The sequence below is a fragment of the Lissotriton helveticus genome, chromosome 5_1, assembly GCF_964261635.1.
Source record: "Lissotriton helveticus chromosome 5_1, aLisHel1.1, whole genome shotgun sequence".
In the NCBI taxonomy this organism is placed as follows: Eukaryota; Metazoa; Chordata; class Amphibia; order Caudata; family Salamandridae; genus Lissotriton; species Lissotriton helveticus.
Genome location: NC_136065.1, coordinates 2,000,310,899 through 2,001,433,624, shown reverse-complemented (window position 1 = coordinate 2,001,433,624; position 1,122,726 = coordinate 2,000,310,899). Strand labels below are relative to the sequence as shown.

Genomic DNA, 1,122,726 nt, shown 5'->3' with positions numbered 1-1,122,726 from the left:
AATGTTAGCAAAAGGTTATAAATGTGACATTGTGTTATACTTACCATGATAATTATATAGGTTTAAAAGAACTCAGCACATACCCAAATATTAAATTGTCATAAGTAATTGTATTTTTGGCAATCCAAAATTTGAGGGGACTAGGGAGGTCAGGTTCCCAGCTCTTGTACTACCATTACTGCCCATACTCCACAGAATTGTATATGTACCAGTGCAGGTCTAGGGTGCCTTGACTTTTCAGTTTGTGTGTTTATATAATTATGTAGGTGTTTAACTACTTATGAATGTTAGAGAATATGGCAATTGAATGGGTTTATTTCCACGTAGGAGAGTGCACTTAATGTAACTTGTGCATTCGTTAACTTAGCCTAACTTGTTGTCCTGGAATGCATTTCTGACTCACGTTCCAGTTAATACTTGAATTCATATTTTGCTTGTACAGTTAAAATGTTACATGTCTTTTATGTTCCCACTACAGTGGAGAAAGCTTTATTAGTTGACAGAAAGAGTTATTGTTCTTAGTAGATAGATAGGACAGGAAAGAAGAAACGTGAACATGGATCGGAGGAGAGTTCTCGTGGGAGAAGGAGATGGTACCAAGGACATCCGAAATAACTATTCACGTGAATGGAGAGGTGGAGAAAGAAGCCAAAGGGTGTTAGAATTATGGAAAAGTACTAGCAAAGTTTTGGGAAATGTCTTGATTCATATTTTAACGTAGAGAGGGATAGCCTACACTCCGTCTTAGGATGCCGTGAGGTACAAACCTCCTTTTGGCTATTGTGGCTTATGCTACATGACCCATGTTAGAGTTTCCTCTATGGAAGACTCTAAAGGCCGACACGTTTTATCTGTTGTTAAAATTCCACTTTAGTTAGGATTGCCACCTTAGAGTAGTGTAGGGACAGATGGGAGATTTTGAGTGGAGAATTAATGCTATCTAACATACATTTTTGTCTCATTATTCATGTATCGTTAATTGAATATTTTGTATTATTTTTGTTATATGGGGTGATTCGCTTTTTGAAGATTTGCCAGTGAAGCTAAAGGAAGAGATGTGAATCCAAAGCGTGTTTAGGGAGCCGATACAGAAGTGTAGCAATTTAATTCTGGACGGTCTGTCATGGACAGATGGAAGCCTTATCAATTCCTAAATATAGAATGTTGCCTTAATATAATCTAGATAAAATCTAAATCCGGTATTTTTAAAGCATGAACTACTCACCTTTAAGGGTCTCAAGGTGCTGGGGCTGTTGGGGGAGATTAAGTGAGCTATTGCCCAGAGTCACATGGTGCTGAGCTGAACTGCCACCGGGGACCGAACCGTGAGCCCTGAGCTCCGGTGTTAGCCACCCTGGCCGCTGCGCCACACCTCTCCCTAAAATAAGATTAGAGCTTGAATCACAGTCCTTTGGGCAGATTCGGGAATCATTCAGATGATCTTTTTCACCCATGGATGCACAGCAAAACATGTGGAGGTTACCCTATTCACCTGGTGCTATATGGAAAGTATCTCATCCAGCAAAAGCCCAGATTTTAAACCTTAGGGAAGAGTCAGGAAGTTCCCCTAGCTATTCTGGCCAATGCTGTGGCCCACATAGTTGAGGATTCTTACCCAGGATCATGACTTCCGTCTTGTCACCATTGAGCAAGTTATTATTCATCCATAAGGAGATTAGACTCAGGTCCAGGTTAACAGCGGCTGGTCCATGGCTCTGTGCAGAATACAGAGAAAATAAATTTGGGAGTCATCTGTGTAAGAAAATAGGGATAAGCAGCAACTGTCCACTACATCTGCCAGTGGTCGAACATAGATATTAAACAGCATTGGGCTCAATGCTGAGCCCTGAGGTAGTGCAGAAGTGAAAGCCCGAGCCTTCAACCGGACATCGACCAAGAAGACCTGGAACGTCCAATACTTCAAAAATGATATTATCCAGGCTAAAGCTATTCCTTCAAGGCCCAGTGTCACCAATCTTTCGATCAGGATGAAATGGAACATGTATCAAAGGCCGCGCTAAGATCTAATAAAATAAGCGTGGCTGTTCTGCCCTCATCCAGAAGTCATCCAAGGTGTTCCTTGACACCTAGGAGGGCGGATTCAGTACTGTGCCCAGCTCTGAAGCCAGTCTGCGAGGGATGTAAACGATTTTGTGTCTCCACAAAGGTTGCGAGCAGTATGTTAACATGCTTCTCCAAGATTCTGGAGAAAATAGGCAACAGAGAAATTGGTCAAAACCTCGACCAATTGGTGGGATCAAGATTGGGTTTTTAAGGAGCTGAAGCACCATGGTTCTATGGAACACAGCCCTCCCATTGAGAAGAGTTAGGAAGATTCACCACCACCTGTAGTAATGTGGCATTCAGGAGGCAGAGCTTAGTGGGGTGTAAGGGATCCAAAGGAGAGTTTGATTTAATTGACTGTAAAATGGCCAGGAGAGTAGAGCTATCCAAAGAGGTTGAGCTAGGTATATTAATGATGTCATTATGCCCATTTTGTCATTTTGTCATTCTTCAATTTGATTAAATATTTTTCTATATGAATATCCCTGAGGAGATTCGGGCATGCGCCGACCTGTCTCAATTTAAGAAAATGCTCAAGACCTGGCTGTTTTAAGTTTATGCTGCTCATTGGGGGTCACCTTCTCAAGCACCGAGAGATCCCCTGGGAACGATTCGCCGTGCCATACAAATGAGTATAATAATATCGGATTCTAGCCCTAGGCCTGCTCCAACATCCTCTATCATCCCTCTTCCGGTCACCTGTCCCTTGGTTCCTATCATCCCTCTAACAGTCACCTCCCCCTAGGTTCCTATCACCCCTCTTCCTCTCACCTCCCCCTTGGTTCCTGTCACCCCTACGCCTCTCCCCTGGTTCCTGTCACCCCTCCGCCTGTCATCTCATCCCTTTATCGACACTAGAAAACTGCCACCATCCCCAAACCACAGCCAAACAATAGCAGAAAAACTGACTCCCAGCGTGCCTCCGAGCGCAGTGGCGGCTCTTGGGCGTAGACCGTCCACTAATCCGATTTCCTCAAAATGTCCGGGCTCCTATTCCCTTTCGATGCTGTTTTCGGGAAATTAAGTCACTCCCGTCCCTTACACTTACAGAGTAAGCAGAAGCAGAGATAGTGTGCTTTCACTTTCATAGCCTTCCATTGCTCATACTGTCAGACACACATAGTGAGACGCAGAGTCCATAGCGCACAAACGCTTCAAGGATTTGCAGATCGAATGCAGAAGGGGCAGCCCTTTCCGGCTCAATACCTTATAAATGAATTTTAAATAAGCTCAAACTCATTTTTATGTGTGGCAAGTTTCATTTGACCAACATTACATTTAAACTACAACGCAACCTTCTATATAACTCTACTATAAAATCACTTTGACTGCAGGTGCCCAGATGTCCTAAGTTATGAAGACAGCAGGCTGAGCTTTCAGGATGAAAAAGCCATAAATTTAAAATTGGGACTTACTCTGCAGGAGTTTGTATCCGACCTAACCCCACATGCTAAGGTTACCGCTCGTTTATGATTTGAAGACACATTAAAGCAGGCGGCGACAAACAGGCAGCTTCATAAGCCAGTCGAGGCTAGCAAATTCGCAATACTCGCTGAAGGGGGAGGGTGGGTAGATGGATTAAACCCAAGGGGTGAGTGATTGATTTGCTCAAACGCTCCGTCCATCATCCCCTTTTGTATCGCTTTGTTCGCCCTAAGTTGGCAGGGTATGCTCAGACGTGAGTCCCTTGCTCACTTTGCCACTGGATTCAAGATAGCCTGGCTGATGAGGATTATGAACCCGAAACCGGTCCCAGGATGCTTGTTTCCGGTACAGGGAAGACATGGCTTGGCAGTTCGGGCTGGACTGTTCCCATCCCATGAGGCACAGGGTCAGACTGATTTGTATATGGCCATGTCTGAACTGGGATGGCGGAGTGCGCTAAAGAATGGTGATGGATTAAACCCAGATCAGTTGACTGAGGGCGAGTGGTTGATTTGCTCAAACGCTCCGTCCATCATCCCCTTTTGTATCGCTAAATGAAGCGAAGCAGCACAGCAGGAGAGTTTAAAGAAGTGAAATGTTTAAACAGGTGAACTTCTGTCCCCGTTTCTAGGAGGGCCGGTTGAATTGTGAGCCTGCATAACACTGTGATTAACGTGCAGGTTTACCAGACCCTCCCGTAAAACCCGGGACATTCCTTTAAATAACCCAGGCACTACACAAACAAGCATTTGCAATGCAATAGGTCTCGCATTAATTAAGTTTGAGCTATTGGCATAGCTAAATATTGCAACACCAATTGCAACAAAAGTCTAATAATGGTAGGCCAACATTTTTTTGTATTCTTTTTTGTAGCAATGGTGGCATGCTTCGCTTTAGATGAATATGTTTAAAAGTAAAGTGCGCCAGACTACGATTGCTACAATAGTTAATTGTGGATGCGTTAACAATTGATGTGTGCACTGCCAGCTGGTGGTGTGTGTGCCTGGTGGAAGCGTGCACTGACGGCTGGTGGTGTGTGTGCCTGGTGAAAGCGTGCACTGAAGGCTGGTGGTGTGTGCCTGGTGAAAGCGTGCACTGACGGCTGGTGGGGTCTGTGTGCCTGGTGAAAGCGTGCACAGACTGCTGGTGGTGTGTGTGTGCCTGGTGAAAGCATGCACTGACGGCTGGTGGTGTGTGTGTGTGCCTGGTGAAAGCATACACTGACGGCTGGGACGGCTGGTGGTGGGTGTGTGCCTGGTGAAAGCGTGCACTGACGGCTGGTGGTGTGCCTGGTGGTTGCGTGCACTAACGGCTGGTGGTGTTTGTGCCCGGTGAAAGCGTGCACTGACGACTGATGGTGTCTGTGCCTGGTGATAGTGTGTACTGAAGGTATGGTTGTGTGTGTGGTTGTGTGTGTGGTTGTGTGTGTGTGGTTGTGTGTGTGTGGTTGTGTGTGTGTGGTTGTGTGTGTGTGGTTGTGTGTGTGTGGTTGTGTGTGTGGTTGTGTGTGTGGTTATGGTTGTGTGTGTGGTTGTGGGTATACACCTTTTGCTGAATGCGTGGGTCATGTGCAACATGTAAGATTGCAGCTGCCACCACAACATACACGGATTCAAAGGCATCAAAAACTCGTGAAATGTGCCCAGTCTATGTATTGTTGAACATGCTGTTTTGCCAGTTACTCATTTGCTTGCAAATGCATGGTATGCAAAGGCACTCAAATGATCGTATGTCTTTTCAGCAACCATCCCAAGTGACAGCGGTCCATAAGCCTTCTCCTGCAGCCCGCCAGCTGTATGCACAGGGCTTGCCAGGGTGCAGAGATTGAGATTTCGAAGGTAGCCTTACGAAATGGGGGTATATATTGACAGATTAATTTGGATGTGTCTGCAATTAGGCAGTACTTGTGTCCTGTTTGGACTGTAACATATAACATATTTCCCTTTAATATGGATACAGTGTACTTTGCTATTTTATAAACATCTAAGCTGCTGTCGCTTAGTTTCAATACGCTGCACGAAAGAAGCCAACGCTCGTTCTGCTTGAGATCAGTTTGGTACGAAACAATCAAGGAATGCTTTATAAATGGGACAGGTTACAATGGGAGAGGAGCCACAGTCCCGAGCAAACTGTTTACAGAAAAAACAAGATGGAAAAAATAGCAATAATCGTGAAAAAGGAAAAAGACGGATTGCGCAAGTGAGAAAAGGACCTACGAGTAAAAAAAAGTTAGTGTAGACAAAAAACTGGCGAGAATAAGAAAACCGAGAGAGAGAGAAGTTAAAGAGGCCACAGTCCCGAGCAAACTGTTTACAAGAAAAAAACAGTAGGTCAACTGTAAGTATTCCTGTCATCTTTCAGGCAGACTGCTCAAATATATTACATTTCCAGAACAGCCTAATTTTTTAATATGCATATTTCAAGGTCTCGGTTGTATTCAATTAAAGTTTTTAAGAACCCTAGTGAAGCCTTGTTGTCAATCAAGGTGGATGGAGCCTGCAGACACTCATCAGTTGGGCTCTTAAACTAGTTCCACTGAGATTAAGGAGGATACTTCTAACGAGATTCGGGCGCTTTTATAAAGACTGCTGCACGCTGCAAAGCACTTCTCTGCACAATAGAGCTATTGCTTACATTGATGAGACTATATTCCAGGGGAGTGTTTATGCTTGCTGGCAATAAACTGAAAGCATTTCTAGCAGTGATGCTGCATTTCGTTGCGAAGAAACAAACGTGAGGCCCTATGGCCGAGTGATGAAGACATTAAACAATAAGTGAAGCACTGAAAAAAAAACACGAAACACTCTCTCCCACCGACGTTATCTGATCAAGGGCTGCTCAACATATTAATTATACAGCGACACTAGTGTCGACCAATACACAATAACCGACAGTTCGTGGCTTTTGTAGCCATGTCACTCTGGCCGCTAGAGTGTGCACGGAGGGCGCTGGCATCACAGCACCCAGAAGCGATTAGGTTTGCAGTATTTTAAGAATTAACCATTCAGTCACTCAGATGTAACCTGAACGGGTGGGTGGGTGTGAGACGCAGCTGTGGAAAGAGGCGGGTTTTATTACAGGTAAAGGCCAAGAACTGCGCTTCCGTGTGCCCCCGGCCTGGGGTCACTGGCTCTCTTTGTTCGTACATGTTCACTATGAAGGAATGCCGTCAACTCACAACTTCCACGCGCGTCGAAATGAAACTTTAGCGAGGGCAGGCCAAGGATACTCAAAAGCTACAGCTGGCTCGCCGCCCGGCTTCACCCACCGACACCTCCGTAATCGGCACCAGACACTGTTGAAGGATTACACGCGGATCAACGCTCGCCAAAGAGCCTACAACATTCTGCAAGGCCTGCGATTTGGAAGCAAGCTTACCTGATATAATCGGGGGCCAAACTCTTCAATCAGCCGTGTTTGTTCAGTCAAATTGCTTTCACTGGATCTAGGCATTTTTTTTAAGCTGTGTAACTCGAGAACATCCAGATTCTGGAGTGTCGCATATTTCGCGTGATTTGACTTCAGTACATGTGTTTTCGCGAAGTTTCTTAATGTCTCATGTGCTGCGCTAAAATTCACTTTATCAGTTTAGGATCTGTATGAAAAGCTACTGTGCAGGCATTTCCTGCATCATGGCTGTGCCGGGCCGCCGCGCTGCCCGCGACGACCCGGAAGCGGTTGGGAAGCCGGCCAATGCCAGCGCGGCCCCAACCGGAAGTCCCGCCCCATCGCGCCGAGAGACAGAGAGAGCTGCCCGAGGAGCCACGAAGGCTCCGCATTGAGTCCCGGTCCCGAGATGGGGGACCGGGTGAAGAGCGGCCGGGCGCATGGGGAAGGCGGGGCTCTCATGTGGTGAGAGAGCCCCGCAAAGCGCTACCGCCACCCGGAAGAAGGAGCCGCCGCCGTGCACCGCAAGAACAGGTAAGTTGAGTGAGAGGAGGGGTGAGTGGGGGTGAGTGGGGGTGGGGTGTACGCGTGTGTGTGTGTCTGTTTGAGTGTGTTTGTGCGTGCGTGCGTCTGTCTGTCTGTGTGCGCGTGTGTATGTTTAAGGGGGGGTGCGTGTGTGTATATGCAGTGTGTGGATGCCTTTGTTTGTGCGCATGCGTCAGTGACGACGTGCGCGCTCACGAGGTCCAATCTCCGCCAGAAGAAATTCGTAACACTCTGCTGTCCACATTCCCCTTCATTTCCCAGAAAGCGGCAACATAAGTTGTCTCCCTAGACAGCAAAAGCTTTCGCTTTTGCTTTCGTCTAGGCGAGACCTAAAAACGGGACATTTCTTCAATTTGGAGAAAAGTGTTGGGACACCTCCAAAAACCAGGACCGTCCGGGTAAACGTCTGGTCACCCTACCCAGACCCAGGGCTTTAAGTGGGATGAAAAAACTGTAGGGTCTCTCAAAGGGGTGCGGCCAGTGTAATTAAGGGCGTGGCTTAAAAACATGTAAGGTAAAAATCTGTGCTTAGCATAGTGTGCCGCCCAACTGGTATTTTGCTGTTTCTGTCATTGCATCCAAATATAGGATACAACAAGTAACATCAAACCTACAAGAAGTCAGGACTATTGGAGTTGTCAATGGTTGTTAGTTGCATAAGATAAATAAGCATAAACTATGGCTTGTATAGAATATTTAAGAAGCTTCCACTTAAAGCCCTGGTGACACCAAGACAATGTTGCTGCTCCTGAGTTTCAAAAAGAGAAGGGAAATCCAGAGAGAAAATGACTCTTTAAAGAACTTCCCTTCCCCTACAATGCTCACCTGTAATGACGTCATGTCGTAACTTCTGCACTAGTGAAAAGTGAGCAGTGTGAACCGCGCACATTCATGTGCCTTCTTTCACTGCAGTCCGGAAAAAACGGACCGCCTGGGCCAGGGCACAAATCAGAGCCCTATAGGGACCCGTTTCAAGGCTGCCTTTTTAAAAAAAACTGCCAGTGCTCAGCACCGGTGAGACCCGGTCCACTTAAAACCCTGGCCAGACCTATTGTATAAACACGGTGTGCTCCTGGTCAGCCTTTCGAATGGGAGCACGGTGTAGCCTGGTTCCATCCCTGACCCAGCTCTATAGGACACGTACCTCGTACCCTTTGGCAGCCTCTTGGAGTGCCGTGCACTCTGGTTCCACCCCGGACCCATCTCTGTAGCACACATACCTTGTACTCCTGGGCAGCCTCTCGAATGGGGAGCACCGTGTGAGGCTTGTGATCACGTGACATGCTGCAGACCACACAGATAGGCTCCTGATCATCTTCACAGAACAGTTTCAGTTTCTCTTCGTGTTCTCTGCACATATTCGCCTCCTCTGCGGTCGCGCTCAGTACCTGATGCTGTTTAAGGATTTCCACCATGTTCGCCAGGTGCCTGTTGGGCCGGAGGAATTTATTTTGAGATATTTCCCTGCACTGAGGACAGGGGAAGTCTGTCTGCAGCCCCTCCCTGCACCGAGTGATACAGGACAGACAGAATGTGTGTCCACACTCCACAAACACGGGGTCAGTGAAATATTCCAGACATATAGAGCACGTGGCCTCCTCCTTCAGGCTCCGGAGCTGGTTTGCTGCAGCCATGTTCCTTCCTGGCCGATCCGAGAGAAAGTGGTGAAGTTAAGTTTCATTTCTCTTCGCTTTTGCAGTGGGAGTGTCTGTCACTCCTTCCGTACACCCCTCCCACCTTCACTCGCTGCTGCACGCACCTGCGCAGATCTACACTGTGAGGGTCTGAGCAGAGAAGGGGCTGACTGTCTGGGGATGAGCTGGCCTGTGAACGCATGCAGCAGAAAGCGTCTGCCTCTAACCTGGGCCTGTGTGCAGCAGAGCAAGGAGTGTCTGTGGATGAGCTGCGATCGTGTTCGGCAGAGCCGAAGTGTCTTCATCTAACCTGGAAGTGGCTCTGTACACAGGTCAAGGCGTGTCCGCAGCAGAGCTGGGAGTATCAATGTATGACCACTTAGTGTTTGCATCTGAGCTGGGAGCGCCAGTAGTTTACCTAAGAACATACAAATATGTACTGGGGGTGCCTGCTGGTGTGTAAACCAGGCCCCGACAGCTCCCGCACCCGTAGGAGCCTCCCAAACGCTCAAGGGGGGCTCGGTGTTCTCCTTACATATTGCGGGGGTGGAGGCGGCATCAGTTTGCGCTACGTCACTGGGTGTCTGCAGGTGATTCTAGAATGTCTGAGCCTGTACTGGGGGTGTCCAGCTCTGAGAGTATCGGGGACTGTACTGTGAGTGTAAGGGAGTACAACTCGTTTATGACTTTCCAACGTTCACCCAAGAGGGCATCTTGGCGCTAGAAACAAAACTAATTTAACAGAAGATGGAGGCATCGGGAGGTGGGAGCGAGTGCAGCAGAGCAAGGAGAGTCTGCCTGTGCGCCGAGAGTGTCTGAATAATTGCTTTGAGCGCCACCATCATGAGGCCTGCATCGCCCGGATTCCTGACCCTATGTTATTTATGGCATGATATTTTACGGTCTTGATTTAACTGTATATTGCACTCTGGGATTAATGGTAACAGTAACACTACGAGTCCCATAATGCAATCTACCGGTAGCTAAAAAGTCAGGGCAGGCCGAGGGGGTCATGGGGTTACTTCAGTTCTAGATCAGAGTAGGGTGACGGTGCTATCAGTAATGTCTACCTGCCTATCTGCGAGTAGTGTCAGAGAGCTGTCAGTCGTGTGACAATTTGACACAGTTATCAGGGCTATGTAGGGAATTAGGGGTTCCGCTGGCATCTTTAACTCCTGTGCCTCGCAGGGTGTGCCTACTACGCTAGTCTCGGGGATGGTAACCAGCCACCACCCACCAGCATAGGATCCCATATGCAGGGCCGGTTCTACTGGGCGTGACTTCGGGTGGGGGCCTAGTGTTTGAAGTATATTTTGCTGCGATCTTTGCCTCCAGAAATTTTACAGCAGCAATAAAAATATCAAGATAACTTCGGTGATTAATGTTCTTCTTGGGAGAGTATACAATCTCAAACCCATAGCTGCGCCTGCACAGTGTGGAAGTAACTGCAGTGTTGTGGAGCTCCGAAGAGTTGGGGCAATGGATGGCCGGGGTCAATCAATCATGAGATTTGTAGAGCGCGCTACTCACCCCCTAGGGTCTCAAGGCGCTGGGGGGCGGGGGGTATCTACTGCTCGAATAGCCAGGTCTTGAGTTGTTTCCTGAAGGAGAGGTGGTCCTGGGTCAGCCGTAGGTGGGTGGGGAGGGAGTTCCATGTCTTGGCCGCCAGGTATGAGAAGGATCTTCCTCCCGCGGTGGATCTGTGAATACGTGGGACGGTGGCGAGGGCGAAGCTGGCGGATCGGAGCTGGCGAGTGGGTGTGTAGAATGCGAGGCGGCTGTTGAGGTACTTGGGGCCCATTTCGTTGAGAGCCTTGTGTGCGTGGGTATGGAGTCTGAACGTGATCCTCTTGTTGACGGGGAGCCAGTGTAGGTCTTTCAGAAGGGCAGATATGTGGCTGCGAAGGGGGATGTCCAGGATGAGTCGTGCAGAAGCGTTCTGTATGCGCTGGAGTCTATTCAGGAGTTTGGCTGTGGTTCCCGCGTAGAGGGTGTTCCCGTAGTCCAGTCGGCTGGTGACGAGGGCCTGGGTGACCGTCTTCCTGGTTTCGGTGGGGATCCACCGGAAGATCTTACCGAGCATGCGCAGTGTGTTGAAGCAGGACGACGAGACGGCGTTGATTTGCTTGGACATCGTGAGGGAGGAGTCCAGGATGAAGCCCAGGTTGCGGGCATGGTTCGTTGGCTTGGGGGCGGTGCCCAGGGCAGGGGGCCACCAGGAGTCGTCCCAGGCAGAGGGAGAAGGTCCCAGGATGAGGACTTCCGTCTTGTCTGAGTTCAGTTTCAGACGGCTGAGCTTCATCCATTCCGCGACGTCTTTCATTCCTTCCTGGAGGCTGGCTCTGGCGGTGGTGGGGGTTGGTGAGGGAGAGGATCAGCTGGGTGTCGTCGGCGTAGGAAATGATGTTAAGGTTGTGTTGGCGTGCGATGGCTGTGAGGGGGCTCATGTAGACGTTGAAGAGGGTGGGGCTGAGCGAGGATCGTTGAGGTACGCCGCATATCACTTCGGTGGCCGCGGATCGGAACAGGGGGAGGCGGACTCTCTGGGTTCTTCCGGCGAGGAACGAGAAGATCCACCCGAGTGGCTTCCCTTGGTTTCCGGTGTTGCTGAGGCGCTGTATTAGTGTGCGGTGGCATACTGTGTCGAACGCTGCTGAGAGATCCAGGAGGATGAGGGCAGCTGTTTCTCCGTTGTCAAGCAGGGATCTGATGTCATCGGTAGCTGCGATGAGGGCGGTCTCGGTGCTGTGGTTAGCTCGGAAACCGGACTGTGATGGGTCGAGTGATCCGTTTGTCTAGAGGAAGGCGGCGGAAGGTGTGTGTGTGGGGAGGATTTCTTTCCACGCTCTGTTGATCCACGTGTTTCTGGTCAAGAAGTGAGGTCCACGCATGAGGTGACAAACTCTTGATATGCAGGTAGAGTGAGTCGGCAGTATAGATATTGAAGTACTCGAGAGCAGCACATGCATGCCTTTAAATAATGATTCTAATAAGTTTGGGAATCAACTGGTGTCGTGTGATGGTAGTGAGATAGGCGGAGGGATCAAGGCTGATGGGACCTTTGCTGGCAGAAGAAGGAATAGAATACCTCCCAAGTGGCTGAACGAATACGTGTGTTGTGGTGACTGCGATGAGTTTTGAGCCCAGGTGCCTTTATGTAGGTATCTTCTTTATTCGTAGCCATTTATGAATTTGTATATTGTGACATATATATATATATATATAATTCCTCATTATGTTTGTTGCTTGTACCTTGTTATCAGGTTGTCTTAACTTATCATCATTCACTCTTACTTTGTACTCACACTGGTTATTTAGATCTAACTAACCTGTGTCCTTAAACCTTAGAGAAGTTACCTCATGATAGTATTTGCATGTTTCATTTCCACGTTTTGCTTTCTTATCCTCCTTCGCTGTTTCTCTTATTGTTTTCGTTTGTCAGAAGGAGGATGTGTAGTGTTGTCTCTTTCCTACGTTCTACCGCTTCTAATCCAGTTCCCGAATCTTTACTTAGCAGTCTGCTACATCAGAACTGGAGGTTGGCTAGCTAGGGTGTGGATGTCCAGTCCTTCTACTAGGATTACATTTATGGAACTTCATGCCAGCTCCTAGTTTCATTTACACCATACAAGCAGTGCTAAAGTGAATGGAAAAGTATTACTTCCTTGGAGGATGACATGGGTTTGAACATTGGATGATCTCATTAAAGTCTATGGAGGCCTGTTGTTCGTCATACAGTGAATAGAAGTGAAAAGAGGGTGACACCTTCCAAATGCGGGTGAACTGACAGGTATGATCTGAAAAGTAGCATGACAGTTACCCACAACATGCTTCAGCAGATGGTGAGTGCTTCTATGTGATGGCTGGCTCAGTGTAGAGGAGCCTATATCCTTTGTGTATTGAGGAAATGTGACAGCATGGTCATAAAGCAGGCGGACAAAGGAGGTGGGGTAGTGGTGCAGGACAAAGAAACCTATCGGGCTGAATGCAACAGACTTCTATCAGACGAGAGGAACCATCGCCGACTTACATCTAACCCCACTATGGATCTGAAGGAAGAAATAAAATCCCTAGTAGATCAAGCGGAATCCATGGGTCAGATTTCCAAACAAGAGGCAGATTTTTTGTGCTACAGTGAGGGCAAAATTCCTTATTTTTACACATTGCCCAAAATGCACAAGAACAAAACCCCCCACCAGGCAGACCAATTGTGTCCGGTGTAGGGTCTCTTTTAGAACCTTTGTCACGGTTTTGCGACTTCTTTCTGAAAGCACTAGTAAAAAAAACCTCTACAAGACACGAAGAGCCTATTGAAGCTTCTCAATGGTCTCAGAGTGGATGAAAATACTACACTGGTATGCTTTGAGATTGAGAGCTTGTATACCAGCATCCCCCAGGACGACACATTGAAAGTCCTTAAGAGAGCCCTGGACGAGTCTGACTGGACATTCAGGACACCGAAGGCTTTCATCCTTGAATGTGCCAGACTTGCTCTCAAAAAGAACTACTTTGAGTTCGAGGGTACCCTATACCTAAGAACGGGGGGTACATCAATGAGAGCACCTTCACCCCTAGTGTGGCAGGACTTTACGTCTTTGATTTCGAGAAGAAATTCATCCTCAATTAACAGGACCCGTTCAGCCCCTACATCACCTTCTGGAAGAGAGACATCGATGATGTCCTTGCCATTTGGCAAGGACTGGACAAGGCCCTTTCAGACTTTATCACATGGATTAACACTTGTGATCAGAATCTGAGGTTCACACAAACCAAGGATATAAACACCATGATCTTCCTGGATGTCGTCATCCGCAAAGAAAATGGGTGGTTAGAAACCAAAACCCATCATAAACCTACGGCCAAGAACAATCTTTTAAGATTCGAAAGCTTTCATCCAAGACCAGTAAGGAAGCACTTGCCTTATGGCCAATATCTCAGGCTACGTCGGAACTGCAGTAAGATCACAGACTACAAGAGTCAAGCAAATGACCTCACGAAGAAACTGTCTGACAGAGGTTATCCTGAAAGGATTCTAACCAAATGCCAGAAGAGGGCACGGAACCAATTGAGAGAGGTGCTTCTGGAAGACAATGCAGGGCCTGAAGAAGAAATTCCACTCCCCTGTGTGACGATTTACAGCACGGCGTCTAATCAAATCACAAAGTCCATTAACAAGCATTGCGCCATTCTCAACACAGGGAACCTGCATTGGCAAAACCTCTCTTTTCTTTCAAGAAAGCGAGAAGCATAAAGGACTCTGTAGTTAACGCACGCCAGAGGGAGACGAGGCCTGAAAACCCAGCTACTGTACTCAGCGCGTGAAGCCTACCAAACATTGTGGGACACTACCAATGTGGGAACTGTAACGTATGCCACTTAACCGATAATACAAAAACTCTATCATTAGAACCAGGAAAAGTGTGGACTCTGCGGACCCACATGAACTGGAACAGCACCAACGTTGTTTATATGATCAAATGCCCTTGCGACCTGCAGTACGTGGGAATGACTTGCAGGAAAGTCAAACAGAGGATCTGCGAACATCGTAGCACGATCCAGTGCAAAAAAACAACAAGGAGATTAACTGAGCACGTTCTCCAAAATAATCACAACCCTAAGGACATGCGATGGACAGTCCTCGAACAAATACAATCAGGGAAAAGACTACAGCAACGTTTATCCAAGAAGGAACAACGATGAATATACAGACTTTCCATGCACAGAATTGGGCTGAATGGTAACAATTCCTTGGAACTCAGCCCTCTCTAAATAACCTATATTTGTCCTTACTCCTAGGGTGTAACTACATGCCTGATCCTCCCTGTAGCTACCACCGACGCTGGGTACTAGTCATTGCAAGCTTTATAACCCAGCACATAGAGTTCCTACTAAAATCCCCCTCCTGGTCTACTGTCACCAGACACCTAATACACTCTGTCTCTTGACTTCTAGAAGTTTGCCTCCAGGTCCCCAGACACGCCTTGATAGACTGCGCCACGATTCAGTAGTGGACGTAACACTGCTTATTTAACAACACAGTGTTATGCGCAATTAGAATGTCTTTGCCAAACCTTATCTGAGGTTTCACTAATGGATGAAGCACTAAATTTTTAGCAACACAGAGTTGTGCACTACTTAACTATCTTTTGCAGCCAGTTTTAAATTTTAAGCTTATAGAGATTTGCACCTTAGCCAGGTCGCGCTAGTTCCCTTTCATTACAGCACTTCCTTTTAGTTTATTTACATTTAAGATCACTGGCCATGTAGCACACACTGAGGCCTGGCTTGGTGTCCCTAGTAACTGGCTAAATTGAAACACAGAACACTACAGATATGGAACTGTCACGATCGCGCTTGGGGCTGGAACTACATTTCCCAGCAAGACGCGAGTCGGAACTACAACTCCCATGATCCTTCGCGAATCTCGCGAGACTACGATCCAGGAAGTATAAAGAGGAAGCCTTTCCCGAGCATGGCGTCGGGAATTCCTCCTGTCCAGTGCTCTGGTGTCGGTTGCTGATCTTCTGTGGGTGCGGTAAGGGTGCTTGCACCAGGATTTAGGCCGCTTTTGTTCTCTCTTTTGGGGTCGTGTTGGCAGGATTGCCTACACGTGTTCTTTTTGATCTACTTTGGGTCACTGCTCTTCCAGTCAGGATCTTGACCCGGTCGGTATTGTCGGCCGACGGAGAGGTGGATGATAGGTTAATCCACTGGTATCTCCAGTACTTTTGGAATGCTCTAACTTTGAGATAATCAGGAATTAGGAGCAAGGTGCTCTTAACTAACTAAAGACTTACTGGAGGAATCAAGCCTCTGATACATTGCCTTGAGTGTGTTAACTACAGGGCTTCTTACATACCGTTACTTTATTATTTCATGATGGAGATTGTGTTCAGAATGTATAGTGTATTAACCCTTACTGTCTCTGGCTCCCTTTATTAACAGGGGTTCTTCACGAGTGGTAGTGGGCTACACTCAATCCCTTTGAAGCGTATAAGGAGCGAGTTAGGGGTATGCTCATGCATCATTGTCCTCTCCTTGATGTCTTGTTTTATATGCTTCCAATAGTGGTTGTTTTATGTATATGTTGGTTTTGTATTACTGCAGCAACGCCCTTAATACCATCATCTACACTATCAACCATCACCTACTTCTCCACTGGAGTGTATTTTGCTTTTCAGGTATTTAGAATACATAAGGTGTTAAGTGAGGAGCTACAGTATGAGCATTGCAATTAGAGTGTCAAGGTATTCATGATATATGCTCTCTTTGTGTTTTCCAGATCTCCCTCCCTGCTGTCCCCTTCCTTTCCTTCCCTTTCCTAACCCCGTTTCTCCCCCACTTCATCCTTCAAATGTACTGTGCTATTACAGCAACTCAGTCATTGGCTAGATTTAGAGGTGGAACATAATACTTCAAAACGATCCCGAGGACATCCAGCATAATAGAATTCCCAACCCAAGAATATGGTCCTCCCGGTTGGGTTGATTATTATGGCCACCTTAGATGAGGTTATAGAGGTCTTGGCCAATCTCCAGTTAGAAGTGGTTGCTTCTAGACAAGAGACGGCGGACCTTAGAGCTAGATTTGATGGTCTTCCACGTAATCCGTTTGATGCAGGGACACTGGCTTCTCCTCCATCTTTGGTGGTAGAGATGCCCGTCTCCATACCGTTAGCATCACCTGAACGCTTTCAGGGAGATGCAGACAAGGTGCAGGTGTTTTTAACCCAGGTGGCGCTCCAATTCTCGTGTAAACCCAAATCGTTCCCTACCAACCAAGCCAAAGTGGCCTTCTTGATCTCGTACTTAATTGGGAATGCGGCACAATGGGCGGTGCCTTTAGTTAATCGTAACGATCCGCTGTTGCATGATTGGGAAGCCTTTCGGACTGAACTTCTGAGAGTGTTTGACAGAAGGGCTGACTGATACACAGTGGACTGTGAATTATTGGAGCTACATCAAGGTAGTAAGGATTTGGTGGTTTATTTGAACACGTTTAGGAGGTTGGTGGCTGAGACCAATTGGCCCGAATGCAAACAAGCCTCTCTGTTTCATCAGGGATTGAGGGAGGAACTAAAAGATGTCATAGCCCAGATAGATCCACAGCCGACTACTGTGGACGATTTGATTAATTTAACGTTGCGGCTCGACCATAGATTGAGCGAAAGAAGAGGAGATACACGTAGGAAGCCCCCAGGCGACCGGGGTAAACCAGTTGAAATACCTTCTGCCGCTGCCCCTGAACCTATGGAAATAGGAGCTGTTAGGTCCGCATTAAAGCCAGCTGAGAGAGAGTCACGTCGCAAGCAAGGGCTTTGCCTATACTGTGGGAAACGTGGGGATTATGTCAGGGAGTGCCCAGTAAAGCCCAAGGTTAATCGCTTCCGTGCCACTTGAGTAGCCTCTGCTAGTGCAGATGTGGGGTCGGAAAACTAACAGACTCTAAGATTCAGGAAGGGGTTTCTTGAAGTCCTTTATATGTCCCTTCATTGGGTGATGGTAAGATTGTGTCAACAGGACATCTGTTTATTCTGATTGTGGTGATGCTTGCTGGTGAAAGGGTGTTCATGTCTGCTATGGTGGACTCTGGGGCCACTGGGATGTTTATGGACATTCAAGAAGCACAACGTAAGGGTATCGCATTGATACAGAATGAGGCCCCTGAGGAAATCTATGCAGTAGATGGGAGGAGGCTGTGTACTGGCCCCATTGAATACATGACTGAGGAATTAGAGGTACTGTATGGGGATTCACATACTGAAATGATAACGTTTAGCGTTATCAGGGCCCCACAGTATGGGGCCTCCTTTGGTTAGAGAAACACAACCCTAGCATTGATTGGGACACTAGAACCCTGCTCATGGGGTCTGATTATTGTATGGAGCACTGTCATGTGACTTCTATGAAACCTGCTAGGGCCTTGTCTTGGGGTTCCAGTATTGCTACTGCTGCAGAAAAAAGTGTTCAACTCCCTGCTGCATACAGTAAATACGCGAGGGTGTTTAGCGAAGTACATGCTGAGGAACTCCCCCCACATAGGCAGTATGATTGCCAGATTGATTTGATACCAGGGGCGGTGGTTCCTAGTGGGCGTATTTATGCGTTGACAGAACCAGAGACTAATCATCTGAGGGCCTATCTAGACAAACTGTTGGAATTGGGTTTCATTCGCCCCTCTAAATCACCTGCTGCCTCGCCCCTTTTCTTCATTCCTAAGGCCAACGGAGAATTGAGGGCTTGTGTGGATTTTCGCGCTTTAAACGCCATAACGGTAAAGAACAGGTACCCTTTGCCTCTTATCAGTGTTTTACTGGAGCAAGTAAAAGGGGCCACTGTCTTTACTAAACTGGATCTTAAAGGGGCCTACCACTTGGTCAGGATGCGAAGTGGGGATGAGTGGACGGCTGCCTTTAAGACCAGGTACGGTCTTTTTGAATACATGGTGATGCCATTCGTGCTGTGTAATGCCCCTGCGGCATTTCAATTCTTCCTTAAAGATGTCCTCCGGGAGATACTGGATCATTATGTGATAGTTTACATTGACGACATCCTGGTGTACTCTGAGTCTGAGGAGGTTCATTGTCAACATGTGAAATCAGTGCTGGGCATATTACAGTCACACAACCTATTTTGCAAGCGGAGTAAGTGCGATTTCCATGTCCGGTCAGTGGAATTCCTGGGGGTAATCTTGAGTCCTGATGGCCAGGAGATGGCGGAGAGGACGGTTTCTGCTGTTAAGAACTGGCCAGTTCCATGCAATGTTCGTGATGTACAGTGTTTTATTGGCTTCGCCAATTTCTACAGGCGATTTATTAATCAATTTTCGAAGCTAGTAGCCCCCATCACTCAGTTGTTAAGGAAATCTAGTGTTTTCTGTTGGAACGATCATGCGCAGAAGGCTTTTGCTGCTCTTAAACCTGCCTTTGTATCAGCTCCTGTACTTGCTCATCCGGATCCTGACAAGGCGTATGTGGTCGAAGCCGATGCTTCGGATGTAGCAATCGGGGCCATATTGTCTCAGAGAAACGCCGAGACTGGTCAGCTCCACCCATTTGCGTTTATGTCACGGAAACTCAATCCTGCTGAAAGAAACTATCATATATCTGAGAAAGAACTTTTGGCTATCCGGGACTCCTTTCAGGAGTGGAGGCATTGCCTCATGGGTGCCAGACACTTGGTCACTGTTTTCACGGATCACCGGAACCTGCAGTTTATGACTGCAGCACGTCATCTTACCCCAAGACAACTAAGGTGGATGATGTTTTTCTCTGGGTTTCACTTCATCATCACCTATCGGCTGAAGCAGGGTCTATTTTTTACCCCAGGCCAATTCTGCCCACCCTTGAGGCATGAGACCCTGATAAGCCCCCACCAGCTAGCATAAAAGGAATCTGTTAAATTGACTAAATTGTCCTGGCTGTTCTTTTTCTATGAATAGGCCTCAAAGTGCATCTCTCATACAAATCTTCTCAGTGAGGCTCAGCTCCCCCGGGGCCCCCACTCCCTCGATCTGCACTTCTTCTCTTACACCCACGAAGACACTGCAAGAAAAGCAATACCGCAAGAATAGGGAACTTCCCGAGCTAAAAGAGACTTCACCCAATACCTGATGGTCGGGGCCACGTGCCATCTGTCATCTTTCATATTATTGTATCTGTTGCTAGCTTTAATGTAACTAAGACATGCAACCAATATCTTCCTAAATGTTCCTCTTTCTTATAAAAGTTTCCCTGAAGTGACGCAAATCCAGGTCAATAGATGTTCAATTTCATTATGATTCATGGTCAAACATCCTGTGACCTTTTGAGAAACTTTTTGTAGCGTGGGTGGCACTTCTGTTTTCTTAAATATTTTCCAGACGTGACCAAAATGTGTCATGTCCTATAGGTTAAAGACACCCGATAATGTTGTCATTTCGTGGTCAATGGTTAATCATTGAAAGAGTATAAAGATCTGCTCCTCAGTCCATTCGGGGGACTACCTCGCTGCAGTGACCCCTTGGGTCACTGACGTCTGTGTGGTCTCCTTCAGCCCTCTATCTAAGCATCTTTGGCTGAAGCTCTAATTGTTTCTGGCACTTTAAAATTGTCTTTTACTCTCTCCTCTGCGTTGCCCTTATTTTAAAACATTATTGTGATTGCAAAGCAATAATGTTGTTCCTCCTAACTTAGCATGTGCATTACTAGCATTGCAGTCAAGTGTAGTTTGCATTTTGAAAGGATTTCCATTGATTTAAAATATTTTTGCATTGCCTGAGTTTCTCCTTCACTCCAGACATGTGTGTTTTATTCCCTAATTCATTTCAATTGTGCCTTTTTAATAATTCTGGCCCCTCGCATTCTGGGTCTCTTTAAAATGTTTAGCCTGCATGAATAATTCTCGTTAGGAAGGCTTGTTTCAAGTTCTCTATATTTTCATAGAATGTATTCTGTGTCTTTCTGAATCTATAGCTGATATAAACGTGAATTTTAATGGATCCTCACTCCAGCTTGCCTTATAGTTCTCATCAGAAAGGCTTGATTCTAGGCACTATAACTTTGTAACAAATGTACTCTATGTCCCTGGATCTCTAGCAGTTTTCCTTTATGCCTTTTTAAAGTTACTTATTTTAGCTTGCCTCGCAGCATTTTAGAAGCGATTGCTATTTAGCATGTACTCCTGGCAGAGTGAAGCCAGGTTTTCTTAAGAGTGTTCACTAGCAATGCGTTTTATTGAAATACATGTGTTTTGTGTAATGAAAGTGCCATTTCAACATGAAATGTCGTCATCTCACCTCATTGTTCCTTCTTTCTCAGTGAATTATTGAGACGGTATCCCAGATCACAGTGAACGTGACCACACCCTTAACGGGGGCTCGGAAGGGCCTCCAGTTTCCCCTCTGTCAGCTGGCGCCCAACTATGTACTGTTTGCCGCGGATCCGGTGCACATCCACGACAGGTCCCTGAGAGTCCGGCCTCCGCTCCTTTGCGGCAGAGACCACGGGTAAGACAAGATTTTTGTTCTTCCCTTGAATTTTCTGGGTCTCTGCTGCCTGGGGGTGCGACAGACTCTTTCTGGACTGTCTCTGGCTGCCACCTGTCCCCCTGCAGCACTGTCTCTGGTCACGATTTGAACCCTCTCTCTCTCTCTATGTGGTCACGAGTTTGCTCATTTTTTTCACATACAATGATCCACCTCTTGTGTACTGTCACTACTCCCATGTGTCTCTTGTGCCTTCAGGAAAAGTGGCTTTGTGGTTTTTCTGTTTTGCCCTGCCGGCTGTAGCTCGGAGGGAATGTGGCCTTGTGGTTTTTCTGTTTTGCCCTGCCGGCTGTAGCCCGGAGGGAATGGTTGACATTTGAGAAGGGTCCTGGTCCTATATACCTAGGATCCGTCAGTTTTACACCCTCAGCATCTCTGGTCAGTGCATGGGGTCGGGCCATTCCCCGACAGTCTAGATTCCTCCCCCCCCCCCAGCATGCACGGGGTCTGAGTTTCATTCTCAGACAGATTCCAAACTAAATACTCCCTCAGCACTTCAGGGTTTTGCACGGGTTCCGGGTTCAATTCCCCGACAGTTTTCAGGTTTCACTTCTTTCTTGCTTGATTTTGCATACGTCCAACATTGTGTCTCATTATTACGGGTATTGGCCGCTGCATTTCTCTGCCTTACATTATGCTTTCTGATTGACTTCCATGTCATTTACTCTTTTCTGCTCCACTGTGCCTCCCCTCAGGGGGTAGCCCCTGCAACTTAGTTTATGAGGACTGCCTTTATGCCCTTCACTCTGTCCCTTCCCTCTCTTCATGATCTATTTTTACACGGGTTGGGTGTTTTGTGATATTTGCAGATCTGACTACCCTTGCCTCGCGTTTTATCAATTACCATCCACTGTTTTGTCTATCATTTGCTCGTGCAATTGATTGCCAAAACAGGGGGGGGGGAACTTGTATTTTCTCCTACCCCATGCCTCCCTCTTTCTGCACCCCCCCACACCAGTTATGTTCTGCCTCCCCTTATATTCGTGATGTCCAACGGTCCACCACGCATTTTCAATTGAACTATCCAGTTTGTTCAACACATTCCTCACGTCATCCATAATACCACTACTAGCGAATTCACTCAGCTTGATGACGGACTCCGCAATATACTAACCGCCGCTTGGGCAATTTTGGGGGTTACTTTCACTCCCAACACCCAGGTTCACATCTCTACACTATATCACAATATACCTGATCAACAATAACGGGGAATGCTTCTAGGTAGGTAAAAATAAAGAAAGAAAAAAAGAAAAGCACCAAGGAAACAATATGAGGAATAAGGCTCCCAATGCTGCATGATTTATTAGTCAAAAATAAGATTTACATATATTGGCAAATTCAACAACTGTTCCTTCAAATATCGCCTTACGCGTTTTGAAAATACTAAATTTTTTATATCAAATACATGCTTTTCAACATTGATATATATACATTAATTCAGCTAAGCACAAATCTATACTACTATTATAAAGAGAGAACTTGCACCTTTGGGCAAGGTAATCTCGGGACCACAGCACCAATCTACACACCCAAGACATCTTAGAAAACCCCAGGGCAAGCAGAAGGACATAGGCTACATAAAAATAAAACGTTCTTTAAAATATTAATAAATGAAAAAAGTAGTCCCTTGCAACTAGCGCCGGCCACGACGTCTGCGTGAGGGGAGGAGCGGCGTTCACCAGAACCAGGAAGAGCAGTCGACATGAGCGACGTGTGCGTGAGGGGAGGAGCGGCGTTCACCAGAACCAGGAAGAGCGGAGGACAACAGCGCCGGTAGGAGCTGCGGAGCGGTGAGAACCGGAGGAGCAGTGGCAGCGCGGGGAGGAGCGACGGGAAGCGGAGGAGCAGTGAGAGGTACGTTGCTGGAGATGTTGCTGGGGCGGGAGGGAGTCGGCGGGTGCACCGCGCGGGCTGCTACTTAACTTAAATCGGATGTTGCTGGAGGCGGGGGGTCGCCGGGGGGGAGGGGGCGGGAGGGAGTCGGCGGGTGCACCGCTCGACAACATGCTGCCTCAGCCACCTTCTGCCCCGGGGTAAAAATGCAGCCCCCAGCCCCCTTCTGCCCCAGGCAACGCTGGGGCGGGCTGCTAGTAGGTTATAATTTCGTAAACTGAGCTACATACTGGAAAGCTACCAGTAGCTCAAGAGATACTGGTTGGAGAGGCTTGTTGCAATTACAAGACAGTGGTGATTGACATGAGCATGTGGTGTGTTTTTCATTGTAGGTTACATTTTTAAACTATTTCCATTGATTTAAAATATTATTCTTTGCATTTGCATGAGTTTGATTTGCACTCCAGAAATGTGCCTTTAAATGCCAGGACTTCGCCAATGCTCATTATTGAATGTTGAAAAGGGTTCTTCTACCATATAAATGAGAGAGGTATTTTTTCCTATCATTTGTACATCTATTTTGTCATGGATTTGCAAAAGCACCCCCTCTAATTAGAATGCCTTGATTCAGTGTCACAGGACTGTGAAATGTCACACTTTCAGTGCATCTGAATGTACTTTGAAGTTGTAAATTTGTGCATGGTTAAAATTTCCGCATTTGGGAATTTCTGACTGATTTCTACTGTACCTTTAAATAGTCATTCTGAAATAATAAGTTGCCATGTTAGCTGCACCTGTCAGATAACGACAGTCACCATATTTCCCCTTCATCTCGTCACTTTGTGGTTTCCTCTCTCGTGCCTGGCAGCGTCGGACGCCTTTCGATTTCTCTCTCCACATTGTAGAAAGTGCCCTCTGCTCTTCTCCTTTTTCAGCAGCTACCTCTCCTTCCCTCGGTGTAGCGTCTCTCCACCTTTCTTGCCTGGCTTATGGGCCTTTCTCAGCTCTTCCGCTCACAGTGACACCACAGGCTTTCACTCCTGTGTAGCGAGATCTTATATATGGGGTTACATCTCTCTTATTCACTGCAGTGAGAAGTGATCAACAGGAACATCTGGGTTCGTGCCAAGCACACCCACTGTAACTGAGTATATACTGTGTCTGGCTACCAAGTAGCTGCCTTCAAGGCTCTTAATTACGTCTTTTGAGCACGGTTTTAAATAGGCTCCCCTGTTTTAACTCATTACACCCTGATTGAAGTTCATTCTGTTCCTTGACTGCCACACCCCACGCTTCTCACCTAAAAATTTCTGGCGTACTTGATAAAGGATCCTCCCACTTGAATATTGAGTCAAGTGGTAGGAAGAGGGGGAGGAAGGATTTTGCAGGCATTAATTGACCACATCACACAGCAACCTTTTTTATGTATTCTGGTTGCTATTACACCCTAGACTTGGCCCAGCAGCAAATGATAGGCGAGCCACGCAAAAGAAAAAATGCCATAATAATTTGAGGTCAAGGACTACCATCCCTTACCACCCAAAGCCCAATGTTGAAAGATGTAATACAGGGTAAAATGGAGCTATTCCCTTTGATATTTTTGGGATCCTCATTCTATTCAACATGCCCCACAACATCTAGATTATTGACAACTATAGAACAATGAACAAAGATTGTAAAAAAATGAGTAAAGTCCCTTGCTGGTAACATACAAAATATCTTCTTCCGTATTGATAATAGATATTTACAAAATAATGTTCTATGGCCCACAATGTTAAAAGACAGAAAATGCCATCAATATAAGTAATATAGTTTCCTGGCAGAAAAGAAAATACTTTCACTTTCAAATGCATATGAATATCTCTCTATTTAAATGACCAATTATAAATTCATAAAAGCATTTTTCATTATAGACCTGATGAATATCTAATGGCAAATATATTTCAATGTACAAAATGCAAAGGCCTACCTGGTCAGCTAGATTAACAATAGTAAGACTACACAAAATACTGCAGCCCTAAAATACTAAGTACAGAATAATTTACTCCTACCTCTGTCTGAAATTAGCAGCAGCCAAGGCCGGCACAATAGCCTGAATGCAAGCACCAGAGCACACACAGTTGATGTTTGCTATTACAAAATGAGGTTTTGAAATTGTTGACGGCGTTTACACAACGTGCATGACATACAGAGAACCCGAGCCTGTGTTTGACTTGATAGTCGCAGCTTCATATGCAACTACATTTACTGAGCTATGCAAGGTGGATGAAAGGAGTACCATTGAGTTGAAGGAACAATATGGATCTGGTATCTAGCGCCATATTACCATTCTGAGTGAAAGTGTACTTTACAAAAAAAGGACGTGATATTAAATATTCTGGTCAGCATAGCGTACAATTAAACACAACACATGTTTTTAGAAGCTATGAGGTAAGAAAAGAGTTAATAGGCTTTCTCTGGGGCTGCCGTTGGAAGTAGCACTCTTGCTGACCACAGATTCTGGGCATTGAGCCAGGCAGGAAAGGCACTTCCTGTGGTTGGCAGCGAACATGAGATTGAAAAAAAAAAAGTTAAATTTGTACGTTTAGAAATAGGTTTGTGTCTGTGGAAGTGAACAAGATAAATAAGTTGCCTAGGATCACTCAATTTGGTAACGGGGAAGCAGAGATTGAATACAGTGTTTCAGGTTTCATGTTGTGCAGTTTAGTGGTGGAATATGTATGTGTCTGTGTTCTGTGAGTACTGAACGAAAGCAACGCTAATGACTGGCAACATCTTTGGGGACATTAATTACTGTCCAGGATTATGATTAGTACTTATACTGTAAGGTGAATATGCTAAAATGCTTTTTAAGCAGTACATAAGCCAGGGACTACAATACTGGGTGTGCATTGACAAAGCCAAGAGGGTAACAAATAATTTTGAGACCTACTGAATTTAACAATGCTTGTTTATTTTTATGTTGCAAAGAATTGGTACCTACCGTATTCCAGTAGTTTAGTGAAATGTTTTTGCATTTTGTTTTGTGAACATTTTATTTTGAAAGCAAAGAATTATCAGTCTTGCTTTGAAGCTTCTGCAAATATTTGCATCTAATTGGAGAACATCATATGAGCAATATGCATAGCGTCGCATTGCTAAATATTGAAAATAAGTGTTCACATTTTTATACTCTAACCACTATCAAAAGTGCAGTCTGGGCTTAAAAGATTTACTTAGAGCGCTCACCCTAATAATAAAGCCTTTGCATTAATGAACAAAAAAAAAAAAAGAAGAATGGGAAAAGGGGAGGATGAAGGCAAACAGAAGAGGGAATATTGATAGGCCCAAATGGAAAAGATATGTTTACAAATGATAATGCTTGTTCCCGTGGCCCATCTTTTTCATTGTTTATCACTTGTAGGATGTGATCAGACTGTTTTTCTAAATGCTGGTACTAAGGTTAAATTGGAAAAAAAGGGTACTTCCACTACCCCAGGCCACTTTTTGCCCACATGAAATGGATTTCTTCAACATAGTCCCCTATTGAAACTGCAAGTACGTGTTGGTACACCGATCCAAGAACTGAAATGTATAAATTATTGCCAAATTCCTCCTGAAGGAGTTCATTCCACACTTTTAAGTGCCTATGCTTTTGTGATCTGACAATTGACCACCGTTCATCTCACACGTGATTGAGGGGTTGTGCAAGGGGCTAGGAGCTACACAGAGACTACATTGTGCCTGTCATCAGCAAGCAGGGTGTGATGTTGAGAGAAAGAACTGAGTGTTGAAAAATAATATAAGGAAGATTTGTGCATCCACTGCACTGACCTGGATTGATGCACTTCCACTTGCTCTGTTGTCCATGAGTAGCACTGCAAAGAGTAACATTGTTAGGTTCTGTAAGGCCTTCCTGAAGAAGGGACACCGGAAGCATATGGCCTCTAGCCAGATGACTGGGTCTGGATAAAAGCTCACACCAGACAACACTGCCTCCGGCCAGGTGACATCCTGGATCCACAGCTCCCACACCAAGAAAGGAGCATGGCCAGACAAAGGAGGGCAAGCTCAACCTGCACCAATTGTGTCATCTGAGGTGCCCCACAGGTACAATATTCACTCCAGCAGACCAGCAACAACAAAGACGGATTAGAGGAGAGGCAGATCCCTGTTTGCTGCAGGCCAGGCCTCCTCCAGAAAAACACAACTCAACTGAGGCAGCTCCCTGCTACCCAGAGCAGGCCAGGCCTCTTGATACTATCATCCAAGGACCCCTATGTTCTCTTTAAGTGCTAGTGACTGACTTTCTTGATCCATGGTTCTCATACAAAGAAAGCAGTGACTCCGCTCCAACAAGAAAACCTCCACTGCCTTCCCCTGCTTCTCATCCAAGACAGCCTCATTACAACGTCCGCCCCATGAAAAGTGCAAAGTGGGAATGTTATCCCAAGCCCATCCTGATGGGTTGCACGTGCTACACAGCAGAGAAAGGAAGAGTGTAAGCGGACCTCAACGATACATTACCTAAAGACGTCTGGAACTTCAAATGCCCCAACCCCTCAGTCTACAAGTTGTGACGAGATATCTTTTCCTTCTTCATCACTTTGTTTTCTTAATTTTTGAAAGTGCCTAGGGAATTGAAGTGCTTGAAAACCTCTCAAATTACTTGAAGACAGGCACCAACGGTTACTTTTTTCTGTTTACAGAAATGATCACTGAAGATCTGCTTAATTTTTCAGGTTAATTTTGAAAAGACTTAAAGTACAGCAGAAGATAAGACATTCTGGAACTAACTGCTGGACACTAACAACACGTACAAACGCTTGGAACAATGCATCAAGACTTTAAGAATAATGAGAGAAAAAGAAAATGACAATGTGTGCTGCTAGTAGTATTGAACACTATTACTGCCATTATAATGACTATAAATGTATTATGATCACATGCTTGCTATACCTAAGATACTGCTTAAATGACACAGAGATATTGTACCAAATTGAATAAATAGCCATTGATAAAAATGGGACAAGACAAGGGGACAGTTGACAGGGCAGGATGTTATGTTTGCACACACTGGCCTACAGTCACAGAAAACAGCATGTGTCGTACTTGTCTCTAAACATGTGAGCTGTGTCCTAATGAGCATTATGCTCTTCAGCCAGCACCCCATGTCCGTAGCACTTCCTGCACCTCCTGCGAATCGCAGAATTAACACGGGGAGAGCAAGGATGGAACAGGGAATGTGAATAACGTAGCACGTATAACTTTTGTTCTTTTGAAATGAACAAAAGGGGGGAGATGAAGCAGGGTCTATTTTTTACCGCAGGCCAATTCTGCCCACCCTTGAGGCATGAGACCCTGATAAGCCTCCACCAGCTAGCATAAAAGGAATCTGTTAAATTGACTAAATTGTCCTGGCTGTTCTTTTTCTATGAATAGGCCTCAAAGTGCATCTCTCATACAAATCTTCTCAGTGAGGCTCAGCTTCCCCGGAGCCCCCACTCCCTCGATCTGCACTTCTTCTCTTACACCCACGAAGACACTGCAAGAAAAGCAATACCGCAAGAATAGGGAACTTCCCAAGCTAAAAGAGACTTCACGCAATACCTGATGGTCGGGGCCACGTGCCATCTGTCATCTTTCATATTATTGTATCTGTTGCTAGCTTTAATGTAACTAAGACATGCAACCAATATCTTCCTAAATGTTCCTCTTTCTTATAATAGTTTCCCTGAAGTGACGCAAATCCAGGTCAATAGATGTTCAATTTCATTATGATTCATGGTCAAACATCCTGTGACCTTTTGAGAAACTTTTTGTAGCGTGGGTGGCACTTCTGTTTTCTTAAATATTTTCCAGACGTGACCAAAATGTGTCATGTCCTATAGGTTAAAGACACCTGATAATGTCGTCATTTCGTGGTCAATGGTTAATCATTGAAAGAGTATAAAGATCTGCATCTCAGTCCATTCGGGGGACTACCTCGCTGCAGTGACCCCTTGGGTCACCGACGTCTGCGTGGTCTCCTTCAGCCCTCTATCTAAGCATCTTTGGCTGAAGCTCTAATTGTTTCTGGCACTTTAAAATTGTCTTTTTCTCTCTCCTCTGCGTTGCCCTTATTTTAAACCATTATTGTGATTGCAAAGCAATAATGTTGTTCCTCCTAACTTAACATGTGCATTACTAGCATTGCAGTCAAGTGTAGTTTGCATTTTGAAAGGATTTCCATTAATTTAAAATATTTTTGCATTGCCTGACTTTCTCCTTCACTCCAGACATGTGTGTTTTATTCCCTAATTAATTTCAATTGTGCCTTTTTAATAATTCTGGCCCCTCGCATTCTGGGTCTCTTTAAAATGTTTAGCCTGCATGAATAATTCTCGTCAGGAAGGCTTGTTTCAAGTTCTCTATATTTTCATAGAATGTATTCTGTGTCTTTCTGAATCTATAGCTGATATAAACGTGAATTTTAATGGATCCTCACTCCAGCTTGCCTTATAGTTCTCATCAGAAAGGCTTGATTCTAGGCACTATAACTTTGTAACAAATGTACTCTATGTCTCTGGATCTCTAGCAGTTTTCCTTTATGCCTTTTTAAAGTTACTTATTTTAGCTTGCCATGCAACATTTTTGAGCTATTGACATCCAGCATTTACTCCTGACAGATTGAAGTCGGGATTTCTTAAATGGCTTTTTACTGTGATGTGCATTTATTGTGTTGCTAAAAGATACGCATTTATTGGTCCACTTGTGAGTTAATAATAAACGTGCCACATCAACATGAGTTTTGTCATCTCATATCTGTGTTCCTTGTCTCTCAGTGAAGTGGTGTGCTGGTGGCTTGTGACTCACCTGTTGTCGTGACCACACCCAAAAGGGGCTTGAAGTTCCCTCTTTCACGGCCTGGGGCTGACAATCGTAAGGCGGACGCCCTTACTCGTCAGTCATCGGTGTCTCCTCTGGAGGGGGCTCCGGCCGCCAGCATCATCGACCCAGGAAAGGTCTTCTGTGCCATGCAGCCTGATACATTTCTAAAAAGAGGTTACGAGAGGAGTAGCAGCTTTTACATGGAGGGCATGGCTTCGGGGACATCCTGAATGGAGAATGCATGGGGGTCTCCCGATGTTCAACAATCGGTTGTTGTTACCCACTGTGCGGCTAAGGAAACAGGTTTTCGTGTGGTGCCATGAATCCCCCTGTGCGGGTCATTTGGGGGTAGCTAAGACATTGGAGCATATTCTCAGACACTTCTGGTGGCCATCCATGAGACTCGATGTTGGGCAGTGGGTTTCCGCCTGCGAGCAATGTGTGAGGATGAAGTCGGACCATAGCCGTCCACAAGGCCTCCTACAACCTCTTCCCACTCCATCGGATCCTTGGGATAGGATCTCATTGGATTTCGTGGTGGGTCTGCCTAAAGATCAGGGGTGTACGGCGATTCTGGTGGTAGTCGACTACTTGACCAAGATGGGGCATTTTATCGCTTGTGCACAAGTACCCTCCGCTGGTCAATTGGCAGTGATGCTCATGACTAATGTGGTGCGCTTACATGGCTTACCGAGTGTTATCGTATACGACAGGGGTTCCCAGTTCACTGCCCAATTCTGGAAGAAGTGGTGTTCTGTGCTCCACATCAACACAGCCCTTTCCACTAGTTTTCACCCGCAAACGGATGGGCAGACTGAACGTCTGAGTCAGACACTCAAACAATATCTGAGGTGTTATGTTGACCAGAGCAAAGACGATTGGGTGGGTCATCTATGGTTGGCTGAGGTGGCCTACAACAATGCCACGCATGGCACCACCAAGGAGACGACTTTCAACTGCAATTATGGTAGGCATCCCAGGTTCCTTCCTTTTGTTCATCCAAGGGCTGATCCTGCCCTGCCTGAGGTTGCACGGAGAGTGGTGCATATTCGTGAGACTTTGTCTAAAGCTCAAGAGCATCTTGAATCGGTCACAGTCAAGTACAAGGCTGCTGCTGATAAACACCAGAGGCAGGGTCCGTTGTATTGCAGGGGAGATGCTGTGTGGCTTTCGACCAGGAATCTACGTTTCCGGAAGCACAGTGTGTTTAACCCTCGGTACATTGGGCCTTACACCATAGTTAAAAGGGTGAATCCTGTAGCTGTAAAACTGAAGCTTCCTTCACATTTGCGTATCCACCCGGTCTTTCATGTGTCATTGTTGAAACCATCTCATGCGCGGGGACGATCGCGTCCTCCTCCGGTGTGGGTGGATGGTGAACTTGAGTATGAGGTCAAATCCCTGTTGGATTCTAAGTTCAGGGGCTGTAAACTGTGGTATCTGGTTTCCTGGAAGGGGTATGGCCCGGAAGAAAACTCGTGGAAACCTGCTGCGGGGATCCACTCACCGGCGCGGGTGACGGCCTTTCATCGGAAGCATCCTGAGAAACCTGGGCCTTGATGTTGCCTTCCCTGTGGGGGGATGCACTGTCACGATCGCGCTTGGGGCTGGAACTACATTTCCCAGCAAGACGCGAGTCGGAACTACAACTCCCATGAACCGTTCGCGAATCTCACGAGACTACGATCCAGAAAGTATAAAGAGGAAGCCTTTCCCGAGCTCGGCGTCTGGAATTCCTCCTGTCCAGGGCTCTGGTGTCGGTTGCTGATCTTCTGTGGGTGCGGTAAGGGTGCTTGCACCAGGATTTAGGCCGCTTTTGTTCTCTCTTGGTTTTGGGGTCGTGTTGGCAGGATTGCCTACATGTGTTCTTTTTGATCTACTTTGGGTCACTGCTCTTCCAGTCAGGATCTTGACCCGGTCGGTATTGTCGGCCGACGGAGAGGTGGATGATTGGTTAATCCACTGTTATCTCCAGTACTTTTGGAATGCTCTAACTTTGAGATAATCAGGAATTAGGAGCACGGTGCTCTTAACTAACTAAAGACTTACTGGAGGAATCAATCAATCAATCAATCAATCATAGACATTTATAGAGCGCTCTAATTACCCAGAGGGTCTCAAGGCGCTAGGGGGAGGGGGGTGCTGCTACTGCCCGAACAGCCAGGTCTTGAGCTTCTTCCTGAAGGCGAGGTGGTCTTGGGTCAGGCGCAGGTCGGTCGGGAGGGAGTTCCAGGTCTTGGCGGCCAGGTAGGAGAAGGACCTTCCTCCTGTTGTCGTTCTTCGGATGCGGGGGACGGCGGCGAGGGCGTGACTGGCTGATCGGAGGTGTCGTTTGGGATCGTAGAAGTTGATGCGGGTGTTGAGGTAGCTCGGGCCTTGATCGTGGAGGGCTTTGTGTGCGTGGGTGAGGAGACGGAAGGTGATTCTCTTGTTGACCGGGAGCCAGTGGAGGTCTCTTAGGTGTCCGGAGATGTGGCTGTGTCGTGGGACGTCGAGGATGAGTTTGGCTGAGGCGTTCTGGATCCGTTGGAGTCTCTTCTGGAGCTTGGCGGTGGTTCCGGCGTAGAGGGCGTTGCCGTAGTCCAGTCGGCTGGTGACGAGTGCCTGGGTGACAGTCTTCCTGGTCTCGGTGGGGATCCACCGGAAGATCTTCCGTAGCATGCGCAGGATGTTGAAGCACGACGAGGAGACGGCGTTGACTTGCCTGGTCATGGAGAGGGAGGAGTCCAGGATGAAGCCCAGGTTGCGTGCGTGGTCTGTCGGTTTGGGTGCGGTTCCCAGGGCGGGGGGGCCACCAGCAGTCGTCCCAGGCGGAGGGCGAGGATCCCAGGATGAGGACTTCCGTCTTGTCCGAGTTCAGCTTCAGGCGGCTGGTCGACATCCACTCGGCTACCTCTTTCATTCCTTCGTGAAGGTTGGCTCTGGCGGCGGCGGGGTCGTTGGTCAGGGAGAGGATCAGCTGGGTGTCGTCGGCGTAGGAGATGATGTTCAGGTTGTGTTGGCGTGCGATGGCCGCGAGGGGGCTCATGTAGACGTTGAAGAGGGTTGGGCTCAGCGAGGATCCTTGGGGTACGCCGCAGATGACGTCGGTGGCCTTTGATTTGTGCGGTGGTAGGCGGACTCTCTGGGTCCTTCCGTCGAGGATCCATTCCAGTGCCTTCTCCTGGATTCCGACGTTGTAGAGGCGCTGCACTAGGGTGCGGTGGCAGACGGTGTCGAAGGCCGCGGAGAGGTCTAGGAGGATGAGGGCCGCTGCTTCTCCGTTGTCCATCAGGGTTCGGATGTCATCGGTGGCAGCGATGAGGGCGGTCTCGGTGCTGTGATTGGCTCGGAAGCCAGACTGTGAGGGGTCGAGGGATCCGTTCGTCTCGAGGAAGGCGGCCAGTTGCTTGTTGACGGTCTTCTCGATGACTTTGGCCGGAAACGGGAGCAGCGAGATGGGGCGGTAATTCTTGAGTTCGGTGGGGTCCGCTGTAGGTTTCTTGAGTAGGGCGCTGAGTTCGGCGTGCTTCCAGCTCTCCGGGAAGGTGGCGGTGGTGAAGGAGGTGTTGATGATGTCCCGTAGGTGGGGTGCGATGACAGCGTCGGCCTTGTTGAAGACGTGGTGAGGGCAGGGGTCGGTCGGTGATCCGGAGTGGATGGAGTTCATCATGCGGACGGTGTCTTCGGTGCTGATCGGGGTCCAGGCGCGGAGGGTGGTGGTGGGGGGCGTTGGTTCGGTCGTGTCGGACGTGGCGTTCGTCGGTTGGGTGTTGAAGCTGTTGTGTATGTCCGCGATCTTGTTGTGGAAGTAGGAGGCGAGGGAGTTGCAGAGTTCTTGCGATGGGGTGATGTCGTTGTTTCCAGCGTTGGGGTTGGAGAGCTCTTTCACGATGTTGAAGAGTTCCTTGCTGTTGTGTGCGTTGTTGTCCAGCCGGTCCTTGAATGCAGTTTTCTTGGTGGCGCGGATCAGTTGGTGGTGTTTTCGGGTGGCGAGCTTGAGGGCAGTCATGTTGTCCGGTGTTGGGTCTCTGCGCCTGGTTTTCTCGATAGCTCGGCAGTTCTTCTTGGAGCTCTTGAGTTCGTCGGTGAACCATGGGGCTTTTCTGCTGCCGGGTCTGCTGGGCGGGGTCCTCAGGGGGGCGAGTTCGTCCGCGCAGTTGCTGATCCACTCCGTGAGGTTGTCGGCGGCCTGGCTGGGGTTCGCTGAGCTGGCGGGAGGGTGCTGGCTCAGGGAAGCGGCGAGCTGGTCGGCTGTGATCTTGCTCCAGCTTCTGCGGGCAACCTGTTGCTGGTGGATCGTCGTTCTTCTGAAGGTGAAGTGGACGCAGCTGTGGTCCGTCCAGTGGAGTCCAGTGGCGTGGCTGAAGGTGATGTCTTTGCTGGATGAGAAGACGGCGTCGAGTGTGTGTCCGGCGAGGTGGGTGGGGGTGGTCACCAGCTGCTTGAGTCCGAGGTTGGCGAGGTTGTCGAGCAGGGTGGTGGTGTTGCGGTCGTTGTTGTTCTCCAGGTGGAAGTTGATGTCCCCCAGGAGGATGTAGTCAGCGGAGGGGAGGGCATGTGGGCTGACGAAGTCGGCGATGTCCTCGCTGAATCGTGTGCGTGGTTCCGGGGGTCGGTAGATCAGGGTGCCTCTGAGGGTGGTCTTCGGGTCGGTGTGGATCTGGAAGTGTAGGTGTTCAGCGGTGGTCAGGATGTCGTCTGTGCTGGTCGTGATGCGGATGGTGTCCCTGTGGATGATGGTGATGCCTCCTCCTGTCTGGTTGGCGGTGCGGTCCCTCCGGGTGATCTTGTAGCCCTCTGGGATGGCGATGGCGATGTCGGGCGCTGAAGAGGCGTTCATCCAAGTTTCCGTGAGGAAGGCGACGTCAGGAGCTGTGGTGTCGAGGAGGTTCCAGAGTTCGATGGCGTGTCTGTGAACGGAGCGGGTGTTGAGCAGGATGCACTTGAGGTGGTTGCTGCTGTTGGTCGGCTTGGCGGGTGCAGGTGCGAGGCAGGTGAACTTGCAGGACTGGCAGATGAAGGGTCCGTGGGTGCGTCTCGGGGTGGCTCGGTAGCATCCTGGGACTCGTCCGTTGTTGAGGGTGGCGGCGTCGTACGTCCGACGGGTGGGCTGAGATCTGCGGGGGCCAAGGGTCCTGGCACTGGGCGCGGTCCAGGCGCAGACGGGCTTACCTTTGGCGCACCTTCGGCGCTCAGTCGGTGCTCCCGCTGCGCGCATCCACTGCGCGGTCGCTGAGGGGGCGTCATAAGAAGGGAGCCGGGAGGGCGGGTCAGCAGGGAGGCGGGGAGCGCGTGGTCCTATCGGCAGGCGTGGGGGCGGGGTCGCTGCAAATCCGGCGCGAAAAACCAGGCGGGCGGCCCTGCTGCGGCTGGGGCTCCGGACTGGATCGGCGTCAGCAGGTAGCAGGCAGGCAGGTACGAGGCAGGCAGCAGGCGGGGAGCGTGGGGGCAACCAGGCCGAGGGCACAGTGGTCGCTCTGATACATTGCCTTGAGTGTGTTAACTACAGGGCTTCTTACATACCGTTACTTTATTATTTCATGATGGAGATTGTGTTCAGGATGTATAGTGTATTAACCCTTACTGTCTCTGGCTCCCTTTATTAACAGGGGTTCTTCACGAGTGGTAGTGAGCTACACTCAATCCCTGTGAAGCGTATAAGGAGCGAGTTAGGGGTATGTTCATGCATCATTGTCCTCTCCTTGATGTCTTGTTTTATATGCTTCCAATAGTGGTTGTTATATGTATATGTTGGTTTTGTATTACTGCAGCAACGCCCTTAATACCATCATCTACACTATCAACCATCACCTACTTTTCCACCCGAGTGTATTTTGCTTTTCAGGTATTTAGAATACATAAGGTGTTAAGTGAGGAGCTACAGTATGAGCATTGCAATTAGAGTGTCAAGATATTCATGATATATGCTCTCTTTGTGTTTTCCAGATCTCCCTCCCTGCTGTCCCCTTCATTTCCTTCCCTTCCTAACCCCATTACTCCCCCACTTAATCCTTCCAATGTACTGTGCTATTACAGCAACTCAGTCATTGGCTAGATTTAGAGGTGGAACATAATACTTCAAAACGATCCCGAGGACATCCAGCATAACAGGAACACCAAGCGCAGAGTTTTTGCAGTTCGCAACAACACTGGCAATAACAGCAGCAAATAATTCCTCACTATCATGAAATATTTCACTGCACCTCCTGCCGCCTCCATCAACATCACCCCCTCACAAAACCTTTGCAAGAAGCTCTTAGAATTCTATTGTAGCAAAATGAACTTCTTATGCAGCATCTTTGACCCTCAATTGGACCATGTCACCATCTCAACTCAACCTTCAGTAACTGCCGAAGAACGAGCACTAAACTCGTGGCCTGTCATCACGACCATCGAAAGATCTGCTACCAAGAAGACCATCCACTCTGGACACATCTGACCATAGCCCACATCACACCTACATCAAAGGACCGCTATTAATCTGCGAAACACTAACACCCATTCTCAATACCTCCATTGAATCAGCCACATTTCCACACACATGGAAATATGCCACTATCTTGGCCGTGCTCAAAAAACCATTGGCTGACCAAGACACACTTTCCCCCTACATACCCATGTCCGTCCCTCCTACCATACCTGGCAAAAGAAAAGTCTTAGAGAAACTAATCAACCGATGCCTCACGACCGCCTTAGCAACCACCAGCTCCTTGACACTACACACTGGGATTAAGGCCCACCCACCACAGTACGGCAATAACACTCCCCATAACATCAGACAGTGTCCACATGATCCTTGACATAGGAGACAAGGAAGCCCTCATTTTCCTGGATCTCTCTCCAGCATTTGATACAGATTCACACCTTGTCCTCATCAGGCGCCTCCATGAGATTGGCATCCAGGGACTCGCTCTATGCTGGATCTGCCCTTCTTCACAGTTAGAACACAAGCTGTCATCCTGGCACCGAACTTCTCAGAACCCCATAAACTCATCCGTGGCATGCCCAAGGTTCCTCGTTCAGCCCCATCGTCTTCAATGCATACATGATCCTTCTGGCAAATTTTATCTGCGTACACAACTTGAACATCTACGCTGATGACACGCAACTCATACTCTCGCTGTCAGAGAAGAACCCCAACACAAGAAACATGTTCAGCAACTGCATGTCTAAAGTTTCTATCTGGATGAAAGCCAGTTGTCTCAAGCTCAAAACCAATAAAATTGAAGTAGTGATCATTGGCAAGAAAATCTCACGTTGTGACTACAACTGGTGGACAGCTGAAATAGCACCCACACGAGCAATCGCAGAATAATCACCAACAGCAAACTGGACATGACCACATAGATCAACACCATAACGGCACCCTGCTTCCCCACCCTGAAGATGCTGTGGAAAATCTACAAATGGCACACAACCAACACTAGTAAAACTGTCACTCACGCCGTAGTCACCAGCAGGATGCTTGCAAAACTCGTGCCTCTACATTGGACGACAACTACAGTGCTTCATCCTGTTGCGGTGTAAACAAGGTGCAATCTTGGAATTCGGGACAACAAAAAAGTGATGGGTGGATTGCTTGAATGAATCTCAGCCACTGATAACTGCTCTGAGCCACAATTCAACCAACCATGCCATCTCAGACAGGAACCAGCTATGAAGACTCGGATCACGTGCCAGAAGGAAGCCCCAGTGTGTCTTCCTGGGTTATGCCGCAAGACCTTCCTCCTCCGGGCTCGGAGCTTTCAGTCTGCACTGCACTCTGCTAGGATCAGTCTAATCCTGTGAAAGCCGCCTCTGAGGTAGTGTTAAATGTTTGATAACGGGGTTAAGTCAACAAGGGGTTCTTGGATTGCGAGGAGAGATGGGTAACTGCCCACTTTCTTATTCCGTAAAACAGCACTGAATTCTTTTGAAGATCACTGACTAACTTTCTCGTGTTCAGATTCTTCATATCATTATGCTTCTCTCGGCACGCTTAGATTGATTTTCTCTCTTTCGCTCCAGTCTCTCACCAAAGAAAGATAGTGGCACCAAGATTCACCGGTAACAAGAGATTTAAGAGAGGGAAAGAAAGAAATCAGAGTGTAGGAGGATCCTTTGCACAGCTAATTTATTCAGACATAGAAATCTAACACCTACCTGATTGGTACTGTGATTCCAATATGGCTCATAATGGCAATTAACAACCCAATCAGAATTACAATATCCATAGTTACTCTTCACATCCAACTATTTGCACCCAGGCATTTTGATTAAAGCTACCATGTCCAAGTGAAACTTCAGGGAGACATGAGGAATTACCAGTTGAAGCGTGCTCTGGTCCACATTTCGCCTGTAAGGAATGATTTATGAGGGGCCATTAGTGTCCTCCTTGTAACCCCATGCAGACACCTCCCTCCTCCCCTTGGTTAACATCACCATCTGTATCAAAAATAGTCAGGTCCTCCTCTGATCCCTAGTCTTTCTCTCAACTATTGGAGACAATTTTACAGGAAATTAAAGATCTCAAGACTTTGTAAGAACAAAAGCGGAAAATTAAAAAAAGTATCTAACTGGTATTGAGGTCTAACTTTCACTCATCATAGATTGGCTTGAGGAAGTAAAGCCGATGGTATCCAATCTCAAAGATCAACAGGGAAAGCTTCAGAAAAATTGAGAATAGGTCAAAAAGGAGATTCACGTCTTAAGAAAAATACGAGATGGAAAATTATTCACATTGCTCCAATCTGCATTTTTTTGGAGTGCCGGAAACTACGGCAGAAACTGTCCCACTGATTGAGAAACTTGTTAAATAATATATTTTGCCTGACTCTACAACAGACCTCACAGCAATGAGAGCACATTGTGTCCCCTGCCAGATTCGGAATACCCAGTCAAAGTACCCATTAACAATCCAGGTGAACTCGGAATTCCGTATAAAAGAACAGACTTGAATCTAAACCTGGCAACAGAAATCACTTGGTGCACCAGAAGAGTTCCCTTTTCCTGCTTTCCCGACATGACAGCAGCAGCAGCCATGAGACGCTAAGACTTTACAAATTTGTTGGATTCGTTTAAGTCATTAGGCGTACAGGCTTAACTTGTTCAGCAGTCCAAGATGAACATTTTGTACAAGAGCAGCTTTTACATTATTTCCTCAGTTCAGCACGTGCAAGAATATTTGAAATCAATTCAAAGTGTGGAGAACTCGAAGCAGCCCTAGCATGTGGTTAATTTGCCATTTACAAATTGATTATCAGATAATGTTATCGACTTGATGGTTGCTGTAAATAGAAATCGTTATATAAATAGGCTCTGCCAATAATATTAGATATTTATAGATGATGGGTTCAGACATTAAGGAACGTGTTATGTTAAGCTCACAACAATGGTGGGGTAGCCCTGCCTCCTCTTTTGGGAGGCCCTGGGTGCTGTGTCATGGCACCTGCAAAAAGAGGAAACTGCCCCTATTCCAGGGGGAACAAGCAGGCATCATTCCCCAGGTTGTGTTGAGGGCGCAGGGTTGGTGTGGTGTGGGATGTATATGTATGTATGTATGTATGTATGTATAAACCATTTTATAATGCGCTCTGTTACTTGGGAGTGTCCTGGCGCGATGGGGAAAAGCAGAAGAAGACCGAGCAGAAACCAGCTTAAGCCAAACTAGTGAATAAATTAGTTTTTAAATTTTTCTTAAACTGAGCTACACACTGAATGGAGCGCAAATGGAGGAGAAGGGCATTCCAATTCCGGGCAGCAACCACAGATATGGAATGACCCTCTAATCTAGATCGCCTAAAGCGTGGGAGAGTCATCTTAAACAGGGAGGACGATCTAAGAACTCGTGTGGGAGCATAGGGGATGAACCGTTTCTTCAGATAGGCAGGCCCTTGGTCGTGAGTTGCTCTAAACAGGAGCACAAGGGATTTGAACAGGATGCGTAGTGACACTGGCAGCCAGTGAAGACAGCACATGTGAGAGCTAACGCTCTTCCATCTCGGAACATTAAACAGGATGCGGACAGCGGCGTTCTGGATAACCTGCAGTCGATTAACCAAATAAGCAGGGATACCGCTAAACAGAGCGTTCGCATAGTCCAGCCTTGCTAGGATGAGAGCTCGGGCAACAGTCTCTTTTGCTTCTCTGGGAAGCAACAGAAAAAATCTTCGTAGCATTCTCAGGGTAGCAAAACATGTCCCAGATAGTTTCTTTATATGGTCCTCGAATCTCAAGTCCTCCCCAAACCATATGCCGAGATTTTTTGCGGGACCTCCCATCACCTTAGGACTGGGAGTATTAGATGGCCACAGCGAGTTTTTAAAGCTGGAAGGGAAAGAACCATAGAATAGGACCTCGGACTTGTCCTCATTGCATTTCAGCTGAGCCATAGTCAGCCAGCGAAAGACTGAGGACAGACAGAGCTGGACTGTTGTGGTATCCAGATGGTCATCTGGCCAGGTGAACAACAGCTGTGTGTCGTCAGCATATCCGATAATCGTAGCCCCATACTGTTCCGCCCGATACACCAGGGGAGTGATGTAAATATTGAACAGTAGGGGACTAAGAGTGGATCCCTGAGGGACCCCGGTGAGGAGAGGTCTGGGCTCTGAGGCATAAGGCGGCATCCAGACCTGTTGGGCCGGTTAGCTAGGAGGGGGGCTCATTAAGGGGATGGCAAGGGAAAAAAAGGAGAGATCACAGTTTAAGGAGATGGAAGGATCCTTCAGGGCAGATAAGAACAGAGGCAGGTATCAAGTAGTCAAATTTTCAATGTATCTAAGTATTCATGCACAGGACAGGACCTGATTTTCTAAAATAGAAAATGCAATTGTACACACCGGGTAGAACCCTGCGCTCCGGAGTAGCCAAGCTGGTGACTGTGTCACTCATTAAAAAATCCACATGGGAAGGAAATAGTTTCGTTTTATGTGCAGCCAAAGCCTGGAATGAGCTTCCCTCCGTTTCGAGAAATACCACGGACCTACTCACTTTTCGGAGAGGCCTTAAAACCTGGCTTTTCACTCACTAATCCCAGATAGCCTGACCTGATCACAGAGAATTAGTTGTTCAGAGCCAGGACACCATTGGGTAACTGTCGTGTTTTATAAATAATCATAACATAACATGATTTACCCTACGTGCTATGCACTTTATAATACCCTGATTATGCACTTTATTATTAGGGAGTATTGACCAGAGGGTAATCGGATATACCATGCAAAGAGTCCATTGGTTCCCTTATAAGTGGACAGGTCTTACTCTAGCACTTCCAAAGTGCTCTATTAGGGAGAGTGTGGTCGAGCTGCCTTAGGCTTAACCAAGAGGAGTGCAAGACATCTGAAAATACACACAATGATCAATAAAAGACACACACCACTCAAGAAGGAAATCCACACCAAAATGTACGCATCAGAGAGCAATTATTATTATTATTATTATTATTATTATAATTACATTTATTAAGCGCGCAGCTACCCGGAGGTTTACCGGCGCTAAGGCAAACAGAACGATATACAGGGTGGGAGGGAGCGTCAGGACAGCAGTTTAAGTATTGAAGAGCCAGGTCTTAATTCCTTTACGGAAAGTCAAGAAGCACATTTCAGAACGCAGAGATAGGGGTAGGGAGTTCCAAAGAGAAGGTGCTAACAGGGAGAATGAGCGACCTCCCATTTTAGCTCTCTTGACACGCGGTATCCTAAACTTATTCTGGGTAGATGACCTAAGTGTGCGAGGGGGAAGATATTGCTGCACTAGAACAGATAGGTAGTGTGGAGCTTTTCCAGTCATGATCTTGTGCATGAGACATAGTGCCTTGAATTTGACTCTGCTCTCAATTCGCAGCCAATGTAGTTTACGCATATGAGACGTGGCTGAGGTTCTGGCGGGTAGGTTACAAATAAGGCGAACAGCCATATTTTGTACCACCTGGTACTTCTTAGTTACCTCCTTGCAGGCACCCAGGAGTAGGATGTTCCCATAGTCCAGGCGTGAGGTGACAAGAGCCTGGACTACAGTCCTCAGGGTGTCAGCAGGCAGCATCCACGTGATTTTCCTCAGCCACCTGATGATGGTGGTACAGGTGGCGGAGACTTTCACGACGTGTTGCTTGAAGGACAATTGATTGTCAAGGAGGACCCCAAGATTACGAGCAGTCGTAGTTGGGTGGGAAGAGGGCCCATCTCCGGCGGCCAATGTTGTGGGCCCAAGAGCGAGGTGTCAGTGCCAAACAGGAGCAGTTCTGTTTTCTCCCCGTTCAGTTTTAATTTGTGCTCAAGCATCCATGCAGATATCTGTTTCAGTCCAGCTTGAAGAGAGGAAGAGGGAAGATTTTTGTTGGTGGAGAGTGAGTAGATGACTTGAGTGTCATCAGCATAGGAATAAATAGTGAGACCTGCCTGTTCCGCCAAAAAAGCAAGAGGTCTAACATACAAATTAAAAAAGAGAGGGCTAAGGATAGACCCTTGTGGGACACCGTGATTGGAGGGGAATATTGATGAAACAGATGTAGAAGAAAAAACTTGAAACGTGCGATCAGAAAGGAAATTAGCAATCCAGGCCAGGGCGGAACCACCGACACCCACAGATTTCAAGGTGGACAACAAGATGGAATGGGAGACGGTGTCAAATGCGGCACTCAAATCAAGCAATATGAGTGCCACTGTCTCCCCATTGTCCACCTTTTGTCTGATGGATTCCGACACACCAAGAAGAGTGGTTTCAGTAGAGAAACCAGCCCTGAACCCGGATTGAAAACCATGAAGAAGATTGAAGGTTTCCACGTGAGAATTGAGCAAAGAATTAACGTGTTTCTCTAAAATTTTTGAGAAACGTGAAAGCAAAGAAATAGGGCGAAAGTTAGATGGGTTATTGGGATCTGCGTTGGCCTTTTTCAATAATGGGACCACCATAGCGTGCTTCCATTCATTAGGAACGATAGCTTCAGTAAGTGACGCATTCAGAACCTTCAAAATAATAAGGAGTAGGGCTGGGTCCAAAGAGCTCAAAACTTGAGGAGGCATAGGGTCAAGGGGGGAACCAGATTTTATGTCCTGCAGATACTTTTTTAGAAGCGTAGGGGAGATAGGATCCCAAGCGTGAAGTTGGGGAGTAACGGAATTGGAACAAGGGATAGTGACCGGTGGGGGAGTACTTAAGGTTAGATCAGGGTAAGTGGACGCAACGGGAGTAGAATTAAAAGTATCATAGATCTTCTCAATCTTCTCAACAAAGAAATTGGCTAAAACTTCACACTGGGCAGTGTCCAGACAGGGGTCCTTAGGTACAGTAGACGCACCTGATAGCTCTTTAACTATTTTAAACAGGGCCTTGGGTCTATTCTGCGCTGTAAGAATAGTGGTATTAGCAAAATTTGCTCTGGCAATATCACAAGCCGAGTGATAAGCTTTAAGGGCAGCCTTGTATTCTAATTTCTGATCAGAGTTATAGTTGGAGCGCCATATGCGTTCCAATTTTTTACAATTAGATTTTTCTTGGCGAAGGGCGTCAGTGAACCATGGTGCTGGTGGGTGATGTATTTGAGATTTATTTCTTTGAATCGGGAGACAAGAATCCAAGGCAGTTGTCAACCACAGTCTGACAGAAGGTAGCTCTTTGGTAGTTATACTGGAAGACGTAGGTATTGAGTTGGTAAGAAATGAGTTTAGTTTGTCTACGTCTAAACGTTTCCAGTTCCTGCTGGCTTTGTGAGGGAGAGCGGGATTAGAGGGGTTAACCATAGTCATTTCAATTGAGAAGTTAACAATAAAATGGTCCGACCAGGAGACCGGTGTTGAAGATTGGTAGGAAATGCCAGTGAGGTTAGAAATGATGGGGTCTAAAAGATTACAGGCCTTATGAGTGGGGTCGGAATTATGAAGGTGAAGATCTAAAGCTGCAAGATCCTGTAAGAGGCGTGTAGAGATAGCACACGAAGCAGAGTTAAAATGGATGTTTAAATCACCAACGACGATAAAATTAGTTGATTGCGCCAAGAATGGGGCAATAAGGTCAGGGAAGGAGGAAGCCCAGCTACTAGCAGAGCCCGGCGGACGATAGATCAGCGTGCCGGTTAAAGTAAAATGAGGAGTAAGTAAGAGTTTAAACAAACCAGCTTCGCATTTAGGGAAATCGAGGTCTTCCCATTTACAAGAGAATTCTCTCTTGAAAATAATGGCGATTCCCCCGCCATCTTTAAGAGCCCGGTTCCGCCCAACATAGGTGTAATCATTGGGGAGAGCCATGGCGATGTCAGGGCCAGAGCTGTCATTTAACCAGGTTTCCGTGACAAACATGGCAGCTGGGCTAGCTGTCTCTAAAAGGTCAAAAATATCTCTCTTGTGTTTCGCGAGAGATCGACAATTAATACTGATAAACCTCAGAAGGGAACCGGGATTGGGCGGAGTGGAGGGGGAAGTGTGACTGCGGGAGGGAATGTTCCGAAAAGTAGAAGACATACAGTCTATGCTTGAGGTGGAAGATTCCAATGAGAGGCTGCAATTTGGGCAAGAAGTGGGCGCATTGTGACAGTTAAAAACAATATTCGAGGAACAAGAAGGTCCCCGCAACCGCAGTAAGGCGGTACGAGAATATGTTACATAATCGTGGGCAGGGAAACTGGGCACGTACTGGCGCAGACGGGCTTGACTTGTGCGCGACTTCGGCGCGAAGTCGGCGCTCCCGCTGCGCTCGTCCGCTGCGCTTCCGTCATGCCGCCATTATATACTGATGGTGAGGGAGCACTAGACCGCTCACCTGCACTGAGTAGGTGCAGGGCGGAAGTGTAGTCGCCACCAGGAAGTGACGCTCCTCGTTCTGGCCCTCCGCGCAAACGGCACAAGCCGGGGCGGAACGGGGCCACGAGGGACAATGGTACAGGTAAGAGTGCGCTTGCTAAAATCGCAGCGTAACCCAGCAAGTACAGTTAGAAGATACGATTTCTAAAATGCTATTACATCAGCAGTTTAAAAATACAACAACATCAAATTTTAAAATACGGTCTTCAAATGCTCTTAAGTCAGCGTATTAATTTATATATTTCCTGCGTCCTTACACACACATCCGCAGCCTAGGATGCCGCGTTTGTCCTGGTAAGTGTTCTGGTAAGTGCATTTCAAATATTAATTTTCAGTTCAAAAAGTGAACACAGCACAGTTTTTGAGTTCTCCCATGGAAGGAGGAACAAGTTCTGCAAATAGGTATAGTACAGCGATATATGGGACCAGCGACAAACGGGTGGGCAAGGTCCAAAGCAGCACCAACAGTACACCACTAGCGGCCTGAGGGCAGCTGGGTGCAGGGTGCACAAATGTGTCAGGTGCTGAATATTATTTAATGGAGATCATTCTCTGAGAAAAGACGCTGCAGGCTCTGACTAGGAGTCCAGTGAGGCTGAACCCACAAGGGGGCTCAGGCCTCACGATGCTCAGAGATGTGGGATCACCTTTTGTCCTCTTCTCCACGGCCCAGGGGCGAGGGGTGCAGAGGTGTCCTTAGGCTTCCGGATTTTCCTTACTAGAGCAGTCGAGGTAGAGGGGTCATGCTGGCAGAGGCTGAGGGCAATGTCAGAGGATCCACGAGGAGTGAACCATGATGGACTCAGGCTCTGGAAGGCTGGGGGATGTTGTTGGCACCTTTGGCCCACTTCAACTTGGGCTTGGGCCAACGGGTGCAGTGGTGGTTTCAGGTGTCGAGTTTTGGTGCTTCCAGAGGCCTCAGAGTCCTTTCTTTTGGAGTTGATGCAGGGAACAAGTACACTGTCCGAAGTGATGTCTTGGTGTCAAGAGTCTTACATGAAGTTTCCCGATAGTTCACAGGAGCTGAACGATGACCTTACCCAATGCCTCTACGAGCTTTTCTCCATGCTCCCAATAATCTTTCTCAGGGAGGATGAAGAAACTCCCAGGGGGGAAGGGGGATGGGACAGAGAAGAGACAGCCTCATCTTCTATCTTGGGTGTCTGGCCTTAGCCGCAACTTCGAGTGTTCTTCTTGCTTTTTTCAGTAAACTGACACTGCAATGTAAATACCCAATCACTTAAGTTCAAATAATAATTAAACTGGTATTTTCAAGCTTTCTGTTCCTAGTTCTTTCCTCCTTTACATACCATTTTTAGACAGGGCTATAGCCTCTCTTCTGTAGTATTTAGGATGTGCTTTTCTCAGTTTAACACCTTTAAAAAAATAAATGACAAACCCTTAAAACTAGGCAGTTCTAATTGTTACAGTGGATTTTCTCTAAATGTAACTTTACATATCCTTTAGACTGGACTGAGCCTCTTTAGTGTTGTTTTTGTTAGAACGTAGTATTCTTACTAAACTGACCTGGTACCAGCCGGCCTGTCGGCATCCCTTGTAGAAAACTGCACTAAAGTTGACTCGTCCTATAGCTGTTGACTCCAGAAACTTGAGAGGACTGTCTGCCTTCAGTAAAGGACCAAGTGTCAGAAATCAAATTAAAAGACTTCAAAAGGTTAGTCTAGTGGGGGCCATCTCTACCTTTAAAAGAAGAGGTCATTATTTGTCTTGGTCAGAGTTATGGCAATTACGCTCCTCTAAGATGTCTGAAAGCGATGTGGTCAGCGCTTCAGGCTGCCTGCAGTGAGTGCGAGGTCCTGAATTCTATTCAAGATTCGCGCTTCCCCGCAGCTGTTTGCACTTCACTTGGGCCGCTAGAGAAGAATCAGCATTTCTGCATCGTCCATGTTAGTGTCGGTATAGTCAAAGAATTTCATAGCGTTTTTCGTCGGCAGTGTTAGGAAACACAGCGCGACGGGCAGAGCAAGTCTTCCAGATCAGTTGCTTCTTCTGTCCAATTCTGCAGCTCTTTGGTGTCTTCTCTTTTCTTATTACATCAGGATCTGCTTCTCTGGTGACAGGGATTCCCCAAAATACTGAATTGAATGGTGTTAGCGGAGTGCAGGGTAGCAGCCAATGGGGAACTGACCATTGGGGTCACTAAGCCCCTATATGACCACTTCCTGTGGGAAGTGGGCATAACCCTGTCCCAGAATTTGCAAGTATGACATCACAAAGATGGCTACTTCTGAAAATCGTGTTTTCTTCAGTGTATCCCACCTTAGAGGTGGCACTAGTTCGGAGGTGACACAACTACCTGACTAGCTAATTTTCCAGCCTGTCCAGGTGGCAAGGAGGTTCCCTGTGAGGGGAGCCAGATTCACATTCCAAAGGCGGCAGCTCATTGAAGCTTGAGGGCCTGGGGAGGCTAATAAGCAAGTCATCCTGTGGGAGGGATGTTACACCCTCTTTACCGACAGGCTTTTATTCTAGGCCTCCTGAGAGCAGAGGCTCTCACCCTCGAAGGTCAGAACAGTGTCTTGGGTGGCAGGCTAGCCGCAACCTGTCAGCGTGCACACCAGAGGCTGGTATGTTTTCAGGGGTCACCTCTAAGGTGCCCTCTGGGTGCATGTAATGGTAATTCCATCACTGGAACCAGTGTAGGTTTACAAATGCGAGTTGTTTGATAACCAGCATCCCTATTTTCAGTGAAGGCATCATATAACTGGGGAACTGGTTGTCATAATTGTCCAGCACAAGTTTTAAAATGGCTTCGCTGTCCACTTGCACTGGCAGTAATAGGACTAACCAGCACTGAGGCATATCTGCTCATGCAGGTATGCCCTACATGTAATATTCAGCACCCTGCCTTAGGGCTGTCAGGGCTGCTGTAGGGGTGACTTACAAATATTGTAGCAAGGATCCTGTTCTCCCACAGAACTGTGCATAGAGACCTGGAACCTCAGCGAATTAGGGTGTCCCAAAACTCACCTTAGTACCCAGAATCCCCTTACCGAGCTAGCTACAGTGTCTCATTGGTCCTTACAAATTCCCAATGCTTAGACAAACCAGAACCAATACCTCAGGTCAATTGGAACACATGAACACTCTTTCGTTATACAATCATTACAAACCAGAACGAGGAGTAAAAGAGGACACGTGCGCATTTGAAATATTTATTTACTAATGCAGTGTTCTCAAACGCAGTATCTTAGATAATACAAGCAAACATATTATAAAAAGCAAAGTTAGCAGCATAGTTACTAGTCCATAGAATGCAAACGGTGACAACATGCTAAAATGCTGAAATGAATAGGAGTTAACAACACCTAATTCTCACCCTCCCTATCTGGGATAATATATTATATTATATTATATCTAAGAAGGTCTCTTTTGGGTTTTAGCAGGGCGACCCTATACCTCAAGATTTCAGTGGCAGAGGATCACAGCATCTTCCGCCAGCTCTCTGCATGCGAAGCACCATCAAGTGTGTATCTGTGCTCTAAGCAAAGCAATATATAAAACGCGCGTGAAGCCAGATTTTGGCAGCAGCTGCATCTATGTTATGTCTATGAAGGTGCAAAGATCAGACCTCACAACAACACTGTGTTTAGTTATCCTTGGAGGCTTCAGCACTCACTGTACAGACATAGTTCTCTAAGCAAAGTTGATATCAGAGCAATAACATATTATTCTCAGTAAATCACAACGCTCTTCTGGGCTGAAAGCTAAATCAACAATTATGTGTCATGTGCAGAAGCAGCAAAAGGAAAAATGGCGTTTAAACATTTTAATAAGCTCATGCTAACTCAACACGGTATATAGGTAAGCAATATCTATATGACAATATCACATGTAGTGTTAGAGGACATGGCATGGGATGTGTGACATGTGTTTTCACTTTTGTCTCCAAGAAGACACGCAGCCTGCAATGGCAGCCTCGGATGTGCTTGATGAGGGGTGCCTTAGGGTGGCACAATTTGTGCTGCTACCCTTAGGGACCTTCTTTATTACCTCAGGCCCTAGGTACCAGGTGATGGGCGAGGTGGAGTAACCGAGAGCACCATTGAATGTGTTTCCTATTTTGTTATGATGTAGTCAGTCAAACTCTGCTAGAGAAGTACGATCTAGCCTTGTTAAATGTTATGGCTTCAGTGAGGAGGTTTTTCCAGCTGGGCCCAGAGCTCTAGAGGAATTGGAGACGGTAGTTGAAGCAATATTGCTGGGTGTACAAAACTTCAAAGAGGGTGGTGCTGCAGAAGTTAGGGCTCTTAAACTGCATTTAAAAGGTATACTGAAACCTTGGGGTGGAATAGAATGCGCATTCAAATCCAGTAACCCATCTACTAGGCTAAGGTCTCTACGGGTCAGCTTAATGGCATCAAAGTGAATGGTACAAATAGTTAGGGGCTGCATATGGATAATGGATAATGAATTAGGCAACAGCAATGATGCAGAAAGCGGCGTATCCAATGAATTGCCTTATTTATTACTGATGCAGTGGATTCTCTCTGCCCCTTCCTTAACTTTGGGACGTAAATCATGTATATTAATGATTTCCTGGTGGTTTGGACGAGCACAGCAGAAAAGAGCGCACCAAAAAAGAGTAACCCAACTTTATCAAGCAAGCTCTAACGGGGTACTGATTGTGTTCAATCGTGGTGCTGCTATGAGATAAGGGGTTTGAAATGGTTCTGGTGGGGCAAGGATTGGCTGCATTCGTTTTGTTACCTTTTTGCTGGTTAGCATACATTATATTATTCTTAACACCGGCACCTCCTAACCCGGTTCAATTACCATCAGTGTTATCCCTGAGTAAAGGGAGTGCAGGGGGTGTATCATGTTGCTTTTCTCAATAACACTACTACCTAAAAATAAACTGATATGATTGTCTGTGCTAAGTGGTTCCATTCGGCAAACAGGGTAATCACTGGCCTGGTAAGTTAAGAATTTATTGGTTAATCTATTGTTAACTTAGAAAAAGTCAGTTAGGCATGAGCTGAATATAGACATTACTTCTCTCTCTTCATTTAGGTCATTTCTCAGGCTGCTAACAATAGTTCCTATATTATCTAAGCATGAGATCTCAGACATAGGCTCAGAAGTAGGATACAGTTTTCTTTCCCCATCCAAGCTTCCAAGTGGTATATAATGATTTGAGTCAGTTGGGACAAACTAGTCTGCTGATCATTCATAGTAACTTCCATATGCAGCTGACCATTAGTGGGAACTGTCTGTGCACTCTGTGATGTAACAGAATTTGAGGCCCTTTTCCCCAAAAGGTTTTGTGGGCCAGCTGAGGAGGAATTTTCGTTTACCTTCCAATGTAAAATGTATTATTAGACTTAGAGGCCTTCCCTGTGGGCTGTTTGCTCTCTTAATTGAGGATATCCTACACTTCCACAATTAAATTATCAATATGCTGTAAGGTGCAATTGTCGACCGCATGTCTTCTGGTGGACTTCGGCTCCTACCTGACACCCAGCAAGTGATCGGCCGCCTTATCTCAATTAATAAATTCCCACTTGGTACAATGAGTAAATGATCGCCTTTGTTACAGATTGTATACTTGGGTATTGAGATGGGGTTTAAGACATGAGCCACAGCAAAGTTAAAACATTAATATTTTAAAACAGGCAGGGGGGACCCTCTGTATCTCCATGTGAGCAGCTAAAATACTAGCCTTACTGGCAGTATTATGGTATTTTCAGGAGTGCAGAGCCAAGGGGGTGGCCTGACCCTTCTTCTTCCTGATGGCCATAGAAGACCCAAGGAGATGATGGACGGAGCACTGAAGCTTTTCAGACACTCACCACCAGTCACAGATCTGGGTTGAATCCATCATCATTCTTTAGCTCACTTTGCCACCTAAGTTCAGACCCAGCTATATGCAAATCAGTCTTGACCCTGTGCCCTCATGGGAACAGATGATGAATTCAACCCAGGTGAGTGTCTGAAACATTTCAGCACTCCATCCATCATCTCCTTGTGTTTGCTTTGATGGCCATAGAAGGGTACGCCCTTGCCCTAGCCATGTCCCGCTCAGCGGGCGTCGAGGTAGCACTTTATGGAAACCCTATGTCCCTGGGCGCCAGCTTCGTTCCTGTGGTCAAAATCTATTGCTTGTCCTGCGGGTGAAGAAAACTAGGGCAGGAGGAAGATCATTCAGAAATAAAGCTGCAAGACTGTGGAACACTCTGCCAGTTGATATCCGTAGTATGACTGGCTACTTGGCGTTTAGGAAGGAGATTAAGACCTTTCTCCTTCCTATGGTCTAGTCCTGTAGTATGTCATCAGTAGCCAACTCTTCAGTCTCCACTCAGTAGCACCGGGACGCTCCTTTGTTGGGGCAGCTGTTGCGCTTTAGAAATGCTTTTAACATAACATAACTATATAGCGCAGAGGGGGTCTGGCACCCCCTACCCTCCTTTTGTGGCCTCTCGTTGGTGCTACTAGACGCAGCGCAGTATGGGGCTGGAAGAACCCCAGCAGAAAAGGTGTCCATGACAGCGGGAGTCGAGGTAGTGCTATATAGCGCAGAGGTGATCTAGCTCCTCCTCTCGTTGACGCCACTCAGGTGCAGTGCAGGATGGATCTGAAAGTCCACCCAAAAGACAATGCGTGAGTTGATGTGGTGCTATATAGCCCAGAAGGGGGTCTGGCTCTGCTTCCCCTCCTCTCCTGGCCTCTTATTGGCACCCCTCTGGCGCAGTCTTGTATGGGTCTGGAAGTCCTCCCAATAAAACAAGGCATAATAAGAATAATTATTAATCTGTAAAGCATTAGCATTAAAAAAAGAATATAATCCAGTAATTGTATATTACAATATAAGAGAGAATATATTTGCAAGTATGACAGTAAATATTGTAACAATACAGCAAGTGTGTTTCATAAAGGAATTTTCCTAGTCTAAAATTACATTAGAATTAGGTGTCAGTTCAGAAACACAATACAGAGTTCTGAAAAGTGAATAAATGTATAAGCATAAAGCCTTTGCGCATCAATAAAAAGAAATGGTCAAGTTGGAAAGTATTCTCGGCTATAAATCAGCAGACGTCTAATAAACAGAAATTGGCTATGCAATCTTCCACAACACAAAGAAAGACATGGTTTAAAGAAGCTCAGAGAAGAATCGGCAGCGAGTGAGAGAAGACCCCCTTTACTCTAGGAACACGCACTAATATTAACATACAATATTTTAAATGATGACATATTTCACTTTCTTTTTTCAGAACATCCAATAGGATTTCAGTAAACCCATAGGAATAGATAAACTCCCCAGTCTCCCACTACTGCACAATGGGCTACAGACACAATCTTGAAAAGATACTTCTTCCATATTTTGCGGTTCAGACAGTTCTTCCCATGAATCATCCTTCCTGTTCTCCTCTCCTCCCAGTGAGAACCTCACTATCAGTTGACTAATACATAGCAAATACCTATTTACTAACAGAAGGCTTCTGGAACATTACAGCATCTGCAGCAAAAAAGTAAAAAAACTAAGCATCTCATGCAAAACAACAGCTCAACTTGAAAAACAGGCCTTTCAATGCTAGTGTATTATTTTGTATTCAATATGGCATTGACAGCTTAGCTAACTTAAATCAGCAAATTACTATTTCTTATAGATATATATTTATATTGTCTAAGTATGATGACTTCATTCAATTGGCATTCACATATATGTGTTTCACTTTTTAGTTAAATACTTTTTTGTTGACTTCCATTTTTAGTAATTTCCAATTCTTGGATCTGGTTTGTACTTACCACTTCATCTCTACTCAGCATCCCATATTTGTGGTCTGTGATCTCCTGTATCTGGAATATTGTTTTTATTGGGCGTATAGAAGTATTACAGCATGTAACAGAAGACAAAATAATTCCCTGTTTAATGAGTTCAGCAATGACAGGGCAAATTCTCACTTTCACTGTGTAACAAAAAGGGTACTGGGGCATGCGTTGCTATTTATTTGAAGGGCACATCTTGATCTTAGCAGGCTCACACAGAGTGCTATACCCTACATCATTTGCACCTGGAGACTTGCTCAAGCTGTTCTGTCAGTTGGCCAGATATGCATATGACTCAAACAGAAGTGGCAAAACCTCCTCTTCATGATGTTGTGGAACATTCAAGAAAACCCCATGTCTACGACAAAAAATGCAGATTAGTTTAGCTTTTCCCTACCGAACCAGTCTACAGGGCATGTGGGGCTTAGTGAGAAGGCATGTTTATTGGTATTTGGACCTGGAGTGACACAGATGGGTTCTGAGGTATGATGGGAACCTTTCTGTTTGGAGATGCCAACAGTTTCAATAGACAAGCGCGAGGGAGGAAAGGTAGGAAATTCAGGGCATTTGAGGGCAGAATGTCGAGCGCAAATACCAATGATACGCAAAGTGCTTTTTTTGCTAATACTTCACAGAAGGGCCATTCTAAACAGGAATTGGGGTACTCATGGTACCCGGGTCTGGTGGCTTAGTGGACTAATGCATCCACTGTAGGAGCCTATGTTTGACGCATGTTCACAGGCAGAAGCCCCAAGTTAGCGGCAGGAACAGGGACTCTGGTGATAGGGGCTACGGTGACCAGCGGCCTTTGTTAGGTGCACATGAGACACCTAAGGAAAGTTCATTTATTAAAAATAGCCCTGGCTTACCAGTTATCGATCTTCCTCCAGCCTGCTGACCCTACACTGTGGTTTTGACGGGGGTCCCAGGGCTGGGCATATATTCAGAGAGGAGTCTACAGATAAATTAATTAATAAAATGACGCACTGGTTAGCCAAACAAAGTAGATTCAATGTGGAAGATCACAACCACGTCTTGATGGCAAGCAGGGTTTCTTGGATCAGCCGATCCAGGAAAACAATCATTGTGATTGTTTCATTCAGATTCCCTGAGCTCGCACGATTCATACTGAGACATTCTTTCCAGTCTCCTTTTTAAGCTTCTGACATTATGCCACTCCCATTGGGATACTTCTATAGGCCTACTTCCAATCCTGTAATAAATAGCCTTGTTTCAGGTCTGGGAGGGAGTATCCATGTTCTGGGGGGAATAATGGCTACACCTAACCCCTTTACCCCCTGTCAGATCTTCATGGCTTATATTGACAAATGGAGGGTGATTATAATAGTATAGCGCAGGTTACGCCCGCTAAATTATCAACACAGGAAAGCAAGTCTAGTGAGCCTGGGTCCGGCATAAAGGAAGGTTATTGTTCTAGCTGTCTGAATCCCACTAGTCCCCTATTCGGAAGCCACAGCATGGTTTAGATCCTTCAAGCAGGCCTACGGGGTGATTTAAATGTCCCTTCCTGGAATGTGGCAGGCTTAGACTCTAAATTTGAAGACGCCAGGGGGATTTAATGTATAAGATCGTTTAATATTATCTGCATTCAGGAGACATGGGAAATGGTAAATACATTTTTCATTGCTGGAAGGAAGAATGTCTTGAATCCTTCAGAGAGTTCCACTTCAGGCAGAGCTAGTGGAGGTTGAGTTATTTTTATAGCCCTTGGGCTTAGTAGGTCTGTGAAGCAGGTAAATTGGGACTCTAAAGTGGCACAAGGCCTTAAACTAGTGGTAGGGAGAGCAATGAGGCTAGCATGAATTAATTTTTACAATGCCAAAAGAAAAAAGCACGGCCGTTGTAGACTGTTGGAACTAAGCGACCACATGGAAACGCTACAGGGAGATGATCTTCCTCAGTAGAATATCATGTTGCGAGTAGACTTTAACGGTTACTAATGCCCAATTAAGTGTCCGTCTTTGTGTGACCTCCCCTTATGCAGGGTAACAGAAGATCTGCATATGGAGCATTCTCCAGATGGCTGTGAACTAAATGCAATTTTAGATATCTTTGGGCTAATATTTACGCTAGACAAGATACCTCAACTCATAAAATGTAACCAGCTGCCTTCTTATAAAGGGAGAGTGTAGGAAGGTGGATATCTGACTATATGGTTACCCCAACTTTTTGCCTAGTGTTTAGCTGGTTTTCGACTTGGCCTGGGATCCTGCTAATCAGGGCCCCAGGCTATCTGCTCTCACTGTAAAATGGACTCCATGTACTTTAGGTACATCTCCAATTGGATATTGGGTCACCTTGTGAACCCCTGTATAGTGTACCATAGGTACCCAGGGCATAGGTGCATCCAAGGCCTACCAGGGGCTGCAGCATGTATTATGCCACCCCTGGCTGGCCATCCAAACTGTCAGCACAGGCTGATCACTCAGCTTGGGCAAGGTCGTGTTATCACCCCTTGCTTAGATATAGTATTCCTATATCTACCCTTATATATAGACACATATATATCTATAAGTCATTCCTATGGCAGGCCTTGACAATCCTGATTTTATGTGAGATGGTGCTCTAGCATGAGCTGAGCCTGTCTGCAGCTTTCGGAACCATGTCCTTAAAGCTGTTCTATGACATAGCCATACCATATACTCTTAAGTGCATTATAATCCTCGCGGTTAATGCTAACTTTGGTATGGCTTTATCAAAACATGTTGTGTAAGGTGTCATATGCTTTGGAATACTACTCCCCCTCCCCCCGCCAGTCCTGGCGGCGGGGGTAGCATTCCACCCTTCTAGAGGGAGAATACATGTAGTTGTAGCTTTACCCGGTTAAAGTTAAACAGAGCCTCAGCAGCACAAAATGGATGCTGCTGCCACAGACACGAGTCTGACCTCCTGCTGCTGGATGAAACTCCGGCAGGGGAGGCCTGGAAAATAGGTTTCCTGCCTTGGGAGGTGCTAGCACCTCCCCAGACAGGCTATAGTGTATTGAGGCAGGGTTGGTTGAAAGAAATGAGACACTGCCTGGGGCACACAAGGTGCTCCATGCATAGCCCGGTTCAAACCACTTGCTAGGGCACTCCAGCCCCAGCTCTGGCGCGAAACTGGTCAAAGGGAAAGGGGTGTAGCCACCCCCTTCCCAGGTTCCACCCATAGGAGGGACCTAGCAGGTAATCCAGCCCCTTAGATTAGTATAAAGCTAGGAGCTGTGTCTAGAGACATTAGATTATCCTGAACTGAAACTAAACTCTGTACCTTCGACATTCTACTGCAACTAGAAGACTGAAGAATCTCCCTTGTGGTCAAGGAGTGACCACCCTGTGCAAACAGGCACCATCAGTGACTTGCCGGTTTGCTTTGTCGACGCTCCCGCCGGAAACCGAAGACGTAGCGATGCAGCCTCTGGACTTCCAGACTTCTCTGACTCCGTTCCACATCCACAGCAAAGCTGAGACCCGTGGCGGACACGAGAGACGTGGGACCGGACAACCTGCAGGACCTACTTTTTGCTAACAGTGCAGCTTCTGAGGCGTCCTCGAAGTTGTGCATTGGAACTTGAGAAGCCCCACCCCCGAGCAGAAAGTGCACCGAAGCTCAGCCTTCCACACTCCACAGGTGCCGCGTGGGGCCTGTGCCTGCATTTCTCCTCGACGCGTCTTCGCGGTTGCTAGCCCGTTGGCTAGTGGCCCTCCTGAAGACATCCTTTTGAATCAACACCGCTTGCCTGGTTGCTCTGGGCTTGCTCCTGCTTTCCTGTTATGGGGAAGCTCCCCAGATCTTGCTGGTCTGAACAGAAGCCTATCTTCCCTTCCTGCGTGGGTTGCCTTTGCCAAGGCTGGTTGACTCCAACCTGGAAGCCGACATCGCCAACAGCGACATCCTTCGTGGGACAGTCCGTATCCAGCTTCTGGTCGTCGTCGACGCCTCCTGGTCCACGTGGCTGCAGAGACAAGCTTCACTTCTTCACCTGTTTGCATCTCGGCATCGCCTGGTTCCTTTCTGGTCACTGGCTTGTGACCCAGACTCTGTCCCCTCTGCTTTCAGGTTCTTCACTGCTCCGATCCACCCTTGACTCCATCTGGACATCTTCCTCCTGGTCGCCTGCAGCATTTTCTTGCAGCTCTCTATAGGATTTGACGACAGAACCCGACACGAAAGAACACCTATGCACCCGGCTTCCCTGGGTGAGGTAACTCGAGTGCTCCGGTGCTCCCGTGGGTAATAACTATCCAAGTGTTCGAGTTTAACTGGATTTTCCCGTAGTCCATCCGCAAGTGCCCGAAATCAACTACTTTGTAAACTTTACGTCCCTATTGAAAGTCTATGAGGACCCGTGTATGTGTTTAGACACTGCACATGCACCATGTGGGACTCCTACTTACTAACCTTTGGTTGTTCAGTATAGCCCCAGCGATTTCCTAGGCCTACTCACCTTTCCTGAAGTGGTTCATATACCACTTACTTAGTATATGGTTCGTGAGGCCCCTAGGGCAGAATTGTATTTGTGCAACTTATAGTATGCTTATTGAGTAACTTGTGCTGTATCTCGAACTCTGAACTCATAAAGAGTGCAGAGGGGTTGTGTTAGTAATAAATACATATATATTTGATATATACCTTGTGTGGTGTCCTTTCATTTGGTATTCAAGGGGTTATTATTGGTAAAACAATTGGCTACACATGCTCTCTGAAGTATTAGCCTAAGATTGCTTTGTCCATGCTACCACTAGGATAGCTGGTCTATAAGGTTGACTTTACAACCATCACCACAAGGATTGTTTGGACTGATACAGGGTGCCCACTAGAATAGTGGACATCACATATCAGGCTAACTTCTCACATTGGTGTGCAGCGGTTGGGATAAGAGCTTGCTGATTGTTTTGACATAATATCTTGAGATATCATTTGAAAGATAACATTAAGGTACCTACAGGTACATATAAATCAAGTCTTAAATACTTATGTTCTACTGAACTTAGTTGTTGTAGAGCAAAGGGCCTAGCACACCCTGACTACAACTCCTAGAGAGGTTTAGTAGGTAACACTTAGTGTAGGTAGGTGCACACACCACACCTCACTAGATCATGTCTCTGAGAGCAGAACCAAGTGGATCTCTCCCAGTGGAGGTAGATTCTTTAAGGATACCTTCCAGATATGATACCCTATCTTTCCATGATTTGAAGCACTTGTGCACATCTAGGAGGTTAAAACAGGGTTCAAACCCCTACCCTCAAGCACCTGATAGAGCTCATGGAAGAGGGATGCTAAGAAAGCCTCTAGCACAGGTCCTTCAGGCAATGCAGATGAGGGTCAGCCCTCAGCGGAGGATTCCCCTGATCACAATCTAACTGATGAGAGTGAAGTAGAGGAGGACTCTGAGGGGGGGTGACAATGGCCATGTCCAAGTGGGAGTACTTAGCCAGGCCAACCTAAGCCTACATGGGACTGGAGAGGGCCTAGTACCTTAGACACCCCAAGCAGTCTTAACTCTGAGCACAGAAGGGGGGAGATCCCTATCCAGGGAATCTCATCACTCTGGTGTCTCAATAGGGTCAGATGCTATCAGGAGAATGTCTTCCCCTGAGAGAAAAGAACATCAGGCCAGAATGACAGAAGTCAATCTGAGGATTGAGAGGCAAAAACTTGCCCTAGACAAAGAGAGACTTGCTCTTGCAAGAGAGCAAAAGTAAAGTGGGTTAGAACCCACTGGTGGCAGCAATATCCCTAAGGATTAGGATAGGTCCTATGATACTAGAAACCTAAGTAAGATCGTCCCTCCCTACAAGAGTGGGGATGACATCCACAAATGGATAACTGCTTTGGAGAGGGCCTGCAAAGTACAGCAGGTACCCCAAAGTCAGTGGGCAGCAATCTTATGGCTCTCCTTGTCTGATAAAGGCAGAGATAAGCTCCTCACAGTTAGAGATGAGGATGCTAATAACTACAAAGTCCTGAAGAGTGCTCTGATAGATGGGTTTGGCTTAACCACTTTGCAATATAGGTTGTTGTTCAGGGATACCCAGAAGACACAGACTCAGGAGTGGACTGATTTTGTAGATTGTGCTACTAAGGCTCTGGAGGGCTGGTTATTGGGCAGCCAATTACATGACTATACAGGATTGTATAATTTGATTATGAGTTAGCAGATCCTTAGTAATTGTCAAAACCAGCTTCTACACCAGCACCTGGTGGACTCTGATCTGACCTCTCCCCAAGAATTGGGTAAGAAGGTGGACAAATGGGTCAGAACCAGGATTAGACCTAAACATCAGGGTGGTGACCAGAAGAAAGATTCTACCAAGCCTCAAGAGAAAGGTGGGGATAAATTTAAGGACAAGTCCCGTACAGGGCCCCCAAACTCCACTGGGGGTGGGTCCCAAAACACTTCCTCTAACCCCAAGAAACCTTATTGCCATGTCGGTAAACAGCCTGGCCACTGGAAGACTGACAGTAGTTGCCCAAAGGCCAACAATAAGGAAAATATTCCTCAAAGTAATACTCCAAGACCTCCTGTTACTATTAGTAGTAATCCCCCAGGTGGTGGGAGTACCCCCAAAACTGTGGCTGGGTATACTTGGGGAACTCAGGTAGACTCTGGCCTAACCAGGTCCCCTAACACAGAAACTCTAGTCTGTGAGGATGGCATGGGGTTTGCCAACTTCACTGCTTGTCCCAACACTTTGGGCCAGTACAGACAGGAGCCCCACATCAATGGTCAGAAAGTTGAAGCCTATAGAGACACAGGGGCTAGCATCACTATGGTGACTGAGAGTCTAGTCCCCTCAGGACAACTTTTACCTGGGTTCACCTACCAGGTGATCAATATTGATGGAGTGAAGAAAGATCATCCCATGGCAGTAGTAAATCTCAGCTGGGGAGGTGTCACTGGCCCAAAGAGAGTGGCAGTGTCTACAAACTTGCCTGTAGATTGTCTACTGGGAAATGATCTAGAGATCTCAGCCTGGGCTGGGGTAGAACAAGAAACCCATTCCAAAATGGCAGGCCTTCTAAAAAAGGTTAGTGGGGCTGTGTTGGTCGCAGCCCCAGCTCAAGCAGATTTCCTCCCTGAAAAGGTTGGAAGGGCTGTGATGGTCACAGCCCAAGCTCAAACAGACTTCTCTGAAAAGGTTGGTATGGCTGTGATGGTCACAGCCCACACACAGAGTGCCTTCCTGAAAAGGTTGGTAGGGCTGTGATGGTCACAGCCCAAACTCAAACAGATTTTAGTGTTGTGAAGCCTGAAACTATGGATCACTCCACTCAGACAGAGAGTATTGGGGAGGAAGAAAAGTCTCCCTCCCACCAGACATTAGGTGAGAGTCAGCCTCTTCAGGGAACTGACCCTACCCCTTGTGAAGGAACTGCCCGAGAGGTAGTCAGGCCTAGCCTGGCAGAGCCCCTGATGTCAGTGGACCCTTCCAAGGTGGGACCCAGTCTCGAGCAGGTAACCTGCCCCTCTCTACCCTGCCTCAGTCAGCCCAGGGCTGTAGAGGTCAGCGAGGCCAGTGGACCCCAAAGGGCCCCCTGTCCACAGGAAACCCCCAATCAGCAGATTAGGGCACCAAAGCTAGCAGCCCTAGCAAGGTGAAAATTCCAAAAACTCCTGAGGGATCTCCCTTACACTTAGTTAGGAACTTCCCCCAGATGGACTCTGTTGGGTACAGCCAAACCTGGGACCTAAGGGCCCCAAACCTGACCTATCTCTCCAGTGAGCCAACAATAGGGACCCAGCCTCCAGCTGTAGGTAGCCAGAGGTTGACCCTGAGAGCACAGTGCAACTCAGTCATGGAAAGAAAGGCAGACATGGTGGAAAGTGATTGGAGGAAGCTGAGCCCTACATTAGAGGAGCCTCACTTCAGTACTCCATCTCAACGCCAGCCTTTTACTATGCCAAAACACACCACAGGTAGAGATTCCCTATGGTGGAGACCCTATGATACCCTTAGGGTAAGGGATTGCTTAGTGGATCATAAGACAGGCAGTAACCATGCTAGTGCAGGTACTTCCTTATATGGCCACTTAGGCAATAAGGGCTTACCTGGTCAAGGATAGCCTGATCTCCTTTCGTTTGGGGGGGGGGGGGCGAGGAGGGTTGTGTAGGAAGGTGGATATCTGACTATATGGTTACCCCAACTTTTTGCCTAGTGTTTAGCTGGTTTTCGACTTAGTTGGCGTGGGATCCTGCTAATAGGGGCCCCAGGCTATCTGCTCTCACTGTAAAATGGACTCCATGTACTTTAGGTACATCTCCAATTGGATATTGGGTCACCTTGTGAGCCCCTGTATAGTGTACTGTTAGACGGGGACCTGGAGGGTCGGCCCAGCCCAAGGGGAGAGGCCTCCAATGAGGACCGTCTCCAGCGATCGCACAGACAGGTAACTTTCCCCCCCACAGATGGACACCACACGAATATCAGATTAATACCTTTTATAGGCAATTCTTGAAATGAGGCAGTATGATACAAGGTGCTCAGGACACGGTGGTCCTCTCCGGTCTAGTCTCTCGTAGGGAAAGGGGGTAGCGGGACAGTCTTGGTACCCGTAGGTACGGCGGTGGACCGGTGATAGCTCACAATCCTCGAGCTCGGTGTTCGGACGGGTCAGACCGCGGCAGCGCCAGCAGGTCCCGAAGAGGATGAAGGTTCAACGGGCCGCGGCAGCGCCAGCAGGTCCCACGAGGATGAAGGTTACAACGGCCCGCGGCAGCGCCAGCAGGTCCCACGAGGATGAAAGTTACAACGGGCCGCGGCAGCGCCAGCAGGTCCCACGAGGATGAAGGTGACAACGGGCCGCGGCAGCGCCAGCAGGTCCCACGAGGATGAAGGTTGCAGAAGGCCGCGGCAGCGCCAGCAGGCAGGGCAATAGTTCACAAGGCAGGGCTGCGGCAGCGCCAGCAGTCCGTCAAGGATGAGTTCGTCGCGGTGTCTCTCGACTCCAGGATACAACTGACTTCCTGTTCTGGGGCTGCCTCAGTTATAGGTCTGGTGCTCTTTGATGTCCGGACCCTCGCTCTTGGAGGTCGGGGGGTCCGGGATGAGGGAGTCCAGACACCCAGCAGGGGGGTGGAGCCAGTGCCCGGGGAGGCTGGGGGTGATCGGCACCTGGCGGGGGAGAGCCATCGACACTCCTTACTCCCATTGACCTGCCAAGTGGTCCGTTCACCTCCTGGGTGGATGGTGGTGCCGGGATGTCGGGACCTGGCCAGGCCCGGGGTTGGGGGTCGAGCTGAAGCCACGCGGCCTCGTGGCGCAGCGTCTAAGATGGCGGCTGGTCCGGGCAAGAGTGCTGACGGTGGCCCAGGCCAGGGACACAGGGATTCCCGGGAGCCGACGTCCCATGGGGGACGGGTTGGGGGTTGCTTCTGCGGGTAGTACCTGGAAGGCCGGGTCCAGGGCCCTGTCAGGCGGGGAGGGAGCGAGCCCTTCATGGGGCCTGTCCAACATGTACCATAGGTACCCAGGGCATAGGTGCATCCAAGGCCTACCAGGGGCTGCAGCATGTATTATGCCACCCTTGGCTGGCCATCCAAACTGACACCACAGGCTGATCACTCAGTTTGGGCAAGGTCGTGTAATCACCCCTTGCTTAGATATAGTATTCCTATATCTACCCTTATATGTAGACACATATATACCTATAAGTCACTCCTATGGCAGGCCTTGACAATCCTGAAGGCAGAGTGCTTGGTTTTATGTGAGATGGTGCTCTAGCATGAGCTGAGCCTGTCTGCAGCTTTCGGAACCATGTACTTAAAGCGGTTCTATGATATAGCCATACCATATACTCTTAAGTGCATTATAATCCTCGTGGTTAATGCTAACTTTGGTATGGCTTTATCAAAACATGTTGTGTAAGGTGTCATATGCTTTGGAATACTACTCCCCCTCCCCCCGCCAGTCCTGGCGGCGGGGGTAGCATTCCACCCTTCTAGAGGGAGAATACATGTAGTTGTAGCTTTACCCGGTTAAAGTTAAACAGAGCCTCAGCAGCACAAAATGGATGCTGCTGCCACAGACACGAGTCTGACCTCCTGCTGCTGGATGAAACTCCGGCAGGGGAGGCCTGGAAAATAGGTTTCCTGCCTTGGGAGGTGCTAGCACCTCCCCAGACAGGCTATAGTGTATTGAGGCAGGGTGGGTTGAAAGAAATGAGACACTGCCTGGGGCACACAAGGTGCTCCATGCATAGCCCGGTTCAAACCACTTGCTAGGGCACTACAGCCCCAGCTCTGGCGCGAAACTGGTCAAAGGGAAAGGGGTGTAGCCACCCCCTTCCCAGGTTCCACCCATAGGAGGGACCTAGCAGGTAATCCAGCCCCTTAGATTAGTATAAAGCTAGGAGCTGTGTCTAGAGACATTAGATTATCCTGAACTGAAACGAAACTCTGTACCTTCGACATTCTACTGCAACTAGAAGACTGAAGAATCTCCCTTGTGGTCAAGGAGTGACCACCCTGTGCAAACAGGCACCATCAGTGACTTGCCGGTTTGCTTTGTCGACGCTCCCGCCGGAACCCGAAGACGTAGCGATGCAGCCTCTGGACTTCCAGACTTCTCTGACTCCATTCCACATCCACAGCAAAGCTGAGACCCGTGGCGGACACGAGAGACGTGGGACCGGACAACCTGCAGTACCTACTTTTTGCTAACTGTGCAGCTTCTGAGGCGTCCTCGAAGTTGTGCATTGGGACTTGAGAAGTCCCACCCCCAAACAGAAAGTGCGCCGAAGCTCAGCCCTCCACGAGTGCCGCGTGGGGCCTGTGCCTGCATTTCTCCTCGACGCGTCTTCGCGGTTGCTAGCCCGTTGGCTAGTGGCCCTCCTGAAGACATCCTTTTGAATCAACACTGCTTGCCTGGTTGCTCTGGGCTTGCTCCTGCTTTCCTGTTATGGGGAAGCTTCCCAGATCTTGCTGGTCTGAACCGCCCCCTTTTTGAATCGGTCTGAACAGAAGCCTATCTTCCCTTCCTGCGTGGGTTGATTTTGCCAAGGCTGGTTGACTCCAACCTGGAAGCCGACATCGCCAACAGCGACATCCTTCGTGGGATAGTCCGTATCCAGCTTCTGGTCGTCGTCGACGCCTCCTGGTCCACGTGGCTGCAGAGACAAGCTTCACTTCTTCACCTGTTTGCATCTCAGCATCGCCTGGTTCCTTTCTGGTCACTGGCTAGTGACCCAGACTCTGTCCCCTCTGCTTTCAGGTTCTTCACTGCTCCGATCCACCCTTGACTCCATCTGGACATCTTCCTCCTGGTCGCCTGCAGCATTTTCTTGCAGCTCTCTATAGGATTTGACGACAGAACCCGACACGAAAGAACACCTATGCACCCGGCTTCCCTGCGTGAGGTAACTCGAGTGCTCCGGTGCTCCCGTGGGTAATAACTATCCAAGTGTTCTAGTTTAACTGGATTTTCCCGTAGTCCATCCGGAAGTGCCCGAAATCAACTACTTTGTAAACTTTACGTCCCTATTGAAAGTCTATGAGAACCCGTGTATGTGTTTAGACACTGCACATGCACCATGTGGGACTCCTACTTCCTAACCTTTGGTTGTTCAGTATAGCCCCAGCGATTTCCTAGGCCCTAGGCCTACTCACCTTTCCTGAAGTGGTTCATATACCACTTACTTAGTATATGGTTCGTGAGGCCCCTAGGGCAGAATTGTATTTGTGCAACTTATAGTATGCTTATTGAGTAACTTGTGCTGTATCTCGAACTCTGAACTCATAAAGAGTGCAGAGGGGTTGTGTTAGTAATAAATACATATATATTTGATATATACCTTGTGTGGTGTCCTTTCATTTGGTATTCAAGGGGTTATTATTGGTAAAACAATTGGCTACACATGCTCTCTGAAGTATTAGCCTAAGACTGCTTTGTCCATGCTACCACTAGGATAGCTGGTCTATAAGGTTGACTTTACAACCATCACCATAAGGGTTGTTTGGACTGATACAGGGTGCCCACTAGAATAGTGGACATCACCTATCAGGCCAACTTCTCACAGAGGGGTTGTGCAACAACTATTGACTTTATTTTGTCTCACCATCCCTGGGTCATCTCACATCTCTTTTTAAAACCCTACATAGTACCTTTAGTGACCACAACCCCCTGAATCTGGTTCTTGTGGTGCAGGCGCACTATCAGCTACAGAGCAGGGGAAGCGCTTACGGTGATCACGGGTGGACATTAACGTTTTCAATTATTCTCTTTTTAATTTGCGGCAACAGGAGATATTAAACTGTTTAGATATGGCATCCTCAGATGAATAAATAGTAAGTTCTTTTAATGTTATCGCTCAGTCGGTCACAAGTTTGCTTACCGCCCCAGTAGCTACGACCTGCTCAGGGAAATCAAGATGGTTTGACAGAGTGTTCCAAGGTGCACAGGAACCTCAAATTGGCCCTGAAACAGACCCCACGTAATAGATCTTGGGTGGCTAGTTGTAAGAATAATGATAAAAGGGCCATCACGGTCCGGAAGAGACTGCTACAAAAACAAGCTTCGGAGGGGTTGCTACAAGCAAGCGGCTTAAAAAGACAGCACTCTTTTCTGGAAGGTTATTAATAGTCCCTGTTTTTCTGAACCGGACAAGCCAAATTTATGTCATCATATTACCCCTGTCCAAATGGAAGGCTCATTTCCGGACTGTTTACAACTATGGTCAGGAAGAGGGATTCATTAATGTTCTACTGCCCTTGCTGTGCGAGGTGCCCATTAACTTCCTCCTTGATGAGGTTAGGATAGGCATAGAGGGACTGTCCCGTAACAAGGCCCCAGGACCGGATGGGATCACCCCAGATTTGTTCCTGAACAATATTGAGGTGTGGGCTCCAGTTCCGACATGGGTAATAAATGCCACAGCTTCTGTAGTTATGCCACCTTCATGGTCCACCGCCACTATTGTCCCGATTGTCAAAAAGGGAAATAGGGAAAATCCTCACTGCTATCGCCCCATTTCTCTTATTGATTCCACAGTTAAGGTTCTGGGGAGGGTGTTAGTAAACAGGCAGATAACAAACACATTATATCGGAGGTGCAATATGGCTTTCGTATATGCAAATCTACAGTAGATCAATGCCTGAATCTTTATCTTTTAATTTCTAAATATGATATCCCCAAGGAGGGATCCCTTTTTCTGGGCTTTATGGACCTCACTGCAGCATTCGATCAAGTAAGTTGTAACAAATGGTGGTTCATACTTGCTGAGTTAGGAGCTGAGCCTGCAATCATAAATGTTTAATGACTCTCTACACTGATACCACCGTTGCAGTCAGGTTCACCAAAGAAGGAGGACTTACTGAGAATTTTAATTGCTCTAAAGGGGTGCGCCAAGGGTGTATGCTGGACCCTTTTCTTTTTAGAATCTGCTCTGATATCTTTACAGACCGATACACCGAGAATAGGCGGGAGTCCAGTGCCTGTTCTGCTGTACGCAGATGACGCTGTTCTTCTAGCGTGTACACCGCTGGCGCCTCAAATCCTAATGGATGGGTTTGTCTCCTTCATGAATGGTATGGACCTGTCCCCTAATTTTACTAAATCATTTGTGAGGGACTAGATCAAAAATGTATAAGGCAGGTTCGCACAGTCTAGTTAGGGTACCAGCTTTTTCATACCTGGGTATTTTGTTTGATGCTAAGTTAAATCGAAGAACTTTAAAAGAGGGGAAGCTAAGGGATATGAAGAAATCCATGGGCACAATTGCTAATTATGCACACAGAATAGGCACATGGTCCACAGGGGTGATTTAAAAATTATATCAGTCTTTTTGTACCTCCAGGGTCTTGTATGGCTGAGAGGGTTGGGGGTACATGGTTCCTGACAAATCTCAGACGGCACAAAATAAAGTTTTAAGACGGATGCTTAAAGTCCTGCAGTGCACCCCAGCTTATACTGTGCATGAAGAACTAAGCATTAAGTATATATCTGGCCTAGTCACTGCTAAGCCCCTGTTGTGCTGGGTGAATGTTTGGTCTAATGAGGAGGCAACTTTCAACCGTGCAGTAATTTTGTTTTGCCACTCACTTGACAAAGCTTTTAAAATCTGGTAGCTCAGGTATGTCAAGGAAACACTCTGCCCTGGAAAGAGTTGACATTTTTACAAAGTATGACAAAGTAAGGCAACAGGATAAAAATAAGGTCAAAGATCTGTTTTAAAAAAAAGCCATGGCAGATCGAGAAGGGATTAAAATCAGTATAGGGCAGCAAGACTTATCTCTCTATTTTAACCGGTACCAACAATAGATTTTAATCACCCATTTTAGACTAAATAAGTTTCATCATTTAGTGGCAACTCCAGTAGGTTTTGTTTTGTGTACAGAAGATAGAGGTCCCTGTGGCTGCGACAATCGGTCTCCACAAGACACCTTACAATTTGTATTTTTATGTAAATACTTTACCCATCCCATACGATTGTATCTTAAACCCTACTTAAAAGAAGTGGGTTTTAGGCAGGCTCGTGTAGCCCTTTTACACTTGCAACTCATGCCTAACGTTCGCGCGCTTTTTATTGTCACAAATTATTTAAGAGAAGTATTCAAATCAAGAAACTCGACACAGGATTGATGTTTAGATGAACCTCAGCGACCTTGCATCGTGATTTATATTGTTTTAATGGATTTGTAATAGTTTTTACTCTTTGTCTGTGTATCTTTTATGACTGTGAATACCGCCGAATAAAGTAATTATTTTTTATTATTAATATTATTATTATCATGGTCATAAGTTTAAATCACGGTGGGTCCACTCAGCCTTTCATCTTCGGAGGTCGATAAAATGAGTACCATTGAGTTGAGTAACAATAAACATCTTTATTCAGCACCAAGATGCCCATGGGTGAACGTGCACTTTAAAAATACACACACGTTATGGTGCAGTCATCCCCTCTCGAACGGTCTTGGTATTCGGGGTACGGGCTTTGGGTAATGTGGACTGACAACGCTGCCTGGACAAAGGTTCACTTTTCTAAGTTCCAGTTTGCCAGTTTGTTGCATGTGCTGCATTCTTAAATACATAAAATTAGACTCCTTAGGTTCTTTCTTATGTTCATGCACAAACATTAATGATTTGCAACAGTGACCAGTTTAGCCAAGGGCTTCATTTTCCGTCCATTGCTAATCATCCACAACTGACTATGCACCCTTGGTAATGATCTCTGTATGAAGGCAGCACTTACAGTTTCCTTTTTTAAAAAAATCTTTTTTATTGTCAGCAAAAAGAAAAGAAAACAGTACAAAAGCACCGTCCATATCAATACATAGATATACACAGAATGGATATAATTACACTAAAAAAAAGAATTTAATAAAAAAAATCCAATGCTTAGCAAAATGTTCATACCATTTTACATAAAGATCTAGTTCATAAACGATTTTATATAAACTTGCCCCAAATTTTCTCAAATTTAATCACAGACCTAGTGCCCCTAGTTCGGGCTATTCCCGCTTCCATGTTGTGCATTTCATTTACCAAAGACCACCATTGCATGATATGTGGTGGCTGTGAAGATAAATACAAATAATAGTGGTGGGTCAAAAGGAGTGAAGGGAATTTCTATGTACTCGACTATGTGTAGAAAAGAATATTTAGTGGCAGTAGTCCACTAGCCAGGATACCTCATTCATGATTGATGAAAATACCCATCAGTAGCTGTTCCTGGGCGCCCTTTTCATCATGTGGGTTCCTTCAAACCATGAAGGATGGTTGTTTTACTCCAGTGTGATTAATTTTTACTGGACAAGGCCCAATGATAGTCTAGCTGGGTCTCAGGGAGCTACTGTAAAGCAGTGCGTGGGGGTGTGGTTAAGTGCAAACAGTGCAGGATTGTGATTTATGTGAATATAAAATTAGATAAGCATGAGGAAAAATTATTTATTACAAACCTCAATGTTTCTAAGGATTAAAAGAGTATTGCGAAATTGGTAGTTTTAACTAATAGCTACCAACAGGTTTCGGTCGACATGTTTCAGCAGATTTAGGGATCACAAGGATATCCACTGCATTCCTCAGGACCTGTGTCGCTACTGCTTGTGATGCGTGAGAATAAAAAGGAAATTTTTCACCTGGGTTCTATTGAAGAATCATTCTCCCAGCTGGAAATTCAGATTCAGACAAACATACATAGTCGAAAACAAGGAAAGACATGCAATTAGTATATGTTTGATATCCAGAAAACACATTAATTGGTATATCATATCTATGTGGAGAATTTATTATTCAATTCTCTCTCTAGTACTGTTATTACTAGTTTCTACAAAAATACCTCTTCATGATATTTAAACTCTCACTTACCATTTAATGCAGGAGAGTACCGCCTCACCTCACCTGGCTCACAGCGCAGGTAATTGAAGCACCGCTCTATAGTAAAAGGAAGACCTACAAAGACATGTCAGCTACAGCTGACTTCACACTTAATCACTACCTTCTCTGGTATGTTTTAAAATTTGCGGACCATTGAGTAGTTTAGCTCTGTACCAAGGCAAATATCCAAGCCCGAGTTATCGTAAGTTTAGCACAGGATAGCAAAATAGTAAAACAGTTTCATGAGCTAGGTCAGTAGGACGAGCAATACTAGAATATCCTTCAAACACATCCTTTAACCGGTCTACATAATCAGCTGGTGAGTCACTCTTGTTCTGTTTGCAGTTTGAATTCTGCGTCCAATCTATCTTTACCCATGGCAGACTTCCATTACCGCAATCACCAAGTCTTCTATTAGTTAATCTCTCACTTCACTTGGAACCATCAATCACAACAGCTCCTTCACATCCGCCCAATTCAGCCTCTATACTCTGAATACTGGTTGCAATTCTTCACTGAACTTGGGGAATTGCTTTGCAATGCTCATTAATTCAGACTGGGACTAAGGGACAGATGTCATATTTTGGTTCTCTTGGCTGCCCTAACGCTCCCTGACTGGATTCTGTGGGTTAAGTGCTGGGAAATGCTCAGACCCAGTTAGCCTCGAGAATATCCCCCTTACGTTTGGCACCTTGATCCTTCATGTGGGGTTTGGTTCAGCTCTCTTTACACTTTAGGCAGAGAGAATGCATTTCCTGGCCAATGCATCAGAATGGTAAAAAAATATCACTCACCTACTCAAAGCCTTTAAACCTATTTATTACAAAGCATAGAAGTTAGCAATTGCGAGACAGGGTCATGTAACGTTCATCCACAAACAAATGAAGCACATAATGTTACCCCCATGCCCAAATTGCATTTCCTTAATGCGTTTTCTTCACATAGGAAATGGAAGATGTCATGTGATTGAACAGAATCCTCAGACTATAGAAGCCTAAGATGCTCTTAAGCCGCTTTTTGTTCTCCTCCGAAACCACCAACGAGACATTGAATTTAAAATATATGGCAAAAACCTTTCAGCTGAGTTAATTGAGTCTAACTTTCTCTTACAAACACCAGAGCAAACAAGCATTTGCAATGCAATAGGTCTCGCATTAGGAAAGTTTGAGCTATTGGTATTGTAAATGACACATTTTGTATTTATGTGTTGGTTTTGAAAACAGCTACATTAATAGCTTTGTCATTGAGTGGAGAGTCATTGGTAGAGTGAGGGCGGTAGAGGGAGGGCAGTAGAGGGAGGGTGGTAGAGTGAGTGTGGTAGAGTTGTAGAATGAGGGCGGTAGAGTAGTAGAGTGAGGGCGGTAGAGTGAGGGCGTGAGGGTGGTAGAGTGAGGGCAGCAAAGTGGTAGAGTAGTAGAGTGAGGGTGGTAGAGTGGTAGAATGAGAGAGGTAGAGTGAGGACGTGAGGGCGGTAGAGTGGTAGAGTGAGGGCGGTAGAGTGAGGGCCTGAGGCCAGTAGAGTGGTAGAGTGAGGGCGGTAGAGTGAGGGCGGTAGAATGAGAGTTGTAGAGTGAGGGCCTGAGGCCAGTAGAGTGGTAGAGTGAGGGCGGTAGAGTGGTAGAGTGAGGGCGGTGGAGTGAGGGCGGTAGCGTGAGGGCAGTAGAGTGGTAGGGTGAGGGCGGTAGAGTGGTAGAGTGAGGGTGGTAGAGTGAGGGCAGTAGAGTGAGGGCGGTAGCGTGAGGGCGTGAGGGCAGTAGAGTGGTAGAGTGAGGGCGGTAGAGTGAGGGCGTGAGGGCAGTAGAGTGGTAGAGTGAGGGCGGTAGAGTGGTAGAGTGAGGGCAGTAGAGTTAGGGCGTGAGGGCGGTAGAGTGAGAGTGGTAGAGTGAGGGCGGTAAAGTGATGACGTGAGGGCGGTAGAGTGGTAGAGTTCGGGTGGTTGAATGAGGACGTGAGAATGGTAGAGTGAGGGCGGTAGAGTGAGGGCGTGAGGGCAGTAGAGTGGTAGAGTGAGGGCGGTAGAGTGAGGGCGTGAGGGCAGTAGAGTGAGGGCAGTAGCGTGAGGGCGTGAGGGCAGTAGAGTGGTAGAGTGGTAGAGTGAGGGCGGTAGAGTGAGGGCAGTAGAGTGGTAGAGTGAGGGCGGTAGAGTGGTAGAGTGAGGGCAGTAGAGTTAGGGCGTGAGGGCGGTAGAGTGAGAGTGGTAGAGTGAGGGCGGTAAAGTGATGACGTGAGGGCGGTAGAGTGGTAGAGTTCGGGTGGTTGAATGAGGGCGTGAGAGTGGTAGAGTGAGGGCGGTGGCGTGAGGGTGGTAGAGTGGTAGAGTGAGGGCAGTAGAGTGAGGGCGTGAGGGCGGTAGAATGAGGGCGGTAGAGTGGTAGAGTTAAGGCGGTAGAGTAGTAGAGTGAGGGCGGTAGAGTGAGGGTGGTAGAGTGAGGGCACAACTAAGAAACAGAACTAAACCTACATGCTACATCTCAAACATACAGACACGCATGATAGCCCTGATAGACCAACACAGGGAGAGCCAAACTCACACACAGCTGCACAAAAACACTCACCAGAGGGGTTGGCCTAACGGCTAAGGCGCTCGACCTCGGACCTGGGGAACTTGGTTCGAGTCTCCGTAACGACGCCAAAAACCCCCTGTGATTCTGGGCAAATCACTTAATCTCCCCGTGCCTAAAATGAAAGTGTGTCCTCATGTAACGTAACTGGTGCTATGTAAAGCGCTCTGATAACTGATTCGGTTCGGTTCTAGTTCGCGCTATATAAAAACTCTGCAAAAAAATAAAAAATAAACACGTTTATGAGTTTACGACAATCCAAACATAGAGATGAGGTAAACTGACACGCACATCAAGTAAAACAATATAACCAACAAAATAGAGACATGGGGATACACCCAAAAAGACAGTCATGTGGACGTATACACAGACTTGCGAGTCCCAGCTTAGACCGAAAAACGGGGATGCGCATACTGACATATTTGCAGCAACACGCTACCGACTGTTACTGGAATACAACTCTAACATGCCACCAATACCTCAGACAGATAGACAGTACAATAGACACATTAAAGTATACTTGCATACTCACACAATAACGTACAAAGGCTAAGACCAGGGCCACTGGAATTATGCGGCAAGGCTAAGTAAATGATGTGGCAAGAGAAGGCAAATTCACATCAACTCACCACAACTCAAACAGACTAAGTATGAAGATAGATTGATAAGCACAAGACCTCAAACATCCATACAGTCACATATCACAGCCTAAATAATAAATAAAAACCCAAACACCACACACACATCTACTCATGTCAACCGACTAAAACACAGATACCTCAAAACAAACACTCTCGAAAGATACACAATTATACATAAACGCACACACAAAAAGTTAGGCAGGGAAACATACTTATGGGCACATAGTTGAACACAGACTCATGTATACACATGGAGATGCACCCACATGGGTGCCACAACAAAGACAGTTGGGTACACAGCTATCCTATTAAAATTGCTTTAATTCCACCGTTCAAAACATGTGCCATTACAGATTTAGACAGGCTAGTCACATTGCCAACAGCTGTACAGAGATGTAAACATACTGTTACACAACACACACACATGCACGCCGTCTAACAACGCTCTCTGTAACCTGTTGTGTAGCAGGCGACCCGCACCACTCACACACGCACGCCCCCTGCCCGTGAACCACCAGATTGATAAGACAATTTGCTTTTCCAAACTGCTGAGGGTTGGGCCCGGGAGGGGCCAGATGATGCAACATGGTGCATTACAGCACCTCTCTGAGGGCAGATTATATCAAAGGTGATTACTGACTCAGGATAGTTTAACCCTCGGATTACCAGCCAGAGACAGGTGGGGGGTAGGGAGGGGCAGCAAATTACGTAAACCATAGGGGAAAAAAGAAAAAAAGGGAAGAAAAAGAACTAACATTGTAATTACATTACTAGGCATGTGCTGATATTTTCAACAATCAGTGACTCAGAGGAATGGTCGTTCTACTGTTAAAATGAAGCATAGCCTCTCAATACAGCAACAGGTGAGCAAGGTGGTGAGAATTGTTAAACCATGCAAAATGGTACATGCACGATATAAACAACGGCAGGGTCATGCCTCTTAGAGAAGTCCTCTATTTGAGTTGGTTTAAAAAGGTACATTGATAGCGCGGTGTGAACATACATCAAATCTGGCGCAATGAGAGGCTGTCTTACACGTGGTGAGCATGTGGAAACAATTGGTACATCAAATACGGCGCAGTGAATTGCAAGAAGGATGATAGTTAATGTTGGAGAAACGAGTTAAAAACAGTTGTGCAAGAAAGACGATAGTAAATGTTTGATAAGCAAAATAAAAACAGTCCTGCTGGTTTCCAATAGTACGTGCAGACACAGTGACATGGTTTTAGCGAGTAGACAGATTAGAACCTGGCGTAGTGCTGGTAAGGATAATGAACGGTGGCGCGGTGTCAAGAACATTTGAGTTTAGACATACAAAACAGTATGAAGGGTGCACACGTTGTTACCAAAAAGTATTATGCAATGCAAGGAGGGGAAGAAAGTTTACCGAAGCAATGTCAGGAAGAATTATGCGGGTGGACCGGGGATACAGTCAACCCGGGCGGGATGTAGACCTGAAAGAATTGCGAATTTATAAGCAACTAAGCAGGTGCAGGAAATTGTGCGACAGGCTACAAGTAGCAAGAATTATATTTACCCAGTAATTAGTGAGTTTGCACGTCTCACGCTTGTTAATTTCTTTCCGTTGAGGATGGCGAATACAGCAATTTCTAGAGACAAGACCTGCGCGCGCACTGACAAAACCAAAACCTATCGTGGGGCGGGACTACCGTTTTGTGAAGCCCGCGTCCACAGAGTGCCTGGCCAGAGGAAGAGCCCCGCGGAGTCTGCAGATGTCCGGAGTGCCGGTAAGTGGGCCTTAGTTGTAGGGGGGGCGGGAGGAGGGGGGTCTTGGTGCGCTTGTGTGTGTGCGCGCGTGTGTGTATGTGTGCGACGGCGGGTGGGGGCGGCGGCGGTATGTGTGTCTGTGTGCGCGTGTGTGTATGCAGTATGCCTGCGTGTGTGTGTGTGTGTGTGTGTGTGTGTGTGTGCCTGCGTGTGTGTGTGTGTGCGGGACAGGGGATGTGCACGGCAGCCTTGGAAACAAGAAGAGCCCGGTGAGTGGGGGTGTGGGGCGCGTGTGTGGGTGTAACTGTGTGTGTGCGCGTGTGTAGCTTGCGTGTTGTGGTAAATAAATAATTAATTACCGGTACTATTTTTGAATACAGTGAATAAAACAGATAGCTCAATAAATAAGAGACAGGATTCGAGGTATCTTGAGTCTACAGGCTTTAATCAGGCATAAGGGACAGGAACAGGACAGCCTGCATGGGAATAGACGGATGGCAGCTGCCGGGGGCAGGATCTGGGTAATAAGGGGTAACTTTTAGTAACAGTGCACAGTATATATATTAAAACAATTGCATTACATTCAATACAGTAGGCGTAGCAGTAGGCGTGACTCGTAGCAGTCGCGAAAGATAAGGACAAAATGATGTAACAAGAAGGCGTGTACAGGGCGTATACATAGACATGTGATGTAAACGTAACAGAAGTGTCATAAACGGGGCGGAAACATGGAGGGGGCTACCTGAGCAGCCGGGACCTTTAACCTAGTGGTGCGCGCAAACGGGCAATGACGTGTTACCAGGGAGAACTGGGGGCTATGACTTCTGCGCTAGAAGAGGAGACTACAGTCTGCAGTGTCAGAACGACATGTACCTAAGGCATATCTGGTATCTAGTGTTTGGAGTACATGTTGATAGAATCCAAAAGTTATCAGGGCAAAGGCTACTAGACACTAAGACTGGTGCATGCATAATTCTACATGTATTGCGTGTGCTAGGAATATTCTATGAATATTAATACAGTATTTCTCTTACATGGAGACAGTAAGGCTAGACCATGACGGAAACTATTGATGCGATTCAGTAGCTTAGGAATGCAGAGAAGGAGGGCTGGACTGATAACTAGAAGCATAACATACTCTTGGCAGACTGGCAGGCAGAGCCAGGCCGGGCCGGGCACTGCGAGGCAGGAAGTAAGCGAAGGGTCAGGGATGCAGGTGGGGGCTGTATCGCTCCTCGGAGAGGGTTCAGGAGACAGGAGCTGAATCTGGTGTCCGGGCCTTTTTGAGGCCTAGAAACGGGGACAATTCAATGAATTAACGTGCACACTGTAAAATGTGGCAACATAGGCCTAATACTCGTTGCTTTCACGAGAACTGGAAGCTGGCATACTAGAGATGGACACAACTGTAATTGCGTCTTTAATCGATCAAAAGGGGGATACATGCATATCGATCATGCACATATAGCATAAGATGGGGAACACGTAGGCACATATAACATGGCAAAATTTACTTTTCCACAGTGTGTATGTATATGTGTGGCTGTGTGTCTGTTAGCTGTGCGTGTGTATATGTGTGTCCCGATGCATTGTGCCTGCGTGGGTGTATGTGTGTGTGCGCGCATGCGTGTGGCTGTGTGTGATTGAGAGAGGCTGTGAATGGGAGCCAGGGGATGTGCACGGCGCCGTGCGCGCCCTCGAGGACAAATCTGAGACAGCAGAGGTGTGTGGCCGAACGCTGTCTCAGATTCCCCCGAAAGTGAAAACAATAGGTCTTTCGCTGACGCTCGACCTAAAAATTATGCCATCATACTTTCAGACAAGGACTGCAAGTCCTGGTATGAAATGGAAGTAAAATTCAAATGCAGTTCCAAAGAACGTGATTGAAGTAAAGCAGCATTTGAAAACAAGTGATCCAGAAACTGTTTTCACACTCACATGAATGAGATCGTGCTATTGACCTATCAACAATTTCACATCTTTCACTCACCCGAACACAATTCGCATGTCAGGGACCAGTAGGGATTTTTCCACAGCAAATGAAGGAAATCAACTCTAACAAGTAGGTGCGGGACTCGTTGACTTACAAGCATTTAATAGAATTTGAATATTTGCTCCATCACCACCATTCAAGAAAGACCAACACAAGAACACACCAGTGTCTGCACTTCTTGGAAGATACAGCAGTGCTACTGAAAGACACCATCTCAGTGGCTGACAGTGTGAAAACGATGCCCCTTTTGAGGTTAATGGTAACAGGATTGTCCCTTGTTATCAATTTCAGAGTGCAGTTGGTGAGATTTATTGTTGGTGACAGAAACATCTTTGCAGTGTTGGAATGTAGGGTATATCTTTAATAGACTTACAGTCGGAGATGACCATTACAACTGAAGCTTCCCAGGCACAGTGAGGAGCACATATTGGGGTGCGGAGATATCTCCATTAATAGTTGGTAGACTTCGTCCAATGCTCACCAAAAACAACTTCCTTCCATGGTTCTGGAGTTAGCATTCCAGACTTACCTGGACATCAAGTGCCCTTGAACTGGACCGACAACATGATAATGATGTATCACCTTCAAAAGCAAGGTGACACACTCCTGCCGGTTGTTCAGTTTAGCGCAGGAGACATGGCGGTTGTCACTGTCAATGCGCATACACCTTTTACCAGAGCGTTTAGTGAGTTTGGACACTGATTTGGCAGACATGTTAAGCAGAAATCATGAGAAGACACATGTGGGAGCTGAATTTACCAGTCCTTTAGACACAAAAATACCAAACACGGATCTCTTTGCCACAATGAACCAGCCAAGTTCGAATGGAATGGTCTGTGGACATTATTCCTCCTGGTCTTGCCACATTCACCGCAGGCTTTAAATCCAGTCTTCTTCGACGACATCCCGAAGAGAATGAAGAAAGACACAAATACGAAGAAATAGTAACAAAGTTACTGTAAGCTACTACACGATCCCTGAAAACGTTAGCGTCGACGACGCGGAAAAAAGGGAACTGATGTCATCACGCCGACGTGGGCCTGTTATAGGCGCCGGTGATGTCAGCGGGGTCGCGTGTGATGCCGTGCCTCTGTGACGTCCGGATCCACGTCGGCGCGAAGCTACAAAAGAATTTCGGAATGTTGCTGACACAAGGGGATATTCACAAGGTGAGGAATCCACACGGCAGATGTATCTATCAGAAACAGATCTCTTTGCCACAATAAACCAGCCAAGTTCAAATGGAATGGTCTGTGGACACATAGTCAAGAGTATCTGAGGATGAAGGTGGATGGAAGGGTAGCCTTCCAGTACAAAATACTATGCATTAACATAGTTCAAACCTTTTCCCACATTGGATATGTGCTGCACAGTGCAGCAGACACTGAATGTGGAAAATGGTTGGCGAAATAGAAACATTTCCCCTTTATAGCACCTGCCTCAAGGAGGTGGTATTATTTTGAGCAAAGCAAGGACTACCACTTTTTAAACTATGGTTGTCAGTGTGGGAACACACATGTACCGCCCATGGGACATTCTCTTGACAAAAAGAAATGCAAAGAATTTCAAAGCAATATTTGTGTTACTTTAAAGGCAACTTTTGCAATAGAAAGCAAATACTTCATCAACACTTTGAGCGGGGTTGCATCACATTTTGTGACTGCGCTAGTACAAGTGTTGATAAAGATTCTGTAAAATTACTCTTGGAAATGTTGAGGTCTGCGCTGAATTTATAGTACAAGATCAGGAGAACGTCCAGAGTAGGGTGCTTCTCAGACCTTGCCCCTGTATGGGACTCTCCTATAACCCCGCTATGTCTTGAAGACGCCCTAAGCCTTGCATAAAGGAGGGCTGGCTTTACTTTCTGGGCATATTTGATGAAGTCCGAGTTGTTATATCCATGGGAAGTTTTAAAAGCGAAAGTTGGGGATAGCCTGTCCAGGTTTAAATTCGTACAGCTATCTTCCTGGCTTGTGGTCTCAAAGAAGAAGATCGGGGGTGTATTAAATTGAAGATATCCAAATGTAGAAGAAAATATATATTTATTTGAAGATGGTAAGACAGAGCACAGCACGTCTGGAAAGGTCCAGGAATCCAGTAAACTGTCCAACCTGGAACTTGGAACCTGATCTGTAAGATGCAGGCACGCATCAGTACATTCCAGGCTCCAGCACAGAATAACATTAATAGACATAGAAAACGATATTATGAATAAAGAATGCAACACATCTTATCCCTAAAGAAATTAAGTATTAACTTAAAAACCTACTGGGAATCTTAAAATAAGCATTAACTTAAAAACCTACTAGGAATCTTCTTGGATCTAACATTCCCTTTAACTCTGGAAGCAATGGACAAATCACTTTGTACAACATTACGGGGATAATTCTTCAGAACATGCACCAACTTTCTATGGTTGTCTTCCAAATGATCAGTACACTCTACGGACATTCCAAATCCTTCCATCTTGAGTGACCACACTATTCTTGAAGACTTTAACAACCTTGATGGGAGGAAAACATTTAGAAAAACCTTTGACAAGAAAACCAGGTTTTTTTATCCTCACCCACTCCCCCACCACAAACTCAGGAACTTTAACATTCATTTTTGAATCAAAAGAGACTTTCATTTTCTGTTTTTCTTCACCCCGTTTGGCAACATGTTCAAGGTCCACCACAGAATTGTTTTTGTTTAGCTTTTTTATCCACCAAGGAAAAATATCAGAAGAAGGTTCCCTTCCCTTAAGAAGTCTGAATGGGCTCACGCCAGTGACTGAATGAGGCGTGATGCGATAAGTCCACAACCTCTTCCTCACAACTTCCAACCAATCACCACCAGAAGTAATCACACTGTTAATACAATCCTTAAGTACTCGGTTGAAACGTTCAACCTGGCCATTTTCCCTAGGTTCATATAAAGATGTAGTATGATGTTTAATATTACAAACTTTGAGAAATTCTTCAATGTCAGAAGAAATCAGCTGTGTACCATTGTCAGTAACCAATGTTTCCGTAAATCCCTCTCTAGCAAAAATCTCTTTCAAGAATACAATGATCACTTGCGATGAGGCATTACCAACAAACTTCACTTCAGGCCATTTCGAGTGGTAATCCACCATAACCAAAGCATAACGAGCATTTAATGGCAAATGTTTGAAAGGGCCCGAGATATCAAATGCTATTTTCTGCCAAGGGAAATTAGGCCAACTCACTGGTTTCAGGGGAGCAGAGGAAATATGAAGCATCTTGTCACTACTAATACAGTTTGAACATTCTCTAACCATTCTGTCCACCATTTTATCAATGCCAGGCCACCAAAAGTTTTCTCTAATAAGACGCTTCATAGAAGACATTCCAATGTGACTTTGATGAGCCAATAACAAGATCTTCTTCTGTGATGAACAAGGAGGAATAATTTTGCCAGCTTTAAACAGCAAACCACCATATTCTTCAATTTCAGAAGAAACTTGCAAAAAAGGAGCAAGTTCAGCAGAAATACATCTATTATTCGGCCATCCTTCTCTTACAAAATCAAAAATCAGCTGACATAACACATCTTTACTCAATTCTTCAAACCATTCTTCTTCACTTAAAATCAAAAATTCCTGGGAAAGACAATCACCAATAGAAGCAACTACATCATCATCTTGCTCATCAGCTGAAATATTATCATCACTACAAGGTAACCTCGACAAAAAGTCAGCAGTGACATTGCTTTTTCCAGGTACGTAGACAATTTCAAAATCATATTCTTGAAGACGAGAAGACAAACTAGCTATTCGAGCAGTAGAATTCCATCCACCTCCAGGAGATAAAATCCCTACTAGAGGTTTATGATCCGTCCTCAGGATGAACCTATTTCCCCACACATAGTTCCCGAAATGTTCCACTGCCCAAATGCATGCTAACAGCTCTTTTTCAATCACAGATTATCTTCTTTCTGTGGAGGACAAGGTTCTGGACACAAACGCAACGCACCACTCCTCCTTACCAGAACACTGACTCAACACTCCTCCAGCTCCATACAGACTAGCATCCACAGTAATAATACATTTTTTATTAATGCAAAAAGATTTAAGAGTGGGTGCATTGATAATTTCATCCTTAATTTGTTTAAAAGCCAAATCTTGTTTGTCAGTCCAAATAAATTTAGAAGAATTTCTAGTCAACTCTCTAAGAGGTTCCATTTTGGTTGCAAAATTTTGGATAAATTTACTGTAATATTCGCATAATCCTGCAAAAGACAGTAGCTTTTCTTTATTATCAGGTGCAGGTGCTTTCATAATGGCATCCACAAGATTTTTTTTTGGTACCACACCTTCCCCAGAAAGAGTATGCCCTAAATACTCCACAGATTTACAAAAAAATTTACACTTACTAGGCTTGAGCGTTAAACCAGAATGTTCTAACCTGGAACACACCTCTTTAAGATGATTGCGATGATCATTGTCATTCTTTGGAAAAATAAGAATATCATCTTGAAAACACTTGACAAATAAACTCAAATCTTTAAAAATATGGTACATAGCTCTTTGAAAGACCGAAGCGGCCGAAGCCAAACCAAATGGCATTCTTTTGAATTGAAATAAACCATTAGGGGTAATGAAGGCTGTAAATTGTTTTGAATCTTCAGTAAGCTCGATCTGGTGATATGCAGACCTGAGATCCGAAGTTGAAAACATACACGCACCATCCAACATACATAACATTTCATTAATGTTGCGAAGCGGGTGGCAGTCTGTAACTAAATTCTTGTTAAGGGCTCTTAACTACACACATAACCTAATGCTTTTATCCGGTTTAATTGCCAAAACAATGGTCGAAACCCACTCTGAAGACTCTACCTCTTCAATAATATTATCCTTCACCATGGCATCTGACATATCCCTGAGTTCATTTCTAATACTAATGGGAACCCCTCTTAGCTTTTGTTTAATGGGAATGGTGTTAGGTATAACCTTGATCCTGTGACTGAAACCTTTCAATTTTCCCAATTTGTCAGAAAATACCTTTGGAAACAACTTTGAAAATTCAGTAGACATTTGTGAAAAACTAGATTCTTCATTAGACACAGCAAGAACTGAAACAGGATCTTTTAGCCTGGGATTTAACGTAATTCCTAATTTAGCTTGATCCCTCCATCCCAAAACATTCACACCTTTACGAGCCACATAAAGTTTGATTACGGCAGAATTACTTTTGATGGTAACAAGAACTTCCTTAAAACCAATTAAATCAATTTTAGAACCATCAAATTTGTTGGCAATTATATCTGGTTTGCACAATACATTAATGTCTACTGACTCCCCAAAAGATTCAATGCAATATTCACGAGTAATGATAGTCCATGGGGAACAAGAGTCCACCATGAGTTCTAAAACTTTCCCCAAAATACATACAATACTTTTAGGAGAGGATAAACTATCAGCTTGTGAAATACCAAATGAATCCTGGATGGCTACAACAATACCAGATTCCTTAATATCAAGGTCATTCTTCCCTTCATCAGAGACATATGAAACATTTCCACCAGAACGTTTAGTAATAGGAAATTATACTCTTTTAGTATCCTGGAAAGGTTTGGCAGGAATTTTGCACATTTTAGAAAAATGCCCCGTGCGTCCACATTTATTGCATTGCTTGCTAATAGCCGGACACTGTGGAAATGAAGCAATATGATCTGGATTGCCACATCTAAAACAATAATATTGTTTGCCCTTACCATCATTCCTATTAACATAAAAATTCTTAGTTTCTTGGTGTTTTACTGTACAGACTCATTGCTATTGGAAGTCGAAGTAGAAGAACTGGGAGTAACTACCTTATCAAGAGATTTAATCCACTTATCAGACTGCTCAAGTGCTTTTGCAGTACTGATTGCTGTTTCTAAACTAGGGTCACCCAGAATCCATAGCTGCTCTTGGACTTTCTTACTCTTTACATGCACAACAATTTGATCTCTAATCATCTCATCAGTCATGAGACCAAAATTGCAATGTAGAGATAGTGCACGTAAAGCAGTAAGAAAATCATCAAAACATTCATTATCATCTTGAGCTCTAGTATAGAACTTAAACCTATTGAGTGCCACACTGGTAACAGGTTTGAATCTACCTTCGATTCTTAAAACAGCTTCATCATATACATTGGTGTCACCCCCAGACCTAACAGGTGGTAAAGTTCTAAAAACTAAATCGCCCTTCCGAACCCAGACAATGTAGGAATATATTCTTTTTCCTTTCTGCAGACATCCTTTCTCCATCCATTGCTTTGAGGTACGTAAAAAACTCCTCTTTCCATCTTGTCCAAGGAATCTGCGGATCACCTTTTGATTGTAAAAATTTCGATGGAGGATCAAATTGCATGTTGCTATAACCCAAATAAGTTGTAGAATGTCACAATATCAATTTAAAACTGTAGGAAGTGAATCATAAAATGTGAAAACAATAAACTGAATGAATTAATAAAAATACAATAATAAATAACCTTCACAAGAACCAAAATGTAGTATCTTCCTAAAATGTAAAATACTCAAATCTCAAAATGTAAGCATCTTCACTGCAATTTTCCATATATTCCACTAGGTGGCAGAGATGTAACACAGCTAGAGAACAGTTCAGCAAAATCTTCAATGCGTGAAAAACAATCACCGAAACATTGAAGAACCAGAAATAAAAATAAAATTAATCCAGCTGAAGGTTGTACATATCACAGTTCGAACGTTGTAGTTCTCACAGTTCAAATTGTCAATTAGTAAGCTTTGTTGCTTCGTTTTGTAGAAGATAAAATATCCCAAAAATGTCACATATAACTCAATCTTTGAATAAATCCACAATGTGCAGCAGGTATACCGAAAATGAACAACACACAAAGAAAGAACTGCGTGTAAAATAGTACCTTATGAACATGCCACACGTAGCGATGTGTTTCCTTCTCCGGTAATTCTCACACAATCGGTTACCATGGAAACAAAATGGAGACCACACGTCCTATGTGATGATGTAGACACGTAGCACGACGTGTTGGGATCACAGTCACAGCATCGATGACTCAATGAGCTCGAGCTTCCTGCAGCACAAACGCCATTTTTTTTCCTTAAAATCGGTAAAAATGGATCAAAACCAGCTGGAATCAAAAATTTGCTAGCATTCGCGACAAGAATTTTCAATTCTATTAAGGACACGGAGGCGAGGATTATGCTTCTCAATCTTTACTGCATAAAACACAGCAGCCAATGAAAATGTATATTTTCAGTAAACAATAACAATAAAACTTCATTACCCATGAACACCCATGAGTATAGGCACGCCCCCACAGTCCATAAGAACCCCTTGCGTGCTCCCATCATCCTCTTTCTTTGAGGCGAAACAAGTCCAACAAAACTTGAACAGTCCCAATCCTCCAACGTGGAAGAACATCTTCAGGCGGAACATCCTGACCTCCGGAGTCGATTAATCCGACTTCTTATCAGATCCTGAAATAAAGGAAACAACACCACCGTAATCCTTGCATAAAAGGGTGGGTAAGCTTAATACATACAGTACATTAAGCCGGGTGGGATAATCCTCGCCTCCGTGTCCTTAATAGAATTGAAAATTCTTGTCGCGAATGCTAGCAAATTTTTGATTCTATTACAGGACCGGAGGCTTCAGATTATGCTAATTTAACGCTGATTAAATACCACAGAAGTAATATCTCCCACCGGCTTGTATTAAAACGTCTTAAACGTTGAATCAGAGGACCAATCTGCACAATGCATAATATCTTGGATACTGGATCCTAAACCATATGACTTGGACGCCATCGCGCCCCTAACTGAATGAGCACCAAAAATATTTGTATCAACACCAGCTTCCTTCATAATGAACCGAAGCCATCTAGCAATAGTGGCAGCCGCCACTGGTTTAAAGGGCTTTTGAATAGAAATCAATAATTGTGAACAGCCCTGCGGCCGCAAGGCCTTTGTACATTCCTCGTAGGTCTTCAAACAATGGACCACACATAGTTTTTCATTGTCAGGAAAAGCATTATAAGATATATGTCGAGACATTGTTTTAGTACGACCTGTAATATGAAAAGAAACCCCTTCCGGGGTAAACACTCTACCTGTTACGTCGAGCGCTCTGACATCTGAAGATCTTCTGCAAGAGGATAGACAAAGCAACATGGCTAATTTAGCCCACAATTGCTTCCTAGACAGGAGAGAATTAACCGGCCATCTGTCGAGCAAAGAAATCACCACCGAGACATCCCACAAACCCGTATACTTGGGTTTGGGAGGGTTGGCCACCCTGATGCCTTTCAACAACTTACAAACAACCGGGTGCATGCCTACTGGTTTACCATCCACCAGGGCATGCCCCGCCGAGATGGCTGAGCGAAAGTTGTTGACCGAACGATACGCTAGGCCTCCTGCCGCCTTCTCGGATAGAAAGTTCAACACTTGGGGTAATCCTGCCCCCACGGGATCCAGACGTCGTCCCATGCACCAATCCACCCAGTTCTTCCAGGCAGCGGAGTATCGCTTCCTGGTGGAAGGTGCCCAAGCCTGCTTGATAAAGTCAGCAGCCTTGTCCGAAATTCCTGGCATTTGCCACTGTTCCCTGAAAGCCTCCATGCCATCAGGGATAACCTGCCCTCCAACAGCAACGGGTGCTGTTCCTGACGAGGGCCCTGCAACAACCACTTCAAATCCGGCAGTAGCCGGGGGCGGTCGCAGCTCCACTGCAACAACTTGGGAAACCACGCTTGTGATGTCCACCACGGAGTCACCATGACAATTTCCGCCGCTTGCCGTATCACATGAGTCATTACTCTGGGAATCAACAGGAAGGGGGGAAATGCATACTGGGTCCCCACCGACCAATCCTGGAGAAATGCGTCCGTCACCGTTGCCATCGGATCCGGTCTCCAGCTGAAGAACCGGGGAAGTTGATACGTCAACCTGGATGCGAACAGGTCCGTCTGAAAAGGACCCCAAATCGCCTGTAACCAGAGAAAGACCTGGGGAAGCAGCTTCCAATCGCTGTAATCCCTCAAGTGTCTGGAATGCCAGTCTGCCACTTGGTTGGCCTGACCCGGGATGTACTCCGCTATGACTGATATCTGGTTCTTTAGACAGTAATGCCAAAACTCTTTGGCTATCTGGACAAGAAGAGACGACCTCGTGCCGCCCAACTTGTTGATATACCTCACTGCGGACACATTGTCCAGGCGCAGGAGGATGCAACATGATGTCTGCTTCGGGGATAACGTGCGGACCGCGAACGATCCTGCCAGTAATTCCAAACAGTTTATGTGAAGTTCCAGATCCTGAGATGACCATCTGCCGCCTGTGGAAACATCTCCACAGCGCGCGCCCCAGCCCCATCTGCTGGCGTCCGACTCGATTACCACATCTGGTCGCGACCCGAAGATCGCTCTGCCGTTCCAGGCATCCACGTGGCCTAGCCACCATTGGAGTTCGTGCCGAACCTCGTCCGTAAGCGGAACCGAGTCCGTATACGAGAGACCCTTCTGAAGGTGTCTGATCTTCAGACGTTGGAGGGCTCTGTAGTGCAAAGGACCTGGAAATATCGCCTGGATAGAAGACGCCAGGACTCCTACAATCCTGGCCAGGGTTCTGAGCGAGACCAATTGACTGTCCAGTAGTTTCCTGATCTCCTTCTTCAGGTCCCTCAACTTCGCCTGTGGAAGAAGCAGCTGCGCCGTGAGGGAGTTGACCGTGAACCCCAGAAAATCTATCACCTGAGCCGGGGTCACCACTGATTTCGTTAGATTTATCACAAACCCCAGGCTTTGCAACAAGGAAATAGTCATGGTCAAGTGTTGCTGCAACACTGACCGGTCCTGCGCCATGATCAGAATGTCGTCTAGGTAAATGATCATGCGCACTCCCCTCTCTCTGAGGAAGGCTACCACTGGTTTCATTACCTTGGTGAAACACCAGGGAGCTGAGGAGAGACCGAAAGGAAGAGCTAAATACTCGTACCACCGGCCGTTCCACTGAAACTGCAGGAATCTGCGGTGTGGAGGAAAAATTGGAATAGAAAGATATGCATCTTTCAGATCTAATCGCACTAACCAATCTCCTTCTTGTAACAAATCCGCTAACATGTGGATACCCTCCATTTTGAAATGGTTGTACACCAGATGCTGGTTGAAATCTCTGAGGTTGAGTACAAGCCTGTTGCCACCTCCCTTCTTTTGGACCAGAAAGACATTGCTGGCGAAGCCGCGAGGACTTCTCTGGCAAAAAGCGATCGCGCCCTTCCTCAGCAAGTCTGCCACCTCTTCCTCTATAAAACTGTGATCTAGTTGGGAAAAATGGAGAGGTGGCGGGGGAAACGTTTGCGCAGGAGGGGAATAGAATTCCAGCCGGAACCCCTGAATAGTCTGCAATACCCAAACATCTTGAGTCAACACTTGCCACTGTGGCAGACAATGCTGCGTGCGACCCCCCAAAGGAAGGAGAGACACATCTGTAAGACTCACCGGAACTCTGATGGGCCTTAACATTCGCCCTGTTGTTTCCCGACTGGAAACGTCCTTTGTTGAAGCCTCTCCTTGACGGGTAGAAGGTTCCACCGCGGGTAGAGTCCCACTCACCGCGGCCGCGGCCAAAATCACCTCTCTGGGAGCCTCTCTGGAACCCTCGGCCTGACGAGCGACCCCCGCCTCGCCCGGCCCTGTTGAAAACACCCTGCGTGAGGGCGCGCTTGATACCACTCTGGGCCTTATCCAAAGCGGTGAAGGTGCCGACATACTTGGTGACATCCTTCACGAACCTGTCTCCAAAGAGACACCCACCGGCCAGAGGGCCCGGTTCTGCCTCCGCCAGCTCCGTCAAATTGCTGTCCATGCGCATTAGTAAGGACTTGCGCCTCTCCGAAGATACAGCGCAGTTCGCGTTTCCAAGAAAGCAAATCGCGCGCTGAGTCCACTCAGCCAATATGTCCGGATCCACAGGAGTCGCCCCCTCCTTGGCCGCCAAGGCCATCTCCAGGATCTTCGCTAGGGGCCCAATAACATCAAGCATCTTGTCTTGACAGCCCCGCCAGGCCCTGTCAAGCCCCCTTTTAGGATCCTTTGAAAATTTCTTTAGGAATGTGAGCATACTGGCGTCTATTTCCGGTGTGTCAGCGACACAGTCCGGAATGTCTGGACGCGGGCATTCCGACCGCAGCCGGTTGCGCACCTCTCGAGTGAAGCTCTTGCGGAGGTGGTCGTGAATATAATCAGAGACGTCCGCTGGCGGAACCCAGTCCGAAGACCGAGGGTGAACGATGTCCGAAGGATCGAAGTGGAAGGCCTTAGGGGCCTTGTCCTCCACTGACTTAGAAGCCGGTCTGGCCTTCTTAGGGGGCGGAGGTTGCTCCTCCGAAGTATCAGTATCAGTATTGGTATCAGTGTTAGTCGTGGTGGAATCCGTGTCCACCACAATGTGACGCTTACTTTTCGCCTTGCCGCCAGAACGTGGCTGACTAGGGAGGTCTTGAACCGGTAGAGAAGCCAAGGACTGCGCATGCGGCCACAATTGGCGCTCCTCAGAAACTGAAGTAGAGGTAGATGGAGCATCGCGCTTCTGCTTCTTGCGCTTATCATAGCCATGACGCTTAGCAAAGCCTTCCAACTGCTTACGAATGGGGCGCAGGGCCACTGCGAGTGCTTGCTGCACAGTCTGAGGGACCTTCGTCTCCATGGCTCTGTCAACTGAAGCTTGGACCGAGGCATCCAAAGCTTCGACAATGTTATCTTCTAGAACAGCCTCCTGCTGCCCTTCATTAGTCTCCTCCCCATCTGCCTCTTCCTCCTCAGGGTACTTAACCCAATTTTCCATGGTGTTGAAATGGCACTGAAAGACAAGGGATTAACCCTGGCAGCTCTTGGGGGTCGTGGGGGGGGTCAGCCCACTGCACACAACAGCTAACAAATACACAACTGTACCCAAACCCCCTCAGCAAAGCTGTAGTCTGTAAGGCCAGAGACCTAGGTCCTGAAAATATATAGAGCGTGTGCCCACTCTGGACTCTCAAATTATTACAACCAGTATAGGCGATCGAACAAGAGGCAAGCCGGTGTGTGGAACGTGCAAAACGCGCGTTCCAGGAAGCCAAGGAGATGTGCCGAGGCGCGCCGCCCAAAACGCTACCAAAATCCTACTAAAACCAGCCCAATTGGTCAGCGTTTTTGGGCGCGCGCGTCGGCCGTGAGCCACCCGGCCTGAACGCAGGGCGCACTAGGAAGCCTCTGCGCGCCTTCAGGCAGCCGGTACCGGGCCCCAGTGACGCTCGCGGATTGCCCCTCGCCGGTCAAAGACCGTACAAATACGCGCTGAAAGTCGCGCCCTCCACAGCGGAAGCCGCGCGCTGACAGGCGCGCGCCCCACCACGGGAGCAGCCCCTGTAAGAGACGGCCCTAGCTACTGCAGCGCAAGGTGAGCGCTCGCGAACAGAGCAACAACACAAAAGCAAACAAAATACACCAGAGAGCCACCAAGTCCTCAATCCATAAGCGGAACCACCCGCATTAATCAAGGAATAAGCATAAACATCTCCCAAGGCACCCCCAAAGCAACAAGCAGAGTGAGGGGACAGGGAAGGTGCACTTAACTCTGGCTTGTGAGCAGCAAAGAAAGAGGATGATGGGAGCACGCAAGGGGTTCTTATGGACTGTGGGGGCGTGCCTATACTCATGGGTGTTCATGGGTAATGAAGTTTCATTGTTATTGTTTACTGAAAATATACATTTTCATTGGCTGCTGTGTTTTATGCAGTAAAGATTGAGAAGCATAATCTGAAGCCTCCGGTCCTGTAATAGAATCGCCAGACTCAGACGGACAAGGAGAGAAGACACATCCGTGTGAAATCCAGGTGAGCGTTATACTTCGAGGTCATTCTTTCGTGGATTCGTCCAAATTTCTGCTTCTGTGCTCAAACAAACGTGGCAGAAATGTAGGAATGTAGAAAAAAGAAGTCCTTCGTCGCCATTATTAAATTGAAGATATCCAAATGTAGAAGAAAATATATATTTATTTGAAGATGGTAAGACAGAGCACAGCACGTCTGGAAAGGTCCAGGAATCCAGTCAACTGTCCAACCTGGAACTTGGAACCTGATCTGTAAGATGCAGGCACACATCAGTACATTCCAGGCTCCAGCACAGAATAACATTAATAGACATAGAAAACGATATTATGAATAAAGAATGCAACAGGGTGACTGGGATTTGCAGTCACCTCTTCAAGACGGAAGTCCTAAGAGTAAGGAGGTTGCAGTTTGGTACTGGAAACTCTTGGCCATGAATGAGAAGAACTTAGCGCCTCCTCACTCAGTCTGGGAAGGAGAATTTCAGGAAGGAGCCTCTCAAGAGGTGGCTCTCTCGTTGGCTTAGAGGAACTCATTAGGCTCTTGTATTCAGCTGATAAACCTGCCAATCTAAAAAGGAACCACTTCTTTACTGTTAATCATCTGTATTTGACACCAACTAAGATAGCTAAGTTTGCCCCTCCATTCCCCTAAGTGTAACCGATATGGTTGTGTGGAGGCTAATGATCATGTTTTTCTCCAGTGTCCTGCGCTAAAGCATTACTGGGGAGGGATTGAACTTATCTTGCGAGACATTTTTGTTGTGTCGGTTGATATGAATCCCATCCTAGCCCTTTTGGGACTCGATGAATTATCATATAAATGTCTCGGCGTTAGCAGAGAGGGCTACTATTCTACCTGATACCAATCGCACGGAGGGAAATTTGTAAGATGTGGACTGAATAGTTACTGGCTTAGGGCTGCCGTTTGGGTGTGGCGCTCAGATCTGGGCTCAAAAATGGGCCATGCCTCAGATCTATGGGCTGACGTTTCGGAGTGGTGTAGGAATCAAGGGATAGGTCAAGCATTTCAATGATTACACCAAGGGGCCATAAGAGGTCATGGTCTGGTTTCCTCTGTGGACCTTGGGTGAATGCAGTAGACCGCAGGGCGGATTGGTCGAGCGGTTTGAGATTTGTAGTCCTTCCTGGTGGTAAGAGGAAAAAAGAAATGTACCCTTGGATTTGTGCCTTACCTGGATGTACTAAACCTTCCTTAGATAAGGTCTTTCTTTTGTCGTATTGCAATGAGAATTCTTTCCCTATATAACTTCATCATTTTGTGTACGTGACAATAAATTAAGGACATTTGAAATCAGCACCTTGACAGATTCAGAGTTGACAGTCTATTCTGACTCCAGATTTCAGGGCCGAGTACATCCGAACAGTCAATATGAAATTTTAGAATGTCATGATGTTTACTGTGTAGTGTCCTAACGCAATGTATACATTGCACCTGCAACTGATAGGTTTTCTTTCTACAACATTGTGGATAGCTTCCACGCAGATATGTTTCTTAAGCCACAGGCTATGGCAATGCTTGAACTGTGAGGAAACTGAAATCCTACTCTAGGTGACTGTTAACCAAGCTCATTGCCTCGTGTCTGAGTATCTGTGATTCCCCCAGAATGTTTTACATCTTGATTGGCTGTTCTACAGTGAAGTCTCCTTCAAACATCGTCTCTAAATCAGCTTTCCATCATTTAAATTTGCACACCTCTGTCAGAAAAAGTACTTCATCTTTGCTGCTGGCATTTCACACCTAGATTATTGTAAGAGCGTGTATACACATAAATGCCTCCCCAGGAAATCCAACCACGAACTCCATAGTGTAGATGCTTGTCGCTCACTTTCTGTATGAATGTAAACGGCTCAACCACATCACGCGTTCTGAATTGTTTTCACTGTGTCCTGGTAATGAAAAGAGTAAACTTCAAATCCCTCCACCTCACCACAAAGTGCTACATGAGTGATGTGTCTGGCCAGGTTATTTGCACTTTATCTTCCAAGAGAAGATTAAGGTCAGCCAAGCTTAACTTGGTGTTTCCAGGGCAAGACATCCAAGTGCAAGATTCATCGCTGCTGAACTCTACCACTAAATCGAAGGTTGAAAATTGAGTTTCTCAAGTTCACCCCTTAAAGCATTCGGGTGACATGCACTCCCATGTGCATCCATGAATATTTTGCTTTGACCTTCCTACCTAGATGCTTAAAAATACAAACCACCATTGACACCACATACCTGGGTTACTTCTGACTCTTCTGCAAGGAATGATCACCTTTTCATCAGCATGCATGAGTGAAAATGTATGCTAGTAGATTGCTGTTAGACTGTCAAGTCTTCATTCATTTCCCACATGTCTATATAGGGTTCCGAATCACTTTGCAAAAACTCCAAACACAATAAGTGAATAATAATTAGGTGGGGGCAGTGTTTTAAAATTAAATATTGACCTGCTATAAGATTGTATCTAGAATATTAATTACCATATTGAAGCTAAGTATGCTTGGGTAAGCATAGCTTTGCTATTCCTAACTCCACTGTTGTGTACCATGGCAATACATACATCTTTGTTCAAGGTACGTAGATGTGATGAGGAGTTAAGAATAGTAAAGCTAAGCATGCCTCTATATACTTACCTTCATGATTTTGAGATAAATGATATTCTGGACAGGATTTTAGAGCAGAACAATATTAACAACTCATTATACTTTTTGGGCATTTCTTCAGCACTAGGTCTAGTCTTTGGGTCTTGTGAGGATTTAGTGAGTTGGGGAATTTTAGACTCGGGCCAGGTATTTTAGCTTTACAAATAACCACTAATGCACTCTGTTTGGGATGTATTTTCCAGTATTTGGCTGATGTTTACCTTTCTTTTGTTTACAATTCTCAAATATTTTCCCTCAAAACTGTGACTAAGTCGCAATAAGGGAAAATGATGTGTAAATTATGCTGTTTTGATGTATGACCTGTATTGATTATATGAATGGAAATTAACAAAATAAATCACATTGAATTGAAATTGAAAAAACATAATGTTTTTGTCACAAAGGGTGATGAGCACAAGACTGGTTGAGGAGCCGGGTCAGTACTGACTTGTACAAAGTGGGTCTTTGTCTAGAGTGGCATGGTGGGCGAAAAAGGATGGACTGCGCAAGTGCCGGTGACTGAGATTAATTCAAGCTTTCCATCCATCACCCTATTGTTGTTGCAGTTGACACCCAAAGTGTGACGGGCATACTCGGACATGGGTCCCGTGCTCCCTACACTATAGGACTCAAGCTATAACTCATGGGTGAGACCTAAGCAGGTCAAACCAGTTTGCGGTTGCTTACGGTCTCTTCTAGAGAGGGCCTTGGCTCACAGTTCGTGACAGACTGTTTCCAGGGGAAGCAGGGTCAGAAGCGATTTGCTTTTGTCTATGGGGCGTGGTCTGTGAAAAACGATGGGCTGGAATGCAGCCCGAGCGTTTGTAACTGTGCATGCAGGGACACCTCTATGTCTGACTTGAAATGGGGCCCTAAGTGTGATTGTGAGCTCAGTGCCTGATTGAAGTCCCTGCCCTGGTAATTGCAGTGCACATTTAACATTAAGCTTGCCATTGGTTTCTGAACACTACAGTTTACTGGTTGCTGGGAACCTTTGGCCAAGATTTCAGGCCCCACCCGTGTAGCAGAATCCTGTGTCTGGATGTTCTAAACAACAAAAACTGCATGTCCGAGGGGCTGAGTTGAACAAAAAGAAAATCATTGCTCAGATTCAATGGAGTCTTTTGATACCTTAAATCAAGTGGCATTTTGTGTCTCATGTTTTGCTTCATCACAGGAGCTATGGGGATATTCGAATGGAAGCTCCCGTGACTTTCTACGCAGGAGCTGGTTGGGATGGGCATCACTTGACATCTGAGGCGTGTTTTGTTGCATCTGGAGAACAAAATCATTGTACATTTGATATGGATTATTCCTACATTAGCGTTTCCAGTGCCCGATTTTGCTACAGAAACATGCAGTGTAAGTCTTCAGCAAATTAATACTTGCATTCACTCCGGAATTATTCACGTTCACTTTACCACAACTCTGTGTCTGCACCATCACATTCCTCATTCCGACACTCGCATTGCTTGCATTCCATTCGGTCCAGAACTCTCAAGTGGCACAAAATCTGAATCAGAACGTATCATCTGTTTTACTTTGTTTCTCTGAATCTGCTTTGTTTGGGAATTTATCACCTTCTCTTTGATCTTTTATTTGCTTTACACCAAAGAATCACTGCAAACGTGGCATATCTGATCTTTACCCTAATCCTGCCAGCACATCACACTCTGCAGAATATGACAGCTAAGCCCCTGACGCAAACCAAAATGAAAGGCGATACAAATTTACTAACACCTTCTTTCTCTGGTTCATCAGCTCCGCTGTACTTTCTATAACTCTGCATACACGTCTCATATGCATGTATTTACTCTTTCTGTGCATGTGTAGCGTTCAGAATTTTTGCCCAGTTCACTTTTTTCTCTGGCACTTCTTTTAGCAAATGTTCTATCACTGCTCTATTTATGTCAGCAACAACCTCAGCTTGACCATTGTTGGGTACAACACTAGCTGCTTCCTCATTTAGCCAAGCAAAAGCAGCCTTACACACCAATCTCAAATAATGTATCCAAATCAATCGATAAACTGTTTGAAATTGTCACCAATCTATCAACCCCCTTTTTACCACTTGTCATGTTCCTCTCTCAATGTTGATACGTTTGTACTAAAGGGATAATTATCATCCCTAGCGCAGAGCAGATGCACATAACTCTCTCCATGCACTGTCTCTTGTTCTGAATCACTCACAGCCACCTTTGCCTTATTCTCGAACATACACTTTTCTGATTAGTACAACTTTCTTTTTCCATTTTTTCCGAACTTCTTTGGGTTTCTCCAGAGTTTAGTTTTTAGCCTTCTTAGCTAAATTCTTATTGTGAACTGAGTCCTATTCCTTTATCTGATTCACCTAAATCCATGTAACAACTTCTCTACAAATTCTTCATTCTGCTGATATTGATCTCATATTCATCATCTAATGCCTCAAGTTTATGTGGTTCATTCGCACACATTGCTGCTACTCTAATCACAGATCTCATTTCATCTGCACATATGTATAATCTATTGAAGAAAATTGTTCCCTGTAAAATGTCTCCAGATTTTATCTTTAAAAGTCCAATATTAACCGTTATCTGTTTAAGAAGTACAACAGGTTCAGGAGAGGCAGGAGCAGCAATAGGCACAGGAATGGGAACAGTAGCAGAAGCAGTAGCAATATTCCAAGGGGGGCACTTGCCCCCAAATGTCACATTTTCACTCGCTACTGCAAGTGGATCAATCCCTGTGCACCCTTACTCTGCTCTCCTGATGTACCCAGGTGCAAACATAGAGGCCACTTTTACCTCTGTGTATGGAGATGGTCTAGAATTCAAAAGATCATTTTAAAAGTTCTCCTCCTAATCTGCAGCCTGTTCTTTGCCTAATTTCTCTCCGTCACCCCCACCAGTTTTCTTTTTTCTTGTAGTCTTATTAACAATTGCAGAAAAACCTCTCACTCTCTCTACCATATCCTTTCCCCAGTATCTTTCCTAATTATCCCACTTGGATTCTAGCCATTGTCTAAATGAACCCGTAACATGTTTCTTCGTTCTCTTTCTCTTCTTCTCTGTGCCACTGGATCCTATTTATTCAATGCCTCAAACTGTGGTGGTCTAGGTGGCTTCCTCTCATGCATTGTCTGCCTCAAGAAATCTAGCTTTTGATTGTTAAGGTAACCTCTAAAGGTAAGTGCTCATCTTTATCACCAGAGGTATATTCATATGGGTCATGAATCCAGGTACACGTATAAAGCCCAACACGTGTCAATATTTCATACAGATTTGAACCTTCCTGAGGAAAGTTAGTACACTAGGAGCTTTAGGCTTTCCCAACACAGCAAACTCCTGTACAGTAGCATTTCACTTCTGATTAATGTATTCACTTCTGTGCATCGAGAAACAAATAACACCAACCTAAATTAGACATGCAAACCCTGAAAAAGAAGCTTGTTAGTTCAGGAAAACCCCTATCTGTTGGAATGGGATGCATCGCAAAACAGACTACCTTTTTGGAGGCAAGTTTAACACCAATATCTTGAGATCTAGGATTATGACAAATCTGATTATCTAATTAACCAATAATAAACCAAAACTACTTCCACGCAAATCAGAAATAAGACAAAAGGGTCCACCAAGCCGTGCATGTATGGATTGAGTCTAGATGCAACAATTCCATGTCTTTGAATCAGGGAAAACATGTAAAAGCAATTATGCAATGAAACCCCTCGCATCTGGGCCCTCTGACCCTTCCTCAATGCTTAAAGTGCCCAGGTTATTTAATTGTTGATTTTCAGCCCTCCAGCATCGGGTGGGCCCCCACCAATTGCATTATATGATTTTCCACCAGGCAGTTTAGCAGCCATGGTCACCTCTTAGTTTTCAGTAACCCGTTCCTTGAATTCCGTGATCCTTCTGATACACTAAAGCCAAATACATTTGACAACGGTAGAACAGGTAGTCGTATAGACTACATTCTTGTCAATGTGGAATTATGGCCATCAGTTTTAGATATGGAGGTTCAGATGAGGCCAGAGAGCGATCACAACCCTCTGATTTTAAAAATGAATGATATATGTTTTTGTAGTCGTTTGCAGAGGGAAGGCGCTACAATCCAAGAAACCGTAACTATTTCAAATGATCAAAGAAGGGTCCGGTGGGCAAGGGTAGCCAATAATGAGAGTAACATTAAACAGATCAGGGTCTTGGTTTCGGGTTCCTTGACGTCATTCTCTGACTTTAAGACACAGAAGGAGTTAAATCTGATTTTACTGGATGTACACAATGAACTCTTTTCGGGTCTGAAAAGGATTTTTATGAAAAATAACCCTTGTAAGAAGACTCGACCTCTTAAGTTAAGTTCATGGTACAACAATACCTGTAGATTGGCGTACAAAGCTCTTGTGGTAGCTATCGGGTCAAGGTCACTGGGCAATATTAAACAGTGCAGAGCCAATTATAAAGCCTCCCAGAGACAAGCCAAGAGAGAGTGGGATGAAGATAGATGGAAGGACCTGTTGCAGGCATCCAATGGGAGAAACATGACCCAGTTTTGGCACCTACTCAAATGGGGGAATAATTCACAGCAACAGAACCCATGTAACCACGTCAAACCCGAATAATGGGTGTCGTTTTTTGAAGCTCAGTTTAGGGCATCAATTAGCAGCGATGAGATCGTTCCTCTTATCCTGTCTGAAGAACCATTGAAGTTTTCATGCAGGGGGTGGAGTCTGTGTTGAAACTAGTTCCAAGTGGCAAGGCCCCAGGGCCAGACAGCATCCCCGCAGATCTGTTTAAACAAAATCAAGACCTATGGGTCCCCTATTTAAACCTACTAGCAAAAGCTATAGCTAGTGGTGCTCCGCTCCCAGCATCCTGGTCAGGTGTAGAGATCATACCGATCTATAAGAAGGGGGAACGCTCTGCACCTGCAAAATACAGACCTATCAGTCTAATTGACGCTGCCCAAATAATAGTGGCGAGACTAGTGCTGGGGAGGTTCCAGGGATGGATAATTGAAGGGGACATCTTAACACCCTTACAGGCAGGGTTTCGGTCTCATATAGGGACTCTTGACCAGGCTTTCAGATTTGTGTTAATCTATTGTTCACGGACGACACCTTGCTTATTTCCAAAACGAGACAGGGACTACAGCTGGCACTGTCCCATTTTGAGGTGTTCGCAAACATGAGCTGGTGGTCAATGTAAGAAAGACAAAGTTTATGGTGCTCCACAGGTCCAAGCCAGTTAAGGCGAGTGTTTATATGGACGGCGCCTTACTGGAGCAGACAGACGTCTTTACCTACTTGGGTGTTACATTTAATGAGAAATTAAGTTTGAAGCCCCAAGTTGAAATGCTAGCTTTAAAGCATACCCAGTTGGCCGGTGCCCTGGTTAAGGAGCATAGGTTGTCCTGAACACCTTCAATGCTACAGCAATTCATCCCGGATGCTGCACTTCCTTGAAACCCATTGTTCATGACTAGCTCAGCTCGTCATGAGCACACAAGCTGTGTACTGCAGAGCATGGAAGGGGTTAACTAAACCTATAGCCCCAATTGTTAAGATATATACAACCAAAATTAGTCCATCCATATGATATGGTGCTGAAATTTGGGGTTTTAGCAACTTATCTCCACTTTCTTTAGCCCAAAATAAGTTTATGAGATTGTTTTTTTTTATTTTTTATAAAAACCTTTATTCAATGAACGCACGATACACAGCTGTCAGCCTACAACCCAGAGGGCCGGCCACTATGGCATCCAACGATACAGGTATCACACCGTATCAGTACTCACAGTAGTATTGCAGGCATAAACATTAAACATTACGGCTTGTACGTGGTTGAGGACAAAGAAGACTAGCATTGAGGGTTTCGTTTTTAAATTTTGAAGAAATGAGACGAACAACATGAAACATCATCACATGGCAATAGTCGAGTACCGGAAGTCAGGGTAAGGGTGGCAGGTTCTAGGTAGTATACAATGATGAGCAAACGATTCGAGAGGGGGGGGGGGGGGTGGCGAGGAGATCAGTATTATACACAATTGCTAGCCTTGACCCAAAACGCCAACTAAGGGGACAATAAGTTATCAATAGTGTAGTCTTGTGGGGGAGTGCACAGATTGCCACGATACGAGTTCCATTGGGACCATATTCTACCCCATTTCTTAGGCCGGCCCCTAGCCACATAGACCGTCTTCTCTCTGATCATACACCAGTCCATGTTCTCCCTCCAAGCCGCTACGGTAGGTGGTGTATTAGAACCCCAGAGTTGCGCAATGTCCCTCTTGGCCATTATGTTACCAAGCGTTGCCCCGATAGTCTGGGCCGTGTTATAGTCCGTGGGTTCCCAAACATTAAGAAGACATCTTCTGACCTCGGGCAGGAGGGAGACCCCGGTGACTCTTTCCATGATCGCATGCACTCTGGACCAGAAGACAGCCACAGCCGGACACTCCCAAATAATATGTAAAAAAGTTCCACTCATTCCACAGCCGCGCTTACATAGCCCATCAAGAGAGTAACCCATTCGCACCAGACGCGGACCCATTACATATACACGGTGGAGGATCTTCAGCTGGACGAATCGGAGACGAGCGGGTATGGCCACCTCCTTAGGGGAGGAGACGGCCATTTGCCAGTCCTCGTCGTCCAGTTCAAGGCCATCTGCGGTCCAAGAGGCTCTGAGGCGCCCAAGCAAGTCAGTCCTGTTATTAATGAGCTTTTTATAGAGCAGCGAGATGGTACTGTCAGGCACATAGCCATCAAGGATACGGTCCTCTAGAGGCGAGGAGTCGGGAATTTCAGTCCCCGGGGGGAAAACTGAGCGCAATGCGTGTCGCACTTGAATATATCGGAAGTATTCCCTATCATCAAGCTCATATTCCAGTTTAAGCGCCTCAAAAGTCTTAACTTTTCCTTTGGACCAGAGATCCCCCACTCTACTGATACCGATCATATTCCATTTATCGAATCCTTTCGTTCTCCACAAATCGCCCAATCGATCAGAATCATACAGCGGGGTCACATGAGTCAACCTACCACTCCATCCCGTAGCCGCATCAGCAGCACGCCACACTCGCACAGCAATTTTCGTAGGGCCGGTCAGGGTACCTAGTGGCTCCTGGGAATACAGCACCCTGCTAAAATTCCCGCCCGGCAAGAGATGCTTATCCATTGCGAAGGCAGGAGTATGGCCAGGGGCGTAAGTCACATGGTTGACAGCGCTGAGCTGCGAGGCCCAGTAATAGCGCCTGATATCAGGGAGGGCAATGCCACCGTCATACCACGGCAAGGTGAGTTTGGGTAAGGAGATACGAGCACGCCCGTCCCAAAGCAGCCGCCTCTGAAGGCCTTCAACTTCATGGAAATACGCTGAAGGTATTGGATCAAAAAAATTCTGAAGTGCATAAAGGAATCTGGGAAGCGACATCATCTTAAACAGAGCCGCACGTCCCAACGGGGAAGTCGTCGCCACCGTAAAATGTCAAGCTTAAGCCTCTGGAGAGGGGCCTGCAGGTTACGTTCATAACGGGCATCGGAGTTTAGCGAGACATAAATCCCCAAGTATCGAAAACCAGACTCAGCCACGAGAATTGGAAATCTACGGGGCAGCGGGGGGAGTTCCCCAGCCAAAACGTAGACGCATGACTTGGACCAGTTAATGACGAGTCCCGAGTTCTTACCGAAAGAGGTGAGAACATCGAAAAGCACATTCAGAGACTTACGGGGGGAGGTGAGGTAGAGAAGAATATAGTCAGCGTACAGCGAGACACGATCTTCAAAGTCAGGGGACCACCGGATGCCCCTTATGGAGGGCTCCCAGCGAAGCCATTGAGCCAATGGTTCTAAGGCGAGGGCAAATAGTAACGGCGACAGTGGACAGCCCTGACGGGTGCCACGTCCGAGCGCGAAAGTGCCAGAGACCCTCCCATTCACTAACACCTGGGCTAGTGGTCGTTCATAAAGGAGCTGCACCCAGGCAATGAATTGAGAGCCGAACCCAAACTTAGCGAGAGCCGCCCAGAGATATGGCCATTCTATCGTATCGAAGGCCATAGTGGCATCGAGGGAAGCCAAAATGGCAGGCTCCGAAAGAGTCCCGGCTCTCGCGAGAACTCCGTGGAGTCTCCTAAGATTAAGGGCGGTGTTCCGGTGCGGGATGAAACCGGATTGATCCGGATGGATCAGGTCTCCAACCACCTTAACAAGTCGATTAGCAAGCAATTTCGCTAGAATCTTGGGTTCAGCATTTAACAGGGAAATGGGCCGGTACGAAGCACACGGATCGCGCGGCTTGCCTTCCTGGTGAAGGACAACGATGGTGGCCAAACGCTGATCAGTAGGAAGGAAACCATTATCGAGGGCCTCGAGATACATATACCTCAAATAAGGCGCCATTTTGTCAGGCCGTAGTTTGTACAGCTCAATGGGTAATCCATTGGGCCCCATGGCCTTGCCCGACCGAAGCGCGCGGATGGCACCGGCGATCTCATCCACTGTAATGGGAGCGTCCATCAAGGACCTATCCTCGTCAGAGAGGCAGGGCAACGCGATGTCACGTAACAGCAAGCGGGAATCACACTCATCCCTGTCGCTCACCGAGGCATAGACCGTTTGGAAGTGGCCATGAAACAATCAACAATTCCAATAGGGTCAGACACACAATCCCCAGACGACCTCTCAATCACCGGCACCACTCAACTCGCTCTCTCTTTCTTGTCCAGCCACGCAATGAGTTTACCCGCCTTATCACCCACATCATAAAGTCTACCCTGCTGCTCTCTGCACATAACTTTAGCAGCATCGGTAACCAGGGCCCTATAATCGGCCTGTTTCAGAGCTAGGGAGTGAAGAGTAGCAGGGGTATCGTTCCCACCCAGGGCGCCCTCGAGCACAACTATCCCATCCTCAAGGCGCGTCAGCTCTTCATTCCTGGCCTTTTTAGCAGCGGCAATCAATGACAGTGAACAACCTCGAATTACAGTCTTGAAAGCTTCCCACAAGGAGACAGAAGAGGAAACAGACCCCACATTCTCATCGAAGTAGCAATCAATAGCCTTGACCAGCTCGGAACGTGTCTTGGGATTTATCAAATGCCAGGGATTGATAGGAGCAACTCTCCCCGCACTACCCACCCCGACAGCAACACTTAGCCACAATGGTGAGTGATCAGAAATACCCCTCGGGAGGTGACGAACTTCTCGCACTGATGAAGATTGGGCCGACGGCAATAAGAAGTAGTCGATTCTGGAAAGACTACCGTGGGCCCCAGTGTGAAAAGTGTATTGTAACTGCACAGGATGGAGCATCCTCCAACTATCCACCAACCCAAAAGTGTCAAGCAGCTCAGAGAGCCACCTCTGGGAGTTCGGCAAAACCCTTGGTGGGTAGCGATCAGAATCGCCCGAGACCACGGAATTAAAATCCCCCCCAAGAAGAAGGAGACCATCAGGAAGCTCGAGAAAAAGCCGCCCAAGGTCAACATAGGTGGTGGCTTGTAAACCCGGGGGGACATATAAATTAACTATAGAGAGCCTCCTGCCCTCCCAACTCCCCGAAATTGTAACATATCGACCCCTGTCATCAAGCGCCACATCGTCTATCTCGAGGGCCAGGGAGGACCGGATCAGGATGCCCACCCCTCTAGAGCCAGAAGTGAAGCCAGCATGTGCCACTAGCTTGTAGCCACGCCTATTCATCGCCTGGCAAGCATTTCCTATCAAATGGGTCTCTTGCAACAATACAATATCAGGGGAATGGCGTCTAAGGAACTGAGAGACAACACCACGTTTTATCTTATCCCCCAACCCGTTGACGCTCCAGGACAGCAACCTCAACTCACCACCCCCCATCCCGGAAATGGACCACTGCCCTCCCCCTCGACATCCAGCAACAAAAGGATAAAAGCAACGTGCACAGTGCCATGTGAAAGTAACAAACACAAGAACAAAAACAATAACAGCCCCCCCCCACCCTCCAACCACCCCCGGTTTCAACACCCCCCACCCTGCACCCCTGCGTTCGACTCGAAAGCCACCCCAACATGCAGTGTGCCTGTCGCCCTTTCATAACTACACTACACAAAGAACCCAGGAGGAGGAAGAAGAGTCCCCTTACACCCTAACCACCCTCGGGCTCAACCCAAACAATAGTGTGACAAATGGCAAAACTCAGCGATAGGCAAGTAAAGAAACCGGACGTCAGGAACCACAATGTCACTCCTGATCCGAAGTGCCCCCCTCTGCTCCACCGGGGCGCACATTCAGATCGTCTCGTTTAGGCAGTGAGTCAAGCCAGTCGCTGGCGCAGTCTGGTCGATCAAAGAAAAAGGTCCGCTCCTCGTGCTCGATACGCAGTCGAGGCGGAAATAACATAGCATACTTAAGTCCAAGATCTCGTAGTCGCCTCTTCACTCCCTGAAACCCCATCCTTTGTCGCTGGACCTGCGGGGTAAAGTCTGGGTAGATGTTGACCATGCCGTTGTCAATATTCAAGGGGCCCCGACCTCGGGAGGCTTACAGGATAGCGTCTGTCACGAAAGTGAAAGAGCCGAGCGATGATGGGCCTCGGGGGGGGGGGGGGCCCCGGTTGAATCTTCCCACCCGGGAAGCGGTAAGCACGTTCAACCGCAAAGAATTTGCTGAGTCTAGCGGAGGCCAGATGGTTGAGGATCAGATCTTCGACAAGTAGGTCGACTGTGGTGCCATCGGTTTTTCCGGTACTCCCACCAAGCGTATGTTGTTACGCCCGGCCCTATTTTCATGCTCGTCCAGTCTCCGAGCCATCGAGTCGTGCGACGCTCTCAGATTGCCAATCTCCGACTGCGCGTCCGCCACATTCGTGATAAGACTGGCGGTCTTCAAATCCAGGGCCTTGACCCTCTCATTAGTTTTGGCAAGGTCCGCTCTAATGAGAGTAACGTCGACCGCTACAGTATCAATCTTGGAGGCCAGGGCTTCATACTGTTGTCCCATATCCGCTTTCATCCCCGTAATGGCACTCATCAGGTCTTGGAGAGAAACCTCGGGGGGCTCAGCAGAGTCCGTCCTGGGGTCAGCCAAGGTGCGGCCGGTACCACAGGGGGAGCCCTTCGGCTGCGTGTACCGATCCATGACATTAGTCTGAGTGAGTCCCCCGCGGACCGGCATCTTGGTCTTGCGCTTCTCGGACTCAGGCTTGGTGGCCATATTGGGATCACAGCCCCAAAGGGGCCTTCTGGACCTGGTGAAAATGGCCGACGCCTGCGGGATACAAAGTCCAAATTTTAGGGTCAAAACAGGAAAATGCAGCTTGAGCAACAGGCCGAGGAAGTAGGGACGTGGCCGGACACCACAGTGGGTGAAGTTGCGCCGCCGTGGGCGACGATCCGCTTGTAGCACAAGCACTCGAGGGTCCGGGGAGAAACCGAAACTGAAAGTGACAATCAGGCCGACTAGGGAGACGTCCCTCCGGCCGCTGTTGTTGAATTACTCCCCGGCCCAATGGAGCAGCCAAGTCCCCAGTCTCGCTCGGGATGGGTCCAAAAAGTTGAAGTCGACGTAGAATCGGCTCCCGACGTCAGATTTTAATTTCTGAAAGGATATCAGGATCAGCGAGTGTAGATCTTCAATAGCCCATCAATAAAACAGGATATTATAAGGATATTTGCGAGAGGGCGGCGCGGGTCTCGGGAGCCCTCTGCTCACGCGACCATCTAGGACGCCCGGGTGGCTCCTCCTCCTATGAGATTGTTAATAGGTTTGCCGCAATCGTCCCCCTTCTTACCACTGTTTCTTGACCTTGGTTGTCACGCACTTGTAGACGTAGCACGCTACAGACCACTTGCTTTTTGCAGGCATCTATGGACCACCCCGGAACTTTCATTGTATGCTAAGGCTTTATTGGAAGTGAGGGGGTTGAGTCGATCACATAAGATCCCATGGTTGTCTGCAATATGGTTCTTGTTGGCTGATATGGGGATGCAGAATCTATGGGAACACTCAGATGTTGCAGAATTTCCCTTGAAAAGGTCCTTTAGAGCAGCTTACTGGGAGGTGGTTAAAATCAAGAGACTCTCCTCTCATATCTCCCAGTCACTGTCAAGGGATTTTCTCAAATTAAAGGATGATACTCTAATGGAAGGATACCCTGATTTTATTACGAAGCCTCATGACCGTAAATTGTACCACCAGTTTAGAATAGGTACATTAACGGAGGTTCAAAAGCAAATGGAATTCTGAAAGTAGCGATAAGTGCATATTTTGCCATGATCTCAGTGAAAGCATTGACCATTTTTTATTTGTATGCCCTGTTTATCACCAGCCGAGGAGTATTTGGTTGTAATCAGTATGCTTGACTTTGAATACTAGATCGGCAATGGTTGCTAAGAGAATATTGAAATCAGACATTACAAACCTTGTCGTAATTGGTGTAGCAAAGTTTTTGAGCTGGGCATGGGCCTTACGTAATAAAATGGGGGGGGGGGCAAAGTAGCTGGTCAATGATGAAATATGGGACCCTTAGTAGCAGATGTAGTTTGAATATTAATGTATTTTGTGGTTCATAAGCTGATTAGCTTTTGTAAATTAACTGATGAAGATTAAGCCTTTTTGCCAAATAACATATTTAATCCTTTTTTAAGAACTTTTTAACATGTATTTATATATATATATATATACATATATATATATTAACTTATTAATTATTGTGTTGTGGTATAGTTTTAGACTTAGAGTATGATGGTGTATTTTATAAATGAATAAAATCTGTTTTATTTTTGGAAATTCCTGTCTTTTATGATGAAAAATCGCAATAAAGACTTAATGAACTGAACTTTATAGATTCATCTCCATGCCATTTATTTGTTGCCCTGAGAACTTCTGATAGAGAGGAATTCAGTATCCGTTTTATTCAAATGTATTTTCTCTGCAAATAAATATGGCTGCCAGAGTTGGCCCCTGGTCTGGTTTGCGCACAGTTGTCTGACTAGAAGTACATATTTAGCCTTGAGTTAATGGGTTGAGAAGACCCAATAAAGTGTAATTGATCGACGAGAATAAAAAAAGAAATATTGGACTAAGTAGAATAAGTTGAATGCTGAATCTCGACCAACAGTATTGCTTCCTCAGTTAAGTGTAGGGCAGAGTTGTTTGACAGAGAAAAGAATCGATCATCGAGTGATGAGCCGCAGCTATTGGAGGCCAAACCTGTGGCCACCAGGGCAAACCACTCAATGACCGTAATTTGCTACAGATCAATAATTGGTGGGAGTTTAGCCTAAAAGATGAGAGATGATTTGTTTACATCAAAACTATGCTGGTTGCTACTGTTAGAGGCATTTTCAGGTTTATTACAATACTTGTTCACAAGCTCACATTTGTCATATCGAATGACCTCATTTCTTCCTTAGGCCTGGATTGCCTCTTGTCCCCATCTGGCAGCTTAAGAGATTTTTCTCCCTAGCGAAATACAGGTGATTGCTGCAAGTGCTGCTGCATCTGTCCTTGACCTGTGATACTGCTCAGCTTTACCACAATGTCAGCAGTCAAGTGAGTTTCCACGTACGAAGCTCAAAGCTGGTTACTGCACTCCCAGTAAATCCATGGTCTGCAGCCTATACACCCTCCTCTGGCAACCGTGCACAAAACCGACGGTGACTTTGAAGTACAGTACAGTGAAGCATCTTCCCTTGATCATCAGCTTCGTTCACCATATGTCTGCCAGGGATGCAATACTGCTTTATGGTAGTTTATTCGTACTTAAGGAGGGGTCACATCTGAGAGGAGCACAGTGCTTGAGTCAGAGCTGGGATCTCACCAGCATTCTGTGAGATCACAACTTATTCTCAGTACCACTGGAGAAATCTGCAGAGACACTCATTCAAGTGAAGCTGTAATGTGAATCTTGAAGCCCTCTAAGTGAGCAAGAAGGTAAGCATCTTCTTGGGCTGCCCCAACCTCCCAGGAGGCAATTCACAGAATCATGCTCTGGTTGAAGGGGTGTCCAATGAGGTTCCTGCCCAAGTGCCACAAAGGTAATTTCTCTAAATGACTTAAGAACAAATTCCCAAGTAGTGCATTCCTGAGTTGTTTTCACCCCTAAACGGTTTTCTCCAGTAGCCTTAACATCTTTAAGACCATTATGTGTGTTCTATGTTGCTTTTAATGCTCTCCTGAACATAGTCTTCGACTTTGCCGGAGCAAGTTTGCACCCAGAATACCTTCACTCACAGAGATGTTACTAGGTAATTGAGAGTATGAAGTAAATAATATGGAGGGGTCAAGATCTTTTCTCCTGGGAGAGGTATCTACTGTCGCTGTTTTGGAAGAAGCTTCAATCTCCCTCATAACTGTGGTAATCCACTGAATCATGTGCTGTGTATCATAGGAGTGGATCCGTGTACTGGATGTAGGAGGTTGTCTGCAAGAGCACGGTACCTCAAGCACATCATGGTAGTTCTATATAGAAAGATGAAGGCCAGTCTGGGTCCCTCATAATTGAAGCATAATTGAAGCAGCCCCTGCAGTTTTCCCCTTGTTCATGTAACTACTGCCCTCAGATTCCATTACTTTGTATGCATTATGGATTTATTGGAAGGAGCTCAGCACATCAGGTGAGAGTCGGTGATGAAAAACAGAAGTTTGTTGCTCTTTCATGCAAGGTTGGGAATATCTTGGGAATAGAGAACAGCACCTCTTGCGCTTGACGATGATATTTTAAGAGAAGTTGTTAGTCGCAGGAAGAGGAAATTGTAGTATTTAACCCAGGAACCTACAGTAGTGCATGCTATTGGTAACTGTTCTATCAAGCGAAGCAATTGTCAGAGTTTACCAGAAGTTTAGTACAACAATTGCAATTTCTGTCTATTATATCCAGGTCTGTGTTTTTTTTTTTTTAAATCAAAAAGTACTCAGATGTGCGTAACTGATGTAACACTTCAACTGAAGACCGGAGTTCATATTCCATGATGGGAAATGTAAAATGGAGGGCTATAGGGCTCAGTTTCATGACTGATTGCACAAACACTGACTTTTGCTCTCATTGTCTGTTTGATGTCACTTCATTGTCTTAGGTGAAAAACTCTATATGTCCAACCATTCTGAAGTGGTGGGAAATGGGGCATCAGTTACACGATTGGTCTCATGAGCACAAACAAACGCTGTTCCTTCATCAAACTCAAGTCAATTTGAATCCACTCAACTCTTTAAGAGCCGGAAGCGGTCATTTATGAAACTCACACTTTTATCTGTCGTTGTTTTGTGGTAAATAAATAAATATTACCGGATCTATTTTTTACTATAATCAATAAACAGATAGCTCAATAAATAAGAGTCAAGATACGAGGTAGCTGAAGTTGACAGGCTTTAATCAAGCATAAAGGACAGGAACAGGACAGCCTGTACAGGAATAGGATGGCAGGGCCCGACAGCTGTCGGGGGCTGGATCTGGGAATTGGCTAGCAAACTTGAATATCGGTGCACAATATATATATCAAAACAATTGCATTGCATTCAATACAGTAGGCGTAGCAGTAGGCGGAGTTTGTAGCAGTCGCGAAAGATAAGGGTGAAATGAGGTAACAAGAAGGCGTGTACAGGGCGTATACATAGACATGTGATGCAAACGTAACAGAATATGTCATAAACGGGGCGGAAACATGGAGGGGGCTACCTGAGCAGCTGGGACCTCTAACCTAGTGGTGCGCGCAAACTGACAATGACGTGTTACCAGGGAGAACTGGGGGGGCTATGACTTCTGCGCTAGAAGAGGAGACTAAAGTCTGGAGTGTCAGAGCGACATGTACCCAGGCATATCTAGTATCTGGTGTTTAGAGTACATGTTGATAGAATCCAAAAGTTATCAGAGTAAAGGCTAACAGACATTAAGACTGGTGTATACATAATTCTACATGTAGTGCGTGTGCGGGGAATATTCTATGAATATTAATACAGTATTTCTCTTACATGGAGACATAAAGGCTAGACCATGACGGAAACTATTGATGCGATTCAGTAGCTTAGGAATGCAGAGAAGGAGGGCTGGACTGATAACTAGAAACATAACATACTCTTGGCAGACTGGGAGGCAGAGCCAGGCCGAGCCGGGCACTGCGAGGCATGAAAGTAAGCTAAGGGTCAGGGATACAGGCGGGGGCTGTATCGCTCCTTGGAGAGGGTTCAGGAAACAGGAGCTGAATCTGGGTCCGGGCCCTTTTGAGGCCTAGAAACGGGGATTTTTCAATGGATTAACGTGCACACTGTGAAACGTGGCAACGTAGCTTTACATAGGCCTGATATTCGTTGTATTCACGAAAACTGGAAACTGGCATACTAGAGATGGACACAACTATAATAGCGTCTTTAATCGATCAGAAAGGGGATACATGCATATCGATCATGCCCATATGAAATAACATGGGGAACACGTAGGCACATATAACATGGCAAAATTTACTTTTCCACATTCCCTCCTTGTGCCCTACGTTTCCATCAGGAAACATCTATATTCATGATACCATCTATCATTTCATACAGCATCATTTGCTCGTCTCGAATTGTCTTGGAACGGGACTTAGGACTAGGGATACAAGAGGTAGCGCACATGCCGCAAATCGCAGGGCCACATTGTATACAGAGGCAGCAACTGAATATGATCATTACTGCAATACCTAGGAATGACAATACTTTCCATCCCCAGGCAGATATGATACTCCAGAGCCAACCGGACCATGTCCAGGTACCTGGATTCTGGTGTAACTGATGGGCAATTTTATGAAGTCTGGTTATAGCTGAATAAACAGACGGTGCGTTATTAGGAATGAAAATGCAGCAACTAGATCCGATGACTCTACATGCTCCTCCTATATCGGCCAGTATGACGTCAAGAACGAGACGATTTTGGAGCACGACAAATCTCATAGCAGATTGCTCTTCGGTTAAGTTACCTAGAGCAGAAGTAGTCTCATTCACTACTGCTTCAAGGGTTCTGGTCAACCTACAGATTAACTTACTATTCTGGACAGGGCCTATAAAGAAAAAGAAACCTCTATTGAAGTCTGTATACTGTTCTAGAGCAGTTTCAGTTTGATCGACAATTGGGGACTCAATCTCCCGTCTATGTCTGACGTGTACTAGATGTGTGTTTCTGTGATAATCAGATGGGGCTAGAAAAACTGGTGGCAGTAGGAAGGCAATGTAACATGTTCCATCCCAATCGAGGGGCAGACGAACATATGCGGTCTGACCACAAACAAAATAAGAATGACGTGAAGCTTTGAAAATAGATTTCCCACTGTCACTATACTCGACAGTAGTAGTACAATCACTATGTCCTACATGTGCGGAACCATTCTTTCGGACACATAATTCGCCTTTGACTGGTAGTACTGAAATAGCAGGCAAGTCTGGAGTAGTATCAGACTGAACATTCAGGACCATAAAATTCGAAGAATAATTACCTAAATTGTATACTTCATTTTCTAGATCTAACCCTGTTCTATGGGGGAGACCTTGCTTGTCTGGAAAACATGTTCTATTCAGAAGGGACATATCATTTGAAGATGACGTTAACATGGACCATGCTCCACACGAACCATTATGTGAAAACGGATAAGGAAAGAGTGGCAGAACTCCCTTCGGTGTCTGGAAAGGGGGGAGTCGACCACACACCCAACAATTAGTAGCACTGCTGGTCTGGTGTGAATAATGTAACATTCTTACAAATGTATTATTTCTCATAGCAAGACGATAGGATAACTCGTGAGGAGGCAGATCACTAAATGTGTGCTCTACTGTAGCATTAGAAAACTTATTTGCATGAGAAATTGGGAAACATAAATGTAATGCATAACTTGTGCAGGTAACCATCAAACTTAGAAACAATATAAAACTTAGAAAAACGATACATCGGATAGAGTTTTGACTAACTCTCTCACTATGGGGGTCTATCTCATACATGTCAGATACCTGTCTAACCGTTTCACCCGAGAGGGACTTAGACAATTAAACTGGCTGACTTATTTTACTAGACCGGAGCTTTAACTTATACTCCTGTTGCGGAGTTTTCTCTAACAGAGGAACTTTCAGTTCAGGATTCAGATCAGTGTCTGGTTTCAGGCAGTCTTTCAGGCAGTCTTTAGAAATGTCCTTCGAAAATGTTTTTTTCTCGGACTCCATGGAATTTCTTTATATGGGACAGATGGACCCACCCCTTGCGGCCTTCCAACTTCACGGCCGTACGGGTGGTCAGGAGGACAAGTCGCGGCTCCTTCCAACGAGGCTCCAGCGGACTTGAACGATCAAAGTTCCTTACAAGGACGAGGTCGCCTGGAATGACCTCATGCGGTTTCACTTCAGTATTGTCTGGAAATGCAGCGGCAACCTGTGAACGACAAGAGTGTAGGGCAGACATCAAGGAAGCTAGGTAATCTGTCAACATATTACTGGAAACATCTGTAATACTGCGGGGTCTAGGTGTACCCCACATGTTTGGGGGGCGGCCGAATACGACCTCATAAGGGGACAGACCTGATCTGGAATGTGCGACCATTCGCATAAAGAATAAAGCAACTGGCAGGGCAACTAGCCAGTCTACACCTTTCTCTTTACATGTCTTGGCAATACGGATTTTCAGGGTCTGATTATGTCTCTCTACGAGACCGGCTGCTTCAGGATGGCGCACACAATGGAACTTCCACTGGTACCCTAACAAAAGGGAAACATGTTTCATTAACTCGGATGAGAATGGCTGGCCGTTATCAGAATACACTACCCTAGGGAGTCCATAACGGGGAAAGAATTCACGAACCAACTGCTTGGCAGTGGTCGCTGCTGTGTAATCTGGAACTGGATATGCTTCTGTCCACCTGGACAAAGCGCATACAACTACAAGGACATACTTGAAACCTCGACATCGCTCCATCTGAATATAATCCATCTGGAGGACTTCGAAAGGGTGGTCAGGAGGTTGGAATCCCCCTTGTTCCACCGGAACACTTTTACCTGGATTGAATTGACAACATATCATACAAGTACGGACTTTCTGCTTGGCTGCAGCGCGTAAGTGCTTGTTAAACCAAAGGTTCTGAATACTGTCTAACATGGCTTTTTCTCCTAGGTGTGCTGGACTATGTGCGGTATTGATAATGACTTGAACCATAGAGTCGGGGAGAAACCATGTGGCTTTTCCCTTCGTCAACCATCCCTGATCTGTCTGGACCCCTCCTTGTTCGGACCATTTCTTGATTTCTTCAGGAGTAGCATGTAACTGTATGTCTATGACATCTTGTGTAGGGTCCTTAACTGTCATACAAGTAATCTGTTCTGGAGTGGATGTCTGTGTCTTGTTAACTGGAATGTCTGGTGTCTGAGCTGTAAGCTTGGCTGTTCGATCTGCTAGATCGTTACCTTGGGAAATGATGTCAGTAACTTTCGTATGTGCCTTGCACTTCATGATAGCGATAGCTGTCGGTAAATGTATTGCATCTAACAGAGCTTGAATGAGGAGACCATGCTGAATCTTGGTTCCATGAGAAGTCATGAAACCTCTTTCCTGCCAGAGCACTCCGAAGTCGTTTACAACTCCGAATGCGTAACGTGAATCTGTATATATGTTTACTTTCAGGTTCTTGGCACGTATGCAGGCTTGGGTCAGAGCAACTAGCTCTGCTGCTTGAGCAGACAGGGTGTCAATACGGTGTGTTTCAATAACTTCGGTGTCAGTAGTCACTGCATACGCGGCTACTAGTTCTCCTGTACTAGTTCTCATACATGAACCATCCACATAAAGTGTCAGGTCGGGATTAGGTAATGCAATGTCTGTCAGGTCTTGTCTTGGCTTAGTCATAGTGTTAATGACTTCCACACAGTCATGTGTGGCAGGATTTGAAGTAACTGACGGTAACAGAGTAGCAGGATTTAGAACGTTGCAGCGTCTGATTTCTATGTGTGGCTGGAACAGTGTCAGTTCATAACCTGTTAAACGTGCAATGGTCAAATGCTGAGTCTGTGTTCGGTTTAAAAGAACTTCCACGGAGTGTGGAACTTGTACTGTCAGGGAGTGTCCTAACACTATGGAATCACTTTGTCTGATAGCTAGAGCTGTAGCTGCAACTGACTTGAGGCACGCAGGCAAAGCCTGGGCTACTGGATCTAATGTGCTCGAAAAATAAGCACAAGGCTTGTATTGTCCTGCTTGATCTTGTGTGAGAACAGATAATGCAGTACCATCACGTTCTGTGACAAAAAGTGTAAAAGGCTTACTGTAGTTCGGTGTAGCTAGAACAGGTGCTTGGCATAAGGCTTTCTTTAATTCATTAAAAGCAAGTGTATATTCAGATGTCCAAGGGAGGACAGTCGATACGGCTGCCTCCTGTGTTGTTAACTGTAATCAGTGGCTTTGCTAGAAATGCATACTGAGGAATCCATTGTCTGCAATAAGAAGTAAGGCCAATAAAAGCTCGTACCTCCTTCTGTGTCTTGGGCTGTGGAAGACTCGCTATTAACTGGATACGGTCTGGTGTCAACTGCCTACCCCACTTGGACAGTAAGTGGCCTAAGTAGATCACTTGCTGGACACAGAACTGGAGCTTCGAAGGGGACACCTTGTGCCCCATCTCGGCTAGGAAATACAGAACTGTAAGTGACGCTCGCTCGCAATCACGTTCAGAGCGGGCTGTGATCAGTAGATCATCTACATACTGGAGCAGGGCAGTGTCAGTTGGCATGTGAATATTGTCTAGTTGTCGTTTAAGTGCTTGACTGTAAATGCTAGGACTTTCTGTGAAACCTTGAGGAGCTCGTGTGAATTTATAGCTCCTTCCATTTAAACAAAAACCGAAAAGGTATTGGCTGTCTGGATGAATCGGAACACTGAAAAATGCATTCTTGAGGTCGATAACAGTGAAAAATGTAGCTTCAGAATCAATAGCTGTCAATAGAGATGAAATATCTGGGACTACTGGATACTGGGGTATGATACATTTGTTAAGTTCTCGAAGGTCAATCACTAATCGATATACCGGAGGTGCATTTGGATCAGTACGTTTCATGACTGGAATGATAGGAGAATTACATACATTGGAGTCAGTTTCTACAACCACTCCTTGAGCAATAAGCTCGTCAATAATTTTGGATAAGGCTGCTACAGCCTCAGGTGGCAATCTGTACTGTCTGATTCGTGGCAAGACTATACCTTGCTTGAGGGTCACACGATGGGGTGTGATTTGCATAAAACCTACATCAGTTGGACCTTGCGCCCATAAATGCTGTGGAACATTGGACAATCTTGGATCAAAATCATGTAATACATAGTGACCTTTAAAGTCACGCAAAAACAATCGTATTCCTTCTGGAGAGCAGCAAATAACTGCACCTAATTCTTTTAATGTTTTAATGCCTAACAAATTTTCTGGACACGATTTCGTAAGTAACAAATCAGTAGTTCGGGACAATGGACCAACTTCTAGAGTAACTGGCTTTGAAATCTCGTTAACAATAGGCTTTCCTGAAAATCCAAGGGAAACATTTCTAGAGCCTGAGAGCGGAGCCCCTGGAACCTCGTCATGACTGATAGTAGTCCTACTTGCCCCTGTATCAATCAAAAACTTTCTGTCTTTCCCCAATACTTGACTGTGTACATAGGGACCCTCTTGATCTACAGGTATCTCGAGGAGAGGCAAGCCTACCTCCCTCTCTAGGCTGTTTCATGAATACTGTTGATACTCTGGATACTCTGTCTGGGCATACTGGTACATCTGCTGTGTAACATGCTGTGTTGCAGCGATAGGCTGCGGTGCTGGAACTGTCTGTTGTGCATTCTGTGGTGGCTGAGAAGTCTGTGAAACTTGCTCTTGTCTAGGCGGACGTGGTCTTTCTTTAGTCTTACCAGTAGCTATGTTGTGTTTCAGAACTGCACACTCGTTTATAAAATGACCTGGCTGTTTACAATAATTGCATGTCCCTTTAACGGGAGCTGCAGGATGACTGACTTGATTCAGACCCCTCTTCTGACTGTCTTGTGGAACAGATTGTGCAACTAGTACTTTCATTTTCGTGTCTTTCATACGTCTCCTTTCGTGTTCTTGCTCTTCCCTGATTCTATTCTGGTGATACTGGAGCATTTGGAGCATTTGTGACGGGGTACTAGCTTGCCAGGTACTTTCGACTTTCAAAACTCGATTCTTAACTTGTGGGCTTGAATTCTCGACTAGTTTAGTAACAAAAAGATGAGGGTATGACTCGCTACCTGTCTTCAAACCACTGTTAATAATAAAACATTTTTCAAATCTAGAATAAAAATCACTAGTATCTTCATCCTGCTTCTGTTTGCATGCTGAGATTGCATCCCAATCTTCCTTTTTCGTGGATAATAACCTTGGCAAAACTTGTATCAATAACTCGGGCAATTCTTTACATTTGTCCCCAAGACCGGTACCTGGTACTCGTATTTTATCTTCAGCTTCTAGAGCTGTCCAATCAATCTTTTTCTCTCCCACCTCCCATTCCTTTTCCTTGAGTTTTTCATATACCCCTGCGGGCAACAGGACCTTTAACATTTTAATGATATCTGGATACGTGTATTCTCCCATACGGAGCATGTCTTTTAATTCTCGATGGAACCCTGCTGGATCTTTGTCGTGACAGGGAATTAATTTCTTCATCTCTAAGAGTTCCATCTTTGTGATAGGGGTGTAAACAAATACTCGTTGCATTTCACCACCCGTTGTCCTAACTGGGTGTACTTCTCGTAACGGATGCTGTCTATCTATGTAAAATGGTTTACTTTCTGGAGGTGAGACGTGAACAAAATGCGGGTTCAGAAACGTTCTATATTTGTGGCGCTGTTCTAGAATGACACTAATTAAATCGGTACCTAAACCTTTCCATTTATACTGGAGTAACTCGTTCAGAACATCATGTAACGGACCTGGATCAGAATGTTGTCCCTCATACAGTGTAATGAGGTGCTGGATCATGTACATACCCACCAGTCGCTGCTCGGCTGGGGGCAATTTCAGAAACAATTGTGCCACTATTTCGTCTGGAAAAGTGGTAGAATCAGTAATCCATCGGACTGCTGATCGGGCTAGTTCTTGTTCATGCATGGTACTAAGTTCACTATAACCGATTCGTGATTTCAGAATGTGATCGGTAGCTTGAAATACTTGTTCTAGAGAATCTTGTTCTGGTGCTGGAAGATGAAAAACTTTCTTGTGTTCTAGGCGCGAATGTCGGTCTGGAAATCTAGATTTACCTACATACGCTATTCTGGCGGTATTCTCGTCTTCTACTTCTTCAGTGTCAGTGTTATCTTCTTTCTCGCTTACTTGTGCTGCTTTACGTTTCTCGTGTAACCTTATTATTTCCTTACGAATTTTCTTGTACATACTTTCTATACTACTGAGTGTCTTGTGTCTTCCCTCGGCTATATGATCACTCCACTTTGTCAGAACTCTCATTTCGGTCGGATCTTTAGTCGGATAATCTTGTTCCCTAATTAAACAATTGATTAGAAACTTTAATAGCATGAGCTGAGTCTCGGCTTTCCTTAGAGACATGATTTCGCCAATACTTTCTGGATCTTCTCCTGTACGGATGAAACGATATATTCTGTCTAGATCTTCTTTCATATTCGGTAGGGTGTCCAAATACTCGGTCACCCGTCTTACGCGCAATGAATATACAACCATATTATCATCGCCTGGGACTGGATCATAACGGCATTCGGTAAGAGCTCGCTTGATATCTGCAACGGACTGATGTTTGGGCGTACGCTGTAACGCACGTTCATGTAACTCGACTAACGTTACACGTTTGTGTGGCGGCGGGGTACCAGGAGGACCTCCCCCCGCGGCCCCTAAACTGGAATCGTCGACTGATACTCTTCGTTCTGGCAGAGTGACCGATGTAGTGGGTACTTGTACTGTAGGCTGGACCGGGGGTACCGTAACCGGTACTGTAACAGGTGCCCCGGTGGCTGGAGGAACAGGAATTACATTATTTACAGGAGCTGGCGGAGCAGGATTCGCATATTCTGGGACTGTGTCGTCCAAATAGGACGAGAGAAAAATATCAGCTGCGGTCGGTTTGTGACGTAGCTTAATCGGAACTAATGGCGACGGAAAATTACATGGTGCTTCCGGGGTTGCTTTTGGCAAGCCCTCGGCAAGAAGAGGATACATACCCTTAATGAGGGCATTTCTCTGTCTATCTGACTGTTCGGCTTTAACTCGTTCACCTACTTCGATTAATTCCCTTTCTTGGGCTTTTTCTGAGGATTCTCTACTTAATTCTGACTTTCTAATTTCTTTTTCTGTTCTTTTATGAGATTCTTTGCGCCATAACTCGATGGCGTCTCTCTGGGACTGTCTGGCTTTCTTTTTCCATAATGCTTCTTCTACTCGCATGATGCACTCGGCATCCCACGTACCCGATACGGGCCATCTATATTTCTCGTCTAATTCCTTGGTGTACTCCACCCATAAGTCTAGATATAATATGGCACTTATGCCGTGCTTTTGATACATAAAATGACCTGGACTGTCCCTAGGCGGGACAGGAACTGCTTCCTCGAGCAGACCTTTTCTAGTTTTTAACTGACGTAACTTTGAGAACAGAGGCATAACCTAGGCTGGAGTCTGGACACAATACAATACACGATAAACACAATAATAACTGAAAAACGAATCATTCATACCACGACATTGAAAACACATGGAATAACATTTAAAATGACAGTTCGGACAGAATACTACCTGACATACTGAAAACAGAACACATGAATTTCTCGAGAACAGAACTTACTAGAACAGACTAGAATGACTGGATGTACTGCTAAAACAGCACGAAACTTACCGGTCCCATAAAGAGACACGTCAGGACCCGCGCCCACCTAAGTGAACACTTCGTGTTGGATTTGCGTACCCAAACCCACGGACCAGAGACAAATTAATTGACCCTGTCTAGATACTACCCCAGCAACGGTACTCACCGGGCAGCAAGAACGGAAGGCCTCGGACTGGACTGGACTGCTACGACGACGGACGGACGAACTTCGGACTTCAGTTACAGGTGGGCCTCCGGATACCTCGGACCTTGGACTCTCGGCTTGGGCTCTGGTCGGGACTCGCCGCGTTCCTCCACCGCCTCGTCTGGACGCTGGACCGCAACCTCCGTCTCCTCCGTGGGCCTGAGGGATACTTGAAGCAGAAATATCTGCACGTGCACGGTATGGTTCCGTCACGGCTGCAGAGGATCAGGGGGCCTGCGTGGCTTCTCCGGCGCGTGGGGAAAGGGCAAGTCCCTATTCGGGCGCCATTATGTGGTAAATAAATAAATATTACCGGATCTATTTTTTACTATAATCAATAAACAGATAGCTCAATAAATAAGAGTCAAGATACGAGGTAGCTGAAGTTGACAGGCTTTAATCAAGCATAAAGGACAGGAACAGGACAGCCTGTACAGGAATAGGATGGCAGGGCCCGACAGCTGTCGGGGGCTGGATCTGGGAATTGGCTAGCAAACTTTAATATCGGTGCACAATATATATATCAAAACAATTGCATTGCATTCAATACAGTAGGCGTAGCAGTAGGCGGAGTTTGTAGCAGTCGCGAAAGATAAGGGTGAAATGAGGTAACAAGAAGGCGTGTACAGGGCGTATACATAGACATGTGATGCAAACGTAACAGAATATGTCATAAACGGGGCGGAAACATGGAGGGGGCTACCTGAGCAGCTGGGACCTCTAACCTAGTGGTGCGCGCAAACTGTCAATGACGTGTTACCAGGGAGAACTGGGGGGGCTATGACTTCTGCGCTAGAAGAGGAGACTAAAGTCTGGAGTGTCAGAGCGACATGTACCCAGGCATATCTAGTATCTGGTGTTTAGAGTACATGTTGATAGAATCCAAAAGTTATCAGAGTAAAGGCTAACAGACATTAAGACTGGTGTATACATAATTCTACATGTAGTGCGTGTGCGGGGAATATTCTATGAATATTAATACAGTATTTCTCTTACATGGAGACATAAAGGCTAGACCATGACGGAAACTATTGATGCGATTCAGTAGCTTAGGAATGCAGAGGAGGGCTGGACTGATAACTAGAAACATAACATACTCTTGGCAGACTGGGAGGGAGAGCCAGGCCGAGCCGGGCACTGCGAGGCATGAAAGTAAGCTAAGGGTCAGGGATACAGGTGGGGGCTGTATCGCTCCTTGGAGAGGGTTCAGGAAACAGGAGCTGAATCTGGGTCCGGGCCCTTTTGAGGCCTAGAAACGGGGATTTTTCAATGGATTAACGTGCACACTGTGAAACGTGGCAACGTAGCTTTACATAGGCCTGATATTCGTTGTATTCACGAAAACTGGAAACTGGCATACTAGAGATGGACACAACTATAATTGCGTCTTTAATCGATCAGAAAGGGGATACATGCATATCGATCATGCACATATGACATAACATGGGGAACACGTAGGCACATATAACATGGCAAAATTTACTTTTCCACATTTTTCATCCTTTTTCTAAATGTTTGTTACTCTTTGATATTTCTCTATGGGAGTGACAGAAATAAGAGTCTTGCAGGATCTATGTAGAACATAGAAAGAAACCATAACTGTATGCAAATCAGACTTGAACCTGCTACAGTGGAAACAGTCTAGCTCAAACTGTCAGGCCAGGCCCAGTCCTCTCTGAAAACAAACAAGCCTGGACCAATTTCATCCTAGTTAGGGCTCATCGGGCGAGAGCACATACCTGCATTTCCTCTGCGGCATGGATTCAGACAATTACTATGATATAAGTGATTAACTTGAACAGCCATACCACAAAGAGAATTGGTATGATGACCTACAGGAAGCTAGTAACTCCGATACGTCCCCAAAGTTGGGGATTATCTCACCCCCTGGTCCTGCCAATGAGGAGAATGCTTTGATCTCATTGGCACCAAGGGCGAACCTGCCAGCGGTATTCCAGATGAAGGACCTATCCGCTCCATGGAACCTATAGGTGTGCCAGAGGAAGTAGGCCAGGTTCCATCGAGTTGGAGAATAGCCTTGTGGAACCCTTTGAACGTTTGATTTTTCTGATATATAGTTCTCTTGCAGATTCCTCACCTCTTGGATTAATACCCAAGCAGTAACTTCCAGGTGTTGGGTCTGGGAATATGGTAAAACCAAAACAAAGAAGTCCTGCAACAGATAGCTGGTAAAATGGTCATCTCTGCAGACTTTGGGGTCGAGACTGTAACGCAGGGACCAAAGCCCATGTTGCAGCTCAGTTAATATCCAACACAAGAACACCCTGAGACAACACTGAGGAAGCAACATTGACTGGTGGAATGTGCCTCGATGACCTTGTGGTGCTCCTTCTTGTTGAGGACAGAAGATCTTAATACATAGCATAATCTAGTGGAAAATAAAATACCTATTGTACATTTATGTTAAGTGCTCTAGGATCCAAGTCATGAGCGGGGCTATGATATGCTTTAATAATTATCAGTGGAGACCCCAGAAGGAAAACAGTGCCTGAAGTAAAGCTTTTTGGGGGAACTAGCAATGTTTTTTCCATAATAAACGGTTTGTCTAATGAACGATAAATCCCCTTTACCAGCGTGTTTTTGGTGATTGTATTTGTTTTCTTATTGATACTCTGTGTAAAATCCATGTACTACCATAGCCTGCATACAGGTTTTTGGGCATGACCATCAAGCTCTGGTCACTGGGGGAGACCAGTAGCCAACCCTATGCACCCACTGCCCTTTGCCATAAGTAGCTGCCTTGGACACAAGCCTTGGCTTTTGGCCATGACTCACACACACACATCCTCCAAACCCAGAGCCTACTATGCATAACCTATGGCCATACAGCCGGCTGTCACCCACTCCACTCGGATGCACCCTACCCTACTGGTTGCAATGGCTCCAACATTTTCTGGACACAAATATTAACTACAGGCACTTTAAATACAGTCATATTCTGGCTCTTGGTAAATCCCTCATGTTTTGCTGATCCTGATAGGGTCTCAATTTCGTTTTGTTTCTTTCAAATAAAGTATACAAAAAGTGTTAGAAGGAATGTTTGAATTGTTGCCAGCCAATGGCCACATCCCAGTTTATCATCTTTTTTGCTCACTATATCACCTTAGATTAGACCCAGCCGTATGCAAATCAGCCCTGGTCCTCTTCCAATAGGAAAATTCTAGCCTGAACTGCCAAGCCAGGTCCTCTTTGAACCAGAATGCAAGCAATCCAAGACTGATCTCTTAAATAAAGGAGATTTATACTGTTTTGTGAAGTGCCCTAGTCTTTAACGGGGATCAAACGTGCTCCCCCACCACGTCACCTCTTGGTCCCAAACAATTTTTCATTATGCACATTAGAGAACAGACTTTTCAGTGCTTCAGCTAAACATATTTGTATTTGCCATTAAGACACTATTCTTGAACAGACACTCTTAAACTTTTCCCAAACACTCACTTATTTTTCTACCACGTTTATCACTCAAACTCTTGAGTAAACTTATTTCTTTATGCAAATTTTTCATTAATTTAATTTACATGTTATTGGCGAAGCATGACTATTGGACTCGAAATAGAAAATTCTTCTTTTGACCTATCCTTTACCATTACTTCCCCTCCCCACCTGTGTCCGCTTGAAACTCGTTAAAGCAAAACCAAGCACGTCACTAATTTTCTACAGATTCATGAAAGTTATTAGCAAATCAAAATAGCCTTTTCAATAGAAAGAGGACATAACCATAACTACAGAGTATATGGATGCACATTAATTTATTAAAGCAACCAGCATCTGAAGAGCACCTCATTGCTCAGTATTGATTTTTGTAATCAATTATTGAAATCTCAGATCTTCCTTTTGTTTAAGAAATGACTGCATTCTTTAGCAGATGTACTCTCTTCGGATGGATCATTTTCCAGATTCCAAAAACATGAAAAACAGAAAATACTGAGGTTTCAATTTTCCAGCATTTCAAGGAAGAGCATTTCATCTTATTTTGTTATCTTCCTATATTTACACTATGAGGTGCATATACTCTCTCAATTTCCAAACAGAGTAAAGGGCCTTTTGGTTCTATCATCATTTTCTGACATTTATTAGACCATTAGAATGTTGGGAGTTCCATTCAGGCAGAGAGGTGGCATTTGGATAAGGATCTGTAGCTTTATTTAGCTGTATTCAAGTTAATATCCTAAAAAATTCCCTCATTACGAATTTGTTGGTTTTGTTTTGGGGGATACTGGAGGGTTGCACTGGCGTAACGAAACTCCCGGGGGCCAACCTGCAAGGCACGTGGAGAGGCCCCCTCCGGGCTCAATCAGGAGCTTTGCAGCCAGAGTGCTGTGCTGAGGGGCCCCACTGGGGTTTGGGGGGGAGGGGGCCTGGAATGCGGGGGCTGCGGGGCGTGCGTTACACCCCTGGAGGGTTGAAATTTCCAATGCTGGATGGTATTCACACACTTAATTCGAAGGTTTATAGTTTTCTCCCCGGAATAGGAAATAATCATGGTCCCAGAGATACCAGGTCCTTTACTAGAATACTGAGTTGTTGTAAACACAAAGTCAATAATCTCTAATGATACTGAGCCACTCAACACCAAATCATGGATATTACTGACAATAATAACACTGTGCCATTGATAACACTAATGGGAAATGTACTTACTTGTTATTTCATTTCTCCATTGTGGGAATCATCAAGGAAGTCAAAAACTGCTATACACCTCACAATACTCCAGTGTAAAAACAACAGAATGATACTGTCGCTAAGGTAACGTTCCTAAGGGCCTGCCAAACAACTGCTGGCTCCTATAAAGAATACAAAAAAGTGATGGATGGAATGCTTGAATTAATCTCACCCACTGGTAGTTATTCGGGCCAATACATCATTATTTTTCACACAATGAAACCTCAGTTTGGACCCAGCCATATGCAAAGGAGTCTTGACCCTGCTCCAATTGGAACAGTCCAGCCCGAACCCCCAGGCCAGGTCTTTCCTTAAAGCATATAAAATTGGCACATTTAATTTACGTCTAAGCTCCTAGTAAAGAGCTACTAGATGTAGCCAAGCCTGTAAATTAAATGCCACTTGTGGGCCTGCAACACCTATTGTGCCAACCACTTAAGTAGCCCTTACAACATGCCTCATGCCTGCCATTGCAGCCTGTGTGCAGTTGCCAATTCGACCTGGCAAAATACATTTTTAATACATATAAGTCATCCCTACGTTAGGCCTTAACAGCCCATAGGGCAGGGAGCACTGTATTTAAAAAGTGAGAAACATGCTTTTAAGTTTTACATGTCCTCATAGTTAAAAACTCTGGAATTCTTTTGTAGTTGGGAACACACAGCAAATCAGAACACAGCCCGCACACCACATGTATAAGGTACTCCCTATGCCGGACATCTGGACACATTGTCATGTTGGTTAGGCTACTCCTGTCATGTTTACCCCTTTTTACTTACATTGTCCCATTCATACGACAATAACGGTTCTGAAGGGTGACCTTTTACCTAGTAGTTAGCTCTGTCCCTTCGTGAGCAGGCTCTTGGTATATTATGGTAATAATGCTGTACCTGACGTACATAAAGATGTCCCCAGGCACGGCACACTATAAGGGACACTGCTTATATTCATCCTCTGCCAACAGGCTCGCTATGCCCGAGCACATTGTTTGGATAAACATTTATGATTGTTTGAAAAACATTTGATTGTTTTCAAAACAAATGTATTCTCAAAGAAACCCTGGAGTGACCACTCTGGTATGTAAGATCCTCATTCCTCCTGCAAATTAGAGGAGCATTCCTTCCAAGCTGAGCGAGGGTCTGACATTCCTTGCGATGTGTCATCTTCCGAGCAGATACTGGGTCCTTCGTTCTTAACCATCAGGTGAGGGGGTTGGAGCTTCTCTAGGTGATTCTTGGCTACATGCACAAATGCATATATACATGCTAAACCTACATATCTAAGCTAGGTACATTTAGGCAAAATAAGTTGGGCGCACTTTAGGAGTACGCAAATGCTTTCGTTTTATGAACTATCCATGTTCATCCTTTTAGCATTGTGGGAGAAATGTATTTACTGTTTACTATATTTGCACTTGCAATTTCTTTCATATGCTTTTGTCTACTGATTGTCGCAGCCCTTATGTTTTGCACAAGATTGTCACTGGACCAATAAATAATTATTGAGAACTTTCCAATCGTCATTCTATGTGTTTTCTGAGAATAAGCAAGTACTGTGTACTGAGTGACTGAGCGAAAAGTACTGTACGGTTTTCCACAATCCTTCAGGGATCAGGGTTGTCATGTTCAGTGGTTGCCAGAAAACTACCTACACCACTGCAGAATACAAGGGGGTGGTAGCAGCACTGTAGAGCTAGCTGGTCTAACAGCTGATGTATCCTATCGGGGTGTCTGGAGTCTCTTTGTACACCAATCCCTCAGTTTAGTTCATCCAAAAAGCACAGGTCCTGGGGATTCCTGGGAACTACACAACATGGCGCCACCAGCGTTGGTTTGGTCTTACATTAACAGTTAAAATCGGAGTAGTTCAGTCGTACTTTTCAGAATGCCCTACTCACATTTTTCAGAGACGTCTGAAGTGGGAAGGGAAACCGCCTCAGCTCAGCAGATGTACCCTGTGTATTGGATGAAGGTTTAAACAAGCGTGGAAGGATAAAAGGTTCCTACATTGCGCAAAACACTTTGTTACTACAACTTTTTTCGCCTGAGAATCTCTGAGTCCACAAGTGGTGGCTCAGGCTCGGGAGAAGACGAAGTTGTAAATGCTTTCAACATTACAAGGAACTGCAGATATGCAGTAACTATAAAATTACTAAAGCATGGCGGCTGTGTTACCTTTGTGATGAAGGCAAAGTAAGTATTTGGATCAGAGGTATCCGATCCCTGGGTTCAGTTTCAACGTGTGGGCCCAGTGACTAAATTGTATCACACATATGAAGACACTGAAGTCCCGTTACCTTACCAGCAACACAAACAGGTTTAAAGGCGCCCTCTCACACACAACACCTGTCGTGAGACTTGTTCTACTCAACAGAGGAGTGACCTGGCCGGTCTTAGCGACATATACTCCTCATCCAGAGATAGCTACACTACTAGTGGATGAAGTCAAGACAATATACAAAGACATAGTCAGGCTATACAGACACATTGTCCAGTTTGTCATGAGAACGTTTACAGTCAAATCTGCAAGACATGCTCCAGTCAGTCCACATCAGACCACACCTACAATTAACCGACAAACACTGAAATCAGTAACAGGGACAATCCCATCCAAACAGGAGCAAATTCTGTTATAGTTAGCAAGCAGTATTTCCCCATATGGGCCCACGGGAAAAACACAGAATACTAACCATTTGTTTGCCAATGGGGATAGGTCCCTCGATTGAGGATTGTACCATCTGTGGAACAATCGTTGCTGCTGTTTACTTCAGATTACACAACACCCCCCTTCCTTAGCAGTAGTTCCTGATGTATTGATACAGAACAAGTGCGAGCAGGATCTGCCCTGAACTTGGAAATGAAACTAATGGGTAATTTTGCCAATGTCTCTGCAATCATGCTGAGCAATGTAAAGGAGGATGTAGCACCAGTGGCCATATATAGCTGACTAAGGGAAACAGCTCATATCAATAGGGACCGAACTTTATGGAAGAAACCTATGCTGCATTGGGTAGAGATAATCTGGGAACCAAAGCCGGGAAGCCACACATGGCAAGTAGTCCTGACAAGGACAACTCAAATCAAGAACCTGCTTGTTCTAAGAAGATATGGGAGAACAAAAATGCAAAAAATAATAATTCAGAAAAGAATTCACGGTCAAGGGATGGGTCTCCCCAAAAGGAGTCCTCTGAAAAGAAGTATAACCTTCGGAATCGTGAAAACATTAGGAAACCTGATAGGTATCAGGACACTGATACACGTTCCATTGGTCCCTTTCAGGGTTCATAAAAAAACTCAGGGACGGGCGATCTGAATTAAAATCCGAAGATCAACCGAGAGAGAAAAAGGAAACACATCGTAATTCAGATTAAATTATCAAACAGGAAAAACAAACAAAAGCAAAACTTCAATTCAAAAAGAAGAAAGTAGCTGGCTTGAAAGTTTGACATGCAGAGGTTACTAAGGACTCAGCTTCTGAATGGCGAATGGGCTCGGACGATGCTAGACAGAGCGGCAGAAGTAACAATAGCTGGCCAGAACCCGAACGATTTTCTGGTGACAGCAGTATTGAATAAACATATTATGGTGGAAACACCTCATACAAGAGTGAGTGTCTCACACGGACTATATGAAATTACACTCCAAATAGAGGTGATATTTCAAGGAAAGTGATAGGTCTTTTTGGGAGAATTTAACATATGGCTATGATAACCTGTTAGCAGAGAAAGATTTGCCACCAGACTTCGTGATGGAGTGCCCAAGGGGAGAAAGGGTTATATTGCCTGCTTTCTCCGACCATGGTCCAGTATCTTTAAAACACTCTACGCGCAGGTGTGCGCGCTAGCGCTAGCTCTGGCATTATACCGTAACCATGTAGAGTGAGACGTGGAGTCTACTCACCACGAAATTCCATTAAAATCGACTCCAAATCCACAGAAACAGTACCCTATAAAATACAATGCAAAAAGGCAGGTCAAAGAAATCTTAAACCAACCTGACAATTCATATTGACTCGTTTTAGATTACCGTCACTTAAACACTTACACGCGAACATTTGCAGTTCAAAATGCACATAGTGCCGCATTGACAAAACATTGTGCGGAAGAAATACCAAATGACTTTAGATATCTCGAATGGGTTCTTCTGCCAAAATATAGCTCCAGAAAGCAGATATTTAACAGCAAACGTTTTGTCATTTGTCATAGGGGTTTAAGAATAGCCGGGTGCTATTCTCGGCAAGAGTGTCAGAATTGTAACAAACATTCGATGGGGAGGCAGTGTCCGATGTCGATGACCTCCATCTGACGGACATTTAATTACTTGAACACTTGTGCTGGGTGAACAACATAATTGTGGGGTTTGCCAAACTGGGCTAATAATTTAAGTTCAAGAAATCAAAAATTGCTTATCTCAATGTCCTATTTCTGGGATACGAGTTATCAAGTGAAGGCAAGAAGAGCCTGGCAGCTAATTTTTTAGAAACATGCACGCTACTTCAACCTCCAATGACTCTGAAAGGTTTGCAATCCATTTTAGGATTTCTAAATTTTGGCAGAAGATACATTCTAGATTATGCAGAAAGAGTAAAATCTTTTATGATTTAATCAGACCCGATTTCAACTCAAATCAGTAGACACAGAAACACTTGGATACTCTCTGTTTAGTTCAGGCTGACACAATAGCATCCAGACATTTACACACGTGTGAATTCTATGAACTTGGTGATCTGGGTGGTCCCAGGTTTATCAGGATATACATACCTCACTTTCAATGAAGCGGAGACAGGCAGTACAGACTGCTGTAGTGAGAGGAAGAGCACTAGCACAGAGGAAACGCATAATCGTTGTAACCCCAGTACCAACTTAAGAAGCTGTGACCAAAGCGAGCATTCCAAATGCCACGATGAACAGAATGGGCCAATTCTCTCACTGCAACAGATGTAGATTACAAATATGATCCTACTCCGAAAACACAAGCATTCCTGCTTTCCGAACAAGAATACCCGCTCCCGAATGAAATCTTGCCTCTAGAAATGTATGAATACATCATCTACACTGATGGTTCGGCTCAACCTGCCATTGGAAGTAAACAACAGTATAGCGCAGCATGCGCTATAGTGAAGGGATGTTTGCGGGACGGTAAGTTCCACCCAGCAATACAACTACATAATCTCTAGGAGATTGCACAGTTGGCAGAGTTGAAAGCCCTGATACTAGCAGTACGATATACGCATCAGGAATTTCCCACACTGATAGTGTGCGATTTGTTCTATTGTGTGCAGTCTTGCAATGAATATCTTCATTAGTGGGCCAGAACGGATATAGCGATTCCAAGAGTTGTACAATTAAACAAAGTATTAGGGGAACAAGTGGAAAAGCTGAAAGATTGTCTGGCATGGGATCAATTAATTCACACCTTGAGTCATCAGTGTGTTGGTATACACGTTGAAGTGAATTCACTGGCTGATGAAGATGCTAAGAGGACAGTGCCACTGCTGCTGTTGTTGCAATCACTCGTGCTAGCATGAGGATAGACGGAGACATACTGATAGCTGTCAATGCTATGCATAGCAGCTCTGCCTTGCCTAAAGGCTTTCCACTCAAGTACTCCTATACATTAGATGTGCAAAACACACTGTATGCCTAAATTTGAACGAGTGCGGGATAAACTAATAAACTCAGATTAGGTTTAATTCTAGCTGCACACGAGGGTCTGGGCTCAGCACACGCAGGAGTCGCTGCAACAACTTCAATATGGAAGCACCGATATTGGTGGTCAGGTGTGTCAAAACAGACCAAGGCTTATGTCCTAAAGTGCAATATCTGCCAGCAGATGAAAGGTTCTACCATTGCGTGGCCACCCCAAACAAGACAACTCCTTATTTCTGACAGACCACTCGCATGTGTCTATTTGGACCACTGCGGCCCTCTGAATTCAGATGTGGCGTACAAGTACATCTTGGTGGCAGTGGATTCATGCTTTAGATTCTTATGGGCTCAGCCTCAGCGTTCGAATGACGCCCAAACTATTATAAAGGATTTGCGAATCTTTATCAAGACATACACAATTGGCATGTTACATTCCGACAGTGGCCGTGCATTTAGCTCACAGGCTTGCAAGGAAGTCATGGAAAGTATGGGCGTGGCCTTGCGGTACTGCTCCCCCTACCACCCTAAGGGACATTTGGTGGTAGAGTGGAAAAACTGTGACCTAAAGCAATCCTGAACAGCAAGGGTATTATGTGCGGGTGGTAGTTGCGTCAATCACCTATACGGAGTCCAGGGAGCACTAAACAATATGCCAAGAAAATCCTTGGGAGGACGTGCCCCCTATGAGATCTTGTTTGGGACAAGAATGTGGGTACCTGACCTCAATTGTGCCAGCACAGTGGCAAATAGAAAACCATTTGATTTGAATGATTGTTTAGCTGTTTTACAGGAACTCGATGACTTCCGGGCATTACAGAGCAATGTCCAAGTAAAAAGCACCGCCACTGGGGAAGTGAAACCGGTTCTGGCAAGACCTGCCTGGGTCCCAGAGATTGGGGACCTGATCAGAGAAAAGATTGTGGAAAAGAAGGAGCTTGGGCCATCTTACAAAACACCTGTACCTGTCCAGGCTATAAGAGGAACAAGAACAGTACTTCTTCTGCCTCTTGTCGGTCGAACAGAAAAAAGATTTGTCTCCATTGATCTGATCAAACCACATTCTCAACAGTAGGCGGCCACGTGGGGTCCCGAGTACTAATAACTGAAATGCAAATTGAAATGCGGCCCAACAATGACATCTACATCAACGTGCCTTCACAAGATGCACCTGCCAGTTCTAGGAGCGTCACAGAGCTACCAAAGATAGATCGAACGAACGGAGTCTGGCTACTTCATCAACTTCAATAACTTCTCTTCAGATCCAAGTGAGCCTGAACAAACGCCACCAATTTTCAAAAAAGAAAGATTTCAACATTTCTATCTCTGGCTGAAAAATACTTACTTTGTGTCCCCTTGGTTGCATTAGGGATCCTGTTCCTGTCAATTTGTATTGGTATATAACTGTCTTTTACCTACTACTGAATGGACATTACCTCCCACAATGCTCTGCAGAACAAGCTCTGAACTTGGTCCTGAGACCACATAAATCATCCCGCCGTATACAGAGAGGCCTGTCCCTTGTGAACAGTACAGCAATTCCAGTACCTGATGGTATACTTTGGGATAGGGTTTCATATGATGTATTTGGTCCTACTGAACATTTGAACATTCCACTCATATTTAAAATGTAATTGAATGATTTAATTAGCCAGCGTACACACTCTGATGATTGGGACAGTGAGACTGTAAATACTATGCTCTCAGATTTAGAATAATTTGCTGCATTTTCCTACAGGGAATTGTACGAAGATACACATGATTTTGACACCATGTATTGTTACCTGCACTATGGTCAATACTTTTTGCACAGAGCTAGTATTCCGCGTACTGTAAACACTTTTTTTTTTTTTTTTTTTTTTGGAAGACCTTTATTGCACATTCTTCATATACACAGCGGTGTGCCTACATCCCACTGCTGGGGCCGGCCGCCATCAGAGTATCACATATATCATACAAGCTTGAGACCATACGTCAGATGCACGAGTGCAGAAGTCCAGAAATCTTAGCTCAGATAGGCACTACAGGAGGTTCATATGCATTAAGTCCAACACTCCCATCGATTGCGGTCGTTTTGCCCCCATGTGATCTTGGTCTAATTTTCGGTTTTTATAAACAAAGACAACTCCAACAAATCTGAACCCCCCCTCCCCAACGTATCCTGATCATAATAAGAATTCCAAGTCCAGCAGTCATAATACAATAGGGTAAGCAATATGGCAGATGTCTGACAGGGCATCCAGAGATAGGAAACCTCCACCACCTTCCCAGAGCTCCCCAGAAGCTTTAGCGAGGCCTAGTAAGTCATACCTGCATGCCAGTCTCAGCAGATCAAAGCGCTCCCACCCACACGAGCATGGTCTAGGTGTTCCACGCAACCCACAGTGCAGTCTTAACATCACTCCAGAAGTACCTCTCACTCAGCTTCATCCCCACCATCAACCAAAGCAGTAACCACACTCTCGTCGCTGTCGGAATCTGTCAAAGACAGCATGTAAAGTGTGAACGGAGTCCATACATCCCTCGGGCTGGCCACCGCAGGCAATTCGTCATAGTAGCAGTTCAGCTGGTCCCTGCAATAGGCCATATCCTTCAGCCACAGTTGTACCTCAGGCGCTCTCCTCCCTCCCCAAACCATTGCGACCCTCCTCTTGGCCAATTGAAGTGCCAGCACCACCAAGCGGCGCGACGGAGCAGCCACACCAGAAGCGATGCCCAAAAGACACAGGCGTACATCCAGCTTCACCTCAATCGAGGTGATGACAGTCAGCCTTACAGTCACCTCCCTCCAGAAATCGTAGACCCGGGGGCACCCCCAGGCCAGATGAATAAAGTCGGCCTCCTCGGCCCCACATCGGACACATTGAGCAGTGGACCTAAGGCCATATCTCACCAGTTGGGTAGGCGTATAGTACCATTGTTGCAGAAACTTATAATGTAGAAGGCGGAAGTTGCCATTGATCACATACCCCCCAGTCATGGCACAGCATTCATTCCACTCATCATCACTCAGTGGTTCTGGGAGACTCTTGTCCCACCGTGCTCTAGCCAGCGCCGCCCCCCCGCCCTCATCTTCTTGTGCTGCCTTATATAGTTTAGATAACAATTTAGACCTGTCTTTAGCCGTATAGAGCAACTGCAGGGCACTGAGGGCCAGAGGTTCTTCCGGATAAGTAGAGTATAGGTCACGCACTGCGGCCCGCAATCTAACATACATAAAGGTGGACATAGTGGCATTTGTCGAGTGAGTCGTCATCTCCTGAGAGGAGAGAAATGATGCACCTGGAAACAGGTCTCCCATGGTCTGTAGCCCAGCTTCCCGCAGGGTCTGCAGCCCTCCCGGTTCCCCCGACACAGAAATATCTGAGTGATAGAGTAGCGGCATAGCCGGGGCGTATAGCGGCAGTCTACCGGCCCGTTTGCCCAAGCTGTGCCATGCAGCCGTCGTGAGTCGCACTGTGTCGCAAGGATTGTTTTTATCACATGTACAACAGTTTGCTAGCACTTCATCACAGGATGTAGATTAAATATGTAAGTGTGCAAAATAGGCACAACAAATATGCTGTGGAATATATACTTGCTGAATCGAACTTGATGATTTGAGGAATGTTTTCCCGTTGATCTGTAGAAACTGTTAATTTGAACAATATTAGGACAGTACCATTTGGCACAATGAGCTGTATTGGATTGTATATGCCATCTGAAGATGTATTGTTTTATTTCACAGGTTACTAAGATCACTGAGTGATATTGTATACATATACTGATGGATCTGTATTGTGTGTTTGCTATTGCAGCCCTGATGACGTCCTGCCTCTAGGACGAAACGCGTCGGCTGCAGAAAAAACAAGAAAAAGAAGAATTTTGATTGTATTTTCGTAATTTAGGATCTTGTACCTTGTACAGTAATGGATTTATGATTCTTTTTGCAAATTAAAATACCTAAACTGTTTCTGACATAAATATTGCACTCCCAGCTCTCTTTTTTTGTATTAGCTGTGTCAATCTCCCCCTTCTCAAACACCGAATGTGTATTGGCGATCATAGCCCTTAAGGGGTATGGCAGAACCGCGCTTGCTTCCAGCGCTACGTGCGGAGTGTATGGCGGTGCTGCTATCCAGTAGCTCGCGAAATGCGCTTGCGCACACAAATAATAAAGCCTCATATCCGGCAGGGCAAACCCACCCAGATCGTATGGCTTGACCAGGACCTCCCAGGTCACTCGCGGCCTCTTGCCAGCCCAGGTGAGAGATATTAATAGGGTCCTGAGCCTCGCAAAGAAGTGGGATTTCAACGCAATTGGGATGTTCGTGAAGAGGTAAAGAAATTTCGGAAGTACCACCATTTTAATTAGTGACACTCTGTCCGCCAGGGTAAGCGGTAAGTGAGTCCATTTTGCCACCTGATCTTCCAGTTTGGAAATGGCAACGCCGTAGTTGGCCCGTATGACTTCCTGACAGTCCCTATGCACCCAGATGCCCAGGTATCTAACTGACTCCGTCGCCCATTCCAGCGGGAATTCCAAAGGGACCCGATGGGTAACATCCGTGAGAGGTAGCACCACCGACTTGTCCCAGTTTATTGTCAGTCCTGAGTGTCGACCGAATTTAATGAACTCTCGAAGTATGTTTTCGAGGTGGAGCACGGGGTCCCTGACATATAGAACCATGTCGTCGGCGTACATTGAGACAGCCAGCGATCTGAGAGGAAATTTCAATGCCGCATCTGCATACCTTTGCCTCAAAATACAGGCCAGTGGCTCCATCATTATTGCAAAAAGCAGGGGCGAAAGAGGGCACCCCTGCCGTGTCCCCCTCTGTATCGGAAAGGAGGAAGAGACATATCCATTAACCCTGACTCTTGCCGTGGGCGCATTATATAACAGGGCGATCAGGGATGTGAAAAAGAAAGGGACTCCCATCCGGTGTAGCACGGCCATCATGTACTTCCATGCAACTGAATCAAAGGCCTTGGCGGCATCTAGCATGACCGCCACCGCAGCCAGTTCTGGCTTAAGGAGATGCAGGACGGCGAACAGGGTCCTTAGGTTGTGAGTGGTAGACCGAAGGGGAATAAATCCCGACTGGTCAGGTAGCACCATGACCGGCAGGAGTAGACGCAGTCTCGTGGCTAATACTTTGGCAATTATTTTAACGTCAGTGTTCATAAGTGAAAGTGGGCGGTATGATTCGCATTTATTCAGAGGTTTGCCAGGCTTGGGGAGCGCCACCAAGAGCGCTTCTCTCATGGTCCCTGGAAGCCGTCCACATTCAAAGGCCTCCTCCAAAACCATTGCCAACCGCGGAATAAGCAAGTCTGAATAAGTCTTATAGAATTCGGCGGGTAAGCCATCTGTGCCAGCCGCCTTTCCATTCGGGAGTGCTGCAATAGCATCCCTGAATTCCGCCTCAGTGACATTATGCATTAGGAATTCCTGTTGACCCCTGGAGAGCCACACTAGCGCCACATCCTCCAAGTACTGCGTTATGTCCGCCTCTTCCGCCGTTTCCCTATGTTCATAGAGTTGGGCATAATGTCTCGAAAAGCAGGCGAGTATACCTTCCGTCGTGGTCACCACTTCTCCCTGATCCTCGACCTCCAATACAGAACAATGCTTTGCCCAGGGATCTCGAATTCTATCAGCAAGCCCCTTACCCGGCCTACCCCCTTCCCCATAGTACCTGGCCGTAGCGCGTTTGGACAGAAATTTCACCTCCTGGTCGGCCAATTCATTATATTCTGTGACCTTCGCCCTAACATCCGCTAACAGTGTGATTTCCGCCCCCTCCTCCAGTCGGCGCTCCAGTGTCAACAGCTCCCTTTCCAGCCGGGACATAGAGTCTCTGATGGACGTGAGGACCCCGGACCGCAGCCCAATACATGCACCCCGCACCGAGACCTTGAAAGCCTCCCACACCGTGAGCATACTATCAACAGAGCCTACATTGACCTCAAAAAATTCCTCAATCACCTGCCGCAGGCGTTCACACAACACTTGATCCGTCAACACTCCAGGTGAGAGTCGCCAAGTAAACGGAGCAGGGGCATGTGTAGGTATCCGCAGCTGCAATTTAACAGGGGCATGGTCAGAAAGCGTGCGGGGCAGATGTTCCACATTCATCACCCAACCGCTCACATCTCGGGTCAATAGCCAATAATCCAGTCTCGACCATGTATTATGCGCTGACGTGTAGCAAGTCCCCTCCCGTCTGCCAGGATTCCGCAGGCGCCAAACATCCACCAAGTGCAGTCCATGCATTCCCTCACACACTGCATCCATCGCTCTCTTATGTTCATGGGGCCGATCCTGCCTCCTGTCCAACTCAGAAGCTAGTGTAACATTCCAGTCCCCCCCACAGAGGAGAGCCGAGGGCGGCAGGTCATACAGCTTGTTCCAGAGAGCAACGAAAAAATCAGGATCATCAATATTAGGACCGTAGACATTGAGAAGAGTGACCAACGTGCCACACAATTTACCCTGCACAACAATATATCTGCCATCCTGGTCCACTTCCTCATGTAGCACCTCAAACGGAACATTCTTTTTAATCAAAATCATCACCCCACGAGCATAAGAAGAATACGACGTAGCCCACCTCGCCCCCGCCCACTGTTTGCCCACCGTTTCAGCTGCCGTGCCCTTTAGATGCGTCTCCTGCAGAAACACCACTTGCGCACCGTGTCTGTTGAGAAAGGCAAGCATTTGTCGTGTTTTTTGCGGCTTATTCAACCCCCGCACATTCCATGTAACACACTTTAGGTTGCCCCCCCTATCCATATCGCCAAAGGTGTAAGCATCCCAACAGCGATTCCTTCCTTAGCAGCCCCCTCGTGGCAGATCCTCCCTCTCCCCGTTCCCGCCCAGAGATGACACCAGTAATGCAGGTAAAGTTCCTATACCCCCGACTGTGACCCCACTCGTCCCCCATGTAGTTCACAGACTCAGTCTCTTTGATCAGGAAAAACCACAACAACCCAACAGAACCCAACTTCCCTTCCCCCAACCCGCCACCCACTTCAGCACCCCCAATTTGCCAAAGACTCCCCACATTTCCCCCCTTTGCAACCCCCAACAATGCCCACAACCACATTTTGGGGATCTCCCTTATCCGGGGACGTAGTGGCGCTTCACCCTCGCCAGAACTGACGAGAGCTCAGACCATTGCCGTTAACAACAACCCCAACTCCTCCACCCACACCCACGAGCAGAGCATCAAACACGGTAGTATTCTTGAAACAGTACATTGCACTGGGCGCCCGCGAAGCGTCCACACCTAAAGCGTAGCACCAAGAGCTCAGAAGCGCCACTGTATCCAGCGTGGGGACTCATAATGCACAACAGGATCTCAGTCAGCCAAGTCAAACCTGTAGAAAGTCCCCATTGAGGCGATCAGGCTGCATCAACAGAAACAGCTTCAGCCCGATCTCCGCCCCTCCCGCAGCTTTCAAAGCAATAGTGTTAAGTGGATTGAATGCTGAAACAAGTATGAAAGAACACACCATAGTAGAGGCAGCCCAGTGCAGTCACCCGCAGTTCCCCCTGCACCAGGGCTAGCAGTGCAACTCAATTCAGTCCTCCTCTTCCAACCTCTCATCATCTCCCTCATGACGCCCCGGTGATTCCTTAGCACGTTTTTTCAGTTTTTTGGCATAGTCCATGGCCGTCTTGGGCGTGGAGAAGATTTTATTATCTGAGGGAGGCCCAATCCGAAGGCGCGCTGGGTACAACATGGCGTAAGCTACGTTCTCGGCCCTCAGCAACTGTTTCACCGCAGCGAATTCTTTTCTTGCAGTCTGTACCGCCATGGTGAAGTCTGGAAAAAATTCCAATTTATTGCCCTGATATTCAATGGAGCCCTTCTCCCTGGCTAGCCGCAGGATAGTGTCCCGGTCCCTGTAATTCAGGATCCTAGCCACAATAGGACGCGGCGGCGCTCCCGGTGGGGGCTTCTTGGCCAGAGAGCGATGTGCACGCTCCACAATGAAGATCCGAGAGAGGTGGTCAGCGGCAAAAATGTCAACAATCATCCGTTCCATGTAGTCTTCCATGCGCCCCACGTTTGTAGACTCCGGCAGCCCCGTAACGCGAACGTTGTTCCTCCTAGATCTCCCTTCCAACTCCTCATTCTTCGCTTGTATGACCGCCAGAACTCTTTCCATACTGAACACTTTGGACGAGACTGTGGCCAGACCATCCTCCGTGGCTGAGACTCGCTGCTCCACTTCACCCATCCGTTCGTTCTGGCGGTCAAATTGCGTCGCCATTTGATCAAGACGATGATTGACTGACTCCATAGTGCCCTCAATGGATTGTAGAGTCTTCTGCATTGCCACCAGTGTGGATTCCAGATTAGGTGTACCCCCAGCAGCACCACCTTGATCAGTGTCCACGGGCGCCTGGGAGGAACTGTGCGTAGCCTTTTTTGCTTCAAAATTAATTTTAGGCTGGTTTCTTTCGGTCCTGCCCATGGCTGCTATCGGGATCAGCGCGGTATCAGGCTCAGGTACTCAGCGCAGTGTGTCCAGTGAAGCCTTTCAAAATGTTATCGGATCCCTCACCTGTCGCTACCCGCCCCAAAGCACTTCCAGGCTCAGGCCTATAGGTATCTCCAGTCCAGGCCAAACAGTCCCTCTACCTCAGCGGGCGAAGCGCACCAAAGCAATGTCCATGCGATAACACAGTGCAGGTGCACACAGCTGCGCCTAGATCCCAAAGAGGCGGAACGCCAGCACCGGTGGGTCCCCCGACAGCGCCGATGGTGAGATTCTTAGCGCTGGAAGAGCGCAATCCGCTAGTACTCAGTGTTCGATAGCAATGTAGGCGGGAAGCCCCAAGATGGCGGGCGCTCCGTCAGTCCGTGACCTCCAATGCAGTAGGCCCACCAGGGAACCCGTGCACCCACGAGCGCTCCTCCAGGCAGCCCAGTGCGTGCTCCCGCCTGTGCTCCTGACCGCACCTCAGCCGACCCTTCCTCCAGCCCCCCCTGCTCGCGCGGCGCGGGCCGACGCGGCCCAGTACCACCTCCGCAGCACCGAGCTAGCGTGACCCCTCGCCCCACTCACCGGGACCAGCAGGGCCAAGTCCAGGCCGTCCAGTGCACCAAAGCCGCTCCGGAGGGTCCGCGGTCAGCTCCGTCTCGGCGCCACAGCAGTCTCGAAGCGCCGCCTCCCAGGCCCCGCACACACCGCAAGCGACGGTGTCCAGCGCCCAGATCTCTTCGAGGCCTCAGCTCCGCAGCCGCCGGGTTCGCCGGCCAGCACGCCCCAGCCCGGGTCGCTCCTCTCCAGGCGCCCCCAGCACAGCCGCAATACTCCCACAAAGCGTCCCAGGGGGTCGCTGACGATAGCGGAGTCAGCTCAGTCGGGGTGTAGGGCAAGAGCGCCGGGGAAAGACAGGATAATTAGCGGATTTGCAATGGTCGGGACGGAGCCTCACACAAGTGCGGCCATCTTGTCCGGCGCCCTCTAGCGCCCCCCACGTACTGTAAACACTTACCATCAATGGGAACATTGCCCGACACAACCGAAAGGCAGTTCTGCCACACTCATACAGAAATGTACATACTTTTCATGGTTCTATATATCAGAAACAACGTCATACTATTATAAGCTAGTAAAGACTAATGTAACTGCGAAGAAAATTATGTTGACAAACACCAAGCAGATATATTCAGCTACTTTTATTTCCCATCTGTCTATACAAAGTTTTGACTATTGGAGGGACATGATAGACACAACATCCATCTGGGAATGAGTGGCAGGTTCAGGGAACAGAGGCTTTATTCAGATCTTGCCTCATACTAAAGCAGGCATTTTCTTGCCTAACCATCCAGTGTGCCTCTGCTAGGTTTGTGTTTTTTATGTCTGGCTTTTGGATGACAGGGGCTGGAGAGGAGCAGCTGCTCCAGAAGTCTGATGAGTCAGATGAGTCAGTGCTTGGCTGAATAGACCTGGCTGCATTTAGAGAAGGGAGAGGAGATTTCCTTCTCACCTGAATGGGCCCGGTCTGCCATCAACAATGCTGTCTCCACCTCCTGCCAGGAAGCTGCACCAGTGAGGATAGAACTGGTTTTGGCTGGGTACAGACACTCTCTGCCTTCGGAGAACAGAGGGTTTGTGTGTATTAAAAGGGGGGCCAGACCCCAGACTTTTGGATTCATTCTGGGAAATCAAGCGGAACCTTTGCCAAGGAGAAGAGCCGGATAAGCTGAGGAGGAATACTGCCCCCGTGCTGTTTGCTGTCTGGGGTTGGTCTGCAGTGGCTGCTTGCTGCCAAGGAAAGGAGAAAAGGATTTTGCTGTTTGCTTTGTCATCTTGAGGAAGATCTCCAAGGGGTTGAACCTGAGCTTGCCTCCTGTTCGCCTGAACTGCCCTGCTAGGAGTTCTGACCTGCAAGAGGTGCCTGCTGTTGTTTTTAGCCTCTAGATAACTGTTTTCTGCAGGGAGCTGTAAAATCGACGCAACGTGAAAGAAGCAAGACATATCCGCACCCGTTTTCCGATGAATCACCGAAGAAACCGTCGCACTGTGAGAAGTCGCCGCACGCTGCATCGAGTGCTCCAATCTCTGAAGTCCGAGACAGACTAACCGATTTCGGTTCAAGGTCTGCAGTGTGGTTGCAAAAGTTCATGCATCGTACCAGATCGTCGCATCGCATTGAGGCGCCAAGTTTGTTGCATCGTTGGGGGACACAGTAAGGAACAGACGCATCACCTCCCTTGCGCTGCAGTAAGGAATCGACGCATCACCACCCCCAAAGCAATGAATCTACGCATCACCTTCCCTGCGTGTATGGAACTGATGCATCACCTTCCCTGCGGACATTTTGTTTGTTTTGCATGACGCATCCAAGGTACTTTTTGAGAAAAGTGTCACATTTACAACTTGCCTTGAATTGAACTATTTCTACCATTTAAAAGCCTTATTTTTAATACTGTATTGTGGATTTTTGTCGCTTTGGTTTAGATAAAGATTACTCATTTTTCCAAACTGGTGTGGTGTCCATTTGTAGTGTTTTCACTGTATTACTGTATGTGTTCACAAATGCTTTACTCACTGCCTCTGAGATAAGCCTGTCTGCTTGTGCCAAGCTACCAAGGGGGTGAGCAGGGGTTATTTTAGGAGTGTATCCCCCTTACCCTGACTAGAAGCAAGGGTCCCTATTTGGATAAAGGTGCAAACCATTGCCACCTGGAGACCCCCATTTCTAACATGAAGGTATGTAAAATGATACAATGACATATGAGGAAGTGCTGGGCGCAATGATACAGAATGGTATATACAATTCCTCAGCCCCCAATTGGGAGGGATGGTTGGTTTGGTTTTCGACACAAATAGTTGTCCATCAAGATTCAAGGGTGCCACCGTAGGGTTTAGTATCCATAGGCCTCGCACGCGCTATGTACACACAGACGACCCAGGGGTATTGACTTCTTATGGTGTTGGGGAGTTGTGCCTGGAGTGGCTATACAACACTATCACAGGTGAAACTACACTTGTCTCTTCTGTCTGACAATAAGGATCCTAGGGATTTCTTGCTAGGTCCCAAAAAACTGCGTCAAAAATGCTTCTTATAAGCAATCTATAATGAACTATGTAAAGTCGCCCAACAAGATGCTGCTGAGAGATTACGTGAGACAGAGTTAACCTAGAAAAAGCTTTGGCTGTGGTTGATGATTGTATGACTACACTTTCTTCATGTATTTATTCATCGAGCATCATTGTGTCCTCAGCATTTGACATAATTGAACAAGACTTGTCGATTCTACAACATGCAATCTCAGTTGCGCTCTATTATGCTTTTAAGCTGGAGGACGCTACAATCATTACGTTCCGGCAACGTGCCATGGTGGTACATTATTTGCACAAATCTGTTTTCGGCTTATAATCTGACCGACAGACAATTGGCCATGGCACACAGAGATTCAAAGTACACCATGCTGCTCATTGAGAAATTAGAAAAGTTACCGTTTACAATAGTGGAGTCACAGTCTGCGGAATGGTTAATTCATGGCTGTATCCCACTACCCATAACGACATTTCAGTTCCAATACTGCCTAGAACACCATCAGGTCAGAAGGTATGAAGCATTAGGCTAAGGGTATATACAAGATATCTGGGCGTTACCATACAGATATAGGTGTAGGAATAAGGACACGGACGTTTTCTTAAGAGGTACACACTGAGAGCTTTAAGTGGTTCTTTGGTGTGCAAGGACGTCTTGCTTCACGGAGCCTGTAATGCTTCAAAAGCAGACTTATTTTTCTACTTGAAAGGCACCCCAGCTGCAGTGATTAATCCAGATTTTGAATTACTCTCGAATGGGAATTATTTAATTCTGAATGACCAAGGCTGTTGTGGAATGGTGCCAGGCATCACATATCTAAACACAGTAAACTTCAGGGTTGTTTATTGTAAGCAAGTATTGTTTCCTCCAGCTCACACAGTTATGGGGGCACCACTGTGGCCTTCATTAAATGTGTCCAGTATAAGGTTTGATTCGCTAAGCAGACTGAAAGCCATGTTGTTTCAACCAAATGTGGTCTTAACTTAAGCCTGAGAAACTTTTGATCTCCAGGTTGCAAGGTATTTGGCAGAGCTAGAGTCCTTGGTCTGTACGAACTTCCTGATCCATTTCGGAGAAAATGTTCATCGTATCTTTAATATGTCAGATACGAGTGGGATCGTACACTTATTTAAGCACCTTGGATCAGGTCTCTTAACCACCTTTCTGACCATCTTCGGAGTAATTCCAGCTTTCATACACTCTGTACTTGGAAGCGTTTTTGGAGGGCTTCATTTGGTTCTGCGATCAGTCCCGGGCACTTGATTTTAATCCGATTGCTTCACGCTGGACATCTCAGTTCCTCAAGACATGAGAGAACACTGCTGGAACGACGTTGATGTAAGTGTGTGGTGTTCTACCTGGGTATGCCTCGGCTTAGAGGGCATTGGTTCCAGTCTTTTAGACCAGTGTGGTTAGACGGTGTCCTGCCTGTGTTCCACTGCCTCTTCAGCAGATCTGTATGTGTGTTGGACCTCTATCTGACCCTTCCATCAGTTGCGCCACCGAATATGAACAAGCTCCAGGAGCCTTTGCAGACCTACGCGTACAGCTGTCCACAGCATACTCCCATGTTGATGACTGCATTCCTAGAGCCTCCAAGGGATGCTTCAGCTCCTATTAGAGGCATCAGTTCCAGGTGTGAAGGCATCTAATTCTCCCCCGGCGGCTGCTGTGGGGACCAGAGATAACCATCTTTGCTCACTCTACATCATACTGGAAGTATTGGAGGGACTGTCACCTGCGGATGCAATGTTCAGTGATGTTGAGTCTTCAGCACAGGATTCATAAACAATCTGGCCTTTCCTGTGCTGGGAACAATTACATATTTACCAAATTGTAGGTCGAAACGGACTGTTTTTTTCTCCTTCTCTGCTCTAATTGAGCATTATGGCTTTATGGTGCTCAGTGTAAAAATAACCACATGTACAAGTTAGAGGACCTTTTGAATGCTTTTAGGAAAAGGGACTTTTTTGACTTCGTTTTTATGCTTTTTTGGACATTTTTAACCAGCTTTTAAAGTACTTTTTAGTATTTTTTAAATGAGGTTATGCTTTTAGTGATGTAAAGCTTTATTAGTACTTGGCTAACACTGTTGACCATTTGTTGAGGAGTGGGTGTCATGTTCGTTATGCTAGTCCTGTCCTGTTTACCCCTTTTTACATACATTTTCCCATTCACACGACAATAAGAGTTCTGAAGGGTGACCTTTTACCTAGTAGTTAGCTTTGTCCCTACGTGAGCAGGCGCTTGGTAAAATATGATTATAATGCTGTCCCTGACGTACATAAACATGTCCCCATGCACAGCACACTTACTCTGTATAAGGGGCACCGCTTTTTTTCATCCTCGGCCAACAGGCTCGCTATGGATAAGCACAATGTTTTGATAAACATTTATGATTGTTTATAAAGCATTTATGATTGTTTTCAAAACATATGTATTCTCAAAGAAACCCTGGGGTGACCCCTCCAGTATATAAGACCCTCATTCCCCCCTGCAAATTAGAGGAGAATTCCTTCCAAGCTGAACTTGGGTCATGCATGCTGAATCTTCAACAAGCAGCGGTGTGACATCCATTGCGGGGTGTCATCCTCCAAGCAGAGATGGGGTCCTTCGTTCTCAACCATCAGGTGAGGGGGTTGGAGCTTTCCTTATGGATTCTTGGCTACATGCACATATACATGCTACACCTACATATCTAGGCTAGGTACATTTAGGCAAAGTACGTACTGCGCATTTTAGGAGTACGCAAATGCTATCGTTTTTATGAACTGTCCTTGTTCATCCTTTTAGCATTATGGACTATGGTATAAATGTATCTACTGTTTACTGTATTAGCACTTGTAATTTCTTTCATATGCTTCTGTCTCTTGATCGTGGCAGCACATATGTTTTACACAAGATTGTCGCTGGACCAATAAATATTTAGTGAGAACTTTCCAATCGTCATTCTATGTGTTTTCTGAGAATAAGCAAGTACTGTGTACAGAGTGACTGAGCGAAAAGTAATGTACTCTTTTTCCATGATCCCTGAGGAATCAGGGTTGTCATGTTAAGTGGTTGCCAGAAAACTATCTACACCACTGTAGAATACAGGGGGTGGTAGTGGTACTGTAGAGCTAGCTGGTCTAACGGCTGACGTATTCTGTGGGGCTGTCCCGAGTCTGTTTGCACACCAATTCCTCAATTTAAGTCATCCAAAACACACAGATCTTGGGAGTTCCTAGGAACTAAACGACATGGTGCTCCCAACGTTGGTTTGGTTCTTATATTAACAATTAAAATTTGAGCAGTCATACTTTCTCAGAAAGCCCTACTCACACTTATCAGAGACGTCTGAAGTGGGAAGGGAAATCCACCTCGGCTGAGCAGATATACCCTGTGTATTGACTGAAGGTTTCAACAAGCTTGTACTGATAAAAGGTTCCTACATTGTGCAAAAACCTTAGTTACTACAACTTTTTCTCGCCTGAGAATGACTGAGTCCACAAATGGGGTCTCAGCCTCGGGAGAAGACAAAGTTGTAAATGCTCTCAACAGTACGGAGAACTGTAGACATGCAGTAACTATAAAATTACTAGAACACAGCGTTTCCGCAACATGCGGCTGTGTTATCTTCGTGAATCAGGCACACGAGGCGTTCAGATCAGAGGTATTCTATTCCTGGGTTCAGTTTCCACGTACGGACCCAGGGACTAAATTGTTTCACACACACATTGTAGTTGAACCAACAGAAAAATATATTCCATACAAAGACATTGAAGTCCCATTAACTTACCAGCAACACAGAAACTGGTTTAAAGATGCCCTCCACAACACACAACATCTGTCGTGAGACTCGGTCTACACAGCAGACAAGGAGTGACCTGGCCGGTCTTACCGACATATACTCACCATCCAGAGATAGATACACTACCAGTGGATGAAGTTCAGACAATATATACTGACTTGTGTTGTAGATTGAGAGATTAAGGCTTAGGGGTTGGCCTCACTGTCTTCTGCTGCTATATTAAGAATTGCCCTCTCCATCTTCTCGTGCCTCTCAGCCATTCAGTTAATTACGGCCTCCATACTTTCAGATCCCAATTCTGACACCACCTGTGGTACTTTTATGAGACTGGTTGGAGGTAGAGGCGAGGAGGCTTATCTGGTTTCATAATGGTGTCTTTTTATTATATAGGTTTGATAGCACAATAGACAGAACTAGAAATCAACATAAGATTTCCGCAAGTAATTCTTTTCTTCTCTCTTTTAGAACGTCGGGTGTGGCTGGAGTTTCCCCTGAATGTTCTCGGTATAAATAGAAAGGGAGTGGTAAGTATGAGTTTTTAAAGGTTCCGCCTATTACTATCAGTCACCAGCAACAGTTGCGGATGAAAATACAGACTAATCCTGTTTGAATATCCAGAGATACCAGGTTGTTCTTCTACGTTTAAAACTATTAAAGGGAGAAATGATGTGCGTTTGCCCCTTTATGCTTCCGCTTTAAACTGTATAATTCCAGTGACAAGGAAAATGCAAATTATATATATCCCTTAGGGTATGTAACTGTTACCACGCAACTTTTAGCACGAAATACTTTTACAACGAAACTATTACCACGCAGGACCCTTTACCACGAATACCTTTACAACGCATTACACTACAACGCAGATACTATTACAACGCATACCGTTACAACGTAAGTATAGGTAAGTTTATCTTTTTTTTAAAAACATTTATTAGGGGTATTGGGTTTGGGTTTTGGGGTACAGGGGTATTTTTAGGTTTCAGGGTTGGGTTTATGTTTTGGGGTACGGGGTATTTTTAGGTTTCAGGGCTGGGTTTGGGTTTTGGGATACAGGGGTATTTTTAGGTTTCAGGGATGGGTTTGGGTTTTGGGGTACAGGGGTATTTTTAGGTTTCAGGGTTGGGTTTTGGGGTACAGGGGTATTTTTAGGTTTCAGGGCTGGGTTTGGGTTTTGGGGTACAGGGGTATTTTTAGGTTCCAGGGTTGGGTTTGGGTTTTGGGGTACAGGGGTATTTTTAACATATATATTTACAAATTAATAAATAAAAATTAATATAATTAATTAAAATATTTAATATTAAAATAATTTATTAATTAAAAAAAATAATAATAATTACATTATTTTAACATATTATATACTTACCTATACTTACGTTGTAATGGTATGCGTTGTAATAGTACCTGCGTTGTAGTGTATTGCGTTGTAAAGGTATTCGTGGTAAAGGGTCCTGCGTTGTAAAAATTGCGTGGTAATGGTCTGCGTGCTAAAAGTATGCGTGGTATCAACATATATCCATCCCTTAGATTAAAGGGTTTTTTAACTTTATAGTGATTTGGTTCCTAAATCTCTTGTATTTGTTTCATCAGTTCATTACGGAGTCCTGGCTTGACTCTACGTCAGACCCAGTTGTTACCCTTGCCACACCTGAGGGATATAAGATTGTTAGGGCTGACCTTCCAGCAGGAAGGGGGGATGGGGGGCCATTTTCTATAAGAAGAAATTGGATTCACGCAGGGGGGATGTGACCTTATGGGGAGGCTGCGAGGCCTGGGATTTCCGTATTCGCTTTTGAGACCATTTTACTTTGGGAGGCTCTTGGCTCTATAGGCCCCCTGGTTCGGTGGGACCTTTCATAAAGGCTTGTGGGGATACTATAGTTCCCACGGCGCTGAGATTCTCCCATTACATTGTCTTAGGGGATCTCAATATTCATCTTGACCAGGCCGAGGCTAAGGATGCGTGTGATTTCCTGGACATTTTTCATTTGGTCCAGCTGACCAGAGGGTTAGTTCCCCTACCCATCAGGCTGGCCATATACTAGATCCAATCGGTTCTAACTTCCCCATCTCGATCATTAACCCATGCCTGGTTTCCTGGTTTGACCACTTCATGACATACTTTTCATGGGACGTGATGAATGTTGAGTCCTTGACGCGTTCCGTTCATTTTGCAAACCTGCTCATGGAAGAATTGACCCCGGTGCGTTCAATCAAGTCTTGGAAACCTCTAGACCTATCCTCCTGATGGGACCTTGGGGATCATCTTATTGGCCTTACCAGTTGGATTTCTAAAGCAGTTGACATACTCGCCCCACAGTGCTCTCCTAGGCTGTCTAGGGAATCTCCTTCTAAACCCTGGTTCAGCCAGGAACTTAAAGCACTCAAACTCGAATGTGAGACTCTTGAGTGAGCGTGACGTCGCAGTGACTAATGCCCCGCAGCTAAGCTGAAGCTCAGAATCAAACAGAAGGTCTATTATGGGGCCATAACTTCAGCCAAAAGGCAATTCTATTCAAATCGTATTGACTCTGCTAAAAACAACGCTAAAGAAATCTTTGCAATTGTTCAGAGCTTTACACCTCCCTCGGCTCAAGCTAGCGTGTCATTCACCTCTGTCTCCTGGTGCGACACCCTTTCGAATTTCGTTGTGGATAAGATTCGCACTATTCAGGCGGCTTTCTCATTTGGTGGCAATGGGACCAAGGCAATTGGTCTGTTTTCACCTGCCGGCGCTGAACATCGCTTGGATGTTTTTAAGCCAGTGGACTTATCTGACTCTCTTAAAATTCTCAAGAGTTTAAAATCAGGCTCACCTTTGGATCCCTGCGCTGCTAGACTGCTAGCAGCAGAGACAATCAATGCAGAGGTGAATGCCATTTTCAACTTGTCTCCCCAGACAGGCAGTGTCCGAGGAGTGTGGAAACAAGCCAAGATCCTGTCACTTCTAAAAAAAAAACATCATTAGACCCTCTTAATCTGGGGAACTACCGGCCTATCTCTCTTCTGCTGGCTTGGCCAAGGTGTGCGAGAAGTTAGTCAACAAACAGCTAACGTCATTTGTTGAGAGGGAGGATATTCTGCATCCAGCACAGTCTGGGCCGCCCATAGTACCGAATCGGTCCTGGTGGAGGTCATTGAGGCTATTTGGGGGTGTCTGGACACTGGGTGGAGGGCAGCATTGATTCTGCTTGACCTCTCGGTGGCGTTCGACACGGTCCCGCATTCTCTTCTTCTCAAGAGTATCACCAGGATCGGTGTGTCAAATACGGCCTGGAACTGGCTTAGATCCTTCATGGAGGGGCAGGTTTGGATTCCTCCATCCTCCTCTCTACAGCCTGTGACCACGGGAGTCCACCAGGGGACTCCCGTCCTTAGTTCCTTAGTCCCCTTCTCTTTAACATCTATATGACTCTTTTAGTCTATCTAGCCGAGAGTCTGGGGCTAAGGTGATGGCTTATGCTGATGACACCCAGCTGCTATTTACTTGGGACGATAGTGATGAGTCAGTCTCCTCGGTTCACCACTGCTTATCATCCATCTTTAAATGGCTAGTGGCTGCACATTTAAAATGTAATGAGGAGAAGTCAGAGATTCTCCTATCTGGCAAATTTCTGTCCAATTTTCGTGAATCTCTTTGGCCTCCCGAGTTTCCCTTGCCCACCTCTGCTGGGAAGCCGGCCAAGAACTTGTGGGTGTGGTTTGATGAGAGCCTTTCTTTCTCAAACCATATCAAGAAGTTGGCCGGCACCTGTTACGGTCTTCTCAAGACTCTGAGGAAGTTTTTTCCTCTCCTTCCCCAGGCAGCGAGAGAAACGGTCACCTGCACACTCATTTTATCCTGATTAGACTAAGCTAATGCTCTTTATATGGGCATTTCGGGTTACATGTTGAAAAAGCTCCAGGTGGTTTCAAAATGCAGCAGCCAGACATCTTTTGGGCATTTCTGCCAGGAACAGAGTACAACACCACCTGCGTGTTCTGCATTGGCTGCCTGTGGTGGAACGGTTGAAGTTTAAAGCACTGGTTTTGGCCCACGGAGCTCTGCATGGCCTCAGCCCATCCTACCTTCAAAAACGTTTTTCTTTTTATGTACCAGCTATACAGTTGCACTCTTCATCCCTCCAGCTTGCTCAGGTTCCCAGATTCAAATATCAGAGGCTAGGTGGTAGTTTGTTGGCAAGGAAGGCCGCTGTTGCCTGGAATGTGCTGCCCCTCGCCGCTTGTAACACTCAAGACCCAGCAGTATTCAAGAAAAACCTGAAAACACTTCTTTTCGTTTGAACAGACACTCTCACTCTTCTTGTAGGCTTCGCACCGGGACACTAGTGAGTATCCGTGCGCATTACAAATTAAAATAACATAACATAACAGATACACCACATTGCATCATGGGACATGTAGTCCCTCTTGATTGTCCGGTAAGCAGGGCAGGCAATATGTACACATTCAGGTGTCCTCCACCTGCGCAACTGTGACTCTAGTTCCTTCCCACACCCTCCCTCCTCAACCCTTTTCCATCCCCTCAGCAGCAACCTCTTGCCACGGGTACTCACACGTTCAGCGGTAACTCTCCTGAGTTGCAGCTGAACTGCAACCTCCCGGACCATCCATCAATCATCTGGTCCCGATTCGGGGTCCTCTGTCTCCTGGCAGGAAGGATCCCGCTGCTTCAGGGCATCTGTTCTTGTAGTGGCTTCTTCGTCAGGCAGGCACGTCTTCTCCTCGTAGGGCGAAATCTCTCCCGAACGCTAATTCACCTGCTCCTCCTGGGATTTACCAAGCTCATCGCCTCCTCTCCCCTTCCGGGACTGGAGCTACCTTTTCTTCTTCCGCAGTGATCTCCCATTGACTGGGCTCACGCCTGTTTAAAGGGACAGTCCCGCATTTTACTTGTACAAGTCAGTGTGATTTTTTTTTTCTTCCAGCTGAATCGAGGAACATTATCAGCCTGCCGATCGAAAGGCGGGCCAACCTGAGAGTATCCCCAGGTAAGTGTGTTCTCACAGTCCTCCTTTGGGTATCCCAACCATTCATATCATTGCTTCCAGTTTATATTGTCTGTTGTGTGGTTTCCTACAAATGGGAATTTTCTGCTGTAAAAACACAGTCCCCAAATTTGGTAGTATGCAAATAGAAGGAGTAGCAGACATTACAGAAACACACATAGCCTTGAATAATGTGACTGTCATGACATATGAGAAATGTGATATAGTTGACAATTCAACTAGAGGGTGAAATGTTAATATCGGTGAATGCGATGTCAATGTACACCATGATATATGCGTGCATAACAATGTCAATAAATTCAATGTCAATATATGCCATTATCTATGCACGTGTAGCAATGTTGCTACCAGTAAAAACAATGTTGATGTACGCTATAACAAATGTACACATAACCATGAGAATGTTGGTAAATAGGATATCCATGACCGTCATGTTTTATGTACACGTAAAAATCAATGCGTATTACTGCTGTTGAATTAATTTCGAGATGACCTCCCCATCAAGCTATGGTTTGAGATACGTAGCCAGACAGGCGACCCAAGCCTACCAATTGATAGGTCACAGGTGGGGTTACACTTAGCCCCAAGACAAACGCACAAACAGGGAGAACCTTAACTGATCCTGCAGATAGGCAGATACACCACAAACAGGTCCGAGGAGATTGGAAACAATAAAACATGTTTGCCCAAAGGCACGCATTCCCAAAATACCACAGTCAGATGCCACATATAGTTAGGAACATTCAGCCAATCAGAACACTGCACGCACAGCACTCGTAGTGATTCGCGCTCTCCATGCCGGACCTCTAGACACATACAAGCTGGCCCCCACTAACTCTCCACAAGGTCAAGAGCCACCTGTTTTCCCCTTATCAGCAACACTAGTGAGAAGTCACTGATGATTGTACTGCTGCTGTGTTTATTGCTCCTTAGTCCTCAATCATGTCTCCCAACATCTCCATTATAACACATCCAACAATCTTCTTTAGGTAAGTGTTCCTGCCTTTTCCAATGCTTTTGCTCATATTAAACACAAAAGATAAAAAATACAACCTACAAGTTGCAGTAAAACTACAATTCTAAATTCAATTGTTTGCCGGTCACAGCTTATCAAAACGCGTTTTGAATATTCTGTATTTACTTTCAGGTTTATGACAGAAAGATTATACATAATGTCACGGGCAATTTCTTACCATACGACAGTTTTCCAGGAAGGTTCATATCATATGTTTCTCTGTTCCTAAAAGGAACACTTGGTAATGGATCATCCTATTGCTGCAGAACAATTCAACAGTCTATGCTGTACAGTAAATTATCCACGAAAATAAAGCCAGGGGAATGTGACTGCTTTGTGAATGGGCCATTTACATCAGGATACATAGAATGAAAAAGTCCTCAGAGTACAACACAATCATTGCACCACAATCATAGTTTATGGCACAAAAAGGCTAAAACACTTATTATTTGAAATTTCTTGTATACGGAGAACAGGTTCTGCTCCTCCGTGCCAGGTCTTTAAGTGGGAGGAAAGAGGTGGAGGGTTCTTTGCAAGGGATGTAACCACAGAAGTGTAACTCACAGACCTTTACAAGAGATATGGCTAATGTATTTGCAGGTGCAGCTAGAACCCTGTGCCTGGCACACCATGACACCTGACCAGTTTTGAACTTGTAAAGACACATTGTAAGGGTCATTTGCAAGGTATGGGAGAATGCAGCCATTTGTGTATGGTGCAGGCAATGTTTGTGGTAATATCATAGAACTCAACAGTAAAACGAGCAATTCCAATGCCAATTTGGCTTTACAAGAATTTTGTATGGCAATATACAGCATTACAAATAAATGACATGGGAACAAGTATGCATTTAAATGAAACAAAGAACTGTAGAATAATACTGGTGGAGGTTAAAAAGTAAAGTGACAGGTGCTGAAGGTGCACCAAAGGCAAGCCTGTCCGTGCCTGGGCCACGCCCACTGCCAGGGACCCTGGCCATCCAACCATTCACAGCTACTCCTCTGCTGAACTCGAAGCCCTGGACCCCGGAACAACTGCTACTTCGCTTCTCCTCGCTCAAGGTTAGGGCCATTCACCTGCCACCACTGTCTCGTCACCTGCAACTTAGGACCTCTGGCCTTCACAGATATCCATGCCACTCCCACTTCGCCGACCGCAAACCCCCCCAGAACCTCTCCAATGTCTCCTGTTCAATGCCAGATCTGTGACGCCATCACTGACTTCATCGCTTCACTAGCCATCAAGTATAAGCACTACATCTTCCTCAGAGACGTCAACTTCCACCTGGACAACCCCAGGGACACTGACTCTGCCAGCTTCCTGGAACCCATGAGAAACATCAGCCTGACCCAGCTGGTCGCCAACCCCACACACATAGTAGGACACACACTGGACCAAATTTTCACTGCCAGCGACAGAGTCAAATACAGCCAGGACCGTCCACTCCATCGTCCACATCAATATCGCAGGATCACCATGTATCGCCACCAGCCCCGCCCCCCCAACACCACCTTCTACAGTTGGAACAAAGTAACACAGACCCAGTGGATTGATGTCCACAACCCCACCCAGTCGTCCCCATCAAACAAGCTAGGACCCGCAGAGCCACCAAACAAGCCAGCTAATACACCCCAGAACTCAGGACAATGAAATGCAGATGCAAACAACTGGAGAGAAAATGACACACCATTGGAAAGCACACAGACGAAGCCACTTTCAAGTCCGCTGTAAACAAATACCACCAGCTACTCAAAGAAGGACTCACTGACAAACTGCATTGCAACAAGCGCCACACACACTAAGGAACTTTTCAGCAATATTTGATTTGATGCAGGATACTGCTTTGCTAGACGAATGGTGTTTTTTAAACTGAATAATGTATGACAGAACCACGCATGCCACTACCAAGCAAGTCTTTACCACTACTATGACTTTTCCACGGACGCCTAAACAACGAAAATAAGGGTTTTTGACAGTGTAAGTATTAACCCTTGATATAATATAGCTAAAGGCATGCATGGTAAACACATACGCGTGGTTAGAAATATATATATATATATATATATTCCAGGAATAATCCGGTAAGGCACAGAGATTTCAGTCTGCTGGCAAAAACGGACTTGAACCCAAGATTCAGTGCAGTGCAGAAGTAATTTATTTAGCAGGTAATGCTCCCAAAGTCATCACTATATATATATATACACATATCATTAAATCCAATGACGTCCTCAACCTACTTCAGTGATGAAGAGACACACGAACACCACTTCCTGTGATTCAAGGTCATTTTTTATTGTTTCTCATTTTCGTATGCAGTGCTCCTGCAACCTGCCATTACGCGTTTCGGCCAGCAAAGCTGGCCTTGATCACATGTAAGCTACACGCGAGATTTTGACAAATAAATACACACCCCATTCGTGACACATGGTTTTGCATATGGACATAGAAAAAAATACTGTAACATAAATACCTACAGCATAGGATTAGAAATTCTAAATAAAGTGCGATGTACCCAGTACAAAATACTGCAAATCTTTTCAACTTCTGTAGAACATCACGAACATGATAACCCAAATAAGTACATGAATCATTATTTAAATGCAAATTAAACTGAATTGTGCAAAATATGCTGACAAAGTGCATGGCGTATTGCTACATGATGGCTTCCAGTGCAAAATACTGTTTTATCAGTGCTAAATGCATAATGTGCAAAACATCGCCAATGTGCAAAATACGCAATCCTGAGTTTGCCACCCACTTCTGGGGCCTAAATGATGGTATATGGTTATCATTCATGACGAAAATTACAGTACACATGAAAAATATCAGTCCTTAAAAACCATGCTAAAAATGTTTTGTGATGTAAAGTGCTAATAATCACTATATAAAAAAAGAGAATATATATAATTCAATAAGATTGAAACTATGGGAGATCTGATGGTAAGATACAACTTCAGTATGACCATAAAAGGAGTGAAGACATATTTCATATAGTTCAGAGACAGCAACCATGGACTGGACATCATATCTACAAAAGAACAAAAAAGATTTGTATATGTCACTATATGTGTCTAAAAGGATTTTTTCCATGTATATATATGCATAAACATATTTACCAATCTACTATATACATAAAAGTTAAATGGAAGATGCAGATTAAAATATGTACAACCCCTATAGATGGAAAAACAAGGGGGGGGGGAACATAGATGGTCGGCCTTACAGTGCTATGCTGGGACAAAGAGGACATACATTAATTAAAAAACTAATGCAGTACACTACAAATGTCTTATAAGAAATTGTGTAGGTCCTCCCTATTATTAAGACCATTTGGAGCCATACTGTCAAATTCAAGAATGTATGTTGACTCTAGCTGCCTAAGACGTGTTTCTCCATTACCACCTCTCTGCAGAGGCGGAACGGCATCAATAACATAATAATTAAGACACTCCAAATTATTGGCATGTGTCTTTTTAAAATGTCGTGCCACCAGATAGCTAGAGTCATTATTGACAATGGCCCAAAGGTGCTGTAAAATACGGGCATGTGCCTGCAATTTTGTGCTTCCAATATATGAGAGACCACATGTGCAACTTAAAACATATATAGCAAATTCTGTGCGACATGTAAAATGTCCTGTAATTGGTCTCTCATTCGGGCTGAACGGAACTCTGTATTTTGTTTTGTTTACCCCAAATTTGCAGGCTCTACACATAGAACATTTAAAAAACCCATTCCTGGGTTTAACCCAAGACCTCTTGTCTATCTCAAAGACACTGTCTGTTTTAAGATCCATTCTCATTGATTTAGCCTTTCTATTGGCGATTATGGGGGCCAGCACACCATCTGTTTGTAAAATTGGCCAATTTTTATTCATAATCACCCCTGATCTGTTTTGCTGTTTATTAAAGGTAGTAATGAATCTGGGGGCCGATTGGACCAATGGTGTGCTGCAAGATGCAGATGACGTCACTTTTGAATTGTTGTTTGTATTTAATAGATCCTCACGAGACCTTGTTTTGGCCTTAGTTTCTGCCCCATTGAGGACTTTCTCGCTGTACCCCCTCTTTTTGAATCTATCAATCACATCAGCCGACCATTTCTCACATTCCTCAGTTTTACTGCAAATCCTCTTTACCCTTAGTAGTTCACCGTAAGGAATGTTGTTTATAGTGTGTTTGGGGTGGCTACTGGTTGCATGGAGGGTTAGGTTACCTGCTGTGTTCTTCCTGTGCAGTGTAGTCTGAATGGTATTACCCTCAATGTAAACTGTGGTATCTAGGAACTCTACACTGGATTCACTAATTTGCAAGGTGAATTTTAGATTCAAAACATTATCATTCAGTATATTGATGAATTCCTGTGCACTAGCAATACTACCATCTCAAATTAAAAACACGTCATCAATGTATCTGTAACATTTGATCATATTGGAATTAAAAATTACACCATGCATGCCTCTGAGAACCTGCTCCTAGCAACTCCACGTTTCTGTAAAAAAAGCTCTTTATCAAAACTGAAATAATTGTTAAAAAGACACCATTGATCAGTTCTAAAAGCATCAGATTGTGGGGGTAAAAATTCAACGGTCTTGTTTCCCAAAAATGTTTGACCGCTGTCATGCCAATTTGATGGTCTATGCTGGTATACAGGGCTTCAATGTCTAGTGTAATCAAAAGCTGCCCTTGTTCCCATTCAGTATCATATATATATCATATGGACCGTGATTACAGCCTCGCCATAAGGGAAGCACAAGAGAGGTTTGAGGATAGAGGGTACAACAAGGAACTCCTCAAACAAGCAAAAACTAAAGCCTCTGGGGTTAATAGGAGGGATCTCCTAACTCCGAAGGTGAAAGAGAAGGCACCCGACGAGGTGCGAATGATTACAGAATTCAGCACCAAATCGTCAGATGTAGTTAACATCTTCCAAAAACACTGGCACATACTAACTGCTGACAAAACGCTGAAAAACAGTCTGCCAAAGAGACCCCTGATAACTTACAGGAGGTGTCCTTCGTTGGCAGACCACCTGGTCCACAGCCATTTCAAATCATCGGTCCAACCCATCAAGGTGACAAACATAGTTGGTTTCTTTCAGTGTCTTAAATGTAAGGCTTGCAAATTCAGTAGCAAAGCACAGGAGTATCCCAATAGAACAGGGGAAAAAAGACCCAACATCAAAATCAAACAGTTGCTCAATTGTAACTCTGAGTATACTGTATATTGCCTGACCTGTCCCTGCAAGCTGCGATACATCGGCAGCACAATAAAACCAGCAAAACTAAGAATTCTAGAGCACATGCGGGCTATTACAAATATAGATAAGTCTTATCCCGTTGCCCGCCACTTTGCTGAGCACCATCAAAGTAAATGGGAAAAACTTAGTTTTTATTGCATGGATCAGGTACCCAAATTAGAACGAGGAGGGGACAGGGAAAAATCCCTTCGAGTACTAGAGTCAAAGTATATTATCAGTCTTAAAACCAAGACTCCTTGGGGGCTAAATAACAATGAAGAACTTTGGGTCCACTTGTAAGTCTGGTACTTCAGGTATCTGTGAAAAACATCTACTTGCTTTGCCAATCTGTATATAGAGAAAAAGTGTTTTCAAACAGAAGTGAATTTGTCCTTACTAGAACTGTCTGTATTGCTTATTGAATTGCCCATTCAGGGCGTGATAAAGACACTGTTGCACTTTAATGAATGAGGAAAAAAATCGAAAATGAAAGAAATATATCCTCTCAGTGCTACTAAATTCAATATAGCAAAAAGTTATTCTCGCTGTGTATATCAACAAAATGAATTCTTGTACATAGAATGGTTAATCCATATGTTTTTAATCATGCACTATGCACTTTTCACTGCACTCGCCACTTTCAAGCCGACAATGTGAATGCAATTTGCACGTTACAAGATGGCCACTGTAATTTTGCAGAGTTGTTGTCCTTCTTTTATGTTTATCAATGTGAATAGGACAATTGGCTTTATAAATGGCGATTTTAACCATACACTGTGTTACACTGACGAAGCCTGCGAAGGCGAAACGCGTCTGTAAGGGGTGAGGGGGGTTGGTGCTATTAAATTTTGAAACCGGATACCAGTGTGCCTGCCTTCTTATTTCTGCAACCCATAAGATTGGACACAGAAACGTGCGTTTATATATATATATATATATATATATATATATATATATATATATATATGAATGAAACGTGTAAGTGCTACCACTATTCTCTTAGAGCCCAGTGGCGTGGTCACCCCCAGATTGATCATCACACAACACCGAGGAGAAAACCATCAGATCAATGATCAATAAACATTGGGGAATTATAAAATCTGACCCCACAATGGGAAGTTTGTTAGCACAAAAACCAGACATCACATACAGGACAGCGTTCTCCATGAGAGATGCTCTGATCAGAAACAGTCCGGAGGTCATCACCACGCAAAACTGGCTAGCTGACGTAAAGGGTTTTGTCAAGTGTCTGAGTTCCAGAGTGTGAAAGTTTGGCAAGAATTTGACCAGGGGTGAGTCGACCATCAGGCACATACCGCTTACTATTAAACACAGATTGACATGCAGGACAGAATTTGCTGTCTATATGCTTGAGTGCAAATGTGGACTACGCTACATTGGGAGCAATAAGCTCCAGGTACACCTCTGCATACTCCGAAACCTCAGGACTATAGTGAATAATGACCCAGCTGACCCTGTAGCGATACAAAAGGGGGTGGTGATGGACAGAGCATCTGAACCAATCAAACACTCACACCCAGTCAACAGATCTGGGTTTAGTCCATCACCGTTCTTTAGCCCACTCTTCCACCCCAGTTCAGACATGGCCATATGCAAATCAGTCTGACCCTGTGCCTCATGGGAACAGTCCAGCCCGAACTGCCAAGCTGCCCTGGGCCGGAAACAAGCTTCGGAGGACTGGTTTCTGGCATTTCAGCCATCATCAGCCCGGCTTGCTTGAATCCAGTGGCAAAGTGAGCAAGGGACTCACGTCTGAGCATACCCTGCCAACTTATGGCGAACAAAGCGGTACAAAATGGGGTGGTGATGGACAGAGCATCTGAACCAATCAAACACTCACACCCACTCAAAAGATATGGGTTTAATCAATCACCGTTCTTTAGCCCACTCTGCCACCCAAGGTCAGACATGGCCATATGCAAATCAGTCGGACCCTGTGCCTCATGGGAACAGTCCAGCCCGAACTGCCAAGCCATGCCTTCCCTGGACCGGAAACAAGCTTCCGAGGACCGGTTTCTAGCATTTCAGCCGTCTTCAGCCCGGCTTGCTTGAATCCAGTGGCAAAGTGAGCAAGTGACTCATGTCTGAGCATACCCTGCCAACTTATGGCGAACAAAGCGGTACAAAAGGGGGTGGTGATGGACGGAGCATCTGAACCAATCAAACACTCACACCCAGTCAACAGATCTGGGTTTAATCCATCACCGTTCTTTAGCACACTCTGCCACCCCAGTTCAGACATGGCCATATGCAAATCAGTCTGACCCTGTGCCTCATGGGAACAGTCCAGCCGAACTGCCAAACCATGCCTTCCCTGGACCGGTAACAAGCTTCAGAGGACCGGTTTCTGGCATTTCAGCCGTCTTCAGCCCGGCGTGCTTGAATCCAGTGGCAAAGGGAGCAAGGGACTCACGTCTGAGCATACCCTGCCAACTTATGGCGAACAAAGCGGTACAAAAGGGGGTGGTGATGGACTGTTCCCATGAGGCTATTTTGTGCACTTTGTTTCTGGAGTGGAAGTTAAAAACAAATGCTCTGTGTCAGCTAAGGTATTTCACTATCTAGATGGCTTCTTATTCTTGGGGCCGCCAGATTCCCAGCCATGGAATCTTTCCCATAACAGCTTCCATGAGGTGCTTTCAACCTAGGCATGACTGGCCTACTGAAAGAGAAGACACTGAGTCGGATAACAAGATTGGTCTTCCAAAGTATCAAAATTGATATGCTGTGTGGGTCTGTATAGCTTGCCCATTGATAAAGTAAAAGCTCTCCAGGACTCCAATAAGGGATTTTTAAAGGAAAGCAAGCTAAATTGTCATTAGCTACAGATCTTGGCAATTCGGATTAATTTGCTCTGCGCATTATCCTCATAGGTCGCCCCTTCTTCAGGTTAATTATGCAGACAGTACGATTGTATGACCACCAACGTCAAATGTATTGTACTTACGTGCCCTTGTCCAATTGTAATTGCACTCCACCATAATCGTGATTGTTGGAACACCTTATATTGTCTGATAATCTTACACTAAAAATGTTTTTTTTTAAATACATTGTGCAAACTATAAGGGGGACTCAAGGTGAAACGCCACAAGATAAGGTTATCCGCTGATATCAAGAAAGCCCTACTCATTTGATCTAATTGTATTGAGGGTTTTAATGAGAGTGTTATCTGGTCAGCCGCAGGAAGTTTTGGCTTTGGAGCAATATTAGCCAGTAAATGGAGTACCTAAACATGGTCCAGTTAGTGGTTTAAGTATGGCCTGGTGAAGAATGAGGCATTTTGGGGTTGTTTTCCATATTGATGACCTTGTGCGACTGGATTGATTGCTTCCTCAATGACACTGTGGACTTCTGATCATATAATATGGTTGTAGTGTAGTCGATAATTCAGCAGTGCACTAATTGAAGGATGGTGTTGAGATTGCTAAAGGAAAGTTTGCTTAAGGAGTAGCATGTTGTTTAAAGCTAAACACGTTCCTGGTTTATTTAACAATGGTGCTGATGCTCTGCCTCCTTTCAAGATACAGGATTTTAGGTGCATTCCTCCAGAGGAAGAAGAGGAGACTAGCTACTCTCTCAAGCATCTATGGGATTGTGGTGCAGTGTCCTGCCTGATCTCCTTGCTGCCAGCCCAGCCTCAAAAACCAGAACAGCCTAAGAGAGGGCATTCCATCAATATTTGGGTTTCATTGATGGGCTTTCGGACTGACATTGCTTGGGACTTTCCTGACAAAACTAAAAGGGGAGGTATATCAGCCGTAAATGGCAGGCAAAATATTGCAGCCCTGGCTTTCATTGCAAAAGGAGTAGGTGCACAGAGCTTGGTTGCCTCTTTTTTACATCAGACAGGCCTTGAAGAGTTGGGAAAAGGCAGGGGTGAAGAGGAGGGATACTAGAAGCCCCATTGACATAGGCAAATTGCAAAAGCTGGGATCAGCACTGGTTGGGGTTTGCAAATCAGCTTTTGAGTCCATCCTTTTTAAGGCGGTATCCTGGCTCACCTTTTATGGGGCTTTTTTTTTTTTTAGAGTTGAGAAAATAATGGGTGGTTCAAAGCAGGACACAGAGGGTTGTTTGCATGCAGTAAACGTTAGTTGGGCTGGGGATTCATTGGTGATATCACTCAGTCACTTCATCACGGGCTGACCAGCTCATTGCCCTTCCGCATGGGCGAACAGCCATATTAAGACAAGGTACCCAGATATAACCTGACATGGTTTCAAGTCATATTTTTCGAGAGTGAAAAGCTATAGAGCTAGGTAGTATAACAATTATATTTTGACAAAAGACTTAGCAACACAGAGACTTCAACACTGCCGTATTTTCACAGAGTGCCCATAAATACCCTGAGAGAGGTCAGCATCATGAAAGAGGCAGAGCCCAGCCATATCCTGATGAAGACCCAGTCATATCCTAGAAAGGGCCCAAACATACCCTCACTGGGTGAAAGTTCATATTGAGACAGGATGCCAGTCTATGCCTTAACAGGACACCCAGCCAAGACAGGCCGCCCATCCATATCCTTATAGTGTGGTCAACCTAAATGTTGACACACTGCACTATAATATTCTGGTGAACTGGGAGTCATGTTCGGCGATAGGCCCAGGAATCTGTGAAGAAGTGCCGAGCCCTGACATGAGCCAGCCCTATTCGGGGAGAATACCCAGACAGATCATTGCTGGGGCACAACAGTATAGTTTGAAAGGAGTTGAGCTATATCTTGCTGTGGTGCCCAGATACATCACCACGTGTGCCCATGGATATCTGGACAGAGTGGCCAGGAAATCTTTGTAAGCAGGTAGTTATATCCTGACATGGGTGAAGCCTTATCTTGATAGAGGCTCAGCCTTATGCGAACAGTTTACACATGCGCATCTTGGCAAGAATCAGGACAATGAAGCCATATTGCAATGGTGATCCCAACCATAAACCTGCAGAGTGGTCAGCCATTACCTGATAGAGGCCCTGCCATATCCTGACACTGCATCTTGCCTCATCCTGAGATGTACCCGGTTAAATCCAGGCAGTGTGTCCATCCGTATTCTGACAGAGGGACAGTGGTTTCCTGACAGGAGCAATGCAATATTTCCTGTCTGAGTCTCCAGTCACACCTTAACAGGGCAATCAGCCATATGTTGAGACTGATCAAGCATTATCTGGACAAAACCACGAACATGCAGCCATACCCGGACAGAGTGCCCTGCCACATCCCGACAAAGTATCAGATCATGCCCTGCCACATCCGGACAAAGTATCAGATCAGATCCAGCAAAGTGCCATACTGTGTCCTGACATATTAGCCAACCGTATCCTGCGACAGTCCAGCCAGACAGTGACCACATTCATCCTGGGAGGGGCTTAGCAATAAAGATGCCTGGATATCCAGGCATAGCCAGACACGACTCACACCTAGACAAGGTATCCAGTATCCAGACAGGATGTCAACCCAACAGGATGACTAGCTTTATGGAGACAGGGCCAGATGAAACTTGTAAGGAGTCCATCAATCTACACAGTTTCCAGTGTTCTCGTTACAGGGTTACCCAGCCATATCCTGACAGGACCAGTTCTATCCTGAAAGGAGTCTGCCAATATAAAGACTTCATATTTTGGATGGGGTCCAGCCACATCTTCACAGCTGCCCTGTAACATCAGGACAGATTTCCCATCCATGCCAAGATAGTGGGGTCAAACAAACGCAAGGTGATAGACGTAATGTATGCAAACAGTCTGAACCACTGGTGATCGCTCCGGGCAGCATTCCAACCCATCCTTTTTCGACCACTGTACCACTGTAAACAGAGGCCTTCCTTATGCAAATCAGTGCTGTCCCCACTCCGTATGGAAACAGTCTGTCCCCAACTGCCACACAAGCACACCCTCCAAAGGATACAAAAGGAAAATAAGGCCAATCTAGGCCATACTAGGCCTAACGGTGAAGTGTAGCTCAAGTCCTGTGACACAGAGAAGCAAGGAACTCTCTTTAGGGTATACCCTTATTAGACGGGTCTAACATATCCTACCAGGGACGCAAGAAGTTTAATCTGACATCATGCAGTATCAAAGCCTAGTGGGGGAGGGTCTGGCATACAATGACAGTAGTGATGTCTTACAAAGCTCTCCTCTATGTCATGACTGGGACCCACACATACATGACAAGGGACCCAATAGTGACGCCATAAGCAACAATTCCATCTCATGGCCAGGCTCCAGAGGTACTGTGACACGGGTCAAAAAATATCCCATCCAGAGTCCCAGTCATGTAGTAACAGAGAACCAGCGATAGTATGACGAAGGTCCAGTCATATCACTATAAAAGAGTCATGTCCTGACAGGTACCCTGTCATTCTACCTGGTGCAAAAAAAACAACTGATGGACAGGATGTTGAACAATGTGAAACACTCACCCCAGTACACCTGCTCTCCATGGAAAAGTCCAGTCCGAACTGCCAGGCCAGGTCCTCCCTAGGCCAGAAACAAGCATCCTGGGACCGGTTTCGGGGTTTCACCCCTCACCAGCCAGCCAGGCTGGCTTGAATCCAGTGGCATGGAGAGCACGGGACCCACGTCTGGGCACACCCACCCCCCTCGGGGTGACAAATGCAAAAAGAGCTGATGAAGCAAGATTTCACATATTACGTGACTTGCTTGAATCATGAACCTCGGATTTTGTATAACTCTGTAATCCAATTGTGTGTCTTACTAATTTTCTATTATTTTGGATGTGCGTGTATGTTAGTGATGCTTGCCTATGTGTTTTACTAATACGAATAACCCTTGTCCATAATATGGCCGCCGCTTGTGGATTTTCTACTGCGCATGCGTTAGTCACACTCACGTGACGTAGTTGCAGTTATGGTGGGAAAATGTGCGCATGCGTACTTGCCTTTAAAATGGCTGTGTGTGTCTTAACGTGGTGAAGCTTGCGCAGATGCTCTCGTGTTATTGTTTGTTGCGCTAACCCGTAATTGCATAGTATATTTTTATAAGTAAGAAATGAAGTAGCTATTCAAGACACACAAATGAATTCATTTATATTCTATGTATTAATTTGTTTTCGCTTACTTTCCATGTACCGCGATAAATGGGGGGTCTGAATGAGACGGGAACCATCTTGGAAGTCCTTTCTGCGCATGTCGCGCAGCCCGGGAGAAGGTAGCCTTGAGCAGTGGAACTCAGCCAGCTGGCAGCTATAGTCAAGATGCTCATGTGAAAGCAACCTCTGACCCAGCAAGATGGAGTTGACTGTTCTGAAACTGTTACAATGATATTTTTCTATTGTATTCTGTGTATTCTCTCATGGGAACCCCAAACCTGCTAGGCGGTTCCATATCATGCAAATTAGAGCTTGTAGAAGTTTGTTCTGATTGGTGTGCTAACCGATCCTACTTTGGGACCAATCGAAATTGGGGATTCTGACACTTTGCAACATTGGGGGGTGGTACACTGACTCGAAAACAGTATATCTAGCCTAGGTTTAGCTAGAGAAATTGTCCGACTTGTCTGAATAGCTGACCTGTCACTGACCCAACGCACTCAATAGGTGTCTGAATACAGAGCGCTGCGGAGCACTCTGTCCGAATTTGACCATAGACTCAAAGGTTTAACTAAACCTTAAGTGCTGGCGGAGCACTTAGCTGGGGAGTTCGCTAACCCAATCGGGGTTCTGACTGATAGCTGCAGAGAGGGTGGAGCGCAGGCGTTGCTTCCAAACTGCGGGTGCTGGTCGTGCCTTGATGGTCCTGTCCTGATCCTAATCTGGTTTTCCTGTCCTGTCCTGGGGTGTCCATTCTGCACCTGCTGTCCCATTGATGACTGTCCTTCCGTGGGGTATTTCCTGTCCTTGACTGATCCGTGGCCAGGGTTGGTTTTCACACCTTTCTAGGTAAATATATTGCTGAGAACTCTATACTGCACCTTCTATTTTCTGTCTTTGCTTTAATAAAGACATACCTTTGCACGAGTTAATTTTCCATGCTTTCCGCAATCTACTATATGAAAAGCCATTGCATTTATTTCCATAGCATGTTCCTATGTTACCCTACCTTTTAGAGCACATTCTCTCCATACTGTTTTAATCATAGATGTGGTCTCTGACTTTAAGTAAATTGTTGCTATAATTTAGCATGCTCCATTCTTTCCCCTTCCTATAGGTGTATAGAATTGATCTAAGTTCTCTCCCTACCCCTGAAGTATTTCCCAGTAGTAAATTCCTAGTACGTGCATAAATTTGCCCTTTATAGTTATCCATTCTCGAATTTCATTTCTGAAATCTGCTTAGCATATTTTCATGTTCTTACCCTTTAATAAACCTTAAATGATTGCCCTTATATTTTTTCTTTATGGTTATGTGCTTTTCGTTATTCTGGTTATAGACTGCCTTCTTGTCATAAATTGTATGATCTCTGAAAATGAATTCTAGATAAACTTTTGAAACTTTCCAGTTGTCCGTGGTCATTTTATGAATATTAAAGTTATATGAAGTTGGGTTTGTATTTTGCCTGCCTTTCTTTCACAGCTAGCTCCCTGATCCATTGTGGACATAGGTACCCGTAACGGTGGATTGGTAAGTCGGGTACACTAGAACTAAATAGGAAGGAATCAGGGTTACTGGTAGTAGGTTTGTAAGGTCGCCTGATTAATGTATATGGTGAATTAAAATGTATGGGCCCGAAAACTATATGGTGAAATTGTTGGTCGGGTGACCTACGATCTCGATCAGTAATTTTCTGGTAGCAGAGGTAATGGTTAGGGACTAGTTAAAGTTAGGTAGGACTAGTTAAGCTAGATAAGTTGGATGCTGCTAGTTGAGAAATTATTGCTGCTAGAACAAACGTTGATGCTGCTACAAGAGTAAGCAGTTCATGTGATTTGATCACTCACGTGAAATGTTTTGCTTTGGAAATTATGAAATGTTTTAAATTGTTTTTCCTATTATTGTACTGATACATGTATTAACCCATTCGTTAGTTACTGTTAAATGTTTGTTGGGAATCCCCGGGGAATTGAATAGCGAGTGGTGAAGAGAATCCACTTGCTTTGAGGTCACTGACTTAAGGAAAGTTGGTGCAGGTTAGGTAGAACTGGAAGCACTAACTAGGGTTTTCTGAATGAATAGTTGAATAAATGATAGCAACGAGTTTACTGGCAAAACTTCTATTGTGAGATAACCTAGTAAGGGTCGCACCGGAAGGAGTAGCAGGATTCATCGGAGCTTGGGTGATAGCAAAGGGGTTAGCTGGTGAAACTTTAGGCTCTGTATATATCCCGGAAAAGAAGTGGATGAGTCAAAGAAGTAGCAGGTTCCCTAATGCTTGAGTGAAGGGTAGGCAGAAGAGATCTATCCGTAGTGTGTGAAAAGTAAATGGAAGTAGTTTACTTGCAGTGAAACAAATCTTTACTGTCTAGACACTTGAGTACAGTGGCGAATGTGTGTTCGTTGTTAAATAACCAAGCACTAGCACTTTAGAAAGAAAGTTTCCGTTACCTTGTGAAGGAGGGAGTCAGTTGCGAAGCTGCTCTGACGTCACTCCGTGCCGCACTGGGATTGGTAGACGCAGCGGGTGTGTAGCGGAGCTGGAATTGTAAAGGAGGGGTGAGTGCCGAAGCGTGAGAACTGTCTCGCGAAAAAGCCGCTCACCCATTGGTCGAGATTATTTGAGACCGTGCACTTCATTGGTTGCACGAAAATAAAAGACACACTTGGATTGGAAGTGATTTTGTAAACAAAAGTCACTCGTAGGAATCGTATGTTGCATTCGTATAGACCGCATACCAGACCTGATCCTCGGTGTATGGGGTTTGAGAACGATCAGTGGAAAGGTCATAAAACAGACATTATGTACGGAAATAAGAGAAAATTGTCTCTTGTAAATAAGGTAAAGAATTATTTCAAAAAGGACAAACCGATTAGAACCAGAGAAGGTGTTGTCATACCGCCACCAAATACTCCCGCATCTTTCTTGATGTTCGATAAAGGGTATCACTCGTGTGTATGGTTGGAAAACTGGGTAGAAAACACCAAGGATGACGGAATTTTGGCTTTTCCGTTAGACGGTACATTTAATAGTAGGATTCTATTTATTTAAGAACCCGAATGAATGATTTACATCCCAGACCTAGATTAACGCAGTACGAAGCATTAGAGGAATGGGAGATTGAGGCTTTTGAGAGAGACAAGCCCCGCATGGATAAAGGTTTAACAAAATGGTATCCGAAACTGAAACAAGAGACCCGAGACAAAACAATGGAGACAGAATATGATTGTAGAAAGACTGTTTCCAATGATGCCAGTGGGTGGTCCTCCTGGGGGGGAAAAGAAAACCGAACAGTGCAAACATTGGGTGCCCATTGGAGAGTCGGATGATGAATTATTAGATGACCTGTTTATGAGAAGTCCGCCTCCTTACAATGAAAGAAATAGACCTTCCAGTGAAGGGGATAATTCTCGAAGACCTCCTCTCCAGGATGAGGCCAGATCTGCAAGTGTAGGAGGGGGTTGCCAAATACCTCCCTATACCGAGAGTTTAGGACCCGTAGATACGAGAGATATTTACCCAAGAATACCCGCTAGTATTGTTATGGGGGGGGCCGTCCTCGCATCGCCCTCTCGAAGCTTACACTCCCTTGGTACGATGGCGGCATCGCTCTCCCGGACATTCGTCGCTATTACTGGGCCTCTCAATTGGGGGCCATCAACCATGGCACCTACACTCCCCCACTAAACCCGGCTTTTGCGATGGACAGATGGTTGCTACCCGGTGGGGACTACAATAGGGCTCTATATGCGAAATCAGCTGGCGAAACTCTTACGGGCCCTACTAAAACAGCAGTGCAGGTGTGGCGTAGAGCTACGGCGGCCACGGGATGGGCCGATAGGCCGACCCGGGCTACCCCACTATATGCTTCGGATAAACTGGGCTCCCTTTGGCAATCGAAGGGATTTGATCGGTGGGACATGATCGGGATTAGTAGGGTAGATGACGTATGGATCAAGGGCAGGGTCAAGACGTTTGAGGAATTGAAAGTTGAGTATGGGCTGAATGATAAGGAATTCTTCAGATATGCGCAGGTCCGGCATGCGGTCTTGTCTGTTTTTCCACTAGGCTCGGACGTGCCGGAGGCATCCCCACTCGAGGATCGGATTCTGGATGGTCACGTTCCTGATAGCACGATCTTGCTAATTTATAAAAAGTTGATCAATACCAGGACTGATCTACTAGATAGTCTTCGAGGGTTTTGGACCAGAGATGGTCTATAACTCGATGATGCGGACTGGCAGTCCGCTATTTCTTCCCCGAAGGAAGTGGCTATCCCGGCACGTCTTCGGTTCGTCCAACTGAAAATTTTGCATAGGGTGTATGTGACTGGCCCACGTCTGGTTCGAATGGGATTTTCGATGGATGGATTGTGCAGGCGCGGATGCGGTGTGGTGGCTACGTTCCTTCATATTATCTGGGAATGCCCTGCTGTGATACGTTATTGGAACCGCGTGCATGAAGTAATGAGTGAGGTCACGGGAGTGAGATTAATGCCTGAAGCGCGAAGATGCTTGTTGAATGTTTGGGAGCCGAATGACTACAATCAAGCGCAGCTCCGCTGGGCGACCTTGGGCAACATGGTAGCCAAACGTGATATTGCCCAACTGCGGGGCGCTCAGAAGCCTCCGACACTTCTGGGATGGACACAAAACATGGATTGGTGCATGTTTAGAGAAAAAACTGTGTATGTTTCCCGTGGCAAACCAGGCAAGTGGGGGAAAGTGTGGACCCAATGGAACGCATACCGTGGAGATATATGTACTCCCCCAATGTCGGAATTTGATGCCGATTTGTCTTCCTCCCAACCTGACGTTTCCTCCGCAGGAATATAGTTGTTTTGTATATATTTTGGTCTCCTTCCCCCTCCCCCCTCTGCCCCCCCCCCAATTATTGATTGCACTATTGCTTGATTCCTCTATGTACCCCCCCCTCCACGGACCACGTGATGACACATTTTAATGTACTGCCTTGTGTTGTGTTGTTCTTTTGTTTTCTTGTTTTAAAATAAAAAGTAAAAAAAAAAAAAAAAGAATACCCGCTAGTGGAGAGGCGAGATACTCACGTGAACGAGACATTTGCTCTAAAATTCCCTACGAAGGTGGGGCGAGACCCTCAAGTTCAGGAATGCCGTTCTTACAACCTCAAGGTGAGGAAGAACCAAGATCCCTAAGTATAGGACGCTTGTTCCCAAGACCTAATTATGGTGAAGGACCAAGTGAGACGCACCCCACTGACCCGAGGTATGCTCCAACTTTAACCCCGCAGGTATTACATGAAAAATCCTTAGACAGGTTGTTGGAAGAAAAGGAACTAGAAGCTATAGCCAAACAAAGAGCTGAGGTAATTCTGAAAATCTCCCAGTTAAATACAAGCCCTGACGCCTTGACAATCCCAGTAACTATTGGACCAGTGGTTCCGTTGTATGGGGACCGACAAGGGAGTCCAAAAACTCCAGTTATTACCCCAGTTATAGCACCGCCCAGACCAGAACCCTTAATCGTAGATGACCAGACAAGTGAGTGCGAGTCTGAGGTCTCGCTAATGGATCTGCCCATTAGGGACACAGGGAAAAGGATGCAGAAAAGACATAATCCTTTCAACACGAGGGAGATTCAAATGGAATCGACTTCGGGTACTAAGAGTGTCACGTTGGTGACTCCTGAAGAAATCGAAAGATGGAGTCAAGAATTAGAAAAACAAACTCCACAGACGAAACCTTTAGATCTCTACAAATTGAGAGTAGAAATAGAAGAACAAACGGCAGGAAACGTAGGATTAGACCGATTAAATACCTATTCTGAGGAAGAGCTGCTGTTTATTTGCAAACGTCTTACCCGGAATGCTAGAGTACTCCATGAAAAGCTGACAGACACTGCAGCTAGTATGGGAATAGATATTTCAAAATCAAAACCTTTGCAGAAACCGTACAGAGCAGATTTCTCAGACAAGGATCTGGAAAACCTGAATATATCAGGGAAAAAGGCACAGGTCAAGGAATTATTGACTGTTGCAAAAATGGGGAGATGTAGAAAAATGGAAAGCCAGATGGGCCAAGAAGAAAGATGAGGCTAGATCCAAACAAGCGACCCCAGGATTTGTTCTAAAAGAAGCTGACAAGCCAGAGCAGTTATACCCTATGCGTGAAGTGCCAGGTGGAAAATACGTGCACGTTCCGTGGTCCAGACAGGATATTGTGTCCTTTACAAATGATTTTCCAAAATTACGAGAGAAGCCTGTGGACTGGTACAGGCAGGTGGAAAGGTTTGTAAAGGTGCAAAAATGCCTATGGAAAGACTTGGATGGGTTCTTTGACATTGTGGTCCCTGTAGATTTATGGACCGAGTGTAAAATAGCCATAGCTTGGCCTAGTGAGGAATACCCGAGGGACTCTAAAACAGGAGAACCCTCTAAGGAAGTGATGAAAAAATATGATCAGGTAATTCAACATCTGAAGCAAAAGGTGCCTGCAAAGGAAACTGATTGGACCAAGATAGATAGGACCACGCAGGAAAGGGATGAGACTGTACACTCCTTTTATGAAAGACTGTTACAGGTGTTTAAAACGTACAGTGGAATAGATGACATCGAGATGAAGGACATGACCCATTTCATTTACAGGTTTGTAAACGGTTTAAGACCCGAAATTTGCCAGTGGATCAAAGATAATAAAATTTGTTGGCAGTCTAAGAAAATGGATGAGGTCCTACGGTACGCAAAGTACTGCGAGGACGAAATGGCAGAAAAGCGAAAGGCTTTGAAGGAGAAAGTCATGTGGGCACAAGTAAAACTAGCAGAACAACAGGAAAAGCAATTAAACAAAATGAATAAAAATACCCAAAATCAAGGTTCTGGGGGTGGAGGGAAGCCCAAAGTAAAAATGAGCAGAGAGGAAGCTAAAAAGAAATTTCCCTGCCACCAGTGCGGAGAAATCGGGCACTGGAGAGACGAGTGTCCATATTTACAGAATGATAATACCCAAACCCCTGATTTAATTCCACAGACGCAGAATGAAAAATCAAGAAAGACCCAGCATCAGGTAAAGGCAAGTCAATTGCCCCGAGCGCCAAAACCGAATTATAAGGGAAAGTCGCCACAGGGTGATGACATAGAGATCTGGGGAGGAAATGAGAATAGAAATGCAGCAACTTCGCAGTTTTTGTTGAATGACACTTTTCTCTGCGACGATCAATACTGACGGGGCCTGAGAGGGGAGGACGAGGAGTGTGTACTTGGCGCCTCCTTGCCGGTAGACCAGTCAGGGCCATACATTGAAGGAAAGGTCGATGGAAATGATGTCACCTTTCTATTGGACACTGTTGCTACCCGTTCTACTGTGAGAACAGCGGACGTTCCAAACCTACCCCTCTCGGGAGAAGCAATTCAAGTAGTAGGTGTGTCTAATCAATTGATTATTACCCCAGTTACTGAGCCCATGGAAATCACAATAGGGAACTTTAAAGAAATGCATAGATTTGTCGTTTGTGACACCAGTCCAGTAAACTTACTAGGACGTGATTTGTTGTGCAAAATGAACTGTACTATCTTTTGCACCCCAAAGGGCGTCGAAATTCAGACCCCAGACGAAGATGGCATATACAAATTAATGTTAATCAGACCTGACTCAGAAATTAAACGAATGACTATACAAGATTTACCCGAAGAAATCCAAAAGACAGTGAAACCAGAAGTATGGGACTTTACAGGAAAGGATGTAGGACTAATGGCCAATGTAGACCCAATACAAATCGCCATGAAAGAAAATGCAGTTTACCCCAATACCAAGCCATATAAAATGAGTGCTGAAGTGAGGCAGGAGTTGCCATTGAAATACAGAAATTGCTAGAAGCCAACATCATACAAGAAGTGATGAGTAGTCCGTGTAATTCCCCATAATTGGAATCAAGAAACCTAGTGGCAAGTACAGAGTAGTGCAGGACCTGAGAAAGGTAAACAAGATCGTTGTTCCTTGTTGTCCTATTGTCCCAAACCCAGCAGTGATCCTGTATCAGATTCCCTGGGATGCTGAGTGGTTCACTGTGATAGACCTATGTCACGCATTCTTTTCAATCCCATTGCATCCAGACAGCAAATTTATTTTCTCATTTGCTTTTGACAGTCACGTGTATGTTTGGAATCGTGTCCCCCAGGGGTACACAGAAAGCCCCTCTATCTTTAATCAGATTCTGAAAAAATGCCTTGAATCTTTAGTCTTACCTGGAAAGTCTGTTTTGGTGCAATATATTGACGACCTCTTGGTGGCGTCAAAAAGTCATAGAGATTGTGTGATTGACACCATTGCTTTACTGAATCACCTAGGTGAAAAAGGACATAAAGTGGCCCCTGAAAAATTGCAGTTCTGTTCAAGATCCGTGAAATATCTGGGGCACCAGATCGAAAAAGGCATCAGAAAAGTCACCTCAGAGAGAGTCATAATAATTCAAAAGATGCAGTTACCCCGTACTCAGAAAGAGGTCAGAATGTTCCTTGGAGTGGTAGGTTATTGCAGGCAATGGATTGTGGGATTCGCAGTCCTGGCAAAGCCTTTAATAAAAATGACAAAGAAAGGAGCAAAGGACCCAGTGGAATGGGATGATGAAAGCTTAACAGCATTCACTAAATTACGAGATTGTCTGTGTACAGCCCCTGCTTTAGGGATGCCCGACTATTCTAAGGAGTTTGCTCTGTTCTGTGACACACGTGACAATTGTGCATTGTCAGTCTTAACTCAGGAGCATGGGTTGACTAGACGCGCTGTGGCATATTTTTCTGCCACTTTGGATCCAGTGGCTGCTGGATTACCTGGATGTCTGAAAGCAGTAGCTGCAACTTGCACAAGTCTAGAGCAGAGTGAATCTATCGTAATGGGACATCCTGTAACTGTGTATGTTCCACATGCAGTTGTAATTTTGCTGACCCGAACCAAGACTCAGTACCTCACCCCTAGTCGGCTGACTAAATACGAGAGGATTCTTGTGGGTGCTGCAAATGTAGTCATCACTCGGTGCAATATCTTGAATCCAGCCACCCTACTCCCTGACTCTATGCTTGTAGAAGCCGAGGGAGAGGACGAACATGACTGCATTAACCTGACAGAATTCAGTACTAAACCCCGCCCAGACATTAAAGAAACACCATTGCCTGTGGAAGACTTGGAGTTATTTGTGGATGGCTCATGTATGAGACACGAACTTATGGGCCTAGGTGCTGCCTATGCTGTAGTCACTTTAAACAGCATTAAAGAAGCATCCTGTTTATTTGGAGTAAAGTCTGCACAAGTAGCCGAATTGATTGCATTGATAAGAGCCTATAAAATTGGGAAAAACCAAAGAATAACAGTGTATACTGACAGTCAGTACTGTTATGGGGTTGTGCATGACTTTGGCCAATTGTGGCTACAAAGAGAATTTTTGACTTCATCAGGTACTCCCATTCGAAATGGAAGGGTTGTACAAGACTTACTAGAGGCAATCCAATTACCAAAAGAATTGGCAGTGGTCAAATGTGCTGCTCATAAAAAGGGCCTTGACCACGTATCTTTGGGAAATAATTTTGCTGATGAAGTGGCAAAACATTGTGTCAGAAATTGCATGTCTATAAATGTTAAACTGGGAGGACTTGGAAACAGCTGCCAACTTATGGTGTTTGAAGAAGTGCCTACCTGGGATGAGGTGAGAGATTGGCAGTATGCTGTGCCATCGAAAGAGAAAGAGAAGTGGAGGAAACTTGGTTGTCGACCAAGAAGTGAGGATGGTGTCATTGTAGGCCCAAATGGTATGCCTGTGTTACCTAGACATCTGCTTGCGTCTATGGCAAGACTGATACATGGAGGTTAACACTGGTAGGGATGCCATGGTTCTGGTTTTCCAACAAACATGGTATAATCCGAAGTTCAGGAAGGTAGCAGAATCACTCTGCCAGAGGTGCTTGACATGTCAACAGTTCAACGCTGGCAAGAGGACAGTAGTTGAACTGGGAAAAATTGGGAAATCAGGGGGTCCCTTTGTGAGAATACAAATTGACTTCATCACTATGCCTCGTTGTGAGGGAAAAAGATATGTCCTTGTCATTGTCTGCCTGTTTTCAAAATGGGTAGAAGCCTACCCTACCAAACAGAGTGACGCCATAACAGTAGCCAAATTGTTACTACGAGAATTGATACCTAGATTCGGGGTTCCAGTCACTATTGAATCAGATGGAGGTAAACATTTTCAGTATGAAGTAATCGATCAGCTCTGTAAAGCATTCCAGATCTCCCAAAAACTGCACTGTGCATATCGTCCAGAGGCTTCTGGAGTGGTAGAGCAAATAAATGGCACTATAAAATCGAGGTTGGCAAAGATGTGTGACTCTACTGGCTTGAACTGGATAAATGCCTTGCCTCTTGTTCTGATGGGACTCAGAAGTATTCCAGACCGAAAAACAGGCCTGAGCCCGCATGAAATCCTGATGGGAAGAGTGATGAGACAAGCATGGGTACCAGGATACAAAATGTTAAACATTGCTGACGATTTGGTACTTGAGTACTGCAAGCAACTGGGTGACCAAGTGCGTTCTATCTCTCGCCAGATTGGGGAAGACGCCGTCGCCAATCCAACAACTCCAGTCCACAAATTGGTTCCTGGCGACTGGGTTAGAATCAAGAAACATACTCGTTCAAGTTGCCTTGCACCGAGGTGGGGAGAAAAACGCCAAATAATACTGGTGACCACGACAGCGGTGAAGTGTGCAGGCGTTCCCAAGTGGATCCACGCCAGCCATACACAGAAGGTAATTCCAGACAAGGAACCTGGAGCTGAAGGTTGTCCAGCTGAGGGGTCTTCAGACGTCGGTCCTGAAGTAGCTGATGACGAACAGCCGAGCACCAGCCAAGATGATTGGATACCCATAATCGACCTAACTGAAGACCCAATCAGAACAAGAGAGCGAACCTACGAAGATAGAGAGTGGAATAGAGAGGACGAGATAGGCACAGGCGAAGACCCTCAGATTATTGAGATTCACGTCAAATCTGAGGACGAAGAGGAAGGTCAGACAGGGACAGAGCAAGTAATCGACACACCTCCACTAACTCCTGACATTGAAAGGGGTCAGACTAGAACTAGTGTAAAAGTTCGAGCAGAAGAAAATCAAGGGATCGAAGTGCTTGAACAGGATCAGATAGAATTAGAAGAACGTGTTCAGGACACAGAAACAGAGACATTCAAACGCCAAAATCAAATTTCACCTGAACCAGGCCAGCTTAGTAACCAGGCAGAAGAAATAGATACAAGACCTGGGACTAGTCAGACAGGAAGGGAAGAAACATAAGCAGAAGTGCCACAAACAAACGAGAATAAAAGAGCATTAGAAGAAAGCCAAATCACAGTGCCAGCTAAAAGACTCAAGAAAAAGAAAAATATCGAACCAAGATATATTAAGAGACTGAGACTAAGAATAAAAACAGTAGAAGAAAAACTTGCAGAAAGAAGGAAAAGTCCTCGTATCACAGAGCAAACTGCAGAAAGCTCCAAAAGAAGGAGTGATCGAATAAAAAGACTGAACGAAAAATACCAAGATCCTGAATGGACATACTTAATTTTGGAGGATTTTGAGGATCTTGATATAACTGACGAAAGTGACGGAGAACTGATTGCTGATCAGTCTGCGGAAGAAGAAGACGAACTAACCTGAAGTTGCGCAGAGTAAGCTACCTGTGTCAAGTCACAAAGAGGGGTTGAAAACTTCTTCTGAGCAAAATGTCTGATTCAAGTGTGAATGGAAGGCCTAGACGCAGTTGTTGTAAAACATGCTGCAAGATATGTATATGTAGTGTAGCTATAGTGTTAATAGTTTGGATAGGACTAACAGTTTTCATTCCTTATATGGTAAGCAAAAATACTAATATTGACCCTACAGAGACTGTGACTACTGATACTGAAGAACTAACAACACGAAGTGTAGAAAGACGTGAAAAAGCACTCAGACAAACAAGATCAGATTTAGAAGCACCAGATGAGGAAGGAAAACATTATCACAGAGTTAAGAACCAGACTCATTTAAATGTTTTCGCAAACCTGTTAGTGCATTATGTAGAAACTATGGAAATAGAAGATTGCTATGTCTGCATGAAGCTACCTACTTCTGTAGCTGAAGGCGTGACTTATCATCACCTACCTTTAACCTATGGAATTTCCTGTAGTATTTTAGCAAGCTTATTTTACAAAAGAGGACCGTTACAGTACTATTACTCTAACTCTGACGTGATATTTTCTGAACTTCCTATACGTGGAAATCTGAATCCTGTACATACTAAAAGTGACGTTACACGTTATATGGGAGAATACTTTCTGACCATAGGTACCATAGACCTAAATGACGCACACAGGGACAACTTGACCTGTTCATTACATGAACAAGAGAAAATGTTTCTAAACATGGCAGAGAAAAGAAGGGAGAGTTTCCAAAGAAAGGCAAATGACAAAAGACAAGAAACTCCTAAATGGGCTGAGAACATGGAAAGCACCTCAGATGGTGGGAGTGGCCCTGATTTGTTGCTGGATTTCGAAAAGAAAGGGAAACTCTGTCTTCATCGCGAGAAGACTAGTTATTATAATAACATTTTCATTGGTTCCAGTCAATGTGAACACAATTACAAGGTAATTGGAGGTTGGGGTTTCAAAAATGGGTCAGAACCTGTGTTTCCCGGAATTTATTATATATGTGGGAACAAGGCTTATTTCAAATTGCCGGATCACTGGTATGGAAGCTGCTACTTTGGCATTGTCTTCCCGAAAATATACCATGTGAATGAAATTGCTGGAAGCAGTGAAAACACTAATGGCTTAGTGCGTAGTAAAAGAGAAAGCATAGGTGAAATAATGGGTAGTATTTTTAGTGCACTGATACCTGGAGTGGGAGTGGTTCTGAATACTCACAGGATTTGCAAATTATCCACAATAGTGGATGTGTTGTCTACTGACACAGCTCATGGATTTCTGCTGGTCAATACCGAAATGGTTGCGATCAGATCAATGGTTTTGCAGAACAGACTTGCGCTTGACACCTTATTAGCAAAAGAGGGCGGAGTCTTCCGGATGTTGAAAGTGCAACATTGTTGCACTTACATACCGGATAAAAGTGTACAGATCAAAAGATATGTGAAAAACATTACTAATTTGGAAAAGGAACTCAAACCACTGAAGGTTGATAGTGCATGGAAGAGACTTACTGATGGTCTCTCCAATGTAGGTCATTGGTTTGCTAATTTAGGGAAAGGTTTACTGTTTAAGGTACTGATGCCAATTGGAGTGATAGGTTTCATCGTATTCCTTATATTTGTCTGCTGCAAATGTCGCAAACACCAAAGGAAGTACACTATGAATAAGAGAGGTGTGAAACGAAGTGTGAATGAGCTCGAATTGGAAGAACTGAATAATCAGATTTACAAAAGGGTGAAAAATTCTCACCCTAGCAAAGTTGTGAAAGAGAAATTGAATCGCCTGTTGGAAGAGATTGAGATGCACAAAGTGTGAGAGAAAGTTGGCATCTGGTTCCATTTTTGTGATGATAGTAAATATCATCAAAGAGGGGATTGATGAAGCAAGATTTCACATATTACGTGACTTGCTTGAATCATGAACCTCGAATTATGTATAACTCTGTAATCCAATTGTGTGTCTTACTAATTTTCTATTATTTTGGATGTGCGTGTATGTTAGTGATGCTTGCCTATGTGTTTTACTAATACGAATAACCCTTGTCTATAATATGGCCGCCGCTTGTGGATTTTCTACTGCGCATGCGTTAGTCACACTCACGTGACGTGAGGTAGTTGCAGTTATGGTGGGAAAATGTGCGCATGCGTACTTGCCTTTAAAATGGCTGTATGTGTCTCAACGTGGTGAAGCTTGCGCAGATGCTCTCGTGTTATTGTTTGTTGCGCTAACCCGTAATTGCATAGTATATTTTTATAAGTAAGAAATGAAGTAGCTATTCAAGACACACAAATGAATTCATTTATATTCTATGTATTAATTTGTTTTCGCTTACTTTCCATGTACCGCTCTAAATGGGGGGTCTGAATGAGACGGGAACCATCTTGGAAGTCCTTTCTGCGCATGTCGCGCAGCCCGGGAGAAGGTAGCCTTGAACAGTGGAACTCAGCCAGCTGGCAGCTATAGTCAAGATGCTCATGTGAAAGCAACCTCTGACCCAGCAAGATGGAGTTGACTGTTCTGAAACTGTTACAATGATATTTTTCTATTGTATTCTGTGTATTCTCTCATGGGAACCCCAAATCTGCTAGGCGGTTCCATATCATGCAAATTAGAGCTTGTAGAAGTTTGTTCTGATTGGTGTGCTAACCTATCCTACTTTGGGACCAATCGAAATTGGGGATTCTGACACTTTGCAACATTGGGGGGTGGTACACTGACCCGAAAACAGTATATCTAGCCTAGGTTTAGCTAGAGAAATTGTCCGACTTGTCTGAATAGCTGACCTGTCACTGACCCAACGCACTCAATAGGTGTCTGAATACAGAGCGCTGCGGAGCACTCTGTCCGAATTTGACCATAGACTCAAAGGTTTTACTAAACCTTAAGTGCTGGCGGAGCACTTAGCTGGGGAGTTCGCTAACCCAATCGGGGTTCTGACTGATAGCTGCAGCGAGGGTGGAGCGCAGGCGTTGCTTCCAAACTGCGGGTGCTGGTCGTGCCTTGGTGGTCCTGTCCTGATCCTAATCTGGGTTTCCTGTCCTGTCCTACGGTGTCCATTCTGCACCTGCTGTCCCATTGATGACTGTCCTTCCGTGGGGTATTTCCTGTCCTTGACTGATCCGTGGCCAGGGTTGGTTTTCACACCTTTCTATGTAAATACATTGCTGAGAACTCTATACTGCACCTTCTATTTTCTGTCTTTGCTTTAATAAAGACATACCTTTGCACGAGTTAATTTTCCATGCTTTCCGCAATCTACTATATGAAAAGCGGTTAGCTTATAAGTCCATCCTTCGTAGTGCTAAAATAGAATGGGACGAGGGAAACTGGTCTGAAATGTCAGCCGCCCCTACACTACGAGATGCCCGACAATTTTGGCAAATCGTTAAGCATGGCTCAGCTGAACCCCTAGCGGCAGTAGAAGCAAACATAGCACCCTCTGTCTGGGAGGAACACTTTAAAACCCTGTATAAATCATACAATCAGGACCAACTGGTGACCCCATCAGAAGATATAATGCACCATCCTAACGACAGTGTAGTTCCCATGGACGGATTCACTCTGGCAGAAGTTAGTACGGCAATCATGGGCCTGGCTGATGAAAAGGCGCCAGGTCTAGACAGGTTGCCAGGGGACCTATACAAACACGAAGTCAAAATTTGGGCCCCGTACTTCTGGGTGCTGTTCAACGCGATTTTGAATGGCATGCCAATCCCCCCAACCTGGCTGGGGGCAGAGATAGTCCCAATCTTTAAGAAAGGGTCCCCTCTGCTCCCAGTCAATTATAGGCCAATAAGCCCGATAGACGTTTCACAAAAACTGTTTGCCAGGCAGTTGTTGGACCGCCTGTTGGATTGGACGACGGAATACGATATCCTGAGTCCTTTCCAAGCGGGCTTTAGGGAGAAGATCTCAACGATAGATCAGGTCTTTCGGCTTGTCCTCATCTTCTGGAAAACGGTGCAGCTGGAGGGTGGCAGCCTCTACACTGTATTCATGGACCTGAGGGCGGCCTTCGACCTGGTCCCCCGCAAAAAGCTTTGGGAGGTGTTGGCCAAACTGGGTGTCCCCGAGGGTTTGTTGGAGATGATTGTTCGTCTCCACAGTGCCAATTTTGCGCAGGTGAGGTGTGGCAAGGTGGGAGCACTGTCAAATAGGTTCCCCGTTGACAGGGGGGTAAGACAGGGTTGTGTGCTTGCACCGACCCTGTTTTGCCTCTATGTCAACGGGGTTATCTCTCACCTAAACGGGGTTGCCAACTCTGACGCCCCCAAGCTGGCTGGCACCAGGGTGCCGGCGATTATGTTCGCCGACGACACTCTGTTGCTTTCAAAGTCTGCAACGGGCATTCAGCGCGTTCTTGACGGTTTTGCGGACTTCTGCGGGGTTTACGGTCTAGAAATTAACACCTTAGAGAGCAAATTCATGGTCTTTAACCCCCCGCAGAAATTCCGCTTTAGCCCGAAAATCGGACAGAGCAGACTTGAGAGGGTGAAAACTTTCGAGTACCTTGGAGTCATGTTAAACGATAGATTGTCCTGGAGTACGCATCAGGAGAAAGCTCTCCTTAAATTGACTCAATATTCGGGGGGTATTATCAATCAATCAATCAATGACATTTATATAGCGCGCTACATACCCGTAGGGTCTCAAGGCGCTGGGGGAGGGGGGTGCCGCTACTGCTCGAACAGCCAGGTCTTCAGCTTCTTCCTGAAGGAGAGGTGGTCTCGGGTCAGGCGCAGGTCGGTCGGGAGGGAGTTCCAGGTCTTGGCGGCCAGGTAGGAGAAGGACCTTCCTCCTGTAGTCGCTCTTCGGATGCGGGGAACGGCGGCGAGGGCGTGGCTGGCTGATCGGAGGTGGCGTTTGGGAGCGTAGAAGTTGATCCGGCTGTTGAGGTAGCTCGGGCCTTGGTCGTGTAGGGCTTTGTGTGCGTGGGCGAGGAGGCGGAAGGTGATTCTTTTGTTGACGGGGAGCCAGTGAAGGTCTCTCAGATGTCCGGAGATGTGGCTGGTTCGTGGGATGTCGAGGATGAGTCTGGCTGAGGCGTTCTGGATCCGCTGGAGTCTCTTCTGGAGCTTGGCGGTGGTACCGGCGTAGAGGGCGTTGCTGTAGTCCAGTCGGCTGGTGACGAGGGCCTGGGTGACGGTCTTCCTGGTCTCGGTGGGGATCCACCAGAAGATCTTCCGTAGCATGCGTAGGATGTTGAAGCAAGCCGAGGAGACGTTGTTGACTTGTCTGGTCATGGAGAGGGAGGAGTCCAGGATGAAGCCCAGGTTGCGTGCATGGTCTGTCGGTTTGGGTGCGGTGCCCAGGGCGGGAGGCCACCAGGAGTCGTCCCAGGCGGAGGGTGAAGAGCCCAGGATGAGGACCTCCGTCTTGTCAGAGTTCAGTTTCAGGCGGCTGGTCGTCATCCACTCGGCTACTTCTTTCATCCCTTCGTGCAGGTTGTCTCTGGCGGCGGCGGGGTCGTTGGTCAGGGAGAGGATCAGCTAGGTGTCGTCGGCGTAGGAGATTATGCTGAGGTTGTGTTGGCGTGCGATGGCCGCGAGGGGGCTCATGTAGACGTTGAAGAGGGTGGGGCTCAGCGAGGATCCTTGAGGGACGCCGCAGATGACTTCGGAGGCCTCTGACTTGTACGGTGGTAGGCGGACTCTCTGTGTTCTGCCGTTGAGGAAGGAGATGATCCATTCCAGCGCCTTGTCCTGGATTCCGACGTTGCTGAGGCGCTGTACTAGGGTGCGGTGGCAGACAGTGTCGAATGCCGCGGAGAGGTCTAGGAGGATGAGGGCCGCTGTTTCTCCGTTGTCCATCAGGGCTCGGATGTCATCGGTGGCGGCGAGGAGGGCGGTCTCGGTGCTGTGATTGGCTCGGAAGCCGGACTTTGAGGGGTCGAGGGATCCATTTGTCTCGAGGAAGGCGGCCATCTGCTTGTTGACGGTCTTCTCGATGACTTCGGCGGGAAACGGGAGGAGCGAGATGGGGCGGTAATTCTTGAGTTCGGTGGGGTCCGCTGTGGGTTTCTTGAGTAGAGCGCTGAGTTCGGCGTGCTTCCAGCTCTCAGGGAAGGTGGCGGTGTCGAAGGATGTGTTGATGATGTCTCGCAGGTGGGGTGCGATGACGGCGTCGGCCTTGTTGAAGACGTGGTGAGGGCAGGGGTCGGTCGGTGATCCGGAGTGGATGGAGTTCATCGTACGGATGGTGTCTTCGGTGCTGATCGGGGTCCAGGCGTGGAGGGTGGTGGTGGGGGGTGGTTGTTCGGTCTTGGTGTGCGTTGGTTGGTTGTTGAAGCTGTTGTGTATGTCCGTGATCTTGTTGTGGAAGTATGAAGCGAGGGAGTTGCAAAGGTCTTGCGATGGGGTGATGTCGTTGTTTCCTGCGCTGGGGTTGGATAGCTCTTTCACGATGTTGAAGAGTTCCTTGCAGTTGTGTGCGTTGTTGTCCAGCCGGTCCTTGAATGCAGTTTTCTTGGCGGCGCGGATCAGCTGGTGGTGCTTCCGGGTGGCCAGCTTGAAGGTGGTCCTGTTGTCCGGTGTAGGATCCCTTCTCCAGACTTTCTCGAGGGCTCGGCAGTTCTTCTTGGAGCTCTTGAGTTCGTCGGTGAACCACGGGGCTTTCTTGCTGCCGGGTCTGCTGGGCGGGGTCCTCATCGGGGCGAGCTCGTCCGCGCAGATGCTGATCCACTTCGTGAGGTTGTCGGCGGCCTGGCTGGGGTTTGCTGAGCTGGCAGGAGGGTGCTGGCTCAGGGAGGTGGCGAGCTGGTCTGCTGTGATCTTGTTCCAGCTTCTGCGGGCGGCCTGTTGCTGGTGGTGGTGGGTCGTCGTTCTCTTGAAGGTGAAGTGGACGCAGCTGTGGTCCGTCCATTGCAGCTCTGTGGCGTGGCTGAAGTCGATGTCTGTGCTGGAGGAGAAGACTGCGTCGAGTGTGTGTCCGGCGAGGTGGGTGGGGGTGGACACCAGCTGCTTGAGTCCAAGATTGGCGAGGTTGTCGAGCAGGGTGCTGGTGTTGCGGTCGTTGTTGTTCTCCAGATGGAAGTTGAGGTCCCCCAGGAGGATGTAGTCGGCGGAGGGGAGGGCATGCGGGCTGACGAAGTCGGCGATGTCCTCGCTGAATTGTGTGCGTGGTCCCGGGGGTCGGTAGATCAGGGTGCCTCTGAGGGTGGTGTTCGGGTCGGTGTGGATCTGGAAATGCAGGTGTTCGGCGGTGGTCAGGGTGTTGTCGGTGCTGGTCGTGAGACGGATGGTGTTCCTGTGGATGATGGCGATGCCTCCTCCAATCTGGTTGGCGTTGCGGTCCCTGCGGACGATCTTGTAGATTCATTGTATTATGAATCTCCTGGGCAACAACAAATTATCCATTCGGCCCATAGGTCCCCCTATACAGATCTACAAGGTACAGGCAAGGGGGGCTGCCATGTATGGGTGTGAACTTTGGGGTCATGCAGGAACACAAGACCTGATAAAAGAGGAGAACAAATTCATTCGGAGAGTTGTAGGACTCCCACCCAGTACGCCTCTTGTCCCTTTAAGGTTGGACCTAGGGTTGAGGCCACTAGACGAAGATCTGGCTTTTCGTCCGCTGGCTTACTGGCGTAGGTTGTGGGCAACTCCCGAATTGACCAGCTACAGACAGGGACTACAGGAGGTGCTCGCTATGCCCAATGCTGGGAAAATTAAGTGGCTCAAATTCATCAAATCAGAGTTGGAGGGTCTGGGACTACCGAAGATGTGGTCTGATCCTTTAACCACTTGCCCACTTTTTCCCAAAAAGAAATTAGCTAAGGCATACCACGATAGTAAATTAACGGAACTCCTAAACCACCAAAAATCTGGCTCATTGACTGACTCTTTTCTATGCATTGAGGATACTTACAGCTTTGTACCAGCTCTAGATAAACTGTATCCTCCCTTGCTTAGGAAATTATATTTGCAGTGGAGGCATGGGTCCCTCCCCCTTCGAGCTTTCACAAGCAAGTGGAGTGAACAATCAGTCAGCTTGTGTCCAGCTTGCAGAATGTCCGATGAGTCTGAACTCCATATAATCTTTTTTTGCCCGGTCTACAGTAAGATTCGCAAGAAATGGATAGTTCCCCTATGCAGAAACCTGGGATTCGTAGAGTGCTTGGCTGCTTTCAGAGTTCTCAAATCAAATCTGTCGGACTACATTGTTTTTGCAGTGGCCAAATATTTGGGTGCCATTTGGTTTCTGAGAAGAAAATGCCTCAAGGCTGGCCACTGACCCTAACGTACCATGGACAGATATTGTACCAAGAAACTCTGTTTTATCGATAATGGATGATTTTACAAAGCATATATTCTTTTATTAATTTTATGGATGTTATAAATGTCTTTTATGGTGAAAAATTTTACCGAAATAAAGATTTATGAAATGAATGAAATGAAATATGAAAAGCCATTGCATTTATTTCCATAGCATGTTCCTATGTTACCCTACCTTTTAGAGCACATTCTCTCCATACTGCTTTAATCATAGATGTGGTCTCTGACTTTAAGTAAATTGTTGCTATAATTTAGCATGCTCCATTCTTTCCCCTTCCTATAGGTGTATAGAATTTATCTAAGTTCTCTCCCTACCCCTGAAGTATTTCCCAGTAGTAAATTCCTAGTACGTGCATAAATTTGCCCTTTATAGTTATCCATTCTCGAATTTCATTTCTGAAATCTGCTTAGCATATTTTCATGTTCTTACCCTTTAATAAACCTTAAATGATTGCCCTTATATTTTTCCTTTATGGTTATGTGCTTTTCGTTATTCTGGTTATAGACTGCCTTCTTGACATAAATTGTATGATCTCTGAAAATGAATTCTAGATAAACTTTTGAAACTTTCCAGTTGTCCGTGGTCATTTTATGAATATTAAAGTTATATGAAGTTGGGTTTGTATTTTGCCTGCCTTTCTTTCACAGCTAGCTCCCTGATCCATTGTGGACATAGGTACCCGTAACGGTGGATTGGTAAGTCGGGTACACTAGAACTAAATAGAAAGGAATCAGGGTTACTGGTAGTAGGTTTGTAAGGTCGCCTGATTAATGTATATGGTGAATTAAAATTTATGGGCCCGAAAACTATATGGTGAAATTGTTGGTCGGGTGACCTACGATCTCTATCAGAGAAATAGATGGACAGGATGTTGGACAATGTCAAACATTCACCCCTGTACAGAGATCTGGGCCTTTACTACACTCACCATTAAGAGGCGACAGTTTACCCATCACGGTTTTTTCAGTGTTCGTTTACTGCACCTCCCCCTCGAGTCCAGAACTGAAACCTCCACTCATGCAGCCTGCCAAGCAACTACCTCCCGCCTACTATTCCAGTACCTGCACTAACAGACAGCTTTCCCAATGAACCACATTCCCATCATGCCCCCTTCACAGTACATGGGTGAACATGTATGTCTGAAAGACAAGTGCACCTCAGTCCTGGTTTGCACCACCTCTACTGTTTCAGGCCCTAGCTAAAAGCACAGCTCTGCCCAGTGGCCTAATGAAACTTGAGGGGGGCCCGCTGCAAAGTCCATGGAGAGGGCCCCTCTCCCTGTCCCACCACCGAACACTTTGCTGGGGAGCCCCCTAGAGCTCCACTAGTGTATCCACTAACGACCCACACAGGGCTCCGCTAGCAGACCTTTGCCACCTCTGCCATTCAGTAATTTTAGTACTAGAGGGGCAACCTAGCTCTGCCCCTACATTTTCCAGTACTGGACCTCACGGACACCTGAGAGTGCACCTCTCTTCAGATCTACAGCTCCCCTGATGCCCCGGTTCTTGAGGCCGGGCACGGCTCTGTTACTGCCCCTCGTGCCTGCCTGACCTGCAGAACCAATGCTGCCCTAGTCCAGCGGCCCCTGGACACCTCCTCCAGCGCACCTGGAGGAGCTGGGTGAGGTGGAAAGAGCTCCTGCGACCTTCGCACTCTTTAGGGTGGTGTGTTGGAGCCAGTTCGGGACAAGCCGTGCAAGCGAGCAGCACCCCATAGCACGGCCATTAATTACCAGTTACTGAGGCGACAGTGGGGAGGGCGATCAGCCTGCACCAGGGGGCAGCCTAGCAAGCATGCCAAGGGCCCCGGTGCAAGCAAGAAAATTCCCGCCTTGGCTGCTATTTGGGTAGCAAATACAGCAATCATCAGGGTATTATGGGTCCCTCAGAGCTCTGTGCCTCGGTGCAGCCGCACCTGCTGCACCAATGGTTGCTACACCTTTGCCAGGGGGTCTGTCCACTGCTTCGCCCAATATTGGCATGGGTGAGAAAGCAAGAGCCAGCCCCTGGGGATTCAAAAGGGAGGCCTGAATGAGCTGATTGGGCGATGCCCTTGCAGAGAAGTATGGCGCTTGCACACAAACATCCATCCCACCTGCTTTGTTGTAGAAGGGTCCAGCCTGCTGGAGCGCCGCTGCGCCGGGGGTCTTTGTGGCAGTGAGGTTGAGTCCAGCCCCCGCCGTCCTTGGGTGGGAAGGGTCCTTACGGCAGTGACGACCCTCCAAGCCAACCGGCTTCCATGGGGTCCGCTGCCAGAGGGCGCGCGCCTTGATTGATTGCCTGAACCCAACTAGTCGTCGGCGAGCATAGCGCCGGGAGGTTGTTATGGCAACAGAGGACCCCCATCCAATCAGTTCTTGGTGGGTACGGCACTGTTGCAGTCGCACAACCAGTCTTTGTTGATTGTGCTGCCTGGGGGGGGGGTCTTTGTTAAGGGAACGACCACCACACGGTCAGGGAGAGGGTGTCTTTGTGGCATCGGGGTGCCCCAGCCTGCCCTCACTGAGTCCACTGACCGAGCCCCCGTGGTTGGTCCACATTGATGGAGTCAACCGAGCGTGTGGTGCCAAGCCCCGAGGTAAACCGTGCCTATAGAGGTGCCCCTCCCCCACCCCAACATGGCCCTCTCCAGTGGAGCACCCGAGGGTCCATAAAGTGACACCCTGCACCCGGTGTACCGAGTAGGTGTAAGCATGAGGTCACTGTCATCAACACTTGTGATTGGTCTGCGGCGAAAGGGGGATACACGGAATTATGTTGTACGTAGTGAAACGTCATGAAAATTAAAATGCGCATGCGCACCATTAGTGCGCATGCGCACAACGACGGGGGGTACACAGCTCGATGGGGTACAGCGGTCTATAGTACACCGGCTCAGCGCAGACAACTGAGACGCGTTCTGTACTACGTGATACAATGTGACGTGACGCCGGCCCACAATGCAACTGGCCGCGGGAAGCGAGGAAGACTCATAAGCACCACTCGGGTGGTAGCCCGTGCAGTATCCGGCTGTACAGCTCGGCGTTGGGTAGATTGCTGCCGCACGTCCTTCTTGGACAGGTGAGTGAGGGGGCTGTCTTTGCGGCCGTGTAACTGACTGTATTGGCTTATGGACTGAGGGGGTCCAGTCTGGATGGTGATCTGGATGCCCGGGCATCACCCAGACCCCTGCCGCGGATAAATCTTTGGCTGGGGTTTAGGCGACTCCAGGGGCGCACTTGCGGACGGAGGCAGGACAGGGTGGGTTACCCATTCCTCCGGGCTGCAGGTAGTCCCGCTGTCGTTGCCACAGACCATATTTGTTTCACAGGGGACAGCAGGGTCACAGGGCTTCTGTGATAGGGGAGGGGTGCTCAGTGGGACTCCTACTTCCCCCATATTGGGACACTAATTCAGGCCGTGCTTCACTATGTTGTTGGATTAGCTGACGAGGGTTATCTTACTGTCATTTATCTTACCTCCAACTCTGCAGGACACCACCACATTGGTGTCTGGAGCCGAAAAGACCGAATGGAATGAGTTTTACCCTCCAGATAGGTGAGTTGTGTTCTGGACTTTTGACTCCCTATCTAGGGAATGATTTCAATTTTACCACTAGTCTCTCTTTTAACCGTCGATTTAATTCAGTCACCCTTTTTTAATCATTCTAGGTTTGTTTCAAAAGGGGATGTCCTACACAAACCTTGCTTACTCACTAGATGGACAACTGTTATGAGGCTGTCGGGGGGATATGATCTGTCTGCTAGATCGATGTATCTAATGACTATGCACTCCTTTCATGTCATCCCCATATAGGTTAGAACTAGGATTGGCGGGACTTCGTGCTCGCATCCATGAAGAGTGGTAGGTAGGAACCTCTTCACCCACCACCACATGTAGATAGTTATGCACTAGGCCCTGATGAAATGCAATGGATCAGTATTGACCGCAATGCATGAAACATGTCGACCACATTGTGTGAGTTGAGCGCAGCTCCACTGGACCTTAGAGCCAGAGAGCGGCCACTGTTTTCTTTTAAGAAGGTGGATAACTACTCTAATAAAAAGTTTATTTGGATTGTCCAACCTTTTATAACGTCACTCACTTACATCCCATCTACACTGGTTTTTAGGGCCCTCACACCCACAGCACCATACTGCAAGGAACAAAAGATCTCCGCCAAAGAACTCCTTTATGGTTGCCAGTCGGGTATTTAAGTGCCGAACCCGACGAGGAGCAAGTCCATATGATGAAGCATGACACCTAGCTTGCTGGGTGTGTGAGGACTCTAGCTCTGAAAATGAGGATTTCCCTCCTGCTGCCTCTGTAACTCGTTGTCCGCCTTGGGGAACAGCACATTTTTCAAAGTACCTTTTTGGAACAACTCTAAACTTTATACTGTAATCTCTTTTTTTTCCTGTTCATGCAGAGCCCGTTTGCAAGTAATTTCGCCCGTAAACGAGGGGTACAATTTCTTAGCTACTCTCTCTCCCATGCTATAAAATATCGGGCACATACCCCAGTTAGGGCCCTGGGCTCACTGTGCCACTGGAATCAAGCTATCCTGTCTGAAGAGGGGTGAAACCCCAAAACCGGTCCTAGGATGCTTGTTTCCAGTCCAGGGAGGACCTAGCTTGGCAGTTCGGGCTGGACTGTACCCATGAGGCACAGAGCCAAGACTGATTTGCATATGGCCAAGTCTAAACTGGGGTGGCTGGGTGAGCAAAAGAATGATGGATTTAACCCAGATCTCTTGTCTGGGGGTCATTTCTTCTTCTCTCTCTGCGCCCCAAACACACTTAAAATGTTAATAAGCATCGCGCCGTCTTCACGGACACCGCACTATGCAATGCAATAGGTGTTGCTTTTGGTATTGTAAATAAAAATGCCTTTTAATTTTTTTAAGGCATTGCCATTTACAATATCAATAGCTCAAAATAATGTAATTGCGAGACCTATTGCATTGTAAATGCTGTTTTAATGGTTGTCTCAACAAGTTCTCCATTGTGCTTAGATTGGCATCTCAACAACAGTCACTTTGCCTACATGCAGCTCTGTACTATGCTTGCAGTACCTTCTCCTCTGAGTTAAAGTTTCGATAGTCGCCTCATGTCTGTGTCTATATTGGTCTCACAAGGTAGCTGCCTTCAGAGCCTGGCATTACTATTGCATTACTTACATTTTAAGATTGAGAAATATTTTTACTTTTAGACTGTGTTTTTATTAATGAGCAGGGAGCAGCAACAACCCCAACACAGTAACGTTTTTGCAATAAACATGACAAAACAAACATTCACAAAGCCAAAAGGCAGGCAGCCAGCATTGTACCTATTGGCTTTCTCAATGCTTGTTCTCTATTGTTTCTCTAGTCACCTCTTAACTGGCCTTCGTACATGATTTTAAGTCTTGCACAGAGATAGCTGGACCTGTCTTACCAGCCAATGTAAAAGTAAAAAATACATATAGATAGTGAAAATCTTCATCAATTGGTCTATTGTTCTCTCATTCATATTTTGCTTCTGCTACAGCATACAACATAGTGGAATCAGTCAGCCCACTTCAGCATCATACAACGGCCCAATATGAAGCATTCACACTGCTCTATTGTGATTGTTCCTTTGAAAATGAAACTTTTATTGCTATAGTTTGGGCGTCATGGTTAGGCAACGGCATGTTTTTTTTGTTCCTTATTTTTGTGGCATATGCTGGCAATAAAAAAAAGTAACAAAAGATAAAAACGCATGAGTTTATCAATGTAAGAACCATTGGCTTTGCCTATGCTCTTTTTTCCACAGCTGTTGGTGCTAAGTGACACCATGTCATATGTGACACCTTCAGCCAATGCTGATGTATTACCCAATATCACTTTGTGTGCTCTTTTCTTTGAGCATGTAAAAGGAAACTGCATGTGTCATAATGCAATTTGCTGGTAGGTTCTGAATATAACCCAAGACTTCCCAGCAATGTTAAACAAGACGTTTTACAGCCGAGTTCTTGTTTCAATCATGCACATGTTTGCTCGCTCTTCACTTCTTCCTAAATAAGTAACATTAAGTCACAGCGCCAATCATTTTGTGTCATGCGGCGGGGCAGATTTCAAGACTGACTCAATCCTTCCCTCCGTGTTTATGAGAGAAGAAGGCCCTTGGGCACCAGGGCTCAGTCTCTGTGATCCAGAAGTAGGAGCATGTGTGTTTTTTCTTCCTCAGCTGTTAGGTTATGTTATGTTAATATTATTTATTAGGCGCACAGCTGCTCCAGCAAAGGAGCGTCCTGGCGCCCGACAAGGTAAGACATAACACTACCAACACAAAAGCTGAAAAGGAACGACTACGGGGAAACTAGAATAAAAAAGTTTTGATGGCTTTCCGAAATTGCAAAAGATCCTCCAACATGCGAATCTCAACCGGGAGAGAGTTCCACATAGCCGCAGCCTTCACACGGAAGGATCGGCCACCGGCACGACAAAGCTTAAACCTAGGGACCACGGGAAGAGCCTGGCCCAAAGATCGGAGAGAGCGTGCTGGAACATAAAAGGACAGGATCTGAGGGGCGGTACCTTTCAAGATTTTAAAAGCCAAAAATAAAACCTTAAAATGGATTCTCATCCTCACCGGCAACCAGTGCAAGGAGCGAAGAACATTGGAAACGGGGCAGAATCTAGGCAAGCCCACTATTGCTCTAGCTGCAGCGTTTTGTACCCGCTGCAGGCGGGTGATTTCTGCCTGGTTGGCCCCCACCAGGAGGGAGCTGGCGTAATCAAGCCGGGAAATTACCGTCGCCTGAATCACCAGCTGTCTGGTCGGGGCATCGAAAAATTTAAGAACAGGTCTTAGGCCCTGGAGAACGCCAAAACAGCAGGCCGCGTTTTTTTTTGTATGGCCAACAAAGTTAAGGTTGCAGTCTAGCCAAACTCCCAGGTTTTTTAATTCTGAAACCGGAGTCGGAGATGGTCCCAGTTCCGAGGGCCACCACCTGTCCCCCCAAAGCTCCGCTCTCTTTCTGACAATCATAATCTCGGTCTTTGTTGCGTTAAGCTGGAGACAGTGCGCCGTCATCCAGTTGGCCACCGCCTTCAGTCCATTCTGAAACCTGGGGGCATCAAGCTCCGCATCCCCGCTGAGAGTAACCGCCAGCTGAGTGTCGTCGGCATACGAGACCATAGTCAGGCCCCACTGCCTAGCGACCTCAGCCAGCGGTCTCGCGTATAGGTTGAATAACGTGGGGCTCAGAGAGGATCCCTGCGGAACCCCCATGGCCAGAGGGTGGGAATTGGACTGAAAAGGTGGGATGGCCACGCAAAAAGAACGCTTGTCGAGAAAGGAGCGAAACCACTGCAGGGCATGCCCCCCAACACCAATCTCCTCCAACCGGTGCAGCAGAATGCTGTGAGAGACGGTGTCAAAGGCGGCGCCGTCTGACCAGCATCCAACACCGCACGCAGGTGTTCCACCATCGCGAGAAGAGCCGTCTCCGTGCTGTGCCCAGCACGGAAGCCATTCTGCGTGGGATCGAGGACATCGGCCCGAGCAAGGTGGTTTGACAGGGCCAAGTTGACATGGGCCTCTGCAACCTTCGCCGGCCAAGGGAGTAATGAAATAGGGCGGCAGCTCTCAGGTTTCAAGGGATCCATCGAAGGCTTCTTCAAAATTGGAGAAACCACCGCCTGCTTCCATTTGATAGGAACCACACCCGAGGTCAGCGAGAGGTTAATTAAGGAACACACCGCGGATCGTCCCAGAAAAGACTGGTCTCTAAAAAGAGCTGATCTTACTGGATCCGAGGGAGAGCCAGACTTAATTTGCAAAGCAAGTTTGTTAAACCCCTCCGGAAGTAGCGGGGGAAAGGAGTGCAATGTGATGTGCCCTTGAATACCTCCCCGCAGGTCACATAAACTGAGTTTGTGTTTGCAGTTCTATATAGCGCAAACATGAATGAGCACCAGTTACATTACACACGGTCAGATTGTGCAGATTAAGTTATTTTTCTAGAATTACAGGATGTTGAGCGGAAGCCAGGACTTGAACCCAGTGTTAGAAGTGGGCGGGGACGGAAGGGCACGGCGTGCCCCTACTTCTAAAAAATATGCTAGTCCCTTCTTGTTTTTGAAAGAGCGTACCGGGACTGTAGGAATAGGCATACTTTAAAATGACACCTTTTTTTTCCCACTCAACTTGAATATTGATGAAGGCCTCTGCAGGGCGCTCGACCCTTCCCTGCTGTGTCTTGGGGCCTGCAAAGTGAGACTGAAAGGGCCATCAGTGTAGCATAGCGCGAAAGCCACCACCTCTGATGGCCCTGCGGCTGCCGTGAGCCCGTGATTCACACCTAATTTGTGAGGACTCTGCCTGCCAGCCCCTACTGTGACCTGTGACAATGGTCACGTCAGGATTCTTTGATGTCAAGCAGACTGATAAACGCCACCTGGGGGACCTTGTGACATGCTACATATCTGCTCTCCAGCCAGCCACTGAAAAGCTAACCCAGCCCCACCAGCCTCTCCTGGACATTACTCTCCGTGCCTGCCCAGAGGTCCCCGACCCCTCCTTTACAGCTCTGTTCTTTTCTCTGAACCGGGGCCTGCACGAGGAGCCTGGACTGCCTCTGAAGCTGAACTCCACAAACATCAAGTAAGTGGGGGGAATAAAATATCTCTTGCATTTTGTTTAATAAACAGAAAATGTAAATTTTCTTATCTGCTGGTTTTTTGTTATTTTTTTTCAATGTGTAGTGCCCTGCACAGAAGCCAGTGCAGTTGGCGGCACCACCCATGCCAGGCTCACTGCAGGCATTTAAAATTCATACATGTCAAAAGGCCCGATTTGGGCGGGAGACGCCCAACCTTTAAAGCCAAAACCAGCTTTATTTCTGCAGCCTGCGGCCTCTGCTTTTGCAGAAGTCAATGGGGAAAATTCATTCTTCCGTTTATTTTAAACAAATCTCCCTCTTTACTCTTCTAAAATGTTGGCATTTTGCTCCACCGAAGGGCATCTATCCCGATCTGCCACTGCTCGCTGTGCTGCTCTGCCTATCTCAATCCAGATGTGCAGCTTAACCTGCAATTACAGTACCGAGGCTCTGATGATGGCCTTTAAGTCTTTTTTATGCCCTCGCCCTATGTGCCCCCTGGGCAGTTTGCAGTCTATGGATGAAATGCCAGGAAGTGAGGGTGGTGAGGAAGGGCTGGATCTGGGTTTACTAGAAGCAGGGTAATGAGAAATACCAGGAAGTGAGGGGGAGCTAGGGGAGGGCAGGATGTGGGTATGCTAGAAGCAGGGTAATGAGTGATGCCAGGAAGTGAGGGGGAGCGAGGGGAGGCCAGGATGTGGGTATGCTAGAAGCAGGGTCATGAGTGATGCCAGGAAGTGAGGGGGACGAGGGGAGGCCAGGATGTGGGTATGCTGGAATCACGGTAATGAGTGATGCCAGGAAGTGAGGGGGACGAGGGGAGGCCAGGATGTGGTTATGCTGGAAGCAGGGTAATGAGTGATGCCAGGAAGTGAGGGGGAGCGAGGGCAGGCCAGGATGTGGGTATGCTAGAAACAGGGTAATGAGCGTTGCCAGGAAGTGAGGGTGGTGAGGGAGGGCTGGGCCCGAGTATACTAGAAGCAGGGTAATGATATGCCAGGAAGTGAGGGGGAGCGAGGGGAGTGCTGGATGTAGGTATGCTAGAAGCAGGATAATTCCAGAGAGCATGGGTGGCGAGGGAGGGTTCGATGCGGGTACGCTAGAAGCAGGGTAATAAGCGATGCAAGGAAGTAAGGGTGAACAAGTGGGTATGCTAGAAGCAAGGTAATGGGTGATACCAGGAAGTTTGGGTGGCGAGGGAAGGCTTGATCCAGGTATACTAGAAGTAGGGTAGTGAGTGATGCCAGGAAGTGAGGGGGAGCGAGCGAAGGCCGGCATGTGGATAGGTTAGAACAAGTTTAATGAGTGTTGCCAGGAAGTGAGGGGGAGCGAGGGGAGGCCAGGATGTGGGTATGCTAGAAACAGGGTAATGAGCGTTACCAGGAAGTGAGGGTGGCGAGGGAGGGCTGGGTCTGGGTATGCTAGAAGCAGGGTAATGAGAAATACCAGGAAGTGAGGGGGAGCGAGGGGAGGCCAGAATGTGGGTATGCTAGAAGCAGGGTAATGAGTGATGCCAGGAAGTGAGGGGGAGCGAGGGGAGTCCAGGATGTGGGTATGCTAGAAGCAGGGTAATGAGTGTCATTGACCACTTTTAATGTTGGAGGAGTTAGTAACAACAGAATAAAACTCTTTAGTACTCCCTCATCCAATTTTAACACACTTTTCATTTCACTTATACATATTTTTTCGCACTGCGACATCAGTCACTCTGTTCCATCTATGAACTCTAACACAGAGTAGTAAGACCATACTGAGGCCGGTCTGAGCAGGTGAGGGCTTTTTACCAACTTGTCCCCATCTGTGAAGGGCAGGGGCTCCACCTTTTGGTCAAAAAAGGAATCCCAAATGATGAAGGGTGGTTCCGTGTGGTGACTGATGGGTATCCTTCACCGACCAATTTGGGGGTCTGGGGATTAACCTTCAAGTACAGAATAGATTTAGTGTCTATGTCGGGCGTCTTTATCACTGTAGCGTATATTTTCCTGTTTAGACCCTTTGATACTTGTGTGTAGGAAAAGGTAGTGAGTGATGCTAGGAAGTGAGGAGGATGCGAGGGGAGACCGGGATGTGGATATGTTAGAACAAGTTTAATGAGTGTTGCCAGGGAGCGAGGGGAGGCCAGGATGTGGGTATGCTAGAAACAGGGTAATGAGTAATGCCAGGAAGTGAGGGTGGTGAGGGAGGGCTGGGTCTGGGTATGGTAGAAGCAGGGTAATGATATGCTAGGAAGTGAGGGGTAGCGAGGGGAGTGCTGGGTGTAGGTATGCTAGAAGCAGGGTAATTCCAGAGAGCATGGGTGGTGAGGAAGGGTTTGATGTGGGGACGCTAGAAGCAGGGTAATGAGCGATGTGAGGGTGAAGAATTGGGTATGCTAGAAGCAAGGTAATGGGTGATACCAGGAAGTTTGGATGGGGAGGGTGGGCTGGAGTTGGGTACTCTAAATATAGGGTAATGAGCGATGCCAGGAGGTAAGGTTGAGGGGGATTGTAGGATCTGGGTATGCTAGAAGTTGGGTAATGAGGGATACCAGGATACACAGGGGTGAAGAAAGGGCTGAATCTGGGTATGAAGAAGCATGGAAATGAGTGGTGCTAGAAAGTAAGGGTGGAAAGAGGAGAAATGAACCATGTAAGCTAGAAGCTGGGGGAATGAATGATTCTAGGAAGTGGGGGTTCCGAAGGGAGGGCGAGATCCAACTATGGCTAGACCTAGGGTAATGAACGATTCCGGGTGGTGAGAGGAGGGTGGGACCTGGGTCTTCTAGAGTAGGGCAATAATAAGCAGTGCAAGGAGGTAGAGGACGAGGGAAGGGCTGAACCTGTCTATGCTAGAAGCAGGGTAATGAGGTCTAAAAAGTAAGGGTAGTGAGGGGATGGTTGGATCTGGGTATGCTAGAAGTAAGGTAATTTGGGATACCTTGAAGTAAGGTTAGCAAATAGGGTTTAACTCTAGTAATGCTATAAGCAAGGTATCTAGCAATGCCAGGAAGTAGCGATGGCACCAGAAGGGCTGAATCATTTCTAGAACTAAGGTAAAGAGCAATGCCAGGAAGTAAGGGTGGTCAGAGGAAAGCTGTACCTGGGTATCCTCCAAGTTTTGTAGTGAGTGATTTTAGAAACTAAGCAGGACGAGATAAAGGCTAGATCTAAGTTTGGTAGAAAGATGGCAATAAACTATAACAAAGTAAAGGCGGTAAGGGAAGAGCTGAAGCTGGGTATGCTAGAAGCAAGGTAATGAGTGCCAGGAAGTAAGGGTGGTGATGGGAGGGCTGTAGTTGGGTATGCTAGATGCATGGTAATGAGCAGTGCTAAAAAGTGAGGATGGTGAGGAGAGAGCTGGCTCCTGACATTCTAAAGGTAAAGTAATTAGCGTTGCCTTAAATAGGGGTGGCAACCGAATGGCTTGATCCTGGGGTGGTAGAAGTAGGGTAAAGGACAATGCCAGGAAGTAAGGTGACAGGAAGGATATACCCTGTATGCAAGGAGTTGGGTAGCTAGTGAAGCCAGAACCTACGGGTGACGAGATGAGGGTTGGATCTAAGTATGGTAGAAGCATACTACGACTATGCCAGGGGCTAACGGTGCAAGGGTAGGGCTGAACCTGGCTATGCCAGACGCAGGATTTTGTTCAATGCCAGGAAGTGAGAGTGGGCGAAAGCAAAGCTGGATCTGGGTATGTTAGAAGCAGAGGAATGTGCGATGGCAGGAATTAAAATTGGGGAAGGCTAGACCTGGGTTTGCTGGAATCAGGGTTAAGAGTGAGGCCAAGATGTAGGTTGGTAAGAGGAGGACTCAACCCTGCTATTCCAAAAGTACGGTAATGAGCGATGCCAGGAAGTAATGGTGGCAAAGAGAGGACAGAACATGGGTATGTATAAAGCAGGGTATTGATCGATGCCAGAATGACGGTGGGAAGGGGAGGCTCGATCTGGGAATGATACACAGGACCCTTGAGGCCAGTCCACCTCACCCATTGGTGCCTCCATTTTGCATTGCAAACTCACCAGGGATTTGCAATGCAGGAAGTGCCAATGAAAGAAACTGCATGGCTCGGAGACAAATGGCTTATGATTCCACTTATAAGCGTATTTGGAATATTCTGTGATTGGAAACATGTCCCACATTGTAAATGAATTAAATATTAACAACTTGTTTATTAAACTTCAAATGAACATGTTTATCGATTGTTTGAATTAAATAACGTTATAAGCTGTAACTGGTCAGTGAAATGCCAAATGCACAAAAAATTGGTATGTTTTGCTTAACAGTTGTAGCACCAATTGATAAGAGTGATAAATAATATAACAGGTGTGCTCCTCACACCCCCATTACCGTTTTGCTATTTTTAGCCACACCTCCGACTCCGCCCACTAATCCAATCCTCTGCTTATTCCTTGCCCCTGAGTCTCCGCCCACAGTTCCCCTACTTTTTTGGCCCCACTTTGACCACTGCTTGAACCTGATTTCCTAGTGGACAGATGTGGCTGTAGCGCCCCACCCTCTGTGATATTACTATTCACCTGTAATGACAGTACACGCAGTAACCTTCCCTGAAGTTAGAGACAGTAAGTTACATTATACACAGCTCCTTTCGATGGTTGCAGCGCTCTCTCACCTGCGCTGCAGACAGTCTCTTCACTCCCGTCCCGTCACCGTCCAGATCCGCAGCGCCCCCTGATTCTCCCCGCCATCGTTGGGTCCTGGACTGAAGAAGGGCCGCAGGGTGGGGGGGAAGGAGGCCCCCGAGAAGGTGAAGAGCAGAGACCGGTCATCCACATTGTACCACGAGAGCCTGCCCGCCTCATAGTCCAGGAAGAAACCCACAGCCCTGGGACACACACGGGGTGTCAGGAGGGTAGAGGGGGAGGTGCCAGCTATATATATACTATCAGTGAGCCCCACTACCCAGACTTCAACCTCAGAAGTTGGTGGGATCACCCCCTTCCTGTTCACCGCCTCGTCACACACCCCTAGCTCCCAGTCCGTCTTGTCCCCCACCTCCACCTCCCAGTAATGCCTCCCTGAGCTCAGCCTCTCTCTCCCCAGGACCATGAGGTAATTAGTGAATCTCTGAGGCGTGTCGGGCAGATCCTGGTATCTGTCTCCGCGGCTCACGCTCCTTCCGTCCTCGGACAGGATGAGGTTCCTATGAGCAGTGTCCGGATCCAGGGTCATCGCAACTGCAAAACAAGGAGAAGCAGAGGTCAGCGCTCAGCAACCACTCTGTCAAAAACTTTCACGTTTCAGTTAATTAAAACCATAACAATACATTTACTAAAAACCGACTGTTGCGATTAAAAGAAGTTATTTTTTTGTTATCCTAAAAATCGTAAAAGCCTTTTGTTTCTACTATACTATACTTACTTTTAAAAAAAAGGAAGACTTTTTAACGTGCATAGTTTACAGTTTAGTAAGTATGGAGCATTAATGAATCCCTGAAAAGGGTTCCTCTCAATGTTCTGATATTATTCTGTGTTGTGTTCAGGAGTACGGTCTGCTTCTGAGTTGGCCGGCTTATTTGCTTTTTGCGAGCAGGGCACAGGGTTACTTTTTAGTGCTTGTGCATGAGCTGAGAGGAACTTTATTAGTTGGCAATTCAATGGAGTGTCATTTGGGTCGAAGGTCGCCGATCTGCATGTTGTTATGCCTCTAGTGTTCATGGCTTTCTTTAGGAAAGTGACTCGTGCTTGAGATAAATTCAGACAAATACAGACATGGTGGACAAGGTCCTCTTTACTGCTCCCACATAGTCTTCAGTCTTTAGGCACATCGTGGACCCAAATTGGCTGGTCCATGGTGGATGGAAATTTGCCCAGACGCAGAGCCATTAATTGTAGTTTTCTGTGGGCAGAGAACGTGATAGTTAAGTATGGTCCTGGGGTAAGTGATTTGTAATTGGATATTACCATCCATGCATGTTTTCTCATGCTAAAGGTGGTTATGTCTGCTAGCAACGAGTGGAGCTTTGCGGATTTACTTATAGCTTGCTTAAAGACCAGGTAGGGCAGATTGGTTTCCCAGAGTTCTCTTGTGCAAGTGTCTGTTAGAGGCGTTTTTAGGTATTGGTTGTACGGGAACTTTGCGTCTTCCTCGATTTTGTTCCACAGAGCCTTATTCAGTTCCAAGACTGCTATGTTTTGTTTTAAGCTATACCATTACGTGATGGTTGCATACTTTCTTCCTAGCATTTCGTTTGTTATCCCAAATTCTAGTCTGGTCTGCGCTGGTGAAGCTCCCTGATGGAGTTGAAAGACTTTTTTGTAGATTGCCACTTGTTCTTTGTTTAGTAGGTCAGCGTCTTTCCCATGGAGAGCTGTGCTGCCGTATGATAGCGTAGGTAGCGCTTTGGCTTTTATTGTTGCCAGTAGGGGTTTGAATGATGGCCCCTTGAGCTTTCTTGATCAGGACCTGAAGGCGAATGATAAGGTGTTTGCTCTCTGAGAAATGTAGGCTTTTTGCTGCTGATGGTGGTGCCGGTTATTGAATTAGAACCCCAGGTAATTGTAGTTAGATACTACTTCTACCGTTTTGCCCTCCAGTTGGAATTGTTGTTTGCAACCACTCACAGCAGTAATTACAACTCACCCAACCACGGAGCACCCACTAGCAGGTGCTCACAACCAGTGCTTAATTTGTAAACGAAAATAAGTGCCAGGATTGTCATCAGGCGGCCACTGCAGCTTGCATCACACAGTGCCCATGGCAGCGCTGCCATTGATTGTAGCAACACAACTGCTAACCAATGCACTCCTACAAGTGTGACACATCAGATTATTCCAGGCTTACAGTGGCTTGGGCAGCAGGTGATAGTACATTGAATTAATAAGTGATTGCTGTTGTGTTCATCTCAAAATTAGCCAGACAGCATGTGCAAACTGTCACAAGCGCCGGTGTTGACAATTAAGTGCTGGTGCTGAGCACCAGAAACCACACGCTCAAATTAAGCACTGCTCACAAGCGCCTTGTAGCCATGAACATTCTATCAATAAATCAGACAAGCCTTGCACTTTCCGGCTGGCTTCTTTACCAGAAATAAATAGCTCTAATATTGCAAAATAAAATGACACAAACCAGCTCTGGAGAGCAGTCCGAATGGCAGGATCTCTGTTGCCTGGTTCTAGACTGCCGGTTCTGGGCTTTAGCATTGCTGGAAAACGTTTCATACCACAAGAATAACTGTATACAACATGTAAGTAAACAGGTTCTCAATATAATCAGCACAGGTAACTGATTTAAATATAATCCGCTATGAAAGTTATTTGTAAAGAGTTAAAAAAGAATGGGAACCCCTCAGTGCCCCCGCCCTCACGATTTCACACTACTATTCCAACATTCCACCCATTATACCCGCTTTTCCAGAGGCTGTGCAGAGATCGGACTATGCTGTGTAGGGATTGAGGCTGTGCAGAGACTTGATTATACTGTGTATGAACTGAGGCTGTGAAGAGTGGACTATGCTCTGTAGGGATTCAGGTGGTGCAGAAATTGAATTACGCTGTGTAGGGATTGAGGCGGTGCAGATACTGGACTCTTCTGTGTAGGGATTGAGGCGGTGCAGAAATTGAATTACGCGGTGTAGGGATGGAGGCGGTGCAGATACTGGACTCTGCTGTGTAGGGATTGAGGCGGTGCAGAAATTGAACTACGCTCTGTAGTGATTGAGGCAGTGCAGAAATTGAACTACGCTCTGTAGTGATTGAGGCGGTGCAGACATTGAACTACACTGTGTAGGGATTGAGGCGGTGTAGATTGAACTCTGCTGTGTAGGGATTGAGGCGGTGCAGAAATTGAACTATGCTCTGTCCACAAAACCCTCACTGCCCAAAAACATCTGGGCTCGTAACTGGGGCAAAGTTGACATTCCATCACTCTGCTCCTCTTTATTAACCTCATGTCCAGCCACAGAGGAACAAGCCATACTGTTTCAAGCAGAAACTTTAAACAAATGGCTGTCCAACGCCTGTGATTAAGTGGCCCCCCTGAGACGTATTAGGGTAAGACGTGCTCATGACGTCAACAAATGGTTTAGTCCTAAGCTTAAGGAGAAATAATTAGCTGTCCGCCGTGCAGAACGCGCTTGGAGACGCACCTACAGCACCGCCTCTAAATCATCGTACTCCTCCATCCAGGCCGAGTACAAGAAAGCCATCCTAGATGCAAAAACCTGCTATTTTTTTAATAAAATCCTCCGAGCAGAGAACCAACCCAGAGAAATCTTTGCCACTGTTTTTGAACTAGCCTCTTCGGACAGGACCACCTCTAAGCCGGTACCCTCCCAGTCCCTGTGTGACTCGCTGAACAACTTTTTTTATCAACAAAATTGCAGATATTAAGGCCAACATCCCCTCTCCCTCCCCAGTTTTCGTTAACCCCGACTCGCCACCCAATACCTATCACCTTGATCAAATAGCCCCCCTGTCTAAAGAAACCTTTATCTCCCTGCTTCCTTGCGTCAAGTCTGGCTCCCCTTCTGACATCTGCCCAGCCTACATATTGCGCAACATTTTCCTAACCTGCCCTTACCTTTCTCAATGAGACCCTTAAGTCAGGAACTGTCCCCCCTTGCCACAAATCTGCCACCATCATCCCAATCCTAAAAAAACCAGACGCAGACCCAACAGCGCTAGCAAATTATCGGCCCATCTCCCTTCTTCCCTATTTGGCCAAAGTCCTCGAACGCCACGTCACTAAGGTCCTCGCCTCTTTCATCGAGGACAGCGGCTTTCTCGCTCCTTGCCAAGCAGGGTTTCGCCCTCTCCATTCCACCGATAAAGTGGTGGTCTCGGTTTTAGACACACTTAGAGAGGGGCTAGACGCTAACCTCCCACAGGCACTGGTTCTTCTTGACTTGTCGGCCGCCTTCGACACGGTGGACCACACCATCCTCCTTTCCCGTGTCGAGGCGGCAGGCATTGGAGGTTCAGCCCTGGCCTGGCTCAGCTCATTTTTGAGCGATCGCTCACAGGCAGTCCATCTGGCGAATTTCTCCTCCCAAGCCCGCAAAGTGCAATGTGGCGTCCCTCAGGGATCTTCTCTTTCCCCTCTCCTTTTTAATTTATATATATGTTTCCGCTCATTTCTGCCTTACAGAGGATGGAGGTCACGGTGTTTAACTACGCCGATGACCTCCAGCTCCTCTTTAACCTCTCTAATTCTTCTGACTATCTATAATTTTCAGTCGGTGATGGTCTTTATCAGGGATTGGATGAGCTTTAACCACCTCAAGCTCAACCCTGATAAGACCGAACTCCTCACTGGCGGCAAACTCAACCCTTGGTCTCCCATCTTTTGGCCCCCCTCTTTTGGTTCCCCCCCTTCTCCCTCCCCCTCTGTTAAGACACTGGGAATCACCCTCAACCAACAACTCACCTTACACTCTCAGATCAGCACGGTGGTTTCCTCCTGTTTTTTTAATTTGCGTACTATCTGTAAGATCTCACGGTTCTTTTCCTTCCCTGCTCTTAAATTGATCCTGATGGCTATGGTCCTTTCCCGTTTAGACTACGGGAATGTCCTGTAAAATGGTGGCCCTGCGTACGCCATCCGACGGCTCCAATTGGTGCAAAACCAAGCTGCCCGCCTGGTCTATGGCTTACCCAAATCAAACCATACTACTCCCCTCCTAAGATCCCTTCATTGGCTCCCTATCAGAGAAAGGGCCCTCTTCAAGATAGGATGCATTACCTTCCAGGCTCTCGCAGGAACAGCTCCAGCGTTCATCAAGTCCAAAATCAAACCCTATATCCCCAGCAGACAACTGCGCTCTTCTTCTATGTCCCTCTTGGTGGTACCCAGGTTCAAGAAGAGCAGAATGGGAGGTTCCAATTTCTCCGTCCTCGCTCCACAATTTTGGAACTCTCTTCCTCTCCACATGAGATCTAAAACATCCTACCTGGGGTTCCGCAGCACCCTAAAAACTTTTCTGTTTTCACAGGCTTTTAAAATCTAAACCATCTCCCCATCCAACTCAGGAACCACCCTCCTCAACAGCGCCATGAAACCGCCTGGTGTACGAGCACTCAATAAATATTTTTAAATTCAAATTCAAATTCTGTAGGGATTGAGGCGGTGCAGATACTGGACTCTGCTGTGTAGGGATTGAAGCGGTGCAGACATTGAACTACATTGTGTAGGGATTGAGGCGGTGCAGATTGGACTCTGCTGTGTAGGGATTGATACAAAAAAGTGAGCGACCCAAATTACCCTTGAGGGCTTGGGTAATTAAATGAAAGGGTGAAGATGCCTTCAAGGGGATTCGTTTAGAAAAATATTTGTGATTTTAGATATGATTTGTGTACGAATTAATTAACAATCCTCATCGGAATACAATTCCACAAAATTCAATTTAAACCAAACAAACAACATGTATGACAAACATAACCACAAGCCAGGTGTATAGAAAAAGGAATTTATCACAAAATTATTTTAAAAACAGTTTATCTGATATACAGAAAATAATATAGGACTGCAGGTTGACACTTAGTATATGTACAAACAACTCAACAGAACCTATAAACGCCTATCCCAAAAGTATAATGAAAAAACAAGCGGGATAAAGCGGAGGTCGACGTTTCGGTCTCCTACAGAATGCTTGACGAGACCATCTTCAGGACTGGTAATACTTTCAATCTGTATATATACAATGTAATATAGAGTGTTAAATCTTGTTGTAACTATAGTTTCGGCAACATAGGGCCCGTCACATCATTTAAAGGTGGACCAAAGTACTCAAGGAAAATTGTTTTCAGGTATCCACCAATCTTTCGTATTGGTGAACTACGGGAAAGCGAAATATCACTGTCACGCAGTATGTCAGAGAGGCAGTTTCACTCTGTACGTCAGTCAGACCAATGAATCAAACAAATTAACGTTGTGTCACTTCGATTTCAAAAAGGGGGCTCACGTCGATGCGATAAATTAAAACCGGAGGTCCCAAGGCACACGTCCTGTTACGCTCAAACGGCGGAGCAGGCTGACAACTGCAGTGCACGGTGTACTTAGTGCATCAGTAGGCAGTGGTTTAGACGAATCGATCTCACAAAAAGAATTGAATCTGACGTAGCCTGGCTTTAACTTCGAGAGGCTCTCTCGTGTTCTGAAAAACTCTCTTCGATACGATAGTCTGATACCGGAGGTCCACAAGGCGCAAGTCCTATTATCATCAGATCTGATGGTGTATAGAAAAAGGAATTTATCACAAAATTATTTTAAAAACAGTTTATCTGATATACAGAAAATAATATAGGACTGCAGGTTGACACTTAGTATATGTACAAACAACTCAACAGAACCTATAAACGCCTATCCCAAAAGTATAATGAAAAAACAAGCGGGATAAAGCGGAGGTCGACGTTTCGGTCTCCTACAGAATGCTTGACGAGACCATCTTCAGGACTGGTAATACTTTCAATCTGTATATATACAATGTAATATAGAGTGTTAAATCTTGTTGTAACTATAGTTTCGGCAACATAGGGCCCGTCACATCATTTAAAGGTGGACCAAAGTACTCAAGGAAAATTGATTTCAGGTATCCACCAATCTTTCGTATTGGTGAACTACGGGAAAGCGAAATATCACTGTCACGCAGTATGTCAGAGAGGCAGTTTCACTCTGTACGTCAGTCAGACCAATGAATCAAACAAATTAACGTTGTGTCACTTCGATTTCAAAAAGGGGGCTCACGTCGATGCGATAAATTAAAACCGGAGGTCCCAAGGCACACGTCCTGTTACCCTCAAACGGCGGAGCAGGCTGACAACTGCAGTGCACCGTGTACTTAGTGCATCAGTAGGCAGTGGTTTAGACGAATCGATCTCACAAAAAGAATTGAATCTGACGTAGCCTGGCTTTAACTTCGAGAGGCTCTCTCGTGTTCTGAAAAACTCTCTTCGATACGATAGTCTGATACCGGAGGTCCACAAGGCGCAAGTCCTATTATCATCAGATCTGATGATAATAGGACAAAGTCCAATACGAAATACGAAAGATTGGTGGATACCTGAAAACAATTTTCCTTGAGTACTTTGGTCCACCTTTAAATGATGTGACGGGCCCTATGTTGCCGAAACTATAGTTACAACAAGATTTAACACTCTATATTACATTGTATATATACAGATTGAAAGTATTACCAGTCCTGAAGATGGTCTCGTCAAGCATTCTGTAGGAGACCGAAACGTCGACCTCCGCTTTATCCCGCTTGTTTTTTCATTATACTTTTGGGATAGGCGTTTATAGGTTCTGTTGAGTTGTTTGTACATATACTAAGTGTCAACCTGCAGTCCTATATTATTTTCTGTATATCAGATAAACTGTTTTTAAAATAATTTTGTGATAAATTCCTTTTTATATACACCTGGCTTGTGGTTATGTTTGTCATACATGTTGTTTGTTTGGTTTAAATTGAATTTTGTGGAATTGTATTCCGATGAGGATTATTAATTAATTCGTACACAAATCATATCTAAAATCACAAATATTTTTCTAAACGAATCCCCTTGAAGGCATCTTCACCCTTTCGTGTAGGGATTGAGGCGGTGCAGAAATTGAACTACGCTCTGTAGGAATTGAGGCGTTGCAGATACTGGACTCTGCTGTGTAGGGATTGAGGTGGTGCAGAAATTGAACTACGCTCTGTAGGGATTGAGGTGGTGCAGAAATTGAACTACGCTCTGTAGGGATTGAGGCGGTGCAGAAATTGAACTAAGCTGTGTAGGGATTGAGGCAGTGCAGATTGGACTCTGCTGTGTAGGGATTGAGGTGGTGCAGAAATTTAACTCAACTCTGTAGGGATTGAGGTGGTGCAGAAATTGAACTACGCTCTGTTGGGATTGAGGCGGTGCAGAAATTGAACTACCCTCTGTAGGGATTGAGGCGGTATAGAAATTGAACTACACTGTGTAGGGATTGAGGCGGTGCAGATTGGACTATGCTGTGCTCAGACGTGCAGACAGATGAGAAGAGAGTGCTGAACTTGTACTGGTGGAGAGGGCTCACCCGGCTCAGCCCTGAGTGTGGAGGGCTGTGCAGAGTGTGGAGGGCTGTGCAGAGTGTGGAGGGCTGTGCAGAGTGCTGTGGAGAGAGTGGAGGGCTGTGCTGAGTGTGGAGTTTCGTGCTCTGAAGGATGTGTGCAGAGGTTTGGTGACTGGGCAGAGTGTGTGTTTCACAGAGAGTTCAGGATTGTAAGGCCGGTCTAGTGATGAACGTTGCGCAGTGTGATGGCTGTGCAGAGAGTCTGGGTGAGTGTCGACAGAACGTGGGGGGTGAGTAGAGTGTGGGTGTGTAGTGATTGGGGCTTTTCTTCATACAGAGAGGCTGACAGAGCCAGGTTGGCAGGAACAATTTTCAATTTGGGGGTGCTGACCACCAGCGTAAACCCTGTAGAGGCACAGGGTCTGTGAAACATCAGCTGGTGCCTACAGAGAGTGTGTGTGTGGCTGTGTACGGAATGGGAGGTTGCGGACTGTGGAGAGTGTGGTTGTGCACTGACTTGGGGTTTTCTTCATAGAGAGGCTGACAGAGAGCCAGGGTTGCAGCGCAGTGCTCAATTTGTGCCAGTGGTTTTCAGTGCTCAGCACTGGCACTTAATTGTCAGCTCTAGCGACAGTCCACCACATGGTGGCACTGGCTGTTTGTAATTTTGAGATGAGCACAACAACCATGTGTATTAAGTCATTATACATGGAAAATGAATATTACCAGCCTCTCAAGCCATTATTATAGCCCTGTGGGGCCTGAAATAGTCTAAATTGTCACACTTGTAGGAGTGCGATGGTTAGGTGTTATGTTGGTACTGCCACTGGCAGCACTGGCAGGGTATGGGTGGTGCATACTTCAGTGGCCTTCCGAGAAGGACCCTGGCACTTCATGTTTTACAAATTAAGCACTGGTTGGAGAAGTGAGGGTACAATTTTCAATGTGGGGTGTCAGCCACCGACGTCACCCCAATAGAGGCACATGGTCTGTGAGAAATCCACCTGGTGCCGACACAGGGAGCTTAGAAAATGGCTCCACTACAGTGTATGGTGGATGCTTCCCTGGTGCAGGATCCAGTGCAGTATTCAGATAGTATTTCCTGACGCATATATATTACTAAATGTGGTGTGGCAGAGTAATGCAATACATCAATGTCATCAAAACCCTTAGAGATGACAGTTTAAGGCAACTAAATCACCCAAAGCAACCTATGGGCTGTAAACTCAGTTGTGGCTCAGGAGAGGCAAGTTCCTGATCACTTTCAGTGGCTGCTATTGGTTTAAAGCCAAGGCTGGTGATCCTGGTGTCTGACATGAACAGGCCCTGTGGTATGAGTGGTACAAAAGGGGGTGGTCCATCACCACCCCCTTTTCTACCGCTTTTCGCCGCCATAAGTGAGACAGGGTATGCTCAGACGTGGGTCCCTTGTTCACTTTGCCAATGGATTCAAGCAAGCCGGGCTGAAGACGGCTGGAATGCCAGAAACCGGTCCTCGGAAGCTTGTTTTGAGGTCCAGGGAAGACATGGCTTGGCAGTTCGGGCTGGACTGTTCCCATGAGGCACAGGGTCAGACTGATTTGCATATAGCCATGTCTGAACTGGGGTGGCAGAGTGGGCTAAAGAACGGTGATGGATTAAACCCAGATCTTTTGACTGGGTGTGAGTGTTTGATTGATTCAGATGCTCTGTCCATCACCACCCCCTTTTGTACCCTTGTGGTATGAGGCCTGCTACCAACAAGTGTACGAATGATCGGTCTATGTAAACATGTGAAATGAGTCAGGTGGTCTCAGACCCACTTGTGCTATGTGTGTGTTCCATATTTGGGTATTAGTGCACCTAATCACAAAAAAATCCTCAACACTTTGGAGAATGAACTGATTTTGTCTCCGACTTGCGGGAATCCTGCAATCCCCTGTTCTCCAAAGCACAGAAGGTGTACAAAATGAAGAGGCAGGGAATCAATTTCCATTGCCAATGTGATTTAGGGAGTTATCTGCATAATCCTGTAGCTCAAGCTGTAATAATTCCCATTCCCCACTAAAGACCCCTCTTCAGCAGGCACCAATCCCCCACAAAATGGGAGAAACATAAGAGTGACCGCAAGAAATCATCCAATAATTGACAATTTATAGCCAAGCCCCTGATGCACTACTTCTTGGTTCCTCCAAATCATCAGTATTTCATTAGAAATATCTTCTGCCCATTGTTTAGTTTCCGAGATAGTTTAATTTAGAAACACTGAAGCAGAGCATGAATACTGGGTATGGGGAAGCTGTGGTCTCAAAACTGGCCACCCCGAGTGACCCCTCATAAGACGGACAAATTGATCCTTTAAAGCAGGCACCACTTTCCAGTTCTTCTCTTTTGCAAAACTTTACTGTCAGGTGTTTTAATCACGTGGTGTCACTGAAAGCAAATGAACATACAACTCACACAATGCACCTAGTTTTCAAAGGTGAATCCAGGACTACAGACAGGGCGCCCTACTGACATGGGACATGGAGGGAGATCTGCCAACCCTAACACTGCAAACCATGGACAGAGCTGATGCCGAGCCTGGACTATGCTGAACAGCACCACTTCTTCATGACTATCAATGCACAGGAGCCAGGGCTGGGAGCAGGGGAAGGGCTGGGAGCAGGGTCACAGCTGATGCCGAGCCTGGACTATGCTGAAATGCACGGGAGCCAGGGTTGGTGGAATGAGCAGACTCCTGTGTGCTAACATCAGCCTGACACTTACCAACCTATGCATCCCTCCCTTATCACAAACGAGCTGTGATAAATGTAAGATATTAGGTACATGTACTTTCCTGTAGATTGGTTTATACGGAGGTTTTGTTTTCTATTTTTAGTATATTAAAAGTGTAAATTCGACTCACGGATTCTTACTAGAGAGTGGCATGAAATGTGTTTTCATATTTTGTAGCACCTACCATTGCGTGTTTGATAAAGACTAGGCCTAGATCCGTGGGTTAATGCACCTGCTGTGCAATGTCTCAACTGGAAGGAAACATTTTAAATAGAAAAAAACATAACATAGGATAAATAGAAACGGGAAGAAGTCAGAAGGTTCCATATTACTTCTCAGTGCTAAATCAGGAGGTAAAAGCCACTAATAGACATCAACAATTTACACAATGAGGCATGACATACAATCGCACAGCACAACACTTTACACATTTCTAACTCCACATCACCTCCAGCCTGTGCAGATGTAATGCAGATGTTTGGGTGCGGTGTATTTTCCAGAAGTTTATTGAAGAACAGCACAGCAAAGTTCCTGTCAATGGTGAAGCAGGATACAACTGCCTTCCAAGTACAGAATGCTACATTAGCACAGTTCTGTTTGGAATGAAGAACCAATGCAGAAACAGAACATGTCTCATGCCTTAAAGGCATACATCTATATATACAAATGGTGTATTAATATGAATAATAAATACAGAATGTAACACATCTCCCTTTTTTTAAAACAGAAACAAAACAGAAAATACACAGAAGGAATGTTACACAAAATCTTGTAAAGAACCAGGTCTATTTCTGATCCGTACATCAGTTTTGACTCTAGATGCCACAGAATCATGTTTAGACTCTCGCATTAGTTTGTCATCACATATTGACTTTTCTTGATCTATCTTGGTGTCCTGTTTGGGACACTTAGCTACTCTCCTTGAATTCCAAACTTTACCATCTTGTGTAATCACAGTATTCTTGAACACTCTTTTAATTTGAATGGGTCTACCATATTTACTCATGCCCTTACCAACAAAACCAGGTTTTAGAATGCTGACCCAATCACCAACCTCTAAGTCATGTTCCCTAGTGTTCCACTTGCTGTTGTACCATAACATGGCTTTGTCCTGCTTCCCACTTACTCTATTGGCAATTTCTTGAATATCAACTTCATCCTTCACAACATTCTTACACTGTTCCCTGAACCACCACGGGCAAATATCTGAAACTGGGTCTCTTCCTTTAAACAACTTAAAAGGACTGACCTCCGTTGTGGCTTGTGGGGTCATTCTATAAGCCCATAACTTTTCTCTAATCACATTCAACCAATCCCCTTTACTTTTGACAGCATCAGTTACAAAACTTTTCAACACTCGGTTAAAACGCTCAACCTGTCCATCCTCATGCGGTTCATAAAGTGACGTGCAAATATGTTTAATCTGACAACACTTCAAGAAATGCACCATCTCATCAGAAACCAATTGTACCCCATTGTCAGAAATTAAAGTAGCAGGACATCCTTCTCGGGCAAAAACTTCTCTGAAAAAATTAATGACTGCATTTGTAGTAGCCTTAGCCACAAACTTAACTTCTGGCCACTTCGAATGATAGTCAATGATGACCAGAGCAAAACGTGCGGTTTCAGGTAAAATAGCAAAAGGGCCAGAAATATCAAAGGCAATTTTTTTCCGTGGAAACTGGGGCCATGTGAAAGTCTTAAGTGGCGGAACATGAACCTTCAGCATTTTATCACTTTCACAACAAACATTACACTCCCTGACAGTGCGATCAATGAATTTGTCCATTCCTGGCCACCAAAAGTACACTCGAATCAAACGTTTCATTGATGAGATACCAGGATGCGTCTTGTGTGCCAATTTCAAAATTAACTCTCGCACGCCATAGGGTGGAATGCACTTCCCCGACTTGAACAGAAAATCTCCCTCATACACCAATTCATCAGCCACATTGAAGAAAGGTAACAATTCTGATCTAATACTGCTTTTGCTAGGCCAGCCTTCCAGCACATACTTCTTTAGACAAAGATACAAATCATCTGCCTCTTGAGACTCTTTCCACTTTAATTCCGTGATATCTTGGTATTGTACAGGAAGCACGTCAGATATTTTAAACACAAAATCAACCTCCTTGACAACATTCACCTCCTTCTTACTATCTTCACATGGAAGACGTGACAAGAAATCTGCAGGTAAAATTTTTTTTTCCAGGGATAAACTCAACCGAAATATTGTACTCCTGCAATTTAGATGCAAGCCGTGCAATCCTCGCTGTGGAATTCCAACCTCCACCAACTGACAATATGTGTATTAGGGGTTTATGGTCTGTCCTAAGAATAAAACTACTTCCCCACACATAAATCCTAAAATGTTCCACTGCCCACACACACGCAAGCAACTCTCTCTCAATAACCGCATACCTGCGTTCGGTCTCATTGAGTGTCCTAGAAGAAAAGGAAACATTCCACTCAACATTACCATCTCTTTGGGGAAAAACAGAACCAAGACCATATAAACTGGCATCAGTCGTGATAATACATTTATAACCCATTCTGAATGGTTTCAAGGTAGGAGCATTTACAATATCACTTTTAATGTCCATGAAAGCACGGTCTTGTTCACCTTTCCAATCAAATACGGCATTGTGTCTCAAAAGTAGTATTCGCACATTCCTGAAAAGGATAAAAGCTGTTCCTTGTTGACTGGAGCTGGGGCTTTAAGAATAGCATCTACATTAGACTTTTTGGGAACTAAACCTTCACCTGATAACGTGTGCCCCAGGTACTCAACAGATTTACAAAACAGATTGCATGTATGTGCCTTTAAAGTAAGACCACTATTCTCCAGTCTTTTGCACACCTGATCCAAATGTGATACATGTTCATGTTCATTTTTTGAAAAAACTAAAATATCGTCTTGGAAACATTTGACAAATGAATCCAAATCCCTAAAAATATGAAACATCACCCTCTGAAAAACAGAGGCAGCTGACGCCAGTCCAAATGGCATCCTTTTATATTAAAAAAGACCCATGGGTGTGATGAATGCAGTATACTTTTTTGACTCTTCAGTTAGTTCGATTTGATGATACGCTGATCTGAGATCAAGGGTGGAAAAAATCTGCGCACCATCAAAAAGGGAAACCAGCTCATTAATGTTTGGAAGTGGGTGACAATCGATTATGATATTAGCATTCAAAGCTCTCAAATCAATGCATACGCGTAATTTTTGATCTGGTTTTCGCACAAGAAATATAGGGGACACCCATTCTGAAGATTCAATGGGTTCAATAATGTTCTCTTTAAGAAGATCATTCAACATTTCTTTCAATTCATCTCTCACATTGAGAGGAACACCTCTCAATTTTTGTTTGACAGGTAGCGCATCATCTTTCAAAACAATTTTGTGTGTAAAAATTTTTTAACCTATCCAATTCCTCAGAAAACACTTTGTTATACTTCTGATTTCAAAACTCCCTGCTTTCCTTTTTATCTTCTTCGACAATGGTACTTACCATGTCTGAATCACTACATAATGAGACTGGGTCCTTGGAACGTGGATTGAGAATTATTCCCAACTCAAATTGATCTCTCCAACCCAACACATTAACGCCTTTAATCGCAATATATAACTTAATCATAGCTTGTCTCGTTCTAAAAGTTAGAGGTACCTTTAAAAACCCTTCTACATCAATAGTGGAACCATTAAAACTTTCAGCCATAATATCTGAAGGTAACATTTTTGTAATGTCACACGTCTCCATTAATCTCTCATTAAAGTATTCTCTGGTGATAATCGTCCATGGTGAACCTGAATCCACCATGATCTCTATTTCTTTATTGTACACATAAAATGAACATTTGGGAGAAAACAAACTTCCTATGCAACCTTTTTGAATAATGGATACAACCAAACCCTTATTGGATTCTAGAATTTGACCATCCTCTGTACCTCATTAATACATGACACTTTAATAGGATCTGCATTGTTGGAAGAAGAACGTGCTTGAAAGTTACGTCTATCCCTACAAACATTACTAAAATGTCCCATTCTCCCACAAATTTTACATTCCCTGTTAATAGCTGGACAACCTTGAAATGAAGCAATATGTGATTCACTACCACATCTAAAACAAGTAAATACTTTGTTGAAATTCTCTTGTCTTTTGTAAGTAGAATTAGTAAAGTTCCCTTTGTTTTTTTCTTGAGTAAAATTGGAACCTTTGTAGTTCAGTTTAGGCTTTAAAACACAAACTTCCTCCTCAGATGTAGACTTATTAGTGGAACTTTTTTCAACTACATTCATCCATTTTTCTGACGTTTCCGTAGATTTTGCTACTGCAATAGTTTATTCCAAATTTGGATCTCCCATACACCAGAGTTTCTCTTGGATCTTTTTATTTTTCACATGGACGATAATTTGGTCTCTAAGCATTCCGTCACACATCATTCCAAAATTACAATGCAGACTTAAAGATCTTAAAGCAGTAAGAAAGTTATCAAAAGATTCATAGTTTTTTTGCGCTCTGGTGTAAAATTTAAAACGGTTTAAAGCGATGTTGGCTGTAGGTTTAAAACGTTTTTCAAGTCTACGTACACATTTAGAGCATCACCTTCACCAGGCCGTGCAATACTTTGTGGTAATGTTCTAAACATTTCCTGTCCTTCTGAACCAAGGCAATGAAGTAATATGCTTTTCTTTCTTTCAGCCCCCATTCTCTCCCCATCAATAGCCTTCATATAATTAAAGAACTCTTCTTTCCATCTAGACCATGGCATTGGAGGGTCACCTTTGTTTTGCAAAAACTTAGCTGGGGGATCAAACTGCATTTTTTTTAAAAATAAATTAAATAAATTGAGATAAACAATTTCTAACATATGCAGTAGATATAACACACTATAATAACTACCAGAAATATAAATGAACAAACAGAATGCAATATGAGCACTAAAGTAAATAAGGTATAACCCAAAAGAAATATGAATAAAACACCTGCACAAAAATAATGTAGTGTTGAAATTACCAGTTTGTTTTAAAATTGAGTATTTCAGTGCTTCCGATGTGCTTGAAAATATAAAAACAAGTTGAACTTCATTAAAATGGACCGTGTTCGTGAAGAGCTTCCGATGGTTGCTGGGATACGTGCCCAGAATGCACAGCGCTACCCAGAATGCCTCAGTTTTCCCAGAATTCACCGCTTCAAAGGAATCCAACACGTCGGGAAAGAAGCAACAACAAATGGAACACTCTCGAGCGCCCGGACACTGAAGAATTAAAAGATGCAGGTAGGTCTGAACGGATAACTTGAACCGTTGCAACTTGTTAGAACTGGGGTTGAAATCACTGAAATTGAATGCGCCGATGATTTGCACCCGCTATAACTTGCCAGCGCCGTGAAATAGAAATCACTCGAACTGACTGCTGAGCGTAGGCACTGAGGAAATGCTTTGGCAGTTGTGAAAATAACAGCGCAGTCAACTGATTGGAAGCCACTCGGATCAAAAGATGATTGCAATGCTGAGTACGCCGTCAACTTGTGATATTCTGTTCATGCGCAAGCAAATTTCAAATAAAGCGCTGAAAGGTAGAATCACACACGGAGGGCTTGAGAAGCGCCGAACTGAATTACACTCTGTTCATCCTGTTCATAAAATTAGGATGAATGTCCAACGTTTCTCAAAAACACACTGAAATATTAGAACCGGCATATAATTGAAATCAATAAAAGTACAGTACCTTGAGATAAACGTTCCAAATAGAAAAAAAATGAAGAAGTTGAAAATAAGTAAATCCATCCAATGGGTTCACTGGGTACTCCGCTCCTGTGCTGAGAATTGGCAGGAGTAAATGGTCCTCGTCGCCAAATTTTGAAAGAAATCAACCCAAAAATGTATTTTCCAGAAGTTTATTGAAGAACAGCACAGCAAAGTTCCTGTAAATGATGAAGCAGGATACAACTGCCTTCCAAGTACAGAATGCTACATTAGCACAGTTCTGTTTGGAATAAAGAACCAATGCAGAAACAGAACATGTCTCATGCCTTAAAGGCATACATCTATATATACAAATGGTGTATTAATATGAATAATAAATACAGAATGTAACTACCTGCTGTGCAATGTCTCAATTGGAAGGAAACATTTTAAATAGAAAAAACATAACATAGGATAAATAGAAACGGGAAGAAGTCCGAAGGTTCCATATTACTTCTCAGTGCTAAATCAGGAGGTAAAAGCCACTAATAGACATCAACAATTTACACAATGAGGCATGACATACAATCGCACAGCACAACACTTTACACATTTCTAACTCCACATCACCTCCAGCCTGTGCAGATGTAATGCAGATGTTTGGGTGCGGTGTTGCAGCTTTACCTTGTAATCTGTGTGGGACAAATGTGTTTTATCTCTAAACTCACTGAGTATACAAACTGTAATGCTGAAGAAATAGAGTCTCTACACACATTTCACTGAGGTCTAATAAGAGGCAGTGTGTATGATAAAAGATGAAAGGCATCACAAGTATTTTGAATTTGACTTACGTCAATTATACCAGAATATGCATATCTATAAAGCTATGTTATAGACATAGTTTTAGTAGAATCAAAATGTCTTGGCTAGCACTACAGCTAAAAAAATGGTCAGAGGTTGGCTGCCAGACTTGACTTTGCTTGTGCTTTTTTGTAAATCTTCACTGCAATTTTATAAAGAGGGATGAAAATATAGAAAGAATAGAGAGGCTTGCAAAGGTAGATAGAGAGAGCTGTTAGACTGGCAGGCAGAGAAAGATAGAGACAAGACAGACAAATAGACCGTTGCATAGAAAAGAGAGCTCAACAGAGAGGGCTGCATACATATGGAGAGTTGCCTAAATAGATTGCTAGGTAGACAGACAGACAGACATGGTTGCAAAGATAAATGGACGGATAGCTAGATGTATACTTAGATAGACTGAAAGACAGATAGGTAGGTACACAGACAGACAGACAGGTACATAGGTAGAAAGACAGACAAGTAGATAGGTAGAAAGACAGACAGGTAGATAGGCACACAGACAGTTAGACAGACAGACCGGTAGATAGGCAGACTGGTAGATAGGCAGAAAGACAGACCAGTAGATAGGCAGAAAGAAAGACCGGTAGATGGGCAGAAAGACAGACCGGTAGATAGGCAGAAAGACAGACCGGTAGATAGGCAGAAAGACAGACCAGTAGATAGGCAGAAAGAAAGACCGGTAGATGGGCGTAAAGACAGTTATACAGACAGCCAGGTAGATAGGCACACTGGGAGATAGACGGACAGGTAGATAGGCACACTGGGAGATAGACAGACAGGTTGATAGACAAACAGACAGGTTGACAGACAGAGTTAATAGATAAGCAGACAGACAGACGTGGAAGATTAGATAGATAGATAGATAAGACAGTTACATTGACAGGCAGGGGTGGAAGATAGATAAGATAGTTACAGTGACAGACAGGGCAGATAGCTAGATAGACAGACAGACCGATCGATAGACAGATAGATAGATATAGTCAGATCGAAATCAAACTAAAATACTAAACAAGCAGGACTTGCAGCCTTTATTGGATTGCAAGTAACTGAGTGTACTGGACTGTTACCATAGGAGCAAGGTCCAGACTGATTTGCATACGGCTGGGTCCATACTGAGATGGCCTGGTAGGTAAAAAACAATGGATCAGGATGCGGGCGAGGGATTGGCTGAGATTAATCTAAGCATTTTATCCATACCCTATTTTTAATACAATAAGTGTTTCAGGTTTGCCCAGACATGGGTCCAGAGCTCACTGTACCCCTGGAACCAACCTATAGCTGGTTGCTGAGCCCAGTAAGGGCAAAGCCGGTCCTAGGTTGCTTGTGTTCTGGTTCAGGACGGGCCTGGCAGTTCGGGCTGGATTGTTCGTATTGGAGCAGGGTCAAGACTGATTTGCATTTGACTGGTACCAAATCGAGGTGACATGGTGGGCGAAAAGTGATGGATTGGGATGCGGCCGTGAGGGTTTGCCAGTGGCTGCCATTAACTCAAGCACTCCATTCATCACCTTGTTTTTGATGCTCTAACTGAACTAGCCGCAATTAGATAAACAAAGGCCACTCTAAAAGGAATTTACAACACAGTTAGTAGGTGACAGAAACTAAATGCTGAAATGTGCCCTGTTCTCATTTCAAAAGGGTCTTGCTGTTACATCGGCCTCTAAACACAGAGGCAACATTAAAGTAATAATGAAGTAAAAACAAAAAACACTGATGGGACTACCTTGTGTGTGGATGTGGTCCTTGTGAAAGAGCAAAATGCAGCCTTTCAAAGTAAAGCCAGTAACTAAAGTAGAATGACCCATTACCCAATGCTGTAGCGGGTAGAAACAAAATATGAATGACTAAATAACAGACAAATGGGCGAACAGAGCTGGCTGAAAAGCCTTTACAGTAAGTATGTTCTATATAATTTTAGTAAAACCAAAAGGTCTAAGCTAACTCAGACCTAAACAAGCATTAGCATAGCCAATAGGTCTCGCCTTTGGGACCTTATGTGTTTAGCCATGCAGCACATTATCCCCACTCACATGATCACCCACTCCAACAACACACACCACACTGGGCCCAGTAGAGCTTGCTAAAACAAAAAAAGAATAGCTGAGACAAGAAGTCTATGGTGGTGTGAACGGATACAATAGTTTCTCCATTTATTTCCCCAAAAATTGTGCTAGTATAAAAAAGAAAAGAAAAATGACAATATGGTTAAACGAAGAAAAACAACATCCACAAAAAGTAATAAAAAGCATGCTTTTGTTTCTTTTCTAACAATAGTAAATATAGTAAGAACTCTCCACTTCACTTGTCACACAGCCGAATACTTATTAGAAAGAAAGAATATAATTCGTGAAAGTTTAAATAAATAATGCCCAGAGGTTCTATTTTAGTAAACACCATGTTGAAAAAAAATGAATACAAACAACTGCTCCTGATTTGACAAGTGCTTAATAAACTGCACACCAAAAAATACCAGTACTACTGGCTTTGTGAATAGTTGTAAATTGCATAAGATAAATAAGCAACAACAAGACATTCATTGTATAGAATATGAAAAATTTGTCTGTTATGTGAAAGGGTGTGGCGTAAGGCTTGAGGTGCCTCCTTTGGAGCAGAGAAAGTAGGTTAGAACCTGACTTCGGCTCAACATTATAAGAGCAGAGTACACAACCATGCTCACTGAACACAAGCACTTATTGCCAGGGCACAAGTCCTAAAACGAGCGGCCCTCAGGAGCAAGCAGCAAGGGGAATGGCTGAGAATGGAGGAGGGGTGGGGCGATGAGATGCTCGGACAGGACAGCAAGTATTTAACAGCGGGAGTGGGGTGATTGGGGAGAAACCAGCTGCTGAGCGCGTTCGGAAAGGCAGAGGAAGACTTTTGTTTTCTTTTTGACCAGCTTGTATCTTTGAGGGAGAGATCGTTTATAAAGCTCCCACTGTAATGCAGTGTCCGAGGGCCATTGGTGGGAGGAAGGCAAGTAGTGAAGGAAGCAGCGACGGGCGTGATTTCACAAGTGACCACATTTTGTAACGAGTCTTGCGCACGTGCCTCTGTGTTAAACGTTCCCGTCTCTTTAAGGCAATCGGGATATTGGGTTTTACTGCTCCAGAACCAGGTTTAGATTCTATATCGGTCTCTGCAGCTGAAGTGTATAATTTTGGACAGGCGGGAGGTGGTGTAAATGACAATCTTTTTTTTTTTGCAGTGAATTGATAGTTTGAAATACAAAAAAGTAACATAAAAAAAAAAAATTGGTTGTCAAAGGAACAAATGGGAAAAATAAAATCGGGTATTTCTGCTTTCTTGTCTGCTGCTCCACGTTGACCATAGCATCCAGTCTCCAGGGGTTGCACTACCATACTCCCAGTTCCACTAAACCCTTGAAATATGTCATATTGTCAGTGTCTTTACGACACTACCACTGTGTGCCCGCTCCCTGTTCCATACATTCTCAACCATCCCCACACATACCCTACCTCACACACCCCTGTTGCCGCACCCCTGTTGTAGCAATCTTAAGAGTCAGAAGATGAAGAGGGCAATTATGAAGTGGCTCAAAGGGAGCGCACATCAGATAAGTAAGAACAAGATTCAAGTCCCACTGAGGCATCATGAAGGGAACAGGAGGAAACATGTGCGTGATGCCTTTCAAGAATCTATTTACAGCAGGGGACTTGAAAAGGGAAGACTGGTCAGGAAGCCTCAAGAAGGCTGAAATGGCGGAAAGATAGCCCTTGATAGTGCCCAGATCCGAGACCTGCTGGGCCAAGGAAAGAAGAAAGAGGAGAACCTCTGAAATAGGGGCAGAAAGGGGATCCACAGCCTTTGCTGTGCACCATGCCACAAATTTGTTCCACCTATAGGCGTATACCGTCTTTGTGGAGGGATGCCTGGCTGCCAGAGTGACATCACAGACTGCAGGAGGCAAGTCAAATGGCATCAACTGCCGCCGCTCAATCTCCACGCATGGAGGTGGAGGCCTGACAGGTTCGGGTGGAGGACTGTCCCCTGCTGCTGCAACAGAAAGTCCTCCTGAAGAGGCAGTTGAATCGGGGGATCGGTTGACATACTGAGTAGCTCGGGATACCAGTATCTTCGTACCCAGTCCGGAGCCACAAGGATGACCTGGGCCCTGACGAGTTTGATCTTCTTCAGCACTCTGGGCAGAAGTGGAGTAGGCGGAAAGGCGTACAACAGACCGCAACTCCACTCGCGACAAAAAGCATCGCCTAGCGAGTGCCGCCTTGGAAACTCCAACGCGCAGAACTAATGACATTGCACGTTCTCTTCGGTGGAGAATAGATCTAACCAAGGCTCTCCCCACTGCAGAAAGAGACCTTGCGCCACACGTCCGAGTTCAGGCGCCATTCGTGATCCATCATGCAGCGGCGGCTGAGTTCGTCTGCCCTGGCGTTCAGAGAAACTGCCAGGTGTAACGCCTTGATGTTCCAGCCATGTCCAGAGGCGCAGAGCCTCCTGACATAGGGTCCACGACACCACCCTGTCCTGTTTGTTGTAATACCACATGGCGGTGGTGTTGTCTGTGAACACCTGCACTACACTTCCCCGGACATTGGAAGGAATGCCTTCACTGCAAGTCGGATTGCCAACAGCTTCAGAATGTTGATGTGGAGCTGGGACTCCGTCGGAGACCAGAGGCCTCTGATCTCCGCCTCTCCCATGTGGCCACCCCATCCCAGGAGGGACGCATCCGTCTCCACTGTGTGCTCCGATTGGGGAAGGGAGAGGGATCTGCCATTGACCCAATCGCGATTCGTGAGCCACCACTGCAGCTGTCTCGCAGTGCCTTCCGAAATCAGGACGTGGTCGGACAGGTTGCCCTGATGCTGTGCCCACTGGAACTTCAGGTCCCACTGCAGAGCCCGCATCTGCCACCTTGGGTGATGTACCAGCAGGATGCAGGAGGGCATCAGCTTTGGTTTTATCCTCCCGAGCAGCGGGTTCAGGATAGTCAGGCTCTGATTCCGATCTTTCAGCCTTTATCCCGAGTTTTGGTCATCCTGACCGAAACTTTCTTAGCAGCAGGCAGTTGAACCCTCTGCGCAGCCTTAGGATGAGTCAAACTTTCCACTAGAGAAACCTCGGGTCTCTTTCCAGGAAGCCGATTAATCGCTGGACTGCTCTTGACATTTTAAATGATGTCTGGAAGTTGCTGGGGGCCAGGAACGAGGCAGCAGGTGCTAAAATGATCACATTTTCAAAAAGGACGCCCTACCCATAAGTCAACGCCCGGTGCAGTCGCTGGCCCTGGTCGGCCCCCAAGGTAGAGTGCATCACTGAATTGAAACATTTTGTTGCAGAAGGAACAAAATGAAGGGGCGCTTGTAAGGTTGTGTGCAGTCTAGTTGATTGGTGGGTGGAGTTAGGGGGAGAGAGGAAGAGGAGGAGCCGATGAAGAAAGAAGGCAGTTAGAGTAGGGACAGGGACGAGTAAGGAGGCACAGAATAAAGCTCCATGAAACATAAGTAAGTGTCTGTCATTATTGTGCAAGACACTACAGCTGGCGACGAGGGTGGGATGCTGCAACCTGCCATCCCTGAATTGATGAAGAGAAACGTCCTGTCCCGGGCAGCACGAGAGAAGTAGTCGCCGTCGCGACACGTGTGCTCTACTGAAGCCGCCGCCTAAAGCTAAAAGCCAGCAGTAAGTGCCTCAGCTCCGCGATTCATCGATCGCTTGGAGCCCTGCCTGATTAGCGTGGTCGAGCGCTGAAGGTAACCGAAGCCAAGCGCTGCTTCGCACCAAAATCGGGAGCTCACCCCGGATGCGTGTGACATGGCACACGGTCGGTGAAATGGCCCGCGATTAAAAGAAAGGAAGTCGGGAGCCCACCCCGATCCCACCTGGATGCTACAGTAGCTCAGAAGTGTGTGAGGCGTTGAGGAAGCACTGCTGTCTGCAGGACCGGCTGCCGGTGAGTCCCGGTGAATGAGTGAGCCTGAAAGAAGCGAATGAAGTTGAAATCTCGTGGGAAACGAGATTTCCTTAGCGGCGGCCATCTTAGAGTCAGGCAACCTGGAGACATCCCCTGTAAAGTCCTTGAGCGGCCATTTTGAGGTCAGGACACTGCAAAAACAAATAAGCACAAGCAGCAACAACAGAATAAATTAAACAAGCACGAGTAAATGCACCAGAAAAGACAACAAGCACGAGCAAATGCAACAGAAAAGATAACAAGCACGAGTAAATGCAACGGACAAAAGACAACAAGCACGAGCAAATGCAACAGAAAAGATAAGCACGAGCAAATGCAACGGACAAAAGACAACAAGCACGAGCAAATGCAACAGAAAAAATAAGCACGAGTAAATGCAACGGACAAAAGACAACAAGCACGAGCAAAGGCAACAGTAATAGCGAACAAGCACGATCAAAGGCAACGGCAAGAATAAACAAGCACGAGCAAAGACAACAGAAAACAAGCAAGCACATGCAAGAGAAGAAAATAGAAAAAGCACGAGCAAAAGCAAACAAGCACGAGTAAATGCAACAGGAGTAAGACAACAAGCACGAGCAAAGGCAACAGACAAACATAAGCCAAAGCAAAGGCACGGGAATCAAAGATGTCGACGTCACCACACAGGAATGCAGTGAATGCGGCAGCAGTCACGCCAGGCACGTTCAGTGTGTCATACCTGCGTACTCCTGAACCACTAGCCCTCATAGCTGGAGGAGGCATGGGTCCTCGATGGGAGGAGTGGTTGGAGGACTTTGAGGACTATATGAAGGGCTCAAAGGTCACGGATGAAGAAGAGAAGTTAATTGCGTTGCGCAATCTTGTGGGGAAAGAAATCAGTAAGATCATCAAGGAGCTGCCGCCCCCTGAAACTGGATCATACGTCAAGGTGCGAGATACCCTGAACAAGAGATTTTTACATAAGAGAAATGTGGACTATGAAAGGTACATGTTCCATCAGGCTCGTCAAGAAAAAGAGGAATTGAGGAGTACGTTGATAATGAGACTGAGACGACAGTCTCGGTATTGTGAATTCGACACATTCCCCACAGAGGACGCTATAAGACTGCGGATCATTGAAGCATGCCAGTCGGAAACTCTCTGAAGGAGACTGCTGCGGAAAGGTCACACTCGACGAGATTGAGGAGATGACCCGAATATATGATCAAGCAGAGGAACACGCCAAAAGAATGGAGGCAGGACATAGTGAGAGGCAGGAACAACTGCATCGTGTGCAAGCCAAGGACACTCGAAGACGTTCTCGAGACCGACATCGAACTTCAAGGGCATCGTCCCGTCAACATTACACAGGGCGCAGATGTCATGAGTCTCGCCGTGGAGACAAGAAACAAGACCGCCCCCGCAAATGTTATCGATGTGGATACGATTTTCCACACACTGATACATGTCCAGCACTCGGTCAGCGGTGTCGAAAATGCGGACGAGAAAACCACTTTGAAGCCATGTGTGGAGAATATCGAAAGGAAAGGATGAAGGAGACGTTGAGGCGTCTCGTCCTGACACCCGGCGGCATCATGTGAAGGCCGTCCAAGATCGACCAGAGTCATCGTCTGGCTCCTCACACTCCAGCAGAGCGTCTCGCCGGTCTCAGTGGGAGAGAAGGTCCCCGTCTAGAGGATCCAGGTCGACTTCTCGAGACTCGAGATATACCATTGAGTATGCCTGCATGGTAGCAGACCCAGATCAGTTAAAGACATAAGTGTAGGAACTCACCCAACCAAGTTTGTATTGGACAGTGGGGCCTCACTGAATTACATCCCTGTGACTGAATACAACAAGATGAAACCACCACCCACACTGAGCCCAGCTTATGTAAGAGTATTCACGTGGATGTCAAAAAGGCCTCTTTGTTGCCTGGGGAAATTCGAAACAACTCTCAAGCACAAAGACACTGCTGTGCCGGCATACATTCATGTAATTGAAGGTCCAGAAGCAGATTGTCTCCTCAGTCTGCCCACTGCGGAGCGTCTTCGGCTGGTTGAGATTTTATATAGAGTAAGTGATGATCCGGACATTATACACAAATTTCCCAAATTATTTACAGGGCTTGGGAAAATGAACAAATGTCAGATCCAGTTACACATCAATGAACGGATACCTCCTGCCGCACAACATCCAAGACGAGTGCCTTTCCACCTTCAACAGGAGGTGGAAGATGATATTCAAGAGCTGCTACAGGCGGACATTATCGAGAGAACGGAAGGGCCGACACCATGGGTGTCACCTGTAGTCATAGTACTAAAGAAGGGCATGCCCAATAAGGTGCGCTTGTGCGTAGATATGCGGCTTCCAAACACAGCCATTGAGAGGGATGGTCACCCAGGACCCCACTTGAGTGACATGATCTAATCACTGAATGGTGCCAGAGTCTTCTCCAAACTGGATTTAAATAAAGGGTACCACCAACTGGAGCTTCACGAGAAGTCACGGTACATAACAACATTTGCCACTCATTTAGGTCTATTCCGCTACAAGCGACTCCGTTTTGGCATTTCATTTGCTGCGGAAATCTTTCAAGAGGCCATCCACCAGACCATCCAGCACATACCAAATACACTAAACTATAGTGATGACATTCTGATATATGGCTCGAATGTCCAAGAACATGACAATGCACTAGACCGAGTGTGCCATGCCCTCCTAGAAGCCAACCTCACCCTCAACAAAGACAAGTGTGAGTTTCATCAATCCACTCTCAAATTCTTCGGTCATGTGTTTTCCCGAGCGGGAATGAAGCCTGATCCAGACAAAGTGACAGCCCTGAATGACACCAAGAGTCCGCAAGATGTGAGTGACATCCGTTCTTTTCTGGGAATGACCAGCTATTGCGCCAGATATATAAAGGGCTATGCCACCATCAGTCACCCGTTACGATCCCTCACCAAACAAGGACAGCCATTCAACTGGACTCCCCAATGCGAGCAGGCGTTTAGAGAAATCAAACAGGCTGTCGAATCAGCAGGTAACCTGGCATATTTCAGTCCCAAGCGGAAAACTGAGATCACTGTGGACGCTAGCCCGGTAGGATTGGGTGCAATATTGTCTCAGTTTGACAATGAGACAGACCAGAGGCATATCGTGGCTTACGCCAGCAGAAGTCGGTCAGACACAGAAAAGGCTTATTTCCCAACCAGAAAAGGAGAGTCTCGCGGTTGTATGGGCGTGCAAGCACTTTCACATTTTCATATATGGGAAGCACTTTACACTAGTGACGGACCATCAATCACTAGTCACCATCTTCGGAAATCCCAGAGCTAAAATGCCACCTCGAATTGAGCGCTGGGGTTTGCGTTTACAAGAGTACACCTATACGATAGTGCACAAACCTGGAAAATCAGCAAATCCAGCTGGTTATATGTCCAGGCACCCTCAAGCATCACAGGCGTCATGTTCATCTGTGGCCGAAGAGTACATTCATTTTGTTGTGGACCATGCCAGACCACCGGCGGTTCCCTTAGAAGCCATATGTGATGCCACTGATCGAGATGACATTCTTCAAAGGGTGATGCGCCGATTGAAAACTAACCGATGGCGCCACGACAGTGAAGACGAAGGGTGTGACACACAGGCCCGACAAGAGATGCAGGCCTTCAAACACATAAGTGAAGAACTATCTGCCACCTCAGAGGGGCTCCTACTGAGGGACCAACGGATCGTCATCCCGATGCAACTTCGCCAGGGTATCATCAACTTAGCCCATGAAGGTCATCGCGGAGTGGTAGCTACAAAAAGGGCACTTAGGGAGAAAGTGTGGTTCCCGCTACTCGACCAGATGGTGGAACTCGCTCCTAAGGATTGTCCTCAGTGCCAGCTGGTCAATTCGGGAGATCCCCCAGCACCCCTGCACATGTCGAAGCTACCCAGTGGTGTATGGCAGGAATTGGCCATGGACTTCTATGGACCCCTTCAGTCAGGCAAATATGTCCTAGTGATAATGGACGAGTACTCCAGATTCCCAATAGCTCAATTTGTACCCTCTACTGGTGCCACCAGCACCATTGCTGTGTTGGATGAAGTGTTTGCGGCCTGGGGTGTTCCTAAAGAACTCAAAACAGACAATGGGCCCCCTTTCAATGGACGTGAGTTTGAAGAGTTTGCAAAGCATTTAAATTTTAGACACCGTAAGATCACTCCCCTCTGGCCTCAGGCCAACGGCATGGTGGAGCGTTTTATGGCAACGTTGAAAAAGACATTCCAGCAAGCCACCTGTGACAAAAAGGACTTACAAGTGGCTCTCAACGAGACTCTGAGGGCGTATCGTACAACACCTCATGCCACTACGGGGAAATGTCCTGCCACCCTCATGTTGGGACGACCTATCAGAACACGTATACCCATCTGGGAAGGAGCCCTGCGACCGGTGTCGCCGACAAGAACACACGAAGAAGTAGTAGTAGCTGACTGAGGGCGCAAGGACAAGATGAAGTCTTACGCTGACACTCGGAGGAGAGTTCGGTCTTCATCTTCGCAAGAAGGAGACTGTGTTCTGGTTAAGCAAGAACAGCAAAGAAAGACTGATTGCAAGTTCAGGGCTGAATCTCTTGTGATCACTCAACAAAAGGGCACAATGCTAACTGCTGAATCAAAAAATAGGAGAATTACCAGGAACGTGTCGCACTTCCAAAGATGTACTCCTACCGTCAGAGATGCACTTCACAAAATGACTGAGAGACTGGACATAGAGGAATCTAATAATACAGCTGCGGTACAGAGAGCAGAGACACATGCCGAAACTGATCCTGGGACAGGTGTAGTCCTACGACCCAGGCGAGACATTCAACGACCTGTGCGGTTGATTGAAGAACTATGACCAAGTTAGACTTTCTTTTCCATTTTACTGACAAAGGGGGAGATGTAAGGTTGTGTGCAGTCTAGTTGATTGGTGGGTGGAGTTAGGGGGAGAGAGGAAGAGGAGGAGCCGACGAAGGAAGAAGGCAGTTAGAGTAGGGACAGGGACGAGTAAGGAGGCACAGAATAAAGCTCCATGAAACATAAGTAAGTGTCATTATTGTGCAAGACACTACAGCGCTAAACTGTAGTCACTGCGATCCTACACTCTCATAAACGGAGTCTAGCCGTTGGGTGGGACATGAATTGTTATGTGTAAAAATAACAATTTTAATGATACAGGCCGGCCTGCGCTAACAAAGATCATAGCTCTGCAACGCCTCACAGACTATGCCAAAGGCCACGCTAATACACGAGAACGACTATCTATCCCATAAACCTTAAAACCTACAGCACCGAAAACCACCCAGTCAGCAATCTTTAAATTTCTCGCACTCAGTCTTCGTAAGCTGCTTTCCAGCTAATGTCCCTATTATTGCCTTTTTCCTTTGGTAACAATACACCCTTGCCCCACCTACCCCCACCACTTGTTATCTTGTATGCTCAGTATTCCACCCAGTCCACGTCCTGTCGCACCTCAAAAAAACTGCCACCCACTCTGAACGTTGCAGGTAAATGGGCCCTGGGTTGGGTTGAAATGAAACATTTGGCCCATGCCGAGGAGAAGAGTAGCAAGGAGTGCACAAAGGGAGGGACGGCTGGGAAATAAATGGAAAAACTCGGGGCAGTGGCATGCACCAGAGTAACGGCCAGTCAGGCAACAATAATTCAAGGCAGTCGAATTTGCCATTAAGACTTGAGACCACTGCAGCTTTTTTCCAATACTCTGTTGTCTCCAGGCCGATCAATCGGCAGTCTCTCTCCCAGGCCCTTGGTCAGGCTGGGTCGAGTTTCATCTTATTTCGGATCCCCCAGTCCTGCAGCTTTAGTGGGCCCTCTGCTTCAGCGCTGTGCCCCGCGTTTTATGCTGTCTCAGTCATGCTCCAATAGCAGCAATGAGACCCCGCGCTTTCTGCAGCCACAAGCTGCATATCATTAGACACGGTCCATGACAGCAGACGCACCAGTTCTAATTTCAGAGCGATCTGCAAGCTGAGTAAAATAGAACACTTTTGAACACTCTAGCAGTGCAGTGTTATGGCAAGCACTACGGCAGTGCTTATTTTTTTACTTTACCTGAATGAATTTCCTTGCGGCGGCGAAGGAACAACAGCTTGCTGAGACTGAGTGGCGTTTCACTCCCTCAGCCAATCGCTGCCCAGAGCCCAGCTGCTAGCAAATCAGAGGCCTCCAAAGGCTCCCGTCAAGCTTTTCTGGTTGGCTGTGAGCCCCAGAGTGCCTGCAGCCTGTTTTATGTATGTGATTTAATGTCTACTAGTCAGTCAAACAAAATAGACATTAAATCTTCTTGCCCATTGATGAAAACTGCATGGTTCGGGCGTCTGGCGATATGATTCCCCCACCCCTGCCAGGCCAGGGGAGTTAACGTTTAGAGAGAAGGCGGGACATGTACCTACATTTGACCAATTTTAGGCTTTCAATTTTTGAAAGCCACACGCAAAGGCCAATAGAATTTGACAAGCAGACGCACAGGCTTTCAGAAAGGTTTATGAAAGTCTGCAGTGCTCACCAGAGGCCCTCTCCAAGAGCAATGCATGCGCGCTGCGCAAGGCGAGACCTAAAAATAAACAGTTAAATGGAGAAATAAATCAACATGATTTTATATTGTATGTATTACAGAAAGTAAGCTTAATATGTTTAGACCATCCAAAAACTATTATAACATTTTAGGGTGAAGTATCAAGGTGACAATGTGGCTTTTGCTTGCTTGTGAAACATTTGAAAACAAAGTTTTTTTACGAGAAGTAAATCCCTGAAGTACTGTATCCTTCTCTTTTCATGCACACTTGTACGCTGGTTAAAGTATATCATGTAGGCTTTAGAGTAAGATAAAGGAAAACGAACAAACTGATGCCAGTGTTTGAAAACACAATAAATGTAAATATTGCCTATAGTCCATTTGAACTTCTTCAATATATCTGGGGGTCCTGCAGCATCTCTCACATCCCTGGTCTCAGCGGCACTGCAAGGTTGTGTAGAGAGTGCAGGAAGTGTATGGCGTTATGAAGTGAGTAGAGGGCTGTGCAGAGAGAGGAACTCTAGAGGGAGAGGATAGAGTAAAGGGCTCCTTAGAGAGGTGGGCCATACACCATAGAGTGAAACCTGCAAGTACGTATTTAAGACGCAGTCTCCGCCACAGTTTTTACCTGACTGGTGTCAGAAATTGTTAAAGACATGGAGCAGCGCTATTTTACTACCTCAGCCAGTCGTGGCTGGTTGCTTAGTATGGGAAAGTTAAAAGCATATGTTGTTTTTGTCTGGAAATGTAACGGCATTTAAAAATTGTATACAGCACAATAGCATACACAAGGCAACATAAAATAAAACATGATGGCGCAACACAACAAAGCAGAATGCAACACAACAACCACATAACACAATAACATTGCAATGCAGTAGTGCAGCACAAAAACAAGGCAGCACAAAGAACAGAACACATCACCACCACAACAAAATAACACACAACAAATATGCATAAACATTAATGTGACACATTGGGACATCCAGAAACGTTCCTTCATAATATGGTGGTAGATGATGTTTGTACCAAGCACTGCCTTAACTTACCACCAAGGATATGAAATAACATCAGCCAAAAATGTTTTCTGATTCGGCCCAGGGGCTCTAAGGACTGCAATGACAGTTTTATACCAGGAGCTCCATGACCAGTCACCACAGGTCTAGCAGTGCTACAGACCCCAGCAGCAGTGCAGACCCCAGCAGCAGTGTACTGCCTAACAATGGACAGACCCAGCAGCAGAGCAGACATCAGCAGTAGTGGAGACTCCAACAGCCATGTAGAACCCTGAAGTGCAACAGATTCCTGCAGTGCTGTAAAACCCACAAGTACTGTAGACCCGGAGCAGTGCTAAAGACCCCAGCATCAGTGCAGATCCCAGCAGCGCTACAGATCCCAGCAGCGCTACAGATCCCAGCAGCGCTACAGATCCCAGCAGCGCTACAGATCCCAGCAGCGCTACAGATCCCAGCAGCTCTACAGATCCCAGCAGCTCTACAGATCCCAGCAGTGCTACAAATCCAAAAGTGCTACAGACCCCAGCATCAGTACAGATCTCAGCAGCACCTCAGATGCCAACAATGCTCCAGAACCCAGAAGTACTACGCCAAGCGCCATGAAACCGCTGGGTGTACGTGCGCTCTAGAAATACTTTTAAACTCAAACTACTACAGATCCCAGCAGCAGTAAAGAGCTCAGCAGCAATACAGAGCTCAGTACTGGTGCAGACCCCAGCCGTGGTGCAGAGTTCACCATTGCTGTAGACCCCAGCAGGCAGATCTGCTTCAGGGCAGTGCAACCGGTGCCGCAGCACCACACACCAAGCTCAATTGGGCACTCTTTGCAGGACAGGCAGAAGCGAGATAAGAGTAGCTGCGAAGATCTTTGTGTGCATGGCATTTTTTCAGAGGATAATTTAAACGTCATGTTGGTGAATGCACTTGGAGACATTTTGTCTAGTCATACTTTTGACTTGTGATAAAGTAGCATGTAGGGTTAATGTTCCTGCTGCAAAGCTGAACGTGTAACATGCAGAACCCAGATCAGTATTTCAGGTGGATAACTCTTTGGGTTATTGCTTTTGTCACAGATATTAGTTGGAGTTCATCAGTTACAATCCTTCCACTATAGCACAGTGAGCTGCATACAAACTGAAAGGCACAGGTTTAGAACCTTATTCTTGTCTCCCTAAATATGGGATGCACACCTGGTGCAAAGTATTATTTTGTATCTTAGGGCCATATGTATCAAGGCCAAATGGGTTCGCAAACGCCGAAATTCGCAAAATGGTATGTATAAAAGAATTTGGGTGCAAAATAAGTAATCGCAAAATTTGCGATTCCTTAAATGCAATGTATTAAGCAAAAAAAATCCAAAATGCCCTTAAGGAATCGCAAATTACCACCAACTTCTAGTAGGTGGTAAGTTGTGCATTTTTCAAGGAAATCGCATTTCAGCATTTTTCAAAGTGCCATGTGACGCACATACATGCCCTTAGGGCATGTATGTGCACCACATGTGCACCCATACTTATTTCAGGGGTGCAACAGGGTGTCCTTTGGACACCCCTGCACCCTTGAAATTATTCTCAATTTGCGATTAGCAAATTGCGAATCGCAAATTGGGAATAAATTCCCATTCCTTCCAAAGGCCCAGGAGGCCCATAGAAATGAATGGGAAATTATTCCTTAATTGCGAATTCGCAATTAAGGAACATCAAGAAATCGCTAAAAAATTGCGATTTTTTTTCATACATACCAATTAGCGATTCTGAAATAGCGATTTCTTAAAAAAATCGCTATTACAGAATCGCTAATTGGTATCTTGATACATATGGCCCTTAGTTTCCAGAGCAAATCCTGAATAGTGTTGGGCAGTAGTCCGAAGGTAGCACTATGTGTACTTTACGATAAGGATGTGTCCCATGGGGGGTTATGGACGCTAAAACATATCTACTAACTTTCGTAGAAAGGAATTTGCATCAGCAGCTGAGCGGACTCCAGCAAGAAGCGCACAGACTGCAGCAGCAACAGTACAGATCCCAACACTACCGCAGACTCCAGCAAGAAGCGCACAGACGGCAGCAGCAACGGTACAGATCCCAGCGCTACCGCAGATTCCATCAAGAGGGCACGCACAGGGGAGGAGCCACGCTAGCAACCAAGATGGCCGCGTAGGCTCCCGGCTCCGCTGACCTCTGACTCCTGACGGAATATCCTGTCATTTATCCTGTCCTTGCGCCCAGCCACCGTGTTTATGAACCTGCCGTGAGCTTAAGGGAGCTATCCCGAACTTTCTACCTGTTCGGCTGTGTAAGATACGTCGAGTGGAAGTTTGCGGCCTAGATCTGCCCAGAAGCCGGGGTCTCGAGTACTGGCCCACCGGGGTTTCAGTTAAACAACATCGGCTGTGGTGGTGTGCTTGGGTCCGGTCTACCGGAGTGGAAAAATTTATTTTGCTTTCTCATATTGCTGTGGATGACGTTTGGCTGCCTTGGTGAAAGTCGGAGGAGGGGTGACAGCTCAACGGTCGCGGCTGTGGACGGGGGTCCTGCCCGGTGACCCGGTAAAGGGCCCGCTGGTGTTCGCTGGGTCGGGGTCTCCGCCTGCGGTTGTGGACCTTGGATATCCTCGAAACAACTGTTAAGTCTCCCTCTGCAGTCGACCATTCCCGACTTGCCCGTTCCCTCTCGGAGAGGTCGAGTTCATTGTGGGAAGCAATCATGACTGTCGCCGATCGCAGAGTAGTGGAGCGGACCGAGAGTGACCCGTCGCTACGAACTGTGTTGGCAGCCATTGAGTCTATTCATGTATACATCGAACAGCGTATTCAGACGATGATGGTGCGATTGTCTGAGATGGTACAAATTGGACCGGACCCTACTCCACTACGAGAAACGGTGACGACCGAGGCACCCAAGATGGCCACTCTGATGGAGGAAGTAGACCCCCGTATTGTGTTATGTGTCTGAGCCTTTGCCCAGTGTTTTGGAAGATGAGAACAAACTCGATGCCACCAATGGATCACTAAGCCTACGATCGTTGCCGTTTATGGAAGACCAAATTGGTGTTCCCATTTCAGAGACTTTTGATGAGAACGGTTATCGGAATGGAACTACGTCACTCCCCTATACATCGGAGCCGCTAAGATGGCGGACGGATCAACGCTGGGAGTTCATAACAGGGAGGGGAGTCTCTGGACCTGTCGGTGTTCACAGCACTCTCGTTCTTCCACTTTGTCTCGCATTGAATTCTTAAATTTTCTTCGTTCTCGGACTGTCCGGTGGCAGAGGTGGTTTGTCCGGAGGGGACTCCTGCGTCTGATCGTCAGGGGCAAGGATGAGTTTGAAAGACTGGGTTTGACTCAAGAACGATGGACACGGGATCTGTTAAACTTATGCTTTGAAAGGCTGGGCGGTGTTTGAAGTGTCCCTTGTAGAGACACATGATTGTTGTCCGATAGATTTTTTGACTTCAATTTGGGGATTCATGGTTCTGGCAGGTGGGAGGGGCGACCGGGAGCCCGTACGAATATGCCCTCCCCCACTTCTCTTCTCTACTCTGGTAGATTTCTTTTTAGAAACAGTTAGTTGGGGCGACAGGCACGCTGCTACTGAGGGTTAGGCGATAACCGTTTGCAGGGGTGCAGGGTTGGGGGATGGGTTTATTGTTTTCTTTTTGCTATCGTCCATATCATTTTTCACCTTTTTTTCAATTTTTTCTTAGTCTTTCACATACTCGTAATATTGTCGGAAGATCCGGACTTTGATCCTTAATTTCTAGTGTCAGGTTGCCATAATTCTCCTGCTGTTTGATTTGTGGGTGGGAGGGTGTTGAGGATCCGCTTCTAAACTGTTTAGCGATTATACTGCTGCCACTATCAATTTTGTGCTTAATAGTGCGGACCTCTTGAAGAATTTTGCTGTTCTACGTCTATCCTGTTTTTGTACCAATTCACCCTGTTATCATTGGATGTATGCATGGCACCGGATATGTCTGTCTTTTTCTATTTTTGCTTTAAAATAATAAAGATTTACAAAAATAAAAAAAGGGCACGCACACAAGCGGCATTACAGATCCCAGCGCCACCGCAGACTCCAGCAAGAAGGGTACATGCTGCAGCAGCAGTACAGATCCCAGCAGTATTGCAGATCCCCGCCAGCGGTGATGCAGATCCTAGAAGCAGTGAAGCCCCCAGAGGCGGAACAGACCCAAGCAGCACTATCGATCCCAATACCAGCCGTGCTGCAGATCCCAGAGGCGCTGAAGATTCTAGCAGTGGCACAGACCACAGCAGCACTACTGATCCTAGCAGTGGGGTAGATCCCAACAGCAATGCAGATTCCAGCAGCAGTGCAGACCCCAGAAGCCGTGCAGATGCCAGGAGTGGCACAGACCACAGCAGAATACAGACCTCAGCAGCGGTAGAATCCAAGCAGAGGTGCAGATCCCAAGAGTGGTGTAAATCCTAGAAGCAATGAAAACCCAGCAATGGCACAGACCACAGCAGAGTTACAGACCCCTGCAGCAGTGCTCATTGTCTGTTCTCTCCCAAAGAGCTGCTGTGTGCTCTGATGAGCTCTATTGCCAAAGCATAAATAATACCAAAGCACGAAAGAAAAAAAAAAAAAAGAAAAAAAGAGTCCATCTGACTAACAGCAGAGACTCTCTGACATGCTGCACACTGTTAATAATTGAATTATATCAAATTAATGTACAGAGAGACTTAGATTCAACTCCATGTAACAATCAGAGAACAAGAAGAAATGAAAGAGAATTAAGTGAGTAAACCAAAAGAAGGACAATTTGTAGTTACCTGCAAAGCGGCGTGCCCATCTCCAGTCTAGGAGAAAAATATAGGAAATTAAAAGAGTAATAAACACACATGGAAAAAACACAAATTTGGATCTACAAACAGGGTTTACTATACAAAAATATATTTTATGTGGAAATGTTCTGAAATCTTAATTCACTAAAAAAGGCAATTTCCCTTACCAATGCTTTACTCCCAAACTCCAACTGCTCCCCATCCCTTAGTCAAATCTCAATCCCTGTTAGACTTTTGCCCCATGTAAATAAATATCCGCCAACTCGGAAAGTAAGATTCGGATCAGCAAGAGGCTTGTTTAACTTTATCGGGGCTCTTGAACATCCTAGGTAGTGGCGTGCCCTCAATTCTTTGCACACCGATGCATGGGTGATCCTTGCCACCCTGGCTGGCAGCCGTGCTGTATGCGCTTGAATTCACGGTTTTTGTCCTTACACATTGCTGTAGCACCAACTGGGCTTATCTTGGTCCTAATTTACGAAAAGTTTTAAAGCGAACAAATAAATTAATTGAATGCCATTCGAGATCCTGTGCATCATATACAAGTGTCTGGAAGGGGAAACACCAACATCCCTTAAGGATAAGGTACATCGTTCCCGGCCCTCCCTCACTTACCACTGAGGCAAACTAAGGAGCACATTTATTTCCAAAAATCAAGCAGCGCAGCAACTCATCTTGCTGGGCTGCGCGATAGGGAAAGGGCAGGAATGCACACAATTTAACATTATACAGCACATTCCTGTCTTCTCCCTGCACTAGTGCACAATGTGCGTCTTAGTCCCAATGCAGGTGCACGAGTGCTCTGTGGTGCAAGGGTGTCTGCATTGTAAGCAGGATTCTTTTTGTACAGGAAGAGAAGCTTCCCGCACAAAAACAATACTCTGAGGTTTTTCCTCTTTCTATGTGTGCTGCACAATGCAGCACACAGAGGAAGTAACGAGGAGAAATGAAGATATTTCTCCTCATTACGCCTCACCTGGTGAGGAATAGAATTTAGACCCATTACCAGGTCTACCAGTAATGGCAATCTGGGAATGCGATGGTATGCTCCAGCCATAGAACGCCTCCCTGGGGCAGAGTAACGCCACACAGTGATTTGCGCTGTGTTACTCTAGATTTATCAAGCCACGCAAGGCCACGCAGTGAGCAAACCAGGGGTCGCAGCTGCCCCTCTGACTTCCATGGCACTACTATCGCTCTCCTCCCAAGAGGGCAGAGACTGGCAATACAAAATGTGATGGAGACTTTTCTGAAGTCTGCCATCCCCATATCATCACAGTGTGCGGTGGGGTCAGTGAAGCTGCTGACTCCATCTTACTTTGTGCCGAGATGGAAACGTTATTATTGTGTAGGCTGAGTGATATAAAGCTACACACAGGACTTCTCTCTGCAATGGCCGTGGATACATCTAGTTGCTGCACTGATGCTTGCTCCCCTGCACCACCCACTGATGTAAAGGACTGCACAATATAAGCCTAACGTCACTGCATCACTCGTGTACCCCAAGGGTGTGTCTGGCTGCCCAGCCTTTACCACAAGCGAGGCTCAGGCTGAAAGGCATCCATCATTACATTTCGCATGCGGACTGTCAGAGTCACATTCACAAAACAAGCATTGGTAAATGCATTAGGTTTTGCTTATTATACAGTATAAGTTACAGAAAGTCTGTTAAGGTGTTATGACTTGTTTATGTACAAAAAGGCAATATATTGTGCTGTTACTAGCAGTATAGTGCAGGTAAGTAATATTAATATTTTGAAACATTAAATGAAAGAGGGAAATAATAGAACTAATTGATGTAATAGCAATACTATGTGTTTAGAGGAGGTCTGATACATTTTCGGCTCTGTGCAACTGCACCTGCTGCACCATTCAAATCATGCCCCTAGTGCCTGCAAGACTGCATTTGTGACTGCATGTTTAGTAATAAAATATAGCAATATTTGGGGTTTAGAGGAGTTATGACAACCTTTGGCCCAGGCGCCACAGCACCCGCTGAACCATTCAAATCTTGACTCTATTGCCTGTAAGCTAACTGCACTTGTAACAGCTTATTTATTTTATTTTGAAAGTTTTATATAGCCCAAGCATGACCACAGAGGGTATCATAGCGCTTTACAGATAATGCAAAAGTACGAGTACATGGAACACATATATAAACATCATAACAGGTAAAAATATTTAGAATGTCCAACAGTCTCAAGTACATAGCATCTAGAGCACAGAGCAGCGTCAAATAGTCCGAGAGTCAAGTGGGGAAGGCGGTCTGAGGCAGATATTTGTTCATCAAAAGCTCTTTAACTTCTAATTTGAACAGGGCATAGGAAGGGATAACCCTGACTTCGGGGGGACGAGTTCCAGATCCTTGGCGCCATACCTGAAAATGATCAATTATAGGTCTTTTTTTTCTTGAATTTTTGTGGTTTGAGTAATAGGGTGCTGCCACTTCTAAAGGCTCTTGAACCACATGAGAGCTCCAATTTCCGAGCGAGGTACATCGGGGTCTTGAGGTGGATTGCTTTGTGAGTCATGCTTGCAATTTTCAGCTGTATCCGAGCTTCATAGGGGAGCCACTTCAGAGCAAGCAGGTCAGGAGAGATGTAGTTGAATTTTTTTGTGCCCGTAACGAGCCTGGCCGCAGCATTGAAGGTTATCCTAAGGGGAGCCGTTATCACTCCAGGCAGGCCACACAGCGTAGCACTGCCATAGTCCAGCTTTATGATCACCAATGCTTGCACTGCAACCTTTAAGTCATGAGCAGGGAGATAAGGTTTGAGCTTCCTAAGGATGCTGAGCTGTAAGTTCGCTCCTTTGTTGAGGGAACTGATGTGCTTTTGCATAGTCAAACTCTTGTCTAGTATGATGCCAAGCGAGGAAGCAGAGTCAACGAGGTGAGGTCTGCAGTTAAGAGCCGAAAGCGGATTCAACCATTGCTTAATGTCCAGTGATTGCTTATGGGGTGAGATAAGGAGGGTGTGGTAACGCCAGGACCATGCAATCGCTACTAGATGGTAGTAGGGGGGGTAGGTGGGTTGATTGACAGGTGTTTACAGGCCGATCGTAATTCTGTTTCAATCTTACTGGTCTTATCTATGAGAAAATTTGAGAATGCTTCGTAATTGGGCAATGTCCCTAGACCCAGTGATTCAGAGTTCAGATGACTGTTGGCTTGGGACTTGATTAGTTCGAACAAATTTTTGGGACGGTTTTTTGCTTGGTCTAACTGAGTTCTGAAAAAGGTGGCCTTAGAATATATGATAAGTTTATTATAGGATCTTCTCAAGGATCTTAGGTGGTGCAGATGCTCAAGGGATGGATTGGACCACCCCAACCTTTCAGCGAATTTTAGGTTTCTCCTGTCTAAATTAAGACTATCGGTAAACCATGGTTTGGATCGTTTGGAGGGGATTCTTTTGAGCTGTAATGGTGCGACGGAGTCTAGGACATTCAGCATTGCGCGGTTATAATGGGCCGTAACTTCGTAGACATCCGACATGTTTGGTGGAGAGTGCAGACATGTTTGGTGGAGAGTGCAGGATGTTATCACAGAGAGCATTCAGCTCAAGCGGGTTGACATTCCATAGGCATCTTTTCAGCTGTTTAGGGTCCTTGGGTTGGGCTTTATTTGTTCTTACCAAATCCAAGATACGGAAGGTGATGCAATAGTGATCGGTCCAATCACATGGGAGGATAGAATCGAGGAAAAGGGAGTTGGGTTTACCAATGACAAGATCTAAGGTAGCTCCTTTGATATGTGTGGGGCTGTCACAGATTTGAATTAGGTTAAGGTCAAGAAGGAAGGATTTGTGGCTATTAACCACCCTATCACTTACATCATTCCAATGGAGGTTGAAGTCTCCCAGGACGATTTGGGAGCCGTGGGAGTCTACGTTAGCTGAGATAATGTCCATGATCTGTTCTGTGAAGGGAAGGTTGTCGCGAGGGGGGTGGTAAAATGTGTGCAGTTTAAAGGAGTGATTGTGATTGTTGCCCCCAGTCACTTTAATGCATAGGTATTCACTGGACGGCAGGAGGTCAGTCTGAAGTACCTTCACTGAAAGATTGCTCCGATGTAAGCATGCAATGCCTCCACCTTGCCCAGAGGATCTGTCCAACCTAATGATGTCATAGTTGGGAGGTATTAAGAGGTCCAAGCAGGGGGTAGCTGAGTCATTAAGCCAGATTTCAGTCAGCATTACAAGGTCAAGATCCTGCGCCACGGTGAGATCTGCAATGTCCGAAGCATGTTTCGCTGCAGATCTACAATTTAGGAGCACACATTTGAGACTAGTGATGGCGTCTGTTGGAGCAGGAAGCGTGGTGGTGACTCGCGTGAGGTTATTCTCATTTAGGGTTCTGGTGTTAGGCCTAGGATCCCTGAAGGGATCCGTAGTGATGGATTCAATTTGATGCACGTTTGCTATGGAGGGTGGGGGAGCTGGAACATAAGAATGTAGGAGACGGGGAGGAGCTACGCTAGCAACCAAGATGGCCGCATAAGCTCCCGGCTCCGCCGACCTCCGCCAGTTGCTCACAAATCCTGACGATTATCCTGATCTCTCACCGGACTCCCGTGCGGCTGAAGTGTTCCTGACTCTAAAGGTGCAATCCCGGAATTTCTAGCTGCTCGGATGACGAAGATACGCCGTGTTCCATTCTCGGCCTAACCCGGAGTTGAAGCCGGGGCCTCGATTTCTAACCCAGCCGGGTTGGAGTTAAATAACATCGGCCGCCGGACGTGGGTGGCGTCCGGTCTCCCGAAGTGGAGTGTTTCTTGTCCGTTTTGGATGGTGGTTCGGTGGCAGCTTTATCTCGCAGCTACGGCGGCTTGACGCATCGATTGCTGTGGTCGGGGATCCGCTGCCCGGAGGCCCCGCTGAGATGGGCTTGGTTCCTCGCTGGCGGCGAAGGTGTTGAAATCACGCTTTTGGAAGTGCCCACAGTAGTCATCGGCTTTGCCTGTGCCTGGTGCCCCGGAGTAGTCGACCTCCGGGGTTCAGAGACCTGCTCGGTCGCTTCGTGAGGGGCGATGGGGCGGGCGGAATGTACACCGTTGCTGCATACTGTAATGGCCGCCATTGGGGAGCTCCATTCACAAGTCACCGCCATCGTCCAGAGGATGGTCGTAACGGCTGATATCATCTGCCGGAGACCAGACTCCGACCCTTTGTTGGTTCTGGAACAAGTTGCTTTACCCGCGGAGCAAGCTCAGACTGCAACAGAAGGCCCCGCGCTGAAGTCAGACTTTGTATTCTTTTTCGACTCCCGAACGGCAGTAAACGAGCCTGACACTATCAAAGGTGCATCCTGCCCTACGCTGATACCGCCCAAGATGGATATGGACAATCTTATATTTCAGAGTGAGTTCTCCAGTGACTGTCGGATTGATACCTCGCCCTTTTTCTCCCAGATGGTTCAAATATGCTCTGGCGCCCTATTTCTTGTGGGCAGTGAACTCCATTTGACTTTTGGATTTTGTGTACCGCTATCCTGGTTTCAATCCTTCCGTACTGACTTTGAACTTTTTCTATATTTTGATTCTCCTATTTAGATGGCGGTTCGAACGGACAGGGCTCGCATGAAGAATCGTAGCGGCCAGGGTTGACTTTTACTGGATGGGTTTGAAAAATGACTTCATTTGACACGGGATTTGTACCTCATAATTGCACGGGAGTGGGGTGGTTCTTACAAGCTTCCCCCCGTTGGATTTTACTTGTTGCATTCTATTATCCTGGAGATGTGTGGGGTGGGTTGCTGCTGGCGGGGGGTAAGGGAGACCGGGGGCCTGTTTGATATTTCCTCCTCCACTCTTTCTTCCTACTTTTAGGTTAGTTCCGGGGCGACAGGCACGCTGCTAGTGGGGATGGGCCGTAGCCATTGCAGGGGTGCAGGGTGGGGGGGAATGGGGAGGGATTTGTTATTTTACCTTTGTTTAGTTCTATGGCCTTTTTTCTCTTTCCTTTCTTCTTTCACAAGAGATGGGTCGCTTATCCTGTATCGATTTTCTTACTTAGTCGGATGTCTAATCTGGTCTTCACTATCCTGAATCGTGGGTGGGCGAACCTTGCAGGCTGTTGTTTTGTCAGATTGCTGATCGTTTCTCCTCTTAATGTATATATCGTTGCCAAAGCTACATACTTCTGTGAATTGATTTCTTTGCATTGGTCTACTCGCTCACCTATCGCTATATCGTATTCTGTGTATGTAATCCGATTTATGTAAATTCTCTTGTCTTCTTCAATAAAAACCTTAATTTTTTTTTTTTTAAAGAATGTAGGAGAGAAAGAATATCTGTATCAGACAAGGGAGCTTTGCATATAGAGGGGTGGGCTGGGTCAATAGGGAGCGGAGCGGAACCTCACCTATGAGGTATATGGGGAACATGAGACAATGACCTTTGTGAGTGGTATAGGGAAACATGATACGGTGCCCTCTGAGCGTCAAGGGGGGAGGAGAGCCCCGAACATCCGTGAACAGGGAGCGAGCGGTGAAGGTGATTTATCTTGGTGGGGCCGCAAGGACAGGGGTTTGCCAACAAGGCCTTAGAGATATGTAATATACTGCGGACCTCAGTCTTGAGTTGTTGAAGGCAGAGTACTATATTATTAAGGCGGCCTTCCAGTGAGATGTGCGGAAGGGATTGGGGGGCAAGGTCCCCGGTCTCCTGGGCGTAGGAGAGCTAGTGAAGTCGGGGGAAGGTAGTGCAAGTGTGGACTGCCAGCTGGAAGAGATTCAGGACACTGGAGCTGTACACTCGGAATGTATAGTCTAGGGGAAGAGGTAGTAAAGTCAGGGGAAAGAAGGGTGGTAGGAAACTGGATGTACCCAGCGGGACCAGTATCTGGGCAGTGGAGCAACATGCTCGGAATGGATACAGAAGGGGAGGAGCTAGTGAGGTTGGGGGAAGGTAGGGCAGTCGGCGCCTGAGTGTGTCCCAAGGGGAGGGATTCAGGGAAGTGGCACTGCACGCTCTGGAGGCTGAGTGGGATAGGAGAGGAGGGGAATGATGGATAAAGACCAGTGGAGGCTGATGGGAGCCTGGTGGGAATGTGAATTGGGCTGGCGGAAGGTGATTTGGGAAGAATTGGGTTGTTGTGAGCACTGGGACTTGGCGGGTTAGGACTAGCAAACCATACAGGGGGAGCGGGAGGGTTTGCAAGATGACTGTACTGGTACAGCCCGTCCAGTGCGGGCTTTGCGAGGGAGTTGTTATTAGGAGTTAGGGTAGAAGTGGGGGGTCCAACAAGGTAGCTGTGTGATCCGCGGGAGGTGGTGTAGAGGTAGGGGATAGAGACTGCGAGTGCTGGGGGACCACTGGTGGTCCCACCCTTGCGCGGTGTGCGGGACTGCCGCTAGCCACTGTATTTAAGATGGAGGGGAAAGAATGTGTCAAATCGCATTAGATTGTGGTCGGAGGCTTGTATAAGAATGATTCCATTTTTGTAGAGGGAGATGGTGGCTTCAGCGGCTTATTTAGTAGTTAATTATTGCATTAGTTGGTGTTTAGATGTGTTCTTAGAGCTTTGGGCCCCAGTGTCACTGCATTTGGTGCACCATTGAAATCATGACGTTCGTGCCTGCAAGGGAACTGCACATGTTACTGCCTGTTTAGTAGATAAATATAGTAATATTTGGTGTTTAGAGGACTTTTGACAACTTTTGGCCCCGGTGCCTCTGCACCTGCAGTACCATTGAAATGATGACCCTAGTACCTGCTAGGTAATTGCACTTGTGACTGCCGTTTAGTAGTAAAATGTAGAAATATTCTGCGTTTAGTGGGGTCCCTAGAGCTTTTGACCTGCTGCAACTGCACCTACTGCACCATTCAAATCAAGGTCCTTTTAACTGGAAACTGCAATTGTGACTGCCTGTATTGTAGTAAAATATAGCAATATTGGCTGTTTAGAGGTGTTCTAACAACTTTTCGACCCGGTGCCACTGCACCTGCTTCTCCATTCAAATAATGACTGTTGGCTGCAAGATAACTTCATTCTTGGCTGCCTGTTAAGTCGTAAAATATAGCAATAATCAGTGTTTAGTGGCCTGCCTGGAGTATTTGGTCCTGGTGCCGCTGCATTGCTGCACTATTGAAATCATGACCCTAGTGCTTGCTTAAGTGTAAAATATAGCAATAGTAGGTATTTAGATTAGTTATGACAACTTTTGGCTCTGGTGCCACTGCACCTGCTGCACCATTCAGATAAAGTCCCTTATAACTGCAATTGTATAGTAGTAAAACCGATCTGATAATGCCTACTAAGCGCAAAGAAGGGTACTGATGCATGAATAGCAAAAGCCACAAATGTTCTAAGGCTAAAACATCTGCTTTACACAACAAAGTAATAAATGAGCAAGCATTCCCACACGCTGTTAGGCGCTATATGCCATTTCCCTAGGAAGAGATCTTATCCTATAGTTTAACAGTCTCTGAAGTCTGGACAGTAATTGGGAACTAAACAGTATAAATAGCTTTGTTAGAAGATATGTATAGTAAATGAGTGCAGACAGGAGAAGATAAGTATCTGTAAATAGTACATGCTGTGCAGCCTTAATGTAATAAAAATGCTTCACACACTGAGGCGGATTTGGAGGAGTACTTTGGCCTTGAGAACCAATACGAAAAGCCCCTTTCAAGATATATTAAATATAATATATTTCACGCGAAATCTAAAAAACGATAATAGGATTGCAAATTAGGTGAAGAGGAAGAGCCCCATAGTCCTACTCAAGAAGCTTTTACTGTGGTATAGGGTGAATTGTACATCCTTTGATTGACCAATATTAATTTTTATTATAAATTCCTGTCAATTAACTATGTTTTGCCGTAAGATTACAGCAGAGAGAGTTTAGTCAGTCACTGCGCTATCTGTGCTCAAAAGGCCACTAGTCAAATCACCGCAGGCCAGCGCTACCGCTTTTCCTTATGATGCTGGTATTAAAAAGCTCCATAACATTGGGTAAATAAATATATAGGTACTTTACAACTATTCAAAGATGCCTCTCTGTTTTATAAAGTCATCTTTAATTACTGCATTAATTTATCAGCATTCAAGCTATTTCATAGGTTGGGATTTAAGTGTCTTAGTAACAACACATTTGCTTACTGAATATATTGGTGAGATGATAAATATAAATATTCACAATTTACTGGACATTTTTATAGTTTACACTAATGACAAGTCTGTGGTTTCTCACCCAAGGATTCAATTATCTTTAACTGCAGGTCCACCTCTTCGTCGTACTCTTCGTCGTACTCTTCGCCGTACTCTTCGCCGTACTCTTCGCCGTACTCTTCGCCGTACTCTTCGTCCTTGACTGTCTCATCTTTCTTATCCATTAAGGTATCCCCATCAGCTTTCCGAGTTTTCATATTTTCATACCTTGGAAATTGGAAAATAGAGATGCTATGAAATTCCCATCTACTTAGACGGTAAGGGTAGGACAGAATTTATGCATTGAGCCTGTAAATATATGGAGAAATAATCAAACAAAAGAGGTAGGCAGCGAGTAGGGAGTATTCAATCAAAGAAAAATGAAGAATAGAACACCAAGCCACAAACAAAAAGATGTATGATGTAGAAAACCTTTTTTCGGCCAAAGACCATAAAAGCACAAATAGAGAACATAATACATGAGAAGGTTGAGCATATAAAGTGCAATGAACAGGCAGAGGGACCAGTTCGGGGACCTAAAAGAAACACATAATTATACCCCAATCATGACCTGAGTAACTAAGGTATGATGAGCTACAGTAAATGTTTCAACGGAGATAGTGAAAACAACCCTACTGTAAGATGGCCGCCACAGTCACTACATTGATCACGTGACATTTGCTTTGAGCACAGTCACGCTACCACGTGACCCCTAGCGCACACTGAAGAACCACAACCGACGGATCCGCAATCCCCACCCGGATCCGGCGGCGAGGGGTAGGTGCCGTAGGAGGCAGCACAGGAACAAACAAGTGAGTGGAAAACTCACTGACGAGTGGCAGGTTTTAGGACCAGGACTCGTTCACCTTGCGTGATAACCTCCGTAGTAACAAACTCGGGCCACTCCTTGACGTTGAAGACAGCGTGACCTGGCAGCTTTGGCTACCGCCCCCCACTCACCCTCCTGCTCGTAACAGACACCAGGGGCCCCATAGCAAATAACAACCGTACGGGGACATAGCATGACAATTTCTTTAACCATTGCTCCTGCGCTTACATGTTACCTACATGTTGGGCCTCATAGCACTTTTCATTTACAATCGTAACTACTGTATCATCGCTGATTGTAATAGCAATATCGGCACTTATGCACCAACGGGACATTGACATGCCTTCAATCATCAAGCATCGGGAAGATTTTTGCCTTCAGTGTCTAAGACTGATTAAGGTATAAATATCCTTTAGGCAAGATTGATATAACGCGAGATAGCGATGGGAGTAAGAATACTTAACACAGACGTTTTCAACACCAGGTTGATGACCTAATACAACCTATAATTTTCTGTCATACCCACGAGAACATTAAAAGTACAGCAGCCATTGAGCAGAATACTTGGTTATCAGCCGCCCTCATTCACGGTCATATGAACACAAACTTACTTAAACCACTACACGATAAGGTTTTTAATTATGGTCTCCTTCCATGACTAGCCACAGGTTGGATGACTTAACCCGATGCTTAACCCGCTGGATACTGTTGTTGTCTGTACACTAAACTGATTAGGTGAGTCAGATACCTCATCACCTACATGATTACTGCTGCATTTGTTTTAATCCAGTACTGTTATTATCCATTTGTCCACAGGAGCATGCCCACAATGTGGCTCACTGAGGAATTGCATGAACACCACTGCATTGGTTTTAATGTACATGCTTGTAGCACATATTCTAGCATGTCACAAGGAATGTACAAAGTCACCCGATGTTGTACTATTTACCTGTTGTGATTTGCTTCTTTTTCTCCCTAACCAGGTAGATGCAGCTCAACGCAGGTATAATTACAGGAAACACCATTTTTTCTGTTAACAAATCCACTAGACTGTACACCTGACATTGGACACTAGTGAGAACACTTTTACGTAGAGAGTCATAACTTTAGATATATTCTTTATAATTTTTTGGTCCTGAAGAATCGCTAGTTAATATACACAAGCGAGAAACATGTTGACTGATTAGAGCACCAACTGGAACGGAATTCGTAATTGGAAGCATAATATTCCAGCGAGTACCTTTCAGGCTTATTTTTAATTAGAGCAGGGGACCCCCAGGATAAATTCTTCCATGGCACCCCTAGCTTTATTTTAACCCACACTTGCACATCTACGCTCTCCTGGCCCCACTCCTGCACTTCACCAAAACGCCAGTTGGATAGAAGATCTCTGCTAAAGAGCCCCTCTTTGAGGTGTTTCCCGTTGGGTATTGCACCGCCGACCCAACGAGGAGCAGCCCAGAAGATGAAGCATGACACCTGAAAGGGTGTGTGAGGGCATTACATCCAACAAAATGGATGCCCAACTGTAGGACTCCATGAGACCTTACAATATCCTACACACTACAGTGACACGTACTTCCCTTAAAATTTAGGAACAGCCCAGCAATCTTTGTTTTCACTCACTTATTGAGGGCACCCGCTGAGGCTGGACCCACCACTCATTATGAGTGGTGATTGCCCTTACCTAAATACCTCTCCCTTTTGTTGTAAAATATTGAAATTTGGAGGATCATGCATTTTCAAGACGCCAACAGAAGTATGAGGGAAGACACCAACAGAAGTATGAGGGATGATCAAACTACTTTGAGGATCAGGGGGGGGACCACGAGAGGAAGTTAGTGATTCCAACCCCAAGATAGATGAACGGTTGTACCGTCTGTAGTATGGTAGTGCCTAAAGTGAATTTATACTTGAGATTCTTATGGAATCTAAAAAAACATTAATTTAGTCTTTTGCAAGTTATTTTCTTGCTCCCCCTCCGCCCTGGATAGGTAGAAGTCCTGCGACGTCCTCCCCCTGGATCTTTAACTGAGACATCTTGCAAAGCGTGCACCTACTGAGTGCCTGGACACCCACATGGGTCTCAAATTCACGTTCTACCAATCCACGTTACATTACATTACATAACAAAGAGAAGATTGGGACATAGAATGTATACGGTGAGGAAAGTCAATCTGTCACTTGCTCTGTACAACACTAACTAGGTTACTAAGTTACATAATATTATTAAGTAAATGTGACTAAACAATATACCAATGTGCGGAGAGTAAAACAGTTGAGAAAGAGTATGTTAGGAAAAACGACTAATATTACTATAAATAACTTGTCATTATACAGCACATCATTTCACAATTCAAATGTTGCTACATGCTGTAAAAATTAGCTTTATAGCCCATTTCAATGTTATTTAATCTCCCAGTGACAGGAGGAGGAAAGCCTGAGGCAACGCATCTTTAGTACCCTGCATGGTTCAGCAGCAACCGTTCAACCCAGTAAGCCATACAATGTATATTAAAATATTGCTTTATAATATAAAAACGAAATTAAGATGAAAAACGTATCCAAGAAGGGGATATTAATGTAGAAAAATTAAAGAAAGAGTTTAAGAAAAAACAAAGGCAAAAGTTTGACTAGAAACAAAGAAAAAGAAGGGAGTATAAATGAAGGGCAAAAAAGACAATTTAGAATACAAATATACACAATATGCAAAGCGAAAGATATTGGCCACATTAAGAGAATGGAAAATAGTGCATGAAATTAAAGGAAAAATAAAACTGTGAAAAAATAAAGTAACATTATAATTTATAAAACGAAAAGTAAACAAACTAATGGGAAACAAATGGAAAAAGGGAAATGATTAAGAAGATGGAGAAGACCATAAAAAACTATACCTATATTTAATTAGGCAATAGTGATCTATTGAAAATGGGCTTGTAGGAGGGGCAGAAATACGTAAAGACTGCAGTGTCATACAAGTAATTTTAATGACGCCTCTTTAATTTTTTATATGGTGAGCTGCCAAAGAAGATAATGGTACCTGCTCAAAACGGTCTTCGGATCCTGGGGAGTGAAACACAAACAGATTAACACGCGACAATAGTCTACATTCACAGTAAAATTAACATTTTAAAAACATTATTCACAAGTTTCCTAATTACAAATAACTATATACAAATATAAACAAATATGTTAATAATGAACACATTTTTATTACTGAACATGGCAGATAAAGCATCAAGCACAGATTTTCTTGATTAACCCATGAATAGATTCAATCCAATGGAGCTCTAACTAAAGTGATAAATGGTCCTTTCCTGTAGAAAAGGCTAGACCACATACATAAAGAGTAGATGATTGTGTGGGGGCAGAGTAATTTCTAAATGTTGCATAATGAGTTTCTCAGCTTCTGCAGGACCTTGGGACTACATATGGAGCAGGGCACCTCTTTCTCTGGTCACAGGAGCGGAAAAAGGATTACAGACTTAAATGCATGAGATATTTACATCCTCCAATTTCGTTACATGTGGTCCCGCTCACAATCCTGCAGTAGGAGTGGTCAGTGCCTTTGTGGTAATTATCTGTGGAAATCTTCAGATTGGCCTGCAACCAATCTACTCAATGTTTGTGCGACAATGGTCAGTAGGGTAAACTACTAGCTTGTACCATTACATTTCATTTGCTGTGGTCCCATGAACAAGATTCACAGTAAGAATAACGAATAGGGCGCTCGACCTCGGACCTGGGGACCTGGGTTAGAGTCTCAGTAACGACGCTAAACATCCTTTGATTCTGGGCAAATCACTTAATCTCCCCGTGTCTAACAAAAAAATTAATGTGTGTCCTCATGTAACGTAACTGGTGCTATGTAAAGCGCTCTCTCTTACCCGATTCGGGCCAAGTTCGCGCTATATAAAATTCTGCAAACAAAAAAAAAAAAACCTTTGACGGTAATGGAATACAGGTCAATTGAGATACTCTCTATGTACATAAAGTCAATGACATCTCAGTAATTTAGCATGTTTTGATTTGATCTTTATAAACCACAAACTAATAACCAAAGGCATCTAGATGCCGCCATGAAGAAGATTAAGAAGGAAAGATGAATAAAAAGAGACCCAAATCCTTAATCACAGTATTTATAGAGTGAAGAGCCACGTTTTAAGGGCTTTTCTTTAAGAGGGCAGATTGAGTGATTTCTTCAGATGAGAAGGAAGGGTGTTCCAAAGTTTGTAATTGGAAGAGACAACGCTCCTGCCACCCCACCCAGACAACCAAAAACATGGAACCCTAACCAGGTTAGCATTGGAAGAGCAAAGGTTTCTTTGTGGATTGTACCAGCAAAACCAGTGCTTGAAATATTCAGGGCCGGCATTATGTCAGGCCCTAAAGGCAATGAACAAGGCGTTAAAATCAATTCTCTTCTCCATGGGGAGCCAGTGAAAAGAGGATAGAGCATGTTTACCTGACTGCTGTCTGGAAAGTTTTAGCAAGAGACAGGCAGCGGCGTTCTATAAAACTTGAAGTCTAGCTAGGAGACCTTGCATAGGGCTGGGACAACTGTTTTCTGCATATCCTGAGGTAAGAAAGGAAAACATTTTCTAAGCATTTTCAATGCATAAAAAAGTACCTGAAGTGATGGCATCAACTTGGTGTTTGAAGGATAGGGATGTATCGAAGAGTATTCCTAGAGTCTTAGCTTTAATTGCTGGAGAAGGCGGAAACATTGGATCCAAAACGCAAGACCTTAGTCTTCCACAAGTTTTGTTTCCGGCAGTTCTTCAACATCCACTTACTAACCTGATGCATACACTTGTGAAATCTAGTGGCTGTGTTGTGAATGTTACTAGTAACTGAGACAATAATTTGGGTGTCATCAGCGTACACCACCATGGCAAATCTAAAGGATTTATGTAGTTGTGCCAAGGGAGTGACATACAAGTTGAAAAGTGAAGGGCTAAGAAAAGAGTTCTATGGCACACCACATGGTAGTTAAAAAAAGGTAGATAGCAGATTGCCTATTTCTACAGTTTGCTCTCTATCTGTAAAAAACTATTTAAGAAGGGATAGAGTTGAGCCAATAATGCCCAGGTTTTGAAGACGGTCTATCAGCAAGCCGTGGTCGACAGTGTTGAACGCTGCAGAGAGGTCTAAAAGAATCAGAGCGGCATTACCTCCATTGTCTACCACACATCTGATCTCTTTAGTAGCAGTAATCCGGGCCAGTTCGATGCTATTCTAGCTCCTGAAATCAAGAAGGTGATTCCGGTTAATAAAAGAGGCAAGTTCTTGATTTATTTGTTTTTCAATGATTTTTGCAGGTAAGTGTAGATATGAGACGGGTCGATAGCTGTTGTGATCTGGAGGATCCAGACTGAGATTTTATTTTGAACAAGTAGGATAAAGGCTTTTTTTTATTGCTTTGCAAAGACTCCAGTCTTAAGAATCAAGTTAAAACCTCTAAGATGTTGTGGTATGATTTCTGGTGCCAAGCGAATAATTCTTGGAGGGCAAGAATCAGCAGGCAAGCTAGATTTGGCTGCGCCAAGAAGATTGAATTCCTGCTCATAGGAGGTAGGAGAGAAGGAATTTAGGGTCAGACGTATCAAGGGTTTTCCTGTTCGCAAATAGGCCGATTCGCAGAATCGGCTTGTTTGCGAACGGGAAAAATGCCATTTGGGATGTGTCATCCCAAAAGGCCATCGCAAAATAAGGAATCGTAAAGTTTGTGAATACATTTAAGGAATCGCAAATTGCGGTTCCTTAAATGCAATTCTGAAAGCACCCAAAATTGCGATTTGGCCTTAAGGAATCGCAAATTACCACCAACGTCAAGTTGGTGGTAATTTGCGATTTCCTAGAAAGATGCACTTTTTTGCATTTTTCGAAGTGCCATGTGGCGCACATACATGTGCGCCACATGTACACACATGCATATTGAGGGGTGCAGCAGGGTGTCCTTTTGGCACCCTAGCGCCCTTGAAATTGCATGTGCAATTTGGGAGTACCTATTGGGTATTCGCAAATTGCGCATGCAATTCCATTCATTTCTATGGGCCACTTGGTCCATAGAAATAAAAGGGAAGCCATTCTTTGACAGTCCCAAATAAGGAATGTGTAGAAATCGCTATTTAAAATGCAAAACCTACATACATTGCATTTTGTGAGTCCGTAATAGCGAATCAGTCAAATTCGCTATTAGGGACTTGAAAAATACAATGATGATACATCCGCCCCTTAGAGAGGCTGAATTACAAGGCAAATCTAGAGGAGATGTCATGATTACTCCTGGTAATACTAACGGCAGAAAGAGGGCTACTGATTTTGTCAGGCATTCCTTCATTATTTAGATTTAAGGAGATGGCATAGTACATGTCGTAAACTTTGTGTTGAAAAAACGAAAGCAAAGGTGTTACAGGTTTGGCCGATAGATACATTCTTTTTCTCGGGAAGTACAGTTAGCTTTTAGACTGTGACAACCAATTCTTTTGGGCAATTTACTCATGAATTATTTTGTATATACAGTAACTGGTTTTTGCACTAGAAATCCGTTCCTTTTATTTTGTGATAATTATTCTATACATTTATCTCTCAGTAATAGCATAATTCTGGCTCCTCCGGCGTTCCTGGCGATGACACCATGGTTTTTAAATCCTGAGTTCCTCGCAGAACCAAGTCTCAGATGGCCTATCTCTAGGAATCATGCCTTATTTTAGAGACGCTAAGGTACTAACTACGGAATCAATACCAGCATGATAACCTTCAATTACAATCCCTAAATCCATCGTGATCTGGGGCCTATTTTTTGTAAGAAAGGTCCTAAATTCAGTGGCATCAAGAGTATGCCATGAATGTTGCACATACTTCTTCCCGGAAGTTTATTTGTTATTTATTTTATTTATTTTTATTTATTTTATTTGAGAAGTTTTATATAGCGCTGGCTAGACCTGGAGGTATTGGAGCGCTTTACATGAGGATCATCGGTTTACAAGTTACATAATTACACGAGTTACAGGCGCCCAGTATAAAAACATGAGATTACACAATAGTAAGGGAAATTGACGTATAGTATAGATAAGACACTGGGGAGGAGGGGGAAGGGGGAATACACTGCAGGGAGACTAGGAAAACTGTGTCAGATGTCCAGCTGGGTAGGTGCCGGCCGCGGGGGTCAACCCGAGCCAAACTCTTCTATAGCTGCATGGGACATCTCCACTGGGCATCGACCAGGGTTGCTCGGGTACCGCTATAAGTATGAAGAGATTCAGGTATCAGCCCAGGGGGCATCGTCATAGATCCATCAACACACCGGTCCCGGTGTTACTGGGAAACACCGACCGCTTCGTCTTCCAACTCGCCCCCAGATCAAGATTAGGAAGATCAGAGGGGCAATGGACAGTTCTAGAGGCTGTCGAGTTGAGGGACAAACCATCATTCTTGTCTACAGTCCTCTTGGTGGGAGTGAAACTGAAGAGGGGTTGTGAATGGAAACCGGATCATCAGAAATTAGTCCTCTATAGGCCCCCATGGTGACAATGCAGATATTGATACTAGAGAGCAGATTGTCCCAAGTCAGCATTGTCCCAGGACCATATTGTCAGTTGACCCGGGTGTCCAAATAATAACCTCTGAATGGGTATTAAACGCTGCTGTTCGCTTGTCCCCTTTGCCATGCACCGCATTACACGTCCCAGCCCGTTGCCATCTTGAAGTGTTCACCTTAGAGTAAACCTTCAGAGGGGAAAGATCAAACAAAATAGCTGAGTGATTAGAACAAGAGCTGAAGTAACCCAGTAAAATTAAGAAACAGATTGTCCGTAAAAAAAACACTGAACAAGTGCCCTACCATGTGGGAGGTATGTTATGTTATGTTCTATAGGCCTGTAAAGCGCGCGGTTACCCAAGGGTGTCCTGGCGCTGAGCACTGTAACTGGAACCCCACCCTGAACACAGACTAAGATCAAAGTGAAAACAACTAAGTCTTCAGACCTTTCCTGAACGAGAGGAGCTCTGTAGCAGTCCTTAGATGTAAAGGAAGGTCGTTCCAGGGACTGTTGGCTCCTTGGACAAAGCTCCTTCCGCCCCAATTTGCCTTTTTAGCTCTGGGAACGATCACCAGCTTTGCATCCATTGATCGAAGCATTCTCCCTGGGACATACCATTGAATGCGCTTTTTTAGGTCTTCTGGGCCGATCCCCTTCAGGGACTTCAAAACCGTACAGAGAGCTTTAAATTGGGCTATTTGTTTTATCTGCAGCCAATGACGAGAGCATAAGCCGATTCTAACCGACAAACCTAGGAGTGCCCGTAAGCAACCTGGCCGCCGCATTCTGCAACATCTGTGTTACGGTGTTTCTTATGAATCGTCAGGTACAAGCGGTTACAATAGTCCAGATGGGACAAAAGGAGAGAAGAGACAACTGTTCTGAAACTTTCTTCGGTGAGGAAGAATTTTGTTATCCTCAGGGTTCTCAGGATGAAAAAAAACTTGTTGATACCACCCCGCTGACCTGGTTACCAAATGTGAGTGAGTTGTCCATGATCACCCCCAAGTTCTTAACTTTCAACGAGGGGGGTTGCTCATTTCACTAGGTCACCATGCCGGGGACAGGAGGTTGGGGTTGTTTCCAAATATGATCACCTCTGTTTTGCCTGCATTCAACTTCAGGCAATTGGCAGACATCCAACCAGTAACTGCCAACATGCAGTCGTGACAACTAGAGGCCTTATCTGCTTCTTTGCCCCGCTGGAGGGACAGCACGATTTGTGCATCGTCTGCATAGGAAGTTAATAGTAGCCCAAATGATGTTATGAGGGCAGCCAGAGAACTCACATAAATATTAAAAAGTGTTGGACTGAGGGAGGACCCCTGCGGCAATCCACAGGGAAGGGAGAACAGTTTTGATCTGTCCTCTGCTAGGTCCATCGTTTGTAATCTGTTGGTCAGAAATGATTTCAACAGGTTCCAGGCCCCTCCCTGGACCCCGCCTTCAATAAACGGCCCATCAACACATTGTGGTGGACCGCATCGAAGGCTGCTGATAGATCTAGCATGATCAAGAAAGCTGAGCCCCCCTGGTCCACAGCCACATGGACTTCCTCTGTGGCTTTAATCAATGCTAGCTCGTGGTGTGTCCCGCCCGGAACCCATACTGAGAAGGATCCAATGTATTCTTGTTCTCGAAGAACAGACTTAGTTGTATGTTCATAGCTTTCTCCAGGACTTTTGCTGGTGATGGGTCTGTAGCTGCTGGGATCACTAGGCGCCAAATTTGTTTTTTTTTAATCAGTGGCAGTTTTCTAAGCTATAGGATAATGACCTACCTCCAATATGAGGTTCAGTAAAAGGGTAAGGGTGTTCGCAATAACCTCAGGGGAATTTTTAATTAGTGCTTCCGGACAAGGGGCGGCAGGGGCACCAGTACGGCATCCCTACAGCAGATTGATAACCTCCTTGGTCTCCAAAGGGGTGAAACGATTAAACGTGGGAGAATTATTGATCAGCTTTGTCCCGACTGCCAAATCCCTGGCCTCACCCGGTTGATTACTGAATGACGAGAAGATAACCTCTACTTTCTTCAGGAAAAACTATGCCAGGGTCTCACAGAAAGCTGGACTGCTGTGAGTGATCGGTTTAGGGGAGCTCATGAGATTGGTCACCGTTCTGAAGAATTCTTTCGCCGAGGACTTCGCTCCTGTGAGCTGGCCTTTTTAGCTTCCTGAAGTAATGTTTTGTAAATTGTGAGACTTGTTTTATATAATTCCTTATTGGCCAGGCTGTAACCGTTCCTCCAGACGTGCTCCAGCCTTTTACAGTCTGTTTTATGCTCCTGTAAGTTATGAGTATGAGTTATGAGTAAACCAGGGGGCAGAGGGAAGACCTCGTCTGGGGTGCACCATTTAACTGGGCCTAATTTATTACAGGCGGCATTGATCCAGTTCGCGTAGGCCACTGTGGCCTCCTCTATAATACTAGGGAGATATGGGGCCGAGTCTATCAAGGCCTTATCTAGGGTGACTGTCAATTTTTTTCCAAGGCCGAATGGCTACCTTTCCTTGGGCTTTGATTTGGATAGTTTAAGTGGGGTCTAAGAGTTACTGAAAATGATGGCGGCATGATCTGTCGAAGGAAGTGGCAGTACATCCGATATGGAGAGACTGGCGGAATTGGTCAAATTTCCATCCAGGGTATGACCGTCCGCGTTTGTCGGGCATTCTACCCGTTGCACAACGTCACCTCCCATCATAATTTGTGTCAGTCTTGAGGTATCTGGGTCAGTGGCATCCTCAAGGTAAAAATGAAAGTCTCCCAGAATTGTGAAGGTTTTGGTGCATAGCCCCTCCTCCAAAAGGGACCCAATGGCATCCAAGAAAGCGCCTTTGGGGCCAGAGGTACAAAAGGGGGTGGTAATGGACGGAGCATCTGAACCAATCAAACACTCACACCCAGTCAAAAGATCTGGGTTTAATCCATCACCGTTCTTTAGCCCACTCTGCCACCCCAGTTCAGACATGGCTGTATGCAAATCAGTCTGACCCTGTGCCTCATGGGAACAGTCCAGCCCCAACCGCCAAGCCATGCCTTCCCTGGACCGGAAACAAGCTTCCGAGGACCGGTTTCTGGCATTACAGCCATCTTCAGCCCGGCTTGCTTGAATCCAGTGGCAAAGTGAGCAAGGGACTCACGTCTGAGCATACCCTGCCACACTTATGGCGGCCAAAAGCGGTACAAAAGGGGGTGGTAATGGACGGAGCATCTGAACCAATCAAACACTCACACCCAGTCAAAAGATCTGGGTTTAATACATCACCGTTCTTTAGCCCACTCTGCCACCCCAGTTCAGACATGGCTGTATGCAAATCAGTCTGACCCTGTGCCTCATGGGAACAGTCCAGCCCGAACTGCCAAGTCATGCCTTTCCTGGACCGGAAACACACTTCCGAGGACCGGTTTCTGGCATTACAGCCGTCTTCAGCCCAGCTTGCTTGAATCCAGTGGCAAAGTGAGCAAGGGACTCACGACTGAGCATACCCTGCCACACTTATGGCGGCCAAAAGCGGTACAAAAGGGGGTGGTAATGGACGGAGCATCTGAACCAATCAAACACTCTCACCCAGTCAAAAGATCTTGGTTTAATCCATCACCGTTCTTTAGCCCACTCTGCCACCCCAGTTTAGACATTTTATGCAAATCAGTCTGACCCTGTGCCTCATGGGAACAGTCCAGCCCGAACTGCCAAGCCATGCCTTCCCTGGACCGGAAACAAGCTTCCGAGGACCGGTTTCTGGCATTACAGCCATCTTCAGCCCGGCTTGCTTGAATCCAGTGACAAAGTGAGCAAGGGACTCACGTCTGAGCATACCCTGCCACACTTACGGCAGCCAAAAGCGGTACAAGAGGGCCAGTAGACAAGCATGGCTTTGAACATATCACGTGGCGCGAATCGAACACTAACTGACAAGGCCTTACAGGTTGTATCGGATGCAGTCTTGAATTATTGCACTAGGCTCTTATGATAAATAACGGCCAGCTTTCCCCCTTTCCGTAATGGTCTGTCCAACATGTGGCAAAGAAAGTCTGGGGGAGAAGCTTTAACAATGTCTGCCCCAGAGGTGCTTTCTTTCCAGGATTCTGTAATGAATGCCATCTTGGTGTTCCTCTAAAAACCTTGAGCATTCCACACTATCTTTTAGCTAGTGATCTGGCATTCAAAAGAAGGCAGTTAAACCTAGGCACAGTTGTCGGTTTCCCCAAGAACTCTTTAACACTGAAGGGGAAATTACACGAAAGTGCCAGGATGTGGGGGAATGGGCAGTGGCATTTATTACAAGATTTTGCCAAGGCAGCAGGGTTTACACAAGGCAGAAATCTGGGACAGCATGCCATCCCCCTTAATGGGTCCAGTTTCCTCATGGTCACACTAGTGTAAAACCAGCGTTCTGCCACCAAAGGTCCAGGGAGAATCATTACAGGCACAACTAAGCAAGAGGCTCGGGCAATTTTAGTCAGAGTTTATTTTAGAAAGATCATGCCTCGAGTAGCTTTTAGTTGGCCTGAAATGGGAGGAGACACCAGCAGGGGGGCTGGCGCTAGGTATGGTTCGAGCGCCGATGGATTTGCCTTAGGTGTGTCACCTCTATTTATATTCTCTCCATACATGATTGGTTCAGCAGGGGTTGGTTGGACCAGGCATACATGCTCAAGGTCGTTGAATTGGCCTTCACCAGGATTCAGGCTATGCTATATGGGGATCCTATTCCCTCCCACTTGCCAGAGGTAACACATTCTGTGTTATTGGCCTGGCGGGCTGCATTGTGACATACCAAATGGACGCACACACTGACCCAATGTACACCCTTGTGGCAGGGGACCTGGCTCAAAGAATTCAACGCATTGCAGGGTTTTAGGACTGTGATAGGCATTTTACAGCTAGGCGATGTGTAGGTGGGGGAATCACATGCGGACCTTCGGTGACCTTCAAAGCAGGTACTCCTTACACCAGTCACAATTCTATAGGTTTTTCCAGTTACGCCACGCCCACACCCACCTTGCAATTGGCACACTTCTTCCTGCCCACAGCTCGCCTGAGGCTCAGATAATGTTCGGTGACCTGGGGAGGGGTGGCATCTGCCGCATCAATCATACACTGATCAACAATGCCCTCTTCCTTGAACCGACTGCAGGCTCAATGGGAGGGTTGGGTGGACACCCTGGACGAGGAGGATTGGCGCGACGCCCTTATGGCTTTTAGGATGGTCACGGCCTCTGCTAGATTGCTCTTAGTGCTGCTATATTATTTACATGCCGCATATCTCACCCCGATGCACCTTCAACGGGCGGAACTTAGCCCAACCTCTGCTTTTGCCAGGTGCGGTCACGAGCCCGCAGACTTTTTCCATATTATATGGGTATGTCGCAGCTTGGAGCAGCTCTGGGGGGAGATTGAGAAGGAACTCACTGAGGTTTTGGGTGGGAGGTCTCCCATGACCGAGGGCACATGATCCTGGGTATCACTGATGGGCTGGATGGGTCTCGGAACTAAAAGTTGTTTTACACTACAGCAATGGTGGTTGCAAAAAAAGAGACATTGGAGCCTCCTGGAAGCTCTCCGAAACGCCGAGTGTTCGACGATTGAGGACTGGGGTCGATTGGCGTGCCACGCAGGAGAAGTTTATGTATGTGGCTTGTGGGTGTCCTAGGAAGTATCATAGGGTTTGGGGGAAATGGATGGGGGAGGTGGCGTAGTCATAAAGGGAAAGTCCAATTTTACATTCATGTATTTTTACTAATGTCTGTAAATCTTGTTTTGCTGATTTCTTTTTCTAAGTTCTGGAATTTTATGGCGTCAGACTGTAAGGCGGGTGTATTTACTTAATTTTGTCAAAACAATAAAAACAGAATTTGTTTAGCACATGGAGAGACTACATTACACAAAACAATACACTTGAATGCAAAACAAGAAAACACTGTATTTAGGAAACATCTGCTGATGGGTCTCCTCCTCCAGCACCTCAACACACAGACATCATTTAGATTGGTTTATACTGGATGGGGCATCTAGTTGAGTTCATCTAAGAAGTTATGTCACCCTTGCTCATTCCTTTGTTTGTAGCACAATGCCTTTTCTCAGAGTCATTGACTACGGTGATATTATCCGGTCCTGGTTTTGCATTCAAGTGTATTGTTTTGCGTGATGTAATCCCTCTGAGTGCTCTTCCCTCTACTGATATAACATTTATTGTTGGATTTGAAATGAAAAATGTTCTTTTACAGGATTGATTAATATATTAGGCTTTACCCAAGTACTCGTGTGGATCATTTGTTGTATGTATCACTTTATACCCAGGTCCTACTGCTTTTTGGGACCCCATTATTATGAGATGGTGGAAATACAAACATGTGCAGGCAGGATCTGCAGGTCAAAACAGATATTTGTCTATAAGAGCTAGTAAACTCAAAATTACCCACAGCCCTGAAAGCAGCTAAAAGGCAAATCAATCCCAGGATTTGTGAAGGTCTAGCAGAATCTTTAGATCAGGGAATTGAGGAGTACCATTATAAAATCCTGAAGCCTGGTGCCCTGGAATCAATGAGTGCTCTGTTAATCATTAAACAACTTTTGCTACTTTTTTGTTCCGTAAAGGTTCCCTTGCCAGTGCATGATCTTGTCTAGAATGGTTCCCAATAGTCAACAGGACCGGATAATATCACCGTAGTGGCGTAGTCAATGACTCTATGGGAAAAGGCTTTGTGCTTCAAACAAAGGAATGAGCAAGGGTGACATAACTTCTTAGATTAACTAAACTAGATGCCCCATCCAGTATAAACTAATGTAAATGTTGCCTATGTGTGTGATGTGTTGCAGGAGGTGGTCCATCAGTAGTAAAGGATCTTAATAATTCGGAGGTAGATTAGAGTAGGAGGCAATCAAACCATGAATGCGATGTTAATATATCTATCTATCCATTTGTTGCTGGATTTAACCTTGGTTGATAGGCTATGGCAGAATAATTGCACTGCTTTGTAAACTGAATGGTAATTTTGTAGTGAACCTTGATTCTGATAACACAGCTTTAGCTAGATGTTGTGCTAGAAGCAGACCACAGTCTCAGTCTCCCAATGTCAGTCTACACAATATGATATTGCTGGTCCTGGGAAAGAACAGGAATCCCTCAAGAGCCTCAGACCTCGCATTTGAACGATTAAACTGTTTACCTAGATCCTTTTTAAAGGCCTCTGTTACAGGTTTTCAGAACCATTCAGGAAGGCCACAGAGACAGTGGCTACTAGGTCTCACTGTAGTCGTTGAGGTCCTCTGCCACTGGTATCCTGGGGTCCATCCTACAAGGGCTCTGCTGGGCCAAGTCAACCCTTTCTACATATGGTTCTTAGGGTAGAGAGTGCGACCAGTCATAGGCTTCTGAGGGAAACAGTGTGGAGCGCCCAAACATAGAACTTATCCATCAAGAGACACAATAACTTCAATGTGCAACCCAGTGCTTCTTTTTTAAGAAAAGAAAATACCTTTTAATCATACAGCAGTATTAAATACTACAAAATAAAACTTGATATACAACCCAGTGATCCGGATTACAATTCTCCCTTGTGTCTTTACATCTGTCGAGCCCCCTCCTTTTAATTCCACCCCGGATGACTCCTTGATGGCTGGTTCCCCTAGTAGTTCGAGCAGAAGCATAAATCAAGATCAGGTGCAGCCCTAATTATTCCCACAAGTCAAAAATAACTCAGTACACATTCTAGAGAGAAGATAGTCCCAGAAGCCACCGTGGTGGTCAGACAAGGTCCATGTTATGATACGTGCGGTTGCCTACCTTCACTCTGCAGTGCAGGAGCCCTGACGCTACAGCTGACAGATTTTGAAGCAGATGGACCACTGGCGTAAACATGGAGGCTACTCTGTCTCCGCCATAGTTATGCACCTCCGATGGTCCACAAAAGTGAGGCCCATCGGAGGTGTATATATATATATCCACCTATCTAATTTAGATGGGCCAATGTACAGGTGAGTTTTCACTACCCATCACCGCCAGGAAAACCCTGGCCGTGAAGGGGAAGTGGAAGCTGCTTTATGCTTTCCTCACCATGGGAGAGAATTCTTAAAGCATGGGGAGAATACCCCCCCCCCACAAAAGAAACTCCCATTTTCGAGGAAATAAAAAAATCAATAAGTCTGAAGGATGGATCCATCATATTGAGGGAGCTGCGTGCAAACTTAAATTTGAAAAAGCATGGACAGGAAATGCTGTGACAGTGGGTCCCTCCAATGCTTTCAAAATGACCAACATCTAGGCAGTCAAGTCTAGATTTGGTGGGCCGAGTATCCTCCGCCAGGCCGAAGGAGAATCCCCAGTCTGCCTAAACGTAAATCAGATCAAGAGATTCATTTTCTGGAGATATGGGCTGTTTAAAGGTATACCATATAACATATTAGGTGCTGTAACAATCTTGATAAAATTGCAAAAGACTTCCTCATCTTCAGAATTCAACGCTCCTCCAGTTGAAGACAGTTCCCAACAACGATACAAGTCACAGTGTTGAAATCCTGTGTCTGTTTTATCTCTTATCCTAGTCCCTTTTCACTGGGTTTACTTCTAACCCACATATTAAAGTTGTGTATTTTTTGTAGTGGGTTCAGAGAGTTGCGGAAGCATACATTGCTCCCACTAGATCCGTTTTACAATATTGGTACTTTCTTGCACTGATTATGGTAGGCTGATCCTCTTGTTCTCTGGATTTATAACCTTTTCTTACCTTCAATATCTCCATGTCCTGCTGTTGACACTTCAATTCAATCTCGGTAATCCAACTTCTTAGGACAAATTGCTGTTTTTCAAATTTTGTTACGGTCTCCTTGATGCGCTGCAGGCGTTTCTTCTCTTGCTCCTCTAGGTTGCTGAGGTGACTACATTTTTCCTGCTCCAAAAACTGCTGGAGCTTCTCAAACTCATTAGTGATTTGCTCTCTCTGGCTCTTAAACTTGGCCTGCAACATAAAAATAAATCATATGTTCACAATGCTACCACCTCAGAAATATGCAATAGGCTTATCAAGTGACTGAGGAGGACATAGGTTTGCTTGTAATTCACTGTGTGATTGAGGGACATCATATATGTCACACCGGAGACAAGGGTGTCCAGTTGAACAGCAGTATACACAAAAGTAGTTTTTTCTCTCACATTGATATTGCATGTACTACTATTTGATGTATTGGTGGAGCAGAGGCAAAGGTTTGTAGTCAGAGAGAATGGAATGACTATTACAAACTTTAATAGAAATCTTTATGGGTAAGTTGTAATTATGTCACAGCAATGACCATTTGTCTTGAGTTGCACTGTGGCAACACAGGGATCAGATGCTGATCTTATGGTGCGGTACGTTGTCCATTTGGTGAAGAGATTCAGAACATGGGAGATGCTGCAGCTTTGTAGCCAATAAAGGACCTTTAGCTTCAGCCTCTGTTGATTGTAATACGGAAGACAGATGTGGTGCCAGGGCTGGAGACAGCAGATGTCTTTGCAGAGAAATGTACTCCTATGATGGCATGTTGTTATGTTATTGCTTTTTATTGTGCGCACAGCTACTCCAGCTAAGGAGCGTCCTGGCGCATTTGACAAGGAAGTGCATATAAAAACATAACACAGCAGGAAGGGAAACCAGGAAAGACCACTCTAAATTAAAAGTACATCACACAGGCTGGGGCTAAGGAAGAGAACTAAAACAAGAATGTTTTCAAGGCTTTCCGAAAAGCCATGAGATCCTCCAACTGGCGGATTTCTACCGGGAGAGAGTTCCAAGCTGATGCCGCTTTAACACCGAAGGAACGTCCCCCCATACGGCAAAGCCTGTATCTGGGGACTACAGCCAAGGCCTGGCCCTGGGAGCGAAGAGTGCGAGTAGGGACATAGAAAGACAAAGAGCAAGCCAGAATTTCAGGGCCTATGCCTCTCAGGATCTTAAAGGCCAGGCAAAGAACCTTGAAAAGAATACGCTTCCTCACTGGAAGCCAGTGTAGGCAGCGAAGAACATTCGCCACCGAGCAAAATCTAGGCAGGCCGACAATCGCCCTAGCTGCAGCATTTTGTACCCGTTGCAATCGGGTAAGCTCAGCCTGATTCGCCCCAGCGAGAAGAGAGCTCGCGTAATCCAGGCGAGAGATGATAGTGGCCTGGATTACTAACTGTCTGGTTGGGGCGTCAAAATACTTGAGGACAGGTCTTAAGCCTCTCAACAGACCAAAGCAACAGGCAGCTGTTCTTTTAGTGTGTCCTATGAAGGTAAGGCCCGAGTCTAACCAGACTCCCAGGTTTTTCAGCTCCACCACCGGGGTCGGAGATGGTCCCAACTCTGATGGCCACCATTGGTCACCCCAGAGTTCCGCTCCCCGTCCGACAATCATCACCTCTGTCTTAGTGGCATTCAGCTGGAGACAGTTCCCTGTCAACCAGCTAGCCACCGCCTTCAGTCCTTCCTGAAACCTGGGGGCATCTACTTCCGCATCCCCGCTGAGAGTAACCGCCAGCTGTGTGTCGTCGGCATATGAGACCAAGGTGAGGCCCCACTGCCTAGCGACATCAGCCAGCGGTCTCACGTACAGATTAAACAACATGGGACTCAGCGAGGATCCCTGCGGAACCCCCATGGCCAGTGGCTGTAAGTTGGACTTGAAGGGAGGGATGGAAACACAGAAGGAACGATTGCCAAGGTAGGAGCGGAACCACTGCAAAGCCTGTCCGCCGACCCCTATCTCCTCGAGCCGGTGCAGGAGGATGCTGTGAGAGACCGTGTCGAAGGCGGCGCTGAGGTCTAACAATACCAACGCCGCCGTCTGACCAGCATCCAACACCGCACGGAGATGTTCCACCATCACAAGAAGAGCGGTCTCCGTGCTGTGCCCAGCACGGAAGCCGTTTTGCGTGGGGTCGAGGACATTGGTTCGGGCGAGATAGTCAGACAGGGCCAAGTTGACATGAGCCTCTGTTATCTTCGCCGGCCAGGGCAGCAGCGAGATGGGGCGGTAGTTTTCAGACTTCGACGGGTCCAAGGAAGGCTTCTTGATGATAGGGGACACCACCGCCTGCTTCCACTTCGTTGGAACCACCCCCGACTCCAAGGATAGGTTGACCAGGGAGCACACCACAGAGCGCCCCATAAAGGCCTGATCTCTAAACAGAGCCGGTCTAACTGGATCAGATGGAGAGCCAGATTTAACTCGCAAGGCGAGTTTGTCAAATCCTTCCAAGGAGAGGGGGGGAAAGGAGAGCAGGGTGGTAAGATGTAAAGTCCCACTAGAACTTCCCCGGTCAATCCCTGTGCTGGGAAATGCCCGATAGATTGCTTGGACCTTTCCCAGAAAGTACAAGGCAAGGGATTCACAGTGGGAGATGGAACTCACCACTACAGAGGAAGTTCGCTTCGCCACAAGATCCTTCACGGCCTTAAAGATGGTCTTTCACGGGTTTGGGCTACTGCGAATTTCTGCAGCATAATAAGCCGCTCGAGCTCGACAAATAGCCCGATGATACGCCCTGGTAGTAGTAACATATGCAGCTTTTAAATCAGCCCCATATGTCTTTCGCCAGGCTCTTTCTGCCCGTCTGCAGGTTCCCTTCAGAGCACGCAGGGCACTGTCGTACCAGGGGCTCGACTCTCTAGTACTGATTTTACTCGATATGATGGGAATCAGAGTGTCGAGAGCCCTGGTAGTCCAGGAGCAAAAGCGGTCATAGCCCTCTTCCACGTCTTCCAGTGGACCCAGTGGTTCTGCCGCTAAGAGGCGATGAAAATCCTCTAGTCTGAGTTTGTTCCACAGTCTCCTTGGAACGCGCCTCACCGAAGGGATGGAGGGGGCCGTTGGAATGGGACACAAAATGGTCACCAGAAAATGGTCGGTCCATGCTAACGGAGAAATAGATGCGATTTTGGTCTCCGGCAGGTTTGTGAAAAAGGGGTCAAGAGTATGTCCCCCCTATGTGGGTCGGCTGTGAGACCAGCTGAACAAGCTGAAAGGCCTCTAGGTCAGCGGAAATGCTACGTACCGTCAAGTTGGAAGGTGTGTCGAAATGTAGGTTCAGATCGCCCAAGATTGAGAAATTGGCATACCCTGTAACCAGAGTGCCAAGGGCGTCCGGGAACGAATTTCTAAACACCACATCACTACCTGGCGGACGGTACACTACCATCCCGGAGAATGTAAACTCTGGGTTGACAGAGATTTTAAAAGAGGCACTTTCACACCCGGCGATCTTAAGGCCATTCCACACGCACGCAAAGCAGGACCTGACTATAAGCGCTATGCCACCACCTCTGGAAGATCTGTTCAGAGTGAACATAGAGTAGCCAGGTGGACAAACCAGATTTGGAATAGCTACATCCGTGTCCTGGAGCCAGGTTTCAGTGATGGCCAGAACATCCGGGGCACCGTCCTCAATTAGATCGTAGATGTTCTGATGATGACTCAAAGCCGATCGCACATTTAAATTCGCAACCCGCAAGAAGGGCGAGGAGCCATTAAGCCGGTGGACCGGAGATGAGGCCTTACAAAGGATAGACCCTGGTGAATCCAGCGCCCAGCCTTCACAGCGGCACCGGTACGGCCCACAGAGCGGGTGGACAGGCGGCAGGTTGCACCTCCGACCAGCCTGGCCGATTGTATATAAGCTCTCTCTGGAATAGCTCAGCATGACGACACACTGAGGGGACCAGCCGGCTACTCGCAGCGTCCCGCACGGCCTCGGCGCGGACGGGCGCAGACGGGCAGGACTCTGGCACGACTCCGGCCACGCGAAGGCGCGCCCGCTCCGCGAACCCGCTCCGCTAGGGGAGGAGCTTTAAGTAGGCGTTTCCCTCAGGTACTCATGCGCAGTCAAGCGCAGGCGATACACTAGCGCCTCTACCCCACTCCAAGATGGCGCTCAGAGTCCCAGAGACAACTCACCCCAGGTACCGGACCCGCCAAAACGGCGGTGCAGCAACAATTATTATGCAGGTAAGGGGCCACAGTCCAGAAAGTGCACACAAATTAAAATAATCAAGAAAAGTGATTTTAAAAGCGGAAAACGGCAGCGCGAGCGCTCCGACCGCAAATGCGCTACCTTGTCAAAGAAAGGGAGCCGGGGCCTCGCCTTAAGTAGGCGTTTCCCTCAGGTACTCATGCGCAGTCAAGCGCAGGCGATACACTAGCACCTCTACCCCACTCCAAGATGGCGCTCAGAGTCCCAGAGACAACTCACCCCAGGTACCGGACCCGCCAAAACGGCGGTGCAGCAACAATTATTATGCAGGTAAGGGGCCACAGTCCAGCAAGTGCACACAAATTAAAATAATCAAGAAAAGTGATTTTAAAAGCGGAAAACGGCAGCGCGAGCGCTCCGACCGCAAATGTGCTACCTTGTTGCTATGTTGTGGAAGCACTGAGTGCAATTGAGGAGAGACTGTCAGTCACCATTAACGAGACACCGCTTGGAAGTGGGGGAGGTGATAATATTTGTAGTGACTGCAGTTTGTGGAGGAAAGGTCTTGGCCACTTGAAATCCCATGATTTGGCATCGAACTAGAGCTGGGTCTGAAAGTCTGGCGAGAGATTTCCTTTCCATAGCATGTCTGAAGCAAAGGCTGTCTGGGTCATCTAACAAGAGTATGAATAATGGAAAAGGAAAGAGTCCTTTTAGGGAGACCTACATTTGGCTTTCATCAGCATACATGATGCTCAGCAGTACTGCTCTTTTTTTTTTTTTTAAACACATTTTACTAGGCAATTCGTCATTGAAACTAAAGGTTCTGTACAAGTCTCATTCCAGTTGAGGCCACATTACACCAAATAATTTGCACTTCTTCACTAACAGTATCATTCTCATCTATACTTTTGTCATTAAGTGCTTGTGCGATTCTTATATCAGTATGGGTGCCCCCACCTCCCTGCTCCTACCATACCCGATCCAACCCTTCTCTCAGTACAGTTTTGTTACAGTCATCCAATCATAGGTCCTAGTACAATGCAGACAAACATCACATACAACCTACCAAACTCCCCACCATCCCCTACCTACTCCCCTAGGCGTGTCATGTATTGTAGTCTCGCGATTACAAAGGATGTCCACAATCCCCCCGACTGCTACAGCACATCTGTACTCCTATGGCCATAGAAGTGAGAGGGGTCCCTGTCTTCCTATCAGATTCTTTCTAGTTCAGAACTCAGCAGTACTGCGCTTGATACACACTTTTGAATACATGTTAAATACAATAAAAACTTACTCAAGAATGGAATCTGTTTCCTAAAAATGGCACAACCTTTGCATTTGCACAAATCCATGCCTGGCAAAATCTCAGAGATCTCATAGTAAAGAAAATATTTCTAACCATATGAGGTACAATATTAATCCCCTAAACATCAATCTACAAAGCTATGTAACAGACTAACCGGAGCACTTGCTACTTGAAGCAGGCACTAACAAATCTAATACGTCCTGCACTTTAAAAAAGGGCGGGTGCGTTTTCTTTCCATGCTCAGCTTACAACCTCAAAAACAACAGTTGATGGACAGAATTCAGTACAATGTCATACATTCACCCCTGTACATAGATCTGGGCCTAAATCCATTGTTTTTTTTGCTCACCGTGCCATTCCAGCTTAAACCTAGCCATATGCAAATCAGTCTTGATCCTGTGCCCCATGGGAACAGTCCAGCCCGAACTGCCAAGCCAGGTCCTCCCTGGACTGGAAACAAGCATCCTAGGACCGGTTTCGGGCTTACAGCCCTCATTAGCCAGGATAGCTTGATTCCAGTGGCATGGAGAGCACGGGACTCACGTCAGAGCATACCCGTTCCACTTGGCGTGACAATTGCAAAAACAACAGTTGGACAGAATGCAGAACAATGTCATACATTCACCCCAGTACAGAGATCCGGGCCTAAATCCATCATTTTGTTTGCTCACCATGCCATTCCAGTTTGAACCTAGCCATATGCAAATCAGTCTTGACCCAGTGCCCCATGGGAACAGTCCAGCCGAACTGCCAAGCCAGGTCCACCCTGGATTGGAAACAAGCATCCTAGGACCAGTTTGAAAATGTTGCCATTGTGCAACGTTCCGTCCACCATCTTGTGTGTTTTGCTGTTCGCCCTATGTGGGAAGGGTATTCCCAGACGTGGGACCAGTGCTCACTACGCCACTGGAGTCAAGCTATCCTGGCTGATAACGGCTGATAGCTGAAAACCGGTCCTAGGATGCTTGATTCCAGTCCAGGGAAGACATGGCTTGGCAAGACAAGGCTGGAATGTTCCCATGAGGCACAGGGTCAAGATTGATTTGCATATGGCCATGTCTGAACTGGGGTGGCGTGGTGAGCAAAATAACAATGGATTAAACCCAGATCTGTGACAGGGGTGAATGTTTTGCCATTGTGCAACATTCCGTCCATCATCTTGTGTGTTTTGCAGCTTGGAGGAGTCTCTTTATCATTGAGGTTAAGCCCCCCACTCCTTCCCCTGCACCAACTACGCAGGCAGTGCCATGCCTACTCTATCTTCTACCACTCCATGCTGCATTCCAAAGTCAGGTGAAGACACAAGAGAATTGCTTTGTTATATGCAACTACTGCTTGCCACAATCCTATTCCTGTACTGCTGGAATACAAAATCTTCATGCGTTAAACTCCGAGACCTCTGTCAGTCTAACTTTCACAAAGTCAGGGTGGGCTACAATACATCTGGTAGGGCTGGGCAGTGATCATAGGTCACTCAAGGTCTTGTACTTTGGTGAATTTACTGTGGGAGTGGCCCTGATAGAGCAGCTATAATAATCACCCAAAGGAAAGAAGATCAAGGTGCTGTGCTCCAGATGTGTAAACTTATCTAGACTGTGTGAAGTTTCTCAGAAGCCTTAAGAAGTAAGGCCTTAAGAGGCAAATGCCACTTGCAATTCTCTACTCTGATACCACCTCTAGAGAATGTTTTGTAATGTAAGAGCATACTTGTATAGCGCTACTATCACTCCAAGGAGCATCTTGGTGCTGATTCGGAAACCAGAAGAGGAAGAAAAACTGGTTTGCTGCTCATAACAGGTAGAACTGAGGTCTTCAAATCAGAGTTTTGCACAGTATATCTGGAGCAAAATAAATCCAGGTTTGAGGGCCTTCCAGAATCCCGACTTAGAAGCAATCTGGCAGAGCTGAGGTGGCAGTTGATTCCATGCCTTTGATCCCAAAACTGCCAGTGATTTTCCTCTCTTAGACACCAGTCTAAAAGTTGGAATGGTCAACAAATTTGCGTTGGATGATCTTAGGCTACAGGAGGGAACATAGCGCTTAAAGCCAGTTAGAAGATATTGTGGTCCACGTGCGTGAAAGGCCCTAAAAGTAATATTAAGGACCTTAAACCGATCACGTTTGTGAACTGGCAGCCAATGCAAGGTGTCTAATGCAGCAGAGGCGGAAGATTTCCTAGGCCACTTCAATACCAGACGAGCAGCCGCATGCTGGACCATCTGAAGCTTATGCATGACTGATTTATTGGTTCCTGCATAAAGGCTATTACAGTAGTCCAGTCTGGATGTAATGAGTGCAACAGCAACAGTTTGTCTAGCTGAGTAGGGGAGCAAATCAAGCACTTTCTTTAGACTTTTTATGATAAGAAAACATGTGCCTGCAAGTGCCAAGGATTGTTGTTTGAAGGACAGGGTGGTGTCAAACTTTATTCCTAAGACTGGGAAATAAAGACAACAAAATGGCCGACTGGTAGGAGCTCTCTGCAGGAGCTCCGAGCACTTGGGATCCCTCATGCGGAATATCCCTGTTAGTGGTAGGCTTTGAACTGAAATTGTCCAAGAGTAACAGGAATCAAGCACAGAATATATTAAGCTACTTGTGTAGGGAGCGGACCAGATAACGCCGCTTACCTGGGCACAGTCACCAGAGTGATCGGCGAGACGGGTGAATCCATTGCAGCCGACCTTCGTCTTCATCTACACGGACTCAGCCTCTCCTTGCCAATCGAGGTGCGATGCTCTCAGCGAGCGTCCGGAGCTAAATCAGCATCCGGAGCATAATCAGACTCAGACCGGGGTTACAGCTAACTCACGCTCCTGCAGTAGTGAGTCCTGATCGATCATCCCCCCGAATACCAGCAGACGAATATGCCCCTGGTTGGAGTTTCCCCTGATGACCCGATGCGGGGCCATGGGTGTCTGCAGCCTCCCGATGCCGATCAGGGCACGACGTTTCTAGCTGCCGATGGGTCACCCCCGACACAGACTGGGACGGTGAGGGTGTGGATGACCTCAGCGACGTAGTCTCAGCCTCCCATCCCGACCAGAGCACAATGATCCTAGCCCTACACAGACTGGATCTGCAAGGGTAGTGGATGTCTACAGCGACACAGACTCAGCCTCGCTTTACCCCCTACACAGACCGGGCCGGCGGCCGACTCACGCCACGGCTGAAATGAGACCCACTTCAACCCCCTGAACAGCGGCTGACTTGGCAGTGCGCTGCTAAAGCTTGCCCCTGGTTGCTCGATGCGAGGGAGTGGGTGTTTCAACGGCGCACACCCCTCACGGCACCACTGTTGCGTTTATGCATCACCCCTGGTATCAGAGTAAACCGTCGTGAAGCTAGTGCGGAAACCGCTATTAAGCCCCACGCCCTCGAATGCCTGTAACATCGCTCTAAGTGCGGAGTTTTGTTGATCTCTCGCTTCCCTTTCTCTGAAAAATCGGGAAAACTGAGAGAACACGGTGGGTAATCGGACTCCCTGCTAAACGCTGCATACATCAAATAAATTGGGTTCCCTGCCTACAGCTAGTTCTATCGGTCTGAATACTTTCACAGTGGCAATATCCTGGTCATTTTAATGCCTCCGAGTACTTTTTATATGTTGACTTTGGCTGGCAGCATCGCTTGAGCATAGTGTTGCAAAATGGCTGTGCGAGCATCTTCATCAATAGGGTAGGGCCCACCCCCCTTTCCACTGGGCACTATTATCCCAGCAAACCCTTTGGAGCACAACAACTGAGAAAGGACCAAAATCTCTGGGCACTCATCAGATCCTAACAGGAAAAACTTACAACAACAACTGAGAAATGACCAAAAAATCCTTGTAGGCCTTATGGAAAGGGAAATAAGACTTCCCAGGGGAGTCCCCCGGGACATGGAAATAGTCATAGGACTTCACAGTGGTCTAGGGGGCTCTTTCTAATAGTGCAGCCATATTGGAACTACCCCACCTCAAGGTATTAACTCATAAGCTACGCCCCCCCCCCCGCCCACCCTCTTGACTCTCTTACCTAGGTGCAGAATCAGTATGTATACCTCTAACAATTTACCTCGCTCATCTATTCTATCTCACTGCCCCCTCCTGCCCGAGACCCTGTGGACATGGTGACCCATTCCTACCCAGGCGTCCCCCTAGCCTTCTATTATCCTCACACTTCACGCTAACGGTCCTCATCCGGCCCTCCCTTTGCGGCCCCCGAGCTCCATGGAACCCTAGCCTGCTTAAATCCATACACTTTTCGCCAGTGGTCCTCATCCCGCCATTACCCCCGCTGCCCACAGCTCCCTGGATCCCTCACATTTCTTCAGGTTCCTAGTTAATCGCACTCTCTCTAGCGCTGCCCCCCTGCTCCCTGGTTCCCTCTCATTTCTCCGGGCTCCTAGTAATTTGCACTCCCTCGGCGCCCTTCTCTCCGATCCTACAAACATCATGGAACTCACAGGGATGCACAAACACACACCATCATCATCATCTATCCCCCTGGCCAATCAAGAAAATCGGCCAAACGGTTTAAACACAATTTTATCAAATCACACCCTGAAACCCTCTTCGCTGATCCCTACTTCTCCTCCCGCAACGGGCAATCAACCATGGACATCATCTTCCACACGAAACGGAGAGCCCAATGGAGGAAAGCACTCCTAGCCACATTTACCATCTCCTCCTCGAGAAAATCAGCACATGGCCTAGCTATTGCTATTGCCCCCTCTCAACTTTTCCAAGCAACTGCCACCATTACCATCTACAACAACGGTACCATCCTCTTAAAAAGCCTCGAACTGTAGCTTAAATCTCCTAGATAACATCTTCCCCATTATTAACCCCTTGGCCGCGGCGGTAATACCGCCTCGGCGCAAGTGGGGAGGGGGTGCCGTGCGGCGCCGCCATGTCCGTGACGGAACCACTCCGTCACGAGCCGCGGTCGCGCTGTGCTTGTGACGGAATGGTTCCGTCACGGCCCTGCCCGCCTAATAGAACCCTCAGCGCAGACGCGAAACAGGCGCCACGCAGGCGCGGCGGCTAGGCCGTGACGGAACCATTCCGTCACCAGCACAGCCCCATCTGGCTCGTGACGGAATGGTTCCACCACGAGCATGGAAGGGGTTAAGGAAAAAGTGGATAATCCCCAAACTGCCACCAAATCCACCCCACTATCATTTCCCAAGTTTCTTCCACCCCCAAACCGCTCACTGCCTCTCCCCTGATGACTCTGCGGACCACTCCCACAGACACACTGAACGACATCTCCCTGAAACATAGTAGCCATCCTCCAACTAGCATAGCCGCGACCACACCCGCACCCTCCTCAGCATCTGAAGCCTCTCGGGGCACAACCATAGCGCCTCACGCCTCCCTCAGAACCTCTGCCCCGGTCACCGTTCCCCCTACCCCTTCTCCCCCTCACATTACCACACCACAAACTGATTCCTCACCGCTCAATCCTCCCCCAGCCAACACAACTGTTTCTACACACACTCCCCCTACAACTAATTTACCCCTTCCTGTAGCAATCACAGCCCCCCTCCCCCCCAATACGGCAATAGTACCTACTTCGGAAAGTGCTATAGCCCCCTAGCCCTATAACACAACCCCCCTCCTTTCAGCATTCCCTCTACCTCTTCCCCTCCCCGCAAAAACATACCCAGCAAGGACCCCTCCCAGGCCAACCAGTCACCCCTAACGCCATCGCCTGTACTTCTCGGGACATCCCCGTCCTCTCAAATAACTTTCCACCCTCTGAAAATGCACCTCCCCCTACGTCACTACACACCCCTACCCACCCGCATCCCTCTACTCAACCACCCATAGTAAGACCTAGCCCACACACACACGCAAATAAGATGACTAATCCTGACACCCCTGCTTCTGCCCTTACACCCCTCCCGCACACTCCTCAGACGCTTTGCCCTATGTTACCGCCTCTCGCCCCAATAACTACCACATCTGACACCAGATTAGAGGAGATCATGTGCAAGCTTCACTCAATCAAAGAGAATCTCCGTGTTATTAAAGTGATGCTTTTGAGACAGCCAGGGCTACCTAGTCTCTACAGAACATGGTCACCCAGTAAGCCCCCGCCCGCCGACCTATCACCCCCATACGGTATGGTCCCTGCTTAGAAACAATACCTTACCGTCATCTATCCTCCCGCCCAAGGCACCCCACCATCCCTTTGACGGAGAACGACCTTCGCTCTCTTCTTTTCTCCTACAAACCTCCCATCGCCTCCCTTAGTCACATCTCCATCCCCTCTCTCCTGTCCGACCCCAACAGACCCTCTACCCATAACACTAGAGGAATAAACAACAACAACCTTAGTAAAGTCCCAATCATGCAGGACTGCACCACCCCCGCTACTCCCCGACTTAAATGCTCACTTCTGAACTGCAGATAGGCCTCCAAGCACGCAACCGACATAGCAGACCTCATTATCTCCACTGATCTGGATCTGCTAATCCTCACTAAAACTTGGCTTACTGAATCCTCCTCGCCTCTCATCGACATCCTTGTTCCACCTAACTAGGACATCAGGCTAGACAGATCCACCGGAGCAACATCACCGTAAATAGAGCCATATCCCCTGCACTCCCCTCTTGTGAATACATATGCCTGGACATCAACAGCAAGGGCAAGCCGGTGTGTACGTTAGACACCATTTATCACCCTTTTGGGGACAACCCCATCTTCATAGAACATCTCATGGACATGTTCACTACGTACACGGGACGACAGAACACCTACATTTTCCTGGATGATTTCAACCTCCACTGGAACGACCTCAACGATATTGTGGTCAACAGTCTTAAAAACTTCCTCGACGCCCTGCACCTCAACCAAATTTGCACCAGCCCAACACACAATAAAGGCACAACTCTGGACCTAATAATTTCCAAGAGCGATTCCACTCACCTTGAGTCAATCCTACCCTGCGATTGGTCAGACCACCACATCATCACCTTCTTTATCAATGAAACTATTAAACTCAACTCGGCTCAACCCACAAAACCCAAAGTTTGGAAAAGAGACTGGAAAAAACTCAACCCAAACATTTTACAAATCTCCAGTCACAATCTACTTTTGTCACCCGGTGATGCCTCCAACGTACATGATCTCACCAACCAATATCTCAACTCCATGACCACCATAATCAATGAATTTGCCCCTCTTCAACTTAAGAGAGTTGCCACGAAAGACACTAAACCTTGGTTCAATGGCTCGCTTAATGATGATAGACGCTCTCTTAGAACTGCCGAACGCAACTGGAGATCGGTCCCATCCGCCAAGCGCCTCATGATTCTAAAAGAAAAGAGAAATGCGTACTACCATAAGATTAGGCGCACTAAAGCAGACTTCTTCAGTCACCAACTTGACTAAGCAAGAAACCGACCAAAAAAACTCTTTGAATTAATCAAAACAAAATCTTAAAACGCGCCTCAGCGTCCACCAGACCTATCGCAACCACAACCCACATGTGAAGATTTCTCGGCCTTCTTCAATCTGAAGACTGAGATCATCAAGAAAGATCTCCTCAATGATCTTCTCTCTCACTCCTGTCCACTCACCAATACCTCCCTTCTACCCATAAATGAAACACCTCAATCACCCTCAAAGTATCTATTAAAAACAATGCAGCCTGGTCTTCCTTTTACATCTACACTGAAGACGCTATAGGCGAGTTTCTCAAGGCCCTGAAGCCTTCCAATCACCTCACCGACCCTCTTCCCGCAAATTGGGTTAAGGAACTTACCCCACTGCTTCTCCCTCTCTGGACCAAAATCATTAACAGTTCACTCCTACAAGGCTGCATCCCTGACTCCCTTAAGGTTGGGCAGGTCTCACCCATCCTTAAGAAGCCCACAGCTGACCCATCGGACCTAAATAACTACCGTCGTGTCACCAATATTCCCACACTAGCCAAACTTCTGGAAAAATGTGTTCAACACCAATTAACTAAGTCCGGTTTCCGAGCAGGTCACAGCACGGAGACAGCCATGACTCACATCATTGATGATGCTCTCCAGATACTGGATCATAATGGTTCATGCCTGCTTATCCTCCTAGACCGCTCATCAGCCTTCGATACTGTCAAACACAAGTAGTTGATAGATCTTTTGAGCTCTTGAATGGGCCTGTCTGGAGCAGTGCTCAACTAGTTTATCTCTTTTCTGCAAAACCGGTCCCAAATAGTCAAGGTCAACAACTCCTTCTCCAAACCCTTGCCAGTCTCGCTAGGCGTGCCACAAGGTTCGTCGCTATCACCAACACTTTTTAATTTATTCATGGAACCACTCTCAGATCTGCTTAAAACGTCCAATGTGCAATTCCACATGTACGCAGATGATATCCAACTCTACCTTAAGATCAACACCCTTGAAGACATCAACCTTCTCAACGCGACCCTGAAGACCACCCAAACATGGCTGGCAGAGAATCACCTCAAATTGAATGCCTCTAAAACTGAATTCCTCCCAATTGCCCCTCCTGCCAAAGTCCCCATAATGCACGAATGGATCAAACACCTCACGGCATTCAAAGTTCAGCCAACTGAGGAAAATGAAATTTTGCCTGACCAAGATGCCCCCTACGTGTACCCTATGTTACATGTATGTGCATGTCACCCATGCATATTTCTCTTAGTGGCCTGAATCACAAGGCCTCTGCAATCACGTCCTGCATTAAGGTGCCTGTCATCAAGTTTCCCAAACGTTAAGCTAACATGAAGGCCCATGTATTTGCATTGTGCACTTTTAAATAAATATCGCAATGAACCCTTTTTGTGGTTCAGTCTGAGCCACTTTCTGAATTAGGGTTTTCATGACTCCTGACACACTGAAGCTGCAGTTACGTATCTCTGACCTCGCATACTTCTAGCTCAGCCGAGCAAGGGTTGCCAAGACAGTATATTTTGCTTAACAGTTATCTGCATGCCCGGTGAAAAAGGTAAACAGAACCCGTCTGCTGAGATAGGGCCCAGCTTTTCTGTCTCTGTTTAAATGAAATTACAGTACTTGCATCTGTAAAAAGCTCACAGCCCCCATGTAATGAACGAAGAAATATATGCTTTTTCTGATTCTTAGTGATGAGCAACCTTTGCTTCAGATAATACATCCCCTGACTTAAGATATCAGTTAGTACCAGACGTGCTGGTCGCCTTGACACTAAAGATCTCTCTACTAGACTGAAAGTCAGCTCTCCTCCCAGTTACACGTCAATTGCACGTCATGATCAAATTGCGTGCACAAGTAGGGCAAAGTTCCAGCCTGCCATGTAACTCCTCCTCTGTGTACCACCCACCTATGACACCTACCTATCACCTTCCTATGACTCATCAAGTGTACACCCTCATGCACACCTACATGCTCTTATCTCTTTCTTTCTTGCTCTGCCTGGAGCGCTCCTCCCTATGTACAAGGAAAAATGTATATATGTGTTGTTCTCTGTAAATAATGTTAGAAGACCCTTCCTGAACCTCAGTGGTGATGGAACAGATTCTCCCTTAACTCGAGTTATTGGAATAAAGCCCTTTTAACTTGGACACCACGGACTCTCTGCCTCTCATTTGATACATGCTAATTGTTAATGCCTAGAAATTATGCCAGGGTAATATTTTATTTACCACATTAATCTGGCGCCCGAATAGGGACTATCCCTTTCCCCACGCGCCGGTGACGTAGGTCCAGCCTTTGCCCCCTTCTACAGCCGCGACGGACTTCGAATTGTACACGCAGCGGGACTTCCTGCTTACTCCCTCAGGCCCACGGAGGAGACGGACTGCGACCAGGCGTCCACATGAGGCGGTGAGGATTGCGGATCATCCCAACCAGAGCCCACCCGTGAGAGAGCAAGGTCCGAGGTTTCCGAGGCCCACCTGTTCCAAGGCGCATGCGTAGTAGCAGTAGTAGAAGTCCGAGGCCTTCAAGTTTCAAGTTCTGCTTCCCGGTGAGTACCACTATGGGGGATGCATCAAGTTCAAGACGGGTTCATTTTATATGAAAACGGTCAAGACGGGTTCACGTTTACGTGAGCACGGTAAAGACGTGTCTCATTTCCATGAGCACGGTAAAGACGGGTTCGTTCACACGAGCACGGTCAAGACGGGTCCACGGTAAAACGTGGGCACGGTAAAGACGGGTCCACGGTAAACGTGGGCACGGTAAAGACGGGTCCACGGTAAAACGTGGGCACGGTAAAGACGTGTCTCATTTAGGAGACCGGTATGGCTGTACTGTATTTCAGTGCATAAAGTTTTTCAAGTACATGTTTAGCTCTCTGTATCAGTTTAGGTTGTAACTGTTTTAGTGTTTAATATTTGTTTGTGTGTGAATGATTGTTGATTGTTTCAGTCTATTTTTGTGAATATTGGTTTCAAACATGCCATTATTTTCAAAGTTACGTCAGATAGGGACCAGAAAAGGTATACTAGAAGAGTCAGTTAACATCCCGCCTAGAGACACACCTGGTCATTTTATGTATAATAAGCATGGGTTAGACGCCATCTTGTATTTGGATTTATGGGTAGACTATACAAAGGACTTGGAGGAAAAGTATAGATGGCCTATCTTGGGAACATGGGATCCTGAATGCATTATGAGAGTAGAGGAAGAGCTATGGAAAAAGAAGTCAAGACCCTCTCAGAAAGACGCCATTGAATTGTGGCGCAAAGAGTCACATAGGAGAATAGAGAAAGAATTGAATAAAGCAGATAGAACTAGACAAGCAGGGGAAAAAGCCAAAGAAAAAGAACTGCGGGAGGAGGGGGAACGGGTCAAAACAGAACAGACTGACAGAGAAAGAAACGCCGTCGTTACTGGTATTTATCCCGTCCTGGCTGAAGAACTAGCTAGAGTGACCACCTCAGAGAAACACCCAGTAGGTCACGAACGCCACCACCTGTACCATTTAGAGTATGTAGAATAAAGCCGACAGCATCAGAGGCTTTTATTTCCTCCTATCTAGAAGAGCCCGCACCGGACTACGTAAACGCAGATTTCCCTCTGCCCCCATCGGCCATATAAGTTTACTGTGGAGTTCCTTGTAAATAGCTCCTTGTAAACATGGTTTATGAAGAGCATGTCATTATTATAGCTTGTTGAGTTTCTTGTGAATATGGCTTGTGAATAGCGCCATGTGGTTATGGTTTGTGCAGAGCATGTTATCATTACGTTAGGCAGGAGAGAGCTGGATCTCTTTCAAGTGCTTGGAGAAAAGGTTTTGAAGATGTGCGTACGTGTTATGTGATAACGTGGAGAAATGAGTTCATGACTTTCCCATGTACTGCAGTCATTGGGGAATGATTGTGCTTCAGCTGCCAAAGGGTTAATATCTTGTATTGAGGAGGCAGTATTTGTTTTAACATGCTGTTTAACATGCATGGTTATGTGAGCTGACACTAAAAGTCAGTGAGTGGTGAGATGAATGATGGTTTGATTTAACTTTTTCATTGGTTGCTGGGTCTGCCTATGTGCTTTGTCAGCTTGCTGACTGAAATGGTAACATCTTGCATGGAGAGTAAAGAAGTGTTAATTTAACATTCTATCCACGTATTTGTGTGGGTTTTTGCCTTGGAACACTTGATTTAATGTGTTTGACTCAGAGGTCGGTAAGTTGTAAATAAATCAGTCGGATTGAGATAAGGGTTTGCACGGAGGGTGCTTTAATGTTTTCACGGCTGAGGGTTCCTTTCAAAGGCACGGTTGAGAAGAAAATATAAAACAGACCCATCATAGAATGTGCTTTTAATTAGTGTAATGCAACCGTGTGTTTTTTTTTAAATAGAAAGGTGTTCTACAAAGTAAACATTATTATTTTTCCCAATGCAAGCTACCCTTTAGAATAGCGTGTGACAGTTAATCCACTCAATTAGAAAAGATGGCTTTTTGAAAAATGATGAATCTGGCCCTTTTAATAGGTAGAATAGAAGAGATTGCACACTTAATTATGAAAATCTTGGTTATGCAATGCAAAATTATGGTGTTTCACATGTTTTTTTCAGAAAGTAAAATGTGATGTGTTTCCATGTCATGTTGTTCTGTTTCTTTTTTTTCCTTTGCAGCTAGTGACAATATTTTATGATATAATTATTTTAGAATGCTAGCATGTGTCTAAGTTACTAAATAAAATATGTCCCTATTAATTACTGATTTTAGGATGCTTTTTATCACGTTTTAAATTTGCTTCAGTTAAGTTAGAGAATGTTGGTTAGCTCTCTGGCCTGGGTACAGATATGTTTTGAATTACACAGAATGTGTTTTTCGACCTTGAGGTGGCCTGGCTCCCAGGGAAAGATATTTTGTGAAGGGAGGGCTTTTCCCTCTTGGAGAGCCGAGCAGTGCCTGTCTTGTTATTATTGGCCATACTCCAATTCCTTTCCGCGGAGAAATGTTTATATAAGGAGGGGGTCAAGTTGCTCTTCCTTACAGTCAGCACTGAAAGCTTCATTGACTTCAGATAAGGCATGCTTGCAAATGAATAGTTTTTCCCTCGTAGTGTAAACAGAATAATTGGCAGGAGTTTCGCTCTTGCAATGAGTCCTAGCATTTACAGTCAAGCATTACAAAGACAGCTAGACAGTGTTCACATGCCTGCCAACACTGCGCTACTTCAGTACGTAGACGAAATCCTGATTACAGCACGTTCAGAAAAAGAATGCGAAAATGCATCACTGACAGTTTTACATTTTCTGGCTGACAAGGGGCACAAGGTGTCCCCTTCAAAGTTGCAATTCTGTGAAAAGCAAGTGGTGTACCTTGGACACTTGCTTTCCAAGGAGGGTAGACAGCTAACACAAGAACGTATACAGCTCATTTCTAACCTTTTACAGCCAAAGACACAAAAGGAAGTACGTGCCTTTATCGGCCTCACTTCATACTGTAGGCAATGGATTCCCCAGTATGCCTATCTAGCCAAACCACTCATACTGTCCTTCCTTGGACACAAGAACATACCTTGGCATTTGAGGAATTAAAAAGAGCATTATGTCAAGCGCCAGTTTTAGCGACTCCATGTTACAGTAAACCTTTTATGCTTTTCGTAACTGAACGAGATGGAACAGCGTTATCTGTCCTCACACAAGATCAAGCAGGAAAACACAAGCCTTGCGCTTATTTTTCTAGTACACTAGATCCAGTGGCCCAGGCTCTGCCTGCGTGCCTGAAATCAGTTGCAGCAACAGCCCTAGCCATAAGACAAAGTGACTCGATAGTGTTGGGTCACCCTCTGACAGTACAGGTTCCACATGCAGTGGAGGTTCTCTTAAACAGGACACAGACACAACATTTGACTGTAGCAAGACTGACAGGATATGAACTGACATTATTTCAACCACACATAGAGATCAGACGTTGTAATATTCTGAATCCTGCAACACTTTTGCCCTCAAGTACAGTAAATGCACCACCACATGACTGTGTGGAAGTAATGAATATAGTGACGAAACCAAGACAAGACCTGACAGATATTGCACTTCCAGACCCAGACCTAACACTCTATGTAGATGGATCATGCATGAGAACGAGTGCAGGAGAGTTAGTAGCAGCATATGCCGTGACCACTGCTACTGAAGTCATAGAGACACAAAGAATAGACACACTGTCAGCACAAGCAGCAGAGCTCATCGCTCTGACACAAGCCTGCATAAGAGCTAAGGACTTGAAAGTAAACATCTATACAGATTCACAATACGCTTTTGGCGTTGTTCATGATTTCGGAGTACTTTGGAGGGAGAGAGGTTTCTTGACCTCCCATGGGACCAAGATCCAGCACGGCCAGCTTATTCAAGCCCTGTTAGAAGCAATACATTTACCTACAGCCATTTCTATCCTGAAGTGCAAAGCTCACACTAAAGTTACAGACACCATTTCCCAGGGTAATGACGTGGCAGACCGAACTGCTAAACTTACTGCCCAGACACCAACAGACAAGACAAGGACAGAGGTACCATTACTGACAACATGTATGACAGTCAGGGATCCCACTCAAGATGTACTCGACATACAGACACATGCCAGCACAGATGAGATAAAGAAATGGACTGAACAAGGAGGGGTCCAGACTGAACAAGGTTGGATGACTAAGGGAAAAGGCTCATGGTTTCTTCCAGATTCTATGGTACAAGTAATCATAAACACAGCACATAGTCCAGCACACTTGGGAGAAAAGGCAATGATAGACAGCTTACAGAATATCTGGTTTAACAAGCACCTGCGTGCAGCAGCGAAACAGAAAGTACGAACATGTATGATCTGTTGCCAGTTCAATCCAGGTAAAGGCATTCCGGTGGAACAAGGCGGATTTCATCCTCCTGACCACCCTTTTGAGGTTCTCCAGATGGATTATATCCAAATGGACAGATGTAGAGGTTACAAGTATGTCTTGGTAGTTGTGTGTGCACTATCTAGATGGACAGAAGCGTATCCAGTTCCAGATTACACTGCTGTGACAACAGCCAGGCAATTAGTGCGCGAGTACTTCCCCAGGTATGGATTGCCTCGGGTCGTATATTCCGATAACGGTCAGCCATTCTCCTCTGAATTAATGAAACAAGTGTCTCTTCTGTTAGGATATACTTGGAAATTCCATTGTGTCCGACACCCTGAAGCAGCAGGCCCTGTAGAAAGACATAATCAGACAATTAAGACAAAGCTTGCTAAGATATGTGCAGAAAAAGGCGTGGATTGGATGGTAGCCTTGCCGGTTGCCCTCTTTTACATGCGTATGGTAGCCCATTCCAGAACAGGCCTATCTCCGTATGAAGTAGTTTTCGGTAGACCGCCAAATATGTGGGGTACGCCTATGCCTAAAAGAATAACTGATGTTGACAGTAACATGCTGACAGATTACCTGGCTCCCTTGATGTCTGCACTACTCTCTTGTCGTTCACAGGTTGCTGCCGCCTTCCCTGGCAACACCCAGGTCAAGGAGCACGCCATATCACCAGGCGATTTTGTATGTGTCCGGAATTTTGATCGTTCAAGCCCCCTCGAGCCTCGCTGGAACACCCCGAAATTAGTGCTTCTTACAACAAGGACCGCGCTGAAGGTGGAGGGACGCACAGGATGGATCCACGCTCAGCACTGTAAAAAGTACTTTGGACAATCCGGAACTTTGATAACAAATACAGACACTAAAGACATTAAAGACAATACAGACTTTGCACCGCCTTTGCTATAAAAGACTCCACAGCAGGAGTATAGGTCTAAGTTGCGATCTAGTAAGTCAGACGTAGTTTAATTGTTTAAGCCCACCCGGTGGTGAATCGGTTAGACTAGATTTCTGACATGTATAAGATCACAGACGAGAATAGTAGGAAAAACAAAATGAAAACAAAGTACTGCAAGATATTGCGCAGTAGATGTATAGTTACTTTGATCATTCTTTTTATTCTGTGCATTGTTATAATCTGTGTCAGTTTATTACTACAGGTTTTCTTTCCTATTTCCTCACATATACACTCTTCCAGTAACAGCACCATAAAGCATACATTTAGTGAACTGCCACCTCATTGAATGGTCATATCGACTTGCATTGCGTAACAATACCTTTATTCGAATGTTACAACATTCTCACCAGACCAGCAATGCGACTGATTGCTGGGTATGTGGCCAACTGCCTCCTTGTCAAAAGACGAAGGGAGTTCTGCCCTTCTATCCTCTACCGTTCTCACACAATGGTTCATGTGGAGCATGGTTTGCCTTAATGACCTCAATAGATAGAAAGTACATAGCTTCTCCAGATGGTTGGATTTATGGAAACTTGAACAAAGTAATGAATAAGGCATGTTTTCCAGACAAAGACGGATTTCCCCAAAGAAAGGGATCCGATCTAGAAAATGAAGAGTATGAGCAAGGAAATGCATCTCTTAATTTTGTAATGCTAAATGTTCAGCCCTTGAAAATGTAGGTCCACCGTTTATTTCAGTCTTACCAGCAAAAGGTGATTTATGTGTTAATAATAAAGGCTCAGTACATATGGGACACAGCGAGTGTAAAGTTGTAGTAGAGTTTAATGATAAAGGACTTTCTTCTTTCAAAACATCACGCCATACCTATTTCATTTGCGGTCAGACAGCCTATGTACATCTGCCCTTAGACTGGGGTGGGACTTGTTATATAGCATTCTTATTGCCACCTGTATTCTTGGCCTCATCCCATTATCATAGAGATTCACGACTAGAACATGTTAGAGTAAGGAGAGAGACAGATGCCTCAGGGATTGATCAGACTGAAACAGCTTGGGAGCAATATACAGATTTCAACAAAGGATTCTTTTTCTTCATAGGTCCCGTCCAAAACAGTAAACTGATACGCAAGTTAACAAGGACTCTTGAGGCAGTAGTGAATGTGACTGCATCTGCCCTGGCGAACTTGACCCAGGAACAGTCTGCTATGAGACATGTCGTTCTTCAAAATCGCCTCGTTCTAGACGTCATCTTGGCGGATAGGGGCGGAGCTTGTAGCGTGATCCGATCTAGTTGTTGCATTTTCATCCCAAATAACGCGCCATCTGTGTATGCAGCGATAACAAGGCTCCACAAGATTGCTCATGTCATACATCAAGACCCAGGCACATGGACTTGGTCCAGTTGGCTCTGGGGTGTGATATCTGCTTGGGGATGGAAAGTGTTGTCCTTCCTAGGAATGATCCTACTTATGATATTTGGTTGCTGTCTCTGTCTGCAGTGTGGCCCGGCCATTTGCGGCCTGTGTGCAACTGCATGTGTTGCACATCCAAGTATACAAAGGGTTAAGGACTAACAAATGATGCTGTATGATCAACTATACGGTCTCATGAATATAGATGTATCCTGAAGGGTTAACTAGGGGACAAGGAGGGAATGAGGAAAATGAAATTTTGCCTGACCAAGATGCCCCCTACGTGTACCCTATGTTACATGTATGTGCATGTCACCCATGCATATTTCTCTTAGTGGCCTGAATCACAAGGCCTCTGCAATCACGTCCTGCATTAAGGTGCCTGTCATCAAGTTTCCCAAACGTTAAGCTAACATGAACGCCCATGTATTTGCATTGTGCACTTTTAAATAAATATCGTAATGAACCCTTTTTGTGGTTCAGTCTGAGACACTTTCTGAATTAGGGTTTTCATGACTCCTGACACACTGAAGCTGCAGTTACGTATCTCTGACCTCGCATACTTCTAGCTCAGCCGAGCAAGGGTTGCCAAGACAGTATATTTTGCTTAACAGTTATCTGCATGCCCGGTGAAAAAGGTAAACAGAACCCGTCTGCTGAGATAGGGCCCAGCTTTTCTGTCTCTGTTTAAATGAAATTACAGTACTTGCATCTGTAAAAAGCTCACAGCCCCCATGTAATGAACAAAGAAATATATGCTTTTTCTGATTCTTAGTGATGAGCAACCTTTGCTTCAGATAATACATCCCCTGACTTAAGATATCAGTTAGTACCAGACGTGCTGGTCGCCTTGACACTAAAGATCTCTCTACTAGACTGAAAGTCAGCTCTCCTCCCAGTTACACGTCAATTGCACGTCATGATCAAATTGCGTGCACAAGTAGGGCAAAGTTCCAGCCTGCCATGTAACTCCTCCTCTGTGTACCACCCACCTATGACACCTACCTATCACCTTCCTATGACTCATCAAGTGTACACCCTCATGCACGCCCACATGCTCTTATCTCTTTCTTTCTTGCTCTGCCTGGAGCGCTCCTCCCTATGTACAAGGAAAAATGTATATATGTGTTGTTCTCTGTAAATAATGTTAGAAGACCCTTCCTGAACCTCAGTGGTGATGGAACAGATTCTCCCTTAACTCGAGTTATTGGAATAAAGCCCTTTTAAACTTGGACACCACGGACTCTCTGCCTCTCATTTGATACATGCTAATTGTTAATGCCTAGAAATTATGCCAGGGTAATATTTTATTTACCACAGTCAGTGATCAAACACCTCACGGCATTCAAAGTTCAGCCAACTATTGTGGACTCAGCGAAATCACTGGGCATAACACTGGACTGCAACCTCGACATGCAGAAACACATTGGGAATGCCACTAAGGGAGCAAACTTCCAGATTAACACACTGAGGAAAATGAAACCCTTCCTACTGGCCAATGACTTCAAAATGGTGGTGCAAGCTCTAGTTCTACCTCGTTTGGACTACGGAAGGGTTTCGCTTTGCGGTCTCCCTGCAGTTACTACTGCCCCCCTAAGAGCCTCTACCAATGCTGCAGCGAGACTCATCACTGGTTCAAAAAGAAGGACCCACATCTCCCCTGACCTTAAATCTCTAAACTAGCTGCCATTTGAAGCCAGAATTCACCTGAAAATAGCGTGCATGACTAATAAGGCCATACACCATAAGGCACCCAGCTATCTCACACAGAAACTTACAATATCAGGTGGATTAAGATCCACGAGAAGTTTGGAAAACCTCCTTCTGAAGCCACAAACATTCAACAAGAAAAAAACATAAGCGCTCCTTCTATGGACTGGCGCCCAGTATCTGGAATGACCTTCCCCCGGAAACAAGACTGAACCCGTCCACTGCAGCTTTCAAACGGGAAGTCAAAGGCATTCTTATGGCAAAATTCTCTTAAACACAGGCCTTTGCTTCCTTGAGTTCCTATGTACATGTTATCAATGTAGAGCGTTTATCACAAAGGAGAGGAGAGGGTCAACAAATGAACTCCACCACCCCGAACCCACTAATCAACCATTTAAACACAGAGGGGTGGGGAGAAAGGAACTTGAAACAGACAAAGACAAAGGGCTGTGAAAAATCTAAATTATTTGGAAAAACTGCCCTCACTCACACACAATGTGTGACATGCTTCATCATCGGGTCTGCTTACAATACGCCGCCGCGTAGCCACACAGGGGGTGGAGCATAGGGAGGGGGAACACAAAACTCAAAGCAGACAGAGATCAACACAAAAGTGACAAACAGTGATCACAACAATAAGTGTTGTCCCTAAGGACTGGGTGAGTGATAGACAGAAAAGTGCAGTTAGATAGTGCTCATTAAAACGGTCTCATGGATACCCGTTAACACTTTATTCGTAGGTTCCACGGTCAGGATTAAAAAGGTGTAAAGGATGACAAAATGTTTAGGCAGGAGGTCAAGATCCAAAAACACTCCTCCTTACATTGCGATGGTCAACATGTTTCGACCGTATTAAAGTGCCCTCTCTTACATGGGTCACGTCGGTCTTCTTCAGGACAGTCTATCTGTCCCAGTCCCTATTTACCGCTTACCTCAATATGGTAATTGTCAGAGGAAAACCACGTGGAGGGTACTTCCACAACCGTGGATTGTTATTACTAACAAAGACAAGAAAAATAATAACACTTCAACCAAATATACAATATAATGCCATGTGATATCGTGTAATGGGAGCTATATCCCACAACAAGCTTACATACACATAAATGGTTCCTCAAGACCCTGGTTACCAATAGTGCCCATGGGAATGAATGATGTTCTGGTGGCATTGTAGAAAACTTAATTGTTTAGGTTTCAATAGCCTCCCGTCAGCTACTGGCTGCATTAATTAAAAACCCAGACACATGTCAAAGAACAATATAGTTATACAGGCAAGGCGGAAGCACTACCCTGTCCGTAACTTGTGATTAAAAGCACCCCTTCTGTATATCACATCGCTAAGAGCAAACAATCATGCCCCCTCCGATGTTCCTAGGGCATAAATATCTTACCAAGTCTATTGATTCTTAAGGCTCGAATTGGCGTCAGGCGGGTGGAATTCCAAAGAACACAACCTGTGTTCGAAAAGAAACAAATCCATTGTACATGCGGTTTTAATGTTTTACTCTCTTCGTACATCACCAATCTTTAACTACAACAGGCGTAAAAATTTGTAGCTTTCTATTTGCCAAAGCGTCTCTCCATAGGCCCTTTGGATCAGGTTAACCGGTCACCAAAATCTAACCGGGTAAGGAAATATCCCAGTAAGTACATCCGCATAGTACCCCCAAGGAAGGCACCCGCTTACTGTTCTGATGGAGACCTCCAGCACCAGCTGTGCCCGGCATCCGATACGCCGTGAAGATCACGGCGTGTGGGAGATTCCGCCATTTAAAGCGGATCCCGACGGAAACCCGGAAGACAGCGCGTCACGTGTGAGCCCACGTAGAGGCGTCATTACGTGCGTAGGGCTGTCGGGAAAGGTAGTTCGGCCCTTCATAAAAGACCTGATGCTTTAATCTAGAGTGAAAACCATACATCATTCCGTGTATGTGGATATCGGGAAAGGACATTTACTTTATGAAGGAGAAGAGGGTGAGGGGCAAGAGGGAAGTTGTTCCTCGAAATATCGGTGTAATTCATAATTTAATATGCACATATTTCGGTCCCCATACCTATTATACACTAATGGGAGGCTCCTCATTAACATATTGATGATAAAGTTAGGGGACCCACAAATCCTGATGGACTCTGTAAAACAAGGTATCCCATAGTGTGTTATGGTAAACGTAACCTCATCCCATAAAATTAACGCAGATGTTATACACCGAATCTAATGTATTTATTGAAAGACTAATGAGTGTAAAGTTTGAAACCAAGTGATATGCTACATATAGAAGAAAAATGGAACCACGTATTCTCGTCATATCCAAATCTGAGATCTAAGGGGAAAACCCCCCACAGCAATCTACATTAAGGACAGTTCAGATTGGCAAACATTTAGGTTTCTACCATATAATTGCATATTGATAATATGCACCTGTTTGCAAACCTAATTCATCATAATGTGTCCTATAATTGTATAGCATCCCGAGTCCTCGAGAATCATCTACTCAATGCATGCCACGGTATGTCGTCATTAAGACCACGAAGGTCACTGTGAAGGCGGAAGACCCATTTCTGTTCTCTGACAAATAGGGCTCTGTTGTCATCCAGATCTAATACGAAGCTGACGATACATTTTGCAGAAGCGGGACATTCTGTGGAGGACCTTAGATGGACGGTTATAGAGAAACCCAGTATAGGTTCGAGGACAGGATGACAACAGAGCCCTATTTGTCAGAGAACAGAAATTGGTCTTCCGCCTTCACAGTGACCTTCCTGGTCTTAATGACTACATACCGTGGCATGCATTGAGTAGATGATTCTCGAGGACTCGGGATGCTATACAATTATAGGACACATTATGATGAATTAGGTTTAAAAACAGGTGCATATTATCAATATGCAATTATATGCTAGAAACCTAAATGTTTGCCAATCTGAACCGTCCTTAATGTAGATTTCTGTGGGGGGTTTTCCCCTTAGATCTCAGATTTGGATATGATGTGAATACATAGTTCCATTTTTCTTCTATATGTAGCATATCACTTGGTTTCAAACTTTACACTCATTCGTCTTTCAATAAATACATAAGATTCGGTGTATAACATCTGCGTTAATTTTATGGGTTGAGGTTACGATTACCATAACACACTATGAGATACCTTGTTTTACAGAGACAATCAGGATTTGTGGGTCCCCTAACTTTATCATCAATATGTTAATGAGGAACCTCCCATTGGTGTATAATAGGTATGAGGACCGAAATATGTGCATATTAAATTATGAATTACACCGATATTTCGAGGAACAACTTCCCTCTTGCCTCTCACCCCCTTCTCCTTCATAAAGTAACTGTTCTTTCCCGATATCCACATACACGGAATGATGTATGGTTTTCACTCTGGATTAAAGCATCGGGTCTTTTATGAAGGGCCGAACTACCTTTCCCGACCGCCTTACGCACGTAATGATGCCTCTACGTGGGCTCACACGTGACGCGCTGTCTTCCGGGTTTCCGTCAGGATCCGCTTTAAATGGCGGAATCTCCCACACGCCGTGATCTTCACGGCTTATCGGACGATGAGCACAACTGGTGCTGGAGGTCTCCATCAGAACAGTAAGTAGGTGCCTTCCTTGGGGGTCCTGTGCGGATGTACTTACTGGGATATTTCCTTACTCGGTTAGATTTTGGTGACACGTTAACCCCTGATCCAGAGGGCCTATGAAGAGACGCTTTGGCAAATAGAAAGCTACAAATTTTTACCCCTGTTGTAGTTAAAGATTGGTGATGTACGAAGAGAATAAAACTTTAAAACAGCATGTACAATGGATTTGTTTCTTTTCAAACACAGGTTGTGTTCTTTGGAACTCCACCCGCCTGACGCCAATTCGAGCCTTAAGAATCAATAGACTCAGTAAGATATTTATGCCCTAGGAACATCGGAGGGGCATGATTGTTTGCTCTTAGCGATGTGATATGCAGAAGGGGTGCTTTTAATCACAAGTTACGGATAGGGTAGTGCTTCCGCCTTGCCTGTATAACTATATTGTTGTTTGACACTTCTCTGGGTTTTTAATTAATACAGCCAGTAGCTGACGGGAGGCTATTGAAACCTAAACAGTTACGTTTTCTACAATGCCACCGGAACATCATTCATTCCCATGGGCACTATTGGTAACCAGGGTCTTGAGGAACCATTTATGTGTATGTAAGCTTGTTGTGGGATATAGCTCCCATTACACGATATCACATGGCATTTCGTATATTTGGTTGAAGTGTTATTATTTTTCTAGTCTTTTTTAGTAATAACAATCCACGGTTGTGGAAGTACCCTCCACGTGGTTTTATTCTGACAATTACCATATTGAGGTAAGGGGTGAAAAGGGACTGGGACAGATAGACTGCCCTGAAGACCGACGTGACCTATGTAAGAGAGGGCACTTTAATACGGTCGAAACATATTGACCATCGCAGTATATGGAGGAGTGTTTTTGGATCTTGACCTCCTGCCTAAACATTTTGTCATCCTTTACACCTTTTTAATCCTGACCGTGGACCCTATGAATAAAGTGTTAACGGGTATCCATGAGCCAGTTTTAATGAGCACTATCTAACTGCACTTTTCTGTCTATATAGCTCCCATTACACGATATCACATGGCATTACATCGTATATTTGGTTGAAGTGTTATTATTTTTCAGTAATAACAATCCACGGTTGTGGAAGTACCCTCCACTTGGTTTTCCTCTAACAATTACCATATTGAGGTAAGAGGTAAATAGGGACTGGGACAGATAGACTGCCCTGAAGAAGACCGACGTGACCCATGTAAGAGAGGGCACTTTAATACGGTCGAAACATGTTGACCATCGCAGTATAAGGAGGAGTGTTTTTGGATCTTGACCTCCTGCCTAAACAGTAAAGACAAAGCCCTCGACCCGCACCAATGCCGTCAAGTCAGTGTACAACAGGGTCAAGTAGGACAGGAAAAGCTCTCCGAGGTTCAGCCGCCACAGGAGCACAAATAGATATACCCAACTCAAGGAGTCAAATGCCCTATCCATGTCAGCCCCCCTTTTGTATCGCTTTGTTTGCCCTAAATTGGCAGGGTATGCTTAGACGAGAGTCCCTTGCTCACTTTGCCACTGGATTCAAGCTAGCCTGGCTGATGACGGCTGCAATGCCAGAAACCGGTCCCAGGATGCTAGTTTCCGGTCCAGGGAAGGCATGGCTTGGCAGTTCGGGCTGAACTGTTCCCACGAGGCAGAGTGTTTGATTTGCTCAAGTGCTCTGTCCATCACCCACCCTTTTATATCGCTATCCATGTCAGCGAGCAGAAGCGCTGCCCGTTCCCCCAGCCACTGAACTGCCACGACACCCACATGTGCTTGCCTAATATTATGGAGCGTTGCACGCTGGGGCATGGACCCAGCCTGGTCCGGATGTACCAATAAAGTTATGTGGGGGTGGAGGCAGTTCGCCAATGCCTTAGCTAATATCTTTGTCTCCACGTTCAGGAGGGAAATAGGGCGAGGCGATGCGTGCTGTTCCGGCGGTCTACCGGGCTTATGAAAGATAACTATTTCCGCATTTCTCCAGTCACTGGGCAGACACCTCTGGTCCCTGGCCTCCTTCACCACCCCATGGTAGTGGGGCCCCAACTGCAGAAAATATTTGAAAAATTCTCATGGAAAGCCATTAGGGACCGGCGCCCTGCCAGTGTTCAGATCTCCTAGGGTCACCCAGAGCGCCTCTTCAGTAAGGGGTCCCTCCAGTTCTTCCCTAACTGCATACGGCAAGGCCTTCGGTGGGAGATCCGCCAAAAAGCAATCTATGACTTCCGGCGTGAGGCACTCCTTGGGAGCATATAATTGAGGGTAATACTCTGAAAAACTATGAACAATAGCCAACACGCCAGAGAAAGGGAACCCATCCAGCCCCAGAACACCCGGGAGGACCTGGGAGCGAAGCGAACCCTGGCACATTCAATGTAACATTTTACTCAATTTGTCGACACATTGGTATATCCTACTACGGGTAGCCAACAGCGCCTGGCGAGCCTCGTCCAAGAGGATACGGGAGTATTCCTGCTGCGCTAACAATAATTGATGCCGAGCCAGCCGCCCCACCTCTTCCCCGCCGCACATCTCCAACCCGAGAAGAGTAGCTTCCGCCCAGACCAGGGGCTCTCTAAGCAGTCATCGAGCAGCAGCGCAAAAGAAGAGGTCTACCCCCGAATGGTGGGCTTAAAAGCCTCCCAGAGAGTCCCAAATTAATAACCAAATATTGATCAATGGCATCCTCCAGACGTTCCCTATAGTCCTCCTTCTGGAGGTTCCAGACGGATAAGCGCCATCGAACGGCCCACAGGCCCCCCCCCGGCTCGTATGGTCAGTGCCACCAGCGAGTGATCGGAAAGGCCCCGTGGTAGGATATCCTCCTCTACCACCGTACTGGCGAAGACCTGTGGAACAAACAGATAGTCCAGGCGGGAAAAGGACCGATGAACTGCCGAGAGATACGTGTAGCAATGTGTGCTACCATGTATCTTGCTCCAGGGGTTGACCCAATCGAGCCTCATCACTAGAGAGTATAATTTGGTAGGGTGGCAGGCCTCAGACAGACCCACCAACCTCAGTCTGTCCCAGGCCACATCATCACCTCGTTCCAGTCCCCTCCAACCACTACCAAGCCCTCCGGTATATCTACCCACAAGGTCATGATCTTTCCTACTAGCCCCCAGGAAAGGGGGGGCATAGACACTCCCCAGAACCAAGTTCTCACCACCCACCATGCCCTGTACAAACACATACCTGCCCTGAATAAACCCCCCCTCCGCCCCCCCAAGTCTTGACATATCTGTACGCAACTCTATGGTGTATTAAAATAGCCACCCGTGTGGAACCCCTCACGAATCAGGAGTGAAAGACCGGTGTAAAGCCAAAGCGCTGGAAACATAACGCCTTAGTCCCCATGAGGTGGGTCTCCTGCAACAACGGTACATCTGCATGAGCTTGCTTGGCTGACTTTAGGATGGCCCCCGTTGGATCTCGTCAAGTGCCCCTCTAACATTCCAGCTAAGGACTCTAATAAGTCCAGAGGCCTCACATGTATTAACCAACATTACTATGCCATGCAGGTCCTATACAGTACAATGGCAGCATCTGTAAACTTATGAATAACACCTCAGAGTCCAGAACCCCGGTAGACAGTGCAACAACCCCACAGCGCCCACCCCAAAAAACTCAACCCAACAACACCTCCCCACCCCCCACCCTGTACCGCCAAAACAGGGAAGTGCCCCTGTGGGTTGGTTTATGTAGGGAGGACAAGTCACAAAATAAAAACCCAGATAATCAAATATAAGAGTAGAATTCGAAACCATAACACAACTTCTCCATTAGCTGTACATTGGGAACAAACATCTCACACAATACCACAGTTGCGGTTTACTGTTCTAGAACAGATAAGGATAGGTCCAGGCATGGAATTAATACTTGTTTTGCCAGAAGGGAGACTCACTGGATTAAAATATTGGGAACAGTTACCCCAGGGGGGTTACATGATCATTATGAGATGATTTGTTTTTTGTAAACTGCTCAGGTGTTGTTATTTTTCATTACGTATGTTTCATGTAAAGAATTTGCACTCTGCTTTTTCTCATTTGTTCTCACTTTCTCTATTATTTCCATTTTGGGTATTTCTATTCTCACTAGTATCTTGCCTTTTTGCAAACATACTAATATCGTTTAGATGACTATCACCGGCATACATACGAGAATATTGTCCGTACAGTATTTTTTAATACATTACGCACCGTTGCATTTCTAACATATGCCGTTCAATGTGGATATGCCATTCAATGTGGATATAACTTCTTAACATTGACAGCAGCGTCGTATTCTTTGGACGTGAACACAACTTGCATTAACTATTTGTCCGTTTGTGAATAAAGTTTTTTACAAGCACAGCACGTTATTGTCTAGCGCTGGTTAGAGGTTCCTTTAAAAATCGCTATGGCTTTTGGGAAAACGCTAACTTTCGGGTTACGAGCGGAAGACACGGCAAGAGGATTGAGTGTCAAGCGGTGGTTTTTGCAACATTTGGTGAGTTGGGAAACTATTTTAGGTGCAACACTAAACTCTTAAAATCTTGGAGATTTATACGGACGCTGTTCCTTTTTCGTGTTCAACGTTTTACGAAAGCGCGTGCAGTTTTGCATATCTGAGACGGCAGATTGATACAATACAGTTTGAACTTACGGTGAGGAGTGGGCCTTTGGTGAGATATAGAGAATTGCACATTGAGGTTGTTGACCACTTGTGTAACACCACGTTCTTTTTTTTTAAATATAGGAGACGCTCAATCTGAGTATTTTTTTATATTACCAGGCTGTTCTTTTGGAATACGGGTAAGAGACAATATATATCGTTTAACAGTGCAGACTGACACTTCATCACGATTGCCTCTTATGTGCTGTTACTCTGTTTTTGCAGCATTACATCGACTTTTTGCCCGTTAGGGTAAGCCTTCAAATGACATTCGGGTTACTTATCACATATGGGTTACGTGTTTCTATCTTTCACCAGCACGCTTATGTGCATTTTTTCACCAGCATGTTTATGTGTATTTTCGATGATCTCCAATGGATTCATTTTGATATGACCCTTTTCACACACTTTCACTAAAACAGTTCTTGCGGCACAGTTGAGCACTTATCTTAGTAACTCTTTCTTTAATAATTTTCATATCACACTGGTTTTTGGTCTAGAGTATCGCTCTGATTAAGAGCACATCTAAGTGAACCTTTATTTTATTTTCTGTTTGTAGAGTGCGAATTCTCCATAAATATATCTTGTATTCATGAACTAATTGTGTTGTAGAGTCCAACGGAGGACCGTATTGCCATTAGTTACCTCATATAACGGACTTAACATCTATCCCCTGACGAAGGGTTCAGACACAAACCCGAAATGCATTGGGAATGTCCTTTTTAACAAAGATGCATGTATAGTACATATTATGTAACAGTTTGGAAATGTATTTAATTCTGTAGAAATATCCAGAAACATTTTGAAGCAATTAAGCTTTCAAGAACATTGTTTTGTTTATGCTTTTGAGTATTTTGCAATCATAGAATATAATGAGATAAAATCTTACATTAACAATTGTTTTATTGATCAATTCATGTGGATTAATGTGATTAAATTGAATGAGACATTATTTGTCTAGAGCTGTGCACCACTTAGGCTGTGGTGATCCCTCAACCCTCTTTTTGTTAAGTGGTAATTAAGGAGCCTGGAGATGATAGGCCTCGGTCGGGCCCCCAGAGGGGGCTTCTGCATCAGGGCCCTACGAGCACGCTCCACCACAAAGCAACCCGACAATTCCCCAGGGGGGACCCAGCTCCCAAGCCAGTCCATAAGGAATCGCTCTATATTCCCCTTTTAGCAATCTTCCGGGAAACTAACAAAGCGCAGGTTATTGCATCGTGCCCTCCCCTTCGAGTCCTCCACTCTTGATGCCAGGCCCGTTGTGTAGTTTTGAGGTACAATACTTTCTGTTGCAGCGTCGCAACCACATTCTCCATGCCCAAAATTCTCGACTCCGTCTCTGTGATGCGGGCAACCGCATTCTTCAAGTCCTGGCGCAGGAGCATCACGTCAGAGCCAGCTGCCCAGATCTTGGCCGCCAGGGTGTGTTTGGATTGAGTAATGACAGCCAGGAGGGCCACATTGTCAGGTACAGGATTTTGCGACACCCCGGGCAGCACCGCTGGGGCCCCTTGGGCCGTGAACTTATCCATTGTGCTGTTTAGTCGAGCCACCACCTGGCTTGTCTCTAGTCATAGTTGGTCAATTACTGTCCCCAACCCTGGCTGAGAAACCTCCAGGGGGCGCATATGCCGCCTCTCCCACGAAGGTCGGGGTCCCACACCCGGTGGAGTCTAGATGAAGGCAGGTCACCCCATAGGCTTCCCCCGGTCCACTTAACCCAGTGGAGTCCCCAGGGGGCACCCCTGATCCGTGGCCCCCACCCTGTGGCCCGATACGACAGCTGAATCCCTGCGGACACCTCCTCTGAATAGATTAGGGAGGGCAGGGGGTTCAGGGGTGAGAGAGAAGAGGGACACCGAGGCCCCAATGATGGACACGGAGGGCTACTCCCCACCGTGACCCAACTCGTCTGTGGAATTCCCACGTATGCCCCACCAGCCGTGCCATATATCTGCCCCCAATTAGGTCTCCTGCACCACCTGGCCGATAGCCGGTCAGGATGACTAGAAAGTCGTCGGGCCAAAAGGGGGAGCCCAGTGGGTCGCTCCAACCCCGGGTCACTGGACGGCTGCAGACTCCCCACCCCCCCACCCCCACCTCCGTATGACCCGACAACACGTCCAGCAGCTAAGCGACTCTACGGCTCAGCATGAGGCCACGTCGCATATAGGCCGCAGATGTCGCCGGTCACCGCACCTCCGCCGATAGACCATCTGCAGCGCCCAAAACCGGCTCCTAGGGCAGCCCTCAACAGTCGACAGTGGCGAGAATGACCAGGGACCACATATGAGACCGGAGAGGCAGGATAAATTAAGGATTATGGTGAGGCTGGACGGAGCGCGCTGAGCTCACGTCTGCCATACTGGCCCACCAAGCCACACCCCCTCTATGGCTTTATAGAGTTTTATATAGCGCGAACATCAGAGCGCTTTACAATAGAAGAATAATAATTGATTACGTAGTATACACACAAACAAATTTGCCAATTTGTAAAAATAGAAATATAAAGTATATACATAGCAAACATAGAGGACCAAGATTAGATTCTGCAGAACAGTGTACACTAGACAGTTACTGAACGTTAGGAACATTTGCTATCAGACATACATATTATAACTTTGCACGATTAAGAGTAGATATATAAAAAGTATAGATGATCAAGCAGATCCACAGCCAGCTAAGCATTAAGCTGCATACAGTTATAGAGCAACAAGGGCTGTGATGAAAAGTCTTGCACTCAGATACATCCCGCACTCATATACATCCCACACATACATGAATTTGTTAATTAGTAGTCCTTTTACTTTCTTTTTGAAAGCAGTAAATGAAGTGATTCCACGCACTAGTGGTGGTAAAGAGTTCCAGATCTTTGGTGCAATCCCTGAGAAAGCTCGACAGCATGTTCTCTTCTTCTGGATGGATTGGGGTTTCAGAAGGAAAGTACTCGCACTTCGTAGTTGTCTACAACCTCCAGATTTTTTCAGCTTTAGCGCCAAGTAACTAGATATATTGTTGTGAATTGCTTTGTGCGTCATGCAAGCCACTTTAAGGTGTATTCTTGCCTCATAAGGCAGCCAATTCAGTGCTTTCAAGGTTGGTGAGATGTGACTGTTTCTTTTGGTTCCTGATACCAGTCTAGCCACAGCATTCAGGTCTGCTCTCAACGGTGCAAGCCTGTATTTAGGGAGACCACAGAGGTTGGTGCTTCCGTAGTCTAATCTTTGCAGTACTAGGGCTTGTACTGCAATTTTAAGATCAGCCTGAGGGAGGAAGGGTTTGAGTTTCCTTAATATACTCATCTTGTGATTAGCTCCCTTGGTGGCAATAGAGATGTGCGACTGCATATTCAAATGTTTGTCAAAGGAGATACCTAGGGATTTTGCAGAGTCTGAGGAGGGGACACAGTCAAAGGAGGTTAGGTGTTTTAACCAGAGGTCTATCTTTGGAGTGTGGTTTGGAGGTGAGATGAGAAGGAATTCCGTTTTTTTGGTGTTCAACATCAGGTGGTTGTTAGTGAGCCAGCTTTGCGTGTTCAGATGCATAGTGTTAAGAGCAATGAATGTGAGAGAAACAAGGACCCCCTCGGTAGTAAATACGAAGAACTCCTAGGGCAGGGAAAAACAAGTGTGTGCAAAAATCCTAGGCAGTTATAAATCCTAGACAACAAGTAATGGAGTCCACCAATGACTAGGAACAGGCATGCAAAAAATACATAATCATACGTAAAGTACAGACATATTTTTAATAACCATAATAAAAAAATCATATATAAAAGAGACTGACATTGTACAGATCACATAACAATACAAAATTAAAAAGTATTATATACACTTGTTGTACATAATAACACAATTAAAAGTTACACCACAATTGATGGTTGCTAAGTCTCTGAAACCAATTGAAGAAGAATAACCCGACGCGCGTTTCGGCGAAAACGCCTTCTTCAGGAATCACATATAACCATCTGCAATTACATATTTGAAAAGTTATTATTATTACATATTAATAAAAATATTAAAACTAGCTAACATTTCCATACAACACTCAAAAATAACGAACATATCCTTCCTATGACTTTGCCGCCAACCTAACATTAGAGGAACCAGTATTTTCACTTTGTGTCTAGTTATTCATATGATATACATAATTCAGAAGGGGGATTGTATAGTACTCAAAAAAATGTAAATACATTTACTTTCTTTCTCTAGCCTATATGAACTCTTAACTGGATGAGAGAGACAACTATTGGCATATAGACATTCACATGAATCAATGGAAACTTACACGATGTAACAGAAACAACCTTCAATTTTTCTAATGTTTCCACATGGAGCGATGATCAAACAAGTATCTGAAAGAACATGTATATAGAGACAACATATGTAATAAAATACAGCATTAAGATGGTTTGATGCAAAAACTACGATACGTCAGATGAATACAATAGCACCATGCAACTGCAAAGGAAACTAAAAAAGTGGTTTTAGAACTGTGTGTTTAATTCATGATGTGACCAGTTCTATGTATACCCAAAGACTGCTAGGGTCATCTGGTGCGAAAAGCACATCTAAATGTAAAAGGGGCAGGTCCAAACTGTGAAGAATACAACAATTGGAAATAATACCTGTTGAAAGGATTCTTGGATGGGCGCAGATTTAATTTTCACAATTATCTGTAATGATTCGCATTACTGAATATCGATAACTGAAAAACATAATAGAAATCATTAAATTTTATGGATCCTAGGGATGTAAAGCTGAGTGCTATGTGTCTAATCCACAAAAAATAAAAAATAGAGAGGTATATACCTTCTGATGATAGGTAAACCATGTAAATGATGTCCATGGATATAAGGTGGATGGGGGAATGGGGTTTGATAAAATTGTTGGTTCTGTGAAAAGAAAAGAAGAGGAGATATATATTCAGGGATGACTCTCTGGCGATTCTAAGAAGGACCTAATAATTGAGATGATAAAAGCGTCAGATACCTCACGAGATAAAAGCAGAAGGTATTGTCGCTTCTATAGGTATATTCAAAGAACGTTCCACGTAGCGTTGCAGTCGTTTTTAATCTGTATTTTTGGCAGGATAATGGCTATAAGATTGAGAAGAACAATCGCGATTACCGGAGGATATAATAATAGTCAAATATATATCTATTATTGATCTATTAAGGTGTTTTTCCTGGTAAGGCGGGGAAACGCCATACCGGGAAACTCGGTATAAGGAGGGAGTGATTTCACTCTATTGAATCTATTTTCCTAGATGCACGATCTGTGAAAAGGACTAGCTCGACATTTAAAAAAAAAAATTGTAAACCAAGCGATATCCTTTTGGGTCAAGCAGATACTGGCTAGTACCAAAATAACTATATTAGTTCAAATGTATAACGGAGCCCACAAAATATAAATAAAGATGTATACGGAAGGACGATAAACCGAGTAACGCCACAACAGAGCGAAAATTACCTGATATATAAGTACGTAGAAAACCGGATGGTATTCACGGCATTCCTATGGTGTGGAGTGCCGTCGGTACAAGTGAAGATCAACTGTCGCCTGTTGACCAATCCCTTTAAATATCATACAATGAGGGTGGAGTTACCAGGGTTGCTGACATTTCGTCCTAAAGATAGATAAAGGACTACAGAGTGCAAGGAATAAGTCCTAGAGATAAATAAAGGACTACAAGATTGCCAAGATTCGGTCCTGAAGATAGATAAAGGACTACAGAGTGCAAGGAATAAGTCCTAGAGATAAATAAAGGACTACAAGATTGCCAAGATTCGGTCCTGAAGATAGATAAAGGACTACAGAGTGCAAGGAATAGGTCCTAGAGATAAAGGACTACAAGATATAAACAAGAGAAGAAAGACTCGAAGTTTTCAATGATGCAGACCTCTATCTCTAAAATGTTAACTGGGCAAATATATTGAATACTGGAAGTGGTGTCTATGAAACTAAATAATTCCTGAATATATAGAATTCATAATATGAATTCGATAATTCGAGTTAATTAATACGAAGTAAGATTATTGAAGAAGATTTAACTGATCATCTTTGTAAATGAAAAAATATCTGCTTGCTAGCTACCATGAGTGTAATAGAAAATATCAAAAATAGAAAGTAGATTTCCGGAAAAGTAATTATTCTAGATCTCATATAACATATGGCTCGACGTGATTTATTAAAGGGAGCTTGTTAATAATGGTGGGGGTAGTGTATGGAGAGGGACATCACCTATTTATAACTGCAAAGGGTGATAGAGAATAGACCAATACACTACCATTATAGAAGGGATCCACAGAGAGTCACTGTGGATAAACCTTCACCAACTTCTAAGTGCTATATATATATGAAATTAACAAAAAAGTCCTACTAAGGCTGTAATAGATCGCGTTTTCCCAAGGGAATAATAACTTTTCAAATATGTAATTGCAGATGGTTATATGTGACTCCTGAAGAAGGCGTTTTTGCCGAAACGCGCGTCGAGTTATTCTTCTTCAATTGGTTTCAGAGACTTAGCAACCATCAATTGTGGTGTAACTTTTAATTGTGTTTTATTATGTACAACAAGTGTATATAATACTTTTTAATTTTGTATTGTTATGTGATCTGTACAATGTCAGTCTCTTTTATATATGAATTTTTTATTATGGTTATTAAAAATATGTCTGTACTTTACGTATGATTATGTATTTTTTGCACGCCTGTTCCTAGTCATTGGTGGACTCCATTACTTGTTGTCTAGGATTTATAACCGCCTAGGATTTTTGCACACACTTGTTAAGAGCAATGAAGTCATCTGACGAGGTGATTTTCCGGTACAACTGGGTGTCATCCTCGTACAGGTGATATAGAATGTTCGCTGATTTCAATGCATTCGCCAAAGGCTCCATTAAGGAATGGAAAAGAATGGGTGAGAGGGCAGATCCTTGAGGCACACCAAGTGTGACCATGGATGGTTGCAAGAGTTAATTCTTCATTCTGAATCGAGATCTGTTATTCAGGAAGGAGGAGAACCATTGCGCACAGTGACCGAGAGGCCCATCCTTCTTTTCAATAGGGACAGGAGGTTGTCGTGCTTGACCTTATCGAAGGCGGAGGAAAGATCAAGAAGTATCAAAAGGCATGATTCATATCCGTCAAACATAAGTAGTATATCATCCATAATGTGTGTGAGTGCAGATTCTGTGCTGTGTCCTATTCGTAGGCCCGATTGGTGACTGTCTAAGAGGTTGAAGTTCTCAGTGTGATTGCATAATTGTATTTGAACACATTTCTCCAATAATTTAGCCAAGGTGGGGATGTTGGTTATAGGACGGTAGTTGTTAGGATCAGATTGAGAGGAGTCAGCTTTCTTTAGTATAGGAGTGGCATGTCCTATTTTAAGACAGTCCGGAATGACACCTTGCCTCAGGGAGGCGTTTACAATTTTAGACCATAATAGTAGTATAGATGTTTTGAAAATCTTGAACAGGGCAGGAGGCAAGGGGTCTGAGAAATGATTGAAGGGGTTGATTGCTTGGAGAATGTTGTCAATAGTTTGTTGAGGGATTGCCGAGAAGGTGTGCCAAGAGGAATTTTTTTTTGTGACTTCCCTTTGGTTATTAAAATGAACTTCGAATAGAGCGCCCAATTTGGGACCTTGTACCATAGGTTGAGGGAGGGCCAACTTTGATTAGTTGTATTGCATGATTGCTGCTTGATGATTTTAAAGAGTTTTTATGGTCGGTTGCTAGCTTGGTTCAACTGATTGAACCAAGGTTTGGAAATCTTAGAGGAGACATTTTTTTTTGAAGCGGCGCTGTGGACTCCAGAGTTGAGTATCGTGTCATTGTAGAAGGTTGAAAGGTATCACCAATAACAACTTGGGAACACTGCATTTGACACAGAGCATGAGCATGTTACCTTAGCAACCTTAAAATACATGCTTGAAGCTTTGTCCGAATTTCGCCTTTTCCATCTATCTACAGAATAATATATCCAGCCCGAAATGCATTGGGATTATTGAAGTGTGAATCCACTATCATTTGATTACACATGGCTACAGTTGGAATACTCTCAATTTTACTGGTACTTGAATGAATTAAAAGTCTAAACCATTGATAAACTTGATTATATCCCCTTTTGGGGTCAAAGTGGTTAAATTAGAGGACGCTTTCCCTTGATGTTAGAAGTGCAACGGACTGAGTGTTTTTATGCCTACGCAATCAAACTGAGGAGTTCTCCAGCCATCAAATTGAACAATATAAATCGTAACAGCACAACCCTCCTTGCCATGTCACCCCGTACACAGTGAAGGACTAAGTAATTTTTGTTTGTGTTGATCAATCTTGTGTTGAGTTTTTGTGTCGGTATTTTGTAGCAATAACACTCCTACTGTTCAATGTTTTTTCAATAATCTTCATTTTATTTCTGTAGTTTAAGAGGCAACCAATATATTGCAACCAAAAATCCTAACAATCTGGATTTTTCACTTAACTATCGCCTCAAAGTATTTCAGGTGCCTTTCGCCCTTTGTCAAGAATACTCTTCAGGCATTTGGTATAAACCTCCAGACACTTGGTAAAACATAATAAATGCCTAAAAAAACATTCATTTATTTGCATTTAAAAAAGTATATATATTACGTACTTGCGGTCGCCCATAGGTAGTTATACTTAGGACCAAAGTTTCCATAGGCAAAGTGTTTAAGCCAATAACTTTGGCGCCGCTTGACGAATCTGCACTACATTTTCACAAATCTTCCCATTTTTGGTTCAGCTGCTGTGTTGAATGTTTCGGGGTGATCCGTGAAGTGGGGGTGATAAAAAATGGCGGTCCAAGAATGCATTTTACCCAATGTTATGTCTTTTTACATTTTTTAATTTTTTAACATGATTACAGCCCAAACCATTGAATGGAATTACCCTAAATTTTACAGAAAGCTAGATTTTTGTCCAGAAAGCGTGCTTTTTGTGATTTGGTGTAAAACGGTTTAGTAGTTTCAGAGAAATTAAAGTTTAAAAAATATAGATATCTGGGGACGCGAGTCCCTGCAGTGGACTTGCGGATCCTACTAAAATTTGATCGGCTGCCAACACCTCAACCAGGAAGTGTTGGCAGCCATCTTGGGAATGGGATTGAAAAAGAGTCCCCCCCCCAAAAAAAGTTAGTAATAAAGGAAAGGGGGAAAGGTAGGAATACCCTAGACCCCCCAGATATGGCAAGTGATCTCACAGGGACCCTGCAGTGTTTTAAAAGCACTTGTATTTTTTCTATTTTGATGCGGACTCGTGGGTGGATCCGCAAATCAGTGTCAACATTTTTATTTTATTCTTAAAAGTGCGGGCTCCTGCACACCTTATTTTAAAGCCCCCCTTGTTGGGCCAAATCCCATAGGCACGAAGGAGGGAGGGATCATGTGGCCACCCTTCTTGGGCTTATGCAAAGCCCCGGGGCCGCCACCTCCCCAGGGCTCTAAACAATAAAAATGCGGGGGCCCGCTCGGTCCCCTATAGCCCAGGGGACCCCGGTCCCATAGACTATCACCTCCCCGGGGCTTACTTAGCAAGGGGGACCCTCATGGAGCCTTACAGGGCCCTGGGGACGCCACCTCCCAGGGGCGGGTCCAACAATGTCCCAGGGTGCCCCGACAAGTGATAGTGCTCTGCTTTCAGCAAGTGAGAGCACAAAATGCTCTTGCTTGCTGCAAGTGGAGCATGTCTCTGCTAATCAAGCTCAAGGAAGGTGCAATTCCCGTGGTCCACAAGGTCAGGTCGGTACCTTTAAGCATTTGGCTCACTCTTAAAACACTGCTTGACCAGCTATATAGTGAAGGAGTCATTCAACCAACTGATTCATTTGAATGGGTCAGTAGATTTGTTATTGTGAAGAAAAAAGACAGTCGAGATTAGTCTGTGTGTGGACTCTCAACAAAAATATGATCATTGACTGTCACCCGTTATTCAAATTACAGGATCTTTTAGCCAATTTGGAGGGGGTTCGACCTCATCATCAAATACCACTTGCTGTGGAAAGCCGGCACCTTGCTACATTTATAGCGCCTTTTGGAGCCGTCAAGGTTTTGCTTGTGCTTTTTGGTCTGGCCTCCACAACAAGTGTATGGGAGGCATTAAGGGCATGCTGTCATTTCAAGATGATGTGCTTGTTTTTGCAGAGAGTGCGAGAGAACACAATTTAATTTTAGAACGGGACTTAAAGTCTTTGAAAACATAGGCAACACCCTCAGGAAGGAAAAGTGTAAATTAATGGTTAATCAGTTGGATTCTCGTTGTCACTGGATCTCAGATCAGGGTATTAAACCCAAAATGCCCCGTGTCTGTGCAAGAAAAAGAGACACTTTGCTCATTTTTAGATTTGTGTGAATACTACTCACTTTTTAATACATGGGTGTGCTCTGGTGGTACAACCCTTATGAGATCTTTTGAGGAAAGGGCAAGTTTTTGAATGGTCCAATGCAACCAATAAGGCTCTTTGTTAGGTCTCTTATTACACATTTTATCGGCCTTCACAGCTGGGCACGCATGTTTTTGACTCTAGATGCCAGTCAGTTAGGGCTAGGTGAAGTTTTGTCCAAATGGGTGGATAAAAAGGAACACACAATTACATTTGCTTCATAGTTTGCTTCATAGTTGTGGAGTTCAACTGAACTTAATTATAGCACAATTGAAAATGAAGCTCTAGCATGTGCATGGGCAATTGAAACATTCAAGACGTTTTTGCGGGGTAACCAATTTCAAGTTTTTCCAGACCACAAAGTCCCTATTTCCCTACTTAATGGCAATGGCAAAGATTCTACCAGGTTAATTCATATATTATCAAAAGTACAAGAATAACATTACCATTTCCAAACGTTATTTCGATCATTGCAGACCATAAAAGCATAAGATAAAAAACATGTAATACATAATTTTTTTTAAACATCACAAAGTATAACCAATAGCAGTTAATTATACAACCTTGATAACAAGTTAAAAAGTTATTGGAGTTTAAAAAGCATTTAAAACAGTGAACTCATATTTAATAGGTTCAAAGCAGTGGAAATGGAAAAGGTATATTTAGGCTGCACTAGAAGAATTTAGAAACTTGTGACGCCTAAGCCACATGGAGTTAAGGAAGCGGGACACAGCAAAAACAATCGGGGGATGCGTTCCAGTTCGCATAACTCTAAGCCTCTGGTATCTGTCTGAACCCCATATTCATGGATATTGGTAGAAGCCAATACCTTCCAGTTGCAATATAACCTGGGCAGAAGAAAAAAACGTGTGTAAGGGTCTCTTGCGGGCTCTCACAGGCAGGACAGCCGTAGAGTTTCCTTGCCATGAGTGGATGGACGTCATCAAGGAAAGTCTCAAATAAATATTGATCTTTAAAGTAAAAAAAAAAATCAGAACTTAAACGTCATGTTTAGCATTCCCATGGAGTTCACCCAGTCTAAAAACCCTGTAAGATTTAACTAACTTGAGGCTTGAAATAGTCCGGGACGCTTCCTCCGGGTGGGTCCATAAATTTGGCCAGCCAAGTCTAAAGCGCAGGTCTTTTATATGTGCCAACCAGAATATTCTTCCCACCCCTGGAAACCCCAGGATCGCCTTGAGTTCCGACTGGTAAACTAGTAGTTTGGGTGCCGCCCATAGTCGGCGCCAAAAGGTCGCAACTCTATATCCTTATTTATGGGTCTGAGGCCAAGGTCCATGCATAAGGGGATGAGAGGGGTACTTGCCGGAAGGCCCAAGAGTTGTCTCAAACGTATTCTCGGTTCTGACCAGTGCACCTACAGGGCGGTGTCCCCAAAGTTCAGCCCCATACACAATTGCGCTCCTGATTTGAACTTTGTAAATCTCTGTTAACGGGCCCAGTTGTCTTGATGCTATATTCCTATATAATTTTGCTAGGCCTCCGGTCATCCGTGCTAGACTCAGGCCCACCTTTTCTTGATGCGGGCCCTACCCAAAGGTTTCCGTCAAAATGACACCCAGGTAGTCAAAGACTGCCACCCTCTCCAGCTGGGTGCCATTTAGGGTGGGGTTGGGACGAGAAGTTCTACTAAGATTAAATACCATATACTTGGGTTTTGCTGTATTAATCTCCAGCCCCTGGTCTTTGCAGAATATAGAAAAGGTGTCAAGGATCTTTTGGATGCCCATGGGCGATTTGGAAAGTAACAAGGTGTCGTCCGCAATTGCGGCACCTTGTCACGGGTAAGCTTTGGGACATCGATATTGGCTATTTGGTTCAGTTGTTCCACCATAGCATTTATATAACGACAAAACAGTGTGGGGGCCAACAATCACCTCTGCCTTACACCCCTATTCGCTGGGAATGGTGAAGTCAATTCTCTGTGTTTCCCATATCTAACCTGTGTAAAGTTTCCAGTGTTTAATCGCTTGATCAGGGTGAGCAGATCAGGTGGAATGCCCAGTTCCTCTAAAACTACCCAAAGTTTGTGGCGATGTACCAAATCGAACGCTGATCTAAGATCAACAAAGATCAGATAGAGGCTCCCACCCTCTATCGTCACCATCTTACAATATAGTAATTGGAGCCTTAAGATTTGGTCAATGGTGGAGATGTTTTTTTGGAAGCCTGCCTGGTATGCACTCAGCGTCTCACGCTCTTCCATCCAGGTCTGAAGACCATCTAGAATGATCCTGGCAAACAGCTATTGCGTTACATCAATTAGGCTTATTGGCCTATAATTTAAGGGCAGAAGAGGGGTTCCTTTTTTGTATGCTGGAAAGATTTCAGCCCCTAGCCTGGTATCCGGGATTTCCATACAGCTTAATATGGCAAAAAATATTACACATAAATATGTGCCCAGACGTTGGATTCTTCCCGATACAAGTCCCTGGGGATCTTATCCAGTCCAGGGGCATTTCCAAGGGGCAGCTTCCCAATTGCACTCAGCACTTCAGTCAGAGAGAACCGAGCCTCGTCTTCAAGGGGGATCTCTACGCCATTTAGCTGGGAGCCCTCTGTGGTGTCCATAACATCCTGAGTGGAGTACAATGATTGGAAAAGAAGTGTCCATGCTTCCGCAGATATATTTGGCTCAATGGGCGAACTCCCAGAGGAACTCACAGTTCTAACCAAGGACCAAAACTCCCTCATATCTCTGTTGGTAAGTGCCTGTTTGATCGCGTCCCATCTTTTGGACTCCCACTCATCTTTGGTAGACTTTATACTATTCCTATAGAGAACCCTCCTAGTTTTTATCAAAGATCTGTCCTGGTTTTTATGGCATCAATAAGGCCACTCTTTGCCATACGGCAAGCGTTGTTATACCAGGTGGATTTCGGGGACCTTTTGCCCTTAATATGCATCAGGGGATTAAAAATATTAGTTAGACTGGTGATCAAGTCAGAGTGTACGGCCGCGATTTGGGTTATGGTGTCAGGAGCGCTAAGAGTTTGCGCTGCTGTTTCCATCACCAACAAAGGGGGGGAAGATTAAGGAGTAGAGTGCAGCTACCGTGTCCGGTGACTTCCTCAGATCCTCCCACCTGATTCTCCTTCTATTATTGTCTCGGGACAGGCTGGAATCAGAAAATAGGCCTGTAATGGGGGGACCATGAAGTTCTGGGAGCTGGAGTTCAAGCACCAAGGCATTGTGGTCGCTGTTGTGTCTTGGCAAGGCAGCGAAATCAATCACCCAATGCCAGATGCTTGCCTCCACTAGAATGTAATCAAGTAGAGATGATTGTCCCGGTCTATTAAAGGTGCGATTAACTGGTTGGTCCGACTTGGTGCGCCTATTACAAGCCCTCAATGCATGAGTTAATGTTACTGCATTTATCTGTAAGACTAGAGGTGTCCAGGCTCTGACCGGAGGAATAATTGGAGGAGAGATAAACCAAAGAGAATCCTCTGCGGTAAGCAGAGTCAGTAGGAACGGTTAGTGGTTCAAATTGGCAATTGAAATCACCACCTATCACCATCCTGGTGTTTGGGGGAACCAGGTCAATAAGCGTGGAAAGCATGCCTATGGTCATGGATTCCTGGGCCATGGTGACCGGGTGGGAATAAATATTGATTAAGGCAATCTTAATTAAGGCACTAAAAATAAGGAGTGTACACTGGATATCATCCGATGAAGCGGCCAGCAGTTCAACAGTACAATCCTGCCGAGTTGCAACCCACGTGCCTAGCCCTCCCGATGGTCTACCTCTGCCTCCCTTAGTAGCTAATACATCTAATGTTGCAAAGCCCCTCATGGCGATATCATCTCTGGCCCAGTTTCCTGGAACATGCACACATCATACTTTTGTACAAATTGTACCCAGTCAGGGCTATTAAGGAGTTTATTTTTAATTCCGACGATCTTCCATGACAGCACCCTCAATTGGAGGCCCAGACTTGCAATGGCATCTTGTGCGGTGGGACCTGCAGTGTTTGGGCTAATGTGGGCTCCTGCTCGATCAGAGTGTTGGAAGTTTTATGGGAAGCATTGGCATAGCAAATAGGTCTCGCCTTTGGGACCTATGAGTATTTAGTTATGCAGCACAATATCCTTGGTGCAACAACAACTGTTGCATGGCTAAACACATAAGGTCCCAAAGATCTCGAAAGCTGTCTCAGAGGAGACCTAAAAAGAGTTTAGGTCAGTAGACATTACACAGTCCAAGCATGCACTCTTTAATGTCTCTTCTGTGCTGGGCAGGGACTCTTATGATAGAAACATAGTTTGGAAAGTATTATAATTGCACAATAATGTCATATAATACTATACTGGATAGGCACTTAGTAAATAAGTCTCAAACCCATGGAGTAAGAGAAAATTCCAGTGCACAAGCATGTTGCTAGACATGTTAAAAAAGGCCATGAGCTAAACAGATCTGAGAGACCATAGCTGTTATGCATAGTTCACATTTAGGTTCCAAACTCATTTTACCCACATTTGTATTTTTAAAATTATCAAAGGTTCATCACGTGTTTACCTTGCCAGGCCAATTTGTGGTTATGGACATTTTGAGTTGGAAGATAATTTCAATGTCTTTGGACACTCCTATGTTACGCGATCAATAGTCCGTCTCCGGAGAACATAAGGATTCCTATCGAGGCCCTGAGTACAAGGGTACGGGTGAGATAATCACCACACCAGTAAACAGGAGTAAATGCATCCTATTTCAAGTTTTACTATAGGAAAGGAGCAATTGCCTACATTTGCTGCATGTTTTTGAATTGACAGCACTTTTTTTCACCCAGTAAATTCCGAAGGATTGACCTTTTGGCATTGTTTAATGCAAATCTGTGAATTCCAATATAAAAAAAACAGGATGTTTTAGGGGTCAACATTGCTCCTGGTCCCGGTTAGTGTCTTGCCTAGGTGCCCTGAGATCCCCCCGGGGATGATACGATGCGCCATACAAATGTTAAATAAATAAATCAGCACAAACAGGAGTTTGTGAAGTGATCAACGTTTATCCTGAATCTTTATCCAGAATGCAGTTGTTTGGGGACTGGAACTGAAGAATTGCTAGCCCAACACCGAACGTATTCATGATACAAAAGCCAAAAACATTTGCTTTGTTGGGTCTTGTATTATGCTACTTGTAATCATGCACTTCAAATGGAAAGATCAGAACTGCAAGCAACTGAGGCAAAGAAGAAACCAGCATTGGATGAACTACTCATAGGCGCCATGGTGAAATGTTCAGTCCTGGGTAACTAGAAGCAAGAACGCTGCTGCGCCTGGCACGAGTGAGGGATGAAGGGCGAGGATGCTGCTGTGGGGACCACAGAATGCTGCCTGAGTGAGAGGAGAGTGTGAGGGGAGGATGCTGTGGGTGCCAGGTGAGAGCAAACGCTGCAGAAGTCAGGTGAGAATCCAGTTGCTCGGATACTGCAGTCTGCAGGGCAGGGCTCTGGTGAGAGCTGAGAACACGTTGCTGCCCGGAGCATATATAGGACTGCACGTACTGGATGGGAATGAGAAGTGTCATCACTAGGGATGGTCTGCAAACCAAAAAGGCATGAGTGTAGAGAGAGACGTCAGAGCAAGGAGAGGGGGAGGGGTGGGGGATAAGGAGGCGGCCGAGGGAGAGCACAGTTAAAGCAAATGGGACAGCGGCGGAGGGCGATGCGCAATACACAGCAGCAGCCAAGGTCACAACAGATGAGCCTGAACATCTCCAGGGCCCTGCTGAGCACCGGGGAGGGCAGAGATTCCCACCCGGGCAGGGCACAGACGCCCTGGGGCTTGGCATCACTGCATGACACAGGGAGGAACATGTGAACACTGCAGAGCTGGCGGGGTCCACTGCGGCTGCTACCCGCCAGCGAGCAGAGGCGCGTTTAATGGTGTAGCCTGGAGCACCCTGGCACAAGTTAGGATGACCTTCTTGGGAGTTTTAGGTTTGTGTGTTTTGTGCCTTTCTCTCGTCACAGACTTTTCTCAGCGGTATGGGTGGTCTGCACTCAAGGAGAAGATGAAGGGAAGCCGTAGGCTGTGTGTTCGCATGGAGCGAGACGCAGGCAAAGGACGGGATAGCAGGCTAGATAGAATAGTAAGAGGAGGGAAGAGGGAGCAGGTACTTGGTTGGATAAGGGTGTGGTCTTGAGAAAGGACACCAAACTGAGGAAATGTATACAAGAAAATGTGTAAACTACTGGTGACGTTATGAAGAAGGGTGATAGGTTGGATTGTATTCCCCTCAATTTACAAAACAGGCAAATCAACACACAAAAACCACACAGACAGCAAACATGAAAGCAGTGGTGTGCGCGCGCGACAGTGATTGGTGCGTGGCAAAAATTAAAGTAATCATGCTCGAGATGTCGCCTCAGGCGCTGAAAGCTGGCGGCTACGCGCGCAGGCGTGACAGCAAGCGCTATACCAGCAGAAGCCTGGGGTAGCCCTTTTAAAAGCACACTACAAAATGTCTCGCAAAGCAGCGCATGTGCTGACTCAGCGAGACCTAAAAAGCATTGGCAATGTCAGTAGGCCTGGCTTTCAAGGAATGTTGTACGGTACTGTACTGTGAAGATTTGAAAGTAAAACAGGGGAACGTGTATGGATTTGTTTTTGTATTGGTGTAGGTTAAAAAGCCAAGTGACAGTTGCATGGTAAAGCCAGACCTAAACATCCACTTAGGTTAATGACTGCCTCCACCCACCTGTGGTGCTACCAGAGAAACACAAACACCATAAAATATCTAGTTATCTAAGACACTTTCACAGTATTAAAATGTTGTGTGCGCAGTTAAAGTTCTATCTCGGGCAGCTGGATAAATAAACAAAGTGATCACAGCTGTGTGGAAGGCAAGCACGTTTTTGTGGAAGCACACAATTTCTGCCCAATCCAAACATGTACTCCGGGCTCCCAACATGCGGCAGAGCTAAAACTCCTCCCTAGGGATGCTCACATAATTGTCTGGCACCATCTGTGCTCTCAAGCAAGACCATAAAAATGATATTCTTATAAAAGCATAGTTACATTTCCCTTTTAGATCTCAGGTGACAAAAAGGTTCCTAAATAACAAACAGAAATTCTCAAGAACATCGATTTTCCATACTTGATTTTGTAGGTTGGGATTTCACTGTAGTGGGACATTAGTTCAATCGGGGGACTGACCACAAGATTGTTCAGGGTAAGACTAATACATCATCAGTGTATCATAAGTAAATAGGGAACTGAAGTCATCATCATCATCTTGCCATCTACAAGCCAGCATTGCCTAATCGTTTCCGCCAGAGACTCAATTGCCAAATCAAACAAGCATTGGCAATACCAATATGTCTGGCTTATAAATTAAAGTTCCTCCTTAGTCAATGGTAGCTCTGCACATTCAATAAGTCATTATACATGCAGTCACTCATCTTAGGACGCATGAATCTTTTCAACCTCCCATCAACTAATTCTTGACACGGGACGACAACACCAAAACAAAATTCTTGCCTACAATGGTAAACTGTGAGATTTCATGTACCAAAAATCCATTTTCTGGCTTGTCACAGTACAATAAGAATCCATTCGTTAAGGTTTATTGGCTTGAATGTTTTTGTTTCCTAATAAATAAATGTTCTTGCTTGTATAAAATGGATCAGACCTATGGCATCATAACTTTTTCCAATGGACTCATCAGGATTATAGCCTTTGTCGTTGGTTTGCCATCATGAAAAACTCAAGGCCACTGTATTGAGCATGAGCTCTATTGTAAGGCAATCGTCATGTACATAGGTATACAATTAAAAATTATGTACACAACAGTTCTAAATGTATTTCTTTTTAAACACCTAAGAGGGCATTATAAGGATTATCACATTGCAAACCTTCTATCCTATGGTTTGTTCGAGTAAGTCAGCACCACCAAAACCTTGCCTACTACTAAAATAATCTGTAAGACTGCAATTAAGAAAATACCTGCCCAAAGCTTTGACCACAATGTAATAACAAGCCTTTAGCCTGTAACATATGCTTTTCACAATAAATAAGTAGTGCGTCTCATATTTTGCAATAAATAGATCAAACCCAACAGAACTTTTCCCAATTAATCAGTAAGGCCTATACCAGTAATTTGGCACCAAAACCAACACAGGTTTAATGAAATTGAGCATACGCAGGCAACTGTCATGCAACGGTCATGCATGCAGTTACAAATATGTACAGCATTATAGTTGACAATATACAACAGCTCTCACAACGGCTAACCAGGATTGTCACAATGTTCTACCCCTACGGTATGTCACAGGGGATAACAAACACCAAAACCATGTAACAAAATTCATATCTACAGCCTGTAAAAACAGCAGAATAACAACAAGCTATTACATTCTTACTGACTTTAACAAATGCTTTTCACAATAAAATGAGAGGCATACTGCCTTGGTCATCACATTTTATAATAAAGAGACCAGACCTAGGTCTACGAACAAAACTTTCACCAGTGATCCAGTCAGGTCTGTACCCTTTATCATTGTCTTGTCACCATACCTAACTCGGGCCTACTGTTGAAAAACACAAAACACCAGGTTTTGTAAGTAGGACTAACACAGATTATCACATTGAAAGTCTGTCCCCGTGGGTTATCAGAGGTGATAACAGTGAAACCCTTGCAGGCTGTGTCAACTATGACATTCCTTGAAACAAAATACCTTTCTCCAGATTTTAATAGAGTAATAACAATCCATCCTGAAATGCCTATTGACTAACATTCTTACAATAAATACGTCAGGCCCACTGTAGCATTTCATAAAACAAAAAAAAGAAACAGATGTAATTTATAGCCTTGGTCACTGGCTTACCACAATAACAGGCCTGCTGTATTGAGCAAACACCATGTTTATCCAGAAGAAATTATTTTGCATCGCAGTGGCAACTTTGAGACCTTAAGGGGCAAGCTCTATCACAGTATCATGTGTCTAGCCGCACAATAGCTTTGCTTGATAAAGAACGTGACTCAAGAAGATGGATAAACGAATGATGACTGCCCCTTGAATTACGAGCACTCTTTCATGTGGGAGAACACTGCTTTTAACAAATCAGAAACTGTACACAGATGAACCAGAATCTGGGCTGAGCTATTGTCAGTCTCTGTAGTAATCCAGAAACCTATTTTTTTTTTATCACATATAGTCTGCACAATGTACCCAGCTACATTCTTAATCATTCCACTGTTTCTAGGTTGCCCAGGTTATTCTGAAATTGGCAACAAAGACAAAGTTGGACTTGCGATAAACTGTAACTCACAGTGGCACACATGCGGCAATGACATTTCACATATAAGCACACTTCAAACACTAAAATGTCACATATGCAAACTGGAATCTAGGCAGCTATGGAAGAAGGAGTTTAGACAGGTGGAGGAAGGAGCGGGAAAGGAAGACGATAGGGAAGAGGAGGCATGGAGAGGGTAGATAGATGGAGGACACAAGAGATAAGCAGAGACTGAAATTGAGTGAAGGGGGAGGCAAACGAGAGAAAAAGAAATGCAGACAAAGTGACAATGGGAGAGTTGAGATATGCTGATGGCCTGAAGGGAAACATCCTTTACAACGCAACTTTTACCATGCAGTGCCTTTACGACGCAACTTTTACAACGCAAGCCATTACAACGCATTGCGCTGGGGGGCGCTTTAGGATAGGGAATAGGTTTAATTTACTATCCAACACCTTCCCTACTATCCACGGGGACTGGAGTTGGAATAGTAAATTAAACTATTCACTATCCAGCGCCCCAAAGCACTATGCGTTGTAAAGGCATGCGTTGTAAAAACAGCGTTCTAAAGGCATGCGTGGTAAAAGCATGCGTAGTAATGTCATACATCCGGCCTGAAAATTAAAAACATTTGCAAGGAGATGTGGAATTTGAACGGGCGTCTGAAGCAAAAATAAAGACGATGGAGTGAAAGAGAGAAGGGCTGCAGTGCAGATAGAGAAAAGAAGAAACGAGTAAAAAAGGGAAAGAGGAGCGCAAGCAACGCAGCAAACTGAACAAGTATTGGCCAGGCTGCGAAATAAATGTTTTTTTTTTATAAAAGTGGGTTGGGCGCATGCGCGCACGCAACGATAAAAGTGCTGTGCACGTCGCGCACGTGCAGGTAAGCTGATCACCGCTTTGGAAGCACTTCCAAAAGCGGCTTACTAAATGTCTCGCTGCTCAGCGAGACCTAAAAACTATTCATGGCCCTGAGTGCAGTTTTGAGGTCGATAGCATAGGGGATTCGATTGTTTAATGAGGTTGAAAGTACACCAATGGGACCTTGTGCTCCCAGTTGAGGTTTGTGCTGGGATGCCTTTGTTGTATCATGGGTCGCACCAGGAATATCTGTGGACAGTAGCCCACTAGTATTCGGATTAACCTCTCTGTGGGGCTCCCCTAGTCCAAATTTACAAGAGTTATCAAATGAGATCGAAAGTCAATCCACTTCTTCAAGGGCCCCATACCTGTTCGCTACTGCAACATTATACGGAGTTCGAGAGGATTGGCCAGCTTTAGAGTGGGGGTGGAACCAGTGGGTTGGAACTCTTGTGCCTGGTGTCCATGATTGTGGGTATTTTCAGGCATAAAAAAGTCCAGTGTGTGTAATTGTATCCCTGTGGGTAGTCATGGAAACTGGGAAACTGGTGAGCCAAATATTGGACTGTCCGGGGATTACTAAAGTTGATGACTATATGATTGTCATTGGTTGTCTTGGGGTTCTTACCAACCCAACTCACTCTTCAGACAGTAATATCTCACCCTCCCTATCATAGGGGAATTGCCCATGTCTGGTGGCACTTGTTTCTTAGTTCCAACTGTGTCTCTTCCTGTCCTGGTTTTATATCGGGTACACCAGTCAAAACTATAACATAAGGGAGTGAGACTGGTGGTAGATTAATTATTGGCAAGGCTGGAGAGTCCAGGCCAGGGGCCTCACTAGTGCTAGTAGGGGCGCTGCCCTGTGTGCCATCTGGACAGTGTGTACAGGTACGTCTCTGGATAGGCCTCCCTGATTCAAGTCAGGGTGGGAGCTCGCAATATAATTATTGGTGTTAATGTTGGAGTTGCGAGCCCCGGTTTTATCAGCATTCATAGAAGGTGGACATAGAAGGCTAGAAAGGGATATACCCCTAGGTAATGGAGTTTGCTCTGCACTATCCGTCTGTGTACTGTTATCTTTTTTCTCTGCTGGGGCCCACAATGTATTAGCCAAAGGATTGATTAGTGCACACAGGGCAGATATCTGGCCACTGGTTCGATTCCCTAGATGGAGCGGTAGTTCTTCTTTAACGATGGCTCTCATCTGTGCCTCTAATTCCACTACCGGACTCCTCACCCACAAGGGGCAGTCAGAGTTTTTATAGGAGTTGGAAGGGCATTCGGTTATTCGTCCCTGTCTAACTGGATCGCCCACACTAGTGCTTATTTCTAAGCTGGATTTCTTAATTGGGCCTTTCCCTTTTCCAGTGTTCTGTCCCAAATAGGTCAAAAGTGCAACGTGCGTGATAAGGATAGCAGCAAGGAGGGCATGTAAACAAACTAGAGTGTACAGGCTACTAGGACTAAAGATACACTAACCCAAAGGATGAAAGTGCAACATGTGTAATACGGTTATCAGCAAGGAAGGCTTGTGTACCAAAGTGCAAATGCTACTAGAGCAAAAAGACATTAGGCCAGAAGGGAACAGTATCAATTGCTTGAGGTAGATTGGACAACAAAAAGAGCATATATGGATTTACACTCGTTAAAATACGGGTTACAACGTTCCCGTTTAGATGCAAGACAAGTCCCAGGGTGCTTGCTCAGGCCACGGTGTATTAAAGAAGGAATGGTAAAAGTATGTCCAGTCAATGGTGGCAAATGCGAGGGCATAAAAAAGGGGGACAGTAAAGAAAAACACACAGTACCTCTCAACCGTCACTGATGGAGCACGGCTAGTTGGACAATTTAAAAATGTAAGGGGGTGGCCCTGCCCTGACTCTTCCTGGCAATGACGGGCCCACCCCAGGGCAATTAAATAGGCGCCTCCAGGAGCAGCAATGACGGCGGCTTGCAACGGGTGCTGCGAGCGTTGCTGGGGGAGTGTAGTGCAGCACTCCCCTGGTCCCGGCGTTAAACCTTGGGATGATCGTGCCCCCACCGGAGGGCAGAACAACAAGCAGCAGCAGCAGTCGGGCTTCCTGAGATGCGGGATCCCCAGGGCAATTAAATAGGTGCCTCGAGGCGCAGCGATAACAACGGCTTGCACCCGATGCCGCGAGCATTGCTGGGGAGTGTAGTGCAGCACTCCCTAGGTCCCCCTGGTCCCGGCGTTGAACCTCGGGATAATCGTGCCCCCACCAAGTGGTGAGAACACCAGGGCTGACTGTCAATCTAGGATGCCTATTTCTGATAAGTAGAATTGATCTGAAGAGGACGTGGAGTGTGTTGTGGCTCTCACTGGAGATTTTGCATAAAAACAAGATATTATTTAAAGGGAAGTGTAGTTGAATGCGCTCAGTGAAGATCTCACTCTTAAACAGGTTGTGAACAACGTCAAGTACGGGTTGCCTCAGGAAAGGAGACTGGCCTGGAGTATTTGCACAAGTTTCGGATGAGTTATCTGCAGTTAACAGATCTTTACCTTGTCATAAATTACTGGTACCACCCTCCAAGTTAAGAGAATTGTTGTTTCATAATGCCCATGAAGGTCACTTGGGTATCACTGCTACCATCCGTATGTTGAAACAATATTATTGGAGGCCTGGACTTGATGCACAAGTGAATAGATTGGTGTCAGGTTGAGTACTATCTTGGTAAACAACTGAATCCAGTTTTCATATGGTTCCTTTGCCTAATGCACCTTGGGATAAAGTTACACTCGATTTTCTGGTCTCTTTGAACTGCTCCCAAACAATAAGAAGTATTTGATAGTTCTTGTGGACTATGTTTCCAAATGGATTCATTTCTGTTTTGTTTCTACACCCGACTTCACATCTGTTATTACTTTTTTTACAATGTTTTGGGGTAGAGGGACCTCCAAATGAACCTGTAACTGATAATGGCACTCAGTTCAAGTCAAAATTTATTGAGAAATTGGGAATTAAACATTTGTGGTTGTCTTTGAACTCCACAACCTCGAATGGTTTGGTTGAACTTGTTAATTTTTGAAGAAAGGGGCACAGACTGCCTTCCCTACTAGCATGCAGCTTGAGAAATGTCTTTAAGAGAGAAAGTTTGGAGTTATCGCACTACAACACACAGTACCACTGGTGTATCGCTGTTCAAACTGTTTCGCAACAGACAACCTAGGTGTAAATTGTGTCCTGAATGGAATAAAGAGTTTTCCCGTGATACTGAAGTTAATACTAATTATGACCATATGAGAAACAAACAGCCAGATTCATCATTGACCATTGCGCTCGCAAAGGGCCAGATTCTGAGAATCTGGCCCTTTGAGAGCGCAATTTTTGCATTTGGGATTCATCATCCCAAATGGAAAAATCGCTAATAGCAAAATCGCAAAATTGCGATGATTTGCATTTAAGGAATCTCTATTTGAGATTCCTTAAATGCAATTCATGAAACATTTAAAAATAGCGAATTCGCAATTTTGGGCCGCTATTTACCGCGAAGTCAAACCTCGTGGTAAATAGCAGAAACTTAGAAAAATGCACTTAAGTGCATTTTTCTAAGTTGTATGTTACACACACACATGTCCTTGGGACATGTGTGTGCGTAACACCAGCGTCCAATGTTATTTCAGGGATGCAACAGGGTGTCCTTTGGACACCCCTGCAGCCTTGAAATCGCATCCTTATTTGCGATTAGCAAATTGCTAATCGCAAATAAGGATTGACTCCCCATTCATTCCTATGGGCCTAGGCCCATAGGAATGAATGGGGAGTTATTCCTTATTTGCGATTAGCAATTTGCTAATCGCAAATTAGAGGAGGCTGTAGGAATCACAATTTATTTAGCAATTTCTACATGAATCCCGATTTGCAAGTCCTTAATAGCGATTCCTTAATAATCGCTATTAAGGACTCGCAAATCGGGACATTGATGAATCTGGGGGAAAGTATCGAAGAAACAGGAAGCGAATACTAAAAATTTAGATGATGAATGACATACCAAGGAGGTTGAGTATTTAGTGTAAGAGTGGGTTCTCATTAAAAAACCTAATAGGGTCAGGAAAGGAGAATCAAAATTTACTCTGTTAGCTTGGGCAAAGTGTCTAAAGATGCTCTTTTTTTGTAAGGGAGAGGATGGTGAAGCAGGAGGAGTCTGGTAAAAGTTACTCAAGATCAAGCTTCGAAAGTTACAGCTGCCAAAAACAATGTTGTTGTTTGTACTGAGAATAATGTGGAACGTTTCTAGTGGGAGGTTTCTCAGAAGGATGGTGCTTGTGGTTCTTCGTTGTCACTGGGCATGCTAGTTCATTCAGTGTGGATAACTCCTGTGTTTGAGGATACCTATTCTTTTATGACTTTCAATGAGGAGTCTACATACACACTGGTTCCAGTTTGGCAGGTTTGTGTACATCTAATAGAGAGTCAGGGCCTTCAATTGAAAGAGCTGTTTACACAGATTCTCTGTATGTTTAATTTCCTCCAAAACTCAAATATTTAATTTTTATGTGATACCGTATTTATTTATTTTATTGTGTATGCCTTCTTTGCATTTTCCTTCCAAGTTGTCCTCTCTCTTTGTAAAGGACAACTAGTTATTGCCCCGTGTTCCCACTTAGAAGCACAAATGTATTCTTTTTGTTTATTTTTTTTAATAATTCTTTTTATTAACGTCCGCTCAGCAAATGTTACAATCAGGAGACAATTACAATGCATTACAATATGTCTTATCACAAGAATTTGATAAAACACAGTTAACTTTTCGATGGCAACACAGTCTCTGCCTCTGTAAATCTGCCAGGCATTCCACATCTTTTTCCACTTTTTCTGACATCCCCAGCTCTTGTATATTGTTTGCTCCCCTTGTCTGCTCCAATTTATTTATTTATTTATTAGTATTTTGTAGAGCGCCTGGTTACACTAGCAAGTGTGTCCCCGCGCTGTAAATGCTAATGATGATGTTCAGTGCTGATGCTTCCTACGATTTTAGTTTTTGGGGAAGAGTAGAGTTTTCAAGTCTTTTCTGAATTTAGACTCAGATGGTTCCGTTCGCAGTTCCACTGGAAGTTGATTCCATTTCTTGGCCGTTTGGACTCTGAAGGATTTCCCCCCCCCATTTTGGCTGTCTGGACCCTCGGGACATGTACCTGTCCTGTCCCACGTGATCTCAGATGTCGGGTAGGTTCATACCATTGCAATAAACCGTGAAGGTATTTCGGACCTTTGTCATGCAGGATGCAATGGCCTGTGCATAAGGCCTTAAAAGTCACCCGTTCTCTGATCGGGAGCCAGTGGAGGGCTTTCAGGGCTTTTTTTGATGAGGCTCTCCTGGGTAGTTTTAGGATCAGACGGGCCGCTGCGTTCTGTATCCGTTGGAGTCTGGAAAGACTTTTTTCGGTGGCTCCAAGGTACAGGACGTTCCCGTAGTCCAGCCTAGACGTTATTAGGCTGTGTACTATGGTTTGGCGCACTGATACCGGCATGAGGTCGAGCGTTTTCTTGAGGACTCGTAGTGTCCCGAAACAGGTTCCTGCTACCTGTTTTGTCTGGTGGTCGAGCGTGAGGTTTTTATCTATCCAGATCCCTAAGTTCTTTACTAAGTGAGTGGGTGTGGGTAGATCTCCCAGCTCTTCCGGCCACCACGCTGAAGTCCATACTGATGGAGCTTTGCCTATGATTAGTACCTCCGTTTTATTGCCATTCAATCGTAGGCAATTGTCTGCCATCCAGAGTGCCACCTTCTGCATGCAGGCTGCAAAGTTGGAGGCACTTTGCTTCTCAGGTTGTGTAAGGGTTACAGTCAGTTGCGTGTCGTCCGCATACGACACTATTTCAACCCCAAACGTTTCTGTAATTCCTCCTACGGGGGCTACATATAGATTGAAGAGGGTGGGGCTGAGGCTGGAGCCCTGTGGTACTCCCTGATTAAGTTCTATTTCCTTAGACTTGAACTGTCCCTGGGCGACCTGGAAGGTTCGGTCTGTTAGGAAGGATTTCATCCATTCCCAAGCTTTCCCTCTCACTCCGCCCTTTTTCAGGCACTGTAGCAGGGTGTGATGGGCTACAGTGTCGAAAGCGGCACTCAGGTCCAGAAGAATTAGTGCCGCCGTCTGGCCTTTGTCAGCATATCCTCGTAGGGCTTCTGTTGAGGATAACAGGGCTGACTCGGTCGAGTGATGGGCTCGAAAACCCGACTGAGAGGGATGGAGGAGTCCACTTGCTTCTGCAAAAGCTGAAAGCTGTGTATTTACAGCTTTCTCCGCAATTTTAGCGAAGTAGGGCAGGAGAGAGATGGGTCTGAGGTTATCCAGTTTGTCAATGCTAATATTGGGTTTTTTCCTCAGGGGAAGGACAGTCGCTTTTTTCCATGTAGTAGGGACTTGTCCTGTATTGAAAGAGAGAGCCAGGATGTGTCTGATATGGGGTTCCAGGGTGATGATGCTACCGTAGAGTCTTTTAGGGGTTGCTGGATCACTAGGTGAGCCAGATTTGATACTGTTAGCTATGTTGAGAAGGATTTCTTTAGACGGGACAGTAAATGCTGAGAGGCATTTATCCTCCTGTATATGCAGATAGTTGTCTTCCTGTTCCCTGCCTGTTCTGGCTTTGTCTGGGAAGCTAGCATAGATTTTGTCCACTTTGTTAGCAAAAAACTCTGCTATTAAATCGCATGTTTTGACTGATCCCGTCATGGGTGTGGTTAGTGAGTTAAGGTCGGAAAGTTCCCTGTAAATTAAAAACATTTCCTTCATGGAATTGTCAGCGTCTTTAATTCTGTTGCAAAGGTAGGACTTCTTAGTTTTACGAATGAGTGCGTGGTATATTTTGAGCCTGTTCTTGTACTCTATTCTGTCTGCCTCATGGTAATGTGACCGCCATATCCTCTTGTAGTTTTTGCATTTTGCTTTTTGGTCCCGGAGTTCACCGTTGAACCAAGGGGCGGATTTGGTACGTCTAACCGGGGCCTTATCCGTCCATGGTGCTGTGTGGTCCAGCGCCTTCATTATCATTTTATTAAGATTTAAGCAGGCGGATTCTAAATCTTTGTCTCCAGGGGGGGCTTCAAGTGTTATAATTCTATTGAAGGCCTCAGTGGAGAACTTATTCCATTTCCTGCGTTTGTTGAAGTGGGCGGGTTCCTTGTGTAGACCATCATCTGGTACCGATACCCTGAAAGTTACTAGGTGGTGGTCGGACCATATGACTGGGGTGGGAGGGTCTATGGTTAGGGCATCCCAGCTGGCAAAGATGGGGTCTAGGAGATGTCCCTGACAGTGAGTAGGTTGTTCTGATTTGAGTAGCATCTGGATGCCAGCTAACTCCTGTTTAATTTCCTGAGCCTCGTTATTCTTGAGGTCATCAAAATGATAGTTTAAATCCCCTAGCAGGAGAAGTCTTTCATGTTCAAGAGCAGAGAGCGTAAGGGTTTCCAACAATTGAGTGGAAAAAGTAGCTGCGGGGCCAGGTGGGCGATATATAAGATATCCCCTGATGCAATATCCCTGGTGAACTGAGATGGAGAAAAAACCAGTTTCGCTTTTATCAATATCCCTTCCCTCTAACATACAGGTCAAGTCCTGTTTATGAATTATGGCAATCCCACCCCCTTTTCCCTTTGGTCTGTCTATTCTTTTGATGTCGTATCCTGGTGGGAGGGCCATCAAAATGTCAGGTGCCGAGGTGGCGTTAAGCCACGTTTCCGTAAGAAAGAGGGCGTCGGTTCGGCCATCTGTAAGGTAGTCATGCACCTCCATCTTGTGTTTTCCTAGGGAGCGGCAGTTTAGTAGAGCCAGGTTCAATATCTTCCCTTTTTGCCTTGATCCCAGATTTCTGTTTACGGAGAAGGCACAATGAGCGCATTTTTTCTCTAGATTATTTACATTAATGCTGTGTCGGCAGGGATGGTCTAGGGTGGGACAAAGTTTCCGTATTTCCGAGGCGCTGTACCTTTTACGGAGGTTGGAACCAGCAGGGGGTCCTGCCCCTGCTCCCGGGCGGTCACGGACGGGCACAGACGGGCTTGCCTTTGGCGCGCCTTCGGCGCGCTTCCGGCGCGCCCGTCCGCTGCGCCTCCCGTGACCGTCAGACATTTATTGGAGGTGTGTCTCGGGGTGGGCGTGGCCAGGCAGCAGCAGCGCTCCCCTCCCACCTCCCCAACGATGGCGGCTGTTTCCTTGTTTTTCCTGCCCCCTAGCAGCGCTCAGATCGGCTGCGGGGGGTCCAGCAGGGGTTTAGAGGAAGCGGAAATCAAGCGCTTTGCCAGTGAGTGAATTTAAAAGATAATGTGAGCCAAAGTCTGCACTCGACAGTTTCTCACAATCAGCAGTTTAAAATAGGTAATTTTAAAATAGCAACAGTTTCTCCACAATACACATAAAAGTACAAGCTTAAAAATCTTAAAATCGAAGTTTTAGCCCTCTGCACTGATTCTCTACGTGTCTCTCACCTCCCGGCTTCCGCCTCAGGAGTAGAGAGTGAGCATTTTACCCAGCGTCGCGAAGGGTGAGGTTTTATGGGTGTGTCTCGGGGGGGGGGGGGGTCCGTTTTCTCTTCGCTTATAGTTGCATTTCTGTAGCCCCCCCCCCTCTTTTCCTTGCTATGTTTCGTTCGGTTTCGCCCAATGCTCGTGTCCCCCATTGTATATTTAGGCCAGTCTTCCTCTCCAGCAATTATAAGTAGCACCCATTTCGGTGTCCGTTGAATCTCTAGTCCTGTGTCCGCCATGAGGACCTCCCCCACTTTGCTCTAAAACACTTGCAGCCTTGGGAAGTCCCAGATGAGATGGTAGAAGTTCCCTCCATTCCACACCACCTCTGACACTTTGCATCTTTACTTCTTTTCATACAATATAATACTGTTCTGAGGTAATAAACTCGCTGGAGGACTTTCAGCTGAATTAATATAATTTGTGCTCGGATAGCCACGTCCCTAGGGCCTTGTAGTGCTTCCTTCCACATTTCTTTGTCTTCAAACGGACCAATGTCTACCTCCCAGGTTGCCCTCAGTGAGTTCAGCACCTCCGGGTCGTTGTTAATTTTTTTTTATATAATCATTTTAATATAATCAGGGAAATGGCCTTTACCAACAGAGGCTTGGTCAGTATCCTGTCCTCTAAAGGTGTAGTTTCTATCAGTGTCTCCCCTGCTTTGATATGGGTGCATATAGCATGTCCTAGCTGTAGATATCGAAGCCACTCCCCTTTCCTCATTTCACTTTCTGATTGCAAGTTTGATGTAGGCTTGACCCCTCCATACATCCCCAAGTGTTTCAATGCCCAGCAACTCCCATTTTGTAAAATCCTTCAATTTATTCACAGATCTTAGCCCAGTACCTACCCAGAGTGGGGTCAAATTCAAATTCAAATATCTTTATTCGGCACTTAAAAAGATGCCATTAAAGAACATGAAAATACATACATACAATGTTTAAAAGCATTTTTTTTAAAAAGGCATATTAAGAACAATAAAAATAGGTCTAAAAAGGGGCGAAACAAACCATAAATCATTGGGAATTTTGTACAAACATTCATTCAGACTATAAATTGATGTGAGCCGATTTTTCCCTGATATTCCTTAATCTCATGGCCACCTTAATAAAACTTATTATACATAACAGAGTATATGGGTCTGAGGCTTTTTGTAAAAAAAGGAGGGCTGCTTTTTGTCTCAGTCTTTTATTTTTCAAAATCCTTACTAAAAACCTCCGTCTAGGATCCGAATAAAAGGGACATAATAAAACAAAGTGAAGGGTATCCTGCGGAGACCTAGTGTTGCGGAGACCTAGTGTCGCAGCCGCAGGTACCCTTCAGCTCTACCGAGCGTGTAAATCCTGCGGGAACAGCCAATAAAGGGTGGAGAAGATTAAGACGGAACCTAGTCATATAAAATCTTTCCTGTGCATTGTGCATCACCGCTAGATATGGTTCCATACCAGGCTGTGTTTTTAGTAAACTATGGGCCACCACGGATGTTTTCCCGGTTTCAGCGTGGGCCCTTCTGGCGGTTGCCCGGGCAGTGAAAAGTTTTTTTACCAGATTTTTATTCAGGTTGGTCATAGACTCCGGCTCAAGAAACAGTTTCTTACAACCAATTCCTTCCAAAGTGTCTTTTACATATTTGAGCCACGGAATCTCTCCCCCTTTGTCCCTGCTCAGGCAATCCTTAATAATCTGTCTACTAAGGCCGGCCTCTGGATTAGCTCAGATCTTGATCCAAGCCAAGATAGGTCGGACCATAATTCTATCCTCAATATATGGTTCACCCAATTCCATATGTGTTATATATGAAGGGGTACTATGGGGAACCTTTAATAATCTTTTAAAACATTTGTTTTCCTCAGCTTGTATCTGATGCACATAGTTTGCTTTGCAGCCCCAGACTTCTGCCCCGTATGACACCTTGGAGCAGGAAACCGCTCTATATAAGTTCAATATCTGTTCCGGTGACCATCTGCCTAGCCTCCTCCTATATGCCATTATGGCACCCGTTGAAGCCACCAGTTTAGCGACAAGCTTTTCGGCCAAGTCTCTGAATTCCAGTTTCCATCCCAGTCCGCTTACTCTACCACCAGAGGAATTTTGTTGCTGCCCATAAAGCCAATACTACTGTCCGGGAATGGTACGGTGTATTGCTCGCCAATCGTTTGGTATATAACAGAGACCTGGGCCCTCCCTTACCCATGATTAATCAATCTACTCTAAAGGGCGGTTCTGATCGTTCTCCAAACTTCCATCCATTTACTGTCACTAGTCGGGCTGCTCGGTAGTTGCTATGGACACCTGGAATTGCTATTACCCCATCCTAGACCCCTCTTTGCAATTTACGCAACACTATCCGGGGAGCCCCTCCACCCTGCAGCAGTGTATGCAGTTCCGCCTCCACTCTCTGGAAGTACAGCTGGGGTACTTCATATAGCGTGTTCTGTACACACTGAAGACATGGGAGGGTCATCATTTAAACAATGCTGCTCGCCCAATCAGGGTGAGGGGCAGGGTCAGCCAATGCTTGGCATCTGCACGCAATCTATCTAGCTGAGTACCTAGATTACGGTGATGAAATTCCTGGCCACCTCTTGTTACGTAAATTCCTAAATACTTGAACCCTTTCGTCTCCACCAGGACTCTACATCTGGATGTCAAATCTGGGGCCCCACCCGCCAAGGAAAATAGCAGAGATTTATTCCATTTAATTTGGTATCCAGAGTATTCCCCATATATTCTGAATATTTTGAGTATCCTGTCGATTGACTGGCGTGGTCTTGTCGCGTACAACCAACATCATCAATGCATAGTGAAATACGTTCCTCCCATTCCTCCCCACTCGGAATACCCCATATAGTGAGTCTTGATGTGTCCAAGCCGCCAGAAGCGCCACGGCAAACAGAGGGCACCCAGATTTGTGCTCTTCTGGAGAGGACACACCCTTGACACCGTGGCTTTACCTCGTACCCTGGTCAGTGGGTTTTGATAGTTATCTCACCCACCCTATGTATGTAAGTGCCACTCCCAATTTCCGTAGCACTGCAAAAAGATAGCTCCATTCCACGCTATCAAATGCCATCCTGGCATCGAGGGATAGGAGTGCTATTTGTTCATCTGGTGTCGCCTCCATAAGATGTAGTACCCCAAATAAACTACGCTAATTGAGTCTAGTCACTCTATTAGGCATGAACCCCGATTGGTCTGGGTGCACTAGTGAGGTGATCACCCTGCCCAGTAATATGGATAGAAGTTTCGCCAAAACCTTGACTTTGAAGTGGAGCATGGAGCTAGGTCTGTATGAACCATACTCTGTAGGCGGCTTACCCTCTTTTATTATGACCACTATTACTGGCATCCTCCGATCTGCAGGGAGTCTTCCCTCTGTTTTGGCCTTTTGTAACATAGCTAATAAATGGCCCGTCGTGCCCTTTAGTAGACATTTATGCATCTCAACAGGGAGTCTGTGAGGACTGGTGCTTTACCAGATTGCAGGGAGAGGGTGGCTGCTTTTATTTCCTCAATGGTTATATCCTCCTCTATTATTTCTCTGTCTTCCTCCAACAGTCACAGGAGCTTAATATCGTGCAAGAAATCACTGCAGTGTTGCTCAGTTTTCACAGAAGAGGAGGTGTACACCTGCTCATTATACGTTGCAAATCACTCCGCTACTTTTTTCCCAGTGACAAGATTCTGCCCCTTCTGATCTATCAGGCCAGGCACCCACCAACCCTCCGCCCTCGCCTTGTCTAACCAGGCCAGCAGCTTATTTGCCTTATCCCGGTATTATATAATCTGTGTTGTGTGGCTAACGCCTGAGCTTTGGCGGTTTATTCTAGCAGATCTGCCCATCTGCCGAGTCATGCCCACCCTGTACAACCTGGGATTACAGTACCATTTTTTCATCTTCTAGGGTTTGACACCCAAGAGCTTTCTCCTTTATTTCGACCCCCTACCCATGCCTGTATCCTCCCATGGAGCACTGTCTTGAAGGCTTCCCATAATATCACTTTAGGAATCCACATTTTCAGCAAAGAAGAGGTCTGCACCCTTCTTAGCATCTTCCCTGAATTCATCATCTTTGAATAACCATGGTGGAAGGGCATAGTCTTCGTTGAGGCCAATGCGACCCAGTTCCACTGGGGAGTGATCTGATACCCCGCAAGCCTTGTGTGTTGCACCTACAAATTCTACTAATCCCATGAGTGTTATCATATAATCTAGTCTTGAAAGGCTCAGACTCACGTCTGCTAGATGTGTGTATTGTTTCTCACTGGTGTGTTGGTGTCGCCATACATCACCCAATCCCATCGCCTGGAGAAAACCCCCAGGCTGGCCTACTCTTCTGCCCGTTCCTAGCTGCCTAGTGATGTCCATTCCTATATTTATGATGTCATTCATTTCTCCTCCTAAAATTAGATGCCCCTCTGGGAGCCAAAGCTGCCAGGGGCCCAGCTTTTCTAGCATGGTGGCTTGTAGCCACAGAGGAACGCAGGCCGAACAGAGGTTTAACCTTTTCCCTTCCCTTGTACCGCTAATCGCTACATATCTACCCAGTGTGTCATCCCATACCCTCCCCCGAATGAATGGGAGCAATTTTCTAATGTGCACCCCCACTCCCCTTGGACCCGTGGTGTACAATGTGGGTGCCACTAGTGTGTATCCAAATCTATTTAGCACTTTACATTGATTGCCCCTTAGGTGCGTTTCCTGCAACAGGACAATGTCCGGCATGTGTCGCTTGATATACTGCAGGACTACCGAGCATTTTACCTTACCATTTAGGCCATTTATATTTAATGACCACACCCTCAAAGGGTTCATTGAAGTAATACAATACGGATGTATGACGATTAAACGAGGGACATTTCAACGAGTTACATCGACTTGTGCTGGAGGGGCACTGGACTTAGGAATAGTGTGAATTACTATTCCAACTCCAGTCTACATACAGTAGGGAATGTGTTGGAAACAGTAATTTACACTATTCCTTAGTATACAGCGCCCTCCAGTGCAAGCCGATGTAAATGTAATAGAACCACGTTGAAATGGATGCGTGGTAAACGAGGTCTCCCTACAATACGCCATTGTTGGTAGAGTCCCCGTACTGATCTCTTGTACAGTGAAGCAGGCACATGTCTCCTCCCACTGTTCTGCTTTCCTGTGTACAGTCTGGTATTCTTCTGAGCTTTAAACTTATTCAAAACAATTGTGAAAGAAACTAACCCATAATCCTCAACTCCCCTTACCACTCCCATCCTGCTACCCTGCTACTATGGTTGTGCTACCCCCAACTTTCCAACCCGCAGAGTGCCTGTCGCCCTCGATTATACATTAAACAGTTATAACCCGGGGGAGGCTTGACGGCACCACTTGGAACTACCACAAGGAGGGAAACCCTCTGGACAAACCAGTTCACTGCACCCTCATGTGTTTATTCCCCCACCCCCTAGCAAACAGTACACTTTCTATTGATTTGCGGTGTCGCATAGCATTACTATGTCTCCACCTGATTTCAGGCAATTGTCCTATTTGCACTAGGCTGGTGACAGTCTCCACGATATGGCACATTGTACCTTACTTTGGACTGCTGTTCCTCACTCGTCTTCTCTCACACTTGTTCAAGGCACCAATTATTCGTTCCTTTCGCTGGAGTTTCGCTCTTGACTCGATTTAGGGTTTCTTTGTCTGTCATCCTTGACCAAATGTCTTGTCTTTACCTTTTGCTCAGGTAGCGTCCGCTACCCTTCCAGCCATTCGCAGGCTTCCTACAGAGCTGCAAAGTGCCAGGTTTTACGTTCTGCAATTACTCTTAGCTTTGCTGGAAACAGCATCATGTATTTCAGTTCACGATCTCTTAGTTCCCTCTTTACTTTACAGGTGCAACAACAGCGGAGGAGTTTTGAAGCAGTAAAGTCTGGGAAAAAGCAAATCTTGTCTTGTCAAATTTAATATCTGCCATGGTTTTGGCAGCTTGAAGTATTACGTTGCGATCTCTGTAGTTAAAAACGTTTGCTATGATTGTCCTTGGGGAAGCTCCCGATCTCAGTGGTGGTATTTGCGCCTTGTGTGCTCTTTCAATCGAGAAAAAGTTGGAGTCTCTTGGGCTTTAGAACTTTCGGGATGAGGTCTTCCAGGAAGAGATCGACCAACCTCCGTTCCACCCCCTACAGGACCCCCACCACCCTAAAGTTGTTTTTCTTTGCTCTGCCTTCTTGGTCTTCCAGCTTTGCCGCCATTTATGTGGCCTTCTGAGGGAGCGTCTATACCTGGGCCTCGTGGCGTTAGATAGTCGACTGGAGCGGAGTGATATTGGTCTCTGCTGAACTTCTTGGAGAGTTTGTGCAGATCCACTCTGATCAGGTTCATTTCAATTTGTACTGCATTAATTTTAGGCTCTAGTGTGCCCTTTAGGTATTGGATGGCCGCCATGTTTGATCTCAGTGTGGGCCGAGCCGTTTTTTCAGTTTGCGACACAGCCGGGTTTCGGGGCACAGTGTAGTTGTTCATTTTATTGGTTTGGGGGACCCACAAATCTGGGTTTTCCTATGGCGCACTCTGTTAATCTCTGGGTTGTCTCCCACCCTTCACTTCTGCTCAATCAAAGGTCCGTTATGTCCCCCTTATTTGATGATCCTGTAGGCTTCGCTAAGCACCTCATGCAATTTTGCTCTGAAACACGATCTTCACCCTCAGGGTGCATTAGACATTATTTTCCCTCCGGTGGGCTCATCCAAGTCCCCATATATTATAGGGCTCGGGGGGGGGGGGGGTAGCACCAACCTGCGACTTCTCTCTACCTTCTATAGCTTCTCCGCTTCAATATGCGGGCATATGCCTAGTCCCACTTGATATGCAGCCTGTCTATGGCGCTTGACTGGGACTACTGTCTCCACACTGGGTGGGGTCTAATTTATTGGTAGTCTCATCACAAGCCAGTTCTACAGTTGCAAGGCACCCAGAATGGGCCCCTTTGATGCAACCTCCCTCAGTTTCTTACACTCGCACAGCACTCTGTTGCTTGTAGCACCAGTGGTTTGTGCCCCAGCGCGCCTACCTCCTCTGCAGGTGCCGATTTCCGCTTAGATCTACTCTTGCCCGCTGCCTTCGCCCCTGATGCAGCGTGCATGTGTGGTCATCGCTCACTATGCCGCACAGCAGAGATCTTTGTGGTGTAGAGGGTGGGCTGATTGAAAAAAAGAGAGGCCCCGAGGGTAATGCCGCTGGCCGGTGTTCTTTACAGGGTGCCTCCTTCATGTCCTCGCTTCCTATTTCCCGCTGCTGCGTTCGGTCAGGACGCGCTGTTCTCCGTCCCAATGTAGTGACTGACTTTCGCCTTTCAATCCTTGCCTTCTCCTGTGATCCGGATTTTCACTTACCTAGCATTCTCCCCAATGCTTCATACGCCACACTGCTTGAGTGGGGGCTGATTTAGGACAGAATATGGGCTTTACGTCCCTTGGCTAACCACGCCCCAAACAAATGTATTCTAGTGCTCCCACCCAGGAGAACAAATGTTTTCTTTTGAAGTGTGGCTCAGGTTCTGTGTCCGGGGCCTGGGTGTTCTGCTCAAACAGTTTCTGTTGGAGCAGTGACACTGGGTATGTCGGAATAGTGGTTGTGGGCTCATTACACTCATGCATACTTAATGAAATAAATGAGAAACTTTCTACTCACTGGTGGTTGGAGATCTTGTTAATTCTACCGCAACACAAGCCCCTGGGGATGGAGTCCCCAAGGCCCAAAATGGTCCAGCGAAAGAAGACCGCATGCGCCCCCTTCCTAAAAAAAGCCAGCAACTCATTGTAGACCCCGCCCCCTTTGTCCACCACTCAGCACATGCGCCTCCGGACACGCTTGTTGTTTGGGGATGACGGCCCATTGGCTTCTGAGGGTCCATGGAGACCAACTTTTACCCCCTGTAATCCCAACATAGTGGGATTGCTGCGAGGTGGTTGGAGGCCACGCGTCCTTTCACCACAACTCTGCAAACGTGCCTCTTGGAATAGAAACAAACAATCTGTTTCTTAAACAAATTTGATCTTCACATGCGAGCTCTAAAGAGACCTGCCCAGAGCACTTAAGTTCATTATCCAGGCTTTTGAAAGGTGACCACCCTTCCTTTAAAAATATCAACACCTTGTGCAACATCATATCAAAGGGAGTTGCAATACTCTATTCTTCCTCAGTGATATATTGTTTATTTTCAGGAATTGCATCAATCACAGCCACCACACATTCAAACAATCCTGATCAGGCAAAGGTAAGCGAGAAAGGCAATCTGCCATGAAGTTTTCTCCACCTTCAATATACATAACTTGCATATCATACTCCTGCAGCAAACATACCAAACTTTCAGAAGCCTTTCCCAAGCCATTTCCACTCAAAAGATAAACCAACGGCTTATGATTAGCAAACACATCAAATGTCTTCCCCCAAATTGACTTAAATATCTGCTCCACCCACACACAAGCCACGTTTGATAGGACTGTATTTGAGTTCTGAGTCTTTGAGACAACTATCATTTCCCTGACTTTCACAGTTTGCCCAAAAACTGCACAGATTCCCTTCAAACTAGCATCAACTGTAATAAAGGATCTTTCTGTGGGTACATATACACTCAGTGTGGGTGCATTCACCACCAATTGCTTAATGTTTTGCAGCTGATTTGTTAGCTTGACCCAATCAAGTGTTGCACCTTTCTGTTGAGGTGACCGCAATGGTTGCACAGTTAAACCCTGGGACAAACTTAGCATAGTATTCATGTTATCCCAGAAATGAGTGTAAAGAATCTCTATCACCAGGTGGTGTGCTTTCTGTATAGCTAAACACAGAGGGTTGAGGCAAGAGACCTGCACCCATTACCTCTAGTGGCACAATAGTATTGCGATGGTGCTTAAAAAACCAGATAGTACACCCCTCTTTACTTCCTATTTGGTAAGACCCACATACAATCAAAGACACAATGGAATTAGCACCCATCATTTGGAGAATAACATCACAATTCTTTAAAGCATGACAAGTCCATGAAGAGTAATGGAAGAGGCAGGTTCAGACTTCACGTGTAGTAAAAAATGAATGTTCTTTATTAATAAATTCAGAAGCTTTAAAAACAAATGTTCAAAGACAAGTACTTTTAGCCAACGCGTTTCGTCTCAGTCGAGACGTCATCTGGGCTCCAAGATCAATTTTTAGTGGTTCAATTGTATAACACTAACAATAGAACGTGAAATGACATCAATAAATTAAATAGACGTCCCGAATTGCTGCTGGACACCCTGTCTATTTTCGTTACTTCATTCTCTACTTATTAGTTTCAGACTATTATAGACATTTCATTTACTGATGTCATTTCAAAATACCACAGCATATCAATATCCTAATCTCCAAACTCTTAGGGGTTAACAATCAGTAGATTGAAGGCATGACTTAGACCAACACTTGTAATATGTAGTTTCAGACAAAATGGTAGCAGATACACCAGCCTTTGCCATAAATAACAGTGAACTTCCATCAACAGTTGCTTGACATATTGGTCCCTTAATTTTCTTACTTCTACTAAAATCTTTCATAGTATCCAATGTCAAAAAAACATTGTCAAATTTTCCTACACACTCCTGCAAACACGCGGGTACACAGAGATAGAAGTAATACAGAGGAGGGGTCAGGGAAACATGGCGGCCGCCAGCTAATTGGCTGGTGTCCTCTAACAGGGAAGTGCTGACTCTACGTTATACGAGGTCTCCACCTTTCTCCCCACCAACCTACCTAGCCTTGCTGATTCCCCTACACGTCTTTTGTCGCTCACCCCCAGCAGATGGGGGCCAGCAAGATCGTATCGCTGCAGTGGATGTTGATAGCGGCGGACAGCAGCTTTTCCCCATTTCGGGCCCCACACTTGGAGAACGCTGTGAAGGAGCTGCGTCGCTGCTGCGAGGTCGCTGTGTCACTCCAGGGCAGCGGAAGCAGAACCAGCACATGCTGGAAAGTTGCTGAAATTACAAGTGATGCTGGGCTGAAAACGACTCTCCGTCCAAGAAATTGCAGTGGGGGCAGGCGAGTGCTTCCCCCCACGAGGTAGGATGGTGCAAGCTGTACACCATACAGAAGTATGGAGAGATGTGGGCAGTAGGAGGGTGGCAGGCTTCTCTGTCTATGGAGAGGGGTAAAAGTCTTCAGAATAGGAGTGCAAACTGTGTGGGAATTTGCAGATATACCCTGCATACCAGAGGAACTATAATCACGCCAGAATCAGGGTCAGCACCGGTACCTCCACTTGGGATGTTAGTTCCTGAGAATATGGTGTCTACCAAAAACCAGAATACGCAGCCTGGTAAGACAGAGAGTGAGAGGAGTTCAGTTGGTAAACTGGAAAGGGTTTGGCAGGCTGCTGAGGGGAAGAGTCCACGAAGTAGGGGGAGGGGAAGGAGAGTGCCACAATCTAAAGTGAAAAAACCCCATCTCTAAAAGTCATAATAAAAGGTCCTTGCATCCCTGGCTTTAGTTCTAGAGAGAAACGCAAAGGGGGGGTGCACAAAACGGCACCATATTAGCATGAAGCAGAATGCCAGTACAGTCTCGGGCCAATATGATATGCCATGCCCCTCCACCCCAACCCTCTCAGAGGTCCAAAATTGGTTACCTAGTGGTCTAAATTAAATAGCTTTTCTCAGGTGATTGATCCAACGTTAAATAGGTTTGAAATTCTAGTGACTCAGGATGAGTGCAATTAAGCAACCCCCCCCCCCCCCCCCCAGCAGGAGCTAGATACAGGGAAGTACCCTAAGGGAGGCCCCAGAGGAGTCCTTGGCCATTATTCTCTTGGGTCTAAAAAAAAGAGGAGATGAGGAGCAGATTTAAGTTATAGGAGCAGAATGAGGCGGATATCAAGGCCTCCTGTGCAGCCTTATCCCAGATGATTGAAGAAGTCTTTGTTTGAACTGAAGCCCTGGAGCAGGAGGTCTCTTGCATGAAGCAGGACATTGATAAGAATACTGCAGGTGCAAGTCATTTGACTAAACAAAATAAGGAGCTGAAAGATGATCTAGAAAGGCTTGAAAATCATTCAAGTAGGAATAATCTCAGACTTCTCAATGTTCCTGAGTCTATGGAAGGTTCAGATATCAAGGCATTTGTCATCTCACTGCTGCAGCATACTGTTCTGAAAAATAGGTCAGACATCAACCTTGCCTCTGAGATCCAACATGTACATCGGGACCCCTTCAAGATGAATCCCAGGAGGAAAATGTTAATTAATTTCTTTTTATATACAGCCAAGGAGGCAATTTTTACGATGGCATTAAGGGAAGGCTCTTACTATGCTGGTGCTTATTTAATCTCTACAAGATCAGAAGTTTGCCACTACTGCTCAGAAACAGTGCAAGCTGGGGAAGAGGATGGAGGAGCTGAATAAACACAGAGCCAAAGCAAAACTGAAATTCCCTGCTCCGCTCCAGATAATGTGAAATAATCACATGTACAATCATTGATCAGTGGAGGAAGTGGAATCTTTGATTTACATAATTTGGGAAGAAGCAGGCTCTTGATTTGATTGACAAAAGGCAGGGTTGAAGGGAAGAGGTTAGGCCCAATATAGTTCTTATTTCATTAGGTCAGTTTCCCGTTGAGAGAAGACCATAAGGCATTATGCCGAAAAATATAGGGAGGGTTCCCTGGACTGGGAGTCAGGATGAGCATGAGGTGGGGAGCAGTGGGAAAAAAATCCTTAAAAATAAGTTCTCAATATCACCATTATGCATGATATAGAGCAGTGGCAGCTCTGCATAGTATCAATTTCAAACTACTTAGATGAATGGGGTTAATGAGCTAACATTGCTATCCTGGAATGTTAATGGTATGAGGGACAAGCATAGGCAAGAGTTAATAATGAGATATTTGGAAGAAAGCCAAGTACATGTTAGCTTGTAACAGGAAACTCATCTTGCTGCTAGTGCGGGCCAGGCCCTACTCTCTAAACTAAAAGTTTTTTTTTGTTTTTTTTTAAGTGTCAGAGCAGACTGAACACTGCAAGGGTGTAGCAATTGTAGACAGGCGGGGGCTGAATGTGTCATAAAATCCGCAAAAAAACGATAATTCTGGGAGATGTAACCCTGGGCTGTAGAAGTGCAGAGTTAGAATGTGCTGTTTTCAACAGGCATAATATTGGTAAGCCGTGCCACTTATCCAATCTGGAGTGTAATTTAATGGAGGTTACATCCCCAATAGTAATCACTGGGCATTTTAATGTCCTACTCGACCCAGGACAAGATAGGACTAAAACAAAGAGTCATGGCCATTCCCCATGTGTACGGCAGGCCCTTAAAAATATGCATGCTTTGGCACTACTGGATGTGTGGAAGTACAGGGTGTAAGCCACACAAGGCTTCACATTCGACAGTAAAAATTATGGTTATTTCTACAAGTTAGATTGTTTCTTTGCAGACACCGTCATTGCAGACGCTGTAACAACAATATTTATCTTAGTTGGCCATATTTTGGACTATGCAGTGGTTACAGTGTCACTAGAGGGATATGGCAGTTTGCCTAAACAAAGATAGATGCTAAAAGGGCCATTCTCCCTGATTTAGAGATTTGCAAGAAGGTAAAGCGAGCAAGTACGGCCTATTTTATGGACAATATTGGGTCTACCTCTCTAGATGTAGTTTGGGATGCCTTTAAGGCACATATTAAAGGGGTTGTGTAAAATTTGGCATACTTCAAAACAAAAACAGAGAGACTAAGTTTTAAGAGACTTGAGGACAGATGGGATCTTTAGAGGCTGATCTGTGACTTGACTCTTGGCAAAATTCTGAAAAGGAGCAGATACAGAGACTCTTAAAAGAGGCAAGGCAAAATTTCAGGATTAAATTGGATCAAAAATGTAGGGAGCAGTGGCAAGCGGATTGTATGAAGAACTATGAATATGGGGAGAAAAAAGGGGTACCACTAGAGTGGAAAGCTAGAATAGATAGATCAAGGAATGTTATCAGACAGTAGGTAGTAAATCCTGGGGAGGGGGGTGTCTTGGATAAGATGGAAAAAAATGCAAGCCTGTCATAAACCCTTATTCCCCGAACTATATACTGAGGAGGTTCGCCCTAATCAAGATCTACTTAAAGTTTGGCTGAGCAAAGTGCAATTGCAAGATTGAAAACTGAGAGAAGGGAGGGGCTTGATGCCCCTATCCCAAGGAAGAGATTTGATTATGTCCATCCCAGAGCAGGAATGGCAAGGCCAAAGGCCCGGATGTCCTGCCGAACGAAGTTTATAAACTTTTAACAGAAGAACTGGTTTCAGTTCTGGAGAATTTGTTTAACTCAATTTAAAGTCAGGGTGGATGTATCCCCAGAACATGGAAGGAGGCCACAATAGTTCTTATTTTAAAAACTTCTAAAGATCCCAGTATTGACGACTCCTATCGATCAGTCTCCTTGCTGAATGCAGATTATAAACTTTTTATGAGCAGCTCAGTGAGGAGATTGGCAAACCTTGCCCCACTGCTGGTTCACTTAGACCAGAACGGCTTTATCCCCAAGAGACAGATACAGGAGTTGGCACAACAACTCATTGGCACGATAGATCTTGCCACAACATGCTTGGTTCCCTTGGCCGTGATTGCCATAGACATGGCTAAAGCTTTTGATCAGGTGTGTTAGCTGTACCTGTGGGAGGACCTGAGAGTTATGGGATTTGGTCTAGATTTTATATATGGCCTCCAGATGTTGTATGAGGGTGCATCGGCTAAGATCCTCCTTAATGGCAAATTGACTCCTAGTTTCAGTATATCAAGAGATACACAGCAGGGTTGTCACCGGTCACCCCTATTGTTTGATATTTATATAGAGCAGGGGTCTCCAACCTTTCCTCTGACAAGAGCTACTTCTATTCAATGAAAGTTTTCTTGAGCAACTAGTATTATTAGTGTTGTAATACTGACCCCCCACCAGCACACAAGATTACATTAGTTGCCATTCTATGCAAGATTGCCAGTAGTGATCACCGCAGTGCATCAAACAGTGTTTTTAGCAGCAATGTAAAAAAAGGCTTTGTCAATTTGGAATGCCTTGATATAGGTAATGCACACCTGGAATGCCTGGAGCACCAAGTTAATAAAATTAGCAACAATAATCACTCAAATATCACCTTAAAATATATTTAGCAAATTCAACCATTTTCTCCAAGCATCATCTTATGAGTTCTGAAATACACACATTTTCCTCTTGAATATACCCTTTTCAATTTTGCTATATGTAGGTGGGCCCTCAAAGATTCCCACTCCTCCACGAGTACCCGCATTTAAAAATCACCCCACTCCTAGTAACTAAATATGTATCAGGTTTCTCCATTTAGTGAGTCAAGGAAAATAAAGTCCAGACAAAACTCCTACTCACAAAAAGTGGGAAGGTTTAATCTTCAATAAAAAGGACCCATGAGCACAGACATCAACACGGGATCCGCTGCAACTGACATTCCAAGACAAACACTCTGGAACCTCACCACATTCTGAGAATAGTACCCCTCTTAAAACATCCAAGACATAAGCAAGCATGGGTAAAATGAACAAAGCAGAGCAACAGAGTATATCACAACCATAACTATCAAAACACAACCTTTGCCTGATCAGGATTGTTTGAATGTGTGGTGGCTGTGATTGATGCAATTCCTGAAAATAAACAATATATCACTGAGGAAGAATAGAGTATTGCAACTCCCTTTGATATGATGTTGCACAAGGTGTTGATATTTTTAAAGGAAGGGTGGTCACCATTCAAAAGCCTGGATAATGAACTTAAGTGCTCTGGGCAGGTCTCTTTAGAGCTTGCATGTGAAGATCAAATTTGTTTAAGAAACAGATTGTTTGTTTCTATTCCAAGAGGCACGTTTGCAGAGTTGTGGTGAAAGGTCGCGTGGCCTCCAACCACCTCGCAGCAATCCCACTATGTTGGGATTACAGAGGGTAAAAGTTGGTCTCCAAGGACCCTCAGAAGCCAATGGGCCGTCATCCCCAAACAACAAGCGTGTCCGGAGGCGCATGTGCTGAGTGGTGGACAAAGGGGGCGGGGTCTACAGTGAGTTGCTGGCTTTTTTTAGGAAGGGGGCGCATGCGGTCTTCTTTCGCTGGACCATTTTGGGCCTTGGGGACTCCATCCCCAGGGGCTTGTGTTGCGGTAGAATAAACAAGATCTCCAACCACAAGTGAGTAGAAAGTTTCTCATTTATTTCATTAAGTATGCATGAGTGTAATGAGCCCACAACCACTATTCCGACATACCCAGTGTCACTGCTCCAACAGAAACTGTTTGAGCAGAACACCCAGGCCCCGGACACAGAACCTGAGCCACACTTCAAAAGAAAACATTTGTTCTCCTGGGTGGGAGCACTAGAATACATTTGTTTGGGGCGTGGTTAGCCAAGGGACGTAAAGCCCATATTCTGTCCTAAATCAGCCCCCACTCAAGCAGTGTGGCGTATGAAGCATTGGGGAGAATGCTAGGTAAGTGAAAATCCGGATCACAGGAGAAGGCAAGGATTGAAAGGCGAAAGTCAGTCACTACATTGGGACGGAGAACAGCGCGTCCTGACCGTATGCAGCAGCGGGAAATAGGAAGCGAGGACATGAAGGAGGCACCCTGTGTAAAGAACACCGGCCAGCGGCATTACCCTGGGGGCCTCTCTTTTTTTCAATCAGCCCACCCTCTACACCACAAAGATCTCTGCTGTGCGGCATAGTGAGCGATGGCCACACATGCACGCTGCATCAGGGGCGAAGGCATCGGGCAAGAGTAGATCTAAGCGGAAATTGGGACCTGCAGAGGAGGTAGGCGCGCTGGGGCACAAACCACTGGTGCTACAAGCAACAGAGTGCTGTGCGAGTGTAAGAAACTGAGGAAGGTTGCATCAAAGGGGCCCATTCTGGGTGCCTTGCAACTGTGAAACTGGTTTGAGATGAGACTACCAATAAATTAGACCCCACCCAGTGTGGAGACAGTAGTCCCAGTCAAGCGCCATAGACAGGCTGCATATCAAGTGGGACCAGGCATATGCCCGCATATTGAAGCGGAGAAGCTATAGAAGGTAGAGAGAAGTCGCAGGTTGGTGCACCCCACCCCCCCCCCCCCCACCCCCAGCCCTACAATATATGGGGACTTGGATGAGCCCACCGGAGGGAAAATAATGTCTATTGCACCCTAAGGGTTAAGATCGTGTTTCAGAGCAAAATTGCATGAGGTGCTTAGCGAAGCCTACAGGATCATCAAATAAGGGGGTCATAACGGACCTTTGATTGAGCAGAAGTGAAGGGTGGGAGACAACCCAGAGATTAACAGAGTGCGCCATAGGAAAACCCAGATTTGTGGGTCCCCCAAACCAATAAAATGAACAACTACGCTGTGCCCCGAAACCCGGCGGTGTCGCAAACTGAAAAAACGGCTCAGCCCACACTGAGATCAAACATGGCGGCCATCCAATACCTAAAGGGCACACTAGAGCCTAAAATTAATGCAGTACAAATTGAAATGAACCTGATCAGAGTGGATCTGCACAAACTCTCCAAGAAGGTCAGCAGAGACCAATATCACTCCGCTCCAGTCGACTATCTAATGCCACGAGGCCCAGGTATAGACGCTCCCTCAGAAGGCCACATAAATGGCGGCAAAGCTGGAAGACCAAGAAGGCAGAGCAATGAAAAACAACTTTAGGGTGGTGGGGGTCCTGTAGGGGGTGGAACGGAGGTTGGTCGATCTCTTCCTGGAAGACCTCATCCCGAAAGTTCTAAAGCCCAAGAGACTCCAACTTTTTCTCGATTGAAAGAGCACACAAGGCGCAAATACCACCACTGAGATCGGGGGCTTCCCCAAGGACAATCATAGCAAACGTTTTTAACTACGGAGATTGCAACGTAATACTTCAAGCTGCCAAAACCATGGCAGATATTAAATTTGACAACACAAGATTTGCTTTTTCCCAGACTTTACTTTACAGGTGCAACAACAGCGGAGGAGTTTTGAAGCAGTAAAGAGGGAACTAAGAGATCGTGAACTGAAATACATGATGCTGTTTCCAGCAAAGCTAAGAGTAATTGCAGAACGTAAAACCTGGCACTTTGCAGCTCTGTAGGAAGCCTGCGAATGGCTGGAGGGCTGGCGGACGCTACCCGAGCAAAAGGTAAAGACAAGACATTTGGTCAAGGATGACAGACAAAGAAACCCTACATCGAGTCAAGAGCGAAACTCCAGCGAAAGGAACGAAGAATTGGTGCCCTGAACAAGTGTGAGAGAAGACGAGTGAGGAACAGCAGTCCAAAGTAAGGTACAATGTGCCATATCATGGAGACGGTCACCAGCCTAGTGCAAATAGGACAATTGCCTGAAATCAGGTGGAGACATAGTAATGCTATGCGACACCGCAAATCAATAGAAAGTGTACTGTTTGCAAGGGGGTGGGGGTATAAACACGTGAGGGTGCAGTGAATGGGTTTGTCTAGAGAGTTTTCCTCCTTGTGGTAGTTCCAAGTGGTGCCGCCGAGCCTCCCCTGGGTTATAACTGTTTAATGTATAATCGAGGGCGACAGGCACTCTGCGGGTTGGAAAGTTGGGGGTAGCACAACCATAGTAGCAGGGTAGCAGGATGGGAGTGGTAAGGGGAGTTGAGGATTATGGATTAGTTTCTTTCGCAATTGTGTTGAATAAGTTTAAAGCTCAGAAGAATACCAGACTGTACACAGGAAAGCAGAACAGTGGGAGGAGACATGTGCCTGCTTCACTGTACAAGAGATCAGTACGGGGACTCTACCAACAATGGCGTATTGTAGGGAGACCTCATTTACCACGCATCCATTTCAACGTGGTTCTATTACATTGTGGTTTTCACTATGCAAGTCATTACATCGGCTTGCACTGGAGGGCGCTGTATACTAAGGAATAGTGTAAATTACTGTTTCCAACACATTCCCTACTGTATGTAGACTGGAGTTGGAATAGTAATTCACACTATTCCTAAGTCCAGTGCCCCTCCAGCACAAGTCGATGTAACGCGTTGAAATGTTCCTCGTTTAATCGTCATACATCCGTATTGTATTACTTCAATGAACCCTTTGAGGGTGTGGTCATTAAATGTAAATGGCAAGGTAAAATGCTCAGTAGTCCTGCAGTATATCAAGCGACACATGCCGGACATTGTCCTGTTGCAGGAAACGCACCTAAGGGGCAATCAATGTAAAGTGCTAAATAGATTTGGATACACACTAGTGGCACCCACATTGTACACCACGGGTCCAAGGGGAGTGGGGGTGCACATTAGAAAATTGCTCCCATTCATTCGGGGGAGGGTATGGGAGGACACACTGGGTAGATATGTAGCGATTAGCGGTACAAGGGAAGGGAAAAGGTTAAACCTTTGTTCGGCCTGCGTTCCTCCGTGGCTACAAGCCACCATGCTAGAAAAGCTGGGCCCCTGGTAGCTTTGGCTCCCAGAGAGGCATCTAATTTTAGGAGGAGATATGAATGACATCATGAATATAGAAATGGACGTCACTAGGCAGCTAGGAACGGGCAGAAGAGTAGGCCAGCCTGGGGGTTTTCTCCAGGCGATGGGATTGGGTGATGTATGGCGACACCAACACACCAGTGAGAAACAATACACACATCTAGCAGACGTGAGTCTGAGCCTTTCAAGACTAGATTATATGATAACACTCATGGGATTAGTAGAATTTGTAGGTGCAACACACAAGGCTTGCGGGGTATCAGATCACTCCCCAGTGGAACTGGGTCGCATTGGCCTCAACGAAGACTATGCCCTTCCACCATGGTTATTCAAAGATGATGAATTCAGGGAAGATGCTAAGAAGGGTGCAGACCTCTTCTTTGCTGAAAATGTGGATTCCTAAAGTGATATTATGGGAAGCCTTCAAGACAGTGCTCCATGGGAGGATACAGGCATGGGTAGGGGTCGAAATAAAGGAGAAAGCTCTTGGGTGTCAAACCCTAGAAGATGAAAAAATGGTACTGTAATCCCAGGTTGTACAGGGTGGGCATGACTCGGCAGATCTGCTAGAATAAAACGCCAAAGCTCAGGCGTTAGCCACACAACACAGATTATATAATACCAGGATAAGGCAAATAAGCTGCTGGCCTGGTTAGACAAGCGGAGGGCGGAGGGTTGGTGGGTGCCTAGCCTGATAGATCAGAAGGGGCAGAATCTTGTCACTGGGAAAAAAGTAGCGGAGTGATTTGCAACGTATAATGAGCAGGTGTACACCTCCTCTTCTGTGAAAACTGAGCAACACTGCAGTGATTTCTTGCACGATATTAAGCTCCTGTGACTGTTGGAGGAAGACAGAGAAATAATAGAGGAGGATATAACCATTGAGGAAATAAAAGCAGCCACCCTCTCCCTGCAATCTGGTAAAGCACCAGTCCTCACAGACTCCCTGTTGAGATGCATAAATGTCTACTAAAAGGCACGACGGGCCATTTATTAGCTATGTTACAAAAGGCCAAAACAGAGGCAAGACTCCCTGCAGATCAGAGGATGCCAGTAATAGTGGTCATAATAAAAGAGGGTAAGCCGCCTACAGAGTATGGTTCATACAGACCTAGCTCCATGCTCCACTTCAAAGTCAAGGTTTTGGCGAAACTTCTATCCATATTACTGGGCAGGGTGATCACCTCACTAGTGCACCCAGACCATTCGGGGTTCATGCCTAATAGAGTGACTAGATTCAATTAGCGTAGTTTATTTGGGGTACTACATCTTATGGAGGCGACACCAGATGAACAAATAGCACTCCTATCCCTCGATGCCAGGATGGCATTTGATAGCGTGGAATAGAGCTATCTTTTTGCAGTGCTAGGGAAATTGGGAGTGGGACTTACATACATAGGGTGGGTGAGATAACTATCAAAACCCACTGACCAGGGTACGAGGTAAAGCCACGGTGTCAAGAGTGTGTCCTCTCCAGAAGAGCACAAATCTGGGTGCCCTCTGTTTGCCGTGGCGCTTCTGGCGGCTTGGACACATCAAGACTCCCTATATGGGCAATGTGAACATATGTGATGATTTATCCTTTTTTCATAATAATGTAAAATAAAATCCTTTAGTGGTATGTAATGATTGTTTGCTGGCATTCCGTTATCCTAGTGGCTGATATTTTAGGGTGATGCAAGTGGAAATTGTTTAATAATGTACCACGGTTTCGAATATCCAGTCCATTAGGGGCTCAAGATCCGATTTAGCAGAGAAGACGGCAAGTGCTTACACTACTGTGTGTGGGAATGATTTTAAAGTTCATAAATTATGAGACATTTGCATTAATATAGTGCTCTGATGTAAAGAAGTCCAAATCCAGGAATCAACGGAAAAATACAGGTTTTATTGTAAAAGAAAGTTGTCTCCAACAAAAATCTTCTGGTCTGTCAAACGCTTCAACTGACTCGCCAAAATTGCTGCACTCCCAGAGATCAGGAGTTCCATGGAACCCAGTATTATGTTAAAATATAGGGGGGTTCCACAGTGGAAGATACCAACTTTACGAACACTTGAAGCTGAGGAATAAAAGTATAACAATATAAATACAAGTTTAATTACAACATACTCCCTACCCACTGACAAGCCGTTGGCATAGTATTACTGATAAAACACATATAACTATTATTCTTTCAGGGTTTGGCCACTAGGCACTGGATTAGAAAAGTACTAGCCAAACCAATCCAGAACTATTTTCACATCATGCAAAAGGCTGATGACGGAGTAACTCCTGAGTATTGTGGTTCTTTCTCTTCTGCCTCATGTCAAAGGAGGCACCATACGCTTTAATGGCTTTGAATCCATCCTTGACTGTACTACAGGAGAAGCTCAATTGTGTGCGCGGCATTGGCAGGATCCAGCTCCTCAAGCCTCCCTGTCCTCGTTGAGGCTTTTCCCAGGGCCTGGTCATTACTTCTACATTGTTCTTTAGAACAATTAATCATGTTTTTGTGTTCAAAGTATTTTATTAGTTTGAGAAAAGCAGCTATACACTCAGCTGGAAGAGCAATACAGGCAACATCAATAAATATGGGATGCAATGACCTAGTAATTTATGCCATATATCAGTTGATATACAGTGAATAACAACAATACAAGCATAAAAAGAGAACAGTATGGTCTTGTCTGTGATCTAGCTAATAAGGTATACAATCACAAAATACAGGGAGGAGTTATAGCCTAGATTACCTGATTTCATCAGATAGAAATAATATTCATGGAGAAAAGTGTAGCCTTGTATCGCCTGTATAACAAAAGTTACCAAAACAAAAGGAATAGGGGGAGGGTTAAGAAGGTGGGGGGGGGGGGGTTAAATAGTGGGATGTCTGCTTCATAAGTATAGTATAGAGTCTAAGAAAAAGGACAGATAGTGGAGAGAGCCCCTGAATCCAGAGAGCAACGTTTATTATCCTTGTCCAAGAAACGCCAAACTGTTTGAAATTAGTGGTGTGTAAAGTCTATCTGTATGCAACGTATGGGCACTCCGAAGGTTATCAACAAAGAGGGGAACCGCGATAGGGCTATATTTAACGGGGTCCAGTGTACAAGCCCATACGAAATGTAACACAAGAAGGGTACAAAGTTCCCCAAGTAAGGTTAAGGTACGGAGAGGAGTACGTCTAGCGTAAAGGAAGTTGGAAGGGAAAATCCCTTTTTGGAACTAAAACCCTCACACACCTAGCAAGCTAGGTGTCATGCTTCATCATATGGGTTCTGCTCCTCGTCAGACTGGCGCTGCAATGTCTGACGGGCACCCGCGAAGGGGCTCTTTAACGGAGATCTTTTGTTCCAGCCATATTGTGCATGCGGGTGAGAGGGTAGAAGAGGTCGCAAGTGGTGGTGTAGTCGTGAGGTGAGTGTGGATTAAAAAAGGTTAGGCAATCCACTGTGGACTTTATGTGCGTGGTTGACTACCTTAAATAAAATTAGTGAGAGGGGAGATCCTTACTGGTACAAGGATACAGTAAAAAATCTACTACTTTCTATTCAGGTCAACATGTTTCATGTGTTCTATGCAATTCTTCAGGACCTAAGTGGGACTGTACTACACACAATTAGTGACAATATACAACCTTGTGTCTGGTGGTCAGTATATAGGCAGGCCAGTTGGTCCTGCTCTTAGTGTTGCGACCCTAAGGTGGTCCCTAGGGTGCCTCAACAGTCTGCTCCCGTGGAACCGGCACCATAGAATTAGGTACCTCTGTTGTGCGCGGTAACAACGTCGACACCTACCCCCACAGCGTTGGGTCAGACTAGGAGCAGCCGGAGCGTGTATAAGTCCGCCGGTAGTCTCAAGAATAGTTAGTTTAGTTAACAAGTCTTTCACCTGAGTTTGAAGAAGAAAGTGGTCTAGGTGTGCTCTCAAGTGCATTATTACATGTTTCATGACCCTGTTGAAACATCAAGGTGCCGCAGAAAGACTGGAGAGTAGGCTTTTGAACTGAAAAACGGTGTCTTACCACTCAAATTTCCTGAATGATTAGTGAATCGGAATCTGTAGCTAAGCATCCCGAACATCTAAGCATACCATCCAGTCTATCTGTAGTAAATCCCTGGGGTGGATTATCGTTTCCTTTTTTCAAATGGTATTAAACCACATAATTGTTGAAAGTTGTCAAACACAAAATACCCCATCTCTAAAAGTCATAATAAAAAGGTCCTTGCATCCCTGGCTTTAGTTCTAGAGAGAAACGCAAAGGGGGGGTGCACAAATCGGCACCATATTAGCATGAAGCAGAATGCCAGTACAGTCTCGGGCCAATATGATATGCCATGCCCCTCCACCCCAACCCTCTCAGAGGTCCAAAATTGCTTACCTAGTGGTCTAAATTAAATAGCTTTTCTCAGGCGATTGATCCAACGTCAAATAGGTTTGAAATTCTAGTGACTCAGGATGAGTGCAATTAAGCAACCCCCCCCCCCCAGCAGGAGCTAGATACAGGGAAGTACCCTAAGGGAGGCCCCAGAGGAGTCCTTGGCCATTATTCTCTTGGGTCTAAAAAAAAGAGGAGATGAGGAGCAGATTTAAGTTATATGAGCAGAATGAGGCGGATATCAAGGCCTCCTGTGCAGCCTTATCCCAGATGATTGAAGAAGTCTTTGTTTGAACTGAAGCCCTGGAGCAGGAGGGCTGATAAGAATACTGCAGGTGCAAGTCATTTGACTAAACAAAATAAGGAGCTGAAAGATGATCTAGAAAGGCTTGAAAATCATTCAAGTAGGAATAATCTCAGACTTCTCAATGTTCCTGAGTCTATAGAAGGTTCAGATATCAAGGCATTTGTCATCTCTCTGCTGCAGCATACTGTTCTGAAAAATAGGTCAGACATCAACCTTGCCTCTGAGATCCAACATGTACATCGGGACCCCTTCAAGATGAATCCCAGGAGGAAAATGTTAATTAATTTCTTTTTATATACAGCTAAGGAGGCAATTTTTACGATGGGATTAAGGGAAGGCTCTTACTATGCTGGTGCTTATTTAATCTCTACAAGATCAGAAGTTTGCCACTACTGCTCAGAAACAGTGCACGCTGGGGAAGAGGATGGAGGAGCTGAATAAACACAGAGCCAAAGCAAAACTGAAATTCCCTGCTTCGCTCCAGATAATGTGAAATAATCACATGTACAATCATTGATCAGTGGAGGAAGTGGAATCTTTGATTTACATAATTTGGGAAGAAGCAGGCTCTTGATTTGATTGACAAAAGGCGGGGTTGAAGGGAAGAGGTTAGGCCCAATATAGTTCTTATTTCATTATGTCAGTTTCCCGTTGAGAGAAGACCATAAGGCATTATGCCGAAAAATCTAGGGAGGGTTCCCTGGAGTGGGAGTCAGGATGAGCATGAGGTGGGGAGCAGTGGGAAAAAATCTTTAAAAATTAAGTTCTCAATATCACCATTACGCATGATATAGAGCAGTGGCAGCTCTGCATAGTATCAATTTCAAACTACTTAGATGAATGGGGTTAATGAGCTAACATTGCTATCCTGGAATGTTAATGGTATGAGGGACAAGCATAGGCAAGAGTTAATAATGAGATATTTGGAAGAAAGCCAAGTACATATTAGCTTGTAACAGGAAACTCATCTTGCTGCTAGTGCGGGCCAGGCCCTACTCTCTAAACTAAAAGTATTTTTGGTTTTTTTTTTAGTGTCAGAGCAGACTGAACACTGCAAGGGTGTAGCAATTGTAGACAGGCGGGGGCTGAATGGGTCATAAAATCCGCAAAAAAACGATAATTCTGGGAGATGTAACCCTGGGCTGTAGAAGTGCAGAGTTAGAATGTGCTGTTTTCAACAGGCATAATATTGGTAAGCCGTGCCACTTATCCAATCTGGAGTGTAATTTAATGGAGGTTACATCCCCAATAGTAATCACTGGGCATTTTAATGTCCTACTCGACCCAGGACAAGATAGGACTAAAACAAAGAGTCATGGCCATTCCCCATGTGTACGGCAGGCCCTAAAAATATGCTGCATGCTTTGGCACTACTGGATGTGTGGAAGTACAGAGTGTAAGCCACACAAGGCTTCACATTCGACAGTAAAAATTATGGTTATTTCTACAAGTTAGATTGTTTCTTTGCAGACACCGTCATTGCAGACGCTGTAACAACAATATTCATCTTACTTGGCCATATTTTGGACTATGCAGTGGTTACAGTGTCACTAGAGGGATATGGCAGTTTGCCTAAACAAAGATAGATGCTAAAAAGGGCCATTCTCCCTGTTTGGAGATTTGCGGGAAGGTAAAGCGAGCAAGTACGGCCTATTTTATTGACAATATTGGGTCTACCTCTCTAGATGTAGTTTGGGATGCCTTTAAGGCACGTATTAAAGGGGTTGTGTAAAATTTGGCGTACTTCAAAACAAAAACAGAGAGACTAAGTTTTAAGAGACTTGAGGACAGAGTGGGATCTTTAGAGGCTGATCTGTGACTTGACTCTTGGCAAAATTCTGAAAAGGAGCAGATACAGAGACTCTTAAAAGAGGCAAGGCAAAATTTCTGGATTAAATTGGATCAAAAATGTAGGGAGCAGTGGCAAGCTGATTGTATGAAGAACTATGAATATGGGGAGAAAGCAGGGGTACCACTAGAGTGGAAAGCTAGAATAGATAGATCAAGGAATGTTATCAGACAGTAGGTAGTAAATCCTGGGGAGGGGGGGTGTCTTGGATAAGATGGAAAAAATGCAAGCCTGTCATAAACCCTTATTCCCCGAACTATATACTGAGGAGGTTCGCCCTAATCAAGATCTACTTAAAGTTTGGCTGAGCAAAGTGCAATTGCAAGATTGAAAACTGAGAGAAGGGAGGGGCTTGATGCCCCTATCCCAAGGAAGAGATTTGATTATGTCCATCCCAGAGCAGGAATGGCAAGGCCAAAGGCCCGGATGTCCTGCCGAACGAAGTTTATAACCTTTTAACAGAAGAACTGGTTTCAGTTCTGGAGAATTTGTTTAATTCAATTTAAAGGCAGGGTGGATGTATCCCCAGAACATGGAAGGAGGCCACAATAGTTCTTATTTTCAAAACTTCTAAAGATCCCAGTATTGACGACTCCTATCGATCAGTCTCCTTGCTGAATGCAGATTATAAACTTTTTATGAGCAGCTCAGTGAGGAGATTGGCAAACCTTGCCCCACTGCTGGTTCACTTAGACCAGAACGGCTTTATCCCCAAGAGACAGATACAGGAGTTGGCACAACAACTCATTGGCACGATAGATCTTGCCACAACATGCTTGGTTCCCTTGGCCGTGATTGCCATAGACATGGCTAAAGCTTTTGATCAAGTGTGTTAGCTGTACCTGTGGGAGGACCTGAGAGTTATGGCATTTGGTCTAGATTTTATATATGTCCTCCAGATGTTGTATGAGGGTGCATCGGCTAAGATCCTCCTTAATGGCAAATTGACTCCTAGTTTTAGTATATCAAGAGGTACACAGCAGGGTCGTCACCCGTCACCCCTCTTATTTGATATTTATATAGAGCAGGGGTCTCCAACCTTTCCTCTGACAAGAGCTACTTCTATTCAATGAAAGTTTTCTTGAGCAACTAGTATTATTAGTGTTGTAATACTGACCCCCCCACCAGCACACAAGATTACATTAGTTGGCATTCTATGCAAGATTGCCAGCAGTGATCACCGCAGTGCATCAAACAGTGTTTTTAGCAGCAATGTAAAAAAAGGCTTTGTCAATTTGGAATGCCTTGATATAGGTAATGCACACCTGGAATGCTTGGAGCACCAAGTTAATAAAATTAGTAACAATAATCACTCAAATATCACCTTAAAATATATTTAGCAAATTCAACCATTTTCTCCAAGCATCATCTTATGAGTTCTGAAATACACACATTTTCCTCTTGAATATACCCTTTTCAATTTTGCTATATGTAGGTGGGCCCTCAAAGATTCCCACTCCTCCACGAGTACCCGCATTTAAAAATCACCCCACTCCTAGTAACCAAATATGTATCAGGTTTCTCCATTTAGTGAGTCAAGGAAAATAAAGTCCAGACAAAACTCCTACTCACAAAAAGTGGGAAGGTTTAATCTTCAATAAAAGGACCCATGAGCACAGACATCAACACGGGATCCGCTGCAACTGACATTCCAAGACAAACACTCTGGAACCTCACCACTTTCTGAGAATAGTACCCCTCTTAAAACATCCAAGACATAAGCAAGCATGGGTAAAATGAACAAAGCAGAGCAACAGAGTATATCACAACCATAACTATCAAAACACAACACATTTGTCATATTTGACAATGTTATTGCCTCTGCCCTCAATTCTAACTACAGGTGCTTCTTTTATTTATTATGGAGTCATATCTTTAAGAAGAGGAGGAGGCTCAAATCCTCAAACAATATAAATTATTTTAGCAAAAGAGTCTGAACAGCAAGCCGTCTCTGGTTTTCTTCCAAATATTTTAAGGCAATTGACGCTTTTGATAAAAACATTTTGGCACAGGATTCCAACTCAAAGGCTATTAATTCAATAATGGATTAAAAACATTATATAGAATAAATGAATAAACTCAAAGACTCTCCAAACTCAGAACCTCTCTCCAAGATTGGTAATCGGTCTAACAAAATTAAATTACCTATTCATGGTGTACAATGGCATGATATAGATAACAATGTGGGTGATATAGATAATGATATGGATAAAGACGATCCAGAAATAATTATACAGTCTGGGCCTCCAGAGAAGAGGCAAAAACCCTCTCTTAGTTAATTGGGAGAGTCTACTTCTGCTGATTCTAATTCACTCCTTGATATCTCAGGTCAACCTTTGTTTTACCCCACTGTAATACCTCAACCAAAGATAATGGTCTCCACATGAGCATGTATCACAATATGCGCCACCTAAATTGAGACAATCTTTGGACAAGATCCCTCGTAACAGACTCCACTGAATGTGGATGTCTACTGCACTGGTTACCTAGTAACATAAAAGCTTCTCCCACAATTGATCCAAATATGCTGCTTTTTTCAGCAAATTTGTAAGGATATCACAAAAGTAGTAGATAGGGTTTTCATTTCACTTGTGATCTTACCAAAATCATGAATCTAAATGAGGAAGCAAGAATAGAGGTCACACAAGTAGATCCTTTATAACCTTACCCAATTGGGTGCAGAGAGTGATCTTTATCTTAGACAAAGCCAATTCACATATGGCTCAAGAAGGGTGCAGGTGCTTCCTGTTAAAGAGTGAAACCAAAAGTGAAATGTTGGCAATTAAAGAAGCGGGTCAGGAAGCTAATGGGTTACTCTTTGGGTATGCTTTAATCAAAGTCCTAAGCAAATATGGGACTGCTTTTGCATCAATAGACAGGTTGCAATCTTCTTTGCCAGACGTAATATATCAAGCGGTGGATTCAATCAAACCAGAGGCTCCTTTGGATGGCAACAAAACCTCAAATGACAATTCTACTCTGAGAGAAATGGAGGTTTCTGACAACTTGGTTTCAGGAATAGAGGATCCCAAAACCCAGGTGAATACTTTACTTTCTGGTTTCTGGGAGGTCGCTTAAGTCTGTTTTTTCTTCATGGCAAATGATAATGGCAGACCCTTGGGTACTTTGTACAGTACAGACTTACTGTATAGAGATTTATGCCACGTAAGTTCAAATTTTTAATGCCTCATTCTCTTCCTAAAGAAGAAGAACTTTTAATGACTCAGGAGGTTTAGCCTCTTCTTCACAAAGAGGCAATAGAGATATCTCATTTGAACCCATTAGGGTTTGTAAGTACATTGTTTCTGGTTAAAAAAAAAAAAAAAAAATCTGGCTTATCATCCGTTTGACAACTTTCAACAATTATGTGGTTTAATACCATTTGAAAAAAGGAAACTATAATCCACCCCAGGGATTTACTACAGATAGACTAGATGGTATGCGTAGATGTTCGGGATGCTTAGCTACAGATTCCGATTCACTAACCATTCAGGAAATTTGAGTGGTAAGACACCGTTTTTCAGTTCAAAAGCCTACTCTCCAGTCTTTCTGCGGCACCTTGATGTTTCAACAGGGTCATGAAACATGTAATAATGCACTTGAGAGCACACCTAGACCACTTTCTTCTTCAAACTCAGGTGAAAGACTTGTTAACTAAACTAACTATTCTTGAGACTACCGGCGGACTTATACACGCTCCAGCTGCTCCTAGTTCTGACCCAACGCTGTGGGGGTAGGTGTCGACGGTGTTACCGCGCACAACAGAGGTACCTAATTCTATGGTGCCGGTTCCACGGGAGCAGACTGTTGAGGCACCCTAGGGACCACCTTAGGGTCGCAACACTAAGAGCAGGACCAACTGGCCTGCCTATATACTGACCACCAGACACAAGGTTGTATATTGTCACTAATTGTGTGTAGTACAGTCCCACTTAGGTCCTGAAGAACTGCATAGAACACATGAAACATGTTGACCTGAATAGAAGGTAGTAGATTTTTTACTGTATCCTTGTGCCAGTAAGGATCTCCCCTCTCACTAATTTTAATTAAGGTAGTCAACCACGCACATAAAGTCCACAGTGGATTGCCTAACCTTTTTTAAACCACACTCACCTCATGACTACACCACCACATGCGACCTCTTCTACCCTCTCACCCGCATGCACAATATGGCTGGAACAAAACATCTCCCTTAAAGAGCCCCTTCGCGGGTGCCCGTCAGACATTGCAGCGCCAGTCTGACGAGGAGCAGAACCCATATGATGAAGCATGACACCTAGCTTGCTAGGTGTGTGAGGGTTTTAGTTCCAAAAAGGGATTTTCCCTTCCAACTTCCTTTACGCTAGACGTACTCCTCTCCGTACCTTAACCTTACTTGGGGAACTTTGTACCCTTCTTGTGTTACATTTCGTATGGGCTTGTACACTGGACCCCGTTAAATATAGCCCTATCACGGTTCCCCTCTTTGTTGATAACCTTCGGAGTGCCCATACGTTGCATACAGATAGACTTTACACACCACTAATTTCAAACAGTTTGGCGTTTCTTGGACAAGGATAATAAACGTTGCTCTCTGGATTCAGGGGCTCTCTCCACTATCTGTCCTTTTTCTTAGACTCTATAGTATACATTATGAAGCAGACATCCCACTATTTAACCCCCCCCCCCCCACCTTCTTAACCCTCCCCCTATTCCTTTTGTTTTGGTAACTTTTGTTATACAGGCGATACAAGGCTACACTTTTCTCCATGAATATTATTTCTATCTGATGAAATCAGGTAATCTAGGCTATAACTCCTCCCTGTATTTTGTGATTGTATACCTTATTAGCTAGATCACAGACAAGACCATACTGTTCTCTTTTTATGCTTGTATTGTTGTTGTTATTCACTGTATATCAACTGATATATGGCATAAATTACTAGGTCATTGCATCCCATATTTATTGATGTTGCCTGTATTGCTCTTCCAGCTGAGTGTATAGCTGCTTTTCTCAAACTAATAAAATACTTTGAACACAAAAACATGATTAATTGTTCTAAAGAACAATGTAGAAGTAATGACCAGGCCCTGGGAAAAGCCTCAACGAGGACAGGGAGGCTTGAGGAGCTGGATCCTGCCAATGCCGCGCACACAATTGAGCTTCTCCTGGTAGTACAGTCAAGGATGGATTCAAAGCCATTTAAAGCGTATGGTGCCTCCTTTGACATGAGGCAGAAGAGAAAGAACCACAATACTCCGGAGTTACTCCGTCATCAGCCTTTTGCATGATGTGAAAATAGTTCAGGATTGGTTTGGCTAGTACTTTTCTAATCCAGTGCCTAGTGGCCAAACCCTGAAAGAATAATAGTTATATGTGTTTTTTCAGTAATACTATGCCAACGGCTTGTCAGTGGGTAGGGAGTATGTTGTAATTAAACTTGTGTATATATATTGTTATACTTTTATTCCTCAGCTTCAAGTGTTTGTAAAGTTGGTATCTTCCACTGTGGAACCCCCCTACATTTTACCATAATACTGGGTTCCATGGAACTCCTGATCTCTGGGAGTGCAGATTAGAATGTTGGTGAGTCAGTTGAAGCGTTTGACAGACCAGAAGATTTTTGTTGGAGACAACTTTCTTTTACAATAAAACCTGTGTTTTTCCGTTGATTCCTGGATTTGGACTTCTTTACATCAGAGCACTATATTAATGCAAATGACTCATAATTTATGAACTTTGAAATCATTCCCACACACAGTAGTGTAAGCACTTGCCGTCTTCTCTGCTAAATCGGATCTTGAGCCCCTAATGGACTGGATATTCGAAACCGTGGTACATTATTAAACAATTTCCACTTGCATCACCCCAAAATATCAGCCAATAGGATAACGGAATGCCAGCAACTAATCATTACATACCACTAAAGGATTTTATTTTACATTATTATGAAAAAAGATTTAAAAAAGGATAAATCATCACAGATGTTCACATTGCTGGCTTCTTGCATGGACAGTTAAAAACAAGCTTAAATTCCTCCGCTGTGAACACAGGACTCTGGAATCTTGTATTTTGCCTCAAATTACAATGTAGCTCTTTCCTTGACAGGAACACAGCAGCAAACAAGCATTTACAATGCAACGGTTTCGCCTTTGGAAAAGTTAGAGCTATTGGCATTGTAAATGACAATTTTTATTTATGTGTTGGTTTTGAAAACAGATAAATAAATGGCATTGCCATTTACATTGCCAATAGCTTAATCTCTCGCAACTGTGAGACCTATTGTACCCTACGGACGAGCTCAGCAGATAGCAATTACTACCACACACACACACACACACACACACACCCACCCAGAGCCAGCCACACACACCCAGAGCCAGCCACACACACCCAGAGCCAGCCACACACACCCAGAGCCAGCCACACACACCCAGAGCCAGCCACACACACCCAGAGCCAGCCACACACACAGAGCCCCACACACACAGAGCCCCACACACACACACAGAGCCCCACACACACACACACCCAGAGCCCCACACACACTCCCAGAGCCCCACACACACACACACTGCAGTCACATACACACACACACTGGAGCAGTCACACACACACACACACTCTGGAGCAGTCACATACACACACACACACTGGAGCAGTCACATACACACACACACACTCTGGAGCAGTCCCATACACACACACACACACACACACTCTGGAGCAGCCACATACACACACACTCTGGAGTGGTCACATACACACACACACCCTGGAGCAGTCACATACACACACACACACACACACACACACACACACACTCTGGAGGAGTCACATGGACACACACACTGGAGTGGTCACATACACACACACACACACACACTGGAGCAGTCACATACACACACACACACACACACTGGAGCAGTCACATACACACACACACACTCTGGAGCAGTCCCATACACACACACACACACTCTAGAGCAGCCACATACACACACACCCTGGAGCAGTCACATACACACACACCCTGGAGCAGTCACACACGCACACACTCTGGAGCAGTCACATACACACACTGGAGCAGTCACTCACAGACACACTCTGGAGCAGTCACATACACACACACATACACACACTGGAGCAGTCACGCACACACTCTGGAGCAGTCACATACACACACACCCTGGAGCAGTCACATACACACACACCCTGGAGCAGTCACATACACACACACCCTGGAGCAGTCACATACACACACCCTGGAGCAGTCACATACACACACACCCTGGAGCAGTCACATACACACACACACACACCCTGGAGCAGTCACACACACACACACACTCTGGAGCAGTCACATACACACACACATACACACACTGGAGCAGTCACACACACACACACACTGAAGCAGTCACACACACACACACACTCTTGAGCAGTCCCATACACACACACACACACTCTGGAGCAGCCACATACACACACTGGAGCAGTCATACACACACTGGAGCAGTCACACACACACTGGAGCAGTCACACACACTCTCTGAAGCTGTCACATACACACACACACTGGAGCTGTCACATACACACACACACTGGAGCAGTCACATACACACACACACTGGAGCAGTCACACACACACACACACACACACACTGGAGCAGTCATACACACACACACTGGAGCAGTCACACACACACTGGAGCAGTCACACACACACTGGAGCAGTCACACACACACTGGAGCAGTCACACACACACTCTGGAGCAGTCACACACACACTCTGGAGCAGTCACACACACACTCTGGAGCAGTCACACACACACACTGGAGCAGTCACATACACACACACACTGGAGCAGTCACATACACACACACACTGGAGCAGTCACACACACACACACACACACACTGGAGCAGTCATACACACACACACTGGAGCAGTCACACACACACTGGAGCAGTCACACACACACTGGAGCAGTCACATACACACTGGAGCAGTCACACACACACTCTGGAGCAGTCACACACACACTCTGGAGCAGTCACACACACACACACACACTTGAGCAGTCACACAAACACACACACTTTAGCAGTCACACACAAACACACACACACTCTGGAGCAGTCACATACACACACACACACTCTGGAGCAGTCACATACACACACACACTCTGGAGCAGTCACATACACACACACTGGAGCAGTCACATACACACACACTGGAGCAGTCATACACACACACACTGGAGCAGTCACATACACACACACACACACACTCTGGAGCAGTCACACACACACACACACACACACACACCCTGGAGCAGTCACACACACACCCACTCTGGAGCAGTCACACTACTGGAAGTTGACAGATTGTGTGGTGCAATGCTTGTGTCTGCCTCCTGAGATAGTATAACTGTTAATAATTACCAAAGGTTAGTACAAAGAAATTATATTAAGTATTTTACACAGCCGCCAAGCCCTTACAGGCAGGGGACATTTCCTTGGACAGTAGAAATTTCATTTCATTTATTCAACTTAACTGCGGAAAACTGTTTCGTGTAAATAGAGGGCCAGGACAGACGACCTCAATAGTTAATTGTATTGTTACAATGGTAGATGGGTTTGGATAACATTTCCCAGCTGCATAACTGCCGAGAAGACCAAATGGATGTTACCCCTTGGCCCCACATAAGATGTTGTTACTTAGGGTAATTGGGAGAGCATCACCAAAGCGAGTTTCTGCTGCCGACTTTTTCATGTATATAAAACACGCACCTTTAATATCGAATCTTGCCCAAGACGACAGAAAGATAGGCTATTACATGTGTCACTTAATTGTTATGTGTAAATAACACAGCATTTTACCAGCACATTGTACAGCTATTTTTATGTGCCCCCCTGTGTATAAGAAATGTATTCAAATGTCTTTGTATACACGTAACTGAATAAACCAGCATAAATAATCGCTGTACCATTCGCCTTCCTGGAAAATCTTTCAATGCATGTTTAGAACTGTTTACTTCTTTCTAACATGACATAAATGCTTACATTATTAACAGTAAACCCAACCCTGGGGAGTTCTGTTGTATCTGATGCACTGCATTAAATTATCCTGGTTGAAGTGTGCATATGAGTTTAATGAAGAACATGCGCTGACGTGGCTATACCTGTATCTGATACAGTCTGTAATGCATCACAACACCCCCGCTGTACACCTCTGCACACAGCTCCTAATCTATTCTAAACCTTTACAACCAACCACAGATCCATCTGTCAGGCGCACTATCCTGGCGAGCGCCGGACGTGCCAAAATATGCCCTATTACTGGACTTGTTGTGACCGACACTGCCCCATTGCAGACAAAGTCTAAAACGAAAGATATCCCCAGACCAGTAGCTCCTGAGCATTCAGGCCGGGCTCCGTGACTCTCTGCCCCCAAGTGCTTCTGACATGCCTTCCTCGGCTTGGGCCAGTGTTACAAGAACTAGTGCTATTAACAGAGCTGTGTTCCTGATAACGTGCCACTCGCCGTAAAGAAAGCGCTTTGACGCCTGGCCAGCGGCAGCAAGCGCTACAGAAATCCAATTACAATTTATTTATTTTTTTTTTTTTTTAAACATCGGTATGACTTGCTCGTGACTTTACCCCGCTATTCGGCCCAGATCACGGGGTGTCTGAGGCTCTATACGTTATGTCCTGTCAGTTTTAGCAAGTAGGAGCCCCGGGTCGCTAATGTAAAACCTGCAAGGCCGAAGTGACCCTCGCGACCTCTAGGAGCTGGCACCGGCAGTTTAGCACGCTTAATATCCTCTGTTGCTAAAATTACACAATTAACATAGTTTACCCGTTTTATAATAAAAGTATAGTAGTGCTTTCTTTCATTTACTAAAAGTCTAATTTAAAGCAATAATCCTTTCGGACTCTGGGGAAATATATACGCTTGTTGCGCTGCCCCTTTGGCGCGAACCCAGGTCTCCCAGACCACAGTCAACCGCTCTACCAACTACGCTGATTCATATAGTGCAAACTCGACCCGGTGTCCCAGAGCGCTTTACAGAGTACCAGTTACATTACACCCGAACATAATAATTTCGGTAGGGAGATTAAGGTATTTGCCCAGAATCACGAGATGTTGCCGAGGATCGATCCTTGTTCCCCAAGTCTGGCGGTATCATACCCCGCGCTTCTCGCGACCGCGCTTGCTCTTTTTTTTTTTTATCATTCATCGCTAAATACTCGAACACTGCTCTCTTCTAGCCCGTAGGCCAACTCGCACCCCATCCCGCCATGCGGGTCGGAACGAAAAGCCCCTCCCTCCACCTACCGAATAACGCTGCCCTCGCTCTGCCCGCGATATCACTGCTCATGTTCTCACCCATGACTTAAAAACAGCAAGCGCCTATCATCTTCTTACTCTGGATAATTAACCTTGCTTTTTCCAGCATATATTTTGATTCTTGCTGAAAATAGGAAAATATCTCTACAATTAAATCGCTTCACCGGGGCTCGAACCCGAGGCTCCCGGCACCATAAACATGTGCTCCAAACGCTACGCTATGGCCTCTCACCCGTTTGCACTCCAAAGCCGCCAGGCCTGACTCCACCGCACGATAACTATTTCCCGGCTAGGGAACGAACAGCGGGAGGGGGGGGGGGCAGGAACGGCGCACGGACAGCGGGAGGGGGGCGGGAACGGCGCACGCACGGTCAGCGGGAGGGGGGTGGGGCGGGAACGGGCACTCACCTGGACTTCTTCCGGCGGCGGTCGGCCACGGAATGGGAAGAAAACAAACGGACTACATAAAAAAATAAACCCCGCCCACGGCCGCGATGACGACATCGCAGAGGCGGAGAGGGAAAAAACCTCGGGAACGCCCACGAATCTGGTCCGGCCATGACGGACAGATCTCTGTTCCAATGGCTAGCCTCCATTTATGGAGCTAGCCAATGGAAGCAGAGGCGGGACTAAGGCCAACACTGTAGGGACATAAGATTGCTCCTGGGCGGAGCTAGGAGCTCCGGCCCCAGGCGAAACCTAAAAAGGCTGAAATATATGTCTGCTACCTTGTTAAGGAAGTTATATACATGGCAGTCCAAGCAGGATTGTATCTACTACTGAATAGGTTGACCGACACATGATGACAGTTCAGTACATACGCAACTTATGCTCAGTAAGGTTCTATACGTATTCTAATCCTGTGGTGGTAAGCACGTATATGACTGACAAAGCCTGACAACTTCGACCATTTTAACAGAGATAATTTGGCACGGTTGATACAGAATGATCAATCGTTTAAATAAGATTACTGAAAAAATCCAATTCTTGTAAGTGATTGTATACATGATAAGTAATATGAGCGGATAGCTGATGACTAATAGTACACAAGATCATTAGAAATGATTTCCACGGAAATAACTGGGGACCTGGAGATATGCCGCAATTGCTTAAATTCTGAAAGAAAAAAAGTAACTAATGAGTCTGGGTTTTACGATTGGTCATCTACCCTACCTAGCACCAATGGGTGGATTTACACCACAGGAGGATTGAACCATCTTTTGAAATTTCAGCTCTGCTGGACATCAAAGTCAAACTTTGGATGTCCTTGTGGTCAAGAACAGTAATGAGGGGAGGTTGTGGTGGAAGCTTGAGGAATGCAGACTACACCTGTGACCCCAGTCAAGTTACACATGCAGGAAAATACACCAGATACCGGGAGGGAACTGGATACTACACGAGACACCCGATTAAGATTCCTTAAAACAAGGGTCTCTAGTGCATAGCTCGGAGCTACTGGTAGCTCACCCTGGAAGTAGCTCCTTCTAGTGCAGCCAAGCACAGTAAGTAATTCAGAGGGTATAGCCACTTCAAGGATGGTAATTATTTATAGTGGAGCTTAACTTTATTTACATTCTTGTCTCCACCACTACTTATTTTGCAGGTTTATGTAGACATGGAGTTAAGTAAAAGAGAGAGAGAGATGACCCAACATGTTCCAGGGAACAGGGTTCTGTAGACAATTTAAGACAATAGGAAAATCCAAGGACATTCATGACTGTTTTTTAACTGGGGTTTCATTTTGTTTTTTATGATTTGTTATTATTGTCTTGCATTTTTTGACTAAACACAGTGGAATGTACAAATTGTGAAAAATGTTTTAATGTATTGATTGTATGTATATTTTTGGAATATTTCCAAGATTTTAATTCAAACAGAAGGGAATTCATATTAATAAAATAGTGTAAGCATTACATTTCAGTTTGAGAGTATATTTGGGATCGGTTTCTGCACTTTGGGTGCAGGGAGGTAAATTGTATGTATGGTGAAGTCACTGAGTAGAATGATTGAAAGGATGGTGTGAAAGTACGTAAGATTTTCCTCCAGGGATTTTCATATTGGCTTCAGTTGACATGGAGTTAAGGATAGTAAATCTATACTTACTTAAACCTACATATTTACATGCTTTTGTATTAATCAATATTATCGATATGATATATTGGTAAGATGGTGATCACTACTAGCAATCATACATGGTGCGGCCACTATAGTGATTGTATTTGATGTGGTTACTACTGTAAAAATGGCCAAGCCATTAGCAGCTTGGGACTATTTTCATTGATCAGAAGTAGCTCTCGTTATATCAAAGGATGGAGACCTCTGCCTTAACATGTAGTAATGCACTTTAATAATATCCTTGTTACCATCACCCCTTGGACTCTAGTCACTTCTCCAGAGAAGACATCTAAGCACAAATCAGTATAACAGTGGTTCACCCTTATGCAGCATCCAAACAAAAATTCTCAAAAACCTGAGGTCTTAAACTGACTTTATACCTTTATATTTGTGGATGCTTCAGTTTCAAAGTACAGTCAGGAAAACCCAAATCTAGGTACGGCAGACCCCCGACACAAATTCTTTGGTCTTGCTAGTAACTTATAAAGCACGACAATGTTTGGAGAGCATGCTTCACACTACTGTTATAACAATTACTATTCTCTTACCTCCACTTGTGTTAATTTGGTCTCTTCTTTGCGAAGCAGTTCTAGCGTATCCTCCAGCTCTTTCTTTGACCAGTCTAGATAACTTGTAAACTTCTCCTAAAAGAAACAAGTCTATATTTTCAAAACCATAAACATACTGAGCAACTATCCTTCAGAGGTTGAGATACACTTTTATTAAAAGACAAATATAAAGTGTGTATGCCAAAGGTACGTAAAGATGACTTTTGCACATTATCGGAGCAATACATCTAAAGGCATGCCTGAAGGGCACGCTTCCGAAGTGGTATCTTCCAGGTCATGTTATTTTAGCAGTACATCTGAAATTTTATCTGGGTCGTAATTCTGTAAGCCATACTCTCTTGTCAAACACCTCTCATGACATGCTCCCCTGGGCATGTAACTAATGATATTCATCAGAAGAGGATTTGTTTTTTTAATTACTGCCATGTTCTTAGGTACCATATTTTGATGATTTGATATGTCTCACTATGCCACTGGATACAAGCTATCCTGGCTGATGAGCGGTGAAACTCCGAAACCGGTCTTAGGATGCTTGTTTCCGGTCCAGTGAGGACCTGGCTTCGCAGTTCGAGCTGGACTGTTCCCATGAGGCACAGACTGATTTTCAAATGGCCAGGTCTAAACTGGGGTGACATGGTGAGCCAAAGAATGATGATTTAACCCAGATCGGACTGGGTGAATGTTTTGATTTGTTCTGCATTCCGTCCATCAATTGTGTATCTTCTGATTTTATATTTCTAGCATACAAAGGCAGAACTATCTTCTTGCAAATTGACAGAAGCAGTATCCACCCCTTTAAAAACCTTGAAGCCTATAAGAAACAAACCCCCTGCCCCTTGGTTTTCTGAAATCCTCAGGTGGAAGAACCAGGAAAGCGGAAAACAAGACAAACTCTGGAGAAAGGACTACAATCCCACTGAAAAAATAAATATAAGGCCTGCCTTAGAATGTATAAAAACCTTGAGCTTAACACAAAGTCGACATATTTTCCCCCACAAAATAACTGATGCCGATAATTTCTCCAAAAGAGATTTATAAGGTTGTGGCTAGTAAGGCATCACTTCCCAGGAGTACCTTGAACAATAAATTCGAGGACTTCTGTAATACTTTGGCTCGCCCCTTCATGGATACAGTAGTCCAAATACACTAAATTATTGGACAGACGCAAAAAACTAGTCTGAACAATTCCCCCTAAATATGCCTATTCTGGAAAATCCAAATTGTTCTAATTTCTCCCCTCCTACTCCACAGCAAGCAACGTCACTTATAAAAACAACTAAATCAGGCTCTCCATTGGACCCATGTCCTCCCTCTATCATTAACATGGCTGCAGAAATAGTGTCAGAATATTTGACCACGAGCTTTAACACTATATTGTCTTCTGGACTCTTTTCTTCGGTTTGTAAAGAGGCCTCTATCCTTCCTGTGCTAAAAAAAGGCCAATCTCAATTCTGAGGCACCAAAAAAACTATAGACCTATCTCTCGCCTAGCCCTACCTGCCAAGATTATTGAAAAATCATTGAATCAGCAACTGGGCCAATTCTTTTTCGATCATTAGTTGCTAGATACCACTCAATTCAGTTTCAGACGTGGCCAGAGTATCGAAATAGCCCTGATAAAGACTACCAATGGAATCATAACTATAGTGGGTGGCAGTGATAGTACAGCTTTGGTGATCCTTAACGTATCTGCAGCTTTTGATACGTTCGACCTCAAGATCTTGATCGACTATCTCAGGGCTGTCGTTATCAAGGGCTCCACTCTCAAACTTTTAGGACTCTTTCTTTCAAAAAGGAAACAGATGGCGGCCCTTGATACCTTTGCATCAGAACCCTTTAGCCTGAAATGTGGGGTTCAGCTGGGGTCCACCCTAAGCCCCACGTTTTTAACATAGTTGTTTAACTTCCATGCAGCATTGAGGAGATCCTTTGGTCTTGACCTGTCCTACCACGCTGATGACACTCATATTGTGGTTGCCATGTCTTCAAAAAAAATTCACACCGACGTAAATTTTAATAATTGCATGCTAGCAATTGGTCACTGGATGAGCCAACGTTGTCTAAAACGTAACTCAGGGAAAACTGAGGTAATCTTGTTTGAGGATAACCCTTGTTTGAGTATAACCCGACTCTATGGGCTCCAGCTAGGTGGTCTCAAGAAAAGGGTTCCCTTCCCGCTTCAGTAAAGAAGATCTAAAATCTGGGTGTGGTTTTGGACACTAATCAAGGCAGTCACTACATCTACTTTCTTTGTCCTGAGCTTGCTTAAAATATATGTTTCTCCATTCCAGACTGTGCCCAGTTATCTCTACTCTTGTACTGGTGAAAATAAATTACTGCAATGCTTTACCATAACAAGCAGGAACATCTCAACAAACTTCCGGTATTTCAAAATGCGGCAGCCAGAGCCCTTACTAGGACACCCAGACACAATTCTGTTGCCCTTACCACCAAACAGCTTCACTTGCTTCCTGTCAGGGAAAGGATCCAATTCAAAGCCCTCTGTGTGGCCCTTATGGCTCTCTATAGGATTGATCCAGATTTTCTGCAAAAATCTTTCAAGTGGTACCTTCCAGGCAGGAACCTCATGTCCAGTGGCTCCGGGTAACTGGTAGTCCAGAGGTATAAAACGGACAAACTGGGGAGGCAGACTTTTTGTTAACGCCACAGCCAAGGAATGGAATAAGCATCCACCCCACATCCATTCCTAATCTACTAAATTTTAGAAAAGCCTTAAAAACGAAGTGCCACGAAGTCCTCCACAGTGCCAGCACCTTGACACCTTTGAGTAACTGCTTGCGCTTTATAAATTCAGGTAACAAACATAACACAGTGGGCATTTTATTGGCACATGATTGATCATGACATGTTGGAAAAGGAATTATGAAGATTTGTACTCTACAGAAGTTATGATGATTGATGTGTTACCATAGATAGTTTACTGAACTTGACTTGTAAATATTGAGTGTAGGATTGCCCTCCCTCCAGGAGTCCATCATTTGCTCATTTTCCATGACACGATTACATAATCAGCATTAATTTTGTTGACCAGAAGGTAGGGTTTTTTTCAATTGTCTTTCTTTATAAGCCATCAAGACGCTGTTATTCTGCTCTGTGCAGAAACTACTTTTTGTTGTTGATCTCTCTCCTAGAGAAGGACTAACTTTTCTGGAGAGTGACACAGTTTTTGATCTCTCTCAGCGAAAACCCTGGTATCTTGCCCCTTTACAATATATTTAGAGCGGAGGTAATTTACCCATGTAAAGATGTCAGAGTTGTTGGCAGTGAAGCAAGCTCTTTCTATATGGTTGATAGTTTTCCAAAATTACTTCAAATATTTACTGTGGCTTGCGTACACAGCTTAAGCCCAAATTGATCATAATATTCCTTTTTTTTGCTGCCCAAACCTCTTTTTTTTTTATCTTCTTGTTTTATCTTCTGGACTTTTCTTTATCACTCGTAATTCCCAGTTGATCTTTATTTTTCTCTCCATTTCAGGGCCTGAGTGATTCATTGAATTTCATTGTTCGTCAAGCTAGTATATTGCGCTCTCTTGAAGTGGTGTTAGTATAGAGAGGAAGACTTTTCTTGATGAATTTCTCCCTATCTTGTATAGGATTACCAGCAGGTGTGTTCGTTCTCTAGGAGTGTGCCCTGCACCTGGATATCCTTAATCAGAAGACCATTGTATTTCAGTCTCTTGATTTGCTGTGTATGTGGGAGTAATTAGGTTCTTAACTTGAGGATGGAGAATAGTCCTGGTGGATACCAGTCAACTTGGGAAAATAGTCAATATCCGAACTACAATAAATTTTGAAAAATTAACCGTGTTTACACAAGGAAAGAGTTACTAACATGTAGTAAATTAATGGAGACGTATACCTGTGCGGGAGGTTGATCCTCAAGGTTTGTTCCATTTATTACTCGTAAACAGGTGAAGATGTATGTTGTCAAAATATTTTCTCAGATTTTATTGTCTACCGGTTGGCAGTGCAAACTGGTTGGGTAAACTCCACATAAAGTTTTGGGCTGTTGTGGCAGAGAAAACAGGTTCGCATTAAGGCCCTGTGGGAGTGCGAGACGGCTATACAGACGAGGAGGCTGTATGTAGTGTGCCAAAGATGACCGTTTATTGACAGTTTTTAAGGTACAGCTAAGGGTTTGTGAAGATTCCTCAAACTCTGGGGGTCTTGGACTTTCTTCAGGAGTGACGTCTTCTTCGGTCTCTTCTTCACTTGGATCTTCCTCTGAGGTAGGGCTTCTCCCCCGGAGGCTCATGAGAGAAAAGAAAAAGAAGGAGCAGTCAGTTCTGTTTCCTTCCTAAACACAGGTACTAGGGTTAACCCGTCACCAACCAACTCGGTGCCTCATGCGGTCTGGAAGGGGTTACGTTGTGGGGACGGGGAAATTATAGTGACTAAGAAACGGAGGTAGTAGAAGGAGTGCACACGGTTTCTGTAAATTGGTATATTTAAGTCAAATGCCAACAGCGTATATAACTGGTTGTCCAGAGTTAAGGGTCTATGGGTCAGGATCCAAAGTGCAGTCAACAATGTAGAAAAATAAAAACAAACACTCGTGCCCGTTCTCCTCCCCTCCCCATTATAACTCTACCATCCCCTCCCTGTTCACCCCTCTCCCTCCCCTTCCCGACCCGACTGACTCACCGGCTCTGCCGTAACTCTCCAGAGTTATGGCCGCTCTCCAGCCTCCTCCTGTGGGGTCCACCAATATTCGCTCCACGTCTCGTCGTCTTCGTTCTCCTCCTCTCGATGCTCTGGGTGTTCTTCCGCGTCCTTTGGTGCAGCGTCTTTCGGTGCAGCGTCTTCCGGTACCTCTCCTGGCGTCCTCGGCTGCTCATCCGACTGCTCACACTCCTCGGATGGTGATTCGTCCGTTTTCTCATCCCCCGATCCAGTCCTTCCGGGGTTAGTCCCTCCTCTTCTGTTGTCGTCCCGCAACCAGAGATCCTGTGTGGGCAGAGGACGAAGGGGTGTGTTAAGCCTCCCGGACCTTGACTTTGGATGCCTAGCAACTTCAGGTACGTGTGTTTCTTTATCGTGGAAGGGCCAGGGCCAGGTCCGATGTTGTGTCCCCTCACAGGTCCCCAAAAACGTATGGCAGCTTTATTATGTTCTGCTTTGAGGTCTATCGTTACCAAATATAGTTGCCCACAATTTCCTGCTTTTCCTTGTGTGATGGAATAATGTAAATGTTAGCTATAATTAGGGGGTAAATGCTGCTCCAATGACCATCGCTTGGTATTTACTACTACGATCCAAGATGGATGTATTTGTATATGAGTCACAGTCACATTTCGATCTGTCCAGACATAAATTGCTAGCCCACCCTTTGGTGTCCCTTTTGTCTTTAAAGGCAAAGTTATTAAAGTCAATGTATCAAATTAAAGGGATTGGATGTCGTGTCCACGTCTCTTGCAGTAAGAAGATAGATTATTGGTTCCAGTGTAATATCTTGTTGTGGTCTTCAATCATCTTTAATAACCCTACCACATTCCAGGCGCATAGTTGTAATAGCTTCAAAGCTGCTGATCTCGGAATTTGATCCATGTTTCAGCTCGTTGTTCGATGAATTAATGCTGCTGGGAGCCAGTTCAAATTGTTTTTGAGTAGGCCACTTGCTCGGTACTTTGACATCCATACTGCAATATTGTAGATGATGGTACAAACCGAGACCTATATTTAATATTGGTCATAGCTTTTCCTATTGGATTCCTCATGATTGATTGTGGGGCCTTCCTGATTGATGATAGAGATTGAACCGTCAAATGTGAATGATTTTGAATTAAAAGCGCTAGCTGAAATGGGTAGACGTTCTACGTAGATTTAGACATTTTTATTCACACATTCTGAATACATTTTCTTGAAATAACCCTGTCAAGTTACGTCTCAGGAGACCCAACAAAATAAAGTTGGCTCATTTGTTTCAGTCCCTTGTGGTGATAAGAATTCTATAAATACTATGTCTATGGGGTTTATATGGGACAAGGCTCGGAGACTCTTTGATAATTTGACAATATTGTCCGAATTAGGAAGATTGTAGCGCCAGCTTGGAGACATAATCACATATTTGGGCATTATTAATAACTTGGAGTACATTTCATCACATAAGTCTTTTTCAAGGTTGTTTATCTGAGTTTGAGTTAATTTGTTGCAACTGCTTTCAAATATTCTTGCGATATATATTGTTCAGAATTTGCCTTACAATGCGGTGTTTTGGTTCTTTGTGGAGCAGGATTATGGGAAGTGCGTCCTTTTCACAGGCTTGATTTTCATCACTAGTTGATGGATGTCACATCCCTTCTTAAGTGATCCTGGTTGTTAACTCTCAGTCTGTTTGTGTTTATCTTTACATTGGATATTTGAGCAGTATTTATGTTCGGGAACACATGGATTTGGGGTGCTTCAAGGTTTAAAGGGTAATGGTCCGTTTTCTACCTATATTTGCATAATTTTGACTGGCTGATTAATTTCTCGTGTGCTTCAAATCTTGTCTATCTTAAGAATGCATGTCGCAGTATTCTGCCTGATTCTGAATTGGCTAAGTGGGTTTGTAGTGTTTCCATTAATTGTTGTTGGTTCGGTTGGGTTGATCTTAGCAGGATCCAGGACGAGGCAGATGATGTCCCTGGGCACTGCAGTCACTTATTTTGAGTTGTAATTGTTCGTCGTTTACTACATTTTTTTTATCCCTCTTATTAGGAAGCAGAGGACCTCGTGAAGTCTGTTAACTTTGTCACATAATAGTGAGCAAGGACAGGCTTTAAATTAGACTTCTGTCTCTCTCCTTGTCCTTATTATAACTGTTCAATTTTACCAATTTTATGTCACTCCCTGTGACAAAGATTACCAGCATGTTTAGAAGTGTGGTAACTGAAGGCCTACTGTTGCTTGGAACATGTCCAGAAATCTATAGTTGCTGTCACGTTTGTGACTGTGTTAAAAAAAGAAAAGAAAAGAAGGGAGGAGGATGCTTGGGAAATACATACCTTTTACTTTTAAACTGTGAGCTATGATGGCTGTTTTTCTCTCTAGTTTGAATTGAGATGAGCCGTTTGACTGAAGTTCAAATATCGCCATTTCAGGCCTTCAAATGCTTTAACCAGGCCCACCAAGGCTGTAGATTGAGCTCCAGCACAGAGAAAATTGAAGTGCTCTAAACATGCACTTTATGGAGTCTGGACTCATGCCAGTATTATAAACCACATTTCTTCAGTTATCTGTTCAAGCTGATAGTGTGTAGTATAAACCAAGTAAAGACCGCAGCCACCCAGATGTCACCTACGTAATGCATGTCAATACACCGAATTCAGGCGGGAGAATCTTGATTTTTTTAAGCAAAGAATTGCTTTATTTTGGCTGTCTCCGTCTGCATTTGCCTGTGCTTAACAGAAGCCAATTGGGGAATACATTCTCCCAATTATTTGTCTAAAATCTCCCACTTTCCTCTTCTAAATCCATGGCATCAATGCCTGCGCGCCCCCTCCTTGACTCAGTGCGACTCACAGCACCAGACGCGAGCGACTGCCGGACATGACCCAACCATCTCCCAGGCTCACCCTCAATAGACTCACCAAAACCCTTTGCTTCTGCTCTGTCCACCGAAGCACAGCGGTAGGCCTGTACTGGCGCTGCAACTCAACGGGTGACCTCCCTAGTCTGGGGGCTCAGTGCTTTAGAGGGGCACCCCACATTTGTCAACAGGAAGCGAAACAGGATTGCCAATGCATTTTGGAATTTAGCGATGCTCCTGTGCATTGGCAATGGAATTCTCGTGCACAGCAATCCTGTGCAAAAATTGCCCACTGAGAAGCGGTCGAAAAGATGGCAACAGGTTGGGCATGGAGAAACGCAGCACCCCGAGCTACTCAATCCACTCTGCTGGCTCCACGCCACAAGCCACACTGGTTTCACCTTCTCCTAGTTGGGCCAGCTTTTGCGAGCTGCACTATGACTACCGCCCGCACAAAGCACCTACAACAGGAAAACTACTACATCTGCCACCACTGCCAACTATCTAGAATTTGAGGTGGGGTCTGGATGAGAGAGGAGCAGGAAGAACAAAGCCAGATGAGGAAGCACAAACCACGCTGGAGGGCACTGTTGTGTCTGCAGGTGAGGCCCCCGGTATGTGTGGGGACTCAGCAGGGTGGAAGATCGCCTCAGGCCTGCCAATAAATACACAGAGCCAGGGTATGTGGTTCTGTCGGCTGCCTCGTCCGTGCGTCCACTGACGTCACATCGCAGTAGTTGCTTTATTAAACATGCATCACATGACCAAGACCATATATCTGGCCGGGTCTTAGCGGGTTGCGACCCCAGGCACCCCTCCCTCAGACTCCACATTGGGCACCCTGCTGGTCGCATCCGTTACCTCACGGGTAAAAAATAACATTACTCCCCAAAACAAAAGTTCAAAACAACAAGACTCAGGTTAACCAGGTGAGGGTTGGACCCCAATCACAATGTTCAATACAAGAGGAACAGTCTTACGTGAAGTAGTCCTTCAGCTTGCAGGTCGGCTCAGGGTTACGTCGGCGCTGGTAATGGGAACTCCCACTCTCGCTTGGTTCTCCATCCGCCTCCTCACTCGAGACCGGGCGCTGGGCCCCCGTGGGGTTCTCCGGCATTTCCTGACGCACTGGTGTCATTGTCCAAAACAGTCCAGTGTCCGCATCGACGGGTTGTCGAGTAGAATTGCCAGCTTCCTCCGATGGATTGTCTGCTGGCTGAGCATCTTCAGATGACCGGTTCAACCTCACGGCGCCACTGTCCAAAGATGCACTCTCAGATGGGTGAAACTTCTTAAAGTGTGAGATGTTTCGTGACCTCTCTGGGCCATCACCCGCGCGCCTTGCACACTGACAACAGTCCAAGGGTGTCTTTTATATGGGAGACCGAACTTGCTGCTGGTCATGTGGTTTTGAGTAGGACTTTATCCCTCCATTCCAGATGCACCTGCTGAGCTCCCCTGCACTGGCTGACTTGAGCATGCACACGTCATCTCGGTTAGTCTATCCTGTGGTCGTCATGGGGTGCTGGTCACCACGGGGGGGTGATGCGGGATGGAGTCAATGATAACTCGTCCCATCAAAAGATGCCCTGGAGCCAGACCAGTTGTGGTGTGAGGAGTCTGATTGAAGTTTCCTAAGAACGCGTATAGAGCTAGCTCCATGTGCTGATGGCATTCGTGGGCTAAGCGCATTACCTTGTTTAAGGTTTGCATGAATCACTCTACCTCCCTGTTGGCCTGCGGCCAGCGAGGGGTGGTCCACCGGAGTTTGATACCCAGGGAGGTCAGGTAAGTAGCTCTCTCTTGTCCTTGGAAAGGCAGTCCATTATCATTTTTCAGATCTTGAAAGATGCCATTAGTTGCTATCCCTTTCTCCAACTTTGGGATTATTTCGGCAGCACTCAGCGTGTTGACAATCTCTATTTCCGGATAATTGGAGTGGTCGTCAATGGCCACAAATGTATGTTTCCCGTCGATCAGACTTCCAAAATTGAAGCTGATACTCGCCCATGGACGTGGGGGCCTCAGCTCAGTGATCACGGGTGCAGGCTTATGAGTTTCTCCGGTCTCCTGGCACCAGTGCCACTCACGGACGGCAGCTTCCACGAGCTCATCCATTAAGGGAAACCATACTTTTGTTCATAGCCTTGACTTGTTGTTGACCATTCGTTGGTGCCCACTGTGGGCCAGTTGTATCACTCTGGCAGTCAGAGAGGAAGGGACCACCAGCCGATGTCCTCGCATGAGACATCCTGTGGGTTCTTCCGTTAATTCCTGATGGATGTGGTATAGGTTTTCCACATTCGTCGTGCCTCCACATCATATGGTGCGTTAAGTAAATGGGGATACAAACGAGTCGCACACTCATGCTATACTAGAGGGTCAAGGAGAGTGGTTATCCTTCTCCGGAACACATTCCATTTTACTGTTCAGTGCAACTCCCATGACCCACAGGGATGCTTCATGGCGATCTCTGAATACTGGGAGGGCGTCTACTTAACATAATTTCACTATACATCCCCAAGAGACTATAGGCAACTGCCCTGACAGATTTGGGCTCACTCATTGTTAAACTGCCACTGGGCAATTGATCATTGGAGGCGACTGTAATGCAGCTATTAATAGGGAACACGATAGATGGCCGGCATGGGCCGTGATCCCTTGGGGTAATTATTAGCAGACTATTTAGAGGCACTCAGCCTTGTGGATATTTAGGGAACACACAACCTAAGCGCTAACTAATTTCCTTTCCACTCGGGGGCACACGGTGTCTCTCGGGCATAGACTATATATTTGGACTGGGACAATTCGCTCAATAGTTTGGGGATGTTGGTCTCCTCCCCCGGAGTCTCTCGGATCACTCCCCTATTTCTGCGGTCTATTATTGTGAGGCTTGACCCGATTGGTTCCTGAAGATACTGCACATTGGCACTGATTTACAAAAGAACGAGGGTTCTGTGGACTTGACCCAGGTCCTCAGGGAGGACTTCAAGACAGTGCTAAGTGGTCAGGGTATTGCCTCAATTGCAGGTCCCAAAAAAGAAAATATGGCGCGGTTGGAGGAACTTGAGAGGGAACTCCACTGCCTTGAATCCGACCTGATAGCTACAGATTCACAGAAGTCAGATATAAATTAAGGATCAGAAAGAATACAAAGACACTCGAGGAGGCAGCAAAACTTAGATATGGAGTAAACCTCCATCGCCTATACGACGTGGGAGATAAAGCAGGAAAGCTGCTAGCCTGGTTAGACAAATAGAAAGCAGCGTCTAGGTGGATACTGGAAATTACCACGAAAAAGTGAGCTCCTACATGGAACAGGCAGGGCATAGTGAACGCCTTTGCTGCATACTATGCGGAAATATACACACCACAGACATCCTGGCGAACTATTGCCTCCCCTCAATAAGGCCTTCCTTCAGTCAGACTTTACAGAGGACGAACCTGACGAAGTCCATCAAATCCTTGAACTCAGGCCCCAAAGGCCTCCCAATTGAATTATATAAGTTGATAGCATCTAAGATTGCCCCCCATTTGGTCAAAATATTGCATGAAAGCCTGGATATTACCAGATGATCAAAGACTAGCTAGTATCATTGTGATGCAAACAGCCGGGAAATCACTGGACCGCTGTTCATCTTACAGGCCAATCTCCCTGCTAATTGCCGAAGTAAAGATCTTAACAAAATTGCTGGCAAATAGGTCAACCCTCACCTTGAGCTCATTAACACATCCTGTTCGGTCAGGCTTCATGCCGGGTAGAAATACCTAATTAAAACTGAGACGCCTTAATGTAATACTGGGGACGACACATACTAACCTGGAGAACGCCCTGATAGTTTCACTGGACGTCAAAATGGTGCTCGATGTGCTGGAATGGCCCATGTTATTTGCCGTCTTATGGAAACAAGGGTTCCGTCCCATATTATCCGCTTGGATTCACCTCCTCTATACAGATCCTATAGCACAGGTGTTGGTAAATGGAGGTAGATCAGCAGTATTCACCTTACAAAGAGGCACAAGGCAAGGCTGCCCCCTTTCCCCACTTATATTCGCTTTGGCCTTGCAGGCCTTGGTGGTGTGGATCAGGGGCGACCCTCTAATTAGAGGGCTCCAGTGGTTGGAAACCAGGGAGGACCGAATCTCCCTTTATGCAGACTATATCCTTTTATATATGGCCAACCCTTATGTCTCGCAACATAGGATCTCCCATATTTTGGCCCTATTCCAAACATACTCCTATACTACCAATTGGGACAAATCAGTAATATTGGTCCTGAGTGGTGATACTGCCCAGGTTCCAAGGTCCTGCATGGCCAAGTCGGTGATGGAGGGATTTCAGTACCTGGGCCTATACATTACTAAGGACCGACGATCTTTTATGACCACAATCTGGAGAACCCTACCAGTCACATTGTTGAAACAAGCTGCTCTTTATAAAATGATGGCACTACCCTGATTCTCATACATACTGCAAAACACTCCACACCAAGTCCCCCCAACATATTTTCAAGCTATAGAAGAAACTGTTAGAACACTGTTGTGGCATGGGAAAGCTACAAGAACAGCTTTACATAAACTTACAAAGAGCTGGAATGGAGTGGTGTTGCCCTTCCGGCCTTGCAATATTATTACTGGGCCGCACAACTAGCAGTAGTCAATCATTGGGTGCATTGGCCACCAGAGGACCCAGCTTACAGAATGGACCGATATAATATGGCAGCAGTAGGGAATCAAAGGGCGGTATATGGGGGAAGACGCAACATGCCACCTCATACCCCCTCCTCAATAACAATCAAAATCTGGAACAAGACATTGCCTGCATTAGGATGGCGTGACCGAATTACACAGGCCACTCCTCTTTGGGACTCGATACACCTAGGCCTAATGGCGAAATACCAGGGTATGATAAAAGGGGTCTCATAGGTCTCTTGCGGGTGGGCGACCTGTGGACTAGTAAAGGTGTATAACATGTTACTGTATTACAGCAGGAGCACAAGTTGGTACCCACAGAAATATTGTATTACCATCAAATAAATCATGCACTGAAACAAGCAATCCCCCAAATAGAGGACCTGCCTGAATCATCCCCATTAGAAGCCAGACTACTCGATGATTACATGTCAAAGAAGGCAATCTCCCGAACATAACAGTAAATATTTTAATAATTCCCCGGAGAATTTACCGAAACGCAGAGGGAGATGGGGCGGGGGGATGACCTGGGATACGTAGATGAGGAGGAATGGTTGAAGGAGATTGTGTCCCCAAACGAAGTTGCTATACGTTCCCGTTTTCGATTGGTCCAACAGAAAACCCTACACAGAACGTACTATGCCTGCACCATTCTTGTAAAAATGGGAAAATAACCTCATTGCAGTGTATCAGGGGCTGTGGAGGCGAGGGCACCTTCTTCCATATTTTGCGAGACTGTCCCATAATCCAAAATTATTGGGGAGAATTGAAATCCGGGTGGATTCGGTTCTGACAGAAAATATTGACCTCACCCCCCCCGATTAGGCCTGTTGAATATATGAGGAACGACAGATCTTACAAGAGGAGAAAGATTATGGGTCACAATTGGCCTCATGGTCGCGAAACACAATATAGCAAGAAAGTGAGGCTCAGATTCTAGACCAACCCTTAGGGATTGTGAGGAGGATATGGAATGGTGTATACAAGCAGAGAGGGTTGTCTATGAGAGCAGGGGGTGCCCCCATAAGTGGTCCAAAATCTGGGGAAACTAGAATACTGAGAGGGATGCGGTGTCCACCCGTCCAGGCAACCACTGAGCTGGAAGAGTAGTGACTCCGTGTGGAGATGGCGGAGCCAACGTCCTACCAATTGTTATTCTGTATATTTGGAGATGTGTGTAGACGATTATTGCTTATTTATGTATTGCCACGGTTGTCCATCTGTAAGAATTAAACTGCTGCAGTTCTGCTATCTGCCTATAATAAAAAGAGCTACACAAAAACTAAATGCACCACAGTCTACACACCACACCCTTACCACTCCCTTGCTGAAAAGGCAGGGCTCATTTGCTACACTTGTCATTTGTGTGAAGCTTGACTTTTTCACAATTCCTGTGACTTTAGTGATGTAACATTGATGGAAGCACCCCCACTCTGGAAACTATTCCACTACCACTGAAGGGGTTTACTATGGGAGGCGGGTCTTCACCTTCCCTAGACGTATTGCATACACACTGTGTGTTCCTCTGCAGCCTCTGGAGTCGGGAGCACTGTGTTTCCTGCCCAGCCTCTGACCCAGACTAGAAGTACACACTCACATACTTTGTACTCTTGTGCATCCTCTCCAATGGGGGCACAGTTAGGGTTGGCACCTTTCCCAGAGAAAAACACAGGCCATTTGTTCACATTTTAATATTCTACAAAGGCCCGCAGAAACAACTTTATAGAAAATAGTCCGTGTTCAGGGCCTTTCTGTCTTGTTAACGTTTATAGTCAGTAAGGAATCATTACACAGGCTGGGTAATATATTCTTAAATTTACTGGTTAAAGTGTGTACTGATACGGAGTAAAAAAAACAAACACGCGGTATGTTCTCAATGTTTGTACCGGATGGGATATTAAACCATTGGTCATGCCAGTTGGCAACCGTAATAACAATATGAGGCTGGACTACCCCATCTCTGGAACTAATATATACACACACCTTGTGCTCCTGGGCAGCCTGTCCCAGCCTCTGACCCACCTCTATAGCACACCTACCTCGCTCGTAGCCTCTTGGAGTGCCGTGTACTCTGGTTCCACCCCGACCCATCTCTGTAACACACATACCTTGTACTCCTGGACAGCCTCTCGAATGGGGAGCACCCGGTGAGGCCTGTGATCACGTGACACGCTGCAGACCACACAGATGGGCTCCTGGTCATCTTCACAGAACAGTTTCAGTTTCTCTTCGTGTTCTCTGCACAGATTCGCCTCATGGAGGGTCGCACTCAGTGCCTGAAACTGTTTGGAGATTTTCACCACGTGTGCCAGGTGCCTGTTGGGCCGCAGGGATTTGTTCTGAGAGATTTCTCTGCACTGAGGACAGGGGAAGTCTGCCTGCAGCCCCTCCCAAGACCGAGTGATACAGGACAGACAGAAGGTGTGTCCACACTCCACGGACACGGGGTCTACGAAATACTCCATGCAGATGAAGCACGTGGCCTCCTCCTTCAGACTCTGGACAGGAGCCGCTGCAGCCATGTTCCTTCCGTCCCTTCCCGAGAGGAAGTGGTCGTGATTTCTCCCAGTTTGTGAAGGGAGAGTGTCTGTCCCGCCTTCCTTACACCCCTCCCACCTTCACTGGCTGCTGTACCTGCCCTGAGAGAGTCTGCAGCAAACTGGGGGGCTGTCAGCCTTTAACCAAGGAGAGCAAGGAGTGTCTGCAGCGGAGCTGAGAATATCAATGTATTTATTTATTGCAATTTTTTTTATAGCGCGAACTCGACCCGAAGGTATTGGAGCGCTTTACATGAGCACCGTATTTACATGACACATTCAGGCAGATTGTTTGTATCTCAGCTGGGATTGTCAATGGTTTACCTGGGAACTTACGAAGTTGTGCTGGGAGTGCCTACAGGTGTGTAGCCGAGGCCCCTAAGGCACAGCGAGAGGATGTGGTCCATTGGCTAGACTGCCGATTTTAGTGCTGGAAACCAGGGTTCGAGCATCGGGGTCGCGTCCACATCCAGTGGTTTTGGGCAAATCACTTAATTTCACGTACCTGAACGTGTAATGTAAATACGGTGCTCATGTAAAGCGCTCCAATACCTTCGGGTCGAGTTCGCGCTATATAAATATGCAACAGGGGGCATCTTTTAGGAGCCTCCCAAACTTAGGGGGCCCATTCAGTCCAATATCTCTGAATACCCGTCAGGTCTTGGAAACTCGGGGACCCTCTTCACATTCTGCATTTGGGGTGGAGGGGGGCATCATCATGTGCTGTGCCACTGGATGTCGACAGATGACCCTGGAATGTCCGAGCCTGTACTTGGGGTGTCTGCACCCAAGTACTATCTGAGCCTGTAGTGGGGGGTGTCTGCATCTTGGGGTGCCGGGGTGTGTGCTGTGAGCGGAAAGGACTGGAACACAGTTATGAAAATGTAATGTTGACCCAAGAGGACACCTTGGCGCTAGGAATGAAACTAACTTAACAGAGAAGACAGAGGTATCGGGAGGTGGGATCGAGTGCAGCAGAGCAAGGAGCGTCTGCCTGTGCACCGGGAGTGTCTGAATGTTTGCTGTTAGCTCCACCATCATGAGGTCTGTGTCAGTTCTGATTACTGACACCATGTAACCTGTGACACCTTTTTACAGTCTTGACCTTTTACTGAAGTATACTTTGCACGCTGGGAGTGAATGGTAAAGCAAAACCACAAGTCCCAGAATGCAAAGCACTGTTAGCTAAAAGGTCAGAACAGGCTGTCAGTGTCATGCTTGGCAAGGGGCCTCTTGTCAGCTTTGGCCCTTAGTACCGTCCCCTGTAGAGTGAGGGTGTCGGTGTCTGCAGTCTCTGCGCTGTGATCGGAGAGTCTGCCACTGAGATGGGAGTTGTGGCTGGAAGTATCAACAGCTTACTGGAAAGAGGCTTCAACTTGAGAATGTGAAACCAGTGAAGCCCTTTCAAAGCCAATAGGTTTGGCTTATAACTGACAAGTATCCATCTGTACATACACGGAGTCATTTATAAAAACAAAGAGGAGCCCCTTGAGACCAACCATTATTCTACGGGGTGACGATACAACGCTGAAGCGAGCGCCAATTTTAAACCCTAATAGCAAAGGGGGTTTTCTGGAGGACGATATATCGGAAAATCCAGTCAGGGGTAAACAGTGAACTAGCCCCCTGTGAAAGGAATCTACGGTCCAGAATATACCGCGGCGTACAAGTAGAAGAGTCCGCTCATAACTGGAAGCGGAATGTTACAGGCCAATTGGCTAGACTAAATGGTATAAATACAGCTATTTGGGCCTAACCAGGGATTTTTCAGATATACCGCTTTGGTTCTTGGATTTGACAGAGGACATAAAAGTCCATAAAGTACCTCGTAAATCGTTTGTCCAGTAGCGCTGTAACGATTAGTGTCGTCAATATTAGGTGTTTTTAAATCATCAATGCTCACATTTCATGTTTAAGAGAGTCAAAACCTTTGTCTTGAGAAAGATGGTGGCATAATACATCCATCGAAACGCGTCAATGCTTAAAAAAGTACACAATATGTGAGAGGGGCTGTGGTCACGAGTTTTTGAAAAGCTAAACATACCAGGATCCACGCCTGTGCCATTGCTGTAATACGGATGTGTAACATACTGTGTTTGCCTATGTATTGTACTCTCTTTGTTGTGTTTTCTATTTAATTGTTCACAAGTTTTGGGTTAGGATCTTGTGATAATGTATTGGGCCAATGTGAACACTGTCGACTAGTAATGCTTAGACTGTGCTATTTAGACACATTGTTCTCTTTTTAAACTATAATGTGATTTTATGACTTATTAACAAATACATCGATTTATATTTTTGCATACCCTATGTGTTTTGATTATCTTCGGGAAATATATGGCACAATCTTCTCAAGTGTGGATGAGATTTAATGGAAGGTATAAATTAGGTTGTATGAAATGCAGAGACTGGCCGACTATTGGATATCATAATTTGGTCCAAAGGATACTGTTCTCTTTCCACCATACCCGGAGTCACTCATGCCTGCACTCATGCTTGTATTCATCCACCAGTTAACTCAGTCTTGCAGTCACCCACTGGTCCATCCAGAATGGCACATACAGAACTCGCACATGAATCAAAGGGCCTAGTTTGCTGTGCTGCTAGTTTGTGAGTCGTGTGAGAGTGTTATTGGCAGTGTCTGCCTGATAATCCGTGAGGTGTGTGAGAGTGCTGCCAGTTGTGTGTGACTACAAGTCTTTGGAGTTTGTGAGAGTGCTCCCGGTACAATGTGACTCCTGGTCTGAGATGTGAGAATTCTATTTGTGAGGGTGTGAGAGCTGTCCGCAGTGTGAATGTTTGACACAGTTATCAGGCTTAGGTAGGGAACTAGGGGCTACGCTGGCATCCTTAACTCCTGTGCCTCACAGCGTGTGCCTACTCTAGTCTCAGTGATGGTAACCAGCCATCACCCACCCATGTCAACAACTGGATCGCATGTGCCCCGAACAAAATAGCATGCCACTCTCATAGCAGAGAGAAAACCACTGTGCCCACTCCAGAGGAGAGGACCCTCGGCCCTAAGAGCCTTAGTGCAGCTCCTGCTCCTGGGGTTCCTCAGCATCCTTCCACAGCTGCACCGACTGCTGGACCTCCCACAAGACTCCCAAATCTCGGGCGCCACCTTGTGACCGCCAGTATCAATGGCACAGCCACCAGCCTAGCACCGCGCGTCTAAACGTCGTAAACCAAAGAAGATTGAAGCATGGACCGGACCGACAAACCTGTCAAACTCTTGACTCAGACATTTAAGCGGGGTATTGAAGTGACGGAGGCAAATAAGAGAGTCATGGAGGGCGAGACCCTAGAAGTGGTCTGTTCATTTTTCCTTCATGCATTTATTATTCCATCCTTTAAGTTTTTCATACAGCCATCTTCCCATGCTTCCAGCCATCCTTGCATCATTCCAGCCATCCTACCATTACAATGCTATCCATCCACACTTTCATCATTAATCTTCCATCCATTCGTTATTTTTCATCCATTCATTCACACTCCTATCAATTCACCCATCCATCTTTTCAACCTGCAATGCAGGTTTCCATAAATCCACCCATTCATCCCACCTTTCATCAATCCTTCTATTCTTTCTTTCGCCCAGCCATGCAAATGGTCTTTTACCGTTCTGTCAAACCTTTCTCCCTTGTACTTATCCTCTCTACTTTTAGACCCTTCCTTCTTGTAACAGTTTCTTTCTGTTTTTCGTTTGTCCTTCATTTCCTTCCTCCTTTCTGCTCTCTCTCTTATTTTTCCTGTCTTTTTCTTTTCCTTTCCCCCTATGGGCCTACTTTATTGTGATTGTTTGCATTCCCCACCTCTGTTATGGTTTAAGCAGACCTTTTATGTGCTTTTGTCTGCTGAGCTGCGGACAGAAAAGGCTCATAAATAGTCAGCCTTTCTAGTGTAGACTCTACCCCCGCTTAAGCTGCTAAAGAGGAGGTTCACGACGCCACTGATCCACTGACTCATCCTCCAGGACTTGTTATCCCTCATCCGGTCCCCACCACCCTCCGCTTGCAACGATGTTCTGGATCTAAGAATTAATCGAAGAAATGTCAAGGTGAATGCCATCTGTAATTGTGATTTAATCCCAAAAATGTATGACATGGTGGCGGGCCTGCGGCCCACCTGGGACGACGATTGAAATATGAGGACCCCAATGCAAATCTTGAGGCAATTAATGCAGGGCACGAGTCGGGGGAAAATGCGACGTCCACCCACTATTTTCACACGGCGGACGCCGTCCACCCTGCTAAGAAGTTGGGCCCCACATAAATATGTTGGACTTATCCCAGTGTATTTGCGAGACACCAGGACACGTTTAGCAGCTCCTGCATGTTGTCTGCTTTCCATTCCCAGCAGCAACGTGCAGAAGGCCTTTTTCACCTCCAGCTGGGCACAGATAAAGACAGAAGTTAAGGGTCCCCCAGGCCTTCTTTTGATCGACTACGGGGCTGGAGGCTGCCTGGAACCTCACAAATGCAAATGCATGGGACAAGGAAACAAAAGCACCCAGCTTGTTATCTTTTCACAGGTACTTAAGAGATGCATGCTGTTTACTTTGTTGTATATTGCAGAGGCCGCAGGGGGGGAGGGGAGGCTCAGGGGCCGGTGCCATAACCCGCGCCGTGCCCCAGTTGAAAACCAGTTCTAGGCACCCTAAAGCGCCCAGAAGCCAGCCGGAGGGAGATGCCACCTGCCAAAAGAGAGTGCCCAGTGGCGCCAAAAGACGACCAATGGGCAGGCAGCTCTAAGTTTGAACCTCCCCATGGGGATTGCTGGAAGTGCCATAGCTATATGTGTTCAGAATGGGCAGGACTGTGAATCATGATTGTATGCTGTGTGCACAAATTCAATAAAAAAGTAAAAAAAAAAAAAAGAAAAAAAAAAGTTTGAACCTCCCCAATCAGGGGGCTCCACCTGAGCGCTAAGGTAGTAGAATTGGGAATATAAGTCGCTGCTCTGCCAGGTAGCTCCTAAATTCGTGGAGCAGGGAGAGCGGCGCACCGGACGGAATTCTGCAGAGACCGGACCAGCGACAAGACGAATCGCTGTCAGAGGAATCAACGGACGAGGAACCTCTGAGAGCACCCAATCTGGTTGGACCATCGCTGGACTTCGGGGATCAACGGTGCGCCAGCAGAGCTCTCTTCGGCCGGAGCAAGTACGTCTCTCTGCACCCCCACCGGCTGCCCGACTCCTAGACCACTAATTGGTGAGGCCGCTTTCAAGCCCGGTATTGAGCCCGCGGCTCCTATTCTGTTTTTGTTGCGGGCACCGGCTAGTTATCTCGGGGCCACCCTCCCCCGCCTGGGGCGTGCGGCGAACCCGGGGCAGCTTCCTCAACGCTGCCGGATAGCGTGCATTGTGCCGCTGTCCCGCGGAGCTGGTGTTAAGGTAACAACTTGCTCTTTCCCCTTTAAGAGCAACTTGTTATTTATGCATTTACATTTGAATACACCTCGAGCATGTCCCCGCGCTCTGTTATTGTTTGGGTGTTCTCACGCTGTCATGTCTTCGTCGGTTCTGCCTACAACTGTTATCTAGGCAGTTACGACGAGACCGCTGTAGCTGTCGGTTGTGGGCTTTATTTATCTGCACCTGATGACATTAATAAACACTTAAATCTTTAAGTGCAACGTTTCCTGTGTATTTCTTCAACTCTACATTTGGGGGGGCGCTAGAGAGCGCGCAAACGGAATGGCCGCCTAACAGGGAGGCTCCCGTTCCCTGGAACACTTATCCTTCTGCAATCCTGACCCGCTGGTGACTGAGTGTCCCCAAAAGCAGCTCTTCCTGTGTGCTATACTGCCAACTGCTCTCGGTCTGATTTCTGGACTGCCACTGTCATCAGGAGCCGAGTAAGCGACCCGGACGCAACTCCCCGGTGGTATCTCTGGAGCTGATAAGCTGGGCTGCCCGGGCACCTGCTACTAGGAAAGGCCGGGGATTGCCACGAGGCGGCAGGCCCCGGCCGTTGGCGATTGCGGAGTGGGCTGCACACCCGGACGCTGCCGGCCCACTTCCTGCGCCTCCACCTCCCTGCCTGCTGTGATATCGCCGCGGTGCCTGCTTGCTAGACGGCGTGGGACTGCCTGGCCTGCCGGCCTCTGTGCCGTCCCCACCCCGCGACTGCCGCTCACTCTGCAGGCTCGCCAACTGACGCCCGGTGAGTGCCTCGGGGCTGCGAGGGGAGCGTGCCTTTTCTTTGCTGTGGAGGCGGGTGGCGGAATCTACCGAAGGGATCTTTCAGTCCCGGCCTGCTCCGCAATGCTCAATACCGGGCGGGAACTATACCAAACATCCGCCATTACAGCCCGCCACTGACAGACTTTTGAGCTGCTCCCCGGCATCGCCGGGGCACTGCGGGGACAGCGCGAGAGGGGGACTGCTCACTGGGGGGTCTCCGGTTATGAGCTCGTGGTGGTGAGCCCCCCCGGCACTGTGGTGGCCTGCCGCGACTTACGACACAGGAGGGAGAGTAAGGAGCAATATGGGGACAAATGGTGACTGTTGCTATGTAGTGCGAGGACTCAATTCACTATCCTGAGTGGAAGGCCATGCTCTGAATTGCGCTTCGGCCTGCCGCACCTAATCTCCTGAGTGGCGCATCGAAGCTGACTTGCTGCTAACACGCAGGGGCCCCCATTTCTTTCTGAGGCACAACTCCATGCGCCCTGGGTTCACGAGGTATCCACGATACATACTCCTTACCCGGACTTCACTCTGTGCGACCTGCCTGGTGGCGGATCACTGCCATCCGAGTACTGGCATTGCCGAACCTTGGTGCTCTCTTCCCTGGGGACGGACCCGGTCACAATCAGTTGCCACCCCTAGCCGGCCGGGGAGGGAGTGCCCCCACTTTGTGGCCCTCTGAGGAGGCGAGCGGCGAAAAGAGCAGAAGCACAATGGTGCGGCCAGACAACCGCCAGTCCAAACTGACTTTCGACGCCGCGAAGGAAGGATCGAAGACGACGACGGAGGACGTGAGGACTAGCGGAGCGGGCACGGCCGTCCCTGAAACTCCAGCTGCAGAGCTCGACATGCACCGACTGTTGCAGGAAATGCGCCAGGGCTTCGCCACAGTGGTAGAGAAGGTGGACAGGATGTCCTCCAGGATGGACGCTCTGGTGCATAAAGTGGACCAGCATGAGGAGAGGATTATGAAAACAGAGCAACGTATCTCGGACAATGACGATATCACCGCATCGCATACGACTCAACTCGCCCACATGGATAACCTGCTGCGTGTTATAGCTGCCAAAAATGAGGATTTGGAAGCCCTTAGCCGACGCAACAACATCCGCGTCACGGGCATTCCGGAATCCACGGACACGGGCAGGATGGAGCTCTATGTGGAAAACCTCCTCAGAGCGTCGGTGGGAGAAGATGCTTTCTCGCCTCAGTTTATTGTGGAAAGGGCACACAGATCATTGGCTCCTGCCCCCAAACCCGGAGCCCCACCACGTCCGATCATTGCTCGCCTACTAAACTATCGCGACCGAGACGTTGCTCTGAGGGCAGCCCGCACCAAGCAATCCCTACATTACAATGGCGTCAATTTCTCAATCTATCCTAATTTCACTCCACTAGTACATGAGGAGAGACGTAAATTTCTGAATGTAAAAAAAAAGCTACATGCTGCCCAGATAGACTATGCCTTGCTTTACCCGGGGAAGTTGCGCATTACGCACCAAGGAAAACAGCGTTTTTTCACTAATCTGCAAAAGGTGTAAGAGTATTTGAAAGCCATCAGGAAAGCACAGAGAGGTGGACAGGACAGGAACGCTGGGCAGGAGGATGATCTACCGGCACCGGATGATGATGCTTGAAGTACAGTGCTTCCACCGGTCTGAAGGACTTGTTTGCTGTCCAGGCTGTCTGGACCTCAAAGACTCGCTGCCTGAGGGCTCAGGCACCGCGCTGACAATGGGGACACTTGAACTCAACTAGCGGTAATGTATTCCAGGGACCACTATCCCGCCTACGCCTCCATCGAGGACGGTACAGAACGGGAGGCTAACAGGGGGAGAAGTGGCTGTGCGCTCTTGATGTGTAGTCCCCTACGGGTATACCCCATACATGGGTGCAAGTTACGAGTGTTGTGGGGGGAGGGGGGATGGCCAGGGAGGGAATAGGTGGCTACTGGCATGATTGGGATGCGGTAGTGGGAGGGGGGTGGTGGGACGTTAAAGCGGGGGGGCTTTTGGTTTGCAGGGGGGGTACTGTTGTTTGGCATATGTGGGCCGGTTGTGCACCTGCATGGAAATGTTATTACTCACAATATTATGGCATGTTGTCTCTTTGCACCATTTCTTAGCCAATGGCGGGGTCGAAGCTTAATGCACAACTGAATTGCATGTCTTGGAATATCAGGGGCCTTAGTGATGCAAAAAAGTGTCGGAATGTGATTGCATATCTGGAACGTCATAAGGTTCAGATCACTATGTTGCAGGAAACGCACCTATCACCGCGGGCACGCACCACATTTGCCAGTAAGTGGGCGGGCGCCCGAGTCTTCTCATCCTACTCCACTTACGCACGGGGGGTGGCCATCCTCATTGGACGTACAGTATCTTTTCAGATGTGTGGAGAATTGTCAGATGCGGATGGCCGCTTTGCCATACTCTGGGGCCGCCTAGACCGTGATACCATTACATTAGTGAACTGTTATGCCCCTAATGTAGATATTCCTGTCTTTTTTACCACACTTTGGGGCAAGATCCTAGATCTCGGCTCCAGACATATTATTTGGGGGGGACACTTTAACTTAGCGCTAGTGCCCCCCTGGACAGAACGGATGGAGTGACACACTAGAAGCCCAGATACAGGGAGGCATTACTGGAGGTACTATTGGAGAGTAACTTAATTGACGGCTGGCGCTCTCGCATCCTTTCCGGAAAGAAGGCACACACTTTACCTCACTGACAGGGACATGGGCACGATTAGATTATTTCTTCATGACTAAAGAGCTTGGAGCTTGGATAGCTAGGGTGGAGCACTTGCCGAGAACATACTCTGACCATTGCCCGGTCCTGTTACAACTACGGGTACCTGGCTGGGACAACCCCCGACCACACTGGCGGCTACAGCCTGCGACCCTGTTAGACGTGGTGTTCCGCACCGAGCTTGGTGAAGAGATTACTGCATTCTTCCCTAGAAACAAGTGGTCAGTGGACTCGGTTGAACATATCAGGGAGGCATTCAAAGTCACAGTCAGGGGCTACTGTATTTAGAAAAGCTTCGGGGTACTACGCGACATACAGCACACCATCGCTACACTGGACAGTGAACTGAAAGTATTGGAAACTTGAATGGTTGCGGAGGGTACGCCTGACATCCATGCGGGGTTTAGGGCTAAATTATCGTGCTACGAGGAAGAGGCAGCCAGAGAGGTCAGGTTCCGGGGGAAATACTGGCAGGCGAGGAGATATTGCGAGGGGGATAGACCTGGCAAGGCCCTTGCAGTGTTGACACGTCCACCACATTCACAGAACACAGTGCTGGAAATTATGAATGACCTAGGCCATACGATCAGAGACACTGACGACATACTGACCGCCTTCATGACTCACTATCACGCACTCTACACCACTGCCACTACCACAGATGTGTCACACGATAACTTCCTAGGTGACGTAGCTCTCTGCTGGCTTAGTGACGCTGATAGGGCCTTTCTTGCCGCTCCCTTCGACCTAGACGAGATCAGGGATGCCATTATGTCCCTTCAAAATGGCAAAGCGCCCGGCCTGGATGGGATCCCGGCTGAGTTCTATAAAGCATATATAGACATCATGGCCCCTGTACTCCGAGAAGTCTTCGAAGAATCCTTGGCTGATGGCATCCTACCCTGTTCCATGCGGGAGGTCGTGATTACCTCTCTTCTGAAGCCTGGCAAAAGCCCCACTGCCTGTGATTCATATCGACCGCTCTCGCTCTTAAACTGCGATGTTAAAATACTTGCGAAGGTCCTGGCCATCAGATTGTCTCTTCTGATGACCCGTATTGTCTTACCTGATCAGTCTGGGTTTGTCCCTGGTCGGTCTACCTCCCATAATCTTCGTACCCTGTTCTCCTTAATACGCACGCTACACCCTGATCTCCCTGTCGCAGCGGTCTTTCTGGATGCCACCAAGGCATTCGATTCCGTTGAATGGCCATATCTGTTCACTGTTTTGATACGCATGGGATTCCCTAAAATGTTTATATCTTGGGTTCAGTTACTGTATACGCATCCGTCAGCGAAGATATTGATTAATGGACACCTCTCTCCCTCTATCGCTATCACGAGGGGTACCCGTCAGGGATGCCCGTTATCCCCCCTCCTATTCGCGATCGCCATCGAGCCACTAGCCTGCAGGCTACGCCAGTTGCACCGAGAAAGAGCGGTTCGCTGTTTTCAGCGACAGATAGATGTGTCTCTATATGCGGATGACATGACGCTGTTTGTCAAAGATCCGCTACACAACCTAAATCCCCTGCTGAGAGAGTTTGTTGTATTTGGCAGACTCTCTGGAGTCCAGGTCAACTGAGCCAAGTCTCAACTCTTCCCTCTTACGGATGCGGTCTCTGACTTCTCCCTTGACTTTCCGTTAGAGTGGTGCCATTCAGATTTGCGTTACCTTGGTATCCAACTTTCCCGTGATAAGGATGAAACGCTGCGTCTTAACTATGGCGTAGCGATCACGAAGCTGACTTCGTCGGTCGATCGCTGGGTCTCCCTCCCTCTATCTATGGCGGGAAGAGCCTCGCTAATTAAAATGGTGGTCTTACCCCGCTTCCTGTACCTTTTTCTTAATATCCCCTACTATCCGGGTGCGTATTTCTTTAAGACATTGAAGACGGAGCTATGTCGCTTATTTTGGGGAGGTAAACAACCACGGTTGCGGTGGTCTACACTGATTCTACCATATGACAAGGGGGGTTTTGACGTGCCCGACTTCGAGGCTTATTATCCATGTGTGCAGGCGCATTACGCCTATCACTGGATGATCCCCACTCCCTGCATGCCCCAACTTGCAGTCGAGGACTGGATAGCGAACCCCCTACCTCTCAATGGGCATATACATTTCACAGCGGCATCCATAGACACCCCATACACAACTGTTACATGCACTATCGACGCTTGGAGCTGCCTGGCCAAGAAGCTGGGATGTCCCCTACCATACTCACCTAGGTTGCCACTGGTTTACCATCCTAAGCTCGAACTCCTGCAGGTACACGGCTTTCGATTACTTTGCTGGTGTATAGGAATCCCCTGTTGGGGCGATCTCTTCTCCAATGGACAGTTTCGACCTGCAGATTTGTTTTTTAAAACTCACTCCCCTACACCCCTCGACTCGTTTTACTACATGCGACTCCGCCAGGGCATGAGGGAACTTCTGCCTGACTTTCCCGGTGCGCCTGAAATCTTCCCTCCGTTACACTTCCCGTTAGGTTCCCAGGACGGTTCCCATTTAGTGTCAGGCATGTACCGTCATGTGAGGGCATCGAGCCTGGTTCCGGACAGTCCGGCCAGGGTGCACTGGTCTTCCGACCTACCTACGGAGGTCACTGACGAACAATGGCTCTATTGCTGTAACCTCACAGCCAGGATATCTGACAGTAGTCGGCTCAAGATGATCCACTATAAATTCTTGCACCGGTTGTACTATACGCCTGTCAAAAAGCATAGGTTCCAGTTGTCCAGTGATGACAGATGCGAACGGTGTCATGCGGAGCATGCCGGTTTCCTCCATCTGGCCTGGGAATGCCCCCGGTTCAGATCTATTGGCAGCAAGTACATGTCGCCCTCGAATCTATGGTTGGTACTACGTTACACCCAGACCCGGTATTGATGCTACTAGGGTACACACCACATATCCCTAAGACTTGTAGGAAATTCCTGGATGTTGCTCAAAGACTGGCTTGCAGACATGACACACTGTCAGGACCAACACATGATCTTTGCTGAGATGCTCCCGCTCTCCAGTACACCTAGGGACATATGGGGCCATCTAATCACCTACACGCTGGCTCAAGCAGTTGAGGATGAGGAATCGGGTGGAGACGGGGCTCGAGGTGCTGGGGATGTAGATACTGGTTCTGCCTGACTTCCTCTGTGACGCTGCCAGATCATACACTATACTTGTGTCCACTTACTGCATATATCATTATATCTCTGTTCATCTGCTATATCCTTCACTGATGTCTGCTACTCAGCATGCAGAAATATTGACCGACCTCCTCAGTTTCCTTGTCATAAACTGGACTGTGTTACTTCTAAGATGTACTCCGCTCTCGGGCCATTGCCCTTCCCTGGCATGCGATGTAACTATGTTGTTGATATTTTTACCGATGTATCATGCTACTGCCTCGCTGATGACTGTATGATGATGTATGAATAAGGTATTGCTCACCTGCACCACATTGCCAATCTTTGTATTGACATATGTTGAAAATCTCAAAAATAAAGTAAAAAAAACCTTTACATTTGGCGACGATGGAGTATTTCAGCCCACCGACCGATAAACAGGATTAAAAGGATTTTACCTTCAACGTGAGCCAAGCCTTTGCCTAATCCGGACGACGCTCATTTAAGTGAAGGGAGTTTTAGACCCTTTGGGAAAAATGTTTTCAATAATTTACCACAAATCCAAGCCCCAGCAGGTACTCAAGAAGGATGGAATGTTTGTTCTGAAGGTCTAGCTAGACTCACAAGAAAGTTTCGCAGAAGAACCCAGTATACTTTTGGAACGCTTAAATTTCATGATAGGAAACAAAACATAGACAAATCGGTAGAAGATTATATTTCAGTTTTGAGACATTTGGCATCTACGTGCAATTTTGGGGCAGTGTTAGACACGTGTTTGAGGGATCAATTTGTTTATCAATGTACATCAAAAAAAAATCAAGAGAGATTGTTAGGCTGTAGGGAGTGAAACCATTGAGATAGATAAAGGAATAGAAAGGTCAATGGTTACTTCAAAAGTTATTGCTAATGATTTTTCTTCCCCAGGCTCGTCAGTAGCTGTTGTATCCGATGAGGATGTTCAGGTTTCAGCCATTGATACTAGAGGCAGATTTAACAGAATTCCATTTGGGAAACCTAACAATTTCTGTTTCAGATGCGGATCTCGCAATCACTTAGGGAACAATCCCAGTTGCCCAGCTTCATTCAAAAGGTGTACAAAATGTGGTAAACTGGGTCATTTTATGTCTGTGTGTAAATCTGGTAAAAATACTGTGAGAGTAAGTTCCATTGAAGTCACACCTAACACATGTGCACAAGATTTTGACAAGATGCTTTTAGCAATATCAGATGACAATTTAGAAGAAGTATCAATCAAAGGACCATATTGCCAGGCAATGGTATCTGATGTCTTTATTGATATGATGGCTGACTCGGGTGCACCAATCACAATCATTCCTGACTGGTTATTTATGGAAAATTGGAAAGATAGGCAACTATCTCAAACTGATGTTCACCCGAAAGCATTTGGAGGTCAAGACATTGACATGTCTGGTTATTTCATTGATGTTCTTTCATGTTTGGGTAGGAAAATAACTACAAAGATATATGTAGCCATCAAAGGTAAAAACATCATTGGATGGAAGGACTTAGCTAGACTAGGCATTTCTCTTTTTCCTGGTTCTGAAAATACTATTAGGCTTGCAGAACAATCTATTAATTTCATTGAGAGTGATATGGAAACTAATGTTAGTAATGTTAACAAATTTGACGAAATTTTTTGTGACAAAATTGGTAATATAAAAAAGTTTGAGCATTTAATCAAGCTCAAGGAGAACGCTTCTCCAATTGTACACAAAGTGAGATCTGTCCCTCTTAGTGTAAGGCAAGATCTCAAAGTTCTGCTTGACAAACTTTGTAAGGAGGGTGTCATTACTGCCACAGATTCATCGGAATGGGTAAGTCCGATTGTTATCGTTGAAAAAAGACAAAGGAGATCCGTCTATGTGTGGTTCTTCGCACCCATAATAAAAATATCATCATCGACTGTCACCCCCTACCCAAGGTACAAGATTTATTGGCAAATTTGGGAGGTGCAAAAGTATTTTCATTACTAGATCTTAGATCAGCGTACCACCAGATACCGCTTGCCGCAGAGAGTCAAGATGTTACGACCTTTATCACACCCTTTGGTGCATTCAAATACTTGCATATGCCATTTGGTCTTGCCTCTGCGGCAAGCGTGTTCCAGAAATGTATGGACACCATCCTTTTTTTTTTTTTTTTTTAAAGAACCTTATTGTTATAGTACGGAGATACAAACATGGGCCTACAACCACTCCGGCCGGCCGCTATACAAATCGATGAACAAGTAATGCGGTATTAAAACATACAGCGGTCCGGAGTTCAAAAGCTGAGTAGCATCTAGGATATATCAGATAATTAAGTACCATGCGATAATAAGGATCGGAGACGGTTCATTTTGTAAGAACGAAAAAGAAAGTGAAAATCAATGTCGCATAATCACACACATCCCTAATATAGCTAACTAAAAGCAAAAGATTTTACGCAAGTGATGTACACAGATTGAAAGAGACAGGGGAGGGGGTACATGAGTCAGGATAGATGCAATAAACACAAAGCAATCATGGCGGACTAGCCCCACCCCTCAAGGCGAAACACAATAAGGGAGACATGGAAGACGACGACATCGAAAAAGGAAAAGGGCAAAGGGCCATAGAAACAAAGATAGAACAAAATAACAAACCCAGCCCCCAACCCTCAACCCTGCACCCCTGCAAAAGGCTACGGCCTACCCCCCCAGCAGCGTGCCTGTCGCCCTAAATAAGAGACCCGAAATACAGAGAAGAAAAAGAAGAGAAAATATACAGGAGAAGGGCCCTCGATCTGGTTATCCGGCCCCTCCCACCTCCGCGTGCAAAAATCGTATAAACAGTAATGGTAAAAGAAGTACAAATAGCAGCAATCACGTATAACGCAATCAATGACATCCCCGCTAAGCGCCCCTCAAGTCAACATCAACCAACCATGAGTCCCTCCATGTTCCAAGCAAATTCACCCCTGGCCTCGTCTATCAATAGTACCAACGTTGAACCATCCCTCGAACGGGATACAAAGTAGCACAAAGGGTCCGATTGCACCGGGAGGGTCAGGCAGTGTCGCCGCTCCATAGGATCCCAGCCACCGAATTTTCGCCGATGATGCATGGCGGAAGTCTGATTGTGACAATGTCAACACCGCCAACAGTCTCAAGTCCGAACACAGTCCCGCCAGACACGGAAAGGGAAACACACGATGCGGGAAGCGTCAAAACCCCGACGGGGCCGCCCAAGCCGTGTATCGATGCTGTTCCTCCACTTGCCGATCAGAGAAAGGTCCCGGTGAGACAATCACATGCGCCACAAGTGCATCCACAGTAAGCTCATGAGCCAAATCTATCCACGTCTCTAAGAATGTAGACTCATCCAGGGAATACGTCGATGAAGCAGAGGCAGACACATCGGTGCCTCCTTGAAAGCGACCCGTGCCGTTACAAGATGGCGGGACAACAATGGCGGCCATGAGGAGGAGCTACGCTAGCAACCAAGATGGCCGCATAAGCTCCCGGCTCCGCCGACCTCCGCCGGAGGCTCATGAATCCTGACTCCCATCCTGATTTCCCACCGGACTCCCGTGCAGATGAAGTGCGCCTGACTCTAAAGGTGCAATCCCAGAATTTCTAGCTGCTCGGATGACGAAGATACGCCGTGCGCCATTCTTGGCCTACCCCAGAGTTGAAGCCGGGGCCTCGAGTTCTAACCCGGCCGGGTTGGAGTTGAACAACAACGGCCGCGGGACGTGGGTGGTTCCGGTCTCCCGAAGTGGCGTCGTTCTTTTCCCGTTTTGGATGGTGATCTGGTGGCAGCTTTACCTCGCAACTACGGTGGCTTATCGTACCGACTGTTTTGTTCGGGGATCTGCTGCCCGGAGGCCCCGTTGAGCTCCCGGGGTTGTTGGGCTTGGTTCCTCGCAGGCGGCGACGGTATTGAGATCGTGCTTTGGAAGTGTTTACAGTTGTCATTTACATTGCTCCTGCCTTGTGCCCGGGAGAAGTCGACCTCCGGGGTTCAGACACCCGCCCGATCGCTCACTGAGGGGCGATAGAGCGGGCTGAAACTACACCGTCGCTACGCACTGTAATGGCCGCCATTTTGGAGCTCCACAAACGAGTCACCGCCACCTTCCAGGGGATGGTCGTAACGGTTGATCACATCTGCCGGAGACCGGACTCCGACCCTTTGTTGCTTGTGAGCCAAGATGCCTTACCCGCGGAGCAAGCTTCGATTGCCACCGAGGACCCTGTGCAGAATTCGGACTTGGAAATTTCCTGCAACCCTAAGATGGCGGCGAGCGAGCCCGAAAGTACTGGATGTGTGTTTTGCCCTATGTCGACCCCGCCCGAGATGGATGTGACTATTTTTGTAATACAGTGTGACTTCTCTAATGACTGTCGGATTAATCCCTCGCCTCTTTCAGTGAGTGATCAAAACCGCTTTGCTGATTTATCGCTGGTGGGCAGTGGACTTGTTTTGACTTTTGGACTCTGTGAACGTCTATCCTGGTGTCACTCCTTTCGTATCGACTTTGAAACTCTTCTATTTTTGGATATTCTTGTTGTGATGGCGGTTCGAATGGACAGAGCCCGCGTGGAGAATCGCAGCAGCTTGGTTGTACTGGATGGGGTCTTCGTAATGGATCGTGAGGGCCTGGGCTGAATTTGATTAGACTTCGATGCAATGTTTTCTTTTGACTTTGCCGGGTTGTATCTGTGGGAGCGAGGGCCAGATGGGATTCTGATTGTCTGAGTATTGTTTGACTGATGTGCTCAAAACGGGATTTGCTGCTTCTGTGGTGCCGGGGACCGGGCGGGACGGTCCTTTCTCTGTTTGTGGCTCCCCTACTGATTGTTTCTTGATCTGTTATAACTTGCTTAACACTACGGTAGGGGATGTCTGCTTTTGGCGGGGGGATGGGAGTCTGGGAGCTCGTATCGTTTTGTAACATATTTCCTCCTCCAACTTTTCCCTTCCTTGGGGTGTAGTTTAGTGGGCGACAGGCACGCTGCTAGTGGGGTTAGGTCGTAGCCATCTGCAGGGGTGCAGGGTGGGGGGTTGTGTTTTTTTTTTCTTTATTATTTTCTATGACCTTTCTATTTCCCTTTTCCCTTCTTCACAAGAGATGTGGCATATTCTCCTGATCTTTTTGTCCAACATATCTGGGTGTCGCATGTCCAACTGGTATATCCTGTATTCCTGGTGGGCGGGTGCTGATGAGGTGTGGTTATGGTCATTGATATCCTATTGTTTTGCATCAGCTCTAAGCTGGTATTGATTTTTCAGATGCTTGTGACTGTACAGTATTTTTTCACTTCATTTGCCCGTCCACAGCTGTGATGTGTTTCACCTAATGACATGTATATTTTCACTCTTGTGTTATAATAATAAAAATATATATAAAAAAAACAATGGCGGCCATTCTTTGTCCCAAGTCTCGGGCCTCCCGGATCAGGGCTGTCTGCAGAGTTGTTAGTGCAGCTAGTATAAGTTTGGGCGTGGGCGTTTTCTCGCGCAGCCAGACCCCGGGATTCTCTTGTACACCGGTTTCTCTGCCCGGGTGAGGGGTGCACGGGAAAGGATCATCCGCCATTTCAGCCGTCACGTTCTCTTTCCCCCCCACCGCACCTCAGGATTGGGTCCGACCCCCGGAATCAGCAGGATCCACAGCGGGATCTCAATAGTCGGGGCAGGCAGCAGAAAGGAGAATCACCAAAAGGCTAAACAAGCTCCCTGCTGCCCGGGAGTCACCCACCGGTTCCCGGGGGGGGGCTGTTAACATAACCGGGTGTCACACCGAAGGGGAACTGGGCATCATGGACTCTCTCCGTCCCAGCTATTGCGCACCTCCCGCAGGGCAACCCACTATTGGGAGTGGGTTGGTATCATCTCTTCCGGCTCGCAGATCTCAGGTTCTCTCCGACCGGCTTCCCATAGCAGCCAGAGGCCGCTGGTGTTGCAATCACGGCCGGACACTCTCCTCACTCGAGATCCCGGTCTCAGCACCTCGAAGGCCGCCAAAGAGACGGGGACATTTCTTCGGGTCTACTGCGCGGTGGAGCCTCAAAAGCAGATGGTAAGTGAATGCATTCCTTCTCCCACTTAAATTGGCAAATACTGCTCAGGTTTATCGCCAGGATATATGTGCGGGGCGGGAGGGCTCCCGGAGCCAAGCGGTTATGCAGCCATCCCGATCGCCATCTTGGCTCCTCCTCCCATGGACACCATTCTTAAAGGTTTCTCTGGTGTACAAGCTTTTCAAGACGATGTTCTCATATTTGCAAAATCTACAAGAGAACACAATCTCATTTTGGAAAGAGTTTTATCTGTATTCAGGAATGTTGGAATTACCCTCAGAAAAGAGAAATGCAGATTCCTGGTTGATCAATTAGACTATCTTGGTCACTGTATCTCAAAAGATGGCATCAAACCCAAAGTTTCCCTTATCTCTGCCATTAGAGACACTGTTCCCCCCAAGAATAAAGACACCCTTAGGTCGTTTCTAGGACTCTGCGAGTACTATTCGCGTTTTATCCAAGGATATTCTTAGATTGTCCAGCCATTAAGGGAATTGTTGCGCAAAGGCAAAGCTTTTATTTGGTCTGATGAAGTTCAAAGCACTTTCTCTGAAATCAGAATGTTAATTACTTCAGCACCCATTTTGTCACCTTTCACCCCTGGTCAACCTTGTTGTTTAACCGTTGATGCCAGCCAGTTAGGCTTAGGTGCCGTTTTGCCTCAGCATTTTGATAACAAAGAACACACTATTGCATATGCCTCACGGTCCTTATTGTCCTCTGAAAAGAATAAATTACAGTACAATTGAGAAAGAAGCATTGGGTTGCACCTGGGCAGTGGAGAAGTTCAAAACTTTTCTCTGGGGGACTCACTTTTTAATTTTTACAGATCATAAGCCTCTTATTTTCATGCTAAATGGTAACGGTACATGCAAAGCTTCAGCTAGACTGGTTAGAATTCTTTCCAAATTGCACGAGTACAATTTTTTCTATTAAATAGTTACCTGGTGGTAAGAATGGTCGGGCGGATTGCCTCTCGAGGATGCCCATTGATGAAACATCATCTACTGTACATGATGAAGTGGAGTGTGTGGTAGCCCTAGTTGATGACATATTGGATGATAATTCTCCGTTGTCTAAAGATTCATGGTTATCTGGACTTGCTGAAGATACTCTTCTTCAAAGTGTCATGTCTCATATCAGATCAGGTTGGCCACATGAGAGGAATCTCCCTGCCAACATTAAATCCTTTGCGCAGGTCTCTGATGAGTTATCTATTGTCAATGAGTGTTTATTTTGCAATGATTTCTTGGTTCCCCCTTTCAAATTTGACAGAGGACATAAAAGTCCATAAATTACCTAGTAAATCGTTTGTCCAGTAGCGCTGTAACGATTAGTGGTGCCAATAGTAGGTGTTTTTAAATCATCAATGCTCAAATTTCATGTTTAAGAGAGTCAAAACCTTTGTCTTGAGAAAGATGGTGGCATAATACATCCATCGAAAGGCGTCGATGCTTAAAAAAGTACACAATCTGCGAAAGGGGCTGTGCTCACGAGTTTTTGAAAAGCTAAACATACCAGGAGCCTGTGTCATTGCTGTAATACGGATGTGTACCGCGTAAATGACATACTGTGTTTGCCTATTTATTGTACTCTCTTTGTTGTGTTTTTTATTTAATTGTTCACAAGTTTTGGGTTAGGATCTTGTGATTATGTATTGGGCCAATGTGAACACTGTCGACTAGTAATGCTTAGACTGTGCTATTTAGACACATTGTTCTCTTTTTAAACTATAATGTGATTTTATGACTTTTTAACAAATAAATCGATTGATATTTTTGTATACCCTATGTGTTTTGATTATCTTCGGGAAATATATGGCACAATCTTCTCAAGTGTGAATGAGATTTTATGGAAGGTATAAATTAGGTTGTATGAAATGCGGAAGCTGGCCGACTATTGGATATCATAATTTGGTCCAAAGGATACTGTTCTCTTTCCACCATACCCGGAGTCACTCATGCCTGCACTCATGCTTGTATTCATCCACCAGTTAACTCAGTCTGGCAGTAACCCACTGGTCCATCCAGAATGGCACACACAGAACTCGCACATGAATCAAAGGGCCTAGTTTGCTGTGCTGCTAGTTTGTGAGTAGTGTGAGAATGTTATTGGCAGTATCTGCCTGATAATCTGTGAGGGGTGTGAGAGTGCTGCCAGTTGTGTGTGACTACAAGTCTTTGGGGTTTGTGAGAGTGCTCCCGGTACAATGTGACTCCTAGTCTGAGATGTGAGAATTCTATTTGTGAGGGTGTGAGAGCTGTCCGCAGTGTGAATGTTTGACAAAGTTATCAGGGTTAGGTAGGGAACTAGTAGCTCCGCTGGCACCTTAACTCCTGTGCCTCACAGCGTGTGTCTACTCTAGTCTCAGTGATGGTAACCAGCCATCACCCACCCATGTCAACAACTGGATCGCATGTGCCCCTAACAAAATAGCATGCAACTCTCATAGCAGAGGGGGGTGGCTTAACAAAATGGCCGGATAGACGTGTTGTAGTCCAGCTCCAGCCCTAAAGCTTCATAAATCCTGCAGTATCCTGGCACTTTTCTACCAAAACGGTGCTCCCGAGGTGAGGAGCCCCCCGGACCTCGACCGCACCTAATTCCTGTGGAAATCGCCGCTGGCGGGGGACTCGACGGCCCCCTACAGAATTGCTTACGTCCGCGATCGGCAAATGGCAGCCGCCTCACGTTGAGGCTGTCGCGGAGTGACAAGAGACCCTCTGGAGCATCTGGAGTGACTGAGCGCCTCCACGACAGTAAGCGAGGAGACACGCGTTCCCCGACGAGGCATTTCGCACGGCCGGTGGTGCCGTGGTGCGGCTGAGGGGGGTGCTGCCGCAGACTTCGGAGTGCCCCCTACGCGAGGCCGGGGAGGAGCGGCCTATGTGTGTTCCCGCGCCCGGGGCGACGATAAAGAGGCCGGAGAGTGAGCCCACAAGATCTGGGAGGCCTGGGGAGTCATTTTTCCTTCTCCCCCGCTACATCGGGGGGACGACTGGCTCTGTTGAAGCTTTGGGCCTGGGAGTGGCCGGGTGGCAGACGGCGGCGAGGTGGGTCATGGGGGGCTCCGGGGCCCTCGACTGTCCAAAACGGTGTGAGGCCCTGTGGAACGTCGGAACCCCCTCCCACGCGGAGAGCAGAGAGGTGTGGAACGATCCTCACGAGGACAGTGGGGGCGTCTGACGGCGAAGAGGTGCGGCTGGCAGACGGGGTACTGTGGCCCCGGCGTGGGTACTATGCGTGACATCAGGAAGGTGAGGCCCACATACATTCTCACGGCCCTGGGACTCTGCGAAGACCACAGACGGCAGAGGAACTGAAGGCTGTCATTACTATTCTGGGTGCAGGGAATGGCTGTCTCATATTAGGAATACATGCCAAGCGTTGGGGAGGGCAAATATGTCGACAACCCCCGAAGAGCTCTGTCCCACCATTCCCAAAATGTCCCTATTTCTTGCCTATAGGGAACATAAATTTGCCCAACTATGTCAGAGCATCAATTCAAGCAGTCTGACCTCCAGGTTCCTGGATGTCAAACAGCAATATAAGATAGAGCCGGCTCTGGATAGTATACAACCATTACTGGCAAATAAATTGTTCTTCCAATTTAGACATGGAGTGCTCCCGTTACGAGCATTCACAAACAAATGGAAGTTAGTAACAAAACTAGATTGCCCAGGGTGTGACATGGTCGAAGAAACAGAACTCCATGCCCTTCTTTTCTGTCCTGCCTATAGAAGGCCAAGGTGGGCGCTCCAGCTCTGTAGAAATGTGGGGATTAGGCACTACACCGAGGCTCTTAGGTTGCTTAAATATGAAACACACCCATTATTTGTGTTTGCTACTTCTAGGTTTTGTTTGCAATGTGGTGCATACGCAGGGCCATTTTAAAGAAAAAGAACTTGGATAAAACTTAATTGGGTATACCCATTAACTATGCTGCTAAGCAATGTTTGCACAATTTTTCAGCCAGAAATACTGTTCTGAAATTTTCTACTTATGAGGCTGCTCTATCTTCTCACTTCCTTTTAATGTATATATCTTAATTGTTAAATGTCTTTTATCAATTAGGTTTATGGATTACCAGTCAAAGATAGACATCTTAGGTTGTCAATAAGAGGGAAACCAGGCGATGCTGGTTCAGCAAACACTGTAAAAATCAGATTTTGTATTTTCACTCTTGGTTTTATGGATTTTTTTTTTATCCTGTGTCTTTGTCTTTTGTACTATATGCAATTGTATCATTGTATGTGCTTTTATGGCTGTACAGCCGAAATAAAGTTATTTGACTGACTGACTGACTGACTAAATTAACACTGTCTCAAAATCAGCTTTCCACCATTTAATTCCGGGCATGTGTTATCATTCCTTCCCCTCTGCCCTTCACCTCTGTCAGAAAATGCACTTAATCTTTGCTGTGATCATTTCACACCTTGATTATTGCAACAGACAAGCCAGGAAATCAAACCACAACTCAGTTATGTGGATCCACAACGCTCAGTTTCTGTAAGGGTGCAAACTCTACAACCACATAACACATTCTAAATTGTTTTCACTGTCGCAAAATAAAGAAAAGAGCCACAAAGTGTTTCATGGGTGATGTACCAGGCCACGTTGTGTGGCCCTTAGCTTCCAAATAGAAGACTGGGTCAGGCAATCAAATTACTTTCTTCATGGCCGACCTGCTACAAGATATTGGAAGAGGGACCATTCATGAGCAAGGTTTATCTCTGCGGAACTCTACCACTGCATAAATAAAAAATTGAAAACCTTCTTTGTAAAATTCCATTCTTCAAGTAGACATGTGCTTTCATGTGCAACCATTAATTTCTTGCTTTAGCCTTGCCACTTAGAACTCTGAAAATAAAAACAGCTACTGACCCTGCCTTCATGGGTCACTTCTGACTCTTCTACTGATAGAGATAGCAGGTCACCCGACCAACAAATTTATCATACACGTATCGGGCCCATAAACTTCAATTTACCTTATACATTAATCAGGTGACCTTACACTCTACTACCAGTAACCCTGGTTCCTTTCCTATTTATTTCTCGCGTACCCGACTTACCAATCCACCGTTACGGTACCTATGACCACAATGGATCAGGGAGCTAGCTGTGAAAGAAAGGCAGACCACCAAATACCAACATTTATTCTTCTACTTTCATTAAATGACCACAGACTACTGGGAAGTTTTAAAGTTTTATCTAGAATTCAGATTCGGAAAGCATACAGTTTACAACTAAAAGGCAATCAATAATCAAAATAACGAACAGCACATAACCATAGAGAAAGTAAATATGAGTCTATAGGAAAATAAGGACATGAGAAATGCTAAACAGATTTCAAGAATAGAACTTTAAGAAAGTATAACTATAAATGGGCAAATTTATGCACGTACTAGAGTTTTACTACGGGAAAAATACTCCAAGGTTTGGATAAGGGTTTGGGAAATCCTATACATCTATAGGAGGGGTAAAAAATTGGAACACGCTATAGTTCTAGAAACCTTACTTCATTCAATTCGAAAAGGGAAGATTATAAACCACATCTATATTTTCATAAACGGTATGAAGAGTTGTACTTAAAGGGAGGGTAACATAGGAACATGCTAAAAACAGAAATAACGTATGAGCTTTTATTCAGTAGCTTTGCGAAAGCATGGAAAATCAATTGTGCGCAAGAGTATGTCTTTATTAAAGCAAAAGACAGAAAATAGAAAGTGCAGTATAGAGTTTCAGCACTATATATTTACCTAGAATGGTGTGAAGACCAACCCTGGCCACGGATCAGTCAAGGACAGGAAAAACCCCAAGGAAGGACAGTCATCAATGGGACAGCAGGTGCAGAATGGACACCCCAGGACAGGACAGGAAAACCAGATTAGGATCAGGACAGGACCACCAAGGTACGACCAGCACCCGCAGTTTGGAAGCAACGCCTGCGTTCCACCCTCTCTGCAGCTATCGGCCAGAACCCCGATTGGGTTATCGAACTCCCCAGCAAAGTGCTCCGCCAGCACTTAAGGTTTGGTAAAACCTCTTGAGTCTATGGTATACTTTGGACAGAGTGCTCCGCAGCCCTCTGTATCAGTCACCTATTGAGTGCGTTGGGTCAGTGACAGGTCAGCTATTCGGACAAGTCGGACAATTTCTCTAGCTAAACCTAGGCTAGTTATACTGTTTTCGGGTCAGTGTACCACCCCCCAAATGTTGCAAGTGTCAGAATCCCCAATTTCGATTGGTCCCTAAGTAGGATAGGTCAAAACACCAATCAGAACAAACTTCTACAATACCACATTTGCATGTTTTTGGGACCGCCTAGCAAGTTTGGGGTTCCCATGAGATACTCTACAGAATACAATGAAACCTATTACAAAGTATCTATTGCAGAACATTTAGCTGCTTCGGCTGGGTGAAGGTGCATCTTCCCAGGCACATCTTGGCCGCCACCTCTGGTTGGCAGTCGTTCAATGTCACCGGCCGAAGACAGACATGCGCAGAAAAGCATTTCAATATGGCTGCTCGGATGTCCCTCAGACCCTCAATATCGCGGTACATGAAAAGTAAGCGAAAACAAATTAAGGCATAGAAAATAAATGAATACACTGTATACCATGAATAGCTACTCTATACCTCTTTAATTGCAAAATACTAATGCGTGAGTGTTTTAGTGCAGACAGACAATAACATAAAACATTTGCGCAAGCTTCACCATGTGAGAACACAGACAGCCATCTTAAAAGCTAGTGCGCAAGCGCAAAGTTTCCCACCAGAACTGCAAGTGCGTCACGTCACGTGAGTGTGACTAACGCATGCGCAGAAAGAAAACCCGCCAAGCAGCGGCCATTTTAGGAACAATCGTTATTGAGTTAGTAAACACATAGGCAAGCGTCTCTAGGACACCCCAAATGTCAGAATACAGGGAAATTAGTAAGACTAACAGGTTGAATTACATGGTTATAGGTTATTCGAGGTTCATGAGTACGAGCAAGCTGCATAACGTGCGAATTCTTGCTCCATCAATCCCCTCTTTGATGATATTTACTATCATCATAACTAATGGAATCAGATGCCAACTTTTCTTTCACACTTTGTACACTTCAATTTCTTCCAACATTCGGTTCAATTTTTCCTTAACGTCTTTGGTAGGGTGAGAATTCTTCACCCTTTTGTAAATCTGATTATTCTGTTCTTCCAATTCAAGTTCATCCACACTCCTTTTCACACCTCTCTTATTCACAGTATACTTCTTTTGGTGTTTGCGACATTTGCAACAGACAAATATAAGGAATATGATGAACCCTATTACTGCAATTGGCATCAGTACCTTAAACATCAAACCTTTACCTAAACTAGAAAACCAATGACCTACAGAGGAGAGACCATCAGTGAGTCTCTTCCAGGCACTGTCAACCTCCAGTGGTTTGAGTTCCTTTTCCAAATTTGTAATGTTCTTTACATACTTTTTTATTTGTACACTTTTATCCGGTATGTAAGTGCAACAATGTTGCGCTTTCAACATCCGGCAGACTCCGCCCTCTTTTGCTAATAAGGTATCAAGCGCAAGTCTGTTCTGTAAAATCATAGATCTGATCGCAACCATTTCGGTATTGACCATCAGAAATCCACTAGCAGTGTCAGTAGCTAACCGATCCACTACTGTAGACAATTTGCAAATTCTGTGTGTGTTCAGAACCACTCCCACTCCAGGTATCTGTGCACTAAAAATACTACCCATTATTTCACCTACGCTTTCTCTTTTACTACGCACTAAGCCATTAGTGTTTTCACTGCTTCCAGCAATTTCATTCACATGGTATATTTTCGGGAAGACAATGCCAAAGTAGCAGCTTCCATACCAGTGATCCGGCAATTTGAAATAAGCCTTGTTTCCACATATATAATAAATTCCGGGAAACACAGGTTCTGACCCATTTTTGAAACCCCAACCTCCAATTACCTTGTAATTGTGCTCACATTGACTGGAACCAATGAAAATGTTATTATAATAACTAGTCTTTTCGTAGTGAAGACAGAGTTTCCCTTTTCTCTCGAAATCCAGCAACAAAGCAGGACCACTCCCACCATTTGAGGTGCTTTCCATGTTTTCAGCCCATTTAGGAGTTTTCTGTCTTTTGTCATTTGCCTTTCTTTGGAAACTTTCCCTTCTTTTTTCTGCCATGTTTAAAAACATTTTTCTTGTTCATGTAATGAACAGGTCAAGTTATCTCTGTGTGCTTCACCTAAATCTATGGTACCTATAGTCAGGAAGTATTCTCCCATATAACGTGTAACGTCACTTTTAGTATGTACAGGATTCAGATTTCCACGTATAGGAAGTTCAGAAAATATTACGTCAGAGTTTGAGTAGTAGTACTGTAATGGTCCTCTTTTGTAAAATAAACTAGCTAAAATACTACAGGAAATTCCATAAGTCAAGGGCAGGTGATGATAAGTCACGCCTTCAGCTACAGAAGTAGGTAGCTTCATGCAGACATAGCAGTCTTCTATCTCCATAGTTTCTACGTAATGTACTAAAAGGTTAGCGAATACATTTAGATGAGTCTGGTTCTTGATTCCGTGATAGTGTAGTCCTTCCTCATCTGGTGCTTCTAAGTCTGGTTTTGTTTGTCTAAGGCTAAGTGTTTTCTCACGTCTTTCTATACTTCGTGTTGTCAGTTCTTCAGTGTCTTTTATCACAGTCTGTGTAGGGTCAATATTAGTGATTTTGCTCACCATATAAGGAATAAAAACGGTTAGTCCTATCCATAATATTAACACTATAGCTACACTACATATGCATACTTTGCAGCATGTCTTACAACAATTACGTCTAGGCCTGCCATTCACATTTGAATCAGACATTTTTGCTCAGAAGAAGTTCTCAACCCCTCTTTGTAACTTTGCACAGGTAGCTTACACTGAGAAACTTCAGGTTGGTTCGGCTTCTTCGGCAGACTGATCAGCTGTCTGTTCTTCGTCACTTTCGTCAGTTATATCAAGATCCTCAAATTCCTCCAATATCAAAAAAGTCCATTCAGGATCCTGATATTTTTCGTTTAGTCTTTTTATTCGGTCACTTCTTCTTTTGGAGCTTTCTCCAGCCTGCTCTGCTATACGAGAACTTTTTCTTCTTAGCTCAAGCTTTTCTTCTACTGTTTTTAGTCTCAGTCTCAGTCTCTGTCTCTTAATATATCTTGGTTCGATATGTTTCTTTTTCTTGAGTCTTTTAGCTGGCACTGTAGTTTGGCTTTCTTCTAATGCTCTCTTATTTTCGTTTGTTTGTGGCACTTCTTCTACTTCTTCCCTTCCTGGCTGACTAGTCCCAGGTCTTTCTTCAGTTTCTTCTGCCTGGTCACTAAGCTGGCCTTGTTCAGGTGTGTACTGGATTTGGTTTTTGGGCGTTTCTATTTCTGTGTCCTGAACACGTTCGTCTAATTCTATCTGGTCCTGTTCAAGCACTTCGAACCTTTGATTTTTTTCCGCTTGAACTTTCGCCCTAATTTCTGTCTGTCCCTTTTCAATCTCCGGGGTTTGTGGAGGTGTGTTGATCACTTGTTCTGTCCCTATCTGATCTTATTCTCCTTCAGATTTTACCTGGATTTCGATAATCTGATTGTCTTCTTCTATTCCTGTCTCGTCCTCACTATTCCACTCTCTGTCTGCGTAGGTTTGACTTCTTGTTCTGATTGGGTCATCGGTCAGGTCGATTATGGGTATCCACTCATCTTGACTGGTGCTCTGTTGTTCTTCATCAGCTACTTTGGAACCCACGTCTGGAGACTCCTCAGCTGGGCAACCTTCAGCGTCAGTCTTCTCTTCGTCTCTTATTACCTTCTTGGTATGGCTGGCATGGATCCACTTTGGAACGCCGGCACACTTCACCGCTGTCGTGGTCACCAGTATCACTTGGCGTTGTTGTCCCCACTTCGGTGCAAGGCAATTTGAACGAGTATGTTTCTTGAGTACAACCCAGTCACCTGGAACCAATTTATGACTGGAGTTGTTGGATTGGCGACTGCGTCCTCCCCAATCTGGCGAGAGATAGAACGCACTTGGTCACCTAGTTGCTTGCAGTATTCAAGTACCAAATCATCAGAAATGCTTAACAGTTTGTATCCTGGTACCCATGCCTGTCTCATCACTCTTCCCATCAGGATTTCATGGGGGCTCAGGCCTGTTTTTCGGTCTGGAATACTTCGGATTCCCATCAGAACAAGAGGCAAAGCATCTATCCAGTTCATACCAGTTGATCCACACATCTTTCCTAATCTTGATTTGATGGTGCCATTTATTTGTTCCACCACTCCAGAAGCCTCTGGACGATATGCACAGTGCAGCTTTTGTGTAATCTTGAAAGCTTTACAGAGCTGATCGATTACCTCATTTTGGAAATGTCCACCTCTATCTGATTCAATTGTGACTGGAACCCCGTCCCTAGGTATTAGCTCTCGTAGTAACAATTTGGCCACAGTCATGGCGTCATTCTTTTTGGCTGGGTAAGCTTCCACCCATTTTGAAAACAGGCAGACAATGACAAGGACGTATCTCATTCCTTTACAAAGGGGCAATTTAATAAAGACTATCTGTAATCTTACAAAGGGACCTCCTGATTTCCCAATTTTCCCCATTTCAACTACTGTTCTTTTCCCAGCGTTGAACCGCTGACATGTCAAACACCTCTGGCAAAGTGACTCTGCTACTTTCCTGAACTTCGGGTTGTACCAAGTTTGTTGGAAAACCAGAACCATGGCATCCCTGCCAACGTGTGCATCTCCATGCATCAATCTGGCCATAGAAGCAAGCAAGAGTCTAGGCAACACAGGCATACTGTCAGGGCCCACAATGATACCATCCTCACTTCTCTGTCGACAACCAAGCTTTCTCCATTTTTCCTTTTCCTTTGGTGGTGTAGCATACTGCCAATCTCTCAATTCCTCCCATGTAGGCACTTTCTCAAACACCATAAGTTGGCAGCTGTTTCCATATCCCCCCAACTTAATATTAACAGACATTCGATGTCTGGCACAATGTTGGGCCACTTCATCAGCATATCGATTTCCCACTGTCACATGATCGGTGCCAGATTTGTGAGCAGCACATTTGACCACTGCCAATTCTTTTGGTAACTGGATTGCATCCAGTAATTCTTGTACAACTTTTCCATTTCTGATAGGAGTACCTGAGGAAGTCAGGAACTCTCTTTGTAGCCACAATTGGCCGAAGTCAAGCACAACCCCATAACAGTATTGACTGTCAGTATATACTGTTATTCTTTTATTTTTCCCAATTTTACATGCTCTTGTCAATGCAATCAATTCGGCTACTTGTGCAGACTTCACTCCAAATAAACAGGATGCTTCTATAGTGCATTTTACCGTGACTACAGCATGAGCAGTACTTAGGCCTACAAGTTCGTGTCTCAGACATGAGCCATCTACAAACAGCTCGCAATCTTCTACAGGCAGGGGCATTTCTTTGGTATCTGGGCGTGGTTTAGTACTGAACTCAGTTAGGTCAATGCAGTCATGCTCGACCTCTCCCTTTGCTTCTGCAATCAGTGACTCAGGCAACAAGGTTGCTGGGTTCAATATGTTACACCGAGTAATGACTACATTTGCAGCGCCTATTAGGATCCTTTCGTACTTAGTCAGCCGACTAGGTGTGAGATACTGGGTTTTTGTTCTGGTCAGTAGGATTACAACTGCATGTGGAACATACACGGTTACAGGATGTCCCATAATAATGGATTCACTTTGCTCAAGGCTCGTGCAAGTTGCAGCTACAGCTTTCAGACATCCAGGTAATCCAGCAGCCACTGGATCTAAAGTGGCAGAAAAATATGCCACTGGACGTCTAGTCAACCCATGGGCTTGGGTTAGGACCGACAGTGCACAATTGTCTCATGTGTCACAAAACAATGAAAATTCCTTAGAATAGTCAGGCATGCCTAAAGCAGGGGCTGTGCACAGACATTCTCGTAATCTCGTGAATGCTGTCAAGCTTTCCTCATCCCATTCCACTGGGTCCTTTGCTCCTTTTTTCGTCATTTTGATCAAAGGCTTAGCTAGGACTGCAAATCCCACAATCCATTGCCTACAGTAACCTACGACTCCAAGGAACATTCTGACCTCTTTCTGAGTACGGGGTAACTGCATGTTTCAAATTATTCTGACTCTCTCTGATGTAACCTTCCTGATGCCTTTTTCTATCTGGTGCCCCAGATATTTTACTGACTTGGTACAGTACTGAAGTTTGTCAGGTGACACTTTATGTCCTCCTTCACCTAGATGGTTCAGAAGGGCAATGGTGTCAACAACACAGTCTTTCTGACTCTTAGACGCCACCAAGAGGTCGTCTATATATTGCACCAAAACTGAGTTTCCAGGTAAGGTTAAAGATCCAAGACATTTTTTCAAAATCTGATTAAAGATTGAGGGGCTTTCTGTGTACCCCTGAGGGACGCGATTCCAAACGAACACGTGACTGTCGAAAGCAAATGAGAAAAGAAATTTGCTGTCGGGATGCAAAGGGATCGAAAAGAATGCGTGCCATAGGTCAATCACAGTGAACCACTCAGCATCCCAAGGGATCTGATACAGAATCACTGCTGGATTTGGAACAATAGGACAGCAAGAAACAACTATTTTGTTTACCTTTCTCAGGTCCTGCACTACCCTGTACTTGCCACTAGGTTTCTTGATTCCAATTATGGGTGAGTTACACGGGCTACTCATCACTTCTTGTATGATGTTTGCTTCCAATAGTCTTTTTATTTCAATGGCAACTTCTGCACTCATTTTGTATGGCTTGGTATTGGGGTAAACTGCATTTTCTTTCATGGCTATTTTGATGGGGTCTACATTTGCCAGTAGACCTACATCCTTTCCAGTAAAGTCCCATACTTCTGGTTTCACTGTCTTTTGGAGTTCTTCGGGTAAGTCTTGTATAGTCAACTGTTTAATTTCTGAGTCAGGTCTAATTAACATTAATTTGTATATTCCATCTTCGTCTGGGGTCTGAATTTCGACGCCCTTTGGTGTGCAAAAGATGGTGCAGTTCATTTTACACAACAAATCACGTCCTAATAAGTTTACTGGACTAGTATCACAAACTACAAATCTATGCATTTCTTTGAAGTTCCCTATTGTAATCTCCATGGGCTCAGTAACTGGGGTACTAATCAATTGATTAGACACACCCACTACTTGGATTGCTTCTCCCGAGAGGGGTAGGTTTGGAACGTCTGCTGTTCTCACAGTAGAACGGGTAGCACCAGTGTCCAACAGAAAGGTGACATCATTGCCTTCAACCTTTCCTTCAATGTATGGCCCTGACTGGTCTACCGGCAAGGGGGCGCCAAGTACGCACTCCTCGTCCTCCCCCCTCAGGCCCCGTCAGTACTGGTCGTCACAGAAAAAAGTGTCATTCAACAGATATTGCGAAGTTGCTGCATTTCTATCCTAATTTCCTCCCCAGATCTCAATGTCATCACCCTGCGGTGTTTTCCCTTTATAATTCGGTTTAGGTGCACGGGGCAACTGACTCGCCTTTACCTGTTGCTGTGTCTTTCTTGGTCTTTCATTCTGCGTCTGTGGATTTAAATCAGTTTTTTGGAGGTTACCATTCTGTAAATATGGACACTCGTCTCTCCAGTGGCCGATTTCTCCACACTGGTGACAGGGAAATTTCTTTTTGGCTTCCTCTCGACTCATTTTCACTCTTGGCTTTCCTCCTCCCCCAGAACCTTGATTTTGGGAATTTTTATTCATTTTACCTAATTGTTTTTCCTGCTGTTCCGCTAGTTTTACCTGTGCCCACATAACCTTTTCCTTCAGAGCCTTTCGCTTGTCTGCCATCTCGTCCTCGCAATACTTTGCGTATCGCAAGACTTCATCTATTTTCTTAGACTGCCAACAGATTTTATTGTCTTTGATCCACTGACAAATTTCAGGTCTTAAACCGTTTACAAACCTGTAAATGAAGTGGGTCATATCCTTCATCTCGATATTATCTATACCGCTGTACGTTTTAAACACCTGTAACAGTCTTTCATAGAAGTAGTGCACAGTCTCATCCCTTTCCTGCGTGGTTCTATCTATCTTGGTCCAATCAGTTTCCTTTGCAGGCACCTTTTTCTTTAGGTGTAACATGACCTGGTCGTATTTTCTCATCACCTCATCAGAGGGAGCTCCTGTAGCAGGGTCCCTCGTGTATTCTTTATTAGGCCAATCAACGGCTATTTTACATTCGGTCCATAAATCCACAGGCACCACTATGTCGAAAAACCCATCCAGGTCTTTCCATAGGCATTTTTGCACCTTTACAAACCTTTTCACTTGCCTGTACCATTCCACAGGCTTCTCTCTCAATTTTGGAAAGTCATTTGTAAAGGACACAATATCCTGTCGGGACAATGGAACGTGCACATATTTTCCACCTGGCACTTCTCGCATGGGGTATAACTGTTCTGGCTTGTCTGCTTCCCTTAAAGCAAATTCTGAAGTCGGCTGTTTGGACCTAACCTCTTCCTTTTTCTTTGCCCACCTGGCTTTCCACTTTTCTACATCTCCCCATTTTTGCAACACGGTCAACAATTCTTTGATCTGAACCTTCTTTCCTGACACATTCATATTTTCCAGATCCTTGTCTGAAAAATCTGCTCTGTAGGGCTTTTGTAATGGCTTTGATTTGGAAATATCTATTCCCATACTAGCCGCAGTGTCCGTTAATTTCTCATGGAGCACTTTGGTATTACGGGTAAGACTCTTGCAGATAAACAGCAGCTCTTCCTCGGAAAAGGTATTTAATCTGTCTAACCCCACATTTCCAGCTGTCAGTTCTTCCATTTCAATTCTTAATTTATAAATATCTAAGGGTTTGGTCTGAGGAGTTTGTCTCTCTAATTCTCGACTCCATCTCTCAATCTCTTCAGGAGTCACTAAGGTGACACTCTTGGTACCTGAAGTTGATTCCATTTGAATCTCTCTCGTATTGAAAGGATTATATCTCTTCTGCAAACTCCTTCCCGGGTTCCTAATTGGTAAATCCATTAAAGAAGCTTCAGATTCACATTCACTCATCTGATCATCTACAATTAAGGGCTCTCTTCGGGGCTGTACTACAATCGGGGTAATAGTTGGGGCTTGTGGACTCACTTGTCTATCCCCATACAAAGGAACAACAGGTCCAATGGTTACTGGGATCGTCAAGGCTTCGGGGCTTGTATTTAACTGGGAGAGTTTCTGAATGATCTCGGTTCTCTGTTTGGCTAGAGCCTCTCGCTCGGTTTCCTCCAATAACCGTTCTAGGGATTTCTCATGCAATACTTGTGGAGTCAAAGTTGGAGCACAACTCGGGGCAGTGGGATGCGTCGTACTTGGTTCTTCACCATAATTAGGTTTTGGGAAACAGCTTCCTGTATTTAAGGCTCTCGGTCCTCCCTCATAAGGAGGTCTTGAACCGAAATCTCGGTCACCTGAATATCTTGATTCCCCACTAAATGGTGGTCTTAGACAGGTGCCTCCGGCACCTATAAGTCCTAGGCCCTCGCTATAGGAAGGTATTTGACAGCTATCTCTTGGGTTTCCAGATCCACTCCCTTCCTGACACGGGGGATGTTGGGAGGTATCCCCTACACTAGAGGATCTGGGTCCTTCATTATAAGGAGGCGGACTTTTCATAAACATGTCATCTAATAATTCATCATCCGACTCCCCAAGGGGCACCCAATGTTTGCATTTTTCTGTCTTTTTCTCTCCCCCAGGACCACCCATGGGCATCATTGGAAACAATCCTTCCACAATCATATTCTGCCTCCACTGTTTCATCTTTTTATCACGGGTCTCTTGTTTTAACTTCGGATAAAATTTTGTTAACCCCTTGTCCAATCGGGGCTTGTCTCTCTCAAAAGCCTCGATCCCCCATTCCTCTAATGCTTCGTACTGCGTTAATCTAGGTCTGGGATGTAAGGCATTCATTCGGGTCCTCAAATTAAATAGAATTCTACCATTAAATGTACCTTCTAACGGGAAAGCCAAAATTCCGTCGTCTTTTGTGTATTCCGCCCAATTTTCCAACCATACACATGAGTGGTACCCTTTATCAAACATCATGAAAAATGCGGGGGTATTAGGTGGCGGAATGACAACACCTTCTCTGGTTTTAATAGGTTTGTCCTTTTTGAAATAATTCTTCACTTTATTTACAAGGGACAATTTTCTCTTATTTCCGTACATAATGCTAGTGTTATGCCCTTTCCACTGATCGTTTTCAAACCCTAAATGTCGTGGATCAGGTCTAGTATTCGGTCTATACGTGTGCCACATACGACTTCTGCAAGCGACTTTGTTTACAAATCACTCCCAATCCAAATGCGCCTTGTATTTTCGTGCAACCAATCAAGTGCACGGGTTCAAGTACTCTCGACCAATGGGTGCGCGGCCTTTCGCGAGACAGGTTCTCACGCTTCGGCACTCACCCCTCCTTTACAATTTCAGCTCCGCTACACACCCGCTGTTTCGACCAATACCAGTGCGGCACAGAGTGACGTCAGAGCAGCTCCGCAACTGACTCCCTCCTTTACAAGGTAACGGAAACTTGATTTCTCTTTTAAATTGCAAGTGCTTTAGTTATTTAACAACATAAACACATTCGCCACTGTACTCGAGTGTCTAGAAAGAAAAGATTATGTTTTACTGCAAGTAAACCTCTTCTGTCTACTTTTCACACACTACGGATAGATCTCTTCCGCCTATCCTTCACTCAAGCATTAGGGAACCTACTACTCCTTTTGACTCATCCTCTTCTTTCCGGGATATATACTAAGTCTAAAGTTTCACTAGTGAACCCCTTTGCTGTCACCCAAGCTTCGACGACCCTGCTACTCCTTCCGGCGTGACCCTTACTAGGTTATATCACAATAGAAGTTTTGCCAGCGAGCTCGTTGCTATCATTTATTCAAACATATATTCAGAAAACCCTAATTAGTGCTTCCAGTTTTGCCTAACCTGCATTAATCTTCCTAGAGTCAGTGACCTCACCACGGCGTGGATTCTCTTTACCACCCGCTATTCAATTCCCCGGGGATTCCAGACAAACACTAAATAATTACTAACGAGTGGGTTAATACATAAATCAATATAACAATAAGAAAAACAATTGAAAACATTTCATAATTTTCAAAGCAAAAACATTTCACGTGATCGATCAAATTATTATCAACAATGTGTTCACAATTTTAGCAGCAAAAGAAAATAATCTATTATAGCAGCATCCGACCTACCTAGCTACCTTAACTAGTCCTACCTAATTTTAACTAGTCCCTAACCATAGCTCTGCTACCAGAAAATTACTGATAGAGATCGCAGGTCACCCGACCAACAAATTTATCATACACGTATCGGGCCCATAAACTTCAATTTACCTTATACATTAATCAGGTGACCTTACACTCTACTACCAGTACCCTGGTTCCTTTCCTATTTATTTCTCGCGTACCCGACTTACCAATTCACCGTTACGGGTACCTTACCTATGACCACAATGGATCAGGGAGCTAGCTGTGAAAGAAAGGCAGACAACCAAATACCAACATTTATTCTTATACTTTCATTAAATGACCACAGACTACTGGGAAATTTTACAGTTTTATCTAGAATTCAGATTCGGAAAGCATACAGTTTACAACTAAAAGGCAATCAATAATCAAAATAACGAACAGCACATAACCATAGAGAAAGTAAATCAGGGCAACCATTTATGAGTCCTTAGGAAAATAAGGACATGAGAAATGCTAAACAGATTTCAAGAATAGAACTTTAAGAAAGTATAACTATAAATGGGCAAATTTATGCACGTACTAGAGTTTTACTACGGGAAAAATACTCCAAGGTTTGGATAAGGGTTTGGGAAATCCTATACATCTATAGGAGGGGTAGAAAATTGGAACACGCTATAGTTCTAGAAACCTTACTTCATTCAATTCGAAAAGGGAAGATTATAAACCACATCTATATTTTCATAAACGGTATGAAGAGTTGTACTTAAAGGGAGGGTAACATAGGAACATGCTAAAAACAGCAATAACGTATGAGCTTTTATTCAGTAGCTTTGCGAAAGCATGGAAAATCAATTATGCGCAAGAGTATGTCTTTATTAAAGCAAAAGACAGAAAATAGAAAGTGCAGTATAGAGTTTCAGCACTATATATTTACCTAGAATGGTGTGAAGACCAACCCAGGCCACGGATCAGTCAAGGACAGGAAAAACCCCAAGGAAGGACAGTCATCAATGGGACTGCAGGTGCAGAATGGACACCCCAGGACAGGACAGGAAAACCAGATTAGGATCAGGACAGGACCACCAAGGAACGACCAGCACCCGCAGTTTGGAAGCAACGCCTGCGCTCCACCCTCTCTGCAGCTATCGGCCAGAACCCCGATTGGGTTATCGAAATCCCCAGCAAAGTGCTCCGCCAGCACTTAAGGTTTGGTAAAACCTCTTGAGTCTATGGTATACTTTGGACAGAGTGCTCTGCAGCCCTCTGTATCAGTCACCTATTGAGTGCGTTGGGTCAGTGACAGGTCAGCTATTCGGACAAGTCGGACAATTTCTCTAGCTAAACCTAGGCTAGTTATACTGTTTTCGGGTCAGTGTACCACCCCCCAAATGTTGCAAGTGTCAGAATCCCCAATTTCGATTGGTCCCTAAGTAGGATAGGTCAAAACACCAATCAGAACAAACTTCTACAATACCACATTTGCATGTTTTTGGGACCGCCTAGCAAGTTTGGGGTTCCCATGAGATACTCTACAGAATACAATGAAACCTATTACAAAGTATCTATTGCAGAACATTTAGCTGCTTCGGCTGGGTGAAGGTGCATCTTCCCAGGCACATCTTGGCCGCCACCTCTGGTTGGCAGTCGTTCAATGTCACCGGCCGAAGACAGACATGCGCAGAAAAGCATTTCAATATGGCTGCCCGGATGTCCCTCAGACCCTCAATATCGCGGTACATGAAAAGTAAGCGAAAACAAATTAAGGCATAGAAAATAAATGAATACACTGTATACCATGAATAGCTACTCTATAACACTTTAATTGCAAAATACTAATGCGTGAGTGTTTTAGTGCAGACAGACAATAATCTAAAACATTTGCGCAAGCTTCACCATGTGAGAACACAGACAGCCATCTTAAAAGCTAGTGCGCGAAAATTTTACAAAAAAAAGCTAGTGCGCAAGCGCAAAGTTTCCCACCAGAACTGCAAGTGCGTCATGTCACGTGAGTGTGACTAACGCATGCGCAGCAAGAAAACCCGCCAAGCAGCGGCCATTTTAGGAACAATCGTTATTGAGTTAGTAAACACATAGGCAAGCGTCTCTAGGACACCCCAAATGTCAGAATACAGGGAAATTAGTAAGACTAACAGGTTGAATTACATGGTTATAGGTTATTCGAGGTTCATGAGTACGAGCAAGTTCTTGCTCCATCACTACAAAGAAATGGCACCTTTTTATGAGCAAGCTTGGATGATTAATTATATTTGTAGATTGATGTATGAATGTCAGGTCTTTATTCTAATCCCACACATTTATGTACAATGTGGGCACATGGGACCCTGCAATTTTGACACCTTAAAAGTTACCTCAACAGGACACCCACAGTTTCGATGAATCAGAGATGGTGTTAAACCTCAATTTTACGAGGCAATGCCCCGCCGAGCCAAGACCCCTACCAACACATTAAACATACCAAAAGTACAGTCAATTATGTACAATCACAAAAATGTAAAAGTACGGTACAGGTTCATTGCCATGAAGGCTAGCAACAAATAGAGCATTACAGGAAGTTGCAAAATCAAAAATATTCTAAGTCCCAAGTGAGCAGGAAAATCAGGAGAGAAACATGCAGCATCCCTAGTAGAACAGGAAAGTCTCATCTCCCAATTTGAGGTTTTTATACATTATTTTCGCATATTAATTTAACAGAACTGCAAAATCATCATGGTATCATCGAAACTGTTACATTCATACCAAATCAGAGCACAGTTGTATAAGACGTCATATGACCTCAGCATCTAGGAACTATCCCACTACATGAATAATGATTTTGCCCCGTGTATCCTAATGTCATCCGGGCAGTGGAGGATGGTCCATTAGAACGCCAGGGCACCGCTCCACCGACAAATGGCCATCCTCCCTCACCAAGTCCTTTCTAGTGCTGTTGTTCCTGATGTTGGAGCTTTCACATGAAAACAAACAAGCATTTGTTTTCATGTAAAAGTGCAACTTCCTGATAACAGCAGAGGGGGCTCGGGCTCCACTGTCTCAGTGTGTCATGCGTCGACTGTACAGCCCAGCCTCATACATTTACAATCCATTGCTGACACCCTGCACTAGCCTAAAGCTGTACAGCCAGTCAGCAAAAGAAGATAAGGGGCCTGTTAATCATGCACCTTCATGTCCAAACAGAAGCCTGAATAGAGAAGGAGGGTTCGCCTTCCACTCTTGTGACTTCTGATTGAGCAGAGGCTCATGGCCGGGACAAGCTCCTGGTTTCTTCTGGGACGGTTTGCAGGACTATGTGACATACAGAAGTGAAGACCCCATGTGTAGGACAGTTTCATGTAGTCAGTGTCTGTCTATATGCATATCTTTATACATTGTGTGAATATATGTATATATGCATGTATGCAAGCCTGCACGTATCTGCGTGTCACTGGGATGGACTGGCCGGGGCTGTGGGCTTCAGTTGTGGAGATACAGAGAACAACTATCATTTGCTTTTTTCTTGGCTCCTTGATCCATAGATTTGATAATGGTAAGTCATACTTAGAGAGGCCATAAGAGTGAGCGTACTGTCAATGTCTCTGCAAATTCATAGATAGGTCCATACCGACCTATTATTGAAACACACACATTACCAGCTTGTGAACTCATACTAGGCTCACTCTTGGCTGCACCCAGAAAGAACATCTCAATGCAGACAGTACTATTGATGGGCCATAAAAAATGAAAACCATGAACACGTGGCTTGAAGGGGTTTCATCCAATCGGGTAAATAAAATCTCAACCCATGAACATGTCATAATGCACATGAAAAGAGGCACCGGGTGGCAATCGGTGCTGAAGAAGTGCACCCACATTTTACTCCTGGGTTATGTACGTTTACAGGCACACTTTACCTTGAATCACTTGTTTGACCCTCAGCCATGAACCACCAACTCTACCACCAAAGTAATCAGACAATAGTTGCTGAGAGTAATGGTTAACAAGCATTTCCAAAGCAATAGGTCTCGCAATTACAAGATTTTAAGCTATTGGCATTGTAAATGACAATGCCTTATCTGTTTTGAAAATTAACACAACAATTTAAAGGCATTGTCTATTTAAATGCCAATAGCTCAAACTCTTGTTAATTCGAGACAATTGTATTACTTCGTGCTGCCAGGCTGAAAAGATTCCCAGCCTCGCAGACCTGTTCCCAGTCTCAGGCGGTGGAATACAATTTGAACCAGGGAAACAGCCTCGAAGCCCATTGGAGGACTGTAAATATTATGAATGAATTGGGGCGAATAAAATTATTTGACAAAAATCACGGACCCTACTGGAAGGGTACAATTGGACTTCAATTCCCGGCATACCACTCACTGGAGAGTGAATGCCACTGAGCGAAAATGCTTTGGAGTTTGTATCCGGACTTTGTAAACCTCTCTCCCCCTATGATTAGTGTATATATATATATCGTGTATATATATATATATATATATATATATATATATATATATATATATATATATATATATATATATATATATATATATATATATATATATATATATATATATATATATATATATATCCACAAAGAAAGGTTACCAATACGGAAGAGCCCAAAACAAGGTGAGTAATGCTTAAGTCCTTTTGTTGGCTCAGAGACGGCCAGCATGGCGTAAGAAAGCGTCACAGCCAAAGTGCAGCCTTACGCATTTCGGGCCAATGCCCTTTGTCAAAGGCTGAGTCCATCATCTCATCACAGCGAAATCTCCATTAAATATTCACTGGTACTGGTCCAAGTGGGCGCGGCCGTTGGCACAGCCTTCTGGTACCTGTAGTTGTGTTCCCAAAGTGAAGGACTGTGAGATGAAGAAATAAGGAAAAATTAAAAAACCTCAATGGGTTCTCTGACTGATTTCAAAGCACCATGTCAGCATGTGATAGTCTCTGGCAAACTCTCTGTCCCGCAAATTGGTGTACGCCAGTTGTGCTTGCTGTCCTGCCCCTGCTCCATCGTTCGTTGTGCTTGCTGTCCTGCCCCTGCCCCCTCGTTCGTTGTGCTTGCTGTCCTGCCCCTGCCCCCTCGTTCGTTGTGCTTGCTCTCCTGCCCCCCTCGTTCGTTGTGTTTGCTCTCCTGCCCCCCTCTCGTTCCTTGTGCTTGCTGTCCTGCCCCTGCCCCCTCGTTCGTTGTGCTTGCTCTCCTGCCCCCCCTCGTTCATTGTACTTGCTGTCCTGCCCCCCCTCGTTCGTTGTGCTTGCTCTCCTGCCCCTGCCCCCTCGTTCGCTGTGCTTGGTGTCCTGCCCCTGCCCCCTCGTTTGTTGTGCTTGCTGTCCTGCCCCTGCCCCCTCATTCATTGGGCTTGCTCTCCTGCCCCCCTCGTTCATTGTGCTTGCTGTCCTGCCCCTGCTCCCTCGTTCGTTTAGCTTGCTGTCCTGCCCCCTCGTTCGTTGTGCTTGCTGTCCTGCCCCTGCCCCCTCATTTGTTGTGCTTGCTGTCCTGCACCTGCCCCCTCATTTGTTGTAATTGCTCTCCTGCCCCCCCTCGTTCGTTGTGCTTGCTGTCCTGACCCTGCTCCCTCGTTCGTTGTGCTTGCTCTCCTGCCCCCTCTTTTGTTGTGCTTGCTCTCCTGCCCCCCCTCGTTCCTTGTGCTTGCTGTCCTGCCCCTGTCACCTCGTTTGTTGTGCTTGCTGTCCTGCCCCTGCCCCCTCGTTCGTTGTGCTTGCTGTCCTGCCCCCTTGTTCGTTGTGCTTGCTGTCCTGCCCCTGCCCACTCGTTCGTTGTGCTTGCTGTCCTGCCCCTGCCCCCTCATTTGTTGTGCTTGCTGTCCTGCCCCTCCCCCTCATTCGTTGTGCTTGCTCTCCTGCCCCCCCTCGCTAGGTGTGCTTGCTCTCCTGCCTCACCCGCTTATTGTGCTTGCTCTCCTGTCCCCCCCTCGCTGGTTGTGCTTGCTCTCCTGCTCCCCACGCTGGTTGTGCTTGCTCTCCTGTTCCCCCTCTCGTTGCTTGTGCTTGCTCTCCTGCCCCCCTTCACCTGGTTGTGCTTGCTCTCCTGCCCCCCTCGCTGGTTGTGCTTGCTCTCCTGTTCCCCCCCCTCGTTGCTTGTGCTTGCTCTCCTGCCCCACTCGTTGGTGGTGCTTGCTCTCCTGCCCCCCCCCCTCGCTGGTTGTGCTTGCTCTCCTGCCCCTGCCCCCTCGCTGGTTGTGCTTGCTGTCCTGCCCCCGCGTTGCTTGTGCTTGCTGTCCTGCCCCCTCATTGCTTGTGCTTGCTGTCCTGCCCTGCTATTGGCATTGTAAATGACAATGCCATTTATTTAGGTTTTAAAAACAAAAACATAAATAAAAATAATGTCATGCGCAATGCCAATAGCTCTAACTTTAAGAACGCCGAGACCATTGCATTGTAAATGCTTGTTCTCTAGGTTACTGTGCCAGAAGCTATAGATGATGGTTACTATCACTTGTGAAAAACACCCATCAAGCCTCTCTAATCCAAGAGGTCTACCCAACGGCAGCCATCATACTATCCCTAACCTGTCTCCCCCCGCTCAGACATACTGCAAATGTTATGTTGTTAAGATAACTTGTAGAGCGCACAGCTGTCCCAGCAACGGGGCGTCCCGGCGCTGAGCGAAATAGAAACTAAACAGCGAGTATCCCTCCTGAAGAAGACCGGAAGGGCCAGGGAAGACAGGTGGGTCAAAGGAGGGGAACTTAATGCAGGAACATAGTTCTCCATAGTTATCCATCCTATGGATGTGAGACTGAAGATCATTCCTGAGCTTGGCAGCCAGAAAGCGGAACGAGCGACCACCTGCACAGGCCCTCTTCGCATGTGGTATAGAAACCAAATGTTTGCCTGCAGAGCACAGATGTTGCATGGGAGAGTAGAACGAGAGTAGGCCAGATATTATACCAGAGTTGGGAGATCTCAGGATCTTGAACGCAAAGCAGAGAGTTTTAAACTCCACCCGCCTCTCCACTGGCAGCCAGTGTAGCCACCGAATGGTCCTAGAGGTGGGGTAGCGACTGGGCATAGCAAGAAGCATTCTGGCGGCGACATTCTGGACCCTCTGAAGTCTTGAGATCTCGGTCTTATTGACCCCAAGATAAAGCACGCAGGCGTAGTCCAGTCTAGATAGAACAGATGCTGCACAATGGTCTGCTGGATGGAAGGGTTAAAGAAACCCAGCAATGGTCTAAGACTGCGCAGAATGCCAAGACATGTCGCTGCCACCCTCTTAGTTTGAGTTTGGAAGCTCAGTGCTGAGTCAACCCAAACACCCAGATTTTTCACCACTTTTTTGGAGTAGGGGGGGGGAGGTTCCCAGGGAGGAGGGCCACCAATGCCCGCTTCACAGCTCATAATACTTCCCAACTAGCAGGACCTCGGTCTTTCTGGCATTGAGCTGTAGGCAATTGGCAGTCAGCCACTCTGCTACGTCCGCCAAGCCACTTTGAAACTTGGCCGCATCATTTTGGCAGTCATTGGAGAGGGCAACTACAAGTTGGGTGTCATCAGCATATGACACACTCGTCAACCCTCTCCTTTTGGTTAGTAAGGCCAGCGGCTGAACATACTAGTTAAAAAGTGTAAGGCTTAGCGCAGAGACCTGTGGTACCCCCTGTTTGATGGAATACATCCTAGATGGAAAAGGGGGAGCCGAAATTTGGAAAAACCTATCTGAGAGGAAAGAGGTAAGCCAGGTCAGGGCAGCGCCCGCAATGCAGGCCTCCTTCAGTCTATTAATCAGGATCTGGTGCGAGACCATATCAAAAGCGGCACTGAGATCCAATAGGATCAGTGCCGAGGACCGCCCCTCATCCAAGGCTGCTCTAAGATATTTAGATACAGCTAGAAGGGCTGATTCAGTACTAAGACCGCGACGGAAACCGCACTGAGGGGAGTCCAAGATGTGATTTTCCTCCAGGTAGTTAGATAGGATCGAATTGACATATGCTTCGGTAATTTTTTTTTGTTTAAACTCTTTTTTATTAAGAAAACAAAAGAAAGAGATTACAAAACAGAAAGAAATCACAGGTGATCACATAAATAGTTCCATCACATGAGTCATCTTGGCAAAATACAGAATTATACGTGCAATATTTAACACTTGGGTCACGGGGATTCCGGCGCTTCCAGTTCCATTCTTGGCACAGACAGTTCACAGATCCCTCCTCGGTAGGTATTCCACGCCCCCCATATCTTCCCCCACTTCTTCGGGCACCCCCTGGCTACATAGAATGATCTCTCTCTAAACATACACCAGTCTAGGTCTTCAGCCCACTTAGAGACTCGGGTGGCTGGTTGGCTCCCCAGAGCTGTGCTATGTTGCGTTTGGCCACCATATAAGCTAGTGTCACCCATTGCTTCTGATAGACGTTTAGATCTGTTGGTTCCCAAACATTCAACAGACATCTACGGGCCTCTAGTCGTATCTCAGCACCCATAACTTCTCTCAGCTCATCATGAATCTTTGCCCAAAAGACCTGTATCACCGCACAGTGCCATAGAATATTCATTAGGGTGCCAATTTCTCCACAATCTCTTCTACACTCACCATTCCCTCCCCCCCCCCCATTCGGACCAATCGGGGCCCAGTTATATAGGATCTATGTAAAATCTTTAGTTGGACAAGGCGAAGTCTCATCTGAATAGCCACTACTTTCGGGGAGGAAACCGCCTCCACCCACTCCTCATCATCCAGTTCCAACCCATCCGCGATCCACTGAGCTCTAACTCGCTCCAGCGGGCTCTCCATGTTATTAACCAACTTCCTATATATTAAAGAAATAGTTTTCTCGGAAATATGTCCATCTAATACTCGGTCCCCCTGAGGTGATGCCTCCGGTAGCACCGCATCTTTAGGGATGTGAGTGGTGAGAGCGTGTCTCACCTGCCGATACCGGTAGTGTTCGTTGTTATGTAAACTATACAGCTCCTTGAGGGACTCAAATGTAAGTACCGCATTCTTGGCCCATACATCTTTGATCTGAGTGATGCCAATAAGGTCCCACTTATCAAATCCCTTAGTTTTCCACAAACTACCCAACCTCTCAGAGTTCAGTAGCGGAGTGGCCAAAGTTAGTCTGCCCTTCCAGCCTAAAAACCCATTAGCCGCATGCTACACCTGTACTGCATGTGCAGTAGGGCCTGTCAGCAGAAACCTACCGGGCCTAGAATATAGGGCTCTATCCAGCATTCCACCAGGGGCCTGTCCCCAGTCCATGGCATATCCCTGATCACCCGCAGGCCCGTAAATGATGTTGTTAACGGCAGCTAGTTGGGAAGCCCAATAATATTTCCGCAAATCCGGGAATCCGATTCCACCATCGTACCATGGGAGTGTTAACTTTATGAACGATATACGGGCCTGGCCGTCCCACAGGAGCTGTCTCTGGAGAGACTCAATCCTCTTGAAATAAGAGATCGGCATAGGGTCTATTGAGTTTTGCAGAGCGTACAAGAACCGAGGCAAAGCCATCATCTTGAAAAGTGTGGCCCTCCCGAGCAAGGACAGCGAGAGCGCCTTCCAACGCTCCACATCTTTCTCACACCTGCGTAACGGGGAAAGAAGATTATTGGAGTATCGCAGCTGCGAATCGAGCGTAATATAAATACCTAAGTATTTGAACCCTATTGTCTCGATCTGAATTGGGCACAACAGCGGGGTCGCCGGCTGGTCCCCAGCAAGGACAAAAAGTACCGACTTCGCCCAATTTATAGCCAATCCAGAATACCTACTAAAAATGGTCAAGACATCAAAAAAATTTGATAATGATACCTTGGGGTTAGTAAGATGAAGTAAAACATCATCCGCATAGAGCGAGATCTTATCCTCCCAGTCGGGCGTCCATCTTATGCCACGAATCGATCTGTCCCATCTGACCCAGGCCGCCAACGGATCCATTGCGAGCGCAAACAGCAGTCGAGACAACGGGCCCCTTCCCAGCGGAAAGTCACTGGACTTACAGTTGTTGACGACCACTCTAGCAAGGGGGTCCGCATACAATAGCCGAACCCAGCCGATAAATTCACTCCCGACACCTAACTTCGCCAGGACCGCAAATAAATAATTCCATTCCACCCTATCAAAAGCCATTGTGGTATCCAGTGATACCAATACTGTTGACTCATGGATTTTTGAGGAGCCCCCAAGGACTCCGCGGAGCCTGCGCAGGTTCAACGCCGTATTACGACGGGGCATAAAGCCAGATTGGTCATGGTGAACCAATGTCGTGATAACCTTGACTAGCCGAGTGGCAAGAAGTTTCGCCAATACTTTGGGCTCTGCGTTGAGAAGCGAGATACGCTGATATGAGGAACATTGTGTCTTGGGTTTACCCCTTTTATGTAGGACCACAACATTGGCTACTCACTGATCATATGGCAGTTGACCCTTCTCCCTACTCTCCAGAAACATGGCTCGGAAATTCGGAGCAAGTCTATTGGCATTTAGTTTGTACAGCTCGATAGGTATGCCATTTGGGCCGGTCGCTTTACCGGACTTTAACTGCCTAATAGCCTGTGCAACTTCATCGTCAGAGAGTGGAGAATCAAGTTAGCTCCCGTTTTCCTCCGACAAACTCGGCATTACTATGTCTCTAACCATTTCGCTATTCTCAGCCTCCGTGAGGGCACTACCAGCGGTGTCGACCACCTGATAGTGGTGTGCAAATTTGTCTGCCACCTCCTGCGACTCCGTAATATTGCAAGAGTTCTCACCTTCTAATTCCGGTACAAGCCTGGACGCCCGCTCTCCGTGCTCAAGCCACGCGATTAATTTTTGGGCCTTATCCCCTTGCTCATATATACGGCTCTGTACAGCTTTATTTTGAGCGATCGCTCTATCTCTCACCAGACTCTTATATTCATCCTGTCGGAGTCTCAGAAGGTGAAGCTCCGCAGGCACGTTCGAAATGGCGACACTTTGCTCCAAGTGCATGACCTCACATTCTTTCTGGGTGACCTCTGCCTGACTTTTCTTCTTCCCGGCCACTCAAGACAGGACCTCACCCCTCACTACTGTTTTGTATGCTTCCCAAAGGGACTGGGCCGAGTCAACTGACCCCACATTTTCCTGGAAGTATCTGTCCGATACCTGGATCACCGTTTTCTTGATGGCCGGGTCTTTTAACTGCCAGGCGCTAATGGGAGCTATCCTGCCTGCCGCCTGCCGACCAAAGGTCAGCCACAGCCACAGCGGGGAGTGATCAGAGACACCTCTACCCAAGTACTTCACCTCCTCAATCATGGCTGTCATTGCCGCGGGTAGTAACCGATAGTCTAGCCTAGACAGGCTACCGTGCGCTGCTGAGATATGAGTAAAATGCGTCAATGTAGGATTGCGTATCCGCCAGCTGTCAACCAACCCAAATGTCACCAGGAAATCTGAAAGCCATCTCTGTGATTGTCTAAGTGCCCGCGGTTCAAGTTCAAGTTAGGAATTTGTATAGCGCACTACTCACCCAGAGGGTCTCAAGGCGCTTGAGGGAGGGAGTGTGCATTACTTATCAAATAGCCAGGTTTTTAGTTGCTTTCCGAAGGAGAGGTGGTTCTGTGTGAGGCGGAGGTGAGTGGGGAGCGAATTCCAGGTTTTGGCCGCTAAGTAGGAGAAGGATCTTCCTCCCATGGTGGACCTATGGATGCGCGGAATGGCGGCGAGGGCTAGATTGGATGATCGAAGTTGGCGGGTGGGTGTGTAGAAGGACAGTCGTGTGTTGAGGCATTCGGGTCCTAGGTCGTATAGGGCCTTGTGTGCGTGGATGAGGAGGCGGAATGTTATTCTCTTGTTGACGGGAAGCCAGTGGAGGTCTTTCAGGTGACCGGAAATGCGAGCTTGACGGGGGATGTCCAATATGAGTCTGGCTGAGGCGTTTTGGATGCGTTGGAGTTTTTTCTGTAGTTTGGCTGTGGTTCCGGCGTAGAGGGTATTTCCATAATCCAGTCGGCTGGTGACCAGAGTGTGGGTAACTGTCTTTCTTGTTTCGGTGGGGATCCAACGGAACATTTTTTTGAGCATGCGAAGGATGTTGAAGCATGAAGATGAGATGGCGTTGACTTGTCTGGTCATCGAGAGGGAGGAGTCTAGGATGAAGCCTAGGTTACGTGCATGATCTGTAGGTATGGGTGCTGTACCCAGGGCCGGTGGCCACCATGAGTCGTCCCAGGCAGAGGGGGATGATCCTAAGATGAGGACTTCCGTTTTGTCCGAGTTTAGTTTTAGACGGCTGTTCTTCATCCATTCGGCTACTTCTTTCATTCCTTCGTGTAGATTGGTTTTGGCGGTGTTTTGGTCTTTGGTGAGGGAGAGGATCAGCTGGGTGTCGTCTGGATAGGAGATGATGTTGAGGTTGTGTTGGCGCGCGATGGATGCGAGGGGACTCATGTGAACGTTGAAGAGGGTGGGACTGAGTGATGATCCTTGTGGAACGCCGCAGATGACTTCGGTGGCCTCTGATTTGAATGGGGGGAGGCGGACTCTCTGGGTTCTTCCGGCGAGGAACGAGATGATCCAGTCCAGAGCTTTTCCTTGTATTCCGACGTTGTTGAGGCGTTGAATGAGGGTGCTATGACAGACTGTGTCGAAGGTGGCCGAGAGGTCAAGTAGGATGAGGGCAACTGTTTCTCCGTTGTCCAGTAGCGTTCGGATGTCGTCAGTAGCAGCGATGAGGGCGGTTTCGGTGCTGTGTTTGGCTCGGAAGCCAGACTGAGGGGTCGAGGGAATTGTTGGCTTCGAGGAAGGCGGCGAGCCGGCTATTGACGGCTTTCTCAATGACTTTGGCAGAGAAAGGGAGGAGCGAGATGGGGCGGTAGTTCTTGAGATCAGAGGGGTCTGCTGTGGGTTTCTTCAGAAGGGCGCTGAGTTCGGCATGTTTCCAGCTTTCTGGGAAGGTGGCGGAGTTGAAGGAGCAGTTGATGACATCGCGGAGATGGGGTGAGATGATGGAGTCTGCTTTGTTGAAAATGTGGTGGGGGCATGGGTCGGTTGGCGATCCTGAGTGGATGGAGTTCATCAGGCGGATGGTGTCTTCCGTAGTGATTGGGTTCCAGGCACAAAGGTTGTGAGGGTGCTGTATTGGTTCGAAGGTGGGTGGAGTGGACTGTTCTTCGGGGTGGTTTTCAAAGCTGTTATGTATGTCGGTGATTTTGTTGTGGAAGAAGGAGGATAAAGAGTCGCAGAGGTCTTGTGAGGGAGTGATGTCGTTGGTGCCGGCGGTGGGGTTGGTAAATTCTTTGACGATGTTGAATAGTTCCTTGCTGTTGTGGGCGTTGTTGTCGAGTCGATCCTTGAATGCTGATTTCTTGGTGGATCGGATAAATTGGTGGTGTTTGCGGGTGGCGTCCTTGAAGGTGGTCAGGTTGTCAGTGGTAGGGTTTTTTCTCCAGGTTTTCTCGAGAGTACGACGAAACTTCTAGGATTTCTTAAGGTCGTCGTTGAACCAGGGGGCCTTTTTGCTACCTTGTTTGATCTGGTGGTTTTTCAAGGGTGCTAATTCGTTAGCGCTGTGGGTGATCCATTGTGTGAGTTTGGTGGCGGCTTCGTTTGGGTCCGATGACATGGCAGGAGGGTGTTAGTTAAGTGAAGTGAAGAGTTGATCGGTAGTGATTTTGTTCCAGTTTCTTCGAGGAATAGGTTGTGGGGGGTTGTGGGTCGGGGTTTTTTTGTAACTGAAGTGAACGCAGCTGTGGTCCGTCCACTGGAGAGCTGTGGTGTGATTAAAGGAGATGTGTTTGCTGGAGGTTAAGATAGGGTCGAGCGTATGTCCGGCAAGGTGGGTGGGGGTGTCAACAAGTTGTTTCAGTCCGAGATTGTTCAGGTTGTCCAGGAGTGTGGTGGTGTTTCTGTCGTTTTTCTTTTCCAGGTGGAAGTTGAGGTCTCCCAGTAGAATGTAGTCCTCGGAGGGGAGGGCGTGTGGGCTGATGAAGTCAGTGATGTCTTCGGTGAATTGTGTGCGGGTTCCTGGTGGTCTGTAGATGAGGGTGCCTCTAAGTGTGGTCCTGGGGTCAGTGTGGATCTGGAAGTGAAGGTGTTCGGCGGAAGTGAGGTTATCGTCGGAGCTGGTCGAGATGCGGATGGTATTCTTATCCTCCCGTTTGGTTGGTGCGATCTTTTCGGATGATCTTGTAGGCGTCTGGGATGGCTATGGCGATGTCGGGCGCTGATGAGGCGTTCATCCAGGTTTCTGTGAGGAAGGCGACGTCCGGTGATGCAGTGTCGAGTAGGTCCCAGAGTTCAGTGGCGTGTTTGTGGACCGAGCGGGTGTTCAGCAGGATGCACTTCAGGTGGTTAGAGTCGGAGCTGTCTTTGGAGTTAGTGGATTTGATGAGGGTCCTGTTACAGGCGAACTTGCAGGAGTGGCAGGTGAAGGGTCCATGGGTGTGTCCTGGGGCAGCTTGGTAGCATTGTGGTGTGCGTCCGGGGTTAAGGGTAAAGAGGGTAGTGGCGTCATATGTTATGCGGGTGGGGTGGGTTGTGCGGGGACCAGGGGGTATGGCGCTGGGCGCGGTCCAGGCGCGGACGGGCGTAGACGGGCTTACCTTTGGCACACCTTCGGCGCGCATGGGGCGCGATCGCTGCGTGTAAACGCTGCACGAACAGGCATTTGTCATATGTAGCTAATGGAGGGGGCGGGGGCGGGGGCGAGGGAGAGTCAGCTGGGAGGCGGGATCGGGCTCGAGGGCCGGCCAGGGATGCAACACAACAAACAACAAAATGGCTGGAAGCCAAAAGCGAAACACGATTGGGGCACAATCAAAAGAACGCGCTGATAATGGCAAATGCACCGCAAAGGCAAGCACAGCTCAGGTATACAGGCAAAAGGCAGCGCGGCACAATTTAAAACACTTCAAAGCTCACTTTCGCTATAGCGCTACAATAACAAATTAATATGCAGTCAGGTACGATTAGAAGCGCTACGATAAAAATGAAAACTACACTCAGGCACAGATGCTTGTATGGTCAATGCGAGGGAATAAAGAGCAATCAGGGACTCTAGCGCTACGATACCACAGGAGGTAGGCAGGTCAGGGAGCAGCGTGAGGAGCGACCGCTTCTGAGGGGATCAGGGCGAGTCACAGCGCAACAACACGAGAGCGGAGCCTAATCAGTGGGAGGGAGGGTCAGCTGGGCAGTGGGCGACGATCCATCTCCCCATCCAGTACTAAATTGAAGTCACCACCCAGGACTAGCCCGCCAAGCAGCAGCGTGAGAAAGACTGCAGTCAAATCATGGAAAGAGTCTGCCTGAAGGCCTGGAGGTACGTATATAGATAAAAAGGTGACAGTCCTGCCCCCCACCAGGCCCGACACTCCCATGTACCTGCCTCTTTGATCCAACCATGTGGCCTGCACAGACAGGGGGAAGGAATTCTTAATCAAAATCCCAACCCCCCTAGAACCAGTGGTGAAACCAGCATGCGCCACTAATTTATACCCTCCTTTGTGCAGGACCATACATTTGTTGCCGGCTAGGTGTGTCTCCTGCAGCAAAACTACGTCCAGGGAATGTCTCCTGATAAGCTGGCCGACCATCCCTCTCTTAAATTTGTCACCCAACCTGTTAACGTTCCAACTTAGCATCTTTATCCCCGACCCACGACTACCCTGTGCCATTGAACCAATGCCTCAGCCATTCAGCAGCATTAGTATCACCTGATGCAAAAATATATAACGAAAAATAAAAAATAAACAATCCACAACAACCCAGCAACATTCCCATCCCGCCGCCCCCCACCCTGCATCCCTGCTCGCGGCATTCGTCAACCCCCAATTCGCAGTGTGCCTGTCACCTCATACTCTAACTATCTAAATGTAGATCTGAGGTGGACGCCTGAACCCCACACCCCAGGTGCTTCGGTAATTTTAGAAATCCAAGGCAACAAGGAGATAGGGCAGAAATTCTCTAATTTAGTCGGGTCTAATGTGGATTGCTTTAGAAGCGGCATGACAACGGCCTGCTTCCATGACCTAGGGACAATGGCCTTGGCCAGAGACAGGTTGAGGACCTGGCCCAGCGATGCAAGTAAAACCAATATTAATCTCCTCAGATGTTCCGGCTTCATAGGGTCAGTAGGGGAACCGGGTTTAACCTTCCTGCAGAGTGTACTTCTTCAGTAATGGGTGGGAAGGTGGCTAATATATGGGCAGAGGGGGATAGTTCCTCGGAATCACTACCCACAACCGTCAAAGGGAAGGTTTTGTAGATGTTTTCCACCTTGTTCATGAAAAAGATGGCTAGGTCCTCGCAGTGCTCGCTAGACTTGACTGTGGGTACCTTAGGTGCCCCTGCGTTTTTCAGGTTAGCGATGATGGGGAAGACCTTCTTGGTGGGATTCTGACTATTTCTGATCTCCTCCGAGAAGTAGGAAGCCCGTGCTTTCTGGACAGCCCTATGGTATTTCTTTATGGCGGATTGGTAGTGGCCTTGCCAGATGATATCAAAATCTCGCCTCCACTCCCGTTCCAGCTGTTTACATGCTTTACACATGGTGGAGAGGATACCATTGTACCAAGGGTTAGACTTGGTACTACGTCCCTTCGACCATTTGGCCGGGACCATAGCATCCAGAGGAAGCTTTAGCCAGTCGGTAAAGACATCACTGGGCCAGGTCAGGCTCGTCTGGCCAGCAGGGCATACTTGATGAGAGGGAGAAGCAGAGCTGGTCAAAGTTTAACTTATGCCAGGGACGGTGGAGAGTGCAGTACTGTTGGGGCCTACGGGATGACACCACTTCAAGGAGCGTCATAGAGATCAAATAATGGTCCGTCCAGTCCAACGGAGTGGAGGTTAAGAATGAGAGACCCGAAAGGTTAGATAAAACAGGGTCGAGTAAGGGGCCCGCAGAGTGAGTAGGGCCGGGAACCAATTGAAGCAGTTGGCAGGCCGCTAGGTCCGCGGAAAAGTTAGCCGCTTCAGAATCGTGAGGATTGTCAAGGTGAAGATTTAAATCGCCAATGACCAAAACGTTAGCATACCCCACAACCAGAGTACCTACTAGATCTGCCAGCGCAATCCTCCCTTCCATGGAAGGGCACGGAGGGCGGTAGACTAATAGTCCCGTCAAGGTGAAATTAGGGTTGAGAGAAATCCCAAAACGGCCACACTCACAGCCAGCCACATCTTCCTTAACCAGTGAGCAGCTGAGGTGTGATTTACAGACAACTGCCCCCCCCTACTCTAAAAATGACCCATAGCAGTGTTAGGTAGGGGAGAGCCAGGAGGTTGTCGCGAGAGTAGGAGTAGGGATTTTCCTCAAAACTGGCAGTGACTGGCGACTGGCGTCATCCTGGCGCGGACGGGCGCAGACGAGCTTGCCTTAGGCGCGCCTGGGACGTGCCCGCTGCACAGCCGAGCCCCCATTCTACAGAAATACCACCTGGCTGGAAATGAGGCCACACGAGAGTGGGAGGAGCCGTGTCCCTCCGTACAATCGGCACCAAGAGCGGTGACGGACCGGACACAGCGAAGGCAATGCCCAGGTGAGCAAGTAGACAAATTTAACAGTTAAAAACACGCGTTTTTATTTGGCAAATTAGATTCCAGTGCAGAGCTCGAAAGCGCTGGTGCAGAAAACAAATAAGAAGCACACGTTTTAGGCGCACAGAGGATAACACAATGTAACAATCAGGTTTTAAAAAGCACAGGACGGAGCCTCGCGGCAAGCGCTAATTACCTAATAAAAATGCTTCACATTAGTACATCCGAGTTGATAAAATCAATGGTGAAAGAATAGAGCCTGGTATATTTAAAGAGTAGTTGTTGGTTGCAAAAGGATGCTGTAGTATTTAACTCAGGAGCCTACAGTAATGTATACTATTGTTGAATTTTCTATCACGAGAAGCAATAGTTGCAGTTTGCCCAGGAGCGTGGTACAGTAATTGCAATATACATTTTATCTATCCCTGACAGACTTGGGACTTTGGGTTTCCTCTTGTTTTTTTTTTGTTTTTTTGACACCAGGGTATGCACCATTTTCACATGGTGTCTTCTTTTCTCCTTTTACTTTGCCAAATTTAATTACACTGATGTATCGGGACTATCTTTTGCACATAGGTGGTGACTTTGCTCATTAATCTTAAATAAATTTATAAAACAGAATGTGTAGCGTTATGGGTTGTAAATAGTGTCTTACTGTTATCTTCTTGGCTTGCAGTCCTGAAGAAGTCGGATGGCATGATATTAATGCCAGACGAAACACGTGTTGGCTGTCCATTTTTTGATTGATGGAAGAAAGTCTATAAATAAAATTGGACTGATGCTGCAAAACAACAAACTTACAGTGGTGTGATAATTGAAGAGACTTTCCCCATATGGAATATTGAGATTGCAGAAACCTTTGGATTGATGTAGTATAATAACAACGTACCTTGGTGTTACAATTGAAGTGACTTTCCCTGCCTGGGATTTTGGGATTGAAAAAAACGTTTGATATATACGAATATTTGGATTGCACTTATTGTGTTGCTCAGCAAGGAACTATCTTGAACTGTTTTCTTGGAATTGTTATTCTGGGTTTGTATGGAAGAGGGGTGACCTTCCATTCTTTGCTTTGAGACACACAGCATTACTGTGAATGTTAAACTAATAGCCATACTCTTGTTATGCGCCTATATATGCTTGGTCATCTCATTATTTTCAATTGCAATATCTAGCTATAAATCAATGTGTTTTTATCATCATAAAGTACTCAAATGACTAATTGCAGTAACAGTGCAACTGAAGACTTATGTTTATATTCCATGTGCCCTAAAATGGAGGGCTCTGGGGCTCAGTTTCATGATTGATTGTTTAGGTCCAATCAGTACAAACTATGCTTCATCACTGAAGTTTTTTGCTCTCATCGTCTATTTGATGTCACTTTGTGCTCGTCTTGTGAAAACCTCATGTTATTGACAGCAACCCATTTTAATTCTATATATTCCAGAAATTCTGAAGTGAGGGGGAAATGGGGTCTGATGAGCACAAGCTCTGTTACTTGAAATGCAAGTCAATCCACAATAGGTCTCATGAGCACAAGCTCTGTTACTTGAAATGCAAGTCAATTTGAACCCACTCAACTCTTGATGGCCCACAAGTGATCATTTGTGAAACATACACTTGTATCTGTCGCTGCCGTCATCATTTTCACAAGTGTTTGTATTACTCTTTTATATTTCACTATTGGAGAGACTGAAACAGCGTTTTGTAAAATCTATTTAGTACATAGAAAGAGTAGAAATAAACCATAACATCATTTGCAAATCATTCTTGACTCTGCTCCAGTGGGAGCAATCCAGCCCGAATTGACAGGCTAGGTCCTCCCTGAACTGGAACACCAGCAACGCAACCCGGGACCGTTTTCGGCACCAATTCGGACAGCCTTACCATGAAGATCATTGGTGTGATCACCTTCAGGAAGCTAGTAGCAATGATACCTCCACTGAGTCGGGTTTATCTCACCCCCTTGCCTTGACACTGAGGAGTGTCCGTCGTACACCATGGGCTGGGGTGGCATGGATTGGCATGCGGCTCAAGTGATTACAGTGACTGAGATTAATTCAAGCATTCCATCCATCCCTTTTATATATACTCTATTGTTCAGGCGGCGATCAAATGGAGGAAGTGGTGCCTCTACAGCGTCCGACCGCAGCTTCGGTCGAGGGTGAACCAGCACTGAATTGTGTAGTGACGGTCTAGTCTACGCACGTCACGTCGGCGACGTGACGTGCTGGCGGCCATCATTGGCTGCACGCGCAACTAGCGCTAGGAGCGCGAAACGCGAGAGAGAGCCGGAAGGCAAGAGAGCTCGGCGCTCTTTAGGACTACTGTAGAAATAAATAAGGTTACACTATAACTGGCTCTAGTGTCGTATTTGGTGGCTTCTACATCACTACAATGGCGACGAGGATGGGATGACGACCCCCCAGCAAGAAAGAACCACAAAAACGACCACAAGACGACAAAGAGAGCACCAGTGGCACCAGGACCACCAAACAAAGAACGGAAAGTCAAGAATACCTCCGAGCACAACAACAGGTACCCTAAAGAGCGCGGCAGAGCCCAGGAGCACCCGAGGGGGCGTCACAGGGAAGCGAAAAAAGGGGAGGCAGACCCCAGGGACAAGCAGAAAGTGCGCCAATCCAGGGGAACACGCGCTGGATAACTCACCGAAGAGCGAGGGGGCTGACGCAGGTGGTCCCCACGCCCGAGCAAGGGAGGAAGAGCAGGACAACGCACCAGGGAGTCCCAGAAGCCCAGGGAGTGCGCAACCCAAGGTCAAGAGGGAGAAAATGATCGCGCAAACTGGATATGCGATGGCGCCGGTACAGTTTTTGCCTCGCCCCGGAGAACCCCTCATGAAGTGGGAGGACTGGAGAGAATATATAGACAATTTCATAGGAGTCCTGGAAGACGAGAACGAAGAAGTGTTTAAACCCCAGAGAAAGAAACGCATCTTGCTACTGAACCTTGGCCCGGAGGGTCTCAGGATTTACAAGAGCCTAGTTCCGAAACAGAGAACAGCCACAGACGATGATGTATATGCGCACGCACTCGACGACCTTAACGAACACTTCAGACCAGCAGTGTGTGTGTCGGTGGACAGGTTCAATTTCCAACAGAGGAAGCAGCGTCAAGGTGAAACGGTGGAGGAGTATGTGGCGGCACTGAAGCGGTTGGCATCCACGTGTAAGTACGACAACTGGGAAGAAGAGTTCATCAAAGACCAGGTGGTGATGCACACCACATGCACGTCTGTGCAGGTCAAACTATGGGCCAGTGGAGACACCACACTGAAAGAGGTGTTGGTCATCGTCAAAAGGGCCCAATTAGCACGACGATGTGCTGAAGTAACGAGGAAAGAAACAGCGTCCAACGCTATGGTGAACAAGGTAGACGACAAAGGACCTCGCAGAGAGTATCAGAACAAGAAGCCAATGGAGAGGGGACCCAACAAATGGCAAAGCAACGCAAGTACATCAGGGAAACAAGCAGGGAGCAAGAAGAAGCCATGCTACAGGTGCGGGAGCTGGTCGCATGAGGCGCATGACAGGAAGTGCCCCGCATTTCGCGCCAAGTGCATGTACTGCGGGATAATTGGCCACTACGAGAAGGTCTGCCGGAAGAAGGCCTCCAAAGGCACAGTGAGATATGTGGGTCAAGGCAACGAAGATCAAGACGACGATACAGAGGAGGAGGTCGTCACGGTGATCTACATCGAAGACCAGGTGCTGAGCGCGGACGGCCAAGTCCTGGGCAGAGACGGAAGAAGGACAATGAAACCAGTCTTAGAAATGGCAATAGGAGGAGTCATGATCAGCGTGGTGGCAGACACAGGATCGCCCTTCACAATCATCCAGAGAGCAGTGTGGGAGGAGAAATTCGCACCGCGACTAGGCCCAGGGCTAGAAAAACTAGACATCCGCCCTGTCACGTACAACGGAGACCGCATACCAATGGCGGGATTCAGACCTTTGAACTTCGAATTTCGAGGCCTGTCAGCATACTGCAAGCTCTACGTATCCGAGAGAGGCCCGTCGGTCTTAGGATGGCTAGATCAAGGCGACCTGGGCATCAAGCTGGATCCGGGAGGCAAAGAACAGATACTACTAACAGACCAGGAGGCGTTGCCCGGTCTTGACAAATGGAGGAGTGAATACCCCAAGGTGTTCGGGGGCACAGTAGGAAGGCTGGAAAAGTTCGCCCACAAAATCATCCTGAAGGAAGACCTGTGGCCCACAAAGCAAGAAATGTCCCGTTAGCAGTGAAGGAAGCAGTACGGGAGGAACTCCAAGACTTGGAAAGGAAGGGGATCATCGAGCCCATCACATGCGCCGAGTGGCTGGCGCCCTTGGTAGTAGTTAAGAAACCCAGTGGAAAGGTCCGGCTGTGCGTCGACTTGCGGGAACTGAATAAGAACATTGTGGTAGAAAGGTTTCCCTTACCCAGAATAGAGGAGATGCTGGCTAGCACCAGGGGAATTAAGTGGTACTCCACTATAGACTTGACCTCCGCGTACCATCAAATAGCTCTGCACCCGGAGAGCCGGAAACTAACATCTTTCATCACCCCGTTTGGGTGCTATCAGTTCCGCCGGATGCCATTTGGACTGGCCTCAGCAGCGGCGGTGTTTCAGAAGCTGATGCACCAATTGTTCAAGGATATCACAGATGTTCAATACTTCCAGGACGACATTCTGGTGATGGGGAGAGACAGACCAGACCATGACGTAAAGCTTGGAAAAGTGTTGAAGATCCTAGAAAGAAAAGGACTCACGGCAGAATGGTCCAAGTGCCGGATAGGGATGAACTCGGTGACCTACCTAGGGCATGAGATAGGAGTGCAAGGAGTGACTCCTAAAGCAGAAAACGTAAGGGCGATCTGTGAAGCACCGCCCCCCACCAACAAGGAAGAGGTCAGATCATTCCTGGGCATGGCAGAGTACTATGGAAAATTTGTGCAGCACTTTGCCTCCAAGACTCATCACATGAGACAGCTGACAAAAGAGAACACGGAATTCTGCTGGTCAGAGGATACACAAAGGGAATTCGAGGTCATCAAAAAGGAAGTGGCAGGAGCAATACCACTCCAAGGGTACGACCCTCAAGGAGAGACCGTACTAACCACTGACGCCAGCGATAAGGGATTAGGTGCCGTTCTCATGCAAGACCGAGGACAGGGAAGGCTGGAAACATTAAGCTTCGCCTCACGCACACTGAGCGATACAGAAAAAAAGTACAGCGTGATAGAGAAAGAGATGCTGGCAGTGGTGTGGGCTACCACGAGATTCAGACAATTCCTGTGGGGCACACGGTTCCAATTGCGGACGGATCACAAACCGTTGCTGAAGGTGCTAACGTCGAGCGGACACGCAGATGCCACGCCCCGAATATCCAAAATGACACTGAAACTACTTGAATTCAGGTATGATGTGGAACATATATCAGGCAGCAAGAACAAAGTCGCAGACTATTTGAGCAGAGCGGCGGCTATGGAACCGAGTGAGGAAGACAAGGCAGGAACAGAAGAGTGGGTAGCACTCATGGAGGATCACGAAAAGGTCATTAGCCTCCAAGAGTGGAAACAGGCGTATGAGGGAGACCAGACCTTAGAAGAAGTGAAGGTATACATCACCCAAGGATGGCCTGATAAGAGACACACCCGTGGGGAACTCAACCCCTACTTCGAAGTCAGGGAAGAACTGTCCATGGACAACCAAGGAATATTCATGTATAGAGGTGAGAAGGTCGTTCCCCCAACAAGTATCATCCCCAGACTGCTGGACATGCTACACGAAGGACACCTGGGTATTGGTAAACTCAAGCTGAGGTCCAAGCAAGACTATTGGTGGCCAGGAATGGATATAAGAGCAGAACGGCATGTAAGAGATTGTGCAAGGTGCCAAGGTGCTGACAAGACACTCAAACCACTACGCCCAGCACTGGGTACATTCGAACCTCCGAAAAATCCGTGGGAAGAGCTATCAGTTGACATCCTAGGCCCGATCCTAGACACACAAGGAGTCCAAAGGTATGTGTGTGTCCTGGTAGACAAATATTCGAAGTGGCCAGAAGTGAAGATAGAGGAAACAATGGACACAGAAACAATCGTAAAATTTTTGGCAGACACCTTTGTGAGGGAAGGCATCCCGAAGTCCATCCTCAGCGACAATGGGCCCCAGTTCAGATCGGAAAAATTGAATAACTTCATGCAAAGAAATGGCATCCTGGCGAAGCACACATCCATATACCACCCATCGGCGAATGGCCAAGTAGAACGCTTCAACAGAGTAGTGATGGGGTCGATTCAAGCAGCCATCTCGGACAACAAAGATTGGGAGAAGGACATATGGCACATGTTGTGGGCATACAGGATCACTCCCACAGGCACCGGCTATAGCCCCTTCCAGGTTTTGCGCGGCCGGGAACCATTCACCCAAGACAATCGGGTGTGGAAAGAAAAGACAATAGTAAGCGAATGGTCCCCTGCAGTGGTGCATGCTAACATAGAGAAAGCACAAGCGGTCTACACGAAACATTACAATGAACGGAAGAACATGAAAGACACTGAACTTAAAGAAGGGGAATGGGTGAGAGTAAAGTTGCCCATACTACAAAGGAAGGGAGAGAGCAAATACAGCAAGCCCATGCAGGTGAAGGAAATAAAGGGCAGAGCGGCCAGATTGAGTGACGGAAATATATGGTCACAGGACCGCATGGCAAGATGCAATAAGATCCTAACGTGGGACTATGGAGGAGTAGACGAAGAGGATGGAGAGAACGAACTAGGCCAACAAGAACATCAGGAGGCTGAACCTGCAACGAGAGGAGAAGAACAGCGACAGGTGAAGGCGAGAAGCATCGAGCAAGAGCAGAGGTCGGGAGAGAACCGGAGTGATATGAATGGACAAGTAGAGGCACGAGGAAGCAGAAGGAGTGGCGAGGAAGAGAACCACACCACCCCGGTAAGACTGACCCGGAGCGGCAGGGCGGTGATCAAGCCCACAAGGTTCAGAGACTATGATCTGAGCGACGGACTGTAAGTTACAAATGTTATGTGTTGGAAAAAGGGGAGATATATAGTGACGGTCTAGTCTACGCACGTTACGTCGGCGACGTGACGTGCTGGTGGCCATCATTGGCTGCGCGCGCAACTAGCGCCAGGAGCGTGAAACGCGAGAGAGAGCCGGAAGGCAAGAGAGCTCGGCGCTCTTTAGGACTACTGTAGAAATAAATAAGGTTACACTATAACTGGCTCTAGTGTCGTATTTGGTGGCTTCTACATCACTACAACTTGCAGTCAAGAGGACGATTGGTACCTCGTCTTCCGGCATGAATGGAGTCAGAGTCGGAGCTGAAGTACTGGGAACTGGCATGGATCATGGCACCAGTCGGAACTATAGCCTTAGGCCCCATGATGGTCCTGGAGAGTCCAATTGGCACAGAGGGCGAACCTGCAGACAGTATTCCAGTTGGAGAACCTCAGCTCCGTGTGTCTTTAAGGCATGTGAGAGGGAGTCGGCTAGGTTCCAAAGAGTTGGTGAATAGTTTTGTGGAACTCTTTGATCTGTTATGCGGATGACCACGGAAACTTGATTCGTGCCAGGGCAAGTTGCGTGATAGACTTCAAAGTCGATGGACTTCGGGAGTGAGATCAAGATGTATAGTGCCGCCCCCAGACTGTCTCAGAAGAGTGTGAGTGGTGGGACTTTGACTTACCAGATAACTTTGATCAAGACAAATACTGACCTCTGAAGCAACTCCTGCGACTTGTGGATCTTGAACGGGACTGAAGGAGTAGTTTCTGTCCTGTAACTCCAGTTCTGTAGTAGGGGATCTCTGTGTATAGTCATAATCTAGTGAATAGTCCCGCTCATGAGCGTGGACCCCGGAGCAATCAAAAATAATCTCTTAAGCGGTCTAAAATTGCAGTCCTGCACAGACACTTAAGAGAGAATTTAAAGACATATAATGCAGCCTATATCCACAGGCTACATGTCCAGTACTTCAACTAGACATTCCACCAAAACCACAAACAGCACAGCTTGCCAAGTTTTCTTCATAGAGAAAAACTTCCCCTTTTACCAACAAAGCCTATTGAATGATAGAGAGGAAGGGGAGGACAGACAAGCCCCATAGGCTGCCATTATGTGGCTCAAAAAGGGATACCGTGCCTTTAAGAAAACTTTCTAGAACTTTCTCAGTATCCCAGAATGCCCAGCAGGTCCCATTTACTTTCAGTTCTTTTTGAAGGCATATAACGCTAGACTTGTAGCATTCAGAACATAAACAACTGTCTCCACCAGGGAGATGGGGGGGCGCTTATGACTATAACAGAGATACCCTTACTTCAGAACTGGAGTTACAGGACAGAAACTTCTCCTTCTGTAGTAGGGGATCTCTGTGTATAGTCATAATCTAGTGAATAGAATGGCAAGCCCATCCCCACACCAAAGCGGCGGTGGAGAGAAAACAAGTACAACACCACTACTGTGTGAACAGATTTCGCAGCGAAGCCTGCCCAACCTGAGCGTCTGCCCTGGAATCAGTCTCCAGACAGTAGTGCTTAGCAAAGATATGGACCGACTTCCAAGTGGCCGCCCTGCAGATTTCTGCAATGGGAACATTATGTAACAAAGCAGTCATGGCAACTTTGCCACTGGTGGAATGAGCCTTAGGTTTACCCCCTAAGGTCTTATTAGCCTTTTGATAACACAATTGTATACAGTACTCAATCCACCTCGAAATGGACTGTTTTGAGGTAGCAAGACCTGTCCTGACTGACCCATAATTGATAAACAATTGGTTCGACCTACGAATATCCTTGGTTTTATCCAGATAAAATTTCAACACCCTCCTGACATCCAGGGAATGTAGAGACCTTTCCGCTGGAGAGGAAGGATTCTGAAAAAACGTAGGTAAAGTTATGGTCTGGTTAACATGGAATTCAGAAATAACCTTAGGAAGAAATTTAGGGTGAGTACACATAACAACCTTAGCAACATGAAATACAGTATAAGGTTCTTGGCAACACAACGCCTGAATTTCACTCACCCTGCGGGCCGATGTAATGGCCACGAGGAACGCCGCCTTCCAGGACAGGTGCTGCAACAAAGCCTTATGAATAGGTTCAAAAGGTTCCTTCATCAATCTGGACAGCACCACATTCAATTCCCATGAAGGCGAAGGAAGCCGGACAGGAGGAAACACTTTCTTCAAGCCTTCCAAAAAATCTTTGATCACAGGGATCTGGAAGAAGGAGGTCTGTGAAGGGCATTTCCCGTAGGCAGTCAGCGCAGCTAGATGAACCTTAATGGAATGAAAATTAAGGCCAGACTGCGCCAAATGTAATAGGTACGGAAGGATGACATCTTCCTTACATGTCGTTGGATCATAGCTCTTGGACTTGCACCAGATGCAAAATCTCTTCCACTTGTACGCATAAGAAATCCTAGTGGAAGGTCTTTTGGCTTCCTTCAGTATGTCCATACAATCTGCAGGGAGATTCAAATGGCCATATTGCACTATCTCAGGAGCCATGCCGCCAAACTCAAAGACGAGAGATTGGGGTGCACCATCTGCCCCCCGAACTTCGTCAGAAGATCCTGCCGGCACGGCAGCCGAATGTGAGGAAGGAGAGACCGGTAAAGCAGGTCCGTGAACCACCACTGCCTGGGCCATTCCAGGGCAATCAGGATCATCCACGCCCTGGACTGGTCCAGCTTGATGAGTACCGCCAGAATCAGGGGAATGGGTAGAAAAGCGTACAGAAAGCTGTTTGACCAGTTGATCCATAACGCATTCCCCAGCATTCCCTGCTGGTAGTACCTGGATGCGAAGCTTCGGCAGTTGCTGTTTTCGGCGGTGGCAAACAGATCCACGTCTGGAGTGCCCCACCTGTCGAAGACATCTCCGAGCACTTCGTCGTTTATGACCCATTCGTGGTTGTCCTGGATCAGTCTGCTCAGTGCGTCTGCCTGAACATTCTGCACACCTGGTAGATGAGTAGCAGTTATCGTCAGTCCTCTGGCAAGAAGCCAGTGTCAGATCACCTGCGCCTCCTGCGACAGGGTGCGCGATCTCAAGCCCCCCTGCTTGTTGAGGTAATACATCGTGGTCATATTGTCCGTCTGTACAAGCAGAGAGTTGGTCTGGAAGGACTGGTGAAAGGCCTTCAGTGCCAAGAGAACAGCTGAGTTCCAGAAAATTGATGCGATACGTGGACTCCGTCTGAGACCACGTTCCCTGGATCTGTAACTCCCCGGAATGCGCTCCCCAGCCGTGGAGAGAAGCATCCATCACGATAGTCTGAGTGGGAATGTCCTTGTGGAATGGAACCCCCTTGAGGAGATTCTCCGCTGAACACCACCACTTCAGAGACTGCAGAGCATGCTGCGGAAGTCGTATCTTGTCGTCCCAGTTTCCTCTCCTCTGGTCCCACTGATCCTCCAGACACTCCTGCAACGGTCTCATGTGTAGCCGTGCGTGTGGCGTGAGGAAGATACAAGAGGCCATCGACCCCAGTAGAGAACACACCATCCTCACTGCCGTAGATGGAGCGGTCATAAGAGCCTGAGCCTTCCGAAGGAGTGATAAACGTCTTTCCTCCGAAGGAGGCACGCTTGCTGACAGCGTATTGATGGAGGCTCCCATGTACTGTAGGCACTGGACCGGAGTCGGGACAGACTTGGACGTTTTGATGTGCAACCCCAGCTTGTTCAAAAGAACGGACGTCTTCTGGAAGTGCGCTTGAGCTTCCCAGAAGGAGGATGCCTTGATCAACCAATCGTCCAGGTACGGGTAGACAAACACCTTGCTCTTTCTCAGGTGCGCCGCTACCACTGCCATGCATTTGGAAAAAAGTCCGTTGGCGCAGACTTCAGCCCGAACGGCAACACTGTGTATGGATAGTGATTGGCGCCGACTTTGAATCGCAGGAACTTCCGGTGTTTCTGTGCAATGGGCACATGGAAGTACGCATCCTGTAGGTCTATCGCGCACAGCCAGTCTCCCCTTTGCAGTTCAGGGTAAATCTGGTGCAAAGACAGCATGCAAAACTTTTCTCTGCAAGTCCACTTGTTTGCTTGCCGCAAATCCAGAATAGGCCTGGACTCGTTCTTGTCCTTTTTGCGGACTAGAAAGAACTGGGAGTACAGACTTCTTCCCCTTTGAGACAGAGGTACATCTTCTATCGCCCTTTTCCTTAACAGGGTATCGGCCTCCGCCTGGAGCTCGCGCAGCTGAAACTGCGAGCAGACTGGTGAAATTGCTGGAGGCGGGCTGGTGAACCGAAGACTGTATCCATTGCAAACCATATTCAGCACCCACTTGTCCTGAGTAATTTTTCTCCACTCTGCCAGAAAATATTGAACGCTTCCCCCCCATCGGAGTGAGTAACGGATGACGGGGAAGTAAACGCTCAGGGCCTAGACCCGGCCAGGCCTTTGGCCGCGGTGGCAGACTGCTGACCACCCCTGCACCTCTGACGTTTCTGGAAGGGTGTCACGGGTCTGACTCGCCTGAGACCCTTACCTCTACTGACTGGTGGTGCGCCACCCCACTTTCACCCTGCGCCTTGTCTCCACAGCAACAGCCTGCTACCTGGCCCGAGGACGACGAAAACACCGAGACCGAGTGGCCCACTGGGGTAAACGTGTACGGCTCCTTTAAGGCCGATGGTGATGACAGTGGAGCCTCGCCCCCGATGACGTCAAAAGCCGGAAGCTCGGGATCGAGGACGGACGGCGTTTCCCTGGCTGAGGACATCGAGGGGGAGAGCAGTACGGAGCGAGAACAAGGACGAGAAGCAGACGTGAACGTCAAGCTGGGAGGCCAACGGTCGGACGCTTCGCCCTGCCACGCGCCCACGGGAGGAGCGTGGCTAAGAGAGGTACGGGGCCGGGTCGCGGGTTGGGTTGGGAGGCGGAGACAGCCCCCGGCGTAAACCTCCCCCGCAAAGGCACCCCGTCCTGAGCACAAGCACCCCCTGCACGCCCGTTTGTAAAGTTGAGCACTTCACAAGGGTGCATGTCCCTCACTCCCGGTCCTTGATGGTAATGCCCGAGTACAGGCAGTAATTCGCCTTCTCTTTTTCTTCTTTTTGTGGTACCTCGGGGGACTCAAACTGAGACGGATCAGGCAGAGGACCTCCACGACCAGAAGGCACCACGGCAGTTCCCGCTATCCCATGACTAGAGACTGATTTCTGTGTTCATGAAGAAAACATATATTGCGATTAAACCTTCCTTGAAACCTTTACTGAAAGCCCCCGTGTTTCTCTTTGAGCCAGCGGCCCCCACACCGGTGGTCGACCCTCCTAGTACATCAGAGCCCCTGGGACAAAGGGCTTCCTCTGGAACTGCTGCTGCTGCTGATGCTGACCAGACTGTTGACCTCGTCCCCTGCCCTGTGCCCCGTACCGTCTCTGGAACGGGCGGTAGGTCTTCTTCTGGTCCTTGGGCTTCTCCAAGCCCACAGCCGTCAGAGTCTCAGCCTCCGCCTTCATGCGGGCCATCTCATCCTCGGCGTGTTTCCCGAATAGGGTCTCGCCCGAGAAGGGCAGGTTGGCCCCCCTCTGCTGGGCTTCAGGCTTCAGGGACGTCAATCTGAGCCAAGCGTGGCGCCTCTGATTAATTCCATGGCAGTACCCGTGGGCTGCCAGGAGCGACGAGTCTGCAGCAGCGCTTATCAGCTGGTTCGACACCAGCAATCCCTCATTCAGGATCTCCATAAAATCCTCCTTCTCCCGCGGGAGGAGGTCGGCGAACTGTTGGAGGGACTCCCACAGCGCCCGATCATAGCGCCCCAACAGTGCAGATGCACTAGCCGCCTTCATGGATGTAGCGGCCGTCCCGCACACCTTCCTGCCCGCTGAGTCCAACCAGCGACTCTCCTTGTCCGGGGGTACATTCGAGGACGGGGTGGTGGCGTGTTGCTTCCTCGCCGCCGTCACAATCACGGAATTCGGAGCTGGATCCAAGCGGAGGAAAGCAGGGTCCGCATCAGGAGCCTTGTATTTCTTTTGCAGCCTGGAAGGGGCTGATTTCGCCACCGCCGGAGTGAGGAAGAGCTCCATGGTGGGTTCCACCAATCCAGGCACCAAGGGCAACAGAGGCCTAGATAGGTGTTTCTTGTGGAGAGTCTCAAATATTACGGAGGTCGTAGGCGTGGGCACTGTCAGTTGGATGCCCAGCTTGCTCGCACCCCTCAACAAGACTTCCTGAAAGGAGACCACGTCGTTCACAGGGGATACCCTCGTCCGAGGGGAATCCGATAGAGTTGAGGAATAGTCCCTTGCGCTGGACGAATCCATGCTGTACCTAGACCCACCCCTCCTACGGTGTCGTCTGGATCTCGTCGATAAGCGATGGCGACTCCTGGATCTCCCTCTCTGTCCGGAGCGAGATCTAGGTCTTCTAGGCCTTGGGCGTTCCGCAGGTGCTTGCGGCTGCGCCTGCGGTCTTGCGGGTGCCTGCGGCGGAGCCTGCGGTGGCGGCTTGACCGGGGACCTCGGTCGAGGTGCCCCCTTAGGCGGCGTAGGGAGGTGTGTCAGCGAGACCAACCTCGGAGCCCGTGGCGGACCATGTGGAGGAACAGGAGGAGGTGGTGGTGAAGGAGTGTGCGGCGGCGGCTCCTTCGGCAGAGGAGGAGGAGGAGTAGGTGACTTCGGCTTGGGTGGCGAGTACACCATAGAGTACACCGAGCCCGGTGACTCCGTCATCTTCTTCCTTGGCGTAGGCGATCGAGAGGCAGCGCCCCCGGACGGTGACCGACGTCGCCGTCGTGCCCCCGAGGATCTGGTAGGACTCCTGGCTCCAGAACACCTCCTGAAGGCCGATCTCTTCCTCTTAGGCGCCGAGCGCTTCTTCAGCGTCGAAGAACGCCTCCTCGACGTCGACGAACGCCGTCTCGACGTCGACGACCTATGTCTCGATGGCGAGATTCGCCGCCTCGACGCTGATGACCTGCGCCTTGACGTCGAATGTGTCCTACTTGACGCCAATCGCCGAGTCAACGTCGAGCGGCGGTGTCGCCTCGACAGCGAATCCTCACGACGTCGAAGATGACGAGGATGAAGATATCTTTGGCGGCGACCTCGATGGCGGTCTCGTCAGTCGCCTCGACGACTAATGTCGACGTCGCCTCGATCCTGAGCCGGGGGGAGACAGGGAGCAGATCGCCGTCATGCCTCTCGACGCAGTTGTCGATGCCACCGAGGATGACTGAGAACGGCAACGCTTTTTGGCCTTCTTGACGCTGGGGAGCCCCCCAGAGGCCTCAGCATGGGCAGAGGAAGTAGATCCAGCATGCCCAGACCTACCTTGAAGCCTTCTTTCCTCCAGTCCTTGCCTCAGGGTCCTGGAGGTGAAATTCTGGCAAATCTCACACTTCTCAGGTAAATGAGTAGAAGGGAGGCACAGTATACACACAGGGTGTGGGTCCGACTTGGCCTTCTTCCTGGAGCATTCCGGGCATTTATCAAACAATGCTGGCATTTTTGACAAAAAGGAAGTGCTCAGAACACTAGAAAAGGAAGAGGGCACCAAAACACGTCGAGTGTAAACACTCACACACTTTAAAAGTGCAAAATTCTTACAATGAACCCAAAAAAGGGAGAGGTCAATGCCCCAGGGTCCTGCTAGCAGGAGCCAGAATAAAGAACTGAAAGTAAATGGGACCTGCTGGGCATTCTGGGATACTGAGAAAGTTCTAGAAAGTTTTCTTAAAGGCACGGTATCCCTTTTTGAGCCACATAATGGCAGCCTATGGGGCTTGTCTGTCCTCCCTTTATCTGGATAAAACCAAGGATATTCGTAGGTCGGACCAATTGTTTATCAATTATGGGTCAGCCAGGACAGGTCTTGCTACCTCAAAACAGTCCATTTCGAGGTGGATTGTGTCCTGTATACAATTGTGTTATCAAAAGGCTAATAAGACTTTAGGGGGTAAACCTAAGGCTCATTCCACCAGGGGCAAAGTTGCCACGACTGCTTTGTTACGTAATGTTCCCATTGTAGAAATCTGCAGGGCGGCCACTTGGAAGTCGGTCCATACCTTTGCTAAGCACTACTGTCTGGACACTGATTCCAGGGCAGACGCTCAGGTTGGGCAGGCTTCGCTTTGAAATCTGTTCGCACAGTAGTGGTGTTGTACTTGTTTTCTCTCCACCGCCGCTTTGGTGTGGGGATGGGCTTGCCATTCTATTCACTAGATAATGACTATACACAGAGATCCCCTACTACAGAAGGAGTAGTTTCTGTCTTGTAACTCCAGTTCTGTAGTAGGGGTATCTCTGTTATAGTCATAAGCGCCCGCCCTCCTCCCTGGTAGCGACAGTTGTTTATGTTCGGAATGCTACAGGTCTAGCGTTATACGCCTTCAAAAAGAACTGAAAGTAAATGGGACCTGCTGGGCATTCTGGGATACTGAGAAAGTTCCAGAAAGTTTTCTTAAAGGCACGGTATCCCTTTTTGAGCCACATCATGGCAGCCTATGGGGCTTGTCTGTCCTCCCCTTCCTCTCTATCATTCCAGAGGCTTTGTTGGTAAAAGGGGAAGTTTTTCTCTATGAAGAAAACTTGGCAAGCTGTGCTGTTTGTGGTTTTGGTGGAATGTCTAGTTGAAGTACTGGACAGTGTAGCCTGTGGATATAGGCTGCATTATATGTCTTTAAATTCTCTCTTAAGTGTCTGTGCAGGACTGCAATTTTAGACAGCTTAAGAGATTATTTTTTATTGCTCCGGGGTCCACGCTCATGAACGGGACTATTCACTAGATTAGGTCTATACACAGAGATCCCCTACTACAGAACTTTCAATTTCGACCATTCATGTCACAAAGTCTTCCAATGCTTTACGATGTAAAGTTTCACTTCCCAGTCTCGAGTTGCCTTTGAGAGCATTGACACACAATCACTGGAGGCCTATGATTTGTGACTCCACCACAGGCACCACATGCACAGAGCTGGCTTTAACACTGACGGCACCCTGTGTGACAATGTTTGCTGGCACCCCCCCAAAGATCCCCTCTGCCACGGATTCCCTCCCTACCACCATTTGACAGTGCCCCTCAAGTCTCCATAACCACTGTCTTAGATTAATTTAGTTTTACAGCGCCACTCATACCAGTTAAAGATGTCAGAACAATTTACATCACACACATATTGCACAGAGACAATCAAATGTGTGAATCAGTATCAATCAATCAATCAATCAGTCATTTGTTAAGCGCACTACGTACCCGCGAGGGTCTCAAGGCGCTGGGGGGGGGGAGGTGGGGGCCGCTACTGATCAAACAGCCAGGTCTTTAGTATCCTCCTGAAGGTCAGCAGGTCTTGGGTCTGTCGTAGGCTCAGTGGGAGGGTGTTCCATGTCTTGGCGGCGAGGTGGGAGAAGGATCTCCCGCCGGTGGTTGTTCTTCGGATGCGCGGGACGGTAGCGAGTGAGAGGTCGGCGGAGCGTAGCTGGTGGTTGGGGGTGTAGAAGGCGAGCCGTCGGTTGAGGTTGGCTGGTCTTTTGGAGTGCCTTGTGTGCGTGGATGAGGAGCTTGAAGGATATCCTCTTGTTGATGGGAAGCCAGTTTTGGTTTCTCAGGTGGGGGGTGATGTGGCCGTGTCGTGGTACATCGAGGATCAGTCGTGCCGAGGCGTTTTGGATGCGTTGTAGTCGATTGATGAGCTTGGTCGGGGCTCCCGCGTAGAGGGCGTTTCCGAAGTCGAGTCTGCTGCTGACGAGGGCCTGGGTGACTGTCTTTCTTGTATCTGTCAGGATACATCTGTAGATCTTGCGGAGCATGCGGAGGGTGTTGAAGCAGGAGGAGGAGACAGCGTTGACTTGCTTGGTCATTGAGAACGTTGAGTCGAGGATGATTCCCAGGTTGCGTGCATTGTTGGTGGGGGTCGGGGCTGCCCCCAGTACCGTTGGCCAGCAGGAGACGTCCCAGGCGGACAGGTTGGAGCCGAGGACGAGGACCTCCGTCTTGTCAGAGGTTCAGCTTCATCCAGTCGGCAATGGCCTTCATTTCTTCATGGAGGTTGTCTTTGGTGGTGATGGGGTCCTTGGTGAGGGAGAGGATCAGTTAAGTGTCGTCTGTGTTGGAGATTATGTTGAGGTCATGCTGTCGGGTGACGTGTGCGAGCGGGGCCATGCAAATTTTGAACAGTGTCAGGCTGAGGAAGTATCCGTGAGGTACTCCGCAGATGATCTCGGAGGCTTCGGAATGGAACGGGGGGAGGTGGACGCTCTAGGTTCTGCCGGAGAGGAAGGAGGTGGTCCATTCCAGAGCCTTGTCTCGGATCCCTGCAGCGTGGAGGCGTGCGTGTAGTGTGCAGTGGCAGACGGTGTTGAAGGCGGCGGAGAGGTCTAGGAGGAGGAGTGCTGCAGTCTCCCCATTGTCTAGCAGGGTCCTGATGTCGTCGGTGGCGGCGATGAGGGTGGTCTTGGTGCTGTGGTTGCTGCGGAACCCTGACTGGGAAGGGTCCAGGATTCTGTTCTCTTCGAGGTATCGGGTTAGCTGTCTTAACTATTTTGTCGATGACCTTGGCCAGGAAGGGGAGCAGAGAGATGGGTCGGCAGTTCTTGAGGTCTCTTGGGTCTGCCTTGGGTTTTTTGAGTAGGGCGTTGATCTCGGCTTGTTTCCAGCTCTCTGGGAAGGTCTCAAGGGAGATGTTACATAAGACAGAGGCCTACAGGGAGTAGGAGTCACATGTCATCCCTACTGGTAGGCAGTATAGTTTAAGAGTCCTTGGACTGGAAAAGCACAAATTCAGAAATTCAAATGTGACACCATTGTTAGGGGTTTTCTTTAATAATAATAATTGATTTCTACCCAATTGAAACCCTTTTGCAATATTAGGACAACAAAAGACTGAGCAAAAAATATATAGCTCTAATATGTTTCTTGCAGTTTGCATGCAGCTCTTTGATGGCAGTTAATAGCTCACAGCTCTATATTAAGATGTTAACTTATAAAATGCAAGTAACATGAGGATCTCTAAGAAAAGCAGTAACCCATTGATCTATTTGTATTATATATAATAAATCTAATATAACTATCAAATGTGCACAGTTTTCCACAGTCTAGTCATGTTCTCTTAATACTTGTACTGACTGTTACATGTTCCAGTACCCATCCCCTTCTTATCCTGCGAATTCTGACTAGTAGTAATGGCATGTAATGACGTGACTGAATGCAAAGGTAGGCCTACATTTCAAACGTTTAATTTTTTAGATAAAATCAGACGAGGATATTAATTACTCAATATGATTATTAATTATGTTAATTTACCCAACTTTCGCTTTCACTGAACCTAATTTGTTCAGCCATTTAAATGGTACGTACTACCAATTGATACACATTGAATCATGTAAAAATGAAGTTATTACTTAACGTTCACAAAAAATAAAGAAACAAAATTGATGGTTGACTTCTGCACAGGAAGCTTGATTACCCCCACCGCTACTTATGAGTGCACAGGAACCAGGGCTGCCCGCCAAAACTTTGTGAATTGGACACGTTCTTTGCAGCATGCATATTAACCCTCTGTGCTATGATGAGTCAAAACGTTCACTAGACAAAACTCCGGTCTCTCTCCAGGAAGAACATTAATCACTGGAATTGTCAGTTTTATTGATGTCTGAAAATTGCTGTGACAATGTAGGTGCTTTTAAAACGATAAACATGACGCCCCCAAACTAAGTCAGCGCCGGTGCGGTGGCACCGATCGCACCGCCCTAGAGCCGGCCCTGCACATGCAAATCTGATACGGATCGGTCACAGATATTTGTCAGCAACAGTCCTTACAGTGCTTAAAACCTGTCATATTGGAAGTTGACCTTTCTCTTACACACAGAAAAATGGTTCAAAAACAAAGGAACTGATGTCAGCGCACAGGAGTGGCACCTATATAGATCTGTGTGTCATCTCTGGACCAGAATGGCATCAGCGCAGAGATAGACTCCTCCACCTGCCATCATGCAGAGGTACTGCTGAAAATTTCCCGGATCCAGTCTGATGCCTGGGAAATATTCAAAACATGAGTAATCTGCGGCTACAAGTCTCTGTCAGGAAGCCTGGATCTTCAGGACCCTAATACACACCCTATAAGGATGGATGTTTGCCCCAGAACTTCGATGAGCCTTCCGGTTAAGACTGGAAACATCTGTAGACAAGGGGATCGGTGAGTGTGAGTGCAAGATACCTCCCACCCACTGGATGGATAACTGTTAAAACACTTATTTTCCGTTTTACCCTTCTACCCTACCTTTTCCATGGGATGAGCTGCAGTAAGGCTAGCAGACACATTTACGCATTCCTGAGAACGCATGCATCTGGGGCAAGAAAAAAGTGCCCCAGGCGAAGAGACTCTTGCTCATGCCGTGGACCACCACTATGCAAAAAGCACATGCAGGGGTCTGAAACAGTGGGGGGGACTCACTTTCAAAGATGTAAACAACTTCTTCCTGAAGGAAGGTCTCTTTGATCTAGAGTGCTCAAACAATCAAGGGTGATTATGAGATGTTAAAAATAGCAATGAAAAATGTCTAGTGACCTTGAATTCGTATCAAGAAGCAAACATAAAAATTCAAAAATCTCAAATGCATGGAGTGAAACATCGCTGAGCAACCGCAGTACCAGATTAGCCGTTTCAGGGACCTGGTTAAAGATGTGCACCTACTTGTCTCCCTAAAAAACACAGATGACCGGTTAGAACCAGTGGAAGGGAAGGATGTGAATATATTGAATATTTTAAGTCTCACCATGCCTTAGGGTGAGGCTGAGGAAGCTCCAATGAAGCACTTGGAGTTGGGGTTGCACCGGCTGTCATAGCGGGGCATAATTAGGAATAGCACCATGAGCGCGGTGGCTCGTGGGGTGTCTGATCGCAATGTGTTAGAGAACAGTGTGTGGCTCAAGATGGGCAGCAGATGGAATAATCCCACACTCCAGATCAAGACCCTATGTCTAGTCATTTCCAGCTAGACCCAGGATAACTAGGCCCTGGGATAATCAAGGCTTTATGCTGATGAACACCAGAACCCCTTTCTGGTTTTTAAGAGAATACCCAAGGCCAGCTGTTAGGCAGGGATGTCTGTAAAATAATGATATACACTCCCTGGTCCCCCCCATACCTGATTAATATTAAGAAACAATTTCACAACATTATGAAGAGCCCTGGGAGCTCCCACGAGGGGTTGAAGCGTGCATGTGAATGTTACAAGCACAATTTGTGTGTGAACCACTTGCTAAGATTGGTGGTGCTGAGTGAAGTGAGAGCTCAATTAATAGAGAAAGTTAATTGGTAGCAGCGTGAGGCTGCCCTGGCTGCAGACAACAAGGACAGGCTGTTGAATGCTGTAATGGATTTGTATCTCCATAAATTAGACTGGATGAAAATCTCTACCTCTATACAGAATAAAAGATAATCTCATGCAGACCATCTAGATAGGCCAAAAACAAGTGAATTTTTAGAGATATTCAGGCATTGCCCATCCAGCGGAACAGGCACAGAAATCTGAGGTGCTGTTTTTGTGCAGGAACTGCAACCGAAGACAGGGAAAACGTTGGTACTATCTGTTTTGGGTAGCAAATGAAGGGGTTAGCAGAGCTAGTCACAGTCGCCAATCACTGCACGTCTGTGCAAAAGAGAAACAAAGAATCAATCAAATGAAACATGTCTTTACGAATGTAGTCTATGCACGAGATAGAAAAGGAAGAGGAAAAGGAGCAACAAGCAGACCGGTGGCAAGGGGAGGGACCACATTTAGGAACAAGAGACAGCTTGAAGTAGAATCTCCTGAGGCACAGCCGGGAGAAGGGAAGCTCGTTGTTTTAAAACTTTGCCCTGTGTTAATATTTGTGTTTTTAAAAGGACCCTTTGCACTTACTCTGAACGCGGACGCGGGCTTTCTCGGCAGGAACCAACGCTATTGGCCGGATTCGAACGGCACGCCCTCTGTCATTAGCCACGCGCTCTCTTCTTCTCCTACCCCCATAAAGGATGTGCCCTCACTGGAAGCCCAGCGGACGAGCGCAGCGGGCGCGACGATTGCGCGCCTAAGGCAAGCCCGTCTGCGCCCGTCCGCGACGGGCCGGGACCAGGGGCCACAGACCCTGTCCATTCTCTGGTGTACTCCTCAGCCCAACTCTCTGCACATCCCGCTGCTTTTTCTCCCTCCCCTTCCTTATTGCACCGTCTTGATTCTCTTGGCATTCTTGCCCCCTGCCCTCCCTGCCCACCTTCTCTTACCCGAAGCCCCATCTCTCCCTCCACTGATCCTTCTCTCGTCACCTGCTCTCCACCTGTCCCTTTGGCAGCTTCTGCTCATTTGCTCAATACCCGCTCTGCAGTCAAGCATCAGACGGAACTTTTTAATCTCTTGAACACAGACTCCCCAGACTACTTATTTCTCACCGAAACCTGGTTTTCCACTGATTCCCTTCCGGACCTCCTGGTCATTCTCCCCGACACCTACTATGCCCTCCGAGCAGACCGCCCGGTCGGTAAGGCTGGGGGAGGTGTGGCGATGATTATCCACTCCACTCTGAAATTTCAACTCCTTGCTCACCCCCCCATACCCAACGTGGACTACTTGGTGGCCCGATCTCTCAATCTTTCCGTACCTTTAACTGTTGTCCTTATGTACTGTCCCCCCCAAGCCATGCCCTCATTTGTAGCGGTCCTACAGGATCTTTTGGCCACACTGGTGGTCAAAAACTCCTCGGTTATCCTGCTTGGCGATTTCAATTTCTGGCCAGGTGACCCGAGGGAAGATCTGTCTTCTAAAGACTTTTCTGCTACTCTCCAGAGTTTGAACTTTTCATCTCACATCTTGGCCCCCACCCATACCCAGGGTCATATCCTGGACCAAATCTGGTCATCACGCTGCGACGTTTCATCCCCTTCTATACTCCCCTGCATTTGGTCCGACCATTCCATTATTTCATTTCTCATTTATTCGGCTTCGGCCGACAAGTTGCCTCCACCTAAAAATATTCTGGCTCGCAGCTGGAATCAAACTGACCGTAACTCTCTTTCGCTCTCCCTGGCCTCTTCTGTCCCGGACCTCACTGACCTCTCTTTGGATTCGCAGACAGATGCCATTTGTACCTGGCTCTCCTCTTCCTGCGATCAGGTCGCCCCGCTTAAGAAGGTCAAATCCGTCCGCCCTTATGATGCGCACAAATGGTTCACCAATGAGCTCAAAGATCTCAAACTTGGTCTTAGGCGGTCGGAGCGCCACTGGAGACGGAACTACTGCCCTAATCTCCGTGCTAAATATAGACTTCTCTTGAACGACTACAAAAGAGCGATTCTTGCGGCCAAAACCAAATACTTTACCGAGAGAGTTGCCCTCACTGCCAACAAATCCCGAGAAATCTTCTCCCTGGTTCATAACCTAGCTACTTCCAACCGTACTGGCTCCAGTCTTGTTCCATCTCAGACCCTCTGCTCTTCACTCAATGATTATTTCATTGATAAGATCGCTAACATAAAGGCCAATATTCCTATGGTGCTCCAAGCTGGCTTCTCTTGCTCCCTTCCTCTGCCCCCCTCCTCTCTGGATCATCTTCCACCCATTTCCATGGACCGTTTCCTTAACCTGCTCACAAAAGCCAAATCTGGCTCTCCGGCAGACAGTGCTCCTGCACGGATCCTCAAGACTCTTTTCACTAGCTGTCCTGCTCCCCCCCTTGCCCTTCTTAACGCTTCTTTAGCTTTGGGTTCTGTTCCATCATCTTTCAAATCTGCTATAGTTTTTCCCATTCTTTAAAAAACTGGTCTGGATCCCTCTCTTCCTTCTAATTTTAGGCATATCTCTCTTCTCCCTTATCTGGGCAAGATCCTTGAAAGCTATGTCACATCTTGCCTGTCCAACTACATCGAGGAGAACCACCTTCTGGCCTCCCATCAGGCGGGTTTTCGCCCAGGCTATTCCACGGAGTCAGTGGTCATTGCGGTCCTGGACGAACTCAAAGGGAAAGCTGATATCAATCTCCCCCAGGCCCTGGTCCTCCTCGATCTGTCCGCTGCGTTTGACACGGTCGATCATTCCATCCTTCTCGACCGTGTCAGCGCAGCGGGCATCAGGGGCACTGCCTTTTCCTGGATTGCGTCCTTTCTTCAGGGCAGGTCCCAGGCGGTTCATCTCTCAGGCTTCTCTGCTCCCCCTCGCTTGGTCACCTGTGGGGTCCCCCAAGGCTCCTCCCTTTCCCCTCTCCTCTTCAATCTTTATATCTACCCCCTTATTATTTCTCTTCTCGAGCTGGGGGTCTCTGTGTATAAGTTTTGTTCCACCTTAGTCTTCATATCCGAATGGATGAGCTTCAATCACTTGAAGCTCAATCCGGACAAGACAGAGCTTGTCCTCACGGGTGGTCCCTCTAACCCTTGGTCTGCGGTTCACTGGCCCCCTTCCTTTGGTTCCCCCCCTTCACCGGTCCCTTCTGTTCGGACTTTGGGCATCAAGGTCAGCCATGACCTGACCATGCATGCCCAAGTCAGCTCCGTAGTATCCTCTTGTTTTCTGTCCCTCCGCCTCATCCGGAAGATCTCTCGGTATTTCTCCGCGGACGCCCTCAAAACCATAGTCACGGCTCTTATCACCTCTCGCCTTGACTATGGGAATGGCTTGCATGTGGGCATACCCGCCTATGAAACCCGCCGCCTTCAGGCCATTCAAAACCAGGCCGCCCGCCTCATTCTTCGTCTTCCCAAATCTTCCCACATCACTCCTGCACTCAAGTCCCTTCATTGGCTTCCTGTGCACTTTAGATCTTTTTTAAAATTGGCCTGTCTGGCCTTTCGTGCCCACACCCACTCAGCCCCCCTCTTTATTGGATCTCTCATCATTCCTCACGTCCCCAGCCGCACTCTCCGCTCCTCCTCTCTTTCCCTCCTCCACGTCCCCCGTTTCCGTGATTCCAGAACTGGAGGCACCCGATTTTCGGTTCTGGCCCCCCGGTTCTGGAACAGTCTTCCCCTGTCCGTCCGCTCTATTCCCATCTACTCCCATTTCCGTAAAGCTCTCAAAACTTTCTTGTTTTCTCAGGCATTCCCCTGCTAGTTCCCCCGAGTCCCCTCTGTGAGCCTGGTTCAAACTCTCAGCGCCAGGAAGCCGCTTGGCCGCAGTGCGCTTAATTAAGTTTCTTTTTTCATTTCATTTCATTTCATTTTCATTTCAGGGACCAAGGTAAAGCACCACCCCCACTAGGGGGAAATCAGTTTGGTCATTGGAAACCTAACTGCCCTAATTCAATCCAGTGAACCCACATTGGTCCCTTGCTCACTTTGCCACTGGATTCAAGCTAGGCTGGCTGATGAGGGGTGTTACCCCAAAACCAGTTCCAGGATGTTTGCTTCCGGTCCAGGGAAGACCTGGCTTGGCAGTTCGGTTGGACTGTTCCCATGAGGCAAAGGGTCAAGACTGATTTGCATATCGCTGGGTCTGAACTGAGGTGGCGAAGTGAGCTAAAAATGGAGGATGGATTCAACACAGATCTGTGACTGGGGGGTGAGTGTCTGAAAAGTTTCAGTGCTCCGTCCATCATCAAAGAAGGTCCTGGATAAGACCACTGTGTATTACTTCAAAGTAGCGCATACAATTTTCCGTACTGTAGGAAGTTTGCGCTCTATATTGTGCACTAATTCAAAGTACACTATGTAGATAGTCCATGCAACCCTTATTGGTTTACAGAGGCAAAAATGAGAACAGTAGGGGGTATATTTATATGAATTGCCACTAAGCAAATTTGACATTACTTGGCGGCAAATTGTTTTACAGCTATCGCGGAAAACCATCGCCATTTATTATTATTATTATTTTATTTCAAATCATTTTTATTCATCATCAAAGCTTTATTCGATATTGAAATATCTTAAAAGCACAGAACAATAAAAATACAATTCATGTTATTAACTAAAACACTTAATAAATAATTAAAAGACAAGATAAAACAGCATTAAACAATTTACAGCTTTGGGATAGTTAGGAAAAATTAATACGACACACAGTACAAAAAGAAATCCAAGAATACAAAATAAGAAGCCGAATAATGACTACAAGACAAGTTAATCATCCAGCTGTGACAGTCACAATGAAGTACGAAGTGGATATATGAGATGTGTATGTTACATCAGTAAATGAGGAATGAGAAATAATGAATATAATATGAGCAATTACATACATTGCTAAAATTGAGTCATTAATATATCAATGTACATAAAACACAGAATATTCATGACATGGTACCTTGAGTCATTGATTGCGCTCCTCACGCTTCCTGTCTTCCAAACAGAACGAGCTGTGACTGCTGATAATAATAATGATGATAAAATAAAAATAAATAGAGACTAAAGACTAAAGAATAAGAATAAAGAGTAAAGGATAAAGGATTATGGAGTCTACTTGATTCCTTGGAGCTTTGCTATGACCCACCTTAGGCCTGATAAATCGCACAATGTTTTTATGTCGGTGAGACATGTATCCCCTCCTGCGCCATGACTCTACTGCTCTACCTTATGCTAAACCATCGCTATTTTAGTGACGTATTTACAATACATCGACACATGGCGTTAGGATCCGCTAGCCATGGAGAAACTTGCCGCTAACTCTAGCGTCACAGCAATACAAATATTGACACTAGAGTGAAAAAATTGTTGGCTGGCCAATTATTTACGTATTTTTAGTGGCAAAAAAATCATGTTAAAATCAGCCCAACGTCACTTTTTAGCAACTCGAGGCAAAAAAAGCTTACAAATACACCTCTAAGAAATAAAAAAGAAAATAAAATCACCGGAATGCAGAATGGAGCAGCCAGGGCCAAGTTCAGCACAGTCTAACAACCCCCCCAAGCCCCACAACAGCCAGGATGACCAGCCAGAGTCCCAGGGAAATAGGAAATACATAATCAGTGCCTCATTTATGAAAAGTGGCGCCTCGCTGGGGGAAAACAGTGATGCGTCACTCTTCATTGCGCCATCATTGCGACAACATGGTGGCAGGTGCCTGGAAGCGTGGACAGTCCCTGGGGCCTGTAGGCCTCACTGGGCCTGCATCTGAGACTCGGAGTGGGAGGTGCTGGTGCTGTGGAGGTACTGCGTCCTGACGGTGGATGTAGGCCACGTAGGGCCCGAGCCTGTGGGGCCGCGGCTGTAGACATTGAGGTGTCGGAGATCGCCCTTACCTGGTGGCAAAGTCTGGCAGAAGACCGCCTGTTGCTCCCTGGAGCTGTGACCTATAGATGCGCTCTTGCCACCGACATGAGGAAGTCTGCATTGCATCACACGGGCCACCAATACACCGGGATGCACGGAGATTGCAGATGGTGGGCTGCTCCTTTCTGCATCACAGGCTGGTGAGGTGGCGCTGCCTGGACGCTGTGGAGGGTGAGGATCAAGAGCTGCGCAAAACTTGTGTGGCAGCAGCTCTGCGACCTTGCACCTAAGAGGGTCCTGTAGCATCACCTGCATCGGAGGGCCCCAGCAGACTCGGCAGCGACTGCAGTACCCAGGCTTGTTAAATCTGGCCTGGCTGAGGGTCCTGCTGGATGAGTCACAGATTGAGAGAGAGCGCTGCGGATTGAGCCATGGTGTCGATGTCCAGGTGAGACGGGGAGCGGAGGGGACCAAGGGGTCGTATTTGGCCCAGGCCTAGCGCCTTTGGGTGGTGCACACCGTGCCATGAGCAATCCCTGCGATACAGCAGACCCACATCACCGAGGACAATGCACAAGACTAGTGGGGGACTCCACTAACTGGCTCAAGTCGCTGATACCGTCTGTTGGTGGCGGCGGGTGCCAGGGGCAAGGTGCTCGGTTTGGGCCCAGGCCCTTGGGCGCACAGCTTGAACTGCCGTTACTTGCAGGGGCCCAGGTGATCATGGAATCTGGTCGCCACTGTTAGATCGGAGGAGGAGACCGGGTGATGCTGCCTTTCCTCGCCCCTTGTAGTGAGCTTTTGGGTGTATGGGGGATTTCCATTTGTGCCGTCCGAACAAAGATTCCTGACTGGTAATGCACCTGACTGGAGGAGAGGGGTCTGCTGGCCACACTGCACTGCACCGCATGTCATACATAGTGCCTGGGCGTCTGGTGCAACGATGGGCCACCTACTCACGGTGGCAGCATGGACACCTGGCCGCTCCTCTGTGTCAGTAAACTGAGCGGCTGAGGGTCGCCCATGCAGGTGAAAACGGACACCCTGGACTGCAAACTAGACTCTGTACTCGTAGCGGGTACCTACCTTGAACAAACGGGCACTTCCTTTGAGGGCGACATCGACAAAATCACAGTTGACTTCACCCTGGAGCATGCACATCATTGCAAGTTGATTTACAAGGTACACATCATGAGCAAGAACTGGGCAAAGTCGCCCCCGATTACTCTGACCGCAGCGTTGGAGGTACAGCAGCTAATGGCACTTGTGAAATCACTAGAAAGAACGAGGGCTGCTCCCGGCGTAATAATATGAGGGTGTTGGGTATGCCCGTGGGAACAGAAGGGGCTGATGCGGTGGCATATACTGAGACGTGGTTGCATGACCTACTGCCAGCAGGTGCACTCTCCCCATTCTTTGTTGTGAAGCGGGCTCATCAAGTGCCGGCAAGCCTTCAGCTGCCGTGGACAGGTCCTAGACCCTTTCTCTTCCACCTCCTACAGGCATCGTGACACTGTGAGGGATGCAAGCTGGGGGAGGTTAAAGTGGATAACGCCACAGTTATTTTCTTCTCTGACTATGCCACGGGGTGCAGAGGGGCTCATCGCTAGTGGTTAAGTGATGCCGCCGAGAGTTGGGCATCAAATACTCCATCCTCCACACGTAAAGGCTGCGAGTGATCTCAGATGTTGACACGCAAATCATTGACACCGCTGAACCATTCTGAACCTGGCTGCAATCTACTGGTCGCCAGGCGCTGTGGACAGACAGGGCCAGACTGGCTACCGGGCCTTTCTAAGTAAACAATGGAAAACCAAATGGTTTTAAAGTATGCTTTGAAACCATTTGTTGTGCATTCTTTACTTAGAAGCACTTGCAGGTCCCCATCAACAAAATCAGCCCCCACCTCAGTGAAATCATCCCACAGCTTGGCAGCCCATCAAAAGGCCTGGTAGCCAATCTGAGATTGCAGACAGAGAGTAAAGGGTCTGCGCAACAAGCTATCTTTCGTGGAGTCAATCTTACTGGGAGGCGTAGGAGAAGCAGGCGTCGCCTGCCACAACTTCAAGCCACTCTCAATCTGCAGCAGGTTATACAAGAGAAGCGGAAGGCGCTGCATGCTCCGGTGATGAGGTGCAATCGTACTCAGAGACAGGATCCTGACACTTCCCCTGAAAGCTCCCCCAGCGACATGGGCCCCACTGCGACGTGGTCATCTGGTGCGGAGTCCGAGCAGCCCCGGAATGTGACTCCTCATATGGCAGATAAACTAATTTAATGTTGACTGGTTGTGCGTCTCTCCTTCTTCCAAGGTTACAGATAGCTCCAGAGAGTCTCTGGCTTTCTGCGGTTCCTGGTCTCCAGCTTCCTGTTGCTGAAGTTTCGGTCTACCGAGGTCAGCACTTAGAGGGGATCAGGTCCAGTCGTCACCCAAAGGGAATGGAGCAGTTGTACAGGTGAGGGACATGTGTCAGAGGTGGTGGTGGTCTCCTTGGTGCTCCTAGCTGCAATGGCAGGAGGCCCATGGCATCCTTGAACTTGCCGAGGATGAATTGTGGGAGTTCTTCTATTATCCAAGAGCCTCTTGGGAGGCACTACAAGGATTAATGTTTTAATTTCTCATCTTTTTTTCACTTTTGCTATGTGTGCAGCACTCTGCTGAGGAAATACACTGGATTGATAGGTTTTGGGCAGGTAAGTGTCCTCTCCTGCACAACATAAATCAACTCCACAAGTCACCCTTGCACAAGGGAGCCTGTGTTGGCCAACGTAAGGGAAAAAGACATTGGGCTTATTCATGAGCCTCTTGCGACAGTTTAACCAATCATCATTGAGGATTTTCGGAATAATGTGGTATATGATTCGCAACTGATATAGAATAGTTTCAGCCCCCCCCCCCCACAACCCCCCTTCTTCTTAAATAGGGAGCTTGGGTTTATGTGAGTGTAAGTTTTCAAGGTATCTGTCACACATTTGGAGGAGAGGGGCGTCGAATATTCAGGCTGGTATAGCCCCCCTTTGTGTTAATATGATCCAACATTGACAAGTGCAGTAATAAAATATGGGAATAAGAATTTAACTAGGCACATAATACTAAAGAATCACGGGTTACTGCGAATTTACATAATGCACGAACTGATGTACGTATTAACAAGTGACCGCTAAAGTATGCGCGGGTGACCGGGATTACCGGCACGCAGTGCGAAGCATTTCCGGGTCAGGAGAGGTTGTCATCTTTGTAGCCAGAGTATGGGGTGAATATAAACGCGATTGATACATTTCCAATGTGTTTTAATAGAAGAGGCCCCTTTGAGTAGAAGGGTGGAATATTAATCCCATAGAGCTTTATTGATAATGTAATATGGAGAGTGAAAAAGATAAATATAAGGGATCGCTGTCTATATGTCGGTTTAGTTTTTCACTGCCGGGTCATTACAGGCAGGGACAGCACAAGACCACAACAACACAACTGCAAATTAAGTTACAACCAATGGGATGGCCCGATGGGGATATTTAAATCGGCATGAAGTACAACCGCACTTGTCGAAGGGAATCACCCGACAGCGTTTATTGAGCAGAACGAAGGCTGCATAGTTAGGAGGTGAGTGTACTTGGATACGAGGCAGGGCTTTTGTGTACCAGAAATAGTAAAATAGTGGATACCGCCAGTAAGAGGTGGGAGGCAATGGTCCCTGAAGATGGTTCATTCTATTTTTAAAAACGAAAGGTAAGGAGATGTGCTTTCATTTGGCCATGGCCTGGGTTTTATTATAAGCGCAAGGGGAACATCACATTGATACCTACCGGTTATTTGAGAGGGTGGGGTCCTTATTGAAAGTTAAGATGAGGAGGAATGATTAGAATTAAGACAGGAAGCCGTTCTACCAGTTATAATGAAAAAGTTAAAGCATTTAACAACTATACATAACGGGGTGATTTAAAACACTCATGGGTGTTATTTTTTATATTTGTTTTAAACAGGAATACATGGAAGGATTAGCTGCTCCCATTCGTTGGATGATGCTAAGAAATATGAGGTTTAGGTGACAAACTCCACAGCGAAAGAAGGAAGGATATCATTAATGTCCTTCGCTCGGATGTAATAGACTACAGTAAAAGAAAGCAACTTTTGAGGATTATATGGATCTGTACTCCACCCTAGGTGACAAGCAGACAAAAAGCAAGCGGAATTAAACAAAACAATAGTGATTATCATTAAAGGCTATCCAGAGGCTATCCACGAGGTATACAGCAATAAGGTAATAATCCAGCCATTGCCCTTTTTTATATATTGTAAGAAAAGATTCAGACGTGTACCCATAATAAAGTCAATTTATCTTTACCCTGTGGTCATAAATAGGTGACGGGTCTGTCTTATAAGATTGCGTCTGTTGGACCCAAATGTAGGAATTCCGATCGACTTTCAAAAGAACAATAGAGTCAACATACAACTTTTTCAGAATGTATGCATCCAACCACAATGAGTATAAGGAAAGGAGGGCATTTTTTAAATCATTATCATTAGGGTACATATACCCATTAATAGCTCTCCCAAGTAGATGATTTTTCCAGAAGCTGGGAGACCCTGTAAAGGTTGAGAGTTGCAATGCACAGTGTGAAAAGGTCTAACAGGCAATAGTTAAGAGCAAGAGATAATTAAAGTTTTGAAAGCATGTTTATAAGACCTGTAATTCTGTTTTTTTTATAATTTGTAGTGTTTTACATACAATGTAGGTTGAGATGCATGCTAGTGCAATGAAGTGTAATGAAGAAATTAAATCTTACTAGCACTGTATGTGGAAAAAATGTGAAAAGAAAGACAATCATATTGTATATATATTTGTTTTCACACAGGATTATCATATTTGAGGAAACAAGAGATAGAGAAAACCTTTTAAATATATTTGTTTTGATAAAGATGGGAGTATTTTGATTAAAACCATCGAAACGCGTCGACGCTACTCAGCTGACATAATCTCTAAGGGAATATGGCCTTGGTATTTTACAAATAGAAGTTCAAACCAGGCCATACCTTCACCGGTTCAGATGATATGTACATGTAAATGACTAATTTTGGAGTCTGAAATAGTGTTTTCTCGTATATATGTATTTGTATTTCCATGTCTTTGGAATGGTGCAATATTTGTGGAAGTGATTTTAAGGACAAAGTGTAATGTATTAATGCAATGCTGTTGAATTAATTCAGTGATTTTATTTTAATGTGATTTTAATTAAAGATATATTTTGTACCACTTTATTTAATTTGTAATTGCATTGAGGTTTAACTTTTTAATGTGTCATTGGTTTGGTTTGCAGATATAGTGTATATGTCTTTTAAGTTTATTCCAAAAGGAATCTGTTTGTAACACAGCCTACAATGGTAGTTCACATGAGGGTGGTCCCTTAGGGTGGCACAATACAGGCTGCAGTCCTTGGGGACCCTCTTTAGTACCCATGCCCTTGGTATCTTGGGGTACTAGGGACTTACAGGAATGCTAAAGGTATTTCCAATTGGCGAAACAATTCTATGTTTAAGGGAATACACTCTGGTACTGGGGACCTGGATAGTAGGAACCCAGTGCACTACTGTCAAAATTGCATTGAATACCAGGCACAAAATGGGGGTTACCATCTCAAAAAGGGGCTCTTTCCTACACGGACCAATAATTAACCCTTCTATATTTACAAGTCTTAGTAGCTATTTTTACTCAGTATGGTTAATAAGGAAATCTAAAGGCCTTTCTCTAACTTTTTTAGCCATCTGTTCTTTATTTCTTCTAGGCAATTTTCACTGCCGGGTACTGCCCATTGTTCTTAAATATATTTACAAATGTTCCTATTTGATAAAATACTGACCACTTTTATGTTTCACATTTTATATTTTTAACTATCCTTTTAATGATATATTACCAGGTTTTTACATGAATATTGCTGACAGAGGATATAATTGGTTAGGTTTTATCTATGTATCATACATCGTAATGATTTATTGTGTGATGTTTTATGGGTTTAGTCCCAAAATAAACAATAAATGACTACGTTCGGTAACAGTCTTGACATCACTTGCCCCTCCTTTTTCTCACATCGTCAGAGGCAAAGATAAGGCTGACAGAGAATGATATAAACGGCAGTGTATCAAAAGTAACTTGTGACCTTATTAAAGTTCACATGACCACTCAAACCGTGGAGGCGGGTGAGTGTAAGATAGAATCTATCTGCAAGTAGACGAAGTATCAGCAGAGAGATCCTTGATGAAAGCAAAATCTTTTTCTAATGAATATTTCTACTTGCAGATTCCTCACCTCCTGAATAAATACCCAAGAGGTATTTTCCAGGAGGTGGATCTGAGAATATGGTAAAACCAAGACAAAGAAGTCCTGCAACAGACAGCTGGTAAAATTATCTTTGCGATTTTGGGGTCGAGACTGTAATGCCTAGTGAAAAGGTGGACCAAAGCCCATGTTGCAGCTCGGCAAATATCCCACCCAAGAACACCCTGGGGCAACACTATAGAAGCGACCTTGACTGGTGGAATGGGCCCCGGTGACCTTGTTGTGGATAGAAGACATTAATACAGAGAGCGATCCAGTGGAAAAGAAAAATACTTTATAACAGTGCTCCTGGATACAAGGCGTGGGACGGACTATTCAATGCTTTTATATTTATCACTAGAGGCCCCTGAAGGAAATCTGTGAAGTAAAGATTTTTCGGGGAAAAATAGCAATGTTTTTTTCATAATAAATAGTTTCTGTAATGAACAATAAATCCCCTTTAACAGCTTGTTTTTGGTGATTTTATTAGGTTCTTTTATTGATATACTTCTGTGCCCAGTCTATGTACTGCCACGGCCTGCATACAGGTTTCTGGCCACGTGCATCAGGCACTGGTCGAGACCTGCAGCTACCCCATGCACCCACTGCCCTGGGCCATAGTGCGAGCATGGCCATATGTAGCTGCCTAGGTCAAATGCCTTGGCTTTTGGCCATCACTCACTCACAGGCCCTCCAAGCCCAGAGCCTACTATGCACAACCTACGGCCATAAGCCAGCTGTAGTGTCACCCACTTCACTTGGATGCACTGCCCCCTACTGGCTGCAATGACTTCAACATGTCCTGGACATAAATATTAAATACAGGCACTTTAAATACAATCTCGCTTTTTGTAAATCCCAAATTTTCCAGTTCCTGATAGTGTATCAATTTCCATATATTTCTTTCAAATAAAGTATACAAAAAAAGTGTTGGATGGAATGCTTGAATTATTCTTGGCAACTGGCTGCACGCACCCTAGTTGATCATTTTTTGTGCCCAATATGGCACTTTAGATTAGAACCAGCCATTTGCAAATCAGCCCTGGTCCTACTTCGGTAGAAACATTCTAGCCTGAACTGCCAAGCAAGGTCCTCCTTAAACCGGAATAGCAACCCAAGATTGGTATTTCAAAGAAAGGGCTTTTATACTGTTCTGCTAATCATATTTGTTTTTGCCATTCAGACAATATTCTTGAATAGGCATTCTTGAACTTTTCTCAAACACTCACTTTTTTTTTTAAGGTATTTAGAACTCAAAAACTGATGAGCGGGTTTGCAGTACATCGGAGTAAAGTTATATTTTTATGTCAAGTTTGAATGACATTTATTCAGATGTTTTTGGTGTAGCAGACAGCAAAAGTTCCAATTGAACATGAAATAGATAATTATTCTTTTGACCTCTCCTTTAACATTACTCCCCCAGTTGCGTCCATTTGAACTTTGTTATAGCAAGACTAAGCTAGACACCCTAATTTTCTACAGATTGATCAAAGTTATTGGCAAATCAAAAAGGCTTTTTCAGTGGAACGTGAACATAACAATAACTACAGAGTGATATACATATACATATGAATTTATTAAAGCAACCAACGTTTGATGTAGCCTCATTGCTCAGTATTGATTTCTTTAAGCAGTTATTAAATTTGCAATAATTTCTTAAACAAAAGGAAGAACTGCAGTCTTCAGCCTATATATATACTCTTCGGATGGATCCTTTTACAGATGCCAGATTTTGTGAGCAGGGACTTTCAATACACTTCAGTTCTGATAGACGGCATTTTCTCTTCTGCAAACATGAAAAACAAAATATACTGAGGTTATATTTTCAAAGCATTTGAATGAAGAGAGCTTTCATCTTAATCTTTGTACTTTCCACTAATTACAAAATTGGTGCATATAATCTCTCAATTTCCAAACAGAATAAAGGGGCTTTAGGTTCTATCAAAATGTACTGACATTTATTAGGCCATTAGAACGTTGGGAATTTGGAAACATTTAGATAAAGATCTGAACTGGTGGTTATAGTTTTATTTAGCTGTATTCAAGTTAAAATCCTAAAAAGCCCTGGAGGGTTGAAAGTTCTGATGCTGAATTGTATTCACACACTTAATTCCATAGTTTATAGTTTTCTCCCTGGAATAGGAAACAATAATACTGTCCCAGAAATACCAGGTCCTTTATCACAATACTGAGCCGCTGTAAACACCAAGTCAAAAATCTCTAATGATACTGAGCCACTTAAAACCAAATCACAGATATTACTGACAATAATATCACTGCACCATTGAGAACACTAACGGGAAAGTTACTTACTTGTTATTTCAATTCTCCATCATGGGAACCTTCAAGGAAGTCAAAAATAAATATACGACTCACAATACTCCCGGGTGTAAACAACAGAATAGGGCAGTCACCAAGGTAACGTTCCTAAGGGCTTGCCAAAGCAACTGCTGGCTCCTATAAAGATTACAAAAAAGTTATGGATTGAATACTTAAATTAATTTCAGCCACTCGTAATTAGTCGGGCCAATCCATTGATATTTTTCACACCATGCCGCCTCAGTTTGGACCCAGCCATATGCAAATCAGTCCAGCCCAAAGTGGAAGTCCAGGCCTTCCCTTAAAACATGTAAATTGCCCTAAACCTACTAATGTAGTACTACATGTAGCCAAGCCTGTAAATTAAATGCTACTAGTAGTCCTGCAGCACCTATTGTGCCACCCACTTAAGTAGCCTTTAAAATATGTCTCATGCCTGCAATTGCAAACTGTGTGCAGTTTTAAACTGCCAATGTAACTTAACAAAATATATTCAAATACATATAAGCTACCCCTAAGGTAGGCTCTAAACAGCCCAGAGGGCAGGGTGCACTGTATTTAGAAAGTGAGATATGTGCTTTTAGGTTTTGCATGTCCTGGTAGTGAAAAACTTTCAAATTCTTTTTTCACTACTACAAGGTCTACATCTCCCTTAGCATAACATTAGATTACCTTATTACACCAATCTCCTCCCTCTTCACCATTCTCCTCGTGCCAACCTCAGACTGCTTTCACCCTCAAGTCTCATCCCTCTTTCTCTCCTTTCCTGTCTCCAATTTCTTTTTGCCCTTCTCAATCCTTCAACATCACCTTCCACCCATTATTTCTTTCGCCTTCCCTCTCATACTGTCCTTCTCCGGCTCCCTTTTTATTGTCGCGTCTCTCTTGTCCCACGTCTCATTCTTGTCCCTCCTGTCTATCTTTTCTTCCAGTCCGCACTCTCTCTTTTGTCTGCCTTTCACTTCCTTTTGCATCTTTTACATCCTTTTTTATCTTTGTTTCTCTCTCCCAGCCCTAGTGACTCCTGAACAAATGTTGTCCCACTTCTGCCACAAAAAGCGGTTTGTGAGAAGGTATAGTTTGACAGCCTTCTGCACATTCCTACCAGAGGCCAGAATACGATGACTGCATAGTTACAAGTGTGTGTGTGTGTGTGTGTGTGCGTATAGGGACGGTGACTGTTTCCATAAAGCTACTTTCATCCAGTTGTCAGAGACCTCGCCCAACAACAGACAGACCATCTCTCCAGGCGAGGCAGAACAGGAAGAGGTGGGGGCCTTAAAATACACGGAGCAATCTGCAGCGTGCTAAAAGATGCAGCAGCAAGGAAATCTCAACATGATGTAAGACGGAATCTGAAGTCTGTAATAGAAGAGAGCAAAGGGAATTTATCATTCAGCCATGCTTGTCAGATAGAGAAAATGCTCCTGGCAGTTTGGGACACACAAAGCTGGCTCAGGACCAATTTAAAGTTACGTGCAGTGACATGAGCCGAAGGACTGGCCAGGCTAGTATGAGGCCACTGGAGACGTTGCTGTGGTCCAAACTCTGTGAAGTTAAACTGAAAAGGTTTGCGTTTCGTGTTCTTACTTCAGTGCACGTCTGTCTGACCTGGGAATATTGCCAGTCGGGCTGTCTTTCCATCTTCTGCCATCCTCTGTCTCACCCGTGACTCGTTGCGGTAGATTGCTTCCCAATGGAATACCATTTGAATGGATGCAGCAGGTCCAACCAATGGCAGTGATGGGCGTGGTCACGCTGAGCAGAGCATGACAAGCGAAAATACGCTATAACCATTTATAAAGCGCGCAGCTACTCCAAGGAGTGTCCCGGCGCTGGCAGTGGGGGAAGAGTCGCAGGCGGGTTACTAATTGTTAAAGAGGTGAGTTTTGAGTTTCTTCTTGAACAGTTCTAGACGGATTATCAACCTCAGTTAGGGAGGGAGACTATTCCAAGCAAGGGGTCCAAGATATGAAAAGGAACTCCCACCCATTCGGAGATGATTAATTCAAGGTACCCTTGCCATGTGAGCCAAGGAAGAGCGAAGAGTACGGGCGGGGAAATAAGTGCTGATTCTCTCTTTGAGACTACAGCCAGTGGGAGCACGAGCAGAACCATCCAGTGAGGCTGAGCACTGACCCTCTATCTGCGTTTAGCTCAGCCGATCAGCCCACAGTTGATCTTGAACTGCCTGCGATCCGAGGGGAATAAATCAGCTGAGCACGGCCAACACACGGGGAAAAAAATCAGCCTATGGGCTCAGCAAATTGCGTGACACTGTTATATACTAGCGGTGATGCGGGGGATCGACCAAAAATGCGTTATTCCATTGTCTGATTCGAGGCACTTGACAGGGCTGCTACATCTCCTGTAGCCTGGGCATGGGAGAACTAGACGTAGAAGGGCCTGAAAGTTTCTCCCACTTCAAAGGCTGGAACCAGGTATAAATATTGGACCATTAGGCCAACTCTTCAGTTCACTCATGGACTTGCAGAGGACCCCCAGAAGGACTGGCTTGTGCTTCAGAGGACTGCCCTACTGCCTGAAGCCTGCCTTGTACCCTCAGGGGAATACCCTTCGGCTTGAGGCATGTCTTGCTGCTTGATTCCAGGACTACAAGAGTGACTCCACGGGTCAGTTGGCTGACCTCCTGTTCTGAGCTGCAGGGACAAAAGAAGTTCCAGAGGCTTCCCTGCAGCTGCCCAGCTGGCCTACTGCACCTGGACCTCCCTAAGCCCCGCTGAAATTAGTTCCTGAACCTTAAGAGGTGCCTCCCTAAGCCATGCACCGTTGGTTGGCATCAGTTGAGCTCCTCCTGTGAAATGCTGAAGTTTTGAACTCTGCACGCCGGACTTTTATAAGGTAACTTTTTCAGAGGGACTTACCTGGTCCTTGTATCCAGCCCGCACTCTATCGCAGTTGGCCTGAACTTGTGACTTTGTCATCTTCTAGCACAACTAGATATCCACATTTCTGCTTCTTGGCGCTATTTTTACTTCAACTGTTCTACTGATTGGAATTTTATCTTTTTAGTTTCATTGTGTTTAGTAAAATGTATACTATTTTTCTAAATTGGTTTGGAAATTTATTGTGTTGTGCTTTTACTTTATTACTTTGTGTATGCTGCATGGATACTTTACACATTGCCTCTAACTTAAGCCTGACTTTTTCTGTCACAACCTACTAGATGGTTATGTTCAGGTTAATTTAGTGACTTTTGTGGTTCCCAATGACCAGGATTGTGGTTGTTGCGCCAGTTAGATTTCCACCCCTCAATCAATAACTCGATTCCTAACAGAGAAAAAAGTTATTTAGTTTGAAATCCATTCTAGCTCATGCATTTTGAATTTGTTTTAACCAATTTTTCTTTGGAAACCCCAGATATGCTGAGTTGCCATAATCTATATGTTAGTGGGTAAGGCACTGGCCATAGTTATCCTTTAGCTAAGGGCAAGAAAAGGGAGGATTCATCCAAGAGTGCAAATCTGATTTCAGGAGGTGCTGATGATGGTGATTTGTTTTTCCATATTTAGCTCTGAATCCAGAATTAGGTCAAGCTCCCACACTGAGGAGATGGGAGAGGATATTTGTCCGTTAAGGACAGCCATAGAGCTGCTTCACCATAGGTTAGTTTGTTGTTGGCCAGAAGAATCTCCAACTTGGAGAGATTTAATTTGAGACAGTTTTGATTCATTAAAGTACATACTGCTTCTGATTTCAGGGGAGAATATTGACCTTGGGTTTTCAGGGCCATCATTTAGACTCAATATAATGTGTGTCATCATTATGCAGATCACATGGAATTGTTTCTTGAAGGATCGTCAAGGTTCGAACAATGGTATTAAACAGTAGCGGGTACAAAGCTAACCCTTGTGGACTGCCTGTGCATAGTGTTGGAGCAGAGGAGAAAGTTCCTTGTTGGACATCTTGGGCCCAATTAAATATAAATGGCTTTATCCACTCAAATGCGGTGTTTTATGTGATGTCTACATAGTTGTTGGAACATGGACCTATGGCCAATGGTATAGAATGTAGCAGTCCACTCTAGAACTCACATAATATACAGGCAACATTCGGTATTAATATTTTAAATCAATATGTAGGTCATGCCTATTACTCCATGTAAGGTGTATTGCTAAAATAATAGCGGGGAGCAGTTCTGTTCCAACTTTCACCTTGTCCTACATTAATGTCTAAGCTCTATACAATCACTTCCACTGCAGCTAAGACTACTATCTGCATTCTAAACAACAGGCCTAGTACAAGCCTAACCTTCCTGCACACAGCCTTAATGGCATAAGAAGTTTTATCTTGTGAACATCCCATCACCAGGTGTACATCCCGTCACGTCCTACCAAAACATACCTGTATGAGGGGCCAGAATAGGTTCTTCCTTATGCTTGAAGAGTGGGGGTAATGTCAACAGCGTTTTAAAAAGTGTTTCTCAGCCTTATTTCGTGGGAGGAATTTCCTCTGTGTATGGTCCTTTAACTCTAAGTTGGCAATAACTCTCTTGACCCAAGATATTTACACCATACATTGATTATAGAGGAGCCATCTTATGTCTCAAAGCAGGGCATTGTCCATGTTGCTTCCCCAGACATCATAAATGCCATAACTTATTATCACTGACGCTCCGTACTACCCAGTGTTGTCAGAAAATGTAATGTTCCTTCTCTGATTCAGTGCAATTCTTTATAAAACACATGTTGGCCAGATAGTTTGAATAAATGATGCTACCTACCAAAATCTCTTCTTACTTACGGCTAACCTCTAATTGTCTGCAATTTGGCTTGGATTATGGGAGCCACTTATTGGAGGAGGTGTCTCTTTGTTTCCAGGTCAGGCAAAGTCTACTGTTAGACACAGCAAGTGCAATGCTACAGAACATTTGCAAACAATTTAACTTTTACAGGCTGATAGTGGTCTGAAACCCAATCAACAGGAACGTTATTACCAAATACAGACTGAGCGATCAGAGGCTGGCGGTACAGGCCATATCAGAAACAGAGAAGCAAGGATCTGGCAGCAGTGTGAACCGGGACAATTTGAGACAGAGAGACTTTATCCGACTCTGCCTGAAGCGCACCGGAAGAACTAAAGCATATTACCACAAAGCAGCATCTCCCAGGAAACTGCCAAGAAAGGCAAAGCATAAGCTTGTAAACATAAACCATATGCATGTACTCTGGCATTTCAAGCCTGGCTTGTCACATTAATAACGTCTTTTATATTAGAACTGTTTTTCTACTAGTGTCCCATCTCTCTCCCCCATCATTTAACCTGTTTGCTGCTGCTGTCGGCCAACAGGCGTCGCAAGCACTACCTCGGTAGTGCTGCGCACGTCCGTTGGCCGACGCGGCCCCGCCCGCTTAATAGAACGTTCCGCACTGACGCAGAACGTTCAAAGCAGCAAACGGGTTAATAGACAGACATGGGGCCCAGCAGATCTACATTTGTTTACATACATTTGTGAACATAAAAAGTACAGGTGTCAAAGGGGCCACCTAATAAGGGAAGGCCACACGCCATTCCAGCTGTGGACTTTGTGTGAGCCTCAGTGAAACTATGACAGCTTTTAAATGTCTCCAAAATGTTAGAAGTGATCAAATATAAGAGTCCCGGAGTGAATCCTTATGTTATGCGTGGTTCATTTGCAGGAATTACTTATGAACATGTTACATTTCAATGAAATCATAATTAGATAAGGGATCATTATTTTTTAAATCTTCTTAAATGTATAGCTACAGCTTCTACAATACAGTATATGATATGGGATAAAGTATCCCCTACCATTCACTGTAAGACTATTGCAAATCACCTTATAGAGGAACGAGGTCTAGGGTTGAGTGCCTTTGCAATATCTTTTAACATACTTCAGAGGGTATTTTATTAATTATAATACATGATGACACCATTACCCATCCCACAAAAAAAGTTTCATTTGAAAAAGAAAAATGGAATGTGTAGTGAAAAATTAAAGAGACAAAAAAGCAGTTACCGTGGGTGTTAGAGCGCCTCAACCTTAACGGCAGCCAGCTAATAACACTCCAAAGACCCCGAATAGTTTCCTTCCAAACCATCCAGTTATAGGGCACATACACTAACATGGCTATGTTGAATCATTTCCGAACAGTTGAGAAGGTTCACAGTGCTGGCCCTCCTTCTTGCAAAGTGTATTTGTATTTGTTTATTGTTTCAATTAATTAAAATTGTTACAAAAAGAAACTGGTTGGGTTCGATCATAAATAAGCATGGTCATTTCATTTAACAAGAATGTTAAACATATCTAAAACTTAATCATTTCTGAGCCATTCTCATAATTACAACAATGAAACATGGGTTAAAACTACTGTTTGTTTCTAGTCTTTGACTGAGTCATTGTATAGTAGTTCTTTCACCTTATGTGCAAATTTCACTAGTCTTGCTAATTCCATTGGGATCTCCATCCTAAAGAGAAGTTTCATAGCGTCTGTGCAGGGGCGTATCCCATATTTTAAAAAGAGGGGTTTCAGTAAAGTGCAACGTGCATAATTCAAGCGATGGCATAAGCAGATCATGGATTGCTCGTGCTGATGGCACAATCTACAAGTAGTAACCGACTCTAGTGTTTTCCAATGCCTGTTGATGTCTTTTATCGGTAGTACCATCAATCTCACAGACAGAATTTGCTTTAAAATAGACTTGTTCAAGGCGGAGTCAAGGTATGGTTGACTCAGTTTATCGTGAAAGGAACTGGCTAATAGACTGATGTTACTACTAGAGGACTCTAGTTCCTTCATGTCCTCTTCCTTGGATAGTAGTCTAACTTGTTTCTTTAAAATGGTTTTTAAAATTCCAGGTTGGTAAGTAAAATCCTGCTAGTTGGACAAGTCAAGGTGCAATTCAGTGCAAGCAGTTAAAAGGCCGTTGTTGGCACACAAGTTGTTACTTTTCATTAAAATTTCCTTCAAGATTGCCTTCATTGTGATTGAGGGGGCAGCACAGACCCCTCGACAATACCGAACAATCGACGCCCAGTGTTCATAGCGCTGTTTGTTTAGCCCAAACTCAAGCTGTACCAAGGTGTTTCGAGAATGAGCGGGTATATGGAAGATCTGCTTAAATGCCCGGCAATTGGCACGTTCCATGATGTTGATTGATGCCGCGGTGAATGCTAGTTGGCCATATGTAATTGAAGGGAGTAACTTAGCTCTTTTGACCTTTCTAATGGGTCCAGTTGTCGGGCTACTTAGTTTGGAGTTCAATTTGCAAAGGGCGTACGACACTGGCTTAGCTTTTGATTCTATGGATGCAGTGTATGCTGCTGATTTCCCACTGCTCATAATCCAAACCCCTAAGTAGTTGTATTTGGTTATTGTTGCTATTTTCAGGTTACCCATTCTCCATTGTTTTTTTAGTTTATTTGCATACTTCCTGAAAATTACTACCTTTGCTTTCCCTGCGTTCGCTCTTAAGTCATTTTCATTGTTATAGATGCTTAATGCATTCAGTGTTAGTTGCATGCCCGTTTTGGTATGGTCCATGAGCACCATGTCGTCTGCATACTGCAGTAGACACAGTCTAGTAGATCCAATTTTCGGGGGTACCAGATTGGCTTTAGAGATATTGTTTTGCCAAGGTCGGCAGTGTAGAGATTAAAAAGCAAGGGTGCCAGTACTCACCCTTGTTTTAAACCTCGGTATGTGTATATTTTTTTAATTGCCAGCACAGTTTGTAGTTAGTAATGTGTTGCAAAAATATATTTGACTAAGTTTAATATGAGTCAAATAAAAAAAAATGCTGTACTTCAGAATGGTAGAAACATGTAGAAAGATTGTAGGCCTAATCCACAAAGGTAAACGAAGACGCTTGGTCTAAACTTAGAACAAACATGTAAGTTTACGACTTTGGGAATTCACAAAGGGCATTTATGAATACTATCTTTATGTCCGCACTCGGGATGGAGAAACGGCCTGAGTGAGGACATAAAGATAATACTCGTAAATACCCTTTGTGACTTCCCAAAGCCGTAAACGCAGACATTTGGTCTAGGTTTTGACTAAATGTTTACCTTTGTGAATCGGGCCTGGTATATTTCCAGTGAGAACTCATAGCATGCAAAAAATAAGCATTCTAACATATTTATCTTCTTACTGATGATCACATTTCATTTTAGAAAATGAGATCATAAGAATGAAAAGCCAAGTTTTGTTTTCATTATTTTTTCACCTTAGCTCGTGGCTCTAGCAGCGGGCACCATAAAGTCATGGCTCAAATGTAATAACGTATTACAGTTGAGGAGGTACCAGCCTACACCACCTCCCCTGAGGAGGCCTGGGATGTCTCGGACCGCTAGCAAGAGAGAGTGAGGTGCTGCAAAGAGTTACTTAGTGTCCAGCTGATGAAAGGTTGTGGATTCATTACTTGAGTGGATCAAACGTGCACTAAATCAAATTGTACTGGTAGCTGATCATACCATTAGAAGACTGAAGCCTTTGGTGGAATGGCTCAATGAAGAGCAAGTTGGTCGGAAAAAAATCCTGCAAGCATCTAGAACGCATCTTGTGAAAAACCTTCGGTCTCATGGACAAGGCCAACTATCATGCTGCCCTTAAGGCCTATCAAAGACCTATCAGGACTTTGCAACGCAACTTCTATGCAGGCCTTGTAGAAATGGCACAGTACTACTCCCAGGAACCTATCACGATAATAAAATCTCTCTCTGCTCTTGTTTGTGACTCAACGGAGGCCCTGCTGTCTGTTGACCGCTGCAATGTCTTGGCTCAATATTTTTATGACAAGGTTGCGTCCATCTATTCAAGATTTCCAGAGTCTATCAGAAATGTTGTTGTGTGTCGATTTAGATACCGTATATAGGTTTCCCGATTTAGGACCTTATATAGGCACAATTCACATTTCCCATATTTAGGCATATAAATCCTACCCTTATTTAGGCATTTTCCATGCAAACCACATACAGGCAGGGCCACCGACATCCGTCCATCTACGTCACAACGAGTTCTTGGAAAACCAGACTCTTAAGCCTTTAGGACTTCCCCTTGCTTGGATATTGATTTCTCCAAGAACTCATTTATTAAGCATGAACATCTATTCCTTAGGGGTTCATTCATGACGTTCTTATGCCCGACTTGTACGTCAATACTGGCATTCCTAAACACCTTCAAGGTATAAATATACCTTAACTTACCACGGCAAACCATGGTTTGGCTGCCTACTTGCACGACGCGGCTCGCCACGGCAAGTTCGGAAGGAAGTAAAGTCCCCGCCTGACGCACTGACCAGACGCTGTCATCCTCCTCGTAGAGAATCCAGCTCCAGTGTTTCGGACTCCCCTTGCGGGGTGTTAGAGATCAAGACCCGGAAAGAGATTCCAACCTCACTCATTCTAAGGTATGGAGCAGACTAGAACCTAGAGGGACTTTTGGCAAATCTTGGCAACTATAGCTAAACTAGACTATAGCTAAACAGCACCTACTTCTTCCCTCGTACCAAACTTAGGTTAGGTACACTGGGATTATTTTAGAAGCACCAGATGAGTATTTTAGCCTGTGTTATTTATGTATGTATTTTTATGAATATATGTCGTAGCTACAAGCCATGCTATTGCAGTATTATTTTATCCTACTGCTAACGCTGTACGTATTATACTTCGCATTCTGTCTTACGATTGAAGCAGTTCATATCTCTTGCATGAGAAATAAGACTATTCAATTAACCCTTTTTATTGAAACACCCGTCTCCCTATTTCTGTGCAAACTCTGTAGAAATGAAGCATGCACAATTGGCTGAGTGAAACTGTTATCTATTGTTTCCACGATTCTGAGACTGTTCCGATTCTAAGGGAAACAAAGTTGTCATGTTTATGCGGTTGTCAGAAACGAATCCCTTCTTGTTCATTTGAGAAGTTTCTAGTGACCTCTGAGTTAGCTGGCACACACAAGTAATTAAGTTTAATGTACTCGATAGATGTATACTCTCCTCAGTCCTATGGCACAACTATAGTGTATATTATTCCAATGCGCAGAGCCTATCAGGGATATAGGAACAACACTACATGGCGCCCAACGGTTTTGGTAAGGCACTAATTTAACGCTAGATACTGAAGTAACTCCGTTGTGCTTTTCTCAGAGACCCTCTACTCATGAAACTCCATAAGACGTCTGGAGTGGGTAGGGATAGTATCCGCCATAGCTGAGTAGGACGCAAATCCTATGTATTAGCTTTTTGGTTTGTTCAACGTTGAAGGATACAGTGTTCCAAAATATTGTGTACCTTATCTTTGTTCCCTTGAAACTTGCTCTGCAACTTATATTAAACAATGTCCCTAAACGGGGATAATAACACCGAGGCTGTACCCGACCATGTCGCAGCAGCTTTTGATTATACAGGTTTTACTGAAACCGATGAAAATGCGAAAATCATCGCACCAAATTCCAGGAGAGCCATCACTCTAAAACTTATAAAACAAGGCCTTACACCAAGAGGTGGTAGAGCAGTTTTTGTCATAGATGCACATGAATCTCACCAGACAGAGGTATTCTACTCATGGATAGTATTCCCTGAATCCCATCCAGTAACTAAAACGTTTCACTTCTACAAAGAAGATGAACCACCTGGGGAATATATTCCTTTCAAGGATATTGAAATTCCACTCACATACCAGGAGCACAATCTCTGGTTTAAAGGCGTCCTAAAACATTCAAATCACATTACCAGGCTCGGTCAACTAGGTAGACCAGGAGCAACATGGATGATTTTAGCCGGCTACACACCTGACCCCAACATTGAATCAATGTCGGAAAAAGAATTACTTAATAACATACAAAAGTTAATAGAACTATAAAAGTTAAACCACAACTGTCTGGAGGTCCTGAGAAGGATCCTATTAAAAACAATCCTACCCCTTCTAAAAAGACGTGGGAAAATAACAAACAACATTCAAAAGAGAAAGATTCTCAATCCCGAGGTAGGTCTCCTCAAAAGGAGCCCTCTGAAAGGAGGTAAACCTCAGGAATAGAGATGATTTGAGAAAACCTGACAGGTATCAAGATACTGATACACGTGCCTCTCTCGTACATTTCTGATATCGTCACAGACATCCGAAAGAAGGACGGTCAGATCAAAAAGAAGAAGGCGTGAAGTACAAAGACGATCAACACGTTCAGAAAAACAAAACAAAACCTCAATTCTCCAAGAAGAAAGAAGCAGGTCTAAAAATCAGACATGCCGAGGATTCTGAGAACAAAGCTCAAGAACGGAAAATGGGCTCAGACAACGTTGGACAGCGCAGCAGAAGTATCAATAGCTTGCCAGAACCTGAAGGGACTTCTGGCAACAGTCAGTGGACCTCAAGTTGAGATTGCAGACACCAGGGTTAGTTCTTCATAAAGGTTATATGAAATAACGCTCCGGATGGAGGGAGACATACCAAGAAAAGTGAAAGCACTCTTTTGGGAGAGACTTTGAAAGGGTTATGATATACTTCTAGCAGAACGGGAATGGTCACCAGAATGTGTCAGAGAATGCCCACATGGCGAAGACATCATTATGCCAGCCTTCTCCAGCCATGTTCCAGTACATTTAAAATATACTTATGCCAGGAAATAGGCAGTTGCCCAAGCAATAGGATTATACAAAAATCATGTAGGATGGGATGAGGACTCACCTCACCACACAATCCAGTTAAAAAATCAACCAACTGCACAAAGGCAGTATCCAATTAAGCAAGAAGCTAAAAAACAGGTCAGGGAGATCTTAGATCAACTTGAATACCAGGGGCTGATTGAAACATGCACCTCATCAATGAGCAATCCTTTGTTTCCAAACCAGACAATACAGATCATCTAGATTTGGATTACAGACACCTAATCTCTTGTTGTAAAACATTTGCAGTGCAAAATGCACACAGTACAGCATTAACGAATAACATTGTGTGTAAAAAATATAAAACCACATTAGATATTTTTAACGGTTTCTTTTGTCAAAACATTGCACCTGAAATTAGGTATTTGACCGCTTTCTCAATGATGGGGACCCAGCGTCAATTCGGTCGTCTCCCTCAAGGATTCAAGAATAGTCTGGGTTTATTCTCAACAAGGGTAACAGAGTTACTACAAACTTATGATTACGAAGCATAATCATAAGTCGATGATATATATCTGACAGACCATGACCTGAACAGGTACTTGAACACCATTATACTGGGCTTCGCCTCTGAAGGTTATAAATTCAATTTAAAAAAAATCAAGAATTGCCCATCTCAAGGTCCTTTTTCTAGGATATGAACTATCAAGTGAAGGCAAAAGCCTGGCAGCAAACTTTTTAGAAAAGTGTGCGCTGCTCCAACCTCTAAAACCGCTGAAAAACGTAAGTCGATTTTAGGTTTCCTGAATTTTGGAAGAACTTGCATTCTAAACTACGCAGAAAGGATTAAACCTCTACGAATTAATCGAACCTTATTTTAAAACAATAAATTGGACAAAAGAACACACAGAAATTTTGCGTTCAATACAAACAGACATGTTAGCAACAAAACATTAACAAGCATGCGTAAACGTATGCTACTTAGTGATCCAAATAATTCCGGGTCAATGCAGATTCTTCAGATACTTAACTTTTAATGAAGGTGAAAAAGTACCAATTGCACACATATCACATTTGTACATGCAAGCAGAAATGAAATTTACACTGACAGAAAAAAACTTTTGACAGCAGTTTAAACCACTGTAGCAAAAGAGAACCCTAGCACAGGGGAAACGCATTATGGTCGTAACTGCTGTACCAGCCTTAGAAAAACGACACAGGGTCGTGACTCTGAACCAGTAAGGCTGAGCCCAAATTATCTAGACAACAACACAACTGCCAGTACTGGATATTACTTGGCTATTTTAAGATGACCTCTATGAAGAAAACATAACGGTCCGTTTTTTGATTTGCGTCACTAGTTTATTCATTCATTTTTGCACTAGTGGATCAAAGATTATTTTCATAAGCAAACAAACAATTTTTATGTGTATGTACAAAAATACAATAAAGCATTACAACTGGATCATAATGTACAAAACAATTTACAAAATTTACAACACATCCAAACTTTCACTCTGGCCAAACCTTTCATCCATCTACAATCATACCACAAAGCAGAAATAGGATGTGAAATTGTTTATATGTATAAAGAACCTATGCTTTTGACATTAGGCCCTAAATATTTCTGCTTTGTGGTATGATTGTAGATGGATGAAAGGTTTGGCCAGAGTGAAAGTTTGGATGTGTTGTAAATTTTGTAAATTGTTTTGTACATTATGATCCAGTTGTAATGCTTTATTGTATTTTTGTACATACACATAAAAATTGTTTGTTTGCTTATGAAAATAATCTTTGATCCACTAGTGCAAAAATGAATGAATAAACTAGTGACGCAAATCAAAAAACGGACCGTTATGTTTTCTTCATAGAGGTCATCTTAAAATAGCCAAGTAATATCCAGTACTGGCAGTTGTGTTGTTGTTTAGTACCAGCCTTAGAGGCAGTTACAAAAGCTAGCATTCCGAATGCAAAAGCCTTACATCCAAGATGGATACAATTAGTAAACAATTCTCGTGCTGCAACTGATGTTGAATATGTTTTTGATCCTTATTTGAAAACAAAAGCATTCCTGCAATACGAACACGAATGTCCTCTGCCTACTGAAATTCTACCTCTAGACCAGTATGAATGTATAATTTATACTGACGGATCTGCACAACCCATTACGGAGGGTAAGCAAGCTTATAGTGCAGCATCCGCAATCGTTAAAGGTCATATGCGCAATGGCAAATTCAGACCTCTGGTCACAAAAACTCAATCTCTAGGAGATTGTACAGCTCAGCGAGCTGAACTACAAGCATTCATAATGGCACTTGAAAATACGGATCGCGAATTCCCCACACTCATAGTGTGCGATTCCTTTTACTGTGTTAAATCTTGCAATTAATATTTACAGAATTGGCTTCAAAATGGTTTCAAAGATGCAAAAGGTGGCACAATCAAGCACAAAACGCTTTGGGAACAAGTAGCTCAGTTGCGACACGCACTACAAAGCACTCACGTGATACACACGCCGAGTCCTCAACGTGATGGCGTTCACGTTGAAGGGAATTCATTGGCTGATGAAGCCACGAAGGGGGCTGTGCAAACGGCTTCCATAGCTGCAATCACTCATTCAAAAACGAAAATAGACATTGAAATAATACTGGTTGTCAATGCTTCAAGCAAAGGCAGCAGTGCAGCGTTACCTAAAAAGTTTCCACTCAAATACTCATATATAATTGATGCGAACAGCGTTCCGTTTGCTCAAATCTCTGGAGTGGGGGATAGGGTGATACCAAACCTGGAACGAAGAGCAGCTTTGATTTATGAAGCACATCAGGGAGAGGGTCTGACACATCAAGGGATCTCTAAAACAATATTAACATTAAAAGAGATGTACTGGTGTCCAGGAATGAATACACTGATTCACATTTTCATCAATAACTGCATCGATCCAATAGAGATTGCAGTACAGAACGCCACCAGGAACCTGTCTAAAACGTAGCCAGCCCAGTAAAGACACCATTATTAGACAGCATTAGACTACATACATGCAGGCCTCCTTATTGACAAATGCAGTCCCACAAACAGTAAATCAAGGTTTCTTTGGATGTGGCCTCAGCTCTAGGCTGCCGCTCGAACTGTTATAAAAGATTGTTGAGTCTTTATCAACACATACGCAATAGGCACACTACATTCTGACCAATGCCCTGTGTTTAGCTCTCAAGCTTACAAAGAAGCCATGGCCAGTTTGGACGTAGCAACGCATTATTCTTCTCCATTCCATCCTGAGGGAAATGCTGTTGTGGAAAGAAAAAACTGGGCCATAAAGCAGTCTATAACAGCTAGGGTATTAGGTTTGGGTAATGGGTGGGTCAAACATCTTTATGGGGATCAACATGCATTAAACAATTTTCCAAGAAGTTCTCTAGGGGATGTCACTCCATATGAGGTCCTATTTGGGACAAGAATGTTGGTTCCGGACATTGATTGTCATCGAACAGTGGTGGAAAATAAGAAATTTGATATCAAAGATTGTTTGGCTGTTTTACAGGACTTAAATGAACTAAGATCGAAACAAATCAACGTGTTCCTGAAGCCAACCACCACTGGGGAAAAATCAACCGTTCCAGCAAGGCCTGTCTGGATCCCAAAGCTTGGTGATCTAGTCAGAGAAAAGATCGCGGACAAGAAGGAATTTGGGCCTTCTTACGGACAACCAGTACCTGTCCTAGCAATCCATGGATCAAGAACAGTACTACTGCCGCCCCTTGCTGGTAAAAAGGAGAAAAGATTTGTGTCCATCGACCTTGTAAAACCACACTATGTGGCCGATACTAAGCAGTAGGCCGAGTGGACTCCGACATTGTAGCAGGTGCTCTCCGCTTGCTACAATCAAAGAGGTTCAAACTGACTCATCACCTTTGAAGATTCTACAGTGAGAAAAGAAGGACTAATCAAGAAAGCTGTAGAACTTGCCCCTCTTGAGACCCAAATAACAGTTTCTCCTGATACACCTGTCTACAACGAAGTAACAAGTGATCAACTGGTTCCAGCGATTTCAACGAATCCTGATTCAATTCCAACCATTGACAGAACTGCCTCTGGCTATTTCATTAACTTTGATACGTTTTCGGAGGATCCCAGCTAACCTGAAACAACGCCAGCACAAAGAACTTTCAAAGAACAAGCAACAGACTTTTTTCATCTCCTGAAAAAGACTTTTCTGGTTTCACTATGGATTAAACTATGGATTGTTTTGGGAATAGTCTTCTTTCTATTTTGGTTAGCACTGGTAATAACTCTGGCGATGCTGATAAATGGAAGATATATTCAAATGGACACAGCAAGTAAAAAAGTGAACTTACTTCTCCAGCCACAAAAATCATCCCATCGTGAACAACGTGACTTGTCAGCAGTGAACATCACAGCTGTTCCTATACCAGATGGTATAGTTTGGGACAGAACTGAATATGAAATGTTTGGCCCGTCGGAGCTTTTGAAGATTCCACACTTATTCAAGCTTTCATTAAGTGACTTTATTACCGCTAGTACCTTTTCTGATGATTGGGACTTCGAGACTGTTAATAACATGCCTGATCTAGAAATGTCTGCAGTATTCACAAATCATGAATATTTAGAGGGTTCATCAGACTATGAACAAATGTATTGGTATAACCATTATGGTCATCCTTTCTTGCACAAATCTGCAATGCCTAGAAATGTTTATATGTATAACCAATAGGAACATTGTCCTACACCTCCAAAGGGTAGCGCAAAAACGGTTGCAATTAAATTTCCATATTTTTCAGGGTTCAACTTATCAAATCCAGAATCGTTTTATTTTAAGAATGTGAACAAGACAGGAACGACAAATATGTTACCAAATACAAAACAGATTTATTCTGCAGCCTTTATTGCCCAACTGTCTAGACAAGGTTACGAATTTTGGAAAGACAACATTGAGACAAAAACTGTCTGGGGTACAAAAGATTGGCAAGTGTAGGGGGTAGAAGCTTTGTTTAGAGCCTGTATCATCCATGAGCAAATTATGTTTTTGAATGATACTGTCCAACAAACGTCTTGCTTTGGGTTAATCAAGATCAAAGACATGAACACATCGACCATAACTATACGGAGTAGTAATAGCACTACACAGGGGGAGGTCAACATATATAATATTTTGCATCACAACAGATCAGATCCAGAATGGAAAAATGGTTGCTCTGGCCCACAGACACAAACAACTGTCAAGAACGATTCCTGAACAAAACACAGGGTTTCACTATCAATAGGCCAGACCCAACATATGTTCAAAGACCGCATCTTATGGTAGTAACAACATACAGTGTAGGGAAACTATGCCTTGATTGGCTACAGAAATCTACACTTGTGAGGATGTAAAACAACACTTATCTTTACTTGAAGATGGCGCAGACCATAGGGAATTCTTGCTAGGACCAAGAAAACTGTGTCAAAAACGTTTCATATATGCAGGTATCTACGCTGCTTATAATGAAATATGGAAGATTACCCAAGCAGAGACTGCAGAATGAATACGAGAAATTGACTGTATTCATTTAGAGAAATCTCTCTCTGTAGTAGAAAATGGGTTAACGACTCTGTCGTGCAGGATATATTCATTGGGCAGCATTGAGTCTTCTGCCATAGACATCATGGAACTAGACCTAGTCATGTTGTAACATGACAGTCTCAATTACGTTCTATCATGCTATTAGGCTGGACGCTACAAAACTTGAGTGCAGGCTATGTGCCTGGGCGTTTAATCAACACTACGTCATTGTTTTCAGAATTCAATCTCACTGATAAACGGATTAAACTGGCACAAAGGGGAGCAGACTATACGGTGCTGAGCATTGAAAAACTGGAAAAATTACCATTCACAGTGGCAGAGAAACCAGCTACTGAGTGGATCATACATGGTAAAATTACTATGACTGTTACAATTTTCCATTTTCAGTATTGCCTAAAAAATATACCAGCAGGCAAATATGAAAGGTTGGGTAAAGAATACAGCGAGACATCCTGGGATTAATCATACACACACAGATGTTGGAGTGGGGGGCGTGAAGTGTTTCTTAGCGGTTCTAACTGTGAATATGCACTAAGCGGTTCTCTCCTTTGTCAGGGTATTAACTTACACGGAGGATGTGATGGTTCCACTACAAACTTATCCTGTCACCTGCAAGGCTCACCAGCTGCAGTGAATAATCCAATTTTTGGACTACTTTCTAATGGAAGTTACCTCATGTTGAATGATCACAGCTGCTGTGGCATTTTGCCAGATATCCCATACTTAGTGACTGTTTCGTCCAGGGTCACTTGCTGTATGCAAGTATTGTTTCTACAAACCAAGACAGCCAGGGAGTCGCCTTTATGGCCTTCACTGAACAGCTCTTCTATACGAATTGATACTTTAAGCAGAATGAAAGCCATTCTTTTACAACAAACGGTGCCACTGACCTCGGCCAAAGAAACCTATGATCTCCAAGTCGCAAGGACTTCTGCCGAGATACATGCCCTTTTGAATACAAACTGCCCTATACATTTCTTAGAAATGTTGGAACGTATCTTAAACATGTCTGATACGAGTGGTATTGTACATGTATTTAAGACCGTGTGGTCAGGACTGTTAGCACCTTTTCAAGCAGTCCTCGAAATACTTCCCAACTTTGTGCACTCTGTGTTTGGTGGACTGCCACTACTTTTTGGACTCATTGCAGGGATCCTATTTTTGCTCCTACTGCTACGATATGGCAGGCCAAATCACCAACGACACTCCAAGCACCATAGAGAGAGCTCTATTGGAGATGAAGTGTTGTGAGCGCATCGTCCAAATTTTAGGTTTATCTCGTCTACGAGAATTAAATACCACATGGTTTCTGTCAATCAGACCAATCTGGCAAGAGTGCTTCTTACCTGTTCTACGCTTCCTGCTTTGCGGTGAAGAATGCGTGCTAGACATCTGTCTAACACTCCCATCAGTCATGGCTACGGATATCGATACTCTGCTGGACCCTGTAACGGCCCATGCTCTGTGTTGTTCCCAACGGATACCAATCCTGATGACGGCATTCTTTGAGATCTCACAGTCGCAAATTGCTACTGCTGAGGTACAAGAGGAAACAACAGTAGCACAGGTAACATCCGATACGAACACTGCTGATGCGACCAATGCTGACGGCGATGCTTCTCATCTATGTGCGGTTAGTCTTCTAAACGAGGTAATCCAACTTTCACCTACAACGGTAGATGACTTATCTGCAGGATTAGAAGATTTCATGTTTTCTCCATCCCCATACACTGACTTTTGTTTCAGCACACAGTGTACCGTGAAGACTCTGAATTTGGCCTTCATTTTTCAAAACAAAGACTAAAATTGGAACTTTTCCTATAATTAATTTTTTTTTCCAAATTTGAATTTTTCTTTTTATGGCACAGTAATCTGCTTATAGTAGAACTATTCATAGAGAATAGAACTCTTTGATACACTTTCAGAGACAATATGTCACCTTGTCAATAACAATTGATTTATGTAACTTGACATGAAATGGTTTCGGCTTTTTTTTCTTCTGTATTTACGAGCCATTTCATAATGTGTATATATATATGTGTGTGTTCATTCATTTAGCATTCAATGTGAATATATGCTTAGAATGAAACATTGCTTTAATATGTACAGTACCAATGTATTTTTATGCATGGCAACAGTTTTTATGCATTTTTACAATTTATTTTTAGACATGTTCTTAGCCATCCATATGTAGTTCTATTTTAGATATGTTTAGCATGTTTAGAATTTAGTAATGTCGTTCATACGAAAATGGAGTGGGTGTTGTGTGTCGATTTAGATACCGTATATAGGTTTCCTGATTTATGACCTTATATAGGCACAGTTCGCATTGCCCATATTTAAGCATAGAAATCCTACCCTTATTTAGGCATTTTCCATGCTAACCAAATACAGACATGGCACCCTACATCCGTCCATCTACGTCACAACGAGTTCTTGAAAAACCAGACTCTTAAGCCTTTAAGACTTCCCCTTGCTTGGATATTGATTTCTCCAAGAACTCATTTACTATGCATGACCATCTATTCATTAGCGGTTCATTCATGACTATTTTATGCCCAACTTGTACGTCAATACTGGCATCCCTAAACACCTTCAAGGTATAAATATACCTTCAATTGCCATGACAAACCACGGTTGGCTGCCTACTTGCACAACGCGGCTCGCCACGGCAAGTTCGGAAGGAAGTCAAGTCCCCGCCTGACGCACTGACCAGACTCTGTCATCCTCCTTGCAGAGAATCAAGCTCCAGTGTTTCTGACTCCCCTTGCGGGGTGTTAGAGATCGAGACCCGGAAAGAGATTCCAACCTCACTTATTCTAAGGTATGGAGCAGACTAGAAACTAGAAGGACTTTTGGCAAATCTTGGCAACTATAGCTAAACTAGACTATAGCTAAACAGCACCTACTTCTTCCCTCGTACTACACTTAGGTTAGGTACACTGGGGTAGGATTATTTAAGAAGTACCAGATGATTATGTTAGCCTGTGTTATTTATGTATGTATTTTTATGAATATGTCATAGCTCAAAGCCATATTATTGCAGTATTATTTTATCCTACCGCCAACGCTGTACGTATTATACTTCGCATTCTGTCTTACGATTGTAGCAGTTCATATCTCTTTCATGAGAAATAAGACTGTTCAATAAACCCTTTTATTGAAATGCCAGTCTTCCTATTTCTGTGCAAACTCTGTAGAAACGAAGCATGCACAATTGACTGAGTGAAACTTATCTATTGTTTCCACGATTCTGAGACTGTTCCAATTCTAAGGGAAACAAAGTTGTCATGTTTAGGCGGTTGTCAGAAACTAACCCCTTCTTGTTCATTCGAGAGGTTTCTAGTGACCTCTGAGTTAGCTGGCACACACAAGTAATTAAGTTTAATGTACTCGATAGAGGCATACTGATCTCAGTCCTATGCCACAACTATAGTGTATATTATTCCAATACGCAGAGCCCATCAGGGATATAGGAACTACACTACAATGTGCCCCACCTGAAGGTCTGTTTTAAAACTTCAGTGGATAGTGATGCACTCTCGAGTCTCACATCTGTCACACTAGAGGATCTTCTCCCGACACCGACATCTGTGAAATCTGGGCCCCCCTGCAATCCCGCTTCTCCCGCCATCCGGGAGTGAGGCTTTACTATCATAGCTCCAGTGCTATGCAATCTACATAACAGCTCCTTCAAGGTAGGCCATGTCCTTCAATCGTGGAAACAAGGCACTATAGTCCCTCTGCTAAAGAAGGCATTTCTTGACCCCACCAAGCCGGAAAACTTTAGACCCAGCTCATTACCCCCTTTTTTCTAAGATGGTGGAAAAAAATATGAATCAACAGCTCTCCTCCTTTATTGAAGCTAGAGATCTTTTTAATGAGATCCAATCTCGTTTCTGTCCCTAATAAAGTATAGAGCCTGCACTTCTTCTTGCCTCCAAATCCATCTGTCAGGTTGTCGACAGAGGAGTTGACATCAGCCCAGCCTCATACACTGTGTCCCACAGCCTTCTTGAACGACTGTGCACGGCGGAATTGGTAGCAAGGCGCTACTGAGGCTGACCACTTTTTTACAGAACCACACTTTTCAGGTGGCACAAAAACCCTTCTCTTCGAAGGTTCTCTCACTGCAGCAGGGGGTGCCCCATGGCTCCTCTCTGAGCACAACATAATTCAATCTGTGCCCATACCTAAAGTTAAAATTCTAGGTATCTAGTTTGAATCCACACTATCATTTGACGACCAAATCGCCAGCCTAGCGGGACACAATGCTTCAGCATCCTAAAATCCTTGAACAAAATACTTTGTTTTCTGCCAGAGGCAGCCAAGAAGACTGTGGTCCAGTCCCTCACCATATCCATACCGGATAACTGCAATGCTCTATATCTGGGGGTTTCTGAGTCACGACTTGTGAAACTTCAGTGTGTTCAGAATGTGGCAGCGTGGCTGCTGCTAAACCGGCCCACACGCTCCCCTACAGCCCCCACTCTTGCAAAGTTGCTCTGGCTTTCCATGAAAGAAAGGGTGTCCTTCAAAGCCATGTGCCACTGTCATAGAATCCTAAACAGTAAAGACCCTAGGTATCTGCAGCCGTTAGTTACATTCTATACCCAAAGAAGAGAATTGAGATGTACCAGGACCTCTTTGGCCTGTATTATCAGCATTAAAAGAGCTCGTATTGGAGGACGTGGCTTTGGTTTCCCGTCGCCAAGATGTGGAACTCATTTCCTCTTTCGCTTAGACAGGAAAAATCAGCGCCATCAGAGCCAATCTAAAAAAACGGGCTTTTTAGATCGGCATTGTATCTTAGGGCTCACCTTATCTGGACTTTGGGAGTGAAAACATAGCGCTGGGACATTTCAGTCGAAGTAAGCATGCACTTTATAAATCACTTTATTATTATTATTATTATTAATTGAGAAGGACCCACATTCTGACCAACTAATAACTCCATTTCTTACATTGGTAGGTTTTTGGTGCAGTGCCTAGCTTTAGCTGTGCGCAACGGTGGGGTAGACTGTGGAAAAGTAAATTTTGCCATGTTATATGTGCCTACGTGTTCCCCATCTTATGCTATATGTGCATGATCGATATGCATGTATCCCCCTATGATCGATTAAAGACGCAATTATAGTTGTGTCCATCTCTAGTATGCCAGTTTCCAGTTCTCGTGAAAGCAACGAGTATTAGGCCTATGTTGCCACACTTTACAGTGTGCACGTTAATTCATTGAATTGTCCCCGTTTCTAGGCCTCAAAAGGGCCCGGACACCAGTTTCAGCTCCTGTCTCCTGAACCCTCTCCGAGGAGCGATACAGCCCCCACCTGCATCCCTGACCCTCCACTTACTTCCTGCCTCGCAGTGCCCGGCTCGGCCTGGCTCTGCCTCCCAGTCTGCCAAGAGTATGTTATGCTTCTAGTTATCAGTCCAGCCCTCCTTCTCTGCATTCCTAAGCTACTGAATCGCATCAATAGTTTCAGCCATGGTCTAGCCTTTCTGTCTCCATGTAAGAGAAATACTGTATTAATATTCATAGAATATTCCTCAAACACGCAATACATGTAGAATTATGCACACACCAGTCTTAGTGTCTATTAGCCTTTGCCCTGATAACTTTTGGATTCTATCAACATGTACTCCAAACACCAGATACCAGATATGCCTTAGGTACATGTCGTTCTGACACTGTAGACTGTAGTCTCCTCTTCCAGCGCAGAAGTCATAGCCCCCAGTTCTCCCTGGTAACACGTCATTGCCCGTTTGCGCGCACCACTAGGTTAAAGGTCCCGGCTGCTCAGGTAGCCCCCTCCATGTTTCCGCCCCGTTTATGACACTTCTGTTACGTTTACATCACATGTCTATGTATACGCCCTGTACACGCCTTCTTGTTACATCATTTTATCCTTATCTTTCGCGACTGTTACTAGTTACGCCTACTGCTACGCCTACTGTATTGAATGTAATGTATTTGTTTAAGTATATATACTGTGCACCCATGTTGAAAGTGACCCTTATTACCCTTTTCCCCCGGCAGCTGCCATCCGTCTATTCCCATGCAGGCTGTCCTGTTCCTGTCCCTTATGCCTGATTAAAGCCTGTAGACTCAAGATACCTCGAATCCTGTCTCTTATTTATTGAGCTATCTGTTTTATTCACTGTATTCAAAAATAGTACCGGTAATTAATTATTTATTTACCACATAATGGCGCCCGAACAGGGACTTGCCCTTTCCCCACGCGCCGGCGAAGCCACGCAGGCCCCCTGACCCTCTGCAGCCGTGACGGAACTCTACTGCGCACCGGCAGATATTTCTGCTTCAAGTATCCCTCAGGCCCACGGAGGAGACGGAGGTCGCGGTCCAGCATCCAGACGAGGCGGTGAGGAACGCGGCGAGTCCCGACCAGAGCCCAAGCCGAGAGTCCAAGGTCCGAGGTATCCGGAGGCCCACCTGTAACTGAAGTCCGAAGTTCGTAGTCCGTCGTCGTAGCAGTCCCGTCCAGTCCAGTCCGAGGCCTTCCGTTCTTGCTGCCCGGTGAGTACCGTTGCTGGGGTAGTATCTAGACAGGGTCAATTAATTTGTCTCTGGTCCGTGGGTTTGGGTACACAGATCCAACACGAAGTGTTCACCTAGGTGGACGCGGGTCCTGACGTGTCTCTTTATGGGACCGGTATGTTTCGTACTGTTTTAGCAGTGCATCTAGTAATTCTAGTAAGTTCCGTTCTCGAGAAATTCATGTGTTCTGTTCTCAGTATACCAGGTAATATTCTGTCCGAACTGTTATTCTAAATGTTATTTAATGTGTTTTCAATGTCGTGGTATCAGTGATTTGTTTTTCCAGTCATTATTGTGTTTATCGTGTATTGTATTGTGTTCGAATTCCAGCCTAGACAATGCCTCTATTCTCCAAGTTACGTCAGTTAAAGACCCGAAAAGGGTTACTAGAGGAAGCAGTTCCTGTCCCGCCTAGGGACAGTCCAGGTCATTTTATGTATCACAAGCATGGCTTAAGTGCCATATTATATCTAGACTTATGGGTGGATTATACCAAGGAGTTAGAAGAGAAATATAGATGGCCCATGTCAGGTACATGGGATGCCGAGTGCATCATGCGAGTAGAAGAAGCATTATGGAAAAAGAAAGCCAGACAGTCCCAGAAAGATGCCATCGAGTTATGGCGCAAAGAATCTCATAGAAGAACCGAAAAAGAAATCAGAAAAACAGAATTAAGTAGGGAATCCTCAGAAAGAGCCCAAGAAAGGGAATTAATCGAAGTAGGTGAACGAGTTAAAGCAGAACAGTCAGACAGACAGAGAAATGCCCTTATTAAGGGTATGTATCCTCTTCTTGCCGAGGGCTTGCCAAAAGCAACCCCGGAAGCATCATGTAATTATCCGCCGCCATTAGTTCCGATCAAGCTACGTCACAAACCGACCACAGCTGATATTTTTCTCTCGTCCTATTTGGATGACACAGTCTTAGAATATGCAAATCCTGTTCCGCCTGCTCCCGTAAATAATGTAATTCCTGTTCCTCCAGCCACCGGGGCACCCGTTACAGCATCTGTTACGGCACCCCCGGTCCAGCCTACAGTACATGTGCCCGCTACATCAGTCACTCTCCCAGCACGTACAATACCCATCGACGATTCTAGTTTAGGAGCCGCGGGGGGAAGTCCTCCTGGAACCCCGCCTCAACACAGACGTATGACGCTACTTGAGCTACATGAACGAGCGTTACAGCGTTCGCCAAAAATTCAAACATTTACAGATATCAAGCGAGCACTTACCGAATGCCGTTATGATCCAGTTCCAGGCGATGGTAATATGGTTATATATTCATTACGTTTAAGACGGGTGACCGACTATTTGGACACCCTGCCCAATATGAAGGAATATCTAGACAGAATATATCGTTTTATCCGTACAGGAGTAGATCCAGAAAGTGTTCGCGACGCCATGGCTCAAAGAAAAGTCGAGACCCAGCTTAAGCTTTTAAAGTTTCTAATTAATTGTTTAATAAGAGAACAAGATTATCCGGATAAAGATCCAGAAGAAATGAAAGTCCTGACCAGGTGGAGTGACCATATAACCGAGGGAAGACACAAGACACAGAACTGTATAGAGAGTATGTACAAGAAAATTCGTAGGGAAATAATAAAGGTACACGAGAAACGAGAAGCAGCACAAGTAACCGAGAAAGAAGACAACTCTGATAACGAAGAGGTAGACGACGAGAATCCCTCCAGAATAGCGTATGTAGGTAGAACTAGACTTCCCGACCGACATTCACGCCCAGATCACAAGAAGGTTTTCCCTTCTCCAGCACCAGAACAGGGTTCTCTTGAGCAAGTATTCCAAGCTACCGATCACATTCTGAAATCACGAATCGGTTATAGTGAGCTTAGTACAATGCATGAACAAGAACTAGTCCGATCAGCAGTCCGATGGACTACTGATTCTACCACTTTTCCAGACGAAATAGTGGCACAAATGTTTCTGAAACTGCCCCCAGCCGAGCAGCGACTGGTGGGTATGTATATGATCCAGCACCTCATTACACTGTATGAGGGACAGCATTCTGATCCAGGTCCGTTACATGATGTTTTGAACGAGTTACTCCAGTATAGATGGAGAGGTCTAGGTACTGATTTAGTTAGTATCATTCTAGAACAGCGCCACAAATATCGAACGTTTCTAAATCCGCATTTTGTTTATGTCTCACCCCCAGAAAGTAAATCATTTTACATAGATAGACAGAATCCGTTACGAGAAGTACACCCAGTTAGAGGAACGGGCGGTGAACTAGAACGAGTATTTGTTTACACCCCTATCACAAAGATGGAACTCATAGAGATGAAAAAGTTAATTCCCTGTCACGACAAAGATCCAGCAGGGTTCCACCGAGAATTAAAAGACATGCTCCGTATGGGAGAATACACGTATCCTGATATCATTAAAATGTTAAAGGTCCTGTTGCCCGCAGGGGTATATGAAAAACTCAAGGAAAAAGAATGGGAGGTGGGAGAGAAAAAGATTGATTGGACAGCTCTAGAAGCTGAAGATAATTTACGAGTACCAGGTACCGGTCTTGGGGATAAATGTAAAGAATTGCCTGAGTTAGTGATACAAGTTTTGCCAAGATTACTAGCCACGAAAAAGGAAGATTGGGATGCAATTTCAGCTTGTAAACAGAAACAGGATGAAGACACTAGTGATTTTTATTCTAGATTTGAAAAATGTTTTATTATTAACAGTGGTCTGAAAACAAGTAGTGAATCGTACCCTCATCTTTTTGTTACCAAACTAGTCGAGAATTCAAGTCCACAAGTTAAAAATAGAGTATTGAAAGTCGAAAGTACCTGGCAAGCTAATACTCCGTCACAAATGTTACAAATGCTCCAGTATCACCAGAACAGAATCAGGGAAGAGCAAGAACACGAAAGGAGACGTATGAAAGACACGAAAATGAAAGTATTAGTTGCACAATCTGTTCCACATGACAGTGAGAAGAGGGGTCCGAATCAAGCCAGTCATCCTGCAGCTCCCGTTAAAGGGACATGCAACTACTGTAAACAGCCAGGTCATTTTATAAACGAGTGTGCAGTTCTGAAACACAACATAGCTACTGGTAAAACTAAAGAAAGACCACGTCCGCCTAGACAAGAACAAGTTTCACAGACTTCTCAGTCACCACAGAATGCACAACAGACAGTTCCAGCACCGCAGCCTATCGCTGCAACACAGCATGTTACACAGCAGATGTACCAGTATGCCCAGACAGAATATCCAGATTATCAGCCATATTCATGAAACAGCCTAGAGAGGGAGGTAGGCTTGCCTCTCATCGAGATACCTGTAGATCAAGAGGGTCCCTATGTACACAGTCAAGTATTAGGGAAAGACAGAAAGTTTTTGATTGATACAGGGGCAAGTAGGACTACTATCAGTCATGACGAGGTTCCAGGGGCTCCACTCTCAGGCTCTAGAAATGTTTCCCTTGGATTTTCAGGAAAGCCGATTGTTAATGAAATTTCGAAACCAGTTACTCTAGAAGTCGGTCCATTGTCCCGAACTACTGATTTGTTACTCACGAAATCTTGTCCAGAAAATTTGTTAGGCATTAAGACATTGAAAGAATTAGGTGCAGTAATTTGCTGTTCCCCAGAGGGGGTTCGTTTGTTTTTGAGAGACTTTAAAGGTCATTATGTATTACGTGATTTTGATCCAAGATTATTGAATGTACCACAGCATTTATGGGCGCAAGGTCCAACTGATGTAGGTTGTATGCATATCACACCCCATCGTGTGACTCTAAAGCAAGGTGTAGTTTTGCCACGGATCAGACAGTACAAATTGCCACCTGAGGCTGTAGCAGCCTTATCCAAAATTATTGACGAGCTTATTGCTCAAGGAGTGGTTGTAGAAACTGACTCCAATGTATGTAATTCTCCTATCATTCCAGTCCTGAAACGTACTGATCCAAATGCACCTCCAGTATATCGATTAGTGATTGACCTTCGAGAACTTAATAAATGTATCATACCACAGTATCCAGTAGTCCCAGATATTTCATCCCTATTGACAGCCATTGATTCTGAAGCTACGTTCTTCACAGTTATCGATCTCAAGAACGCATTTTTCAGTGTCCCCATTCATCCACAGCCAGTTCCTTTTCGGTTTCTGTTTAAATGGAAGAAGCTATAAATTCACACGAGCTCCTCAAGGTTTCACAGAAAGCCCTAGTATTTATAGTCAAGCACTTAAGAGGCAACTAGACAATATTCACATGCCAACTGACACTGCCCTGCTCCAGTATGTCGATGATCTACTGATCACAGCCCGTTCTGAACGTGACTGCGAACGTGCGTCACTTACAGTCCTGTATTTCCTGGCCGAGCAGGGGCACAAGGTGTCCCCTTCCAAATTACAATTCTGTGTCCAGCAAGTGGTATACTTGGGACACTTACTGTCCAAGTGGGGTAGGCAGTTGACACCTGACCGTATCCAGTTAATAGCGAGTCTTCCACAGCCCAAGACACAGAAGGAGGTACGAGCTTTTATCGGCCTTACTTCTTACTGTAGACAATGGATTCCTCAGTATGCATATCTAGCCAAGCCACTGATACAGTTAACAACACAGGAGGCAGCCGTATCGACTGTCCTCCCTTGGACCCAGGAACATACACTTGTTTTTAATGAGTTAAAGAAAGCCTTATGCCAAGCACCTGTTCTAGCAACACCGAACTACAGTAAGCCTTTTACACTTTTTGTCACAGAACGTGATGGTACTGCATTATCTGTTCTCACACAAGATCAAGCAGGACAATACAAGCCCTGTGCTTATTTCTCGAGCACATTAGATCCAGTGGCCCAGGCTCTGGCTGCGTGCCTCAAGTCAGTTGCAGCCACAGCTCTAGCTATCAGGCAAAGTGATTCCATAGTGTTAGGACACTCCCTGACAGTACAAGTTCCACACTCCGTGGAAGTTCTTTTAAACCGAACCCAGACTCAGCACTTGACAATTGCACGTTTAACAGGTTATGAATTGACACTGTTCCAACCACACATAGAGATCAGACGCTGCAACATTCTAAATCCTGCTACACTGTTACCGTCAGTTACTTCAAATCCTGCCACACATGATTGTGTGGAAGTTGTTAACACTATGACAAAGCCAAGACAAGATCTGACAGATATTGCATTACCTAATCCGGACCTGACACTTTATGTGGATGGTTCATGTATGAGAACAAGTACAGGAGAACTAGTAGCCGCGTATGCAGTGACTACTGAAACTGAAGTTATAGAAACACATCGTATTGACACTCTGTCCGCTCAAGCAGCAGAGCTAGTCGCTCTGACCCAAGCCTGCATACGTGCCAAGAACCTGAAAGTAAAGATATACACAGACTCACGTTATGCATTCGGAGTCGTACACGACTTTGGAGTGCTCTGGCAGGAGAGAGGTTTCATGACTTCTCATGGAACCAAGATTCAGCATGGTCTCCTCATTCAAGCTCTGTTAGATGCAATACATTTACCGACAGCTATCGCCATTATGAAGTGCAAGGCACATACGAAAGTCACTGACATCATTTCCCAAGGTAACGATCTAGCAGATCGAACAGCCAAGCTTACAGCCCAGGCTCCAGACATTCCAGTTAACACGACACAGACACCCACTCCAGATCAGACTACTTGTATGACAGTTAAGGACCCTACACAAGATGTCATAGACATACAGTTACATGCTACTCCTGAAGAAATAAAGAAATGGTCCGAACAAGGAGGGGTCCAGACAGATCAAGGATGGTTGACGAAGGGAAAAGCCACATGGTTTCTCCCCGACTCTATGGTTCAAGTCATTATCAATACCGCACATAGTCCAGCACATCTAGGAGAGAAAGCTATGTTAGACAGTATTCAGAACCTTTGGTTCAACAAGCATTTACGAGCTGCAGCCAAGCAGAAAGTCCGTACCTGTATGATATGTTGTCAGTTCAATCCAGGTAAAAGTGTCCCGGTGGAACAAGGTGGATTCTGACCACCCTTTTGAAGTCCTCCAGATGGATTACATTCAGATGGAGCGATGTCGAGGTTTCAAGTATGTCCTCGTAGTTGTATGTGCTTTGTCCAGGTGGACAGAAGCATATCCAGTACCAGATTACACAGCCGCGACCACTGCTAGGCAGTTGGTTCGTGAGTTCTTTCCCCGCTATGGACTTCCTAGGGTCGTGTATTCAGATAACGGCCAGCCATTCTCATCCGAGCTCATGAAACATGTTTCCCTTCTGTTAGGGTACCAGTGGAAGTTCCATTGTGTGCGCCATCCTGAAGCAGCCGGTCTCGTAGAGAGACATAATCAGACTTTGAAAATCTGCATTGCTAAAGTATGTAGAGAAAAAGGTGTAGACTGGTTAGTTGCCCTGCCAGTTGCTCTATTCTATATGAGGATGGTTGCACATTCCAGATCAGGTCTGTCCCCGTATGAGGTCGTATTCGGCCGCCCTCCAAACATGTGGGGTACACCTAGACCCCGTAGTATTACAGACGTTTCCAGTAATATGCTGACAGATTACCTAGCTTCCTTGATGTCTGCCCTACACTCTTGTCGTTCACAGGTTGCCGCTGCATTTCCAGACAACACCGAGGTGAAACCACATGAAGTCGTTCCGGGAGAACATGTATTGGTCCGCAATTTTTATCGTTCAAGTCCGCTGGAACCCCGGTGGAAAGAGCCTCGAATGGTGTTGTTAACAACAAGGACCGCCGTGAAACTAGAGGGCCGGAAGGGGTGGGTCCACCTCAGCCATATCAAGAAGTTCCATGGATTACGAGAAAAGACTTTTGCTAAGGACTGCCTTATTCCTAAAGACTGCCTAAAAACAGACTCTGAACTCAAGCTTCCCCTGTTAGAGAAAACTCCGCAGCAGGAGTATAAAGATAAATTGAGGTCTAGTAAAATAAGTCAGCCAGTTTAATTGTCTAAGTCCCTCTCGGGTGAAACGGTTAGACAGGTTTCTGACATGTATGAGATAGACCCCCACAGTGAGAGAGTTAGTAAAAACTCTAAAAGATGTATTATCGTTCTATTTTTCTTGTTATTTTTGAGTCTTATGGTTACCTGCACAAGTTATGCTTTACATTTATGTTTTCCAATTTCACATGTACATATGTTTTCTAATGCTACAGTAGAGCACACATTTAGTGATCTGCCTCCTCACGAGCTATCCTATCGTCTTGCTATGCGTAACAATACATTCATTCGAATGTTGCACTATTCACACCAGACCAGCAATGCCACTAATTGTTGGGTGTGTGGTCGACTCCCCCCTTTCCAGACACCGAAGGGAGTTCTGCCATTCTTTCCTTATCCGTTTTCACATAATGGTTCGTGTGGAGCATGGTCCACGTTAACGTCATCCTCAAATGATATGTCCCTTCTGAATCGAACATGTTTTCCAGACAAGCAAGGTCTTTCCCATAGAACAGGGTTAGATCTAGAAAATGAAGTGTATGATTTAGGTAATTATTCTTCGAATTTCATGGTCCTGAATGTTCAGTCCGATACTACTCCAGATTTGCCTGCTATTTCAGTACTACCAGTCAAAGGCGAATTATGTGTCAGAAAGAATGGTTCCGCACATGTGGGACATAGTGATTGTACTACTACTGTCGAGTATAGTGACAGTGGGAGATCTATTTTCAAAGCTTCACGTCATTCTTATTTTGTTTGTGGCCAGACCGCATATGTTCGTCTGCCCCTCGATTGGGATGGAACCTGTTACATTGCCTTCCTACTGCCACCAGTTTTTCTAGCCCCATCCGATTATCACAGAAACACACATCTAGTACACGTCAGACATAGAAGGGAGATCGAGTCCCCAATTGTCGATCAAACTGAAACTGCTCTAGAACAGTATCAAGACTTCAATAAAGGTTTCTTCTTCTTTATAGGACCTGTCCAGAATAGTAAGCTAATACGTAGGTTAACCAGAACCCTTGAAGCAGTAGTGAATGAGGCAACTTCCGCTCTAGGTAACTTAACCGAAGAGCAATCTGCTATGAGATTTGTTGTGCTCCAAAATCGTCTCGTTCTTGACATCATACTGGCCGATAGAGGAGGAGCTTGTAGAGTCATCGGATCTAGTTGCTGCATTTTCATTCCTAATAACGCGCCGTCTGTTTATTCAGCTATAACCAGACTTCATAAAATTGCCCATCAGTTACACCAGAATCCAGGCACCTGGACATGGTCCGGTTGGCTCTGGAGTATCATATCTGCCTGGGGATGGAAAGTATTGTCATTCCTGGGTATTGCAGTAATGATCATATTCAGTTGCTGCCTCTGTATACAATGTGGCCCTGCGATTTGCGGCATGTGTGCTACCTCTTGTATTCCTAGTCCTAAATCCCGTTCCCAGACAATTCGAGACGAGCAAATGATGCTATATGAAATGATAGATGGTATTATGAATATTGATGTTTCCTGATGGAAACGTAGGGCACAAGGAGGGAATGTGGAAAAGTAAATTTTGCCATGTTATATGTGCCTACGTGTTCCCCATCTTATGCTATATGTGCATGATCGATATGCATGTATCCCCCTATGATCGATTAAAGACGCAATTATAGTTGTGTCCATCTCTAGTATGCCAGTTTCCAGTTCTCGTGAAAGCAACGAGTATTAGGCCTATGTTGCCACACTTTACAGTGTGCACGTTAATTCATTGAATTGTCCCCGTTTCTAGGCCTCAAAAGGGCCCGGACACCAGTTTCAGCTCCTGTCTCCTGAACCCTCTCCGAGGAGCGATACAGCCCCCACCTGCATCCCTGACCCTCCACTTACTTCCTGCCTCGCAGTGCCCGGCTCGGCCTGGCTCTGCCTCCCAGTCTGCCAAGAGTATGTTATGCTTCTAGTTATCAGTCCAGCCCTCCTTCTCTGCATTCCTAAGCTACTGAATCGCATCAATAGTTTCAGCCATGGTCTAGCCTTTCTGTCTCCATGTAAGAGAAATACTGTATTAATATTCATAGAATATTCCTCACACACGCAATACATGTAGAATTATGCACGCACCAGTCTTAGTGTCTATTAGCCTTTGCCCTGATAACTTTTGGATTCTATCAACATGTACTCCAAACACCAGATACCAGATATGCCTTAGGTACATGTCGTTCTGACACTGTAGACTGTAGTCTCCTCTTCCAGCGCAGAAGTCATAGCCCCCAGTTCTCCCTGGTAACACGTCATTGCCCGTTTGCGCGCACCACTAGGTTAAAGGTCCCGGCTGCTCAGGTAGCCCCCTCCATGTTTCCGCCCCGTTTATGACACTTCTGTTACGTTTACATCACATGTCTATGTATAGGCCCTGTACACGCCTTCTTGTTACATCATTTTGTCCTTATCTTTCGCGACTGTTACTAGTTACGCCTACTGCTACGCCTACTGTATTGAATGTAATGTATTTGTTTAAGTATATATACTGTGCACCCATGTTGAAAGTGACCCTTATTACCCTTTTCCCCCGGCAGCTGCCATCCGTCTATTCCCATGCAGGCTGTCCTGTTCCTGTCCCTTATGCCTGATTAAAGCCTGTAGACTCAAGATACCTCGAATCCTGCCTCTTATTTATTGAGCTATCTGTTTTATTCACTGTATTCAAAAATAGTACCGGTAATTAATTATTTATTTACCACAAGACGACGGTGGAGTTTTTGGTGGAGCCATGTGCAGCAGGGAGGTTGGCTGCAAGTTGCCAGAGAGGGTTGGGAGTATGCTTAATGTTGAATAATCTCAAAATGTCACTAAAGTAGAAAGGAATTCACTGAAAAAAGCAAACTGATATACTACTGAAATTTACTAGTTATAGTTTAGTGAAATAACTATAACTTGCACTGCCATCATGCACGAATTATGTCCTCACATATTACTTCACTCATGACGTTAAAAGACATCATTTGATAACATCTTAAATGACATGATTGATGAGATCACTGAAGACAATTCAAGAAACATCATCCTTGATACTGCTATTCACAATACTCCATAAGCCCTTACATCATTACAGAGCTGTTAGTAAAAGGCCTGTAGTCACATACAGCACAAAGTTACAGTGTGTGCACATGTGGATTGGGGTATCCCATCCTCGTCGCCAAAATGTGGTAGGGACACTCGGACACTGAAGTAAGTATAAACAAGGCTTTAATGACATCAAGCAAACAGAGTGTGATTCAACCTTCGCCAGTAACTGACTGGTGGAATCCCGCATCCACAACATTCTGCAACATGGAGCAAGGGCTGTAAAGCCCAGAATAGTACAGCACAGAAGTGTAACACTACAACATGGATCCATTCAATGTAAATAGCATAAGCTGAGGAGGCAAGTGTGTTTGTGACTGTTGAAAGGTAAACACTGAAGTATACAAAAAAGTGATGGATGGAATGCTGAAAATAATGCATACACAAAGAGATGATGGACAGAGCGGTGAAACTTTTCAGACACTCACCCCTAGTCACAGATCTGGGTTGAATCCATCATCATTCTTTAGCTCACTTCGCCACCTCAGTTCAGACCCAGCTATATGCAAATCCGTCTTGACCATGTGCCTCATGGGAACAGTCCAGCCCAAGCTGCCAAGCCAGGTCTTCCCTTAACCGGAAACAAGCATCCTGGGACCGGTTTCTAGTTAACACCCTTCATCAGCCAGGCTAGCTTGAATCCAGTGGCATAGCTGTGTCTGAACTGGGTGGCGAAGTGAGCTAAAGAACGATGATGGATTCAACCCTGATCGGTGACTAGGGGTGAGTGTCTGAAAAGTTTCAGCGCTGCAGCCATCATCTCCTTGTGTTTCCTTTGTTTGCTCTAATTTGGCAGGGTATGACCAGACGTGGGTCCCTTGCTCACTTTGCCATTGGATTCAAGCTAGCCTGGCAGATGAGGGATGTTAGCCCGAAACCAGTCCCAGGATGCTTATTTGCGGTCCAGGGAAGACATGGCTTGGCAGTTTGGGCTGTACTGTTCCCCATGCAGCACAGGGTCAAGACTGATTTGCATATGTGAACTGTGCTGGTGAAGTGAGCTAAAGAACGATGATGGATTCAACCCAGATCTGTGACGGAGGGTGAGTGTGTGAAAAGTTTCAGTGCTCCGTTCATCATCTCCTTGCATTTGCTATGCTTAAAATAAGCCCATCCCAGCCACTGGTAAAATTACTTGGGCCATATCCTAATCCATCTTTATTTTGTACACCATACAACCTAGTGCTTGAAATGCAGTCTTTCCAACAACAGGAGAGCGGCCATCATCAAAGTAGACCTTAACGATTGATTGGGATGGGTATCAAGGTGGAGTCGGTGATGGAGAAATTCCGGGCACAAGTGGCTTTTGCACAGGTGGGGAAAATGTGAGAGAGGAGTTGCTGTACCTGGACTATGAGGAGGAACTGGAAGAAGGGGAAATACCACATTAGGTGCAGACAAAAGGTAGTCAACAAGGATCTGTGGACAGTCTCTGAGAAGTGAGGGGTGGGTTTCTAATGATGATGCACATTCTTTTATGTTACAGGCACAACCTGCACCTGGCACTGGCACAGTCAGGATGGTCATAAGGCGTGGAAAAAGGGTAATTGGTGCAGAGTAAGAGACAGAGAGGAAAGAATTGCATTTACAATCTGGTGGATGTAATTAGTGGCATGCTTGAGGGACACTGATGCAGAAAGAATAAAAAAGAGGTAAAAACTCGTTCTGTTGCTGAAGGGGGACATGTTATTCGGGGATTCAGAGGGTGAGAAGGTTAACAAGTGATTTAGTATGGGTGATAAGGGGAAAGTACTTTACAGGGAATTAACAAAAGGAGATAAGGCTCAGCAAATTGGGGAAAGAACAGCAGAACAAGGGCAACAGGCAAAGATGACAAGGGGCAGGTTTAAGACCAGGATGATAAATCTGTCAAAGAAACAGGTGAAGAAAAGAATGAGGGTGGCTGAATACAAGAAGAAATTGCCATACATGGGTATATTAATGCAACTATGAGCTAATTTATCAAACACCACAAATTAAACAATTTGGAAAAGATATATCATCAATCTAAAATCTGCCACACAATATAAGGGACGTGGTTTTCAAAGAAGTGAGGGAAGGCAGAATGGCAGGGTCATTTAACACTTGGCCTATCGAGAATTTAAAGGTCTCTCCATAACACGTGGTCCATAAGAAAATTGCAGGCTAATTAATATGATTTATCATGTGTGGTGGCCCAGAGGGCAGTCAGTGAATGATTTTGTTAAGCAAAGCTTGGCTGTGCAATTTACTTCAGTGGATGTGGCTTTTGGCTTGATTAAGAGTTGTGCTGATGGTACACTCTTAGCTACATTTGACAAAGCCAGTCTTCAGGTTAGACTTCAGGCCTGTGAACCCATTAGATTTTGAGCCTCGAGGAATATTTATTTTTGAAGGTCAGTTTTTGGTAGATATGGTGTTCGCATGCGGTGTGCGATATCATGTAAAGAGTTTGTTGCGTCTTACAATGGTGGTTCAGTCATTGCTAATTCACACAACACTATATCTGCCTCTCTGTCAAATAATTGTTTACAAATATATATACAATCATAGCTCTTCGACGAGCCTGCGTGGTGCACTGATTACTCATCCTGATCGGGTCTTCAGAAACTGGGAACTGGCAGTAAAAGTGTCTATAATCTGCTTTTGCGATGCATGAGCAATACCAGTTAGAGAGTCTTCAATTGTTCTTTAAGAACCAGTCTTTGCATTGACCTCAGTACCTGATGAGGGCTGAGCCACATGTTGGAAATGTGAGGAGTCTTGCGTAATGGACTCCCCATGAAATTAGGCAGTCACCATCTGTCCTTTGGTGGTCACGACGTGGAATGGCTCAGGATCAAAAGGAGCATCAGACATTTGTTTTCTCAACTGACGAGCAAGCACTCAATCGCCTCTAGTGGTAACATCTTGTGCATGTCATTCCTTGTCTGCATAGGCCTTCATTTTCCTTTTACGAATCAAGTCTTTTGTACGGGTTCCGTCCTCAGTATTTGATTTTCTATTGGTCTAGTGAGGTCTTGGTTTTCATTGCTCTCCCTAACATCAAGGTTGCAGGGCTTTCACCTGTGGTCGAGTGAGCGGTCGAAGTGTAAGCTAACAAGGTAGAATTCAACACAGTTTTAAGGTCAAGCTTTTTTGACACAGCCCGCTGAACATCTTTGTTTAATGTACTCATGACACATTCAACAATGCCATTGACTGTGACCATAAAGGTGTCCTTTTCTGATGCTTCACCATAAGATGCTTGAGAAAGTCTCTGAATTCTGAACTGTTGAAATGTGGGACATTGTCAGATTTTAAAATCACAGGAACATTCCATGTCGCAAAGATGCCGTCTAATCTCTCAATGACTCTTTCTTGAGTGATAGACGAGAGATTTTCTATCAACGGAAAATTGGAGTATTCATCAACAATCACAACAGATGACCATTGTCAAGAGGACCGAAGAAGTCAATGGCAATTCTTTCTCATGCATGCTTTGGCATCCTTGACAGGTTCAAGGTGTATTGAGTAGTTTTAAATGATAGGCAGCTGCATAGGTGACAGGCCTTCAGCTCTCATTTAACTCTCTCATTGAGATGAGGAAACCAGACTTGTCTCGGAGAGCTCGTTTGTGGCAACTAGTTCACAATGTCCTTCATGGGTTACATCAATTATCTGTTGCTGTAAGCTTTCTGGAATGACAGTTTAGTGCCTTTTAGCATTTGGGTGTCTGCTGTGCAAGGATTGCACAAAACCCAACTGGCCTAGCGTCAACACCAAACTCTGGATGAGGCTTTCGGTCAAAGTATGCCATTTCAGTAGATTCTCATTAGCTTATTCGATTCTCTTAAAGCTTTGCTCACATTCATGTGACCAATGTAATAAAAAATTGGTTTTCGTCAAGTTTCTCAACGGAGCACTTACAGTACGAAAGTCTCATATGTATCTAGAACAGTAATAGGCCATGTCAAGGAATGACCGCAACATGGAAACATCTTGTGCGGAACTATCAGTTGACACCGCCTGAACTTTAGCTGGATCAGGTTTCATACCCCCATCAGATAAGATGTGGCCAAAGAATTTTAGCTTGTTTTTTTGTAATTCACATTGCTCAGCATTCAAGATTAAAACTGAATCAGTAAGTAAACAACACATTTGGGTAAGAGCTTTAGCGTGCTCCTTCTGTATAGCTCAGAAAACCAGTATGTCATCACTATTATTGAAAGTATTCATGACAGGCTGTATGAGATGTCGAATTACATCTTGAAAAAGCTCTGCGGCTAATGACTCAACAAAACGTAGTCCTTTATATTGGAACAGACCAATATGTGAATCCCAACTGATGATATTCTTTATTTAAATCAAGGCGAGAGAAGACCATTGCATATTTCAATTGTGTTATCTTAACAGCAAAGTGCGGACCTGGCCGTCTTTCTTTCAATTGCCTTGTTCGCTTGACGCAGTGCTTAATTTGTGCCGGTGCTGTCCAATGCTAGGCACTGACACTTAATTTTCAGCGCCGGATCTACACGCAATATTGGCTGTTCACTAAATTCACATGGGTCACCCTGGTGAAGAGCTGATATTGCACGTGATTTTGTGTAAAAATGTAAATAGTACAAATTGGATGCCCCAGCAGCCTGCCTTATGAGGCACACACTCAAACTGCCAGGGCCCATGCCTCATCGTAAATTACAGGTCATTCCAATCAACTGCTACCAATGATGACCCCGCCTTAGTTACAAACTATATTATTAGCTCCGTCCCTACTTGGCAAATCGTCATTTGTGTGTCCTGAGTTGGACCAATGGGAACAGTGTTTTCTCCGCGGCCCACCCAAGCATACTGCGCAGCCGCAGCACTTTTCGACCGACGACGTGAAGCAAGCAGCATGTTGCGCAGCAGGCCTCAGATTAAATAAAACTAAAAGGCTGTCCTAGTAAGTAGTGATTTTTTAACATGATGCTAGTAGTAGTGTGTGAACTACGAAGGCGAAGCAAGTATGGATTGTCAACTAAATCTCAGGGAATGAAAATAATCGTAAAATAATTCTGGAGTTTAACGTATTTGCTGGAGTGATCTGTGTTTTGTTTCGCCCAGTTTTGAATCGACCCGGGACCTCCGGGTGTGAGCTGTTGATGAGGAAGGATACTGCCCTATTCTACATGGGCAGCCCCTCCTGCCCATCTCTTGCTCCTGACCTAGACTCCCAGCACTTCCCTACAGACCATGGTCTGAAGATAGAGGTACTTTTGTGGGATAGCTCACGTGAGTTTGGTGGGCCATCCCTTCATATTGATGAAAAGCGCCTTCTTATGCACGGGACAGCCCCTTTCTGACCCCTGTATTTAGCATTAGTTGCGCTCTCCATCTCCAAACCCTCTGCCCCTAGACCCCCGGCACACCCAGGCCGCACAGCCCCTCTCAGACCACCCTTTCAGCTGTGAAGAGCACCGCAGAGCTGCAAGCCTCTCTGCACCATCTCACATTTCATAATTCCTTTTCACCCAGTGTGTTCGAAGGGGGCGTGGGTTGTTGTAGCAAAGCAGCCCCGTGAGCCCCTCTTTTGCTGCTAATTGAACGATTTGTAATACTTATGAATAATTCAGGGATGAATGTGACCATCAGAGTTCCGGTGTTTGCTGAAGATGTACACGGTTTAGAAGCACAGAAGAGAACACAAGAGCGTGCGGTGTCACCAGGACTCGCCGGGAGCAGAGGCAGACTGGGGCAGGCGAGGTTTAATGTAAATACCTGCAGACAATAGTGCAGGTGACGATGCTCAGGTTTACGAGAGAATTAGTGAAGGTCAGACAAAAGGCTGAGGAAGGGTATTCGTGAGTGCACAAGAGCATGCTGCCGACTTTTTGGAGCTAGACGCGAGCGTCATTTACAGGGAACGTTCACAACAACGAGGGAACTGGAGGGCAACAATAGCTCAGTCACCTGGTTTTCACACTGAACAGCCACCTGCCTACATCTTCCATGCCCCTGTTGTGGTGAGCTAACTGTGGTTCTGCCCTGCCAGTCCAAACCCATGTTCACCTCAGAGTAGAAGGGACAGGTCAGGAGAGGGTATTGATGCTGGATGGTGGCAGCAGCAGGATAGCCACCCAGATGTCTCTCACAGATCTCACATCCTCAGCTCCCTCAAAGGCATCTCCTGTGAGGCGATCTGACCCAGTTTGTGAAAATCTCTTGCCGCTCCAATGCTTCGTCAACACCTCGCTCATTTAAGGCATCTCTTCTGAAGGTCTGGACGGGGAAGACTGTGGTGATGTATCTTCATCCACATTCCAGCCGTGTGGGTGAAGGTTGGATTGACAAAGGTTCTACCTCGGGCAGTTGTTGTTGGAGGTTGTCAGAGACAGTGGCCAATAAACCTTCTCTTTTACAAACATCTGTGCTTGGTGTTTTGGTTGTTTTGACTACCACAGCATTGCTTAATTTGTGCCAGTGGTTCCTGGTGCTGCCCATGGCACTTAGTTGTAAGCACCAGTGCAGTAATAACGGAGCACCATATTTGAATAAGTAGCGTAGTCTGTAGGAGCTCCATTTTAAACCTCACTCCAGTTTTAGTTTATCAGTACTATAAAGTGGGTGAACACAGCGAATGCCAAACATAGAGATTAATGTTATCTATTTATCTGATAGCACGAGAGGCGCAAGAGTGACTCTAATTTCACTTACACTTCGAGGCCTCACACATTTCATGCCTCGCCAAACAAACTTCGATCAATTCCAGGAACACACTGAAGCGTTTACTGTGGCTGGAAGACAACAAGATTCCCACAAAACGCGTGAATTCCTGGTTTCATCCCTTGCTAACCTGCATTTTAGTGACATTTGGATGAAATCAGTTCTCTGCCACAAGCTAAAACCCAAATCGTGAAACAGGCAAAACTTGTATTGTATTCCGAACATCGAGCTAAAACAAAAAAAAACCCACAAAAAAAGAGGAAGCACATGTGGATGAAGCACAGTATGTAGAACAACGTAGCACACAAATATCACATTTTTAGCTTTGAATGAATGCGCAAATAAATTAGCAATACCGTTTAGTCTGTTTCCTTCTGCTATGATCGACCTCCTGGCAGTGCTTAATTTGAGCCGGTGGTTGCTGAACACCAGCACCTAATCATCAACACCGGTGCACAGGGTGATTAAGTGATTCGCCCAGAATCACAGGATGTTCAGTCAACGCCGAGGCTCGAACCTGATTCCCCAGTCCCAAATTTGGCAGCTCTGGCCATTACGCCACTTTCTCTCCACACTTGTAGGGTCTGTTGGCTCTGTGCTATGCAGCGCTAACAGGAAAAATTGGCCGGTCGAAGTTGCCTTCCGACGAGAGCCCCGGCACTTCTTTTTTTTACAAATTAACCACTGGCTTGACGCATATCAAAACAGATGCATACAGCTCTTTCACTGTCCTTTTTGGGTATTACCACTTTAGGGTAACAATTAAAGTTTTTTTTCAACAGTTTTTGTAATTGAAAGGAACTTCGCCTGTGTCTTTGAGCAACATGACTTCACTTGACTACACTCTAACACTTAAAACACAAATCTACGGAGTCCATCAGGAGCCAAAAGGGTTCCGTCATTGCTAAATCACACAATAATACGCCAAGCGTGAACAATAACATAGCTGATGCTTTATCTCCTTCATAGTGGCAAAGATTCCATGGCCTAGAAGAGGCAGAAGTGCAATTAAAGGTCAGGGCTCTAGGAGATAAAGAATTACTCAGCAGACTAAGCAGTCTTTAGCACCCTCTACAAGAGCTTACAGTCAGGCTTGGAAGGCATATATTGCAGGAGCAGTACAGCGGAAAGGTTATTGGCATGGGCAGAGTTCATGGAGTTCCGCTTCCAAGTGACCCAAAAACTCTGCCGCACTACGCGGAGTTCTGCAAGCAGGGGAGTGCAGTAGGTCGCACCGTTCATGCTGAATGTTAGCACTAGGTGTTTGTCAAGCTCTGCTAAATCATCACGAACTGCACCATGAGTAGCGCAAGAGTGCATTGCTTCTTTCTGCTGCTCGAGTAATGTTCTACTCAAGCGACAGCTTTCTCAACGCGAATGGAGGGTTTCTCAACGCGAGCGGTAGCGGCTATCCGCGACCGCCTGCATAGATAAATCTTGCCAGGAGGTAGTCTGGAGTAAGATTTTCCTCGCTTGAGCTCGCCAACTTAATGTTGCCGAGCGTGAGGAGGCAAAACCTCTGCAGAGCTGTGTTTTCCATATATTTGTGTGCTACGCCTAGCACAGAGTGGAAAAAACTTAGCGAGCAGAGCGGAATTTCATGCATAGGCCCGGTTATGATGAACAAAGTTTGGTGGCAAGTTGCAAGGATGTAGTTTCTTTTATGTTTGCAGTTTACTGATGAGTGTTTGTCTGCTGTGACTATAGGTGGGAAATGGCAAGATGTTCTGCAGTTATAAGCCACTGGCAGGCGAACACGGCAGTCAAATTTGAAAGGATTGGAAAAAAGAGCAGGACAGGTCTCCATGAGGTAGGGAACCAATATCAGCGAACCTGTTGGTTTTGATTTTGGTTTAGTTAGAGCACATATGTTTTTATTTTTTTATATTTTCTCCCACAAATTCTGTATGGTGTTGATGTTCTTTGGGCATTTAGAGTTTCCTAACTGTTGGTCAATGTCAACTTCTTTGGTATGACATTTGAAGTGCAGATGTAGGATGAGCGTTATTTACCATTTGAATCATTGATCATTCTTTTATTTGCTGGGTGGCGAGCAGGTGAAGAAGAGGCATTTTGGTGTGGGGCTGGGCTTTCGCTTTGATGTTAAATGGTGTGGTGTGGTAAGAGCTGGAACGAAATGGTTACTTACCAGTAGGAGTAGTTTTGCAGCTTGAAGAATTTTCTGAATTCACATGCTGTGCATTATTTCGCCATCTAGTGGTTCGGTCCAGAATAGTCCTGGTTTGTTTGGGTTTTTAGGTCGAGCCTGTCCCATTCCGCAGGAATGGATAGGATCGAATTATAGAGTTGCATCTGGAAAGCTAAACCAGCCGGCGTTTTCCTCAAGTGCATGTGATCGTGAACGCGCATCCGCCTGCTTGTTTAGCTTTCCTGATGCAACTCTAGGGATCTGCTCCGCCCCCTACTGCACGCGCTTTCCATCCGCCCGCCTCGAGCGCGTCCACTAAAGCCATCTGTTGCTCGGCCTCAGTTCTCCACTTCTCCTCCCCCTCCTCCCCTCTAATTACATCCCTAGGCCGTGCTTCAAAGGGATCCGCAGTCCCGCCCCTACGGCACAGCCTGCAGTTTGCTGAATTTAAATTTAATTTAAATCTCCCACTTTACGAGTACCAGGATTCAAATAAAGAACACGCACTAACATTCCAATAACTTTTTTGTTTTCGTTTTTTATTATTTCCTTTTTGAAAAAGCACGCCGGAGCACACACAACTCACGCTTATCCCCTCCCCAACCACCGGTAGGAGAGAGTTGCCTGTGCTTCAACCAGCTGTGGCTTGTTCTTGCAGTAAGCACCGGCGTGTTCTTGCGGTGAGCACCGCTTTTTACTTGCTCGTCATTCCCGTGGGCCGAGCTTTGACTACTCTGCAGCTTTAACTTGTTTTTCTTGCAAGAAGTTTGTAGTTCATTATAAAGCAATGTGTGCTATGGGAGGGGAGGATGGTGGCACGAACTTGTGTAAATATGTTTTGCAAAAAAAAAGTTCCTCCAGGAAAATTGGACTATTACCCGGTCCTGTTCTCTGGGGGCACGTCGGCCCCCTTGCTCCACCCTCTTGCGGTGAGCACCGCTTTTTACTTGCTCGTCATTCCCGTGGGCCGAGCTTTGACTACTCTGCAGCTTTAACTTGTTTTTCTTGCAAGAAGTTTGTAGTTCATTGTAAAGCAATGTGTGCTATGGGAGGGGAGGATGGTGGCACGAACTTGTGTAAATATGTTTTGCAAAAAAAAAGTTCCTCCAGGAAAATTGGACTCTTACCCGGTCCTGTTCTCTGGGGGCACGTCGGCCCCCTTGCTCCACCCAGAGTGCCCTCCGCTGCCCTCCTCCAGGGGCGTCTGTGACGGAAGGGGAGCGAAGCCTCACCAGCCGAGGAGGAGGGCTGAGGCTGCTGTCAGCTCGCCCTGGCTTCCAAGCCCCCTCTCCTCTCCGTCTCCGGGCTGCAAACGTCAGTTTGCCAAAGAGGATTGGGCTCTTCTGCGTGTAAGCTGCAGCTAGCGGGGGAATTTGCACACTTGCAGTTTCCCTGCCCTCTTTTGCTTACAAGCAGTCAGCGTCACGCTGGTCTCCACCCACAGCTCACACCGCAGCAGAAATAGGTATCAGGGAGGTAAACAAAGCAGAGCTGCACCTGAGAGTGAACTCCAGACCGTGGCCGCGCGACACAGGCGAGGAACTCGACGGAGCAGGACGTGTCATTAATTGCTCTCTGAAGAGAGGGCGCGCGGCGACGTGCGGGCCGGAGGCACGCGGGCGGGAGAGTCCGGAGGCAGACTTCAAGGTCTGCACCCGGGCATGCACGGCGGCTGTCGCACGTTCCCACCCTCTGGGGTTTGGTAACTTTATTAGCTCTACGTAGTGCCAACAAGTCACCATTCGGCCTCTCAAGGCAGCGTGAACATGCAGAATTGCAAAGAGCATAACAGTGTTTAGGAAATAAACTGTTTATGCAAAAACGATGTAAATATATATAAAATTATATATAGCGCTTAGTAGCACTGGTTTGCGCATTTACAAGTACTGTAAGTCTTGCTAGAGAGGAGACTGAGGAGCAGCTAAAGGGAGGAAATTGCCCACGATCACACAATTAAGAAGCTAGGATTAGCCATAGGTTTTTTTTGTCCACACGTCAGCAAGCACTGCGTTTTCAGGAGTCCGTTTTACTTCGTAAAGTGCCTAAGTATGTTACAGAATGAGAAATGGTGATACAGTTGACTGATACCCTAAGAAAGGGAGTCTTGGCGACGGCAGGGAATAAATAAGTTAGAAATTACAATTTACAAAGCAAAACTAAATACTTATAAGGTCCCACAAGCGAGACCTATTGGCAATGCCAATGCTTGTTTGTTTTCGGCGTTGTCAACCACCATTTGGTGCTATACACAGCATGTGAATCCTGAAAAGAATTCACACAGCAAAACCAGTTGTTACTGTGGCTGTCAGAATTAATGGTGCCTTGTGTCTGTCAGGTTGTTAAACCATCTGGGAGAGAAGGACTTGTTGGAGATTTCAGGTTTAGTTTTGTTGAAATGTATGAAGCAGTATTTGAGGTTGTGAGGATTGTGGTGTGTTATATGGCGTGGTTGTACAACCTTACCATGTAATACACTCATGTAAACTACTTGGATCCAGTCAGGCTCCTTTGTAAAACCTCTAGCACCATGAGTCAAGTTTTAGACAAAGTTAACAAGTGTAAAGCATTTAACCCCTTCGACGCTCATGACGAGCTCAGCTCGTCATGAGGTACACCTCTCGTACGCTCATGACGAGCTGAGCTCATCATGAACCGCGGGTTTTTAAAAACTTCAGCGCACAGCGGGAAAATGCGCCGCACGCATGTGGGTAAAGGCACCAAACTCAAAAAAGTAACGCAACATGAATGAAATAGGATACCAATTTATAAAAACAAGATGTATTTTTCTGAATTTGTAGTCACCTAAATAAACAAAATCCACTAGAGGGTTCCAGAGACCTAGATTTTCAAAGAAAACAAGAAATCAGTGCTTTTCACTCAAACATGCAACAAGCATTGGTAACTGCTAGGTTGGAAACGTATACAAAGTTGGCCTAGGGTACTCTGGTTCCCATTGGCTGACCAATTGCAGGGAGGGAAATAATTAGTTTTAGGACAATTACCTCACCTGTCATCCTGAGGCTACCCCTCGGTCCACGGTCTAGGTGGAGTGACTTTGGCCACAGGTGCCGACACCGCTTTAAGTACTCTTATTTTTTTAGCAAAAGTCTAATTGCCACTAAACTACTGGTCTCTGGCTTACACCAGGTCCAACAGATTCCTTTAGGTTGGATTAGTGTCTGTCATGAGTAAACAAACTACACTCTGACAACTTTCCCAGGCCCAGCAGACTCAGTGCAACTTTTGAGTGTCAGGGGTGGGTGCCCCGGGATCTCCATCAGGGTTCATATGGTTTGGGCTACCGACCAGGCACAAAGGGCCACGTCAGCTTTTATGATCATTGAGCTGCTACACGAAGTCAGCCGACTGACTTTCACCTTTTCGGTCTGGAGCTCAGGAGTGACTTTTCCTCAAGCCAGGTACCACAGACAGAGTCCTCTCTTTACTAGCCCAAGGAGTAGCAGGTGCAGTCCAATGGTTGATGCAGCCTCTCTTACCAGGTCTAGGGGTCAGCAGAGCAGTACTTCTTCTCCAGTCCAGATATGATCGGAGGTCAGGGTGCTAGGAGTACCATATTTATGCCCAGAAAGGGCCCTGGGAGAGTGATGTGGCCACTAGCCAGTGGGCTACCGATCCCGTCCTGCCTAGAATCTACTTCCAGCAATGTGTGGCATCTCGCTATCCCAGAGTGCACACTCACACGCCCATGGGAAAACTGTTTTGGAAACTGATTTCCCTTCCCAGTCCCCGATGTTAATCTGTCTACATAAAGACAGGAGCAGCAGTCCCTCTCAAGTATGTCCACCCTTTGCTCTTCAAAGGCAACTTCACTTTGAAGTTCGCCTTTTGGGCCCACACCTTTTGTGGCTTCTTGCCCAAGAGGAATGACACCTCTTTCAGAGGCAGGGCTCAACTGTTTCTGAGCCTGGAAGTCGCTTACACAGCTTCCTGAGAGGGCAGCAACGGTGCAGGCCACAGGAAAGCTAGGGGAAGAGAGTGGAAACGTTGTGAAAGATGCCTTGACATAATACCTACATTAAATTCAACTTGGGCACATGTCAGGTTTATAGTGTTAGGATTATTTTGTTCCTCTTAGCCCCACTCAAAAGTGAGAATGGCCGAGTGTAACCATCTACTGGACTATGGCTCTCCACAGTAAAATATCATTTTAGAGGGTTTACCGTTAGAGCATGAGTTATATGTTCAACCTGCCAAAATATAGCACCCCGCCTGAGGGCTTGGCATGCAAACCTTAGCAGTAACTTACATGTTATCTACGGGGATTTGGTGACTTTGTCATTTGTGAAATGGCAAAGTCGAGTTAGCAGTCGAAAGTCGGATGTGATCATGTTTTATTTGCATTGTCACTTGCAGCCCTGGAGGTACATTGTCATGGGTGAAATGGCGAGCTAGCGGTCGAAAGCCTGCTTCGGTCTGTAGTGGCAGGCTGGTGGTCATGTTTTACATTGTCACTTGCAGGGTGGCCCTTGCATAAATTCTGCCGCCCTGGAGGGATAATTTAACTTCCAGTCCCTGGGTACCCTGGACACCATATACTAAGGGCATAAAAGTAAGTTAATCTTTGCTAATTGGATACAGTCAATCAAGCATATCTTTTAATATAGCTTAGGGCACTGGCACCGAGGTCTGGTTGCCAAGCCTCAGTGCACTCTCAGAGTCGAACAACCAGCAGCCTCAGCCTATAATTTTGGGGTGAGCATGCAAAAAAAAAAAAAAGGCATATATTTTCAAAGGCTGAATGCTAATTCAAATTCAATATTTTACTTTAGCCAACGTTTTTCTTAAAGACCAGGGAACAGCAGCTCCCTCAATAATAACGTTTTTACAATAAACATGACAAAACAAACATTCACAAAGCCAAAAAGCTGGCAGGCAGCATTGTAGCGACTGGTCTTCTTAATGCTTGTTCTCTATTGTTTCAGTAGTCACCTCTTAAATGGCCATCCATTGACCCTATCACTCATCCATCCACCCTTTCTCTCATCCAGCCACCCTTTCACTCATCCATTCATCCTTGTCAGTCAGTCAATAACAAATGTATTTAGTTTGTTACAACCATAAAAGTATACACTGTACATCTATTCCTTCTGTTAAAAGCATACAAGTCAATTCCTAAAAAATATAGCACATGTTCATCACACATAAAATGACCCATGACCATAAAAATAGAAGTTACATATTATTCTAAAATTGGTAAAACCACATAGTTCATACAAATGAGCCCAATACTTCCGATAAATTAAATACGGTAGTTATCCTTAAATTACACAAAATTATTATCTTCAGGGAACACATACGTTAATTACTCTGTACACTTGAGGAACACTAACTTTCCACATACATTACCCCATGGCACAGGCTATGTCTAAGTTCATCATACCCACTAAAAGGTTAACAGCTTGACCCCTATTCGTAATTCTATATTTTTTTATATTGAACATAAAATCTCCTTTCCTATATCTAAAAATGTCATACAATCAAGTAAAACATGTAAAATATTGCAGCGGGTACCCAAAGTGCAAGTACATTTCCCATTATATTCTATCATGAAATTTTCGACCCCATTATTTGAGTGACAGGGATTTATCCCAATTCGTACTTTTAATACCTCACGTCTTAAGTGGGAGCTAGGTAACCTATCTACATAGGGATAATGTTGGTCCATTTCCCAAGCCAAGATCATGTGGGACACTGAAGTTTTTCACAAAAGATACTCCCGATCATGTATACGAGACGCATCAAGGCCCAATGACCTAAGTTCTTTCTTATCTATTAGTGGACGTCCTAGCTGCGGGCAAAGCCTTAAACCTAGCACTCCATTCGCTTCCCTCAGTGAGGCTCTTGTCTCTTTCGCACAGGACAGCTCACTGATGGAAATTCCAGCTTTACACCACTAGGACATTTTATGGGACTCCTCTACCCCCAGTGGCTGCCAAAAACGTATTAGGGCCATACAGGCTGTTATGGTCCAAGAGGTAATTCCCAACTCTAGTCTTGCTGCTTGTACCATAGATGATTTTGGCAGCGAGAGCAAGCTTTTTTAAGTATTTCCCTCTTCTTTATCCCAACAGATTTTTCCACTTAAATAAAGTACTTCTGCCCCATACAGGAACTGTGGAGGGACCATTGCTAGATAGGCCTTTATAACCGGCCTGTCCGACATTTCTCTGTATACACTGTTAAATTATTTTAGGCCCTACACCGAGGACGCTGCCCTCATTTTTAAAGTTTCCAGATGGGTGTACCATTTTAGATTATTCGAGAATCACATTCCTAAATACCTGTATTCTATAACCCTCTCGAGAAGTTCTGTACCAAGATACCAAGAGAACTTTGTTTTCCTCCTCCCGAAACATAACATTTTGGTCTTCTCCATGTTCACTACTAGTTTTTTATTTAAACAGTATTCTTTAAACATGGTTAATTTTCTCTGGAGACCTATCTCCGTCTGGTCCATAATCACCAGATCGTCTGCATATAGTAAGCAGGATACATGGTTTTGTCCCAGTTTCGGGCTAGCCCCTCTAACCTCTCTTAGTATTCGAGGTAGATCGGTATGAACAGGGAAAAGAGTAAAGGGGCAAGTACACACCCCTGCCTCAAGCCGTTTCCAATCTGGATCCTCCCAGACAATCCTCCCTCCTCATCCAAAATCATTTGGGCCCAGTTTTCAGTGTCCAGTTTTCAGTCCAGTTTTCAGTGTCTTTGGATCAGGGCCAAAGATCGTCCTGTATTTTATACCCTACCAGAGTTGACCACAGCTGCTCCCTGCCCACAAGATCGAATGCCGCGCGGAAGTCCACAAAATAGCAGAATAAATTACCCCCCTGTTCTATCGACTTCCGGGCGATGGACTAGAGAGCAAAACAGTGGTCCACCGTCGAATGTCCTTCTTTGAACCCACCCTGTTCTGGGGGTACTATCTGATTAACATATGCCCACTCCTTTAACAAGCCCAGGATTACCTTGGAGTATACTTTTTCGCCTATGTCCAGGAGATTTATTAGGCGGTAGTTTTTAGGGGAGTTTACGTCGCCTTTTTTATGTATTGGCCTAACAATCGCCCCTTTCCAACTATCTGGCAGAGTTCCTGTATTTAATATCATCTGGAACATATTCGAGAAAAACTCGGCCCACCAGTCTGAATTCGTTTTTATAACCGCTTCTGGTAAATTATCTGGTCCTGCAGCTCGTGTTAAATTTAACCCAGATATTATGATTTTATTATGACCTAGGGAGAAGTGCATTTTCACATCTTCCCTGACACCTGGCCAGTTATTTGATAATATTTCCCTCCTTCTTGGCCATTTGCCATAGATTTCCTCAAGGTAAGCTACCCACTTATCTTCCAAGAAGGAGCACTGCAGTGTCCCTACAACTTTCCCTGTACATTCTTGTAACATATTCCCAAAACTTTTGACGTGTTTATCTTCAATTGCCTGTAGTAAATTTACCCAGCATTTATCTTTATAGGATCTCTTTTTATCTCTGATAGTTGCTTTATATTTTATCCTTAATTTCTTAAGTTCAAGAGATGATACATCATTGTAACTACCTCTGAGGCATCTCTCATGCCGTCTAATAGAGGTATTTACTTTCCGGCAATCGTCATCAAACCATGGTTTATTGTTGGGTTATACATTAGCTTTACTTTATGGCCCGTGATTACCCGTTTAATTTTTATCCTGAGGCATTCTACCAGTTGCCTGATTATATCCTCATACCACGATATATCCTCTCCTGGTGGTAGATTTTCTGACCCCACTGTTAACTGGAGTGCACTCAGTTTCTTTATATATTCCTCACTAATCCTGGTTGTAAGACACTTAGGATATTAAACCTCTACTTGTAGCGCTTTTTGTCTCTGCGGTGCCCTATTTACCTTCAATTCTATCACCTCTGCCTTACCTATTTCAAAGTGCTTAATTAAATGGAAGCTCCATGCCTGAATAAATGCATAGTCTATGGGGCACTTTTGCTGCCCTATTTTAAAAGTACGCTTTGCGGGCCAATCCGATTCCGAACCCATGGCCCCCAACATCTTACCAAACTCCAAATCTTGGGTTGAGCTGTCACACCTCAGGAACTTGGCAAACTTTATGTTATATACTCTTAGCAGCTCCCTCTGCCAAGAGCCAGTTTTTGGGGGGGTTTAGTCTATGGTTAAAATCGCCCAACAACACATCTCTAGGGTATATTTGTAAACCCTCCAGGTCCTTTTTTAGTCGTTCCAGATCCGCTTTATACTCATTTAATCTCACTTTCCGTATGTACACATTTATAATGCATAGACCTTCCCCACCTGCGTTATTTATTATCAGCACTCTACTACCGAACGCCCAGTTACACTTAAGTTCAAGGGGTTCTATATCTCTCGCTATCCTTGTTGAAACCAGTGTCATCTGACCGCCTGATGGCCTACCTGATATATTCTTTCTTGCGGGTTTTACATGGTGCGTAAATCCTTCCGTAACAGGGGTTTCGTCGCACAGCCAAGTCTCCTGTAAGCAGACAATATCGGTCTTCCTAAGAATATCTTTAAAGCTTTCATGAACCAGTATTCTTTTATATCCATTGACATTCCAGGACAGAATTGCCAGGCTGGGTGACGACCCTAGTTCCTAATCAACATTACTCAGATACCCGTCTTCCTCACCGTCCATATATGCCAATTCTCCATATCTATTTCCGGCCAGAACATCAGCATCATCCAAGCCTGGGTTTTTGTGGTTATAGTGATGTCAAGGGCTTCCTTCATACCTCGTCACAAACTTATCATTTTTATTTGCCGTTCTCCCAACCTTGCATGGTTCCTAAAAAATGGTTTACCTTGTTTATAAATCAGCACATCCTCTTTTTATTAACCCGATTCCTTCACTTAGCATCTCAGCTTCTGCCTTTTCTATTGCAACATTTATTAGTGCTGAGTGGAGTAAGACCTTTGTTATTTCTTTCCCTTTAGTGTTCATCAGGAACACCACTTCCTTTAGATCTTCAGTACTAACGTATCTTAAGCTAGGACATTTTGCGAATGAAGAGAGGAGCTGGGAATGATTTAGGGAGTTTCATTTCTTAACTCTTCCCTCCCTTTCCCTGTCCTGTTGGTTCTACAAATAGCCAGGTATTTAAGGGCCTATCTAACTGCATATCTGGCGATCTTTCCTCTGGCGTTTCTTCCCTTCTTTGGCAAGTTACTTCTTCTCTGCCTCATTCCTGCGCCTCATCCCCGAAATAGGGTTGCTAGGCCCTGCAACTACGGATGTCTCCATCCCCCATTCAAATGGTACGTCCTCCTTTTCCCCGGGGTATTTCCTCAAAGTACCCTTAGAACTCTTTACCATATTTTTTCCTGATTCCCACCTTATTTGTCCTTCAGGTTTGCAGGTGCTCACTCCTGTATCTGCAAAGATTAGCTTCATCCTTTTGCCCATCTACCCTCCCTCTCGCTCACTCATCCATCCTTACATCCACCATCTCACTCATCCATCCATCCACCCTATCACTTATCAATTCATCAATCCATCCATCATTTCACTCATCCATCTACCCTTTCACTCACCCATCCACCCTTTCACTAATATATCCAACCTATCACTCATCCATCTACCCTTTTACCCATCCATCTACCTTTTTACCCATCCATTCACCCTTTTGCCCATCCATTCACCATTTTGCCCATTCATCCACCCTTTTACCCATTCATCTATTTATTTACCCTTTCTCTCATGCATCCTCCCACTCACTCATCCATCCATTCATCCTTTCTCTCATTAGCCATCTATTCACCCTTTCACTCATCCATTCATCCTTTCACTAATCCATCCAGCCATTCACCCATTCCTTCACTTACTTACGCGCCACCTTTTCACATTAATTATGAGCTGAGCCTTTGTCTGCAGAGCTGCAGTCAGAAGAGGCCCATCAAGAACGTCACCCTTGCTGTTGTTCCCAAAGCAAGGCTGGGGCGGGTTCATTATCCCCCTGCAAATAGGCAATCTGAAAACAGGAGTCATGCATGATGCACAGTGCCGTGAGGTGACTGTGACATGGGGTTTTTTACAGGACTTTCAGTGGGTTGAAAAAATGTGGGGGTCTCTCCAAAGAGAGTGTCCGATGTAATTAAGGGCTTGGCTTAAAACACATAAGATAAAAATCTGTGCTTAGGAGACTGTGCTGCCCGACTGGTATTCTGTTATTGCATGCAGATATAGAATACATCAAACCTACAAGCAAGGACTATTGGCTTTGTCAATGGTTGTTAGTTGCATAAAATTAAAAAAAGCAACAGCTATGGCTTAGTTGTGTATAATATTGAAAATGCTTCAGTTCTAAAATGATGAGACTGTGAAAGAACTATAACCCCTTTTTTTTTCCAACTTCTTTCGCTGGCTTCTTAATATGAACTGGATTCTGTACATTTTTGTTGTGAGATGCAACATTTTTCTTTATGTACAGTTAAAACAGAATCCCTTGCCCTAGACCGAGGCTGGAGGAGGCCCATCACATGCTTTAACAGCCCAGACTGGCCAATTGTCATTCTGTATGTGACAATCATCAGGCACAGACATAATAACAATGGGCGGGGTGGGGCTCCTCTTGTCCTCAGAGGAGGAGTGTCAGGAAGCCCCATCAGGGAGTTGAGGCGTCTCAAAAATGTCCAAAATTACAGACAAAAGGCGTCCGTAAAAGGGATCATCATGGACAACGGGCATGAGATCCAAATTAGGGACGTTCCGTGAAATTTACAGCCGGTTGGTCACCCTACTTGAAGGTCAGGCTAGCAGACACCAACTCCAGCCTGGGCAGCTCAGCCGACTGTAGCTGACGGCGGGTGCTGGGGCTGTGTTGATGTCCGATCTACCCTAATGGGTGTTTGGCTCTTTATCTGTTACATACTGAGCCTGCTGCCAAGTGAAGTCGCTGTGGCCCGGGCCGGGCGCATGGCACACAGGTGTCCGAGGCGGTAGCGCGCGCTAGCATCTGGAGTAGGCTAAGGCAGCCAGTTTCAGCCCCGTCAGGTCAGTGGCAAAAATGCGTGACAATGCATTTCAGTGCGCTGATGTGGGAACACCACACTGAAATGCGTAAGCGTCACGCCTGATGCGTGATACTTGGCAGGACTGCAGTGTTACGCTCCTGCTTCATGTGCTCTTCTCTTTGAGCCTGTAAAAGAAAACAAATTGTCCCATGATGCATTTTGCTAATAAGACTTCCCAAAAATGTTACGCAAGACATTGTGCAACTACCTGCTTGTTTCAGTCATGCCCGTTTGCTCGCTCTTCTCCCTTCCTTCCTTAACAACGCCGAATCATTTTGCATCCGGCCGCGAGGAAGATTTTGAAGACTGACTCAATCCTTCCCTAAGAGTCTGAGGAAAGACGGCCCTTGGACACCAAAGCTCAGTGTCTATGCTCCAGAAGCAGGAGTGGGTTTGTCTTTTTTCACTTCTCAACTGCTCCCTGCAGTGCACATAAACTGAGCTTGTCTTTGAAGTGTTATATAGCACGTATTCAGCCCAGACACTTGAGTGCCTTACATGAGCACAGGTTACACTGGTAAGGGGAACAGCCTTTACAACGCGGGCATTACCCCGCGCTGCTATTACAACGCTGCTTTTACAACGCAAGTCGTTACAACGACTTGCGCTGGAAGGCGCTGTTGGATAGGGAATAGTTTAATTTTCTATTCCAACACCTTCCCTACTGTAACGTGGGCTGGAGTTGGAATAGAAAATTAAACTATTCCACTATCCAGCGCCCTCCAACGCAAGTCGTTGTAACGACTTGCGTTGTACAAACAGTGTTGCAATGGCACGTGTGGTAATACCACGCGTTGTAATGTCATACAACCCACTGGTAAAGGTCAGATTTTCTTTTAACATGTGGAGATGAAGTGATTTTCTCAGAATCACAGAACGTTGAGCCGCTGCCGTGACTTGGATGTGGTTTCCCAGCGGCAGATGTGGCTGTAGCGGACCAACCCATGTGATATTACTACTCGCTTGTAATGATGATACACACAGTAACCTTCTCCGAGAGAGGAGACAATAAGTTACATTATACACTGCTCCTTTACTTGTAACAGCGCTCTCTCACCTGCACTACAGATCGCCTCTTCACTCCTGCCCCGTCACCAGCAGGATCCGCAGCGCTCTCGCGTTCCTCCCTTCATGGTTGAGTCCTGGAGAGAAGAAAGGCCGCAGTGTGGGTGGGAAGGAGGTCCCAGAGTAAGTGAAGAGCATAGACCGGTCATCGACATTGTACACCGAGAGCCTGCCCGCCTCATAGTCCAGGAAGAAACCCACAGCCCTGGGGGGCACACGGTGGGCCAGGAGGGTGGAGGAGGAGGTACAGGCTTTATATTCACCATCTCTGAGCCTCACTGTCCAGTATCCATCCTCAGGCGTTAGTGTGATCTTCCCCTTCCTGCTCGCAGCCTCGTCACACACCCCCAGGGTCCAGTCCGTCTTGTCCCCCACCTCCACCTCCCAGTAATGCCTCTCGGAGCTCAGCCTCTCTCTCCCCAGGACAGCAATGATAGGACTGAATCTCTGGGGCGTGTCGGGCAGATCTTGGTCTCTGTCTCCGCGCCTCACGCTCCTTCCGTCCTCGGACAGGACGAGCTTCCGATGAGCAGTGTCCGGATCCAGGGTCACCGCAGCTGCAAAACAGGGAGAAGCAGAGGTCAGCGCTCAACAACCACTCAGAGTAGTAACAACAACTCATCCAACCACCACGGAGCACCCACACGCAGGTGCTCACAACACCTCTCAGCCTTCTTTCCATACACTTTCTACAGATAAATCATATAGTCCTCTCACTTCTCCCCCTCGTTCACTCCTTTAGAAAAAGAAAAGACACACTCCAGCTCTGGAGGGAAAGTGAATCGCTCTCTGCACCTCGCACTGCCGGGTTCAGGAGTAACCGGTTCGAGGTACTTGGTTCTAGGCTGCCGGTTCTAGATTGTAACACTGCCAGAAAACTTTGCATCAGAATATGAAATGCAAGTAATGTTATTAAACATGTTCTCAATATTATAAACGCATGCATATAACTAATAAAACCAAATGTAATTTATTATATGGTTTTAGGTAAGTAAACTATAAAGACTTCTACAACAAATGGATCCCCTCAACGTCCGAAAATCCCCATCTCACGTCTTCACACCACCATCCCAACACTCCACTCACTTTACCCTCTTTAGCAGTGAAACAATAACTTCCCTGTTGTTAGGGGTAAGTGCCATTAAAACAGTGTCATCTGCATAAGACAACATTGGGATTCTTTTACCATTTATCTTTGGGAAGTCAGCAGTCGTTTCTAATAAGAAGCCCTCTAAGCCATTCGTATAGACCAAAAATAAAAAAGGTGCTAAAATACATCCTTGTCGGACACCTTCGGTGGATAATATAGGTCTTGTTTTCTCACCTCCACGGCCATATCTGATTCTAACCATCGTAGCGGTATGTAACCTGCGAAGCAGGGTGACCAGAGGCTCCTCAAAACCCATAGAATCCATCATACACCATAATTTGTCCCTGCATACTGTGTCGAAGGCACTGGACAAGTCCATGAATGCCAAGTGTATAGAACCATTCTTGGCACCCATGTACTTGCCCATAATCAATGCCAGATTCAGGCACTGCTCACTAGTTCCTTTCCCCTTCCTAAAACCATATTGGGATTCTACAATAACCCCCGACGACTCTACCCATGTTTCCAGCCGTGCCAATATCACCCTACCCATTAGTTTACATGACGAGTCTATTAGTGATATTGGCCTATAACAGCGTGGATCATGTTTATCACCTTTTTTAAAAATTGGGACCAACACGGCCTCTTTCCAGGAGGTCGGAATAGGCCCGAGTATTAATGCCTTAAAAACATTCAAAAGTAGTGGAGACCAAACCTCCCGATTATATTTAAAAAGATCTAAGGGTACTGAGTCAGGGCCAGGGGCCTTTAAGGACGCCCCCTTAGTCAAAGCTAGCTCTACTTCTGAGAGCATTAGTGATTCGCTAAGCTTCTTGGCTGATTCCATATTAATATTACAGGAATCATCCTCCTCCAAGGTGGCAGTCTGTAATATCTCTTTAGGGTTAAAGATTTTATTATAATGAGTTACCCAGGTTTCCTCTGGTAAATGAACTCGAATGGTATTTTCTTCCCCTGATTTTAAAAAGGGTCTATTTATTACTTCCCAAAAAAGTCTGTTGTCCCTTAACTCGACTGCTTTATCCAGGTCTTCCCATGCTTTCGTTCTCAGTTCATTTTTTCTTTTTCTGATTGCCTGCCTGTATTGTTTCCTAGCCAGTATGACCATATTTCTATCTCTTGGATTTTGGCGCAATGCTTTAGTTAAAGTTGTTTGAGCAGAAGAGCATTCAGCATTGAACCATTTAGGCCCCTGGTGTTGATTCTTCCCCCCTATCTTTACGAGTAGATGGGTCGCTACATTTTCCATTAGTATCCCAAAACTCGTAATTATATGGTCTGGGTCAGGATTAGATGCTAGGCAGGTTTCTATCTGGGCCACATTTTCCTTAAAAATGTCCATCTCCAATTGCCTAATGGGTACTTTATTCCACCTTACAGTGACACCCTGGTTCTGAGTATACACTATAGGTTGTTCCGTGCACAGTTTTAGCTCAGAAGTAATATTAAAACTCAGAATTAGGGGATTATGATCGCTAGCTGGGTTTGCCTCAATTTTAAAATCTTTCAAGTAGCTGAAAAATCCCATAGATACCATTACAAAATCAATTGTGGTTGTTCTGCCCCCCGTGCCTTGGAAGGTGGGTATATTCGTAATACCCGAAAAACTAATCGTATCGAGAATACATAAATTATTGTTTATTACAATACTATTTATGGCCTCCCCTTGTTTTGTATGAGAGAAATGAGCCATAGGATGATCATTTAAATCCATCAGACCACAGACCCTGGTCCCACTAAACTTACATAATTCACAATTAAAATCACCTAACCATATAATGAGGAGTGGGAAGACTCTATTTCTCACCTTAGCAATCTCTTCCTGTAAATTATCAATAATTGCAGTTTCATTAGGATCAAATATGTTATAATACCAATTGATAAGAAGAACAGTTTCGGTAAAAAGATCCTTAATGATGAGTAATTGATACCAGGGTGTTTCCACCACTCTATTGACATATCTTAAGTTATGTTTTACCGAGATTGCTGTCATAAGCCCACCCTTAGCTCGCCCCGATTGTGATGGCATTGCTGGGACGTTAAACGCTTGGAAACCATCCAAACTCAAATCCACAGTACTCCAAGTCTCCTGTAAGCAGGCTAAGTCAAAAGAATCTACAAATTCTACCCAGTCCGGATCTTCCAGCCTTTGGCGAAAGCCCGCTATATTCCAAGAAAGTACACGGAAATTGCCAACCTTCTCACAGTTACCCTCATTTTCCGCATGCAATCTATCTGGCAAGTGGGCTTGCTCACACCCATCTCTACCCTACACCCATCTACCCTATTTACTATGTCATTTGTTCTCAAATCAACAACCTCATATATATATGTATCCCTATCATCATTTCCCACTTCCACATCATCGCCCGTGTTTATAACTCTATGAGTAACTATGCTATCCCCCCATCTTTGGTCCGGATGAGAATTTACACAGGTCTCTACACAATTTGTATCATCATTAGTTGTTATTTTCCTATCCCTACCTAGAATAAGATGGTGATTAGACGGAGCGTGCATAGGCATATAATCCTCCATAAAAGGGGGAAAGGTTCATCTATTGTCCCCAGCTAATATATTTTGTTGTTTAGGTAAATGCAGTCAGTCATTTAAATTCATTGGAGTCAAAGGATAGAACATGTTTGACAATGGAATATTCCAAAATTCCCTAGGATTAGTGGGGTAGTGATTTTTTGAACTAGGGTACGAATTTGAATGGTTTACCATAGGGTAAAATCTAGCATTTCTATCGAAGTAGGTGAAAGTTGGGTTATTTATGAGTGGTTTTTCATGATGGATGAAATCCAAACCATATCTCTGCCGAGGTTTGTTTGTAGGAAGCATCATATTTTCAGGATAGAAATATGTCAGATTTCGTGTTGACACACCACCATCATTACCACTCACAAACCAATCACTTATATAGGATACCACCCTATGGTCCTTAAAATTCACTACAATCAGGTCACCCTCTATATCCTTAGGACGTATGCCTACCCATTGGCACCTTCTAACTGATACAATATCACCATTCAAGTGTGCAGGTAATGGCCCGTTCAAACGCAACCAATGAATCACTTTATTTTTTAAACTTATGTTCGATTCCATATTTCCCTCCGGAACAACTGGAACTCCTGTTAAAACAATAACAAAGCCAAAGGACTCTGGCGGTAATTGTACCGTATTTTTGTAGTGTAATTTAGCTTTATTAGTGTAATTTGTTTGTGGGATGGATGTATTATTAGTTTGGGTAGGCTTCAAGACCACGGCGGGAGGCTTTTCTTTAGCCATGGTTTTAGAAGCTGCATTTACTGGTATATCTGATGTAGGAGCGGGGTTTTTATTAGTTGGAAAATTTTTTGGTTTATCAGGGGGGTTATGTTGTCTAGTTGGCTTATTGGTGTTTTTCTCCTTAGGAACAGTGACTGGGATAATTGGTGTTACATTCTCTGGGGCCATAGTCTCAGGAAGGAGGCAATCTAGTTTTTTATCCAACCTTTTTAGTCTTTCTACAAGAGGAAGAATAAGAGCCTTTAACAGTTTTTCAACCGCCTCCAGGAATCCATCGTTAGAAATATTTTTGTGCTCCATATCTACACTCCTTTGTATTGCTTCTATCCCCTCTGTTGCTATGTCCCCTATATCTACTGGCAAGGTTAGTTTAGGGGCTACCATTTCTAAAGGTTTCCACGGATTGGTATGCATGGTTTTGTTTTTCCCTCCCTTCTTCCTTCTTTTCCTAGCTGGAGAGGATACACCACTTTTACGCTTTTGGTCGTAATGTGCAGTAGTCGTGATAGTGGTGGGCAGAGAAGGAAGCAACGTAATAACCTCTGTTTGTATCTTCAAGGGGGGAGGTATGACATTACTATGACAGTGGGTATTAATTTCCGAGGGCAACGGAGTATTAAGATCTATAAGGTTGTTTGATATTACCGGGGATAAGTCGCTCAAACTATCCACCGCCATATCTCGATCCCCCAGGGATGGCTGGCTTTCCTGAAAAATTAAAGGAATGCTATCTGTATTGAAAAGCTCAGCATCCATCTCCGTATGTTCTGTTGTGGCCACAGAAGGAATCGCTTTACTGGAGGAAGGAGCCTGTCTCTTAAGTGCCTCAACAGAGAGGCGCCGTTCCGCCCTTCTTTCTGCTAGTGATAACTCACGATCAATATCCTTCGTTGTTTTTGAAAAAAATGTATCAAGAGGACCGAGTATAGAAATATTTACACGGTCAGGGAGGGGGTTAGGAGTTAAGGTAGACATTTTAGATAAATCTGTAATTCAACGCGAAAATAACCAATAAGGGTAGCAATCAAATCAACTGTGATCAATCTGAAAAAGTAGACTCATCAGAGGGGTGGCCCAGCCCGGCCACCCACGGCCCCTGACGGCCACAGACGGTCCCGCCCTTGTCCCGGGCTTCTCCCGGCTTCTCCCGCGCAGCGGGACTTGTATGCTTACTTTATAGGGTGAGAGAGTGGGGGGGAGGTGCCTGCAGGGAGAGCTGCCCAGGTGGATTGAATGAGGGTGGGCGGGCGCTCCTGGGACCAGTAGTCCTGCGCCTCCGCCTGCTCGCAGCCCTGCAAGTGACCTTTGTCCCAAACCCCTCCACAGATGAAGGGTCTTAAGAGGTGCCTCCCACGCGACGCGGGACCCGCGGAGCGGGTACCGCGAGGTCCAAAGGGAAATGCTGGCAGTACTGGAAGGAAGGTGAGATCCGCTGTCTCACAACGCCGTGGCCAGGAGGGAAGTCCGCAGTGTGTCCCACCGGTAATCCGGCTCAGAAGCCTTTTCTTCGCTCCAGAGGGGGAGGAGCCTGCAGGGAGAGCTGCCCAGGTGGATTGAATGAGGGCGGACGGGCACTCCTGGGACCAGTAGTCCTGCGCCTCCGCCTGCTCGCAGCCCTGCAAGTGACCTTTGTCCCAAACCCCTCCACAGATGAAGGGTCTTAAGAGGTGCCTCCCACGCGACGCGGGACCCGCGGAGCGGGTACCGCGAGGTCCAAAGGGAAATGCTGGCAGTACTGGAAGGAAGGTGAGATCCGCTGTCTCACAACGCCGTGGCCAGGAGGGAAGTCCGCAGTGTGTCCCCACACACACAAAGCACTGCCCAGTGCTAGAAGAAGGTGCAAATGGTGCAAAGTTGAGCAGAAGGCAGTTTACAGCAAAGTGCAGGACTGAGTACATGGAGTAACAGGACATGAAAAAGTGTAATCTACGCAGAGATTCTCAATTCTAAATTGCGATTTTTTTTGTAGTTCCATCCGAGGGGTCAAAATATGCAGAGTGGAAGGTAAGGGTGAGGAGGGTTTTGGGGAGAGAGGAGGGTGGTTACATCTGCATGGAATGGACCAGGTGGCGGGCTGTCCGGTGTTGAACGTTGTTCAGTGTGATGGCTGTGCAGAGAGTCTGGGTGTCTGTCTACGGAACGAGGGGTTGAGGGCTGTGGGGAGTGTGGCTGTGCAGTGATTGGGGGGTTTCTTCACAGACCGAGGCTGACAGGGGGCCAGGGTAGCTGGAACAATTTCAGATCTGGGGGTTCCGGCCACCAACGTCACCCCAAAAGAGGCACAGTGTCTGTGAAAAATCCAACTGGTGCCTACAAAGGGAGCTTAGAAAAGGGCTCAACTACAGTGTATGGTGGATGCTTCCCTGGTGCAGGATCCAGTGGGGTATTTAGATAGTATTTCCTGACGCATATATATTACTAAATGTGGTGTGGTAGAGTAATGCGATATATCCATGTCATCAGACTCCTTAGAAATGACACTTTTGTGCAACTTAATCACCCAAAGCAACCAATAGGCTGGAAACTCAGTTGTGACTCAAGAGAAGCAAGTTCCTGATCACTTTCACTGGTTGTGATTGGGTTAAAGCCAAGGGTGGGGAACCTGGGGTCTGACATAAACAGGCCCAGTGGTATGAGGCCTGCTACCAGCAAGGGTACGAATGACTGGTCCATGTAAACATGTGAAGTGAGTCAGGTGGTCTCAGACCCACTTGTGAAATGTGTGCGTGGCATATCTGGGTATTACTGCAAATAATCACAAAAATATCCTTATCACTTTGGAGAATGAACTGATTGTGCCCCTGACATTGGGGTGGGTCGGGTGGGGGTCCTTCAATTTCCCATTCTCAAAAACAAAGAAAGTATAGAAAATGAAGGGGAAGGGAAACAAATTCCATTGCCAATGTGACTTACTTAGTTATCTGCATAACTGTAGCTCGAGCAGTAATAATTCCCATTCCCACTAAAATACCCCTCTTCAGCAGGCACCAACCCTCCCCCACCCAGAAATAAGAAAAACAGAAGAGTGACCTGAAGAAATCGTCCAATTATTGACAATTTATAGCAAATCCCCTGATGCATTTCTTCTTGCTTCTTCCAAAACATCTGTATTTCCAATAGAAATATCTTCTGCCCATTGTGTAGTTTCTGAAATAGTTTAATTTAGAAATAGTGAACCAGAGCATGAACACTGGAGAAGCAGTGGACCTCAAAACTGCCCTCTAGTGATCCCTCATAAGACTGACAAATTGATCCTTTAAAGCAGGCACCACTTTCCATTTTTTCTCTTTTGCAAAACTTTACTGTCAGGTATGTTAGTCACGTGGTGTCACTAAAAGCAAATGAACATACAACTCCAGCAATGCACCTAGTTTTTAAAGGTAAATCCAGGAAGACAAACAGGGCGCCCTACTGACATGGAGGGGGATGGAGTGGTTTTGTACCTGAAACTCCAGTTCTGTAGTAGGGGAATCTCTGTTATAGTCATAATCATGTGAATAGTCCCGCCCATGTGCATGGACCCCGGAGCAATCTAAATAGTCTCTTAAGTTGTCCTCTTCTGCAGTCCTGCATAGACACTTAAGAGAAAATCAAAGACAAATAATGCAGCCTGGCATGAACAAGGCTACACTGGCCAGTACTTCGTCCTGAAGTGAAAAAAGGATATCCAGATAACACTGAAATTTAGACATTTTACTAAGTTTCACACAGAGAAACTCCGCTTCACAAACATCCTTTGTCATGATAGAGAGGAAGAGTTGGACAGACAAGCCCCGTAGGCTGCCATTATATGTCTGTAAATGGATACTGTGTCTTTAAGGAACCCTCCAGAGACCCTGGGTATCCCATGATGCACAGCTAGTTACTTTCAGTTCTTTTTGAAGGTGCATAAAGCCAGGCCTGTAGCATTCAGAATATCGTTTCATCCACCGGGGAAGAGAGCTGGTTGCTTATGACTATAACAGAGATACCCCTACTACAGAAGTGGAGTTACAGGTAAGAAACTTCTCCTTCTGTAGTAGGGGATCTCTGTGAATAGTCATAATCATGTGAATAGAATGGTAAGCCCATCCCAAACAAACCAAACACAGCGGTGGAAGAAATAGACAGAACCACTGATGGAGCAGATTTCATCTGCAGTCAGGCATTGTTTTATTTTTTGTGCTTCAGACAGGCTGCATTTAAATTGCCACACACATTTTGGTGCAAGTTAAAAACATGGCACATGAAAAACATGAAAGTGAGGCCTATTCAGTCTGAAATGCTTGTGCTGAATTAACATGTGTTTTTGCAGTGTAGAGAAAAGTGGCCTTTTTAGCTTTGAAGATTAATAGAATGTGTTTCTCTCCTCCCAGCTCATCCCATGCAATCTAAATTCACTATTTCTGTCTTAAAAGACGTTGACTTGTTGCATATTTTGATAAATATTTTCAGTTAATTACACATCTTTTTATAATGTGTGTGAATTAACAATGCACCAAACACTACACAGGGGACTAAATGCTTTTTTGCATCAAAAGCTATCTAAAACATTAAAGCCTATTGTTGTGTGCGCTGTAGTAACTGGGTGTGCTTTTAAATGTTACACTAACTGCATGAAAATGCTATGTTGCACATTGCACATTTTTGCATGTTGTACACAAATTAGAAAAAGCAGCTTTATACTAATAGCTTGGCTAGGTAAACATTTATAAGGGGTATTAGTATGGAGTTGGGAAACATAATGGGCGGATTTACATGAAAATAATATTTTCTTTGTGTCTGTTTTATTTTTGGGGCCTACACAAAATACGGCTGCCTGTGAATCCATCAAGGCTATGGCTTGCAATTTAATGAGAAGGGAGCATGCGCAGACTGAGCCAGCTTTCCTCATGACAAGAAGTGAAGGACATCTTGAACTGTACATTCTTGTGACTGTGCCAATGTACCAGTTAGTTAAAAGTATCCATCTGACTGCACTGTAGAAGGAAGGAAGGATGAATTAGAATGAAACATTTTTCCTAGTAAATGTTGCAAACGTTTATAAATGTATTAAATCATTTGCGCTTCTTTTGTTAAAACTGGTAAAGTCAGGTTTTTAGAATGAGTCAGGGTAGTGAGAACTCGTGCCATCATGACTGACCAATCACGTACAGGTTCTCCTGAAAGATGCTACATCTTTGTGTAGTCTGCCAATAATTAGAGTATAAATAATGCCCTTTCCGGAGGAGGGGCTGGCTTTCTCAGCTCAGCTGGCTTCTAGGCTCAGTAGGGGGGTGTGTGAGCTCTTGAGAGAAGGAGCAGATTAGGCCAGACATCCTATGGGTTAGGTACGAGAAACGTCCCGGGAGATTGCTGAAGGGGAGGTGTGTCCGAGGAGAGTCAGGGGGAGGTTTCTTGCTTCCACGTCATATTTTGGCACTGCAGGTCACATTCCTTTGAGGGCTGGTGAAGAAGGGGCTGTCTCCCTCCTTGTTTGCTCTTTAGACACAGAGATGCACAGAGCAGCAACAGATAAAAAGGCTTACTTACTTTATTCGATACATGTATCATAAAAGTACAAACATAAAATGCATACACATATATTCCAGAAAATACACTCTTTAAAACACTATATCATGGAAAAAGGTTAAAAGTGATAGAGAAATAGCACGTTTAAAATTCACGTGGAAGTATGAACTGTAGACAAATGGGACATCAACCTTAGCCTAATGGTCCAAGCACAAGCTAAAAACTTGGCGACCCCACAAACAGTAACCATGCAAGTGGTATTGGAAACAATAATTCGGAGGGCTGTTTTGTAATCCCTAACTCCAAGATTTCTAAAGACTGGCTTCAACCATTTATTTCTAGCCTGTTTATAGGCTTTGCAAGCAAAAAGAAAGTGGCCTAGGGATTCTTCCTGGCAGGGACACCCCGGGCATTTCCTATCCTCATCCCTCCTCTCTTTCCACCCTACCATAAACTTTTTGAGAGGGAGAGTGCCATATCTGAATTTCAGGAATAGAGTTCTGTCACGGGGAATCTGAATAAAATCCAGAAACGGTTCTAGCTTAATAGTGAGCTTGTGAGAAAAAAAATTCTCCGTTAATTGACCCCATTTTGGGTTTAGCAGAACCTTGGCCTCTATCCAATCCCAATAAAGTTTTTTAACTGTTTGTTTAGGTGGGGGAGATTGGGAAGCCCAGGCGTCACTTAAACCTAAAGTAACCGTAAGCTTCTTTAAATTGTTTAACCACTTTATCTTGCTTGAGGCATTTAGGTTGATTAATTCGTCTAACACTAGGACATAATTTGCTAGTTCCGGGGTCCTCCTAAGGCGCACCCAGAAAAGTAGTGGTCGAAGCTGGACAATGCCACAAATGGATCTCTTACCCAAATCAGCAAATAAAGGTTTTAGAGGGGTTGAGACGGGAAGCGAGACTAAGTCTCTCATGAACTTGTTCTCAGCCACCACCAGTGCTTTGGTATTCACAGTACCCCATAATTCTGATCCATAGACCGCTGATGCGAACGCCTTTCCCTCATAGACTGTTAATGCAGGGGCTATTGGTCTACTCACTGAAAGGCGTTGGTTCTTTAAAATAGCGCCAGATACTCTTTTAAGATTTAAAACCATTTTGCTCAGATGGGATTCCCAATTCATTTTGTTACCAATTCTGACCCCCGAGGTAATCAAATTCATCCACTACCTCCAAAGGTGACCCGTTCAAGGAGAGGTGGATCTTCCTATGATTTCTTTTTGCGGTCATAACCATTAATTTCGTTTTTGAAGTGTTTATCGTTAGCCCCCGCACTTTACAAAACACATCAAAACGATCAAGGAGTGTTTGCAGGCCTTTGGGTGTTTTAGACAACAGGAGGGTGTCGTTGGCAAAGAGGAGTGTTGGTGTTTTCTCCCCGGCCATGACAGGAGCGTCTGCCGGTATCTCTCTCAGATGGTCCACCACTCCATTTATAAACGGAGAAAACAAGGTCGGAGCCATCACACACCCCTGCCGCACCCCTCTGTTGACAGGAATCCTCTTGGTGAGTTGCCCCTGAACCCCCCCACCGAATCCTAGCAAAATTACCTTCGTGTAGTTTAATTATGAACTGCAACAAATAACAAGGGAATCCCATGTCCAAAAGAACCTCCCAAAGTTTGGCGCGGGGGATTACGTCAAAAGCCGTTTTTAAATCTATAAAGGCCAGGTACAGGCTCCCTCTAGCTATTGACACAGTTTTCCAGAAGACTGCACAGAATCTAAAAACCTGGTCCATTGCACCTACATTACATCTGAAACCGGCCTGAAAGTGAGTCAGAATATTATTTTCCATTAGCCACATCTCTGTCCGGTTTATAATTACCCTGCCAACTACTTTTTGGACGGTGTCATCTAAACTAATTGGTCTGTAGTTGGCAGGGTCCTCTCTATCGCCTTTTTTAAAAATGGTGATGACCTCTGCACCCTTCCAGGAATCGGGTACTGGATGGCCGGACTGAATAAGATTCATGATTCTAGCTATGAAATCTGCCCAAACTATAGGGTCATGCAACAGTAAACCCCCCGGAACGCCATCGGGACCAGGAGCCTTACCTGGAATTATTTTATGAATGGCATCCTGAACTTCACGAGGTGAAAACGTCTCAACAATACTGCCATGATCCGGGTTAACCATACTGGCAATACCCGGAGCGGAAGAAGTTGACGCACCTTCCACACTACCTTCACAATATAATTTTAAAAAGTGGGAGTGCCATTGGAGCTCGGTGATGTGGTTTGGGATAGGCTCTACCCCTCGCCTATCGAGAATATTAATTAAATTCCAGAAAAGAGTGGGGTTTTTCCCATATGCCGCATCCTTGAGCGCCTGCCAATGGTCTTCTTCCCATATCTTCTTAGCTATCGCAATGCTTTTGCGGTAATCTTGTCTAGCAGTTCTTACAGCTATTGGATCCTTGCATTTTATAGCCAAGGAAATTGCTTTCCTTTTTTTTCTACAGTTAGCTGTGTACCAGAGATTACCCTTGCTTAGATTGTAGTGAACCTGTTTCTGCCCCTTAGATTTTTTTATTAAAGAACCTACCTATCTCCCCCATAAGATTCTTATACTTGGGTGCCAAGTTTGACTCTGAGGTGTGGGGGGCTGTTGGAGTAACCGGTGCCAGGTCGCGCAGTGCGGCCAAGACTAGTTCCTTGATATTGTCTAATTTCCCTTCATCACACCTAACTGCATTCCACTTAAGCCTGCGATTGCAGTTGGAGGGAACTACTTCTTTAGTGATCATCTCTTTAGGACCACCTTTACTAAACTTGCCTCCCCAGAAAATTACCATGCATAGAGGGTTATGGTCGCTGTCTGTCCTTTGTCTGACCTTCATATCCACTAAGTTGACCCATGACTGAATATCCAGGAGGATATAATCGATCCGTGATGGGCTGCCTATCCGATTAAAGGTCATTGCTCCCTCGCGATCAGATAAAGTGCGACCATTGAGGGCCCGTAGATTATGTTCCTGAACCAGGGCATTTAACTGAATTGCTCTTGCAGTCCATTTCTTGATTGGGGTGAGGTCTAGAGGTGGTATGGATTGACTCCCACCTTCATTATATAACCCCATAAAATCTTCCTCATCCAGGGGCTCGAAAGTACAGTTGAAATCACCCCCCACCAATATTTTAGATCTAGTGGGGAGGGAGGATAACCTGTTGTCTAATAAATCTAATATGGGTGAAATTTGACCACCCGGAGAACCTCTAGCGTATACACAAAAAAGTTCTAGTTTGTTATTGTCAAAGACTTTTTACAGAGCTATGCAGAATATCATTTGAAGAGGTATTATGAATAGTAGTGACACAGTTTAAATCTATCCTAACCCAAATGAGTAAACCTCCAACCGGACGTCCTTTCCCCAGGGAAACCGCAGGAATAAAAAAGGTTGAGTATCCGTTTTTATATTGTGGCCGGACACACCAGGTTTCTTGGAACATACATATATGGAAGTCATTTATGAAATCATTCCATGCAGGATTATCAAGATTTTTTTTAAGACCTGCTATGTTCCATGACAGGATTTTGATGGGAGTGTGAGCTGTGGATAATTCTTTTGATAAGGTCAGCGTATCAAGTCCTCTTTCCGTTATACCTGGACTAATGCTGGCCTTGTTGAGTGGTACCTCCCTGCCCGTGTTGTTGGCTCTAAGGCCCAGAATAGTGGGTTCCCCTCTCTCCCCGGGTAGTTCAGGGGACTTTGATGGTAGTCAGTCCACCCCTTCTAACCCACTGTAACGGTTGTAGCAGGGGAATAAGGGATGGTTGAGCTGAGGACGCAACCCTTCTCCGTTCGGCTGGCAATCACCCACCAATGGTCTCCCCGCCCTCCTACCAACTAGATTCCAACCTTCCTCTTCAATCCCACCCCACTTTTGGGAGATCTGGTAATTAGGATTCTCCCTCCTGTCCAGTTGATCAAGAATCCCGAAGACCTACTGAAAATGGCGAGGACGTCTATAAAAACAATCAAGGAGGACCGGGGGGAGGACAGATACAAAAGAATGTCATCCGCATAAAGCGAAATCTTATCTTCCCATTCCGGGGTCCAGCGCAACCCCTTGATGGAACGGTCACAGCGCACCCAGGCCGCCAGGGGCTTCAGAGCAAGAGCGAACAGCAACGGTGAAAGGGGGCAGCCCTGACGAGTGCCACGGCCGAGGGAAAAGTCGCTCGACCTGTGGTTGTTTACAACGACTCGGGACAAAGGAGCAGAGTATAGGAGTCGGACCCATCCGATGAAGCCGGGGCCGAAGCCGAGTTTGGTTAGCACAGCAAAAAGATAGGGCCATTCCACCCGGTCGAACGCCATGGTGGCATCCAAAGTCAGTAAAATGGCGGGCTCATAGATATAGGCAGCATTGGCCAGAACACCGTGGAGGCGCCTGAGGTTTAGAGCAGTGTTCCTCCGAGGCATAAAGCCAGACTGATCGGGGTGTACCAGGGTAGATATGACTTTAACAAGACGCGTGGCGAGTAGTTTCGCCAAGACCTTAGGTTCCACGTTTAAGAGCGAAATAGGGCGATACGACGAGCATTCCAGACGCGGTTTGCCCTCCTTGTGAATGGCAACGATGTTGGCCACACGCTGATCATATGGCAGTTGACCATACTCCAGGCTCTCAAGAAACATGCCCCTCATATAGGGGGCCAACCGATCAGCGTTAGGCTTGAACAATTCAATTGGAAGGCCGTTGGGACCGGAGGCCTTACCAGAGCGTACCCCTCTAATCGCCATTGCCACCTCGTCATTGGTGAGAGCAGAGTCCATGTATTTCCTATCGTCGTCCGACAAAACTGGCAATGCGATGTCTCGCATCATGTCCGAGTTATCCGCCCCCGTGAACACGCCAGCGGAGGTATAAATCTCGGAATAATAGCAAGCAAACTCCTCTGCAATTAACTGGGGGTCCGACGTGACCCCAGAGTCCGCAGTTAGCAGCTCCGGGACCAGTCTAGACCCCCAGTCACCTTTTTCCAACCATGCGATCAGTTTGCCGGCCTTATCTCCATGTTCGTAAATTCTGTCCTGAGTGGTGTCAAGTTGCGCCCTAGCTGTGTCACGCGTCAGAGACTTGTATTCGTCCCTGAGCAGCCCCAGGCGATGATCCGCCCACGGGTCGCCCCCAGAGGAAACAGCAGTTTCAAGAGTCAATAGCTCCGCCTCCACCCTATCCAGCTCAGCCCTTCACTTCCGTTTCTGGTCAGCAACAAGTGATAAGACCTCCCCCCGGACAACCGCCTTGTAGGCCTCCCAAAGAGAGCAGCTAGAGGCGACCGAACCCACGTTTTCGCCGAAATAACTCTGTCACACGTCCCTCCTCACCACCGGGTCCCGCAAGCGCCAGGCCGGGATGGGAGCAATCCTACCCACATCACCCCGACCCACACACACACGTAACCACACTGGCGAGTGATCGGAAACTCCCCTCACCAAGTGCTCCACTTCACCAACCGCGGCCGCGTGGGCCGCGGGCAACAGGATAAAGTCTATTCTAGAGAGGGAATGGTGCGCCGCGGATGCATGCGTATATTCCGTCGCCCCCGGGTGGCGTGTACGCCAGCCATCTATCAAGCCCGAAACCGAGAGGAAGTCGGGCAACCACTTCTGAGAGGGCAACAATGCACGAGCAGGGAGCCTATCAAGTCCACCATCTGCCACTGTTAAAATCACCGCCGATCACCAGGAGTCCCATAGGCAAAGCTAGAAACACCTGACCCAGGTCACAAAAGGTATCATTCTGCAGCGAGGGGGGCACATACACAGACATAAACGACACAGTCCTACCCTCCCAGGCACCAGAGATGGCAACATACCGTCCACGATTGTCGGGCCAGGTGGAATGAATGGTGAACGGAAACGAGTTCTTGACAAGAATACCCACACCCCTGGATCCCGAAGTGAAACCAGCATGCGCCACTAGCTTGTAACCACCCCTGTGCAGAGCCATACAGCGCTTCCCCAACAAATGGGTCTCCTGTAACAGGACAACGTCCGGAGACCGCCGTCTAATGAATTGACTAACAGCAGTACGCTTAATTTTGTCACCCAAGCCATTGACGTTCCAACTGAGGACCGAGAATCCCAGGCCCTGTCTAGAAGTGGTCATTGGTACAAAATGATCGAGCACATTTCAAAGGATTCCCCAGCATAGATCGGTCACTAACTGCAAACACAACAACCCCCCATCCCCCCAACCCATGATACGAACTCCCCCCCCATCCTGCACCCCTGCATGTAACGTGTACACATCCCCAACTCGCAGTGTGCCTGTCGCCCCCAAAAACTAAGATCTAAACGTAGAATGGAGGAGGACCCTACAACAGGTCACCGGCCCCCACCACCCCAGACCGACCAGACCCCCCCCTCAATACCCTAAAGGAACAATGATGACACCATTAATAATTGCAGAGGGAAGGAGTTAAGGTTCGATAAATCCCCGATTAGTCCCGCAAATTGAAGAAGGCGCAAGTATGAAGTCATTGTCAAGCGGGGTATCATTCCTCGTCACCAACTTGGAAATTGTCCTCGGGACCCGGGTCCCCAAGGTGGTCGAGCCAGTCCGCCGCCATCTCAGGAGAATCAAAAAACCAAGACTTGCCAGCATGTTCGATCCGTAGGCGGGCTGGGTACATCATCGAGTACTTCATGTCCCGATCCCGAAGCCTCCGTTTGATTGGCACAAAACCCTGCCTTTGCCTCTGCACCATCCGGGTAAAGTCTGGAAAGAACAGCAGGGAAGCATTTTCGTAGGCCCGATGATCTCGCCGATTGCAAAATGACATCCCTGTCCCGAAAATTCAGGACACGGGCGATGATGGGTCGGAAGTGTCCCAGTTTTCGGGCGACCACCGGGCACTCGGTGGGCCCTCTCCACCGTAAAAAAGTTACTCAACCCCTTGGGTTTCAGGTGTTGAAGGATGAGTGTCTCCACGAAGAGGTCCGGGGAAGCCCCCTCCGCTCGCTCCGGGACCCCAAGGATGCGGACGTTATTCCGTCGTGCCCGACCTTCGTACTCATCGAGCTTGCGATCGAACTGATTACGGGCCATCTTAAGGTCCGACACCACTCTCTGCAGTTCAGACACATCTTCAATCAGGCTCCCCGTTTTTATCTCCAAGTCCTTCACCTTCTCAGAAGTTTTGTTGAGGTCAGCCCTGACAAGTCCCACCTCAACGGTAACAGCATCCAGTTTTGAATCGATTGTCCCCAAGGAGGATTGAATCCCCTTAATGGCCGCCATCATCTCCTTCATCGTCGGTTCCTCACCAGTCGGTCCCCTCTCAGGGCCCCGGATCGGGGAACTCTTCACCTCCAACGAGGTGTCCTTGGAGACAGCATATTTATCAATCCGATTCGACTGGACCAAACGATTCGGTCGCTGAGTCTTCGGCTTGTCAGGGTCGCGGGATGCCATCGCGAAAGAAGGCGAAACCCACCACTCCTCAATCGTGCGGAAAAGGGTTTTGCGATAGAATGCTGCAGAGTGTCTCAGAGAGGACGGGGGCACCTCAATCCTCGCCCGGGTACAACAAAAGATGGTCCGACCGGCCACTTCCAGTCTCGGCGTCCGATGGTGTCGCACTCTGCCCCGGGCAGTGGCACACTCAGGGTCCCGGTCTCCAACTGCAAAGGCTTCAATACTTCCGTCGACGATAATCGGGCGCCGAAGCCGGCAATCTATCCCAAATTTCACCTAGTGACTCAGGTGACGGTCCCCCACCAGACTGTGGGGACGGGGTACAGGATTTTATGCCAAAAAGGCAGTCAGGATGTGGCGGCCGGCGGAGCCGATGCTCAAGCGGCCATCTTGGTCGCAGGCGCGGCTCCTCCCGAGACTGACAGACAGATTTTGTTTTTAAGTGCCCAAAAAGGTTCGGAACTGGCAGGAGCCAGTTCAGGAATGCCAGTCAAAACTACTACATAGGGACAGGCATCAGGTGGTAAGTTGATGCTCCGGCGTATGTTGGTCTTTTTAGGGTGGGATGGGGGTATACTGGGAGCTGGAGTAGTGAGAGTGGTACCCTTCTCAATATGACTGTGAGCCGTAGTGGGAGGTTGGTTGGTACTAGTTTTATTACTCACAGGTATAGGTATATTGGGTGGACGGGTCTTAGGAACAGTGTTAGCCCCTGTAGGGTGCTTTTTATGAATGGGCACCTTATTGTGAGCAGAAAGTGTTACAACAGGGGTAACAGGAACGGGATTAACCATCTTGGGTTCTTGTGTTAGAAGAATAGACTAAAGCTGTTGTTCGATATTCGCTAATCTAGTCTCTAAGGGCAAGAGTAGTGATTTAATAAGGCTGGACATAGAATTCATAAAAGAGGCATTACTACCCTCTTGATCGGATAAGGATTCATCACTACTGCTAACGTCCAGGATGCTGGCCAAACTGCTATCTGGGGTTATATCATCTGGGACACCCAATGATAATAAGTGAGTAGCGGAATCAGCAATATCACTCTCCAAGTGATCATTAATAACCAAAGGGTCCCTCTCTTCTACCGCCAAAGGACCCATAACAACCTCCCTGTCAATTTGTCCCAAAGCCTCTTCTGCAATAGGAATAGGGGTATCAATCATTTGACTCAAGTTTTGGGTCTAACGCTACTTTTTCCGGACTTCCCACTTGTAAAGAGTTATTCTCTTGGTGGATTTCAACTGCTATTGATGCTATGTTGTTCAACAGGGGGGTTGCAGTAGGTGGTGTACTCATAGGGGGAGGGTCTGGGGGTGGTGGTGAGGAGCACATAGGGGGAAGCGGTCCTTCAACGGGCTGGCTGGAAAGAGGAGCAGAATTATTTAGACCTTTGATCGGGGAGCGAGCTAAGGCAATATTGCCTAATGAGGATCTTTTAGCTTGGGCGAGATCCAACGAGACCCTCCTTTCCATGAGTGAAATTCCCTGGTCGATCAAAGAATTAGTGCGCAAGATAAAATTATCTAAAGTGCCAATAACTTTTTTGGTTTTAACATTGGCCGCTCTCTGACTTCGAGTTTTACGAGTAGACATAGTAACAGTAACAAACACTCGTAGACTAAGAAAAACAGAGGAGTGAGAGGTTGATATCAATCTAAAATCAAGAACGACAGTTGGAAGAAGATGATTATAACAAATAAAAACCACCAATGTATGATAGCAGCAGAATTAAAACAGGTAAGAATAAAATGGTGGCATAGCGCAACAACCAGGGAAGTTATCCGTGGAAAGAAGAATGGCAAAGGGACCTGGCCAGGCCAGGCTCTGCAGGCCTCGGAGGGCCACAGAGGGCCCGCCCTTTGCCCGGGCGCTCCCGCTCAGCGGGTGCTCGTCCTTCTAAAGTAGCCGAGGAAAAGACGTGATTGCCGGATTGGCGGGGCCGGCAGGGAGAGCAGCCCAGGTGGAAAATATCAGGCACGCAGGGACTCCTGGTCCACGGAGTCCCTGCCTTCAGCTCGCAGCCCTGCCGAAATCCGCTGGTCGCCCCTAGCTGTCAACAAAGAACCCCACTCTGGCAGCAGCAGCTCCCGCGGTTACGACCGCGCTGCGTCCGGCGAGTTGCTGCGTTAGTCCCAGGGGTCTATGGCGCCAGAAAAGTGAACAGCAGCAGGTAAGAAGGATAAGTGGCAAAGTTTGGTTCTAACGGTCCCACCGGCGCAGCCCAAGAGCTCCCGTTTATCTCCGTGGGCAGGTGGGCGGGGCCGGCAGGGAGAGCAGCCCAGGTGGAAAATATCAGGCACGCAGGGACTCCTGGTCCACGGAGTCCCTGCCTTCAGCTCGCAGCTCTGCCGAAATCCGCTGGTCGCCCCTAGCTGTCAACAAAGAACCCCACTCTGGCAGCAGCAGCAGCAGCTCCCGCGGTTACGACCGCGCTGCGGGACACGCAAAGCGGGTCCGGCGAGTTGCTGCGTTAGTCCCAGGGGTCTATGGCGCCAGAAAAGTGAACAGCAGCAGGTAGGAAGGATCAGTGGCAAAGTTTGGTTCTAACGGTCCCACCGGCGCAGCCCAAGTGCTCCCGTTTATCTCTGTGGGCGGGTGGGCGGGCCGGCAGGGAGAGCAGCCCAGGTGGAAAATATCAGGCACGCAGGGACTCCTGGTCCACGGAGTCCCTGCCTTCAGCTCGCAGCCCTGCCGAAATCCGCTGGTTGCCCCTAGCTGTCAACAAAGAACCCCACTCTGGCAGCAGCAGCTCCCGCGGTTACGACCGCGCTGCGGGACCCGCGAAGCGGGTCCGGCGAGTTGCTGCGTTAGTCCCAGGGGTCTATGGCGCCAGAAAAGTGAACAGCAGCAGGTAGGAAGGATCAGTGGCAAAGTTTGGTTCTAACGGTCCCACCGGCGCAGCCCAAGTGCTCCCGTTTATCTCCGTGGGCGGGTGGGCGGGGCCGGCAGGGAGAGCAGCCCAGGTGGAAAATATCAGGCACGCAGGGACTCCTGGTCCATGGAGTCCCTGCCTTCAGCTCGCAGCCCTGCCGAAATCCGCTGGTCGCCCCTAGCTGTCAACAAAGAACCCCACTCTGGCAGCAGCAGCAGCTCCCGCGGTTACGACCGCGCTGCGGGACCTGCGAAGCGGGTCCGGCGAGTTGCTGCGTTAGTCCCAGGGGTCTATGGCGCCAGAAAAGTGAACAGCAGCAGGTAGGAAGGATCAGTGGCAAAGTTTGGTTCTAACGGTCTTTAGATTTAGATGCTAAACTTTAAGTTTATGCTTTGACTAATTAATTAGGTCTAAAAAGATTTATTTGTCTTATGCATTTATTTCTCTTAATGGGAGATTTTTGCCAACTATTTAATTATTGTTTAGCTTTGCAAGACTATTTTTCTTAGAAACTCTTTAAGAATTTTGACTGATATTTTGCGCCACATTTTCTTTCCTTCATGTTATGCTTATATGCAGACTGTAATGTGTTCTTTATTAATGGTATTTTTCCTGTTCTCCAAAGTCTGTAACCTGATTGATATTTTACTAATGAATAAAGGGTCAGAGAAAAACTTAACTTTTGACTAGAAAATAAAACCCTTAAAATACTGAACAACTCTCTTTATTGGCTTGAATAATAATTGCAGTTTTTACTGTTCATGATTATTTAAATCTCCTGAAGGTAATACATGGTGTGAAGGGCCCAACACCTTTTGAGCGGTAAATTAGAGGTAGCATGAAGGTTTTACATTGAGAAACTACCAGAAGAAATTACCGCTCCATCAGTTTTTGGTAATCAGAGGATGGTCATTATTGATTAGTTTGGTGATTAATGATTATTGATTTCACCATCAACTACTCAACTAATGGATCATTGACCTTAAGAGGGGAGTAAAATAATTGCCCAAGTTAGATAAATGGCCTAGTCCTGATTCCTGACTCCAATGCTCAGAACCTGAAGACTGGCAAATCAGTACTGGCAGGTGATGCAAGAAGTGGTGTGAGTATCAATAGGGTTGTGAAATGTTGTTAATAGCAAGTATTTTTGAAGTGTTGAAAATATTACGTTTTTTTATTGTTGGTGAAATTTTGCTCATTTTGAATTGATGGTGTTATTGATTATATTGGTAATTTCATAGGACATACGTTTTTAGTTATTGATTACACGTTTTAACTCTTCATGTTAGTGTCTTGTTCTATGTTGTCTGGAACACGCAGGTATGCACACCTGTGGAATCCCGGGAAGGAATAGCGGGTGGTAAATGGAAGCCACTCTGCACTGAGGTTACTCGTCTGTTGGAATAACACTGAGAAGCTAACGAGGGCTGGCAGTGTTAAATTAGGGACTATTTTCTGTGTGAGTGATTGATAGCAAAGAGTTCGCTGGTGAAACTTTGGTCTGATATCACCTAGAAAGGGTCACACCAAAGGAGTAGCAGGTTCCTCTGAGCTTGATTGATAGCAAAAGGATTCGCTGGTGAAACTTTGGCCTAAGATATATCCTGAAGGATAAGTCCAAAGGAGTAGCAGGTTCTTCTGAGCTTGAGTGACAGCAAAAGGGTACGCTGGTGAAACTTTGGCCTAAGATATATCCTGAAGGGTAAGTCCAAAGGAGTAGCAGGTTCTTCTGTGCTTGAGTGAAAGGTAAGCGGAAGGGATTTACCTGTAGTGTTTGAAGAGTAAACGGAAGGTCTTACTTTGTGACGGGTATGCGGAATGTGTTACTCGCAGTGAATATAAATCTATCCTTTATTTAGTGCAACAGGCAGAGTAGCGAATGTATTTATGTTGTTACTAACAGAGTTATTGATTAAGAAATATTGCAGTAAGATTTTGTGGAGGGTCAGTGGTAGGAGTAAAACTGACTAGAATTTAGATTGATAGTTTTGGAAAAAAGAAATTGCATTGAACTATTGCAAAAATTAAAATGTATGAAGGTTTAAAGAAGCTGTTAGGAGGTAAAGTGAAACATTCGTTTTTTATTGGTGATGCTCCGGAAGGAACACCTGTGCTTTTTATGTCTACCAATTTGGGACAAAATACATGTATGTGGGTTCACCAATGGTGCAAGATAACTGAAAAAGAGGGTGTTTTGAGGTTTCCAAAAGATGGTACTTTTGAAGTGCAAATTATTGACAAATTAAGGGAAGTGTTATGTGAAATAAAGACACAATCTAAAGCTGCACAATTTGAGGCCTTAAGCCTGTGGGAAAAGACAGCAAGAGAGAAAGCTAGTGAGGATGAAAAGGTAAAGGACCAAATGCAGGAAAAGAGAATTAGTGATGATAAAGAGCTTCAAATAAATAATGATTCAGGGGATGAAATAATGGATGCATTGTTAACTGGGTGTCCACCACTTTATGTGGTTCCCGTGAAAAATACTGAAAATAGTACACCAGTAAATACTACAGGGGCTACTGCTTCTGTTGAACAGAGAGAAATACAGACTGAGAGAACTGTGACCCATTACCTGTTGATTCAGAACTGACAGTGATACCTCCAGGTGTTACTGCTTCAAATATGACTGATTCAGTTCAAGAATTACAAACTGCAGATGCACAGATAATGCCTAGAAAAATTAGGACTGTCCCAATTAATATGGTCCCTACTGAAAAGGTCCAAAGAGCTGCAGAATCAGTGAATTTGCCAGGGTTTATTTCAGAAACTCAGAATTGAATATGCTACTTACCAGTATGCATCTGTTCTTGGCATGTAGGGCTGCTAACATTCATATCTTTGCATTAGATCGCCGCCTAGTGTTGGGTCCGGATGATCGCACATTGTTGTCCTGGAAGAGTCTTCGAAGTATCCTGAGATAGGTGGCTCCTCCCCTGGACTACAGTGCGCATGGGCATCGGCTCCATCCCCAGATTGTTTTTAGCCATTGTGGCAGAGATGGAGTGTAAAGTGTAAAGGATGTCCATGCTAATGATTGAATGCAAGAGTATGTCTGCAGCTGCGACAGGCACCGGGGAGGAGGGATGGGCGATATGAATGTTAGCAGCCCTACATGCCAAGAACAGATGCATACTGGTAAGTAGCATATTCAGTTCGAGGCATGTGGGCTGCTAAATTCATATCTTTTGCATAGAATATATAGCAGTCCCTCCTTTAGCGGCGGTTGCCCGTGCCAGCTGCAGAAACCTGAAAAAGTGTTTTGAGAACAGCCTGCCCAACAGCTGCCTGCTGTTTGGAATGCACATCAACACAGTAGTGTTTTGTAAAGGTATGTGGTGTAACCCATGTGGCTGCTCTACAAATGTCCTCTAAAGGAATGTTCCCCAGGAAAGCCATGGATGCCCCCAATTTGCGTGTGGAGTGCGCCCTTGGGGGTATTGTTAAGGTGCGTTTAGCCTTTTGATAGCAGATCTGGATGCACTTAACAATCCATCTGGCTATTCCTGCTTTGGAAATAGGGTTGCCCTTGTGCTGTGGCGAGAAGGCAACAAAAAGTTGTTTCGTTTTCCTAAAGTGTTGTGTCCTGTCAATATAGTACATCAACGCCCTCCTAACATCCAAAGTATGGAGCATTCTTTCCGCCACTGTTTGTGGTTTTGGAAGAATGCAGGCAAGTCAATAGTTTGGTTGAGATGAAACTGTGACACCACCTTCGGAAGGAATTTGGGGTTAGTACGTAGTACCACCCTATTTGTATGAATTTGTATGAATGGCTCTTGGATTGTGAGTGCTTGCAGCTCACTGACACGTCTCAGTGACGTAATAGCAATAAGGAAAGCTACTTTCCACGTTAGGAACTGGAGTTCACACGAGTGTAGTGGCTCAAAAGGTGGTCCCATCAGCCTGGTGAGGACCACATTGAGGTTCCACACCGGAGCTGGCGGTGTTCTTGGGGGAATGACTCGTTTCAGACCTTCAAGGAAGGCCTTAATGGCCGGCACTCTGAAGACAGAGAGATGTTGCCTGTTCTGAAGATAAGCTGCTATGGCGGATAGATGTATCCGAATGGAAGTGTAGGCTAGATTGCACTTGTAAAGATGTAACAGATAGCAAATGATGTTAGGGATAGATGCATCTAGCGGGTTTATGTTATTGGCCGTACAGTGAAGGACGAAACGCTTCCATTTTGCAGCATAGCATGCTCTGGTAGTCGGCTTCCTTGCCTCCTTGATGATGTCCATGCATTCAGGAGGTAGGTGAAGGTAGCCAAACTCTAGGACTTCAGGAGCCAGATCGCCAGGTTGAGCTGTTGCGGATCTGGATGCTGAATGTCTCCATGGTTGTGCGTCAAAAGCCTGGGCGTTAGGCGCAGCCTTTGATGCGGCACCACCGAGAGTTCCAGAAACGTGGTGTACCATGCTTGGCGTGCCCACGTTGGAGCAACTAGGATGAGTGTCATCGAGTGCTGCCTTAGTTTTCTTGCCACCAGCGGTATCAGAGGGGCTGTTGGAAAAGCGTACGCAAATTTGCCTGACCAGTTCATCCATATCGCATTCCCCTGCGACTGTGGGTGAGGGAACCTGGCGGCAAAGTGTTGGCATTTTACGTTTTCGTTTGTGGCAAACAGGTCTATCTCCGGATGACCCCATTGCTGGAAGTACGGGCGGAGTACTGATGGGTGTAACTCCCACTCGTGCATTTGATGGCTGTATCTGCTTAGCAGATCCGCCATCTGATTGTCCTTGCCCGGGAGCTGTTCTGCCATGAGGAAAATGTTCCTCTGAATGGCCCACTTCCACATGCTCTGAGCCAGATGAGACAGCTGTGGCGAGTGGGTGCCTCCCTGCTTTTGAATGTAGTACATCGCTGTCATGTTGTCCGTCCGGACTAACACTACCTTGTTGCACAGATGTACATTGAAGGACTTGAGCGCCATGAAGATTGCCATCAGTTCCAGATAGTTGATGTGCATCTTCTGTTGCTGCGTCGTCCATAGTCCCTGCACTGTGTAAGTGAGCAGATGAGCTCCCCATCCCTGGAGAGATGCGTCCGTTGTCAGGATAATCTGTGGCACTGGCTCTTGGAACAGTCGGCCCTTGCAAAGGTTGTGTGGATTCCACCAATGCAGAGAGTTGTACGCCCGACTGGTAACCAACACTAGGTCTGTCAATTGTCCCTGAGCCTGTGTCCACTGATTTGCTAAGCACTCCTGGAGCGGACGCATATGTAACCGTGCGTGAGGGACTATGAAGATGCAGGAGGCCATCATGCCAATCAACTGCATGAACACTCTCGCTGGAAGCGAGTGTTGTGGTCTGAACTTTTGGATTAGAGACTGCATGCTGTCTATCCTGACCTGGTTTGGCTGAGCCATGGCCGTCAGGGTATTGATCGTCGCGCCCAGAAACTGCCGGACATGTGCCGGTTGAAGGTGCGACTTTGGGTAGTTCAGCGAGAAGCCCAGATCGTGAAGGAGGTGAATGGTAGTCGACATGTCCGCGGCGCACTGTTGTTCCGACTTGGCTTGAACGAGCCAGTCGTCCAGGTAGGGGTAGACATGGATGTTCTGCCTCCTGAGGTGCGCCGCAACCGTCGCCAGACACTTGGTAAACACTCTTGGGGCGGTGGTCACTCCAAAGGGTAGGACTTTGAACTGATAATGCTTGCCTTGGATAGTGAACCTGAGGTATTTCCTGTGGGACGGGTGTAGTGGTATGTGGAAATAAGCATCCTTGAGGTCTAAGGTTGCTAAGAAGTCCCCTTGGTTTAACAAGGGAAGAATCTGTTGCAGTGTAAGCATATGGAAATGTTCTGACAGTATATACAGGTTGAGGGGACGCAGATCCAGAATGGGTCTGAGAGATCCGTCCTTCTTTGGAATAAGGAAGTACAGGGAATATACCCCTGTGCCTTCCTCCTCCACTGGCACGAGCTCGATTGCGCCTTTTTGCAGCATCACCACTACTTCTTGCTGCAATAAGTGCAAGTGCTCTGCGGACATAGGCCGTTGCCTTGGTGGAATGTTGGGTGGAGTGGACTTTAGCTCTAGACAATAACCGTACTGGACAAGTTGTCGTACCCACCTGTCTGTGGTGATGTTTGTCCAGACTGGCAGGAACTGCTGAAGTCTCCCCCCGACAGGTGTTAAATGGTCGGGGGGCAGTGACAGAGAGTCACTGTTTGTTTGGGGCAGAGGAACGGGAGTTGTTGTTTCCTCTGCCACGTCCTCTGGTGCTGTTTCCTCGATAACCCCCTTTATTCTGCTTGGGGTACGAGGACTGTGCTCCACCTCTAGAGAACTGTGACTGTTGACCCATCTGTCCTCTGGTGACTCCACGTGCACCTGAGCGACGAAAAGTGTTGCCCCGGAATTGTTGTGATTGAAGGGCCCCCATAGACTTCGCTGTTTCGTTGTCTTTCTTAATCTTTTCGAGGGTGGTGTCAACATCAGGACCAAACAGTCTATCAGGATTGACGGGCTGATTGAGTATGGTTGTTTGAATGTCTGGTTTAAACCCTGATATGCGTAGCCACGCTTGTCGTCTCAGCATGACGCTAGTGTTAATAGCCCTAGCTGCTGTGTCTGCGGCATCAAGTGCACACTTTATGGCTGCATTGGAGATGAGTTTGCCCTCCTCTATAAGCAGTTTGGTACCCTCTTGAAACTGCGAAGGCAGGTGTTGTAAAACTTGCTCTAGGGTGTCGTAATGCGCCCTATCATAACGTGCCAATAGCGCCTGTGTATTCGCAATACGCCAGAAATTGGCAGCCTGCGCAGCTACCCTTTTGCCCCCTGCCTCCAGCACTTTAGACTCCTTGTCTGGGGGAGGAGCTTCACCCGTCGTCTGGGAGTTTGCCCTTTTGCGGGCATTTGCGACCACAAGAGAGTCTAGTGGCAACTGTCCCCGAATGTATGCAGGGTCCGCAGGTGCTGGTCTGTATTTCTTCTCGATGCGTGGATTGACCACCCTCGCCCTGGTAGGCTCTTTAAAGATGTCTGCAGCATTCTTAAGGACACCTTTGAGCATAGGCAGTGTCTTTACTGTCCTTTCAGAGACTGAAAAAGTGTCAAATAGAAAGTCTTCCTCCACTGGGTCAGCATGCATGTCCACATCATGATTAGCAGCTGCCCGTTCAATGAGTGCATGAAAACCTGCAGAGTCTTCTGTTGGGGATGCACGTGCACTGAAAGGCTGTGGGTCCTGCCCCACATGCTGGGTGCCTTGGTCACCTATGTCGTCATAGGAATCTTGCTGTGCATCTGGTTCATTGATGGGGAAAGTGTACTGGTCATCTTCTCCATAGTCCTCTCCCTCAGAGTGTTCGGGGGAAGGTGTTGGGCTCCTTCTAGGAGGAGGCTGGATAGGTTCAATCAGGGCTGGAGCGTCCTGTGCAAGCCTTTTCTTCTTCAGTGGGATAACATAGGAGTCCACTGGTTGGGAAGTGATCTTCCTCTTGTAAAGGGTCAATTTGCCCGTGTCTGCGTCGATAAAACGCTCAGAATCTTCTCCTGAGTCGAGTTGTCGACCTGAAACTGCTGCAGACGTGGACGATTCCGATGTCTTTGGCGCCGTCTTTGGCGCAAAGGCCTTTGGTGCCTCCTTTGGCGGCAGAATGAAGAGAAGTTTACCAGCAGGCTTAGCCGGCATGTCCATCGGCTTCTGGTGCGACGGCGCCGGAGCCGACGTCGCAGAGGCCTTATCCCGAATTCTCTGGAGTGAAGAGACGATGAGAGATGCGTCACTCACAGCGGCACTTGGCGCCGACAAGGAGGCCTTCACCTTGCCTTCGGATCCGACGTCTTGTGGGCCCTTCGGAGTCTTAGACGTCGATGCTGCAGCCGTAGACACAGAGTCCTTGGACCGATGTGTTGAGCTTCCGCCCTTCGATCCTTGTGATTTTGCAGGCTCCGTCTCAACCACGCGTCCGACTAACGACGTCCCAGTTGGTACTGGAGTCTTTGCCCTGGCTTTGGCAGACTTTGACGGCGTCGTCCCGGTCTACCCGTGCCGGACGACCTTCTTAGAGGACGCCTCCTCTGCTGACGACTTCGGCACTGTCGAATCGACAGTTTTCTTCGACTTCTGTGGACCGGAGGCCGACGGAGTCGATGAGGTAGCAGGCTTTGGTGTTTTAGGTGGAACGACCGCCATCTTAGGTACACTCGAATCCGTTAGTTTCGGTTTCGTTTTCGGGTCGGCCATTTTAGGTGTAGTCGATACCGTTGGTTTCAGTTTCGGTTTCGATACGGGCTGCGTAGCAAGTATGTCCGTGGCCGGGCCTGAAGGCGGGGCCGTGGCTTGCGGTACGGGGTCTTGGGTAAGGCCGAGTGGCGATCCCGTGACCCGAGCCTGATCCGCGTAACCTTCGGGGCATAGCTCATCCCCCGAGCTATCTTCCGCGGCCCCATAAACTTCTTCGACGTCCCCTACCTCGTCGACGTATTCAAGGCCTTGACCCACGACTCCGTCGTCGTCTTCCGGATCCGCCTCGACCTCCGTCGCGGGCGGTGAGATTTGAAGATGATGGCTTAGGCCTTCTTCCTGGTCGCCGAAGATGTTCTCTGGATCCGGGGCCGCTTGTCTGGCCTCAAGGCGCACCGCGCGCCGAAGCTTGAGCGTCTTCTTTGACCTGAATCTGGAGCAGGCCATGCAGGTGTCCTCGTTATGGTCTGGCGAGAGGCATTTGTTACAGACCGGGTGCACGTCGATATGTGGGTATTTGGACCCACATAGGGGACAGTATTTAAACGGGCTCCGCTCCATGCTGAAAAGTTGCGGTCGTGTTGCGATGAGAAGGCCTCGATGTCCGAAGAGTGATACGACTCCGCAGATTCCGACTCAAAGAGACGGAAGAACTCGAGACCGTACGCAAACAATACCGATGTAGTGAAACTAAGGCCTTTTGGCCGGTAAAAAGCTAGATTTCTCGGTTCCGACAGAGAGACGTCGAGACCGCATCCGAACCCAATGGCGGAAAAAAACAATCTGGGGATGGAGCCGATGCCCATGCGCACTGTAGTCCAGGGGAGGAGCCACCTATCTCAGGATACTTCGAAGACTCTTCCAGGACAACAATGTGCGATCATCCGGACCCAACACTAGGCGGCGATCTAATGCAAAAGATATGAATTTAGCAGCCCACATGCCTCGAACACACAGATTATTGAACAGAAATTACCCCAAGCACTGAAAGGTGAGGGAAAAATGGCCTTTACAACATCTACAGCGCACATGATAAAATAAATATATTTGAAAATGGGATTTCTCAAACCTGCTCAGAGGAAGCAGCAGTGATTAAAAATATAGAGAACATGGGAGAACATATTAACACAGGCCCTGAAAAAGAGAAACAGCTTAGTGTTTTAAATCCAACATGTGAACATGAAGAAATTAACAGTCCTTGCTGTCTAAATAATGAAAATGTGAACCAGTGTCAGGAAAAAGAATTAATTTCCCTGAGTAAGGAAACCGCTGTATGTGCATTAACTACACATAAAGGACTGACAGATTGGTTAAAAAATATGAAACTGATGTTTCAGGAAGTTTTCCATTTCAGAAAGGTTTTAGGGTACACATGGATGATGAAGCTAATGAGAAAATGTGTTCTTCAGGAATGCAATTGCACATTGCAGAAATAAAATATATTTTCAAATGCAATGGGGTTGAGAAATTAGGAGACAATTGGGCAAGAAAACATGAGAAGAAAAAGAAACCACCAGACCTTGCAAGGAAACTGGATAAGGAAAAGAAGCCACCAGATCTAGTTGAGAAAAATAATAAGCAGAATGAGGGAGAAGCTTGTGCTTACTCATTGAGAGAAAAGGTGGGAGAAGTGCATGTTCCTATGCCACAGAATAAAAGTGAACTTGCAGCATTTCTGAACACATTCCCCGAATTGAAAGACAGGATTGTGCTGTGGTACCCACAAGTTGATGGATTTGTTGAGATTTTAAAAGAGTTGTGCATTAATTTGGAAATGTTCTTTTACATTGCCATGCAAACTAAATTATGGTTTGAATCTAAAGTTGTTGTGAAAAAGCCAAATCAAGAGACAATGAAAAGGGTTAGCATGAATGCACCATCATTTTCTGTTGTTATGGAGAAAAACATAGCAGTGATTATTTTCCTGAAGGGCAGAGTGACAGCAAAGGATGTTGATTGGGTACAGATTAAAAGAACACAGGATGGAAGTAAAGGTGTTTTGGTTTGTGCAAACTCAGGTATGGATGTAGTACTGCTGGAAAATGTGTCCTTTTGCCATCTTTATGACAGATTTGAGCAGTGGAAGAAGAAATATAAATTTAAACATGATGCACAAAAACATGGAGAAATGCAGGTGCAAATTATGCCAGCTAAGCAAATGCAAATGTCACTTCAGAAACAGGTACCAATGGCTGGAATTTTTCAAGCACAGATGGTCCCACAAAATATGGAAAATGCTAAAATTAATTTAAATAAGTTGTCCAGAGCAAATGTGAATTATTTCCAGAGACAAAAACAGAACCCAGTCCAACAGGTTGCTGTGTTTGAAAATGAGAGTTTTAACCATCACAATTCTGAATATACCAATTCCATTGTGAAGGCAGTGGAAAGTCCAGATTTAGTTGCAGGAGTTTTAAACAAAGAAATTACAAACCCAGTTTTAGAAGAATTTGCCCCAAAATTAGGCCCATTTGAGGAAGATTGCAAAACTGTTGTCTGTGACTCAGGCCTAGCAGAAAAACAATTGTTTTGCAAATTAAGCAGCACAGAATACTGTACACCTGATAATGCTCATTTTCAGATTCCTGAAGAGGATGTACATTTTAAAATGGTCCAACAAGAGACAGCTGCAGCATTATTTTCAGAAAAGACAGTTGAAAAATTACCTTCTGATTTGAAAAAAAATAATAAACACAGAAATAAGAGAGTTCACCGAGAAGGATGCCAGGTTAATAAAATGTGCAGAACATGTCTTATTAAAATTAGAACCAAATGACATGTATTCAGGAATACCATCAGTTGCAGGAATTTTACCAATAAAAGGATTTTTGATGGAATTGATTGGAAGTGTATGTAACTTTCTGATCACATGTTCACAGAAAATAAATGAAAAGAACAGAATAGTGCAGGAGATTAAAAGCATATTTTTTTCATGTTGTGCTGTGGTACCGAATCCAGCCAATATATTTTTTCACATTCCATGTGCTGAAGAATGGCTTATGTTTATAGATTTTTGCCAAGTTCATGTCACAGTGCCATTGGATGAGAATAGTCAGGAGTACTGTCAAAAAGAAGATGAATACCTGGGACACAAAATTGGAAAGGGAGGTAGAAAGGTGTCACCAGAGAGGGTGGAAATAATTTCCAAGATAAATCCACCTCAAATTCAGAAAGAAGTCAGGACATTTTTGGGAATGGTTAGCTGCTGTAGAGAGTGGTTACTGAACCTTTCCCTAGTGGCTAAGCCTTTACGGAGGCTGACACACAAGGGTGTGTCTGATCCGCTTCCATTGGACAACAACTGCACAAAAGCATTCCTAGAGTTGAAAGAGAAAAAATGTTGCGGCCCAGCACTAGGAATGAAAGTTTATTTGAAAGAAAATACACTAATTTGCAGTGAGAGGGAGGGCTGCGCTCTCTCATTGCCTATTGAAAAATATGACTGTGTTCAAAGGTCTGTGATGTATTGCCCAATGACCTTTGACCCTAACTTCACAGAAATGTCAGCAAATGAATTGGATTATGATGAAAATGAATATGAGTGTCTAAATATCATGAAAATATGCATAAAGCAAAATTCAGACTTTAAGGATGAAAGTCCGAGTCAGCCCAACAATGTCCATTTTGTAGATGGCCCATGTTTGAAAGGTGACACATTAAAAGCAGCACATGCTGTGCTCCTTATACATGATGTTGTCAAAGCTTCATGGCTTTCAGTAATCACCTCAGCCCAAAATTCGAAATTGATTGCCCTTACCATAACATGCAGTATATCTGCTAAATTGGAAGTCACTGTTGTCATGGGAGAGAGAAATGCTAATTCAGTTGCACAAATGTGTGTTCTGTTAGCATATACATTCAATGGAATCTTCACAGTTGAATTAAAAGAGGCTCAAGAAAATGTTTTTGAAGCAGCACAACAGGGTTGTATCAGAACTGTTTTTGAGAAAAGTGACAACTGCATAGTGGCAAAAGTGTTATTGCAAAGACTGATGCCCAGGTATAGATTGCCAGTTTCTCTGAAATCAGATCATAATGTGGTCTCAAAGATAATGAGTGCAGAACAACTGATTGGACAAGAAATGGATTGTAGCTATCTGCCTGAAGTGTCAAGCATAATAAGGCAACACAATGGCAGCACAGAGTTTTGCAAAAGACTGTTTTTCAGCATTACCAAAGTGGCTTGAAAATGCATATGCAAATGCACTTGTGGAAAACACTGATGAGAACACTAGCCATTGCTGTGTAGGTCTGGTTGATGTACAGTGTGCAGTTTCTCACTAGATTGCAGCTGCTACACAAGATCTGCATAATGGATGGTGCAACGGCTTTGGTCTGAGAGATGCTGTTGTGAAACATCTGAATCTGATCAAAGTGAAAATAAGAGTGAAAGGCCTTGGTTGAAAAAGTGCAAAGGATTGATGGTGCTCTGTCAGAGTTTCTCAGCACCTAAGTAGTCTAATTTGCATGGAAAAGTACAGAATGCCACACTGTATAAGCCATTCTGATGGCAAGCTGATGACAAAGAGCAAGGAAATGCTGAAACTGTCCTGTTGAATTCTTTTTTATTATTTTAGTTACTTATTTTAAAGAAGACTAACTGTTCCAAGAAGCTACTTACACTAAACATTTGCGCTTGCTATATATTATCTGATTACAGACCAAACTTGTGTTTGCCTTAGAAATAGAAGTAACATTGTTATATGCTCAACTTTTGCAATTTAAATTTAAAAAATTAAAAAATTAAAATAAAAAGATATTGTGACTTGTGAAATGAAAATTGTGTGATGAATTATAAATCATTTTATTATGATTTGAATCATCAGAAGGGTGGATTGATGGAGCAGATTTCATCTGCAGTCAGGCATTGTTTTATTTTTTGTGCTTCAGACAGGCTGCATTTAAATTGCCACGCACATTTTGGTGCAAGTTAAAACAAGCATTGAAAATGCAATAGGTCTCGCAATAACGCAAGTCTGAACTATTAGCATTGTAAATGATTATGCCCTTTATTTTTGCGTTCTGGTTTTTGGAACATAAATAAAAGGCTTTGCCATTTACAAGGCCTATAGCTTAAATTTGCGTTAAAACGAGACCTATTGCATTGCAATGGTGGTGGTGCTGCTGAGTTTTCTCTGAATCTGCACCCACAATCTGCACCCACAATCTGCACCCACAATGTGTGAGTGGCGTTGCGTGTGTGAGTGGCGTTGCCTGTGTGAGTGGCGTTGCCTGTGTGAGTGGCGTTGCGTGTGCGAGTGGCGTTGCGTGTGCGAGTGGCGTTGCGCGTGCGAGTGGCGTTGCGCGTGCGAGTGGCGGTGCGAGTGGCGGTGCGCGTGCGAGTGGCGTTGCGCGTGCGAGTGGCGTTGCGCGCGTCAGTGGCGTTGCGCGTGTCAGTGGCGTTGCGCGTGTCAGTGGCGTTGCGCGTGCGAGTGGCGTTGCGCGTGCGAGTGGCGTTGCGCGTGCGAGTGGCGTTGCGCGTGCGAGTGGTGTTGCGCGTGTGAGTGGAGTTGCACGTGTGAGTGGCGTTGCGTGTGTGAGTGGCGTTGCGTGTGTGAGTGGCGTTGCGCGTGTGAGTGCCGTTGCGCGTGTGAGTGGCGTTGCGCGTGTGAGTGGCGTTGCGCGTGTGAGTGGCGTTGCACGTGTGAGTGGCGTTGCGTGTGTGAGTGGCGTTGCGCGTGTGAGTGACGTTGCGCGTGTGAGTGACGTTGCGCGTGTGAGTGGCGTTGCGCGTGTGAGTGGCGTTGCGCGTGTGAGTGGCGTTGCGCGTGTGAGTGGTGTTGCGTGGGTGAGTGGTGTTGCGTGGGTGAGTGGTGTTGCGTGGATGAGTGGCGTTGCGTGGATGAGTGGTGTTGCGTGGATGAGTGGTGTTGCGTGGATGAGTGGTGTTGCGTGGATGAGTGGGGTTGCGTGGATGAGTGGGGTTGCGTGTGTGAGTGGTGTTGCTTGGGTGAGTGGCGTTGCGTGGGTGAGTGTGGTGTTGCGTGGATGATAGTGGGCTTGCGTGGGTGTGAGTGGCGTTGCATGTCTGTAAGTGTTGCTGTGTGGGTGAAAGTGGCACAGAGCCTTTGATGTGGCCTGGCGCAGGAGAAATGCTGCTGCTGCTAATTAAATACAAGAGCGGCCGGGAAGCGGCCAGGAAACACAAGTACGGCCGGCCACATAATTAGGGGAGGAGAAGCCGCACAGCACACGCTGGGAGAAGCCCTTTGATGTGCTGTGCGGCCGCGATGCGCGCTCTGTGCTGGGGGAGGGCCATTAGCCTGAACTCGCGGCAAGATCAAACGAAGGGTGGGAGGGACATTGAGGAACAGGAACAGATGGCCATGAAAGTGTATGGGCCAAAAGCGCGTGCCTGTACGTGCACTCGAAGAAAACGCCACGAAAAAAAGCGGTGGTTTGACAATCAGTTCGAGCACTTGAATTCTCGCCATTTCCCATTCCTTCGGAATGGTAAAGGACGAGACCTAAACATGGCACATGAAAAACATGAAAGTGAGGCCTATTCAGTCTGAAATGCTTGTGCTGAATTAACATGTGTTTTTGCAGCATAGAGAAAAGTGGCCTTTTTAGCTTTGAAGATTAATAGAATGTGTTTCTCTCTTCCCAGCTCATCCCATGCAATCTAAATTCACTATTTCTGTCTTAAAAGACGTTGACTTGTTGCATATTTTGATAAATATTTTCAGTTAATAACACCTCTTTTTATGTGTGTGAATTAATAATGCACCAAACACTACACAGGGGAATAAATGCTTTTTTGCATCAAAAGCTATCTAAAACATTAAAGCATGTTGTTGTGTGCGCTGTAGTAACTGGGTGTGCTTTTAAATGTTACAATAAATGCATGAAAATGCTATGTTGCACATTGCACATTTTTGCATGTTGTACACAAATTAGAAAAAGCAGCTTTATACTAATAGCTTGGCTAGGTTATCAACGCTTTTAAGAAAGGACTGAAGACACATCTTTTTAACATTATTTTATAGGTCTCCACTCACTTCTGTTTCTGCTATCCATCTGTCTCCCCTCTGCTCTGCCTTTACCGCGCCAGGATACTATTTTTTAGTAATAGAGCGCGCTACAAAAGCCTTTAATAATAATAATAATAGGTAAACATTTATAAGGGGTATTAGTATGGAGTTGGGAAACAAATTGGGCTGATTTACATGAAAATAATATTTTCTTTGTGTCTGTTTTATTTTTGGGGCCTACACAAAACATGGCTGTCTGTGAATCCATCAAGGCTATGGCTTGCAATTTAATGAGAAGGGAGCATGCGCAGACTGAGCCAGCTTTCCTCATGACAAGAAGTGAAGGACAACTTGAACTGTACATTCTTGTGACTGTGCCAATGTACCAGTTAGTTAAAAGTATCCATCTGACTGCACTGTGGAAGGAAGAAAGGATGAATTAGAATGAAACATTTTTCCTAGTAAATGTTGCAAACGTTTATAAATGTATTAAATGATTTGCGCTTTTTTTGTTAAAACTGGTAAAGTCAGGTTTTTAGAATGAGTCAGGGTAGTGAGAACTCATGCCATCATGACTGACCAATCACGTACAGGTTTTCCTGAAAGATGCTACATCTTTGTGTAGTCTGCCAATAATTAGAGTATAAATAATGCCCTTTCCGGAGGAGGGGCTTGCTTTCTCAGCTCAGCTGGCTTCTAGGCTCATTAGGGGGGGGGGGGTGAGCTCTTGAGAGAAGGAACAGATTAGGCCAGACATCCTATGGGTTAGGTACGAGAAACGTCCCGGGAGATTGCTGAAGGGGAGGTGCGTCCGAGGAGAGTCAGGGGGAGGTTTCTTGCTTCCACGTCATATTTTGGCACTGCAGGCCACATTCCTTTGAGGTCTGGTGAAGGAGGGGCTGTCTCCCTCCTTGATTGCTCTTTAGACACAGAGATGCACAGAGCAGCAACAGATAGAAAGGCTCTTTAGATTTAGATGCTAAACTTTGAGTTTATGCTTTGACTAATTAATTAGGTCTAAAAAGATTTATTTGTCTTATGCATTTATTTCTCTTAATGGGAGATTTTTGCCAACTATTTAATTATTGATTAGCTTTGCAAGACTATTTTTCTTAGAAACTCTTTAAGAATTTTGACTGATATCTTGCGCCACATTTTCTTTCCTACATGTTATGCTTATATGCAGACTGTAATGTGTTCTTTATTAATGGTATTTTTCCTGTTCTCCAAAGTCTGTAACCGGATTGATATTTTACTAATGAATAAAGGGTCAGAGAAAAACTTAACTTTTGACTAGAAAATAAAACCCTTAAAATACTGAACAACTCTCTTTATTGGCTTGAATAATAATTGCAGTTTTTACTGTTCATGATTATTTAAATCTCCTGAAGGTAATACATGGTGTGAAGGGCCCAACACCTTTTGAGCGGTAAATTAGAGGTAGCATGAAGGTTTTACATTGAGAAACTACCAGAAGAAATTACCGCTCCATCACCACTACTGTACAAATACATTTCTCAGCAAGCCTGCTGAAAGAAATGAACTAATAAATTAAAATAAAATGTATTTAAAATACAGAGATCTGCAGCACAGCAACGTACAGTGGGGCTGTCTTCTGTCAACTGCTAAACATGCAGTTCCAAGTGGTACATGAACATTCTCAGAACTGGAATACAGGATGAAGGAAAGCATGAACAGATAACAAGCATATATAAATGTAACACATCTCCCTTATTAAAATTGAAAAAATAAACAAAGAAAAGAAAATAACACCAAGTGAAAACATGGAGCAGGAAAGAAAAAAAACTACTTAACATAATCTAGAAACTTTCCAGGTATGATACGTACACGAGCAGAATCCTTAACTCTGTTATCAATGGAATCATAAGGAAGTTCAGAATAATTCCTGGAACCTGTTTGAGCATCAATAGATATATTCTCATGAAAAGAATCATCATTGGAAGCAGAGGAATTTGCACACTTAGAAACATGCCTGTAATTCCATAACTTGCCATCCTGAGTAATAACAGAATTCCTGAAAACTTTGGTAATCTTAATGGGCTTATAGAATTTACTCGCACACTTACCAACTAAACCAGGCTTTCTTATCCTAACCCAATCTCCTACCTTAAAGGTATGTTGTTTGACATTCCATTTATTATCATACCAAGTTTTGAACTTATCTTGTTTCTCTTTAACTCTCAAAGCTGTGTCATCCATATTAACCACATTTTTAATGTTATCAGCCACTTTTTCTTTCAACCACCACGGACAGATACTTGAAGCAGGGTCCCTACCTCTCAATAAACGAAAAGGACTAACCTCAGTAATTGAGTGCGGAGTAATGCGGTATGTCCACAATCGCTCTCTCAGAAGGTCCTTCCACAACTCTCCTTGTTTCCTAACTTCCGTGATATAACCCTTCAACACCCTATTAAAACGTTCCACTTGACCATTTTCATGTGGGGAATACAAGGAAGTGGTGATATGTTTTATATTCATGGCCTTAAGAAAGTCTTCCATTTCACAGGAAGTGAGTTGAACACCATTATCTGTAACAATCTGCGCAGGAGCACCCTCTCTAGAAAAAATCTCTTTGAAGAACTCCAAAACATTGTTAGTGGTGGCAACAGGAACCATCTTAACCTCTGGCCATTTCGAGTGGTAATCTACCAAAACTAAAGCAAATCTAGAATCAAGGGGTAAATCCAGGAAGGGACCAGAAATATCAAAAGCTAATTTCTTCCATGGTTCATGTGGCCAATACACACTTTTGAGAAGTGGAACATTAAGTTTACAAACCTTATCAGAAGAATTACAGATGACACAATCTCTCACTAGCCTATCTGCCATGCGATCCATTCCTGGCCACCAAAAATAAGTCCTAATAAGACGTTTCATCGCAGACATACCAGGATGAGACTTATGTGACATTTCCAAAATCATTCCTCGAACACCAAAAGGAGGCACACACTTTCCATCTTTAAATATAAAATCTCCATCCAACATTAATTCATCAGATACCTTTAACCAAGGAACTATTTCTTCAGCAACATTACACCTCTTTGGCCAACCTTCCCTAATGTACTTCTTGACCAACATCATGACCTCATCCTTAATATCACAGTCTTTCCATATATCTTCAGTAATGTTAGAAAAGGCACCAATAACAACATCCTGAACAGACGTTACAACTTCCTGGTCATTATCCTTAACTTTCCCTTCTGACTCACATGGGAGAAGTGACAATCAGCCATAACATTTTTTTTACCAGGAACAAATTCCATTTTAAAACAATATTCCTGCAACCTAGATGTAAGCCTAGCAATCCTTGCAGTCGAGTTCCATCCACCCCCGGTGATAAAATATACACTAATGGTTTGTGGTCAGTTCTTAAAATAAAACACGAACCCCAAATAAAATTCCTGTAGTGTTCAATAGCCCACACACAAGCAAGAAGCTCTTTCTCAATGACCGCATAGCATCTCTCTGTGTCACTCAAAGTCCTTGAGGCAAAAGACACATTCCACTCCTCACCTCCGTACTTTTGTGACAAAACCGCTCGAACTCCATACAAACTTGCATCAACAGTAATGATACACTGTTTATTCATGCAAAATGGCCAAAGATTTGGGGCCTTGAGAATATCATTTTTGTTCTTCTCAAAAGCACTTTCTTGCATATCTGTCCATTCAAAACTGGCATTATGCCTTAGCAACTTTCTTAATGGCTCCATTTTGGATGCAAAATTAGTGACAAATTTGGAGTAATACTCACACATTCCTGCAAAAGAGAGTAATTGTTCTTTTGTAGTAGGTGCTGGAGCATTCATTATAGCCTCTACATTAGACTTTTTAGGTACTACACCATCACCAGTCAAGGTATGACCCAAATATTCCACACTTTCCTTAAACAACTTGCACTTATCAGCTTTTAAAGTTAGACCATTCTTCCTCAACCGATCACAAACCTCCGTCAAATGTTTTAAGTGACTATCATTTTCCTCTGAAAAAATAAGAATGTCATCTTGGAAACATCTTACACAACCTTCCATATCTCTAAATATATTGAACATAATCCTTTGGAAAACTGATGCCACGGAGGCTAATCCAAACGGCATCCTGGTATACTGATATAAGCCTTGGGGTGTAATAAATGCAGTTAAGTTTTTTGAATCATCCGTAAGTGGCACCTGATGATATGCAGATCTTAAATCAAGTGTTGAAAACACCTTTGCACCCTCAAGCATTGACAGCACTTCATTGATGTTAGGTAGAGGGTGACAATCAACCACTATTTCTGCATTAAGTGCCCTTAAATCCACACAGAGTCTCAATTTTTTATCAGGCTTCCGTACTAAAACAATTGGAGAAACCCATTCTGATGAATTAATGGGTTCTATAATACCTTCTTTTACCAAATCCGTTAACATTTCCTTAAGCTCCTCTCCCACATTAATGGGAACAGGTCTAATTTTCTGCCTAACCGGTATGACTTTTTTTAAAGTTTGATTTGATGACAATAATCTTTGAGTCTACCCAAAGTGTCTGAGAAAACATCCTTGAACGAACTTTTTACTAAGACCTCTTTGTTCTCCATACCTGTAAATGAAATTAAACAGTTACCTACCGATTCATCCAAAATTACAGGATCTTTTAACCTAGGATTTAACATTATACCCAATTTGTACTGATCTCTCCAACCCAAAACATTCAAGCCTTTCACAGCAATATATAATTTAATATTTGCCCCTCTAGACTTGAACAAAATTGAGGTTTCAAAATACCCAAACTTATCAATCTGTGAACCATTAAATGTAACTGGATTAATATCTGGTGGAAAAATGTCACTTAAATTAAAAACTTTATCAAGTTTTTCCATGAAATACTCTTTGTTAATAATGGTCCATGGCGATCCTGAATCCACCATAAGTCTCAATTCCACCTTGGCCACAATAACAGAACAGGTGGGTGATTCCATTATTTGATCATCATTTACGCCTTCTATTTTAGCAACACGGTCTCTAAGAGAAACAACAAAACCTGAATGATTCTCTTGTGCGTGTACATTATCAACCCTTGTTGAATATCTATCAGGAGATGATCCTTCTAGATGAGAAGAAATTCTTGGACGTACTTGAGAAGCAACTTTCCTTTGATCTCTGCACATATTAGCAAAATGTCCAATTCTTCCGCAATATTTGCATTCTCTCCCGATAGCCGGACAGGCATTGAAGGAAGACAAGTGATTTCTATTACCACATCTGTAGCAATAGATGTTTTTCCCACTTCTTTCCATAGTTCTATTAGAGTTGGTGTAAAAAGTTTTCCCTTGAACAGCATTGGAAGCTTGTGTCTCATGTCTTATACCATCACTGTTAACAGAGGCAAGTTCTCCAGAACTAACTGACTTGTTACTGATGTCATTGACAGTGTGCATCCATTTTTCTGACTGCTCAAATGCTTTAGCTGTGGATATTGCTTCTGAAAGTTTTGGGTCTCCCAAAACCCATAATTGTTCTTGTGTTTTTTTATTCTTTACATGAACAATAATTTGATCTCTGATCATCTCATCAGCAATATTTCCAAAATGACAGTGTAAATTCAAGGAGCGTAACGCAGTCAAGAACTCAAACGATTCATTTTGCTCTTGCTTCCTTGTATAAAACTTGAATCTATTCAAGGCTATGTTACTAGTAGGTTTAAATCTTTTTTCCATTCTAAGTAACGCCTCAGTGTAGACATTCGTAGCTTCCGGATTATCATTTAACAAAATTTGAGGTAATGATCTAAAAATCATCTGTCCCTCCGATCCCAAACAATGTAACAAAATGCTTTTCTTTCTTTCTGCCCCCATCCTGTCTCCATCTATTGCTTTCATCTAGTTTATGAATTCTTCTTTCCACCTTGACCAAGGTAACGGTGGCTCTCCCTTACACTGTAAAAATTTTGCTGGGGGATCAAATTGCATGTTTGAAATCAACAATAGTAGTGGTGATAGTTTGAATAAATTAACCCTTACTTTAAACAAAACAAAAATTACAAACAATATGAAAAAAATAACCTCTTCTTTGATAATACTGTAATATGTGACCATGTATCAATGAAAAAGGTTTTACCATGTCCTATTAACTTCTCTTGTAATTCGTGATAATCTCCAGGTTACTTCATGTAGTATAACCAAGTTAGTATTTTTTAACCAAGTTAGTTTTTTTTTACAGTAAATAAGATGAGATTTATTCCCTAAGAATGTTTCAATCGATGTCTGCTAGAATAAAACAGTCTTTCAAAAACGGTGTCTTACTTGACAAAGTGTTCGTCAAACCGAGTTCGTCCTCGATGTTGCTGCCGTTGCTATGGAGAAACAATGAAGATAAAAAATGGCCGCCACGTTTTTGCGCGACTGCGTCAAATACCCATAATTCCTTGCGCAGCTCGACATGAAGGAGAGTACGTCACTTCTTGCTGCAGCGTGAGGAATTATGAGAAAAATGGAGCGCTAGGCAACCAGGCTACTCCACGAGCCGAGGCAGTTCTGATGGCAGACTTGTGATTGATTTAAAAGATGCACTGTATGGTAACTTAACGCCGTTGAAGCATTGTATACCAAATAAGTTGAAAAATATAGTAAACGAAGAAAAGTACCTTGTATATCTTTTTAGTGCAGCGCGGTGTGCTTTTATATTGTCTCTTGTATTACCGATAAATATTTCCGTTTTGAATTCTCCTTGAAATCCGTTTTAATTCCTTGTCGGGTTCTTGTTGCAATCCTTCATGTAGTCTTTTCTTCAAAAATCGTCTTCCAAAATATTAAAATGTTTAACAATATATTTTTGAATAAAATAGAATTAAAACAAAAAAATATATATATTCTTTCTCCAGGACACCAATCCTCTAGGCTGCCTTAAATAGTTGTGAAGGATTTACTGTTGTCCTCGTCGCCAAAATGAAAGAAATGAACTAATAAATTAAAATAAAATGTATTTAAAATACAGAGATCTGCAGCACAGCAACGTACAGTGGGGCTGTCTTCTGTCAACTGCTAAACATGCAGTTCCAAGTGGTACATGAACATTCTCAGAACTGGAATACAGGATAAAGGAAAGCATGAACAGATAACAAGCATATATAAATGTAACACCTGCCCAACCTGAGCATCTGCCCTGGCATCAGGGTCCAGGCAGTAGTGTTTAGCAAAGGTATGGACTGACTTCCAAGTGGCAGCCCTACATATGTCTGCAATGGGGACATTGCGCAGCAAAGCCGCTGTAGCAGCTTTGTCTCTGGTAGGGTGAACCTTAGGCTTACCCCCTAGAGTCTTGTTAGCTTTCTGGTAACACAGTTGAATACAGGACACAATACACCTAGAGATGGACTGTTTAGAGGTGGAAAGACCAGTCCTGACCGATCCATAATTAACAAATAATTGATCCGATCTACGAATCTCCTTGGTCTTATCTAAGTAGAATTTCAACACCCTTCTCACATCAAGGGAATGAAGGGACCTCTCCACCAGAGAGGAAGGATGCTGAAATAACCTGGGTAATGTGATTATTTGATTCACATGGAAATCGGACACCACCTTAGGAAGGAACTTCGGGTGGGTTCTCATCACAACCTTAGATGCATGAAATACAGTATAGGGCTCTTGGCAGCAGAGAGCCTGGATCTCACTCACTCTGCGAGCCAATGTTATAGCCACAAGGAAAGCTGCCTTCCAGAATAGATGCTCTAGAGAAGCCTTATGAATAGGCTCAAAAGGCTCCTTCATTAATCTAGACAGCACCACATTAAGCTCCCATGGAGGCGAAGGACGCCTAATGGGAGGAAACACCTTCTTCAAACCTTCCAGAAAATCTTTGATGACTGGGATTTGGAAAAAGGAAGTTTGTGAAGTACATTTCCTATACGCAGTGAAAGCTGCTAGGTGAACCTTAATGGAATGAAAGTTAAGGCCAGATTGAGCCAAATGCAGTAAGTACAGGAGGATGACATCCTCCTTGCACCCTTAGATGTGCACCAAATGCAGAAACTCTTCCATTTGTATGCATAGGAAGTCCTTATAGACGGTCTTTTTGCCTCTTTCAATATCTCCATGCAGTTCTGAGGCAGATCTAAATGCCCATACTGCACTAGCTCAGGATCCATGCTGCCAAACTCAACGACTAGAGGTTGGGATTCACCATCTGCCCTCCGAACTTCGTGAGAAGGTCCTGCCGACACGGAAGTCGAAGATGCGGCAGGAGAGATGCGGTAGGAGCAATGAGGATCATCCTGGCCCTTGACTGGGACAGCTTGATCAACACTGCTGGGATCAGCGTCCCCGGTTGGTAAAACCTGGAGGCGAAGTCTCGGCATTTGTTGTTTTCTGCAGTGGCAAACAGATCGATGCCTGGAGTGCCCCATCTTGCAAAGATGTATCTTAGCACCTCGTCGTTTAAGACCCATATGTGATTTTCTTGAAAAAGCCTGCTGAGCGCGTCTGCCAGAGCCTTCTGCACACCTGGCAAATGGGTCACTGTTATCGTCAGTCCCCTGGCCAACAGCCAGTTCCAGATCGCTTGCGCTTCCTGAGACAGTCTGCGCGATCTCGAGCCCCCCTGCTTGTTGAGGTAATACATTGTTGTTGTGTTGTCTATCTGTACAAGCAGGGAACTGGTCCGAAATGACGGCTGGAATGCTTTCAGCGCCAGATGAACCACTCTGAATTCCAGAACATTTATGTAATACATGGATTCTGTCTGAGACCACATGCCTTGTATCTGAAGGTGGTCCGAATGCGCTCCCCAGCCCTGGAGAGACGCATTTGTCACAATGGTCTTAGTCGGTATCTCTTTGTGGAACGGAATCCCTTTGAGGAGATTCACTGGTAAACACAACTACTTCAGGGATTGTAGAGTGTGTTGAGACAGTCGGATCCTGGCCTCCCAGCTCCCTCGTTTCTGGTCCCACTGATCCTTCAGACATTCCTGCAGCGGCCTCATATGGAGTCGTGCATGTGGAGTCAGAAAGATACAAGAGGCCATCGACCCCAGGAGAGAGGACACCGTCCTCACCGTCGTAGAGGCAACGGACATGAGAGTCTGAGACTTCCGAAGGATCGATAAGCCTTGCTCCTCCGAAGGACACACGCTTACCTTGAGTGTATCGATGGAGGCTCCCAGGTACTGCAAACACTGAACAGGTGTTGGGACAGACTTTGACATGTTGATGTGGAGACCGAACTGGTTCAACAGAACAGCCGTCCTATTAAATGAATATGCTACTTACCAGTATGCATCTGTTCTTGGCATGTAGGGCTGCTAACATTCATATCTTAGCATTAGATCGCCGCCTAGTGTTGGGTCCGGATGATCGCACATTGTTGTCCTGGAAGAGTCTTCGAAGTATCCTGAGATAGGTGGCTCCTCCCCTGGACTACAGTGCGCATGGGCATCGGCTCCATCCCCAGATTGTTTTTCGCCATTGTGGCAGAAGATGGAGTGAAAAGTGTAAAGGATGTCCATGCTAATGACTGAATACAATAGTATATCTGCAGCTGCAACAGGCACCGGGGAGGAGGGTGGGCGATATGAATGTTAGCAGCCCTACATGCCAAGAACAGATGCATACTGGTAAGTAGCATATTCAGTTCAAGGCATGTGGGCTGCTAAATTCATATCTTAGCATAGAATACATAGCAGTCCCTCCATCAGCGGCGGTTGCCCGTGCCAGCTGCAGAAACCTGAAAGAGTGTCTTGAGAACAGCCTGTCCTACAGCAGCTTGCTGCTTGGAATGCACATCAACACAGTAGTGTTTTGTAAAGGTATGTGGTGTAACCCACGTGGCTGCTCTGCAAATGTCCTCTAAAGGAATGTTCCCTAGGAAAGCCATGGATGCCCCCAATTTGCGTGTGGAGTGCGCCCTTGGGGGTATCGTTAGAGTGCGCTTGGCCTTTTGATAACATATTTGGATGCACTTAACAATCCACCTGGCTATTCCTGCTTTGGAAATAGGGTTGCCTTTGTGTTGTGGTGCGAAGGCAACAAAAAGTTGTTTTGTTTTTCTAAAGGGTTGTGTCCTGTCTATGTAGTACATCAACGCCCTCCGTACATCTAAGGTATGGAGCATTCTTTCCGCCACCGTTTGTGGGTTTTGAAAGAATGCCGGCAAGTCAATAGTTTGGTTGAGATGAAACTGTGACACCACCTTCGGAAGGAATTTGGGGTTAGTGCGTAGCACTACCCTATTTGGATGAATCTGAATGAAAGGCTCTTGGATTGTGAGCGCTTGTAGCTCACTAACACGACTCAGTGACGTAATAGCTATTAGGAAAGCTACTTTCCACGTTAGGAACTGGAGTTCACACGAGTGCAGTGGCTCAAATGGTGGTCCCATCAGTCTGGTGAGGACCACATTGAGGTTCCACACCGGAGCTGGTGGTGTTCTTGGGGGAATGACTCGTTTCAGACCCTCTAGGAAGGCCTTAATGGCAGGCACCCTGAAGACAGAGAGATGTTGCCTGTTCTGAAGATAAGCTGCTATGGCGGATAGATGTATCCGAATGGAAGTGTACGCTAGATTGCACTTGTAAAGATGCAACAGATAGCAAATGATGTCAGGGATAGATGCATCTAGCGGGTTGATGTCATTGGCTGTACAGTAAATGACAAAACGCTTCCATTTTGCAGCATAGCATGCTCTGGTAGTTGGCTTCCTTGCCTCCTTGATGATGTTCATGCATTCTGGAGGTAGGTTAAGGTATCCAAACTCTAGGACTTCAGGAGCCAGATCGCCAGGTTGAGCTGTTGCGGATCTGGATGCTGAATTTCTCCATGGTTCTGCGTCAAAAGTCTGGGCGTGAGGCGCAGTCTTTGATGCGGCACCACTGAGAGTTCGAGGAACGTGGTGTACCATGCTTGGCGCGCCCACGTTGGAGCAACTAGGATGAGAGTCATCGCGTGCTGCCTTAGCTTTCTTGCCACCAGCGGAATCAGAGGGGCTGGCGGAAAAGCGTACGCAAATTTGCCTGACCAGTTCATCCATATCGCATTCCCCTGCGACTGTGGGTGAGGGAACCTGGCGGCAAAGTGTTGGCATTTTGCGTTTTCTTTTGTGGCAAACAGGTCTATCTCCGGATGACCCCACTGCTGGAAGTACGGGTGGAGTACAGATGGGTGTAACTCCCACTCGTGCATTTGATGGCTGTATCTGCTGAGCAGATCCGCCATCTGATTGTCCTTTCCCGGGAGGTGTTCTGCCATGAGGAAAATGTTCCTTTGAATGGCCCACTTCCACATGCTCTGAGCCAGATGAGACAGCTGTGGCGAGTGGGTGCCTCCCTGCTTTTGAATGTAGTACATCGCGGTCATGTTGTCCGTCCGGACTAACACTACCTTGTTGCACAGATGTACAATGAAGGACTTGATCGCCATGAAGATTGCCATCAGTTCCAGATAGTTGATGTGCATCTTCTGTTGCTGCGTCGTCCATAGTCCCTGCACTGTGTAAGTGAGCAGATGAGCTCCCCATCCCTGGAGAGATGCGTCCGTCGTCAGGATAATCTGTGGCACTGGCTCCTGGAACAGTCGGCCCTTGCAAAGGTTGTGTGGAGTCCACCAATGCAGAGAGTCGTATGCCCGACTGGTAACCAACACTAGGTCTGTTAAATTTCCCTGAGCCTGTGTCCACTGATGTGCTAAGCACTCCTGGAGCGGGCGCATATGTAACCGTGCGTGAGGGACTATGAAGATGCAGGAGGCCATCATGCCTATCAACTGCATGAACACTCTCGCTGGAAGCGAGTGTTGTGGTCTGAACTTCTGGATTAGAGACTGCATGCTGTCTATCCTGACTTGGTTTGGTTGAGCCATGGCCGTCAGGGTATTGATCGTCGCACCTAGAAACTGCCGGACATGTGCCGGCTGAAGATGCGACTTTGGGTAGTTCAACGAGAAACCTAGATTGTGAAGGAGGTGAATGGTAGTCGACATGTCCGCGGCGCACTGTTGTTCCGACTTGGCTTGAACGAGCCAGTCGTCCAGGTAGGGGTAGACATGGATGTTCTGCCTCCTGAGGTGCGCTGCTACTGTCGCCAGACACTTGGTAAACACCCTTGGGGCTGTGGTGACTCCGAAGGGTAGGACCTTGAACTGGTAATGCTTGCCTTGGATAGTGAACCTGAGGTATTTCCTGTGGGACGGGTGTAGTGGAATGTGGAAATAAGCATCCTTGAGATCTAAGGTTGCTAAGAAGTCCCCTTGGTTTAACAAGGGAAGAATCTGTTGCAGTGTAAGCATATGGAAATGTTCTGATAGTATGTACAGGTTGAGGGGACGTAGATCTAGAATGGGTCTGAGAGATCCGTCCTTCTTTGGAATAAGGAAGTACAGGGAATATACCCCTGTGCCTTCCTCTCCCACCGGCACGAGCTCGATTGCGCCTTTGTGCAGCATCGCCACTACTTCCTGCTGCAATAAGTGCAAGTGCTCTGCGGACATAGGCCTTTGCCTTGGTGGAATGTTGGGTGGAGTGGATTTCAACTCTAGGCAATAACCATACTGGACTAGTTGTCGCACCCACCTGTCTGTGGTGATGTTTCTCCAGACGGGCAGGAACTGCTGCAGTCTCCCCCCGACAGGTGTTAAGTGGTCGGGGGGCAGTGACAGAGAGTCACTGTTTGCTTGGGGTAGAGGAGCGGGAGTTGTTGTTTCCTCTGCCGCGACCTCTGTTGCTGTTATTTCGTTAACCTCCCTTGTTCTGTTTTGTGAACGAGGATTGTGCTCCACCTCTGGAGAATTGCGATTGTTGACCCATTTGTCCTCTGGTGACTCCACGTGCACCTGAGCGACGAAAATTATTGCCACGAAACTGTTGTGATTGTAGGGCCCCCATGGACTTAGCAGTTTCTGTGTCTTTCTTTATCTTTTCGAGGGTGGTGTCAACATCTGGACCAAACAGTCTATCAGGATTGACTGGCTGATTAAGTATGGTTGTCTGAATATCCGGTTTAAACCCTGATATGCGGAGCCAAGCTTGTCGTCTCAGCATGACGCTAGTGTTGATCGCCCTAGCTGCTGTGTCTGCGGCATCAAGTGCACACTTGATGGCTGCGTTGGAGATCAGTTTCCCTTCCTCTATAAGCAGTTTGGTGCCCTCTTGAAACTGCGGAGGCAGGTGTTGTACAATCTGCTCTAGGGTGTCGTAATGCGCCCTATCGTAACGTGCTAAGAGTGCCTGTGTATTTGCAATACGCCAAAAGTTGGCAGCTTGTGCCGCTACTCTTTTGCCCCCTGCCTCTAGCACCTTGGACTCCTTGTCTGGGGGAGGAGCTTCACCCGTCGTCTAGGAGTTGGCCCGTTTTCTGGCATTTGCGACCACAAGAGAGTCCAGTGGCAACTGTCCCCGAATGTATGCAGGGTCTGCAGGTGCTGGTCTGTACTTTTTCTCGATACGTGGATTGACCACTCTCGCCCTGGTAGGTTCTTTAAAGATGTCAGCTGCATGCTTGAGGACTCCCTTGAGCATAGGCAGCGTTTTCACAGTTCTTTCAGAGACTGAAAAAGTGTCAAAGAGAAAGTCCTCTTCCACTGGGTCAGCATGCATGTCCACATCATGATTAGCAGCTGCCCTCTCAATGAGTGCATGAAAACCTGCAGAATCCTCTGTTGGGGATGCACGTGCACTGAAAGGCTGTGGGTCTTGCCCCACACTTTGGGTGCCTTGGTCACCAATGTCATCATATGAATCTGGATGTGCATCTGGTTCATTGATGGGGAAGGTGTATTGGTCATCTTCATCATATCCCTCACCCTCAGAGTGTTCTGGTGAGGGAGTAGGGCTCCTTCTTGGAGGAGGCTGGATAGGTTCTATGAGGCTAGAAGCGTCCTGAGGAAACCTTTTCTTCTTTACAGATAGACAAATAGACCATTGCATAGATAGAGAGCTCAATAGAAAGGTCTGCATACACAAAGAGGGTTGTATACATACAGAGAGTTTCCTAAATAGATCAATTGGTGGATAGACAAACAGACAGGGTTGCAAAGATAGATGGGCTGCACAAATAGATAGGGCTGCAAAGATTGATGGATGGATAGCTAGATGTATATGTAGATGGACTGAAAGATAGATAGACAGACAGGCAGATAGATAGAAAGACACAGGTAGCTAGGCACACAGATAGGTAGACGGACAGACAGACAGACGGGGAGATAGACAGGCAGGTTGCTAGAAAGGCAGTTAAAAATTATAGAGAGGTATGTAAGCTGACAGGTAGATAGATATAGACAGACCAGTAGAGATGGACCGGTATATCAACAGAAAGACAGGTAACCATACCGACAGGAGGATAGAGAGATGGAAAGACAGGTAGATGGGTAGAAAGACTTATAGATAGTAGATAGACAAACAGGTAGATAGGCAGACAGACAGCTACATAGGCAGATAGACAGCTCGATAGACAGACAGTTGTGTTGACAGACAGATAAGGGTTGAACATTGATAGATAGATAGCTAGATAGATAGTCAGATTGAAATCAAACTAAAATACTATACAAGCAGGACATACAGCCAAAATTGGATTGCAAGTAACTGAGCGTACTGGACTGTTACCATTGGAGCAAGGTCAAGACTGATTTTCATACCACTAGGTTCAAACTGAGGAGGCCTGGTAGGTAAAAACCAAAGGGTCGGGATGCGGCCCGAGTGATTGGCGGAGATTAATCAAAGCATTTAATCTTTTAACTTGTTTTTGATGCCCTAAGTGTTTTCGGTATGCCCAGACACTGCCACTGGAACCAACTTATAGCTGGCTGATGAGAACTAGTAAGGGTAAAACTGGTCCTGGGTTGCTTGTGTTCTGGTTCAGGCAGGGCCTGGCAATTCGGGTTGGACTGTTCGCATTGGAGCAGGGTCAAGACTGTTTTGCATATGACTGGTACCAAAGCGAGGTGACATGGTGGGCGAAGAGTGATGGATTGGGATACGGCCCTGAGCGATTTCCAGTGGCTGACATTAACTCAAGCATTCCATTCATCACCTTGTTTTTGATGCCCTAAATGAAATAGCAGCAGTTAAGATAAACAAAGGCCACTCTAAAAGGAATTTACAACACAGTTAGTAGGAGACAGGAACTAAAAGCTTAAATCTGCCCTGTTCTCACATCAAAAGTGTCCTGCTGTTACATCGGCCACTTAACACAGAGGTAATAATAAAGTAATAACAAAAATCACTGATGGGACTACCTTGTGTGTGTATGTGTGCCTGCAGTGAAGAAACAAGGGGTTGAGATATTCTGACCACAAATCTACGTCTGATATGAACAGGGCATGGGGAAGACCGTTAGGCCCTGGGGCTCCTTCTGCCCAACTTTCCTAATTAAGCGTGCAATGTCGTTTTTTAGAGCTTCTAATGTCGTTGGGGTCTCCATCATTGAGTCATTACACTTCTCCTAACCCTCACTTGTTATTTCTGCCGTGACATGATTAACTGAGATGATGGGTCCGAACAGAATCTGGACATTTGGCTTCAAGGGGGGGTGGCTTGGGGGTCAGCTGATGAGGAGAGTTTGGAATAGTCGTGCCTGTTTTTATGGTCACTAAAATGAGCTAATAAGAATTGAGTCCATTCTTCTGCACTTATGTTTGCACTACCATGACTGCTTCCTCCTTTTAAGCCCCTGTTCACGAGAGACTAAAATAACTTTGCATTGGAATTCTTGCTTGCGTGAACTAGGTTCAGCCAGAACTAGTCGGACACTGCTTGTTTATCCCCGTATATGGAGGACTTGAAATCTTTTTGTGCTTGCTTGTAATAAATGGGATTTTGTTTCCTGGACTTTTCCTTGCCAGGCAAAGGGCCACATTTCTTAGAGCTTTTAACTTTTTTGTCGCTAGTGAGATGCGAAATTCCATTGTATGTTGCAACTCTTAAATGGAAATTTGATGAGTAATTGATTTGCCAAGGATTGCCAACCGCAAATGACAGGATGATCTTTATCACTCAATGCGCGTAGAAGTGCTCTACATTTTTCCATAGTGGGGAGGGCAGCACTGACCGACCTTTTCATTCTCCTTAAGTTCCCTGTATGGCAACCTGAGAGCGAGTGAGCAAGTTCCTGATGGCATGGAATGTTGGACGAGAGAGTTATTGTTTGGGGTAGGTGGTCACTCTCCCCTTGCGAAGCGATGTAGTAGCTCTCGATCAGGGGGAGTATTTCGCTGTTGCCTAATGTGAAGTCCAAATATGAATGGGTTCGATCGTCAGTTCTTGTCTGTTGGACTTGGCCCTTTTTGCAGGTTCACTCCTAAACTTTTCGCATTTCTCAATGCCTTTTTTCTCTGTGTAGTGTTAGTGGCTTTAGGTCGCTGGCCACTTTAGCCCTGTGGTCCAGTGTAAAGTGCTCGCGCTCTCTGTTACATTTAGTGGGTGTGAGAGTGGCCTGCCCTCCCATAGGAATGCATGGGGGATTCCCTGCTCAGTGTGTGTCAGTGGAATGAATATGCTACTTACCAGTATGCATCTGTTCTTGGCATGTAGGGCTGCTAACATTCATATCTATAGCATAGATCGCCGCCTAGTGTTGGGTCCGGATGATTGCACATTGTTGTCCTGGAAGAATCTTCGAAGTATCACGAGATAGGTGGCTCCTCCCCTGGACTACAGTGCGCATGGGCATCGACTCCATCCCCAGATTGTTTTTAGCCATTGTGGCAAAGATGGAGTGTAATAGTGTAAGCGATGGCCATGCTAATGATTGAATGCAAGAAAAGTCTGCAGCCGCTACGGGCGCCGGGGAGGAGGGCGGGCGATATGAATCTTAGCAGCCCTACATGCCAAGAACAGATGCATACTGGTAAGTAGCATATTCAGTTCGAGGCATGTGGGCTGCTAAATTCATATCTATAGCATAGAATACATAGCAGTCCCTCCATTAACGGCGGCCGCCCGTGCCAGCTGCAGAAGTCTGAAAAAGTGTTTTAAGAACAGCCTGTCCTACAGCGGTCTGCTGTTTGGAATGCACATCTACACAGTAATGTTTGGTAAACGTATGTGGTGTAGACCATGTGGCTGCTCTACAAATCTCTTCCAAAGGAATGTTACCTAGGAATGCCATGGAGGCCCCCAACTTGCGCGTGGAGTGTGCCCTGGGGGGGGACCGTTAAAGTGCGCTTAGCTTTCTGATAGCAAATCTGAATACACTTAACAATCCACCTGGCTATTCCTGCTTTGGCAATGGGGTTGCCTTTGTGCTGGGCTGAGAAGGCAACAAAGAGTTGTTGTGTCTTTCTAAAATGTTGTGTTCTGTCAATATAGTACATTAACGCCCTTTTGACATCAAGCGTATGGAGCATTCTTTCTGCTACTGTTTCTGGGTTTGGAAAGAATGCGGGCAGTTCAATGGTTTGATTGACATGAAACTTCGACACCACCTTAGGAAGAAACTTGGGGTTAGTGCGGAGCACCACCCTGTTTGAATGAATTTGGATAAATGGCTCTTGTACTGTGAGCGCCTGTAGCTCACCAACACGTCTTAGAGACGTGATGGCAATGAGAAAAGCCACTTTCCATGTTAAGAACTGAATCTCACATGAATGTAGAGGCTCAAAAGGTGGGCCCATCAACCTGGTGAGGACCACATTGAGATTCCATACAGGAGCTGGTGGGGTCCTGGGAGGAATGACCCGTTTCAGCCCTTCCAGGAAGGCTTTAATGGCAGGCACCCTGAAAACAGAGAGATGCTGCCTGTTTTGAAGATAAGCCGCTATGGCGGATAAGTGTATCCGAATGGAAGCATATGCTAGATTGCATTTGTAAAGATGTAACAAATAGCAGATGATGTTAGGAATTGATGCATCTAGCGGGTTGATATTGTGTTCTGTACAGTAAATGACAAACCGCTTCCATTTTGCTGCATAGCAAGCTCTGGTAGTGGGCTTTCTTGCCTCCCGGATGATGTCCATGCATTCAGGAGGCAAATTAAGGTAGCCAAACTCTAAGACCTCAGGAGCCAGATCGCCAGATTGAGCTGTTGCAGATCTGGATGCTGAATGTCGCCATGGTTCTGCGTCAAGAGTCTGGGTGTGAGGCGCAGCCTTTGATGCGGTACCACGGAAAGTTTGAGAAACGTGGTGTACCATGGTTGGCGTGCCCACGTTGGAGCAACCAGGAGGAGCGTCATCGAGTGTTGCTTTAGCTTTCTTGCCACCAGCGGAATGAGAGGTGCTGGGGGAAAAGCGTACGCAAATTTGCCTGACCAGTTCATCCATATCGCATTGCCCTGCGACTGTGGGTGAGGGAACCTGGCGGCAAAGCTTTGGCATTTTGCGTTTTCCCTTGTGGCAAACAGGTCTATCTCCGGATGACCCCACTGCTGAAAGTACGGGCGGAGTACTGATGGATGTAACTCCCACTCGTGCATCTGGTGGCTGTACCTGCTGAGCAGATCCGCCATCTGATTGTCCTTGCCTGGGAGCTGTTCCGCCATGAGGAAGATGTTCCTCTGAATGGCCCACTTCCACATGCTCTGAGCCAGATGAGACAACTGTGGAGAGTGTGTACCTCCCTGCTTTTGGATGTAGTACATGGCCGTCATGTTGTCCGTCCAGATCAACACGACTTTGTTGCACAGATGTACTTTGAAGGACTTGAGTGCCATGAAGATTGCCATCAGTTCTAGGTAGTTGATGTGCATCTTCCTTTGCTGCGTCGTCCACAGTCCCTGCACCGTGTAGTGGAGCACATGAGCTCCCCATCCCTGGAGAGATGCGTCCGTTGTCAGGATAATCTGTGGCACAGGCTCTTGGAACGGTCGGCCCTTGCAAAGGTTGTGTGGATTCCACCAATGCAGAGAGTTGTATGCCCGACCGGTCACCAACAGTAGGTCTTTCAATGTTTATGTTTATGTTTATGTTTGTGCCATTTTTAGAGCACGCAAATACCCGTGGGTGTCTCGGCGCTAGGATACCAAACCATTGCTGAGGTGATAAGTTAAGCTGGGAAGAGCCAAGTTTTCAGTTTCTTCCTGAAACTGAGGAGGGTTGGGGCAGTTTTAATGTGGAGGGGCAGTGTGTTCCAGAGTTTGGACGCAGAAGTAATGAAACACCTGTCACCCCATGTAACCTTTTTTGTCCGAGGGACTCTCAGCATATGTGCCGACGAGGAGCGAAGTGTTCTCGGATGATCAAGCAGGCAGAAAGATGTTCTAAAGAACTGTGGTCCAGTGTTTTTGAGTGCCCTGTAAGTAATACACAGGGCCTTAAACATTATTCGGTTCTTAACCGGGAGCCAATGTAATTGGCGTATGTGCGAGGAAATGGATTTAGATTTGGGAATGTTTAAAAGGACTCTGGCCGCGGCATTCTGAATTCGCTGAAGTTGATTTATAACTTTTTTCTGGGCATTCAGTAACAGAGCGTTGCAGTAATCGGTTTTTGAGAAAACCAAAGTACTAACCAATGTTTTGCCGGCCGATGGTGGGAGATAAGGGAGCAGTTTTTTAATTCTTCTTAGGGCATAAAAAGATGAAGAGACCACTGAATTGACGTGGTGCTGAAATGTCAATTTGTCGTCAAATATGACACCAAGGTTACGAACCTTGGTGACAGGTTGAGGTGAGTCTCCTAGCTCTACTGGCCACCAGTGAGAGGACCAAATAGGGTCCAACCTCCCGAATGTCATCACCTCTGTTTTGTCAGAGTTCAGCTTGAGACAATTAGATGACATCCAGGAGCTTATGGCCTTCATTCCCATTTGAAAGTTTGCAGCCACTTCTGTCCCATTGTTGTGTACCGAAAGCACAAGTTGGGTATCGTCAGCATAGGTTGTCAGGGCGATACCATAAGATTTTATTACTCTCGCTAAGTCCGAAACATAAATGTTAAAAAGTGTCGGACTCAGCGAGGAGCCCTGAGGGACACCACAAGGGAGAGTGAAGGTTTGGGAGGTAAAGTTGGTCATTTTAATAGTTAGATGACGGTCAGCTAGGAAAGATGCCAAAAGATCTTTTGCTTTGTTCTTGACTCCTATAGCTGAGACACGGTCGATCAGAGTGACATGATCGACCGTGTCAAAAGCTGCAGAAAGATCCAATAATATCAATACCGCAGAACCGCCCTTGTCTAAAGTTGTTCTGATTTCATCTGCTGCTTTAAGTAACGCGGTTTCTGTTCCGTGGCCACGTCTAAACCCAAATTGTGTCTCATCTAGTAGGTTATTTTCTTCTATGAAATTAGATAATTGCAGGTTCATCACCTTTTCGAAGATCTTGGCTGGAAAGGGAAGACAAGCAATAGGACGGTAGCTGGCAGGAAGAAGTGGGTCGAGAGTGTTTTTTTTTTAGAAGCGGCTTGATAATAGCCTCTTTCCATACTGAGGGATAGACACCGGTTGTGAACATGGAATTACAGATAGATGTTAAGATAGGAGAGATAGTTTCAGGAATGCAATTGAAAATGGCAGGGGGGCAAGGATCTAGAGGTGATCCTGATTTTGTACTCAGAACAAGTCGATAAACTTGTTCTTCTGTAACAGCTTCAAAGAACGAGAGGGGAGGTATATCGTTATTGCCAGGGGGATTGATTAAAGTATCAGGGGGCGCAAGGGAAAAGGCTGAAAAAATATTAGTCACTTTTTCCTTGAAGAAAGTTGCGAGAGAGTCGCAAAGGGATTGGGTTCCATTGAAGCAGGGGGAAGGTGGGTTAGAGAGTCCTTGTCCCTGTCCTTGAGCCTGAGTCCACTGATGCGCCAAGCATTCTTGGAGCGGACGCATATGCAACCGTGCGTGCGGGACTATGAAGATGCAGGAGGCCATCATGCCTATCAACTGCATGAACACTCTCGCTGGGAGTGAGTGTTGCGGTCTGAACCTATGGATTAGCGACTGGATATTGTCGATCCTTGCTGGGTTTGGCTGAGCTGTGGCAGCCATAGTATTTATTGTCGCGCCCAAATACTGCCGCACATGGGCTGGCTGAAGGTGCGACTTTGGATAGTTTAGTGAAAACCCCAGACTGTGAAGGAGGTGAATGGTGTGGGACATGTCTGCGGCGCACTGCTGTGCCGACTTGGCCTGAACTAGCCAGTCGTCTAGGTAAGGATAGACATGTATGTTCTGTCTCCTGAGGTGCGCCGCTACTGTCGCCAGACATTTCGTGAACACTCTGGGGGCAGTGGTCACTCCGACGGGGAGGACCTTGAACTGGTAATGCCGGTTTTGGATGGTGAACCTTAGGTATTTCCTGTGGGATGGATGGAGTGGTATGTGAAAGTAAGCATCCTTGAGGTCCAAGGTTGCGAGGTAGTCTCCTTGGTTTAACAATGGAAGAACCTGCTGCAGTGTTAACATGTGGAAGTGTTCTGAGAGAATGTACTGGTTCAGAGGCCTGAGGTCCAGAATTGGTCTGAGTGAGCCGTCTTTCTTTGGGATTAAGAAGTACAGGGAATACACCCCTGTGCCTTCTTCCTCCACTGGCACGAGCTCTATTGCGCCTTTTTGCAGCATCACCAGAACCTCCTGCTGCAATAAGTGCAAGTGCTCTGCTGACATAGGACGTTGTCTTGGGGGTATGTTGGGTGGAGTGAACGTTAACTCCAAACAATAGCCGAACTGGATAAGTTTCCTTACCCACCTGTCTGTGGTGATGGACTTCCAGACTGGCAGGAACTGTTGGAGTCTCCCCCCGACAGGTGTTGGATGGTCGGGGGGCAGTGACAGAAAGTCACTGTTTGTTGGTGGCAGAGGAACGGGAACTGTTGTTGCCTCTGCCTCTGCCCTTGGCGCTGTTTCCCCGGTAACCTCCTCTACTCTGCTTGGGGTACGAGGATTGCGCCCCACCTTTACTGAATTGCGTCTGCTGTGCCAAGTGTCCTCTGTTAACACCTCGATTGCCTGTGCGACGAAAAGTGTTCCCTCTGAATTGCTGAGACTGGAGAGCACCCATGGATTTGGCAGTCTCAGTATCTTTTTTGATTTTTTCGAGGGTGGTGTCAACCTCAGGACCAAATAACCTGTCTGGATTAACGGGCTGGTTGAGGATAGTAGTCTGTATCTCTGGCTTGAACCCTGAGATGCGGAGCCATGCTCGACGCCTCAACATCACACTAGTGTTGATTGCTCTCGCTGCCGTGTCCGCAACGTCTAGCGCACATTTTATAGCAGCGTTGGAGATGAGCTTGCCCTCCTGGATAAGCATCTCAGCTCCCTCTTTAAACTTGTCTGGAAGGTGTTGCAACAGCTGCTCTAGGGTGTCATAGTGTGCCCTATCGTATCTGGCCAACAGAGCCTGGGTGTTTGAGATGCGCCAGATGTTGGCTGCCTGAGCTGCCACCCTCTTCCCCGATGCCTCTAGCACTTTTGACTCTTTGTCCGGGGGAGGAGCTTCACCCGTCGTTTGGGAGTTCGCCCTCTTGCGGGCATTAGAGACCACCAAAGAGTCCAAAGGCAACTGGCCCCGTATGTAGGTTGGGTCGCCAGGTGCTGGTCTGTATTTCTTCTCTATCCTAGGATTGACAACCCTTGATCTCGTGGGTTCCTTGAAAATGTCTGTGGCATGCTTAAGTACCCCTTTTTTGCATTGGAAGAGTTTTCACAGTTTTTTCGGCAGTGGAGAAAGTGTCAAAAAGAAAGTCAACATCCACAGGGTCAGCATGCATTTCCACCTTATGGTTTGTAGCTGCCCTTTCAATCAAGGCATTAAATGCCGCAGAATCTTCAGTGGGAGACGTTTTCACATTATAAACCTGAGGGTCATGGACAGTTTGCTGGTCCCCTTGATCACCTGTGTCCATCCACGAGTCCTGTTGCTCATCAGGCTCTGTGTTCGCAGGAAAATTATACTCCTCATCCTGCTCACCATCATCTCCATCTGAGTAAGTGGGTGAAGGTGTTGCACTCCTCCTAGGCTGTGGAAGAATGTGTTCAACCAGTACTGGTGTCTCTGGTGCTGGTTTCTTTCGCTTTAGAGGAATTACAAATGACTCCAAAGGCTGTGATGTAATTTTCCTCTTGTAGAGCGTGAGCTTTCCGGTGTCGGCGTCGATGAAATGCTCCGACTGCTCTTCTAATAAAGGTTGTCGATGACCTAAACTTCCACTCGGGCGAGTTTGCTTCGACACTTCAGAGTCCTTGGGCACCAATCGAGGTGCAAAGGCCTTCGGCGCCACCTTAGGTGGTAGAGTGTAGAGGATCGGCTTCGAAGTCTTCTTCGGTGGGGCCATCGGCTTCGGTGCTGAAGGCGTTTTCGGCTCCGACGTTGATGCCTTGTCCCGTATCCGCTTGAGGGAGTCCAAGACCTGCTCCGTAAAGGAAGCGGATGGTTTCGTCGACCCGACCGATGACCTCGGTCCATCCCCAGGGGAAGACCCGAGCATCGATGACTTCTGTTTGCCTTTTTGAGGCGCAGGAATATCTTCGACTACTGCGCTTCGATCACCTTCCACGGCCGCAGACGTCGACGCCGACGGCTTCGGATCGGCAGCCTTTGCCTTTGGCGTCGGGACTCCAGACTTCGGCTCGGCGCCCTTTGCCGACTTTGTCTCGACGGGCCTTTTGCCTTTTGGCTCGATAGCCTTGCCAGGTGAAGGCTCGACAGTCTTCTTGGACTTCGGCTCGACCACCTTGCTCGACACCTGCTCGACGACCTTCTTCGAGCTTGGCTCCTTGACCACTTTCGGCACCTTTGCCTGGTCGACAGCCTTCTTAGACTTTGAGGCCTCCGAAGACGACGGTGTCGATGGCGGAGCAGCCGTCTTCGGTTTCGATGGCGTGTCGTCCATCTTTGTTTTCGTCGACACCGATGGTTTTGATTTTGGTAATGGCGGCTCCGCTGAGGTGTCCGAAGCGGGGCCGGAAGGCGGGGCCGTGGATCGAGGTGTAAGGTCTTGGGTATGGCCATGTGGCGATCCCGTGACCTGAGCCTTTGTAAAAGTACGCACGGGGCATAGCTCTTCCTCCGAGCTATCTTCCATGGCCCCATATGCTTCGTCGTCGTCCCCTACCTCATCAACGACTTCCTCTCGGTCTTGTCCTTCGTCTTCCGCTTCATAGACGGACACGACCTCCACCGATGTAGATGAAATCTGCAGTTGAAGCTCTTGCTCGTCTGATTCGTCGTCGAAGATGTCCACCAGTGCCGGAGCCGATCGCTGGGCCTCGAGGCCCGTATCCGCTTGAGGGAGTCCGAGACCTGCTTCGTAAAGGAAGCGGATGGCTTCGTCGACCCGACCGATGACCTCGGCCCATCCCCAGGGGAAGACCCGAGCGTCGATGACTTCTGTTTGCCTGTTTGAGGCGCAGGAATATCTTCGACTACTGCGCTTCGATCACCTTCCACGGCCGCAGACGTCGACGCCGACTGCTTCGGATCGGCAGCCTTTGCCTTTGGCGCCGGAGCCGATCGCTGGGCCTCGAGGCGCGCCACGCGCCGCATCTTGATCGTCTTCTTCGATCGAAATCTCGAACAGGCCATACAGTTGGCCTCGTCGTGGTCTGGCGACAGGCACTTGTTGCACACAGGATGGACGTCGATGTGTGGGTACTTGGAACCACACACGGGGCAGTGCTTGAACGGACTCCGTTCCATGCCGTCGAAAGCCTTGCTGCGTCGACTGGGCCTCGATCACCGAAGAGTCACCCGTCTCCCCGGATATCCGACTCGACGAGTTGGAGTATACACGAGACCGAACAATACCGACGGTTTAAAAGAAGGCCTTTTGGCCTTGAATAAAGTTTTATATCGATTCCGAACAGGAGATGTCGAAATCACATCCGAACCCAATGGCGGAAAAAAACAATCTGGGGATGGAGTCGATGCCCATGCGCACTGTAGTCCAGGGGAGGAGCCACCTATCTCGTGATACTTCGAAGACTCTTCCAGGACAACAATGTGCAATCATCCGGACCCAACACTAGGCGGCGATCTATGCTATAGATATGAATTTAGCAGCCCACATGCCTCGAACTGTGTGATTACTATTCTAATGTGTTTTATGATAATACAAAGGCTATTTTAGTTATAACCTTGTGTGGAGCTCCTTTTGTGGTGTGCCTAGTATGTTGTTGCTGTGTGGGTTGCGCAAATGCTTTACAAATAGCATCCAGGATAAGCCTGACTGATTGTGCCAGGCTACCAAGGGCGTTATCTTTGGCATGGAATTCCCTTGTCCTGTCTAGAGTGGTGGTTTCTACCTGGCTTAGGAGCAAGCCCTAGCCAACCAGAAATCCCATTTCTAATATTGTCCAAACAGGAAGGGGGGGGGGGGGGCGATTGGGTGTCCGTGGGAAAACGCTTGTTCAGTACGATCTACCCCAATCTGCTGAGCTGGAGGGCTGTGTATTCGCCCAGTTTCGAGGTTCGGTGTAAAGCTGGAATTGATTGTGGGGCGAGGTGCGTGGAAAAGCTAAAGAGGGAGTCCCAGTGTCCTCAGGAGAATTACAGTAGAGATTTGTGTTTGTGTTGAAGTCTCCTGAAATTATGCAAGGAATACTACAGTGGTCACTTAGTATTTTACAGACAATGTCAGTCAGTTGATCCATTTTAAGTTTTTACTCAGAGGTACGCAGAGAAATATAGAAGTTGAGCAGGAGTAACTGGCTATCTGATGTTGGACTTCCAACCACGATACCGGTAACCCAGTCTACTTCAAATTTTAATTGTTTGATGCTTTGAGACAATTTAGTAGAGGCGTAGATCGAGAGTCCTCCGCGCGGCCTACCGTACTTACACTGTCTAGATAGCCTTCAATAGGAATGCTGCATACTGCCCAAGTTTCTTGTACAAGTATTATATCCTGTATTTTTATAAAACCAAGGGTGACTAAAGATTGATATTTCGTTATGAATCCGTTAATATTCCAGGAGCATATTGTTAATCCGTGATCAATGGGGTTTTAATCTTTCCCACTCCGGGATAGAGCTGCTGGCAACCATGACCAGTCTGGTCTTGTCTCTGGATGACTTGCTGGTTGATTTTTTTGTTCAGGGATATCTACTGCTGACTGGCTTCTGGTTGACTTTAGTACAGAAAAGGGAGCCTGATTTGTGCTAGGGGCGTAGGCCTGTGTGTTTGCTAGTATTGATGGATAACGGGGGCCACAGGGTGTTGTTATTATTATGTCCCAATTTTTAAATTGGTCAGCTTTTGTTTGAACCTATTCCCGGATAACTGAGGACGCTAATGTAATTTGAGTCGATTCTCCAACCTGGGTGCCTTTACTAGGTATAAATTCAATGGCAATTATGTCTTTTGAATCCAAGATGCTTAGGTACGGGGACGATTTAAAGAATCTGAGAATGTTCTTACGGTTTAAAATGGCGTGCAGGTCTCTGGAGACATATTCTGGAGTTAACAACAGTAGGGTTTTGAGGCTATTAGTTGCTAGGTGATTCACTACCTCTACTGTTGGAGGCTTGGTTGGCTTAGATATAACGTCAGGTGCCAGCTGGGAAATGCATGTGGCAGGCAAAAGAGAAATTTGTTCGCTCAAGTGGTTGGATGGTAATTGAATAGGGAGCATTTTGCACATGTCCGCCAGCGATTGTTGACTAGATGGGGTTGGCGGGTGTGGACCATCGGGCGCTTTGGCTGCATGTTGCAGGTCTGATCTATTGGTCCCCATTTGGTGTGGCAAAGGGGCACTGATGGCGAGGGATGGTTTTTGAGGGTTCATGGTCGTGGATGGCACGTTGCCAATTGGAGACTCCACTATGGGTTGCAATGGGTACCTTGAGTGGATGAATGCAGAGGGAACCTTGAGGCTTGGGCCGACTCAGCTATTAGTCAGCTATTCAATTTAAAGATTCTTTTTGAGGCATTGCGGGTTGTGCTGCTGATAGCGAGCTGGTATTGGTTCAAGGTGATGTGGGCAAATCCCGTGATGTCACTGGGTTACTCTTTAAAAAATAACTGCTGATGTAGTTTTTTGATTCTGCTGTGTGCCTGTTCCGGCTTTTATTTTCCAGTTTCGACAACCGAGGAGTGTCACGATTGTGAGGTTGTGCTTCAGGGGGTGCGTTGGAATTTGCTGGCACCTTGATTCACGGGGGACGAGGCTCGGGTTTGCGCGGTCACGGGAGCTGGCGCCTCATCCAGACACGTTACCTGAAACAAAGGTTTGGGGGGGCCCAAAGTTGGTAATTACCTAATTTCTGATAATACTGATCAAAGAAATTGAGGTAGTGAGGATAAGGAGTCTATGATGGGAGAACAGCAGCATACTGATTGAACAAGGTGGGCTTGAGAATGGGATTTTGTTATCAATAAATTCAGTGCCTCCAGTTTTTGATCTATCCCGGCAGTGTACACCGCAAGGGTGTTTAAGAGGTCCACCTGCAGGTCCATTTTATCCGAGTGGTAGGACAGTGCTGACTCCATGGTTTGGAGGGTTTCAAGTAATTTGGACCAAAGGTCATTTAAATCAGGCAAAGAAAACTTTTCCTGAACTGGGACCTTTTGGGTTCGTTGGTAAAAAAAGACAGGTCTAGGGAAGAATTGTTTTTACTATTGTGTGCCCCAGCTGAGTTATCCATTTGGTGGCCTTGGGTAGCTGTGATTGGTGAGCCAGCGCTGGGCAACTCTTTAAGATTATTTGAATAGGTAATTGTCAGGCTCAAGACTTGTAGAGTCAGAACTTTGGTGCTCCCTACAGGATGGCCCATTGGGATTGGAGACTTAAATACTATAGGAGAAAACGGACTTGGAGTCTGAGCTGACGGAGAGGTGTGTGACTAGTGAAACCGAAAGTAACTGTCCAGAGGCCTGAAGCAAGTGAAAGGTGTTGGGGGCTCCTTTAGAATAAAGTGCAACCATTGCTGGGGAAATTAATGATATAAGTTGCCTAACCCGCCAAAGGCAGCGTGAATCATAGGCTGGGCCAGTATTTTGTGTGGGACTAGGACTGGTGTGTTTGAAGAGGAGACCGGGATTGTTCAATAGTGCATGGTCTTAGCTTTGAAGTAATTACTGAATTCCTAAAATAGTCCCTCAGCGACACCTTTTTTAACCAAGGGGTTCCGGTTACTGATAGTCTCGATTTCAGCTGTTCGTGAGTAGAGCCTTCCTGGGGTGCAGCTTGGTGCATGGGGGAGGTTTGGGAAGACTGAGATTGGGGCAAAGATTGCCAAAGTTGAGGCTCGTGTCTGAGGTCTGAGGCAGATTGTAATCTTGCTGAAGTTGCAGGAGGTGTTGGTTGCATTGGGGCCATTGCTGCTACGACCAGGGGTTTATTAGAGGGTTTTGCTGGAGCTTGCCTAACTCTCCCAGGTCTCATCATTAGGAGATTCTACCAATTGGGGCCGCCAAGCTACCACCTGTGTCTTCCGTCTGCCTACAGGTGTATTTATTTATTTATTTATTTGTGCATTTTTATATAGCGCGGACTTTACCCGAAGGTGTCAGAGCGCTTCACAATAGGAACAGAACTGATACATGAGAACATTACACGTGAGCAAAATACAAAGGCAAACGTTACATTAAATGAAGCAAACATGACATCGTGCGCCAACAAAATATAAGAGGTAGCAAACGGTGCATTACAAAAGTGACAATCGTGAGCCAACAAAATACAAGAGGTAGCAAACGGTGCATTACAAAAGTGACAATCGTGAGCCAACAAAATATAAGAGGTAGCAAACGGTGCATTACAAAAGTGACAATCGTGAGCCAACAATACAAGAGGTAGCAAACGTTGTATTGCAGGAGGAAAGAGTGACGTGTGCAGGTTACAGAAAGCATACCAAATAAACATAGAGGTATAATACTGCAAAATATGGAGGACACTCCAGCACAAGAGCAAACGTTACGAAGGCACTGGTGGCACTTGTGCAGGTATCGAAACAACCAAATGTAAGAGGTAGAAAACAGTGTGTTACAGGAGAAAGTGACGGGTGCATGTTACACACGAGTCCCAGATACAGGAAGAAGGATAATACTACAATAGAAGGCAGACTCTCAAACCAGAAGAACACACTGGGAAGACACTTCCATAGTCATGTAAAGTAGATTTTTCAGTAGTTGAATGGCTTCCTTCAGATAACAGAGAGGGCATGGATTACATTTGGAAATGTCTTTGAAGAAGGAGAACTTTGAGGTCAGTTTTGAAGGCCTGGGAGGAGGTGGTGGTCCGGAGCTGAGGCGGAAGTGAGTTCCAGATTCTCACTGCGCTGCCTGAAAAGGATTGGGCCATCGATCTCTCCTTCTTGAAAGTGGGAGGTTCAAGCAGTAGATTTTCCGCATTTCCTGATGGTCTAGAGCCTCCAGAGAGTTTCAATTTATTCGCCAGGTAGCGTGGAGAGGAGGAGTGCAAGGCTTTATGGGTGATGCAGGCAGTCTTGTAGATAGCTCTAGCCTCGATGGGAAGCCAACAGAGGGAGGATAACATGGGAGTGATGTGGTCGCTTCTTTTGGCCCCATAGATGAAACGAGCTGCTAAATGTAGAACAGACTTCAGGGGGGAAAGGTGGGATTTGGGGAGGCCAGTCAGAAGAGAATTGCAGTAGTCCAGTCTGGAGAGGACCAGCGATTGGGCCAGGGTTTTAAGGTCATGCACCGGGAAGAAGCGACGAATCCCCCAAAGAAGGCGCAGTTGGTATCGGGCAGACTTTGCAATTGAATTAATGTGGGAGAGTAGATTGAGTTTTGTGTCGAGTATGACACCAAGGGATTTTGCGCTGTCGACAATGATGGGTTTATTGTTCAGCAGATTCATCTGGTCCATCCATGATTGCACCGGGGGAGGAGAAAGTGAGGAGGAGAGGAGGAGGAACTCAGTTTTGGAGGGATTCAGAATCAGTTGATGTGTTGACATCCAGTTATGAATGGAGTCGAGGGTAGAGCTAAGGAGAGAGAGATTGTGAGTGGAGGCAACCTTGAGGTAAATTTGAGTGTCGTCAGCGTAGAGGTGATAGTTGACCCCAGATTTACTTAAGCGATTTCCCAGAGGTTCCAAATAGAGATTGAATAATGTGGGTGCAAGAATAGAGCCTTGGGGGACACCTTGACCCACCGCCAAAGGCGATGAAAGACTGTCCGCTATTTTGATCCTTTGGGATCTATCAGAGAGGAAGGAAGAAAACCATTTGAGCACAGTGCCCACCATGCCCATTCTCTGTTGAAGAATATTGAGGTGGCTGTTGTGGTTGACAGTGTCAAAGGCTGCCGAAAGGTCAAGGAGATTTAGAAGACAAGACCCCCCACCCTCCCCCCCGAGTCTAAAATTCTCAGCGCGTCATCGATCACTTGCAGCAGGGCAGTTTCAGTGCTGCAGTTTTGGATGAAGCCGGACTGAAAATTGTCAAGAAGATCATTGTCCTTGATATGACGAGAGAGTTGTTTCGCAACACATCTTTCTGTGATCTTCGCGAGAAAGGGTAGGTTAGTGATGGGGCGGAAGTTGTTGAGGTCATTTGCATCCGCAGTGGGTTTTTTAAGCAAAGGGGTGACCTGCCCAGATTTGAAGGGAACAGGAAGGGAGCCTTGACAGAGGGAGAGGTTGACCAGAGTGGTCCAATAGGGAAGAGAAAGGGTATAGAATTCAATGGCAATGGCACTAGGGATGGGGTCGAGCGAATGGTTGGAGGGCTTAGTTTCGAGGATGTACTTGCAGAGGACATCTTCAGAGATGGGGTCGAAGTTCTGCCAGATGGCTAGTGATATGCGCTCCTCTGGAGGGGTAGGATGAGCGACCTGAGCCACAAGTGATTTCACTTTTCCGTCAAAGAATACAGCGAAATCAGCCGCTTTCTTTGTAGAATCCTCCAATTTGGAGGTTGGGGGAGAGTAGTTAGAGTTCTTGATGAGATCAAATAGTTTTTTGAGTCTATTTTTGGCTGAGTCAAGGAGGGTTCTGAAGTGTGATGCTTTCCCAAGGAAGATGTGCTTGTGGTACTCGGATCTAGCTGAGCGAAGCGTGGCCAAATTATCGGTGGAGGGTGCTTGCCTCCATTGTTTCTCCAGGCGTCTTAGGTGCTTCCTTTCTTCATATAGAGATTTGCTGAACCAGGGGGCTGAGGGAATGGGCCTTTTCTTTTTGCTTTGGAGAGGAGCCACGCTATTGATTTCGACTGCGAGGACTGAGAGGCATTGTGAGGTGAGATCATCAACATCTAGGTTAGGGTCTAGCCTTGGAAGTGACAGCAAAGCTGATTCACAGAAGGAAACAGTGTCAATATTCTTAGCGTCACGGAACCAGGAGGTAGCCCTCTTAGGTTGACCAAGAGTAATAGAGTGAGCTAGGAGAAGAGAGAATGGAATGAGGAGGTGGTCAGACCAGTCTACGTGAATTGGGGTAGCGATAGAAAGCATGCCTGCTTTAGAAATAACAAGGTCCAGGATTGAGCCCTTAGAGTGTGTTGATTCTGTGCAGTGTTGGGTGAGATCGTTTGTAGAGAGGAAGGAGGCCAGCAGGTTTGCGGACGAGTCTTGCAGGGAGCCCCAGTGGAGATTGAAGTCACCCACGAAGGTCTGATTTTCACTTTGTGCGTATTGGTCGCTGATGAAGTCAGTGAGTTCCTCCATAAATGAAGGGCCACTGCCAGGTGGGCGGTATATGACATGGAATCTAAGGGGTGAGCGGTGGTGAAGTTGAAGCTCAAGAGATAGACATTCAAAAGTGCGGAATGCGCTGATGGGAAAAGCCTTGAGTTGAAGGGAGTTTCTAAAGATAACTGCAACACCTCCCCCGGTTTTGATAGGTCTGTCATTCCTGAAAATAGAGTAGCCAGTGGGTAGGAGGAGGTCAAACATGGATTGAGAGGTATCGTTGAACCTGGTCTATGTTAAGAAGAGCAGGTCAATATTGTAAAGGGTGATGGTATCAGAGATTTCGAGTTTGTGTTTTATTGCAGATCTGCAGTTCGAGTGCTTGGGTGCTGAGAGTGACTAAGGACAGCGGTGTACGGTTTTACGTTTTTTTAAATAAATGGTAGAATGGAAAAACCACAGGAAGCTTACCTGGAATCGGAGAGCAATCCTTCACGACCAATTCCAGCCAGGGCGGCAGAGTTATCTGGCTCTGGGTGAGCTGACGAAGCTAAGGAGCCGACTCAGCTCCTGCTCCTATCCCTTGGGCTGCTCAGGATGCTTGATATGGTGATGGTGCGGATGCTGGTGCTCAAGTGGGTGGCAAAGGGCCAGTCACCCGCGTAGCTAGGGGGGGGCGAGAGGGGCGGACCGCCCCAGGCGGCACTGTTTCAGAGGCGGCAAGCACGCACTTGTGGCCTTAGTGATTTATTTGGGGACACTCATTGTCTGACACTTTGTCAGTCAGTGTCCCCAGCCACTAAATAAATTATTAAGGCCGCCGCAATGTGCCACCAGTGCCGTGCCCTCGCCGCGGCACAGTTAATCAAGTGCAAGCAACCCCACCTGCTTGCAACTGCTGCCTGCAGCCACGCACGCTGCACGCATGGGGGTGTGGTCGCGACCGGGTCACTCCGAAGTCAATCATGGCCGAGCCAACGCTTGGCACTGGAGCAGTTGCCGCGGCCACACTGAGGCTGCAAAACCGTAAGTTACTGATATTTACATATACAGAATAGCCCTACAGCACGCAGCTACCTTAACACCAGTAACTCACCGCATGTTGTTTGGATACGATGGGAAACAGGGTAGGAGTGTCTGTGGTTTATAGTCCACTGCCACAGGGAGCGATCAGAAGACGGAACAGACGTGTGATGTGCCAGGAAGTGGTGATAATGCAGGGGTGATAGGGCATGCTGAAGCCGGCCAGGGAGAGACAGCGGGGAGGCAGGGCTGGAACGAGTCGGACATACCTAGAAGAGGGTGTCATGGGGAAGGATGAGTGTAGAGCAGGGTATGGGTGAGGGTCTTCGGGGAAGGGTGGCATGGTGGGCAGGAATAGGTGGGAGAAGCTGCATTGGGTGGCTGGTGGTACAACTGCTGGGGTGGTGTAGCAAGAAGTGAGGAAGAGCACGAGTGGATTGTCACAGCTATCGGGTGCCAGTCCTTAACCTGCTTTACAAAAACGTTCAGTACCAGCCTGTTCTTGTCTTCTAATGCCTGCCTGTTCTTGCGCCATTACATAGCCTGCTGCTGGGGGGCAGGCTTTGAAGGGTAGTAGTGGGTACAGGGTAGGAGCGGATGTCCCAGCAGTAAGGATGCCAGACCTACCCCCCCCCCCCCCTTTGTTGAAAGTCTTTGAACAGAAGCCTGTTTTGTGCGATTAATATTCCTCCCGCCAAGGGGAGCTGGAGGGTGGAGGTTCAGGAATGCGCTGGCCCGGCACCGCCAGTACCATCCACTCTCACACTCGCCCATTGTCTCCCTCGAGCAGGGGCTGTCCGAAGAGTGCTCTTTGATTTATTGTGAGTTTGGAGCTGGCTTGTTGTGACGGTCAGGGAAAGATGCTTGTCGGGGCGGCGCCAAAGGGCCCTTGGTGTCCAGGGGCTGTCAGTTCTCCCAGAGTGAGAGTTGTGGCAGTTCAAAGCTGGCACCTCTGAGCTGCTGCACAGAGCACCCACATATTGTAAGCACGTGGAAGACCCCTTCTCTTGCCTGTTTGTTTCTCTCCTGTCACACTTTTCTGACTGCTGTGGATTCGCTCTCACGAGTGCCCACAGACAGCTCGGTTGTACAGTTCGCTTTATGCAGACAGCTAACAGTAGTGCTGGGTGTGAGCAGTACACGGCAGGGTGTGCACACCGGCCCCCACTGTTGGAATTCTTGTCCGCGCCCTCCTCCTGGTAGGAGAGGCGACCCAGTTGGCTAACCTGCTGAATTGTGGAATCTGAAGCCCTCAGCGTGATGTCCCGTTACGGAGACACTAAGAGCCCGATGTTCAGATTTGATTGGAATGAGTAAATATCTCTCACTTTCGTTTTTGGCACAGGCAGTTTCCACTGCGGCCTGTCAGGAAATAAGAGTACGTGAAACTGCACCACTTTGCCAAAATGACTTTGAGATCAATTCTGAAATCGCAACAGTGGCACGTATAATTAAAGGGGCACACGTTTTATTTTGTACAGAACACACTGCCTGCCCCTCTTCTGTCTTGCGTTCTCAATTCTTCTCATTGACTTGATGTTTTGTTATTTTGTGCATGTGATGCGCTTTTTGTCTCCGTTCACTCAAAACAAAACTGACCTGTTTGTAATAGCTTGTTGTAAATGGACGATGAATTGTGTGGCACTAACGAGGACGCTGCATATTGTTGAACCCTGTAGAAGAGGACATTGAGTAGTTTTCTAATGGTCCTATTAGCCAAAAGCATGCATGTGTTCGGTTTATTGTACCCTCCTTTGAAAGGTATTCTGTTCCCGTACTTCCAAGTTGCAGTATTTCAAGTTACTAATGTAGAACCTTGCTATACTTGAGCATATGCAAATTGCAGCATCCTACCTGTTAGAAAGTTGTGCAAGAGAAAATTAAAAGAATATGATGGCACTTAAGCACACTGACTTACAACATAATGAATTCGAGTTGACTTTCCACATTCGTGTTTCTTTGCTATAAAACCAGGGAATGGATCTGCATGTGGGAGAACCTCGTGGCCCCATATCCGAATAATTGTTAAAAGCTAATACCTTTAGGTGTATTTGTTGGCTTGAAAATGCTTTCCAGTGTAGATCAATTCATGTAGCCTTATTGTGTAGCTGAGGTGATTCTGAATGCTCGTCTCGTTGAAAACATTTGTCTCAGTTTTGGAATAAATGTATTTTTTTGTATTCGAATTCTGATACTCATGTAAAGCGCTCTGATACCTTCGGGTCTAGCCAGTGCTATATAAAACCTTTCAAATAAATAATTGTGTCTGCAAAACTGTGCAGTAGGGTTAGCGCCAACACGAAATTCATGCTAAAAAAACATTTGAGCGTTTTATTCCCCATTGATTACTGCAGAACTAAAACACAGGTGGAAATTCACATTCAAATAGTGTTTGCACCCCGGTGTATTTTTTGTGATCACAACACTTGGATTAAAGTCACAAGTACCAGGATGTTTATCTAAGATCGAGGTAACTATTAGCAGCAATACTACTGTCTCTCGGACATCTTTCAAGTGCTCACCGTCCTTTTCCCCCGGCACCCACCCCCTCCAAGGGGCGGCAATCTGAGGGATAGCCCCGGGCACCACGAGCTCTAGCTACGCCCCTGGGGCCAGTGCAAGGAATAGGCAAGTGGGGCACTCGAGGCGGGATCGCAGGCTGCACCAGGTCTAATCAGGCCGCGATACCACCAAGGGATCACACTCCCTGCGGCCGCCCTCTAGCCACGCTTACTGCGCTCATCACCGGGATCCTTTCGCCTGGGTGCGGCAGTCGGGCCAGAGGACGAAGAAGATGAGAGAACCGATTGAAAATTGTTGCCGGATGCCGCGCTGACAAGACGAGACTGCGGACTTGGCTCACCTCTCATCTCTCGCCTCACCTCGCCACTGCTCTCAGGGCTCTCACTGGTGCTCACTGCTGCCCACTAGCGACCTCTAGAGAGAGTGCAGGGGTTTGTGGCAGGTGAAAGGGGTTTGCTGAACTAGAACTGTGCAGAGACTGGAAAGCTCTGCAGAGTGCTGTAGTGTAGTAGCCTGGCATCTGAAGATGTGTGCTATGCAAGGATTGGAGGGCTGTTCTGTGAGTTGTGCACTGTATAGAAAGTGAAGTTGTGCATAAAGTTGAGAGCTGTGGTAAGTGGAATACTTTGCAGAGAATGGAACTTTGGTAGAACAATGAGTGAAAGTGTGTGTAGGAGACCTGGGACAGGGCAGAGAGTTGAGTGATGGACAAAGAGGGGGGCTGGACAGAAAGCCGAGGTTTGTGTAAAGGGTGAGAGGCATGTTCAGAGAGTAGATGGTGGATGTGTAGAGTTGATGTTTCTTTAGCAAATGTGGCCCGGGCACATGGAGGAGAACTACACTAGGAGAAGGGTTGAGTGGTAGGTGAACGGCTGTGATAAGAGTTGGGGCCATGAAGAGAGAAGTGAAGTACTGTGAGACAGGGCTGGGCAGTGTGCACCGCTTGAAGGAATGTGCACAGTGTTATGCCGTGCCGAGTGCGCCTCAGTATAGAGTTATGCAGTTATGGTAGAGCTCTTCTGGGACTGTAGGGTTGTGCAGAAAGTGGGCTGTTCAATGTTCTGCACTTCCCAGGGAGTCTGCAGAGACTGGAGCTCTGTGCAGATGGAATCTAGAGAGTGTTGATTGTGCTGGGACTGTATAACTGTTTAGAGGTTTGTGCAAATAATGTGGTGGGCTATTCTGGAGGTGGTGAGAAGCATAGAGCCGAGAGATGTGCAGAGTCTAGGGAACTGTCATGAACACAGTGACTGCTCCCATTTTAGTCACTCTCTTTCATACCTTCCCAGCTTTCAGATGGACTTTATCTTTAATAGTAATTGTGAAGTTCTTAGACAGACATGAAAATTGCTGCTATCATGGCCGCCTGCTATCTATGCTGACGTTTTACTGTTTTTAGTCATGAATGCTGACATTACGTTATGCCCCCTTGCTGTACAGGTTGCTGGACTTTTTATTGTTTATAATAATGGCTCCCTAAGACCAATATGCAGCTCGAGTAGATGTATTTTACCCCATATTAGTTTAGATTTTGTGTCTCCAAGTTCTGCTTTATTTTGTAAATAGAATTTAAAGCCAGTAGTCAAATGATATATAAACCAAGGTATTTGATCATTGAGTAAAAATGCAGAGCTCAGCACTGGTGCAGACCCCAGTAGTGGCGCAGAGTTCAGCAGCGCTGTAGAACCCAGCAAGCAGAGTCACCATCTACTAACTTTCATAGAAAGGGATTTGTATCAGTGCAGACTCCAGCAAGAACCCCATAGACTGCAGCAGCAGTACAGAGCCCAGCAGCACTTCAGAGCCCAGCAGCGGCACAGACTACAACAGCACTACTGATCCCAGCAGTAGAGTACATCTCACAAGCAGTGCAGATTCCAGCAGCAGTGCAGACACCAGAAGCTGTGCAGACGCCAGAAGCTGTGCAGACGCCAGAAGCTGTGCAGACGCCAGGAGTGGCACAGACCACAGCAGAATACAGACCGCAACAGAGGTGCAATCCAAGCAGACGTGCAGATCCCAAGAGTGGTGCAGATCCTAGAAGCAATGAAAAACCCAGCAATGGCAAAGACCACAGCAGAGTTACAGACCTCTGCAGCAGTGCTCATTGTCTGTTCTCTCCCAAAGAGTTGCTGTATGCTCTGATGAGCTCTATTGCCAAAGCATGAATAATACCTAAGCAAGAAAAAAATAGTCCATCTAACTAACAGAGACCCTCCGACATGCTGCACATTGCGCATTAATTTGCTACATTCAATTATTAACAGGGAGAGTCTCCGCTTCACATCCTTGAAAACACTCACATAACCAGATGAAATGAAAGAGAATTAAGGAGAAAACCAAAAGAAGGACAATCTGTAGTTACCTGCAAAGCGGCGGGCCCATCTCCAGTCTAGGAGAAAAATATAGGAAATTAAAAATGTAATTAATACATATGAAAAATACACAAATTTGGATCTACAATCAGGGTTTACCGTACAAAAATATATTTTATGTGGAAATGTTCTGAAATCTAATTCACTAAAAAAGCAAATACGCTTACCCCTAACCAATGCTTTAATCCCAAACCCCAATTGCTCCCCATCCCTTAGTCAAATCCTAATCCTAACTAATCCATAAAATACTAGTCTAACTATATGTATGTTAGGCTTTTGCCCCATGTATATAAATCTCCGCCAACTCAGAAAGTAAGATTCCGATCAGCAGGAGGCGTGTTTAATTTTAGCAGGGCTCTTCGGTGTCCTGGGCAGTGAGGCTGCTTCAATTCTGCTCCTTGGCACTCTGGCTGGCAGCAGTGCTGTGTGGAGCAGCCCTTGAATTCCCTGTTTTTTGTCCTTGCGCATGTCTGCAGCACCATATGGGCTTATCTTGGTTCCAATTTACGTAAAGATTTGAGGCCAACATATAAATCAATTGAATGTCATTAGGGATGCTGTGCATCATATACAAGTGTCTGGAAGACAGAACACCTACATCCCTTAAGAATAAGGTCCATCATTTTCGGCCCTCCATTACTTACCACCTAGTCGAACTAAGGAGCATATTTATTTTTAAAGACCACGCCGCGCAGCAAGTCACCTTGCTAGGTTGCATGACAGGGAAAGGTCAGAAATGCACAGCATTTAACATTATACAGCGCATTCCTGTCTTCTCCCTGAACTGGCGCGCAATGGGCTCCCTAGTTCCAACGCAGGCACCCTTGCACTATAGTATAAGTCACTTAACTGTGCCAGGCTTGCTTGGTTCTAGGAAATAAAATAACTAAAAGAATATTTTTTATACAAAACCAATTGGTCTGCAGTTCAGTCTTTTGAGTGTGTGCATTCATTTGCTGATTGAGTGTGTACAACAAATGCTTAACTCTACCCTCTGATAAAGCCTTACTGCTCACCCACACTATCACAAATAGAGAGTAAGATGCTATCTACCTTTGCCTCCCTTTGGGGCTCCACTGGACTCTGTGCGAACTATACTTCATTTTGGTGTAGTAATAATAATAAGACTTTATTGTTTGATTACTTAAAACCATTACAATTTAAAACATTCAATTAGTTCGTATAAAAAACAACCAATTAAAAAACTGCAAAACTGTTTTTTCCTTTTAACCCCTTGCGTGTGCATGACGGAACCACACCGTCATGAGCCACGGGCGGCATGTGCTTATGACGGCAGGGTTCCGTCATGCAGCTGCCGCTCCGCCCACGCGGTATTAATTCCCCGCCTGTGCGGGCGAATTAATGAGCGGGCGGTGCAATGACGGAACCACGCCGTCATGAGCACACGCCGCCCGTGACTCATAACGGCGTAGTTCTGTCACGAGCACAGCAGCGCCGTGCTCACCCCTGCGCCGAAATTCATGCCGTGTGAAGGGGTTAATGTTCAGCTAAAAAGCCAGGCTCTAATCAGCAGTTATTAGCGGTGGGGATTCTGTAGCGAGCCTATGAACAGTTTGCAGCAGTGCTGGGATAAGAGAGATTTGCGGTACTAGTATCTCCCAGCATTTTTTACGCTACCTTGACAAATTTGATGAGCCCAATATTCAGCTTTGTGTTTTCAGGGTTTAAGGTGGCTATTATGGCTTGGCGGCATGATGGTACTCCTAGCCTGTTCCATTCTTCCCGCAATAAGGATCGACTAGCTGTGAGCATTGCAGGGCATACGCAAACTATGTGCTCCATTGCTTTGGAATGATAGCAGCACAACCTACATTTTGGTATAGTATATATACACAGAACCAGCTTGCTACAGTCACCTTGCTGGACTGCATGATAGGGAAAAGTCAAGAATGGCACGGCATTTAACATTATACAGCGCATTCCTGCCTTCTCCTTGCACTGGTGCACAATGTGCTCCCTAGCGCCAATGCAGGCACCCTTGCACCATGGTGCAAAGGTGTTTGTATTGTAAGCAGGATTGTTTTTGTGTAGGAAGCGACATTGACTCTGAGGCATTTTCCTTTTCACATGTGTGCTGCAATTAATGCAGCACACATATAGGAAGTAACGAGGAGAAATAAAGATATTTCTCCTTATTACGCCTAACCTGGCGAGGCGTAGAAATTAGACACATTACTAGGTTTACCAGTAATGAAAAATCTGGATATGTCCCAAAATATAGGTAGATTTGTGGGCACACCGACGCTCCAGCCATAGAAAGCCTCCCTGAGCAGAGTAACGCCACGCAGTGATTTACGCTGTGCTACTCTTGATTTATCAAGCCACGCAAGGCCACCTAGTGAACAAACCAGGGGTCGCAGCTGCCCCTATATGACTCCCATGGCAGTACTATCCCTCTTCTCCCAAGAAGGCTGAGCCTGGCATTACAAAACGTGATGGAGACATTTCTGAAGTCTGCCATCCCAATAAAATCACAGTGTGCGGTGGGGTCAGTGAAGCTTGCTGATTCCATCCCACTTTGTGGAGAAGTGTGGCTCACCGATTAGAGCGGCAGACCCTGAGGCAGAGGTCTGGCCCGGGACCAGGGTTCAATTCCCGACGCGGCAGGGTCTTGGGCTCAATGTCCATGGACTCGATAATTCTTGCCTAGGTGCCTACTCTAATCATGGGTCCCACTCTGCAACTCTGGGCAATAGCTTGCTTAATCTCCACAACGGCCCCGAAAGCGCTTGGATGCCTGGCCCTTGGAGGTGCCCAGTAAGGGGCATTTCACAGGGAAAGCCAGGACGGGTTCCACAGCGGTATACAGCGCCAAGATACCTTCTAGGTGATAGTGCGCTTTACAAGTATACACACATTACATTACATTTGTGCGGAGATGGAAACGTTATTAGAGTCTGGGATGAGTGATATAAAGCCACACACAGGCCTTCTCTCTGCAATACCCGAGGATACATCTAGTTGCTGCATTGCTGCTTCCTCCCTTGCACCACCCACTGATGTGAAGGGCTGCATAATATAAGCCTAACGTCTTGCATAACTCCTGTAGCCAGAGGTTGTGTCTGGCTGCCCAGCCTTTACAGCACACGAGGCTCAGGCAGAAAGGCATTCATCATTACATTTCATATGCGGACTTTCAGAGTCACTCATATTCACCATACAAGTATTGGTGAATGCATTAGGTTTTGCCGATATGAAGAATAATAAGCAGTTTTTTGTTGTAAGTTGTAGCTTGCTGAGTAGGGGTACAATATACGTTACAGAAAGTCTGTTCTGACTTGTTTATGTACTGTTACTAGTGGTATAGTGCAGGTAAGTAATAGCGATATTTTGAAACATTAAATGAAAGAGGGGAATAATAGAACTAATTTATTATATAGCAATATTATGTGTTTAGTGGAGTTCGATAACTTTTGGGCTCTGTGCCACTGCACCATTCAGATGATGCCGCTAGTGCTTGCAAGACTACATGTGTGACTGCCTGTTTAGTCGTAAAATATAGTAATATTTGGTGTTTAGAGGAATTATGACAACCTTTGGCCCAGGCGCCACTGCACCTGCTGAACTATTCAAATCTTGAATCTATTGCCTATAAGGTAACTGCACTTGTGACTGCCTATTTAGTAGATAATTATTGCAATATTTAGTGTTTATAGGAGTTTTGACAACTGTTGGCCCCGGTGCCACTGCACCTGCAGCACCAGTGAAATTATGACCCTAGTACCTGCTAGGGAACTGCACTTGTGACTGCCTGTTTAGTAGTAACATTTTGCAATATTAAACTTTAGTGGGATCCTTAGAGCTTTTGGCCCCAGTGCTACAGCACCTGCTGCACCATTCAAATCAAGTTCTTTTTAACTGCAAGGTAAATGCAATTGTGAAAATATAGCAATACTAGGTGTGTAGTGGTGTTCTGACGTCATTTGGACTCAGTGTCACTGCACCTGCTGCACCATTACAATAATGCCCCTGTTGCCTTGAAGATAACTGCATTTGTGGCTACTTGGTTAGTGGTAAAATATAGCAATAAATCAGTGTTTAGTGGCCTGCCAGGAGCTTTTGGTACCAGTGGCCCTGCACCTGCTGCACCTTTCAAATAATGACCGTGTCACCTGTAAGATACCTGCACTTGTGACTGCCTGTTTAGTTGTAAAATATATATCAATAATCGGTGTTTAGTGGGATGCCTAGAGCTTCTGGTCCCCGTGCCACTGCACTTGTTGCACTATTGAAACCATGGCCCTAGTGCTTGCTGGATAACTGCATTTATGATTGCCTGTGTAGTAATAAAATATAGCAATATTTGATGTTTAGTAGAGTCATGACAACTTTTGGACCCAGTGCCACTGCACCTGCTGACTAATTCAGATCAAGCCCTTTTAACTGCAATTGTGACTGCGGTATAGTAGTAGAATTGTTCCGATAATGCCTACTAAGTGCAATGCAAGGTACTGACGTATGCATAGGAAATGCCACACACGTTCTAAGGCTAAAGTATCTGCTTTACACAACAAAGTAATAAAAAAGCAAGCATCCTCAAATACTGTTAGAAGCTATCTGCCATTTCCCTAGGAAGAGATCTTATCCTATAGTTTAACAGTCCCCGAAGTCTGGACAGTGAATGGGGCTTAAAATCTGTGATTAGCTTCAGCAGAAGATAAGTATTGTAAATGAGTGCATCCAGGGGAAGATAAGTATCTGTAAATAGTACATGCTGTGCAGCCTTAATGTAAGAAAAACAAATGTCACACACTAAAGCGGATTTGGATGAGTACCTTGGCCTTAGGAACTGATAAGAGAAGCTCCTTTGAAGATATATAAAGTACAATATATTTCACAAGCGCTGTGCAAACGAAACCTAATAAATTATAATGGGGTTGCAAATTAGGTGAGGAGGCGGAGCTCCTAAGTCCAACTCAAGATACCCCTACTGTGGTATAGGGTGAATTATGCATCCTTTGTATGACTATTAATTTTTATTATAGATTCCTGTCAGATTGCAGCAGAGAGAGTTATGTCAGTCACTGAACTATCTGTGCTCAAATGGCCACTAGTCATATCGCAGCAGGCCCACGCAGCCGATTTTCCTTACAATCCTGATACTCCGAAGTCTATAACATTGGATAAATAAATAAACTGGTATTTTACAAATATTCAAAGATGCCTGCCTGTTTTATAAAGTCATCTTTAATTACTGCATTAATTTTATCATCAGCATTAAGCTCTTTCATAGGTTGGGATTTAAGTGCCTTAGTAACAACGCATTTGCCAACTAAATATATTGGTGAGATGATAAATATAGACAAGTTTATGGGACATTTTTATTTTTAGCACTAATTGGAAGTTTGTAGTTTCTCACCCAATGATCCAATTATCTTTATCTGCAAGTCCCCATCTTCATCTTCATCTTCCTCTTCCTCTTCCTCCTCCTCCTCCTCCTCCTCCTCCTCGTCTTCTTCCTCTTTGTTCTCCATTAAGGTATCACCATTAGTTTGCTGAGCTTTCATATTTTCATACCTTCGAAACAGACAAATAGAAATGCTATGAAATTCCCATCTGCTCAGAAGGTAAGGGTAAGGGCAGGACAGAATTTATGCATTGAGCCAATACAAATATGAATAAATAATAAGAAAAAGAGGTATGCAGCGAATACAGAGTATTCACTCAGAGAACAAGCATTTGCAATGCTCGTATTAATTAAGTTTGAGCTATTGGCATTGCTAAATATTGCAACACCAATTGCAACAAAAGTCTATAAATTGTAGGCCAAAAAAATGTGTATTTTTTTGTAGCAATGGTGGCATGCTGTGCTTTAGATGAATATGTTTAAAAGTAAAGTGTGCCATACTGCGATTGCTACAATAGTTAATTGTGGATGCGTTAACAATTGATGTGTGCACTGATGGCTGGTGGTGTGTGTGCCTGGTGGAAGTGTGTACTGCCGGCTGGTGGTGTGTGTGCCTGGTGGAAGCGTACACTGACGGCTGGTGGTGTATGTGCCTGGGGAAAGCGTGCACTGATGGCTGGTGCTGTGTGCCCGGTGAAAGCGTGCACTGACGACTGGTGGTGTGTGTGTGTGTTTGGTGAAAGCGTGCACTGACGGCTGGTGGTGTGTGTGTGTGTGTGTGCCTGGTGAAAGTGTACACTGACGTCTGGTGGTGTGTAAAGAATAAACGTAGGGAGGGTCAGAATAGGGCTATATTTAACGACCAAAACCACTCATGCCCTAAGAGAGACTGTCAACAAACAAAAAGTGGCCTGGTCAGAAACCTGTAAATGTGCCGCAACTGGAACTAGTGCCCCAAAACCATTAGTAGCACTAGAAGTGATAACCCGGGTCTGTTAGGAAAAAATTCCCATCAGCCCACCCATGTGGTGGAATGTCGTCATGTGGGAGATGTCACCAATCCAATTCTCAAACAGTGCACCTAGTCATGGTGCAGAGATGGATTAACATGGTGTAAATACAGACCACTGGGCTTCACTGGTGATGCTAATGGGGTGCAGTGCAAAAAATTAAAGTGAAAAACGTGAAAGTAAAATTGACTCCAAGGACCAAAATTAATTTTAATCAGTATGGCGCTTGGGTCAAGATTAAAATTTGCCAAAATAGTTTGAAATAATAACTATATATGGACAAAGTGAGTGGAGGTCGACATGTTTCAGCTGTATTGACTGTTGGTCTTAGCTTTCTTCAGGACCATTTAGGAAACTGCGACTGCAAATCAAAAAATTAGTGAAGCACGCTAATGTACATTGGATAAGTCCTACCAGTTCCTCTGAGCCCAGATGAATACCGTAGGAAGTCCAAAATTTTATATAACTCCCAGCATTATGTGGGAGTACGCCTCACCTCACCCGGAACCCACTCGGGAAAAAGGGAGGCCCCGCTCTGTCCGTCGGTACCTCGATGCCTCCGTTCCCTCTCGGACGCCGGCATCGAGGTACCGACGGACAGAGCGGGGCCTCCCTTTTTCCCGAGTGGGTTCCGGGTGAGGTGAGGCGTACTCCCACATAATGCTGGGAGATATATAAAATTTTGGACTTCCTACGGTATTCATCTGGGCTCAGAGGAACTGGTAGGACTTATCCAATGTACATTAGCGTGCTTCACTAATTTTTTGATTTGCAGTCGCAGTTTCCTAAATGGTCCTGAAGAAAGCTAAGACCAACAGTCAATACAGCTGAAACATGTCGACCTCCACTCACTTTGTCCATATATAGTTATTATTTCAAACTATTTTGGCAAATTTTAATCTTGACCCAAGCGCCATACTGATTAAAATTAATTTTGGTCCTTGGAGTCAATTTTACTTTCACGTTTTTCACTTTAATTTTTTGCACTGCACCCCATTAGCATCACCAGTGAAGCCCAGTGGTCTGTATTTACACCATGTTAATCCATCTCTGCACCATGACTAGGTGCACTGTTTGAGAATTGGATTGGTGACATCTCCCACATGACGACATTCCACCACATGGGTGGGCTGATGGGAATTTTTTCCTAACAGACCCGGGTTATCACTTCTAGTGCTACTAATGGTTTTGGGGCACTAGTTCCAGTTGCGGCACATTTACAGGTTTCTGACCAGGCCACTTTTTGTTTATTGACAGTCTGGTGGTGTGTGCCTGGTGGAATCGTGCACTGACGGCTGGTGGTGTTTGTTCCCGGTGAAAGCGTGTACTGATGGTGTCTGTGCCTGGTGAAAGTGTGCACTGACGGTGTGGTTGTGTGGTTTATGAGTGTAGTTGTGTGTTTGGTTGTGTGTGTGTGGTTTTGTGTGTGTGGTTGTGTGTGTGTGGTTGTGTGTGTGATTGTGTGGGTGGTTGTGTGTGTGTGTCATTGTGGGTGGTTGTGTGTGTGGTTGTGTGTGTGGTTGTGTGTGTGTGTGTGGTTGTGTGTGTGTGTGGTTGTGTGTGTGTGTGGTTGTGTGTGTGTGGTTGTGTGTGTGTGGTTGTGTGTGTGTGTGGTTGTGTGTGTGTGGTTGTGTGTGTGTGTGGTTGTGTGTGTGTGTGGTTGTGTGTGTGGTTGTGTGTGTGGTTGTGTGTGTGGTTGTGTGTGTGTGTGTGGTTGTGTGTGTGGTTGTGTGTGTGGTTGTGTGTGTGGTTGTGTGTGTGGTTGTGTGTGTAGTTGTGTGTGTGTGGTTGTGTGTGCAGTTGTGTGTGCAGTTGTGTGTGTGGTTGTGTGTGTGTGGTTGTGTGTGTGTGGTTGTGTGTGTGTGGTTGTGTGTGTGTGTGGTTGTGTGTGTGTGGTTGTGTGTGTGTGGTTGTGTGTGTGTGGTTGTGTGTGGGTGTGTGTGGTTGTGTGTGTGTGTGGTTTATGTGTGGTTGTATGTGTGTTTGTGTGTGTGTTTGTGTGTGTGTGTGTGGTTGTGTGTGTGTGGTTGTGTGTGTGTGGTTGGGTGTGTGTGGTTGTGTGTGTGGTTGTGCGTGTGGGGTTGTGCGTGTGGGCTTGTGCGTGTGGTTTCTCTTTTCCTCCTTTTCTGCAGGACATTCCCGTTTATGGAAGCATTCATTGCAGCTCACAAATTACCGACGTATTCATTAGAGCATTTTTATATCTCTGTGTAACCAAAACTTTAATTACATACAACCTTGTGCTCCATTAAAAAATGCGCAAAACCCCCATGTTCTTTCAATTCTAGCCGCTGGACGCTAAACATGTTATTTAAAGGCTTTCTTTATTTCACTTTAATCTTCAATTGGAAGATTGTGCCCACCTGCGGTATTTCATAAACGTCGGACCATATTACATAAAGTTCTTTGACTCTGCGAAAAAGAGATCCTTAGGTTTGCCGGGCTTTTAGTGCTTGTATGTTAAGCAGAGACTAGTGAACGAGCTTCACGCAAAACCTGTTCTTGATCATGCTTGGTAGAGGCTTATATCAAGGGTTTGATATATAGGAAACGGTAACAGATGATGTAGTTACTCGCCAGAATAGTAGTTCTACTATTTCAGATACACTGAGGACAAAAATATTTATAAGTACAGTAAGGAGTAATCTGGTATGCACTCTCATCTGCCCCAGGACATGTAACTTCCTATTAATCGCAGCTCCTATTCGACATAGTCCTTTCTATTCAAAGGATATTCTGTACGAATATTTCCTGAAGGTTTCCATTTTAGAGGACAGAAGCCAATTCACAGAAGCATGTCATAGTATGTAAAAGAGAATTACTGGAGTCCTATTGTATGTGCTTCAAAATGCCTTTCTAGATAGGCCCCACTGTGTTTCATATATATGCACATCCACCTCTAGGAGGCATGAGAGTGCTGTTAATTAGAATATTCAGAGAAAGCTGCTGCTTGCAGTCACGTGGAAATTTATTACATGTAAAAAAAAAAAAAACAAGGTATGCAGTCATCTGACTACTAAAGACGGCATCTGCTGCCCTTGCACTTTATCTGCTGTAATTAGGGTGGCATCTCACTAGACCTGGCCATTGGGCCTTTGAGAGCCTTTCTAAGTTGATTGGGAAGTTTTTGTTGTTGTTTTTTTTTGTTTTAACCCCTTCCATGCTGATGACGGCCCCCGTCCGTCATGCATCACGGTGGGCGTGTGCTGATGACGGCTGGGGGCCGTCAGGATCCCGCCCACTCTTTAAAACGGCCGCACAGTGCGAAAATTCGCCGCGCATGCAAGGGGTTAAAATCCCTCTGATCTAGCTATCCAGGGGTTGATCTGAGCCACCGGGACAGCTTGCAGTAGAAGAGGCTCCCTGAACTGTATTGAGGTGTTAAAACGCAGCACACTCCAGACAAAGGCCTACAAGCAGATCTTATCGAGCCCCTTTCACATTCAGGGATACAGGCCAATTGGTTCGGAATTTACAAGCTCTAAACAAATGTCCGCTTCCTTTCATCTTGGGAGGGCGGGGTGACGCAGGGGCAGAGCGAAGCGACGAATAGTGAAGTATGTGACTTTTACAACTTCCTCTGGGCAGGCAGCCTTCCAGTGAATTTACACAAATTAAGCATTGCATAGGTCGGATTTTTAAAACAAGATGTCTTTCGCATAGCCAGTCAGTCAGCTGTGCTATCTGATAAACGGCGACCTTTGTGTGAAACAACATCGTATATAGAAAACACAGCGATGATCTAATAAAAATCAAAAGACGATGCAGGCATTCAAAAACCCACCAGTAACATTTAGTCACGGCACAAGAAAATTGCTACATTAAACAAGCATTTACAATGCAACGGTTTCGCCTTTGCAAAAGTTAGAGCTATTGGCATTGTAAATGACAACATTTTTATTTATGTGTTGGTTTTGAAAACAGATAAATAAATGGCACTGTCATTTACATTGCGAATAGCTTAATCTCTCGCAAATGTGAGACCTATTGTACCCTACTGGACGAGCTCAGCAGACAGCAATTACTTCCAGACGAGTTCTATAACACAACAGTGACACTGCTAAACCCAGAGCTTCACAATAGAAACAGAAATGATACATGAGAAGATTACGAGTGAACAAATTACAAAAGCAGACGTTAAGTTACATGAGGCAAGTGGAGTGATGTGACAGCCACCACGGCATCATATAGTGCAGGGGCAGTGTGATACTGGTGTTGGGGCACTGTCATCATGCAGTGCAGTGGGGGAAGCCGCTAAGCCACTAATGGTGAATGGGTTCTGGGATCACAGAGTAAAGGTGATACTGTGGTAATGGTGAAAGGACGCTGACACCATGCAGTGCGGGGGGACTTAATGTTTGCACAACGGCCTCTGGCACTATACAGTGCTTAGGTAGTACAGTAACAGTGCAGGGTTTCTGCCACTATACAGTTTGCTCTGAAAAAGATGCCCTGCCCTTGCAACAATGATGCGCAGCCTTGTTCCTTTGTGAAGACAGTCTTTTAGAGACTGTTCTCCTTTTAGATGAAAATAGGGCAGCAGTTATGGTCACACTTTTTGTTAATTCAGTTGCCAGTCAGCTCCAAATCAAAAGAAAATAAGGCTGCGGAGTGTAATTAACAATCAGTTCAGTCGTTGTGTCCCTTGTCTAGCCCCTGAGCTTTGTTAAAATTGCCATCTGAAGGCTGAAGGGAAATCGATTTGATTCTAATCGCACCATGAAAAGAACATGATCTAACTGCTTTCAGCCCTCGGTAAATCTGTACGAGGTCTTTAGCACAATGCAACTTCCAATTTAAAAAGCACTGAATGTCTCGTCAATGACTCTGTGAAGAAAAAAGAACAAGAAGCAGACATAAAAATTCCAATAGTTGTTTAAGCATTAAAGTTCATTTGCATCACAGCGGACGTGAAATGGGCTGACCTCTCAAACCGCCTCTCAGGTCTATGAAGTCGTAGCCTTGACAAGCCAGCATTGAAGGGTCTCATTGACTCTGAAAGGCTACTCTGTCAATGGCGAGCAGCGGCAATGGGCTCGGCGCAGCGCATGCATCTGCCTGCCCACCCGTCGCTCGACCAATGGCAGGCCCGATTCAGGAGCTTAAATCTACCTTGTCTTTCCCCTAATACCTTTAGAGACTAGATTAAGATCACTATACAAAGTTTGCGTCAAGGTTTCAAGTTTTCCTGCTCATTATGAAACGAAGTGAAAAGCAATGTACCCGGGCACCGACCATTTTTGTGGGGCCTTTCAAGGAACATTTTAATTGGCAAAAGCATTCCTTTGTGCTTTCCCGGCCTACCTTCCCTTACCAAATAGCACTCAGTCAAAATGCGTGTTGTTTCACGCCATCTGCGCTAAATATTCTAATCATATGTAAATATTTAAAGAGACTGCAGTACTTGCAACAAAACTTTTGATACATGTTATACATTCTAGCTCTTTTTGAGAGAGTATAAAGGCTCACTCACATGCATCTCTCTCTGCCATTACTGATGTGGGAATCGAGTAAATCATACGCCTTGTTTCACAAGTACAACCCCAAAGCTGTGTACACCAAACCCAACAACCAAATTAATTGTAGCATACTAGGAAACTACTCAACCAAAGCTAAGAGAAGTAACAATGTTAACAAAACTCTAAAAACCACGAATCTTTAACAACCATGAGACGTGCAGGTTCATCAATCACCGCTCACTTGACATGGCGCTGATTTACAGAGAGGAGCAGATTACGAGGCAACACCCTCAAAGGATCGTCGCTGGAGTGAAACACTTTCAACACACAGCCGAACGCACACTCAAACTCTTGACTGTGAGGACATGCCACAAGAACAACGGGAGGGGGGTGCGGGAACGGGCAAACACGGACAGCGGTAGGGGGCGGGAACGGGCACACATGGACAACGGGAGGGGGGGGCAGGAACGGGCACACACGGACAGCGGGAGGGGGACATGCATAATAACGGAGGCAAACAGGCAAAGAGGGTTGAGAAAGAAACAAGGACGCACTCACCTGGTCATCTTCCGGCGGCAAATGATAATAAAAACATGGCGTCCCAAGAAAAAAAAAAATAGGAACCGCCCCCCGCCTCAATGACGACGTTAAAGGGGCGGGATGAGTAAAAATTGCGGGAACGCCCACGAATCTGCTCCGGCAATGACGGGCAGATCTGTCTTCCAATGGCTAGCCTCCATTTATGGAGCTAGCCAATGGAAGACAGAGGCGGGATTAAGCTGCATACTGTTTACAAAAGTTTTCGCCTGCGCGATACTGCTTGCGCAGTAAACGCCAGGCGAAACCTAAAAAGTAATCGGTTATCGTTGTTTGTGAGCTAGGAATTGTAATTAACATCTAAATTAACCCTGGCTAAAAGCATAAAAAGTCTACACTTTGTAGATGCCGGTGTCTTTTACTCTGCATCATCTTGGAAACTGCTGAACCTTTTAGGGTGGATTCTGCAGCAACTATGACGGTATTGTCCAGAAACAACTTTGCCTTTAAAATATGCAACTTCAGACCAGCAGTGCACAACAACTTTAACTCCGAACAGTCAATAGATTTCATACTAACAAATTATTAAAAAATGTCAAGAGGAAAGCTGAGCGCTAAGTTTCTGAACCCATTACAGATTAGGGTAGTTTGCGCTGAATAATACACCTTTGCCCAGCACACTTCAAGAGCATTTGTAACAAGTAAGCAGATCAATAACAGTTTTTTCAAATTTACAAACAAGTCGATGTTTTTAGTTTACAGTAGTTCTTTATTGTTCAATCTTTTAAAAGCCTTTAGACAGCATCACTTTTGGAACCGCCAACGCGTTTCGTCCCATCCAGGGACTTCTTCAGGGCTACAAAAGTACATATAAAAAATGAGCTATTTACAAATATGTACAGAAAATGATTTAAAAACATCATACATCGACTTCAACACAGTTTATAAAACTAAGTTTTCTAACAGTATTATACTAGTCTTTTTTTACGAAATGCGTTTTTTCACAAAGAGGAACAGAAGGGAGGAACAACAGAAACAAAGAAACGACATTCTATTTTTGATGACAAAAATATCCGTATATACGGTCTAAGGACATACCTTGAACAGTTCGTATGATCTATACTAGTTGGTATTGTCTTGTAAATCCTTAATGAGGACACTAAAAATATTAAACAGATGGCTTTGTCAATACAATTGCACTGTAGGAACAATTTGAGTTTTTATTTTAGTTGTTTTTATACTTACATCTACTGCGTAAGTTTCTAGTCAGGGACCCCTTATGTATTTGCAGTTGCAATTTCTGTAAAGATATGGCAACAAGGTTTTTTTGTAAGAGGTGTTACAAAATAGTTAAAAAGAAGAATCAGCCTAATTGGATTATCGGCTACTTACATTTAATTTCACTATTTTTTCTCTTCTTTAATTCATGTGGTATGGAACATCACATTTATTCGTAGGGTGGTCGGTATACGAAAGTAACGACCTAGGACAAACAATAAACGTTACCTGCTGTATAGCAAGAGGACATTCATATTCTTTACTGAATCCAAAAAATTAGGAACCTCTTTAAGAGTCATCTCGTTAGACCTAAAAGGGCTAAACTGATGTCTCAAACCTTTATTATGGTCAGAGAGTGGTAAAGACTTAATATGTACAAGAAGGTGTTCAAAATCAAGTCCCAAACATCGTATATTTATTTTTTGAAACGAAATAGTGTTGATTGTTAATTCAACACAATAATTCCTAGAACAGTATTCTTGCTTGACTTATGTGCATTAAATAAACATTAGATGCATTTTAGTCAAAACCAGGAGAGCGATAGTGACATTATACAAGCCACTTTTTTAGAAATACTTCCCCCATCTACACTCAAACAACATACATGACAGGTTAGAAGATGATACATTCTAATCTCCAAGAGGATATATAGTTGCACAAGGTACTATCAGTCTATTTAAAATTAAATTTAAAACAAGCCGGTATGAGCAGCATTTGGGCGCTATGCTGCATTCCAAGCAGAATGCCCATTTTGCATACGCATATCATGGGCATTTTTTCAGTCACCACTCACCCGGATATGATAAAGCGGGTCCGGAAGAAGGGGTCCGTCGATCGTCTCAGCTCCAACCAGGCATCTCCTCGAGTCATAAAGGGCTAAACCCAGCGTCTTATATACTGGGCCAGATTGGAGCCAATCATTGTTAATTGACTGCTAATTGCTCCAGAGTGGCGCGCTTTTTTTTATATATATATATAAAGACTCCGCGCAACAATCCAGAGTTTAGAGAAGAAAGTGTGGGCGCCATCTTGGAGTGTAATAATTTTCATGAAACATATCTGTTTCTAGTCTATAACATTCGCTCAGAGAGCCAAGTTAATATTGTAGACAAAGAAAACACAGAGGTTCATAATAGAACAATGTGTTTTGAAATTAGAGATGACATACAGTCGAATGTTACGCCTCATCATAAGCCTCTCATAATAGAACACATATTTATGGTGATTACGTGATAATGTTAAATCGAAAGACGAAAGAGAAAATCACACAAAAAAAATGTGCGTTTAGCTTATTGAGCCTCTTCAGAATACACACGTATATATGAGGGGGCGTGAGCATAGTTATTGCGGTCCCGTCATCTTAGTACAGGAAGAAACTTTTAGGTCATCTATTTTGCCGAGCTTAGCGTCAACTCATCATTTATATATATAAAGGCTCCGCGCAACAATCCAGAGTTTAGAGAAGAAAGTGTGGACGCCATCTTGGAGTGTAATAATTTTCATGAACCATATCTGTTTCTAGTCTATGACATTCGCTCAGAGAGCCAAGTTACTATTGTAAACAAAGAAAACACAAAGGTTCATGATAGAACAGTGTGTTTTGAAATTAGAGACGACATACAGTCGGATGTTACGTCTCATCATAAGCATCTCATAATAAAACACATATTTGTGGCGATTACGTGATAATGTTAAATCGAAAAACGGAAGAAAAAAATCACACAAAAAAATGTGCGTTTAGCTTATTAAGCCTCTTCAGGATACATACGTATATATGAGGGGGCGTGAACATAGTTATTGCGGTCCCGCCATCTTAGTACAGGAAGAAGCTTTTGGGTCATCTGTTTTGCCGAGCTTAACGTCAGCTCATCAGATCACAGGACATTAGTCCAAAGCCTAGTGTGAACAGTCAGAGCCATTATAGAGCATCGTAATTCTGATCGTGCGCATATTAGATCGATTCACTACATTAGCTAAACAATTAAAAAAGGATGAATGTTTTAGGATGCCAAAGGGTTATTCCAAAAACACATTCATATTTACATGGTTTTGATGATATTAAGCTGAGAGGACGGTAAGCTCGTCAGGAGATATTGTCACTCTAAAAAACACCATTTAGCATTTTAAATAGTCAACAATATCTAACTTCATTATCTTCGGGTGTTACCAATGGTGGCCGCTATTTATTGCAGAGCAAGTATATTTGACTTAAGATAAAAGTGAAACGTTTTTTTTGTTTCCTTTCTTTTCTTTCACATATCAATAGTTGTCTCATATATGAGACATACTTCTATTATCATCGATGTTGGTTAGGGCTAGTCATATTGTTAAACCCGCAAAGTACATACAAAAATGGACACATTTTTCCAGATACAGATAAAAACAAAGATGAGTCTCTTTCTTACACACAAACAATGTCATAATACGACTGTAGTTAGATTTGGTTACATTTTATCATATTTACACCTGGATACATAGATGGATGAATATAGTCTTTAAACCAACCTGGACAATAACAAGCAGGCAAGTGGTCTCTAGAGAAAATGATGAAATTCATTATTGATGTTAAGACCTGAAATAACACATCTAAGTTTGCAAATCCATAAAGATTCAATCTTCCTCAGCTGTACAGTTCTATTACCACCCCTAGCATTATTCTTGACATGATCAATTGCATGAAAAGTAATGTTCTGATTTTCGGGATGGGTCTCCAATATATGTTGTACTATTGGATTAGACATATCACTGTGTCTGATATTTCTCAGATGTTCCTGTATTCGTACCTTGAGACATCTAGTACTGCTACCAACATAGATTTTTTTACATGCACACTGGATAACATATACAGTGTGTGTCGTGTTGCAGTTGATGAACATTTTGATACAATGTTCCATTGGCCCATTGTATTGAAAAGTCTTCTTTTTGTTCTGTCCAAATTGACAGACCGAACACGTTCCACAAACATAAAAACCATTTGGCTTTTCAGGGAACCAGTTGGGTAGTTGGGGTTTGGGTTTGGTGACATAGCTGGGACATAATAGGTTTTTTATAGTGCATCCCTTTCGATACACCACCTTGGGTTTAGGAGATACTAGATCAGGGGTCAGAGTTTCAGATCTAAGTAAGTGCCAATTTTTTCTTAGAATATTATAGATGTGATTGCTGTAAATCCCATACTCAGTTATGAACATACATTGATCTCGAACTTTTTTGCCTTTTACAGATTTCTTGTTTTGATGTTCCAGAGTATCTTGTCTTTTACGTTTTCTGATCTTGTTTTCAGCTTTGTTAAGACATATTTCATCGTAACCTCTGTCTTTGTCCTCTGTCTTACGATGAAATATGTCTTAACAAAGCTGAAAACAAGATCAGAAAACGTAAAAGACAAGATACTCTGGAACATCAAAACAAGAAATCTGTAAAAGGCAAAAAAGTTCGAGATCAATGTATGTTCATAACTGAGTATGGGATTTACAGCAATCACATCTATAATATTCTAAGAAAAAATTGGCACTTACTTAGATCTGAAACTCTGACCCCTGATCTAGTATCTCCTAAACCCAAGGTGGTGTATCGAAAGGGATGCACTATAAAAAACCTATTATGTCCCAGCTATGTCACCAAACCCAAACCCCAACTACCCAACTGGTTCCCTAAAAAGCCAAATGGTTTTTATGTTTGTGGAACGTGTTCGGTCTGTCAATTTGGACAGAACAAAAAGAAGACTTTTCAATACAATGGGCCAATGGAACATTGTATCAAAATGTTCATCAACTGCAACACGACACACACTGTATATGTTATCCAGTGTGCATGTAAAAAAATCTATGTTGGTAGCAGTACTAGATGTCTCAAGGTACGAATACAGGAACATCTGAGAAATATCAGACACAGTGATATGTCTAATCCAATAGTACAACATATATTGGAGACCCATCCCGAAAATCAGAACATTACTTTTCATGCAATTGATCATGTCAAGAATAATGCTAGGGGTGGTAATAGAACTGTACAGCTGAGGAAGATTGAATCTTTATGGATTTGCAAACTTAGATGTGTTATTTCAGGTCTTAACATCAATAATGAATTTCATCATTTTCTCTAGAGACCACTTGCCTGCTTGTTATTGTCCAGGTTGGTTTAAAGACTATATTCATCCATCTATGTATCCAGGTGTAAATATGATAAAATGTAACCAAATCTAACTACAGTCGTATTATGACATTGTTTGTGTGTAAGAAAGAGACTCATCTTTGTTTTTATCTGTATCTGGAAAAATGTGTCCATTTTTGTATGTACTTTGCGGGTTTAACAATATGACTAGCCCTAACCAACATCGATGATAATAGAAGTATGTCTCATATATGAGACAACTATTGATATGTGAAAGAAAAGAAAGGAAACAAAAAAAACGTTTCACTTTTATCTTAAGTCAAATATACTTGCTCTGCAATAAATAGCGGCCACCATTGGTAACACCCGAAGATAATGAAGTTAGATATTGTTGACTATTTAAAATGCTAAATGGTGTTTTTTAGAGTGACAATATCTCCTGACGAGCTTACCGTCCTCTCAGCTTAATATCATCAAAACCATGTAAATATGAATGTGTTTTTGGAATAACCCTTTGGCATCCTAAAACATTCATCCTTTTTTAATTGTTTAGCTAATGTAGTGAATCGATCTAATATGCGCACGATCAGAATTACGATGCTCTATAATGGCTCTGACTGTTCACACTAGGCTTTGGACTAATGTCCTGTGATCTGATGAGCTGACGTTAAGCTCGGCAAAACAGATGACCCAAAAGCTTCTTCCTGTACTAAGATGGCGGGACCGCAATAACTATGTTCACGCCCCCTCATATATACGTATGTATCCTGAAGAGGCTTAATAAGCTAAACGCACATTTTTTTGTGTGATTTTTTTCTTCCGTTTTTCGATTTAACATTATCACGTAATCGCCACAAATATGTGTTTTATTATGAGATGCTTATGATGAGACGTAACATCCGACTGTATGTCGTCTCTAATTTCAAAACACACTGTTCTATCATGAACCTTTGTGTTTTCTTTGTTTACAATAGTAACTTGGCTCTCTGAGCGAATGTCATAGACTAGAAACAGATATGGTTCATGAAAATTATTACACTCCAAGATGGCGTCCACACTTTCTTCTCTAAACTCTGGATTGTTGCGCGGAGCCTTTATATATATAAATGATGAGTTGACGCTAAGCTCGGCAAAATAGATGACCTAAAAGTTTCTTCCTGTACTAAGATGACGGGACCGCAATAACTATGCTCACGCCCCCTCATATATACGTGTGTATTCTGAAGAGGCTCAATAAGCTAAACGCACATTTTTTTTGTGTGATTTTCTCTTTCGTCTTTCGATTTAACATTATCACGTAATCACCATAAATATGTGTTCTATTATGAGAGGCTTATGATGAGGCGTAACATTCGACTGTATGTCATCTCTAATTTCAAAACACATTGTTCTATTATGAACCTCTGTGTTTTCTTTGTCTACAATATTAACTTGGCTCTCTGAGCGAATGTTATAGACTAGAAACAGATATGTTTCATGAAAATTATTACACTCCAAGATGGCGCCCACACTTTCTTCTCTAAACTCTGGATTGTTGCGCGGAGTCTTTATATATATATAAAAAAAAGCGCGCCACTCTGGAGCAATTAGCAGTCAATTAACAATGATTGGCTCCAATCTGGCCCAGTATATAAGACGCTGGGTTTAGCCCTTTATGACTCGAGGAGATGCCTGGTTGGAGCTGAGACGATCGACGGACCCCTTCTTCCGGACCCGCTTTATCATATCCGGGTGAGTGGTGACTGAAAAAATGCCCATGATATGCGTATGCAAAATGGGCATTCTGCTTGGAATGCAGCATAGCCCCCAAATGCTGCTCATACCGGCTTGTTTTAAATTTAATTTTAAATAGACTGATAGTACCTTGTGCAACTATATATCCTCTTGGAGATTAGAATGTATCATCTTCTAACCTGTCATGTATGTTGTTTGAGTGTAGATGGGGGAAGTATTTCTAAAAAAGTGGCTTGTATAATGTCACTATCGCTCTCCTGGTTTTGACTAAAATGCATCTAATGTTTATTTAATGCACATAAGTCAAGCAAGAATACTGTTCTAGGAATTATTGTGTTGAATTAACAATCAACACTATTTCGTTTCAAAAAATAAATATACGATGTTTGGGACTTGATTTTGAACACCTTCTTGTACATATTAAGTCTTTACCACTCTCTGACCATAATAAAGGTTTGAGACATCAGTTTAGCCCTTTTAGGTCTAACGAGATGACTCTTAAAGAGGTTCCTAATTTTTTGGATTCAGTAAAGAATATGAATGTCCTCTTGCTATACAGCAGGTAACGTTTATTGTTTGTCCTAGGTCGTTACTTTCGTATACCGACCACCCTACGAATAAATGTGATGTTCCATACCACATGAATTAAAGAAGAGAAAAAATAGTGAAATTAAATGTAAGTAGCCGATAATCCAATTAGGCTGATTCTTCTTTTTAACTATTTTGTAACACCTCTTACAAAAAAACCTTGTTGCCATATCTTTACAGAAATTGCAACTGCAAATACATAAGGGGTCCCTGACTAGAAACTTACGCAGTAGATGTAAGTATAAAAACAACTAAAATAAAAACTCAAATTGTTCCTACAGTGCAATTGTATTGACAAAGCCATCTGTTTAATATTTTTAGTGTCCTCATTAAGGATTTACAAGACAATACCAACTAGTATAGATCATACGAACTGTTCAAGGTATGTCCTTAGACCGTATATACGGATATTTTTGTCATCAAAAATAGAATGTCGTTTCTTTGTTTCTGTTGTTCCTCCCTTCTGTTCCTCTTTGTGAAAAAACGCATTTCGTAAAAAAAGACTAGTATAATACTGTTAGAAAACTTAGTTTTATAAACTGTGTTGAAGTCGATGTATGATGTTTTTAAATCATTTTCTGTACATATTTGTAAATAGCTCCTTTTTTATATGTACTTTTGTAGCCCTGAAGAAGTCCCTGGATGGGACGAAACGCGTTGGCGGTTCCAAAAGTGATGCTGTCTAAAGGCTTTTAAAAGATTGAACAATAAAGAACTACTGTAAACTAAAAACATCGACTTGTTTGTAAATTTGAAAAAACTGTTATTGATCTGCTTACTTGTTACAAATGCTCTTGAAGTGTGCTGGGCAAAGGTGTATTATTGGATTGTTGAGGGTTGTTTTTCGAATCCGCCCTCAAATTAAGGGAGTATAGGGAATTGTACTCTCAGCCCTTAGCACCTTCTCCATTTTATTAATACTGTCAGGGTACTTTTTAGACTGGTGCTGACATCTAATGCTTTGATTCCCACTTTTGTGTCGTAGTTTGCGCTGAATCGTGTGTATTTCAGATTGCCCCCAGGTTTGACTAATGTCTGTGTACTTTTCCCATGCAGCAGACATGTAATGGGTGTGAAATCATATCTAATACCAGGCACTAACTAAAAAGAGAACCACCATATCACTAACAAGCATTTGCAATGCAGTAGGTTCAATTGCATTGCAAATGCTTAAGTTTACAACTGAGCGCGTCGCCGCTTCAAGAACATTAACACTGAGCGCAGTGTCCTAGAAGAGGGTGCTGCGCTTAGTGTTAAAGTTAAACAAGGAACTGAATGCACAAATATAGCACTACTATTGAGTCCTGAAATGGTGTTAACAAATAAAGTACTGTATGACCTTAAATGCTTGTGTGCTTAGAATAGTAAGTGCTGAGCAGAAACGCTATGCTGACTCTTACCTCCTTTCATGTACGTTATCACATGCACACACTATTGCAATATACATAACCAGATACATAGGACACAATTATGATGAAGTCACAGCAGAACACAGCATTACACATAAAATACTGTAACAAATGTCATCACAAACACGTCACATTGCTACAAAACCACCACATGCATGAGTGACCACAATGACAATATCACATGCACACCACCGTAATAAGGAAAGACAATACAATGCATTGCAGTCACCCAGATAAAGTAAACTGCAGCATTGTATGGGTTCTCAAGATGAAAGAGGGAGAAGAGAGTGGGAAGGAAAGAGAGGAAGAGTGAAGAGGGCGAGAAGGGAGACGGTGAAGGGGCAGGTAGACGTAGTGTAAGGGACGGCAGCAGAAGAGGCATCTTCGAGTTTGGGGACGTTGCAGCTGCACATTTGTACGCCCAGAGGCCACATCCCTTGTGCACAAGCAACTGTAAACACAATTGACCTCCTCATCTTTCCACAACAAGACAGATCAAGTATAAATAAACAATAAACATTGTAAAAGTGTTTTAAAGGTGATTCTAATAACCTTCACGTACCATTTCAAATGGGGTCAATTAATCCCATGGGCCCCTGGATAAATTACACCGATTAAAATGATAAAATAATGTATTGCTATATCGGAAATATTTTGCATGTCAGTCCATATGCACAGTAAAATAATAATGTAACCACTCATAATCTAAACTGAAAATAATACGTGTTTCCTTAAATAGAAGAGAAAAAGTTCGAGGTAAAGCACTGAAGAATCATTTTGTTAAACTCATGCAGAATACACGTGCATTTTTTTGTGTTTTAATTAACTGTAACATTTTTTATAAGTTAAACAACGTATTTCATTTAACTGCTGCATTTTTAAGAAAGAAAACACGACATACCAGTTAGTTGTAATGATAGCAATAGGTATTTTTTGTTCAAAAGCACAAACACATTTATGCAAGTCGGTCAACCCAGTTTCTTTCATAAAGCAAAAACGTAAATACATTAATTGACAGCCTTTTTCTCACTTTTGTATGTACTGCAGTTTTTCCGAATTGCAGTTCAAATCCACGCATCACAAAAATCGAACGGCAAATCTAAAGACATGTCATTGGTTGGAGACGAGATGGAAGCTGCTGGCTTCCCCGGGAGAGCCCAAACTGACAATAACAAAGCTGAGAGGTGATGCGGGGGTAGTGACCCAGTTTAAAACATTTACAATGTGCCCCTCAAGCGAACAGAGGACATTGACAGTGAGGAAGAAAGTACAGGTATGGAGCCCTCAGGCTCCATGCTCTTAACCCCTACAAAAAAAAACCCTACGCAGCAAAAAAAATAAAGTGTGCGAACGTTTAAAATATGTATCGCAACAAAAGTGTGCACGTGTGAAATACATACCGCAATGAAGCAGAGCAACTAAAAGAAACAAGGAGGATTAACAAGCTCTTGGCATTGCTGTGGAGGGGCGGGGCGGGAGCGCATTGCTTTGAAGTCTGATGCGGGGGCGGGGAGCGGCAGCTTTGAAGTGTGACGGGAGGCACAAATGGTGGTATGTGACGTGGCTGGTTTGTGCAAGCGCATAGGTCACATGAACTGTGCGTGATCTGCACTTGGTAGAGAATTCGAGCAGCCTTCTATATACTCGCCTATCTATCCCTGCGGGATAGAATAGTCGAGACCTAAAAATGAAAAATGGAACACCAAGCCACTAACAAAAAATGTATGTAGTAGAAAACGTTTTGGTCAGCCCAAGGCCATAAAAGCACAAATAAAGATAGTAACACATTCTTTACAGCAGATAAAGTGCAATGAATAGGCAGAGGCAGTAAACAGTCAAAGTGCATAGTGATAATGCATCTAAATCTCAAAGTGAATTCATTGCTCGAATTAGACTTCTATAATGAATGCACATCACACCTCAGCTCCGGCTCCTATAAGAAGTGACAGAAAAGTGACAGATATAAAATAAGGACTATCCTAACTAAATCAACCAAAATACACTTAAAATGTACATATACAGTGCAATAAATGAGTAGAAAAATTAACAATTGAACTAAGTGTATTTAAAAAAGTGATTGTGTTGCATCAGGATTCCCAAGAGGGGTTCTAGGTCCGAGTTAGAGAAAGTCTAGAGAGTATACACCAAGCAGCAAGCAAGTATCTACTAATAATAAACACTAGAGGAATCAGAGGTGATGATCCTGTAGGCAGTTCGGAATCTGTTTAGGCCCAGAATAAGACACAAAGGATGTATCCATTTGTGTCCACGGCCAGAATAGTACGGACAGAAAAAAGGAAATGGTCAATGACCTTAGATTTATACTCGCATAGGTTGCGCTGAGCCGAGGAAGGCGAGCCTAGAGACCATTTTTTGGTAAAGGATTTTAGAGGTAGGATGCCCAAACGTAATTTAATATAAAGGCTTTTAGCAATGGGAGGGGCAATCTCATCAAGGAAAGCTGCACATTTTGGAAATAGTTTATGGGTCAGGAATTGGGAAAAAAGAGATCCTAGATTAGTAGTGTAGTGCCACTGGGCTATTGACAATTCCCAACACGTTTTAACCTTTGAATTTGAATAAATAGACTCAGGAGGGGTATAAATTGAATAGGACCTAACTTCGCAAATCATTCATTAAGGTGCAAGAACCACTTAATTCCCTGTTTCAAGATTCAGCCCTATAGAGAGCTGCTGAATGAGCTTTGGCCCTATAAACTTTCAAGGCAGGAGAAATGGTCTGAAATTTGGAGGATTTTATGTATTTTGAAGATGCCAGCAGAAGTACGAGGGATGATCAAACTACTCTTGGGGAACTCGGGGATCCACACGAGGGAGTTAGGGATCCCAACCCGAAGGTAGTCGAAAGTTTGTGCCGTCTGGAGTGCGGTAGCGCCTAAAGTGAATTTATACTTGAGATTCCTTTGGGATCTTAAAACCATTCTTTAGTCTTTGCTAGTTGATTTCGAGCCCCTTGGATTGATAGAAATCATCAAATTTAGATAAGAGACTTTGTAAGCTGGGTAGGGTCCTACAAAGGAGAAGAGTATCGTCTGGGAAGAAGAGTGCAGGGATCTTGGGTCCGCTCAAATTCGGAGTGTCTATTTTCCAAGTGTTAAGATGTTCAACAACCCCGTAAATGAAAAGAGAAAACAAGGTAAGCACTAGCACGCACCCCTGGCAAACGCTCCTACGTACATGGATGGCCTATGTAGATGTATGTATGTCTGTATGTATATGGTATTTTTTTAGCACGATCTTAAAAGGCAAGGCAGCGCTGTATTCGGTCAAAGACAAGAATAAAGCCAATGAGGAATAGGAGCATAGATATGTTGGCCCAGATACTGGGTACATATGGAAAAGGCTTCCTGACTTTCTTTTTTACACTTCTTAATCTGCAGTCTGATGGTGTCCTGCTGTGGTTATGCCGAGAACCACCATATATAATGAGCTTCTCTGCAAAATAAGCGGGGGTGTTGATAGTGATGGTGAGATAAAGAAGTATTATATGACCTCTGATTGCAAATGAATGAACAAGTTGTTCACCTAGGCCAATGGAATAAACAGAGGGACCTCCCAAAGGGAATTGTTTGACTGGGAATCTGTACTGTAGAAATGAGATGTAGCCATAGAACTAGGCCCCACCCCCACACCCTACGACCACTCCAGAAACCTAGGCATCATCTTGGACACCAGATCCATCACTTCTGCCAGCTTTCACATAATCTGCATACTCCGAAAAAGCATCACAAGGCTACCTTCTGACAGCAGAAAGACTGTCACCAAGTCCTCATCCCAAGAAGACTGGACTACGGCAATGCCCTCTACAATGGCATCTCGGCAAACCTAGTGCACAAGCTGCAAACCATACAAAAACCTGCAGCCAGACTAGTCACTGGCTCCCAATCCAGAAATGCTGACAGTGCAAGATGCTCACCCATGCCTACAAGACACTACACAACCTGCGCCCACCGATCTCAACCACAGACTGCACCTAAACCAACCAACCGGGACCCTCCACTCGACATCACTCACCCTCACACACACACACACACACACACACACACATACATACATACATACACACACACACCTTAGTATCCCTAGAAGTAAGACAGAAGGCAGTGCTTTCTCTTGCTTGGCAGTCAAATGCTGTAATTACCTCCTCTAGCACATTAGAAAAGCCACGTCTCTTACAGAGTTTCGCAAGAAACTGGAAACCTACTGGCACATGCATCAACAATGCCATTTGCGATTACTTATTAGCGAAAAATAATGATTCGCTAATAAGGAATAGCAAAAAGCTATGTATGTAGAAATCGCTTAAAAAATAGCGAATTCTAAACATTCCTTAATTGCGAGTCGCAAATTGCTAGTCGCAATTAAGGAATACCTCCCCATTCATTCCTATGGGCCAGAGGCCTATAGGAATAAATGGGAAGACATTCTCAATTTGTGATTCTCAATTAGAGAATCGCAAATTGAGAATGCAATTTCAAGGGTGCCAGGGTGTCAAAAGGACACCCTGTTGCACCCCTGAAATCTGCCTAAGAGTACATCTTGCACACACACACATGCCCCAAGGGCATGTGTGTGTGTAAAATGGAACTTTGGAAAATGCACTTTAATGCATTTTTCAAAGTTTTCGCAATTTACCATGAAGTTCAACTTCATGGTAATTTGCGACCCCTATTAGCAAAATCACTAGTTTTTTTACTTTAATGCATTGCATTTAAGGAATCTCAATTTACAATTCCTTAAATGTAATTGCAATTTAAGTAATCGCAATTTAGAGATTACTTAAATTGCGATTTTTGCATTTGGGATGATGCATCCTGTTAGACCGGTCAGCCTTAGGGTGGTCTTTCCCTGTGATTTTTTTGCCCTGGCCTCATTTTTTCCACCTATTTTTTGTTGGCCCTTAAGTCTTCGGGCACCTTGGCATAGCTAATCTGTGTTAGGGGGCAGGTGCTCTCTACTTTCAACATGGCTGCCACTGGCCCCTGCTACTGCAGTGTGTTTTTTTTAGTGTAGCACCCTAGTTGCCAGGAGCAGGCTGGGTCCCCACACAATGTTGCAACACCAGCCACCCAGTCCCTGTCCATAGTTAGAGTGGGGAAGCTCCTGGAACCTTCTAGAAGGAAGGCGGACCTGACTTTTCCCGTCTTAGAGAGTGGTCACCTGACCTGGGCATATATAAGCCAGGGAGGGAACTTTTTCCAGTCAGTTGGTGAATCACTGACCTGGGGAACCCACGCAGGAGTTTTAGGCGGGAGGGTCTAGTGAGGAACCTATGCTACTGGGAGTGACAGGATCTAGGTGCTGCCTCTTAAGCTGGGCGAGGTGTCCAAAGCTAGCCCCTGATCTGGCCCAGTGGTAGGGAGCCCCAGGGCCCATCTGCAGTGACTGAGGAGAAATTCTTCAAGCCCTCAACTCATTTCCCCCCCCTTTTTCTGCAACTTCAAGAAACAAGCAACTAAGGGCGCAGAACCATCCAAGCGCCAAGAAACCTGCTTCCTGGGACCAGGTACTGGACTGAGCTGCCCTGCGCTTCCCCTGCCTCCAGCTGGGCCTACCTGTCTCCCCTTGACTGAACTGTGTGGCAAGCGCTATAATTTGCCCCCATCCTGCCTGCAGTCCTGGCTGACTAACTTGCAGAGCGCTGTAAACTGCCCTCCTGCCAAGCGCTGTGACTCTGAGGCGCTTTTCACCTCAGAACCCCTTATGCTGCAGTTGCCCCCAAGCGCTCTCCTGAGCCGACTGATTTACACCCCCCCCATGAGTAGCGCTGTGGTGCCTGACGCCGTCTCCACGAGGCGCTATTCCGATCCCCACTCACCGCCGCAGCCCGGAGCTGTGGGAAGCCATCTGAGGTGCCTGGCGAGGCCCGGCGACCATCGCGACATTCGCGCTGCCCCAGCGACGCCCCTGAGGTGAGGCTGCCTGGTCGGTGTGTGGCGCCTCGCGCCAGCGTCAATTACCCCATCGGTGGCCCCTGTATGTGAGGAGAGGGCCGCCGTTCTTCATCGCGCTGGGCCGCGGTAGGCCGAAGCTAAGGTGTCCCCGATCACGTGACCGGGGAGCTCCCCACCCCCGGTGCCGTGCTGCCATTGGTCCTGGCAGACGCGCCCCCGAGGCGGGCCACTCGGCTGACTGGAGCCTCCCCGGCCACACTTTGCAGCGGCCCCGGCCGAAAGCCTTGCCGGTGGGCGCCGAGAAGGCCCATCAATCACGCGGAGGGGGGCGTGGAGCTGGAGTGCCCCCTCCGTTTAGCCCCGCATTTCGCCCCTGCCACGGCCCCAGCGCGGGTGCCCCGAGGCTGCCCCTACCCCGTGCCGGGCCGAGGGAGGCCCAGGGAGGGATGAACACCCCCTCCCCTCTGCCCGAACCAGCATCTCCGCAAGGAGCCCGGAGGGCCAAAGAATAGACAGAGTTTTCCAAACTAGCGAGCACTTGGGCAGTTTGTCATCTTACTGCTCAGACACTCTGTTAAAGGAGATTTGAAAGCCGATTTTTATCGAACTTAAACTTTTAAAATTGTATTGTGTGAATTTGTTGACCTGCGCATTTTAAAATACTAATTTTGTTATCAGCACACTTGTTTGCTACTTGCATTCACTGCAGCACACACGCGCTCGATACCTGCCGATTTAGGGCAAGGCACCGAGCTTCAGGGACTCTGTAGCGGCCATCTTGGGGCGGGACAGAGCAGTGAGAGCGCTCTAGTGTCAGGGATAAAAGGAAACAGCCCTTCTCCGCGATAGCGGACGCGTTTTGCGGACGCGCCTCGTCTTCGCCGGAGTCCAGCCAGAGTCAGCCCGTCTGTGCCCGTCCGGGCCAGGCCGGGACTCAGGGCTCAGAACTCTGCCCGTTCTATATTACAGGTACGATGCTTACACGCGAGTCTCTTAGAGCGTTACGCCCTGCCAGACATGAGAAATGTACAACTCTGAACCCGTTGTATGCTGGAACACAAATCTGTTCTAAGTGTTCCCTTTCCCTGTCAAATCTCCAGCCTTATCCAGATATCCCGCAGGGTTCCCCTCATCAAATCCCCCGGCAGAAAGACTGTTCTAGTAATTTCACTTTTTACGTGGTAAATTGTCGTTCATTACCACAACATAAACTAGATATCTTCCATCTCCTAATGGAAGAGAAGCCCAGTGCGATATTTCTCACAGAGACCTGGCTCCATGATAGTGCAGGTCCTGATGTTGCTACGGCACTCCCCCCGAGCTATGCTATTGTAAGGAGAGATCGCGTTGGCCAAATAGGAGGGGGCATTGCCATTATTTACAGCAGAGACTTCGTATGCAATTTCGAACCTGCAGACATTCCTAATTGCGAAGCAGCATCTTTTAAAATTACCCTTAGCCCCAATTTAACCTTCTCTGGCTTACTTATTTATCGCCCACCAGTTAATAACCCTTCATGGTCTGATAATTTGGTAAATTTTATTTTACCTCACCATTTAAAGGCTCAAAATTTTACAATACTCGGGGATTTGAATCTCCATTTGGAGGATGAGAAAAATACGACCTGTAAAAATCTTATTGATGACTTCTTGGCGTTGAATATGACACTGCGTAATAAGGGTCCTACTCATAAAGCAGGACATTTGCTTGACCCTATCATCTCTAATATGGAAGAACTATCCTGGCTGAACACTATCCCTATCGGCTGGTCAGATCATTTCCTTGTACTTTTTGCTATCTCTCTTAAATCCACTAAACGTCCCTCTATCACTCCTTCTGAATCTTTGAGGAGAAATTGGAAAAGTTTAAACTTAGATGATCTAAATAGTGCATTGAACAAAGACCTCCCATGTCTGGATGGAGACATGGAAAGCATAGCTGAAGCCACACAGATATGGCTAAGCGATGCAGTGAATGCCTGTCTGCCCTTATCCCGCTGCAAGGGAAAAGTACATCGTCCCCCGGCCCCCTGGTTCACAGAGGCCCTCAAGAAAGAAAAATCTACTTGTAAGAATCTGGAGAGACAGTGGCGTAAGAACTACGAAGGGCACCAAAAAGAGATCTACCGTAGGGCTAGAAACAGCTATCACTCGGCATGCATGAAAGCTAAAGCATGCTATGTTACCACGACTATAAATACAGCTATTAATAAATCCCAGACTCTTTTTAACACGGTGAAGGAATTGGCTGGAGAAAACTCAAGAGCGGATGCTCCCCCTCTTAGTACTCAGCAATGCCAGGACTTGGCGTCCTTCTTTACTGAAAAGATTGAGAAGATCGTCTCTAATATCAATAAAAATAACATTACCTCTCATAACCAAGAGGACACTTCTCAAATCTCTAAAGGTAATTGTCACCTCGAAGACTGGCCTCCCATCACATCGGATAAACTGAGGAAACTTCTTAAATCTATCAAATCGGGTTCTCCCCGCGATCCTATTCCAATCAGCATCATTAGCCAACTGGAGGATTCCACCCTGACGCCCATTACAGAGATACTTAATGCGTCTATGGAACAGGCCTCAGTTCCTGCTTTATGGAAACATGCCATAGTTAGCCCTTTGCTGAAAAAGCCAGCCGCCGACCCTACGATATTGGCCAATTATCGACCAATATCGTTGCTTCCTGCTTTTTCCAAAATGCTGGAGAGGCATATTCATGAAGCTCTCTCCACATATGTATAAAATAATGAACTACTTCACCCGTCTCAGTCCGGTTTCAGGAGCGGTTACTCCACTGAAACCGCCCTGCTTGGGATCACGGAAAAAATCAGAGAGCTCAGAGATGATGGCCAAACGGTGGCCCTGGTCCTGTTGGACCTAAGCGCGGCCTTCGACACCATCTCTCACTCCAAACTGCTCATCAGGTTGGGGGAGAGTGGTGTCGAGGGCAAGGCGTTAGAATGGATCAAATCATACCTATCCCTACGGACCTTCCAGATCACCTCCTCTGAGGCCTGCACGGATGTTTTCTATTCTCCCCACGGTGTACCACAGGGATCTATCCTGAGTCCCCTTTTGTTTAATTTGTACCTCCGCCCACTAGCCTACCTTGCAGAGAACTTCGGTCTGGTTTTGATGACCTATGCAGACGATTCTCAGATTCTGTTTTCACTATCTAAATCTGACTCGTCTGATTCTTCTGCACTTAAATCAGGCCTCCATGAAATTTTCTGCTGGATGTCGGCCAACCAACTTAAATTAAATGGGGAAAAAACAGAGATCCTCCTCCTAGGGAACAGTAAAGATCTCTGGAGCGATTCCCATTGGCCGACCTCACTAGGCAAGCTCCCGACCCCAGCTACTCAGGTCAGAAATCTTGGGGTCATCATTGATGACAGCCTATCTATGGTGCAGCAAGCAAATAAAGTGGCTGGCATATGTTTCACTATTCTCAGATGGTTACGCAAAATTGTCTGGATGCTACCACCGACCACCCAGAAGACCGTAGTCAATGCCTTAGTGACATCTCGGCTTGACTACGGTAACATCTTGTACCTGGGTGCAAACAAAGCAGTAATAAGACGCTTACAACTGGTACAAAATACTGCGGCCAGACTGCTTTGCAGAATCCCGAGATATGCCAGGATTACTAAACATCTCAGGGACCTGCACTGGCTCAGGGTCGAAAATCGGATCCGCTTTAAAACCCTGAGCTACCTTTTCAAAATCAAAGCCGGGACTGCTCCCAAATATCTTCAAGATCTTGCCAAGCCTTACCTACCCAACCGCAATCTGCGCTCAGTTACATCAGCGAACTTTGCGGTACCAAGGTATAAACGGGCTAGAATGGGCGGAAGATCCTTTTCATTTCTGGGTCCAACTCTTTGGAACACACTGCCCACTCAAATACGCAAAGAAGAAAACTATAGGAGTTTCAGAAAAAGTGTGAAAACCTGGCTGTTTGATAAATAATTTGCCTTCGGATCTGTTTTTCTTTCTAGTTGTGTCCTGTGTCTTTGCTGATTCGGCGCCGGGAAACCCTTTGTGGGTAGCTGTGCGCCTTATAAATGCTATAAAATAAATATAAATAAATAAATAAATAGAGGTAACCCCCTGGGGAGGAGGGCGGTAGGCCGAGTGAGGCCCGAGGTCGCCCCTCCCCCGGGGTTCACTGTGACTGGGTCTTGTTGGCCCCCTTTCTGAATGTGCCTCATTTTATCGTTTTGCCTACATATTTACCAGCCTGCATTACTCATCGTGCTACATATTTACAAGCCTGATTTATTATTCGTGAACCATATTTACAAGCCTGAAAGGGTTAAAGTGTACCATATTTACAAGCCCGTTAAATGAGAGGGAGAGTCACTTCACTGTACTGAATTTTCTTGCAGAGGTGGACTTCCATAACATTTTGTTGATTTGATCTGGGTCGCAGCCGGCCCATATTCACAAGAAGAAAGGCTTGTCACGGATGACTAAAGGCTGTGTTCTTTGAAGTTATTTGTTAGACTGATAAGTACTTTCTGATATGTTTTGTTCCTTTCTAGGAAAAGCGACCATGAGAGGTTTGATGTGTTACTTAGATGCATTATAATTGTCGCTTCTTGTAGGATCCTCCAGGTTTATACCATTACCCCTTTGCCTGCGACAGGCGGGGTCAGTTAATGTTTCACTGCCTAGATGAGCTGGCTGTAATTTTTAATGTCAAAGTATGTTTATTGAGGTTATTGAGTGCCATGGCATGGCAATAGACAATCAGCAGGCAAGAAAGGCAAGCGAGACAGACAAACACGTCTTCTCTGAGAAGCGTTAGGTGAGCAGGGTGAACCTGCAACCTGCACGTGATACATGAAATGTCTTAATAAAATGCTTATTTGAAATGCTAAAGAAATTACCAATGCCTTGCTCTAAATGAAAGCCTATATAAAAGATCTTGAGTTTTCAAATACAACATCTGGTGTGGTCTCCATTATTGCGCCACTGTGTGTTTCATTGGATGTGTGTGTTAAGTGGCTGCTTTACACATAAGCCCCTGGCCGCCTTCCTGCTCAAGCCATGCTACCCCCCCGGAGAACTGGCGGTCCCAGTTCTTACATTGGTGCCGAGCGGTGGGATCCAGGACCTGTAGCTACCTAACACCCTCCAGTGGGACAGAGTGTGCTGCAATTAATTGGACACCTGTTGTGCTACAAGCAAACCCAATTGCTCACCACTGTCTAGCCTGCAGCAAAGTGTGTTGAACCAGTATTGTTGCCCACATCTTAGAATTTTTCTTCCAGGTTATCTAGGTCCTCACCTGACAGAATGGAGTTCCAGCTGGCTGACCTTGATAGGTACACGGCAGTGCAGTTAAGGGAGTTTTGTCAGGGGATGGGGGTGCCTGTGAGGACGAGAGCTGTAAAAGAAGAGCTCCGTACCGCCTCAAGGGCATGGGTAAGGGCCCACCCAGAGGAACTAGAGGATGGGGAACAGGTCACACACGGGGAGGTGGACACTCAGGAAGACCCAGGCCTGCTCAACATTGACATGTCAGATAATGTGTTGCCAGGACCACGTTCCAGGGCAGGGAGCAGTGTATCTAGGGAGGGTGTGTCACCGCAGGAGTACGAGGACAGGAGGGAGGAGAGGCGATTGAAGTGGGAGCTTGCCAAATTAGAGCACGAGAAGGAGAGAGAAAGGGAAGATAGGCAGTTTGCTCTGGAGAGAGAGAAATTAGCATTGGAGGAAAGGAAGCTGGCGCACGAGCTGCAGCTCAAGGAAATGGAGCTGCAAGCATTGCAGTTGAGTGCGCCAGGAAGTCCTAATGGTGGCAGCGTACCAGGAGCTCATCAGGAGCCCAGATTCTGGTTACCCAAGGAGGTGATAGCAAGCTACACCAAGGGGGATGACATTGCCAGGTGGTTGGAGGCGTATGAAGTGGCCTTGACTGCCCATGGGGTGCCTGAGAAACACTGGGGAGGTGGTTTGTACCGGTATATACCTCCTGACGTCAGGGACTCACTCCTGTATTTGGAGAAGGCAGACCAGTTTAGGTATTCCCCCATGAAGGAGGCGCTTATCAAACATTTTGGCCTCACCCCTGAAAGGTATCGCCAGAGGTTTCGTGGCAGCCATAAGCTGTCCACGCAGAATTGGGTGGATTTTTTTGAGTATGCCCGAAAGGCTCTGGATGGTTCGGTGCGTGGCAGCGAGGTGCGTGATTTTGAGGGTCTGTATAACCTTTTTTTGAGAGAGCACCTCTTGGATAAGTGTTTTCCGGAGTTGCGCCAACATTTGGTGGACCGCAAGCTTACTGATTCCCGTGAGCTCGCGGAGGAGGCGGATATTTGGGTTAGCACCCGGATGTCACACAAGGGCCCCGGGGGAGATAGCCCGAAAGGTGGACAGGGCGCCCCTCAGAAGAAAGAGGGTGGTGATAAAAGAACAGAGTTCTCACGAGGCCCACAAACTAGACAGTTTGGGAAAGGAGTAGGTACCCCACCTCAGAACCGTTCCCCAAAACCCACTTACCCTGACAAGAGTCAGCAGCCAAAAGTGGTCCGGTGCTATGAGTGCAGAGAGGTCGGACACTACAAGGGAGACCCCCAGTGTCGCAAACGACCCCCAGCCCCCACTGGTGGCAAGAGTCCCGGGGTGGCTAGTATAGCGCTTGGGTTGGAGCTGCCCCTAGATAGGGAAGGGGAGTGGACAGGCCTGACCCTGGTTTCACTTGGGGGTAAGGAGATGGTCCCAGTGACGCCCTTACCATCGAATACTGCTAAGTACCAGCAGAGGGTGAAGGTCAATGGGGAGGAGGTGGACGCTCTGAGGGACACAGGAGCCAGCATGACCACTGTAGTGAGGCGGCTGGTGTCCCCTGAGCAGGTTGTTCCTGATGTGTACCATCCGGCCGTGTTGGCTGACGGCAGAATGAGCTACTATCCCGTGGCTCAAGTTCCCTTTGAATGGGGAGGAGTGTCAGGCCCGTTGAGAGTTGCGATCAGCCCTGCCTTGCCTGTGGACTGTCTGCTCGGTAACGACCTCGAACATACCGCCTGGAAGGAAGTGGAGTTTAAGGCCCACACTGAGATGCTGGGATTACCAGGGTGGACTTGCGTAGTCACGCGGTCCATGGCTGCCCGGCAAGAAGCTCAACCCGGGTTGAAGCCTGAAACAAGGGCCCAACCCACTGTCGGTCCAGAGGAGAGTGTTGTGGAGGACACACCCCGTGTGACAGGTGGGGAGCCCATGGAGGTAACCCCGGAGTCCGTGGAGGTGGATGTCGTTCCCGTGGGGGATTTGCCGACCCATGCCGAGTGGCATGTGGAAGGAGGTCCTACCCGGGAGGAATTCTGTCGGGCGCAGAAGGAGTGCCCCACGCTTGAAGGCATGCGGCGACAGGCCGAAGCCCAAGCGGTGAACAAGGAGACCGGAAACTACCACGTGTATTGGGAGGATGGCCTCCTGTACAGTGAGCCAAGGGTTCCGGTGCATGGATTTTCGAGGGCCTTAGTGGTCCCCCAGTGCTATCGAGCCTTTTTGATGGAACTGGCGCATGAGATACCTCTAGCCGGACACCTGGGCCAGGACAAGACCTTTGCGAGGCTAGTCCCACATTTCTATTGGCCTAGGATGAGAATTGCCTCGGACACCTACTGCAAGACCTGCAAGACTTGCCAGGCCAGTGGCAAGACTGGGACCAAATTGAAGGCCCCATTGGAACCACTCCCGGTGGTCGGGACCCCTTTCGAGCGGGTCGGTATTGACATCGTTGGGCCGTTGGACCCTCCGACCTCTGCGGGACATCGGTTCATTCTGGTGTTAGTGGACCACGCCACTCGGTACCCGGAGGCCATCCCTCTGAGGACCGGTACTGCACCTGTGGTGGCGCGGGCCCTGATGGGGATATTCACCAGAGTGGGATTCCCCAAGGTCGTGGTGTCGGACAGGGGCACGAATTTCATGTCGGCCTACATGCAGGCCATGTGGAAGGAGTGCGGAGTGACCTATCGGTTCTCCACTCCTTACCACCCCCAGACTAACGGGCTCGTGGAGCGCTTCAATAAGACCTTGAAGGGGATGATCCGGAGTCTGCCAGAAGACCTGAGGCGGAAATGGGACATCCTCCTCCCTTGCTTGCTGTTCTCGTACCGCGAGGTACCCCAGAAGGGAGTTGGGTTCAGCCCCTTCGAATTGCTCTATGGCCACCCCGTTAGGGGACCACTTAGTCTGGTCAAAGAGAGTTGGGAGAAGACTTCGAAGAAGCTTCCCCGGGATGTTGCCAGATACATGTTGGCATTCCGCAGCCAGATGGCCAAGCTGTGGAAAGAAGCCTCAGACAATCTGGAGGCTAGCCAAGCCGTCATGAAGGAGTGGTATGACCACAACGCTCGGACGGTGGAGTTGGACACTGGACAGAAGGTGTGGGTCATGGAGCCTGGTGAGCTTAGTGCACCCCAGGAACGGTGGACTGGTCCGTACGAGATTGTGGAGCGTAGAGTCCAGACCACCTATGTCGTGGACTTGAAGCCCCCCCCCCCTTCCCCCCGACAGCCCCACCGGGTGCTCCACATCAACCGCCTGAAGCCTCATCATGAGCGTTCGGAGCTTGCCCTCCTCATGGTAACAGATGGGAGCGAGGAGGAGGAAAGTGAGCCTCTTCCTGACCTCCTAGCGGCTCAGGAGAAGGATGGTTCAGTAGAGGGAGTTGTCCTCTCCCCATCCTTGACCCCAGAACAACAGAGGGACTGCCGCCAGGTTTTGGCACAGCACGCCTCGTTGTTCTCTCTCACGCCTGGAATTACGCATCTGTGTGCCCATGATGTGGACACAGGGGACAGTCCGCCAGTGAAAACAAAGTCTTACCGGCTGTCCGACAAAGTTAAGAACAGCATCCAGGGTGAGGTGACCAAGATGCTGGAGCTGGGAGTAATCGAACCCTCCAGCAGCCCGTGGGCTAGTCCGGTCGTTCTAGTTCCAAAAGCGGCTCCACTGGGCGCCACACCAGAACTTCGGTTCTGTGTGGATTATCGGGGGTTGAATTCTGTCACCAAGACAGATACTCACGCGATACCACGAGCAGACGAGCTGATTGACCGGCTGCCAAGTACCTCAGCACCATCGACTTGACGTCAGGGTACTGGCAGATTGCCATGGCCGATGGAGCCAAGGAGAAGACAGCGTTCTCCACCCCCGAGGGCCACTTTCAATTCCGAGTGATGCCCTTTGGGCTCCAGAATGCTCCGGCCACCTTCCAGCGGTTGGTGAACCAGGTACTATCTGACCTGGAGTCCTTCTCAGCAGCTTACCTGGATGACATAGCTGTCTTCAGTAGCACCTGGGAGGACCATCTGCAGCATCTCCAGGAGGTGCTGCGGGCGTTACAATGGGCTGGCTTGACCATCAAAGCTAGCAAGTGCCAGATTGGACAGGGCTCTGTCGTGTACCTGGGACACTTGGTGGGCGGAGGTAAGGTGCAACCCTCCAGGCCAAGATTGAGACCATCATGGCCTGGGAGCCCCCCAAAACTCAGACTGAGGTCCGAGCTTTCCTCAGCCTCACTGGCTATTACCGCAGATTCGTCAAGGTGTATGGTACCATCGTGGCCCCCTTGACCGAGTTGACGTCCAAAAAGCAGCCACGTCAGGTCATCTGGACGGCTGCTTGCCAGGAGGCATTTGAAACACTGAAGCGCGCGATGTGCACCGCTCCGGTGCTGGCCACTCCGGACTTCCAAAAAGAATTCATCGTGCAGACAGATGCCTCAGAGCATGGCGTAGGCGCCGTGCTGTCGCAACTCAACGATGATGGCCAAGACCAACCTGTGGCCTTCATCTCCCGACGACTCCTTCCTCGGGAACGGCGATGGAGTACCATCGAACGAGAAGCCTTTGCTGTGGTCTGGGCTTTGAAGAAGTTGAGGCCATACCTCTTTGGCTCTCACTTCCTGGTTCAAACCGACCACCGACCCCTTCCCTGGCTCATGCAAATGAGAGGCGAAAACCCAAAGTTGCTAAGGTGGTCTATTTCCCTACAGGGGATGGACTTTAGGGTGGAACATCGGCCCGGAGCTGACCACGCCAATGCTGACGGTCTCTCCCGGTTTTTCCGCCTTAGTGACGAGAACTCCCTAGAGGTTGGGTAGCTCTCCCCACTTTCAGCTGGGGGGGACGCATGTTAGACCTGTCAGCCTTAGGGTGGTCTTTCCCTGTGATTTTTTTGCCCTGGCCTCATTTTTTCCACCTATTTTTTGTTGGCCCTTAGGTCTTCGGGCACCTTGGCATAGCTAATCTGTGTTAGGGTGCAGGTGCTCTCTACTTTCAACATGGCTGCCACTGGCCCCTGCTACTGCAGTGTGTTTTTTTTAGTGTAGCACCCTAGTTGCCAGGAGCAGGCTGGGTCCCCATACAATGTTGCAACACCAGCCACCCAGCCCCCTGTCCATAGTTAGAGTGGGGAAGCTCCTGGAACCTTCTAGAAGGAAGGCGGACCTGACTTTTCCCGCCTTAGAGAGTGGTCACCTGACCTGGGCATATATAAGCCAGGTAGGGAACTTTTTTCCAGTCAGTTGGGGCATCACTGACCTGGGGTACCCACGCAGGAGTTTTAGGCGGGAGGGCCTAGTGAGGAACCTATGCTACTGGGAGTGACAGGATCTAGGTGCTGCCTCTTAAGCTGGGTGAGGTGTCCAAAGCTAGCCCCCTGATCTGGCCCAGTGGTAGGGAACCCCAGGGCCCATCTGCAGTGACTGAGGAGAAATTCTTCAAGCCCTCAACTCATTTCCCCCCCTTTTCTGCAACTTCAAGAAACAAGCAACTAAGGGCGCAGAACCATCCAAGCGCCAAGAAACCTGCTTCCTGGGACCAGGTACTGGACTGAGCTGCCCTGCGCATCCCCTGCCTCCAGCTGGGCCTACCTGTCTCCCCTTGACTGAACTGTGTGGCAAGCGCTATAATTTGCCCCCATCCTGCCTGCAGTCCTGGCTGACTAACTTGCAGAGCGCTGTAAACTGCCCTCCTGCCAAGCGCTGTGACTCTGAGGTGCTTTTCACCTCAGAACCCCTTCTGCTGCAGTTGCCCCCAAGCGCTCTCCTGAGCCGACTGATTTACACCCCCCCCCCCACGAGTAGCGCTGTGGTGCCTGACGCCGTCTCCACGAGGCGCTATTCCGATCCCCACTCACCGCCGCAGCCCGGAGCTGTGAGAAGCCATCTGAGGCGCCTGGCGAGGCCTGGCGACCATCGCGACATTCGCGCTGCCCCAGCGACGCCCCTGAGTTGAGGCTGCCTGGTCGGTGTGTGGCGCCTCGCGCCAGCGTCAATTACCCCATCGGCGGCCCCCGTATGTGAGGAGAGGGCCACCGTTCTTCATCACGCTGGGCCGCGGTAGGCCGAAGCTAAGCTGTCCCCGATCACGTGACCGGGGAGCTCCTCCGCCCCGCCCCCGGGTGCCGCACTGCCATTGGTCCTGGCAGACGCGCCCCCGAGGCGGGCCACGCGGCTGACTGGAGCCTCCCCGGCCACACTTTGCAGCGGCCCCGGCCGGAAGCCTTGCCGGTGCGCCCCGAGAAGGCCCATCAATCACGCGGAGGGGGCCGTGGAGCCGGAAGTGCCCCCTCCGTTTAGCCCCGCATTTCGCCCTTGCCACGGCGCCGGCGCCGGTGCCCCGAGGCAGCCCCTACCCCGTGCCGGGCCGAGGGAGGGATGAACACCCCTTCCCCTCTGCCCGAACCAGCATCTCTGCAAGGGCCCCGGAGGGCCGAAGAATAGAGGTAACCCCCTGGGGAGGAGGGTGGTAGGCCGAGTGAGGCCCGAGGTCGCCCCTCCCCCGGGGTTCACTGTGACTGGGTCTTGTTGGCCTCCTTTCTGAATGTGCCTCATTTTATCGTTTTGCCTACATATTTACCAAGGTTTATACCATTACCCCATTGCCTGTCAAAGAGTCTGATGCGACAGGCGGGGTCAGTTAATGTTTCACTGCCTAGATGAGCTGGCTGTAATTTTTAATGAAAAGCCTTACTGACATGTTTATTGTTCACAGGAAATGCAACCTGCACGTGATACATGAAATGTCTTAATGAAATGCTTATTTGAAATGCTAATGAAATTACCAATGCCTTGCTCTAATTGAAAGCCTATATAAAAGATCTTGATTTTTCAAATACAACATCTGGTGTGGTCTCCATTATTGCGCCACTGTGTGTTTCATTGGATGTGTGTGTTAAGTGGCTGCTTTACACATAAGCCCCTGGCCGCCTTCCTGCTCGAGCCATGCTACCCCCCGGAGAACTGGCGGTCCCAGTTCTTACACATCCCAAATGCAAAAATGCAAAAATACCGGTCGCAAAGGGGCAGATTCTGAGAATCTGCCCGTTTGCGACCGGTTTTTGCTTTGATGCATGTGGGCCTTAGCTCTTTAACTGAAACATCTTGCACAGCCTGCACCTACTCAGAGCCTGGATACCCACACGGGTGACAACTTCACGCTCTACCAATCCACGTTACATTAAATTACATAACAAAAATAAAAATGGGACATAGAATGTATACGGTGAAGATCATCAAACTGTGACTTGCAATTTACAACACTAACTAGACTACTGAGTTATATAATATTATGAAGTAAATGTGCCTAAATAATATATCAACACGCTGAAAGTGAATCAGTTAATAAAAACTACATGTTAGAAAATAGACTAATATTACTGTTAATAACGTGTCATCATACAGCACTTCTACTGTTTCTAGGTGCTGCAAAAATTAGGATTATAACCCATTTTAATGTCATTTAATTTCCAAGTGCCAGAAGAACGAAAGCCTGAGTCTGCGCATCTTAAGAATTCTGCATGGTTCAGCAGCTACCATTCAACCCAGTAAGCCATACAATGAATATTATAATACTGCTTTATAATACAAAATACACATATTAAGATAAAAAACATTAACCAAGAAGGGGATATTAATGTAGATAAAACTAAAGAAAGTGTTAAAGGAAAAACTAAGGCAAAAGATAGACTGGAAACAAAACAATAGGGTGCAAAAAAGACAGAAGTAAAAAACAAGCATTTGCAATGCAATAGGTCTCGCATTAGGAAAGTTTGAGCTATTGGTATTGTAAATGGCAAACTTTTTTATTTGTGTGTTGGTTTAGAAAATAGCAAAATTAATAGCTTTGTCATTTACAATGTCAATAGTTTTAACTTTCTCAAATGTGACACTTATAGCATTTGTAATGCAATGTGTTGTATTTTTGTGATTTACATGTATTGATATAACAAATAACATTGCCTTTTATTTTTTCAATAATTAATACTTAAATAACATTTATTGTAATGTATAATGGCAATAGCTTAAACTTTTGTAAATAACTTATGACGATTATGTTCAGTGTATTTTATTGTGACGAAAATCCAAGAACAGAAGTGAAATATTAACATCTTTTTGCCACATTTGTAATAAAGCTTGAAACATTGAGAGAAGATATTTGAACCAGTTGTTGTTGAATGGTTGCACAGATTGATGCTGTGGTGGGGCAGAGTGATGTTGTGGTGTTGACGAGTGATGCTGTGGCGTCCAGTGATGCTGATGTGGTGAATTTGTGCCCCGCTTGAGGGGCATATTATAATTGTAGTGTGAATTCTGCAGATTTATGCTGTCTTAGTAATGCCTAATGCAGTGCTGGTGATCAAAGATGGTGTAGTGGTGGTGAATGATGCTGTGTTGATGCTGTTTAATGATTTTTACTGTCGCTGCCCAGAATTAGCCTCCTTGACAGGTGATCACCCTAGAACAGTGCTTAATTTGAGCCTGTGGTGTCCAGTGTTCCACTGGCACTTAGTTGGCGTCACTTGATTGCCGGAACCTGCCTTATAACAGTTGCCACATGGTGGCGCTGTTTGTGTAATTTAAGGAAGAGCAAAAAAAAACAGTTGCTTGTTAATTTAATATACATTAAAAAAAGCAACTAATACCTGGCACCCAGAGCCATTCTTAAAGCTTTGGTGGCCTCGAACAGTCAGAATTGTCACACTTGTAGCCGTGTGATTGTGGCCATGTGTGTTGGTCACAATCCCACAAACCCATGTGTGTCATTTACAATGCCCATAGTTATAACTTTTGCAAATGTGACACCTATAGCAGTTGTAATGCAATATGTGTTGTATTTACGTGACTTCCATGTATTAATATTACAAATAACAATGGCTTAATTTTTTTTTAATAATTAATACTTAAATCTTACTGTTATTGTTATTTATAATGGCAATAGCTTAAACTTTTGTAAATAACTTTTGTGAAGATTATGTTCAGTGCAGTAACAATAGCTACATTAGTCCCCGTACATTCCAGGGAAACCGGCGACTTTGGATTCTTATCAATCAGCATGTCTGGTCAATATAATATACTGGCAAGCAAACATACTTTTCCCGAATAATTCCACAGAACTGTATTTGACCATCATTCCCTGCAGGGGACGAAAGTTCTGCACGAGCAGGCTCCCAGCAGCGCTAGTTTCCGAACCGCTCCCGTTTACATCAAAGGCTGAACCGCCCACCTCCCGCTCACCCCATCTGCTACTGCCCAAAAGCTATTTATGTGGCATATGTGCCGCGACCCACGGTAGCTAGCTGCTCACATCTGTTAATGGAGTTCTCCGGGAAAAGCCGATTGTACCCGTCGTGACGTGGCGCTATGGGTTGCCACCACGGGAATAACAGAACAACAGATTTTCGATCCTAAATTCACTGGAAAAGATACTATTTTTAGCATCTACTAAACCAGCGTGCATACACGCCAAGAGACCCGATGTGGGTGGGAGACTCCTGATTTTTAAAGACAAAACTGACTTCATTTTGGCTTTCTTGCGCCCGAAATTGCCTCTTAAAATTAAGTCAATGAAGGGAATATATTATTCCTATTTTTTTTTTGTTATCCCCCGCTTTCTTCTTCTTAAACGCTAGCTTGTATGAGGGTGAACTATAAAAAATGGATGACTCGATAAATACAGCTCTATTCTTCTAATTATGCCACATTAAACAAGTCGGGCAACTGGTGAACGCCTGACATTCATACAGTCACAACCTGACTTTGTTTTAATCTGGGGACCACCCAGATAGATCAGCTCACGCAATATAAACTAACTGCAGCCAACAAGTAACGACGGTGTCAGCCTTTTATGGGATTGTGGACGGTTCTTGTTTGAAGGAGGGGCGGGCAGGATTGCGGGAGGGGCGCCCCGTGGGCAGTGCCGATGTGAAGCGGTGGACGCTTAGGAAGGAACCCGTTGCTACCCTTGTGCAATAAGAGGAGGACACTGAACCGTTCGAATGCGGTTTGCAGCCAATAACGCCCAGGCATACACACATACTATTAGTGCATGCTACAAGAGGTAAACATTCACCAGTCCACAGATTGTTCCTTCCTGCCTTAAGCCTTGCTAAATAAAGCTTTGTATCTGGATAACAGGTCCCCAGGGTGGCAGGGACACAGGCTCTTGTCTGAAACAGAACAGAAACAGAACAGAAACAGGGAGGGGGGAGGAGAAATGCGAGACACGGTGAAAAGTGTGAGGCAGGGGGCAAGGTAGGCCCGAGGAATAGAGCTCAGCCAGAAGCGCAAGCCAGAGAAATGGAGTGAGAGAGAGAGCCCGGGAGAGAAGAAAGAGAGAGTCCGAGAGGAGTAAGAGGGAGAGGGAAATACAGAGAGAGGGGTGTGGGGAAGGTGAGGGGTACGAAGAAGAGCAGAAACGTAAGGGACAGACGCCTGAAACAGAACAGAAACAGGGAGTGGGGAAGAGAAATGCGAGACACGGCCTGGCTGCCGTGAAAAGTGTGAGGCAGGGGGCGGGGGAGCGGATCCCTTAGAAGCACGGCCTCGCGGCCGTGAAGAAGTGTGAACAGCAGGGATGTAACTAGGAGGGGGAGGAGAAGTGGAGAAGTGAGGGCGAGCACGCTGGGGAAGATGGAAAGCGAGTGCAGCAGGGGGCGGAGCGGATGGAAGTGAAGCTGCTGGTGGCAATGATGCGAGGCAGGCGGATGGAAGCGAGTGCACGGACACATGCACTCGTCAAAATCCGCCGCCTGGTTTAGCTTTCCTGATCCAACCCTATAATTCTCCCCTATCCATAGGCAAGACCTAAAAAGAAAATATACACAATGAGCAAAAAGTAAGATATGGGTTACATTAAAAGAATGGAAATGAATGCACAAAATTAAAAGAAAAGGAAAACTACGAAAAAATAAAGGAACATTATACAACGAAGAGTAAACGAACGAAGGGGAAATAAATGGAAAAAAGAAAATAAATAAGAGGATGGACAAGACCATAAAAAAAATATACAAGAGGGCAAAATTATTTTAAAAAGAAAACAATTAAAAAATAGGATCCTACATCTCCCCGTTGAATTGCGTTTCCATGCTCTACGCATCCATCTAGAGCTACTGAAAAATGGGGTCACACGAGGGGCAAAAATATATAAAGAAGATTGCACTGTGATAAAACTCATTTTAATGACTCCTCTTTAATTGTTTTATATGGTGAGCTGTCAAAAAAGATTATCGTACCTGTTCAAAATGGTCTTCGCATCCTGGGGAGAGAAAAACAAACAGATCAACACATGACAATAGAGTTTACATTCACAGTAAAATTAACATTTACAAAAAAGTTACCAGAGGGTTTTTCTTCTCCCAGTGGAAACTTGCCTCAATTATCCCACTTCTAAAAAAAGATAATCTGAACGCTTTTTGAATCAACAGATCTCAGAATACATAGAGGTTAACTCTCTGCTGTTACAATAGATATTGGATCTAGAGGAAAGACTCCAGTCTTATGAATCAAGTTAAAAACCTCTGTAAGATTATGTGATATGATTTCTGGTGCCAAGCGAATCAGTCTTGGAGGGCAAGGATCAACAGGCAAGCTAGATTTGGCACCGCTGAGAAGGTTGAATACCCGATCAAATGAGGCAGGAGAGAAGGAATTTAGGGCCATATGTAGGAAGCCAAATTGCGATCGCAAATGCTGAAATTTGCAGAATTTTAGCATTTGCGATCACAATTTAGGCAGTGTGCAATGTAGCACACAAACCCCCACTCGCAAAATAAGGAATCGCTAAATTTGCGATTCCTTATTTTGCGATTGCATTTAAGAAATCCCAATTTGCGATTCCTTAAATGCAATGTAGGAAGCACCCAAGTTGTGAGATTTTGGCCTAAGGAATCGCAAATTACCACCAACTTCAGGATTGTGGTAATTTGGGATTTCTTTGAAAAATTCACTTTTTTGCATTTTTTAAAGTGCCATGTGCCGCACATACATGCCCATGTATGTGCGCCACATGTGCACACATGCTTATTTCAGGGGTGCAACAGGGTGTCCCATTGACACCCTTGCAACCTTGAAAATGAATTCTCAATTTGCGATTCTCTAATTGGGAATCGCAAATTGAGAATGTCTTCCCATTCATTCCTATAGGCCATCTAGCCCATAGGAATGAATAGGAAGGTATTCCTTATTTGCGAATCTCAATTTGCGATTCGCAAATAAGGAATATGTAGGATTCGCAAAATATTTTGCTAATTCTACTTCATTGCGTTTTGCGATTCTCTAATTGTGATTCCCTAAAAATCGCAAATTGAGAATCGCAAAACGTGTTTTTCCTACATATGGCCCTTAGAGAGGTTGAATTGTTACAAGGCAAGTCCAGAGGTGATGTCTGATTACTCCCGGTAATGCTAACAGAAGAAAGGTGGCTACTGATTTTGTCAGGCAGGCCTCCATTATTTAGATTGAAGGAGATGGCATCATATAGCTCGCACACTTTGTGTTGAAAAAAGGATGCTAAAGAGTTACAGAAAATTTGACTGATGGATACATTCTTTGTCTCTGAGAGCACAGTTATCTTCTGGACTGTGACAAACAAATTATTTTGGGCAATTAACTGCTGAATTCATTTTGTCTATAAAGTAGCTCGTTTTTGAACAAAAAAATCAGTTCCTTGTATTTCGTAATTATTTTTCTATATATTTCTTTCTCAGTGATGGCATAATTCTGGCACCATAGCCGTTCGCGGCAGCGACACCAGGGTTTTTAAATCCGGAGTTTTTCGCAGAACCGAGGCTCAGATGGTCTATCTCTAGGAATCTTCCCTGATTTTACAGGCGCTAAGGTTCTAACAACGGAATCAATATCGGCATGATAATTTGTAATTACAGTTTCTAAATCCATTGTGATCTGGGGTCTATTTTTGTAAGATGGGCCCTGAATTCAGTGGCATCAATAGCATGCCATGAACGTTGCACATACTTCTTCCTTGAGGTGTTCACCTTAGAGCAAACCTTCAGATGGGAAAGATCAAACAGAATAGCTTAGTGATCAGACCAGAAAGCTGAAGTGATCCAGTAAAATTAAAATACGGATAGTGCTTTAAAAATACCATTGAGCAAGTGCCCTACCGTGTGGGAGGTGCCTCTGACAATTTGCTCAAGGTCCTCGCTCACTGTGCCACTGGATTCAAGCTAGCCTGGCTGAAGAAGAGTGACACACCCTGAAACCGGTCCCAGGATGCTAGTTTCCGGACCAGGGAGGACCTGACCTGGCAGTTCGTTCTGGACTGTTCCCATGGGGCACAGGGTCAAGACTGATTTGCATAAGGCTGGGTCCAAACTGGGGTGGCGTAGTGGGCAAAAGAACGATGGATTTAACCCAGATCTTTTGACTGGGGGAGAATGATTGCATTGTCAGCATTCCGTCCAACATTTGTTTGCTGTAACACTTTTTGCCCTAAGTGGGAAGGGCATGCCCAGACGCGGGTCCCATGTTCACTGTGCCACTGGATTCAAGCTAGCCTGGCTGAAGGGTGACATACCCTGAAACCGGTCCCAGGATGCCTGTTTCCGGTCCAGGAAGGACCTCGCCTGGCAGTTCGGTCTAGACTGTTCCCATGGGGCACAGGGTCAAGACTGATTTACATATGGCTCGGTCCAAATTGGGGTGGCGTAGTGGGCAAAAGAACGATGGATTTAACCCAGATCTTTTGACTGGGGGGGAGAATATTTGCATTGTCAGCATTCTGTCCATCATTTGTTTGCTGTAACGTCAGAAGAGGGAAGAGCACATGGAGAGACTACATTACACAAAACATTACACTTGAATGCAAAATAAGAACACATTGTATTTAGGAAACATCAATATACATAAAAAGCTTTACATACAAAGTGGTTGCTCCAATAGTGCAACAGGTGCCCAAATAAAAAGCTCTCGCATAGTTTGTTATAGATAAGAGAGAAGACGTCAGCAAATCTACTAAAATGAATTCCAAAAGAACGCCTGTTTAGTCAATATCTTTAAACATTCTAGAGGTGACAGCTCCAATCAATATTGCCTCTCTGTGACCGGTCAATCTGATCCAGGCCGTAGAGAAAAACTTTGACGTTTCGACATGAACATAATGGTGGGCAAGCCAGTTAGAGCCTCATACGTGGTCTTCATCAGGACAGAGTGAAAATCTGAGAAAGGGGGAGCAAACTATAGAACAAATATAAAAAAAAAGCAACATTAAGAACATAATATACAAAAGTGTGTGCATGTGTATACAAGCTGTATCCCTCTGCTGCTGGATCTCACCTTGGTTCTAGCAGCGATCAATGCCAAAACTGACTGAGGAAATGCAGAAAAAGCGAAGGGCCAACGGCTCCTCTTCTAATTAAGGAAAACTCGCTACAACAATCAGAACATCATCATACTATGTCCCTAAGGGATTAACACTGGCTACCCTCAAGTTGTGAGCATGCAGCAAATACCAAAAAATGCTCTGGAGGTCAATTCCAATAAACCCTGAAAAAGAAGATGCAAAAAATGGAAGCCTCTGAATGCACCTATACTGAAATAATGGAATTAAATCCACACAGAGTACAAACTACTCATCAAGACAGACCCAATCTGTTTTTTTCCTGTACACTTTGAATGTTGGGCATACTAATAGGTGAGCAACATACTTTTGTAAAATAGGTTTTTAATGTTGCTAATTCGTTATTTGTTCAATAGTTTGCTCCCCCTTTTTCAGTTTTTCACCCTGTCCTGAAGAAGACCTTGTATGAGGCTCCAACTGCCCCCTTTATGTTTGGGTCGAAAATTCAAATTATTTCTTTACGGCCTGGATCAGAGTGACCGTCCACAGACAGGCAATATTGATTGACGCGGTCACCTCTAGAAAGTGGAAAGGCTCTGTAATGTTTTCAAATATTGACTGAACAGGAGTTATTTTGGAATTGATTTGAGTATACTTTGCTTATCTATGACAACCGATGCATGAGCACTTCCTTTGTGCACCATGCTGCCCTTATTGGAGCAACCACTTAGTATATAAACCTTAATATGTATATTGAAGTTTTACATACAATTTATTCTTGTTTTGCATTCAAGTGTAATGTTTTGTGTGATGCGGTCTCTATATGTGCCCTTTGCTCTACTGACATAACGTATTGATTTTTGTTGCATTTGAAATGAAAACATTTTTTTTATTGGATTGGTTCATGTATTAGGCTTTTCCTAAGTACCCGTGTGGACCATTTGTTGTATATATCAATTTGCAACCAGGTCCTACAGCGTTTTGGAACCTCATTATTATGTTATGGTGTAAATGCATGTGCAGGCAGGATCTGCAGATCCAAACAAATATCTGTCTATGCGGGCTAGTAAACTCAGAATTAATCACAGCCCTGAAAGCAGCTAAAAGGCAAATCCATCCTAGGATTAGTGAAGGGCTAGCAGAATCTTTGGATCAGGGAACTGATGAGTACCAATAGAAAATCCTGAACCCTGGCCCTCTGTAATCAATGAGTGCTCTGTTAATCATTAACAACTTGTGCTACTTTTTTGGTCCGTAAAGATTTCCTTGCCAGTGCATGATCTTGTCTAGAATGGTTACTAATAGTCAACAAGACCGTATATTATTACCATAGTCAATGGCTCTATGAGAAAAGGCATTGTGCTACAAACAAAGGAATTAGCAAAGGAGACATAACTTCTTAGATGAACTAAACTAGATGCACCGCCCAGTATAAACTAATGTCAATGTTGACTATGTGTGTTAATGTGTTGGAGGAGGTGACCCATCAGCAGTAAACTATCTTAAAAATTGGAAGGTAGATTAGAGTACCATGAATCTGATGTTAATATATCTGCAATCTATCCCTTTGTTGCTGGATTAAACATTGGTTGATAGGCTCAGGATGATTGCACTGCTTTGTAAACAGAATGGTAATGTTGAAATCTGAACCTTTATTCTGATAACAGTTTTAGCTACATGTTATGCTAGAAAGCAGACCACAGTCTCTCTCTTCGTCTCTAATATCAGTCTATACAATCTGATATCGCTGGACCTTGGAAAGAACAGGAATCCCTCAAGAGCCTCAGATCTCTCATTTGAACTATTAAACTTTTCTGCTACATCCTTTTCTAAAGGCCTCTGTTACAGGTTCTCAGACTCATTCAAGAGAACCACCGAGACCGCGGCTACTAGGTCTCACTGTAGTCGTTGAGGTCGTCCACCACTGGTGTCCCGGGGTCCATCCTACTTTGGCTCTGTTGGGCCAAGTCAACCCTTTCTGCACATGAATCTTAGGGTAGAGAGTGCGACCAGTGATTGGCTTCTTAGGGAAACAGCGTGGAGCGCCCAAACTAAGAACTCATCAATCAACCACCAGCCACAATAACTTCGAAGTGCAATCCAGTGCTTGCCTTTTAAGAAAAGAGAATACCTTTTAATCATTCAGTAGTATTAAATACTACAAATGAAACTTGACATACAACCCAGTGATTCCGATTACAATTCTCCCTCGTGTCTTTACATCGGTCGAGCCCCCTCCTTCTAATCCCACCCGGATGACTGATTGGTGGCTGGTTCCCCCAGTAGTTAGAGCAGAAGCATAAATCAAGCTCAGGTGCAGTCCTAATTATTCCCACAAGTCAAAAATAACTTGGTACACATTCTTGAGAGAAGACAGTTCCAGAAGCCACTGTGGCAGTCAGACAAGGCCCACGTTACTATATGTGCAGCTGCCTTCCCCCACTCTGCAGTGCAGGAGCCCTGGAACTAAAGCAGACAGATTTAGAAGCAGGTGGACTGCTGCTGTAACAACAGTGGTTACTGTTTCTCTGCCATAGTTATAAACCTCCGAAGGTCCAACAGAGTAAGGCCCGTCTGAGGCTGACCTCTTTATCCACCCACCTAATTTAGATGGACCAATGTACAGGTCAGTTTTCACTGCCAGTCACCGCCAGGAAAACCCTGGCCCTAAGGGGTAGTAGAAGCTGCTTTATGCTTCCCTCACCAAGGGAGAGAATGCTTATAGTCTGGGGAGAATGTTTTTTTCCCCATCAAAATAAATTCCCATCTTCATAGAAATAAAACAAACAATAAGTCTGACGGATGGCTCCATCATGTTGACGGAGCCGTGTGTCAAACTTAAATTTAAAAAATCGTTGACAGGAACTACTGAGACAGCGGGTCCCGCCAATGCTTTTAAAATGACCGGCAGCTTGGCAGTCATGTCTTAATTGGGTGGGAGGAGTACCCATCGCTCGGTGGACATTAAGTCTTTCACCAGTCTGAAGGGGAATATTCCATCTGCCAAAACGTAAATCATACCAAGAGTTTCATTATCTGGAGATATGGGCTGTTTAAAGGTATACTATATAACATGGTAGCTGTTGCAACATTATTAATATAATTGCTAAAGACTTTGTCTTATCTTCAGAATGCAACGCTCCTCCAGTTGCCCAGCTGTGCTACAAGTCACAGTGTTGATATCCTGTGTCTTTGTGTTTTCTCTTATACCACTCCCCTTCCACTGGGTTTACTTATAACCAACACATTACTTTGGTTATTTTTTGTAGTGTGTTCAGAGAGTTGTGGAAGCATGCATCGCTCCCACTTGATCTGGCTTACAATATTGGTACTTTCTTGCACTAATTAAGGTTTGCTGTTTTCTTGTTCTCTGGATTTATAATCTTTTCTTACCTTCAATAAATCCACATCCTGCTGCTGACACTTCAATTCGACATTGGTAATACAGCTTCTTAAGACAAATTGCTGTTCTTCTAATTGTGTCACTCTCTCCTTGATTCTCTGCAGACTCTTCTCTTTCTCCCCAAGGTTGCTGAGGTGACGAAATTTTTCCTGCTCCAAAAACTGCTGAAGCTTCTCAAACTCATTAGTGATTTGCTCTCTCTGGCTCTTGAACTTGGCCTGCAACATACAATTAAATCATATGTTCACAACGCTACAACCTCGGAAAAATGCAATAGGTTTATCAAGTGACTCTAGGGCCGAGATAGGTTTTCTTGTAATTTACTGGGTAATTGAGGGACATCATATATGTCATACTGGAGACAGGAGTGTCCAGTAGAACAGTAGAAGGCATCGTTTTTCCCTGACATGGACATTTCCTGTACTACTATTTGATGTCTTTGTGGAGCAGAGGCGGAGTTTTGTTGTCTGAAATAGAAAGGAATGACTGTATTTCAAGCTTTATTAGAAATCTTTATGTGAAAGTTGTAATTGTGTCACCGCACTGACCATTTGTCTGGAGCTGCACTGTGGCAACACAGGGATCAGATGGTGATCTTAGGGTGCGATATGTTGTCTATTTGGTGGAAAGGTTCAGATCATGGGAGACGCTGCAGCTTTGTAACAAATAAAGGACCTTTAGCTTTAGCCTCGGCTGACTGGAATACGGAAGACAGATGTGGTGCTAGGGCTGGAGACAGCAGGTGTCTTTGTAGAGAAGTGTACTCCAGGTTTAACCTATGATGACATGTTGTGGGAGCATCAAGTGCAATGGAGGAGAGACTGTAGGTCACCATTAACAAGACACTGCTTGGAAGCGGAGAAGGGTTATTATTTTTAGCGACTGCAGATTGTGAAGGTTTTGCTCAATTAAAATCTCATGATTTAGCATCGATCTAGAGCCGGGTCTGAAAGTCTGGCGAGAGATTTCCTATCCACAGGTTGTCTGAAGCAAGCTGGTTCATCCAACAAGTGTATGAATACTGGAAAAGGAAAGAGACTTTTAGGGAGACGGACATTTGGTTTTCATCAACATACATGATGCTCAGCAGTACTGCTCTTGATACACACTTTACAATTCATGCTAACCACAATACATGCTGACTCGAAAATTCACTCTGTTTCCTAAAAACCTTACAACCTATGTATTTGCACAAATGTATGCCTGGCAAAACCGCAGCGATCTCACATTAAATACAACATTTCTAACCACATGGGCTACAAAATGATACTGGGGCAAAATGAGAAATTAATGCCTGAAGGGCCGCACCCTCCCCCCCCCCTCCCCCCCACACACACACGCACACAGCCCTGGGGGCCAGACATTAATTAATAAAAAAAAATGCGGGGAGGCTGTATGGCCTCCCCCGCAGCCCTGGGAACGCCACCTCCCCCGGGCCCAAATACAATACCAGCTGCCCAGGGCTTACTTAACAAGTGGGGCCCTCATGTAGCCCTACAGGGCCCTGGGACCGCCATCCCCCAGGGCTGGGTCCAGCCATATGCCGGGGTTCCCCGACAAGCCATAGCAAACTAGTGCTGCAAGCGGAGCTTGTGTCTGATTCACTACCACCTGTGAAGCGATCAGGGAAACCGACATATTGCTTTGGGATAAAGGGAGCTGCATATTCAGCAGCTCCCTGGGTCTCAAAGCAATGCCGGCCCCTGAAGGAGGTCGGAGCCAGCAGGGACCGCGGGGCCCTTCAGGCTCCCCGGCGGTCCCTAATATTTTAAAAGTAGGTGCCTGGGTGGGACCAGGAAACCCACACTCCAGGCCTGACCCAGGGGGATGGGGACACCAAGTCCAAAATTGGTCTGGGAGGGGGCAGTGCTGCCCCAGCCGGCGGTCCCTAATGTTTTAATAGTAGGTGCCTGGGTGGGACCAGGAAACCCACACTCCAGGCCTGACCCAGGGGGATGGGGACACCAAGTCCAAAAACGGTCTGGGAGGGGGAAGCGCAGCCCCAGCACTTTTTTAAAAAAAAAATCTTTTTTTTTTTTTTTAAAAGGGCCAGGCCCCGGGAGATTGTGTCCCTGGGGAAGCAAATGGCACAAGAGGGGGGGCACACAACACCCCCCCCCACCCTTTAAATCTTTAAATAGATAATTTAAAAAAGAAAGGCCAGCCTGGGGCGGAAACTGGCCTGGGAGGGTGGCTGCTCCCCCCTCCCCCATTTTTTAATATGAAAAAATAAACAAAAGGGGATGTTAACAAGTTGTCTTTCTTAAGGACATCTAGTTATTGACCAATGCTTCCGCTCAGGAGCCCAAATTTATTCTTGTGCTTCCGCTCTGGTGCACAAATCTATTTTTTTGAAGTGTTGTTCAGGTTCCATGTCCGCGTCCTGAGTGTTCTGTTAAACAGTTTCTGTTGGAGCAGTGACACCAGGGGCATCAGAGGAGCTGTCATGGGCTCATAACGCCTCATGCTCACTTATTGAAATAAACAAGTAACTTTCTACTCGCTTGTGGCTGGAGATCTTGTTTATGTAAGGTACCCAACACCTTTTCAAGCATTACCATGCACTCCGCCATCCCCAGCCACTTTCTCGCTGTTCCGCCCCGCCTGCTGGATGCTCCCTGGGTCATTCACCACCTCTTGGCTGTGTGCAGATACCGCAGCTGCAGCAGCTGCCGCAGAGCGAGCCCTTGATGCCAATGCTGTCTTAGTAATGACCTTGGGGGCCATACTCCCACTCCGGTGCCTCCAGAAGCCTCGTATACCAAAGGCGGAGCGCTGACACGTTGGCACCAAACACCGCGCCGAGGGACGCCAAAGCAGATACCTGCTGCAGGATTAAGTATGGGCGAAATTTGCAAATTTGCGGTCCGCGAATTCGTGCGAAATTGCAGAAAAAGTCCACGAGTTCGCGAATTTTCCCGTGAACTCGCGGATTTTTGTACCATTTGCACAAATATGTGACCACGTGTGCCTGTAACTTTGCCAGCACGCCAAATGGCGCCGAGGTCCCTTGAGTGAGTTGGCCATTATAGTGGGGACGGGCGGGAAGTCGTTTCATACCGCTAGTGTGTGGTGGATGGGGCCAAACGGCCGGGGTTTCTATGAGAGTTTACATGCATCTTGTTTATAAAGGGTCAGAGACCGAGCAGAGCAACAGATGAGGAGAAAGCAGCCTCCTGGTCACAGGAGCTACACGGGGATGGCGCTCGGGAAACTCATGGATGCAAAAATAAGTTTGGCACAGGACCCCGGAATCCTTCAGATGTCCAAGATAGCTCTGCTGCGCGTGTTGGTACAAAGCGATTCTGATCCTGCTCAGTGGGTTCGGGCGCATGCAGCTGCTGCTGCTGGACAATGTCCCATCTCATAAAACTGCCCCGAACAGGCATATGCTGGCGCTGGGCAGTAGGGTGCAGTGGCATGCGGGTGCCCCACGCATGGTGCATGCGCATACCGGTGCCGGGGGGGGGAGGGGGGGACACGTGTTTATTGGTGCTGTGCAGCAAGTTATGACTTTACATTTTGACTGCACCAGACGGTGGTACCACCTACACGGATCAGGAGCATCCAGGCACCAGACTTCATGGTGCACGAGCCAGGAGCATCCAGGCACCAGACTTCATGGTGCACGAGCATAATGGTGCCGTGCGGTATGGGTATATATGTACTGGAGGCAGGGGGACACTTAGCACAATGTGTGCTCACACCCAGAAGGCTCCCAGGCAATTGAGCACAAATGATTTTCACACTGCGAGGGCTCCGGGGCAGTTCCGCAGCACGGGGGCTCACACCCACTGGGCCCCAGGGCAGTTCAGTAGCGCGTGGGCTCACAACCCCTGGGCAGCTCAGCAGCGCAGGGGCTCACACCTACAGGGCTCACGGGCAGTTTAGCAACGCCACCCTCTGGTTCACCACCGACACCCTCTGGTTCACCACTGCCACCCTCTGGTTCACCACTGCCACCCTCTGGTTCACCACTGCCACCCTCTGGTTCACCACTGCCACCCTCTGGTTCACCACTGCCACCCTCTGGTTCACCACTGCCACCCTCTGGTTCACCACTGTAGATTATGGGGAGAAAGCACACCTGCCCAGCCTCAACCGGGGGCTGGTTAATGTGTGACTGCATTTGAGCTTCAAGTCCGCCACCTGCTTCCTTATCTGTAAGTGCTTCCTGTTGTGGTTTAATTTTTGTGACAGCCTGGAGCATTGTGCCATACTTGTAACTATTCTCTGACCCGACGGTCAGAGCAGGGTCAGAGAATAGTTGCAAGTAGGCAACAACTCTGGAGGCGCCCGCTCAGGAAGCACTTACAGGGATACAGCAGGTGCCCAAGTTGAAGTTAATTTCTTTGAACCATTTTGTAAAGGGTTACAAAGAAATTAGCTTCAACTTGGGCACCTGCTGTAACCCTGTAAGTGCTTCATGTACTTCAATTTTTGAAAATCCGTCCCGAAAGCGATTTCGCGGATTTTTCTGCAATTTTGAGAGATTCGCGGACCGCGAAATTGCAGAAAATCCACAAACGGAATTTACGCCCATGCTTATGTAGGATTCTGGACTCGTCAAACTGGTAATAACTCTGAGCATGCCGCTCTATTTAAACATCCAATTCTGTACAATCACCGACAGTCTTTCTGGAAGGAGAGATAGCCTAGAGATGCTACTTCAGGAAAGGTGATTCATCCGTGCAAGAGACCGCCAGCTCACACAGCCGATCGCACGGCCGCCTTCTTGCCCGCAAGATACAGGTAAGTATTATCCAATCGCATTTGCATTTTAACTCTCCCTTTCTTTCCTATAGTTTCTGTCTCAACCACAAACTAGACACATTAAAAAAGACCTCCAAACAGGAGATGCACTAGGAAGACATCATTGTTCAACTCTTGATTAGTTATTTTCCAATCACGAGGACTTTGGCGCCACTGGCTGCTCTTCTGCACAATACCTGCCTAGTCTTCTCCTTGTGGATTTCAGTAGGGACCATTTTACTCTATTAATGACTTTCCTAATTGTTATGGTTATTGTTCCTATATTTGAAAGTTCTTAATCTGCTCCTGCAAGAAAAGAGGACTTGTTGCTCCTAGACAACAGATTTATAGGGTTGCTCTAAATATTATTAGTTGTTGCCTTTGTGACTGCATACTGTGTTTTTTTTTCTCCAAGTATGATGGAACTGTAGCTTATCATGGCTGTTATTTACATTTAAAGAAAATAAAACATAAGAGAAGCCTCTGTGTCTTTAATCAAATCAAGACTTTCTTAGAGCTAATAAAATCTCCATGTTTGCCTTCTTTTGCTGAACCCATATTGTTTGTTTGATGTGGAACTCCAAACATGGTACAATTAGTATACCCCTGATTGGTACATTTAATTTACTTGCATGTCCTTAGTATAGTATACTACATGTAGAAGGCACCATAAATTAAATACCCCAAGTGGACTGCAGCATTCAGTTTGCCACCTGCTAAAGCAGCACTGCAAACCATGGCGCAAGCCTGCCGTTGCAGCCTGTAGTGCAGTTCCTGCAGCAGTCCAGCTGCCCACCAGCAACTGGACCAGGACGCAACAGTGCTGCTTGGGCTCTTTCTGACACCCTGTGAGTCTCTTAGGGCCTCCCCTGATGTCCAGAGTGGCTTTAGAAGTGTAAGCCTTTAGTGGATTGACACTTCAAGGATGATTAAAGTCCAAAGGTAACATTTTAAACTAGGGTGAACCAGGCTAATGTATCAGACTCGTGATCCCTTGCAGCCAGTGTCAAATTACTCCTAGTGCTTATTTTACAGCGACCATTGACAATCACTAGCACTTTGTGATCCTTGGTGCTATTTCACCATAAAACATTTAAAATGTTTAACTCCAGTACTATTTATTGGACTTTTGTCATTATGGTATAATTTTGTTTATTACATTTTACTGTTTTCTAATTCATTTTTTTATTTGTTATTATTATTTTGCATTTCAACTATATTACTCTTTTGATGCTGCATAAATACTTTACACATTACTTCTAAAGTTAAGCCTGTCTGCACTGTGCCATTGCTACCAGGGGGTTGAGCTCAAGTTTATTTAGTGTCTTTTGTTCTTCACCCTGAAATTATTATTTGAAATGGGTTCTCACCCCTTCAATTAATAATCAGATTTTCACACCCACTAGAGAGGCTTTAGAAAAGGCAGTTGGAGCAGGATTTGGTCGTGTTTTTGGGTTAACACTGAATCAGTTGGCTACCACATGGTTGTATAATAAAGGCATCACTGGATAAACCACGCGTGCCTCTACCACGCAGCCTATACCACAAATGTGTCTTAACCATGCATTCCTTTACCTTGCAATTTCGAAGTAAATGCATGAATGGTAAAGGGGTATGCGTTGCTAAGGTCACAAACACCCCGCACAAAGCTGCAAGCTAACCCCACCCCCTACCAGCCTTGAGATCCAAATACACCTACCCCCTCCCAACCCCCACAATATCCCCAACCCTTAATCACTATCTCAACCCCCTCCCAACCTTGCACTGTCCCTACAACTACCCAACCCCTTTCACTGCCCTTAGGCAAACCCCTATTTTAAAAAACTACCCCGATACACCCAGGCCTAAAAGCTACCCGCCCTCTCTTAAGCCCTAAACACTACCTGACTACCCATTCCTCTCTTGCTGTCCTGAGGCCTAAATCCCTGTCTCAGCCCAGCCCTCAAAACTACCCAGCCCTACCACGCAGCCTAAACCACAAATGTGTCTTAACCACGCATTCCTTTACCATGTAATTTCGAGGTAAATGCATGAATGGCTATGGTCGCAACCCCCATGCCGTAAGCTACAAACTAACCCCCCTGCCCCCTACCCGCCCTGAGATCCAAATACACCTACCCCCTCCCAACCCCCACAATATCCCCAACCCTTAATCACTACCTCAACCCCCTCCCAACCTTGCACTGTCCCTACAACTACCCCAACCCCTTTCAATGCCCTTAGGCAAACCCCTATTTTAAAAAACTACCCCGATACACCCAGCCCTTTAAACTACCCCGCCCTCCCCTAAACCCTAAAAACTACCTTGACAACCCATTCCCCTCCCCTGAGGCCTAATACCCTAACCCTTAATAAAAGGCCTACCCGTCCCTCCACCAGCCCTAAAACCTACTCCGACCCACCAGCCTAGAAAACTACCCCAACCCACTCCCCAGCCAGAAAACTATCCCTGACCCACCGCCAGACAGAAAACTATCCCTGACCTACCCCCAGCCTACATAATTACCCCCGACCCACCCCCAGCCCATAAAACGTCCCCGACTACACCCCGGCCCAGAAAACTACCTCCGACCCCCCCATAGACCAGAAAACTACCCTCAACCCACCCCCAGCCCAGAACTACAGCCCAGCCCCACTTACCTCAACGCTTCCTGTGAGGTCTTCTTGCTTCTGTCCAACGCAGCCAGCAGCTAGACCGCTGTTGTACTGGACCTGGTTGGCTAAAGTACACTTAAACTTTTTGCTTTTCCCCTAGACCGTTTTCCTGACAGAGAGCTGCGAAGTTAGATGCTGTAGGAACTTGCCACTGCTAATAAGTGTGCAAGTACAGATGTTTCCAGTATAAATTGAAGAGTTGTTTGGTTGTCTCTGATTGGTATGTTTGCTAGTATTATTAGTCTCAAGATTTGGAGATGGAACAATTAAGTTTGGTATGTCTGAACTCACAGAGTCATAACGCATCTTTTTGGGTAGATGGTTTTGTCGCTGTGTCCAGAAAGTGATGTTTGAGAAAATGGCTGAGTTTGTGCTTTAGACCTATTTGCGTGTCTCAGCAGAATGTGAATTGCCTGCCTGGATCTGGGAGAGGTGAGAAAGGCTGAGGGAGGTTGTGCCGCATGGGATGTGTGGACACTGCATCAGGCTGCCCTGCACCTGGAGCGGGGCGAAGGAGAGGCTTTGCGAGGTGAAGAGGCCTGATTCAGAGCCATAAAACAATAGACCCATCTACCTCAGAGTGATTAAAGATCTAGGCCCCCAATAACAAAGAGAGGATGGTGACGCTGGTTGGAAGATATGCAAGACTGATTTAGGGAAGGGGTCAGGGACCCCTGAGCACAGGGAAACTTCAGAGACACTGAAGGGTATAACTAGAAAAACTGGAACCCCAAAACTTTGGTTAGGTTTTGTCATGCGGACAATGTCGTAGAGAACGGTCTCGGTATCTTTAAGAGAAGTGCGGAGAGCTCTTTGAAGACACGGTGGACTGGTCGGGCCTCTGGGGCCTTTGACCTGTCCACGATCAGAAAGAAAACCTCAGCCTCAGAGTTGCTGAATAGGCTGCGGGAGATGCTTGACCCTTGCTTTTTGATGTGGGGCTTGTGGGCAGTTTGTAACTCTTGACCGAGGAGAGACTGAAGGGGAGCTGCAGTGGGTCTTGCCCTCCCTTCTTCCTGGGCAGGATTCTGCTGTGTGCTACGTCCTGTACCCCAAGGTCCCGAGGTGAGCTGGGTCCCTGTTCGGAAACACAAGAACATAAAAGTTTCCAGGAAGACTCAAGTGGCATGGTGGTGGGACCGTGTCGTGGCAGTTTGAGGCTTCCTAAGGGGTGCCTAAGATGATTGCGGGCCCCCGAAACAAATCAAGACTGACGCGCAGGGAGCGTGTCTTGGTGCGGCTACAGGTGTTGGGGCGCCTGTGGATTGTGGGCATCGTGGAAGAGAGCCGGGATTGGGATACGCAGAGGGAGCATGTCGCAGTGCAGTCTAGGCACTAGTAGAGAGTGCCAGGACATCGTGGGCACTGAGAAGGAGTGAGTCTCCGACATGTAAATTGGCGTGTGGTGGTGAGGTGAGACCAAGACGCGCTGTGTGCATGTGGTGCGATCCAGGTGTTCGTGGAGAGCACCGGAAGGCCGGGTGCACCAGGAGATGGAGCGAGTCTCGGACGAGCCGGGGGTGCGTGTCGAAGGTGCCACCGAAGGTGCTGGTGAGGAGTACTGGGGAGCGGTGGGCACCAGGGAGCGAAGAAATCCTAACAGCGCTGGACAGGAGGGCCAGGTGATCGGGCCCTCAAAGGCAACGTGAAGGAGCACCAGCGTCGGGTGGAAGGCTTCGTGGAAGGAGTTGTGCTGAACGTTGGCGGCCCTGACTGGCAGCCCCGCAGGAGCTGAACTACCTGCCCGAGCATGCCTTGCCAGAGGTGACAAGGTTCTGGAGTGAGGCCAAGCTGCTGCTGCAGGAGAGGAGAGTAGCGTCGCACCCCCCAGGTGAAGTGGATCATCGCCTGGGGCGAGGTGTGGGCCCAGAGTCTCTCAGCCTCTCGCTGCTGGCAGCTGTGTGCGCCTGTTGCTCCGGCACAGACTCGGTCCGTATTGGTTCCAGACGGGGCAGTACAGGTGCCAGGGCCAAAGTGGAACTTGTGTGTCATCGTGGATCCGTGTTGGGGGCAACCGGTCGCACACTTCTAAAAACAGTTGAATAACACTTTGCATATTTGCTGCTAACGTACTATCGAAATATTGAACAACGTCTTACACTAGAGGTGCTTAACGAACTTAGGGGGTTAGTGCGCTACGCACTACGTTATGTTGCTGTTGCAGGGTACAGGATTATAGCTTAGCACACTGCATTGATTATTTACTGCACTGTACTGAATTGCACTGTGACGCATTACCTTATTCCTTCGTTGCACAGGGCATGGTGGTGGTGATGATACGCATTGCATTGTTTTCCTATTGCACTGTACGTAATTTCAGCGTGACGCATTGCTGTATTTCTTCCTTGAACAGGGCATGCTGGTAGCGACTCAAGTTGCATTACCTTGTGTGAACTCAGTACAGGTTCTTGACCCTACGAATTGCATTGTTTTACTGTGGCACTGTACAGAAACCCATCGTTAAGTAGGGCAGTATTCCTTGTATTTTGCAACGTGTGTGAATCTAGTGATAGGATGTACCTAACCTGTTGAGAATGGTTAAAAGTCAGCATAATTGTTGGTTAGAAGCAGTGGTTGGGCATTAGAACCGCCCAACCCACCCGAAACAATATTACCCATTGTGTATGTGTGGAAGTTGTATCGTGTGGTCATTTCGTATATCTTTTTATATAAAATATACTCGTTTGATACAAACTGGTGTGGAGTCCATTTGTGGTGACATCATTGGGGCGGTTGTGGTTGCACATAGTGAACACTCATGCCTTTGAGATCAGCCTGGCTGCTCGTGTCAAGCTACTAAGGGGTGAGCAGGGCTGTCTCGGACGGTGTCCTACCTTGGCATAATGTGGGAGCAGGGGAGGTCAGATCGCGCACTTGGCAACAACGGTGCGCGGGAACTCTGGATTCTAACAACCGCACATTGCCTTAACCCCTTCCCTGCTGCCGTTGGCCGTCGCGAGCACTACCTTCGTAGTGCTGCGCACGTCCAACGGCCGACGCGGCCCCACCCACGCACGGAAACGCCTGCACTGCAGCGGAATTACCGCCGCGGTTAACGTGTTAACCTCATATATGAGTGGTTAAGGCATATGCATGGTTATGGCAAGCGTGGCTTCGCTTGCAGAGTCAGAACACTTGTGGTTTAGACCGCGGTGTTCTGATTGTTTCCCCAACCACATATATATGATCTCAGCCTGAAAGATATTTCAGCTCTATTCAGTATAGTTCTAAGCTGGTTTCAAACCCATACCTGTGAACACCTATGTGACTGATAAAGGCGGACTGCTTCAACCATATTCACACTGAATATTAGACACCGTTCATTTTTCAATAAAACATGATTAATTGTTCTAAAGAACAATATAGAAAAAATGTTCAGGCCCTCGGAAAGGCCTCAATAAGGAGGCCCCGATAGGCCAACTCCTCTCGCCACGTTGAGCCTCCTAACGGCTAGGGCGCTCGACCTCGGACCTGGAGGAACTGGGTTCGAGTCTCGGTAACGACGCCAAAACCTCCTGTGATTCTGGGCAAATCACTTAATCTCCCCGTGCCTAAAAATGAAAGTGTGTCCTCATGTAACGTAACTGGAAAATGTGTAAAGCGCTCTGATACCGGATTCGGTTCGGGTCTAGTTCGCGCTATATAAAACTCTGCAAAAAAACAAAAACGTGCTGGATCTTGCTAATGCCGCTGCCACGCACACAATGCAGCTTCTCCCGATGGCACAGTCAAAAGGAAAGATTTAAAGACACGGTGCCTCATTTGACATGAGGAAGAAAAGATAAAACCAAAATACTCAGGATTTACTTCGTCATCAACATTATGCAGGATCTGAAAATAATTCTGGATTGGTTTGGCTAGTACTTTTGTAATCCAGTGCCTCGTGGCCAAATCCTGAAAGAATAATAGTTCTATGTGTTTTTTTCAATCCTTGTCAAGGGGTAATGAGCACTATATAAATGCAAATGTCTCATGAATTAGGAACTTTGAAATCATTTCCACCCACAGTAATGAAGCTGTACGATAAGTGCTTGCCGTCTTCTCTGATAAATAGGATCTTGACCCCTTAAATGGACTGGATATTAAAAACACCTTAACATTATTTTAAAAATTCCCACTTGCATCCCCCAAAATATCAGTCCAAAATATCAGGTAACCAGAAAACAATCACAACATAATAAAATATTTCAAAGACAATTTTACATCTTCTCTAGCCTTTCAGCGAAGAGAGTAGTGGGTCAACGGGATGGGTGTGTCCCCAGTGCTGCTACTGACGAAAGCGGTCTCTCTAAATTTAAGGCCCTTTCAGAAGAGCAACTTGTAAAATGGTTTCCACTTATTAAATCTGGGGCACCACAAGACCCCCGTCCCCTTGAGATAATGCACATGATTCCTGCACAAGTGGCACAATTTCTGGGCCATATACTGAATCTCATGCTGGTGGAAGAACCTTCCCGACACACTGGAAACATGCCTCCATTCTGCCTCTGCTAAAGAAGGACAACCTGAAAGCCCTGGACGCGAATAACTATCGCCCAATTTCAAGGCTCCCTTTTGTGGCCAAGTTGGCGGAGAAAGTTATGAATCAGCAACTTTCAGAGTACCTAGAGGAAAATCTGCTTCTGGACGATATACAACACGGTTTCAGAAAAAACGAAGCACGGAGTCGGCCCTGGTAGTACTACAGAGGAGATTCGGGAAGTGCTGTACAGGGGAGGGACCGCAACTCTAATCCTGTTGGATCTTTCCACTGCATTTGACACGGTCAGCCACGATATTTTAGTGGATCGTATGGGCAGCCTAGGGATTGAGGATTCAGATTTAGATCTCCTCAAATCCTTTCTGGTAAACAGACAGCATACTGTGTCAATGGGCAACTTAACATCTAAGCCTTTCTCCCTGCCCTGCGGTGTCCCTCAGGGATCAGCACTGAACCCAACACCTTTTTTTTTTTAACAGTTATTATTGAAAACAACTAAAGCATCGGTTCTAGGCAGTGTACATTCATCTTTGGCAAGGCAAAACAAGATTATAACAGTGTCACGCAACACATTCAAGGTCAAGTATACATGAATCCTCTTAAATCCAGAGAGTATTTCGTCAATAATATTAACAACATCTTCATAGGGTCAAGAATATGAGGCAACAAGCATGTGGTCCAGCTACAGAGACTTTACATTATTTGGCGACCCGGTGTGGGGGTCACAACAATCTCTCCCAGTCTATGCATCAATGATTATCTCTCCTTCCTCAATTCCACCATGGGAGAAATGCAAAGATTCCCCCTATACTTGTTCCACTTTCCCCATTTGTGGTCCCACTTTATGGGGCAACCTCTCCCCTTGAACACCGCTTTTTAGGCAATCATGGCATAGTCCATGTCATTCGCCCAGTCCCTTACCCGTGACATCGTGTCCACCCAACACTTTTGGGCAATATTGCGTTTGGCTATGGCCTATCCCATCATGGCCCATGATTGCTCCGCCTGCGAGAGGTCAGTTGCCTCCCAAATATTGAGGAGACATAGTTTGGCGGATGGCATAATAGGTTTGCTACACGCCCTGGCTAGACGTCGGGTGATGTCTGTCAAATACTGTTGTATGTGAGGGCTGTCCCAGATGATGTGTGTGAATGTACCGATTTGGCCACATCATCGGAGGCAGATCGGGTCCGGTCTCCTACCCAACCTAAACAATTATTTGGCATTGAATTAAACCCTAAGGAGCACTTTGAGCTGGCCCAGTCGGAAAGGGATCGCCACTTCTCTGGGAGAAGCGAGCACCTCTCTCCAATCCTCATCTACAATCTCCCCCAGGTCATGTTCCCAGCTCGACCGTAATTTCACCATTAGGTGAGCTCGGTTATTCAAAAAAATGTTATATGTTAGGGAGATGGCTTTACAGTCCATTGGGTCTAACAAGAGTCGTCCTCCAGCGGGGAAGCCTCTGGAAGGGGGTGTTGTATAGCTCCTATATATCCTTATATCGTGTTAAGTTAGCATAGGTACATTTGAGATTTAAACGCCATTTTTCCTTTCTTGCAACTTCTGCACACGACCCTTAATTGTTGACTTAGCTTTCAACCTAGTGGTTTGCCGTGGTGTATGTGAGAATAATATGTTATTGCTCTGATATCAGTTTTGTTTAATAAACCATGTCTGCACGGAGAGTGCTGAAGTTTCAGGAGCAACACGATATGGTATTGTTATGAGGTCTGATCTCCACGCCTTCATAGTCATAACACAAGTGCAGCCTTTGCCAACTTGGGCTTGAGGCGGGATTGATATTGCTTTGCACGAGAATTGTTAACACACTTGATGCGGTGCACATGCAGAGAGAGCTGGTGTATGCTGATGTGATTCCTTCATGCTAGGACACTAAGGTATGGGCCCGCCCTAAAACAACCCAAAGAGACCTTCTTAGCTAATAATATAATATATGTGTTAGGGAGGGTGAGATATAAGTGTTGTTAACTCTTATTCATTACAGCATGTTAACATGCTGTCACCATTCGCTTTTTATGTCTTAGTAACTATGCTGATAATTTTGCTACTGATAATAAGTATACTTGTATTATCTAAGATACTGCGCCTGAGAAGACGGCATTAGTAAATAAACATTTCAAATGCACATGTGTCTTCTTTACTCCATGTTCTGGTTTGTAATGATAATATAACGAAAGAGTGTTCATGAGTCCCACGTACCCTGAGGTACTGTAAGTTCATGTTCTGGTTTGTCTAAACATTGGAAGTTTGATATGTCCAATGAGACACTGTAGCTAGCTCGGTAAGGGGTGAGTTGGTTGCTAAGGTAAGTTTTGGGACACCCTAATTTGCCGAGGTTCCACTCCTCTGTGCACAGTTCTGTGTGAGTACAGAAACCCTGCGACATGGCGCCCAACGGTTTCGGTGGTCTTATATCATGACACTCGAGTAGTTTATCGTTCATGCCTTAACCCCTTCACATCCGTTTCCGGAAAACGGGGTGTCGGTGAAACCTACCTATTTTTTTAAATAGGTCTTTATTCAAGCTTGATTCTTTCTTAAACGGTTTCTTTGAATTACTACCCAGTTGTGCTACAAAGTATTCTTTGTGTTTTCCTGTTTCCAGTGTTGTCATGGCGGCGGTGGCTATTGCGCAGCATAGTCGCGTAGCGGTACGCAACCATCTTCAGACGTACTAGGTCCCAGTAGATGGGATGGCTGTGATTTTCGTGGTATGTGCAGATCCGGCATTTCCTTACGAGTTGTTTTACTCTTGGGTTACGTTTCCGGCTGTGGACGCTAATTCTGGTTTGTTCCACTCCTACACCGCCTCGGATGTCCCGGCTGAGTATACGCCGTACAGGGCATTGGAAATACCTATTGATCATTGGCAGCATCGAGTTTGGTTTGATGGCGCCCTCCCCCACTCTTTGTCCGCAGCGAGGTTAGGTCCGCTCTCAATTCCAGGTACGAATTGGCCTGCGTTGGGTGGCTTTACCCCGCACCCGAATCACGGGGCTTGTACCCTAGCAGAAATTCGCAGGCTACATGTTGTTTCCATTTCCGTGATTCGTGCTTTAGTGCAATACATCGGTCGACATCTTCCTGGTGGTCCCCAGGGGGGTGCGGCCGCTCCCGTGGATCGAGGCGGAATGAGTCTCAATCCAGTGATGGTTAATTCGGTTTTTGGTGCGCGTCCAGTTGACAACGATGACTTCCCATTCTGGCTAGCAGAGAAGTTTGATCAACTGGAGGCGGTTTTTCCGAATTCTACTCCTGCTGATAAACATAGAATGTTAACGATTACTCTACCGAAGGATATAGCTCCTGAACTTGTTGACTGTGAAAGCTGGGGAAAAACATTTGCGGCAGTTTATACAAGGTGCTTCGGCACCCCGTCTATGACTGCCCTGCCTGAAATCATTAGACGTGTTCAGAATGATCACGGTCCAGAGGCAGCGGTTGAATTGGGTATGCGCCTGTGTGGTTCTTTTGAGATTGTAAGTGATCTCATTCTCTCCAATGTTAAAGGAGATGCAGTTAACTTTCAGGTGTCGAATGCTTTGGCTGCTCTGCCCGATGCCGACAAACCCCGCCAGTTAGCAAAGATTGTGGTGGCCGCTTATAAGACAATTGGCCGCACAAGTAGAGGTCTGAAATATTTTCCAGTAAAGGAGAAAAAACAACCTCAGGGACAATCTGCAGTGACAGATGTCCAGCCCAAGTCCAAAAAACAAAATTGGCCTAAGAAACAGACACAGGGGAAGAAGAATACACAGACTCAGGATTCTTTTCCTGCAGTACGAGCACCTGCGCCGACAGAAAAAGTTTATGATTTGCGCGATCGCGCGATGATTAAATCACCTGATCGATTTCAGGGTTCTGATCAACGCTCTCCTCGTTCCTTTCAGGAAACATCGGCCCCGAAGACCGGTGGAGGAGGAGGGGGTGGACGTGGACGTGGTGGCCAACAAGGACGTGGTCAGTCCCGCCAGACGGACGGCGCAGTGAAGCAGGAGGATTCTACGCCTAAGCGTCCGCAGTTTGCGAAAAAGAAAGTTGCAGCCTTAACAGCGCATAGATATGCCACAGATAGTGAGAACGCGGCTTCGGAATCTGACGTGGGCTCTGACCTTGCTGGACAGCGCGGCGGAGATTACCATAGTCAGAGAGGCGCTCCGTCCACTACTGAGGGTGACAGCGACTGAAGTGTTTGTTGTAATAGAAACAGCCGATACGAGATTAGCTCCCCCTGAAAGACTTTTTGAAATTGTCCTGTTAATTGAAGGTGACATACAGCGTACTGTCAGGGGGGTGTTTTGGGAGAACCTTTCGTCTACGTACGACATTTTGCTTTCCGAGGCTGACTGGCCCCCACCTTTTGTGCTCGCAGCGCCGCGAGGGGAGGAGGTGATCCTTCCCAGTTTGGCGCACACTGTCTCGACTGAGCATGCGCAGCATTTTGCAGAAGAGTGGGCTCGGGCTCTTGCACCGGCTCTCTACCGCAACCAATGTGGTTGGGACAAATTGTCCCCTTGCCACGAAATTCCTTTGCGGTCTGAGCCGCAGCCTCAGCCTCAATATCCCATACGGCGTGAAGCTAAAGCAGCCGTCGCTGAAATCCTTGAACAATTGGAATATCAGGGAGTTATTGAAACGTGTGTGTCACCAATGAATAATCCCCTTTTTACTGTGACCAAACCTGACGGGTCATATCGTTTGGTATTGGATTACCGGCATTTGAACTCGCATTGCCGTAACTGTGCAGTACAGAATACTCACGGCTCTGCCCTAGTGGATAGTCTAGTGCGTAAGCGTTTCAAGACAACGCTTGACATTTCCAATGGTTTTTATGCCCACAGACTGGATGACTTTAGCTCCCAGTGGACAAGTTTTACGTCCGCTGGGGTGCAAAAACGCTTCCGGCGACTCCCAATGGGCTACAAAAATAGTCCTGGGGTCTTCACCTCCAGAATAGTCACTCTGTTGGAGGGAATCGATCCAGATGCATGTTCTTATGTAGATGATATTTATCTCACAGACGACGAGATTTGGATGCATCTGTGTCGAGTGAATTCCATAATTTGTACCTTTGCTGATATGGGTTACAAATTTAATTTTGCAAAATCGCACATTGCAGAACACACGGTGTTGTTCCTCGGCTATGAGCTGAACAATGAAGGTAGAGGTTTGGCTCCTCACTTCTTGGAGAAATGCGCACAATTGCGCGCTCCTACAACACTGAAAAAATTACAGTCTTTGCTGGGTTTCTTGAATTTCGGCAGAACTTACATTCCGGAATATGCCCAGCGTATCAAGCCTTTGTATGCTTTGATACAACCAACTTTCTCAAAATCATGCTGGCTGCCTGAGCATTCAGCCATTTTGCAATCCTTGCAGGCTGATCTGCTCGCTTCTAAATATTTACTGACTCGTGATAACCACACCAACCTGGTAATAAGAATAATTCCTGGGACGGTGGGTTTCACATACCTCACTTTTAATGAAGGTGACACAGTACCTATTGCTTACAAGTCACACTTGTACACTTCGGCTGAGTTGCGGTTTCCCACAGTGGAAAAGGTTTTAACTGCTGTACAGATGGCAATTCTTAAGGAACGAGCACTGTCTCAGGGGAAACGCATGCTAGTGGTAACACCCTGTCCTCACTTGGAGGCAGTCACGAAAGCCAGTGTACCAAATTCAAAAGCTTTGCACCCTCGGTGGATTCAGTGGGCTGCGTCATTGTCATCCACGGATGTCATGTTTATTTTTGACGCCTCCTTACGGTCGCAAGAGTACTTGCAGTATGAATTCGTTCATCCTGCTCCTCTGGCTATGCGACCTTTGGAGGACTTCCATTGCATCATTTACACTGATGGGTCGGCGCAGGTTGCGCATGGCTCTAAACATGCCTACGTTTCCGCATGCGCCATTGTGGTCGGTGCTATGTTGAATGATGAGTTCATTTCCAGGGAAGTGCACACGATGCCCCTGGGCGATTGCACCGCACAATTGGCAGAGCTTCGTGCTCTATTACTAGCGTTAGAGTACGCGGATCCAAGTGTTACAACTCTGATTGTAAGTGATTCTTATTACTGTGTCCAGTCTTACAATGAAAACTTGTTCTTTTGGATTCAAAATGATTTTCATGATTCCAAGGGTAGCACAATAAAACATAAAATGAACTGGGTTCGAGTGGCAGAGCTTAAGGCTAAGTTGCCACTCGTTTTTGTTATTCATACTCTCGGTCATCAGCGCGTAGGAGTACACGCTGTTGGCAACTCGCTTGCTGATGAAGCAGCGAAATCGGCAGTATCTACATACTTAGTTGCAGCAGTTACTAGGTCTAAAACCAAGATTGATAGCGACATCTTGGCAGCGATTGCTGCCTCTGAGAAGGGAAGTAAACATCCTGCGGGATTCCCTTCGAAGTATAAATACCACTTAAGTCCCGAAAAGGTTCCTTTTGTGACAATTCCTGATGTTGGGGAACGGCTGATTCCCAACTCGGATCGCAGAGCAGACTTGATTACAGCGGCTCATGAAGGTGTGGCGTCTGCGCATGCGGGCGTCTCGGCCACTGTAACGCAATTACAACTACGTTTCTGGTGGCGGGGACTGTACAAACAGACGCGTGATTATGTCCTTCTTTGTGACATATGCCAGCAGATTAAACCTTCAACTGCTACGCGTCCGCCACAGACTCAGTTGTACATTTCTAATAAACCGCTAGGCTGTGTTTATTTAGATCACTGCGGTCCTTTTTCATCCGATACTGCATATAAGTACATCTTAGTAGCAGTTGACTCATGCACACGCTTTGTGTGGGTATGGCCACATCGCAGCGCTGATTCACGGACTGTCATTAGAGATTTGCGTATCTTTATAGGGATTTTTGCCTGTGGTACCTTCCATTCGGATCAGGGTCCGGCTTTCGCCTCTAAGGCGTATAAGGATGCCATGACTTCGATGGGGGTCCAAGTCAAGTTTTCGTCACCCTACAGACCTGAGGGTAATAGTGTAGTTGAACGAATGAACCGTGATTTAAAGCAATCTTTGACAGCCCGAGTTATAGGCACTGGCAGAAACTGGCTGGCTCACCTCTATGGCGTGCAGCGTGCTCTTAATAATCTCCCTAGAAGGTCTCTGGGTGGGCGGACCCCATACGAAATGCTCTTTGGCATCAAGATGTACGTCCCTGACCTTGACGGTCTAGACTCTGTGGTTCGCGCCACTTCCTTTGACGCAGATGAACATTGCAATGTTTTACAGAATCTACAAAAGACCAGAGACAGTCTTGCAAAGGAACATTTGCCCTCCACATCGGATGATGCGTTGCAGATCCCGGTAGTTGGCTGGCTACCCCAAGTTGGAGAACTGGTTCGAGAGAAGATCGACAACAAGAAAGAGTTTGGTCCCTCCTATCGAGCTCCAGTCCCAGTGCTTGGAGTGAAGGGCACAAGAACAGTCATTTTACCACCACTTCCAGGTCGTAAGGAAAACAGGTTTATTTCTATTGACAATGTCAAGATACACAGAGTGGCCGATTCTTCTTAGCATGACACCAGCTGTTTCCTGTCCTTCCATTGTGAGAAATTCAATTATGCCCACTGCTTCTAATATTGAACCTGAAGTGGCCATCGAATTACCTGCTGTTTCCAGTCCATTATTACATAATTTACCCGGAACTGACGTTGATGAGTTGGACTATACATACCCCACTGATTTGTCCATGCCTGACCTGCAAGCTCGTTTAGCCACGGAATCCAGATTTTCATTTGACTCTGCTTCCCTTGCCTCGAAAAAACCCTCTCAAATTGCAGTATATGCTAGCCTGTTTAAAAAACATTTTTTGATACCTCCTTGGACATACATTTGGCTGGTCCTTTTTTCGGTTTACCTTTTTATGTCAATTGGTTTTGTGTTTTATTTTTTTCGAATCATGAATGGACACTATGTCGAGGAGAGAACTTGCATTACTCACTTAAATGGAACTTTGGCCCCACTTTCCTCTTCACATTCTACACACAGATTAAAAAGAGACTTGACTTTGGTTAACATCACAGCATGGCCTGTTCTGGATGGAATCGCGTGGGATGCAGTTCGGTTTCAAATTCATGGCCCAACGGAAGTCGTTAATGTTCCTAATGTACTTAGAGTGAATATGGGGGATGTGGTGAAACAAAACATTCGTTCTGATGATTGGGATGTTAATGCTGTGGAAAGTTTGTTTTCTGATTTGAAGTACTATGCTGCTTTTGATGCTGAGGATTTATATTTAGAATCTGCTAATTATGGTGAATTGTTCTGTTACCAACATTATGGCAATCACTTCTTACACAAGACATCTTCCCAAAGGGATGCTGTTAATTTTACTCAGTGGGAACATTGCCCGGCACCTACACAAGGGAGTTCAGAAACGTTTCTTAAAAAGTATACTTATTTCACTGACTTTAATCAGTCCAATCCCGAGTCCTTTTATTTTAAATTTCACAAACAGCCACTGTCCAAGGTTAGACTTACCGATACAAAATTGTTGTATTCGAAGGCCTTCCTAGATCAATTAGTTACTGGGGGCTATGAGTTATGGAAGGAAACAATAGACCTTAAATCGGTTTGGGGTTCAAGGGCCTGGCAGGTACGAGGAACTGAGGCTTTGCACCGTGCATGTCTCATCCCGAATCATATGTTGTTTTTAAATGAAACCATTTCCCAGACCACATGCTTTGGATTGGCTACATCTAAAAGGTTAAACACCCCGTCTTTCCCCGAGTTGGAGGAATATGTGGATTGGAGTAATTTTACTCAATTGTCCATTAAAGATATACAGGCTCTGCTTCTTAATTCCTCCTTTAACATTTCCAGTATGAATCCTAAGGGTTGGCTGCTTTGGCACCGTAGTGCTGATTCTTGCCAAAAAAGATTTTTAAATATAACTGACGGTTTTAAGACTGTTAGATCTGATCCCCGGTTTGATTTGAGTCATACTGTCACCTCTTACTCTGTGGGCAAGTTGTGTCAAGCTTGGCTGAAACATTCAACTTTACCTGCGGTTAAGTATCACCTTTCCAAACTGAATGCAGACGTGGATTTGAATGATTTCATTAAAGGCCCAGCTGGTGGCAGGTCGAAAAGGTGGTTATATGGGGTTTACAATGAAATTTGGAAACTGTCACAGATTGAGGCTGCTTCACGCCTTAGGGCTATTGATCAGGCGAATCTTGAGAAAGTGCTTGCAGTTGTTGACAATAGCATTAACGTGCTTTCCTCTAGAATTTACACATTAGATAATATTGTGTCGTCTGTTGTTGATATTGTGCATGATGAAGTGTCAGTATTATACCATGGTCAAAATCAATTACGGTCAATCATGCAGTTTGCATGGACACTTCAGACTCTGAAAATGGGTAAAGTTCCCTGGGGATACATGAACGTTTCCTCTTTATTTGCACCGTTTAATTTGACAGACAAACAACGCTTGCTTTCAATGCGTGATGCTTCCTTTTCTATGCTACATATTGAAAGGTTGGAATCTTTACCTTTTTCTGTGGCAGAAGCCACTGCTGCTACGTGGCTTATCCACGGTTTAATAACACTGCCTTTTGCTTTATATAAGTTTTCAAATTGTATGAAATATGTGCCAATAGGTCGTTTTGAACCCTTAGGTAGCGGTTTTCTTCATGAGGTCTGGTCACTCCCATACACATACAGATGTTTCAAGGATGAACAGGAGGTTTATCTAACAGGGGATGAGTGTACTGAGACGCCAGATCATTCTTTAATGTGCAGACACATACAGTTACACGGTTCATGTAACAAGGACCGACCGAATATGGCTTGCGTTTTACAGGGCACGCCAGTTCCTGCTATCATCCCCACGTTTAAATTGTTAGAGAATGGTAGTTATTTAATGCTCAATAATGAAAACTGTTGTGGGTTAATTAAAGGTATAGCTTTCATAGTAACAGTAAGTGAGCGAGTTATTTGCTGCAGAAATGTTCTTTATCCTCCCACACGTGAACATAGGGAGTCTTCCATTTGGCCACAGATACCGACCTTGGGAGCAGAATTCAGCGGCATGGCTTGAATAAGAGCTCTATTGTCCCAGAAAGAGGTGGCCTTGAGCTCGGCCCGTGAAACTTTCGTGCTTCACATTGCTAACACCCGTACGGAGGTTCAGGCTCTTTTAAATACTGATTTGCCTTTGCATTTCGGAGCCATGGTTCGTTCTATCTTTAACGCATCCTCCACAACGGGCCTAGCACATTTTTTTAAAGTTGTTAGCGGTGGTCTCGTGACTTCCTTTGAGAAGATTTTTGGAGTCATCCCTGCCTTCTTCCATTCTATTTTTTCATCCTTATTTGGAGGGTTCCCGTTTTTACTTGCATTAGCGGCTGGCGCTTTGGTGGTTTTCTGCCTTTTTAAATATGGATGCCCTTCCTGTGCAAGACCACGCTCAACTGCTACTGACGCGGTTTCGCGACCGCATGCTTGATTATTATGGCACACTGCCGTTGGCGACTCTAAGCACGGCGTTTGGATTATCTTTTCGGTTCTCCTATTTCACCTGTGTCCAGCCTGTATTTCGCTGCCTGACCTGTGATTTCCTTTGGGCCATTGATTTGTGTCTCTGCGGACCGATTTCTTCTGACGTCGATTTTGATCAACTGATGAGTCCTATCATTGCTCACGAGTTGGTTTGTTCTGACGAAAGGATTATGGCCTTGGCGGTGGCACATGGACTAATGGGTCCCTGGGATGTGTTGTCGGCAGCGCAAAATTTCTTGGAACGAAGTTTTCTTGAAAACCCACCGAGCTGTCCTCTGATGGTTATAGAGGATCCGGTGCTGGGAGATCACGTATGTTCCTTTCATCTTTTAAATTGGATGGCTGAACTGTTTTCGGATGAGGACAGTGACTTCCTCCTGGAGGCTGTTGCAGCTTACTTTTCATATACAGTCTTATCATAAACACTGCCTCAAATTGACATGCTGATTGATAGCATTTCCTTGATTTTATTGACTTTTGGTCAAGACATTTTATTTTTGCTTGCCTATTGGCTTGAGCCACATTATACTTGTGGGCTATTTTTTAGCATTAGTTTTTATAATTGAATTTTTATTCATGCTCGTTTATTGTTGGATTCTGCTCTCATGTGATGGCACTTCTGTTATCTTATTTAGTCCGTTCTCGGATCATGGGGGGGTGTTGTATAGCTCCTATATATCCTTATATCGTGTTAAGTTAGCATAGGTACATTTGAGATTTAAACGCCATTTTTCCTTTCTTGCAACTTCTGCACACGACCCTTAATTGTTGACTTAGCTTTCAACCTAGTGGTTTGCCGTGGTGTATGTGAGAATAATATGTTATTGCTCTGATATCAGTTTTGTTTAATAAACCATGTCTGCACGGAGAGTGCTGAAGTTTCAGGAGCAACACGATATGGTATTGTTATGAGGTCTGATCTCCACGCCTTCATAGTCATAACACAAGTGCAGCCTTTGCCAACTTGGGCTTGAGGCGGGATTGATATTGCTTTGCACGAGAATTGTTAACACACTTGATGCGGTGCACATGCAGAGAGAGCTGGTGTATGCTGATGTGATTCCTTCATGCTAGGACACTAAGGTATGGGCCCGCCCTAAAACAACCCAAAGAGACCTTCTTAGCTAATAATATAATATATGTGTTAGGGAGGGTGAGATATAAGTGTTGTTAACTCTTATTCATTACAGCATGTTAACATGCTGTCACCATTCGCTTTTTATGTCTTAGTAACTATGCTGATAATTTTGCTACTGATAATAAGTATACTTGTATTATCTAAGATACTGCGCCTGAGAAGACGGCATTAGTAAATAAACATTTCAAATGCACATGTGTCTTCTTTACTCCATGTTCTGGTTTGTAATGATAATATAACGAAAGAGTGTTCATGAGTCCCACGTACCCTGAGGTACTGTAAGTTCATGTTCTGGTTTGTCTAAACATTGGAAGTTTGATATGTCCAATGAGACACTGTAGCTAGCTCGGTAAGGGGTGAGTTGGTTGCTAAGGTAAGTTTTGGGACACCCTAATTTGCCGAGGTTCCACTCCTCTGTGCACAGTTCTGTGTGAGTACAGAAACCCTCCGGTGGGCCGAGTCAATGGCATGGCTAATTTGGGGATACCTAAAAGTCTGACGGCGCAAGATGGTATTTGGCCTGTAATTCAGCAAATATGGGCTCTTTTCCTTTCACCCACATGTCCCCCACCTTGGAGACCCCTATCATGTCCCATTTATCAAATCCTGGACATATGCTGAGGCTACCAAATATTTCAGGTTCCCACAACGGAGTTGCCTTAGTTAGACTGTTTCGCCACCCTAGCTTATACTGGATTCCATGCCACACTTCCACAGTACGAGCCGTGGGGCCCTGTTAACTGTAACTTCCAGTGATTCGTGTAGAGTGTCCTGTTGTACCCGACCCCCATGAGCCAGTGGTCCGTTCTGTAATTGGGATCATCATGTGGTCCAAACACCCATCTGTTAATGGCCGTCAACTGCGATGCCTGATAGTAAAGGCGCAGATCCGGCTACCCTATACCACCGTCATATCACCCCATGTGAGCTTGTTTATGACGATCCGTGGAGGTTGATCCTCCCATAACAACCCCCGCACCACCCACTCTATTTGTAAAATAGGAGTCAGGGAAAGGATTAGGAGCATTTTCCAATGAATAAAGAAAGCGTGGGAGGGCGAGCATTTTAAACAAGAAGGCGTGTCCCAAAAGAGTAAGGGGCAACGACCTCCAATGCATAACATCCGACTTCAAGCGTTGCAGGGGCACCTTCAGATTTCGCTAATAAAAAAGATTACCATCGGATTTGATTAAAATGCAGAGATATCGAAAACCTTGCACCGCCACGGTTATTTCATAACCTCTAGGGCTATATGGGGGTTCCCCCCAGAGTGCGTACATTCGGGATTTGGACCATTTTATCTGGTACCCCGAGTGTGCGCCAAAGATGTGAAAGATGTGTAACACCCGTCACAGCGAACGTGCTGGAAAGGCCAGATATAACAGAATATCGTCCGCGTAGAGCGATATTCGGTCCTCTTGTTCGCTGGTCCATTTAATGCCCCTGACACCCGGGTCTCCTCCGATCCAAATGGCCAGCAGCTCCAGCACCATGGCAAAGAGGAGCGGTGCCAGCGGGCAACCTTGCCTCGTACCCCGACGGAGGGGAAAAGAGGCAGAGCGGTGATTGTTAACCGGGACGGGCACCGTGGGCTGCGTATAGAATAGCCTGATCCATCCAATTAGTTTGGGTCCAAACCCCATGCGAGCCGGAACAGCAAAAAGATACTCCCATTCGATTGTATCCAATGTCATAGTGGCATCAAGTGATAGCAAAATCGCCTCCTCCTCTAGAGTATCAAGTCGCCCCAGTACTCGTAGCAAATTTCTAGCCGTATTTCTACCGGGCATGAAGCCCGATTGATCAGGATATATTAAATCATTAAGATACAGGACAAGCCGATTGGCCAGGAGTATGGCCAGAATTTTCGCTTTCACTGTAAGCAGCGAGATAGAGCGGTACGATTTGCAATCCACTGCTGGCTTACCGGACTTGTAGAAGACTTAATGGCAGCATTACGGATATCAGCCGGTAGCAGCCGGAGTCTAAGCATTCATTATATAAGTTTAACAAGTGGGGTGCTAGTTTAGTTGCCATCGGTTTAAGAAGCTCGATAGGTAGTCCATTAGGACCCATCGCTCTACCAGACCGAACATCCAGTATGGCTTTGCGGCCCTCTTCCACAGAAAAATCCGCTTCTAGTGCCTCTCTAGCCTGAGGCGAGAGGCACACCACCTCTATGGTGGCAAGGAGGTCTGCAGCCATTGAGGCTTGCGATGTTTGCGGGGCCCGGTACACCTCCTCAAAATAGGGCGCAAAGGCTTCTGCAATACCCTAGGGGTCCGTTATCAGGACACAGTCAGGGCTGTTTCTCGCTCGTACCCATCTTGCTGCCTTTTCCTTTCGTTCAAGCCACGCCAAAAGTTTACCCGTATGCTCGCCCTGTTCATAAATCTGATGTGTAGCTAGGGAGCGCATAGTAGCCTCTTCCAATAAAAGTGGTTCCAATCTTTTTGTGTTGACCCTGTGTTGGGTATCGGGATTAGGATCCCGAGAGAAGGCCCCCTCCAATTCCAAAATGTCCCTTTCTAGTTCGTCCACCCTCCTGTTACGCTTGGATCTGTGGACTACCATCAAAGACAGTGCCCTGCCCTTGATTACCGCCCCATATGCCCCCAAACTATAACCACATACGTGACTGTTGGAAACGGGATCCCTGGCTGGCCAGGGCTGTCGCCAAAGTCAGTCAGAGACCACCATTCCCAAGGTCAGGGCAAGGGAGTTACACGCCAAGATAACCCCTGCTCACCCTCTAGGTAACGTGGAGCGAGCAGCAAGGCTAAACTTGGAGGCGATGTAAGTTAAGTATTTGCGCACGCACCCCAGAAAATACACCCAAAGGCCCACCACAAAGGAAACTCCACACAAGGTTATATAAAAATAGCCTTTGTATTATAATAAATATACATCAGATAAAACACACATATTGTTACACTGTACCAACAGGCACGGGCGGAATTTACAAGGGATATTGTACAGGACAGGGCCACCTGGACCACTGTCAGGGGTATGCACTTGTAGAAATAATACTTTTAGATACTTTGTAGAAACAATACTCAGCACATCAATCCAATAATGACTGTAGCATAAAAAAATATCACATGTAACACACAACCAGTAACTACTGGTAACCAGGACCTCACTAGCACCACCTGTACTAGGGAGAAAACAACCACCTACATATCACAATACCTGTAGGGGTGTAAGAACAAAACACATGATGTATCAACATTCAGCGGTGTAGGGAAATAAAACACATGATGTATCAAAACACATTCAGAGGTACAAGCAATTGCGCCAAAAACTCACATGAGCCACAACGTGTGGCAGTCCCTAGGCCAACTGGCCTCTCTAGGGCTAGGACGCCCTGTGTCCCAAAGTCAGGGGCCTAAACGTAGCAGCTGCCCACGAAGTGCTGGGCAGCTGAATCACTGTTGGGCCACTGCTGGAGCCTCGCAGGCTCTGGCCAGAACAATGTGGGCAACAAGGGAGAGCCTCTCAGGGCTCTGGAACAATGTTGGCTGTGAGCCTCGCTGGGCTCTAAACAAATGCAAGGCACTCAAGAGCCTTTCTGGGCTCTAAAAGACGCTGTGGGCTGGGAGCCTCTCCTGGGCTCTGAAAGCAAGACGCGCCCCTTGAGCCTCTCAGGGCTCTGCAACAAGCGAACTGGCACCTGGAAGCCTCGTGGCTTCCACAGAACAAATGGGGGGCGTGGAGTCCCTCACGGGGGACTCTACATCCAAGGGGAGAGGGGTTGGCCTAACGGCTAAGGCGCTCGACCTCGGACCTGGGGAACTCGGTTCGAGTCTCGGTAACGACGCCAAAAACCCCCTGTGATTCTGGGCAAATCACATACAGCCTGATTCATGAAGCGAAATAGCGCCCGCAATGGCTGCGAAAACGCAATTGCGGGTGCAAAACACGGAATCGGCATTCAAGTACGAAATAGCGAAATCGCTAAAAAATAATAGCGACCGGAATAGCGATTACGCTGTAAAAGTCGCAGACTCCGGGAAGTCGAGCATTAGCGATAATGAAATAGCGACCAACCACGGAATCTGCGAATTGAATAGCGAAACGCAATATTGTCTCAATCGGCATTCATGAAAGAAATACATTAGCGAAAAATCGCTAAATCTCACATTAGCGCGGCGCAATTTAAGGACAACTCAAAGCAGGTGGTAACCATAAAAGCCATGATTAACCAAAATTTGAAAAACTGTTAGCCAATCACCAACAGGTCCAGGCCTGACCAATCACACATAAGGACATTCAGCAGCAGCAATAGGCGTTCCACAATGCCTGGGATGTACATGGTGGTGAGGCGGCGAAGGCTACAGCGAGCAGCACGGAGGAGACGCATGAGGCAGGCACGGATTTACCGGCAGCGGGTCACCTTGCTGGGGCAAACCAGAGAACAGATTTATGCTAAATACAGGCTGAATGGGGAAATGATCACCTGGCTGATACAAGAACTCGACCCCATCATGCAGCACCCAACAAGGCGAAACAATTCTGTGCCCACACATGTGCAGGTATTGTGCAGCCTGCACCTCCTGGCATCCGGCAGTTTCCAGGGCATAGTAGCCGCTGCTGGGGGGATTTCCCAGCCCACCATGTCACGCTGCCTCCACACTTTTGTTGACGCCATGCTCACCCAGCTCCACCGGCACATCACATTTCCCACGAGCCAACAGGATTTGGACCTCACAAAACTACAATTTTATAATGTTGCCCATTTTCCCCATGTCCTTGGCTGCATAGACTGTACCCACGTCGCCATCTGCCCACCAGCTGCCACGGAGTATATGTACCGCAACAGGAAGTCGTACCACTCCCTCAACATACAGATGGTCTGCAATGCCAAGACCATCATCACTGACATTGTGGCCCAGTACCCAGGGAGTACCCATGACTCCTTTATCTTCAGGCACAGCGGACTCCACACACGACTGATCAGGGGAGAGTTTGGGGAAGGACACCTACTTGGTAAGTACACTTTGTCGACAATGTCACATTGCTATGAAGTAACTGCGCTGCACAGGCAATCAACATCTGCTCCTCTCATTCAGGTGACAGTGGCTACGCCCTACGGGAATACCTCCTGACCCCTTACCTCAACCCTGCCACACCTCAGCAACGCCGCTACAATGTTGCGCACATCCGGACAAGGAACTGTATTGAAAGGACATTTGGCCTGCTCAAGAGCAGGTTCCGTATACTGCACAAGACAGGTGGGGCCATGTATTACAGTCCTGCAGCGTGCTGCCGCATTGTGGCTGTCTGTGCAATGCTTCATAACATTGCAACCAAGCGCCGGATACCAGTTGACATCTCAGGCAGTGAATCTGAGGGGGACGACCGGCCACCAGCACATGCGCACCATGCACGCGGGGAGAACCCAGCTGAAGGCCACAGACGTCGCAACCACATCACAGCTAACAATTTCTAGCCCACCCCCTTCCCCCACCCCACATATCACAATTGCATGCAAACTGTAATGATTACACAAGGCGTATGTGTGCACCAAAATAAATGTATTTGTTTGAATCACAAAAAAATAAATGGGTCTTCGTAACAACTATATACAAAAAGCAGTATTCATGCATACTGCATGAGACGCTCCATGGCAGGCTTAGCCTGCGCCTGTGTCCCTGACACAATGTCATTGGCGCCTCCGGCGCACAACTCCCAGGAGCCTCTTCCTCTTCCTGGGCAGCTGGAGGTGGGGCAGCCCTTGCGCTGCGCCTAGGTGGGGGGGCCTGCGTGGCAGAGTGGCTGCTGACACTAGAGGCACCCTCACTAGCATCATCACCCCCCACAATTGCCGGAATCACAGGTGCGTGCAGTGCGGTGACCGCGGTTGTCAAATGCTCCAGCACGCGGGTAATATCCTCGCAGCACTGGACGAGTTGGTGCTGCTGGGTTAAGGAGCGGCGCGCAAGCAGGGTGGTGGCATTTGCCGAGGCATAATTGGAGCGGCTGTAGGTGGACAGCCGGCTCAGCAACTGGTGGTGGCGCCTGCTAGCAACACTTCGGTGCTTCACCAGCGCTGCAGTGTTGTGTTCCATAGCCGTCGTCATGCGGTCAATGGCCGCCGTCATGTGGTCCACCCTCTCGCCCACTCCCGCCACATTGCGGCCGATCTTCTGCAGCTGGAGCTGGATGGCTCCTTGCTGCTGCGACTGGCGCTGGTGTAAACGCAGCATGCGCCGCTCCACACTCATGCATGCGTGGAAGTGGCCATTGCCCCTCCTGGTGGTCGGCCGCTGTGTAGCGGATGTGGCTGGCCCAGATGGTGGTGGACGAGCTGCAGGTCTTGCAGCAGCTGGTGTTGCAGGTGCGGCAGGTGTGGTGGGTGGCCTGGCCTTGGCAGCCGGTGGGCCTGAGGCGGATGCAGCAGGTGTGGTGGGTGGCCTGGCCTTGGCAGCCGGTGGGCCTGAGGCGGATGCAGCAGGCAAGGTGGGTGGCCTGGCCTTGGCAGCCGGTGGGCCTGAGGCGGATGCAGCAGGCAAGGTGGGTGGCCTGGCCTTGGCAGCCGGTGGGCCTGAGGCGGATGCAGCAGGCAAGGTGGGTGGCCTGGCTGCTGGTGTTGGCGCTGGCGCAGGGGCTGGTGGCTGGGTAGCAGGTAGGGATTCCTCCTCCTGGGCCTCCTCGTCGATCAGCAGCCTCTCACTGTCGCTGCTATCTCCTGCACCTGTGAGGGTAAGTGGATACTCATTAGGTGCATGTGACTGTCAGACGTGCAGATGTTACATGCATGCTGGGTGTCATTCCCTGGGTGGCTGTGTATTTGCGCACTTTGGAACCTTTCGGGCCGCATTGTGGTAGTACTACATTGTGGACATACTACGTCTCCCACAATGCTTCAGGGCATTTCCTGATGCACGGCATGACTAAGGGCCAATGAGTGAGCCTATTTGGTCATGGGCGGTCATAGGGGACAGGGTCGCAGTCGCATGCCACTTACCTTGGGTGTCTTGGGTGGGGCGGGAGGAGTCCAGAGGGGTGACGCCAACACACGCCTCCCTCTCCAACGTGTCCTCTACCCGGTCCTCCAGGGGGGTGTTGGGTGGGACAGTCGGGCCACCACCTCCGGTGCCTGATGCCTCACCAAGGCGCTCCGCAACCCTCTCCTTGGCACGCCCTCGGAGGTCGTACCACCGCTTTTTAAATTCCTCCAGGGACCTGTCCGCAACTCCCACAGAGTTCACGCTTGCGGCAATCCCCACCCAGATCCTCCTCTTCTCCTGCTCAGGGACCCTCCGGGAGTTTGCACCAAACAGCTGGTCGTGGTTGGCCACCACACCCTCTATGAGGTTCTCCAGCTCCTGTTCTGAAAATTTCAATTTGCGCTTTCGGCCAGCGCTGTTGCTGGGTCCGGGCTGCGGGTCGTCTGACATAGCGGTCGCTATTTCGGCGGGGTCGGGATGCGCAAACGGCGGGTTGGTGGCAGCTTTCCGTCGTGGACAGTCGACTGATAGCGTCACTGTGGTGTTTGGGGGTGGGATTTGGCTGCTTCCTGGTTGTGATGTCATCACGGTGCTCGGAATGCGTCTTCCCGTTTTCCAGATCCCGCGAGAGTGCGACTCGCAATCCCGTGCAATCGGGATTGCGAGCGCAATCTCGTGCGATCGGGATTGCGAGTCGCAATCCCGATCGCAGGTAGCCGGAAATAGCGAATAGCGATTATTCTGCGTTTTTTGTGGGTCGCTAACGGCTTTAGCGCCCGCATGCGAGTCGCTATTTTTTCTCCGAAAAGTACATGAATGCCGTTTTGCGTTTCCTCAATAGCGAGTCGCTATTGATCGCTATTGGGGACACGCAAAACGGCCCGTACATGAATCAGGCTGATAATCTCCCCGTGCCGAAAAATTAAAGTGTGTCCTCATGTAACGTAACTGGTGCTATGTAAAGCGCTCTGATAACTGATTCGATTCGGTTCTAGTTCGCGCTATATAAAACTCTGCAAAAAAAAAAAAAAAAAAAGGAAAATGCCCCCAGAGCCTCGTGGCTCTAAACAACTATGGCCGTCGGTGGAGTCCCCTCTCCAGGGACTCAGACTCAACAGATGCCCCACGAGCCTCTCCGGGCTCGACAGACAATGCGGCCGTTATGGTGGAGTCCCCCCCTGGGGACTCTGAACTTGGAATTGCCCCCAGGAGCCTATCGAGGCTCCACACAGCAGCGCGCGCGAGATCGCGCTACGGGGGAGGGGTGGACAACGGCAATGTGTCCCGCGGCCCCTCTCTCTCCTCGGCACTCTCCGGGTGTCTCGCGACGGCTCTAGGAGAGCTCCTGCACCTGGGGACTCTCCGGGGCTGCCGCTGGGCTGATCTCCTTCCCCGGGGCTCCTCCTGTGCTCAGGAACCTCGGGACGGTCGGCGCAGGCTGCTTCCTGCTTCTCCGGCTCCTCCGCTCCTCCTCCCGATGACGCGGCGGAGGCTCGGCCGGCTGGGCCAATCCCAGCGCGGCCCGGGCTGAAGGCGGGTGCTGCTTCCTCCGGGCTGCGGCGGTGAGTCTCCCAGGCACGAAGTCGAGGTGGGCACTCGATCCTGGGCAGAAAACAGCGGCGATGTCCCGGGCAGGGTGGGCACCTGCCAGGGGACCAATAACTTCCTAATAAGCGAGGTGGGCACTCGCTCGGGTCGGACAATGCCCGGTGGGCACCGGCCTCTGCAATTAAAGCGCTCACAAGCGCAATAAGTCAAATAAAGCGCTCCCAGCGCTATAAATCAGGAAAGGACCCCGCAAGGTCCTTGTGGGCAGGCAGGGGGGCAAGGCTGGGCCCAGGCAGGGAGACACCCCAAGTGGCGGTCCTCTGGCCCAGCAACAGCCCCCTCAGGATCCTGGAAGAGAACAACATTCATGGGGACCCAGCCCCATTTTTATACTGTGAAATCCTTTGTTTCAGGGTGCAGGGTGGGGAGAAACCAGTCGCAGCTGGTTCTGGAGCACTCTTGATGGCCCAACCACCCATTTCATTCACTGGGGAGGCTAGGGTCGTTAGACACACCACAGGGGGGCGGAGCCAGCATTGTGTGGGGAAAACCCAGCCCATCCAGGACACAGGTACACTCCTCCCACACATCACTCATGCTAATCTCACACTCACCACCGGGCAGACCCATCCAGACTTCCTGGAGCCTGGCATGCCAGCCAGCTCCAGCCAATCACGCTCCAGCACCCTCACAGCACACATACATCAATGTCCAGAAGTAGCACTTCCCTTCTAGACACATACAAGCCACACATACCATCGTGCAGCATTCATTCTCACGAGTTCACACATACTAAACTCGAGCCTGCACTCCCCACACATCAGGAACTACCAGGGACACACACATTCCCCATGCATTCCTATGGGAGGGCAGGCCAGCCATGCTACACGCATGCACTTTCACTCTGGGACCCAGGGAAAAGTGCGCAGAGACCCAAAAATCACTAACACAGGGTCACACATAAAAGCAAAAAGTTTAGGGGTGAACCTGCCCTACGGGCCAAGTCCAACAGTGACCGATCCCACATTTTGAAATAGTCATCAGTGTCTTGGCAGAGGCTTTCCTTAACATGGGGTATCTTCAGTGCCCACGGCTGTATTATTATTGGGCCTGGACGCCTAGTGGATTGGATGCCAAAAACCGCCAAAACGTTGGAGTGGTCTGAAATACCTTGTGCCAGATTTGTGGAATCAGTGAAAACGTTTAGGTCTCGGGCATGAGTAAACAGGTAATCAATCCGTGATTGACTGCCATGGACACCCGACTGATGTGTGTAGTGTGTGTGATGAGTGTGACCACCTCCATACATCCACCACCCCCAGGGCATCTACGAATCCCTGAAGTTGTGAGCCGTGCGCTGGGCCAGGTCTAGGCGGGTGTCAGTCTCGTAGGCAGTCAAATTAAAGTCTCCCCCCAGTATTAGCGATCCTACTGGTAGGGCCAACATCAGTGCCCCCAAGTCCTGCAATGTTAGGCGCTGCAGTCCAGGCAGGGGGTACACTGAAACGACATTGATCACCCTTCCTTCTTACATACCCGTGGTTGCTGCATATCTACCCTGCACGTCTACCGAGGTGTTCTGTACCACTTAAGGACAGCCCTTGCGCAGGAGTATACCAACCCCTCTAGAGCCCGTTGTAAATTCGGAGTGCACGATCATGCAGTAACCCTTCCTATTCAGTGCCATGCAGGAATTCCCTATCAAGTTAGTCTCCTGTAACAATACCATGTCGAGGGCAAGTCGTTGAATAAATCGCAGGACAATATCCAACAGACCGTTTATCCCCGCCCCAGCGCCATCAGAATACAGCACTTATGCAACCAATATGACAAATCGGACGTCCCTGCCTGCCACCCCAATGTTAACGTTCAGAGCGGAACCAAAGCAATCAAGATGCATGACAATGTCACAAGACACATTACCCATGTCGACAGAAGTAATGCCTAGTGAAATATTAGCTGTCCAAAGATTATCTCTCCCCGATGCAAGAAACCAAAAAACCCTCCAACAAGTCCACCCCACACCCCCAACTCCTGTTGAAATCCCCACCCCTGCCCTGCCTCCCTACACAATGGGACAAGAACCACCCGCCATCCCCAACATGCAGAGTGCCTGTCGCCCACCCTTAAACAACTTCAGGGAATGTGAGCAACTCCACCCCCAGAACAATTGTAAGTACAACACAGACTGCACAGAGCCCGCGTGGGGGGGGGGGGGGTCGCTCCTTTAAACGTCTGGCACCCCAACTCTGGAATGCTCTGCCTCGGTCTCTGCAGAAGACAGATAATCTTCTTGCCTTCAGAAAAGATCTCAAAACATGGCTGTTTGGACAATAATTTCATCTAGTCCTCTTGCTTGGTGCCTGCTTGGTCTGATAGTGCCGGGACACTCTTGTTGAGTAGCTGAGCGTTTTATAAAACCCGCGTAGCATAACATAACAACATAACAGACTCCACCCAGGCCCCACCGCCCCCTAATTAACTTAGATCTGGGTACAATCTGGGCCAGCACAGAAAAATCTTTGGCCTATTCCTTAACGTTCATCCGGACCTTCAGGCCCTCCCAGCTGCAATATAAGCTTCGATCAAGGTTCAAGTGCAGAGCACACCCATCGCTCTACCGTCAGATTACTCATGTGGGTACCCTTCGCCCTGGAAATGTCGAGCAAATCAACGTCAGACCACAGTTTTAGCGCCCTCCTGTTTGGCCCTGAGAGTCTGAGTCAGAATGCGAAGGGGAACGTCTTTGGTGTCGCCAATCTTCTGCTCCATCGTCTGCAGAGGGGGTCTTGCTTGACTTCTGTTTAACAGTGCCCCATCCCTCAAGCCAGTCCCAGGTCTCCTCTGACCTCGTAAAAAAAACATGATTTACCATTAGCTTCAACTCTGAGTTTGGCCGGGAACAACATAGCATATTTAATCTCCTGGTCCCTAAGGGCGTGTTTCACCTTCAAAATACTGCGCCGTTGTTTCTGTACACTCCGGGTAAAATCGGTGAAGAATGATATTTTGCTATTCTCGAAGCTCAATGGTGGGGGCCCCTTTCGCAGTCTGCAGGATAACATTGCGGTCCCGAAAATTAAACACCTGGGCCAGGAGCGGCTGTGGGAGTGCCCCGGGCTTTGGGCACGCCTCCCCCCAGAACTCGAAGAGCACATTCTATGGAAAAACAGTTGGAAAGTCCAGGTGGTTGCAGATGCTTGAGAACAAGTTCCTCAATGAACAGATCGACGGCCTGCCCTTCCGCGTGCTCCGGCACGCCAAGAATGCGAATGTTGATGCGCCGCATTCTACCTTTATAGTCATCCAGTTGCAGCACCATCGCCTCATGAGAAGAGTGCAACTCTATCACCTGTCTTTTAAGGAGCGCTGTATCCATAATCAGTTCCTTGGTAGTGTTCTCTACTGTGCTCACTCGCTTCTCCATTTTTTTCATATCTTCTCGGATCAAAGCCACCTCCGTAGCCACTGTATCTATCCGGGTCTCGAGGGAGTGCCTTACCATCGTGATGGCCACAGGATATCTTTTTTTATGGGTTCTGCATTGTCGCTCGAGGCTGCCATCTCACCTTGTTCTTCGCCCTGTTTCTTTTGCCAGGCAAATTTGTCCAACTTGGCCTGCACAGCCGCATGGTTGCTGCGCCCAAACGCCATAGTGTGCCTATCACACTGGTCGCCACTCACTGTGGGGTCGCTCTCGTTACTCCCCGCCGCCCACAGTGGATAATACCACTCGGCCTGTTGGTTTTGGCAAACAGCACCCTGTCCGTCCAAAAGGTTAACCACCTCACTGCGACCACTGCCCCACCGCTGTGACCAAACCGTCTTGAGCTGGGCGATCTTCATGCGCTTCCGCTATGAGCAGCTCGATCTTTGTGAGGGAGAGGTACCTCTGCACTTCCCAGTGCTCACTGTGATCTTGCAACACCCCTCTGTATCAGTGCTTCGTCCGAACTGAGTGCCTGTCGTGAAGGGTCAATCGCACAACAGTGTCACCGGGCCTCCCTAACACCGCAGGCCCAGACTCGTTCAAGGCTGCAGCAGCACACACCTTCTGGCCGTGGGGTGATGTTCCCCGCCCTCCCCCGTCTATTATCCCCCAGACAGTCCACTGGATCTGCTAGACCCCTATAGGAAGTGTCACTGGGCCTCGGACCGCCGTCAGCTGTGCAGCTCCCTAATGGCAGCAACATTCAGTAGATCTCACCCAAGGGGCGGCCGCTCTATCCGCATAAGGCCTCCAGTATCCAATTCCTCCACAAGCCCCCACCTGGGCCCCTGACCTGCTAGGATGCTCGGGTGGTTTCAAATCCGCCAAGCGCCGGGTCTACAGGTGGGGGACCTCGCTCAAATGTGTGCTCCCTGGAAACTCTGCCCTGCAGCAGCGGAGTGTGGCCTCTACGAGCAGCCTCCACCTATCCGTTCGTGCTCGAGCGCCGGTTCCGTCACTTTTGGCCGATGCAGGGCAGTAGATTGCCGTCAGGGCGAACAGCGATGCACAGACAGCCGTCCCGGCCCACGCTAGTTCCAGTCCTTCGCACCAGACTTGATGTGTGCACTCAAGCCGCCCAGAGTCACTTCCAGACGAAGGGACGTCCTCGGAGGAGCAGGCGCACGGAACCCTACGTCAGCAACAATACAGATTTTCTTCAAAATCAGTCCACAGCTCCTAACTCCTCCACAGCAGGTAGCGAACTCCTCGGGGCGACGATTCGGCCAGGGGGATCTCAGATTAGATGGATATTGCAGGAGTGGCGCTCTGGAGCTAAGCTATTGATCGCCCATTTCCGACAGCAGTTGGCCACGCTCCCCCCGAATCCAACAATTTTTAACCTTTATGTTGCACCACTTGCGACAATCATCAAAAGTGCGGGCTTTCACCTGGCGTCTTCCGCTTGGGACACCCAAATTGTGGTGTCACCGGCAAAGCCTGAAAACCACTCAGGCATGGCACGCAGAACTTGCATGAGCAATGTAAGTGGATGGATTACAACTACCTTAAATTAAATGCCATTAAAACTGAGGTCATCCTTTTTGGTAACAACCCCTCCCTCTGGACGCCGAAATGGTGGCCACCTGAACTGGACTCACTTCCTGAGCCCGTAAATAAAGAAAAAAATCTAGGCGCCCTGATAGATAAAGAACTGAAGTTTAGAGACCAAGTTAATAAAATTACATCAGGCTCTTTCTTTTCGTTAAGGCTCCTAAAAAAGATTGAAACGTTCTTGCCCCCTGAACTTCTGAGAATGGCTATCAGCGCATTGGTTCTTACTAAGATAGACTACTCTATCTTACTCTCGCAGTGGGTCTTGAAATGAGGCTCGCAGCTTTGCCAAAACGGTGCTGCCCGGTTCCTCTTCAAAATTCCCAAACATGAATCGGCAAGAGGAACCATCAGGAAACTACACTGGCTGCCGGTTAAAAAACGATGCAGGTTTAAGGCTCTCTGCCTGGCCTATAAAGCATTGCATGGACTGGGGCCAGCCCATTCCAGAGGGAAACTCAATTGGTACATCCAAGCTAGGACACTACACTCAGGCTCCCCATGAACCTGATTGTGCCTTCTTTCAGAGAACTAACTGGGGTGGAAAGAGCTTCTTCAGGGTCACAACGGTGCTCTGGAACAGCCTCCCAATGACACTGAAAGCTGCTCCCTATGTACTTACTTTTAGAAAAGCCTTAAAGACCTGGTTGTTCCCACAGGAGATATAAAGCTCCCAGCCCTGGCCAAACTTGCTGCGGACATCTATTTCAGCAACTTTATCTGTTCCTACAGTGCCAAGACATCTATCGGTAGTAGTTGAGCTTTATAAATAAACTAGCAGCCCGTCCCGACGTTGTCCGGGGGCAATACAGCTACCAGGAAGTCCCTTACCTGGTGTCATCCTCGGGGGCTGGCTCAGCCCCACGGGCCCCCACTGTCGCCGCCGCTCTCTTTAGCATTGCGGAGATTGCACTGAACCGGGTGTCGGTTCCACGCTCCTCCCCGCGCTCTTGGTCGGACGGCAGCTTACAGCTACCAGGAGCTCCCTTACCTCACCTGGTGTCGTTTCCTTGCTCCTCCCTGCGCTCTTGTCCCTTAACCTGGTGTCGGTTCCGTGCTTCTGGCCGGACGCCCGAACGCCGCGTTACTTTTCCCACGGCACCACTTTCGCCACAGCTCTTGCACATTTCACTGAACCGGGAGTCAGTTCCGCGCTCCTCCCCGTGCCACGCCCACAAGCCATCGCGTATACGCCGCGTTATGCGCCCATGACGCCGTATGCTGTGTTCTATCACTGTATGCATACGCCTAAGGACTACTTTTCCCCTAACGTTCTCCCCCCCCCTTAATGTATATGGTGTGGTGCTATAGCCTATGTCCATCTCGTGGACCTCCCCTTCCCAACGCTGTATTGGGTGTTGTGATTGGTGGTGTAGTTTTGGAGTTTACCCGCCTCAAAGGTTCCCAGTTCTCGCTTTATAATAGTAGTATAGATAAATAAAATAAATAAATTATAGAAAAAAGATTTTAAAAAGGCTAAACCTTCACAAATGTTTTATTCCTGGCTTTATGCATGGGCATTTAGAGTTTAAATTCCTCTGCTGTGAACACGGCACTCTGAAATCTTCTCCTATGCCTCAAGCACCAACATAGCTCTTTCCTTTACAGGAACACAGCAGCAAAAAAACACTTCCACTGAGCTTAGGCTGTAATTCACCACCCAGTCCTGTAAAAGGGTTCCCCTTTAATAATTCAATAAGGCCGAAATATATGTCGGCTACCCTGTGCAGAAGCTATATACATGGCAGTCTGAGCAGGATTGTATCTACTGATGAATAGGTTGATCGACACATGATGGCAGTTCGGTGCATATGCAATGTATGCTCAGTACAGTTCTACACTTCTTCCAATCATGTGGTTGTAAGCACCTATAAGACTAACAATGGTCGGCAGCTTCAACCACATTAACAGTGATAATACAGCACTGTTGATATAGAATGACCAAGTGTTTAAATCAGATTACTGAAAAAATCCAGTCCTTGTAGGTAACTTTTCAAAAATTGGGTACATGATAAGTAATAGGAGTGGATGGCTGATGGATCTGCAATTCAAAATAATAGTACGTGAGATAATTAGAAATTATTTTCACGGAAATAACAGGTGACGTAGAGATATGCCGCGATTGCTTACCTTCTGAACAAGCATTGAAAATGCAATAGGTCTCGCAATAACGCGAGTCTGAACTATTAGCATTGTAAATGATTATGCCCTTTATTTTTGCGTTCTGGTTTTTGGAACATAAATAAAAGGCTTTGCCATCTACAAGGCCTATAGCTTAAATTTGCGTTAAAACAAGACCTATTGCATTGCAATGGTGGTGGTGCTGCTGAGTTTTCTCTGAATCTGCACCCACAATCTGCACCCACAATGTGTGAGTGGCTTTGCTTGTGTGAGTGGCGTTGCGTGTGTGAGTGGCGTTGCGTGGGTGAGTGGCGTTGCGTGGGTGAGTGGCGTTGCGTGGGTGAGTGGCGTTGCGTGGGTGAGTGGCGTTGCGCGGGTGAGTGGCGTTGCGCGTGTGAGTGGCGTTGCGCGTGTGAGTGGCGTTGCGCGTGTGAGTGGCGTTGCGCGTGTGAGTGGCGTTGCGCGTGTGAGTGGCGTTGCGCGCGTGAGTGGCGTTGCGCGCGTGAGTGGCGTTGCGCGCGTGAGTGGCGTTGCGCGCGTGAGTGGCGTTGCGCGCGTGAGTGGCGTTGCATGCGTGAGTGGCGTTGCGTGAGTGGCGTTGCGTGCGTGAGTGGCGTTGCGTGCGTGGCGTTGCGTGCGTGAGTGGCATTGCGCGTGTGAGTGGCGTTGCGCATGTGAGTGGCGTTGCGTGCGTGAGTGGCGTTGCGTGCGTGGCGTTGCGTGCGTGAGTGGCGTTGCGCGTGTGAGTGGCGTTGCGCGTGTGAGTGGCGTTGCGCGTGTGAGTGGCGTTGCGCGTGTGAGTGGCGTTGCGCGCGTGAGTGGCGTTGCGTGCGTGAGTGGCGTTGCGTGCGTGCGTGAGTGGCGTTGCGTGCGTGAGTGGCGTTGCGCGTGTGAGTGGCGTTGCGCGTGTGAGTGGCGTTGCGCGTGTGAGTGGCGTTGCGCGCGTGAGTGGCGTTGCGCGCGTGAGTGGCGTTGCGTGCGTGAGTGGCGTTGCGCGCGTGAGTGGCGTTGCGCGTGTGAGTGGCGTTGCGCGTGTGAGTGGCGTTGCGTGGATGAGTGGCGTTGCGTGGATGAGTGGCGTTGCGTGGGTGAGTGGGGTTGCGTGGATGAGTGGGGTTGCGTGGGTGAGTGGCGTTGCATGTGTGAGTGGCGTTGCGTGGATGAGTGGCGTTGCGTGGATGAGTGGGGTTGCTTAGATGAGTGGTGTTGCGTGGATGAGTGGTGTTGCGTGGGTGAGTGGCGTTGCTTGGGTGAGTGGCGTTGCTTGGGTGAGTGGCGTTGCTTGGGTGAGTGGCGTTGCGTGCGTGAGTGGCGTTGCGTGCATGAGTGGCGTTGCGTGCATGAGTGGCGTTGCGCGCGTGAGTGGCGTTGCGTGGATGAGTGGCGTTGCGTGGGTGAGTGGGGTTGCGTGGATGAGTGGGGTTGCGTGGGTGAGTGGGGTTGCGTGGGTGAGTGGGGTTGCGTGGGTGAGTGGGGTTGCGTGGGTGAGTGGGGTTGCGTGGGTGAGTGGCGTTGCGTGTGTGAGTGGCGTTGCGTGGATGAGTGGCATTGCGTGGATGAGTGGGGTTGCTTAGATGAGTGGTGTTGCGTGGATGAGTGGTGTTGCGTGGATGAGTGGTGTTGCGTGGATGAGTGGGGTTGCTTGGGTGAGTGGGGTTGCTTGGGTGAGTGGCGTTGCGTGGGTGAGTGTGGTGTTGCGTGGATGATAGTGGGCTTGCGTGGGTGTGAGTGGCGTTGCGTGTCTGTAAGTGTTGCTGTGTGGGTGAAAGTGGCACAGAGCCTTTGATGTGGCCTGGTGCAGGAGAAATGCTGCTGCTGCTAATTAAATACAAGAGCGGCCGGGAAGCGGCCAGGAAACACAAGTACCGCCGGCCACATAATTAGGGGAGGAGAAGCCGCACAGCACACGCTGGGAGAAGTCCTTTGATGTGCTGTGCGGCCGCGATGCGCGCTCTGTGCTGGGTGAGGGGGGAGGGCCATTAACCTGAACTCGCGGCAAGATCAAACGAAGGGTGGGAGGGACATTGAGGAACAGGAACAGATGGCCATGAAAGTGTATGGGCCAAAAGCGTGTGCCTGTACGTGCACTCGAAGAAAACGCCACGAAAAAAGCGGTGGTTTGACAATCAGTTCGAGCACTTGAATTCTCCCCATTTCCCATTCCTTCGGAATGGTAAAGGACGAGACCTAAAAAGGTATCTACTGCATCTGGGTTTTATGATTGGCCATTTGCACTCACGTGCACCACTGGGTGGATTTACGCCACAGGAGGATGGAACTATCCTTAAGGTTCCTTAAAACAGGGGTCTCAAACGTATACCTCGGAGCAACTGGCAGCTCGCCCTGGAACAAGCTCCCTGTAGTGCAGCAGAGGACTGTTAGTAATTCAGAGGGTCTAGCCACTTTAAAAACTGTATTTATAGGGGAGTTTAACTTTATTTACATTCTTAACTCCACATCTACTTATTTTGCAGATATATGTAGACATGGAGTTAAGGATAGTAAATCTACACTTACTTAAACCCACATAATTTAATGCTATTGTATGAGTCAATATTCTTAATACGATATTTTGTTATGACAGGTGATCACTACTAGTAATCTTGCAAGGTGATGCCACTATAATGATTGTACTTGACGTGGTCACTACTGTAACAATGGCCAAAGCCATTAGTAGATCGGGAATATTTTCACTGATCAAAAGTAGCTCTCGTTATAGCAAAGGATAGAGGCCCCTGCCTTACCATGTAGTGATGCACTTTAATAATATCCTTGTCACCATCACCCCTTGCACTGTAGTCACCTCTCCAGAGAAGATCTCAAAGCACAAATCAGGGAAACAGTTACTCACCTTTACGCAACATCCGATCAAAAACTCTCGAAAACCCTGGGGTCTTAAAGTGACTTTATGCCATTATATGTGTGGATGCTGCAGGTGATAGTTTCAAAGTACAGTCAAGGAAACCCAAATCTAGGTATGGCAGACCCCTGAAATTTATTCTTTGATCTTGTTGTTAACCTGTAACGCAAGACAATGTTTGCAGTGCTTGCTCCACGCTAATGGTATATCAATTACTTTTCTCTTACCTGCAGTTGTGTCACTTTCGTCTCTTCTTTGCGATGCAGTTCTAGCGAATCCTCCAGCTCTTTCTTCATACAGTCTAGATAACTTTGAAACTTCTCCTAAAAGAAAAACATATTATGCAGCTATCCTTCAGAGATTTATAAACATAATTTATATTTGTCTTTTAATTAAGATGTATGTTATTGCCAAAGGTACACAAAGATGCCTTTTGTACGTTATCGGAGCAATGCATCCCAAAGCTTGCCGGAAGGGTACGCTAACTAGGCAGTAACTTCTATGGCATGTTATCTTGGCAGTACATCTGAAATTAGATCTGGGTAGTAATTCTGTAAGCCATACGCCCTGGCAAACACCTCTCAGGGCATGCTGTCCTGGGCAATTAACTAAAGTTATTCATCAAAATAGGATTTTTATTTTTTTAATTACTGGCACGCTTTTAGGTGCCAGATTTCTTGCATACGAATGCCGATGATAGGCATTTTATTAGGCACATGATTTATCATGACATGTTTAGTGATTGGGAAAGGAATTTTGAGGATGTATTCTCTACAGAATTTATGATGTTTGATGTGTAATCAAAGATTAGCCGATAGTTTGCTGTACTTGACTTGTAAATAAATATGGAGTGTAGGATTGCCCCCCTCCAGGAGTCTGGTATTTACTCATTTTCTAAGGCACTTATACATTGGCATCATTTTTGTTGACCAGAAGGTGGGGCTTGTTTTAAAAGGTTTGTCTGAGGTGGGCCATTGGGTCCTGGAGCTCCCTCTGCACAGCATTTTAGTATTATTTTTTTAATTGGTTTTCTTTATAAGCCGTCAAGATGTTGTCACTCTGCTCTTTGCAGCTTTCCCCCAAATTGATGATGATTTTCCTTTTTTGCTTGCCAAACCTCTTTTTTATTGTCTTAGCTTCTTGCATTGCGCCACTTGTGTTAAATCACATGATTTTTTCTTTCACACTAGTAATTCTCAGTTGATCTTTTTTTTTTGCTCTGTTTGAGGGTCTGAGTGACAGCGTCTGATTGGTAACGCGGGCGCTCCGGAAATGGCCGAAGGGCCAGTAGCCGAGTTCAAGCTGTGGGCTGCTTTTTACGGCAGCCTGGGGGCAGTCTGGGGGCTGCCTGTGCAGTTAGGATGCTGCCAGATGCCCAGTGGGTGCCTGAGTGGCCTTTTTAGAGGCAGATGGGCGGAGGCAATACTCCCTTTCTCTTGATGGAGGCCCATTAATCCCTTCGCTGCTAGGCCTTTTCCCCCCCTGTGCTGAGCCTAATTTTGGCTTTTTGGGGTAGCGCGCGCTTAGGCCCCTGTAACCTTTTGACTACATAAGGTATCCACGCCAAATTTGCGTGTTTTTCTTCCAACATCGTGGGGATTCTAAAGGTACCCAGGGTTTGTGAATTCCCCTGGAGGGGTCCCAGAAATTAGCCAAAATGTGAAAAACGGGCTGCAAATTAAAGCGTCTGGGTTTTTCCCTGCAAATGTTATCAAAAGAGGGTTTGTGGGGCTGAAATCAACATTTTCCCAGCTTTTAGGGAATGAAAGAATTTTGTCAGAAAACCAACATTCTTTACACAGTTTTGGCATTTTCTGGGACATAGCCTATTTTTGCTATTTTTTGTGCTTTCAACCTCCTTCCAGTTAATGGTAGAAATAGGTGTGAAAGCAATAATGGATCCTGGAAAGTTAAACATTTTAGAAAAGTAGACAAAATTCTGAATTCAGCAAGGGGTCATTTGTGTAGTTCAGTTCAGTTCAATAAGATTTTATTTTGATGATTAAAAACCATCATAAAAATACATGTATACATTTAAAATACAATTAAACAATATTTCTGAACAATTACTTTAGACACAGCTTCATAAAATGGGAATATACAAAGTTGTAAAAAAACACATTGCAATATGCACATAATCATAAATTCCATTAATTCATTAACATTAATAGTCACCTCTTGTATTTCTTAAACTAACAGCTACTCTGAGGAAATTCATAATAAAACACAGGGTTCTCGTGTCTCTTTGTAAAAAAAAGTAATGCAGGCTTAGCCTGACAAAACTTTTTCTCCTTTAAAATTTCCACCAAAAATTTCCGTCGGGGTTACCGATAAAATTAACATAACAGTACAAAATGAAGGGTGTCCTGCGGAGACCTATTGTTGCAGCCGCAGGCACCCTTCTGCTCAATTGTTAGAGTAAAGCCAGATAGATAGGACAGAATATTTGGCAACAAATTGAGCCTAAAACGACACATTAAGAATCTATCTTGTGGGTTATACATGAAAAACAAGTAGGGTTCCATACCCTCCCAGTTACTCACAAGACGATGATGAGCAGTTACAGATTTGACACTTCTAAACCGTCTCTACAGAGTGCAAGATAATTTAAAATTTGTTTCTTAATTTGTGATATACAGGTGGTGGCAATTAAACATGGATTGGTAAAGAGGTCCTTCCTCTCTATGGCCTCAAGCATGACCTTGACATAATGTAACCACTGGATTTGGGATCCCTTTTCCCTTAGTAAGCAGTCGGAAACAATTACTCTACTTAGTTCAGCCTCCGGATTTTTCAAAATTCTAAGCCAAGCCATAATAGGCCTTAGCTTTGCCTGATCAGCAATATAGGGTATTCCCAGTTCTCTATGCACAATTGCAGCCGGGGTACTCTGTGCAATTTTTAGAATCCTGCGAAGATTTTTATCTTCCTCCCGCTGCAACTGAGAAGCATCCACAAAACCCCAGACGACCGCTCCATACAGGGCTTTTGCAGTGCTTACAGAGCCGTAAAGGCTCAATACCTGTTCAGGGGGCCAATGGCCCAGCCTATGGGCAAAGTTCAATGTTGCACCGTTTGAGCGGACCAACTTTAAGCAGTGTTCATTTAGCAAGGGTTTAAATTTTAGTGCCCCATCGAAAACAAGTCCCAGTGTCGTAATTTGGCAGTAACTAGGTTAGCATTTAGCTCAGCTACACGAACTTCCATGTTTAAATTGACCAAACTTCCGGGGGCCATTTTGTATTCCCTGGCTTCCATTTTAATGAACATGCGGCCTCGTGGTCAGCATGCCCTTTTGTCCTTTCTCTGTACTAATGACCATTTACCTTGCCCGGCAACAGGCTATTTTTAGCACTGGTCAAGCTCACGCATGCGTACTCGAACATTTAGATTAATGAGTGGTCACCTCTCAGGAATGTTCTCTAAAACTGACCAGTAGTACTAAACTCCTCCCACATGTTGGCTGTGTTCCAAAAATGCCCTTATATGTACCTAAACTGTGCAAAAGTATACCGCCTACCTTTTTATTGCTGTTAAACTTGTATAATAGAGGTCGCACACCGATGTTCGGTGTGATACTTCTTGCATTACCGAAGGGTGCTGTAGGAATGTACCACCACCCCATGGGGTCCTAATAAACTTGTCTTTTGCATTTTCAGTTTCCGTGCCAACTTCTATTCTATGGTGTTTGAGAGTTTTTGCAGAGTATGTAGACCTGACGGAACCCAATACCACAAATTGGAGACCACGAAGGGACTCATCGGCGACTCGGATGCCCAAAAGAGAGGTCATGACGAAGGATTGGAAACTCGCCATGGACGCGTACGCTGCCACTGAGTGACCCGAGTCTTGGCACCCACGGTGTTTCTTCCTTTCCTTCTGACCCGACCTTCTAGGTGGCGCCGGTCCCCGACTGAGATCCTGATCGGTTGGGTTGTCGTGCAGTGCCCGTTTGGCTGATTCGATTAAGGAACTTGGCAGTTGGAACCTGGACGTTTGAGAATATTTGGTAAGCTTGTGATTGGTAAGGTAGTCTACTGACACTTACTGTGGCTTTTGGATTTGTTTGAGTTAGCTAACATTTGGACCTATGATTTGAGTTATATGTGGAGTGCACCTAACATAGACAGGCATGTAGAGATATGTCTCTGACTTTGTATTTGTTTGAACGGCACACCGTGTGTAAAACATATTTAAGTGCCATTTTATGTAATATCGCGTTTTCGTGATATTTTGACATGCCTGTTCTCAGCACACTTCGAGGAATGTGCTGTTTCGGAAATGGTACCAATTATCGATTAAATGAATCTCAGCCGGCTCCCCCAGAGGGGACACCTAATCGTGACATGTACATCAAATTTGGCCTTCCTCCCATCATGTATAGTACATTGTGGCATAAGTATACGAAAACTGATCATGAATTACAATGGCCACTACATGGGTCGTTTGATTTGCGAAAGGTTCAATATGTGGAGCAGTGTTTGTTTCAGCGCAGGTCTAGACAGGATATGTTTGATTGTGTGCGTATGTGGGAGAAAGCGGTGCGTGAACGAATGAAGCGTGAACAAGCCTTGGCGGACAAAGAGCAGCGAAAGGCTGCTTGTGACAAAGCTTTACAGTTGCAGGAGAAAGAATTGCAGGAACAGAAAGAGAGGGAGACTCGAGAACGTAATTTGCAAGTTAATGGTCAGTTTCCTATTCGAGGTCCTCTTTATCCTGTCCTTACTAATGAATCAGATGATTTTTCATTGCTAGATCGTTGCCCGCCTCCGTATGTTCCGCCTACAGCCCCGGATGAGGATTCTGGCGAGGATGATCGGAGGGATAATCGCACCAGGCTAAGTGTTGATCGAGCTGCGGAGTTACGCGGGTTGGCTCGTAAACTTAATATTAATTCTATAACTGTTTCAGAGATTGATGGCCTTATGTGTAAGTGGTCTGAAAAGGAACGGTTGTATTTTCTGGATCATTTTGGAGATGAAGTTGTTGAACGGTTTAGACGTTTTTCATCTGAATTGGAACCTAAGGATATATCAGTTGGTCGTGATAATTTACGTAAAGGTGTTTTTGTTCTTGCAGATACGGATGAGTTTTTCCAGCGTTTGGTTCGGCTACGGGATGAAACGTTACGACTACGGGCGGCGAAAAAGGCATCGGGTTCGCCTGCGCCTGGATCGACGGAAGTATCCAAAGAGTGCCCTATCTTTGGAACAGATAAGAACGCTGCAGTTCATGTTATGCCTATGCGAGAAGCTGCGCCTTTGTATGTCCCTCCTAAAGGGCAAGGCACAGATGATTATAAGATGTCTGTAAATGCGAAGGGTTATTTTATATATAATTGGGTTTATACGCCCTGGAATAGAACAGATGTTATGACACTTAAGAATGCTTTGCCCGACCCTCGTAAAAACCCAGCAGCTTTCTATGAAGGTGTGGAAGGTGCTATTTCTTCGTGTGTTATGACGTTAGTTGATATTGATCTTTTCTTTGGGTTGATATTACCTCCTGATATGTGGAGGGCGATTCGTAAGTTTGATGATCGAACGATTCTAGGTGCAGATTGGAAGGAATTAGCCCGAGCTGATTTAGATAGAGAACCTGCATGTAAGCCATGCCAATTGATTTTAGATCTCCCGGTGGCTATTTTGAATAAATTAAAAACGCTTGTTCCTCCTAAGAAAATTGACTGGACGATGTTGGCTTCTTGCAAACAGAAGTCGGATGAATCGGTCTCTGATTTCTTTTCACGTTTCGAGGAAGCATTCCATGATTACAGTGGTCAATTATTAACAGAGGATACGGGCAGGCATTTGTTTGTTGATAAGTACGTAGCTAATCTCCTACCAGAGATTGCAAAACGTTTAAAAACTAGTGAAAGTTCATGGACCACGGCAACCCCTGCTTCTTTATTGACTATGGCTCAGTATTATGAACTTTCTCTAATCATAAGAGGGAGGTAGAAAGACTGATCCATTCAGTTTCCTGGGTATGTATATACTAATCAAGTGGGGAAGGATCACTTGTCCTGCACAACCTTTGGTATGCAGGAGGAACATGGGGTGTCCCAAATAAAAGACCCTCATGCACGTGATGGGTATGTTGGTAAATTTAGCGGTATATCTTGATTTTCCGCTTTTGATCACGTGTGTGCATAATCATCAGGTCAGTGTGGTTATGCAGCCTCCACCAGGAGGTTCTTACCCAAGGTTGGTACAGTAGTGAGCCAGTGAAAAAAATGAGGGTAATCGTAAAAAGTCCCAAAAGTCAGATATTGATTTTATTGGTTCTGTATTGGGGACTAGTAAACTCTGAAATAGTGCATAATGTGGCACTGATTATGAGTAACGGATGCACTCAGAGTGTTCAAAATACTAAAACTGAAAAAAGGGGGAGATTGTGAGTAGAAAGACGGTCGACATGTTTCTGCCTCAACAGCCTTGAACTAGGACTTACGGGCATTCATCAGGACCTCAGAGTGAAAAAGGTGAGGAAAATATTTAAAATTATTTACAACAGTGCTCTTACAAATAGTGATAGGAAATAGGGATATATTAAACCTGTTTCTTTGTTAAGGAGGTCGCAGTGTACCTGTGGAAATAAGAATAAAGAGAATTGCGTATCGACAAGCAAAGGGCGGGGTACAGTGGGACACACATAGAGCAGAAATCTGCTTCAACAGTCTATTCACTGATAGACACATTCACAACTAAAAAATGGCAATACTTCATAGACCAGCTAGTGTATGGCAATGTCAACTCATTCATTGCCCTTCCAAACTCATGCGAGGGACTGTAACATGCTCAAGATTGAATATAAGGGCATGCATTTTATCAGTGTTTCATTTGTGGTACGAGCATGCATCAAATATTGCAGGTGCTGGTGGTTGTGCGATATGCCCATAGCTCGTATTGTGAAGTGAACAGGATGGTGGTTTTCTACTGTTTAAATAATGTGTATATTATGTGACCTCTCTGTAGTTGTTGCGAACGCTATTACCTCACGCGCTTGACTAACGCGTTCCAAACGGGTAGTAGAGCCTCAGAAGGACTAAAAGAAAGAAGTAATGGATTAGAGATTCATCTCTTCCAAAATATACTTGCGGTTTATGTCTGTCGGGTTCTATACAAATGGCACCTGTTGCGTCTTCTTCTGGCAGCTTGTTTGCGCGCTCTGCTCTATTCGACCCGGAAACAGAGAGTCTGAGTTTCCGGGTCAGGATAGAGGACGCGGCTGTGACGCAGAGAAAGCTGAATGGCTACTCCTCGGGTTGCTATGGTAACCAAAGTATCAAGAGTCGATCTTTCTATGTGAATGTTTTATGCACAGCCAATACACGAAATTGTCAAAACGGATATTTGGATTCAATACTTATTGAATACAGAAGGTATAGCGTGCCGGGTGAACCAAAAATAATATTAACGTCTTTTTCGCCGTAGTCGAGACAATGGATGGGGCAGACAGGTTAGGAAAGAAGGGCATCGATAGGCATCTGTTATTGGCAATATCGATGCGAGTTTCTCTGAAACCTATCAGTTTCTTTTGAGGCTAAGCCAGGGAATATTATCATTTAATCCTTTGCAGTGGGTATTGAGTCTATGTACCCACCTCTGCGCTTTTTCATAAAGGTTTTTTTCGGCGTTTCTATCTTTTGTAGACAGAGTTTCAAGTATGACCCACTTCAAGTCTTCAATAGTGTGGCCCATCTCAAGATAATGGTTTGCCATTTTTGTTGTGCTCTTCTTACACTTCCATTGCTACGATGTTCGCACATTCTCTGTTTTATTTTCCTACAGGTCATCCCAATGTATCTGAGGTGGCAAGGACATGTGATCATGTAGACCACATGACTAGTATTACAGTTCGTGTGACTTCTCAATTCCCACTTGAGGTCGGGTCGTAATTGTAGCTCTTTAGTGGCTTTTGTTAGGCTGCACACTGAGCATGACCCGCATGGGTAATGTCCCTTTACCTGTGGATTTCCCCACGGATTTGTCATGTCTCTGGGTTGTTTTGGGGCAGGTCTCGTATGAACCAGGATGTCCTTTAGATTGCGACTCCTTTTATTAGCGAACCTGGGCTTGGGCCAAATCAGATCGCCCGATGTTAGAATTCTCCAGTTTCTATTTATCATTTTTTTGATGTCATTCGTCATAGGGTTATATGTCGTCACACAAGTCAATATTCCCTCGGCTGGTTCCTTTGGGGTAGTTTCGAGGAGAGATTTTCGATTCTGATTTCCAGCCTTGAATATACCATCATGGCAGAGAATTTAGGATTAAGTTACTCCATAGAATAAATTGATGCAATACTGTATATGACAAGGGTACTCCCAGTAATACTTTGAGGCCTAGAGGAGGGAGTGGCATCTCTCATATTCACTCTCATAACATCACTATCACAACAGACAACATAGACAAGGTACGCATCAGAGACCCTCATACAAACCATTAAAACATAACTATGGAAAACGAAAGAAATAGAATGCAAAAGACTATTAATGATGGATATTGAACTAACACTTTGAGGAGTCTACAAAAGGACACAATATATGTTCTCACCTTGTCTATGTTGTCTGTTGTGATAGTGATGTTATGAGAGTGAATATGAGAGACTGAACAAGTATGAATGATGGTATGAGAGAGAAAAATCATGTTCTGGGGTTCCTGACATGAATAGAAGTAATTGTGTAAGCTTTTAGATATTTGTATATATGTCATTTTTGCTACTGAACAAATTTTGAAAAGATTGTTATAAAAATATGAGAAGAGGAAATAAGAATGATACAAAATAAAATGTAGTTTCAAAATTACTGAATCTAATTGAATGATTTCAGAGGTATGCTTGCATCCTAGGTCAACTGTAAATGAGCATTTACGCCTAGCTGTAAAAGAATATAGGGCCGTGTAGAGGTTTTTCTTATTTTCTGTTATATTGATGCAATACTGGCCAGACCTGCACTGTTTATGAACAGTGACCTCACGCAGACCCTTTCAAGCTCTACAGAATGGGACGAACTAACTGAAATTAAAAAAGAACAAGTCAGAACAGCCGTTCACGGCATTATAATGACCGAATATTTGAGAGTCAACGCGGCACCCAGGGAACTCTGGGTCACAAATGCGCCGAGAATTTTTCTGAAAGACTTACCGTTTAGAAAAGATTGGTCTGCAATCTTGTGGAAATGTACCAGAGATTATTTAGTCTTGATCATAAAAACAGCCACAAGACTCACAGATGAACTGACGGTGAAAATTGAAATATTGGAGACAAAACTAAACAACACTGTCAATGTCACAATATACAAAAAAAGATTGGAGGAAATCAATAAGGAAATGAGCGACACCCACGAATACTTGACCCAAACAAAATTACAGAAACTAGCAAAAGAACTTAAGAAATTCTCTATGGAGAAAATACATCCTTACAGTAGCAAGGACTACAAGACGGATGACACGGGTCCAACAGCGCCGCCTCCAGTAATGGTTCAGATCAAGGAGGAGACAATTCGCGTAATTCCAACAGGACACAAAATTACAATAGAAGAGGCAACCGACGAGGCCGCAATTCATGGAGACCTCCTTTTTTCCAGACAGGCAACCAAGGGATGCCTTTTCAACCATTCAACCCTCATTTTCAATGGTGGATGAACCCTTATTTCCAAGGACCACCGATCATGAACCATCAGATACAACATCAGTCAGGCTCCAACTTTCAACAAGGCGTTCCTTTTTTAGGGAATGGCCAGACATCCCAGAGAACTCGGAGGAGAGGAGTAACCTGGTCCGACCAAACCAGACAAGTACAGACCAGGAGCATCACAAAAGCACAAACAGGAACAAACATGAATCCCTCATCGTGAACCTCACAGACAAGATCCTAACAAAAGAAGAAGAGAATGTACTTAACAAAGGTTTGGGTTATGTTCCCACCCCAAAACTTGATGTTTTCAAAACCAAGTGCGAACTAGCAGAATTTTGTCGGACATTGAAACTGAAAGCTTTCTTCAAATCGGACCAACCTCCCACTAGAGAAGGAGATACTACTTTGAAAAATAAATCAACTTTCTGTCCACTCAATTCTCAAATCCCCATTGAAATTCAGACTTTTGAGCAAGCCCGTTTCAAAGGAATTGATGAGCTAGCGAAAAACTCGCGCAAGCCTCCACAACATGACCAGACTAGAGGAACAAGCCTTGAACACCCTGAAAGAGGATCGTAACATAGTCATCAAACCCGCCGACAAAGGCGGAGGTGTGGTTCTACTAACAGCAGAAGGGTACCACCAACAGTGTATGGACCTCTTGTCGGATGACAAATTCTACAAGGTTCTCAATACAGACCCAACCCCAAGATTACAAAGAACTGTGGCAATGATGATCGAAGAAGGGGAAACTAACAACTGGATATCAAAAAAGGAAGGAGCATTCCTAAGAACTACGACACCAAGAATCCCTTATTTCTACTCGCTACCAAAGACACATAAGGGTCGGATACCACCCCCTGGACGACCAATCGTTTCAGGGATTGGCTCCATTTGGAGCCCCTTTGTGATTTTGCAGACCAATATCTCAGACCGTTGGTTCAAAGAACTCCAACGTATCTCAAAGACACGGGAGACCTTCTAAATCAACTAAAGGACATCGATTATTCACCAACTACGATGCTTTTAGTTGGTTTCGATGTGGAAAGCTTATACACGAGCCTTCCACAAGGCAAAACAATGGACACCCTAGAGAACATCCTTTTCAATATGGCTTGGACCTACAAAACCCCGAGGCATTTTGTTCTGGAGTGCTGTCGGATGGCCCTGATGGAAAACTTTTTCCGATACAGAGATACCCTATACCTACAATGCCATGGGACCTCAATGGGCAGCACATTTGCCCCGAGTGTGGCTGGACTATATGTCAGCACATATGAGGACCAATACATTCTGAACGAAGAGACCAATCCATATTATCATCATATATTGTTCTGGAAACGACATATCAATGATATTTTTGTAATTTGGCAAGGAGACCAGAACAACCTATCTTAATTCCATACATGGATGAATGAGAGAGATGAATGTCTCCGATTCACCTACTCTGTAGATGACAAGAGCATTGACTTCCTAGATGTGACAATCTATGCTGAGGCAGACACCCTACAAACACGAACTTTTTTCAAGCCAACGGCCAAGAATAGCCTCCTTTCATACAATAGCTTCCATCCCCGCTCCCTGAGAGAAAACTTACCATACAGCCAGTTCCTCAGGTTGAGACGGAATTGCAGTGACACTGATGAGTACAAATTACAAGCTAGCGATCTCTGCAAAAAATTGGAAGCCCGAGATTATCCAAGAAAAACGATAAATAGATGCAAGAAACGGGCTAGAAATCAGAATCGAGAATCTCTCCTCGAAACTACCCCAAAGGAACCAGCCAAGGGAATATTGACTTGTGTGACGACATATAACCCTATGACGAATTACATAAAAAAAATGATAAATACAAACTGGAGAATTCTAACATCGGGCGATCTGATTTGGCCCAAGCCCAGGTTCGCTAATAAAAGGAGTCGCAATCTAAAGGACATCCTGGTTCATACGAGACCTGCCCCAAAACAACCCAGAGACATGACAAATCCGTGGGGAAATCCACAGGTAAAGGGACATTACCCATGCGGGTCATGCTCAGTGTGCAGCCTAACAAAAGCCACTAAAGAGCTACAATTACGACCCGACCTCAAGTGGGAATTGAGAAGTCACACGAACTGTAATACTAGTCATGTGGTCTACATGATCACATGTACTTGCCACCTCAGATACATTGGGATGACCTGTAGGAAAATAAAACAGAGAATGTGCGAACATCGTAGCAATGTGAAGTGTAAGAAGAGCACAACAAAAATGGCAAACCATTATCTTGAGATGGGCCACACTATTGAAGACTTGAAGTGGGTCATACTTGAAACTCTGTCTACAAAAGATAGAAACGCCGAAAAAATCCTTTACGAGAAAGAGCAGAGGTGGGTACATAGACTCTATACCCACTGCAAAGGATTAAATGATAATATTCCCTGGCTTAGCCTCACAAGAAACTGATCGGTTTCAGAGAAACTCGCATCAATATTGCCAATAACAGATGCATATCGATGCCCTTCTTTCCTAACCTGTCTGCCCCATCCATTGTCTCGACTACGGCGAAAAAGACGTTAATATTATTTTTGGTTCACCCGGCACGCTATACCTTCTGTATTCAATAAGTATTGAATCCAAATATCCGTTTTGACAATTTCGTGTATTGGCTGTGCATAAAACATTCACATAGAAAGATCGACTCTTGATACTTTGGTTACCATAGCAACCCGAGGAGTAGCCAATCAGCTTTCTCTGCGTCACAGCCGCGTCCTCTATCCTGACCCGGAAACTCAGACTCTGTGTTTCCGGGTCGAATAGAGCAGAGCGTGCAAACACGCTGCCAGAAGAAGACGCAACAGGTGCCATTTGTATAGAACCCGACAGACATAAACCGCAAGTATATTTTGGAAGAGATGAATCTCTAATCCATTACTTCTTTCTTTTAGTCCTTCTGAGGCTCTACTACCCGATTGGAATGCGTTAGTCAAGCGCGTGAGGTAATAGCGTTCGCAACAACTACAGAGAGGTCACATAATATACACATTATTTAAACAGTAGAAAACCACCATCCTGTTCACTTCACAATACGAGCTATGGGCATATCGCACAAACACCAGCACCTGCAATATTTGATGCACGCTCGTACCACAAATGAAACACTGATAAAATGCATGCCCTTATATTCAATCTTGAGCATGTTACAGTCCCTCGCATGAGTTTGGAAGGGCAATGAATGAGTTGACATTGCCATACACTAGCTGGTCTATGAAGTATTGCCATTTTTTAGTTGTGAATGTGTCTATCAGTGAATAGACTGTTGAAGCAGATTTCTGCTCTATGTGTGTCCCACTGTACCCCGCCCTTTGTTTGTCGATACGCAATTCTCTTTATTCTTATTTCCACAGGTACACTGCGACCTCCTTAACAAAGAAACAGGTTTAATATATCCCTATTTCCTATCACTATTTGTAAGAGCACTGTTGTAAATAATTTTAAATATTTTCCTCACCTTTTTCACTCTGAGGTCCTGATGAATGCCCGTAAGTCCTAGTTAAAGGCCGTTGAGGCAGAAACATGTCGACCGTCTTTCTACTCACAATCTCCCCCTTTTTTCAGTTTTAGTATTTTGAACACTCTGAGTGCATCCGTTACTCATAATCAGTGCCACATTATGCACTATTTCAGAGTTTACTAGTCCCCAATACAGAACCAATAAAATCAATATCTGACTTTTGGGACTTTTTACGATTACCCTCATTTTTTTCACTGGCTCACTACTGTACCAACCTTGGGTAAGAACCTCCTGGTGGAGGCTGCATAACCACACTGACCTGATGATTATGCACACACGTGATCAACAGCGGAAAATCCAGATATACCGCTAAATTTACCACCATACCCATCACGTGCATGAGGGTCTTTTATTTGGGACACCCCACGTTCCTCCTGCATACCAAAGGTTGTGCAGGACAAGTGATCCTTCCCCACTTGATTAGTATATCAGTATTATGAACGACAGGAATTGGAGGCTAAGGAAAGTAGTGATAAGAAAGCGAAGGATTTAAAGACGAAGGTGATGTTGGCTCAGGTTTATGCTACGCAGTCGAGAGGGAACGATAGGGGTAGACGAGGATCGTATGGTACGTCTTCTGCTCGTTCCGATATTTCTGAGGATCAGTGTGCATACTGTAAACAGTTTGGACATTGGGCTTCGGATTGTCCGGTGCTTCGAGAACAGCGTAATCAGCGTGGTCGAGGAAGTGGAAGGTCGCGGAATAGTTATTCAGGGTCGAGGGGTGGAGCGAATGATCGTGGTAGATTTGTAGCGAGAGGTCGTGGTCAGACTGATCATAATACTTTTGATCGACGGAATCAGTATCAGATAGCTGAGGGAGATTCTATTGAGTCTCAGGATAATACTTATGCATAGGATTGCGTAGGATGGGGTGTGGAATCAGTTGAAGTACCAGTCGATCAAAGGGGTCCATATATATTAGCACATGTTTTGGGTTCTACTGATCCGTTTCTGGTCGATACAGGAGCTACTCGTAGCGCTCTGTCCAAACACTTGGTTCCAAGGGCTCCCCTGTCTGGCGAAACGATTACATCAATAGGGTTCGATGGAACACCTTCTCTTAGCCCATTGTCTCAACCCCTTATATTTCACATTGATAAATTTACTGCCCCATGCCCGTTTTTGTTATCTCCAAACACACCAGATAATATTGTGGGACTTGATATGCTTAAACATTTTCGAGCAACTATACGCTGTGCCCCTGAAGGGGTGCGGGTTATTTTAAATGAGAACTACCGAGAGGTTGAGAGATCGTGCCTCAGGCAGGAGGCCGATGCGTTAGCTTCTCTTCCAAGTACTTTATGGGCTACTTCCGATACTGATGTGGGTCAAATGATTATTCCTCCTGTACGTATTACTGTAAAGGAGGGAGTGTCTTTGCCTCGCGTACCACAGTACAAAATCTCCAGAGAAGGTGAAGTGGCTTTGGCTCATATTGTAAATGACTTGATTATGGCAGGGGTGGTGGAGGAAGTCCCCTATAATGTTTGTAGCAGCCCAATTCTTCTGATCCTAAAGAAGGACACAGACACTAAGATCTATCGTTTTATTATTGATTTGAGAGAAATTAATAAGATAGTCGTACCCCAGTATCCGGTGGTGTCTGACATTACCACCTTACTTACTTTGATTCCACCTACAGCCACTACATTCACTGTTATCGACTTGAAGAATGCTTTCTTCTCGATTCCCATTCATCCTGATAGCCGATATTTGTTCGGCTTCACATTAAATAACAAATCATATAGATTTTGTCGAGTTCCTCAAGGCTATACAGAAATGTTAAAGGGTCAGCCCATAACACACCGGATGCCCAGGCTGCTGGTGCAGGGCGACTCTTCGTTTCCATCTTGAATAATTACCAAATAAAGAGACGGGCACTGGAAGCAGGAAGACAAGGAAAAAGGTTTATTTCTCATGAGGAGAGCATGTCATTTGGGACACTCGCATAGTGTCTTCGGGAGGTGCTCTAACAAGTTTCTCTGAGGCTTCGCCTTTTATACACAGGTTTGTGGCACACAGGCATCCTTTATTACAATCAACACATTGTGTAGTATGAAGGTATTCCAACACGTGTCTACAGTAGGGGCCCTTATCCTCCATTCAATAGGAGGGGGCTGTCACGCAGCTGAGTGTTCTGCTGATTCCATTGGAATGTGTGCTCCTGATCGAATCTCAGGGGGTGGGGTGGCCATGATCAATAGTGGCTTCTTTCAAGAGAGACGAGTGCATACAGTAGTGGGCAATAAACCGTATCCTTAGGCTAAGGGTGACCAGTGGTCCGTGAAAACATTCAGGCTCAGAGGAAGAGGTCATCAAAGGAGGGGTATTCATGGAGGGGCAGGAGGTGTTTGGTCAGGCGCGGGGTGCGATTCTCAGAGGCAGAGTCAGGCGGGAGGGGAGGGCTCATGACTTGTGCATGTGAGCAGGGGCGGTCAGGGTGCATGGGGGAAGCTTGCAGGGTCAGGGAAGGGGCGCTGGTGATCGACCGCAAACTGAGAGACCATGGTGCCTAAAATGGCTGTCGTGTACGTGTGTGCATGGGTCTATGCTAGCGGGATAACACAGTCAGTGTTTTAGCGATATCCGTTCTGCTTACAACAAGGGGTGCTGTGAACACAAATGAACGCCGCTTATGTACATACACATTGCTATTTTCAACAGAAAGCCCAAGCATTTATAGCCAGGCTTTGAAAAGGCAGCTTGATTCTTTTGACTTACAGTCTGGAATGGCTCTTATTCCATATGTTGATGAAATTTTACTTGCAGCAGACACGCAGAAACAGTGTGAGAAGAGTACTCTTTCCCTGCTTTCTTTTCTTGCCAAAAATAATCACAAGGTCTCGAGGAAGAAGTTGCAATATTGTAGACCAAAGGTGACCTACCTCGGTCATCTTTTGTCTAAGGAGGGACGTGCATTGACGTCAGACCGAATTCAAGCAGTTTTAAATACTCCAGTCCCTTGCACTCAGAAAGATGTTCGTGCTTTCATAGGTTTGACGTCCTTTTGTAGACAGTGGATACTAGGATTTTCGCACATTATAAAACCTTTGTTAGCATTGTTGTCCAAAACTACACCAATTCCCCTTGAATGGACAGAAGAGTGTCAAAATGCTTTTGAACAATTGAGACAAGCCCTTTGTTCTGCACCAGTGTTAGGTACACCGGATTATACAAAGATCTTTACGTTATATGTACACGAGAAGGATGGGTGCGCATTGTCAGTCTTAGTACAGACACACGGAGATAAACAGAGACCTTGTGCGTATTTCTCAGCAGTACTCGATCCTGTGGCTCGAGGATTGCCTGGGTGTTTTCGAGCAGTTGCAGCAACAGCTGTGGCTATACGACAGAGTGAGGGAATAGTTTTGTCACACAAATTATTGGTGTTAGCTCCCCATGCGGTAGATGCTTTATTGAACCAAACGAAAACACAGCATCTAACTAGCGCTCGTTTAACAGGATACGAGCTAACGCTGTTGGCGCCACATATTACACTGAAAAGGTGCGCCACTTTGAACCCTGCTACTTTATTGCCATATCCTGTTGCTGAGACCCAGAAGGAAGAACATCATGATTGTGTTAAATAAATAAATAATTACCGGTACTATTTTTCTATGCATTAACTGAAAAGGATAGCTCAATAAATAAGAGGCAGAATCCGTGGTATCTGAGTCATACGGGCTTTAATCAGATGGCTCGAGCCAATGGACCATCGGGTTCCATCACCCGCTAAGGTTCAGGAAGGGACAGACACAGGACAAAGGGAACAGAGGGACAGCTAATATCTCATTAACATCATACAGTATATATAGTAAAACAGTACAATTGTATTGAATACAGTAGGCGTAACAAGTGACAAACGGAAGATAAGAACATATGGGCGTAAAAAGAAGGCGTGCACAGGGCGTGCACGGAGGTGTGTGATGTAAACGTCACAGAAGTGTCATAAGTGGGTGGATACATGGAGGGGGCTTCATGGGCAGCTGGAACCTTTAACCTACTGGTGCGCGCAAACGGGTCATGACGTGTAACTGGGGAGAGCTGGGGGCTCTGACTTCTAGCACTAGAAGAGGAGACTAAAGTCTGGGATGTCAGAACGACCTGTACCTATAGCATATCTGATATCTTGTGTTTGGAGTACATGTTGCTTGAATCTAAAAGTCATCAGGGCAGAGGCTACTTGTCACTAAGGCTAGTGCATGCATATATTTCCTCATGTATTGCGTGTGCTATGGATCTTCTATGGATACTAATTCAGTAATTCACTTGCATGGAGACAGGAAGACTAGACTATAGATGAAGATGTTTATGCGGTTCGTTAGCTAGGAATGTGAAGCCGGGGAGCTGAACAGATAACTGTAGGCATAACATATTCTTGGCAGGCAGGCAGGCAGACTAAGCCGAGCCGGGCACCGCGCTGCTTGGCAGGAAGTAAGTGAAGGGTCAGGGATGCGGGCGGGGCTGCATCTCTCCTCGGAGTGGTTCAGGAGACTGGAGGCTCGAATCTGGTGTCCGGGCCCTGTGAGGCCTAGAAACGGGTGCAACTCGATGATTTAACGTGCACAATGTAAAGACGTTGGCAACATAGGCCTAGAAGCCTAAATCACGTTGCTTTAAGAAGGACTGGATAACTGGCATACTAACGTTGGACACAACTGTAAATGCGTCTTTATTCGGTCAAGGGGGTAAATATGCATATTAATCATGCACATATAACATATGATGGGGAACACGTAGGGACACACAACAGGGCAAAATTCAATTTTCCTCAGAAGAACAAACAAAGGGTCGTATTGATTTACAAGATACACCACTTCCAGATGTAGGTGGGGAACTGTGGGTTGATGGATCATGTTTAAAGCTGCCAGATGGTACAACTTCCGCAGCCTATGCGATCACGACACTTAAGATAGTGGTAGAAACAGCACGAATACCGCAAAAATCGGCCCAAGCAGCTGAATTGATAGCCTTAACGAAAGCATGTGAGTTAAGTGCTGGATTATGTGTGAATATCTACACTGATAGCCGTTACGCTTTTGGAGTAGTGCACGATTTCGGCCTACTCTGGAAGGAACGAGGATTTCTGATCTCGCATGGAGTACACATTATGCATGGAGAATTGGTACGCGATCTCCTTAATGCACTATTATGTCCCAAGAAAGTGGCAATATAGTCAAATGTAGTGCACATAAGAAGGTGACGGACAAAATTGGACAAGGAAACGCTTTTGCAGATCGCATAGCGAGAGAGACTGCCAGGTTACAAAATGTCTCTATGTATGTGGTGAAATCACAGGCTGAGCGATGGCATGATGCTAGAGAGGAAATATTAGATATACAAAAATCAGCATCTGAAGCAGAACTTGCAAACTGGGCAACAGAGGGAGTGTTGGATGATGAGGGTTGTTGGCGTAGCAAAGATATGGAGAGATGGAAATTGCCTGCCGCTTATTTGCAAGCAATGGTTCAAATGACACATGGGCTGGCACATGTTGGAGCTCTTGCAATTACTAAATTGCTTACACAAGTTTGGGAGCATCCTGAGATTGCCAGCACGGCTAAGAGAGTAGTGCAGACCTGTCTGATATGCTTACATTACAATCCTGCTAAAGGGACTTATACTCCTAAAGGAGGGTTCGTTCCACCTACTGCACCATTTGAAGTACTGCAAATGGATTACATCCAGCTTGAGCGCTGTAATAACCTCAAGTATGTCTTAGTGGTGGTGTGTGCTTTCAGTAAATGGATCGAGGCCTACCCCACGAAGGATAATACAGCATTGACAACAGCTAAGGTGTTACTCAAGGAGTACTTCCCACGCTATGGTGTTTGTAAATTTTTGTGGAATGACAATGGTCCTCATTTTGTTGGGAAAATAGTGGAGTATGTCCTGAAAGGATTGGGAATTAAACAAAAATTCCACGCTGTATTCCACCCGCAGTCAGCAGGTCTAGTAGAGAGATATAATGCAACTCTGAAGCTGAAGCTAGCAAAGATCGTGTCATCCACGTCTTTGAAATGGCCGGACGCTTTGCCTTTGGCATTACTGTCTATTAGATCAGTGCCACATTCCCGATCAGGCCTCACACCTTATGAAGTGGTGTTTGGAAGGCCTATGAATATATGGGGAGTCCCTAAGCCTCACTTAATACATGATGTGCCTTGTATAATGATGAACGATTATTTGGCACGATTAACAAATGATTTACTTTCTATTCATCAACAGTTTCGAAAAGCGCTCCCCGATAATTCCATTGGAGAGGCTCACGATCTCCGTCCTGGGGATCATGTCATGATCCGCGCGTTCGAGAGAACCAGCAGTTTAGAGCCGAGGTGGCATGGCCCTGAACAAGTATTGCTGGCAACTCGGACAGCTGTGCGAGTCACGAATAAGAAGCGGTGGGTACATTCCACTCCCTTCCGTCGTGTCTCTCCGGATCTGGTGAATCCTGCAGTGCCGTCTGATTATCGAGACATCTTGGATGCAGTGAAGAGCCCAGCTGCTACGCCTCACGAATCGGAGGGAGCCTTCCCGGACCACACTGTTTCTGGTGGAGCGAAATACAACCTATGGCCAAGAAAAGCAGTTGTTTTGTGCGAGACTGGTTGAGTTACCGTTCTGAGGTTTGTGAAAACGGAAGCCGAGAATATCAAGGGGGGGGGGGGGGATCAGTTCTGTCCAGTGTAGCGACACCAGTCTTGAATCTCGGAGAAGAAACCAGCGGCTACCTCGGATCTCAGCACTCCTATTTTTATTTTTTAGTTTTGTTTTGAAACTTTTGTTCTTTGAATTATGGCACCTACTACGATGAGAAACAGAAGAATTCTTGGTGCAGTTCTTTTTGTTACGACTATAGTGGTCATAGCAGTAACAGCTTGGATCGTAGAACGATTGATTCCGGCGAGAGAATATTTACTGCCTACCACTCCAATCCCATCTGAACATTTTCATTTTACTCTACCTTATCATGAAGAGAGACATAGACAGACTTATTTCAATAACAGTTTCATTCAAATTCTACATCATAATATGACGAACACTTCAAACTGTTGGGTATGTGGAATGTTGCATGGACATCAGAAGAAAGGAGGAACTCCACTTATTCCTCTTCCGTTCTCTCATAATGGTTCCTGTAATGCTTGGTACACTCTTCTTTTCACTTTAAGATGGCCAACAAAAGCTGGACTACTTTTCCGACTCAATAAAATTTGTAATATTGACAAAGATGGTTACCCACATGCAGAAGGAACTAAATTTGAGTGGGAAGAATATCGACCGGACAATGTATCTACACCTCGTATTTTCACTAATCAAAGAATTACAAATATGTCCAGTTTACATGTGATTACAGTCATTGATACCAAAGCCGATCTATGTGTACGGAATAAAGGTACTATTCCGGTAGGGAAGAGTGAATGTACTATTACTCTAACATTTGACACACCAACTGGTATTGCCTTTGTAGCCTCACAAAATACTTACTTTATTTGTGGAAATAAAGGATACCATCGTCTTCCCGTTGGATGGTTAGGAACCTGTTATATATCTTTTGTATTACCCCCTGTATTTATTGCTCCGCCTATGTATCATAATGATTTTGTATTATATCATGATTTTATATTAAATAGGGTTAAGAGAACAGTAGAAATTGAGAATGTCGATCAAACTGACACCTCTTTACAGCAATATGTGGATTTTAATTTAGGCCTGTTTTCCTTTGTTGGTGCTGCCTTAAACAGCAGGAAAATAAGACGGCTAACACGTGTTGTGGAAGCTGTTGCTAATGAGACTGCCTGTGCTTTAGGGAATTTGACTGAGGAACTCCAAATTACCAGAATTGTAACGCTTCAGAACCGAATGGTTCTAGATGTAGTATTAGCTGATCGTGGGGGTGCATGCCGCATTATCGGTAGTAGTTGTTGTGTGTATGTACCAGATAATTCGCCTTCTGTGTATGATGCCATTTCTAAATTACACAAAATTGCTGCTGAAATTCATCCCGAAAATGGTACATGGGCATTCTCTAATTGGTTCTGGACTTTGCTTAGTACCTGGGGTTGGAAAATATTGACTATCTTGTGTATGATTATTGGGATATTCTTCTTCTTTTGTTTATGTATTCAATGTGGCCCTACCTTATGTTCCGTATGTATTACAGCCTGCATTCCATCCAAACGAGCTATTGCCAAAAATGAACAAATGATTAGCAAAGAAATAGGGAATATAATGTTGATCAACATTGATGATGAGTATCCGGATTATTTTCATTATGGGGTAGCTTCAGCTAAATGCTAAAAGGGCCGTCTGTCGTAATTTGGCAGTAACTAGGTTAGCATTTAGCTCAGCTACTCGAACTTCCATGTTTAAATTGACCAAACTTACGGGGGCCATTTTGTATTCCCTGGCTTCCATTTTAATGAACATGCGGCCTCGTGGTCAGCATGCCCTTTTGTCCTTTCTCTGTACTAATGACCATTTACCTTGCCCGGCAACAGGCTATTTTTAGCACTGGTCAAGCTCACGCATGCGTACTCGAACATTTAGACTAATGAGTGATCACCTCTCAGGAATGTTCTCTTAAACTGACCAGTAGTACTAAACTCCTCCCACATGTTGGCTGTGTTCCAAAAATGCCCTTATATGTACCTAAACTGTGCAAAAGTATACCGCCTACCTTTTTATTGCTGTTACTTGTGGGACACCCCCGCGCCGCACGGCCACCAGCTGCTGCGTGTGCCCCCAGTGCCTGCCTCAGCGCCGGCCTCGCTGCCGCCCTGAGCGCTCTCCTTTGGTTTTCCCCCGTTTTTTCCTGAATTTGTGCTTGTTTTTCTTCCTGTGCCCCAGATCGTGTGTCACTGTCTTTTTCCCCCGTTTTTTTCCTGTATTTGTGCTTGTTTTTCTTCCTGTGCCCCAGATCGTGTGTCACTGTCGTTTTCCCCCGTTTTTTTTCCTGAATTTGTGCTTGTTTTTCTTCCTGTGCCCCAGATCGCGTGTCACTGTCGTTTTCCCCCGTTTTTTTCCTGAATTTGTGCTTGTTTTCTTCCTGTGCCCCAGATCGTGTGTCACTGTCTTTTTCCCCCGTTTGTACTAAAATTTGTGCTTGTTTTTTTTAGTATTTGCCGTTTCTCGTCGTGTTTTGCCCACCTCGCCGCCCCCCGCTCCCGCTTCCCGCCACCGCCTTTAGCTCCGCCCCTTTTTCTCTTCTGTTTCCCTCCCCGCTCCCGCCTCCCAGCTGCTCCGCCCACCCGCGCACTTCGCCTTAAATGGCGACCGTGCGAACGCGCAGCGGTCACGCGCAGCGGGTGCGCCGAAGGCGCGCCAAAGGTAAGCCCGTCTGCGCCCGTCCGCGACCGGACCACGACCAGCGCCAGGACCCCTGGCCCCCGAGGAGCCCGACCGACCCGCCTGACGTACTCCGCCGCCACCCTCACCGCTCTCAACACCGACCGACTCCCAGATTGCCATCAAGCCACTCCACGACGTACCCACGGACCTTTCAGCTGCCACGCCTGCAAGTTCTCCTGCATCCGGACCAGCCTCACACCAGCACCCGCCAAGTCGAACACCAGCAGTACCCACCTCAAGTGCATCCTGCTCAACACCCGCTCCGTCCACAGACACGCCATCGAACTCTGGAACCTCCTCGACACCACAGCCCCTGACGTTGCCTTCCTCACGGAGACCTGGATGAACGCCTCCTCAGCTCCCGACATCGCCATCGCTATCCCAGAGGGCTACAAGATCGTCCGGAGGGACCGAAACGCCAACCAGATGGGAGGAGGCATCGCCATCATCCACAGGAACACCATCCGTCTCACGACCAGCACCGATAACACCCTGACCAGCGCCGAACACCTGCATTTCCAGATCCACACCAACCCAAACACCACCCTCAGAGGCACCCTGATCTACCGACCCCCTGGACCACGCACACAATTCAGCGAGGACATCGCCGACTTCGTCAGCCCGCATGCCCTCCCCTCCGCTGACTACATCCTCCTGGGAGACCTCAACTTCCATCTGGAGAACAACAACGACCGCAACACCAGCACCCTGCTCGACAACCTCGCCAACCTGGGACTCAAGCAACTGGTGTCCACCCCCACCCACCTCGCCGGACACACACTCGACGCCGTCTTCTCCTCCAGCACAGACATCGACTTCAGCCACGCCACAGAGCTTCAATGGACGGACCACAGCTGCGTCCACTTCACCTTCAAGAGAACGACGACCCACCACCACCAACAACAGGCCGCCCGCAGAAGCTGGAACACGATCACAGCAGACCAGCTCGCCACCTCCCTGAGCCAGCACCCTCCTGCCAGCTCAGCGAACCCCAGCCAGGCCGCCGACTACCTATCGAAGTGGATCAGCAACTGCGCGGACGAACTCGCCCCACTGAGGACCCCGCCCAGCAGACCCGGCAGCAAGAAGGCCCCTTGGTTCACCGACGAACTCAAGAGCTCCAAGAAGAACTGCCGAGCCCTCGAGAAAGTCTGGAGAAGGGATCCGACACCGGACAACAGGACCTCCTTCAAGCTTGCCACCCGGAAACACCACCAGCTGATCCGCGCCGCCAAGAAAACAGCATTCAAGGACAGGCTGGACAACAACGCACACAACAGCAAGGAACTCTTCAACATCGTGAAAGAGCTATCCAACCCCAGCGCAGGAAACAACGACATCACCCCATCGCAAGACCTCTGCAACTCCCTCGCCTCATACTTCCACAACAAGATCGCGGACATACACAACAGCTTCAACAACCAACCAACGCACACCAGGACCAAACAACCACCCCCCACCACCACCCTCCACGCCTGGACCCCGATCAGCACCGAAGACACCATCCGCACGATGAACTCCATCCACTCCGGATCTCCGACCGACCCCTGCCCTCACCACGTCTTCAACAAGGCCGACGCTGTCATCGCACCCCATCTGCGAGACATCATCAACACATCCTTCGACACCACCATCTTCCCTGAGAGCTGGAAACACGCCGAACTCAGCGCTCTACTCAAGAAACCAACAGCGGACCCCACCGACCTCAAGAACTACCGCCCCATCTCGCTCCTCCCGTTTCCAGCCAAAGTCATCGAGAAGACCGTCAACAAGCAGATGGCCGCCTTCCTCGAGACGAACGGATCCCTCGACCCCTCACAGTCCGGCTTCCGAGCCAACCACAGCACCGAGACCGCCCTCATCGCCGCCACCGATGACATCCGTGCCCTGATGGACAATGAAGAAACAGCGGCCCTCATCCTCCTAGACCTCTCCGCGGCATTCGACACGGTCTGCCACCGCACCCTAGTACGGCGCCTCAGCAACATCGGAATCCAGGACAAGGCGCTGGAATGGATCATCTCCTTCCTCGACGGAAGAACACAGAGAGTCCACCTACCACCGTACAAGTCAGAGGCCTCCGAAGTCATCTGCGGCGTCCCTCAAGGATCATCTCTGAGCCCCACCCTCTTCAACGTCTACATGAGCCCCCTCGCGGCCATCGTACGCAAACACAACCTCAGCATAATCTCCTACGCCGACGACACCCAGCTGATCCTCTCCCTGACCAACAACCCCGCCGCCGCCAGAGCCAACCTGCACGAAGGGATGAAGGAGGTAGCCGAGTGGATGACGACCAGCCGCCTAAAACTGAACTCGGACAAGACGGAGGTCCTCATCCTGGGACCCTCACCCTCCGCCTGGGACGACTCCTGGTGGCCTCCCGCCCTGGGCTCCGCACCCAAACCAACAGACCATGCACGCAACCTGGGCTTCATCCTGGACGCCTCCCTCTCCATGACCAGGCAAGTCAACAACGTCTCCTCGGCGTGCTTCAACACCCTACGCATGCTACGGAAGATCTTCTGGTGGATACCCACCGAGACCAGGAGGACCGTCACCCAGGCCCTCGTCACCAGCCGACTGGACTACGGCAACGCCCTCTACGCCGATACCACCGCCAAGCTCCAGAAGAGACTCCAGCGGATCCAGAACGCCTCAGCCAGACTCATCCTCGACATCCCACGAACCAGTCACATCTCCGGACATCTCAGAGACCTTCACTGGCTCCCCGTCAGCAAAAGAATCACCTTCCGCCTCCTCACCCACGCACACAAAGCCCTACACGACCAAGGCCCGAGCTACCTCAACAGCCGAGTCAACTTCTACGCTCCCAAACGCCACCTTCGATCAGCCAACCACGCCCTCGCCGCCGTCCCCCGCATCCGAAGAGCGACTACAGGAGGAAGGTCCTTCTCCTACCTGGCTGCCAAGACCTGGAACTCCCTCCCGACCGACCTGCGCCTGACCCAAGACCACCTCTCCTTCAGGAGGAAGCTGAAGACCTGGCTGTTCGAGCAGTAGCGGCACCCCCCCCCCCCAGCGCCTTGAGACCCTACGGGTATGTAGCGCGCTTTACAAGTGTCATTGATTGATTGATTGATTGATTAAACTTGTATAAAAGAGGTCGCACACCGATGTTCGGTGTGATACTTCTTGCATTACCGAATGGTGCTGTAGGAATGTACCACCACCCCATGGGGTCCTAATAAACTTGCCTTTTGCATTTCCAGTTTCCGTGCCAACTTCTATTCTATGGTGTTTGAGAGTTTTTGCAGAGTATGTAGACCTGACGGAACCCAATACCACACCAGATATGTAAAGGTATTTACCGTTTTTAGACTTGCTTTCCTATATTGTAATTGTAGTTTTTATAGGGCTTTTTACCTGCCCACATTACAAAGGACTTGGTCAAATTTACTGACAGATCTAAGCTGTCCATAAAATGAGCAAACCCAGTGATCAGACACTGTAGGCTCCATGGGGTACGGGCAAGCAGGACCGCGTCATCCACGTACAAAAGTACCGGAACATGACGCGAACCTACTTTTGGGAAATCAGTATTCAGGGCTATTAGGGCTTTCTCGAGATTATTTATATAGAGTGAAAAAAGAAAGGGGGCAAGAATACACCCCTGTTTCACTCCGCTGGTACGCGGAAAGGGTTCAGTACTCCCCCCCCCTCCGTGTTGTAGCGGACCCTAGCAGTGGTGTTCCAGTGTAATTCTCTGAAGATGTTAATCAATCCAGGGTCAATCCCGAGACTGCACATCATAGCCCATAACTTATTTCTATTTACATTGTCAAAGGCCGCGGCCAGGTCCATGAACCCCAGATAAACAGTTTCACTACTGGCTGTATTTGGCGACCAATAAATAGAGATTTAGACATTGGTCGCTGGTTGATTTGCCTGCTCTGAAGCCATACTGTGTGTCTGCTATGATGTGGTGTTCTTCGGTCCAATCCATTAATCTTTCCAATCCAACACGCCCCAATATTTTGGCAGCGACATCGATCAACGATATCGGCCTATAACATTGGGAGTTGTTCCGGCTTCCCTTGTTGAAAATAGGGAGGATCATGGCTGTTGACCATGAACGCGGGAGCCCTGTTTTCACAGCTGCGTTAATGACCCTTGTCAAAATTGGGGACCAAAAGGTCACATTGCCCAGGAACAGATCTGGAGGGGTTCCATCCGGGCCCGGCGCTTTTTTTCGAGTGAGCCCTTGGATAGCCTTAGTTATTTCGGTAAGGGAAAAATCTGTATCCAGGCTCCGTGTTCCGTCCCAGCCCTCATCCCAGTCCCTGCCATGTGTGTGATTGTAGAGACCCTCAAAGTGTACCACCCATTGTTCTGGGAGTATATTAGTACCAATTACCGGGGCTCTAGAATCCTGGAAGCATGGCCTATTAATTATCCTCCAGAATTCACTTAGATCCCTATTTTCCCCAGCCTCCCTCAGGTCAGCCCAGACTTCCGCCTTGAGTACATCCTTCCTTTGTTTTAACACTGACTTGTATTTCTGTCTGGAAAGGGCAACTTTTGTTTTATCCCTGGGCTTAGCTTTCAGGCTCAATTTTAAGTCCTTCAGTGCACGAGTACAATTGGCATCAAACCATCTTGGCTGGGAAATAGCTTTCCTGGGACCTTTTGCTTTCAATAATTCAGACACTAGGCTAGTTATTGTTCCAAACGATGTGACCAAAGAGGGCCCCTCTATCAATGGGTCTAAGCATTCTTCAATCTGGGTTTTCCCCTTTTTTATTAGTGACTTGTAAAATGCCTGGGCATCAATTTTCTCCCACCTCAGCCGTCTCCCCAGGTCAGTTGGCCTAAGAACGGTGGCTGTTTGTGAGCACCCTTTTGGGCTGCCTGTGTGCATAAGTTCCAGGACTAGGGGGTTGTGGTCCTAAAAGCGCTCCAGTTAATCTTAACCCCAGTGACCCAGTTTTTAGCAAATCTAGATATTATAATAAAATCTATAAAGGAGGAGCATCCCCTACCTTTAAATGTTGGGGTAAGGGTGCCCTCTTCACCAGGGACCACAAGATCAATAGTGTGATCAAGAGCATATGTATAAAGTAAATTTGTTAATGCCAGTCCTTCAGGGTTATGCTTGAAGTGGGGACCAGTCTTGACCGAGCAAGATGACCAATCAGGTCTGACTGGGATCAGTTTTGGGCATAGGTGGCAATTTAAGTCTCCCATGACTAATACTATAGGGTCTGCCACCCCATGCCAGGCATCTAACTCTTGTTGTAATCTGTGCTCTAGTTCCTGCAAAACGACATTAATTCCCCCTTCCGGCCCTGTGTTATAAACATTAAATAACAGCAGCCAAGAGCCATTCCCCGAAAATCTTATAGCCTGAAGTGTATGTGAAGACCAAGAAGGTGTCGTCCAAACCCCCTTTAAAATTAGATCTACATACATAGCTAAACCACCTATGGCCCTTCCAGATCTGGCGTTATGTGGTGGCATTTAAAACCCGGGATTTGGGGGGGGGGGGTGGGGGGGTTGGGGGGTGCTGTCAGCCACCCAGGTCTCCTGGAAACTAATTATATGAAACCCATTTAGTTGCTTCCTCCAATCTGTATTAGCAAACTTTCCCGCTAAACCTATGCTACAGGACATTATTTTCAGACCTCCGTCTGAACATTGCACTTCCTGTGCGCCCTGGTTAACAATGATAGGTCCTTCCTTTATTTGTGACGGTCCCTGTCGTGCACCCTGGTCTTGTAGGGGAAGTGATACATCACCCTTACCCTGGTCGTAATTTTCGAAGGCTCTCGGGGGGATAGATGCGTCCTCCACCTCACTTACTATATAGTCTTGGGAGTCTCCACCCCCGGGTAGTCAGTCATTTGTATCAAGGGACAATAGAGGGTTAAATCTATTTGTCCATTGGTGAGGGGTTCTCTCATTTGGAACCAAGCCTTCAAAAGTGTAATGCCTTGGCCTGGTAGTTTCTGGGACCCTTCCCCTTCTAACAAGCGTATACCCTGAGTTGTATGATTCACCCTGTGAGGGATAGAAATAACTTAGCGACAGTGGGCGTATCAAACTATGCTGGTTAATATTCCCATCTCTCAATATAAACTCCACTAGGTTAGACATTCTGAAATTTACTATAACACAGTTGCCCACTATGTCCTTGCTTCTATTACCAATCCAGCCTACTCTTCTTACGTTCAGGATCTCCCCACTTTCATTATCTGGCAGAGGACTATTCACGTTTAGCCAATAAATAATTTTGTTCTTTAATTCTGCATAGGACTCTTTCTGTGCTGGCTTAAGTTCCGGTACCCCCGTCAGAACAATCGCATAGGGGCACGCCTCAGGGGGTAGGTGTATCATTGGTAGAGAGTTTGAGTTAATAACTCTCCCAGTTTTCTCATTACCTTTATTTTGTATCAGTGGCAGTATTGGTGGTATGTGCTTGCCAATTAGACTTTGCATCTGATCTGATTGATTACATCCCCTTTCTGAACTCTTGGTCCCTGCAACCTGGGAGTTCCTTGTCTCTACCTGGAGTGGAGGGTTTGAAGCGGCTTGCAATTGCACACACGTGCTTTGTTCGCAATTACCACCGTTGTTTATGGTATTGAGTGCCTGCTGAGCCCCTTTGTCAGGAGGGGTATTACACGTGGTAACACACTTTGTTTTGCCCGGTTTGTGTAATTCGTTAGTGATTTTATCCAGTCTGCCGATTAGGGGTTTAATCTGACTAGTTATAAAAAGTTCCAGATGCGTCTGGAGCTCTAGAACAACTTGGGCCATCCACCTGCCAGCTGTGATGTATCTAAATCAATAGGTTCTGCCTCAGTGACTTCTATTCTGGATCTAGGGGCACCTACGTTTGCTCTCCTGGGGTGAGATTTCTTTGCTCCTATTATTCTAGTTCTTTTAATTGGGATTTTTCCCCTGGTTACAGCTAATTCTGGCTCTATATCCGTTATCGGTTGTGCACTAGGGACAGCATCAGCCAAGGTTTCCGAAGATTCAGGAGAAGGGACAAATAAAATTTCCTTTTGGGGGATCTGTGATGGAGTCGATAGATCCGTTAATGGTGTTAATGACAACCTTCTCTCTGTACGTTCGATCTTCCCAGAGACTGCACTGATGACCTGCCTAAACATGCAATCAATTGCAGTGGGCTGAGCTTTTCGCGATGATGAAGCATTAATATCGGTAACTGTAATGACAGGTGTTAGGGGAATATGAGCTCTACCCTTAGTAGAGCGAGTTTTAACTTTACCAGCCATGTTGGTCAATATTACCTGGTAAAGCACTCTCTACCCCAATTTGCTATACTAACGTACAAGGGTTAACCACCCCTACCCACCTTCATATAAAAATCGTCCAACAATAACCCACCGCTATAATCCAATGTCTTTGTTCGGCCACAACATGAGGTCCAATTTCCAGTTGGCGCAATAAATAGTTTTGATAGAGGGGGCTAAGAGGGCTGGCCCAGCCCAGGCTCGTCCTGCCCCGGACTGCCACAGACTGTCCCGCCCTTGTCCTGGGCTTAGCCCGGCGGGACCCGCGCGCGGACCCACGAGGCGGGTACGACGCTGCTCTTATGCGCCTCCTGGCGCGGTTGTCTGGTGCGCGGCTTCCGGCCGCATGGGCTTCTGGGGGTTGGAGTCCCCTGGAGCGCCTTGGCCCGCTCTCCGCTCGGCAGCCGCACTCCGGTGGACAGAGTGTGCGGCAGCGGGAGGCAGGCTGGTGACTCCGATGAGCAGAGGTCAAGATGGCAGGCGGAAGGTAGGCTCACGGGCCCCAAGAGGTCTGCGGGTTGGTTTGTGATTGTTCCCCACTCAGCAGGGGACGACGCTGCTCTTATGCGCCTCCTGGCGCGGTTGTCTGGTGCGCGGCTTCCTGCCGCATGGGCTTCTGGGGGTTGGAGTCCCCTGGAGCGCCTTGGCCCGCTCTCCGCACGGCGGCCGCACTCCGGTGGACAGAGTGTGTGGCAGCGGGAGGCAGGCTGGTGACTCCGATGAGCAGAGGTCAAGATGGCAGGCGGAAGGTAGGCTCACGGGCCCCAAGAGGTCTGCGGGTTGCTTTGTGATTATTCCCCACTCAGCAGGGGACAACGCTGCTCTTATGCGCCTCCTGGCGCGGTTGTCTGGTGCGCGGCTTCCGGCCGCATGGGCTTCTGGGGGTTGGAGTCCCCTGGAGCGCCTTGGCCCTCTCTCCGCTCGGCGGCCGCACTCCGGTGGACAGAGTGTGCGGCACCGGGAAGCAGGCTGGTGACTCCGATGAGCAGAGGTCAAGATGGCAGGCGGAAGGTAGGCTCAGGGGCCCCAAGAGGTCTGCGGGTTGCTTTGTGATTGTTTCCCACTCAGCAGGGTACGACGCTGCTCTTATGCGCCTCCTGGCGCGGTTGTCTGGTGCTGGGCTGCCGGTCGCATGGGCTTCTGGGGGTTGGAGTCCCCTGGAGCGCCTTGGCCCGCTCTCCGATCGACAGAGTGTGCGGCAGCGGGAGGCAGGCTGGTGACTCCGATGAGCAGAGGTCAAGATGGCAGGCGGAAGGTAGGCTCACGGGCCCCAAGAGGTCTGCGGGTTGCTTTGTGATTGTTTCAGTTGTCATTTGTGTAGATCCCTCAAGGTTTCTTTATAGACCCAACAGTTAAATATAGGAAAAATTGAACATTAGTTGAAAAAACAGCCTTTTGTGTCAACATTTTCACCTGTAACTTCTTATAATTATGACAGCTCTTTGAAAGCAATATACTGTTACATCCGCTGGATCTTCCTGGTTGTGGGGATATATAGGACTTGTAGGTTCACCAAGAACCTGACTAACCCAGTCAAAAACTGAGCAGCAATTTGCAATGGCTTTCTATTATGTACCGGGTATATAGCAATTATTGTGGAAAAATGTATACATGGAAAAATTGGTATGAAAGACACCTATGTATTTCTGAAATGGGAACAAATTATAGAGTTTAGAAACAGTACATATTTGCACATTTTCGAAATTGGGAATACTCATACTAGCATGAGAATTATCGGTCATTTTTCAAAATTACTTCTTTTTTACACAATGTCTTTCATTTGGAATCCAGAAATGCATCAAAAATAGGGTAATTCAGATTTGTAAAGCAACTGTTATTACCCAAGTCTCATAAAAATGATACCTTACTTGTGTGGTTAGGCATAGTGCCCACGACAGGAAATGGCTTAAAACCCAACATGAACACACCACATTTTCACAATGAAAATGTATCCTTTTTGATCAGGAAGGAAGTCTGCTTCAGAGGCAAGATGGCGTCGGGGTGAGCGGTCGCTGAAGGTTTGCTCCGTTGATCCCTGAGCCCTGCATGATGAGAACCATGCCTAGCCTAGCCTAGCCCGGCCGATCCTGCTTGCAAAAGGGAGACCCTATGGAGAAGCTGTGGTAAAGCAGTGCTTGCAGTCTACAGGCGGCCTATAGACCACAACTCAAGGACTCTGAAAGTCTCAGCTGAAAACATAATCCATCGATCTGCGATCTGCTGCCTGCCTACTACTACCCGCAACTACTACTACCCGCAACCTGCATCTTTTACTGCGTCTGTAACCCGCGATCAGTGATCAACTAGGAGGAGAGGTGAGGTGAGGCATGGTGGGGGCGAGGTGCTCAGCGAGCACTAAGGGGGTTCAGTCTTCTCTTTTCTTCGCTTATTGCTTATTGTTGCCTTTTGTAATACCACGGAAAATTACCACCCGCCACTCTCCTCTACCCTCCTCCATCCTTCTTCACTGCCACATCACTGTCACAGCCATCACCATCGCCGCAGTAACTGCTAATCCTACGGCGAAATTCACACAGATTCACCGTGTCTCCAGCGTGTCATCACTGTGATAGTAGAGCTACAATAGTGGAGCGGCGCAATGGTGTGATGGAATGGAACAAAGCTGACGACTGACGCTTGCTCGTGGAGTGCGGGTGCGGCAAAAGAACTGTAGTAAGCAGTAAGGAGAGCAGATGCTACTGGCTTCGTGTTATCCTCTCCGTCCTCAGGATCAGCTTGTTGTATAAGTAGGCCACCTCCAGATCTATCCAAGCCCCGAATGCTGTTAAAGCCGTGGGCTAGAGAAGGATCAGGTGAGGGCAAAATAATAAACAGGAAGGAAAGGAAGGGGACTGCAGGGAGGGAGAGCTGTAACGGGAATGCGAACTGCACTAACTCAGGAGATGCTTCACTTCCACTGAGAGTACGTAAATTCAGCCTGTGATTGCCTTCCCCCTAATCTTTTTCCATCAGCGTCCTGAAGAAACATAGACAGGGTTCTAAGGAATGCAGCGTAAGTACACAGTAACTCCCATAAACTAAATAAGGGTTACGTCACCCAAAAGAAAGGAGAACAAGGTTACCTGAAGGAAGGTGCTTTCAGGTGTGGGAACAAACTCTTCGTCCACCCTGGGACCTGTTGAAGTAAATCCTCTGCAATAGCCGGTGAAAGAAGGCTTTCCAACAGAGGATTTATGTCAGTAAATAACGCGAAATCAAACAACTGTTTCCTCCGCAATAGCCGTGGCAATAAGGCTCGCCAACGGAGGAAACGGAATAGCATACACCTCCTTTTTCCTCTAAATTATGCAAACGTGTCCTCCGCATGAGCCGAGGAAAAAAGGCTCGCCAACGGAGACACGTGAACCGAAAACTCGGCACAATGAAGACCGTCCTCCGCAATAGCCGGTGACAAGGCTCTCCAACGGAGGACAGAACTGAAGCAACAAAGCCGGAAATCCACGCAACAGACTGCGTCCGAAATACAGGGTAAACAGGAGCGCAGGAAACACCACTTCGCACGGTCGTCAGGAACGCCAAGAACCACGAACCAAAATATCCGACACCGGCTGCAGGAAATGGATTCTACTTATACCCCGCCTCCTAGCCGCTGAGCATCATGGAATATGTAGTCTTTTCACCCATTCCGTACCCGTCATTACCTTGAGGCGTGACGGACTCTGACACTTCGGGCTCCAACTCTCCCTCGGCGCAGGATAGACGATTCGGCCCAGATCAGCTTTGCAGCTTTACAGTTTTACAACATGGGCCAGTGTCATTGGAGGGTACGCTACTTCAAGTGCCTCTGTTGTTAGTAAAGATATATTTACTTACTACTAATACGCAGCTCTACTCTGTTCTGTTCTGGCATCGAACACCACTGCTCCTTTACTGCTCTTTCCCTGCTGTTCTCCTGCTGTCAGGTCTGCCAAAAGCCTGGATCTCCGTCATCACTCGCTCTGAGAACTCGGCACACCCTGCCGCTCGGTTGGGTACCTAGCCTGATACTCGGCTGCTCGGTTGGTTGGCCTTCTCCTGGATACTTGGATACCTGGATATCAAGCCTGATAGTCAGACAGTTAGATCATGGCCTGCCACGATTCTCGGTGGGAGACTGAAAGATTGGAGGTCCACCAGCTGGGAAAGGCTTCCCAGGTTCCTAGCTAAGAAGCACAGCCAGGGGGGTTCTGGAGGCCCGACATCCCTAAAGGGGGGAAAAAAGAAAACCCCGAGATTTTCTTGAACAAAAGAACGGTCTGCAATGAAAGCAGGGTCTGAGTGGAAAACCCGAGAAAACGTGGTCACACCTCAATTTCGCAGTGAAAAATGACCTTTTTTGGGGGAAAGTGCCTAGCTGTCGTTTTTAAACCATAGGTCTGCTGGCACCTAGGGAAGCCTAGCAAACCTATACATTTTTTAAAACTAGACACCTAGGGGAATCCAGGATGGGGTGACTTAGCAGCCTCCCACCAGGTTCTGTTAACTCAGAATCCCTTGCAAACCTAAAACATTGTAAAAAAAACACATTTTCCCCACATCTCTGTGGTGGAAAGTTCTGGAATCTGCGTGGATCCACAAATTTCCACCCACCCCCAGTTCCCCAAAGTCTTACGAGAAAAATGATACCTCACTGGTGTGGGTCAGCCTAGTGCCCGTGACAGGAAATGGCGCAAAATGCAACATGGTCACACCTCAATTTCACAGTGAAAAATGACCCTTTTTTGGCAAAGTGCCTAGCTGTAATTTGTGGTACAAAAGGGGGTGGTGATGGACGGAGCATCTGAATCAATCAAACACTAACGTCCAGTCAAAAGATCTGGGTTTAATCCATCACCGTTCTTCAGCCCACTCTGCCACCCCAGTTCCGACATGGCTATATGCAAATCAGTCTGACCCTGTGCCTCATGGGAACAGTCCAGCCTGAACTGCCAAGCCATGCCTTCCCTGGACCGGAAACAAGCTTCCTAGGACCGGTTTCTGGCATTTCAGCCGTCTTCAGCCAGGCTTGCTTGAATCCAGTAGCAAAGTGAGCAAGGGACTCACGTCTGAGCATACCCTGCCAACTTAAGGCGAACAAAGCGGTACAAAAGGGGGTGGTGATGGAGGGAGCATCTGAACCAACTTCATGCCCAGCTCCCCCAGAAAGTAATCCCCTGAAGGGATCTTTTTTAAAGCTGCAGGTTTCAAAATCATTCCCAGGAATGACGTGAAATGATGTTGTTTTATAAAGCGCACTAAAACCCAAGGTACCAAAGCGCTATTGCGAGACAGACTAATCTACAGAGTCAAACCAACCAAGACGTAAGGGAACTGTAGTGAGAAAACCAAGTTTCCAAATGCGTTTTAAGGGAGTCTGCTTCAGAATTGTGAGTGGGCTCTGCCTTTCATCCTTCTGAGGTAGATAAAGCAAGCAGCATGCATTAGAGCCACACCTCCCTCATTTACTGATCTGATTGTTCCCAAACCAGGTATCTTTCACTTTGCCAACACCCGCCACAATGTTTGGAGCAGGTCTTCGTACCGCATGCACAGAAGACCTCTCTCCCATCCGTCCAGTACATTACAGATGGGACCCGATATTTCACGTCCCTTCAGCACCCTCACACACCCCCTCACACACCCTCTCAGCCTCACACAGCCTCACACACCCATTTACCCTCTCACCCTCACACACCCTCTCACCCTAATTAACCCTCACACACCCTCACACACGCTCTCACCCTCACACACGCTCTCACCCTCACACACCCTCTCACCCTCACACACCCTCTCACCCTCACACACCCTCTCACACACCTTCACCCTTACACACACCATCACCCTCAAACACCCTCTCAACCTCACAAGCCCTTGGAAAAGCACCCATCCCGACAGACCACGCACGGAACCTAGGCGTTATCCTGGATTCTTCACTTTCAATGAACAGACAAGTCAGCGCCGTATCCTCATCCTGCTTCAACATTCTTCGCATGCTCAAAAAACATTTCGTTGGATCCCCACCGAGACCAGAAAAACAGTCACCCATGCTCTGGTCACGAGCCGACTGGACTACGGAAACACCCTCTACGCAGGAACTACCGCTAAACTCCAGAAGAAACTCCAACGAATCCAAAACGCCTCAGCCAGGATCATATTAGACATCCCGCGTAACGAACACATCTCTGGTCACCCGAGAGACCTCCACTGGCTACCCGTCAACAAGAGGATCACTTTCCGACTGCTAACCCACGCTCACAAATCACTCTACGACATCGGACCAGAATGCCTCAACTCACAACTGTCCTTCTACACCCCCTCCCGCCAACTGCGCTCTTCCAACCAAGCCCTCGCCACTGTACCTCGCATCAACAAGACAACCATGGGAGGCAGATCCTTCTCATACCTGGCTGCTAAAACATGGAACTCACTCCCCACTTACCTTCGCCTTACCCAGAACCACCTAGCATTCAGAAAGCAACTTAAAACGTGGATATTTGACAAATAATCCTCTTCCCCTCCCTAAGCGCCTTGAGACCCTCTGGGTATGTAGTGCGCTATATAAATTCTCTGACTTGACTTGACTTGACCCTCACCCCCACACCCCCTCACACACACCTCTTCACACACCCTCTCACCCCCTCACCCTCACACCCCCTCACCCTCACACCCCCTCACCCACCCTCACTCATCCTTACACACACTCACACACCATCACTAGCATAGCATAGCATAACAAAACAAAGCATAGGATAGCAAAACAAAACATAGCATAACAAAACAAAACATAGCATGGCAAAACACAATAAAGCATAGCATAACAAACACAACAAAACATAGCATAATAAAAACATAGCATAACAAAACAAAGCATAGTATAACAAAACATAGCATAGTATAACACAACACAACAAAACATAGCAGAACAAAACATAGCAGAACAAAACATAGCATAACATAACAAAACATAGCATAACATAACAAAACATAGCATAACATAACAAAACATAGCATAACATAACAAAACATAGCATAACAATCTTAAACAAAGCATAGCATACAAAGCATAGCATAACAAAGCATAGCATAACAAAGCATAACAAAGCATAGCATAACAAAGCATAGCATAACAAAACATAAGACAAAGCATAGCAAAACAAAACACAGCATAACAAAACAGCATAAAACAGCAAAACACAACATAGCATAGCATAACATAACAAAACATAGCATAACATAACAAAACATAGCATAACATAACAAAACATAGCATTGCAAAGCATAGCACAGCATAACAAAACACAACAAAACGTAGCATAGCATAACAAAACACAACATAGCATTACAAAACAAAGCTTAGCATAGCATAACAAAACATAGCATAACAAAGCATAGCATAACAAAACACAGCACAGCATAACAAAACATAGCATAGCATAACAAAACATAGCATAACAAAACATAGCATAACAAAACATAGCATAACAAAACATAGCATAACAAAACATAGCATAACAAAACATAGCATAGCAAAACATAGCATAGCAAAACAAAGCATAGCATAATAAAACACAAAAAAATATAGCATAGCATAACAAAACAGCATAGAATAACATAGCATAGAAAAACATAGCATAACAAAACATAGCATAGCATATCAAAACACAGCATAGCATAACAAAACACAGCATAGCATAACAAATCAAAACATAGTATAGCAAAACAAAACATAGCATTGCATACAGCATCACTCAACACCACCACAGCATCACTCAGGGGCACCACAACATCACTATGCGCTACCACAGCATCACTGAACGCCACAACATCACTCGTTCGCCATCACAACATCGCTCAGCGCCACCACAGCTTCAATCTGTGCAACCATTCAACAACACCTGGTTCAAATATGTTCTCTCAATGTTTCAATCTTTATTACAAATGTAACAAAAAGATGTTAATATTTCACTTCTGTTCTTGGATTTTCATCACAATAAAATACACTGAACATAATCTTCACAAAAGTTATTTACAAAACTTTAAGCTATTGCCATTATAAATTACAATAAGTTTTATTTAAGTATTAATTATTGAAAAAATTAAAAGCCATTGTTATTTGTAATATCAATACATGTAAGTCACGTAAATACAACACATATTGCATTACAAATGCTATAGGTATCACATTGGCGAAAGTTATAACTATTGGCATTGTAAATGACAAAGCTATTAATTTCGCGATTTTCAAAAACAAAACCTAAATTAAAAAAATTTCATTTACAATACCAATAGCTCAAACTTTCCTAATGCGAGACCTATTGCATTGCAAATGCTCGTTTTCTTTTTACTTTAGGAATTAGGTATTTGGCCCCTCAATGCAACCCAAGTAAGGAAATTAATTCAATAAACAAGTGCCTGATCCTCTTTATAAAATACTTGAATGGAGGCTATCAGTTGCTAAACTGAGTGTGAGACAAACCAGGTAATTTATTTGTGCTCTCCAACATGTGACGGGAAACCCGTCCTATGATATACTGAAGGCAGCGCTGCAATAAATATTATCATGGGCTCTAAAGATCGGACTCACTAGCCTCCCCAAATGATGAGAGAATCTCTTGTATCCAAATTTAAACGCATAATCATCAGCAAAGATGGAGGACCTGGAACAACAGAGTCGAAAACGGAAGGGGCAACCAAATTGCTCAAAATCTCCAAGCCATCGAGGCACAATGGACTCAAATCGTTGTTTTGCAAAACACCCTGACATATCCTTGACCTTTTTGTACAATTTTACACCTTCACAGAAACCATGGGGTGGGCTTTCTCCATGGAAGGTAAGACAACCCCCTAAAAAGCAAATAACTTGAACGTCAGCGAAAAGGGGGGGGGGGGGCGACTACAAATAAGTAATATCCCTCTAGACCTACATTTCTTTACATAAGGCTTTCATAAGCTCATACCAGGGGCGCAAAACAACACTCTTTTGCAAACAGAACTAATATTTTCTTTGACATTTTATTTCTTTTTCATCATTTTTGATCATTCATCCACATCACTTACACTCTATACATACATGTTTGGACACACACACATACCTTGTGCTCCTGGGCAGCCTCTGGAGTGGGGAGCACTGTGGGAGGCTGGAACTACACCTTCCCCAGACCTAGTGTATGCACAAGGCGGCAGCCTCTCGAATGGGAGTACTGTGTATCCTAGTTCCACCTCTGACCCAGCTCTGTAGCACCCATACATTGTGCTCCTGGGCAGCCTCTGGAATGAGGAGCTTCGTTTATCTCGTCCCAGCCACTGACCCAGACTAGAAGCACACACACACATACCTTGTGCTCTTTGGCAGCAGCCTCTGGAATGGGGAGCTTTGTGTATCCTGTTCCAGCCTTTGACCCAGACTAGAAGCGCACACAAACACATACCTTGTGCTTCTGGGCAGTCTCTGGAATGGGAATACCGTGTATCCTGCCCCTGCCTCTGACTAGAAGCACACACTCACTCATACAGTGTACTCTTGCGCAGCCTCTCCATTGGGGGGGCACAGTTAAGGTTGCCACCTTTCCCAGAGAAAAACTCTGCCCATTTGTTCACGTTTTAATATTCTACAAAGGCCCGCGCATACAACTTTATAGAACATAGATGTGTTTGTGGCCTTTCTTTGTTTACTTTAATAATCAGTCAGGGATCATTACAGCAGCTGTGGAACATATTAAAAAGTGCTTTCTTTTTATATTTACTGGTTGAAGTGTGCACTGATACGGGGTAAAAAAAACACACATAGAAGTTATTTCCCTTATTTTTGTACCGTCTGGGATATTAAAACGGTGGTTATGCTAGTTGACAACCCTAAGCACAGTATGAGGAGGGGGAGGGGGACTACCCCATCTCTAGATATACTGTATACACACCTTGTGCTCCTGGGCAGACTTTCGATAGGGAGTAGCCTGTCCCGCACTCTGACCTGCTCTATAGCATCTACCTCGTACCCTCTGGCAGCCTCTGTCTTGGAGTGCCGTGTACTCCGGTTCCACCCCGCCTAACCCAGCTCTATGACACTCATACCTTGTACTCCTGGGCAGCTTCTCCAATGGGGAGCACCATGTGAGGCCTGTGATCACGTGACATGCTGCAGACCACACAGATGGGCTCCTGGTCATCTTCACAGAAGAGTTTCAGTTTCTCTTCGTGTTTTCGGCACAGATTCGCCTCTTCGGGGGTCGAACTCGGTACCTGAAGCTGTTTAAGGATTTCCACCACGTTCGCCAAGTGCCTGTTGGGCCGGAGGGTTTTATTTTGAGATATTTCCCTGCACTGAGGACATGGAAAGTCTGCCTGCAGCCCCTCCCGGCAAGCAGTGATACAGGACAGGCAGAAAGTGTGCCCACACTCCACAAACACGGGGTCCGTGAAATATTCCAGACATATGGAACACGTGGTTTCTTCCTTCAGGCCCTGGAGATGATGTGCAGCAGCCATGTTACTGCCCGACAGGAAGTGGTGAAGTCAGTAAGTTTCGTTTCTCTCAACTTTAGAAGTGGGAGGGTCTGTCTCTCCTTCCTTACACCCCCTCCCACTACAAAGAAATGCTGGGAGTGTCTGCAGCAGAAAAGGGAGTGTCTGTTTCTCCTTCCTTACACGCCCTCCCTCTGCACAGAACAGATGGGGGGTGTTTGTGTGTATACAGGGTCGTGTGCAGCAGAGTTAAACTGGGAGCAACAGAGCAGGGGTTATCTGTGGCTGAGCTGGGAGCTACGTAGACGCAAGGTCGGACTGGCCTATAGAGCAAACGGTCATTTTTTCTAACAGGTTGGGGGCCAGTTTTATTACATACTGGGCTGTTTTAATTCTGATTTCACCGACATATATTACCACAAACATCTGTGTAGCAAGCACAGATGCGCGCTTTCCAACACATCTTGCAAAATCCCCATTACAGCATGTATTTGCAAGTTCAAGACTGGCCTGATTTGCAGCTTACTGCTTCGCTGATAGTCAACAGTTTACCTGGAAATATTTGTATCTGTACTCGGTATGTCTGCAGGTGACAAAGGCACGATTGAGCCACATCCAGCCGGCTGTGGCTCAGACATATCCACGTCAGGGCGAGGAGTTCATATCTGGGAGTTTCGGAGCTAGCGCTCAGTGCTGTGGCCCGTGCTGTGTAATAGTTGCCATCCCCTTGGGGTCGTGCATCCCCTGCTCTTCGGAAGTCTGACCCATTGGACAGCTCTGACTGCTGCACTCCAGCCCCGCCCACCCAAGGAGAGGCGAACCTCAGAAGCAGCAGCGCCCTCAGCCGAGCGGCTGCTGTTATTACACGACACTGCCCTGATGGGGACCCATGCAAGAACCCACTACCGTTACAGCCCGATTATGGTTGGGGTTCTGTACCTTGTCTTCACACAAACTAACCCAGGCGCGCAACCCCCATTGGGCTAAAAGAGCTTCAGCTCCCACCCCTCCCCCCAGGTCGTATGTCTCATCCTGGGCTGATGCAGCTCGAGCTGCTGTGGGCTCGGCTGAGCAGTGTTTGGGGTCTTATCTCCAGCACGCCCCTTTTCACAGGTCTTTAAAGACTATTTGCACATTATTATTATTATTATGTAAGCATTTTTATAAAGCGCAGACTTTACCCGAAGGTGTCAGAGCGCTGTACAATAGAACCCGTTATGTTACATGAGAGAAATGTTACAAAATAGAACGTACAAAAATAGCAAGACACAGAATCTAACACAGCAGGCAAGAGGAACACAATATCAAACACAGCAAGCAAGGAATGTACAAAAAACAAATTACAAATTTACAATGACTAACGGACTTCCTGGCGGGGTCTGAGAATACTGAACGGACAGCAACTTCACCTCAAAGCAGACATAATTTGTCACAAAATGAAAGGACCCGTGTACCGGCGGTCTTTCATCTTAATGGAAGAAACAGGAGTTGTCAATAAAACGCACAAATAGCAGCTGCTCTTCACACAGTTGTGCTGGTGCTTTTATTGGCAAAAAACACAGTTGATGGACAGAATGTAGAACCATGTCATACATTCACCCCTGTACAGAGATCTGGGCCTAAATCCATCGTTTTTTTGCACTCCACACCACCCTGGTTTAGACACTGGCTAAATGCAAATCAGCTCTGACCCTGTGCCTCATGGGAACAGTCCAGTCCGAACTACCAAGCCATGTCTTTCCCAGACCGGAATCAAGCATCCAAGGACCGGTTTCTAGCTATCAGCCTTCATCAGCCTGGATAGCTTATATTGGCAGCGCTGGTAGGGGCAATCGGTGGTGCAATTTGCAGTGGCCTCCTGACGAGGGCCCTGACACTTATTGTTTTTACAAATTAAGCACTGACAGACTGTCATATTCAACAAGCTGCGCCAAACTGTCAAACTGCAAAGTCTAAGCTCTACTTACTCAGAGATGACCCAAGCAGAGCCCGGTCCTTGATGGCCTGGTCTGCTGATCTCAGGGCCCGCTCTCTATCTGGGTGAGAGGGGAGGGGTCCGGCTCCAGGTGTACTCGCCCACCACTGCCCTCAAATGCATTTATATGACCTCTCTGGGTCGGTACTGGGCCCCTTCCCTGAACGGGTCCCGTGGAGAGCAAGTCTAGAGGCAAAGGACGATATACTGCCTCCTACATAGTGCACGTAAAATAAAAGGCCTACCTAACAGCGTTTTCATTACGTACGCACAAAGTGCATACTTATTCAAACATGGCTCACCCATTGCACATTTGTTCTACGTGTGTATTTAGTCACAGCTTCAACACAGCGCCCGCGCCTCCTGGAACCCACTGCCCCCTTTCACTTAGACTTCCACACAAGGTTTCTACACTTCTCGCGTATCTTCTAAACACTGGGCCAACACTATGAGACACAGGACCAGCGATTATCCTATGCATGCCGATTGGAACACATCCCCATTAGTACATATGCATGAGTTACCCCAGTTTCGGGACACTGATACCAAACAGATGATCTCGGGTGGCAGAGGAGGAGGGGGTGCATTCAATGAGAATTCCAAACCTTATTTTCAGGCTCTTAGTTCTAAGGACTCGGACGCTGCATTGTGGGAGTTGCAGTCTGTTGCTAGAATAACCACGTTGGTGTAAAAGTGAAAGCAGATTTTCTAATCTTTTGAACTCTTTTTTTTTTTTAACTGACCTGCAGTTTGGGTCATAAACAACTACTAAATGATACGCGTGAAGTTAGGACATGTGAGCAGCCAGCGGCTTATCAGCGCGTTCCTTTTAACTCCTAATCTACCAATCTTGTGAAAGTTCTGCATTGCGCTAAAAGGACGTTTAACGGGTCAGAAGTGTGAGGAGGGACTCACCGGTATAGAGCCTTGGGATGATTCCCCTCTACAGACACTGGTACCACTTTCCCAACGCTCTTTCCAGGATCCCACACAAGGCAGGAGAAGAAGGAAGTGAAACCGGGGGGGGGGGGTGAAACCAGGAAGAAGGACGTCGGAAGAGCCACGCGGGGAAGACGGACCCTGTAGCTGTGCACCTGAGGAAGATTCCAGGAGCGGAGAAGCGGCGGAGACTGAACCAGGCGAGCCTTGGTCTGAGGAGTGGTGGAGTCCTCCGGACGATGCTGTCGAGCGGCCGCAACTCTGGAGAGTTGCGGCAGATCCGGCGAGTACCAGCATTTCTTGGGAAGGAAGGGGGGAAACGAGGGAGGCCGGTGGGGAATCAGGGTTTCCTTAGTGGGTTTCAGCTGTAGTGCGGGTAGCTCACGGTTTCGGGGACCTTGTTGTTGTATTGGGTCATGTGTAGCTGACTTTAAGCTACAAGCTTATCTCTGAGTTGTTTTTTTTTGTCATGTGTAGCTGACTTTAAGCTACAAACGTAACGCCGAGTTGTTTTGGGCCATGTGTAGCTGAGACAAGCTTAACGCCGAGCTGTTGGGTGTGTCTTCTGTTGATTTAGTGTTGTGTTTTAAGGTTATAAAATAAAGTACCAGGTGGAATTGATATGTTGATTGGGTAACTTCGACTTTAACGGTTTCTTTGTACTTTTACAATTATCCAAATCCTCCCCTCCCTTCACTTAGTCCTTTCCAGGCACTTCTCTTCATTTGAATTTCACCATATAGCCTGAGCACTAAATTAGTAGCCAAGATATAGTGTTCTGATGGCTCTTTTTTCTCCCTCTAATGAGCCTCCGGGGAGAACCACGTGATTCTGAAGACTAGGAGCCAAGACCATCGGCCACTATCGCCCGATCCAGCTCAGCATTGGAAGGAGAACCTGAAGAATACCTCCTTGAAGCCAAAACTTTTATTACTTCTGGCAATAAAATTAGAACACTTGGTAAATACATTCAGCCTCTTCGCCTGTTTATCAAACCTGCGCTCCCACAGAAGCAAACATGATGAAAGCCCATAAAAGAATACATTTTGAGCGCCGGCTATTTGAACGCAATAAACTAGGGATTGGCGTAGCAGCTCTTCATAAATGAACAGGTTTGTTCATATTGGGCATCAGAAGGCCCTCTCACAATCTCTTAGAACTGTATTCTAGACTGGCCTTTGTTAGCGCAGCAAAAATGAACTGAAATACCAGAGGTGACGAAAAGAATGCGCCTCCCGGAAAGTAGCCTACGGCGACACCAAAAATTAAGCTAAGGCCATTTCGAACTAACCATTATTTCTAAATTTCTGTCGGAACTTGCAATCTGAAGCTAGGCCATTCCAGTTGTCTGAAGCCAATACTGCACGGTGCCAGCCATTTCTTTCCCCGGCCCATTGCTAATCTCGGCTCCGTCCTGTCCCCCTGGGGACTGTTTAATACCTTCTCGCACCTATGAATGGTGGGTAAAGAGCGCATCAGAAACCCAAAAGAGGCAAACGAGGGCAGTACTGAACACATTAAGGAGGCTGAGGGCGCTCACGAGCAGCGAGGGAAGGAAACTGGTGGTCGAGAGAGAACATGGGACTGACAGAAACAAGAGCTCACCATTGCGGAAACGCAGCCGCTTGTTTATATTTGCATTGCGCTTTCACTTTAAGTGAAAGCGCGATGCAAAAATAAACCTGCAGCTGCCTTGAACAAAGATGGGTGAAACAGATGTGTTCACACTTACACGCCTCCTATAACAAATACCCTCACGTCACCATGCACTCACCCATTCACCCTGCACTCACAGTGATCACTCTGCACTCATAATGCACTTGCGCTGTTCACTCTGTAGCTCACCCTGCAGTCACACAAGCACAATACTCACCCTGCATTGCAGCATTGTGATTGGCTATAGGGAGCCTGGGTGCTTCCTGTTTAAACAGAAGAAGCCAGGAAGAGAAGCGGTGGCCGGCCAACCAGCTGGTAAGTGCATTTATTTTGTACCTCCCTCTCTTGACCCCTCCCATCCCTACTGCTGCTTCCCAGAAGCAGTTACCCCTGGATGAGCTGACAACGCCTAAGTTAAGAGGGTAACTAATTTGCAAAGGGGAAAGGGTCCCACTAGGATACCTTTCCCTTTGGGAATCGATTGGGCAGCCTCAGGGGGGAGAGGCTTTCCAAAACCAAAAACTTTTTTTAACCAGCATTATTTCCTTTAAGGAACTGTCCGGGGCTGCTTTGGAAAAAAAATCCATTTTGGAATGCATTCATAGAGATGATGGACTGCTGTTCCCTTGCAGGCCGCCATCTCTGTCATTACATCCAATCACAGAGGGTCACAAATTGGTACCTGCCTAATGAATTTCAATTAGACAGGTTATTCTGCAACCCCCTGCGATTCAGTATTTTGTGAACCAATCTAACAGTTCATATTTCAGTTTGTAAAATACTATTCCATTTGCAGAACGTACGTGCCGGATTTACAACCACTTTTTGAAAATAAAATAATAGTGCATCAAGACCCTAATTTTTATAAATAGATGTCAATTATGTTTACTATTTGTTTGCAGTTCCGCCTAGTGTAAGTGCCTGTTGAAATATGCATAAAAAGGCATGAAACAAATTATAAGCTGTTCAGACAGCAGCTGAGTAAATAGTGAAGTTCTTCTGCTATTTGCATTGTACTGGTCCATAGCTGCCAAGGTTTCAGATTGCTTATGTGTGACATGTTCATAATTTCAGTGAAATTATGAGTGACATTTCAATCACTATGAGTGAAACTTTCTCGTGAGCAAAATCAAGCAATGAAGATGAGAGAAGCATATAAATATCAGAAATCGTGCTCACTTGAGCAATGAAAAACTTTAAGATCTCAAAACTGCTGCAATTGACCTATGCCTTTGTTGTTACTCAATATTTGTGAATGCTGTAATTTCTACTTTAGTGCTCTTTGTGAATGAATGAATGAATGTATACGCATTTATATTGCGCATGGTTACTCTAGGGCACCCCAGAACATTTAGGACAGCTAGAGCTTCACCGCTACTCATGGGAAAAGGAAGGTCTTCAGCAATTTCCTGAAGTGGAGGTAATTGGGTTCAAGAGAACGGAATCAGGAAGTCGGTTCCACAGTTTTGCCGCATGGAGCGTGAATCTTCGGCCACCCATACGTGCCCGACAGATCCTAGGAACTGACAGAAACTTTTTATTGTTGGATCTGAGTGTCCGAGAGACCTGATGAAGTTGAATCATCGGCAGGATCACCGAGGGTCCGTTGCCGGTGATGGATTTGTGTACAGTGCACATGGCTTTAAACCAGATTCTTTGTTGCACTGGGAGCCAGTGCAACTGACAGAGTGCTGACTTAGCTGAGGTGCGCCTCGGAAACATTCAGTAAAAGTCGCGCAGCACAATTCTGGACAACTTGTAGGATCTTGATAGTCCCCTGTGGAGCACCCAGGTAGCTCGCATTAGAGTAATCAAGTCGCGATAGAATAAGGTCTTGCACCAGCAGACGTCTAGCGTCAAAGGGAAGAAGTGGCAAGATCTTCCTCAACAGTCTAATCAGGCCATAGCAAGTGGCAGCTACTTTACGCGATTGTACAGAGAAACTAAGATTGGAGTCCAGCCAAACACCCAGACTCTTAATTTGTTTCTTTGGTAGGGGGGGGGCTAGACAGCTTGGCCACCAAGGATCTAGGTTGGGGGGGCAGCATGTCCTAATATCATGACTTCGGTCATAGAGCTATTAAGTTTGAGAAAGGAAGAGTCCATCCACTCAATTACGTTAACCAGGCAGGAAGTCAGGTTCTTATCATTCATATCATGCTGGCTGAGGGACACCACCAGCTGGGTATCATCAGCATAAGTGACCAGCTGGACCCCCCCAAGGAAGCACAATGTCCGCAAGGGGGCGCATGTAGATGTTGAACATGGTGGGGCTTAAGGAAGATCCCTGGGGGACACCATACTGTAAAGGGGTCTGTCTTGAAAGAGCCTCATCTTCAAAGACCATAAATGATCTATCGGAGAGGAAGGACTGCAGCCACTTAAGGGAAGTCCCTGCTACCCCTACCTCCCTCAGTCTTTGAATCAGAATGCGGTGATTTACCGTATCGAAGGCTGCGCTGAGATCTAGCAAAATGATGGCAGCGCAGCCTCCGGTATCTACAATTTTCCTTGCTTCTTCCACCACAGAAAGAAGGGACGTCTTAGTGCCCTGCTTACCTCTGAATCCAGTCTGAGTGGGGTGTAAAGCATTATTGTTCACCACATAAGCTGCCAATATAGAGTTAACATGTTTTTCGGCCAATTTGCTAATGCCAGGGAGTTAAGAGATTGGGCGATAGCTAGCCCAGCCCGCAGGGTCTAAGTTAGTTTTTATTAGAAGTGCTTTAATTCTTGCTTGCTTCCATACCGGGGGAACCCGTTCAGCCACCAGGGAGGCATTAATTACATTCTGGATGACTGGGGATACAATCTCTGATACTAATTTAAGAATGGAATGGGGAGCGACATCAGCTGGGGATCCCGACTTAAGGTTCTCCAGAAGACGCTGTGAGTCAGATAGAGAAAGGGGGGCAAAAACTTCCAGCCTGGCATATGGGAGAGGGGTGGAAAGTTGGGTATCAACCTCCAATTGTGGGAATTGCGAATAAATGTTAGCCACATTAGTGGCAAAGAAATTAGCTATCTCGTCACAGCGCTCTTGTATATTCAAAGGGTCAGGAAGAGGGCTAGAAGGAGTAATAAGGGATTTAATTTGTTTTACATTTCCCTAGGAGTGTTAGAGGCCAGCATAATCTTTTTCTGATAGTAGCTGGATTGAGCAGCCTTTATGTCGTCTTTGTACAATCTAAGTGCCGTTTTATAGTTCGCCCTACTTGATTCAGAGAAATCTTTCCTCCTTTTCCGTTCGGACTGCTTACAGGATTGTTTAAGTATTCTGAGTTCGGGAGTATACCAAGCTTTCTTGTTGGAGCCAACTCGATGACAGAATTGTTTCTTCGGTATGGTAAGATCTAAGGATGACTCCAGCCAACTATTGCAGTCATCATTGGCCTTGATGGGATTAGTGCAAGGTGCGGGATGGAATTGTTATGATTCATTACCCACCCTTCCACTGAAAGTTTTGACCAGGTCCGGCCCAACTTATTAGATTTTGTAGAGGATTGAGGCAGAGCCCCGGGAGTCCAGACAAAGGAAAGTAATGAGTGGTCTGACCTAGTTCATCTAGGTGAAAATTAAAGTCACCAAGAATTGAGAAGTTGGGGGTGTGGCTCGCCAGATATATAGCAGTACCTGGGAGGTCATTACAAAAATGAGTGTGTCCTCCAGGAGGACGATAAAGGAGGATGCCTGAGAAGGTACAGGTGGGAGCGAAGCCAATGGAAAAGGAAAGGCTCTCACAGTCCGCCAAGGAGCCCATAGTCGATCTGCAACTATAGATAGTTTTAAATATAATAGCAATCCCACCTCCCCGACCAAACTCCCGATCCTGTCTGGCCAAGGTATAGTTAGAAGGGAGAGCCTGGACCACATCTGCATCAGAGGCCGAATTTGTCCAAGTCTCAGTAAGAAAGAGAACGTCAGGGCATCTGTCCTCTAGCAGCAGATGGATTTCACTAGCATGCTTGGGCAAGGATCGACAGTTGAGATGCAGGAGGGAAAAGGATTTGGCCTCTCTAGTATCCGAGGGCGGAGATTCAGGAGGTATAAGTGTGAAGGTGCAATATGGACAGTGAGGACAGTAATTACCTTCCTCCTCCAATGACATCACATGCATACAGACATCCCTCGGATTATCTCTGTACCCCAACAGTGCATCCCTGCTGTAGCAGATATTACCCGGGAGGATTCGGCCAGGGGTTCCTGCCCCTCGCCCCGTCCTGACGCGGATGGGCGCAGACGGGCTTGCCTCTGGCGCGCCCGCATTTCCCCGATTAAATACGGTGGGCTGAGAGCCCTGCCCAGCCACTAGAGCGCCTCCCCAAAATGGCGGCAACTAATGAGCGAGTGCCTGCCTTCCTCAGCCAAGATGGCGCGGCCAAGTGTGGAGAGTGTTTGATCCCGCTCAAACGGCAGGTGCAGGGAAGTAATTTTAAGGTGCGGCTAAGTGGATGTGTTCCATCTAGTTTTTTTGTTGTTGTTAAAATCTTTTATACCGCGCACGTTCACCAGACGGTTTCATGGCGCTCACAGACAAATAGCGGGGGGACAGAACAGCAGAATTACTCATAGGCTAATTGAAAAAGGTGGGTTTTAGGTAATTTACGGAAGCAGGTATAGTTAGGGCAAAGTCGGAGTGAAATCGGGAGGGAATTCCACAGTGAGGGAGCCAAGAAAGAAAAGCACAGACCTCCATGTTTTTTGCGTTTATACCTAGGGGCGATTAGTAAGTTATGGGCAGTGGAGCGGAGATCTCTTGAGGGGGTGTAACGCTTTAGGCTGGAAGTGATTAAAACAGGGGCAAGGCCAATGAGAGCCTTAATGACAGTGCAGCCCAATTTAAACATGCAGCGGGAGGCCACTGGAAGCCAGTGCAGTCTCCTCAGCAGGGGCGAGACGTGTTGGTGTTTGGGCTGATGGAAGACCAGTCTGGCCGCCTGATTTTGTACCAGCTGCAGCCGGTGAAGATGGTAGGCAGGTATCCCAACATAGAGGGAGTTAGAGTAGTCAATACGGGAGATGACAAGAGCCATGATGACAAGTATGAGGGCTTCAGTAGTAAGGAACCTACAAATTTTGCAAATCCTGTGTAGATGGAAAAAGCAGGAGGATGTAACAGCATTGATTTGAGGCCTCATGGACAAATCACTAGGTATAATTACACATAGGCTTTTCACCGAGTTGACAGGACAAGGCGGAGGTCCGAGGGAGGGGGGTCAGAAGCTAGAATTCCAAGGGTTAGCTGACCCTCCTATCAATACTAACTCCGTCTTGTTGGGATTGAGCTTCAACTGACTGCAATGCATCCACTCAGAGATAGCAAGCATGGTGGATTGAAAATTGGCACGGGAGAAGGGGGAGGGATCAATGAGTAAAATCAACTGTAAATCGTCTGCCTAATTAAAAATGGTAGCCGGGATGTGACGGAGATGAACTATGAGAGGTTGCATATAAAGATTAAATAAAAGAGGCGAAAGAGCAGAACCTTAAGGGACACTACAAGAAAGAAAGGAGTAGGGGGCAAAGAAAGTGGACAGGTGAGCTGACTGGGAGCGCTGGTGCAAAAAAGACCTGATCCAAGTCAGGGCCCTGCCCTGAATACCCGCATTATTGACACAGTCGATCAAAATAGTATGATCGACCGTGTCAAAAGCGGCTGACAGATCTAATAGAACAAGTGCCTGGGCAGTGTTCTTATCGGCGCCTTGCCTCAGCACATCCATTACGGCCACGATGACAGCTTCGGTAGAATGCTCTGGGCTGAAGCCGGCTTGTTGGTTATCTTCAATGAAAGCGTTGAGGCAGCGAGTGACATAGGTCTCCAGTATTTTCCCCAAGTAGGGGAGAAGGGAGATCGGCCGATAGTTACTCAGGATAGAGGGATCAGCACCAGGCTTTTTGAGTATAGGAACTACAACTGCTTGTTTAAAAGAATCCGGGACTGTGCCTGTAGCGAGCGAGTTGTTAAGAAGTTCCAACGGAGGGTCAGGGCAGGCCAGGAAAGCAGCTTTAAGGATTTGAGGGGGACAGCAGTCATTAGGGGAACCCGAGCTGACCGAGTGTAGTAGAGAAATAAAATCGGTCGGAGAAATGGGAGGGAAGAGATCAAAGCGACAGGGATTCATAGGGGGTAGAAAAGAAGGAGTGGGAGAGGAAGGGGGAGGGATATTATTTTTAATGGTAGTGATTTTGTCAATAAAGAATGAATTGAGGGAATCACAGAGGGCTTGTGTGGGTTGAGGTTGGACAGTAATACGGTCTGGCAAAGTGAGTTCCTCCACAATTGAGAATATGTCCTTAGTCTTGGAGGCAGAATCCAGGATTTTCTGAGAAAAGTAAGAGGTTTTGGCCAGTAGGATAGATTTCTTGTATTGTTTTAATAGGTCAACATATGCAGTTTTTAATGAAGGGTCATAGTTGCGCCTCCAACGGCGCTCAGCTTGACGGAGGGCAAGTTTGTCCAATTTCAGTTGATCAGTGAACCACCGCTGAGCATCGTGGGGACATTTGATTTTAATTGTTCTTAACGGGGCCACCATATCGCTAGCATGTACCAGCCACTGCTCAAGGGCAACAGCCTGGGCAGATGTCGAAGCCAGGTCACTAGGGGCTGTCGTAGCTAGAATAAACTGAAATTCAGCAAGGTTGGCTCGCTTCCAGTTGCGTGCGATAAAGTTGGTAATAAGAGGGGGGTGAGAAGTGTGGTAAATAAATAATTAATTACCGGTACTATTTTTCTATACATTAACCAAAACAGATAGTTCAATAAATAAGAGGCAGGATCCGTGATATCTGAGTCAGAATGGCTTTAATCGGATGGCTCGAGCCTAAAGACCATGAAGTGGCATGCAATGGAATGGAATGGCAGCTGCAACGTCTCATCAACATTACATAGTATATATAGGAAAACATTACAATTGCATTGCATACAGTAGGCGTAACAAGTGACAAACGTAAGATAAGAACATATGGGCGTACAAAGAAGGCGTGCACAGGGCGTGCACGTAGACATGTGATGAAAACGTCACAGAAGTGTCATAAATGGGTGGATACATGGAGGGGGCTACCTGGGCAGCTGGAACCTTTAACCTACTGGTGCGCGCAAACGGACCATGACGTGTAACTAGGGAGAGCTGGGGGCTCTGACTTCTACACTAGAAGAGGAGACTAAAGTCTGGGATGTCAGGACGACATGTGCCTATAGCATATCTGGTATCTTGTGTTTGGAGTACATGTTGATAGAATCTAAAAGTTATCAGGGCAAAGACTACTTGACACTAAGGCTGGTGCATGCATATATTCTACATGTATTGCGTGTGCTATGAATCTTCTATGGATATTAATTCAGTAATTCTCTTGCATGGAGACAGGAAGACTAGACTATAGCTGAAGATGTTTATGCGGTTCGTTAGCTTAGGAATGTGAAGTCGGGGAGCTGAACTGATAACTAGAGGCATAACATATTCTTGGCAGACAGGCAGGCAGGCCAGGCCGGGCACCGCGCTGCTTGGCAGAAAGTAAGCGAAGGGTCAGGGATACGGGAGGGGCTGCATCGCTCCTCGGAGTGATTTCAGGAGACTGGAGCTTGAATCTGGTGTCCGGGCCCTTTGAGGCCTAGAAACGGGGACAACTCGATGAATTAACGTGCACAATGTAAAACGTTGGCAACATAGGCCTAATACTCGTTGCTTTCACGAGGACTGGATAACTGGCATACTAACGTTGGACACAACTATAATTGCGTCTTTATTCGGTCAAGGGGGTAAATATGCATATCGATCATGCACATATAACATATAATGGGGAACACGTAGGGACACATGACAAGGCAACATTCAATTTTCCTCATTCCCTCCTTGTGCCCTACGTTTCCTTCAGGAAACATCAATATTCATGATACCATCTATCTGTTCATAGAGCATCATTTGCTCGTCTCGAATCTTCTTGGAACGGGACTTAGGACTAGGAATACAAGAGGTAGCGCACAAGCCGCAAATCGCAGGGCCACATTGTAAACATAGACAACAACTGAATATGATCATTACTACTATTCCCAGGAATGACAATACCTTCCATCCCCAGGCAGATATTATACTCCAGAGCCAACCGGACCATGTCCAGGTGCCTGGATTCTGGTGTAACTGATGGGCAATTTTATGAAGTCTGGTTATAGCTGAATAAACAGACGGTGCGTTATTAGGAATGAAAATGCAACAACTAGATCCGATGACTCTACAAGCTCCGCCCCTATCGGCCAGTATGACGTCAAGGACGAGTCGATTTTGAAGGACAACAAATCTCATAGCAGATTGTTCTTCAGTTAAGTTACCTAGAGCGGAAGTAGTCTCATTCACTACTGCTTCAAGGGTTCTAGTCAGCCTACGTATTAGCTTACTATTCTGGACAGGACCTATGAAGAAAAAGAAACCTTTATTGAAGTCTTGATACTGTTCTAAGGTAGTTTCAGTTTGATCGACAATTGGGGACTCAGTCTCCCTTCTATGTCTAACGTGTACTAGATGTGTATTTCTGTGATAATCGGATGGGGCTAGAAAAACTGGTGGCAGTAGGAAGGCAATGTAACATGTTCCATCCCAATCGAGGGGCAGACGTACATATGCGGTCTGACCACACACAAAATACGAATGACGTGAGGCTTTGAAATTAGATTTCCCACTGTCACTATACTCGACCACAGTAGTACAATCACTATGTCCTAGATGTACTGAACCATTCTTTCTGACACATAATTCGCCTTTCACTGGTAGGACTGTAATAGCAGGCAAATCTGGAGAAGTCTCGGACTGAACATTCAAAACCATGAAATTCGAGGAATAATTACCTAGATCATATACTTCATTTTCTAGATCTAACCCTGTTCTATGGGAAAGTCCTTCCTTGTCTGGGAAACATGTTCTATTCAAAAGGGATTTATCGTCTGTGGATGACGTTATCGTAAACCATGCTCCACACGAACCATTGTGTGAAAACGGATAGGGAAAGAGTGGCAGAACTCCCTTCTGCGGCTGGAAAGGGGGGAGTCGACCACACACCCAACAATTAGTGGCATTGCTAGTCTGGTGTGAATAGTGTAACATTCGGATAAAAGTATTGTTGCGCATGGCAAGTCTGTAGGATAACTCGTGAGGAGGTAGTTCACTAAAGGTGTGCTCTACTGTATCATTAGAAGACAAATGTACATGTGAATCAATAGGAGGAAAATATACATGTAAAACATAACTTATGCATGTAACCGTAAGACTCAGAAATAACATAAACAATAAAGTTATTACGCATCTGCTGCGCAAATTTTTACAATAACGTATTTTCTTGGAGTTTCGATTAACTCTCTCACTATGGGGGTCTATCTCATACATGTCAGGAACCTGTCTAACCGCTTCACCCGAGAGGGACTTAAACAATTAAACTGTCTGACTTGCTAGACCTCAGTTTTAGTTTATACTCCTGCTGCGGAGTTTTCTCTAACAGGGGGAGTTTAGAGTCAGTATCTGGGCAGTCCTTGAGAAAAGTCTTTGGAAAGAGTCCATGAAAACGTTTAACGTGACTGGAGTGGAGCCAGCCCTTGCGGCCCTCCACTTTGACTGCTGTCCTTGTGGTCATCAAAACGAGCTTCGGCTCTTTCCAGCGGGGCTCCAGCGGGCTTGAACGATCAAAATTCCGGATCAACACCAAATCGCCTGGAACGACCTCGTGCGGTTTCACTTGCGTGTTGTCTGGGAAGGCAGCAGCGACCTGTGAACGACAAGAGAGTAGTGCAGACATCAAGGAAGCCAGGTAATCTGTCAGCATATTACTGTCAACATCTGTAATTTTACGTGGCATTGGTGTACCCCACATGTTCGGGGGACGACCGAAAACAACCTCGAAAGGTGACAGACCTGAACGGGAGTGAGCGACCATTCTCATGTAAAAAAGGGCGACTGGCAGAGCTACCATACAATCTACGCCTTTTTCTGCGCAAACCTTTGCAATGCGGATCTTCAGAGTCTGATTATGTCTCTCGACGAGGCCAGCTGCCTTGGGGTGTCGTACACAATGGAACTTCCACTGGTACCCTAACAGAAGAGATACTTGTTTCATGAGTTCGGATGAGAATGGCTGGCCGTTATCTGAATACACGACCCTGGGCAAACCATAGCGGGGAAAAAACTCACGAACCAACTGCCTGGCAGTGGTCGCGGCAGTGTAATCTGGGACTGGATATGCTTCCGTCCATCTGGACAAAGCGCAAACTACTACGAGGACATACTTGAAACCTCGACATCGATCCATCTGAATATAATCCATCTGGAGGACTTCAAAAGGGTGGTCAGGAGGATGGAATCCACCTTGTTCCACCGAAACACCTTTACCTGGATTGAATTGACAACATATCATACAGGTACGTACTTTCTGTTTGGCTGCTGCTCGTAAATGCTTGTTAAACCAAATATTCTGGATGCTGTCTAACATGGCTTTCTCTCCTAAATGTGCTGGGCTATGTGCGGTGTTAATAATGACTTGAACCATAGAGTCGGGGAGAAACCATGTGGCTTTTTCCTTTGTCAACCATCCCTGATCTGTCTGGACCCCTCCTTGTTCAGACCATTTCTTGATTTCATCGGAAGTAGCATGTGACTGTATGTCTAATACATCTCGTGTAGGGTCCTTAACTGTCATACAAGTAGTCTGATCTAGAATATCTGTCTTTGTCGTGTTAACTAGAATGTCTGGAGTCTGAGCTGTAAGCTTGGCTGTTCGATCTGCTAGATCGTTACCTTGGGAAATGGTGTCAGTAGCTTTCGTATGTGCTTTGCACTTCATAATGGCAATGGCTTTCGGTAAATGTATTGCTTCTAACAGAGCTTGAATGAGGGGGCCATGCTGAATCTTGGCTCCATGAGAGGTCATGAAACCTCTTTCTTGCCAGAGTACTCCAAAGTCGTGTACGACTCCGAATGTATAACGTGAATCTGTATATATGTTCACTTTCAGGTTCTTAGCTCGTATGCAGGCTTGGGCTAGAGCGATGAGCTCTGCTGCTTGAGCAGACAGGGTGTCAATACGATGTGTTTCTATGACTTCAGTTTCAGTAGTCACTGCATACGCGGCTACTAGTTCTCCTGTACTTGTTCTCATACATGAACCATCCACATAAAGTGTCAGGTCAGGATCAGGTAATGCAATGTCAGTCAAGTCTTGTCTTGGCTTAGTCATGATGTTAATAACTTCCACGCAGTTATGTGTGGCAGGGTTTGGAACAGTCGAGGGTAACAGTGTAGCAGGATTTAAAATGTTGCAGCGTCTGATTTCTATGTGTGGCTGAAACAATGTCAGCTCATATCCTGTTAATCGTGCAATTGTCAAGTGCTGAGTCTGTGTTCGGTTCAAAAGAACTTCCACGGAGTGTGGAACTTGTACTGTCAGGGAGTGTCCTAACACTATGGAATCACTTTGTCTGATAGCTAGAGCTGTGGCTGCAACGGACTTGAGGCACGCAGGCAGAGCCTGGGTTACTGGATCTAATGTGCTAGAAAAATAAGCACAAGGCTTGTGTTGTCCTGCTTGATCTTGTGTGAGGACAGATAATGCTGTACCATCACGTTCAGTAACAAAAAGTGTAAAAGGCTTACTGTAGTTTGGTGTCGCTAACACAGGTGCATTACATAAAGCTTTCTTTAACTCGTTAAAAACAAGTGTATGTTCCTAGGTCCAAGGGAGGACAGTCGATGTCGCTGCCTCCTGTGTCGTTAACTGTATCAGTGGTTTAGCTAGATATGCATACTGAGGAATCCATTGTCTGTAGTAAGAAGTGAGGCCGATAAAAGCTCGTACCTCCTTCTGTGTCTTGGGCTGTGGAAGATGTGCTATTAACTGGATGCGGTCAGGTGTCAACTGTCTACCCCTCTTGGACAGTAAGTGTCCAAGGTATACTACTTGCTGGACACAGAATTGCAGTTTCGAAGGGGACACCTTGTGCCCCATCTCGGCCAGAAAATACAAGACTGTAAGTGACGCACGTTCGCAGTCACGTTCTGTACGGGCTGTGATTAATAGATCATCGACATACTGGAGCAGGGCAGTGTCAGTTGGCATGTGAATACTGTCTAGTTGTCTTTTAAGCGCTTGACTGTAAATACTAGGACTTTCTGTGAAACCTTGAGGTGCTCGTGTGAATTTATAGCTTCTTCCATTTAAACAGAATCCGAAAAGAAACTGGCTGTCTGGATGAATGGGGACACTAAAGAATGCATTCTTGAGATCAATAACTGTAAAGAACGTAGCTTCAGAATCAATGGCTGTCAATAGGGATGAGATATCTGGAACCACTGGGTACTGGGGTATGATACATTTATTAAGTTCTCGAAGGTCAATCACTAATCGATAAACTGGAGGTGCATTTGGGTCAGTACGTTTAAGAATCGGAATGATAGGAGAATTACATACATTGGAGTCAGTTTCTACAACCACTCCTTGAGCAATGAGCTCGTCAATAATTTTGGATAAGGCTACTACAGCCTCAGGTGGCAATTTGTACTGTCGGATTCGTGGTAATACAACACCTTGTTTCAGAGTGACCCGATAGGGTGTAATGTGCATACAACCTACATCAGTTGGACCTTGCGCCCATAAATGCTGTGGTACATTCAGTAATCTTGGATCAAAATCTCGCAACACATAATGACCTTTGAAATCACGTAAAAACAATCTCACTCCTTCTGGAGAACAACATATTACCGCTCCTAATTGTTTCAATGTTTTAATACCTAGTAAATTTTCAGGACAGGATTTCGTAAGTAACAAGTCTGTAGTTCGGGACAATGGACCAACTTCTAGAGAAACTGGTTTCGATATTTCATTAACAATAGGCTTTCCTGAAAATCCCAGGGAAACGTTTCTTGAGCCTGAGAGTGGAGCCCCTGGATCCTCGTCATGACTGATGGTAGTCCTACTTGCCCCTGTATCAATCAGAAACTTTCTGTCTTTCCCTAATACTTGACTGTGTACATAGGGACCCTCTTGATCTACAGGAACCTCGATGAGAGGCAAGCCAACCTCCCTCTCTAGGCTGTTTCATGAATACTGCTGATATTCTGGATAATCTGACTGTGCGTACTGGTACATCTGTTGTGTAACGTGTTGTGTGGCAGCTATAGGCTGCGGTACTGTAACTGTCTGTTGTGTGTTCTGCGGTGGCTGGGAATTCTGCGGAACTTGTTCTTGTCTAGGAGGACGTGGTCTCTCTTTCGTCTTACCTGTAGCTATGTTGTGTTTCAGAACTGCACATTCGTTTATATAATGACCTGGCTGTTTACAGTAATTGCAGGTCCCTTTAACAGGAGCTGCAGAATGACTAGTCTGATTCGAACCCCTCTTCTGACTATCTGGTTGAACAGACTGTGCAACTAGTACTTTCATTTTTGTGTCTTTCATACGTCTCCTTTCGTGTTCTTGCTCTTCCCTGATTCTGTTCTGGTGATATTGTAGCATCTGGAGCATTTGAGATGGGGTATTAGCTTGCCAAGTACTCTCGACTTTCAATACTCTATTTTTAACTTGCGGTAAAGAATTCTCAACTAGTTTGGTAACAAAAAGATGTGGATACGACTCACTACTTGTTTTCAGGCTGCTATTAATAATGAAACATTTCTCAAATCTGGAATAAAAATCACTAGTGTCCTCGTCTTGTTTCTGTTTACAGGCTGAGATGGCCTCCCAATCTTCCTTTTTCGTGGCTAGTAATCTTGGCAAGACTTGTATTAACAGTTCGGGTAATTCCTTGGCTTTATCCCCAAGACCAGTACCTGGGACTCGTGCATTATCTTCAGTTTCTAACGCGGTCCAATCTATCTTTTTCTCTCCCACCTCCCATTCTTTTTCTTTAAGTTTTTCATATATGCCCGCAGGCAACAGGACCTTTAACATTTTGATGATATCAGGATACGTGTATTCTCCCATACGGAGCATGTCTTTTAATTCACGGTGGAACCCTGCTGGATCTTTATCGTGACAGGGTATTAACTTTTTCATTTCTAGTAGTTCTATTTTCGTGATAGGGGTGTAAACAAATACTCGTTCGAGATTACCTCCCTCTCCCCTAACTGGATGCACTTCTCGTAACGGATTCTGTCTATCTATGTAGAACGGAGGTGAAACAGGGACAAAATGCGGAGTCAGGAACGTTCTGTATTTGTGGCGTTGTTCTAAAATGACACTAATTAAATCGGTACCTAGACCTTTCCATCTGTTTAGGAGTAACTCGTTCAATACAGTATATAAGGGACCTGGATCAGAATGCTGACTCTCGTACAGTGTGATGAGGTGCTGGATCATGTACATACCCACCAGTCGCTGCTCGCCTGGGGGCAGTTTCAGAAACATTTGGGCCACTACTTCGTCTGGAAACGTGGCAGAATCACTAACCCATCGGACTGCTGATCGGGCTAGTTCTTGTTCATGCATGGTACTAAGCTCACTGTAACCTATTCGTAATTTCAGAACTTTATCGGTAGCCTGGAATACTTGTTCAAGAGAACACTGTTCTGGTACGGGAGGAGGAAAAGCTTTCTGGTAATCTAGGCGTGTGTGTCTATCGGAAAGTCTCGTTCTACCTACATACGCTATTCTGCTGGGATTCTCGGTGTCTACATCTTCGTCTGAAGAATCATTCTCTTTGTCTGCTACTATTCTTGCTTTCTCTTTCTCGTGTATACCTATAATTTCTTTCCGGATCTTTCTGTACATGGTTTCTATACTATTTTGTGTCTTGTGTTTTCCGTCTGCTATATTGTCACTCCATTTTGTCAGGACTTTCATCTCTTCTGGACTTTTATCAGGACGATCCTGTTCTCTTATTAAACAATTTGTTAGAAATTGCAAAATCATGCCTTGAATCTCGACTTTCCTGTGTGCCATAGCTTCGTGAATACTTTCTGGGTTCTCCCCTGTTCGGATAAAATGATATATTCTGTCTAAATGTTCTTTCATATCTGATATGGTGATCAAGAAGTTTGCAACTCGTCGTAAACGTACGGAGTATAATATCATGTGATCTTCGCCTGGCACTGGATCATATCTACAATCAGTAAGGAACTTCTTGAGGGCTTCGTACGTAGCCACTTTTGGCGTACGCTGTAATGCTGCATCTCTCAGCGTCAGGCGCTTTGTTTGAGGCGGGGTGGTAGGAGCACCTCCCCCTGCTCCTCCTGAACTGGAATCGTCAATTAATACTGGGTGTGCGGCTGCTGGTAATGTGACTGGAAAAGTAGGAGTACGTAACGTGGGTTGGTCCGGGGGTACTGGCACATGAACAGGATTCCCGGGGCCAACGACTGGAGGCACAGGAATCACATTATTAACAGGGGGCTGGACTTGAACTTGGACTGGCGGGGTAGGGTCTGTATTAGCATATTCTGGGACAGTGTCGTCTAAATAGGAAGAAAGAAAAATTTCGGCTGCAGTCGGTTTATGACGCAGCTTAGTCGGAACCAAGGGTGATGGTAAATTATGGAGTGCTTCCGGGGTCGCCTTCGGCAAACCCTCGGCGAGAAGAGGATACATACCTTTAATAAGGGCATTTCTCTGTCTGTCTAACTGTTCTGCTCTAACTCGTTCACCTTCTTCGATTAATTCCCTTTCTTGGGCTTTTTCTGTGGATTCCCTACTTAATTCTGCTTTTCTGAATTCTTTCTCGGTTCTTTTATGAGATTCTTTACGCCATAACTCTATGGCACCTTTCTGGGATTGTCTGGCTTTCTTTTTCCATAATGCTTCTTCTACTCTCATGATGCACTCGGCATCCCATGTTCCTGAAACAGGCCATCTATATTTATCTTCGAGATGCTTGGTGTAATCAACCCATAAATCTAGATACAGTATGGCATCTAAGCCATGCTTATGATACATGAAATGTCCAGGACTGTCCCTAGGAGGGACAGGAACTGATTCTTCGAGTAACCCTTTTCTGGTTTTTATCTGACGCAATTTCGAAAACAGCGGCATATTTGAACCGTACTTGAACTTGAACACAATACACAATGAACACAGTAATAAATAGCAAAACAATCATTCATACCACGACATCAAGAACACATTAATAACAGTTCGAGCAGAATACTACCTGATACATTGAAAACACAATACTTGAATTTCTCGAGAACGGACTTACTGGAATTACTGGATGCACTGCTAAAACAGTACAGAACATACCGGTCTCCTAAAGAGACACGTCATACCGTATCCACCTAGGTGAACACGTCGGACCGGATCTGTGTACCCAAACCCGTCGGACCGGGCACAAATTAATGAACACCCGTCTAGATACCCCCAGCAACGGTACTCACCGGGAAGCAAACTGAAGGCCTCGGACTGGACTGGACTGCTACGACGTCTGGTTACTGCTACGCACTCCGCATGCGCTTCGGGCTTCGGGCTTCGGTTACAGGTGGGCCTCCGGATACCTCGGACCTTGCTCTCTCGACTCGGGCTCTGGTCGGAACGACCCGCCTTCCTCACCGCCTCGTCTGGATGCCGGACCGCAGTCTCCGTCTCCTCCGCGGGCCTGAGGGAGACTTGAGCAGAAATATCTGCCGGTGCGCAGTAGAGGTCCGTCACGGCTGTAGAAGGGTCAGGGGGCCTGCGTTACATCGCCGGCGCGTGGGGAAGGGGCTCGTGCCTGTTCGGGCGCCATTTTATGTGGTAAATAAATAATTAATTACCGGTACTATTTTTCTATACATTAACCAAAACAGATAGTTCAATAAATAAGAGGCAGGATCCGTGATATCTGAGTCAGAATGGCTTTAATCGGATGGCTCGAGCCTAAAGACCATGAAGTGGCATGCAATGGAATGGAATGGCAGCTGCAACGTCTCATCAACATTACATAGTATATATAGGAAAACATTACAATTGCATTGCATACAGTAGGCGTAACAAGTGACAAACGTAAGATAAGAACATATGGGCGTACAAAGAAGGCGTGCACAGGGCGTGCACGTAGACATGTGATGAAAACGTCACAGAAGTGTCATAAATGGGTGGATACATGGAGGGGGCTACCTGGGCAGCTGGAACCTTTAACCTACTGGTGCGCGCAAACGGGCCATGACGTGTAACTAGGGAGAGCTGGGGGCTCTGACTTCTACACTAGAAGAGGAGACTAAAGTCTGGGATGTCAGGACGACATGTGCCTATAGCATATCTGGTATCTTGTGTTTGGAGTACATGTTGATAGAATCTAAAAGTTATCAGGGCAAAGACTACTTGACACTAAGGCTGGTGCATGCATATATTCTACATGTATTGCGTGTGCTATGAATCTTCTATGGATATTAATTCAGTAATTCTCTTGCATGGAGACAGGAAGACTAGACTATAGCTGAAGATGTTTATGCGGTTCGTTAGCTTAGGAATGTGAAGCCGGGGAGCTGAACTGATAACTAGAGGCATAACATATTCTTGGCAGACAGGCAGGCAGGCCAGGCCGGGCACCGCGCTGCTTGGCAGAAAGTAAGCGAAGGGTCAGGGATACGGGAGGGGCTGCATCGCTCCTCGGAGTGATTTCAGGAGACTGGAGCTTGAATCTGGTGTCCGGGCCCTTTGAGGCCTAGAAACGGGGACAACTCGATGAATTAACGTGCACAATGTAAAACGTTGGCAACATAGGCCTAATACTCGTTGCTTTCACGAGGACTTGATAACTGGCATACTAACGTTGGACACAACTATAATTGCGTCTTTATTCGGTCAAGGGGGTAAATATGCATATCGATCATGCACATATAACATATAATGGGGAACACGTAGGGACACATGACAAGGCAAAATTCAATTTTCCTCATTAGGCGGGATGAAATTAAGGGAGAAGGAAATAAAAAAGTGATCGGACCAAGGGCAGGGATACACTGAAGGAAGGGAAATGTCTAAATTGGCTGTCCAAACTTGATCGAGGGTATGGCCCTTACTATGGGTGGCTACTGTAATATGCTGATTACAATTCAGGCCAAGTAAGAGATCCGTGAAATCTTCGGAAGGAGCGCTTTCAAGGGAGTCTGAAGGCCAATAATTGAAATCGCCAATGATGAGAATTTTGGCGAAATTAATGGTAAGCCGGGAAACAAAATCACCAAACTGCTGGGAGAAGAGGGGCATGTAGTCAGGAGGTCTATAAACAAGGACACAAATAAAAGTGGACTATGGGGAAGTAAATTTCAAAGTGAGAATATCAGTTTTAGGGAGAATAGGAGTTTCGAGGGTAGTAAAGTTATACTGAGAGCGGATAATGGCTGCAACCCCCCCTCCTGCTCTTCCGACAGCCCTATTGGATTGTAGAATATAGTACCCGGTGGGAACAGCAGCGAGGATGTCGGGTGTAGAGTCATCCGTGAGCCAAGTCTCCGAGAGGAGAAGGATGTCTACTTTGTTATCATCCAACAGCTGAAATATTTCAATCTGGTGCTTCACCAGCAAACGGGTATTAAGATAGACTATTGCCAGGGAGTGTGATACAGAGGGACTAGCGACTGGTGAGGTAATAAGGGGATCAGTTAAAATCGTGGGGGTACTCAAGACATGTATACCTAATAAGGGGCCCGGAGAGGTCAAAATACCACGTGCAGCACCCATAGCACGCGGATGAAGTGGGCCAGCGTGTTGGAGGGCAAGGAGATCAACTGGGGAATACGCTATCCGATGGGCATAGAGGGTGGCCGCTGGACGCGGCTGGCTGTGGACGGGCGCAGACGGGCTTAACTTTGGCGCAACTTTGGCGCGTCCACTGCGCTTCCGCCAAGTCACCATCTAAATAGCCCAGGGGAAGGAACAACTAGCGCGCTGACCTGCGTGGAAATCGTGGCAGGCAGGAAGTGGTGTAGGGCGTGTTGCTCGCAAGGAGACCCTCCGCTCGATCAGCACCCAGCCGCGGCGGAACGGGGTCAGGAGCAAGGAAAGCAGCAAGTGAGTAGCGTAAAAACAATTTTAAAATTCACATCAAGTGTCTTAAATCACACCATAGCGAAATACAAAATAAACATGAACACGAGGGAAGCTAGCGCCAAGTGAACTTCAAGCAGCCTGACTCGCCGCAATTGTCACATGGAGCGCAGAGCCCACCCCTAGATATAGCCTAGAGCTAGCGCGCTGACCTGCGTGGAAATCGTGGCAGGCAGGAAGTGGTGTAGGGCGTGTTGCTCGCAAGGAGACCTTCCGCTCGATCGGCACCCAGCCGCGGCGGAACGGGGTCAGGAGCAAGGAAAGCAGCAAGTGAGTAGCGAAATACAAAATAAACATGAACACGAGGGAAGCTAGCGCCAAGTGAGCTTCAAGCAGCCTGACTCGCCGCAATTGGTGCAAATTTAGAGCAGAAAACACAATAGCAGCAACATTAAATTAAAAAGAGCAAAACCGCTCGTGACACAAGCGTTAAAAAACTAGCCGATCGCTACAGTTCTTTCTTGTAAATCCGCGAGGTCGCGGTACAATTCTACTGTCTGTCTATTTGTCTATCGTAAGTGGCCCAAAACCATTTGTAGTATTATTTATGTGCCTTGTATCATCTATTTCATTTGTACAGCACTCTAACATCTTTCAATCCCTCTTTCACAAACTGATCATTTGTTTTATAGTGCTGCTCATGCCAGTGCAGGGTGTCCAAGCACTTTACATCACACACACAATATACAGACACAATGACTCATTTGTAGGTAATCCAGTCTAGAAATGATATTTGTAGCACATCTCTCCTGACAACAGCTGATTCTGAGCTGAAGTGTTGTCATAGGTAGTTCATCCATCCAGCAATAGTCTAGGACAGAGGTCTTCAAACTTTTTGATGCCGAGGCCCCCTTGTAAAACCTTTTTAGGCATAAGGACCCCCTTCCGACAAAAGTTTCTAGAAACTGGTACTCCTCATCATCAACTTTTGACAACCATAAATGCGCCTGTTCGACCTCATCACATCCATCCATCCATCATTCATCCACCCACACTTTCACACATCCATCCATCCTTCATCCATCCACCCTTTCATCTTTCCATCCATACAGCCGTCCTTCATCCATCCACCCTTTAATCTTTCCATCCATACATCCATCCTTTACCCATCCACCCTTCCATCCATCCATCCACCCATCATTCATCCACCCACCTTTTCACACATCCATCCATCATTCATCCATGCAACCTTTTATCCATCCATCCTTCATCCATCCACCCTTTCATCCTTCCATCCATACATCCATCCTTCATCCATCCACCCTTTCATCCATACATCCATCTATCCTTCATCCACCCACTCTTTCAACCTTCCATCCATACATCCATCCTTCATCCATCCACCCTTTCATCCATCCATTCACCCATCATTCATCCAGCCATCTTTTCACACATCCATCCATCCATCGCAACCTTTTATCCATCCATACATCCATCCTTCATCCATCTACCCTTTCATCCTTCCATCCAACCTTCATCCACCCTTTCATCCATCCATTAACCCTTTCATCCATCCATCCACTCATCATTCATCCACCCACATTTTCAGACATCCATCCATCCTTGCCTCCATCCATCCTTCTTCCATCCACCCTTTCATCCATCCATTCACCCACCCACCTTTTCACACATCCATCCATCCTTACATCCATCCATCCATCCTTCTTCCATCCACCCTTTCATCCATCCATTCACCCATCTTTTCAGACATCCATCCATCCATCATTCATCCATGCAACCTTTATCCATTCATACATCCATCCTTCATCCATCTTCCCTTTCATCCTTCCATCCACCCTTTCATCCATCCATCCATCCACTCATCATTTATGCACCCACCTTTTCACACATCCATCCATCCATCATCAGTCCACCCTTTCATCCATCCATCCACCCATCATTCATCCACCTTTTCTGTGCCTCTCTCATGGGGGGAGGGGGGTCAGTATCTCTCTGCTTCTTCTTCCTTCTTCTTTCCCGCTCATGGAAGGGCATCTCTGTGCCTCCCTGCTGGGGGGGAGGGGGGAAAGGGGGCAGATAGGCTGTAACAACAGCTCTCCATGAAGAACAGACTCTCAGGCACATTTCTCCCCTACAGGTGCCAGGTATGAGGACTCCTGGGACTTGAACCAATGATGTATTGGACGTGTCGCAGGACCCACAGCTCCAGGCACGCAATGTCCATTGAACTCAAAGGGCTACAGCCCTCTCTCTCCCAGCCCCTCCCCCGCCCCTCCTCCCCCAGCTTGTGTATGTGAGCCCGGCTGAAACACCTTCAGGGACACACACACAGCCACCCCCGAGTACTTCACAAGTCTTTAAAAGACCTTTTACTTGTTAATGAGGCTTTGATGTTTTTCACCCCTCGGTGTGAATTAGGCCTCTGCCGTGAGCACCCTCAATCAGCCTGACACCAGGAACTGCACTCTCTGACAGAATCTGCGACCCCCTTCCAAGGACTCCACGGCCCCCCTGGGGGTCGCGCCCCACATATTGAAGACCTCTGGTCTAGGATGAAACTGAAGTGATTTGCAGTGTGCCCAAGCATTCTGCCTGGTGCACTGTAAGAACTCCAGCAGAAATATGGAATACGTAACTGGGAATCAAGGCCATCTGGATATTTGAAAGTAAAAACAGCTTTGTCTCCTCCACTTCAAACTTTGGAGCACCCTTCCTTCTCATCTGAAGAAATCCCTCAATCTTCTCTCTTTTAAAAAAGCCCTCAAACTGTGGCTCTTCACTCTGTAAATAATATCTGATCACGGATTCAGGTATTTTCCTATTGATCTATCCTTCTTAATCTTCAAATGGTAGCATCTAGACGCCTTTGGTTATTAGAATCAAATCAAATCATGCGAAACTACTGAGATGTCATTGGCTTTTTATACTCGGAGAGTATCTCAATTGACCAGCATTGCATTACTGTCAAAGGTGTGGCGTGGCCCGCGTCAAGTCAGTCAGTGAACCCACAGAGTCCTCTGGCACTCTGTCTACTCTGAGCGTGAGTTCGGTGCAGCAGCAGCGGTGACCCACACCAGTCGCGGCCGCACAGCACTGACTGCAGCTTCCCGCAACGCCTGAGGCCTCGACTCATGTACTGCTATGATGGTGAGAGTGTTGATACTTCCGTCTTGTCCAGTCAAAGCCCCGATAATAAGTATGGCCAGGCAGCAGCGCACTTATTATGCCGCATCGCTGGGACAGCACTCAGCGCACCTCTCCACTCGAGTCGAGTCCCCCGCCCGCCGATTCCTGATTCCGACCTCACTTCCAGACAGCCGCGGAGCGAGCGGGAATTTCTCAAGGCCAGAGGCAGCAGGGCTAAAAGAAGTTACATTGTAGCAAGCAGCAGACAGTGTTCAAGATTATTGTTAAAGAGCAGAACAATGGGAAAAGGGGTTCTAAGCACGATTGCACCTATCCTATGTATTACCTCGTTTTTGTTTGGTGCCACGGATCGGAGATTCTTTTCCCTAGACCTCCCAGAACAAAAAGCTTTTTTGTTCTAACATACAACTTTTACAAAATTGATCCAGCCTATTTAACAAGCAGCCACATACATAATTAAGTTTATTTGCATGGCTGCTGACCTACTTCTACATGTCTGCTGTTTTGCCAGCAGCTGGGGAAAGAGTGAAGCATTTTTGTTTGCTTCTCTGCTGGCCAAATAGTACAACAATTGAGCTATTTAGCAAGTGGCTGGGTAAATAGTAAAGTTTCCTTATTGTTTGTACTACCACCAGTCAAACAGTGCATGATGTATACTATTTAGCCAGCTGCTGGGTAAATAGTGACATTGCCCTGCTATTTGTATTGCCGGAAGCCAAACAATGCAGAATATCTACTATTTAGCCAACTGCTGAGTAAATAGTGAAGTTTTCCTGCTATTTTTACTGCTGCCAGCCGAACAGTGCAGATTCTCTACTATTTTGCCCTTTACTGGGTAAATAGTGATATTTCCTGCTATCTGTACTGCCAAAAGACGTACAGTGCGGAATCTCTACTATTTAGAATCTCTACTATTTAGCCAGCGGCTGGGTCAATGGTGATGTTTTACTGCTATTTGTACTGCCGTTGGCCAGCAAGAGCAGAATCTTCTGCATTTAGACAGCTGCCAGGTAAATAGTAAAGTTTTTATGCTTTTTGTTCTGCTGTTGGCCGGCACAAGCATAATCTTCTGCATTTAGCCAGCTCCTGGGTAAATAGTGAAGTTTTGCTGCTATTTCTACTGTTGCCATCTGAACCGTGCAGAATATCTACTATTTAGAAAGCTACTGGGTAAACAGTGATGTTTTCCTGCTAATTAGGCTGCCACAAGCCATACAATGCTGACTCTCTGCTATTTAGCCAGCTGCCAGGTAAATAGTGAAGTTTTAATGCTATTTGTACTGCCGTTGGCCTGCACGAGCAGAATCTTCTGCATATAGCCTGCTTCCAGGTAAATAGTGATGTTTTCCTGCTATTTTTACTGCTGCCAGCCGAACAGTGCAGATTCTCTACTATTTTGCCCTTTACTGGGTAAATAGTGATATTTCCTGCTATCTGTACTGCCAAAAGACGTACAGTGCGGAATCTCTACTATTTAGAATCTCTACTATTTAGCCAGCGGCTGGGTCAATGGTGATGTTTTACTGCTATTTGTACTGCCGTTGGCCAGCAAGAGCAGAATCTTCTGCATTTAGACAGCTGCCAGGTAAATAGTAAAGTTTTTATGCTTTTTGTTCTGCTGTTGGCCGGCACAAGCATAATCTTCTGCATTTAGCCAGCTCCTGGGTAAATAGTGAAGTTTTGCTGCTATTTCTACTGTTGCCATCTGAACCGTGCAGAATATCTACTATTTAGAAAGCTACTGGGTAAACAGTGATGTTTTCCTGCTAATTAGGCTGCCACAAGCCATACAATGCTGACTCTCTGCTATTTAGCCAGCTGCCAGGTAAATAGTGAAGTTTTAATGCTATTTGTACTGCCGTTGGCCTGCACGAGCAGAATCTTCTGCATATAGCCTGCTTCCAGGTAAATAGTGATGTTTTGCTGCTATTTCTGCTGATGCCAGTCAAATAGTGCAGAATCTCTACTAATTAGCTAGCTACCGAGTAAATATTGAAGTTTTAATGCTATGTGTACTGTCGCTGGCCGGCAAGAGCAGAATCTTCTGCATTTAGCCAGCTGCCTGGTAAATAGTAAAGTTTTTCTGCTATTTTTATGGCCCTTGGCCAAACAGAGCGGAATTTCTATCATTTAGCTAACTGCCTGGTAAACAGTGAAGGTTTCCTTCTATCTGTACTGCTACAGCCGAACGGTGCAGAATCTCAACCAATTAGCCAGCAGCCAGGTAATTAGTGAAGATTGTTTCTGCTCTTTGCATGATCCTAGCTAAACAGTGGAAATTTTACACCATTTAGCCAGGGGTCGGGTAAATAGTAAAGTTTTTCTGCTATTTGCACGTCTCCCAGCCAAACAGTGCAGAATCTCTATTTTTAGCCAGCGCCAGGTAAATAGTGAAGTGGCTCTGCTATGTTCAAGACCACCAACCAAATATTAAATAATTTCTACTATTGAACCTGCGGCTGTGTAAATAGCAGAGAACCTCTCAATTGGTTTTATGATTGTGTCACAGTGAAATTTAGTGCACAGTAGATTGCAAAACCTTTTAATATGGTTATTAAAATATGTGTAAACACTTCATGCTGTATTACAGAAGCTCTTATAACAATTCTGAAGTCTTTTATTGTAGACAGCCCTGGAAGTGATAAGCACAAATTATTCTTATTTTGAACTGTTGTTGAAAGAGATGGCCCCATCTCGCCTCATCTCTCTTCTTCTCAGACCCTTTCTTTTACTGGACCATGTGAGCTCCGTGTTTTGTTTTGCTCTCTCCCTCGTGTGCTTCCAGCGTGCTCTGTGTTTCTCAATGGTGTACTTTATCCCTACAGCACCCTCCGCCACCTAGGGTGACCAACTGTCCGTAAATTTCACGTACAGTCCGTCATTTTGGTGTCATGTCCGTTGTCCGTAATCATTCCTTTTATTGGCGCCTTTTGTCCGTCATTTTGGAGACTAATTACAGCGAGCTGGGCTGTTCCCCTGCGAGAAGCCACCAGAGGTTAAAAGTTCTGCAGGGCCAGCTCGCACTTCTCTGCTGAACTCCAGAGGCTGCAGCCGCCCCTCCCTGACCTCGCATAGACTGTGGAAAGGCCCATTGTCATTCTGACTGAGACTTTCGAATGACAATGCGCCGTCTGCCTGTAGCATATCATATGCGAGTGAGTGCCTTGGAGGCCAGTGACTCACTTGGAGCCAGGAGATAATAGTTAGTGATTACAGTGGAGCTTTCCCCAAGCAGAGTACTGTGGGGAACTTGCGTCCTTGTGTAATTTGCCAATGTTGTTCACTGAGAGTGATGGGGCAGGAGCAGTGACGGGACAGGAGAGGCAACAGGAAAGGGGATGGGACAGGAGAGGTGACCAGGCAGGAGAAAAGTGACGGGCAGGAGAAAAGTGACGGGCAGGAGAAGTGACGGCCCGGAGTGGTGACGGGGCAGGAGAGGTGATGGGACAGGAGTGGTGATGGGGCAGGAGTGGTGACTGGGCAGGAGTGGTGACGGGGCAGGAGTGGTGATGGGGCAGGAGTGGTGACGGGGCAGGAGAGGTGATGATGCAGGAGAGGTGATGATGCAGGAGAAGTGACGAGGCAGGAGAAGTGACGGGGCAGGAGTGATGATGGGGCAGGAGAGGTGACGGGGCAGGAGAAGTGACGGGGCAGGAGAAGTGACGGGGCAGGAGAAGTGACGGGGCAGGAGAAGTGACAGGGCAGGAGCGGTGATTAAGCATGAGCAGGAGCGGTGACCGGGCAGGAGCACTGAACGGACAGTAGCAGTGAATGGACAAGAGCAGTGAATGGACAGGAGCAGTGAACGGGGCAGAAGAAGTAACGGGGCAGGAGACAGTGACAGGGCAGGTGAAGTGACGGGGTAGGAGAAGTGACGGGGCAGGAGAAGTGACAGGGCAGGAGAAGTGATGTCAGGTGTAGTGCTGACGCAAGAGCAGGAGCAGTGACGGGGCAGGAGCGGTGACCGAGCAGGAGTAGTGAACGGGCGGAAGCAGTGAACGGGCAGGAGCAGTAAAGTACAGGAGCAGTGAACGGGTAGGAGCAGTGACTCAGCAGGAGCAGTGACTGGGCACGGGAAATGACAGGGAAGGAGCGGTGACGGGCAGGAAAAGTGACCGGGCAGGAAAAAGTGATCGGGCAGGAGAAGTGACTTGTACTTAGGTACTTTGTCTATTTATTTATATACTATTGCATGACATCCACTGATGTGTCTGTAAAGCATACCTTTTGTCCCGAATTTTCGTCCTGTATTTTGACCTCCTGTACTGAATTTTGACCCTTTGTCCTGAATTTTTACACTCACTGTCCTGAATTTGCGCCCATGTCAGTTGGCCACCCTATCGCCAACACGCAACATCCATCACCCCCTCCCTCCTATATGTCAAAAAAGGTGATAAGTAGTCACGTTGCCAATGCTTGGCTAATTTGTATTTATTTTAGGATGATCATAAAGCATGAACGACGCCTAAGGGAGTAATGGCTCCTCATATTAAACATTTATTATCACCAATTATGTACAAGAAGAGAAACACAGTGTATAATACCCACTAGAGGTACAGAGGACACAGTAGGGGTACAATGTCAGCTGAACGCTGATAACAAGACACGATCATCACCGCAGAAGTCAGAAATACCTCGGTATGTCTGTTTCCTCTTAGAGAGGACACTCCCTGGGTAGACGAATAGTTGAGGTAGGGGCATTTTAAGGATTTGGGGGGGGGCTGGGCCAAACGTATTTAGGGGGCCCCCATTCAGAACAGCTTTGAATATATGATCCAGTTTCAAACTCTCTCATGCACTCTTTGGCCAGGTCACTGACAGTGCATATAGGACACTGGTCCAAAATTTAAATGCTATTACATCTAATATTAAGGGATAGTGGCGTGTATTTTCAATAGTCCAACTGCAGCAGATCACTAATATTACTGAAAATAATCTCAGTTACACCCTCTCATTTCTCATATGTCAGGCCCTGTTTTGATCAAAAAGAAACTTTTTTAGGTATTGTACTTGAAACAAACAAAAAATTGCTCTGCAAAATGTCTGGAATAGACTCTCCGACATCCTCCACATTAAAAATAAATAATGGAAAACGTTTTTAAAACAATCTGTTTAAGAAATATTCAAGGTAATCAGGGCGACATTCTGCAGAACAGAGCTGGCTCTCATACATGGCAACATTTTACTACAGGGACGTGGGAGATTTAAAATAAAAAATAGGGAGAATGAAAATCCCCCATTGACTTCTAGTGTCTCGTCTGATTCGGGTCTATTGGCATGTATGGGCTCTATCAGGGGCCCCCTGAAAGGCTTGGGCCCGGGGCCAGAGCCTACTTTGCCCCTGCCGTCAAACGTCTCTGAGTTGAAGGGCTGCTGCAACGAACCAGGTACAGGAACTGAAAGATACATAATGGATCTGTGATTTCCTTCATTCTGAGTGATTTATACGTGTCCCCAGAGAGTGTAGCGCCTAGTAAACTACTGTGCGGTATAAATGCGCGACGGTCCGAGCCACAGTCCTGCATCCGGCGCCTCTGGGCAGGTCCATGGGAGCAGTGTCTCTCTTAGGGGCCTGCGCATTGCGCACTGAGGCTTCGAGCGGAAACAGAGGCGCTGTAAATTGCAACGAACTCTCGGCTCCTCTGCCCATTACACAGCATCGGCCTTTTAATCATTATCATCAGAATCCTACCCAGAAATCTCCAGTCGGAAGTCACTTGTGCAACCCCAGAGAAGGCCTGTTGTCCAGTGTGGGTGCAGAGGAGGTAAGACCTGCTGGTGGGGTGTGGGAAGTATAGAGGTGATGAGGCTTGTCCTGTGCTGCGGGTGCAGAGTAGGTGAGGCCTGTCCTGTCCAGGGTGCAGATCAGGGGCGGCCAGTTGGGGGGTGGGAGGGTACGGAGGAGGCGCGACTTGTCTAGTGGTGTGTAGTGTGAATACGCGTCCGGTCTAACCCCCCCCCCCCCAGTCCTGCATCCGGCGCCTCTGGGCAGGTCTAGGCGAGCAGTGTCTCACTTCGGGGCCTGAGCATAGTGCATCGAGTCTTCGTGCGTCGACCGAGGCGCTGTGTATGGGTGTAAAGAACTCTCGGCTCCACTGCCCATTCCACAGCCAATCAGAATCCTACCTCGAGATCAGAAGACCCGTCGGCACCCCCAGAGATGCCTGTCCAGGGTGGGTGCAGAGGAGCAAAGAAAGACTACCGAAGTGGTGGGGGTGCAGAGGAGATTAAACTTGTCCTGGGCTGGGGTTTTATTTATTTATTTATTTCTGCGATTTTATATAGCGCGAACTTTACCCGAAGGTGTCAGAGCGCTTTACATAGGACCCAGTTTCAAACATAAGGACTGACGGTACAAAAATAATTTGCAAATTGTTGACTTACATAAGAACCAGTTGAAAACATACGGATTGAGGATTACATGCGTTATAGAAAGATTTAGGATTACATGCGTTATAAAGAGTTACAAACAGAAAAAATTGCAAATGTACAAGAGATAAAGTCACACAAGGAGGAGATACAAATGGATAAAATCTAGGCCTATACTAGTGATATCTCTATCTACTTAGGGAGGGGATACACATAGATATACTCTAAGAGTCACATAGGAATGGTAGAAAGCACAGCGGACTCCTGCATAAACTAGTGATTAGAGTTATCTCTATATACATAGGGAAGGGGTAAGACTGGATATACTCTAAAAGTCACATAGGAAGGGTAGAGAGCAACGCGGACTACTACATATTCTAGTGATTAGAGCTATCTCTATATACATAGGCAAGGGATACACATGGATATACTCTAACAGACACATAAGCGACTAGTCGTTAGAGTTATCTCTATATACATAGGGAGGGGATACACATGGATATACTCTAAACGTCACATAGGAGACTAGTCATTAGAGTTATCTCTATATACATAGGGAGGGATATGACTGGATATACTCTAAGGGTCACAAAGGAATGGTAGAGAGTACAAAGGTCTACTGCATATACTAGTGATTGTAGTTATCCCTATATACATAGGGAGGGGAAATGAATGGATATACTCCAAGAGTCTACTGCATTTACCAGTGATTAGAGTTATTTCAATGAATCACAGAGCAGAGTTCCAAAAGTGTGGATGCAGTCATAGCACAAAGGGAGGGTGGGAGGGATGCAAGGGTAAGGAGAGAAGGGAAAGCAGAAAAGGGAGAAAACATTTGAGGATCATCCACGGGGATAAGTGGTTAAAGGGCGACGGAATGGAAGGAGGGCTAGAGTCCAGAGAAAACTGTCCGAAAACAGCAGCAGAGTGTCGGCCAGAACAAGAAGTCAAGAAGTCCAGGAGAGAAGGTGGGAGTCCAGGTGGAAGATGAAGCTGGAGGCCAGCTGCAGGCGCGTCGCCATCTTGGAGAGCTTGCGGTCAGCCGGCTCGGTGGGGGTGAGCTTGCGCCAGGTGGTGAAGGCCATGTTGACGCTGTTGGTGCGATATGTTAGCGGGAGGCTCCGCTAGGAATCAGCGAGTTGCAGCCTGCCCTGTGCTGAGGGGGCGTGTGTGTGCTCCCAACTCTAGTCCCGAGGAGTGAGGCCTGGCCGGGGGGGGGTGGGGGGGGGGCAGGGGCATAGAAGGTTAAGTCTGCCCTGGGCTGAGGGGCGGTCGGTGTGCCCCCAACTCTAGACCTGAGGGGTGAGGAGAAGGTGAGACATGTCCGGCGGCCGGGGTGCAGAACAGTTTAGGCCTGCCCGGGAGATGGAGGGGGGTGCGGGGGGGCATATGAGGTTCAGTCTGTCCTCGGCTGAGGGGGCGTGTGGTGTGCCCCCATGTCTAGTCCTGAGGGGTGAGGGGAAGATAAGACATGTCCGGGGCCTGGGGTGCAGAAGAGGTGAGGCGGAGGGAGTGGGTGGGGGGTGGTAGGAGGTGCAGCCTGCTCTGGAGGGGCGTTTGGTGTTCCCCCAACTCTAGTCCCGAGGGGTGAGAAGGTGAGGCCTGGCTGGGGTGCAGAGGAAGTGAGGCCTGTCCTATCCTGGGTTTGCAGAGGAGGTGGGCAGTTCTTGGGCTGAGGGGGTGTGCCCCCCCACACTCTAGTCCCGAGGGGGGTCAGAGAAGGTGAGGCCGGCGTTGCTGGTAGGAAACCATTCATGTGGCCACTCTTGCTGCTGGTGGGATGGTAAAGTTTATCAGTTATGTGGGTACAAAGGACCTCCCCGGAGCCACTTCACCAGTTGCACCGATGCTAGATCCGCCTCTGTTCTAGGGGTGTGTGAGACTGTTATATGTCCTTTCCTAGCGTTCAGGTGAAGCGTGTTAACCAGGCCAATGAGAGAGACAGGGGAGGACCTTTATGGGGTGGGGGCGGGCATATACTGTCGTGGTGGGGGAGGGGACCTTCTCTTGACCTGATGGGGGTGAGAGGTGTTACCATAGGGTCCCAGATGGCTCATGACAAAGGTACAATCGTCTCCAGTCTCGGGGTTTCTTTTTACAAATCACTGTTTTCAGTGAAGTAACAAGGACTACAATTCCCAAAATGCACTCCCCTGTTAAATGAAAAGACATGCATGAATATTCGGGGGCTCGCTACACACAAAATATTGATACTTACCCGGGTCGTTGTGACCGAGAAGGGTAGACCAATTAATGTGACAAATATGCAAGGATTTTCATTCTTGACATCTTTCTGCATATTGTGAGATCATGTGAATCTCAAGGAGATTTCGCACAGTTTTGTCTCTTTCAGGGAGAAATGCAATGAAAAGCAGGGGGTGCAAATCTTCAGACCCTAGTTGTTTAGTCTGGTGTTTCGAAGGGAGCGAGAGTGGGCCCAGTGTCCTGGTTCCCACCAGGCCCCGGCCCAGTGTCCTGATTCCCCCCCCCCGGCCCAGTGTCCTGGTCCCCACCGGGCCCCGGCCCAGTGTCCTGGTCCCCACCGGGTCCCGGCCCAGTGTCCTGGTCCCCACCGGGCCCCGGCCCAGTGTCCTGGTCCCCCCGGGACACTGGCCCGGGGGGCCCAGTGTCCTGGTCCCCCCGGGCCAGTGTCCTGGTCGCCACCCGGGCCCTGGCCCAGTGTCCTGGTCGCCACCAGGCCCCGGCCCAGTGTCCTGGTCCCCACCAGTCCCTGGCTCAGTATCCTGGTCCTCATCAGCATCCGGCTCACACCCTGGTCCTCACCAAGCCCTGGATTACGCTCTTGTCCTTACCAGGCCCCAGCTCTTGTCCTAACACTCAGAAGGACCTGGCTCATATTTTTATTCAGATCAGGCCCTGGCTCACACACTGGTCTTCGCCAGGCCGTGCAAGAGAGGGAGATCAAACGATCACAGCCGGAGATGACCCCTGACTCCTGACATTGCTGGTCCTCTCAGCTGTTAAAAGTTGACCATTCCGTCCTTATAAGCACGCTCGAGATGTGAATGCAGTGACTCTCTCTGGCTCTTCTTCAACTGACACCAGTTTGTCCACATGGGCACTTCCAGGAAACAAAAGATCCCTTTCACATGTGGAGTCCCCCAGGGCTCCAAACTGCCTTGTCATCTTCAACCTATAGATGGAGCCGCTCAGTGCTCTTCTAAAGATAAGATTAACGAATATGCTGATGTTGCACAACTGTATGTGAAACTCTCCTTTGCTTTAGACATCCAATGTCTCAAAGACTAAACATCATCCAGACCTGGATGTCCAGAACCAACGTGAAGCTCAATCCAAACAAGATGGAATTCCTGTCATTTGCCAAAAACTTCAAACAAGATACAGTATGAACCAGGCTTAATGAGTTGAACAGTGCCAGTTTCATTCCCCAACTCTCATTGATTGTCAAATCACTTGGATTCGCGCTGAACACCAACCCTTCCTTCAAGGTGCATATTGTCAAAAAACAAACCTTGCCTATACCTGCTCCCTCTTCTAAAGAAGGTCAAGCCTTTTAGTAGAGAAAGCAAATTCAAAACTGCTGTTCACGCCTTTCTACTCTTCCTTCTGGATTTTGATAATGCCTACTTCATGGCCTCATAGATTCCACACTGGTACCCTTTAGGGGCATCCTGCATGCCACACCACATCTGATCCAGGACCGTAAGAAGTATAAGCACATCACCCTCAGGGGTCGACAAATGTACTCGACCGCTCGCAAATGCGAGTGATTTTCCCGAAGGGCGAGTCAGTTTCAAGGCCTACTTGACCGGCCTGGCGAGCGCTATCTGGCAGTGGTGCAGTAGCATGTGAAGGCTCTAGGGGGCAGCATGATACGACGACGGCAACGAGTGCACGCACCACCTAGCATAGTGGTGGTGGTGCGGTGCGCGGTGAAGGCTCTAGGGGGCAGCATGCATGCACCACCTAACTTAGTGGTGGTGGTGTGGTGCGCTGCCTATTGTTTCTGTGGGTCCCAGGGCCGTCAATCTGGTAGCGCGCGAAAGAGCAACCAATGACGGCCCTGGCCTGCCCCAGCTCTGTGCTGCTTAAAGTGCAGCAGTGACGTAGCACGCCACCACGTGCTCTCTTCGGTGGAGTCGTGAGTCGGGACGGAGTGCAGGGCGATTTGACTTGACTTGCAGAGGTGAGTCGTTTTTTTTTTTTTACCCCAAAAGCTTCTATACACCAAAACCTTCTATACCTGTAACCCAACCTCTCCCTAATGCCTTCTTGAATCATGACCGTCCACGCTGCTCCGTTATACATTTCTCCGTTTCCTTCGCCACCACAACTTCCCCCCATACCTTACTTTCCTCCCCCTTAACTCTACTTCACATTTTGAAGCCCATTAACAGCGGACTAAAACACTGAAATGTTACCCATCTGCGCATAGTTTATTTTCCGCCTGTTGCTCCTTAATTATTAGGTCCAGCATGCACCACAACAGCTATTGAATAGCGAATGCCACGAGGTTCATATATTTATCTGATTTGAGAACTTAGGGCAGTTGAATACGCTCATGAATTGATATACTCATGTAAATAGTGTGGGGAACTGAGATTAAACATACATTGTTTTGATTCACATGTATCATATACTCATGTAACTAGAATGTGCTCTATTCGGCTAAGTGACTCAATTCGAGGGGCAAGGGTGCTATGTGATAGTGATGGGGACCTATTGTGTTCTCCCTAGTGGTTACGCGCTCAATCGTTACCATTCGGTATCCTTAATTAAGGTACAGTATAAAGGGGCTGCGCTAGATGCATACTACTCGAAGAGAATACAATCCGAGGTAGAATGCTGCTGTAACGAACACTTCTCAGAAAAGACAAATACAAAGATTGCGCCATAAAGAAATAATATAGTGCTATGGAGTAATGTCCATCGAAACGCTGTGCTGTGGAATCAGATCAGACCGCTGACTCATAATACCTAGGAGTAATGTTTCTCTGACTAATGCGACACAGATAGAGTCCTTCGGAACACTGCCATTTAATAATGGTCCTCTGTCTGAACACTGTGACATTGAAAGGCACCAGAGTTGGAACTAATGCAGACTAGGCGCTCTTACATATTCATCTCCCTCAACCCGATAAGAACCCCCCTCTGTTTAACGGAACGTCGTGCATTTTGACCGACTTTTTATTTGTTCTTCTTGAAAGCGTTTTGGTTTCTCATGCTGCATTTAGCCTGTGCGTTTTTACTATTTCCTAATCTCTTCACGATGCTTGGGCTGCACAGTAATTATGGCAAAGCGCTTTTTCCAGCAGCAGAGGCTCTATCCACAAATGTTTACCGTCTAAACCTTTGTGCAACAGGTTTATTACCATAATCAACATTATCTTTCTTCCAAGAGTGCACAATAAAGATGTTTCAGTTGATTTTACACATACGATCTGTGTTATTTAATATGTAAGCGAATTCCAGTGCCCTGGTAGACTCCTCTTAGATTTGTGTGTACCTGCTGTGCAAGTAGTTAGTCAGACCAATAATTCATTTCTTTTCAGTTGTACATCAATCACAAATTGATTGTAATCATTGTGTCAATTAAAGGTTTTGCTAGGTTGAATTAATATCTAGAACTGGAAAGCATGTAGTGAAGATACAAATGTGTGCATTTTCTGAACTCATGGGATAGATATTTTCCAGCTATATTTAAATCTAACGAGTGAAATAATACAGCTTTGTGGCGATTTATTACTCATTACCCTGGGGCCAGTGGCGTTGCAGATGTTCCAAATTTGTTAAGCCTTTTTTATTTACAATTGTGCTGGCTACCCTGCCCGATTCACTGAGTTGATCACTGCTAACAAAATCTTGCATGAGGGGGCCACTATTATGTAATCTTGACTGATATAGTAACTGTTACATCACAAGAAATATTAGTGCGTGGGATAATATTTCAGCAGCTCTTATTATAGAAAATGTTTGAGACCCTTGCTCTTGACTTACTAGAGACTTAATTTTTTTCCCAAAAATAATACAGATAACTTGGAGTCCTGCTGATTTCTTTAGAGGGTTCCTCCTCAGGCACATTCTACCCAGGGTGACTCTTGCCTTATTTTGCATGTGGTCCTGTCCAATGCCAATGAGGGACGCTTTTTCTCTGATGCACATCATTCTGCATCGTTCACAGGGCATGCTTAATTATTAAGGATTTTCCTTTTTGGGTTGTTGCATTAGTCTGTGCAATTTGTTAACAGTGCGTGCTGTGCCCATATAAACTGTTTAAAAAAGGTTCGCTTTTCCTGGATGAAGCGCATGTGGAGAGTTTGGTTTGGCTGTTTGTGTTGCAGCGTAGGGTTTATATACTTGCACTTAAACGTCTGTACTTTTGTCAGTTATCTGAAGGTACAAAGGAAATTAAATGTCTTCCCAGAGTTTATAATAATACTGCTTAATTTATGCAAGTTGCATTAGAACATTGTGGGAATGTACTATGCCTTAATTTGTGAATATTTGTATGTTTCCCTCACCTTCATTGCTTGATTTTGCTCGTAAGAAAGTGTCACCATCACCTCTAAGGTGCGGATTGTGCAGATTGGGTAACTGCTGATTCACCCCCTGTTTCCCCCCAAAAAGTAAGTTTAGGCCCAAATGTTTTGAAAAAAATTCATATGCGATCAATTTGTGGGTCGACTGTATTGCTGTTAGGTCGAGTAGAAAAGTCTACTCACTCGACCTGCATGTCAAGTAAGATTTTTTAGATTTGTCGAGCCCTGACCCTCATCCGGTTTTATGATTATATAATGCTAACCAGTACCACGCATGGCATTACCACGCAAATTTTACTTCGGAAGTGGCTTTAGCACGCAGCATTTTTGAACGCAGGATTATTCTACGGAAAAAAACATATACGAAACATCTTACGTCCCTTAGGCACATATGTCATTCCATTGTACATAATGATAGTGATAGGCTAAAAAATATGTGTATATTATTATTAGCGTTAGTAGGCTATATCCAGGGAAATGAGGCATGGAGAGGGGTCAGTCTACAGAAGGAAAGTAGAGAAACACTTCATACTTTTAAGTCAGGGTATTTTTTAAGAACAAAGATTTGTTTACTTACCTGACACCTGCACGCCTTTCATCAGCAGCCCTTACTTCCACCAACCACAGAAACAAGCATCAAAGCACGTCTAAGAAAATTAAAAAAAGACTTCTATAATGACGGACACACTACGCTACGACGTTGTTTAGGCTCTTTCATTGATGACAGAGGCACTGAAGAGCATTTTTATGTAAGTTTTCTTCTTTTTTTAATTCCGCTCGTTTTTTTTGGGGGGGGGGGGAGACCCCCAGGCCCCCCAAGCCCCCTCTTTTTTCATTGGACCTTTAACTCACATTCCTTTACTACGTATTTCGTAGTAAAGGAATGCGTGGTAAAGGTTATAGTTGTAACCACGCATGCGTTGTAAAGCATGCGTGGTTACTGCATTCGTGGAAACGGCCGCGTTGTAGTGGCTGTTTCCCCCCTCATCCTGATGGAAATTAATTTGCTCCCTATGTCGGCCCTCACCATCTACAAAACCAGCCTCATTATTTACATATCCATTCCAACCAACATCCCTGCTTATCTTGCAGACATGCTCATCTTGCTCCAAATATTGGCAGTACACAATTTTGTTTGTGTTGTGGGCACCTTAACTTAGTAATTTATCCCACATTAACTGCTGAGGCATATGACGTTCAGATAACATTCAATTTGCGTAGGCACTCGGAGATATTATGGAGTTTTTTGGGTTGCGGAATATTTGCTGATATGGGCAGAAGAATTTACATTTTAGTGCGTACCACATGACTTGTCATCACATATAAATTATTGGCTAACCTCTTAGGAAATTACACCCTGGATGGCTGAGGCAGAACACCTTCCCTGCACACTATCTGACCACTCCCCAGTCAAACTTACACTTACATTTCCCAGCTCTAGACTACACTGACCAGGCTGGAGGTTCCCAGCGGGATCCTTGTTAGACCAAGTGTTAAAGGAAGAATTTTGGGTGGCTATATTGGAATACTTCCAGTTAAACGTGGTTACTGTTACTAGTTACACCGCACCATAGATTTTCTTTAGGGTCTACACGCGGGGGTAAAAATAGCCAAACATGGAGGCATATTGACAGATATTCGAAGTCCACTCGCACACCTAAAAACAGAGTTTGTAATCTAAGAGAACTTGGTTACACAAATACTCCAACAGTTGTACCTGAAGAAATAACACCAGCTCTTACAAAGCTACGGCAACCCAGCTGACAGAGGGGTAAACTTTTGTGGGTAAACATACACTGACCAGAGATTACAGTGACAGTGAGAGGCCTGGCAGAACGCTGGCCTCAATGCTTGGGAGGGAGCAGAGAGAAATAGTATTCACACATAGATGGCAAACCGCAAGTATGTGCTGGGTGAGTTGGTGCATTGTTATTCCTGGTTACACAACTCCCATAAGGAGAAATCCACAGATTCTGTCCACAACTACCTATATGACGTGGCTAGATGTTTGAGCCGAGCTATTAAAGGTAGAGTATGCTCAGGAACGTATTTTGGGGTCAAAGAAACCAACCCAGAAATGTTTCAAACTATATAAAAGTATGACACAAACAAAAAATAGGGCCTCTGTTCCTAAACAGATTAGGTAAAGACAGGTTGATCAGGTTTTGGGCATGTGCAGAGTGGCAGTCAGCAGGACTGTTTGATATTGCCCTCGCACATCCCAAGGAGTGTCATCCTTCATTATAGGGCTATTGCTCCTCACTGGGCTGGCGCTGCAATGCTCATGTGTCCCTCGAAGGGTCACATTGGCGTAGATCTTTTTATTGGTATGCCGTATGATGAATGCAAGATAGTCTAGGTGGTTTGGTTTCTCTTGTGTAACCCTGGGCGCAGCGGGGCTACGCGAAGGACCACAGAGTTGCAAAAAAACTGCATGGAACTCCACTCCGCCACCCGCCTCCACCCCCCCCGTATTAACAATGAAGTCTACTTTAATAAAAATTAAATTAAAAATCACTTACCTGCACCGCGGCGCTCCTGGGCTGCCCTCCTCCTCTTCCTCACCGTCTGGGTAATCCTTGAGAAAACTGCACGTGCATTTCTTGCAAGAAATGCGCATGCGCGGGTGCGCATTTTTCTCAAGGATTACCCAGACGGTGAGGAAGAGGAGGAGGGCAGTCCAGGAACGCCGCGTACAGGTAAGTGATTTATAAATTGTTATTAAAGAAGAATTCATTGTTAATACTGGGGGGTGGAGGCGGCCATCTTCAAGTGGCCTTGAAGTAAAGAAGAAAAACTGTGTATTGAAAGGGAATTTCTATCGGGAAGACTGTTTGTGTTTATGTGGTGATGGTCAACAGCACTTGAGTGCAAAGGGTGATGGTCATAGTGGCCATGTTGGAGTAGTTTTTAAGGACCATCATTAGGTGACACCCAATACATCAGAAGAATACGTATTAGTAAATGTCTAGTTGTATGTGTATGGTTTGATCTAGTCTAGTAAGAACGAAATTCACCCAGTATCTGCAATCATGGCTATTCACTAGAATGGTATTGGGATTGCAACAGATTGTTTTGATTTTTGAATGATTTGACTTTGCCAATGTTTGTTAGTAACAGCAAACATATTGAACCAAGTGCTAATTTTTTTATAGGGTTCATTATAAAAAATGCATTCCTGCTCTAATGGTAACACCCTTGCACCATGCTCTAATAGAATGACTCTTTGTCCCCACGAACCTTCCAGTCTGTCCTTCCTTTGGGTCATCTCTCACATTGCCCGCACTGTAGTTCAGGTCGCCAATTGCAGTACAAAAGAACAGCCTGGCCGGGTGTATACATCTTAGTATTGCAGCCGTAGCAGAGCTGTAAATGTCCTGCCTGGGAGGCAGGTGCTGCCTGGCAGGACGGATCCCGCACAGTGCAGCCTCAGGGACAGAGTTGCCTTTAGAGATGATAATATGGAGTGCGGAGACCTGCAGTTAAACAGCTGTGAACGAAATCCATGCTGGGGGCATGTGCTGGGAATGTGATTTTTCTGTTTATTCCTTCCATCCAGCCTCCTTCGAAGTGCACACATTGTTTAGTACTAGGTGAATGCTACTCATTCCGTGCCTCTTTCCCCTGATCTGACAGTTTGATAAGTTAGTAATCCAATGAATGCATAACTAGTTGTTCCAAAGATCATTACTTCACCATGTTATATATTCTGGTGAACAGCTCATAATAGTGGGCACTGTGTACCCAGCCTCCCCTGAAGGAATGTCTGTGTGATAATCAAACTCTCATGTCATCGGTAGGTCAAGAGTAAGTATTACTCACCACTCACCCAACGGAACCAGGAACATACCTACAAGGAGCACTCCTGGCATCCATCAACCACATCGCAGGAGCCCCAGGAAAGGAATCTTTAGTTAAAGACACATCAACTCAGCCAAGGCCCATTTTAATAAAGCACAGTTTTACTTAAAACTTTTGAATGATTGCAAATAACCCCAATCTTGGACATAAATTGGGGATACAGGCATACATCTAATCTGTAATTACCCAAGCACACTATTTGACAAATTGGTAGGTCAGGGTTAAACACAAAGTCTCCAGGGTGCACAGTTTCCCAGTGCAGCAAACCACATGTGGGATGGCAGAGATTGTGATGGAAAGGCCGAGGGACTACAATCCCAGGATAGTGACATGTATAATTTTAATCTATGCAGCACATTTTCATCAAGTAAAAGCAATATTATGCGCCTTTCAATAAAACATAACTGCATAAAACCAGTGGAGGGTACGATCACTGCCCATACCAAGGATAGAGCCCTGATACATGTGCCGGCACTTTAAAACCAGCCCAGAAATAAGTTGCAAGAACATGGCACACAAAAAATTCTTCCAATTGTTGTATCAAAAAAAAGTGTATGGGCGACATTGTCTAAATTTATATTTACATAGCGGTGGAACAATGAACCGTCTTCTTTGTTGTCTATTTATAGAACAAAATGTGCAAATTTGACGGTATGGATTTCCCATCACAAGGGCAGGTGGACAGCTGTTTCAACGAATAAGTAATAGTAGGGAAAGCAAGCATGAGAGGGATGCAATTTAGATGGAACCTTATCAAAACGTATCGCTGCTGTGAATTATGTATAAAGAACAAATAGGACTGTGCACCATAGGTCACATAAGGTAGCGTATTATATGAAACGATTGTGCTTTTATCTCTATATGTGGCCCATCTTTCCACTGTGGCCATCGACAAAAAAAATTCTATTTATTTAGACTTTGGTAAACTGGCAAGAAGCAGCAGAGTATTGAACAGTTTATAGATGTTAATTTATATTTTTTTAAATAATATACGAAGTATTTACTTTCCCTACTGTTGCACTCTCTGGAGTGGGAATAGTAATTTTTACCCCTACGCTAGCCAACGCATTCCCTACTGTTGCACTCTTTGGAGTGGGAATAGTAATTTTTACCCCTACGCTATCCAATGCTTTCCCTACTGTTGCATTCTTTGGAGTGGGAATAGTAATTTTAACCCCTACGCTATCCAACGCTTTCCCTACTGTTGCACTCACTGGAGTGGGAATAGTAATTTTTACCCCTACGCTATCCAACGCTTTCCCTACCGTTGCACTCTTTGGAGTGGGAATAGTAATTTTTACCCCTACGCTATCCTACGCTTTCCCTACTGTTGTACTCACTGGAGTGGGAATAGTAATTTTTACCCCTACGCTATCCAACGCTTTCCCTACTGTTGCACTCACTGGAGTGGGAATAGTAATTTTTACCCCTACGCAATCCAAAGCTTTCCCTACTGTTGCACCCACTGGAGTGGGAATAGTAATTTTTTACCCCTACGCTATCCAACGTTTCCCTACTGTTGCACCCACTGGAGTGGGAATAGTAATTTTAACCCCTACGCTATCCAACGTTTTCCCTACTGTTGCACTCACTGGAGTGGGAATAGAAATTTTTACCCCTACGCTATCCAACGCTTTCCCTACTGTTGCACTCACTGGAGTGGGAATAGTAATTTTTACCCCTACGCTATCCAATGCTTTCTCTACTGTTGCACTCTTTGGAGTGGGAATAGTAATTTTTACCCCTACGCTATCCAACGCTTTCCCTACTGTTGCACTCACTGGAGTGGGAATAGTAATTTTTACCCCCACGCTATCCAACGCTTTCCCTACTGTAGAATTCTTTGGAGTTGGAATAGTAATTTTTACCGCTACGCTATCCAACGCTTTCCCTACTGTTGCACTCATTGGAGTGGGAATAGTAATTTTAACACTCTTGCTATGCTACGGTAATATTATTGTATATTTTTAAATAATATTCTGTTAATATATATATATATATATATGTTTTAACAAATAATTTTTTTATAACTTAAATTAATTATTTAATAATTTTAAGGTTATTTAAGTATTTTTAAGTATATTTTAGTTATTTATTTTTAATATTTTTTTAATTTTACATACATATTTTTAAACTATATTTTTGACTCGATATTTTTGTACTTACCTGTTTGTGGATAGGATATTTTTGTAGTCGATATTTTGGAGTCGATATTTTAAATGCCTATATTTTTGTAGATGATATTATGTCAGTGATCCATGCATGCTGAAACACTCGCGCGAATCCCTGAAGCAACGAGCGAGTTGAAGGCATTGTGAGGCGCGGTCGAGTTCTCATACTTTTCATAAAGACGGTGAGAATCTCTTTCCTTCCAGTTCTGGATATCGTATCCTCTTTGAGTCCTTTTACAAATTGCAAGCGTTTTCTAACTCGGCATTTACTCACTTTTCAGCACACGGACAGAATTGCACAAAAAGTACTCGGATGTAATTTTTGGATTGAGCGTAACACTTCACATATAAAACGGTTAGGCTTCTTTCGTTTTTACCGTATCTACCTAAAATAGACTAGTGGCAGTTTGACTCATATTGTTTAGAGTCTTATGATGTTATACATTTTTATACATAGGATACTTATTTCAGCAATAGCAGTTTAAAGCACACAAAGAGGCAGCCGCTCTTGACCTCGTAGAGACGGTTAAGAGAGTTTCAATTACCTTACAGTCATGTTGTTTCTGCTTGAAGTCTCAAACATGCATTAAGGTTGTTATTAATTTGTTCAGAGTTATATGCCGGGCAGCTGGTTGGAGGGTAAGAATTCCCTCTGTTCAGAATCCTTTGTACTTTCTAAAATTCCTATATATTTTTATCTTGATAAGTACTTGGGAACCTTTTGTTTTCACACTCGTCGATAATACTTTGTAAAGTTGAGTGTAAGGATTTGTGAATTATGTTACACACAACAATACAGGGTATTTTTTTATAAGTCACAATTTCTATTCACAGTGGAGATTCATTTGGTTCCTTTTACACTTTATTTCACTACTCAATAGTATTTCTGAGAGTGCAAATTCTATTTTTTACTACATTGTAAATAGCATTGTGCTGGTCACACCATAACTTATTGTGTTGCAGGTTCCTGCGGAGGACGCAGCTGTACAATCATAACTTCGACCTATTTGTAAGATCTATCCCTGATGAAGGGTTCCATTTTGGAACCCGAAATGCATTGGAATTGTGTTTTGAAAAATCTGTTAAATGTATCAACTTATTTATGTGGGGTTTAATGAGGAACGCTAAAATATATTTTCAAGTTTATGTATGCATTGAAATTAAGTGCACATTTTCAAATAGGGTTGATTTACATTTTGTGTATGATAATATATGATCAATCATGGTATGATAAATTAACATGCCTTAGAGCGTATGAATCTTTTTGATTAATTTGATTAGCTCATTGAGACTTTCTAGTCCATAGCTGTGCTCCATTCAGGGTGTGGTTTTCCACAGCCTTCCTTTGGTATTTCAGTATAGGAGAGATCGGGGGCCACTTCTCTCACACAAGTGGATGCACGCACATTCAACTAAAATTGATGAGTTTTGAATTCAACAACACTTTATCACATCTACAATTAGGTGTGCAAAATCACTTTCCAATTTTGCAGCTCTATTTACTGTTGCAAGCAATGGAATGGGTGACCAACCATCATACACGGCATTGCTTCACTCCTTGCCCTTTCAGGCCATTGGTCACTAATTGCACATCGTCATCCAATCTGCATCCTTTTCACTTGCTCAGGGGCTACCTTGTTCCCATCACAACAGAGTGTCTGTTGGTCCTGCCATCCTGAATGTCCTTCATTTGACTTGCTGACTCGAACATCGCTCACCAGCCATTTGACTGACATGTTATAGGTGACGTGTCCCTGCTACATCCACCCATCTTCAGTGCCTTTTGGGGAGGGTTGCCTCCTTCTCAGCATTCATTCGTATGCTGTATCAGCATAAACTTGAATTGCTGTTGCTCAGAGATCATTGCTTCTGTACATCTAAGAATGCTTGACTGATTTATGGAGTTTGGGCACAACAATGTATGAGGGCTTTAATTTGCTGTATGTCAACATGATTGTTTTAATTTGCATGGCTCATGGGCTGAAAATGGAAAGATTTTGTAAAGAAATGGGCTGGGCTGTTAGTGTCTGCATAATAATATATATTTTCATAGACATTGTGCAATCTGATGATTCGAGTGATTCTAATCAGTGGTTGCTTCTATATCTTTTTTAGTACCTAGAGTTTTTGTCAACCAATTGCCTTAACTAGCTATAGACCTTTACCTACAGGTTCTGCTCTCTGTGCCTGGCAGTGCATTCTATGTTAACTCAGACCTTGTACATCCTGTGGGTGCGCTGTATGTTGACTGAGACCGTGTACAGCTTGTGGGTGCACTGTATGTTCAATCCAACATCGTTCAGCCCACGGGTGCGCTGTATGTTCACTCAGACCTTCTTCAGCCTATGGGTGCGCTGTATGTTTAATCAGGCATTGTCTAGCCTGTGGTATCGCTTTATGTTCACTGAGACCTTTTTCAGCCTGTGCGTGCGCTGTCTGTTCACTCAGACCTTGGGTACGCTGTATGTTCACACAGACCTCTATCTTCTTTTTGGTTCGCTGCATGTTCCTTTGGACTTTTTTCAGCAAGGGACCATATGTTTTTTTTGGTGTTCTTGCAGCGCAAGGTTTGGATTTGGAGAAAGATGCGTGTTCGGTTGTAGATGCTAGAAGAATAAATAGGCTTTTCTGAAAAAAGTTATTTTTTTCATAGATTAAAAGTGCTTTACTGGGGTTTTGCAGAGAACAAAAGTTCATTTTGTTTCGTAAGTTTAGGACAGTAGTTTGGAAGATGGGATGTAGTGTATTTCACGTTTGATGCAAATAAGTTCTTTGTTGAAGTATTTGTTTACCTTCTTTCAAGCTATTCAGGGATGGAACAGGCAGTATGGCTGCCACCCTCAAGGAACCAAAATGAAATAATAAATAAACATCAGGTAAGGTGTTCTATGACCCTCTCTTTCATTTTCCCCTTTTTTCTTCTTTAGTCTCTCTCTCTCTCTCTCTCTCTCTCTCTCTCTCTCTCTCTCTCTCTCTCTCTCTCTCTCTCTCTCCCTCTGTTTTTTTATCTCTTTAACTTCCAGAATTGGGCTCCCTCTCCAGACTATTCTCTACCTACACAGCTTGTGATAAAAAAATAAAACAAAAATGACTTTTACAAATCCTTATTTATTTTTATACTAGCTACTTTGAGCATATTTCCTTTCAAAAGTTTGTATACTACAAGGCCGCTAATTATCTCCAGTTTCAAAAACTGTACAATGATTTCTTCTTTCTGCCTCTTACTGTTGGGCTGTTAAGAATAGAAAGGGTTCTCTGGCAAAATGCATTGCAGTGTCCGGCCTCCCCATGTTCTGGCAAACCTCCCTCTTCAATTTTTGCGTTCCCCCTAATGTGGCTGACCACCCACGTTCCCTTGTACCCACCAGATGGAGACACATGGATCCGGGAATGTGAATGTGTTGTGGTCCTACTGCAGGTCTGGGCCCTTCCTGGGAGGGGAGTCACTGGGTCTTGAACTATTGCCTCCCATGTGACCCAGCAGTTCCTTGACACAAAGTAAGTCCTTATCTTCCCAACAAATTGAAATTGTAAATACCAATGAGCTAAGTGAACACCACCTCAACAAACCGTAGCATTTAAAGCAGTGATGACAACAAGGCCAATTACTGTGTTCAATAAAATGTCCTTCATGAACTTCTGAAATAAGGAATAGATGATCCTCTGAGTGGGCAGGGGAGTAAATAATATCTAGTAATTCATTAAAGTTGTTACGAATATTTTACTGTGGTGCCTGCCATTATCACAGAAAGAGTAAATTGTTGGAGTTGGATGCTTCTCAGAATCTGTGTCGCAATGTATGTTTAACTTGTATCTTTCTTCAGTTATCACTAATTTGTTCTCACAACCTTGAGTTCCAGTGGTACCAAGTTCCCTGTCCACACAGTTCCCAAGAGCAGTTGCACCCCGTCACAAATGCAACTCAAACTGATTTCCTACTTCATTTCTGTAAATGCGTTGTTTCTGCAAAGAAAATGGTAATAAAAATGATTTCTTTAAGTTCATTTACAATCTCTAACTCTATTTCTACAGGTCACTGAAACATGAACCAAAAAAGAAATGTATTTTAGTGAAACGCAATGAAAAGGATTATTTTAAAGAAAGTAAAACATTCAACATTCTAGAGTAATAAAAAGAAACGCATTCTTTGTGCCAGGAATGGTAAGGAACGTGGAGAAGTGGAGAAGAAGGAACTGCTGAATGTCAAAGTGGTTTCTCAAAATTCTTATTTTCATTATAAATTGCCAAGTCCCTAAAGTAAAAGGACTTGAAACAATTACCGAATTTACCATTTCAAAGTATGTGAGAACGAGGAACATTGGTGAAAAAATTGAAATCTCCTCAGTACACTTGAGAGTAAACTAATCAGTGTTGTAAATTTAATTTAATGGTATATGAGGCATGCCATGAAGACCTAAACGCCTCTCCAATAAAGCAGTATTCATATACATGATGTAACAGAATTGTACGCACGCCAATCGGTTCAATTTAAAAAAACAATCTTTTACCTAAATCTCCTTTGATTCAAGAGTGGAGAAAAATTGTTTCAAAGAAAGAAAGTAAATGTGAAAACTCTTTCACTGTTGTCACTGCAGCAAAATCGCTGGATTATCATTTTCAATATAGAAAGATATTTTCCACCAACTCTTAAACAACTCGGACCAACCCAAGTGGCAAAGTGTCCTGGACCACCAAAGTCTGTCATGTGCCTGCTGTGGCTTTAGCCACATACCAAAAAAAGTTTGTACTGGGATAGAAAGCTTAAAAGGGCCCAGTGTTACTCTACTGATAATTCATAAAGTTAATGTGGCATGTTCTAATCTACGATCATTATTTGAATGTATAAATGTATCTAATGTGAGCACTAAACCCCAAAGACCTCAACAGTGCCTTTAAAATGGTCATATCAAACGTGATAAACTGGAGTCACAATATTTATCTAATTCTACTTGAGAGAACTCATCTACACATAACTTGGAGAAAATAGCTTGACAAGGGGCTACTCTGTGAACATTTTTAAGACAAGTTAGATAGCCTGCTATCAATGGTAGGAAAAATTATCTCCAGATAAAAGCTATTATTAGTTAAATACAAATATTTGGTAGAGTATGATACAGTATTGTAGAAGTTAATACTGCGTGTAACATAAAAAAGTGCCAACTTTGAAATCAGATTCAGTCTTAACATGGCATTAATCCAGGAACAAACCCAGCGTGGAGATGGATACATCTCGAATAAGAGCAATAAATGTGAGAACAGATTTAGTTATCAGTCCCACCTCACTAAACACAGGAGAACGCACACTGGACAAAAACTTTATCAGTGCTCTGAATGTCAGAAAAGCTTTAGTCAGAAAGAGACTCTTACTCAACATGAGAGAACACACACTGGTGAAAGGCCTTATCAGTGCTCTGAATGCCCGAAAAGCTTTAGTCAGAAATCTGTTCTCACTCGACATGAGAGCACTCATACTGGGCACAAACCTTATCAGTGCTCTGAATGCTGGAAAAGCTTTAGCCGGAAATCTGGTCTCACTCAACATGAGAGAACCCATACTGGGCACAAACCTTATCAGTGCTCTGAGTGCCAAAAAAGCTTCAGTTTGAAATCTGGTCTCACTCAACATGAGAGAACCCATACTGGGTATAAACCATATCAGTGCGCTGAGTGCCAAAAAAGCTTTTGTAAGAAATCCACTCTCATTCAACATGTGAGAACTCACACTGATCAAAAACCATATCTGTGCTCTGCATGTCAGAAAAGCTTCAGTCAAAAAATGAATCTTACTCAACATAAGCGAACACATACTGGTCAAAGACTGTATCAGTGCCTTGAATGGCATGACCGTTTTACTTGCAAAGCCTATTTCATTCAACATGTGAAAATCCATATTGGCCATAAACCTTATCAGTGTTCTGAGTGCCAAAAAAGATTCAGTGAGAAATCTGGTCTCACTCGCCATGAGAGAGTTCATACTGGGTACAAACCATATCAGTGCTCTGAATGTTGGAAAAGCTTCAGTCAGAAAATTAATCTTACTCTACATGAGAGAACTCACACTGGACAAAAACCGTATCAGTGCTCTGAATGCCAAAAAAGCTTCAGTCTGAAATCTGGTCTCACTCAGCATGAGAGAACTCACACTGGACAAAAACCATATAAGTGCTCTGAATGCCAGAAAAGTTTCAGTCAGAAATCTAATCTTACTCAACATGTGAGAACACACAGCGGTCAAAGACCTTACCAGTGCTCTGAATGCTGGAAAAGCTTCAGTCATCAAACTGGTCTCACTCAACATGAGAGAACTCACACTGGACAAAAACCATATCAGTGCTCTGAATGTTGGAAAAGCTTCAGTCAGAAATATGGTCTTGCTCAACATGAGAGAACACACACTGGACAAATGCCTTATCAGTGCTCTGAATGCCAAAAACGTTTCTGTCACAGATCCAGTTTAACTCTACATGAGAGAATCCACACTGGGCTGAAACCGTATCAGTGCTCTGAATGTCAAAAAAGCTTCAGACAAAAATGTGGACTTACTCAACATCAGAGAACTCACACTGGACAAAGCCCTTATCAGTGCTCTGAATGCTGGAAAAGCTTCAGTCAGAAAAATGGTCTTGCTCAACATGAGAGAACTCACACTGGACAAATGCCTTATCAGTGCTCTGAATGCCAAAAACGTTTCTGTCACAGATCCAAATTAACTCTGCATGAGAGAATCCACACTGGGCTGAAACCGTATCAGTGCTCTGAATGTCAAAAATGCTTCAGTCAGAAATATGGTCTTTCTCGACATGAGAGAACTCACACTGGACAAAAACCTTATCAGTGCTCTGAATGTTGGAAAACCACTTCAAAATATGGTCTCATTCAACATGAGAGAACTCACACTGGGCAAAAACCTTATCAGTGCTCTGAATGCTGTAAAACCTTCACTCAGAAATATGGTCTCACTCAACATGAGAGAACTCACACTGGACAAAAAACCGTATCACTGATCTGAATGACTGATCTGTTGCAGATCCTGTTTAACTCAAGATGAGAGAATGCATGCTAGACTGAAACCCCATCATTGCTCTGAAGGCCAAATACGCTCAAGTCAGAAATTAACTCTCACTAGACATGAAAGAACTCACTCAGGTCAAAGACCTTATCAGTTCTCTCATAGCTTGAAAAGATTCAGTCGGAAAATAAATCTCACTAGACAAAAGAGAACTCACACTGGACAAAAACCTTATCAATGAATGCCATAAAAGATTCAGTCTGAAAGCAAATCTCATTTGACATAAGGGAATCCACACTGGGTAAAAACCTTATCATTGGTCTAGATGCCAGGAAAATGGCAGTCAGAGATTCAGTTTGTTTCAAAATGAGAGCACTCTCAAGCAGAAAAAAAATATTGGTGCTCTCAATGTGACAAGAAATCAGTTGTAAATGCAACCTATCTACATGAGAGGGAAAATGTGGGAGACAAAAGGTGCTGACTGTCAACCCTTGGTAGTAGGTTTCAGCATCGCAAAACCTTCAAATGAAGCAGCCACAAAGATCTCAATCTATTGATTGTCTTAATAAGTGTCTTGTTAGAAAAACACACACGAAAGATGAACATGCTTCAATTAGTCGAATTCCTTCGTAAGTATCTCTAGCTTCATTACATTCATTGTGTTTTGCTCCCTGTCTGCAAATGAGCCACGGCTCTTGCCCACAATGTCCAGTCGATCCTGAACTTTGAGGCCATGCCCTTATGTTCGGGAATACAAGAAACCTCAAACTGTTTCTAGCCACATGAGCCTTACCAGGGAGCTGCAACGTGAGTCTCTTTGTCGTAGGTCTCTATGGCACCAGCGTCTGTTTATGTCTGTGTCAATCAGGGCTGATCTTTGAGAAAAACTAAAGCTGATGGAAGGACTGGTTATTAATCTCTGCAACATTCCACTAGATCATTCTCTAGTCTAAGTACAGACAAGGCCAACCATATGTAAACCATTCTTGGCACCACTCTAAGTAGTCCTAAACACTTCTCTTCAGAGGGGACACAACCTGGTATTACAAAGATTCACTCTAGTGGCCTCTTTCCATTTTCTTATTGCTACATATAGAATCTGCTTCCCATCTGCTGAGGAAAGTTTCATGAGCTTAAGAATCACATCAGATACATCTAGTAGAGTGTCACAAATAATCTGGCCTATTCATAAACTTCAATAGGACAACTAAAGGACTACAAAATGCTATTCACAAACTTAGGGCCTTATTAGGATGGCGGACAGACCTGCGTCCGTCCGCCACCCCAGAGGTGGAGGGACCGTCCGCAGGGGCAGCGGCGGTCACTCCGCTCAAATTAGGATGTGACCGCCACCCTGGCGGTCACATCCTGTATGTTTAACATTGCGGCGGGTTTTGCTTGAAGCAGCACCCGCCGCAATGTTAAAAATGAAAGCAGTGCATTTGCATGCACAAAGCGGCAGGCACCGCGCGGTGCCTGCCGCTTCGTGCATGCAAATGCAGGGGGTACCATAGGTACCCCCCATGTGCACACCCACCCCCCTTCACCCTGGGGGCCCGCAATTGGCCCCCAAAGGAAAGACCGTATGCCTTTCTGTGGCGGCATTGCTGATGCGGAAAGGCATATCAAAATGCAAATCCTAATATGGCTGGCGGTGTCTGATAGACACCGCCACCATATTAGAGCTTTTCCGCCGCGGTCTCGGGGCGGAAAAGCGGCAGACGGTCTTGCCGTCCGCAGATGACCCCCCGCCATCCTAATTCGGCGGGGGGTCATTTCTCTGAACGCAGTGGTGAATCCGCATCCTCCAGACCGGCGGTGGCTTCCGCCGGCCCGGAGGATGCGGATTCACCGCAATCGTAATCGGGCCCCTAGTGTGGGCATTCCACCTCTTTTATCATTGTTTGTGTGTAGATCTCTGCCTTAACTACGGAGTCTCCTTGCACTTAGGTACATGTTTTAGTAGCAAATGCGGGTGGGACAGAGGGGAGTGACAGGCAAATGGGAAATATTTTTGACTAAAGGGGAGGAAGGATGGATGTCAGAAGGGACATGCACTCACTCACAAAAGTGTTCGCCCATTGCTACTTACAAACTGAACTTCTAAAGTAGAGTTACTGCAGGGATAAAGGACACAAACAGAGTTAGAAGTGTACTACAGCTTAGAGCTGAAGTATGTCCAGCACCACACATGGCCATACACGAACTGCAGCACCATCCCATAGAAAATAATAGACCTAGGCACTTTGAATATAACCCCGTATAAATAATGCTAAATTAAATCATTTAAACTAGTTAAAAAATCAATATAGCTGTTATTTAATAATAATAATAAATATCTAAAAATAAAATATTTGTTTTAAAATGCTTTTTTTTTTCTTTTTCAGTTAAATACTTTTATTCTTTTTTTTTCCTCCTATCACCCCAGCTGTTGCAATCTCAGGTGACCCCCTGGAGCATACCACGCACCTTCTACACAGAAACTTCCCAGCCACACCAACCTGGGTTTACACACCCACATTTCTGGTGCTTCGTTGTAATAATCGGACTGCTCCACTCCTCGAAACCGACACATTGCTTCACTAAGAAAGTCTGTCCATATATTATCCATTCTGCCAGAGGTACAACCCAGGCCATCTTGCAATACCACCACACAGCTTTAAGCCAGTCCTCCGAGAGGGGGCCTGCTGCACCCACCCAATACTTGTATTTCTCTCTTCTCGCAAAAAGCATCAAGTAAAAAGGCTAGCCCCACATCCTGCCCAACAGGCTAAGTGACTCTTTAGCAAGTTCCATCCGCACCAACACTGGGCTTATCACAATCTTAAAACTCGGAATATCCCCTATAATGTTTCTCACATTGTTCCTGAATCCAGTGATGGAAGGACAAATAGCAAACATATTGACTGCATGTTTTACACTTTGGAATCGGGAAATGCACAAATATAGTAAATCTCTGAGGTGTCCAGTATATTCTATTGATGGTATAAAAATGATTATTTTTTAGGTTGGCTGGCCTAGTCACAGACTATAATAGATTCAAAGAGGTTTGCGATACATGTGGGAACTCGGAATCTGGAATCACACCCTTCCAAGTCCCACACAGTGCCTCTGCAGTTCCATCATCAGCTTCCAAAAGCTTCCAATACCATATAGAGACCTCCTTGCTTAATGGCTGTGTATCTTGCAGCAATGCGTTAACCTCCTAGGGACCACCACTCTCTGAACTTGCACGTCAATACCCCGAGGTGAGCAGTATATACTTTAATCTAAATAGGGAGCCCCCTGTCTTTGCCTTAAGAATTTCCCAGGGCAGAAGCCCTTGCACTGTAAAGAGATCCCCCAATTGGTTATCCCGGCCTCCCTCCGAGGTAGACTCAACCTATCCAACAAACATTCTGTGGTGCCCGGGGAATCCCAAACTGGGGAAAGTCAGAGTAGCATCTGATGCCAGGAATCTTTCTTGACCTGTACCAGAGAAGAAGCGCAGCTTTTAAAACTTTCAGGTTGACTTTCTTGAAAATCTTGGGAGCCCAAAATCTATATAAAAAGCCTGTGGGTACCAGCCCTACCACCATCTCTTATAGTATCCGGCCCCATGTGCAACTATCTGTTGTCCCAAAAACCATCCTACAGTTTTTGAATTGGAAAGCCATGCAATAGAGGTTTAAATCCGGTAATGCCAGACCCCCTTTCTTCAAACTTCTCCTTAACGTTTTTCAGGAGAACCTAGCTCCCCCTGAGGCCCAGATAAAGCTAGTGATTTTACCCTGTATTATTTCTACCTTTTTTTAGAAAACATAAGTGAGATACAAATAAAAAGATAGGTGAACTTAGGTAAAACTGACATTTTAAGCAGATTCACTTGCCCATAGATCGATAATGGCAAGTTTCTCCACCTTATTAGGAGCTTATCAATCTCTTTTGCCACCCATCCTAAATTATGTGCTGGAACCTCCCCCTAATGCATGAACTATTAAAATGCCCAAGTACCTAAACTCTGTCACCTCCCAATCACAGTTAGTAATATACCTGCAGGTAAACTCTGACTAAGTGGTATTTTCATCATAACCTCACAGTGCCCCAAATTCGTCTGCTAACTTTTCCCACCCTGGGATAGATTGAAAAGGATCTCATGTGTAAATGATTAAATCATCTGCGTAGAGTGCTATCTTATTGCTTAGTTGTACAGAAAAAGGGATTACCTGGGGTCTCTTCTAAGCAACTTGGCAAATGGTTTGATATAAATATCAAACAAGAGGAGAGAGGGGGCTCCCTTGCCTCATACCACGGTTGATCCTAAAACTCTGTCAGAGCACCTTTAAATAAAATTTGTGCTGATGACTTTGTGTACATTCTCTTAAGGGTCAAAATAAAACACAGGCTAAACTCTAATGCTACCAAGACCTCCCACAAGTACCCAACAAACCCGTTCAAAGGCCTTGGCCACATCTATTGTGGCAACAGCCAATGGAGTCGAATGCTCCATGGCCAGGTCAATGCACCCCATTAATTGCTGTGTGGATCATGAATTTGGAGCTTAGGGACAAGCCCTTTCTGATCTGGATGGATTAGTTGTGGAGCCGCAGTAGCTAACTGCTTGCTAAAATACTAGTGAAAACCTTATAATCAGCATTCAAAAGAAATTGGCCGATATGAATCTGCCTTCTTTGGGTCTTTAACAGGCTTTAAATCAACACTAACATGACTTCTTTCAATGACTCTGGAGCTGGGCATTCTCAAAGTATATAGCATTAAACAACTTCCCTCAGACGGGATTACCATCTTCTTAAATATCTTTTACAGCTCAGAGGGGATGACATAAGGCCCTGCTGCTTTCCTGTTCTTAGGCCGACTCAGATGTTCTCAAACTTCAGACTCCTTAATTTGTGCCTCAAGAGACTCCCTCCCTATCTCAGAAGGCCCCAGGAGGGATCTATTCCGAATCCACCCCATAAGATGATCGCCTCCGTATATAGAGTAGAAAAAAGAGAGACCAGATGATCTTGCATCTCACGCATTTTTAGAGACGTTATCCTGGGGACCCGCTCTGATTTAAATTCCAAGCTAGGAGTGCTCCTGCTCTCTCCCCATGCTTGAAGACCTTCATAATCTTTGCTTACCACCTATCCCTACATTTTGCTTCCAGCTTGAGCTTGACATTTAGCAGGGCTTCCTCTAGCCTCATTCTGGCTTCATCCCTGCCCTGGGGAGAAATTTTCACCTGCAAGGCAGCCTCCAACATCCCAATTTCCTGCTTTAGGGTGATACATTCCGCTCTCTCTGCCCAATTCTTGGCATAGCCCACATTTTGTAAGACTAATCTTATAAAGGCTTTAGATGTGTTTAGATGCTGACCACATATTATCAGGAAAAAAGTCATTGCTAGCTCTTTTCAGGGTCAAGATGACTTCAGCATCAAGGAGAAGGGCATGATTAACCATCCACCTAGGGTTCTGCCTGTAGGCTGAACGCTGGAAAACCGTACTTACAGGTGAATTGTCAGAAATGTGTCCTGGCCGATGATTAATTCTTTTAAACTTTTCTGTGATTGCTGTATCCACAAAGAAATAGTCTAGCCTAGAAAAGTGGCCATATTTCTTACTATGAAATGTGTAACCCCTTACCTTGCCCTTTTGGTGATGCCACACATCGACCAACCCCAAACCTTGGAGCATATTCCTTAGTGCCTGCCTAGTTTTAGGTGTAGAGATGCCCTCCTTGTAGATCTATTTAGAATACGATCAAGCAGAGTGTTGAAATCCCCCCTCCGAAAACTATTGGTTAATGTGGCTTCCAACAAACACCAGGGCCGCGAGATATGAGAGGTCATCGGCACTCAGGCCATAAAGGCCCCCACAGACAAATTCATAGTTGGAGCAACTTATACCCGCCAGGACCCATCTACTTGAACTATCTGTTTTCGACTGTAGCATCTCCAATCCAGCTTTTTTCCTCAAAAGAATGGCAATGCCCTTACAAAATTCTGCCTGATCCAAAACTGATAAACTCTCAATCCATTTGCACTTTGAATATGGTTGTCTACTCTCTTTTGCTGATAAGTGGGACTCTTGCAGGATTATTATGTGAGACATATTTTCATCACGATATCGGAGTACCAGCCTCTGCATTCCTTTTGATCTAAGACCGTTAACATTCAAGGTTAAGAAGCATATCTCCTTATCCTTTCCCATTATCTTTCAGGACAACCACCTAAAATATAGCAGCGATAAAAACCACAATCTGGTGATATTGAGGACTTCTTTTTTTTGGGTTTTTTCCCCACTGTTCCCCACCCAGTGCCCTCTCCCCAGCCTACCGCTGAGGAACCCTCCCTCTACTGTTTGGCATTTATGAAATGCCATTGGGCTTGCCCGGGTGGGGTGCCCAAACGCGCATACAACAACATACACATAAACCCAATACATCCCTTGACTTTTCATCTCTCCTCTCCACCGCTCCCTACTACTTATGCTTCCTGATTGTATCAGTCAGACTGTCCACCTCTTTAGGAGTGCGATAATTATACAGCTGGTTGCTCCACATAATATGCAGCATTGGGGAACTTTATTTGTGCCTTAGCCCGTAGTTTATGAAGTTCATCCAACCTTCTACCAAGCTTACACTGCCGCTGGTAATGGCCTTGCAGATATCTGACCTAATAGTGAAGGAGTAATCCTTAGTAGAACAACATGTTGACTTTCTCGCCCATCGCATACATTCTGATAGCAAATTTATCATGAATCCTACCACTGGCCATTGAATCTCGCATAAAATACATATACTATACTATACTACCCTAAAACCATGATGTTTATACATATGTGTTGACCTTAACGGTTGGAACTATGAATGTTGTGTACTATACGTAAACATTGTCATACGTTCGATACTCATGAATTCTGCTTGTACATATGTAAATATTGATGTCCTTTTTTCTGTCTCACACTGCACAACCTGTACTTTCTTGTTTAATTATATTGTCCGGTTGACTTCTTCACATAACCTTCACTGCACTTTCCGTATATGTAAATACACAGCCCTGATGAAGCCCCAGGCCGGATGGCCATGTAAGGGGTCGAATCACGTGTTGGCTACTCTTTCCGAAAAAAATCCTATCCAGGAGTTTTCTTTACAGCATAAAAATTCATCAAACAAACTATCGAGTTTTGGAATTTCTTCCGTGATGCAACTATAATATTCTCTATTTGTCCTGATCTACCTTGGATTGCTCCTTTTCTCCAATGGGATGGGGGTTACCCACTGTTAAGGACAAATACCTCTCATATTTCTAACTCAATAACATGGCCTATAAGGGATTAGGACCTTGTTACTCCCCCTCTTTCTCTGAACAATGCCCAAGATGGTCTCCTTCACCTTATAAGTAAGAAAATTCACAAGAATCTTCCTAGGGTTCTGATGTTTCGGGTTCCTTTTAAATGGTTTCCTATGCACTCTTTGGATCTCCAGTTCTAGGTTAATGTCGGACTTGTCCTTTAGGACTGTGTCTCGTAATAATGCTCCCACAAAGGACTTCATATCAGCTGCTTACTCCATCTCTGGGACATTCAGAATCCGGAGGTTGTTTCTCCTCAAATCGTTCTCGATCCTTTCTAAATCCTCCCTCAGGCCTTGATTTTGTTGCTTTAGCAGCGAGATTTCGATTTTGTTTTTCTGTACATCTTCTTGACCTATGACACTTCTTCCTCCAGAACTTTACTTCGATCAGCAACTTCATCCAATTTGTGGCTCATAACTATACAGGAGGACTGTATCTCAGACTGATTGGCCTCGGAGACCTCCAATGTATTTTTAATCTCAGTCCTTAGACTCAGTACTATAGTGGATAACGACAACACCTCCTGCATACCTGCTAGCTGTGACCTATCCACCCTGTCATTCTCGCTGGGAGATTTCTGGGTGGCGACTTTATCACCTGATCTGCTTCATCTTTCTCCCCTGGACTTTTCAAAGAGGCAAGCACCTCAAACCTGTTCGTAGTATTAATCTGCGTGGATGACTGTGCAAATGACTGAGTGCCCCCATTCTTATCCAGCCCTACTGCTATAATAGAATCATCCCAAAAAATGTTATCTGCTCCTTGCATGTTTTGATTTTGACTGTTCCAGCCGTTACTCTAAAATAACAATTTAGGGATGGGGTCACTCTTAAATATGTGGCAGGAATTTTCCTCCCCCTAACGCCTGGTGCCTTATTCATCTGTTCAGAAGGCTTTCCAAGTTTTTCAAGCTTTGATTTCGACCATCCCAGAGCTCCCCCAACAGTACTACAATGGGGATTAGCTGAACTTTCAGGAACTACCCCCAAGGGGTCCACATCTACACTTACCCCTGTACTACTGACAGTATGAGCACGAAGCGGGTACCTTGATTTCCCTCCTGGTCTGTAACTAATCTGATCTATAGACCTAGGATGCTGATGCTGTTACTGGTGTTGATGTCTCTGCTGCTCCCAGCACTTTTGTTTCTTAGTTGCCTCAAATTCTTCCCATCTAGTCAGTCCTTCCCCAGCCGGACTTTTGCTGACTCTTCCCCTCAGAACCTGGGAGAGAGTAATTCTGCCCTGCTGGAGCTCCCACACAGCAAGCTCCCAGTGGGAGATTGCTGTGTACTTTGTCCGATAGGGCAAGATAGATGCCCCGAGCATCGGGCGAAAGTGAAAACAACCTAAAAGGAGCAATGACTTTTACACCATCAGTCGGGAAAGCAGCACAGGAAAAAGGAAAAATGCGGCAACACACAACTCAAGAAAGCGCCCTTCAGGTAGGACAGTCTTTTTCCTTTAACGCCTCATCATTTCATGTCGCCAGGGACGGGAGCAGAGGGCACAGTTCCCGGAACTTCTCGGTCCTCTACCCCCGGGCGCCCACGACGGATTATTAAGCAGCCGCCATGTTCCTCCCCCCCCTCATTTACATACTAATATAACATTTGGTTTTATTATAATTAAGTTTGCTTTAATTCTGTACATCACGTTTAATAATTAAAACCGTAAAAAATTTACTTTAGGTAGAATTTTTTTTTTAATGTAAACTTAATAAAAAATAATTTAAATTGAATGTATTCAAAATAATTACGTTTCAAATTTAAAGTAAGTTATTGAAGCTATAACATGTAAATATTTATAGTAATATTTTTCGCATTTAATAGATTTTCTTTCTTCTTCCTATACTTCACTGTAGAGAGATCTCTGCCACCAGCAAATATATAGGAAAAAAGCTAAAAAGTAAATTACATTTTTTTAAAATATATATTTTTGTTAAATATTGGCGTATATTTAATTTTATATATGTTTTACATGCAAAGAAAATAGAAAAATGCTACAGGTCTATTAACATTTTTAATTAAGTATTTGATTAATTTAATAAAATGAAATACAAATTTTATTGCAAAGATTGTTTGAAATAAAACACCTAAAGTAAAATGTTTGTATTTATATACTATGTATATGAACTCAAACTTACAGTTAAGTTTAGAATTAATTAAAATTGAAATTATTAAGAACAAGTTAGTCATATTTATTTATAAATTCAAGGTTTTTTTAACAGAGTTTACCATAAAATAATCATTTAAAACTATATAATGTTTTAATATTCTATTGAATGTATTTGTATTTTTTAAAATGCTAAATAAATTATTATAATTCAAGATCATTTTCTATCGATTCCATTTTAAGCCTCTCACTCCATTATATTCTATGAGAAGATGTTGCAGTACCAGTTGGTGGCAATAGGCATTGCTGGACTTACTACGGCTCCTTTTTGGTAGTAGTAACTTTCACTCAGAAATTTGGCTTCACCACCATTCAGGGAGCTGAGTCCTGCATATGTACCATTTTGAATAACTACGCATGTAAATGGTGAATAGCACAAACGTAGCAAAGTTACAAAAAAATGTTCGAGTAATCTTAAGTGTGCAGATTACTTATGGGTGTAAATTACTGTCGCGAATAGACTCCAACATGTCCAACTCCACACGAGTGGTAAATCTGAAGTGGATGCTGGTACTTGGTCTTGCTATTGGTGCAAATTGGAAGATCCGGCTCGAACACCAGAGCACTTGTCTAAGGCATTTGTTTGACTGAAGAGTGGCAAAAAATAACTTGAACTATTATTTCTGTACTTGCTACATAATTGGGCCTAGTGGGTCTCTTGTCCCAACTATTTTAAGTTACAGTGTTAGGATCGTTAAATTCCTCCATGTTATTCTCCCTGTTATCAGTATTAACTTTTATATTTTCCCTTTTCCTTTTTTTACTTGATTTTGTTGTGTTTACCATTGCATGGGTACTAAAATTACTTTGCTGTTAATTGGTTCTGAGGTACCTTAATCCTTTGTGTTCATTTTGATACCATGAAAAGTTTTTACTCTCGCTGTACAGCTGCAATGTAAGCACATAGAGCCCAAAACCTCATCGTTCTGCACCTTGATCTGCCTTTATCTGTATGCTATCTTTCACTTGAATAACTGAGATATGGTTCCAATCAGTTATCGACCTTTAAATCTGCTGTGATATCCCTTCATGGGTACAAGTTTCATGTTCTAATCGTCAGCATGAGGTCCAGTACACTGCTTCTTCTCACATCACTTTCTATGCTTTGGCTCGCATCACCAATTTCATAACATCGCCATAACTTTTGAAGCTCCAAAGACTTTGCTGCTGTTTTGACTGCCTGAAGTTTCACACATTTTGATGGCCGTAGATTCAGGTTCTACTTGATGACCCAACTTAGTGGGCGTTTTGCACTTCAAGCCACTTCTTTGTAGCCTGTCACCTTCTGAGACTGAGTCATCCCAAAACATTGCATCAAATTCCAGTGTTAAACATCACCAGAGACTAGACTTACCAGTGCCCGCTCGCACATGGCTAACAAGGAAAAATACTATTTTGTGTGCTCCTTCAACATTGATTCAGTGGATCTGCTTTTTTTTTATTTCCTGGCCTTTTTTTTTCGTTATGAGTACATGACTAACAGTATCATTTATTTCCTTTAGGGCTGTTATTTTTTCCAATTAATAATCCTTAAACCACAGACCTCCCATTGATTTTGCTTCTGAGTAATTATTAAATATTCTTGTTTTTCTAAACTTGATTTGAATCTTGAAGTTCTTTGTCTCTTTTTACTACAGTGTATTGAAATATGTGATTTCCGCTGTTTTGCTTTAACTTTGAGTGTGCCCTTGGTCTTACTGCTCAACCCACATTACCAAAAGTGAGCTAAGGGCGCTTTAGTGGAAGACGCATGTACCTTTGCTGACCGAAGTATAGGAAAAGCAAAGCAGGCTGATTCCAGGAAGCAGAGGACCTGTACTGTCTTAGGTGGAATCTGCATCGACTGTAGATGCAAAAAATAATGGCACCCTCTCGCAAACACTTGAAGAACTAAAAATGCTACCCAGCATACACTCAGGTCTCAGCAACTAAGATTGCCTTTGTGCTGTGTACAAGCATTTTACATAAATAAGTTGTGTTCTACTTTGTGGACAGGCTGCCACCCCTCCTTTGTATGTAAATAAGCTTCTCTGACCAGACACCCCAGTCTCCCATCTCTTTTGGTGTGGATGATAATGTGAGCACAGTAACATAATTACAAACAAGGGCTTAATTGAGAAATAATAGGCTTCCAAGTCACAGTTGTGGTTATGTAGTTCTTTGTTAGTTTTCAATTTACGTTAATTTGCAGCAGTTCTCCAGGTTACTTTTTTCAGTATATCAATTTATATCACTCTTTGATCTCCATTAGTTAGACGTGAGGTTTGACTTAGGATATGTTGCTAGGGCTCCTAGACCATGTCAAAATACCTCTGTTCACGATTTGTCGGTGTGTGTTTTGTCATCTTGCTGGTCCAGGTTGGGCCTTTCCAAGGCAGGAGGCACTGTAAAAGGAATAATAAAATCATATGAAATTGTCAGAGCTGCAAATTGTGACAGAGATGAGCTGAAGTGCACCACTGTAACGAATAACAAATCATGACGAATTAACAGTCCTGTTTCACCATCTATCCTCTAGTCACACGTTGACTTCCTTTGCCTTGGACCTTGTACAAAGCTCTGATGCCTTTCAGCGATACTCATGGTATATTAAAGGAACATATACATATAGAGTGAAACACGTTCACATTTGAGTAGCTCTCATCTCTCCTACAGTGTGGTGTGGGGATCTACATTCTGTATAATGGTTTTGTTCATTTGTGATTGAATGTTGTGGCCAGATAAGTCAGACACATTAAAGCAGGCTCTTTAAAGTCCTTCCTGTTGTTTGGTGTATAGCTCGTAACCAACTGGAGCTGGAAGAGCCTATGGCATTTACAGCTTGGCAGATAGTGTGTTGGAAGAGGACAGAGATAACACCTGACTCTACATGACCTGCTTTTGATGTCTGCAGGATTATGCCAGGCTGACGCCAGGGGGCTCGAGAACATTTTGATAAACATGATGGTGGTTGTGTTATTTGGCCCTTAGAATCATTCTCGACATTGCTAAGTTAGCATGAGCTCTGCTGCCATGATGCTGCTTTTACGCACGTTACTACATGACTTTATTTTGCAAGACTATGTTTGTGTCATTCACATGAGAACGGTATGCTTTCTGCATTCTCTACTGTTCCTGGAGTTTAGTCTGAACACGATGTGCAAGGTAGAAAAACATGCCCAATATTATTCTGTTTCGGTCAGTCCCTATTACCTAGACAAAACATGCTACACACAGCTGCAATGCTAGAGGGCTCGTGCTTTGATATTACAGAGTTGCATGTTGTTCATACACACTTGGAGAGAAACCTTTCCTCGGAGAAGAGCTATGCTGTTCCTATTATGTATAGCTACCATCTAGGCTCTAAGGTATGGGGTCTGCTGACAAAGCCCAGATATCTTCCTTTATATAATAAACCTCAACTTACCAAGGGGAGGGTGGTTATGCCTTATAGTCCTTTTTCACTGTCTATATATAATGACATCACCCTTCATATTCTATGGTATTGTAACAATGCTAACTGCTAGGTTTATGCATTTTGCTGCTGGTATTGACTTGTATACTTAATTATAGAGCACAATAGTTAAAATAAACATTTTAAACTATATAGTGACTCTGACTATCATTATTGTGGACAGGTACGAGTGAGCGAAAGGGTATGTCTTGCAACCGCGATTCCTGAGGGAGTCGGGAGTGTTGTGTTCTGGGTTGTCTAATCATTTGTAGCTTTGTGATTTTGTCGGAGAACAAATGAGACACTATAGCTAGTCGGTTCTGGGATTTGGGGAGCTAAGGTGGTAGAAAGGTACAACCCCTATACACAGAGGTCATGCTTTGCTGCGCATAGTTCTGTGTATGTGCAGAATCCCTGCAACAGTTGGACCGAAAATCAATCATGCTGCAGATTGCCAGACTCTGGCTTTTGTGGTAAATAAATAATTAAACACCGGTACTATTTTTGAATATATTAACAATAACAGATAGCTCAATAAATAAGAGGCAGGATCCGATGTGTCCGAGTTGAACAGGCTTTATTCAGGCAAAAGGGAAGGGACTGGAACCGGACAGCCTGAAATAAAATAGGAAGGAAGGCAGCTGCACCATTTCATCGACAGTGCAGCATATATATAGTAAAACATTACATTACATTACATACAGTAGGCGTAACTTATGACAAGCGTAAGATAAGAACACATGGGCGTGAAAAGAAGGCGTGCACAGGGCGTGCACGTCGACATGTGATGTGAAACGTCATAGAAGTGTCATGAATGGGCGGAAACATGGAGGGGGCTACCTGAAAGCAGCCGGGACCTTTAACCTAGTGGTGCGCGCAAACGGGCAATGACGTGTTACCAGGGAGAACTGGGGGCTATGACTTCTGCACTAGAAGAGGAGACTAAAGTCTGCGGTGTCAGGACGACATGTACCTATAGCATATCTGGTATCTGGTGTTTGGAGTACATGTTGATAGAATCTAAAAGTTATCAGGACAAAGGCTACTTGACACTAAGGCTGGTGCATGCATATATTCTACATGTATTGCGTGTGCTAGGAATATTCTATGGATATTAATACAGTATTTCTCTTACATGGAGACAGAAAGACTAGACTATAGCTGAAACTGTTTATGCGGTTCAGTAGCTTAGGAATGCGGAGAAGGAAAGCTGAACTGATAACTAGAAGCATAACATACTCTTGGCAGACAGGCAGGCAGAGCCAGGCCGGGCACCGCACTGCTTGGCAGGAAGTAAGTGAAGGGTCAGGGATGCAGGTGGGGGCTGCATCGCTCCTCGGAGTGGGCTCAGGAGACGGGAGCTTGAATCTGGTGTCCGGGCCCTTTTGAGGCCTAGGAACGGGGATAATGCGGTGAATTAACGTGCACACTGTAAAACGTTGGCAACATAGGCCTAATACTCGTTGCTTTCACGAGACTGGAAACTGGCATACTAGAGTTGGACACAACTATAATTGCGTCTTTAATCGATCATAAGGGGATATATGCATATCGATCATGCACATATAACATAGGATGGGGAACACGTAGGCACATATAACAAGGCAAAATATAATTTTCCTCATTCCCTCCTTGTGCCCTACGTTTCCATCAGGAAACATCAATATTCATGATACCATCTATCTGTTCATATAGCATCATCTGCTCGTCTCGAATTGTCTTGGAACGGGATTTAGGACTAGGAATACAAGAGGTAGCACACAAGCCGCAAATCTCAGGGCCACATTGTAAACAGAGGCAGCAACTGAATATGATCATTACTGCTATACCTAGGAATGACAATACTTTCCATCCCCAGGCAGATATGATACTCCAGAGCCAACCGGACCATGTCCAGGTGCCTGGATTCTGGTGTAACTGATGGGCAATTTTATGAAGTCTGGTTATAGCTGAATAAACAGACGGCGCGTTATTAGGAATAAAAATGCAGCAACTAGATCCGATGACTCTACAAGCTCCTCCCCTATCGGCCAGTATGACGTCAAGGACGAGACGATTTTGGAGCACGACAAATCTCATAGCAGATTGCTCTTCGGTTAAGTTACCTAGAGCGGAAGTAGTCTCATTCACTACTGCTTCAAGGGTTCTAGTTAGCCTACGTATTAACTTACTATTCTGGACAGGACCTATGAAGAAAAAGAAACCTTTATTGAAGTCCTGATACTGTTCTAGAGCAGTTTCAGTTTGATCGACAATCGGGGACTCAGTCTCCCTTCTATGTCTAACGTGTACTAGATGTGTGTTTCTGTGATAATCGGATGGGGCTAGAAAAACTGGTGGCAGTAGGAAGGCAATGTAACATGTTCCATCCCAATCGAGGGGCAGACGAACATATGCGGTCTGACCACACACAAAATAAGAATGACGTGAGGCTTTGAAAATAGATTTCCCACTGTCACTATACTCGACCATAGTAGTGCAATCACTATGTCCTACATGTGCGGAACCATTCTTTCTGACACATAATTCGCCTTTAACTGGTAGAACTGAAATAGCAGGTAAATCTGGAGTAGTCTCGGACTGAACATTCAAAACCATGAAATTCGAGGAATAATTACCTAGATCATATACTTCATTTTCTAGATCTAATCCTGTTCTATGGGAAAGTCCTTCCTTGTCTGGGAAACATGTTCTATTCAGAAGGGACATATCAGTTAGGGATGACGTTAACGTGGACCATGCTCCACACGAACCATTATGTGAAAAAGGATAAGGAAAGAGTGGCAGAACTCCCTTTGGTGTCTGGAAAGGGGGGAGTCGACCACACACCCAACAATTAGTGGCATTGCTGGTCTGGTGTGAATAGTGTAGCATTCGGATAAAAGTATTATTACGCAGAGCAAGACGATAGGATAACTCGTGAGGAGGCAGGTCACTAAAAGTGTGCTCTACTGTAGCAGTAGAAAACATATGTACATGTGAAATAGGAAAACATAAATGTAAAGCATAACTTATGCATGTAACCATAAGACTCAAAAACAATAGAAAGAACAGAGTAACTATACATCGGCTGCAAAGATTCTTTCGATAGCGTATTCTCTTAGAGTTTTGACTAACTCTCTCACTGTGTGGGTCTGTCTTATACATGTCAGGAACCTGTCTAACCGTTTCACCCGAGAGGGACTTAGACAATTAAACTGGCTGACTTACTAGACCTTAGTTTTGATTTATACTCCTGCTGCGGAGTTTTCTCTAACAGGGGAAGTTTAAATTCAGTTTCTGGGCAGTCCTTGAGAACGGGGCAGTCCTTTAGAAAAGTTTTTGCTTTAAGTCCATGAAACTTTTTCACATGGCTGGCGTGTAGCCACCCTTTTCTGTTCTCGACTTTCACTGCAGTCCGGGTGGTGAGAAGAACAAGGCGGGGCTCCTTCCAGCGGGGCTCCAGCGGACTTGAACGATCAAAGTTCCTTATAAGAACCAGGTCACCTGGAACGACCTCGTGCGGTTTCACTTCGGTGTTGTCTGGAAATGCAGCGGCAACCTGTGAACGACAAGATTGTAGTGCAGACATCAAGGAGGCAAGGTAATCTGTCAGCATATTACTGTCAACATCGGTAATTATACAGGGTCTAGGTGTTCCCCACATATTCGGGGGACGTCCAAACACTACCTCATAGGGTGACAGACCTGAACGGGAGTGAGCGACCATTCTCATATAAAAAAGGGCAACTGGCAGTGCTACCATCCAATCTACGCCTTTCTCTGCGCATACTTTTGCGATTCGGATTTTCAGAGTCTGGTTATGTCTCTCTACGAGACCGGCTGCTTCAGGATGGCGTACGCAATGGAACTTCCACTGGTACCCTAACAGAAGGGAAACTTGTTTCATGAGCTCGGATGAGAATGGCTGGCCGTTATCTGAATACACGACCCTAGGTAATCCATAGCGGGGAAAGAACTCACGAACCAACTGCCTGGCAGTGGTCGCAGCTGTGTAATCTGGAACCGGATATGCTTCTGTCCACCTGGACAAGGCGCATACAACTACGAGGACATACTTGAAACCTCGACATCGCTCCATCTGAATATAATCCATCTGGAGGACTTCAAAAGGGTGGTCAGGAGGATGGAATCCACCTTGTTCCACCGGGACACCTTTACCTGGATTGAACTGACAACAGATCATGCAGGTACGCACTTTCTGTTTGGCTGCTGCTCGTAAATGCTTGTTGAACCAGTTGTTCTGGATACTGTCTAACATGGCTTTTTCTCCTAAGTGTGCTGGACTATGTGCGGTGTTAATAATGACTTGAACCATAGAGTTGGGGAGAAACCATGTGGCTTTTCCCTTCGTCAACCATCCTTGATCTGTCTGGACCCCTCCTTGTTCGGACCATTTCTTTATTTCATCGGGAGTAGCATGTAACTGTATATCTATTACATCTTGTGTAGGGTCCTTAACTGTCATACAAGTAGTCTGATCTGGAATGTGTGTCGGTGTCGTGTTAACTGGAATGTCTGGAGTCTGAGCTGTAAGCTTGGCTGTTCGATCTGCTAGATCGTTACCCTGGGAAATGATATCAGTGACTTTCGTATGTGCCTTGCACTTCATGATGGCGATAGCTGTCGGTAAATGTATTGCATCTAACAGAGCTTGAATAAGGGGGCCATGCTGAATCTTGGTTCCATGAGAAGTCATAAAACCTCTTTCTTGCCAGAGCACTCCAAAGTCGTGTACGACTCCGAATGCATAACGTGAATCTGTGTATATGTTTACTTTCAAGTTCCTGGCACGTATGCAGGCTTGGGTCAGAGCGACAAGCTCTGCTGCTTGAGCAGACAGGGTGTCTATACGATGTGTTTCTATAACTTCGGTTTCAGTAGTCACTGCATACGCGGCTACTAGTTCTCCTGTACTTGTTCTCATACATGAACCATCCACATAAAGTGTCAGGTCGGGATCAGGTAATGCAATGTCTGTCAAGTCTTGTCTTGGCTTTGTCATGGTGTTAACAACTTCCACACAGTCATGTGTGGCAGGATTTGAGGTAACTGACGGTAACAGTGTAGCTGGATTTAAAATGTTGCAGCGTCTGATTTCTATGTGTGGCTGGAACAGTGTCAGTTCATAACCTGTTAAACGTGCAATTGTCAAGTGCTGAGTCTGAGTTCGGTTTAAAAGAACTTCCACGGAGTGTGGAACTTGTACTGTCAGGGAGTGTCCTAACACTATGGAATCACTTTGTCTAATAGCTAGAGCTGTGGCTGCAACTGACTTGAGGCACGCAGGCAGAGCCTGGGCCACTGGATCTAATGTGCTAGAAAAATAAGCACAGGGCTTGTATTGTCCTGCTTGATCTTGTGTGAGAACGGATAATGCAGTACCATCACGTTCAGTGACAAAAAGTGTGAAAGGCTTACTGTAGTTCGGTGTTGCTAGAACAGGTGCTTGGCATAAAGCTTTCTTTAACTCATTGAAAACAAGTGTATGTTCCTGGGTCCAAGGGAGGACAGTCGATACGGCTGCCTCCTGTGTCGTTAACTGTATCAGTGGCTTGGCTAGAAATGCGTACTGAGGAATCCATTGTCTACAGTAAGAAGTGAGGCCGATAAAAGCTCGTACCTCCTTCTGTGTCTTGGGCTGTGGAAGACGCGCTATTAACTGGATACGGTCTGGTGTCAACTGCCTACCCCTCTTGGACAGTAAGTGTCCTAAGTAGACCACTTGCTGGACACAGAATTGTAATTTGGAAGGGGACACCTTGTGCCCCATCTCGGCCAGGAAATACAGGACTGTAAGTGACGCACGTTCGCAGTCACGTTCAGAACGGGCTGTGATCAATAGATCATCGACATACTGGAGCAGGGCAGTGTCAGTTGGCATGTGAATATTGTCTAGTTGTCTTTTAAGTGCTTGACTGTAAATACTAGGACTTTCTGTAAAACCTTGAGGAGCTCGTGTGAATTTATAGCTTCTTCCATTTAAACAGAATCCGAAAAGGAACTGACTGTCTGGATGAATGGGGACACTAAAGAATGCGTTCTTGAGATCGATAACTGTAAAGAACGTAGCTTCAGAATCAATGGCTGTCAATAGGGAAGAAATATCTGGGACCACTGGGTACTGGGGTATAATACATTTATTAAGTTCTCGAAGGTCAATCACTAATCGATAAACTGGAGGTGCATTTGGATCAGTACGTTTCAGAATCGGAATGATAGGAGAATTGCATACATTGGAGTCAGTTTCTACAACCACTCCTTGAACAATAAGCTCGTCAATAATTTTGGATAAGGCTGCTACAGCCTCAGGTGGCAATCTGTACTGTCTGATTCGTGGTAATACAGCACCTTTCTTCAGAGTGACACGATGGGGTGTGATATGCATACAACCTACATCAGTTGGACCTTGCGCCCATAAATGCTGTGGTACATTCAATAATCTTGGATCAAAATCACGTAATACATAATGACCTTTGAAATCACGCAGGAACAAACGTACCCCTTCTGGGGAGCAGCATATTACTGCTCCTAATTCTTTCAGAGTTCTAATGCCTAATACATTTTCTGGACAAGATTTCGTGAGTAACAAGTCTGTAGTTCGGGACAATGGACCAACTTCTAGAGTAACTGGTTTCGATATTTCATTAACAATAGGCTTTCCTGAAAATCCCAGGGAAACATTTCTAGAGCCTGAGAGTGGAGCCCCTGGAACCTCGTCATGACTGATGGTAGTCCTACTTGCCCCTGTATCAATCAGAATCTTTCTGTCTTTCCCTAATACTTGACTGTGTACATAGGGACCCTCTTGATCTACAGGAATCTCGATGAGAGGCAAGCCTACCTCCCTCTCTAGGCTGTTTCATGAATATGGCTGGTAATCTGGATACTCTGACTGTGCATACTGGTACATCTGCTGTGTAACATGCTGTGTTGCAGCTATAGGCTGCGGTGCTGTAACTGTCTGTTGTGCATTCTGTGGTGGCTGGGAATTCTGTGATACTTGTTCTTGTCTAGACGGACGTGGTCTTTCTTTCGTTTTACCAGTAGCTATGTTGTGTTTCAGAACTGCACATTCGTTTATAAAATGACCTGGCTGTTTACAGTAATTGCATGTCCCTTTAACAGGAGCTGCAGGATGACTGGCTTGATTCGGACCCCTCTTCTGACTGTCTTGCGGAACAGACTGTGCAACTAATACTTTCATTTTCGTGTCTTTCATACGTCTCCTTTCGTGTTCCTGCTCTTCCCTGATTCTGTTCTGGTGATACTGGAGCATCTGTGACGGAGTATTAGCTTGCCAGGTACTTTCGACTTTCAGTACTCGATTTTTAACTTGTGGACTTGAATTCTCGACTAGTTTGGTAACAAAAAGATGGGGATACGACTTACTACTTGTTTTCAGACCACTATTAATAATGAAACATTTCTCAAATCTAGAATAAAAATCACTAGTGTCTTCGTCTTGTTTCTGTTTACAGGCTGAGATGGCATCCCAATCTTCCTTTTTCGTGGCTAGTAATCTTGGCAAACCTTGTATTAACAATTCGGGCAAAGCTTTAGCTTTATCCCCAAGACCGGTACCTGGTACTCGTGTATTATCTTCAGCTTCTAATGCTGTCCAATCTATCTTTTTCTCTCCCACCTCCCATTCTTTTTCTTTGAGTTTTTCATATATGCCCGCAGGCAACAGGACTTTTAACATTTTAATGATATCTGGATACGTGTATTCTCCCATACGGAGCATGTCCTTTAATTCACGGTGAAACCCTGCTGGATCTTTATCATGACTGGGAATTAACTTTTTCATTTCTAAGAGTTCTATTTTCGTGATAGGGGTGTAAACAAATACTCGTTCTAGACCACCACCCTCTTTCTTGACTGGATGTACTTCTCGTAACGGATTCTGTCTGTCTATGTAGAATGATTTACTTTCTGGGGGTGAGACGTGAACAAAATGTGGATTCAGAAACGTCCGGTATTTGTGGCGCTGTTCTAGAATGACACTAATTAAATCGGTACCTAGACCTTTCCATCTGTACTGGAGTAACTCGTTCAATATATCATGTAGCGGACCTGGATCAGAATGTTGTTCCTCATACAGTGTAATGAGGTGCTGAATCATATATGTGCCCACCAGACGTTGCTCGGCTGGGGGCAGTTTCAGAAACATTTGGGCCACTATTTCGTCTGGAAACGTGGTAGAATCACTAGTCCATCGGACTGCTGATCGGGCTAGTTCTTGTTCATGCATGGTACTAAGCTCGCTATACCCTATTCGTGATTTCAGAATGTGATCGGTAGCTTGGAATACTTGCTCAAGAGAACACTGTTCTGGTACTGGAGGAGGAAAAGTTTTCTTGTAATCTAGGCGTGAATGTCGGTCGGAAAGTCTAGTTCTACCTACATACGCTATTCTGTCGGGATTCTCGTTGTCTACCTCTTCAGTAGAAGAGTCATACTCTTTCTCGGTTGCTCTTTTTGCTTCTCGTTTCTCGTGTATACGTATTATTTCCTTACGAATTTTCTTGTACATACTCTCTATACAACCTTGTGTCTTGTGTTTTCCATCGGCTATATTGTCACTCCACCTAGTCAGGACTTTCAGTTCTTCTTGATCCTTTTCTGGATAATCTTGCTCTCTTACTAAACAGTTAATCAGGAACTTTAAAATCATGAGCTGAGTCTCGACTTTTCTTTGAACCATGGCTTCGTGAATACTTCCTGGATTCTCTCCTGTACGGATGAAACGATATATTCTGTCTAGATGTTCTCCCATATCGGGCAGGGTGACCAGATAGCTGGCAACCCGTCTTAAACGTAATGAATATATGACCATGTGATCCTCGCCTGGAACTGGATCATAACGACAGTCAGTAAGAAGTCGCGTGATATCTACGTATGTAGACACTTTTGGCGTACGCTGTAACGCTAGGTCATGTAGCGTCAGACGTCTTGGTTGAGGCGGGGTGCGAGGAGAACCTCCCCCCGCAGCACCTAAACTAGAATCGTCGGGGAATACTGTACGGGCTGGTAGAGTGACTGGCATAACGGGTGCATGTACTGTGGGCTGGTCCGGGGGTGCTGGAACATGAACTTGGCCCCCGGGAACAGTAGTTGGCGGGACAGGAATTACATTATTAACGGGAGCAGGCGGAACAGGATTTGCATACTCTGGGACTGTGTCGTCCAAGTAGGATGAAAGAAAAATTTCAGCTGCGGTCGGTTTATGACGTAGCTTAATCGGGACCAATGGCGGCGGTAAATTACAGGGTGCTTCCGGGGTTGCCTTCGGCAAGCCCTCGGCAAGAAGAGGATACATACCTTTAATAAGGGCATTTCTCTGTCTGTCTGACTGTTCTGCTCTAACTCGTTCACCTTCTTCGATTAATTCCCTTTCTTGGGCTCTTTCTGAGGATTCCCTACTTAATTCTGTTTTTCTGAAATCTTTTTCGGTTCTTTTATGAGATTCTTTGCGCCATAACTCGATGGCATCTTTCTGGGACTGTCTGGCTTTCTTTTTCCATAATGCTTCTTCTACTCGCATGATGCACTCGGCATCCCATGTACCTGATACGGGCTATCTATATTTCTCTTCTAGTTCCTTAGTATAGTCCGCCCATAAGTCTAGATATATTATGGCTTCTAAGCCATGCTTGTGATACATAAAATGTCCTGGACTGTCCCTAGGAGGGACAGGAACTGCTTCTTCGAGTAACCCTTTTCTGGTCTTTAACTGACGTAATTTCGAGAACAGAGGCATTTCGGTAATACACTTGGAACACAATACACAATAATCACAGTAATTAAATGGCAAACAAAACACTCATACCACGACATAAAAATACATTAATAACAGTTCGAACAGAATGCTACCTGATACACTGAAAACAGAACACATGAATCTCTCGAGAACGGACTTACTAGAATTACTGGATGCACTGCTAAAACAGTACAGAACATACCGATCCCATAAAGAGACACGTCATACCGTATTCACCTAGGTGAATACTTCGTAATGGATCTGTGTACCCAAACCCAACGGACCAGGAACAAACTAATGATCCTGTCTAGATACTTCCCCCGCGACGGTACTCACCGGGAAGCAGAAACTGGAAGGCCTCGGACCGGACTGGACTGCTACGACGTCGGACTACGAACTTCGGAAACAGGTGGGCCTCCGGATACTTCGGACCTTGCTCTCTCGGCTTGGGCTCTGGTCGGGACGAACCGCATTCCACACCGCTTCGTCTGGATGCCGGACCGCAGTCTCCGTCTCCTCCGTGGGCCTGAGGGAGACTTGAAGCAGAAATATCTGCCGGTGCGCAGTAGAGTTCCGTCACGGCTGCAGAGGGTCAGGGGACCTGCGTAACATCGCCAGCGCGTGAGGAAGGGGCTGGTACCTATTCGGGCGCCATTTATGTGGTAAATAAATAATTAAATACCGGTACTATTTTTGAATATATTAACAATAACAGATAGCTCAATAAATAAGAGGCAGGATCCGATGTGTCCGAGTTGAACAGGCTTTATTCAGGCAAAAGGGAAGGGACTGGAACGGGACAGCCTGAAATAAAATAGGAAGGAAGGCAGCTGCACCATTTCATCGACAGTGCAGCATATATATAGTAAAACATTACATTACATTACATACAGTAGGCGTAACTTATGACAAGCGTAAGATAAGAACACATGGGCGTGAAAAGAAGGCGTGCACAGGGCGTGCACGTCGACATGTGATGTGAAACGTCATAGAAGTGTCATAAATGGGAGGAAACATGGAGGGGGCTACCTGAAAGCAGCCGGGACCTTTAACCTAGTGGTGCGCGCAAACGGGCAATGACGTGTTACCAGGGAGAACTGGGGGCTATGACTTCTGCACTAGAAGAGGAGACTAAAGTCTGCGGTGTCAGGACGACATGTACCTATAGCATATCTGGTATCTGGTGTTTGGAGTACATGTTGATAGAATCTAAAAGTTATCAGGACAAAGGCTACTTGACACTAAGGCTGGTGCATGCATATATTCTACATGTATTGCGTGTGCTAGGAATATTCTATGGATATTAATACAGTATTTCTCTTACATGGAGACAGAAAGACTAGACTATAGCTGAAACTGTTTATGCGGTTCAGTAGCTTAGGAATGCGGAGAAGGAAAGCTGAACTGATAACTAGAAGCATAACATACTCTTGGCAGACAGGCAGGCAGAGCCAGGCCGGGCACTGCACTGCTTGGCAGGAAGTAAGTGAAGGGTCAGGGATGCAGGTGGGGGCTGCATCGCTCCTCGGAGTGGGCTCAGGAGACGGGAGCTTGAATCTGGTGTCCGGGCCCTTTTGAGGCCTAGGAACGGGGATAATGCGGTGAATTAACGTGCACACTGTAAAACGTTTCAAAAGGGGGTGGTGATGGACAGAGTATCTGAATTAAGCAGAACACTCCTACCCAGTCAAAAGATCAGTGTTGAAAGTTGGGCTGAAACCGTCAACATTATCGGCGCCCTCTTGCTCTCCTTAAACCTTTTGTGCGCGTAAAACAGCCGCCATTTTGGGCACCATGGCTTCCCTGCTCTCGCCGAGAGCCAGCGCGCCTCTCTCTCCCTCCTAGCTTCGCTGACAACCCCCCTGCCTGCACCTGCCGCGAATCATAAAACCCCTCTTCGGCGCTGCTCTGCCCCGGGCCCTCGTCCTGTTCCCAGCGCAACACCTCCCTTCTTCCCATTTATGATCCCCGGCCCTTTGATGCAAACCCCTTTTCCCCGTGTGCCCGTTTGTCTTCCCCGTTCCCAGGCCGACACCCAGCTCTGCCGATACCAATCCTTGCCCCTCCCCGTACAATAGAAAGTTTCCCTCCCAGCAAGGGATCCCCGGGTTGATCAAAGCCCCCCCGCCCTACGAGATCCGATCGAACCCCACACACTCCGTGAATCGGCGGAATATCCAGCTGCGCGATGATCATCACCTGTTGTGAACGGGGCAGGGACTTCCACTGTAACCTTGCGTGGGAACGGGCTGGGAAGGGGGATTCTGAGGATGTCTTTCCGTACATCAAAGTATCGACGAGAATGTGTTACATGCAATAAAGAGATAAACTTGTGTATAAGAGGCCAGGCCTCAGGGATGCAGTTAGAGCACCTCAGAACGATACCTTCTGTCCGTTTCGTTGTGTTCTCCTCCGGAGAAAATAAAAACCTTGTTTCCTGCCTTCCAGTCTCCAGCGCCTGCCTCTTCAATAGTTTAACTTCTTTGTGGGTTCAAGAGGCGACACCGCCGGGCAATACTTAAGGATCTTATATTCTGGTTGGTTGTGCCCCCCCTATTTTCAACAATTGGCGACCCAAGCGTGGGGCCCATCAGCGACCCATGGATCCAGTGGGAGAGGTCCTGACGACAAAGTGAACGACTGCAACGATCGGGAACGCGTCTGGCCGATAGACCCTCGTCTGACAGCCGATCATCCGAACTTCACTGGTTCCGAACAGACCTCTCTCGAGTGATCTACGGTCCTGACTGGGAACCATCAGGAGTGCCGCGAGGATAACGGAGAAGAGAGGACGATCGGGCGCTGGATTCGGAAGACAAGAAACTGTCCATGCGGTCCGGGTAAGGTCGTGTAATCACGACAAGTTGCGAAATGATTGCTTGATTGCTTGTTTGTTTAAAAATACTAGTATTGCTCTCTTTTATTTATTTGGAGATTCACTGTCTGCAAACGGAGAAACAACGGGCTCTCTCTTTTGCAAGCAGTGGAGGATAGGTAGGGCAGCAGCCGTGCTTATTTTTTTCTCCCCCACTCAATAATCACTTGAAACTGAACTGTTGTTCGCAAAACTATTGTTTCCTGGAGATTCCCTGTCTGCAAACAGGGAAGAGACCACCCTTTTTGCAGACAGTGAAAAGGGTAGGTAACGCAGATCTTTGCGGACCTACTCATTCTCCCCATTGTTATTTATTGGTCTTTTGTTATTTTGATCCATGAGGTATTCACTGCCTGCAAACAACGTAGAATAGAAATATTCTGTCCAGTCTTTGCACCTAGTGATAAGATAGGCAGTGCTGACTTTTTAGTCCCTCGTTACGAGCCGTCATGTCTGTCTTCTCCCCACTGATTAGTAGCCTGTTTAGCCCGGACCGCCTATTAGAGATGGACCATCCAGCCCCACTGGAAGGCACCCCTAATAAGGACATGTTCATGAAGCATGGATTGACCGCTATAGCCTATAGTAAACTATGGCATAAATATACAAAAAAGGGTCAAGAAAGTCAATGGCCCCTGATAGGATCCTTCGATGATGATAAAATAAAAACGCTAGAAACTGCCCTGGGTAAAAACAAGACAACACCTACTATGCTTGACAGCTTCGGCATGTGGCGAAAAGAAACTGAACAACGTAAAAAGAAAACTGAGAGTAGGTTGGAAAAAGAGCTGCGAAAAGCAGCCCACCTAGCTGCTCAGAAACTAGAAAAAGAGATAAAGGAAAGAGAGAAAGCTAAACAGAAACTAGAAATGGAAACGCCAAGCCAGTGTCCGGTTAGAACCCCCTCCATGCTCTACCCTGATTTACCCTCGAAACAACGAGCCAATGAGGACCTGCTGTTAGGTCCTCCTATCATCTACATGCCCCCTCCATATGCCCCTTCTCAACCCTTGGCGCAGCACGCGCCACCCCCAGGTACAAACGAAGGTACCGCCACAGCGTCGGCCCCAATGGCCACTGTGCCAGCCGAACCCCTTGTATTAAAACCCGCATCAACAACAACGTTAGACGACCATGAGACTCGAGGGGCTGGCCCTGCAAGAACAAACAGACTAGACAAAGATGAGCGAGCGGGGATCGACAAAATAGCAAGGACACTGGTAGAAAGAAAGGATGATGAAGAGTACATCACAGATATGTTCAGCTCGTATACAGGGAGTCACAGACGACATTTTACCGTACGACTGTGTTATCATGTCTTGAATGCATACGAGGACCGATATCGAGACAAAGGTCCCGAGAGCCTAAGGACTCTGTACCGGAAGGTCGATATCGGGGATGAGGGCGAGTGTGATGTGTCGGACCTCCTTACGCGTACGCTTGAGGTTTTCCGCCACCTCACTGAACGAAAGCCGGGAGCTAAATCCGCAGCCTCCGTAGTGACCGAACCACCAACCGAGCAATCTAACACCATGATGCCGATACGTGAGGCTGCCCCTTACTGGGTTCCTCCTCGGGGGACAGGGACTCACGATGATGCAAACAACCAAGATGCGAAGGGAAGGGTAGTGTACAACTGGGTCTACCAGCCATGGGACCGGCAAGAGATACTGACATTCCGGAAATCTCTACCCGACCTACGTAAAAACCCCACTGCCTTCTATACTGAATTGGGTACAGCCCTGGGCTCAACGATTATGACCCTGGCTGACATCGACTTGTTCTTCGGGTTATGTCTACCAGCTGATGTGTGGAAGCAAATCCGGAAAGTTGACCACCTTGAGCTGTTTGGACATACCTGGTCACAACTCGATGACCTGGACAAACAACGGGGACCAGGACAAAAGCCGTTGAAATCCATTCTAGACCTCCCAGATAAAATCGTAGAGAAATTAAAAACCCTAATCCCAGAAAAGAAAGTGGACTGGTCGATAGTAACAGCCTGTCGCCAAAAACCCCAGGAGGATGTATCGGAATACTTCTCCCGGTTTGAAACGGTGTTCTCCGATTACAGCGGCCAGGACATGACCACTGCAACCGGACACCATCTGTTTGTCCAGAATTATGTTAAGGGCCTATCATCGGAAATCTCCCAGAAACTACAGGCCAGCGAGAGTAGTTGGGCAGCCTCCAAACCTACAGCGATTCTCCAAATGGCCCAATATTATGAGCATCAGAAAAATGAAAACGATAGGGCGACAGAGAAAAAGAAGAAGGACTTAAAAGAGAGGGTGATGATTGCCAAACTGCAAGGGGTGACTATAGGACGAGACCAATACCGGGGAAACTACCAGACAAACGTCCCTAAGACTACATTTCCCCAGGACCGCACTCTGACTTCCTACAGTGGACGCACAGACCTTAGAGAAGACCAGTGCGCTTTCTGCAAAGGGACTGGCCATTGGAAATCCCAGTGCCCAGTTCTTCTGGAAATGATCAGAAACAAAGACCCCAGGGATGTAGCAAACGGACCGAGACCTAAGGGACAACAACGAGGGCCCCCAAATGACGCGACTAATGACAGATCAAGCAGACCAAATACGTTCGATCGACCCAGGCAGAACCAATATCAACAATCTGACTATGACGACACTCACACCTTCGCATAGGACAGCCAAGGGCGAGGGAGGGATCCAGTCGAGCTCTATGTTGACCAGCAGGGCCCTTATGTCACTGCTAAGGTCCTGGGTACCAAGTCTCCATTTCTGGTAGACACTGGCGCAACACGTAGTGCGTTATCTAAACGACTGATTCCAAGGGCACCCTTGTCTGGCTCACTCATAACATCGACAGGTTTCGATGGAACGCCCTCCACCAACCCTTTGTCTGCCCCGATTCTCTTTGACGTAGAAAACAACACCACCGACACCACGTTCTTGCTTTCCTCCAATAGCCCTGACGCCATTATGGGACTTGACTTACTGAAACACTTCCGAGCGACGATCAGGTGTTCTCAAGATGGAGTTCGAGTGTTTCTTTACGACAACCCCGTTCTGCTTAGACATTGCTCCCCCCGACACATGTTTTCCATCACCGACGTTGACGCGTCCCTGCTTGACACTCTACCTCCGTATCTGTGGGCCAAAGCGGATTCGGACGTAGGGCGTATGTTAATTGACCCAGTGCACATTACTGTCCGACCAGACGCAACACTCCCAAAACTCCCACAATATCGGATATCGCCAGAGGGCGAGAAGGCATTGGTAATGATTATCCAGTCACTGATAGACGCAGGAGTGGTAGAGGAAGTGGTTAGCAACGTTTGCAACAGCCCTATCTTGCCCATTATCAAGAAGCAGGGAGAGGGAGATGAGAAAGCATACCGTTTCATCATCGACCTCCGAGAGATCAACAAAGTGGTGGTACCCCAGTACCCTGTGGTCTCAGACATCACCACCATCCTGACCTTGATTCCATCCACTGCCACCACCTTTTCCGTCATCGACCTCAAGAACGCATTCTTCTCCATCCCCATCCACCCAGACAGCCGATATCTCTTCGGCTTTACCCTAAAAGCCCGCTCATATAGGTTTTGCCGAGCGCCTCAAGGCTACACGGAAAGCCCTAGCATCTACAGCCAGGCCCTCAAAAGACAACTAGACCAAGTCCAGTTACCCGACGGAGTGGTGTTGGTACAATATGTCGATGACATCCTTTTGGCAGCCGACACCACCCCTCTAGCGGTTACCGCCACCATTCAACTCTTGCACTTCCTTGCGGAAAATGGCCACAAGGTCTCCAAGAAGAAGTTGCAATTCTGCCTACCCCAGGTCACTTACCTAGGCCACCTTTTGTCCAAAGATGGAAGAAAACTCACCCCTGATCGAATCCAAACCATTCTAGATACCCCTGTCCCTAAGACCCAGAAGCAGGTTCGCTCCCTATTAGGCCTCACCTCCTTCTGCCGACAATGGTTACCAAACTTCAGCCTCGTTGTAAAACCACTGCTTTCTCTGCTAAACAAAGACGTCCCTTTCCCACTCCCTTGGACTCCTGAGTGTCAAACTTCCTTCACAGAACTGCGAGATGCCCTTTGCTCAGCCCCTGTCCTGGGTACCCCTGATTACAAAAAGCCCTTCTCCCTTTACACTCACGAAAGGGAGGGGTGCGCTTTATCTGTCCTGACCCAGGCCATCGGCCCTAAGCAACGACCGTGCGCTTACTTCTCTGCCACTCTTGACCCTGTCGCCAGAGCCTTGCCTGCCTGCCTTCGAGCTGTAGCTGCTGCTGCAGTCTCTATCCGACAGAGTGAGGGGATTGTACTCTCGAATTCCCTCACGGTACTGGTACCCCATGCAGTCGACACCCTCCTGAACCAAACCAAGACGCAACATCTGACGAGTGCACGACTGACTGGATACGAACTGACCTTGCTTGCCCCCCATATCACCCTGAAAAGATGCACCACACTGAACCCAGCAACTCTGTTACCCTTGCCAGAGAACGATCCCAATGTGCACCCCGTACATGACTGCGTGACTCTTACGGACGAACAGACCAGGAGTAGGGTCGATCTCAGAGACACAGCTTTCCCTGACCCCGACGGGGAGTTGTGGGTGGACGGTTCTTGCATCAAACTCTCCGATGGTACCACTTCCGCTGCCTATGCAGTCACCACGGCTCGAACTGTAGTAGAAACAGCCCGCATCACCCAGCGATCTGCCCAGGCAGCGGAACTGATTGCTTTGACGCGAGCCTGCATCCTGGCAACAGGAACCACAGCGAACATTTACACCGACAGCCAGTATGCCTTCGGGGTGGTTCACCATTTTGGGCTCCTCTGGAGGGAGAGAGGATACTTGACCTCACACGGCACACCCATTTTGCACGGGGATTTAGTCTCCGCCTTAATCGAAGCTGTCCTCCTCCCCAACAAACTTGCCGTTATCAAATGCCAGGCACACAAGAAAGTGACAGACGTTATTGGACAGGGAAATGCACTAGCCGACATCACCGCCCGAACGACAGCTGAAAATAGAACGACAACACATATGTACGTGACCAGGTCACAAGCAGAAAACTGGACTGACGCCAAGGACACAATTAGAGACATACAAACGGCTAGCACACAACACGAATTGACTGAATGGACACGGGTGGGATTGAAAGACGATGAAGGCTGCTGGCGGACAAAAGACACGAACAGATGGTTGCTACCTGATTCGTACTTGATTCCCATATTAACCATGGCACACTCCCCTGCCCACATAGGATCAGCCCCCATGATCGAACTTGTCTCCAGGGTTTGGCACAATGACAAGATCCCAGATTCCGCCAAACGCCTGGTCCAACAATGCTTAATATGCCTGCAACACAACCCCGGGAAAGGAACTGTAGTACCCCGGGGGGGATTTGGGGTCCCAAACCACCCATTTGAAGTCCTGCAGATGGACTACATCCAGCTAGACAGATGCCAAGGCCTGAAATATGTACTCGTCTTGGTGTGCGCATTTAGCAAGTGGGTGGAAGCATATCCAACCCGTGACAACACCGCTATGGCCACTGCAAAGGTTCTGTTAAAGGAGTTTTTCCCCCGTTATGGCCTCTGTCGTGTTTTATGGAGTGATAATGGCCCCCACTTTGTAGCCAAAGTTATCCAGCTCATCCTAAATGGGCTGGGTATTAAACAGAAATTCCACGCAGTCTTCCACCCTCAATCTGCTGGGCTTGTCGAACGACACAATGCCACACTAAAGCTTAAACTGGCCAAAATAGTGGCTACGACGGGTCTGAAATGGCCAGACGCCCTCCCATTGGCATTGCTATCGATGCGCTCTACCCCCACCCGACATCACTTAACCCCTTATGAAGTTGTCTTCGGTCGACCCATGAGCGTCTGGTCTGCCCCGAAACCAACTTCCATTCATGACGTTCCGGACGTCCTAATGTCTGATTATCTGTACAAATTGACTGAAACTTTGTCTGTCCTTCATCAGCAGGTGCAGCAGGCCATCCCCGATGCTTCCAGGGGTCCGGGTCACGCCATCCAGCCGGGGGACTTCGTGCTGATCCGAAATTTCCAGCGATCAAAGAGTTTGGAACCCCGGTGGACGGGCCCCTGGCAAGTGCTGATCACCACTCGGACCGCACTTCGAGTGGAGGGGAAGAAACACTGGCTGCACGCTCATCACTGCAAAAAGGTCTCTCCAGCCCTGGCCACGACAGACACCGTCAACACCCAAGAAGAGCTCCTGAACCAGGACCGACCATCGTTGAACTGCTACCCTGATACTGAGACACTTGAACTTTCAAAACATCCTGACCCCACTGTGCCATCTCGAGAAGGGTATTTCCTGCGTCGAAAGGAGGGAGCTTCGGCTAAGTAGGCCACGGACTAGGTTAAAGGATCTCAGAACGGTGACCCAAACTACCAAGGGTTACCTGGAGAGAAGCTAAAACTAAGTCTGTGGTCCTGCCCACTACCGAGCACCTTGAAGACGAAGATGATGGAAGCGCCAGATAAGAAGATGATGGAAGCGCCAAATAAGAAGCCGACGGAGACAGCAGGAAATACCCACTACAGAAATCCGAGAACAGACAGACTCCATAGCTCAAAGACAATTGCACTCTTCATCGTAATCCTCCTCTGTTTTCTCCTCATGACTACGCTCTGGATTATGGAAGAACACGCACCTGCTCACGAAACATTCCTAACCACTGCTCAGCCTACCACCATGAAGGAACATTATCTAATTTCGCTCTCTCCTCAACTAAGAGAGAGGCGAAAGGAGTTTTGGAACAACTCTTTCGTGCAGCTACTTCACCAGCACAATCTTGCCACCAACACCACCAACTGCTGGATCTGTGGGTTGCTACCCCATGCCACTGGACATTCAATACCATTCATCCCTTCACCCTTCTCTGTCCACGGCTCCTGCCTTGCCTGGCTGATCCTCCTGCAAGAGAGCTATACGGGCAATGCCACCTCCAGCAGAACTGCAGCACATTCTTCTCATGGGGCCGGGCGAAACAAGACAAAGACACCCTTCTGCCCGCTGACCCCCAGCGACTCGATCCAAATGGACATCCCGGCTAAAGAACGAATCGAAATGCAGGTGTTCAACAATCCAACCAGACCCACCTTCTCCTATCTGCGGAAACGAACGGCTGCCACTCTGACTGTGGCCCTGTCGGTCATCAACGTCACAGGCCACATGTGTGTAGAAGGACTTGGGACACAGCTGGTGGGTCGCAGCGCTTGCCGCTTTACCAGCCCTCTGGATTCCACGGATCCACCTTCCTTTGTGTCATCCCCAAACATGTATTTCATCTGCGGCACGAAGGCCTACACCTGGCTCCCCAAAGGCTGGGGGGGCACTTGCTACATCTCCTTCGTCCTTCCTCCAACTTATGTGGCCCCAGCGAATCACCACAGGCAAAAACGAGCCAAAGACGTTGAGCAAGCCGACTCAACAGGGGCGCAGTTCCTCGATGCTATGAAAGGACTCGTCCCCCTCTGGGGCCCGATGGCAAACAGCCGTGCCATCCGACATTTGACTCAGGCAGTCGAGACAACCATGAACATCACAGCGGGCATCTTTGCCAACAACACTGCCGAGCTCCAAGCGGTCCGTTTGGTGGCTCTTCAGAACCGCCTCGTTCTAGATGTGGTTCTGGCGGACCGTGGAGGAGCATGCCGCATTATTGGGTCCAGCTGTTGTACATACATACCGGACAACTCACCCTCAGTGTACAAAGCCATCGAACATCTTCACAGACTCTCTTCGGAAGTTCACCAAGAGCAAGAAGAATGGTCGCTTGGTGGTTGGTTCTGGGACACCGTCAAAAGCTGGGGCTGGAGACTGCTCACCATTATCCTGATTCCCGTAGTTGTAATATGTGGCCTATGCTTAGGAATTCAATGTCTGCCACCTATGTGTTCTTTATGTGCGAGTTGTATTTTTTCCAAAACTGTGGACATTGGAAGCGAACATATGAGAGCATTGTATGATACCGAAGTTAGGAATTTGATGAAAATTGACATTGAGTAAAGCAAGGTGGCTAGATATGTTGAAAAGGGGGGACTGTTGAAAGTTGGGCTGAAACCGTCAACATTATCGGCGCCCTCTTGCTCTCCTTAAACCTTTTGTGCGCGTAAAACAGCCGCCATTTTGGGCACCATGGCTTCCCTGCTCTCGCCGAGAGCCAGCGCGCCTCTCTCTCCCTCCTAGCTTCGCTGACAACCCCCCTGCCTGCACCTGCCGCGAATCATAAAACCCCTCTTCGGCGCTGCTCTGCCCCGGGCCCTCGTCCTGTTCCCAGCGCAACACCTCCCTTCTTCCCATTTATGATCCCCGGCCCTTTGATGCAAACCCCTTTTCCCCGTGTGCCCGTTTGTCTTCCCCGTTCCCAGGCCGACACCCAGCTCTGCCGATACCAATCCTTGCCCCTCCCCGTACAATAGAAAGTTTCCCTCCCAGCAAGGGATCCCCGGATTGATCAAAGCCCCCCCGCCCTACGAGATCCGATCGAACCCCACACACTCCGTGAATCGGCGGAATATCCAGCTGCGCGATGATCATCACCTGTTGTGAACGGGGCAGGGACTTCCACTGTAACCTTGCGTGGGAACGGGCTGGGAAGGGGGATTCTGAGGATGTCTTTCCGTACATCAAAGTATCGACGAGAATGTGTTACATGCAATAAAGAGATAAACTTGTGTATAAGAGGCCAGGCCTCAGGGATGCAGTTAGAGCACCTCAGAACGATACCTTCTGTCCGTTTCGTTGTGTTCTCCTCCGGAGAAAATAAAAACCTTGTTTCCTGCCTTCCAGTCTCCAGCGCCTGCCTCTTCAATAGTTTAACTTCTTTGTGGGTTCAAGAGGCGACACCGCCGGGCAATACTTAAGGATCTTATATTCTGGTTGGTTGTGCCCCCCCTATTTTCAACATCAGGGCTTGATCCATCACCGTTTTTTAGCTCACTGCACCATCCCAGTTCAGAACCTGGCTACAGGCAAATTAGTCTGACCCTGGCCCAGTGCATCATGGGAACAGGGCAGACCAAACTACCAAGCCAATTCTTTACTGGAAAGGAAACAAGCTTCCGGGGACCGGTTTCTGGCATTACAGCCGTCTTCGGCCCGGCTTGCTTGAATCCTGATGGTGCAGTGAGCAAGGGACTCACATCTGAGCATACCCTTCCACACTTGTGGTGGCCAAAACGATTCAAAAGGGGGTGGTGATGGACAGAGTATCTGAATTAAGCAGAACACTCCTACCCAGTCAAAAGATCAGGGCTTGATCCATCACCGTTTTTTAGCTCACTGCACCATCCCAGTTCAGAACCTGGCTACAGGCACATTAGTCTGACCCTGGCCCAGTGCATCATGGGAACAGGGCAGACCAAACTACCAAGCCAATTCTTTACTGGAAAGGAAACAAGCTTCTGGGGACCGGTTTCTGGCATTACAGCCGTCTTCGGCCCGGCTTGCTTGAATCCTGATGGTGCAGTGAGCAAGGGACTCACATCTGAGCATACCCTTCCACACTTGTGGTGGCCAAAACGATTCAAAAGGGGGTGGTGATGGACAGAGTATCTGAATTAAGCAGAACACTCCTACCCAGTCAAAAGATCAGGGCTTGATCCATCACCGTTTTTTAGCTCACTGCACCATCCCAGTTCAGAACCTGGCTACAGGCAAATTAGTCTGACCCTGGCCCAGTGCATCATGGGAACAGGGCAGACCAAACTACCAAGCCAATTCTTTACTGGAAAGGAAACAAGCTTCCGGGGAAACGTTGGCAACATAGGCCTAATACTCGTTGCTTTCACGAGACTGGAAACTGGCATACTAGAGTTGGACACAACTATAATTGCGTCTTTAATCGATCATAAGGGGATATATGCATATCGATCATGCACATATAACATAGGATGGGGAACACGTAGGCACATATAACAAGGCAAAATATAAATTTCCTCACTTTCGTAAGTCACCTAGCCCCTCTCCCTGTTTAAAGGTTCATGTGCGGCATTCGTAACTAGGCACCACCATATTCACATCTCCCAAATATGTAAAGGAGTGCCAGGCTCCTATCCTCTATGTGTAAACAAGCTAGAGTGCCGTCTCTAATCAGGGAGCCACCGGTCTCGTATGTAAAGAGCCGGTGTGCCATCTGTGACCCAGCTCACTTATGCATATGTACATAAGCACCAGACTATTGTAAGTCCTTGTTATGTAAAATAGGTTGTGTGCTATCTGCATCCAGCATCACTAGTTTCATTGGTTTCCTGCCTATGTGAATAAGCTTGTTTGTCATATGTAACCAGTCACCACTAGGGTCACATAGCCTGCTCATGTAAATGAGCACCAGACTAATGGACTCCTTCCTATTTAAACAGATATGTGCTATCAGTAATCGGGCACCACCAGACACATCTTCATATATAAATGAGAACCAGACTAAAGTGACTGCTACCTATATAAATATGTGCCTTCAGTAGCCGGTTTCACATCTCCTAGTGATGGAATGTGCACCAGGCTCATATCCCTCTTGCTTATGTATCATCGTGTGCCATCTATGACTAGCAACAACACTCCCATGTATCCCCTCCCTGCTTCACACACTTGTAATGGAGCTCCAGGCTCTTATGACTCTTTCCTGGTGTTAACAAGCATGTATGCTGTCTCTAACAATGAACACCAGCCTCAGGTCTCCCCTCTTTTTGTAGCCATGCTAGGGTATAGAGCCCTTTATAATCGGTATCAGCCAAACCTATTTCTTCCCTCTATGCCAACAATCTGGTGGCACTCTATAACCAGGAACAATCAAACTCCTATCTCTTCTTGTTATGTTTAATTCTAAATTCTATTACTACCGGGCTAATTTTGTGCTACATAAATACTATATAAGGGCTAAAGTGCCCCCTGCCATACGTTATGAGAACATTGTAACTCACTAAGGAGTTTTGTGACCATATGGAAGGACGAGGCTGCAGCCAGAGCTCATTGTTAAGGTCATTGTAATCCAAAGGTAATTGTAAATATCCTTTTAATGTACAGTAGAGTTTTTTTTTCTAACTTCTTACTCATCGGCTAAGGAGAACAATGTGCCCTTTACTGTGGGTGAGAAAGCATAGTTGAGTGAAGAAGACTAAGTTCAAACTTCCAAGCATGAAAGTGTCACTATCTTGCACCCATGCCCCCCCTACGCCACGACCTGCAAGGTTTGGATTTCAAACCCCCTGGTGCAGTGCTCCTTTACGAATTAGAAATCTTTCTTCACTGAATAACAGCCTCAAAATTCCACTATAGCAGGGAATGAACTTTAAAATGTTTAATTCTAAAATCCAAGTGTAGTGCATAAAGTAGGAACAGCAACCACACAGAGGGCCTGATTATGATTTTGGTTGTCTTGTGATTGCAGTTGCATTAGATCAACCGCCCCACCACTGGCGGTCCAACTGCCGTATTACAAGACATGTGGTTACATAGACCCACTGCGGCCCCACAGCCACTGCCAGGAAATCCTGACTGGGGGCAGTGGAATAGGCCAATGGGTCTGTTGGAGGGCATACCCATCAGTGTAACCGTCCTGCCACTGCTGTACCTGCTTGATCACATACAAAACCAACACAGTGACGGGTGCAACCGATGTTAAGTCATACTACTTCCTGTTTCCGTAGACTTTCCAGGAAATCGATGCTCCGCCATGGACCTGGCAAGGGGGTTGTGGTCCACTGCTCCAACATATTTTGTGGGACCCTGTTTGGGATTGCTTGAAATGTATAACCCAAATACATCTGAAGTAGGCCCTCCTCGGCCAAGTCACTGAAACTGCATAGGCACACTGACACAAATATACATGTGTTTACATCTCACAATCTGTGATAGTGATGTGTGCATTAAATTGTGTCACACATCGGGACCTTTTCATCAGTATCACACCTAGCAATCTCCTTGACACCATCTCATTGCACTCAGTCTAGGTTCTGTTGTGATATCAAATGTACATCTGTGTGGGTGTATGGTTAACCTGAAACACACATTTCTGCTACAACTATGTATTAGACAATCGCCCACATTAAAAGGTAATGTCAGTAAATGGGATTACAAATAATCAGTGTGGAAAGCATTCAAAGAGCACAATGTAAACATTCTCTGCAGAATAGGTATGCTTCTATCACTAAAAGGCTGGGGCTCTGTGGCCCAGTCCATTTGGTACATATCTGAAAACCTCTATGTGCATAGGACCTTGCAATTGAAGTATATCGGGGACAATCAATAGCATAACCATATGCCATGCATGTGTAGGTAATGTGGAAGTGCAAGTCTTATGAGCAAACACAGCACTTACAGCATTTGTCACACATCTAGATAAAGTAGGTGTAAGGTACACACAGAAAAATGGACACATGTCCATACAAATGTCAACAAAGGTATGACAATTTAACACCCTACAGGTGTGAATGAACAAATATGAAACTTTAGCACATCAAACACATATCCAACCGACATCATAGGGAGAAGTGCAACCTAAAAGATGTTGACATTGGCCATGCCAAGTTGAAATACTCGCCATATAATATAAAACCCAATGCAATGTAAGCTGCAATTGGATTTCATACCACATAGACATCCATTTAACATTTCCGTTTGCCCTGTGTACCTCCAGCATTGGATCCAAGGTCAGATTACACTAAACACTTCAGCTGGTTCAGCAATCGGGATGAAACAAACACAACTCTAAACACACATCACTAACTATACAATAACATCATATAATTAGAAAAGTAATGACATGACCAATGTCTTCAAAACCATGAAAAGATTTAATGAATGTTGAGTAACCATAATGTCCAACAAAGGCCAATTGCCCGTTGATTTTGAATTCATGTGCTGCAGGTAAGGAATTCACAATGTGAAATGTGAAAAACAACAAGCATACCACGCTTTCTACACCACCGTATACAAGAAAGAAACATCTCTCTAAACAAAACCAACTCCTTCCTGCCTGCTCGTGGGCCCCCCTCGATGCACACCACTCACAGCACCTAGACGCACTGATTACCTTGACTGAGCAACAGGCACTAAAAGACTTACCAATTGGCAAAAGCCTGGGTCCAGATTTCCTCCCAGTCTCATTCCTGCTCATGTTCTTGCCCCACGTACAGGATCATTTACTGCAACTTCTTAACTCATTCTCCAACAGCACTGGCCTCATCCCGACTATGTCCATGGCCGAGGTAGCCCTCACTCCCAAAGCGGGTAAAGACCCCTCTCTGTGTGTATCCTACTGCCCTTTCGCTCTCCTTAACACTGATGCAAAAATCTATACCAAAATTCTGGCAAATCGCCATGAACCCTACCTACCCTTCCTGAATGACCCGGATAAGGTTGGGTTTGTACGGCAGCGTTAGGGCACAAACAACATATGTTGGTTGGCTCATATAGTGGAGAAGCCCATTGCCGGGATATCCCTGCATGTTTTCTCTCTTTAGATGCTGAAAATGCTATCAACCATGTTAACTGGACCTTTTTACGGGCTATCCTCTAGAAAATAGGCCTGGGTCCAGCTATGGTCTCTTGAATTATGGCTTCTTATTTATCTCCCCCAGGGCACAGATACAGGTCAACGGCCAGCTCACCCAGCCCATACGTATACACAGGGGCACCAGACCGGGGTGCCCGCTCTAACCCCTATTAATTCTCCTGGTGGTTGAACCAGTGGCAATCGTTATCCGACAACTGGAGACATCAAGGGCATCACCTTTGGAGGCACTAAGCACAAAGTAGCACTATTTGTTGATGACCTCTTACGTATCTTGACCAACCCTAGGACTTCTCTGCGCATACTGGTCTCTCCTTCGCTCTTTTGGTGACACCTCAGGGTTTAAAATCAACTTAGCCAAATCCCAGGGGCTTAATCTATCGATCACCGCCCAAGCTATACCTGAACTACAATCGCTCACCCCCTTTCAATGGGTTCACACTCGTTCTGCTATCTTGGGCTGAACCTCACCCCCTCTTTATCAACATGGACCCAGGCTAATTGGCTGGAGTGTAGGAAATCAGCATTAGAAGAACTACGTACCTGGAAGCCACTCTAAATCTCTTGGCTTAGACGACTTAATGCGGTCAAAATGTCTATTTTGCCGCAAACCCTATATCTATTCAAAAAGTTGCCAACCCGTATACCACAGGCAGATATTCTGCGCCTCCAAAGGGGTGTTACCGCCGTTATTTGGGGTGGGAAGTGACCGAGATTCCACAACACACTCTTCATGCTACCTAGAGACAGGGGGAGCTAGCGTACCTCAACCTCCTGGAGTACTACTGGGCATCACACCTCCGATTCATTTCGGAATGGGTGGTTCACAAAAGCAAAACAAGCATTGGCATTGCCAATAGGTCTCGCTTGTGGGACCTTAGAAGTATTTAGTTTTGCAGCACAATATCCGATTATGCAATAAGGATATTGTGCTGCAAAACTAAATACTTATAAGGTCCCACAAGCGAGACCTATTGGCAATGCCAATGCTTGTTGGACCTTATAATTATTTAGTTATGCAGCATTTAAATGTCCACCGTCTTTGTTTCTGACCGCCCAGGGGGAAAGCAGAGGCATTCGACCTCAGTAGTCAGACACAATGCCAATTTTGTTAAGAGCTCACGCAGCCCGTGAAAAGCGATCGCCTAAACGAAAATAAATTCAGTGTCAACAATTTGAACCGCAAGTGTGCATGCATTTGGAATTTGGATCATTCTAGAGTGATCAACATGCAAAAATACTCATTGACTTCCGTGATGAGTGGGAACTGGTCTGTTTGGGTCACATCATTGAGCTTCACGGGGGAAGGGTCTGTGTACTTTACTGTATCTACAAACAACTTGGATGTTGGGACACAAACCTGCTAGGGAGACACCCCCAGACCCCGAAATAATGGTAAAATAACCCAGAGGGATCCAGTGCTAAAATATTGCTGGATTCACAAAGATGTTGGCACTTCAAAGGTCATCTTCAAGGCGCAGCACCCGCTGCTGACATCTGATGTGACCTGCAGGCCAGCGTGGCTCCCCCAGAGATGCATGAATGTAAGCTGCTGGACTGAGTAAAAATAACCAATTGTTTACAGTGCTTAGAAGATGGCTGTATTAAGCGCTATGCAAAGAGCAAACACGCTCATTCCACGTGGCATACACTACAGGCGCTAGACTGTTGGGAGTTGCCGTTAGGCTGCTGGGGCTACTGTAGAGCTGTGGACGGCTGTGGAGATGGCTCCTGGGCAGCAAAGCGAGCGTCGCTCCCTGATTGTTGGACTCTGGTGCATCCAGCATTTGTGCCATTGTCGGGGCCAGAGTGTGCAGGCTGGCATTGTAAAAAGCCTTGCGGCTTGTCCGTTCCCCTGGGAGACGACTTGGAGGCAGGCTTTTTTTGCTGAGAACAGAGGGAGGGGAAGGGGTCTTGAGTCCCCGCATCAGGGTTTCCATGTCTTGCGGAAGGATGTCCAGCTTGTTTAAGATCGGAGAACACAGATAGGCGCTCCACTGACTTGTTGGAGGGTCAGCCAGTTCAGCCGCTGATTGTGTCTGTATGATTACTGTAGTTGTCGTAAAAGCTAGAGCTGGATGGAGTCCCTCCTGTCGAGGTGCTGAGATTGGAGGCTCTGACTGCTCTAAACTGCGATCACGTGCCATGAGGTGGAAATGTACGGCGCTAGGTCGGCTCGAGGTTCTGTTTGCTGTGCAGTCTGGAGTTGGTGCCATAGGGGTGTTCCCTATGCTATGCCAACATTGAAAGCATTTTTGAAAGCATACATTGTGAGAAACGGAATCAACGTCAGGAAAGGGGAAAGAAGAAGAGAAGAAGCGAAAAGATGCGTGCAAAATAAATACTGGGACGCGGAACTATGAATACACCTTAGTCATCAAAGAAAGAAAACTCACGGACAAAGAAAGTATGGAAAACAGGTCAAGAAACAAGCAAGGGGACACAGATTGAGAACAGGATCAAGTTAAGAAATGTATATACTATTGCCAAGAAGCAGTTCTGGAATGTTATTACAGGGATTAACGGCCCCGGGACAGTGGCAGCTGCTGAATTTTATAAGTGGTGAGGCGGTAATCTTTGAAACGAGTGTAATTTGTGAGCATGCCCGAAATAAATAGGCATAGCGTTTTTACACCAGTCCTTTGAGAATGAGGATTCTGAAATTACAACAATAATGGGCATGCAACATAACACGCATCTGCAATGCAATATGTCTCGCATTAGTGAGTGGCTATTGACGCTGAAAATAAAAATAATATACTGAGAAATGTCTGAGCCTCTTGTTCCTTACTCTTGGACGTTGTTTGAACAAGCTGAAGGAGGAGGGGGTGCGAGGGATGAGGGAACACGGCCTGGGGGAAGCTGGCTGGGGAGGGGGAGGAGAAATGCAAGGACGGCTGTGTGCGGCGTAATTAGGGGAGGAGAAGCCGCAGAGCGCACGCTGGGCGAAGCCCTTTGATGTGCTGTGCGGCAAATGGAGGGAGGCTGATGCGCGTTCATGTTTGAACACGTGGTTCACATGAACTGCATGAAAACGCCAGCAAAAAGCTGGTGGTTTCACGAGAATTTTCGCCACTTGAATTCTCGCTCCGCTCGATGCGCATGCGCGCATCGATAGGTCGCGAGACCTAAACACTGGTTTCATACGGACTGAGCGGTGGACTGTAGACCGCTTTGGGACCTGGTTTGGCTCCTGCAGCATGCTCGGCCTCTTAAAGCCTATTTAGCCATCCCCATGAAAATGGTTCTGGACATTTGGGACAAAATCGCAATGCAGAGGGGCCTCACTTCCTTTCTTCCCCCAACACTCCGCTAGTGCGCAACCCTGATTTTCCCCCTGCTCTGCAACCACAATCTTTCTGTACATGGAGAGAGAGTGAATGCCGTTCGTTCAAAAACTTTCACTATGAAAACAAAGCTTTTGTCTACTAGACGAGTCTAGAATGCAATATTACCAAATCCAACATTAGTTGCTCACACCACTGAATACACAGGGGGCAACTAGGGCACTCCCCTCTTTTGAATCACTAGTACGCTCTAATGACGGCTTGTGGGGCCTGATCTCTCGCACATATCAGGTCCTGCAATATTCCACCCTGACCCGACTTCACTCATACCAAACAGAATGGCATGTGGACGCTTCAGAGGAGATCATTTGAAAACCATGAGAGCAGCTTTGGTGCAATTTTCCCGAAAGGTACATAAGCCTATCCCAGCATGAAACTGCTTACAAATTCATGACAAGATGGTACTACACTTCCCTGCGATTGCAGAAGATGTTACCTGATTCCTCCTTCCTGCTGGCACTGCCAATCTGTGACTGGGGACTTCATTCACATCTGGTGGTCCTGCCCACTGCTGACCCTTTATTGGAAGGAAGTTCTTATCCACATCAAAAACACCATCGGCTTCCCCATACACTGTGGTCCTACTGTGCGTACGACCCCCAACGCTTACTACCATGACCCATTCCGATTGGCACCTTATCTCACATATGCTCAGTGTAGTTAAACAACTACTTGCCCTTCATTGGAAGAAGCCCACTGAGCCATCCATCAACCCATGGTTTACCCGTCTCTGGCATGTTATGGCGATGGAGTTTCTATCATGTCGGTTGACACACACAGAATCCAAATTCATGCGTGTCTGGCAGCCACTGATTGACCACTTCTCCAAACTGGAACACACTTGCTTCATCCCTCCACGTCTCCGTGCCCTCCTATTGTTTGAGGACTTTTCCCTAGTTTGTGGTGGAAACCGTTGCAATCCTAACCGCTATCCCACTAGAAATGTGATGCACAATGTTAATGTTTCTACTGTACTCAGGTTGTATCTCATGCACGATTTACATAATTAAAACATTTGTCATATGTTTTACACTGTGGTATAAGATTCAAACCTTTCAATAAAAAATTTGAAAAGAAAAAGTCCCATTATGAAGTGAATGTCAGACACTATTTCCTGAAGTAACTTCAAAATGGGTCCACACACAAGGGATTGTGGCAAAAAGGTCCCACAGTCGTGACAATCATCTAATCTAAAAGCTGCTTGCATTGTGATAATGGGTCAGGTTGTCGGAGCTCCGACAACAGAAACACAGCCTGCCTGACACGTTATCACAATGCAAGCAGCTTTTAAAGTGCATTTTAAGTAAAGGTTTCTGTCTAAACTTTTGGGGATGACTAATGCATCCATCACTGCATCCGGTCATGGCCAGTTTGGGTTCTAAATTGCAGACAAGCCATGGCAGATTGATTAAGCCTTTGATTCCCGGGTTTGCAGTTTAGTTTTGAGGTTGCCCTTTGAAGTAAGATCTGACATTGTCCCAATTGTAGACCTTGTTGCCACAATCTGTTGCGTGTGATTACCCATTTTGAAATTACTTCAAGAAATAGTGTCCGACATTTGCTTGATAGTGGGATTTTCTGCCCCAATCTTTTGATGTCACTTGTATATACTTTACGTGCTGATGATGAACCTGCTATAAATACCTATGCTCAGGGATCGCAACGTCAACAAAAAACATATGTGGGCTTTGTTTTTAAAAATTGATGGTGGATATCAACACTCGTTTTACGGGTGTTGACTTCAAACATTCTATTAACCCTATCAGCCATATATTACCTACTGGCCAGTAGGTAGTTATAGTTAGGACCTAGTTTCCATAGGAAATCCGCAACATTCTATTTGGAATAACTTTGGCGCCTGTCGACGAATCTTCGCGAAATTCTCCCGGAAGACGGGGCGCTCCGCTCCTATCCTGAAAGTTTCGGGCTGATTTGTCAAGTGGGGGCTCAGAAAAAAAGGGGATCCCAAAGCGTGTTTTCCCCATGCAATTTTCCATAGGGACCTTCAGACACGGCTACAGCCTGAACTGCTGAACGGAATTACACCAAATTTGTCAAAAAGGTAGACTTTGGTTTGCAGATTACGCTTTTTGTTAAATGGTATAAATCCGTTCAGTAGTTCCTGAGAAAATGCTAATTGGCTGTCAACACTCCAAACCAGGAAGTGTTGGCAGCTATCTTGTGCCTCGGTAGAACCGAGGCACAAGAAAACAGAAAAAGAAACACGAAAAACGCGAAAAGGGGGCAGGGGAGAAACACCCTGACCCCCTAGGCCTACTTAGGGGGTCCCCCAACGACCCCCAAAGCCCCCAAAAAATGTTTTTCCTTTTTTATAAAAATCGTGGGATGCGCGTAGGGTACGCGTACCCTGTCGATCCCAAAAAGAACACCACTCTGCAAACGTGCCCCCTGGCGCGTTTGCAGAGAGGGAAGTAATTCCCCTTGAATACTGGGGGTCCCTGGGGGCCAAGTAGCCCACCAGGAACATCCAGTATGCACCAGGGGGCTGAGTTGCAGAGAGGTGTAAAAAGGGGCGTGGCCTCATTAACCTCTCTGCAACGCAGCCCCCTGGCACATACTGGAGGTTCCTGGTGGGCTAGTTGGCCCCCAGGGACCTCCAGTATTCAAGGGGATTTAGTTCCCACTCTGGAAACGTGCCAGGGGGCTGCGTTGCAGAGAGGTGTAATGAGGCCACGCCCCTTTTTACACCTCTCTGCAACGCAGCCCCCTGGCGCATACTGAAGGTTCCTGGTGGGCTAGTTGGTGCTCAGGGTCCCCCAGTATTTAAGGGGATTTAGTTCTCCCTCTGGAAACGCGCCAGGGGGCTGCGTTGCAGAGAGGTGTAATGAGGCCACGCCCCTTTTAACACCTCTCTGCAACTCAGCCCTCTGGCGCATACTGGAGGTTCCTGGTGGGCTAGTTGGCACCCAGGGAACCCCAGTATTCAAGGGGATTTAGTTCCCACTCTGGAACTGCGCCAGGGGGCTGCGTTACTGAGAGGTGTAATGAGGCCACGCCCCTTTTTACACCTCTCTGTAACGCAGCCTTCTGGCGCATACTGGAGGTTCCTGGTAGGCTATTTGGCCCCCAGGGACCCCCAGTATTCAAGGGGATTTAGTCCCCCCTCTGGAAACGCGCCAGGGGGCTGCGTTGCAGAGAGGTGTAATAACACTAATAATAACAATAATCTTTATTTGGACATAAAATAACATCCTTAAAAGAAGCACCGACAGTAATACATATGATAAAACAAAAACTGGCGTAAATTGTCAAATTTAAGTGGATACAGAGTTCCCGGAATAACATTTAAGCAACTCCCTATTGAACAGTCCGGATAGCATTAAAAATAACTTTCGTTGTACAGTGAGTTACAATGTTAAACTTTTAAAACAACCCACCGTTAATAAATAATTACAAATGTTAAAAAAGAGATCGGATAAAATAGCAACAACAGCTCAGTAGCAGCAAGTCATAATAGTGCAAAAATGAATACAGAACTTTTTGTTGTTGTTTTTTTTATCAAGTTACTAATAACATGATTTGTTTTTAGACTGTTCCCAATGCACAATGCAAGGGGGGCTTTTAGAAAGTTGCGGTATGCAAGGTGTGTAAACAATGTAAGGCCAATATTTAAAGCTGTATTTTCTGGGCATAAGGCTGCAATGATTGCCTGTCTACAGGACCGGATTCCCAACCTATTCCACTCCACTTTCAGTTTGCGTCTAAGCTGTGCCATAAGTGCTGGGCAAAGACAGACCACGTGCTCCAAAGTTTCGGCCGTCCTGCCACACCCTCTGCACCCTGTTTCGTCTGACGTACGACGCCAGCCTGGCAGGTCTTTTAAAAATTGCCAGTCACCGAGTCTAATGGCCATAAAACTGAGTTTTAGGTGCGAGGAGTAGGTACAGGCCAGATAGGTTGCGGGAGCTAGACGCCCGTACGAGTTCATAATGGCCCATGCGTGGCTACGTTTTGCAAAAAGGTTTTTATCCATGATGAGGGAACTTATTTGAACGCTTTTCTTAATAATGAATTTAAATCCTGTCATACTGGGGTTGAGGTCCCATAGGTCACCTGCTGAGAGTTCGTGAATGGACTCCTTGAAGAGGCGACCATACGTGCCCCCTGGATTTTTCTCGGTGATATCTTGCCAGACTAACGACTCCAATGAGCCTATGTCTGAGTTTATGGCAGAGATTTAGGAATGTGCCGATGCTGGAGACTTCATAGTTTAGTAGGCCAAGTTCTAGCCTAATCTGGGCAGCGGATGCATTTTTGGGCAAACGAAGAACTTTTTTATAAATTTTGGTCGCATGTTGGTTTAAATTCGTATTCTGTTTACCCCTGGAAATATCATTGCCATATGACAGTGTCGGACCAATTTTTGCTCTCATCACCTCTAGTAAAGGGATTAAACTTGGGCCAGTCAGTTTTTTTTGAGAGCTTGGAAAAGGTCACCTGGAGGGTCACAGCTTTGGCGGATATCTCCTTGCGTTGTTTCGCAAGGTTGCCCCTTGAGTCTAGATTGACCCCTAGGTATTTGTATACACTTCCTACTGCAATGGTCATGTTGTTATACGACCATCCTCCCCCGACTTTTCTTTTTTTTCCAAAGGTAACCACTTGGGTTTTCTTTAGGTTAACCTCTAACTGGTTTGCAGCGGTATAATTGTGTAATTTTGCCAGGAGCCTTTGTAAACCAACCCTTGTTAGACTGAAGAGGACTAAGTCATCAGCGTAAAGTAAGTTACTTATGGGAACACCACCAATCTTTGGAGGGTGACTATTAGTTTCATCTAAAGTTGTCGTCAAATCAGAAATAAACAGATTAAATAGTAGTGGGCCCTGTTTGACACCCCTGGTTGTCATGATTTTCCGTGAGATGTGTGCCGGACCCCAACTTCACCTGCACCCATGTATCTGAATATAACTGAATAATTGCCTCCAGAAGTTTTCGAGGGATTCTCCATCCCCTTAGCTTTTCCCATAAAGCTGCCCTGGGGACCCTATCAAAGGCGGCTTTAAAGTCAACAAAGCAGCAAAAAACAGCCCTAGATGTTAAACAAGCTTTATCAACTATGATGGCTAATGTCAGTAAGTTGGTCATGGTCCCAGATTTGGCGGTGAAGCCTGTTTGGTTCATTGGTATCAAATTTTTCTCGTCCGCCCATACTCTCAGCTCATTCAGGAGAATGCTCGCATAATGTTTAGCCTCAATATCCAAGAGGGCTATCAATCTATAGTTATCTGGTGATGAGTGAAGACCTGATTTGTAGATTGGGTGGATTATTGCTCCCCGCCAAGAGTCCGGTATGGTCGAGGTTCTGAGGGAGTAATTGAAAAGGTTAGTTAGATGACCCGACCAGAGGAGTATATTAGATTTAAATAAGTTCGGAGGTAGTCCATTGGGACCCGGTGCTCCGTCCGCTCTTGCTTTCAGCAGAACTTTAGTGACCCTTTCTTGAGTTGTCTGAAGATCATCGGTGGTGGGATCAAAGCTACCAATAGACCTACTCCCACTCTTGCTCATATTGTCGGCGTCAACCTGGGAGTACATATGTCTATTGGCACTGTTCCTTCTGGAGACTTGAAGTGATCCGTCAAAAAAGCGAACTAACTGGCTTCTTGGATATTTGCTGACCCGGAGCTGGGCTTGCCCGAGGTTTGCCGGTTAATTAGGGCCCAGAATTTCCTTGCATTGTGATTTTTGCTCTCCCAGATTAATTTGCACCAGAATTCGTCTTGTTGGAGTTGCTTTTCTTTTTGTACTGCCTGCCTGAATGATTGAATGATTTTTGAGCGAGTTTATATGCCTTAAAGAGCTCGTTATCTCCTGGGGATTTCATCAAGGACCGCAAGGTGCTGTTTCTGTGTGTCTTCAGTGCCCTTGTCTCTCGTGAAATTGAGCCCTGGTGAGTTGCGAAGCCTGTCTGAGGGTACTGTTTGGATGGGAATAGCGTTATAAGATGTAAACAGAAAGTAGACCATGCAGCAGCTGGAAGAAACCCCAGGTCGGAGCCGTCTGGAATGAGAGCCAAACTTGCCTCCGTAACAAGGGGTATTATTTCGTCACTCCATCTTAGGCGTTTCAGGTTATCACAGTGCATTCCAGTAAATGTAATTGGAGCAGATTTATGGAGCTTTTAAGGGTTAAAAGTTGGGGGTGATGGTCGCTTTCAGTTCGCGGTTGGATACAGAAGTTGCCCAGATGTTTCAACAGAGCCAAATTGCAGATAGAATAGTCTAAGTAGGAGTGCTTGCGGCCATTCGACCAAGACCAGTTTGGTGGTGAATCATTGGTGGACCTTCCATTTATTATCAGAAATCCTGCACTGTGAAGTTGCAACACACAGAGTTCTCCCAGGCTACAGTAGGCTTGATTTGGTCGTTTAGATTGCGCCTCTACATCTACAGTTGCAAGAGGGGTTAGCCCTTCATGATCTTCCGTGTTGTCCTGGAAGAGATTGGTGTTAAAATCCCCTGTGATTTATACAGTCAGCATTCTGTTGGTCCACAGCCAAGCCCCTCACAATTTTCATAAGACATGTTAAGTGTTTCTTTTTATTATAGGTACTGGGGTTAATGTAAATGTTAAGCAGTAGAAGGGGGCGATGGTTACTCCATGAGTTGATTTTGACTCCCAGGACCCAGTCTTCATCGATGTTTAGTGGCACAATCGGGCCCTTTTAGAATGTTAGATACATAAATCGACAGGCCCCCTTTTGGGTGGCCGTAGAGACAGTCTCTGACTGCTGGTTTCCGAAATTCATTGAAGCTGGTCACTGGGGTGGATTGAGTGGCCCATGTCTCTTGTAGTGCTATTGCAGTGTGCCCGAATATGAAAGAGTGTGTGTCCGAATTGGTGATTTTGTTTTGGAGGCCACTAATGTTCCATGAGCACAAAGTAAACGAGGGGGCTCGTTCCAGAATTAAAGGTTCTGCGGATGGAAGTACTTGAGATGCCATTTGAACAGAGGCCTTACAATTTGAGAGTTGGAGATGAGGCCCCCTTGGTCAGGCCATTTTATTACAAGCCAAGGCAGCTGGAAGCCACCCCCAGTCTTGAGAGTTGTCCGAATTAGAATTTCTGTTCAGGGGAGTTGAATTCCCCTCTGTTGTGCCTAAGGCATTTTTTAGAATTGAGTAAGGCCTACTTTTAATTCCTGATGTGGAACTTTCAACTTTTTGCTGGGAGTCCTGGTGATTTAGTAGTAGCGATGGATAACCTGGAGGGTTGTGCGGGTAGATTTTAATGCCCCATTCCCGAGCCCTTTGCTCGATAAATACTCGCGCCAAGGTGGGCGATTTGAATGACACCAGGGTTACCTCTGATGGTTGTGAGCCTCTTGGTGGAAGAAATTCGATAGAGTCAATGTCTTCAGATGTAAGGGCCTCGAATCCCGGTACACCATTCGCTAGTTTTATTATATTTGACCTATTCAGGGTGGCATGCCGGCCCTTAGAGATGTATTCCAGGGCAAGGAGTATTTTGCAACCTCTGTGCTGCTTTTTACACCCTTACTACTGGGACTTGCACTGGTATGGGGAATTCTTTCGGTTAGACAGCCTGCGGCTGGGCCCAATCGAGACTGAAGAGAAGTTGATGGGCCTGTGCCTAATGTCTCAGAATTAAGAGGTAAAATTGAGTTATTGATATGTTTTTTTTTTGCATGATTAGGTCCAGAAGTTGGATTTGGCTGAGTTAGTTTGTTATTGTAAATAACTTTTACAAAACTATGCCCAGTGGTTTGGTTAGCCTGGAGGGATGAACTAGATTAGTAGGTAGGCTGAGATTGGTTTCTCATGTCTATGCTCGTTGGCTGGATAGGGTCACTAGTGTTGACCCTTAATGGTTCTATTATTGGTTGACACTCAGTTGCTGCTGGTTTTGGAGATGTAGTAATATGGTCCTGTCTGCAGCCCAGAGTTTGTTGACAGACACTTATGGCTGAATCGGCCCTAAGTATACTTTGACTGGTGTTTAGTGTCGTGGGTGATGTCTGAGGGGTATTTGGGGCTTTTTTATTTCTAGCGTTTAAAAATAGTGAAAATATTTTGGGAGGGTCAGTTGTTGGGTTTAGTCTAATTTTATTTCTCTGTTTGCGCTGACGATTGCGCTCCCTCTTACTAATGTGGGGGGGAGGAGCAAAGGCTGTGTCTGAAGAAGAGATAGGCACAATGTCCCCGGTGGCTGCACTCACAGGCACCGTCTCAACATTGTCGTTGGTTGAGTGTGACTCCCCATTTACTGGGCCAGTGTTTGTGACTGATGGCATAGGCGGCAGTGCTGCCGAGGAGAGGTCTTTGGGGTAACAGTGCCCATCTCGCGTGGCGTTCTCGGTTGCCAAGGGGTCTGACCCCCCGCTCGGGTGTGGCCTGGCCTTTGGCCCATTCACAGGGTTAAATGGTTCTGGGGTCACAATTGAGGACTTTTGATTAGGCTGAAACAGACATTCGGGTTGATTACCTCCCTTCTGTTGCTTAACCTCGCTTATGACAGTGGATAGAAAGGCCGGGAGCGAGGACAACAAATCCATAATGGGCGAGCAGCAGCAAACAGATTGCACTAGTTTAGCGGATGATTGCGCTCCTATGATTAAGTTATTTCATTTGTCTAATTTGTTGTCGATCCCTGCTGTAAACAGTGCTAACGTGTTTAGCAGGTCGACCTGAGTGTCCAGTTTATCCGAATGATAATTTAAAGCGGTGACTGTTGATTGAAAGGTTAATAATAATTGGGGCCAAATACTCGAGTTGGAGGAGGCATCCGGGTGAGACTCTATTTTTAGTGTTAGGTTAGGCGGGTTCTGAGGATCTTTAAAGAATGACAGGTTCGCTAGCAGTTGGTCATTAGGGTCAGTTTTTTGGGAGGGTTTTGTAGGAGCTGTTATTTACGCTGGTAATGTGCAAAAAGGGCATTGAGAATTTATCGGGTGTATGCTTCCCTCTAATGGACTTAGGGAATGAGAAATGCAGAGAGGTGTAATAAGGCCACGCCCCTTTTTACACCTCTCTGCAACGCATCCCCTTGGCGCATACTGGAGGTTCCTGGTGGGCTAGTTGGCCCCCATGGACCCCAGTATTCAAGGGGATTTACTTCCCCCATGGAAACGCACCAGAGGGTTGCGTTGCAGAGAGGTGTTATGAGGCCACGTCCCTTTTTACACCTCCCTGCAACACAGCCCCCTGGCGCATACTGGAGGTTCCTGGTGGGCTAATTGGCCCCCAGGGACCCCCAGTATTCAAGGGGATTTAGTTCCCACTCTGGAAACGCGCCAGGGGCTGCGTTACTGAGAGGTGTAAAGAGGCCATGCCCCTTTTTACACCTCTCTGCAACGCAGCCCCCTGGTGCATATTGGAGGTTCCTGGTGGGCTAGTTGGCCCCCACGGACCCCCAGTATGCAAGAGGACCTAATCCCCCAACTTAGAACGCGCTACGGGGCGCGTTTGTACAGTGGTGAAGGTAGGGGGCGGGGCTTGAGGTGATATGTGTGCAAACATGCTTGTGGCGCATTTTAAGTTGGGGAATTAATTCCTCTTCAATCCAGAGGTCCCCTAGGGGCCAACTAGCCCAACAGGTACCTCCAGTAAGCGCCACAGAGCTGCGTTGCAGAGTGTTGTAAAAAGGGGGCGTGCCCTCTGAACACCTCTCTGCAACGCAGCTCCCTGGTGCATACTGGAGGTGCCTGGTGGGCTAGTTGGCCCACAGGGGACCTCAGGATTGAAGAGGAATTGATTCCTCAACTTAAAACGCGCCATAGGGCATGTTTGCACACATGTCACCTTAGGCCCCGCCCCCTTCCTTCACTATTGAGCAAAATATTCCTCTAAAAACAGCTGAACTACGAATTCCGATTTACTCACCTGTTATCACGAGAGACGTCAGTGTTGCATCTTTGAGCCCAGTACGGACCCTGAAAAGTAAATCTAAGCATACTTACCAGTAACCTGTATTTCCTTCCATAGGCTAACATTGACTGGTTTCACTTGGAAATTCTTCTAAGTGTGGAGTTTTGGAACTTTAAAAAAATCCTCTAAAATCAGCCGAACTGCGAATTCCGATTTACTCACCTGTTATCAGGAGAGACCTCAGTGTTCCATCTTTCAGCCCACTACTGGTCCTGAAAAGTAATTCCAACCATATTTACAGTAACTTGAATTTCCTTCCGTAGGCTAACATTGACTGGTTTCACTTGGAAATTCTTCTGTGTGTGGAGTTTTGGAACTTTAAAAAATTCCTCTAAAATCAGCCGAACTACGAATTCTGATTTACTCACCTGTTATCAGGAGAGACCTCAGTGCTGCATCTTAGTAATTCTAACCATACTTACAGTAACTTGAATTTCCTTCCATACAATATCTTTGCCTGCTTTATAAAATTTATATAAATTTAAAAAAATATAAAATCAAAAAAATATATATTACAAATTCAATATTTTTACAAAACATTTTTTTCAATTTATAATAAAAATATGTAATGTCATTTCAAAAATAAAGTATCTAAAAAAATACTTTAAAACAATGTAGTATATCAGTATAAAAAAATAACAATACATTTAAAAATTATCATTTACAAAACCTTGATGTCAAGAGTGATGTCACTGACCATGTCATGAGAGATGTAATATGTGACGTCATCAGCAGTGCATTGCGGGCGCGTGAGTTATAGTTAGCTGAACAAACTATAACGGGGGAATTTCAATGGTTTTGTATGAGTGAAATGTCCAGCTAACAATAACATGTGTGAAACCTATGTTTTTTCCAGTGAATATATATAGATTCACAAACATTTTCCCGACACGGTCTAATGGGGAAATTGCCTGATAATTGGAGGGATCATCCCCCCCCCCCTTTCTTGTGAATCGGCACAATTATGGAAGGTTTCAGTGACTCTGAAACCACAATAAGAGACATTAGGTTGGTAAATAACGCTGTAAATGTCCCGAACCACAAGCACGGATTGTTTTTAAACGCATAAAATGCAATTTTGTCAGGCCTTGTGCTTTGCCTGGTTTCTGATTCTGGATAGCTTCTGCTATCTCTACCTGTCTAAAGACCTCTCGTACATACTGTGGTTGTAAAAAATAAGTTCTACTAGCTATTTGCCCTTTTTGTTGTCCCAAAGGGACCTTTCTCGTGTCATTTGAATCAATATGATTTTGATACAAAGACGACAAGTGCTCAAGCCATCTATATGGGCGTATGTTAACTTCCTATTCTTAACAGGCCTTTCACATCTTCAGTGTATAATTTCCCAATACTTTTTCACATTTTTGTGAACAATTGTAGCCTGAAGAGCCTGCCAAACCTAGATGTTCTGATTTCTTGTGTTTGATGAGGTGTTTGTAAGACCTTCTTGTTTCATGTAGCTTAAGTTCAGCCCCTCTACCCCCTACCCCCTCCCCAATTTGTTCGTGTTTCTTGTTGTCACCATAAGGACTTTCTTCAGCTTGTAACATTCCTCATTGTACCAATTATCATTAGAAGGAGCTTGTATTGTTATTGTTTCGATACCTTTATGAGCCCTCAACCCATTGTTGGTAACTACAAGCGGCTGCTCAAAGGAATCGAACGTCGAATGACCAGAAACGTTCTTCTTCTCAATTAAAACATTACATAGTTGCGTCTTCAAAAATAATCATCTGTTTCCCGTCAAAGGATAGCAATAGATTTTGTTTTTTCTGTTCACATTCAGAGACGCTTTGAAGTGATGTAACGGCTGAAACTGTCGCCATATTTGGGCGCATGCCTTAGTTAGGGCAAGAACAAGATGGATGTCACTTTCTATTCTCTTGCCCACCCTTATATCAACAATCAGGTGTAAAGCTTCCATATTCATTACCATATCATCAATAATGTTGGCCCTGTTTCCTGCTCGAAGGGTGACTTTCGATGGATTGTTTGATATTGTACGGCTGTAAAACGGTCTCAGACTGTATTCACGATTAATGAGCACAACTGCTCCCCTTTCTTAATCGCGGTGTACTGTACTGATTGTGATTGTGTGTCCTCATTAATAACTACTTGCAATATTGAGTGTAGACTTGTGTTACAATCTCCACAGATCAGTATAGTTCTACCTGGCTCCTCTGGACATGAGCCTCCTGTACAGATAAGGTATATTTAAACCACATCAATGATACAGCAATTCATCCTCTGTGCTGCAGATCCATGATTCCCATTGTTCATGACGAGCTCAGCTTGTCATGAGCACACAAGCAGTGTACTGCATGACGAGCTGAGCTCGTCATGAGCATGGAAGGGGTTAAACCTCCAGAATGCCTTAAAGAGACAAGCAAACTTCAAAGAGCACTTGGCATCGATACGATTCGTTGACAACTCGTACAGGTAGATATATATTAGTAAGGCCCATCATCACTTGAACTTTTTCCAGTTTTAACTGTGGCATTTTGTTGTATATGGCAGTGAATGTGAGTTACACCTGAACAGTAAAGCTAATTTTAACCAAATGAGGAGGCCAACCTTTGCTCTGCCTTATAGCAGGCTTATGGCAGGTCTGGTCTCCCTGGGATGACCTGTAGACCTAATCGTATAAGGATTAAAGGTCTGATTCAGTGTAATAGTATAGATCGTATCATTATGAAGCTTTACTTCCCAGAGGCCGCTGTATTTGCTGATGTGATTTGAATGCATAATATCGGCTAACGCTTTAGAGACAACCAATGTTGTATTATAAGAACCATGTACCTGTGTAAAAATGACTCTATTATCCAAACTACATCAAGTGCGCCACGTAACTCTAGAAGAAACAGGGCACCATTATTATCTAAAATCTTAAGTAAATACGCTAATGTGGGATCCTCCATCAAGGAAACGCACCATTAGGCTATAACTTTTGAAATATCTATGACTTTGATCAACTGACTTGCTTGGGCTCAGGGAAATGTATGTGCATTTCTTTTGAATCGTCCCCGGGGACCATAGTGGCTGCTCCAGGCTGTCTAGCCTGCGATTTTAATGTTCCTCGTGTGCCTTTTAGAGATAAAGGTGTCGTGTTTTGGCAGCTCCTGAGTTAGCGTTTAGCTCAGCTACACGATCTTTTGCGTTAACTTGACCAAAATGTACGGGGGCCATCTTGGATCCCTCCGACCTCCATTTTGTATGAACACGCTGCCTCGTGGTCAGCGTGCCCTTTTGTCCTTTCTCGATACCCATGGTCATCTATTCTGCTCGGCAACAGGCTATTTTTAGTACTGGTCAAGCGCACATGCGCACTATGCATCAATTGGTCATTCTTTAGGAATGTTAGCTCAAACTGACCAGTGCTATTGAACTCCTCCCACATGCTGGCTGTGTTCCAAAAATGACCGTATATGTACCTAAAGTGTGTAACTTGTAACCGCCTATCTTTTTAATGCTATCAAACTGTATAAAAGGGGTCGCGCACCGATGTTCGGTGTGCTACTTCTTACATTGCCGAAGGGTGCTGTAGGAATGTACCACCACCCCATGGGGTCTTAATAAACTTGTCTTTTGCATTTTCCAGTGTCCGTGCCAACTTCTATACTAAGGTGTTCGAGAGTTTAGCAGAGTATGTAGGCCTGATTTGAACCCAACACCACAATTGGCGACCACGAAGGGACTCATCGGCGACTCGGATGCCCGAAGGAAAGGTCGCAACGAAGGTTTGGAAACTCGCCATGGAAGCGATCGCTGCCACTGAGTGACCCGAGTCTCGGCACCCACGGTGTTTCTTCCTTTCCTTCCGATCTGACCTTACAGGTGGCGCCGGTCCTCGACTGAGATTCTGATCTTGGATTGTCGTGTAGTGCCGTTTTGGCTGATTCGATCACAGAACTTGGCAGATGGATCTTGGACGTTTGAAGATATTTGGTAAGCTTCTGATTGGTGAGGTAGTCTACTGACACTTACTATGGCTTTTTGAATTTGAATTTGAATTTGTTTGAAGTTAGCTAACGTTTGAATCTTTGAATTTGAATTTGATTTATATGTGGAGTGCACCTCACATAGGCAGGCATGTAGGGATATTTCTCTGATATTATTTTGATTTGAACGGCACACCGTGTATGAAGCACATTAAGTGCCATTTTATGTAGTATCGCGTTTCCGTGGTACTTTTGAACATGCCTGTTTTCAGCACGCTCCGAGGGATGTGCTGCTTTGAAAATGGTACCAATTATCGATTAAATAAATCACAGCCGGCTCCCCCAGAGGGGACTCCAAATCGTGAGATGTATGTAAAATTTGGCATTCCGCCAATAATGTACAGCACGTTATGGCACAAGTATACCAAAACCGATCGTGAATTACGGTGGCCACTACATGGGTCATTTGATCTTCGAAAGGTTCAATATGTAGAGCAGTGTTTGTTTCAGCGAAGGTCTAGACAAGATATGTTTGATTGTGTGCGTATGTGGGAGAAAGAGGTGCGTGAACGAGTGAAGCGTGAGGAAGCCTTGACGGAGAAGGTGCAGCGAAAGGCTGCACGTGACAAAGCTTTACAGCTACAGGAGAAGGAGTTACAGGAACAGAAAGAGAGGGAGACTCGAGAACATAATTTGCAGGTTAATGGTCAGTTTCCCATCCGGCGTCCTCTTTATCCGGTCCTTACTAATGAAACAGATGATTTTTCATTATTAGAACGCTGTCCGCCTCCGTACGTCGCACCTACGGCTCCGAACAAGGACTCGGATGAGGACGATCAGACTGCACAGCGTACAAGGTTATCGTCGGATCGAACTGCGGAATTGCGTTCGTTTGCACGAAAGCTAAATGTTAATTCCGTAACTGTTTCTGATATTAGTAAGCAAATGGAACAATGGTCTGATAGGGAGCGGTTGTATTTTTTAGATCATTTTGGTGATGAGGTTGTTGATCGATTTAGAAAGTATTCTACAGAGTTAGAACCCAGGGATATATCCAAGGGTCGCGATAACTTTCGTAGAGGTCTTTTTGTTCTTTCAGATGCGGATGAATTTTTCAAACGTTTGGTTCAGCTACGGAATGAGGCGACACGGCTACGGGAGTTGGAAAAGTCAAAGGAACTTCCACCTGCGTCCGGATCGGCGGAGATATCCAAAGAATGCTCTATCTTTGGAACAGATAAGATCGCTGCGATTAATGTTAGACCTATGCGAGAAGCTGCGCCTTTGTATGTCCCTCATAAAGGGTATGGCACAGATGACGATAAAACGTCTAAAGACGCGAAGGGGTATTTTGTATATAACTGGGTTTATACGCCCTGGAATAGAGCAGATGTTATGGCGCTTAAGAATGCTTTGCCTGATCCCTGTAAAAATCCAGCGGCTTTTTATGAAAGTGTTGAAAGCGCGATTTCATCGTGTATTATGACGTTAGTTGATATTGATCTGTTTTTTGGGCTAATATTGCCCCCTGATATGTGGAGAGCGATTCGTAAGTTTGATGATCACACGACTCTCGGGGCGAGTTGGAGAGATATAGTTCAAGCTGACTTAGACAGGGAACCAGCATGTAAGCCTTGTCAATTAATATTGGATCTTCCAGGTGCTATACTAAATAAATTAAAAGCGCTTGTTCCCGCTAAAAAGATTGATTGGACCATATTAGCCTCTTGTAAGCAGAAAACGGATGAATCGGTTTCTGATTTCTTTTCTCGCTTTGAGGAAGCGTTCCATGATTACAGTGGACAGTCATTAACAGAAGATACAGGCAGACATTTATTTGTACGCACTACCACAAGGAGCCAAGAGGGATATGGAAAGGTATATCAGGGATCGCCCTCCACTCTGAACAGTCAAACAACAACAAGATCCCTATACCTGGGGTGATTGTTACATTACCGAGACATGAGTACACATCACTCAGGTTGTATTCTTTGTTTACATACCGAGGTGGACTCCTGCTATCTATCGCAGTGAGGTATCACTCCTCTAATGTCTAATTGTCCCCATCCACTTTATGGTTCCAAACAGTTAATTAAATACTACTGTCTCAATTCACATAGTGTCCAGTATGATGTTCAACAGATGTCTGCCTTCTATACTGACAACACATCTAACCACACTTCACCACTTGTGCGCACACTTTGAAAGGAAAAAATGTGTGGTGGAAAGGAAGGCACCTCACGGGCGAACACCCTCGGGGATGTTGGCAGATGTTACCAACTCAATGCCCCTTTCTCATCATCGGTTGCCTTCCAATCCAGAAAGAAAACAGAATAGATACAACACATAAACTGAAATGCGTGTAAAGGTGCAACATAAAGAGTATAACAACATTAACTCATACAGGACGGAGTGACATAAAATCGACAGCCACACCCACTCAATAACTTTATTCTTCGTATCAGTGTGAGCTGAAGAGTTAAAACAAAGGTTGGTAGCTTAGTGTCGCCTACCAGTACCTGATACCGACATGTTTCACTGCCCCATTGATTTCGGCAGATTCATCAGGGTATTTAAACACTCGGTCACTGCACCAATTTTTTGCACATCCTTTCTGGACACTATTGCATTGAGACAAAGATAAAAACCAAAAACATGCCCAATAGTCAGTATAAATTCATGGGTTTCCACACTCAAGTAATGGTTAAGCGCATATATCTATACTTATAATTACCCCTGACCAGCATGGACCGCTCATACCGGCTGGCCGAATCACGCTTTGACTCGTTTAAAAACGATTGAAGTAGCAATCTATACAAATGAAAGAAGGGGGGAGAAAACAGACATTCTAGAGCTGTCGCGACTTAGACACCAACATTGCACCGCAGTGTCAACTTCAATCATTCTGAGGACATGCACGCCGTGACACCCCTACTCGCCCTTTCTGGCCCATAATCCATGGATGCATGGCAACTCTGGACACAATTAAACCTGCCAGACCCTTTAATGCAGGATTGTGCGTCAGTGTCGATTTTCGTCGTTTGCCAGCTCTACTCGCATTGTTGACACACACTCTCAATCGGGCATTGCAACTCAGGAAATGATAACACTGACAGGCCTTATACTACAGAATTGCGCGTCAGTGTCGGCTTTTATCATTTACAGGGTATAGGGGCCCACATGACCGTATCACCCCTACTCACGTATTTAGTCAAAAGTGCGCGAGCACTCTGTGTTCCACACCACATACATCGTAATGCCTGGTTCCCCATTGCCAGTACAAGAGGTCAATTAAAAGTGAATCCCCATCAGCAAGGCTTAATGCTTGTGCAACCGCTTACTCTCCCCCACTCCTCACCGTACACTTGGAAACCGGGACTGTATCTCATCCCAGGAACGCCGCGCCCAAGCCGGCGTTTGTTTTTTATTAACAGCCTGGCGAAGTCCGGTCAGGTGGGCGACCGCGCATGCGCCTAAGCAAGTAATCCAGCCACGGACGGAGGCGCCATATTAGAGCGGTACTAGTCCCGTGTCAAATGCTGGAATTCCATTACCCTGGTGTCCACACATATCTCCCAAGTGCCGGGAAATATTCATGTAACATCACAGTGCTGCCTGACAAATTTTATACATGCCCAAAAAGTTTTTTATATTTTGTTTATTTATTTTTGGATATTCACCGCAGGACCCTCAAAGAGGTCGCCTAAGGAACCATTGCCAATAATAGTCGCGCACCCTATAGAATATACCCGCAGCCACGGTAAGAATAAGCGCCAGACACGCTATGTACAACATCCAGCAGATGGTCAACAGATTGCGATCTACTGTGGGACTGTACCAATTACCGCAAGTATCCACCATCGGTGTCTGCAAGTATATCCAGGCACATAATTTAACCAATAAGCTGGAATTTTGAGATGTAACTAGAGCTCATCGGAAACGGGGGTGTCATTAGGCACGGTCTAGATGGCCTCTCATTATCTCTCATCGCCCCTTAACATAATCAAGTGCCGAGAAAGTTCACTCATGACAGAGCATACCAGGCGTATTATATGGGCAACCTCAAAAAGCCTCTAGTTTGACGGTTGATCAACAAGGAGCACCTCCCAAAAAATGTAAATCATTTATGGTCTATTTCACTCGGTTCCACTCCAGAATTTCATTGAGACCTACGCTATCGCTGCGTTCTCTATGTATCCACCTGGCTTCTTTACTGAGCAACGCTGTTTCCATGTTCTGTGGATTGCCTTTTATTACTTCCAACACAGTCCACGTAAAATCATGTTTTTCTTTGTGGCAATGTTGTACCAACTTTGTAGTCAGTTTGCCCGCCTTGATGGTACTCACATGTTCCTGAATGCGCACCTTGATTTTTCGTGTAGTCAGGCCAAAATATTGGAGACCGCAACAACATAGCAATCTATATACCACATGCGTGGTGTTGCAGTTGCTAAAGTGGTTGAGGAACCACACTCTCCCTGTGTTCAAAGTCACACTGTTGCTTTTTGTGGTGAGGGAACAGACTGAACATGTCCCACAGGGGTGGTGTCCTTTGGGCAAAGTCGACAAATCTCTTTTATGTGGTGCCAGGGTGCGGGTATGGACTAATTTGTCTTTAAGGTTAGTTGCTCTCTTAAAGGCAAACCTTGGTGGTGGCATCCGGAAGTCTTTGGTGGATAGTAAGTCCCAGTGTTTTCTGATGGACTGCCTAATTTTTGTAGCCATGGGGTCGAATGTCATCACCACCGGGAGGCAATCTCGTTTTTCTTTCCTTGTATGTTCCAGCAAGGCACTCCTCGGTGTATTCAGTGCCCTTTTTCTAGCGTTCTTCACGACTCTACTAGGGTAACTACGCTGCATTAGTTTTTTCGTCAGGTCTTGTGATTGCTCCAGAAACCCACTCGTGCTGGAGCAGTTCCTCCTGTACCTCAAAAATTGGCCCACAGGGAGGTTGTCCCGGAGGGCTCTAGGATGGTACGAATTGTATAATAGGAGTGAATTCCTATCAGTAGGTTTCTGATGTACTCTGGTGTTCAGACCACCCTCCAGTCCAGCTTCAATATCAAGGTCCAAATAGACCGCACTGGTGCGGCTGTAGGTCCACGTGAATTTTAGGCTCTCATCTTGACGATTGAGCCATCCCAGGAACTCCCCTAGGGATTCTTCAGTGCCCGCCCAGATGCAGAGCACATCGTCTATATATCGCTTCCAGAGGCAAATGTGCCGCTGGAAGGGGTTGGTATCAGAATAGACGATGTGCTCCTCAAATCTACCTACATAAATACATGCCAGGCTGGGGGCCATTGTGGCCCCCATCGATGTTCCAGAGGTTTGTAGGTAGATCTGGTCCTTGTATCCGAAATAGTTCCTTGTAAGTGCGAGCTCAACGCATTCCATAATGAATGATTGGGGCGCATCATAGGGCCATTCGAGGTCCCCCAGTGCGCGAGCTGCTGCCACCAGCGTTGCGTCCTGGGGGATGCTCGTGTACAAGGACTCAATATCGATGGTAACAAGGAACTGGTTGTTTGAATCATAATGGGTATTACCCAAAATAGTCAGCACGTCGGTAGTGTCCTTAACAAAGGACTGTTGGTTGATCACCGACTCCCGCAGAAAGAAGTCCGCGAATTGAGACAGCGGCTCCAGCACAGATTGAATCCCCGACACGATAGGCCTGCCGGGCGGGGGGCGGGTCGGCTTGTGAATCTTTTTTTTTTTTTGTTTGTTTTTTTTTTTTTGTTTTTGAAAACCTTTATTGGTCATAAACACATGTAATACAGCTCAGTGCCCACAACCCATATTCCTGGGCCGGCTTCCACAGTGTCATAAAAGAGGATGAACATGCATTCTGAATAAAGTCATGGGGTGGACACAGCAAGTCGCCTACAACCCATCCGGGCCGGCCGCGTTAGAATAAAACATGGGTCATATAGGAAATTGCAGGAGGTCTACTTGTGTACATTGTGGGCCCTGAGCAGCAGAGCAATGAGGTTATTTTTTACATTTCAAACAGCTTAACAACATAACAGTCCCTTTCCCTTCCCCCAGCGACCCCTCCTCGTCGGAGCAGTGAAATGATGGAGCTCAATTGCGCGGGGGGGCGCAGGGTCGAAGTCACTATCCTGCTTTGGATGCCAGGCAATGCTGGCCAAGTCATTACTGCTGCAGTGGTATTGACTCAACCACGGGGAAGGTAGTGTGTTCGCTTGCCATGCAGAGAGTGCGATATTGTGTCGTGCCATGGATGTGTTGCAGTGGATGACTGACTGAACGAGAATATCCGTTCCGAACCAAGTCCGAAGAATACAAGAGGTGAGAGGGGGGAGGGGGGGGACGCCCGTCACCCCGCAATCCCGCCACACCTCGTTCCGTGCGTTACGGATCAGGGGGGGCGTAACAGTATGTGCTGCGTGTGTTCGCTTATGCAGGTTCCAAAGTAAGCCATGTCCAGCAGGGGGTAGCATATGTTAGAGGCGCGTGTCGTGGCAATGCTTTCGAAAGTGTGTGGATGAATATAATCCCCGTGTGGGATCGGAGCAGTGATCCCTGCAGTCTACCCCTCAATCATTCTCGTCCACAGAACGTTCATCACTGTGTAAGTGAAGTAGGTACGAAGTAAGAGGGCCCCATAGATCTTTGGGTCGTGATTTAGGTGGTAAGAGGTCAGCATAGTTATGTAATTGTTCTTGCCAGGTAGCCATGCAACTCAACCAATCTTTAAATTTGGGTGCCCGCCCTCTGCCCCATCTGCATGCCACCTGACGTTTAGCCAGAAGGAGGCTCAGTGCAAAAAATTTGCGGTTCGTCTTAACAGCAGGGTGAGCTAGCCCGAGCAGCGCTAACCTAGGGCAAGGGTCTATAGATAGTCCGAGCATTTCCGAGAGAGCGTCAAACACTTCCGCCCAGTATGTGGCGACTGCTTGGCATCCCCATGCTAGGTGTATAAAATCTGCCCCCGGGATGCCACACCGGAGACATCTATCATCGCCCTTGAGGCCCAGCCGGTGCAGTTTTACCGGTGTGAAATAGAGCCGGTGCAGAAATTTATAATGGATCAGGCGGAGACGGGTGTTTCCAGTTACAGCATGTGTGTGAGAGCAGCTCGTCTCCCACTGCTCGTCCGATAAGGGTTCGGGTAGGTCAGCGTCCCAGTCCTGCCGGGCTCTAAAGGGGGGGGGCGAAGGGGCCACCTGGACATGTTTGTACAACATGGAGACTACATGTTTCGGGACCGCGGCCTGTAGCAGGGAATGCAGAGGTGCCATGATTTCTGGTTCGTCCGGAAAGTTGGGTGTGACGGATTTAATGTTTTGTCGGAGGCGGACATAGAGGAAAGTATCCATCATCGTGGGGGCATTGTCCCCAAATATCTGTACAGCTGTGCGGAAGGTGCCCTGCAAGTAAAGATCTCCCCACGTGTGTATAGCGTATTTGACAAGGAATTTACGTCCCAATTCTTCTCGGGCGACACTCACCCTGGGGTCGTTAGCCACCGCCATTAGAGGCGAGTAGGCGAATAGTACCCCCATGTGCCCTGCAATGCGCTTCCAGGCCCTGACAGTGCAGTCCACCGTAGTCGGGTCCCTATCGGTCATGCTGACTGTAGCGTAGAGATACCCAGAGGGTTTTTCCGGTCTCATATAACCATCCTCAACCGCCAGGTGGGCCATAAATGGAGGGGGATGGAGCCAGTACGCTGCAAAATGGCCCTGAGCACAATCGTAATATTTTCGGAAGTCCGGGACTTCAAACCCTCCCTGGTGGTAAGGCAGCATCAGGGTTTTTAAACTAAGTCTAGCTTGTTTGCCTCCCCAGATCAGTCGCGAGAGCTGGGAGTCGAGGGCCCTAAAGAAGCAAGACCCCGGGCTATAGGGAATATTCGTAAAGAGATACAATAGTTTGGGGAGGATCACCATCTTAATAAGGGATATGCGGCCCGCCATGGATAGAGGAAGATGTAGCCACCGAGTAACGCTATCCGTCAGTTTGTCCAGGACCGTCCCATAGTTAGCCCGGATAAGGTTCTCTCTATTCCTAGTGATGTTGATACCTAGATATTTGATTTCATCGGGTTCCCACACCAGGGGGTAGTCAAGAGGAAATTCCGAGGTCTTGTCAGTCAAGGGGAACATAGCAGATTTCGCCCAGTTTATCTGTATCCCCGCTATAGCCCCAAATTTAGTAATCTCGCGCAATAAGGGATTCAGATTATCCCGTGGATTGTTCACGTAGAGGGTCATGTCGTCAGCGTACAGTGCAATCAGGAGTTGCCGTTCCGGGTAGACTAGAGCACGATGGTTGTGGTGTTGTCTAAGCTTCGCGGCCAGGGGTTCGATGGCAATAGCGAAGAGTATCGGGGACAGGGGGCAACCCTGTCGGGTACCCCGATGGATTTCAAACGGAGCGGAGCGCGCACCGTTGAGCAGCACCGTAGCTTGGGGTTTATAGTATAACAGTCGAATCCAGTCCAGAAAATTGAAGGGGACTCCCATCCTCTCGAGCAGTGGAAGCAGGTAGTCCCATTCCAGGGTATCGAACGCTTTTGTAGCGTCCAGGAAAATGGCAGCAGCCTCGCACCCAGGGTTAATATCTTGAAGCACTGCTTGTAAGGTACGCAAATTATGGGACGTGGCACGGTTTGGAACGAACCCCGCCTGATCTGGAAGGACGAGTCTTTCCATAAGGAGATTGAGACGTGTAGCGAGAACTTTAGCTAGGATCTTGCTGTCTGTATTCAATAGCGAGAGTGGCCTGAAGGAATCGCAATGTTCGGGCGGTTTACCTGGTTTCAGTAGCGATGTTATTAATGCTTCCCGCATCGTGAGGGGGAGCGAGCCCTCCTCCAATGCCGCATAAAAGACCTGTTTCAGTATGGGTGCTAGTACATGTAGAAAGGATTTATAAAAATCTATCGGAAGACCGTCCGACCCCGGTGCTTTCCCTGACTTCATGGACATGATGGCATCCTTGATCTCATCAAGCTCAAGCTCATGATGGAGGAATTTTTGCTGGGACGGCCCCAGCCAGGCAATAGCAGTGTCCTCTAGATATTCCTGCAAATTAAGCGTGTCATTCCTAAGTGAGGTGTAAAGCGAGGTGTAGTGTTCAGTTAACACTTGTAGCTGTGTCACGGTATCGTGGTGCGGTGTGCCATGTTTGTCCAATAAAGTCGGGACATAACTTTGATATCGAGGGGTCCTGACTGCATTGGCCAGTGCCTTGCCAGGCCTGTCTCCCTCACCATATATCCGAGCATTAAAGGGCTTACCCAGAAATTTGCCTTCCCTATCCGCCGCTTCTGAGTAGTCGTTCAGTTTGTCCCTGATCTGAGCATGTATTGCGCCGTCCCAATCTCCGTTCGCCATTTCTCGCTCTAGCTGACGTAGCTCTAGTTCAAGCTTGTGTATGTCTGTTCGCAGCGCCCTGAGCACTCCACCCCCTTTGGCGATACAGCTCCCCCTCATAGTCACTTTAAAAGCCTCCCAAACTGTAGTGAGACTAGACACTGAATCAATATTCCGTTCAAAGAACTCTGTGATTTCCAGTTCCAATTCAGCAGTGAATGCAGTGTCAGTCAGGTGTGCGGGATTCAGGCGCCAGTTTAGGAAAGGGGGAGTAGTGAGGGGAATGTTTAGGGAGAGAAGAACCGGGGAGTGGTCCGAGTATGTACGCGCCAGGTGACTTGCTTTGGATAACCATGGGGATAGACCCGCTGAGACAAATATATAGTCAAGGCGGGCCCATGTGGAGTGGAACGCAGAGCAGTGAGTACCCTGTTTGGTGTTGGGGTGCATATGTCGCCACGAGTCCACCAGGCGGTGCTCCTTCAGTATTCCCATTAGTGATCTCTGAGTATTAGTATAATGAGAGGCATGTGGGTGCGACCTGTCCTGCGCGGGTATGAGGGCCGTGTTGAAATCTCCCCCTAGCATCACATGGTCTATCCCCAAAGCCTGTATTTTCCCCCATAGGGTGAGAAGAGCATCAGGGTCATCCGTGTTGGGACCATAGTAACATGCAAACAGTATTGTGTGTGAGTGTAATTTCCCCCATAGCATGCAGTAGCGCCCCCCAGCATCTATTTCAGTCCCAGCTGGAATGAAAGGTGTTCCTCTTTTCACCAGTATCACCACCCCTCTAGCGTAATTGGAATAGGAGGAGAACACCCTGCTCACAGCCCATTTAGAAGCGAATGGAGGGGAGCCGCTTGGCATCAGATGGGTTTCTTGCAGCATAGCTACAGATATCCCGTGCCTGTCTAGATACCCCAGTATTTGTCTTTTTTTCTTTGGGTTGTTCAGTCCCCGTATATTCCAGGAGGCTACTCGGAACTGCGAAGCGGGCAGCGGGTCAGCTACGTCCCCCATACTCCCATCGGAAAAAAAGATCGCCAATCATCCACAACATCCATGCATAAATAACATATGGCAGCAAATATAGGAATCAAAACCCAACTACCCTCTCGGTATGCCCAACTGCTAACGTGGACAACAAACACTTCTGTTCTGCAGGCAATATGTTGGAACATTCCCCCACCCACTCCGGCAACCCCAACCCGCCGGGCATTCTGAACCCACCCAATCCCCTTTATCCCTCCCACTCCCCAACTTAAAAACCCTAGAAATGTCACGTATCCCTCCATTCTATCACAAGAAGGGGGGTTTTGGGGCTCGCCCATTGGGGTACCGCACTAGGGGCACCAAACCTGCCATCCACCTCCCTACTCGCACCCACTAGGACCCAGGCAAAGCCCCGGTCTCTCGGCGTGGGACGGAGGTGGGCGATCGAGCCTGCCAAATATGTATACCAAGTCAAACAACATTATCGATTTGTACCTCACCGTGGTGTACGCTTCTAGTCCGTCACCACTTCTTGTCATCGGGGCGGTCACTGTGAATATGGACTATTCCTGCTGGTTCATAGGCGAAGAGGATCTGGAGCGATGGGATTCAGCGTCTTCTCTGGTATCATCTGCCCTGTGGTGCTTAAGAAAGTCCTCCACCTGTTGAGGATTTTGAAAGAAGTGCTGCTTGCCCCCGTAGGAAATCTTCAGTTTAGCCGGGTACAACATGGCGTATGTCATCTCACGATCCTGGAGCTTTTTCTTAACCCCTATGAATTTCCTCCTGGCTTCCTGCACTGCCTGGGTGAAGTCCGGGAAAAATGAGAGTGTAGTATTGCCATATCTCACCGTGCCGACCTCTCTCGCTCGTCGGAGCACTGCGTCCCGGTCCCTATAATTGAGAAATCTCGCTATGATGGGGCGAGGCTGGGCACCTGGCGGCGGTCGTGCGGCTAAGGATCTGTGGGCTCGCTCCACTATTAAGTGCGAGGAGAACGATTCCTTACCAAAGAGTTCGACGACCAGATTTTCAATAAACACCTCCAGTTTCCCAGTGTTGGTGGATTCCGCAAGGCCCAGGACGCGGATGTTGTTGCGCCTGGACCTGGCTTCTAAGTCCTCGTTTTTCTCCGCGATGATTTTCAGGAGCCTGTCCATTTGGGTCACCTGCCTGACGCTCGCGGTGGTACCATCTTCCAGATCCGATATCCGATCTTCTGCTTCCTTGAGTCTGGTGTCGTGTTGTTCCAGTTTGGTAACCACACTGTCCATGCGAGTATTGATCGTGTCAACTTTGGCGTCAATGCTTGTCAAACTCTGTTGCATGGTCAGCAGCAAGGCTTTCCAGTCGTCCCCCGGCGGTCCACGGGTAGGAGGGCTACCCGCGGGTTCTTGCATGATTCTGGAGGCCCGTTTAGATTCAAATGGTATTTTGGTCTGCTTAGCGTCGTTGCGGCCCATGTCGTGACTAGGTGCACTCGCAGTAGGCGTGTTAGGAGCAGACAGTGCTTGGCGACGCGAAGTAGCGTTTATGTGACAAGGCGGAGTGGCCGGGCGAGCTAGAACCCTTGAGGAGGTGGCACCAGGGGCGCAGTGTATTTCAGAGGTGACGTCTTTCAGAATACCTCGGCCCACAAGTCCAGAATAATGAGGCAGGGCTAGTGAACAATACCACCGGTGACGCAGAAGAATCTATTAACAGTGACGCATTAACCAGGGCCTTCCAGTGCGGAGCACAACAGTAGAGCAACCAGCAGAGCAACCAGGAAAGCAGTACCTGTAAGGGGGGGGTCCAAATCCCGTCACAGTTTGCGTCTTGTAGCCGAGCAAGTGGTCTTGGGCAGATATCGCCGGCCCTGTGCCAATGGTCAGCGTGTCCGATGGGCAAGGTCACGCATGCACGAGAAGGAGCAGTGAGGCGGCCTCCGAGTCTCGTCAGTGCGGGCTGGGAACGCTGTGCTCTCCGGGCCGGTGGGTCGACAACCCCCCGTTAGTGCACCTCGTGTGGTGTGAGGCGAGGAGGACGTTTCAGGGGAGCAAGCGGGTGTAGAGAGCGCCGTCTGAGACGCTTGCAGGGTCACTCCAGCAGCATGGGAGGGTCAGAGATAGCAGTTGGGACCAGCGTGACGTCAATGCGCCACAGCGCAGAATGTATGGCAGCTCCCTGCAATAGTTAAGTATTGTCTCAGCCGTGTCGGCGCCACCACAGTACCTGAAGTTATGAGGGAAGCGGCTCCAGATTGTGCACCCTGGCGCTGCTCGCCGAAATCTGCTCCGCCGCCAATGGCCGTTTTCGCGCCTTTTTTCGGCCGTTAGCTGCCGCCCGCAGTCACCGCCAGGACTCGGCTGCAAGAGGGAGGGCTCGCTGTCAATGTACGGAGGTCCGCAGTCAGCATAAAACAGGTGCGGAGGCAGCGGCGGATGTTTGTGTGCACCGCAGTTGTTGTGCCCGCAGCTCCGGTTAGGCCGCAAATCCCCGGACTCTCCCGGCCAGTCAATCCCGGAGTGGCGAGTCCCCTGCAGCCAGCTTGAGCCGCCTCAGAGCAAATCTTCTCACAGCTTCGCTCCCAGTCAGGCGATGGCGACGCTGCTGGCACCGCCGAGTGCAGGAAAGCACCGCGGTCACCACGGTGGGGAGAAAGAGCTAGTTACCCCGGTCAGGATGGTCAGCAGGATCGGTCAAAGGCTCGATCTGGCGAGAGCCTCACTATAGTGCGGCCATCTTGGTCTGGCGCCACCTAGCGCCCCCCGGCTTGTGAATCTTTGGTAAGATATAGAAGGCTGGAGTCCTGGGGGTGTTGTTCACCAGGAACTCCGCTTCTTTTACCGAGATCCATTTGTTGATTTTGGCTTTGTTGACCATTTCCCTTATGGTAACAAGCAATTGATCTACCGGGTCCTTATTCAGGGGTTTGTAATTGGTACGGACACTCAAAAGGCGGAGCACCTCTGTCTCGTAGTCGTGGGTATTGAGTACCACCACCGCACCCCCTTTGTCGGCTGATTTGATTGTCAACGTAGGATTTTTTTCAAGACTTCTTATTGCCTCCCAATCCTCCTTAGTCATGTTAGAGTGTCGAGAATGTTCCTGGGATTTTTCAAAGTTCTCGATGTCACTCAAGACTCTTTCCTCGAAGACCAACACTTCAGGGCCTACAGCGGATCCAACCGGACAAAAAGTAGATGGTCTCTTCAGATTTGTGCCTCGGAACGCATTGGTATCTTGTTCGTTCTCCTTGTGGGCGAAGAATTTCTTGAGCTTAATTTTCCTAAGCGTTTCATGAAATTCCACGCGACATTTAAACGAGTCGTGTTTGGGGGTGGGTACAAACCCCAGTCCTTTGTTTAGTACCCTTTCTTCACTGGGTGTCAAAATATGATCTGATAAATTGACCACAATGCTCTCGTTTAATTGTCCGTTCGTCCCCGGCTGCGGGTCACTCTGGGTGAGAATGTCTGCCATTGGGGTGTCGAGCTGCCTCTCCCTCGGCCTCGCCCTGTGGCACCCCTCCCCCTGTTGTGGTTGGATCTCTGGCCCTGTTCTAAAAAAGCCCGCAATAGTGTACCCAAATCCTCTGTCTGGCGGTTTTGCTGGTTGAACCGCACCCTACTGTTTTGCTGGGGTTCTTCCTCTTCCTCACTCGAGGTGTTATCGAAGGTCCAATTATTTGGTGTCCGTCTCTGCTGTTGTCTCCCTCCCCTCCCTCTGTGTCGGTTGTTGGTGTTCTGTGGGGCAGGTGTTTGTTGGTAGTATTCTTCCTTCACGTAGGGGAAAGCCCACTCGTGGGTGTATCTTTCTAAGTTTTTTGTCAACCCTTTGATCTTCTGGTTGACCATGTAGTTTTTATAATCAACAAGGTCGTCCTGAATTTTTTGCAGGTGCTCCTTGCTGTCCACCAATGTGGTGTCCCCTGAGATTTTTTCTTCCAAGTCGAGTATCTCCTTCAGGAGCTCCTCGCTCAGTCGCTGGGCAGTACTAATGATGAGGATGAGCCAATCCCTGGTACACTTATTGGCAATGAAACTCCAATCCGTGCGGAATTTTTCGTCAATCCTGACTATGAGGCTAGGTGGTGCTACCCCCGCCGTGTAATACTCTGTCATCAATGCACCATGCAATGCTATTCGGACTTGTTTTTTCTTTAGAGTGGATAATTTTTCCCACTCCTCTCTCACGGATACAGATCCCCGTAGTGGGGCCCCTAACATCAACGAAGGGCCTGATAAAATGGCCGAGATCTGCTCCTCCGAGAAGGCCAGACAGTTCTTATCCATTTGTACCGATACTATCAAACAAACCAGAGGATAAGGAGAAACCCAACAGTAATCCCTCTGCGTGCGGAAAAGGGAATGATTCTGTCCCTAGGGATATGAAGAGGTAATTCTGTGTATATGCATCCAAACCCAATCACGGGAAACGGCAAGGCCCAAAGGGCCAGGCTACTGACTATCTCCAAGGCATGTCTCTGCAAATAAAAAGTTTTAATATTCGGCTCTCACGGCTGGGCCGCCGTTCTACACACGCACTACCACAAGGAGCCAAGAGGGATATGGAAAGGTATATCAGGGATCGCCCTCCACTCTGAACAGTTAAACAACAACAAGATCCCTATACCTGGGGTGATTGTTACATTACCGAGACATGAGTACACATCACTCAGGTTGTATTCTTTGTTTACATACCGAGGTGGACTCCTGCTATCTATCGCAGTGAGGTATCACTCCTCTAATGTCTAATTGTCCCCATCCACTTTATGGTTCCAAACAGTTAATTAAATACTACTGTCTCAATTCACATAGTGTCCAGTATGATGTTCAACAGATGTCTGCCTTCTATACTGACAACACATCTAACCACACTTCACCACTTGTGCGCACACTTTGAAAGGAAAAAATGTGTGGTGGAAAGGAAGGCACCTCACGGGCGAACACCCTCGGGGATGTTGGCAGATGTTACCAACTCAATGCCCCTTTCTCATCATCGGTTGCCTTCCAATCCAGAAAGAAAACAGAATAGATACAACACATAAACTGAAATGCGTGTAAAGGTGCAACATAAAGAGTATAACAACATTAACTCATACAGGACGGAGTGACATAAAATCGACAGCCACACCCACTCAATAACTTTATTCTTCGTATCAGTGTGAGCTGAAGAGTAAAAACAAAGGTTGGTAGCTTAGTGTCGCCTACCAGTACCTGATACCGACATGTTTCACTGCCCCATTGATTTCGGCAGATTCATCAGGGTATTTAAACACTCGGTCACTGCACCAATTTTTTGCACATCCTTTCTGGACACTATTGCATTGAGACAAAGATAAAAACCAAAAACATGCCCAATAGTCAGTATAAATTCATGGGTTTCCACACTCAAGTAATGGTTAAGCGCATATATCTATACTTATAATTACCCCTGACCAGCATGGACCGCTCATACCGGCTGGCCGAATCACGCTTTGACTCGTTTAAAAACGATTGAAGTAGCAATCTATACAAATGAAAGAAGGGGGGGAGAAAACAGACATTCTAGAGCTGTCGCGACTTAGACACCAACATTGCACCGCAGTGTCAACTTCAATCATTCTGAGGACATGCACGCCGTGACACCCCTACTCGCCCTTTCTGGCCCATAATCCATGGCAACTCTGGACACAATTAAACCTGCCAGACCCTTTAATGCAGGATTGTGCGTCAGTGTCGATTTTCGTCGTTTGCCAGCTCTACTCGCATTGTTGACACACACTCTCAATCGGGCATTGCAACTCAGGAAATGATAACACTGACAGGCCTTATACTACAGAATTGCGCGTCAGTGTCGGCTTTTATCATTTACAGGGTATAGGGGCCCACATGACCGTATCACCCCTACTCACGTATTTAGTCAAAAGTGCGCGAGCACTCTGTGTTCCACACCACATACATCGTAATGCCTGGTTCCCCATTGCCAGTACAAGAGGTCAATTAAAAGTGAATCCCCATCAGCAAGGCTTAATGCTTGTGCAACCGCTTACTCTCCCCCACTCCTCACCGTACACTTGGAAACCGGGACTGTATCTCATCCCAGGAACGCCGCACCCAAGCCGGCGTTTGTTTTTTATTAACAGCCTGGCGAAGTCCGGTCAGGTGGGCGACCGCGCATGCGCCTAAGCAAGTAATCCAGCCACGGACGGAGGCGCCATATTAGAGCGGTACTAGTCCCGTGTCAAATGCTGGAATTCCATAACCCTGGTGTCCACACATATCTCCCAAGTGCCGGGAAATATTCATGTAACATCACAGTGCTGCCTGACAAATTTTATACATGCCCAAAAAGTTTTTATATTTTGTTTATTTATTTTTGGATATTCACCGCAGGACCCTCAAAGAGGTCGCCTAAGGAACCATTGCCAATAATAGTCGCGCACCCTATAGAATATACCGCAGCCACGGTAAGAATAAGCGCCAGACACGCTATGTACAACATCCAGCAGATGGTCAACAGATGGCGATCTACTGTGGGACTGTACCAATTACCGCAAGTATCCACCATCGTAGACAAATATGTGGCTAATCTCCTGCCGGAGATTGCAAAACGATTAAAGGCGAGTGAAAGTTCGTGGACCACGGCAACCCCTGCTTCTTTATTGACTATGGCTCAATATTATGAACGACAGGAATTGGAGGCAAAGGAAAGTAGCGATAAGAAAGCGAAGGATTTGAAGACAAAGGTGATGTTGGCTCAGGTTCAGGTTACGAGAGGAAACAATCGAGGGGGACGAGGATCGTATAATAATGCTCCTCCTCCTCGTTCCGACATATCTGTGAATCAGTGTGCATACTGTAGACAGTTTGGACATTGGATTGCAGATTGTCCAGTGTTTCGAGAACAGTTTAATTGGAGGGGACGAGGAAGTGGAAGGTCTAGGAATAATTATGGAGGACCGAGAGGATATGGAGCAAGGGGTCGTGGTCAGACAGATTATAATACGTTCGATAATCGTAATCAATATCAGATTAATGAGGGTGGCTCTGTCGAGCCACGCGATGAGCGCTATGCATAGGATGCGTAGGATGGGGTGTGGGAATCGGTTGAGGTACCGGTTGATCAAAGGGGTCCCATACATAGAAGCACATGTCTTGGGTTCCACTGATCAATTTCTGGTCGATACAGGAGCTACTCGTAGCGCTTTGTCCAAACACTTGGTTCCAAGGGCTCCCCTGTCTGGCGAGGTAATTACAGCTATAGGGTTCGATGGAACACCTACTTCTAGCCCACTGTCTCAACCCGTTGCATTTCATGTTGATAAATTTGCTGCCCCTTGTCCCTTTTGCTGTCTCCAAATACACCAGATAATATTATGGTACTCGATATGTTAAAACATTTTCGAGCTACTATTCGCTGTGCCCCGGAAGGAGTGCGAGTTGTGTTGAACGAAAATTATCCAGAAGTTGAGCGAGTGTGTCTTCTCCATGAATCTGAAGTATTAGCCTCCCTACCAAAAACATTGTGGGCCACTTCTGATACTGACGTAGGACAGATGAATATTCCCCCAGTACGTATTACTGTAAAGGAGGGAGTGCCTCTGCCACGTGTCCCACAATATAAAATTTCGAGAGAAGGTGAAATTGCTTTGATACACATTGTGCATGATTTGATTTTGGCAGGAGTAGTTGAGGAAGTTCCCTACAATGTTTGCAACAGCCCAATTCTACCGATCCTGAAAAGAGATACAGATGCTAAAGTTTATCGTTTCATTATTGATTTGAGGGAAATAAACAAGATAGTAGTGCCTCAGTACCCGGTGGTGTCTGACATCACCACGTTGCTTACGTTGGTTCCACCAACGGCAACTACTTTTACAGTTATCGATTTGAAAAACGCATTTTTCTCGATTCCTGTACATCCTGATAGTCGATATCTCTTTGGATTCACATTAAATAATAAATCGTATAGATTCTGTCGAGTTCCTCAAGGCTATATAGAAAGTCCTAGCATCTATAGTCAGGCTTTAAAAAGGCAGCTTGATTCCTTTGAATTACAAGATGGTGTGGCTCTTATTCAGTATGTGGATGACATCTTACTTGCAGCGAACACGCAGGAACAATGTGAGAAAAGTACCTTTTCCTTGCTTTCCTTCTTAGCCGCAAACAATCATAAGGTTTCGAAGAAAAAGTTACAGTATTGTAGACCCAAGGTGACCTACCTCGGTCATCTTTTGTCTAAGGAGGGCCGTGCATTGACATCAGATCGAATCCAAGCAGTGTTAGATACACCAGTTCCCCGTACTCAGAAAGATGTTCGTGCCTTCATAGGTCTGACGTCTTTTTGTAGGCAATGGATATTGGGTTTTTCACACATTGTTAAGCCTTTGTTGGCATTGTTGTCCAAAGATACACCAATTCCTATTGAATGGACGGATGAATGTCAGAATGCTTTTGACCAATTGAGACAAGCTCTTTGTTCTGCACCAGCGTTAGGTACACCTGATTACATGAAGATCTTTACATTGTATGTACACGAGAAGGATGGGTGCGCATTGTCAGTCTTAGTGCAGGCACATGGAGACAAACAGAGACCCTGTGCATACTTCTCGGCGGTACTCGACCCTGTGGCTCGGGGACTGCCTGGATGTTTTCGAGCAGTTGCAGCAACAGCAGTAGCTATACGACAAAGTGAGGGAATAGTTTTGTCACACAAATTGTTGGTGCTAGTTCCCCATGCGGTAGATGCCTTGTTGAATCAAACGAAAACACAGCATCTAACCAGTGCCCGCCTAACAGGATATGAGCTAACGTTGTTGGCACCGCACATCACACTAAAACGATGTGCGACACTGAATCCTGCTACTTTACTGCCGGATCCTGTTGCTGAGACTCAGAAGGAAGAACAACATGACTGTGTTTTTCTGACTGAGGAACAAACAAAGGGTCGCATCGATTTACAGTATACACCATTTCCAGATGTAGATGGGGAACTGTGGGTCGATGGATCGTGTGTGAAGTTACCAGATGGTACGACTTCCGCAGCTTATGCGATCACGACACTTAAGACGGTGGTAGAAGCAGCACGAATACCCCAGAAATCGGCCCAAGCAGCTGAATTGATAGCCTTAACGAAAGCATGTGAGTTAAGTGCTGGGCTATGTGTGAACATTTACACGGATAGTCGTTACGCTTTTGGAGTAGTGCATGATTTTGGCCTACTCTGGAAGGAACGAGGATTCTTGACTTCACACGGAGTACAGATCATGCATGGAGAATTGGTACGCGATCTTCTGAATGCACTATTATGTCCGAAGAAAGTAGCAATAGTAAAATGTAGTGCACACAAGAAGGTGACGGACAAAATAGGACAAGGCAATGCTTTCGCAGATCGCATTGCAAGAGAGACTGCTATGTTACAAAATAATTCCCCCATGTATGTGGTGAAATCACAAGCTGAGCGGTGGCATGATGCTAGAGAAGAAATATTAGACATACAGAGGTCGGCATCTGAAGCAGAACTTGTGAAATGGGCCACTGAAGGAGTGTTGGATGATGAGGGTTGCTGGCGGAGTAAAGATATGGAAAGATGGAAACTACCCATGGCCTATTTACAAACAATGGTGCAAATGACACATGGGCTGGCACATATTGGAGCTCTTGCAATTACTAAATTGCTTACACGGGTTTGGGAAAATCCTGAAATTGCTAATACGGCTAAGAGAGTAGTGCAGACCTGCCTGATATGTCTACAGCACAATCCTGGCCAAGGGACTCATACTCCTAAAGGAGGGTTTGTTCCACCTACTGCACCATTCGAAGTACTGCAAATGGATTACATCCAGCTGGAGCGTTGTAATAACCTCAAGTATGTCTTAGTGGTGGTGTGTGCCTTCAGTAAATGGATTGAGGCTTACCCTACGAAAGACAATACAGCATTGACAACAGCTAAGGTGTTACTCAAAGAGTACTTCCCGCGCTATGGTGTTTGTAAGTTTATGTGGAATGATAATGGTCCTCATTTTATTGGGAAAGTAGTGGAGTACGTCCTGAAAGGATTGGGAATCAAGCAAAGATTCCACGCTGTCTTTCATCCGCAATCAGCAGGTTTGGTAGAAAGATACAATGCAACTTTGAAGCTGAAGCTAGCAAAGATCGTGGCATCCACATCTTTGAAATGGCCGGACGCTTTGCCTTTGGCATTACTGTCTATCCGATCAGTGCCACATTCCCGATCTGGCCTCACACCCTATGAAGTGGTGTTTGGTAGGCCGATGAATATTTGGGGAGTTCCTAAACCTCGTTTGATACATGATGTGCCTTGTATAATGATGAATGACTATCTGGCACGATTAACAAATGATTTGCTTTCTATTCATCAACAGGTTCGAGAAGCGCTCCCTGATAACTCTACTGGAGAGGCTCACGATCTTCATCCTGGGGACCACGTGATGGTCCGCGTGTTCGAAAGGTCCAGCAGTTTGGAACCGAGATGGCATGGCCCAGAGCAGGTGCTGCTGGCTACCCGAACAGCAGTGAGAGTCACCAATAAGAAACGGTGGATTCATTCCAGCCATTGTCGTCGTGTTTCCCCGGATCTGGTGAACCCTGTGGTGCTATCCGAGAAAGATTTTGGATGCAGAAAAGAGCCCAGCTGTTACGTCCGATGAATTGGAGGGAGCCTTCCCGGACCACACTGTTTCTGATGGAGTGAAGTACAATCTACATCCCCGGAAATAATTTCTTTTTGCATTTTTGAAACTGGTTGGTGACCGCTCTGAGGTTTGTGAAACGGAAGCCGGGAATATCAAGGGGGGGGGGATCAATTCTGTCCAGTGTAGCGACACCCGTCTTGAATCTCGGAGAACAAACCAACGGCAGCCTCAGTCCAGAACCATCGTTTTATTTTTCTCTTAGTGTTGCTCTTGAACATTATTGTTTTGTGAACTATGGCATCTCCTTCGGCACGAAAAGGGAGCATTCTTGGTGCTGTATTGTTCGTGTTGACTATAGTGGTGATTGCAGTAGTAGCTTGGACTATAGAACAATTGTTTCCTGCACGAGAACACTTACTGCCTACCACTCCAAGCCCATCCGAACACTTTCATTTTACTTTGCCTTATCATGAAGAGAGGCATAGACAGACCTATTTGAATAACAGTTTTATTCAGATTTTGCATCACACTCACAACATGACCAACACATCAAATTGTTGGGTGTGTGGAATGTTGCCTGGACACCAAAAGAGGGGAGGAACTCCACTCATTCCTCTCCCGTTTTCTCACAACGGTTCTTGTAATGCTTGGTATACTCTTCTTTTTACTTTACGATGGCCAACGAAAGGTGGACTACTCTTTCGATTGAACAAGATATGTTTTAATGACAAAGATGGTTATCCACAAGCTGAAGGAACTAAATTTGAATGGGAAGAGTATCGTCCGGACAATGTATCTGCACCTCGTGTTTATACGAATCAAAGGCTTATAAATGTAACGAATTTACATGTGATAACGGTTATTGACACAAAAGCAGATCTTTGTATTAGAAATAAAGGTACAATCCCTGTAGGCCGCAGCGAATGTAATGTTACACTTACCTTTGATACGCCAAATGGAATTGCATTTGTAGCCTCACGTAATACATATTTCATTTGTGGGAATAAGGGATACCATCGTCTGCCACTGGGATGGTTAGGAACGTGTTACATAGCTTTTGTATTGCCGCCTGTATTTATTGCTCCTCCTATGTATCACAATGATTATGTTCTGTATCATGACTTCGTTCTAAACAGAGTTAAAAGAACATTAGATATTGATGGGATAGATCAAACTGATACCACTTTACAGCAATATGTAGATTTCAATCTTGGTTTATTTTCATTTGTAGGAGCTGCATTGAATAGCAGAAAGATAAGGAGGCTTACACGTGTGGTGGAAGCCGTCGCTAATGAAACTGCCTCTGCTTTAGGGAATATAACTGAAGAATTGCAAATTACCAGAATTGTGACGCTCCAGAACCGGATGGTTCTGGACGTGATACTAGCTGATCGTGGTGGAGCATGCCGCATTATCGGTAGTAGTTGCTGTGTGTACGTGCCAGATAATTCACCTTCCGTGTATGATTCGATTACGAAATTACATAAGATAGCTGCTGAGATCCACCCAGAAAATGGAACTTGGACCCTTTCTGGTTGGTTCTGGACCCTATTTAGTACTTGGGGTTGGAAATTATTAACCATTCTATGTATTTTCATTGGAGTATTGTTTTTCCTTTGTCTATGTATTTAATGTGGCCCAACCTTATGTTCTGTATGTATCACAGCCTGTATTCCGTCCAAACGAGCTATTGTTAAGCAAGAGAAATTGATCACCGACGAAGTGCTGAAAATAATGGCCATCAACATTGATGATGAGAATCCTGATTACGTCCATTATGAGGTAGCTTTTGCTAAACGCTAAAAGGGCCGTCTGTCGTGTTTTGGCAGCTCCTGAGTTAGCGTTTAGCTCAGCTACACAATCTTTTGCGTTAACTTGACCAAAATGTAAGGGGGCCATCTTGGATCCCTCCGACCTCCATTTTGTATGAACACGCTGCCTCGTGGTCAGCGTGCCCTTTTGTCCTTTCTCGATACCCATGGTCATCTATTCTGCTCGGCAACAGGCTATTTTTAGTACTGGTCAAGCGCACATGCGCACTATGCATCAATTGGTCATTCTTTAGGAATGTTAGCTCAAACTGACCAGTGCTATTGAACTCCTCCCACATGCTGGCTGTGTTCCAAAAATTACCTTATATGTACCTAAAGTGTGTAACTTGTAACCGCCTATCTTTTTAATGCTATCAAACTATAAAAGGGGTCGCGCACCGATGTTCGGTGTGCTACTTCTTACATTGCCGAAGGGTGCTGTAGGAATGTACCACCACCCCATGGGGTCTTAATAAACTTGTCTTTTGCATTTTCCAGTGTCCGTGCCAACTTCTATACTAAGGTGTTCGAGAGTTTAGCAGAGTATGTAGGCCTGATTTGAACCCAACACCACAAAGGGACCTTCATTACAATTGGGCACAGTAACTGAACCACCCAGGGCTATCTACTTCACTTTTATTTGCCTCTTATCTATTTAGTGTTGGTGGTCACTGGACAATAGGAAATCTATTAATATGAGTGTGAATTTTACACTATTGATCACACAATTGGCCTGCAATAGTAGAATTACACAATGAAGGAGGAAAGGGTTTCTTAAAAACAGATCCCAATGGACCTGCAATTTTCTCATTCAAACGGTCAGCTACTTCTTTACACTCGTGCGTTTGCCTGTGGTGATTCTAGATTGGTTTAGGATGGACTAGCAGCCAGCTCTGCAACAACTGCAGCAGCCTCTTTTGCCACTTCAATAGCGGCTTTCTTCTATATCCTTTTACGGTTGGAAGATTTAGATCTCAATATTAAATTCTTCTTCTTCCTCTGCTTTAATTTTGCCATGCTTCCCTTTAAAATATTTGTAAGACTACTTCCCAGTTGGTTATTTTCAACAATATCTGGAAAATGTAGGTCGCCTTCTACCTAATTAGGTGAGATCAGCCCTATTAATGTTGTTTTACGGTCCACCATCATTGCCTTGAGTAATTTCTGTTTCCAATCCTCCAATTTTGAACTGATGACATGTGTCACCTCGAGCAGTTTATTAAAAATGGAGAAAACAAATGAGATTCAGTTTCAAATGTTACTTAGCTAAATTTATTCCTAACAACTTCTTGTATTGCAGTAATTCTGTGACTTAACAGTGTAATTTAAGTTTGTGAATCACTCAGCAATTGCATTTGCTCACCAATTTTAGGTTACTGTGCTGTCAGAGCTCCAGCTATAACATCTAATGACCTGCACATAACCTTCATTAGACCTAGAATAGGTTGGGCAGGTGTTGCCTCAATTTCTCTAGCTAGCTCTTGAAAATACCAATTTTATGAAAGGTGAACTCTGATACATTTCTTTTTCTGTTTTCAAACTGATATTGACCTGGTAGCAGATGGTGTGTGTCATTGGCACATTTTATAACATTCAAATCTTCTTCATCTAGAGGAAAATAATCCAATGAGGAACTACAGGTTGAGCATCTTTGATCATAAACTACCATTAATTTGCACTTTTCCTTGATGTCGTGAACATTATTAAGCTACTCACAGAGGCATTGACAACTGCAGTGTAATCCCTTGGGGTGTCAAGGACACTTGACGGCTCTTGATGGATCCCTTCTAGTATCATTTCATTTTTACTGTTTATGAGTGCATTTATGCCAACTTGTTGTCTAAGTGTCTCTGAACTTCTATGTACTTCTTTCTCACAATTATTTGTCAGGAAAGGTGCAGCTGATAACTCATGTAGAATAGCAGAGTTGAATATTGTTGGCTGCGAGGGCAGCTGAACTACGAGCAAAGGTCTTAACAATTTCTCGAATTTAGAGTCTTTTACATTGTCAATTGCGTTTGTGCGAGAATTACAAAAGGTATTTGTGATCGCAATGACCATGAGAGGATTTGAGTGATTTTTGTTGAGTTGGCACGTTGATGGGACTTGCTTCTCCGTTGCTATATCAGTGGTCCCAGGTGTATTGCTACCCAATTTGAGTTAAGGGTTAGTGATATGGCATGCTGTGATTTGAGCATCTGGAAACTTTTTACTGACTTTAGACTCCTCCAATGAGTGATTTATGATGTTGGCTATTTCAGCATTGCAGTTAGTTCTTGCATTTTGTGTCTTTGCCCTGGTTTCATGCATGATCTTATTCAATAGCAAGGATTGTCATTACATGAATGTAAGGTCAAATAATGGCTTCCAAAAATTCCTCCTTCCAAAACATGAGATCTATTCCCTGGTCTTCCACAAAGATTTGCTGCCAAGAAAAATTATAAAGTCGGTGGGTGGGTGATGTTTGACTCACAAAGTAATCAGTGAGGTAGATAGTGAGGGAGGTAGTGAGGGACACCTAAACCAGACCCACAGGCCACAGCGATTCTTAGACAAACCCCTTCTGCAGGCACTTGGTGGGAACCAATGACTCTTGCACCTATTGTAACCTGGAAAACAGCTGCTTACACCCTCTGCATGCCCACTGCATCTTAGCTTCAGGTTAATCAAGCAACAGTCACAGACTAGTTCCTGGCAAAAAGCTGTGAAAATGCAGGAGGCTAATATTTGTCCTTATTATCACAGAGTTGAAGACTGGCAGCCAGACAACTTCTTCTGCTTTCCTTTTTCATGAAGTCAAAGCCCCAGGGTCGTGACAGTGCTATTTAGGGGCTCTAGCGGGCTCTCGTGGACTATGGGGACCCTGTCCGTCTCTCTAAATTGCCAACAGCCAACAATGACCGCTGCATATAGGGGGCCAGCTGAGCACGCATGACCTTCTTGCCCCCTCACCCTGCAGGCGAGAGGAGAGAAAAGTGCCCAAAACAACCAAAGGAGAACATGGACACAAAAATACAGCAAAGTAGCAGACTGAGTGGTTCGGTAACCCAGCGGCTGACCAGATAGAAAAGCAAATGGGGATGGGGAAGGGGAAGCAACCAAGTGAGAGCGCAGGGTTGAGGCAGGAAACTATACTCGCCAGGGCTCATCTACCCATGGCTCTTAAGCTCTTGCACAGCCGCCACCACCCTGCTCTGTTGCTCTAGTGCTTGGGTGCTCCGTGCATAATGCACAGGCTTGTGTTTGCTGCCCTCACTCAGCTCACCCCACTTGTTGCACTCCTCACCATGCTTCGTGCCCCGCTCACTCAGCTGCCAAAGTTCCTATCCCTCCCTGGAAATGTGTCACGCGGAAACAACATAGCAGGCCGAAACACTCCAGTGTTACTTGTACTTTCTGGGTTACTAACAGTCCCCTAATGGGTTAAGGGACACAGTGGTAATTTGAATAATTTTACACCATCAAGGATCGCCAAAATGGAACATACATTTTGACATATTTATTTTTAAAGTTATTTTTAAATTCCTGAAAATCTAGTGAACACAATATTTTATGGTTAACATCACAGAAGATAAAAATTAGAAGGAGCTATGCGTTTAATGAACAGTGAAAATAACTTGGTAAACGTGTAACATCATTATCACACTGTATAGCCCAACACACTAATTTGCTATCTCTAAGGCAATATATTGGTTCTTGTATAGTCCATAAATAATATTCCTATTTCTCAAGGTACCGAGGTGGTAGGCATATCTGGGACAATAACGTTTGTGTTATGTCTGAAAAAGCTTTCCAGCTATTTCAAGGGGACAGACATTGTGATTGGGCCCGATTCACAAAGGTAAAGTTAGACCAAAAGTCTAACTTAGATCAAAAGTCTAACTTTACTACTTTTCGGTATTCACAAAGGTAGGTTACCACTAGTAACTTTGCTACTAGTAATCGTACTACTAGAAACATTACTACTAGCAAAGTTAGAACTAGTAAAATTATTACTAGAAAAGTTACTAGCAGTAACTTACCTTTGTGAATACCGAAAAGTAGTAAAGTTTCAAACCATACACCAAGAGTAAGATACAGAAGCAGTGAGTGGCTGATGGTGGATTAAAGAGCCACGAGGTGAAATCAAGACTACGCTGCCTTGGCATTTGGCATCCTGACATTCAGTAGCGCCAGGTGTGGACTTCTGAGCACACCTTTGGGCCGCTGGCACTTCTTCTTTTACAAAGTAAGCACTGGATGTTGTGTACAGCACACAACAGTACGACCCTGCAGGCGCAGTGAGTTGCACCTCCCCAGACACCAGGGCATTACTTAGGTTGGGATGGGAAGGAGGGGGTGATTAGCACAAGAAGAAGATGTTAGGGGAGGATGCGCCCCCAGCTCAAAGGTGGTAACGTAGGACCAGTGGGGCCTCCGCGCGGTCCTTGCTGCATAACCCCCCCCTCCCACAAGTAGGAGAGGGTCCCCCCCCCTAACGCGCTGCAGGGATTCAGGGGGAGAGACGGCCGAGGTCTTCCCAGTGAATCAATGATTTTATTTTGCATTTATTTTAGGATGATTATAAAGCGTGAACGAGGCCTGAGGGAGTCAGGGCGCCTTGTATTAAACCTTTACAATTGCAAATTATGTAGAAGAGATGCATACATTATAATAGCCATAGCAGTACCGGTATTAGTAATGGGGTACAGTGTCAGCTGCACAAGACACGATCACCACGATAGAAGTCAAATAAAAGGGGGGGGGGGTCTGCCTCCTCTAAAAGAGGAGACTTCCTGGGTTAAAGGTCACGTTTTCGGAGACGAATAATTGAGGGGCAGCAACAGCATCCACGTAACCAGGTACTGGGACTGATGGATCAGGGAATTTCTGTCCTTTTCCTTATTCGAAGTGATTAATGCGTGCCTCGTGTGTAGCGCCTAGTGTGTGGTATTAAAGCGCCCTCCGGTAAGAGCCAGTCTTGCACGGGCGCATCTGGGCAGGTCCAGGGGAGCAGTGTCTCTCTTCGGGGCCTGTGTGTAGCGCATCGATGCTCAGTGCGGAATCAAAGGCGCTGTATGGGGTGTGTTGAACTCTCTGCGCCTTTGTCCCTAATGAGAATCCTTCACCGAGAGCTCCTGTGAGAAGTCGCTGCAGCACCCGAGAGAGGCCTGTCCAGGAGGGGTGCAGAGGTGAGGCCTTTGCCGAGAGGGGAGGGCTTCGGGGGCTTTCCAGTCGGGTTCAGAGGAGGTGAGGCCTGTCCAGGGGCTGCAGAGGAGGCGAGTGCTAAGGTGACCAGCAACCTTCGTAAATTAATTTCATGGACTGTCCGTTCTTTGGGCCTCACCTCCGTTGTCCGGGATGATCCCGTTTACAGACGCCTTTTTTTTTTCAATTATGGGGGTTGCTAGCGGCTGCGCCGCCCGCTCCCTGCGAGAAGTCTAGGGGATCTGCAGCGCTCTCTGGGGGGGGGGTGTCGCACTCCTCTCTCAGCACAAAAGCAGCCCCTCCCGACCTCGCGCGGATCTCTACCTGTCCATTGTCAGTCTGTCCTGCGTCTGATTGCAGAGATGGGGGTGTTACGTTTATATCCGGGGCAGCCTGGAGCCACCCACCAGGAGCCAAGCTGGGTTCTGGGGGAAGAAGGAGGGGAGGAGGGGGTCTGTTGCGGGGGCGCGTGTGCGTGTGTGCGTGTGGGCGTGTAGGGTGATGTTATGATGTTATGTTGCATTTTTAAAAGTCTGTCTAGACTGCAGTTCGTTGTGTGCCTGCATTTTCCATGCAATAGTACACATCTTAATTTAACTCTGGTGATTATTACATGGATGTGTTTGTTACAGAGATCTGAGTTTTGCCTAGTTCCAGTTCTGACTCCGAGTAGTGCGGTGGGATAATGCTCCTCCTCCTGCAAAGCACAAGGTGTAACAGGCGGAGTAAATAATTGTAGTTTTATATAACTTGCTCAGTGGGTTACTGCTGTTGACACAGTCCCTCCTGTTACGTGGAGTTGTTTTTCCCCAATCTTTCATTATTCTAATGTTGCTAAATAGGGTTCCTTAAGATAATATTAAATACTTATTAGTAAAAAGCACAACCCCAACCCCCACGTTATGTTTTAAATCCTGAGTTTGCATTTCTCCAGACCAGACACTCCTAGTATATAATGGTTCCTTTGCACAGGGCCCTGCTCTGCGCGGCAACACGTCATGCGGTTATGCAGCTCATGATGGATTACATGGCAAATGCGATAAACTATGTGAAAAACTCTTTGGCCGTACAATCACGCCATTCCAGTGCCACTGACAATAATGTTGCTTTCTATGACAATATGAGCCACACACGGAGTTCACACGACAACTGTCTTGCCTCTTATTTCACTAATGGCACTGTCACCAGAGTGGGTGTGGGGAGAGGGGTGGCGGTAGTGGTTTAAGTTAATCTTTAAAAATGACCACTTTACTTCTCAGTGCAGTGTTACTAATTCATGTGAAAGCTTCCACATGTTAAATACACTTTTTTGAATAATGAAGAGAGCTTATCATATTTTACGTAATGTTTCTTGTATGATTTACATTGCAAACAATTCCAGGGCTCGGTGTGTGCACAGGTTCTAAGAGCCAAGCCAGGCCCTTGACTCGGCTCTGGCTCGGCTCCTCCTGGTAAGTTGTTTGCTCGCCCACCTCGAGGCGTAGCTGTCATTCATGCAGCCTGTGCAGTGTGCCATATCTTAGTCAAAAGTACTTTAAGAGCTGATTGAGGCACAGACTGGAAGGAAGGCGTAGCCTATGAACGGAGGCAGTTCATTTTGTTGTAACCTCTGTTTCAGTAAATTTTAATATTATCTTTTCCAGTCACTAGAGAACGAAGAGTACAATTAGAAATACCTAAGATAACACTACCGCCTGCACTAATCCCAAAATCTTCTAGTGCTGCACTGTTACTTGCCAGACAAATGCTCCATGCTGGAACCTTGGATGGATTTCCCCTCATTCTTTGAAAAATAGCCTGTTCTTAACAAACAGGGATTTTCTACATGCAATGGTACTCATCTGGCCCTGGCTCTCATGCTCATACTCACCTGGCCCCGGCTCTCACACTGGTCCTCACCGGGCCCCAGCTCCCTCGGTGGTACTCACCGGGCCCCGGCTTACACGCTGGTCCTCACCGGGCCCTGGCCCCAGATCTCACACTAGTCCCCACTCCGCCCCGGCTCACACGCTGGTCCTCACCGGGCCCCGGCTCACACGCTGGTCCTCACCGGGCCCCGGCTCACACACTGGTCCTCACCCGGCCCAGGCTCACACGCTGGTCCTCATCTAGCCCCGGCCCCAGATCTCACACTAGTCCCCACTCCGCCCCGGCTCACACACTGGTCCTCACCGGGCCCCGGCTCACAAGCTGGTCCTCACCTGGCCCCGGCTCACAAGCTAGTTTGCACCCGGCCCGGCTCACACGCTGGTCCTCTCCGGCACCGGCTCACATGCTGGTCCTCACCTGGCCCGGCTCACACGCTGGTCCTCACCCGGCCCCGGCTCACACACTGGTCCTCACCCAGCCCGGCTCACACGCTGGTCCTCACCCGGCCCCGGCTCACACACTGGTCCTCACCCGGCCGCAGCTCACACGCTGGTCCTCACCCGGCCCCGGCCACACGCTGGTCCTCACCCGGCCGCAGCTCACACACTGGTCCTCACCGGGCCCCGGCTCACAAGCTGGTCCTCACCTGGCCCCGGCTCACAAGCTAGTTTGCACCCGGCCCGGCTCACACGCTGGTCCTCTCCGGCACCGGCTCACATGCTGGTCCTCACCTGGCCCGGCTCACACGCTGGTCCTCACCCGGCCCCGGCTCACACACTGGTCCTCACCCAGCCCGGCTCACACGCTGGTCCTCACCCGGCCCCGGCTCACACACTGGTCCTCACCCGGCCGCAGCTCACACGCTGGTCCTCACCTGGCCGCAGCTCACACGCTGGTCCTCACCCGGCCCCGGCTCACACACTGGTCCTCACCCGGCCCCGGCTCACACACTGGTCCTCACCCGGCCGCAGCTCACACGCTGGTCCTCACCCAGCCCCGGCTCACACGCTGGTCCTCACCCGGCCGTAGCTCACACGCTGGTCCTCACCTGGCCCCGGCTCATAAGCTGGTCCTCATCCAGCACCGGCTCTCATGCTGGTCCTCACCAGGCCCCGGCCCTGGCTCTCACACTAGTCCCCACTCGGCCCCGGCTCTCACAATGGTCATCCACCGGCCCCAGCTCTCACGCTGGTCCTCAGCCGACCCTGGCTCTCAACCTGGTCCTCACCATGTCCAGCTCACACGCTGGTCCTCACTAGTCCCTGTATCACACACTGCTCCTTATCAGGCCCGGTTTAAATGCTGGTACTCACCAGGCCCTGGTTCACATGCTAGTCCTCCCCAGGCCCCGGCTCACATGCTGGTCCTCACCGGGCCCCGGCTCACATGTTGGTCCTCACCGGCTCACATGTTGGTCCTCACCGGGCCCCGGCTCACACGCTGGACCTCACTTGGCCCTGGCTCACAAACTGGTCCTCACCCAGTCCCCAGGTACCACACCGGTCCTCACCCGACTCTGGCTCATATCCTGGGCCTCACCACGCCATGCAAGAGAGGGAGATGAAGCAACCACAGATGGAGATGACCCTGCCTCTGGACATTGCAGCCCTCTCAGCTGATTGTCCTCATAAGCACCCTTGAGACGTGAATGGAATTCATCAGCATTGTTGGTTCTCCTTCTACCTTTCCAACCATCACCTGTTTGTTTACATAGGTACCTGCAGGTCACAAGAGATTCCTATACATGTAGAGTCCCACTGGGCTCCATACTGTCTCTTGTCATACCCATACATAGAGACGCTCGGTGCTCTACTAACCGACAACAGCATCAAGATTCACCAATATGCTAATGATGCACAACTCTACGTGAAACTCTACTCTGCTTCAGACATCCAACGCTTCAAAGGCTACTTGAGCATCATCCATACCTGGATGTCCAGAACCTACTTGAAGCTCAACCCAACCTAGACAGGATTTCCATTATTTGCCAAAAAACAACAAACAAGATAAAGTACAAACCTGGCTCATTGACATGGACACTGCCAGCTTCAAACCACAACTCTCATAGAATGTCAAACCACTTGGATTCATGGTAAACACCAACCTTTCCTTCAAGGCACATATTGCCAAAAAAACCAAACATGGTCTAGACAAGATCCCTCTTCTAAAGAATGTCAAACCGTTTCTTCCAGAAAACAAATTTAGAATTGCTGTTCAAGCCTTTCTACTCTTGCTTTTTGATGGTGGTAATGCCCACTCCTTCGTCTCCCACACTCCACACTAGTACCCTTTAGGGGCATCCTCCATACCACACCATATCTGATCCAGGGCTTGAAGAAATATCATCGCATCACCCATCTTGATGAAACTCAATTTGCTCTCCCTGTTAACCCTCACTATCTCTAAAACCAGCCTCATCATTAGGTCAAGCCTGCCTGAGCATACACTAGTGCATGCGCGGTTGCTTGTGAGAGTATTGTTTCCAATAAAGAACTTTGATCCCGCCCTCTGCTTACCATTTTCTAAGTCCAGTGTCACTCTTCTTTGCTCCCTCCTAATTGCCCAGCGCTGCCGATATGTCGCTCTCTTTCCTAACGAAGCACGGACCAAGCACAGATGAATCCCACTTGGTTATCGCCCATTCGCTTTGATGCAGGTACTATATTTTCTTCGCCTCCCCCATTCCTCTCCACTTGCTTTTATTGTTTGCTCGTACCCCATAATCAGAACACCTTCAGGAAGACCCTCAAGACATTGCTCTTCGGCTTAACGGACCAGCGTAGACCCCTGGCCCGCTCACCCCCCCTTAGCGCCTTGAGACCCTCACAGGTGAGTAGCGCGCTTACAATTCCCCTGATTGATTGGACGGTGTTCTTGCTTGTTGAACTGGGCTTTTGCACTCCATCTCAGGTTTTGCTGGTCTCGTGCACTGAAGTTTCCTGTTTTCTTCAGTCTTTGACTTGGTTCCATTAAAGGCATGTTTCTCAGTTTGCCATTGAAATGCTTTCTGTGAGCGTGAATTACATTGTAAAAGGTCATTTTTATTTGCTATGCACTGGTGATGTGCTCAGGATCAGAGGATGTCAAGCCGACGCCGGGATACTTACTATATTCACCCCGTTTCCTCCTCTTCCCTCTTCCGACCGCTCTCGATATTTCGCGTCTGTACCTACGTGAAAGAAAGTGATACTAGAGAAATGAGCAAGACAACGTTTACCATCATTTTCTTTAAAGGCAGCTTTCAGGAGCAGGTTAGCTCGCAAACATTACATTTCTTTGCTTTTGAGACTGAACAAATGAGCGAAAGGTTGCTCTATTGGTAGAGGACCGTTAAAAAAGAGGGTTCTCAGAAAGATGTACATTTATAATATGAAACTTTTAATTTACAGCGAGTCTAGTTACTGACTTTAATGCTTATTTAGAGGTTTTATTACAATGAAAGTATGGTAGAAGGCACCTGTAATTGTTGCAGCATTGTGCGCTTAGGGATTTTACTTAATGGAATTCAGTGTTGACACCTAAATAAAGTTGCACTGCTGTCAGGGCTTGTATTATGAGTACAAAGCCTGTTGATTAACAGAGTGCTGTATTTTAAAATGGCTTGCTCCAGCTGAGTTTGTACAACTGTGAGGTGCAGCAGATTTCTTGAAATAAATAAAAGATAATTCTTCATTTCCTCCCACCTTTTTATTTTGTATATTATTATTGTGTGTTTTTATTTGGCACGTGTATGGCAAACACTAAACTGATCTATCTCAAGTGACCACTTGTAATGGAGTTAATAACTGCCTCCTTCCTTTCACTAATTTGGACTTGTACATTTACTGCATTTTCCCAATTTTTATGTCTTTCTCGTTTTTTATTCTAAAGGGCATCATCTATGATTCCCAAGCTATCAATTTCATGTGTCACTATGGCAATCAATGTTGCTCCTTAAACGATAATGGTGTTCAGGTGTTTCGACTGAAAAAGAGCACCGAACTAACAAAATGACTGAATGTTTGCAAGATGTCTCAGTGAGTTAAGCAGTAACTGCTTATATCTGATGTGGTGCGATTTAAATCATGGCAAAGTCTGGTAAAACTTCCTTGCAGTGTTGTAGATTCAGTTGCATTGCATTTATTGGCAAAACCAATACGTCAGCACTCGCCTGTCAAAGGCAAAACCTCTTGGCTTTGTCAATGCTTGTTTTCAAAACCATCACAACCAACACCCAACTTAACTTGCAGACAAGCTCCTCTTGCCCCAGATGTTGACACCCTACAACTGTTTTCTAGATATTTTTACCATATGGAAAAATTCAAAGGTTGATTCTATAGTGTGTGGAGAAGGCACTGTAACCTAGTGATTGACCACACACTACACTGCTCAGCCACACAACGTTCAGAAAACATGCAATCTGTGAAGGCACTGTGACATATTATGGAATTCTATGGATTACATTTTAGTCCACACCACATGACTTGCCATCACAAATAAACTATTAGCTAACCTCTCAGGAAATGACATTCTGGATGGTTGAGGCAGAACACCTTCCCCGCACATTATCAGACCACTCCCACGTCAAACTTACACACACTTCCCAGCTCTAGACTACACCGACCGGGCTGGAGGTTCCCAGCAGGATCCTTGTTAGAGAGTGTTTAAGGATGATTTTTGGGTGGCTGTATTGGAATACTTTCAGTTAAATATGGTTACTGTTACTAGTTACGCCACACCATCAAATGCCTTTAGGGTCTACAAGCGGGGGGTAACAATAGCCAACCATGGAGGCATATTGACAGATATTCGAAGTCCACTCACACACCTAAAAACAGACATCTGAGAACTCTGTAACACAAATGCTCCAACAGTTGTACCGGAAGAAACACCAGATTTTACAATGCTACAACAACCCGGCTGACAGGGATGTGAAACTTCCTAGGTAAATATGCACTAACCAGATAGTACGGCGACAGTGAGAGGCCTGGCCTCGTTGCTTGGGATGAATTGGAGAGAACTCGTTTTCACACATAGATAGCGAACAATGGGGAAACCTTAATGGACAATGAGTATGTGCTGAATGAGTTGGTGCAGTATCATTCCTGGTTGCACACCTCCCGTATTGAGGAATCTACAGAATCTGTCCACAGCTACCTAGATTCTGTGGCTGTTGTGTGGCTTTACGATAGAGAGGCATTTTTAAACCAAGCTATTAAAGGCCATGTATGCTTGCCTTTGCTAGATTTATGTGAGAATCTGTCAGATTTATTTGTTAATAAGGACATTAACCTAATCCACAAACTTCCCCAGACAGTAACCGACACCCTGAGTCTGCACTCAGGCCACCTAGGCAGACCTGGTTGTCCTATTCCTTAGTTTCAGACGCCCTAGTCTCTTCTAGTCTCTAGGACCGCCTCCTCATCTTTGGACATGTGCTCTAAACACCAACCTAAGAGGATTAGAATTACTATCGTCCCGAACCTGACTGTAGGAAATTCATTTTAACAGGCTCTCAGTGAGGATTCTGAAGTCTGAAAAACAACCTAACTTCTAAGATAATGGGAAAATAGTGCTTGGCGTATCCGACCCACACTCCATCGCAGTCACCCAGAAATGGTACTAGGGTCGATCACCCAGACACAGTAACTACTATTAGCGCTTTGCATTTTTTTGCCACTTCTCTTTTGATTTAAAGAAAAAAATCCTCTCTCAGGTTTCCCCAATTGGATTTGTGTCACTTGGTTTATTAGGTGTCAACATATTTTTAATAAATTGGAGAGGGATTTTTGTGTTGTATTTGTGACTTTGTAACTGGTTTTTTACACATATATGCTTTTCATATTTTCTGTAAGGTAAGTCAGTGAGCTCTGTGCCATAGCTACCAGGGGTTGAGCTGTGTTTAAAATGCTGAAACCTTTACCTGGACCTAACAGATTAGTGATTTCATTAGTTGTGGGGTACTACCATCCACTCCAACTAATAATTCACTTTCTTACAGAGTGTAAAGCTAGCAGGGATGCTGCCCATGCTGTGCCTGTTGTGGTTGTGAGTGAAGCTTGCACTGCAGCTATGGGTGCTCGTATTATTCCCTGCAGGAGAAACCTGATCGTGTGCAGCCTTTGCAAGTGATGTAATTGGCTTCTCCGCAACTTTGATCTCGCGAGTGCTCCGGTCAAGGGCCTGATATAACTTGGGGAAAGGACTGAACAAACAGGACTTAGGTTGTTGTTATCAGAAACACATATTTTGCTGTGGTTGAGCCGCCAACAGCTGACCATTAAAAACTCACTTGTCAGCCGACACCAATGGAAATGGTAGTAGGGTGGACGCCCAGTTATGGATTCAAAGGCAAGGCAATATGACTACCCTCCTACCAAGGTGGGCACAACGGCAGTCCCCGGCAGAAATATTATTAGTCATTTTTGAAGATTAGTACACTTTGGCGGGCTTGCACGTTATACGTGGGAGGTGTTATGGGGAATAATGTCTGCCATACAGAAAGCATTTTTAAAATACAGATCTCTGCTTTCTCTTTGACCTAACTGCAATAGCATAAAATGCCTGCTGATAGAAGGTTAAGTCTGTAGGGACCTTATCAGGGTACCTTGGCGGAGGGGGGGGAGCTTGGGATGATGGGTTTGGGAGGCAAGATTTAGTTATGCCACAGTTTGCAATGCCTGCAGGGGAAAGATGACGTCAGTGTATGCTTATTTTTAGGTCGTGCCTGGACAGTGCTTGTGCTGTGTCTTCGAGACATATTCTGTTCTATTTTCTGGTTTTACAATCCGCCCCCTTGTTTTACATTTGTCAGTGTCAGTGTACCTTTGTCCCACCTGTTATGTCAGTTGTTAAGTTCTACAGAGCAGTGCCCGCGGACTTGTACGTTCCACTTACTCTATGTTATATCCTCATCCTGGCTCAGTGACTAGCACTTCTTCCCCCAAGTGTGAGTGTTTCGTTTCCCTTGCTCACCACGGGGCCTGTTCCTCTGCTCTCTGTGCGTCTCCTTTCCCTTCCTCATCAATTTTGTTTATCTTACTTCAAAGTGAGAGGGTTTCTTTTTTTAAATATATTGTCAGCACTCCATTACGCGTGTGCTCCCTATTCCCTCCCCTCTCCCATTGTTATTTAACAGACTTCCTCTGTTTACTACCTCCTCCCGCTGTACGTAATTTTTTTAAAATATTTGACATAGTACGAACTCCACCCCAAGGTATCTGAGCGCTTTACAGAAACACAAGTTGCAATACAGAGGGACAAGAGACATTACGTGATTTACTCAGAAAACACAGGATGTGGAGCATCCCGCCATGGCTCGCACCATGTTTGCCAGCTTCATGGTTGGTTGCTCTGGCCCTCATGCCACACCCTCTTCCTTCGATATCAGCATTTAAGAAGGCTGATACTCCTTTGAAATGCCCACTTATAAAGCATATTGATTATGCATTCCGAAGCAGCGCCGGACATCTTATTTTCTAGCGCACGTGGTGCAGCACTCCTGACCTAAGCGTATCAGCCCTCTTTTGTTTTTAAATCAGAGCTGCACACACCACGTTTGTAAGTAGGCTGGCAGCTCGTATTGTGCTGTTGTGGGTTGCGTGGAACGGAAGACAGCTTAATTCAATCATGTATGTGTTCGTTTAGGGCAGCAACCTTTGTACTGCAGAGGGGGAATGGCTTGTTTTATTTGAGTGCTGTTTTGTCTACTTCAGTTTCTTATATTTGTTTCCATTCAGTGAACAAAGGCAGGAGACAGTGATTCTAACGTGTTATGTATCTGGGTGCAATAGCTCATCCGTATCTATTTCTTTGTTTTGTTCAGCAGCAAATTTAGGGGTGGGGGGGCGTGAATGAAGAGAGTGAACAGGATTCCTTTCAGGTCGTTGGTTCTTTCACGTTCAGTCCTTTGCTGCAGCCTCTTCCTGACAGCCTCTAGCTAGAGTTTTACATTGAGAACCCAGACGAGTCTGGACTGGGTCAGTGGGTGTTTAAGACCAATTCCTAAGGAAGCTTTCCCACCTACAGTAAGGTACCAGCAGCCATTGTACTGTCCTATAACCTGCCTGAGTATGAGGCGCTTAAGATGAATGCAACACAGGGTGAGTGACTTTTAGACTGGTTCACCGAAGCCCTCTTTGAGTATACCCTCCCCTCCTACTGCTAATACTCACCTGCCCCTCAATGTTCGAGTGCACATCCACTGCACCTGTCTGTCTGTGATTGAACATGCACCAGTCCGCTCCTGTGTGTTAAACTGTATCGGAATCGGAACGCTGTACACGAACACAGGTTGCTGGGACACGGGAAGATTAATTGATTTACCTAGAAACTCCGGACGTTGAGCCTTCCGCCAAGACTCGAAACCCTGTTCACCAGCTTCAAGCACTTGCATTCTCCATTGCAGCAGCCTCCTTGCGCTGCTCAGTGTCTCCAGAGCTGATGCATGGGGTGTTATCTGCTTTCTGTGTAGGCAGTCCAGTCTGTTGACTTTTTGCCATATTTCAGATTGTTATCTCATTTGGTCTCTTGGTGTTAGGAGAACCCAGGGACATTTATGCATGGGAACCTTGTGTTTTATAATGCTCACTCAATTTTCTTAAGAACACGGGTTGTTCTTGCTCTCCTCAATGAGCTCTTTCCGTCTCTTCTATACTAAAAGCAGCATGACAATGCTTGGCTACCAGCCTGAAACTGCACTTAATGAGCTAATTGTGCACTAGTTCCGACAAAAAACTTATAAAAACTCTTGGCACTTTAGGATGAACACACTATATTCTCAAGTTCAGGTTCAAATTTATTTGGTATAGACCTCTACTGAGGTCAACAAATACACAGACATAGTTTTAAAACTTTGATCGTGATACCCTTAAAACCACTTTGATCATTCATAATTTTAAAACATTTATCATTACAGACTTTAAAACAACTTTAAACCGCTCTTTAAGAATGTATATAATTTATAAAAGACCAATTCATCAGGTGGTGATTTACAGAGCTTAATTAGACCTTGTGTAGAAGAGACATATCTGAGACAAATGGGCCTTAAATACCGCCGCCGGGATTCTGTCAAGGATGGATTAGGGAAAACTGTCAATACCTGAGGGAGATCTTGTGTTCGTCCCTTACACAAGTCACAGAGCCCTGTTGTGTTTTCAGAGTTTTACACTATTTTCTATACAACTACATATTTTGATAATTTTACAATTCATGGGAGTCGCTTGTTTTAGAACTCCTACCAGTGCTGGTCACTGCTACTGTCACCCTTAGTGGTCTTTCTGCCTCTTCCCGGAGCCCACTTCGTTGCAAGGCTCGGGGGCAGCAGGGCGACCTTTGCAACATGTTTTAACGCCTTCGATGCTCATGACGGAACGGTTCCGTCATGAGCATCGGTCGAGCTGTGCTCATGACGGAACCGTTCCGTCATGACCACGCCTGTTTTCATTAGGGCTCAGCACCGGAGGAAAATCTCCGTAGCACGGAAAAGGTTAAACTGTGAACTGTGATTGATACTCTTTCCATTCCATGTGCATGGCCCAGTGTGCAGCAATTGTATAGTACTCCGGATAATGTGCTGCATGGCTAAACACTTCTAAGGTCCCAAAGGCGAGACCTACTTGTTGGTGCTTAGCTACATTTACAGCTTATGCCCTAAAATGTGATTCTGGAAAGCCATATATACGGAGCCCTGGGATTTCCGAACCTATTACAGAAACTTACAACACTTACAGTAGTCTGTATATCTGCGACCACTCTACACCGTAAGCGAAGCCTAATGGAAGAGCCAGTGTGTTGAGGTTTAACACAGTAGATCTGGTTGGACTCAGTTGTGCCAGGCATGTTTATTCCCAAGACACAAGGGTGAGCTATCTATTAGTTCACAAGGGGAGGGATGTGTGGCACAAGCAGACTTGAGCCCCTCGGAGACTGGTGCTGTTCCCTATTAAGAGTATATATTCGGAGGAGAGTCCTATATAGTCTGACTCTAGGTGTAAACCTCAGATGGTTCAGGAGCTCATGCTTCCTGCTCCTGTTTGTGTTTCCACCTTAGTCTGCCAAAGTCATTTGTGAGTCCCCTTGAAAAAGTGTGTTTGTGTCTGCTGAGGTGTTTGACTGCAGAGTCTGGGCTCTGTTGTTTAAGGGTGTGCCCAAATGTACCCACTGCCAGAGAGGCTACTTTCTAAAGTCCCCTCATACCAGACTGTGGAGTAGTAGATGCCAGCTGTATTCCAGTTGAGGGGCACATCCTTTTTACCTGGGTGGCTTGGTAAGCATTTGCACAATTCCCCATAGTTTGTTTTAGTTCTTACTCCTTCCTCAGTGACCGCTGTTTTTTTCACACGTGCATGGGGCCACGAGACTGCATGCATGGTGTGTCTTACTCCAGAGTAATTTTTTATTTTTATTGTTTGATAAGTTAAAATCTTTACAATAGGAATCAATCAAATGTGCATCACTGGAAGTGATCATTTAAAATACTAATAGAAATGTGTACTGTAAGTGATTTACAGCAATCTAAACGTTTTTGTACATCAGTAAACCAGTAAAAAATACGATTGATTAGTCAAGAGTCCTTCGGAAGGGGCCGTGCAATAAAATGTAGGATGTTTTATTGCCACTGACCAAGGAGTTGACTATTTCCTTGGACAGAGAGCAACAATCCATCTATTGGGGCAAGTAGGTGTATTAGCCCTTAGATTTGTTTGCTGCCTCTCTGAGTGCCTTTTCCGCACCCAGAATATACTTGTGTGTTCTGGCAATGGAACATTGATCTGATGAATTTGAAGCAGGTCAATAAATCTTCCCTACAGGTGCAAAACCCTTGCTTCATCCATTGGGGGTGCAGCCACTCCCGACAAATTTCTAGGGTGGTTTAGCAGAGGCAGATGGTATAGACCAGGTTTACGACTGCCAAGCCACATAGCCTACAGGCCTTGGCTTGTTGAATGGTAGTGACGGGAAGTCACCCAGTCGGCAGGACAGAAAAGTCTTTTTTTATCTTGGGGTTTATGCCTTCCCCAAGGTCTTGCTAAGGTCTCAGGGATGTGTATCTGTTGAATACAACCCAGGCATGTGAGCGTTTTGCTAGAACTGCCCTGTCTTCTAGCGATGCTGAAATTTTAGATGATTCTGATGCCGCCTTTTTTAATTGGTCTAGGATTATAGAGGTCGACCACAATTTTGCCAGGGCTAGCAGTTCGGTCGTGTCATTGAGATGTTTGTGAAAGGGCGAGCGTAACTTCTTCATAATCTCCTCCCAGGCACAATAATTGATGGAATTGTGCTCTGAGTGGTTTAGCTTATAGCAGAAGGTGACAAACGCTGCTCCTCTTTGGAATGCTCTCCCCATCTCACTCCGGTCCAACTCAGACCTCCTCTCATTCCGTAAAAACCTAAAGACACTGCTGTTTGCCAAATCTGACTCCCCCTAGCTCCCCTCCAGTCACTTCCTGCTTCTACTCAGCGCTTGGACGCCTACGGGCAGCAATCGCGCTCAACAAGTACTTTTACAATTACAATTACAATTACAATTACAATTATTAGCCCAAATTCAAGCCCGAACTGTGCTGGTGAGGTGCTTTAGGGGAGATGAACGATTCACATATATAAGCCAACCAATGTTTTGTTCTGGACCGAAGTAGCTCTACCTCAGCGCATTGTAACCATAGGCTAGTGTAGGTACTATTTTTGCTTTAGCAGTTTTGAGAATCGGGGTGTAGGAGGGCTCATTTAGGTGTCTAAAAATTCCTGCCAGGCCTGCAGCAAGAGCCATCCCTTTCTTTTTGATCTCTTCCTTGTGAGACTTGAAGGACCATCGTTGTCAAGTATGAGGCTGAGGTATTTGTAGCTGTCTGTTTCTCCTATCTTTCTCCCCCCTACCACCACCATTCCCCCCCCCCCACGTTGCCAGATGGTCTTCCCTTTAAGGGCCTTTTTGCCAGATATCATTATTGTTGTTTTTTTCCATTTATTTTCTTCCTGTTGATCTCAGCAAACTGCTCTTTCGCCTTCATGAGAAGCTGCATCCTGACTCGTGTTCTACTTAGTATCACCAGGTCGTCAGCATAGAGTACATTAGTTAACTGAGCAGGCCCTAGTTATGGGGCATGCAGGTTGATGGAAGAAAATGCTGGTGGAAGGTCAGTAAGAAATAAGTTGAATAGCAGCAGTGATAATACGCACCCTTGTTCGAGCCCTCTGGTTGTCGGGATGGCATTTGAGTCCCCACTTTGATCCTGACCCAAGTGTAGAATAAAGGGTTTCTATCGCTCTCAGGAGGTAAGGTGGAATTTGCCAGATGTTCAATCTTTCACATAACCTGTACTGGTCCACTCAAATTAAGGTGGCCTGAAAATCGATGTAGCAGTGGTAGAGGGAAAGGTTTGAGGCTTTAGAGTAGTCAAGTATGAGTGATAGGGCCATTATATTTGTTGTGGTCCCTGTATTTCTGGTGAACCCTCTTTGGTTATGGGGGATGATAAAGTTCGAGTTGTTCCAGTCCCTGAGGTGCTCAAGTAGAACCGCGGCATAGTATTTGGCCTCATCTGGAAACCTCCATTAGAAGTCTCATCTGGAACGGGGGGCGACCCCGAGTGACGCTGAAGACGCTTTATGCATCCCCTGACGCAGGAGACCTGGCAGTACCCAATCAAGAACTTTACTACCTGGCAGCACAGTTACAGTGGGTGGCCTACTGGCTCAGCGGGAAACATTTGGGAGATACTGCGACAGACAGCACAACCTTGACACTCACACAGGTACATACAGTGTTCCACCCTCTGGCCAAAACTGCTTGTCCGAAGCAGCTACATTTAGCGGTCGCAGGCCGCTGCTATATGAGAGGCCTGAAACTTAGCAGCGCGGTGAAACCATATGCCCCGATACTCCCATTACTAGGCACACCCAAAGAGCGAAGAATACTCACAGAGTTGGCCTTAGAACACTGGACACAGGCGGGAGTGGACACAGTGGGAGACTTGTATGCGGAAGGGTCGCTAGTTTCCTTAGAAACACTGGTCGTTGACACGGGCCTCCCAGTAGGACAATTTCTTCTTCATGCAGCACTCGTCGTACACTAACACGGGCCTGGGGAAACCTCTCCGGAGAACCACCGACACATTTGCTGCTACAATATTTACATGTCATGGGAAATGGCTCTCATGTGGTGCACTGGCTTGCACAGGTGCTCCTTACCCATACACAACCTTACTCACACAGACTTCGGGACAAGTGGGCGGTGGACAGAGGAAGAGAATGGACGGATGGATAGTGGGCAATGGCTGTGGCCGGAGCCACGAATATCCCGCGCAACTCCCGCTTTAAACTCATACAGTTTTATATTACTCATCGCGCTTATTTGTCGCCCGATAAAATGAATCGTTATTTCAATCTCACAACATCAGCATGTCCACAATGTGCGCTGGTGGCAGCAGACCTGTTACACATGTTTTGGTCATGCCCCTTGCTACGCTCATACTGGCGCAAGGTGACGGAATCCTTGGCGGAGAGTGTCGAAGACGTGTTGCACCATACTTGGGAGACATGCATATTGGGCATCTATAAAAGAACGAAACAAACAAGAGTCCGTTCTAGATTTTGGGACCTAGGGCTCATTACGGCAAAGAGATTAGTCACCAAAAGATGGAAGAGCAGCGAACCCCCCATTGTGGCACACTGACGTAGCTCCTTTGATAATTGGGCGAGGGCAGAAAGTACGACCCTTCACAGGGAAGAGACTGCGGGATTACGGAAATACCCTATAGCGCAGTCCTGGGATGACACTCTGAAGGCCTTTCACGAAACGTGTATTCAACATAGTATTCCGTGAGTGGTGTGTCAGATAACCCTAGCTGGAGGTGTGACGGAGCTGGGGGAGGTGGACTTGAGTGACCCCTACATATCATACGTTCACAGACGTGGCGCCTCTGTCGGGTTATAGCAGAGGGGTGCTAACCCTAATGCTGGAAGCTCTAATCTCTCTACAATATAGTCAAGACATGGACGCTCCACATGCTGTTGCCCCCCCCCCAACTTCCCATGCAGACCCCACCAACGCGACGGCTACATGCCCTCTGGCCTCACATACTACATGTCACATGAGCGATGACCTGCACTGGCAGGTCATTGTATTTTAATTTGTTTTTTTATGTATTTGGTTTGTGTCCCACTGTTGTATAGTTGAGAGTATGGTTATATTGTTATGAATATCGAAATGTGCGTATTTCCTTTAGTCATGCCTTTTTTTGATTGCAACTGATGCACATTGCCAAGGATCTGGCCTGTCTTTGTTCATTAACTTGGATTACTGGGGAAACATACCCAGGGTCATTCCTACGATTTTGTATCGCCCAATGCTCTGATGAATAGAGTGACCAGCTGCATTGTCATATGATTGTTGTCGTTATTACTGTTTCATGTAGTTCCTTGATTGTTTTTTGCCCGGGGACTAGTTGGCTCATACTGATCCTAGAAATGTTAACTACCTTCTCATCCCCCTCCCAGAAGAGGTAGCCCTCTTGGGCAATGAGGGGTACACTGGAGGCTGTGCCCTATGTCCCATGTTGAACTGATACAGTGGGTAACATGTGTATATCTGCTGTGACGGGCAGCTGTTTCCAATGAATATTATTATACGGTCATGCAATGTAATGTAACAATTTCATTTTGAAGTTATATTATGCACGGTGAGCATCATACAAAAAAGCAATAAAAGATATTCAAACAAAAAAAAAAAACAATAGTATTTGGCCTCATTATCAATCAAGGCTGTCAGCCTGTAGTTTGCTGGGTCAAGTTTATTCCTTTCTTTAAAGATTGGAGAGACAATGGTTTCTCTCCAAGAAGGTGGGATTGATGCCCCAGTTAAGTTGTATTTGAAGAGTGGCCCCATTGCTTTGGCCCATTTTACCTGGTTGGTTTCATATATTGCTTGAGGGATCCCATTTGGCCCTGGAGCCCCGGTGTACCGCCCCTTGATGTTCTGTCGGTGCACCTCTTCGGGCTTGATTTTGATGATGCCTGGCTTGCCTGAGCCCCCACATCGGAGCCAGTCTGCGTTCCGATCCTGAGTTGTCTGATCCGTTCTTGTGCAGAATTGGGTTTGTGTCTACTTTAGGGTTAAAGTGGGCTAATAGGAAGGCAGCCCAATAGGATTCTGAGACATTTGAATCTTGCTTCCCATGAGTGGGATTTTTCAAGGAGTTCACTCTGCCGAAAATTTCTTGTGCTATTGTACTTAAGGTTTTAAGAGTTTAGTCCAAAAGGTGTTGCTGTTTTCTCTTTTGATTGCCCATATTGCACGCCTAAAGTCCTGCTTTACTCGTTTCAGGGTGGCACTGTTTAGTTCATTTGAGATGTTGCGCTGAACAACTCTCAAAGCCTTATCGACTTCCCACTTTAGATGCTTAATTTTACCTGACTTTTATAAATTATGGCCAGTTAAGGAGGTTTGTCTGGGCTGCAAAGTCCCATGATTTTCTTTGGTTGAGAACTGTTCTGTGTAGGTGGTGGTGAATTCAACCCTTTCGTCTGTGATTGCGCCATTGAATTGTTGGGCTTTTACCAAGTGGCGGGTTGCTTCATGTTCCAGTTTTTCGATTGAGTTCGAGGACCACTTAATTCTTTTCAAGTTGATTGAGTGTATGATTCCGGCTACATCTGGTGAGTACTTATTCTGTGTTGGTGACATGGGCAATGCCAGCTCCTGGTCACTTTCTGTTCCTGAGCCCATTTTATATGAAACAGCTAAGTGTAGTAGGGAAGAGACACCGCAGTGTGGTCTATTAGTGAGCAGCCGGATTGAATATGGAATGAGAAGGCTGGGGGACTATCTCCGTTGATGCGGCCCTTTAGAACTTATAGCCCCAGATGCTTCAGTTTCCCGACTAAGAATATATCATAATTTGGTCCTTCCTTGTTTTACCTAGTTGGATTTGTTTAGGAATGTCCCACTCCCGTTCCTGGGCCTCAGTAACTTCGCTTTTGGTGGTGTGGCCAGCAGTATCATGTTGAAGTCACCTGTACCTTTTAGTGGGATACCTGGATGTTCACCTTCCAAGTCAGCAATGTAATTTATTAGCTGTTTTGACAGCTCTGTACAATCTTTCTGTATTTGTTGTTTGTAGATGTTTATCAACGTGAGGCGCTGTTCTTTTCCCTTGATTGCAAAGATTAGGTGCATTATCTGGAGTCTGTCATGTTCGGTTGCTTGAGCATTGAAACTCATTGTGAGTGATGTTAATATATATATACTTCCAGGCCATCTTTCCATCGTCCTAATTTTGCTTCTCTGATGGCTGGGATCAGGGCGTGAGTGAATCCCCGGATTGATTTTGGTTTAGGTGCCGAGGTTTCCTGGAGTGCTTTTTATTATTGAGAATGAATGAAGATAGCTCAGTGTGTCGGGGTCGCTGATCTTGGTTTTCAGTCTGTGAATGTTCCAAGAGCAAAGTCTTCAGTTCGAAGTGGTCTGTTTTGGTCCAGTGCCCAGGGCGGTAGTTCAAGCTGTTGCTGGTCACCGGTTGATTGTGCTCGCCATGTGTTGTGTGCATAACGTGCATAGGGCCACAAGACTGCGTGCATGGTGCATCTTACTCCGCGCACAGTGCACACCATGTATCATGTGTTTCACATGTGCATGGGGCCACAAGACTGCATGCATGGTGTGTCTCACTCCACACACAGTACTGACCATATGTTCTGTGTTTCACATGTGCATGGGGCCAGAAGATGAGGTCATTGTGCGTCTTACTCCGTGCGCAGTGCATACCATGTGTTGTGTGTTTCGCATGCACATGGGGTCACGAGAATGCATGCGTGGTGTGTCTTACTCCACACAGTGTTCAACATGTGTTGTGTATTTTGCATGTGCATGGGGCCACGAGACTACATGGATGGTGCGTCTTAGTCCTCGCACAATGCACACCATGTGTATTGATACCCTCACACACCCATGTGGGTGTCATGCTTCATCATCAGGCTTTTTACTTCTCGTGGGGCCGGCACTTCAATACCCCAAGGGCCCTGCGAGAGTGCTCTTTGGCAGAGATCTTTTCAAAGCAGAAGCCATGATGGTGCGTGCGGGTGTGTGGAGCCAAGGAGTGTAAATGTGAATTTGTAAAATTACCTGAAGGGTACCCTATGATGAGTTTAATTGGGGTCCCTTGGGTAGGTTAAAAAAAAGGAAAAATACAAACTTAGCAGTCTGTGCAGGGTTAGGAAGTATGACTGTCTAGTGAGTGGAGCATAAACGCAATGTGGTTGATGCTGGATCAGGTCGACATGTTTCACGACCTGGTGGTCCAAATGGATCCAATTCATTTCTCTAGGACCAGTGAATGCAGTGTGGACTCTAGTATGATTCCAAAAAAAACAGTGTAGGGATGTTATGGTATATTGTTTATTCTAGTGGAACAGCATCAGGTCATCAAAGTACCTCAGAAATGCTTCTCCTGAAATATAATATAATCCAATCCCCACAATTCAGCCTACGTGAGCATTAGGTCTAGACCGAGGACCCTGTGCGCTACGTTGAATAGTCTGGTGCGCGGGGCTACGCGATCAACCTATCCCTCGCCCTGCCTTCCTGAAGGCTCCTAGTCCCTCTCTCATTTTGATACATGTGCGTTTCACATGTGCATGGCACAAGGAGACTGTATGCATGGTGCACTTTACTCTGCACACAGTGTGTTTCACATGCGCATGGCACTAGGGGACTGCATGTATTGTGCATCTCACTCGTCCACAGTTCGCACCATGAGTTGTGTCTTTCGCATGTTCATGGTGTCAGGACACTGTGTGCATGGTGTATATTACTGCCCCACAGTGTGTGCCATGCCTCGTACCCAGAGAGACATTTTCCGACACAGGACACTACAGGGGGATATTTTCCTGAAGGCCAGGACTTGGCAAGTGATTCAGGACAAAGACCTGAAAATTCATGGATAAGCTCGTAGGAGCTGCAGGAAGTGACCCCCTGTCCATGACTGTCATGCCCTTATGTTAATCCCAACCTCCCTCGTACTAGCCCTGATTATACGGGGTGCATGCCTGACCATTTCCAGGCCTCAAGACACTTCCTTCCCCCCTATTGACACTAGGCTCTGAAGTAGCGTGCCATTGAACTCTTGTCAGCTTCCCCAATACAGGACCATGTCAGAGACTGCTTATAGACTCCTAACATAACAAGCATTTTTGCAAAGCACTTATTCATCCTGGAGATGTATTTTTAGTGCTGAAAATAGAGGTTTCTTGTTACTGTTTTCTATAGTACTCCTTTTGTTAACCCTGGGAGGATCAAAGACTGAGTAGATATGTTAGGATTCAAACCTGTGACCATGAGGTCAAACACAGATCCCTGTAGTCAAATCATTACCTGCTAAGCCACCAGACCCACCACATTCAGTTTGCTCTTGACCCTAAACTCCAGTAGACTTGCTTTCTGAATAGGGCTGCTAGTTGACCCACGTGGCCGGGATTCCATTGTATACCCTGGTGGCAGCAGAAGGCGCCCCCAATAGGCCAAGTAAAAAAAAACAACGGCACATATGTACTGATGAAAGTCTGAGTCAGAGGACTGGGCTTGGACAAACCACTCATAAAGACTCTTAAAATCAAGTGGTGCAGCTGCTCCCCCGCCATACCTGTACTGGTGAAAAAAGTGAAAAGCAATACCTTATAAGCTGCACTCCTCCCTCTGCTTCTGCCCACCCATCTCAGTTATAAGGGTGAAGAAACAACAGCAGTTGCTGAGTGACAATGAAGGAGGAAAAGCACAGATCAGTGACACACCCACTCCGTCATGGTCCCCATGAGCCAGCCTCGCCCCCAGCCATTTAATTCATTGGAAATGTTCCATTTGTGGCCTGGGCCTTCGTAAATAATGCCCCATACGAATGCCTGTACCTGGAAATCAAAGCCCTCCACACTCACACACAACTTGTCGTCACTAGCCATACTTTTGCCTCCAGAGCGAGGAAGACCACAAACCAGACACCGCTTGTACATTGAGCACAAAGCAGCCTCAGGTCATTGCACCAGCCCCTCCCCATCCCACCGAAAACATACATTTGAGCTGGTTTGTGACTGAGCAGCAAGTGGAGTTTGTTTCCAGAAGCTGGGTGTTCTTGCCCCAGGGAGGTAGGGTAATGCCCCTTTCACCATTTAACAATAGCTGCCCCTCATGTCTCCCCTGCTGCATGTATGTAGCCTCTAAACCTGTGTGGTGCTGCATAGCGTTAGTGATACTTTCTCAACTCTCACTGCATGCTCCGCCCACGCTGCTTTTAGAGCCACTCCTTGCATTGAAATTCCTTGTGAAGCAGATGATCCCTGTAGGGAAGATTATAATCTCTTTGACACCAACTGGTACTGAGTACCTCATTCCCTTTCCCCTCCCCCCTAAAAAACGGACTCTGCATAATTTACTGTATTGGAATACTTCCTTGAAATGTTATTTTGCTTATCCCACTCCATATGATACCAGTGTTCCCCCCCCCCCCCCACAACCTCTTGACCACACAGTTCGCTGGGTACAGCCAGCTATTACAATACAATTGGGGACTTGTTCCAGATATGACCCCACAGACTCTTTGCTGCCTTTTAACATTGGTTTGGGCTTTTTCCCATATATTGTGCTATTTTTGCTACGTCCCCTGCTCATTTCGGTTCTGAGGGCACGCTAAACAGAACATGCCCTCGATTTTACAATTGAGAAGCAAATAGCTGCAATTCCTCCCCACAAAATGTCAGTCTTAACTACTTGATAGAGTTTGGCTCTTCCTCCACCCGCACTAAGCCATGAACAAAGACATCGGACCACCAGCTCTACGCAATACTACCACTGTCTTTTCATTGTCTCCCCACACTAGCCAAGAGACCCGTGACTTCATGAGTAAGCCTGGAGCTCTATCTGGTGGCCAAAAGCAAAAATGCAGGAAACCTTGTTTTCTGCCAGCCTATACTACAGGCCCTCGGATCCACACTTCCTGTTTGTGTGGTCAGGTCTACCTTAGAGCTCCTTCACGGGAACTAAAATTAACTTACAAAGGCTTGTCTGTGGAATGGTACTGTCTTTTTAACCACCAATACCTCTAGGAAAGAGACTTATCCATTAATAGGCATTCTCTCTTTATATAGACCAATCATACACTGCAACAAGACACAAACACACAACTATCCTCTCCTCCCTCTGAGTCTTTTTAGAGCCTACCCCCAGTCTTTAATGATGCCCTCGCCAAACTCCTCCCAGAACTCAAAACTTGTGCGATACGGACCCAACTCATGGTCCATTAATTACTCAGGTTATCTAACCAGCAATGCTAAAAAGAACCTAAAACACAGAACCTTAAAACAACACCTAGAAACACTTATTGTTAACAACTACAATACCGCGACTAATTGAAAGATGAAAACTAATTTCATCTTCTACACAAATCGTCCAACAAAGTGGAAAAACACCTTCCCTCTTTTCTTTAAAGTCACCAAGTCAGTCAACATTCCCTATGGTGAAAAAATCTCCACGACTGCCTCCCCTACCTTTAAAGGGGAACTCACAATCTCCATCGTCAGAAAAGGAAACATTTTGATACAGGCCACGGACCCGCACCTCGCCATTTTTGATCGACACTTCCCAACGTTACTCTCCTCTCTAACTCTCCAGGACCACCAAACCCAATCTCCCATACCCTCCCCCCCTTGACAGCTAACCCTGAACTATCCCAAGCTCCCACCCCAAACGTCCCTCATCACAACTCTTGGACATTCACCATCACTAATTATAACCACACTACCCCTATCATCACTCTCTGTCAAACACCCATTACAATGGCTGAACCGAGACCACCAGGTCCAGCAAATGCACAGTTATGAATCACCACAAGGTGGATTCTGAGCCAAGCAGATCAGACTCAATCGCCAATCGTTCAGTTACTGAACTATCTACAGATACCCCTGCCTCGAATTCAGGAGTCCTGACTCTTCCCACGCAAACTATCCCCAACTCCACTACTGCCACTACTCCACCTACCCAAACAATCTCCTTATCCTACGTCACCGACAGGCCCTTGGATACTGACCACCCTCAAACCACTGCACACGCACCCTCTCCTGACCCTCTGCCACATACTCAAACAACCCACAGCCCAAACATTTCTCTGTCCTCGCCCTTGGAGCCAAGATGCACAACACCTCCACCTTACCCCTTGACCAGAAGCAATAATGACCCGAATCCTCTCGGCCAATCTATCCCCACTCCTAACCCCAATGATGCCACTCAGTCTCACAACTGTCTACTCTCTCCTTCCACTAACTCTAGTCATACTCTACTACAGATAAATGCAATATTCTCTTGCTGCGCACTTGCCCACTTACTGACCCGAATGGAGCAGAAAATAGACTCCATAGCGGCAGATATCCTACACCTACAACAAGACCTCGCCTACCAGATTAAACCGCTATGCTCACACAATCAAGGTTGCCCTACAACCTCGTCCATGACCCTGCCTGGTACACCTTGGCCCACCAACCCTATGAGGAAGCAGGCTCATCGACCTAGCCGGACTCTCTGCCCTATCTCAGCAGGAGAAGCAGAGGAGATCAGCGACTCGTACCTCACAATAAGCCTGAACACAGCCCCTTCTGCTATCCCTGTTTTAGTGAGCACAAACAGAATCCCTAGACCTGCAAGCTCGCCATGACCCCCTGCTCTATACATGTCTATACATACAGAACACACCAACACTGAGGCCCCCAGTTCCCTAGCGTGCATGCTCCTCAACTGCAGATCAGCAGTTCAACATGCCACAGATATTGCTGAAGTTTTACTTGCAGAGGAAATAGACATCGCATTCCTCACAGAATCATGGCTCAATGACCATTTTACCCCCATCCTTGACCTTCTCAGCCCCCAGGCTACAACATCATCAGACACGACAGACAAATCAAAAGAGGTGGCGGCCTAGCTATTATTTACAAAGAAGTAATACAACTTACCAGATAAAAATCCACGGAATACCAAACTCTGGAGTAACTAGGTGTTGAATTTACAATCAAAGGCACCACGCCCATCAAATTTCACACCATCTATCATCCTCTTGGTGAACGTGTCCTCGTCACTGAAGAGCTTACCGACATAATATCTCACTTCTCCCTAACAGACACAGAAGACGTGTTCCTGGGTGACTTCAATATTCACTGGAACAACCCAGAAGACACCACTACACAGGTCCTCGCCACCCTGCTTGAAATAAATAACCTCAACCAACTTTGCAATGGGCCAACACACATCAAAGGAGCTACACTGGATACGCTCATCACCAAAAATGAGCCGATCTCTCTGAGATCGATTTCTCCCATTGACTGGTCCGATCACCACCTCATATTGTTTAATAATGTCTCACAGGTCAGAAACTAGTCTATACGTCCTGTCAAACCTAAGCACTGGACCAGGAACATCAAAGGAGTCCCCTTAACCAACCTAGAATCCAGAATTCAGGCCCAGCTACTACCCCAGCCCTCCAATATGACAGCTGATGACCTCACAGCCCACTTTAATTCCACAATGACAGAAGGGTTAGATCAAGTAGCTCCTCTCAAACTAAAAAATTTGAGATCTACCAAATCGAAATCCTGGTTCAATGTTGATCTTAATAACAAAAGGAGAAAACTCAGACAATCGGAAAGGACTTGGGGCCAGATGTAGGAGACCAAATGCTGGTCGGTAACGGCCGATTTCGGCCGTTACCGACCGGTATGTGAATAAAGTGTTCTCTTGTTCAACTAAGTTAAGTAATGGGAAAGTTTGGCATTTTAGCAAACTCTCAAAATGTAAAAACATTTTGTCTTGGGATTGTGATGGATGAGACAGTACTAAGCAATTGTTATGGGAAGAAGTGGACAATGAGGTGAATAGCAACTGTTCTCCACCAAATAGTAGTTCAAATGATTTACAAAATAGTTCCTCATCTACTTCGCTTACCCTATCTTTGAATTTAAGAATTGGAAACCCGCTGGTGTGTACATGCATCTACCAGTAATGTTGGTGCAAGGGAACACAGTTCATATCACAGTGTAGTTCCAATTGTACCCCTCAAGGGAGCTAAAACAAATATCCCAGGAAGAACTGTTGCACTTCGTTAAAAGTTTCAAAAAATGATGTGGTAGGACACGGGTAGCCTTTGAGTTTATTTTGTAAATCTATTTCGAGTTTTTCACAATGTAATACCAAGTTTATGTTGTTAACTGCATAATGAAATAGTCATGTGCTTCATTAGGATATACATTGTAATTAAGCTTAATTGTTCTTATAAAGGGTAGGTGTGTGCTATTGGGTTACTAGGTTATAGACTGTTATATAGTCATAGTTCCACTATGGAACTATGTAGTGATATTTGGTGAGGGCCTCTGTGAAGTGATGACCAATTACTTGCTCTTCTCCTTCAATGCCGAATAAACATTAATTAGCTCACTGCTGTGGTGTCCTCTCCACTACAATGTTGGTGGATCACTGAACACTTCCTGTTAGTCATTCCACTGGATGCAGTCCCATCGGGTTGCGGGCTGCACAGAAGTAATGCACTCTGGTATATTCCCTGACCTCATCTGTTGGAATGCAAGGAGACCCGCATTTCCGATCCCACATGACTGCTCTAGAGTGCTCTAACCTCTCCATCACCCTCCCTATCCATTGACCCTTTTCTGAGGGGGACCCAAAAACTCAGCTCTCACATCAATGAGATCACCCTCCTAACAAACTTCTCTTCATCAAAAATGTTTTATCTCCATTTCCATTGGTTACAATAGGTTCACCTATGCCCCCTCATCAGAGGTTCAAAAGGATAAGAGGTGAGCAAACAACATTTGAACACCATCCCTGTATCCATCAGGACAGCCCCAAAGCTTCTCCAATTTATGAAAGAGTTGACGGTGCATCGCATTAAAGAACCCTACATCACAAGTGCATTAATTGTCCACAAACTAGCTACCTCTCCTATCACTCGTTAACTATGTTTGTCTTTGACCATGTGCATTGCTCCATTGCCTTTGGGCTAGGTTTGTGCTATAGAAATACAATATATAGAGATACATACATTAATATTGGTATGACTCATATGTCCTGCCACAGCTTCCCTGCCCTGTGCTGGATAGCCTTGCTGGCCTCCATTCACTGTTACCAGCCATGGAATGGGTGAACATTTATAGTACAAGGCATTGCTTCACTCCTTACCCTTCCGGGCCCGTGGTCACTAATTGCATATTGTCCTTCAATCTGCATCCTTTTCACTTGCTAATGGCATAGTTCCCATCACAACAGAGATTCTGTTGACCCAGTCATCCTGAATGTCCTTCATCTGACTTGCTGGCTTTAACATCGCCCACCAGCCATTTAACGTGTTATAAGTGTCATGTGTCCTGCTGCCTCCACCCATCTTCATTTAGGGTGGGCTGCCTCTCTTTCACTCCTGGTTCACATTGAGAACAGAGATTGGATTTGTGTTGATGTCTTGTTGCTGTCATTTCTCAGTATTCATTTGCATGCTGCATCAGCTTAAACTTGAATTTGTGTTGCTCAGAGAGCATGGTTTCTTTAAATCTGAGAGGAGTTAACTGATTTATGGAGGTTCGGCACAATTATGTACGATAACTTTAACCCCTTCGCTGCTGGCCCGTTTCCGCCGCTGTGCGGTAAACAAACGAACAGGGCGGGGCCGTGACGAACCCCAGCCGTCATCAGCACACGAGCACCGTGGAGCGTGACGGCTGGGGTTCGTCACCAGCATGCAAGGGGTTAACATACTGTATGTCAACCAAATGTTTGTTAATTGCATTGCTTCATGGGCTGTAAATGGAAAGATGGGGTTTATATAGTCATGGACTCGGCTGTTAGGGTCTGCTCTCTGAGCCTGTGGGTGCACTGTATGTTGAGTCGGACATTGTGCAGTGGGCAGCCTATCGGTGTGCTGCGTGTTGACTCAAGACTTGCTCACCCTGTGGATGTGCTATATGTTCACTCAGACATTGTTCAAACTATGTGTGCACTGCCTGTTCACTCCAACCTTGTTCAGCCTGTGGGTGCGATTGTTCACTCACCTTTTTCAGCAAGGGATCATGGGTCTTTTTGTGTTCTTGTAGTGCAACGTTTGGATTTGAAAGAAGATGTGTGTTGTGAGGTTAGTTGTAGATATTAGGAGAATAAAAACGTTTTCCTGAAAAAAGTCTAGTTTTCCATAGATCAAAAGTGCGTGACAATGGTTTTGCAGAGAACAAGAGTTAATTTTGTTTTGTATTTTTAGGACGTTTCATTGGAAGATAGGATGTAGAGTGATTCAAGTTTGATGCAAATAAGCTCTTGGTTAAAGCATCTCTTTACTTTCTTTCAGGTATTCGGGGACATACCAGGCAGTGTGGCTGCCACCCTCGGAATAACACAAAATAAATGAATAAATAAACATAAGGTAAGGTTTCGTATAACCCTCTTTTAAATCTTTCACTTTTTCTTCTCCAATCTGTCTTTGTATTTTTATATCTCTTTAATTCCAGAATTTGACTACCTTTCCTGACTATTCTCTAGCTATATAGTTTGTTATTATAATAAACATTAAATAAAAGACAACAAATATGTGACTTTTATTTAGTCCTCTTCCTTATTTGTCTCTATGCTCGCTGCTTTGAGCTTGTTTACTTACAAAAGTTAGTGTACTCCAGCGTCAGGCTAATTTTCTCCAGTTTCATAAATTGTGTGACGCTTTCTTCTTTCTGCCTCTATCTATAGGGCTGTTAGCATAAGTAAGGGGTCTCTGGCAAAGTGCGTCGTCTCGCCGGGAGTTGTACCAGTGTTCATTAAAACGCCCCTTCATTGATCGCTGACATAAAGAAGAGATGAATCTTCTATGTGGGCAGGGGAGCAAACAATGTCTGATAATAAATTAAAGGTGTTACAGATATATTGCTGTGATGCCAGCCATTGTCACAGAAGGAGTAAATTGTTGATGTTGGATGATTCGGAGAATCTGTGTTGCAATGTATGTGTAACTGTGTTTTTTCTTCTGTATTCACTAATTTTGCTCTCAGAACATTGAATTCCAGTGGTTCCAAGTTCCCTAGCTACACACTGTTCAAGAGCTGTCTCAAGAGCTGTTTCATCCCTGTCAGATATGCTACTCAAACTGATTTCCTACCTCATTACTGTAAATGCTTTCTTTCTGCAAAGAAAACAGTCATCATTATTATTGTTTTGTGTTAATTCACAATTTCTAACTGTATTTCTACAGGTCACTGAAACACAAACCAAAAATGAAACTTGATGTAAAGGATTATTATGAAGAAAGTAAATCATTATACATTCTAGAGCTCTAAAAAGAAACAAATTCTTTCCGCCAGGAATGGTGAAGAACGTGGAGTGGAAGAAACAGCTGAATGTCGAACTGATTTTTCAGATTTCTTATGGTCATTATAAGTTGTCAAGTCCCTAAAGTAAAATGACCCGAAGCAATTACCAAATTTACCATTTCAAGGTGTGTAAAAACTAAGAACCTTGATGAGAATTGATATCCACACAGTGCACCTGACAGGAAACGATCAGTGTTGTAAATTTGATTGGATGGTATATAAAGAATGCCTTGGAGACGCAAACACCTCCCCAACAAAACAGTATCCATACACATGATGTGACAGAATTGTCATGATGACCAACTACCTCAATTGAAAAGAACAATCTTTCATCTACATCTCCTGTGATTCAAGAGGAGCGAAAACATTTAAAAGAAAGTAATTGTGAAACTTATTTCTCTGTTGTCAATACAGCAAAATATAGAAAGCTTTTCTCCACCAACTCTGTCTCTTGGGTTGAACCGAGTTTTTCAAAGTGTCCTGGCCTGCCAAAGTCGATCATGTACCTGCTGTGGCTTTAGCCACACAACAAGAAAAGCTTGTACTGGGATAGGAAGCTCAGAAGGGCCCAGTGTTACTCTGTTGATAGTTCATAGTTCCCAAAATCAGTGTGGTATGTCCTAATCCCTGATCATTCCTTGAATAAACACATGTATCTAACGTGTGAGCACTAAACCCCAAGAAACTTATAAGGGCTTTTAAAACTCCTAAATCAAATGCGATTAACTAGAGTCACAAAGTTAGTCTAATTATACTTGAGAGAACTCACCTAGGCATATGTTGGAGAAAATAGCTCTGTGAGTGGCATATTAATAATAGCAAGGGGCTCCTCTGTGAAAATGTATTAGACAAGTTAGATAGGCTGCCTTTAGTGGTAAGAACATGTATATCCACATAAAAGCTATCATTAGATAAATGCAAATGTTTGGCAGAGAATGTGCAGTGCATTTTAGATGTTAATGCTGAGTGTAACATAAACAAGGGCAGACTCTGGAATAAGATTCAGTCTTAAACATGGCATGTATCCAAGAACAAATGCAACATGGAGATACATACATTTCAAATAAGAGCAATGAATGTGAGAACAGCTTTAGCTACCAATCCCATCTCACTGAACATGAGAAAACTCACACTGGACAAAAAGCTTGTCAGTGCCCTGCATGCCAGAAGGGTTTCAATCACAAATCCTCTCTCATTCAACAAGTGCAAATATCCCCTGGGCACAAACCTTATCAGTGCTCTGAGTGCCAAAAAGGCTTCAGTGTGAAATCTCGTCTCACTCGACATGAGAGAATCCATACTGGGCACAAACCGTATAAGTGCTTTGAATGCTGTAAAAGTTTTAGTCACAAAATTAATCTTACTCAACATGAGCGAACTCACACTGGACAAAAACCGTATCAGTGCCCTGAATGCAAGAGAAGCTTCAGTCAGAAATCTGGTCTCACTCAACATGAGAGAATTCACACTGGACAAAAACCATATCAGTGCTCTGAATGCCAAAAAAGCTTCAGTCGGAGATCTGGTCTCACTCAACATGAAATAACTCACACTGGACAAAAACCTTATCAGTGCTCTAAATGCTGGAAAAGCTTCAGTGGGAAAACAAATTTAATTCAACATGAGAGAATCCATACTGGGCAAAAACCTTATCAGTGCTCTGAGTGCCAAAAAAGTTTCTATGTGAAATCTGGTCTCACTCGACATCAGAGAATCCACACTGGACACAAACCATATCAGTGCTCTGAATGCTTGAAAAGCTTCAGTCAGAAAAGTAATCTTACTAAACACGAAAGAACTCACACTGGACAACAACCATGTCAGTGCGCTGAATGCCAGAAAGGTTTCAATCACGAACCCTCTCTCATTCAACATGCCAGAATCCACACTGGGCACAAACCGTATCAGTGCTCTGAATGCCAAAAAAGCTTCAGTGAGAAGTTTAGTCTCACTCGACATGAGAGAACCCATACAGGGCACAAACCATATCAGTGCTCTGAATGCTGGAAAAGCTTCAGTCAGAAAATTAATCTTACTCAACACGAGAGAACTCACACTGGACAAAGACCGTATCATTGCTCTGAATGCCAAAAAAGCTTCAGTCAAAAATCCTATCTCATTGAACATGTGCGAATCCACACTGGACAAAAACCTTATCAGTGCTCCGAGTGCCAAAAAAGCTTTCGTGTGAAATCTGGTCTTACTCAACATGAGAGAACCCATACTGGGAACAAACCATATCAGTGCTCTGAATGTTGGAAAAGCTTCAGTCAGAAAATTAATCTCTCTCAACATGAGAAAATTCATACTGGACAAAAACCGTACCAGTGCCCTGAATGCCAGAAAGGTTTCAATCTCAAATCTTCTCTCATTGAACATGTGAGAATCCACACTGGACAAAAACCTTATCGGTGCTCTGAATGCCAAAAAAGCTTCCGTGTGAAATCTGGTCTCACTAAACATGAGAGAATCCATACTGGGCACAAACCATATCAGTGCTCTGAATGCTGGAAGAGCTTCAGTGAGAAAATGACACTTACTCAACATGAGAGAACTCACACTGGACAAAAACCGTATCAGTGCTCTGAATGCCAAAAAAGCTTCAGCCAGAAATCTGGTCTCACTCACCATGAGAGAACTCACACTGGACAAAAACCTTATCAATGCTCTGAATGCTGGAAAAGGTTCAGTGAGAAAGCATGTTTAGTTCAACATGAGAGAATCCATACTGGACAAAAACCTTATCAGTGCTCTGAGTGTCAAAAATGTTTCAGGGTGAAATCTGTTCTAACTAAACATGAGAGAACCCATACTGGACAAAGACCCTATCAGTGCTCTGAATGCCAAAAAAGCTTCAGTCAGAAATCTGGTCTCACTCAACATGAGAGAACTCACACTGGACAAAAACCCTATCAGTGCTCTGAATGCTGGAAAAGCTTCAGTCAGCAATCTGGTCTCGCTCAACATGAGAGAACTCACACTGGACAAAAGCCATATCAGTGCTCTGAATGCCAAAAAAGCTTCAGTCAGAAATCTGGTCTCACTCAACATGCGAGAATTCACACTGGACAAAAACTTTATCAGTGCTCTGAATGCTGGAAAAGTTTCAGTCAGGAAATTACTCTAACTAGACATGTGAGAACTCACATTTGGCAAAGATCTTATCAGTTCTCTGAATGCTGGAAAAGCTTAATTCGGAAAATAAATCTCACTAGACATGGGAGAACTCACATTGGACAACAAAACCTTATCCATGCAATGAATGCCAGAAATGTTGGAAATGCAACCTATCCTCATGAGAGAGTCAATGTGGGAGACTAAAAGTGCTCTTTTAGGGGTCATCAGGGGTTGCAGTTGTGACCCCTGGACTGCCCTTAGTTACTCCTGGCACTGCCTTTGAGACCCCTTTGTCCTAAAGCCAGTGGAAAGCAAAAAAGTTAAACAGGGCTCTGATGAGCCATGTTTACTTTCAGAAGGTTGCGGTTACCACAGACATCTGATTGTTTAACCAATAATTGCTTTCAGGAGTAAAACACAAACTACACTGAAACAAAATGTCAGTAAAAAGGCGTCTCCACTTCTTTGGTCTGTGAGCATGAGGGGAAAATGGAAATCAAAGCAGGAGAAATAAGAGTAAAGACATAGGAAAGTGAGAGAGGAGGGGAGAGAGAGCAAGACTAGTGGAAGCAGAGAGAAGATGGGAAGAAGACACTGTAAAGTGGCAGATCAGTGAGAGACAAAAAATGGCAGTGTGTGAGAGAGATAATAAAGAGAGAGCTAACATGGAGGAGACCAATGTAAGAGCGATAGAGCACAACAGGTGTGAAAAAGGTTGAGATACATGAGCGAAGTGAGAAAGACAGATTATAACAATAATAGAGAAAAACATAGTAAGAGCAACAGAAAAAGTTTTAGACAAGTGTGAGAAAAAAATGCTAAGGAACCGGATGGCTGAGAGAGATAGCTGAGAAACAGCAGATAGGTCAGAAAGAAAATACAGAGCGGGGAGGAGACGGTGAGACAGGAGAATAAAGGGCAGATTGGTGTGAGAGAACTCGAATAAAGAGAAGGCAGGCTGGTGAAAAAGAGGGGCTATAAAGAGACTAATGAAATAGAAGGTAAGACAGTGGGAATGTTGTGATAAAGAGACAGAAAAGTAAGGTACTGCGACAGCTAGGAGAGGTGGAACAGAATGGTTGTATGTCAATACAACACAGTGTTTACACTGCACTACCATTACAACGCTGGTTTTACAACTCAAGTCGTTAACACGACTTGCGCTGTAGGGTGCTGGACTTAGGAATAGTAAGATTTACTATTCCAACACCAGCCTACGTACAGTAGGGAAGGTGTTGGAATAGTAAATCTACTATTCCTTAGCCTAGAGTGCCCTCCAGCGCAAGTCGTGGTAACGACTTGCGTTGTAAAACCAGAGTTGGGATAGTAGTGCGGTGTAAACACCGCATCGTAATGGATGTTCCCCGACAGAACTAGAGCAGTGATATAGAGACAGGTTAGAAACAGATGGAGTGGGACATGGGCGGGAGACAGGTGATAGAGGCTATAAAGAGCTATAAAGAGAAAGAGCATATCATTTCCCTTCCTGTGATGTCCTCTGAGACAAAGGGCATGTGATGTCACTACTGCTACCTGTGGCATTTTGATGAATTGACGTCCATGTCCTGGGGAGTAGTTCCTGCATCGTAAAACCTTCACATGAAGCAGCCACAAAGATCTCAAGCCTTAACTGTCTTAATAACTGTTTTGTGAGAATAGCACACCCAAGCGATCAACATGCTTCAGTTAGTCAAATTCCTTGGTAGTTATTTGTGGCTTCATGCCATTCATTGTGTTTTGCTCAGTGTGTGCTAGTGAGCCATGACTCTGACCCACAAGATGCAGTCATTATCCAACTTTGAGGTCACACCCTTATGTTTGGGAATGCAAGTTACCTCAAACTGTTTCTAGCCTTAATGAGCCGCACCAGTGAGCTACAGTGGTAATTTCTATGGGACCAATGTTTGTTCATTTCTGTGCCACTTAGGGCTGATAATTGAGAAACACTAGAGATGATGGAAGGACTGGTAGGTAATCACTACAACATTCCAATACATTATTCTCTAGTCTTTGTGCAACTACAGACAGGGCCAACCATATGTGTACCATTCTTGCACCACCCTAGGTAATCTTAATTACTTCTGTTCCGAGGGGACACAGCCTAGTATTACAAAGATTCACTTTAGTGGCCTCTTTTCATTTCCTTATTGGTACTCATTGAACCTGTTTCCCATCTGTTGAGGAATGTTTCACAGGCTTTAGAATCATATGAGATACATCCAGCAGAGTCTCACAAGCAACCAGGCCTATTCATAAACTACAATAGGCCGACTAACGTACTACAAATGCCATTCGCAAACATACTTATGGACATTCCACCTCTCCTATTGTTTTCTGTGCATAGATCTCTGCGCCGATTGTGGAGTCTATGCACCCTATACGTTTAAGTAGTAAATGTGGAAGGGACAGCGTAGAGTGACTGGGAAATACTTTTGACTAAAGGGGAGCGGTTAAGGGAGGGCGAAGGAGGGATTTCAGAAGGGGGATGCACTCGCTCCCAAAAGTGTAAGTCCATTGCTACTCACAAACTGAACTTCTAAAATAAAGTTACTGCAGACAAAAAGGACCCAAAAAGAATTGTAAGTGTACTCCAGTTCAAAGCTGGAGTATGCCCAGAACCACAGATGACCATAAACTGGTACTGCAGCACCGTCCCAGAGAAAATAAAGGAGGTAGGAATTTTGAATAAAACCCAATAGGAAATAATGCTAAATTCAATTATTTAAACTAGTTAATCAATATTGATGTTTTTAAATAATTATAAAATATCTAAAGATAAAATATGTTTTAAAATATCTTGTCTTTTGTAAACCATAATCATGTTTTCTTTAATTCTGTACATCACATTTAATCATTAAAGCTGTAAAAATTTTACTTTAGGTGGTATGTTATTCAATTTAAATTTAAGAAAAATAGTTTCAATTTATGTTCAAAAGAATTAAGTTTTACATTTAAAATAAATTATTAAGTCTATAACATGTAATATTTGTTGTAATATTTTTCACATCTAATACATTTATGTAATTCTCCCTATACTTAAACATAGAGAGTTCCCGCCACTGGGAAATGTTTAGAGAAAATGTAAAAAGTTAATTATATTAAAAAAATATATTTTTGTTAAATATAAATGTACATTTAATGTTATATATTGTTTTTAAAGAAACTCCTAAAGTAAAATGTTTGTATTCACTTACTATGTATATGAACTCAAACTTACAAAAAGGTATTTATAGAATTAATTGAAATTGAATTTAAGAACAAGTCATTCACATTTATATTTTAATTGAAGATTAACATGTTTTACCATAAAATAATTATTTAAAAATACATATTGTGGTTTAATATTCTGTTTTTAAAATTGCAAAATAAATTACTATAATATATGATTAATCCTACTGGATTGTATTTCAAGCCACTGCCTCCATTATATTTGGTGGGAGTATGTTGCAGTATAAGTGGGTGGCCAAGTGTGTTGCTGAACTTACTAGTGCTTCTTTTTGGGGTTACTTACACTCGTTAATTTGCCGCCACCCCATTTAAGGCAGTGGAGGTCTGCACATTTACACTTTTGAATAACTTTACTCTTGTAAATGGTGAATAGTCAAAAGTAGCAAAGTTACTCAAAAGTATATGTGTATTCTTGCATGTGCAGATTACTCATGGGTGTAAGTTACCATTGAGGATGGCGTCCAAGGTATCTAACTTGACAGGAGTGGTGAATCTGAAGTGGATGCTGCTACTTGGATTGCTACTGGAGCAAATGGGAAGATCCTCTGGTCTGAGCATTTGTTTGACTGAGGAGCTGCAACAAATAGCTTGAAGTATTATTTCTGTACTTGCTCCATAATTGGGCCTCATGAGGGACTCTTGTCACAACTATGTGATATTACAGTGCATGATTACAAAATTCCTCTATGTCGTTAACCCTGTTACCAGTTTTTAATATTATACTTTCCATTATCCTTCTTTTACATGATTATGTTGTGTTTACCATCACATGGGTGCTAAAGATACTTTGCTGTTAACTGGTTCTGAGGTACTGTTATCCTTTGTGTGCATTTGTATATGATAAATAGTTTACCCTCACTGTATGGCTGCAATTTATGCACAGAGTTACCAAAACCTGAGACATCTGCACCTTGATTTGCCTTTATTGGTATTCTACCTTTCCATTTGGATAACTGAGATATGGGTTTAATCACTGATCCACCTTTGAACATGCTCTTATATACCTTAATGGTTACAAGTTTCATATTCAAACTATCAACGTGTGCTCCAGTGCACTGCTAGTTCTCAGACCACGGTTCTATACTTTGGCTCGGATCATCGACCTCAAACCATCAACATAACTTGGAAGCTCCAAAGACTTTGCAGCTGATTTAACTGCCTCAAGTTTCATGCATTTTGATGGCCTTAGATTCAGGTTTGACTTGATCACCAACTTTACTTTGTTGGCATTTTGCACTTCAAACCACATCTGTGCAGCTGCTAACCTTCTGAGACGGACTCCTCCCAAAACGTTGCATCAAATTCCAGTATTAATCTCAGTGGAGACTAGACTTACCAGTGCCCCCTCTAGCATGGCTAAGTAAGACAACTACTATTGTGTATAAGCCTTCAACACTGAGTCAGTGGATCTGCTTTTTCTTTCTTTTTTTATTTATTTACCTTTTTGGGGGTTTTGAGTAGATGACTAACCATATCCTTTATTTCCTTTAGGACAGTCGTTTTTGGTAATGAATAATCCTTAAATCAAAGACATCTTTTTTATTTAGCTTCTGAGTAATTATTAAATATTCGTGTTTTTCTAAACTTGGTTTGAATCTTGAAGTTCTTTGTCTCTTTTTACTACATTGTATTGACATTTGTGACTTCCACTGTTTTGCTTTCCTTCGAGTGTGCCTTAGGCCTTACTGCTCAACCCACGTTACCAAAAGCGAGCTAAGGGAACTTTAGTGGAAGACATAGTTACCGTTGCTGACGGAAGTATGGAAAAAGGAAAGTAGGCTGAATCCAGGAAGCAGACAACCTAGCTTAAAAATTTTTACTGTCTTAGGTGGAATCTGCACCGACTGTAGATGCAAAAAGTAAAAAACTTATGGAGAGTTGTTGGTAGCTGTGACCCCAGAATTTGAGACTTGCACCCTCAAACAGTTGTAAGAGCTAAAGACGGCCCGCTCCTATCATACAGTGCTCACACTGTTACCTGAATCACTTTACCCTAAGCTGTGTACAAGCATTTTACATAAAAAAGTTGTGTCGTGTTTTCGAAACTGGTTGGCACACCCTTTGTATGCAAATAAGCCCTTGACCAGACACCCCAGGCTCCCATCTCTACTAGTGCAAATAATAATGTAAGCACTGTAACGTTATAAAAATAAAGGGCTATATTGAGAAATAATAGGCTTCCAAGTCACACAGTTGTGGTTATGTAGTTCTTTATTAGTTTTCAATTCATGTTCATTTGAAGGTATTCTCCAGGTAAATTTTTTCTAAGTATAACATTTATTTTGCTCTTTGATCTCCATCAGTTAAACATGTGAGGTTTGACATAGGATATGTTGTTAGTGTTCTTAGACCGTGTCAAAATCCCTTTGTTCTGGATTTGTCTGCATGTGTTTTGTCATCATGCTCGGATGTACCTTCTCAAGGCAGAAGGTGCTGTAATAGGAATAATAAATCAGACACATATGAAATTCTCAGAGCTGCATATAGTGTCAGAAATAAGATGGAATGAACCACTTTAAAGTATAACAAATCATGACGATTAAAAGTCCTTTTTTATCTTGGAAACCATTTACCCTCCAACCACACTTTGACTGTCTTTACCTTGGACCATGTAGCATAGTGGTTGGACTGAATATCCATCATGCTGCAGATAGCCAGACGCTGGCTTTCTTCAGTCACATAGCCCCTCTACCTGTTTAAAAGCTCCTGTGCGTCATCTGTAACCAGGCATCACCATGCTCGCATCTTATACCTATGTTAAGGAGCGCTAGGCTTCCATCCTCCTCCATGTGTAAACACACAAGTGTGCCATCTCGAACCTGGAGCCACTGGTCTGTATGTAAATGAGCCTGTGTACCGACCGTAACCTGGCTCCCTTACGCATATGTACAGAAGCAACAGACTATTGTAGCTCCTTGCTATGTAAATGAGCTTGTACGCCGTCTGCAACTAGCATCACTAGTTTCATGTTTCCTGTCTATGTGAACAAGCTTCACTCAATCAATCACGCATTTGTTAAGCGCTACTACTCACCCGTGAGGGTCTCAAGGTGCTGGGGTAGGGGGGTTTCGCAGGTTCCATTCCATCAAGGAGGGGGGTCTGTCGTAGTGCCAGGTTTTGAGGTTTCTTGTGAAGATGGGGAGAGATGTAGTCTGTCTGAGGTGGAGAGGGAGGGCGTGCCAGGCTCTGGTCACGAGGAAGGAGAAGGAACAGCTGCCTCATCTGGTCTTTCTGGTGCGGGCACCACGGCGTAGGAGAGCTGGGCTGATCGTAGGGCCCTTTGGGTGCGTGGAATTTAAGTCAGCTGTTCAGGTATGTGGTCCGGTGTCGAGGAGGGCCTTGTGAGCGTGGGTGAGCATCTTGAAGGTGACTCTAGTTTCGATGGGGAGCCAGTGGAGTATGCACAGGTGTTGGGAGATGTGGCAGTGTCTTGGCAGGTTGAGGACCAGTCTTGCGGTGGCGTTCTGGATGTTCTGTACCTTGCGTGTGAGGTTTTTGTTTATTCCAGCGTATAGTGTGTTGCCGTAGTCGAGTCTGCTGGTGACCAGGGTGTAAGTCACAGTCTTTCTGTGTTCGAGGGGGATCCATTCGAAGGTCTTGTGTAGGAGACGGAGGGTGTGGAAGCAGGAGGATGAGACGGCGTTGATCTGGCGGTCCATTTTGAGTTCGGAGTCCAGGATGATTCCCAGGTTGCGTGCTTGGTCCGTGGGGGTGGGCAGACATCCGAGGGCGGGGAGCCATCAGGTGTCGTTCCAGGCATCGGGTGTGGGCCCAGGATGAGTACTTCCGTTTTGTTGGTGTTTAGTTGAAGGCAGCTGTTTTTCATCCATTTTGCGACGTCTTCCATGCCTTCTCGAAAATTGTGTCTGGCGGTGTTGGGTTCATTGGATAGGGAGAGGATGAGTTGGGTGTCGTCTGCATATGACAATGTTGAGTCCGCAGGTTCTGATGATGGGGGGAGCGGAGGCATGTAGACGTTGAAGAGCGTAGGGCTGAGGGATGACACCTGGGGGACTCTGCAGGTGGTTGGTGTAGGGCCTGAGAGGGAAGGGGGGAGTCTTACCCGTTGCGTTCTGCCGGAGAGGGAGTGGATCAATTCGAGGGTCTTGTCTTGAATCCCTGCATCGTGGAGTCTGTGTATTAGGATGCGGTGAGGGACTGTGTTGAAGGCCGCTGAAAGGTCGAGGAGGATGAGGGCTGCTGTTTCTTCTTTGTCCAGTAGGGTCTGGATGTCGTCTGTTGCGGCAATGAGGGTGGTTTCCCTGCTGTGGTTTTTTCTGAAGCCGGATTGGGAGGAGTCGAGGATGTTGTGCTCTTCGGTGAATGTGGCGAGTTGGCGGTTGATGGCTTTCTCGATGACTTTCTCTGGGAAGGGGAGCAGGGAGATGGGTCTGTAGTTCTTGAGGTCGGTGGGGTCCGCCGGGGGTTTCTAGAGGAGGGGTTGATCTTGGAGTGTTTCCAGTCGGGGAACAATGCGGTTGCCAGGGAGCGGTTGATGGTGTGGCAGAGCATGGTTGCAATGGTGTCGGCGGCTCTGTTGAAAATCTGGTGGAGCGGTGGTCTGTGGGGGCCCCAGAGTGGATGGAGTTCATTGTCTTCAGTGTGTCTTCGGTGGTGAGGGCTGTCCAGTTGTTGATCGTTGGCTTCATGGTGTTGGGTGGTTGGTGAGGTTTCAGTGTGTTGGTTGTCTTCATCGAAGTTGTTGTAGATGCTCTTGATTTTGTGGTGGAAGAAGGTGCTGAGTTTGTCGCAGAGGTCTTGTGAGGATGGGATGTAGGTGGACTCGCTGGTAGGTTGGGCAAACTCCTTGATGATGTTGAAGAGTTCTTTGTTGTTGTGTGCGTGGGTGGAGATTCTGTCTTCGATCGCTTTTTTTCTAATTTTTCAGATGAGTTGGTGGTGGACTTTGGTGTTGGCTTCTGTGGATTAGGTGTTCCTCCAGTCCTTTTCGAGTCAGCACCAAGTGCGTCTGGACTCTAGAAATTCAGTGGTTAACCATCTAGCTTTCTTGGCGTAGGAGTTGTTGTTTTTCTTGAGGGGGCTATGGTGTTGGCGCTGTCAGTGATCCATCTCTGCAAGGTACGGGCTGCGGCGTTGGGGGTAGTTGTTTTCCACGACGGTTAGGGTGGAGTTGCTGAGTAATGAAGTTAGCTGGTCGTCGGTGACTCTGGTCCAATTTATTCGTGGGAGCAGGTGCTGGTGTCTGTGGATGGTGGGTGTTCTGAAGGTGAAGTGGACGTATCTTTGGTCAGTTACATGGGAGTTCGGTAATGTGGCTGAAGGTGATGGAGTTTTCTGTTGTGAAGAGGGGTTCGGGGGGTGTCCTGGTGAGTGTGTGGGTTCGGTCACGATCTGGCGGAGTATAATGTTGTGGACGATGTCTAGGAGGGATGTGGTGCTGGTGTCCCGTTGGTTGTCGAGGTGGAAGTTGAGGTCTCCCAGCAGGGTGTAGTTGGTGAATGCGATGACCTGCAGGGAGATGATGTCCATGATGGATTCGGCAAAAGGTCCGTGGGGTCGGTAGATGAGGCTTCCTCTGAGGGTGGTGATGGGGCTGACCAGTGTATGGAAGTGAAGGTGTTCCATCAGATCTGTGGGCTTGTCGGAGAGTGTGCTCAGGTGGAGAGTGGATTTGTGGACGATGGCGATTCCTCCTCCCGGGCGGTTGGGGCGGTCCTTCCTGTAGATCTTGTATCCTTATGGATGGCGATGTTGATGTCTGGTCCCGAGGAGGTGTTGGTCCATGTTTCAGTGAGTAACGCTACGACCGGGGTGGTGCTGTCTAGGAGGTCCCAGATTTCGGTGGCATGTTTGTGGATGGATCGGACATTGAGGAGGATGCATTGCAGGGTCTTCGGTTCTGGTGTGTTCTTGCAGGTGGGTTGCGCGTGGTCTGTGATCTTGGCGGTGCTGCAGGTGTGCCGGCAGCGGTGACAGCTGAAGGGTCCGTGGGTGTCGGCCGATGACGCTAGCTTGCAGTTGTTGTTGCGGCCTGGGTTGAGGGCGTGGAGTGCCGCCGGGTCGTAGTGTTGGCGGTGCGGTCGCGGGGCGGCCCTGCTGGTTGCGGTCGGGCGCAGACGGGCTTGCCTTTGGCGCTTCAGCGGCACGGCCACCATTAAGTAGGGGTCGGGGAGGGCTGGGCAGCTGGGAGGCCGAAGCGGGCAGGGGAGCAGGATTGGTTGCGCTGGTTGTGCTGGGGGGGAGGGACCGCTGGGGCAGCAGCAGCTGGGAAAAAACGGGCGGGAAAGGAGGAATAAGAGGGGAAAAAAGGAGAAAAAGAGTGAAAAAAGGCAGAGAGCAAGGAAAGCACAGAAAGTAGAAAAGTGCAGAAACAATTTGAAAAAAAAGTGAAAAACGAGTTAAAAACGGACTGGACAGCAGAGCAAGACAAAGGAGAACAGAGGTCCACTGGACCACCAGGGAGGCTAAGGGAAATAAGGAAATTAGTTGAAAAACGAGAGGAAGCTGAGAGTGTGCAGAACAGTAAAAGACAGAGAGAGAAGCATAACCAGTGGAAAAATAACATAAAGGTGAGCGGAGCGAGGCAAAGGAGAACAGGGGTCCACTGGACCACCAGGGATGAGGCGTAGGTGATCCTGCGGGTGGAGAAGGGCCTCGAACACCAGCACACACGAGAGTGGAATTACAGGGGCAAGCCTCACTTAATGGTGGTGCTGCGATGGAGGGGGAGCAATTTCACTGACAATGAGTCGGTGGTCTTGCTTGTGTCATGAGCACCTAAATAACGTGACTCCTCCCTATGTAAACACATGTGTGCTATCAGTAATCAGGCACCACCAGACTGGCATCTACATATGTCAATGAGCATTAGACTAAAGTGACTCCATCCTGTATAAATATGTGCCATTAGTAACTGGATTCACATATGGAATGGGCACTGGGTTCATATCACTCTTCCCTATCAAAACTTGTGTGCCATCTGTGACCAGGCAAACACTCTCCCATGTGTCCCCTCCCGTAGAAAATGAACTTGTGTGCTGTTTAACAAGGCAGCACTATGCTCACATCTTTCACACTTCTAAAAGAGCACAAGTCTCTTAGCATTCCTTCCTGGGTTAACAAGCATGTATGTTGTCTCTAACAATGAACACCAGAGTAATGTCAACCCTACTTTTTAGGTCTCGTCCTACGCAACGCGCATGCGTTGCATAGCAGGGGACCTAATGCCATCAGCAGAGCTTTTTCAGTAAAGAAGTGCGTGGGTTGCATTGCTTGCAATGCAACTCGTGCACATCTTGGCGATTTCCTTTCGGGAGCCATATGGTGGCGCCATATGGTAGCACGCTTCCGAAAGGAAATCGCCCATGCCCCCTTCCCCTGCTGCCACTTTCACTGCCATGTGGCTTTACTGCCGCGCGGCCAATGCTTGTTTCTATTGATGTGTTCGGGCGTCGCGCTGCCTCACACAGCGCCCGGTTTAATGTTTTTTTTGTTATTATGTGTTCGGGTGCCAGTCTGCCTCACACGGCGCCCGGTTAAACTTTTTTTTTTGGTGATGTGTTCAGGCACTGTGCTGCCTCGCACGGCACCCGGTTTCATTTTTTTTTTATAGGGATGTGTTCGGGCGCCGTGCTTCCTCGCACAGCGCCCAGTATAATTTCTTTTAAATTATCAGATGTGTCAAACACTTAAAAGGTCCCAAAGATGAGACCTATTATTTTTGCTTGCCACTGAGATGCCAGGAAGTACAGCTAGAAGGAGAATCGCCCACTGTTCCGAGGCTTCGAGCCCACGGTGGGCACTGCCACGCGCATTGATCGTTTATTACAATGAGTAGCCTCTTTCATAACTTCCGGGACAAAGCAGCGCTTGTGAATGAGCCTCGTCTCTGGCTGTGTATTTGCATGGACCCCCATTAGAACGCATCGCTGTTCATCCAACTGAAAGGCGCTGCAACGCCTCTCCAATGGAAGACTGCGCGCTATACAATGCTCATTTTTACCAATAATATATGCTTTTTTGAGGTGTGCAGGCCTATCTTCTCGCTTGAGTCTTCAGGTAATTCACGTTGGATTGTCTTTCGACTCGGGCTCGTCTCAGCAAGCCTCGTCTCTGGCTGTGTATTTGCATTGATCCCCATTAGAACGCAGCGCTGTTCATCCTACTGAAAGGCTCTGCGACGCCTCTCCAATGGAAGACTACGCTCTATACAAATGCCAATTTTTAATAACAATGTATTCATTTTTGAGGCATGCAGTCTCTTGTCGCCCAAGTCTTCAGGTAATTCACGTTGGATTTTCTGCCAAACTGCACTGAGGTGAGGCCATTGCAGGCTGACCAATGCACCCATTCATAAAATCACCTTTCAGGTTACTCAAATCACCTGCCTGTCATTGCCTGCATACATTCATCCATCTAATCAGCTGTCCTTTCAAAACTATTGATCAGTGTGTACATTCTCCCTTCCTCCCTCATATGTCCGTCCACCCGTCCATCCACCCATCCATCTGTTAATTCGATGAAACTATCTTACAATCATCTGTTAATTCACACAACTCAATCGACCACCCATCCATCCGCCTACTATTACCTGTCAGTTACTCCATCCATGTATGCATTCACCCACCCATGCACTCATCCTTCCAACCATGCATATACATCCATGCAGCCAACCGTCTCTCATCGTTCCAACCATGCATCTATTCTCCATACACCCAGCCGTCATTCACACTATTCCTGTTAGGTCTTTGCGGTGTATGCCGTGCCACAGGCATTGACATGTGGTTAGGCAGGGTTCCCCAGGTCATTTACTCCCATTCCCTAGACTGTCTGCACGGCTCTGATAATTTATTGATGGTCCCTAACAGACGTAAAGAGACGTGCCGGACCGCAAGCCAACGCTTGGCATACTACCTGTTACCACGCCCCCTCACTGATTTCCAGTTCGAGCGAAACGCCATTCCTTTTGGCATCTTGTTATTCTCCGCGTTTCTTGCCTCTTATCTTGACCCCGCTGGTTCGGAATGCTCAGGGCTTGCTGCGGGTTACTGTTGAGCTGACATCAGTGCCCTGTCTGTTACCTGGACTCCCTCCTCTCCCCGGTTGAGGAGTTGCCCCGGTGTGCTGCTTTCTAGGCACTCGAGTTTATCGGGAGATCCCTTGTTGAGAGAGTGTTGCTCTGCTGGGAACAAGTTGTCGGGCCGGGCTTCGCCTCTTTTGAGTATGTACATGCTCCGCTCTTCTTGCCCCCGGAAGAGCCGTCCATTGCATCTCAACTCCTGTACCCCCCTATTATTTCTGTAGGTCTGAATCGTGTATGAATGCATCCTTTTAGTGAGACCTTCACTACATAGCCTGGAACTATTACTCCTGGACTGTATTACTCCACGAAGAACGCCTACTTCAAGGACACCCTTGGACGTGACTGGGGTAAGTGAACTGCGATCCTAATCACATGTCAATGTAAACTTATTTGGGTGTTAGTGTAGTGTACATAGAATCGGTACCATTTACACTGTTTTTTCTACAGCCCTACCTCTGCCAGACAGACCTGCTTCCCTCCTGTGATTCCGCTCTATGTATGGGGAGAGTGGTGGACACTCCTTGGAATCTTCCCCCATACCTTTAAGAAACAGTTTTCAGGAGTGTGTACTCTATTGCATTCTTGTCTCTGTTTTTTGGAGGTTAAGGGGATTTATCTTCACTCCTGTGGATCCTTGGCCCATATCCTTTGTATCCTGACAGAAAGCCAAGCCCACGTAATTTTTTCCACCCGAGTGAAGATGAATCCTGATAAAACTGATGTTCCTACTGTGGTACCTAAAATCCACATACTCCTACTCAGGGGTCTTACCAATAGGTAGTCCATTCAAAAAGCAACAAAGGAATTGACAGAGAATCTGAAATATGAAAAGACATCTTTATTACATACAACAGTGAGGCTACGTCGCCCAGCCACGCCTAAAAGCGACTGAATGAGATAGCCTGCCTGCATGGCCTTCGCACAGACCTTTTATACAGAATATTATGCCCTAGGCAAACATTCTTTGTTTTACAGTAAATAATTCACATATTTCCAACACAAAGTAAAAGCAGAGTTATGATGACAGCCCACATTTTCGTATGTCCAGTTTGCTGATAGATTACCCAGTTAGATCTGGAACTCCCATCAGATATCGATGAAACACCAATAAAGAAAGGTACAACCCAGTCATAAAACTGGCCATAAACAAGGAACGTGGACAGGTGCATGTTTGCAGAAAGCATGGTCTGTATGTAGTGAATGGTTTGTGGAATGTTATGCATCGATGCTATCGTATTCGGCCACTGGGCGAGGAGCTGCCCAAACAGGTTTGGCCGAAGGCAGTGGAGTCAGTTGGGACGGGTCAGGGGGAAGTCAGGGAAGGTGTACGTGTCCTTTTGGATCAAGCTCGACCTTTAATTGACTTATCATGAGGGCAAGGCATAAGATGGATGCCGCTTACAAAATGGAGTTTAAAGGGTCGGAACGGAAACTATGATTTGGGGGTGTTGGCAACCTCCGATCATGACGCAAATACATAGGAATGATGTCCTAATCATTATCGGTTCATAGACACCAAAATCGTATTGATACGTTGAGGTTTTGTGACACGGGTATTGGACCTCGATATCGGGAAAACAACAGGGTCCGGATTTTAAGAACCACACTTTGGAACAAGGTTTACCACATATGTTGCAAACCCCTACAATGGAAGATCTAGCTACAGCATTAGTAGAACTCCAGGCAGAAGTAGGGAGGTTACGCCAAGAAAACCAGAGATTGCAAGCAGAGGTTATACAATACAAAAGCCCAGAATACCGAGACACAGGCACTATACCTAAGAGCAGAAAAAATTACATCCAACCCGCTAGATTTTCTGTACCCTCATCCAATATAGGGGCAGGAGCTAGAGTAGAAGGTGACATACCCCCTGTGCAGGTTACTGTCCTTGCTCCAAGTCCGGTTCCCCTGGCCATGCCTGAAAGATTTTCCAGTGACAGTTCAAAATATAATATATTTATGAATCAATGCCAGCTACAGCCTTTCCGGATGACTCAGCCAAAGTCGCTTTCATTATCTCTTACTTGGCCGGTAACGCTGCAGAATGGGCGGTTCCATTGGTAGAAAATAACGACCCTCTATTATACAATTTCCAGTTGTTCCAGGAAAAGATGAAAAGCTTGTTCGCTAAACATACGTATATGCAGGCCAGTGACAACAAGCTTCTGAATCTCAAACAAGGATCCAAAGACCTTTTGTCCTATATTACTAGTTTTAATAGACTGGTCGCGGAAACTCATTGGCCTGAGGACAAAAGGACCTCCTTATTCTATAGAGGGCTGTGTGACGAATTAAAAGATTTATTATCACAGATTGTGAACCCTCCCGAGGACTGTCCCTCGTTCATTGAGCTAACCGTGAAATTGGCCCATAGGTTACACGAGAGAAAAGGCGAGAAGGCTCGAGTCATAGGTCCCAAATATGTCATGTAACGTGCAGAGAAAAAAGAACCCAAAGACACCTCCGAGCCCATGCAGATATGTGGTTTACGAGGACCGTTATCGACTGAAGAAAAGGATAAAAGAAGAAAGAAAAATCTTTGTTTGTATTGTGGAAAAGGGGGCCATTATGCCAAAGATTGTCCAGTTCGACCCAAGGTCTCTGAAAAATATCGCTAGTGGTACCTTGGGACAGGAAAACTAGCACACTTGAAGAAAGATGAGGTCGTATCTTCGTGTGATAAAATACCTCAGATCTCCCCTGACAAGACAGTGGTAAAACATTTCACCTTGAATATCACTCTAATTTACACGGCACAGTGCAGATATAATATGTCTATACTACTCGACTCTGGAGCCACTGGTAATTTTTTTGATCTGCATCTCGCAAAAAGAATGGGCCTTCCTTTTGTCTTGAAAGACCACCCTGAGCCCATAAGAGCAGTGGATGGTACCGAATTATCATCTGGGTTAATCACTTACCAAACTCCACCTGTGGTTATTGTATTGAGTAATGGACATTCAGAGCAAATTATCTTCAATTTAATCGATACTTCCGATTTTGGAGCAATCTTAGGCGTCCCTTGGTTGCAGGTGCACAACCCTTTGATAGATTGGTCTAGCAGAACAGTAGTCTTAAAATATCAATACTGTCTGCGGTTTTGCTATCAAGAAGCCAGAGAAGAGGTCCATCATTTATCCTGTGCCTTGCAAACAGTAGCGACGGCCTCTTGTGTTCCCGACATTTACACAGAGTTTCAAGGGGTATTTAACGAAACAGAGGCCATCAAACTTCCACCTCATCGCAGTTACGACTGTCGCATTGATTTAATCCCTGGAGCTGACTTACCCAGTAGTCGCATTTATGCCCTTACCCCTTCAGAGACTGATTATTTGAGACAATATCTAGATGACATGCTTAATAAAGGCTTCATCAGACACACTACCTCCCCGGCATCATCTCCTCTATTTTTTATCGATAAGAGAGAAGGAGGCCTTAGGGCACGGGTCTTCAAACTGTGGGGCGCAACCCCCAGGGGGGCCGTGGAGTGATGCCAAGAGGGTCGCGCCTTCACAGTCACACTTCTGCTGAGGCCCAAGGGTTTCAGCCCTCCTCCTCCCTCATTGTGTGTCTCAGTCTGGCTGCTGCTGCAGTGAAACTCGAGCTGCTGGGGGCTCAACTGGGCAATGTCTGGAGTCATCTGCACGCTGAGTTTTTCACAGGTCTTTAAAGACCATTTGTATATTTACATGTCTTTGTAAACTTGTTACAGAGGCTTAGTGTTTTTTCCTGGTTCCAGTACCCCCTGGGCCCCCACTCTGCCTGTTCCTTACATTTGAATTTTACAATTTATTGTTGTACTGTGAGAATGCATTTAATGAAAAGGAATATAAAGTAGGGTTGCCAAAAGAAAAATGCCTGCCTATTTTGTTTAAAGAGCCTGGAAAGACCTCCTCTTGACACTAAATAGACTTTTAAATACAAAAGTATGTATGCATTTCTTATGTGACTTTTCTGTCTTTTTTCTCTTCATCAGTCATGGATCATTGAGGCGGCCCTAGAACACAATTAAAAGTGCTTTCTATTTATATTTGCTGTTCGAAGTATGCACAGATAAATGCTGAAAATACAGCTTTAGGTGACTGTTTATTTTTGTACCGACTGGGCCATCAAAATAATCTGCTGGCAACCCTAACCATAGGACTGTAAGTTTGTTGCAGGATAAGCACATTATTTATTTCCTCCACCCTCGATCCCCGATTAATGCCGCAATAGTTTAACTTAGATCTTAAACCTTACGCCGCCGTCAATAACATGATGAGTTACTTCAAGTGTCTCGAATGCGCCCTGCATTCAGACAACTCGCTTCTTCTCGCCCTTCACTTTCACGCTCACCCTTCACTCACAGTGATCACTCTGCACTCACAATGCACTTGCGCTGTTCACCCTATACCTCACCCTGCAGTCACACAAGTACACTACTCATCCTGCACTCATTTGACACTTCACTCACTTGTACCCCTCACTGCTCAATATGCAACTTACTCAAACAAGCCCATCAGTAATCATACATTAATTCGTCCCATTCTGAATTTGCATTCGCACCCAAATACATAAATTCATACGCCACCTCACTCACCCTGCACACTCTTTTTACCCTACTCTCGCACTGTTGCATCGCTCACCGTGCACTCACATGGGCACTCTTGTCACACACACAGTGTGCAGAGGGTTAATCTGCCTGCTACAGAGAACGTGTACTATGCAGATCACAGAACTGAGTGCGAGTAAACTATGAGTAGCGCTATCAAAAAATGAAATGTTTGTCAGAAAGGTGCTATTGAGAGATGAGGTGCATTGTTGGTGAGTGGCAGTGAAGGAATTCATGGAGAAGGAGGAAACGGTGGTGGGGCACCAAAAAAGACTGTTGCATCGTGTGCGACCAGTGTTAGGACCAGCCCTGGCTGGGAGTGTTAGTCCTCTCTGAATTTCTGGTCTAGTGACTCCCCTGCTTCTGGCTATATTATTATTAACATTTGTAGTGCGCTACTGTTACCAAAAGATGTCCTGGGGCTAATAACCATCTGCTGCCTGTAGGCAAATGAGAAACACACAGAAGGAGAAGGAGAACCAGCCAAATGGGGTAACCTACAGAGCATAGAGAAAGGTTTTTATATCTTCCTAAAGGATAATAGATTCTTGGTGGAGCAAAATGAGAAGTGCTGAGGAGCAGGGGAGGTGACGGGGCCAGAGAGGCCATGAGATAAATGCGAGAGACTGTTAGAGATGATGGCAGTGAAAAGAGAGAATGGCAAGAGGTGATTAAAGGTGAAGTGAGAGGTTGAATGGGGAGAGTTCAGAAGTTGTAAAAAGGGGTGAAAGAAAATGGCCTGCAAAGTGAGAGAGGGATCGGGGGTTAGGAGAGAGGGATGGAAGGGAGGGGGTGAGAGGAAAGCTGCATGAGTAAACTGCTTAACTCTGCACAAAACTGCCAGGTTTTTAAGGGACCCCGGCTTCTCCTGGCCAGGGCCAGGTGAGCTTCTAATGTGGCAGCACATATTCCTGCGGAGTGGAAGGCCCTTCTCAAAGGTTGACTAGAAATCTTTCTGATGTTAATTGCTGTATTTTGGTTATAAACAGGAACTGATGGGGTGAAATCTTTCCTCAGTGTTACTGTGTGTAAAAAATGTCAAAATAATGAAGCAATGCTATCCCAAAATACACAGCATCACATAACATCACTTACATTTTCTTCCCACACAATTTAGTCAAGCCTGACGCGTAATTTGGTCCTCACCTGCCTCATAATTCTAGTAGCCCTACCCACAGGTTTAGAAATTTTTGTCAGGAGGGGGTCCTTTCGCCTCAAAATGTTGACGGGGGGGTCTCAGCATCCAAAAGTTTGAAGACCTCTGCCTTAGGGCATGCCTGGATTACAGAGCCTTGAACAAAGTCACAATAAAAAATAAGTATCCGCTTCCACTCATTCCTGTTCTTCTTGACCAAATAAGAGGGGCCAAGATATTCACCAAAATAGATCTCAGGGGTGCTTATCATCTTATTAGAATCAAATAGGGGGATGAGTGGAAAACGGCATTTAGGACAAAATTTGGGCTATTTGAATATTGTGTCATGCCCTTTGGTCTCTGTAATGCCCCTGTGGCCTTTCAGTATTGCATCAATGATATCCTGAGAGAATACTTGGACATCTTTGTCGTCGTATACATTGATGATATTCTCATTTTTCCCAGAATGAACAAGATCACATTGAACATGTAAAAAAGGTACTGAGAAAACTAAAAGAGAACCACTTGTTTGCCAAGTTGGAAAAAAGTACCTTTCATACCAAGGAAATTGACTTCTTAGGTTTCATCATCAAACCAGAAGGCATAGAAATGGATCCTCAAAAGATTAAAGCCTTGATTCAATGGCCCAGTTCCTCGGCGGTTAAAGAAATCCAGTCCTTCTTAGGGTTCGCCAATTTTTATCGACGATTCATTGATCATTTTTCTGACTCCGTGGCCCCCATAACCAAGTTGTTAAGAAAAGGCGTACCCTTTGTATGGTCCGAAGAAGCGGAACAAGCATTTCGCTCATTAAAGGACAAGTTCACCTCAGCCCCGGTCATCAAACACGCAGATAACACACAGCCATATTTTGTAGAGGCTGATGCCTCCCAATATGCAGTAGGAGGAGTGCTTTCACAGAGAGACAAAACCACCGGACACCTGCATCCCATTGCTTACTTCTCTAAGACATTGTTACCTGCAGAGCGGAACTACACGATTGGAGAACAAGAACTGTTGGCAATTAAGTTAGCCTTTCAAGAATGGAGACATCACTTATTGGGTTCTCCCCATACGGTTCCGATTTACTCTGACCATAAGAATCTCGAGTTTTTTAGATCAGCAAGAGCCCTCACTCCCAGACAGATGAGATGGGTTTCCTTTTTTAGCGAATATGACTTTATCATCACATATCGCCCAGGACCCCAACAGGGCAAAGCTGATGCGTTATCCCGGTTAGGACAACCCCCAGAGAAGACTGGCGACTACTCCCTCCCCATCATACCTGAGAATAAAATCATCGGGGTGGGAGACAAAAATAAAACCTTCTTCACAGAGCTAAAAGACCAGTATAGTGCCATCCCTCCAGAAGAATGGGAAGCGACATCAGCAAATAATATCAAAGAAGGGTTGCATTACCATGATGATAAATTGTTCATACCCACTGTTGCTCTACAACAGCAAATCATGGAGTGGTGCCATGTCAGTGCTCTGGCGGGACACCCAGGGAGTGTTAAAACCATAAATATTTGTCAGAGGTGGTTTTGGTGGAAGAACATGTCGAAAGATATCGTGGCCTTTGTTCAAGCCTGCTCAACCTGTGTTCAAGTTCAAGTTCAAGTTTAAAATTTGTATAGCGCACTACTCACCCAGAGGGTCTCAAGGCGCTTGAGGGAGGGGGGTACTTTACTTATCGAATATCCAAGTTTTTAGTTGTTTTCTGAAGGAGAGGTGGTTCTGTGTAAGGCGGAGGTGGGTGGGGAGAGAATTCCAGGTCTTGGCCGCTAAGTAGGAGAAGGATCTTCCCCCGATGGTGGATCTTTGGATGCGTGGAATTGCGGCGAGGGCTTGATTGGACGATCGTAGTTGGCGGGTGGGGGTGTAAAAGGACAGGCGTGTGTTGAGGTATTCGGGTCCCAGGTCGTAGAGGGCTTTGTGTGCGTGGGTGAGGAGACGGAACGTTATTCTCTTGTTGACGGGGAGCCAGTGGAGGTCTTTCAGGTGACCAGAAATGTGAGCTTGGCGGGGGATGTCTAGGATGAGTCTGGCTGAGGCGTTTTGGATGCGTTGGAGTTTTTTCTGTAGTTTGGCTGTGGTTCCGGCGTAAAGGGTGTTTCCGTAGTCCAGTCGGCTTGTGACCAGTGCATGGGTGACCGTCTTTCTTGTTTCGGTGGGGATCCAACGGAAGATTTTTTTGAACATACGTAGGATGTTGAAGCATGATGATGAGACGGCGTTGACTTGTCTGGTCATCGAGAGGGAGGAGTCCAGGATGAAGCCCAGGTTGCGTGCGTGGTCCGTTGGTATGGGTGCGTTTCCTAGCGCCGGTGGCCACCATGAGTCGTCCCAGGCGGAGGGGGATGAACCTAAGATGAGGACGTCCGTTTTGTCTGAGTTCAGTTTTAACCGGCTGTTCTTCATCCACTCGGCTACTTCTTTCATCCCTTCGTGTAGGTTGGTTTTGGCGGTGTTTGGGTCTTTGGTGAGGGAGAGGATCAGCTGGGTGTCGTCTGCGTAGGAGATGATGTTGAGGTTGTGTTGGCGCGCGATGGATGCGAGGGGACTCATGTACACGTTGAAGAGGGTGGGACTGAGTGATGATCCTTGTGGTACGCCGCAGATGACTTCGGTGGCCTCTGATCTAAAAGGGGGGAGACAGACTCTCTGGGTTCTTCCGGTGAGGAACGAGATGATCCAGTCCAAAGCTTTTCCTTGTATTCCGACGTTGCTGAGGCGTTGTATAAGGGTGCTGTGACAGACTGTGTCGAAGGCTGCGGAGAGGTCAAGTAGGATGAGGGCAGCTGTTTCTCCGTTGTCCAGTAGAGTTCGAATGTTGTCTGTTGCTGCGATGGGGGCGGTCTCGGTGCTGTGTTTGGCTCTGAAGCCAGACTGTGAAGGGTCGAGGGATTTGTTGGCTGACTGTTGACGGCTTTCTCAATGACTTTGGCAGGGAATGGGAGGAGCGAAATGGGGCGGTAGTTCTTAAGTTCAGTTGGGTCTGCTGTGGGTTTCTTCAGGAGGGCGCTGAGTTCGGCATGTTTCCAGCTTTCCGGGAAGGTAGCGGAGTTGAGGGAGCAGTTGATGACGTCTCGGAGATGGGGTGCGATGATGGAGTCTGCTTTGTTGAAAATGTGTTGGGGACATGGGTCGGTTGGCGACCCTGAGTGGATGGAGTTCATCAGGCGGATGGTGTCTTCAGTGGTGATTGGTTTCCAGGTGCAGAGGTTGTTGGAGGGGGGTTCTAGTTCGGAGGTGGGTGGGGTGGACTGGTCTCCGGACTGGTCTCCAAAGCTGTTATGTATGTCAGTGATTTTGTTTTGGAAGAACGAGGCTAGAGAGTCGCAGAGGTCTTGGGAGGGAGTGATGTCGTTGGTGCCGGCGGTGGGGTTGGTAAACTCTTTGACGATGTTGAATAGTTCCTTGCTGTTGTGGGTGTTCTTGTCGAGCCGATCCTTGAATGCTGATTTCTTGGTGGATCGGATCAGTTGGTGGTGTTTGCGGGTGGCAGTCTTGAAGGTGGCCAGGTTGTCAGTGGTTGGGTTTTTACGCCAGGCTTTCTCGAGGGTGCGACAGGTCTTCTTGGATTTCTTAAGGTCATCATTGAACCAGGGGGCTTTTTTGCTACCTTGCTTGATTTGATGGCTTTTCAAGGGTGCTAATTCGTCAGCGCTGTGGGTGATCCATTGTGTGAGGTTGGTGGCAGCTTGGTTTGGGTTCGATGATTTGGCAGGAGGGTTTTGGTGAAGCGATGTGAAGAGCTGGTCGGTGGTAATTTTGTTCCAGTTTCTGCGGGGAATTGGTTGTGGGTGGTTGTGGGTCGTGGTCGTGCACGGCAGAAGGCCTATCATTGTGCCCCCACAGGATTATTGAAAACCATAGCAGTCCCTTCCACCCCGTGGCATTCTATTAGCATGGATTTTATTACTGATCTTCCCAGGTGTCAGGGTTATAACACCATTTAGGTGGTAGTAGACCTGTTGTCCAAAATGGCCCATTTTATCCCATTAAAAAAGATCCCCTCATCTAAAGAATTGGTTCAAGTATTCCTAGACCTGATAGTACGTCTCCATGGATTACCCTCTGTAATTATTTCGGACAGAGGCCCTCAGTTCGTATCCAAGTTCTGGCAAGGACTATGTTCAGCGCTAGACATTGATCATAGGCTTTCCACAGCCTACCATCCCCAAACAGATGGTCAAACCAAAAGAACCAATCAAACTCTTGAACAGTATCTGCGCTGTTTATTAACAGCTCTATCTACCACTTGGGTTCAAGCTATCCCCTTAGCTGAATTCGCTTATAACAATTCACAACACTCTGCTACAGGTATTTCTCCTTTTTTCTTTCACTATGCACGACATCCCAGTATGCTTCCCTTAGTTCTGGCCCGTGGAGTGGAAAATGTCCCAGCACTTGAGGAACACCTTAAAATCATCATGGGAGTATGGGAGGAAGCAACAGGAGAATTGAGTAAGGCTAAAGAAGCCATGAAAATACAGGCAGACAAGAGTAGAAGAACCGAACCCACATACACTGTAGGAGAGAAAGTATGGCTTTCCACAAGAAATCTTAGATTGGAAGGATCCAGAAAATTCCATCCCAGGTTTATTGGGCCCTTTCCTATACAGAAAATTATCACTCCTTAAAATTACAACTACCCCCTCAAATGAAAATACATCCTTTTTTCCACTGCTCCCTGATCAAGAAATACCTACCTCCTCTGACCCCTGACAAACCACCCCCTCCTCTGATTATTAAGGGAGAAGAAGAATATGAAGTACAGAAAATATTGAACTCCCGAAGAATCAGGGGTAAGCTTCAGTATCTTGTCAATTGGGTTGGCTATCCCACTGAGGATAGATCTTGGGAACCAGCAGCAAACATACATACTGCACGATTAATCAGGGCATTTCACAACCTTCAACCAACTAAACCCAGACCCCTGAGTAGGCCTTTGGGGAGGGGTACTGTTAGGTCTTTGCGGCGTATGTCGTGCCACAGGCATTGACATGTGGTTAGGCAGGGTTCCCCAGGTCATTTACTCCCATTCCCTAGACTGTCTGCACGGCTCTGATAATTTATTGATGGTCTCTAATAGATGTAAAGAGACGTGCCGGATCGCAAGCCAACGCTTGGCTTACTACCTGTTACCACGCATCCTTACTGATTTCCAGTTCGAGTAAAACGCCATTCCTTTTGGCATCTTGTTATTCCCCGCGTTTCTTGCCTCTTATCTTGACCCCGCTGGTTCGGAATGCTCAGGGCTTGCTGCGGGTTACTACTGAGCTGACATCAGTACCCTGTCTGTTACCCGGACTCCCTCCTCTCCCCGGTTGAGGAGTTTCCCCGGTCCTTCTCCGGTGTGCTGCTTTCTAGGCACTCGAGTTTATCTGGAGATCCCTTGCTCTTTCAGTATCAGCTACCTGTTGCCGGATCCGAAGGGGCTTCAGAGGCTTTGTCTTGAATCCTCCGGCAAGTCGGCACGATATTTATTTGTTCCCTTCTTACCTTGTTGAGAGAGTGTTGCTCCGCTGGGAACAAGTTGTCGGGCCGGGCTTCGCCTCTCTTGAGTATGTACATGCTCCGCTCTTCTTGCCCCCGGAAGAGCCGTCCATTGCATCTCAACTCCTTTACCCCCCTATTATTTCTGTAGGTCTGAATGGTGTATGAATGCGTCCTTTTAGTGAGACCTTCACTACATAGCCTGGAACTATTACTCCTGGGCTGTATTACTCCACAAAGAACGCCTACTTCAAGGACACCCTTGGGCGTGACTGGGGTAAGTGAACTGCGATCCTAATCACATGTCAATGTAAACTTATTTGGCTGTTAGTGTAGTGCACATAGAATCGGTACCATTTACACTGTTTTTGCTACAGCCCTACCTCTGCCAGACAGACCTGCTTCCCTCCTGTGATTCCGCCCTATGTATGGGGAGAGTGGTGGACACTCCTTGGAATCTTTCCCCATACCTTTAAGAAACAGTTTTCAGGAGTGTGTACTATATTGCATTCTTGTCTCTGTTTTTTGGAGGTTAAGGGGATTTATCTTCACTCCTGTGGATCCATGGCCCATATCCTTTTTATCCCGACAATTCCGTCTCAGATCCATACTTTGACATGTAGTGACTTCTACACCAAGGCTGCAAGGCGCAACATTTTACCAGTGCTTATTTTGTAAAACAAGCATTGGCATAGCCAATAGGTCTCGCCTTTGGGGCCTTATAAGTATTTAGTTATGCAGCACAATATCCTTTGTGCAATAACACCAACTGTTGCATGTCTAAACACTTATAAGGTCCCAAAGGCGAGACCTATTGGCTATGCCAATGCTTGTTTAAACAAGCAAGGGTGCAGTGCCGTTTATAATCGGGAACAGCCAAACCTATTTCTCCTCTCTTTGTAAACAACATGATGGCACTATGTAACCAGGAACAACCCTGCTCCTAGCTCGCCTCATTATGTAAATCGCCCTATGACCATTTGGGCTGATTGTGTGCTACATAATGCTATATAAGGGATAAAGTAGCCTCTGCCATACATTATAATATATTTGATTTCACAAAGGAGTACTGTGGAAGAAAAAGGCTGAAGACCGAGCTGCTTGTTAAGGTCATTGGAATTCACAGGTGATTTGAAATATCCTTTTAATGCACAGCAGAGCGTTTTTTCTAACTTATAACTCATCAGCTAGCGATGGGCCCTCGTGTTGGCGGGAAAGTGTAATTGAGTGAATCTTAGTAGGACTCACAGTAGTGCATGCTGGGACTATCAGCAGAGGTCGGGACACTGAGCCCCATCCACCGGACACAAGAGACTGCTAGCAGCTGCAACATTTGACTGAGACTCTCAGCAGGAAACAAGATAGAAGAGACCATCATCACCATCTGCAGCAGGCTGCTAGCAGGAGTCTGCCTTCGCCATTTGCATGACACACTCAGCAGCATCTGGAAGTAGAGAGTGCAGCATCTGCATGAGACTCGCAAAAGGAGTCGGAGAGCTGTGCCACACTGCTGAAGAGCGTGTGTTTCTCTGCGTGTGTGTGGTTCCTCTCTCTCTCTAAGATTAGTACACCAAATAGATCTTTACTGGATGTTATTTTGTTCCGTATTCGGGCATTTTACAACAACGCTTTGTAGTGCACTGCGAAATCAATCAATCAGGGGAATTGTAAGCGTGCTACTCACCCGTGAGGGTCCAAAGGCGCTGGGGTAGGGGGAGTAAGCCGCTCCTTTCAGTAGAAAAGCCAGCATCTTCCTGAAGATGTTCAGGGAGGGGGGCGTCCGATGTTGAACATTCCAGGTCTTGGCTGCGATGTAGGAGAAGGTTCTTCTACCTGTTCTGGCTCTGTGGATGGGCTGGGTTTCTGCGAGGTTGGTGGATTGTAGGGTTCACTTGGTTACGTGGAAGGTGATTCTCTTGTTGAGGTATTGGGGTCCGGCATTGTGGAGGCATTTGTAGGCCTGGGTGAGTATCTTGAAAGTGACTCTCTTCTCAACAGGGAGCCAGTGGAGGTTCTGTAGGTGTTGGGTGGTGCATTTGTGTCGAGTAATGCCTAAGACTGGCTGCGGTATTCTGGATGGTCTGGAGCTTGCGGAACAGAGACTTGTTTATCCCGGCATAGAGGGCTTTTCCGTAGTCCAGTCTGCTGGTTATGAGTCCGTGTGTGACAGGCTTCCTTGATTTTGGGGGATCAACTTGAAGGTCTTTCTGAGGATTTGGAGGGTGTTGAAACAGCTGGAGGCGACGGCGTTGACCTGTCATGTCATGAAGAGGGAGGAGTTGAGTACGATGCTGAGGTTTCAAGTGTGGTTCGTGGATGTGGTGGGACTGCCGAGGGCAGTAGGCCACCAGGTGTTGTCCCTTGCGGAGGAGGAGGGTCTGAGGATGAAGACTTCTGTCTTCTCCGAGTTGAGTTTCAGGCAGTTTCTGCTCATCCAGGATGCGACGTCCTTCAATCCTTCCTGGAAGTTGAGACTGGTGGTGATTGGGTCCTTGTTGAGGGAGAGGATGAACTGAGTATCATCGGCTTAGGATACTATGCTGAGTCTGTGCTGTCTGACAATGGTGGCGAGGGGGGACAAGTAGATGTTGAAGAGCGTGGGCCTGAGCGATGATCCTTGGGGCACTCCGCAGTTGATTTCCCTGGATTCGGAGAGGAAAGGTGGTAGTCTCATTATTTTGGTTCTGCCGGTGAGGAACGAGCGGATCCAGTCGAGGGTGGTTCCCTGTATGCCGGCGTCGTGGAGTCTGGCGGGAGTGTGCGGTGGGAGATGGTGTTGAATGCTGCAGAGATGTTGAGTAGGATCAGGGCCGCCATATGTCCTTGGTCGAGGAGGGTGCAATGTCGTCTGTGGCGGCGAGTAGAGCGGTTTCGGTGCTGTGGTTGCGGCGAATCCGGATTGGGAGGGGTCCATGATGGAGTTTTCTTTGATGAATTTGGTTAGTTGTGCATTGACTTTGGCCACAAAGGGGAAGAGGGAGATGGGTCGGTAGTTCTTGAGGTCAGTGGGGTCTGCTGAGGGCTTCTTGAGCAGGGGTCTGACTTCTGTGCATTTCTAGCCGTCAGGAGAGATGCCGGTCTTGAAGGTGGTGTCGATGGTGTGTCGTAGTTCGGGAGCGATAGCGGTGGCATGTCGGTGGAAAATGTGCGGGGGCATGGGTCCATAGGAGCCCCTGAGTGGATGCCTTTCATGGTCGAAGTGGTGTCCTCGGTGGTGACTGGGGTCCAGGAGGAGATGGTGGGCTGGATGGCGTTGCTGGAGCAGGAAGTGGTTTCGGAGTCGAGTGTCTGATCGCTGAAGTTGTCGTAGAGTGCCTTGATTTTCAGATGGAAGTAAGATCTAAGCTTGTCACTGAGGTCCTGCAAAGGGGTGATGCCCGTGGTTTTGCTGGGGGGCTTGGTGAATTCTTGGATGACGCTGAAGAGTTGCTTGAAGTTTCCGGTGTTGGCGAGGATCTTGTTTTGGATGAAGGTCCTTTTGGTGGATCTGATGAGTTGGCATAGCTTCCAAGGTTTCAAATTGCGATGTGTGACATTTTCATATTTTCAGTGTAATTATGAGTGACATTTGAATGACTGTGAGTGACCTTTTCTTGTGAGCAAAATCATGCAATGAATAAGAAATTACACCCGACGAGAAACTAAGCACCAGACATAAAATAAAGACCAGAGTCTAAGAAGGGGAGAGCAGAGTTATAGGAATGATGAGAGTGCTGTCATCATTCTGATTCATCAAAACCCTGAGCTCACTGCAGAAAATCCATGGCGTGGAGAGGGAAGTAAAGAGTGTGGGTGTGGTGGGAAAGCTTGGATTCTTGTAAGTTACAAGTTGTAACCCCTGATAGCATGGGGTGGGGGTAATGAGAAAAGGGGGCTGGCTGGCAAACTACGGAGGTTTTGTGGCCGGTTCCAGTGACAGAATAGATCTGTGTTAGACCTTTCACAATTCGATATTTTGCACTTTTTTCATTAAAAGGTAATTTTAGGTCGCAATTTGCAAACTACTAATATTTCCATTTTTAAATGGTATCTCCCACTAGTAGAAATACAATGCGAAATAAATAGGCCGACATGAGTTTACCTTGAGGTGAAAGGGCAGCAATACGCTCTGTGCGAGCTCCCGATCGTCCATGATGCAACTTAAAGGCTGCAGACAGCACGTACCCAGCACTGAATTTGGCCAAGACAACCTGACAGACAGCTGAGTCACACACTTAAAAGTCCCGGCCTGGCCGCCTGCTGAAGCCTCAGTGACCGGGGAAGAATTACACCAACTGGCAGGCGCTGATTATCTCGCTCTAGCCTACGCACTTAAAAATGTACATTTTTTGCAGTTTATCATTTAAAAACTCTGGCACACACTGTCTAAATGACACTTACTTGTGAGTCATGGCAATTTGGGTTTACAGGCCAGCTGCCTGCATCCTTAAGGTCCTGGCCTGTCACTCCCTCGGTAACCGTGCATCGGCCGCCCCAGCCCGGGCTTAGATGCCCTCACTTAGGCGCCTCAGCAGCAGGAACAGCTAAGCTGCATAGTGTGGGCTCTAGCGGCCGCTGGGCCTGTTGGGTTGAGCCCCGCGGTCGCGGGGTCATTATTAATTTACTGCGCGCGCGGCGCTGCCATGATTTTCCGCACTCTTAGCCAAGCAGGCTTCCCACAAAAGTGACGTCCTGTCACACGTGCAGATTGGACACTGCCTCCTGACGTCAGAATGAATGCTGTGCTGCAGCTTCGGAAATCTTCTCCTTCAATGTGGCAACCAGTGAATTAGCAGCAACTACCCAGCCTCCAAGGCTGTCTGGAGTAGCGGACTGCCATTCTTATATTCTAGTGAGCATTACCAGCACTACTGCGGCTTGACAGCAAGGCAGGCGCTGTGCCTCTTATGCGTGACCACCGCACTGAAATGCGTTAGTATCACGCCTGAAGCGTGATACTTGGCAGAGTTGAGTTGGTGGTATTCCGTTATGGCATTTTTGAAGGTGGTGCGGTCATCTGGCGTTTTGCTGATTCTCCAGTTCTTCTCAAGACATCTGCAGGTGAGTCTGGATTCTTGGAGATCAGCGGTGAACAAGGTGGCTTTCCTGGGGCGTTATCGGTTGGGGTTGCGTAATGGTGCAAGCTTGTCTACACAGCTGGAGATCCATCTGTGGAGTCCTTTGGCTGCGAGGTTGGCATCGGTTGACATGGTGGGGGCGTCGCGGTTGAGGGTGAAGTTAAGCTGTTCCTCAGTGACTTTCCTCCAGTTACTTCGTAGGGGGCGTGGTGGATGTTTGGTGGTGTGGGTTTATCGACGAAGAAGTGTACGCAAGGGTGTTCTGTCCATGGGGGTTGAGTGGTGTGGCTGAAGTGGATGTTTTGAACTGTGTTAAAACCGTACTTCTCAGCACAGCTATTTCGCAGAGGTCCCTCTCCAGCAGTGCCTTTATTAAGAGCTCATCAGCTATTGCTTCCATAGCTGTCAAGTTTTCAATTTGTTTATGTGTGACATGTCCAGTATGTTTACATGTAACTTGTCAATTTTTGTGTGCAACACTTTGAGTGACACCTTACTGTGAATAGATCAAAGCAGTAATGTCAATGCATGACATAGATTTCACAAATGATCCTGCTTTACACAATATAATTTGCCAGAGACCACCTTAAAACAGCTGCAGTGCTCATTAAGCATGTATGGAAGTTTAGTAACCTGCTTCCCATTGCAAAATGAATCATCCTGAAACAATAGTGACATCATAATATATAATTTAGGCTTGAGTACATATTATGTTATGCTTGTTTAAATTTAGAATGGGAACTGTCAGGACAAGTGGAGTTGGATGCTGCAAGAGACTGGGGCAGTGTGTTGCATGTGTACAGTCACTGAAGTAATACAACATGATATGGCCCCTTCCAAAGGTGGTGTTGGGCCCTCAGCCTCCTATATCTCAAAGAAATGTATTGACCGTACAGTGAATAAGGGCTTCCTGAAGCGTGGGCTCACACTGCACCCCAGAGCCTGCGTTACGCCCCTGCATATGTGCTCTGCACACCATGAACATGCTGACCAGGAGGGAAGAGCTGTATTACAAAAGGTATAATATGCATCAAAGTTTCTGAACCTTGCTTACCTAATGAATAGGAGTGTGATCGCATGCTGTAAATGAGGCCCAAAGCAGCAGGTGAACTGCTACACACCAAGCATTTAATGCAGCAAGATTTAGCCCGACAAAAACAAAAGGAAGAAATTAGATTTAGCCATGCTTGCTTAATATTCAGTCCGCTACTCGTGCAACTACGTGCTCCAGATTGCTAAGCCGTTTTAGTTAAAAGGCCAGAAGTGGTCAAAGGTTTGAGATAGATAACACAAGATCACTTGGTGATTAAACGCAATATGCCATCCCATTCCATCACACTGGTAACACTAAATAAATATATACTGACGGAAATTAGATTGACGGAGATCACCTAGTTTGAGGTCTGAAAGGTTTATGAAAATTAATGAGTCTTTTGAATGCTTGTACAAAGACATATATATATATGCTCTAATAAAGGGCACAAACCATTTTCCTTTCCCAAACCTGTGTCTTACATGTATGTTCAGGCAAAAAATTTAATGGGAATCACACATATGCAAATGGAAAATGAATGAACATGTGTGAGTGAAAATGTAGAGGGCAGCTAGAGGGTCAGTTGCTGTGCCCCTGATTGCTCACGCGAGTGCATGTTGCGATCATTTTATCTGCGAGTGATACTGTTTTTTACTGAAACTTTTTAAATACCACTTTTAGCTCTAGTATTTTGTGCACACTTTTAATACCAGGACGGGTTCCCTAAGCAAGCGCTTAGATACCGTGTCGGTGATTTGCGCTATATAAATACATGTACATTTACATTTACATTTAATCTGCATCTTTGCACAGAACTTACCTGCCCGACCCCGGTCCAACGCAGCTATTGCCGTTTAAGTGGAGGGTGGGGACCGGACAGACTGCCTCCCCTGCGCTAGTGACGTACTTCCGCTCTGTGGAGGAGGCGGGTGATCTTCCCCGCTCCACATTATTAATTTCCGGATGCCTCCACGAACGCACAGCGGATGCGCTCAGCGGGCGCGCCGCTGGCGCGACAAAGGCAAACCCGTCTGTGCCAGTCGCACATGTACGACACCTAGCACCCCATCCCCTGGTCCTGGTCCTCCCCAAATACTTCACCACTCACAGGAACATCTACTAGTCCTTCAGCCCAAAGTACCTTGCAAGTATTATACATAGCACCCTAATGTCCCCCTGAAACAATGTAACAACTGTGGGTTCAAAGGCACAAAGGACCCCAGCAATCACCTTGATATATCAAGCCCCTCACGAGTCACCATATTCAGCCTTAACTGCAGGTCACTAGTTAAACATCATGCTGACATACTTGGTCTCCTCCTGGACTCTGCCCCTAACATACTATTTCTGACGGAAACCTGTCTCACCACAGATTCCATGGTAACTCCAAAGCCTGGCTCTACCGGCAGGCTATAGGCTGATCACTCAGAACAGGCTTAAAGGCAGAGGGGGTGGCCTAGCAGTGATATACAAAAACGCTTTCCAGTGTACACTATCCTCTCAGCCTATTCCGGTTGCGAAATTGCCTTGTGCAAAATCTCTCTCTCCCATAATTTGACCTTCTCTCGGGCTTCTCATCTATCGTCCTCCCGGTCCAGCCAGTGCCTTTCAAGAGGCTCTATCACACATTGCCTCCACCCTTGTCTTAGATTCAGCTAATCTAAATATTGTAGGGGATCTCGATCTCCAAACTCTCTGGGCCCTCCCTTCTACCTCTGGTACAAGTAATGTGTGCTAAACTCCTGCCAACAATCACCTATGGGAGTGAGGTACAGAGAGGCGGAGGCGCAAAGACCCTCGATAACACAATTATAGCTGCATACAGAATAATTTTTAGCCTGCCCAAACGAACCTCCCCAGCACAAATTAGGCTTGAATTCGGTGTCCAACAACAGCTCCTGGCAAGACAGGGGGCCTACATAACCATCTGGGACAAAGTAAGGAAATTTAAACAAGGAACTCTAAATGAGTATCTATGGACGGAGCTGGAGCAACACCCTTCCTCACCAGCTGCCAAATATCTTAAAAGTAGCCTGGCAAGTACGGCTTAAAGCAGCTTTGGGACACCTCAACAAACCACTCAATGCTCAAAAACCTGGTGAAGAAAACAATTAAAAATCTTTCGTGGGTCGAAGATAAGGCAGCCCTTTCAAAAAGATCACATGGCTGGATGACCCTGAACTCTTACTCAACACAAGCAGTGCAGAGTTACTTTGGATTGGGCTACACTAAAACCACTAAAGTGAGGTTTTTAAGGTATAGGTTGGGCCTGCTACCCTGCATCCGTCACTTTCCACACTGGCTAAAAGACAAAGCAGGCTCCCTTTGCCGGCTATGTGGTTTAGTGCCAGAGGATATGCTGCACTTGTTATGCTCCTGTGACAAATTGTTGGATGAACGAAAACATCTGCTGAAACATCACTTTAACCAACGAGGGATACGCTCACAAAGGAAAGCAGTTCTTGCCCGCTTTGCACCTCAGGACCCACAGTTGAACTGTAGTTTTGTGAAATTCATGAAGGCAGTGGAAAAGAAAATGCCAAAACTTGATCCCTAAATGCCTTTAGACAGCACTATAAAATAAAACTGTACCTATGCCTTTAGACAGCACTATAAAATAAAACTGTACCTATCGCCAAGACCAATTTAACAGGAGCGCATCCGCTGTGCGTTCGTGGAGGCATCCGGAAATTAATAATGTGGAGCGGGGAAGATCACCCGCCTCCTCCACAGCCCGGAAGTACGTCACTAGCGCAGGGGAGGCAGTCTGTCCAGGATGCATGAAGGCACGGGAAAAGACCATGTCATAACTTGAATCCTAAATGTTTTAGACAATATTATAAAACTAAACTGTATCTATTTTAAAGGCTTATTTAATAGGATGTATGTCTGTGATTTGAAAACGAATTGAGAAATTGTGATCATGATACGCTGCTTTTATCAAACATGCAGATTTATATTTTATATTTAGATTTTGTACTGCAATGGTTTTAATTAACTATGCAAATAAATCAAATTCCAATCTCCATTTGGACTGCAGCAACTCCCATGAGATCTCTAATTTCCTGGATGACTTGGAAGCCTGTCAAATGGTTCAAATAGTAGTGGACCCTTCACATCAAGCTGGACACTTACTTGACCTAGTCTTTTCGAATCAACAAAATCTGTCAGTCCCCCCCCCTTTGACATGGGCTAACCACTACCTTATTTCTATGTACTTGGATTTGGAAGAGACCACCCTGAGGGCCCCCTGCCAATTTCTGTGGAAACGTCCCTGGCACCACCTTTCAATCTACTCTAAATGCTTCCCGCCCAATTTGGCCTCCTGATCCAGAGGCAGCTGACAGAGCGTTTAGGGGCTGGATCAATAATTCACTCGATCAGTGCATCCGGAAGAAATTGTCAGAGTCCAGGCATGCTCAAACACACACCTGGTATAACGAGACCCTTCGGGGAGAAAGAAAAAAATGTAAAATCTTGGAGCGGACCTGGAGGCGGTTATACGACAACGCTGCTAAACACACATACAGAAAGGCCATAAAAACCTACCACAATCTAGTTCAAAAAACAAAAGCTCCATCCCCTCTAAAACCATTTTTTCCCTCATGAAAGTTATGTTGCAACCTCCAACAGGTTCCAGTGACACCATTTCTTCCAATACCCAATGTGACTCACTGGCAAAATTCTTTGTTAATAAGGTTGATCTTATCTATAGCGCCCTTGATGCGAGGCAATGCCTGTCCGAACCCGTGGCAATCCCTACTCCTTATGTAGCCCCTTGCTACCTAGAAACTCTGCCGCCTGTATCCTCTGAAGACTTAGCTACCTTAACAGCGAAAGTCTAATCGGGTTCTCCAGACGACCCAGTAAAACCTGACATCTTTAGAAAATTCTAAAACTGCCTGATGATGGAGGGTAGGACATTTATCAACAACTCCTTCCAATCAGCAGTGATTCCTAATTCCTGGAAACACGCTAAAGTTGTACCGGTGCACAGTCAAAATATCGATTCCAAATTATCGACTAACATTAATATCGAGTAAAAAATATCGAAGGTGAAGAATATCGAGGTCAAGAATATCGTTGGACAGAATATCGACCCTAAGGTAAGTAATATCGATTTTTTTTATATCGATGTAGTAATCGAAGTTAGTAATATAGATATCAGCCTGGGCTCGATCTTCCATCCTGCCCGCCCTGGTCCGACGCGGCAACCAGTGCCGTTTGAGCGGAGGGCGGGTCAGGCAGAGCCAGGCCACTTCCGTATTCACAGAGCGGTCAGCGCTCTAGTTGCTGCACCTTTAGGGGTATTTAGCCCCCTCGTCACAGCAGGCGCGCAGCGGTCGCGCACAGCGAAGCACCTGAGACGCGCCAGAGAGATGCCCGTCTGCGCCCGTCCGCGACAGGACGTGGCTAGGGGCTATGGAGGAACCTTTGGTGGACATTAAGGTATCTAGGCGGGTCTATTCCTCGCAGTCCTTACGGCACTTACGTTATAACCTGTTAACACCTAATTGTAAGTTACCACCCTACTGTTTCCCTGAAGGGCCATTTTCGTGTAGGTCGTGCCAAACACAATTCTCAACAGAAAAACATTTCCCTTGGCAGCTCCCTAGTAACATTTCTGTGGCTCCCATTCAGGGAGGAACGATTTTAAATATTTTATTGTGCAATGTAAGATCTCTAGTCAAACATTCCTTTGAGGTTTGGGATCTTATCTCCACTCATAAACCAGATCTCTGTTTTTTAACTGAGACCTGGCTTAAACCCCACTCCACTCCTGCTATCACTCTTGGAATACCGGAGGGTTACAAAATTGTCAGATTAGATCGACCAATAAAAATTGGTGGGGGTATAGCAATTGTTTTTAAAAAGGAGATTTCCATATCGGTCATTGATCAGTGCTGTAATTCGACTTTTGAAATGCTGACATTTAGGATCGGTTCCTCCACCAAACATAGTAGGAAAGGAGCTTTAGTCTATCGTCCGCCAGGCCCCTTAAAAAATATGTCCAAACAGTTAGTGGAAGCATTGGCTCCTCATGTGTGCCAAGATAAAGAATTCCTGCTACTTGGGGATTTTAATATTCACAGTGAGGATAAGGCTAATAGTGAGACACAGTCCTTCCTCACCGATATATCCTTCTTAGGATTAAAACAATGTAATAGCGGATCAACACACCAAGCAGGACATACCTTGGATATGATAATATCTAACTTTCCTGGTATAAAATGCTGTGCTCCCAAACAATATCCTTGGACTGATCATTTTGTGCTTGAGTTCTCCATGCTAATGAATGATCCCCGACCTATTCCCTATATTCAAATCCAACCTAAACGAAGGCAGTGGCACAAAGTAACCAATGCTAACTTTGTACAAAAATACCTCCCTTCCCCAACTGTTTGTACTGATGATATTAACATTGCCCTATTAAATTGGGATCGTGCAGTTGATGCTGCAGTACAACACATTGCCCCGATAAAGACTTTAAAACCTAGATCTGCAAGGAAACAAGAGGTCTGGTATTCAGAGGAATTACGCAGTCTCAAACGCCTGGCTAGAAAGTCTGAAAAAACATGGAGAAAATCCGCCAGGGAGGAAGACAAAAACTATTTTAGAATCAATCTTAACATCTATCATAAAGCCATACGATCAGCACGGAAAAACCATGTTACTGCTCAGTTAGATGCTGCTGGCAATGATTCTAAAGTTTTATATCAAATTGTCAACACGTTCATAAAACCAACAGCCTGTGAAAGTGCTGACATGGCGTCACAACACCTCTGTGATAGTATTTCCTGTTTCTTTTCAGAGAAAATCGATGCCATCTATAATAAAATAAAGGCACTGGGTCCTGATTTAATTAGCCGAGATACTCGCACCTTGTCACCGACAGCACCTATCAATACTTGCTCCTTTAATGAATTCCCTGAAATATCATTGATAGAGGTTCAGAAATTGTTTTCTGATATCAAAAGTGGAAGTCCGGCAGATCTGCTACCAGCTAGACTCATGGGTCCGCTGGGGAGTATACTAGGTCCTGATGTTCAAAGACTGGTAAACCTATCACTTACATCTGGAGTGGTCCCATTGTCCTGGAAAAAAGCCCTAATTAGACCCATTAGGAAGAATACATCTATTCCCTGGTCTAACATGTCTAACTTGAGGCCTATTTCCCTTTTACCATTCTTAGGGAAAATCATCGAAAAGCACACCAATAAGCACCTATCTACCTACCTAGAACACTCTGGTAGCCTCGATCCCTCGCAGTCAGGTTTCAGACCTAAATTCAGTACTGAAACGGCCTTACTGTCGATAACAGACGATCTACGGCTGTACCAGGACAGGGGTTACTCTGTTGTCCTGGTGCTGCTGGATTTATCGGCAGCGTTCGATACGATCTCCCATACCATCTTGATCGAACGACTGTCTGCGAGTGGAATCGGCTGTAGGGCACTGGACTGGATCAGAAGCTTTCTCTCCAACCGCACCCAATCTGTCATCATGGGTGAGTTTAAATCGGAGGAAGTTAGCATTACCAAGGGGGTCCCGCAGGGCTCCTGTCTGAGCCCAACCTTATTTAACACCTATGTGGCCCCCTTGGCAGATGTTACTAGAGCTTTTGGTTTCTGCCCAGTGTCCTACGCAGACGATACGCAGCTGCTCTTCCCTTTTAAACATCTTACCCCGGAAATTCTACAATCTTTTTCCGATGGGATGAAGGCAGTTGCAAGGTGGATGAGAAAACCACAATGCCCCTGCACTTGTACAGAAATAATATTGAGGTGTATGGTAACAACAATGTCACTTCGCTAAGTATGAAGAACAGATAGAACAACATCCAATTCATACAAGTAGCTCAATAGTTGGTGACCATCTTAAGACAAAATAGAGAAAGAAGTTTAGGATGTAATCCGCTGTTGGTACGAAAAAGTTCCGTTTATTGTTCCTTTAGGTAGGCCAACACGTGTTTCATCGCAGGGAAACAGACTGCGAATTCTTGTATGTACCAAGCTTGGTCCATCTTTGAGCGGTTGTGAGGATTTACCGTTCGCCCCATTGCCTGTACCAACCATTGAATTACCCTTGTTTCAACCATTAACTTTACGGATACTCCGGCTGTGCGCCTTGTAATTCTGGAACACCCAAAAAAACCTCCCAGTTGTTTGTAGTTGCAAGGTGGATGTGTTCCAACTTTCTCCAATGTAACGTTGGAAAGACAGAGGTGATGCTCTTTGGTGAAGCCAGGATCCAATGGTCCCCTGAATGGTGGCCTTCTGATTTGGTCCCAGTTCCTGAGCCTAAAACAATAATCAAGAACTTGGGTGTTAGATTGGAACCGGAGCTAACCATGAAGCAAAACGTTAACACCACCGTAGGATCTTGCTTTCATGTGATTGGTCTCCTCCGTAAAATCTTCCCTTTCCTCCCTGACTCCCATAGGAAAACCCTTGTTCAGGCTCTGGTCATCAGTCGGCTTGATTATTGTAATGGTCTCCTGGCAGGTGCAAGTGAGGAGGTTCTGGACCGTTTGCAGGTGGTGCAAAATACAGCAGCCAGGTTGGTGCTAAATGCACCTCCCAGATCCCCCTCCAAACCGTTACTTCATAAACTTCACTGGTTACCAATACGCCAACGAGTGAAGTTTAAGACTTGCTGCATTATCCACAAAGGCCTCAATCAATTAGGACCTGAGTATTTGGCGAACAAATTTGTTCCTTATGTCCCCACCCGTGCCATTAGATCCAGCGACCAGTTGTTATTAAATGTTCCTAAGATAACTAAAACCAGGTTAGGTGGTAGGGCCCTGTCTGTTGTAGGTCCCAACCTGTGGAACTCACTCCCGCTGTCATTAAGGCAATGCAATGACCACCTTCAATTCAGAAAATATTTGAAAACTTTTCTGTTTGGTTCATTTTAATTAGCCCCTCTGCTCACAGTACTTTTAATTCTTTGCTCCTTTATCAGTTTCTGTACCGGTTGTTGCAGCGCGGAGATACTCCTTTGGGAGTTTATTCATAGCGCTATATAAACCCATAAATAAATAAAATAAATAAATGATATCGATGTTACTAATTTCGATGTTACTGATATCGATATTTGTTTGTTGTTATGTATTTTATTATGTATTTTATATGTATGTGTTATATGTTTTTTGTTAAGTTTTTTATTTGTTTTAAATTATATGTGTACTATTTTTTATATATTAAAAATGTTATATTTAATTTAATTTTATGTTTTAGTACTGGAGCGGGTTGTGAGTTTATAGGGGAATAGGGTGGAAAGTAATTTAATTATAGTAAATTAATTAATATTTTTTAGTAATTGTAAATTAATTTTAATTCATTTTTGTGTTTAAGTTCTGTAGCGGGTTGTGGGTTTATAGGGGAATTGGGTGTGAAGTAATTTAATTGTAATTAAGTAATTATTTCTTTTTAATTGATATTGATAATTATTTTATTTTTAAATAAATATTAATTGGTAATTACATTTTTTTAATTGACAAATAATTTTTTTAATTGGTAAATAAGGTTTGTAATTGATAATTACACTTTTTAATTGGTATTTACATTTTTTAATTGGTAATACATTTTTTTTTAAATTGGTAATTGATATTTTTTATTGTCAATTACTTTTTATTAATTGGAAATTCATTTTATTAATTGGTAAATACATTTTCTTTAAAAATATTTTTTATGTAAAAAATTTTTTTTGCATTTTTTAATTGTTACTTTTTAATTATTAATATGTTTTTGTTTTGAAAAATATTTTAGTGTTCAATATTTATTATTTGTTAATTTATATTTCTTAAATAATATTTATTGGTATTTATTGTTAATTTATTGTTAATTATTCAATTGTAATTATGTTTTTAGTAATTATTAATGGGTATTTGCAAATGATGTAGTTATTTAAAAATTAAATTTGTAATTATGTTATTTATAATTATTTATAAGTGTGTTATATTTAACTTCTACGCTATCCAATGCTTTCCCTACTGTTGCACTCTCTGGAGTTGGAATAATAATTTTTACCCCTACGCTATCCAACGCTTTCCCTCCTGTTGCACTCTCTGGAGTTGGAATAGTAATTTTTACCCCTACGCTATCCAACGCTTTCCCTACTGTTGCACTCTTTGGAGTGGGAATAGTAATTTTTATCCCTACGCTATCCGACGCTTTCCCTACTGTTGCACTCTCTGGAGTGGGAATAGTAATTTTTACACTTCCGCTATTGTACGGTAATAATATTGGATATTATTTAATTATATTATGTTACTATATATATATGTTTTAACAAATATGATTTTAAAACATTTTTTATAACTTTCATTAATTATTTAATTATTATAAGAAAATGTAAGTATATTTAAGTAATTAATTTTTAATATTACTTTAATTTAACATTGTTTTTAATAAAGTCGATATTTTTATAAACTATATTTTTGTAAACGATATTTTTTACTCGATATTTTTGTACTTACCTGTTTGTAGATACAAACTCGATATTCTGTCTGTCGATATTTTGTCAATGATATTTTTGATCGTCGATATTATGTCCCTCGATATTATGTCAGTGATCCAGTTCACGTATAGCACCAATTCACAAGCCCAGGTAATAAGCGGACTCAAAGCTTAGCCAAGCATGGGATAATTTGAATAACAGAAAAAAGGTAGTTGATCAAATTTTAATATAAAGTGCAGCATCTTTTATAGGCACATTTTAGCTCAACGGGACCTGGTTAATTCATTTTTTGAACAATTCAGTTACCTGAGCTCCTTGAAAAATCAGAATAACATGAACTTTTGAAAGTTTGTTTAAACTGTTAGTAACATCTTATGTGCATTATTAATGTGGTTCAGATTTTAAAAATTGCACTGCTCTCTTATGTCGAAATATTTTACATTGTAAATTGTAACGATTTTGAGTAATCCTATACAATAAACTATTGACCTGACTTGAACTCCTGCCACCCCTTCCACTTCTCCCAGCACCCCAGCCTCCTCTCTCCACTGACGCTCTCAGCCACTCAGACCTATTTCATACCTTCAGTGTGTGACTGACCTCCATCCATGTACCTAACCTGCAGGCATCAGGGAGCAACCACATCTCATGTGAAGTATTATGTGGCATTGAAGGTGACTTGCTGCCTGTCACATTGGGTTCTCAAACATGGACTTGATGAATGTCCAGCATCAGTAGAGCTGTACTTTCACTGTGACAAGATTTGTCTCAGGCGCCAGTCCAAACCACAACCATATCACAGCCTCCAGTAGGACTCTGCAGATGAGCATCCCAGTTATGCTGAACGAGAGGCTGAGGGGCAAGGCTGCCATATGATGAGAAACAGTCAGCTGTTCCTGTGACAACCACCTCTCCACGACCCTGGCTGCAGAGCATGCTGGCAGATGCTAAATGCTGCTAGTTTAATTTTACAATAGTTTTAACAGATACTGGTACTACTTACTTCACAGTGAATGTGATGCTGACCCCAAAGGACCGTGAAATAGATTGAGCTTGAGTTGTCAATGAAGTAATGCTAGGACAATCATTAATTTGCATTATTTTAACCCATATGCTTGGCAGAGCTGTCCTTCACAAACACAAACACACACATACTCGTGCAGCACACACATTCCCACCACCAAGGGCCTACCCATACCCACTTACTCCTCTCTTAAACTGGGGTCTCTAACTGAGATTGTCCTTCATAGATTCCCGTGTGGATATATATATGTTTTTTTCCAAAGCCAAAACCATAGAGGTTTATTCAAAGTAAGCATCGTTACAAAAACTTGAATGTTGTGAAGACTGACCAAATATTTAGGTTTCATATCCACACAGACACGGCCCAAATAATCAGATTGAATTACGGTCAGGCTGTTCACAAGCTTGAGTTGGAGATTGAGAAATGGCTACACCTTCCTCTCTCACTCGCGGGTCAGGTGGCCCTTTTAAAAATGTTTTTTGGGGCATGGCTACGTCACGGAGTGTGAAGGCCACATTGTACAGGAGCTCCTCTAATACTTTACTAATATATTTTCCCTGAACATCTGCTAAATTTATATTTAACCGATTCCTGTGTGCTGGGGGTACATCGGAGGCCATCAGCAAGTCTGCTGTGGCAAGGTCTGGGGGGGGCCCTGGGAGGGCCCCCCCCCGTAACTGGGCCTGAGAGACATCTCCGGCCGGGACCTGCCATAGTGAAGGAGGTGGCGTGGCGGCGCCCTGATGCCCGTAGCTGACTGACGCAAGGCTGCGGCTGGTGGCTTGTGCAGGCTCAGCGTCAATCACTCGGCACCTGGGGAGCTCGGCTCGACTAACGCCTTGGTGCGGAGAGCGGGGCACTGCCCCCAGCTGTGGTAGACACCATCGATCTGCTCTGGACTTGGGGACGTTTGCTCTCCAATAGAGGGTGAAAGCAGGTGCCTGAAGGGAGCTCCAGGCTCTGACGTGGACATTCCAGAGGGGGCCTGCACGCCGCGCTGAGGTGTGGCGCCCCGACCCTGAAGTACTGCTGTGACACACCCCTCTCTGGGACACCCCAACAACGGTGAGAGCGGCAGCCCCTGGGGGAACGGAGGCTATCTCATGAGTCCGTACATATCTTGAACAGTGAATGGACACAATAACTCTTATCAGGGCAGATATGTCGAAAATCAGCGAGAAAGTAAAACAAATGTAGATTGTCACCTCCAGCATTCCAGGGAGACACCATGCAATTGCAGCAGGACATCAAGGAACTCCAGGAGTTTTGGAAATGCGCCGAAGATAAACTCGATGACTACCAAGGGCGCTCCAGGAGAAACTACATCCGCATAATTGGGGTACCCGAGAAGGGGGGCCGGCGGCAAACCTCTTCGTAGAGGACCTTGTTCTTAACTACTTGCTACCCAAAGGCCTCTCCAAGTTCTTTGTGGTGGAAAGGGCACACAGAGTACTGGGCGGTAGGCTGTGACTGGGTGCGCCGCAGCGCCACACCCCATCCTGGCCAGATTGCTTAACTTTAGAGACAGAGACGTCATGCTCCAAACTGACAGGGTAGCTCCACCTCTCTGCTGTCAGAACGCAAAGGTTTCCTTTTTTCTGGACTTCACCCTGCGAGTGCAAAAAAAACGGAGGTCATTCCGCGAGGTGACAAAGGAACTATGTGACAGAGGGGTGAAGTACGCCATGCTTTTCCCTGCCAGGTTGAGAGTGGAGGCAGAGGATAAGGTGTGGTTCTTTGAACGTCCTGAGGAGGCGGCAGACTAGCTCTTTGGCTGGATAGGTGCAAAAGAGCACAATGCCAGATGAACGACATCCAGGACGAAGTTTCTCGCTTGTCTAATTCTGAGAGGCGGGACTAACTGTATGTATGCCGTGGATGGGGGCTATATGGGAAGGAGGTTTTCCCCGCGCTGGCACTTGGCTGCGGCACATGTTATCCATTTGTGTCCTTTTTAGGTCGAGCTGACCTAGCTTTCAATGCGAAAGCATTGTAAGCTGTCAGCGAAGACAACTAATGTTGCCCGTATTTGGGAATGTGGACACGAGAGGGTGCACGAGCGCAGAGCGCGGATTTCACCTCGTGGGCGTGCACGTCGCCGTGCCCCTCTCGTGCCTCATTCCCTTGCGCAAACACACTCCACACTCACGCATGCGCACAGCCACACACACTGCATACACACACGCAGACCCACGCGCACACACACAGACACATTCGAACAGACACACGCGCGTACACCCCCCTCCCCTCCCCTCCCACTCACCGGGCTCTTTCGGCATGTTCCGTGTCTCCTCTGCAGCGCTGGTGGGGCACTCACCGGGCTGTTGCTGGGGATCGGGCTCCTCTCTGCGGCAGTCTCGTCTCGTTGCAGCACCAGGGGGCAGGACTTCACTTCCGGGGCTCCCTCAAGCACCTGGGAGCCCGCAACACTCTGGCTGTTTTGCTGTTGGCAGCCCCGCTTTGAGTTACTATTTTTTGGGGTGGCCTGATAATGTTAGGGGTATGCGTTTGAATATCGTCTTTTTGGTGCCAGCGCATCATTGATTGATTAATGCTCATTTCTCATTTGCCGCTCACATCAATGATTACTTTTGTGAACTTCAACAATGTTTTTATTTCCCGGGTAGTTGGTGCTTGTTGCTATTGATGTTGCGCGCCGGTGCTATTAGCAGGAAAATCCAATGTGATAGGTGGAAAGCTTGAATTTATCCCCGCCACTGATAATTGCTGAGGCCACCTTCCGTTTTCTGATTGGTATACCCTCGTGCAGATTCCTCACCATAAGAATATCCAGAGGTGGTTCCTCCATTAACGTGGAGGAACGTCGCCCCACTGTCCCCCCACTGTTTTAAAGGCCTCTCCAAGTTTCGGGACGTGGGTGGGACCGCTGCTGACTGGGCGCAGCAGAAAGACGTGATGGGCAGGGCACACCCACAAGCTAGGGGATGCTGCCTTAAAGTGTTTGTTACCTCAGAAGGATGAAAGGCTGAGTTGGACCTTCGGCATCCAAAGCGGTGCCCACGAGTCACACGCAGTTCTTAAGAAGGGTTGACTTAGCTCACGGAGTCATCAGGCATGGTGTTGGATTGGTCCCAGTTTTGTGAACAGAGTAAATCTCCCCACCTCATTTCTCCACTGCAGGACAGGAAAGGGAAGCAGGGACCAGCCCTATGCAAAACCTTGGGGCCTTTTTCCCCTCTCCTGGAAACATTCTTCGGGGTCCACACATTTTTGTGTTCTTTGACAAGGGATAGTCAAACTGAACCACAACACAGTAGTCTTTGTCGCACACTTGGATGGGTATTCCTATCACTGCGCGAGGAATTCATCAGCACTCAATGGCATGCAGGCGGGGCGTTCCCACCCTCCTCTCTGGGGCACTTAGTGTGTGGTGAGTTCAGAGCCAACAGCAAGCAGGCGAGGTGAAGTGCGATTCGTTCCACTGTAAACTCTGGGAAGCTTCATAACGGAGTAGTGAGTTTAAATATCCTGCCACGGAATATCATGAAGGTAAGCGAGTATACATAGAGTAGTATGGATGCACTGTTCTTACCTCCAACTACATGTACCTTGACAATCTTCAAGGTACGTAGATGTTAAGCATAATAAATAAATATACAATTGCCTATACATACTTTCAGATTGTTTTCTTAGTCATATTGGTTTGGTAGTATGTATTTTATTCTGGCCGATATATTTTGTAGCAGAATCTGTGCATAATGTTCTTTCTGTCGACCCTTCTGATACCCGTCCAGCCGCGCAGGGTCGGGGAGAGCAGTGTGCTCACAGAAGTCTTGTTAGACCCTTATCAGACAGGAGGAGCTGGGAAAAAACACAGGTCATGGAAGAGAACTCATTCTGTTCTCACAATGCAATATTAGTATTGGCAAAAATGTGTAACGAGTCGCCACAATAATAGTATTTATTTAAAACGTAACCTGCCTGCATCTCAGAAGGGTTGTGTTCTTTTCCCTTTGCCTGTCTGTGCACGGTCAAGAAGTCTCTTTTGATCTATCTCACTGGCAGGAAGGAGCCTGGGCTCGAGGGCCGGATTGTGATTGCGTAACATGAAGTTGATAAACAACAAGCAAGTGTCTAGGGGGGTGGTGAGGGCTCGCCTCATGGACCCTATGCAACACACACTCCACACAATACCACTCAGTGCCACAATTATATGCTACATAATTACACTGCACTCAATGCAACATACACTCCAAACAATACCACTCAGTGCCACATAATTGCACGCCACACAATTACACGCTACTGAATACAACAACATACACTACACATAATTACACGTCACATAATTACACTGCACTCAACGCAACATACACTCCAAATACCACTGTGTCACATAATTACACGCCACATAATTATGCTCTACTGAATGCAACACACTCCACACAATACCACTCAGTGCCACATGATTATGCTTCATAACTACATTGCACTCAATGCAACATACACTCCAAATACCACTCAGTGCCACATAATTACACTGCACTCAATGCAAAATACACTCCAAATACCACTCAGTGCCACATAATTACACGCCACATAATTACACTCTACTGATTAGACTGCGCTCAATGCAACATACACTCCAAATACCACTCAGTGCCACATAATTACACACCACATAATTACACTGCACTCAATGCAACATACACTCCAAATACAACTCAGTGCCACATAATTACACGCCACATAATTACACTGCACTCAATGCAACATGCACTCCAAATACCACTCAGTGCCACATAATTACACGCCACATAATTACACTGCACTCAACGCAACATACAATCCAAATACCACTGTGTCACATAATTACACGCCACATAATTACACTCTACTGAATGCAACACACTCCACACAATATCACTCAGTGCCACATAATTATGCTTCATAACTACATTGCACTCAATGCAACATACACTCCAAATACCACTCAGTGCCACATAATTACACTGCACTCAATGCAACATACACTCCAAATACCACTCAGTGCCACATAATTACACGTCACATAATTACATTGCACTCAATGCAAAATACACTCCAAATACCACTCAGTGCCACATAAGTACACGCCACATAATTACACTCTACTGATTAGACTGCGCTCAATGCAACATACACTCCAAATACCACTCAGTGCCACATAATTACACACCACATAATTACACTGCACTCAATGCAACATACACTCCAAATAAAACTCAGTGCCACATAACTACACGCCACATAATTACACTGCACTTAATGCAACATACACTCCAAATACCACTCAGTGCCACATAATTACACGCCACATAATTACACTGCACTTAATGCAACATACACTCCAAATACCACTCAGTGCCACATAATTACACGCCACATAATTACACTCTACTGAATGCAACACACTCCACACAATACCACTCATTGCCACATAATTATGCTACATTGTTATTAGTAATATCAATACATCTAAGTCACGTAAATACAACACATATTGCATTACAAATGCTATAGGTGTCACATTTGCGAAAGTTAAAACTATTGGCATTGTAAATGACAAAGCTATTAATTTCGCTATTTTCAAAACCAACAGATAAATATAAAATTTGTCATTTACAATACCAACAGCTCAAACTTTCCTAATGCGAGACCTATTGCATTGCAAATGCTTGTTCTGTTGTGCCTCCCCTCACTGGGAGAATAAGAATAACTGATCACAAGGGGATCGAAGTGGCGGAACCTTTACCCCCGCAATTTACTTCTTTTAGTTAAATGTATGGGTGACAGGCACTCTGCATAGTTTGTTTGCTGGGCAGTTTGGGACCCAGAGTACAGGGAAGCAGGGAGGGGGTTTCTTGGGTTGGGGGGTGGAGTTTTTGGATTTTTTTTTGTTTTAATTTTTATTGAAGCACTTTGGAATCAAATAAACATAGCATACATACAAACAATAGGCAAAGGGAAAGAAAAAGGTATGTAAAAAATTACAAATACAAATACAGGGACAGATCAAAGTATAATTTTTAGACACCAAACATTTATACACAAAAAATGATTTCCAAATTTTGTCAAACTTTCTAATCCCTCCAATTCGTTGTGCATATAGAAATTCAGTCTTTCTGACTTTCTTCATTTTATACAGCCATTCCTGGAACAAGGGAACCTGTGTTGACTGCCAGTTCTGTAGTATCAATGATCTTGCTACAGCAGAGACTATGTATAGCAGATTAAAAACCAAATGATCTGCTAAACCAAGATCGGGATCGTAGCCGTAAAGCATTAAATGAAGATTGCAAGTAACCCTAATATTATAATCGGTACAGAGGAAACCAAAAATTTCATTCCAGAATGACAGAATTTTCGGACAAAATGCAATTATATGGGACCAATTGGCTGGAGTAAATTGCTGACATCTAAAGCAGTTTGCAGAAGTATTAACGTACATTTTGGCGATGAGAGCAGGAGTGCGATATAAAAGCCATTTGTTAAAAAATAGCATTCTGGGCCAGTTAGACCCTCTCAATACACAAATATTTAATTTATTTAAGATCTTCCAAGTATTAAGGGATAAGCTATGATTCTCGTGTTCCTGCCATTTTTTAATTGCTTTTAAGCTAAGGTCTTTCTCAATACTCTGAGCAAGACAACGTTTCCATTCCCCCGGCTTTCTAAACCGTGAGGCTACAAAGAGATCATTCCATAACTGGTTAGGGGTGCAAATGTGTGTAAGGTCAAGTAGTTCCAGCATTTTATAAATCATAATGTAAGAGCCACTTAAGAGAAAGTTTCCTTGAATTAATCGTGACATCTGTACCTGAGTTATCCATCTGCCATCCCGACAAAAATCTGATAATGTGTGAAACCCTGCGCGATGCCAGTTAACGATTTCCGAGCTGATTTTTATCCCAGTATGTTCAAAAACATATCTTAAGGGAGTCACAAGGTTAAACTGCGGGAGAGAGTATCTTTTAAGCATAGCGTCTCTTCTTTTAAAAAACCAGTTCATAGTCTTATATCTGACGAGTTTCGGAGATTTAGGCAGTAAAAGTGGGGAGGGAAATTGAACTTCAAGACAAATTAGATCCGAAAAAAAGTTGATAAATAAATCTGAGCCTTGTGTTTCAGATTTCAATCTGTCTAAATATTGTGCCAAATAAGCGTTGTAATAATCTTTAATGTTTGGTAGCGCAAGGCCACCGTTCAGAGATGACGGCATTGAATCATAGTAGACAGGGAAGGGAACTGCTGGTCCACAGGTATGCAGCCACCCACTGGGATAAAGGCCTAAGGCTTCTAAGCTGGAATGATGATGGTATGGGGGATAAAGTGAAGTGTTGTATTGTCTTACAGCACATTAAAAGACATTAGCCAGACATAGTGTTCCTCCAAGAGTCACATCTTGTGGGTAATTCCTGCCAGGTCATGAACAGGTGGGGTACAAACTGATGGCACACTCGGGGTTTACTTTGGGTTCCAGGGGGGTGGGCATCATGCTCAGAAAGTCTTTTCCACTTTCAATTCAGCACACATGGACGGATGACCGGGGCAGATATGCAGCTATCTCCGGGCAGTGGGAGGGCAGAACACTAACCTGATGACAGTATATGTCCCACCAGGCCTACAAGGCCGTACCTACAAAGACTTGGGGGCAATAATTTCGTTGTTCCCAGAGGGTCACCTCATAACGGGGGGGGACTTGAACTCAGTAGTATCGGGCACGGCAGACCGCCATCCTCCACGTGACATCGGTCTCTCACAAAGATGGCTCCCAGATTTTATTGACGCGATGGGCCTGACGGATGTCGTGAGGTCGTTTCACCCCACTAATCACCAATACACTTTCCACTCGGGCGCACAACAGTCTCTCCCGTATCGACTACCTTTTTGTGCCGGCTTCCCAGATCAGTTGCGTTCAGGAGGTGCGACATTTAGCGAGGGGTATATCAGATCACTCCCCCATCTGGGTTGAATTAGTCTCGAATGAACAGCTGGTGGGCAAGATCCCACCCATTAGCCCCTGGTATCTGCGCAATCCAACGGTCAGAGGGGCTCTCCTTCGGGTCACGGATCGCTACTTCTTAGAAAATATAGAATTGGTCTCATCTCACCAGACTCTCTGGGAGGCCTTTAAGACTGTACAAAGGGGTCAGGCTATCTCACTAATAGCAGGTGTCTGAAAGGAAAAGGTGAAGGATCTGTTCCAAGTGGAAACAGATAACCTCCGGCTGGAGGAAGAGTGTGACAGAGAGGCCACAGAAGATATGCTACACAAACTCACACTCAAGAGGAAGGAATATAGGGCCATTGCCACAGACATGGCTAAAACTCTAGGCAGATAAAAGGATGGCAGGATCTACGACTTGGGTGATAAAGCTGGTAAGCTCCTTGCCTGGCTTGATAGGAGAGACCTGGCAAATCGCCTGGTTCCAGAGCTTGTAGACGAACAGGGGAGTCATCAAAGACCCACAGGTGATTGCCAAATGAGTTCGCTAACCATTACCACCAAGTATACCGATCAAACACTGATTCGCCGGAAACGAATTCAGAGACACTGCTCGCAGACATACAACCCCCTACCCTGTCGGCCAAAGACAGCCCTTTCACAAATGACGAGATCATGCCCCCAATAAGAAACCTCCAATCCGGTAAGGCATTAGGCGCAAATGGTTTACCGATAGCATTGTACAAGCTAAAACCTGACTCAATTGCCCCACACCTGCGAGCAATGTTTGCAGAGAGTAGGGAGAAGAGGAGACTTCTGTAAGATTAGCGGGTAGCTACCCTAGTGACCATTTATAAGGAGGGTAAGCCCAGGGACAGGTGCTCATTGTACAGACCTATCTCTCTGCTAAATGCAGAACTCAAGATCTTGGCCAAACTGTTGGAGACTCGATTAACCCTGTTCTCAGTAAGTTGGTACACCCTGATCAATCAGGCTTTATGCCTCATCGAAACACAGCCCTGAACTTACGGCGGCTCCATGGTGTGATGGGCAGGATCGACACGATCTAGGAAGCAGCGGTGGTGGTGTCACTGGTTGCCACAATGGCATTTGACACCATCGAATGGGCTTATCTCTTCGCGGTCCTGAAAAAGCTAGGTTTCAGGCCCGAATTCATTGGGTGGGTGCGGCTCTTGTATGGCGAGCCCCTGGCCCAGGTAGTGGTCAGCAACAAGAAGTCAGAAGTGTTTGAGTTGAGCCGCGGGACACGTCAGGGCTGTCCGTTGTCCCCACTATTATTTGCGCTCTCCCTCGAGATGCTAGCGGCGTGGATCCATTGAGATCCAACAATCTGGGGTCTCAACTGGGTGGACACCTAGGAGGACCATATCTCTCTATATGCGGATGATATTCTCCTATATTTCGCTTCACCGAAAGCCTCTCTCTTCAATGCCATTAACATATTTACACATTTCGGGAAAAACTCTGGTTACAGGATCAACTGGACCAAGTCAGTAATCTATGTCCTTAGCGGTGATCCCCCAAACCCCCTAAAGAATTGTCCAAGCCAGGTGGCCTGAGACGGCTTCCAGTACGTGGGTGTTTTTATTTCAGCAGACCCAAAGACACGACATGCACGGAATCTGCTCCCCCCACCCAACGATTGAAACGGGACATCGCACAATGGAGGACTCTCCCGCTATCTATACTGGAATGAGCAGCGCTTTTTAAAATGATGGCTTTTGCCCCATTTCCTGTACTCCCTGCAGAACCACCCAGACCCAGTCCCAGAGCAATATTTTAAAGACATTGAAAGCCTCCAGTGAGAGCTGCTCTGGGAGGGCAGGCCACGGATAGCCTTACAAAAGCTGGTACTATCATGGTTTGATGGGGGGATAGCTCTCCCAGACATAAAAAAATATTACTGGCTGATCACCTGGCTGCAATTAATCATTGCACGTATCGGTGCTGGGATGACCCGGGTTATAGGATGGACAAATGTCAACTTCCCAGGGGTAACTTTAACAGAGCCATCTACTCCTATGCTAAAAAGTTCACACTCACTGGGCCTTCCCGACACACAGTACAAGTCTGGAGGGTGGTGAACAAAAGTTTGGGGTGGGGCCTGAGGCTACCACAAGCCACTCCATTGTGGGACGTCGAGCAACTGAGAACTCTGCGGATCTCAAACAGGTTTGGAAATTGGGATCTGATTGGGATCTGAAGGATTGGAGATCTGTGGCAGAAGGGGGCTATGGTGTCCTTTGCCCTACAAAAGGAATATGAATTAGCTGACTCAGAATACTTCTGGTATTTACAGGTGCGGCATGCACTAATATCGAATTTGCCCAAAGGGGAATCTCCCCCAGAGTCATTGCCGCTGGAAGACAGGTTGTTGGATGGCCACATGCCCACAAAAACGATCTCCCTCACATAAAAGACACTAATAAATAACACCTCTGATCCACTCATCCAGACCAGGGGGCGGTGGGAGAGAGACCGATTGGAACTTGATGAGGATGAGTGGCAGGAGGCTTTGGCATGCCAGAGAGAAGTTGCAATCTCCTCCAGACCCCGCCTGGTTCAATTGGAGATCCTACATAGGGTCTATGTGTCGGGGCCAGGCTCGTTAGCATGGGAAGAGTGTCTGATGGGATGTGCAGGAGGCAATGTGGCCAAGAGGTTACTTTCATGCATTTAATATGGGAATGGGCAACTATCCAGAACTACTGGAAGGGGATACACAAGTGTATAAATGAGGTGCTCAAGGTGGGACTCCGGTCTGAAGCCAAACAATGTCTGTTAAATGTCTGGGAGTCTGCTGACTTTAATAACAGGGGGAAAACCTGGGTCACATTGGCCTGATGGTGGCTAAGAGGAACATTGCCCGGTTGTGGGGTCTGGAGTGTCGCCTACATTGACTTCCTGGAAGGCAGACATGGACTGGTGCATGCTTAGAGAAAAAACTGTGTATGTTGCATGGAGATGCCCCAAAAAGTGGTCCGCAATTTGGGACAAATGGAATGTGTACAAAGGGAATATTTGTATCCCACCTACTGTCCCTCCTCTGGAAGAACTGCTCACACCTTGAGTTCCTACTTCCCTGACTTATTGTTTTGATTTATCACTGCAATGATGTCTATGTATGTCTGAGATATTATCTGTCCTTCTGTAACACGAAATACCATTTTCTCTTTGTTTAATTAAAAGAATTATAAAAAAAAGATTGTTCTCTCCAAATTTCTGTATCTTTTCAACAACATCCCTATCCCACTGCCGAACAGCTTCTTTTTAACATTGCGCTCTCATCTCATTAGACTGTCCTGGGGGGGGCAAGAGACCCAGGGTTCGCTGGAAGGTCATGACACTGCCTTATGATAGAGGTGGCTTTGGGGTTCCTAATCTTCAGCTATATTATTTGGTCGCACAATGGTGCGCACTCCTGGTTTCACCCTGATGCCAGTATTCCTTACTTACGACCGGAAGCTGATTTAGTCCTGCCTGGTGCCCTTACCCCGAGGCATACCCCAGGATCCAAGTGACATCCAAACAGTATCCACCACCAGTTGGGCTTGGAAAACGCTACTTCGGATCACAGGAGCTCCCATGTTATACTTGTCAGCCCTTCCGATCATAAATAATCTTCGGGTTGCAATCTTCGGTTGGTACAGCTCACACTTATTACTTACGACATATGCGTTGTGGGAGATTTATTTCCTGATGGGCATGTATTCTCGGTTACAGAAGAGGAGAGGTTCAACACAGCATAATTTATGGATAAGTTTGTCCTTAACCGGTTTCGTTCGGTAACGAGGGCGACTATGCAAGCCTTTCCTCTTGAACCTGAATCGTTCACCACATTTACCATGATTATGGAGAACATGGGGGTGGGGGGAACAGCTCATTGGTAAACTATACATAGCTTGTGCGGCAATAATAACTGTTGACGATACCAAAATCCGAGCAGGCTGAGAGGCTGACTTAGGGCATCCCATCCTTGATGAGCAATGGGCCGAGTGCTGCTTGCAGATTAAGGAAGTCTCTCTGAATAGTCGTCACAAACGGATTCACTTCAAATTTCTGCAACACAGTTACATTACTCCTGAGAAAACTCATAGAATCGACCCGAACAGACCCATAGTTGCCTAAAATGCGGGATGCCCCATGCAAACTTCACACACCTCTCCTGGAACTGTTTTAAAATCCAAAACTATTGGGCGGCAGTGTTTTGGATGCTGGGGGAAATGGTGGAATTGGGGTTCACACCCACTCCAGAGGTAAAGTCAAAAGGGAGGGTTTTCAGTGAGTAGAAAGTAGTGGCGCTCAGCTATATTTGTGTATGTGTGCAGTAACGTTCAAGTGAATATGGTGCTAGCCAGGTAGGGGAGACCCCTGTAAACTCAATGTGCGTGTAGGAAATACCTACAACAGCCTTTGGAGCATCTTACAATCAGATGAGACACTTAACAAACATATAACGGCTAGTCTAGTAAGTAACAAATCACCTTTAGACTGGGCAGGACCTTACGCACCAGACTGAGTCCCACAGTCCCACATCAAAACAACCTTTCCTCATGGCTAAATCCACGCACTATGGGTTTCTACAAATGCAGTAGTTGTGGAGTCTGCAGATGAGCTAAACATGGGACAAAAACCTATACCAGTCACAACAAAAGAATCTATGACAACAGATCCAATATCAACTGTACAACTAGATTTGGGATCTATGTAATTGAATGCGCCTGTCAAAAACAATACATTGGGAGCACAATCAAACCTCTCAAGGACAGGATTAGGGAACATATCAGGGCCTTGCACCAACAAGATGTCAGATACCCAGTAGCATTACATGCAGCGGTTTGCCCCTCACAAGGTCAGCACAAAAGTTTCACTTTTTATGGTATTGAAGTCATTGAACCTAGTGCACGAGGGGGCAACATAGAACTCAAACTGAGACGGACAGAAGCAACTTAGATCATGCGCATGCACACTGTGGGCCATGGATTGAACACGGACCATGAAATGCAGTATTTTTTGGGAGATTAACTCTGTGATTTAGCTAATTATTTGGAGAATTGTATCGCTTTTTACTGTTCTGTTTTACATGCATGCCCCACTGATGTTACTGTTTAGTCAAAACTGATGTGGTCCGCATGTCTGGCGACATACGCGCCTTTTGGACATATTTCTCTACTATTGTTGTACAGCAGTCATATCAACAGAACTGTACTCTTGCCAGAATTGTAATGGATGAATGGGTTCTTGCTCTACCAGTATCCATGACTCCATGATTATGTTGCTTATTTTCTTTCATAATGATTGTTGTGTTGTTCTTTGGCCTGATTTGTCAATATCATCATGCGATGTTGTGATTGAACTTGTTCGAGTTATTGTTGGTATGGACTTGCTGCACTTCACCACCTGAGGCATAGGACCGAGACACCAACGTGTCATACCTAATTCTAGTTCTACTTTCAACCGCATCCTTCACTCCTCGTTGACCGAAATCACTAAATCGGCATGTTGTATTTCGCCGCCTTGGGCACATGTGTGAGCCACCATGTGTTATTCCACATTCCAGTGCCACTTGATCTGCACTTTCACACCTCCTTGTCAGATATCACTTTATCGACATGTGCTTTTATCTTAACGGACACTCCTTTTTTCCGACGTCCCATTGTTTGACCTTCCACCTTTCTGTAAATTCCAATCATATATCCACATAGCAACATGACCTCTTATCTTGACGGACTCCGTCGGTCCATTGTTTGGCCAGCCACCATGGTTCCGAATTCCCAACATATATCTGCAAAGTGACACACTAAGTTACTATGCCACTGCATGAATGATCACTGTGAGGGACCTTTTGCCACGACCCAGGGACATTTATCGCGCTTTGGCACACGTGGCTATGTGTTTTTTTGTATTGTTGTTTTTTCTATTATTGTCGCCAACTGCGTACCAGCACACTTTGGAACATGAAAGTTCCTCTTTCCTACATGTTTCTACTCTTACTATGGTCGCCAACCTCATACCAGCACACCTTGGAACATACAAGTTCCTCTATCCTATATGTTTTTACTCTTAGGTGCATGTTCTAGTTGTTCTGTGCACGTGGAAGTACATATACACTTCCGGGTTAGCATCGCGGTCCACAACAGAAAGTTTTGGATGCGAGCCACGGATGACGCTTCCCGCTACTCCTTGAGTAAGTGCTTTAGGTAGGGACTGGTTAATTTCTGATATTTTCACTAATTTCATGCCAATACAAGCTTGCAAAACACACAAGGTGATGGACGGAATGTTGCACATTGGCAAAACATTCACCCCTAGTCACAGATCTGGGTTTAATCCATCGTTATTTTGCTCACCATGCCACCCCAGCTCAGACAAGGCCATATGCAAATCAGTCTTGACCCTGTGCCTCATGGGAACAGTCCAGTCCGAACTACCAAGTTTCATGTTTTATATGTTTGGAATGGTATTGATTAAGCCTCTTTACTGGTGAAGTTGGATTTAACATTACTGTTTTAGAAATGCCACTTTTAGAAAGTGGACATTTCTCTTTGCTTAATGCTCTATGTGCCTTCCAGTCTGACACCAATACACGTCTGGGGTGGGTGACAGTTACACTTTGTGCATTCCCTACTGACAGCCACAAACACAGGAAGGATAGGTGTGTCTGAGCACCCATCTAAATACATCTGCATTCTGATGGCCTTGCCTGGGTAAGATGGGAGGGGCTAACACTTCACTTGAATAGGTAGTGTCCTGTCCCCACACAAAGCCCTGATTTGCTCTGTATACCTAGTCTTGAGACAGGGCTGCGGAGAAAGGGGATCTGTGCACTTCAGAGAGCTGCTTTGATGTCACCTCCACTTCAAAGGCACTTTTGGGTATAAGTAACTTGTCTTTGACACCCTAAAATCAAGCAATGCTGGAACTGCAACTGCACATTGCCAGAATGACTGCTGTGCTTCTCAAAGGACTCAACTGGACTGCTGATCTGAAATGTCTGCTTTTTTGCTTGTTACCCTACTCCCTGCTGCTCTCTGACTTACCTGAAGGATAGCTGGACTCTTCCTTTTCCTCAAAGTGTGCTCCACGAGCTTGTTGTCCTTGAGTTCTGTTGCTTCAGACTCAGGGATATTAAAGTCTTTACCACTGCTCCTCTGCCCGGCTCACTGGAAGTGAGCCCAGATACTTGCAACATGGATGTAGATGCATCTCCCTTCTGCGTATACCAGAACTGGCACATCAACCCAGCTGCAGGAATAGAACATGGCGCTTCGCTCCTGGAACCAATGCAACACCTGACAACCCGATACTTAGGAACCTCATATCGCCGCCGCAGCAGCTCAGAGAGATCGACTGGGTGGAGAAACCCAGCGCATTGTTCTACAGAACCATCACATCGTGGCCCAGTGTCTCGTCTGCAGAACTGACGCATCGCCATCAGTGCATGGAGAAGATTGACACATCCTCGACTTGCGGGACCCATATCAATGCATCTCATGACGCATATCGCTGTTGCGACCAGGAAAGGTACTTTGTTTACCAGAACCTGCGTGGATGATGTAGCCGCTGTGCTCCATCGCGGACGGCCAAACTTTGACTTTATTCAGGTCCAGCATGAATTGATAACCCTTTTTCACATTTCAGATTACCTTCAAATACGTGAGTTTAAGATGTGCACTGTACAATTCATGTTCGATATATTAAAAAATAATGTTCCGCTTTCAATCTAGGCAAGGGTGCAGATAACTGAATTGCTACTTAATTTACTAATGGCGTCATCAGGGCAGGCATAGAAATATTTCTTAATTAATGTGGAAAATTTGTCATTTTAAATAAATGCCTTTCAATGATGTAAAATTGATCTACAAAGGTGAAACACTAGTATGTTTGTGTTTTTTTACATTACTTTCTGTGGGAAAGTGTATAAACTTCTTGGTTGTCCATAATCAGCCAGGAAGCCCTCAGAGTCTATGTGCATCCAGAACACTCTATTGTTTTGGCATTTCTGCATGTCAGTTATTTTGGTTTTCTTATATTAAGATGTTGGACAAGTAATTCTGCATTCTATTCTGCAGCGAATCCCATTTCTGGTAAGAGTGGGGAGCCCCTCTCCCCCCACCGGACTCCTATACTTCAAATTGAGCTCACTTGCCATGCTCGCTTGCATATTACACATCGAGTCTCATATTTCTGCCCCTAGAAAACACTTCACATGGGCTTGCCATCTCACATGTACCCAGTAAACGAAAGCAGATCCCTGTGGGTTCCAAGGGGAGAAAGAGGGGCTCAGAACACGAACACAGAAGGAAAAGCTAGTAGGTATACCTGCCACTGGCGTTCAGGTACACATTACTGGACACTGACTTCTCTAGTTAGTAGTGTCATGGACTGGTTGTGGCGAATGTAGTCTCCTACAACAAGCACCTACCCCTCCATCGCTAAAAGAAAAGATCTCAATCTACTTCTGACTTTATTCATTACAATAAAATGTTGGTTTGCAGGGCGCTTAGAAACAGGCTCAATACAGCTAACAAATGCTGTACAATCCCTTGACACAACCATAATGAGGTGGGCAATTCACTTGCGTGTGCGCACACCACCACTAGACATAACATCTAATCCCAGCCTTAACACTTAACTTAAATATGCTGGCAATAAACACCAAATGTTAAGCCTCTGCAGGGCCCTAATACGTCATTATCCTTGGATTGTAGTCCCTCGGCCTTTCCATCACAAGCTCTGCCATCCCACATGTGGTTTGCTGCGCTGGGAAACTTAGCAAGCAGGAGACTTTGTGTCTAATCCTGAACTACCAATTTGTCAAATAATGTGCTTGGGTAATCGCTGATTAAATGTATGATTCTATCTCAATTTATGTCCAAGAACAATAATCCAAAGTTGTAAGTAAAACTGTACTTTAAGAAAATGTGCCTAGACTATGTTGATATGTCTTTCACTAAATATTCCTTTCCTGTGGCTCCTGTGATGTGGTTGATTGCTGCCAGGAGTGCTCCATGTAGTTATGTTCCTGTTGCTGTTGGGTGATTGGTGAGTAAATCTTACTCTCAACCTACTGATGACATGAGAGTTTGATTACCACATAGACATTACCTCTGGGGAGGATGGGAACACAGTGCCCACTATTATGGACTGTTCACCAGAATGTAACATGATGAAGTAATGATCTTTTGAACAAGTAGTTCTGTATTCATTAGATTGGTAATTTACCAAACTGTTTAGTACTTGGTGAATGCTACTCTTTCTGTGCCTCTGTCCCCTGATCTGACAATGTGTGCACCTCGAAGGAGGATGGATGGAAGAAATAAACAGCAACGGTACACTCCCAGCACATGCCCCTGTCGGATTGTATGATGTGGTCTAGTGGTTGGGGTGGAGTTAAGAGGGAGGAGCAGGAACGGGAGGAGCCAGAGACAGGAACCACGACAGTTAGAGTAGGGACGGGGAAAGAGATAGACGCATGAATAAAGAGCTAAGTATACACAAGCCTGTGTCCGTGTATAATTGTCGTAGGATACGACAACTGGCGACGAGGATGGGATCGAGCACACAGCGTGACATGTGCTGATCCTGTGACGCTGCCCGACACTGTGACCCTGTCCCCGGCAGCGTGAGTGAAAAGCCGACCCTGAACCTCCATGACCGCGTGGAGCGGTAAATGAGCGTGGGAGCGCCGTCGCGCGTAGGAGGGTCGGAGCTCGCCCGTGTGTGGGGCTGGAGCACAAGAACAGAAGTGCCCACCGGGAGTTTACCCCGGCGGCAACTAGCCTGAAGCTCGCCCTGCGTGTGGGGCTGGAGCGTGGAGCTGAAAGCGCCTACCGAGTGCCCACCTCGGCGGCAGAAGCGCAAGTGGAAGCGCCCACCGAGTGCCCACCTCGGCGGCGAACAGAGCGGAGCTCGCCCCGTGCCTGGAGGCTTGAGCGTGCCCACCGGAGCCCACCCGGCGGCAGTAGCAGCGAAGAGCACCCCACGTGTGAGGAGTGGACAAGAGACAACCAAAAGCCAACCGGGAGCCCACTCCGGCGGCAAGAGACGAAAGAAAGAAATCTCACCTGCAGCAGTGACTCTGGCGGTGGATCGCGGCTGAAAACGGCGAGTGGTGAGTGGGAAGCTGCAGCCCGAGTGAATGTGTGGCTCCGGTCGAAGGAACGAGCAGAAACGACCAAAATCTCGTTGAAAGCGAGATTCCCGGCGGCCATCTTGAAGTCAGGCAGCATTGGCCAATCCCCTGCGAGGGATCATCGGCGGCCATTTTGAAGTCAGGCAGAGAGCCTGAAACCTCAATGAAGCATTGGGAAATACACTAAAAACAGCAAACAACCTTTGGCAAGTGTAAAGGCAAACAAGCACAGGCTGAAGCAAGAGGCAAAAACACATAGACAAGCACAAGGACATGCATGAGCTGTCGGCTCTCCCCGGACCCCAACGAGGAGTGTCCAGTCCCTGGGCGTCGTGCGAGGAGATTCGCAGTTGCGACACACGAGCCCCAAAAGAGATCAATAAGCACTGGCAAGTGCAAATTAAATGAGAAGAGATCTAAACAACAAGCAGCGGCAAATGGAAAGTGCCTGACTGAGGACACGAACACAAGGAAGACAGGCCAGACTGCCCCAAAGAGACAAACTAACACCGGCAGAGGTAAGAAGCAAGCATAGACGCATGCAAGAGATAGATGGAAGCAACACAAGCAACACGTGGACACCAATAAACCCGAGCAAAGACAAGTACCAAAGTAAACCTCAGCACCACGTGAAGACAAAGAGTTGCAGAAGTGGGAGAAGTTAAGAAAACAAATGATCCAGAAGCGGGAGCAGACAAGTATAAAAGAAGTCGTCTCTCATCAACTGAGTGACTGGATAATCTGCATTAGCTTGGAACGAAACGCAAGAACACTGACAACAAACACAAACAAACACGTTTCGTATATAAACAAGCCCAAGCAACTGCAAGCCTCGACGCTAACAAGCTCGGGATCACGCAAATCTTGAACGAAACTGACACAAGCAAACACGGATCCTGCACGTAAGCAAACACGAGCAAAGGCGAATACCGAAGCATACCTCCGGCGCCACGCAACGATGAATGCTCAACCTACCTGGTTCCAAAGAAGATAACCAAACAGAGACTCGAGACCGGGAGGGTCAGCAAAAGAAGACAAGAAGAAGAGGAAGGGAACGGTCCTGCGATATTGTCAAGCTAGCGCAGTCCACCATCATGTCGGTGAGAGAAGAAACTCATACTTCGAGCCCCTGCATTGGAGTGCCCCCGGTGACACAGACTAGCAACCAGAACCTGGGGCCAGAATGGAACCGGTGGCTGGAATCACTGGACGATTTTCTTGAGGCAATTGGTGAGCGAAGAGACAGGAAATGTCTGATGCTACTCCTTCAACTGGTCGGTCATGAGGGCCGACGCTTAATCAGAACATTTCCCAACAGGGACACAGAGAGCTATGAAAGACTCCAAGTGAAGTTACGTGCCCATTTCCATGCACCGGTGGAAGTGGATCATGCTCGCATCGCTTTCAATACAGCACGGCAGGAACCAGGAGAACCATTGCCGAAATTCATCACCCGGTTGCTAAGTCTGGCACCCCACTGCTATTTCAATACATTTACAAATGAAGAAGCAGTTCGGCTCCGGATAATCGAAGGCTGCTCAAGCGCAGACACAAAGCGCAAGATTCTTCAGGAACAGTGGTCGCTAAAGAGAATCATCAGAGGGGCCGAGGTTGGAGTGCGGATGAAAGCAAAAGACTTATCGAAAGACATGCACTCGAATGCAAGACACATGGATGTCTGGAGAGAAACATCCCTCATGTCTGGGGGCAAGGCCCAGGAAACAAACAAAACTGAAAAGAAGGCAGGTGAATCAGAGCCAAGACGAAACAAGAGACACAGCGTCATGGAACACCCCAAGTCACCATCACAACAGACCAGGATGAATCAGGATTGCAAAAGCGACACTGATACAACCTCGCAGAGTTATTCAACCTCAAGGAGTCAGTCAACGGATGACTATACTGATACAACCTCACGGAGTTACTCAACCTCAAAGAGTCAGTCAACCGATGATGAAAATGGTTATGAAGCAGATGAAGTGTCAAGCGGGTCAGATCACACCCATGAACAATATGGCAGATTGCTCAACAGGAGGGCAAGCAAGACAAACTACAGAAGACAGGACCAGTCCCGTCAACGCCGGAAATCGGCACACGAACATCCCCGGGCATCCTCCCGCTATGCACCAAAGTCTATAGATGAGTCCGAGGAACAATCAATCAGCGAGACATATCACCCCAATGGCACGGACGTCAGCACGTCTAACGAACGAGAAGAAGAAACCAACCACATGAGGAGTGGTAAGTCACTCAGACACCGAAAAGGGAGGGGCACGTGCACTCAAGACAGTTGTGTCAATGAGAAAACGGAGAAGGGACAAGTGATGTCCCGTGTAAAGGGTAAAGACCAAATGCGCCGAGATCAAACTAGAGAAGTAAATGTGTGGTTAACAAACAATCTCTCCATCACAACAACACAAAAGACACATAAAGAGACGTACCCAAAGGAATGCTCCATAGATAGCTCCGACTTCAGGAGCATGTCATCCCAAACCACCGACTCAATAAACTTATCAGTCACGATGCCCTCAAAGGAACGTTCTCAAAAGAAATCCACGAACGACTCCTCCGAGTCGGAAAGTATGTCTGTCCAATCGTTCAGGTCAACAAAATCATGGTCCCGACCATGTCCATGGCATCAGTCACCCGACCGCACAACAGAACCAAAGGACACCATGTCTCATCAGTCATCGCCATTTCAAGACATGAGTAATATGCTGTCACCCCTGATGGGGTCAGCGAGGCTGACTAAAAGAACTGACGGAAGGAAAACAAAGAGATGGGACAGTATCTACCAAGTAGAAAAGGATTATCCTGTCACCCCGGGAGGAGGACCAAAAGTGGTGACAGAGATCGACTGTCACCGAATGAGAGAGAGACAGGTACCTGACCGGAGGGTCAGGGGTTTCGCCGGTCTCAAACATGAGCGGGAGAGAGAGAGACAAACAGAGGCAGCAAACGAGTCCAGGAATCAAGACAGGACACCCATTTCAGATAGTACATTAATGTCTGGCCTGCCCGATGGTGAACAGAAGAAGAGTGCTGCTCCCAACCCGACAAGACAAAGAGAAATAACCTTACAGGTGGGAGCTCGGAAGAAGACCGGAACATTGTCCACTCCCGAAGGAGATCAACCGTCAACAGAACAAGAGTCACCAAGGAAAGCAGACTGCCACTGCCGAGCTGAGCCAGCAGCAGTCACACAACATGAAAGAACCATGGTAACTGCGGAACCGGATAATAAACAGCCCACACATAATGGGTTGCATTCTCAAAAGTGCACTCCCGTAGTCAAGGATGTCTTGGTTAAGGCACCGAAAAGATTGGTCAATGTCAGGACCACCACGGATTCGACACTACTGATGCTTGAAGAACAAGCCGTCCGCCAACCCGTGTGGTGGATTGAAGAATTGCGAACACTGTGGAAATTAAGTTCAGTTTGTTAAGAAGGGGGGAGATGTCGGATTGTATGATGTGGTCTAGTGGTTGGAGTGGAGTTAAGAGGGAGGAGCAGGAACGGGAGGAGCCAGAGACAGGAACCACGACAGTTAGAGTAGGGACGGGGAAAGAGATAGACGCATGAATAAAGAGCTAAGTATACACAAGCCTGTGTCCGTGTATAATTGTCGTAGGATACGACAGCCCCCAGCATAGATTTCGTTCACGGATTTTGTTCACTCGTTCAGAGCTGTTTAACTGCAGGTCTCCGCATGCCATATTAGCATATCTAAAGGCAACTCTGTCCCTTAAGCCGCACTGTGCGGGATCAGCCCTGCCAGCAGCCCCTGCCTCCCAGGCAGGACATTTACAGTTCTAACACAACGGCAATACTGAGATGTGTACACCCTGCTAGGCTGTCCCAATACTCTAAGGGTATTACCAGTAGATTAGGCCTGCATTTTTTATGGAAACCTAACCTATATAAAAAGTGGTTATCAATAGGTTTCAGTATGATTACTATTACTAACAAGCATTGGCAGGCTGTACCAATTCTCTAAGGGTGTTACCAGTAGATTGGGACTGCATTTTTAAATGGAAACCTATAAAAAAGAGTTTAACAGTAGGTGCAGTATGATTACTATTACTAACAAGCATTGGCAATATCAATAGGATTTGGCAATCAGAGAGCTACTAAAGCTGTCAATGCCTTTTAGACAGGTGTTATGTAGTGGAGTGGATGTATGTGGTGTGCAGTTGAAATATGTGTAGTTGAAATATGTGGCATTGTGCAGAGTGGATTTATGTAGAGTGTAATTATGTTGCATAGTGTGGATTTAAGTGGAGTGCCATTGTGTGGCGTGGAGTGGTATGAAGAGGAGTGGAATTATGTGGGCTGGAGTGGAATTGTGTGGCATGAAATTGTGTGGCACTGAGGGAAGTTATGTGGAGTGAAATTATGTGGCATGGTGTGCAGTGGATAGTAATTATGTGGTATTGGGTGTGGTGTAATTGTGTGGTGTAGGAATGTGTCTCATGTAGTGTAATTATGTGGAGCGGGATTCGGTGTCGTGGCGTGGGATTATGGGACGTGGTGTTGAATTATGTAGCATCATGTGGAATTCTGTTGTGTGGATTAAATGAATGTGGTGTGTAGTGCAATTATGTGGTGTGTAGTAGAATTATGTGTTGTGGAGTAAAATTATGTGTTTTGGTGTGGATTTATGTGGTGTGGGTTCGAATTGTGTGGAGTAGAATTCTGTGCAGTGTATTTGTGTGGAGTTGAGTCAAATTATGTTGAGTGGAATTATGTGGCATGGTGTCGAGTGTATTTGTATGGAATGTTGCTATGTGGTGTGGAGTGGATTTATATTGGGTGTAATTATGTGGTATGGGTGGAATTGCGTGATGTGGAATTGAGGGCACTGTGTGGAATTATGCAGCTTGGAATTCTGTGGCATGGTGCAGAGTTTAGTTTTGTGGAGTATAATTATGTGTTTATGATATGAGTGAATATATGTGAAGTGTAATTATATGGCTTGAAGTGTAATTATGTAGGTTGGAGTGTAGTTATGTGTAGTGGAATTATCTGGAGTTGAATTGTGTTGTGTGGAGTGTAATCATGTGGTTTAGAGTGGAATTATGTGAAGTGAAATTATGTGGCATGGAGAAGAGTTGAAATATGTGGAGCAGGATTTGTTGGATTGTAATTATGTGGCACTGAGTGGAATGTAGTGGAGTGCAATTATGTGTTTTGTATCTGAGTGGATATATATGGAGTCTAATTATGTGGAGTAAAGTGTGATTATGTAGCTCGCAGTGGAATTATGTGTAGTGGAATTATCTGGAATTGAATTGTGCTGCGTGGAGTGTAATTATGGGGATTGGAGTGGAATTATGTTACATGGAGTGGTATTATGTGAAGTGGAATGATGTAGCATACAGTGGAGTGGAAATATGTGGAGCTGAATGAGTTGGATTGTATTTTTGTGGCATGGAATGAATGATGTGGAAAGGAATTGGGTGGATTGGAATTTTGTGGCTTGGAATTAAAAGAGGTTCAAATGTGTTGTGTCTAGTGGAATTGTGTGGTGTAGATTTGTGTGTTGTGGAATTGTGTGGCCCTTAATTGTGTGGTGTTGTTTTGAATTATGTGGAGTTGAATACTTCTTGTCTTCATAGGCTGGCTGAGTGTGGGACACAGTCTGCATCAGTTGGCTGTATTGATCAGTGATCACTGTAGGTCTTGGATTGCTGCAGGCAACATATCTCCTGCGGTGCTGATGGTGCTGCCTTCACGTCGGGTGAGACAATGTTGTTTCCCTTTTCTGTCCACTCATCACTGTAAATGGCATCCAACAGCTGTTTCTGCAACTCTTGAGATGACTCTGGCAGAGGCCCGCACCAAAAGGGGGCTTAACGTGTCAGTGCAGTAAATGGCGCCAAAGCCCGGGAATGGTGGTCCCCGGGCGGGGACAAGGACATAGAACAGAGAGAGCTGACAGAGGATCTAAGTCCGAATACAGCGTGGCAGTAAAGGAGTTTGTTAAGGGAGCTTAAGGAGTTTAAAAGGGCCACCAGCGGTCTGGAAGACCTTGTACTTACTTTGGGATTCCTCAAGGCAGGATAAGGTGGTAAGATAGGGGAGGGGGCACAGAACACAGGTCTCGCAGCCCAAACACGCCGGTCAGCAGACACACTAAAGAGGTATGGTAGTGAGTTGGGCCTAAAAGATGATGGTTTGAAAATGAAATGAAAAAGAAATGTATAAAGTGAAAACATTCACCCGAGGGTGTCAAGGCGGTAGCTCATCAGACCAAAAGATTCAAGACAGATTTTACCACATCAGAGATTAAAAGCCACATTTTAGCACCTTTCTAAAGGCCAGCAGATTGTTTTCTTCCTTTAGCCTTAATGGAAGTGAGTTCCACAGTCGGGTAGTACCGACCAGGAAGCTTCTTCCTCCCCAAGAACATTTTTTTAACCTGGGAACTACCGGGTTATGAGCATAGGCTGAGCGTAGATGATGCGCCAGGATGTAGGGCTTCAGATTCTTTTTAAAGAAGGCAGGTCCTATGTCATGAGTGGCTTTAAAAGCTATGCAGAGGGCCTTAAATTCGATCCTTTAATACCCCTCTCTAGCAGACACAGTGAAGCTCTAGCTCAAAAGGGCTTCATTTGGCAGGAATAATTGCTGGAATGATGCGTGGTGAAGAACGTTTTTTTGGTATGCCATAAATGTGTCTGTCACTTCATTTATTACCCTTGTTTGATTCACCACATGACCTGAATTCATGGTCTTTGATTGATTTATGACCTTATGGTCCTTGACTGATTTATGACTTGTTGATGACCTGGATTGATTTATAACTTGTTTAATGTCATGATGATTGATTTACAATGCAGTTGATTTACAATGCCAATGATGTGATTGATTTATGATGTCAAGTTATGCAGGTGGATTGTTAACTGGCAAACAAGACTGGTTGTTTATGTATAGCATGTGAATAAAGCTGCAGCCGGTAACTTCTAACAAATCCAGCTTGAAGCGTTTCAATTATGTGTGGGAGTGGCTGCATGCAAAGTTTACTTCTTCGGGTGGATGAAATGATCATTGTTTTGAAGTTTCAAGGCAGGTACTCTTGGTGATTAATAGCGGATTCCCGAGCCCTCAGGAGCTAGCGGCGCGTCTGCACATTTTATTTTAAACGTGCATTCAGGCAGAAGTTATTCTATTCCTCCAGCTAGCAACTTGTCTGCAGTGATGTTTTCTTGATGTCCTTTAAATGACAAACATGTTATATTTATTTGATAAAGCACAGCAAATCAAATCTGAAGATGTATCTCTGCATCTGCAGGAGCAGCCATTAAAACAAGAAACAAAATACTTTATCCGTAAAGGTTTTTGGGTTTCTGCCTAGAAAAGGCGGTAGGGAGGGTGGGGAGGATAAAGAAATACATTGCATGCATCTATCATTCCAGTCTCTCCCTGAGGCATACACAACTGATGTCGATGTCCTCCTGTGAACACTTGAGCATCAAAGTCTTGAACAACGACAAGATAGTATGCAAACTCCACACAATCTATCACCCCCTGGTGACAATATTCTTTTCGACGAACAGATAATGGAGACCATTTAGGCTAACCCGGACCAAATCCCGAGCCATATCTGCCTTGGGGATTTCAACTTACACTGGAATGACGAAAATTATCCATTAATATGCACATTCAAGGCTTTCCTCTCCGACCTTATCTTCACCCAATCATGGAACAGTCCTACACATAAAGGGTCCACCCTAGATCTAACCATAGCTAAAGGTAATGTCGTACAACTTGATGCCATAGCACTGTGTGACTGGTCGGATCACTTCCTAATCCCATTTCTCATATTGGAAAGAGTGTTTATTAGACAAGGACAACATCCAAACAATGGTGTTCAGATCTGATGGAACATCAACATAAATGATCTTATGTACATGAGCAATAATCTTCTGATTCCACCCCCCAACTTGACAAATCTAGCTGACCTCACAGAACATTACATTAATTCCATTGCAGATATTTTTGACTTTCTTGCCCCAATGCATCTCCAAAGGATTCCTAGCAAACATTCAAAACCTTAATGGGGGAAGAGCAAACAACAAAGACAAGCGGAGGGGAAATGGAGACAAAAAAAATAGATACTGCATCAGAGTATCAGAGCAGATCGGCACTGATCAAGTGAAATTAATCTGTGCTTGATCTGTACTCCTCAGTTAGGAATGGAAGTGACGTATCAGCTGCACTGCCCAATTAGGAGGGAGCAAAGAATAGCAACACTGGAGTCAACAAATGGTAAGCAGCGAGTGGAATCAAAGTCCTTTATTGAAAATAATAGTCTTGAAAGTGAAAGGGCATGTGCTAGCGCATGCTCACGCAGGCTCGACCTGATAATGAGGCTGGTTTTGAAGATGGTGAGGGCTGACAAGGAGAGCAAATTGAGTTCCATCAAGATGGGGCTGATGTGATCATATTTCTTCAAGCCCTGGATCAGAAGTGGTGTGGCATGCAGGAATACCCCTAAATGTACCAATGTGGAGTTTGGGGTTTGGGAGGCCATGGACTAGGGCATTACTACCATCCAGAAGCAAGAGTAGAAACTCTTGCCCAGTAGTTCAGAGTTTGCTTTCTGGAAGAAACGGTTTGACTTTCTTTGGAAGAGGGAGCTGGTACAGGCCATTTTTGGAGGGCAATATGTGCCTTGAGCGAAAGGTTGGTGCTCAGTGTGAATCCAAGTAACTTGACATTCAATGAGAGTTGGGGTTTGAAGCCGGCAATGTTCATCTCATTGAGCCAGGTTCCTACTGTGTCTTGTTTTTTTTGTTGGGGCAAATAACAGGAAGTCCGTCTTGGTAGGGTTGAGCTTCAAGTAGGTTCTGGACATCCAGGTCTGGATGATGATCAAGCAGCCTTTGAGGCATTGGATGTCTGAAGCAGAGATGAGTTTCTCACAGATTTGCACATTATCGGCATATTGATGAATATTAATGCTGTTATCTGTTAGAAGAGCACCAAGTGGCTCCATCTCTAGGTTGAAGATGACAAGACAGTATGGATCCCAGTGGGACTCCAAATGTGAAAGGGATCTTTTGTGAAGTGGATGTGCCCATGTGAAAACACTAGAGTTGGTTGGAAAGGGAGGAGAAGAATCAGGGAAGGTTCCTTATTCATGTCTCGAGGGTGTTTATGAGGACCGAATGGCAGACTAACAGCTGAGCAAACCAGCAATGTCAGGAGGCAGGAGTCATCTTCATCTGTTGTCACTTGATATCCCTCTCTTGCATGGTGTGGTGAGGACCAGGATATCAGCCGGGAACTAATGAGGACCAGCATGTGAGCTGGGACCTGGTGAGGACCAGCATGTGAGCCCGGGCCAGGTGAGGACCAGCATGTGAGCAAGAGCCTGGCGAGGACCAGTGTGAGAGCCGGTGCCGGGTGAGGACCAGCATGTGAGCCGGGGCCGGGTGAGGACCAGCGTGAGAGCCGGTGACTGGCGAGGACCAGCGTGTGAGCCGGGGCCAGGTGAGTACAACTGCATGTATAAAATCACAGTTTGTTAAGAAAAGGCTACTTTTCAAAGAATGAGCAGGAAATCCATCCAAGGTTCCAGCATGAAGCATTTGTCTGGCAGGTTACAGTGCGGCACTAGAAGATTTGGGGATTAGTGCACACGATAGTGTTATTTTAGGTGTTTCTAATTGTACTTTTCATTGTCTATTAACTGGAAAGGATTATATAAATACTTTACAGAAACAGAGCTTACAACAAAATGAACTTCCTTCCAGTCTGTGCCTCAATCAGCTCTTGAAGTGCTTTTAACTCAGGGATGGCACACTGCACAGGCTGCATGAATGATAGCTATGCCTAGAGGTAGGCGAACCAACAACTTACCAGGACGAGCCAGAGCCGAGTCAAGGGTCTGGCTTGGCTCTTAGAACCCGTACACACACCAAGCCCTGGAATTGTATTCAATGTAAATCATGCAACAAACATCATGTAAAATATGATGCAATCTCTTCATAATTCAAATGTGTCTTTTCTTTAACACGTGGAATCTTTCACATGAATATGGCACATTATAGCAATGCACTGAGAAGTACTTACTAAAAGTGATAGTTTTTAAAGATGTACTTAGAACCACTACCGCCCCCCCCCCTCTCTGGTGCCAGTGCCATTAGAGAAATAAGAGGCAAGACAGTTGTCATGTGAACCCTGTATGAGGCCCAGATTGTCATAAGTGTAGCAGGGTATGCTCAGATGTGAGTCCCTTGCTCACTTTGCCACTGGATTCCAGCAAACCGGGCTGAAGACGGCTGGAATGCCAGAAACTGGTCCTCGGAAGCTTGTTTCCGGTCCAGGGAAGACATGGCTTGGCAGTTCGGGCTGGACTGTTCCCATGAGGCACAGGGTCAGACTGATTTGCATATAGCCATGTCTGAACTGGGGTGGCAGAGTGGGCTAAAGAACGGTGATGGATTAAACCCAGATCTTTTGACTGGGTGTTGTTAGGATTTGGGTCAAGTCCCTTTTTTGTTACTATGCCTGTCATCACATGACCCCCTAGGGCAGGGATAAAGGTTAGTCTTACCTCTATTTCCTTGCTTGATATTGTTAGTGGAGGGTTCCTGGTTCCTGGTCCCGTGTTTGGTGCTCTATTGGATTCTGTTTCCTCACGGGCTCGTGTGTGTTTCCAGATCCTTATTCCAGCCTGAGTTTTCCTTCCCCCCTTCGTTGTCCCATTCCTTGTTTCCTTTTGCCCCGTAGCTAGTTAGTTTCCTTCTGTCCCTATTTCCCCTTCGTTTCTTTCCAGTACTAGTTATTTGGTACATTAGGGGGAGGTTCCCAGGGGCTCCTGCTCCCCTTAATTGACTGCTGGTGAAGCGACTATCTTTGAATTGACGCGCTTCGAACACGAACTGTTGGATCGTTTTCCTTTCGCGTCTGTGGAAGCGCTTCTTGTAGTTTTAAGCGGAAATGACGTTTTAGGTCATTCCGCGAGTCTGCTTCTAAACTGAGGTTGGGATCCTGGGTTTTCCTTGCCCCCTCTGACTTGCCCTGAGTACATTAGCAGTGTTTTTTTTTACGCCGGTAAACGGGCGTTTTTTCCCCTGAATATAATAAGAGACACTGTTGGATTCGTTTGGACGCTACCCATATTTTTCAGATCCCGAGAGGAGTTATCTTGGAACGGATTTGGTGCTGTTTGCTGCCCCAGGATACCACGAAGCAAAACCTGCACATGTGACCGGTAGGATCAAAGCGATTGTGGTGACAGGACATGGTTTAATGTTCATACTCTGTGGGACATATGCTTAAAGGCTGTTTTTTGTCTGTTTAGGTGCGGAAGCATGGAGGAGGGAGCAGTTGTCTCGTTATACTAACCAGGGTAGTATTTGACTTGGTGTCTCCTCATAATATCACCCCCTTTCCTGGTTCATGTGCACACTCATAGTTATCTCTTGTGAGTGGCATATGGGTTGGGGAAGTGGGCTGGGTAATACTTCATTCCTGCAGTGTGTGGGTCAAGTAGACGGAACCCAACAGAATATCAAGCCCACGCTTTTTATCACACTGCCCGGACGAGTTTGGAGGAGGACCTGAGGGATCCCTCGGGTGGGGCTGCTAGTATACCTACTATGCAGGATGTAATGGGGGCTCTGGCGGCGTTACAAGCTCAGGTACAGGACCTACATCAGGAAAACGTGGGCTTACGACAGGAATTGAGGACCAGGGATCAGTCGCAGCATAGTGGACAGGGATCGGTGTTGCAGCCTGCGACGTTCCAGTATGGTGGTGGGTCAGCACAGAACACCAGTGGAGGCGGAGCCCCTATAGCAGTGTCTGTTACAACCTCAGTTGCTGTACCATTGGCTCCCCCTGAGAGGTTCAAGTTTGGTATGTTTATGAACCAATGCCAATTACACTTTATGTGCAAGCCCAGCGCCTTTCCTGATGATTCCGCAAAAGTAGCCTTTACTATTTCGTATTTGGCTGGCACTGCTGCCCAGTGGTCAATTCCCTTAATTGATAGCGATGATCGTGTGCTGTATGATTATTCAGCCTTTAAAGAACTAATGCGGGGATTGTTCGCTAAACATGCTTTTATGCAAGCTAGCGATGCGGAGCTCCTGAAGCTACGGCAGGGCAGACAGGATTTACTGTCATATATTGCCACATTCAATCGGTTGGTGTCCGAGACTCATTGGCCGATGGCCAAAAGGACGTCTTTATTCTACCAGGGTCTTTGTGAGGACCTCAAGGATGTGGTTTCCCAGGTGGTAGATCCCCCAGAGGATTGTGCTGCATTCATTGATCTCGTGGTAAAATTGAACCATCGATTATCAGAGAGGCGAGGGGAACGTAGCCGTTTCCAAGTGTCCCGAGGAAGTTATGTTAAAGCTGAAGCCAAACCCACAGCGGAGCCTAAGACAGGGCCTGAACCGATGGAAATAGGCGGGGTAAGAGGGCCATTATCTCCGGAGGAGAAGAAGAGGAGGAGGGAGTTGAATCTATGCTTGTATTGTGGTCAGGGAGGCCATTTCGCCAGGGAATGCCCTGTGAAACCATCAGGTGTTGCTTATGGAAAGAAGGTAGCGTTAATCCATGTGGAGGGACGTGTAGCTAAGGAGGAGGAAGCGAGGGGAAGGTATGATGTAGTGGGGGCAATAGATCATGTGCCTAGACATTTCATTATTGCCGCCCATCTTTTACTTTCTGTATACAATCAAGTACCTGTATCCGTTCTGTTGGATTCCGGGACTACAGGAAATTTTATTGATATTACATTGGCAGACAAACTGTTGATTCCCTGTCGCTACAAAGAACAGCCGGAACCAGTGAGAGCAATAGATGGGACAGAACTGACTTCGGGTTCTATTACCCGACAGACGGTTCCTATACAGTTACTGTGTGAGAACAGACATTCCGAAACAGTGGTTTTTGATTTGATTGATGCCCCTTCATTTGGTTTGGTGTTGGGGGTTTCTTGGCTGCAGGACCACAATCCTAAGATAGATTGGGTGCGGCGTTTGGTGACATTGGATTCCATGTATTGTCTTAAACATTGTTATAACGTGGCTAGTGAACGGATCACCCCTTTGTCTTGTGCGGTGGCACAGGTGGGCACTGTTCCCCTGCAGTATTCTGCTTTCAAAGATGTTTTTGATAAAGGACAAGCCCAGGGTCTTCCTCCGCACCGGTCTTTTGACTGTAAGATTGATCTGGTGCCGGGTATTCCTTTACCATGCAGCCGCATGTATGCGTTATCAGAACACGAGGAGCTGCATCTTAAGGAATATCTGGATGAGATGTTGAAAATGGGTTTCATCCGTCCCTCCTGTACGCCTGTGTCATCGGCGATCTTCTTCATACCAAAGAAGGAGGGGACGTTGAGGGCCTGTGTGGACTATAGGGCCTTGAATAAGGCCACGGTGAAGAATAAGTACCCTCTCCCACTCATCCCCGTGTTGTTGGACCAGCTCCGCAAAGCCTCGGTGTTTACCAAATTGGATTTGCGGGGTGCTTACCAACTTATACGTGTTCGTCCCGGGGATGAGTGGAAGAAGGCTTTTAAGACCAAACACGGTTTGTTTGAGTACTGTGTAATGCCGTTTGGCTTATGCAATGCGCCAGCGGCATTTCAGTACTTCATCAATGAGGCCCTCGGCGAGTATTTGGATAGAACTGTTATCTTCTATCTGGATGACATCCTCATCTTTTCGGAGACCGGTGCTGAACATCATGAACATGTGACACAAGTGCTACAGAAATTACAGGAACATCATCTGTATGCCAAATTAGAAAAGTGTCAGTTCAACGCCTCTGAGGTGGAGTTCTTGGGATTCATCATTTCAGCAGAAGGTATCCGGATGGACCCAAAAAAGATACAGGCTATTGTGACCTGGCCCATACCATCTACAGTTAAGCACATTCAGGTGCTCTTGGAGTTTGCCAATTGTTATCGCCGTTTTATATCTCATTTCTCCGATATAGTGGCACCTATGACCCGGCTGTTGAGGAAGGGGGTTCTTTTTGTATGGTCTACTGAGGCTCAGGACGCTTTCCAACTGTTGCTCAGGACATTTACATCGGCACCTGTGTTGGTGCATCCTGATTCTGCCCTGCCGTTCTTCGTGGAAACGGATGCTTCGTTGTGTGCGGTGGGTGGGGTGTTATCCCAACGAAATGAGGAGACAGGTCACATGCACCCTATCGCCTATTTTTGGAAAACCTTGTTGCCGGCAGAACGCAACTACACTGTGGCGGAGAGGGAATTATTGGCTGTAAAGTTGTCCTTTGAGGAATGGCGACATTACTTATGGGGCGCCCGTCACACTATCACGATATATACTGACCATAAAAACCTAGAGTTCTTTCGGTCTGCTTGTGCTTTGACTCCGCGTCAAATGCGGTGGGTCCTATTCTTTAATGAATATGACTTCATTATAACTTATAGACCCGCAGCACAGCAGATCAAGTCTGACGCTCTTTCCCCGATTCACGTAGATCTTAAGGAAGTGAGTCCTCTGAAAGAAGACAGACCTATGATTGCCGGTGAGAAGATCATAGGAGGGACAACGGCTAATGACTTCCCTTCCGTGGTGAAAGAGAGATTACGTCAGATGGATTTGGCTCCGTGGGTGGCGTTGCCCCGGGTTGTGACTCAGGATGGGTTACTATATCATGAGAGTCGGTTGTTCATTCCCCCGGTTTTGAGAGAAATGGTTCTGCAGTGGTGTCATTCTTCAGCATTGGTGGCACACCCTGGGATGCAGAAGACAAAGGAGTTGTGCTTAAGATGGTTCTGGTGGGAGACTCTGGCTAGAGACATCCAGGGTTACGTGACCGCTTGCCCTGTTTGTGCCACTAATAAGCCTTTGCACAGTAAGCCCTCTGGTCTTTTGCAGCCCTTAGAGGTTCCTCCTTCTCCTTGGCATACCATCAGTATGGATTTTGTGACTGACCTTCCATCTGTGTCGGGATTCACCGCCATTTTGGTGGTAGTTGATTTATTCACTAAAATGGCGCATTTCATCCCGATATCCAAGATCCCTACGGCTAAGGAGATGGCCTTGGTGTTTATGTCTTCGGTGGTGAGGCTTCATGGATTACCATCGGCAATCATATCTGATAGAGGAGCTCAGTTCGTGTCCCCTTTCTGGACGGAGCTGTGTTTGGTACTCAAGATGGAAATACGGTTGTCCTCCGCGTATCATCCGCAGTCCGATGGTCAGACTGAACGCACCAACCAGACCATGGAGCAATACCTGAGGTGTCTTGTTTCGTCTTTATCGTGTGATTGGGTGACTGCTCTTCCTATAGCGGAATTTGCCTATAATAACAGTCAGCATTCCGCCTTGGGTATGACACCATTTTTTTGTTCATTGGGGTACCATCCTAGAGCATTAGCTATCCAACCCACTGGGCATGTGCCAGCCATAGATGATGTATGTAAGAGGTTGAGTGACATCTGGGGTGCTGCAAGGGAGCGTTTGCTGGAGGCTAAGGCAGCAATGAAAACACAGGCAGATAGGCATCGGGCCCCTGCCCCCTCTTATCGGGTGGGAGACCAGGTATGGTTGGCTTCCCGTAACCTGCGAATGCAGGGATCCCGCAAATTGCAACCTAGGTTTGTGGGCCCTTTTCCGGTGGTTCAGGTGATCCATCTGGTGGCTATGAAGCTTTCAAAGTCCATCCTGTGTTCCACACGTCATTGTTGAAACCCTATGTACCTTCTGCTCAGGTGCTGCCCCCTCCTCCTCCTGTGGTAATCGATGGACAGGATGAGTTTGAGGTACAGGCTCTACTCGATTCCAGGCGTAGGAGGGGCTGTCTTTACTATCTGGTGGATTGGAAGGGATATGCCCCTGAGGATAGGACGAGGGAGCCAGCTGGGGGGGTACATGCACCTCGTTTGGTCAGGTCGTTCCATAGACAGCATCCCAGGAAACCCCGCCCGGTGGGGAGGGTCATTGGGGGGGGGGTACTGTTAGGATTTGGGTCAAGTCCCTTTTTTGTTACTATGGCCTGTCATCACATGACCCACTAGGGCAGGGATAAAGGTTAGTCTTACCTCTATTTCCTTGCTTGATATTGTTGGTGGAGGGTTCCTGGTTCCTGGTCCCGTGTTTGGTGCTCTATTGGATTCTGTTTCCTCACGGGCTCGTATGTGTTTCCAGATCCATATTCCAGCCTGAGTTTTCCTTCCCCCCTTCGTTGTCCCATTCCTTGTTTCCTTTTGCCCCGTAGCTAGTTAGTTTCCTTCTGTCCCTATTCCCCCTTCATTTCTTTCCAGTCCTAGTTATTTGGTACATTAGGGGGAGGTTCCGAGGGGCTCCTGCTCCCCTTAATTGACTGCTGGTGAAGCGACTATCTTTGAATTGACGCGCTTCGAACACGAACTGTTGGATCGTTTTCCTTTCGCGTCTGTGGAAGCGCTTCGTGTCGTTTTAAGCGGAAATGACGTTTTAGGTCATTCCGCGAGTCTGCTTCTAAACTGAGGTTGGGATCCTGGGTTTTCCTTGCCCCCTCTGACTTGCCCTGGGTACATTAGCAGGGTTTTTTTTTACGCCGGTAAACGGGCGTTTTTTCCCCTGAATATAATTAGAGACACTGTTGGATTCGTTTGGACGCTACCCATATTTTTCCGATCCAGAGAGGAGTTATCTTGGAACGGATTTGGTGCTGTTTGCTGCCCCAGGATACCACGAAGCAAAACCTGCACATGTGACCGGTAGGATCAAAGCGATTGTGGTGACAGGACATGGTTTAATGTTCATACTCTGTGGGACATATGCTTAAAGGCTGTTTTTTGTCTGTTTAGGTGCGGAAGCGTGGAGGAGGGAGCTGTTTTCTCGTTATACTAACCAGGGTGGTATTTGACTTGGTGTCTCCTCATAATATCACCCCCTTTCCTGGTTCATGTGCACACTCATAGTTATCTCTTGTGAGTGGCATATGGGTTGGGGAAGTGGGCTGGTTCATACTTCGTTCCTGCAGTGTGTGGGTCAAGTAGACGGAACCCAACAGGTGTGAGTGTTTGATTGATTCAGATGCTTCGTCCATCACCACCCCCCTTTTGTACCGCTTTTTGCCACCATAAGTGTGGCAGGGTATGCTCAGACGTGAGTCCCTTGCTCACTTTGCCACTGGATTCAAGCAAGCCGGGCTGAAGACAGCTGGAATGCCAGAAAACGGTCCTCGGAAGCTTGTTTCCGGTCCAGGGAAGACATGGCTTGCCAGTTCGGGCTGGACTGTTCCCATGAGGCACAGGGTCAGACTGATTTGCATATAGCCATGTCTGAACTGGGGTGGCAGAGTGGGCTAAAGAACGGTGATGGATTAAACCCAGATCTTTTGACTGGGTGTGAGTGTTTGATTGATTCAGATGCTCCGTCCATCACCACCCCCTCTTGTACCAGATTGTCATATAAAGCAACATTATAGTCAGTGTAACTGGAATTATGTGATCATGCGGCCAAAGCGTTTTTTGCATAATTATGGATTTGTTGCATATTCCACTTAATCTATCACGTGCTGCATAATCGCATGAGGTGTTGCCACGTAGTGGAAGGCCCTGTGCAAAGATAGCCATTATATGTTAAGAGTGTCTGGTTTGGAGAAATACAAACTCTGGATTTAAAGCATAACCTAGAGCAAGAGTCTTCAAACTTGTGGGCGGCCCAGCCTAGGGGGGCCTCAAGTGGTCCCATGGGGGGCACAAAGCTCTGGCTAAAAGAAGCATTATGTTGAAAACAGTACTTTGTTTTCAGCAGAAAAAAATGAGCTGCAGGAAGCTGCTCTGTAAGGGGCCATCAATAACAACCTTTGTCTTTTATATTCTGGCTGGGAGAATGTGTCAAATGGAAAGGGAATCATAATATTCTTCAAAGCCCCCACCCCCATTTCTAATAATCAAACTGTGGATACATTTACACATTTAAAAGGTCTGCCTGCAAAGAATGGTATGTTTGGCAATCATGTATTTGAATGCATCTGTAAAACAGTAACAGAACTTAACTTCAATGTTTCAATAAGTCTATACATATTTAAACATTACAGTTTAATAGAATAATTGTGAAAAATTGAGGGGGGCCCGGTGATTTGTTTTCCCGCTGGGGAGGTGTGGCATTAAAAAGTTTGAGGACCACTGACCAAGAGGTTGGGGTTGTTTTACTAAAAGTATTTAAAATTATGCTAAGGAACCCTATTTAGCAACATTAATGAAAGATTGGGGGAAAACAACTGCCTGTAACAAAAGGGACTGAACAGCAGTAACCCACTGAGCTAGCTAAATAAAACTACCATTATTTGCTCTACCTGTTACACCTTGTGCTTTGCAGGAGGAGCATTATCCCACCGCGCTACTCTAAGTCAAAACTGTGACTAGACAAAACTCAGATCTCTGTAACAGATACATCAAAGTAATAATCACCAGAGTAAACCCCTTCCATGCTGATGACGGCCCCCGTCCGTCATGCATCCCGGTGGGCGTGTGCTGATGACGGCTGGGGCCCGTCATGATCCCACCCACTCTTTAAAACGGCCGCACAGCGCGAAAATTCACCACGCATGCAAGGGGTTAAACTGACATTTCTATTATTGCCTGAAAAAAGCAGGAACACAAAGAACTATGTAGTCTATGCACGAAATTGTAAAAATATTTTAAAATGTGTCCCCCTAGCAGATCGGGGAAGAAGGAGGCCCACCACATGCTGAGAAGGGCCCATTGTCGTTCTTCTTTATGCAGCAATCAGCCACCGGACAGACTGACAATGGACAGGTTGATGTCAGTGCGAGGTCGGGAGGGGCTGCTCTAGTGCTGAGAAGAGGAGTGAGCACCCCCCAACAGGAAGCTCTGCAGAGCTCAGAGACTTCTGGCAGGAAGGGGGCGGCGCAGCTGTTGCAACCTACAAAATTACGTACAAAAGACGTCTGTAAACGGGATCATCGCCAACAACGCATGTGAGGCCCAAATAACAGCCAGTCCGTGCAATTTACGGATGAATGGTCACCCTACATCCCTCACCTCTTCTGCACCCCCTTGAAAAGCCCGTCCCCACCCCCACAAAGGCCTCACCTCCTCTGCACCGCCCTGGACACACCTCCCTCGGGTGCTGCAGTGACTTTTCACAGCTCTCGGTGAAGGATTCTCATTAAGTACAAAAGAGCCGAAAGTTCATCACACCCCATACAACGCCTTTGACTCCGCAAATGAGCATCGATACGCTACGCACAGGCCACGAAGAGAGACACTGCTCCGCTGGACCTGCCCAGAGGCGCCGGATGTAGGCATGTGGTCCACGGCTCTTACAGGAGTGGGGGCGCCAGGCGCATTATTACCACACACCAGATAATAGGCGCGACACACTAGGCACGCATTAATGACTCCGAATAAGGAAAAGGACAGAAACGTCCTGATCCATCTTGCATGTTAAGCCCCAGTACCTGGTTCCGTTGAAGCTGTTGTCCTCTATTATTCGCCTCCTTGTGGGAGGGAGGATGAGCAGCAAGGGAGGTTTGGGGGACAGCCGAGCACCGCGAGGTCTGCCCCACGGGCAGATTGGGAGGGCATGGGGGCGAGACAGGAGCAGCCATGTTCTTGCTTTGGGCTGCCTTGGGAGTAGCCCAAAGGCAGCCTATTTTCAAAAAGTAGCCCAAGGCTATTTGAGGGAGTTCAGCGCTGGCCCAGCCACCATTTTAGGTTCTGGTGTCCTGGTGGCTGGGAGCGCTGTAGGTTAGGCATTTTTTGTCAGGCCTGTGAGGTTGGCTGTGGTGTTTTTGCGTGGATTTTACTATGGCTGCAGAGGATTTCCGCATTTTGGAGGCCATCCACCTGCTCAGTGAGGCAGGGCAGATGGACTTGTTGGTGGGCCCCCACGGGGGTGCGCCCCTTGAGGAGCGCGTTGGTTGGCGTGGTGGCGGCCTTTTTGGCCTGCTCGCCTCCTCGCAAGAGTGCCCGTGTGCAGGTGAGGGGGCAGGGCCACGCGGATGCCAGGGGCGTGGTCCTGGAAGCGGGGCCAGGGGGTGCAGGGGCCCACAGGAGAAAATCACGGTGGGGGGCACCGTGGGCGTCTCCCCACTGCCGTCGCAGGACCTCTCTGACCACCCGCTGCATTGGGGGCAGTCTCGGTAGTGCCGGGGGTCGGGCTTGGGGCCGGTGGTGGGGTGGTGGGTGAGGTCCTGGGAAACAGGGGCGGCTCGGGCCGGTGGTTGTGTCGAAGCGCCGGGGAGGTGGGAGGAGCGTCTCTCCTCCCCGAGCACCGGGTGGTTCTGGGGCACGTGTGTGCACCGGAATACTGCCAGGGCCAGAGAGTGGCAGTAAGTGTCAGAGAGGTGTGGGGAGCGTCTCTCCTCCCGAGCACCTGCGGGCCATAAAATGCAGGGAAGCGCTCGGCCGTAGTCAGGCGGGCAGGCGGGGCATGCAAAAAGGGGGAAGGAGGCCGCAAACGATCGCGGGGGGAAGGCGGTGAGGTAGTCTGGGAATAAGGGGAGGGAAAGGAGTAGGGGTGGGCGGAATTTGCGTAATCGCGTTACGCAAATCTCCGCGAAAAGGTAAAAAACTCTCAGAGAACACGCAGAAATTCCTCAAACACGCGGAATTGCTTGTTCGCGATGCTTTTTTACTGTTCGCAATCAATGTTTGCATGCTCGGGGAAATATCTCGCGAACACTGATATGAGAACGCGAACAAGAACACGCAGAATTTCTGGCAATTTCGCGTTCTCCGCGGAACGCGAAATTACCCACATTCTGCAAATTCCGCGAACGGAATTTACCTCCCTAGCCTAGAAAGGAGCCCCTCCCCGGTTGGTACCCTTTCGGGTAGGGGGGTGCGCACCAGGCACAGGGGGCCAGGTTGGGCTAGCAGTGGGAGAGTGGGGGTGAGGGGAAGGTGCCCAGGGCCATAGGTGGATGGAAGGGGCTTTGCAGGGGGTTACCCTGGGGAGGGGGGATGCAAGGGGTGGGATGGGGGAGCTGGGCTAGTGGGGTCAAGAGAGAGGGGGGGCAGGAGGTTTCGGGGGACTGGTCCCCGCTGCTACGTCAGATGAAGGTGGGGTGGGAGTCTGGGGGCTGGCATGGAGCGACATCGAGGGGGAGGATGAGAGGGGGAGGATAGTGGTGCGTTGGGAGAGCTTGGGTGATGGACGCGCAGGGGCGGGGTGGCGGCGGGGGGAAGACGGGGTACTGAAAGAGGGACCCAGCACACCAGTCTGGCCATTTCTTTTGCAGGAGGAGACGCGGGGCTCCAGACTTGGCAGGGCTAGGGACGGCCATTGGCGCCAAGGCGAAGGGAGGACGGAACTCCCGCGGCGTGCCGGCGGGGGATCCCGTCGTGGCCGGCAGACGAAGGCCCGAGGCGGGCTCGCCGAACCCTACACCCACAGGGCCATTACGTCTTGGGGAGCAACCCTGAGGAGGAGCGACGCATGCGTCGTTTTTAATGTGTCTAGCAGAGTACAGTCGGCGCCGCCGGCCGGAAGGGGTTATGTGGCTAGTGATGTACAGTTAGTTGAGGATGACGATAGTCTGGACGAAGGGGAGCTGCGAGATGGTGAGGATGGCGGGGGCCGAGTAATCGTGTTGCTAGGGTGTTTCAAGTGTCACGGGGCCAGCTGGAGAGGACGGCCCGGGCATCACGCTGGGAGGCGAGAACGGCGGCCCTGGATCGGTGCAGTGGAGAGCGGCATGTGGCCTCCTTGACTTCAGGTACACGAGCAGTGGCAGCAGCTGCACGCTTGGTATAAGTGGGGGTGGGGGTTTGGTGGGGGAGGGGGGACTGGCTGCGAAAGGGAAAGTATATAAGAGTGAAGAAAAGAGGCGGAGGGGTAGCCCTGCTATTTAGGGAATCCCTCACCTGTAGACAAAAAGCCATCACACAGTCCAACAGCCATGAAGCAATGGCGTTCTCAGTATCTATAAACACCAACATTCTATTTGGGGGAGTGATAGTTTATAACCCCCCTGCCAGCACATCAGACTTCAGTGCCCAACTCTTTACCCAAATTTTGCCGGTCTGTCTTAAGAACAAAAATATTTTAGTGATAGGGGATTTTAACGTACATTTTGATAGCAGCAACAACCCATTAACCAAACAGCTAGTGGAGGACATGGAAATTCTTCAGCTGACACAGAGAATCAATCAGCCAATGCATAGGGCAGGACATATTTTAGATCTCATTTTTTCCAATATAGGAGCCATTGACATTAATGCGATTAAACCAATGATATGGACTGACCATTCTATGATTGTGTTCACTATTAAAGTACCTACCAAACATTCTAAATCCCTGCCCCCAGCAGCAGCATCAGCTAGGAGCTGGGAAGATGTTTCTGTAGAACAATTCCAGCATTATTTTATACATGTATCCACAGGAAACATCAATATTAATGATGAAATAGAAGAGCTCCAGAATAATATCAGGAGTGCGCTGGAACATTGCTCAGCTCCACATTCTAAACACAAATGGAGAGGCACAGTCTCAGAGAAGTGGTATGGACCTGAATTAAAATCTTTTAAAAGGAAATGTACATCTTGTGAACACAAATGGAACTCAATAAAACCCCAGAAACGTGAACAATATACAAAAGGGAACTTGTGCTTTATAATAAAGCTATTAGGAAAGCAAAGAAAGATTATTTCTCACGGAGGATAACAGAAAGCAAAAATTCATTGAAAGAACTATTTAAAATAGTCAAAGAGCTATGCAGCCCGGCTAATCTTTCACTGGATCTTACTCCCTCGCAAGAAGGCTGTAACAAAATTAATGAATACTTCTGCGAAAAGATCGATACGATCTATGCCTCCTTTTCCAACACCGAATAGAAGCAACTACAACCCCGTGCAACATCCCCAGTTCTGGCTAGCTGTCCTAGATTCAGCCCTTTCTCAGAGGAGGAAGTGGGCAATGCTATGTTGGAAGTAAAATCAGGTTCCCCACTGGACCCATGCCCGCACCATATCTTCTCACAGCTAACACCAATAATTTGCCCAGCTGTAACCAAAGTTTTTAATTATTCATTGAATTCTGCTGAATTCCCGAAGACTTGGAAAAACGCCATAGTCACTCCCTTACTAAAAAAGGCAGGGTCTGATATTCACAACCCGGCAAATTATCGGCCTATTTCCCAACTTCCTTATTTGCCTAAGGTGATGGAGAAATTGGTCAACAGGCAGCTTTCCAATTTCTTAGAGACCAACGACTTATTAGATAGTTCCCAAACAGGGTTCCGGGCCAATAACTGCACCGAGACAACACTCTTGGCAGTGTTGGACAATATCAGAATTAAGGTAGATCAGGGAAAGACAGTCGCCTTGATTTTATTAGACCTCTCGGCGGCATTTGACACCGCCCCACACCACCGACTCCTGGAAATGCTTGCAGCCAAGGGTATCCGGGAAAAGGCATTAGGGTGGCTGCAGTCTTTCATGCAAGACAGAACACAGTCAGTACGGATGGGTGATTTTGTTTCCCCTCCCCGGAACATCAAGTATGGGGTCCCACAAGGGGCCTCATTGAGCCCAACCCTATTTAACGTGTTTGTCTCATCACTAGCCGAAATAGGGAGAAAGTGGGGTGTCGGGATCTGCTCTTACGCAGACGACACCCAACTAATGATTTCATTAGATGAAGACGATGACCCTAAGGATAGGCTACTGAACTGTCTGACTGAACTAGCCAATTGGATGCACAACCATTGTCTCAAACTAAACGCAGACAAATCTGAGATATTGCTGTTTGGTAGACATACACATCTATGGGACAGCAGCTGGTGGCCCACAACTTTGGGCACCGCTCCCAGCCCAGCATCAACGCCAAGAACTTAGGTGTGATTCTAGACAATACCTTGAGCATGACAACTCATGTATCTACAATCTGTGGCAAAGGCTTTGCACTACTCAAGATGCTCCGGCGAGTTTTCCCATGGATCCCCATTGAGTGTAGGAAAATACTGGTCCAGTCCTTATTAATGAGTAGACTGGATTATGGAAATTCCCTGTTCGTGGGAATGGCGGACTATCTGTTCGCGAAACTACAAGTCATACAGAACGCTGCAGCGAAGGCAATTTGCAATAAAAGAAAGTATGACCCAGCCAAAAGCTGCCTGCGCGAGCTTCACTGGCTACCAATGAGACAGAGAGCCATCTTCAAGCTAATGTGCATAACGCATAGAGCATTGCACAATACGGGCCCTCGCATCCTAAAAAATAAAATCAGATTCTATGCTCCTATGAGGAACCTGCGTTCCCGTACGGCTGCAAGAGCAAGTAACACTCGTGTGAAAACAGCTAGGATGGGGGGACGGGCGTTCTCCCACCTGGAGCCAAATAACTGTAATAAGCTGCCGCAGGAACTCAGACTAACAGACTGTTATTTGTCCTTTAGGAAGCAATTAAAAACATTTCTTTTCCCCAAATCTGACTAAATATAATCTTGACTCTGTTATCTGTCAACCACTCACTACTGTCAGGACAGCGCCGTGATATCCCATTTGGGATAATTGTTTGCGCTTTATAAATACCATTGACATATGTCGGACAAAGGGGTGGACCCGCATTTTTGTTGTCCCCAGCGCCTTCCCCAGAGGCCCCGCCAGCTTCGACGAGGGGGAAAACTGCCTGTTTGCCACATTAATGTCATGGATATTTGCGGGGGCTTTTCAGGTGTCTGAATTGTTGGGAGCCAGGGGAGATGCTGGGATTTTGTGGTCGGAGGTCTCTTTTAGAGGGACCGAGGTGTGCCTTTGGCTGCGAAAGTTTAAAATGGGCCAGTGGGGCGTGGGTCGGTGGGTATGTTTGCTGACGACGGATTCCGATGGGATATGCCCTGTGAGGTGGGGGTTGAGACTGAGTGCTGGGACGCAGGCGGAATGGGCAGTTTTCAGGCATGCAGACGGACAGAAGGTGACGGGCTCGCAGCTGCTGGCTGTTGGACTTGGCCCTTCTGGTAGGTTCACCCCTAAACTTTTTGCTTGGTGAATGTGAATTGGTGGTAGTGATTTTTGGTTTCTGCACACTTTCACTGTGTCCCAGTGGAAAGTGCGTGCGCACTCTGAGTGCGTGGAGTAAGGTTGGCCTGCCCTCCCATAGGAATGCATGGGGAATGTCTGTGTCCCTGGTAGTTTCTGATGCGTGAGGTGTGCAGGCTCGAGTTTGGTATGTGCAGACTCGTGTGATTGAATGCTGCGCAATGATGTATGCAGCATGTTTGTGTCTAATATGGAAGTGCCACTTCTAGAAGTGTGCCTGTCTGTGCAGTGAATGTGCTGGCGTGTGATTGGCTGGAGCTGGCTGGGGTGCCAGGCTCCATGAGTCATGATGGGTCTGCCCGGTGGTGAGTGTGGAGATTAGCATGCTGATGGCTGGGGAGGAGTGCACCTGGGTCCTGAATAGGGCTGGGCGTTCCCCACACAATGCTGGCTCCGCCCCATGTGGTGCGTCTAATGACCCTAGCCCTGCCAGTGAATAGAGTGAGGGGCTGAGCACATCAAGGGTGCTCCCAGACCAGCTGCGACTGGTTCTTCCCCCACCCTGCCTTCAGACAAAGGTTTACTGTGTATAAAAAGGGGCTGTGTCCCCTTACAAACTGATCTCTTCTTGATCCTATCTAGAGGGGGGCTGCTGCTGTGGCTGGGCGCCAGGAGGACCGCCACATGGGATTGCCTTCCTGCCTGGAGGCCCAGTGAGCTGGCTCTGGGCGCAGCCTTGCCCCCCTGCCTACCTTCCTGAACTTTGCAAGGACTTGTTGCTGCAACTTTAAGCCTACAGCGTGGGGAGAGCGCTGTAATTACCCCCTAGCGCTGGAATAGCTTTATTTTCACATATAGCGCTAGAAGCGCTTTATTTATCTGCTAAGCGCTGGGAGCGCTGTAATTGTCCTTGAGCGCTGGGAGCGCTTTACTTTCCCTTTTGCGGCTGCCCACGCCGCTTTTTGCCGATTTTAAAATCCCCTGGCAGGTGCCCACCCTGCCAGGGACCTTGCGCTGTTTTTGGCCCGAGCGAGTGCCCACCTCGCCTTATATTTAAATTAGAGAGGGTGCCTACCCCTCGTGTGTCTCCCCGCATCACCGCCGCAGCCTGGGACAGCTGAAAATCGCCACCCGGCCCGCGACCAGGAAGTCAGGCAGGCCGGGGGCGGGACTAGGGGACAACCGGAAGTAGGAGGGCGGGAGCCTACCCCGCCTCCCACGGAAGAGTCGCGGCTGCACGAGCACCGGAGCAGGCAGGAGCCGACTCTGCGCCCTGGTGCACTCACCCGGCAAGGAGAAGAAGCCCCGGAGGAGGACCGGAGAGAGAAGGCCGGTGAGGACTGCAGCCCGGTAAGAAGGAGACCGCCAGCGTCCCCGCCGCCTCCTGAAGGCAGTCCAGTGAGTGGAGCTGCCCGGGAGGAGGGGGGTAGTTTGGTGCGAGGCCGAGGCTCCTGGGGGCATTCTTTTAGAGTCCAGTAGGGACTCCAACGGGCGGCACAGTTGTCCTCAGAGCCCAGAGAGGCTCAAGCCAACCCATTTGGTCACTGAGTCCCCCGAGAGGGACTCCAACTACGCGTACATTTCTCCAGAGTCCCCGGAGGGGGGACTCCACCTACCAGGGGCAATTTGCTTGTTTAGAGCCCAGAGAGGCTCTGGAGTGTCACCTTCGTTTCTGCGAGCCCAGCGAAGCTCAGGGGGCACCAGTTGCTCAGTGGTAGAGCGGCCCCAGAAGGCAGCGGGCCACTCCCACCTTGCCCCACAATGTTGTTCAGAGCCACGGAGGCTCTAGGGGGCATTTCTTGTTTGTTGAGCCAGAGAGGCTCAGGGGACAGTCAGTGGCGCAGAGCCTGCGAGGCTCCAACGTGTTGGCCTGCATCCTTGCTCTACAGCTGCCCAGCACTTAGTGGGCAGCTGCTATGTTTAGGCCCCCCTGACTTTGGGACACAGGGCATCCTAGCCCCAAGAAGGCCAGAGGGCCTAGGGACAGTCACAGGTGGTGACTTATGTAAGTTTGGTGCAATTGTTCTTTTGCTGCACCTCTGAATGTGTTGTTTATGCATCATGTGTCCTCCTGTGCTACACCTCTGAATGTGTTGTTTATGAATCATGTGTTTTGTTCCCATGCCTATACCCCTAAATGTATGGGGATTGTTTTTCTCCTAGTACAGGTGTTGCTAGTGAGGTCCTGGTTCCCTGCGTACTATTCTCCTAAGGTGGTTAGGGTTGCGTAGGTGGTACTTACCTGGTACCAGTAGTTGCTGGTTGTGTGCTTTATGTTCTATTTTGTGCTACAGTGATTTATATTCTATATTCTAAGTGCTAGTTATAAAAGTGCCTATTCCTGACAGTGGTCCATGTGGCCCTGTCTTGTACATATCCCCTGTAAATTCTGCCCGTGCCTGTTGGCACATTGTAAAGTGTGTGTTCTTATCTAATGTGTTTTGGTATAATACAAAGGCTATTTTTATATATAACCTTGTGTGGAGTTTCCTTTGTCGTGGGCCTTGGGTGTTGTTGCTGGGTGCGCGCGCAAATACTTAACCTACATAGCCTCCAAGTTTAGCCTTGCTGCTCGCGTCACGTTACCTAGAGGGTGACCAGGGGTTATCTTGGCGTGTAACTCCCTTGCCCTGACTTAGGAATGGTGGTCTCTGACTGACTTTGGCGCAAGCCCTGGCCAGCCAGGGATCCCATTTCTAACACTGGCGATATTGCGCAAGGCGTTAGACCGGCTGGGTTTTGACGGGAGGCGCTATGGCACGCATTCCTTTCAGATCGGCGCTGCATCGGAGGCGCACAGCCGAGGGTGGGGGCGAGGGGACATCATACGTTTGGGCAGGTGGTCATCTGACTACTACAGGCGCTACGTGTGTTGCGTTTCTAGCCAACGATCGTGCGGTTGGGTGTGTTGCTCCTGTACTTACTCTTGTTTCTCGTTTCAGGTTCGGTGGCGGGTCCCCTCGCCAGGGATATGGCAGTGTGGATAGTGGGCCATTCATTTGTTAAAAGGGCCCAGGTGCAGGCCCGGTCCAGTTATTTTGGAGAGAACCTGGGGTTTAATCCTAACGTTTTTAATGTGTGTTGGAAAGGAAAAGGGGGCATGCTTTGAAGGGACTTGATGGCAACACTTAACGGACTGTTGGTGGCGGGTAGGTGTCCGAATGTTTTGGTCCTCCATTTAGGGGAGAACGACATGGGCCGAGAGACGGGATTGGTGTTGAGGGAGGGAGGGATAGCGAGGGAGGGAGAGGGAGGGAGAGCGAGGGAGAGTGAGGGAGAGCGAGGTAGGGAGAGCGAGGGAGAGCGAGGGATGGAGGGTGAGCAAGCGAGGGAGGGAGAGCAAGCGAGGGAGCGAGGGAGGGAGGGAGAGCAAGCGAGGGAGAGCGAGGGAGGGAGAGTGAGGGAGGGAGGGAAAGTGAGGGAGGGTGAGCGAGGGAGAGTGAGGGGGGAGAGTGAGGGAGGGAGAGCAAGCAAGGGAACGGGGGAGAGTGAGGGAGGGAGACGGAGGGAGGGAGAGCAAGCGAGGGAGCGAGGGAGAGCGAGGGAGGGAGAGGGAGGGAGGGAGAGCAAGCGAGGGAGGGAGGAGAGCAAGCAAGGGAGAGCGAGGGAGGGAGAGCGAGGGAGAGTGAGGGAGGGAGAGCGAGGGATGGAGAGCGAGGGAGGGAGAGCAAGCGAGGGAGCGAGGGAGGGAGGGAGAGCAAGTGAGGGAGCGAGGGAGGGAGGCAGAGCAAACGAGGAAGAGCGAGGGAGAGCGAGGGAGGGAGGAAGAGCGAGGGAGCGAGGGAGAGTGAGGGAGGGAAAGCGAAGGGGGGAGGGAGAGCAAGCGAGGGAGAGGAAGGTAGAGCAAGGGAGGGAGAGCGAGGGAGAGTGAGGGAGGGAGAGTGAGGGAGGGAGGGAGAGCAAGCGAGGGAGAGGGAGAGTGAGGGAGGGAAGGAGAGGGAGCGCGACGGAGGGAGAGCGAGGGAGGGAGAGCGAGGGAGGGAGGGAGAGGGAGAGCGAGGGAGGGAGAGCGAGGGAGGGAGAGCAAGCGAGGGAGCGAGGTAGCCAGGTAGAGCGAGAGAGAGGGAGTGAGGGAGAGGGAGCGCGAGGGAGGGAGAGTGAGGGAGGGAGAGCGAGGGAGGGAAAGCGAGGGAGGGCGGGATAGCGAGGGAGGGCGTGGAAGGGGGGGAGGGAGGTCGAGCAAGCGAGGGAGAGCGAGAGAGAGGGAGGGAGGGAGAGCAAGGGAGTGAGGGAGAGCGAGGGAGGGAGGGAGAGCAAGCGAGGGAGCGAGGGAGAGTGAGAGAGAGCAAGGGAGGGAGAGCAAGGGAGGGAGAGCGAGGCAGGGAGGGAGAGCAAGGGAGACAGAGCGAGGGAGGGAGGGAGAGCGAGGGAGACAGAGCGAGGGAGACAGAAGGAGAGAGAGGGAGACCTCAGAGAGCAGGAGACCTCAGAGTGAGCGGGAGGGAACAATATAGAGGGAGACCTCAGAGTGAGGGAGACAGAGGGAAGGAGAGAGAGGGAGACCTCAGAGTGAGGGAGACAGAGGGAGGGACACCTAAGAGTGAGGAAGAGGGAAGGAGAGAGAGGGAGACCTCAGAGTGAGGGAGAGGGAAGGAGAGAGAAGGAGACCTCAGAGTGAGGGAGACCACAGAGTGAGGGAGACCTCAGAGTGAGGGAGACCTCAAAGTGAAGGAGAGGGAAGGAGAGAGAGGGAGGCAGAGGGAATGAGGGAGAGGGAAAGAGAGAGAGGGAGACAGAGGGAAGGAGGGAGATAGAAGGAGGGAGATGGAAGGAGGGAGAGGTAAATAGAGTGAGGGAGAGGTAAATAGAGTGAGGGAGAGGGAAATAGAGTGAGGGAGAGGGAAATGGCATGAGGGAGAAGGAAACAGAGAGAAAGGGAGACAGAGAGAGAGAGAGAGAGACTGTCAGGGTGAGTGAGACAGAGGAAGAGAGGGAGTGAGACAGTCAGAGTGAATGAGACAGAGTGAGAGATGGAGAGAGGGAGTGAAACAGTCAGAGTGAGTGAGACAGAGGGAGACAGGGAGACAGAGGGAGAGAGGGGTAGAGAGGGAGGGAGAGAGAGGAAGAGAGAGGGAGAGAGAGGGAGGGAGAGGGAGAGAGAGAGGGAGGGAGAGAGAGAGAGAGAGAGAGAGAGAGAGAGATGTGTGTATGCCGGGTCTGGTGGCTCAGTGGACGAAGGCGTCCGCTGCAGGGACCTCTGATCAACCTCATGGTCACAGTTTTTTTTTCTTCTAGCCCCGCCCCCTTCCCCACTGACCCCGCCCCCACCAGTGAGGCCCTCGGACACAAACCGCACTGTAAATTTGGACCCCGAGAGAAAGTTTGTGAGTACCCTTATATTAGAGGTTCATTAGTTACAGTTGCAGGAAGGCAGATAGGTTTGTAGGTCTTGGGAGGGTAGGATTTTTAAATGTTATGGGATAAGATTGTGTATTATTTAATGTATTAGAAGTTAAGCATTGTATGTTGCAGGGTGGCGGGTTTTATCATGTGGGGATCGTAGGGGTGGGGGGAGGAAAAGGCAAGGGGTCAGGTAATTCGATGTTTACAGAGGTTTTAGTTTTGTAAGGCAAAGTGCCAGTTTAAATAAAATTGTGATGTGCACCTGTTTCAATTAAGCGGCCTTTTACACACACAAATGGTTGTCGGTGTGGCTTGCCCCCTCATCCCTCCCAAGGGGGTTTGGGGGGCAGCCGAGATCCGCGAGGTCTGCCCCCCGGGCAGATTGGGAGGGGGTGGGGGCAAGATGGGAGCAGCCATTTTGTGGCTTTGGGCTGCCTTGTGAGTAGCCCAAAGGCAGCCCAATTTCAAAAAGTAGCCCAAGGCCATTTGAGGGAGTTCACCGCTGGCCCAGCCACCATTTTAGGTTCTGGTGACCTGGTTGCTGGGAGCGCTGTAGGTTAGGCATTTTTTGTCCCCGCCTACCCTCCCCGGGCTTTGGGGTTTTTGGGGGAGGAAGTTAGGGTATGTTATTTCAGGGTGCATAGGGGATTATATTATTGTGATTCTATCGCTTGGAACAGGTGCTGGCGGAAATGTTTTTGAAGTTGGCCAAGTTTGCCTTGAGTTTGGTAGTTTATCGTTAAGTTTGGGGAGTTGGTGAACAGGAGCGGGGAAAGGTTAAGCAGGTTGGAAGTTTACATTAGAGGTGCGTTAGTTACAGTTGCAGGAAGGCAGATAGGATTGTAGGTCTTGGGAGGGTGGGATTTTTAAATGTTATGTGATAAGATTGTGTATTATTTAATGTATAGGAAGTTATGCATTGTATGTTGCAGGGTGGGGTTTTTTATCATGTGGGGATCGTAGGGGGTGGGGGCAGGAAAAGGCAAGGGGCAGGTAATTCTGTGTTTAGAGAGGTTTTAGTTTTTTAAGGCAAAGTGCCAGTTTAAATAAAATTGTGATGTGCACCTTTTTCAATAAAGCGCCCTTTTACACACACAAATGGTTGTCGGTGTGGCTTGCCCCCTCATCCCTCCCAAGCAGGGCCAGACCGCTTCAAGGGAGGAGGGGTGGTAGAGAAGGAGAGAGAGAAATGTTGGAACCAGAGAGAGGGAGGGAGGGTAGAAGGGGAGAGAGGGATGTGGAAACAGAGAGAGGAGAAGAAGGAGGCATAGATAGAGAGACAGCGATCAGAGATGAGGGAGAGAAGTGGAAGAACAGAGAGAGGAGAGGGAGAAAGGGGGAGGTATAGAGTAAATAGAGAAATAAAGAGAGATTGTGGCAGCAGAGAGGAGAGGGAGGGAAGAGAGGAAGGAAGGGGAGGTAAAGAGTGAAGGATAAGGGAAGAGAGAGATGGCTGGAAGAAAGAAAGAGAGGGACACGAGAGGTAAAGAGAAAGCAATCAGAGATAGAGGAGTGAAGGGGGAAGAGAGATGTATGGAAAGAGAGGGGAGGTACAGAGGGAGGGGTGAAGGACAGAGAGAGATGGAAGCAGAGAGAGAAAGGAGTAAGGAGGGGGAGGAGATGGACTGGGAGGAAGGAAGGGATGATGGATGGATGGATGGATGGATGGATGGATGGATTGATGGACTGAACAAGAGCGATTGCACGAGATGAAGGGCGCGGGGCAGGTTTGAACATTTTTGCCCGGGCTGCTTTTCGTTCCCAGCCCACCCTGGCAGCAAGGACCTCGCGGAGGCACCACAGAGGTGGCACCACAGAGTCCTACATTACAACCATTGGAGCCGGGGCACATCACCCCGCTCACTTCTTCTTGTGCTAATAGTCCCCTTCCTTCCTGCCCCCCCTTCCCACCCCAGCAGAAGTAATGTCCAGGTGTCTGGGGAGGGGCAACTCACTGCGGTTGAAAGGTACTGCTGTACACAATATGCAGTGCTTAATTTATTAAGGAGGAGGATCACCACATGCTGAGAAGGGCCCATTGCCATTATGTATGCGGCAATCAGCGGCAGGACAGACTGACAATGGACAGGTAGATGTCAGCGTGAGGTCGGGAGGGGCTGCTCTTGTGCTAAAGAGAGGAGTGCGCCCCTCCCCCCCCCCCACAGGGAGCTCTGCAGACCCCCAAAACTTCTCACATGGAGGGTGCGGCGCAGCTGCTGCAGCCCCTAAAATTGCAAATAAAAGGCATCTGCAAAAGGGGATCATCCCAAACAACTGGTGTGAAGCCCAAATAACGGCCAGTCTGTGAAGTTTATACAAAGGGTACTGGTCACCCAAACACTTGCCTCCTCTGCACTCTTTGGACAGGACAGGCCTAGCGAACATCATGAGGTCCCATGGGTTCATCCCTGTGTCTTATGCAGATGACACCCAACTCCTCTTCCCTTTTACACACTTTACCGATGAGGTCAGGAACTCCTTCTCCCAGGGGATGAAGGCAGTGGCCCACTGGATGGCATCTAACTTCCTGCAATGTAATGTTGCCAAAACGGAAGTGATGCTGTTCGGTGAGGCCAAACTCCTGTGGTCCCCTGATTGGTGGCCACAGGATTTGGGACCAGTCCCGGAGCCTAAACAGGTGGTAAAAAATCTCGGTGTGCGTATGGATCAGGAGCTGTCCCTGAAGCAACACAGTAATCAAGTGGTGAGCTCCTGTTTCCATGTCATCGGAATGTTAAGGAAAGTGTTCCCCTTACTCCCTGACTCTACCAGAAGGACGTTAGTGCAGGCCTTGGTATTGAGTCGTTTGGACTACTGTAATGGGCTGCTTCTATCAACTAATGAGGGAGTAATTGCCAGGTTACAGGTAGTCCAAAATACTGCGGCCCGCCTTGTGCTAAACCGGCCCCCCCGTACTCCTTCCAAACCCCTCTTGAATACCCTGCATTGGCTTCCTGTCAAGCAAAGGGTGAAGTATAAGACTTGCTGCATAATACACAAGTGTCTTCAGGAGAAAGGCCCTGGGTATTTGAGGAATACATTTCTCCCCTATAAACCTTTATGTTCTTTAAGATCCAGTGAACAAGCTCTGCTGCAGGTCCCAAGAGCAAAATCGACCAGACAGGGCGGCAGAGCCCTCTCAATTGCCGGCCCAACGCTGTGGAACAGCCTCCCAGTTTCTTTAAGACTCTGTAAGGAATTTCTTCCTTTTAGGAAACAATTAAAAACCTTTCTATTCCAAAATTATTAGATAGGATTTCACCCACTGTATGTGTGTAGGAAGGATGCCAATGGCGCGGAGATACTCCTTCGGGAGGTGATCCTACCGCGTTATAAACCTGCAAATAAATAAACTCCTCAGCACCGCCCTGGAAAGCTTCCTCCCACAGGCCTCACCTCCTCTCAGCCACTTATGTCAGGAGCTCTCGGTAATGGATTCTCATTATCGGCAGACAAGCTGAGCCTCCGTGCTAACAGGCCCTGAAGAGAGACACTGCTCCTCTGGACCTTCCCAGAGGCGCTGGATGCATGACTGTGGCTTGGAGCGCATTCACTTTAATACCACACACCAGAAACTAGCACTACACACCAGGCACGCATTAATCACTCCGAATTGTATTTATTTATTTAATGCATTTTTATGTAGGGCGGTCTTTACCCAAAGGTGTCAGAGCCCTGTACAGTAGAACCAGTTACGTTACATGAGCGAAATGTTACAAAATAGAACATTACAAAAATAAACAGGAGAATAGAAGAGGTAGGATAAAACCATAGAAGGCAAGAACACAATATCAAACACAGCAAGCAAGGGTGAAGAATGTACAAGAAAATATTACAAATTTACAAGATGAACACACTTCCTAGGGGGATCTGAGAATGAAGGTATTAGTTCTGAAAGTGTCTTTGGAAGAGAAGAGATTTGAGATCAGCTTTGAAGATCCGGATAGAGGTGGTGGCACAGAGCAATGGAGGAAGTGAATTCCAAATTCTTACCGCATTACCTGAGAACGATTGAGCCATCGATCTTTCCCTTTTGAATGAGGGGGGCTCAAGCAGAAACTTTTACGCATTCCGGGACTGTCTCAAGCCTCCAGACATTTTCAATTTATTCGCCAGGTAACGAGGGGAGGAAGTGTGCAAGGCTTTGTGGGTGATGCAGGCAGTTTTGTAAATAGATCTTGCCTCGATGGGAAGCCATCGAGGAGAAGACAGGATAGGAGTGATGTGGTCTTATTTATTTATTTATTTATTTATTGGAAAGTTTTGTATAGCGCGAACAAGACCCGTGGGTATCAGAGCGCTTAACATATAGGCGTATGCGACAGACAATATATATCACTCAGTTATATGGGCATCGGAACGAATTACATATGAGGCGTGGACAAAGACATATATATCAAACAGTTCTACAGACAACAAATATGAGGTAGATGATAGGAGGTAGGTAATAAATATAGACAGTGTTGGATATACTTCAATCACGAGAAGATGTGTAAGCAACTATGAGGTAGATGATAGGAGGTAGATGATAAATAAGGTCGTAGGTGGATATATATCTATCATAAGTAGAGTGTGTAAACAGGTATGAAATTTAGTTCATTGTCAGTTCGAGACTGATCAGTTGTAGGTAGTGTATTTTTTCATCAGATAGCTCTTTAACTCTCGCTTGAATGCTTCTACATTTTGGATCTTCCTGATGGTAGGAGGAATTGAGTTCCATATTCTGGTCACTTCGTTTGGACCCTGAAATAAAGTGAGCTGCTGAATGAAGGACGGATTTGAGGGGGTAGAGGTGAGTTTTGGGTAGGCCAGTCAGAAGAGAATTGCAGTAATCCAGTCTAGTGAGAACTAGCAATTGGACCAAGGTTTTTAGGTCTTTCTCCGGGAAGAACCTATGAATCCCACACAGAAGGCGCAACTGGTAAAATGCGTTATTAGGAAAGGAGTTGATGTGGGAGATTAGGTTGAGTCTTTTGTCAAGTATGACACCTAGGGATTTAACGCTGTCGATAATGATGGGTTTATTGTTGAATAAATTCAGCTGATCCATCCAGGATGGAACAGGAGGAGGGGAGAGAGAGGTAGATAGGAGGAGAAATTCAGTTTTGGAGGGATTGAGAATGATATGGTGAACTAACATCCAGTTTTGAATAGAGTTGAGAGTAGAGCTGAGTAGTGAGAGATCGTGTGTGGAAGACACATTGAGGAAGATTTGAGTGTCATCCGCATAGAGATGGTAGTGGATCCCAGCTTTACTTAGGAGGTTCCCTAATGGTTCCAGATAGAGATTAAACAAAGTGGGTGCAAGGAAAGAACCTTGAGGGATGCCTTGAACTACCGCTAATGGAGACAAAAGACTGTTTGCTATCTTGATCATTTGGGATCTGTCCGAGAGGAATGAGGCAAACCATTTGAGCACTGTGCCTTCCACGCCCATTCTCTGTTGAAGAGTGTTCAGGAGGGTGTTGTGATTAACAGTGTCAAAGGCTGCAGTGAGGTCAAGAAGAATCAGAAGGCACGATTCCCCAGAATCGAGTATGTGCAGCGCATCATCAATCACTTGCAGCAGGGCTGTTTCAGTGCTGCAATTTTGAATGAAGCCAGACTGGAACATGTCAATGAGATTATTGTCCATAATATGTAGGGAAAATTGTTTTGCATCACATTTTTCTGTGATTTTCAAAAGAAAAGGGAGGTTGGTGATGGGGCGGAAGTTTTTGAGGTTGTTCGCATCTGTGGAGGTTTTTTTTTTTAGAAGAGGGGTAACCTGTCCTGTTTTGAGGGTAGCAGGGAGGGAGCCTTGACTGAGGAAGAGATTAACTAGCCTGGTCTAGTAAGAGAGAGTATTGGTGTAGAAATCAATGGCGATGACACTAGGGATGGTGTCAGAAGAATGGTTGGAGGGGTTGGTTACGCTGATGCATTTGAGGAGGTCATCTTCCGAGATGGCGGCAAAGTTCTGCCAAGTGACTAAGGATTTTCACTCCTCAATGGGGGTGAGGTGGGAGACCTGATCCAACAGTGATTTGACCTTTTCATCAAAAAATATAGCGAATTCTGCTGCTTTCTTTGAAGAGTCCTTCGGCTTGATGGTTTGGGGAGAGAAGTTTGGGTTTTTGTTGAGGTCAATCATGTTTTGGGTCTGTATTTGCCTGAGTCGAGGAGGGATCTGAAATGTGATGCTTTTTCATGGAAGATGTGCTTGTGGTATTTGGATCTTTCTGAGCGTAAATGAGAGAGATTGGAGGTGGATGGAGATTGTCTTCAATATTTCTCCAAATTTCTAATGTTCTTCCTTTTATCGTAGAGAGCTGAGGGGGTGGGTCTTTTTTTTAACTTTTTTTTTCAAATTTTAAGCGACAGTACATCGAACAAGAGGTGCATTTCCGAGTACACATTGCAGTTCATATACAAGAACAATCATTGCATGTACAGAGGCAGGACATGTGAATTCAATCAGTCTTATTATACCAGTGCAGTGCTATCATAGTTTGCCGCATCTCACCCATCGCAGAACTACATTGTATCTCCAGTTGCCCATAATGCCTGACCATAAGTATGAGTATCAATCATTTTAGCAAAATATCGGTTACAGAGATGTAGCAAGTGTTTCAGTTCTGTCTCCCATCACTGTGTATGCGAACCGGTAAGATACATGATCACATATCATTACTACCACTCATCTAAACTTACGCAGTACACCTTATTCTTCCCCAACACCCCCGTCTTCTCCTTCACAATGAGGTGCCCTCAGATGTACACAGAACCGTATCTCAGGAGGCTGGTTTGATGTGTATCTAAGGAGGCAGCTCATCTCCCGCCGCTTCACCCTCTCTACGCAAGTAACATTGCAATGGAGCCCAAATATCCTTGGGACGTGAGGCTATCGGCAATAGATCCGAATAAGTGTTAATCTGTTCCTGGCAGTAGGTTAGGTCATTCAGCCAGTCCTTAAATTTCGGGGCCCTGCCCCTGCCCCATCTGCACGCAACTCTTCTCTTGGCAACTAGAAGAGCAAGCGCTGTAAATTTGCAGTGTGCTGCCTGTATAGGTTCTACGTATCCCAATAGTGCCAGTATAGGGGATGGCTCATCCTCCATGTTAATCATTTTTGACAATGCTGTAAACACCTGACACCAATACCTCTGCACTACATCCCACTCCCATGCCAGGTGTAGAAAATCCGCCCCTGGTGCATGACATCTATCACAATTGTCCGAGGTGCGAAGTTGAAATCGATATATTCGGGCTGGAGTGTAATACAATCTATGTAAAAATTTATAATGAATAATTCTGAATCTGCTGCTAGAGGAGATGCGGTCCGTCTGCTTTAGGCAGAATTCCCATTGTTTGTCTGTTAGGGGCTCCCCTAGCTCCTGATCCCATTTAGTCCTAGCCGGTAATTGTGGGGCAGTTATCAGCGAGTGGACCGATCTGTAGATTGTTGGTACTAGTTTATTGGGTGTATCATCTTGGAGCATGCGCTGCAGTGGCGCAACGGTCTGAGGCTCCTTTGGGAAGTCGGGTGTAAGCGCTTTAAGTCCTTGACGGAGCCTAATGTAGAGAAAGACATCAAGCGGGGATAGTTGTATGCCTTCACAGAGATGTTCCATGGACCGGAGTGTTCCAGCATGATACAAGTCCCCACATGTCGTGACATTTATTTTGTGAAGCAGTTTGCGAAATCCTGCCTCCTGTAGCAGGGGCATACTTGGGTGATAGACAAGGGGTAAGAGTGGCACGTACATCATGCCAGTCTCAGACTTGTGAGTCAATTGGGTCCAAGCTCAGCTCGTCATAAGCACAGCTGAACCGTGCCTCATGACGAGCTTTGCCAGCGAAGGGGTTAAAACTCCCGACCCTTTGGCTATACAGATGCCCATCAACGTCACCTTGAAGGCGTCCCAAATAGTCTCCACATCATTCACAGAATCCTTATTTCGCTTGAAGAAGTCTAAGCATTCTTCACGCAATTCCTCCTGAAATATAGTATCTAGCAGCATCGTAGGTTGCAGACGCCAGGCAGTCGCGGGGGGCCTAGGTCCGAAGACCGCAGTGTGATTTTGACAGGCGAATGGTCAGAGTAAGTTCTAGGGAGGTGTTGCGCCTTTAAAAGCGCTGCATAAAGCTCTGGTGATATGAATATATAATCGAGTCTCGCCCATGAACGTGCCTGCGCCGTGAAGTGTGTGCCCTTCTTCGCGTCCATGTGTAAACGTCTCCAGGTGTCTATCAAATTGTGATCTTTGATTGACTCAATTATGTCGTCCTAGCTCTAGTGTAATGATGAGGGCCAGGGTGTGATCTGTCTATAGCCGGGTTCAGTGAAGTATTAAAATCACCCCCCCATAGAAGGTGCTGTGGGCCCGTACCCACAATGGTCGCCCATAAGTCTTCAAAGAACTGAGGATCATCCGTGTTAGGACCGTAACAACATACCAACGTAATTGCCATATGTCCTAGTCTACCCCACATTATGCAATACCTCCCACGTTCATCCACCTTGGTGCCCGCTAAAACAAAGGGCGTACCCCTCTTTACCAGTATCGCTGTACCTCTAGCATACGTCGAGTATGAGGAAAAGGCAGTGTGCATCGCCCACCTGCTAGCAAAGGTATAAACAGGTTGCGCTCTGAAATGGGTTTCTTAGAGAAAGGCTATGTGTATTGAGTGGCCATCCAGGTATGATAAAATTTGTCGCCTTTTCCTTGGGTCACCCAGGTCCCTCACGTTCCATGTTAATATGTTCAGATCAGTACCCTCCATGATCATGGTATTTCTCGCGGGATTCTACAGTGTGCTAGGAAGGACCACAGTAGCCAGTAGCTGTAGTCAGGGACACCTGTAGAGTGCACCAGTTCGCTAATATGCCAACCTACCAGTTCAAGCCCTGTAGAACCGTACATGCCAGTGTAGTATCGTGAAGGAACGTGGTTGTGTACAATATGCACAGCGAGATCTATCTCTCGACTATTCCCATCATGCAATCCTGTCGGATCTGACCATAACATCTCTTCGATATCTGTTACGCCTAAATCTGTAATAACATTTCTAAACTCCCCCCCCTCTTCCCTCCTTAACTGAAGCATCCCCAACATGTTAGCACCAAAGAACAGTAGTGCCTCGTTATCTTTCAGGCCAATGAATATATCCCACAGCAGGCCACTTTTTCGAGTCGTGATTCGGCCCCAGAAAGGCACCATCGGATCTTCTCCCTTCCCTCCCACGCCCAAAGCCAACAACATAATAAAGGCCCAATTATTAGGTCTTCTCTTCCCATTTACCTGTAATTTACACATTTCAGTACCTAACCGGTTACAGCTACGTGGGTTTATCATAGATGCATCAATATCACTTCCTATATCATAGATCAACAAGTTGTGTAAGAAGGTCACCTTCCCACCCCCCTCCCACTGAAGCATCCCCAACTTGCCAGAATCCCCATCCCTCCCTCCACCCCCAGCAACAGCCAAACATCCCAACATTTGCAAGGTAATCAACATGTCCTATGGGGTATACCCTATGGGGGTCATCCACGGTATGCACAAATCCACCCCCTCACCGTGCCCTTCGTCCTGTACGGCCTCAATCTGACACAATCAAGGGGGGTGGTGCCTGGAATACATTACCACCAACAGTCCAATACCCGTCCATGGTATTCTCGTACAGCAGCGGAGTCCCTTCCCGATCGATGACCTCATGAGGCCTCTAGAGTAGTGTCTATAGGACAGCATTACGCTGCAACAATAAGGCCAACAGATCACATGTCTTCATGCAGGGATTGTTCATCGTCACGCTCTTCTTCGCCGTTGTTTCTATGGCCAGTTCTTGCTCATCGCAGAGTTTTCAAAAAATCGTCCACTTGCTGTGGATTCGTGAAGAAGTGTTGCTTTGCTTGGTGGGTCACTCTCAGCTTCGCTGGATATAGTAACGCATAGTCAATCTGTAGTGCACGGAGTTTTTTCTTAACATCCAGGAATTTACGTTGCTGTTCCTGCACCACAGGTGTGAAGTCAGGGTAAATAGAAAAGCTAACTCCATCACACGTGAGCTTTTGGTTGGTGAGAGCCGCCCGCAACGCAGTGTCGCGGTCATGATAGTTGAGGAGCCATGCAATGATGGGCCTCGGTGGGGCTCCAGGTTTAGGCCGCGGTCCAAGTGAGCGGTGCGCCCTTTCAACAATGAATTGTTTGGAAAACGCTTCAGTTCCAACTGCAGCAAGCAGTATCTTCTCCATGTAGTCCTCCATGCGCCCCGTGTTGGTGGATTCTGGCACACCTACCACGCGAATGTTGTTTCTTTGGCTGCGGGCTTCCAACTCCTCATTCTTCGCAGCAATAATCCTGAGGACGTTGTCCATTCTCGAGAGTTGCGTGGTATGAGAGGCAGTTGTATCATCGTTATCTGATATGCGCCGTTCGGTTTCCGTGATGCGCTCCTCGTGTACATCCATTTTCTGTGCGATGGCGTCCATTCTAGACGATATCCGGTCGACTTTATCCAATATCGTGGCAAACCCTTGCCTCATCTCCTGCATCAGCTGCTGTATGTCTGACGTGGAGGAACCAATACTCGCCCTAGTTGTTGATGGGCTCTGGGAGCCCGCCGAGTCCGGTGCACTACGCAATCCTTTCTTGTTGCTAGCGGCTTCAAATGTCAGCTTAGGTTGCTTGTTATCTTGTTTACCCATCGTGGGCCTCTTGTAGGGACTTGCGGTAATAGATGATGGTCGTTTTTCCCATCCTTCTCGGATAGGGAGGGAACTTGTAGACATGAGCACGATGCAGTGCAATTTGGCGCGCTTACTACCAGTGCGCAGAGAGGCCCAGACTGACCATGCAGTTGCGTTGCAGGGGCGGGAGAAGGGGTCATCACACCACTCCTACCAAAGCAGTGTCTGCTGTATACAGCCCCTCGGTATACTATAACGCTGGCACAGGCAGTACTACCAGGAGCGTCCCTCTATTCTGTACAGATGAGGAAGGAATGTGGGCCACCTGCCCGTGGGTCGATAAGTGCAGCCAGGGACGTCAAGGCCTGTGCTCCAGTACCACTCAATTGCGGTCTCCAACTTTATTGCAGCCAATGTCAAAATCCCCCCCGGCCTGTCCTCACAGCTCCAGCACCGCCTCACTGTAGATCTTGTGGTGTTCCTCCACTTGCGCAACCTCACAGATCCTGGGTGTAGTGTGGTATTCTGAATTGCCAATGTTCTCACGTATAGTGTAGCGTAAAAGTAATTCTTGTCCCTCGCCACTGTCGATACGGTAAGGATTATGGAGTGTTGTATCTCACACTATGTGGTTCCCCAGAGCCGTGCACTGGCCTCGATGCGTGTCGCAGGGTACTACAACTGTCTAAGAGCCTGCAGCGCTTCTTGCATAGCAATGATCACCCGCGGTTTGTGGCCTCCAGAAGTCCCCTGCTATGGTTCTTGCCACCTACATCAGCTGGGTCTTCGTGTCAGCACACCATTTGAAGAACGGCCCGGGCACCCACCAGGGCTGCACTTCGGCAGCCCAGAGCTCTCCGGTCGCCGCCACGGGGGAGCTGCGCCGCACCCAGATCCGTCCCCACACACTGTCCCGGCTCGGTAGTAAGTTCAGGGAACGGGGGGGGGGGGAGTGGATGCTGACGGGTTTCAAGTGCGGGGCATAGCCACCCGCATGTACGCCTGAGTCCCCTGCTCCTCACCGTAGGTCACCGTTAGCAGGTCACAGCTCCACCGCATGCAGCACAGGGGTCCCACTGGGTGCCCAGACGGTATCCGCAGTGTCACAAGACGGCTCGGTTTCTTTTATCCGTCTGCCACACCGAAATCAGGGCTCTTTCTCGGCAACGAGTCCTCACAAGGCCCGTGCGCCTCGTGGAGCGCAGCGGTCTTGCGTAGCTTTCTGGCCCCTTCAGCTCGTTCCACCCAGCTCCAGCTCAGGTCCCGGCAAACACTCCGCTGCCTCTAACTTGGTCGGGACAAGTCGCATAGCCTTCAAATGTTCGCCGAGGCTGCAGAGCTGTGTTCTCTCCACTCATATGTATTTTCGACAGGTAAGGAGTCAGTTTAGGCGGATAATTGAAGGATTATTGATCCAGACTGCAGGAGCCTCACGTTAGTGCGGCCATTCTGCGTGTGCGCCCTCTAGCGCCCCCGGGGTGGGTCTTTTCCTTTTGCATAAGGATGAATTTTGAATAAGGAAAAGGATAGCAATGTCCTGATCCAACATGCATCTTTCAGCCCCCTCAATTATATGTCTCCAAAAAAGTGACCTTTGGCTTTAACCCAGGAAGTGTCCTCTCTTGGAGGAAGCAGCCCCTCCCCCCCCATTTTTGGTTAACTTCTACGGTGACAATCGTGTCTTGTGCAACTGACATAGTACGCCACTGTACCCTATTACTAATGCCTGTACCTCTTGGGGTATAATACTGTATGTATCTCTTCTACTTCTGAATCACTGAGGGGGGGAGGGGGGAAGTGTGATCCATCCAATTTCCTTGGAATGTAATCTCATGAATCAATTAGAGGGGAGGGATCACTTGTCCTGCTAACCTGGGTGTTCAGGTTGGTTGTATGTCCCTTGGTAAGAAACCCTCATGCACGTGAGTTGATGTTCGTGATAGCGGTATATCTTGATTCTCCGCTCCTTTACTCACGTGACTGCATAATCATTGGGTTAGTTGGTATGCAACCTCCACCTGGAGGTGATTTCCCAAGGTTAAAAGCAGTAGTGTCCAGTGATAAGAGGTGATTGTGAGATTTAAAATAACTCGGACAGCCAGATGGATGAATTTATTGTCCTGGATTCGAGTTAAAGGTGAAAATATTGCAGATATGCGTGAGGAGAATGATTAAGATTCTTACGCTATCTATTTTCGTGATCTAAAAGGTCGACATGTTTCAGCCCTTATTGCCTAGGTAGGTCGGTTGGGCTTTCTTCAGGACCATGTGATGTATGTGTGGTAAAGCAACGTACTAGTCCTTTACTTCATGGAGGTCAATCTTGTGCCTGTAAATATAAACAATGTGGGTAACCAAGGGGAGGGTTGTGGGACATAAATAAAATAAAATAATTTGATTGTGTACTACATTTAGATTCTAAATGCAACATATACGAATGGCAATACTTTATCGATCACTCCGTCCTGCGGTCAGATACCACATACTTGCACTCCTGGTGACAACACTTGTGTCGTCTAGTTTACAAAAAACATCTCATGTAGTTCTCATTATCATTTCTCATTGGTTTGTTGACAAATTTCCCTACTCATTATCAAATATCTCGTACAACTTCCAATGTGGATGGTCTTCTACAGGTTTAACAGCCATGTGACCAGTGTACATTAGAAGTAGAGTTCTCATATAGAGAGGCTATCTGCTTGTTTGCGGTGGCTGTGAACAAAGCACTGGAATGACTTATGTTTAGACATATATAGGGTACAGAGGGGTTGTGCTCTAATTGTATGGATGTGGACCTTTAATGTATTCAATTGTTAAGAAGTCAGTTTGTCACGAGGTGTGGATGTGGAGCTCTGTTTGCGACGCGCTATCCAGACTCGATTCAATATTCGTGAATGCGTTCGTATTAATATCAACTCGGTCTCAACGCTAATATCGCTATAGCTTGAATAGTCTGCACATCTAACTCGTATATGGTATTTGTACATTCATTCGCGTTTACAACATTCGCCGGGTGCACCTGTTTAAGCGTCATTCCACATACCTCTGCGCGCTGTCTGCTGCGCTTCTACGGGTGCCAGGGAGTCTGGGGGAGGGGGCGCCTTCTAAGAATAAATGGGTTCAAGTTAGTAAAGGGATGCAATACTTATCCGATACAGAGGCGCCTCCGATTCCGCTCCCAATGCTACCTGTAGCTCGTGGACTCCCGCACCACTTGTGCTGACTCTGCCGTTCCTGGACCCGGTTGAGTTGTTTACCTCCGGGGCTTGCTATATTGCTTTCAGGTTATGGAAACTAAGAACAGACTATGGACGTCGCTTTATCATGGATATTCATGCAGAATCTTGTGGAAAAGAATATTTGTTATTTGTTACATTTTACAATAATGGTAAATTGGTACTTTTGGTCAAAAATTGACTCGGTGCTCATGGATGCTGTAAGTAATATATTCTTGCGATCGTATAGTTCCATGGGTTAGAGCAGTATAGTGATGATGGAGTTCAATCAAAAATTGTACTGCGTAACAATAAGCTTAATGCATCTCTGCTGAAACGACTTGTGGATGCTAAAACGGCCCATAGATGTTATGGTGGCAGTGTGGTACTATTGGGTTGCAGTAATCTGTATATTAAGCGTGGTGAGTCACTTCCCTTAGGCTTGATCCTGCTCATATGTCTATTGCATTCTCAACAGTGGTTATAGATAATGGTGGGGTGTGTAGTATGTCATCTACCTATTCAGGCTTGCCCACGGAATATTGTCATTCAAGCCCCTTACATCAGTACCCAGTCTATGTACCCACCTCTGTTCTTTTTCGAACAGAATGCGTTCCGCGTTGTGATCCTTGACATTCAGTGTTTCCAGAATTATCCATTGTAGGTCATTCACTGTATGGCCTTGTTCCAAATAATGGCTCGCCATCTTGGTTGTGGTTTTTTTGCATTTTATGTTACAGCGGTGCTCGCAGATACTCTGTTTCGTTTTTCTGCAGGTCATGCCTATATAATTTCTGTTACATGGACATGTGATCATGTATATTACATGGCTGGTGTTACAGTTTGTATGGCTCCTCATAGTCCATTTCAAGTGCGGCACTAGTTGTATTTCTTTTGTGGGTCTGGTCAGGTGGGAGATTCCATAGGGTCGTCTGATTTTGTGAAGTGGTAGGACTGGGTCTTGTGTGGACTAAGAGATCTTTCAGATTTCGGGTTCGCTTATTGGCAAAACGTGGCTTGGGCCATGAGATATTCGCAGAGGTTAGGATGCGCCAGTTTTTATTTATGATTTTCTTTACATTGTTCGATGCTGGGCTATACGTCATAACACACGTGAGTAGATCTTCCTGTGGGGCTCTGGTAGCTGTTTCTAGTAGGCCTTCACGATTTTGGTTTCTGGCTCTCTTTTGGCATTTTTTAATCACCTTCTTAGGGTAATTACGTGCCTCCAGTTTTTTACAGCGGTCATTTGCTTGTGACTTGTAATCCTCAGTCTTGCTGCAATTCCTCCGCAGACGGAGGAATTGACTGTAGGGGAGATTTTCCCTCAGTGGACGCGGGTGATAGCTGTTGAAGGACAGAAGACTGTTTTTGGCAGTGGGTTTAAAGAACGTTTTGGTATGTAGAAGGTCATTCTCTACATAGATTGTTATGTCCAGAAAATCAAGGCTTTTCTTATTGGCAGTGTATGTAAATTTTAGCCATTCATCTTGTGTGTTCAGCCATGTATGAAAACTTTTTAGGCTTTCCATATCTCCTTCCCAAATGAGAAGGGTAACGTCTATATAACGCTTCCAAAAATAGATGTGATGTTGGTAAGGGTTATCTCTGTTGTTGACAAACATTCTTTCGAAGTTACTGACATATAGCCCGGCCACACTGGGGGCAAATGTGCTGCCCATGGAAGTCCCGTGTCATTGTCTGTACATCGTTGTTTCGTACAGGAAAAAGTTTTCGGTCAATGCAAGCCTACAGCACTCCAAGACGAAATGTCGAGGAGTTTTGTAGTGCCAGTCCATGTTGAAGAGAAGGCTCTCTAAAGTGTTCAGAGTCTTTTCATGTGGTAGGCTAGTGTAGAGGCTCTTTACATCCATCCCTACCAGGATCATTGTACTTTCTGAGTAGGTTACTTGTGTCAATTGATTGAGGAGGTCTCTGGTGTCTCTCAAGTAGGTAGGAGTCTCTTGTCTGAGAGGTTTCAAGTATTCGTCGGCAAATTGGGAAAGAGGTTACAGGACAGATCCTATGCCGGATACAATGGGTCTGCCTGGGGGAGGGATCCGTGCTTTGTGAGTCTTTGGTAGGGAGTAGAAATAGGGCGTTCTAGGTGTTTTGGTCTCTAAGAATGTCGCCTCTTTTTTTTAAATCCAATTATTGGTTTCCGCCTCTTCTACCATTAGGACGATGGTCCGTTGTAATCTTGGTGTCGGGTCAGTTGTTATGATCTGGTAGAACTTGCGGTCTGATAGGAGATCCAAACATTGTTTGTGATAACCTTCTTTTGTGAGGAGGACTATCCCGCCTCCTTTGTCCACCGGTTTGATTACGATTTGGTCATCATTTTTCAATTCATTCAGGGCCTTTTGTTCTGTCCTGGTCATATTCTGGAAGGGTTTTGCTGTATGATCAATCAAGTCATCCAGTTCCTTCATTACAGCTTGTTCGAAGGTTATGATTTCAATAGGTACCTGGGAGTTCATAGGGCAAAATTTGGACTTCTGTCGTAGTGAGGTATCTCCATCTGTCAATGGGGGTTCTTGATTGGTAAAGAAGGCTTTTAGCTTCAGTTTACGGCAGAATTCTGCTATTTCACATTTAGTCTTGAAGATGTCTAGACTGGGTGTTGGTACATATCCTAAGCCTTTGTTTAGGACTTTTGTTTGATCGGGTGACAGTGATTTATCCGTTAGGTTCAAGGTGAGGGTGTTGTACTCGGTCTTGCCTTCGCTTTCGTGACACTCCTAGTTTGTAACTGTCACGCCTGCCAGTTCGCCAGAAAGCACACAGACAATGCGATCCCCTTCCGTGATGGTTGGGCGCAACGGCGACTGTGCGAGGGGATCGGGCAGGACATTAAAGCCTGATCTCCCCGCTACACTTCGCTTCGCGCTCTAGTGTTCCCGTCGCTCTTACGACACGTAACTTCCGCCTCGCCACTCTTCGGTTACGCTCCTGAATTGCTTCCTGATACAGGCTTTGTACCGGAGCCTGCCCTTTGCTTGTTGCCTACGATTTCTTGAGGCTGGCTGACTTGCCTTGCTAGCCGACCTGTCTTGTCCTTGAAGACGTGCCTCTCTTTTATCGAGGCTATTCCCTCGGTATTCCGCTTTTCTCTTTGAGCGGAATATTCAGAGGTTTCCCTGTTAGTTTATGTCCGTTGTCTGCCGGCTATTTGCTCTCCGATTCCCTGGGGGAAGCCTGTTCCTCTTACCCACGGTTCCGCCTTTCGGCCAGACTACGGTTCAGTTGAAGCAGCCGGACTTGTGGGGAGTGTTGATTGGGGCTTCCTGGGGGATTGTGGGAGTCGTGGTCCGCCTGACAGGACATTTTCCCCTTTATTTTTGTTCATATTCTTTGTGTTGCTGGAATTCCTGGACGCTGGCATTTGTCACAGTACAATGGAGAAAAGATCGGGTAATGCACTTGTAGCGCTCTTTATTCATTTACCATTCTCCCATTTATTGATGGTGTTGATTCTTATGCCTACTGTTACTTACAGATACTTTATATTCGCTGTGTTCATATCGTGCTGCCATCCCTCCACACTGTTCAGCCTGTTGCTTCTGGGGTAAGCCTGGTGCAGATGCCTATTCTTAATTATTGGTGAAATAAACACTAGGTAGATATATGATTTCTATCACAACAGGCATTGCATGGTACCTAGACGCCTCGAAGGTTCAACACTACTGTTCTTAGAGAAGATTGGTCACCTCTTATTAAAGAACCAGGTACATAGATGGGACTGGTGGGGGAATATTTACATGCTTGTTGATTGTTGTTGTACTAACCAAGTCATTCCTTTTAGTGCCAGCTTCCACCAGAGAGGGAGATCCATCCAAGAAGTCCAGTGTATCTTCCCCTTCTTTCCTTGTTTTGTTCCCTCCTTTCTCTCCATATCACCATTGTGTTCTAGTGTTTGATCGACACAATAGGTGTAGGGGGGACGGTTTGGGTCTGACTTCGGTACCTGGCACTCCTGCGGAAACGGCTCTTGGCTCCTTACAGTACCTGTCGTGTCTGGTCTGACCATGTTACTCCTCTTCGTCTTTGTCTCTGTGGGGCATGGCCTCCTCCTAAAAAAGGAAGTCGTTGGTGGAAATTCTGTCCTGATTGACGTTGTTGTTGGTGATTCATCGGTGGAGGTCCTTGGAAATATGGGTTCATCCATCCTTGAAAATGAGGATTAAATGGTTGTAATGGGATTCCTGGGGGGCCCATCTGGTAATGCGGCCACATGTTGCGTCCTCTGCGATTGCCCCTTCTATTCTGGTTTCCTCTCCTTCCAAAGGTGGGGTATTCATCCCCACTGGAGTCAGTACCATCTCCTGATGAGCCGCTATTGGAGCCGTAGTTAGAGGCGTTGTCATTGCTCTAAATGTAGTACACAATCAAATTATTTTATTTTATTTATGTCCCACAACCCTCCCCTTGGTTACCCACATTGTTTATATTTACAGGCACAAGATTGACCTCTGTGGTATATAAATAAATAATACCGGATCTATTTTTGGATGAATGAATGAATAACAGATAGCTCAATAAAATAAGAGTCAAGATTCGAGGTAGTAGGAGTTTCTGCAGGTTTATTACAGCATAAGGACAGGATCAGGACAACCTGCATAGGAACAGAGTGACAGGGCCCAGCAGGACAACTGGGGCCTAACAGGGGAAAAGAGGCCCAGCAGCTGCTGGGGCTAGGTCTGGGATGAGCGCGCTAACATTCAATAACAAAACACAGGCATATATACATAGCGCAAACACATAGCATTACATTGCAGTAGGCGTAGCAGTGGGTGGAACAGAAGGCGTGACGCGTAGCAGTCGCGAGAGATAACAGTAAAAGTAGGTGTAACTGGGCGTATACATAGACATGTGGTGCAAACGTAACAGAATATGTCATGAATGGGCGGAAACATAGGAGGGGGCTACCTAAGGAGCCGGGGCCTCTAACCTAATGGTGCGCGAAAACTGGCAATGACGTGTTACTAGGAGAAGCTGGGGGCTACGAACTCTGTGCTAGGAGCAGAGACTAGAGTCTGGAGGGTCGGAGCGACATGTACCTAAACCCTATCTGGTATCTGATGTTTAGGGAACATGTTGATATAAACTAGAAGTCATGAGGGGAGAAGCTAACTTGATTCTAAGACTGGACCATGCATTATTCTACATGTAGTGCGTGATGAAGAATACTAAATGACCATTAAATACAGTATTTCTCTAACATGGAGACGAGAAGGCTAGACAATGACGGAAACTATTGATGCAGTTCAGTAGCTTAGGAATGCAGAAGAGGAGGACTGAACTGATAACTGGAACTATAACATACTTTTGGCAGACTCAGAGGCAGAACCAAGCTGCACCGGGCACTGCGAGGCAGGAAGTAAGTGAAGGGTCGAGGATACAGGTGGGGGCTGTATCGCTCCTCAGCGAGGCTTTCAGGAGACAGAAGCTGAATCTGTGGTCCGGGCCCTTTTGAGGCCTGGAAACGGGGACTTTATAATGAAATAACGTGCACACTGGGAAACGTGGCAACATTACTTTACATAGGCCTGATATTCGTAGTATTCACGAGGACTGGAAAAATGACATACCAGAGGTGGACACAACTGGAATTGCGTCTTTAATCGGACATGGGGAATAACATATGCATATTGGTCATGCACACATAACATATGATGGATGAAGCGTAGGGACACAGAACATGGCAAAATTTACTTTTCCACATTCCCTCCTTGTCACTACGTTTCCATCAGGAAACATCAATTTTCATGATACCATCTATCATTTCATACAGTACCATTTGCTCGTCTCGAATTGTCTTGGAACGGGATTTAGAACGGGGCTTGGGACTAGGAATACAAGAGGTAGCACACATGCTGCAAATCGCAGGGCCACATTGTATACAGAGGCAGCAGCTAAATATGATCGCTACCGCAATACCTAGAAAGGACAGGACTTTCCATCCCCATGCGGAAATTATATTCCAGAACCAACCGGACCATGTCCAGGTGCCTGGATCTTGATGTAACAGATGGGCAATTTTATGGAGTCTGGTTATAGCTGAATAAACAGACGGCGCGTTATTTGGAATGAAAATGCAGCAACTAGATCCGATGACTCTACAGGCCCCGCCCCTATCGGCCAGTATGACGTCAAGGACGAGACGATTTTGCAAAACGACAAATCTCATAGCAGACTGTTCTTCGGTTAAGTTACCTAGAGCAGAGGCAGTCTCATTAACTACAGCTTCAAGGGTTCTTGTTAACCTACGGATCAGTTTACTATTCTGGACAGGTCCTACAAAGAAGAAGAAACCTTTATTGAAATCTGTATACTGTTCTAGAGTAGTTTCAGTATAATCGACAATTGGGGACTCCCTTCTATGTCTAATGTGTACTAGATGTGTGTTTCTGTGATAATCAGATGGGGCTAGGAAAACAGGTGGCAGTAGGAAAGCAATGTAACAGATTCCCTCCCAATCGAGGGGCAGACGGACATATGCAGTTTGACCACAAATAAAATAAGAATGACGTGAAGCTTTGAAAATAGATTTCCCACTGTCACTATACTGGATAACAGTAGTACATTCACTATGACCTACATGTACAGAACCATAATTACGGACACATAATTCGCCTTTGACAGGTAGTACTGAAATAGCAGGTAAGTCTGGAGTAGTATCAGACTGAACATTCAGGACCATGAAATTCGACGAATAATTACCTAAATTATAAACTTCATTTTCTAGATCTAAACCTGTTCTGTGGGGAAGACCTTGCTTGTCTGGAAAACATGTACTGTTAAGAAAAGACATATCTGTTGAGGATGACGTTAACGTGGACCATGCTCCACACGAACCATTATGTGAGAATGGATAAGGAAAGAGTGGCAGAACTCCCTTCGGTGTCTGAAAAGGGGGGAGTCGACCACACACCCAACAATTAGTGGCATTGCTGGTCTGGTGTGAGTAATGTAACATACGGATAAATGTGTTGTTGCGCATAGCGAGGCGGTATGAATATTCGTGAGGAGGCAGATCACTAAACGTGTGCTCTACTGTAGCATTAGCAGACATATTAGCATGAGGAACTGGAAAGTACAGATAGAACGCATAGCTGGTGCAGGAAATCAAAATGCTGATAAATAATACGAAACTCAGAAAAACGATACATTGAAGTGAACTTCGACTGACTCTCTCACTATGGGGGTCTATTTTATACATGTCAGAAACAATCTAACCGTTTCACCTAGGGGAGGACTTATACAATCAAACTGACTGACTTATTTTACTAGACCTTAATTTGAGCTTATACTCCTGTTGCGGAGTTTTCTCTAACAAGGGAGGGGTTGTAATAATGTCTTGTGCGGGACAGTCCTTTAAAACAATGTTCTGGCAATCTTTCGAATCCTGGGAATCCTTGGAAATGTTCTTGGAGACTGATTTCGATCCATTGAAACGTTTTACATGAGAAAGATGGACCCACCCCTTCCTGCCTTCCAACTTGACGGCAGTTCGGGTGGTCAAGAGGACCTGGCGTGGCTCCTTCCAACGTGGTTCCAGCGGACTTGATCTGTCAAAATTTCTGATCATCACAAGGGAGCCTGGAACGATCTCGTGCGGTGCCACCTCGGTATTGTCTGGAAATGCGGCGGCAACCTGTGAACGACATGAGTTGAGGGCAGACATCAAGGAAGCTAGGTAATCTGTCAGCATATTACATGAAACATCGGTAATACTTCGGGGTCTAGGAGTACCCCACATGTTAGGGGGGCGGCCGAATACGACCTCATACGGGGACAGACCTGATCTGGAATGTGCGACCATGCGCATATAAAATAAAGCGACTGGCAGAGCTATTAACCAGTCTACACCTTTGTCCTTACAGACTTTTGCAATGCGGATTTTCAGAGTCTGATTATGTCTCTCTACGAGACCGGCTGCTTCAGGATGGCGTACACAATGAAACTTCCACTGGTACCCTAACAAAAGGGAAACGTGTTTCATGAGTTCAGATGAGAATGGCTGGCCGTTATCAGAATATACGACTCTAGGGAGTCCGTATCTCGGGAAAAATTCACGAACCAACTGCTTGGCAGTGGTCGCGGCTGTGTAATCTGGGACTGGATATGCCTCTGTCCACCTGGACAAAGCGCATACAACTACAAGGACATACTTGAAACCTCGACATCGCTCCATCTGAATATAATCCATCTGGAGGACCTCAAAAGGGTGGTCAGGGGGCTGGAAACCACCTTGTTCCACCGGGACACTTTTACCTGGATTAAACTGACAACATATCATACAGGTGCGGACTTTCTGCTTGGCTGCAGCTCGCAAATGCTTGTTGAACCAAATGTTCTGGATACTATCTAACATAGCTTTTTCTCCTAAATGTGCTGGACTATGTGCGGTATTGATAATGACTTGAACCATAGAATCGGGGAGAAACCATGTGGCTCTACCCTTCGTTAACCATCCTTGATCTGTCTGGACCCCTCCTTGTTCAGACCATTTCTTGATTTCTTCGGGAGTAGCATGTAACTGTATATCTATGACATCTTGTGTAGGGTCCTTAACTGTCATGCATTTAGTCGGATCTGGAGTATGTATCATGTTAACTGGAATGTCTGGAGTCTGTGCTGTAAGCTTGGCTGTGCGGTCTGCTAGATCATTACCTTGGGAAATAATGTCAGTAATTTTCGTATGTGCTTTGCATTTCATGATAGCAATGGATGTCGGTAAATGTATGGCATCTAACAGGGCTTGAATAAGGAGACCATGCTGAATCTTGGTTCCATGAGAAGTCATGAAACCTCTCTCCTGCCAGAGTACTCCGAAGTCGTGTACAACTCCGAATGCGTAACGTGAATCTGTGTAAACATTAACTTTCAGGTTCTTGGCATGTATACAGGCTTGTGTCAGAGCGACTAGCTCTGCTGCTTGAGCGGACAGGGTGTCAATACGGTGTGTCTTGATAACTTCAGTGTCAGTAGTCACTGCATACGCGGCGACTAGTTCTCCTGTACTAGTTCTCATACATGAACCATCCACATAAAGTGTCAGGTCGGGATCTGGTAACGGAATGTCTGTCAGGTCTTGTCTTGGCTTTGTCGTAATGTTGACTACTTCCACACAGTCGTGTGGGTCTGGATTTGAATTAACTGATGGTAACAGTGTAGCAGGATTCAGAACGTTGCAGCGTCTGATTTCTATGTGTGGCTGGAACAGTGTCAATTCATAACCTGTTAAACGTGCAATTGTCAAGTGCTGTGTTTGTGTTCGGTTTAAAAGAACTTCTACTGAATGTGGGACTTGTACTGTCAGGGAATGTCCTAAAACTATGGAATCACTTTGTCTGATAGCTAGTGCTGTGGCTGCAACTGACTTGAGGCACGCAGGCAACGCCTGGGCGACTGGATCTAGTGTGCTCGAAAAATAAGCACAGGGCTTGTATTGACCTGCTTGATCTTGTGTGAGAACAGATAATGCTGTACCTTCGCGTTCAGTAACAAAAAGCGTAAAAGGCTTACTGTAGTTCGGTGTAGCTAGAACTGGAGCTTGACATAGGGCTTTCTTTAACTCGTTGAAACTAAGTGTATGGTCAGATGTCCAAGGGAGGACAGTCGATACGGCTGCCTCCTGTGTCGTTAACTGTATCAGTGGCTTGGCTAGAAATGCATACTGGGGAATCCATTGTCTACAATAAGAAGTAAGGCCGATAAAGGCACGTACCTCCTTCTGGGTTCTGGGCTGGGGAAGACTCGCTATTAACTGGATACGGTCTGGTGTCAACTGCCTACCCCTCTTGGACAGCAAGTGTCCTAAGTATACCACTTGCTGGACACAGAATTGAAGCTTCGAAGGTGACACCTTGTGCCCCATCTCGGCTAGAAAATACAGAACTGTAAGGGATGCTCGCTCGCAAGCACGTTCAGAACGGGCAGTGATCAGTAGATCATCGACATACTGGAGCAGGGCAGTGTCAGTTGGCATGTGAATGTTGTCTAGTTGTCTCTTAAGTGCTTGACTATAAATACTAGGACTTTCCGTGAAACCTTGAGGAGCGCGTGTAAACATATAGCTCCTTCCATTTAAACAGAATCCGAAAAGAAACTGGCTGTCTGGATGAATTGGAACACTAAAAAATGCATTCTTGAGGTCTATGACAGTGAAAAACATGGCTTCGGAATCAATGGCTGTTAACAGGGAAGAGATGTCTGGAACAACTGGGTACTGAGGAATAATACATTTATTAAGCTCTCGTAAATCAATCACTAATCGATATACTGGGGGTGCATTCGGATCAGTACGTTTCATGACTGGAATGATCGGAGAATTGCATACATTGGAGTCAGTTTCTACAACTACTCCTTGAGCCATGAGCTCGTCAATAATTTTGGATAAGGCTGCTACAGCCTCAGGTGGCAATCTGTACTGTCTGATTCGGGGTAACACTACACCTGGCTTGAGAGTCACACGATGGGGTGTGATTTGCATGTAACCTACATCAGTTGGACCTTGCGCCCATAAGTGCTGCGGAACATTAGACAATCTTGAATCAAAATCTCGTAATACATAGTGACCCTTAAAGTCACGTAGGAACAGACGTATTCCTTCTGGGGAACAGCAAATAACTGCACCTAATTCTTTCAGTGTCTTAATACCTAATAGGTTTTCTGGACATGACTTAGTAAGTAACAGATCAGTAGTATGGGACAATGGACCTACTTCTAGAGTGACTGGCTGTGATATCTCATTAACTATTGGCTTTCCTGAAAATCCAAGGGAAACATTTCTTGAGCCTGAGAGCGGAGCCCCTGGAACTTCGGCATGACTAATTGTGGTCCTACTTGCCCCTGTATCGATCAAAAACTTTCTGTCTTTCCCTAATACTTGACTGTGAACATAGGGACCTTCTTGATCTACAGGTATCTCGATGAGAGGCAAGCCTACCTCCCTCTCTAGGCTGTTTCATGAATATGACTGGTACTCTGGATACTCAGACTGTGCATACTGGTACATCTGTGATGTGACATGCTGTGTTGCAGCAATAGGCTGCGGTGCGGAAACTGTCTGTTGTGCATTCTGTGGCTGAGGAATCTGTGAAACTTGTTCTTGTCTAGGCGGACGTGGTCTTTCTTTAGTCTTACCAGTGGCTATGTTGTGTTTCAGAACTGCACACTCGTTTATAAAATGACCTGGCTGTTTACAATAATTGCAGTTCCCTTTAACGGGAGCTGCAGGATGACTGACTTGATTCGGACCCCTCTTCTGACTGTCTTGAGGAACAGATTGTGCAACTAGCACTTTCATTTTCGTGTCTTTCATACGTTTTCTCTCGTGTTCTTGCTCTTCCCTGATTCTATTCTGGTGGTACTGGAGCATCTGGAGCATCTGGGACGGAGTATTTGCTTGCCAGGTGCTTTCGACTTTCAAAACTCGGTTTTTAATTTGTGGACTTGAATTCTCGACTAATTTAGTAACGAAAAGGTGAGGGTATGACTCACTACTTGTCTTGAGACCACTGTTGATACTGAAACATTTCTCAAATCTAGAATAAAAATCACTAATATCTTCATCTTGTTTCTGTTTACAGGCTGAGATTGCATCCCAGTCTTCTTTCCTAGTTGTCAATAATCTGGGTAAAACTTGAATCAATAATTCTGGTAATTCTTTACATTTATCTCCAAGACCGGTACCTGGTACTCGTGCCTTGTCTTCAGCTTCTAGAGCTGTCCAATCGATCTTTTTCTCTCCCACCTCCCATTCTTTTTCCTTTAACTTTTCATACACCCCTGCGGGTAACAGGACCTTTAACATTTTAATGATATCTGGGTAAGTGTATTCTCCCATACGGAGCATGTCTTTTAATTCTCTATGGAACCCTGCTGGATCTTTGTCATGACAGGGGATTAATTTCTTCATTTCAAGAAGTTCCATCTTTGAAATCGGAGTGTATACAAACACTCGTTGCATTACGCCACCCGCCCCTTGGACTGGGTGGACTTCTCGTAACGGATTCTGTCTGTCTATGTAGAATGGCTTATTTTCTGGGGGTGAGACATGAACAAAATGCGGGTTCAGGAACGTTCTATATTTGTGGCGCTGTTCTAGAATGACACTAATTAAATCGGTACCTAGACCTCTCCATCTATACTGGAGTAACTCGTTCAGAATATCATGCAACGGACCTGGATCAGAATGTTGACCCTCATACAGAGTGATGAGGTGCTGGATCATATACATACCCACCAGTCGCTGCTCGGCTGGGGGCAATTTCAGAAACATTTGTGCCACTATTTCGTCTGGAAAAGTGGTAGAATCAGTAATCCATCGGACTGCTGATCGGGCTAGTTCTTGTTCATGCATGGTACTTAATTCACTGTAACCGACTCGTGATTTCAGAATGTGATCGGTAACTTGAAATACTTGTTCTAGAGAACCTAGTTCTGGCGCTGGATGATGAAAAATAGACTTGTGTTCTAGACGTAAATGGCGATCTGGAAATCTAGATTTTCCTACATATGCTATTCTGGCGGGATTCTCGTCTTCCTCTTCAGGGTCAGAGATACTTTCTTTCTCGCTTACTTGTGCTGTTTTACGCTGGTCGTGTAACCTTATTATTTCTTTACGAATTTTCTTGTACATACTCTCCATGGCACTGACGGTCTTGTGCTTACCCTCGGCTATATTATCACTCCACCTTGTCAGGATTCTCATTTCGGCGGGATCTTTAGACGGGTAATCTTGTTCTCTTATTAGACAATTGATCAGGAACTTTAATATCATGAGCTGAATCTCGGCTTTCCTTTGAGACATAATCTCGCCAATACTTTCTGGATCATCCCCTGTACGGATGAAACGATATATTCTGTCTAGATCTTCTTTCATATTCGGTAAGGTGACTAGATACTCGGTCACTCTCCTTACACGTAAGGAATATAAAACCATAGTATATTCGCCTGGAACTGGATCATAGATACATTCGTTAAGGGCTTGCCTGATTTCTGTGACAGACTTATTACTTTTAGGAGTACGCTGTGATGCTTGAGCATGTAATTCGAGTGCTGATAAACGCTTGTGTGGCGGCGGGGTTTGAGGAGTAGCTCCTCCTGCGGCCCCTAAACTGGAGTCGTCTACTGAGGCTCTACGTCCTGGCAGAGTGGGAAGTGGAACTGTAGGCTGGACCGGGGGTACCGTAACAGGTACTCCGGTGTCTGGAGGAGCGGGAAGTGCCTGATTTACAGGGACTGGCGGAGCGCGAACAGGATTTGCATATTCGGGGACTGTGTCGTCCAGATAGGACGAAATAAAAATATCAGCTGCGGTCGGTTTGTGACGTAACTTGGTCGGAATTAATGGTGGCGGGAAATTACTGGATGCCTCTGGGGTCGCTTTTGGCACTCCTTCGGCAAGAAGAGGATACATACCCTTAATAAGGGCATGCCTCTGTCTGTCTGACTGTTCTGCTTTGACTTGTTCACCTATCTCGATTAATTCTCTTTCTTGGGCTCGTTCTTGGGATTCTCTACTTAACTCTGACTTTCTGACTTCCTTCTCGGTTCTTTTATGCGCTTCTTTACGCCATAACTCGATGGCATCTTTCTGTGACTGTCTGGCTTTCTTTTTCCATAATGCTTCTTCTACTCGCATGATACATTCGGCATCCCATGTACCCGATACGGGCCATCTATACTTTTCTTCTAACTGTTTGGTATACTCTACCCATAAATCTAGATACATTATGGCGCTTATGCCATGTTTCTGATACATAAAGTGACCTGGACTGTCCCTAGGTGGGACAGGAACCGCTTCCTCTAACAGACCCTTTCTAGTTTTTAACTGACGTAACTTGGAAAATATAGGCATGACTGAACTGTAATCTGGACAAAATACAATACACAATAAAAACACGAAATCACATCGCACTCATACCACAACAGTAAAATACATGAAGAACATTTATAAATAACAGTTCGAACAGAATATTACCTGGAATACTGAGAACAGAAATACAAGAATTTTCTCGAGAACGGAACAGACTAGAGTTACTGGATGCACTGCTGTAACAGTACGGAACATACCGGTCCCATAAAGGGACGCATCAGGACCCGTATCCACCTAGGTGAACACTTCGTTTGTGAGTCTGGGCACCACCAACCCACGGACCAGGAGTCAATTTAGATTGGTCCTGTCTAGATACTACCCCAGCAATGGTACTCACCGGGCAGCACGGAACGGAAGGCCTCGGACTGGACTGGACGACGGACGACGAACTTCGGACTTCGGACTTCAGTTACGGGTGGGCCTCCGGATACCTCGGACCTTGGACTCTCGGCTTGGGCTCTGGTCGGGACTCGCCGCGTTCCTCCACCGTCTCGTTCGGATGCTGGACCGCCTCCTCCGTCTCCTCCGTGGGCCTGAGGGATACTTGAGCAGAAATATCTGCCACTGCGCAGAAGAGTTCCGTCACGACTGCAGAGGGTCAGGGGGTCGGCGTGGCTTCACCGACGCGTGGGGAAAGGGCAAGTCCCTATTCGGGCGCCATTATGTGGTATATAAATAAATAATACCGGATCTATTTTTGGATGAATGAATGAATAACAGATAGCTCAATAAAATAAGAGTCAAGATTCGAGGTAGTAGGAGTTTCTGCAGGTTTATTACAGCATAAGGACAGGATCAGGACAACCTGCATAGGAACAGAGTGACAGGGCCCAGCAGGACAACTGGGGCCTAACAGGGGAAAAGAGGCCCAGCAGCTGCTGGGGCTAGGTCTGGGATGAGCGCGCTAACATTCAATAACAAAACACAGGCATATATACATAGCGCAAACACATAGCATTACATTGCAGTAGGCGTAGCAGTGGGTGGAACAGAAGGCGTGACGCGTAGCAGTCGCGAGAGATAACAGTAAAAGTAGGTGTAACTGGGCGTATACATAGACATGTGGTGCAAACGTAACAGAATATGTCATGAATGGGCGGAAACATAGGAGGGGGCTACCTAAGGAGCCGGGGCCTCTAACCTAATGGTGCGCGAAAACTGGCAATGACGTGTTACTAGGAGAAGCTGGGGGCTACGAACTCTGTGCTAGGAGCAGAGACTAGAGTCTGGAGGGTCGGAGCGACATGTACCTAAACCCTATCTGGTATCTGATGTTTAGGGAACATGTTGATATAAACTAGAAGTCATGAGGGGAGAAGCTAACTTGATTCTAAGACTGGACCATGCATTATTCTACATGTAGTGCGTGATGAAGAATACTAAATGACCATTAAATACAGTATTTCTCTAACATGGAGACGAGAAGGCTAGACAATGACGGAAACTATTGATGCAGTTCAGTAGCTTAGGAATGCAGAAGAGGAGGACTGAACTGATAACTGGAACTATAACATACTTTTGGCAGACTCAGAGGCAGAACCAAGCTGCACCGGGCACTGCGAGGCAGGAAGTAAGTGAAGGGTCGAGGATACAGGTGGGGGCTGTATCGCTCCTCAGCGAGGCTTTCAGGAGACAGAAGCTGAATCTGTGGTCCGGGCCCTTTTGAGGCCTGGAAACGGGGACTTTATAATGAAATAACGTGCACACTGGGAAACGTGGCAACATTACTTTACATAGGCCTGATATTCGTAGTATTCACGAGGACTGGAAAAATGACATACCAGAGGTGGACACAACTGGAATTGCGTCTTTAATCGGACATGGGGAATAACATATGCATATTGGTCATGCACACATAACATATGATGGATGAAGCGTAGGGACACAGAACATGGCAAAATTTACTTTTCCACACCTCCATGAAGTAAAGGACTAGTACCTTGCTTTACCACACATACATCACATGGTCCTGAAGAAAGCCCAACCGACCTACCTAGGCAATAAGGGCTGAAACATGTTGACCTTTTAGATTACGAAAATAGATAGCGTAAGAATCTTAATCATTCTCCTCATGCATATCTGCAATATTTTCACCTTTAACTTGAATCCAGGACAATAAATGTATCCATCTGGCTGTCCGAGTTATTTTAAATCTCACAATCACCTCTTATCACTGGACACTACTGCTTTTAACCTTGGGAAATCACCTCCAGGCGGAGGTTGCATACCAACTAACCCAATTATTATTCAGTCACGTGAGTAAAGGAGCGGAGAATCAAGATATACCGCTATCACGAACATCAACTCACTTGCATGAGGGTTTTTTACCAAGGGACATACAACCAACCTGAACACCCAGGCTAGCAGGACAAGTGATCCCTCCCCTCGAATTGATTTATGTATCTCTTCTACATCATTTGCAATATTAAATGTTTAATATGAGGCGCCCTGACTTCCCCAGGCATCGTTCGCACTTTATAAACATCCTAAAAGAAATGCAAAATAAAATCCTTTGCTCTGGAGGCTGCCAGTTGCCTCTCCCCCTGAACCCATGCAGTGCGTTAGGAGGGGCCCCTTATCTTCTCCTTGTGGGGGGGGGGGGGGGTGAGTAGCAAGCAGGGACGGACAGAGACGCCCCAGTGCTTCAAAGGAAGGAGGGGGGCGGTGGGTGGTGGAGGTGGGGACATATCCATCAAAACAGGACATACATATGAGAGATGGTAGGGGGTCACAGAGATTATTTGCAGTTATGTTAGTGAGCTGCAGCTGTGTTATTACAATATTGAAGACGTGAAAAGAGAAACACATTTCGAATTTGGACCAGTGTGCCTGTTTACTGTTGGATCATAAATTCAAAGCTGTTTTGAACAGGGTCCCTCACTAAGATGTCCCTGGGGCCGGACTGGCCTTTTATTACACCACATATTTCCTCTGTGGCTGGGGCCCTTGGAGGCCACCGGTGCCCATGTCTCCATCCCCAGCTGCTGGAGGGTAACTGCAGCAGGCAGGGGGAGGCTTCAGGAGAGGGAGGAGGCTTCAAGAGAGGGAGGAGGGGGTGGTAGAGAGGGAGAGAGATGGTGGAACCATGGAGTGCAGCAGAGGGGGGAGGGGGAGATAGAGAGAAAGCGACCAAAGATGGAGGAGAGAACGGGGGGAGATGAGGAGAGAGGGGAGAGAGAGAGATGGTAGAAACAGAGAAGGAGGAGGGGGAGACAGAGAGGGAGAAGAGAAGATAATGCATAGGGTGGCAGAGAGAGAGGAGGGGAGATAGCAAGAGAGAAAGATAGGGAGGTGACGGTAGGTAGAGAAGGAGAGAGAGATAGTGGTAACAGAGAGAAAGAGAGGGAAGAGGGAATGAAGTAGGGAAGAGAAAGATGGTGGAAGCAGTGAAAGAGAGAAAAAGGGAGAGGGGAGGTGGAGAAGGGAAGAGAGAGATTTAGGAAGAGGGAGGAGGGGGAGTTAGGGAGAAAGCGACCAGAGATGGAGGAGTGAAAGGCAGAGAGAGATGGATGGATGGATGCATGGATGATGGAAAGAGGGGGGAGGGAGAGAGGGTGGAGGGGAAGGTAGAAATGGAGGAGAGGGAGGGCAGGGTAGAGAGAGGGGAGCTGGAGGTAGAGAGAAAGCAATCAGAGAAGAAGAGAGATGGTTGGAAAGAGAGAAAAGGAGAGGGGGGAAAGAGAAAGCGATCTGAGAGGGAAGAAAGAAATGGTGGAAAGAGAAAGAGAGGAAAGAGGTAGGAGAGGAGAGGGAGGTGGTGGATAGAGAGAAAGAGAGGGAGACGATGAGGTAGAGAAGGGGCAATTGACGGATGGAAAAGAGAGGGAGAGGAGGTAGAGGCAAGAGAGAAGGGGAGAAAGAGATGATAGAGAGAGAAGAAAGTGAAGGGGTAGAAAAGGAGGAGAGAGATAATGGAAAGCAAAATGAAGAGAGGGAGGAGGGGGAGGTAGAGGCAGAGAGAAAGGTGAGATGGAGGATGTGGAAGGTATAGAGGGAGAGGAGAAAAAGTTGGTGGAAAGTGAGAAGGAGAGGGAGGAGGGGAGGGGAGGTAGAGTGTCGTGTAGTACCTATGAATCTACACAGGATCTGCGAGTTAAAGGCAACATAACTAAGGGATTAGTGTCCAGACCGATTCCAGACACCCCCCAGAGGCTAAGTTAGTTTGTAGACTAGGTAGCTCACAGTGCCACTATGAGCCCCTCTTACCAAGGAGCAAATAGCTTCTGGAAACTATCAAACATGACAACGCTGACCCCTTAGGGATCGTAGAAACAGTACAGCACTTTTTGCTCAGTCACTCGCGTTCACTTTGTCTCAGAGAGATATACCGAATAAATGGTGGGGATGTTTTCAATAAGCACTTATTGAACCAGCATCATTCTAGTATAAAATACGTGAGCTACAACAACCATATACAACCCAAATACCTCAACGAGGGAGTCTGCTTCCACGCACCCAAAAGGAAACCTTCCGATCCGCTGACCTCGCCCCAGCAGATACCCCCCGCATCCGCAGAAGCAGAGCAGGAGGAAGGGCCTTCTCCTATATTGCAGCCAAGACCTGGAATGAGCTCCCAGTCAGCATCAGATGCTCCCCGAACCTGCACGCCTTCAGGAAGGACCTCAGGACCATGCTCTTCGACTGAGCCGGAGCTGCCCCCCTTCTACCCCTCCCCCCAGCACCTTGAGACCCTCACGGGTGAGTAGCGCGCTCTAAAAAAAAAACCTGTTTGATTGATTGATTGATATGACAGATATATATGGTTACAAGCACCATCAGAGTAAAGAAAAGGTAGAATTCTACCATAGTGCTAAAACAATGAATATATGCAGGCATATAGATATATGACAGTAATAATGCATACTCCTTCAATGTAAACCCTAGCTAGATGTACCTAAGTGTACCTAGCACGTATATATGTGTATAGCCAAGAATCTCCTTAGGATAGAGCCAACCCCATTACCTGATGTGGTAGAGCGAAGGACCCCGTCTTGGTCTCTAGATGGACACCCCACAAGGTATGTCAGAACAATGCGTGATGGAGTGTCTGCATGCAGGGACCTCAGCCTCTCGCGTCAGCATGGAAGTCTTTCTCCCCTGGTTTGCCCAGCGAAGATGTGGTGCTTATATACCCAAAAGGTACCCTCAGGGGTTGTACCTAGATGCGCACTATGGGCATGTCTGCCAAGGATGACAATAGTGGTGACCCTTATAAATAATTAATGCAGAAGATGTTAATCCTGCTGTGATACTGAGAATCCTCATTCATAATAAATAAAGCTGGATTTCGGAGAAAACCACACGACATTTATTCAGTACCTAACTAGGTAAAAGGTCAGCGCCAGCCCCATTATGCAGGGCTGGACTGGCCGTAGTGGTCACCGGGCATTTCCCCGGTGGGCCGCCAGGTTTGAGACCGGCTTGGGGCACCTGGAGGGCCGTTTTAGTTACTAGGGGCAGCAATATCACCCCTTGTTACAAAATCATCCAAAACAGGCCCTAACAAACAGATCGGCCACACCCCCACCCCACCCGCCCTCGGGGGCTGGCTGAGCAGTTTGCCAGGGCCTGTTTCGGTTCCCAGTCTGGCCCTGCCATTCTGTAGAAAAATGGTAAGACCAGCGTAGGTAAAGGGTCCTGCAACTAACTAGGCCTATATTGGGGTACATTGGGGTTCATAACAAGAGAGGGAAGGGAGAAGCGGAGATGGTGGAAAGAAAGAAAGGGAAGAAGGGGTGAGGTACAGATAAAGCAATCAGAGAGAGAGGAAAGATGGATTGATGGAAAGGGAAAAGGGGAGGGGGTAGATGGAGAGGTGTGATCAGAGAGGGGGAGAGAAGGGGATAGCAAAATGGTGGAAAGAGAGAGATAGGGGAAAGACAAAGGGGAGAGATGGTGGACAGAGAAAGAAAGAGAGGGAGAGGATAGAGATGGAGGAGAGAAGGGGAGAGGGATGGATGGAAAAAGTGAGAGGGTTGGAGGTAGAGAGGTAAGAGAGAAAGGGAGATACAGATGTTGGAAAGAGAGAGGGAGGAGGGGAATAGCAGGATAGAGAGGGAGAGGGAGGAGGGGGAGGGGTGGCAGAGAGGGAGTGCGAAGGGGAGAAAGATGGTGGAAAGAGAGAAAGAGGGAGGAGGGGAAGGGGAAGGTAGGGGAGGAGGAGGAGGAAGGTGCAGAGAACGCAATGGCAGAGGGAAGAGACAAAGGGAGAGTGATGGGTGGAAGGAAAGTAGGAGAGGGAGGTAAATTGAAAGTAATGAGAGAGGGGCAGTGAGAGAAGGATGGATGAATGGGTAAATGGGTAGAGAGAGATTGCACAAGGAGTTGAAGGGACAAGGGCTGGTTTGAAAATTTTTGCCCGGGCTGCTTTTGGTTCCCAGCCGACCCTAGTAGCAAGGACCACTCGGAGGCACCACAGAGTTGGTACCACAGAGTCCTATATTACTACCACTGGAGAAAGGGGACGTCACTCTGCTCCCTTCTTCTTCTGGTGCTAATAATCCCCCTCCTTCCTGACCCTAACCAGCAGAAGTAATGTTCAGTTTTTTAGGGAGGGGCAACTCACTGCAGCTGTAGGGTCCTTCGTTCTGTGCCGGGCCTTAAAATTGTGCTCAGAAGCACACAACTGGCGCTATTGAATGTCAGGCTGCCAAATACTAAGGCGACGTAGTCTTGATTTCACCTCGTGGCTCTTTAATCGACTATAAACACTCTCTGCTTCTTTGTTTCACTCTTGTAGGTTCCTGCTTTCTCCATTTGTCACTTTTCCCATCTTTCTTTTCCTCCTTATCCACCCTTGGGTTTTTTACTCTACCCTTGTTATGGTCCAATGTCTGATGAGTAAAAAGTAAGTGCTGATCCCCAAAAAGAGAGTTCCAATGCACCTGTAACCACCTGCTCAAATTAAGCACAAAGCAACATCTTACCCTTGCTTGACAAATAAAAAACTCAGGTCATCGGGTTGGAGGGGGTGAGTAAAAAACACAGACAGGAAGGTGAAGAATAAAAGAAAAGAAAACATTCATAAAAGAATGCTAGAGGAAGATAATACACACAAGGCATTCCATGACAACATATCTCCTATCCTTCACTGCAGGCAATCAGTGCTTTTAGGTTCTGTTGTTGTCTTGCCAGCTCTAGTCTCTACAAACCATAAATGAACAGTCATCTGACATTTCTTGTAAGCGAATGTCTTCGTCTTAGCTTTTGCTTCTTGGTCAGATGCTGTGAGGATGTCATGTTCTTACGGGGAGATTGTAGGACGGTTTTACAACCTGTGAGAATCTGGGCTGGCTCTTTCTTCCAAGCACCAGTTGAGTGCGGTGACGTTCCTGAGCCTGGCTGCCTTATTTTGTGGATAAGATGTGTCCAAAGAACGTGATGTCTTCTTTTTCTTGTTCACATTTGTCTGGATTCAGAGTCAATTCAACGCCTTTGTGCTCGAAGTTTTACCTACTCTGTCGGGATGCTCAGATACAGAATAGGATCAGGCCAGCTGCCAACCATCTGGTTAGCTCTCTGAAACCCAGAGCCGACAGTCTGAGTTGGCATTATCTTGCCGACCATAACATCTCAATTTCGATTTAAATTGTATTGCATCCAGTTCATCAGAGCCTTTGCATGAAAATTGCAAAAGAATTATAAAAGAAGCATAGTTTGCAGACAAAAAGATAACACGTTTAATGTATATCACAACTGGGAATATGCAAGACAGTAGGGAACTGTTGTATGCATGGGTATTGTTTTGGAGAGAATATTCAGGAGATTTGTTTCTTAAAAATATAGAAAATGTATCTCTTCTTCTCTCTTCACACTGCTGCCGTCTCTCAGCCGCAGATCATCCAGTACCTGCATTGCATGGGAGGGCTAATCAGAGACATATTCATGAGATGATGCTTTTGTATACCTAGCCTCTGAGATGAAAATGGGTAAGTTCAAGTTCAAAAAGCTTTATTCGGTTTGTTTTGTACAACCATATAAGCTGAACATTTTTAAAAAACACAAAATAAAATATCAATACATGTTTCATCACAAGCACAGGGATGTTATGTTCCGTTTACAAGACAGTTTGTAAAGAAATATTCCACGAGCCGGCTCTCATAATGACTTCAGTGCCGAAAGCAAGAACATAATTACATAAATATTTAAAAACTATTACAGTAAATACTCTATATAAAAATGCGTAGTGCAAGAAAGTGACATGTGCAAATTTATCCCTAAGGCTAAAAGTATGCTTATATGCAGCACAATATAAAGTGACATATGCATAAGTGCAAAAATACAAGAAGTGCATTATCGATTTTCTGGCTGCCCTGCATTTCAACAAATAGAGTGCAACATAGAAACAAATGTCTGGGCTCTCAAGAGAGTAAATTAAGTTCATTGCATCTACTGTTAGACGAGTGTTATATTTTAAAAGGATAAGTTTCAAATAAGATTTCCTTATTGATACATAAAATTTGCAAAATAGTAGGAAATGGCAAGAACTCTGCTTAGATATATTGTCGCAGGGGCATTTCATAATAGAGCCTACCCCAATCGCAGGGAAGGACACAAGATGGTGGACAATGCCCAACCTTAAACGTATTAAAACGGATCGGTGTGAAGGTCTGGACACGTCTGCCAAATACGCTTGGAACCCGCTTTTAAGTTCAAGTTGTCTGTAAAAAACAGAAGTATTTTGGGTCCTAGTCAGCTTAGTTCGTTCTTCCCTCTTATATAACAAAAAAGATTCTTTTATTTCTTTCTTAGAAAAAGGTATTGCAAATTCATAATCCTTGAGAATTTTAAAATCAAACAATATGTTATACCAATAAATTATGTAACTTAGCCATGAGATGCGTGAACAATGATCTAGTTTAAGACAATCTCTGATAATGGACTGTGTGAACTCGGTTTCGCTCTTATGCCACATAGAACGCCATAGGAGTAAGGGGCGTTAGGCTGCCAAATCTGATATATAATTGAGGCCAGTTTCTTGATGGATAAGATCTGTGGAAGCTGAGGCCGGGGCACACAGCAACCGTTTAAGGAAACTGTTTTCATCGCTTTGAATTTGGACCATAGTTGAATAACCCCACAATCCAGCTCCATACAGAGCTGAGGAAACACATCTTGCGTTATATATGGCAACCATGTCCCTTATTCTGTGATCTCCCAGTTTTGTTGCAAAGCGAAAAATTCCATTGGTGTTCCTGATCCATTTGTATCTGATGTTTTCCTGCTGACCCGCCCATTTACCATTACCTTCGAAGGTGATACCTAAATAGCAGAAGGTATTAACATTTTGTATTACAGTGCCGTCCAAAAAGAAAGGCCTCGGTGACTTCCTCTTCTTCCCGCATATCATGGTATATGTCTTTGCTATTTATTAAAAGTTTCCTACCCTTAATAGAAACATTAAATTCATCGATGAGTTTTTGAAGGCCTATCGGGGTACGGGAAATTAAAACAGCATCATCAGCATAAAGTAATACCAATACAACTGCATCACCAATTTTAGGTGCATCTGCAGGAATATTATTTAAAACTGTGGCTATTTGATTAATAAAGAGGGAAAATAAAAGGGGGGCCAATACGCACCCCTGCCTGATGCCTCTTTGTACAGCAAAAAAAGGGGTCTGCTCACCAGTTGGCCCGTATAGTACACTACAGGATAATTTCTCATAAACCCGGGCTAAAAAAAACACTATCTCACTTGGGGCCCCGGATTCCAACAATACTGATCAAAGAAGGGAATGATCCAGTAGATCGAATGCGCTGCTCAAATCAGCGAAACATAAAAGCAGATTACCCTCTTTAGCTACTGTATATTTGTTGATAAGAAGGTCCAGATTTATGCACTGTTCCACAGTACCTAGACCTTTCCTAAACCCATATTGAACTGGGGTTAGGATTTTTAAATCTGAGGCCCAAGTTTCCAGTCTTTTTAAAAGGACCCTACTCAACACTTTTACATAAGAGTCCAGTAGCGATATCGGCCGATAATTAGAGGCTTCGGAACGCGAGCCCTTTTTATATAGTGGAACGATTAGTGATTGGGCCCATGATTTTGGGAAATTCCCCTTTGCTGCAGTGTTAAAAATCCTTGTTAGAATAGGTGCCCATAGATCCATTGGATCCTTATATTTTTTACACATTCCCCGACTCAGCTAAAAACCTTGCTGAAACAGGCTTCGTGGGAACTCTGTTTTAAATTGGATAAGAATGTACTACAAGAAAAGAGGGGATGTGATCTCCTTTTTAACTCTTATTCAATGAAGCTTGCCCAACCGTATGTCACATGGAATATTCCACATGGAGTTCGAAGACTATGGTTTCTCCTAAGATATGATTTATTACCTTTAAATCTCCTTTTATCAAAATGGTATGGATCTTCTCCGGTATGTAACCTATGTAATACGAGTGTTCAGGATCGAACTCATGTGTTGTTTTTATGTCCTGCATTGTGCTCTTTGCGGTTGAAATGGTTAAAGCCGATCTGCCTTCAACTCGGCATTTTTAATGTAAATATCTTTTTGCAGGCTTTGTATTTCCCCCCAAATGAAATGTTTTGCTTCTATATTTTTAATTTTTTTAAAGGTTTTTTAGCTATTTATTAATTAAATATTGGAGGTGTCTGCTGTTGATTATTCTTGCCTGATGTTAATTGTCTTCTGGTATTTTATTGTATCTTATTCTATGTGTGTATTTGTATTATGTATTTTATGTGGCCCTCTTTTGAGAGCCAAAACATAATAAATAAAATTGAAAATTATATAGATCAATTGGGACCCCATCTGGGCCCGGAGCTTTTCCCCCTTTACTGTTTAAGAGCCCTTCCTCCACCTCTTCAACATTAATTAACAGTGGAATAATTGGCCATGTAAAATCCTCAGTTGAAAGAGAAGTTAAACGTAACCTACCCAGGTTAAAAATATTAGACAAGTGTTCAATCCATTCGGCACAGTTCACATGAGACGTCAGTTCGGGTACACAATTATCCTTTAAAAACGGGCTATTGACAGTTTCCCAAAAGAGTTTACTGTTATTTGTATCAGCGGCCATACTTAATTTCTCCCAGGCGTCTGATCTCAGCTCTTTTTTGTGTGTCAGCTTGGCTTGCTTATATTCAACTCGAAGTTCACAAACTAACTGTTGATTAGGCGGCTTAGTCCCCAGTGCCAATTTTAATTTATGTAAGGCCTGGGTGCATTTAGAATCAAACCACCTTGTGACAGCCTGTTTCCTACCCTTGGTATCCCTAGTTAAAACATTTTTAATTATATTATTAAAATTGGAAAAAGTGGTTAATAAAATGTCAGGGGTGACCTCGTCACTTAAACAGTAATCAATTGCTTCCCTGCCTCTAGAGACCACTTCTTTTTGGATCTTAGGGGGGGTCTACCCCACCCCACTTTATTCTCATCCCGTTAGGCCTAACAGGGATGATATCCAAGATTTTGCCCATAGTATTAGTTAATTCATTTCCCCAGTCTAGTAATACCATGGAAATACTATTGTGGTCACTAACCACCTGTTCTGATATCCAAAGGTCAGAATAGGAACTATCCTTCGAGATTAAAATATGATCTATGTTGCTGTTTGCATTTCTCCCAGTGAAGGTTGGGCATTTAATGTAACCCTTTTTCATGGAGCAATCTAACAAATCAAGATCCTATTTTGCCATTAATGTATTTAGGGCCATGCCATATCCACAATGTGGGAAATGTAAGAGTTTGTCATCAGTCCCCTTAGTAATAATGTCACCCCTCATGTATCCACATGAGTTGGTTAGGGTCGCTGGACAGGCCTGCATATTAAAATCCCCAGCCCACAGGATGACTGCAAGTTTGCTGGATAGTTTCAATACCCTATCTATTTCCTTTTCTAAAGAATCTAATGGTACATCCCTGTCCCTACTAAAATTATTATTATAATAATTGATTAAGATCAAATCCTTGCCCTTTGGGAGCATTAACCTCAAAATTTGGCTATGATCGCCCATGGATCAATAGCTAGTAATTTTGCACCCAATTAATTTGGTGGAGATAAGTAACAATAATCCACCCTTTGCTCACCTGATGAAGAGGGTATAGCATTTAAGCAATGGGATGTATAGCCTTCTACTTTAACAACATCTGTGCTCCAGGTCTCCTGCAGACAGATGATGTCACTTCCATGAGTAATAAAATCCTGCCAAAAAGGTGTATCTAATTTTTTCCCTAAGCCTGCTACATTCCAAGTTACCAGTGTGTACCCTTCCTGAATTAGGATTTCTGTTCCTTGTTTAACGGTTAAATTCGAATTAGGTAGGTCTACTACATCCGTAGAATGCGCAGGTTTTATTATAATTAAGTTATCCAACTCATCGTCATTTCCTGAGCTCTCATTTACCATATCAAATTTTATATTTTGTGATTGAGTATTACTTACATTAGCTCCCCTACTAGTTGGGTTATTAATCACCATGTGCTCTAGCTCATGTATGAGGGGCACCCCTTGTGGTTTAGTATGTCAATCATTATCCTCTAATCTAGACAGGCACTGGAATCTATTATACAAAGGGATGGGGAATTGCATCGATCTTGATACTGATGGCATTGGTGCCCAGTTGGTAGTAGGGTGGAAGGCCATGCGATCTGAGCCTAATTTGTTTGTCAATAGATGTTTATAAAAAAAAAACAGTGGTAATAAAGTTGTGTTGAATTCAAAATTTCAAGGTGGGGGTGCACTAAATAAAGTTTTGTGTGCCCAGTTCGGTGACCTGAAATTAATTATCACACAGTCCCCATCAAATATTTTTGGTGCATCGCCTATCCATCCCACCCTTTGTGTAAGTATTATCTGGTCTGCGCTTGATATGGTGTAACCACAATTTTTTGTTAACCAGTACAGGGTTTTATTTTTTAAAAGATCGTGGGTTTCAAGTTGCCCCTCCCGCAGCCTGGGTACGTTACATAGGACTGTGACATAAGCACCACATGCTGGTGGTAAATTTATAACTGGTGGTATGTCATTAACTTTAGTAGTTTCTGGGTGACGTAAACCCTTCATCCGTTCAGTTGTGGGTCCCACTGTTTTCTCGTTTGCTGCCAATAAAGTTACGCTATTATCATTAGGTAATTTGTCTTGTTTTCCAGGTGTCACTACTTTGCTGTGACCACTCTGGTCTCTGGTATTAGGTCGGTTATTTGCAACAGTGCCCCCCCGAGTGTATGGGGTCTGACTTGTCCCTTGCCTGCTTAGTTTTAGGTTGTTTAGATTTAGGAACAGCCCCATTTAAGGTGAAAGCAGGAGGGGGCACACGTGTCTCGCTGCAAGATATGATAGGCAGATGGGTGATTTTTGCTATTTGATCCTCAATTGAGCCTACCCTGGCTTCGATGTTAGAAATCGTCAAAGTGATAGGCCCCAATAGCGTAGAAAATAAGGTCTCAAGTCTTCCCCAGAAATCCGTTTCCCCCACCTCGGTCATCCCCTCACTGAGGTTTGTACTAGTGCCCCTTGACTTGCCCTCACACTTATCCCCTCGGAGTCCTACAGGATTATGTACCTTGTTCCGGTATGAGCGAGTACCCCTTCCCTTGTGTTTGTTTGTAGGCTGTTCTTTAATAGTATGATTTTGTTTACTTTTGGCTTTTTGCCCTCGTGTTCTTACTTGGGGGCTTTCCTCGGTTGCCCTGTCTGATAAATCCGACTCAACAGGCGGGGGCACATCTTGTCCCTCCAGTTCTATTGAGTCGTTGATTAGGAGAGGGGGCTCCTCGCTTATAAGTGGCAAAAGCATGGTATGTGTTAATGAAAGCCTGCTGACCAAAGGAGGAAGATCGGGAGACGCTTTTTCCCTTGTTGGAATAGTCTCTTGGCTTTCAACACCTGGGAACCCTGCATATGAAGTCATGAGCATTAAATCAAAGGAATTAGCAAGGGATACAGATGTATTTTCAGGCTGTAGGGGTAGTGATGTACCTAATGGAAGCGAGAGACGTCTCTCGGTGTTCTCTATGGCGGTAACAACCACCCCTATAGTTTTCTGCAGCATCTTATCTATGGCAGTTAAGCTGGGGAGCGGGGTGGTGGAAACTATTTTCTGTCTGCGAGTTTGTATCGGTGTATTTTTACCCATTTTCCTAGATGCAAATATAAACGCAGAGTATGAAAATATACCACGGTGCTCCAATAAACACCAAGAAGCAAATACTGTACAGGGAATCAGTTGCTGCTAACAATTATTAACCTTGTTATTACCCCTAAATCTATGTCTTCAAGCAATTCTTTTAGTGTCCGGCCAAGAGGTATGGCCCAGCCCAGCCACGGCCTGCCCCGGACGGCCACAGACGGTCCGCCCTTTGCCCAGGCTTAGCCAGGCGTGTCCCGCGCGCGTTCCCGCAACGCGGGGAGTATGCCCGATTTAAAGCGCCTCTGGGCACGGGAGATGACGTGTGCGGCTTCTGCCGCTAAGCCCCCTGGGAGTTGCAGTCCTCCTCTCGGTGGCCGCGATGGTTAGGGATGCGGCGGCGGGAGGCCTGCAGAGCAGGGATTCAAAAAGGCGACCAGCATCCAAAGAGTTTGTCAGAATGCCCCAGGTAAAGTGTGAAGACACCCGCTCCACCGGGAGTATGCCTGATTTAAAGCGCCTCCGGGCGCGGGAGATGGCGTGTGCGGCGTCTGCCGCTAAGCCCCCTGGGAGTTGCAGTCCTCCTCTCGGCGGCCACGATGGTTAGGGATGCGGCGGCGGGAGGGCTGCAGAGCAGGGATTCCAAAAGGCGACCAGCGTCCAAAGAGTTTGTCAGAATGCCCCAGGCAGGTAAAGTGTGAAGATGGGTAATTTACAGATTATTTGGAGGGAAATCACCACTGGATCAAGTAACATCAGTATGGCCATGATCATAGGAATCATTGGCTTTGTCATGCTCATCAAGGTAAGAGACAAATATGTAAAGGAAAAATACAATAATACAGGGAATGACCAAGATATCCGAAAACGATCTTGAAGAAGAAAAGTAAATAGGCATTGAAAATGCAATAGGTCTCGCAATGGTTTGATTTTTAGCTATTAGCATTGTAAATATTAATGTATATGTGGGGGGAGTGAAAGGCAATGACAACGGGAGGGATGTAGCGGGGGTAGGGGAAAGAAGGCACCAAAGCAATGGAAAGGAATATATACTTTAACCCCATGTAAACATTACACCCCATGCTGAATCTCATCATAATAATAACCCAATTGAGAATTAAAGAAACATAGACCAAAGGTAAAGGGAAAAAAACGAATAGTGCTCCCAAACTTTTACATCTTTCACTACAAAATAGGGGAGCATAGCCAAGCGTTTTTAATCATCGCCATCCACGCTGAACAACAACTGTTTTATTCTACCCTATGCCTTTCCTCAAATGTGTGTTTTACTTTGATACGATCCACCAGTGCGGAAAATGAAAAGGAATAAATTAACATTCCTGTGCTTTAGTGAACTGGGAGCACCAATCCAAGTGGCCAAAAACCCTCAAGTGATATTGTCTCGGGATCCGCAAATGTTAAGGAAGATGAATTGTGTAGATCAGCGGTATGTTTGGTCCTTCTGGGGGTGGGGCGCCCGCAGACATGAATGTGCACGATGAGTAGGTACTAGTGTATGGATACGTGGACTCCTCCCTCTCGATGACCAGACAAGTCAACGCCGTCTCATCTTCATGTTTTAACATCCTACGCATGCTCCGAAAGATCTTCCGATGGATCCCCACCGAAACCAGGAAGACGGTAACCCAGGCTCTCGTCACCAGCCGACTGGACAACGGAAACACCCTCTACACCGGAACCATAGCAAAACTACAGAAAAGACTCCAACGCATCCAGAACGCCTCCGCACGACTCATCCTGGACATCCCCCGACACAGCCACATCTCCGGACACCTGAGAGACCTGCACTGGCTCCCCGTCAGCAAGAGAATCACGTTCCGACTCCTCACCCACGCACACAAGGCCCTCCACGACCTGGCCCCAGGTACCTCAACAACCGCCTGACCTGCTACACTCCCCCCCGTCAGCTACGATCGACCAGCCACGCCCTCGCCGCCGTTCCACGCATCCGAAGAGCCAACATGGGAGGAAGATCCTTCTCCTACCTGGCAGCCAAGACTAGGAACTCCCTCCCCATCCACCTCCGCCTGACCCAAGATCACCTCTCCTTCAGGAAGGAACTCAAGACCTGGCTGTTCGAGCAGTAGCAGACCTCCCTCCCCCAAGCGCCTTGAGACCCTCCGGGTGAGTAGCGCGCTATATAAATGGATTGATTGATTGATTGATTGTTTACATGTGCCTCGCTTCCCTTTTTGGCTATTTTATTTTGCTCTGTGTACTTTGTTTCAAAAGTATGGAGTATGTGTTCCTCTACTGTCCCAAGACAACACGAGTGCTCTCGCTGATCCCATTTAAATCTTCCCCTCTAGCCAAGTGTTGTGCTGCCACAACGCAGGCATTACACGAAAAGTAGTATTAGTTTAATAAATGGGCAAGTGAAACAGAGGCACACAGCTACACACTAACTGCCCATCAGTGGCCTCATGTCGATACCATAATGCCACATGCTTTGCAGGCTGGCAGGATCTTAAAACCACTAATTTTGAATGGCCCTGCGCAGGCCCGGTGCCTACGTGGACTCCCCCAGCACTGGGGACATTGTGGTACAGAACATCCAGCTCCCAGGTCAAAAGTAACAAGCATTTACAATGCAATGGTTTCGCCTTTGGAAAAGTTAGAGCTATTGGCATTCTAAATGACAAAATGTGTATTTATGTGTTGGTTTTGAAAACAGATAAATAAATGGCATTGTTATTTACATTGCCATTAGCTTAATCTCTTGCAAATGTGAGACCTATTGTACCCTACGGACGAGCTCAGCAGACAGCAATTACTACCACACACACACACCCAGAGCCACACACACCCACCCAGAGCCACACACACACACCCAGAGCCAGCCACACACACCCAGAGCCAGCCACACACACACACCCAGAGCCATACACACACACACACCCAGAGCCACACACACACACACACACCCAGAGCCACATACACACACACACACACACCCAGAGCCACACACACACACACCCAGAGCCACACACACACACACACCCAAAGCCACACACACACACCCAGAGCCACACACACACACACCCAGAGCCACACACATACACACCCAGAGCCACACACACCCACCCAGAGCCACACACACACCCACCCAGAGCCACACACACACACACACCCAGAGCCACACACACACACCCAGAGCCACACACACACTCAGGAGAGCAAGCACAGCGAGGGGGCAGGGAAGCAAGCACAGCGAGGGGGCAGGGAAGCAAGCACAGCAAGGGGGCAGGGAAGCAAGCACAGCGAGGGGGCAGGGAAGCAAGCACAGCGAGGGGGCAGGGAAGCAAGCACAGCCAGGTGGCAGGGAAGCAAGCACAGCCAAGTTGCAGGGGAGCAAGCACAGCCAGGGGAAGGGGAACCAAGGGGCGGATGCCCATCATCTGCACTGGCACACCTCCTCTGTGTGCCGTCACATGGTGTGCATGCTCTCAATCTCCTGAATCTTTCAGCAGGCTATGCTAGTACCTAGCGGTGGGCTACCGTAGGATACTTACTGTGACTTTTGGAAGCTTTGAGTAAGTAAGCAATAGCCACAGACAGGCCATTCTGTGATGGCAGCAGGCGGCAATATGGTGGAACAACAGGATCGACCACACACAAACTTTACGCCCATCTATGTATCAAAAGCTCAAGTGAGCTGCTGTTCCAATGCTCATTCTGTGAGCCTCTTCCTTCTTGCTATAACTAGTGCCAGCAAGATGTATCAGCAGTAAGGGTGCACACCAGCGCTCTTTCAATATCAGAGATTGCTGACTTTGGGCAATCTTCTTTTCCTTCTCCTAATTCCAAGCACAGGGTGATGCTAATAATGAGAATAGGGGCGTAAGGAGAAGAGAAAGACCACAGACCCTGTGTATGTTCATGAGATGTCTTCATTTCTACCATAGTTTAGCAACTTTTCATGGCATATATCTCTAATCATAAACGATATTTTATGTTCTTTCTGACACATGCATAATGTTAGTGCCTCTCACCATCTCCACCTATTCTTGTATTCATCTCAAGGAGTCCCACTTTACACGAGGTGTGGGGATAAAAAGGGAACATTCAAGAATATAAGTTCCATAGGAAAAAGAGCAGGGCAATATTAGCAGAGTCACCTGGTTGCACCAGACCACCAGAAGGTTACAGATTAAAGGTATTCGAGCAAGTGAGAAGAAAGGCTGACAGCACTCGTCAGCATGGCAGAGAAGATTGGCCTGTGATGTGTCCATAAAATTTCCAACCACGGCACGGAGCATTGGAGGGATTCTGGAAACCCAGGATACTAGGCTTTTCAAAAGATAAAAGTGTCCTACAGGTCCATCCTCAGACTTCAGAACTGTCAGGAAAACCCAAAGAGGCGGATTTCTGGAGCACGGATTTACAAAATGAACTGTTTTACTCTGAACTGACATGTTCCTTTTCAAGGAAAGACTTTCCACTCAATTGGCTTGGCCAGCAAGACGTGTGCTGAAAGTAACAGGCAGTAAATGCGAATGCACAGGTGCAGAGGCGCCTGTAATAAGGTACCAGCATGAACTTTGGTATCATGACGCAGGGTGCAGACAAAAAAATAAACTCCAAAATAAAATCCAAAAGACAGCACTACACTCCACTACAACAGGATTAGCACTCCACTGTCTGGGGAGACGCAGGCAGGCCTGCTAGGCAGTATTTTTGGGAGAAACTTGACACTTTATGCAAGACCGCTGAGAACTGCAGCTTCGGCTGCAAAAGGGCAATCTGCTTTCTAACAACTGAACTACATGCAAGCATAGAAGAGCTGTGAACAGAAACGGGGTACAGACAAGGTAGTTGCTTACCACCAATGGTAAGCAGCCGCTAAGATAAATACATAACATGCAGCTTTATTTATGTAAAATCATGCAAGCCGTGTCACAACCCAAATTCAGAATACACTTAAAAATACATAATGCATTAAAACAAAGGGGTAGGAAAACAACCCAGCACTCTTTGCGCAATAGCGGGTGAGGCAGTGTGTAAACATTCAAGGGCAGACACCACTAGAGTTGACGCTGCCCCGTGAAGACCGTAATGCATTCTGCAGATGTGAAACTACACAGAGCACCCTCTCAGGGGCAGAAACAGTGATGCTAAAGTACAGCATGGAAGGGCAGACAGCTGAGACAACAAGGGGGTTTACACTACCCCAAGAAGACCACGCAGTCTCTCTCTCTCTCTCTCTCTCACACACACAAAGTTGAGAAGTGAGGTAGAGCGCACTTAAGCTGCGAGGCGGCACAATGAGCACCCTCTTGTGTGTGGCAACAATGATATAAAGCCTGCTGACACAACCTAGAGGTTACACACTGCTCCCTGGCCACCGTGCAGTGTCTAACACACTTCAGATGTTGAATACCGCACTCCAGATGTGAGACGGTTCAAAGAGAACCCGCTCATGTGTGGCAACAGTGATGTGCAGCATGCTGAGGAAACCTAGGGGTTAGGCACTGTCCCCTGAACACGATGCAGTAGCACACAGTTGAGATGTGGCGTAACGCGTACTTCAGATGTGAGGTTGTACAAGGAGCACTGCCTCGTCTGTGGAAACAGTGACGTGAAGCATGCGGAGACAGCTTTGGGTTATGCACTGCTCCCTGAACACCATGCAGTGTGTCTCACACACGTCAGATGTTAAGTTACAAGCACTCCAGATGCGAGACAGTACAAACACCACCCTCTCGTGTGTGGAAACAGTGATGTAACACATGCTGAGACAACCTAGGGGGTTGCACTCTCATGTAAGCACCATGCTGTTTCTTTCTCGTACACCCCATTGAGATGTGGAGTAATTTTTTGCGCTCCAGATGTGGGACGGTACAAACAGCACCCTCTCATGTGTGGAAACAGTGATGTTCTGCTGTAATGAGACAGTTGAGACTATAAATGGGTTTTACTTTGTCATCTTGAGACTAGGCGTGTCTTTATTACAAACACAACCAAATACAGCCTTCCATACACCACCAATCCTGGCTCACTGAAGATGAGGAGGCAAAGAGGTGGGAGGAGGCCGATCCAGAAGTAGATTGCAGACCACGCCTCCCCCACTCTACATCTCAAATCACGCTTGACCCCCTTCCCAGTTGGTACTGAATGCAGCAGTTGGACAATTTCTCTTTGAAGACAGCACGGGCTCACGGACAGCGGAGGGGGGACGGGCACACGGACAGCAGACGGGGGGACGGGCTCACGGACAGCGGGAGGGGGAACGGGCTCACGGACAGCGGGAGGGGGGGACGGGCACACAGACAGCGGGGGGGGTCCGGGTGGTTACTGGCTGCTGAACATGTCTTTGTGTCCCCGCCCAAACCCACCTCTCCCCAAGACCAAACTCCCTGCTTTTCCATTTGCTTCTCTTGATTCTCTTTCTTTTCTTGGCTCCCTGAAGATGAGGAGGCAAAGAGGTGGGAGAAGGCAGACCCAGAAGTAGATTGCAGACCATCGCCTCCCCCACTCTACATCTCAAAACACGCTTGACCCCCCTCGCAGTTGGTACTGAATGCAGTAGTTGGACAATTTCTCTTTGAAGAAAGCACGGGCTCACGGACAGCGTGAGGGGGGACGGGCACACGGACAGCGGGAGGGGGGACGGGCACACGGACAGCGGGAGGGGGGACGGGCTCACGGACAGCGGGAGGGGGCGGGAACGGGAGTAAAATATGCCGCTTACCTGCTAGCAACTCTTGGAAAGTGAAATCGCGCAGCCCTCCCCTGCAAGGCACACGTTGGAAATGAAACCAACATGCCAATGCGGAAAAAAAAAACAACTGCCCACCGCCGCATGACGCAAGAAAATGGGCGGGATGAGTAAAAATCGCCGGATTGCCCACGAATCTGCTCGGGGAATGAGTGACGCATCTCTGTTCCAACACAAATGTATTTATTGCATATATAAGTATATATTTTTGATTAGACAATATCCATACAGCCAACACATGTTTCGTCCTGAAGGACTTTTTCAAGGCCTATGTATCGCGTGGTATGTGGTTCTGAAATTCTGGACCCTGCTGTAATACCGGTACCGAGGTCCAAACACTCGTGTCACAAAATATCGTCGTACCATGACGAATTTGGTATCGACAGACCGGTAATGATTAGGACATTATCCCTATGCATTTGCGTCATGATTGAGTGATGCTAACACCCTTAAATCATGGTTTCCGTTCCGAACCCTCGGACTCCATTTTGTGAACGGCATCCATCTTATGACTTCCCTCATATAAGTCAATCGATTAAGGCCAAGCTTGATCTGAAAGGACACGTCCACCTTAGCTGACTTCCCCATGACCTGGCCGAGCTGACTCCACTGCCTCCAGCCAAACCTGTTTGGGCAGCTCCTTGCCCAGTGGCCGAGTAAGATAGCATCAAGGCACAACATGCCATAAACCATTCACCACCTACAGAGGATGTATGACGTTACAACGCATACTTTTACATCGCATGCCTTTACAACGCGGTTTTTACATCGCATACCATTACAACGCATAATGCTTTTAGGCGCTGGATAGTGAATTATTTAATTTACTATTCCAACTCCAGTCCCCGTGGATAGTAGGGAAGGTGTTGGATAGTAAATTAAATATATTCCCTATCCTAGAGCGCCCCCCAGCGCAATGCGTTGTAATGGTTTGCGTTGTAATGGTTGCGTTGTAATGGTAGTGCGTTGTAAAAGTTTCGTTGTAAAGGTTGTTTCCCCCTACAGATCATGTTTTCTACACACACACACCTGTCCATGTTTCTTGTTTATGGCCAGTTTTATGATTAGGAGGTGCCCGACCTTATTGGTGTTTCATCGATATCTGATGGGAGTTCTGGGCCTGGCTGGGTAATCCATCACGAACTGGACATCTAAAGTATGGGTTGGCCAGCATGACTTCGCTCTTTGTATTATTGCACAAATATGTCTATGACCATATCATAAACTGAAGTATTCTTGCCTGCAGCTGTTATTTTTGTATAAAAGGAGAAGGCTGGTTCTGTAAAAACGAACAGTCTCCTGAGAACTTACAGCCCGTGTTGTTGTAATTCTAGGACGCATGTTACTTGGTTGAAACCAATAAAATTCGATCTCTGACTTCAACTAGAAGACTCTGTGTTTCTGTGGTCCGGAACAGGGAGAACTCAGAGGTCTTCGGGTGTTATCCCCTGGCACCACCGGGTCCTAAAAACCCGGCACCTCAGTTGGCGCCCAACTCGAGGCGGTATCAAGCGGCGACGGTCCAAGCCAGATGTTCGTGAGGAGCTTCGTGTGAAAATTCCGGAGGAAGGCCAGCCACTTCAGCGACCCCTGCATGTCGACGTGGTTCCGAAGGTCTTTGCTGCGAGGTTCCCCGCGTCCCGACGGCTACGAAGGACTGCTGCCCTGACTATCGCCCTGTTTTGGACCCAGTGATCCTTGGTAGAGCGAAACGATAGACGAGTCTTCTAGTGACGTCATCGATCATCAATACTTCAGTTAAGTATAAGTGGAGCGTCTCCCAGTCCTTAGTTTGATCCTTAGTTTTGGTATCCTTGAGATACGCTTTGATTTGGAACTTGCAAGCGCCAAAGCCGAAGGACTCGTGTATTCACGAGAAATATCGTAATCGATAATCCTTTGAAGTTTGAAGCTAGACTAGTGAGCAAAGATGCCTGGTCTTAGCAGACTTGGAAACTTGTTTTGTCTTGGTTTTAGAAGGGACTCCCGATTAGAGGATTCTTGTCCGGTTCCTCCGATTGGAACTCCAACATATGAGTTATATATAAAGCACGGAGTAGGTCCTATCACGTATAATGAAGTATGGATAAAATACACCCGCAAGGATGGTGTTTTAAAATGGCCCCAATATGGTAGTTTTGACGCAGAAATTTTAGACAACCTCGAGGTCAAATTGTTCAAGAAGAAAGCCCGACCGGCGATGTTTGACTCTTTTCGCTTATGGCGCAAAGAAGCCAAACAGAAAGAAATAAAATTAGCAAAGAAAAACAAAAGAGGTATGTCAATGGTGCAAGCCGCCGTTGCATACAGGGATAATGAGGAAGAGCAAGAGAGTGAACAATTGCTTAGGAGCAAGAAACTAGCAGTAGATAAATGCTACCCGATGTTACCACATGAGGGACAAGGCTCAAAGGGAACATCCGAGAAAGATCCGTTAATGTCCCACTTATTAAGCTCGCCACCCCCATATGCGCTAGACGCTACTGCACCCCCGAAGCGTTTTGTTATACCGCGCCCCAGCGCACGAAAAGCAGCTCTTGCACAAGCACCAGCTCCTCTTCAGCTGGTTCCTACTTCTCCGGCGCAGCCTTCTCAAGGGCCGCCGCCTTTGCTACATACTCCATCTACTTCTACAACTTTGCCTACTGCTCCAACTGTTCACTATGATACTTCCTCTGCTATTGCCTCGACTTCTTCTTTACATCAGCCTGTCTTTTCTGGCGCATCTGCCTCTCCGCAAGCTTCTCCTTCTGTTAGACAGAGAGTGGCAAATACTGTCACTGGTCTGTTTTCACCTTTCTTTGGGTCGCCTAAAACGACCCCTAAAACAGGACATAGACAGTTGCGTAGTCAACTGCCTGATTACGAGGAAAGACAAGTGCTGAATGAGTTAGAACGCAAATGGATTACTGACACTGTTAAATATGATGTTCAATCTGTTATGGAAGTTTTCCGTCAATGGGATGCACCCACTCAGAGATACGTGTTTCGAAGAGATGTGTGTATATCTTTGCGAAGATTTGGAGACAAACGATCCCAAACGCAAAATGCAGGAGTTATTTCGTATGCGTTTTAAGTTCTATGAAGGTATGATTGTAGGTGCCGATGTGGAAAAAGCCATAGATCTGTTGTTATCCTATAGGAGTAAGGGAAACGTCTCTAGATCATTGTATGAAGATGACGTGTCAGGTAGGAAAAAGGCGCGACAGTACCCCATGAGAGAGGTTCCTCCAGTATGGAGGGAAGGTGATGCGAATGTAAATCCACCAATTTTGCCACATTTTCAGCGTGTGTGGGTTCATGTCCCCTGGAAAAGATCTGAAGTTTTAGCACTCAAACAGACACTACCCGATCCACGTAAAAATCCAACTGGGTATTTTAAGGAGTTATCACAGACTGCCAGCTCATGTATAATGAATTTAGCGGATGTAGACATGTTGTTTGGGAATGTTGTTCCGCATCCTTTATGGAGTAAAATTCGTCATACGGATCATGATCAAGAACTAGGTGACTCATGGGCTAATATTACTGCTACTGATGCTAGACAAGTCAGTGGTTCTAAACCTGAGCCTTTAATATCCGAACTTCCAGGTAGGATTATCGCGTACATGAAAACATTAATGCCTGAATTGCGCGTAAATTGGGACAAGCTGTCTGCGTGCAAGCAGAAGAAAGATGAGAATGTGTGACTTTTTCACGAGATTTGAGGAGACTTTCACTGATCATAGTGGTCAAGATATGGCTACCGAGGGTGGTCAAAGATTGTTTGTCGACAAATTTGTACACAATCTGCTTCCTGAACTGTGCAATAAATTGAAAGATTCAGAGAGTGCTTGGGCTGCTTCCACGTCAGCGCAGATTTTAGCCACAGCCCAGTACTACGAAAATAGGCGCAAAGACGAGCTAGATAAGGCAGACAAAAAGACTAAAGAGTTCAAAACTAAAGTTCTTCTCCAGCAAGCCTATCCGCCTCGCACTCCTAGTCAGCCCAACTATCAGCAACCACAGCAGTATTCGAGAAACGCGCAAGGAAACGAGTTTTCCCATCAGTGTTTTCCGTATGGCCCAAATCAGTGTGCCTACTGCAAAGAAGAGGGTCATTTCAAAAGTAATTGTCCAGCTCTTGCGCGACGCTTAAACGGTGTTTCCGGTGCAAGAGGTAGAGGTGTTCAACAGGCTCCTAGGGGTAGGGGCCGTGGAAATTTCACCCAGAATACTACTTCTTTTCCGCCTCAGAATTCCATGAATAGTTTTGACGAACAGAATAATGCGTCTTCCAGGTCAGCTCAGTACTATGCTGATGACTATTACGCCGAAAACGAGAATGAGGGTAATAATTGCTAGGACAGCCATGGACAAAGAGAGGGAGTTGTTTCAGTTCCAGTAGATCAGAATGGACCTTATGTCGAGGTGATTACATCAGGTGTGTCAGAGCCATTTCTGCTGGATACTGGTGCTACAAAAAGTTCGATTATGCACTCAAAACTTCCTGGCGCACCTTTGTCTGGCGAAATGAATGTTTCAGTGAGTTTTTCTGGCGCCCCCGTTATGAACCCGATCTCTAGTCCTATGCCCCTTTCTGTTGGCCCATGTGAATTAGAAGCACCCCTTATTCTTACGACAGGTTGTGGCGAAAACTTGTTAGGTTTGGATCTGTTAAAGAGATTATATGCAGCTTTGTACTGCTCCCCTTCGGAAGTACAGCTTACCCTAGGAAGGAAAGTTATTTCTCCGATGTATTTGGCAAAGGAAAATATTCCAACTGAATTGTCATCTCTTCCGGATATACTCTGGGCTAATGGTTCTAATGATGTAGGTCGTTTGGAAATAGCGCCATATGTCATAACATCGAGAGCCAATGTTAGGTTGCCACGTATTCTCCAATATAGAATCTCAAACGAATGTGAAAAGGCTTTGTTAGCGATCGTTTACGATCTGATCGAGAAAGATGTCATCGAAGAGACAACAGGCAACATTTGTAATAGTCCTGTGTGACCGTGGGCGGTCGGCGGACTGGTAAGTCAGGCGAGGAGGCCGGATATAGTGGGCGATAGTGTTTTATTGAGTTATAATACAGCGGGTTACGGGGACAAGAGGAGAGTTCAGGTTCAACACTCAGTGAAAGGTGTTCTTCTTCTTTAGTCGTCCTGTTCTTTTGAAGGTCCGACGGGTGTCCGGGTCTTGGGTGTAGCTGCCTCGGTAGAGTCGGAGAACACCTCGGAGGGCAACAAGAGAGAGAGGGAGCCGTTAGTCGCACTTGGACTAAAGATCCGATCCCGTCACCGTTACCCGGTAGTGTGAGGAAAGGAAAGGGGAGTGCTGGGGTCGGGTACGGGCAGAGGAGGGTATGGGTAAGAGTCGAGGAAGGGGAAGTAAAGAAGACGTGCACAAGGTGGTGGGGAGAGGGGTGCTCTTTATACAGTGTCCAGTGTGTATTTACAAGATGCCTAGTGCCTACAGGTGACGTATTTACAAGATGCCTAATGCCTACAGGTGACGTGCCTAGGATAGCGGGAACAATTATACAAGGGGAGGGGTTTTTTACTGCTATGTACACAGTGCACCTAATGTGCGCAAGAAGGGAACTGGTACTCACACGCTCCGCCGTAACTCTCCTCCGAGTTACGGCCGCTCTTCAGCCACCTCCGTGGGACTCCACCACTCTTCGGACCACTCCTCGCTGTCTCCGTTCCCGACCTCTCCGTCCGTCACCGCTCCAGCCGAATGCTCCTGCCACGATGTCTCTTCTCCTCGGTCTTTTCTGTATCCGGCCGTCCGTAGGGAGGCGGGACTTCCGGGGTCGCGGGGTAGCCCTTCCGGTCCTTCGTTACACCCGATTGGACCCTGCAAAGGAGAGAGGGGCGGGATTCCGGTCGTCATGGACGCTGTTGTTGGGGATGCCTCGCGTCTACCCGGACATGCTGTGGGGCGATAGGGCAACAGAGGTGAGGGGGTGTCTCGGGGTCGGGTGTCCCGTGGGGCCGGATCACATTCCCTTCCCCTAGCTGTCTTTCTTGTACCCGGTGGGGACACAGGGTATCGAGACAGATAATCGGCATTCCCTTGTTCTATGCCTTTCCTGTGGACTGTTGTGAAGTGGTAGGGTTGAAGGGCCAAGAACCAGCGGAGGACTCGATCGTTGTGTCCTTTGTTCCGAGCCATCCACTCCAAGGGGGCATGATCGGTGTAGATGGTGAATTGTCTCCCCTCTAGATAATAACGGAGGCTTTCTACCGCCCACTTGATGGCCAGGGCTTCCTTTTCCACCACGGCGTAGCTTTTTTCACGTGGGAACAATTTCCTGCTGAGGAAGAGAATAGGTTTCTCGTCTCCCTGGGGGGTTATTTGTGATAGGACAGCCCCGAGTCCCTGTTCCGAGGCGTCTGTCTGTAACACGAAGGGTTGAGAGTAATTAGGGCTGACTAACACAGGATGGGAGGTCAGAGCGGTCTTCAGACTGGAAAAAGCCTGTAACAACTCGGCCGTGGGGGTCCTAAGGAGGGTGTCCGTTTTCATGGATTTCTTCAAGAGGTCTGTAAGGGGGGCCGCTCTTTGGGAGAAGTTCGGTACGAAGCGTCGGTAGTACCCCAGGAGTCCCAGGAAAGCACGAAGGTCTCTTTTGGTTTGCGGGAAAGGGAGGGCCTGGATGGCTTCAATTTTACTTTCCTGTGGTCTTATCAACCCCTCACCCAGGAGGTAGCCTAGATATTTTACCGTCTGTGCTGCTAGGGTAGTTTTGGCGGGATTTATGGTAAAACCATAAGTCCCCAGGGAGGTGATCACCTTGTGTAGGTGTTCTAGGTGCTGTGTCCAGTTGTCACTATAAATAACGATATCGTCAAGATACGCGCCTGCATATAGTGAGTGAGGCCGTAGTATTTCATTCATGGCCCGCTGGAACGTGGCTGGGGCGCCATGAAGACCGAAAGGGAGGACTAGAAATTGATACAACCCATCAGGGGTGGAGAAGGCTGTCTTTTTCCTGTCTTCTTTTCTGAGTGGGATTTGCCAATACCCCTTACAGAGGTCTAGCGTTGAGATGTATTGGGCCTTCCCTATGCGTTCGACCATTTCGTCGACGCGGGGTAACGGATATGTGTCGAAGGAGGATATTTTGTTGACCTCCCTGAAATCAATACAAAACCGGACAGACCCGTCCGGTTTGGGCACAAGGACTATCGGGGAGTTCCATTCGCTTACCGATGGTTCGATGATACCCATCTTTAGCATCTGCTCTGTCTCGTTCCGTATTACCTCCCTGCGGGCCTCGGGGACTCTATAGGGCCTTTGTCGGATTACCTTCCCGGGAACCGTCTGTATTGTGTGCTCAGTGATAGTGGTGTGTCCCGGGGAAGAGGAAAAAACCCGTCGCAACGGAAAAAGGACGGTCTCGAGTTCCTGTCGCTGTTGGGGAGTGATATCGTGATCAATACAGGGGGTAAAGGAGAGGGGACCCGAGTTAAGCGATCCGGTTAAAACCGGACGAGGGCCTTCCCATTTTTTTAAATGATTGACATGATATATTTGGGTTACACCACGGATGGGATCCATGTCTAACTCGTACGTGACTGGGGTCACCTGACGCAGGATGGAAAAAGGGCCCTGCCATTGACCCAGGAGTTTTTGATCGGAGGAGGGTAACATCAGTAACACGAGATCGCCTGCCAGGAAGGTTCTGGGTTTGGTGCCTTTATTATACTGTCCCTTTTGCTTGTTTTGGGCATTCTCAAGGTTCTGGCGCACTATGTCTCTTATGCTTGCCAGGTGGGTCTTCAGGTTCTCTATGTATTCGGGAAGGGGCCGAGTACGGTCTGGGTCTGCTTCCCATGCTTCTTGGGCCATGTCCAGCAGGGTGCGGGGGGGTCGCCCGTATAACAACTCATAGGGGGAGTACCCGGTGCTGCTCTGGCTGGCGCAGCGGATGGCAAACAGGGCAAGGGGTAGCATATCCTCCCACCGTTTGGCTTCCAAACCCAGCAGTTTCTTAAGGGTCTGTTTCAGGGTGGCATTGTACCTCTCGACGAGCCCGTCGGTCTGGGGGTGGTATGCTGAGGTCCGGATTTGTTTGATTCCTAGGCGGGAGCATACCTGTTTCATCAGTGCGGAGACAAACGGAGTGCCCTGATCGGTCAGGATTTCCCGGGGAAACCCCACCCGAGTGAATACTGAAATGAGGGCCTTAGCAATGTTCTGGGTGGTGGGCTGTCGTAAAGGAAGGGCTTCAGGGAAGCGGGTGGCATAGTCCACAATCACCAGGGCGTAGCGACACCCGCTGCGGGAAGGTAACAGGGGTCCTATTATATCCATCCCCACTCGGCTAAAAGGGACGTCGATGATGGGAAGGGGATGCAGCGGAGCCCTAGGGGGTCGGTATCTGCTGTGCAATTGGCATACCGAACACTCTTTACAATATTTCTTAATGTGCTGGTAGATCCCAGGCCAATAGAATTTGTCCAATACTGTTTGACTGGTCTTTTCTTCCCCAAAGTGGCCTCCCAGAAGGTGACTATGGGCTAGGAAGAGTACTTTCTCCTGAAAGGGACCGGGGATCAGGAGTTGGGGCTTCTGTTGGTTCCCACCCATGCGATACAATAGCCCGTTTTTCTTGAGGAAGTATGGACCTACGGTAAGGGGATCCTCTTGGTCCACAGCCCTTCCCCAGGCTTCCTGTAATAGAGGGTCTTCCTGTTGTGCTGCCCGGAACTCCCGGTCCGTTTCCCAGGGGTGTTCATCCGGGATCACTGGATATGCGCCTGTGTATTCTCTTTTCTCCTTCTTCTTCTGGGCTTTGGTTTTGGGTGGTTTGCGTGCCGGCATGGGAGAAGATAAACCTTTTGGGAAAGGCGCGTCTTCCCACCAGTGGGTCAGGGAGTCAGTGGTATCCCGTAACAATCCTGGTAATCCGGGGTAGTCGCTCCCTAGTATCGCCTGTTCCGGAAGGCGGGGTATCAGTCCCACAGTGAGAGCGGTTCCGGAATCCTTGGCATGTTGGACCTTTACCTGGGTGGTGGGATACCTCTTTGTATCCCCATGAACACACTGAATGGCCACCGTGTCGGAAGAGGGCTTCACAGGATGCGACAAGTCCTGAGGTCTGAGGACGCTCTGTCGACACCCGGTGTCCGTTAGGGCCATGAGGGTTTGTCCATCAAAAGTCACAGGACATCGAAAGGGTGGTGGTGGGGCCCCGGGGACTGAACACACATAGTTACGTGCCAGCCCCACTTCCATCGGCTCGTCTTTGTGCGGGCATATCCTGGCGATGTGGCCGAATCCGCCACAGCTGTAGCACTGTGGTCCGGGGTTCACAGGACGTTGTATCACCGGGGTGGGGAACAAAAGAGGAGGGTCAGGTCTTCGTGGAGCAGGGGGACGAGTACGTAGCCCGGCAGGGGGTTGAGGTTTGTGGGGGTGGTCTTCTTTACCTCTCTGGGCCTCCTGGGCCCTGCTATAGGCACTCGCTATTTCTATTGCCGTGTCCAGGGTCAGGTGGGCATGCTGGCGCACCCATCTTTGCGTGCCTGGGAGCAAGGAGGATAGGAATTGTTCCAAGTAGATCTTTTCTAGGATATTATCTTTAGTAGAGACTTCGGGTTTCAGCCAACGGTTGGCCAGGTCCTTGATCCGGTAGGAGAGGGCCCTGGGGGTCTCCTGGGGTCCTTCCTTTACCTGACGTAGTCGTACTCGGTAGGTCTCCTCATCGATACCCAGCCTTTCAAGGATGCATCTTTTTACGTCGGCATATGGGGTGTCTCCCCGAACGTTCGCTTGCTGGTAGGCAGCCTGCAGGTCCCCCGTTAGCAGGGGGCCTAGATAATGAGCCCACCGGTCCACAGGCCAGGCGGCCGCCTGGGCTAGCCGCTCAAAATTAGTAAAAAAGAAGTCAGGGTCCTCTCCCGGCACATATTTCTGAAGAACCACTGAAGGGAGGGAGGACATCGGTCTCGGATGTCCCAGGACATCGGTCAGTTTCCCCATGGCCTGTTCATGGGAGGTACCCTGTCCTTTTAACACATCATGGAGCTGACCCCGGTCATCTTCTGCTGTCTTTAGGAACTGCTCCATTATCTTTCCCAGCTGCTCCTGGGAGTCTGCCATCCTCTTCATCACGGCCTCCATTCCTCCAGTTAATCCCACTTCTGACACCAGATGTGACCGTGGGCGGTCGGCGGACTGGTAAGTCAGGCGAGGAGGCCGGATATAGTGGGCGATAGTGTTTTATTGAGTTATAATACAGCGGGTTACGGGGACAAGAGGAGAGTTCAGGTTCAACACTCAGTGAAAGGTGTTCTTCTTCTTTAGTCGTCCTGTTCTTTTGAAGGTCCGACGGGTGTCCGGGTCTTGGGTGTAGCTGCCTCGGTAGAGTCGGAGAACACCTCGGAGGGCAACAAGAGAGAGAGGGAGCCGTTAGTCGCACTTGGACTAAAGATCCGATCCCGTCACCGTTACCCGGTAGTGTGAGGAAAGGAAAGGGGAGTGCTGGGGTCGGGTACGGGCAGAGGAGGGTATGGGTAAGAGTCGAGGAAGGGGAAGTAAAGAAGACGTGCACAAGGTGGTGGGGAGAGGGGTGCTCTTTATACAGTGTCCAGTGTGTATTTACAAGATGCCTAGTGCCTACAGGTGACGTATTTACAAGATGCCTAATGCCTACAGGTGACGTGCCTAGGATAGCGGGAACAATTATACAAGGGGAGGGGTTTTTTACTGCTATGTACACAGTGCACCTAATGTGCGCAAGAAGGGAACTGGTACTCACACGCTCCGCCGTAACTCTCCTCCGAGTTACGGCCGCTCTTCAGCCACCTCCGTGGGACTCCACCACTCTTCGGACCACTCCTCGCTGTCTCCGTTCCCGACCTCTCCGTCCGTCACCGCTCCAGCCGAATGCTCCTGCCACGATCCTTCGACTCCGAATGTCTCTTCTCCTCGGTCTTTTCTGTATCCGGCCGTCCGTAGGGAGGCGGGACTTCCGGGGTCGCGGGGTAGCCCTTCCGGTCCTTCGTTACACCCGATTGGACCCTGCAAAGGAGAGAGGGGCGGGATTCCGGTCGTCATGGACGCTGTTGTTGGGGATGCCTCGCGTCTACCCGGACATGCTGTGGGGCGATAGGGCAACAGAGGTGAGGGGGTGTCTCGGGGTCGGGTGTCCCGTGGGGCCGGATCACATCCTGTTTTGCCTGTTTTAAAGCGTACCGATCCTTCACAGCCCCCTGTGTACAGATTTGTGATTGATCTCAGAGAAATTAATAAGATCGTTGTACCACAGTTTCCAGTCGTCCCCGACATTACTGCTTTATTGACAATGGTTCCAGCTTCAGCCAATTGGTTTTCGGTGATTGACCTGAAGAACGCTTTCTTCAGCATCCCGATTGCCGAGGAGAGCAGAGATATTTTTGGCTTCAATTTAGGAGGACGAAGCTTCCGCTTTAAACGCGCTCCTCAGGGCTACTGTGAGAGTCCATCAATATTCAGCCAGGCTCTGAAAACACAACTTGACACGATAGTTCTACAGGACGGTGCAACTCTAATTCAGTATGTGGACGATCTACTGATCGCTGCAGATACCGAAGAAGTTTGCAAGCAAGCGACATTGTCGTTGTTACATCATTTATGTGACATGAAGCACAAAGTCTCGCTTTCCAAATTACAATTTTGTCGACAAGAAGTAACCTACTTAGGTCACATCTTATTGAAGGAGGGAAGGAGACTGACCCCAGAGAGAATACAGGCAATTGCAGAACTGAGTGTCCCAAGGACACAAAGAGAAGTGCGTGCTTTCTTGGGCATTACATCGTACTGTAGACAATGGATACCGAATTTCTCACTATTGGCCAAACCTTTGCTGGCATTAATCCGTAAAGACACACCAAATCCTATGCCTTGGTCTGAAGATTGTCAGACAAGTTTCCATGAGTTGCGTGATGCACTATGTTCGGCTCCTGTGTTGGGAAACCCCAACTACAGTAAACCCTTTACATTATATGTCCATGAGAAGGAAGGTTGCGCATTATCAGTCTTGACGCAACACTTTGGGGACAAACAGCGCCCATGTGCATACTTTTCAGCTACTCTAGATCCTGTAGCTAAGGCATTACCAAGTTGCTTGAGGGCCACTGCTGCAGCAGCTGTCTGTATTCGACAGTCTGCTGGGTTAGTCATGAATAATACACTGATCGTTATGGTCCCACATGCAGTAGATATCTTACTAAACAGAACGAAAACACAACATCTAACTAGTGCTCGACTGTCCAGCTATGAACTGACACTGTTAGCGAGTCACATTCACATAAAGAGGTGTGATACACTCAACCCCGCTATGTTATTACCCATTCCGGCAGAAACAGATGAAGTTGAAAAACATGATTGCTGTTTTAGGACAGAAGAGACAAAAGGGTGAGTAGACTTGCAAGACACTCCCCTTCCCGAATGTAATGATGCTTTATGGGTTGATGGTTCATGTTTCAAGTTGCCAAATGGTGATACGACTGCAGCATATGCTGTGACGACATTACACACGATTGTAGAGACAGCTCGCATCCCCCACAATTCCGCGCAAGCAGCAGATTTAGTCGCACTCACAAGAGCGTGTGTGTTGGCGAAAGGAAAACGAGTGAATGTGTATACGGATAGCCAATACGCCTTTGGCGTAGCCCATAGTTTTGGAAGATTGTGGCGTGAACGTGGGTTCCTGACGTCACATGGTGCGAAAATTCAACATGGCCAGCTAGTACACGACCTTCTCGAGTCACTGACCTTGCCCCTACAGGTTGCAATTGTGAAATGCAGTGCACACAGAAAGATTCAAGATGATGTTGGTCGAGGGAATGCATTTGCCGATGAGGTCGCGAAAGAGACTGCAAGGAACACTATGAGTCGGATGTATGTTGTAGGTCCTGCTAGATGGATCACTGATGTGGGTATGTGTGAGGACACCATTGAAAGCGTGAAATCTATACAAGCCGATGCTACTGAGAAAGAGGTGAATGAATGGAGAGAAAGCAAGGGTAGATTAGATGCGAATGGTTGTTGGATCGAACTATCAGAACATCAGCGATGGATGTTACCTAACGCCTATGTACTTGCAGTGGTGACGATGGCCCATGGAATGGCACACGTTAGTGTGAAAGGAATCTGTAAGCTGTTGGCCCCAGTATGGCAGAATAGCGGTATCCCAAAATGTGCGGAGAACTTGGTCAGAAACTGTATGGTATGTCTGAAGTATAATCCCGGTAGGGGAACACCAACTCCAGCTGGTCATTTTGCACCTCCAACGTATCCGTTCGAGGTCTTGCAGCTCGATTTCATCCACATGGAGAGGTGTAACAACCTGAAATATGTGCTTGTTGTTGTTTGCGCCTTCTCCAGGTGGGTGGAAGCGTATCCCCTTAAGGACAACACTGCCTTGTCAACTGCCAAAGCCCTTGTTAAGGAATTCTTCCCTAGGTTTGGCATGCCTAGAATTGTCTGGAGTGATAATGGAAGTGAATTCGTGGGACGAGTGATGAAGAGAGTGTGTGAGTGTCTAGGCATCCACCAGAAATTCCACGCTGCAAATCACCCCCAATCAGCTGGATTAGTGGAGTGCTACAATGGCACGTTAAAACTCAAGTTAGCCAAAATCCAAGCCAGCACAGGTCTTAAGTGGCCAGACGCCTTGCCTTTAGCACTCCTATCAACCAGAATGACGGTCCATTCCAGGTTAGGGTTTAGCCCACACGAAATTGTGTTTGGCCGCCCAGCTAACATCTGGGGTGTGCCCAGACCAAAGAAACTGAACGAAATAGAGTACCCCGCACTGTTTGACTATTTGCATGAATTGACAACTAAACTGCATGCTTTACATCAACAGGTCCACAGCTCCTCTCCACCGGCGTCTGACGATCCAGGCCACACCATCAAACCTGGTTCCTGGGTCCTAGTCCAAAACTTCAGGAGAACAAAGAACGAGGAGCCTCGCTGGACCCAACCTTTTCAGGTCCTGCTATCTACCCGCTCTGCAGTACGTGTCCACGGGAAAAACACTGGGTGCACGGCGCCCATTGCAAAAGGGTCCCACTGCCCCTTCCATATGACCGGTGGGTCCAGCAAGGAGTTGCTGATTCCGAGACAGAGTCCATACCTCGCTTTGTCCCCTTCAGCGATGCACGGTTAAAAGGAACTGGTACCGATAAGGAGAGCGATTGTATTTTGCAAGGACTTGTGCCCCCGTCAATGCAGTTGGACACTACCGAACCTGAAACATTGTTCAAAGACCACACCGTACCTGGGAAACAACGATATAATCTGAGGTCGAAAAAAAGGGACTAATAAAAGTGAATTTATGTGACTCCTTTTCCCCTAAGAACTATTTTTGATTTTACAGCTCTCTCGCCCAGGGAACTAGCTCATTTTTGATTTTCGAACCGCCATCCGGTTCTGCTGCTAGGGTCGCGGTTAAAGTCTGAGGAGTGCAGCCGGGGACGCCTAGGTCAACGGTTCTGGTCGGTCTGAGGGAGTTACCCCGGACTGGACAGAGTGCACTTCTTGGCAGAATCAAACTACCACCGCGGGCAGCAACTAGAGGATGGAGTTTCCGAGGGTGGAGAGACCTGCTAGACCCATGAACTTTGAAAAGAAAATATGCACTGTAATGGCAAGGAGACGATCTCTAGTATTAAGCATCTCAATGTTGTGTAGTATAATAATGTTTTTAACTGGCTATGCTCTGTCCATTTTTCGAGTTCCATTCATACCCAACACCCAGCTCACACCTCCTCCTACTGTTCCTACACACTCCTTCCATCCACTACCTGAACACGAGTCCGCCAGAAGACTAGAATTTGCAAATAATTCATTTGTCCTACTCCTACACCAGCACCAATCTGTCATGAACACTACAAACTGTTGGATATGCGGACTCATGCCACACACAACCGATAAGGGTATCCCTTACTTCGTCCTGCCATTCAGTTATTCCAGTTCTTTGTGGGATTTCCAGACAATGTTCCTGTTCTCCCTTGAACCATACGTTCGAGGGGAAAACTCAAACAACAAGGCACTAGTGGCAGGAATCAAAAATATGAGCAGAGATATTGACACGATCAGAGCAACTCCCAAGGATGAGTTTACCCCATACAGTAGGTGGAACATCACCAAGTATGGGATTTCCTTAAGTGAGAGCCAGAAATCGAAGAAATCCTCCTCAGTTTGGGTAGTACCCCACCGAGGTCACCTATGTCTGCAAGGTATTGGCAGGGATCCCAAAGCACAGTTGGGGAAGAGCGTTTCCACAGAAACGTATGTGTTTGCATCCCGAACTTCCCCTCCATTCTTGGCGGCTAAGGGTACATACTTCATCTGCCATGACAAAGCCTATACTTGGTTGCCCCCTGACTTCTCGGGCACATGCTTTATCTCGTTTCTGCTGCCACCCACCTACACGGCCGGGGCAGATTACCATCGGACAAGGACAGTTAGGGGTGTCGTGAGTAAAGACGACACTGCGGGTCAGGAGTTTGCAGACTTCGTGAAGGGTTTTCTGCCATTTTGGGGGCCTATGGTGAACAGCAGGAACATTCGCCAGTTGTATTGTATTGTGGTATATTTATATAGCGCAAGCCTGTCACCACCAAGGGCATCCTGGCGCTTTGAACATTGATCCAGCGAATTCAGCAACTAGCCTGTCCTAGGGAAGAGGTAGGTTTTCAACGCCTTTCTGAAGGCTGAGAGATCTTCAAGACTCCTTAAGGTTACTGGCAAGGAGTTCCAGAGTTTGGCCGCCGCTACTCTGAACGAACGGCCACCCATCCTCACTCTCTGGAACCGTGGGACTACTAGTAGCCTGGATGAAGAGGACCGAAGAGCTCGAGATGGAAGATACCAGGCAAACATTCTTTGCAAAGGGATCGGGCCCAAGCCGTGGAAAGCTCTAAACACAATGCATGCAGCTTTATAACGAACACGTAGATGGACCGTAAGCCAATGGAGTACCTGTAACGCGGCCGTAGAAGAGCTGTGGTAGGGGCGGGATAAGGCAAGTTTGGCAGCAAGGTTTTGTACCCTTTGGAGCTTGCCCAGAAGTGTTAACGGGGCTTCCAGAAGTAGTGCGTTGCAATAGTCGAGTCGACTTAAGATGGTGCTCCGCACTACTTCAGGTCTGGCTTGCTCAGGGAGGAGGGGTAAAACCTTGCGCAGCATGCGGATAAGCATCATGCACGTTGAAGTAGTCTTGTTTACGTGCAGATCCAACTGCAAGTTGGGCCCAAAAATGACACCCAAATTACGCGCCGATTGTGCGGCTATCACTGTTTCTGAAAATGACTGGGGCCAGAAGTCGTTTGGGAGATCTCTAGGAACTCGGTCGTTAGAGCAGTGCAGGACCTCTGTCTTAGTTCCATTGAACTGTAACGAGTTCAAGCGGAGCCATTCCGCTGTAGCCTGCATGCACCGGTGGAAGGTCTCCAGCGGGACTGCATCCTGTCCCTCGAGTGAAAAGACCAGCTGGGTATCGTCCGCATAATTAAATGCGGAGATCCCAAAAGATTTAATGAGCTGGACTAAGGGGCGGAGGTAAATATTGAAGAGTATAGGGCTGATGGCTGAGCCCTGAGGTACTCCTTGTCCTACCCTCCGCTCCTCTGAACTAAAGGGAGGGAGCGAGACCCGTTGCTGACGTTTGTCCAAATAGGAAATTAGCCAGTCCCTGGCCTTATCTTTGACCCCGCACTCTTCCAGCCTCGATATTAAGGTAGGATGGCTGACCGTGTCGAACGCGGCCGACATGTCGAGCAGCACCAAAAAGGCTGCTCGACCACTATCGACTCGCGCCCGCAGATTGTCTAACACGGTCACAGCCGAATTGCGTCTCATCCAGCCAGGCGTTCCCTTCTAAGAAGCCGGACAGAGTGCGGGTAACCAATTTTTCCATGATTTTGACTGGAAAAGGAAGCAGGGAGATTGGCCGGTAATTGGAAAGACAAGCAGAGTCAAGCGTAGATTTTTTTAAGAGCGGGGATACCACTGCCTTCTTCCAACAACCCGGTACAGTTCCTGTTTCGAACGACTGGCAGCAGATGGAGTGCAGAGGCTGAAAAAGTTCCTCCTGAAACAACCTCCAAAATTTTGGAGGGAGAGGATCGAGAGGCGAGCCAGATGAGATCGTAAGGGCTAGGCTGCCAAACTCCTCCAAGGAGGGAAGGGGAAAGCTCCTCAGCTGGGGTCGACTGGCCTCAATCGCCGGAGCTCCCAGACTGAAGGCCTGGTCCGAGGAGGGAAGGGAAGAGCTACTCAGCTGGGGTCGACTAGCCTCAATCGCCGGAGCTCCCAGACTGAAGGCCTGGTCCAAGGAGGGAGGGGAAGAGCTACTCAGCTGGGGTCGACTGGCCTCAATCGCCGGAGCTCCCAGACTGAGGGCCTGGTCCAAAGCGGGAAGGGGAGAGCCACTCAGCTGGGGTCGACTGGCCTCAGTCACCGGAGCTCCCAAGCTGAGGGCCCGGTCCTCTGGTCGGGGTCGACTGGAAGGCGTGGCCGGAGCTTCCAAACAGAGGTGAGTAACCCTCTGCGGGGGTCGACTGGCCATCGCTTCCGGAGCTCCCAAACCAGGGGGGAGTTAACTGGGTCCTGCAGACCCTCCAGGATTCTGCAGATTTTCTCCTCAAAAGCATCAGCAAGTGAGTCACAAAGAGCTTGCGATGAGGGAACGGAGCTGGCCACACACGTAGGGTGGGCAAGGTCCCTGACGATTTTGAAAAGGGCCTGTGCCTTATTTGAGGCCTGATTCAAGGTGGCTTCAAGATAGGTCGCTTTAGCCATCTTGATCTGAGCCTTGTATTTTTGTATGGCGGTCCGGAACACAGTTTTCTCCGACACTAAATACTGTTTCCTCCACGCCCTTTCTGCACGTTTACAGTCGAGTTTAAGCTGGCGTAGTTCACTCGTATACCAAGGGCTAGCTCGATTCACCCTCCCTCGTGACTTCCGGAGGGGTGCCAACTGATCCAGCGAGCTCGAGATAGACTGGCAGAAGAGAGTATAACTCTCTTCAGCTGTATTGCCAAGCTTAAAGTCCCTACCTAAGATATTTGGTAGTGGAGAGGTTTTAAGGATTCGGGACCAAGGTCTCTCTAGCTTAGCTTGGGGTAATCCTACCTCACGCGAGGTGTGATCCTCTGAACAAAGAGAGAACAAAATCAGAAAGTGGTCTGTCCAAAACTGGCACTTAATATCCTCCATTGATACCCATTGTGGGTCTGCAAATACTAAGACCAGGATGTGACCCTTCCGATGCGTGGTGGCATTCACCAGCTGTTCCAACTTGATGTCCAAGCAGGCTTGACTAAGGGAGAGAAGTGCATTGTCCAGTGAACCACCTGCCCACAAATTAAAATCACCAAGAATCAATAACTTGGAATGGGAACTAGAGAGTTCGTAGATCAGATCAATAAGGAGCGATATGGAAGGTGCCGGTCCCGGGGGACGATAACACAGGACACCCGAACAAAGCATCAACTCCTGCTGTTTGACTGTAAAACCCATCAGTTCGAATCCAGGTACCTCTCGGATCTTTAGCTGGGAGAGGGTCAGCGAGTCTTTGTAAATGAACCCGATTCCCCCTCCTCGATTGAGTGGGCGAGGGGGTATGGCTGATTTTATAGCCTGAAGGGCAGGCTAAGCCCAACTCAACCTCACAGTCCTCCCGGGTCCACGTTTCTGTGAGAAACAGGACATCGAGTTTTTCTGATTCGATTAGGAAGGCGATTTCCGTGTAGTGCTTGCAGAGGGATCTGACATTAAGCAACCCACAGGAAATTCGCCTGTTAGTTGGTTGCCTAGCCGGGTTCTGGCAAGGTCTGAGCCTGAGTAGCTCCGCCCGAGAGTAGGCGATACGAAGTGGGCCAGAGGGGCCAGAGGTAGCGGCCCTAAGCGCGTCCGTTGCGCCCACAGCCGCATGACGTAGCGAAAAGCCTAAAAATCGCCGGAACGCCCACGAATCTGCTCGCAGAATGACGAGCAGATCTCTCTTCCAATGGATAGCCTCCATTTATGGAGCTAGCCAATGGAAAGAGAGGGCGGAACAAAGCCACACAGTGTAAGTCATTAGATTTCGCCTGCGCGAAAGGCTGCTTGCGCAGCTTTCGACAGGCAAAACCTAAAAACACAACAAAAAATGTACATGGGTTAGAAAAACTCTCCCGATATGATGCTTGTATTTTTTATTTGGTTTTGATGTTTTACATGTATTACGATTCACCTTGTATAAACACTCGTATCTTGTTTAATGATCACCATGCACATCGACAATTCTTTAAGGGGCATATTTACAAGCCACTTGCGCCACTTTTGCGTCACTTTTCCCATGTTAAAAATGACGCAAAAGTGGTGCAATGGGCTTGTAAATCTGCCCCCAAGTTCTTTTTATGTTGAGTTTAGAAGGCCCATGAATCAGTAGGTTGCTGTTGTGGAAGGCTGGCACGTCACTGACCCAAACCATAATGCGTGCATCAAGCGTTGGAGGCAGGGAAGGTACAACGAGCCCAATGAGTAACCTCTTTAAATGTAATGTACAGTGCAAACATCAACGGAGCCCACAACGTATGTGCATCTCCGCTTGATGAAACGTCTGCTTCAAATGCAGAAATGATAATAATATGAAAGCAGAATAACATCAAGTGCCACACTATCGCATGACTGTTTTGGAGTCAAGCACTACGGGTATTTCAATGGCTGGATGTGATCAAGAATTTAGCGTTGATAAACTGGCTTACTAAACTGATAACAGGCCAGACTGCTAAAGTCACGTTTTGTCACGTACTATCTTGTGTTTTTTCAGGAACATATCATATTAGAGAGGTGACCCAGACTGCCCAAGGGCAGACTGCATACTGGAAAAATACGAGCAATGACCAGGTATGCAAGTGCACCATCTGAGAAGCTCCGATTTTTTGTTGAGGATTTTGATACTGATGTAGCGCAGCTACAGAAATTCTTTATAAATGATGTCACAATCCACTATCACACTTACCAATCAATACCAGGCCCATAAGAAATCATGAGGTGAATAGATCAAATATGTTGAATTTGAACTCCTAACAAAAACAAGACCAGCTTGTCATTTTTAAAAGTTTATTAAAACATATTCAAGAAAACTTAGGTTTGGAACTTTATTAGGCAAGCATTAGGAAAAGTCATAAAGAGAGTTTTATTCAGCATTTATAAATTATAAAGTGAGCTTAATTCAAGAAAATATTATTCATTAGCAGAAATAAGTGAAAAAGAGCATTTCCAAAACCTAACTGTCTCTCTGACTCTACCCTCATCGCCTGGAAACAAAGTCTTTTAAAAGTCACCTTTCCTTACGTGTATTCATCAGACAGCAGAACACGTCCCTCTGGAATCAGGAGCGTAAGCCTAAGCCAACAAATCTGCTCCTTGAGCTAATTCTTATACCCTAAAACTACAGCTAAACTATCTAATTTCACATTCCAGCAGCTGAATTCTGGCTCCCCATTGGCTGAATCACCTCACGCCACAGTAAACTGTGACATCTTCCATCACGAGACTGAACTTTTACACAGAGCTATTGTTCATGCACAGAAACCTGACGACAGTTCCTTAGTCTGCTACATTTTGTAGCAAAAATGTTCAAGCAATCACGTCTCTTCCTTTCAACCTTGAGCCTGTCCGTTCTGAGCTTTCTGTGGCACAACCAAACCACTCCACAGAGTGCCTTTTGCAGTTCTTTTCAAACCATTTCACAATAAAAGGCTTTTCTTCCACTTCAAAATAAAGTTGTCTCATGTGGCTTTCAACAACAGCAGGCCTCTTTTCAGAAAGTGTAAATTTTTCTGCGCCACATTTGCTTGCGTCACTGCGCCTACTTTCAGGTTGCGTCACTTTTTCAGAAAACTATTATTTAAACAAACACAAAAGAATAATTAATTCAGGTAAAACAAACCCTACTGTACCACCCAGCCCTGCTAATTATTAATTAACCCACTAATAGAAAAAAATTTAGCAAAAGCAAACATTTAAAGCAGCACATAAAATATCTACCATTCTTCATGTAATCCAGCTTTATGTTTCTGAAAGAGTAAAAAGATGATTAAATGATACACAGACAGACAAACACACAAACACAACGTAGGACAAACATGTAAGCACATATAAGAAGCGCATGCCATGAATGATCAGCAGCATATTAATAGTGACAAAGACAATAGGACAGACATAATAGACAAAACAATATTAATCATGTGTTACAAAACAGACTTGCAAATGCAACAAGAGCACATGTAATTAGTTTCCCGCGTGTTCATGTGTGGTGCAAACTTAATCTAGGTTGAGTTAATTAAACAAATCATGCAACAGCTCATTAATAAATTAATTCAAGTTATGAGAGTATGACATCACAAGCTAGAATAAAATATTTTCTGAAGCCCGCTCCATCAACTCCCTCATCTGGTGATTTCAAAATCACCAAACAAAATCCCAAAATTTAGAAAATGTTATCTATTGAACATGTTTCAGGATTACTCAAGATTAGTATTTAAGCTCTAATTTCATCTATATTTCTACAACTCTCATAATGAGCATTGAATCTCTCATCCTACTAATTCTATATCCTTTACCCTTTCTTTATTCAGCTAAGTTGGGTCCACCCACCTTTGAATCCCCAACCCCCCAATGAATTTATAGGTATCTAAGTTTGAAATTGCATAACTACATTTTGAATTGCACCAACAAAACAAATATCAATCTGAGTATTATAAAAGAAAACAAAAAACAAAAAGTAAATTTTTGAAAATTTTGGAAAAATTACAAAATTAGTACATAGTATATACCCCCTCTTTTTTTTTTTTCAAAATTCTAAAACATGTTTTCTTCGACCTTGCGTCTTACATAAAAGTGTTTCCAACTAGGAAGAGGAGAGAGGGGAGAGGGGTTGGCCTAACGGCTAAGGCGCTCGACCTCGGACCTGGGGAACTCGGTTCGAGTCTCGGTAACGACGCCAAAAACCCCCTGTGATTCTGGGCAAATCACTTAATCTCCCCGTGCCTAAAATGAATGTGTGTCCGTCCTCATGTAACGTAACTGGTGCTATGTAAAGCGCTCTGATAACTGATTCGGTTCGGTTCTAGTTCGCGCTATATAAAACTCTGCAAAAAAAAAAAAAAAAAAAAAAAAACTAACACAATTTCTTCGACCTTGTGTCACCCTAACACAATTTCTTCAGCCTTATGCCAAAAATAAACCTCAACTTAAAGAAAATTAAACCTAGTCATTGTCACCATTTTGACTGCTACTGCGCACCTCAACTATTGGAGGGATAGTTATGTAGACCCATTCTGGATATTTGTATTTTACATTTGGTCTCAATGGTCTTTTGCTCTTCCTGGTAATCATTTCAATGTTTACTCCAGCTTGCTCTTTTTTGTCTGAATCACTCTTCTGATTTGACACTTCTTTGGCTTGTTCTTTCAATTTATTCACGAATTTGAACTTCAAATCTTTAGGCCAGACATCACCTTTAGGCCAGAGTTTCTTCTTAGGCCTGCTTTCTTTACATTCAGCTTTCAACGCCCTTTTTCTGAATTTTCTTATCTCAGACTTTTCATCACTCCCGTCTGAATCATTTTCTGAGACTTTAAATCTGTACCTAGGAACTTCTTTACTCGGCAGCTTCACTCCGTTAGAAACATCACCCTTACAGTTGGTACTTGGTAATTCTTCCTCTTTTTCAGGGATCACCTTCAGCTTCCCAGTTTCAGGATTCTTGTTCCCGCATTCAGAGCTACTCTTCTGCTTTTCAATACTATCCTGGACTTGATTATCTTTTTGCTCAGAATTTTCTGCTTCTTTTCCTTGACATTCTTTTTCTATCAGATTTTCATCATTTTCTGAATCTAGAATCACAATCTCTAGATCTTCTTCATTCAATGTTACATTCACATTGACATCATCATCCAGATGTCGACCATCTTGTCGATCTTCAAAATCTGGATTTTCTACAGAACTTTCTTCTTCAGAGTCTGAATCAGTTGTAGTGTCTTCAGTAACTTCATCAGTGTTATCAGGTGCAAGTACACAAACGGTATTATTGATATGCATCCACCCAGTATCTGTTGTCACCTGACTTGCTTTCTGCCACCTGGGCACTAGACAGTTTCTCCAGTTTCTCCACCGATGAACCTTTGTTCTGATCAAGTCTCTTGGCAATAGATCATGAGCCTGCTCATTTTCTTTAGGAATCACATCTGTTCCCAACTGATGCAATGCAGAAATTGTATCATTCTCTCTTGTTGGAAAAGCTTCTAACCATTTAAATAAACAAATGATGACTAGGACATATCTCAATTTGTTATGTTGGGGCATCTCAAAGAAATCTAATTGAATTTTTGCAAATGGACCACCCTCCCGGCCTATTGTTCCTAAATTCTCAATTGTCTTTTGATCCGCATTGTTTTTCTGGCATGTGTTTTTCTGACATGTCAGACATGTTTCCCTAAACAGTTGAATCATTGTGTCTCTTTCTAAATGACCTGGACCATGGTACATCCGTGCCATGTCAGCAATCATGCAATTGGGCATAACAGGTCCGCCATCTTTGTAAACCCAAATTTCATCTTCCTCTCGCTGTCTGCAACCTACTTTGAGCCATGTGTTTTTCTCCTCAACATGTGCCTCATCTTGTAATTGTTTTAATTCTCGCCATATCTGAATTGCAAAGATTAGTATGAGGATGCTTGAAACATGTTCATTGAATTTTTCCCCATTGATTGCAACCCTCTCCTGAGCACAAAACTTAGCAATGGTACCTGCGTGCTCATCGCCTTTTGGGACATAATTATTTTTCTCTCCACTTGCAGCATTTTTTATCACTGCCATTTGGTCAAGAAGCTCAATTTCTTTATTGAAGTCTAGCATGCCCTGAACAGGAGCTTCACTCAAACTCTTTTTAAATTGCTCAATGGTTTCAAGCTTAATTTCTGTCAGGACAATTCGGTCTCTTATATCTGCTTTTGTCAGTCTTTGCAATGGCCTCATAATTACTGAGAAACCACTAATCTATTGGCAACAGTAACCAACCATGCCTAGGAACATTCTTACCTGTTTTTGTGACTTTGGGCATTCCATTGCTTGAAACATTTTAATTCTCTCAATAGTTACCTGTCTGGGAATTCTCTCTTGGAACCTGAAAGCAAAAATTATTTGACTCTCTGGGTGCATTGGGACCCAATACCACTCATCATCATGTGATATCTGACAAAGGATCTCTGCTTGTTTGGGCACATTAGGACAACAAGGTATAATTATCTCATTAACCTTTTCCAGGTCTTGTACTATTCTGCACATTTCATCTGGTGAGTTACAAAGACTGCTTTTAATCTCTTTTTGGACATCCTGCTTAACAAAATTTTCATTAACAGGAATTGTTTCTGGCTTCATCTTGTACTGCGGAACATTAGGAAATGAGTTTCCCTGCTTGATTGCAATTTTAACTGGATCAGGTCTGTTTCCCTTGTCTCCACTGAATCCTGTATCTGTACTGTATTTCTGCTCATTAACATAATTTGAAAATGGCGGCGTATTTATCTCATTCTGCTGAATCACCACCTGTCTGTGAATTTGTAGCTGTTCATTCAGTAACTGTTGCTGCTGATTTATCTCATTCTGCATCTGTGGATTTTTACACTCACTTACAACAGCTAAATTCGCTTTTTCCTTCTCCTTTTTCTTTGTCCATTTTGTTTTCCATTTATTCAGACTACCCCTTTTTCTCAAAGTCCAAATAAAATCTTTTATATGAGCTGGGGCAATTTTACCTGTATTGTTCAAGCCTTCTTTGTCCTCATCATCCTGTAATCTTTTTAATCTGTCTGTACTGATTGTATTATCCAGTAATTTGTACTCACCAGGCTGTGTCAGGTCAATCAGGTCAACATCAAACTTTTCACTAGGTAAAGCTAGGGTCATCACTTTCACTTGCTTAGTTGGAATCATTATTAGCTGATTTTCAGGTACATTAGAATAAAGTTTTTCAGCAAACTTTTGAATTTCAGAATTCACTGTGCGACTAGTTTCATCTTTTCTAAGCACTGGGGGAACAGGTCCAATTGTCACAGGAACTGTCACTACTTCCATGTCTGACGTTAACTGCTCCATTAAATCATTTGTAGAATTTACATGATCAGGAATATTAATTTCAGAAGTACTAGGCATCTCATCATACCTACCTGATGTGACACCTTGAGAAGGAACTGGGACTCTTGGCGTTACATTAATCTGCTTTCTTGACATCACATTAATCTGTTCTGGAGATCTGCTTTTATTTCTGTCCTGTTCTTTATTTTCAACATCATTTTTACACTGATCAATAAATTCTTCTCTGTCATGTTCATTATTTACATTTGCTAATTCAGGAATTGGATTTTTATTAAAAATTATTTCTTTTGGGGTAGCATCTGTATTTTTATTATGCTTACTAGTTACTTCTTTACTCACCTGTTTATTTATTAGTTTGCTCTCACATGTAGCAACAACCCTTTGAACCTGTTTGAATATATTTTCCATTTTCTGATAGCAGAAAAACGTTTTCTTCTTCAAGTAATGACTATCCATAATTTAAAACTCACCTTTATTAATAATTAATTTCAATGTAAAAAATGTTTTACAATAAGTAATTGCGCTCACTTAATTGGCCTAATAGCGTTTGCTGATCAATTAATTAATTAATTTGACAATATCAGGTGAAGTAAAACTTTATAACCTGATTAATTTAATATAACTCCCAATTTACCTGTATCTTTTATTTTTTATAAACCTGGAAAGAAATATGTATTTACAAAACAGCAATATAAAACATTTATTCAACACTTAAATGTGACTGGGTATATTTTTAATACATTTATTTGCACTTACACACCTTTCTGTATCAACAGCTATGGAAAAAGAAAACTTGATGTGTTTTGCCTTTAATTTAAATAAAATGTTTTGCTGCAAAAACCTTTAGACCACTCCCTGCAATATTCAACTTCAATATCTGCTTTCTACTACACTTAGTTTAGCTGCCCATCAACTTTCATTTTATTATCTGTTTTTTTTAATTTAATAATATAATAATCAGTGTCCTTGCTCTAGTCACCTTTGCTGCTATTTTCCTAATATATCCCCTGTATTATTCATTAATTGATAGCAAAATGTGTTGTGGTAAATATCAAGCAATTAATAAAAACGAAGTTTTGGGCATTAATAGCGTGGAAAAACGAAATCCTTGACAAAAAGTAAACAATGTGCATCAGCACGAGTGTTTTGTTCAATCAGCATGTGGCTGCACAGCGCTCAGCCAACCAGAATGCCCACCAGGTCTTGACCAATCCGGTTGCGGCCTCTCTATGACACTGCAGTGTCCTTTTCTAATCAAAACACAACCAACTCTCCTTGATGAGTAAACAAATTAAATGTGTCCACTGTAATTTAAACACTCTTCTGATGTAGCGCGATTCCACTACGCTCATTCACCAGCTTTCCCTAAAAATAAAAAAAATAAATGAGGAAGTCTTTCTACACGAAGCTATGACCAATCAGGTCCCAGCTTCTTTCACGTGACAACACACGTCACAGCCAACTCCTCCGTGACACTCGGGACCTGCACAAAGCTTCGCCTCACGGAGCCTCGCCCAATAGCTCACGAGCCTCCTCAACCAATAAGGTCGCGGCCCTTGTATGACGCTACGCGTCAATAGCCAATGGGTGCGCGACCTGCCGGGACCTTAACCAATCACAGCGCGGCCCCTTCGTAAATGTTTTAATATCGAGGGAGGCGAGCAGGCCAAGGAAATACAGCGTATTAATACACAAAGGCCTCGCCGGAGCCTCGCCTAATGAGAGCGCGGCTCTCCCATGCGACCTACACAGAGGTTCAGTCTCCACTCAATACACGGAGCTTCGCCCAATCAGAGCGCGGCTCCGTGTATGACGCGTCGGCCCTCTACCCAATAGGAGCGCGGCGGTAGGCGTTGCAGCTGTTCTCTCTCCCCTCTCCCTCGCTCCTTGGCAGCCCCCCCCTCCTTCACTAAATTACTCGGCGGAAAACAATCTGTCAGCGTGAACAGCCAGGCGCATCGTTTAGGGGCTCACTTATTTACGAAGCCTGCCAAGAGAGCACAAATAGCAGAAAGCTCATAGGGATGGGGGTCAAGCCTTCTAAAATAGCGCAATGAGTAAAATGAAATATTTATAATATAAATAATATTTCAAACATTTAATCGCGCTTTAACCAATAAGAGCGCTTGCTCTGACACTTCCAGGGATATAAACCAATCAGAGCGCGGCAAGCTCTGACGCATGCAGCAGGCTGCAGCTGCAGGCTCTCTTCACATGCTTCCACTCTCAAAACAGCCCCTCCCTTCAGAATTTTCGATCGGGGCACTTTTAAATGTATTTAAATAGCGCAGAATGCTTTTAGGATGTTTAAAATAACGCGCAATACTCTAAAATAGCGTATTCTTTACCATAAAGGCTCAAAAACACTTTCCAATTATCTTTTTAAAACGCAATTAATAACAACATGGAAACAAACCATTTGTCTGCTTCTCTAACAGAGAGATAGTTTTACACATTCATTCAAGTATTCTCAGTGTGGAATAGACGACGCTATTCTCACAGAATAGTTTCAATTGTCAATAGAGTAATTCTTACCCTACCCTTCAGTTTACAAAAACATTCACACACTTTCAAACAAGAAAACCCTAATCATGCATACACGAATTCTTGGCAGGACTTGAACCAACCACAGAAAACGTCAGGCGTTGATAAGAATAGACGACGCTATCTCACCCTTCTCTCAAGCTTGGATAAATCCTACTACTCTTTTCACAGAAAGTTTTAAAACAGGCTCACCAGGTCCCTCTGCTTAATGCTACAATTTCATAGGCAATCCTCACTATACATTCAACCATGCAATCTAAGGTCCCTAAACTTGTGTTGTACGTCCACAACACGTGATATATTCTATACCACAATTTTGAAACAGACAAATGCACTGTGTAACTCTTCCAGTCACACTACCTTGCCGGCAATTAACCAGGAACTTTTCACACTACTGGAAAAATTCCTTAAGACTACATATAACAGTTTGACAAAATCAAAAAAACTCAACATATGTTAAACATTGATCCTATGTCTATACCAACATATATGTAACATGCATGTCAAAAACAACATATAACCGTCTGAAGCTACCAAATTGATGTAGCGCAGCTACAGAAATTCTTTATAAATGATGTCACAATCTACTATCACACTTACCAATCAATACCAGGCCCATAAGAAATCATGAGGTGAATAGATCAAATATGTTGAATTTGAACTCCTAACAAAAACAAGACCAGCGTGTCATTTTTAAAAGTTTATTAAAACATATTCAAGAAAACTTAGGTTTGGAACTTTATTAGGCAAGCATTAGGAAAAGTCATAAAGAGAGTTTTATTCAGCATTTATAAATTATAAAGTGAGCTTAATTCAAGAAAATATTATTCATTAGCAGAAATAAGTGAAAAAGAGCATTTCCAAAACCTAACTGTCTCTCTGACTCTACCCTCATCGCCTGGAAACAAAGTCTTTTAAAAGTCACCTTTCCTTACGTGTATTCATCAGACAGCAGAACACGTCCCTCTGGAATCAGGAGCGTAAGCCTAAGCCAACAAATCTGCTCCTTGAGCTAATTCTTATACCCTAAAACTACAGCTAAACTATCTAATTTCACATTCCAGCAGCTGAATTCTGGCTCCCCATTGGCTGAATCACCTCACGCCACAGTAAACTGTGACATCTTCCATCACGAGACTGAACGTTTACACAGAGCTATTGTTCATGCACAGAAACCTGACGACAGTTCCTTAGTCTGCTACATTTTGTAGCAAAAATGTTCAAGCAATCACGTCTCTTCCTTTCAACCTTGAGCCTGTCCGTTCTGAGCTTTCTGTGGCACAACCAAACCACTCCACAGAGTGCCTTTTGCAGTTCTTTTCAAACCATTTCACAATAAAAGGCTTTTCTTCCACTTCAAAATAAAGTTGTCTCATGTGGCTTTCAACAACAGCAGGCCTCTTTTCAGAAAGTGTAAATTTTTCTGCGCCACATTTGCTTGCGTCACTGCGCCTACTTTCAGGTTGCGTCACTTTTTCAGAAAACTATTATTTAAACAAACACAAAAGAATAATTAATTCAGGTAAAACAAACCCTACTGTACCACCCAGCCCTGCTAATTATTAATTAACCCACTAATAGAAAAACATTTAGCAAAAGCAAACATTTAAAGCAGCACATCAAATATCTACCATTCTTCATGTAATCCAGCTTTATGTTTCTGAAAGAGTAAAAAGATGATTAAATGATACACAGACAGACAAACACACAAACACAACGTAGGACAAACATGTAAGCACATATAAGAAGCACATGCCATGAATGATCAGCAGCATATTAATAGTGACAAAGACAATAGGACAGACATAATAGACAAAACAATATTAATCATGTGTTACAAAACAGACTTGCAAATGCAACAAGAGCACATGTAATTAGTTTCCCGCGTGTTCATGTGTGGTGCAAACTTAATCTAGGATGAGTTAATTAAACAAATCATGCAACAGCTCATTAATAAATTAATTCAAGTTATGAGAGTATGACATCACGAGCTAGAATAAAATATTTTCTGAAGCCCGCTCCATCAATACTAACGCAGACATTACTTGTCTCTGTGCCTTCCTATTACCGTGCAATTGTGTCCCACAAAGGCGGGTCTGGGCTGAGCCCGGGTGTGTGCTCCGATCACACAAATATACAGTGCAACCGTTGGAAACCTAAATACAAAGGGCTAGATGCGGGAAAAATAAATGGGTTTGCTACTGTTACAGCAATTGGCCAGTGAACGCGTACCATCTGCATGAGGAAAAGCGGTCACTCCATTCATTGGGGTTGAGGTAATATTCCCCCATACATATGCTAAAGGGAAGTGTATGGCTTTTTAGGGCTCTGGGAGTGGCCTGGGGAGATGTGGGGATGCTGCCTTTATTTCTGTAGATTGGGTATATTTATAGCAGGCAAATGACACCCAAAAGTGACCAGCCTGAGACATTTTCATATAGATGTGAACCTGGCCTTCGGCCTCCAGCTATTCAGGCTGCTACAGCCAGACCCCCCTTCCTCATAACCCGGATGTGAACCCCAACATGGCTCCCATGTCGGCTGGGTCGGTAGTTTATTAACTCCCCTTCAGAGAGAGGCAGCACAACCCCCCCTGGAGCCGGAGGTCACCCCAGACACGTTCGCTCCATTTGTAAGAAGCTTTGGCCAGAATCTTCCGTGCTTGCGCCGTCTCTGAAATGCACCCCATGGGAAGCGGCACCCCTGCAGCTTCTGGCCACAGCCATATGATGGCGGCGCCTGAACGCCCCTCGCGCAGCATGAAAGGGAGAAGCGTGGGCCACACAATGACCTGTGACCTTAATGACAGCCTAAGTCTCGTCATCGTGAGCGGTAAACCAGGGGTCACCTGAGCTAAGCACTGAGTGTCACAGGACGGGAACTCACGCCCACCTTTGTACATCCAAGCGGGGGCTCTCAGTGCATTACTGGCAGGCAAAGTGCTCTGAGGTCGTCTTTATTAGATCAGCGCTATAAAAAAGATCGACTCCCCCCTGAGGCGTGGACAGATCTGTCGTTCTGCCTCATTTTATCAGAGACATTAGCGCCACAAGGCTCCCTATGCCTGACAGGGCGCTTTACAGAACCCATCAATAATGCACACATACAGGCCCGGCTCCAGGAATTTTTATTTGGGTGGGCCAATGGTGTATTTGGGTGGGCCACTGAGTTTGTCGCGTCCGGCATGACTCGCGGGGGGAGGGAGAGGGGGCAGGGGGGTCACGCGGGGGGGGGGTAATTTAATAATATCTTTTTTTTAAATGTAGCTTACCGGGTGCCACGGCTTCTCAGCTCCTGCCCAGGATGCAAGCAGCCAGGCTCCCTCCCCAATGGTGCATAATTCCAGTGGCCCTGGTTATATCAATACACCACAGCAGGCAGCAGTTAATGACTGTTCTGTCTGAACAAATAACTGTGGCGTAAACATGTTCAGTTTCGCTGGTTTTGATTCAAAGGGCTTTATTTTTTTTTCCAAGGAAGGAGTACATGATCAAACATTTGGTCTCTCAGAAAAACCATAACAGTTTCTGTGGTGGCCCTCCTTTGACTGAGGTAACTTAAAAGTTACACTGCGGTGGCCCTAGGGCCCAGGAAACTCGCTGCCAAGGGCATCTGCTGACAAAGCCTATACATTAAGCGCCTCATCTCAAAGATATAGGTATGGTGGGGGTTGGTTTCTGGTTAAATCCTGAGTTTGAGATGGGAGGTTGGTAGAGCAGTGAGGATGCCTTGCCTGGCAAGGATGAGTTGGAGTCGGGCCAGACATCCACTGCGAGGAGGGAGGGAGCAAAACCCTGTTTATTGCCTCCATCACTTCCTGTTCCAAGGGGAGTGAAAACTCTGGCCCGCAGTAGCAGCATCTCCAGTGGTGAGCCCTCACTGTCATGCCCTAATGCAGTGGTCTTCAAACATTTTTGCATGGGGCCCCCCAAAGCAAAATGTTTTGAAGTTGGGGACCCCTGCCAAACTTTATTCTAAGGATCGGGAAACAGGCGAGGCAGGGCTGAGCGCAAAGGCACAGCTTTTGAGATCATATTTATTTTCTGCACTAATTATAGATGAGGCCCTAATTAGCCCCCTACCTCCTCTGCCTCTTTCACAACTTACTGACCATGGCTATCACTCCAATCTTGAAACAGGTTATCCATCACTTTTTTGGTTTTACATAAGGAAGACCCGGCCCAAGGGCATTGGGAAACTTTAAATAAGCACCATTTACATTACACAAATACAAGTTCATAAAATGTATTATATATATTTTTTATTTTAGGCACTGTACTATTAAGTGATTTGAGTTTAGCTGACAGGAGGACCTGAACTAGGTTCCAAAGAAGGAAGCTCTTGCCATTAGGGCACAACTCCTCCCTTTTAGAAATAATGAGCTCCGACGTGCTGCCCCCACCTGTTCGCAGCAAAGGTGCTCTCATCTCTCTGTGAAACTCCCTTCGCAAAGCTTGACTGGTCACCTTTCTTTTGCTTTTTGCTATATTTGGGTATTAAACCAGCATTAATGAGGTAAAATCAATGCCCAGATAGTTTTTACCAAATGTAAAAATGACAAAGTAGATGCATGACAAAATTTTCTGCATAACCCCACATAATTTTCCTTTTCTTGCCGCATAATTTAGTCAACCCTGCCACATGATTTGGTCCTCCCCTGCCGCATGATTCCAGTGACCCTGGCTTTAATAGGCTTCTCATGACACTGGACCCTATGCAACTGGTTAAGCAAACACATAAAAGCAGCCGAGGAGCTAATATATTCTTTATGTGATGCCAAAGTGCTTTTTACCACAGGCATGGAACGTGTTGCTCTATAAATACACTAGTTACTATTTCCCACTGTGAAAACCAGGATTCAAATCGGCGACTCTCTGGTCAGACACAGTAATCTGCAGTGATTGCTTTAGATAACTGAGGTTTATAACGTAAGAGAGTATATTTTTGCAAAATTCGTTTCATTTGCTTTGTTTTTTCATTTACTATGTGTGCGCTTTTTTTTAAATATGCAATTATATGAAGATGAAAAAATTACATAGTTATTGGCATGTATGTGTTTACCCTTGAGCCCCGTCTCCCTACTCACGGACAGCGCCCCAGGAAACACTCAGGATTACAGGTGCAAACTTTTTATGCTGTTTAACTTCTGCATATAAAAGAAGACAGCCTGTGAACTCACTAGATAAACGTCGACGCTTGCAGGAGATCTTCATTCACAATTCCTTCCTTGCAGACGCAGTTGTGCCCCCCTGGGAATGCAATCACGGACCCCCAGGGAGGTGTGCACCACCGTTTGAAGACCTGTGCCCTAAGGCCAGGGCCAGAGCTCCCACCACATGCTGTGCCTGCTGGCTTTGGCCCATTGTCATTCTATATGTTCCTTCTTAGCCAACCGCCGGCAAACGGTCTGGGCCCCTCCTGGATCTGCCGAAATGCCGCCATTGGGAGTCGGAGTTCCTCAGGGCTCAGTACTGAGCCCAACTCTATTTAACATCCTCATGACCCCTCTGGCAACTTTGGTGGAGTCTTTCGGGGCCCAGATCGTCTCATATGCTGACGACACCCAGCTTCTCTTCACCTGCCGTAAGAGCGAAGAATTTGATGGGAAAAGTATCCATGAGTGCCTTGGGGCTGTTTTTAACTGGTTCCATCTGAACAGCCTCAAGTGTAACTCGGACAAATCTGAGATACTTTTCTTTGGATGTCCCTTGGAACCGGACTGGCATGACTGGTGGCCGGTTGACATGTTCCCTCCGGCTCAGGCTTCCATTTGGGCTAAGAACCTGGGAATTAAAATCGACAATGGGCTTACGCTTAATTCCCAGGTGGCTACCCTTACAGGAACCTGTTTCGGCATCCTCCGGATGCTCCGAAAGTTTTTTCCTCTTTTGTCCCACGAACACCGGAGAATAATTGTTCAGGCCCTCATTGGATCCAGATTGGATTACGCTAACATTCTGTATCTGGGTCTTCCAGAATACCTTCTACAGCGTCTGCAGGTGACCCAGAACGCGGCAGCACGAGCAATTTTTGGCTTGCATCGTCGAGCCAGTGCCTCAAATCTGCTGCAATCCCTCCATTGGCTTCCCATACGGAAGAGGATAAAGTTCAAGGCTCTGACACTAGCTCACAAGGCACTGCATGCCACGGGTGCTAAATACCTACAGAAAAGGCTGGCCTTTTACCGGCCGACGCGATCTTTAAGATCGGAGTCTTTGGCCTTGGCCGCGGTTCCACGCATAAAGAGGGCACGCCTGGGAGGGCGGTCTTTTAGATACTTGGCCCCTCAGCTGTGGAACTCCCTTCCCTTGTCGTTGCGGTCTACGTCCAATCTGTTGGCCTTTAGGAAGGGTCTCAAGACTTGGTTATTCTCCAATTAGAGTTCTACTGTCTTTTTTCTTTGTGTTTCCCGTCTGTTGTTGTGTTTTTTAGCTTTCTTTTCTGGGTCTGGAGCATAAAAGCGCCGGGACACTCCTTTGGAGTAGCCGTTGCGCTATACAAGACCCATATATAACATAACATAACATAACAATGGGCCGCGATAATCTGTGCTGGGCTGCAGTAGAGGCTGCAGCAGCCTCTTGACTTTGGATCAGGAGAGCCAGCCCGACCACTGATGGGGGAGGAACGGCTCACATCAGGCCTCAGGCCAAGGCTCCTGTTTGGGTGGGCCAGGCTCATGTTTGGGTGGGCCCGGCCCACCCGGCCCACCCTCTAGAACCGGGCCTGCACACATAGAATAAATAAATAAACAGGTGGCTGATGTAAAGTGCAGGGGGTCGGCACTTCCTTCCTGGTCCGCTGCCCCCAGAGCCCCCTCCCTTTCCTGAGCCTGTTACCCAGGACATCCTGTCCCCCCCCCACCCAAATGCCCCCCACCCCCAGGACTGTCCGTCTGTCCTCACCAGGCCCGCCCTGCCCCCACCCTCCCTGCCAGGACATTCCAGCAGCTTCCAACTTGGAAACCTTCTTGGGAACGGGCTGTAGGAAGACCCCGAGGGAGGGGGGCTCTTGAAGGGAGGGGGGCTCCTGAAGGGAGAGGCCGGCTCCATGGTGTTTCTATCCCAGAATGCACCGGTTCACCCTCTGCTTAACAATCCGGACAGTTGTATGTCCCAGATAAGGCCGGAATGTGGCAGGCTTCTGGGGGACACGGGGTGGACAGACACATGGCTTCAGCGGCGCGGGGCATTGTGGGAGAGGGTTGGAGGGGGTCTCGGTGGCATGCATGACGGGCTTTGGCACTAGTATGTATAGAGGGTGGCATAGCACAGATCAGCACTGGGCCATGCCGCATAACTGGAGCAGTGTGCCACACTGGAGTATGTGGAGGCATCTTACAAATGCGCAGGGACTGCCCGGTACTGAGTACCACTACTTATTTATAAGGGAGAGTACCTGCACTTCTCAGCACTTCTGCAATACATTTCATGGGAGAGTACCTGCACTTCCCAGCACTGCTTCAATACATTTAATGGGAGAATACCAGCACTTCTCAGCACTGCTTCAATACATTTAATGGGAGAGTGCCTGCACTTCTTAGCACTGCTGCAATACATTTAATGGGAGAGTACCAGCACTTCTCAGCACTGCTTCAATACATTTAATGGGAGAGTGCCTGCACTTCTCAGCACTGCAGCAATACATTTAATGGGAGAGTACCAGCACTTCTCAGCACTGCTGCAATACATTTAATGGGAGAGTACTGGCACTTCCCAGCACTGCTGCAATACATTTCACGGGAGAGTACCAGCACTTCCCAGCACTTCTTCAATACATTTAATGGGAGAATACCAGCACTTCTCAGCACTGCTTCAATACATTTAATGGGAGAGGGCCTGCACTTCTCAGTACTGCTGCAATCCATTTCACGGGAGAGTACCTGCACTTCTTAGCACTGCTGCAATACATTTAATGGCAGAGTACCGACACTTCTCAGCACTGCTGCAATACATTTAATGGGAGAGTACTGTCACTTCTTAGCACTGCTGCAATACATTTAATGGCAGAATACCGGCACTTCTTAGCACTGCTGCAATACATTTAATGGGAGAATACGGCACTTCTTAGCACTGCTGCAATACATTTAATGGGAGAGTACCAGCACTTCTTAGCACTGCTGCAATACATTTAATGGGAGAGTACCAGCACTTCTCAGCACTGCTTCAATACATTTAATGGCAGAGGGCCTGCACTTCTCAGCACTGCAGGAGTACATTTAATGGGACAGTACCGGCACTTCTTAGCACTGCTGCAATATATTTCATGGGAGAGTACCTGCACTTTTTAGCACTGCTGCAAAACATTTCATGGGAGAGTACCAGCACTTCTCAGCACTGCTGCAATACATTTCATGGGAGAGTACTGGCACTTCTTAGCACTGCTGCAATACATTTAATGGGAGAGTACCGGCACTTCCTAACACTGCTGCAATACATTTAATGGGAGAGTACCGGCACTTCTTAGCACTGCAGCAATACATTTGATGGGAGAGTACCAGCACTTCCCAGCACTTCTGCAATACATTTATTGGGAGAGTACCTGCACTTCTTAGCACTGCTGCAATACATTTAATGGGAGAGTACCGGCACTTCTTAGCACTGCAGCAATGCATTTGATGGGAGAGTACCAGCACTTCCCAGCACTTCTGCAATACATTTATTGGGAGAGTACCTGCACTTCTTAGCACTGCTGCAAAACATTTAATGGGAGAGTACCGTCACTTCCTAGCACTGCTGCAGTACATTTCATGGGAGAGTACCGGCACTTCCCAGCACTTCTGCAATACATTTAATGGGACAGTACCGGCACTTCCCAGCACTGCTTCAATGCATTTAATGAGAGAGTACCAGCACTTCTCAGCACTGCTGCAATACATTTAACGGGAGAGTACCGGCACTTCTCAGAACTGCTGCAATACATTTAATGGGAGAGTACCAGCACTTCTCAGCACTGCTGCAATACATTTAATGGGAGAGTACCAGCACTTCTCAGCACTGCTGTGATACATTTCATGGGAGAGTACCGGCACGTCTTAGCACTGCTGTAATAGATTTCATGGGAGAGTACCAGCACTTCTTAGCACTGAGGCAATACATTTAATCGGACAGTACCAGCACTTTCCAGCACTTCTGCAATACATTTAATGGAAAAGTACTGGCACTTCTCAGCACTGCAGCAATACATTTAACGGGTCTTCTCAGCAATGCTGCAATACAATTAAGGGAGCAAACTGGCTTGTCTCAGCACTGCAGCAATATATTAAATGGGTGATTACCGGCACTTCTCAGGTGCAAAGCGACACTCTAAAGAGGGAGTACCTGCACTTCTATATTTCCAGTCAAAGCACTGCTTAGGCACAGAGGTGCTGACCGTCAACGTGACCTGGCTAAAGCCACACTGTTATATCTTCCATGCCAGGGGTGTGGTCTCCCAAAGTGAGCCCCCACGACCCCGACCCCCCTCTCCCTTCACAGATGGATCAGTGAAACCCTTGGACTCCGTGGGTCCGCCTCTCAGCACAGCTGTCTCTGATAGTCCTGTTGTTGTTACCAATGCTTTTAAACATACACAGAAGGCGCTGGCTCCACCCACAGGGGTATCATGCCGGAAGAGCTTCCTCTGGAATGCTTGAGGGATTGTTAGGGCTCGTCCTTTCCTATTCCGCAGGAATAGGAAAAGAGCCTCAATGCAGTCAAACCATTTCTTAAGGCCAAGGGCTCTCAGAGGATTTTGGGAAGTGCACTCCGCCTCGTGCACGAGCTTGCCTGAACCTTCTGCCTATCAGCCTGCCAGTTCTCCTCCCCTAATTATTCACTTCACGAGCTTGCCTGATCCTTCCCCCTGCCACAGGCCGTGCCTCCCTTCAGCATTTCTCCATGGCCGCAAGGCCACATCAAAGGCTTCTGCTGCTCCTCGATTAATTGGATTCACACTAATCTGTGAACAGATGCGTTCGTTTTCACCCCTTTGATTCACTGCTTGAGTGCATTCAGTTTTGAAAATGTCCCTTTTGTTCACATAAGCCCCGCGTTTTTTGTACTCTTGATCTCTTTTTTGTTTTCACATTTCAAGAATCATCCTGGTGCTGTCATAGCGCTTATTATAGAGTCTGCAAATTATGAACCTGCTGGGCACGAGTGTGTGGGCTACGTTTTCAGAGGAGGTCTTGTGTTGAGAAGACTGCTTTCTTTGTTCGCGGGCTTGATGTCAGGGCACGTAAATGCACGCCTGTTTATTTCTACTTCCGCCAAGGAAGGTTTGCTGAAGCGAGCACAGGGCATTATTACTTTTTCCCCCAAATATTACAGTTAATTCACCTGGTTGACCTTTTCATTTTGTATTGTACTGGCTAGCATGCCTAGCCCACTTAGCACAATATCTTGTCACTTGTTTAGGCTTTCATCAGTGCGTCGTTGTGATGCAAAGACCCCTTCCATCGCTTCCTAACAGAGATTTAACAGATCATCACCCAGTAACTAGTTTCATTCCCGTTTTTCTGTGATTTTTGAGTTTATGGAATCATTATTTAAAAAGATGCTCGCATTTCCTATTTCTAGATAATATTTTGATCTTCTCTTGACCATGTCATGTATTTTTGATCTTCTCTTGACCATGTCGTGTATTCAACACGGTGTTAGGTCGCGGGCTCTACGACCTTTTTTTGCCTTTCTGTCCTGCACTGATATGCGATCTGTGTCCACCCTCTTTGGCCATCCTACATGTTGCACTCGTCTTACATGTCACATTTACAGGCCCTGCTTTGATTCTCACCGGCAGTATAATTTCCTATGGACGAGCCATGTGTCCCATTTAACGATTGAAAAGTGTAAGTGCCTCGCTCACCTTTGTTTTATAAGAAACTTGATGTAAATTGTTTGAAGACCACAATTAGAGGTAAGCTTGATATAAGCTTTATTGCAGCACAGAGATTAGTAGATCAGCTCCCTGTCTGACCAGAGCTCCAACTGCCAACAGGGCAAGAGAGAACTCTAGAACTTGGAATACATGGTGAGATCTAGAGTGCTAGCTCGGGAGGGAAGCAAAGCACTGTACAACATATCTCCCTTCCTTGCGAGGGAAGAAAACACAGGAACACAGAAGAAAGAAACATTAATGAACATAGTCATTCAAATATACAGGAGGGTGGCGGGAGCGAGAGCTCCTTGATCGGACATCAGGTAGGGAAAAGGAAGAAATAGAAGAGACGACGTCATACACTGTGCCGAAAGTAGGAAATCAACCTAAAAATCCGCAAATTTTCATCAGGAAGTCGCTGTCGCTGAAGAAACGGAGGCGATACTCCGTGTACACGCTGTAGATCTTACGGGGTTCTTTAGGGAGTTGATGCGCTTCTACTTCTCTGGAAACCGATTCAAGCTGCAGCATTCAGGAGGGAACAGTGGTCAGACGCTTCTCCAGACCAAGTCGCCAAATGATGTAAATTGTTTGAAGACCACAATTAGAGGTAAGCTTGATATAAGCTTTATTGCAGCACAGAGATTAGTAGATCAGCTCCCTGTCTGACCAGAGCTCCAACTGCCAACAGGGCAAGAGAGAACTCTAGAACTTGGAATACATGGTGAGATCTAGAGTGCTAGCTCGGGAGGGAAGTAAAGCACTGTACAACAAAACTCATCACTGGGTGTGCAAACAATGCTTAGAATATCAGTTTTGTGTGAGAGATGCGTGTTTGTTATTTGTTATAGTTAGTCATTTGTTCAACTGTGTTTATTTTGTGTCCTTTCTATGGTGCATGCCTTTCCGATAGCCACGCCTCGCTGTTCTATGCGGGCGGGAGTCACTGCTGAATATCCTCGTGCACAGCAGCCCCTTATCCTACGGAATTCGCCCACCCGGCATCCCTCACGCACTGCTTTTCACATCTCTATCTCTACTCCTCATTTTCTCATTCGTCCTCCAGCTGTGCATTTTACGCTCTCTGCTGGGCAGCTCAAAACGCCTGGGCAGAAGGATTGTGTTTACCCGGCTCGAAGACACACCGCTGACGAAGAGAATTTGAGTAATGGAACAAAGGTGACTGCTGCATGTGCCTTAACTTTTTTGACTTGATTTATTTCTTAGCTTTCAGCAGAAGTCTTTTACTGTAAAACCAAAACACATTACTTCCCGGAGCAGAAAACTTATCTAAGTATCTGAGGCTCAAGGTTGGAAGAGTGTGATGCGGCCGACTTGGCTTAGATTTTTCTGCAGGCTGCCGATGAGTGCTTAAAATAGGAGAGTTTTCAGGTTCTTTCTGAACACGGCTAATTAGGGTTGTTACAAATAAATACATGTTGTTCTTCACTTTAGTTCCCGTGCCTTGGGAGTTATTTCGATTAGCTCTTTTCTGGTTGCATACATTCCCCAGATCCTTGTGCACTAACTGGAACTACTTAATTTTAGTATAACATATTTAATCTTTCACAGACCAAAAAAATCCCAGATTATTGAGAATTGGGTGAACGAAATCTGAAACCAATGTATCTTTATATACATAATTTCTTCCTTGAAGAGTTTCAAAAAATCAGTAATGTCTTTCTTCCATTTGTTATAATTATCATGAGGTTCTTTTATGGTATTCGTCTTGCCACCCAGAGAATATCTCTTTCAAATAATCCCTTCAAGTAATACAGTCCCATTATGGAAATGGATGACGCCAGATGTCGTATGTTACACTGATCTTGTCCTTTGGATAAATTCTAACTGACTCACAAAAGCATTTTAGGAGAAGGAGTACTACACGAGCACTCTTTTACGTATTTTTGCGTGCCATCGTGAATCTGCCCCAAAACGTCCAACTCCCGGTTAGCAAAAGTGCATAGGTCCTTTCTATTTGCACAAATTGTATACGAATATTCCTATTTTAGTCAGGTTGTAGATTTTTTGGGTTAGAACGTGCGCAGCTAACTTGTTGTTGATATGTTCATCTCGAACCCCCGAACCATTCAAATCTTTCTGTATTCTTTTATCATTAAGGCTTGCCTCCTACCAGTCTATACTATATTGTAAAAATTATTATGTCACAAACCTCATATGGCAATTTTTCACAGGACCATTGTCTGAATCTTTATTTATTTACTTTTTAGATATCAGGTGCTCATATACCACTTTCCCCTCTCACCACTCTCCCCTCTCTCCCCCTCACTCCCCTTTCCCCTCCCTCTCCCTCTCCCCTCTCCTCACTCTCCTCTCTCCTCACTCTCCAATCCCTATCTCCCCTCCCTCTCTTTCCCCTCTCTCCCCACTCCTCTCTCCCCACTCCCCCCTCTCCTCATTCCCCTCTCTCCTCACTCCCCTCTCTCCTCTCCATCTCACCTCTCCTCACTCTCCCCTCTCCTCACTCTCACCTCTCCTCACTCTCCCCTCTCCTCACTCTCCCCTCTCCTCACTCTCCCCTCTCCTCACTCCTCACTCTCCCCTCTCCTCACTCCTCACTCTCCCATCTCCTCACTCACCCCTATCCTCACTCTCTCCAGGCCTGACTCTCTCCTGCCCTCTCACCACTCTCCCCTCTCACCACCACTCTCCCCTCTCAACACCACTCTCCTCACCACTCTCCCCTCTCCTAATTGCATTTTTTCACAGCCGCCAGGCCGTGACACCACATCAAAGGGCTTCTCCTCCCCTCATTATTTTTTTACGGCCGGCCGGCCGTACTTTAAGTTTCACGCCCGCCCTACAACATACAACCACACATACAACCACATCAGTGCACGCTTTCACCAGTCACACACACACCACCAGCAGTCGGTGCACGCTTTCACCAGGCACACACACCACCAGCCGTCACTGCACGCTTCCACCAGGCACACACACCACCAGCCGGAAGTGCACACTTCCACCCCAGCACCACTCAGCACCACCACAGCACCACTCAGCACCACTACAGCATCACTACAGCATCACTACAGCATCCCTCAGGGGCACCACAACATCAATATGCGCTACCAGAGCATCACTGAACGCCACAGCATCACTCGGCACACCCACAACATCATTCTGAGCCAACAAAGCATCAATATGTGCAACAATTCAACAACAACTGATTCAAATATGTTCTCTCAATTTTTCAAAATTTATTAAAAATGTCACCAAAAAAATTTAATCTTTCACTTCTGTTCTTGTATTTTCATCACTATAAAAAACAATAAACATAATCTTCCACAACATTATTTGCAAAAGTTTAAGCTATTGCCATTATATATTACAATATCTTTAATTTAACTATTAAATATTGAAAAAAAAACATTGCTAATTTGAATATTAATACATCTAAGTCATGTAAAGACAACACATTGCATTACAAATGCTATAGGTGTCACATTTCCACAAGTTAACACTATTAGCATTGTAAATGACAAAGTTATTAATTTCCAAATTTTCAAAACAAAAACATAAATAATACATTTTTACAAAAAAGAGACAACCTGTTTGCCACTTTGTTTTGTTTAAGAAAGCATTTCCTAAACAAAAACACTCTCTACTTTCTGCTTGGCACACGGCTGAATCGTGCCTCTGAAAAAAGTTACCTTTAGGAAAGTGGGCTAGTCAGGCGCACAACGCCCATTGTGCTGAAAGGGCTTCAGGCCCCCCTCATCCCCCATCCTGTGTGTCAGCCCGGAGTGAGACAGCTTCCCCGGACACATACACAGCCACACCCAAGCACTTCGCAGGTCTTTCAAAGACCATGTACTTCTTAAGGAGGCATTGTTGTGTTTTCACGCCTTCTTAAAGCCCCTGCAGCTCTACTCTACCGATTGATTTAAGAATTAGTACCCCCCCCCACCCCCTACCCCAATTTGGCTCTAGTTGCGCCTCTGGCTATAGTCGATGTTTTTTGGGGGGGACGGATCATTAAGATTTCAAAAACCTCAATAACTTCCCTGTGTTAAGGAAATAAGGCTAGATAGATGCATGGTGGCATAAAGGATCACTTACTTTTATTGAGAGAAGAGGCTGCTACAGCCATTTCCATTGCATGGCTGGTTCCCCTCTGTCTCTCTTTTCCCCTCTCACGCCAACTGCTCCTCCCTCCTTTTGCAGCTCGCTGCACTGTTACGAAGTTTGCAAGCTCTCTTCGTGAAAATGAGCAGTGCACTTCCTGGCTCTAAAGAGCAAGGAGAAGGAGATTTGGCTTAGCCCCGCACCCCGATTGCTGATTGGTTTAACTGGGAATTTACTCACACTTCATCAGGGTCACATTTACGCAGGCAGGGCCAATCACAAGAGAATGTTTTATTGTTCAGTTACTTCGAGTGTTCTGTCATTAATTCGCCAGAAGTCTGGTGCAGTGAGTTCGGAGGTGTAATGAGTGTTAAAAAGTGGCAGGCGTTTAAAACCGATGTTTAATGCATTTGCCCATGAACAGCTTTTGTCCTGTATCAAGTAGCGGGGGCGCGAGAACTCAAATGACTGCTTCAGGCATGACAGGAGCGCCGCCATGACGCAGCTCGCCGCAGATGGGAATTGTAGTCTGAAAAGATATTTAGCGATTTTACCATGTTCCAGTGGGACAAAACAAAAGAGCGCTGGGCAACATGAGAAGTCCACCTCCTGGAAAAACAGACTGACAAAAACATCGCCTGTTAGCAAACATAGGCAGCACGAGGGGAGGAGAGCAGTGCGCCCGAGCAGGTCGGAGCCGTACACATGCACATCGCTTGTCCGGGCGCATGCACTGCTTCTGTCGCACATCGCCTGTCCAGGAGCGTGCACAGGTACTGTCCCCCTTCGAAGGCAAAACCCACAACAATAGATCACGCCAAGGTGAGTGGCGCATGCGCTGCGTCGCTAGGCGATACCTAAAACAGGGGCAAGGAGCAATGTAATCTGGCATGTAAAATGGCAAATACAACAAGCATATACACCTACAGGAACTGGAGGGAAGCAAAAGAAGTTGAGAAGTCAGTGGTAGTCCACAGGGATAGTCCATTCAGTTAGGAACAGAACACTATCTCAAACCAATAACACATTAGTGGGACGCTTTGCAGTTTTAAGACTTATCCGTCTGGGATTGACCGGCTTTTACTTTTACTTCTAGCGGAACCCGCTCCGCGGGTCCCGCGTCGTTAGAGATACTTTGTTGCAGCAGCCTGAAGGTTTGTGGAGGGAACGGTGAAGACAGTGACTCCCCGGGGCTGCGAGCGAGTGCGTGTGCTCCAACTGGGACTGCAATTCCCAGGAGCGCCCGCCAGCCCTGATTGTCAACACCTGGGCCGCTCTCCCCGACCCCTCCTACCCTTCCACCGAGGATTCATAAGCATTTTCCCTTGTGACGGCGTGTGGGACGCTTTGCAGTTTTAAGACTTATCCGTCTGGGATTGACCGGCTTTTACTTTTACTTCTAGCGGAACCCGCTCCGCGGGTCCCGCGTCGTTAGAGATACTTTGTTGCAGCAGCCTGAAGGTTTGTGGAGGGAACGGTGAAGACAGTGACTCCCCGGGGCTGCGAGCGAGTGCGTGTGCTCCAACTGGGACTGCAATTCCCAGGAGCGCCCGCCAGCCCTGATTGTCAACACCTGGGCCGCTCTCCCCGACCCCTCCTACCCTTCCACCGAGGATTCATAAGCATTTTCCCTTGTGACGGCGTGTGGGACGCTTTGCAGTTTTAAGACTTATCCATCTGGGATTGACCGGCTTTTACTTTTACTTCTAGCGGAACCCGCTCCGCGGGTCCCGCGTCGTTAGAGATACTTTGTTGCAGCAGCCTGAAGGTTTGTGGAGGGAACGGTGAAGACAGTGACTCCCCGGGGCTGCGAGCGAGTGCGTGTGCTCCAACTGGGACTGCAATTCCCAGGAGCGCCCGCCAGCCCTGATTGTCAACACCTGGGCCGCTCTCCCCGACTCCTCCTACCCTTCCACCGAGGATTCATAAGCATTTTCCCTTGTGACGGCGTGTGGGACGCTTTGCAGTTTTAAGACTTATCCGTCTGGGATTGACCGGCTTTTACTTCTACTTCTAGCGGAACCCGCTCCGCGGGTCCCGCGTCGTTAGAGATACTTTGTTGCAGCAGCCTGAAGGTTTGTGGAGGGAACGGTGAAGACAGTGACTCCCCGGGGCTGCGAGCGAGTGCGTGTGCTCCAACTGGGACTGCAATTCCCAGGAGCGCCCGCCAGCCCTGATTGTCAACACCTGGGCCGCTCTCCCCGACCCCTCCTACCCTTCCACCGAGGATTCATAAGCATTTTCCCTTGTGACGGCGTGTGGGACGCTTTGCAGTTTTAAGACTTATCCGTCTGGGATTGACCGGCTTTTACTTTTACTTCTAGCGGAACCCGCTCCGCGGGTCCCGCGTCGTTAGAGATACTTTGTTGCAGCAGCCTGAAGGTTTGTGGAGGGAACGGTGAAGACAGTGACTCCCCGGGGCTGCGAGCGAGTGCGTGTGCTCCAACTGGGACTGCAATTCCCAGGAGCGCCCGCCAGCCCTGATTGTCAACACCTGGGCCGCTCTCCCCGACCCCTCCTACCCTTCCACCGAGGATTCATAAGCATTTTCCCTTGTGACGGCGTGTGGGACGCTTTGCAGTTTTAAGACTTATCCGTCTGGGATTGACCGGCTTTTACTTTTACTTCTAGCGGAACCCGCTCCGCGGGTCCCGCGTCGTTAGAGATACTTTGTTGCAGCAGCCTGAAGGTTTGTGGAGGGAACGGTGAAGACAGTGACTCCCCGGGGCTGCGAGCGAGTGCGTGTGCTCCAATTGGGACTGCAATTCCCAGGAGCGCCCGCCAGCCCTGATTGTCAACACCTGGGCCGCTCTCCCCGACCCCTCCTACACCTCCCACCTATTGTGTGATTAATCTATATCGGCCATTAGTACTCCCGCAGCGTGGGAGAGCGCGCGGGAGAAGCCCGGGACAAGGGCGGGGCCGTCAGCGGCCGTCCGAGGCCGATCGAGGCCGGGCAGGGCTACTTCCTTTATATTTTTATTTTTGGATTTTTGTTCTTTATTCATTTTTTGTTTTTAATTGACTCTTGAGGTTATTAATTGAACTGATTTGTTGATGACTTTCACTGTGATATTGGGTATTTTATGATATTCCAGTTATTTTTGGTATACCTCTTATTCTTGTTTTTTAATATTTGTATATTAATTTATTTGTTCCCACGCCTTTTAATATGTCTCTTCGCTCTGGCAAAGTCAGGCAAGTGCAGATGTCTACTTCTAATGGGGTTTTTACAGGCACCATAGACCAATTCTTCCAGCGCACTACTCGCGTTTTGGAAAATGAAATCGCCCTGGTTGAAAAACGCCTATCGTTGGACTTGGTGACTGGTAGGCGTTCCTCACTAGGACCGATTCATAATGCCCGCTCCCCGGTCCCATTAACTGACCAGACAGAAGTTGTTTTAAATGCTAGAGATGTTATTTCGACCACACCTAATCAGGATGTTGTATTGGTAGAAGATACTGGGGACCTAGACTCAGATTCTGACAATTCGTTGGAAAGTAGTTCCATTGGACATTCTCCTGTGTATAAGGCTAGCGACCCAGTAAACCAGCCTCCTGATAATACATTAGGTTCTGTTATTAATTCTCACCCCAAGTCTTTGGAGAACCAGTCCGTTTGTAAAACGAGTAAAAGGAAAAGAGAGGATTCGATCCATAGTGAGGGTACCCCGCATTCGAATAGCCCAACCTCTGCTGTCATTCCCCAACCCTCTTTGTCATCTAGATTTTTAGAACCCCCAGGGAGTATTAACGCTGCTGATGGTGGCATTGAAGTCAACTTACTGGGGAAAATTGAGCTCTTGATCAAATCACTCCTACTTCCTATCTTTGAAAGAACAAGGCTCCTAAATGATAAAATGGACCTAATGGAAACATTAATTAAAGAAAATATGTCCATTTCAAACAATTTATTACATCGTTCAGTCCTGGTAGGGCCACAAGTAATTCCCCCTGAGCAAGTTAAGGACGTAACTGATGGGGTTATAAGAAAACCGACTGGGCCATCAAATGCCCCAAGTGCTTCCAATCAAGTAACTAATTCTGGACGTACCCAGGTTCCTGTAGTAAATAGAAATAGTAAACCCTCTACTGCAAATAATTCCATTCCCGTTCCTAGCACTATACCTAAACCCCCCAAGCCTGTACCTAAAACTAATTCAGCCAATAAAAAGCCTGGAACGGCTAGCACTAAACGTAATGTGAACCTTCCTCCGGAATCACTACCCTATACTGTTATCTTAACTGGTGTGGCTCCCTTGGAAGTAGGGAAACAGGAATCTTATAACGAATTACGTAACAAAGTCAACTATTGGCTAAATAAGAACCGACCCCTACCGCACCCCACGAAGGCAGTTATACTAAATGTCAGAAGAGTAGAGTGGGTTGGATATAGTAAAAAAGATCTAGAGGGTGACTGCATTGTTATTAGTTTTAGAGAACCTTGGGTTGCTGAACTTATTTGCAGAGAGCCCAGATTTGGTCGTATCGGTGATGTTCAGACCCTATCATTACACTACTTCTACCCAAAAATTAATACTGTCTCAAACTATAATCATTTCCCTATTGGGAATGGTTCAAGAGATCGTTCCTTTCCTGATGTGTCCATCCATCCTTTGTTCCGGCCCCACCTCTCAAATCGATTTGCTCCACTTAGCTGGTTGGATGGAGTAGATTGACATGATAGTGGATTTATGGTTAATGACCAGGGACATCTAGATTTGTCAAAGGTTATTTCACCCTCAATTCTAAATAGTACACGGGAGTTAGTGGAAGATGTCATCTCCCCAGGAACTGATGTGGTGGAAATTTTGGATGTCCACTTGAGCAATAATTCTCTTGTTGTTTTGACGGTAGAAGAATATACTGAGGGTTTGTGTTCTATTGTGTCTAATGTGTCGTGTGAAGGCCCAGTTGAATTAATAGACCTACCAGTTCTTTTACCGACTGATCCTCCTTGTGAGCCTGTAAACTGTTTAAAGGTACTGTCTTGGAATATTGCAGGGCTAAGGGGTAAAATGGTTGAGACTGACTGGGGGATTTTTGTAGAGCAATATGATGTCATGGTTTTTCAAGAATCTTGGTGGATGGAAGCACTTTTCCGGCTGGGCTTTTTGAACTTTTATAAACCAGCTCACAAAGGCCCAAGGGGACGGCCGTCTGGGGGGCTTGTAATTTGGGTTCGCCAATCGCTAAATGTCAGGATATATGAGTTACCAACTTCGAATGATGATCTCATGGGTTTGAAATTGACTAGGGCTGAAACTCGGGATCTATTCGTGATCAATGTTTATGCAAGGGGAAGACCTGGGGGAAAATGCCCTGAAGTGATGAATGATCTTGAACTCTTGTTAAATGACATTGGTACTGACAAATGTGTAATGTTACTGGGTGATTTGAACTGTACAATTGAGCCCATATTGTCTATGGATGATGGTTGCTATGAGGATGCAGACCAGCTTTGGAACATTCCCAGCCTATCTCTACCACCAGTTACTAAAGCAACAGAGGCAGTTCTACATTGGCTTGGGCTATGTCTGGAGAGGAACTTGAGGGCAGCCAATGGGAGGACCAAGTCTGACCTTGCAGGAAATCCCACTTTCGACAATGGCTATAGTAACAGCCGTATTGACTACTGCTTATTTAAAATGGAGTACTGGAATCTTTTGGTAGACATGGAAGTAATCGTACGTCCCGAAAGTGACCATAACCCATTGTCAATCACGTTAAAAATGGAATTGGGCATAGATAGAATACAAAATGTTGATATCTATACAACCGCGAATGCAGTCCTTAGTAACGATTGTCGTAGGCTTCGCTGGGATAAGATTGTGGAAGACCCTAGAGTCCTGTCTAAGATCTCCAAGGATGTCATATTGGCTACTGAAAAGTTGGAGCTAACATTGGCAAATAGGGGCATTCTTGATCAGGTAGGCCCAATTCATGAATCATTATTTACCACAATAAAAACCCATTTTACGTTTAAAGGTGGTCTTAAACATTAAAAAAAAGGTAATTTGGGGGCAAAATGGTATGATGCAAGCTGTAGGAAGGCACATAATCGCCTGATATCTGTAATTAAAACTAGGGATACTCAGGCAATTAAAGTTGCGAGGGCGGAGTACAGAAAAACCCTTAAACTTGCCAAAACTATATGGGATGATAATCGATGGCAGGACCTTTATGAGGCCAGTCTATCAAGTAACCAATTGAAATTCTGGCAGGTAGTTAAATGGGGAGGATGTGGTGACCAGCAAACCCCAACTAACCATGTCTCGGCGGATACGTGGGTTGAGTTTTTTTCAGCCCAGTTTTGTGGTAAGCAAATAAATGATAATCCCAGCGAGGAGGGAATGTTGATTCTTCCACAGTTGGTGAACTGCGGACATGTGGTTTTTAGTGAACACGAGACGGAGATAGCGATACAATTAAGTAAAAATGGCAAAGCACCCGGGATGGACTGTGTCCCAGTAGACCTTTTTAAATATGATATGGAAAATTGGGTCCCGTATATCACTGCCCTGGCTAATGCCATTGCTTTGGGAGCAGATATCCCGGTATCCTGGAGAGGGGCAGAGATTCTTCCGGTACATAAGAAAGGAGATAAGTCTAGTGCGGCGAATTATCGCCCCATTAGCCTTATCGACGCATTACAAAAAGTAATGGCCAGATTGCTGTTAGGCAGAATACAGTCATGGGCGAGGGAAGAAAATATCTTGTCCCCACTACAGGCAGGCTTTAGAGCCAACACAAGCACTATCGACCAGGTAGTCAGATTCACCATGATTTACTGGAAGACGGTGCATCTAGGAGGAGGTACATTATACGCTGCGTTCGTAGATTTAAAATCTGCGTTCGACCTGGTCTCTAGAGACAAGATGTGGTTGGCACTAAGTAAAATGGGAATGCCTCCTGATTTATTAGACTTAACGATTAGGTTACATAATCATAACTTTGCGAGAGTGAGATGGGGATCCCAAAGCCAAGTAACGGAGTCATTCCCTGTTACGCAGGGAGTTAGACAAGGGTGCGTCTTGGCACCATCCCTCTTTCTTCTGTTTATTAATCAGGTAGTGGAGTTCCTTTCGTCTGTTTCATCTGATGCCCCCGTATTGGGAGGGACTAAATTCCCACTTTTAATCTTCGCCGACGATACCCCTGATTCTGGCTAAAACCCAGGTGGGGTTGCAAACTGCCATTAATAAATTCACGGAGTTTTGTAAACTAAGTGATCTGGAGATTAATGTCTCGAAAACCAAGTTTATGGTATTTACAAAATGTAAACCACGTAAGGGTTATGTCACCATGAACGAAGTATCATTAGAGCAAGTATGGGTAATGACCTACCTAGGCGTGTCTATTGATTATAGACTGCGGTGGAGAGAACAGATTGAGGCTATGTGCCTCAAACTAGCTAGGTTATCAGGGTGTCTCGTGAAGGAACAGCGTTGCTCCCTCACGGAAAGAGTACTTCCTGCCACGAAAATCTACAAGGCCAAAATTAGTTCGGCCGTTCTTTATGGCTCTGATCTTTGGGGTCATGTTGATCTTGTACCATTAGATAAAATTCAGAACAAATTTTTTCGAAATTTGGTAGGTCTACCGCCCTCAACCCCCGTAATCCCACTATTGCTCGATATGGGCTGCCAATCTCTTAAAAATCAAGCTCTGTTTAGAATGGTTGCTTTATGGAGAAGAATCTGGTCTACCCCAGAACTGATAATGTTTGCTAATGAGCTTCGGGAGGTTCAACTGTCTTTTGGCTCAGGTTATATACCCTGGTTCAAAAGCATTAAAGCCACCCTCCTTAAGATGGGTCTACCGTTACATTGGTCAGATCCAGGTAATCAAACCTTTCCCTCAAAGAATGAGTTTAAACAGTTGTTCTGGTCAGTTGTTAAAAATGATATGATTTCACTTTCAGCTGGTTCTTCACTTACCGGTTCCTTCTTGCTTTATAAAGTAATTCCCCAACTTGAGACGTATTGGGATAACATCACCAAAGGCCTAGATAGAAAACTCTATCATCAATTCAGAGTAGGCACCTTACCAATTAGGGAATTTACTAACAAATGGCAGAATAGTCTGAAAATGTATTGCCCCTTTTGTTTAGAAGTTAACGAAACTGAGAGCCATTTCTTACTCGAATGTCATGCCTATCGCGCACCCCGTCTGAAGTGGCTCAAACCAGTTTGTCGACGAACAAAAACACGGGTGTGTAAAGAAGCAATACACATTCTAAGAACTAATACAGCGGAGTGGGTGTCTATTGGTTTGGCAAAATATCTTGGATGGGCTTGGGTAATCCGAGCAAGGTATATCAAAGAAGCTAGCAAGTAGCGTCCATCACTAATTTTACTAGATTATTTCGAAATTGAAATTGACTGATTATGATCTGGGACATATTGTCAGTTGTATTCGTTGGTTTTAACATTGTGTATAACGGAAACTGTTCCAGATATTGTTGGTATAATTTTTTGTTGATAACTGCTAAAGGAAAAAATGTATTAAGTGGTTATTTGCTTATATTAAGGTTTATGTTTTTTAAATTTTGCTTTTGACTTTGATTAATATCATTCTCTTCTTTTTGCTTTTGATAAATTTTTATGTATGTTATGTCTTTTATGAAGGAAAACTTCGAAATAAAGACTATAAAACTGAACTGACATTAGTGTTGGAGTTTATTGTTAGTCCAGAAAATAGAAAAGTGGATGAATCTCCCTGTTGAACAGAGAACACAAATTCGGTGATGGTATAATAAAAGGTACAGCATACCAAATTTGTCCCTTCAGATTGCTTTTGACCACCCTCCTTTTTTGCAGTGTGAGGTGTGCTAAACAGGCCAGATTTACAGACTTTGACTTAATGTGACTGGAACTTCATAGACACTTTGGTTACACACACGCTTGGCAACAATGACTGCCTGCTGTATTGCAGATTATTCTGCAGGCCAACAGGGATGAAGGTCAATATCTTGGAAGGAATACATTGTGGAATGTTGCAATAGAATATCCCCTGTATTTTGTACAACTATGTTACCCTGCCTTGAGTGCCTAACTGAATGTATCTAGTACCATAGCTTTTGATTTTAGCTGTCGCCTCACACAAATCCACTAGAGACCTACACCTGTTCTTAAACTGAGTGAAGTCCTCAACCTTTCCAGTGACTTCAAGTGGGACTTCATTGTATTAACAGTAACTATGGTTTCTTTCATGAGTTTAGCACATCAGTTCAGTTCAGTTCAGTAAATCTTTATTTCGATGATTAAAAACCATCATAAAAATACATTATACAAAATACATTAATCACAGTTCTGAACCGTACATCATTAAAAAAGGGAGGTTAAAACATTAAAACATATGACAATTTATACATCATTGCTCAGTCTCTTGTGTTTCTTAGTCTTGCTGCTATTTTCAGGAAATTCATAATAGAGCACAGGGTACGCATAACACTAGCCTTTTGCAAGAATAGTAGGGCAGTCTTGGCTTGGCGAAGTTTTGCCTCTTTTAAAATATCAACAAGGAATCTGCGACGAAGAATACTATAAAAAGAACACAAAAATACAAAATGAAGGGTGTCCTGCTGAGACCTATTGTCGCAGCCTCAGGCTCCCTTCTGCTCAATTGTTAAAGTAAAACCTGATGGATAGGCTAAAATATTATGTAACAAATTGAACCTAAAATGACACATTAAAAATCTATCCTGCTGGTTGTACATTAAAAATAAATAGGGCTCCATCCCTTCTCCATTACTCACTAGACGGTGTGCCACAACCAAACTTTTTGCTGAGTTGGAGCTTGATCTTCGAGAATCAAATTTTTCTAGTAGTTGTTTTTTGATTTGGTGTCTACATGAGGTGGTAAGCAAGGTCGGATCACTGAAAAATAACGACTGTTACAGTTTCTAGTGTGTGGGACCCTATTTTAAATACAAATTTCCTGCATGGTTTTTTACCCGCCACCATCACATACGATTTGTTCAGATTCACGTACAGATCTAATTTGTCCATGAATTCCAAAAACCCATCAACAAGATGTTGTAAACTCAGAGCTGTTCGGGCAAGTAGGACCGCGTCATTCGCGTACAGCAGTACCGGAATATGACGCTTTCCTGCTTTGGGGCAATCCACATCTAAGGCAACCAGTGTTCTCTCCAAATCATTTATATAAAGAGAGAATAAAAAGGGGGCAAGGATACATCCCTGCCTCACTCCGCTGGTGCACGGGAAGGGATCAGTGCTCCCCCCGTGCGAAAGCAGACCTTGGCAGTGGTGTTCCAAGGTAATTCCTTAAGAATATTGATGAGTCCGGGGTCAATTCCCAAGTTACTCATTATGGCCCAGAGTTTCCTCCTATTTACATTATCAAAGGCCGCGGCCAAATCCATAAAACCCATGTAGAGTGTACCTTTACTAGCCTTTGTGTATTTTGCAGCTAATAAGTAAAGGTTAAGGCATTGATCGCTTGTTGATTTACCCGATCTAAAGCCGTATTGGGTATCTGCTATAATGTGGTGCTCCTCTGTCCAGGCCATAAGGCGATTTAAAACCGCCCTGCCTAGCAATTTGGCTGACACGTCTATCAGCGAGATTGGTCTATAGCATTGAGGATTGTCCCTGCTCCCTTTTTTGAAGATAGGGACAATCAATGCAGTAGACCAAGATCGCGGAAGACCGATGTGATAGCTGCGTTTAGCACCCTGGTCATAACAGGGCCCCAAAGGTCGATGTTACTTAAATAGAGATCTGGTGGCGTGCCATCAGGCCCCTGAGATTTATTGCGGGTCAGGCCTTGGATAGCTTGGGTGATTTCTTGAAGTGAAAATTCTGGTTCACCAAGCCGAACTCCGTCCCAGCCCCCTACAGACACAGTATCACAGCTGTGATTGTAGAGGCCCTTAAAATGAGCCACCCACTGTTCGGAGAGTATATTATTGCTAATCACCGGGGCATTATTATCTTGGAAACAGGGTCTATTGATAATTTTCCAGAATTCATTAAAATCTCTATTTTCGCCAGCCTCCCTTAGGTCAGCTCAGACTTCTGCTTGAAGTGTAGCCTTCCTCTGTTTTATCTTTGTTTTATATATGTTTCTACAGAGAGCTACTTTCTGCTTGTCCCTAGGTTGGGTTTTAAGGCATAATTTTAAATCCCTCAGTGCTCGAGAGCAGTCCGAATCGAACCAACGTGGTTGTATTTCGTTCTTTTTGGTCCCTTTTACTTTCAGTAGATCACCAACCAGATTAGTTAGTGACTCGAACGCTGAGACCAGCAAACCTCCCTCAACTAAGGGATCAAGACAATCATAAATTTGTTTCTTGCCCTTTTCAACTAGATTTCCATAGAACTCCTGTGCATTAATTTCTGCCCATCTAAGTCGCCTCCCCTGGTCCACTGGTCGCAATTCAATATCTGCCAGTTTCCTTCTCATAGAGCGACCGCTGTGTATTAATTCTATCATCAAGGGGTTATGGTCACTGAAGGGACTCCAATCTATTCTCACCTCCTTAACCCATTCCTTTGCAAAGGTAGATATCATGATATAGTCTATGATAGAATGGCATCCCCTACCTTTGAATGTTGGCGTTAGGATACCGTTCATACCTGGGGCCACCAGATCTATTGTGTGTGTTAGAGCATAAGTATCAAATAGCTTCATAAAGGTTCTTCCCTCCTTATTATGCTCGAAATGTGGCCCCTTCTCTACCGGGCATGATGACCAATCAGCACTTACAGGGAGCAATTTTGGGCAAAGATGGCAATTTAGATCACCCATTATCAGTACTATTGGTTCTCCTCCCCCTTTCCTCTGTTTAATCGGATGTATGACGTTACAACGCATGCTTTTACATCGCATGCCTTTACAACGCGGTTTTTACATCGCATAACATTACAACGCATAGTGCTTTTAGGCGCTGGATAGTGAATTATTTAATTTACTATTCCAACTCCAGTCCCCGTGGATAGTAGGGAAGGTGTTGGATAGTAAATTAAATCTATTCCCTATCCTAGAGCGCCCCCCAGCGCAATGCGTTGTAATGGTTTGCGTTGTAATGGTTGCGTTGTAATTGTAGTGCGTTGTAAAAGTTTCGTTGTAAGTGATGTTTCCCGTTTAATCTTGTGGTTGAGTCTGTTATCTAGTTCCTGGATTACTGAGTAATTCCCATCCACTGGTCCTGAATTATAGATATTAAATAACAGTAACCTCAGCCCTAGACCCTGAAATACAACTGCCTGGAGGGTGTGCGACGTCCAGGAAGGTTGTGACCAAGAGCCATCTAGGTCTAGATCCACATACAAAGCTAGCCCTCCCTTAGCTCTGCCTGATCTGCCTTCTATAGCTGGTACGAAAAAACACTTGTAAACCTCTATTTGAAAAGGGGAGGATTCTACCGCCAATGTCTCCTGAAAAGGTAATATATGATAGCCCTGGAGGGTTTTCTTCCAGTCGCCATTTTCAAATTTCCCTGCCAGGCCTGCAATATTCCAGGACAGTATCTTCAAACCATCTCTCGGTTCTTTCCCAACCTCTCCTCCCTGGTCGTATATCCTGGAAACTTCCTTCCTGACCAATGTAACACCCTGATCACCCTCGTCAACAGGTTCTTGATGTACATCCGCCCTCTTTGCCTGATAGCTTTCTGAGGCCCTCTGTGCACATAATTTATTGCCCACCTTTTGAACCATCTTTTCATGACGTTTCCCAATTTCGAGTAGTCAGTCATTTTCGTCGAGGGACTGTAACGGGCTGAATCTATTTGCCCACTGAGTGTAACCCTGTCCTCTCTGGTCTTCCATTCTAACCCAGTGTCTTGTTGGAGTATTTCCTGTTCTAGCATAAGCATGGTTCAGGATATTTGCAGCGCGTCTCCTCGGGTAAAAGTATCCTAAAGGTAAGGAACATATGGTGCTGGTGTGGTTTTTATTGTAGCTACCTAATATGTATTTCACTAAATCAGTGTTCCTAAAATTTACCACAATACAATCCCCCGTGATATCTTTCCTCCTGCTACCTATCCAGTTTGCCCTTCTCACATGAATAATCTCCCCACATTCTCCTCCACGCAGAGGCCTATGTATGTTTGGCCACTTTATTATTTTATTTTTCAGTTCCATATGTGACTCTTTCTCCCCTTCCCTAAGTTTGGGGACCCCAGTAAAAACAACAACATAGGGGCATGCTTCAGGAGGCAGATTAATATGCTGTGGTGCATAGTGAGCAAATCTATCATTCGACCCATAGCTTGTCAAATTTGTGTCAGCATGAACATGAGTTGTCGAATTTGCTATTTGAGCTGGGAGGGTATTTGTTCGCTGTTGGGCTTTATCCGTGACCATTGTCCCTCCCTCCCGCATGTTTCCCCTCTCTACCTGTGCTGTAGGTTTGGGTGTTTCGTGGACTTGTACAATGGTACATTGTTCGTTGCTCACACAGTTATTATTGCAAACTGTATGATCGCCTGTTGTCTGACCTGCTAGGGAGCGATTTGCTGTTAAATTACAATCTGTAGGGCCCTTAGATCTTCCCTGCTTGGACAATTCATTTATCACTTTATCCAGCTTGCTAATTATTGGTTTCAGCTGGTTCATAATGAAAGTTTCCATGCGTTTTTGGAGGTCTCCTATTACTTTGTCCATCCATCCAGGAGGAGGTTGATGGTGTGTTACTTGCACTTCAGTGACTGCTACCTCCTATCTTTAGAGCTAAGTGTATCCCTACTTTGTTTATTTTTTCGGAGTTTGCCCTTCCTGTGGCCCCCTTGTTTTAATTTCCTGTTTGTGTCTGTGGCTACTTCTTTTACTACCTGCGCACAAGCAATACTATCTGTGGAAATTTCTAGGGAGTCATTTTGGGAACTTACTGATGTATTTAAGTCAATAGGTTGTGTAGGTGTGTTTGGGATAGACAAACTTCTCTCTGTGCGCTCAAATCTCCCTATTGACTTTTTGCAACATCAGATCAATCGCAGTAGGTTGTAACACAACATTTGGTTCAGGCCCTAAAGGATTTAAGGTACGAGACAGATGAACTTTGCTCGTGGCAGAGCGCGTTTTCGTTCTATTTGTCATGACTAAACAGGAAGGGGGGAAGATGTATGAACCTACTCTATAGTAACCCACCACTACACTCCCTCCTAGTCTAATTGGTTGATGAGTGAATTCTCCCTACTTTTACAGCGAAGTAATATGTAAAATCGACCCTCCCGCGTTTGCACAGCGATCAATAGTCCACTGTTTACAATGTCTTATTGTTGCAGTCAATTCAAAGGTAGATAGACATCTAGGTAGCGTACTGCTAAGGGGGAGTTAATAACAAAGTACCTCTGGGACAGACACAAGAGGGGTGGCCCAGCCCAGCCTCTTCTGGCCGCTGATGGTCGCAGATGGTCCCGCCCTTGTCCCGGGCTTCTCCTGGCGCGGGACGAGGTTCCAAGGGAGGCTTTATGCGCCTCCTGGCGCTTCCGATTCGCGTCAGCGGCGTCATTGCCGCGATGGGGCTGCTGGGAAATGTAGTTTGAGGGGGCCCGGCGGAGCCAAGCCCGGCCAGAGAACGAGCGGAGCAAAGCCCGGCCCACAGGTGCCACACAGGGGTGCAGGGGGTCGGCGGAGCCAAGCCCGGCCAAGGAGATAGAGCAGAGCAAAGCCCGGCCCTCAGCAACACAGCAAGTCTGCAAGTACGGCTCCCCCCGGTCTCAGCACCAAGGGAGCCTTTATGCGCCTCCTGGTGCTTCCGATTCACGTCAGCGGCGTCCTTGCCGCGATGGGGCTGCTGGGAAATGTAGTTTGAGGGGGCCCGGCGGAGCCAAGCCCGGCCAGAGAACGAGCGGAGCAAAGCCCGGCCCACAGGTGCCACACAGGGGTGCAGGGGGTCGGCGGAGCCAAGCCCGGCCAAGGAGATAGAGCGGAGCAAAGCCCGGCCCTCAGCAACACAGCAAGTCTGCAAGTACATAAAGGTGTGATAGCAGAGTACTGTATTTGGTAAAGTACGGCGTTTTGAGGACCGTGTTTTGTGAATCTAGTTGTGACCAGTACATTTTGTACCTGTATCACCCCAAGTGAATGGTGTACATGTGTGTTGCCTGCTTTGTACACACATAGTGTGTATGAGTGAAACAGAGTAAGTGGAGGCTTTTGGGATCCATATTGGATACCACAAGCCAATTATTAATATTATTTATTTATTTATTTTTACAAAGTTTTCTATAGCACGAACACGACCACCAAGGGTATCAGAGCGCTTTACAGTTTATACATCAAGAAGGATACGAGCAGTCAAAACAGAACAAATAAGGACGAAAGTCAACAGTATTGTAGAGCCAAGCACTTTCGGGAGCCCTGGCAGCTAGTACACATATCTGCAAGGGTGGTCACAGTCTCTATTGGAGTGTTACAGCAAACAAATGATGGATGGAATGCTGACAATGCAAACATTCTCCCCAGTCAAAAGATTTCGGTTACATCTATTGTTCTTTTGCCCACTACACCACCCCAGTTTGGACCCAGTCACATGCAAATCAGTCTTGACCTTGTGCCCCATGGGAACAGTCCAGACCGAACTGCCAGGCCAGGTCCTCCCTGGACCGTAAACCAGCATCCTGGGACAGGTTTCAGGGTATGTAACCCTTCGGCACCCAGGCTAGCTTGAATCCAGTGGCAGAGTGAGCAAGGGACCCACGTCTGGGCATACCCTTACTACTATCAGCATTCCGTCCATCATTTGTTTGCTGTAACACTTTTCGCCCTTTTCGCACCTTTAGCGCTCTAGCGCTCTAGTCCTCCTTACTTAAGGAGCTCACTAGAGGCAGACGCAAGATTTCTGCTGCAAAACTGTTGTAAAGGATGTTCCCTCCTGAGGCGGAAGCCGGGAGGTGGACTGCTGTGATACTGTTAATTTTGTGTACTGTGCTGACCACTAGCGCGATTTGCACTTTTTAAGCGGCGATTTTTAAAACTTTAATTTCACGCCCCCTTTACTCACTTTTATTTTCTGCTGATCTCTCGACTGTTTCGTTACCCTTTTCCCCGCTCCCTGGACGGGTCCAGCCGATTTTGGGGCTGATTACCGAGACCCAGGCGGAGAACTCCCACAGCGGACATCTTGGGTGGGAGGCGCCAGCACCTTTAGCGCTCTAGCGCTATAGTCCTCCTTACTTAAGGAGCTCACTAGATGCAGACGCGAGATTTCTGCTGCAAAACTGTTGTAAGGGCTGTTCCCTCCTGAGGCGGAAGCCGGGAGCTAGACTGCTGTGATACTGTTAATTTTGTGTACTGTGCTGACTACTAGCGCGATTTGCACTTTTTAAGCGGCGATTTTTAAAACTTTAATTTCACTCCCCCTTTGCTCACTTTTATTTTCTGCTGATCTCTCGACTGTTTCGTTCCCGTTTTCCCCGCTCCCTGGATGGTTCCAGACGATTTTGGGGCTGATTACCAAGACCCTGGCGGAGAACTCCCACAGCGGACATCTTGGGTGGGAGACGCCAGCACCTTTAGCACTCTAGTCCTCCTTACTTAAGGAGACGGGCATGTCTCCGCGCAGCGGACGCACCGCATCAGCGCCGGAGTCACGCCAGAGTCCAGCCCGTCTGCGCCCGTTAGCGCTAAGGAAGCGCCAGGGGCTAGGGAGGACGCATACAAAAACCTTCCTGATTTCGTTAGCCCTCTTTACTCCCAGGATGCACTCCTAGCTTTAAGACCCTCCTGGAAGCTCTGTCATCACAGGTTTACCCCCCAGAAACTGCGAGCCGCTTCTAACTGCTGGAGCACCAAGGGGACTAGCAAACACATCCTGCGAGTACCTCCAGCTAAAAATGCCAATAAAACTTCTCCCTCCCTTCATAAGGAAACTGGCTTCTTAATCATTAGCTAGCTAATGCCATCCCCGAGGGCTATGCCCTCGTGACACTGGATAGAGAAAGGCGTAAAGGGGGGGGGGGGGAATTGGCATTTTACACAAATGTTCTATAAACTGCCGTATTGAGCCCCTCCCCTCCTCGCAGGACTCTTTTCAAGCTCTGCACTTTATGCTAAACTCCTCCCCCACGGCCTCCTTTGCTAGCATCCTCATCTACAGGCCACCTGGTCCTATGTCCGCCTTTACTCCTGACCTCTTGGAAATAATAGAGCCCTTTATTGATAAACCTAACCTTACTATTCTAGGTGATTTTAATTTTCATCTAGAAAACTCCAGTTCGGCTGATACTACTTTTCTGCTAGACTCTCTAGCATCCTATGGTTTCTCGCAAAAAGTGGAAGGTCCTACCCACTCTGCAGGACATACTCTGGATGGAGTTTTTTCCAATGACTCCAGGCTATACACAGGCTCTCCCCTCCCTTTATCCTGGACGGACCATATGGCAGTCCCTCTTGAGCTCTCCCTGTGCCCCTCGGCCATTCCCTCTAAAAACATAAATCACCAGGCCCTTAAAAGGAACTATAGGGGCTTGAACAACAAGTCCCTAGGCCCTTTTATTGCAAATCTGAATTTCTCCTCCATGTCGGACATCGATACGGCTACCCTTGAGCTTTCTAACTCTATTTCGAATGCCATAAACATTCTGGCCCCGGCTAAACCTTGTTACTCTGCCAGGAAACGCGCCTCGGCCCCCTGGTTTTCAGACTCCCTCAGACTGCTCAGGCAGGACTGTAGGAAGCAAGAAAGACTCTGGAGGTCTCATCTTGATTCCAACGAGAGATCCAAACACAAGGATATGCTTAAAAGATACAAAGCTGCAGTTCTAGCTAAAAAGATGTCATACTTTACCAACCTTACGGCCTCCCTCAGTTCGCCTAGAGAGCTATTTAAAATCGTTGATGTCCTATCCCTTGCTCATCTCCCTGACCCCATTGTGGCAACCCAAGAGCTGTGTAATCAGATCTCCACCTTCTTTCACACTAAAAACATGGATATCTACACAGCTCTAGAAGATTGCAACCTTAATCCTGAGGCCGCCCCTCTCCCGACAACCCCCCCTTTCAGGACCCGACGACCTTGCCCCGCGGCAGCATGACAAATTTTCCTCCTCTTACCTTGGAACTCCTCTATCAACTCCTTGATAAACTCAAATCCGGATCCCCTTTGGACCCTTGTCCTTTAAAAACCTTGAAAGTGTGTAGAGAGGTTCTGTTGCCCCCTCTTCTGGAGATTATGAATCAAGCAATTTCCAAGGGTGTCTTTCCAGCATCTTGGAAAATGGCCACTGTCAAGCCACTCCTGATGAAAGCCTCCCTAGATCCCACCATCTTAAAAAACTTCAGTCCGATATCCCTGCTCCCTGCTGCCACCAAGATGCTCGAGGCCCACCTTAACTCCCATCTTAGCGCCTTCCTGGACAACTTCTGCCTGCTAGATTCTTCTCAGCATGGCTTCCGGAAGTCGTACAGCACAGAGTCAGCGTTCACAGTGGTGGTAAATAACATCCGCGCCAAGGTCAACAGTGGTCAGACTACCCTTCTGATCCTGCTCGACCTTAAAGCTGCATTGACACCCTGTCCCCCTCTATCCTGGTCTCTCGTCTTAGTGAGATGGGAGTGGATGGGCCCGCCCTGAGCCTCTTGGCCTCGTTCCTTAACCAGCGTATGCAGATGGTCAAATTGGGTGACTTCTTCTCCCCCGCTAAGCCTGTGCAGTGTGGGGTCCCTCAGGGCTCATCTTTGAGCCCTACCCTTTTCAACATATATGTGGCCCCACTTGCCAGGCTAGTAAGATCGTATGCCGACGACACCCAGATCATGGTCTCCCTCACTCAACCTGTGGAGACTGAGGCATCTAATTTCAGGAACTGCATGGAATCTGTAGCAGGTTGGCTGACCAAAAACTTCCTCAAATTAAATGGGAAAAAGACATAGGTCCTTGTTTTCGGAGGCAAACATGAGATCTGGTCGGCTGACTGGTGGCCATCTGCCCTTGGTACCTGCCCCGCACCCACCCCTGCAGCTCGTAATCTAGGGGTAATACTTGATACTACACTTTCCCTTGACAAGCAAGTAAATAGAACCGTCTCCACCTGCTGCGGGGTCCTAAGGATTCTACGAAAACTCTCAAACTACCTCTCCCTGGACTCTAGAAAACAACTTGCGGTGGCCCTTATTTCTTCACGCCTAGATTACTGTAATGCCCTTTATCTAGGCATAAATAAGAGGCTGGTTCAACGTCTGCAAGTTGAGCAGAATGCAGCAGCCAGGTTCGTTGTCAACGCCCCTAGACGATCCTCAGGCTCCGCTATAAGAAAACACCTTCACTGGCTCCCGATGCATTCCAGGATAGACTTTAAGGTTCTCTGTCTCACCCACTGTGCCCTTCATGGATCCCGTGCAGAAGACATTACGTCTCTTGTGTCTTTCTATACCCCTGGCAGGGCCTTGCGCTCTGCCAACAAGAACCTTCTGTCAGTTCCACGGACGGTGAAGGCCAGATGGGGAGGGAAGGCCTTCTTTGCCCCTTGCCCCGAAGCTCTGGAACCTACTGCCTAACAAGCTCAAGGGTCTTGTGTCTCTTGCTCCCTTCCGCAAAGCCTTAAAGACCTGGCTCTACACGAAAGCCTACCTATAGACTTCCCCCTGGTTTTTGCACTGTTTCAGCCATTCCATCCTATGCGCCTTGATGCCTCTGGGCAAAGTCTGCGCAATATAAATGTAACTTCATTCATTCATTCATTCATTCATTCATTCATTCATGTGTTTCAATTAAATGGAAGCTATGGTCTGTGTGTGGTGCCGCATAACAGATGAAACAAACAATTGTCAGGAATTCGGCCCATGCAATTGCCAGTCCCTGACATTAATCCAAACATCCATTCGTCGTTTTGAGATGCCATATGTAATGTTATCAATGATGTCATTTAACATGTCATGAGTGTTGTGATATGTGAAGTCATAAGCAGTGCTTGGAGAAGATGCGAGTTATGATTATCTCAGGTAACTATAACTTGTGCCCTAAATTAACTATAACTCGTGAAATTCAGTGGGTTGGTTGTTTTAAAACAGTATGTTTTAACAGACATTTTTACCTAACTATAACGTCCTGTTAACCTTTGTTTTATTCAATTAATTTCTATGTTTATTGTTTAAATGTAAAGTACGATATAATTACAATTCCTGCCTGTATCTTCACTTTAACCTTTGTTTTTTTCAGTGACTTTTAGGGTTTTTTCACGTAAAGTATTATTTTATTACGATACATTTAGACAACCCCATGCCACACAGTGCCTTTGTCTGTGCAAGGCATGGGGTTAGACACAGGGCCTGGCCTATGGCCACGCACTGCATCTATCCCTTGTTGTGCATGGTCTTTGGAGGAGCATGCCTTGCTGTGGCCAGGCCCTGAATCCAATCCCCCAGGGGCAGTAACCCCCTGCTGTGCACAGAATTTATTCATGCCCAACTCCCTACAGGCAGCCAGCCGACAGGTTTGGACACAGGCCCTAGCCCTATGGGTAGCTAACCCCTCCGCAAGGTCTGGTCAACACCCCCCACCCGCTGTCCATGGCCTTTTGCAGCAGAGTGGGGTTGGTCATAGGAAGCCCGCAGACCCTCAAGCCAGGTCTCCTTTTTTAGATATTTGTATAATCCTCCAAATGTTAAGCGGGATCCAGCAAGGTCCCTGTGTACCCATGGGACGCCCGCTGGAGTCCAAGGTCCTTGGTGGCTCCCACAGGATCACAAACCCTTCTCAATTCATTTTGGGCACAGGTAGGGTCCTGCTGGGACCCCCCACTTGGTCCATGGAGTCAGGGTACCCATTCCCTACCCACTTATACTAATTTATTTGAGTTTTCAGGACACAGGAACCAAGTCCCCATGTCCCGAAATTGTGGCTGCAGCATTTCTCTTCATAATCACAGTGGTAGCTCCAGCAAGAGCGCGATGGCTGACAAGAAAAAAAACCTACTCAACCAACCAATCAAATGGCTCTATTTTTGGTTTTATGTGACTGTCCAGACATACAAATATTTGTGAACCTTAATTTCTCAAAAACTACTGAGTGGATTCACACCAAAAAAGAAAAGCACACTTTCTGGGCCCATATCTAAGTTCCTGACAAATTTGGTGCAATTGTGTTCAGCTGTTTTAGCTATATAATTGTGTTTTGGGGCCCTCCACTTTTTCTAGCACCTCGCTTGATGGATCACCAGAAATTTTCTAGGAAGGAGTTGAGGAAAAAGGAGGACATTGTTGAAAAATTATATAACTACAGAGTGACGGATGCACTGCATTTTTTTTATTTATGTGAATAGTGTTTATTTAATTTATTTAATTTCTCATTTTAGTACTCGCAGCCTGCGACGCATTTAGATGTATACATAACATTCCATAACATCGTAATGCAATACGACAGTGTTGTAATTTACCGCGTTGTGAGCATTGGGTTCAGACCAATGATGTTTATGTGCTGGGAAGAATTAGTCAACAGTGTGGTCTCTTGGGATTTTAATATTTCGAGGCTGTGCTTTTCGTCCTAGTTGGGGGACAGAGAAGTGAGAGTGCAGAGTGGAGCAGGGAGGAGGTGGCAGGTTGGATCCGCTATGTTTGAGACAGTTTGGAAGGGTATTGCAGCCGCTGTTAACAGTTGGAGTGATCTTGTGAGGATCCGATGCCAAGTTTGGCGAGATGTAGTTTTGATTCTATGAATATTTACGCCAGTCTGGAGAATTAGTAGTTGTGGAGTGTTTTTGAGTGTTGCTGTGTGCCAACACATGTTTGGCAACTAGGGCCCTAGTGAGGTCTGCAATCCATACGTGCATATGTGGGGGGAGTTCGACTTCCATGACATTGCCAGCCTGCGTTTGGCTAAACCGGGTGCCAGGTCCAGAAATGTATTGATCGTTTTTCAGCATGCGTTGCGCTTAGTAATGCCCAACAGAAAGTGAGGACCTTGTGCCACAATTATTGTGTCTGTGGTCTCTGAGAGTGTAGCAGCCACCTCATTCCAATATATTGTTATCTGAGGACATTCCCAAACCATATGGATAAACGTCGCTTCGGGTTGAGCCATCGGATGCAGGTGTCTGGGGAGCCCTCGTACATTCATGTCCGCCTGTGTCGGGTTAGATATGTATGCTGAAGATAGTTGAATTGAGTGTATTTCATTTTAGCATTTGTAGATATTATCTGCGGTTAGCCAAGTGTCCCAGGAGGGATGTAGTGGCTGGTCGCAGGGAGTTGTGTAGCATAGTGATTGCCATTTTACCTGTTCTGTGTGTTAATAGTGTTTGAAGTGGAATGGATATTTTGGGGATGTCTTGTGTTTGGTCCATGTCCTGAATAACTGATGAGTGAGCAATGCGTATAGTAGGAATGAACCTGGGGAATTCCATAATCATGCACAACAGTTGCACACTCCCAGAGCATGGAGTAGACATATAAGTTAGGCCGGCTAAGGCCCAGTACACTTTTTCAGGGCGTCTCACCCTAGTTTTAGGGCTGGAGAGTACCCCAAGAGGCAGGTCAGGAGCATAAGGTGGGAGTGAGTGCCTCATCCGCAAGTACCAAGTCCAGCAGTTACGTGCCATAGACATTAATACAATTCCTATATTCTTCGAGATCACCATGTCAGAACCATTCAGCCACTCCAGGATTGTCGTTTGGGGTAGGTGGGATGACCGGTGTCCTTGCTTTGTAGTATTACGGCTTGCTAGCCATCTCATTGGCCATTGTAGCTGTAAAACTGCATAATAATGCTTGTAATTGGGGGCAACCAGTCCGCCTTTTGTGATTGGGGCATAGAAATTCTGGACTTACCCTAGATTACGGATGTTGGAAAGTGATTTCAGGTCTCAAAACAATCTACTCGGCAGCAGGAATGGGAGAGCTGCAAAGAAATACAGCAGCCAATGGAGCAACAGCATTTTGCTATACGCCCCACTGGAGAGAGTGGCAGATCCATCCAGAACACCATGGCAGAGCGAGCGTGGTAATCACTCAGCCTAGATTACCATCTATTGTGTCCACTTGGGAGTGGTATATTTGAACTCCCAGATATTTGAAAGAATCATATGCCTATGTGAGGGGGGGCCTGTGGTAAGGCCGCTCTTTGCTCAGAGGACTGGTAGGGCATTGGGAATAGGAGAGATTTTTCCCAATTCACTTTGTGGCCAGAGATGCACCTGCAGTGGTCCAGCAGTTCCATCAAGCCGCTCAACACCGATCGTTGGCCTCGAAGATATATCAGGGCATCATCAGCATAAAGCGAGACAATATGCCATTGATTGTGTGATTTGATTCCCCGGTCCTCTACACGGTTACGCAATGCATAGGCTAGAGACTCCATCGCCAGGGCAAATATATTGTCTGTTACCTCCTTCGATATTGAAAGAGTCCGAGATAAGGCAGCCTGTCTTGACTCACGCCTCTGGTGTGCTGTATAATAATTTGATCCTTTGCAAAAACTTAGGATCTATGCCATATTCTGCCAGTGCCACTCTTAGATATTCTTATTCCAGGGTGCCTTCTATATGTCTAGAGAGGCAATACATGTTGAGTCCCATGTTATACATGCCCATTCTAGTAGATAGAGGAGTCAACGTAAGTTGAGGCTGGTGATATTTTGGTCTTGGTGCACCAGAGGCTGTGTGACTTCAATTAACCTATTGCCTAGCATCCTGTCCAGTATTTTGTAATCTGTGTTCAAAAGAGATAGGGGGCGGTATGATGTGAGGTGCTCAGCGTGCGTTTAACTGGTAAACAGTCAAAATATCGAGTCCAAAATATCGATTGGACATAATATTGAGTTTTAAATATCGATTGGACATAATATCGAATGGACAGAATATAGACAGTAAAAATATCGTTTTTAAGGTAAGTAATGTAATATCGAATGTTAAAAATATAGAAAGTTAAAATATCGAAGTATATAATATAGGCTATTAAAATTATCGAATTTTTAATAATATCGAATTTTTTATAGTGTTTTTTATGTTATTATATGTGTGAAAAGTGTGTATTTATGTTATAATTAATTTTAAAATAATGAATTTTGTGTTTTTTAATTTTTGCGTAATTTAATTCTGTAGCGGGTCGTGGGTTTATAGGGGAATAGGGTGGAAAGTAATTTAATTATAATTAATTAAATATGTAAATTTATTTATTGGTATTCATTTTAAATTAATTGTTATTTAATTTATATTTGGTAATTAATAAAATTTTAATTGGCAATTAATTTTAATTAATTGATTAATTGCTAATTATGTTAATTTTACTAATTTATTTTCTGTAGCGGGTTGTGGGTTTATAGGGGAATTGGGTGGGAAGTAATTTAATTATAATAATTAAATATGTAAAATTAATTATTGGTATTTATTTAGAATTAATTGTTAATTAAGTTTTTATGTGTAATTAATAAAATTGTAATTACCAATTAATTTAATTTAATTGAATAATTGCTAATTATGTTAATTTTACTAATTTATTTTCTGTAGCGGGTTGTGGGTTTATAGGGGAATAGGGTGGGAAGTAATTTATTTATAATTAAGGCCCACATCTGAATACATAATAACACAACTCAAGCGATGGCATGGTCTGGGATTACTAGATAATGATGAACTGATCTATCTAAAACCTAATAAGCCAAAATATCCGTGTATCTATACGCTACCCAAGGTACATAAGGCTATGACATTCCCCCCTAGCAGACCGATCATTTCTGGTATGGGGGGCCCTACAGAACGACTCTCAGAATATGTAGATGTGTTCATCAATCCATTAGTTAAAAACCTACCTTCATACATAAGGGATACGAAACACATTTTGAGCATATTATCTGATGTAGTCTGGGATGAAAACATGTATCTTGTCACATTAGATGTGACATCCTTGTATACAAGTATCAAAAGAGAATATGGCCTACGAGCATTGAGAAGTATGCTTAACAAGAGAGCAGCTGGTGCACTAAAACACTCAGAGGATATAATTTTCGCCACTTGGAACCCACGTGTGGGTTGGAAATATCACCACACATAAAAGCACGTAACAGAGACTATTAGCCTTGAGAAAGTCGCGGAACCACTATCTGTAGCGACGAAACGCGTTGGCTGTTGTGCTGTTTGGAGAAAAATCAGAATTAAAACAAGACAAGAATTTGACTTGGAAATTGGAACTATTGACTCACTTGTTTTTTGTTTAAGATATATGTACTTTTCTGAATAAGTAGAAACAATTTGACATAAATTACGTGTGCTTGGGAGTTAGAAATTTTCCTGGTGAGAGACTAGTCTCTTGATTTATGGATTTTGTGTGGTTTTCCATACCTTTGAGCACCGTACGAATATTTGGAAATTGAGAAAAAAAGTGCGAATCTGAATCCTAAGCGCCACTGAACCTATAATTAAACCACGACGCTATTTGTTGAATTAACATTTGGACATAGGGGGCAGCTAGGTAGGCACTATGGCTACTTCGGAGATAGATAAGATAAACAGAGATAAGGAAGCCGAGGATCTCTTCAGTCATATTTCAAGTAACAAACCTCTAAGCGCAATCCCACAAGTTGGTCAAAGTTCGAAAACAGAAGGCATGAAAGATAAATTTATCAAATTGGAAAGACTGAGAAAGAGTGAACAATCTAGGTGGTGGGATGCGGCCACCTTAAAGCAATATATCAAAGTTAAGTGAATCCCCAGGGGACTTAGATCCCAAATAATTCCAACTTATGAAGATTTAGAGGAAGATTTACTCCTCGTTTGGGAAAAGGAGTTGACTGACAACTCCAACAGGTTAATGGGGATCCTAATAGAGAATTGTGAGTGAAAGGTCAAACAATTACAGATAGATATAACAATAGTTGAAAGTGAAATTACCAACTTGAACCTACCGGAGGTAGCGGAAAAGAACTATGCCATTCTAAATAAAATTATCTTTCATCATGTCACAGACATCAAAATTCGCAAAGCAAGGAAGCTAAGAATAGATGAATTAGATTATACGAATGGAAGGGTCTTTACATTTGCACGCAAATATGACCATATGGTACCTAAAACCAAACAACAGGGTGCAACTGACAGTAGATCTGTCAGCTCCAGTTCAACTTCCCTTGACACTGCACATACTGAAGGCAGCGAACCTGAGACCAATGCCAATGCCAATGCCAACTGTAACAATAGTTTTTTATTGGAAGTAAAACGAATCAAGAGAGGGAACAGAGAGTTCAAACGACCTGGGTTGGCAGGAAAACAAGGAGGGGCACAAGAGGTGGCTGCAGGGGAGGAAAGACAGGGTGTCAGGACCAGATCATGGACCCAAAAGAAATGAGGGATGTAGACATTGTAAATTTATCTGATGTAAGTTTGTCTGAAGACGCTTGTACTGTGCTCAGAAAAGGGATGAGCTTCTGTCCCAATTCATTTGGCGATATTTGTGAACTAACAGTGGACCTATTTAAGTTTGTACGACGTTTAAAGTTGAAAAAACATTTTGAATCAATGGCAACTAGTAATAAAGAAATGCATAAGAATTTGGGTCTAATATTGTCTGATGAAACAAGCATACAGAATATTTTGGATACTAAATTGTTACTATCATTAACTGAATGTGAGGATGAAATGATTACTACTGAAATGGTTATGAGAGACTTAGGTATTAATGATGACTATGGTAGATCTAGCAATTTAAAAGAGAAATCTAAGTGGTCTCCCACACTGATATCGGGTAACAACTTAGAAATATTTCACAAATTGGTACTAGCGGATTTAGACAAATATGAAGATAAACACAGAAAAACAAGATATAGAAAGGATAATTTGACATGGAGAGAGAGACAAGCACTCAAAGATCTGTATAACAACAAGAATCTGATCATAAGAGAGGCAGATAAGAGGGGCAATATGGTAGTAATGAATGTTAAGGATTACGATGCTGAGCTATTTGCCCAACTTAACAACCCTCTGTGTTATGAACCATTGACTGGGAATCCGATGTGGGCCTTAACGGAATACATAATAACACAACTCAAGCGATGGCATGGTCTGGGATTACTAGATAATGATGAACTGATCTATCTAAAACCTAATAAGCCAAAATATCCATGTATCTATACGCTACCCAAGGTACATAAGGCTATGACATTCCCCCCTGGCAGACCGATCATTTCTGGTATGGGGGGCCCTACAGGACGACTCTCAGAATATGTAGATGTGTTCATCAATCCATTAGTTAAAAACCTACCTTCATACATAAGGGATACGAAACACATTTTGAGCATATTATCTGATCTAGTCTGGGATGAGAACATGTATCTTGTCACATTAGATGTGACATCCTTGTATACAAGTATCAAAAGAGAATATGGCCTACGAGCATTGAGAAGTATGCTTAACAAGAGAGCAGCTGGTGCACTAAAAAACTCAGAGGATATATTTTTCGCCACTTGGAACCCACGTGTGGGTTGGAAATATCACCACACATAAAAGCACGTAACAGAGACTATTAGCCTTGAGAAAGTTGCGGAACCAATATCTGTAGCGTTGAAACGCGTTGGCTGTTGGGCTGTTTGGAGAAAAACCAGAATTAAAACAAGACAAGAATTTGACTTGGAAATTGGAACTATTGACTCACTTGTTTTTTGTTTAAGATATATGTACTGTTCTGAATAAGTAGAAATAATTTGACATAAATTACGTGTGCTTGGGAGTTAGAAATTTTCCTGGTGAGAGACTAGTCTCTTGATTTATGGATTTTGTGTGGTTTTCCATACCTTTGAGCACCGTACGAATATTTGGAAATTGAGAAAAAAAGTGCGAATCTGAATCCTAAGAGCCATGAACCTATATTTAAACCACGTCGCTATTAGTTGAATTAACATTTGGACATAGGGGGCAGCTAGGTAGACACTATGGCTACTTCGGAGATAGATAAGATAAACAGAGATAAGGAAGCCGAGGATCGCTTCAGTCATATTTCAAGTAACAAACCTCTAAGCGCAATCCCACAAGTTGGTCAAAGTTCGAAAACAGAAGGCATGAAAGATAAATTTATCAAATTGGAAAGACTGAGAAAGAGTGAACAATCTAGGTGGTGGGATGCGGCCACCTTAAAGCAATATATCAAAGTTAAGAGAATCCCCAGGGGACTTAGATCCCAAATAATTCCAACTTATGAAGATTTAGAGGAAGATTTACTCCTCGTTTGGGAAAAGGAGTTGACTGACAACTCTAACAGGTTAATGGGGATCCTAATAGAGAATTGTGAGTGAAAGGTCAAACAATTACAGATAGATATAACAATAGTTGAAAGTGAAATTACCAACTTGAACCTACCGAAGGTAGCGGAAAAAATAAAATTATCTTTCATCATGTCACTGACATCAAAATTCGCAAAGCAAGGAAGCTAAGAAGAGATTAATTAGATTATACGAATGGAAGGGTGTTTCCATTTGCACGCAAATATGACCATATGGTACCTAAAACCAAACAACTGGGTGCAACTGACAGTAGATCTGTCAGCTCCAGTTCAACTTCCCTTGACACTGCACATACTGAAGGCAGCGAACCTGAGACCAATGCCAATGCCAACTGTAACAATAGTTTTTTATTGGAAGTAAAACGAATCAAGAGAGGGCACAGAGAGTTCAAACGACCTGGGTTGGCAGGAAAACAAGGAGGGGCACAAGAGGTGGCCGCAGGGGAAGAAAGACAGGGTGTCAGGACCAGATCATGGACCCAAAAGAAATGAGAGATGTAGACATTGTAAATTTATCTGATGTAAGTTTGTCTGAAGACGCTTGTACTGTGCTCAGAAAAGGGATGAGCTTCTGTCACAATTCATTTGGGGATATTTGTGAACTAAAAGTGGACCTATTTAAGTTTGTACGACGTTTAAAGTTGAAAAAACATTTTGAATCAATGGCAACTAGTAATAAAGAAATGCATAAGAATTTGGGTCTAATATTGTCTGATGAAACAAGCATACAGAATATTTTGGATACTAAATTGTTACTATCATTAACTGAATGTGAGGATGAAATGATTACTACTGAAATGGTTATGAGAGACTTAGGTATTAATGATGACTATGGTATATCTAGCAATTTAAAAGAGAAATCTAAGTGGTCTCCCACACTGACATCGGGTAACAACTTAGAAATATTTCACAAATTGGTACTAGTGGATTTAGACAAATATGAAGATAAACACAGAAAAACAAGATATAGAAAGGATAATTTGACATGGAGAGAGAGACAAGCACTCAAAGATCTGTATAACAACAAGAATCTGATCATAAGAGAGGCAGATAAGGGGGGCAATATCGTAGTAATGAATGTTAAGGATTACGATGCTGAGCTATTTGCCCAACTTAACAACCCTCTGTGTTATGAACCATTGACTGGGAATCCGATGTGGGCCTTAACGGAATACATAATACCACAACTCAAGCGATGGCATGGTCTGGGATTACTAGATAATGATGAACTGATCTATCTAAAACCTAATAAGCCAAAATATCCGTGTATCTATACGCTACCCAAGGTACATAAGGCTATGACATTCCCCCCTGGCAGACCGATCATTTCTGGTATGGGGGGCCCTACAGAACGACTCTCAGAATATGTAGATGTGTTCATCAATCCATTAGTTAAAAACCTACCTTCATACATAAGGGATACGAAACACATTTTGAGCATATTATCTGATCTAGTCTGGGATGAAAACATGTATCTTGTCACATTAGATGTGACATCCTTGTATACAAGTATCAAAAGAGAATATGGCCTACGAGCATTGAGAAGTATGCTTAAAAAGAGAGCAGCTGGTGCACTAAAACACTCAGAGGATATAATTTTCGCCACTTGGAACCCACGTGTGGGTTGGAAATATCACCACACATAAAAGCACGTAACAGAGACTATTAGCCTTGAGAAAGTCGCGGAACCACTATCTGTAGCGACGAAACGCGTTGGCTGTTGTGCTGTTTGGAGAAAAATCTGAATTAAAACAAGACAAGAATTTGACTTGGAAATTGGAACTATTGACTCACTTGTTTTTTGTTTAAGATATATGTACTGTTCTGAATAAGTAGAAACAATTTGACATAAATTACGTGTGCTTGGGAGTTAGAAATGTTCCTGGTGAGAGACTAATCTCTTGATTTATGGATTTTGTGTGGTTTTCCATACCTTTGAGCACCGTACGAATATTTGGAAATTGAGAAAAAAAGTGCGAATCTGAATCCTAAGCGCCACTGAACCTATAATTAAACCACGTCGCTATTTGTTGAATTAACATTTGGACATAGGGGCAGCTGGGTAGGCACTATGGCTACTTCGGAGATAGATAAGATAAACAGAGATAAGGAAGCCGAGGATCTCTTCAGTCATATTTCAAGTAACAAACCTCTAAGCAAATCCCACAAGTTGGTCAAAGTTCAAAAACAGAAGGCATGAAAGATACATTTATCAAATTGGAAAGACTGAGAAAGAGTGAACAATCTAGGTGGTGGGATGTGGCCACCTTAAAGCAATATATCAAAGTTAAGAGAATCCCCAGGGGACTTAGATCCCAAATAATTCCAACTTATGAAGATTTAGAGGAAGATTTAATCCTCGTTTGGGAAAAGGAGTTGACTGACAACTCCAACAGGTTAATGGGGATCCTAATAGAGAATTGTGAGAGAAAGGTCAAACAATTACAGATAGATATAACAATGTCATTGAGAAAGCCGTCAACAGTCAACTCGCCGCATTCCTCGAATCCAACAAATCCCTCGACCCCTCACAGTCTGGCTTCCGAGCCAAACACAGCACAGAGACCGCCCTCATTGCAGCAACAGACGACATTCGAAAACTATTAGACAATGGTGAAAGAGTTGCTCTCATCCTACTTGACCTCTCCGCAGCTTTCGACACTGTCTGTCATAGCACCCTTATCCAACGACTCAGCAACATCGGAATTCAAGGATTAGCACTGAACTGGATCATCTCGTTCCTCGCCGGAAGAACGCAAAGAGTCCACCTCCTCCCTTTCAAATTAGAGGCCACCGAAGTCATCTGCGGCGTACCTCAAGGATCATCACTCAGTCCTACCCTCTTCAACGTATACATGAGCCCCCTCGCGACCATCGCACGCCAACACAACCTCAATATCATCTCCTACGCTGACGACACCCAGCTAATCCTTTCCTTCACCAAAAACCCAAACACCGCCAAAACCAACCTACACGAAGGGATGAAATAAGTGGCAGAATGGATGAGGAACAGCCGCCTAAAACTGAATTCGGATAAAACGGAAGTCCTCATTTTAGGATCATCCCCCTCCGCCTGGGATAACTCATGGTGGCCACCGGCGCTAGGAAACGCCCCCACTCCTACGGACCACGCACGCAATCTGGGCTTCATCCTAGACTCTTCCCTATCGATGACCAGACAAGTCAACGCCGTCTCCTCCTCTTGCTTCAACATACTACGTATGCTCAAAAAGATCTTCCGCTGGATCCCCACCGAAACTAGAAAGACAGTCACCCACGCTCTGGTCACTAGCCGGCTGGATTACGGAAACACCCTCTATGCCGGAACCACCGCCAAACTACAGAAAAAACTCCAACGTATCCAAACCTCCTCAGCCAGACTCATCCTAGATGTCCCCCGCAGAGCTCACATTTCCAGTCACTTGAAAGACCTCCACTGGCTGCCCGTCAGCAAGAGAATTACATTCCGACTCCTTACCCACGCACACAAAGCCCTATACGATATAGGACCCGAATGCCTCAACACGCGCCTTAACTTTTACACCCCCACCGGCAATCTTCGATCATCCGATCAAGCCCTCGCCGCGATCCCACGCATCCAGAGGTCCACCATGGGGGGGAAGATCCTTCTCCTACTTAGCGGCCAAAACCTGGAACTCCCTCCCCTCCCACCTCCGACTCACTCAGAACCACCTCTCCTTCAGAAAACAACTCAAGACCTGGTTATTTGATTAGTAACTTCCCCCCTCCCTCAAGCGCATTGAGACCCTATGGGTGAGTAGTGCGCTATATAAATGCCAAACTTGAACTTGAACTTAGTTGAAAGTGAAATTACCAACTTGAACCTACCGGAGGTAGCGGAAAAGAACTATGCCATTCTAAATAAAATTATCTTTCATCATGTCACAGACATCAAAATTCGCAAAGCAAGGAAGCTAAGAAGAGATTAATTAGATTATACGAATGGAAGGGTCTTTACATTTGCACGCAAATATGACCATATGGTACCTAAAACCAAACAACAGGGTGCAACTGACAGTAGATCTGTTAGCTCCAGTTCAACTTCCCTTGACACTGCACATACTGAAGGCAGCGAACCTGAGACCAATGCCAATGCCAACTGTAACAATAGTTTTTTATTGGAAGTAAAACGAATCAAGAGAGGGAACAGAGAGTTCAAACGACCTGGGTTGGCAGGAAAACAAGGAGGGGCACAAGAGGTGGCCGCAGGGGAAGAAAGACAGGGTGCCAGGACCAGATGATGGACCCAAAAGAAATGAGGGATGTAGACATTGTAAATTTATCTGATGTAAGTTTGTCTGAAGACGCTTGTACTGTGCTCAGAAAAGGGATGAGCTTCTGTCCCAATTCATTTGGGGATATTTGTGAACTAAAAGTGGACCTATTTAAGTTTGTACGACGTTTAAAGTTGAAAAAACATTTTGAATCAATGGCCGCTCGTTTAGAGGTTTCTTTGCCCAGCATCTGTCGCCCTTCGCTACAGGAGTAGCTTTAAAGACTGCTGAATTTCCCTGAGTCCAGAGGGAGCAGAGGACCAACTCCGTGGCCGCAGAGGAGGCGAGAGGCGCGGCCCGCGGGACTTCTGGGACCAGCATTCACCTCCAACAGCTGGGTCCTCTTCCCGCGTGAGCCGCGCCCCCTCCCAGAGCCACACCTTCAGCTGTTTGCATATTACCTCTCGCGGCCCCCGCTTCGCGGGAGCCGCTCGTTTAGAGGTTTCTTTGCCCAGCATCTGTCGCCCTTCGCTACAGGAGTAGCTTTAAAGACTGCTGAATTTCCCTGAGTCCAGAGGGAGCAGAGGACCAACTCCGTGGCCGCAGAGGAGGCGAGAGGCGCGGCCCCCAGGACTGCGAGGACCATCATTCACCTCCAACAGCTGGGTCCTCTTCCCGCGTGAGCCGCGCCCCCTCCCAGAGCCACACCTCTCCCCTTTCAATTGGATTTAAGTAAGCCAAGCAACGCGCACCGCGGGATGCGCGCGGGTCGTAGCCCGGGGCGAAGCCCGGGCCAAGGGCGGGCCCGTTGTTGCCCATTAGTGCCCACCTCCCTGCACACAGGATCTCTCCTATGTCCACCATGCCTGGAAGAACTAGAAGCAAAACTAAACATGCTCAGGCTGTAGCCCAAATCACCGGCCCTATAGATCAATTCATCTCTAGGACCACCGAGGTAATAGATCATAGTATATCTCTTCTGGAGCGTAGAGTCTCACTTGACCTTATGAACGCCAAACATTTGTCTCTGGATCTCACGAAAGCCAAACGATCGTCTTTGGGTCCTTTAGCATCTGCAGCTTCCCCCACCCAGCAAACCTTATCTACTTGCACTCCAGCCCTACTTGTGACTATTGCTGATATACACTTTGCCATGCTCAGTTGATCTAAGCATGGCAAAGTGTATATCAGCAATAGTCACAAGTAGGGCTGGAGTGCAAGTAGATAAGGTTTGCCATGCTCAGTTGATCTAGGTGGATTTAGTGTGGGGGCAAGATGGCCGCTGCATCGTTGTGCTGAGAGGTCGCATATTTCCTCTCCCCCACAATGAGCTAAATATATTGAGAGAAACGCCGTGATACCCGTGAAGGGGGCTTCTTTTAATGGAGATCGGACTCAGTCTGTTTAAAGGAGTATCCCCTAAGAAGCAGGCTTTGCGGTTTGGGCAGGCTTGGGTCCGAATAAGGGTCCGAATAAGGGAAGCAGTATTGAAACTTGTATCCAAACATTTTCATATGGCTCCTAAACCACCCACCCGCATGGTTAACCTGGAGAAAGGTAGCGAGAGGGGTAAGAAACTACCTGACACCCCTGCGACACTGAAGACAGGAGCAGCTGGGAACTCAAAGGTGGATACCCTTACAGGAAAGAATACTGGCGCAATAAGAAAGACAATCCCCCCCCCGGTGGAGAAAGCGAGGAAGGGAGAAGCGCGGAAGCCGAATGTGATCCCCAAACCTAGCAATGCAGGTGAAAACCGATCTGCGAACAAAAGCAGCTCAGCAAAAGGAGACGAGCAAAGGTCTCGGGAAACGGGGCTGCGCCGGCCTACCATGACGGAGATCCTGTCAGTGAAACTCCCCGAAGCAGCAGCAGCGGTGATGCTGGATTCCCCCCGCGAAACAGACGCTGTCACTCTGGTTGCTGGGAACGTCCTCGAGGACGCTGACGGAGAAGACGCGGTGAGGGCGGTTGCCGGGCAACGGGCTGAGCCGGCGCGGAGAGCAAGTCAGTGTACTGCAGTAGCGCAGACTGACGGAGCACACGCTGGAGCAGAGCAGCTGGCCAGAGATGGAGGTAAAGGGGAGAGTGAGTGGGGGGACGGCATTGGTGAGGGGAACACACGCACAGCTGGAGACACTACAGCGGATATGCTTGGCGCTCTAATGCAAGTAGAAAAGGAGATAAACGATTAAAAAAAAAAGACTGGCTCATGGGGCAGCCGAGAAAGTTTAGTAGGGCAAAACCTCCTGTGTGAAACAGAAAGCACCAAACATCCCCAGGGGGGGGGAGACTGCACTTCCATAGAGGGGGAAGGCGAGTTTTATTCAGTGAATGAAGATACAGACTCAGTATCATCGCCAGAATCCAACACAGAGGAGGATGAAGGCACTGAATCAGGTACAAGTACGTCTGGCAAAGAGTCCACAATGAGGAAGAAGCATGCCAAAGTAGAGAAACGACTGTTATGGGACTACTCAGCGACTTCACAAGTATACCCGGAGGAGGACGCACAGGCAAGCATGGCAGAGGGAGCAACGGCAGGCAATACCCCCTCCCAGCGAGACCCTTTCCATACTTTATTTGTGACTCTCAAACAGATGCAAAGCGAAGCAAGAGTAGAGAGCCGCAGAGCGAGGCAGGCGTCAAAGAAAATCCAGAACAGCCTAAGGAAGGTCAATAAACTATATGATGGGCTGGTAGATCGGGTAACAGAGGTTGAGGAGCGCACTGGCAAGCTGGAAGATGATGTTGGGAGATGGCAGTCATTTAAGTCGGAGCAGGAGAAAATGACGGAGGACATGCGTTGGAAGTTGGAGGACTTCGAAAATAGACAGAGGAGGAACAATGTCCGTTTGTTGGGTGTGGCGGAAGGGTCAGAAGGGCAGGATGTCAGGCAGTTCGTGATAAATTTGCTGAGGGGGGCATTTCCAGATTCCCAGTGGCAGTGGGAAACGGAAATTCAGAGGGCCCATAGGTTTCCGTTCACAGTAAGGAAAATGGGGGGTACAGGAGGAGTAGGAAGAGACGGGCAGAAAAATCACCCGAGGGCAATACTAGTGTACATTGGAAATTTCTTGCTCAGAGAGGAGATTTTGAGCAAAGCAAGGCCAGAGAGCAGGAGGTCCTATGAGGGCTTCACCTTTTTTGCCAGGCCCGACTTCTGTCACTTCACTGTAGAGAGGAGGTGGAAGCTGAGGCAAATGATTGCACCCTTTCAGACTCTCGGCATGGAGGCGTATCTACTCTATCCTGCCAGGCTTAAAGTAATTGTGAGAGGGAAAACCTGGATGTTCACCTCTGAGATCAAAGCAGAGCTCTTTCTAGAAGAGATGAGGAAACAGAAAGGGGGGTAAGAAGTACAGGCATGTATAATGAATCCGGTTAGGAGATAGAGGGATCTATGGGTGGCACGGCAAGGAAACTGATTGGGGGGGGGAAGCGACTTGCACAACACAAGGCGGGCACACATAGGTCTGCTGACCTATTTGCCTGTAAAGGGGAGGGGTAGAGCAGGGGAGGAGAGGGAGGGAGGAGGGGAGGGAAGGGGGGGCTGGAATGGCAATAGTTTCTTTATGATTATGATTGTGCACATTGTTATGTTTTTGAGTGACACTGAAAGTACACAGTTTGGTTTGTTGACGATAAATAATGTTCATCATGTATGGAATTCAGCAGTACTAATACAATGGCATGTAGGATAGCATCAATTAATGTATGTGGGTTAAATGACCCAAATAAGAGGATGAGAGTGGCTGCGTATTTAAAAACTTTACGGCTGGACTTGATATGTTTGCAAGAAACCCATATAGAGCTAAGTAGGATAAATCTTCTGGAGCAACTGGGGTTCAGGCTAATGGCTAGCTCCAAACAAGAAACTAGGACTAGAGGCGTAGCAATTTTGGGTAGACAGAGGGATGTGGTAGTGGGGAAAAAGAAGGGAGATAAGTGGGGAAGGTGGGCTATCGCAGAAATATGCTTCAGGGGTCAGAAATTCACATTAGTTACAATTTATGGATCTACCGAAGATGACCCAGAGGTATTTCAGTTTCTTGATGCGGAGCTGCCCCAGTGGCCTGAACCTATAGTCTGTTGTGGAGATTTTAATATTCACGACCTCGAAAGCTCATTCACACGAACAGATGCAGTTTATAGAGGGAGGAAAAGGAAAGTGTTTAGGGCTCTGGCAGATATGGTTCAGCATAATGCCCTGATTGACCCATGGGTAAAGCAACATCCTCACCTTGATGGGAGCACCTTCTTCTCTGCCCCACATAAAATACTGGTTAGGCTTGACTACTTCCTAATAACTAGTTCCTTTTTATCTGTGACACAAGTCGAGAAGCTTCCTAGGATGATCTCAGATCATAGTCCAGTGATTCTCACCATTAAAATTAATCAAACACCAAGAACACCCACACAGTGGACTTTTGAGAGAGGCCTTCTAAAGGATCCTATATATAAGGAACACATGACGGGGTGGATTAAATGGTTTTTGGATATTAATAGGGGGACAGCAGCCTCAGGAATAGTATGGGACACACTTAAGGCAGGAATAAGGGGAGAAACAACTAGTTTTGTCCTGGGAAGACAGAAAAGAGAAAAGGAAAGGAGAGAGATGGTAGAGCATAGACTATTAAGAGAGGAAGGGAATTTAAGTAGGGCTATAAGACATAATCTACCTTTAGAGGAGTGTCTGCTCAGAATTATAGCTCTAAAAGCTGAAGCAGTTGAAGGACTGGCTAGGCAGGCGGCAGATAATTTTCTGACCAAAAAGGAAAAAACATATGAGCTTAGCGAGCAGGTGGGGCGTGTATTGGCAATTAGAACTAGGCAGAGAGCAGCTGTAGCAGGGGTGAAAGAAATACGGGACGCACATGGAGATATGGTTACAGAGTCTAACTTAATAAGAGATGTCTTTAGGAAATTTTATGTAGACCTATACACTCCAGAAGACCCACCGAACCTAGTAGAGATTGATAAATATCTGAGCGATATATACCCACCGACGTTATCAGAAGAGGATAGGGAAATATTGGATAGACCGATACAGCTAGACGAATTGGAGGAAGCTCTGGGTAGCTTGCCGGTAGGTAAAGCGGCAGGGCCAGACCAAATTCCTCTCGAATTCTATCAAATATTTAAAAATGTGCTCCTGGGAGATATGTTTCTATTAATGCAACAAGTACAGATAGGGGAACCCAGTCCAGAGTCATGGGGAGGGGCTGATATAATAGTTATTTTGAAAAAGGGAAAGCCACCAGAAACACCGGGGTCGTATAGATCAATCACATTAATGAACTCGGATGTCAAAATTTATTCTAAAATTTTAGCAAAAAGACTGGCTGGGATTATAGAGCAGTTAGTAACCCCTACCCAGCATGGATTCATTCCCGGAAAAGGGACTACGCAGCATGTAAGGACAGTGATTACGATGCTTGATTCTGCAGATGTCTTAGGGGACCCTGTCGCTGCACTCTTCCTTGATGCCGAGAAGGCATTTGACAGGGTCGCCTGGGAGTATCTTTGGCATGTCATGAGGTGGTCCGGGATGGGAGAACCTTTCATAAAAGCTATACAGGTACTTTATAGCAACCCATCAGCAAGAATAAGAGTGAATGGAGGGCTCTCGGACAAAGTAAAAATTGCTAGGGGTACTAGACAGGGGTGTCCCTCCTCTCCCCTGCTGTTTGCGTTATATTTGGAACCATTATTGCGAAGACTGGAAGTTAATGAACAGATACCACCGATGAGGATAAATGGCTGCGTGGTGAAGTCCTTAGCCTACGCAGACGATATAGCAATTTTAACTCCTAGCCCTACTTCAGCTATATTAGAGGTAGAGTCAGAGGCTCAGAGGTTCGGTAAGATATCAGGGTACAGTTTAAATAGAGCAAAAACTCAGATTATTAAGAACAGATATACTGTATGCGCTGATGACAGGGTGGTTGACTCAGCCATATATCTAGGGGTGTTATTAACGGCGAGCCTGGATAGGATAGTAGAGATGAATTTGGCCCCTCTAATAGACAAAGTCAAAAAAGATTTAGAGAGGATGAACAATTTGCACCTCTCTCTCATGGGATGCACGAATGTTATCAAGATGCTAATCTTGCCTAAATTTTTGTATTTTTTTCGCACTATCCCATTAGTATTTGAGGCTAAATGGTTTAACGTGTTAGAAAGGGTGCTCAATAGATTTATATGGGCACATGGAAAAACTAGAAGAGCTTACAGATACATGACTCTACCAAGAGAGAGAGGGGGGTGGGGGGCCCCCGACTTCAGGCTGTATCAGATGGCCACAGCATTACAGTATATGCAGGGGTTAATTGGGGGTGGAGGAAGCGATATAGGGGTTACGACTATGTCTACAGAACTCTATGCAATCGTACTGGGGGCAGAGGCAGAAAATAACTTCTTAAATAGGGTTGAGTTTGGATACCACAAAAGGACTAGATTCAAGACTGTAGTGGCAGCATGCAGGATATGGAATGTATTCCTTAAAAAAATGGGGCTGGGAAGATATAATAGGTACACTAGACTCTATAAGAACAAATCTTTCCCGGCAGAAGTCTTTGCAGATTCAATAATGCTAGGCTGGACACGGAAGGGGATCGAACAGATTGGGGATGTGATGGATGGGGATGGGATAGCCCAGTTTGCAGACCTTACTGTTAAGTATGGGATCGAGAGGAAGGACTTCTTTAAATACCTTCAAGTAAGGAGTTTCCTTTGTCATAAGCAAGGTGGTAGTTTGGGGTTTAGTAGTAATGAAATAATGGAAAAGATTAAATTAGGAGGGGACTGTACAATTAGATCTTTCTATGCGAGTTTAGCAAAAGGGAAGATGGATGACTTGGAGAAAGTTAGTAATAAATGGGCTGGAAAATTGGGTGGGGAGCCCGGAAGCTTTCAAGAATCCTTGGATCTGGGATGTAATATTTTGTGTTCGGGTCCCCTGCAATCGCAGCATTATAAGACGTTATTTTCGTTGTATCATACCCCCGCCAGAATAGCTAAATGGGGAGGCACCACTGGCACTACATGTCCACGCTGTAATGCAGGAGATGCAGATATTATTCATATGTTTGCTACCTGCCCTCAGCTTTACACCTTGATTAAAAGCATAGAAGATTTCCTTAGTAATACTCTTGACATAGGAATTAAACTGACACCTAGGATGATATTGTTTGGGATAGATAATCAAGATGGATTTCAACAGAAAGAATTTATGTTTATAGCTTCTGCAGTTTTGAGACTGACAATAGCAAGAGTATGGTTAGACAAGATACTCCCTGGAATGCAAGTTTGGTTGGCAAACTTATTAGCCAGCTATAACCTTGAGAAAGCTATATATGCACGGAGGGGGAAAAAGGGAAGAAGGCTTGGGTTGAAAATTTGGGAACCAATAACCAAATGGAAAGAAAGGATGGCATTATAAGACAATGTGGGAAAAAATAATGAATCTTAAATGGTGCTTTATGATACCTTTATAGTGTTTAAATTGTTTTGAAAACTTCAAACCAGAGATATGTAAAAAAATATTTGATGATGTAATTTTGCAAAATGCATAAAAGTATGATGTGTAATACAATGTGCATGTTAAGAATAATAAAAAAAATATTAAAAAAATAAATAAAAAAAATGCTCAGTTGATCTATCTGTAACACAATTTGAGTCAGATTCATTACTATCCGATGGTCTAGAGGTCACCCCGGACCTAGAAGCCTGCCAAAGTCTAGAAACAACTATAGATAATCACCTTCGAGGTGTAAGGGAAGGAGCTATCCCCAAGCTAGGTAACTCTCACCTATCTAAAAATACAGTAGCTTCTGATCACTTTACGGTACCTGAGAGGGAACCCAGGAGGGATCGATCCAAACAATTAACACAATCTGCACAATCAACGACAATTACCTCAGTAGAAAATAATATTTTACCACCTCCTATATTTATTGAGGATACAGATAACCCCTGTAAAATATGCAAAACTACATCGCAATTATTTACCTTAATTAAAGACCTTCTGGAAGCCCAACTAGCTATTCTATCACGAACCCATCCCAGCATAAACAACCGACCATTACCTAAGCAAGGGTCACAAAACGTTATTCATCCTCCAAAAGTATCTCATCCACAACAATCAGTCGCTGTAACCAAACAACCTGCATCGCCTATCCCTCCCTCCCAAAAGTCAAAACCTAGTCCCCTAATACAAAACCAGCAAGTTTTAACGCCTAGTGTTCAAAAGACCAAATCCACTATGGAGCTGCCCCACACGCCTATTATAGGCCCGGAAAAAACAGGAACAACTGGGAAATCAGCAACTAACGCAATTATAAATCATTCCATAAATAAACCGACATCCCCACCTCTTAAACCACTAGTTACACAACCCAAACTGACATCGAAAAAGACATTAAGATTTAGGCGCCCAGTGCACCTCCCATTAGAGGCAACCCCATATACAATCATTCTCACAGGCGTACCTGAATTAACGGAAGGCATGACTGAAACCATTTGGTCACTTAAGAACAAGGTCATGCAGTGGCTAAGTATAAATAGACCACTAGAACCATATCACTCTGGAGGGATTTCCACAGTCCGCAGAGTAATATGGATAGGGGTCGAACCCAAGTCGATCCACGGAGACTGCATTATAGTCACTTGCAGGGATCCATCTACCGTGGACCACATCTGTTCATGGCCCTCACTGGAGAAGAAAGGCGGAATAGACGCCCAACATCTTTCCTTCTTCTAGCCCCCAAAGAACACACACCAATATACTTCCATTTCAAATTGGCAGCATCCTCAAGAAGACCAATGGAACCAGGTTGGATATAGCTACGGTCATGGAAATAGAAATAGAACTAGAGAATGGTACAACCAGCCCTGGCAAGGTAGATCCCATCATCCATTTGAGGGCTGGCAGGGAATTCCAACAAAAAACCGTTACGACTGTCTAGAGATGGTCGATTGACCGTTAAGCCCCCAAAAACTCAAGAGTAAGAATGCCCAAGCCCACACTGTCCTTTCTCTATCGAACCCCAGACCGCAGTTAACACCACCCAATTCCGGAAGTCAATTACAACAAATTTACCCCATTATTATTAATTCCCACCTCGAGACTATTGTAGATACCCACCCTATTACTTCCAACGATGTGACGACGAAATTTTCGGTTATCCCTATGGACAGTATAGATCAAACCTTTCATCAATCACATGATTTGAGCAATACAACTAACTTTCATCCGATACCAATAGAGCAACTTCCTAGCGAACCCCCTGTTATACATATACCTTTTGATTCCAATAAACTGACTTTTTCTATAATGTTTTGGAATGTAGCAGGGCTGTTCTCCAAATTAACGATAGAATCATGGTCTGAAACAGTAAGGCAACATCAAGTACTATGTTTCCAGGAAACATGGTGTACTGTTGTAAACCATTTAACGGGATATAAAACCTTCTTTACACCAGCAGTACAGGGAGCTATGGGAAGGCACAAGGGAGGTCTTGTGATTTATGTCGCTAATACTCTCCCCCTTTCATGTATCAAAATGCTAAAAGAGTTCCCTTCATATCAAATCATGCAATTAAATTTCACTAATGATTCCACTTATATCCTTATCAACTATTATAATAACTTAACTACAACGGACTGCTTGATAATTCTAGTGGAGATTGCCACTTATCTGCCATCCCTGTCAAATGACTCTAATTCCAATACAGTACACCTACTATGGGGCGGCGATTTCAATCTACCACTCTGTTCAACCCACAAGAGTGGAAATTGTGGATTGCATAATGAACATGGTACTCCTATGCCCCATTTTGCTCATTCGACCTGTGGAAACAAGTTAAACGAGATTCTATTTTCCTTAGATTTGGACTATGCAAATGAGTTAGTAGAGCCTCAGAAGGATTTTTCACCCACTTTCCATGGAAGAGGCTTTCTAACTACTATAGACTATATACTGTCCTCCTATTCACTTAAGGGTCAACTAACTAACTTTGAAACCGGGACAAATGCTATGAGCCACCACTATCCAATTAGTGTAAGAATCACCCCAGAAATGGCTAAGGTACATTCTGTAAAAATGAGTCTCTTAAATCAAAACTCACTAACTATGAACAAGCTGAACGGCTATACAGTCAAATGGGCCAAGTTTGACCCGATTGAAGTAACAGAGAAGATTCTGGAAAAATCTAAGCCCTGGATACTTGAGTGCTTATCCCCAGACACTACACCTCGGGCAATTACCAATAGCTTCAAAAACATCCTGGAAGCAATTGGCAAATAACTTTTTGTCAAGTCAAAGAACATAAAGCCCACTACCACGAAATGGTTTGACTCAGCTTGCCGAAAAGCCCTCTCAAGTTTAAAAGAAGCCCCACATAGACCCACAAGAAACCAATTGGAAATTTCCAACTTAAGGAAACTTTATAACGTGGCCAGACGGGAACGCAAAAAAGAAATTAAGAAAGAACTGTGGGCACAACTCCATGATAGTTCCCATAGAAAGGACAGCGCCCTATTCTGGCAAGTCCTAAGAGCTCCTTTTCTGGCCGATAATGCAAAAGGTCAACATCTGGATGTAGCAGTCTCAGAGGATGAATGGGTTATCCATTTTTCTAAAATCTTCGGTTCATCCTCACAAAGTCCCATGGAAATAGGAACAGAACCAAGTGAATCCTGCATCCCGAAGAACAACATCTATCCTATAAATATTCATTTCCATCACAGCGAAGTTGTTAAAGCAATTAAGGCATCAAAATCAGGAAAGGCTCCGGGTCCCGATGGAGTTCCAATGGACTTTTTTCTCCATAACATAGATCTTTGGTCTCCGATAATTACCCAGGTCTTGGCAGCAGTAACATCGGATGGACTCTTTCGGTCCTGGTCCACGTCAATTCTACTGCCCATCTTTAAAAAAGGCGACTGTAACGACCCAGCATGTTACAGGCCAATCTCCCTTCTGGATTCCATGGGCAAAATTGCAGGCCGAGTCCTCCTGGACCGCTTACAATCTTGGGCCCGGGAAAATAACATCATGACCGACCTGCAATATGGTTTCCAGAAGGGGCTCGGGACAGTGGAGCAGGCCCTGAACCTTGCCCTACTGACAGGGAAATATGTTGGCGCCAAAGGAGGTAACATCTTCCTCGTCTATGTCGACCTCAGTGCGGCATTTGACTGCGTCCAACATGGAAAACTCTGGAAAATACTCAGTGATCTTGGAGTGGATCCTCCTTTAATAGCTTTCCTTCGTGAACTATATTCCAATGCTTCTGGGCGAGTCAGATTCGGTACTAACGGTGAGCTGTCCCGCTCATTTCCAATAACAAAAGGAGTGAGACAAGGTTGTGTACTGGCTCCCTTCCTGTTCAACCTTTACACCAATGGACTAGAGCAGGCTATGCTGGAAGGGAGCCAGGATCTACCCCAGATAAACCACCGACCAATACCGACACTGCTATACGCAGATGATTCAGTCATCCTGGCCCGCACATTAAATCAACTCCAGAAACAAATTAACAAATATAGTAGCTTCATGGACTCACTTGGCTTGAAAATTAACATAAAAAAGACTTTTACAATGCATATCGGCCCCAGGGTTAAAAATCCAAAACCAATAGTGGTGGACAATACAAAGCTGGAAAAAACCTCTGTTTACCCCTATTTGGGAATTCTTGTGGATGACGCTTTGAACTGGCGTCAAGCAACGATCACCAGAAATCTTCTCTTTCGGCGTGCAACATCGGCCCTGATGTCATTCTCAAGAAAGCTGGGGAAACCTGCTCCATCAGAACTTCTGAAGATCTACTACGCTAAATGCCACAGTGTGGCTACTTATGGAGCAGGTGTGGGGGGGCACGGCCATATTGATCATCTGCAAATAACTGAGAATATCTTTATCAAATATGTGCTAGCCCTCCCGCAAAGCACCCCGAACTTTGCCTCCCACAACGAGTTAGGCATGGAATACATAGTAGACACTATCCGTTGCCAACCTATTTTACTGTGGCAACGCATATGGTCCAAACCCGAGTGCCACCTAACACGTTCCTTGATCACAGACTGTTTAGCCCTAACAAACTGGCAAAAGATCTCATGGCTGGTCTATGTAAGGAACTTTTTTTATGACCTCGGCCACAAGTCATACTTTGACGACCCCCCCACCATCGAAGACATCTCCAGGAAACAGCTAAAATTGATGTGTTTGGCGCACCTGAGAGAGTTACGAAATCAGGTGGAGATTATAAAACCTTCTAATATCCAGATCTGTGCGATACAACCTCTTAAAAGTATGCAACCCTATTTGTCGTTTTTTCTATCAAATCAGGAAAAAAATTTATTAACAAGATTTCGCTTCAATACCTTTTTTCATTTGGTCTCTTTTCCTGAAACCCACAACTGGTCCCGTACGCTCATGAACTGTCCATGTGTTGGAATGTCTCCACAAACAACAATTCATGTTATTTTTTTCTGTAAGTACTATAAAAACGCCCGTAAATCCTGGATACTCCCACTTCTTCGAACTGCTGGTTTCAGACAGTGCCACCCTGCATTCTTGTTTTTGCAATGTCTGTATTCACCGCATGTAGCTAAATTCGTAGCAAGGTTTTTAAAGGCCTCCATCACAATCCGTCAAAAACTCATAAACTGAACAGAAGTACCCAAGTAACAAGTTCTCTCTTATGCACTCCTTAAAAGTTGTTTCCTATTATTTTTAAACCTATGTATAAGATGAAATGTTTGGCTCTGCCTTTTTTAACTATGTACTTTTTATGATTATACAAATTGTAATCGAATAAAAGTTATTGAATGAATGACTAGTAATAAAGAAATGCATAAGAATTTGGGTCTAATATTGTCTGATGAAACAAGCATACAGAATATTTTGGATACTAAATTGTTACTATCATTAACTGAATGTGAGGATGAAATGATTACTACTGAAATGGTTATGAGAGACTTAGGTATTAATGATGACTATGGTATATCTAGCAATTTAAAAGAGAAATCTAAGTGGTCTCCCACACTGACATCAGGTAACAACTTAGAAATATTTCACAAATTGGTACTAGCGGATTTAGACAAATATGAAGATAAACACAGAAAAACAAGATATAGAAAGGATAATTTGACATGGAGAGAGAGACAAGCACTCAAAGATCTGTATAACAACAAGAATCTGATCATAAGAGAGGCAGATAAGGGGGGCAATATGGTAGTAATGAATGTTAAGGATTACAATGCTGAGCTATTTGCCCAACTTAACAACCCTCTGTGTTATGAACCATTGACTGGGAATCCTATGTGGGCCTTAACGGAATACATAATATCACAACTCAAGCGATGGCATGGTCTGGGATTACTAGATAATGATGAACTGATCTATCTAAAACCTAATAAGCCAAAATATCCATGTATCTATACACTACCCAAGGTACATAAGGCTATGACATTCCCCCCTGGCAGACCGATCATTTCTGGTATGGGGGGCCCTACAGAACGACTCTCAGAATATGTAGATGTGTTCATCAATCCATTAGTTAAAAACCTACCTTCATACATAAGGGACACGAAACACATTTTGAGCATATTATCTGATCTAGTCTGGGATGAAAACATGTATCTTGTCACATTAGATGTGACATCCTTGTATACAAGTATCAAAAGAGAATATGGCCTGCGAGCATTGAGAAGTATGCTTAACAAGAGAGCAGCTGGTGCACTAAAACACTCAGAGGATATAATTCTCGCCACTTGGAACCCACGTGTGGGTTGGAAATATCACCACACATAAAAGCACGTAACAGAGACTATTAGCCTTGAGAAAGTCGCGGAACCACTATCTGTAGCGACGAAACACTTTGGCTGTTGTGCTGTTTGGAGAAAAATCAGAATTAAAACAAGACAAGAATTTGACTTGGAAATTGGAACTATTGACTCACTTGTTTTTTGTTTAAGATATATGTACTGTTCTGAATAAGTAGAAACAATTTGACATAAATTACGTGTGCTTGGGAGTTAGAAATTTTCCTGGTGAGAGACTAGTCTCTTGATTTATGAATTTTGTGTGGTTTTCCATACCTTTGAGCACCGTACGAATATTTGGAAATTGAGAAAAAAAGTGCGAATCTGAATCCTAAGCACCACTGAACCTATAATTAAACCACGTCGCTATTTGTTGAATTAACATTTGGACATAGGGGGCAACTAGGTAGGCACTATGGCTACTTCGGAGATAGATAAGATAAACAGAGATAAGGAAGCCGAGGATCTCTTCAGTCATATTTCAAGTAACAAGCCTCTAAGCACAATCCCACAAGTTGGTCAAAGTTCGAAAACAGAAGGCATGAAAGATAAATTTATCAAATTGGAAAGACTGAGAAAGAGTGAACAATGTAGGTGGTGGGATGCGGCCACCTTAAAGCAATATATCAAAGTTAAGAGAATCCCCAGGGGAATTAGATCCCAAATAATTCCAACTTATGAAGATTTAGAGGAAGATTTACTCCTCGTTTGGGAAAAGGAGTTGACTGACAACTCCAACAGGTTAATGGGGATCCTAATAGAATTGTGAGAGAAAGGTCAAACAATTACAGATAGATATAACAATAGTTGAAAGTGAAATTACCAACTTGAACCTACCGGAGGTAGCGGAAAAGAACTATGCCATTCTAAATAAAATTATCTTTCATCATGTCACAGACATCAAAATTCGCAAAGCAAGGAGCTAAGAAGAGATGAATTAGATTATACGAATGGAAGGGTGTTTCCATTTGCACGCAGATATGACCATATGGTACCTAAAACCAAACAACAGGGTGCAACTGACAGTAGAATTGTCAGCTCCAGTTCAACTTCCCTTGACACTGCACATACTGAAGGCAGCGAACCTGAGACCAATGCCAATGCCAACTGTAACAATAGTTTTTTATTGGAAGTAAAACGAATCAAGAGAGGGAACAGAGAGTTCAAACGACCTGGGTTGGCAGGAAAACAAGGAGGGGCACAAGAGGTGGCCGCAGGGGAAGAAAGACAGGGTGCCAGGACCAGATGATGGACCCAAAAGAAATGAGGGATGTAGACATTGTAAATTTATCTGATGTAAGTTTGTCTGAAGACGCTTGTACTGTGCTCAGAAAAGGGATGAGCTTCTGTCCCAATTCATTTGGGGATATTTGTGAACTAAAAGTGGACCTATTTAAGTTTGTACGACGTTTAAAGTTGAAAAAACATTTTGAATCAATGGCAACTAGTAATAAAGAAATGCATAAGAATTTGGGTCTAATATTGTCTGATGAAACAAGCATACAGAATATTTTGGATACTAAATTGTTACTATCATTAACTGAATGTGAGGATGAAATGATTACTACTGAAATGGTTATGAGAGACTTAGGTATTAATGATGACTATGGTATATCTAGCAATTTAAAAAAGAATTCTAAGTGGTCTCCCACACTGACATCGGGTAACAACTTAGAAATATTTCACAAATTGGTACTAGCGGATTTAGACAAATATGAAGATAAACACAGAAAAACAAGATATAGAAAGGATAATTTGACATGGAGAGAGAGACAAGCACTCAAAGATCTGAATAACAACAAGAATCTGATCATAAGAGAGGCAGATAAGAGGGGCAATATGGTAGTAATGAATGTTAAGGATTACGATGCTGAGCTATTTGCCCACCTTAACAACCCTCTGTGGTATGAACCATTGACTGGGAATCCGATGTGGGCCTTAACGGAATACATAATAACACAACTCAAGCGATGGCATGGTCTGGGATTACTAGATAATGATGAACTGATCTATCTAAAACCTAATAAGCCAAAATATCCATGTATCTATACGCTACCCAAGGTACATAAGGCTATGACATTCCCCCCTGGCAGACCGATCATTTCTGGTATGGGGGGCCCTACAGAACGACTCTCAGAATATGTAGATGTGTTCATCAATCCATTAGTTAAAAACCTACCTTCATACATAAGGGATACGAAACACATTATGAGCATATTATCTGATCTAGTCTGGGTTGAAAACATGTATCTTGTCACATTAGATGTGACATCCTTGTATACAAGTATCAAAAGAGAATATGGCCTACGAGCATTGAGAAGTATGCTTAACAAGAGAGCAGCTGGTGCACTAAAACACTCAGAGGATATAATTCTCGCCACTTGGAACCCACGTGTGGGTTGGAAATATCACCACACATAAAAGCACGTAACAGAGACTATTAGCCTTGAGAAAGTCACGGAACCACTATCTGTAGCGACGAAACACTTTGGCTGTTGTGCTATTTGGAGAAAAATCAGAATTAAAACAAGACAAGAATTTGACTTGGAAATTGGAACTATTGACTCACTTGTTTTTTGTTTAAGATATATGTACTGTTCTGAATAAGTAGAAACAATTTGACATAAATTACGTGTGCTTGGGAGTTAGAAATTTAATTGGTGGGATTGCTTCCGGATTTCCATTGATCTTTGCATTTTCTTTTGTTACATTTGTACATTCTGAGGCTACATCGTTGTAGATTGGTGTATCTTCATAAATTGTTGCAATTTGGGTTCCAAGAGGCACAAGTTCCATGGCTTTGTTGCATAGTCCCTTGTTATTTACTGCAGGTGTATTGAATGTGATTAGTCTCTCAGTTTGAACCTCTTGGATTGTAGCAAAGTTTGGTCTTCTGCTATTTCTTGGTAGTCCGCTGGGCCTGCTATTTATTATCGGCCACATGTTTGTGGTTTCACCAGATCGATGGAAACAATTCTGTTTTCCTTTTTACCAGCAAGTGGCGATAGTACTACTGATCTTGTTCCGCTGACAGCTAAGACAGGTACTGCTTTTCTGTAAGAAGGCCCAAATTCCTTCTTCACCACGATCTTTTCTCTGACCAGATCCCCAATCTTTGGAATCCAGACAGGTCTTGCTGGGACAGGTGGTTCTTCAGTGGTTGTTGGCTTAAACTTTATGTTACTTAGACTCTTTCTTGTTTCATTCAAGTCCTGTAAAACAGCCAAACGATCTTTGATATCAAATGTTTTTTCTTCTACCACTGAAGTTTGACAATTCAGATCCTGGATAATCATTCTAGTACCAAACAAAAGTTCATCCGGACTGATACCTCCTAGAGAATTTCTTGGCATGTTATTAAGACTACGCTGGACACTTATTAAATGTTTGACCCACCCATCACCCGAACCTAATACCCTCGCCGTTATAGATTGCTTTATGTCACGTTTTTTTCTTTCCACTACCGCATTTCCCTCAGGATGGAAGAGAGAAGAGTACCGCAATGCAATGCCCATGCTGGCCATGGCCTCCTTGTAAGCCCGAGAGCTAAACGCAGGACCCTGGTCAGAATGTAGCATGCCAATTGCGTATGTGCCGATAAAGACTCGCAAATCTTTTATAACAGTTCTGGTGTCAGCCGAGCTCTGGGGTCTACATTTTCAAGTGAATTTTGTCTTAATAATTATGGGGACGCATTTCTCCGGCTGGATTTCTGCGTATAGATCGCCTGATGCTTTCTAATAAAGGTGTCCCGGCAATAGTCTGGTCCGGTTCACAACTGCGATCTCTGCTGCAGTCTGGACAATCAGCTCATCCCCGGCCACCAGTATTCTGATTGTAATTCTATTAGAGATTTCAAGATCTCTTGGTGCCTTAGACCCAATCCCATGTGTGCTTCTTGTATCAAGAAGATTCTACGGTTCGTGTTTGGAATTACTCTATCCCCCACTCCAGGGATTTGAGCAAAAGGAACGGAGTTTGCATCAATTATGTATGTATTACTGAGTGGATAGTTGAGAGGTAATGCTGCATAATCGCCTTTTAACAACGCTTTTACCGCCGGCATGGTTTCTCCATCTATGTGTTTTTTAGAATGCTTTTTTGTGGCTACGGAAGCCGGTTGAACCGCTGCCGCTGTGGCTCTGTTAGCCAATGAATTCCCTACAACGTGAACGCCATCACGTCGATGACTCAGTGTATGTATCACGTGAGTCTTTTGTAGTTCTTTCTGAAAAAGAACTACTTGCTCCCAAAGCGTTGTATACTTTATTGTGGCACCTGTGTCATCTTTGTAACCGTTTTTGTTCCATGTCTGCATGTCACTGTTGTATGACTTGACGCAGTAATGCGAATCGCACACTATCAGTGTGAGGAATTCGCGATCGGCATTTTTAAGCGCCATCTTTAAAGATCTCATTTCAGCTCGCTGAGCTGAACAGTTTCTGAGTGATTCAGTTTTGGTAATCATCGGTTTGAATTTACCTGAGCGCCAGCGACCTTTAACAATCGTGCACGCTGCATTGTAGTATTTTTTATCTACATCTTAGTGTTGTGCGAATCTGTCCATATAGATCACACAGGTATATTGTTCGAGAGGCAGAATTTCGATTGGCAGAGGATATTCTTGTTCGTATTCTAGATCATCTAGTTTTTTCAGTTTCGGGTCAAAATAGTATTTCACGTCTTCTGTAGCAAGAGAATTTTCCCATTGTATCCATTTTGGATCTAATGCCACTGCATTCAGATTGCGTGGACTTGTTAATGCCTCAAGGGCTGATTCTGCTGTATAAATAGTTATTCTCTTGCCTTGGGCTAGGGCTCTTTCTCTTGCTACAGCAGTTTGAACCGCTGTCAGAATTTTTTCTGTAGAGCTGAATTTCATTTCAGCTTGAGTGTACAAATGTGATTTGTAAGCTATAGGTACCGTCTCTCCCTCATTAGAGGTCAGGTATGTGAATGTGCATCTTCCTGGGATGACTTGGATTACAAGGTTGCGTACGTTTTTGCGAGTTTGCAATTTTGTTTTAGCTAACATGTCTGTTTGTAGTGATCTTAAGATTTCTGTGTGTTTCTGAGTCCAATGAATTGGTTTGAAATCAGGTTTTATCAATTCATAGAGAGGTTTAACCCTCTCTGCATAATTTAGAATGTATGTTCTACCGAAATTCAGGAAGCCTAGTATTGATTGTAAATTTTTCAGCGTTTTTGGTGCTTGGAGTACTGCACACTTCTCTAGGAAGTTGTCTGCCAGGCTTTTGCCTTCACTTGATAATTCATATCCTCAAAAAATAGGACTGTTAGATGGGCAATTCTTAACTTTTTAAAGTTGTATTTGTAACCCTCTGATGCGAACCCAAGTATTATGGTGTTCACTCTTTTTAAGTGAGTCTCCAGGTCATCATCTGTAAGATAGATGTCATCGACATATGATAATGCCTCATCACCATATATTTGTAGTAACTCTGTTACCCTTGCTGAGAATAATCCTGGGCTATTCTTGAATCCCTGTGGGAGTCGGCAAAATTGTTTTTGCGACCCCATTATTGAGAAAGCGGTCAAATACCTGCTTTCAGGTGCAATGTTTTGACAGAAGAATCCATTAGAGATATCTAATGTCGTTTTATATTTCTTGCGCACGATGTTGTTCATTAGTGCTGCACTGTGTGAGTTTTGTACTGCAAAAGTTTTGCAGCAGGAGTTTAAATGTCTGTAGTCCAAAACTAGGCGATATGAATCGTCTGGCTTGGTGACAGGAAACAAAGGATTGTTCATTTGTGAGGTGCATGTTTCAATCACCCCTTGATATTCAAGTTGATATAAGATCTCCCATGACTTGCTTTTTAGCTTCTTGTTTAACTGGGTACTGCCTTTGTGCAGTGGGTTGATTTTTTAACTGGATTTTGTGGGGAGGAGAATCCTCATCCCATCCTACATGATTTTTGTATAATGCAGGGGCTTGGGCCACTGCCCATTTTCTTGCAAATGTGTATTTTTTATGAATTGGAATATGATTTGAGAAGGCAGGCATAATCATTTCTTCGCCATGAGGGCACTCCCTGACAAACTCTGGTGGCCAGTCTTTTTCAGCTAACAGGATGTCATAGCCTTTAGAAAGTTTCTCCCAAAAGAGACCTTTTATTTTCCTAGTTTTATCTCCCTCTATACGTAAAGTTATTTCATATAGTTTATGGGGCACGCATCTCGTGTGTCTGCAGTTTCCACCTGAATGTATTAATTCGTGTCCACTGTCTCCAGGAGATTCATCAGGATCTTGCGAGCTATGGTCACTTCTGCTGCGCTGTCTAGCATTGTCTGGGCCCACTCTCCGTTTTTCAGTTGTGTCCTCAGAATCCTCGGCATGTTTAATTTTAATACTTGCTACCTTCTTTCTGCGAAATTGTGATTTTTTACTTTGATAAGCAGGTTCTTTGTCTTTGGACTTGACGTGCTCTTCCTTGTGTTCTGACTGTCCTCTTCTTTCCGATTTCTGTGAGGAGGTCTGAAAAGATCGAGAGGGACGTGTATTAATATCTTGATATCTGTCAGGTTTTCTCAATTTATCCCTGTCTCTAAGACTGTATCTTTTCTCAGAGGGTTCCCTTTGGGGAGACTTGCCTCCTCGGCCAGGAGATCTTTCTCTCCGTTGAGGAGACCCTCCTCTGGACTGGAATCATTTTTCCTTGGGAGTGGATTGTTTATTACCATCCCAACCCGTTTTTAGAGTATTTAGATTATTTTTAATAAATGTTTTTTCAGGATTTTCAGTTAATTGGGGTTTTATTGGTTTCCCCCCCCCCCCAAACTATCTCTTCCTAGCTCTTCATAGGATTTTTCTATGATTCTGGCAAGTTCAAATGGTTGGTCTGTTATATCTGTCTCCTTCAATTTCTGGCGGATTGCCACACATGCTGCTTCTCTTTTCATGTTGGCTAATAATATAGCCGAGACCTGCTTAAAATCTTTTAGTAATTTCATACCCAGAGTCAAAGCAGGTTCTGGACCTTATTCGTTCTGAATTTGTGTTACTACATCTGGTATGACCGCCATAGACGGAACACCATGTGTTTTTGTGTAGATGGAAGCAAAGACCGTGCCCCAAGTGTCACAGTCCTCCACATGTGGTGCGAACTCCATTGGGAGGCAGATAGTCAGAATCCTGTGTTTTTCATGAGGTGTAGTATTAGGAAATACTGCCTCTATTTGAGTTATTTTTTTAGCTAACCAGAAGGGGATTTGTTCCCGTTTTATTGGGGTTTTACCAAGACATGATTGTATGTTCTGTGGTGTAATTTTGTTTATATTCCCCTGATGAGGGGTCAGTTGTGGGATGTTAATTGCTGGTTGGACTGTTGCAATCCACATGACATATTAGACCAATTGTCTATGGATTTTAATTAATAGTTTTAGCTGAGCTAAAAGTTCCCGGTCTGACATTTTATCAATGTCTGGGTGGTGGTGTGTAGCTGGCTAGAACCGGCCACGTGGCTCCTGGTCTACCTAGTGGACCGTGCCTGGTGATGTGATTTTGATGTTTTAGGGCGCCATTAAAACAGAGCAGGTGCTCTTGCTAAGTTAGTGGGATTTCAACGTCCTCGAAAGGAGTGTATATATATCCGGAGGTTCCTCTATTTTGTAATAGTGGAAATCTTTTTTCACAGCGTGTGCTGCTGGAAAATGTATCCATGAATAGAACACCTCTGTCTGCCGATACTCATGTGCCTCTATCACGAATATGACCGTACCACCTCTTGGTGATAGTCCATTCTCTATAAGTTTAAGAGTTATAGTTCTTCTTATATTGACCGGAATGATTATAGCACCCGGGTCATTTTCTTGGATGGTTGTGTCATCCGCTAGGAGTCGAGCTGCTAATGCTTCTCTATCTTTTTCTTCTTCACTTTCACCCATTTTACTGAAAGAAAGTTTTTTTGTTGCAGATCAAGTTTCAAGGAAACAAAGATTAGGTGCACAATATTTTGGAACACTGTATCCTTCAACGTTGACTAAACCAAAAACTAATACATAGGATTCTCATCCTACTAAGTTCCGGCGGATATTAACCTTTCACCCACTCCAGACGTCTATTGGAGTTTTTTATGGGAGAAAGGGGTCTGTGTGAAAAGCACGACTGAGTTACTCTAGTGTCTTGCATTAGATTATCGCCTTACCAAACGTTGGGCGTCATGTAGTGTAGTTCCTATATTCCCAATAGGCTCTGCGCATTGGAATAACATAAACAGCAGTGTAGACGTAGGGCTGAGGTCATCTAGGTCTCTACTGACTATGTTAGACTTAATTAGTTTTGCCAGCTAGCTCAGAGGTCACTAGAAACTTTCTCTAGTGAATAGGGAGGGGTTAACTTCCCTGATTCGGACAGGAAGGGATTAGCTTCTGACAACCATATAACATGACAACTTTGCTCCCTCAGAATAAAGAGTGTATCTCTAGAGTCGTGTGAAAACAATAGACAACTATTTCACTCAGTCAATCGTGCATGCTTAATTTCACCAGAGTGCAGAGAAATAGAGAGACGGGCGTTTTCAATAAAAGGTGTTATTTTATGGAGCAGTTTTCTTTCTCATGCAAGAGAAATGAATTGCCACAATTGCAATACTTATTATAAAGTAAAGTGCGTACAGTAAAAGTAGTATTATGAAATAATACTGTAAAAGCATTGATATGGTTTCTTAGCCATATGATACTTTAAAATGGATAAAATATATACATACATAAAAACATTGACTAACGAACTCAACTTGTGCTTCTAAGATACGCCTACCCCGGTGTACCTGACCTAAGCCTAATACGTGGGAAGGAGTAAGTAAGTTGCAGTTTTAAGTTAAGTTAGCTTTTTGCCAAGTATCGGAATCAAGAATTCTCTCTAAGGTTTTAATCAGCTCCGTACCTTGGTTATAGAATGAAGGAGGTCTTGTATCTCGCTTCTCAGGACTCGATCTCCCAGCAACCCGCGAGGGTGACTTGGGAACACCGGAGCTGGATTTTCTCGGCTGCAGAAAAAGACAGCGTCTCTCTCAGTGCGTCAAAGGGAGGGGCGGTTTCCTTCGGCTCTCCGCAACAGCTGGGCTCTCGGGCAAGTAGAACGTCGCTCTGCTCCCAACCACCGTGTGTTTGCTTAAGGCAACGTTGGTATATTTATACCTGAAAGGTGCCGGGTTTGACGTAAGGTTGGACATAAGACGTCACTAAGAACTAACAGTTCTTTCTGGACTGCAGGAGTTCTTGTGCAAATCAAAACAAAAGCAGGGGGTTTTCCCGGGCTGCTGGAGGCTTGGTTTGTTTAAAGAACGCGTTGTGCTTTCTAGGAGTCTATGGGAGTAGCCCTGCCGTGTTTTGGACTGCATGGGCTATTACTAAATATGGATATGATTCCTATGCCTTTATAAGGATATTATTTGTTATAACCACATAAGGGCATGAATCGGGAATATCGAATTAGGGTCCTAGATAGAAATACAACAAAGGCTATGGAGCTTGCTCTAAGATGCTCCTTCTCCTCCGAAAATTTAGACGTCTGATTTTCTGTCCCTGCGCATCATACGAAAAGACAAATTTCCGCCTACACTAGTCATCTAAAACTTTCCATCTTGCCCCTGATTGTATTTTTCCATGAAATCCGTGTTGTTCAGCTCCTGTTCTGTGACCTCGATGCTTAGAGCAGCTACACACAAGAGGCATCCTTCCTTTTTGCCTTCCAGTCGTCTTCAAAGACATTCGGGTAATCTCCTTAAATCTATGTATAACGAGGTTGAATTCTTGCACCTGCAGTGGGATGAGAGCATACTGTGTTCGCTTACAAGAGGATTCTTTTAATTAATTCTTGAGCAACCAAGGAGAAGAAAAGCAACAACAACCTACAATGTTAGGCCTAAAGTGCAGGCAACTTAAACAACATACAGTTACATTTATATGAATAAAATGTCTTCCTGCACATTATGCATACAGGAATGATGGCGTCTCTAATACATGTAAAAGCCTAATGAAGGTACACATTACGTTTCAATGCTTATAATGTTGATGAAATGCATTTGATAAACATAATACACTGCAAACGATAAAAATACGTGAGTGCGTTTGAACCATGAGTATAATGCAACCATACAATTTAGAGTGCTGTAAGCGCTCTATCGAAGGTCTAACAACAATTGTGCCCTGTTTTTCCCTGTGGTCGGACACTAACACCTAGATGTAATAGAGAGTCCCAGCTGCTGGTTTTGAACATGGCGTTTCTTATCATATAAGCCAAGACTTGCCATTTCCAAAATAGAGAGGTTTTCTAGCAGAGGAGAGGCCACGGAGCGAGATAGCCTGCTTTGTGCAATCTGAAATGAAGATCAGCATATGTCAAATGCTAGGTATGAGGCACGTTACCATCCCAGAGATCTTAGATATATTATTGTGAGGCTAGGCTTAGCAGCCATACACATAACCCTAATAAGCTTTTCATTGTGTGCAGTTTATTAGTAATGCTAATTACACAACTAAGTCTTGTATGTTTTATAGTTGCAGCACAGTTGCTTCATAATAGAACAGGATAGTTTCAATAAATATTGTAAACTATTTGCGTGACTCATTTGTTTTTATTATTAATATGCATGAGTGAGAAAAAAAAAGGTGATGACCTGCTACCACGGTTCCCTGAGGGGACTAGAGTGTTGTGTTCTAGGGTGCTAACTTACCTGTCAATCTTTGAAGGTTAGGAGGGCAGGTAGAGCACAATGAGCTAGTTTGGATTGGGGATCATGGGTACTGATGTAGTATGGTGACTCAGTCCCTACATACTGACGTTCTAGGAATAGTTCTGTTCTAAAACAGAATTCCTGCAACACCCTTCTCTCCCCCCTCTTTGCCTCTCCCTCTCTCTCTCCCCTTATCTCCTCCCCCTCGGATCGTTTTCTCTCTACCACCCCTTCCGCCCTCTCTTTCTTTCCATATCCCCTCTGTCTCTACCCCACCTCTCCTTCCCTCTCTTTCTCTTTCTTTCCAACCTCTCCTTACCTTCTCTCCTCCCTCTCTACCCCTCCCTCTCTTTCTCTCTCTTTCCACCATTTCTCCCCCTTCTCTCCTCCCGCTCCTTCTCTCTCTTTCCTTCCACCATCTCTCTCTCTCTCTCCTCTTCGCTCCTCCATCTCTGATCGCTTTCTCTCTACCACCTCCTCCTCCCTCCCTCTCTTGAGGCCTCCCCCTGCCTTTTGCATTCCCCTTCCAGGAGCTGTGGAAGAAGACTGAGGCACCGGAGGGC

General features: G+C 45.9%; 4 protein-coding genes and 1 long non-coding RNA gene across 6 annotated transcripts in view; 2 read left to right on the top strand and 3 right to left on the bottom strand.

Annotated features, from left to right (window-relative positions):
* Nucleotides 1-9,139, bottom strand: part of LOC144756161 (E3 ubiquitin-protein ligase TRIM39-like) — a 388,718-nt gene extending 379,579 nt beyond the window's left edge. Inside the window, exon 1 of the mRNA XM_078645740.1 lies at nt 8,643-9,139. Within this exon, the coding sequence (XP_078501866.1) occupies nt 8,643-9,056 (414 nt within the window). The 5' untranslated portion in view covers nt 9,057-9,139. The remainder of the gene's footprint in view (nt 1-8,642) is intronic.
* A 141,505-nt stretch (nt 9,140-150,644) lies between these two features.
* Nucleotides 150,645-369,340, bottom strand: LOC144756158 (E3 ubiquitin-protein ligase TRIM39-like). Of its 2 annotated transcripts, XM_078645738.1 has the most exons (8): nt 368,923-369,340; nt 354,569-354,664; nt 255,480-255,710; nt 242,247-242,269; nt 238,421-238,605; nt 229,214-229,240; nt 193,240-193,804; nt 150,645-150,772 (listed from the first exon to the last, which is right to left on the bottom strand). In XM_078645738.1, exons 1-7 carry the CDS (start codon nt 369,334-369,336, stop codon nt 193,260-193,262), a joined length of 1,521 nt encoding a protein of 506 aa, XP_078501864.1. In that variant the 5' UTR covers nt 369,337-369,340; the 3' UTR covers nt 150,645-150,772; nt 193,240-193,259. The 2 variants fall into 2 exon arrangements, with proteins under 2 accessions (XP_078501864.1, XP_078501865.1); XM_078645739.1 differs by lacking the exon at nt 150,645-150,772 and having other exon boundaries at nt 192,759-193,804.
* LOC144756159 (uncharacterized) lies at nt 359,259-454,274 on the top strand. The gene is made up of 3 exons (XR_013595091.1): nt 359,259-359,630; nt 452,389-452,666; nt 453,262-454,274. It is a non-coding gene; the product is annotated as an uncharacterized LOC144756159 (long non-coding RNA).
* A 2,000-nt stretch (nt 454,275-456,274) lies between these two features.
* LOC144756155 (E3 ubiquitin-protein ligase TRIM39-like) lies at nt 456,275-717,418 on the bottom strand. Its single transcript, XM_078645733.1, has 8 exons — nt 716,879-717,418; nt 677,233-677,328; nt 634,891-635,118; nt 628,433-628,455; nt 589,865-590,022; nt 584,475-584,501; nt 511,715-512,279; nt 456,275-456,504 (listed from the first exon to the last, which is right to left on the bottom strand). The coding sequence occupies exons 1-7, from the start codon at nt 717,290-717,292 to the stop codon at nt 511,735-511,737; spliced, it is 1,491 nt and encodes a 496-aa protein (XP_078501859.1). The 5' UTR covers nt 717,293-717,418; the 3' UTR covers nt 456,275-456,504; nt 511,715-511,734.
* Nucleotides 717,419-749,481: 32,063 nt separating this feature from the next.
* Nucleotides 749,482-885,718, top strand: LOC144752842 (uncharacterized). The gene is made up of 4 exons (XM_078640681.1): nt 749,482-749,704; nt 765,665-765,737; nt 766,894-769,849; nt 883,622-885,718. Exons 3-4 carry the CDS (start codon nt 768,047-768,049, stop codon nt 885,716-885,718), a joined length of 3,900 nt encoding a protein of 1,299 aa, XP_078496807.1. The 5' UTR covers nt 749,482-749,704; nt 765,665-765,737; nt 766,894-768,046.
* Nucleotides 885,719-1,122,726: the final 237,008 nt, after the last annotated feature.

Coding starts and splice junctions, on each gene's coding strand:
- LOC144756155 (XM_078645733.1), bottom strand. CDS start 717,292: ATGGCTGCTGCACATCATCTCCAGGGCCTGAAGGAAGAAACCACGTGT. Junction 590,023..628,432: donor GCGAAGACCATTTTGAACAG/GTACGATAATCT, acceptor TCTGTTTCGAAG/GTATGAAAATATGAAAGCTC. Junction 512,280..584,474: donor ATGGGCCCGCCGCTTTGCAG/GTAACTACAGAT, acceptor CCTGTTTTGCAG/CTGCGGTGACCCTGGATCCG.
- LOC144752842 (XM_078640681.1), top strand. CDS start 768,047: ATGGCATTAATCCAGGAACAAACCCAGCGTGGAGATGGATACATCTCG. Junction 769,850..883,621: donor AGAGAACTCACACTGGACAA/AAAACCGTATCA, acceptor TCCCCTGGGCAC/AAACCTTATCAGTGCTCTGA.
- LOC144756158 (XM_078645738.1), bottom strand. CDS start 369,336: ATGGCTGCAGCGGCTCCTGTCCAGAGTCTGAAGGAGGAGGCCACGTGC. Junction 255,711..354,568: donor CCAAATTAACACAAGTGGAG/GTAAGAGAATAG, acceptor TTTATGTTGCAG/GCCAAGTTTAAGAGCCAGAG. Junction 229,241..238,420: donor AAAGATAATTGAATCCTTGG/GTGAGAAACCAC, acceptor TTTTTCTCCTAG/ACTGGAGATGGGCACGCCGC.